Source organism: Diorhabda carinulata, chromosome 9 (genome assembly GCF_026250575.1).
Source record: "Diorhabda carinulata isolate Delta chromosome 9, icDioCari1.1, whole genome shotgun sequence".
In the NCBI taxonomy this organism is placed as follows: Eukaryota; Metazoa; Arthropoda; class Insecta; order Coleoptera; family Chrysomelidae; genus Diorhabda; species Diorhabda carinulata.
Window position 1 is genome coordinate 2,121,380 of NC_079468.1, and position 1,153,433 is coordinate 3,274,812.

The following is a 1,153,433-nucleotide window of genomic DNA, read 5'->3' on the forward strand; positions in this document are numbered from 1 at the left end:
TGCGAATATATTGACCCCAGATAGCTTTTTTCTGTCCCCTTAGCCCTTGTTTATTCCGTTTGTTGGAGAAGGTCTGTTTTCTATATAATCTTCGAAACAATTGGGAATCCAGTTGGGGGATGCAATAATCTCGAATTTCCATAGTTAAGACCCAGTCTTACTTTTAATATACTGAAAATTGAGTTATAACTACTTTTTATTCGTTGTGATCTTTTGGATGCACGTTTTTTCTTCAAATATTTCGATTATTCCCTTTTTCACGTTTAGTGGCTCGGTAGTAACTTCTATTTTGACTCTAACATCCGTTTTTTACTAAATTAATTTGTTGTCGACCTCTAATTCAATAAAACCTCGGTGTGTATTCTGAATCGTCCTCTATCTGTCTACATTATACTACAAATATAAGTAAATTTAGTAAAATTTGTGCTGATATTGTCTTTATATTCGCTGTCATGTTGAAAGTCCAACTGCACCTACTCCAAGTACAGAATAGTTAAGGGCTCAATATTTTACAACGCAAAAAAATGCACAATCACTTGCCAATTGGAATCAAATCGATATCATCTTTTCCCGCCGGTACTCAAGAGTTTACCTTCAGTCTCTGAAGACGATAACTTGGTTATCGAAACGCGCGTCAGACAGTGTAATTGTGAGTTTTGTTGTATAGTAGCGTAAACAAAAAAAATGTGTGCCGATTAAAAGCATTTTTTATCTTTGTTTCCCGTACTATAACGGTAAATACACGTTAAACAGTACGAATTAATTCATTTTAAAAATTGTGTCACCATATTAGTTCCTAGTCGTAAATTCCAAAAATTTGGAACAATATAACAAATAACCTACACAATTAAAAAAAACGTACATAATATCTAATACTACAAACAGTTTTTAAATCTGATTATTTATCCAAATCCCTAAAAAAAATCGGCCGAAATATTATATATAGAAAGGGAGAAAACAAAGTTTCGGATTCGCACCCTATTTAGACATCCTTTGTCGTCTCCTTAGTGCATTAGCGTATTAAAATGGGGAACAACCCTATCTGTCATTTAGTAATCTTGGTAAATCGGACGTGCATTAAACATAACGTTAATAGACGTGTATCGCCGTAGTTAGCATACGATGTTACCATCGATTTTGGTTTCGGTATGTTTATCCTCCTTCCCCCTTGTTTCTAATGTGTACTTTGTGTTTAATGAATTTGTTTAATGAATTTGTCTTTCGAGGTTTTAGCACCGTTACGTTTTTCTTTCGGTAAAAATTGATTTAATAGGGTTTTAGTTTTAATAAGTAAAACTACAATCTACCTGATTGAAATTAAAAATTACTAAAAATATAGTTCAATTAATCTAATAATTCCTTTGTAGTCACACAATTTGATTCAAAAAATAAATAACAGTTATACAGACATCGAGGTATCTTAACCTTACTTTCGATCGTACACTGCCTTTCATAGAATTGCAACAGGTCATTTACACTAAACTTCAAGTACACTTTAACGATCAATACACTTCAATTTTTTTCAATTCTATTTTTATAATAAATAAGAATATTACAATGGCAATTTGTACCTATTATTAACGTTATTTTTCCACATTTAACATCAGCATAAATCCTTGGTAAAAAAATCAATGTTGTATCACCCCTTAAATATATAGAATCAGTCAAACAATTGTGTAATTCAAGTTGCATACATCAGAATCGATTCTTATCATATCTCGAAATACTCGATAACAATTTTGTCAATGAAAATATATAATGGTCGCACTTAGCGGACGTAACTGTAACTATCGGTAATTGTAACAACCGAGAACATGTTAAGCGTTCGCTGTCAAGACTTTTTTGTGTTCTGTGTCTTGTTAATTTATGACAGATATATTTTCATAACAAAGTTTATTCTGTTTGCTTTCATTGAGCTTAACGAGTGTTATATTAAGCGGTACAGGTAGAAGTACTTCGTCTAGCTCCTTTTATTAAAAATATATATTTCACGATTATTGATATACTATTAGCTTTAACTATGAAATTGTAAAATCGAATTAGAATCGATTGTTTTTCGATTAAATCTGACACTGTCCAAGCAAAGAGCAACGTCAAAAGTTGGTGGATATGGAAAATTAATAAAAAAAAGACTTTAATTTCTGATTGCGATCAATCGGAATTAAAGTCATTTAGTTTTAATCAACGACTGCGAATTGGTCATGCTAACGTGAGGTAAGGAAATCTTTAAATATTAGATAAATTCAATATATTTTCCTATTGACCCAACTAGTGGGCGGATCTGGTAATTGTAAGATTATTTAAATGAAATTTTCAAAATTTCAGGTTTAAATATTTTAATTATCTTAATATGTACTTAAATTTTTCCATTTAAATTTCCGAATACATTCAAACTTTTTTATTAAAAGTATATTTTAATATTTAAAAATCATTTATTCTAATTTCAGATTAACACTACCAAGATGATTGGTGGGTTATTTGTATATAATCACAAAGGTGAGGTACTCATTTCTAGAGTATACCGAGATGATATTGGGAGAAATGCAGTTGATGCTTTTAGAGTTAACGTAATTCATGCCAGACAGCAAGTTAGATCGCCTGTCACCAATATTGCCAGAACCTCATTTTTTCATATAAAAGTTAGTATATATGAATCATTTTATAAATTTCATTGATATGTATGTTATTATTAGAGAGCAAATATATGGATAGCTGCTGTAACCAAACAAAATGTTAATGCCGCCATGGTATTTGAATTCCTATTGAAAATAATCGAGGTTATGCAATCTTATTTTGGAAAAATTTCTGAAGAAAACATTAAGAACAACTTTGTTTTAATCTACGAATTATTAGATGGTGAGTTTTGATATAATTAAAAAATATGTCATTAAATTTCGTTTAATAACATATTTATTATAGAAATACTAGATTTTGGTTATCCCCAAAATACTGATACGGGTGTACTGAAAACATTCATCACTCAACAAGGTATAAAATCTGCGACAAAAGAAGAACAAGCACAAATTACATCGCAAGTTACAGGACAGATTGGTTGGAGAAGGGAAGGCATCAAATATCGTAGAAACGAATTATTTTTAGACGTTTTGGAATATGTTAATTTATTAATGTCTCCGCAAGGTAATAATTCAAACAATTTTCAAGTAATTTATTTTATTAATTTGTTTTTTTTTCAGGACAAGTTCTATCTGCTCATGTAGCAGGTAAAGTGGTAATGAAATCTTATCTTTCTGGTATGCCTGAATGTAAATTTGGTATAAATGATAAGATTGTTATGGAAGCCAAAGGGAAAGGTAGTTTGGGTAAGTTTGTGAAACAATTAATCATGAAATGTCACATTTAAGCTGGTCAGAAGAGAAAATCGTGAGTTTCTGGAGAGTCTGAATGATACATAATCACTTCAATATCTATTTCAATTCCAAAACTTCCCCTAATCCATCCACAAGATTGCATAAGACCAATGATTAGTACTCTTCGAATTTAATAAATCCTTTGTATATCAAGAAAGGATTGAGTTATGAAGTTTCCTAAATCAATTCCTCAACTTGAAGTGAAGTTCTTACATTACAGATGATTAAATCCTGTTTGCCACCAGTACTAAATCACTTGGTGCATATTATGGAAGTTTGTATAGAACTTAAAGTAAATAATTGATTTGTAGTGATTTTTTATGTGGAATTAATCTACTTACTGTGCAACAGTCAGGATTCCTTAGTGGGCATAGTACAGAAACTACAATTTTGAATATCAGTAACAACATAATACTGAATAAGAAGAAGGCTGTCAAATTCGCCTCCTTGGATTATTCCAAAGCATTTGATGTGCTAGATCATGATCTTGCAAAGCTCTACTATCTACTTAAAGGTCATATTCAAGGAATTTGATGTTTTGGATCATGATATTGTTTTTGTAAAGCTGCAGTATAAACTTGAAGGTCATATCCAAGGCTTTTGGTGTGTTGGATCATAATTTCTTTTGTACAAAGCTGTGATATTCACTTAAAGGTCATACTCAAGGTATTTATAGAGTTGGGTTATGATCTTGTTAGTTCAACGCTGTGATATCTACTTGAAAGGTCATGGCATTTGGTGTATTTTTTTTTTAATTTACCAAAATCGATAATTAAACAAGACCTTGGTAGGTATACTGTACGTAACTTATTTATTGCCAAAAATCCCAAATTTGAGATTATTATTTCAAATTTCAATTCTGTTTCATCTGGATCAAATTTTCAAGGAACTACTACAGATTCGGACCCTGCTCGTTCTGGAAAACCAGTTGTTGTAATAGACGATTGCCAATTTCATCAGTGCGTTAAATTGAGCAAATTTGAAACAGAACATTCCATTAGTTTTATACCACCCGATGGAGAATTTGAACTCATGAGGTAAATTACAAATAATTCGATCCGAAAATGGAACTTGGAAATAGAAACATGTTTTTATTTCAGATATAGAACAACCAAAGACATATCTCTTCCATTCCGTGTTATCCCATTGGTGCGTGAAGTCGGTAGAACTAAAATGGAAGTTAAAGTGGTACTAAAGAGCAACTTCAAACCATCATTACTAGGTCAAAAGATTGAAGTTAAAATTCCAACCCCTTTGAATACATCCGGGGTCCAACTAATCTGTTTAAAAGGAAAGGCTAAGTATAAAGCTTCAGAAAACGCTATAGTATGGAAGTAAGTGATTTTTTTCATAAATTTGATTAGTGGTAATTAAAAATAATATTTGTAGGATTAAACGTATGGCTGGTATGAAGGAAACTCAATTATCCGCTGAAATAGAACTACTGGAAACTGATACTAAGAAAAAATGGACTCGTCCGCCGATTTCCATGAACTTCGAAGTCCCTTTCGCTCCTTCCGGTTTCAAAGTTCGATATCTGAAAGTATTTGAACCTAAACTAAATTATTCTGATCATGATGTTATTAAATGGGTTAGGTACATTGGAAGGAGTGGATTGTATGAGACCAGATGTTGAATTTCCTTTTTGTTTTTTAACAAAACTACAACAAAATATCCTGTTCCAAACTTTATCTGTTTCAAAACCTTTTATCTTATCGATTAGAGTAAGTTATTAAAATCCATGACATTTTCAAATCAAACTATCTGCCAATTATTCCTCTGTTGTTGAAGAAACTGTCTTTAGAGGAATTAAAAGAAAATTTTCATTTTTTCTTATAAAATTTATATAATATAATAATTGTCACAGGGGCAGATAGATTTTAGGTAGATTTCAAAATTTGAGGGCTATTTTGAAACTGCCAGTTCAGATACGTGCCAGATATTGTTTTTCCAAGAAGAAACTTGACCGGAATAATTTCTTTTCCTTTTTCATGTAGATCCAATATTCCCCCCCAAGTAATTTTCCATACAGCAAAAGGTAGTTCCTTGCTTGTCATCATTATTAAAGGGTTCCTTAAATTAATAAGTAGATTCCTCCTTGATTAATCCTGCCAAGTTGTATTTAATGCAGTTTTCCTATGATCGAAATTAGTATTTGTTTCCTTTGGAATAAAGGTAAAATCCCACTGGGTTATATTTTGGGCTATTTTCATGTAGTGAAAGATAGCTTGGGCGCATTATCAATCCCCCCCGAATAGAATTTGGTGTTTTTTCCTTACATTAACGGTAGTTCTTGCTTAGAAGCTTCATCAATCTTACCGAGATGTATTTAGTGCTGTGTTCCTTGCATTAAAAGGTTATTCCTTGCTTAGAAGCATTTTAATTCGCATTAATTTGTATCTAGCGCAGTTTTCCGAACTTAGACTCGTTTTGAATCTCACGGAGTTGTATTTAGTGCAATTTTTCTTGTATTAAAAGGTTGCTTCTTTCTTATAAACATTATCAGTTTCGTTGTGTGAGATATAATCACTTGGCATTCAAAGGACAACCATGATAACCAAGAATTATCCTTAAAAAAGTTTTAAAAAATCCTAATTTCTTTAAAAAAATGCCGTAATAAAATGCTGAAATGGAAGACGGTGGACAACATGAGGTTTATAGTGTGTTCATCAGTTTTCTAGTTATAATAGTTTGGTTAGGTTAGGTTAGTCTATTGGATTTTGTTTTAAATAAATTTTTCCGTATACATTTTCTTTTTATTCGTTATTTTGGTTACAATTTTATTATTTTCCTTCGCCATTCATCATCGTCGTATGTTTTATTTACATGCTCCTTCTCAGTAGGACATTTCGGTTATTTCTTTTTTGATTATTTTTGACTTTTTTCTCTAGATTTCGAGATAGGAAATGAAATTATTGGAAAATAGACATATTTGTAGTTGTTTCTCATATTTACCGGTCAAATTTTCTAAACTACGCCCTCTAGTATACTCAAAAAAAACAAAAAAAAATATACAGTATGTAGTAAACTTGTAGGAATAAAAAAATTAGGTGTCTATGATAAAATTTAGTGAGTGTCTCACTCTGTTTTAATTTTAATCGTGCTTATTTCAATTTTAAATCAATTTAAATAGTAAGTATGGAATTGTATTGTTGAAATTATTTAATAGTAAGCAGTCATCTTTATAGATAAAATATTATTTTAAATATGATTTTCGAATGTATATGTAATACTATATTAAGCAAAGTAAACGTTAATCAACAGATAATCATTTCATTTCGGTATTTAAAAAAAAAACTCGTAAATAAATATCTAAAATTTTAATATTAATCAAGTAAGTGTATAAAAAATAGTGAAATATTTATTTTAAGGGCACTTTCGGTCGATTTGTGTCTTTCCACATTCCTGATATTCCTGCATGGAGACCCACATTTGTTGGAAGGTACCGATCGAAGCTAAAATTGATCCTCCAACCCACGCTCCGAATCTCCTTTCTACTGTACCATTCGCAGCGATCATCTTCAATCTCATTGAACCAGGAATTCTCGAAGACAAATCCCTACTCAATCTATCGCTAAATCCCTGTAAATAAAAGTTAATGTCATCGTTAATAGAATATTTTAGCGAAACAAAGTTAAATTACTTTCCACTAGGAAGTGGAGGGTGAAAGTCTCAGAGTTCATACACACCGGCAAAATAAAATAGAAGAGGTGTACCACTCAATTCATCTGGGCAGGGACTGGAAAGCTCAAAGCTAAGTCAAACGGAAACTGTAGAGCTTCAGTTTTCAAAAATAAAACCCGAGAGCATTCCGCCCAACGACAGATACCACAACATTTTATAGGTTTTCGAGATGGAATCAGAAACAATCACTTTTCAAAAAATCCAACAATTCTAGAACGATAATTTTCAAATAAAAACGTTAGAAAATGACCCCAAAATGGAAATTTTCATTCTAAGTTCATTCATATTTTACTATACAGGGTGTCAAAGACTGAGGTCTAAAACAATTGAAAATATTTCTTTCTTATTCTGCCAATTGGTTCCAAAAGGTCCTTTCGTTGAATCATGACGAGCTGGTATGTTATCAAGGTAGATTCACGCCATAGCTCATCTAATTGTAAAAATCTTACCTGTACCAAAGTATTACCGCCCGTCAGCACCACTGAACTGTACAATGCTGGTCTAATGTCAACATCACACATTCCCACACTAGTAGCAGCTAAAACAAAAAAGAAATAACAGTAAATATGTTAATTTAAGAAAAAAACTCACCTATATAACCAGCTCCAAGCATGGCGTGTTCAAACAACCCCTCGGCTATTTTGAATCTTTCTGAACCGAAATCTTGATGGTACCCCGATGGAAATTCGTAATGTACCGCTGGAACGTTAGCAGCGGATCTTTCGTCGTAACTATTTTCAGATACCTACATAAATAAATATTTTGAATCTGTGAGTCCATTTTTAAGGTACATTTCTAATTAAATTTGGGATCAAAATTTTTCGATTTCACAAAGATATTAAAAACGGCAAATGAAGAAAGAAGATAAATAAGGAAATCCATTTTATTGGTGAATGTGGGTGAAATAAACATGGGAATTATGTTTTTCAAACCAAACGTAAGTGAAGACTAGACTTATTCGGAAAGCGATTAGTTCCTGAACCACAATTATGCTGGCCCAGTTCTAGATAAACAAGGCTAACCTGCAGATTTTATCCTATATTTTGGATGTATACTGGGATTTTTAATAAACGCTGTAGACCAATAATAAGAAAGAATCACATCCCGACCTTCCACAATTTTTATATAAAAATTTCACAAAATACTCTTTAAATGTGTACTCTAATATGCTGAATTGTTTAAATAAAAAATATATTTAAAAAAATAGTAAAACCAACCCTGAAACCCACCTAACTCCTCAAAATGTAAATAATATTTGTAAATATTGATTATCTTTTATTCCCCTTGCCCCATGGATAATAAAACAAATAAACTTTACCTGTAATACACTCTGATGAAAGTCTTGAACAGTTTTCTTAATCATATACGTGATCCAGGAATTGGTAGGTTGAAAAGTTAATTTCTTTTTGGTGTAATTTGGTTTTTCTTTTTCTCTGACGATTTCTTTGCTAGCTATTAGCGGTGTAGGTGTCAGATCAATTCCCATATTTTCCAACAGTTCTCTAGCTCTCAAAACTAATAGATCACCACCAAGTGGAGATTTTACTACAGCATTATTCAAAACGTATCCGTCTAATACTGGAACCGCAGTTGTATGAGTCGCACCTACAAATATATATTTATAATACAAATTTCATGAAATTATTTCATAATTAAGAATATTACCGCTGTCCACAACTAATGCAGTAGCTCTACCGTTAGCGAAAGCTGCTAGAGCTGCATTTTTAACTAAAAAGAACGCAGGTACTTTATATTTCTCAAACATCAATTCAGTTAACTTCTCCCTTTTTTGACGGAGATTCCACGGTGATTCAGAGAAAAGAACTGGATGAAACTGAGATTCTGATTGGATAATCTAAAAAAAGACTCGAAATTAAATGTAAAATTTTAATATATTTCAATATTACTTTGCTATAGGAATAATCCATTATTTTCTCAAATAAATCCCAATCTTCTATCATGCCTTCTTTCATATAACTGTGTAATTCCATATTTGGTCTGGGGGAATGTAAATAAGTCGTATCAATATAATATTTATAATCTGTAAAAAACCAGGTTAGCGCTTGGAATAATTTATATGCGATATCGATTTACTTGGAGCATTTGATGAAACATTACTTTCGTCTGGTTTAGCTTCTGGTTCTAATTTAACTTCTTCCGGAGCAACACCAACAATAGCTGGTATTTCGGCTTTCGGAGTATCTTCCTGAGCGTATCCTACTCTTAAAGAATGATGCCCCGGGTCAAAAACTAAAGCACCTATTTCATCTCCGCCATATAACATCCCTCCAGACATGATTCAAATTAGTTAAAATACTAATTATGATTATTATAAATTCTTGTTTACAGGTTAGTTTGTACAATAAAAATAAACCGCGATCTTGTCGCTTGTTTTTGACGTGAGGCATTTATTAACGACAAAAATATTAAGAGCGGCTTAATATTGTCATTAAGTAATCAATTTCTTCCTGGAAAAATAGGTTTTATATAAAAATAAATTAGGGTTTAAAATATTTTTATTAAAATAAAATTAACAATTGCTATAAATTACAGGAAATAAGTCAGTAAATAGTAAGTAACAATAATTTTATTCTGATAATTAGTGTATCGTGTTGTCCTTTCGACTCGTAATTCTTCTTCTGTGCGTAAACAAAAGGCGTTTATTAACGACGGATATATTAAGAACGGTAAAATATTATTTCAGATAACATTTACATTCATTCAGTTGTTGGTATAGAACATAGATTAATACATCGTAGGTATCTGTTTTATGAATAAAGTTGGTATATTTGGAAGGTATTGGTGATAAAACGTTGAATTATTTCGAGGTTTATTTATATCGAGGCACTGACTGTCACAATATTCATTCACCAAACACTACACTTATTCTTTGGATTCATAGGAACACCTTCAGGACATCCAAATGCTTCTGCGAAATCTTTAGAATTAGATAACGGTCCCAAAACTCGAATATGACCTGGCGAATGAACACTGGATCTTATTTTAGTCAAAGCATCTTCGGGTCTCATAGATCCGCACCAAATCTGAGCATAATTCAGAAAAAATAATTGATCGTGGGTCATATTTAAACCCGGAAGATCGAACTCTTCGCCGTGCTGAGCTGCCCATTTCCTATAAGCCTGCAAATAATTGAAACATTATTATTCGAAATATACAGAGTGCGATTTAATATTTACTCTAAAAGATTGTTTAAGACCACCATTATCGGCTATATTTTCACCCTGAGTCATTCTACCGTTTATATAAAGTCCGACTTCGTCTATTTTGTACTTTGAATATTGATCTATTATACACTGCGTACGTTCTCGGAATGCTTTTATTGTAGCGTTGTTCCACCATTGCATCATATTACCGTGCTTATCAAACTGTCGTCCTAAATTTAAATAAAAACTCTAGATAACAATGCTGCAAATGTGAGGTTATGTTTGGAAATTCGACATAATAATACTGCAAATGTGAGGTTATGTTTAAAAACTTGAGATAACAATGCTGCAAATGTGAAGGTTATGTTAACAGATAATGTTCTAAATGTTATGAAGATTATTTGAACTGATTTCAAGTGATGAAACTAAATATAGTTTGGCATATATATTCAAGATACCTTTATCATCAAATCCGTGTGTAATTTCATGTCCTATAACCACTCCAATACCTCCATAATTTAGAGATTTGGGAAAATGCTGGCTATAAAACAGAGGCTGTAAAATTCCCGCTGGAAAAACTATAAAAACAATAGATTATCTATGAATATCAAAAATATTTATTATTATAAAGCATAAACAATCCTTCTATGTCCCATTCATACAATTTCGATTTGAAATTACTTCATGTCTATACGAGTCCAACTGTTTGATAAATTATTCTTTGATTTTGAATTTTGCCGCGCTTAACGTCGATAAAGTAGAGATAATGCCAGAATTTAAAGAAACACATATATATGAAGAATTTTGAACCAACAATGTGGATTGATATTTCTATCGAAATTTGAAGGATTTTAATGCAAAACTTTATATTTAGCAATATTCATTTTTATTAAAATCAATTTTAGCAACGCCACTGTTCTCAAACAAGATAAATATTCTGTTTGTATATATATAATTTTTTGGTTAAATATTTTGTTATGGTTGCAACTCTCCTCTGTTCTAAATAGATATAATAGATTTGTCACTAAGTTGAAGGAAATTCGTCAAAAAAATCTGACAACATAGAAAGAAATAATTAAGTAATTGAAGGAAATTCCAAAGTCAAAGTATAACTGAAATCAATACTCGTACATAGGGGGAAATTACATTATATTGTCAGATTTATTGCCATTGTATTCTGTAGTTTTTCATAAATAATTGATTAATTTTTCTGTTTTTTATAGGTTTTCATAAATAGTTAAAACAATTATAATTATTGCTCATATTTTGTAATAAATGTCACCACAGTAAGTAAAATATAATTTATGCAAACAACTGCAAAAAATTACGAAGTGGCGACGCTGTAGAATATTTGTCATCCATATTCTACTTATGTAAACTTAACCTAAAAGTTGTTTAAGTTTGTTTAAGGTAGAATGAACTGAATTCTTTATGTATTTGTAGTGTAGGTTATAAAAAAAAACTTTATTTTACTAAACACAAAATAATGGACAAAATTTAAGGTATTTATATGTATATATTCACCTATATCGTTTTTATTAGGATTATAAAAAGCATTTACTACTGCAGGTTCAGTAGACCATCTTTCTTTATCGACTTCCTGCCGAAGTTTCTCCAAATTTTGTCTAGCTTCAAATTTTAAGAGATTAAGTACATTCAGCATGAAATCGTGTTTAGAGATGTTAAGCTGAAAAAAAATTATAACAAAAATATCTATTATACATAAAGCATAGATTTAAAGGATTCATTTTACATTCCAAAACGAAAATAATACCTGTTGTAAAAGATAAGTGCTTTTTATAAACAAAGCTATAATGAGATAAACATATACAGGGTAGTTCATTACACAAGATAATTAATATCAAATTCTACTTTGATAAATGATAGGAAAGGAGGACAAGTTATTGACTCACAGACTCATATTCTTTACGAAGAGCTTCCTTATCAACCACCAACTTAGGGTAACCGATTCTTTCATTCATAGCATCAGCTTTTTGTTTAGCAACCTTCCTAGTTTCATCGTCCATCCAATGATTTTCCTCTAGCAGTTCATTAAAAGCTTCTCGAATTGTGTGTATCATTTCAAGAGCAGTCTCCTGTAATATTAGAAAACATGCACTGCAAAGTATTTTTCAATTAGCTCCGAATTACCTTACTCAAGTGATCAAAATTGTCTCTAATGTATAAGGCACCTACAGCCATGCCCATTCTTTTATTCGTCCATTCCACACATTGCGCCCAACGGTGTCTTTCGGATAAAACACCCTGGAGGATTTTTCTAAATTCCACACGTTCCTTTTGATAGTCGTCTGATAAATGCGTCGACAAAGACATTACAAGTCTCCATAATACGTAATTATGGATCACTCTGTATAAATTCAGTAATGAATGTATAATAAGGCAGCAATGGAAACAGATTATAGAAAAAAGGATCATAGTAAAGCAGTTAATAATATTAATGTTTACTTAGAGGCGTTAAATGAGTAAATAAAAATGCAGAACTTACTAAAAAATGGTGAATTAGTCAAATAAGAATTGAATAAATTGAAAGTCTGTTAAAGTTAATCGATGTGAGAACTTACCAACAATTTTACTACATAAAGTGGAAATTAATGTGGAAATAGAGCTAAGAAAGCGAAAATATGCTCAAGATTTCAATAAGAATTTTAATTTAAAAACGAAATAATAATATGGAGAGCTTAATTTTTTTAAAATGATTATTATAGAACCAAATTTTGAATATGTTAATAAGAACACAGAGCATGTTGATACATACCTTCTGTTTGTATTAGATAAAATTTTACCCAGTTCGATAAAATACGAAAGACCGTAAGCAACGATCGGTTCATCTTCTGTAATAGTTATATCGAATATGGCTCTAAAATATTCCAACCAATTAATATTTGGCACTAATATGGCTAAATCTTTTATCGATAGTTTTTTGTAAATAGCGCTAGTATCGTGTCTGTCTTGTTCTGGAAGAGAAGCCTACAAAAATTTCACATCAAATTAATTATTAAACAAGGTTTCCTGCAAATTATATTGCATATAAACACAAATTTATAATGAGAATTAATTAATCTATTAAAACATTTCGAGGTTATATATTTCACTATACTTTTTTTACAGTGTAGATTTATATATAAAGTTTTTAAACTAAATTTAAGTTGGTTATACTGCACATTTTTGATTGGTCAGTTAGGATGTGGTTGATCTATGGGTCAGATCACAACTTTTGACATATGATGTTTAAACCGTAAACAGTGTCTATTTTGTTAGTTTTTGTGTGTATTGTGTTGATAAAATATCAAATATTGTCGTTACTAATTTGAAAATGAACTAAAATACTATTTCAATAAAAAAAGAATGTGTTTATTCGTTTAATTTTTTAGTTTGTGGTAAATTTTTCGTGGTGTTATTTCGTTTTACAAAATTAGAATCTAATCAAGTACTTAGTGATTTTTTGTACTTGTTTTATGTGTAATGATTGACTTGAGGTAAGTTTATATCTTCTTAATAGTCTTATTTAATTGATTAGCGTATACTGGGGTATCATTTTACTATCCATACAATTTTAAAAATTATGAATTACGGGATATAAATGATAAAAAGTAATCACTTCTTTGCTGGGTGGCACATATTCGAATACTTGTTGCATTTGTAAACATTGGCGAGTTTTTAATTTTTAAATCATTATGAAATATGTATAAAAAGTTCTAAAAAGTAAAAAGTTATTAAATTAACTATCTTACAAAACATTGAATAAGAAAATGATAAAAAAATGAATATAAATGTAAATTACAGATTCAAACATAGTTTTGATGGTTCCATAATTGTAAATATAATTAGAAAAGTCATAACTTGCCAAATACCTTATTTGCTTGGTCAATTTCTTTAAACTTGTCAGGCTTTTCAGTTGAAGCTTTAAGATTTTTTATACAGAAAACTTTTAGATGCCATTTTATATATATAATTCAAAAGAAAAGTACTTTTTCAAAATTTCACCAACATACGAGGTATGATAAGTTTTTCTGCAATATATGATACGGGGTTTTGTCAAAAATTTGATTTAATATTACTTTCATAAACACTTTATTAGAATTTGATTGGTGCCGTATGAGTTTTATTAAGTAACTGTTTCAATACATACATTTGCTAGTTGTTTTTCGAAATCAATGACTTTTTGCAACTCTTCAGCGGCTGTTGTCCTATCGGCACCTAACAGTATGGCTATATTAGTCATATATTTATGATACGCTAATAAATCCCCTTTACTACTAGATTTTAAATAATAATCTCTACTTGGTAAAGCTAATACTGATTGATCCATCTACAACAATCATCATTTAAATATAATTGTTTATATATATATTTCTTTTTAAACTTACTTGAATGATATTAACTGAGCTGTTTTTATCGTCAGGTCCAACCCACTGCTCGATAAGGAAACCTTCATTGTAATGGCTCCTTATTAAACCTATCAACATTTCAACAGAAAAAGTTGGTAAAATCCAATTTTTTTTCAAAACCGGCCAACCTCCGAGATGATCCAGAACGTCCCTGATTGGTCTATCTCCAATTTTACGAATATTGTCTACAATATATGCATTATTTTCAAAACTGTCGCACCGTATCTATCTTTAGAACGTTATCAATATTTTCAGATTACTTCTGACGATATTTCGATGAAATTTAAAACAACTATACTTATATAAAGTGAAATTCACTTGTTTCGATCATATCCCGGGAATCTTCAGTTATAGCAGTTTGCTTTGGTAATTTCATTTTGTAATTTAAACAGTGTTGCCACTTTAATTAAGAGGCTAGCAATTCAAAAAGTAATATATTTCGTTATTTGTTCACATATACTTACGTAAATCCATGCAGGTACCATAAAACAGCTTGGCTTTCCTCGTTGCCTCACTATCATTGAGATTCATAGGTTTTTCGAGAACCCCTACGATTGTAAACCAAAAATTACTGATCAGATCTGCACACATTAGAAACAATGTTATTTCTTATATCTTCTTGGTTGGTTTTTGGATAGTACCAGCAATGGGTAAGCTATCGTAACGCATCTAACAGATGAGGCGGACTCACTCGCCAATCAGGGATCGACGAATTCACCGATGGTGTAACTGAAACCTGTCACGAGACATCCGAGACTCCGTATACACACTATCAGCATCACGGACGACCCGGAGTGCCGCTGGTGCATGGAGGAGGATGAAACCTCGGGCCACGTCATCTGTGAATGCTCAGAACTCGCGCGAGCGCGGTTTAAACATCAAAGAGTTCGAGTTAAAGCGCCTGATCGGCTTCCCAAAGGACATCAAGTGGGGCACGAAGGGCCTATCTGAATGCCTATGTGTTCAACGACCCCTGGGCGGCCACTATGCAACTATGAACATCTGATAGATTTTTTTCTCAATAAATGAATACCTTACCTTTGAGAATTACCTGTAATTGATCCGCCATAACCTCAAACGTACTTATAGAACTTCTATCTTCGGGTATTAAATGAATTTTGTTCCAAGTGCCGCATGCGTATTGGAAAAAATCTACGCAAGGATCGGCGGTTCGGTCCATGGCTGCCAACAACGACGATGCTACAAATACAGTTCGTTATTTAATTTTGATTTTATTTATATTATACTTACCAGTGCGTACACATTCTTCCGTCAAGCAAATTGTTTTCTTTTTTACTAAAAACGTAAAATAATCTATTGAAAAATATTGTACGAGTCAATGATGTTGATAATTTTGGACAGAACCAATTCAAACATTATTTAGGTATTAGTATTATAAGTGAAATACAAGCGCTACCTATGTGGGAGTAGCCAAACTAGCCACTTATAATACCCTAAATTCTTGTACAGGTAACTTCTTAAAACAAGTATCCATAAATAATACAACGACGCCATCTACGTGCGAGAAGATTGTCTGGGAACAGTTTTGAAACTTCTCACTAGAAAATTTCTGTATTTGACACTAGATGGCGACACCATACGCAACGATAGCTTTAAGAATATGTTTATAAAGTATTTAATCTTTTTATTATTATTTTATAAATGTGTTTTTGTGCAGAATTAAACGAGGTTTTATCAAAATGTATCTGTACCTCTCCCTCTTTATATAATGTAATGCGATATGATTTCTCGTTAGCACGATAGATGGCGCCACCATAAATGCATCAAATATTCGTATAATTCAAAACACAGAAATATTTTCCTAGCGATTCCGAATTTACGATGTGCTGTATTACTGTTTATATGTAATTATAATGAATTTATCACTTATTTGTATATATTTTGTAAATATCAGTAGTTCAGTGTTGCCCCCTAACGGTGAATAGCAGAAATAATTCATGTGTTAAAAGTAAACTTCAGATATATATACACACTGTTTAATTTCATTTTTATAAACATGTTGATTAAGGGAATGAGTGATTTTAATTTTTTTTTATTTGAAAATAATAAAATCAAAAATATATTTCATTGTTTTAAATTAAAAATATACAACTTTGACGCCTATTATGATTAAAAAGGATACATTTTACGTTTATTTAATAAATTTGTACGTTGAAAAGAGATTTAAATTTCGCGCTATAAATAAAATTTAAATTTGCCGGTAAAATGTGATGGATGTCGAATGAATAGGTGATGTTTTTAGCGCTAGATGGCATCAGAACAAATAACAGTCTTTAGTAATCATATTTAAGCTACCATAAAATTTAAAACTACTCTAGCTACTACTTCATAGATGGCGGGGCCGTAGTATTTCCATTTATTCCTTGAATTACTACCTATGAAATTGTTTACATGCTTTAAAACAATTTTTATAAAAGAAAAATTTGAAATTACTGCTAGGAGATTCAAAAAAAATTTCCATTGGCGTAAAGTTAACGTATTTTTGATTAAATACGAGGTGATACGTTACTTATGAATATATTTTTTAGCCAGAAGTATATTTTGATAATTTTAAGGTGAATAAAATGTTCAAATATCTCGACTGTGTTTTCATTTTTAATCTTACCTGTGCATGATTGATTTCTTCTATCGAAAACCATTATCATAAGTATTCCGCAAAACGCTAGTAGCGCTATAATCACCATAATCAACATTTTTTCTCTTTCTGGTCTTTTATGAGATACTACAAGTGTTTGCGTTCCTGTCCTATCAAATTCCACGATAGAATTTCGCGCATGAGGCACTTTATATTTTAAATTGAATATACCATTATCACTTGTGTCTTTCCAAGAATCATTATTTATAGTTTCACTCATTTTCAGTTCACTTAAACGGCATTATAGTATCTGAAATAATGGATTTTGTAACTATGGACATTTATTTCCCCCCAAAACAATTAAAATAGGGAGTGTAAATGCCTAGCATTGTTATTTATCTATCATTAAATTTGGCAACAATGGAAGTTGTTCAACGCATAAACACATATTCGTAGGAGAAAAATGGCGGGTATTTACACTCGATTCAAATTATAGTACAGTCAAATTCCATTTCAGTTCTAAACTATCATCAATTCTATTGTTAATTATATTTTTTAAATAGTTTTGATGTACTAAATAGAAAAATAATAAAGTTAATTCAAAAAAAACTTGTGTCTTTTTATCTCATCCTAGTTTTTCGAAAAAATTTACACATATATACTTTAAAAATTGAATAATTTAATTGAATCACCTTATATTTTAAAATTGCATTTATTATAAGGATCTCTTTTACTATTACTCCCACTCCAAATTTCTACGTCGAGTTCCAATCGAAATAGAGAATGATAAACCGATGTTATTTCCCTCTCTTTCTAACGGCAGTGTGTCTATCTTTAATGTTAACTCTATGGTTAGTAAGTGACAGCTGGGAAAAAATTGGGCCCATGTAAAGAATATTGAAGAAAATAATGAATGAGGTGTGCAATAATTAACTAAAAATTGGAGATCGAATTAATAAGAAGTATTAAGTCGAAACGTCACTTTCAAACTTATTTTATATAAAATAGACCTAAAGTTAAGATAAATCATCATTAAAACTAATAGAATGATTTATATCACGAGTCTCGTTATTTATTAGACACATCTCGTATCAATAAAATGATTTCTTATTATTATTTCACCAACTACAATTTTGTATGCTTATTCAATAACCAAATTCGTACTAAAGCAATTTTCAAATAAAATATTTTGAACTTTGACACGACTATAATTACTTCGAGCATCTGAGCCAATTTTTCAATTTAGTAATTTTGGGTATTCTTCTCTATAGTAGGCAGTGCGCAGATAGTTTCAAGGTTAAAGTCAGTAATGAAATCCCCTCTTGATTGATTATAGTCAATCAAATTGTAAAAAAATTAATGCTATATTCGAGAAAAAATTCATTTAGAAAAAATTAAATCGTATACTGTTTTGGTTATAATTATTATCATAATTATAAACCAAGATTCCAAACCGAGTTAACACGATCATTACCGAATTACCACGATCATTACCGAGAGATAAATTTTACTATAAGCTATGTTGCCAAATTTAATTATACTATGGAGATTATTGGAAATAAATATTTCGTACATTTGATGGTGGATTTACCAGCAGGATGAGTAAACGCCCTTTATCTTGAATACGGATGACGTTACGAAAATTTTTTACTGAGAAAACCCAAAATATTTTTCAGTTTTCTATGTATCCTAGAGACGGAATTACCTTTATTGAGACAGCCTGTATAAATACATTTACAAACAAATAAGTCTTAAAATGATTCTATTTATAATTATTTTCATGTCAATGACTTTTTTTAATTATTTTTAATATATAAAAAAGTTCAAAAATAAAAAATTGAATTGGCATTTCGTATAACCCCCAAATGTAAATATTTATTTTTCTAATCTCCTTTTTCATCTACTTTGTTAATTAATGTAATATTTATATTTCAACCGTATTAATTCAAATTCAATAACTTACCACATTCAACATGTATGTCAATTAAACAATATCATTTTTGATAAACACGACATACTCTACAAGAGCAGGTCATTCTATAGGTTATAATCGGGAAATTTTATCAACCACCCGTTCACGGTCTATTAAGTAAAACAAAGCTTCATTACCACATACTTTCCTTGTCACCACTTCACACCACAATGAACAAAACCCTTCATTTTATTTTACAAAAATAGTCGGAAATTCCGCTTTTCATCACACTTCAAATAAAAGACCTTTAGATGTGCGCAAGGAGGATCGATTATCCACTCAACCCAAATAAACGTAAACTTGTAAACGAAACACTCGCACGATGAGTGACCTGTTACAGGGGCAGTAGTTACAAGATAAGCACTGGTTCTTCAGGAAGTTTTTTTATAAAAAAAAGATCTAAAAACATCTTGCATATAAGATGAAACCGACGTTGCCGGTTCTCAAGTTAATTTAATTACGAATGTTGTAAATAATGCGTTCATCATCTTATATATAAGATGAAACCGACGTTGCCGGTTCTACTGTTAATTAAATTACGATTGCTGAAAATGCGTTCAGTATGAATATCATAAACAGTGATATAATCTATGTTTCTGTTGTTTGTAAACTCGAATTGAATACTTTAGTTTTTATATAACCTGATTTTTTTATAAGGGAATAAGATATAACAGTTTTATACATGATTTACCGTTCATTTCGGCTCAACTTTCCGACTGTACACGAATACGTCCGATTCTGTAATCGGCATTCTGACAGTTTCATATTTATACTTTAAATACTATACTACAGACGCCATATTGGCAAAAATATTTGGCAGGTCTCACAACTTTTACGAAATTACGAGGTGTGATCAAAAATTACGGTGAACTTTTTTGTTTGAATAACAATTAAAAGTAACATAAAATTAAACTCCTTTCGGCAGTTGATGGGTACTTCCTAGAAAATAGTCTGTAACGCCATCTAGTATAGGAATAATGAAAGCCGAAGCCTAAGTTTTATTAGTGAATTCCATGAATTCCACCTAAAAGCACCCGCAGCCATGCTGCATCATTTTTCGCCTTTAAAGCAGTCCAGTACCATAAACAGAACTAGCATCACATGACAAAGAAATAACTTTCAAAAAATACGTCAATTTTTGGGAAAGGTTTTTATGTATTTTTTATACAAAATGATATACATGCTTCTTATTTTTTTTCTTCATGTCAATTATCGCATATTTAGTTTATAAGAAACACACTTTTTTATAGAAAGAAATATTTTAATATAATTTTAAAGAAAATCTGGTAACTTTGGCAACGCTGCGCCATAATTCTATCGAAAATATTCAACTATTAAAGAAGTAATCAGAAACATGCAAATACGGCCTGAAGTTGGCTGCTAGTGCGAATAGACAGTTCTGTGTAGCTGGCATTAGATTATAACATTAATAAAAAAAATTTATTTGATTAATATGCAATGAAGTTTCAATCAAACAATGCTAGTAAGTCTACGTCATAGATACTTAATAAGTAGAACTTAGACTAGGTCCTTGTCTAAGAAGCAGTCAGTCATTTGATCAAAGTGAAAATGCACGTGACGTCATTTTCAATTAAGCAATCCAACGAATTTTCAAAATCAGGTGATGCCCATTTAAAAATGGCCGTCGTGGGGATAAACAAGTTTTTTTCGGCTAGTAAGTAAATATAGTCTGGGGACTGGTGGGAAAAGGGCAGAATACAAAACAATCGGATTACTGGAGAAAATCATGAAAAGCTAACGCGGGTTTTTTGGATTATCTATTATCACATATCACTTGCTGGTTTGACATTGATTTTTTTTGAAAAAAAAAAATAACTTCGATTTGTTTAAATATGTTTATTAACACCATAAATATAAAAAAATTCGATTTACGAGGTAGATAACAAAGAATAAATTATGTTCGTTATTAATATTCATATACGGTCAACTACAACATCTTTTTTAATGCCCCCTATATTTCTATCTTCAGTATTATGACGCCTGATGAAATTCGTCATAATGCTCGCCACACATTCGGGATTATTTAAATGAAAATGATGCGTACCATCCACATAATTAAAATCGCAATCTGCGCTTACTCTTTTCAAAATATCAACAATTTCATAATAATTTTCTTTCGGTTCGTAATAACTGGAAGTTTTTGATTTGGCTATAAAAATTGGCATTGTAAGTTGTTGAGATATTTCGACAATATCTCTTTGGTTAATAGTATTCAAGTTACCAATTTTAAGTCGAGGATCTCTAGTGAAATAGTATTTACCTGAAAAAAAAATCAATTTCCACAACTTATGATAAGTAAAGCAGAATAAAAAATAAACTGAAGCTTACAATAGATAAGAAACTGGGAACATAAAAAAATAACAAAATTCAAACTTTGTTTACAGCCATATGTCAAAAGTAATCTAATTATAAAGAATGACAGTACTGACAACTTCGAAAAACAAATTATTCCTCACAGTACAGCAACTATAATTCTACACTGCAAAAATTATTACATGCCTCAGATCTATGATCGCATTTGAACAACGTTGCCAGATTTGAAAAATAATATGGAAATTTAGGGAATGTACAAATATGAGGTTATATTTCTGTTAATTTCAGTAAACAAAGTAAAACAAACACTTACCAGGGTGTAACTTGGATGGAGCAATATTTCTTTCATAAATATATTTGGTATATTGTAAATCAATTGAATTTTTATTTGGTTTCGCGACTAAGGCTTCTATTTCTTCTATGGTATAACTAGGAGGTTCTGTTGAATTATTTACAAATTCATTATATTTAAAAAAAGCCTCAATAGATTTACTCAAATATTTATATCGATGAGGTGTAGCCATAGGTTTAACTGCATCTAAACACATTAAAAAATCTACTTCTGCTGGAAACAAGGTGGAGTATAAAAATGATGTTATGGCACCTAAGGAATGTCCCAATAAAGATACTTTCGACCAATTAAAATCCCTTGATATACTTTTGATGACCATAACATAGTGTAAGGCAAAATATACCATACCATGAGGTAAGTGTGATGAATATCCATGACCAGGGAGATCAATTGCCAGAAAACCCACATTATTATTTAACAATGGTATCAACCTATCAAATGTCTGACAATTATCCTACAATAATAATTGCTTTTATTAATATTGGATCATTATAGGATTTTTATTATAAACAATAAGATTGCATCGAATATTCTTTTTCAAATCTTTTTATTTAATGAAAGGTATAATCTTCAATGAGAAATACTTTTATTTAAGTGTGAAATTAATAAAAATCCCCAAATATTGTATAATTATTTACTCACTTGCCAACCATGTAAGGCTAGAATAGGCCTAACATCGTAAGGTTCCCACCATTTTCCAGCTACAAAACCCCAAGGAACTCTAATTTCTACTTCTTTAAACTGTCTTTTTACTGAAGACACCTTTCGTATACTTGCATAATATATCTTCGGTCTCGATGTGGAATTTATAAAAATTGTTTTTCTAAATGACATCGTAGAATTATAACCCAACTTTTATTACATAATTTTTAAATCCAGATTTCATAGATATAGACTTTGAACTTTGTTTCTCGATAATAGATATACAATTATTATATGCTACGAACAAACACGGAAATAAAATTAATAACAAGAAAATCATTTCTTTATAAAAATAAATAAACTGACAGTTGGGATACTGAATATACGTGTGGTATTCTAGATCATAGATGAAGGTAGAAACATTGTTTTTCTGATAATAAGAATAATGCTTTTTAACAATATTATTAATATAGAAATGAAGTACAAAACCCTAAATAATATTGTGATATATTAGCTCTATAATCTATTCATCAGATTATATAAATGTAATCTATCGTAGTTATAAATACTATACTATTGTGCTAGGTACGTTCTTTAAGTGTAATTATCTGTGTTACGTCAAATGTATTAAGACGTCATTTCATGTTGACGCTCGACGCTAGCTTAGACGTCACGTGGTACAATTTTGACTGGAGCATTATCTCCAATTGATGCAGCGTCAAAACCAAACATTGGTTAGATTTTTAAACCGTATTATCGGCTGTTAACTAATGTTGTGAAAAGTGGAATGAACTACGAGTGAAATATATTATAGTATTTTATCAATAACTTCAACGATATAATGTATATCCATCGATTCACTCACTTGAGCTAAGAATTTAATTAAGCAATTATTGAATATATAATCTATTGACAATGGTAGTATATTTTTTCGGCGTTTTGAAGCTCTATGCTGCATTAAACAAGTCGAGTCGTAATTATCTCACGTGATTCATTTGACGCTCTAAACCAACGTCAAACGTCAACATGAAATTACACATTTAACGTCAAAAAAAGGGGGGTTCGTACATTAAGTTTATCTATAGCTCGGACATATGGTTGTCAAAACTTGTTATTGAACCTTGTGGAACATTTGTCTTAGCACTAATCCGTTTGATATAAAAAAATTTAATAATTTGATCATTCAAATAGATACTGTTGATTAGTAGTTTTTCGTCAGCTTGGGAAATGATTTTATTTCCCATGTTTGCGATATATTGAAGTAATGAGAATAGTTTTCAAAAATTTAATAACGCTGTTGGGCAAATTAAACGATATACTGTATCGCCTAGTAAAGCTGTAATTGAGAAATAGAAAAAAATTGCCAAGAATCCGTACCAAATTATCTGATATCTTCATTGTATAATGGTATATATTTTGCAACCAACCCTCGTAGTTTTTGTTTTTAAAATTGAATTTATAGTGACCTAGTATGTTATTTTTGGATATGTTTAAAATTGTATTACTAAAAGCCAATTGTTTGAATGCTATTTCCCTAGAACTTTCTCTTTTGTATACCTTTTAACATACCTGTGGTGATTGAAAGTTTTGTTCTTTCTCATCAAATATTTTATTCAATAAAATGAAAAATCAAATATATAAGATATATTTATTAAAAAAAACATGATAAATGAATAATTAAATACAGTATTTTGTAACTATGACTTATTAAACATTAGCAAAAAACATTTCCAATGTACTTAATCGCCATTTCTAAATCTTCTTTGTATCTCTTGAATTCGGCTTCAGCAATAGCATTTTGATCGAGTAATATGCTTACTGCTTCTCCTTGTTGATTACGCATTCTTTTAGCAGTTTTCATTTTATCCTTCACCTCATTTTGGATTCGTTTATTTATCTTAGTCAAAAACTGGTCATAACTTTGTTTAAATGGAAAAGCTTCAAAACCACATAAGATATCATATACTCGTTGACATTGTTTTTTACACAGTTTTTGTTTTTTCACTATTTCAAATACAGTTTTAACAGGAGTGCTAAGAATAGACATTTCTTTGGCTCTTAACTGACTATTAACTAAGCAACAGTCATGAATATCTCTAATTTTTTGGAAAGTTGATGTTGGTTCTTCGACTGTAATGTCTGTACATATAGGATCCTCTAGGAAGACTTTAAATACTGTTTTATAAAGTTCAGTTCCGATTCCCCTTTTTTGATGCGTTGGTAGAATGAAAAATTGACTAATTCTACTTCTAATATTCTGTGGATAGGAATAAAACTTGTAAACAGTACAAAAACCAACTGGCGTGACATATAATTGTTGTGTTTGTGGGCTTTTTTTCTCTTCATAAACATAGAAAATTTCCCATTTGGGATCAGCAAGATCTATATAATTGGCACCATCAATAAACCATATAACGTAAGTCTCGAATCTACTGTGGAACATTTTAAAATTTTCATCTTTAAGATCACATTGAGTAATTTTATATGTAACATTTACTTGAGTCTTTGGGTGTAAATGGAATTTACCTTTAGCAGTAAATGTATGCAAAACTTTACCGAAAATAACATCATGAGATTCCTCTTTGATTAATTTGATAAATTCTTCTTTGTTAGTGGTGAAATTTTCAGGTAACCAAGGGTTAAGACACTCCATTATATTATCAGGTTTATACACATCACTTTCAACTATTCCAGAAGAAGACACGTTCACATAACACTTTGCAGAATTGTGTAAATAATATAAATCGATAGCTAGAGACCTGTATCCAAATATACATTCATTTTCTCCAAAAATTTGATGGGACATTACAGGTTTAAAAGTTAAAACTGGCTGAATTACATCTTGTTTTTCATACACAATATTGAAGCTTACTACAGCATTAGCCTCTTTTTTGTACATAATCATCGTGTCTTCAAAATCGTTACTGTGACAATTTAAACTTGAATCAGCCATCTAAAAAATAAATAAAAACAATATATATTTGTATTAGAATAGATTCATTTTTTATTTTTCATTTATTTATAATAAAAAAAAGCTTACTGTTGGTGTTTAATATGAAAATCCAGCTGATTTAGTTTATTTCTTTTTATAAAATAACTTATATTTACTAGGTTAACTTTATTGACCAAAGGTATTCGAACATAAAGGTCACGTGGACTTAATAAACCAATAGATATCAAGAGAAATAGCGGCTACTCCTAAAATATCTGATTATGACAATTCAGAATACGTTCAATAACTCAGTCACTTTTTCGTGAGAATATAAATAGGAGCGGTTGACTCTTCTAAGTTATAAATTCATTTTAAAACAGCAACTGGTAATAAAAGTACTTACAAAACCATAGACAAATAAAACGAAGCTTCAACTAATCACATTTTCCCCCCTTTGGTCTACCAGGGTAGAAAGGAACCTATCATATGAATACGACCCGATTAAATTCATCCATTTCCGAATAATGACATAATGAATGAACGTGATCCGGGTTAGTTTTTGAACATTCAGATCCTATAACTGCACACTGGGTGATTGAAGAATAATAAACAATCACCTTCAAAAACCACCTATTTCATAGATGCTATCATTCAACTTAATCTTTTTTTGTAATCGATAACAACTTAGTATTTCAAATTTATATCTCTAGATAACGCCTTTGTCCTTAAATATCTAAATATAGATTGTCCGTGATCACCATCGATCTGATTACGATCTTCTAATGTAGTGACGTCATCGCTCGTGTAAAATATTTTCAGGTTCCAATAAAATAAATTTTATTTACATTTCCTTGTCTATAGAAATGAATTTCTTAAAACTACAATGTGTTCAAAGCATATTCTCTTAGTTCAAAATAATGTGGCAATTTTGGATACTTTTCATATTGATTAGTTTGGAACTACGTCAAATTGATGTGGTGTAACCATAGACATATTACTACTTCTTTTGGTAGTTCCGTTTGTATGAATAAGTCACTTCTTCGCGATATATTCACGAGAGCAATTTGAATCGTTTAAAACGACAACACGAATAACAATTACATTCGAACTACTGTAGTTCTCAAGTAACGTATTTTGGCGCGCTTGTATTTATTTATTTAGTTTAAGGATATAGTAGGAGGAAAATAAACAATACAATAGATGAGTAATATTTTATTATAACTATATAATAAAATAAAATTTAGAATGACAAATTTACAAGTTAATTGGGAGTTGTAATTTAACAACATATCCTTAAAATTAATTATAATTACAGTCAATTCACTGCTGAAGCCAATGTAGTGAGGTTACAATAGAGGTTTACTGAAATTCACTTCATAATCTTTACCCTTAATATTTTATATTTTTGTTTTTAATAAATAAAGAAAAAATTAACGCACAAATTAATGTCATTAACGGAATGGAACTGAAAAAAAAATGATTTATTCGGTAAAATATAAAGAGATAAAGACCAAGCATTATTAATATATTAATTTGTTAGTGAATATCAGCAAAGCCTGGTTTTAAATCGGATCAGTGCTTTGTCACAAATATTTTTTATTTAAACGATGACATATACACTAAACTACCGAAATGTCAAGAAATTGTAAAATGGAGTAACCGAAGACAGTGACAACTTTTTATTTCGACTAGGTTCATTTGTACCGGATATAAGGGAAAGAAAAAGACCAACTCAACGTCTCGATCTGTCCACTAGAATTTCTTGATGTACATCTAGAAGTATTTTGAAATTTGACAACGATTAAATCTTCTAAGTACAGTGGAAGCTCGTTTATCTGTGTTTAATAGATTTTATTCGAACTACAGATACCAAAAATTAAACTAAATGATACATATGTTCAATTCTTCATCATTGTTGGTTTTATTAGATGATTTTTAGTCTGGTTAATCAAGTCTCCACTGTAATACCAAAAAAAATCCAAGGTGTGTGTGCAAATTTGTTTCGAATCAGAATATGGTTATTACGAACAACTTAAACTAATTGTACACCTTGACACATCTATATTTTCCAAAAAAAGAACAATTAACACGACTTTACCGCGACATAGGATTACACTAGCGTTGAGCTTCAATGGGAATAATATTTATATGTCCTATTGAAAAAGTTGTGTAAGTACTACAATTAGGCTAAAGTGGAAAAAAAATAATTATTCAAAATTAATTATTTAACTGTAAGTTATACTTTGAGAAACCCCGTTGACAGTCTTTGATTTCAGCACGTCGTTTTCGAATGATAATACGGTTTCTTTGCCATTTTCGTAGATCCTGAAAGAAGTTATTCGATAAAAAAAATTTAGACACAAGAGCAACAGTCTACAGTGAAAATTTAATTACATAAGTCTGTCTGATATACAGTAGCATTCCATTTATATAATTATAATGAATATTTTCATCCTATCAAGCTAAATGCAAGGTTTCATAAGGGTTTCAAATAAATTAATTTTAAATATTTATTAGGTCAGATTAAAATATTCGAAGACTCGAATCCTCTCAGATCAATTGCAGCATTTCTCTTGCGAACAGCTGTTTAAGTACATTTTATTCTCCAGAAAGAGTTAGCACTTGCTAAATATGGTGATTAAGTCACATTTCTACTTCTATATCACTCATATTTCTTATAAACAGTCATCAAAGTTGCTACTACTACTAATTTAACAATTGGAGAACTTCTTTGGCACTTTTTTCAACTTTAACGAAGCTTATTGTTCAAGATTCATGATTCCCTACAGACAATTTTATTAAAAGTCCGCCGTTCTTAAAAATGGGGTCAGGTGTGACCAAAAGCATTTATGGAGAGCCTTTTTTATGATAGCATTCATTGTTAGACTTTCATGGTAGTTATGGTGTCAAACAATCCCACACAAAGATTGTAATAGCAAACTGACAAAAGTCTTATTTGATTTTTATTTATTTTTACCTGTCTAAACACATGAGGACATAAGACACAATAGATGAAATAGATACAGTATCAGTAATCACCTCAAAAAAATTATTTACTACATTTTTTTGATAATACCTCGTATAAACAGTTAGGAAATGATTTATTTTTTTACGAAAATGAAAATATGAGTAACAGAATTGTGAGAACAACAACAGCTTCAAGAATTCATTCACAATTGAACCAAATAACCTCATCAATTTAGATATTGAGTTGTGTCAAAAGCCTTTTTTAAGTCAACACAAGAAATAGTACATTTGCAAACTGGAAAAAGATCCTTTATACCGAAGAATCAAAATAAATTAAAAAAAATCAATTTACAGAAGCCACTTACTTTTTTGTTGTAATTTTCTTTCCGTTGACGAATCTCGTAGAAGTTGAGGTCCTTTTAACGTTAGCGTTACTCGGGGCGCCGTTAAACGAAGCGTTTATTGAACTAAATGATGTAAAACCACCCGTGTGAGGACCCGTATTGAAAAAATCGTCCATCAACCCTCCACCGATTTGTAAACCGAAAGGACTAAACATCGATGTGCTTAGGGCATTTTGAGGGTGAGAATGTCTGTGACGTCTTCTGTCTCTAGAATGAGGATCTACGACAAAGAAAATTTTAATAATTATATATATATATATATATATATATATATATATATATATATATATATATATATATATATAAAAAAAAGGAAATACGTTCTTACCTAATAGATCAAATACTGTGGCACCGAAAAATTCTCTGAACACATCTTCTGGATCTCTGAAAGTGAAGAATCCAAATCCTCCTAGATCGAAATCGTCTTCGTGTCTGCTCCTTCCGCGACTGCCTCCATTTATTAATCCTTCTTTACCGTATTCATCGTAAACGCGTCGCTTTTTCTCTAAAATAACAATTTTTCTTCAAATTTCCAATTTAATAAGAGAAATTACACAAAATATGGATAAACAGTGTTTTTTGATAAATATTAATGCACAGCTTTTCCAAACCTTGTTCTTTTCAACTATAAAAGAGTAGTAGAAAATTTCAGGTGTAACTTTTTCGCAAACTCGTACTTATTATGGATAAAACGTTTGTTTTATTAGAATTGAATCTATTTTCACTTTCCTCACACTTATAATCCATAATTTTATTTCTAGATTTATATTCACGTAACTTCTATTGGTTTTATTTTTTAGTAAGTTTATATTTTCCTTTCGAGTAAGAATATTTACTATTGAAAACCAGAGGAAAACTAATGTTCACTTCACTATCCATTTATCCCCAATTATATACAAGTAACGTTATTATAAAACCATAATCTGAATCTTCAATGTTTTTCATTAAATTTTTAGGTTAGAAAAATCGAACTGAATTTGAACGTAAAAAATGACTAGTTTTACAAATAACATTAAAATAATCAAGATTGTCAGTGTAGAGTTAGTATTAGTTATACATTCTTAAAATAATAAAAATATTTTAAGAGGTTGAGCTGAAGAATACGATCTTTTTTAACTAAGGACAGTTACACACGTTATATATAGTAATTGCCTTTCCGATCAAATATGAACAACAAGGATTATTTTATACGTATTTTAGTATATAACACTTAAAAATATTCATACTAGTAACCGATAATTAGGAATTAGTTCAGCGACACGCAGTCTGGAGGTAAAATAGAAGAAAATATCTGGAATGAAAATCATAACCTAATTTTTTACATTTAATTCTTGATGTGACTTGAACGAAATGGCGTTTCCATTTTTACCGCTGGATGGCGTGACGCGATCGCAATTTTCTATACAGGTTAATAAGTTAGTTTTTTAGTTATTCATTATTATTTGAAACAATTTTTATAAAAAAAACATACAAACTTAAATGAAAATTGTTCATTTGATATAATTGAATTGAATTTCAAATAATAATGAGCAAACGATCATCAGGAAATAAACACCAAAATCAAGAAAAAACAAAAGACTTGAAAAGAATAATGATATTAGTCACACAAAAAAAACGTAACATATACCAAAGTATCTCTGTGAAAAAGGATTGAAATCGAAATGGCTTCTGTAGGACCTTGATTTCGAAGGAGTTGATCGGCTGCTTCTATTGTCATATATTTTTCTTTTAGTATCTATAAAATACGAACAAGGCAAAATCTGAGAAAGAGCTATGTCAAAATATATTTAATATGATAATAAATTGTATAGTTATGCTATATTTATTTAATTTTTCATTGTTGACTTTTTAAATGATGCTCTAATTGAGATTTATTGAGATCTTTATGATGGAAAATAACTGTTTCACTAATTATATTGTATTAGTAATGGTAGGGGCGAGTGGTGATGATTTTAATTATCGATTTAAGAAAACTTTTTTTCGTTATTTCTTATATACTTTATACAGTAGAAAACAACCAAATGATAGCGAAATGTGGGTACTGTAAATATCTAGGAGTAATTTTTGACAAAAAGGGTCAGATAATACAGAAGAAAATGTTGAAGATACAGAGCTAAAACAATAATTAAATCACTGAATGGAATACTGAAATGGGAAAACAACGAAAAAGAATTTACATTGCAATGATTGGAAGTTTCTTGATATATGGATGGGGAACGTGGAGAATAAAAAAATTCTATAAATTTAAGTAAGAAATGAGAAAAATAATAGGCGATTTAACTTTTCAAAAACCAAAAGCACCTAAATAAATATTTTTCTTATATTGATATCAACCAGCAAGTGCCTCCAAGTTTTCTTATTGAAGGACGTCCTCATTGCTAATATAGACGACCCAAAAATATCAAGTTTTCTTAGAAAATAAAAGCAGATTTGAATTGTTTTAACAAACTCTTTTTCTAAATTATGTTTTATAATTTATATTCAATAAAGGTCATTACCCATATGAACTTTCTCAAGCATAATGTTTTGAAGAAATCAAAAGTTCACTGCTATACCGTAAATTTAATTTCAACAACTTTCATTTAATAACCACTTCCGTTCTCTCAAGCATAAAACCGCGATTATCGAATAAAATATTGACCTTCTCTCAGTGCCAGATTGATTATAAAACCATTGCTATTCCCTAATGTAAAAACAAATTATATATTTCAAGATTACGGTTAATAAAAAGTTTTGCTCCACTCACCCCGCATCGTTACATTTAGGCGGGAATTAATGCTTTTTGATTCTTAAAATTTTATTCTTTGTTAGTCAAAGGATGCAGGTTTCATTTTCATTTTTCCACCTATTGAATTATATAACTGTTCTATCAATTAGGTCTTGTAGTTCATATTCTACTCATCTTTAAAAACGATGTCTTCTGCATTCTGATTTTCGATATTTTAGTGCATAAAAAATTTTACTCCACTCACCCCACATCGATTACAAGGAACTACGATTGATAATTAAACCAAATATACTGTTATGTATTTTTAGGTTATGTTCGTAATTTTACCGTTTGTGCAGGTTTCATTTTCCACCTATTGAATTATTTAATTGTTGTGTCTATTAGGTCTTGTAGTTCATAATTTATTTTGTGGTGTTATTATTATAAAAACGATGTTACCTGCATTCTAAATTTCGAGATTACAGTGAATAAAAAGTTTTACTTCACTCACCCCGCATCGATTACAAGGAACTACGATTGATAATTAAACCAAATATACTGTTCTGTATTTTTAGGTTATGTTCCTAATTTTACCGTTTTGTTTTAAAAAGTTTTCGACAGTTTAAGACTTTTATACGTTTATATTTCTTTTTTTTTGTGATAAAGTTGAGAATTAATTGTTTTCATCCACTACAATACAATATCGTGAGACTCGTAGTGGAAGGTAGTTGTTTTGGATAATTTTTTTTTCAGTTACCTGCTTGACTTCATTGTGGGAAAAGGAAAGTAATTTTCTTCCTAAAGGACCTATGATTTTTATTTTATATATAATAATTATGTTAAAAGTTTGCTGGACTATAGAAAACTGTCGAAAATATTGAATCACAGTTTAAATTGAACAGAAAATAATTTGTAAGATGATTAATGAAATAAAATTAATAGATATACGTAAAGTAATTATTCTATTATGACACATCTTATAATTACTTTTCTTGAGAATTTCTTACACATTTGTTTATGTAATTTAAACGAATATTCTACGTAAAAACAATAAATAGCAATTATTTCGGTTTTTAGGGTTGACCTATATGCATTTATTCTATTTTACTAAATTTTTTTTGTATTTTGAGGGCAAAAACAAACTATGGAAAAAATTGAAGTTATGTTTAGGTCATATTCAACTAATTTGTAAGTGTTCTTCATTATATCAATGTAATTTGTGTTTATATTGTAAATATTTAGTTTAATTAATGTGGTGCGTTAATTTTTTCCAGGAGTTTAGTAATTAAGAAAAAAATAACTTTGTTGAAGAAATTGGAATATCGAGTAAGTAATTATTCGAAGTAAAATGCAATCTGGCAACGAAACGATCTTACATTAGAATATGCAGTTTATTTGACGTCAAACTAAAGCCATTTATCACCAAGAAACATTAAACATTAGCGAAATCATTTGTATTATTTTCCTAATTTAAGGAAATTAGAAATATTTACACCAACCTCTTTACAATATTTAAAACACGATTTTTATCATACAATTCAACGAATATTACCACTGCTGTTAAAAAAAAATAATAAAAAATTTGGTAATACAACTATTTAAAGCTTATGCACACCCTGGTGTGCGGAGAAATGGAACAGCAGATGAGTTAGCAAAAAATGATGTCACGAGTATGTTAATAGTCTCCCCAATTCCCAAACCGATGGTGTCATCAAAAGTATAATGGACAGAGGAGCTGGAATTAGCATTTTCAACTGATAACTGGAAACCACCAGCATGCGACACACCAAAACCCTTTTCAGAAGGTTACCTAACCTAACCTGAGCTGTTTACTTGGCCGAAATTTGGTAGAAAATCAGCTTATCCTATTTGGTACAATCAGTTTTTATTTTATTAATAACGACTAATATTTAATAACCACAAAACGTTTTTTTTTAATATGTCTTTGCTTTGTTTTTTCTCACTAATTATTTCTGAAACTCTTGTTAACTTTATTCCATTATTTTACTGATTGTACTCCTGATTCTTATAGTTATATTCCTTGCTTCCCCTTAGTATTCTCTCTATCACCTTGTTCCTTGTTTACTTTGTTTCATCCTTTCCCCTTTTTGCTTCCCAATATTCTTATCGTTTATCTGTATGTGTGTTTTCGATTCGTACTAGATAGTCCCACCAATCAAATTTTGTTTGTTCTGCTTGTTTTTCTACAACCGTGCCCCATATGTGCTTGCTCTACCCCTTCTTATATTATTTTTGCTTCCCACCATTCCATCTACCACCTTGTCTCATGATTGCTCTCGTTTAACCCTTTATTCTATTTTTACACTGCTCGTAATTCTGATTATGTTATCATTACATAATCCTGCTACAAACATCCCCCATACATGCTGGGTTTACTCTTTCTTTTATTCTTTTTGCTTCCCACCATTCCATCTGCTTTTCACCTATTCTAATACTCCTATTTTTGATTCTTCTTGTTAAATTCCTTGTTTAATTCCACTTTCCTCCCCCTTTTACTTAGTATTCGTCCTACCACCTTGTCTCTTGATTGCTTTGGTTTCTTTTCCTTTGATTTATTCTTTTTGTTTCCCATATTCTTTTTGTTTGTGTTTTCAATTCATACTAGATCAATTTCACTGTATTCGTTTTATTCTAATTCTTATTTCCTTTCGAAACCTTTTCTTTACGTTCCTTGTTTTATCTATTTTTCGTTCTATTAGTTCTAATTTTTCTTTTTAGTTGCATTAGTTTCAATAATATCAGCCTTTATCTGACATTTTTAAAATTTCCTCATGGGTTTCTTCCTGGTTACAACTTAATCCGAACTTTCGTATCGTACTAACTATAATTTCCACTATTTCTTCTCTGCTTTTACTTTTCGAGTCTTCTTTCTTTGATTTATTATCCTTCATCAGTTTGGCATCTATGATCTCCTTGTTTTTTAGGTGGACATCACAGCTCTATTAAGAATATTTGGATTTTCCTGTTCCACAAGATCTCTTCAGGTTCATTGCCATTCTTCTAATTCTAGATTTAGAGAAGTTTATTAAACTAGCACCCCGATTAGAGAACACACTTAACCGACCGTGGAGACAGGATTTGTTTTTGTTTTTCTTTCGGGGATTATTTCAATACAATTAAAGGAAAAAATTAGTAATAATTACCTCTAAGTACATTATTATATTATACTACAAAACTTAATAAAAGTTTTTTTTTATTTAAAAACTATTAGGAGCAAAAAAATATTGATTCTACTCACCATCAGATAATACTTCATAGGCTTCTGAAATTTCTTTAAATTTTTTGGTTGCTTCTTCAAGATTATCTGGATTTTTATCGGGATGCCATTTCAAAGCCAATTTCCTATATCTGTAACGGAATTATTTTAACCTCAACTTAATAAACTGATGACTAAAACAAGTATTGATTTAAGTTATCACATAATTTTCATCATTTATGTTTGAATTTCAATTTTATGGCTCACACATTGTGGAATATTATTTTAATGTTAACTATAATTAAAATTAAATTTAGATCCTTAAAATACCAAAGGAAGTTGATGAATTTGTTATAAAAACACTTTGGAAATGTAGATTTGAAACCCGTACTTCTGTAACAAACTGCATTTCGTTCAAATTTGTTGCATGACGAATAAAGTACTAGGTAACAAATAATAGAAGGACAAAACATAGTTAAATTAATAAAATCCCAAAGATTCTATAATAAAAAGAGTAAACAATTGAGACCAATGGAAAGTAGACCAATAGGATGATTAAGAATAAGGTGGAAGACCAAATTAGACAAAACATTACAACATTAAATATTCAAGACCCTAACACAACATCAACAATAGGAGATTGGTTAAAAATAATAAAAGAAGCTAAAAGCCATAAAAATAAACCTCAAGAAGTTATGTGGAATGATTTGCCACAATAGAAGGAACAAAGGGATCTAAGGAATGGCTCAATTGCCGTCAGAATAATAGATGAAGCTAAAAACCATACAGATTTATGAAAAGATGCAGAAAAAACACCATAAAAAGCAATGTGGAGGGATTTACCACGATAAAAGAATCAAAAAGCTCCAAGGAATGGATCAATTCCCCTCAAAATGTACCAGAATATAAAAGAAGCTGAAAGTCCCAAAAATTCGAACAATATGAGGCAAGAAGGCTACAAAAAGCTATGTGGAGGGATTTAACGCAATAAAAGAATCAAAAACTTCAATGAATGTATCTCGATTCCTCTGAGAATCTATCATGCTTGTACATGAATGTATGAAGAATAATTTAAGAATTATAAAACACCCTAAAAGAGATAGAGGTGAAAAAACTGTATTAAACTGTATCAAAAGTTAAAAATCAGTCAATTAAGTTCAATTCCAGAGTGACAAGCTAAGACTAATAACATATATAAAACTGTGTACAGGATATACTTAAAGGCATCGATCAATTTAACATAAATGTAGTAATAATGTTGGATTAATTCCTAAATGTTATTATTCTATAATTTCCTACAAATAAATGATATTTTACTCACGCTTTTTTAATTTCTGCTGTTGTAGCGGTTTTTAGCACCTCAAGGACTCTGTAATAGTCCACCATTTTGGTGCTACTAGTATCTTTAAGCCCCAGTTTTTTTTAACCAACTGAAATAAATAGAACAAATTGATCCTTTTTATATATTTATCAAAAAAACTATATTTTTGAATAATTAATTTTATGTAAATTATTCAAATTGTGATAAACTAACTATAATCAAAAAAACTAGTTTTTATATTGTAATAAACAAAAAAATATGGTTATCTCCTAAAGAAACAAATTCCACATCGAATTTTAAAATTTTTCTAACCAAAATTTAAATTATTACTTCAATGTATTATACAGCATGGGCATCAATCATAATGGCAACGAAATAAAACATAGACTAAGTAAAATAGTGTTGAGTATAAAAATATAACTTAGATACCTTCCTAACATGTAAACAAGTTTAATGCAGTAAATGTATCATAGAGAGAGAAAATATAAAATAATTCAATTTGTATGAGGGCGTGGAACTATGAAATGAAATTAAGCCTTAAGAGGAACCTATAGATAGTGAGATCAGACCCCACAGGTTGTTTCTTCAATACTGCACCAGGTTAGAAAAAAAAAAATGTTAAAAATTTAGAAAAATCGAAATGATACAAATGATCAATCAATATTTTACTATTACCTATTTAGTTGCATATTTTTGATGGTAAAAGATAAAAAATGGTATCTAGGTGTACATTATTAAATGATTAACTCCCACTTAGCACACTAAAGTAAGGTAACCCACTCGCAAAGTGTATTTTAATATTGAGTGGGCAGAGACACATCAATGTAGCCAGAATTTTACGTGAATTTTGGTAGATTTCTACCTCGTTTTTTCAAGGTCGGGTCATCGATTTTCGTAAATATGTCTAATTGTTTTAAATATGTGGAAATTAAAGAGGAAGGTTACAATAATACCATTATTTCGAATGGATTTGAACGAATTTCCAAGGCAAATCATGTGAATTTCTAAAGTGAAATTATTTTATATAGATATATATTTTCTATACGTTTCTAGCGAAGTGGGAGATTAATATTTTGTTTGTTACCCACTTAAGTGATTGTCGATAATTTGTGAACGTAAATTATATTATTCGAACACTCACCTCAAAACGAGAACAATAACAAATAAATTAAAACAGTTAACACTATTGTTTGATATCAACTTTTTCAGAAATTCATCGCATAAATATTAAAAGATAATCACTTAAGTTCGTAACACAACAGACACAAAATGTAATCGTTCGAAAGATAAATCGTATGAGTAATGATTATTAAAATTTCCACTAATATTAAAAAATTACAAAGTATTTTACTTGGAATTCTCCTCTACAAATTGCTATAAATTTCAGGTGTTCTGTCAAAACTGTCAATTGTGGATTACGGTTCCGTTGTGTTCCGTGAATTAATACAATTATCAAAAGCATCAGTGTTGCCGGCTCGTTTTTCAATATCGAAATATTCAGTTGTTTATTATATTAATAATATCAAAATATATACAAAATTATTGGAGCTGTTATAAAAAAAATTATTGTAACAAAATATTATGATCTTTCTCATATCAAGCATTCTAGCTAGGAAACAATTTTTTTTTATTATGGAATATTTCTGTATAGTCCAGATAATTTCTTACCATTGACAACATACGTAAATATTGAAACGTTCGTACAGTATTCCATTATATGAACCGCTTTCGAGAACCAATACCTACATCAAATACTTATATGGTCTACTTTTATTTAGATAATTCGATGAGTACATTTTGCGTAGGTGCGTTCTTTTGTCTAGATTTAACGGTAAATACAAAATTGTATGTATGAAAAATGAGTAATTTATATTTATTTGCAAAGAACAGTTAGCAATTCATGTAAAGTTAATAATTTTGTATGTCTACTTCGCAATGTTTTTTTTAAGTAGATATATTTAAAAAAACTTGTCAATATTATTTTTATATGATTTTTATGTTCAAGAAATTTAATATTCATAGAATCGTAATTAATGTAGTATTATTATAATAATCAAGACTACTAAACATTATGAAGGTTTGGTGCGATGTATAAGAACTTGAAATACCATAGAACGATTCTCACATAGACAATATAACTTTAGGAATAGATTGATTCTTCCCAGCTGTTTGATATAGTTTGAAGAAATCAAGATATTGAGAACATTTACTCTTTATATGTATTTGACTTTTATCATTGTCTATATAATATACTTTTTATTGGACAAAATATAATTTTGTTAACAACATAGCGCCGCGGTGTCAGTTGAACCTCTATATTTTTAAATAATCTATTGTTATTTATAGATTTTATTGATTAATGGAATATTTATTTAAAAATTGATATATCAAAGATGATAAGTTGTTTTATTGGGTTTGAAATAGTGATAACGCCACAAAACTTAATAAAAATCGATATGTCTATAGATATTGATTGAAAATTTGTTCAAAAGAAACATTGAAACAAAGTAGGTAAGTTCGTATTTTTATTAACAAAGATAATATACAAATATACATAAAGTAAAAACATTTGGTATAAAAAAAATAAATAATATTTGGTTTATAACACCATATTTAGATAATACAACAACCAGTTTAATCTACAATTAGGTTAATCAATAATAACGAACAACTTTGACAGGTAATGGAAGTTTACGTGTTAAGTTTTTGTTATGTACATCAATACCTTATTTAGGGTCGCATATTTTAGATCAATCCAATATCTTAAGACTCGTGATCGTATCTTTCTTTATCGGCTAAACTTTTCGAAATGTACCATTTTTCTTTTAAGATCTTCTTTTTGTGAGTAACAGGTACATGTTCGGAATATTTTGCTTCCAATTCGAGCGGCGGTGATTTGGATTTTTTATTATTTTTGTTCTTGTTAGATTTGTGTTTCCTTCCCTCATTTTTGTAGTGTCTATCATCTGGACCGCTGCTGTATTTGTAATAACTTTTCATCATTTTGTATTTCTTTGGAAACTTTTCCCTCTTCGATATATATTTAGAAGATCCACGTTTAGGATCTTCTTCCACTTCATCGTCATCTTCAGAATTTTCTTGATTCCTGAACAAAATTACAAAAAAAAATACGTATAATTTTGATTTTATTTATTTAACTTACCTGTATTCGGAATTATCTTCATCATCAAAATACTTTTCAAAAGGAGATGATTCGTATTCATCGCGTTCTTCTTCTTCCTCTTCCCTATTGTTAGTCCTTTCTTCGTGTTCGTCTTCTTCGGCTTCTTCATTTTCTACTACTGGTTTCTCAATGTGTTTCGGTTTTGTTTCAGGTTTGACTCTAGTTGGTTTGTCAATTGGCTGGTACTGAGCTCTTGGAGGTGGTTTGAATTTATTATTTTGGAGAGGAATATGTGGAGCTTCGGTTGTTGGTACAATTATAGTATTCCTTAAAATAAAATTTCAATTACATATTTCAAGCTTCATATGTTTATCTCAACAATTACCTTGGAAAATGATTGACGTAATTAAGAATAGGTCTCCCGTGTGAAGCTTGCGGCGAAAAGGGATGGTTAGAATAAAACACGTTCGGACTAGAATGATGATGAAAATTTTGTTGTTGGGGTAAAGTAGAATCCACAATAATTTTACCATAAACGTATTTCTTTGGTTCAACAAACGTTGGTTGTACACCGTAAAGCGGATGTTGCTTGGGATTAAAAGATGGAGGAGCAGTATTTTGTATATATTGACCGTGATGTACTGCTGGTTGTACAGTTTCAGAAGTTATTAAGTTCGGAGGGTTATTTTGTGGTGGCGGTTTCATATCCTGTTCAAACAGCTGTTTCACGTGTACATTTGATACTGCATCAGTTGGAGTTTGTTGAAATTCGTATAAAACTTGCTGAGCTGCTACTTTCGGTTCAATCACTTTAACTGGTTGACTGAGATCTACTAATGCCAGAGGTCTTACTTGATATGTGTTCACCTGCTTCGGCTCGTAGTAAACTTTCGGATTGTCGTTGTATGGCAAAACCAAACCGGACTCTCCGTAAGATTGGACATCTCTAGACAAGTTTCTTTTTGTTTTGGATAACAAGTTTGTTGTGTTCTGAGCGTGTACTGCCCATATGGACAACCACGTTATCCAAATCTGTTGACAAAATAATTCAATATTTAAAAAAAAATCAATACTGGCAATCCAATTCAAAACTATTGGTACACACTGTATGAGGATATAACTTGCAATGAACTGAAAGAGTAAATGTTATTTTTGCATTGATTGGATTAATAAAAATGTCAACATTGTTTTTTTTTTCATTCAAAACTTCACTCTATCTACAACAATCAACCCAAAGCAAAATTACTGCTACTGGAATACAACCAATCCAAAACACATACATCATAAAGCCCTAGAGACACTTAATTTCTCGAAGTTGAGAGAAAAGAACAGTTTTAGTGAACTCAGAGCCTTATCTCTGCCACGAGTTCGTGAGTTGACAAAAGTTAGCCTCCGCGCAGTCCCGATTTAATACCTATGGACATTTTCGTGTGAATTTATGTCAAATCTAAAGTTTACGCTAACCAATTGACTTCCCTGGCACAATTCAAAGAAAATATCCGTCACGAAATGGCAGCCATCATGGAGAATACCTGTCATTGATCAAATCAGTGCTTGAATGAATGTCGTTTACATTTGGACGATTTATTTTAATATGTAATAAAGATTTTTTCAATAAACTCCTTTCTTTTGGGACATCTCGTATTTTTCAAATACATACTTTTGTTTGTAATAAAAATAAATGCCAATATTAATTGAAAAAGAAGACATTTTTTTTTCTCTAATAAATTTGCTTCTGTTTATCTGTAAAATTTAATTTAAATCGATAAACTAGGCAACATTGCTCATGCGCACTTACAACGATTATGAATTTTTATTTATTACTTCAATTAATTTGTATACGTGTTTTTTAAATAAGCATTGTTTTATGTTTCAATCTAAGTACCAGGAAATTACATAAGACTTTCACCCACACGACTACTATAAAACATTCAGTCTATATGTATAAGTATAATATGTATTATTTAGTAATGCAAGAATGTATGTCAAAACTTGAAAAAATCAGTTACTAATACAAAAATATCATATTAATATTCAATATAAAGCCCAATCTATTAAATAATAAAAAGAAATATGAACTTTTAAAGTGATTGAAATGAACCTAATCTCTACAATGCGATTTTATAATATAATTAAATTTATTCTTCACAAGCACGTTTTAAATTTAAATTCTATTTTATACTTATTTAGCACTCAAAAATATATAAATGTAAAAACCAAAATTAAATTCAAAATTTTGTATTTTGAACGCATAAAGAATGTTTCAATGACAGGATAAGCCGTATAGGCAACACATTTTACATATAAAGCGTCATCTTAAATTTATTCAGCGTCAAAACTAAACATGGTATAGGGTATTATAACACCTTAACCTACATTATCAGCTGTTTACTAGTGTTTTGAAAAATACAATGAACTACGAGGTGAACATTTTATAGTATTTTAGTAAAGTTAAGCTAAGAAATTAACCAAGCAATTATTGAATAAAGTATCTATTGACAGAGGTTGTATATTTTAGTGTTTTGAAGTTTGACGTTCTTAAATTTAACGCTGCATCAATTTAAGATGGCGAATCCAGTCGAAATTATACTACGCGGCCTCATTTGATGCCCTAAACCGACGTCAACATGATATTGAACCTTAAAGTTATGTTAGTGGCAAAGTTTTTTGTTATAAATTAAAAATGTCAGAAAATATCGAGGAAGGACCAAAGTTACAAAGTTATTAAATTTGCTACTGGCGTTGCAGACTCCATTTTTGTATTATATACTTGTTAAGTAATATTGAACGCCTTACTTTCAACAATTATATTACAAATATATAAATCGGTTTAATTAACTTCCTCGAAATAAATATGCACGCCTATGATTTCACAAATGTTCAAAGTCATTTAAATTTTAACATCAATAGATTGTTGTTTTGTTGATTATTTCTATCATTGTTCACACAGCTCAAGAACTGAAGTTTTTTATTTCTCACAGGTTATTGATATTTGAAAAAAAGTTATATTTCGAACACAGAAATATTATTAGAATCGATGTATTTACTATGCATATTACGACTATAAAAAATAAGTAAGTACTTACAATGGAATACTTCATGTTGCTCTTGGGAAGATATCGAATTTTACTGACAGTGAAATCTGCATTTCTCAACTTTTATACTAGTAACTGTATAAAGAGAAAACAAACGTTTTTTCAATTGATCAAATTTACTAGATCAATCTAAGAACTATTACTTTTTTTACTTTGTTAGTGAAAATATGGTTTCGATTCTGTCATGCTAATAAAACGACGATAATTGAAATAATATAATTTCTTGATAGTTTTTGCGGTAGGTATTTGAATGTTGTGATTATCTCACGTATTTTCATAAAAAATTCACTTCCTTAGACGAGACATTCCTATATAATAATTTAGTTTTTGTTTTATTAAATAACTACTAAGAGAATTAGGTGTGAAATAAATAATATCCACAAATAACGATGTTTTGAAACAGAAAAATTACATTCTTTTGAGTAAATGGCGTATATACAAAAATTACCAGCACACGTATTATATTTTTCACAAAAAATTTCTAACCTAACCTACTTTGTTACGTGTTTTCGTAAACTTTTTGAGGAGATAAAACAAGGTCTTATGTCCTTAGTTTTCTCGACTTATAATATGAACTTTGAAAAATAATTTCATAAAAGATATTTTTGAAACATTTAGTTCGGAAATACATTTAAAATATAAAGCATAGCAGTCGATCTTTTCTTTATTTCAGTTCTGCTTGCAAAGCTATTCATCGTAAATTGTTTGTAATAACTAATATAATACGTGATAAATATTAAGGAAACACAGTACTTCTAAACTTCATCAAGTATATAAAATAGAATAAAAAGCTTTAAAAAGTATTTCTTCAGATAAAAATCAAGATTTTTTCTATTGTAAAAAGGTTAATCATATCTTCTTTACATCCTGCGGTTGCTACTTACACTAAAGTCTATTAACTAGGCAACCAACATTACAAACGTGTTATGGTGGTCATAAAAGTTCATTTAAATACTGACTAAGTAATGTCGAAAAATAAACCTCAAATCAATGTTTTTCGGAGATGAATATTCTTAATTGAAAATATATCGATCCCCAACTATTTTTTTAAATTCTCTAATAAGTATAAATTTGCAAGCACAGATTAGTACATTCAAAATTTTTTTACAGTAATATCTCTTTCATTTTTGTTCGTACAAAAAAATTTTGACATCGAAATTGTAGCAAATTTTATTCTCTAGCTTATATTAAAACTAGATTTTCAAAAGTAGTATTCTTAAGAGTTTTTCCAAACATTTAATATGAGTACGTTGTTAAAGGATAAAACAAATTTTATTTTTACAATTGATCTTAAAACCGGCAACGCCGCTATCATCCAAACTAAGCGGGAATCTTGGCCCATAAAAACATAGTCTCTTTGTTGCCATGCGTTCGATTTAAATTCTTATTTGTACATTTCAATCTATAAATCTTTATAAACACCAAATATGATCAATTATGATTCAATTAAGCTTATTCACACTATCATTAACCGAATTATAGTGCTTTTATATATATAATTATAGTAAATCTCAAAAGTATTATATAGTAAATGATTATTTCTCCTCTTCTCCCCCACTATTGGTCCTGAGAGGGGTAAAAGGTTCCAGTATCAAATCAATATCATCTCGACAGAGGAGTGATCAAGATGGGTTGAACGGTTTTCGTTGCCATTTTCTCACAATGTTGAATATGAATATTTACTATTATTTTTCATTAATATTGTGTTCTTCTATTAAATTATTGTCGGCGAATCAACGTGATTGGCCAAATCCGACTGTATTTAATATCGGAGGGGTACTTAGCAGTAACGACAGCGAAAAGTATTTTAAAGAAACTATTGCTGTAAGTATATTTTCAAAATAAATTTTTTCATTCATTATTTTTCTTTATTTCACGTTGAATGTTTTATTTTATTTCTTTAAATGTCTTCATTAGTGGTTCAATGTTTGCAGCACTTGAACTTCGATTCGCAATATGTCCCGAAAGGCGTTACCTATTATCACACGGCCATACTTATGGATCCAAATCCTATACGAACGGCTCTAAACGTTTGTAAATATTTAATTTCTAGTAAGGTACGACATTTATAATAGACATCGTATTTTTTCCTTATTTTCATTAACATCTTTCAGGTTTACGCAGTTGTAGTTTCCCATCCTCTAATCGGAGATTTGTCACCAGCGGCTGTTTCGTATACCAGTGGCTTCTATCACATACCCGTCATCGGTATATCATCTAGAGACTCAGCATTTTCTGATAAGGTGAATAAATTTACAAAAAAAGTTCAAAAACATTGATTTTTCTATTTTTTTAGAATATCCATGTGTCATTTTTGAGAACTGTGCCGCCATATTCTCACCAAGCAGATGTTTGGGTGGATATGTTGAAACATTTCAAATATAAAAAAGTTATTTTTATCCACAGTTCTGATACTGATGGAAGAGCATTACTTGGACGTTTTCAAACAACTTCTCAAAGTTTAGAAGATGATGTCGATATTAAAGTTCAGGTCAGATTTTTTACATTTATTGTTTTTTCAGTATAATTTAAAAATAACGGATAATTGAATACTTTGCGCCATCTACTAAACGGTGGCTGTAGTGTCCAATTTAGTCACCTAATAAACGAAGAAGTTTTCTTCTTTCCGACAAACTTTTACTGCAGATTTTAATTTCAACGTTTTGCTCGCTGTTGCCAACTACTCTTTAAATTAAAAGGTTCACATAACCACAAAGTTAACATTTGTTTTCATTGTTTCTTGTTAACCTCTTTTGGATTTAATTGGTTAGTTTTTTCATTTTTGCTAATAAAATGTTCGGTTTTCTCAATAAATGCTGCGGGTGCATTATTATCTATCGTCGGCGATCTAGCTGATGAACCGGTTTACTAGGTTTACAAGAAAACTGTAGAAAACGTGCAACACCGACGATGACGATAAACCTCAAAACATAGAATTTTATATTCTATCCACGGACGGAGAATTGAACGTCTAATTTATGAATTGTTTTAGTTATTATATTCCATTTCTATTTACAAGTTTAAATGCGAATTTTAATCAATTTCGTCTTCTTTTTTTATAACTGAATTACTAAAACCAACACTAAAAAACTATATAATATAATAATACGTTATATAGTGTAATAATATATTTTGAATGATTAATGATATGATAAAAATCTTTAAATTTAAAATAATTCTACTATTAATCTTTTTCACTTGATATAAATCACTTGGTTAGATTTTTAGTAACAAGCTGATGTATCATAATATTCTGTTTCCGCGCTGTTGCCAGTTTCATAGATAAAAATTTCTTATTACAAATATTTGAAATTCAGTCTACGTTTAATAATAAATATTTTATATACGGGGGGATATGATGAGATTTGATTCGTATTCAGATTCTGGTGTTTTATACAGGTAGAATCAGTAATAGAGTTTGAGTCAGGACTGGACAGTTTCAAAGATCAACTTTTAGAACTAAAAAATGCTCAATCTAGAGTTTACTTAGTTTATGCTAGGTAAGAATTACGACAACTAGTTTTTGTGCTTTGAGATAGAGTTGATTTTGTACTTTTAGTAAACATGATGCCAAGGTTATATTTAGGGACGCGTCTTTATTTAATATGACCGACGCGGGGTACGCCTGGATCGTAACAGAACAAGCTTTAGAAGCTGATAATATACCTGAAGGTATACTCGGTTTGAAATTGGTGAATGCTACGAATGAAAAAGCTCACATAAGGGATAGTATGTAAGTGACTAGAAATAAAATGATTCTTGTAAAATTTAGGTTAGGAAATAATACAGAGGCGTACGTAGACGTGAGAAAATATTTAAAATAATCAACTTTTCTTCTTCTTAGCTTACCTTTAGACTTATTTCTAGTTACGTGTTGGCGTCAGCTTTGCGCGATATGAATCAAACCAAAGAAATAACTGAAGCTCCTGAGGATTGTGATAATTCAGGATCGATTTGGGAAACTGGTCGAGACTTGTTCAATTTTATAAGAAAACAAGTTTTGTTGAACGGCGAAACCGGAAAAGTCGCTTTCGACGACCAAGGCGATAGGATCAACGCCGAATATAACGTCGTTAACATACAGAGGAAGAAGAAGAAAGTGGTGGTGGGGAAATACTTTTTCAATAAAGAATTAGACAAAATGAATTTGAAAGTGGATGAAAATAGCATCGTATGGCCGGGCAGGCAGACGGAAAAACCCGAAGGGATCGAAATTCCCACGCATTTAAAAGTTTTAACCATAGAAGAGAAACCGTTCGTTTACGTGAGAAAATTGCTCGATCCTCAAGAAGCTTGTACCCCAGACGAGATCGAATGCCCCCATTTTAACTCCACCGAAGACGGTAAATACACTTTAATAATTTTGTTTATGAAAAAAAAAAAAACTGTCCACGTTCTTTTCTAGTATCTAATATCTATTGCTGTAAGGGCTACTGTATGGATCTTCTGAAGGAACTGTCTAAAAAGATCAATTTCACTTATAGTCTTGCGTTATCTCCAGACGGTCAGTTTGGCAACTACGTTATCCGTAATGTATCAGGAACTGGTAAAAAGGAATGGACGGGCTTGATAGGTGAACTTGTAGCCGATCGAGCTGCTATGATTGTAGCTCCTTTAACAATAAACCCAGAGCGAGCTGAATTCATCGAATTCAGTAAACCGTTCAAATACCAAGGAATAACTATATTGGAAAAAAAGGTAAAATTAATTATTAAAATTCCTTCTAAATCCTATCAAATTTAAAATATTATTAAATTTTTTTATTGTTTACAAAAGGGCACAATCCGCCTCTGTATATTTGTAATATAAACAAAACTTTCCGTTATCTCCGGAATATTATAACGATCTGACAACACGGTACGTTCTTAGAGAAATAAATGTGAACTAGTTCCCTTCAATTTATCTTCGAGGATGTGGATTATATTTTTTAGAAACGTATTGATACAACATTGACGTTAAAAAATTGACCAACAGTGATGGAAAACGATTACAAACGTTTTATTATAGTCTATTAACAGAACAATTTAACCTTTTGGCGGGCTATTCTGCTATATCTCGCTTCCGTTCGCGAACCGTCACTCTTGTTCTACTATTTGTTACGGCGATGAACGCAGTGATCAGCGGCGTACCGTAAACAAACAAAATAGCAAGTTTTTTAATTGCAACAACATTGACACTTCCTTCATTACATTTACTGCAGAGTTTTATATAAATTTTCACATAATAATAATTTTCTCCATTTTATAATGATCATATTCTGTGGGAGTAATCGATTCCCTTAGTTCACACGAGAACGAAGCTAATAATATTTACATTCGACTATCTCTCTCCGATATTACACGTACACAATTGTTTATCTTTATTCTCGAGAACCGTTGATTGTTTACTTTTTACAACGTTGTCAGGTGTTTTAAATTTTTATAATTATTACGAAATATGATATCGTACACACAAAAACAATTACTTATTAAATATAATTAACTGCGATTTGATTAAAATTTCAAATACAACTACTATAAATAAATTTGTCTATCAATTCCTGCGTTGTAACTATTGATAAACACTTTTTTATAATTATACATTGACGTGACTTAAATAAATATGGCAACTCTGTATTAGGATTGATTTCAATTGGAATCTTATTTATTTAACGTTAAATATACTAAAGACCTTATACAATATCCCTCATTTTATACGAGCCTGTTATATTCATCACACGATATACTAACAGTAAAACCAAAATTTGGAATCGACACTTAAAAGTGTTAGGTAAACGGGTTTCGAAAACATGACGTCATCAATTTATAAATATACTTGCTACACTGAGAAAACTGATTATTGAATTATTTCGGTTTGTATCGAATATAATTTGTTAGGTGTGCTTATTAATATACGAGGGTTATTCGATATAAATTCGTCGATATAATGAACGAATTGTTAGGTGTGCTTATTAATATACGAGGGTTATTCGATATAAATTCGTCGATATAATGAACGAATTGTTAGGTGTGCTTATTAATATACGAGGGTTATTCGATATAATGAACGAATTGTTAGGTGTGCTTATTAATATACGAGGGTTATTCGATATAAATTCGTTGACTTAATGAACCAATTGAGAAATGATGTTTCAAACAAACTGCCGTACAATAACGAATTCTTGTAAAATATTTTCTGTACCGTATTACGTTTTTTAGCCATCGAGATCATCTACTTTAGTATCATTTTTGCAACCCTTTAGTAACACTTTGTGGATCTTGGTGATGATTTCTGTACACGTAGTGGCTTTGGTCCTATATCTCTTAGACAGATTTTCACCTTTCGGAAGGTTCAAATTAGCTAACACTGACGGTACAGAAGAAGACGCTTTGAATCTCTCCAGCGCGATATGGTTCGCTTGGGGGGTGCTTCTAAACAGCGGCATTGGGGAAGGTATTACACCTACGATGTATATTTATTAAATAACGAGATTGACGCTTCTATAGACACAAAGTACGCATGCGCAAAACGTCAACGAAACAAATCAGTATAGCTGCAGTCTTTATTAATACGAAAAAGATCCAACGGTTGAGTATTTGTGAAACGAATCGTAGTTTTTTACTTATTATCCTGGAAATTGGCGTCAAACAATCACTCAACTTTATTAACGGACATCACTGAAGTGTGAAATACATAATTTCTTCGTGTACCGATAGAGCAAACTCTCGTGCTTTGGTAGAGTTCAAAAGTGGAAAATTAACCTCCCTGATGCAGTTTCAATGGTCTGGAAATGTCCGGAAAACCGTAGCATATATTTCCGAAGACGTTTTTAGCCGAGATTCGCGTCATGGAGTTTCTAAATTGAACGATATTTGGAGACATGAAAGGGAAAGACTGTTTTTCAAAGTTTGCGCGGGTGAATTTGTGACAAAATATTTTATAGCGTCAGTTTCGTTGTTGAATAGTCGTTATGTATCGTATTAATCTGCAAAGGTGAAAATTTTTTTTCAATTTTCCAGGTACACCCAGAAGTTTCTCTGCGAGAGTATTGGGAATGGTTTGGGCAGGTTTTGCTATGATTATAGTAGCTTCGTATACAGCCAATTTGGCAGCTTTTCTCGTTTTGGAAAGACCGAAGACGAAATTGACTGGAATAAACGACGCAAGGGTACGAATAAATATGTGGAAAGTTCCCTACAATGGAAAATTGATAAATTATATTTTATTGTAGTTGAGGAACACAATGGAGAATTTAACTTGTGCTACCGTTAAAGGATCGGCAGTTGACATGTATTTTAAGCGACAAGTCGAACTGTCAAACATGTATAGAACTATGGAAGCCAATAATTACGATACAGCCGAGAGCGCCATTAAAGACGTCAAAAATGGGTAAGAACCTACTAAAAAAGAGGAGGAAGCTTCGAAATATGGCAACACTGATGTGAATACGTCAAATCTGACATCGACATCATGGAAGTTTGACATTTTTAATGGTGAACGTGTCTTGAAACATTCATTTGTGACTTTCAACTTGGATTGAACTTCGATTTTTGGCGATGAAACACCAACTCGAGCCCCAGTGTTTCGATGGTTTTCCGAATTCAATTTGGTTGTCAAAACGATCGCAACAGGCGTCGAATGACGGATCTTTGCATATGTACCCAGAATTAAATAACAATTCACTGTATATGGGTCCTTCAAGACGAGCCAAAGTCGCCTGTTGTTTCAGAGTTCGAACAACAAAAACGTTTTTGAACAGTCAAAATATTGAATTGAAGTACAATCCTTGTTTAACATCCGATGATTTGTTCTTATTCACGCAGATCAAAAATAAATCGCGATATCGACGTTTTTCTACACCCGAAGAATCGATTGACGCGTTCAAATCGCATGTTTTGGAGTTAGTCCGATCCGAACGGAAAAAATTGGTCCAAATGTACGCGAAAACGCGTTGATCTGATGGTTGAAGTTGGGCTTAAATTATCTGAATGTCAGGAAGAAGATACGCCAATGAAAATCTTTTCACAATATCCCAAACAGTGACAACTTTGGACCCGTTACGATGAAATATTGATCTTGAATGTATTTGCATTATTTTTTGTTTTAAAATCAACAAAGTGTGTCAAAAAAGTTGAATTTTCGACCTCACGAACTTGCAAAAAGTCGAAAAACTTTTTTGTTCAAATGGACACTACAACTTTGAGTGAAAAAAGGGGCCCAACAGTTGGCTAACGTTTTTTTTTTCATTATAACGACTTGCAGTCGTTTAGATTCACGAGATTTAGCCGTCAGTTACGATCAATGTCAACGAACAGATGAAAATATACGAAAATTAAACTAAATTGTGGAAGTTTTGACCGATGAACCCCACTTGGGTGCCTAATATCGGAATTTTGACCGATGAACCCCACTAAAATTGTGGGTTTTGTTGTTGATTAGCCCTTTAGCCACTTCTCTGGTCATCAGCTCCGCCACATTTTCAATTGGGTTCCTAATATCGGGGCTATTACCCGGATAATCCAACATAGGCTTCAACAGACCGAGCATTGATACATGGAGTATGAAAGTGAATGGTACCCCGATTGAAAACCATTGTATGAGCTCGATGTACAGAGGTCCAGTGTCTTTGCTGCTCAAAAAATACATAATCTTCCATGTTTCTTTGCTTCATTCAACTGAAAACGATAATAATGTATAAATTTCTTTGTTTTGACATTATTAGGCCACATCAAGCGCCTTGCTTTCATTGCAACTGTCAAGTTGGGCTTACCGGCAAGCCTTCAAATCAAATTTTTTCAATTTTCTTCGAACATTGAGCTCAGAAGCACTTACGCACTTTCGTCAAACATCTTCCATCTTCCAGGACGTGGAATGAAAAATGCTTTTCCCGGAAAAATCGCCTCAACTACCCGTAGTTCAATTATTTCTTTTTGAAAACATTCCGTACAGAAAATAAACTCATAAATGGATAGTGTAACAGTGTCGAACAAACACAGTGTTGCCATATGCTAGACATAAATGCAAATAGGTTGTGTACAACAAATATTTTAATTAATAATCAATAATATTATAGTTTAAATATACAATTACGGCGTAAAACTTTTAAGAAACATTGACTATTGAAAAAATCTAATAATTTGGCCAGGGAATGTATTGAGAGAATCAGTAATTCACCTACTTCTAAAAAAATTGAAATAACGTTGACACGTTTCACTATAAATCGCTTTTAATTTCCGACTTTTAGGCCTCTAAGTCACTGTACATCCGCCCAAGTTACCAGATTTAGCACCTGTGAGTTATAAGAAACATTTCAATACTTAATTTTAGAAATTTTGGATGTCTCCGATAGCTTTTTACGATTTAATAAAATTTCTGCGGAAATCTGATTTATTTATATATTTGTTTGTAGAAAATTGATGGCTTTTATTTGGGACAGTTCCCGACTTGAATTCGAAGCGGGTCAAGATTGCGAACTGGTTACAGCCGGTGAGTTATTTGGTAGATCCGGTTATGGTATTGGATTGCAAAAAGGATCTCCTTGGTCTGACGACGTGACATTAGCTATATTAGATTTTCACGAAAGTAAGCATTTATAACACGACACGTATAAAAAAGTTAAGTTTCATCTACTAAAAAACGGTTTTTCCAATTTTCTTTTTACTTCGTTTTATTTTGAGGTCGAATTTAATTTTCGTCTTAAGCGCCTGTACTAATACGTATACTCAATATCCGTCCGATTTGTCATCAAGCAAAGACAAACTTCGTACACTCCATCCTTTTCTACGGATAATTTACCATACGTACATATGTCTCAAGTAAAGACATACGTCTTTTCGTTGCCTTATAATAACCTCATAATGATAAAAAGAGATAGCGCTAAATGAAATTGACGGTATTCATTGTTATTTCTTCTCATAGCTATTTATAGTGGAATTTTCATCTATTGAATCGTTTTTAAAATGTTTTTTATATATATTCAGATATATTCTTTAAAATTGTTTTTTTGCGAAGCTTTTAATTTGGATTTTACGCTGTATTTATGACACATTCAAATATCACTAATATAAACTTTATTTAAGTTCATATTGGTTGTGTCTAAGACTCCGTATAACGGACGTTTTGTATGTACTGTAATCAAATAATATAAAATTATTTTTTTTCCTAAATATACCAACAAAGAACACAGATTAATAGAAAAATTATGTTTACATACTAAATTTTTTGTAAATAGAAATATATAAAAAATAAATATGAGATCTGTCTTTTTCAAAATATTAAGGACCGAAGTAGGTCAAAACGTCAATTTTCAATATATTTCAACTGATTTCAATAGAAAAGAAACCTAAAATCTGAAAAAAATCAATACGAAAAACAATTCAAAATATGATATTCAAATAGTAAAAAATTTTCACGTTAAAGTAACAGTAGCCACAACCTTTTTATTTGATATTGTGTATTTGTTGAGTATGGCTGAATTCGATTGAGTATTAAGTTTTTAGTAATGATAAAACTCATTTAATTTAGGTGGATTTATGGAAAGTCTAGATAACAAATGGATTTTCCAAGGTAATTTTCAACAATGCGAACAATTCGAAAAAACTCCAAACACTTTGGGTCTTAAAAACATGGCGGGAGTTTTCATATTAGTCGGTGCCGGTATAGTGGGAGGAATCGGTCTAATTATAATCGAAATGGCCTATAAAAAACATCAGATTAAGAAACAGAAAAGAATGGAACTAGCAAGACACGCAGCTGATAAATGGAGAGGAGCCGTTGAGGTAGGCAACCAATTAAATCCCAATATCCCACGATATAATTAGAATTATTCGATAAATTCTTATTTTATCATATATTTTCTAAAAAAATTTTGTTCACAAAAACATAATTTTCGTTTTAGAAACGTAAAACACTTCGAACGTCTGCTACAACAGTTCAACGACGTATAAAATCCAACGGGGTAAACGAGGCTGTAACAATTTCCCACGTTTACGATAAATTTCAGCGTAATCCTCCGTACTATGGCGCCGAAAGGAATTGGCCAGGTGAATCTGACGTAAGACAGAGAAGAATCGATGACGGTGGTGGAGTGCAGCCGGTGCCGCGTTACTTGCCATCTTACACGCAAGATGTTTCGCACTTGATTGTTTGAAATTAAAGGGAAAAATTGAATAAATTATTACTTTTATGTATTATGATTATTATTCCATTGAGCTGGAAGTAGAAATAATTCTTGTCATTAATACTTATATAACAATGTTATCATTATGTCAATGTACTGTTGAATTAATATTTGTCTAGGTAATAAGTTCAATAAATGGATGTAGTAGACATATTTGTTTGATTTTTAACCATATTTCCAAATTACCCCACAATGTACACCAATACCATGACTAATGGTAATGACGTCATGGATCCGACGCCATATTGTACTACTAACAGCGCATTCCACTAAGGCAGGTTACACACGTATGCATCTCGCACCATGCACTCTGTTCCGAGTGAGTTCTGAGCTTTATAATCATAAAACCAAGTGGAATGGATTATGAAACGTTCTAAGCGTTGGGATAAATAAATGACAAAAGAGAAAAATAGAGCAAAAGCTTTTAGAGGTTACATTACGAATTGTAAATCAATTAATTTTTTAGCGGAGTGTTTAAATAATTTACATTAAAGTAAAATCAAAATGTCTTCTGCGGCTCTATAAGATTTGGTGTTTAGAGTCATTGAATTAAAAGTAAGGGGAGGAACAATAAGTTTGGATATTGCATATGGCGCTTTACCATAGGCGTGCTACATAAAAATTATTCTGTAACAAATTATATGAAACAGAGTTCAGAAAAAAAAATAATATTGTTAACGAGAGATAGAGAAAATTGTGGATCTGTAACCTTCTCTAAATTGTTGCTCGCTTTCAATTTCTGTCTCATTTCTTAAATTGAGTCTATTGACATTATTTTTATCGCCAAATAATTTTTTAGATTTGCAATTTTTATATTTTTGAAGCATCATTTTGTGCAAATCCACGATTTTCCTTTATAATTTTACATGGATTTATAAAAGGAGCTGCAATAGGTGTTTCTTTCTAGGATGATTCTAACGTACTATTTTTATTTATTTTGCTACGCCTATGTCTTAACCTTGTCAATTATCACAATATAAAATCTTTCATTTGCATTTTATATATTTAAAATTAATAGTAGCTGAAGTGAATAAAGAAAAATAACTTACCCGTAAATAAGTGATCCTTAAAGATTTATTTTTAGCACCTACATAACTAATAATTCTGTTTGAGTTCTAATTACTAATGTTTTAACACTCAAGTCCCTATTCTAATTGATTTTAATGCATACCTATATAAATATAAAACGAAAACACAAACCACGGTAAAATTAATCAAAAAATTTCCGAAAACAAACACTAACCAAAATAAATAAGTCGGATGTTTAAGATGGATACTTCCATGGCACTTGCTGTCCATGTATATAGATGGTAGCTATCGTTGTTTCAATTTACAGTGTAGAACCTTTGTATACGTATATATCAATACATTTCAAAATTAACTTGACTTACATATTGTAATATTTTTCTCACACTTTTAGTAATTTAAAATTTACGTTATTACAAATGAGATTATTATATTTAGAACTTTGAGAACTAGTGAATAGATGCTAAATAATCTCAAAGGGAATTCGTAGAAGGTAGATGACCAGTTTTACACTAATTATTATACCTAACTAATAATCTTTCAATATATTTAAAATGTGTTAACGACTAAATCTCGGGTCGCAAAATACATAAAACGACTAATATTTATTGATGAAAATGACAAATGTTTGAATTTTATGTTTAATCCATTATTATAATTGGACAATTAAATCTGCTACGTCAGGTTTTCCACAAAATATTCTATTTTAGTATACTGATCAGTCAATGACACAATTATATACGTAAATATACTTGTTTTGAATCAAAAAAACAAGCTGTATATTACGCTGGATGATGACAGTGCGTTTTGTTTGTGTAAAAAGATTGTTCGTTAGGTACCTGTCATCGTTGACATCTGTCATTTTTTCCTAAGACGTATTCTTTAGCCATCAGCATGTTGACATTTCTTCATTGATTTAGAGGGAAGGGCGTTTCGACAAGTGATAATTGTCATCATATCGTATCAGATTCTTTTCAATTAAATAGTGACATGTAAATGAACGAACGGTCAGTACAGTCAGTAGTGAGTAGTAAGAAAATATGGCTGGTGCTATGCTTTTTGAAAGAGCCCAATCTGTACCTTCTCAGCACGAGAAATTGTTAAAATTGGATAGAGATAATGAAGATGAAGAGCAAAGTATTGTCAACAAAGAGCAAGATATTCTCAATTTGGGTGAGAAGTATAAAAAGGAGGGCAAGGCGAAAGAACTGGCCGAGCTCATAAAGGCCACTAGGCCTTTTTTAAGTTTAATAAGCAAAGCAAAAGCAGCTAAATTGGTAAGATCTTTAGTCGATTACTTCTTGGATTTGGAAGCTGGTATTGGTATTGAAGTACAACTATGTAAAGAATGTATAGAATGGGCGAAAGAAGAACGAAGAACTTTTCTACGTCAGTCTCTGGAGGCAAGACTCATTGCTTTATATTTTGACACTGGAATGTATACAGAAGCACTACAATTGGAATCTACTCTACTTAAGGAATTGAAGAAATTGGATGACAAAAATTTGTTAGTAGAAGTTCAGCTACTTGAAAGCAAAACATATCACGCTTTGAGTAATTTACCGAAAGCTAGAGCTGCTTTAACATCAGCAAGAACAACAGCAAATGCTATTTATTGCCCTCCCAAAATGCAAGCTGCTTTAGATTTACAATCAGGTGTATTACATGCTGCCGATGAGAAAGATTTCAAAACAGCCTACTCATATTTCTACGAAGCCTTCGAAGGTTTTGATAGTGTAGAATCACCCAAAGCACTTACGGCTCTCAAATATATGCTTCTATCAAAAATAATGGTCAGCAGTCCCGAAGATGTCCAACATATTGTTAGTGGTAAGCTGGCTTTCAAACATGCCGGCGAGGATATAGAAGCAATGAAAGCAGTCGCACAAGCAGCACACAAACGTTCCCTTGCAGATTTCCAACAGGCCGTCAAGCAGTATAAACACGAATTAGAAGATGATGTTATTGTTAGAGCACATTTAGGAACTTTGTATGACAATATGTTGGAACAGAACCTTTGCAGAATTATAGAACCATATTCCAGGGTGCAGGTCGAGTATATAGCTAAAGCGATAAAGCTTCCAGTACTTCAAGTAGAGAAAAAGCTTTCCCAAATGATTTTAGATGCAAAGTTTCATGGAATATTGGATCAGGGCGAAGGTAATTATTAAATAATATATTTTCAGGAAGTAAAAAGTAATACAAATATGAAAAATGAGTAGGAATTGTACATTTTTTATTACAAGATATAGTTACTACAAATGATGATAATTAAAAATTGTGATTGTAACTGTATTTAAAATATTATTTTTTTTCTAATTCCTCTTTAAAATTGAAGTAATGCATAGATTAAAGAATTCTTGATACATACACATTGTTAATAGGGATTTTTTATAATATCTACGAGAAAAAGAAATGCCATAGTACCTGTGAAATATAAATTTTTTCATAGACCTTTTGATATGTTTATGTTTCTAAATCTTGAAAGCGATCAACAAATTAGAAGAAGAAGCAAGAAATTATGGACTGGAAATAAATGCAGACGCAACAAAATATATGAAAATAGGGGAAAACTAGAACAGAAAGCAAACATACAATTTTTGAAACAGTGTTCGCCTTTTACTATCTAGGAGTAACTTTGGGACAAACGACCAGAGACAGGATAAAGGAAAGGATACAAAAAGGCTACGAAGTCTATGTAAGAAACAGGAACTTATTAAAAAATAATAACATAACCAAAATAAAAATTTACAAAACCCTAATAAGACCAGTTATGGAAACAACAGTAATCAACAAAAGGGAAGAAAAAGAACTGGAAAAAACTGAGAGAAAGATAATGAGAACTAGTTCCAAACATAACACAGGAGGGTGAATGAAAAACAAATAAATAGAGAAAGAGCTGGGGAAGGAAAATATGAGAAGAAAATCAACTGAAATGATCCAAAGAATAATGCAATGGACCTCATTGTGCCGAAAGGAATGAAAAATAATAACAATAGCAGTCAAGACAGACGTTAAACTATAAAGAAAACAAAAATAGAAAACAAGGAGTAATCTACATCAAAAAAGGATTTTAAAGCGCTGAAAGCAATAGCCATAATTTGAAATTGAAAGGTTTGATGATGTTTCCAAATCTAAATTTTTTGATAAAGACTGCAACAGGCCGAAACGTCAAACTATTTATAGAAAAGTGTCCTAAAATCAAGACAAATCATCATGAAAAACATAAAAAGGTCTAAGAAGTGAAAAGTTGTGGATAATTATATTTATTTTCAGAGTTCCAAATAGTTTTTTATATATTTTTATTGTTTTTGAGATTTTAGTCTCAATTTAATTTTGCTTGTCTATTTTTCTTTATTGAAAATCATCAAGTTTATCTTATACATATTTTTTTAAATTTATATATTTAATTATAAATCAATTGTTTATTGCTTTATTTAAAAAAATTTACCAAACAAGTAAATTTTTATTTATATTACTATGGATTATTAGAGTAGGATAGTACTTTGCTATAATTTTGTATTTATTTTTTTCTAAAACACCTAATCAGTTCTACTATTCACAATCTATGATTCCACAATACTACTTTGATTTTTTTGAGGAGAATTTTTAAAATGTTGACATGCTCTTTGTTCTTGCAGGTGTTCTAATAGTTTTTGAAGAGAGTGCAGTAGATAAAACATATGAAATGGCCCTAGAAACCATCCAGAGTATGAGCAAAGTAGTAGACACCCTCTATCAAAAAGCGAAGAAATTGTCATAGGTATAATATAGCAGAAACAAAAAAAAATGTTGTGAAAATAAATGACTGTAAATTTTTATCCAAACTAGTTTTTTCTCAATATCGAGTTTATATAATAACAATTATTTAATTCGCTTATGTTATATTTGAATTTATTTTTGAAAAAATGTCTATAATTGTCTTTTTCAAACTAACAAGGTTACCTTTTATGGAAATTTTGTTAAATACACACACACATAAAAAAATTATATTTTAGGATACTTAAAAATGCTTTTTTAACTGGGTAAAATTGTGTTTGAAATTAAAATTATAAAATAACGATGCAATTTATTACATTCACCAAAATTTCCTTTCTAATTACTATTTGTTCACATTGAAATAGCTTTTGACTTAACCTAGATTATTTAGTTTTGATGTCAATGACCCCATACAACCCTTGTTACACTTCCACATTCTTCTCTCTAGATATTTAAATTAATTTGTGGACGAAACTTAATTTTTTCTATAAGGAATTATGAAAAATAATGTAAAATTTCAAAATTATAAAATAACGATGCAATTTCTTAAATTCACCAACTTTTACTTCCCAAAAAAACATCTAAGTCTTTTAAGGTAATTTATATCAGTTGTAAGTCAGCGTAACTAGTTTTTGTTCACATCGAAATGGCTTTTGACTCAAACCTAGATTATTTAGTTTTGGTGTCAATGACCCCATACACCCCTTGTTACATTTCCTAACATCTTTATATTTGAATTAAATTGAAGATGAGGCCATGGATTTTGACATAAACGTACATCATATTTAATAATATATATAATTTTTTTAATGCCTTAGTTTCATATAAAACTTCAATTTTTTAAGGTTAGTACCAAATATCTCTTGATAAATCGTCTGATTTTAGGTCTCTTCTAATAGTAGATTAGTTTTTAAAATAGGTAGAAAATGGAATAGGTCGAAACTTCAATTTCCTGTTTGAAAAACTAATTTTCCATCAAAAGAGACCTAAAATCAACAAAAACGTATAAAAAGGTTAAAAAGTTATAAGCGTCGAAGAATTTTTTTCATATTCGCCCCATGAACTGGCCTAAAAGAGTTGGGCGTGCCATTCTTAAAAAATAACCTAATTTCATTTTTTAAAATTCACTGCTTTTTTCCAATTAAACAAAAAACTTTGCTTACATAAATAAATTTACAACATAAATAAATTAAAAAAAAACAATATTTTGACTTCAGAAACGAATCTTTTAAATCCGTTTAATTTTTTCCATGCATCCTCATCAGATGGCGTTGTCGAATCGAATAGGCATTTCTAGAGATGAACGCGGCTATGTACACAGATGCTGAATAGAATCGTTACGAATAATATATAATCAGTTATTATAAATTCTGTGAGTTTTCACACAAATTTGGAAACATTTTATAAAAATAGAAAATTTTCGATGATTATTTAGTATTGCCGCATTGTTACATTTGTGTCATCCTCTTTTTCCAGTGCAGACATTTAAGTTTTAACATAAAAAATAATCAAATTAAACCATTTTTTTGTTTATTTTCATTAAAAGTAAGGAGTGGTCTGAAATCTACTTATGTTTTATTTGTTACTAATTTACAGTGACGTCACAAAGTCATTGACCCCACACACTAATTATCACACTTTGTTACTGTACTCAACCCTCTTGATATTTGATTTACTTTATTGATAAGAAAAACTAGCTCAAAACAGATATATCTTAAGGTTTTCATTGAGTAAAGATAATTTTCTCAATATATTTTTGATTCACGTAATAACTAAGATTAATTATTTCGACGTTTAAACTGTTTTAATTATTTATCTCTTTTTTTCTTAGGGAACCACATGTCTTAAAATTCGTTATATTTGCCCCAATATTCATAGAAATCCCAATAAAAAGAACAAAAGTAAAGTGTAAGTTGAATCTCAAAAAATCAGGTTTTGCTTATAGATGGAAACTATTTAATTATTTACCTGTTTCAAAATAACAGTTTTACATATAAAAATGGATTAAAAGATCTTACCAATTTTCCATTTTTTGGTTAATTAACGGTATCTTATTTGAACTTTTAGTAGAATAAGGGATAGCAAAAGAATTTTACTCTAATTCGTAGTTACTAGTATTACTTTAGTACTATAAATGCTATCAAACAACGCTTCTCTACTTTTAGGTTAAAAAAATTTCTTCCATAAACTATTATAGTTACATACTTCTCTCAATGATAGGATATAGTCGTCGATTGACAAGAAACACTCTTTTCGTATAAAATTTTTATAAAAGTCTAAATAATTGAAAATTAATTTTGGTAGTTTATACATAATGCTGCAACCAAATTTACATGAATGTAATACGTGTTGCCTACACGTTATAGAAAGAAACATCTTAAACTAAAACTAATATCAATTAAATTGTAATTATATTTAGACTGTTTATTTTATCTGAAGGATCTCAAGAATTTAAATTTTCGTTAGAGTAGTGCATTGTAGAAAATGGTTCTCTCAACCATCAAACCGAACTTAATATCACAAAAATAACCTTACTACCATAATATATAGTCCCCTAAAATGAGGATTCAAATTTTAATGTGAAAGGCAAGTTTGCATTTTTCTATTACACGTTATTTAAGCATAGAATTTATTATTAACAAATGTGGAATGTTTGTAATAAGTCATTAACAGCTCACCCATTTCTTATAAAAAATGTGTATTTAGTAATTTAAATTCTAATTTTATTGGACTAATAACTTAATTTGAGCTGATTGCTTAGTATACTGTGTATTTTTATGATAAAGTGTTATTGCCATGTATTATTACATACATTGTCTACGCAATTATGTTAAGTATGGACATAAATACGTGCACGTGTGTACTTTAGATGCATATCAATATTATGTTCTGTAATTTACCTTCACACAACGGGCCATAATACCATCAGTGCCTTTGAAATATTACAAAACGGTTTTGACATCTACCCCACTGCAATTATTCGTTTTTGACCTTATTTTTTTTTTGTATAAATAAATAAAAATTGTTCGATATGTTATCATTTGATTGAACCTCTTTAAAGTACAAGAAAAACTGTTGAATTCGATTCAAAATGTTCCCGAAATTGGTAAGTATAACAAACATTAATATGACGTGAGATTATTTAGCATTAGGTATAGTAAATGTAAAATATTTGATCGTGTAAATTACTATAAGATACAATTTGGTAAACATTATTTCATCTCAATATTAAAAGCATATATCCTGGTTTAATAACTTTTTGGATGGCACTGTATATTCTTCATAGTCAAGAACAATAGCAGACATTAATCACAAACTAATTTGGCAACGTCGTAAACAATTAATTTAAAAGCTTAATTTCATTAATTTCTCATTTCTCATGCTGATTATTGTAATTCTAATAAAAGATATTTTTCAATTTTATGGTTAATTGACTTCAATTTTCACTTCCACACAGTTTAATTATTTTTACTAAGAGATAAATATCAAAAATAGGTTGTGTCAATCATTACAATATAAAGGATAAGATAAATCTAACCTATAATTATGATGCAATAATTAATTATTTTAATACCTAACATGAGTTTAAGCAGTTGAAATTACACTGTAATGATTCACAAATTATTTTTCTTTGACTATTTTATATACATTACTAAAAATATTTAATTCAATATAAGTAATTCTGACGCGAGCGCCATCTTGTAATAATACAGTTTCCGGAATGTTCGGAATTGTTCGTTACTATACGCCGTTAATCGTGAGAAGCTTAATATTATAAATAATTTAATAGTTATGGATTATAAAAATTAGAATCCGTTATAAATAAATAATTTATTTCAGTTCATCTTTGCCACAATCGTGGCTTTAGCTTTTGCTTCTCCAGTCGCCGAACCAAAAGCTGATCCCAAACCGAGTTTAATTGCTGCTGCGTATACCGCACCGGTTGTAGCTGCACCTCTAACTACTTATTCGTATCCATATACGTATGCTAGTTACGTAGCACCATCAGTTTACAGTGCCGGTTTGACTGCATATTCGCCTTATACTGGATCTTATGTAGTTGTTTAAAATGATGTAACAAACTTGATTGGTTTATTTATTATAATTAAACTGTCATGATAAATTTAAATTTGTTGTTTTTATTTATTCGTTACTGTTTTTCGGAGTAGTAACGTTTTGTTATGTATACTTTTTCACATAACCTCAAACACCAAACTTCACCGGACACGTAAGTCTATAAATGCGGGAATATTAAAACTAATATGAACTAGAAGTTTCAACTGATCATTTATTTGTTTTATATTTCAAAATATAATTATATATTAACAAAAAATTATGGCACTTTGTGAATAATTAAATTGACTTAGATGGCAACAACGCCAACGCCGTTCCATCCATTCCAGCCGTTGTATCCTACGATTGGGGCTGGGTATGCGTATGGAGTAGCATAAGAGTATACGCTAGGGTAAGGAATTGCTGCGTATGGGCTGTAGGCCAATGGTGTGTTGTACAACCATGGTTTTGGATCAGCTTTTGGTTCGGGAGCAGCGCTGACGTAGGCCAATACAATGGCAAAAAAGAAGAATACCTAAAAAATTAATAATATTAAACGTTTCTATTATTTACTTTTTTACATATACGAGGTGAGATAAGAAAATATTGTAATTTATTTTATTAAAAATATAATAAAACAATACAGTTAGTACATCAAAACATTAAATTCAAAAGGAAAAATATTAATTTGTAGATAAAGAAAGGACGTTAGTAGGTTTGTCTGTTAATAGAATTAACTATAAAGAATTTTTTAACATACGGTAAAACTTATATATGATATTAAGGTAGAAAATAATCTTTAGATTCAGTTTTTATCTATTTCAAACGATCAGTTAAATTTAAAATTTATCATAATTATGTAGTACCAACGAAATAATAATAATTTAATGAATTTATTGCATTATCCTTGTCAGAATCACCAAGATAGAATGAAATAGAAACTTTAAATTCGGTTTTTATCAACTTTAATAATCAAATAAAGTCCGAATTGGGAAAAATTGTGAAGAATGTATGAAAATATGATAATTTAATAAATTTGTTGCATTATCCTTGTCAGAATCACCAAGATAGAGTGAAAGGGAAGGTTTGAAATCGGTTTTTGTACTTTTTAAACAATCGTATATACCCAATATTTAGAACACATGCAAAGGACCGATGAAACTACAATAATTTACTAACATTGTGTCATTGTCGTTAACAGGTGTGTCAGTATAACCGATTTTCTTAGCGAGACGTGTTTTGAGGTTATTAAATAATAACAAACATACATAACCAACGACGAAAAAGCAAATGCTTTGTTGCCAAGTTTATCTCAACATCATATATGACCCATTTAAAACGAAGAAAATTGCTGAAAAAAATATTTTGTTACTTACCAATTTCATTTTGATGGTTGATTATTTGATCGAGTAAAAATCAAATTCTGTCGATTTCTCAATATCTTCCCATTTTTATATCAATCACCGCACATTATAATTCACCCCACTATGCACTTTTGACTTGTTTTATATAATAATAAATATTTGGAAGGACGAATAGATTATCAAAAATAAATATTCTAATTTTTTTTATAATCGCATGAATATACATTACGGAGAATCATAATAAATGACTTAATAATAAGAAATTTGAAATAAAATCTGAAACATAGATAAATGAAGGACGAAATTACAATTTTTGATAAATAATCATCGTCTATTTGGTTCTATTCGATTTTCAGGATTATCCAAAGGTGTGGAATGGAAGTAGGACTTCTCTGTTCAATTTGTCCCACAACAACTCAATCGGGTTGAGGTCGAGCGACTATTATGGCCATTTAATTTTATTTTGACGTCTACTTTTCCCTGTAGAAGTACCCAGATTCATTGATCTGAGCTGCTATCTCTGGGCTCTCTGACTTTTGCCTAAACTATGTATACTGGCGATTGATGCCCGAGTTTCAACCGATAGTTTCTTGGTTTCACCCATTTCAAAACTGGATTCGCTTATTGTGTATCCCAGGGTTAACTGGGACTAAACTACAATCATAAAAATCGGAGAGATAATTCGCAGCTAAAGATTAAGAGACAAGTCAGTCGATATTTGCTAGTTTTAGCTTGTTGACAAAATATGACAAATATTTTGGTATTTTTTCACTATTATAAACTTTTGATTTCGAAAATTTAACTGCGTTTTGTTGTATGAGTTTCCCATTCTCAAGATCTTCGTTAAGATGCTTATAAACTTGAGCATCCGCTTGTAATACCAGCCAACTGTTAAGTTGATGCTTATCCATCAATATTCTTCATGAAGATGCCGTTACTAATCATGTCTTTACATTTGAACACTTTTCTTTCGTTAGAATGCTCGCTAGAATGCTCGCTAGAACGCTCGACAGAATGCTCGGTAGAACGCTCGACAGAATGCTCGCTAGAACGCTCTTGTATATATTTTTTGTAATGTTACATTCACAAAAAAGCTCATTATAAGTGAATACTTAGTTTATTAGTACTTTTAGGATAAAATTCATCGAGCAGGTCTTGAGAAAAGTGGTATTTCGTGGTTATAACATTTTATATGTTGTACAAAGTTTCCAAATTAACTTATTGTGGAAATTTTGTCGTTTTTTTGAACTTTATAAGTTTTTATGTCTAAATAATGAATTGTTGGAGTAATAAAAAATATTTGAGGCCTTGAATGTACTTTACGACTTCACTTTTATTGTTTTATTTGGTACAATTAACAATTTTTGACAATATTTGACACATTTTTATCGTATCTCCGTATATTTCAGAAGCTGAATTTGATTAAATCATTAAGTTGGTTCTGATAACTCATATTTTTTACAATTATAAAGGCTGCTTCTAAAATTCCTGTATTTTTTATCTTACAATTTACGTGCTGTAGATCGCTAGCTCTTAAGGTCAATTTATTAACTTTTTTTCAAGCAATAACCAAATTCAACCATTTTTTTTGTTTATAACAGTGCAAAACCAATAAAAATAGGCGTACAGGTCATATGACCACGTATACGCAACCAAATTCATCCATTTTATGTTTATGACAGTGCCAAACCAATAAAAATAGATATTCAAGTCATATGACCACGCATACGCACTAGCAATAACCAAATTCATCCATTTTTCTGTTTATGACAGTGCCAAACCAATAAAAATAGATACTCAAGTCATATGACCACCCATACGCAACCAAATTCAACCATTTTATGTTTATGACAGTGCCAAACCAATAAAAATAGATACTCAAGTCATATGACCACGTATACGCAACCAAATTCATCCATTTTATGTTTATGACAGTGCCAAACCAATAAAAATAGGCGTACAGGTCATATGACCACCCATACGCAACCAAATTCAACCATATTTTGTTTATGACAATGCCAAACCCAATTAAACCATTTTTGGTTATTTTCTGGTGCGACGTACCTTCATCGCCGCCAAAAATAATCAGGGAAACCAATATTATATTTTTTTTTGGTTACAACAACCAATTTTTTTCAAGAAAATATCTTGTGTAGCTTTTTTTATGATAATATTTGGTAATTGTCTTCATTTTGAATGTATGAACTTCCATATTGCAGAATATCATGTACTCTCTATTATATTATATTGTTATTTATTTAAAATCGTCCTAAAGCACTAGACAGCTCGGAAATTCGTGAAAAATTTCTTTACTCGACGTTTTGCTGATTTAATTGAACCTAACTTCTTAAATCTTAAATCTCGCCACTGTTTTGGATTGCATGGACTAGCGTGAATCCTCGTAGATCATGAAAAGAGCGCGCAGAACACGTTTATAAAGAATTGAGAACGATATTAATTGAATTCACTAAATTCCAATCGAAATTTCGATTCTGGTTTTATAAAAAATAATAAACGCACCCCGTGTACAGTACCAGTGACGATATCAATGGTTTGCAATGCAATAGAGATGTTGCCAAATCTACTAGTACCGAAACTTGAAATAAAAACACAATTACATAAAACTATCGACTATATTTTATACAACTTATTTAATTATAAACCATTTCTAATAAAATAATAATTATCTTATTAGACAGCGATTACGCCGGGCCATCCGCTGTATCCGTTCCATCCGTAACCGTTCCATCCGTTGTAACCGTTCAATCCGGCGTAACCGTTCAATCCGGCGTAACCGTTCCATCCTACGATTGGCGAGGAGTATAGAGATGGGGTACCGTAAGGATATAAACCAGGATAAGAGAGTGCTGCATATGGGCTGTAACCCAACGGGGAACTGTAGACTACTGCTTTCGATCCCGGTTTCGGTTTTGGTTCGGGATCCGCGTTGACGACGACCAATAAGGCGGCGACGAAGAAGATTATCTGAAATAATTCACACACTAAATTCTTCCCAAAATTCGAATGAAATTAGGGCTCAATATTTATTTTAATTCTAGTACCAAAATGAGACGCCGATCCTTATCTGAAAAGGAATTACAAAAAATTGCCGAAGAAATGTCTGAGCTAGAGCCTGTAATCGACAATATCTGACAAAAGTAGACGCCAATTCACCTGAAAATACATGATTTGATTTGATTTGACCTTATTAAACATCAGAAGACATCAATTAACATTCGACTCGACTTCTATTGATTGTTAATCGACAATATCTGACAAAAGTAGATGACAATTCACCTGAAAATATAAGACTAGATTTGATTTGACCTTATTAGACATCAGAAAACATCAATCAACATTCGACTCGACTTCTATTGATTGTTAATCGACAATATCTGACAAAAGTAGACGCCAATCCACCTGAAAATACAATATTTGATTTGATTTGACCTTTCTAGACATCAGAAAACATCAATCAACATTCGACTCGACTTCTATTGATTGTTAATCGACAATATCTGACAAAAGTAGATGACAATTCACCTGAAAATATAAGACTAGATTTGATTTGACCTTATTAGACATCAGAAAACATCAATCAACATTCGACTCGACTTCTATTGATTGTTAATCGACAATATCTGACAAAAGTAGACGCCAATCCACCTGAAAATACAATATTTGATTTGATTTGACCTTTCTAGACATCAGAAAACATCAATCAACATTCGACTCGACTTCTATTGATTGTTAATCGACAATATCTGACAAAAGTAGATGACAATTCACCTGAAAATATAAGACTAGATTTGATTTGACCTTATTAGACATCAGAAAACATCAATCAACATTCGACTCGACTTCTATTGATTGTTAATCGACAATATCTGACAAAAGTAGACGCCAATCCACCTGAAAATACAATATTTGATTTGATTTGACCTTATTAGACATCAGAAAACATCAATCAACATTCGACTCGACTTCAATTGATTGTTTATCGACAAAATCTGACAAAAGTAGTGGCCAATTCCCCTAAAAATACAAGACTTGATTTGATTTGACCTTATTAGACATCAGAAAACATCAATCAACATTCGAATCGACTTCAATTGATTGTTAATCGACAATATCTGACAAAAGTAGACGCCAGTTTACGTGAAAATACAAGACTTGATTTGATTTGACCTTATTAGACATCAGAAAACATCAATCAACATTCGACTCGACTTCTATTGATTGTTTATCGACAATATCTGACAAAAGTAGACGCCAGTTTATCTGAAAATACAAGACTTGATTTGTTTTGTCCTTATTAGACATCAGAAGACATTAATTAACATTCGAATCGACTTATATTGAATGTTTCAAAAGAAACGGTGGAATATCAAATATAAACAATTTCATCAAGAAAAAAATACAAAAAATATTATGTATCGTTAATATACTTACCAATTTCATTTTGTAAGTTGCTTATTTGTTTGAGGACAAACTACTGATGAAGATTTCTCAAAATCGTCTGACTTTTATATCAATTTTAAGTATAATGATTCACCCCGCTTTATTTATATTTGATTTAACATTTTTTGAGGACGAACATATTATTAAAAAATATAATTTTTCATTAAAATTTATGAATAAACATTAATGTGGTGAGCACGGAAATAAAAATTTCGAAACAACAAAAAAAATAACCTCGATAATATTATTTTTCTGTGAAGAAACTTTATTGCAACGAATATTCCTTTCAGGCGATTACCAAATTTTGTTTGTTTATAAAAATACGTTTATTTTACATTAACTTTATACTCCCACATAAAAAAAAGCTTTTCACTACGAGGTTTATCAGAAAAGATTTCTAGAAACTAGACTAAATAAGATGATATAATCATGAAAGAGATAGGTTTCGTTTCTTCTTCTTTTATGTGCCTTGTCCTGTCTTTCTGAGTTGTAGGATCATCTGCCAAGCGAAAATATTCACAAGCTCTTCTTATACCGGTCCTGTCCTAAATATTTCGGAACCACGACCTTGCCAATGAGTATGAGTTGTAGCGTCTTTCAGGATTTTACGGTCATTGTCCTTCGACGCTTGCGAAGCTTTATTCTGAATGACTCAAGCTGGTTCATCATCCTAACCATAAACAACATGCAACCGTGCGTTGTTTTAACTTCAAGTTATTGAAAGTTCACGCCAGTTTACGTGAAAATACAAGACTTGTTTTGATTTGACCTTATTAGACATCAGAAGACATCAATCAACATTCGAATCGACTTCAATTGATTGTTTATCGACAATATCTGACAAAAGTAGACGCCAGTTTACGTGAAAATACATGATTTGACCTTAATAGGCATCAGAAAACATCAATCAACATTCGAATCGACTTCAATTGATTGTTAATCGACAATATCTGACAAAAGTAGACGCCAGTTTACGTGAAAATACAAGACTTGATTTGATTTGACCTTATTACACATCAGAAGACATCAATCAACATCCGAATCGACTTCAATTGATTGTTTATCGACAAAATCTGACAAAAGTAGACGCCAATTCACCTGAAAATACATGATTTGACCTTAATAGGCATCAGAAAACATCAATCAACATTCGAATCGACTTCAATTGATTGTTAATCGACAATATCTGACAAAAGTAGACGCCAGTTTACGTGAAAATACAAGACTTGATTTGATTTGACCTTATTACACATCAGAAGACATCAATCAACATCCGAATCGACTTCAATTGATTGTTTATCGACAAAATCTGACAAAAGTAGACGCCAATTCACCTGAAAATACATGATTTGACCTTAATAGGCATCAGAAAACATCAATCAACATTCGAATCGACTTCAATTGATTGTTAATCGACAATATCTGACAAAAGTAGACGCCAGTTTACGTGAAAATACAAGACTTGATTTGATTTGACCTTATTAGACATCAGAAAACATCAATCAACATTCAATTCGACTTCTATTGATTGTTATTTGGCAATATCTGACAAAAGTAGACGCCAATTCACCTAAAAATACAAGACTTGATTTGATTTGTCCTTATTAGACATCAGAAAACATCAATCAACATTCGACTCGACTTCTATTGATTGTTAATCGACAATATCTGACAAAAGTAGACGCCAATTTACCTGAAAATACAAGACTTGATTTGATTTGACCTTATTAGACATCAGAAGATCTAGATATTAAAGACCTGCTCAATTTGGCATCCATTAAGTTCTAGGTTAGTGCCATTGTGGGTTTTTCTGTTGAATATTATGAATTTGGTGTTTGCAATATTGATTTTCAGCCCTTGCGCAGGCTTCATTGAGAAAGCAGTAATAATATTGTCCCCATATTAAGTTACAAACCAAAAATTATATTATCCGTTATTTTTTTATATTATTCTTTAACTATAAATTTTTTCTTGAGTGTTTATGTTTGTAGTTTAGTCCCAGTTTTTTATCTGAATCAGTACGTCTAGGTAATGGACTCAACACATACTTTGGTGGTTATATATATCTTCTCATTTGAACAGTAGAAAAATGATTTGCTTTATAAGAAAGTTCTAGATTGTAATTCAAAATAAAACCAAAATGTATTTAGAATTTTCAATCAAATTTATTCAATACATCCTAATACCAAAGATATAATTTTTCTTTTAAACTACATCAGCGTTTAATCCGTGGTAACCGCTCCATGCAGGGTATCCGTTCCATCCTACGACAGGTGAGGGGTAAACAGCTGGGGTAGCATAAGAATATACACTTGGGTAAGGAATTGCTGCGTATGGGCTGTAGGTCAATGGCGAGTTGTACAACCATGGTTTTGGATCAGCTTTTGGCTCGGGAGCAGCGCTGACGTAGGCCAATACAACGGCAAAGAAGAAGATTAACTGCAAAAAAGTTCTAATATTAATATGGAATTATGATATAAGGTCTATTTTTTATCTATTTTGATCTATTGAACTTATATATAAAAGTGATTTTTTAGTATAAGTATAACTGTTGAAAATACGATACAATTGAAGTTTTAATGTTGGCAATGGCGGCCTGTCATTGTTAATTGTCAAACAAAAGTTGATAATCACCACAAAATAAGTGGAATAATCACTGATTTCATCAAAAGTATCATGATTTTGACAGGTACTTAGTAGCTAGTACAAGCATCCGGCGACGAATCTGCAACCAACGAGACACAGCTTTGAACATAACCTCTAAACTGTTATTGTGTATTTTAAGTGCGTGTATGATCATTCCGAACTTCCATGACGTTTTATTGTAACCAATACCACGCTTGCATTTGCCAGCTGAGTTACAGCGGACCTCCGTATACAGTAGCCAGTATAAAGCTCAGAATCTGACAGTTCCAGATGTTGGATTATCAAAATGAAAGATATTATTGAGGATCTAAAATCTGTTACTTACGTATTTCATATTGAAGGTTGACTATTTGATTGGAGACAGATCAAACTTTGACTTGTTTTCGAAAACGTATCTACTTTTATATCAAAAGCTGGTCCGAAATATTTTATCCCACTCACTTTTGATTTATTATTTATATTGGGACGAATAAATTATCGAAACTATACTAGTCTAGTTTACTTTATAACTTATGAATAAACAAAAAATTATATAACTCTATGCATTAATATACAAACGGATCTCGAAAGTCGTTTAATAAATAATAGAATAATGAAATGAACTTTGTCTAAAATATTGGCTATCAATTTCAAAATCTCGAAAAAAAGTGAAGATTTAATCAATCCACGGTTGAGTTTCGACGACGAATTAACAGTTTTCGAAAAAAAAAAAAAGGTTGGAATTGGGTTAATAATTTGATAATGGAATCGACTGAACAAATTTTCGATAATTGATTATGCCGTGAGTAAATATCAAAAAAGCAAAGTTACCCAATCGAACTTCACTTTTTTGAAATCTACAGTGACTCACAGCACGAGAATCAATCAATCCAAATTAAAATTTGATTTAGAAAACTTCCCTTTCAGAGTGGTAAAAAGAAATAGATATTTAGTCAAATCTTTATTTATATTTATATAAATCTTCTGTACCTGTGTTGACAGTGAGTTCCTCCAAAACTTTTTTGTCTTTGTTCAAGTGAATTCGAGGATGTTTTAGATTCAGAAATAAGCCCGACAGATAGCGCTGCAGTCGGTATCTAGGTTATCTGATTTGATTGAACTTTTTTGTCTTTGTTCAAGTGAATTCGAGGATGTTTTAGATTCAGAAATAAGCCCGACAGATAGCGCTGCAGTCGGTATCTAGGTTATCTGATTTGATTGAACTTTTTTGTCTTTGTTCAAGTGAATTCGAGGATGTTTTAGATTCAGAAATAAGCCCGACAGATAGCGCTGCAGTCGGTATCTAGGTTATCTGATTTGATTGAACTTTTTTGTCTTTGTTCAAGTGAATTCGAGGATGTTTTAGATTCAGAAATAAGCCCGGCAGATAGCGCTGCAGTCGGTATCTAGGTTATCTGATTTGATTGAACTTTTTTGTGTGTGTTCAAGTGGATTCGAGAATATTTTAGATTCAGAAATAAGCCCGGCAGATAGCGCTGCAATGGGTATCTAGTTTATCTGATTTGAATTCGGTACGAGATTGGTAATAAATAAATTATGTTCTTGAAGAGACAATTTTGAACGGCAATTTGAAGGTGAAGTTGTTCTACTGCCACGAATCCCAATGATCTCTTCAGACTTACGGCATTTGCAATGACTATTAATAAGTTACAAGGTCAAAAAACGTCGATTTGTGGGATAGATCTAGAAAATTAGGTCTTTTCACATGTTCTTGCATTGAATAATCGTCGAGTTCATTAATTAATTGACTAAAAATATTGTTCATCAACTTGTTTAATACCTAACCTCACCTAACCTAACATAACCTTACCTAACCTAACCTAATCGCTTGGTATATCATGCAGAACAACGTCTATCGGATCCACTAGTGAATTTTTACACTATTTATGATGGATTGACAGCAACTTATCGATATTTAGCTTGGGTTTTATAAGAAATAACCGCAAATCTCCCCGTTTTGTGATATTCAATCTGCTCTTTTTTTGTTAACAAGTTTGTAACGACGCTAAAGCTTTTTAAGGCATCTAGCTACTCAGACAGCGTTATTTGTTCCTGTCCAAATTGGTTTTTGACTGGCTAGATCGATCAGATATCTTTATGTTGGCGAAGTGCGACCGCCATCTTATTTAAGTGATTGTGTGAGAGTTTAACCTCAAATTTTGTACTTTTATGTCAATATTCACGACTCGCTTTGAAGTGACACACCATTTTCTGATAGATTTTCTATTTTTTGATTTATTTTTTATCAAAAAAAGTTTCGACACCAAGAACTCATGTACTGTTTATACTACGTCCATTTTGTGTATACTTCAAACCGTTAATAGTAAAATTCACGATTTGTTAGTAAAAGTTTTTGTTTATTTACCGATATTTATAACAGAAATCATCGTCATTATCATAATTTTAGTCCTTTTTCCTTCATTTTCTTCAATAGTATACGAGAGGGGCCGCATATGGTACCGGAGCCACTCCAGCGGTATAAGCTACAGGCGAAACTGCAGGAACCGCCGAATACGTCAAATCTGAAACGAACGTAGCCGGTGCGGTGTAAGCGGCAACAACTTGTGGATCTGCCTTTGGTGCAGCGAAAGCTACGGCCAATAAGGCGAAGAAGAAGAAAGTAACCTGTAAAGAAATTTATATTATTGATAAGCGACAAATAAATTGAAAATTACTCACGAATTTGAACATATTTTCAAGTTGATTTGAATCGATTTCGAAATCAAATGATAATTCGATAATGGGTTAGTCGACTTTTATATGAAAACAAAGAACGGCAGTATGTTAATATTTACATATAATCTGGTTTATCCAATTGTACTTTTTTTTTTCTAATTGATACCTACTGTTTCGCAAGGACATAATTTAAATATCATGATTGACGTGTAACAAGAAGTTGATATTCTTAAATGGTTTGTGAATACGATAATTTAGTACAAGTATAGAACCAAAACTGTGTTTATTTTAGTAAATCTTCTTTTTCTTCTCATTTTTCCTTTTGGTTTCTCTAGGGCGTCGGAAATGTAACATTTTATTCATCAATCAATCAATCTTCGAAAGCAATACACTCAGTCCAACGCTTCTTTAGTTTCTCAACACCTTTTGCCCCAAAATAGACTCCAATTTCAGCAATTTCCTCTTCATTTTAGCTAAATTCCTCAACGGCGAGATCAGCGAATAGCCTTAAGGGCAAATCTGGACTATACGGTGGATAATTCGTTCGAGTTAACCATAGTTAACATCGACTTGTCAATCGGTGCATTGTCTTCGACATATACCGTCGTTTTTCTCCAATTTTTGCATTCAAAGTATCCAACAACTCTATGTAGTATTCCCTATTGACTGTCTCTCCCTTTTGGAGATTGTTGATGTACAATATTTCATGTGCATCCCAAAATACCGAAGCCACAACCTTCCCAGCTGACTGTTGTGTCTTTGGACGTGGTTCAACGTCTGCAGTCCATTCAGATGATTCCGAAGTGAAGTGATGGATCCATATTTGATCCATTGTCACATATCGACTCAAAAAATCTGCTTTATTACGCCTAAACATAGCCAAACATTGATCTGAATCATTAACACGTTATTTTTGATCGACTGTGGGTAACCACTTTGAAAAAACGTGAAATGTCACGAAATTTGATACATTTGACACATAGTTGGTACGTAATATGGATTTGTCAATGGTAGCGCCATCTGTGTGTCAGTCACAAGACTCCATCTTTTTCTGTCCTGTCCCAATATCATTTTATTTATTGTCGCACCTTTTGTTTTCATTTATCTGTAATTTGTTTGTTGTTTTTCTTGGTCTGACCCGAATTTCTGGAACCGTTGGATATATTTATATTGAATACACTGTTTAGACCACCACTACACCAACACTCACGACTACACTGTCTGATGCGCGTTTCGATAACCAAATTATCATCTTCAGTAAATAGTTTACGTTCAGCCTCTGAAGACGATAAGTTGGTTATCGAAACGCGTATCAGACAGTGTAGTCGTGAGTGTTGGTGTAGTGGTGGTCTAAATAGTGTATTTTATTTCTGCCTTAATAATAATTATCCTTATTGAACGAATCCACTTTGAATTATTGAAAAAAAAAAATGATTTCAATACCGATATACCTACTTAATTTTTTTGTGACTTAAAAATACAGTTTTTGTTGCTTCAGCCTTTTTTCAGTCCTTTTTTTTCTATCGATAATTATGTAATGTTTATGTAAATTTATAAGATCCAGGAAGCCGATATAATCCTTGAAATAGATTAAATTATAACAATACTTGTAAAAAAACAATTGAAAATCAACAATATCACGCCCAAAATTAACATAGAACGAAATTATTATAAAAGCGCATTCGAGATAGAGCCGAATTAGATTTAGTCTTCGAGTTAAACCAAACAAACCGTTCGAAATGTTTAAAGCCGTAAGTAATTTTGAGTTTAATAATTTAATCATCTAAGAGCTCAACCTTTGGTTTTATACCCACTGATTTATCGCACTTCAAAACATCATTTTCTTCAGTTTTTTTCCTTCCCCTTGGTTGTTTTGTACATATACACTGAAACCCATACGATCTATTTTGTCCCCTTTTCTGGCTGTAGCCCTGAGGACGATCTGTATTGACAGCTGATCTATTAGATCCTTTCCTTTCAAGAGAATCAGGAATCGGGATGGCTCCAGCTGCTAAATACCTTCATCCAGTTCTAATGGTTGTTTGGCTATCCCCTAATTCATATCCAAGCTGGATATATTTCTGCTGTTTCAGAGTGTCCGATTCTGAGCTTATTCTATCTGCACTTTTGGAGCCATCCAAAGCTACATTTTCTCTGTATTTTACGCCCCAGATTTGAGCTAACCCTTGTCAAGGTTCCAAATAATATGGGGCAAGGGGAAAGATTTAGAATCACTTACAGTACAGCTTCATGGTACTGGTTATATTCAGACCAGCTTAAGAACAGCTTACAGCCCGAATTTTTTCCTAGATGATTTCGGCACACCATCAAAACTTTCGTGGTTTTACTGGTTATCTTCTTTTCAAATTTCTATTAAATTTCGAGAGTTTTTTGGTTTGCCACTCACGATGCTTCGTCTTCCACTACCTCCAATCGTCTTTGGAAAGAAAACTACAGCCGAACAATGGATGTTATCCGAGAAACTTGCTACCAAGAAAGCAAAAACTGTTTTTCCAAGTAATGTATCGATTTGACGGCTGCGTTAGACTCAGTAGATGGAAAAATGGTATGAGATGGTATTTAACAGAAATCACTAAAGGAATATACGAAAACGTAGAAGAGAAAGTACAAACAGTCGAATGGAGATCAACAATAAAGAAGAACCATTAACATGAGATAATAATTGGCTGTAGAAACCTAAAGCCGGTGAAAATAGACGGATTAGTTTATGCAGACGATACAGTAATAACAGCAGAAGCATTTAACAAAATCGAAGAAAAAATAAATATATGGATAAAGAAAATAGAGGACCTGTGAATGGGAGTGCAAAAGAATGGTAATAAATCAGAAACGAGAAGATTCAATAATGAAAAGACAAAGAATAAACAGAGACTTTTGAATACCTGGGAGTTATAAATAAGATATTGAGCAACTAAAAAGAATATAAGGGAAAACGAGGATGGATTGGATAAGAAGTTGTTTCAACTGGTATGGACAGATAAAGATAAGTACACCACAAAGCCTTGTGGCTTAGTAAGAAAAGTGATATAAGCAAAACGGTAAAAGAAAAGAAGGAAAGGAATACCCAGAAAAACTTGGCTACAAGAAAGAAAACAAAAGCGACGATGACAATTCGTTTGCTGTTATTGCAAAAAGTTATAAAAACATGCGAAGGTGTAATAAAGAGTCGAAATCTTGATTTGTATAAATTTGAACATTTCTTTTTAGAAATTTATCACTTTAATATTATTTATTTTGATGTCTACTACATTTCTTCATTATATTTATATTTCAGTTCGTTTTCTTCTTCGCCGTACTGGCTGTAGCTTTGGCAGCACCAAAACCTGAGCCGGTACCTCAAGTTCTAGCGGCCTACAGCGCTCCTGCAGTAGTTAGCGGTTACTCAGCTCTTCCTTACACCACCTACGGCGCTCCATTGACTTACACTGGATATCCTGGTTCATTAGCTTATCCGGCACGTTTGACTTACTATTGATTTCATTGTAATAAAACTGATTGTGAAAAATGATGTGTTAAATAAGAATAAAATATATTTTTCTGAAATTTCCTTTCTTAAATCTTGTTTCTTTTATTATTTAGCGTTCTTAAGAAGAAGATTTCCAGCTTTCCTGTCATTTCTTGGTTAGGTAATTGTCCTTGAAGTTGGTTTTTCGTTCTTTACCCATCGATTTTCCATCATTCTGTCGACGTGGTCTCTCAAACATCGTCGACTCGATCTCTGGAATCTTGAATAATGGTAATCCTTCTATTATAGTATTTCTAACCTCTTCATTGACGAAAAAACGTTAAATATGGTATTAAAAGACGATTTTTTCCATATTTCGAACAAATCGGTCAAAAATTGTTATGGAAACTCCCAATTAATGGAAAAATAAAATATGAAAATTATTATTTATAGCTATACATCAAAACCTGGCCGGTATATGCAGTAAAAATATGAATACATTAAAATAAAGGTCGTAAACAACGAAGGCTCTAATTCAAATCGATGTATAATGTTTACGAATCTATATTCTCATTTTGTAAAACCATAATCGGTTTACAAATGTAGATAAGAAACTCACCAACACGAATTGTATATTGTAATATATTACATCATTCAATAAGTCGCGTGACTGACACACAGATGGCGCTGCCATTGTCTGTTTATGAAGTACCAACTTTAAAAAAGTCATGTGTCAAATTTCGTGACATTTCGATCAGTCAGAACAAAATGACAGCCGTTTAAGTGAAGGTACTTTTGATATTTTCAAAACAATTTACGTGGTCGTAGAGACCCCGATGATGGTGAACGTTCTGGTCGTTCAATTGATATGGTTACTCCACAAGTTCACAAATTGGTTACATCTGATCGTAAATTGATATTGCGTGAGATAGCTAAGACTGAATATATCAGAAGGCAGCGTGTTTATAATTATGCGTGACCATTTGACCTTGAGGAAGCTTTTTTCAAAGTGAGCGCCGCGTTTACTCACAGTAAATCAAAAACAACAACGTGTTGATGATTCAGATCAAGGTTTGCACGTAATAAATCAGATGTTTTGCGTCGACATGTGACAATGAATCTGAGTGGACTGCAGACGGCGAACCACGTCCGAAGACACAACAGTCACCTGGAGAATTTATCGCTTTGAAATATTGTTGGATCGTTTTAATGGAAAATCAAAGATAAACGGCCTCATATGTCGAAGAAAAAATCACTGTTTCACCAAGACAATACACCGATCGACAAGTCGATGATTAAATTGAACAATTTGGTTCCTCATCCACTATATAGTCCAGATTTGGTCCCCAGGCTATTCACTGATATTCGCTGGTAAGAAACAGTTATACCATATTACCGAAATAATAAAAAGACATTATATAATCTAAATAATATTTTTATTCATTGTTTTATTTAGAATTATCGTCATCATCGTTATAATATATCAAAGTCGTAAATTTGATCGTATTTTCCGGATCAATAAAAACCTATTGGAGCCAATGGAGCTGTATATCCGGTATAAGCGACTGGAGCGCCGTAGGTGGTGTAAGGAAGAGCTGGGTAACCGCTAACCACTGCTGGAGCGCTGTAAGCGGCGATTACCTGTGGTACTGGTTGCGCTTTTGGTGCTGCGAAAGCTACAGCCAGTACGGCGAAGAAGAAAGCGAACTGAAACATAAATTCAATACTTTAGTGACAAAATTGAGTTAAAAAGTTATTGTAAATTATGATGGCATCTTCGGAAGTTGCTTGTGAAGATGCTAACAGCAAAATAAGAGAACGTTTGATAGTTTCTTGGGACTAGTACCGTACTAAAGTAACATATCTATTAAAAAACGGTCTTTGTATACTATTTTAGAAGAAAGGTCTCCGGAGATGTTGGATTAGTGAATAATGAAGGGATTTAAATCACTATAAAAATTCAATCTGTTCAAAAATTTGGTTAGAGAGATATCGAAAAGGTACTTACGATTTTGAACATCTTGAAGTTTGTTTCTATTTGTTTTCAGAACAAATGATGGCTCTTGAGTAGACAAATCTGCTTTTATATGATTATAACCCACTAGATATTCAAATTTTGGGCGTGTTCTATGAATCTTATTGTTACTTATGACATTTGATACAATTTTTTTTCCAATATACGTTTCAAGGTTACATCAAAACATATTTGATTCAGGATCTGTATGTAGGTACATCAAAAAATCAATTTAATAATACGAAATAGAAAAAAAACTATAGGAATTTTTATGCGGTATGTAGGATGGTCAAATATTTGTTATAACTAATAAGAAAAACCAAAAAAATTAACGTTCTTTTTATTTTTTACATAATAATTTCCCATTTAAAATTATTCAAAGTCTACTGTATTCATTAAGATTTATGGTATACGATCTTAATGGGGACCCACATCATAGATGATTGATTCCGGGTGTTCCTTGGTATTAAGGTATCAAATTGCTACTTTATTTGTATCGATGTGACTCGAACCACCATAGATAATTATAAACTTTCATACAATACATGATTTTTCAGTATTTAAGAGCCGTAAACTTTATTATTTAATGCATAGTTTATTTCAAAGTAGTTTTCATGTTTTAATACAACGAATATGGTCAACCATCATTGGTTAGCTCGAAGATACATTACACTTTTAGTAAAAATTAAGTACACGACGGAAAACCAATTGCAATCGATTAGTTCGAGTGGCGCCTACCATATGAAGTTGCCTATCGTGTCTTGGTTGCCGATTCCACAGGTTTGCACTTCTCCAAATAAAGAAGTCCCGATAAATTGACCTTTGGACTGCAGGCGAACTCAGTGTTCGTGAGCCACGTCTGCCTGTCGAGTAGGTATCGCGAAAACTGGTCTAAGTGACAACATCGGAGAAGTATCTGTCGTTGTAATATCGGTAAGAATCGCGTCAGTGACCTTTCTTCTATGATCTAAGCTGTCCAAGTTTCTGGAGCGCCTATAAGTCGAATCGTCCTCTTCTGTATTGAATCCTAGCTCCTAAGGTGCTAATATTACTCCAAAGAAGGACGAATCTGGTCCTTATAAAGGATTAGTAGCTGTTGTGGAGTATATATGTTAGCTGATTCGGTCCCGAGGCTATATCTGGACATATTTCTACTGACTTCAACACCCAACAAGCGAATTGATGGAATTCTATGTCCGAACAGATCCAAATCGTGAGCTGCAGTACCAACCTTTGCTGCATTAAATGCAGAATGTTGTTAAGATCGGTAGTGATGGTGGTGATCTGTTTTTGCCTACGGATTTGGGTGTTAGCCAAGTTTGTAGGGCGCGGCTCCTTTAAACGACGACCTCAATGGGATATCGCCGGCGAAGCTGTAGATCAGGTGTGCAGAAAAAGAGAGAAGGTGACATGATGGGGAATTAACCTCAAATCTTTTTGATGTGTGTCCATCGATAGCGATCTGGATCAATTAGAAACAAGAGATTTTGAAAGAATCGAGTGAATATGATGCAGGTTATGGAGTTATCCACGGAACCAAGAAGAAATAATGATGTTTGGACATTAGTCGGAACGGCTTGAATGAAAAATGATATATAAATATGTGGATTATTATGAGTAAGAGTTACGAACGCAGCTATTTGGCTTCTCTTGAGACCCTGCGCGATTATCAGTTATCTAATTATATCTACATTTTCCGGAAATCCCAGATGATACGTGTCCAATTATTCCAATCGAAAAAGTACACGATTCTCCATGGATTTAGTGAAAATTTTGAAAAAGTTTCATTTTTATTTTCATTTTTACTTTGATTTACATTTATTATCACACCTGAACGGTTTGTTATTTTGCCGAATAATAAAAAAAGCCGCACCAACACAGATCAGCTTTTTATACGTTTCGACGAGAAGGATTGATGAACTTTTCATCATTTCGGATAAGAGGGGGGTCTAAACTGATCGACAAATGACCCACGTAATTAATTGTTACCCCCTTTCATATCATCTCTTCAAGATCTATCCATAAATGTTGGAAAAGTTGATTATTTTCCGTTTTTATTTTGTTTTGTACACCTGGTATAATGTACCAATCAATTTTGACCGATTCTATAATTTGAAAAATGCAATAATCTTGTTTGTGGTGACGCATAAAAATAATTAGTTTATCAATATCTGTGTCACGACGATATACGAATAATTTTACATAAATTTGTATCGAACTCTTTCGATCGAAAAATGTTTCCTGATTTAACAATGACATTAACATTTCGGTATACATTAATCAAGCGAGTTATTCCCGATGGTGTTAAGGTGAACAATTTAATTTGCAAACGAAATTATTGGGAAATATTATAGTTAATAATTTTAACTCATTTGAATTTATAAAAAATATAAAAATGCATCTACTATTCAATGTGATCTCATCAAAAAAGGATTTGACATTCTACAAATCATTTTATTCAACGAAATTCAGATTTATTCGACTTAATTCGTGGATGTTTCTTTCTTTCGTTAAGAAGTGTTCAAAGTTTTTGACCCACCTTGTATACACGTTAAATCAAAGTTTTCGTCGGTTTATTTTATTCATATTATGCGGCAAAAAGACGTAAGTTCTTTAGGAATATTCAGAAATCCTCGACTAGTATGGGTACCAAAGTTACCGCTTCCAATGGGTTTCTTCAAATGAAAGTGATGAAGAAGAAAAAGATTAAACAGAATTAATGCCTATCCATTAATGGATGGATATTCCCGACCACATTTTTCATGGCTTCTCTATCTCTAGCGGCATGGATCAATGTCTGAATATCTTGTATACCCGTTCCGCAACCTTGACATCCTCTTCCGTCCCAATCCTCTCTTGCCTTCAATCTTGTCCTCGACTATCAGCTGAAGGAATTGATATTTGTGGCTTCGCATTATACGGCCAAGGTATCGTTTCTTCACGATGTTAAAGAGTATCTTTATTGATACGCCTGAGAAGATCCTCATTCCTCACTTTGGCAGTCCATGGTATCTTCAGGATTCTACGATATACCCACATTTCGAATGCCTCTAATTTGTTGACGTTTTTTACCTTAAGAGTCCAACCCTCCATCGCATAAAGAAGCACTGACCAAACGTAGCACCGCACAGGTGTCGCAATTTTTAGAGCAGAAAGGGGCTTTACCATTTGAAGTTGATTTACTGAAGAATACATCCTGGTTGAGTGATCTTGCATTTCTTGTAGACATCACGAATTATCTAAATATTTTGAATCTTGAATTACCACACTCTAAACACCAATTTTGGGAGTAAAAAACAAAATGCTGGAATAGTCACTTATCCTGCCAATATTCAATTAGAACTTGTTGAACTACAAAATCGTGAAACGTTGTAAAACCTTTTTGCTTACAAATTGTCTTCGAAAGCACAAAATTCTTCAGCAGATTCTCCAGATATCTAAAAATTGGTACCAAAAGGAGAATTTCCAGCAATAACTGAGCTGGCGTTACAGTTTTTACGTAGTTTTGGTTCAACATATGTTTGCAAAAAGGTTTTTTCAAGTCTTAATTATGTAAAAAATAAATACCGTACGTATCCTTAATTGAGCAACACATTTGTGACTTGTTGTCGGGATCTTCAACGAATGGATCAAGAAAATGCTTGTGGACTTGCAAAACTTGCATATATATTTGCTCACTTGAATGAACTTGATAAAAAAATGGTCCTGAGAGTAACTGAAACAGGAAATGTGAGTGGACTGAATCCACCGTTTGGCCCGACTCTTCAAAAGGCTGAGCAGCCTTGGTCTATGGTACTAGAACTGGTCTTAATTATTCTGGTTAGTACATACAAACTGGAATAATCAATAGTTTGATTTTTAGATTCCAGTAGAATCAGTAGTTTATGACAGAAAGTGTGATCCTTCATAAAATTAGAAATGGAATAGCCGCAACTCAAAGAAAGACAAAGGATGTAACCGATTCTCTGTTTGATTCAGAATCAACGTGTTTAATTGATTACAGGAGGTCCTTGCTGAGTATTAGTTAGGTTGTTAGTAAGGATCTTCAACGAAACGATGAAAAAAATGCTGGAAAAGGCAGCAATTCCAATATTTTAACATCGTTGGATAAAATTGAAAGCTTTCACTCCAGCTTGGAACCATGGATTAGTCTCGCTACCAATGGTAATAATGAAATGTTCCAGAATGTCATGATCCTTCCTGAAACGTTCAGGTTTTTGATTGTGAAACACTCGAAATATAAATTAGGATTTTCGACTCTTAGCACAGTAAAAACCAAAAACGCCTCAGAACGATCAACGAAGAGATGGAAGCAGCTTGTTGCTTAATAATAAATATTACTTAATATTTTTGTTTGTTTGTGGTGTACCTTTAAATATTCACCTTTCCCCAGATGTACATTGAACACAAAAAGTTCGCTCAACACTGTTATAGAGTACAGTTGTTGCTCTAAACTCAAAAAACATCGATAGCTTTCTTAAGGCCTTGTTTTGTTGATGAATTATACTCATAGCACAATGAAGATTGAATGTATTTGTACATTTGGACAAAACTTATAGTTTGTACAGTGACATTAAAAAATTCAAGCAACAATTCCTCATTATTTTCCAGACCTTAGGAGATCTCAAGCTTTCAATCAAACTACCCGCAGTCAGATATTAAATCAAATCCTAGCAACGTGAAAATTAATGAACTGAACGCGGTATTCACGTCAATAATATAAAGGGTGTTCCAAAATTATCTTTACAACTTTAAACCTCGAAAATTGTTTATGTGGATCGAGGTTGTAGGCGTTTGGAGTTTCCTTGAAGCCTGACGATTGTGCTGGAATGTTTACCGGATTAGCTCCACATTTTCTGGACTTGTGCTGGGTCGTCCGGCTCCACTTTTATGCAATACTGATCCGATGCTCATCAAGTTTGTGTACCATGCACGGATGGAGGGTCTGGATGGTGGATCTCTTTGAAATTTTGTCCTTTGAACCTGCGTATCAGATTTCGTCTCTATGAACTTTGAATTTTCTTGAACTTTCTGTTGTGATGTCCACATCTTCACTTATAAGTGTCAAGTTATTGAAAAAATAAACTTTATTAGTTTCAGTAATACGTGCTAAAGACAGAATATGAATATTTTGTTTATGTTCGATGTTATGAATTTTTGAAGTTGTAGTAAAGATAATTTTGGAACACCGTGTATAATTACGAATTTAGACTCTTTTATAATAACTAATCTTCTTGTAGAAATGCATAGGAATCTAAGGACATGAACAAATATTTTTTTTACAAATTTTTATTTGAGCCAAAACATTTTTTCTACATTATTCAATCAAAATCGGAAAAATTTGCTTAAAATTTATCAGTCGCGATCCATATTCACTTGAGCGTTCTTCTGTTTAGAGATAGAGGTTCCTGTAGGCATATGGGGATGAATAGTAGTTGTAGTTGTAAGCATACGGGATGTAGTTGTAACCCAAATTTGAGTACGCCAACGGTTGATAAGCGTTGTAAGCTGTGAGACCGGGAGAATAGAGAGTCAACGGATTTGGTTTTGGGTTTGGTTCAGGAGCTGGCAAAGCAAAAGCAATGGCCAAAATGGCAAAGAAAGCAATCTGAAACAAAATAAAAATAATTAATTAGCATTAGGCATTAGGACATTCGAAAGCTCCTTCAAAAAAATTAAGACTAATCCTGGTTATTTTTATAGTTCCAATCTACGATCTGATTGAAATATAAATCGGAATTTCAAAATAAACAGGCGAATAATTTAGTGTCGTATAAGTGCTGGATGTTACACTAATTACTTTTTAGTGTACTTATAGCCAAAAATCACTGAAGCAATTCATTTTTCCTCATACCAGCGCTGTAGGAAAACTCATTTTGGTAAAACGCTGCAGTACTTTACGCGATGTGGTTGAACAATATAGCAAATTGGCAGCCAAATAGATGTTGACACTTCTTCATTTTGAGAATATTCACCATAGACTAGACTTGGGTACATGTCTGTATTCCAGGGAGTAAACGTGCGTCTATGGGGTGGAAAAATTAAGACGAAGGCACGCTAGTTAAAGTGTGGTTTAATGTGTTTCTATTAAACATGATGAAACCTGTCTACAGCTCAAAACGTTGAACGAATTGGGTTGTGGGAAACATTGAAACACCTCCTTATAGTCCCGATTTGTCGTCATGTGACTATTAATTATTTGAAAGAGTCGTACGTGACAAACTGAGAGATTTTTACGAAAAACGCAGCTTCCGGAGAGAGATTTTTTATAGTAAAATTGCCCTCGTATATTTGTGGAAAGTTCAACAATAAAAAAAAATAGTGTTAGCGGTGGTTGTCCGTTGCACATTTGATGGTTTAAATAATGAAAATAATTTATGATTTGTCATTTTTTGCGCCTTCTAAGTGAAATTGATTCAAAGCTTCATCCTACTTAAAATCGATATTGTACAAAAAACCTTTTTACTTAAAACAATTATGTAATATAATGATAATTTCCTTGTTGAATAATATAGTATTAATTCCATTGAATCCATTGATCATTGTGCATTCTGTGACGTAATTTGACAATACAATCAATTCACGTATAGGTTATGTATTGATAATAATATTAAATAATGAGAATATTGGTTATGTAAATACTGACAGGAAAAGAAGAATATTTTATGTCATTCGTGTATGCCATTCGTTATTCATACCGAAATGGAAATTAAATTCAAAAGAAAACAATGATTAGAATTTTATTATTAATGGAAATAGTGGATGTTTAAATTTAATTGTGAAAACATTAACGTCGAGTTATATTTTTTCAAAGATATAATTCTTACGTAAATTATGAGAGAAAAATTCTAGTTTGGTCATTTTTAAGTCAATTAGTCTTTATACATACTTATATACAAAGAGAGAATGCAAAGTAATGTCTCTTAAATTAAATAAAAGCGGAAACAAGTTTTAATTTTTTTCACGCGATTAATTTTTGCTTTTAAATCTTTTTTTATTAAGAGAATTGCTAATCCAGACAATCGATTCTGCTTTAAATCGTTTCTCAAGTAGATTCTAATGATTTTAAACTCGGTCGAAGTCGATACTTGCAAGTACCCGCTGGTTTATTCAATAATCTCTCACGGTGATTCAGTGTTTATGATTGTAGTTTAGTCCCGATAGCCTTGTGAGACGCGAAAACGTGCCCTGATGCAGTTTTAGTGAAAATCTATTTTCCAATTTATATATTGATGAGTACTGACATCTCCAGATTGAGTTTGGAATCTCACGCGATTAATTTTTGCTTCTAAATCTTTTTTTATTAAGAGAATTGCTAATCCAGACAATCGATTCTGCTTTAAATCGTTTCTCAAGTAGATTCTAATGATTTTCAACTCGGTCGAAGTCGATACTTGCAAGTACCGACTGGTTTATTCAATAATCTCTCACGGTGGTTCAGTGTTTATGATTGTAGTTTAGTCCCCATAGCCTTGTGAGACGCGAAAACGTGCCCTGATGCAGTTTTAGTGAAAATCTATTTTCCAATTTATATATTGATAAGTACTGACATCTCCAGATTGAGTTTGGAATATCACGCGATTAATTTTTGCTTCTAAATCTTTTTTTATTAAGAGAATTGCTAATCCAGACAATCGATTCTGCTTAAATCGTTTCTCAAGTAGATTCTAATGATTTTAAACTTGGTTGAAGTCGATACTTGCAAGTACCGACTGGTTTATTCAATATTTTCCCACGGTGATTCAGTGTTTATGATTGTAGTTTAGTCCCGATAGCCTTGTGAGACGCGAGAACGTGCCGTGCCGTGCTGCATATTGAAATTTTATTTGTATCTTTATCTAGTTACTTTTATGTTTGTTTTTTAGTTTTTACAAGCTTTTGTTAACAAATTGAAACAATTTTTTGACGTAGTGCGCTTGGCTTCGTATAACAAACAAAGTGCGTTCGTAACACTCTTTATAAACGCGTCTGTGACAAGTTTCGACTTGCTGTTTCGATCCGTTTTATTACAGTAGAGCTCGAAGACATACAAGTCAACTTTTTTCGAAAAATGTCTTTAATTGAGTCTACGGTAACTTTCTGACATCCCTTCAACAATCGTAAATGTTAATTCGCTGGGGACGAAAATCATTAGAAGATGACTGACGGGTGTGGAAGGTCCTGCGACAGTCCTCCAGAAAGAATTAGTGGAATAAATTATTTTAAGTGACCGGTGTTTTAAAACAAAAGAAATTCCAGCACAACCCAGTGTTCTAAGGATCCTACACGAGCAATACCGTGAGGATCCAGATCAATTGTAACGAGTGATGAAATTATGGCGTTTTACTATGATCCGACATCTAAAACAGATTTTATAGAAAGACATAGAAAAGGAAAGGTCGTGACAAAAAAGCAGAGGTCACGAAAACTACCAAAGCTACAATATTTTGGGACTGCGAAGGTATTCTTTTAATTGACTTTAAGGAATCGAATACCACCGTGAACGTGGCTTATTACTATGATTTTCTAATGCAGTTTAGTCAAAAAATTATTGAAGACATGGTAAAATCAGACGTTTGCTTCATGATAAATCTCCAAACCCACACTGCAGGGTCTATTCAAGGCTTCTATACAGGAACAGAGATGAAACAACCACCATATAGTCCTGATCTAGCCTCAACTAATTATTTTTTGTTCGCAAAGATGAAGGACAAGTTAGGTTAAGAGTTCATGGACCGCACTACGTTCTGTCTGGTGCAATTGAAGCAGTAATTAGTTATTATTGTCAAACATTGATTGTTATTAATTTTATATCATATCAAATGGTTTTTTTATGTGAAGAAGCAAAGAAGCGGAATTTTAAAATATGGGTAATTGTTGCTATATGCGAAAAGTTTGTGGAACATATTCGAAACGAGAATAAACGGCACGTGTTGTGTGTATAAACATCGAAAAAAAAAATGTGTCGAATATGTTGGCGTGAATAAATACATTTAAACGTTTAGTACGGATGCCTAAACTACAACAAAATTCAATAAATATCGTTAGTGTGATAAAATGAAGTAACACGTGGAAAGCTACATACATTTTTATCATATCGAGTTGGATTTCACATAAAATATATTCAGGATTAAACAAATATTGAGTTTTTAAATCTATTTAAGCGAATTTTATTATTAAAAGTTTTACTTATATTGATCTACAGATAAACTGAACTGTATTTATAGAGGCTACTTTGTTTATCAAATATACAAAACGAAAGGATTTATGTTCGAAGTATAGCCCATCGTATTCTTTGGTTTTAACCCAGCAATCGGAGCTCTTTGAAACGCAAGATCTGACGGTGCAAGATCCGGACTAAACGCCGGATGTGGTAAGGGTTCAATACCACCAAGTTCTTCGATTTTAATCGCAGTATGTGGTTCAGCTTTGTCTTGTAAGATAACTAAACTTGGATATAATATATCTGGATATCTGGAGTGATTTTGGAGTACACTAAATCTTTATAATTCCTCCTCTATTGAAACGATTAAACCAACGCTGTGCTGCTGTACAGCTTGCTCAATATTAAACGGTAAGTCATGACTAGAAATTCAAACTTCGATTCCTAACTTGCCGAGGACAAGTTAAAACTTGCAAGTACCGGCACCGGCTGGTTTATTCAATAATCTCTCACGGTGATTCAGTGTTTATGATTGTAGTTTAGTCCTGATAGCCTTGTGAGACGCGAGAACGTGCCCTGATGCAGTTTTAGTGAAAATCTATTTTCCAATTTATATATTGATGAGTACTGACATCTCCAAACTGAGTTTGAAATATCACGCGATTAATTTTTGCTTCTAAATCTTTTTTTATTAAGAGAATTGCTAATCCAGACAATCGATTCTGCTTTAAATCGTTTCTCAAGTAGATTCTAATGATTTTCAACTCGGTCGAAGTCGATACTTGCAAGTACCGACTGGTTTATTCAATAATCTCTCACGGTGATTCAGTGTTTATGATTGTAGTTTAGTCCTGATAGCCTTGTGAGACGCGAGAACGTGCCCTGATGCAGTTTTAGTGAAAATTTATTTTCCAATTTATATATTGATGAGTACTGACATCTCCAGATTGAGTTTGGAATCTCACGCGATTAATTTTTGCTTCTAAATCTTTTTTTATTAAGAGAATTGCTAATCCAGACAATCGATTCTGCTTTAAATCGTTTCTCAAGTAGATTCTAATGATTTTAAACTCGGTCGAAGTCGATACTTGCAAGTACCGACTGGTTTATTCAATAATCTCTCACGGTGATTCAGTGTTTATGATTGTAGTTTAGTCCTGATAGCCTTGTGAGACGCGAGAACGTGCCCTGATGCAGTTTTAGTGAAAATTTATTTTCCAATTTATATATTGATGAGTACTGACATCTCCAGATTGAGTTTGGAATCTCACGCGATTAATTTTTGCTTCTAAATCTTTTTTTATTAAGAGAATTGCTAATCCAGACAATCGATTCTGCTTTAAATCGTTTCTCAAGTAGATTCTAATGATTTTAAACTCGGTCGAAGTCGATACTTGCAAGTACCGACTGGTTTATTCAATAATCTCTCACGGTGATTCAGTGTTTATGATTGTAGTTTAGTCCTGATAGCCTTGTGAGACGCGAGAACGTGCCCTGATGCAGTTTTAGTGAAAATTTATTTTCCAATTTATATATTGATGAGTACTGACATCTCCAAACTGAGTTTGGAATCTCACGCGATTAATTTTTGCTTCTAAATCCTTTTTTATTAAGAGAATTGCTAATCCAGACAATCGATTCTGCTTTAAATCGTTTCTCAAGTAGATTCTAATGATTTTCAACTCGGTCGAAGTCGATACTTGCAAGTACCCGCTGGTTTATTCAATATTTTCCCACGGTGATTCAGTGTTTATGATTGTAGTTTAGTCCTGATAGCCTTGTGAGACGCGAAAACGTGCCCTGATGCAGTTTTAGTGAAAATCTATTTTCCAATTTATATATTGATGAGTACTGACATCTCCAAACTGAGTTTGGAATCTCACGCGATTAATTTTTGCTTCTAAATCCTTTTTTATTAAGAGAATTGCTAATCCAGACAATCGATTCTGCTTTAAATCGTTTCTCAAGTAGATTCTAATGATTTTCAACTCGGTCGAAGTCGATACTTGCAAGTACCCGCTGGTTTATTCAATATTTTCCCACGGTGATTCAGTGTTTATGATTGTAGTTTAGTCCTGATAGCCTTGTGAGACGCGAAAACGTGCCCTGATGCAGTTTTAGTGAAAATCTATTTTCCAATTTATATATTGATGAGTACTGACATCTCCAAACTGAGTTTGGAATCTCACGCGATTAATTTTTGCTTCTAAATCCTTTTTTATTAAGAGAATTGCTAATCCAGACAATCGATTCTGCTTTAAATCGTTTCTCAAGTAGATTCTAATGATTTTCAACTCGGTCGAAGTCGATACTTGCAAGTACCGACTGGTTTATTCAATAATCTCTCACGGTGATTCAGTGTTTATGATTGTAGTTTAGTCCTGATAGCCTTGTGAGACGCGAAAACGTGCCCTGATGCAGTTTTAGTGAAAATCTATTTTCCAATTTATATATTGATGAGTACTGACATCTCCAAACTGAGTTTGGAATCTCACGCGATTAATTTTTGCTTCTAAATCCTTTTTTATTAAGAGAATTGCTAATCCAGACAATCGATTCTGCTTTAAATCGTTTCTCAAGTAGATTCTAATGATTTTAAACTCGGTCGAAGTCGATACTTGCAAGTACCGACTGGTTTATTCAATAATCTCTCACGGTGATTCAGTGTTTATGATTGTAGTTTAGTCCTGATAGCCTTGTGAGACGCGAGAACGTGCCCTGATGCAGTTTTAGTGAAAATTTATTTTCCAATTTATATATTGATGAGTACTGACATCTCCAAACTGAGTTTGGAATCTCACGCGATTAATTTTTGCTTCTAAATCCTTTTTTATTAAGAGAATTGCTAATCCAGACAATCGATTCTGCTTTAAATCGTTTCTCAAGTAGATTCTAATGATTTTCAACTCGGTCGAAGTCGATACTTGCAAGTACCCGCTGGTTTATTCAATATTTTCCCACGGTGATTCAGTGTTTATGATTGTAGTTTAGTCCTGATAGCCTTGTGAGACGCGAAAACGTGCCCTGATGCAGTTTTAGTGAAAATCTATTTTCCAATTTATATATTGATGAGTACTGACATCTCCAAACTGAGTTTGGAATCTCACGCGATTAATTTTTGCTTCTAAATCCTTTTTTATTAAGAGAATTGCTAATCCAGACAATCGATTCTGCTTTAAATCGTTTCTCAAGTAGATTCTAATGATTTTCAACTCGGTCGAAGTCGATACTTGCAAGTACCCGCTGGTTTATTCAATATTTTCCCACGGTGATTCAGTGTTTATGATTGTAGTTTAGTCCTGATAGCCTTGTGAGACGCGAAAACGTGCCCTGATGCAGTTTTAGTGAAAATCTATTTTCCAATTTATATATTGATGAGTACTGACATCTCCAAACTGAGTTTGGAATCTCACGCGATTAATTTTTGCTTCTAAATCCTTTTTTATTAAGAGAATTGCTAATCCAGACAATCGATTCTGCTTTAAATCGTTTCTCAAGTAGATTCTAATGATTTTCAACTCGGTCGAAGTCGATACTTGCAAGTACCCGCTGGTTTATTCAATATTTTCCCACGGTGATTCAGTGTTTATGATTGTAGTTTAGTCCTGATAGCCTTGTGAGACGCGAAAACGTGCCCTGATGCAGTTTTAGTGAAAATCTATTTTCCAATTTATATATTGATGAGTACTGACATCTCCAAACTGAGTTTGGAATCTCACGCGATTAATTTTTGCTTCTAAATCCTTTTTTATTAAGAGAATTGCTAATCCAGACAATCGATTCTGCTTTAAATCGTTTCTCAAGTAGATTCTAATGATTTTAAACTCGGTCGAAGTCGATACTTGCAAGTACCGACTGGTTTATTCAATATTCTCTCACGGCGATTCAGTGTTTATGATTGTAGTTTAGTCCTGATAGCCTTGTGAGACGCGAGAACGTGCCCTGATGCAGTTTTAGTGAAAATCTATTTTCCAATTTATATATTGATGAGTACTGACATCTCCAGATTGAGTTTGGAATCTCACGCGATTAATTTTTGCTTCTAAATCTTTTTTTATTAAGAGAATTGCTAATCCAGACAATCGATTCTGCTTTAAATCGTTTCTCAAGTAGATTCTAATGATTTTAAACTCGGTCGAAGTCGATACTTGCAAGTACCGACTGGTTTATTCAATATTCTCTCACGGCGATTCAGTGTTTATGATTGTAGTTTAGTCCTGATAGCCTTGTGAGACGCGAGAACGTGCCCTGATGCAGTTTTAGTGAAAATCTATTTTCCAATTTATATATTGATGAGTACTGACATCTCCAGATTGAGTTTGGAATCTCACGCGATTAATTTTTGCTTCTAAATCTTTTTTTATTAAGAGAATTGCTAATCCAGACAATCGATTCTGCTTTAAATCGTTTCTCAAGTAGATTCTAATGATTTTAAACTCGGTCGAAGTCGATACTTGCAAGTACCGACTGGTTTATTCAATAATCTCTCACGGTGATTCAGTGTTTATGATTGTAGTTTAGTCCTGATAGCCTTGTGAGACGCGAGAACGTGCTGTGATTTATACTTTTTGGACCAATATATCGTTTTCTCTATATTGATCAATAAATTTGATCGACGACTCACGGGCATTGAAATACCAGCTCAGATCAACGAATTTAGGATCTGCCTTTGAGTACTTCTCCATTGAAAACGACCCTCGACTGTAAAACCTGACGGAGGCTCGGTGATGGTTTGGGGATGTTTTGCAGGAAGATATTTTGAAGAAAGAATGCTATAGAAAAGTATTTGATAATTGCAAAGGAAGAATGTAGTGAAAGTAATGATTTATACGTCAAATCCGATGGACCTCAACCTGATTGAGTTGTTGCAGTACAAATTTTGACCTCAAAAGCAAATGGAACCAAATAGATGAAGATTATTTGTTGAAATTGTAGCCAAAAGCGTTCACCGAAATAATAAAAGCGAAAGTATTGTTTTTATTTGTTGTGTAAGTATTAAAAATAAAGGAATCCATTTGTATCGACGATTTTTAATACCAACTTAATATTTTGATCGGAAAGATCAATATTAACATACTAAATAGACTCGATCTTCTTTGATTTGCGGATCAAATTTTGAATTTTAAACTAATTTGATATTCAAATAGAATTAATCAATAATCTTATAACCTCCATAAATTTTTTTATTGTCCGAATTATTAAAGGTTTGTTTCGAATTCATCCATAATAATCAACAAACCAGTTTCTAGAATTCTTCTGCCGATATAAGAACGCGCATAATTTGGTTATTTAAATTGAATACATAATCGTTATTATCAACAAAACAAAAAAAAAACATTTTACATTTAACGGGAATGTATTCAAAAAAAATAATACACGCCAAAAAAAGTTTAAGGTTTCGGAGTAAATTAAAAAAACAAACATTTTTCTTCTGGTGTAGGTTTGGAGCCAAGAGTTGCTCAAATCTGGTTCTATTGAGCATTTATTTTGGTCTTGATGCTAATCATTTTGAGGCTAGCTTAAAAATATTTAAATTTCATCTAATTTCGACATAAATCAGCGTCGTTTCGTGTTGAGATTGGTCCAAAAGAGTCAGGGGTTGCTGCTGACTTTCTTTCTATCGAAATACCTGTCTCAGCACGTCGACAGATATCGTAAATTGTTTGTCTGGCTATTTCAAATTTTAAAAAATTGAAACTAAACTTCTAACATTCAAAAACTGTCAAACTACGAGAAATATTTGATAACATTTCGAGTCAACGCCTAATTTACTTGCCAAACTGTCTAGAAGTGTACGAATTTTTTGTCCCTGACCTAGAGATGGCGGTAGTTGATTGAAACATGCTAATGTACTAGAAAGTACACAATCTGTACATCATATGTTTCCAGTTTGAAAACGCCACGTTGTTTAGTATTTGATTGGTAGCCATTAATAGTGGGTACTAGAGTACGACCTGCAAGGACCAGCATCGCAGTGGTCAACCAAATGAGGTGACGAATCCAAAAGTTGAAGAAAACCCAAGAATTTTCGCCCCGTTTCATAACCATGGATGGAACGTGTCTCCATCACTCGACATCCGAAACTAAAATCAATCAGAACAATGGATCTAAAAGGGCAAAGATCGTTCCATCTGCAGGCAAGGTCATGACGTCGGTTTTTTCAGAAATCGAGCAAAAAAAGGCCGCTAATAAAGAAAGTGTTGTTCCATCTAGACAATGCATCGGCTCACAAATTTGTTATTTCAATGGCCAAAATTGATGATAAAGTTTGAATTGCTACCACATGCACCCTAATCACCAGATTTAGCTCCTTTGGATAATTTCCTGTTCTGATACTTGAAAAAATGATTCGATGGTCTTTCTCGGTACTTATTGAACATACTTAAATATTGATTTTCCAATCCATTTTGTTAAAACCTTTAAGGAAATAATTGATATGATGAATCATCTCCAGGAAAATCGGATATTAACTAGTTTGAGGAATATACAGGTGATTGTACAAGCATAGATGATTCTAATTGATCAAAAAAGATGAAAACAGTTCTGATAATAGTGAAAAAACATAATAGACTTCGATTGCACGTAACACGAGTTTGTTTTTTCGCAATAGAACTAAAACAAAAACGAATTTAGCACTCGGCAATATTAAGGGCCTTTTGTTTTAGGATACACACGGTATAATATATATTTTTAATTGAGGAAAAACGCTATTTACAGTTATGGGATTTATTGAAGAGAAAAATCACAAAAAAACTCATCATATAGGTACTACAGATTCAAGCACAAGCGTTTAAACTAAACGAAGCAGAAACAGAGAAAACAGTCGAAAGAAATAATATCAGGGAAATAAAAATCAACTATTTTGACTAAATTTTCAAAGTTTCAAACATTTTCAAATCCATTTAAAGTGTATTTAATATAAAAACGACTCTTACCAATTTGAACATGTTGACTGTGGCTGTGTAAGACTTGTCAAAGTAGACAACTTCTCAACTTATGTTTCAACTGGCGAGAAACGTTCTTTATATACAGTCAGTGCCCCTTTGTCCATCCCGATTACCTCAAGATAAACTAGTAAGAAAATAATAAAAAATAAACTTGAAATGGAGTTCAATGCTGTACAAGAAGCAAGTAATTTACTTGAGATGCATTTCTGGTCAATCTAGTTTTCGATTTATATTTTTGTTTTTTAATAACGATACTAAACTGGTAATAAATGTGGTTGAAAGGACTTATTGCAATCAAATATATGAGCAAATTGAATTAATAACGATATTAAAGATTTTTTTAATAATTTTTGCAGAGAATTAGAAATAAATAAGAAAAATACGGCGTCACGTCTCATATTTATCGTGAGATCTGTGAAGTTTACGGACAAAAAAAGGGTTTGCACAAAAGACAAAAAGAAAAAGGCCCACAGCCAAAGAAACCCAGCGTTTAGACTTTCCTTGAGCGGTGCCATAATGAAGGTGAAGATTTTTTAGACCAAATTGTTGCTGGTGACGAAACATGGGTGGCCTAAGTCACCCCAGAATCGAAACAACAATCCATGGAATAGCAATTTCTGTCCACATGCGGCTAATCGGACAAAAGATCTCATCAAATCTTTCCAATGGGAAACTCTAGATCATCCTCCTGCATTTGAAGAAACACCTGGACGGTCGGCGTCTTCAAGACGATAACGAAATTAAAACAGTTGTGATACAAGTGAGGCGGCAGAATTTTATGAGGAGGGTATTGAAAAACTGGTGCTACGTTATGACAAGTGCTTCAATTTTCACGGAAATTATGTAGAAAAGTAGATTAAGGTACAGGCTTTCATGTAAAAATAAAATTATCGCGATATCTTTGCACTTCTTTTTTTAATTCCAAAAACTAAGTAAAATCGAAAATCGCTAAGCATGCCAATCTTGGAAAGATGTTCAATACTTATAATATTTTCCTTTTATCGTTAGAGTCTTCTGGTATAGGAATGGCCTGGCCTGATGGTACAATTTTCGATTTTTTTAACATATTATTGACAAACTGTCATCTTTCTAACCAGGGGAAATCTTATATATTGAAAAAATTGATGATTTCCATTCCGAATCCGTTCAGACGTTCTACCCAAACGATTTGCTTAATTTTTTTTTTCAATTAAAGGTATTGATGCACAGATCAGCCATCAACCATCGGATTTCATCTAATTTTCACCATTCTCAAGTTATACTCAAATGCGATTTTCCCCTGTACATTACTTATGGGAGTTTTTCACATACACACGTTCTATCCTCAATATCTCAGGTTCTATACAAGATAGAGACTTCGTTTTGGTTTAAGAACACTCGCCGAAATACCTTCTTTCTTTTGAGTTTTTGAACACTTAAATCGGTTGAGTTGGAGAGGAGCTAGGCGCAGACATTCAATGTGGAGTTATGGATTTTTGTAGGTTTTTGGCAATTTTTCTACATTCAAAGATCTATATCTCAGGTTCTAATAGAGCTATAGAGTTCGTTTTGATTTAAGAACACTCGCTGAAATACCTTCTTTCTTTTGAGTTTTTGAACACTTAAATCGGTTGAATTGGAGAGGAGCTAGGCGCGGACATTCAATGTGGAATTAAGGATTTTTGTAGGTTTTTGGCAATTTTTCTACATTCAAAGATCTATATCTCAGGTTCTAGTATAGCTATAGAGTTCGTTTTAATTTAAGATCACTTGCTGAAACATCCTCTTTCTTTTGAGTTTTTGAACACTTAAATCGGTTGAGTTGGAGAGGAGTTAGGCGCGGACATTCAATGTGGAGTTATGGATTTTTGTAGGTTTTCGGCAATTTTTCTACATTCAAAGATCTATATCTCAAGTTCTAATATAGCTACAGAGTTCGTTTCGGTTTAAGAACACTCGCTGAAACATCCTCTTTCTTTTGAGTTTTTGAACACTTAAATCGGTGGAGTTAGAGAGGAGAGAAACACACACATTACCATTCCTTCTCCATACGTGTTGCCCGAGTTTCAATTTAGACTGAGTTATTTCTTTGGGATTGTGTTGGGGAGCCTTAGTACTAAAGAGTTTAACTTTGAGCTTCCCCTGGTTCAAACCATCGTTTGAACACAATTCATAGAATTCGATTCCGTATTTACTCTTTTTATTTTTCATGTAGACCCGGAACAAAATTTCAGTTGACCAGCCAAAAGACACAAACTAAATCGTCCAAGGATACTTGTCGGAAGATTTTAAACCGCTCGTTTCTAGTCTTAGGTCTGTTAGCTAAGTTAATGACTAGCCATATGCGTTTTTTTATGTAGAAAATAATCTGTCACCTGTCCAGTCCAAATCAATTCAAAAACTTCTACCGAACTCAAGTTCTCGATATTTTGTTCAACTCCAATCGACGTGTAATCGAACATAAAGTTAATGGGGTCACAAAAGGTGTCTTCCCATTCATTTTCCTCTTGATCTAAAGGCGTATCCGATTCATCTGAACTTCCGCTTGATCTGAAATGAAATAGTTCGTAGAAAAACAATGGCTGTGGTTCTACATTTTGGGCACGTTTCGGTTGAGATGGACCAGCTAAAAAATCCAATCCAAAAATGGTATAGTAACCATCGCGATTGCGAAAACAAAATCTACTTACGTTGGTTTGAATCGTCGCTGGCATAATAAGAATTACTTTGGGCGTATTCTGGATCCTCTACGGAATCGTCTGTACCATAAGGATCGTTTACACTTTCAACCTCGTCATACCAAGTAATTGGTTTTCTTGGTTTTCATCCATGACCAAAATGTTTCCCCCACCAAAAAACCTTTGAATATTTGACCAATCTTTTCTAATATGAGGTGTCTGGTGGGACACTTGATACTCTAGAATCTAGAACATACAAAATGGACGTTATATACCTCGCTAGACACATATCAATAGAAATGAGTGTCCACGAATGTGTTAAAAAGTAAAAACTGCATTAAGAAAAAATATTTCACATCCTTTCTACCCTCTATGGTGTAGGGGTGTTAAATTAACTGTTCAACTAACTTCTTATAAGAAGTTTCAAGTGCTAAAACAGGAAGAATATTTAGAGCATGTTAAACGTTTTGAATACCTTGGTATGCCACTAATACACGATGAAAGATTAGATAAAGGGATAAATAAGAAAACTGGAGCAGTTGGAAGGTTTGAACGACGCAATTAAGACACAATTTTCAGTATTAAAGGAAATACTAAAAAACTAAACGGAAACATTTAGAAAAGTAGGATGTTCCGAGTCTTGATGCAACAAATTTGCAAAAAATTCTCATACTGCCTCTCGTTTCTGAGTTATAAGCCTTTAAAGTTGCGGAATAAGAAAGGGGTGATTACGTTTGATCAGATTTGAAAAATATATCTGTCATTGTATGTAGAGATAGATAAGGACAAAACGGACTGAAATCCACCGTTCAAAAACATGTAGATCACTAGAAACACCATCGAAAAGATGGCATGGAAGCTGTCTGCGTCTCAATAATAACTCAGCATCCTCCTGAGTCTTTTTAAAAGAAGAACGAACTAAAAGTTGTCTATGATAAAGCATCGGTTTATTATTATTTGAATTTGGAGATTAAGCTATCAAAAATAATCACTACAGAGGACTAATCCGTTGGAAATTCATCATAAATTTGCACCTGAATGGTCAGCGATACTTAGAATTTCTCTAAAAGTGATATACCTCTAAACCTTCGCAAAGACATGCGGTTCATGCACGATGGAGCCCGTCCCCATTTCCTAAATGGTGTAGAAAATCATCTTAATAACATTTTTCCTGATATTAGTCCATTTGCATGGCTACCAAGTTCTCCTGAATTAAATACAATGGATTCAATTTTTGTTTTGTTTTTATTTGATTAGTTGTAGACTAACCAATGGAATTTTTCAACATTTCAATTTTTTCCTTGTGTAAGTAAGACGATATTTGACAGTATGCAGTTCAATTAGAAATGTTTCATTGTATTTTGATACCTTCTGTAAGTATTTTTAATAAATAATTACAATTTATGATAATTTTTTTCAGAATGTCTCTTTATGGCGAACGGTTTCCCTGAAAACCTACATATCGCCTAAACCATAAATTTTATCGAATTAAGCAAGTCCTTTTTTGTTATTTGACATTTTTGCTATCCTTAGATTGTACAGGTTGTCCTCGTAAAAGTTACAGAGTGTTTTTACGTCATCTACTCAATCCCGAAACACCCAGTATATGTACGAGGCTACAAAAAAAACGAAAGGAAGACCGAGGAGAAGCTGAACCGAAGGTCAAATCAAATCAAATCATGTATTTTCAGGTGAATTGGCGTCTACTTTTGTCAGATATTGTCGATTAACAATCAATTGAATTCGATTCGAATGTTGATTGATGTCTTCTGATGTCTAGAAAGGTCAAATCAAATCAAATCATGTATTTTCAGGTGAGTTGGCGTCTACTTTTGTCATATATTGTCGATTAACAATCAATTGAAATCGAGTCGAATGTTGATTGATGTCTAATAAGGTCAAATCAAATCAAGTCTTGTATTTTCAGGGGAATTGGCGTCTACTTTTGTCAGATATTGTCGATAAACAATCAATTGAAGTCGATTCGAATATTGATTGATGTCTTCTGATGTCTAATAAGGTCAAATCAAATCAAGTCTTGTATTTTCAGGGGAATTGGCGTCTACTTTTGTCAGATATTGTCGATAAACAATCAATTGAAGTCGATTCGAATATTGATTGATGTCTTCTGATGTCTAATAAGGACAAATCAAATCAAGTCTTGTATTTTCAGGGGAATTGGCGTCTACTTTTGTCAGATATTGTCGATAAACAATCAATTGAAGTCGAGTCGAATGTTGATTGTTGTCTTCTGATGTCTAATAAGGACAAATCAAATCAAGTCTTGTATTTTCAGGTGAATTGGCGTCTACTTTTGTCAGATATTGTCGATTAACAATCAATTGAAGTCGATTCGAATTTTGATTGATGTCTTCTGATGTCTAATAAGGTCAAATCAAATCAAGTCTTGTATTTTCAGGGGAATTGGCGTCTACTTTTGTCAGATATTGTCGATAAACAATCAATTGAAGTCGAGTCGAATGTTGATTGTTGTCTTCTGATGCCTATAAGGTATTTTTGCTATCTTTAGATTGTACAGGTTGTCCCTGTAAAAGTTACAAAGTGTTTTCACGTCATATACTCAATCCCGAAACACCCAGTATATGTACGAGGCTACAAAATAAAGAAAGGAAGACCGAGGAGAAGCTGAACCGAAGAAATTACGGAAGAGGAAAATCAAGGAATAAGAAATAATGGAAATAGACAGTCCGGTAATGATGAATCTCCGACAAGCCTTACACCTGAAAAAGTAGAAAGGCATCAGGATGAATTCAGTGATACTAGTTTTCACTGGCAAGTTAAAAAATTTAGTTTTTACCAGTAAAAACTAGAATTAACTGAAATCTGGTTTGAACTGTGTCATATATACTTTAACTGTAGATGATTACCACTTCCTGAAGAAAAGTCTCCAGTCAAGGACGTTGAGGTTACACGTTGTGGTAGATTTTAGCAGCAAACAATGTTAGAGCATTCAAATCATCTCAAAAGATAAATATTTTCCATGTTAATTAACTTTTTTATATGTTCGTGTGAAAACGTCAAATCATTTCTCAATTATCAAGTCACCTCCCTTATCACGAACAAAATTCACGTCTATTTACGTAATAATTAATGATATTATTGAATTTTTTTTATACTTGACACATTTCGTCGAGCACGGTGCGGTTTTATCGAAAATTACATTTCTTGTTTGCCCTTGGAACGAAATAGAACCTGTCATATTTAGATTTTATCCACGAATATTTGGAACACCAACTGTAAAATGTCGCGACCAAACTCGTGTCGACTCGATATCCTATTACAGAGTTGCACAAATTTAAATATCAATGTATTGTCATTTTAATATGATAATTACGGTTGCCAACTTTTTAAAAATGGAAACCACAGAACATACCCAATAAGAAAGTTAACTTGCATCTAAATTTCAGCTTAATACAAATTTAGTTCTGTCACTTACTAATCGTGACGCGCTGGTGTAACTAAAATGGTCCATTACTGTCAATGTCAATTGTCAAAATAATTAATCATTTAATTTCATGATGTGTCAATGTCAATTGTCAAAATAATTAAGCATTCGTATTAATTTCATGATGTGTATTCTAAATGTGAAGAATTTTGTAAACAGACTTCTTACAGAGGAAATTAGTGGTAGTAATTAGTTAGTTCATCGGAATACAACAGTCAAAATATCAAAATTTGAAAAACAGTTTGAAAAATAACAAAGAGCGTTAGAGATATTGAAGATAATGTGTGAAATTGCAACTTTAGGGTGTATAAAAGAAAATTCAAATAATGTATCGAAAGAATTTATTAATTACAGGTAAGAAAAATATTCATAAACAAGGTACAGCGAAAATATGGACTATATAGGATAAAAATTTTGTTGCTTCTGGGGTTTTTGTACAAAAAAACGTTTTATTTCAACTATTAATATAGTTTACTATTGAAGTACTGTCAAATTTTATGTATTTATTTTTGACATGTTCGTTGACAGATCGACTTAAACGTGTCCCGGTTCTAAGATATTTTTTATCGCGATTTAAGTAAACTGCAAAATAAATAATATAAAATACAGTAAATACTCTGTGTTTTTAATTTAAATGAACCGCTAAATAAGATTAGTCCCGCCAACTACCATCGAGGGCACTGGCATCGAAAATCCGCCATCTTGATTCCATTGAATAACAACTAATGGCCGGTATACACGGCATCGATAAAACTGCGCAAACGCAGTTCATTTGCGCAGAAACTCTGACGAAAAACACGTGTGCAAAAAGAAAGTTGCTTTGTTGAATTCTTTCTTGTAAGAAGTCCGCAGGTTTTTTTTATTTTATTTACTACCTTGCACTAACCAAAAAATCTGCGACGATTTTCGTATATACGTTGGATAAAACGAACTGTGCAGTTCGTTTGCGCAGTTTAACAGAAGAGATTTATTCATAAAAAAGTGAATAAGTTCGTTGGGTGGGTTCCGATTGGGATGGGGGCATTATTTATGTGGAATTTGGCCCTGATATAGCAAAGTTTCTTCTGCATTGCTTAGAATGAGGGAAAGTTGAAATGGTAGAGTTTTGCGGACTGTAATAGGATGAAAAGATAAAGAAAGTCTCGATAAACAAACTTTCTTCCAACAACGTGATAGATTTTTCGGTTTATATACGTAATTTGGTTGAATCGCCAGGTTACAGAAAAACCGCAGGGAACCTGGAAGACCATCGAACTTAATTAGGTATGAAACTCCAAACAAGAAAGCTTCATAATAGATCGAATTGAGCTACAAATACAGTTACCTACTAATAGATGGTGCTTCCTATTATATTACTGTACGAAGTTTAATATATTTCATGATATTGATATATATGACTTAACGTGTGCCATCCTATAACTATTGAAAACAACTTTTTAATGAAATACTGGCATTCGAGTTTAATTTAGTAGAGATTATCATTAAAAGGGAACGCCTTAAACTTGGCCTTCGAGTCTCCGCTACAACATTCTCATCAACCGCCATCGTCAATGTCATTAACAACCTTTTGAAAATCGATACTAGCGTTAATTAGATTTGAATTTCAAGCGCGTGTTCTTATTATTGTAAATTAACATTTCCGTTAAAACTAAAAAGAAAAGAAACTAAATAAATAACCAATGATTGAGTGAGAATAATTTATTATTGCAAAGAAATATCTAGAAATAGGAATTAAAGCAGTTTGAATTGACAACACTGCAATCGGAGGACGTAAACTCGTTTTATTTGATTAGTTGACCTATTATTTTACAAATGGTTGTTCCAAATCTCATAAATTCCACAAGTACCACTCCTGATGGAAACCATTTAAGATTTGTTAACTATAAATTAAGTTATACACATTATATCTCTTATTTTATCACCGTGATTGTCAAGAATCATGAATCTAGCTACTTAATATTGTATTGAAAGATTTATTGTAGACTGACCGTTCTCAATGTCTACATAAGCGATTCCAAGTGTCCCTTAAACACTTGAAGTTCCATTAAATTGCTTATTTTATTAATGTGACGAATGAATCAGTACATCCAACGATAACGGTAGTAAAATTATTTGAAACCACTTAATTTATTTATATTTTTTGTTAATAAATAGTTTTCACAAAGTTGTGAATTGAGTTATTTGTATCACACATTTTTTTGTGTCGTTTCGTTTCGGGCGTATCATACAGAATCCATGTTGTTGAGAAACTACAAAGTTGCACCCATTCGGCAGCTCAATCAAGCAACTAAATATCCGGAAAAATTAAAAAAATATATATGAATCGAAAGGATTTTCAATGCTCGTTCTGAAAATCCAAACCCCGAATTTTCTCGTTGATTCGATCAAAAGATATCAATAAAAACAGTGGTTGCGAATTCAGATTAGAAAATATTTTTTATTTCCTGCCCAAAGTGTCCTCTGGCAAAACTAAAAATACCTATCAAATGCTCCTAATTATCTCGTTGCAAAAATATTTTCCTTTTTGTCTAAAGTCGTAGGGAAACCTGAAAAAAAAAATTAACTAATTATTCATTGCGTACAGAACTTGATGAATCGCGAAGTGGATTAGGTTATGTTTGGACGTTTCCGTTTTAAGTTCAGTGAATTCCACAATAAGCAAAAAAGTCAAACAACAGCTCGTTAAAGGACTCAAAAAAATTGTCAAAAAGTTACTGGAACATGGGGCTAATAGTTCAATGCTAAGGTTTAACTCCTCTACACATCACCTTCAAGGTAAAGTTGCGAAAAGCTGGCAATTTCTACGTAATTTTCATATACTGTTGAATCCAAAGGAGAGTAAATTTTGGCTCTTGACTTGTTCTTGGCAGCAACTGAACTATTTTTGGATTCCCATTTCTCAGAGCGACACACATAATTTCATAGTCATCTAGGTACTTTCAAACAAAATTCCTCAAGTAGTTTTCGAAGCTGATTGTAAAGTTGTACAGCTTGATTGGTCCCTGGTTTTATAATTCCAATTCTCTAAATTGCAATTGCAATAAAAAGTCACAAGATACACTCCACTTTTACCTTGTTATCCTGAAACAATTTGATGTATTAACGTACTGTTTTTTGTAGAAAGAAATTGCAATAAATAATTTATCGACTAACCTTGAGTTGATAATCTTGAGTTCTTGAAAGAGTTGTTGTCACTGAAATTAAATCGGAAACGTCCAAACATAACCTAAACCTAAACAGAATCTTGGTTTCTAAAAAGTGTACAGGTAAAATCTAACGACGCCGATGACTTTCAAGAGAACCGTTTATTACTGTAATTACGTTATTTAATTAGTAAATCGTCCGCACTAGTTTAATCACTTAATTCCAATTGATTCAGACATCAAAACAAACGACAGTTACTCCATCTCATGGAGACTTCGCGATTGATCAAGTTCTGCGCACGCGCACAGTCAATTCACAGGCCTGCGCGCAATGAATAATTAGTTAATTTTTTTTCAGGTTTCCCTAAGACTTTAGACAAAAAAGGAAAATATTTTTGAAACGAGATAATTAGGAGCATTTGATAGGTATTTTTAGTTTTGCCAGAGGACACTTTGGGCAGGAAATAAAAAATATTTTCTAATCTGAATTCGCAACCACTGTTTTTATTGATATCTTTTGATCGAATCAACGAGAAAATTCGGGGTTTGGATTTTCAGAACGAGCATTGAAAATCCTTTCGATTCATATATATTTTTTTAATTTTTCCGGATATTTGGTTGCTTGATTGAGCTGCCGAATGGGTGCAACTTTGTAGTTTCTTAACAACATGGATTCTGTATGATACGCCCGAAACGAAACGACACAACAAAGTGTGTTATTTAAATAACTTAATTACAACTTTGAAACTTAGTACATCACCAAACACTACTTCTATTTCAGGCTTAAGCCGCACGTTTCGTTTCCCAATTTTTCTGTTCGGGAAAACCGACTGGCATTTTCATATCCGACCTCTGCTGACCTTAAGAAGTGAGTTTGGCGATGTCCTAAGTTGGGGCGGCCAGTTTACAAGCTGAAATGGCGCGCACCTTATCGAATCTGTTTTTTTCTAGCCAGCTCCATGATCTGATGGAATCGATAGTGATAGAGCGTTTGAGTGGGGAAGATGCGCTGTCGCCTACGCGCCAACCAATCACCTGTTGCATTGTCCTTGTCCATTTCTTAAGTACCTTCCATATTTTTTCTCTAGGTACTCCATCAGAGGATTCTTCTTAGTCTGAAAAGACCACGTAAAATTTATTTTTTCCTTGTATTGCTTTTTAGGTGCTTCTAAATCCACTCTGAGATTTTTCGCTTGTGTCTTCTACTTCAGTGTCTTCTTCCTCTTCTTCTAATACATCCTGATCATCGTTTTTTATTTGCTGCACGATTTAACCAATCGTCTACATTGGCGTTATCACACTGCTCAAAACCTGGTGCGTTTTTGATGATTCCTCCTACTTTATCCAGATCAACAATCTTCCTTGGTTCTTGAGGATCATCTGGTAAAGTTTCACCTTGCGAATCTCGTGGTTTAGGACATAGACACAGCTGGTTTTTTCTTGTGACTGCTTAGCACAGATTCTCCACCATTCTTCATATCTAGAAGCAGCATTTGGAGCAATCGCTATCAGTATATTCTAGTCTATTGGTTGTAGAATTGACACCAAACATTTGGCGGTAGAAACAACACCATCATGTGAGGTTAAAAAGTCCGATGGGTGAGTTGAGCACTTGAAATATCTAGCTTCAAAGCCAGCACTTTCGCACTGACAAAATCTTTGGTTTTGAGATTAAATAAATCGAAAGTTTCCAGTTAAGATCCGTGATATTGAAAGTATTTACCGACCCGTCCTCGTATTATACATTTTAACGACCCAAAAGTGAAAAGAGAGTCCATTGTCAGTTAAAAGTAAAACCTTGACTCGATTATACGGTATCAAAAGTGCCTGAATTTGATTTGTTTAAGGTCATTTCGACACACTCCGCATCCTTAAAATTACATTTGACGCCTTTTTAGATAAAAGCATGCCTCGTTTACGTGAGGGGGTTTTTGATTCAATATAATCTGGCTTAAGGTCGGCATGTGTACAATTATCAACGAGTACATTGATTACGTGGGTCTTACACACTTAAATACACGAATTTAGTAACTACACGTGTCACACGGGTAACTTTATTCATATGTATATGAATCTATTTATTAAATGATGGGTATTTTTGATGGTGCAATATAAAACATCGAATGACTCTAATAATTTGTTTTTACAGCGCGAATACATTTTTTTTTTTAAATAGAAAAGAGAAATTTATAAATGTGGTGCGAGTTTAATAGTCCGGGAGCCAACGGAACCTTTTTGATTTCGAAATAAAAAATTTTGATGCCATTATAGAAATCTGTCAAAAACGGCAAGACTTTGATTTATATTAATGATTATCAATTGAAAACATGTATTCTGCAACACTCTTTTACTAATTGTATAATATTTAATGATGAAAATACAATAGAACTTAACAAATAAAGGTAATTATCTAGATCAGGTTACATCCCTCCGATTTCGTTAAAATTTTTAGTATGTTATAGAGAAAATTATCCTGATGAAGAATATATATGAATATAGGGCGCGGAAATCATCCCCTAAGGTACTTTTTTGCGTTTAAACAATCAAATAACGGAAACCTAACCTAACTTAACTTTTTTTGTGGGTGGGAAAATCTTCCAAAGACTTCTGGGAAGGAAGGAAGAAGGTTTAATTATGTTATAAAGAAAATTACGCTGATCAAGAATATATATAAATATAGGGCGCGAAAATCATCCCTTAAGGTACTTTTTTGCGTTTAAACAATCAAATAACGGAAACCTAACCTAACTTAACTTTTTTTGTTGGTGGGAAAATCTTCCAAAGACTTTCGGGAAGGAAGGAAGAAGGTTTATTTATGTTATAAAGAAAATTACGCTGATCAAGAATATATATAAATATAGGGCGCGAAAATCATCCCTTAAGGTACTTTTTTGCGTTTAAACAATCAAATAACGGAAACCTAACCTAACTTAACTTTTTTTGTGGGTGGGAAAATCTTCCAAAGACTTCTGGGAAGGAAGGAAGAAGGTTTAATTATGTTATAAAGAAAATTACGCTGATCAAGAATATATATAAATATAGGGCGCGAAAATCATCCCTTAAGGTACTTTTTTGCGTTTAAACAATCAAATAACGGAAACCTAACCTAACTTAACTTTTTTTGTGGGTGGGAAAATCTTCCAAAGACTTCTGGGAAGGAAGGAAGAAGGTTTAATTATGTTATAAAGAAAATTACGCTGATCAAGAATATATATATAAATATAGGGCGCGAAAATCATCCCTTAAGGTACTTTTTTGCGTTTAAACAATCAAATAACGGAAACCTAACCTAACTTAACTTTTTTTGTGGGTGGGAAAATCTTCCAAAGACTTCTGGGAAGGAAGGAAGAAGGTTTAATTATGTTATAAAGAAAATTACGCTGATCAAGAATATATATAAATATAGGGCGCGAAAATCATCCCTTAAGGTACTTTTTTGCGTTTAAACAATCAAATAACGGAAACCTAACCTAACTTAACTTTTTTTGTTGGTGGGAAAATCTTCCAAAGACTTTCGGGAAGGAAGGAAGAAGGTTTATTTATGTTATAAAGAAAATTACGCTGATCAAGAATATATATAAATATAGGGCGCGAAAATCATCCCTTAAGGTACTTTTTTGCGTTTAAACAATCAAATAACGGAAACCTAACCTAACTTAACTTTTTTTGTGGGTGGGAAAATCTTCCAAAGACTTCTGGGAAGGAAGGAAGAAGGTTTAATTATGTTATAAAGAAAATTACGCTGATCAAGAATATATATAAATATAGGGCGCGAAAATCATCCCTTAAGGTACTTTTTTGCGTTTAAACAATCAAATAACGGAAACCTAACCTAACTTAACTTTTTTTGTTGGTGGGAAAATCTTCCAAAGACTTTCGGGAAGGAAGGAAGAAGGTTTATTTATGTTATAAAGAAAATTACGCTGATCAAGAATATATATAAATATAGGGCGCGGAAATCATCCCCTAAGGTACTTTTTTGCGTTTAAACAATCAAATAACGGAAACCTAACCTAACTTAACTTTTTTTGTGGGTGGGAAAATCTTCCAAAGACTTCTGGGAAGGAAGGAAGAAGGTTTAATTATGTTATAAAGAAAATTACGCTGATCAAGAATATATATAAATATAGGGCGCGAAAATCATCCCTTAAGGTACTTTTTTGCGTTTAAACAATCAAATAACGGAAACCTAACCTAACTTAACTTTTTTTGTGGGTGGGAAAATCTTCCAAAGACTTCTGGGAAGGAAGGAAGAAGGTTTATTTATGTTATAAAGAAAATTACGCTGATCAAGAATATATATAAATATAGGGCGCGAAAATCATCCCTTAAGGTACTTTTTTGCGTTTAAACAATCAAATAACGGAAACCTAACCTAACTTAACTTTTTTTGTGGGTGGGAAAATCTTCCAAAGACTTCTGGGAAGGAAGGAAGAAGGTTTAATTATGTTATAAAGAAAATTACGCTGATCAAGAATATATATAAATATAGGGCGCGAAAATCATCCCTTAAGGTACTTTTTTGCGTTTAAACAATCAAATAATTGAAACCTAACCTAACTTAACTTTTTTTGTGGGTGGGAAAATCTTCCAAAGACTTCTGGGAAGGAAGGAAGAAGGTTTACTTATGTTATAAAGAAAATTACGCTGATCAAGAATATATATAAATATAGGGCGCGGAAATCATCCCTTAAGGTACTTTTTTGCGTTTAAACAATCAAATAATTGAACACTAACCTAACTTAACTTTTTTTGTGGGTGGGAAAATCTTCTAAAGACTTCTGGGAAGGAAGGAAGAAGGTTTACTTATGTTATAAAGAAAATTACGCTGATCAAGAATATATATAAATATAGGGCGCGGAAATCATCCCTTAAGGTACTTTTTTGCGTTTAAACAATCAAATAATTGAACCCTAACCTAACCTAACATTTTTTGTGGGTGGGAAAATCTTCCAAAGACTTCTGGGAAGGAAGGAAGAAGGTTTATTTATGTTATAAAGAAAATTACGCTGATCAAGAATATATATAAATATAGGGCGCGAAAATAATCCCTTAAGGTATTTTTTTGCGTTTAAACAATCAAATAATTGAAACCTAACCTAACTTAACTTTTTTTGTGGGTGGGAAAATCTTCCAAAGACTTCTGGGAAGGAAGGAAGAAGGTTTATTTATGTTATTAAAAAAATTTCGCTGATCAAGAATATATATAAATATAGGGCGCGAAAATCATCCCCTAAGGTACTTTTTTGCGTTTAAACAATCAAATAATTGAACCCTAACCTAACCTAACATTTTTTGTGGGTGGGAAAATCTTCCAAAGACTTCTGGGAAGGAATCATCGGGACGTTGGACACAGTTTTCTCTTCTAACTAATTTCTCTAAATTAAACATATTTGTGACCCATCTTGCAGGATTTCACCACAAATATGTAATTTTCATTTGTAGACGACTGTAGACGACGATTTGTAGACCTCGATTTCGGAACCACAATCCGCTATCGTAAAACAATATTGCGTAATTGTGGTATGGAATTAAATGTATTTTTCATTCAGACGTCAGACGCGACGCAAGCGCACTTTAGAAGAAACTAATTTGGTTGCGTTTCATTTCACTAACACATATGCATCCCAAAATACTTTCCCATCTGACAGTTGCGTCTTTGGACGTGCTTCACCGGCTGTAGTCCACACAGATGATTCCGAAGTGAAGTGATTGATCCATTTTCACATATCGATGCAAAAAATCTGATTTACTACATGTAAACATGACCAAACACTGCTCTGAATCATCAGGACGTTGTTGTTTTTGTTCGATTGTAAGTGAACGCGACACCCACTTGGACAAAGCTTCCTCATGGTCATAATTACAAACAAATTGCCTTCTGTTTGATTTACGTTTAGATATAATCGATTTGTGGACTTTCTAGATGTTTTCTAGAGGACCACGTTCAACTTCAGCGGACTAATGACAAATGGTTCTTTTCGATGGACCGTGTGAACACTTGACTGATAGTATATGTTTAATTCATGTCACTTGTCTGAGCCTGAATGTAATTAAACATTACTCTAGCTTTTTATATCATGATGGATTGGCTTAATGGTTTAATTTAATCGTCAATGCATATAGACAGTGTTGATTGTATTTTTATTCAATGTAGTACTAATTTGAGATTGACGTTCACCAGAATCTAATCCAATCTAATCCAATCTAATCATTTTATTAATCGTTATAATATTAATAAATCAAGAAAGACAACTAAACTGTTTCGGATATACATATTTCGATATCTTGTTGTATAAATAACTATTTAAGATATTTAGACTTGAAGCAATTTATTTAATAACCACTTTGCAATTATTCTGTTGTAAAAGACAAATTATTGTATTGAGTTTCGGTATTTTTCTGTTATTTGAAGACCAGTACACACCCAGACACACACAGAATGTGTTGGATCATATCCACAATTAAGTCACGTTTCAAAAAAGATTTAGCGTTTAGATATTAGCAAATTAATTTTTTTTGATTGATCATTATGATAATTCAAAACAACTTTACTATATTTATATCAATTCATAATTATCCTGACAGTTTATCGGGTGTTTTTTTTTTTCGTAATGTAACACTCATCAACTGAAGATGCTGATATCTATTTATAGTAAACCACAGTTGGAATTATTTCTTTTCATTATTAATTGAATTTATTTTCATCGAAAGAAAATCTTTCTAACAATTTGCGGCATGTGCTTTTCGACACACGCTTTTATATTACAAAAGTGAAATATGTAACCGTTCGTTTAATCTCGACTTCCACGTGGTGATAATGTCGAATGTAAACTATCTCATCACCAGAATATGTGATGCATTATGTCGATATGAAGTTTATGTCACGCTCTCGTCTCTCGTGAACCATTTGGCACGTGTCGATTTTATATATAAAGTCTAATTGCTTCATGTTAAGAAATAATATAGTTTCGGGTTGGTAATAAATATTAATAATGTAGTTAAGTAATCTAAAACAACCTTTATCAATTACTTATTTATTACTGTTAACTCTAACCTCATTAAAATGATCGTTACTATAAATTGTCTGTATTTCATATTTCTGTTAGTTTTATAGATTGTCAACTACAACCCTATCATCTTCAATTATTTATTATTTTATTGTAAAATTAATATTTTGTTCATTTAATTTTTATAATTAATATTTTTTTCTTTAATTTATTATTTCTTAGACTTTTTTGAAATGTTTATGTTTCTAAATCCGCATTTAGGTCAGGGTATTTACGAAATTACGTGACATAATTAAGAGTAGAAAACAAATTCAACATTTTTTGTTTATGCGTTATTTTTTTGAACCTCATTAAAATTATCGTTACTATAAATTGTCTGTATTTCATATTTCTGTTAGTTTTATAGATTGTCAACTACAACCCTATCATCTTCAATTATTTATTATTTTATTGTAAAATTAATATTTTGTTTATTTAATTTTTATAATTAAAAAATTTTTTTCTTTAATTTATTATTTCTTAGACTTTTTTGAAATATTTATGTTTCTAAATCCGCATTTAGGTCAGGGTGTTTACGAAATTACGTGACATAATTAAGAGTAGAAAACAAATTCAACATTTTTTGTTTATGCGTTATTTTTTTGAACCTCATTAAAATTATCGTTACTATAAATTGTCTGTATTTCATATTTCTGTTAGTTTTATAGATTGTCAACTACAACCCTATCATCTTCAATTATTTATTATTTTATTGTAAAATTAATATTTTGTTTATTTAATTTTTATAATTAAAAAATTTTCTTCTTTAATTTATTATTTCTTAGACTTTTTTGAAATATTTATGTTTCTAAATCCGCATTTAGGTCAGGGTATTTACGAAATTACGTGACAAAATTAATAGTAGAAAACAAATTCAACATTTTTTGTTTATGCGTTATTCTTTTGAACCTCATTAAAATTATCGTTACTATAAATTGTCTGTATTTCACGTTTCTGTTAGTTTTATAGATTGTCAACTGCAACCCTATCATCTTCAATTATTTATTATTTTATTGTAAAATTAATATTTTGTTTATTCAATTTTTATAATTAATATTTTTTTCTTTAATTTATTGTTTCTTAGACTTTTTTGAAATATTTATGTTTCTAAATCCGCATTTAGGTCAGGGTGTTTACGAAATTACGTGACATAATTAAGAGTAGAAAACAAATTCAACATTTTTTGTTTATGCGTTATTTTTTTGAACCTCATTAAAATTATCGTTACTATAAATTGTCTGTATTTCATATTTCTGTTAGTTTTATAGATTGTCAACTACAACCCTATCATCTTCAATTATTTATTATTTTATTGTAAAATTAATATTTTGTTCATTTAATTTTTATAATTAAAAAATTTTTTTCTTTAATTTATTATTTCTTAGACTTTTTTGAAATATTTATGTTTCTAAATCCGCATTTAGGTCAGGGTGTTTACGAAATTACGTGACATAATTAAGAGTAGAAAACAAATTCAACATTTTTTGTTTATGCGTTATTTTTTTGAACCTCATTAAAATTATCGTTACTATAAATTGTCTGTATTTCATATTTCTGTTAGTTTTATAGATTGTCAACTACAACCCTATCATCTTCAATTATTTATTATTTTATTGTAAAATTAATATTTTGTTTATTTAATTTTTATAATTAAAAAATTTTTTTCTTTAATTTATTATTTCTTAGACTTTTTTGAAATATTTATGTTTCTAAATCCGCATTTAGGTCAGGGTGTTTACGAAATTACGTGACATAATTAAGAGTAGAAAACAAATTCAACATTTTTTGTTTATGCGTTATTTTTTTGAACCTCATTAAAATTATCGTTACTATAAATTGTCTGTATTTCATATTTCTGTTAGTTTTATAGATTGTCAACTACAACCCTATCATCTTCAATTATTTATTATTTTATTGTAAAATTAATATTTTGTTTATTTAATTTTTATAATTAAAAAATTTTTTTCTTTAATTTATTATTTCTTAGACTTTTTTGAAATATTTATGTTTCTAAATCCGCATTTAGGTCAGGGTGTTTACGAAATTACGTGACATAATTAAGAGTAGAAAACAAATTCAACATTTTTTGTTTATGCGTTATTTTTTTGAACCTCATTAAAATTATCGTTACTATAAATTGTCTGTATTTCATATTTCTGTTAGTTTTATAGATTGTCAACTACAACCCTATCATCTTCAATTATTTATTATTTTATTGTAAAATTAATATTTTGTTTATTTAATTTTTATAATTAAAAAATTTTTTTCTTTAATTTATTATTTCTTAGACTTTTTTGAAATATTTATGTTTCTAAATCCGCATTTAGGTCAGGGTATTTACGAAATTACGTGACAAAATTAATATTAGAAAAAAAATTCGGCATTTTTTGTTTATGCGTTATTTTTTTGAACCTCATTAAAATTATCGTTACTATAAATTGTCTGTATTTCATATTTCTGTTAGTTTTATAGATTGTCATAGATCTCGATTTTCAGTGAATAAGAAATCCTTATATTTAAAATTAAACAAATTATAAACAATTTAAAAATTTTCTCCTTCCGGTTAAATTATCTAAGCAACAAATTATCGAAATTTAATTTATATAAACTTATTTTAAAGATTTTTCAATTTTCTACAATATTGCACATAGTAACAAAAACGAGTTTTACATAGGCTTAGCGCAAAACGCAAAAAACAAAATTTGTACCGATTTTTTGGTATTTTTATTATTTAGAACACGATGGCGGTGTTTTTTTTCTACTATTAATTTTGTCATCAAATGCCTTTTTTTTTCGTAAGTGCCCTGGCCTAATTAACGAACCAATAAATATTAAAAAAATATGATTTTAATTATAAATATTCAAAAATTGTTGGCACGGAATCTAATACAAGAAAAAGAGAATTTTTAGAAATGGGTCACATTCATAAAAACGAAAAAGCTGTAAACGATAAAAAAACCTAAATAATTTGAGTAAAATTTTTGTAAATTCTAATAAAACTACAAATAATTTAATTTTTGTGATGTGAGGACTGAGGAAAAATTTATTTTTCTTATTAGAACAAATTTCCAGATTGAATTTATTAATTTATATCAATATAAATACGTAAATTGTCGGTGTCAATTTCATATTTTGATAAAGAAAAATCGAAACATCAATTTTACCTTTTTTTTTTAAATTATTTAAAAAAAACTAATTTTGAAACAGAAGAGACCTAAAATCAAGAACATTTAGAAATATAAAAATAATTTTTGTCGATATGTACACGTTTTTACATAAAAAAAAACTAGCTAACTATCTCCTACCCTTTTTATATCTCATTTTTAAACATTTCCAATCCAGATTCAAACTTTTCACTTTTTCTAATCCTGCTACTTTTTTGAGGCAAATTCTCTTATTGTCAAAAAGAAATTTCGAAGATTTTGTCACTCGGAAAAGTTTTTCGATTGTTCTATAAGAATTAAAAACTGTTTTATAATCATAATAAATTATTACTATTATATCCAAAGTAAAAAAAAATTAGCTAGTAATATTCCTTACAAAAATTTTCAGCCCTTATGCTTATAATACATGTTTTTAACCTAACTACTAATATTCCCATCAATCTTTATTAATTTGATGATGAATTTCGTAAACTATCTGGTATTTCATCACTGTTCTAAAAATAAACGTAATAAAACAGCAGTTGTTTATAAAAAAAAAACCTATTTAATAGTCGAAGAGTATTTGAATGTTAATTTGATTAATGAAAAATTACTAAATGGATACGGCGAAGGTTTTATAACACAATAAAAAAAATTAAAATATACATAACTCAATAAGTCGTGTGACTGACACACAGATAGCGCTGCCATTGACGTATCTATATGACGTATATGAAGTACCAACTTTCAAAAGACTATGTGTCAAATTTTATGACATTTCTATTGGTTATAAAAAAGTGACAGCCATTCGAATGAAGCTACTTTTGTTACTTTCAAAACAATTGATTCAAAACAATTCAGTGTGTTAATTTACAATTGTTTTTTGATAAAAAAAATACTGTACAAACTCATCAATGGTTTCAAAAGTGCTCGATCGAAAAGAATCTTTTGTTTTGGTTTGCTGAATTTAAAAGTGGTCGTCCAATTGAGGTGGCTACTCCAGAAATCATTAAAAAATTGATTCTAATCGTAAATTCAAATTGCGTGAGACAGCTTAGGCTGTAAACATATCTGAAGGTATGTTTATACGTAATGTATCAGATTTTTAGCGTCGATATGTAACTAAGGATGAAACAGGGATCCGTCGCTTTATTCCGGAATCAAAACAATCATCATCTGAGTGGACTGCAGCTGGTGAACCAAGTCCGAAGCGTCCAAAGACACAGCAGTCAGCTGGGAAGATTAAGGCTACAGTATATTGGGATGTGTATGGAATATCAACTCTCTTCACAAAGTAGAGACAATCAATAGCGAAAATGGTCCCATATGTGGAAGAAAAAGCCGCTGCTTCGCCAAAACAATGTATCGATTCTCAAGTCGATGGCAACGATGATTCAATTGAAAAAAGTCTAAAATCGACAGATAGGATTAATTTTAAAACAATTTTAGTGCTTTTCTTTGTGCAACTGGTTCCTAAAAATTTGCATACGATCTAAAAATGAATTTTATTCTTTTGAGCAGCCTAACCTAACATAACCTAACACATTATCAATTTGACGTGAAGACTTTTGACACATTTTGCAAATTTAAATCAATTTTATGTCAGATTGACAAGAATAATCATTGATATAACACTCTATGTCCACTAAATCAACATTTGGCCAATATTTTATTATAAAATATAATACTGAGATGTTCTAGAGGCTCTAAAATGCATTGCTCAAAGATGTGTAAAGCCAGATAAAATTACAAATTACTTTAGAAAACTTTTCTTGAAATTGTAGAGGTCGTCCAGGAATTGTAGATATTTTCGACACCACAAAAAACTGAAGAAGACTTCGTTTTACAAAAGATCCACGATCAATCGACTGAATTGACTGAAATTTGGTTGGTGGTTAGAGTTTCTTAATTTGTTCTCCGTAATAATTAGAAAACAATTGTGAAGGACATAAAATTCCAATTATATTTTAATTAGAGGAAAAGAAATTCCACTACATTATAGAAACAATTAGAAATCGATGACCTCTCTTCTTATAAAAACCTATCTGGTCCAAATTGAATGTATACTTCATCTGAAGACAGTTTCGTAATGACTAACTTCATGAAAATAGTGAGTACGAATTTTTGTTTTGTTGTTTTTCTTATTTATTCATACTACTTCTATCGATGGGGTGAATTTATAAACATACCAATGGTATTTAGACCACGGAATCGGATCATTCTTACCATTGAACGAATACCCATCCCTTCCCTTGATAATGGCTCCAAAATGAAAGCCGAAACGTCGAGAGTTATCGAAATTCCAACGCGGCTCAGTCCGCGAACCTTTTGTTCGTAATCCTGACCGGCTTCACGGTCCATATCGTGGACGAGTTCATAACAATATTCTAAATAACAAGCCACTAGACCGTTCAGAAATGTCTAATGAAAATAGTAATTTTTTTGTTTAGTTAATACTGATTTGTTGATACGTTGATGTAGCGAATCTTTTCAGATTATTCTCGTCGCAATATTGACTATGACTGTAGCTGTTGCATCACCTTTACCAAGAAGATATACAGATAGAGAAGAGATGGAAATAGCAGGCCTATTCGCATGATTTTTTCATCATATAAATAAAACTTATCAATAGAAAAACGTCAGTTTTATTTCATTCTATTCATGGTGATTGTGTTGTGCGATTCAATCCTCAATCACATATATTTACCCGGACTAAACAGCAGGATTTTCTTTAGAAGATTCAAAATATTGAATCTTCCTTATTAACATTTGTATCTGTTTACCATATCCGCAAGCAAACTCCTATTTTACAAAGTTCATTGCAGAGATATCACGATTTTTATCTACTTACTTGACTTTTAGAATTATCTAATGGCTCTATACTGTACAATACGAAAAAAATGCACAATTATTTGCCTACCACTTTATTCTAGAACTATTATTCAATTCAGAACATACTACTCACAAAATTCAGTTGGTGCAAGAATTGAAGACTCAGGATACGGGTCAGAGGCAGGCTTGAATCCTTAAAATACCATGGAGGGATCTGGTGACCAACGACGAGGTGCTAAGACGAATGAACAGAGAACGAGAACTATTAACCATTGTAGGCGCCGCCTGGATAGAAATAAAAACCTTCGAGATTGGTTATATGTACGTGAGGAATTCCAAAGGATGATTGCCAATCCTCATTAGAATGAAGCAGACACTGGAAGAAGAAGAGATGAAACATCAGAAACCCTTATAATCGCTTAAAGTGACGGTATGAGCTGCGAATTTAGAGGGAAGAATTATAGGACTGTACAATTACAGAGCGCTATGTGCAGATGTTGGATGACTTCTTCCTGTCTGAACTGTAACGGTTATTACACAAAGAACACGCTTCCAGTGGGACAGGACAACTTCCCTCACGGTAGTTTGTGGAATTTTTCTTGGTAAATTGATTAACAGAAGAGATTTCATAAGTTGGCCTCCACGCTGACCTGATTTAACACCCGTCTGTTACGCAGTCATATAAGACACAGTGGGATTAGTTAATTGTAATCTTGGTGTTGGTAAATTTGAGAAACAAACCAAAATTTCTGTATTTTTGAAAACGGTTTCTGCGTTACATATCAGTCGTTGAGTCTGTCCATGGCAATTGTTTTTCGACAGAAAGAAATTTAGCTTTTTAACTTAATGGATTACGTAGAAGAAACACATATGGACTAATAGAAAACAATTCGGTGGTTAAAGCCTTCGCGGCATGTATTGATTAATCGGAAAGCGCTCTAAACTAAGTCTAATTGGTTTTTCACAACCATATACAATATAGAACAATAAAAAAGGTTTGGACTTGTCCAAAGCCCTGCGTATGAAAGATTATATTGTCGAAACTTATCTATAAGTACCTATTTGCCAATTAGAGCTGAAAATTTTATTTTTAGTTTCAAGAATTCCTTTTTTTTTTTAAACTGTGTACTTGCAGAAGTCGTATGGAGATGACGACATAAGTATAAAATAATATTATTTTCTGACAATTTCCCATTTTAATTGCGTTCAGGTGTTTGAGAATTTTTTTTTATATTATCATCCTTTTATCACATTAATTATCAAATATCATATCGAATCCCATTTTACTTTGTTCAGCAAAATCATCGAAGTGAAACTGTCAACTGTTAACTGTTAAAGATGTGTACTCCAGAACGTTCCGAAAGTGTTTTGCAGTACGGAACTGTCACTGTCACTACAATAATAATGTTTATATGGAAAAATTACGCCGGAAAACTACTTTAAAATATACTAAAACAGGTGGTAAGGAATGTCACTGACAAACAATGTACGATGTAGGTCGGAAACATTCTAGACAAACAAAAATGGCGGTTCGTTTTCTTTCCATACATGAAATGTTTGTTGGAATATCTTCCACACCAAAAACACCAGCGAATATTGTTTGTCAAGCAAGAAAGGTTTGTCGAAATTTGCGCGACAAATGTTTGGCAAACAATGTTCGTCTAGTGGGGACGCGGCTTAAGGGCAACACGGTCTAGTGAAATATTTATATTCTTATCAAATTTACCGAATGAAATTTGATAAATAAAACAAAACGTTTTTCTATTGATCAGATTTATTCGTGTGATATTTAAATCATCCACGCATGCCAATAAAGCCTCCAGGAGGATCTTCTGGTATAGGTTCAGCTACAGCAATAGCCAAAGTCAACATAGCGACAAGCAGAATCTGAAAATTACGGAAAAATTAAAATTAATACGATTCGAGACAAGTTTATTCAGATATTTACAAAAAAATTAAGTTTTCTAATTCAAGAATAAGGCCAAGAAGCTTTAATAAGTTTTTGTTTCTGATTCATAAAAATATTCTTAAGAAAACTTTATATTTGAATAGAATATAATAAAATATCGGATTTTTGCCAATGAGGTAACTAGAATAATGAATAAAGACCCTCTCAAATAGAGCTACAACATCCTAATTTCGGAAATTACTTTTTAAATATTAATACGAGGGTTGCCTTTCGAGTTTTTAGAAACAGTTAATAGTTGATGTTAACGAGTTGTGGCCCCACCGTATTTGTGAACAGTGACGTTTGTTATTGTTTTTTATGACTTTAAATAGATCTTAATTAACAACAGTGGTAATAAAGCATCGTCAAAGAGAATTGTTTACAATCGGACCGCAGAATTTTGTCTTGGTCGTGCGTCCTTCATTAATGGTTGTAATTCCGAGAAACGTCGACGCTGTACGCGACACGATTAAGGAAAAACCAATTGACTCATATACAGATGGAGTAAACTGTATGAAAAGAGACTATAGTTTCTTATAAAACATAGTTATACAACCCTTTTCAAATCAAAGAGCTGTAATTCAATAGCAAACCGGTCTAGTTTCTATTGCATATCTATGCAATAAATAAATTAAATCAAATTTGTACTCACTATTTTCATGATGTTAGCCATTTCGAAACCTTCTTCAGATGAAGTATACGTAAAATTTCGACCAGTAAGGTTTTTATATGAGGAACGGTCATTAATTTTCGATTATTTCTAAATTTTCTTTCGATTAAAGTAACATTTTTATAATTTCCCCAAATTGGAATTTGATTATTCATTTCCTCTAATTTTCTTCGCTATAATTTCCTAATTATTGTAGAATATATGTAACGCCAATTTCATAGCTTCCAATTTTAAATTCTATGCAAAGATTTGGTGTAAGTCAAACTAACCGATTGTTTTGACAACTTATATAAAACAGAATTTATTTTTGGACGTTCGTCAATTTTATGCTGTACTGTAAATTTTTGGAATTAATTTTATAATTCTAATTATTGTAATATCAATATTCCATTGATATTTTTCAATTTTTATAATTTATTGTCGATAAAAGGAAAATGCCATTTCTTCTATATCCATTTGACTGTTATAAAGGGTGTTTCTATATTCCGACCGACAACGCTCTACCACAGAGAGATCTCAATAAAGGATTCATTTTGATATATAAATACGAACCGTTACGGGGCCTTATTGATGAGATATAGGGTTTACAAAACTTTAAATCAATAATTTTCTATAAATCAAGAACGCACTTGAATTTTTTTTACAAATTTGGTGACCAATATTCTCCTTAATAAATTAACATTTTGACATAAACAAATTTTGGAAAAATTTAACGAGTGGCGCGCTGTCGGGGTTAGTTGTCACTATTTTTTACTCCACTGGAGCAAATTCTTTTTTAAATTTCATTATAAAATATAAATAAAACTTGTATGGAGTTAAACTGAACGGTGTTGTATGTTGTAGAAGTTTGTCTATAAAAAGTCTTCAGGTAATTAAATACTACTCGTAGACACAATTTTTTAGGCAGCTCTGAGATATTTCGTTAACATTTTTATATATTCTATAAACAACTTTAAGCTGACGGTTTATTCTTAAACATCAGAAGAAATTAATTCTGTTTGTCACTGTGAATAATTGTATAATTTCAATAAAAATCTTTGCAGCTTCAATTTTTGTACCAGTTACTAATTATTCTATATCCATTCGATAAAACATAAATATAAATTGAACCGGTTGAAAAAATGATAAAATTAAATTAATAAATATCCAAAAAATGAATAAGTTAGTTTTGTGAAAGTTGTAAAAATATGATAAATATTATTTAGCATACTGTGGAATAATTTTAGATAAGTTTCCGATAATAATTAGCAAAATATAGCGAAGAAAATTAGAGGAAATGAATAATCAAATTCCAATTTGGGGAAATTATAAAAATGTTACTTTAATTCAAAGAAAATTTAGAAATAATCGAAAATTAATGACCGTTCCTCATATAAAAACCTTACTAGTCGAAATTTTACGTATACTTCATCTGAAGAAGGTTTCGAAATGGCAAACATCATGAAAATAGTGAGTACAAATTTGATTTAATTTATTTATTGCATAGATATCATGCTAGACCGGTTTGCTATTGAATTACAGCCCTTTGGTTTGAAAAGGGTTGTATAACTATGTTTTATTAGAAACTATAGTCTCTTTTCATACAGTTTACTCCATCTGTATATGAGTCAATTGGTTTTTCCTTAATCGTGTCGCGTACAGCGTCGACGTTTCTCGGAATTACAACCATTAATAAAGGACGCACGACCAAGACAAAATTCTGCGGTCCGATTGTAAACAATTCTCTTTGACGATGCTTTATTACCACTGTTGTTAATTAAGATCTATTTAAAGTCATAAAAAACCATCTAGACTTCACATAATATTCACTTTTAATAACTTAATCGATTTCTAAATTGCCACCGGCTTCGCAATAACAAACGTCACTGTTCACAAATACTGTGGGGCCACAACTCGTTAACATCAACTATTAACTGTTTCTAAAAACTCGAAAGGCAACCCTCGTATTAATATTTAAAAAGTAATTTCCGAAATTAGGATGTTGTAGCTCTATTTGAGAGGGTCTTTATTCATTATTCTAGTTACCTCAATGGCAAAAATACGATATTTTATTATATTCTATTCAAATATAAAGTTTTCTTAAGAATATTTTTATAAATCAGAAACAGAAACTTATTAAAGCTTCTTGGCCTTATTCTTGAATTAGAAAACTTAATTTTTTTGAAAATATCTGAATAAACTTGTCTCGAATCGTATTGATTTTAGTTTTTCCGTAATTTTCAGATTCTGCTTGTCGCTATGTTGACTTTGGCTATTGCTGTAGCTGAACCTATACCAGAAGGTCCTCCTGGAGGCTTTATTGGCATGCGTGGATGATTTAAACATCATACGAATAAATCTGATCAATAGAAAAACGTTTGTTTTATTTATCAAATTTCATTCGGTAAATTTGATAAGAATATAAATATTTCACTAGACCGTGTTGCCCTTAAGCCGCGTCCCCACTAGACAAACATTGTTTGCCAAACATTTGTCGCAAATTTCGACAAACTTTTTTGTTTGACAAACAATATTCGCCGGTGTTTTTGATGCGGAAGATATACCAACAAACATTTCATGTATGGAAGGAAAAGGAACCGCCATTTTTATTTGTCTAGAATGTTCCCGTCCTAGATCGAACATTGTTTGTCAGTGACTTTATTGTAGGTCCCTAATAATGATATACAGAAAGTTAGACTTGAAGTTCACAAGTGCCAACCACACTATAATGTGACGATGATGATAATGAAGACCTAATTAAAAAACTGTAACCCGCTGGTAATTGCAATACAATATGCTTACAACAAGGGCTCCTAGACATTTATCGGACTGCCATATGTTTTTGTATCCCGCAGCAACTAACTCCCATTCTTTGGGCGTTGAAGGTGTCTGTACGTACTATTTCAAACAGTTTACAATTGCGGTGCAAACCTCCGGAACAATTTTTGAAACGCTTTGTTTGGATACCTTAAATAAATACATACATCAACGAATAATAGGAACCATCATAAGCCAAAAACCTGAGTGTTATAGCCAGACGATCTTGAACGTTGATTGCTTGGCGTTTACTTATCACTGGTCCTATTAACAATTCAAAATCCCCATTTGACTTTCTCGTAAAATTTGTGAGCAAACACCCGGGTGTCAAATCATTTCGGAAATCATCATCACTATATTCATAACGCCGTAAAAACAATTTTCTTTGCCACCATCGACGAGAACGAAGTTCTTCCATTAGAGTATAAGGTGCTGCAATGCAGGACGGACTACGGCGGCGGTTCATTCTTCGACAAAACCAAACTGACTAATGTTTCATGCCGAATCGCATGTTTGTTAAAAACTGCGCTTTGATCAACGTGTTTGACAAACTTGTTTCCCCATTGTGTGTTCAATGGAGACGCACTTTTAAGTGTCAAATCTCAGCTTTATAATTTGAAGAGAAAAGTGTCTTTGCGTAAACAAATATCACCGTTTTAGAGACTAGTGTTTTGGTGTTCAAAGTGATGCGTAATGTGTTTCTTGGTCATTATTCCCAAATTCAAATCGAAAATGTGCAAACATATGATGTTTAGAATACTTTCCAATTCATACTATTCTCTGGTACAGCCAATTCACGAAGTTAATCTTTTAAACGTATTTATCAAATTCGAATTTCAATGAAAATACATATTTTTTTAGTTTTTCATTGTTTTAGCTAATTTACTTTCGAAATAGAATTATTTTAGAAACAAAAAGTGTTTTTTAGGTTAGGTCATTTTGGTCAAGAATAAAAATCAATTTTACCTTTATATCTTACAATAAAAATTAAATAACAATTAATCATTTTAATCATCGAGATTATCAATGAAAATATCATCAATATCTGTTTGAAAATGTTTTCGAATTGCTGTAAAAATTATGATGAATGGGGGGTACGAGTATGTAAAACAATAACTCTATTAAATCTTCATTTTTCTTTTCACTGATTGGGTGAGTAGTAGTAGATAATAGTTCAAGATTTTCAACTATAACAGAATTCCTCTTTTTAAGGTCAATTTCACACAAAAAAAAACGTCGTTATTATTAGAATATTTAAGATAAAATTTAAAAACACGCACTTCACAAAATATTAGCCATTGCATCTTTAGCTTTGTCTTTATTTTCATATAGTTTACGATTCGTAATATTTTTTTAGACGACGCCATTAGAAATACATTCCGAAAGTTGCGGTTTGAGTGTTCCGTGTTCTGAAAATGACAGTTCCGTACTGCGAAACACTTTCGGGACGCTCCGGAGTACGCAACTTTAACAGTTGACAGTTGACAGTTTCACTTCGATGATTTCGCATAACCTTAAATTTGTAATTTTCTGAAGTTTTGTCTAATGAATAACAATGAAAAAGAAAATATCGGCGATGAAGAGTTACTCCAATCCACGCCATCTGATATCTCAAATCATAACGGCCGTTCATAATTTGTTGTTTTCGCTTATTTTTCAGAAAAATCGTCTAAAAAATGTTGTGTACGCCGCGAATGAAATACTACTTTGTAGCACTTTAGGTCCTTGGCGTACAAATATGTATTTCTAGAGATTTACAAGAAAATACATGTTTTTGAAGAACCGTTTCTGTTTTTCCACTAAACCAAAATCCTGATCGCATAACATGTATGAATGTCCGCTCACAAAAAATTTTGGGTTCAAGTTAAATTTCAAAAGTAAAAATTAACTTTAAAAAAAATGTATTTTGAACTTAATGATTCTGAATAGTTAGTGATTAGGACAAAGTTTTTTTCTAGAATTGTTTAACAAATAAAAAGGATACAAGAATGCCGAAGAAATTCTCAAACACCTGAACGCAAATAAAATGGGAAATTGTCGGAAAATAATATTATTTTATACTTATGTCGTCATCTCCATACGACTTCTGCAAGTACACAGTTTAAAAAAAAAAGAATTCTTGAAACTAAAAATAAAATTTTCAATTCTAATTGGTAAATAGATACTTATAGATACGTTTCGACTATATAATCTTTCATACGCAGGGATTTGGACCAATCCAAATATTTTTTATTGTTCTATATTGTATATGGTTGTGAAAAACCAATGAAATATCGAAAACTTGTATTAGTTCACGTACATTTACGAAATTTTCGGATTATTCTGTGATAGATGATATTTAAAATGCCCGTACAAGTTTTGTGAATAAAAATAGACTATAAATTCTTTTCTAGGATCGAAAATAGCATGGAAAATAACAAATATTATTATCTAATCATTGTGTGGAATTGTTCATGGTTTATTCTTAGCAACAGATAATTAGAAAATAATCTAAAGGAAATTTTACTTTAATTGAAAAAAAAAATCGGGAGAAAATATATAAATAATTACAAATTAATTAGTTCTCCTCGTATAAATACGTATCTGTTTGTAATTGTATGTAAACATTATCTGAAGGTAGCTTCGAAATGGTTCAAATAATGAAAATAGTAAGTAAAAAATTTGATTTGATTTATTCAACGAGATCGAAGTTTGAAGGGATTATTTCAGTTTTTATGTTATTTTTAGATTCTGTTTGTCGTTATGTTGACTTTAGCTGTAGCTGTAGCAGCTCCTTCACCAAGTGTATTTCCTCAAGGCTTCATTGGCGTGCGCGGATGATTTTTCGATCATATAAATAAAACTGATCAATAGAAAAACGTTTGTTCTATCTATCAAATCCATATCCGTAATAAACATCACTCAATAAGTCGTATGATTAACTAACCAGTTTTAACATGCCAAATTTCATTTAAACATTACAGTTCGAGCTGAACATTCATCGAAAAAGAATTTGTCATGGACAGAATCAACGACTGATGTGTAACGCAGACACCGTTTTCAAAAATACATAGAAATTTTGGTTTGTTTCTTAAATTTACCAACACCAAGATTACAATTAACTAATCCCGCTGTGTCTTATATGACTGCGTAACAGACGGGTGTTAAATCGGGTCAACGTGGAGGCCAATATATGAAATCTCTTCTGTTATTTTCAAGAATCAAAAGTAATTCAAATTATTTGTTTGTAAAACAGCTGTACTGTAAATTTTTTGAATACTTTTTATAATTCTAATTATTGTAATATCAATATTCCATTGAATATTTTTCAATTTTTATAATTTATTGTCGATAAAAGAAAAATGCCATTTCTTTTATATCCATTTGACTGTTATACAGGGTGTTTTTATATTCCGACCGACAACGCTCTACCACAGAGAGATCTCAATAAATGATTCATTTTGATATATAAATACGAACCGTTACGGGGCCTTATTGATGAGATATAGGGTGTACAAAGCTTTAAATCAATAATTTTCTATAAATCAAGAACGCACTTGAATTTTTTTTACAAATTTGGTGACCAATATTCTCCTTAATAAATTAACATTTTGACATAAACAAATTTTGGAAAAATTTAACGAGTGGCGCGCTGTCGGGGTTAGTTGTCACTATTTTTTACTCCACTGGAGCAAATTCTTTTTTTAATTTTATTATAAAATATAAATAAAACTTGTATGGAGTTAAAATGAACGGTGTTGTATGTTGTAGAAGTTTGTCTCTATAAAAAGTCTTCAGGTAATTAAATATTACTCGTAGACACAATTTTTTAGACAGCTCCGAGTTATTTCGTTAATATTTTTATATATTCTATAAACAACTTTAAGCTGACGGTTTATTCTTAAACATCAGAAGAAATTAATTCTGTTTGTCACTGTGAATAATTGTATAATTTCAATAAAAATCTTTGCAGCTTCAATTTTTGTACCAGTTACTAATTATTTTATATAAATTCGATCGATTATATAAATCAATAATTTCAATTTTTTTTATACTTAAAAATAAATTGTCAGTTCGACGTTATTAATAAAATATAAATTGAACCGGTTAAAAAAAATGATAAAATTAAATTAATAAATATCCAAAAAATGAATAAGTTAGTTTTGTGAAAGTTGTAAAAATATGATAAATATTATTTAGCATACTGTGGAATAATTTTAGATAAGTTTCCGATAATAATTAGCAAAATATAGCGAAGAAAATTAGAGGAAATGAATAATCAAATTCCAATTTGGGGAAATTATAAAAATGTTACTTTAATTCAAAGAAAATTTAGAAATAATCGAAAATTAATGACCGTTCCTCATATAAAAACCTTACTGGTCGAAATTTTACGTATACTTCATCTGAAGAAGGTTTCGAAATGGCAAACATCATGAAAATAGTGAGTACAAATTTGATTTAATTTATTTATTGCATAGATATTATGCTAGACCGGTTTGCTATTGAATTACAGCCCTTTGGTTTGAAAAGGGTTGTATAACTATGTTTTATAAGAAACTATAGTCTCTTTTCATACAGTTTACTCCATCTGTATGTGAGTCAATTGGTTTTTTCTTAATCGTGTCGCGTACAGCGTCGACGTTTCTCGGAATTACAACCATTAATGAAGGACGCACGACCAAGACAAAATTCTGCGGTCCGATTGTAAACAATTCTCTTTGACGATGCTTTATTACCACTGTTGTTAATTAAGATCTATTTAAAGTCATAAAAAACCATCTAGACTTCACATAATATTCACTTTTAATAACTTAATCGAATTCTAAATTGCCACCGGCTTCGCAATAACAAACGTCACTGTTCACAAATACGGTGGGGCCACAACTCGTTAACATCAACTATTAACTGTTTCTAAAAACTCGAAAGGCAACCCTCGTATTAATATTTAAAAAGTAATTTCCGAAATTAGGATGTTGTAGCTCTATTTGAGAGGGTCTTTATTCATTATTCTAGTTACCTCATTGGCAAAAATCCGATATTTTATTATATTCTATTCAAATATAAAGTTTTCTTAAGAATATTTTTATAAATCAGAAACAGAAACTTATTAAAGCTTCTTGGCCTTATTCTTGAATTAGAAAACTTAATTTTTTTGAAAATATCTGAATAAACTTGTCTCGAATCGTATTAATTTTAGTTTTTCCGTTATTTTCAGCTTCTGCTTGTCGCTATGTTGACTTTGGCTATGGCTGTAGCTGAACCTATACCAGAAGATCCTCCTGGAGGCTTTATTGGCATGCGTGGATGATTTAAATATCACACGAATAAAACTGATCAATAGAAAAACGTTTTGTTTTATTTGAATCGATTAATCATTTCTCTTTAGTAACATATTTACCTTATTTAGATACCAACTTATTGTATATCATTCGCAATACTTAGATTAGCTACAACAAGTTTGTTTAAACTAATTATAAACAAAATATACCGTCCAACAGTGTTTGAATTTTAATTAACGTTACTTAGACGAAAGGAATAAATTGATTTTGGAACAGTTTTGGCGGTAAAGAGAATGGGTACTATGGTGTAAAGCCGACTCTGTCAAAATTATAAAAAATAATATTCGTATATCGATAATTATTTCATTATTATAAAATATCGTGTTTTTTAGTTATTTATATTGTAGTTTTGGAAAATATAATTGATATGTAATAATAATAATAATCTCCACGACTATTTAATAATATACAGAGTGATTTTTAAGTATGAAACGCCTCAATTATCTCGGAAACTAAATATGAAAGCAGTTTTTCTGTATCAGCTCTATATTTTCAGATAAATTCTATCAATGCTTTTTTCTATTTAATACTTTCAAGTATGAGTGTTGACAATTGTCGACAAGTGGGATTTAATCCTACTTATTAGTGTCATCCAGTAAGTTCCATAGAAAACCGATAGATGGAGCTGTCAAGTATCTGAAGTGACCTTCAAAACTTCAACTGCAGTTGAGAGTTGAGGTTAAGTTGTGAATTCCCGCGGTGCAGGTAGATAGAAGTTGATGAGTTGATCTTTCCACCAATGCATATCAAGCTGGGTCTAATGAAGGCTTTTGATAAGAATGGATTATGCTTTGCTAATATAAGGAAAAAAATGCTTCGTCTGAGTAAATAAAAAATCAAAACGGGAATATTTGATGGCCTACAAATAAGACAGCTGATCAAAGACCCCGGCTTCGTAAATTCAATGATTGAGATTGAACAAAAAGCCTGGAATTCATTTGTTTCAGTTGTCCAAAATTTTCTGGGTGAAGACAATGCTGAAAACTATGTTGGATTAGTCAATGAGATGCTGAATAATTTCAGATCACTTCGGTGTAGTATGAGCATTAAGGTGCGCTATTTACACAGCCACTTGGACCGTTTTCCTTATGATTTACGTGACATTAGTGAGGAGCAAGGTGATAGATTCCACCAAGGATCGCTATCAAGGAAGATGGGATACTAGACACGATGGCAGATTACTGCTGGTCTTTAAAACAAAACGGATTTGTTCTAAAATACATTCGTAATGTTTTGAATTCAGGGGCCGTCAAATTCATAAGAAATCACCTCCAAAATCTTCTGTACCAAAACCACTGTTGACCAGTGTTATTTTCTAATAATATTTGAAAAGTTTTGGATTAGTAAATGGGTTTATTACTCTCTAGAATTGTTGACTAGATGATTTTAACATCAAAGAAAAGTCTTTGAAATGTAGACTAAGAAATTGATAAAAAAAACAGGATAAACCTCACCATTAAGGCCAAGAATTTGATTGTTAATGATACAAGCCCAAACTATCACTTTTTTTAGGATATTAAGTCCTGTTTTTTAACCGTTAGAGAAGACATACAATAACATTATAAAAGGTTCCATAATTTTAATAACAAAAATTCAATATTAAATGGAAAAAAGAATTTTTTATGAATAAAATTCTTTTATTAATAAAAGACAATAAAAAATATAAGTTTAATTATTCAACTAATATTTTTATGTACAATAATTAGTACGGTGTATTAATAAAAATTTGTCATGTATCATTTTATTAACGATACGAGGTTTGGCTAATTAAATATCGAGACTGGTTATGGTTTCCATACGTTTTTTCCATTGATCTAAGCAGTGCCGGAAGTCTTTTTTGCTTTACCGCTTCCATCAACTCAAATCAGGTCGTTTTCCAAGCATTAACCTTTCAAGGAAATCTCAGCAGACCCGTTCACCAAGAGCTTTTGGTCAGGAAACAGATTTTTTGGCACCAACTTCGCATAGACTTTTATCATGTGTAATTTAACGTGCAAAATTTTTCTAATCGTTTCTTTATCGGTAATTACAGCGTCGACAATTATCCGGATGCTCATTCGACAATCTGCACGCACAATTTGGTTGATTTTGGTCACTGTTTCTGCAGTTGAAACAGTCACAGGGCGACCTGGGCGCTGGTCATCTTCAGTGCTCTCTCGGCAATCATTAAAGCGCTTACAGTACTCAAAACCACGCGCACGAGATGCAGAATTGTCCCCAGAGGGTTCTTGCAACTATTTATAGCACTCAGTCGGAGTTTTTTTTCGATTTAACGAGAAATTTGACATTGATATGTTGCTCCACGAGAAAAAAAACACTTTCGTTTCAAATCGCTACTGCACAAATACTATAATAGTGACGGAAACGTGTTTTGGGACGTGCATAGACAAGATATCTAGATACATAACGCACTATTTGTTTTTTACCCCTGCGGTCTAGGGCGTTCTCTAGGCGCACAGTCTCATTATTTAATAGCCAGACCCCGTATATTAAAAATCTCAGGGTTGCAGATCAATCTTTGGTTTATCTATGCAACCAGGCCTGGTCCAGTCTTGCAAACCGAGCGGGGGACACAATCCTATAAGGGTATTTCATTATAATTGGGATATTTCAAGATGATACACATTATTAAGCTTGGTGTGGAATAGTTTTTGATTTGTTTCCGACAATAATTAGAACAAAATCGTGGGGAAAATTAAAGCAAACGTCTAATCACGTTTTAATTGGAGGAAAGGAAATTTTACTTTAGTTGATAGATAAACGGGAGAAAATAATAAGAAATTAATGATTTTTCTTCTTATAAAAGTTCATCTGTTCAAAATTGTGTGTATACTTTATCAGAAAGCAGATTCGAAATGGCTCAAATAATGAAAATCGTGAGTATAAATTAAATTAATTATGCTTCTCTGTGTACTAAATAATAGTCACAATTTTTTACAATTTAGTCGTTATTTTAATTGCATTTTGAACAATGAAGTTTCTTGGCCTTCTCGGTATTATTAATTTGAGGCATTATCATAAAAAGAAAAGCAACATAATCATTTTTTCTTGAAGTTACACTCAATATTACAAATTTAGAACGTTTTAAAATAGAAAGTATGTTAAACTATTTATCTGCGCAACATTTTAAATTTGAATTACAATATAACGCATGCGGTTCGATTGGGATACTAAATTTTTTCAAACAAATGATATTCATTTCAGTTTTTATATTATTTTCAGATTCTTTTGGTCGCTGCGTTGACTTTGTCTGTAGCTGTGGCAGCACCTTCACCGGACGAAAAGCCAATTTTTTTCATTCATGGATGATTTTGCGATCATATGAATAAATCTTTTCAATAAAACAACCCATAAGTTTTTATTTCCCTCGTTTCAATTGAACCACAGGTAAAAGAGTTATTCAATAAAATATAAAGAAAATGTTCGATGTAACCCCGTTTTTCGGTACTAAAATATTAGTCAGAAAACCAAATAAACAATTTATATGAATCTAGTTAGAAAAATTGAAAAAAAAGTTTCGTGAAACTGGACATGGGTGATTCCATTATAACTGTGATATTCAATGTCCTGTATTGTTTTTTTGTACTAGTCATTAATTAATAATCAATTAATAAAAATTTTGTGTTAATTGAATAATTCTTAAGATATTTAAACATTATTTTTATACAATATAACTTGCCACTTAAAGAAAACTTATACTACATCACTTGAATGTCAGTACCGTGTCATGTCCATTCCTAGAATTTACCGATAAATTATTAATTTTTTTTGTCGTAACAAATGATTTAAACTAATTACCTTATAAATTCTAATGTTTATGATCAAACTGAGGAAAATTGATGCACTTGTTGTTTAATATCTTAAGTTACCATGTCAGTACCGTGGATAAATGAGTCAGTACCGTGGAACTCAAAATCCGACATTTGTGTCTTGCTCGTGATACTTTGAAGTTGTAGTAAATTCCTCTTAGAGTTTTATTTTTACAGTAAAATAGATGAATAATATGCATAAAAAAGTTAGAAAAGTTAAATTTTAAAATCTTGAAATTTTGAATACAAAAAATCACAGTTAGAACGCAATCACCCACATATTGAAAAACCATTTACTGATTCGTAAAACTTAGAAATTGAGGAAAATTCCCATAGAAAACTTACCGCCGACAATGATGTTAGTAAATCATGATCTTAAATGAAGATGATCTGGAGATTCTGTGAATTTATGAAGTACAGAAAGAACGCAGATTTGCAGTTCATAAACAAAATAATTTTTTCTGATGAAGCTACGTTGTTTCATTTAAACGGAACTTTAGATATTGGAGCTGGTATCATTAACAATAAAATTATTTTTTTTAAAGGCACAGTTAATAGTGAGGTTTATCTAGTTTTTTTCGAATTTCAAAGACTTTTCCTGATCTTGATCGTCCAAATGAGACGGAGCTCCTCTTTGGACGAGGTTTTACCGATACTTCTTATGGGATTATTCAAAATCTAAAGTAGGTTTTAAGAAACCAGATACAAAATGTTGTTGTACAAGAATTCCAAAATCTCCTCGGTTATCGTCAAGAAGTGATTTTGAACATTTAATTCAATTGTGAAGTGTATTGGAAAATTACATATTAAAAATTAATTTTCTCAGTTATAATTCCATCAAATTTGAAAAACTTTGTATTGTTAAACAGAGGATCGAAATACCTTTCCAACAAGGTGTCTCACGACCCCCCTTTATTTAAAATTTTCGAGAGGGTGCTTATATTTAGAGGTGGTACTGGAGACGGATATTATACTGTAAATTGTCAATTTAATAATAAAAATCCTAGCTGTTCAACAATCAACAAGTACGAAAATAGTTTATTTAGTTATTTGCTGTGGGGTCCCTCAAAATAAAAATTCGATATTATAGGCGCCGGTTACTTTTTTTGCAAAGTTTTTGAGAAGGATTTTTTTTTTTTTTGGAATATGTTCCACGTTTTAAAGAATATCTAGCGAGCCGCGCATCATACGACAAAACTAGTGAAAATCATTTTTATAGATAATAATTTTTGTCATCTTTTTCATTTGAAACTTTTTCTTGTACAACGCTAAGGTTTTTAATTATAGCACTCCAAACTATTTCATGTTGTTGAACCTAGTATTTGAATTGAAATTTCATAATTTTTTCTCTAGATTAGATAAATGTCCAACCAATTAAGATTTGATGAATCGAATGGGATAAAATAAACGTTGTTTTATTGAAAAGATTTATTCATATGATCGCAAAATCATCCATGAATGAAAAAAATTGGCTTTTCGTCCGGTGAAGGTGCTGCCACAGCTACAGACAAAGTCAACGCAGCGACCAAAAGAATCTGAAAATAATATAAAAACTGGAATGAATATCATTTGTTTGAAAAAATTTAGTTTCCCAATCGAACCGCATGCGTTATATTGTAATTCAAATTTAAAATGTTGCGCAGATAAATAGTTTAACATACTTTCCATTTTGAAACGTTCTAAATTTGTAATATTGAGTGTAACTTCAAGAAAAAATGATTATGTTGCTTTTCTTTTTATGATAATGCCTCAAATTAATAATACCGAGAAGGCCAAGAAACTTCATTGTTCAAAATGCAATTAAAATAACGACTAAATTGTAAAAAATTGTGACTATTATTTAGTACACAGAGAAGCATAATTAATTTAATTTATACTCACGATTTTCATTATTTGAGCCATTTCGAATCTGCTTTCTGATAAAGTATACACACAATTTTGAACAGATGAACTTTTATAAGAAGAAAAATCATTAATTTCTTATTATTTTCTCCCGTTTATCTATCAACTAAAGTAAAATTTCCTTTCCTCCAATTAAAACGTGATTAGACGTTTGCTTTAATTCTCCCCACGATTTTTTTCTAATTATTGTCGGAAACAAATCAAAAACTATTCCACACCAAGCTTAATAATGTGTATCATCTTGAAATATCCCAATTATAATGAAATACCCTTATAGGATTGTGTCCCCAGCTCGGTTTGCAAGACTGGACCAGGTCTGGTTGCATAGATAAACCCAAGATTGGTCTGCAACCCTGAGATTTTTAATATACGGGGTCTGGCTATTAAATAATGAGACTGTGCGCCTAGAGAACGCCCTAGACCGCAGGGGTAAAAAACAAATAGTGCGTTATGTATCTAAATATCTTGTCTATGCACGTCCCAAAACACGTTTCCGTCACTATTATAGTATTTGTGCAGTAGCGATTTGAAACGAAAGTGTTTTTTTTCTCGTGGAGCAACATATTAATGTCAAATTTCTCGTTAAATCGAAAAAAAACTCCGACTGAGTGCTATAAATAGTTGCAAGAACCCTCTGGGGACAATTCTGCATCTCGTGCGCGTGGTTTTGAGTACTGTAAGCGCTTTAATGATTGCCGAGAGAGCACTGAAGATGACCAGCGCCCAGGTCGCCCTGTGACTGTTTCAACTGCAGAAACAGTGACCAAAATCAACCAAATTGTGCGTGCAGATTGTCGAATGAGCATCCGGATAATTGTCGACGCTGTAATTACCGATAAAGAAACGATTAGAAAAATTTTGCACGTTAAATTACACATGATAAAAGTCTATGCGAAGTTGGTGTTAAAAAATCTGTTTCCTGACCAAAAGCTCTTGGTGAACGGGTCTGCTGAGATTTCCTTGAAAGGTTAATGCTTGGAAAACGACCTGATTTGAGTTGATGGAAGCGGTAAAGCAAAAAAGACTTCCGCACTGCTTAGATCAATGGAAAAAACGTATGGAAACCATAACCAGTCTCGATATTTAATAGCCAAACCTCGTATCGTTAATAAAATGATACATGACAAATTTTTATTAATACACCGTACTAATTATTGTACATAAAAATATTAGTTGAATAATTAAACTTATATTTTTTATTGTCGTTTATTAATAAAAGAATTTTATACATAAAAAATTATTACTTATGTTATGTTGAGATATATATTATGGATAAGATTAGATTAGGACAAAACTTTATACAGTTATTGAGACTTTTGCCAAGATTGGCTGACTATAGGATGGCCGAGGTCGGATTATCCAGACTTCAGCCCGGTTTGGGTGACTATAAGATGGCGGGACTTCGATGGTCCAAGCTAAGCCCCCCCATTCAAGTCTGGGGGCTCCTACATGGTTATAATACAATTTTTATTGCTTGTAATTTGCAGTTCTAGCAAATTTTTTTCTAACCACCAACCAAACGTCATCCTAGCCAGCCGATTTTGCAGCAAACACCATTTTACTTTAATTGAAAAATAATTGAAAAAAATTTAGAAATAATTAAGAAATGATTCTCCGAATACAATACAATAAGTCTGATTGAAATTTCACGTGTACGAGATAATTATAATGAGTAATATGCTTATAATAGAGTTATAATATGTTTCTTCCGAATATAAATGGAAATTTGGAAAAAATTTATCATTTTCCGATACCATCAGCTCCGAAAACATGAAACTATTTCTAACGGTAAGTCTATTCATATTTTATTCTCCAATTATAGTGAAAGTTAAATGACAGGTAGGCTGCAAAGTTTCTCGAGACCATTTTATAATACGATTTGTCTTTAGTCTCAAAATAGGCGGTAATCTCTTCAACGAGCTTCCTCTTCAGGTTTGAGTACATAAAAATTGAAGATTCGAAACTTAATTCATGCCTGAGTGTTAAATAAATGATACGGTTTCGTACTAAATGCGGCGTTCCCCAAGGAAGCGTCCTCGGCCCTTATCTGTACCTTATGTATACTGCTGATATTCCAACTACCGACGCTACTCTAATCGCCACCTTCGCAGATGATACCGCAATAATTTCTTCTGATACAGACCCTCCAAGAGCACCAGAAAAGCTACAATACCACCTAAACGTTCTACAAGAATGGCTACATCAGTGGAGAATGAAAGGCAACACTGACAAATCCACACAAATCGCGATTCCAGTGAAAACAGAAAAGTTCCAAACCTCAAAAAACGCAACTAAAGCTAAAACTTCAAAATATGAACTGGCTAATCGGCAGTTAACAATAGAAAATGAGATACTTATGTACAAAATCGTCCTAAAATCAATATGGACATATGGCATAGAGTAATGGGGTTGCAGTAAACAATAGAACACCAAGATACTGCGAACTTTTCAATCTAAAATAGTAGTTAATGCTCCATGGTTTATAAGAAACCACACATTAAACACAGACCTCGGTATTCCAACCTTCAATGAAGTTATTCGGCGATAAGAAACAAAAACCGCAACGAAAACCACTAATATCCACTGATCCAATGGAACAGAGAAGATTGAAAAGACGCTGGCCAGAGGACTTCATAGATTTACGGAGACCCATCAGTGGATGATGCCCGCTTCAAGTTATTTACCAAAAGACTTTTTTTTGACGCTTCGATCTAACTAACGAAGCTTTTGCTAGTACTTTTTCCCTATTTTCAACTCTCTATTCATCGTTACATGTCCCTTAGAGTTCCCTACGTTCCCTCCTTGGGGGATCTCTCACTGGCATCAGACTTCGTTACGAGATTTGTTTCATGATCCATTTGAAATAACAAAGTTCGTTATATTTCCGAAAAAATGAAAGATTTGACAACAATGCAGATACTATCATAATACCGGTCGTATTCCAACACCTTTGCGCACACAAAAATTTATAATAATCGTACGTTTGCGGGATAATTGAGACGTTCCATACATAAAAATCACTCTGTATAAAATCACGAATGTTTGAATAAAGATTTACTTTTTTATTTAACATAGATACTCAGCTTTAAGTTTCAAATTTCAACAATCACTATTTGAAATTCAATTATACTTCTTCTTTTTTTTGTGGTGATGGGCTCAATCCTTAGATTATCCATCCAGGCTAAGTTAAGGTTCCTGCAATTTGATTTAACTGTCCAGAGTTGCGAATATTATCGCGTCTGACTCATAGTCATCACTCATTCAAGCCTTCTGAAGTTATTAAATTCTACAGTTCGTTTTTTTTTTCAAAAAAGCAAATATTAGCGAAGCACTTTTAGCAGTTGGATTAATAAGTATGCATTCCAAGCTTAAAACAGAGCTTTCAAACTCACACTCCAATTCTATAAAGATGCACACATCATGGTGATTGATATTATCTTCATTGAGGCTTTGCTTCGCAATTTTATCTGCCTCTTCATTCCCGTGTATCCCCGTGTGATTTGGTGTCCAAACCAATTCAATTTCTATTCCCATTTGCTTGGCTTCCCATAGATGTTGTCTTGTCATTAACTGTGAGAAGTCTGTGTTGCTCTCTAGTCCGAATTTTTTGCTCTATTCGAATCCGTTGGAATGGAATGGCGAAGAAATTGTGAGAAACGGCGCCCCAAAACAACGACGAGAACGTCAACACTGAAGAAAAACTCATTTTGGGAAAACGACGCGATTTAGCTAAGGAATTGGTGGAAATTTACTGCACCTAATATTCACCAAAGACACCATCACTGTATTCCGGATAGTAAACGAGCATCTATGGAGTGGAGGAAGGAAAACGAAGGCGTAGTATATAGTAGCCTCCTAAGAATATCTGCAGATCAAAACTACGGAAGATTCCACTTTGTAGTGCAATATTGCTGCAAGACAACGCCAAACCACATACAGCTGGGTTTGGAAAACAGTGGAACACCCTCCCTATAGTCCCGATTTGTCGCTACGTGACTATTATTTATTAGGTCGACTGCGATTCGAATACAAAGCGAATGGTTACGTGACAAGTCGAGGAACAAGGCTTCTTAGGACTTCTGGAAGGAGTTTGATGGAAAAACTGTAGGAAATTTCAGCTTTTGAAAGCTAGAAAGGATGAATTCTATTGGTCATAAACTTGTACCTTGATGAAAATCATTGAGGTAGTATCGGTATATATTTAAAGAATTAATTAGAGTGTGGAAATGGAAATGGAGTGTTTCGTTTCACTGTTTCATTTATTTTCCGTTTGTACAAGGTCAACATAACCAAAATTTAGGAAAGTTTTATATAAAATAATCGTTTTTAAACAATTTGGTTGATTCTTAATGATATTGTGTATGTTTCCTTCAAATTTCTCCCGTTCTTATCACTTTGATCAAACCTTCTGGGCTGTTATTGTTCAAGCAGGTTTTACAAAAATTAATCATATTCGACGACTTTTGTCCAACTGAAATTTGAAAATTAAATATATAAACTTATATATTTTGACATACAATTGACATACCTCGTAACCTAGACGCTTTTTGGATAATGGAATTGATGGTTTTCATCGTTTCAACACCCTCATTGTAATTTTGAACTTTAATATTATATCCGTTAATCAATTCTTTGTTGACGATCATTAATTCGTTATATTGAGCAGACAAATTCTCTCTACAAATTTGTATCATATTTAAACAAAAAAAAATATCGTTCCAAGCATAATTAAAGTCTGTTTTCAATTGTGAGAGAGTAATAAAACATCAAAAACTTGGTACAATCATTTTTAATATTATTATAGAATAATCTGATGTACCAGAAAGTCTAATGAGACACCAAAGATGAAATTATTTTATTTAGATATAAAATAGATCAATGAGGTACATACACCAAATGAATTTTGACAAGACGAAGCTGTTACCAGTCGAAAACACGCAAATAATTTACTCAATCGGGCACATTGGTGGACAATGCTTGTTCAAAATTGTTCGCTGCGTTTTCCTCTTGCACCTCAAGTACCAGACGAATATTTGGGTTCCATGAGCTTCAAACTTGTGCTTTTGAACTCAAACGGTGAAATTGAAGGCATTTTGTGGGCATTTATTCCAAATTGATTTCGATTTATTTGATTGAATAATTGAAATAGAATTTTCTTCTATTATTTTGAGAATATGCGTTAATACTAAATGGAGAAGACTGTTAAAGGGCTAAGAAGGTATAGGGAGATGGTACTTGGCCCGACAAAGAAAACACAGATATTTTGAAAAACAAATTTATCTATTTTTCAACGAAATAATAAGAATCGTCAAGATTCCCAAAATATCGATTAACTGTCGACATCACCTCTTCAGTTTTGGACCACTGAGGTAATTTTTCAAGTCTAGAAACAAAAAATAAACCTAGGAGGCCAAATCTGGTAAATAGGGTGCATTAGGTACCAATTCAAACTTTAATTCATCAATTTTAACCATTGCAATAACAGATATCTGATCTGGTGCTTTGTATTGATGAAGCAACACTTTTCTTTTAGCCAAAAACGGCCGTTTTTGCTTGATTTAATCGCTCAAACTTTGTAATAAGGAAATTGACCCGAAAAACCGACGCCATGACCTTACCTGCAGATGGAACGGTCATTACCTTGTTTGGAACCGGTTCCCTTCCTTTTCAGTCCGTTGTTTTGATTATTCTTTTGTTTTGGGTGTGTAGTAATGGACCCACGTTTCCTCCATGGTTATGAAACTGCCCAGAAATTTGACTTCATCATGGAAACATCTTCACGATGCTGTTTTTGTTCCATTATGAACAAACTAACCAAGTTTTCAGTTAATGAACGCACTTCTTCAGGATTCATCACTCCATTTGGTCGACCACTAAGATGCTGGTCTTCGCAGGTCCTGCGTCCAAGTTTAAACTTTGCTGTCTTCAAACTCAAAACATAATATGCTGTCTGGATTGTGTACTTACTAATACTGTGGGATTTTTTAAGCAACTACTGTCATCTGTAGGTCAGGCCAGGTACTTCTGAGACCACCTTCGATTATAGTAAACAGTCTCCAAGAAGTGCTTCCGTAGTATTTGTATTTGATATTCAGTTAATCAAGTATCTGGTATCTCAGACACGGCAACAAATAAACAAATAATTTGTGAAATGTTATGAAAATTGCAACAAAACCTAACGAAGTTTTTTCCAATTGATTCTTGGATACCCAGCTCACGGTTTTCAAGCTAATCAGGGTCGTATCATGGGTTTAGTGCACAACAAATTGGAAATCACTAATAGTAGACATCGACAGTACAAACGGTTTTGTTAAAGGCGTTTTATTGACTTTGGAATCTACTCTACCATTTATAGTACAGTGAACCAAAGCAAATCAACTCGCAATTTTAAAGACCTTCGTGGATTAGTTTGAAATTTTGAGATAAGCTCAAAAATGATGCAAATAACAAACCTGATTTGGTGCCAATGTATGCTTCTACTCCAGGGGTGGATGCCACCCTTACTCGGGGGTAGAAAGTCAAAATTTCAAAATAACACCGCGGGAATCGATAGAGAATTGAATTTTATGAGGAAAATGTGGTATGAAGTTTTTTATTTAACTCAATAGTTTCTAAGTTATTCGCGATTGAAGATTATAGAAAAAAAACACGTTTTTCAACATTTTTTCACGAAAAACTCGAAAATCACGCATTTTTTGGAAAAAATTATTCTTATCAAAATTGAAGCTTATAAAAAAATAAAGAAATTAGTCGGTTTAAATTAAATTTTTTAAATAATATTCAGCAACTTATGAGTCACTGAAAGTAAATTTTTTCTTTTTTGTAAATTTATGCAGAGGTTTGAGCTCAAATAACGGAAAAACTATCTATTTTTAATAAAAAACTGTAATAAACATTTTTAAAGTACTGTTTTGGACCTTTAAAATGAGCTTTTATAAACTCGTCTAGCATAAAAATTAAGCGAGTTATGACGAAAATAAGTTAAGTAACTCGAATTTGAAGAAAAAAAATGTCGGTAAATTTGACACCATGTGCGGCAAAATTAAAATTAATCGTAGCCCATGTAAAATTATCTTTGATTGAGCCCTAACAACACGTTCCAAAAGTTTGAATGGCCTGGAACACGTATATTTTGAATAAAGTTGTTTAATGTGAATTTTTTTTCGATTTTAAAAAAAAAACGTTTATGTAGAAGTTTGAGTTCAAATAATGCAAAAACGTTCAATTTTTCGTAAAAAAATGTTATAAACATTTTTAAAGTACTTTGTTAGATCTTTAAAATGAGCTTTTATAAAACCGTCTAGCATGAGAATTAAGCGAGTTATGTCGAAAATAAGTTAAGTAACTCAAATTTGAAGAAAAAAATGTGCAGGGGTTTGAGTTCAAATAACGCGAAAAAGATCAATTTTTCATAAAAAATTGTGATAAACATTTTTAAAGTACTTTTTCAGACCTTTAAAATGGGCTTTTACAAAATCGTCTAGCATAAAAATTAAGCGAGTTATGACGAAAATAAGTTAAGTAACTCGAATTTGAAGAAAAAAAATGTCGGTAAATTTGACACCATGTGCGGCAAAATTAAAATTAATCGTAGCCCATGTAAAATTATCTTTGATTGAGCCCTAACAACACGTTCCAAAAGTTTGAATGGCCTGGAACACGTATATTTTGAATAAAGTTGTTTAATGTGAATTTTTTTTCGATTTTTAAAAAAAAAACGTTTATGTAGAAGTTTGAGTTCAAATAATGCAAAAACGTTCAATTTTTCGTAAAAAAATGTTATAAACATTTTTAAAGTACTTTGTTAGATCTTTAAAATGAGCTTTTATAAAATTGTTTAGCATGAAAATTAAGCGAGTTATGTCGAAAATAAGTTAAGTAACTCGAATTTGAAGAAAAAAATGTGCAGGGGTTTGAGTTCAAATAACGCGAAAAAGATCAATTTTTCATAAAAAATTGTGATAAACATTTTTAAAGTACTTTTTCAGACCTTTAAAATGGGCTTTTACAAAATCGTCTAGCATGAAAATTAAGCGAGTTATGACGAAAATAAGTTAAGTAACTCGAATTTGAAGAAAAAAAAATGTCGGTAAATTTGACACCATTTGCGGCAAAATTAAAATTAATCGTAGCCCATGTAAAATTATCTTTATTTGAGCCCTAACAACACGTTCCAAAAGTTTGAATGGTTTGGAACACGTATATTTTGGAAAAAGTTGTTTAATGTGAAATTTTATTTCGATTTTTTAAAAAAAACGTTTATGCAGGGGTTTGAGCTCAAATAACGCAAAAACGATCAATTTTTCATAAAAAATTGTGATAAACATTTTTAAAGTACTGTTTCAGACCTTTAAAATAAGTTTTTATAAAACCGTCTAGCATGAAAATTAAGCGAGTTATGACGAAAATACTTTCGAAAAGTTTTGAATGGTTGTGAAATTTAAAAAAAAACGTAATTTTTTCAAAATATCTCAAAAGCTATTGGATAAACGAAATAATTTTCTTATAATTAAAATTTAGCTTTCATTTTGGACATTTTGCTTTTTTTTAAACTCACGTAGCTTGAAAATTAAACGAGATATAAGCGTTTAAAGTATTGATTTCAATGCTACCCTTTATCATCAAAATTTTCTGAAGAAAAGGGCCTAGAAGGGTTGAAACACCTATGGTTTTGTAGCTTATGAAATTCCCTACAAAATGATGTATGGATGAATACAAAAAGCTTAAAGGGAAGGGGTTGAATTAAATTAAAAATTTATGTATCAGGTTTGTTATATTCAAATTATAAATATTTCTTCTACTCAAAATCGAAAATAAAATGATTTCATATTTTCAGTCGTTTTTTAAATAACTGTATTAGGGTAGTTTTAAAGGGTAGTTACGTATAAAAAATAGAAATATTACTTAAATTGTAAAAAAACAACAATTATTTCACATATTTGAACATAATGAGCCCTCTAACTGATTCCATTTAGTAATTTGCAATTTTTTACATTCTGAGGGGTGGTTTTTGGTTAGTTGCATTATTAAAAATATTGAGGGTCAAATTTATTATACTTGAAGAAACAAAATTCTCCTATTACGATCCAAAATAGAAAAAATTTCATGCTTTTTTCCACATTTTTTAAATAATCTTTGTTATAGGGGTTGTTTTTAAGGGTAGGTGAGGTGTAAAATATCAAAATATTAAAGTCATGATACCAAACAATCGACATTTATTATATTTGAACATAACTACAGCCCATTAGTGCTTTAATTCATTAGCTTTCAATTTATTGGAGTAAGGGGTGATTTTCACCCCTTAAAAATAAAAAACATACCTTGCGACCAAGACAAGTTTGAAGATTAGGGTAAGATGAACTTAATTGCTCAAGAAGATCGATGAAGGTCTCTAAAATTGCTAGATTTCGATCGATTTTAAGCTTGAATGCTTACTGATGTTTTTGAAGAACTGTTCAAACAAATGAAACATTTCCTGCTTCAGAACTGTATAATAGTTTTGGATAATGCAAATTATCACTCGATACATTTCGATAAATTGCCCAAATCGAGTGGTTAAGAAAATATTTACAGATATACACTCGAGTAAGGAAATTTTAAAATAATGTATATACAGTAGTCCAAAACACTTACAAATCGTTAATTCTACAATCTTCCGCTTGGACAATCAACCCTCTTATTTGGGACATTCTATCTGCCACGTCCGTTTCTAAATGCAACCGAGCATTTTGGATTTCTTGTAATCTCCCCATTAAAGTTGTAATTTTTTCTTCTTCCAGTGGAAAGGAAGCAGTTGCCTTTAAATACAACATTTCGGAATGTTTATAATTCTAAATTTGTATCTAGTTTCATTCATCTACTAATATTACAAATCTGTGTCACTTTTTTCAAACGTTTCTCATCATTTATTTAATGTAGTACCAAACGAAATACCCGTTTGGTGCTACTAATGGTATATAAGTTGAGCTGGGCTCAAAAAATAATCAAATAGACCTTATACCAACCTCTAAACTGTTTATATTCAAATGAGCAGCTAAAGACTGTACTAAATCCGCAGCTAAAGCTATATCCTTAGTAAAAACAGTAACTTTTCCACTATTTTCGAACACCATATCCAAATTAGAACCGTCTCGCAAACATTTAAAAGAAAGCTTCAACGTAGTACCAGATTCGAATTTGACCTCTTCGCTAAGTAAAAAATTTTGATTCGCCCACATGCAAATTCTCTGTAACCTTTCGTTTAATTTAATTATGACGAAACTATCGCTTCTTATTTTTCCGTCTACATCTTTTAAAGAATACATTGAAAATTTCGGTAATTGTCTTGTTACCTCAAACACGTGAAACTGGCAGCTGTTTGGAAAACCAACCAGTACCTAAGAACGACAAAAAATATGGTCAACAACTAAAATAAACTCGAAGTTCTTTTATGTTTGATCTTCAACTCCTGTGGTTGCCTTACTAGCTGACTCCACAGGCCTGCACTCCTCCAAATAAATGAGTCTCGACAAATTGAAGTTCTAGGTACCTGCAGGCTAACTTGGTGTTTATAAGCCGCGTCTGACCATCGAGTAAGTCCTGCTCGGAATAGCATCTGTCATTCATGCTCCAAACTGTCCAACAATACTCCAAAGATGGACGAGTTTGAGCCTTGTCGAGTATAGAAGAGGCTGCGAAGCCTTACAGAGAGCACCAAGTGTTGTGAAGCTATCCACCAAGCGAATTTATGGTGATGGTGCTCTATAATTTGAGGTTATGTGAAGACTGGTCATCAAACGTGTTTACTGATCTCAACCTCATATTGAGATTCCCAAAATGCTACGTATGGTCAGTGCTACGGCTGGACACTGAGAATTAACCCCATGAACAGATCGGAGGCATTCGATACGTGGATCTACCGAAGAATTTTGAGAGCTGCATGGAAAGAAAAACCAACGAAGGAAGTTTGGGGAAAATAGGAAGAGAATGTGCATTGGTGGGCACGATAAAACGTAGAAAAGCAGCGCGGCCTTGCAATACCACCAAAGACGGAATGAAATAATCAGTTTTACTTATACTACACTACAAGTGTGATTACTTACCTTGACGTGAATATCTACAGGACAATCTTTTGGTAAATATAGAGGAATCAGTAATTGCGATTTTAATTTTGTCATAGGGGGATGAACTACATGTGTTTCTCCATTAAATATTCCTTCAGCAAAAATTATGGCCGCCTTTATTATGGTTGAATTGTTGGTACAGAGATAGAGTTCTACGTGTGGCTGAAACATATTATATCAAAAAGTTTCTCTGGGGGTTCTAAGACTGCTTTTACCGAAACTTAATAGGTTTTTCTCGGACATTACGATCTTAAAACAATCAATAAGCGATTCATCTGCTTATTTTACTCTTAAAACGATGTTACTCAGTAGTTTCTTCGACTCTAATACAGTTAACACTTACACTAAACACTATATTCTGCTTTAATACTTGGGCAAGCTTTCTCAAGCAAAAATTTATGCAATGGAAAAATGTGTTCAGTTCAATCTAAGCTCCGATATCATAAAATTCAAACTCGTCTGGAATTTTCTCCAAAAATTGAACGAGATAGGAACAAATCCAATTATTGGGACAACCTACAGAGTAGATCTGCTGAAGATGTTAACCTAAGTGAGAAAAATGTACCAACTCAAACAGGAGTTCTATCAGGGCAGTGTCGCCTCAATAAACACCCGAAGACGCTAAACCTGACGCTAAAAACAGAGGACGAAACCTCTATCCACGTTATCTCGAAGTGTGGACTCCAGAGCACCGCACCTGGTTGCGTATGAAATAGAAAACGAAGATCTCTGGCAATTAAAGCCATCCCATATTCTAGATGATACCCAGGCGTTTAACTACGTCGAAATAATGGAGAAAAAAGAAAAATTTACTCACTTTTTGATTATGATTCGTGTCGTTGGTACTAATCGCTAATTCTAATCTGGTACTAGCCGGTATAACGCCGCTATTTTCATACGATTCTGTTTCGTGGAAAATATTTTCATTATATTTATTATTGGTATCGTATTGTTTCAATTCCATTAATAAAGATTGTTTCTCTGCCAATAGTTCCCTAATAATATTTTGATCTGTTTCTGAATCGGTGCTAGTCGTAACATTTTTTGTAGTTGTATAGCCTCTTACTACAAAATGAACATTTCGTACATCTCTAATAAATAATTTATTCTAATTATTTTTTACCTTCGCCTTCGGATGATACGCATATTAAATCGGTTTTCCCCATTGATCTATAATCACCTTCGACAATACCTGATACGCCGGATCCCGTCGAATCTTTATGAAGAACCTCGCCGGTTTTAACAGATCTGAAATCTATTTTACCGTTGGACCATCCTGTGACCAATTGGGGACTACCTTGACCTAGTAGGTCGTAAGAATGTAGTGAAATTGCGAAATGCTTCGACTAAAACGACTATTACAATAATTTTGTTTTTGGTTTTTTGATTTATATTCACCTTTACCCTCCATAACCGTACGTCTTGTTCGTATATACCTATTGTCCCGTTAGAGACGGAATAAGCGAATAAGTTTTCATGTAATGGTAGTAAATTTGTTACTACTTCTGTTTCTAAATGTTCGGCTAGCATCTTGTCTTTATCGAATATTCTAATATTGTAATCTTCCGAACTTACAACTAACTTGAAAAATTTGAATTCAAAAAAATATCATAACTATAACATACTTATAAAATACAATGAAATTGGATCGGACGAAGGAGGTTTCGGGTAGCTAAAGGCCTGAACATACTTGTCGTTCACCATTCCGATTCGACTCCGGTTCGATTTTACTCCAAAGAACGGATCGCTGCCGGATTTTTTGAAAAAACTCGGAAAGAAAAAGAAGGGCTTAATATTAAACTCATTACTTTAACCAAAAAAATATAAACAAAACTTAGGTTATTTCAGTGTTAATTCAGGGGAGTTTAAAATATGCTTGGGGGAAAATTTCGACCGGTTGGCATCAATGGTACTCCCCGATTTGCAGCTCCACCTCGATAAAACCGCGAACTACTTGACAGTACTGATGATACGATTTTAGAGGAAGGGTTTTATTATCGTCCAATAAAATTATTCCCCTCCTTTTCAATTGATTGTGTTTTTGCGTTATTGCCACTACAAAGTTCCAAAATTTCAACGGACAAGTGTCCTTGAACGAATAGTTTGAGCTATCGGAGTCGTTTAGGAATGGAATCGAACACGCATCAGTGTAAAACCCCTTTTAGACACTAATCCGACTGTATAATCGTAGTCGGATCGGAAGGATGCATGATAAGTGTGTTCCGGACTTAAGGAACAGGATTTGGACAACCACCACAACTAAATTGATCCTTAAAGTTGATTTGAATTGTCTTTCACTTTTACTAATATTATTAGTACATTTAGGTGAATTTTATGAAGGTTATCCACCTACACCAAACCCCTTAATAACGTTGACAACATCCTGAGGAGTATTTCCAAACGTTGGTCAACAAGGTAGTCCAGTCACTGCGAAATACTGAAATCTCTGGACTGTTTGGATTTCCTGAGCTGTCTTCCACCTGTCATGCGAAGATTGCTACTTAAGTTTGGAGATTTAGCATAGATATGTCAAAACTGACATCACCTCCATAAAGTTCGATATTTTTTATGGTGGTCATACGAATGCTATTGAGTCGTATGGGTCTTTCAAGATGAACAAAAGTTGCCAACCAAAAAACGGTTGCCTATTCTCTAGGACTAATTGGACATGTCGCCTTTCCATTAGAACAACGTGGAACGGTGAATTCTGAACGGATTACCAGCGTTTGTTTATCAGAGGTGTTTGAACAAATCATAGAAACCTCTAAACACCACGACACAATGCGAGCTCTCATACATCACTTCAAACAGAAACGTTTTTGAACAGTCAAAACATCAATTCGATGGATCTTTCGCCGTACAGTCCTTGTTTAACATCCAAAGATTTATTCTTATTCTGAAGAAGCGGTTGGTGCGTTCAAATCGCATGTTTTGGAAGTACCTTGATCGTAGTGGAAAAAATGCTTCGACAATTGGTTCAAATGCAAGCAAAACTGTGTTGATCTTAATGGAGATCATTTTGGAAAACAATAAAGCCATAATCAATGAAAAAATATTTGTTTTACATCCAGCATATCTGAATCCACTTCCATGTTATCTATATTAGATTCAAACCAAAATATCTAGCACCTAGGACTTAGATCATAGTCTCAAAAAGCTTCATTGCAATACCAAGACTGATACAAAAAGATCTTTAGATGATTTGGTGCGATTTGGAAAGGATTAATGTCAGTAGGGAGCTACGCCTTGAAAGTTCTTTTTGAATACAGTGGGACAAAAGGGATGATGATGTTTTTCAAAGTGGTCAAACTAAATTTATGAATAAACTAACTTCGTTTTGTCCGTCTTGATTATAATCCATAAAAATTAGTGACGTTACTATATCTCCAACGGCCGTCCAAAATATTTCATTTCCTTGATTATCATAAGCGTGTACGGAAGAATTTCCACCCACCATCATGATGTTCTTCACGTCTTTGAATGTCCCCACAGCTACAGAACGTACTCCATCTGGACATTCTTTATATAAAATATCTTTATTGTCATGAACGTGGTAAACTAGTAAGTGAGTGCTGGTTCCTACGGAATATTTTTCCATAAAATGTAACTATTCATATTCAGTTCTAATAGTACAGTCAAAATAGACATTTGACTTACAATAAACGAAGTTTTAATCAACTTCAAATGCAACTTTCGTTGGCGAGTTTTAGTTTAAACAATTTTGGGTTTGATCTTTTCTGTTTTATTCGCCCTAAGCTCTAATAGTCCAGTCCAAATAGACATTTTACTTAACCAAAATTCGCAATCAATGTTAAAAAGTACAAAATTAAGTTTTTTTTTTAATTTTTCTCGAAAACGGTAAGTACTATCGTGAAAATAAGCTCAACAAAAGTTGTAGATCATAGAATTTTCTACAAAATTAGTCCAGTCACTTTTTCTCTTACAACTCACCGTTCGTGAGATATCACGGTTTTAATAATTAGACCGAGACAGGTAAAACCCGTTTTTTTCAAGTGATAACTTCCCATGAATTCTCAATGATTAAGTGTAAAAGCAAATGGGATGAAAACACCAAACAAGAAATGTCCAGAAATATCATCAAAAACAGCAGATGGAACTAGAGTGTACGGGCTTAGAACCAAACACTCTGAAAACCTGGGCAGCGCACCAAGAATTTTTCGAGTAGAAATCTATGTAATTAAGAAATGGATTCAGTTCAATCTAGACAGGAACGATCGCCAACAGGATACACCGGAGCAAAACAAAATGAAATAGCTGAAAAGCTCGCTACAGCGGGGCGGACGAGCTCTTGATGGGATCCGAATCCTTGGAGACCCCAAATCCATTTCCAAGATCTGGTTAAAAGGAAAAATAAGAAGGAAAAATGACTTTAATTTGGTTCTGATCCTGGTATACCGACCAAGCTAAAGATTGACCCAAACAAAAAGGAGCACCTGTACTATAATTTTAATTCAAAATCCTCGCTCCATTTTGCTCAATATTATTTTGTTTTTTTGATGTTGTTTCTTACGATAAACGAAGTTTTACTTGAGTTTGAACACAACTTTTGATGGCGAGTTTTAGTTTAAACATTTTTGGGTTTGATCTTTACCGTTTTATTCGCCCTAAGTTCTAATAGTCCAGTCAAAATAGACATTTGACTTAACCAAAACTCGCATAGAGCTGAAAATTGGTAAAGACGTTGGATACATCATTATAAATGAAATGTCAAAAATCCCCTTCGATCGTACTTCTGCAAAAAATTTTATTCAATGTTAAAAAGTACGAAATTAAGGTTTTTTCAATTTTTCTCGAAAACGGTAAGTATTACTCTGAAAATAGATTAGACAAAAGTTGTAGATCATACAATTTTCTACAAAAATGGTCCAGTTACATTTTGTCTTACGACTCACCATTCGTGAGATATAGCGGTTTTAATCATTAGAAAATTCATATTTCACATAATATGCACTAAAATGGATATACACGTCATCGGACGTTCAATATGATTGTTTCTTACAATAAACGAAGTTTTACTTGAGTTTGAACACAACTTTTGATGGCGAGTTTTAGTTTGAACATTTTTGAGTTTGATTTTTTCCGTTTTATTCGCCCTAAGCTCTAATAGTCCAGTCAAAATAGACATTTGACTTAACCAAAACTCGCATAGAGCTGAAAATTGGTAAAGACGTTGAATACATCATTATAAATGAAATGTCAAAAATCCCCTTCGATCGTACTTCTGCAAAAAATTTTATTCAATGTTAAAAAGTACGAAATTAAGGTTTTTTCAATTTTTCTCGAAAACGGTAAGTATTACTCTGAAAATAGATTAGACAAAAGTTGTAGATCATACAATTTTCTACAAAAATGGTCTAGTTACATTTTGTCTTACGACTCACCATTCGTGAGATATAGCGGTTTTAATCATTAGAAAATTCATATTTCACATAATATGCACTAAAATGGATACACACGTCATCGGACGTTCAATATGAATGAAACTAAGAAACTATGGGTTTGTGTTTCATCACGATGGTATTTGATGGTTATACTGATCATACGAAAAATATGAAAGCCGCAGAACAACGTTGTCGGACTACAAAAACATCTGTTGATATCGTTTTTGATCGATCTATGAAAGTTCCAGCGAACCGACAACAATTTCTTGCAAACATTCACAAAATTTACAGCTGCTAATATTTCAATAAAACAATCTGAGGCCTTTATAATTGAAATAGCAATAGAACAGTGCAAAAGTTTAAATACAACTGTCGTTGTTGAAGAAGATGATAAAATTGAGAAAGAAAATGATAAAATTATCTACTTTTTGAAACCCGGGAAAACTCAAATACAATCAACAATATATTCATCACAAAATCTGACTGCAAAACGTAATGATTTAATTGATTCCGCAGAAGTATTTACAAAGATTGACTCTTCTCCAGACGACATCGTTACAAATAGAATTCGTTTTCTTCTTGCAATATATGGTGCTCCCAAATAACGTCATTCCATAGACAATTATAGGTATTTGAGATTTGTAAAACCTGTATAGAACAATAAAAGTTGCCTTGTCTGCTTCCAAAATCTGCTTCTGCCCTTCAACACTTGTGTATTATCAAGATCAAGTGTGCCTAGGCAATGAGTTGGACCCAGAAAGATGGGGTTGGAAATTAACAGATAACTGGAGCAAATTCAAACTTTAGTCCCACCCAGGGTCAGACTTGCTCCAATATCGAAACAAATACAGCAGATGAAGAGATTGATGATATTAATGAAGAAATAATTGATAAAATTCCTTTTCTCAGAACAGCGAACGGAAATCCTGAAAGAAGAAGAAAATGAAGGCGAAGAAATAATTGTCGAAATCGAATTAGACAATTTTTTAATATAATAATATAAAGGAGAAAACATCTGTTTGCACTTTGATCGTTAGCAATATTACCATTGTTTCAATCAATAGGATACGATCTGATCAAACTTTTTTTATTACTATAGATAGACTAACTGGGGAAACCACGTTTAAAAAAAAGGGGGCTCTTGACATTTCATTTATAATGATGTATTCAACGTCTCTGCCAATTTTCAGCTTTATGCGAGTTTTGGTTAAGTCGAATGTCTATTTTGACTGGACTATTAGAACTTATGGCGAATAAAACGGAAAAGATCAAACCCAAAAATGTTTAAACTAAAACTCGCCATCAAAAGTTGTGTTCAAACTTAAGTAAAACTTCGTTTATCGTAAGAAACAACATCAAAAAAACAAAATAATATTGAGCAAAATGGAGCGAGGATTTTGAATTAAAATTATAGTACAGGTGCTCCTTTTTGTTTGGGTCAATCTTTAGCTTGGTCGGTATACCAGGATCAGAACCAAATTAAAGTCATTTTTCCTTCTTATTTTTCCTTTTAACCAGATCTTGGAAATGGATTTGGGGTCTTCAAGGGTTCGGATCCCATCAAGAGCTCGTCCGCCCCGCTGTAGCGAGCTTATCAGCTATTTCATTTTCTTTTGCTCTGGTGTATCCTGTTGGCGATCGTTCCTGTCTAGATTGAACTGAATCCATTTCTTAATTACATAGATTTCTATTCGAAAAATTCTTGGTGCGCTGCCCAGGTTTTCAGAGTGTTTGGTTCTAAGCCCGTACACTCTAGTTCCATCTGCTGTTTTTGATGATATTTCTGTACATTTCTTGTTTGGTGTTTTCATCCCATTTGCTTTTACACTTAATCATTGAGAATTATAATTCACTCTCAAGTTATCACTTGAAAGGAAACGGGTTTTCCTTCTCGTATTCATTCTCGTTTATATACCCAAAACGAATTTCTCAAAAATTCTAGAAAATAAACAATCAATACAAATTACTAAGCAAATTAGTAAAAAAATCTCGCCGCTTTGTATAAAAAGCATCAAAATAAATATCAAAGGCACTAAAAACCATCAAACGAATCGTCGTGCTCGTTAAACTTTAGAGTTTCATTATAACCGGACAGGACCTGCTTTACGGCCTAAGTCATGGACTTGTTCGTAACAATATATTTAGAATATAGCATATCCCGTGTTTGGTATGTTTTCTGATTGGGTATTAGATATCTCGCCTTTGCAATTTGGTGTTTTCAAGAATTTTTTAAGGATTTAACTACAACAACTTCTCATTCTCCCGAATTTGAAATGGTACCTTCTCCAAATTGGTTTTTGACCATTAAAATTAGTGTTTGAGTATTATTTCTAACAATTTACATCACCTATGAGTAGTACGTCTTTATCTTCATTTGGAAGTATGGTTCCTGCAGTTAAACACGTTATCGTTTGATTAATATTCAAATAAGCAATTTCTTTGTTCGAATCAGACCATAAAACTCTTCCAGTTGTATTGGTATTTCTTCTATGCGGACTATGAATCAACACCTTAAAACACAATCTACTTTTATCATAATTCAACCCAAAGCGAAGAAAATATTAAAACAATTCACGCTCAACGAGGAGGAAACGAAAAAATACGATAATGGTGTGGGTGAACCAAAGAAAAATGTTGAGGAGATTGCCGAGGACCAAATATGTTTGTAGAGCTGATGTACGACTATAAATTATCAGTAAAATGGATAAAAATATATAAATGTACTATGTAAGCTTGTATCTAACTGAAGATTGTAATAATACGAACGAAGATGATAAAATTCGTAATAATAAAACGGAATAAACAATTCAATAGTCACCTTATCGGTTGTAGTGGCAGCAGTGATGCAAGGATGAGCTCCATCGTATTTTCCAATAGTGACTAGACCCGGTAGAATTTTACAATTTAATTCTAAAGTGAAAACTGGTTTCGCAATTTTATCCATTCTATAAACAATCCCCAATTCGACTGGATTAGTTTTTCGTTGCAATACAAACAGAATGTAGCTAAGGCGATATCGATTCGCGTAAAAAAAATAAATAAGACGAAAATTCACATGTACATCAACGTGTTGGCGTATTTGGTGACTTTTGGTAAGACTCGAACTGTTGTGTAACTATGAACACGTGTAGATACCTCCGATTGTTCAGAATGTTGATAAATGTGACTTAGATAGTTAAATAGATAAATAGAAACAAAAATATTCCGAAAATTTTGATAACCAATTTCATGTTTTCTTTATTTATTTAAATAATATACACTACACTTAACTAAATTATATAATTCACTTATCACTATCACTTAACTAATTAAATAATTCATTCAAACTTCTCGATCACTACACAAACTTCTTATATATCTCAAAAGAATTCTAAAAAATAGTATTCAATAAAAACAATGTAAATAAACCGTCTGCTATAATAAAAAGTTATATAAACAGCAAACATCGAAGGATTCGCCGAATTTTAGAATTCCATAATATCCGGACAGGGTTTAGGAACTCATTTCGCGAGCTGGTTCGTCACGTTACAAAATATCTAAGTTTTAGAAAGCATATTATACCAAATGGGATTCGAAATTGACTAGAATTTTTTAAAAATATGTTGATTTTGACGAAATTGGACTAGAATAGTTGGAACTACAGTAAATCGTGGAATGACGGTGGCCGGATCTCAACCATATCATTGCGAACTAAACCCGATTAAACTTGTATGGGCACAGATAAAAAAAAAGAAGTTTCAAGAAAAAATTATTACTTCAAATTCAAAGTTCTTTTTGAAGGCTGTAAGTTTACAAACTGGGAAAATACAGTCAATACGATTAAATAGAAGAAGAGATAATGCAGAAGTTAATATTAATGATGAAATAAATAAATATTAATTGCAACAGATTAAAAATTCTTATTTCATACGACAATATTCGAATTATAACTTTTTAACTGTCTTCTAAAACAAGTGGTTAGGTTAGGTTAGGTAGGATAACGGATGCTTCATCGTTTTATTACTCTCTAGTTCATAAAAATGATCTTTAGCTCCAAACTATCACATATCAGAATAATTTGTTGAAATAATTTCGAAAATGTATTGCGCCGTTCTTCAAAGGAGGAAACAACTACTTTCCTGGCTAATGCCTCGACGAATATTGAATTGTAACTCCTCCGAAGATGTCTCCAATGACTCGCAATTGCGAGGAAAGGTTGTAACTACTGATTATTTTCGACGTCACTACGTTACTGATAATAACCGAGGCGATTTTGGAATTTTCCAACATTTTGTATGACCTTTATCCTAACTTTTAAATCGCCAATATTGTCTGGTATATTTTAGATTTTAAATAACTCATTGAGAAGTAGTCGAGAGGAGTCAAATCGGGGGATCTAGTTGGCCATTCGATCGTTCCACGTCTTCCAATCCACCCATTGGGAAAAACCAAAATACGGCTTTGTAAGGGTGGTAATTTTCTCTATGCAAAACTCTAAAAATATCATCATCAGTAAATTGAACATTTCCACCTGGTTTTTCAATATTTTTTACACGTTCAGTTTCACGAAACTTTTTTTCAATTTTGTTATTTATTTATTTGAAATTTTCGTGGGGTGCTTATAATTCAGAGAAGGTGCTATAGGGGGATAATATTTTCGTATTGTAAATTGTCGATTTAAGAATAAAAATCGATCTGCTCCAAGTTTTGTTCACATAGTACGTAATGATGAAACCGCTGTCCTTGAATTTTATATTGTTAGGATAATTTGAACAATTTCAAGTTCCAATCTCTGTAATTTTATCTATTCAACTTATTATTCTATATTCAGAACTAAACTATCCGGCATGGGTACATACAGAAAAATAATTTTTCAATTACATCATCAAGATCCAAAACTTTTTCAATTACACCGAGGAAAGAAAATAAATAATAGAGAATTATAAACATTTCATTTATTTAATAATATAATGTACTCAATTATACGTAACAATTATAAATATTTATTGAATTAGATCCAGATGGAATATATAATTTCGATACAATTTGTAGATGTTTTTGTGCCTTCGATAAAATCATCGAAGTGGAACTGTCAACTGTCAACATTGAAGTGGCTAGAGTCACTCTAGAGCGTCCCGAAAGTGTTTTGCAGTACGGAACTGTCAATGTCATTACACGGAACATTCAAAAAATGAATACAGAACGAACAACTTTCAGCGTCGTCTAAAAAATCGATAAAATCATCGAAGTGGAACTGTCAACTATCAACATTGAAGTGGCTAGAGTCACTCTAGAGCGTCCCGAAAGTGTTTTGCAGTACGGAACTGTCAATGTCATTACACGGAACATTCAAAAAATGAATACAGAACGAACAACTTTCAGCGTCGTCTAAAAAATCGATAAAATCATCGAAGTGGAACTGACAACTGTCAACATTGAAGTGGCTAGAGTCACTCTAGAGCGTCCCGAAAGTGTTTTGGAGTACGGAACTGTCAATGTCATTACACGGAACATTCAAAAAATGAATACAGAACGAACAACTTTCAGATGGCGTCGTCTAAAAAAAGATTTGAAATTATTGAATCTAATTCAGAATAAGATACACCAACTGTAGACAGCAATGCTTAGAGTTATGTCACTGGAAACGACATTCCCTTATAGAACATCAATTTTTTTAACAATTAATACAGTACCAGAGCCAAAAATTTTCAAAATCGAAGAACCACTACAATTTTTGAAGCTGTGTTTCACGGAAAAATTAGTAGACAAAACAAATAGTTACTACAAGAACAAATTGAGAAATAAAACTCTTTCCGAAGATTTTATATGACATTCATGGCCTTTATCGGTGTAATTTTGAATAAGGGATCTAGGTTTTTGCTAAATTTACATGATTATTGGTCTTCCGGTGCATAACCAAAATACTATTTGTTTCCAATGTGTTCACTAGAAGATTCAACCAATTATTTTGGATGTTACATTCGAAAACAGTAAATCAGCAACAAACAGACATAAGGAGACGGATTCAACGGGTCAGTAATTTTATGGCATATATCGATGTTGTTATTTTCAGTGGGTTTGGGTTCTTTGTTGAGAAATGATACAAAACTCTTGCTGAAAAATCATCAGATTGGTGCTCAATACTTAAAAATTCTTAAAATTACAAATTGGAACAAGTTCGCCTGTCACAATTTTTGTTTTATACTGTCACTGTCACTCGAACATATCTAAGAGTACTGCCAAATATAACCATGGTTACCAACTTTGACTATACATAAAACAAAATAGTGTGAGATAGGGATAGGTCGGGTCAGCTGTCAATTTGATCAATTCCCAACAATCAATCACAAATTTGCGGAATAAGGTTATGTTTGGACTGACTCATAAATTGTGTAGAATAAAAATAATTCGCAATGGCATACCTGATCCCATCAAAAAACCCAATTCTGTAAAAATGAATGAAACGCTTTTAAAAAGGGAGGAACGATGATATTGTCCTGGAAAGATAACGATGTTATAGCGCTGGATTCATTACAAAAACAAGATTTGCAAGAAGAGGTGGACAGCAAAATGTGTAAAAGTCAAAAATTGTTGTTAAATATACGGCTTCAATGGGTGGTGTTATTTATTTTATTGTGACTCAACCTTTGTCGTTTCTTAACTCCCATGGCCGAAGATAAAACTATGGGGTTTCTCCAAAGTTTGAAATAATAGGAAAATTCTTGCAATCACTTGTATCTTGTTTTTTAGCATCTTCTTCATTAATCTTCTTAGTCTATTAGCACGTTATTCAAATGAAACGAGTTTGAACAAATACTAATTCGGGATCTTGTACATATTTATAGTTTGGTGAAACACTCGAAAAAGTTTTTAGTTTTATATTGTTTATTGAAACTATCCATGGATTGTTCACTTCAATTATATGAGTACCGTTCAACAAGATATTGTTAATGACTAATGATTACCTTCTATCTTCTGAATTTTCTCGTTAGTGATTGATGGTGTAGGTAAGGAATAGAGTTGATAGTAATTAAATTCTCAACTGTTTGTATTTCTAATTTCTAACCTAATCTAACCATTGCAATAACGGATTTATGAGCTGGTGCATAGTATTAATGAAACAACACTTTCTTCTTAGTCAAATTCTGTCGTTTTTGTTTGATTCCTTGGCTCAAAAGTTCGTTAGCCGAGCGGGCTAAGATTTCGTGGATTCAAATCCCTTTCAAACTGTGAACAAATTATATTTTGTCGACAAATTTTCTTTAGAAATTATCATTGCGAATTTTCTCTTTTACATCGAAACAAATTTCACAACTTTTTGTCCTCTGTTGGAGATTTACTGTACTACCTGCATCAGTATTACTTTAGAATTTGAACACCTTGAGTTTTATTGTGTTGTTCAAGAAAAATTCTACATCCCTGCCCCCTGTGTTGGATATTCACAATACTAATGACTAGAACTTGAAGAAAAATTTTGTTTTGAACGAAACATCGATGTAAAAAGTTAAAAAAACTAAATATAGTTGAAAAAAAATTAAAAACGCGCTTCTAAAGCACATCAAACTAATAATTTTTCTCCAAAATTAAGCTTAAAACAAAAATAATGAAATAGAAACAAGCGCGGGGCGTTTTTTTCCGTATTTTTCGTACATCGATTAATGTTTTAACCTTATTTAAAAATTGATTTTCGCCCTTTTTAATTTGATGTGCTTTAAAAGCGTATTTTTAATTTTTTAAAGTTGTTCAAGAAAAATTCTACATCCGTGCCCCCTGTGTTGGATATTCACAATACTAATGACTAGAACTTGAAGAAAAATTTTGTTTTGAACGAAACATCGAACTAAAAAGTCAAAAAACTAAATATAGTTGAAAAAAAAATTAAAAACGCGCTTCTAAAGCACATCAAACTAATAATTTTTCTTCAAAATTAAGCTTAAAACAAAAATAATGAAATAGAAACAAGCGCGGGGCGTTTTTTTTCGTATTTTTCGTACATCGATTAATGTTTTAACCTTATTTGAAAATTGATTTTCGCCCTTTTTAATTTGATGTGCTTTAAAAGCGTATTTTTAATTTTTTAAAGTTGTTCAAGAAAAATTCTACATCCGTGCCCCCTGTGTTGGATATTCACAATACTAATGACTAGAGTTTGAAGAAAAATTTTGTTTTGAACGAAACATCGAACTAAAAAGTCAAAAAACTAAATATAGTTGAAAAAAAAATTAAAAACGCGCTTCTAAAGTACATCAAACTAATAATTTTTCTCCAAAATTAAGCTTAAAACAAAAATAATGAAATAGAAACAAGCGCGGGGCGTTTTTTTCCGTATTTTTCGTACATCGATTAATGTTTTAACCTTATTTAAAAATTGATTTTCGCCTTTTTAATTTGATGTGCTTTAAAAGCGTATTTTTAATTTTTTAAAGTTGTTCAACAAAAATTCTACATCCGTGCCCCCTGTGTTGGATATTCACAATACTAATGACTAGAACTTGAAGAAAAATTTTGTTTTGAACGAAACATCGAACTAAAAAGTTAAAAAACTAAATATAGTTGAAAAAAAAATTAAAAACGCGCTTCTAAAGCACATCAAACTAATAATTTTTCTCCAAAATTAAGCTTAAAACAAAAATAATGAAATAGAAACAAGCGCGGGGCGTTTTTTTCCGTATTTTTCGTACATCGATTAATGTTTTAACCTTATTTGAAAATTGATTTTCGCCTTTTTAATTTGATGTGCTTTAAAAGCATGTTTTTAATTTTTTAAAGTTGTTCAAGAAAAATTCTACATCCGTGCCCCCTGTGTTGGATATTCACAATACTAATGACTAGAGTTTGAAGAAAAATTTTGTTTTGAACGAAACATCGAACTAAAAAGTCAAAAAACTAAATATAGTTGAAAAAAAAATTAAAAACGCGCTTCTAAAGCACATCAAACTAATAATTTTTCTCCAAAATTAAGCTTAAAACAAAAATAATGAAATAGAAACAAGCGCGGGGCGTTTTTTTTCCGTATTTTTCGTACATCGATTAATGTTTTAACCTTATTTAAAAATTGATTTTCGCCTTTTTAATTTGATGTGCTTTAAAAGCGTATTTTTAATTTTTTAAAGTTGTTCAAGAAAAATTCTACATCCGTGCCCCCTGTGTTGGATATTCACAATACTAATGACTAGAGTTTGAAGAAAAATTTTGTTTTGAACGAAACATCGAACTAAAAAGTTGAAAAACTAAATATAGTTGAAAAAAAATTGAAAAACGCGCTTCTAAAGCACATCAAACTTATAATTTTTCTTCAAATTAAGCTTAAAACAAAAATAATGAAATAGAAAAAAGCGCGGGGCGTTTTTTTCCGTATTTTTCGTACATCGATTAATGTTTTAACCTTATTTAAAAATTGATTTTCGCCCTTTTTAATTTGATGTGCTTTAAAAGCGTATTTTTAATTTTTTAAAGTTGTTCAACAAAAATTCTACATCCGTGCCCCCTGTGTTGGATATTCACAATACTAATGACTAGAACTTGAAGAAAAATTTTGTTTTGAACGAAACATCGAACTAAAAAGTCAAAAAACTAAATATAGTTGAAAAAAAAATTAAAAACGCGCTTCTAAAGTACATCAAACTAATAATTTTTCTCCAAAATTAAGCTTCAAACAAAAATAATGAAATAGAAACAAGCGCGGGGCGTTTTTTTTCCGTATTTTTCGTACATCGATTAATGTTTTAACCTTATTTGAAAATTGATTTTCGCCTTTTTAATTTGATGTGCTTTAAAAGCGTATTTTTAATTTTTTAAAGTTGTTCAACAAAAATTCTACATCCGTGCCCCCTGTGTTGGATATTCACAATAATAATGACTAGAGTTTGAAGAAAAATTTTGTTTTGAACGAAACATCGAACTAAAAAGTTGAAAAACTAAATATAGTTGAAAAAAAATTGAAAAACGCGCTTCTAAAGCACATCAAACTTATAATTTTTCTTCAAATTAAGCTTAAAACAAAAATAATGAAATAGAAAAAAGCGCGGGGCGTTTTTTTCCGTATTTTTCGTACATCGATTAATGTTTTAACCTTATTTAAAAATTGATTTTCGCCCTTTTTAATTTGATGTGCTTTAAAAGCGTATTTTTAATTTTTTAAAGTTGTTCAACAAAAATTCTACATCCGTGCCCCCTGTGTTGGATATTCACAATACTAATGACTAGAACTTGAAGAAAAATTTTGTTTTGAACGAAACATCGAACTAAAAAGTCAAAAAACTAAATATAGTTGAAAAAAAAATTAAAAACGCGCTTCTAAAGTACATCAAACTAATAATTTTTCTCCAAAATTAAGCTTCAAACAAAAATAATGAAATAGAAACAAGCGCGGGGCGTTTTTTTTCCGTATTTTTCGTACATCGATTAATGTTTTAACCTTATTTGAAAATTGATTTTCGCCTTTTTAATTTGATGTGCTTTAAAAGCGTATTTTTAATTTTTTAAAGTTGTTCAACAAAAATTCTACATCCGTGCCCCCTGTGTTGGATATTCACAATAATAATGACTAGAGTTTGAAGAAAAATTTTGTTTTGAACGAAACATCGAACTAAAAAGTTGAAAAACTAAATATAGTTGAAAAAAAATTGAAAAACGCGCTTCTAAAGCACATCAAACTTATAATTTTTCTTCAAATTAAGCTTAAAACAAAAATAATGAAATAGAAAAAAGCGCGGGGCGTTTTTTTCCGTATTTTTCGTACATCGATTAATGTTTTAACCTTATTTAAAAATTGATTTTCGCCCTTTTTAATTTGATGTGCTTTAAAAGCGTATTTTTAATTTTTTAAAGTTGTTCAACAAAAATTCTACATCCGTGCCCCCTGTGTTGGATATTCACAATAATAATGACTAGAGTTTGAAGAAAAATTTTGTTTTGAACGAAACATCGAACTAAAAAGTTGAAAAACTAAATATAGTTGAAAAAAAATTGAAAAACGCGCTTCTAAAGCACATCAAACTTATAATTTTTCTTCAAATTAAGCTTAAAACAAAAATAATGAAATAGAAAAAAGCGCGGGGCGTTTTTTTCCGTATTTTTCGTACATCGATTAATGTTTTAACCTTATTTAAAAATTGATTTTCGCCCTTTTTAATTTGATGTGCTTTAAAAGCGTATTTTTAATTTTTTAAAGTTGTTCAACAAAAATTCTACATCCGTGCCCCCTGTGTTGGATATTCACAATACTAATGACTAGAACTTGAAGAAAAATTTTGTTTTGAACGAAACATCGAACTAAAAAGTCAAAAAACTAAATATAGTTGAAAAAAAAATTAAAAACGCGCTTCTAAAGTACATCAAACTAATAATTTTTCTCCAAAATTAAGCTTCAAACAAAAATAATGAAATAGAAACAAGCGCGGGGCGTTTTTTTTCCGTATTTTTCGTACATCGATTAATGTTTTAACCTTATTTGAAAATTGATTTTCGCCTTTTTAATTTGATGTGCTTTAAAAGCGTATTTTTAATTTTTTAAAGTTGTTCAACAAAAATTCTACATCCGTGCCCCCTGTGTTGGATATTCACAATAATAATGACTAGAGTTTGAAGAAAAATTTTGTTTTGAACGAAACATCGAACTAAAAAGTTGAAAAACTAAATATAGTTGAAAAAAAATTGAAAAACGCGCTTCTAAAGCACATCAAACTTATAATTTTTCTTCAAATTAAGCTTAAAACAAAAATAATGAAATAGAAACAAGCGCGGGGCGTTTTTTTTCCGTATTTTTCGTACATCGATTAATGTTTTAACCTTATTTAAAAATTGATTTTCGCCTTTTTAATTTGATGTGCTTTAAAAGCGTATTTTTAATTTTTTAAAGTTGTTCAAGAAAAATTCTACATCCGTGCCCCCTGTGTTGGATATTCACAATAATAATGACTAGAGTTTGAAGAAAAATTTTGTTTTGAACGAAACATCGAACTAAAAAGTCAAAAAACTAAATATAGTTGAAAAAAAAATTAAAAACGCGCTTCTAAAGCACATCAAACTAATAATTTTTCTCCAAAATTAAGCTTAAAACAAAAATAATGAAATAGAAACAAGCGCGGGGCGTTTTTTTTCCGTATTTTTCGTACATCGATTAATGTTTTAACCTTATTTGAAAATTGATTTTCGCCTTTTTAATTTGATGTGCTTTAAAAGCGTATTTTTAATTTTTTAAAGTTGTTCAAGAAAAATTCTACATCCGTGCCCCCTGTGTTGGATATTCACAATAATAATGACTAGAGTTTGAAGAAAAATTTTGTTTTGAACGAAACATCGAACTAAAAAGTCAAAAAACTAAATATAGTTGAAAAAAAAATTAAAAACGCGCTTCTAAAGTACATCAAACTAATAATTTTTCTCCAAAATTAAGCTTAAAACAAAAATAATGAAATAGAAACAAGCGCGGGGCGTTTTTTTTCCGTATTTTTCGTACATCGATTAATGTTTTAACCTTATTTAAAAATTGATTTTCGCCTTTTTAATTTGATGTGCTTTAAAAGCGTGTTTTTAATTTTTTTAAACCGTATTCATTTCACCACAAAAATGCAGTATCTTTATTAAAAAAAAACATATAGTAAAAAATTTCAGAATGTTATCTAAAAGTAAAAGTTTTTTTTCTCTTAGTGTAAAAACTCTACGCGCCGTATGCGCCGTGGGGCTTCATCAATCGACATTCTATTATCCCAGGTCGGGATCAAATCTCCTGCTGAGATACTCTTTCGATTTTTATTTTAGTTTTGATAATTGTCATCGTGACATTGATAGGCGTCGTTTCCAATTATGTTCATCGGGCTTCCAGACGTACCATCATAGAAAAACTTTCGACATTCAAATGTCTACAAATAAAACTTATTGTTCGTTAAATTATATATGATATTTAGTTTCGGGACATTTTTATATTTTTTTCTTCGAGATTAATTGTCTCTTCAATCAATTTAACAACTATTTAACTAAATTACCGTTAAACGGAATTTGATCTATCGACAAAAAAACCTTAAAGACACTTTACGAAATCGGAGCTACAAAAAATAAAGTAAAAAATTTTTATTACGTGAATGGCGGTGAGTCTGTTTTATTTGAATAAATTATTTTGCTCTCATCTTCAAAATGAAGTGCAGAAATTTGATACACGTTCATAAAAGATCTGGACACTGTCGATGTGACAAGTTATAGTAAAAGTGTGAGAAATACCTTGATTTTTATAAACACCAGAGTCGGTTGCACTTTATTTATAATATGCAAAGTTAAGCTTCATTATCAATAGAAAATTTTACAATTTTATACATTAAAGAACACAATTATCGTTATTTTATTAGATAATATAAAAATATAAAAGAACAATTCGACTTAATATATTGTAGAATTCTGCCACAGAATGATAATGTCTATCTATGTTCTTAAAGAAACATACTTTGAATAGTAGTGCATAAAAAAAACGTATTATTAAGGTCTCCGTGGTATAATGGATAGAATACGAAGCTCACGCGCGAGAGGTCCCAGGTTCAAGTCGCGCTGATGCCATTTTTCATTTTTCTCATTAAGTACTAACAATTTATTTTCAAGTGGCATTTACAGACGCCGAAGAAAAAATTTGATAATACAAATTCGTCCGTTGCTTTGTTAAAATGTTCAAAATTTTAATAAATATACGTTTTAAACGGAAAATGACCATTACTAAACAACGTCTTCCAATTTACAACATATTCTGTTTATATTGTGTACTTTCTAATACAGAGGAATTGTTCAAACAACTACCGCCATCTCTGGGTCAGATTGGGTAAATTTAACGGCCAAATTCAATCCAAATCCTGCAGTTTTTAAATAAGGGTTGATTTAGAACGTTAAAAATGAACTGGAAGCTAGCAATTTCCGTCTGTCGAACTCAACATGGAAAGAAACTCTTCGAAAAGAGAAAACTAAACAATATAATACTTTGACAGAACTGTTAAAACTGTCTTATCTAAGTATAATTATGTAATTGTCTTTACATGACTCCCGCATCTTCTAAAGTTACAGCTGTTGTTTCCCATCACGTGACTGATACATCAGCAACAATATTCATGTGAATCAAATCAAAATAGCTGTCAATTTAGTTGAAATACTCGTTATGACTAATATTCCAAAGGTCCAAAGGTGAATAAATTCATGGAAAAACTCTCTCTATCTTGAGCTAGTCTAAATAACTGTCCTGCTTCTCTTATCCCAGTCCATTATCTAATATTCTTCAACCAAGAGGCTTGTTTCCTTCCAATTCCTCTACGACCTTCAACTTTACCCATCATAATCATTATGTGTCCCAAATAAGCTATCAGCTATGCTGATTTATTACTGAAAAGCTAATTCTTTGCAGGTTGACTTGGATTTTACATGAGTAGATATATAAATGTATGTAGTGACGCAATACATAACCTATATAAGATGTCTTCACCAATTTTTGATTAGCACTGATTCAATATCTACATTCACCAAATATCGTTCTCTAATAAGCCAGTCCTCAATTTTTTTTAGACAACGCCATCTGAAAGTTGTTCATTCTGTATTTATTTACATACCGAAAGGTGCGTTTTGAGTGTTCCGTGTAGTGACATTGACAGTTCCGTACTGCAAAACACTTTCGGGGCGTTCTGGAGTAGACAACTTTAACAGTTGACAGTTGACAGTTTCACTTCGATGGTTTCGCATAACCTTATATAGAAACATTACATCAAATACACACATAACACAAATACATCTTCAGAGAATCCATCAACATTACATTTTACAAATAATTGATAAATTAATATCGACATTGCAAATATCATCAAGTACATTATATTGTTCAATAAATAAAATGTTTATAATTCTCTATTATTTATTTTCTTTAGTCAGTGTGATTGAAAAAGTTTTAGATCTTATGCGTCGTGTAAAAAATGTTGCGTACGCTCGTCCAACAAAGTAGCAATTTCAGTTTTTGGCATACAAATAACTATTAGTATATCCGAAACATTTGCACTACAATTTTTCAATGTCTGTTCCAAATTATTACTCCACGAAAGCAAAATCATCGAATGACAAGATTCAGAACATCGGATACATTTTCTGTTTCATTATATAAACCCGTCGAACTTATAGCAAACTCGTAAATGAATTACGGCATTTTATGTATTATTAAATGCCAAAAGTTGATATATCATATTAGTATTTACCGATGTAAAATTAAATAAAAACTCAGCTTTGATTACGATCAGTTATTCACGTTACGTCAATCATATCGTTGTCTCTTTTCACTATTGTCAATAAACTATGACGTATGTCATAGTTTTCTATTGATAGAAGGAGATAATACGTAGAAAAAATGTGATTGATAAATCAGAGATTGAATCAAGTGATGACGGATCTCATCATAGTTTTTACTTCAACTTCATTGATAAATATGTTGAAAAATTACTTAAACCAATCCTGTATCTGATAAAAAGAAATTGTTTTCTATCGAGAGCAACATTTAATATTTCTATGGTACGTTCGTTGAACTTGTCGAGACATTTTTTATAAACTTCGATTCAGATTTCATTGGATAAACATGAAAATTTCTTTCGCGATGCGAAAATTATATCTATTGACTTTTTGTCTTTTAACACATTTTCAAAAGTCAATGAACTCGGGGTATTTTTAGTGAAAATGATGATTTTTCAAGTAAACATCTTGAATTCTTCCGCATTTCGATGGTATCAACCTAAGAAATTTTATTCATTTTTTAGGAAACGTCGAAATTTATTTCCGCTTCCTTGTAGGGTGATAGCTCGTCAATCTAAAAGTAAACATGAACGTTCTTCATTTCAATCAAAATTTGGATCTATACCCTTTTTATTTACCCCGAAATATAGTTTAAGAATTAGGTTCAAATCAGGGGCGGCTAGTGTACAACTGCTACATTGCCGAAGCTTTAATTTAATCGTTTAATAAGTGACTTAAAGTAGAAAACAAACCCAGTACCAGCCCTAGCCGTTTACCAGATTCCCTCGGACCTTTTAAAGATACCAAACATTGCAATTTAAAGTCATTAGGTAAGATCTACAAAAGTCCCATACAAATTAACCGATTAATTCAAGGGAAACGTTGACTAGAGGTGTGTAAACAGATCTGCTCGCTTCTTTGTCCCAAAGAAGAATGTTTAACAGTCTATACCATCGACGTGTCTGGGTTCTTGAAGTAAGTAACAAGAGGAGGTGTCCCGAAACAGCGTGGAAGGTAGTAGCACAGATATGTTGGTTTTTCCTATAACGTGCTTACGGGTATAACGGCGAGGATCAAATTAATTGCACGCTATCTGAAAATCGGTAAAATTGTTCAAAATACAATTTAACATAGAATTTGAATGTTTCTCATCAATTTACGAGTATGGAAAATATTTTATTCAAGGTCAAAGGTCAAAAAAATGAGTTTTTCGCCATTTTAAGGAAAACGGTGAGTTTTATCGTAAAAATACCTCAGACAAAAATTGTAGATCATAAAATTATCTACAAAAAACGTATCAATACTTTTTTTCCTACGAGCCACTGTTTTTGACGAAAATGTTGCTTAATTTCGACGATGTTGTTCTGCACAGTTTTGGTATTTCTTTTTCAACTTTTTGAATCGTTATATCTCGGAAACGGTGGATCGTAGGGAAAAAAGTTTGATACGTTTTTTTGTACATAATTTTATGGTCTACAGTAAGGTTTACATCGATGAATATTACAAATAAGCAATCCGTAGTAATTTTACTTTAAAAATTGATGAAATTTTGGCTTCCTTTTTGGAAGACGGATGGCCACCAATCAGCAGAAATAAGCTTTGGCAGGTTCTCCATGAACTAAATTTTTGTTGGAAAAAACAAATAAAAAACTGTAAATATTAAAGAGCAATAATAATATTTTATTAATTACGAAAAACCCATTGCAACGGCTATGGCGGTAAGGGTCTTCTTACTTTTGGGGAGATTCGGAGGTTGGTGTGAAAGTATTAAAATGTAACCGCTTACATTTTAGTACGTTCAATTATGGGGAAAAGTCCAGTTACTTGTTTATAATTGGCATATTTAAATATTCCAAATTTTGGACTAAAGTAGCGTACTAAAAATTCCATTTATAAAATCTTTAATAAAAATATTTCCACATTAAAATTCTTTTGGAATACAAACTACTCGTAGTGGCGCATTGAATGGGGTTAAAAGTTCGTAGTGCCTTTACCTAGTCGGGGGTAGACCGTACGTTCACCTCCCAAAATCCAAAGTGCAATGACCGACCCCATTTCAAGATATCGGTAGCAGCATCCTCCCTTTTCCACTGCACTTTAACACACCCCAATGGCATAAAATCACTAAGGTTTCTGACGTTGAATTATCGCTTCGTTACGTCGCTCGATTGTAGAGTATATACCGAGTTTAATGTGTGGAAATCATGTTATTTTATGGAAATAGTTGATAAATAGGGTGAATATTGGAAAATTAATGATCCAGCACCATCTCTAAATTATAAGCACCCCCTCGAAAGATTTAAATAAAAAAGGGGGTCGTGTGGCAGCTTGTTATATTCATAGGAACTTTACTCGATAACGGATTTTTCATACAATTATTAGAAAGTTGTAGCTCCTATAATAGTACAGTGAACCAAGCAAATCACCTCGCAATCGATAGAATATTGAATTTTATGAAGAAAATGTGGTATGAAGTTTTTTATTTAACTCAATAATTTCTGAGTTATTAGCGATTGAAAATTATAGAAAAAAAACACGTTTTTCAACATTTTTTCACGAAAAACTCGAAAATCACGCATTTTCTGGAAAAAATTATTCTTATCAAAATTGAAGCTTATAAAAAAATAAAGAAATTAGACAGTTTAAATTAAATTTTTTAAATAATATCGAGTAACTTATGAGTCACTGAAAGTCAATTTTTTCTTTTTTGTAAATTTATGCAGGGGTTTGAGCTCAAATAACGCAAAAACGATCAATTTTTCATAAAAAATTGTGATAAACAGTTTTAAAGTACTGTTTCAGACCTTTAAAATGAGCTTTTATAAAATTGTTTAGCATGAAAATTAAGCGAGTTATGACGAAAATAAGTTAAGTAACTCGAATTTGAAAAAAAAATGTCGGTAAATTTGACACCATGTGCGGCAAAATTAAAATTAATCGTAGTCCATGTAAAATTATCTTTATTTAAGCCCTAACAACACGTTCCAAAAGTTTGAATGGTTTGGAACACGTATATTTTGTAAAAAGCTATTCAATGTGAAACTTTTTTTTCGATTTTTAAAAAAAACGTTTATGTAGAGGTTTGAGCTCAAATAACGCAAAAACGATCAATTTTTCATAAAAAATTGTAATAAACAGTTTTAAAGTACTGTTTCAGTCCTTTGAAATGAGCTTTTATAAAATTGTTTAGCATGAAAATTAAGCGAGTTATGACGAAAATAAGTTAAGTAACTCGAATTTGAAGAAAAAAAAATGTCGGTAAATTTGACACCATGTGCGGCAAAATTAAAATTAATCGTAGCCCATGTAAAATTATCTTTATTTAAGCCCTAACAACACGTTCCAAAAGTTTGAATGGTTTGGAACACGTATATTTTGTAAAAAGCTATTCAATGTGAAACTTTTTTTTCGATTTTTAAAAAAAACGTTTATGTAGAGGTTTGAGCTCAAATAACGCAAAAACGATCAATTTTTCATAAAAAATTGTAATAAACAGTTTTAAAGTACTGTTTCAGTCCTTTGAAATGAGCTTTTATAAAATTGTTTAGCATGAAAATTAAGCGAGTTATGACGAAAATAAGTTAAGTAACTCGAATTTGAAGAAAAAAAAATGTCGGTAAATTTGACACCATGTGCGACAAAATTAAAATTAATCGTAGCCCATGTAAAATTATCTTTATTTAAGCCCTAACAACACGTTCCAAAAGTTTGAATGGTTTGGAACACGTATATTTTGGAAAAAGCTATTCAAAGTGAAACTTTTTTTTCGATTTTTAAAAAAAACGTTTATGTAGAAGTTTGAGCTCAAATAACGCAAAAACGATCAATTTTTCATAAAAAATTGTAATAAACAGTTTTAAAGTACTGTTTCAGACCTTTGAAATGAGCTTTTATAAAATTGTTTAGCATGAAAATTAAGCGAGTTATGTCGAAAATAAGTTAAGTAACTCGAATTTGAAGAAAAAAATGTGCAGGGGTATGAGTTCAAATAACGCGAAAAAGATCAATTTTTCATAAAAAATTGTGATAAACATTTTTAAAGTACTTTTTCAGACCTTTAAAATGGGCTTTTACAAAATCGTCTAGCATGAAAATTAAGCGAGTTATGACGAAAATAAGTTAAGTAACTCGAATTTGAAGAAAAAAAAATGTCGGTAAATTTGACACCATGTGCGACAAAATTAAAATTAATCGTAGCCCATGTAAAATTATCTTTATTTAAGCCCTAACAACACGTTCCAAAAGTTTGAATGGTTTGGAACACGTATATTTTGTAAAAAGTTGTTTAATGTGAAATTTTATTTCGATTTTTAAAAAAAAAACGTTTATGCAGGGGTTTGAGCTCAAATAACGCAAAAACGATCAATTTTTCATAAAAAATTGTAATGAACAGTTTTAAAGTACTTTTTCAGACCTCTAAAATGAGCTTCTACAAAACCGTCTAGCATGAAAAATAAACGAGTTATGACGAAAATAAGTTAAGTAACTCGAATTTGAAAAAAAAATGTCGGTAAATTTGACACCATGTGCGGCAAAATTAAAATTAATCGTAGTCCATGTAAAATTATCTTTATTTAAGCCCTAACAACACGTTCCAAAAGTTTGAATGGTTTGGAACACGTATATTTTGTAAAAAGTTGTTTAATGTGAAATTTTATTTCGATTTTTAAAAAAAAAACGTTTATGCAGGGGTTTGAGCTCAAATAACGCAAAAACGATCAATTTTTCATAAAAAATTGTAATGAACAGTTTTAAAGTACTTTTTCAGACCTCTAAAATGAGCTTCTACAAAACCGTCTAGCATGAAAAATAAACGAGTTATGACGAAAATAAGTTAAGTAACTCGAATTTGAAAAAAAAATGTCGGTAAATTTGACACCATGTGCGGCAAAATTAAAATTAATCGTAGTCCATGTAAAATTATCTTTATTTAAGCCCTAACAACACGTTCCAAAAGTTTGAATGGTTTGGAACACGTATATTTTGTAAAAAGTTGTTTAATGTGAAATTTTATTTCGATTTTTAAAAAAAAAACGTTTATGCAGGGGTTTGAGCTCAAATAACGCAAAAACGATCAATTTTTCATAAAAAATTGTAATGAACAGTTTTAAAGTACTTTTTCAGACCTCTAAAATGAGCTTCTACAAAACCGTCTAGCATGAAAAATAAACGAGTTATGACGAAAATAAGTTAAGTAACTCGAATTTGAAAAAAAAATGTCGGTAAATTTGACACCATGTGCGGCAAAATTAAAATTAATCGTAGTCCATGTAAAATTATCTTTATTTAAGCCCTAACAACACGTTCCAAAAGTTTGAATGGTTTGGAACACGTATATTTTGAAAAAAGTTGTTTAATGTGAAATTTTATTTCGATTTAAAAAAAAAAAAACGTTTATGCAGGGAAACGTTGATGATTACACCTTAAGATGGATTTATAAACGTTGTCGTTGATGTTAAGTTCTATTCAAATTTGTATTAAATTTTAAGAGAAATCACAGTATCTAAAATACACAAAAAAATGCCCTCTATCATTTGCGTTGGTAATTAAATCTCTTACATTTTTTATACATTATACAGTTGAATAAAAGAAAATTTTCCCGGTATATTTAACGCTAATTAATAAATATCAGTCACGCTGCCAAAACGAAACAATAACCCCGCGATAATTTCTTCCCATAGCGTTCTTTATTACCGGAAAATTTGATGGAGCTCGTGAAAAACACGTCTGTAAACTCCTCTTCGACGAAGCTCACGTGTTTTCGTCTTGAGGCGACGCGAAACCTGCGCGCATTTTCCAACCCCACGTTGAACGAGTCTATATAAAGAGACGTAAACATTCCGGCAGATCAGTTATAGCACATCTGTAACGATTTGGTGAGAAATCGCGAAAATGCCGACAAGTGATAATACATTAGTGTTGACGAACCTCTCGCCGGATTCCAGAAGCATATCCCCGATGACTCCGTCACCTTGCAGGGAAATTAGAGGAATAAAACTGTTCAAAGCTATCAGTAAGAGATTATCCAGAAGGTCTAATGAAGATTTGAATTACCAAGAAGAAAACGATTGCAATTCTTCGAGTTCTGATTCGTGTTCGTCTTCGTTCGGTAGAGTTTCGAGACGGAAAGAAGCCGCTTCAGCCGATTCAGGATTCAGATCAATTTCTCCTAATCATATGTCGAGCAGTTCTAGCGAAGCCGGTAGCGATATCCAATCGAGAAACAGACACCATCATTCTACATCGGCCGAAAGTATAAGGAAAGTTTTTCAAAATTTGAATGTTCGCTCGCAGAGTTGTGGTAATACGAAAGATAAAAGAAAAACGAAGAAACCCATCACGAAGATATTGAGGCAACCGGTGACTTATACTTACGTGAAAGGACTGTCAGGTTTACCTACGCAAAGAATCCCGAGAAATTCGAAAATGTTTCAAAGTTGTGGTTGTAGTATGTATTATACGCCAGGTAGATAAATTTTTATTTTAGCAATATCAAATTTATCCTATCTCCTCGATAAGACTGTTAATTATCATGTTCACCTTGTATCATCTTTTTTATATATTCATCATTATTAGTAATAAGGAATCTTGAGAGGGACTCAAATATCAAATTTTTGAATTTAGATATTTAAAAAAAAAAGCACGTTATCAATTTATATTGTTCACTATCAATGTTTTTTTTGTGCTTTCTGGAAACAATTTTCTCGAACTAGTGCCTTGTAGAATGTCCCTTAATAAAATATTACGAGTGATTTATGTCGTTTTATTAGTGTATAAACTCCCATCCACATCCATTTTAACCAAAATATTTTCGAATACAACCTAAATTATCAATCTGCTTCGTTATTAACGCCTCCCGAAGCGTCTAACCTAAGTAGATCCAGATATAAGGAAATATATGAATTTAAATCAAAAACTGACAACATTTTTTGATATTTTTCATCTACAAACATTAAAGTGTAATATTTTCGATGAATTTTAGTAGAAATATAATGTTTTTATCAAATTATATTTTGGTAAAGACTACAATAGATCGAAACGTCAAGTTTTTATCTGTTTTTAAACGAATTTTCAATTAAAAGAGACCTAAAATCAAGAGAATTTATCAACAAATTGTATATATAAACGTTATTATTGTGGGACTGTGGCAACCAAACACCAAAGTACTCTTCTTCTCTTTTCAATATGTATTCCAAACTTTCGAATAACTAGTGCCTTGTAGAATGTCTCTTAATAAAATATTACGAGTGATTTATGTCGTTTTATTAGTGTATAAACTCCCATCCACATCCATTTCAAAAAAAAATATTTTTTTCGTTTTTAAATACGTAAATTAAACGATATTTACATGGTTAAAAATTAATTATTAGTGATTCATGGTATAATCTCCTAACCAAACTTAAATATCAGGTAATATGCAAGTGAATACAACCTAAATTATCAATCTGCTTCGTTATTAACGCCTCCCGAAGCGTCTAACCTAAGTAGATCCAGATATAAGGGAATATTTGAATTTAAATCAAAAACTGACAATATTTCTGATATTCTTCATCTACAAACATTAAAGTGTAATATTTTCGATGAATTTTAGTCGAAATATAATGTCTTTATCAAATTATATTTTGATAAAGACTACAATAGATCGAAACGTCAAGTTTTTATCTGTTTTTAAACGAATTTTCAATTAAAAGAGACCTAAAATCAAGAGAATTTATCAAGAAATTGTATATATAAACGTTATTATTGTGGGACTGTGGCAACCAAACACCAAAATACTCTTCTTCTCTTTTCAATATGTATTCCAAACTTTCGAATAACTAGTGCCTTGTAGAATGTCTCTTAATAAAATATTACGAGTGATTTATGTCGTTTTATTAGTGTATAAACTCCCATCCACATCCATTTTAACCAAAATATTTTTGAATACAATCTAAATTATCAATCTGCTTCGTTATTAACGCCTCCCGAAGCGTCTAACCTAAGTAGATCCAGATCCAGATATAAGGGAATATTGAGAATTATTTACATTAAATGAATGAGAATTGCGCCGAAGTATATTTTTTAGAAAATTTTGAATTTATTACGTTAAAAAATCAACCTTCAAAATGATAATAAGACATAAATAAGAAATTTATTGATTTTGGTTGCTATTTATTTGTTATTTTTTTGGAAATTGCAATTCATTCAATTGTCAGTTTGGTTCATTACAAATGACGTTGAATTTTCATAGGTTATGTCGTTACGAATGTCGTTGAATTTTAATGGAATTTCTTTTATCAAAATTTCGAAGATATACACAGATTACATCGAGGTTATTTTTTTATTAATACACTTGTCATTTTGAGCAATATATGTTGTTTGTGTTGTCAGAACTTTGGCAAAATTATAATCATAAAAAACGTGTTCGATAAGTGAGCATCTGTCAGGGTATAATTTGCTATCACTTTTGTGAAAATTTATCCGATTGGTGAGTAATCTTTAGACTTAGAATTTAATAAACTATGTTATCAAATTTTTGATTCGTATTCTATCTTAATAATTAGGTAAAATAGATTTTGAGATTGTAAGATTTTATCTAAAGGCTATCAATATATTATGTTGTTTATGGATTTTCAGTACAAAACTAATTTTTGGGATTTGTTTTGTACAATAGTCAGTGCTGCTACAATAAATTAATAGACAGTCCATATTAAATGCATCCTCGAAAGGATTGAATCACGTTAAGATATAGTATCAGAATTGTAATCCATATAATGACTTTGATAGAAAACGTGTTCAGCAAGGGAACATCCGTCAGGGTATGCTGTAACTTTTGTAAGAGGTTATTTGATTGGTTAGTAACCTTTAGACATTTTTTAACAAAATTCAATGAAATAATTTCATCAAATTTGTTACTCAAAGTATTGTTTGGTGTTTTATCTTTTATAATTTTAGTGAAGGCAGATTGTGCACGAACGGTATTTTTGTGTTTAGGAGTAACTGAGTTTATATATGGTAAAGAAATATGAATAGTTATTATTGTCATTGGATTTGTAAACATGAAAAAAATTGTAAAGTATTGGATAGCAGAGTTTAAACGAGACCAGCATCGCAGCGGTCGACAAAATGAGGTGACAAATCCAGAAATGTTGAAAAAAATCCCCAAAGCGCTACTGGAAGATCGTCGACTGAAAGTGCGCGAACTAGTAGACTTAGTAGGCATTTCAAAAAGGGCCGTACATCTTGTATTAACTGATAATTTGGACGTGAGAAGATGAGTGAGTGTTTGGTAACGTTTTACAAAAATATAGCGGAATTTTTGCGCCGTTTCATAGCCACGGATGAAACGTGGGTTCATCACTTCACGCCTGACTCAAAAGAAAAGTCAAAACAATTGGAAAACCGGCTCCAAAGAAAGCAAAGGCCGTTCTATCTGCAAGAAAGGTAATGGTGTCGGTTTTTTGGGATGCGCGTGGCAAAATTTTCATTGACTCTCTTGTAAAATGTATTAAACGAACTTATTGCAACGTTTGGCTAAAAAGAAAGTTTTTCTCATCAAGACTTTGCTCCAACTCACACATCCCTTACTACAATGGCCAAAATTATTGAATTAAAGTTTGAATTGGTATCTCATCCACCCTATTCGCCAAATTTAGCCACCACGGAATATTTTCTCTTCCCAGATTTAAAAAAAATGTCTCGAGGGTCAAAGATTTTCCAACCATGAAGAGCTTGACGATTCTTATTACAAAAATGGTATCGAACTTATTGAAAATCGCTGGGAATTGTGTATGGGGCCAGGTATTGTATAAAAAAAAGTATTCATACGGTTTCTAGTGGTCAAACGATGACATTTTCAAAATTTTTCCTCACACTCTATATCAACATCGATTACAGCAATCATTTGGAATTATTTCTACCTAAACAAAATGTCCAAAAACTAATTGAACAAATCAGGGGGGAACGCCCCATATATGATGAAATTTTTGAACTCTAGATGTTTAATTTCGACCTCTAACTATCAATTTCTATATGTTGCTGATTATTTCACTCCAATTGATTGAAACTGATTTCAATATCTGCCATTTTGTTTTTATATTTTATCACTACTGATTTCCGATGTCAAAAACGCTTTTTCCTGCCCTTTACGAAGTTTACCGTTTAGTTTTATTTTTTGTTTTGACATAATTTCGTCAACTAATTCACAAAAAAGAATTATAGTTATATGAAATCGATTCAGCTCTTTCAATACAGAGATGACAGATTTGGGTGCAGTGTCCTATAAATGGGTCATCAACGTAATGCTTACGCAAATTGCGAGCGAAAATCTAGGTTACAACGTTTTATCTAGGACCATTCTGCAACATACCGAGGGCAAATTTTCAGTATAACAGTAATTAATCCAAAACTATATTATACAAGATGAATCATCCGCTTTTATATGGTTTCTAATAGGTAAATACGAAGTGTCTATTGGTACCTTCCACGGAAAAATCCGTCACTCTAATTTCAACCATAGAGACACGGACATTTTTGAAGAAATGTCCCGATAGAAGCTCTATCTGTGTCTCTAATTAAATAATAAGCTTTAAACCAAGCACGGACAAATATCATCCACGGATAAATACCAGCTACAGAAGGAAATCTGACGGATACGTCATTTCTAATCCCAATATATTTTTTTTTTCATCTATTTAGAACGAATTATACAGAAAAAATTATTAATAAGTAATTTGATTGTAAGAATAACCTTAGTAAGTCCGTGGCAATTGTTACGGATGATTAGGTTAGGTTAGGTTAGGTTAAGTTAATTTAAGTTAGGTTAGGTTAGGTTAGTTTAAGTTAGGTTAGGTTTCCGTGTCTCTTAGAGCCGCGGAGGGTGCAGATAGTAGCAACGGGGTTGAGTCTGACATGTCGGCCTAGTAAATTGGCAGTACTCACAATAACAGACATTCATTTTGAGGCTTTTAACTTACTTTTATTTTATTATTACTAATGAGTGTCAAGCCAGTGACTTTTTTCTATAATAAAAATTGAAAATGATAGTTTACAATCACGAAATTAGGTATACGTTGATTCTAAACAACATTTAGAAGACACATCTGTCAAACGGTGCTAAATCTCATCAAAAAAAATTGTTATTGATAATTTTTTATATCTTACAAGAGTTGTTTCACTTATAAGGGGGCATATCTGTTGTTTGCTTCAACATCAGAAGACATACGAGGATAATTCCAGGCACAACAAAGAAAACACAAAAATTTGGGAAAGAATATATTTATTTTTCAGCGTATTCTCCTTTTAGATCCATAAACTTGTGCAATAAGTCCGTCAAGTTCCTCAAAATAGCCATTAACTGTCGATAACACCTCTTCATTGTTGGAAAATATTCCGAGGGGGCTAAATCTGGCGAATAGGGTGAATTATGTAGCAATTCAAACTTCAATTCAACAATTTTGGCCATTAAAATAGGAGAAGTGTGAGCTGGTGAATTGTCTTAATGAAAAAAACTTACTTCCTCGCCAAATGCAGCCGTTTTTCGCTCAATAATACTCTCCGTTGACAGTTTTTCCTTTTTCAAGGTAGTCAATGGAAATTATCCTAAGAAAAACCGACGCCATGACCTTCCCTTGCAGATGGAACGACTTTGCTTTCTTTGGAGCAGGTTCTCCCTTTTCAGGTTGTTCTTTTGAGTCGAGTGTGAAGTGATGGACCCACGTTCAATTCATGATTATGAAACGGCGCAAAAATCCGCTTTATCTATGTAAAACATTGCCAAACACTCGATGGAAGCATTTTCATGGTGCTGTTTTTGATCCAGCAAACAAACGGGGAACCCATCTTGCTCATAGTTTTCTCATGTCCAAATTTCCATTTAATATCTGATGTACCGCATCTTTAACACACTGAAGAGCAAAAAATTGAGGCCACCTACTAACTAAAGATGCATTTTAGGCGAAATTCAACATTTTGTTATGTTTGATACTTTGAATTAAGTTGCGGATCACATTCTGGTCGATGTTATCCCATTCCTCCAACAGCAATCTTCTCGGCTCCTGGGCAATTCTTGGTGCTGGTGTGTGTCCGTCGTCCCAACTCGTCCCGGACATGTTCTACGCGATTCATGTCTGGACTGCGAGCTGGCCAGTCAAACCGCCTGATTTCTACCTCATCCAGATACTCCCTGGCTGTTTGTGGTCTCGCATTATCTTGCATAAAAATGCCACGTTCCCCCATAGTCACCATGAAAGGCATAACGTGGTCTTCTAGCACCTCCGTATTGTACCTGTGGGAGGTTAGGGAGCCATTTTCTATGAAGACCAGCTCTGTACGAGCTTGTGCAGTGATTCCCGCCCAAACCATAACTGACCCACCGCCAAATGGAAGACGCTCGTCAATTCGAGCTTCAGCATATCTTTCCAAAGGTCTTCTCCACACTCGTCGACGTCCATCCGACCCAGTGCGACTCATCTTAGAACAATACCCAGATCCAATCATCATAATTCCTACGAAAGTCATCTCTGGCAAATGACAAATATCAATCTTGCAGTCCGATGCTGGCGTTGCAACGAGGACCTGTAGCCATTCTAACGGTCCATTCACTAACGTTGACATTTCTCACTTCTTCCAACCGATTCGCAGTGAAACCGCGGTGGATGTCCTATTCCCCAAACTTGTAGACACCAAAAAACGGTCATCCAGTTGAGTGGTAACTCTTTTTCGCCCAGACTCTGGTCTTCTAGCGATCAGACCAGTCTCCAGAAAGCGCTGGTACACCCTTTGCACACCACAAAGACTAGCACCAACAATTCTTGCAGTTTGACGTTGCCCCCGATCATCTTGTAACAGCGCAACAATTCTTGCTACAACAATAGGATCTAAAAGCATTATGGACCTGTTAAATCACTACACTTTGCAATCTTTACGTTTTATACAAAGAATCAACAGTAAACGGGAAAACAGGCGAATACATCGAATGACAGCTAATGACAGCTCATGACAGCTGTCAAGTATCGGAAAACATAACATTCATTGTATTCTTAAAGATATAAAATCTTTTGTTGGAATATGTGACTGATGAGGTTCTGAAAAAAACCAAAATGTCGTTATTTTATAACGTTATTGATTTTGGTGATCAATCTGAATCTAGATAACCAATATTAACATTTAATTAATCGCATTTCACCCCAAAAAGCAGTTATTTAGACTTACAAAAACCTTGAAATATCTTTAAAACAACAAAACTTATATCAAAACTGATATGGTCGATACTTTGAATGACTTTTGTTCCTATAAATCCCCCCTTGCTTGGAGTAGAATATTTTTCATAACTTCCCTCCTTCTATGAAACGTGCTCGTAATAGTTTCCATTATTATTGAAAAGCAATCGAGGTTCTTTCATCCTGAATTTCATCTCATAATTAATTATGCACGAATTAGTTCAAGGACATATTATCAGTATCCTTTGTTTCGTTGTTTTCAGACGTCATAATTTAGTACAAGGATTGTTCTCAATAGGACAATTACGCTAAGCATAATTATTTTACTAAATATAAATTATGACGTTGGCTAAGTCTTCAACTTTCATTTATTATTTTATAATGAAAAATAATTAAAATTCAACAACCAAATTTCATATCTAACCTATGTCTAATCATTCGTCCTAACTTTGGAGCTTTTCTTTAGCTAGAGTGTCTTTTATCCTTCCGAGCAGTCAATCTTCAAGTAGTGCTAACACAAGCGGCAATTCAGCCCCAACATCACCATTTATGTCAAACATAGACATCCGAGGATGTATTGATATCTAGTTAGCCTAGACCAGTTACCATAGCAACAAACAATAAATTATTAAAAGTGTAAGTGTAAAGTTTGGCATCAAAAAATTGAACCAGAGTTACGCAATAAATTAAAAGAAAAAAGATGTCTACCGAAATTGTGAAAATCGAAAAATTGGAGTATCGAGCCATTACCGAGTACCTACCTGTATTTAAAAGGGTTAAGAGGTAAGCAGATTTACGAAAATATGCTTAATACCTTTGGTGATCAATGTCCTTCGGATGCGACCGTGAAAAATTGGATTGCAAGTTTCAAAAGAGGTAAATTTTCCATTGAAGTTGATGACCGATCGGGAAGGACAGTTTTTGTGTCAGTTTCCGAAAATATCGATGCAATTCGTTCATTATACAGTTCACGTCAATTTGCGAGAAAAATTGCTGCAAAATGGATCCCCAAATGTTTGAATGTTGATCAAAACCGTGCAAGGGCAGAAGCATCGCGGTGGATCTGTGCTCGATTTGAAAACGAAGTAGACTTCTTAAACCGAATTGTTACTATATATGAGACTTGGGTACATTTCTACGATCCAGAAACAAAGCAACAATCGACGGAATGGCGACGCTCTGGTTCTCCAAGACCTAAAAAGTTTCGTGTCCAAAAATCTGCTGGAAAAGTTCTTGCTTCAGTTTCTTGGGATTGCCATTGAGTAAACATGATTTATTTTTTGGAAAAAGGTAGAACAAAAACTGGAGATTACTATTCGACATTACTACGGAAAAAATTAAAGAGAAAAGACGCGGAAAGGTATCCAAAGGAGTTTTGTTTTTGCAGGACAATTCGTGATTTACGATTTGAATTACCCCCCTTATTCACCAGATTTGGCTCCGTCCGACTATCATCTCTTTCCTCAACTAAAAAAAAAGTTTATAAGGTCGTAAATTTTCTTCCAACGAGGAGGTAATGCAAGCTGTGGAAGTATGGTTTGCAGAACAGGAAGAAACATTTTTTTGAAAGGTTTAGAGACGTTGCAGGTTCGCTGTAATAAATGTATCCAATTAAGAGAAGAATATGTTGAGTAATAAAATATTTTGACATCGAAATTTTTCTCGTAATATCTATTTCAAGCCGTCGAAACAACCTACAAGCTGGATACTTGATCCATAGTAGTTTTAACTAAAAATATTCGGCTACTAGCAACGAAATACCAGAAATATCAGGCTTCCTAAACTATCTCTATCTTTTCTCGTACTTGTTTAGTAATACTGAATTCTCAAATCGTCTTGTTTCTCAAAAACTCTAATTCGAAACATTCACCAAAAAGACACCTTTTGAATTTCTAAAAAAGAAATTTAAGGAACTAATTTTTGCTTTGACTCCACCGGTACCAATTTGAAGGTTAGGTTAGTACTCGTAACCTCGGACTAGATTGATAGGACGCCTGAAGCCGATTGAATTATCCTTTATTTTCCACAATTTGTAAACTTAGTTAACTACCCTCCCATATTTTTCCATTTTATACCTCATCTGTATGCATTTTCTTCGAGATAATGTACTGAGTACTGAGTAGCCCTCCAACACCTTTTGCAAGCTCCCTTCCACTTCATAGTATCCAGAGACTCAGCAGAGGCTTACGGCAGTGTTATAAATCCGGGAGAATGCTTCGCGACAGCTTTTGATTTTGATGCTACTCTATTTAATGCTACCCGTCTATCTGTGTAAATAGTTCTGGTTCTGCTTAATCCACCGGTTCAATTAACAGTTTTCTCCATAGCATAAATGTCTACTCGGAGGATATTACATTCAGTTTTCAGTCTATCGACTTCTAGTACTACTGGTACGATACATCTCATGGCTCTGGTGATTCCCAGTGCACTAAACTTTCATGGGGTTCCTTCGTGAAGTTTTTAGTAATTTATAGTTTTTTAAAATAGACTAGAAGTGCTAAATTTTCACTTCCACGATTAACACAAAGTATTTCATATATTCAACAGTCTTAGAGATCAAAAACTGTTCAACACTGTTCAAACAAATGGTCTGATGTAAAAATATCTTTACTTGAACAACTGTACCATTCGTATTATTGCCAGGAAGTTACCTAATACGTTGAAGATGTCGAATAGGATAGTCCTTCAAATATTCCGATTTAATTTTTATCTAAAATACTGTGAAAACTTAAAATTTCACACTTTTTTGATAATAATAGTCCATATTGGTTTTTTATTTTGTTTAATTTTGAATAATTCGCTTTATAAAAGCTTCAATAACCATTTGAAACAAATCTATTGTCTGTACAACGATGAGTAGTTTGTTTTAGGCGGGCAATGTATGATTGAATAACAAATCGTTTACTTTTGTATCAATTAAAATCAATATTTATTATTATCGTTATCAAAATCTTTAGATAAATAATTTATCTTTCATTAAGAATACATAACCTAAAAATTACATCGAATAATTGTGTTTGACGTCAACGGACATTCCGGTGGGGATGTAGTCCGCCATTTTGTACACCACCCATATCTAAAACTTTAGGAAATACTGTGAAAACTTAAAATTTCACACTTTTTTGATAATAATAGTCCATATTGGTTTTTTATTTTGTTTAATTTTGAATAATTCGCTTTATAAAAGCTTCAATAACCATTTGAAACAAATCTATTGTCTGTACAACGATGAGTAGTTTGTTTTAGGCGGACAATGTATGATTGAATAACAAATCGTTTACTTTTGTATCAATTAAAATCAATATTTATTATTATCGTTATCAAAATCTTTAGATAAATAATTTATCTTTCATTAAGAATACATAACCTAAAAATTACATCGAATAATTGTGTTTGACGTCAACGGACATTCCGGTGGGGATGTAGTCCGCCATTTTGTACACCACCCATATCTAAAACTTTAGGAAATACTGTGAAAACTTAAAATTTCACACTTTTTTGATAATAATAGTCCATATTGGTTTTTTATTTTGTTTAATTTTGAATAATTCGCTTTATAAAAGCTTCAATAACCATTTGAAACAAATCTATTGTCTGTACAACGATGAGTAGTTTGTTTTAGGCGGACAATGTATGATTGAATAACAAATCGTTTACTTTTGTATCAATTAAAATCAATATTTATTATTATCGTTATCAAAATCTTTAGATAAATAATTTATCTTTCATTAAGAATACATAACCTAAAAATTACATCGAATAATTGTGTTTAAATATGTTTGACGTCAACGGATATTTCGGTGGGGATGTAGTCCGCCATTTTGTACACCACCCATTTAACGGTTATGAAAGAAATATCGTACTTAAACGATCCAGTGACGACGTCATCATCATTGAGCATACCGAAGACTAGAATGACCCAGTAACCCCCTTTTCGTTACCATTCAAGTCAAAGTTTCGTATACTCCCTCTCTACCTCGGTGTTGCCGTTCTAAATATAGCTACAAAAGTCGACGACCCCGTAAAATTAGGCCGAAGCTCTCCCGATTTAGCCTAGCAGGATCCTGCAGGATCTGATCGATGCCGTAGAATAACAATCGCTGCTGTTGACTCAAAATTGAAAAAGAATCGAAGATATCCAAAATTTTTATTAAATATGCAATGTAAGTGCAATTTTATAGTTTTTCGAGTGTTTTTTTGAAATTGCAAACAAATCAAATAAAAATAACTGGAAAAAAGTATTTTTTTGTTCTATGTTGTGAATTGTAGATTTTTGAGTCGAAACAATCTAATATTTATATAATTTTGAATGTGCAGAAAAGGAGAAATATACAAAAACGGATGTAAAAAGGTAAATAAAGAACTGGAAATACTCGAAGTAACATAAATATTTCATAGAAACAAACGCAACGAAATTGATGATCACATGAAACGTTTACTGAATAGTTGAGGTTATGAAAGGGACCGAACCTAAAATATGATGAACTGCGTTAAAAGCTCTCGATACATTCCTAAATTTATTCTTTTATTCAATCAAACCAACTATTAACTGTCCATTCATTTTTTTTCAAAATACAACTCTGATTTTACGTCGAGAAAAAAGTTATAAAAATATCAATGAACTTTCGGCCTGGTGGCTGCCCTACTTCGAGCCTAGACTGACCTATTTTCCGATTCAGGCCGGTGACGTCATCGAACTGCTATTTACGTCATAATTTGAATTTATGTTCCCCTGGAGACCATTGTTTTGTACAGGATTTGATAGTTCTGAATATGAAATTAATATTTTCTAAATACTATCAATTTTGATGAAGACCGAAGATCGAAACGTCAACTTTTACACGTTTTTTGAAAGTGATTTTCCATCAGAAGATACTTAAAGTCGAGACAAAGCATATAAAAAGGTCTAAGAAGTAAAAATTTGGATTAATTAGACTGCTATGACATCAAACAGCATTAGTTAGAAAAGGATTCTTGGAGTTATTCACGTAGGTTCTTCCGTACCAACCGACAGGACGAAAAGGATCATTCTTCGACAAGCTGAATGATTATAACAATTTTTCATGTACAGCTCAAGGCTTGGAGTCTTTCTACAGCTTTCCTCCATTTATTTTTATTCATAGCTGCTTCACAGTTCTCTATTCCTATTCTTTCCGAATCGTCTTTAAACGCTTCTATCCATTTCTTCCGAGGACTTTCTCTTTTCTCTTCCAATCTTTCTCTCCTTAACGAGGATCTTTCCACCCAAATATATTCGTCCACTCTGGCTATACAACCCTAAATCAGCTTGACCATGCAGTACTTTAATCTCTTCGTTGGTTCTTCTCCGAAAATCCTCCTCAGTACATTTCTCTCCCATATTTTGTTGATTGTATAACTGTCTTATAAATGGCTAACTTTTCGGCTCTTGAGATATCTTTTGATCTCAATTTTCCTCCAAATGTTTCCTCTGGTCAAGCTTCAATTTCTCTGGTTTCTTGGTTCCTTGGTACCTTGGTTCGTCACTATCACTCCACTTTCAATTTATTGAAATTATTTAGATCCTTTCCCATTTCCATATATGTGGTTTTCTACTCTTAAAATCACACAATGTTGAAAGTTTGGTAATTATACACTTTCACGGTCACCTGGTTTTTTGGTTAGGTTAAGTTAGGTTAGGTTAGGTTAGGTTAGGTTAGGTTAGGTTGGCTCTAGAAAATCGAAAAATGGATGGATTTTAATGATCTTGGTCTCAAAATGTTCCATTTTACGGCGGATTTATAAAAAAAATACGAAAATTAAAAAAAATAAATATTTTTTACAGTTTCATGACTTTAAATGCAAAAAAAATGACTTTCTACATATAATCCTTCGTAACTGTTTCTGACGTCGTGGAATCAAGTTCGTATATTTTTTTTCACAATTTACATAAAAAAAATGAATATGTATTTTGAAAAAAAAAAGTTTTTCTACTATTTAAGGTTTAAAACTATTAAAAACCGCAAATTCAGTCACTACCCCCGTGTTTTTCATAAATTCGTCGTAAAATGGAACATTTTGAGACCAAAATTATAAAATTTATCTATTTTTGATTTTTAATGGTCCAAAAACTATTAACATTGAAGAATATAGTACGAAACTATTCACGAAAATTGATTGTTTTTGATTTTGAAAAACTGAAAAAATCATTCTTTTTGGATTTTTTTCTTTTTAAATTGTTTATTAATTTATGTAGAATACAAAAAAAATATAAGAACTTTATCTGATAATGAGATAATTTTTTGTAAAGGATTATTTTGCAAAACCGTTTTTTTTTACGATTTAAAACAGTAAAACTATGAGAAATTTTCAATCCAGCTATTTTTACTAATTTTTTTTATAAATCCGCCGTAAAATGGAACATTTTGAGACCAAGATCATTAAAATCCATCCACTTTTCGATTTTCTAGAGCCAACCTAACCTAACCTAACTTAACCTAACCTAACCTAACCTAACCTAACCTAACCTAACTTAACCTAACCTAACCTAACCTAACCAAAAAACTAGGTGACCGCGAAAGTGTATAATTACCATAATTTTTTGTAAAGGATTATTTTGCAAAACCGTTTTTTTTTACGATTTAAAACAGTAAAACTATGAGAAATTTTCAATCCAGCTATTTTTACTAATTTTTTTTATAAATCCGCCGTAAAATGGAACATTTCGAGACCAAGATCATTAAAATCCATCCATTTTTCGATTTTCTAAAGCCAAAAAACCAGGTGACCGTGAAAGTGTATAATTACCGAAAGTTTTTCCAACATTGTCGGCAGCTATTATTATCGAAAATATAAAATAACCAAAATTTTTGTGTTTTCTGTGTCTAGGTGGAGACATCAGTTTTAAATTAAAAAAATCATCATATCAGTAAGTCTCTCGATGAATCATTGTAAACAGTAAACAAAGATAATTAGTTGTATGGGATATGGAAGTGTAAACAGCTTTATTTACTTTCCGCGGAGTTGGAATAATTTGAAAAAAAAACATCGTTAAAATGAGATCTAGTAATTAGTAATAATACAACTACTGTTTTTATACTACAAACAGATCTCGACGACAAATAACGCACAGAGACAGATAGAGGTCAGTTCATTTCATTTGTTCTAAACGACGCTGTCATATTTTGAACGCATTACTGTCAATAATATCTCGATTATAGTTTGTTTACTACACCAACACTCGCAATTACACTATCTGACGCGCGTTTTGTTGAATCCACTTTCTTATTGTCGATTCTTGATGAGTTCTTAACTTCATGTTTTTTGTGGTGAAGTAATTTAGGAGGTTAATTGTGTTGATTTACAGTAGCTAATCTAATTACGAGGCTTGTTCATAAAATTTTCGAATTTTCACAATGAAAAGCATGTTTTTTGGTATTGAATAATACACGTTTGGAAAGCTAATACTTCTATGTGTTTTTCGAATCAATCGCCGTTTAGATCAATGCGTTTTTGCATCTTCTTTATGCCTGAATCGTAGAATCACTAGATCACAATCTACAAACCGCGTGCTGACGTGTTATTAGCTTGTTTCGATAACGACGTAATCATCTTCAGAGCCTGAAGGTAAAAAATCACCAACGGTTCCAGTAATTCCCATTTGAATCATCTCTTGTTCATTATAAAGGATTTTCATGTTTTTTTTCCATTTTCAGACACTAAATATCCCAAATTATTAGAATTTGAGATGTCTTTGAAGTATCCTACACTTAAAAGCTTTCCCACATATACAATTTCCCTCACAAAAAGATGATTCCAATATCGAAACTAATTATCTTTCTTCGGGTTCAACGAACTTTCATTTGAATTCTGAGAATCCCAAACGACATGGTAATTTATGAAATAATTTATCCCATCTCAGCAATACGCTTTGAAGTTGTTAAAACGCCCGAAACGTTAATTAATCGCCGCTTAATCTTTGTTTAGGTAAAGGATGACGATTTCCTGTTAAATAAAATCATATCTATCAAAGTTTGTTGAACTCGAGTTTTTAAAAACGTTGATGGATGACAGGTATCTGTTACATCCCCGAATCGAGAATGGGGTGAAACCGCCTCCTCTTCTCAATTTTCAGGATATATTACGATACCAGTGCATAAATCATGTTTTCAGAGAGCTGTCGCCAAAAATTTCGCAACGTAAAATAAGTAGACTATATTGAGTTTTATTTTTTATAATAAACTACCTTCTTTGTCTTAAAGTAAAACTTCTACATTTTCGATTCTATCTGCCCTTGATATTCGTAGTATTCTTCTCGATATCCACGTTTCAAAGGCTTCCGGTTTTTTTCATTATTGCTTTGTTTCCATTTTATAAAATGCGCTGCGTCAATTTCAATTTATCTCTTCAGTGTTGCCGTTTCTCGAATAAATCCAAATCCCTAGATATTTTTGTAATTTTTCAATTACATGGATCAAAATTGTAACTGTGCATTCTGATTTTGTATCACTCTATGTTTTATATGTATTTCATCTGTTAGCTCTTCCTCTATATTCATCTTGACTAGGTATCTGTAATCTAATTGTTTTTCTTTCAGTACCAATACCAATTGTTCATGTGGGACTCTGTCAAAAACCTTCTCGTAATCAATAAAACGGATGTTAACCAATCTGATGGGATAGTACCTGTATTATAAATAGTATTTGTAATTGGTCGTCCTCAAACAGCTTAAGTATGTCCAGGTGCCTTGTTATTCTTCATATTTTTGAGTGCTTGTTTGATTTCTTCTATTGTTATATCTAATCCACTTTCCAAATTCTTTTCAAAAAGTTGTTGTATATATTCTGTCAATCTTTCTAATTTCCTTTTAGTGTCTATGATTATTTTCCCATCTTTATCTACTAATAAGCCGAAATTTTCATATTTTCGCTCTAATTCTTCCATCTCTTCACATAAATTATGTTTTTTCTTCCATCAGTGATAGTATTTCTTAATTCATTCATTCTATTTTCTTTTCTCCTTTTTTGCAATATTGAATAGTCTTTTATAATTTTATAATTAAAATGTCGTTTATTTGTATAGTGTTTACGTGTTTCAAAATATCAAAATTCTTTAGAAAGTTTAGAAGTAACGTTTAAAGCCTATAGATGACCGTATTTTCAAATTTGCCGCCGAAGGTAAGATCAAAATGGCAGTTTACGTCATTAATACGCTCGCGCGTGTTCCATATCTCTGTGGTCAAACTCCATACATAAACATTATCTATGATAGTTGTCGATGGTCTACTTCAGTTTTCAGATAAAAATTAGAAATTGATTGCTTTGTTATATCAATTATATAAACTGCAAGATTCATAATGTTTATTATTAATTTAAAAACTGGTATTATACATTTATATTCCTTTATGTGTATTTTCTTCAATAAAATTGTGGCTGCAGTTATATACTGTCAATTTTTTGTGCTCTAAAAATAACATTCAAGTTTTTTTATTTATTAAAATAGACAACAAATGCCTGTATTTATTAAAGTGACACCCTATATATCTGTTTTTGCTGTTCAACCTTCTCAAGATGTTTCAATGTAAAATAGATATTTAATCTAAAATTTCACTTAAAGGTTCTAAGCAATATTTTGTATTTAATTATTTACATTCCACGTACTATCACTTCGTTTGGTTGATAATACATATTTTAACCTACAATTCATGATAATTTTGACGGGTATTGTTAATTCTACCTACGCTACACAGAAGTCGATGATATACCACTCCGAATGTAAAGTTTATCTATGAAATTAGAGTACTTTTTCCACAGACCTAAGTATTGGTATGTTCTGTGACTTATTCTGTGATAAAACAAACAAAAAAAGAAGAAGAGCTAATCAGGAATTAGAAGAATCAGTTCATACATTATTTTAAAAAAATATTTCAATAAAAAGAATTCATTCATAAATGTTATAATTTAAGAAAACAGAAATGATATTACTGATTTTATAGCGCTTTAATTCGTTTCTGAATCAAAAATTGCATGGTATTTTATCGTAGATTGAAAACTAGAAATAAATTATTAACGTGACATTTCAATCACGTGCTGGAATTCACTTGTTCATAGTACAGGAAATTTCTTTAGTAAAATTTAAGAAATTCGTATCAACGTCAAAATCAAAACCACTTGTATCAATTATTTTTTTAAACACTAGTCTAGCTACGATTTAATAAATAATATAATCACAAATTATGTTAGAACTGAGTTTTTATTAAATATTTCAATAAGACACAACAAAATTACTTATTTGTCACATTCAGCAAGTGATCAAATTTAACTGTACTATAAGAAATTAACGACAAACCTCGGAACTCTGCATTCCATCGCCTACCACAGCATATTAAATAGTGAACAATGAAGTCACGTTGTTTGATCTGTGATTGCGTAAGGATATTTTGGGTTTTCTAAACAGGTATTCTTGGAAATAATTTGTCACATTGGTAGTTATCGATTCTTGGAAAAGTTGGAAATTTAATCAACACAAATAGAAATACGTTATCATTTTGTGCGTGGTTTATGATATTTCGTGAGAACCCCACGTATTGGCGGAACGTATTATATTCATTACATCAAAGAAAACAAATTAATCATTTTTTTTATCATCCTGTAATATGTAAAAAACCCAAGGGCGCAGGTAAACGCAGTAAATATAAAAGATCTCATCGTATTTTTGTGATTATTATCATATTTATTACCATTCTACGATGCAGACGATCTAAGTACCAAATTATACCATTCTCTCAGATCATCTAAAATATATTGACGAAGGATTATGTTGTTTGTTGGAAAATTTTGTTATTACGGTGATATTTTCGTATTGTCGCGCGCCGTGACCAGGGATAACTTTTATCCAAAATAAATCGAATAATAAAATGTAAACAGACATTTTCTAAGGCTCTATAAGAAGAGTAAACACGTCAATTATAAGATATATGCCTAAATTTGATGTTATTATACTATAACGAAGCGATTGACTAGAAATTTCTGTTTAATTAGAACATGAATATGAATAGACGAAATTATGCCTTTTTGCCACCAACGGTGACGTAGAAAACACAATTCTAGGAAATTTTTGAGACAGTCATTATATTAAGTTGAGGGAAAAGACGTTAATTCTAATAAAATAATGTGTTTTTTTATACAACAAAATAAAATCACTGTAGCGAAAGCATCTTCAAGTTATGCAATCATCTATACTTCGGCATGTTTAAAGTATTGCCTATCTTTGCATAAAGATATTTGTTATCTACTATTATTTTAGTATTATATATACTTATGGCAGTTAGTAGTCAAAGATCATTAAACATTAGTGAGTCGAGGTAAACCTATTAAGGACTGATATAAAACATTTTGAATTTATATTTAATTTAAACCCTACAAAATTTTCCTCGCAAGCTGTATTTATTCTTCAGAATTAATATAAAAATATCTGATTTTTATGTGATTCTAGTACGTAAATATATCTCAAAATAATATTAAGTACACATATTTGTTCTTTAAAATCCAATAATAAATGACAAATATGTATAATATAAATTTCAAAATGACATGGAAGTCAATTGAGCTTTCTGATCTGGAATATTTCATTCAACTCTTACATTGTGGACTCTTTTGGAATACAAATCATAGATATAAGTGATTGTTAGTTATTGCCGAAAAGAAACTAAAAATATTATCAAATTCAGTACTTTTTAATTAATAATGGTCATGCAGATTTCCAACACCTGTCAATTGTCAATAAAATCTAAGGTTTGTTCTTAGTAGCTGCACTGGCAGAACTAGTTCACTAAAGCGTTCTTTGTAGCAGAACCAGCGCTAGTGTCGCTGTTCTTTGTAGCAGAGCAAGGGAACTAGTTCACCCAGTTCACTGTACTGCTTGCATTAGGTCTAGAGTCGGTTCAGCCAGTGTAGTTCACGATAGTGCAATAAGTGTAATCTGGAAACGGTGGCACTACATCTTTTTCCATTATTGTTAATATTACAAGGCCTGAATCACATCAAATAACCTCAAATACAACAATCAACAAATGCTCTATAATAATAAATAATTCTATACACTCATCAACTGGCCTGCACTAGTCCAGTTCAGTACAATTCTAGTGCAGGTACCAACAACAAACTTCTAAGTGCTGTGACTAGAAGGTTACAGTTTCATTGATACCAATTGTATAAATATTTTTTTATTGTGTTTCTAAATCGTGATTTGAAACGTCGGCCATTTTATCGTTATGGACAAACAAAGATTTTATTTCATCGATGTATAGATAATTGATTGTTTTAAGCGTTTTTTTTTATTGAAATAAATACGTTTGACCAAAAGAATGAGAATAAAATATCACTATAACTATAATTTTAATGTAAATCACGCAATATTTGCTCCCCTAAACAATATGGCGGTTGCTTATGACGTCATCTATATAGAAATCAAGAAAAAATTCTATAACTTTTCATATGTTTGCTTCTAAATCGTGATTTTAGGTTTGTTCTAATTGAAAATTAGTTCGTCTAGTTAATTGTTCATTTGAAGGTTCTTCTATCCATTGTAACATGGCCTTTACCTGTATGATTATACAGTTATATAATACTCTGGGGATTCATTTAATGTTCTTGAACGAAAAGAAAGCAAGAAGAAGTTAAAAGTAATAAAAGTTCACACTTTTGATAAAAACACAATGAAATCTAATCATTAGTGAGACAGAGACACAGAAAGTAACATTTTTGTTGAGACTCATTGTTCAATATTGTACCCACTTTAGTTAATTGTTCAATTGGAGGTTATCTTCTGTCCTTTAGAACATGGTCTTTACCTATATGATTATACAGTTATAGTTCTGGAGTACCCTAATATCTTTGAAACCACCCTAAAAGATCTAGAAGAATAATGTAGAGACTATGATTAGTTAGAAAATCAAAAAGAAGTTAAAAGTAATAAAAGTTCAAACTTGTAATAAAAACAAAAGAAAATCTAATCATTAGAGAGACAGAGACACAGAAAGTAACACTTTTGTTGAGACTCATTGTTTGATATTGTACCTAGTCTAGTTATATGTGCAATTGGAGGTTATTCTTCTGTTCCTTGTCACATGGTCTTCACCTATACGATTATACAGTTATAGAGTACTCTGAAGGTTCACTTAATGTTCTGGAACCGTTCCAAACAATTATCGTAGTATTTAGAATACCGTGGAACTTCCCTGAGTGTGACATTTCAGTGCTTCACATTTTCTCTTTTCCTCCCAAACGATTTTCAAGAAATATCTCACAGCCCCAAAATAAAATCACACACAGCAAACACTAAATTTATTGAAATTGCAAGAAAGGCACAATAAAAGATAAAATTTTCGATACAATATTATTTATTTCTAATTATAAAACTTAAAAAGTAGGACAGAATCCGATGGTAACGTTCCCGTTGATACCCATATCGTTGGATAAATCCCACGGTTCGTTATTGATTTCAATATTTTTGATGCATCCTATATACGGTGTTCTAGAATGTATACCTCGAACTTTCTTTATCAACCGATGTCCGCCGAGGAAGAGGGCGCTACCTGTATCTGTCGATAAAGCGTGCGGACCGATCCTCGGATCCGAATACAGATTATCCACCGATAAAGTAACAACATTCTTCGATTTAACGGCTAAAAAATAAAAAAATATAAACTTAACTTGTTTAAATAAATTTCATATTAATAATCACCTTGAATGTTGTGCCATTTTCCATCGCACAAATGGAAAGTGTTGTTATTAGGAGGTATGAATACGGCGGTAATAGGCCCTTTTCCATTTTCCACGTGCAACCTCACCGTACCGTTCAACAATTCCAATACGTAATAATCTTTTTTACCGTGCGCCGCTATCAACACGCCGCTCTCCACCCTTGGTTTAATATCCAATTTGATATTAAACATTTGACCGACTTTAAATTTATCTTTTAGTTTAACGTAAGTCTCCATTCCGCCGCCGAAGTAAGTTCCCACTTCGACGTTATCGGTACAAGGAATTAATCCGTATCCGGCAGAAATATCCAACGGTTTGTTATTCATCGATATACTTCTGATACAACCGAAAAACGTCGCCGTCGTATTCAAATCGATCTGAGCGGAATTGTACAATTCGGGAGCTATACCGCCGATAAAGAACGGTAAACGCAAATTCAACATTAACGATTTACTACCGGCGGTGCTACCGGAAACTGTTTCGTCTTGATCTATAACCAATTTTCCGCTAGCTCCTTCCCGTTCGAATTCGACTAAATGCCATTTATCGTCGTTGTAAGTTCTATCGGATTTTAGTACGGCCGGTTCGCCGTCGGCTTTAAACACAAACATAACTTGACCTCCGGATAAATATACGGCGGCGTAATGTTTATGTTCTTGACTGGGCGCACGCGCGTCTATATCGGAAACGTAAAACATTACACCCTCAGTTTCCCTAGTTCGAAATTCGAATCGAAAATCGAAAGCTTTCCTGTATTTTCCTCTGGCTACGTTAAATTCTAATCGACTACCGTTATGCGTTCCGAATCTATAACCGACGATTTTTATATCTTCCCGTTGAGGATTCGGAGATAAAGCGCATTGATCGGTACGAGGAGGCGGTACCGTAGTAGGCGGTAACGTTCCAATACGTCTAGTAGTTGTAGGTTCTTGTTCGATAACAGGCGGTTCGGCTTCGATTATAGGACCCTCGGTTTGAGGGGGATTTATCGGTCTGAAATCGTTACCGCCGTCTCCGCGTACGGTGACGTATTCTTCGTTTACGTTCACCGTTGTTATTTTCGATATTTCCGTCGTATAATAATCGTTAGTTTCTATAGGTTTCAATTCGGGTAACGGATGATTTATATCTTCGGGTTCGTCTAAAACGCATTTATCCAATATCTCCGTATGTCTATCGGTGGTGTTGGCGAAATTTTTAACTTTACCGTTTACCGTTAAATCGGCTATACAACCGTAAAACGCTCTATTAGACGCAACGGCGTTCGATTGAGGACGGATTTTATTCGGTAAACCCCCAACGTAAAGACTGGATATTAAAGCGTGTATAAAAGGCGGCGGCGCGTCGGTCACTTCGCTTTCTTCGTCGTCTATATCCATTCTTAAATAAGCGTTTTTATGTATTACCGAAACTACGTGCCATTTACTATCGTTGAAAGCTCCTTTTGAGGTTAGTTTGATTTTTTGATCGACTAATATTAAATAACCGTCTTTTAACGATAGAGAAATACTATTTTCTTGCGTTTGATCCGAAACGTAGAATATTAGACCGTCTTTATCACTAGTTTTAAATTTAAGACTCATATTAAATTCGTTGGTTAAAGATAATTGATCCCAACCGACGTAATGATCGTTATCTTTACCGAACGAAACCATCGATGACCATTTATCCGGACAACCGGGTTCGACGTTGAAAGCTTTTATATTATTCCTCAAATCTATAGATTCCGCGTTTATCGTTACGTTAACGATACATCCGTCGAATCTAATTTCCGTCACTTCCGGATAATTATGTCTATTCGGATATCCGCCGAACGAAATTGTATCTATATATTCCAAGGTAGTACCGGTGATGTCTTTGGTCCGATCGATGACGTCCTCGGTATCGACGATTAATTTCCCTTTAGGACCGTCCCTTATCGCGGTTATTTTATGCCAATTACCGTCGTTGTATTTTTTACTGGTTACCCATTTTTTAGTTTCGCCTCCTAAATTATATTGAAACAATATTTTACCGTTTTGGATTTGAATCGATATGAAAGTTTTTTCTTTTCCGGCTAAAAATAATAATCCTGTAGGTGTGTACGTTTTGAAATTCAATTGGATCGTGGATTTCGTTCTGATTCGTAACGATCTCGATTCTAATATGGCGTAACCGTTACCGTTGAATCTATAACCGTTGCTCGGTGCTAGATTCACTAATTTGTTTCGTTCTTTGGCACCGTGATTGTTTTCGTAACCGTAATTGAAGTTCCACAGGGATACGGGGGTGTTACCGATGACCAAATCTTCCATTTCTCCATCGAACGATCGCGAATCTAAACCTTCGGGTACTTGGTAATTGTTCGGTATACTTCCGACGAATATTCTCGAATGTTTATCGTCCAAATTGAATACGGTGTAAGGGCCGGATAGGGATTTTTCGTTTGTCGTTACAACTTCGCTGCCGTTTTGTAATTCTTCTCGAATAGAAAGCTTGGCGTTGAATCCGACCCTAAAAAAATAAAATTCACTATTACAATAAAAACTAACCTAAATTTAATGTTTAATTTTTCTCATCATACTTTTTTTATAGAAAATTTATAATTCAAAACAATTAATGCTAATTCAGACGATGTGATCAAAATGTTTAATTTCTAGGTTATGTCTCGTTTATTGCATATCACAATTCTAAATACGTAATTTTGAATAGAAAAAAATGGACAAACAATTTTTTGTAATTCATATTTAAAAGCTGAACTTGTTCTGTTTCTTTTGACATCTCGATTCAAATTCTCAATTCAATAGTATAAGGTCTTTTATTAGAAACACTAAAATATTTACTATAAACACGAACATAAACCTCACAAAAATTACTTTAAAACCAAAAGCAACATTAATAAAGTAAATTTGAAAACAGAATTATGAAATTAAATCAACTTCTTTTTATTAATTTTCAGTTATAGCCTTATATTAAATAACACGAGAGATAACGCAATCAACTGTATGTATCCTAAAGGCGGATTTTGGAATCATCTGTTTAAAAATAATCAGTTGACCGACCATAGATTTACTGATAATCATTGAAGCCTGTAGTAACGACCAATACTGGTTAAGACCATTATTATAATAACGACAAGAAGAAGTATAACACTGTTAGTAATTGGAGCTTAAATTTATTTATTTATAACCATTTAGTTTCCTTTATTTTTTAGGTAATTCCAAAGATTTTTCTAAATAAAATTACGAGTCCAATAAGACAATTTGAGAATCAGAATTTTATAAAGATTAGAATTATTTCATTTGAATTGTTATTGTACATTTTGAATTTACTCCTAAGAAGTTTTGTCGCTAGTTCAAATGAACCAAGCAGGTAAAATTTCATAAACGTAATAACTTTTCAAATATTTTTTTTTGTTAAAATAAATTTAAAAAGAAAAAATAAATTACCTTTCAATTATATATTGGTACCAATTGTTGTCGGCTACGTATTTTTGATTAATAATTTGTTCATTTCCATTGCCAATGTTAAAGTTTAGTACTGGATAACCATTTTGAATTATAAGTGCCATGTAATCTTCCTAAAAATAAGAGATAATTGATTTTTTCTCATGTCTTCTCTAAAGCATTGTCTTAAGATATTCTGGTAATATCCATTGCCATATCAACCATCTCCTGTGAATACTTCAGTGAGTAGATCTGCATTCTCTTGGTCACTGAAGAATAGGATTCCATTTCAATCCAACTTAATACTTACACATAAATATATTCCCAGTAGCTTTCCTCTTGGTCCATTGATTGTTAGAATATTCTTGTTGTTGTTGAAGTACCGGAAAACTTAGTTTCTTTCAAAGCACTGCTTTGCAATTATTTTTTTCAATGTGTAGAAAAAAAAGTGAACCCAAATATTTTTTAAAATGTATACAATTCCATTTTTATTGTAGAAATTATATTTTCATTCCACCAATTCAACAAAATAGTTCAAATGATATTATAATTAAAATAATATTTTTACTCTACTTACTGTTTTTTGCTTGGGTATATTTGTCGCATTGGGATTTCCAATGTAAAATATAAGTCCTTGACTTTCTTGAGTTTTGAAATACCCAGAAAATTTGGAAGAAGTACTCAAAGCCTCAAGATTCTTAGGATTCCTTAGTTCCAATGTGGTATTAGTGAAAAATTTAACCCCTACTTTAATTCTATTAGCAATATCTCGTGCTAGATCGATCTGTTGAGTCAATTTTTTAACATTAGCCCTTATGGCATCGGATTTTTGTTTGTAAGTAGTTTGTAGTACCGGTAATTCATCAAGACTCTTCAAAACAGGTGGGAATTTCTCATTAACTGCATTTATTTGTCTTTCAGTTTGTTCCAAATTTCTATGCATATCATCTACTTCTTTTGGTAATAACTGAGCTTGTTCTGTTTCTTTTGGCAACTATAAAAATAAAAATAAATAAATTATAAGATATTTAAATGAAAAAATAAACTTACATCATTATAATTGCTTGACACGATCCCTTTAACTTCTCGAACAGACCACAAAGCATCTTCGGCATTTTTAGCAGCTACTTTATAGCCCTCCTCCAGATCCTGCACCTGCAGATTTTCCAATATATTCTGAATCTCTTTCAACATTTGACCAGCATTGTTTAATAGCTCCTCCACAGGCACATACTTCTCAGTGGCATTTTTCAGTTTTGGTTCTAATTGATCATTGGTAAACTGCTTTAATTCATAAGAATCATCTAAAGCTCTGTCAGAGTTAGTTTCTGCATCATTGGTACGTTCCTGTACGTTATTAAGAATTTCAGCTGCATGATTGGTATCATTTTTAGCACTGTCCGCTGCTTCTCTGGCGCTTCGAACAGCTGCTACTATATCTTTATAAGCTCTAGCCGCTTTGACGGCATCTTGAGATCCAAATTGAGATTCTGACAAAATGTGTTCCAGCTGTTGAACTCTTTCAGATAAAGTAGAGGCATGTTCTTGTACTTGAGGTTTTAGAGCTTCTATAGTTTCCAGTTCTAATTTGTTATTGTCTAAGTTTGTACCGAAATCGTTATTCAAATATTCTAAAGCATCGGGAGCGTCTAATAAATCTTTCAAATTTTTAACAGATACTTCAAGTAAACTGGACGCATTGGCTAAGAATTTATCGGAATCGTCTAAATTTACTTTAGATTGAGTTAATTTATCTTCAATATCATCTAATTTATTTTTCAATCTATCTTTCCTAGAATAGGATAAAATTCAAACAAATTAGTTCAATATTATTGTAATAAATCTTTTTGAAATATTAAATTGATCATTTATAGACCTACCCTCGTATACAAAAAATATAGACGTTCCTATTAATACTGTATTTATATGTAAATTTTCAACTATTCAGCTAAACGGAAACTGTATTCTAAAAATATAACAGTTTACGATAACTAACATCTGTTTAGCTGATAAAGCGTTTTGGAAACTAACGACCTTAAATTATCTACGGAACATGTGTTTTATTTTTTTATTTAGATAATCATGGTTCATAAGCCACACCAGTGTCGGATATACTTGTGCATAAAAGGCCACGTGGAAGAGAAACGTTCGGTAAAATAAGAAGAATTAACGTCAAAGTCATTTACTTGTCATTAACTTTTGTAAATAAATAGGTTAAGTGATTGTTTCAACAATACTAATGTTGCCCACTAAAGGGTATTTTCAGGATATTGAATGTCCTTATTATAATAGTTCGTGCGGTAGACCATACTGTCACTTTAGACATCGAAAAAAACAATCCGAACATGTCGAAGAAGTTGTTGCCGCATCGGAAAATGAAACAATTCCTGTGGTACCTACATATAAACCAACTCCAAAAAGTCAACTGGCAAACATTCAGAATATTAGAAGTCACATACCGATCAGTTACGTACCGGATCTAGCATTTAGATCAGACAAAAAATATAGGCCTACAACTAAAACAGAAAATCCAACTTATAAACCTACACCTTTGAGTATTCTTTCTAGTGTTAATAGGAATCAGTCCCTGCAAGATGGTAACAAGGAACATATAGAAGTAATAAACGAGATTAAACAAAATATAGCTAATGTCGAATATGACCCTACAGTATCATTTCAACCTGCTCAAGATATAAACTTTGAAGATTTATCTAGTGAATTTGATTTAATAGATGAGATAATTAATTGTACTGGCAAAACTTCCAATGTAAATAATACTAACAAACAAAAAGGATCAGTTAATCAAAAGTCCACTAATGACTACAGAAAAGATGATTCTGAAAAAACTAAGACTGATAAAAGCAGTAATTCCATAACAGATGTTTCAAAGAAGAAAGTAGATGATTCATTCACAATTGAACATAATGAAAATGACAGAAAAAGTACATTCAAGGAAAATGTGAATAATAAAGAATCTAGTCATCATCAAAAAAATAAAGAAGGTAAAAGTCCAAATCACGAAACGAATCAAAAAGATAAACATAAATTGAAAAACAAAGAGAAAGACTCTGGAAAAACAAATAAGGACACAAAAGAACATAAGGATAAAGATGCTTTAGAAACATCAAAGAAATCTAAAACAGAATCAACAGATGTGAAACATAAAAGCAAGGAAAAGGAAAAAAGTAGATCAGAAAGTAAATCGAAAGAAGAAAAATCACATTCTAGCAATAAGCAAGATGAAAAAGATCACCATAAGGCTAAGACAAAAGGGAGTAGTGAAAAAAACAGTAGAAATAAAAGTAAAGATAGCAGCAAAAAAGAAAAAACTGTTCCTAAAGAAAGAAGCAGGAGTAGAAGTGCAGAACGCAAAAAGAATAAAGGAACAAATGATGACTCTAGGAGCAGTAGTAAAGAGTACAAAAAAAATAAATCTGCAAGTAAAGAAAGAAGTAGAAGCAGAAGTAAAGAACGCAAAAAGAATAAATCTGCAAGTAAAGAAAGAAGTAGAAGCAGAAGTAAAGAACCCAAAAAGAGTAAATCTACAAGTAAAGAAAGAAGCCGAAGTAGAAGTAGGGAACACAAAAAGAAAAAAGAAAAGGAAGCTAGCAAAGAAAGAAGTCGTAGTAGAAGTAAGGAGGGGAAACATAAGAAAGATAAGAAGAGAAGTAAAGATAAAAGTCCTAGTGTAAGCAAGGAACAAAAAAATAAGAAGGAAAGTGATAAGAAGTTAAAAAATAGTGGTAAAGGTGAGAAAGGTGAAAAAGAAAAATTCAAGCATAGTAAGTCTGGTGAAAATAGTAAATCTAGCAATAACACAAAGTTAGATGATTTTGATTTGTTTGAAAATAACACTCTTGACTTTGACTCAGATATTGAACTCAATGAGGATGAAACAATGCTAGAATGTTACAGGATATTCAATGAATATAAACCTGAAGAAGTGAAACCACATCCTCAAGTTTCCCAAGAAGCAACACCTACAATAAATGTGGAGAACGAATATCATGGCAAAAAACGAATAGCACATTCAAATGTTGATATTTTATTCAATGTACCAAAACATACACCAGTCAAACCAAATATTGTACAAACACCTGGTCAGATATTAGCCAATAGATACAAATTGGCTAAACAAATGCAAGCAAATAGAGAGCAAGAGTTGCTCATAAATGAAGTTCAACAAACAACAGTGGTGAAGAGACCTGCACCTTCCCTTCTAGAAGCAGCTAGAGAGAGGAAGAGAATGAGGGAAATGGAAAAGCCGAAAAGTACAAACTTAGTAGATGATATACTAAAAGGTACAAAGACAATTACCTACACACCAACACAAAAGTTGATGTCGAAAAAAATTACTCCTGTTCACAATGTTCTGGCAATAACTAAAGCAAAAGCAATGATACCAAAAATAAATCCAGCAAAATCTATTAAAACGATTGCACAGACTCAAAAAAGTGGCAGAGTAGCTCATGTACCTGATGTGTCATTGAGTGATATTCCCGATGTTTTCAATGCAGATAAATCAAAACTTCCCATCAATGTTAGAACTCGATTTTTAACAATGATTGCAGACGAATGTGTTAAAATGTATATATCAAAAGAAGAAGCTTATTCGCGAGCACTAAAAGAAGAATTTAGTTGTTACGAAAAGTGTAAAGTATTAACATCATATAGAAACTCTGCAATGTTAGCAGTTAATAGGTTAAGGAAAGAAATTCAAGAAAGAAATAAAAACGGATTAGGTCTTATCGGTATCGGTGAGGATGAAGAAGGAAACACAGAAGAAAGTAAAGTGAAACAGTTTTATAACCAAATTAAAAAGTGGGTTTTAACTGAAGAAGAATTGGATATACATGGATATCCGAGGCAGACCAATGAATTTGGTGTTGCTATTATTAAAAATTTCAAGAGTACATTTCCATCTAACCTAGATGAAAATCAAAGGATATGTTCAAGATGTAACAAAATATATCAGGTATTTAATTCATGTTTATCCTCTGCAGTATATTTATTTAACTAAAGTTATAATAATTGTAGAGTTATAAATTTATGATGACTGTTATTTATTTCGTTGTAAAGTAAGTAAGGACTATGTAATTTATTTTAGATAATAAATATCACCAAATGAATTGAAAAATTTTATTTGAATTCCAATGGTATAAGAAAAATTTCATGAATCATACCATGATTATAAAAAATATTTATTGCTTCTAATGAATTATAAAGTTTGATTTATTTCTTTAGGTTGATGATGATGGTTGGCCACTTTTCGATGAAGAATGCTGTTATCATCCTTTAAAAAAACGTACAATACGGGGTGAACAAACTTACCTTTGCTGTAGAACAAGTGACGAAATGGGTTGTGCCACATCAGATACCCACGTCTTCGATGGCTACACTTCAGCTAAATTAGAAGGATTTCAAACAACCATGGATTCTGACATTGAAGGAGATCCAAGAAGTCACAGTGTTTATGCGTTAGATTGCGAAATGTGCTATACCACAAAAGGTTTAGAATTGACTAGAGTGACAATAGTGGACATTGAATGTAAAACTGTTTATGAATCTCTAGTGAAACCCCTCAATCCAATCATAGATTATAATACCAGATTTTCCGGTATAACCAAAGAACAAATGGACAAAACTAGTACCAGTATTCTTCAAGTTCAAGCCAATATATTGCACTTGTGTAACTCTATGACTATTTTAGTAGGACACAGTTTGGAATCTGATATGAAAGCTTTGAAAATTGTACACGGAATGATCGTCGACACTTCGGTGTTGTTTCCACATAAAATGGGACTGCCTCATAAGAGAGCTTTAAGAGTTCTAGCTAGTGAGTATCTTCGCAAGATTATACAGAATGATATAAGTGGCCATGACAGTGCCGAGGATGCTGTGACTTGTATGGAACTATTGAAGTGGAAATTAAAATCAGACGCGAAAATTAAACATTCTTAGTTGTATTGCGATGTATTATTTGTTAAAATTGATTTCGGCAAAACTTCTTTTCTCATTTAAAAGGTCTAATATATAAATTGAAACTAAAGGAACCTGAATGTTATTTCGATTGTGTTTCCTTCAATTAATGGATCAAATCTAGTAGTTGAATAACTATTGTTACTAAAATAATTTTGTTTTCTGAATTTTGATTTCATTTTTCCAATTTATGTGTAAGAGGGTATCGTTTTAATTTTCATAATGTGTTAAATGGTTTTAACTATTAGATTTGTGCAATTTTCAATCATTTTGAGAATTTTATAGTGTTTCTTTTTCATTTGGTTCCTTATTCGATTATTGTCTTCTTAGTCCTTTCTTATGTATTCTATTTCGATTGCTCTAAATGTTAAAACTGGTCTGTACATCACATGATTTTTTTCTAAGTTTCCTATTCATCTGTATATTTGAATAAAAAAGGAGTGAAAACAGATTTTGATCTAAAAAACAATTAGAAGATCTGTTTTAAAACCAGTATTTCCTTTTCTAGACATGTTTCGAATCTCATAGCTGTTTCCTATTTTTTGGTTTTGTTTTCCAGTCTTGAATTCCTCTCTCTGCGTACCATATTTTCCTTTATTTGTTCTTTCTCAGCCATAATTTTCCTGTCTTTTTACCCCCTGAGTAATTTCCTTTCTCATATATATATATATATCTAATTTCTCTTCCTCTGCTTTGTTAAGATTCCACATAACACACTGTTGGTCTTATTATTGTTTTATGGAGATGTTTTTCTGGAGATTTTTTAGAACTTATCTAATTTAGTGCTCCCAATCGTTTACTTTCCTTCGTTATCCTTGCTTCTATGTTTCCTCAATCGTTACCGTAGTCCTTGATGTTTCTATGAAGACTTGGCAAAATTCCTTCAGCTCGTTCTGTGGTTTCGAAAGGATTTCTACTATGCCAGTAGTTATGATGTTCTGATTAAACCGATAAACTGTGTTAAATCAGTGGTGGCTTGAGTTGTGCTACAATATGTATACATAGGTTGTGTGCAGTATTGCGGAAACTTTTATTTCGATTTTCTATATATTGAGACACATGGATCATTGCCAAATAGACATACTTTCCACTGGTGATCTTTCCAACCTATACTTTTGCTCTTCGATGCATTAGGTCCTGTTGCAGGCATTCTAAAAATCCTCCGTTACCATCACAATAATTGTGCACAACCTTTAGGGGGTAATATTATGGTTTTGGTTAACTTCGGGGGGAGTTTTGAAGTTTTAATTTTAAAATAAACCGTTTGATGTGTTTTAGTACATTCTAATGTTAACACAGAAGGTGGAAATATCACGTGACAATAAAATTGAATCAGTACTTAGTTCTTTTATTAAAAGATTTAAGACGATTTTTTGTTGGGGAGTGTATGTGTTGTATTATTCTGTCATCTATCATTTTTTTTGCTATCTACATCTTATTTTGTATTTATAAATGTTTTTATAATCAAAATCTAATTCTAAGGTTATTGAAAAAAATTATTATCAACCTAATATACTGGATGTCCCATTAGACAAAACGCAGAAAGACCTTTTAATAGAAAACGATGCTTTTGTCGAAGATCCTTCTCTTCTTATTGTATATATAAGATTTAATTTATTTTTTTTTATTAATATTCTTTTTTTCAGTGATAAATATTAATTTTATAAATTTTTATTCATTTATAATTAGTACATTGAAAATTTTTTCATGTTCAATTTTGAGTTTATTTTGTTAATTAAGATAATAAATACATTGACTAGCAAATATTGTAAAATGCCTCAATGTATAGTGATGTTTATGAAGAGTTACTATGTTTTTAATAAAAATGTGTAAAACTTGTGTATTTTCCAAAATTTTATACAATCTTACCTTCATTAGAATTTGATGTACACTATCACACAAAAGCAATTATTCTAATATTCTTTAAATTCATCCTGTATGGAACTATTGAACCTTTTTATAGTGTTATTTAAAACAAATCCATACGATGTATCCCCCCACAAGATAAATTCTAATGAGACTTATCACAATTATAACATATGTACACAAACCCTGGTCTTAAATGGGGAGATTTACTTTGAAACGTTCTGGAATTTTTTAAAGCGCCAATTTTTTAGAAATTTCATTTTATCACTGATTTAAGTACAATCCATTTTTTTCTTTCCAATTTTGTCTGAGAAAATTGGGGGGTTTAATTCTATTCATTTCAATTTTGTCAATAGGTGTGAAGAAATGACACTCCGGAAGTTGGTTTTAAATATTTGATGCCTCCAAATGAAATTATCTCCTTTACTTTTATTCTAAAAGGTCCTTTAGCTAAATACAGAGTAGAAAATCATTCAGATAAGGATAATTATATGTGAAATAGTCCTTTATAAAAAATTTTGTCAATATGAGTGAAGAAATGACACTCCGGAAGTTGGTTTTAAATATTTGATGCCTCCAAATGAAATTATCTCCTTTACTTTTATTCTAAAAGGTCCTTTAGCTAAATACAGAGTAGAAAATCATTCAGATAAGGATAATTATATGTGAAATAGTCCTTTATGACAAGTTTTGTCAATATAAGTGAAGAAATGTCACTCCGGAAGTTGGTGATGCTTTCAAATGAAATTGTCTCCTTTACTTTTGTTCTAAAAGGTCCTTTAGCTAAACATGGAGTAGAAATCTTTAAAATAAGGCTAATAATATGTGAAATAGTCCTTTTATGATAAATTTTGTCAATATGACACTTCAAAACACGGATTTTAATATTTGTAACTCTTGAAGGAAATTGTATCTTAAATATTTATCCTTGAAGGTCATTTAGCTACATTTGGAGATACATATAAGTATATTTATATATTTAATAGTCCTTTATGACAAATTTTGTCAATATAGGTTAAAAAACGATCCTCAAATATAATCGGATACACATCCTAACCTAACATTCTGTATTATTTTTTTTGTTATAAATGTTTTTGGGCAGATTTTTCTTTATACTTTTTGAAATAATAAAAATATTCATTTTTAATTATGATAAATCAGAATATTCAAACATTATTATTTTTTTTGTCTCCACTTTAATCTCAATAATAATATCGATTCAATTTATTTTACTTACCCTATCTTACCAATAATGTCTTCAGCTTCTTTAGCCATGTTAAGTGAGAATTGTGTATGATTATACAAATTATCCAGTTTTTTATTGAAATTCTTCAAGTTATCTTCGACTTCGTCGACTTGTTCTTTCAAATTTTCAACTGGAATTTTAAATTCGGTGACGTTTTTTAACAAATCAACAACTTTTTTCAACGAATTGTTAGCGATCGCATTAGGCTGGGTTAAATTATAAGTTTTCATGATATCTAAGATCGCTTCGCCTTCTTTAAGTGCCTTATCAACTTCGTTTCCTGGAAATAAAAAAAAACCTTAGCGTTGGGAACAAAAGCAGTTATGAACCAAATGACTAAAAATGCTCTGTTATAACTTTCTATATATTTTCTGAATTTTACTTTTTTTGATATTTATGATTAAAGGAAATATTCACAACAATACTGATTCGAATTAAATGGAAATTTCATAAAATTTTTATTAATTAAAAATATTGTAAATAAATAACGTCAGTTGGTTCATAATAGCTGTTAATTTTTTTCAATAAAATATATATAAAAAAAATAATTTCACCTGCTTGTTCATGTAATTCGGTGAATATTTTATCTATATCCTCGGCGGTTTTAATAGCTTCTTCTTCAACTAATGATATTTCATCGAGCAATTCTTCTATTTTATTTTTTATAGTTTCGGATTTATTTTTATATTCTTCGCTATTTTCTAACGAATAATTAGACTGGAAAAAAAAATAGTTAAACAATAAAAATCGATATTTCTAATCAATTAATATAATTTACCTTTCGATTTAAAGCCTTTGCGTCCTGTTCCAAACGTTCCACTTCTTCTAATGGATTATTCAGGCTAGTATCACTTGGATTAATCTCGTCCAATTTCGGTTTTAGATTTTCCAATTGTTCACGCATATTTTCCAATCTTCTTCTAGTAAAATATCCCGATTGGGTCGTCTGAAAAAACGATAATAAAAAAAAATATAATCGAGGATCATTTATATCATTAAACTTACATCAAAATCCTTTATAATTGGATCTATAAGTTCCGCTAATAAATCCGTGTCGTTTAACAGAGCATGGTGACAAGTATCGCATCTGTGGCAACCGAAGTTAGGCTCGAAAGCCCATCTGTGCGGACACTGATCGCATTTCTCGCCGATGACTCCTTCGAGACATTCGCATTGTCCCGTAAGAGCGTTACAACCGAGTCCTAATGAATATTCACTTTTACATCCGCAAGCTAGAAACAAAAATGAATTAATCGAAAAGTATTACGGAATATTTGTACGCTTACATATGCATCCTTCGGAAGTGTAATTCCAAAATCCCGCGGCGCATCTATCGCAAGTCCTTCCAGTAACTCCCGGTTTACATTTACATTGTCCCGTTAGATCTTCGCATTGATTACTTTCCGATGCTTCGCCGCACTTGCACGGCTGGCAACCTCGACCGCTTTGGAAACCGTAATGTTCAAATTCGCATCTGTCGCATTTTTCTCCGATCACATTGGATTTGCAAACACATTTCCCCGTATAACTGTCGCACAGATCGGTTCCTTGGTCGTCGCATATACAAGCTACGAAATGACAATTAAGACAAAAATAAAAGACGCGAAATATTCGCAACTCACGTTGACAGTCTTTTAAACCGACGGCATCTCCAAAGAAAGTCGGCGCACATTGAGCGCATTGTTCTCCGTAGGTGTTATTGAGACATTTCAAGCAGGCTCCTGTTACGGTATCGCAGGAAGATGGATCTCTCGGATTTATATTCCCGGAACATTGACAAGGTTTGCAATAATCGCCTAAAAAGGATTTTTAATCATATACCAATTCAAACATAAGGATTTACCAAACCGATGACCTGTATCTCAAAAATTCTTCGGTTTAAGACAGTGTAATTGTGTGAAAATAGTGTGTTCAGAATGAATATCACCAACGGTTCCAAAAATTGAACTACTGGAAACGGTAGGAAAGATTTTTGGATCTGTTGGCGAAAACGGTACATGGAGGATCCGGAGTAATGCTGAGCGGAGCCGGATTTGGTGGCGTTTATCCGGGGAACGCCTCTGAAGTTGCTGGGACACGTGGAGAGGATACCTTCTGATCGATACCCGCGCAGAGTTACTGGAGGACGGCGACTGAGAGGAAGTCCGCGCCTTCTGTGGTTGGATGACGTCGATGCGGACCTGATCCAGCTAGGGGTTCGACGTTGGAGGCACCATGCTCAGGACAGGAAGGATTATTGAGAAGACCACTAGTCATGGGTCAATAAAAATCTTCTACAAGCTCGAAATGTACCTCTTCGATACAGAGACGGTTCGAAGCTAGCGCAAGAATCTGAATGGAGCATTAATGGACCAAAATGCAAGCTCTCCACCATCATATAGTTGCTAGCAATAAATAAAAGTGTTCAGGAAACCAAGCGGTCTTGAGCATCCTGAAAGTTATTGAAAGCACGTCCAAACTAATGTGGAAATGCAAACAAACTCTAAAAGCATCTAACAAAAACGAAGTAACTCCAATGTTGCTACCAGGGTATACCAGGTAATGAGGAAGCAGACAGTATTGCCTAAAGAGAAGCAACGACTCCACACTTAGTACCAGAGCCCTACTGTGACCTCGTGAGATGTCACATCAATAACGGATAGCTAAAGAATCTTACTGGAGGCACCCTCGAGGCCTAAGGCAATTAGAAAGCTTCTTAAGAAGCCTGAAGAACTTCTCGAGATGACTAGAAACGAGATCAAACTGGTGATAGGTCACTGGCCCGTAAAACAACGTTTAAGTCCATAGAGCATCTACTCTAAGAATGTCCTGCTCGTTTCACCAAGAGGTTTAAGTACCTTGAAGAAACAGCACTAAAAACTTGGGAAGTGTACAAAAAATAGCCTCCTTTGTGAAATGAGACAGAAAAACCTCCAAAAAATAGCCTCCTTTGGAAGCAGATCAAATAATGTCTCCAGAACGCTACCCTGCGGTACCCCAAACTTGATCGAGAATATATCTGAGGCTTCTCCATTGTTCTGGTTCTGAACTGTCTGATTGTTATGTAAGACTCGAATCGATTGATTAATATTGACATTATATGTCAATATTAATGATTACCTGGTTGATCCGGTCTTCCGAAATAGCCAGGTGCGCAGAAATGACATCTAGCTCCAATATAACCTTCCCGACATTGACAACTTATCTTTTCACCATCAGAACTTAGATCGCAAGCCGTAGCAAAACTAAAACAATGATAAATTCGTAGATTGGTTCAAAAACAAAATTTCTATCGTTATTTACTTGTTGCTGGTGATTGGTAGCGGGCAAGCACAAATCAAACAATCATTCGGAGTTCCAGCTAAAGCGTTTCCGTGATATCCAGTTTCGCATAGTTCGCAATGATCTCCTTTAGTATTATGCATACAATTCTACAACAAAAATCAGTATTAGTTAATCCATTTGTGATAAAAAATAACATTTAATCGAGTATTGCCGAAGATCTAGCAATCGGCTTAAACGCGCCGCCAAATTTTTATTCAAAAACAGTAGTACTATGGTCCAGATCGTCGTTGACGGTAGTACGTTTCATTATGGGCGCATTCCACTAACCACTCATGACAATCACGATCACGATCTTTCCCATTCCAGTCTGCTACCTGATCTATTTACCGATTATGCAGATAAGTTTTCCAACTTCGCATCCTGGTTTTTTAAATTTTAGGTTGGCAACCTTAACCTTAACAAAACACGAGCAAATATATTTACGCACAGATCGTTGTCACAAACGTCAATGGAAGAACGTTTTTTGGCTTATTTCTTTCTCTATTCAATACATGGACGATTGCTATATAGGCATCCTTCATAGTGTTACCAACTGTATGTCAATATGCGTGTGGCTACTATTTCATATAATTCTTCTTTTATATGTTTTGGTATCTATTTTTTTAGCTATAAACTTTGTTTCAATTACGTTGTAACAATCTTCCATCTTGCTCTAGTGTCATATCAAGTTATTTGAAGCTTTCGACTTGCTGTATATGCTCGATAAAAAAGAAGAAGAAAAAATATGAAATACCTAACCATTATTAATAGTTACACATTGATTTTCCTAATATCATCGTTTTTCCCCATTCCTCTGATCAAACAACACATTCTATGGAGTATATCTGCTTGTGAATTTTTTTTCTTCGAAATTTATCAAAAATTGTAAACAATGCGTCAATTTTCTTCATGAAATGGCGGATAATGTGTTTAAAATACCGAAGAACGTAGATAGAATAAAAATTAATTATGATTCTTTAAATAAAACTATGATCAACAGTCCCCCCCCTGCTTGTAAAGTGTTTAGTTTCAAAAAAAATATTAATTTTATGTAAAATTCTTACCAAACATATACCGGTGTTGACGTCGCATTCTTCGGCGTGTCCGTGACATTCGCACGGCGCGCAATATCCTCCGTGGGGTCCTGAAAGGATCCTATAATATCCTGGTGCGCATTCTTCGCAAGATAAACCTTGATAATTGGGCGGACAATGACATTGTTCGACAGAGAGAGCGACGGGGGAATTTTCGTAGTAATCATCCGATAAGTAAGCTTCGTCAAGCAAAACGTTACTCAACCTGAAATTAATTTTGTATATTCAAAATTGAATTCGGCAATCCAAGAAAAACAGCTGATATTTACGTCAAAATGCCGGCCGTGGGGTGAACAACTGATTTTCTCGTATGTGTCAGAGTTAGTTTTTCTTCGATTTTCCGGTGGTGAGAGTTGTTTTACATTGTTTTTTTATTACAATGTAATCAAATGACTCTATAGATTTGTTTCAGTGGAACTAATACAGAAGAAACCGAGTATTTGTGCAGTTTGTGGCAACTACGCCATGTGCATCGTATTTAAAAATACACAATACTATTTCAGGACATTTTTCACCCTTTAATCGTATTCCTCAACAAAACAATATTCCTTCGACCCCATGTTCTCAATATATTTGCAGTCTAATAAATTCACAAACCACAAAAACTGGCGGTAAAACCATTTGTTTACCCCACGGCGGTCATTTTTAAATGGGCATAAGCTAATTTTGACAATTGGTTAGATTGTTCAATTAAGGTTGTGAATATTTAAAAAAGAAGAAATACGTCGTTGGATAAAATTTTTTAATGAAAAACAATTAAAACAGCAAAAACTGTACTAATCGAAACGCTAAGAAATCAAATGACTAACAAAAATGTACTCAAAAGTTTAATAATAACATAATTAACCTTTTTTTTAAATAAACATAACCAAGTCTTATCAAAGTAGAGGCCAAAAAGTTGAACGATAAAAAAAGAAGAAAAATGTAAGATACCTAACCATAATTAATAGTTACACATTCGACGTCACTTAACTTATTCAAGTAGTGCTTCAGTGCGTTAAATCTCTTATTTAAAGTGAGTATTAGATATTTTTTCAGTATTAAACATAATTTAAACAGCATCTGTTTGTTAATATTAATGAATATATTCATTACCTTGTTGAAACAGTTGCTGTCCAATAAGTAGCTCTAAGATATATTCCCCTCAAGTCCCTCAAGACTTCCATAAGGTGTTCCCTTCGTGCTGGTTCTCCTTCTATCTCGAAATTGTTTTCGATCAATTGTAATGAGGTTAAAAATTCTGTCTGAGCTGGGGGTTGTTCGAAGTTACTATACGTCAAGTAAATGTCTCTTCCTAGTAGAATAATATCCGGAGCACTAACGGCAGTACCTAGAAAATGAAAAAAATCTGTATTTGAGATGAAATTTTACAAAAACTACTGACCATTTTTGCCTATCTCGTAATAGATGGTGTAATTCAAAAAACCACCATAAGATACCAATTTTTTTCCTAGATAATCATCTGGGGCAGAGAAATAGGCAATAGATGTGTTCACATAGGAAAAATCTATGGCTACTTCATTGCTGTTCTCGTCTAAATTTTCCAAGTCTATGTTGAGAGATGTCACAATTAAATTTTCTTTGAGATCCAATGATACTACTTCCCAATCTCTCATTATATTCAAGGCTACTTTTAATAGTCTGGAACTTGTACATCTGAAAAAAATTTAGTTGCTTCTTGTTACTTCATTGAATTTTTATTGGAAAATTATATATCGATATTAATTTATAAAAAGGAAGAGCCCTTGATAGGATTAGTGAAGAAAATAAAAGTTTTTCGTGATGGTTTGTCTTGATTTAATCTAGATATTTTGATGAAAACCAAAATAAGTCAAAACATCAAATTTTCACATGCTATTTCAAACTGGTTTTCTAAAAAAAGCAACATATACGAGGTGTGATAAAAAAATTAGGTGAATTAATTTTTACTGCCCCAAATAGTTATGTTGCATTCATTTCAACCATTTATGTCTCAAATTCTCATGTAATAAGAGACGTTTAATCCAGTGAGATTGTATTAATAGGAGATGTCTTGAACAAAACTCATTAAGTTTTAATTAAAGTTGAAAATGTACAAAAGAAGTCTACACAACGTTAAATTATGGTGACAATGTATGAACTAAATGATTTGGGTAATTTACGAGTGGAAATGAATCAATTAAGGATAAGAAACAGTCAGGATGTACTTCGACCTCGAAAATAGATGAAAATGTGCATTAAATGGACAACTAGTAAAGAGCTTTAGAAATTTTGATTTAATGGATCTATTCAGAATATTTTAATAGATGATTTGAGTTTCAACTTTCAACATCAAGACATGCTCATCGTTTTCTTCGATTGTGAGGCATAGATAAGTCAACAATGTGTACTAGAACATTTGTGGAACGATGTGCAATGAAATCAACCTGAAACATGGTCTTAAGAATTTCTTCTTCGTACTACTATGTGTCGTACAACAAGTCGATGTTAATTCACGAGTTTTTGGTCTTTAAAAGTCTTCTTAACTGTCAGATTTAGCAACAATAGACTTCCGGAAAACAGAATGTGCTAACAGAGAAACGTTTTGAGACCATTATTGACTTTGAGAAGACCACGGCAGAGCTATCACCATAGAAGCCTCCAGAAATGCTTCCAGGCATGGATTCAACACATTTGGAAAGGGGGGAAGAGAAGAGATGGGCGCTTAAGCATCTAGCCATGGAAGGGCTTCTCGAAATCGCAGAGAAACTGCTTTAATATCGCCATTTGAGTACCTACACAGTGCCAGTACCTCCAAATACGGCTTAGGAATCTTTTGCTGCAAACTATGTATGTTCAACCCTCGAAAAACAGCTTCTGCTACCCCTTCCCCATTATTTTTAAAGAATTTTGAACATTAACAAGTATATACAAGGTGATCCGTTTGAAATAATTGTTGTGGATAATGTAATTTCACGAAAAACGTATACAGGGTGGTTCATTTGAAATAACAAAGTTCATATCTATAATATTTAGTATATAATGTTTAAATACCTGGTGGTTTTACCGAAACAGAAACATTCCGTACATCCGTCTTCGTTGGAAGCTTCCAAATTGAAGGAACCTTCTCTGCAAAATTCACAATGAGGACCGACGACGTTTTTTTTACAAAAACATTCGGCGGTCGTATTGTCGCATATATCTGCGATGGTACCATCGACATTACATTCGCAGGATTCGCAATACGGGAAGGAATGAGTGCCCGGTTTACATTTGTCGCAAGTTCGACCGAAAATATTTTCTTTACACCTGAGGAATACCAAAAAAAAGAATAATTGAGTTGTTATTTATATTTTATTTAATAATACTTACGGGCAACTTCCGTTCACAACGTCACATTGTAGATTGTTACCGATAACTCCGAGGTAATCGCATTTACATTCCTCGCAACCGATGCTACTGTGAAAACCGTATGTGAGAGGCTCGCATTGGTCACAGTTTTCGCCGATAACGTGGGGCGGACAAACACATTCTCCTGTAGTCGGTTCGCAATAGGCTGTCGATGGACAATTGCAAGGTTTGCAATCTGGGAATCCGTAATGACCCGTTTTACAAGCTTCGCATTTTCTACCGATGATATTTTCCTTACATTGACATTGCCCGCCGAATTTTTCGCATTCGAAACTCAAAGAACCCACGTAATCACATTGGCAGGGGAGAGCGCCCGTATTGTGACCTGCCGTTATGGAAAATACGGAATCTCTGCAGAATCCTGAAATATGTCCGGGAAAAAATTTTCAGATACATGTAATAACTTTAAAACAGAAGAAAACGCAAATAGGTACCGAATAAATTCAGTCATTCGTTATTTATTGGTTCTAATAATTTTTTATGTTAAAAGAAATCGGCTGCGAGATTTGTTTTTGTTAAAATTGTGTGTTTGATGACATGTCATTCGTTTTTGTTTGATCCTTTTCTTATGTAGTATTTTTTTTTCTTCTCTGGTACCAGGTACTTCTTGAGCTTCAACTACAGTTTTGCTCTGAACCCATCCCCCGTCTCGAAGGGTTTTTCTCGTAGGCAATGCATGTTAAATGTGCAGAATCAAAAGAAAGAGTAAAAAATCTGCACAAAAAAATGATTTTTTCCGAGTTTTCTTCATTTAAACACCATCTTTGTCTAAGAATTATGGACTTGTGTGACCTCGTTATGTCCTGAATAATTAAATTCTCAATTAAAGCAGAAACTCATTTTTTTGCAGCTTTTTTACTTTTCGAAAACAGGATTTAACCTTGTATAGGAAATCAAACCAAATCCTTCCTGTATAGGAGGACAACTGCTGTCACCAATGCTCCACTCCACTGGAAGTAGCTGAACGAACTCTCCACTGACTCCTTTTTTGGGGGAAACTCTCCCAGTGCAATTTATTCAATAACAATCGATACGTTTGTTGATGAATTTTTTTTTTTGTTAGAATGTCCAACGTGCTTAACAATTACCAAACTTTTACGAAATTTGCTAGATCAGTTGTTCAAATAATCTTGTAGTTATAGGGCGTTTTATCTTCCGTGTTTATCACAATTTTAAAGTTAGTGGAACATCCATTTTCTCACCAACATGCACAGCAGAAAATTTCTTAATGTGGCACTTGATTTTCCGCTTACTCTTTTTTCTGTCTGCTCATATTGCTTTGTTAACTTTAATGACATGTTAAGTGTCGTGTAAACTTGACCAAATGTGAATATTGCGGAACCAATATCCGTCAATGTATTATTAAATTTCAAAATTATTAGAGACATAGAATTAATAAGATACAATCTGTTAAAAGTGCATTTTTCAACTGTATTTTGAAATTTTCATTACCTTTCAATCTTTTTATAACATAATCTCGTCAAATTTTAATAACCCAATGATTCGTAAACTTTTATTGTAACATATTTTTAAAATACCTTGTATACTTTCGATTTGAAATTTTTTATCTGCAATTTTTTATATTTTTTTCCACTTGTTTTGCAAATAAATATTTTTTTGCAGTGTATTTTCTTTGAATAATGTATTTGTAACAGCTTTTCATTTTTCTTTGAATATCATTCACTTTTTAATAGAAGTTTTTGTCAACAATATAATTTTAATAATAATTTCATCTGCTTTTCGTTCATAGTATAAAATTTAATTTGAATTTAACACAATATGAATAGAAAAACATTATTGTTCTGTAATTATTAGCAACTATCACAAATTTATTTTTCATCACGACTTTTATTTAATATAATGCAACAAAATAGACATTATTGATGTATTTTAAAGAGACTGTAATCTTTAAAAAATTCAATATCAATCTTTATCTCACAAACTAAAAAGTTTTATTAAATTAGTTTGAATAATGAATATCTTAATGTACGAGACACTGTATACTAAACATAAACGTGAATCTGACATTTCCATTTAGTACCACACTAAATGGCCTCAGTATTACTGAGTATTACAGGTTTTACTCTTCACCAATGTTACTATTTATTCTAATAGAAAACGTTTCTTCTTCTCTTTTAAATTCCGAGCGCTTTTCTCAATTTAACCTAATTTTTTGTGAGTCATATAGTTAAAGTATTATTGATGATTACTAAATATTTATATATTTAGTAATTGAAAACTCACCCTTAACGGACGTATCAATGTTGAAGTGATTATTTCCACATTGTGATATAAATTCCCCAGTTCGATCAACAGTTTCCGGTTCAAGATTTTGTTCGTTATATAGATCCGCAGGAACAACGAGCAAATAGTCCAAATAGACCTCTTTATCGTTTTGTTGCTGGACATTTGAAAAAAAATGTTAGGTGAGTGTTGTGTAATTATTAAATTTATATTCACCTTCAAAGTAATCATGAAATTTTCGGTTATGTTGAATATTTTCTTTCCGTCTAATTTATTTACGACAGCTCTGCATCCAGATTGAGAGGGGCAGTGTTCGATACTTACTTTGGCTTCGTAAAAAGCGCCATTTTGTATTATCACATCCAAATCGAACGCTGAAAGATTAATGAGAATTGTAAAGCAGTCGTAACGAGAAAATTCGATTTCGTTAAATGAAGGAAATTAAATATATATGTAGTGTATAAAAATTTATACGAAACCCACAATTTTGTCTAAAACTAGAAAAAAATTTCATTTATTGATACAGTTGATATGAAAAGTAGAGAGAGCTCGTTCAAATGAGACCCGAACAGCTGATAGAGAGAGAAAAAACATCGAGTTCTATGAGTGGAAAATGTGAAATGAAAAGTGAAATAGATAGTGTGTTATTCTTTTTCTCTTCCGAGTGCTTCAGTCAGTTTTGCGCATCTCTTTTCCCACTACTGATATTTTAGGGAATTCTCCAGCATGTGCAGTATAGATAAAGTGTCCCGAAGGAGAGAGAAAACATTCTTTCCCCTACCAATTGTTCATATAGAAGTATTACATGTTATATGGGTATCCCGTTTTCTATCTCTCTCTACTATATTCTGATTGGATCGCGATGACGTTGAAGTTTCGAGTGGTGGAAACAAGCTTCGATTTTAATGGCGAGTAAAAAGAGATAGAGAATGGTAAACAGATGCTCTTTCTCTCTCGTTCACTAGTGAAATTTCACTTAAATGCCGATCTCTCTATTTTCAATATTAACTCTATGATACAAACGAAGATAATGGCATAGAGAAAATATTAAAGATAGTGATATATAAGTGAAATTTCTTTAGTGAAAGAGAGAGAAAGAGCATCGGTTTATCACTGTCTATCACCCCCTACTCGCCAATAAAGTCAAAATTGTTATTCTCCTGTTTTGCCATCTCAACTACTTGAAACTGCGACATCATTTCGATCCAATCAGAAGAGTAGAGAGCAGTTCGGGCACACTTAAATAAATTCCCATATCACGGTCTCTCATCTTATTTTGTCTATGAATAATGGATGTAAAAATTTATATTTCAAGCCACGCAACTCATAAAAAAGAAGAAGATCTTGAAATAAGAATTTTTGCATCAATTTTCTCCGTTTGTTTATACTCAAATGAAATAAAAAATATAGTGATTAATCATAAAAAAAATTAGTGTAAATGAGAGAAATGTAGTGATTTGATAAAAATAGTGTACACAATGTGTTTATATATAAATTAAACCCATCATTAAAAGGAATTCGTCTGTAATATACACTAACCTGGAGAATGGGGTTGATAGTAGTGTACGATAAAAGAATGATCACCGGGAAAAGGCACTTTTCCTCTAATATCAATAGACTTATCAGATGGATTCAACCATACGTATGAATTGTTGTACAGTTCCTTTATGGGAGGTTTGTTTTTGCCAATTTCTCCCATTATTTCTTGATCGAACGGAATTTTCTTGGTTTCCGGCGGATTGGGAAAAGTTGTCGGTATACATTCGCCGTTTTTCCTTATACACACCGGTTTCGGTGTTATAAAATCGAGAGACCAATCTTCGTAAGGTATTGCGATCACCGAATGGATACCTACGTTCGCATCAACGCCCTATAATTTCGAGCAGGACATTTATGGAATCATTTATATACAATCATCAGAATAATTAGTTATTTCAGTTTATTATGTCACTTGTGGATCAATTTAGTGCCAAAAATTTCATCTAGGGACTTATTAATGTTAAAGTGAGGATATTTCTTAAAAATAAATAATTAAATAAAATTTGGTATTAAAACAAGTGACAAAATTGTTTGTACTAGGTTAATAGTCCGTTCACAAAATAGACAACTTACCGTAATATTTATGGAAATATAATTTTCGTTAACGTTATAAATTGCAACTCCTCGATTTTCGTTTGTTATGACCTGTCGACACATTGTGGTATAAGGACAGGAATAAAGTATAACTCGACCTGTTTCTTTGCCTTCTTTCGATTGTTTCGTAACTTCAATTTCGTGCGTTCGAAGATCATCTAAAGGCGTTAGATAATCTATAACCAAAACATAATCTCCTGCTTTATGCACTGAAATGTTGAGTAATATTTGTGGTTGAACCGGATTCAACATGGGAACTTTGTTACTGATTTTTTTCAATTCGTACAAATGCTGAAATGAAATTTTTGTGTATAGATGAAGTTATCGATTTTTTTTGGGGGGGACTTACTGTCGTGTTTTTGAACCACTCCACTAGGGGTCGCCGATTCGGACCGAAACCACCAACACCCCAAGATTTGTCGTAGGAAGTAACGTTTGGATACGCATGGTGACGACATAAATCTTGCTCGCCTATCGTGCAGGCTTTTTCAACTTTTTGGTTCAAAATTGTTGCTAAATAGAAATCTTCTGGTAAAAGTACAAAATAATCCTAAAAAAAAGATGGAAATTTATTGGTAATATTCCAAAAATGTGACAATTTTAATGAAAGATAGTTTGGAAGAATACTCACCAAGAAAACAGTTTGATTTATATTTATAATAACTGTCCATCGTCCTGGGTTCATTACAAATGGTTTTGCAATATTTCCAGTATCGCCGGAAACTGTTACAAAAGCTGGTTGCGAACTATTTCTAAATTGAACCGGTATATACTGTTCAATATCGCTCGGATTTTCCGGAACTATTCTTATACCACCGATAACAGTGTAAGGATTGGGGTTAACGAATCTGAACACCATTCGGTATAAAGATGGTTTTATAATGTTGATTTCTTGTACTACCTAAAATTGTTTTTCTCGTTTGTTGTATATATATATATATATAACATTAGTCAATAAACTGCCAAGACTATGTGTCAAATTTTATGACATTTCGATTAGTCACAGAAAAGTGACAGTCATTTAAGTGAAGCTGCCTACTAAGTACCTACCACACTAAGTAAAATTCAATTTTCAACTTTGATCAGTAGATTATTGATTCCACTAACCTCACTTTGTAGTAAATTCGTAAAAACTGCGTACCCCTTCCAAGAATAATTCGCAAATACATTCTCGTTATGTTCGTATCTAACTTTACTGTTTTCTGGTGTCCGTCCGTCTTCAACTTCGTACTGGTACTGATACAAAGTGGGAAAATAGTGAGCTTGCAGCGGTTCTTTACAAGTACGTCCTTCTACGCGTGGTTGACATTGACACTGACCATTCAGTTTGTTACAGAAATTATTAACGGATCCGCCGACGTCGCAACCGCAATCTAACAATAATTTATTGAATATATTTTATTGAAAATAATTTTTTTATACGTACCGGTACATCCGAATAAATTATCTTTGTTTAAACCATAAGTACCATCGGCACATATCGAACAAGATCTTGATATTACAGACGGTTTACAAACGCACTGACCATCGTCTCCATCGCAAACTCCGATACCTCCTAGAACTCCGCTCGTGTTACATTTACAGTCCTCGCAACCGTTCGGATTGTTGAGATTCAAATTCCAAAATAGAGGTTTGCATTTATCACAAATTCTTCCTTCCACTCGTTCTTTACATTGGCAGAGTTCGCCTTCTGGTACTGAACCGCATCCGGCGAAACCTTCGACCACTCCAGCGGGATGACAGTTGCAATCTAATATCGAAATAAAAATTTTATACTATTGCGGTTTTTTGAGTTTGGGAAATCAAAAAATCGTCCAATTTTTAATAACTTTTGTTTTTATGAATGAAAAAATTAGAGAAATATCTCACTTGGAGAAAAAACAAATAGCGGGTTTTCCATTAAGAAGTGTTGTTTTGATATTCAAAGAAAAATGCCATTTTTTGAGATAAATGATCGGATAATTATTTCATTATAAAGAGGAAGGTATGCCGTTAATAATGGAACACAACATCAGCCGAATGGCCGCCACGACTGCGCTTACAGGACCATATTATATTTCATGAAATTTTCCGTAACCAAATTGCAAAGCGGCTGCCCTATGTCCTCGATAGCCTCACGAATTCCATCTTTGAGGTCTTGAATCGATGCTGGACTGTTGGCGTGGACCTTATCTTTCACGTGGCTCCAAAGGAAAAAGTCGCAAGGTTTTAAATCACAAGATGTCGGTGGCCAATTGTGATCACCTCGGATAACACGGTCCGGAAATTTTTCCCGTAAAAGATCGATGGTTTCGTTGCTTGTGTGGCACGTAGCGCCGTCTTGTTGAAAGTAAACGTTGTCTAAATCAATACCATCCAATTCCGGCCATAAAAAATCATTATTCATCTCTCGATAGCGCAATCCATTCACCGTAACTGTTGCTCCAGCCTAATTTTCGAAAAAGTAAGGTCCGATGACACCGCCAGACCATAAACCGCACCAAACAGTCACGCGTTGAGGATGGAGAGGATTTTCAACAATAACTCTTGGGTTTTCCGAGCCCCAGATTCGACAATTTTGTTTATTGACGTAACCACCAAGGTGGAAATGGGCCTCATCAGTTAAGATGATTTTCATGCATTTCAAGGACCCAATCGGCAAAGACACGACGTTGTTGATGATCGGTCGGCTTGAGTTCTTGTGTTAACTGAACTTTATAGGCGTTAAGACCCAAGTCTTTATGCAAAATACGATGTAATGACGTTTGTGGAATGGCTAATTCCAAAGAACGACGAGGAATGGACAAACCACCTGGGTTTTCTTCAACACTTTGGGCTACAGCAGCGATATTCTCAGTTGTTCTTGAGCGACGTGCACGGGTTTTATTCTTCACATCACTAACTTGTCCCAACAGCTCAAATTTTTCCAACAATTTCTGTATTGCGGTCCGAGAAGGTGCTTAACGTCGACCCAAAAATGTTTTAGTTTTACGAACCGTCTCTGCCAAACTTTCACCGTTTTTATAGTGAATTTTAGTAATTTCAATGCGTCGTTGAACGCATTTTCATTAATGGCGTAGTTTCTACTTGTCAAATGTCAAAAAATGACAGCTTCAAAAGTGACATTTACCGAAAACAGCGGGCTGTTCAAAATAACGCCGCTTATTGGAAAACCCTTTATATGAAAATAGGAGGGAAAGCAGAAGAAAGGGCAAACCAATTAAAAACCAACAAATACAATTATGAAACAGGCAGGATAAAGAAAAGGATACAAAAAGTCTATCAAGCCTACGGAATAAACAAAAACCTATCAATGAGCCTGTACAAGCAAAAATTTAAAAAAAAAAAGATGAAGTAATATTTTATTTTGATATTCATGATGAAGGTGATTTATTGATTAATATAAATACGCAAAAAGTCAGTGTCAAATCATATTTTGATAAAGGAAGCGTTTTCGTAGTGGGATTGTGGCAAAATTAAACCCCAAAGTGTACTAATACTAACGTATTCGTTATCTGGGAGTGAAAGTCGCTAATTTTCATTGGTTAGATTACGTATGACATCACATTTTTATAAGTTAGATTAGATTAGATTGAATTTCATAGGTTATTTATACTTAATGGGTTTTTGATGGCGTTGAATCACTTTTATAGAATTTAAATCAGTTTTCTTATTAATCCATTGATCATTTTGGAAAAAATATGTTGTTTCTAAAAATAGACATTTTCTGTATTTTTTTTCTCAGTTGTCAAAAATTTTGACAGATTCATAATTCATATCAAGTCCTTCATAGTTGCTAATGAACATCTGTCAGGATATAATTTGCTATCGCTTCTGTGAGAGTGGTGAGTGACCTCTTCGACTCACCAATGTCCTTCTTTAAACAATGAATTTCGTTTACTCTGTTGGGCAATTTATTGGTTGGTGTTTTATCTTTTAGTAAAAATAGATTCAATATTAAGGATTTGACTGATATTAATATTGTGTTGCTTAAAGATTCCAGAAAGTTTTGGGAGGAACTGATTTTATATAGAAATGTCGAAGTCAGTGTCAAATGTGTTATACGGAATTGGTTTCAAAAGATATAAATGAAAAATTTGTGAAATATTTCAACTTTTTTCGACGTTTTCGTTTAACGTGCCTCAGCCTTTCGAAATTTCTCCTTTTTTTTTTGAAAATTCTTTTGCTACGTCACCTAAGTTTGGGGAAATGATCGTTTAGTCTTATTTCAATTACAGTGTTTATTACATTTGATATTATTTTATGGTTACAGGGAGTTTTAAAATTTTATTAATCATTTTAAATTATTCCCCCAATTAAATATAAGAATCAATTTCAAGGTTTTAAACTTTCCATCACATGAAAAATTAACATTTTTGTACAGAAAAAAATATATAAAAACTTCAATTGATTACTTGTAAGAAATTCATCGAGCCCCCAAACTAAAAATGAGTTTTATTTTTTTATTTCTGTAATTTTTTAAAAATTGGATAATTTTCCAAGCCAAAAAATTTCGAAACAATATTTTTAAGTTTAACTTTTATTAAAAATAAATTTTTTTGAAATACCTTCGCATGCCGGGTAATTGTAATATCCCTCTTTGCACAAATCGCAATGTTGACCGTCGAAATTGGGTTTGCATTCGCATTTACCGTTTTGATCACAGGAAATGCCGATCGAACCAGCGCCATCGCAATCGCAAGCTGAAACGATGAAAAAACATAAAAATATTTCTGATACGAAATATGTTTAGAAATGATCTTACGGTTGCAATCCGGGTAATTGAAGTACCCAGGACTACATTGATTGCAAGTTTTCCCGGCGTAATTCGATAGACAGGAACATTTTCCCGATGTGCTGCAACTCGAACCGTGAGATCCTTTTTTGCTACAATCACACGGTTTACAATCCGGATACCCGTAGTACCCCAAAAGGCAAGTATCGCATCGAGCTCCCCCGTACCCAGGTTTACATATACAACTACCGTTGGTTTTATTACAAATTTCAGGTTCCGTACCGCTGCTGTCACAATCGCAATCTATAAATCAAAAAAAATTAATTATCAAATCGAATTTTCACTTAATATGGATACTTAATGATACAGGGTTTGTTCAATAATGTTTTTTCGATGTTTAATTTTTATACTCACACGTACAATCGTTGTCTTTATAGAAATAACCGTTTCTGCAATGCTCGCACTTGACACCATCGTATTTATTTTTACAAGTACATGCTCCACTTTCTTGGTTGCAGGAATTCGATTCAGAACCCTGAGGATTACATTGACATTCTGAAAATGACGTTAACAAAATCAAAACGAAAAATATTGTACACCAACACTCAAAACACTTCCTCGAGCGCGTTTCGTTTACCAAATTATCATCTTCAGAGACTAAAGGTGGTGTACCTTGATTCGGTTTGTTTTTTTTTCTACAAAAGTTACTTTTGACAACCACAAGGTGTCGCGGTTAATTACAAATGGTTGTCCCGCATACAGCCATTTATTCTGATAAATAATAATCATTTTACAAGTAATAATTGCCATTATGGTTTAATTGCATGAGTACAAGGTGTCTCGAAAAAAAAGTTTCAAGAAAAACTGTAAAAAAGACTACTCACTATTAAAAATTATTATCCACTAATACCTAACTATACACTTACACTTATATAATTTATTTAAATTGATCGGTTACAAACAACCACCCCATTCGCCAAACTTTAGACTCTTCTATCATAATAGGATAGGACCGGCTCCACGGTCCATGTCATGAACGAGTTCGTAACAATATATTTCTTGAAAATAATATCGTCCAAATGTAAACAGTCGCGCTCACGGTATTCGTTTAATCGAGCACTAAAACTGTCTTTGCGGCATATGAAACGTGCCTTGGTGAAACGGAGAACTAAGTTAAGGAAGGGATTCAACAACGCAAAGAATACTGGTAATTGAACGAACTAAAAAACAGCCTTAGCAAACTATGGTAAGGAATTGAGGAAAGAAGGACTTGGAGACTTGGATGAATTATCCCCAGCACAACGTTTCCAAAAAGTCTTAACAAAAATTCATTCGAAAGGAATTGGACTACTTCAGAAACCAAACGGAGAACACAGCAACAATGAGCAATAAACTTTCAAGGACTCACTTTCCCGGTTCCTAAAAATGCTGGGAACCAAAGAACGTACTGGATAAAAGGATCAATGGTCCTAACAAGAGGAGTTGAATTCTGAAACGAAAAAACTTTTTGATAAACATTATCAAGTGGACGATTGAGACCTTCGATCCTTACAAATCACCTGGCAAACACAGCATGCTACAGAAAGGCTTCGAAGTAATGAAGAAACATCTCCAGGAGCTCCAAAATACGGTGAGAGGCAAAAGCACAGTTCGTACCAAGATCAACCAAAGTCTTATCTCCTTTTTCTTAAAAACTATGGAAAAAGCCTTAGAACGAGACTTCAGAAGTACGGAAAAAGTCACTTAATACCAAAAAATTTGCTTATCAAAAAACCATATGCGCTACAAGTTGGAATTTCCGGAACCGTTGCTAAAAGTTAACCTTCAGTCTCTGAAGACGATAACTTTGTTATCGAAACACACGCCAGACAGTGTAATTTTGAGTGTTGGTGTAATGCTGGTATAAACAGTCTTCAGTCTCGTCGAAACGCGCGTCAGACAGTGTAATTTTGAATGTTGGTATAATGGTGGTATAAACAGTCTTCAGTCTCGTCGAAACGCGCGTCAGACAGTGTAATTTTGAGTGTTGGTGTAATGGTGGTATAAACAGTCTTCAGTCTCGTCGAAACGCGCGTCACATAGTGTAATTTTGAGTATTGATGTAATGGTGGTATAAACAGTCTTCAGTCTCGTCGAAACGCGCGTCAGACAGTGTAATTTTGAGTGTTGGTGTAATGGTGGTATAAACAGTCTTCAGTCTCGTCGAAACGCGCGTCACATAGTGTAATTTTGAGTATTGATGTAATGGTGGTATAAACAGTCTTCAGTCTCGTCGAAACGCGCGTCAGACTGTGTAATTTTGAGTGTTGGTGTAATGGTGGTATAAACAGTCTTCAGTCTCGTCGAAACGCGCGTCAGACAGTGTAATTTTGAGTGTTGGTGTAGTGGTAGTGTAAACAGTGTGTTCAATTCAATAGTTGAAGACACAGAAAAATCTTTTGACAGCAAAGATATTGCTCTGACAGTCTTCATCGATACAGAAGGATAGAGAAGGAGCCCCGCGCCTTTCCGAATAGCTGCGTTCACGTTCAATACGAAAGTGAACTTCCTTTCGAGACACTTTGTAATTAGGAAAGAATTAGCGATATTTATCTGTTTACCTGTACATTGAGGGAAATTGAAGTATCCAGAAGCACATTCTTTACAAAACGACCCGCCGAAATTATGTTTGCAAGTACATTCTCCTCGTAATGGAGCACATTGTAATTCCAAGGTTCCGTTGAGGTAACAATCGCAAGGTCTACAATTTGGGTAACCGTAATAACCGAAACTACAACTGTCGCAGTTCGGTGGGACGTATTCCTTTCTACATTCGCATCGGCCAGATCCTTCTGCACAATTACCGGTAGAATAGAAAACGTCACATTGACAACCTGAAATATTCAAAAATACATATATATCAAATCAAAAAACGGGAAATTTGTATCGGTGGTAGATATGATTTTAAAAGTTGGTAGTTTTCTACTAATACTTCTTTGAACAGTTGGTATAATAACATTTGAATTATGATTTAGGTGAACAAAAATATTTATAAAAGAAAATTAGACGCATCAATATCGAGTAAAACACCGAAAGTTGGTAGAACTACCAAAAAATAAAGTTGGTAACACTGTTACAAGCTATCAATTAAAATAACGTTATTGACGTCATAAATACTTCCTGTATAATTGACAAGTGTCAAATATTGACCGATTATTATTTGATTCAATTGTAGGTTATAAAATTGAATTTGGGGGTTATATTTTTGACGTCACTGTACATTCTAATTGTTCTTATTATTTCACACAACAAAGTTAACAACTAAATTTATTAATCCTCGTATATTCCTGTCTAAATTTATTTCAAAAATTTCGAAATAAAACACTTTGACACCTTTGGAGATATTTTTTTATAGAAAACAAAACATGATGAACATAACCTAAAAATGTTTTGATTTATGATTTAGTGGATTCAATAAAAAATAAAATTTTTTTTTTATATTCAGTGCAAGCTGTAAAATGTCTGAACCTTGCTGGTGTTAGTGCTGGGCACTCACTGATGACGTGGTTTGTAGTTTTATCCTCCTCCGTGCACTGAAGTATCGTCCGTGATGCTCATGGTGTGGAGATGGAGTCTTAGATGTCTGTTGATTGGTAAGAGAGACCAGAAGGTCCATCTATGTATGTCTTCGTTAGTCCCATGCCAGGTGTATCTATCTATCTCCGCCGAGCTCGCCTTGCAAGCAGGTTGTTCTCGGTTTTGAGCCAATTGGTCCCAATCTGGCGAGAGGGTCCCCTTCGTCGTTGCCCGGGCACCCAAACGAGCTAGATCTTGCAGCTATCACATATGGAACATATTCTTTTCTTAACCATCACTCACCAGTTCTTGTAGAACTTTCTTGCACCCTAGCAATAGCTAAAACACCCTCTTTCGATCGTTATGGCTTGTATTACAGCTCTATTATCTGAGCAAATAGAGAGTACTGTGTTTTAATATTCAGTTATCATCAAATAACAAAAATAAATTCGAAATTTACTATTTGTTGACACAAGGCGGACGACAGATGACATATAGAATCATAGAAACACTTGACAGATAGGATTACAAAGCATATGACACGCAGAACAAGCGGCACCACAAAATACAATATTATTGACAATTGACATTCCAATCAACAATCGCAATGCCGACGTCTAAGACTGTTAATATTTATTTTGTTTGAATTATAAATAATTCGCATGGACTATGATTGAATTTACACTGATTCCCGTGGATTTATGGTTATGTTTTTGATTAAGTGACACATATGACAGGTGACAGTTGACATTCGACTTAAAACTGCGATATACATAACTGCGACAGTTGATACCATACCTCCATTACATTAATGTAAAAATCCCGCGGGCGAACGCACATTTAGAGCGCTGTAGCATTACAATATGGCGGCTTGGTAAAAACTTTTTCAAGAAATGAATAATAAATTAAGAATACTGTGTTGTAATGGCAAATTCGAGTTAAACTTGACTCTTTTCGTCATCAGATTATGAATTTCCGCCTCGATACGCTAATAGCTCCCTTCGAACCATTAATTTCAAGGACTAAATAGACGCGTTTTAGATGGAACGTACCCACCGACAGCTTCTCAAAGTTCCGTCCTCTTCAGCACCTCCTACTACTAATGACGTATTTCCGTTCCTACTGCTACTGGTATTAATAGAATTCGTAATTTAGTTTTTATACCATTAGAGGACGCTAATTTTGACAGAACAAATATCAATTTTGCAAATGGCGTCTTAAGAATACGTGTTGATCCCATAGAGTTAACATTAAAGATAGACGAAGCAACTTGTTATTTCCAATCCAATCGGAATAGAGTAAAGAAAGATAGTGATTGGTAAATCGATGTTCTTTCTCTCTCTATCAGTAGTTTGGTGCCAGTTTAACAATCTCCAATACCTAGCTCTTTCTCTCTCTTTCTATCTATCTCTAATATCAACTCTATGGTTGATCTGAAACGTGTAGTTTCTTCTAGTGGTCTGTAGATGGCGCTCGGTGCATAAATTATCAAACGAGAACAATTAATTTTTCAGATTAATATTTGAAAACGTTTAACTGCGAATAAAAGTCAGATTAGCACATTTATATTATACGAGGTTTATACAAAAAGTTGAAATTTAGGCATACTCACGTTGACAAACGTCAGTTTCATTCCAATGTTTGTTGTAAGGTCTGAAAAATGTCGGTTTGCATTTATTACAATTTATTCCTTCGGTATTATCTCTACAGTTTTTGCAAACACCGCCGCCATCGTATTTTTCGTGTATATCGAGAGATAGATGCTTTTTATCTACCTCTTTGTCGTATTCGCATTCATCGCTATGACCGTAACAATTACAAGCTACAAAATATTGTCGATATATGGTCAAATTATTATAAAACGCTATGTATGAGGCATTAACTTACGTTCACAACGGAAAAATGCGTCGTGTTTGGATTGTCTCCAAGCTTTTTGTTCGAAACCTGGACAACAAACGTCACATTTGGCCCCGCAAGTATTATGCTTGCAGTTACATAGCAGTACTCTACTGTCTCGAGAATCGGGAATGTCGCAAGCGTCCGCGTGTCCGTTACACATACAACGACCTCCTATACTTATTTCTTTGATGGAATAGAAATACTAAAAATAACATCAGCCTTGACATAAACTAATCAAAGTTACAAAAGACACTAAAGATTCTTTGAGGCACATGTGAAAAGCAAACACAAGAATGTTAACAGGCTTGCACTTCTCCAAAGACAGGGCGTCTGCAGTCGAAATCGGTGTTCATGAGCCACGTCTGCCTGTCGATTAGATCGTACAGATACTGCTCTAGATGGGATTATTTTGGACAGATCGGAAGAGCAACAGACATGGTCAGTTTCTATGCTCCAAACTATCCAAATTTCTGGTCAACTCTGGATGGCCTATAAGACGAATTGCTCTCTTCTGTGTTGAGTCTACCACCCTTGAAGTATACTTAGGAGCCGAGTTCTAGCAATACCCCAAAGATGGACGAATCTGGGCCTTGTAGAGGATTATGATGAGGATTGTGATGCTGCCTTAGCTAACAAGCGAATTTGCGGTAATTGTGATATTTTATATCCAGACAGGACCAAATCCTGAAATGCAGTTTGTAAAAATACCAGCCAGGGTCTTTGTTGCATTAAACGCAATCATCCAACCCGTTTCAGAATGTTTTCAAGATCGATATAGATGGTGGTGATCTGTGTGCTTTTATCAAGATATATATCAGGTTTGCAGTTTTGTCGAATAGATCGTTGATGTATAACGTTGACCTCGAAACCTTTCTGAGGTGTTTCCATCGATAACAACCTAAATGGGTCGGTCTTTGGGGAAGCTACTAAGCCAGTCAATAAGCGAAGACGACAAACCGAACGTTTCTAAATTTATTTGGGCACCAAACTCTGTCAAAAACCTTCGATATGTCAGGGCGATTGCTCCGGATTCTTCATACATTAGTGAGTCCATACATTAGTGACATGGATAAGAGATCCCCGATGATCATGTTCATTAAATCGGGCGGTAGTTGTTGGAAACCGTCTTTTTCCCTTTTTTTTTGGTTTGGTTAACTACAGAAGTCCCCCTAAACCTTAGATTGAGGGTGATAAAATGTTATATTTGGCCAATTCTTTTGTATGGTGTGGAGACGTGGTCCCTGGAAGTGAGATCCTTAAACAGAATAGAAGCAATGGAAATGTGGCTGTTGCGCAGACTTCTACGGATCCCATGGACCGAGGGGGTGTGGAAAGAAAACTGATCGCGGTAATTAAACAACGAAAAGTATCTTATTTGGGACCGAGATTATTAATTCTCAAGCTCATACTGACGGGAAAGATCGACGGAAGGAGAGGACGTGCAGAAGAGGGGTGCCTTCAGATAATAGATTGGAAATTTTGAACAAGAGAACACCTACACGCTCCGTATCGAAATTACTGGAGTCGGTGAACCAATTCCGGCAGAATCAAGAGTTGAATTTGAAGCAAACTCGCGGATCGACAAATCCGCCTTCTTATTTGCGGTCATCATCTCCAGCCAACGGTGGAATGTTTGACCTTGGCCGACGGCTTTTGTTACAGACCAGAATGACCTTGATCCATTCGCGCAAAAGAGAAGTATCTATAGTCTGCTTGCAGGTATTTCTTCTCTTAAAAACACTACAGATTATTTGAGGTACATCAATTCTATGACGTATCAATCATTTGTCAGCCATGAACGAATTTTAATTTTTCTTTTCCTGCCGTCAGATCTATGGTTCGATTATCATGAGTAAGTAGATAATGTTGAGCTTCCAGTTTTCTCAAATATCGCGTCTGTAACAGGTTGGTTCTATTCACAAGCGACAGAGGGATATAAAAGTTGATCCCACGATGCAAGTGTCTCAAACCTGGTGGTGGTTATGTTGAAAACTAACCGAAACGTTGCTCTACTTAAAGCATATGGATTGGGAATAAGCTCAGTTAAATATCAAGATGAATATAAATGATAGTAAAACAAAGACAGTCACAAACTAAGATTAAATAACGATGATGACGATCTGCGATGGTACTCACCCTTCTTGTAACCGTAGGATCTTGTCGAGCTACTGACATTAGATGTCCAAGTAAATTTTTCGTCCGGAGGAATCTCAATCTGACATTGGTCGCTCTTGTCCATTCTTGTAGTACGGACGAATTGAAATAATGATTTGCCGATGGTCTTTTATTCAACAGAGAAATCGGAATCTGAAATTATGTGATTTTTTTTTTGTGTTTGAAATAATTATTGTAATTACGAACCTCCCCGCCTTCCAGTGGTACGATTTTCGAATATTCCGTTGTGCAAATTACGGAATTGTCTTTGACGATCGGTTGTAAACTTTCTCTACCAAAAAAAGTTTCGCAATCGTATGCCGAATCTGAAAAATATTGCCAAGGGGTGTAGGTCTTTCCGTAATCAGCAGATTTTTCTAAAATCCATAAACCTGGTCGAGGAGAATTCGCCATTTTTATATAAACATAAGCCACGTGAAATTCCTGTAAAAAAAAGTTCGATTTCACGTTGTAATCGCACAGTCAATCCACAGTGAAAATATATGAAAAACCAAATAAATTTTTCATATTGTGTCCTACATTCTAACTCCTATTTTTAAATAAATTTTTCCGCTTCTTCAAATTGCAAATATTTATTGCTGAAACCCCTTTGCGACGCCAATGGAACTATCTAGTGACCAGACGGAAGTTCACATTCTTGTAATTCAATAATTTATCCGGAGATGATAAAAAAGTGGTCCGTTTGATTATAAACGGAAACTGACGCCTACAACGATGTGAATCTTTATCCGTTAACTGTCATGATAAGCACCAAAATATATTTAAATAGTAATAGGGATAACGCCTAGCCTATAAAAACCCGTTTTTCAATTTAATTGCAGCGAATTTTTTCCTATCAATATTCAGTTATAAAACTTTAAATAGTATACCCAAACTTTTTACTATCTAAATTCTATAATTTTACTCCACACTGTATAATAAACATCGTTAAAAAGCATAAAGGGATTTTCAATATTTTTTAATGGAATATTTCCTCCACATATCAAATTTCTTATAACAAAACTTATTTCTATAAAATTTAATCATTTCATTAGACTTTTCTTAAATACCCCTCAATAAATAATAATCAAAGATTTTATTTTTATAACCTCCATTTTTTGTCAATACAATATCAGTAAATATTTCCATACATTTTATATTAACAAGCGCATCGGAAAATAGTCTTAAAGGAGAGTACATTTAATAACAATTTCCAATATGCTGTGAATTAGATGGAACATAAAATTTCCTATAAGATAGAATAGGTGCGTTCGAGATTCTACTTTCTGTACTCGCCGCATCTCATTCGCTTTTATCTAGTTTTGTGATCATCGTTGTATGTCAGCAATTGATTCTTTTTAGGTTATATTATGCTAACAAAATTCGAATTGGATTGTGTCGGTTATTTTGTTTTAGGATCTTATTATTATAAGTCTAAATTGAAATAAAATCATCCTTTAAGTGAATCTTGTTATAGTGAAAGTAGAATATACGTTTGAACTTTGAAATATAAAAAGGATTTTATTATGGAATATCATATTTACGCAAAGGTATCTATAGCACTTAAATTATAAGTAACAATAACTTTTTACGTTTCTTAGAGATTTTTTTCGATTTAAAGTTCTTATTTGTGAAATAAAATTTATATTAAATGTACTTAAACATTTTTTCTTGTTGGATTTTAGTTGCAATAAAGATTAATATATTTTTAATACGATTTTTATTTATGCTTTTTAATTTAAACAATACTATGTATATTCTGTGGAATATCAACAGAAATAACGAGAGAAAACAGATAAAATCATAGGCGTAGTTTCATTTTATAAATTAGAGTGACAGGGAAATCTATAATCAAAAAATTTTTGAGAATTTCCTGAATTTAAATATAGTGTTATATCCACATCAAAAATACAAAGAAAACAAAACAAAAAAGTACACATTGCCTTCCTCGATCTACGAAAAGCTTTTGGCAGTGTAAAACAAACTTGAATATAAAAGTTTCATAATAAATAATGGACCGAGGGTTAATTTTACAACTTAGAGTAAAATTGGATATTAAACTATGGTTTAAACTCTAGCTTAAACCAATAGTAAACAAGATTGATATTTGTTTTAGAGTTGAATTGATTAAGAAAGTTGTATAAATAAAGGACATTCTGCAATTGCAATTTGTGTAACAATGAAGCTGTGCTTTTGGTTAACATTTCATTCATTTTACCAAAACCCTTTATATTAATTATGTTGGAATCTTGCGTTTCATGTTAAACTGAGGTTTAAACTACCCCCTGATCGCCGGTAACGTTTAAACCGAAGTTTGTCGCTGTATCAGTGGTTTAAAGTGACGTTTGAGGTTAGGTTACCTCGTTTTACAGTCTATATACATAGTTGCAACTTTTACATCTCTAATTTCTTGTTCTTTATGCAAATAAAGTTTCTGATTTCATTAAAACTTCAATATAATAAAAAAAAAATTATTTTTCCTCCCCAAACTAAGCGTTTTTTCAAAAAAAAAACGGATGTTTCTTGCTTATAAAAGCATTTTAGAAATATTCGTAGATAACTAAAGTGGAATTAAAAGAAAATGAATAGGGTAAGTATAAAATTCGTATTATCTATCAACCAGTGTAATGTGCTGACGCCAACTCTGTTCTCACATAAAATTCAGATAAAGAACAGTTTACTTTAGAACACATGGTCGCCAGATCTTCTTCGAGATGTAATTTTGAGAAATAGAACAATATCTTCAGTTTCGGTTAAAGACCTTTGAAATTATCAAAAGGTCAATACATATTGATTATTGTAGAATAGATAATTATTCTTTGAACTCGATTTGATAGTTTTAAATATTTATATATATATAAAAATTGCGTGATTCGAATATAGTAGGTTTAAAAGAAATACCTGTCCTAAATCGATGGTTAAATTAACCTCATTGTATTTCATTCCTCTGGAAAGTGGCGGGCTCTGCCACCAATTCTCTCTACCATCGACTGCGAATTCTGCAGGATGTTTTTTATCCGATCTAGCAGGGTCACAGACATCGCAGTACTGAAATAAATAAATAAAACATGTTTTGTCGGTTTTATTGAAATAAATCATTTTTCGATGACTAGGTGTAAATATAAAGAAAAGTTCGACATACTATATGAAGTTATTAGTAGCACAAAGTAATATAATCTTTTATTACAAAATAAAATTGTTGGATTATTACTACGCCTAGTTGTAAAACGAATTTTACTATAAAGCAATAAACTCCAAACTACTGTGTTATTATTTATTTGCGAAAGTATTTTTGCTGAATGTTTCTAATTCCCGGAAATACTATGTATCGAATTTCACAAACGGTTTAAAATGATTATCTAAACATTGGAAAATGAAATGTTAGGTTAGAATGTAAATGTGAAATGAGAATGAGAAAACTCCTTATTTGACATTTCAACGGATCTGTTTGTAATTAAAAAATTTGGGCAAAAAAAGTAATTTAGTAAAGAAAAATGCATTGAATTATCTCATGAACATTAAAAAGTAACATAAATACTGAAAATATAGCTATGAAAAATTAGGGTTTAATCGCCATTTTGGGATACGTCTTATTTAAATTTGACATTTGCAACGTTGCCAGATTTATATTTTTTTAGAGTTATTTCTTTTTCCGTGAAAATAAGCAAAATCATGCTGTCACGTGGTACTAAGACTTAAGTAATCAGTTTATATACAGAGTGTAATAAAAAGGTACGCAGTAAATAAAACCAAAATGGAAATATGAAATACTATGTTTTAGATAAAATTTATTTGGAGATATCAAATAATATGAAGTAATACTCATCGATACATACAGGGTGTAATAAGAAAGTTATAAATTGAACCACGTATGTGGTTAAAAATAATACGATAACTTACGTAAATGCAAATGTACACACAGAAAAAGTGACAGTCCATGGAAAGTCGAAAGATATGATTGGAATCGATAATATAAAATTAAATTAGTGTCAACAAGCTGAAGAATTAAACAAAAAAAACTTTCTGCTTTTTATATAATGAATCATCTTTACGGTCTTAAAAAAATATTTCTGGAAGCATCTATTTGTTGATTTACGAAAGTATTCAGAAATTTTGAAATTATTTTAGAATTACAGAATTTCAATTTGAATAATTGTATTGTTTAGATGGTCCCAATAAAATAACTAAAGGACGCTGTTTACATTTTGGCTCTACATCAATTTCGGAGCTCTGAAATCACCAAACGTGTAGGAGGACTCATAAAATTGCACTTGATTATCTAGAGCCAGTTTTTGGTGTCAAATGCTTACGTTTGGATGCTTTTATCGACTTTCACAAAGTCCACAGTATTTAAGAGATAAAATTCCACTATCTAATAACCAGACATAGTATAAACGCAATCAATTATAGAATTAGGAGCCTCTAAAATCACCAAACGTATAGGAGGACTCATAACATTGCACTTGATGATCTAGAACTAGTTTTTGGTGTCAAATGCTTACGTTTGGAAACTTTTTTGACTTTCACAAAGAACTTTCAGACATCTAAATGGTTTCACCATCACGATGGTATGAAGAGGGGGCGGCAAATACCCTTACACATATTCATACATACATAATACTAAAATATAAACTATAAATCCGACCCTGTCTTAAGTATTTTAAATATTTTTTTTCAGTTTTTAGTTCGTATAAAAATAAAAATCACATTGAATATTTTGTTTATTATTATACTTATTAAATTCCAATATAAGTAATAGACATTTTCACAAAATTCTAACCTAACATAATCATTTTTCACGAAATAAACAAAAAAGTAGAAAAAACGCTATTTGGAACATAAAAATGTGTATGAATGAATAAAATTTCTAATGAAAACACTTGTTACACATTTTTCCTACAAATACTGTCATATATTTTACGTCTTAAATCTGTTAAGTGATAATAATTTCTTTAAAGAAAAACCTACCTGCCCCTGTATAACATTCGCGGTGAGATCATTCTCGGAATTCGCACCAATCAGTTTACAATATAACTCCGGTCCTTGAATACCCTCGCCGCAAGTAGCCGTTGCAGTAATATGTTTACCTTCGGCTAAATTAAAATAGGGCGGCGTTAGCGATTCACCCCGTATACCGGTAAACAATGAAAATAAGAAAAACGTTGGGAAAGCGACGATGCCTCCCAAGGAAGTTGTTCTTAACATGGTTACGCGACTACTGATCACTGAATGAATCTTGTTGTTGGTAGCATGAAATTAGGAATAAAAGATGGTCGGGAATGGTCCTAATCGCTGCCGGCGTGGTTTGAATTATGTAGCGTCTGCAGATTAGTAAAACTGATGCAGGGCCGTCTTCATATCTATATAAAATATATTCACATTATCAAATATTTTAGTTTCTGTCATAAAAACATTTGTATAATAAACATTTTTTAGTATATACGTGAAGCTATCATTCATATTGTAGTTTTAATTGATAATTGAGAGTGAAATTAGTTTAATCAAAATATCTGCCAACAACATGGAAGGTTAGAAATTCATATGACTATAAGAATGCTGGTTACTCGGAAACAAAATGAAGCTGTATAAAATAATTATAATATTATTTATTTAATAAATCATGAATATTATATACAAATGAATTCATATATTAATTGTAACGTCATATAAGCGTTTTTAAAAGTTATGACTCTAAACAAAAGTCGAATGTATATCTTATTAAATTGTTTTAAAGTTGTGTTTTTCTTTTTTTCTTGAAAACTTCTGGTTATTGAAGGACTTTTCGGAAATTATGGTTGACATATGTAAACATATGGTAAACAGTGCTGCCACAATTTAAAAGCTGAATGTAAAAATTGAACTAGAAAATGTACTAGATTGTACCAACTTCAAACAAATTTGAATTAAATTTTTTTTTCCAAAAATGTTATAGACTGTGTCAATTATTATTTTAAGGATGAAAAATTTATATAAAGTTTACCGATAAAATTAGCAATGCAGTACAAAAATCTCACGATCTAAATATAAATCAACTTGGCTCTGTTTTCTAATTATTGTTACAATCTAGTACAATTTCTAGTTTATTTTATTAAACGAAAATATAAAATAACTTTATATTTGCGAACGCATGGAAAATGTATTAGAAAAAAGGAAAAATGTACTAGCTTATAAAATACACTAAAATGTACTAAAATTGTACAATTGTACTAGCTCTGGCAACACTGTAGGTAAATATAATCAGCTGACGGGTTGCTTCATTTGTCTATGGTTTTGTGAACATTAAAAATTTATTCCACTTAAATGGCTGTCTATCATTAATTCTTATGAACAGCATCATAAATAGATTATTGAGCCTCACGGTTTTTATATCATTTAGATTTCAGTATGAAAATAGCTCATTAATATTGAACTTTAGTGCAAAATCCGTGTAAAGTGATAAGTTTGATTAAACATCGAGAATCTACTACAATACAATGAGATTATTATCATGGAAGAATTAACGTACAAAAAAATAATAACAATCTATTATCTCTAAATTTCGTTCTGTGTTGGGATCATCAATCAGCTGATGGGTGATCTACCTGATCACGGGTTATAATGTCCAGAAAGTCCTAATATTAATGTTTATGAATCTAGAAATTGGAGCTTCTACCTTGGGATTCTCGAAGCTTCCTCACATTATCGGTTTTTGAGTTAATGTATCAAAAAATTGTTGAGAGTTCGACGAATCTCTCATTTGATTTGACTCTTACTCTATGATCTAACACAAATTTAGTTCTGCCACTTACCAATCGTGGCGCTAGTGTAATAAAAAGGTGTCATTACTGTCAATTGTCAGATAAATAATCATCTGTTTTTAATTTTCCCAAACGTTTTCCTGGTGTGTGTTCTTGATTGGGAAGAATTTTATAAAATTCGATGCCAAACATCAAATTATCCCTTGAGTGAGAATCATTTTCGGGCAAGTGATTTTACAAATTTCAATAGAAAACATTTAAAATATGTTTTGTGACTTCTGTTGTCTTTTTGATGTAAGCTGGAGACTTGATATTGGATAGATACAAAATATAAGAATCTAGAAGTAGGTAAAAAGAGAAAAAAACATTTTTTATGGTTTTATTTATAAACATATTTATTAAACCTTTCCATACATTGTTAACATTTATTAAATTTTATATCTTCTTAAATATTTGTTAGTTTAAAGAGCAGATGTCGGCATTCACAGTTAATTACTATATTGGTTTCATCAGAATTTAATCATTTATGTACATATCAATAAATAAAGAGATCTAAAATGGACGTTTTATTTTCCCTTCTCGAAAAATATCTACTGGAAATTTTCACTTTTTTCATATTTAAAACTATAAGTATTTAATACATTAAGTCGCTAAGAGTGTTTTAAACATCATTTTTTTAAGCCGAGAACAAAGAAAATTCCTCAAAAAATGATATAACTGCACCCTGGAGTGGTGTACGAACAACTATAATGTAAAACTGATATAATTTTTCGATAAAGGTTTTTAGAAAAGTAACTTTAACCAGACTAAGGGGTGTAAAAAATTATTGGGCGTAGGAGCGCCAAAATGCTAAATCTGGCCCTGATTAAATATGCAATTTTTTAAGAGTTTGAGAAACTTAAAGCCCACTGAGCTAATGTTGAGTTGGAGTTTCCAATACCATACAGTTGAATCCTGTATAATGAAAATTTGTTTTAAAGTGAAAATGTTTCAGGAACTTAAAACCCAGTGAGCTAATATTGAGAGAAATTTTCAATACCATACAGTTAAGCCCTGTATAATAAATATTAGTTCCGAAGTGACAATCTTATAAATATTAAAATTATGCCAAAGGTTAGGTTATTTTCTCAAAATTTACTATATTAATTGGAACCTCGTTGGATATGCAGAGTTCTTTGAGAATTTTAACAACTCAAAGCCAAATGAGCAGATAGGGAAACATAATAAATGTTTATTTTAAAATTAAAATTATATAAACAGTAAAATCACAATAATAGCTGTGTCTTAGAACTGACAATATTTATATCTTCTACAAAAACAAATCACTTTGAAAATCAGAGAGTCTCGTATTTTAATAAGTACACTTCTTGTCTTTTTGCTGGTTTTTATGATTAGTAAATAGTATAAAGAGTAATAAAATTATATACAATATGTCTTGGTTCTAAATTTATAAGTTTATATTTCTAAATCGTCTTGATTTTAGGTCTCTTCTGTTTTTTCTTATAATTTTTGAAAGAGACCTAAAATCAAGACGATTTAGAAACATAAAAATACATGAAAGGTCTAAGAAATTGAAGAAATTTGAAAGTTTTGTACTGAAAATTTACTTGAAAATAAAATTTTGTAAAAAATATGGGTAACTAGTATATGGCACATTATCTATATTTATTTTTTTTTATTCCTGTTTATGATGTTTGTACCAATAGGCAGCTAACATCACAGAGCTACTCAAAAATGTATTAATGGTAAAATTTAAAAGTAATGTAAGATCCATGGATTCAATGCAAATTGTAAACACCCTAGCTGAAAAGAATAATAAACAATATTACTTATATTAAATAAAACTACTAGATACTCACTAAAATTGGTAAAAGCTGAAATGAACCATGTAACAACACTCACTGATTCGGAATTTTTCGTTTTTAAGATCTCGTAGAGTTGTACAACTTTTGAAGAAGCTCCAATTGGAGTACAGAGAGGCTAAAAATAATTAAAATCACACTGAAAATTCTATACAAAATAATTAAAATCCCTTACAACTAGAAAGGATAAAAGACCTAAAGGTACAATTCCTAGTAACAATGCAGCTGCTATGAACAAATAAATTATAGAGCCTATAATACTGGTTAAATTAATTATTTGTTTATAATGTAATACACATATGATAAGTATTATTTCTTGGAATAGGATTATAGGATATTCCAAATAGTTCAATAATGCATATCCACTCCTAAAATTATAGGACATCATAATAGTATAACTGAAACAAAAATAAATAATGTTATAAAGTTTATAATTAATTTATAATTATCGATTTACCTTGTAAGCTCCATTAACAAACCCATGATACTAATGCCTTTGGCACTCTTTACTTTCAATACTGTTAAAATTTGAGGGATTTTTAATATAAAGCATATTGAAATTGTAATTATACTTAAAAAATTCGAAAATACTTGTAAATATGAGTTGTCAACGTGTAAGGACATTATTACTTAATTAAACAATATTTTTGGAAACTGTTTTGAATCTTGACAATTATCTAACCTTGAATTATCTGACATTCAATTTGATTGACAATCTGGTAATTTAACAAGCAACAATCATACTATTTTTCGGGTTTAATCATAACATTATATGGAGTAATTTTCTGCTTTTGATACAAAATTCTGATTAAAACAAATATTTATAACTAATAGAAGTAAAAAAGTCACTAGTTACAATTCATAATGATCATATCACTAACCGCGCTTGGGATAGTTTACTAAAAACAACCTTTGATAGGTTCATTCGTAAAAAAATGACTTATAAGTTTTGTCAGCTGTTTAACTTAGCCGCCATCTTTCAGTTGCCGTTGTCGAAGTATAGTAAATGTCATTCATTAAAATTTGCTTCTAATAGAAAGCCAGTTTAATCATCGCCATCCTTGGATAAAATATTTTATACAAGATGACGACTGGAATGCCCGAGCTGGGCTCCAAAATTAGCCTAATATCGAAGGCAGATATTCGTTATGAAGGACGTTTATTTACAGTTGATCCTCAAGAATGTACAATAGCTTTGGCGTCCGGTAAGTTTGATAGAAATTACGTATACATTTTTAGTTATCTATTTATGAATAATTCATACATTGAGATAATTTAAAAGATATCATTAATTGTTTAATATAAGTACGAGCTACATAAAACTAACTTTTTATAGAAAAAATTTAATAAAGAGATATAGGTTTAATAAATATAAATTTAGCTATATGCATTTATGCTAATTTCGTTTTATGAATATGATGCACTATTGAGAAAACTAAATTTTAATCTACAAATTTATTCAAAATATGCTATTAATTATCTCTGTATTTGTATTGTCAGTTAAATTTTTTGTTTGCGTTGTTTTTTCTTTACGTCTGATATCTGTTTTTTAATTGTCCAGCAATTTTTTGTATAATCAGAAAAATGAACTTTTTGATTAATCGGTTTTTTGAAAAATACAAAATTTGAATACCTTTGAACATTTTAAATTAGTTAATAATTTAAATTTCATTTTATAAAAATCAAAATTGCTAATGTTTTGAACTGGCATAATAAAAAGTTTTTAATAAAAACGATCCGTTTTTAGTAAGTTAATGAAACAGTATAATGTTTTTCTATATTTTTTTTTATATAAATGTATTGTGAAGTCTACATATTCTAGTAGATTTATAAAATTATTTACCCAGTGAATTTGGTGAAAATAAAAGTTATTTCAGGATTTTTCAAGATATTTATTTTAATTATCAAAATTAACATTTTAAATATAGATTTTTTTACTTATAACAAAAAGTATGAACCTATATGTATTTTAATAGTTGAAAAAATATTTTATTTCTATTGGTATAACAAAAAGTTTCTTTTATTATAATTAAATAGTTGAATACTTGCAACTATTTTTTGTTTCTAGTTCGTTCTTTTGGTACAGAAGACAGAGAAACTCAATACCCTGTACCAGCACAAAACCAAGTGTATGACTACATCCTTTTCCGTGGTACAGATATAAAAGACATTCGTGTAATAAACAATGTCAGTCACCCACAGCCCCTTAATGATCCAGCTATCATGCAACTCTCTGTTCCTCCTACATTGGGTGGCCAGACATTTCAAAGTCATCCAGTTTTGGGTCCCATGGGACCTCAAATGGGACAGTTTGGTGGAGCTTATGGTGGTATGGGTGCAATAGGAACAATAGGTACTGGAGCAATTGGAACTTCACTGGGTATGCAGAGTTCTTCGAGAAGTTTGAGCAACTCGAAGCCAAGTGAGTTAATATTGGGTTCAAGTTCTCAATCCAATACAGTGAAACCTCCCGCTCATTCTCCTACCGGTATTGAACCAATCCAAACAAACAGCCATGGTAAAATGTTTTAATCAATTCATTTTTGTTTGCTTTTTGCTTGCTTTGCTTAGTTTAGCTCCAATAGAATAGAATCAGCTCCAAGGTTTGTTTAGATATAAAATATTGAATGAGTTCATTTAATAATTTTCATAACTTTCCATTATTAGAATGAAAGTATAGTTAGTTGTACCATGTAGACATTATCCTTTATTTATACCTTATTAAAAAAACAAAAGATGTTTTTTATTAATTGCCTTCATTAAGGAAATAACAATTTACCTTTTGGCACTACAGCTCCATGTGAGTCTTTGCCTCTTTGATAATTTGCTTCCAAATTGGTCTGTTCTTCACCAACATTCCCCATCTTCTCACATTCATTGCAAATGAACTTGATCAGTTCATCTGAGACAGGGTATGCCTTTTTTTCTACTGCTGTATATTTTGGCATTCACGATTCTTTTAGGCATCTGTTTGTCTTCTATTTATTTAACATAGCCGAACCATTTCAACATCCGGGTTTAATAAATTGGATGTTTTCATTACCTAGTATTTCATCAATGTCTCTATTATTTCAGGTTCTTCAGTCTGTTTAATTCATTCTAATTCCTCCATATATGTTTCAGATAATTTTTCTCTCAAATATTCTTGTTTTTTTTGTAATCGCCCAACATTCACCATCATAAGTATGATTCTATTAGATTCGCGTAGATTTTCTTTTTGTTAGTAGCTTCTTTTAAGGAGTTTCAGGTTCACAAAATAGGATCTTTTACAAGTTTTTACTCTTTCGTTTAGGTTAGTGCTTGGTTTGCCTTCGTTCTTTATATTTTCTCCAAAATATTTTAAATTCATTAATAACTAGGCCAAGCTCTTTAAATTTTCTTTCTATTTTAAAAGTTCTATCAATCTTTATTTCTGGCTGTTATTGTGATATCATCTACATATGCACATATTTTGGTTGATTTATAAATTATAGTACCACTCTGATATATTTGGTTGATTCCTTTGTTGAGTAGTAATATAAAAAGTATACTTTGAAGATTATCTCCTTAAAATAATTAACAATTTACTAATTTAATTATCCTAAATCCAACTAACTCACCTGCAAGTAGGATACATTCTTTAATCACAAACATAAAGTATATTTTAGAGTTTACAGTAATCCCTCATATAACATGGTAGATTGGTTCCGTGTTGTAGGAGTTTTTAGGACCCCGTATTGCGGATATATTATCCATGTTTAATTGCTTGTCAGAAGAAACTGTTCCAATTCCTTCAGAATCTAAAGGAATTTTTAATTTTCCATCATATAGAGTTTAGATGATTGAAAATGTTTTGGGCTTTTGTTTTTATTAAACGACCATTTATAGGAATATTATTTTGATTGCAATCTTTTATGCAACCAGGGCACCCTGGTTGACATGATTCCAGCCCTTGTGATCTGAAACAAAAAAATTTGAAAAATTTGTAAAGATATCGCCATCGCATTGACCTTAGCCAAAAAAAATTTACAAAATGGCGTCAACATGAAATATCATTTTTTGCCTCCTTTTTTTGAGTTTTTCGATTTTTTAAAAAATACTTCCAATTGAATTTTTTTTAAATGCAAGGCAGGCGTGATAGAGCTATATATAAAAAATATTTCCATTAAATCTAAATTTCAAAGGAATTGATCGGATAGACATAGACATATTCTTAAGAGTCTAAGCTTTGAAAATATGCCAAAAAATAGATTTTTTCAAAGTTCTAGACCAGAATACCTCCTTAAGGTCTGCAACGATCTATACATTACAACACTCTCAATTTGACTTTCATTCATCATCAAATAGTTCATATTTACTCATGTGTTAACTTATTTAGCTTTCGATCCTTTGCTATTACTCTTAATTTTTTACCATTATTTAGCTGATCCAAAATATCAATTTCTTGTTGTAGAGAAATAAATTTCCTTATTAACTTCGGTTTTGTTTACTTTTCACTCGTCGTGGTTTAAAACTAAATATTTTATACCTTTTAAACAACACCCAACAACCCAAATTTTACAACTACCATCTCTTTGTAATAATATCATAATGTTGCATGAATTTCATACTAATAATGTAGTTAGGTTAGGTTAGCATTGCTTTTTGCTTTAATCCAACATAGATCTGTTCTACAAGGCTCAGTGTTCAGCTTCTGTTCTAGATCTAATTGGTGGATCAAGAAGTACAACACCGGCTAGTTTGAGCTCTAGAAAATCACCGACCATCGATCAGGGTGTTCAAGCTGGTGGATCCAGTCATAATGAGAAGAAAGTCGTGAAACCAATCCAACCTCCAAATCAGAAAAACCAAAGGAGATCAAATGAAAATAGAGATACTAGGGGTGATAGAGGTGACCACCAGGTAGGTTAAAAATAATTAGTATGATTCTTGAAATATTTTACAGGGATATATATTTCAGCAACAATCTCGGCCGTCTGGAGGAAGACCTCAACAGTACAATGCCCAGCATAATTACCAACATCAACAATCTTATTCGAATCAGGGATACCAACAAAATCAGAATCACAGAGGCAATTGGGTGAATAATAGAGGTCCAATGAGAATGAGAGGTAGAACCAGGGGTACTGGATACAGAAATAATCCATCTGGTAATGCTACAAGACCTAGGAATACCTTGAAATTTGAGAATGATTATGATTTTGAACAAGCAAATACGGAATTTGAAGAATTGAGAAGTCAACTAGGAAAGGTAATTTGTAATTAATGATCTTTGGTTAATATTGGTAATTAATTTTGCTCTAAACAGGTAAAAATAGATGAAGCCGGAAGCGTTAGTGCGAAAAGCAGCGACGTTAACGGAGATGTGGACAAAAAAGACGATTCTGGAAATGAAACAGGCGCTGGAGAAGCCGAACAAGATGAAGAACACGAAGTTTATTATGACAAGAGTAAGTCTTTCTTTGACAAAATATCTTGCGAAGCTGTCGAAAGAGCCAAAGGCAAATCGCAAAGGACCGATTGGCGAGTTGAGCGCAAATTAAATTCTGAAACATTCGGAGTAGCAGCTGCAAGAAGAGGAAGGTGGGTTTATATATTTTCATCCAAAGCGGCAATTCTTGTCTTAATGTGTAGTAACAGTAAAAATTTTCTAATATATTTTATAGTTACAGGGGTCGTGGTGGATTTAGAGGAATGGGTTACCGAGGTGGTTACCGTCCTAATTACCGACAACAATCTCAACAGAATAATCAACAACGCCGCGCAGCCGGACCGAGTAATGAGAACGTACAATCATCACAACAAATCTCACAACAACAACAACAACAAGGTAATCGATCAGATCAAATTGAAAAACCACAACCACAGGAGAATATTCATAATGATACAGATTCTGTCAAAAAGATCGTTATGCAGGCTATCGATTTGCCTCCGGAGTGTTCACAGGCTCAGGCTAAAAGTAGTGACAGTATCGGGAATGTACCCGAACCTGCCATGGCAGGTATATTATTAATAATTTCTAGATTAATGTGGGTTTATTTTATCCCAAACTTGATGTAAAACAACATATTTACTATGTTATTATGTAAATATGTGTCATCTTATTAGAAAATGCCTTCATACTAATCAAATAAAGCAAAAAGTTGCATAATATTAAATCCAAAGTGGTTGTAGAGAGAGTGAAATTTTTCAAACTTAAACTAAACTTTTTGAAAAACAAAAATATAAGAAAAATTGAACATTTATCACAGTCACTCGAAAATAACAGTTATTTGAATTGTTTTACATTAGTTTGGTTTCTGTTACTTTCAGTCCTTGCTTAATTTACTGAACTCCCTTGTTATTGACTCAAATCTGACTTGGAGTGCTCAGATCATATCTGGGGTGAAGGAAAATGATTCTATATGAGGTTCTGATGGACTGGACTACTCCAAAAAAGTCTTATCAGCACTTTAATCCTGCCAAATCCAGAGAGAATTTGGATCAAAGCAAAAATAAGCTACACATCTCCAATGGCTTCCTTAGAGAGCGGAGGTCGTTTCAGAAAGCAGAAACTGTTGATTCTGTAAGAGGAAGGAGGAAACTTCCACAACCATTTCATTTCAGAATGCTTTGGAGAATACCTGTAGGAACAAGAGGTCTAATCCCCTTTAAACTCAGAGAGATTCTATTAAATAGCTTGTTATCTATCATTCCATACTACTGGTCAAAGAGCCTCTCTGATATTAAGTCAGCTTTCTCTGCAAGTATCTGTTGTCATTAAGCATAATGACTATACAAGGAGGTCCTGAAAATGATATAAGAAGTATAGGCCTGCCACAAAAAGCTTTTAAATCATTGTATAAAATAAGGTCTCTCTAGAATAGAAAGATGTTCTGGGAAATTTAAATGTTTAATCAACAGATGCCTGCGAGTTTTTGGCTAAATAGAATAAGTAGTGAACACCTTTGAAACATAATGAAAGAAGAGAAAATAGACATAACGATTATAAAGAGAAAATTGAGATAGAAAGGTCATAAATTACGGAAACCAAACTTTAAATATAACCAAAGAAGAGTTTAATTATGATACAACAGGCAGACCTATATGAACATGGAGAAGAGCCATCAAGAAAGAACTATAACAGATAAACCTATAACTTTATAAGTTGTGTGACCAACTTAACCTTCTAGGAACGTCCAAAAACACAATAGTCATCTGGGAAGGTTATGGCTTCAGCATTTTAGGATGTGAAAGGAATATTGTTCATTGACTATCTCCAAAAGGGAGAAACAATCAATAGCGAATACTACGTAGAATTTTTGGATCATTTAAATGCATAAATCAAGGGAAAAGGGCCTCATATGTCGGAGAAAAAACCATTGTTTCACCAAGACAATGCACCGATTCACAAGTCGATGGCAATGATGATTAAATCTAACAAATTGCTTCCTCATCCACATTATCGTCCAGATCTAGCCCCTACAGACTTCAAAAAATGTTTGCTGGTAAGAAATTCAGCTCAAATGAAGTAGCAATTGCTGAAACTAAATCCTATTTCGAAGCAAAAGACAAATCCTTCTACAAGCAGGGCTTCGAGAACTTAGAGAAACGTTGGAATGATTGTATTGCTCTTGGAGGAATTGGAGGACATTGATGAATAAAATCGATTTTTGGCAAAAAAATGTGTTTTTCTTAGTCACATGACTTATTGAGTGATGTGTTAAGATGGAAAGAAGCTACAGAAATAGAACACAAAATTGGACAAAACCTACTTAATGACACTTGAGTAGTGACCACATCGTTGAAACATCAACATGTTACTTTTGCTGCACTGGGAGCTACATGATGATGATATGATGTGTTGCATCGTTACTCTATTCATTATATTTTCTCTTTTTGTTTTTATGTTCTTTTTACTTCCATTTCATTGTATCTTTCAGGAGTCTGTGTTTCTATTGGTATATCCTTATGCTTCTCCAAGTATTTATTATTTCTTCCTCATTTTCATGTTTTAATTTTTTTTATATTCCACTTTAGCTTTAGTTCATTTATTATCAAACGAAATAGGGCTGCCATCTACCAAAATATTAACTTTGTTAATTAGGACTGAAAGTAACTTCTCTAATTGGGTAATTTTAAAGCGTTTTTGAAATATTATTTTTTTTAATACAAAAGGATAGACCTGCTTTTACAAAGCAATATTATTAAAAATGGATAGATTTGTTTCTTTTTAATATAAAAATGTTTCATTTTTAATATTGAATGCATGTTGAGTATTGTCCTTGGGTACTAATGTTGGGCTGTTGATATTTCTCATTTAATTAAAATTTTTCAACTGTTTTATCTTGCGGAAATAATGACAAATATAATGTCATCGCTATTATTGTCCTTCTAGTATGTAATTTCGAATGGTGTTGAGGACTCAAAATAAAACTGTTCCAAGAGTTTTTTAAAATGCCAACGTTTGTGTTATAATGTACCATATATTTTTAGCCTTAATAAAGATCAAAGAAAAAGTCGAAACGTTTGCATTTTAATAAACTCTTGGACAGTTTTGAGTCCTCAACCTGCGACACCATTCGAGACAGATATAATATTAACGGCTCATCATAATTATTCTCAGAATCTGTGGTATGTTTTTCAAATTTTATTTCTTACATTGAATTATCCAGTTCTTAAAATCTAGTTAATTTTTTCATTATTGTTAAATTTAATACTTTGAGTTGTAATTTGTTGGAAATAATTCTTTTCAAATACATACGGATTCAAAAATTCATCTTAATGGTGATCATTATAGATCTATGTTGAATTGAATCTTTGCAATTATTCCAAGTTTCTAAATACTTTAAAACAAAAAATCTAAAATAGTTCCTAATCATTGATTTCGGTGGATGACTATTAGTAACAACTATCCACCATAAACTAGAATTGTCTGAATTATTAATCGTTTTATGTGCATTTAAAAGACCATGGTATACTAGTGCATCTATCTTCACATTCCAAATTGAAGAAATCAACAATCATTTACCCCTATCCACTTACTGCATAGGAAATATCTCATCAAGACTTAAACAACTGGAATTTTACACTGTTATTCCTGTTATATTTCCCATAGTAAATGCTCAAAAAGAATTTTATTCTAAATAAAGTAAAATTTTTATGTATGGCTATAATTTTGCAAATAAGTTTTGTTGAGTTATTGATAATATCTATAACTGAATCTGGTTGAAAAATAATTTTAAGAATTGGATGGGGGTGAAAGTACTTTTAATCATTTCCATTTCATGTTTCAATTTCTCTAATTTTTTATTTATTTTTCAGTGAAATAGAAGATCTGACAAGGCACACCTGACACTAGATTGAAAAAAAGTACACAATAAAAGTGTTTTAGTTATAAACAAAATACAACAATCTGTGATGGAGTGAGTTTGTAATATTAGAGAATGTTTTTGTTAGAATTACAAGTATTACCATGTTTTATTCTACAAAATTATCTCTCGGCTAAATTTTGTTAAGGTTGCGGCAGAGCCCTCCCGCATTATTTGTGTTTCCAACAAAAACTAGCTAAATGGAGAACTTTAGTCCTGGTGTCAGTATTATGATCTATAATTTTTGTCACGTTATAACTAAAACATATTAATATCAAAAGAATGGCTAAATAAGATGCGTTTTGATGTTGGCTCTAACAGTTATCGTGATTGAAATTAGGGATAGTTGTGAAAGAAAGAAAAATTAGGAGGAAACAAAAATTAATGGCACCAATTAAACCCTACCATATTTTGTGATGATTTTGGTCCATTTTATTTTTTTTTCTTAAATTGCGAAATAATTAAATATATATACTTATTATTGACACTATATTTACTTTTCACAGAAGGTCTCAAAAAATCTGTAGTTTGATTTAAGAAAATCCTGTAAAATTATATCCAAATCGAACATACTTTTTGGGATATTCTGTTTATTGCCAAAAAAACTATGGTGAAGTGTGATTTTTTTAAAAAGCCTGAAATTATATATGCCGAAGGAATATCTTAAGTCTTGTATCTTTTTGCATTAGTTCAAATGTACTAATCATTATACATTATTCTGATTTATGACATTACAATCCATTTAAACCTGAAGATACATTTGAACTACTTGATAATTGTTTTAAATTCATTACAGGCTTAAGATTCATTTTAGCATTTAGGCTGTTTAAAAATATTAATGACTCGTAGGATACTTCCATTTCTATTATATTTTTCTTTTTTTTTTTAAAAAAAAACTTAGGAAATTATATACTAATGAAGAGTTCGTGGTTTACATTAATGATTTTTTGTACTAATTTTGGGCCCTTTCCAATATAAATATTAACTGACTTTTAACGTTATTAATTATTCAAAAACAATGTGGTTGAGTACAAATTTATTCTAATTTCAGATCCTTTTTTCTCACCGACGTTCCTTAATGGTTCATATTTATTTAAAACACTATCATTTAAATACTTTTTTATAATCTTGTAGTCTGTTCCTTTGTCATAACATAACTTTCTGTTACTTTAGATCCATTAAATATGTTCGGTTCAAGAGTTGTTTCAAAATTTAATTTTTTATATCGTTAAATGAAACAAAAATTTCTAAATGCACTAATTTTCGCTGATATCAACCCATTAGTTTGTTCTGCATATTGTAGTGGTTGGTGCTAGATTGAATTTGACAGAAACTTAGCGAAATTTATAAATTTAAAGATTTCTTATATATTTTATATCGCTCTAAAAATGTAATAGAAATTACTTTTTTTGTACTCTAAGCTTTATATTGATTTAATTTTTGTGTGAATAAAGTTTTAGTTTACGAAAATTTGAATATGTGGAAGTATATGGGGAAAAGGCATCCGGGTAATAGATTTTTGATTTTGAAAATTTTGATGTTTTTTCGCATAAAATTTTTTTTTAATTATCGTGATCTGTTTGGGATAAATGTATTTCAAAGTGTGGCCTTTTACCCTTTTTTAGAAATGTTATCTTATTTTGATAATTTGTTATATATAACCTGATAATTATTAGTATGGACTTTTGTTTTATTAAGGTCATTTTGAAATAAAAATATCTGGAATAAATATTTGTTTCAATTCAATCAAATCAAATTTCCGGAGTGATATCGACCATCAACATTGATATTTCGAGATTGAGATGCATCTTTTGAGATTTTAAATGTGGCTCAATGTCTTAATTTGTCAAAAAAATTTACACGATATCTTTTAACCTTTAATTATTGCATAGTTTATAGCATCAATTAGTAAATCATCAAAAAAAAACAAGTTTTATCCATAAAAAAAAAGTTACCTTCAAGAGTGATACAATCAGTCCATAGTCTTCCAATGTTTCTGTGAGATTTTTATGAATCCATTTTTCACTGGCTTCTAAATAAGCTTCTGTTCCAACTTTTCTTTGGCATTTTTCAATGTCTTAAAACAAATGGTCTACAAGAGCCAGATCTGGACTTTTCTTGGGCATTTTTTAATGTCGAGTAGTCTACAAAGGCCAGATCTGGATAATATGATTGTGGAAGCAATCGTGGCCTCTGTGTAGGAGTGAATCAATGTATCACACAAGTAAAAGACTCATAGTTACGATATGATTCCTAACCAGCCGTGGAAGATACTACAGTGGTTTGGTTCGAATGGAGACCACATGATGAAATCCAGCAGCTGTTCTTTCATGAAGCCGATATCTGGTTATCTCATTCGACTTACGGTCAGCTGCAGATTCAGTCGTCCCTGCGTAGCTAGCACCTTTTGGAGCAAACTGTTAACAGGCTTTACTTGGATCTACAAGTTGAAGGAAGTCTTGTGTGGACGATTGGAGGTCGATGCAACCTTAGGCACTGCGCCATCAAACTCTGTACTATCTCAGCAGACTTGGCCTTTCTTTTCGTCGCGGCGTTTGAGCGCTAGGTCTTGTCAAAAGCACCGACCAGAGCCTCGAAATCAGCAGAAACAATGATCATCCCTGTTTGCTCAGATTCACCGGAAGGAAGATCTTGGAATTTTACAGACATTGTTCGCGACATATGATTAGGGCTAAGGTATCATTCATCCCTACAGCTTCCTTTATGGGTCAATTCGTTGTTTTTGTTTAATTGTAACGAAATTCTACAATCAATTGGAAATTTGAAAACCAGTTTTCTGGTGTAACCATCTCTAGAATCATTGATGCTAGTGTGACCATTTGGATGATTTCCCTGGAAAATACTCACCACAATACGAAGCTTTATAAAAGGATGTCTTGTTCCTTCAGCATTAAAAAAATTGAGGTTTTTTATTGGGCAGAACGTGGTCAAAATTTGAACAAAGAACCTTTAGGGTAGAAAGTGATTTATGGTAATCTAGTTTCAAAAAATTATTACATAAAAATACAAAACCAAGGATTGAAAATAAGAATTTAATTCCAAATCATCAGTTTGACTCCAAGAGAGCCACTACACTAATGACCAGATTCATGAGTTTAGAACTGTAATATAAAAATCATTAGAAGGACGAAAATATGTTTCCTTGATGTATCAAAGGCATTTGATGAGGTGTGACATGAAGTATTACACTGCAAATTCAGTAAACTTCCTTTCAAACGCTTTTCAAAACTATTGAATCCCTATATGCATGCAACAATACCACAAGGCAGTGGTTTGAGGCACTTTATAAACACCAGTTATGGTGATCAGTCAGAACAGTGACTTACTGATCGATTGGTTAACTTCTATACCAACTAGGTACGTATTGGGTTCAAAAAAAATGTTACGTTAAATATAAAATTTTTATTATCACCCTTCAATACAGTCTATCATAAAAACATTAAATTCATTGATCAAAATATTATTCCAACAACTAAAACGTCCATTCAACCTAATCAATGATATTGTGAACATTTTTTTAAGCTAAATGGAGAAAAATTTTGAAATTGTAAATATATGTTTATATGAATAGCAAAAACAGTACATTGAAAAATTTCCATCGGTAGTGTCAACCCCATATAGCCTATCCGAGATCACAGTTGGTGTATAAATTATCATATATGGTCGTCCCAAGAATTTTCAGGTCTGTTGTAGGATTCGTTTGAGGATTTTTGGATAAGAAAGTATATTATTAATAATTATTTATAATAATAATCAACATTTATTATGATACAATAACACAAATCGCCAGTATTTTAAATTTTTTTATCTATGGGAAACGCCAAGTACTTGACATTATTGCCTTTAAAAATTTTTTTTACTATACATGAAGTAAGTTTTAGTTGCAGGAAAAATATTAAAATTTGTTTCCGAAACGCCAAAACTCAAAAATAAAATTTCAATTGAAATATAAAAAAATGGCCAATAAAAATAGTTGACAATATAAACAGGATGAATGATTTTATCACAAGAAAAATATTTTTGATAAATACCAATTCTATTTACGAGGTGTGATAAAAAATTCTCATACATTCAGTTTAAACCCGTTTTGGTAAATCACTAAGTTACATCATATTTGCAGTACCTGTCTAGCAATTTATAAAAAAATGTCAAAACAAGCTCGCTAAATATTTAAATCTTCCTATAGGTATGATTCTGGTATAAAAATAACCGATGAATTATCTTGCTGTAGAAAGGCCTGCCCATTATATCTATTGTCATTACTTTTTTTATTGTGAAGGGTTAGTACCAAGGGAAACTCCAAATTATGAAGTGGAATGAACCAACAACTTTCTTCTTCTTCATTGAAACACGTTTTGCTTTTAATTTGAGATTTTTTGATCGCTAGAAGTCTTTTTGTTTCATCCGCAAAACTCACCAGATTCATCACCAAGTGATTGATGGTTTCTCGAAAATAAAAACTTCTTTTCTGACATGCCATGAAATCCCATCCGTAAGAAACTTTCCAGAAATGTTTTCCGTCATGGATTCACAATTGAGACAAATGTTAGTTAGCTAAAGACAATACTTTGAGGAGATTAATTTCAATTTTATTTTACTTGATATAAAAATTTATTTATAACGTAGTGGAAAGGTTTTCCACAAAAAGTGATTTTAATAAAATTTGAAGTGGGTTGTAAGTATCATTGGACACATGTTATGAGAAAATTTCAATAAAATCCTAATACAGGATACATAATCATTACGATTTTTTTTTTAAATCAATATAATTCACTGTATTTTCGATAACACCTCGTATATATCATCATACACCATGTTTATATTATAAAAATAATCAAATTGATACGATTTTTGCTCTAAAATGTAATGATAATTCTCATGAAATCTTGAAACTCCTCTCCCAGCAGTTTTTAGATCAAACCTAACCTAACTTTTTTGAAAGAACATCAAGGCTAAAAATGTTGGGATTGTATGGGCATTTGTGAGGAATATCTAGATCAGAACATTGTCTATTGTATTCCCATAACCCAAGCTACCAATGTTGGTATAAGTTGTTTTACCAGTGCCCGATGATAAATGGAATATCTTTGCGTGGTGAAAAAGGCACCTTATATATCTATGGAAACACATACTCTTTAGCTCTTTCCTAGATAGACTATGTATAAACAGAAATAGTCCATAATAAGCAGTTCTCATTCTTTTGTCCATACTTTTCAAATTGATAAACTACATAAGAAACAGTAAGGTAGGTGCCGTGATTGCTTAATTCCTAGCAAAAGCTCGACCGTATCGAACATTCAAACGTGATCTAAGTGTATTATTCCATTGGTATGTAGCAATAGGGGAAATTAGAGTACACTGTTATACCACAGAAACAAAAATACAGTCCATGCAATGGACTGGGTTTTTTTTTGGTAAATAAGGTCACGTGGTGTTGAGATTTCAGTAGTTTTTATAGTAAAGTGACCTTTTTCTTGAAAAGTGAGCCTTCTGTCAAACAGCCATCGAATAATATATTCTTTTCAACAGTAGAACTACCCCTTGTTTTTTTGTATTGAAAAAAATTGTAAATAATAACTATCCTACACTTATATTGTAAAAAAACAAATAAGAAACTTCTTTGGGAAGTTTTTATTAAGAAGTTTTTAAAAAATATGTTTAGAACTATGGTTTGTCTATTGCAAATACAACAAACTTTCAAAATTTCTCTGGATTTAGTATCATATGTTATTGAATACTTGTCTAATGTTAACTCGACATTTGCCCCATGTAAAATAATCATTCCTTCACAGCATTACCAACAGTCGATAGGTAGGTATATTTTTGAAGACTTTGGTAATACTGGCATTAGTTTTTGACAGTTGGTAGTACAGTTACTTGTTCGGAATGGCGAATTGGCTTCAAGTTTGTTGGAGTAATTGTTGTAAAAAGATTTAAAAATCACATTTTATTCAATCATTCCATCATAGTGAAAAATAAAAAAGGTTTTTTTAGGTTATGATTTGTTTTGTCGTTCCCTCATTTTGAATAAAATTTGCGCTTTGAAACTTTTACAGAAAATTCAACTCCCAAAATTAATCAGAAGAGGATGTTATTTGGAAATAAACAGCTAAATTTGTGAGTATTTTGATTAGAATCGATGAGAATGTAATGTGAAACTGATTCTTGAGAGATTATAATATTCTGAGCTTTGTTTATTGTTTTAATTGAACTGTAATTACCACTACGATAAGAAAAAGTATTGCTGAAGAGTATTCTTTCAGTCTTGTTCAAACTGCAATATTAGTTTTACTCATAATTTGTAATTTAACATAACCTAGTCGAATTTTAAATATAATTAAGAAAATAAATAATACGATTTCATAAAAAATGAATATAATCATCATTCCCTAACATTTAAATCGTCAAAACTTATTTATTCTGGGGAGTACGATACTTTTCACTTCTAGTAAGATAAATAATACAATTTCATGAGAATTACCTATAAAAAAACTTACTTTTACTTTTTATAAGTTTGAATAGCTGTCTGGATGAATATAGTTTTTAAAATTTTCAAAAAAGAAATATATTTAACTTAAAAAATTCAATTTTTATCACATTAATGCATCTCAGAAGTTAATGTTTCACAAGATTGGAATAAATTAAACATTTGATCACTTTTTAATAATGAAAATCACATTTACAGTGACTCTAGTATACATGCAATTTTGTATATTCATACAAAATGTAGTACTTTCCATTCTTTTCTGCCCTTTTCGTCGATCTAGGTTGCAGAATTGACAATCTTCTACGGGTTCCTATTAAGTATCGAAACAAAAGAAAATGAAAAGAACAAAATTCTAAACTTTCACGATATTAAAGATTTCTGTTTAGTTCCATGGCACAAATCCTGGCTGGCTCCTTCTAGGTATACTACAACGACTTCAAGTGGGTGTAATGAGGTGATTTAAAAATTACCCCAATTTTTATGGGACTTCATGGAGGTTTTACAAAATAATGCTGTTGGTGAGACAATCGTATAGTGAATGTGAATCGAATCAAGTCGAATTTCAACAGGAATCTCAAAACGTTGACTATGTGATCCTTGTAGACCCAAAAAATATCCTTTTACATTAAACTTAATGAAGATTATGAATCAAAAGGATGCAGGATTCAAACACCAAGTGACAGCAATTTTAGTAGGACATTGATAAGGTTTTACGAAATAATGATGTTGGTGAGACAATCCTGCAGTGAATGTGAAGCAAATTAAGTTGAATTTCAACATGAATCTCTGCACGTTAACTAATTTCTCCTTGTAGACCGAAAAATATCCTTTTGCCTTCGTTTTATGATGAAGTGTTCAAATACCCAAGTCCTGCTACAGTTTGAGTACATTTAAATTACTGTATCTCGTAAATGAATGAGTTTATAACTTTAATAATACAATATCTGTCTGTCAGTCTCTCATTTTAATACCTTTAGTTAAATTATGAGAAAAATATATATATAAACAACTGTCCATCTTAAAATTTACTGGCCAACCGATGAGGATATTAAAGATGTGGACTAGAAAAATTATTAACATCATCAATTTATTAATAATATTCAGATAAAGAAAGTATGTGACTTTAAACTTCTAAAACACTGTGTATATTGCAGTTTTATCACATTGGTCATTATTTTTTTAATAATATATATACCAAAATGTCCTTATAGCACTTTTTCTGTTTCGCGCTGATTCAAAAGCACTAAATTTCCAGATAGCCATTCAATATAACTAAATAAATGTTTGAACTACTTTCAAGTAATAATCACATCAACAACATATTAATAAAAAAAACAAATAATTAATTATATCTTGTTTTCTATTAGATTCTTCACATACAACCTTTTCCGCTACTTTAATGTGATGCTTCAGATTAAATGGATGGTAAAACCCTTTAAAGATCTTTTTTCACTTTATTGCGAAACATAAAAACTGAAGAGGAACTAAAAATGGGGCAGTGGGCTTATATGACAAGATTGGTGAAGGTGTTTAAAAAAAACTTATAAGAAAAGAAATAACAGTGGATTGAACAAAACTGAGAAAAGTATATTTAACAATGAAATAGTAAATATTTGAAAGAAAAAATGATTAATAATTGTACCAAAATGAAAATTTCATCACTCCATAACTTATGATTTATTACAGCGAGGAAAAAACTGCAGATTTTAAAGAAAAACTTACAGGGGATAATAAGTAAACCTTTGGATATAACAAATGAAAAAAAAAACGATATAGTGAAAAATAAAAATGGTCAGATTAAACAGATAATGTAGGACCCAGTAGTTCATTTGTCACATTAGCAAATTTTAAAGGAGACCAAACCCCACATTGGATTACACTATTAAAGGATATTTGTACCTTGTAAATTGCTGGAATTACAAAATTTTTGAAGATTTATATCCAAAATAACAAAGGACCATAACATGAGATTAACGAGGAGGTGCAAGATAATGTTCACTTTTTAAAGGAACAAAAACCAATCAGACATTTTTTGAAGATTAACAAAATTTTTGTTTCGATACATCTAATCAATCAGATCCAATGGTTTTCATATAGATGACTCCAAAATGTCTTCAAAGCAAAGAACTAAGACACCAGGAAAATGGGGAAATTCAATGTACAATGCAAGTAGTTTTTCATTTGTCAGGTTGGGAGTAAAATGTGGAGGCCTGATCCCATATTGGGATTGGGTTCTGATATAACAAGTCACAGTTTAATTAAATTTCTGTTGATTTCAGTTCCTTTTTTTGTTGTCGGTGTGACCAATACAAAATATACCAAATAAATATGAAATTTTTCAAAAATATGCACATCAAACGATTACCAACAAAAATATTCACATAAATATTATAGTATATAATCGAGCTTATCCTAAGTCAATTTATTCAAGTGTACGGGAATATGTCAAATTGACAACTTACAGCAAGGGTAAAACTTATTGTAAGTTCTCAAATCATATACAGGGTATTTGTTTCAATTTACCTTAATTGCTACAATAATTTGATTTTTTTTAATTGTAAGTATAAAGATATTAAGCTTGGAAATTTTGTAATATACAGAGTGAACCAAATTGACACGTTTTTGGGAAAACAACAAACTATTGATTGAAAAGTGTTAGAATTTGGGAGAAAATTGTGAAAAAATATAATTTTTGCAATTAAAACGTGAAATTATGAAAAATATCAAGTTTTTTTAGATTATTTGTCACATCTAAACCATATTTGTTTTAAATAATCATCCCATTGACAAAAATTGATCCGGTATCCAGATTTTCCATCGAACGTATTAATTTGGAGACTCTGTATCACGTACAGATTGAGAACCAAGTATTTTTGTTGGAAAAATAAATGAATATTTGAGAAAATATTAAATGGGATGGGGGAAAAGAAGATGTTAAGCTTGGAAATTTTAAAATATACAGAGCGAACCATTTGACACGTTTTTGGAAAAACAACAAACTATTGATTGAAAAATGTTAGAATTTGGTATAAAATTGTATAAAATATAATTTTTGCAAATTAAAATGGGGAGTTATGGAAATATCAACTTTTTTTTAGATTCTTTGTCACATCTAAAGCATTTTTGTTATAAATAATCATCCTATTGACCAAAATTGATCTGGTATCCAGATTTTCCATCGAACGTATTAATTTGGAGACCCTGTATCACATACAGATTGAGAACCAAGTATTTTATGAGAATTTTTTGCACAATTAAATGAATACTTGAGAAATTTTTAAATATGATAAAGGAAAACAAATAAAATTACATTTATCTCGAAGGTAGAACCATAAGGTACATAACCTAAAATAAACCAGAGGAAAATTTTACTACTTTTCTAGTTAAAATGGAAATTTCACTAGTTTTGGAGGTAAACAAGAATTTTAGCACTAAAATAAAATTGGGAAGGTAAGTTTATTTCGAACCAGCAATATTTTGGATTCTATATCCTCATAACTGTATAAACAGCGCGCGTTCATCGAAATTTAGCAACTATAACTTGGTTTGCGTCTTACAATTTTTCTATCCTATTATATATTATCTAACATCACGGTTTTTTTACAAAACGCCATTTTTTCTTATAAATCACCTTCAATTTTTAAGACATGTTCAAGGAATGTTTCATATAATCATCGGTGAATAGTTACAAGTAATTTAAATATTTGGGATATATATATAAGTTATAATTTTTGGTAAAATATACGGTGAAAGATAAAAAAATTCTGCTTTTGTAAGCTTATGTACTAAAAACTATATAATACACCTCAATTTAATAAGAATATCTGGATTCTTTTATATTATACATATATTACACTTTGGCTTTAAATTACTACCAACACACTAAACGGAATCCAGATATTTATATATATATATAAATAAATGAAACTGTGAAGTTTTTATCTGCCTTACAAGAAAAAAAATTGAGATTTCATAATTCCGGACAATCCTCATTGTTTATCAATTACTTTTGTCGATACCTGGTCCTTAGATTGCAGGATCATGTCCTGTTTAAAGGACCAAATAATGTAATACTTTGTTCGTTATTAATATATCACCAACTGTTCCAAAAATTTCAACTTAACCACCCCTCACCAACATTAAAAAGCATTTGGAAGATGGAGGAAATTAAGACAAACCAACAAAAAACAATATTCTAAAAAATTTAGTGAATTTCTTTAATTTCTCATATTTTTTGATATGTTTATGTTTCTAAGGTCTCCTCTGTTTCCAAAATTGGTGTTTTTAATAATTTTTGAAACAGAAGAGACCTAAAATCAAAAATATTTAGAAACATAAAAATCTAGTACAGATATCGATTCAATGTGATTTTTTCTGTAAGGCAGATAAATAAATAAGTATGTTACTTAACAAATAATTCACATAGGTCCTTCTATGATACTAACTTTCATAGAAAGATAATAAACGGCGCGTATAAGTAAAATTAATGTTGTAAAGAATAAACAGACATATGCCACATAGATTCCGCTATGGGTTATCGCCATATAAGCAGTACCCACCGTTACTCCTATGGATATGATCAATAATATAACGAAGAGACCGAGGAAGATATTAGATCTTCCTCTTGCATAATCCGGTCCAACCGAAGATATCTTCCGACAATGGGGACAGCGAGCCAAGGCATTGTTCAAAGTGTTGAACTAAGTTATAGAAAATAATTAGTAAAAAAATAATGTAATGTCTAATATCAGTTATTTCTAATAGTCCGGTCGAATTAGATCAAAACGAATTAAAAAACAAGTTCAATTGGTAAAGTTCTCCTCCAACTTCAGTTGCTACCATACAAACTGGGGTTGGAGGTGGTCAATAATACATTAAAACCTCTTCAAATTTTACTCATACTGAACACAATTTATTGCGACTGCAAAAAGGGAAGCATTGCTAAATGTGGTTGCAAAAAAGTCGGACTGTTTTGTTTTCTGGCACGTACACCGGTCATACTCTAATATTGAATCACCGACAGAGGAGGATCCGTTTGATTTCGAATGTTCGAATCATACCTAGAATAAAGAGAGTTCTGAACAAGAATTAATTAAACAACATCCATTGAAAGGTGGAGTACTGAAACTATCATAAGTACATTTGAATATTAGATTGTCATACTAGCGATTCGCGAATATCCAGCTACAACAAGGGCATATAATTGTGAGTGTTAGTGTAAATCCAACCAAATCAATTCAAAATATATCAAATAATAACTGATGCACCATGGTATGTAGCAAATCAAACACTAAGTACTGAACTCAAGAAGCTATTCTATGTCAAAGTATGAAACACCCCTTGAAAAAGACGTTCATCCCTTTTTAGAACCCCTAAACATAAGAAGACTGGAAAGGAAATCGCCAGATGACCTAAGACACGGTTGAAATGAATTTTTCCCTTACAATGTCATGTATTTTAAACTACCTAACACACACAAACACACGTGGGCGTCCCTCTAAGCATCCAACACCGGGTAAATGTCCACGGATGGACATTCCACCGCCAGTCTTTTCGACATGTCCTCATCCTTATTCGCGTCGCAGTTTCTTCCTTGAGTTCTATGGGAGATTCTAGATCTTTTTGTTAAAAGAGAGATACACTCTTGGCTTCTACTAATTAACTGCGCTACATAACGTCCTTATATACCTAACACGAAAGAATTCTCTAGATTTAGAACGAAAGGAAAAGAAACAAATAGATTTTCTTGGAAATTATTCGAAAGAATCAATATAAATAAACCGCCTGCTATAGAAAAATTGTTTACACATCAAACGAATCGGCCTTCAGCAAATTTTGAAATTCCATTTTAGTTGGACAGGGCCGGCGTACGGACCCATTTCGCGAACTTGTTCGTAACAATAATAATTAATAAAAAGATTTTTACTTACCAAAAAAGTATCATGACAATGGCCACAAGTAACCCTACACATGCCTGGCATGGTAGGAACCGGTGGCGTAACAGGACTTGGAGCTAAATTAATAATCCTTTTACAATTCGGTCTTGGACAAGCGATCCTTTGAGATGAACTTTTGCATATAAGTAGACAATTGCAAGGACAACGGACGTATTTTTTACCAGGAGGCGCATTTCTTATAGGCTTAAAGAAAGAAACGAGCTAACTCACCAAACTTTTGAACAATTTTTTATTCAACTTACTGTTGCTTCATTACATTGGGAACATTTAACAACGTGTTGATCTCTTTTACCGGAAATATCTATCATAGCTTGGCAAACTCGACATGTAACCATCGGGACACCACCACCACCTTCAGATGGCTGATAAAAGGGAGGCGGTAGTTCGTCAGGTCCAATAGGTGAAACTGTAGTTTGTACAGTTTGGTATATATCTGAAAGTTAATTATATCCATATTTACTACTAAATATCGAAAAACGGATAGTAGTGAATGGTGAATCTGCAAAAGCCTAATATGAAACTACCAATCAAAAGTATCTGCCCATCTCATAATGTGTACACTGTATCGATCGACACGTTCGAATTTCGTCCTTTGCCAGTGCATGTGGACGTGTGAACCGTTAATCATCTCATAGTTTAGTAAATAATATTAATAATTTTAAAATTAAAACAATGAGTGATGAAGAACGGTATAGTCCAGATCTGATCCCCAGTGACTACAGGCTATTTGCTGATATCAAAAAAATGCTTGCCGGTAAGAAATTCAGCTCAAATGAAGAAGGAATTGTTGAAACTAAAGCCTATTTTGAGGCAAAAGTCAAATCCTTCGACAAGGCACGGCATCGAGAAGTTAGAGAAGTGTCGGAATGATTGTATTGCTCTTGGAGGACATTACATTGATGAATAAAATCGATTTTTGGCAAAAAAATATGTTGTTCAGTTTGTTCATTCAACTTTTTCTTTATTTCACAGTGCTATTTCCAAACCTTCAAAGGACACTTTATGTATTATTGATCTAATTAATTTATTTAGATAGTGTGAAAATAAGAATTCTTCTATCAATGACAAATAAATAGAATTTAAGGTAAAGTTTTCATTTGCGATTAGTTAATAGATTCCTTTACAAATATCAATGACACCTAAATTTCAGGATTTCATCTTCATTATATAATAGTAAAGAAAATTCTTTTTCTTTTTTGGGTCTTTGGGTTCAGAATCATAAAATTATGTAGCCTGTTATAATATCATTATATGTCTCCTCTATTGACATTTTTTCACAAAAGTTAGTGGTAGAAATCCATAGATAACTTCAAGAACAGTCAGAAACATATATAAATTATGATGACACTTTGATGACTAAGAGTATGTTGAATCATCAATGAATTATGAGATTTCAATACATGATTATAGACTTTTTTATAAAAACACACAAAAAATATATTTATTATTGAACAAAAAAACAAATATTACAATTCAAAGGCCAAATAAAAAGTTAATTTCAAATATAAATGATTTTATTAAAATCTATCTGATGACTATCATCTTTTGCCTAAGGGTGAAGTTTCTAGGGATGTAACTACATACATCTATTAACTATTAATTTATTTTTATACCAGGAACAAGTGTGTTAATAATTTAAAGCTAATAATAACTACATTGAGAAACATAATTTATCAAAACTTGTGTCCTCATTATAAAGTAAAAACAATTTAATCTCGACATAATTACTACGAAATTTATCAATCTGTAACGAAAATTTAACAAAATTATAATGCAATATTTTGTTTATAATGAAATTATTTTGTTTTCCTATCGAAACCACACAATTCTTCTTTATTTAATATCAAATGTTGAATTAATAAGATAATAAAGTTTAATGAATGACACAAACATTTATGTATATAGCAAACAAGTTATATCTATAGTTGTATGAAGTATTTTATTAAACTTTATACATTTACGAGAATCTATTCTATCCTAACATACATGATTTGTTTGGTTTAATCAACAATATTCAAATTTATTGTAACTAAAAGAGAAAATTTATTGATTGAAACTAGTTTGCTAATCAGTTTCTCAAAAGTGAAAACTTTAGATGTTGAAGGCTTTTTCTATTTAAAAAAATATGTTTGTATTAAAAAAAAATGTTAAATTTGGACAAATTTATAAAATTAAATGTACATATGTTTCATTTATTAATTCTATTTGATGACCTTGTCATTGAAATTATGTATAGAAAACCATCCAGTTCAATTTAGAAAACGAATAATTAGTGTTGATTTTGATTTCTTTTATACCGTGTTCATATCTAGCGAGTTAATCAAAACTAACTTATCAATTTATATAATAAACAAAATATATTTACTTCCTACGCTTATGAGAACAAAGACAGTATTAAAATTTGTATAATTCAATTAGGAACATTCAGTATTACTCATGAATTATTATCAGTTTGCATATAAATGTTCCAACTTACCCGATGAATCCTCATTGTAGGTGGTGATAGTAGTATTTCCATCATTAAGAAGGGGTTGTTTTTCTCCATCATTATTGTCTCCCATTTTATTCAACCAACAAATACCTTTCAAATGGTATTTAAATCCTCTTGTTTTATTATATGAATACTAGGAAGAGTTAAGAAATGTTAATCACCCAACTTAAAACAAAAATTTGTTATGGATGTGTTCTTCAATGTTTTCCTCTTTCATCGGGAGTGTAGCTTTGTCATTAAGTGTCAAATAGATCAACTGACATGTGTCAACTAGAATACGAGTATATCTGTACAGTGATGCCAGATCTTACGATTTATCGTAACATCTCACGTTTTCATAATCGATTCCACGATATTTGTCCTTATTCTCACGATTTTTTGATTTTTGAAAATAGACATTTTATATCTATAATATTCTAACACAACTACACAACCGAAATATGTATGTCATCTACATTTGATGGTGTAAACTATTGATGATCATCGGAAATTGAGCTTTACCGCATTTTAGCGCTGATGCCGAAAAAGTGTTTTTACAAGTAAAACTTAACAAAACCCGGCTGATATATCGTTTTAAAACCACAAAGTTAGAAGGGCTCTTTTAAAACATAAAGCTTAGATTCAAATAATTGCTACAAATTCACTGTGTCTACAGATTTAACAAATAAATTGAATTTTGCAGTAATGTATCTTTAAAGAAGTGATTCAATTTTGAACTGAATAAATTTATTTTATGAGATCTCTTTTTTAAATTATTTATATTTATATTCCTCTATTAAGTATTTTTAATTTTATTTTGTTTTAGAGTTTTAGTTAATTTTACTTAGTAAATAAATAAAATATTAGCTATTTGTATTTTTTACTGTTATTATGAATCCAGGAGCTTTACGATTTTAGCCTCTAACCATCTGGCATCCCTGATCACTATATAATCCCCGAATACCACCGAAACACATACGATTATGAAAATAAATTGATTATTTTGGATAAACCTATGTGGAAGTGTTTGTTTATTTTCTCATATTAAACTTAAACTATGCAACCTATTAATGATAGTAATTCATTTAAATAATCAGTTTAATAGCTTCTATGTTCACTTTAATATAATTTTGCTTTTCGCGTTAACAACAGTAAAATCGTGATTTCTTATCGAGTTGAAGTAGTTACAATATGATGAAGCCTGTTAAAAGTTTCTTAGACATTCCAACCTTAAAAAGCTGGCCTTTGCTCGATCATACTTATTTATTTTTACCAGGCGGTAAGAACATTTTTATTTATCTCAGGAAAACAGTTTACATTTTTATTTTAAGGAAAATACAAATCGGAGCGGTTAACAGAAGCTGTAAAAGACATTAGTAGTAAATTAGGTCCTATATTTCGTCTAAAATTAGGTGGTGCTGACATGGTCATAACAACAAACGCCGATGATACTGAAACCCTTTTTCGAAATGAGGGTATCCGACCAGTAAGACCATCTTTTCCCGCTCTTTATCACTACAGACAAAAATGTTTTAACAGCGTAGGTGTAGTACCTGCTGTAGGTGAAGAATGGTACAAGTTTAGAACCGGCGTAAATCCGCTATTAAAAAATAGTATTACAGATTTTTATATAAAGGAGCATGAAGACGTGGCGAAAAATTTTGTCAGATACATTCACAACGAAATCGGGGATGATAATATATTGCGGGATGTTGTCGAACATGTTTCAAAATTTGCTATAGAAGGTGCAATTTTTATGTTATTATACAAGTTCGTGAATTATTAAATAATTTTTAGCCATTTCTGTTGTTTGTCCTGGTTATCGATTGAGTTGTACTTCAGAGACTACTAGTGAACAAACTGAAAGAATTAAAAATGCTAGTAAGGATTTCATGGAAGGAATTTATAAGACTATGATAGGTCCTAGTTTATGGAAGTGGTTTGAAACTCCTGCTTATAAACAATTGAGATCTTCGCACGAACTTATTTATAGGTAAGTGTTTAAATTTTTATTAATTTATTTATCAGTAAAGCTTGTTTTATGTAGCCAAAATTAAAAATTGAGATAACAAATTAAATTATTAGTTGAAATGGTACTACGTTTAAATTAAACTAAGAGTTCATCATCTTTTAGCTTCTTGGTTAATTCATTAATTTTGTGAGGTTATGAGCACAGAATACGTTAGGTCAGTCCGTATTGGTGGTATTGTTTTGTTTACAACTTCCTTGTTCCTTTGTTATGAAAATATTAATGTTATTGCGTCGATTTTCGCAGTGATGTTTTAGTTTTAAAACTGCTATAAAAAAGCAACGTCTGAAAACCAGCAATGTCCTTTAGAAAATGGAACATTAAGATCAGGAGCTTTCAACATTTGTATAAAAAAAAGGACCCATACAGGGAATTTCTATTGGTTTACCGGTAATTTATAATTATCCTTAATTTACTGCATAAACTAAAAAATTACCACCAAGAAAGTTCAATTTAATGCTAATTTTAATTTAGACTGCATAAACTAAGGTTAATACTTTGCCAAGTATAATTTTATAAATTTCGAAATTTATTTATTTTTTTCGTTGTTTGAAAAAATAAAATTTTGTTATTAGAATTTCATATAAGAAGTATTCCTTATTAAATAATTATCAGCATAGATTTTTTTTCTATAGTTATATATTTTTTAAATTGTGATTACACTTTCATATATACTCAAATACAGTTTTTTTATGTTACTAAAATTTTTGTTAAAACTGTTAGTCGAGTCTTACATTGTTCACAGTACCCTGAAGATTTTCTTGAATGATTTAAAAAAGGTATATATCAACAACCCAGATCGTTTGAAAGAGACACAGCCTTACATGTATACACTTTTCCATAACAAACATCTTTCTTCCGAAGATTGTAATATGTTAGCAATAGAGGTTTTTTTAGGTAGGTAAAGCAACTTGTTTTTTAAATAACATTCAATCTCTTATATCACCATTTACCCCTTCTTTAACTAACACAATTAGAGCATAATTTGGGGGTCGTAAGATATTTAATTAAAATATTTTGATAAAGACAATGTAGGTGGAAACGTAAATTTTTTAACTGTGTTTTAAAACCATTTCTCTATCAAAAGAGACCTAAAATCACGACAAATCATCATGAAATTATATAAAAATATCTAATGAGTAAAAAGTTGAAGAAAAATATTTATCAGTTGATTAATTTAAGAAATAAAGAGCTTATTTAAAAATCTTGTGGAGAATAGAAGTTGTTTGGCGAATAATCTCAATTCACACACATCTATTAAATAAATTGAAAGTATATTTATCCATTTGGGCGAAGACACGAACAAGTTTTTAATTTTATTCATATATTTTTTTCTGTAAAAAATTTATTTCATTAAGGGATCAAATTCCACTTCTTGGATCCTATAGTGCCAAGAGGACTTGTAGATCTGCGCCCAGGGCACGAAATTTGTTTCAAAGGATAAAATATTTATTTTAGGAGGAATTGATACTACTGCTACAGTTACTGCACTTACACTTTTTTATCTAGCTCGAGATAAAGAGGTACAAGAAACAGCCAGAAAGTCAATTTGTAGAAATGAATATCTTAAAGCATGTATTAAGGAAACACTGCGTTTATCACCAACAGCTGGGGCTAATGGCAGAATTACAGCTAAGGATACTGTAATAGGAGGTTATTTAGTCCCGAAAAATGTATGTAATTTATTACATCCTTTGAATCAGTATCTAAAACTGTAAACAATATTATTTTTTGAGTATTCGATTGAATCTGACTAATTTTTAATTAAAACAATAGATTTTAGAATGATTTTTTGTGAAAAACTAGTAATTATATTTTATTCTAGATTCTGGTATCTGCGTTTAGTTCTGTAACATCTTGTAGTGACCAATATTTTGAGAAAGCTAACGAATACAATCCGAATAGATGGTTGAGGTCCTCAAATCGATCATTCCATAAGTTCGCGTCTCTACCTTTTGGTTATGGCCCCAGGATGTGTCCCGGTAAAAAAATAGCTGAAAATGAGATTGCCGTGCTACTAAAAGAAGTGAGTTTTTCAAATATCCTTTTATTTCATTAGAAGTTACTAGTGAGAGCAAATTACAGATTTCGATTGTTGTTTAATCAACTATTTTGGTATTAATTTTGAAATTTTAGATACTGAAGAATTTTACTTTGGATGTAGAAGACAAAAGTGATATAAAGATGGTATATCGAATGAATAGGATTCCGGATAGACCAATTGATATAAAGTTTTTGAAAAGAGAAAGATGAAAAACTTGGAGATTTTTTGATATAATAAGGACAAGACTCGGAGATTTTCAAAGATTTATAGTTAATATGGCAACAACGGTATGAAAATTAGGAAAAATTATGTTCATAAACGAAAGGAGTAAGTAGAAATCGCTAAATATTTATTACCTCATTGTACAACAATACATAATGTCTTAATTTACAATTTTTATATACAAATTCTTTAAATGTTTCACTAGCTTACAATATTTATATAAATTTTGTACAATAAAATTTGATTTTTAAAGCTTACAAGACGTTTTTTATTTATTCATCATATTTAATGATACACTTTTCCTTACTATTGTCATCTTAGAAGCGAAAACTTAAAAATTACCAATAAAATGTTTCTTCTAATACCCTTAATCGTAACATAAAAAAAAATATAAAGTGTTGTTACATAAAGTGCTAGAAATAACGTTGCAGGAATGTTTCTCTTTTCAATAAATAACTTGACACTAAATACTAGACAATGCCAATAGCATTTTTATTGTTTACAACGAAATTTTGAGTTTTAGAAATGTACAATTATTTTTTCAATTAGAGGGTACAAAAGAATTTAATTTTTAAATAAGCATCGAAATGAAATTTGAAAAAAACCATCAGATATTTATTAATTTTGATAAATATTTACCTACCAAAGCATTGAGACCCCATTTCATGTCATCATAAGTGAGAATAATAGACTCCGGATTCTTGGATATCAAAATACAACCCCCCAATTTCCTAATAATTAACCATTATTTTACATCCAACAATTAATTTGTAATAAAAAACTGAATCTAGTAAATTGTGTCACGTCCTTGATATTAATTTTGATAAATACAAATGCTAATGTCAAATATAAAAATTGCATTTTTTTATCAGATTTATATAAAATTTGAAAACAATAAATAAATTACAATAAAGAAACAATATCCATTTATATTAAAACAATATATGTTATATTTGAGGAGTTAGCTTGAGATCGGTGCATTAAAATATATACGGTGTCACTCAAAACAAAACTTCCCATCCATATCTTCCTTTCCAGTAATAATAAAATTAATTTTATTTAAAGTTGATTACATTTCAGGGTAGTTCAATAATAACTAAATGTATATATCAGTTACTAAATCCACGAATATAAACAAGTAAATAAAAGGGGGGACTTAAAAAGTTACATATTGATTATTAAATCCACGAAAATAAAAAAGAAAATAAAGGGGGGACTTTAAAAGTTGCATATCGGTTACTAAATCCACGAATATGAATAAGTATATAAAGGGGGGACTTTGAAAGTTACATATCGGTTACTAAATCCACGAATATGAAAAGTATATAAAGGGGGGACTTTAAAAGTTTCGATTTTTCATTATTTACTGAAAAGAAGATATTGAAGGTGGGAAAATTTCAACCCAATCATGATTAAGAAAGACACCAAAGAGTAGATAGATTTAAAAAAATTATATTTATACGAATACTTTTTTGCTACCCCCTCAACTAATTCAATTAACCAAAAAGATTAATTTCAAATATGTCACATTATTTTAAATGTAACAGTGTATATATAATATTAGTAGCTTTAAACTTACAATTTGATACGATAAAGAGATTCTTAAATTAAGAAATTAGTTATAACCAACAAATATTAAAAAAAAAAAAAAAATCACAGAACTTTAAAAATCGGTGCAGCTCGATATACACTTAATGTTCTAATTTTTGTTATACAGGATTAACATCCAATGAAATAAAAAAAAAACTATCACAGTTTGGATTAGTTGGAATTTCTGGAACCATTGATGATATTCGTATTATCAATTTATCAACACTGTTTCATGTACTGGATATAAATTGGAGATATAAGAAACGCTTTAACACGTTAACTGCCAACTATGCCGAATAACTTCCCTGAAGAGATTTTGTTTTATATAAATCGACTAGGAAATAATTTGTAAACCTTGGCAGTTAACGTGTTAAAAAACCCCAAATAGGTAATAGCTGAAAATAATTTTAGCTTCTTACAGTCTGGTATACAGAAAATTCAGTGGGGCTAGCAATAAAATGCGAAGTGATGTAGGTGTAGTAGTAGTAGATGGGAAAGCATATTTTTTAACACACCTCGTATATAAATGAACCGTTTTAATTACTGATAGTTTTATATCATGTAGAATTTTTTTTAAAGGATAAATTATAGTTTCAAAAATTTTAAACGATTAGGTACTAAAAAAGTTTTCATACATTCGATTCTATGCATTTTGTTTTTGATATATTTTTTTTTGATTCTATAAAAGAATTAATTTGGTCGATATAATTAATTCCTAGAGAGCGGTATATAAATATAGACTATATATATATATATATATATGTAATTTTTATAATTTTCACATTTTTTTTTCTTTTAAATGATATGTCACATTCTTATGAAAAAATATATAGCAAAAATACCGGGTGTAACATTATGTTTTTTTTAATAATTTTGGTTACGAATGGTATCAATTTAAAAAAAATGTTAAAGGATCGATTTTTAACATGAATTAATCCTGTAATCCTGCAAATTAGAATCATTAATTAGATAAAATTCAATACTTGATTTATTACGGTGAAAAATAATATTTTATAATCAGAATCAAAGTAAATATTCAATAAAAATAATTTATCTATTGAAAGGGATGCCCAAGAGAGTTCCTAATAAAATTTTACACCCATTAAAAAGACATGATCTGTTTGAGAGTTTAAAAAATCCAAAATCGATTTTATGAAAAACAGCAACAGCAGAAAGTTATTCAGACCTCACAAAAAATGTTAAACGAAGCTTGACTTTTGTGAAATTAATTTTGAAAAATGAAAAAATTCTCTTTACAGGATGATTCAAATTAAATAGATGGATAAATATCATTTTTTTGAGTAAGCAGAAAGTTTGTATCCTTTCTCTTTCTCCCCATACAAAACAATAAAAGCAACATCAGAGATGCTCCAAACAAGTTAAATAAAAAATAAAGTTAACCTCCAATGGGTTCCGGGACATACTGGAATGGAGGGAAACGAAATAGCAGACAGACTTGTAGTAGGAGGACGGATAAACCCTTTATCATATCTGAAACCTTTTGTTAAATCGGATACAGGACAATAGAGATAGCCTTAGAAGTGAAGATAGATAATAAATGGTTTCCGGGACATACTGGAATGGAAGGAAATGAAAAAATAGCAGACATACTTGTAGTAGGGGGACGGATAAACACTTTTTCATTGTATCTGAATCTGGGAGGGTATGGAATAGAAGATGAAGATCTTTTGTGGCTAGAAACATCTCCCAGTGTTGTAGCTAGCAAAGGGGTACAACAAATCCTTAATGTTGCAGTCTACAAGACACATATACATATTGAGGAGGCTCTAAATTCTCATTTTCTGATTGAAAATAATTATTTTTGAAATAGAAACTTTTTTTTTAAAAAAAAGAAGAATCCTTTTAACCCAAAATTGTTATTTCTGGAAGGTTGAAAATTCTCATTAAAGGACTATTTGCATTAGTTGGATGGAGGAGAAAATTTAATACCAAAAATCTAGGAAGTTATCAAGGAAATAAGGGAAAACAACGATATACCCAGAGACTACAATATGGGACTGATGATTCTAATTTTGAAAAAGAAAGACCCTAAACCGTGCGACAATTATAGACCAATAACACTCCCTAAACGCAACTTATTAAATTCTGAGCAGTTCAAAGAGATAGACTAGTTGGATATATTGAAGAAAAACTCGGAGACTACGGAAAACGGAGAGAAATTGAAAAAGTACAGGGCCGTAATAGGGATGCATCTCGAATATTTTTACAGGAACCTGAAGGGGCCCAAATTTTAGATAAATTGAGAAATTATCTCTCTCGAACAACCTTTGTTCTATAGATAAATAATTTTGAAATAAAATGGCACAAATGAATATGTTTGTACCAAAATATAATTCGAAATGGATTACTTTGATTCTTGAAATATTCCAACTCCGAATACCAAAGTCCGTCATCTAAATATATACACAGATTATTGTATCCTATATACACTCACACACACACACACACACACACATACGCATCTTTGGTAGATCTAATAACCTAAAACGGGATCTATAACCAAGGCGGTCTATTCATAGAATCGTAGGGTTGTCTCATACTCAACGCAGGATGATAACCGGGCGGATACGCCCCAGGAGGCGGTAACAACCCTTGATTCAACACACCCGCCTGCAGGTAATGCTGATACAAAGGCGAACTGGTATCCATCAGTTGAGCCTGCGCGTTAGGTAAGAACGGTCCCGCTATAGGATAAGTAGATCGAGCCTGCGGCGCTCCCAAAAACGGATAACTTTGTGGATTCGAATTCTGATGCGCCGGTCGAGTTTGTTTGTCCGCGTTTTCTGGCGTCGATCGATGATGAGCCGCCGCCGCGGCCGCCATGTAGTAATTCGGCGCCGATCGGAACTCTTCGAGGAAATTCGGATAGGCGTCTTTGTCGGCGTATAAACCGGAACCGATACCCAAACCCGTCGGGGTAGGACCGAAGTTGAAAGCACTGCCCGGCACTACACTGGACGTTTTCAGAGATATTGCACTGGGTTCGAGAGACGCGTTCCCCTTCAAACCGGCGTATGATTGGAAGCCCTGATTGGTGGAAGTTTGTTGATGCGATTCAGATGAAATAGTTGCCACTGAAAAAAATACATTTTAATACACATAGTTTGAACTAGATATTTGAACGTTTATATATTAGTGATTTTGGATCTTCTAAGGGAATTTTTGCTTCATAAATTTCTTTGTAAACAAATTTATGTGAGTGTCAACAAATCTGGATACAAAAAGAAACTAAAAAAAGGAAAATTAGAAGAAAAAAAAAAAAATAAAAACATTGGCAGAAGTTTTCACAACTATAAAAACAGAATTAATGAGCATAAAGCAACAATATTTGGAAATCATTTGGAAAAATCTTTCAACCGCACGAAGATCAAGATAAAGTCTGGAAGAACATCCACAGATTGATCGAGAAATGCAGTTTACCGAAATAAAAGAAAATATCAACCCGAAAAAAGCTTTTAACTTAATTACTGAAGAAATTTTGAAACAACTACCCAAAAAAGAAATAGTTAAACGTAATCAATGCTGTTTTTAGGGTGAATTATGTATCCAGCCTTTGGAAAATTGCGAAAGTTATGATAAAAAGTCAGGAAAATTACCACATGAAGCATCATCTTACAAACCGATCTCATTTTGTCGAAACTACGCTTTTCCTCCCAAAACAATTTTCAGATATCCACAATTCATACAAATCGGAAAGATATTTTAGAATCAAACAAGAAGAAGTCTATTCCGATCTCAAATTAAGGATGGAGTACCACAAGGAAGTGTTCTAGGACCTGAACACATTCAAGATTTAGAAAAAATACCATAGACACCTTCGACATTTTATCAAGAGGGAAGAATAATGAAGAAGCAACCAACAAGCTTCCAAAATATGTCCACAGTATCTATGACTGAACGAAGACATGGAAAATTAAATTAATCAATTCATATTGACTCCACAAGCAAAAGGATAGATCACATTCCAACTAGAACAAATAATAACCTGTTTCTATAGTCTATAGATGGAAAGTACATGTTGGAAAGTAAAAGACTTGGAGGAAACTCCATTTTGAACATAGTACATTCTTAATAGGGACCTGGAAACGAACAATGTTGACCAAACCTTCAATTAATGAACCAAAAGTTATGAAGAAAGACTCCATCATCATGTCAATATAGAGGCTATTCAGCTCTTTAGCAATATTGGAATAAGATTAATTTATCGAAGAAAAATAGTAAACCAAAACCTTGATCAGTACGTGATCAGCAGGTGAACGTCCCGGGCAAAACACGGCGCGGTATAGTTATTGGTCCAAATAAGTAGGGGCCACGTGGGAGGGGTGCTATAAAAGCCGTTGAATCAGGTGAAGTACAGGGACGGCATCTTATTAGCGTACTGCAGTGAGATTGTTTATATTTGTCTGTTACATGACACGGAAACAAGTGATGAAGTTGTTGACTTTTACTCCGCCTAAGAAGAGAACTTCATTTTAACGCTAGAGGAAAACAAATGATCGTGATAATGTTTGAAAATGTAATGCGAGAAAATGATGACAATACCGTTGATGAAGTTATTTCTAAAACTGCAAAATTTTCGGGAGTATCTTCTAATATCTATCAAAATAAAACACTCTTTTCTGACGTTAAAAATATGAAGCTATTAAAGAATTACTATTGATAAGTGGAAAAAGTGTATTCAATATATCCAGGAAAAGGTTGGAACCAAAATGCGGAATATAAAGTTGAGCCCCCAAGTGGTTCGCAGTTGGAAATGAGAATGGCGCCAGATAGTGTTCCCTGGGAATTGTTAAGACGCAAATATCAACGCTCTTTGACGTCGTCTTCTGTTTGGGTCTCCAGCTCGAACGAAAGTTTGTTATACCACCCCGATGAGACGTAATAACGTCGAAACTAATCAGTGTTTACAAACCTCTCCTTGGAATTGCGAGCCAATGGAGATGTTAATATCGACTAAAAGGTCAATTTACATCACGCTCTTCAGAGGAGTTGCAATTCAATATTAGTCGAGGCATTAGCCAGGAAAGTAAGTTGTTTACTCCTTTGAAGAACTGCAGAATAAATTTTCGAAATATTAAATTTCGAAATCATTTCAGAGGTGGATAGTAAAAATCATTTATTTTGATATATGTGACCTACAATTCATTTACCATCGAAATCTGCATTATCAGAGACTACTGGTTCGCAGTTATTGCGCCAAATAGCGTCCTTTAGGAAATGTTTAACTACACGAACCAAATATCAACGCTCTTTGACGTTGTCTTCTGTTTGGGTCTCCAGCTGGAACGAAAGTTTGTTATACCACCCCGATGAGACGTAATAACGTCGAAACTAACAATGGTTACAAACTTCTCCTTGGAATTGCGAGCCAATGGGGATGTTAATATCGACTAAAAGGTCAATTTACGTCACGCTCTTCAGAGGAGTTGCAATTCAATATTAGTCGAGGCATTAGCCAAGAAAGTAGTTGTTTTCTCCTTTGAAGAACTGCAGAATAAATTTTCGAAATATTAAATTTCGAAATCATTTCAGAGGTGGATAGTAGAAATCATTTATTTTGATATATGTGACCCACAATTCATTTACCATCGAAATCTGCATTATCAGAGTCTACTGGTTCGCAGTTATTGCGCCAAATAGCGTCCTTTAGGAAATGTTTAACTACACGAACCAAATATCAACGCTCTTTGACGTTGTCTTCTGTTTGGGTCTCCAGCTGGAACGAAAGTTTGTTATACCACCCCGATGAGACGTAATAACGTCGAAACTAACAATGGTTACAAACCTCTCCTTGGAATTGCGAGCCAATGGGGATGTTAATATCGACTAAAAGGTCAATTTACGTCACGCTCTTCAGAGGAGTTGCAATTCAATATTAGTCGAGGCATTAGCCAAGAAAGTAGTTGTTTTCTCCTTTGAAGAACTGCAGACCAAATTTTCGAAATATTAAATTTCGAAATCATTTCAGAGGTGGATAGTAGAAATCATTTATTTTGATATATGTGACCCACAATTCATTTACCATCGAAATCTGCATTATCAGAGTCTACTGGTTCGCAGTTATTGCGCCAAATAGCGTCCTTTAGGAAATGTTTAACTACACGAACCAAATATCAACGCTCTTTGACGTTGTCTTCTGTTTGGGTCTCCAGCTGGAACGAAAGTTTGTTATACCACCCCGATGAGACGTAATAACGTCGAAACTAACAATGGTTACAAACCTCTCCTTGGAATTGCGAGCCAATGGGGATGTTAATATCGACTAAAAGGTCAATTTACGTCACGCTCTTCAGAGGAGTTGCAATTCAATATTAGTCGAGGCATTAGCCAAGAAAGTAGTTGTTTTCTCCTTTGAAGAACTGCAGACCAAATTTTCGAAATATTAAATTTCGAAATCATTTCAGAGGTGGATAGTAGAAATCATTTATTTTGATATATGTGACCCACAATTCATTTACCATCGAAATCTGCATTATCAGAGTCTACTGGTTCGCAGTTATTGCGCCAAATAGCGTCCTTTAGGAAATGTTTAACTACACGAACCAAATATCAACGCTCTTTGACGTTGTCTTCTGTTTGGGTCTCCAGCTGGAACGAAAGTTTGTTATACCACCCCGATGAGACGTAATAACGTCGAAACTAACAATGGTTACAAACCTCTCCTTGGAATTGCGAGCCAATGGGGATGTTAATATCGACTAAAAGGTCAATTTACGTCACGCTCTTCAGAGGAGTTGCAATTCAATATTAGTCGAGGCATTAGCCAAGAAAGTAGTTGTTTTCTCCTTTGAAGAACTGCAGACCAAATTTTCGAAATATTAAATTTCGAAATCATTTCAGAGGTGGATAGTAGAAATCATTTATTTTGATATATGTGACCCACAATTCATTTACCATCGAAATCTGCATTATCAGAGTCTACTGGTTTGCAGTTATTGCGCCAAATAGCGTCCTTTAGGAAATGTTTAACTACACGAACCAAATATCAACGCTCTTTGACGTTGTCTTCTGTTTGGGTCTCCAGCTGGAACGAAAGTTTGTTATACCACCCCGATGAGACGTAATAACGTCGAAACTAACAATGGTTACAAACCTCTCCTTGGAATTGCGAGCCAATGGGGATGTTAATATCGACTAAAAGGTCAATTTACATCACGCTCTTCAGAGGAGTTGCAATTCAATATTAGTCGAGGCATTAGCCAAGAAAGTAGTTGTTTTCTCCTTTGAAGAACTGCAGACCAAATTTTCGAAATATTAAATTTCGAAATCATTTCAGAGGTGGATAGTAGAAATCATTTATTTTGATATATGTGACCCACAATTCATTTACCATCGAAATCTGCATTATCAGAGACTACTGGTTCGCAGTTATTGCGCCAAATAGCGTCCTTTAGGAAATGTTTAACTACACGAACCAAATATCAACGCTCTTTGACGTTGTCTTCTGTTTGGGTCTCCAGCTGGAACGAAAGTTTGTTATACCACCCCGATGAGACGTAATAACGTCGAAACTAATCAGTGGTTACAAACCTTTCCTTCAAATTGTGAGCCATTGGGGATGTTAATATTGATAAAAAGCTCTTGAGAGGAGATGTAATTCGGTACTTACCATTTTTGCTGGTTTTTCTTTTCTTCGATTTTTTCTCTTGTATTTGCATCTGTTGTTGGCTATTCTTCATTTCGCTCTGCATAACTCCCGAATTCTGCAAATCAGTCATCTGTCTATTATATAAAGATGACGTCGTTGCTTGTAAATTCTGGTTATAAGACTGAATAGCCGCCATGTTCGCTTGACTGAATATCGGTAAAGCGGACGCGTTATTTGATATGGGTTTATTCAAGATATGGGACGTGCCTAATGGTTTGTCGCTATAGAATGACGATGTGTTTTGTAAACCTACCATCATTCTATCGTCATTACCGAATCTATCGACAATATGGGATAGATTAGCCATAGTTCTAGCGACGTCTACAGAAGATGTGTTATAGTTGGAGCGAGACATGCTGGCACTGGATACAGCTTGCATTTGGGACAGTCTATCGTTGATTGTTTCGGCCCTGGAATTAGACTGATCGGAAGTGTCATAGTTGTTACGAGACTGTTGCACATTGGCGGCATCTACAGCTAAAAAATTGACTGTTATTGTACATCAAAGAAATATATTCCAGTAAAAATTCATAGTTATCCATCAATGTAAGCAAAAAAATATGTTTGAAATTGATTTGAAATATACTTTTTGTGGTTATATTATGACCATTTAAAAATGACCGCCGTGGGACAAACAACTGCTTTTGACGTGAGTTTATGTGGATAATAGACTTTAATGCCTCAAAACCTCGAAAATAAACAAATTTATTCGTTAATAAATAGACGTTGACGTTTGTTTACACTTCAAAAACTTTTGAAGGTTATATTCTGAAACAACCTATTGATAAATCTAGCGAATTGTCGAAATTAGCTGATGATCATTTAAAAATGACCGCCGTGGGGCAAACAAGCTTTTGAGGTAAGTTTCTAATTGGTTTGTGAGGTTATTTGTTGGATTTTAGACCTTGACGCCAGAAAACCTCGAAAATAAACAAAATTGTATACTATTAAAATCTGCGTTGAAGTTTGTACACTGGAAATATTTTTTGAGGTTATATTCTGAAACAGCCTATCGAATTATCAAAATCAACTGATGCCCATTGAAAAATGACCGCCGTGGGGTAAGCCAATGGCTCTACCGTCAGTTTATGTAAAGTTTGTGATGTAATTTGGATTTTAGACCTCAAAACCTCGAAAATAAGCAAAATTGTAGGGTTATAAATATGTGTTAACGTTTGTTTAAACTGCAAAACTTTTTGAGGTTATATTCTGAAACAGCCTATGTAACAATCTAACGATTTGTCAAAATGACCTAATGCTGATTTAAAAAATGACCGCTGTAGGACAAACAACTGCTTTTGACGTTAGTTTAGGTGTGGTTCGTGAGATTTTGTTGGATTTTAGACATTATTATTCTCAGTTTTATTGCAAAAGGACTTCTTAAAGAATTACTACTTAAATAAGTGCGAAATTTCTTCCCAGAAACGATTTTTTTCGACCATGCATTGCAAGTAACCGTGGAAAATGAATAAGATTCTTACTAAAGCTCGTTTCGTCTAATGGAAAGGCGTTAACTCCACATAAGTTTGTCCTTGTATATTTCATTTTGCAACAATGAAAATTAATCTCTAAAAAAAAAAAACTGTATAGCAAATTTTGTGAAAAAATTGGGAAAATACTCGGTTTAAACTATATTAGTTCTACTGAAACAGATCTTAAAAGTATATATGAAGTCATCTTAACATTATTGTTTACCCCACAGCCGCCATTTTGACCTAGATCAACTGTTTACTTAGATAATAACAAGATCGAATAAATTGTTTAATTGGTTAATTTATTCTTCTTTCCCTTGTAACTCTACCTATATAATGAAGCAGTTATTGAATATTATGGTTAGTTGTAGGTTCTCAAATAATTAATAAACATTTTCAATTAATTGTAATTTTGTTTCTACGGGGGAAGTAAAATGATGATTTGGTAAATCGTCGTCTTACCTTTGTAACCAATTTGTTGTAAAGCCAAATTCGGGTTCCCGTACCTCATGGATACCTCATTGGCGTTGACGCTGGAAGTGGTCATAGGAGAAGACGTTCGTTTATGGGACAAAGTCGACGGTATGGAAGTAGTAGGAAAATTGAGCTGTTGTAATCTAGTATTGACATCCGGTCCTGTATATCCCATATTAGTATATTTCGACATATCGATTTTATTCTGTTGCCCCACGTCTCTACTCGGTATATTCAATTGATAATTCGTTTCGGAATTATAATTGAAACTCGACGACGACGTTTGCGAAGAGATTTTGTTATTGAAAAATTCTTCGGCGGTCGGTATATTCAAACTTTTTGGATCCGGTATATTTTGGTGCACGTACCCTTTAGTTGTAACTTCGATTTTTTCTTTCGTCTGATGATTTTCCAAATTTTTCTTCATTTCTATTTGTTGCGTCAACCTCGGATCGATTTCGAATTTTTGATTACTTATTTGGGGTATTTCGTTTTCGTTGTACGCCCTCTTCTTCACCGGAAACACGGTTTTTTGTTCGTCTTGATTCGGATAATTTTCTACGTCGGGCGAATTCGCCGAAAGCGCGCTGGGGGGTCGTTGAGTACGGGCGCCGGGCGAATGTTGTTGGTGAATACCGGGCGAATGTTGCGGATGAACCACGGGGGACTGTTGGGGGTGTACGTTAGGTGAATGCTGGGGTAAGATAGTCGGCGAATGAGGGGAGTAAACCGGCGAATGTACCCCCGGTGATCTATCCGCATTCATATTCGGCGATTGATGGGGATGTGGGGAAGATTGATTGCTGGCCGGCGAATTGGCGGTGTAATTTTGAGATTTGTTATTATCGTAATAAGAATAATTACCTTCGGCGTTGTAGGGTGGCGTGGGGTTTGTACTGGAATAATTTGGTACGTGAGTATAATAAGGGGAATTTGCGTACGAATAATACGTATTTTCAGTGGTATTCGGCGTATAAACGTGCTCGGAATAATGAGGATAAGGTGATTGAGAATTTTCTTTAGGACTACACGATTTATCCGGGCTGCTCTTATTCGATACAGTATCCTGATAAAATCCAACTCTGATCTGTCCGTTTATAGTGGAATAAGCGGTTTTCGGGGATATATCGGGACGAGGAGACGCCATTATTGGCGAAGCTCCCGATGGGGATCTGTGTAACGGTGAGGGATACGGTGCCGGGTAGGCTCCTCTTTCATCCATTCCGACTCGAGGAGAATCCATATCCTGACTAAAACTCGATCGTTCCGATATACTACTTCCGGTGCTGATTCTTCTTTGTCTTGTTATTGGTTGGACGTGAACGTCCGTGTTCGGGGATGCTAGAGGCGCGATTATTTTCTTCGAATCGATTTTATCTTCTTTTTCTTCGGTTTTGGATTCGTTCTTTTTAGGCGCCGGTTGTATTTTCGGCGCACCGAAAGCTTTGAACCAAGCGCTAAGATTTGGGGTTGCGCCACCGCCTCCCCCGTCGTCTGTATTGGAAGGTATATCGTGAGGTTTAATCGCTGGATCTTCTTCAGATTTTTTATCGATTATATTTTCGGTATCTGTTTTTACGTCTTTATCGATGGGGTTTTCTTCTTTTTGCGCTTCCTCCGTCGGTTCTTCTTCTTTTTTTTGATCGTCGACGAATTTGTGTTTACCGAAACTGTCTAATACTGTTCCTAAGCTGAGTTTAGGCGCGTTTGTATTCGTTTTGACTATCAAGGAATTTTTGGTGTCTTTTAATTTAGAAAGGGGACCGAGAGGAAATATTTCGTCGGTTTTATTGGTACTTTGTACGTTGGTAATGAGGTTACCTTTACTTTTACCCGGTTGCAAACGATCGATGGTTCTTTGTATTTCTCTTCTTTTGAAAAATTTCGAAGGATCTCGGAACGGTTTCTTTTTAACGTCCTTGTTTACTTCTTTCTTTACTGTTAGGGTCGGCTTCTCTTTTTTATCGGGGATTTGATCTAATTTGGCCGTTATGGGATCTATTTCGTCTAAGCCGGTGTATGTTGGGGAATTGCTCGCCGAACTGAATTCGGCAAATTTCGGCGTATCGTCTAACCATTTATTTATATCTTTTAGAGTTTGTTCGGTGGCTATACTTAGAGCGTCCATGTTAGAAGAAGGCGGTTTATTAAAAACGTTAGAACTACTTGTTGAGACGGACCGTTTTCTTTTTAAACCATCAGAATGTATGCTGTCCGTAGTATTGTTACCTTCTTCGAATTCAAAATCGAATTCTTTGAATGATTTCGGCGGTTTCTCTTTGATTTTATTTTTTAATTTATCTTCCTTTTCGATTTTTTTAAATTTATCTTTGTTCTCTTTCGGATGATCCAGTTCGAATTCGAATTCGTTTTTTAATTTGATCTCGCTTTTCGCTTTCAATTTTTCTATGGTTTCTCTCAATTTGTTATGTTTGTCTTTCGGTTTGGGAGAAAGTGAAATGGAATCTTCTTTGATTTTCTTATCAAAATGGTAATCTAAGCCTTCGGAAACTTGGAATAGTTCGTTAAAATGAGACCGCTTACCTAAAAACGAAATAAAATAAATTGTAATAAATTTACAAATTTTCTTATTACCCCAAAACGATGTTTCAAGATACTGTTTTGATATTCAAAATAATTTATACTCAATTGAGAATATGAAAATTAATAGTATGAATCAAAAACTAAAAATTGATCATCAAACAAGAATTTTGGTGACCACTGTATAATAAAATATCACAAAAAGGTTCATAATTAACAGAATTCATTTACCAGACCAAATAATTTAATTTAGTAGAGGAATACACGGATGTTTATGTGGATTTTCAAAAGGCTTTTGATTCATATGAAAGAAAAAAATAAGGAGAAACTAAAAATATGAAAATGAAAATTCAAGAAAATCCAAAAGAAGAAATAATGACTAGATGAGGACTAGACGATACAAATATAACAAAGTACAACATAATTATGAAGAACTAGTGTAGGCAATTGGTAAATTAGAAGATGTAGCAAAACATTATCAGGAAGAAAATATTAAATATATGAAATTGGGAGAAAAAAAAAACAAGAAAATCAATTCCCCGGATATTTAAAATTGCAACGACATATTGCTGTCAACAGAAGTGACCTAATACCAAAAATTTCCAAAATAGGTCACTTTAGCGTTGAACAAATGTCAATAATAAATGAAATAGGGAGATAGCTCGGTGCCTTTTGTAGTGCACATAATATATTATGACTTTTTAGGTCCATAATGTATATCTTGATTCCCCCAAATTTCGGATTACGTCATTTTTCTTCTCAGTACTTGATAACTTTAAAAAAAACTTCATTGAACTATTTTAAAATAATGTTACGAACTCGTCCAGTGACATATACCATGAAGCCGGTCCTGTTCTTTTATATTAATAGAATCGAAAGTTTGGCGGATGCCAATATTTTCAGAATTATCATTTACAGTTTTTATATGGCCAAAATTTTGTATGAATAGGCACTTGTTTATCAGTCAGTAAATAATCTGATGTCATCTCGAACACATCGGGATAGATAAGTAAACAGTGTGTTTGAATAAATTGATATGAAAAGAGGAGGGAAAGAAAATCGCCGAGAAAAAGATAAACAGGGCGGCAAAAGTGGAAAGTAGATCAAAGAGAACGAAAACTAGGATAAGAAAACATTAGACGGTAACTTAAAAACACAAATACTCAACTGGGATATACAGATGATAAAAATATCAATAAACAAAGATCTTTAAATAACCAGTGATCACAAAAGTGAGGAGAAAGAAATTAAAATAGTAAAAAGAAGCATTATCGGGATCAAATTTGAAAACAGAAATGTTTAATCCTTTATAGCATCCACCATAACCTCAAAGATTAAATGGTTCAATGATATCTTGGAATTTAAAATAAATGATTTGATTCATGAATACGGGGATTTTATCCCATTAATCATAGCTATAATTTTTTTTTGTTCAATCTGCAATTTATATTTAAATATGTTTCATATTGTCCAGAGAATGTTGCTACACTGGTATAGCCCCACGAAAAAAAAAAACGTCCGCTATTGTGAAACTAAGAGTTTAGAATTTTCTTGGGATAGTGCTTGATTCAATTCACTAGTGGCTTGAGTATACTGTTGACTCACCTTCCTGCATTGAGTTTTCTATATCAGAAAGAGCGTCTTGGTAAATTTTCTTTGTTGCAGTCTTTGGTAAATATTCAAACCTACTGTCCGGGCTAGAAGGAGGCGGGCTATCACTACATGGAGGGCTTAAACTTGGACTCCTACTAACCACCTTTGTTTTCACCTTTTTCTTTTTATCTTTTTTACTGGATTTTTTCAATTTGTTTTTCATCGCTTTTTTAGAAATTGATTTTTCTTTCTTGGTTATATCAGTCTTACTTTTTTTATCGTGCACCTAAAATAGAAGATATTTCAAAATATATTCAATGGAATTCATAGAATTTACTAACCTTTATTTTTTTAGAATCTTCCTTATCTTTTTTTATTTTCGGATATTCTTTATCCTTATTCTTTATCTTCAATTCTTCATTTTCCTCCTTGATTTTACCATCATCTTTTTCTTTCTTCAATTTTGTATCTTCTTTATCTTTCTTGATCTTGGAAGTTTTGTTGGGCTTTTCAGGTATTTCTTCAACGGGTTCTATTTTTCTGTGTTTCGCTAATCTCGTATTAACTTCTCGATAAGGTGAATCATAAGAACGGCTTCTTAAACTTGTTAAAGAATCCTCAGAATCTGATCTCACTCTTTTTCTGTCAGTTTGTGCAACCAACATGGGTTTCCTTCGAGACGCCGAAGTTTGTTCTACTTCCATTTTTTTATTTTTGATCTTTTTGTCTTCATTGGAAAATTCAATGGCGATTTCATCATCTGATGAAGATATTTGATCCAAGTATTTTTCAGTAGCCTTTTCAAAGACGTGAAGAAGATTATCAACCATTTCAGTATATTCTATAAAACATAAAAAATTAGTTATTACATATAGTTTGATATAGATTTTTATTTACCGTTTTCAGCTCCATTATACAGTTTGCAATTATCCACTATTAATTGAAAATCTCCACGGAATTTATCGAATGACTTGTAATATCCTGATTCCAATCTTTCTTCCATCCTTTGTAGATCCATTGGTTTTCTTATAATTGAATAATAGTTGGGAGCATATTCTTCTTCTACGGGGTCAGTGAAAGGCCACGCATCTTCATGATTTTTTACAAAATCCAAAATTTTGTGCATTCCTGTTTGTAAATCTTCATCTGTTTGACGATATCTGAAAGAATTTATTTAAAAGTAGTTGGTAAAAATATCAAACTAGAATGGAAAATTAAAAAAAAAAAGTTGTTGAAATTCAACATCAAATAGTTTCTGAGGCATTATAGAATAGATCAGATGCTTAGAGAAATTATTAATTACAGAGAATATACTGGGAAAAATTAAATTTCTGGATATACAACAATTTTAACCACATGTGGTGCCCCATTACAAAATATCATTTTTATCAGCTATCTCTCAAAGTACTATTAAGAAAAGAGTTTCATAGAGAGAAGTTTTATTTTAAAAAAGCTCTAAAAGATCATGTAATACTGAACACACTGTTTACACTACTCCTATACCAACACCACACACTGTAGAACGTAAACAGTGTGTTCAGTATGAACATCACCAACAATTCTAGAAATTCTAACTTAGATCATGTAATAGTTCATTAATATGCTTGAGTTTGCTAGTTTTAAATGTTTTGGGAAATAGATAATTAAATTAATTAGACATGACAAGTTGATGTACTTACATTTGAGACGTTTTCAATTTTTTCTTGCTTGTATTTCTCACAGGTTGGATGAGAATTTGTCCTGTAGCTGCTGAAAGGGAGTTGTTAGTTTGTCGGCCCACGGTTGTCGGTTTTGATGGATGAATTTTTGTTTCTTCCTCATTCTGTTTGTCACGTTTCTTGTTAGATTTTACATCTTTAACAGATGTTTCTTCTTCTGAAAGAAAAAAAAACAAGCATTTCAAAACAAAATAATTAATAAAATAAGAATCTAACCTTTCACTATATTTTTTTCTCTATTTTTAGACTTCTTACTCCTAGTGCCAGCCATTTCGTCACCGGACTCTCTTAAATTTTCATTCTCACACCTTTCTTCTTTCAACTTATTCCTCCTTTCATAAGCTTCTTGTCTCCTATTCTCCAATTCTTTCTTTTTCTTTTTTTCCTCTTCCTCTTGCAGCTTTTGTTCAACCTTAAATTGATCTTCTCGTTGAGTTTCTTTTTCCAGAACTCCTTTTTCAGTTTCAATCTCCTAAAATAAAAAAAAAGTACTGGCTAATTGGAAGGAACTCCACTATGTCTCTACATAATAAGCTTATAATTTATAAGATTCAAAACAAAGCACTGAGGTACATAGTAGATGCCCCTTGGTACATTTGCAATAACTTAATAACATAAGAACCTGGAGATGGACAATGTTGACCAGACCATCAAGAAATTAGCCAAGAGTCATGAAGAAAGACTCCATCATCATGTCGATGTCGAAGCTATTCAGCTTTAGGTTCTTTTTTGTCACAAATGACGAAAATTTTTGTTTTTTCAAACAATTAGTAAATTCTGGTACAACCAAACAAAAAAAAATAAAATTTCTAGAAGGGTCAATTCTAATTTTATGCTTGGCAGGGTATTTAAACAAAGTGAAACATGACTATCATCAAAAGTTTGAATGTTATAATGAAAAATATATACTTTTCTAAAGTAACTTGATTGAATCATATTTATTTATCAATTTTAAGAGAAACCAAAATGTGAAAATACATTCTTTGAACAATAACGTATAGTTACACAAAATGTAATAGAAAATTTTTGATGTTCACGTCTCTTCGACTCGGGTGAGTTTTTGTTCACCCTCTACCCAAGCAGTACACTGTCCTTAAAGTAAAACACAAAACTGGCAATCCACCTATCATAAATGAACAGAATAAATTCTCATCAATATAAATATTAAGCGATAATTACCAATTTCTTTAGCCTGCTGGAAGATCTTCTTGGTAAATTTTCTAATAACCTCTTCCTCGCAAGGTTCTCTTTCTCTTTGAATAACCTTGGTAACTCGGGCAGAAAATTTTCATTTAACGTATGATGCAGTTGCCTTTCCGCTTTATTAGCAGACTTCTTCAATTTTTTTGTCAGTTGAAACCAGTCTTCTTCTGTAAAACAAATAACCTGCCAAACGGCTTTTTTCTTATTATTTTTAGTTGTATAGTCCTCTCTATACAATCTAGTTCCATAGAAATACCAATATGCAGAATCATTACTGTCAAAACCTAAAGGTTCAACTCTAAGACTGTCGGCTTCCAAATTTTTCAATTGATCTAACACATCGTCGGCATCTAAACGAAAATCACACAGGGCATGTAGGATATCAACTTTAGTTCTAAGAGGTAATAACTGAAAGTCAATATCTGTGTTGAATGGGTTATAACGATCGTGTTCCTGGCATTTTTGTCGAAACAGTCGTCTTAAAAACATCTGATAATTAAATGTAGAGATTTCATTGTTGGGTAGACAACCACTTAGCAGCCTTACTATCAAATCTTGAAGCCAAGAAGATTCCTCTGTTCCGTCTGTAAGAAGAGCTTCTTCTAAATCCTTAAATAGAAATATTTACGTAAGCTAATATAATCAAAACATAAAACAATTGATTACAATAATTTAAACTTATTTTTTCTAATAGAAGACAATAATAATACAATTATGGCTTCACCTAATTATAGAAATTATCAATTATACTAGTTAGTATACTCTAACAAGAAAGTTTTTTTATAAAAAGAATTTTATTTTCAAATTACAATATTCAAATTTGAATAAAATTAGCACTCACCTCAATATCAAAATCTAAAAGATTAAAAGCAGTACGAAATAGCGAACAAAAGTGAGCGATGCTTGGTACCTCCCACCATGATTGTATATCTTGAAAAGAAAAATAGAAATCCCAATAATTACAAACTAATCACATTTTATAAACAAATATCAATTAAGTAGTTTATAAACACACCTAGGATACTAATGAAAGTTGGAAACATAACCTATTCGTAGATCAGTACGTATAAGTACATAAGATAATACTATAAACATTAAGAATTTCATCAAAATAAATAGCCTGCCCACAGTTACTCAAAGATTTATATAAAATACACATTTAAATTATTTGTATATTCTTGAGTTGTCAAAAATGCCATTTGCAACAAGCTCTTGTAAGAGTAGCTTTGTTTGGAATTTCGTTCTCTATCAATCGCTTTTCTGCAATCTGAAAGTGTAAATGTCTTGATAAAGATGGATATATACTCTTTACAACTATAACGAGTGAAATATACTAAACAGTCAGATATCTTTTTTAGGAGAGTACATTCGTTTGATCTGATTGATCATATACTTTACGCTTGCGCCATCAAATACATCCAACCATTAGCGTATCAATTAAATACTATAATTTTTCGATGATATTAAAATTTAAAGTTTGAATAGTAATTGTTGTATATCAAAATAATTTTTTACTAAATAATTCTTCATATTGTTGATATACTAGTAGGAAATATTTTTTAATATAAATTCAACGTTGAATTCATTTTATTTTGAACGACTATGGATAGTTCCTTTTTCGGTGTTTTGAATCACGTACATTCAGATGCTCCATCTATGCAATTATCCATTCAACTGATAGTAGAGAACTTTAAGGAACGAAAAATATTTAAGCTTTTCTACGATAGGTGAAGCAACAGTACTAAGTTCAAGAATTATTCCTTGTAATCTCTTTTATACATTTTTAATATTGTTTTGTTCACTTCCTTGTCAATAAAAAATTAAAATACGTACGTCCATTAAAAATAGGTGATTTAATTTAAAAAAAAATAAGTTGTCATAATTGAAAACAATTGAATAATATTCTCTTCAACATTCTCATATTTTACAATATCTCAAAAAGCCTTATTTTCATAATTTTCAATAGAAAACTGTCTAAAAACAAAATTAAAAAAAGGAACTTGAAGGCACGATGAGTTTTTAATAGTTTATTCAGCTGAAGTTGGGCGCGAAGTTTGAATTTATGATACACCTCGCTATAACGAAAACGTAGGTAGTATATAGGTAATTGTCGAGGCACTAAAGAAAAACTACGACATTAATATTCTTCCGTTTTCATTTAAAATAAACTTCTCGTTTTTTCGCTCTATTTTTCTTTGACTTTAATATATATCCACCAAACCGTAAAAGTTGCTTCGGCATCGACAAGTACTCTGTAAATATAATGTCTTCGGCTATGAAATTCATAGCTAAGCGTGGCTGGATTCGGGATGGAAAAGACAAATTTATTCCGGATTTTCGCATTCTCCGGTGTACTTGCGAGAATATCATTTCTGATATTAAAGAGAAACGTTTTCGTTGTTTTGGATTTTTGCCAGGTAATTCGAGTTTAAGTAAAAATTTCCTGCTGTTTATATCAAACGAAGCACTTTTTGCAGACTAAGAAATGAAAAAAAAACATTTAAAAATGTAATATTAGAATTTGCTTTTTAAGATATAAGTTATAACTAATTAATAAATGAAACAGATTACAGAGTACACTTAACTTAACCTAACTTCTTGTCGGTTTCTTCTTACCGGTTTACACTGGTGGGAAATATATACGTTGTTAACAACTTGTTGAGTTCAAGAGTTTTTCTATCTTGGAAACTTTGTTTATATAAAATTAAACGGTTAACTCGATGTCTGAAACTACATAGAAAACCGTAGAAATATATCTGTGAAAAGATGGGGTATAGTTTATATAATATTTCGTCTAAATTTAACTAAACAACCAATATTATACTTAATTTATGAATATTGATAAGGTACTATTAACGTAAAGCTATATTTATTCAAAATTTGAATCTAATTGATATTCTATAATTAATATAAGTATTAATTTGAATATTCATTATTACGTTTCACTGTATATTTTAAATTTAATAATTATACCTCTCGGCTCAACTAATCGTTCGACTTATTCCGATCGTCGATTCGTTGATTTACGTATAAATCCGAAAGAATTTGTAAGGTACCTTGAAATGAGCCTGTCATTATTACAGGGGGATTTCCAAAAGTAATTATTTCAATATTTTTAATTTTGTAACAGCAAAAGGCAGGGTCAAATCGAAAGTCAAGTTTATGAATCGGTCATTATTGTAAAATGTTTTATACACACTTCGACTATTTGAATAGTCCTCCTAGTTTCCTTTTTGTTTGACACGAAACTTAATAGATAAATTAATGGTAGTCTGTGTTCTTATTTTGTAACATCGTCAGTGTCTGGTCGACATCAAATGTATTCTATGGTGCTATTTAACAATTTGCAGATTACTGACAGTTACACACAGATTTGCTTTTAGTAGTATTACATTATTTATAAAAGATTCACAGTGAATGTCAATCTGTCAGCGCCATTTCGAAATCTGAATTAATAATTGGGTATAGAAAGTGTGAATATGCGGCAAAAACTGTCGCTTTAATATTTTAAAAGCTTCTATTACGGTCGAACGTTATACATTTCTTTTTGAAGGGTTGCGCGAAATTTGCGCCAGACGACCCATATTTTATACAAAACAAGGTCAAGTTTTACCGATACGATTATTCTTATAGTAGTGTTTCATGTCTAGAATGAATATACGGATTACAAAGGGTTTATAGAGAAAATAAAAGTAGTTATAGTTATGAAATACATTTTATACAAAACATCTTGTATTGTAGAATTATCGAAAGACTTAATTGAATGGTATTTCGCAGTGGCGGCTCGTTGGTAAAAAAATTATCTATAAAATCTATAAAACTGACAGAAATACTAAACACAGATAATTTATAGTGAAGATAACTTAACAAGGATTGTTTTGGAATATTTAACTATATCAAGAGTGTAGAACGTTATCAAATATATTTAATTCGATATGTATCTAAACAACGTAAAGTTACAAATACATTGTAGTAATATCCCATCTCTACCTTGGTTGATGTAGATGATTGTGGCTACTTTTCTAAGCGTTACGAACGCGACGCTGTTTATGTTTTACAAGAGCATTGTACGGGATAATGGATTTTGAATTATAAATGAAGTTTATTGCAGAAAGCCCAATAAATATTATACTAGGAACAAGTTGTCGTGTTCGTAGCGTGTCTGTGAGTGCAAAGTATATAAGAATGTGATTATTCACCAAAAGTACAACTTGTAATTACGAAGACCGTTTTTTTTTCAACCCCCAATAGGCTATAAATACAAAATAAGTTTTTCAATACCCTTTTGAAAGAAAGTTGCCGTCAATCAATTCAAGTATAGTACAAAACAGACCATGAAACTTCTGGAAATTCCATAGACAAAGCAGTAATGGTGAAATTACGGTTTTCTTTAATCAACTCGTTGAACCGGATCATCTGAAACGACAGATTTGCGTCCTTGGCCCCCCTCAACATGCATATCATTACAACCATCTTTAAACTTTCGACACCATGGCTCATGAAGTTTTCCCCATACACACAACTCATTCTCCGATGGGTTTCTGCAGAACTACGGCTTCGGCCTATAGAAAAAGAATCATACTTCGCAGATCACACTTTGCTGTAGCATCAATAATGGCGGATATGTTTACGTGGCTGTAGCACAACGCCGACTGACGCCTGAATGTCAACAATGACGGAGTGTGTGGTGCGAGAGCTTCGTAGTCACCTACAGCGCATGCCCGCTTTCTTCTGCCCGCGTAGCGTCTGCACGGAGCGACCGGAGGTTGAAAAAAGTGCTTCACGCAGTGACTTTCCAAAGTTTGCCTACACTTTCCTTACGATGATGACGAGACAGATATAAAAATTAGATAATATTATAGAAAATAGAATCAAAAATTAGAGTTTGCTTTATGGGACTGTTCGATGGCGTTCTTAAGCCGGTACTACACGATGCGTCCAATGTTTACGTCAAAATTAGCGTTCCAACGCACGTCTAAATAGCGCCGATCAAAAAAACCGACTTTCCATGGCCGACGTTCCAATACCAACGTTAGGAGTGAAACATATCAGCGTCCAGTGCTGGAAATATCGTGTGGTCCCGGCTTTACATGACTGACTTAACATAACTAATTTTAAAACAGAAGAGACTTGAAATCAATGATATTTAGAAGCATTAATATATCAAAAGGTCTAAGAAATAAGAAATTAAAGGAACCCACCATTATATTGATAGCTTTCGCCATGTTTCTGTTGTCATTTGTCATTTGTCACAAATAAATTAGTTATAATATTTTAACAAAGTCCATTCTATGATATACCTTTTATAATCTATCTAATGAAATAATTATGACTAAATCCGACAACACGGTAGAGATCATTTTACAGATAATCAGGAACACTATTGTCCCCGAATTTCAGAAATAAACTTATAACGTTTCGTTTTGTCGAGTTCTATTGATCATAGAATTATCCACATTAAGTATAATCCGTTACTCCAAGAATTCCTTTCGCGAATGTAATTGACTTAAATGGGCTTAGCACAATGTGGCACTACAAAATTAGAATAATCATAATTGGAAAATACAGGCTTTTAACGTCAACTTCAGAAATTGGTCGAGTTGCAACATACTGTTAAATATTGTTTCGTTTATATTCATGAATAGAAATCTTAGGCTGACACATAGATGGTGCTAATTTTGACAGCCGTCGTACTATTAGTTTGTGGGTTGTAGCATTTTAAGTGCAACAAGTTTTATTAGTTTGAAAAAATTAATAAGACATTGCTTTCTGACATAAATATATTAATTGAGCCAATATTTGAATAATAGAATCAAATTTAATCGAAAAAAGATTATATATATAAATAGCGGACTGTAATTATTGAAACGAAACGAAATGACTGATTCACTATATTATTACCAAATATTACAATTGTACAAAGTATAAAATTGTTTACTCTACAAACTGGCTTCTCAACCGTTTTCAACTCAAATTTTAAACTCTGCTTGTCTCTAAGCTCTAAGAGCAGGGTTCTGTATTCTGTTTCGCCACACTTGCAGCGTTGCCGGATCTGGTTGAATTGAGGATTTCACTAATTTTAGGGAAATGCTCAGAACAAACTGCGCTTGCTGTATAGCATCCAAAGAAGCGTATATTACAATTTTTATACAATAACTGAAGAAATATATCTTCTGAATATAGTAGCCAGTAGTCACAGCAACCAATTTTCATTCTACTTGTCATTGAATTTGATCTACTGGCATCTACCCGTTCCAGTTTCTGCATTACAGCAAGCATTTAGCCATCTTGTGAAAGCATCCATCTTGGTGTCAAAGACAAGTACAAAAGTCATTTTAGTTAATATTTTTTCATGTAGACATACATACTTTTTTTATACCTTAACTACTTTTAGTAGATCGTTCTTAATCATACTATTTTTTAAATTTTTCAAACGGTATATTAGTACAAAAAAAATCAATAAATTTGAATACCTAAATGACGCGTCAAAACGCATTTGTTGTCATATGACTGAGTGTGACGTTATGTGACGTAGAAAGTAAGTAAATAGACTTAAGTGAGGTTATAAGATGACGTATTGTTGGTGAATTATACCAGAATGTACAAAAACTTGTACAAAAACGAAAAGCGACGAAAACAATGGTTTCAAGCTAAAAGAAATGATTATGCCAGCGTCAAACCTAGCAACCCAATATATGTTTACCGATAGGAAACGAGTTATTTGCAAAAAATTTGCAAGAAAACAATTTTTTTGACTTTTGACCCCCCTCTATCTCAGAAACGATTCACCGTATGAAAAAATTTTCAATACAAAAGTTGTAGAAAATTTAATGCTCTACAATATTGAAAATGAATACAAATAGCGTAAAACCCATAGGAAACGAGTTATTTGCAAAAAATGTGCAAGAAAACAATTTTTTTGACTTTTGACCCCCCTCTATCTCAGAAACGATTCACCGTATGAAAAAATTTTTAATACAATAGTTGTAGAGAATTTAATGCTCTACAATATTAAAAATAAATATAAATAGCGTAAAACCCATAGGAAACGAGTTATTTGCAAAAAATGTGCAAGAAAACAATTTTTTTGACTTTTGACCCCCCTCTATATCAGAAACGATTCACCGTATGAAAAAATTTTTAATACAAAAGTTGTAGAAAATTTAATGCTCTACAATATTGATAATAGACACAAATAGCGTATAACCCATAGGAAACGAGTTATTTGCAAAAAATGTGCAAGAAAACAATTTTTTTGACTTTTGACCCCCCTCTATCCCAGAAACGATTCACCGTATGAAAAAATTTTTAATACAAAAGTTGTAGAGAATTTAATGCTCTACAATATTAAAAATAAATATAAATCGCGTAAAACCCATAGGAACCGAGTTATTTGCAAAAAATGTGCAAGAAAACAATTTTTTTGACTTTTGACCCCCCTCTATCTCAGAAACGATTCACCGTATGAAAAAATTTTTAATACAATAGTTGTAGAGAATTTAATGCTCTACAATATTAAAAATAAATATAAATAGCGTAAAACCCATACGAAACGAGTTATTTGCAAAAAATTTGCAAGAAAACAATTTTTTTGACTTTTGACCCCCCTCTATCTCAGAAACGATTGACTGCATGAAAAAATTTTTGATACAAAAGTTGTAGAGAATTTAATGTTCTACAATATTGAAAATAAATATAAATCGCGTAAAACCAATAGGAAACGAGTTATTTGCAAAAAATGTGCAAGAAAACAATTTTTTTGACTTTTGACCCCCCTCTATATCAGAAACGATTCACCGTATGAAAAAATTTTTAATACAAAAGTTGTAGAAAATTTAATGCTCTACAATATTGATAATAGACACAAATAGCGTATAACCCATAGGAAACGAGTTATTTGCAAAAAATGTGCAAGAAAACAATTTTTTTGACTTTTGACCCCCCTCTATCCCAGAAACGATTCACCGTAAGAAAAAATTTTTAATACAAAAGTTGTAGAAAATTTAATGCTCTACAATATTGATAATAGACACAAATAGCGTATAACCCATAGGAAACGAGTTATTTGCAAAAAATGTGCAAGAAAACAATTTTTTTGACTTTTGAGCCCCAATTTTTAAATTTGCTGACATCGAATTATATGTGAGTTTTGATATGTCAAATGAACAAGTTTGAACGACTTTATAATTGGGATATATTGGGAACCACCTTAAATGACTGGTCTACAACGAAAATGAGAAAATGTAAAAAGTAGCTATCATAGATAGAGTTTGTATTAATTAAAAAACGTAGCTCCATTCTCTTTATTCATACTAATGAAACTAGTTATTTATTTTTTAAATATTGACTTCTGGTTTCGCGTTTAACTTAAATATTGAAACTAGGAATATACCATTTTGTTTTTAGAGGAAGTAATATAATGTTGACAGAGTGTCTGAACATAGCCGTTCTCCATGTTTCCCAATTATCCAATCGTCCATCTAAAAGCGTCGTTATCCTTTCCAGGACGAGCACTTCGCACACTTGGTCGATCAGAGTGGATTCCCTCGTTCAGTTTGAATATCCGCACCTCTCTCTTCATCCCCCGTTGCGCCCTACGTCACAGCGTAAAGACGGGAAGGTCAGGTTCTCCGCGATTATTTAATTTTTATACTTTAAAACGAGTATCGGTTTTTGTGTACAGTTATGTAAATAACAATCCAATATAGTGTGCTATCTGGTAAGTGTTTATTTCAAGTAGTACGTGCCATATGAAAAGATTTATCCTCTAAATGTATACACAATCGTAGTAGTCATATGTCGGAGAGCGGACTCGAACGAGAATCACATTCGGATTCATCGATCCGAATTTCCCAGAAGAAAAATCTCTTTTTATAATTAGTTGAAAATATTTTTGGATATTTTAATGAATATTACATGTGAGGTTGGTGCGTTTAATCAATTTTTCATTGTGAAAAACTTTTTTTTTTGGTTATCTTTGAGGTTATAATCTACACGAAGTGCATTATCGATGTTTTTGTTGGAGAGAGTGGAAAGAGAGAAAGGGGCGGTCTAAGTGTGGAATAGATTGTAGGCCATCTGATACAAAATCAATTTTATTTTAGATTGGTACGCGAATTACAAGGTGTAAAGACAAATCTTTGGTTTAGAAAGTTTTTCCAATTATTTCTATTGTTTAAACGCAAGTTATTAGTTTATGATTGTTTGTAATAAACTAAATTGGGAACTCTTGTTGGGGACGTAGAAAGAAAATTGCAATGTCAATATTGATTTTTTTCTTTTCCATCATCATTCATTGTTATTCATTAATTTAGACAAATCAGATACAACAAATAAATTCAAAAAATTAAAAATTTAATATGCGAAATCATCGAAGTGAAACTGTCAACTGTCAACATTGAAGTGACTGGAGTCACATACAGTCTACTCCAGAACGTTCCGAAAGTGTTTTGCAGTACGGAACTGTCAATGTCACTACACGGAACACTCAAAACGCAACTTTGCGATGGCGTCGTCTAAAAAAATAGTTTAGAATACTTGTTTTTGGAAATACTACCAATTATGTCTAGCATCAAAGAAAAACCAAAAGAATTAAAAACCTAAATGAGATTAATGTACACGGAGTACATTGGTCGTTGTAGTGTATAAACATCGTACTCTGTCTACTAATCAACGATGTGTCAAAGTAAGCACCCCAAAAGAACAGATTCTGCCAGAAACGAAAGGAAATTCTCTGAGTCATTTAGTTCTAGAATCGTATTTATATGAAAGAAGATATTTTCGAAAGTTTATTACATAGACTAATGATATGCATAGGTTAAAAAGCTTCTAAACTAAATTTCAAACAATTAATGAATTAAGTTGAATAATTAGTGACCGTAATGCACATAATTAGGTCATCCATGAATAATTTGCTTGTACTAAAAGCGGCTTGTCCGAAATGGTTCGACAATACCGAACTGGATATTCGGACAGGTAAGAAGCAACACGTCCAACACAATCAATTTTCAAACGTGATATTATTATTATTATTATTATTATTATTATTATTATTACAAGAAGAATTTATAATTATAATCTCTCTTTACTCACAATTAAATATAGTTAACATGGTTGTCAAATTACTGAAAAAGTGACTATTGTCAAATTGATTTGTAACGGTGCTATTAAACAAAGTTATTTTGATTATTCTCACTAGATATATTTTAAAGGGCATAGATGAATAGTAGCATCTCTATTTTTGATGTTTTATAAGATTTTACGACCTACTTTGGAAGTTTCAACTAATCAATTAATGAGTCTACTAATTAATCAACGAATGGATGAATAAATCAATCAACGAATCAATCAACGAATCAATCAACAAATCGATCAACGAATCAATTAACGAATCGATCAACGAATCAATCAACGAATCAATCAACGAATCAATCAACGAATCGATCAACGAATCAATCAACGAATCGATCAACGAATCGATCAACGAATCAATCAACGAATCGATCAACGAATCAATCAACGATTCAATCAACAAATCAATGAACGAATTAATTAACGAATCAATGAACGAATTAATAAACGAATCAATCAATGAACGAATTAATCAACGAATCAATGAACGAATTAATCAACGAATCGATCAACGAATCAATCAACGATTCAATCAACAAATCAATGAACGAATTAATCAACGAATCAATCAACGAATCAAATAACGAATTAATCAACGAATCAATCAATGAATCAATCAACGAATCAATCAGCGAATCAATGAACGAATTAATCAACGAATCGATCAACGAATCAATCAACGAATCAAATAACGAATTAATCAACGAATCAATCAATGAATCAATCAACGAATCAATCAACGAATCAATCAACGAATTAATCAATGAATCCATCAACGAATCAATTAACGAATCAATCAACGAATCAATGAAGGAATCAATCAACGAATCGATCAACGAATCAATCAACGAATAGATCAACGAATCAATCAACGAATCAATCAACGAATCGATCAACGAATCAATCAACGAATCGATCAACGAATCGATCAACGAATCAATCAACGAATCGATCAACGAATCAATCAACGATTCAATCAACAAATCAATGAACGAATTAATTAACGAATCAATGAACGAATTAATAAACGAATCAATCAATGAACGAATTAATCAACGAATCAATGAACGAATTAATCAACGAATCGATCAACGAATCAATCAACGATTCAATCAACAAATCAATGAACGAATTAATCAACGAATCAATCAACGAATCAAATAACGAATTAATCAACGAATCAATCAATGAATCAATCAACGAATAGATCAACGAATCAATCAACGAATCAATCAACGAATCGATCAACGAATCAATCAACGAATCGATCAACGAATCGATCAACGAATCAATCAACGAATCGATCAACGAATCAATCAACGATTCAATCAACAAATCAATGAACGAATTAATTAACGAATCAATGAACGAATTAATAAACGAATCAATCAATGAACGAATTAATCAACGAATCAATGAACGAATTAATCAACGAATCGATCAACGAATCAATCAACGATTCAATCAACAAATCAATGAACGAATTAATCAACGAATCAATCAACGAATCAAATAACGAATTAATCAACGAATCAATCAATGAATCAATCAACGAATCAATCAGCGAATCAATGAACGAATTAATCAACGAATCGATCAACGAATCAATCAACGAATCAAATAACGAATTAATCAACGAATCAATCAATGAATCAATCAACGAATCAATCAACGAATCAATCAACGAATTAATCAATGAATCCATCAACGAATCAATTAACGAATCAATCAACGAATCAATGAAGGAATCAATCAACGAATCGATCAACGAATCAATCAACGAATAGATCAACGAATCAATCAACGAATCAATCAACGAATCGATCAACGAATCAATCAACGAATCGATCAACGAATCGATCAACGAATCAATCAACGAATCGATCAACGAATCAATCAACGATTCAATCAACAAATCAATGAACGAATTAATTAACGAATCAATCAACGAATCGATCAACGAATCAATCAACGAATAGATCAACGAATCAATCAACGAATCAATCAACGAATCGATCAACGAATCAATCAACGAATCGATCAACGAATCAATCAACGATTCAATCAACAAATCAATGAACGAATTAATTAACGAATCAATGAACGAATTAATAAACGAATCAATCAATGAACGAATTAATCAACGAATCGATCAACGAATCAATCAACGAATCAAATAACGAATCAATCAACGAATCAATCAACGAATCAATCAACGAATTAATCAATGAATCCATCATCGAATCAATTAACGAATCAATCAACGAATCAATGAAGGAATCAATCAACGAATCGATCAACGAATTAATCAACGAATCAATGAACGAATTAATCAACGAATCGATCAACGAATCAATCAACGATTCAATCAACAAATCAATGAACGAATTAATCAACGAATCAATCAACGAATCAAATAACGAATTAATCAACGAATCAATCAATGAATCAATCAACGAATCAATCAGCGAATCAATGAACGAATTAATCAACGAATCGATCAACGAATCAATCAACGAATCAAATAACGAATCAATCAACGAATCAATCAACGAATTAATCAATGAATCCATCATCGAATCAATTAACGAATCAATCAACGAATCAATGAAGGAATCAATCAACGAATCGATCAACGAATCAATCAACACATAGATGAATAGATCAGTGAATCGATCAACGCATAAACGAATTGATCAGTAATCAAACATTTACAGCAGGTAGGTGATTTTTAGATCACAGTATGTAAAAAAATAACGTTTGGGAAAAACAAGAATCAAAGTTCGATGATCAATTCGTCTATGCGTTTGGCGATTCGTTGATTGATTCGTTAAATAATTTACCTATGCGTGAATTGATCATTTATTTGTCTATTGATTGATTGATTGAGCTGTTAAACGATTTTGTGTTTCAATAGTTTATACGTTAATTGATTCGTTGATAAAATCGTCTATGCGTTGATCAATTCGTTTATGCGTTAGTAAATTAACGTGTCTATGCGTGATTTGAATCGTTAATTAATTTGTCTATGCGTTAATTGATGCCTTGATAACTTTATTTATGCGTTGATTGACTCGTTGATAGATTCGTCTAAATGTTAATTGATCCGTTGATGAATTTGATTAATGCATCTATGCGTTGATTAATTTAGTTATGCGTCGATTGTTTCGTTGATAATTTTGTCTATGCATTGATAGATTCGTTGATCAATTCGTTTATGCGTTAGTAAACTAATTTGTCTATGCGTGAATTGATTCGTTAATCATTTTGTCCATGCGTTGATTAATTTAATTAAGCATTGATTGACTCGTTGATAGATTCATCTAAACGTTAATTGATCCGATAAATAATTTGTCCATTCGTTCATTAATGCGTCGATTAATTCTTCTATGCGCTGAATCATTCGTCTATGCATTGTTTAATTTATCTATGCGTTGATTGTTTCAATGATCGATACGTTAATTGATTGATTCGTTGATTAATTCATCTATGCATTGATTCCAATAAATCAATAAACATATAGACGAATCAATCAATGAACAAATTATTGAATCGAGTCAATCAACAGCTCAACTGATTTATCAACGAATCACATAACGAAAAAAAGATTTTCTTGAGTAGTTTTTATGCTTTTCTGCCTTTTGGAATCTACCTTTTGATATGGAGCTTTAGCATTTAGATTAAGTTGATCTGATATACTGATTTGACATTTGACATTTGATAATGACAGCGTTGTGTGTGTCAGTCACACGACGTATTGAGTGATGTAAATAAGACTACGATTTCGATGAACTTTGTGTTTTGACATTGGAACCCCCACTGGAGACTATTTCATTCTACAGTTGGCAAAACTTGTTAATGTAGGAAGCGCGCGCAGTCTAATATTACTATGTTTATTTTGGTAAGTAGCAACCGTGATTTAAGAGATTTGAATAATGTTAAACAATAATATTTTGAAAATTTCTAGTAGATTGTTTTCTTCATGTCGAGCTTTCTAATTTCAAATCTTTTTTGTAATTAATGTCGATAATATTTGACTATTGGATTTGCAGATTATTAAAAAATACTTTACAGATTTAAGGATATAGATAGAGAAGCCTTGCGATAACGCCTTGTCATTAGTATCATTTTCTTATAAAACTTCTTCTTATATTAAATTAGATCGCTGAACTCTTAATAATATGGTTTTAATTCAGTTTCAAGCTTAATTCACCTTTAATAAGAGATAATTGAACGTTTTTTTTCTTCTAAGAGTTCAGCTTAAATTAATTAGGACGATAAAATAAGAAAAATGGGAAAATTGGTTTTCTACAGACAAATAGTTAAAAGTAATAATTTTCATTTTGCGCGTATTATACATATACTAAATTGAACTGAAGCTTGTCTCTAAACTTTATTATCAAGAAAAATCTTTCCGTGTTTGCTTGTTGGAGCAGGATTGCTCTTCGCAATCCACTGTCAATAAGACCTGGAAAACATCCGGGATTGGTCCAAACGCACCACCAAACGCGTTGGTAGCTCATACAAGCATATTATTTTAGTTCTTCCACTACCATTTGGTTATCGCATTGTCAAAATAGTTTATGAATGTTTCTTTATCCATCCTCAAATAACTTTTGTATGTTTTCTCGTCTAATTCTGAAGCTAAACTCACATTTCCCTTTATCCTATGCATCTGTTTTACTTCTTCAAGTCCAATTTACTGGACCATATTAAATCACAAATAATTGCGTTACGTTCCTTGGAAATTATTCAAAAGAAACAATGTAAATAAACCGGCTGCTATAAAAAATTGTATACACACAAATATCAAAGGAAGCGCGTCCATTGTCCAGGTATTTTGATCGTACAGGTTGCCGCCTTTGCCGAATTTTAGCATTTCCTTTGTTCCTCTGTATGTTTGTTCCAGAATTTTCGTCTCTTTCTCACTCATCTTTCTACATCCTGTAATCCACTTTGCTGTTTGATATCTTCATTCCGTAGAGTTTTGCCTTGGTAAAATCCTCATCGTCTGCAGTGTCCAACTGATATCTTGGAGCCCCAGTAAACGCTAAATGGGACCGGGCATCAGAAATTCGATCAAGGATAGAAAAACGTCTAGCTGCGCTTAACAACATGAAGAAACTATATACCAGTAAAGATGTTTCTTCACAACTAATGTCGATACCAAGCTGGTGCTATGAATTTTTTATTTAGTTCTATAGTGTAGAGGCTTGGACCGCAACCGAGACTGGAATCTTTGAAAAGATGGATATACAGACATATTTTGAAAGTGTCCTGGACGAAGCAGCCAACATGAAAGTTATGCAGAGACTAGGAAAAGAGAAGGAAGTCGTCTTAACAATAACAAAACAGAGACCGGACCAAGATATGATAAATACCGTCTTCTGCAGTTAATTGTTCAAGGCAAAGTGGTTAGTAAGAAGGAACCAGGGACAAGATAAGAATAGTCTTGTTAATAGCCAATTTCGCAAGTGATAAGGCAATCAATGTTGAAGAAGAAGATGTACTGATTGGTCTTACAGTTCTTTTATTAGTTATTGCTGCCTAACTTTATCGGAAGTATACATTTCCTGGGCTCTTGTAGGGAGGAAAGTCGTACTTTACCTGTCATACCTTGGCCAAAAGTGTGTACTTTCGCCCCTAGTAGCAGTCGATCAAAAACAAGAACGTGTCGATGATTCAAAGCTGTATTTGGTCGTGTTTGCACGTAACCATCCAGAACATGGATCCATCACTCCATTCCGGTATCAAAACGATCATTATCTGAGTGGACTGCAGACGTTGAACCACGTTCTTCGTTCTCCAAAAAGGGAGAAACAATCAATAGCAATTGTAGAATTGTTGGATCGTTTGAATGTAAAATAAAGGAAAAACGTCGATGAAAAAACTACTGTTTCACCATGCACCGATTCACAAATCGATGGTAACGATGATTAAATCGAACGAATTGGTTTCTCATCCACGGTATAGTCCAGATCTGACTCCCAGTGATTACTAGTTCAAAAAAAAATACTCGCCGTTCAGAAATTCGACTCAAATGAATAAACAATTGCTGAAACTGAAGCCTATTTTGGAACAAAAAGACAAATCCTTCTACAAGTGCAGTATCAAGAAGTTAGAGAAGCGTTGGAATGATTGTATTGCTCTTGAAGGAGAGAAAGAGTACATACATCGATTTTTGGTAGCAAAAAATGTTTTTTTCTTAGTAAGTCACACGATTTATTGAGTGATGTACATATGAATTTGAGTATATCCAGTGGAACTATATAAAAATAAAAATGCAGCTGGTGCTGCAGCAGCAATTGTTGGATACGGTGTTTACAATAGCTTATGATCATGATCAGATCATACTGATACAGTGAATAGTTGAAAAAATGAACAATTTAAGAATACCATCAGTTTGAATCAAATTTAAATGCCGACAAGTGCATTAGGTAAATTGAGATCAGCGTAGTAGCATAATGTTGGTTCAAACTACATTTGTAATTGATTTAAGTAAATCATACCGAGTGTACACGTACCGGATCTTTAGATAATAGGATTATGTGTACTGTAGTTGATTAAAGCCCGGTATCCCACCTCCTGTTGAAAATCACCTCACAAGGGAGAAAATGGAATATTAAATATCAATTTGAATTAATTAAGAATGATTTGACTGCCTATGTGTTAATTGAATGTATAGTTGTGAAGTAAATACGGAAATTAGGGAGATTAGATAGTTGAAAATTCATATTTCCATACAATAATCTACAACAAATCTCCGGAGAGATAAAAAATTGTCCATTTCAATTTTTTTTCCACGATGTTAAGCCCTGATTGTCGAAGTACCAAGTATGTCTCGTAATTTCTCTCCAAAAATTTTTTTTTTATAACTTTTCCAATTTTTGATTTATCATTAGCTCTTCCACGTCTTTTCCTTCCATGATCTCAAAATAATTGAAATGGCAACGACAAATCCATGCTTTTCTCTATCAAGGAAATTTGTAGCTTCAACTGAATCAGATTATTCAAACTTTTATTTGGATGGCGGATGAATAAATGAAGATTCTTCAATGGCTTAACGTACCAAACCGCTTTTTGAGGTTATAATAGACTCGGGTTCGTTAAATTACAAGATTTATACCTCCATGGGTGGAATACCTTGTATTGGAAATAATGGTGACCAAATTCGGAACGCATTCACCAGTTATTGAATGTTTTTGAATAAAAATAATAATGGATCATATTTATCTTCTATTTTTCAATATTTTTTGCATTAGAGACGACTATAAAGTCTCTTCTTCTTCTTTTTTGGTGCGGTGCCTGTTCCCAAGCGTGCACTATCTCCTCAACAATTTCGTTGAATTGTCTCTATCTGTCGCCGTACCTGTTAGTCTGTTTGCTATACACTCTTGTCTTCTTGATGTTTTTGAGGTTATAATAGACTCGGGTTCGTTAAATTACAAGATTTATACCTCCATGGGTGGAATACCTTGTATTGGAAATAATGGTGACCAAATTCGGAACGCATTCACCAGTTATTGAATGTTTTTGAATAAAAATAATAATGGATCATATTTATCTTCTATTTTTCAATATTTTTTGCATTAGAGACGACTATAAAGTCTCTTCTTCTTCTTTTTTTGGTGCGGTGCCTGTTCCCAAGCGTGGACTATCTCCCCAGCAATTTTGTTGAATAGGTTTCTATCTGTCGCCGTACTTGTTAGTCTGTTTGCTATACACTCATGTCTTCTTGGTGTTTTTGAGGTTATAATAGACTCGGGTTCGTTAAATTACAAGATTTATACCTCCATGGGTGGAATACCTTGTATTGGAAATAATGGTGACCAAATTCGGAACGCATTCACCAGTTATTGAATGTTTTTGAATAAAAATAATAATGGATCATATTTATCTTCTATTTTTCAATATTTTTTGCATTAGAGACGACTATAAAGTCTCTTCTTCTTCTTTTTTTGGTGCGGTGCCTGTTCCCAAGCGTGGACTATCTCCCCAGCAATTTTGTTGAATAGGTTTCTATCTGTCGCCGTACCTGTTAGTCTGTTTGCTATACACTCATGTCTTCTTGGTGTTTTTGAGGTTATAATAGACTCGGGTTCGTTAAATTACAAGATTTATACCTCCATGGGTGGAATACCTTGTATTGGAAATAATGGTGACCAAATTCGGAACGCATTCACCAGTTATTGAATGTTTTTGAATAAAAATAATTATGGATCATATTTATCTTCTATTTTTCAATATTTTTTGCATTAGAGACGACTATAAAGTCTCTTCTTCTTCTTTTTTTGGTGCGGTGCCTGTTCCCAAGCGTGGACTATCTCCCCAGCAATTTTGTTGAATAGGTTTCTATCTGTCGCCGTACTTGTTAGTCTGTTTGCTATACACTCATGTCTTCTTGGTGTTTTTGAGGTTATAATAGACTCGGGTTCGTTAAATTACAAGATTTATACCTCCATGGGTGGAATACCTTGTATTGGAAATAATGGTGACCAAATTCGGAACGCATTCACCAGTTATTGAATGTTTTTGAATAAAAATAATAATGGATCATATTTATCTTCTATTTTTCAATATTTTTTGCATTAGAGACGACTATAAAGTCTCTTCTTCTTCTTTTTTTGGTGCGGTACCTGTTCCCAAGCGTGGACTATCTCCCCAGCAATTTTGTTGAATAGGTTTCTATCTGTCGCCGTACTTGTTAGTCTGTTTGCTATACACTCATGTCTTCTTGGTGTTTTTGAGGTTATAATAGACTCGGGTTCGTTAAATTACAAGATTTATACCTCCATGGGTGGAATACCTTGTATTGGAAATAATGGTGACCAAATTCGGAACGCATTCACCAGTTATTGAATGTTTTTGAATAAAAATAATAATGGATCATATTTATCTTCTATTTTTCAATATTTTTTGCATTAGAGACGACTATAAAGTCTCTTCTTCTTCTTTTTTTGGTGCGGTGCCTGTTCCCAAGCGTGGACTATCTCCCCAGCAATTTTGTTGAATAGGTTTCTATCTGTCGCCGTACTTGTTAGTCTGTTTGCTATACACTCATGTCTTCTTGGTGTTTTTGAGGTTATAATAGACTCGGGTTCGTTAAATTACAAGATTTATACCTCCATGGGTGGAATACCTTGTATTGGAAATAATGGTGACCAAATTCGGAACGCATTCACCAGTTATTGAATGTTTTTGAATAAAAATAATAATGGATCATATTTATCTTCTATTTTTCAATATTTTTTGCATTAGAGACGACTATAAAGTCTCTTCTTCTTCTTTTTTTGGTGCGGTGCCTGTTCCCAAGCGTGGACTATCTCCCCAGCAATTTTGTTGAATAGGTTTCTATCTGTCGTCGTACCTGTTAGTCTGTTTGCTATACACTCATGTCTTCTTGGTGTTTTTGAGGTTATAATAGACTCGGGTTCGTTAAATTACAAGATTTATACCTCCATGGGTGGAATACCTTGTATTGGAAATAATGGTGACCAAATTCGGAACGCATTCACCAGTTATTGAATGTTTTTGAATAAAAATAATAATGGATCATATTTATCTTCTATTTTTCAATATTTTTTGCATTAGAGACGACTATAAAGTCTCTTCTTCTTCTTTTTTTGGTGCGGTGCCTGTTCCCAAGCGTGGACTATCTCCCCAGCAATTTTGTTGAATAGGTTTCTATCTGTCGCCGTACTTGTTAGTCTGTTTGCTATACACTCATGTCTTCTTGGTGTTTTTGAGGTTATAATAGACTCGGGTTCGTTAAATTACAAGATTTATACCTCCATGGGTGGAATACCTTGTATTGGAAATAATGGTGACCAAATTCGGAACGCATTCACCAGTTATTGAATGTTTTTGAATAAAAATAATAATGGATCATATTTATCTTCTATTTTTCAATATTTTTTGCATTAGAGACGACTATAAAGTCTCTTCTTCTTCTTTTTTTGGTGCGGTACCTGTTCCCAAGCGTGGACTATCTCCCCAGCAATTTTGTTGAATAGGTTTCTATCTGTCGCCGTACTTGTTAGTCTGTTTGCTATACACTCATGTCTTCTTGGTGTTTTTGAGGTTATAATAGACTCGGGTTCGTTAAATTACAAGATTTATACCTCCATGGGTGGAATACCTTGTATTGGAAATAATGGTGACCAAATTCGGAACGCATTCACCAGTTATTGAATGTTTTTGAATAAAAATAATAATGGATCATATTTATCTTCTATTTTTCAATATTTTTTGCATTAGAGACGACTATAAAGTCTCTTCTTCTTCTTTTTTTGGTGCGGTGCCTGTTCCCAAGCGTGGACTATCTCCCCAGCAATTTTGTTGAATAGGTTTCTATCTGTCGCCGTACCTGTTAGTCTGTTTGCTATACACTCATGTCTTCTTGGTGTTTTTGAGGTTATAATAGACTCGGGTTCGTTAAATTACAAGATTTATACCTCCATGGGTGGAATACCTTGTATTGGAAATAATGGTGACCAAATTCGGAACGCATTCACCAGTTATTGAATGTTTTTGAATAAAAATAATAATGGATCATATTTAGTTTTTTTTTTTCAATATTTTTTGCATTAGAGACGACTATAAAGTCTCTTCTTCTTCTTTTTTTGGTGCGGTGCCTGTTCCCAAGCGTGGACTATCTCCCCAGCAATTTTGTTGAATAGGTTTCTATCTGTCGCCGTACTTGTTAGTCTGTTTGCTATACACTCATGTCTTCTTGGTGTTTTTGAGGTTATAATAGACTCGGGTTCGTTAAATTACAAGATTTATACCTCCATGGGTGGAATACCTTGTATTGGAAATAATGGTGACCAAATTCGGAACGCATTCACCAGTTATTGAATGTTTTTGAATAAAAATAATAATGGATCATATTTATCTTCTATTTTTCAATATTTTTTGCATTAGAGACGACTATAAAGTCTCTTCTTCTTCTTTTTTTGGTGCGGTGCCTGTTCCCAAGCGTGGACTATCTCCCCAGCAATTTTGTTGAATAGGTTTCTATCTGTCGCCGTACTTGTTAGTCTGTTTGCTATACACTCATGTCTTCTTGGTGTTTTTGAGGTTATAATAGACTCGGGTTCGTTAAATTACAAGATTTATACCTCCATGGGTGGAATACCTTGTATTGGAAATAATGGTGACCAAATTCAGAGCGCATTCACCAGTTATTGAATGTTTTTGAATAAAAATAATAATGGATCATATTTATCTTCTATTTTTCAATATTTTTTGCATTAGAGACGACTATAAAGTCTCTTCTTCTTCTTTTTTTGGTGCGGTGCCTGTTCCCAAGCGTGGACTATCTCCCCAGCAATTTTGTTGAATAGGTTTCTATCTGTCGCCGTACCTGTTAGTCTGTTTGCTATACACTCATGTCTTCTTGGTGTTTTTGAGGTTATAATAGACTCGGGTTCGTTAAATTACAAGATTTATACCTCCATGGGTGGAATACCTTGTATTGGAAATAATGGTGACCAAATTCGGAACGCATTCACCAGTTATTGAATGTTTTTGAATAAAAATAATAATGGATCATATTTATCTTCTATTTTTCAATATTTTTTGCATTAGAGACGACTATAAAGTCTCTTCTTCTTCTTTTTTTGGTGCGGTGCCTGTTCCCAAGCGTGGACTATCTCCCCAGCAATTTTGTTGAATAGGTTTCTATCTGTCGCCGTACTTGTTAGTCTGTTTGCTATACACTCATGTCTTCTTGGTGTTTTTGAGGTTATAATAGACTCGGGTTCGTTAAATTACAAGATTTATACCTCCATGGGTGGAATACCTTGTATTGGAAATAATGGTGACCAAATTCGGAACGCATTCACCAGTTATTGAATGTTTTTGAATAAAAATAATAATGGATCATATTTATCTTCTATTTTTCAATATTTTTTGCATTAGAGACGACTATAAAGTCTCTTCTTCTTCTTTTTTTGGTGCGGTGCCTGTTCCCAAGCGTGGACTATCTCCCCAGCAATTTTGTTGAATAGGTTTCTATCTGTCGCCGTACTTGTTAGTCTGTTTGCTATACACTCATGTCTTCTTGGTGTTTTTGAGGTTATAATAGACTCGGGTTCGTTAAATTACAAGATTTATACCTCCATGGGTGGAATACCTTGTATTGGAAATAATGGTGACCAAATTCGGAACGCATTCACCAGTTATTGAATGTTTTTGAATAAAAATAATAATGGATCATATTTATCTTCTATTTTTCAATATTTTTTGCATTAGAGACGACTATAAAGTCTCTTCTTCTTCTTTTTTTGGTGCGGTGCCTGTTCCCAAGCGTGGACTATCTCCCCAGCAATTTTGTTGAATAGGTTTCTATCTGTCGCCGTACCTGTTAGTCTGTTTGCTATACACTCATGTCTTCTTGGTGTTTTTGAGGTTATAATAGACTCGGGTTCGTTAAATTACAAGATTTATACCTCCATGGGTGGAATACCTTGTATTGGAAATAATGGTGACCAAATTCGGAACGCATTCACCAGTTATTGAATGTTTTTGAATAAAAATAATAATGGATCATATTTATCTTCTATTTTTCAATATTTTTTGCATTAGAGACGACTATAAAGTCTCTTCTTCTTCTTTTTTGGTGCGGTGCCTGTTCCCAAGCGTGCACTATCTCCTCAACAATTTCGTTGAATTGTCTCTATCTGTCGCCGTACCTGTTAGTCTGTTTGCTATACACTCTTGTCTTCTTGGTGTTTTTGAGGTTGACAATTTCGTTGAATTGTCTCTATCTGTAGCTACTCGAAATAGTTGTCTAACTCTTTCTAATATTTCGTACCCTCGGTAGCTTTTGCAACCTGTCCATCCTCTGTCCTCCCTTTACAGCTTTCTTCGATCCTGATTCAGCTGTTTGAGTACCTTTCCGTTACTAGTATGTGCAGTCCACGAGGTTCAATCCTCCATTTTATCTCTTCGTCTCACGTTTTGTGAGACGAAGATTTTTTAGCTAGCTACCAAAATATTTGATATGTAACACCAGCTCAATATTGTCTCCGTTGATTCTACTCGGAATTGGTTTTATGTTTATTGAACCAGCAGTTATCCATTTCGTTTTTTTGATGCTTGAATTAATACCCCTTCTTCAATCATACTCATTCACTCTACCCAGCAGCGTCTCTTAATCTAAGAAAATATCAAGAGAAAGCACTCGATACTGAAATCACTAACTACATCAATATTATTGCTTACATAACCTAAAAACTAGAAAAATTGATCAATTACTCTATCTTGAGCTGTGAAATATCGCCCAAGTAAAAGTTTTTTTTGAGTAAAAAAAGTCAAACCTAACCAAATCAGGCTAATAGGTTATATTTTCAATGACTGTTAAATTAGCTGCTTTCCATTTACATTCAAGTTAAATGAGTGTGCTTAGTTGCTTATTTTGATGACAAGATCTGATGTCTTCAGTCTCATTTTCAATCTGAGCTCATAAAACTCACTAAATCGCACGGTTTCAGGCTTGTGCAGATTGCTAGGTCTCCCTTGTGAAACTGAAAAAGAACGTGGATTGAACCATATATGTAATACTTCAATGCACGTTACGGTGCAGACAGTATTAATTTTCTTTCTCGTCCGAGATACTTTATCTATACTGCGCATGCTCTAAGCGGGCAAAAGATGCGCAGAACTGAACTGAAGCGTTCGGAGGAGAGAGAGAACGATATACTATTTGTTTCACTTAGTTGGAACAACTTAGTTGCGTAATATGTTACAATGGATTATTCTGAAGGTTGGAGGTATTTAAAAATGCAGTGATGCCAGTTCTAATTTAGTGGTATTCTATAATTATACTTTATTATATATATTTCTTTTTGTTTTTTTTGTTTTCCGTGATAGAAATATTTAAGAGAATACATCTGAATTTAATAACTTGACGAATGGAAAACGACTAAATGTTTAATGTTGATTTTAACAAATATAACGATTTTTGAAAATTTTATTATCGAAATAAACGTAAATATGACGATAAAAACGATGTACGGGATAAAATAAATATCAAAGCCACTGCAAATATGATAACGAACAAAATGTTATAGTAATAAATTATTTTATCATCGAACGTATTATTGTGATTTTTATATTCGTTTATTAACTTTTATATTGATAACAGTATTTTTGCCTAGCTATCGAACATTAATTTTCATTTTTAATTATGTAAACATATTGTTTTTCTATTGAAATCAACAACAATCAACTTCTTTTCCCGACAAGAGGCATGTAAAACCAGTAGCGTACTTCTTCATCTTTCATCTAGATTAGAGAAATTGTACGGCGGGTTATATTCTTCTTCTTTTTTTCTGTATTTTGTCTTTAACATATATAAATATGTAGCTATCCAGAGGTGGATGGAACGTGGCAATAAAACACCAAAGACTTCGAAACAATTTATATATATATATATATATATATATTTATTAACCTTGAAATTACCCTTAGATAGAATATCCCACCTCCTCTCAGTCAATTCGAAATGAAATCTTATTAAAAGCGGAGCACGCAAATAAGTAATCTTTCATGGATTAACCCAAACGCAAACACATAATTTATAGAAATCCGTCGAAAACTTTGGATTTATTTTTTCTCATTACAGAAGGATCCAATTCTTTTCAAACGTCCGTTCCTATTAATTATAACCGAGGATAAATGACATGATAATTAATATCCTCGATACAAACACACAAAAAAAAAATACTTTAAAGAGGGTGTTATTTAATTGGGGAGCAAAGTATTTGTATTTTTATGAGCGATTAAATGAAATAGCTAGTTAACAAGCTACTTTTAACGCAAGTTCGACCATATATTGATCTGAATTGATTGCGAAAAAAGTTTATACGGTAGGTGGTACATGTTTCAATCACCTTTATTATATATTAATAATTGTTAACTAGCTTTTACCCGCGGCTTCGCTCGCATCGAATCCATTAAATAAGTATCAGAAATCATTATAATAGAAAAAAACGAACTCTATAGCTATATTAGAACCTGAGATATAGATCTTTGAATGTAGGAAGATTGCCAAAAACCTACAAAAATCCATAACTCCACATTGAATGTCCGCGCCTAGCTCCTCTCCAACTCAATCGATTTAAGTGTTCAAAAACTCAAAAGAAAGAAAGTGTTTCAGGGAGTGTTCTCAAATTAAAACAAACTCCGTAGCTATATTAGAACCTGAGATATAGATCTTTGAATGTAGAAAAATTGCCAAAAACCTACAAAGATCCATAACTCCACATTGAATGTCCGCGCCTAGCTCCTCTCCAACTCAACCGATTTAAGTGTTAAAAAACTCAAAAGAAAGAAGATGTTTTAGCAAATGTTCTTAAACCAAAACGACGTCTCTATCTTGAATAGAGCCTGAGATATTGAGGATAGAACGTGTGTATGTGAAAATTAGATGAAATCCGATGGTTGATGGCTGATCTGTGCATCAATACCTTTCATAGAAAAAAAAATCGGGCAAATCGGTTGGGTAGAACGCCTGAACGGACTCTGAATGAAAATCATCAATTTTTTTAATATATAAGATAATAATAACTAAAATAAAACATTGTAAGAGATAAATGAATGATTCTTTTTTGGAAATCCTGTACTTTTGCACTCAACTTCGGTTCTACTCCTTTAATATCTGTCAAAACTACATCCTTTGGTTAACATCTTCTTCTTGTACGTGTTTAATTTCGATTGACCAATAATACCATTTGAAAGGTCAGTAATTGATTTAAAAGGTCTTATTAATTGGTCATGTATCCTAAAAGATCCGAGTGCGAGCACTTTCGAAGATTGAAATCCCGTTCACACTGAACGAGTACGAACAAGTATTTTCTTTGATGTACCGCCTTCCTCTCGATCATTTTTGAACAAACGTTCGCTCGTACTCACCAGAAGATTATTGACGTAGAATGCTCGCTCGCTCTTGTTCGCTCGTGCTCGCTTTTATGGTGGATACGCACCTTTAGATGACCGATTATCGGCGAATGCTTCTCGATCGTGCACAGGTAGATTTTCTTATTTTTTTCTTCAACGAAGTGCCGAAATTTCTGAATTGAAGTTGAAAAAAACCTTAAAACACGATAAAAAATTTTCTAACGTTGACCAACTGACTTTTTATACCACCACGACAGATGCTCTACGGAGCTGTCTAAAAGAATTCCATCTAGACCGAATCAATTTGTTATCGGGACTTCTTTTTTTGGAAAAGTGGTACCAAAACACATATTTCTCGAACACTACAAATAATAATAATTGATTTAAACATGTAAATAATAATTTTCCACGTGGTGGTTCGTTAAAGTTTCTTGCAGCAAAACGCGAGCGATTGAAGTGCGAGCACACTGAACACTGAACGAGTACGAACAAGTATTTTCTTTGATGTACCGCCTTCCTCTCGATCATTTTTGAACAAACGTTCGCTCGTACTCACCAGAAGATTATTGACGTAGAATGCTCGCTCGCTCTTGTTCGCTCGTGCTCGCTTTTATGGTGGATACGCACCTTTAGATGACCGATTATCGGCGAATGCTTCTCGATCGTGAACAGGTGGATTTTCTTATTTTTTTCTTCAACGAGGTGCCGAAATTTTTGAATTGAAATTGAAAAAACCTTAAAACACGATAAAAAATTTTCTAACGTTGACGAACTGACTTAATTGGGTTGCTAAGATAGCGGAGATATTTTTTTCAACATTTTGGCTTTAGTTAATTTTGGTTCTGACGAATAAGACTTTTAATTATTATGAAGGTGATTCGGTTTGTGTTAATTTTGGTTTATTGTAGATGATAATCTGCATGTAAAGAAAGTCCGGTATGTAGGGCCGTCCTAAGCGTGAGCGCGAGTTCATCTAGTCCTCGATGCGCGATGCCGTGTTTCGTTCGACATTCTTGTCCAGGCCCACTGGATTTTGTAGTCAGTAGTAGCCGCGCTATAGCACGTTGAACGAGCACGCACCGCCTCAGCGGGCTATGTAGGACACGTGTGATCGTTTCGCTATATTTGGTAACTCTCATAGTAAAAACAAAACGGTTAGCGGGAAAAAGTGTTGAGTTTCATATTTTTCCTTTCGGTTGGGATTGTGCTGTGATTTATTTTGTGCGTCTTGAAGTGGGAAAGCATCAAGTGGTTTTCAAGTGATTTCATTTCGCTTTTTTTTTATTTTTTTTGTGATATGGAAATTTGTTCGGATGATTGCGAAATTCGGAATTCATTTGGTATAATTTTCAATTCGTGAGTCTTATTTTTTTCTATATAATTTCACGTAATCAAAAATTGTTTCAAATCAACTAAAGTCCTACAAAAAAATCCTTCTATGTGATTATATTCGAGTGGTGATTAATCGTATTAAATTAGGATGGGTCTTTTCTATAACAAAATTTCTTTTGCCCACCCCTTTCCGAGATATCACCTTTAAAAAATAATGACTAAAATTTAGTTTCCATTTTTTTATTTTCTCAAATTTCACTAATGCTAGAAACTTGAAATTTTTTCCATATTCCGATTACATTATAAGGGGGTGAAATTGGCAACCCTTACTTCATTTTTTATCAAAACTTTTTATCAAGATAACGTTTGATAAAATAAAATTATAACTTGAAATACTTGATTTATTTAAAAATGTTTTTTATTCCAAATTTTTTTCCTAAAATCAATAGCTGCAGGGCAAAAAAATAAAAACCATAATGTAACGTTTTCCTTATTTATTTACAGTGTCGTTTACGTTCTTAATTTATTTAAACACTATATAATTCATTTAATTTACTTATAAATATGAATTATTTTTACAATTTAATCTTTTCACCGCGTTTACACAAATAATTTATATACCTAAACAAAATTCTATAAATTGACTTTCCTAGAAAGTTTTTGTAAGAAATACTGTAAATAAACCGTTCGCTATAATAAAAAGACGCCGCGTGAATTCGCCGAATTTTTAAAATTCAATAGTGTGACAAGGCTGGCCTAGGGAACCATTTTGCGACCTTGTACTTAACAATAATTTATTCATTATTTATAAATAAATGTAATAAGATCCATAATAAATGCTGGACATAACCACCTCTAGCCAAAATAAAAGAAATAGGTAAAAACTCATTTCTAGTTACTACCGTTGAAGGGTGATATCTCAGTAAGGGGTTGTCCGAGGAAATATAGATTATTTTCACTATTTTAATCTTTTCACTTCGACCATTCATTAAAAACTAACTAATTTCGTTTACACAAATCATTTATATACCTAAACAAAATTCTATTAAGCTCTTGAACAGAAAGAAACAAAAAAATAATAATAAATAGACTTTCTTTGAAATTTTTTGTAAGAAATACTGTAAATAAACCGTCCGCCATAATAAAAAGCTGTAAAATGAAACATCAAAGGCGCTTCCGCCATTTATAAAAAATTGGACATTACCACCTCTAGCCAAAATAGAAAAATAGGTAAAAACTCAATTCTAGTTACTACCGTTGAAGGGTGATATCTCAGAAAGGGGTTGTTTGAGGAAATATAGATTACTTTTACTATTTTAATCTTTTCACTTCGACTATTCATTTAAAACTAACTAATTTCGCTTACACAAATCATTTATATATCTAAACAAAATTCTATTAAGCTCTTGAACAGAAAGAAACAAAAAAATAATAATAAATAGACTTTCTTTGAAATTTTTTGTAAGAAATACTGTAAATAAACCGTCCGCCATAATAAAAAGCTGTAAAATGAAACATCCAAGGCGCTTCCGCCATTTATAAAAAATTGGACATTACCACCTCTAGCCAAAATAGAAAAATAGGTAAAAACTCAATTCTAGTTACTACCGTTGAAGGGTGATATCCCGGAAATGGGTTGTCTATGGAAATTTAAAGTTAAAGGAAAGAGAATCATCTTAATAAATTTAGAAACACCATGTATAATAAATAAATAGATGAAATGAAATGAAGGTCTCATTTTTCAATGTCTGCTGATGAGCCCTATCAAATATAAACTGTACAAGATGGAAAACTAAACTTTTAGCGTTTCCATTTCAATTGCTAGAGATATAATTTATCTGTCATTTTATTATTACTTTGTTTTCAATTTTCTCCGATGTTATACTATTTAATTGTTATTCCAATTCCATTTCGTACAACTTCAGTCTACTAACTATGTCATAAGCTTGGTTCAAATTAATGGAGAGCTGTATATTGTGCTCAAAACTAACATATTGTAGAGAAACCAGATGTGTGATACCACTCGCCAAAATTTCGCTTGATACGAATTAAGTTTCGAGATATGGCAACGCCGATGTGGATATGTCAAATCTGATATTGCCATCATAAAGTTTGACAATTTTCATGGTGCAAAATCGGTTGTTGTGCCAGAAAACATCGATGCCGTACGTCTACTGATATCGCAAGAACTTGTTGTGACATATCGTTAGATTTTGGCATACTTGGACGTTAGTTCTCTCGTTGTTAGGCTCCACATGTTTCAGTAGTTTCTTTAAACTCTGTACCATCTTCTTCTATCCACAGACCAATCATCTAAAATCAATCCCAATTCTTCAGTGGTCCGATTTCCATCTAATTGATACTTTCTATAACTGCAAAAATCCATAAATTTTTCATTGCGAAACGTAAAACCATCAGGGTAGACACGATGAACAATTTATGTAGCGTATCCACACATAACCTCACAAATCGATATTGGAGGATTAAAAACACACTTCCACTTGCAGAAACCTTCAAACCAATGAATTCAATACCAACAGAACTTTATCGATGTATAATATTCCTTATCGAGCTATATTCAAAGTCCACCAAGTCATAATCCTGTTGAAATCCATACTAGCAGAATTTGTCGTTAAGATCATGATATATACTGATGGATCTAAGACGAGGGTTGGAGTTGGATGTGCAGTAAACATTCAGAATACAAAGTAATTTATAGGAATCAAATTACCCGATATTATCAGCAAATTTATTGCGGAGCTGTATCAAATCTGGGGGTCTGACTTTATCTGACTCTAGATTAGCACTGTCCTATTTTTATGTGACATAAAAACTATATTATGGGCTAGAGGAGAGTTTTTTGTAATTCAGGTATTCTGCCTCACGATCCTCAAATAACTTGGAAAGAAGACTGGCCATGGGAGATGTCTCGCCGATTTTGTCAAGATGGGTCATCAACCTGTACCAGCGATGATAGTTCTTGTGCTGAAAATTGTTTACTGAGCATTCTCAAATATTTTTCTGTTTTCTATCTATCCCTGAGACACCCTGCATATTATTACAACGATAAATTTAGTATTAACAATTTTTTTGTCTATCCATATTTATCATTTCCTTTGTAAGTTAGACACATATTCAATTTGAGCTTTTCCAATCGCGAAATTATCAATAATAAACAAATTTATAATATAATAGTTTCAGCTATTACATAATGTTTATAATTGGGACTACGTAATTACCAGAAAAACAATGATCAATACAAGTAATTATGTTGATGTCATATTCAATTGATAAATTGACGTGTCCTATTGCTCAAACGCGAATTAAACAATTTATTGGTAATAAATTTGATGATAATCAAGGCACGGTTTACATAACATTGAATATACGTTAGTCAAAATGATTTTTTTTTATATAATTGCCATCATCATCGACATCATTTTATTTCAAATTATGGTTAATGCTAATCCCTAATTTTATATTTCCAGTTATTTAAATCAATTGAATCGTTTTCTCGTTGTTCAGATCAGATCTGGAACTTTCATCAACTATGAAACATCGACAATTTTCAACATTCAGTCTTCAATAAAATCACCATCAGTGACAAGTTTTGATTTTTTCGCGATTTCTTTCGGTATTGGCTTTAGTAAACATCGATTGTTGACCTTGAAGTTTAGATTTTAAAGATGACATTGTACCAATTCTTATTTTTTTAATGTAACAATCAAATTTTGTCTTATGATTCGTATCATAGTGTTTCTTCAAATTACAAACAGCAACTGTTCGATTACAAATCAAACACAGTGATTTACCTTTCCATTTTATGAAAAAATATGCAATTTCCCATTCAGAGTCACTATCAACTTTATTATGCCAAAATTTTGGAACTCGATACAACAATTATGGATATCGCACGCGCACGACACAAACAAATACACAATACTTTAACAATCATTGCTTCGCAGTACGATTAAAATCATTCTTCAACCGTATCGCTTCGATTACTCCACTCAACTGACTCACGTCGCGATATTTCGGCTTGCTGCTAAGAGGTGGCGATACTGTCTTTCTCTCTCGCTTGTCTAGTCCTTGAGTTGAGAGTACGAGTATTTGGAAAATTCGTAGAGAAATCGAATGAAGTTTAAAAGCTCTAAAAAACATGATTCTTCTTTTTGTTACACATTGCGATCACGGGCCTTATTGATACGGCCAGCGGGCCCCTTCCGGCCCCTGACATGACTGCCCTATACATTAATATCTTTTATGTTCCTTATCATGTTTTCGCTTTGAAGTTTTTCAAATAATTTTGCAAATTATGGTGAATGAGCTTTTATTCTGCCACCATAATTGACTAGAGTCGAGTATTTAACATAAATTTAAAACTGTCAAAAGATGATTTTGTTTTTGTTAGAGCTATAGTATAATGTATAATTTGCTTTATTCAGACGACCAAATATAATTTATCAATTTAAATGAAAAAATCATGATTTTTAAATATTTATTCGTGCTTAATCGTTTCGATTTTTGATCAATTTTTATGGAAAATACTTTGATAAAGACCAAAATAGTTCGAAATGTCAATATTTGTCTTTGATTTTGAATTTATTTTCTATAAAGAGATCTAAAATCAAGATGAATCAACACAAAAACATAATTGTTAAAAAATAAGGAATTTTTTTTATATTTATACATAGAACTATTAATTTTTTTTTGACAACTCGATAGTATTCAAAAAATTCGACTTATCCTATATCAAAATGTCTGTTTTGAATCGTTTTTTCGATTGGTTGAAACCGCGTTGAAATTCTTCAATTTATTTTCAAATTATCTACGGATATACCAAAAGGGCACAAGTAGGATAGTTTTTGATTTTAACTATATGTTGTCTCTCGGTATAAATAGGAGGAAAATGATGAAATTTTCGAAAAGTGAATTTATATAAATTTCTACCAAAGCATTTCACACCCCAATGGCGGTTCAAGTGTTTTAGATTTGACTGTAGAGGTTGCGATTTCAAGTTATTTTTGGTCCATATGTTGAAAATACCGAAGGATATGTCCAATTAGAGTATCTAACGTTTTTCGTATTTATTTACACTTTTTTCATTCGTGGGATGAATTAAAAACACAGTTTCTTACGTTCTTAATTCATTTACGCACTATACAATACACTTAACTTATATTAATTTACTTATAAATATCACTTGAATAATTTCTTCGATTATTTTTACTAATTCGCTTTTTTCACTACGATTATTCCTTAGAAATAAAAGAGATAAATAAATAGACTTTCTAAGAAATTGTATAGAAGATACTGTACAGAATACTATAAAAAAACCGCTCGGTATAATAAAAAGTTCATCAAAGACGCTTCCGCCATTCATGAAAAATGTGGAAGACGCTGCGCGAATTCGCCGAATTTTAAAATTCCATTGTAGCTGGACAGGGCTGGCATAAGGAACCATTTCGTGGGCTAGTTCGTAACAGTACGTTGACTTTTTTCTTAAATTAATCTCTAGTTTTGATGTAATATAATTTTTTATAAAATATAAATGTTCTTTCATACAAAATTCCTTAATTATCCTTTATTTAAATCATTATTTTAGTAAAAATAGAAATGCAATTGGTCCTCCCAAAATTGTAGGTGAAAATAAGAAAATACGGGGATTTTTGTTTTAAGATATGGCAGCACTGATATGAATATGTCAAATCTGACATTGACGTCAAAAAGTTTGACATTTTTAATGGCGAACGTACCCAGAACGTGCTGTAATACTAGTGCTATTTGAGTTGTTTGAAACTTGAAACATTCATCTTGATGATGATGATGATTTTATAGAACGGTGCTTCAATAGACATCTATGAGACATGCGACGAATCATGGTTCTATGCATATGACACGGAAACTAAACAGCAATCGACTGTGCGGGTCTTTAACACAAGCCGAGTCTAACAAAATCGCACACGAAGCACTTCGAAACACACGTTTTTTCGGAATAACTGGACAGAAACGTTTTTGAATAGTCAAAACATCGAATTGATGAGTTATCCGTTGTTGTTGTTGTTCTTTCTTATTCTCGCTGATCAAAAATAGGAATGGAAAAAAATACTTCGGCAAAACTTGAAAAGCAACCCTCGTACAACAGTAATATCAACGAATTTTTTATCATGTTTACAAAAAAACTAATTTTCTATGAAAAAATCTGTTTTTCACCTTCAGTAGTCTTTGAAAATAACAGCGGAAATTGGGAGAATACTTTCTTGTACCAATCAGTCTCTAAAAGATATTTCTGTTGCTGTTTTCCAGTTTTATTAAAAGAGGTTTTTCCCCTGGCAAAAACCAATTTCGTTACAAATTTCACTCCTCAAGCAAAACAATTTCAGTGAAAGTACACGGTTTATTTATAAAAATAAGGTAGAGAAAAATAAAAACAAGAATTGATTTTTTGTGAAAGAACTCAAAAATTTAAATATACCAGGTAAATGAATTAGCATATGCTAACACCATTCGATCCCATTCCAGTTTGTCAGTCTGCAACTACAGCTCCTTTAGTAAGATAAAGTTTGCATTGTCTGTCTTGTGATACGGGTATAGTTGAACTCAAAAACGATGTAAAACTCATGAAATATTAAAATATGTCTATGATAATAATGCCATAACTATAAGTACTGTTTATAAGTTTAAATAAAAAATAAATTAGTGTTTAGTGGTTGAGAGCAATAAAGAGTATTGGTAGTTGTTGACTGGGGATACCTAGAATGAGAAAACCACACCATATGACTTTTTAGGACTCGTTTCTGGTGAGTAATGCATAATTTTCAAATTCCTTGAATATTTTAACGTGAAATATACCGCAGACACTTTCCCAATTCTGAAAAGCTAATTTTTCTCTATCAAGAATGAATATTTGCTAATTAAACGTATCCTCTTCGTTTAGTGAGCTTCTTGGTGCTTCAAATTTGGTATCAATATCGAGCTTGGTTTCAAACATGCAATCATCAGTGTTTTAAGGATCCTGAATGATTATCAAAAAGCTGTACGAGATGTAATTATGGAATGGAGAAAGAAAGACGAATGGAACCAGATTGCCTGCGGAAAAAGGCCAGATTTTTTCAGATTTGGCAGGTGTTCAACTGAAAAATTTCTTACAAAGATTGCAGACCTTCAACATAACGTACTACTGCGGTCTTTTGGATCAAATTAGGCTTCAATATCGATGCAAAAGGGATTGTACCAGCCGCCACTACTACACAGCAGCTGTGATGCTACTGAAACTGGTAGAAATGACGATGATGATGATCATCCTTTTTAATACCCCACAGCAGTACTATTAGTTCTTGTCGGCATCCAAAAGTTATACTTACCTTACCAATTGGTGCTCGAAATCCTCGAAGAACCTTGACCTCCCGGATAACTGTCGATGTCTGCAGCCTTTCGGCTTTTCCTGGTATGCAAGTTTGATTCCTTGATCCTTGATTGGTCTTGAATTGTGTCATATATTAGCCTAAGTACTTTCCTCTCCCACGAATTGAGTCCTAGTAGGTCTCTAGTAGTCATTGCTCAGGTTTTAGAAGCATTCTTGACAATTAGCCTTAGTACTGTACAGTAGATCCCCTCTTTTGTACGCCTATTGAAAAGGCGGGATTTCAGCATCTTCTAGGCACTGTAATTCGCCTTGTTTCCAGTTTGCACATCTCCTGTATCTCCAGTGCAGTCTCGAAGTTGTCAACAGCTCGAAGATGTAGTTATCTACCGTAAACTCTGTCGTGTCTGCGCAACAAGAGCATATACTTCATTTTAGCTTCGTTCACACTGAGCTAGATTGAATTCTTCATTGAATGTCAGGAAGTCCTTACTAAACTCCATTTTCCTTTTGCTTAACAGGTCAATATTATCTCCGTAGGTCACTTTTGCCTTAATCGGTTGAGTAGGGCTCTCTCTAGGTTGATTTGCAGCGTCTTGAATGTTGTACCGACTACCTTCACCTTGCAGTCATGACTACGTTTACCTAACCTAACCTAACCTAAGCTTGCTGGTAGTCTATGAAGAGTTGATACACTTTTATGTTGTATTCGTAGCAGGTATACAGCGAATGGTGAATATGTAGTTTGTGGGCTTTCCCTTGCTTGAAACCACATTGTTGGTGTCCAATCACTCGCTCTGCGTACACCTCCAACCTTCTAGACAGTACCCTGGCAATTACTAATTACTTTGTAGGTTACTGTTACTCGCTAAATGTCCAGCTACAATGTAATTTTAGATTTCGGCGAATTCGCGCGGCGCCTTTCTTCTGTTTTTTATAAACGGCGGACACGCCTTTTTATCATACAAGGCGGATTATTCACAGTATTTCTTTTCGATAATTTCTACGAAATTGTATTTAATCATTTATTTCTTTCTGTTTTAGATCTTTGTAGGATTGTATTTGTGGTATATAAATAATTTTATGTAGTGGAGTTTAGTTTACTTTTAAATAAATAGTCGTAGAGAAAAGAATTGATTGATAAAAGTTATTGTAAGTAAATTATTATAAGTTAAGTGTATTGTATAGTGTGTGAATAAATTAAAAATGTAAAGGACATTGTTTATCAATTTCACGAATAGAAAGAGTGTAAATAAACACGAAAAACGTTATATTATCTACGTTCAATGAGGAAATGCCTCTACAGTTCAGTTTAGTTTCGAAATCTTTTTATACATAGGGCAGATGAGTGGTGTGTTCCATTCTTCTGGCATGGTCCCTTCTGTCCACTTTTTCTTGATGAGTCCATGGATCCTTGCCTTAAGAAGCTTTGCAAATAAGAGATCTTCACTTCGGGACTTGTGGTTGTTTATTGTTTTGATCTTCTTTCCTGGTAGACTCTGTTGGATGTCGGATGTTTTGGTTAAGCAGATAAGTAGAACGTATTATATCTATCTTACGTTTTTCCTGATTTAGATCACCTCCTCGTAGCATTTCCAGCTACAAAACTAATAGGAATGTTGAGAATAGAAATGAACATTTATGATACTGAAGTAATTATGAAAAAATCGTTAAAAATCGCCTTTTTAAATAGAGTTCGACGTGCTAAAAACAGACTTGCGTGTCTGTAAACCGTAAAAGAACCCCACGTCAATTGTAGCAGGGCTAACTTCAAGCGCGATCTTCCTACGAATATTGTTTTAGCATGTGGTTGTTTTATTGGCAAAAAAAATGAGAATGCAGACTGTGTATCCGTAGAACATAAAGTTTTTCTGTCATTGAAAGCGGTAATTATAGAACACGAAGTTTTAACTTTGTTAAAAGGCTCTAACACTTTTAACTACATAAACTTGGAGCAACTAACATCGGATATTCATGATTCATACACGTTACAATTTTAATTTAAATATTGTTATACTAACGAGCACTTTACTGTACCTTTGTTTAACGACAAACAACTTGAAACAACAATCACAAAATAACTGCATTATAAACACATGGTGAAAACCAGAGTCATGGAACGAGAAATTCTAAGGAGAAGCAGGTTATGAATCGTAAATATTTATGTGCGGTTCGAATGGCGTATTTGATATCGTTCAATCACTTCAATATTACAATCATCCGTTCGCTTTGTGTAATCTAGAATGGATCTGAACTGTTCGTTCGTGATATTTAGTTCATTATTTGATTGAGTATCTTTTTGTAAAACTGTCATAAACAATGACATTTGCGTTGTAGTGCAATAGTGCATTTAAGAAAACAAATAGTTAATATTATTTACATTATTCATTTAAACTTCATTAATTGAATTAAACAAAAGCAAATGAATGTTTTGTAGTTTGTTTTTTAATGAAACTGAAAGCCGTCAGGGTTTCCAAACTAAAACAAACACATACTGCATAATATTTATAACAATAACAATAACCTAATTGTTTAATATTTTATCCATATAAAAATTTTTATAAGTGGAAGCTGTTCAGACTAAGGAAGACAGAATGATAACGCTTTCTCTATCTTCCGAGGTTCCAGCTAGGTTCTGCGCATTATCAAGCATGCTCAGTGTAGATAAAGTGTCTCGAACGAGAAAGAAAATTAATACTATCTGTACCGTAACGTAGAGACGTTTTTTCCCATAAGAACTGTCCATATAGAAGTATTACATATATGATTTTATCAGTCTATAAATAATTTTAAAGTCATGTAGCCCCGCCGCCATTTTTTTGACCTAATTGGCATGCAGGACCAGAGAACATACCCTAAGCAAACTTAGTTGTTATTCGATGGAAACAGTATGGCGGATTTTAGATGCTAGTGCGCTCGATGACAGGTGACAGAACTAATCCTTTTAGCGGTTCATTTAAATTTACAACAAAGAATATCTAGTGTATTTTAATTTATTCATGTCCATCCAGTCCTGGTTTCACAATTTCCTGAATTCACCATAAAAAAAGACCTAAAAATTGGGATACAACAAATGCAAGTTTAGTTGTTATTCGATGGAAACAGCATGGCGGATTTTAGATGCTAGTGCCCTCGATGACAGGTGACAGAACTAATCCATTTTCGCGGTGCATTTAAATTTACAACAAAGAATATCTAGTGTATTTTAATTTATTCATGTCCATCCAGTCCTGGTTTCACAATTTCCTGAATTCACCATAAAAAAAGACCTAAAAATTGGGATACAACAAATGCAAGTTTAGTTGTTATTCGATGGAAACAGCATGGCGGATTTTAGATGCTAGTGCCCTCGATGACAGGTGACAGAACTAATCCATTTTCGCGGTTCATTTAAATTTACAACAAAGAATATCTAGTGTATTTTAATTTATTCATGTCCATCCAGTCCTGGTTTCACAATTTCCTGAATTCACCATAAAAAAAGACCTAAAAATTGGGATACAACAAATGCAAGTTTAGTTGTTATTCGATAGAAACAACATGGCGGATTTTAGATGCTAGTGCCCTCGATGACAGGTGACAGAACTAATCCATTTTCGCGGTTCATTTAAATTTACAACAAAGAATATCTAGTGTATTTTAATTTATTCATGTCCATCCAGTCCTGGTTTCACAATTTCCTGAATTCACCATAAAAAAAGACCTAAAAATTGGGATACAACAAATGCAAGTTTAGTTGTTATTCGATAGAAACAACATGGCGGATTTTAGATGCTAGTGCCCTTGATGACAGGTGACAGAACTAATCCATTTTCGCGGTTCATTTAAATTTACAACAAAGAATATCTAGTGTATTTTAATTTATTCATGTCCATCCAGTCCTGGTTTCACAATTTCCTGAATTCACCATAAAAAAAGACCTAAAAATTGGGATACAACAAATGCAAGTTTAGTTGTTATTCGATAGAAACAACATGGCGGATTTTAGATGCTAGTGTCCTCGATGACAGGTGACAGAACTAATCCTTTTTGCGGTTCATTTAAATTTACAACAAAGAATATCTAGTGTATTTTAATTTATTCATTTCCATCCAGTCCTGGTTTCACAATTGGGACACGTTTATTTGTAAAATAATTTTTACGTACATTTTCAATTAAACCAAGGAAAATTAGGAGATATGGTCAGTTTTAGAATGAAAACTGATTTTTCTAAAGAACAAATTGACAAGAGTGATGTGTAAATAAAAAATAACCAGGAATTAAACAGTAAAATGATATTATTTTGGGATTTAGTAAAAAAATATTCTATATAAAACAATTCAAAACAAGGAAATAAACAAATTACATATTATACAGCCTTTTAAACAAAATTGAAGATAAACATTTTGAAAAACAAAAATAAATATTCTCTTTGTAAACATAAACTTTTATACATAGAAAGATCAAAAGTTTTATCCTGTATAGTCGACTTTTTTTCTGTACCTTGTATATGAATATTTCTTAACTGTGAATAAATGAATTCTTTCGTAACATTAATTATTATTTCTTCTATACACTCAATTTCTTCAATATCTTTGACTACTTTTTCTTATTTTTCAAACTGTTTTTCAATTTTGACATTTTGGCAATTTTGACTATCAACTTGATGTTCTTCAACATAAAAGTAATAACTAACAGTGCGCCACTAGTTAAATTTTTCCAAAGTTTGTTTTTGTCAAAATATTACTTTATTAAGGAGAATATTGGTCACCAAATTTGAAAAAAAAATTCGAATGCGTTCTTGATTCATGACAACTTTTTTATTTAACATTTTGAACACCCTATATCTCAGCAACTAGGCTCCGTAACGGTTCGTATTTATATATCAAAATGAATCATTTATTGAGATCTCTCTGTGGCAAAACATTGTCGGTCGAATATAGAAACACCCTGTATATTTACAGCACGAATGTTCTTTGTTTACTATACAGTTTTCTTTTTTTAATTTGTAAAATCACTTTCCAGAAAATGATTTTCACATAACTGATAATTTGGTGTTGAGTATTGAATTTTACAAAATTTTCTCCATCTAGAGCAGCCATTAGAAAAGCAATTGGGAATTGGAGAAAAATGTTTATTTATCTTTTCTTCAAGTCCATCTTGAAATATTCAATGGAAAATCACAGAAAAAATACTTGGCTGTTGATTTTTCAGTTGTTTCCAATAAGATCTTCTCGGGCTATGCCCTCTACCTGGCTCTAAAATCAATTCTCATCAATAAAAAAATTACAAGCTGACTGTTCATTCAAACAAAAAATCATAATTATAAATTATGTTTCGGATAAAATCACCTACGTGTACATCAAAATCTCAAGAAAATGTGGCGGGAATTTAGAAATTGATGACAAATGACATATTGACATTGACAGTAATGACATATTTTAGATATAAGATAATCGAAGTGATTTTTTTTTGGAAAATACTTTTTTCTCGGTGTATGACAAACGAATTCAGTAGAAAAAACTTTCTCCGATCAACTTGCGTGTTGATAGCTGTCATATGTCTTGCGCACCTTTCAGAACGTGACCGACATGAAAGGAATTTAGAACATGAAAGCATTCTTTCAATTTCCTGTCTCGTTCGTTTTTCCGTTTCATTTCTACCTTTACGATCAGCAATACTTACATTTATTATGCATTATAATATAAATTAGTATATAAACTACTGAAAATTAATATATGTGTACAAAATAACGTTTATTTTCCACGATTTTCGACGAATTTTTCCATTATACCGAAGCAGTATTTGATCTTGTTTAAAAAGTCTGCTCAAAAATTAGATTTTATTCAATTCAAGGAATAAAAAACTATTTTAACTCATTTTTCAACATAATCCCCAATAAATCAACTACAAAACTTTCGCGAAATCGAATTATATCCGATTTACCCTTGTCTTCTATAACCGAAAGAAAATTTTAAAAGTTAGCAAAAAAAAGACTTTCCGATACAGTCTGTGAAGAGTTTCGTTGCGACAGGATCATCGAATTGAGTTAAATCTGATTCGATTTGAATCTGAAACGGGAGATTAATTGAATTATACTATACTACCGTGTTCTAAAAGAATTTGTTATTAATTTTTGATTCCGATGGGTTGTAGTAATTACACACTCAAATGAAAAAAAAAAACGTTTATTTGAGAGAAAAATAACATGTTGTGTACTCCATCTATTATTCTATGTATCAATACTGTTTCGAGTGTTTAATATCATGACAATGAGTCGTATGACAACACCAAATGTCAAACTTTACTTTGGCAATGTCAGATTTGACATATTCATATCAGTGTTGCCATATCTTAAAACATAAGTAGCAACTTTCGTATAGCGGTGATCTATACCAAGATTACTAGACAAACAATGGTTTGATAAACATTTTTAGACGACGCCATCTGAAAGTTATTCGTTCTGTATTTATTTACATACCGAAAGTTGCGTTTTGAGTGTTCCGTGTAGTGAAAGTGACAGTTCCGCACTGCAAAACACTTTCGGGACGTTCTGGAGTAAACAATTTTATGTGACTCCATCCACTTCAATGTTGACAGTTGACAGTTTCACTTCGATGATTTCGCATAACCTTAAATTTTTAATTTTCTGAAATTATTTGTTTTATTCGAAGTTTTGTTTAAATTAAATAAACTTTGGAAAAGAAAACACAGCAATGAAGATTTACTCGAATCCACGCCACCTGATTTCACCGAAGAAATCAATGCGGACGTTCTTAATTCGTTGCGGGATAAATCTTGTGCAAGGTACGAGCTCTTTATGAAGTGGTGTCACCAAAAAAAGGGAAAAACCCAACGGAAAACGTAGTGCTCGTTTATTTTTCAAAAAAATCCAAAATCTGGAAAAGTTCTACTGTATGGTCTACATTCTCGATGATTAAAAGTACTCTCGCAATAAAACAAGATGTTTGCATCAACAAATATCCAAAACTCATCAATTTCCTGACACAAAACAAAGGGTACACTGCAAAAAAATCAAAAACTCTAACCAGAGAAAATATAATAGAATTTTTGGTACATTCTTATGCGTCGTTTAAAAAATATTGTGTACGCCTCGCTTTCTCGTCTCGCAATTTTCAGTCTCGTCCAACAAAGTAGCATTTTCAGTCCATGCATACAAATAACTATTATTCTGAAATTAAATTGGACCAATAGTGAACAGAGGAAAACCCATGGGTTACGTTAAACTCTTTAGGTTTTTGGTTATTGTATCAAAAATCAAAATCATTATTCAAGTTATTTTGAAAGCAGGATTTTTCTACACTCTACACCTAATCAAGGCAACCTGTTGTTTAAGCAAAGACAAATATTCTAACAAACGATTTACTGATATCGGTATCGATTTTTTGCGATAGATTCTCGAGAATATCGAGAATCGATACCGATACGAATGTCCAAGAATCGATCGTATTGAGAATCGATACATCCCTACTTTTTTCTATTAATAATTGTCTCGGATTGTTTCGGAAGGCTGATTAGTCTATTTTTTAAGTAAAAAGCACACTCGAGTAGTTTGAGTTTTCCCTTCTGTTTGGATATGCCTGTGGGTATAGATCTTGAGTTTCTGTAGGTCTAGATCGCCTCTAAGTCAAATTGTTCTCTTTTGTATTGAGCGAGCATCATTAGGGTAGGCCGAGCTCCAATTTTGCGAGCTAAAAATGGACGAATCTTGTTGAGAATTACAAGATGTGTATAGCTCTTTGGTCTTGAAGAGGACTCCAAGTTTTTCTAAACCTTCCTCACCTAATTGGGCCGGACAGGATGAAATCCTGAGCAGAAGTATCCGATTTTTTGGTAAAAACAGCTGCCTGGGCTTTTGTTACTGCTTGGAGGAGCTCAATTCCTCCAATTTACTCATTTAGGTCTAAAGAATCTTTACCAGCAACAATTAAAAATAGAGATTATGAGTTTTCAGAACTTGAAACTTCCTCAAAGAAAAAAGTTATTAGAGTAGTTTGAGTTCGACTTTAGTACTTTTTAATAAGAATTTATCAATAAGAACAATTCCAAGTTTATTACAAAATGGATATTTCCTGTATATCGAGGCGAGTCATAAAATAGCACTAAGGCCTTAATAACACGAAGCAGTAACCAGTTTGATGGATATATATGCTGAAACCTTGTTGGAATCAAAGTTTCTAAGTCTGTTATCAAAGTTCGTACCTGATAATTCGCCAAACTTTACTTTTACATCACTTCATTTTACATTATTTCTGATGTATGTTCATTATCGTATCCGCTTGAAATTAATTCCGTTATTCGGACTCGAATAAAAATTATTTTATAGTGAGATTCCATCACTAAAAGGTAAAATGTGCTACTCGAAATATACAATGCAACTACAAGTTTCCCTTGGAAATTAATCATTCATTTCTTGAATGAATAAGTAATTTTTATTTTCCACAGTTTCAAAATAGCTCTCTCCAGTTCGGTATTTAATAATTCAAAAAGGGCATTCAACTACAATAATTATTTTCGCTAAGCTTCAAGTCGAATCTAGGATTTGAAACGGTTATTCAGAATTTTACCTCGGCAACTTTTATTTTGCGTTTGTCACTTGGAGGAATTGAAATGCACCGACGAGACGACGAAGTGTAGAAAGTTTTTTTTAAAACTTAAGAACATTCATAAAATATTGGATGTAAAAGAGAGAAGAAGAATTTGCAAAACCTGTGGGCTGTTACTTACAAAGACTGTTACAAAGACTGTACAAAGACTGTACAAAGACCGTACAAAGACTGAACAAAGACCGTACAAAGACTGTACAAAGACTGTACAAAGACTGTTACAAAGACTGTACAAAGACTGTACAAAGACTGTACAAAGACTGTACAAAGACTGTTACAAAGACTGAACAATGTTTAGACTGTTCAAAAACGTTTGCGTTTGGTTTCACTGATTTTTTCTGGCAAACAAATGCTGATGTACCATTCAGAATAGACCGTTCTAAGTTGTTGTGATAAAATTGGGACGACATGTTCAGTTATTCTGAAGCAACAGCTTCGAAATGCTTCGTGCGCGATTTTATTGGTTTTGGTTCTTTTTCAAAGGACTTACACAGTCGATTGTTGTTTAGTTTCTAATTCTCATGCGAATATCCACGATTCTTCACCTGTTACGATCTTATACACGTCTTTTGAAGCACCGCACCAATCGCTTTTTTTGAGCGATAGTCAAATTATGCAATATTCAACATGAACAGCCAAAAGTTCATGCAACATCCAATGTATTTATCGATATTTTCTGGTACAAATTTCGATTTTGGATGATCCTGTAGTGAAATGCGACCATGATTAACCCTTTTGTCGATATTAACATCCCCATTGGCTCGCAATTGCAAGGAGAGGGTGTAACTACTGACCAGTTTTAACGTTATTACGTCTCATCAGAGCAGTTTACTTAACGAAGGTGTTTGGCGATGCTATCGTGCAGGGTTTTAGGCACGACGCGAGTTGCTGTCCTGGTGGGAGTACTGAATTGACTCTTCTTTCAACCACCACGATGTCAGGTCAGTCTTCTAAAATGTCATTTGTTGTTATTGTATTAGGTAACACACTACAAGCAGATGTTATATGCTGAATGGTCTCTGATGTTTGTTGGCGCTTTCTGCATTTGTCAGATTGAGTGTTCGGATCCTTAATAATATTTTTCTTGTAGTTATTCGTGTTAATAACTTGATCTTCGATAGTCATAACGAAGCCTTCGGTCTCTGGAAAGAGATTGCCGCTGGTAAGCCATCTGTTTGAAGCTTCCTTGTCCACATGTCGTTGGTTGAGATCATGATGATGTCTACAGTGTAGTGCCTTTCGTAACCACGAGGTTGAGAGGTGGATAATCCTTATCTGCTTTGGATATATTCCGGTGTAGAGTTGAGAGCTCCGATTTAGTATGAAAGAATTCACGTAGTTTTATTACCTGGTGCAGGTTAAAAAGGTCAATCAAGCCACTTCCACCCTCTTTTCGGGGTAATGTTGTTCTAATAGTGGATGACCTCGAGTGGTAGTTGCTCTGAATACCCGCTAGGTCTGTTTTCGTCCACTTTATGATTCCAAAAGAGTACGTTAAAACAGGTGTGTTGTTGTTGCCTGCATTTAATTCTGATTCCATGAGTGAATTCATTCTTTTGGTGTATTGATCCTGGATTCTAGCTTTTGCCTGCTTGTGGTCCAGCAACTTAGTCTGCTGAAATCCTACGTATTTGTAGGTTTCTACGTTTTCAATCGCCTGTACGATATCCTTGTTGGGAAGCTGGAAATTTGCGTTCATGACAACGCCTTTCTCGATATGTAGAGTCTTGTACTTGGACAGTTCAAACACCATGTGAAGGTGAAGGTGATTGATGTGACGCTTATTTGCTGCGTATAGTTTGATATCGTCCATATAAAAAAGATGAGGGATAGTACAGTTGGTTAGATTTAATGTTGAATCGGTATTTTGTATCATTGAGCATGATAGATAGAGGATTCATTGCAAGGCGGTACCGAAAGAGTTTGGACCGATTTGAGGATGAAGGTTCATCCGTCATCTCTTCATCGTTGTTGAAAGGAAGCTTACAATAGTTGGGTGAACTTTGTAAATCTGCAAGACCTCCACAAGCCAGGAATGAGGTACACTATCCACGAAAGCAGTTTGTATATAATATAAGTTGTTGTTTGCATCCATGGTGGTCTCTTCTACAACCTTTCTGTTCATCTGCTAAGATGTTATTTTCTTCGACGTGCCTATAAATTCTGTTAGTGATACAAGCTGTAAGTATCTTATATAAAGTGGGTAGGCACGTGCTGTATGGGGTCATCCGTCTGGGAGCTCTTTGGAAGTAAATGAGTGGAACCCAGTGCTGAAAACGTTGGAATATCTTCCGGATTCTGTAGGAGATGAGAAAATTGCTTTACAAATTCCCCTAATTTGTTATACCAGAAGTTTTAGGTATTATCAACGCTTGGTGCTTTCTAGTTGTTGGTATTTTGGATTACGTCAGTGATTTCTTTCAGTGTGCAATCATCAAACTGCATCGGAATAATATTTAATCGCATTTATTATTATTATCATTTATATTAGACCGTTAAATAAATTTCTGCGAAGTTTTCTTTGCTGTATCGGCTACTGTCAATTTCTTTATCATTTTTTCCTACTTCTGTTGCTTATAACTCGACAAATCCTTGTTGTTTTGAAGAAATATTCCGGGTTTTCTCCCTCAATTCCGTTCTATGATTTCTGAGATTGAATCCTCAGTTGTAATAAAGCTTCTAATTTTGTCTGTTTATCTTGTTTTTTATGAAAAGTACAGCTTTACCTGTTGAACTTAATTGTGAGAACTTTAGTTGCATCCTGAAAGGATTAAAGTTTACTTTCATCACTATTAAATTCATTCAATTTGCTAGTAGAGTTAAGAAATTTGTTCATTCGTTATCCAGATTAGGTTACACCCCTCCGATTTCGTTAAAATTTTAGTATGTCGTAAAGAAAATTACGATGAACAAGAATATTTATAAATATAGGGCGCGGAAATCATCCCTTAAGGTACTTTTTTGCGTTTAAACAATCAAATAATGATTTTTCAGTGATTGTAATATTTAAATTAATCGTTGAAACCTAACCTAATCTAATCTAACCTAACCTAACCTACATACTTCTCTACAAAATTAAATCCAATCACAAGCTGTTATCGAAAACTCTTCCATGATTTTTTCTAGATGAGGTGGTCGACAATGAATAAAATAAGCGATAACAGCAACCCCTGCTTGTGATTGAATTTCATTTTGTAGAGAAGTATGTAGGTTAGGTTAAGTTAGGTTAGGTTTATTGCATCACGTGGAGGCTTGGTTAGGTCAGGTTAGGTTAGTTTAGGTTTATTGCATCACGTGGAGGCTTGGTTAGGTCAGGTTAGGTTAGTTTGGGTTTAATGCAACACGTGGAGGCTTGGTTAGGTCAGGTTAGGTTAGTTTAGGTTTATTGCATCACGTGGAGGCTTGGTTAGGTCAGGTTAGGTTAGTTTAGGTTTATTGCATCACGTGGAGGCTTGGTTAGGTCAGGTTAGGTTAGTTTGGGTTTAATGCATCACGTGGAGGCTTGGTTAGGTCAGGTTAGGTTAGTTTGGGTTTAATGCAACACGTAGAGGCTTGGTTAGGTCAGGTTAGGTTAGTTTAGGTTTAATGCATCACGTGGAGGCTTGGTTAGGTCAGGTTAGGTTAGTTTAGGTTTATTGCATCACGTGGAGGCTTGGTTAGGTCAGGTTAGGTTAGTTTGGGTTTAATGCATCACGTGGAGGCTTGGTTAGGTCAGGTTAGGTTAGTTTGGGTTTAATGCAACACGTGGAGGCTTGGTTAGGTCAGGTTAGGTTAGTTTAGGTTTATTGCATCACGTGGAGGCTTGGTTAGGTCAGGTTAGGTTAGTTTAGGTTTATTGCATCACGTGGAGGCTTGGTTAGGTCAGGTTAGGTTAGTTTAGGTTTATTGCATCACGTGGAGGCTTGGTTAGGTCAGGTTAGGTTAGTTTAGGTTTATTGCATCACGTGGAGGCTTGGTGACATTGTGATTTACATTTTATTTTTAAAACAAGAACACCGGTTTGTTATAGATTGATTATTTGCGAGACTGACTGCATAGAAGATGTTTTTCGTAATGATATTAATTTTTCTTTATCGACATCCGAATCTTAGCTAATCTATTGTCCGACATTTAGCTAATACTCCAGGAGAATAGGCATGCGTAGCCGACTATTATCCTGGGATATTAGCTAAAATCCCAACTTGTCTATCGATCTACGACATATACATTTGAAACGAATTAAATTAAATATTTTTTTGTTTTTTTTTGATATTATTATTATGTACAGTAACTTTCTTTGGTTATACACCGAAATCTAGACCATATTGAGCTCTTGAACATAATATCTTGTAACATGAACATTACCATGATTCCGTTTTTTAAAAATTCTTCTTTCAATTGCACACATTAAAAAAAATATTAGCAGTGGAAATGCACGTAGTCGTTCAGTACGTAATTAGCTCATCCTACGATTCATATATTCCCACACAAATATACCGACGTTATTTTTAGGTTAAATGCATAATTCGCAATTATATTCAAAGTAGAGACTAAATTTGAATCTACTGGACCTTGAGATTAAATGTTTATGTGTCGGGTCAGGTCAGGCGCGTCCCCTCATACTTTCTAGTCGTTTGCAAAAAATATTTTGATATCGAAAAACTGTAACAACATATTTTCGAAAGTCAATCGTATCTGTCATAAGTGATTTAATCAAAATGGTTGAAATTTTATGGTAGATTCACCACAAATCTAGCAAAACGTGTCAGGAGGATCAAAACATATCTTTGGCAGATATTTGAAGTGAAAATAATTCTGTTCGTAAGCTTATATTCTTCTATATATTCTGATTAAATACGATCGTTTTTCCGGACAAATTTCCAGTGCAAATTTCCGCATCACTTTCTACTTCTAATTCGTTTTTTCCTTCAGGAGGTACATAATAATGATCTGGAACTTTTTTTTCCAACGTAGTGAAAATGCTTTTATGACGGTCCTTTTTATAGGACGACCGACATATAAAAAAAAACGGAGTTTCATGTCGATTCCATTGATATAGTCGAAATAGAATCCTACCTAACTGTGAACGTCATGGTTTTGCACGAAATACACTGAGAAAACATTTTCTCGAGTATTTATCTTATACACCACCGAGTTCAATAAAAATTGGCATCTATGCCCTCTATGTTAAAATCCACCCTGTACCCACTGGCGGCGGATGCCACTTCTTCTAGAGGGTGAAAAGTTTTTCATTGCTTATTGAGTCGCCTTTACTTTCTGGGGTACGTGTGGTACGACTCATATTGAGCCAATATTCAAATTCGTTTGCCTAATTCGTAAGAATGAATTTCAGAAAGATCGTTGCAAGGCTTAGGAACTCCACGTTCAGAATTAGTTAAGGGCTCAATACTTTACAATGTAAAAAAATGCACAATCACTTGCAAATTATATTCTAATAATTGATTATTTCCGTATATGCCGCATACTGGTTTAGTTTTTGCTATGGACTTATATACTAATTATTAACTATTACTAGTGACTATAATTTTGTTACTAATTGCTGTTTTCTTCTGTTTATTGAAATTTTATTTTATTTGTATCTTTATTTAGTTTATTCTTATATTTGTTTTCCCTCTCTGTTCCTCCCAATTTTCAGGCAAACAAACTTGTTTTCGGATGGTTTTTCGCGAATAACTGGAGAAGCACGCGTTTAATCGGAAAATATATGGGGGGCAAGATTAAAGCTTATGAAAAAACAAAAAAAATTAGAATTTATGATATCCGCAGATCCAATACAAACGGAATTATTGCGTGTTGAAAGTGTATTGGTACCGCCAAAACGGAAAGATTCTACGTACATTAACCAATAATCAACGAATTTTTCGGGAAAAACACATGAAACCTTTTTTAAAACACTTTAAAATACCTTTTTTTTCATATTTTACAAAAGTTCCCAACATCAAAATTAAGCGAGCTTTGAAGAGAGTCGATTTCTAGTTTTCGGTGGAAAACATTTTAAAAAATTTCACAAATTGACTGAATTAAAATATTTATATAATATAAATTCCGTAATTTATCAAAAAATCGCTTTTCCTTCAAAATAACTCAAAAACTATTAATGATACGTAAAATTTTGTGGAGTACAAAATTGTATGTTTTTCTTTTCGAAAGATTTTAGTTTAAAGTGCGTTTGTAAAATTTCACAATTTGACTGAATTAAAATATTTATATAATATAAATTCCGTAATTTATCAAAAAATCGCTTTTCCTTCAAAATAACTCAAAAACTATTAATGATACGTAAAATTTTGTGGAGTAAAAAATTGTAGGTTTTTCTTTTCGAAAGATTTTAGTTTAAAGTGCGTTTGAAAAATTTCACAATTTGACTGAATTAAAATATTTATATAATATAAATTCCGTAATTTATCAAAAAATCGCTTTTCCTTCAAAATAACTCAAAAACTATTAATGATACGTAAAATATTGTGGAGTACAAAATTGTAGGTTTTTGTTTTCGAAAGATTTTAGTTTAAAGTGCGTTTGAAAAATTTCACAATTTGACTGAATTAAAATATTTATATAATATAAATTCCGTAATTTATCAAAAAATCGCTTTTCCTTCAAAATAACTCAAAAACTATTAATGATACGTAAAATATTGTGGAGTACAAAATTGTAGGTTTTTCTTTTCGAAAGATTTTAGTTTAAAGTGCGTTTGTAAAATTTCACAATTTGACTGAATTAAAATATTTATATAATATAAATTCCGTAATTTATCAAAAAATCGCTTTTTCTTCAAAATAACTCAAAAACTATTAATGATACGTAAAATTTTGTGGAGTACAAAATTGTAGGTTTTTCTTTTCGAAAGATTTTAGTTTAAAGTGCGTTTGTAAAATTTCATAATTTGACTGAATTAAAATATTTATATAATATAAATTCCGTAATTTATCAAAAAATCGCTTTTTCTTCAAAATAACTCAAAAACTATTAATGATACGTAAAATATTGTGGAGTACAAAATTGTAGGTTTTTCTTTTCGAAAGATTTTAGTTTAAAGTGCGTTTGTAAAATTTCACAATTTGACTGAATTAAAATATTTATATAATATAAATTCCGTAATTTATCAAAAAATCGCTTTTCCTTCAAAATAACTCAAAAACTATTAATGATACGTAAAATATTGTGGAGTACAAAATTGTAGGTTTTTCTTTTCGAAAGATTTTAGTTTAAAGTGCGTTTGAAAAATTTCACAATTTGACTGAATTAAAATATTTATATAATATAAATTCCGTAATTTATCAAAAAATCGCTTTTCCTTCAAAATAACTCAAAAACTATTAATGATACGTAAAATTTTGTGGAGTACAAAATTGTAGGTTTTTCTTTTCGAAAGATTTTAGTTTAAAGTGCGTTTGTAAAATTTCACAATTTGACTGAATTAAAATATTTATATAATATAAATTCCGTAATTTATCAAAAAATCGCTTTTTCTTCAAAATAACTCAAAAACTATTAATGATACGTAAAATTTTGTGGAGTACAAAATTGTAGGTTTTTCTTTTCGAAAGATTTTAGTTTAAAGTGCGTTTGTAAAATTTCATAATTTGACTGAATTAAAATATTTATATAATATAAATTCCGTAATTTATCAAAAAATCGCTTTTTCTTCAAAATAACTCAAAAACTATTAATGATACGTAAAATATTGTGGAGTACAAAATTGTAGGTTTTTCTTTTCGAAAGATTTTAGTTTAAAGTGCGTTTGAAAAATTTCACAATTTGACTGAATTAAAATATTTATATAATATAAATTCCGTAATTTATCAAAAAATCGCTTTTTCTTCAAAATAACTCAAAAACTATTAATGATACGTAAAATATTGTGGAGTACAAAATTGTAGGTTTTTGTTTTCGAAAGATTTTAGTTTAAAGTGCGTTTGAAAAATTTCACAATTTGACTGAATTAAAATATTTATATAATATAAATTCCGTAATTTATCAAAAAATCGCTTTTCCTTCAAAATAACTCAAAAACTATTAATGATACGTAAAATATTGTGGAGTACAAAATTGTAGGTTTTTCTTTTCGAAAGATTTTAGTTTAAAGTGCGTTTGTAAAATTTCACAATTTGACTGAATTAAAATATTTATATAATATAAATTCCGTAATTTATCAAAAAATCGCTTTTTCTTCAAAATAACTCAAAAACTATTAATGATACGTAAAATTTTGTGGAGTACAAAATTGTAGGTTTTTCTTTTCGAAAGATTTTAGTTTAAAGTGCGTTTGTAAAATTTCATAATTTGACTGAATTAAAATATTTATATAATATAAATTCCGTAATTTATCAAAAAATCGCTTTTTCTTCAAAATAACTCAAAAACTATTAATGATACGTAAAATATTGTGGAGTACAAAATTGTAGGTTTTTCTTTTCGAAAGATTTTAGTTTAAAGTGCGTTTGTAAAATTTCACAATTTGACTGAATTAAAATATTTATATAATATAAATTCCGTAATTTATCAAAAAATCGCTTTTCCTTCAAAATAACTCAAAAACTATTAATGATACGTAAAATATTGTGGAGTACAAAATTGTAGGTTTTTCTTTTCGAAAGATTTTAGTTTAAAGTGCGTTTGAAAAATTTCACAATTTGACTGAATTAAAATATTTATATAATATAAATTCCGTAATTTATCAAAAAATCGCTTTTCCTTCAAAATAACTCAAAAACTATTAATGATACGTAAAATTTTGTGGAGTACAAAATTGTAGGTTTTTCTTTTCGAAAGATTTTAGTTTAAAGTGCGTTTGTAAAATTTCACAATTTGACTGAATTAAAATATTTATATAATATAAATTCCGTAATTTATCAAAAAATCGCTTTTTCTTCAAAATAACTCAAAAACTATTAATGATACGTAAAATTTTGTGGAGTACGAAATTGTAGGTTTTTCTTTTCGAAAGATTTTAGTTTAAAGTGCGTTTGTAAAATTTCACAATTTGACTGAATTAAAATATTTATATAATATAAATTCCGTAATTTATCAAAAAATCGCTTTTTCTTCAAAATAACTCAAAAACTATTAATGATACGTAAAATTTTGTGGAGTACAAAATTGTAGGTTTTTCTTTTCGAAAGATTTTAGTTTAAAGTGCGTTTGTAAAATTTCATAATTTGACTGAATTAAAATATTTATATAATATAAATTCCGTAATTTATCAAAAAATCGCTTTTTCTTCAAAATAACTCAAAAACTATTAATGATACGTAAAATATTGTGGAGTACAAAATTGTAGGTTTTTCTTTTCGAAAGATTTTAGTTTAAAGTGCGTTTGTAAAATTTCACAATTTGACTGAATTAAAATATTTATATAATATAAATTCCGTAATTTATCAAAAAATCGCTTTTCCTTCAAAATAACTCAAAAACTATTAATGATACGTAAAATATTGTGGAGTACAAAATTGTAGGTTTTTGTTTTCGAAAGATTTTAGTTTAAAGTGCGTTTGAAAAATTTCACAATTTGACTGAATTAAAATATTTATATAATATAAATTCCGTAATTTATCAAAAAATCGCTTTTCCTTCAAAATAACTCAAAAACTATTAATGATACGTAAAATATTGTGGAGTACAAAATTGTAGGTTTTTCTTTTCGAAAGATTTTAGTTTAAAGTGCGTTTGTAAAATTTCACAATTTGACTGAATTAAAATATTTATATAATATAAATTCCGTAATTTATCAAAAAATCGCTTTTTCTTCAAAATAACTCAAAAACTATTAATGATACGTAAAATTTTGTGGAGTACAAAATTGTAGGTTTTTCTTTTCGAAAGATTTTAGTTTAAAGTGCGTTTGTAAAATTTCATAATTTGACTGAATTAAAATATTTATATAATATAAATTCCGTAATTTATCAAAAAATCGCTTTTTCTTCAAAATAACTCAAAAACTATTAATGATACGTAAAATATTGTGGAGTACAAAATTGTAGGTTTTTCTTTTCGAAAGATTTTAGTTTAAAGTGCGTTTGTAAAATTTCACAATTTGACTGAATTAAAATATTTATATAATATAAATTCCGTAATTTATCAAAAAATCGCTTTTCCTTCAAAATAACTCAAAAACTATTAATGATACGTAAAATATTGTGGAGTACAAAATTGTAGGTTTTTCTTTTCGAAAGATTTTAGTTTAAAGTGCGTTTGAAAAATTTCACAATTTGACTGAATTAAAATATTTATATAATATAAATTCCGTAATTTATCAAAAAATCGCTTTTCCTTCAAAATAACTCAAAAACTATTAATGATACGTAAAATTTTGTGGAGTACAAAATTGTAGGTTTTTCTTTTCGAAAGATTTTAGTTTAAAGTGCGTTTGTAAAATTTCACAATTTGACTGAATTAAAATATTTATATAATATAAATTCCGTAATTTATCAAAAAATCGCTTTTTCTTCAAAATAACTCAAAAACTATTAATGATACGTAAAATTTTGTGGAGTACGAAATTGTAGGTTTTTCTTTTCGAAAGATTTTAGTTTAAAGTGCGTTTGTAAAATTTCACAATTTGACTGAATTAAAATATTTATATAATATAAATTCCGTAATTTATCAAAAAATCGCTTTTCCTTCAAAATAACTCAAAAACTATTAATGATACGTAAAATTTTGTGGAGTACAAAATTGTAGGTTTTTCTTTTCGAAAGATTTTAGTTTAAAGTGCGTTTGTAAAATTTCACAATTTGACTGAATTAAAATATTTATATAATATAAATTCCGTAATTTATCAAAAAATCGCTTTTCCTTCAAAATAACTCAAAAACTATTAATGATACGTAAAATTTTGTGGAGTACAAAATTGTAGGTTTTTCTTTTCGAAAGATTTTAGTTTAAAGTGCGTTTGAAAAATTTCACAATTTGACTGAATTAAAATATTTATATAATATAAATTCCGTAATTTATCAAAAAATCGCTTTTCCTTCAAAATAACTCAAAAACTATTAATGATACGTAAAATATTGTGGAGTACAAAATTGTAGGTTTTTGTTTTCGAAAGATTTTAGTTTAAAGTGCGTTTGAAAAATTTCACAATTTGACTGAATTAAAATATTTATATAATATAAATTCCGTAATTTATCAAAAAATCGCTTTTCCTTCAAAATAACTCAAAAACTATTAATGATACGTAAAATATTGTGGAGTACAAAATTGTAGGTTTTTCTTTTCGAAAGATTTTAGTTTAAAGTGCGTTTGTAAAATTTCACAATTTGACTGAATTAAAATATTTATATAATATAAATTCCGTAATTTATCAAAAAATCGCTTTTTCTTCAAAATAACTCAAAAACTATTAATGATACGTAAAATTTTGTGGAGTACAAAATTGTAGGTTTTTCTTTTCGAAAGATTTTAGTTTAAAGTGCGTTTGTAAAATTTCATAATTTGACTGAATTAAAATATTTATATAATATAAATTCCGTAATTTATCAAAAAATCGCTTTTTCTTCAAAATAACTCAAAAACTATTAATGATACGTAAAATATTGTGGAGTACAAAATTGTAGGTTTTTCTTTTCGAAAGATTTTAGTTTAAAGTGCGTTTGTAAAATTTCACAATTTGACTGAATTAAAATATTTATATAATATAAATTCCGTAATTTATCAAAAAATCGCTTTTCCTTCAAAATAACTCAAAAACTATTAATGATACGTAAAATATTGTGGAGTACAAAATTGTAGGTTTTTCTTTTCGAAAGATTTTAGTTTAAAGTGCGTTTGAAAAATTTCACAATTTGACTGAATTAAAATATTTATATAATATAAATTCCGTAATTTATCAAAAAATCGCTTTTCCTTCAAAATAACTCAAAAACTATTAATGATACGTAAAATTTTGTGGAGTACAAAATTGTAGGTTTTTCTTTTCGAAAGATTTTAGTTTAAAGTGCGTTTGTAAAATTTCACAATTTGACTGAATTAAAATATTTATATAATATAAATTCCGTAATTTATCAAAAAATCGCTTTTTCTTCAAAATAACTCAAAAACTATTAATGATACGTAAAATTTTGTGGAGTACGAAATTGTAGGTTTTTCTTTTCGAAAGATTTTAGTTTAAAGTGCGTTTGTAAAATTTCACAATTTGACTGAATTAAAATATTTATATAATATAAATTCCGTAATTTATCAAAAAATCGCTTTTTCTTCAAAATAACTCAAAAACTATTAATGATACGTAAAATTTTGTGGAGTACAAAATTGTAGGTTTTTCTTTTCGAAAGATTTTAGTTTAAAGTGCGTTTGTAAAATTTCATAATTTGACTGAATTAAAATATTTATATAATATAAATTCCGTAATTTATCAAAAAATCGCTTTTTCTTCAAAATAACTCAAAAACTATTAATGATACGTAAAATATTGTGGAGTACAAAATTGTAGGTTTTTCTTTTCGAAAGATTTTAGTTTAAAGTGCGTTTGTAAAATTTCACAATTTGACTGAATGAAAATATTTATATAATATAAATTCCGTAATTTATCAAAAAATCGCTTTTCCTTCAAAATAACTCAAAAACTATTAATGATACGTAAAATATTGTGGAGTACAAAATTGTAGGTTTTTGTTTTCGAAAGATTTTAGTTTAAAGTGCGTTTGAAAAATTTCACAATTTGACTGAATTAAAATATTTATATAATATAAATTCCGTAATTTATCAAAAAATCGCTTTTCCTTCAAAATAACTCAAAAACTATTAATGATACGTAAAATATTGTGGAGTACAAAATTGTAGGTTTTTCTTTTCGAAAGATTTTAGTTTAAAGTGCGTTTGTAAAATTTCACAATTTGACTGAATTAAAATATTTATATAATATAAATTCCGTAATTTATCAAAAAATCGCTTTTTCTTCAAAATAACTCAAAAACTATTAATGATACGTAAAATTTTGTGGAGTACAAAATTGTAGGTTTTTCTTTTCGAAAGATTTTAGTTTAAAGTGCGTTTGTAAAATTTCATAATTTGACTGAATTAAAATATTTATATAATATAAATTCCGTAATTTATCAAAAAATCGCTTTTTCTTCAAAATAACTCAAAAACTATTAATGATACGTAAAATATTGTGGAGTACAAAATTGTAGGTTTTTCTTTTCGAAAGATTTTAGTTTAAAGTGCGTTTGTAAAATTTCACAATTTGACTGAATTAAAATATTTATATAATATAAATTCCGTAATTTATCAAAAAATCGCTTTTCCTTCAAAATAACTCAAAAACTATTAATGATACGTAAAATATTGTGGAGTACAAAATTGTAGGTTTTTCTTTTCGAAAGATTTTAGTTTAAAGTGCGTTTGAAAAATTTCACAATTTGACTGAATTAAAATATTTATATAATATAAATTCCGTAATTTATCAAAAAATCGCTTTTCCTTCAAAATAACTCAAAAACTATTAATGATACGTAAAATTTTGTGGAGTACAAAATTGTAGGTTTTTCTTTTCGAAAGATTTTAGTTTAAAGTGCGTTTGTAAAATTTCACAATTTGACTGAATTAAAATATTTATATAATATAAATTCCGTAATTTATCAAAAAATCGCTTTTTCTTCAAAATAACTCAAAAACTATTAATGATACGTAAAATTTTGTGGAGTACGAAATTGTAGGTTTTTCTTTTCGAAAGATTTTAGTTTAAAGTGCGTTTGTAAAATTTCACAATTTGACTGAATTAAAATATTTATATAATATAAATTCCGTAATTTATCAAAAAATCGCTTTTCCTTCAAAATAACTCAAAAACTATTAATGATACGTAAAATTTTGTGGAGTACAAAATTGTAGGTTTTTCTTTTCGAAAGATTTTAGTTTAAAGTGCGTTTGTAAAATTTCACAATTTGACTGAATTAAAATATTTATATAATATAAATTCCGTAATTTATCAAAAAATCGCTTTTCCTTCAAAATAACTCAAAAACTATTAATGATACGTAAAATTTTGTGGAGTACAAAATTGTAGGTTTTTCTTTTCGAAAGATTTTAGTTTAAAGTGCGTTTGAAAAATTTCACAATTTGACTGAATTAAAATATTTATATAATATAAATTCCGTAATTTATCAAAAAATCGCTTTTCCTTCAAAATAACTCAAAAACTATTAATGATACGTAAAATATTGTGGAGTACAAAATTGTAGGTTTTTGTTTTCGAAAGATTTTAGTTTAAAGTGCGTTTGTAAAATTTCACAATTTGACTGAATTAAAATATTTATATAATATAAATTCCGTAATTTATCAAAAAATCGCTTTTTCTTCAAAATAACTCAAAAACTATTAATGATACGTAAAATTTTGTGGAGTACAAAATTGTAGGTTTTTCTTTTCGAAAGATTTTAGTTTAAAGTGCGTTTGTAAAATTTCATAATTTGACTGAATTAAATTATTTATATAATATAAATTCCGTAATTTATCAAAAAATCGCTTTTTCTTCAAAATAACTCAAAAACTATTAATGATACGTAAAATATTGTGGAGTACAAAATTGTAGGTTTTTCTTTTCGAAAGATTTTAGTTTAAAGTGCGTTTGTAAAATTTCACAATTTGACTGAATTAAAATATTTATATAATATAAATTCCGTAATTTATCAAAAAATCGCTTTTCCTTCAAAATAACTCAAAAACTATTAATGATACGTAAAATTTTGTGGAGTACAAAATTGTAGGTTTTTCTTTTCGAAAGATTTTAGTTTAAAGTGCGTTTGTAAAATTTCACAATTTGACTGAATTAAAATATTTATATAATATAAATTCCGTAATTTATCAAAAAATCGCTTTTCCTTCAAAATAACTCAAAAACTATTAATGATACGTAAAATTTTGTGGAGTACAAAATTGTAGGTTTTTGTTTTCGAAAGATTTTAGTTTAAAGTGCGTTTGAAAAATTTCACAATTTGACTGAATTAAAATATTTATATAATATAAATTCCGTAATTTATCAAAAAATCGCTTTTTCTTCAAAATAACTCAAAAACTATTAATGATACGTAAAATTTTGTGGAGTACAAAATTGTAGGTTTTTCTTTTCGAAAGATTTTAGTTTAAAGTGCGTTTGTAAAATTTCATAATTTGACTGAATTAAAATATTTATATAATATAAATTCCGTAATTTATCAAAAAATCGCTTTTCCTTCAAAATAACTCAAAAACTATTAATGATACGTAAAATATTGTGGAGTACAAAATTGTAGGTTTTTCTTTTCGAAAGATTTTAGTTTAAAGTGCGTTTGTAAAATTTCATAATTTGACTGAATTAAAATATTTATATAATATAAATTCCGTAATTTATCAAAAAATCGCTTTTCCTTCAAAATAACTCAAAAACTATTAATGATACGTAAAATTTTGTGGAGTACAAAATTGTAGGTTTTTCTTTTCGAAAGATTTTAGTTTAAAGTGCGTTTGTAAAATTTCATAATTTGACTGAATTAAAATATTTATATAATATAAATTCCGTAATTTATCAAAAAATCGCTTTTTCTTCAAAATAACTCAAAAACTATTAATGATACGTAAAATATTGTGGAGTACAAAATTGTAGGTTTTTCTTTTCGAAAGATTTTAGTTTAAAGTGCGTTTGTAAAATTTCACAATTTGACTGAATTAAAATATTTATATAATATAAATTCCGTAATTTATCAAAAAATCGCTTTTCCTTCAAAATAACTCAAAAACTATTAATGATACGTAAAATTTTGTGGAGTACAAAATTGTAGGTTTTTCTTTTCGAAAGATTTTAGTTTAAAGTGCGTTTGTAAAATTTCACAATTTGACTGAATTAAAATATTTATATAATATAAATTCCGTAATTTATCAAAAAATCGCTTTTCCTTCAAAATAACTCAAAAACTATTAATGATACGTAAAATTTTGTGGAGTACAAAATTGTAGGTTTTTCTTTTCGAAAGATTTTAGTTTAAAGTGCGTTTGAAAAATTTCACAATTTGACTGAATTAAAATATTTATATAATATAAATTCCGTAATTTATCAAAAAATCGCTTTTCCTTCAAAATAACTCAAAAACTATTAATGATACGTAAAATTTTGTGGAGTACAAAATTGTAGGTTTTTCTTTTCGAAAGATTTTAGTTTAAAGTGCGTTTGTAAAATTTCACAATTTGACTGAATTAAAATATTTATATAATATAAATTCCGTAATTTATCAAAAAATCGCTTTTCCTTCAAAATAACTCAAAAACTATTAATGATACGTAAAATTTTGTGGAGTACAAAATTGTAGGTTTTTCTTTTCGAAAGATTTTAGTTTAAAGTGCGTTTGAAAAATTTCACAATTTGACTGAATTAAAATATTTATATAATATAAATTCCGTAATTTATCAAAAAATCGCTTTTCCTTCAAAATAACTCAAAAACTATTAATGATACGTAAAATTTTGTGGAGTACAAAATTGTAGGTTTTTCTTTTCGAAAGATTTTAGTTTAAAGTGCGTTTGTAAAATTTCACAATTTGACTGAATTAAAATATTTATATAATATAAATTCCGTAATTTATCAAAAAATCGCTTTTCCTTCAAAATAACTCAAAAACTATTAATGATACGTAAAATTTTGTGGAGTACAAAATTGTAGGTTTTTCTTTTCGAAAGATTTTTGCGTTTTATTAGTTTTCGTATATTGAAAATTGAGTGACATATGGCCGTTTAATGTGCGCTTGTATAGAGTACCTTTTTGAGCCCTTGTAGCATGTACATTTTTAAAAATGAAATGCAAAAAAAATTTCATTTAGATTAGCTCATAGCTTCAAAAAACTAAAAAAATACTAAGGACTTGATTGCTTGAAAACTAAGAGAGTTATGGGGACAAAACCAAAAGCACAGTTTTGTAGAAATTTGAACATTCATATTAGCATATTGATGAATAATAATAATGACAAAGTCTTAAAGTATCTAGAACCTAAATCTAAATGTTTTCCGGGATACTTATTAACAATTTCGATATAATTTGTCAATGATAACTGTTTAATAGATCAGAAATTGTTTATCGACGTTAAATTCAAAGTATTTACGCATAAATGCACGCTCAGAACTAGTATTTTATGAATTTTTTCAACTGAGGGTAGTTTTCACACCTAATAAATAAAAACCAACCCCAGACAAACACTTAACTTTAAAGGAGAAGTTAAATAGAACTAAAATCCCAATTTTATGCAAATCGATACTTTTTAATCAGTTTAGTAACTGCTTAATAATACGTTCATTATCATTTTTTTCATATCTGTTATAAGGGGTGGTTATTAAGGGACGAAAATCGTGAATAAATCTTGAATTATATATAAAAATTGTCAATTGACATTCATTTGAATGATATAAATATGATTTCAGTTAATTACATGTTCAAAACTAAATTGTTTTCGAATAGGGGTGGTTTTTACCCTTTAAAAAAATCAATTTTCAGTATAGGGTAAATATATTTGGGTGAGTAATACAAGTTTTCATACGAATTTACCGTCATTGACTGGACAATAATGAAATAAGAAAAAAACAATGAAATCCCGACTTGTTTTATTTATTATATTGTTTATTATAATATTTATTTAAATCAGTTATATCAATATTGACAATTACACTGTTTGATCTACGTTTCTATAACAAAGTCATCGTCTTCAGAGACCGAAGATACACTACGCACAAAGTTTATTTTAATGCTTTTGATTTTTATTATTTAAATTGCCAGTCATTCTACAGAGTGTTTTATCGATAAATATAAAGTATAAATATGAATATTTCAACCGAAACACTCACGAAATCCTTTTTGCCCTTTGCGAAGTCCTTGTCAAGGAAACCGTTCGCCTTAAAGAGACATTCTGAAGAAAATAATCATAAAATGTAACTATTTATTTAGGAGGTATCAAATTACAATAAAAAATTGTTGCATAATGTCGAAATTCCTTTATTCGCATAAGGAAAACACAACTATAAAACGCTTTCAGAGTCCACGGAAGATATTTGAATGTTTACTGTTGAAGCTGCTTTCACACGAGACGGTTTTGACGGCAGATGAAAATCCTCACGGTACAATTCAAACAAAGACATCGATTTTGAGTTTACGTCTTTTTCTTAGAGCCAAACTTTTTTAGTGCATTAAACAAAGACAAGTCATAAGTTTGGTCATTATTTAGGGACGGTTTTTCTTTGTTGAATTCGTCTCTGAACATTTTTTTCCTATTACGCTTTCCAATAATAAATGGAGAGGTGCTAGATTTAGAATTCACTTCTTGTGTAGCTATAGCTCCGGCTGCACATATGCAAGCAAATTTTGTACCTTTAAGAGATTATTTCTCATAGTATTTAAACTAGTTTTAGTACCCCAAACCACCGCTCTCCATATGTGGTGATGGGTCTCACAACTATTGCCCTATTTATGATTCCAATTTCTTCTTTTATATTTGCTACAATCATATCCTTGATTTTTGTTCATTTCCGATCTGTTTTCCGTCAATATTTGGTTCCAGTTAGTTAAATTTTAGCGTAGATCTTCGTGATTTTCTGTTTTGATCATAATATCATCTGCAGGTTTAACATCTATTAGTTCGCTTCAGCTGTAGCTGTCCAATATAGAGTTGCTTAGTTACTTTTAATAAAATCATTCTCCAAAGCTATAAATAGTAATGGAAAACTACCTTTTTGCACTTCTTCTTATACTATAAACGTTTCTGATTCCATGTGTATAGGCATTTAGTGATTTTCGTTGATTTGCTGTTAACATTTCCAGCGTTTGCAGGTTCTTCCATATTTTCCATCGTGGAACTTCATCCGTAGCTTTTGTAATGGTTTATGTTCAAGTTTATTGTATTTTCATCCTCAAGAAGCATTGTAAATACTTTTCAATTCCTCTTGAGTAACTGGAGGAAGCTAGATTGTTATGACATTAGTTCTTTTAAATATTTCTTCCATAGACAAAGCAGCAGTCGATGTGATTGCATGATCTAAAAATGAGTGTACGTGAAATATAATTTTCCATTACCAATAATATATTGCTACCACTATTTACGTACGTTCCGGCATCAATAATCTTCAAATATTAATCCTGACGGTATGCTGCGAGTTAATCTTCATCCATCAGGATGAAATCCATGTAATGTCATAGTATATTCGTTGTGATATTACCGTTGCAGTCAATTACAACCGACAAACCAAAAGACCTGTCGGATCAAATTAACGAACAAAACATAAACCGGACTGTGGGAATTAAGATAATTTGCTGGAACGGGCATTTATACAGAATGTCTTTGTTGTATAAATACTCAGAATACCGTTAGTTTCAAACTTTCTCGTAAATTCGATATACAATTTTCACAAATTTTGGAAATTAACCTAACGAACTTTGTTTCGCATTAGAAGCAATTAATAAGCGGATTTTGGATTCAATTATTATATATTTATTCATATTATTAGCGTTTTCGTAGTAAAATTTAACACCAAAGTGTACTAATTCTAATATATTTCCAAGCTTGCGAACACGAACAACAATTCTAATCCTCGGGGTCTCAACGTTTCTAAAACTAAAGTTTTATCATATAAAAGTAAATAGCAGCTTTTTTATTAATTAAAACCACCATTGGGTGGGATTGTGGTGGACAATTTCTTGAAATGGGAGTCACTTTATCTAAAAAATATCTTCAAACTACCAAATAGAGCTGAATCTTCCTTCCTTATTCATCTTATCCACTTAGGAACGCGTAGTTCGATCTTTACCTACCTACTCCACGTTCCGAATTAGTTAAAGGCTCATTATTTTACAACGCAATAAAAATGCACAATCATTTGCCAATTGAAATCAAATCTATAACATCTTTTTCCGCAATTTTGTCATTCATTCAGGTTTCCTTTTGTAAATTGAACGTTTATTTCATTTGTATCTTCATTTAGTTATTTTTATGTTTGTTTTTTATTGTTTTCTTTTCATATAAAGTTTACTAATGAGATACACGATTGCATTGAAAATAATATAAAAAATTTGAACCAGTTTTTGATACGTACGTTTTTCTTAAATCCAAATTTTCATATCAGTTTTAATTTAATTTGAATAAGTGTTCAATCAAAATGTGAATCGACATAAACCAACGATATGAAGAATTTTCAACAAACAACTTCCGGCCGAAGCCACTTAATCATCTCCAGCTGTGATTCTACGAATGTGTATATCATCTGCCGATATGGAAAACCTTCTAAAAGGGTTTGATTATTTCTATATATCAATGTAAATATGTGTTTGTTCTTCCTGTAGGTTATTTATGAAGATGTTGGCACCTGGTGTTTTTGCCACTATCATGGTGCTGGTTGTTACGGGTCAAGTTTTCTCCAACGGTAAGTTTTTTGATTTTATTCTGTTCGGAGTAATCGTTCAATAAAACAAACAAGTAATGTGTTAAGCAAACTAATTATGAAGAAATTCAAAAAATTCGAGATATTTTCCTAATTTATAATGTGCCTTATCATTAAGAAATCCTACAGCGTTATAACCCTAAAAAAACTCTTCCTCAGGAGTACTCCTGGTACTCAGTTGAACAATTAATATTGCCACTAGCTTTTTAACGAACGACATCAACAATAAAATTAATAAAAAACCTCATTAATTAGATTAAAAATAAAAATTTAACGATCTAAAACTATCCCCGGACATTGCGTATCCAGAAGACCACAACGAATAAAAGCAGTTGTGAATTAAAAACAACTCAGACTCATTTATATATTGAAGATAAGGCTGGGGCTTGGAAATTCTAGATGGTTGCAGACCTCAACTGAATTCCCAGTTGCTGGGAGTTGAGTTGAATTCGTTTGTTTGTGGTGTGCCGGTTGAGTCCTTTGAGTGTGGTTGAAACACCAACCTGGCAGCTGTAGTTCTGCGGGAAACAAATAAAATTAGGGAGGTAACTGGAACAGAGATGGAAATTACTGTAGAAGGAACGAGTAGAAAGAATAGATTTGAACAAAAGGAGCTCTAACATATAAGGAAAATCATTTTATTCTGTGAACACAATGAAAAAACAAGGAATATAAAGGATAAACTTTACCTTGATCCGCAATGCTTGAAGAAAAACGCAATAAGCTTGTTACAACGTATTACCGTGCGAGGGAAATTCACCATCAATTCGAAAAAACCTACAATTACGACTATAGTATCATTTAGAAGGGTCCAAATGTAACAAAGTTTCTGTATCTTCCAGGTCGTTACACATAACAAAGAAACAACCGTTTTTATTATCAAAAATAACCTCATTTCAAGTCTATCCACTTAGTTTATCGATGCTTACACTTTTTGACCTTTCCAAAAAATAACTGCCGTTTTTTTTCCTTAAAACAGGCATTTACATTTGCAATAACATCCTCTTCTGATAAGAATCTCTTCACTGTAAAGGAAATGTTAGAATAATGAAGCAGAAAAAAGTCGCTGAGGGCCAGATCCAGACCAATCCGAAGTGTAATTTTTGAATTTTGGCTAAGAGCTTAACTGAATTGTGAGATGTTTTAGTCTGATGATAAACCACTCTCCTGTTATTGTTTTACCTTTATGAACGTAGAAGACGAACGCAACCCCATGAAATACCCAAAAACAATCGCCATCGCGTGGTGTTGGATCCATATTTCATATAGATGCACAAAATCCGAATCATTTTGCTTAAACAACGTCAATAAGCGTTTTTGGTCATGGAATACCACCAATCGTATTGAATAAATGCATAACTGAACTAGCAACTTCGCTATATACAATAGGCAGAAAAAAGAAAGTTAGACCAGTTCGAACATGGCGAAGACTTATCGAGAAATAACTACAACATATAAACTAAGATGTAAAGACTAGAAAAATAGCCAAAAACAAAAAAACTGTTAACAAAATTAGACATATCTGGACTATCACTATCTAAGTGTCATTTTAGCTTGGAGAAGAGGTGATAATCGCTGGAGGTTAAGTCTGGACTGTACAGTCCACCCAAATATCTTCTGCGTTTGACGAGGAACGACTGCTCCCTCTGTCAGTCGTTTGTATGAAATCGATGGGGCGAGATTTCTTCCCATTCCAAAACACAGTCCCCATAACCTTTCCAGCCCACTAAGGGTGAACCTGGCGAGATAATTGCTTTGTTTCGGGGATGTAATGAAATGTTGTGACGATAGATAGAGTCCAGCAAACGTGCTGCTACTTGTATCCCTCAGTCAGCATCCGGGGGACCATCTCTGATGGTTGGTTGCCAAAGCGACTGTCTGAACCAGTGTTGTCGGATTTAACTTGGCACCTTTCCTCGAGGTTGTAGCTCATCGAGAACCTAATTTTTTCGGTATAACCCTCGTATTTTTAATACGAAAAAAAGGTGCACGTAACGCCGTGTTTTTCATGAAATATTTTTCAATACATGTCAATTTTTTTATATTAGGTCGACGTCGTATGGAGTTACATCATTGAAAGACGTTAATACGATCACAGACTGGGGGAATAATTATTTTTTTTTTATCCGTCAACAGTGTCAAAAGCACGTGATACAGCTCGGCGTCGAAGTCATGACACCTTTCAGTTTCGTGCATGATGCGGAAGTCAATACATCAAACTGTTAATCTATTTTCGACGATCGGGAAATCAAAAGACTTGCCTATTGACCATATTTCATGGTTGATGTATATTTAAAGAAAGGATTTTAGTAAGATTAGATTCTTAATATGCATTATGCGCTCCATCTTTGAATAATAGATGAAAATAGATTCGATTATTAAGAGTTTAAGCAGAATGTGATTAGTAAAAAAAATTCTTTTGCGTGTTTTATTTTGTTTTTAGGCGGTTACATCTTTGGAAATCGAACACGTATGGTCGATTACGCCATATATAATTATTTTATGTTAAATAAATAAGAGATTCCATCTAAATGGATATCAAACAGGTACACAAGTTGATCAGATAAATTTTGCAGCTAGAAAACTTTTTTTTATTGTGTGTTAAGTCACGCGATATTTCAGGAAATAATTTTTAACTTGACATTACATCGTAGAAGTGCAAAATATTTCGAAATTATGCATGGGAGTTTTTATTTCAAGCGTATTGTTACAGTTACTCGTTTAATTAGTTTTTCAATTTTTAAAAATATGGGAAAAGTGAATAGTTAATCTTCAAATTAAATGTTGTTCTACGAGGGTTGCCAATTAAGTTTTGAGGTAGACAAATAAAAACAAATATTCATAATTCGATATGTATGTTATGTATATATATAGATTTGGGGTCTCAATACATTGCGAATCAAAGGATCGATTGTGTCCCATTCCTTTTAAACGTCTAGAATATGGGATGGCTTTATTATTTTACTCCCAGGTGTAATGGAAGAGAGAATTTGGTTAGAGGTTTCGTCCTCTGTGTAACAAAACCTGCACGCCGCATTATCTGCTAGATCTAGCGGCTTCAGGTGTTTATTGAGGCGACAGAGCTCCGAAAGAACTCCTGTTAGTATTTGTAGCTTGTTCTCACTTAGGTTCATACATTCATCAGATCTACTTTGGTTATAGTTTTCCAGAAGAGTCTTGTGTCAGCCCCTGTAGGTTGTCCCAATAGTTTTGGTCCTAATAATTAGATATTCGCCATAGACATCAATACACGCTTCAACCGCTTCTTCAGGTGTTGAAAAGCGTTGATCTCACAAATCATTTTTGGTCTGCGGGATTAAGAAGAACAAAAACGGATCAATTCGATGTTTTGACTGTTTAAAAACATTTTTGTTTGAACTGATGTTTGAGAGCTGGCGTTGTCGTGGTGGAGAATGATTCGTCTTCTGCGATTGGTTCCACTGATTTTTTAGAACACTTCTGGCAAACAAATGCTGGTGTATTATTCAGAATTGACAGTTCTATGTTGCTCTAAAAGGAAAAATAGGCGACCATTTGCTTTTCTTGGATTTGGCTGGTCTTGATTGACCCATACAGTCGATTGTTATTTAGTTTCGGGTCGTCACGCCTTTTGAAGTACCACGATTTTATTTCTTCAGCACGATTGTCAAATTATGCAGTATCCAATGCGAATAATCACTTTGATAGCCAAATTTTCATGCAATTTTGAATGTATACGAATGAAACTTACGCCCAAGTATCTCACAATCACATGACGGTGTTGCAACATTAGTTTACGTCGAGTTTGTTCCGTCGTTTGGCAGATGAGGTACGAGTGTGGAATAGTTTACTTCTATAGATCTCATGGTGATTATTTGGAATTGAATCCACCCCAAACTTACTCCAAAAATTTTTTCGCTCATATAGGTTTGTTTTATAATGCTACGAAAGTATTTTAAGGGTGGTGGAGACACATATTTTCCATCATAACACTCATTATCTTTTGCATATTAAATATCAATAATTATCCATACATATCGGAATACGCGGTCATTTAGAGCAATAGCACATGATGTTAGGTTAGGTTAGGTTAGGTTAGGTTAAGTTAGGTTAAGTTAGGTTATTCCATTTCATCAAGATCTATTTGTATGTGAAAAGTCATGATGATTCACGCATACGCAGAAGATTTTCCGTGTAAAAAGTATGCAAATGCATTATTTTCACGAAAAATCAATGGATAAGATGAAAATTTGTGTGCAGTGCAGCAAAAAATTTTTAGAGTTTGTTTGGTGTGGAGCCCCACTTCTAAATATTAACCGATCTTATTTTCCAAATTGAATATACTCGAAATCTGCGTTTTCTGGTATCCTCCACTAAAGTTCTGCATTTTCAAACTCAAAAGAGCACAATTTTCAAAAATTTTGTCAGTACTATAAACTATCGTCGCTTTCCGGATCGGTAGCGCCTCCGTGGCTGTTTATTTTGGTTGTGTAATACCAATTACCCGATCTAAAGACACCCACGGTTATCAAAAGAAATTGCGTGGAAATTAAGTTTCAACAGCTCTAGAAAAAAAGTCTGTCTAGCGATTTTTGTAATTTTTTGTTTGGTACAAATATGATACGCCGCCCCACAACAATCATCATGAAACTCTGTACGTGATAAAACAAGAAATCGATTTATTATATCTATTTGCTCGATAGATCTAATCGAGATCTATCTGTGTGTGAAAAGTCATGATGTTAGGTTAGATTAGTTGAGGTTAGGTTAGGTTAGATTAAGTTTTTTAATAAAAAAGAGGCATTTACATAATTTTTCCACAGAAACTCTTCTGAGCATCCGTCAATCATCATGACTTTTCACACACAGATAGAACTTGATGAGATCTATCGAACAAAGTTATCCATGGCTCGATATCTGGTGGTCTTCCTGACATAATGGCGACTTCCGGTATCTCCGGAAGTAAATGTTTCCGCTTAAAATAGTTATCATAAATTGATTATTGACTATTATCAATAGTCTTGTGATTTACCTTGTGATTTTTTAATAAAGCGCGAAATTCTGTATAAACCCTGTAGTTTTTGCGACTGCACGATTTTTTTGGGCCTTGCAGTGGCTTTTTAGCGATCTGAAATTGCTTATTCAAATTCACAAAATTACTTTTCCTCCTAACAAACATTGAAAATATTTCCTAGTTCTAGACAAAATTCCAATATTTATGATTCTGCATATATTTCATAATACGTGTCATATTTTCCGATCCAGGATTTACATATTCCTATTTTTATTGCAACAAAATGCAAAACTAATAAAATTTGTGTTTGTATGAAGCACTCTGTCTGCTTGTTTTCCAATATGGGATATAAAAAACAACAAACTAACGCGAGGTTATTGATTCTAATGAAAAAATATTGATCGCTTGTTGAAGTGCAAATGTGCAGTAAGATCATCGAAATTGAAATTATTCACCAACATATCTGAAAGGTCATCGACTTCCTACCCATTGTTTACGTCATATTTGAGTTGATTTATGTTACTTCAGTGTTAATTCTGCGTAAAAATTAATTTATAATGGGTTAATAGCTAATACAAATTTTTTGTATAGAAATATCGTCCAGTGTCAATAGATCAATATCAAAACGAACAAAAATTTCATTCATTGATAATATAAAAAGGGGAAAAAATATAAATTGAGGTTATATTTCCACAAAGGAGCTACGTTACTTTCATATTACGAGGTCTGGCTATTAAATAACGAGGCTGGTTACGAAAAAAGGTTTTATTATGAAAATTATTCTACATTCGAATACTCCCCTCCCCTAGCCACACACCTTTCCATACGTTTTTCGAAAAAAGTGCTGTAACAAAAAATGTAGAGTACAAAATTCCCTATAAAAAAGTGCCCCAGGTAATTGTCCCTAACCTCAAAATGGGTTTATATAATCAAAAATATTTTGAATCGCGAATAATTCGAAAATTACGAGGAATTCCAAAAAAGTGCTGTAACAAAAAATGTAGAGTACAAAATTATGTACAGAGAAGTGTCCCAAATATTTGTTCCTAACCTCAAAATTTCCACCTTAAAATGGGTTTATACACTCAAAAATGTTTTAAATCGCGAATAACTCGAAAACTATGAGAAATTCGAAAAAACTGCCCCAACAAATAATATAGAGCGCAAAATTTTCTACAAAAAGCTATCCTAGGTATTTGTTCCTAACCTCAAAATTTTTACCTCAAAATGGGTTTATACACTCAAAAATGTTTTAAATCGCGAATAACTCGAAAACTATGAGAAATTCGAAAAAACTGCCCCAACAAATAATATAGAGCGCAAAATTTTCTACAAAAAACTATCCTAGGTATTTGTTCCTAACCTCAAAATTTTCACATTAAAATGGGTTTATACACTCAAAAATGTTTTAAATCGCGAATAACTTGAAAACTATGAGAAATTCCAAAAAACTGCCTGAACAAAAAATGTAGAGCACAAAATTTTCTATAAAAAACTATCCTAGGTATTTGTTCCTAACCTCAAAATTTTTACCTCAAAATGGGTTTTACACTCAAAAATGTTTTAAATCGCGAATAACTCTAAAACCATGAGAAATTCGAAAAAACTGCTCAAACAAAAAATGTAGAGCACAAAATTTTCTATAAAAAACTATTCCAGGTATTTGTTCCTAACCTGAAAATTTTTACCTCAAAATGGGTTTATACACTCAAAAATGTTTTAAATCGCGAATAACTCTAAAACTATGAGAAATTCCAAAAAACTGCCTGAACAAAAAATGTAGAGCACAAAATTTTCTATAAAAAACTATCCCAGGTATTTGTTCCTAACCTCAAAATTTTTACCTCAAAATGGGTTTTACACTCAAAAATGTTTTAAATCGCGAATAACTCTAAAACCATGAGAAATTCGAAAAAACTGCTCAAACAAAAAATGTAGAGCACAAAATTTTCTATAAAAAACTATTCCAGGTATTTGTTCCTAACCTGAAAATTTTTACCTCAAAATGGGTTTATACACTCAAAAATGTTTTAAATCGCGAATAACTCTAAAACTATGAGAAATTCCAAAAAACTGCCTGAACAAAAAATGTAGAGCACAAAATTTTCTATAAAAAACTATCCCAGGTATTTGTTCCTAACCTCAAAATTTTCACCTCAAAATGGGTTTATACGCTCAAAAATATTTTGAATCGTGAATAATTCGAAAACTACAAGGAATTCGAAAAAAGTGCTGTAACAAAAAATGTAGAATACAAAATTCTGTACAAAAAAGTGTCCCAGATATTTGTTCCTAACCTCAAAATGGGTTTATTTACTAAAAAATATTTTGAATCGTGAATAATTCGAAAACTACAAGGAATTCGAAAAAAGTGCTGTAACAAAAAATGTAGAATACAAAATTCTGTACAAAAAAGTGTCCCAGATATTTGTTCCTAACCTCAAAATGGGTTTATTTACTAAAAAATATTTTGAATCGCGAATAATTCGAAAATTACGAGAAATTCGAAAAAAGTGCTACAGCAAAAAAAGTACAGCACAAAATTTTCTACAGATTGGTCATGACTAACTTTTTCCTAGCCTCAAAATTTTCACTATAAAATGGGTTCATGTACTCAAAATCATATTGAATTGCGGATAATTCGATAACTATGATGATTTCGACAAAATCTGTCGGGACAAAAAATATATAATACAAAATTTTGTACATTTTTTGTTCCGACATTTTTTTTCGAAATCTTCTTAGTTTTCGAGTTATTTGCGTTTTAATTTTTTTTTTAATTAAGTTAAAAAATTTCAAAAACCCATGCCCGTAATTTTGTTGCCAGGTTTATTCAGTAACCGAAAACCTCTGACAATCTCGAAAATCAGAAGCGCCCAATTTAATTTCAGGTTCAACCCTATTTTACCTGCACTATTTATAACAATTATATACGAAACAATATCGAACAAATTATTTTAGATATTTCATTCAAAATATTTATAATGCTATTTTTTTGGGAAAAATCTAATTGATTATTACCAATTGAGTTAAAAGTAAACTCAAAACAGGCGTAGAAAATTCAATAAAGTTTGCAAATTAACACATTATTTTTGAATATTGTTTTATTGAACGATGTACCAGCACATGCGAGAGCAATTCAGTTGTTCAATATACCCAGGATGTTACGAATATCACGGAGTTACTTTTAATTGAAAAGGATCAATATGGTAACTTTAATTCTTTGTTACAGTTATAGAAAATATTGGTATTCATGCCACATTTTGTGCTATAGAAAAGTTTATTGTGATTGTTTTTTCAAGGTACAATGTTGTTTTCGTGTTTCAACACATAAAAATATTATTTTGGGATTCTGTTTATGAATTATTCGTCGTAATTAACAATATCAACGTACATATAATCCTTTATTTATAATTTTTTCAATACAAGTATTAATGCAATTCTATTATCAGTGCTTGAAGCTCTGATTTAATTTGCTCTAATTGCAATATTATGTCCAGCTTTGGGATCTATAATTCTCTTTTTGAAAAATTTTATTTTAAATAGTTTCGATCGAAATTGAATTTTAGATGTACTCAATATCGACAGCAAACCATTTTTTGATCAAAATGGAACTTAATATGACCAATGAATAAACAGTTTTTGTCGAAATAAAACTTGAAAAAATCGACTTTTGACTTACTTAATTAAACTATCTTTATTTAACTTTACTATGGTAAAACTAATTTTTGACTAGCGTTAAACCAACTAAAACTATGGATAACTAACTTTTGATCAAATAGAAATTGAGAGAATCAATTTTTGATTCGATTGAACTATCTTCATCTGAATTTACCATAGTGAAGTAAATTTTTGAATAGCTACTTACCAAATGAAACAATGGATAAACTAGAACCAATTTTTGACTTGATTGAACTATCTTTATTCGACTTTAATATGGTAGAACCCATTTTTGACTAGCTTCAAACCAACTAAAACTATGGATAACTGACTTTTGACCAAATAGAAATTGAGAGAATCAATTTTTGATTCGATTGAACTATCTTCATCTGAATTTACCATAGTGAAGTAAATTTTTTAATAGCTACTTACCAAATGAAACAATGGATAAACTAGAACCAATTTTTGACTTGATTGAACTATCTTTATTCGACTTTAATATGGTAGAACCCATTTTTGACTAGCTTCAAACCAACTAAAACTATGGATAACTGACTTTTGACCAAATAGAAATTGAGAGAATCAATTTTTGATTCGATTGAACTATCTTCATCTGAATTTACCATAGTGAAGTAAATTTTTGAATAGCTACTTACCAAATGAAACAATGGATAAACTAGAACCAATTTTTGACTTGATTGAACTATCTTTATTCGACTTTAATATGGTAGAACCCATTTTTGACTAGCTTCAAACCAACTAAAACTATGGATAACTGACTTTTGACCAAATAGAAATTGAGAGAATCAATTTTTGATTCGATTGAACTATCTTCATCTGAATTTACCATAGTGAAGTAAATTTTTGAATAGCTACTTACCAAATGAAACAATGGATAAACTAGAACCAATTTTTGACTTGATTGAACTATCTTTATTCGACTTTAATATGGTAGAACCCATTTTTGACTAGCTTCAAACCAACTAAAACTATGGATAACTGACTTTTGACCAAATAGAAATTGAGATAATCAATTTTTGATTCGATTGAACTATCTTCATCTGAATTTACCATAGTGAAGTAAATTTTTGAATAGCTACTTACCAAATGAAACAATGGATAAACTAGAACCAATTTTTGACTTGATTGAACTATCTTTATTTGACTTTATTATGGTAAAACCCATTTTTGACTAGCTTCAAACCAACTAAAACTATGGATAACTAACTTTTGACCAAATAGAAATTGAGAGAATCAATTTTTGATTCGATTGAACTATCTTCATCTGAATTTACCATAGTGAAGTAAATTTTTGAATAGCTACTTACCAAATGAAACAATGGATAAACTAGAATCAATTTTTGACTTGATTGAACTATATTTATTTGACTTTAATATGGTAAAACCCATTTTTGACTAGCTTCAAACCAACTAAAACTATGGATAACTAACTTTTGACCAAATAGAAATTGAGAGAATCAATTTTTGATTCGATTGAACTATCTTCATCTGAATTTACCATAGTGAAGTAAATTTTTGAATAGCTACTTACCAAATAAAACAATGGATAAACTAGAACCAATTTTTGACTTGATCGAACTATCTTTATTCGACTTTAATATGGTAGAACCCATTTTTGACTAGCTTTAAACCAACTAAAACTATGGATAACTGACTTTTGACCAAATAGAAATTGAGAGAATCAATTTTTGAATTGATTGAACTATCTTCATCTGAATTTACCATAGTGAAGTAAATTTTTGAATAGCTACTTACCAAATGAAACAATGGATAAACTAGAACCAATTTTTGACTTGATTGAACTATCTTTATTTGACTTTATTATGGTAAAACCCATTTTTGACTAGCTTCAAACCAACTAAAACTATGGATAACTAACTTTTGACCAAATAGAAATTGAGAGAATCAATTTTTGATTTGATTGAACTATCTTCATCTGAATTTACCATAGTGAAGTAAATTTTTGAATAGCTACTTACCAAATGAAACAATGGATAAACTAGAATCAATTTTTGACTTGATTGAACTATCTTTATTTGACTTTATTATGGTAAAACCCATTTTTGACTAGCTTCAAACCAACTAAAACTATGGATAACTAACTTTTGACCAAATAGAAATTGAGAGAATCAATTTTTGATTCGATTGAACTATCTTCATCTGAATTTACCATAGTGAAGTAAATTTTTGAATAGCTACTTACCAAATAAAACAATGGATAAACTAGAACCAATTTTTGACTTGATCGAACTATCTTTATTCGACTTTAATATGGTAGAACCCATTTTTGACTAGCTTTAAACCAACTAAAACTATGGATAACTGACTTTTGACCAAATAGAAATTGAGAGAATCAATTTTTGATTCGATTGAACTATCTTCATCTGAATTTACCATAGTGAAGTAAATTTTTGAATAGCTACTTACCAAATGAAACAATGGATAAACTAGAACCAATTTTTGACTTGATCGAACTATCTTTATTCGACTTTAATATGGTAGAACCCATTTTTGACTAGCTTTAAACCAACTAAAACTATGGATAACTGACTTTTGACCAAATAGAAATTGAGAGAATCAATTTTTGATTCGATTGAACTATCTTCATCTGAATTTACCATAGTGAAGTAAATTTTTGAATAGCTACTTACCAAATGAAACAATGGATAAACTAGAACCAATTTTTGACTTGATTGAACTATCTTTATTCGACTTTAATATGGTAGAACCCATTTTTGACTAGCTTTAAACCAACTAAAACTATGGATAACTGACTTTTGACCAAATAGAAATTGAGATAATCAATTTTTGATTCGATTGAACTATCTTCATCTGAATTTACCATAGTGAAGTAAATTTTTGAATAGCTACTTACCAAATGAAACAATGGATAAACTAGAACCAATTTTTGACTTGATTGAACTATCTTTATTTGACTTTATTATGGTAAAACCCATTTTTGACTAGCTTCAAACCAACTAAAACTATGGATAACTAACTTTTGACCAAATAGAAATTGAGAGAATCAATTTTTGATTCGATTGAACTATCTTCATCTGAATTTACCATAGTGAAGTAAATTTTTGAATAGCTACTTACCAAATGAAACAATGGATAACCTAGAATCAATTTTTGACTTGATTGAACTATCTTTATTTGACTTTACAATGGTAAAATCCATTTTTGACTAGCTTCAAACCAACTAAAACTATGGATAACTAACTTTTGACCAAATAGAAATTGAGAGAATCAATTTTTGATTCGATTGAACTATCTTCATCTGAATTTACCATAGTGAAGTAAATTTTTTAATAGCTACTTACCAAATGAAACAATGGATAAACTAGAACCAATTTTTGACTTGATTGAATTATCTTTATTCGACTTTAATATGGTAGAACCCATTTTTGACTAGCTTCAAACCAACTAAAACTATGGATAACTAACTTTTGACCAAATAGAAATTGAGAGAATCAATTTTTGATTCGATTGAACTATCTTCATCTGAATTTACCATAGTGAAGTAAATTTTTGAATAGCTACTTACCAAATGAAACAATGGATAAACTAGAACCAATTTTTGACTTGATTGAACTATCTTTATTCGACTTTAATATGGTAGAACCCATTTTTGACTAGCTTCAAACCAACTAAAACTATGGATAACTGACTTTTGACCAAATAGAAATTGAGATAATCAATTTTTGATTCGATTGAACTATCTTCATCTGAATTTACCATAGTGAAGTAAATTTTTGAATAGCTACTTACCAAATGAAACAATGGATAAACTAGAACCAATTTTTGACTTGATTGAACTATCTTTATTTGACTTTAATATGGTAGAACCCATTTTTGACTAGCTTCAAACCAACTAAAACTATGGATAACTGACTTTTGACCAAATAGAAATTGAGATAATCAATTTTTGATTCGATTGAACTATCTTCATCTGAATTTACCATAGTGAAGTAAATTTTTTAATAGCTACTTACCAAATGAAGCAATGGATAACCTAGAATCAATTTTTGACTTGATTGAACTATATTTATTTGACTTTAATATGGTAAAACCCATTTTTGACTAGCTTTAAACCAACTAAAACTATGGATAACTGACTTTTGACCAAATAGAAATTGAGAGAATCAATTTTTGATTCGATTGAACTATCTTCATCTGAATTTACCATAGTGAAGTAAATTTTTTAATAGCTACTTACCAAATGAAACAATGGATAAACTAGAACCAATTTTTGACTTGATTGAATTATCTTTATTCGACTTTAATATGGTAGAACCCATTTTTGACTAGCTTCAAACCAACTAAAACTATGGATAACTAACTTTTGACCAAATAGAAATTGAGAGAATCAATTTTTGATTCGATTGAACTATCTTCATCTGAATTTACCATAGTGAAGTAAATTTTTGAATAGCTACTTACCAAATGAAACAATGGATAAACTAGAACCAATTTTTGACTTGATTGAACTATCTTTATTCGACTTTAATATGGTAGAACCCATTTTTGACTAGCTTCAAACCAACTAAAACTATGGATAACTGACTTTTGACCAAATAGAAATTGAGATAATCAATTTTTGATTCGATTGAACTATCTTCATCTGAATTTACCATAGTGAAGTAAATTTTTGAATAGCTACTTACCAAATGAAACAATGGATAAACTAGAACCAATTTTTGACTTGATTGAACTATCTTTATTTGACTTTAATATGGTAGAACCCATTTTTGACTAGCTTCAAACCAACTAAAACTATGGATAACTGACTTTTGACCAAATAGAAATTGAGATAATCAATTTTTGATTCGATTGAACTATCTTCATCTGAATTTACCATAGTGAAGTAAATTTTTTAATAGCTACTTACCAAATGAAGCAATGGATAACCTAGAATCAATTTTTGACTTGATTGAACTATATTTATTTGACTTTAATATGGTAAAACCCATTTTTGACTAGCTTTAAACCAACTAAAACTATGGATAACTGACTTTTGACCAAATAGAAATTGAGATAATCAATTTTTGACTTGATTGAACTATCTTCTTTTAACTTCACCATGGCAAAGTTATTTTGACGAAGTGAAACTAGGAAAAACCAATTGGAATTAGAAACAAATAGAATTTGTTACCAAAAAAAATTGATGAATATTTTCAACTTCCGCAAAATTTGCTTAAGGAATTCAACAATCGTTTTGAAGACTTTCACAAAATGAACAAAATGAAATTCCCTATTTTCAACCATCCATTCAATTTCGAAGCTTCACTGCCACCAGTTCATTTGCAAATAGACTTGATACATCTTCAATTGGACAGTATTTTGTAAGAAAAATTTATTGAGATTAACGATCTTACATTTTATACACAATATTTCAAGAGTTTGGATAATTACCGGAATTACCCAATCAATTCTTAAAATAACTACAACGAATATGATACCTGAGCTTGTCAAAAACAAGAGAAGTCAGGTATCTGGATCCTCGAGCTCAACATAATTACCTACCATCTTTTATAACTTTGATATGGTTTTTAACAACCGTAGATTATATACTTATATAATTTAATAAATAAAATATAATAATAATTAAGTTTATTTTGTTTTTTATTTCCAATCTAGCCTACATGCGAATTCAAAATTTGATATAAGGCCCTCAGCAAAATTAAGTTTGACACCTCTACTATATAAACCACTCGAAGCTGTTTATAATTCGATTCGTATCGAATTAAATCGATGAAAATCGAAGAATAAAGACTATTAAATCTAATATACTTTACGGGATTATGTGAATTTTATGTTTCATATGTCAGTTTTTTCATCGCCTTATTAAAAAAAAATTCATGTAAAAGCATGTACAAGACAACCACATACGCTTAATATCCACTTTTGGCATCTCATCACAGCCCGACTGATTACTTAACGCGAACAGCGTTCATCCACCTGAAATGGCGTCATGTTATCAAATATGAAAGTTGCGTCTACTCATATACGTACACTTTATTCCAGACTTCGCATTTTCGTATTAACAGTAAAAAGTGTGATGGCTCCAGCAGGTGCGTGTTAGGCAGCTATCGATTGACAAAAAAACATGTTGCCTTAACTAGTCACGCTACACGCCACACTGTTTCTTATTTTGTACGTTAGTCCGTTGGAACTAAAATTACACGGATTCGATTAATCCAGAAGTTGAGTACTTGCGTTTCCATGTATCAGTACTGCGATCATCGATAAAGATATCGAAACTGCCGCTGTATTGTACTGGAGAGGAAATTCAAACGCAGTAACCATAGATAAAGTTTAAGTACTATCATTTTCACTGCAACTAAGTTTTCATTTGAATTGAGAATTGTTTTAAATGGTACGACGCATAGTTGTGATTTATAACAACTAACCAAATAACTTTTTACGATAATTACGAAAAGTTATAATCGATATTTGACATTATCACTAGTGCAAGTTTCGGGAAACTAGTATTATAATCATAGACATACAAATTCGAGACTACTGGATATATATAATTTCTATAATGAAAAGTTTCGACAATTTTTGAAATAAACAACATCTGGTTTAAGATAGAGCTATCTTTGTTCTACTCAGCGCTGATTGGTGAAAAGAGATAAGGCCAAAATACAGCGGTGGAAGAAGAAATCTTTCTGTCATCTCATTCTAATATTGAACTTTTACAGAAAGCGCAGTCTATAATTATAATGTTCTTCTTCTTTTTTTACGGTTGGGAAGGCCTCAGATACCAAGGCTATTCGGCTTGTTTTTTGGTTTTATTTACACTATAGAATAGTTAATACGAGGTTTGGCTATTAAATAACGAGGTTATGGTTACGAATAAGGATTTTATTATAAAAATTATTCTACATTCTATATACAAGCAGTGCTGAAAGGCTTCTTTGGTGAGGTCCTTTAGGAACTCTGCCGTATTTTGCTTTTCTAACCTTTCAAGGAAATCTGAGCAGACCCGTTGACGAAAGAGCTTTTGGTCAGGAGTCAGACTTTTGGGCACTTTTGTCATGTGTAATTCTTAGTGTACAATTTTTCTAACCGTTTCTTAATCAGCGTTTACAGCCTTCGTAATCATCCGGATGCTCATTCGACGATCTACACACACAATTTGGTTGATTTTGGTCACTATTTCTGCAGTTGAAACAATCATAGGGTGACCTGGGCGCTGGTCATCTTCAGAGCTCTCTCGGCACTCACTAAAGCGCTTACACTACTCAAAAACACGCCCACGAGTTAGAGATTTTTCTCCATAGGCCTCTTGTAACAATTTATAGCACTCAGTCGGAGTTTTTTCAATTTAACGAGAAATTTGAGACGTTTGCATTGAGAATGAACCTCAAGTTCTATTCATATTCTTCAGAGAGCTGGGGAGAGAGTAAATTTTAGAGTTATTCAAGGAATAGTTATAAAAAATGTGGGATTGGTCTTGCTTGTCACCACAGGGGCATGTTAATTTTATGCTAGAAAGTCAATATAGCACAAAGGTTTTTAACTTATTCTTGAGATGAGCCCAGCATAAAAAATCTGATGATTCTTCCTAGGTTAACGAGATTTATTGCTCTGGCATTCCCTTTAATATGAGAGTGTCCTGGGATCCAGTCAATTCAAATGTCTTTTCCTTGCTGATACAACTCATAAATCAAGTTCCCAATTTCGAGAATAACGGGATTGGAGGATGAATAGAAGGATGTTTTAGATATAGAATTAATTGTGCTCTGGGAATCAGAGAATATTACACAATTGGAGATATTGGAATTTTAGATTTTTTGTGAAGCAATCACAACATTCCATAATGTTAAATTCTGACAGATGACTGTTCAATTCTGACAGATGACTGTTGATTTATGACAGATGACTGTTGACATTCTGTGCGAGATTAAACGCCTATTTTGATCTTTGTACGATAATCAAACAACTTTTTATTTAACACCATATTGTGACTGACACATTTTGTGAAATTATTTCTATATTATTGGGAAAGTCAGAGAAAAGTTTTGGGCAATAAGTTTGAATCGCTTAAACTGAACTAGCCTATGTCTTTGTATCTAATAAGGTTGGGTTCTCTGTCTCTATATTTACAAGAAAACTTTTCATGTTTTGCTGGAGTCTTAAAATTATGTTCAATTCACTCAGAAACAATTTTACAAAGTTGAAACACAAAAAATCGTCGCAAAATGTCTCTCGATAATAAACAAAATTGAACAGATATGACGTTTGCTTATACTACAAGAATTTTTTGAGGTTACGTTTTGAAATAGCTAACAAATAACGAACGAATTATTGTAGTTTCGACGCTATATTGTGGGTACGTTCCATTGAACACTTGTTGTATCTAAATCACGTGGTTGCATACCAAATTCGTGACTCAAAGTGTGGTTTCATCAAAATGTGTTGGCAGCTCAACGATAATGACGAAGCAAGACACTTTTACAATCTTTAAAGGTATATTGGAGTTGAAGTAGAATCAGTTTTGTCAAAAATATAACCATAAATCAATGGAAATCAGATTGTACCTTAATTTATGTCAAATATTCATACTAAACTGGTTTTCATCGATCCCTTATAGTGTCTACAGTTGAATTGATATTACTCACCCCGTTATTAATAAGATTTTGGTATTTTGAACAAAAAGTACGTCATTTTCAATATAAAGCACCCAATGGGCATTTTATCACATCACAATCTGGTTAAAATAGACCAATGAGTACTTTTGTTTTACGTAAATTAATACATTTTCTGTCTCAAATAAAACGATATTCAGTAAGTTTTGACTGGTAAGATAACATGTAAAAATAGACTAAGCTCTGTTCTCAACTCGAATGGTTTGGTCTTTTTGAGCTTTCTTTTTTATTCTTGTGATATCTAGCAGATGAACTGCTTGTCTATTAGTTCTTTTCTTCACTTTGGAATTGATCTGATGATAATTTTTAGTAGTTTCTCTGTTGATTTTTCTTCCTTCTGGAACCGTCCGTGATATTCATACTGAATACACCGTGTACACTACAACAACACTCAAGATTACACCGTCTGACGCGAGTTTCGATAACCAAGAGAGTGAAAGTGAGCTAAAATTTAATTAATTGACTTACCTGTCTTACCTGTCTTACCTGTTTACTCCTTGACTATTAAACTATAGAGTGGGCTGTAAAGAATTGGCCATTTGCCCCTATTTGAGCCACTATTTTATTTAGCAATTTAAATGCTTTCAAATGCATCAATTATTGGATACATTTTTTAACAATTTTACATTTTCCGGTCCGTCCATATTTTAAATTAGGTATGTGCTCTTTAAACCGGACATTAACGGATCTCTTAGTCTGCCCAATATACTCTTCGTCAGAATAACCACAGATAATTTCATATATATCATTCTTTTCCAAAATTTTGTTTTCTAGTTGTGGCGTATCACGTTTTTTGTATAAGAGGTACAGGTCTGGACTCAATACACTTCCCTATGCCCCACCAGGTTTAATTGGTTGCGGTTCTGAATATGTTTAATTTTTTTTTCGTTCTAAAATAACTATCAGAGATGTGTGAGTGTTTAATTTGAAAGTACTATTTCGGTAACTAGTTTATAGTTTATACGATCGTGCTATAAATTGTCAAATACTTATACCACAAACAAAAAAATATAATAAAATGATATAATATACTTTGGACATACTGTATAGATAAATTCGTGGTACATATATGATTTAAATTAATAAAATCAACGAAATATATAATTTTGACGGAATATAAAAATGATTATATTGATTTTGTGTTATTATTGATCAAAATAATTCGTATGTGGCATGTAGAGAATTGAATTTATTCCTGTTAACGTTAACTATACACGCCAAAAACGTTAATTAGGCCAAAAGAAGACTTCTAACGAATAAGGTAATAGTGAATTTTCTCACCTTATGTATTATTAAATGGAAAAAATTGTCGGCATATTTTGGAATAAATTACCTTCCATGCCAAATACCTATTTCGGCAAATTGTTTTCATCACGCGAGTTGCTCTAATCAAGCTCGAAACGTCTAGCGAATTTTTTATAAATTAAAAGTAATCCTGATAATTTTTTCATTCAAAAACGACATTATTTGTATTGGGTGTTCAAATGTTTCCCGACCCAATTCGTTCAACGTTTCCATTATAAGCCGACTGATGTTGTCTTTTAGTTAAATCGCTCTACGGATTGGAATTTTCATCTGTCATCTGTCTCTTGTCATTTCCAAGAAACACGATACACGAAACACCTTTCTTCTCCAGTCCATAGTCGCCATTTTGCTCAATACTACCCACGCTGTTGCCCAATTTGGTGACAGTACTGCGTCGGTCTCTAGTTCTCTAAGTTTTTCTACAGCTCTGACGTTCGCATCGGTTGTTCTAGGGCACAAATCATATGGAAGTTCACGGCCTCTTCGGAAAGCGGAAAATCATTCATACAAATACATTAAAAAACGAGATTACGCTGTTTTGTTTGCTTCATAACATACCAGTTTAACATCCAGTGCAGCGACACAAGTTTTATCCAAAAATTGCGGTTTATGTTTGAGCCACCCTCGTATATGAGTCGCCAGCGCTGCCAACAGACGAAAACAAAAATCACTACTTCAATATTAGTCTAATAGACATTCCACTAGATGTTTTTATTGGTTTTAAATGGAACTAAATCACTTACGTTAACCAATAGAAAATAAATGAATATTATTGATTAAATTCTAATACCGAATAATAATAGAAACTGTGATTAACACAAAAAAGCTTTTACTAAAACTAGAATTGTAAATTACCCGATTGATTCAGCCTAATGTATTTTTTGTTTCGTGTAACAGATGGCGCTACATTATGCGCCTTCTAACACAATTTGTTGTTAATTATAGTTAAATTATTCGATTTAATTAACAATATCATTTTTTTAAATGAAATTTTAAGCTTTTTCTTTGTATTTGGACTCTTTCTTGGGGTGTCACCAATCTGATTTTTTGTTCTTCGGCTATCTGTCTTCCTCCAAGAAGATATTCTGTGGCTAATTCTCAGGATGGAATATTCCTTTTTAGCCATTTGCAAGGAGGGTTGCTTTTTGTATACTATTTTTTGCCCTACCTTCCTTTTCATTTCTAATTACTGGGGTTTGGGTGGTTGGCCTTTTTAGTGCTCCTCAGAACAAATATTCTTTATTATTGTCAAATCTTTTATCTTCGTTTTCAACAGCTGAGTGAATCTTTTGGCAGTAGAATTCCTAGTTTGATACGTCTTCGGGATAGGAGATCTAAGCCAGAGCTTTTGGCTAGAAAAAACTGACATTTCAAGTAAAATATAGAGCCTGGCAAAAAAAAAATGCAAACATTTGACAGAAATTTCCATTCCACGTGGTGTATGGTTACATTGAAGGATAATGCTGTAAGTTTTATGTCGAGTTTGATGATTAATGCTGATAAAAACTTACTCCAATCGGGAAAACAGGTTGAAAATGAACATTTTCTGGATCTCCGGGTATATGATTACACAATAAATAACAATTTAGGGTCAAGCTCAATGTGTATAAACTATATGCGTTACGCTTTGTTTAATTATACTAACTAGCTTTTACCCGCGGCTTCGCTCGCATCGAATCCATTACATAAGTATCAGAAATCATTATAATAGAAAAGAACGAACTCTGTAGCTATATTAGAACCTGAGGTATAGATCCTTGAATGTAGAAAAATTGCCAAAAACCTACAAAAATCCATAACTCCACATTGAATGTCCGCGCCTAGCTCCTCTCCAACTCGACCGATTTAAAAGTTCAAAAACTCAAAAGGTAGAAGGTATTTTAGCGAGTGTTCTTAAACCAAAACGAACTCTGTATCTATATCAGAACCTGAGATATGGATCTTTGAATGTAGAAAAATTGCCAAAAATTTACAAAAATCCATAACTCCACATTGAAAGTCCGCGCCTAGCTCCTCTCCAACTCAACCGATTTAAGTGTTCAAAAACTCAAAAGAAAGAAGGTATTTCAGCAAGTGTTATTAAACCAAAACAAACTCTGTAGCTGTATTAGAACCTGAGATATAGATCTTTGAATGTAGGAAAATTGCCAAAAACCTACAAAAATCCATAACTCCACATTGAATGTCCGCGCCTAGCTCCTCTCCAACTCAACCGATTTAAGTGTTCAAAAACTCAAAAGAAAGAAGGTATTTCAGCAAGTGTTCTTAAACCAAAACGAACTCTGTATCTATATTAGAACCTGAGATATAGATCTTTAAATGTAGAAAAATTGCCAAAAACCTACAAAAATCCATAACTCCACATTGAATGTCCGCGCCTAGCTCCTCTCCAACTCGACCGATTTAAAAGTTCAAAATTTCAAAAGATAGAAGGTATTTTAGCGAGTGTTCTTAAATCAAAACGAACTCTGTATCTATATTAGAACCTGAGATATAGATCTTTGAATGTAGGAAAATTGCCAAAAACCTACAAAAATCCATAACTCCACATTGAATGTCTGCGCCTAGCTCCTCTCCAACTCAACCGATTCAAGTGTTCAAAAACTCAAAAGAAAGAAGGTATTCCAGCGAGTATTCTTAAACCAAAACGAACTCTGTATCTATATTAGAACCTGAGATATGGATCTTTGAATGTAGAAAAATTGCCAAAAATTTACAAAAATCCATAACTTCACATTGAAAGTCCGCGCCTAGTTCCTCTCCAACTCGACCGATTTAAATGTTCAAAAACTCAAAAGAAAGAAGGTATTTCAGCAAGTGTTCTTAAACCAAAACGAACTCTGTATCTATATTAGAACCTGAGATATAGATCTTTGAATGTAGGAAAATTGCCAAAAACCTACAAAAATCCATAACTCCACATTGAATGTCCGCGCCTAGCTCCTCTCCAACTCGACCGATTTAAAAGTTCAAAAACTCAAAAGGTAGAAGGTATTTTAGCGAGTGTTCTTAAACCAAAACGAACTCTGTATCTATATCAGAACCTGAGATATGGATCTTTGAATGTAGAAAAATTGCCAAAAATTTACAAAAATCCATAACTCCACATTGAAAGTCCGCGCCTAGCTCCTCTCCAACTCAACCGATTTAAGTGTTCAAAAACTCAAAAGAAAGAAGGTATTTCGGCGAGTGTTCTTAAACCAAAACAAACTCTGTAGCTGTATTAGAACCTGAGATATAGATCTTTGAATGTAGGAAAATTGCCAAAAACCTACAAAAATCCATAACTCCACATTGAATGTCCGCGCCTAGCTCCTCTCCAACTCGACCGATTTAAAAGTTCAAAAACTCAAAAGGTAGAAGGTATTTTAGCGAGTGTTCTTAAACCAAAACGAACTCTGTATCTATATCAGAACCTGAGATATGGATCTTTGAATGTAGGAAAATTGCCAAAAACCTACAAAAATCCATAACTCCACATTGAATGTCCGCGCCTAGTTCCTCTCCAACTCGACCGATTTAAATGTTCAAAAACTCAAAAGAAAGAAGGTATTTCAGCAAGTGTTCTTAAACCAAAACGAACTCTGTATCTATATTAGAACCTGAGATATAGATCTTTAAATGTAGAAAAATTGCCAAAAACCTACAAAAATCCATAACTCCACATTGAATGTCCGCGCCTAGCTCCTCTCCAACTCGACCGATTTAAAAGTTCAAAAACTCAAAAGGTAGAAGGTATTTTAGCGAGTGTTCTTAAACCAAAACGAACTCTGTATCTATATCAGAACCTGAGATATGGATCTTTGAATGTAGGAAAATTGCCAAAAACCTACAAAAATCCATAACTCCACATTGAATGTCCGCGCCTAGTTCCTCTCCAACTCGACCGATTTAAATGTTCAAAAACTCAAAAGAAAGAAGGTATTTTAGCGAGTGTTCTTAAACTAAAACGAAGTCTCTATCTTGAGTAGAACCTGAGATATTGGGGATAGAACGTGTGTATGTGAAAAACTCTCATAAGTAATGTACAGAAGGTAATCGCATTTGAGTATAACTTGAGCTAGAGCTGAGAGCTGGGACAGCTTTTTTCGGAAAAAAAAGTTTTGCTAAACTTTTATAAGAATTGTTATAATTTGGACAGATTTCGTGAAAATTTAGAAGATATGAACCAAGAGCAGGGAAAGAGTATGCATCAGGACTTGGGCGTCAAAAAAGTCAAAGCATCAGAGAAGAACAGTAAAATGAAGTTTTTTCGAAATAAAATGATATGTTAAAATGTTTTATACCGATATATATGAAACAGAAAAAAAAACTTATGACCAAACTAAATTCAAATTCGTCTTAAATGTCACTGCTACAACTCTATTGAAAAATCCTATTTCAGTACTTCTCTTTTTGCTTCCGCTTCATCCAATCCGCATCTTAGGTTGGTTTATTAAATTTCGTGTCAGATTTCTTCATTCTGAAGTATAAAAATAAAGTTATTGATTATATATGATCCTTTTCGACCCGTGGATACGAGATATCAGTTTTATTCCATAAATTTCTCACGCAATAAATCGTTTCATAAGTTCATGTCAAACAAAACATAAGTTTTAAGTCCTTAATATTGTGTATTCGATATTTCAATAATAGATAAAAAACATGAAATGACACAGGTGCTAAAGTTGATGATGGTTTACGAATTCTGATCCTCTAACTAATTATGTTTTTTCAAACATTTTCGATAAGAAAATAATACAAAAGAATTGGTTCTATTGAATATTTTGTTTTTGGAAAAATTTCGAGTTCTTTGGGTTGATTTTTTTTTTAATAAACACACCTTCATATTATTTTATGAACTACCCTTAGGGAACGTGAAAAATTAAACCCCTTAATGCTTTATCAAAGGCCTTAGAAAGTATTTGAAGATTGTTTCATTAAAATTTTATTCAACTTTGAAACAAAATAAATTAGGTTATATATAACCACTCATAATTATTTTTAAAAATCTAGGCATACAAGGGTTGTTGCTTTTTTTGTTTTGGAACGAAAACATTTATTGTTTTTCAAAATATTCTTCATTAAGATCAATACATCAACCATCAACCGCTTCTTCGGGTGTAGAAAAACGAGCCCGCAATTCATTTTTGAACTTTTGATAAGAAGAAATCATTGGGTGTCAAACAAAGATTGTTCAAAAACGTTTTCTGTTTGAACTGATGTTTGAGAGAATGATTCGTCTTCTGAGAATCAGTTTCACTGATTTTTTCGAACATTTCTTGCAAACAGATGCTTGTGTATCGTTTTCTATTTCGAAAAAAACTGGCAACCATTTTTGCGTGCGCGTACAATTCTTGTTGGATTTGACTGGCCTTGAAGAACCCATACAGTCGATTGTTTCGGGTTCATATACATAGATATTCGTCACAATCTTATAGACGCCTTTTTTTTAAGTACAAATCAGCTTACGCACATCATCGACGTTTTCAGGCACAACAGACGATTTTGGTTAACCTTCACGAAATTCCTCCTGTAGCGAAGTGTGACCGATAAGTCGAAGAGAGTTGATCGACACAAAACAGTTGGTTTAATCCACGTGAACAGTCATATAAAAGTCTTGCCATATTTCAAAATTTAAGTAGCCACCCTCGTATAAATTCCTACTTTTCTTCCAAGGCCCTCCGCACACGGGTCGACTCATTTGCAATTCGAGTTGTGAACGGGAGTCGCACGCAACCTTGTCTGTGTTTCACAGTGGGAGTCCTCACAGGGGCCAACTGCCAGTTGGCAACGTGAATTGCAGCAACGCTGACTCAATTAATATTTCTTTCGGTGAAGACGTGGAGAAGCATGAATTCTTCAAAGCTTTTTTTTGTCATCCTATAGAATGCTACAAACTTTGTATCTGTTTGTTTAAGTTCTTCGGCAGCAACAAACAGCCTGCGTCTTAGGTTTTTTTTATGTACGGATGACACCAATATTTCCTTTTTCCTCCTCTACGATACCGTCTGTACTGATAGTAATCTATCATTTCTTCCTCAGACTCACTATTGCTAGAATGCATTTTCAAAAACTAGCACTACTTAAAGTAAAATTATGAAGATATAATTTCACTCGTCAGAGCTCTGTTACCGACTGAAACCGACTATCAGCCGAGAGTTGCGGATGAAGTTGCATACATGGTCCTCCTATGTGTGGACTCCAGTTGCAAACAGGTTGCACTACTCCGATTGCGCGTTGCGCAGTCAAGTTGCAAACTCAACTTGCAAATGAGTCGACCCGTGTGGGGAGGGCTTAAGAGTTTTAGTCAGCAGTTTCTCAGTAATACCAGGAAAACAGTGAACATCATACAGTGATGAGAAAGAGATGGATATTGAATTAAATACAATAATTATTATGAAATGGTTCATTTTAAAGAGTAAATAGAAGGTGAAGATGTGGCAGTTTCATGTTTTTAAAAAAAAATAATAAGAATGCTAAAATTTTTGATATAGAAAACTGAATCAAAAAATTAATATGAAGGGTGGCAATTACATAACAAGATTGGTGATATAAAATATTTTATTTCGTTAATATGTATATTTATTTATCATTACTTTCAATATATAACCCTATTTTATCCCTACATCTCTCCATAAGAATCTTCCATTGTTCAAAACAGTACAGAAAGTCGTTTTTTGTTAGTTCCTTGAGTGCGCCTGTCATTTTTACCTTCACAAGTCCAACAGACTCAAATCTAGTTCCTTTTAATCTATATTTGACATTAAGAGACACATAGAAGTCGCACGGTACAAGATACGGCGAATAAAGTGGGCAATTCCACACTGAAATGTTGTACTTGGTTAAAAACATCTTGACGGACACTTCCTTTAGATCTCTGTTTGCTGCATTGCCTTATACCACGTTCCACGTCCTATGGAAATGGGATAAAAAGTATCCAAGTCTTTCTCCAGGTTTTAGAACCACGATCTTTTGAACTGACTTACTTTTAGTACCATCAACAAATGACAGTGGGTGATGGATTCAAATTTGAGATCAGTAATGATCCTTTCGGCATTAATGGGTTGAATTTTGAACAATTATTGCTTGAACGGAGTATTTCCAACTGAAATTATCGAAACAAAGTGAAATTAAATCTAAAAACTAATAAGAATGTAAGTAAATAACAAAATTGGTGATTTCCATTGTTCAAAACAGTACAGAAAGTCGTTTTTTGTCAGTTCCTTGCGTGCGCCTGTCATTTTTACCTTCACAGCTCCAACAAACTCTAATCTAGTTCCTTTTAATCTATATTTGACATTAAGAGAGACTTAGAAGTCGCACGGTACAAGATCCGGCGAATAAGGTGGGCAGTTCGACACTGGAATGTTGTACTTGGTTAAAAACATCTTGACGGACACTTCCTTTAGATCTCTGTTTGCTGCATTGCCTTATACCACGTTCCACGTCCTATGGAAATGGGATAAAAAGTATCCAAGTCTTTCTCCAGGTTCTAGAACCACGATCTTTTGAACTGACTTACTTTTAGTACCATCAACAAATGACAATTGGTGATGGATTCAAATTTGAGATCAGTAATGATCCTTTTAGCATTAATGGGTTGAATTTTGAACAATTATTGCTTGAACGGAGTATTTCCAACTGAAATTATCGAAACAAAGTGAAATTAAAACTAAAAACTAATAAGAATGTAAGTAAATAACAAAATTGGTGATTTCCATTGTTCAAAACAGTACAGAAAATCGTTTTTTGTCAGTTTCTTGAGTGCGCCTGTCATTTTTACCTTCACAAGTCCAACAGACTCAAATCTAGTTCCTTTTAATCTATATTTGACATTAAGAGACACGTAGAAGTCGCACGGTACAAGATACGGCGAATAAAGTGGGCAGTTCCACACTGGAATGTTGTACTTGGTTAAAAACATCTTGACGGACACTTCCTTTAGATCTCTGTTTGCTGCATTGCCTTATACCACGTTCCACGTCCTATGGAAATGGGATAAAAAGTATCCAAGTCTTTCTCCAGGTTCTAGAACCACGATCTTTTGAACTGACTTACTTTTAGTACCATCAACAAATGACAATTGGTGATGGATTCAAATTTGAGATCAGTAATGATCCTTTTAGCATTAATGGGTTGAATTTTGAACAATTATTGTTTGAACGGTGTATTTTTATTCAAAATTATCAAAACAAAGTGAAATAAAATTTTTAAATTCGTGTCAGGTTATTTGAATTGTAGATTTTCATATTAATATCTACTACACCGTCATAATTGTTTAAAAAAACACGTTTTTTACAAAGGACACAATTTTGAAGTTCTTTGAATTGAATTGAATGAAATTAGGCGCGACTTTATAGATTGAATCGATTTGAACAGATAAATTGTGAACAAATACGATGTTAAGAATATGTGCTTTTGCTATAAAATTATAAAAAAAAAAAATTCATAACACCAAGACCGTGCGCTAATTACCACATGCTGCAGCAGCTCCAAACTATAAAAATTCCAAATCTCACGAGCTTTTCGTTATCATTTCATATTATATAATTTTACTTTGAAATTAAATTTTACTTTGCCACTGTTCTCTTGAGCACTATGGTTAAGAACACGATGAAGTTTCCTCTTTTAATATGTTGGATAATTCAATAAAGCCCAAAATTTTGAACGAGCAACTTTGATGGATCCATTATAAGTGAATAATTTACATAGAAATGTTTGTGTAAGTACAAATATACACTTGATATCATGTGGGACAGGACAGTAATTAGTTTTATAGCATTTTCTATGTGGAATGCTGTAAATACTAATATAGAGTTATTAAAAAAAATATATCCACTTTGATCTAGTGCTGGAAACATTCCAAGTGATTCTAATAATTCAAGGATGGAGTGAAAAAATGTAAATGCGAACTTTTACATGAACCTTTTCACCAAAAAAATTGAAGAGAACTTTTCCATTAATGAAAATTGGAAAGCTTGTATAAATTAACCATGAAGGGATGTCGTGGATTAATAAAACTACAGTTTTATTCAAAATTTCCTGGACTATAAACAATTTGTTAACGTAGGTAATATCAATATAGACATTTAATTACACATTTGAATATTATGAATATGAGTTTGACGATATAAATAATTTTACACTACTATCTGAGGGCCAGGAGTGACTCAAACCCAATGGTTAACAATCCGCAACTTTTACAACGACTTGTACAATCAAAAACGAATTTTTTAATCGATTTTCGAACTAAAAAAGTTACTTTCAATTTGACTCGATAAAAATTATGGTTTAGGGGATATTTTTAAATCGTTCTACATGCCAAAGAAACCGTCCTGATTATTTTCCAAAATCAATTCCAGATTATAAAAAACTTTTCATAAAATATTGATTGATCCTCGTATAATTGTCTTCCGCCAATTGCATCTAATATACTTACAAAAGGAATAAATGGAAATTTAGTTAGTTAGCCGACAACTTATCAAATGAAAACAAAAAAAAATTAATAAATCTTCGAAGTGTGCACTTTGCACTTGTGCACACAATGAGTTGAAAATTGTAATTGACAAGGACGATGAAGTAAACACCGACGAGAATGGAATTGGACCAGTTCTTAAATCAATTTCCATTCAATGTATCCATATTTTGAGGTATTTCTTGAACATTATAGTTGATTAAAGTTAAATGCCACTCAGTTCAGAGATATCATCCCGATACAAGCATTGAAAGGGTTGTATTTTATCTATAAAAGTAAATCCTAAAAAGTTTCCCGTTACAAAATATTAAGAATTCTTTCCAAAAGGGAAGGTATTAGTGTTTATACACGTTTTATGAGGAAGTGAATAACCTTGGTAGTTCTAGCAAACCATAATCTACAGATATTAATCCCATATTAAACTTATGGGACATTATCAAGGGAATAAAAACAAACTAATTTCACAATAAATAGACTCAAAATAGAAAAAAAAATGTAAATTAATATGACAAACTCTTATTATCATGTTACTGTACCTGTTAATATTTTTTAAATTTCTAAATTACATTTTTTTTTCTTTTTTAATTACTTATGAAATATTTCCTAATATAATTTATTGTTATTATAACTCAAAATGTTGTTTTTGATTAATTATGAACCCATATTTCACAAAATATCTCTCATAATTTATCAAGTCATTATATTTATATACGAGGGTTGCTAATAAAGTTTATAAATATGGCAACACAGATGGGAAGATGTCAAATCTTACCATAAATCGTGTGATGAATTTCTATGATTTTCGACGTGGATTAAACCATCTCGAGCCATTATATTTTGCCGGTTTGCCGGACCCGGTCAATTCTGAATGATACACCAGGATTTCTTTGCCACAAGTGTTCGTAAAAATCACTGGAACCAATCGCAGACGAAGAATCATTCTCCACCACGACAATCCGAGCTTCCACACATCAGTTCAAACAAAAACTTTTTCGACAGTCGAAACATCGAATTGATGGGTTTGACTGGACTGGAACCCAATGATTTCTTCTTAGTCCCGCAGATCAAAAATAAATTGCGAAATCAACGTTTTTCAACACCCGAAGAAGCTGTTGATGCGCTCAAATTACATGTTTTGGAGATACCTCAATTGGAATGGAAAAATGATCTTAATGGAGAATATTTTGGAAAACAATGAAGCCATATTTGTTTTTATTTGTCTCAAAACTTGAGTAGCGGAAAACTTTTTGAAATTTGAGTTTAATCTCAGATTGAACATTTCTAACAAACTTTAATCGGTGGGTGGGTTTCTGGTTTACTTCAACAGTCCTTTTTTCTAAGTACGATCCTGAACGCGTGTAATTTCCTTTGCCTGAGTAAACTATGCTAAGAAGAGGTAAAATTCGTTAGGTACACTAACTTAGTTAATACCCAGTTCTAGTATGCCTCTAAGAAAATGCGGTGTTGATAAATTACAAAGGATGCTTGAATTAGACTATAATTTAAAATGGAAAATTATTTTTTTAAAAAATGCAACGTTTTATGTACATACGTAGTAAAAAGCTATGACTCTGCCAATAAGATCTATGATGAAATCTCTTCGTTATTTGCTAGAACAATCAAGGTGTACAATGCATCAAAAATCCCTACAGCAAAAACGGGATATACAGTGTGAGCCAAGTCAGGTATAATACTATTTTCCAATAAATCTAAATACGCCTAAAATGAAAAAAAAGATCAATTATATTGTCGCCTATTATTCCAGTTCATACATTCAGTTTTTCGGAATATTGGGTGTGGGATTCACGCATCCAACGAGGATTGTTACGTGACCAGTATCTACAATCATGTCGATTTACGTTTCCATTATTTGGATCGTTTTGATTGTAACATTTTTCCACCATTAGGTCCGCAAACTCTTCTCGTCTATCAAAATCGTCTGTATTGTATGGATTGAATTTATTATCAAATGAAATTTTCATTACGGATTTTCGCGAAATATTCCCTGGATATTTGTCTAGTATTCAAATGTGAATCGTCTTCCAACGGGACACAAATATCTAGAGATTTGTTTAAATCAGGGCGCAGAAAAACTGCATCAACTGTAAGTCAGGGCGCAGAAAAACAGCATCAACTGTAAATCATGGTGCAGAAAAACTGCATCAATGTAAATCAGGGCGCAGAAAAACTGCATTAACTGTAAAACTGGTGCAGAAAAACTGCATCAACTGTAAATCAGGGCGCAGAAAAACTGCATCAATGTAAATCAGGGCGCAGAAAAACTGCATTAACTGTAAAACTGGTGCAGAAAAACTGCATCAACTGTAAATCAGGGCGCAGAAAAACTGCATCAATGTAAATCAGGGCGCAGAAAAACTGCATTAACTGTAAAACTGGTGCAGAAAAACTGCATCAACTGTAAATCAGGGCGCAGAAAAACTGCATCAATGTAAATCAGGGCGCAGAAAAACTGCATTAACTGTAAAACTGGTGCAGAAAAACTGCATCAACTGTAAATCAGGGCGCAGAAAAACTGCATTAACTGTAAAACTGGTGCAGAAAAACTGCATCAACTGTAAATCGGGGCGCAGAAAAACTGCATCAACTGTAGATTAATTTTTTACTGAATCAGTTTCGTTAAACTTTGTTATTAATTTACTGACTCAAAGATTATTAAAAAAACGAATTTTAAAACAAAAGAGACCTAAAATGAAGAATATAGAAAGAATAAACAAAATAAAAAATTAGAAAAAAGTGAATTAGATACATTAATATATCAAAAAGTATAATAAATAAGAAATTAAAAATATTTACTAACAGTAGATCTTGTTAGGGGATTTCGGTTAGGATATAAATTATTAAAAACATTAAACGTTGTGATAACAAAGTTCATTATTTTTCCGAAAAAAAAAAGATCTGACAACAATGTAAATACCACCATAATACCGGCCGTAGATACAGATAATTGAGACGTTTCATACATAAAACTCACTCTGTATATGTAATGTCTGATTGTTATTTTACCTTGGTAAAGGAAGTCGACTTTAGGATACAATTTTACAGCAAGGATTCCGACGTTGTGTCACAGTTCGTAAAAATAAAGGCCTTTCTGCATGTATACAAAATGCAAATTTCGAAAAAGGCGAATGTCATTATGTTACAATGCTGAAGATTTGTTTACAGTTGATGCAGTTTTCCTGCGCCCTGATTTAGATAAATATTTCACTGAACCAGTTTCTTTAAACTTTGTTATCAATTTACTGACTTGAAGATTATTAAAAAAAATTAATTTTAAAACAAAAGGGACCTAAAATAAAGAATATTTAGATGCGTTAATATATGAAAAGGTCTAAGAAATAAGAAATTGAAGAAATTTACTGACAGTAGATATTGTTAGGGGATTTCGGTTAGGATATAAATTATTAGAGACATTACAAGTCTCTTGTTGACTTTTAGATCTTTCACCATATCCTAATATTTAAAATATCAATTCGCTATTTATATACAATGTTGGCAATCAAAAAGATCCTTTCGATTCATATCTACAATCCGTTCATCCCGTATTATAGAAAGTTTTTTGTACGATGTAGCCAAAGAATTATCAAGTGGCGATGCTGTAGATAATACTGATGATGCAGCAACTAGCACTATTGGTAAATTCAGAGAATATGATACGCCAAATGGATTATTAAATGCCAAAAAGGAGAGAATGTTTTTTGAAATATAACTTGGACTATTCTACTATCCGCCTAACATAATTAATAATAAAAAATGTTATTTATTGTAAATCTGTTTACTGTTTAATACTAGACGTATTTCAAATTTCCAGTCTCTAATTACAAACATTATTTTGAATAAACTTCGATATAATAAAGTCGGAAATTGTATAGAACCTTAATTTTCCGTTGGTGATTATTCAAACCATCAGTAATGGTGAGGTGGCATCGCAACGGATTTTCAATTTGACAGCTTATTTTCTCTTAAATGAACGGTACCTTATCGCTTTAGTCTATGAGCTAACCAGAATGAATGCAAAATTTATTTCAGTTAATTCAGCGAGCAACAAAATTGTTTCGGTAAAGATAAGGATTTCAGGAAAAGCATTTTCAGGTTTGGTGAGTTTCATCCCTCTTCCTTTTATATGGAGTCTGCAGGATCCATCTTGCCGGGAAGTTGTTAAAGGAAATGTCTTAGTTAGATTTATGTCTTGGCACTATATGCTGAAGATAAATTGAGATTAGTACACTGAAAAATGTTGGTAGATTATTCTTACTGTTTATGATAAATATTAGGGATAATCGCGAAATTTTTCTAGATAGATATTTATAAATAAAGATATTTTGGCACCGATTTTTCATGATAAACACTCCGTAAGGTAACGAGTCAATATACGAGGTTTTAAATTGCAGGGATGATCATCCAGTGTACCAAGGTTTGAAAACATAAATTTTTCTCGATAAAAACCACGTTTCTAATCGATTTTTCATGAATAACTCAAATACTTCCAAAAAAGGATTGAAAATAAAATAGAGCTTATAAAAAAACAAAGCGATTGCTTTTCTTAAATTTGATTTAAACATAATACAAACTGAATTATGATTTATTGAAGGTTGAATATTTTTATCGAACGAAAATTTTTAAAAATTCAACGTCGAGTAACAGAAAAACGGTCAACTTTTTGATATAATTGCTTTTAACCTTTTTCAAAGTACTTTTAAAAATCTTTAAAATGAGAGTTGGTGGAACTTTCTAGCATTAAAACTAAGAAAGTTATGATTGAAATAAAATTGATTTATATTTTGTTTTGGAATAAAAAACCTCAATTTCACCCTTAGCAATAGTACCCAAATTGCATTAAAAATATAATCCGGTGATGAGTTATTTTATTCACGTACTAATAATGATTTTTGAAAGTTTGAATGATTTAAAATGCAGAATTTCGAAAAAAATTACGTTTAAAGTCGAAAAATTTTAAAAAATTTCTCTTTTTTTTTCATAATTTCTGAAAAACTATATATATATACATAAAAATTGATGGGAAACAGTATTTTTTTAACAAATATTTTGCTTTTCACAAATTTTTTGTAACTTCTGAAACAACTGAGATATGACCTCACAAATCGTACCCTAACGTATGACTGATACCATTTTCAAACCCTTTATACGTTGACTATGAAAAATAGAGGACTAAAGAGAATTAAAACGTTAATAAACTTACAGTTTATAAAATTTTCTATAAATTTTAGGTTTTTAGCATCTAATTTCTTGAAAATTAACGGACATATGGCCAAAAAACTAAATAAACTTTTTTCAAATTTTGGAGTTTGAAGTTTTTAGAGTATAAATGAAAGTGTGTATCGGAAATGTGAATGATTTTTCTATTTTCTCCTCATAAGGGATGATTTATAGGGGTTGAAGATTTTAAATACATATTATTCCACTTAAGAGAAATAAAAAATGCCAATTTGAAATATCTAACCTAACCTAACTAAAAAATTGTATTTGTGCGTCTATGAATATTTTTTAAAACTTTTTTCCCGAAATAAGGGATGATTTATAAGGATTGAATATTTGCGCTGCAAAATATTTGGGTTGGACACAAACAAAAAGAGTCAATTTAATATAAGTAAGTTACCACAAAGCTATTTAATTTTTTTACTTTTATATTAACCGGGGGTGCTTTATAAGGGATGAAATAAATCAAGAACGGTAGAAAAATCATGAATACTATATTACAACTTTTATTTAACCCTTAAAACAATTTTTCTACTCATTAAATGCTTTTATTTATAATTTTATTGATTTTTTGCAATAAGGGGTAGTTTTCACCCCTAATAGTGATTAGCACATAACGGCATAAAGTAGATTTTGAAGATAAGGGTAAGTCAAGCTTAATTCCAAATTTTCATGCAAATCGATGTGAGTTCATGGTAATCAGAGGTAATACTTCATTTCTACATGGGAACCTGGACTTTTGAGAAATTATTTTTCAAAAATGTGTTTCTTAACTTTATGTGAAACTGAACGTAACTCGTTTAACACGTCAGCTTGTGTCCAATGTTGCCATTAATCATTTAGGGGATGGATTATGTTATTTTTTGATCCGTTACGTTATTTTCTCAATAATACTTTCAGAGGCCATATTTCGATTTAGTTTCATATTTTTATTTCACAAATTTGACAAATTTTGAACATTGGCAAAGTATCCTGGTTTATCTGTCACCATTTAAGTGGACACCACTCTGTTGGTAAGTTAGGTTAGGTTAGGTTGGACATGCGTAGATTAAACATGGCTGCTAGGTTAGGTTGTTTGTAAGGTAGGTTAGATTAGGGCTCCGCAACTAACCCCACCTTCCTTCAGAGGGATTATTTCGATTAAAAATAAATGTATTCGGTGACACTACTCTTTAAAGGTATCTTTTGGCTTGTTTTCAGAATTTTCAGTTATTTTTCTCTACCATGTCTATTCTCTTGAAAAGGTTCTTTTAGGACACGCAAATTCTACTCTTTCGAATGCGATGTTTACGGAGTTTGTACACAAATCAGTATAGCCGTTACTTATTCGTGTGGGAGCTGCTTTTTTATTGTTGTGACTCAAAAATTGAGCAACGGATTTTTATCTATATTAAAACTACAACTCCAACTTATAATTTATTGAAACAAGTTTATGGCAATGGAAGTTAGCCGTGTCCACGTGTTTATGACTGGCTTAGGCGTTTTCAAGATGGCCGAGATGGAGAAAAGAAATGTTAATTTTTCATCAAGACAATGCTCCAGTTCATTCTGCACTATGTGTTAAGTACAACATCCACCTTATTCGTCGGATCTTGCTCCGTGCGACTTCCATCTTTTTCCTAGGGTCAAATCTGTCTTAAAAGAAACAAATTTTGAATTTTTGAAGTTGTGAAAGAAAAAACTAATAGAAAAAAGTCTTCCTGCGATGTTTCCAACAATGCAAAATTGGTACGAAGGATAGAGGTGATCAAAATAGAAGTCTAGTTATTTAATAACTACACCTCGTAATTTAATCCCAGTTTAAGGTTCGTGCTGTAAATATTATTTATACATAATTCATATAATAGTTTATAAAGTGTAAATTACGAATTAGTTTTATTAGTTTTCATATTATATACCAGGCATGTAATAAAAGTCAATTTTTACTTTAAGCGAGTTACGTTAAACAAAGTTCAATTTAACTTTCCGAAGACGTGTTTTATTTGGAACGCTTTCATCTTGTGTATTAATATTCAGTGGTTCAAACGAGCTTTAAGTTGTATATAGTGCTTAGAAAATTCCAATCTCTATCGGGTACATGCATAATAAAAAATATTTAAAAGTAATTTTCTCGTTTTCTTGAATCATATCCGGTTTCATATTTAGTTTTTGCTCTGTTTTTTCGAAGAAGACGGAAAACTTGAAAAGATAATTATATAAATAACTATTTAATTTAATTTTAAAAGAAAGATTTTCAGTACATTAATTGCGGCGTAGGTAAAAATTGATGCCATAATTGTTAATGTAGTTATTTGAATAATAGTTGAATACATCATTTTTTATTCATATTTCTCTGTGGATTTAGTTCCATGATATACACTTTACGTCAAAAGTCAAAAATAATAATAAATTGACACACGAAGGCACTGAAGTTAACCTCTACTGGGTAACTGGAGATGATGAAAGTATTTGATTGCAAAAATTTAGATGAGAGAAGAAGATGCCGAAGAGACAGTTATAATGTATCTGTCAATTCTTCTTCTGTGATTTAAAATAATATACAAGGCGTTCATAGAAGTAGTTGACACATTAAATCGCATTCTGACAGAACTACAATTAAGAATAAGTCTGAAATACGAAAAAAACGAAGAAGTCGAAACTATATCAGTGGAAAATTAGACAAACTGTAATCTGTGGCAGTGGAACGCGGTTTCCTAATAAAGCAGGGGATATTTGAGAAAGTGAAATACCAAGGGGAAAATATATGAAAAATTATTGTTGAGAACTCAATTTATTTGGAGAACTAGAGCTTATAAATATCGTAAATCCAAAACATATCGAAGAGAATACTTCAAATTCCGTTTTATTTCAAATGTTGTTACTACAATTTCATTATTTAGAATTATTTTCAAAATTAACAATACCTCATTCCAAAAAAAGTGAAAAAGACTTGAAAATTTTGTAATAAATCATTTATCTATGGTGATATTTGAACTTAATGGATCTAAATACAGGATAAAACAAAAATATGAATCTATTTTTAGTAATTCAACGTTTACAATACCAAGGAACTTGTTGAATGTTTCTTTGTAAGATGGTGGATAAGATATGATCGAGACAAACGGTGTAGATGGCGCGCCTGTATGTTTAGAAGGTTGCGACTCGATTATGTGTTAGCTGGATCCCTAACTAACAGTTAACTAACGTTTCCCGTACGTACTATGAACATGAGTGAACGTGAAGTTCCGACCGTGTTTGCGCAACCTATTGTCATTAGTTTTTTGTTGTGGGAAGGCGTTAAAAACACAGAAATTCTTCGGCGTTTCCAAAATCCAATTGATAATTAGTAGTTGAGCAGGTCTGATGAGTCTAAACGGGAAAAGATTGCCACGAAACCGTCTAGAATGAGCAAGGTCGTCGACCGTGAACCAGCCTTACACCAGAAAAGTTTGACCGCGTAAAACAACTTCGTGGAGTTTATCACCGATTGCTGACGCAATACGAGGTGAAGGGGGGCGGTTTTTAAACGCGAATCTTCACTATAGACGAAACACGGATACACTATTACACTCCCAAAAGCAAGGTAGAGGAAGAATGAAGAAGAGGTGCGAGTCAAAGTGAAGACAACCAAATCCGCGTTGTAATTATGTGTACTGCATTCTAGGACCGATAGGAAGCGCTGTACGTTAACTTCCTACTCACACAATGATCTATGAATGCTGCATACTACTCTAAATTTCTGAAAACTTATGTGAAACCTGCTTATCGTTCTAATTTGTGCTCTCACGCTTGATAAAATATCAGAATGGGGGTGGGATATTTCACAATATCCCTATCACATTTGCAATCTGGGAAAAATGTACTCGGAGGTCAAATAGTTGATGAAAATACATCTTGTGAATGCTTTCTAGTTAATCCATGATCGTAAATAGTCGAGAAAATTGAAAAAAAAAGAAGTCCAATGAGCTTCGCGCACGCCAAAACCTCTATACTCCTATAATTACAAAGTCAAGGCGATTAGCTGCTCAGTTAGCTCAAAACCAGCAGTGAGTTTGTTACTGTCAACAGTGTTCTTGATGGTAAGCATAATATTTTTATTTTCTATTCTAATCATTTCATATTTTGTTTTGTTCGAGCTTTTAATTTCATCGGTGGGATTCCAAGGAGTAGGCAGATTGAGGCCTCGGAATCCGCCAAAAAAGGGGTGATTCGTTGCGTGGAGTAGGCAGATTGAGACCACTAAATCGGATTACTTCTTACCAATGAAGGAATAACCGCTCTATCCCCACCCTTCTCCTTATAATAGCTCCAAAGTAGGAGCCGAAGCGCGGTTCAACCCGTGAACGTAGTCCTGTAATAGTCCTAGATATATAAGTGGTTTCTTATTGAGAATGTGGCAATGAAACACCAAAGTGGACTAACTTTAATATATTTTCCGAGTTTTCGAATACTTAGGGAAATTATTCAGATTTGTGGTGGCTTCAAGTTGTGTAAATTGTAAAATTGTTGTAAAATTCATATACAACTTGAAGCCACCACAAATCTCAAATGAAAAATTCTAATATCTAAAATATACGAATTTTTAATGATAATAATCATTTTCACTTGGAAAATTCACGAAAAAACAACAAAGCAATCAAAAATAGATGGTAAATAATGAGAATGATTACTGCTAAAGTTCTATTTTGATCAACTTAGTTCATGATTGAATGATTTGATCAAATTCAAATGATTAAATTGATAAACAAGTCCATCTAAAATTGATACATTCCTTCACTAATTACTGCATTAATTACAAAAAAACTCTCATCAGCTAACGACTAATTAGAAATATGTTATTAATATCAACCTATCATAAATTTGGTATGCAATTTGTTAATTAAGGCATATGTTTATTTTCGTATAATCACGATACTGCGATTAGCGATTCGATTTTTAATTAACTAGATTTATTCCACACACTGTATGTAGCTGCGGTTTAGACATCTGATACTATTAACATTGCTTATCATAGAAAATCATTTAAATTAGTAATGATAATTGTAGTTGGAGTGTAATTGTACCAGAAACGTTTTACTTAATGTGCTATCGTTGCAAGTATTGGCGTTAAGTCCAGATGACGTTAACTGAACGCAGGTGTACAGCGTACATTATTGACACTCGTTACGAAATAATAAACGTTTTGGTGGAAGTTACTTTGATGTTAGAGCACTAATTTACACCGTTTTTATGCTCAAACTAAAAATTGTTCAAACTTTGTCATTTTGTTTACGATATCATTGGCTATAACAAATTTTAAAGCATTTTTTATAGTTTTTTGCCAGTTATTGTTTTTTATTATTGACTGACAGTAATCCCTAAACATATTTTCATCACAAAATACGTGAAAAAGTTCTTAAAAATATTTGATGTCAATTAAAAAGATTCCTCTGTTTATAACTCATACTTTTCAGGGAAAAAATTCGGAAAAAACATATTTAAACATATTTAAAGACGTATTCATTCCTATTTGTTCAAAAATTTTGCAATAAGTTAGCCACAACATCTTGTCATTTAGTATTTTCCAAAAATTCTACGATTACCTTTTTTAATGAAAACTTTTTCATTAACAGTAACAGAACATTCAAAATAAGCATCTTCTATAACTTTACTTTCAATTTTCGGCGTGAAATTTTTGGAAATATTGTTCGTTTACAGCCTGCGTAAAGTTAAAGACTTATTCATTCCTATTTGTTCAAAAATTTTGCAATAAGTTAGCCACAACATCTTATCATTTAGTATTTTCCAAAAATTCTACGAATACCTTTTTCAATGAAAACTTTTTCATTAACAGTAACGAAATCTTCAAAATAAGCATCTTCTATAACTTTACTTTCAATTTTCGGTATGAAATTTTTGGAAATATTGTTCGTTTAGAGCCTGCACAAAGTTAAAGACTTATTCATTCCTATTTGTTCAAAATTTTGCAATAAGTTAGCCACAACATCTTATCATTTAGTATTTTCCAAAAATTCTACGAATACCTTTTTTAATGACAACTTTTTCATTGACAGTAACGAAACTTTCGAAATAAGCATCTTCTATAACTTTACTTTCAATTTTCGGTATGAAATTTTTGGAAATATTGTTCGTTTAGAGCCTGCACAAAGTTAAAGACTTATTCATTCCTATTTGTTCAAAATTTTGCAATAAGTTAGCCACAACATCTTATCATTTAGTATTTTCCAAAAATTCTACGAATACCTTTTTTAATGACAACTTTTTCATTGACAGTAACGAAACTTTCGAAATAAGCATCTTCTATAACTTTACTTTCAATTTTCGGTATGAAATTTTTGGAAATATTGTTCGTTTAGAGCCTGCACAAAGTTAAAGACTTATTCATTCCTATTTGTTCAAAAATTTTGCAATAAGTTAGCCACAACATCTTATCATTTAGTATTCTCCAAAAATTTTACGAATACCTTTTTAAATGAAAACTTTTTCATTAACAGTAACGAAACTTTCGAAATAAGCATCTTCTATAACTTTACTTTCAATTTTCGGCGTGAAATTTTTGGAAATATTGTTCGTTTACAGCCTGCGTAAAGTTAAAGACTTATTCATTCCTATTTGTTCAAAAATTTTGCAATAAGTTAGCCACAACATCTTATCATTTAGTATTCTCCAAAAATTCTACGAATACCTTTTTAAATGAAAACTTTCTCATTAACAGTAACGAAACTTTCGAAATAAGCATCTTCTATAACTTTACTTTCAATTTTCGGCGTGAAATTTTTGGAAATATTGTTCGTTTACAGCCTGCGTAAAGTTAAAGACTTATTCATTCCTATTTGTTCAAAAATTTTGCAATAAGTTAGCCACAACATCTTATCATTTAGTATTCTCCAAAAATTTTACGAATACCTTTTTAAATGAAAACTTTTTCATTAACAGTAACGAAACTTTCGAAATAAGCATCTTCTATAACTTTACTTTCAATTTTCGGCGTGAAATTTTTGGAAATGTTGTTCGTTTACAGCCTGCGTAAAGTTAAAGACTTATTCATTCCTATTTGTTCAAAAATTTTGCAATAAGTTAGCCACAACATCTTATCATTTAGTATTCTCCAAAAATTCTACGAATACCTTTTTAAATGAAAACTTTTTCATTAACAGTAACGAAACTTTCGAAATAAGCATCTTCTATAACTTTACTTTCAATTTTCGGTATGAAATTTTTGGAAATATTGTTCGTTTAGAGCCTGCACAAAGTTAAAGACTTATTCATTCCTATTTGTTCAAAATTTTGCAATAAGTTAGCCACAACATCTTATCATTTAGTATTTTCCAAAAATTCTACGAATACCTTTTTTAATGACAACTTTTTCATTGACAGTAACGAAACTTTCGAAATAAGCATCTTCTATAACTTTACTTTCAATTTTCGGCGTGAAATTTTTGGAAATATTGTTCGTTTACAGCCTGCGTAAAGTTAAAGACTTATTCATTCCTATTTGTTCAAATATTTTGCAATAAGTTAGCCACAACATCTTATCATTTAGTATTCTCCAAAAATTTTACGAATACCTTTTTAAATGAAAACTTTTTCATTAACAGTAACGAAACTTTCGAAATAAGCATCTTCTATAACTTTACTTTCAATTTTCGGCGTGAAATTTTTGGAAATATTGTTCGTTTACAGCCTGCGTAAAGTTAAAGACTTATTCATTCCTATTTGTTCAAAAATTTTGCAATAAGTTAGCCACAACATCTTATCATTTAGTATTCTCCAAAAATTTTACGAATACCTTTTTAAATGAAAACTTTTTCATTAACAGTAACGAAACTTTCGAAATAAGCATCTTCTATAACTTTACTTTCAATTTTCGGCGTGAAATTTTTGGAAATGTTGTTCGTTTACAGCCTGCGTAAAGTTAAAGACTTATTCATTCCTATTTGTTCAAAAATTTTGCAATAAGTTAGCCACAACATCTTATCATTTAGTATTCTCCAAAAATTCTACGAATACCTTTTTAAATGAAAACTTTTTCATTAACAGTAACGAAACTTTCGAAATAAGCATCTTCTATAACTTTACTTTCAATTTTCGGTATGAAATTTTTGGAAATATTGTTCGTTTAGAGCCTGCACAAAGTTAAAGACTTATTCATTCCTATTTGTTCAAAAATTTTGCAATAAGTTAGCCACAACATCTTATCATTTAGTATTCTCCAAAAATTCTACGAATACCTTTTTAAATGAAAACTTTTTCATTAACAGTAACGAAACTTTCGAAATAAGCATCTTCTATAACTTTACTTTCAATTTTCGGTATGAAATTTTTGGAAATATTGTTCGTTTAGAGCCTGCACAAAGTTAAAGACTTATTCATTCCTATTTGTTCAAAAATTTTGCAATAAGTTAGCCACAACATCTTGTCATTCAGTATTTTCCAAAAATCCTACGAATACCTTTTTAAATGAAAACTTTTTCATTAACAGTAACGAAACTTTCGAAATAAGCATGCTCTATATTAAATAAGGACTGCTTTCAACAAGATAAGATACGCTGAAGACTTATTATATTATAAAATTTTATCCTTATAGTTAACCTTCTCATTCGAATATAAATCTCATCGATTATTGATTTTTAGTTCATCTCTTGTCTACAACATGCCTCAAATACGCCATTGCAATTTATAAATGAAAATATGAAAGAGAATTATTTTGAAAGGACTCGACAAGTAAACACAAATCGTTCACTAACTTTATGTTCTCGTTTAATTTATTTTCTTTTTCTTTCATATCGTCTTTTTCCAGGTTATGATCTGATCTATCGGAATCCAAAGAATTTCGCTTTATTAAAGGTGTTCTCGTTTGATTATCGATCTCATTCAATTAAAATTCGAAATATCATAATTTATTTGCTTCGAAATGGAGATACAAATCGTAAAATATGAAATGTATTCATAGTTTGTGCTCGAAGATTTTGTTATCTCAATGCTCATCATTACTGTATTAAAATGTTCAGGTTGTTTGTCCGATATATATTCTTGAAGGAAATCGCAATTCACTCTCTATCAATCATATTCTTATTGTTTATTTTTTATTGTTCACGTCTACCTGATTAGGATAGTTATTTTATAAAAGAAATAGAAAAAAACAAACCAAGTACCAGCGGTTCCCAATATAATCGGAAATTCAATCACCTTCGCCCTTCGACAACCTTACCAACTAAACTTTTTGGTTCGATATAAGTTTCGACGAGATGTAGGTATATAAGCAGCGAAGTCATTATACGAACTAAAAACACGCTTTCTTAGCACAAAAGATACTAGTACGAGATGTTATTTTTTAGTTTTATGTCCTTTGAAAGCGTGTTTTTTAGCTTTAATTTTTTTTTAAAACCATATTTATATCGGATAAATATCCAGGCTCAGTTTACATTTACGAAAGTTACAAAGAAGAAAGTTGAGGAACTTGGTGGTAGCTCCTATCAATCCAGTATTTAATCCGGATCTTGTACCATTAGATTTCTATTCAAATCCGTGGCGAAATTGTCGCGTGGGAAATTTTTACGTCTAAGATCAAAGAATAGTTTTACCAAGGTCTCAAAGAGCTTGCTGAATGCTGGATTAAAACCATAGATTTTGAAGGTTTTCGTTTTGTATGGTTATTTGATTAATGAAGTGAACTTTGGAAGTTTATTAACAAGCTACGTCACAATATAAACTACACAAACGAGTTTGTTAGTCACTACTTTAGTCAAAGTCTTTTTCTCCAAGACAAATATGATATAATAAAGGGAAGTTTTTTGTTTGTTGTACATCCGCATGCTATAAAATGTGTTTGATCAAAAGAGACATTTCGACGAAAGTCTTGAAGGTCATATTCCATTAGATATTTCAAAAGAAAAAAAAAACAGTCAAAAAGATGATTTCCGTTTTATAAACTCGGAAACATAAAGGTCCTTTTACGTAACCCGATGACATCGCCATCGTTTTTTTTTTAAAAATCAACTGGAAATAACAAATGATTGCATATGTGTTAAAATGTCAACGGATTTCGCGACAGAATTGGATTCGAGCGCATTATTTATATCATTTAGAATGTGTATTACATTCCACAACAAGAATTATATCTTAACATAAAAACAAATGATAGTTGTCGCAGTTTCCTTCGAAGTTAGGTTAGGAAACAGCAAAAGTCTTTCGCATGCGCAAACATATTTCCCAACTTGGCATATTAAGGTGGGAAACTTTGCAGACAATCCTCGTATAGTTAGTGAAATCTTTATATTCCATTTCGAAATTGAACAATTCCAAATTATCTTTATATTAACAGTGAATGTTTGCGATAGTTTGTTGATTAAATAAATTTGCACAACTTCTATTCGGTATTTCAATTTGTTCCATTAACATTATGATAATTAAATGTTTTAACAGTGTTTCGCGTAAATCAGTTCCTTCTACGAAATGTCTGATCATGAATCTCGACAAAAAGCTCACCCGACCCTGTCTTCAACGTATCACAGTCACGTGAAAGGAATGTAAGCTATTCATTTCATGCACCGTCGATTCGCAATGCGCCCTCTGTTGCGAGAATTTTCCATTCACCCCAAAGGCGGGAAACTCGGACTTTGCATTCGGGGCCGTTGTTAGGCCAGTCGAGACTTTTGCAACATTATAGAAAACGTTTCCTTTGACAGAACCAGAAACTTTTAATACGAAGTTGAAATAAACTGTTTACATAAAAGTGAAGTTAAACAAATAACCAAGGATTGGTTTACTAAATTCAATAAGTTTGAAGAGAAAAAGCTGAAACAATAAGCAGTAATAATGATAAATCATACAAATTATCCAAAAATAACCGAAATCCGTTTTTAAATGCTATATATCTACAAATATTTACAAAACAACTATATCCATTTGTCCCAGCGGTGCTTCCACTGTTCGAAACATTGTTCGAACTCATCTTTAGAGATGACTGCAAGTTCCTGTCTCGTTCTTCTCTTGATGTCTTCAAATCAATCAAATCAATGCTCCTTTTCATGCGTGGAAACAAGAAAAAGTCGCATGGAGCCAGGTCAGGCTGGTATGATGCGTGGGGCAGCGGAACCATGTTATTTTTAACCAAAAACTGGCTAACAGTGATGGCTGAGTTTGCCGGTTCGTTGTCATGGTGGAAGAACCAGTCCCAGAGTCCCAAATCGGGTTTTTTTTGACGAACACTGTTGCGGAATCTTCTTAACACTTCCAAATAAAAGGTTTGATTGATTGACCTGGGGTAACAAACTCTTTCACATCGAAGAAACAAATCAACATTGTTTCGATATTTGACTTGAGTTGGCGACATTTTTTTGAACCGGGTGACGATGGCGTTTTCCACTGGCTTGATTGTTTTCTCTTACTCTGGGTCATAACCATAGCACCACGATTCATCACCAGTAAATACCTTTGAAAGAAAATCTGGATCAGTTCCAAGCTGTTCTTTCAGTTCACGACATGTCTCCAGTCGACGTTCTTTTTGATTGTCAGTCAGAGCCCGAAGAACAGATTTCGCAGCAACGCGTTTCATTCCTAAATCTTCTGTTAAAATTCGCTGAACCGAGCTCCAAGATATTCCACTGATTTTAGACAGTTGATCAATTGTCTGTGCGCACGATTTTCTTTCAACATTTTCATCGATTCGGGCAGTTGATGGACGTCCAGAACGAGGTTTGTCATCAATGGACATGTCGCCATTGTTAAATCGAGAAAACCACTCATACACTTGAGTTTTCCCCATGGTTTTGTTGCAATTTTAGTAATTGAATGAACTGATATCAAAAAAATTGTAAATAGAATTGATTTCAGAAGCATTTTGATCGTTTCGTCAATTAGAGATGCGCTAAAAATCATGATTAACAAAATTTATGACACAATAGGAGCGCCAGAAGATTGGTAATTGGAAATAATTACACCAATAAACACAAACACAAGCAACTGCAAGAGTTTTAGAAGGATCATATTACTAAGTGCAGTTAGCAAGATATGAGCAGGAAACAGACTGAAAGACGAGCTGAAAAAAACTGAATAAGCTATGAAAGAAGACTAATGAGTTTTATGGATCTCACAAAAGCATCGTGGGAAAACCTAGGATACAATGGAATCTAAGAAAAACTGGAAATAACGTCAGAGCTAGGCATAAGATCAAATGTCAAGAAAGATATTTACTTAGCCCTTTATTATTTACTATGATGATAGAAGAAGGAATAAAAAGAACAGAAAGACAAAAGAACCTGTAGACGATACAGTAATTATTGATGAAGACGAAGAAAAGTGATTATCGTTTGATCAAAGAAACAATGAAGCAAATTACAGATTACAGAAATGTTATAAAAAAAGATACAGACTTAAATCTGATTCGATAAAGTAATAAATAACGATAATACGATTAATACAGAAAATATAACAAGCAGAAACTTACCAAACCAAGAAAAGAATACCCAGGAGCAGCTAGACAGAAATAATGAAGATCGTTGGAGAACTCAACTCAATAACTCAACTCCAACAAGATTTGTAAATAAAATTGATCAAGATTGAGCTAAGCTTGATCACTTTTCCATACGAATAGAGGCTCTAATGATATTTCTATAACAAGTTATGAATAAAGAAGAGTCAGACATGGATACGCGTTTTCTATGTCTATTCTTGATTGCATCAGTCAGTTTCCAGGCTAGAGTAGTAGACAGATAAAATGGATTCAATGCTAGTGACTGTCCTATTTTCTCAACGTACTTTGTACGTCTTTGAGGTCATACCAGTCTCAACAAGTTTCACGTAAAGTTTCAACTTGCTGCTTCGATGACCACACTAGAAAACATTAACAGAAAAAATTGCAGCACAGATTGGCAGTTCTAAGGATCCAACATGCACAGCGCAGTGCAAAATCAGTGTCAAGTAGAATGTTGTGAAAGATTTTTAGTGTTTCCGCGAGGACCAAGAAAGTGTAGCCTGATCTAGTGAAACTATGGTCTTTTATTATGATCAGACATTCTAAAGAGTTTTCGCGAAGTAAAAATGGAAAGAAGAGCCCGCAGAGGTCACGAGAAACATAAAAAAAGTGATGCTACGATATTTTTGGTACTGCGAGTCGATATAAGACGCAGCACTGTCGCTTTCCAAGACTGCTTTGCGGGAATTTGGTTGGCCCTTTGGTTATATTTTCGTTGTTTTGGGAAGTTACTTCCTGTCCCCGTTCAATGAAGAATATATAAATCAAAAAGTTGAAATAAATAGCGAAAAATCCAGAATACATATCAGTGGATCAGTTAACTTAAAGGATCATGGCCTACATGTGAAAGCCCTAAAATCCCACGTGGCAAACAACTTCGAGTCTCGCATTCAAACCTCTTTTATCGGAGTAACATCACGTGGATTTTCTTGCGATATTTATTACCCGGGGAAAGGAACTTCCATGCAAGACAAAAAAAAAATAGAAATACTTTTAGGGCGATAGTGATAAAGCTACCTTTAGTCTTTCAGACCCGATTTTATCAGTCTATTTAACATGGAAAATATCGGCTTTTGAATGTTTGGCGCGTACCTCGAAATCCCTACGAGAAAGCGTAACTCTTGTTAATTGGTTTTAGTTGAACGCGACTCTTTTTGTTTGAGAAACAAGTAAATCAATTGCTTCTTAAGTAGATAAAAGATTTTATTGGACTTTTATTTCAGTTGAATTAACAAATACGTGGAAAGTTTAATGGAAATCGTGGCTCTACAATATCAAAATTTAAAGTACAAGAACGTTACTATCTAGTATCTAGTATGTTCAATAGACACAATAGAATGTAAGGATAACCTCTATTCCTTTGTTATTTCTATCCGCCTCTTATGTGTCACATATAATGGAAACTTTTTGCTCTAGTAGGAATCCAATCAATTAATTTGATTGGAGACAACCGATCAGTACAACATTACACTGAAAACTGATTTCATTTCATTTCAAAATATTGTTTATAGTAAAAAATTTGTATGGAAAGCATTCATGGACTTGAACATGAAAGAAACTACGGTCAAAACCATGTTGAAGCTATTACAATAAAAATATAAAGAAAGGAAACCCTTTGAACCAAAAGAATCATTCAAAAATGTAGTTTGGCGATGTGGGGAAGCTGCTGCTTGCTAAACTGACTTTTTTATGCATCGAATCAAACAACAAAAGTTCTGTTACAAATCGAGTTAAATATAACCCTAAGACTTGCCAAGCTGGTTCAAAAATGTGTACTGAAAGTTTATTTTTGATAGAAAGGAACCACCACAACAATTTTTCTGTCAAATCTTCATCAGTTATAGAAACGAACACGTCTGGATCTTTCCTCAACTTTTCTGATTATTTTTTTGTTATTCTTTCAACTGGATCTAAGATTTCAAAGACTGATGACAATTGTCTAGGTTAAGAGAGGTTTATGTCCAGCAGGCTGCTGAATGATGATGATAATGATGATGATGATGATGATGATGATGATGAACATAAGTTTTTCCAAAATTAACAGACAGAAATGTTTCATGATGTAAATTATTGACAACATCGATGATGACTAATGTTATTTGTGCAACAATTTAGTGGAGAATTATATATTGGAGCGATATCTTGAAATATTTCACCACTGACCCGATCTATTAGATGAGGGTCGATAATTTTTGAAAACAAAAAAAGGAGTAGTAGAATGAAAACCATAGCAAAAGGAGAAGAATATGATAGAAATAAAAGGAAAGATAATTTACGGGGGATATGAGGTCGGGAGAGGAAAGGGGTGAGTTTTTAAGGGTAAAAAACGGTTTATCTCAATTTCTGGCAAAACTACAAGTCCTATGGAAAAAAATCAATAGCAAAGTTGTAGGTTATAAGAAGATCTATAACTTTTGTATTTACACTTTTTTCAGATAACCTCAAAATTTAAGTGAAAAATTAGAAAAATCGAGTTTTTCGTTTTTAATTTTTATCTTTTACAAAAAACATTCTTTTTTCACGAAATTTTGTGAAAAGTTACCTTCATAGGTCGCATGTACTATGTAATTTATTAGATTTGGAATATTCATTTTTTCCATGTTATTTTGACGTAAGATCGAAAAAGCACCCTAATTTTCGAACGAGAATTCTCCCGTCAAAATATCAACTTTTTTAAGAAAATCGGCGAGATTTTCGTTAGTTGAAATTCCTACTTCCTGATGGTGTAAAAAATATTACCATCACCTAGTTAATTTTTCTCAGAAAAGGCGAAAATATTAAGACGAAAAAATTCGCATCCAAAATTTTTTTTTTTTAGATATTTATCAAAATTCTATCCACTCGTATCTATCAATATTACATGGAATTTCTTATTTTTCGTGTAATTAGAGCGGAAAAATTCAAAGTACACCTAAAAATTGTACGTAATTATTGAAAAAAAATTTGGATGCTAGTTTTTTCGTCTTATTGCTTTTTCTGAGAAAATTTACCATGGCGATTGTAATATTTTTTCACATCATCAAGAAGTAGACATTTCAACGAATAAAAATCTCACCGACTTTTTCAAAAAAGCTGATATTTTGAAGTGTGATTCTTCGTTCAAAAGTTTGGGTGCCTTTTCGATATTAATATGTCTAAATAACGTGAGAAAATAATGTTTTTTGTAGAAGATAAAAATTAAAAATGAAAAACTTGATTTTTTTAATTTTTCACATAAATTTTGAGGTTATGTAAAAAAAGTGTGGATACAAAAGTTGTAGATCTTCTTATAACCTACAACTTTGCTCTTCAACTTTTCCCATAAGACTTGTAGTTTTGCCACAAAACGTTTTTTACCCTTAAAAACTCACCCTCTTCCCTTTCCCGACCTCAGATCTCCAGTAAATTATTTCTCCTTCAATTTTTTCTCATTATATTATCCTCCTTTTTTAATACGTTTAATTCTACTATATTTTTTATTATTTTTAAAGGCTTTTACCTTGGTCTATAACATCAAGTGACTCAGGCGGATATATTCAAAAGACAGATTCCACTGGACCAATAATTATTGTAGGACAATATCCAGTTATTAACGAAGTGCTTTCGACTTTTAATTCTCTACTCTGTACATTGTAATAATAAATTCAAAATGAATAAAATGATCCACCTCATCCGGTATTAAGTAAAATGAAGAAACATTAATAATTATAAAGCGACTGTTCAGTTTTAGTGAACAATTTATAAGCTGTAATTATACAATAAATAATTCTTCGACTGTCTGCAACGAAATACCTCGAATTTAACAATTTTGGAAAGTGTCTTGGAACTGACCCGAAGACAAAGTCTTTTAATTAAAATAGAACGTCGAAATGATTTGTCATTCAGCAGATTTACAATTGAATTTAAGAAAAAAATCGTTATTCGAGCTGAAAAGGGTGATATTAGAAGGTTTTATATACATACTTTCTGCTATCTATTGTTTTTTTTCCTATTTATCAATATTATTTGATAAATTATAGTCTATTCTTAGGAATGAGACAGTATTAAATTAATAAAACATTACGTATGTTACGAATATTGAGTCATACTGGTATAGTCCAGTCATTATAGTAAGTTCACCTCGGAATTCGAGATACCCAGCTGTAAGTCTGTAAATACTTGTAAATTTACACCCTAAAAGTTGTCTCAAAATCTACATATGGTAGGGTGTGAGCAACTATTAAATTTCAAGGTCAAAGGTCACAAAAATCGGTTTTTTGCGCTTTTTTTGGAAATATCTCATTTCCTATGGGTTTTTTGCTATTTGTATTTCTCATCAATATTGTAGAATACAAAATTCTCTACAAATTTTGATTGAAAAAATTTTTTATACGGTGAACCGTTTTTGAGATAGAGGGCGGAGAGCGCGCGGTCACAGGACCACTTCAGGTCAACCGGTGCCTCCGGTCGAAAACGTGCCATATATAGTTGATTACCTATCGATAAATCAATGATTATAAATATTTGTCAATTTTTATTAACTATTATATTTTATTTTATCATTTTTTTCACAACTTTTTATTCAGTATTAATTGTTAATGAAAATATAGGAATTATATTTGAATTTTAACCTAATTAATATTAATAACTTCTTACATGATGAATAAAAAAACAAATGAATTATGAATTAATCTTTTTATTAAAGAAATGGAATAAAGGGTACAAAAAATACAATTTATAATTTTAATCATCTTCTTCCTCTTCATCGTCGTCTTCCGGCTGCTGGTAAATTTCAAAATCGTCATCATTATCGTCTTCAACGACATTTTTCTCAATTTCTTCCATGATTTCGGGGTCAAAGGCTCCATCTTCGTTAATGTTGCTCTGATATGGTAGAGCATTGAGACAAGCTTGCCCATTACATTGGCCACAAGCTAAAGAGCATTGCAAACCCGCTTTCCTTCATCCGCATCAGGAACTACAACCACTCTTGCAGCTGCAGAAAATTGTATTTAGCAAATCTTCAGGAGCAGGTGGTAAAATTGTCATGATGGGCTCCAGAAAATCGTTTCGCATTGCCCAACCCCATACCTGGGGTTCCAAATCATGTCCACTCTCTAATAATCTCTGGACCGAACAATTTTCTTCCTCAAATGCTGCAGCTAGTTCATCCAAATTTGCCAGTTTCTCAAAGCAACTTTTGAAAATGATTTTTTTCCCTATTTAAAAAGTTGTGTCACAGCCATTTAATGCGTGCAGAAATAAAATATGTTTTTTAGAATGAGGATAATTATCAAAACTTTTAGTCGAGTATATATCTAAAATATAATATAATAGTTAATAAAAATTGACAAATATTTATAATCCTTGATTTATCGATAGTTCAGCAACTATATATGGCGCGTTTTCGACCGGAGACACCGGTTGACCTGAAGTGGTCCTGTGACCACGCGCTCTCCGCCCTCTATCTCGAAAACGGTTCGCCGTATAAAAAATTTTTTTAAACAAAATTTGTAGAGAATTTTGTATTCTACAATATTGATGATGAGTACAAATAGCAAAAAACCCATAGGAAATGAGATATTTTCAAAAAAAGCGCAAAAAACCGATTTTTGTGACCTTTGACCTTGAAATTTAATAGTTGCTTACACCCTACCATATGTAGGTTTTGAGAAAATTTTTGGGATGTCAATTTACAAGTATTTACAGACTTACAGCTGGGTATCTCGAATTCCGAGATTCTTACCTAATTTAAGCTTAAATGACTGGACTAGTAAGCGTTGCATATACTTTAAAAAAACTACAAAAAACTAATTTTATTGTGAAAAAAACGTCGGGCTTTTCAATGTACCAGAAATATGGAACAAAGCGCCCCACGCTTTTTCTAACAATAATTATTTTAAGCTGATCTATATAAAATAATTACATCAATAAGTTTGGTGTGATTTGAAAGCGTTGTTTTTAGTTTTTCAAACTTAATTTTGCACTTTTTAGTTTTCCAAGGTAGTAGGACCTCGTATAATGTCTTCGCTACTTATATACTCTCATCTCGTCGAAACTTGCATCGAGATGTAACGATGCAGTTGGTAAGGTTGTGTTTAATTTTCAACACGAAGATCGGAGGTTCGAATCTTCTGTCCAATGAAATTTTCATTAAATAAGCAACTTGCTATTAGTCCAAACAAACTGATATACAGGTGAAGCCAATATAAACGTGTTAAAAATCACAGGTGTTAAAAATCGAATCGAAATCGCAAATCGAGCCACAAAAAGTGGCTCGATCATATCATTAGTAATATTTTCCAGATTTTTTATCGTATGATTCAGTGTTTTTTCCAAAAATAACTGTTCAGCATCACTCATTCGGACAAAATTATTTTTGCGATAATTTTTATTTTATCTGTGACCATACCAGTTTATTTGCGTTCAGTACGCTGTTCTGAGAAAGAAGATCTTCCATTTGTTCAAACCATTCTTTAAAATCATCAGCATCCACATCAACACCATCACGAGCAGGGCCGGATTAAGATTTATAAGGCCCGGGGCTAACATAATGACGGGGCCCCTTTAAGGAATTCGGAAACCCGGAAAAATTCACAGAATAATATCAATACGTTAGATTTGTGGTATCAACACATCAAAAAATACAGAATGATTTCCAAATGATGGGGGAATCTTGGACCTAGGGCCCGGGGCTATAGAGTCCCCCCAAGCCACTCAATCCGATCACGAGTAGATTCAAAAATATATAAACCACGTCCTATTATAAATCTGGGCCCCTTTTCTGTCGATGGACTTAAAATTAAGTAGATGAATTATTCGAAAAAGATTGTCTTCGGCTTGTAACAGTTTTATCTGGTCAAAATTTTTTTGGTGTATGTCATTTTTAACTGTGTTTTCGTCGGAAATTCTAAGAAGAATGTATGTACTTTCCTTTGAAATCATAAAAAGATAGTTTGTATATTGTGGAGACTATTAATATTGATCGATCACCAAGATTATTTCGCAAGCTTGACCTAACCTCAAATTGGGAATTATTTGTCGTTCTTGACGCTTATTAGCAAGGTGTCAAAAATCAAATCAAGCACAATCAATCAAGCTCTAAGGTGGGGAAAACTTCAAGGGTGGCTATGACAAACTAAGAACATGTATCCTTATGATAAATAAAGTAAAAGTACTAATCAAGTTTTCTATTGCCGCTTAGTTAATTAGTTTTCTGGAACTGAATTGAATTATTTTGCTTAGTAAATTCCCTAGATGGTTTTTCCAAGGAAATTTCCACCAGTGTAGATTCATTTTTCCCGTAAACACTATAACATAGAGTGGTATTGAACCCTTAAAACGTTATATAGAAATAATTCAAGTTCCAGAACATCATTTTTAATTACATTATCCTTGTCGGCTAGTATAATTTGAGAAACATCAAATTCATTAAATTATTTATCATCCTTTTCAGACCCTAAAATTTAGAGTTACGCTGTAAATACGGTATTTTCTGAATAATTCATAATAATTAAGACTATTTAAATATTCATGTACTACGAAATATATATTTTCGTTTAGTTAAATTTAATAAACACCTGAAGTAATATGGAGTAAGCTGTTGGTTTCAGATATTATGGTAAATGTCGGAATTATTAAATTTTCTGTGTATTATAATCCACCGTCAAATATGGCAGTTTTTCAAAATGCTGTTTCCGGATTACCTATTGTAACGTTTTTCGTAATTATTCACACTCTTTCTAGTCGCGAAATGTCTCTTACGTTCTTAGTTTATTTACATATTGTACAATACACTTAACTTATAATAATTTACTTATAAATTTCACTTGAAATAATTCTTTCCACTACGACTATTTATTTAAAACTAACTAAACTGCTTTTACAAAAATCATTTATACACTTAGATAAATCCTATAAAGTTATAGAACAAGAAGAAATAAATAAATAGACTTTCCTAGAAATTATTTAGAAGAAATACTGTAAATACACCGCTTGATACTAAAAAAATTACGTACAAATAAACATCAAACGAGTTCCGCCAATTATAAAAAAAGTTAAAGACATATAAGTTTATTGGTTTGATTTTAATTGGCAAGTGATTGTGCATTTTTTTACATTGTAAAGTAATGAGCCCGTAACTAATTCTGAACGTAGAGTAGGTAGGTTAAGGTCGTGCTCCACGTTCCTAAGTGGAGAGTGGAGGATTCAATCCACCCTTGTTCTATATTACAAGAAAAGGTCGGTTCCAACCTGTCGGTTACCTAAACCGACTCTGTCCAGCTAGTATGGAATTTTAAAAATTTGATAAATTCACGCGTCGCTTTTCAGGCGGCGTCTTTAACATTTTTTATAATTGGCGGAACTCGTTTGATGTTTATTTGTACGTAATTTTTTTAGTATCAAGCGGTGTATTTACAGTATTTCTTCTAAATCATTTCCAGGAGATTTTATTTATTTGTTTCTTTTTGTTCTAGAATTTCATATTTCATAATTTCATAATCGAGTTTCCACTGTATTAAGCGCGACTTGAACCTGGGACCTTCCGCATGTGAACCTTGTACTTTAGCCACTACACTACGGAGACCTTAATAATACGTTTTTTTATGCACTACCGCTTTCAATATGTTTCTTGTACCTAAAGTTTCAGGCACTCGAAAGTGTGTCTAAAGTACGTAATTTATACACGGTAGTAGAAAAAGTCTTTTCGTAATAAAATGTGAATTTATGTAACATATTAGTTCCCATTGTTTATCTCTCTACTGTAAATATGATATAATGAATATTCATTATACCGCTAAGGGCGGTTGGTGTTGGTTCTATATAATTATAACGATACTACTAGAACTACCAACGATGGTAATGCTAGTGGCGTAGTATGGAAGGTGTTCGTATACGTGGTCCGCATCCAGAAGCCCTCAAATGTAAATTTAATCAATATCAGTAATCAAATACCTCCTATTTATAGGTGCATATCGTAGGCCAGTATACGTTCGGCATACCCCCACTAACTCGCCTTCATCGTACGGTTTTTATATGAGCACGCAATCACGAAATATTCATATTAATGCAAAAGATTTTAATTGGGTTTCCAGGGTATTTTAAAAAGAAATATATTTTGTGACAGTCAAAATAAAAACTTATAACGTTATAGTTTGAATATTTTTATTCAGGAAAGAAAATTACAAACAAGATCATGTTAAAAGTATTCCAAACGATATACACACCAATTTTGGAACTGTAAATCTTTACATATGAGGATAAATGGAGAAGGGCGTGAAGATAAGTGAGAGTAGGGGGGAAAAAATCAGTATAAGAATATACAATGTGTCTGAGAAAGTTTATATTGTTGTTTTTCGTCATTTTTCTTTTGAAATCTCGGATAAAAATGACTGATGAATAAACATTGACCTTAACAAGAATTATGCTGAAATAAAGTCGAAATAATGACGTTTAACCGAGGAATATACTACCAAGAAAATAAAAACTGTTTTTAGGTAATGGTCACGCTGTTTTGATTCCAAATTATTTACAAAAAAAACATTTATTCACATGTTTTAAGAAAAGAATTTTCCAGAAGAATCGGCCAGATTGCATTAGAATCTATTGCCTAATCAGTCATATCCACCAAATCAGCTTCCTACGATTACTTTATGTTTCAAATTCCAAAAAACAAACACGGTGTGAAGCAATTCGACACAAATAGATACGAAATGACAAGGAAAAACTCATATTTTTCTATCCATAGATTCCTATTGATTTTGATTAAGCCAGGCGCTTACTAAACCAACTGTTGTGACCCAAGAAGGACAATTTAATAGATGTAGATCAAATTAAGGAGGTCCTATGTTTTTCTTCTTCTTCTTCCGCGCAATTTCCTAGGTTGCGCATTCCAACAATCTTTTATGATCGAAGAGAAACGTGGTTTCGGTTCCGTTTCTCAAATCTTCTTATAAGGTCCAAATCTATCATTCCATCTGACAGATCTGATCTGTCACGGACCAACATGGTCATTACCCACTATCATAAACATCTAGTCGTACTTCGGACTGCCACATGTGACGTGTAGGATGGCTATTAAGTCAGTTAAAAGTAAAATTTGTCGGATTTTGATAGGTCTGGACGGCAGATCAGATATTATGCTTAGAATCCTAACGGACAAAGCGAAACGGCAGTGCTTTCAAAACCTTAAAAGGTAGAGTAGAAAAAAAGTGTCATTACTGGGGTTGTGTATAATAGAAACACTTGAAATGGATGAAAGAATGAGCACAAGAAAGCAATTGACACATATCCTTACTTCAAGATCTTCGCGAAGATGAAAAAGAGTATTTCATGAATTACTTACAGTTCAATCCCGTCAGTTATTATTTATTTTGGCCCCGCCATACTAATATCTGCATCTGTAATGAAAACAACGAGGTACCTCACCAATAACGCTAAGAAACACGTGGTTACTCACTAACGGCACTAAAGAGTACAGAAACCAAATCAACAACATCCTGTAGAGAGGTCAAATCTAGAGGAAATACCTCAGTATTTGAAGTAACTGATCGGTGCGAGACTAGGTTGTTTGAAAATCCCTTCCGTAAATGCCTAGCCACCCACAGTTTATATTTATGAAGTATGCAATATGCGAAGTTATTGGTTCTCTATCTCCAAACGTTGTAACCAAATTTATGGTATTCCCACTGCCCCAGCTTGCAATTGGGTTATTCAATCAACCACATCCTGAAGAGAGGACAGATCCAGAGGAAATACCGCAGTCCTGATATTGATTGTTGTTAACAACCAGAAAATTTGGAGGAACTGATCGATGCGAGACCAGATTATTTGAAAATCCCTTCCGTGAATGCCTAGCCACCCACAGTTTATATTTATGAAGTATGCAATATGCGAAGTCATTGGTTCTCTATCTCCAAACGTTGTAACCAAATTTATGGTATTCCCACTGCGCCAGCTTGCAATTGGGTTATTCAATCAACCACATCCTGAAGAGAGGACAGATCCAGAGGAAATACCGCAGTCCTGATATTGATTGTTGTTAACAACCAGAAAATTTGGAGGAACTGATCGATGCGAGACCAGATTATTTGAAAATCTCTTCCGTGAATGCCTAGCCACCCACAGTTTATATTTATGAAGTATGCAATATGCGAAGTCATTGGTTCTCTATCTCCAAACGTTGTAACCAAATTTATGGTATTCCCACTGCGCCAGCTTGCAATTGGGTTATTCAATCAACCACATCCTGAAGAGAGGACAGATCCAGAGGAAATACCGCAGTCCTGATATTGATTGTTGTTAACAACCAGAAAATTTGGAGGAACTGATCGATGCGAGACCAGATTATTTGAAAATCTCTTCCGCAAATGCCTAGCCACCCACAGTTTATATTTATGAAGTATTCAATATGCGAAGTCATTGGTTCTCTATCTCCAAACGTTGTAACCAAATTTATGGTATTCCCACTGCCCCAGCTTGCAATTGGGTTATTCAATCAACCACATACTGAAGAGAGGACAGATCCAGAGGAAATACCGCAGTCCTGATATTGATTGTTGTTAACAACCAGAAAATTTGGAGGAACTGATCGATGCGAGACCAGATTATTTGAAAATCTCTTCCGTGAATGCCTAGCCACCCACAGTTCATTGTCGTGAAGACATTTGTTTTTTATCTTAAGACGTTGTAACCAAATTTATGGTATTTTGGTTTGAGTTGGTTTGGTTTGATTGCTTTCAAAAGGTTCTAAGTCCTAGAGTCATATTTTGTTTTTCATTTTATTGTTGTCGCCGAAATTTTGACTTAGAGTTTATGTATATCCAAAGTATTCGTCCGAAGTAGCATGGTTGAGGTTATGTAACACTAAAATTTTGGAATAGTTTTTTATTATAAATTGAAAAAGGCAAATGCGAGTTGCATAAAATTTATCGAGTTTTCTTAGTATCATTAGACAGTTGGTATTGGAAGGTTTTGAAATATTTAAACAATTCACGTTTTGTGTATACGATTTAGGCAGACGTCCTACCAAAAAATAATGAGTTAAAACTGAGACTCAGGAGTAAGTTTTAGCGAAATATGATATTGGCATTCAATAGGAATGAATTATATGAAACAAACCTAAAGAATGAAGCAAAATTGGAATAATGAATGATAAACGGTAGACAAAAACAAGAGACAAAATGGATACCGACTAAATTGTTTTTGTGTTTGGACGTTAAACGATGGTTTTTGGTTTTTATGTATATGTTGAGAATGAAATTACCTTGTTTTTGTCGTACTAACTAGATTGAGCTACATTATTTTCCACCGTAGACCCAACTAGTTCACTAGATTTTAAGAGAACCGCAGTAAACCTTTGACGAGTGCTTTTTGTATAATTTAAGACGTATTTATGTAACCCAAGTTCGAACCAAACCATCTGGACTATTATTTACAGCATGATGTAAAGTCATATCGCGTCGTTTGCTTTCGATGTTGCCTCTAAACATAAATCGTTAGAGCGTAAGATAACTTGTTTCTATTTCATTAAGAACTATTTATTATGCTAGGGGTATATAGACAACGTGATCCTTAATAATATCGGGAAGGTTTTAATTTGAGAATATAGAATAGGAGCAGGGAATACGAAGGGGGTAACTACATATTTGAAATCTAAATCGTCGTGATTTGAAGTCTCTTCTGATTTAAAATTAGTTTCTTTCAAACGTTTCGAATACTTTCAGTCTTAATGAAATTTTGAATAAGTCTTAGAAATAAGAAATTTTTTAGACTACGCCATCTGAAAGTTGTTCGTTCTGTATTCATTTTTTCAATGTTCCATGTAGTGACATTGACAGTTCCGTACTGCAAAACACTTTCTAGGGGCTCTGAAGTAGACAATTGTATGTGACTCTAGCCACTTCAATGTTGACAGTTGACAGTTTCACTTCGATGTTTTTGCATAACCTCAAAGCAATAACAAACAAGATTGAAATTACTAACAGAATACTTTCTTCCACCACAAATACGAATCAATCTGCATCCAATCCAATAAATATTATTAATTGTTCTGGATAAATAATTGATAAATTAATATTGATATTGCAAATATCATTAAGTACATAATAATGTTCAATATAATTCTCTATTATTTATTTTCTTTTCTCGGTATAATTGAAAAAGTTTTGGGTCTTATGCGTCGTGTAAAAAATATTGTGTACGCCGCGGCTGAAATACTACTTTGTTAGTAGTAACACTTTCAGTCTTTGGCATACAAATAACGATTAAAGCATTATCCTGATTAAGTTGAAAACAGCAAGTAAATATTTTGTGTTTTACCAATTTGCCGGTTTGTTTTTAATAGATGAGGGAGTAATAAAATGATTAAACGATCGAAATCAATAAGCATATCACTTCTTTTTTCAAGTATTGTCATATAATTTTATATTATTTACAGCCCCCAAAAACATTTATTTAACAGCACTCAATTTTGAAAGAATTATGTTTTTCTTAAAACTTCTTCCTTTATCTGTTCCTATACCATTTCAATTGGGTTTAGTTCGTGATTATATGGTGGACATTTAATCGTAACTTTATGAAGAAGACAGAAATGATACAGTTCTTTACCACAGAACCGGAATGGAACTCAATATTCTTTCAATTTAGCCAATTCTGTAAATTTTTCTTTAACTACTTGGTCGTGGGCCTTTTTCTTGTTGGTGGTTCAAACCAGTAGATAAATTATTTGAAAAAGATCGTCTTCGATATTAAAATGTCATTTCTGCAATGTTTTTTTTGAGCTAAAATGTATTTTTCACTGTTTTTCTTATAATGAGAAAAATTGTTACAATTTGTAGAACTAAAAAACAAACATTAAAATAACTGAATAAAGAAACACATAAAATAAATTCAATATACAGAAGAAAACCACAATAAATAACAAAATTATAGGTAATAGGTAATAATTAGTGTATAAATCCATAGCATACTTGGAAATAATGATTATTATTAGAATAGAAGGCACTTTCCAATAACTATGTCGTCAAATTATTGCGGAATGCGTGAAAAGATAATATCGATTTGATTTTAATTGGCAAGTGATTGTGCATTTTTTTTTGGTTGTAAAATATTGAGCACTTAAGTAATTCTGATCGTGGAGTAGATAGGTATAGGTCGTGCTTGTAGTACTGCCATTTTTTAATTAAAATATTATGATTAACACAATCAAAAGCCTTAGAAAGCTCACAAAAAGTTGTTGCAGTGCAGTGATAGCTGTTTTGGCTCGAGTAAACATTATCAAGGAGGGAGAATATGGCATCATTTGTGCGTTTTTCACTTAAAAAAGCCTCTTTTCGACCAATCATTCTATGATTTTCGATAACGTGGGAAGGAGTGCGATTGGGCGGTAACTCCTTTACTTGATTTTCATCTCCTCCTTTATTTTATTAATTTAGAATAGTGAACAACTGATTCGTTGAAGTTTTATTATCTCGAAACGTGGTCCAATAAATAAACGACTTATTAAGAATTAACTTTTCTTTGGGTATTCCTTTGAAAGCACCTTAACACTGATTTGAACCAAATGCGAATCAAGTGACAACATACAGTGCTTTTGACCAATCCAAACCTTTTTTTATTGTTCTCAACAGCTTATTATTATAAAAAAACAAATAAAAACCTCGTTATGTTAATAAAAATCTTAGAAACTATATAGAAAATGATTATACCAAGTTATAGATTAGTAAGTATGTTTTAGTACTCTCTCGTTCAATAAAAAGAGACTATAGAACAATAGTTCGAAAGAAAACTTCACTATTATTGTATTTGGAAGGATAATCTTGAATATTTGTCAATAAATTCTCATTAGTCTTTATTTTGAGGCAATAGAGATGACTCTATGTTTAATTGTCACGAGAACCTTCACGTTTATATCCTTAAATTGAACATATAGACCCTAAAATGTCCTCGATGTTCCGTGATATCAACATTTGTTCAGACTGTTCTCTCGTTGACTTCTGCTTGTCCTTCATCTATAGTGACCCTTCGAATTAGCATATGAAAACAAACTGGACACGGTTTCATCTACAATTCAAATAGTTTCTTAATTAATTCCGTTGAAGGGAATGTTTCAATTTTTCCCCGTTGAACTGAGCATTTTCTGGAACGTTATTTTGTTTTTACTAGCTCTATATTTCGGTTTATTATTATTGAAAGCAAATTTAGTGAGTAACTTCAAATTTCCGGCTCGCATTATTGCCGGATATATTAGAAATCATAATCGTAGCTATCCATCCAATAAATGGATATTGGATTTTGCGTGTGTGGAAGCTTCTGCAAATTAAATTTAGGTATCTATTCATAAATTATTTCAGAAAATACCTACATGAATTTTAAGGCGTTGTTTCTATGAAAATTTTATTGAGTATAATTAAGATGGTCCTAAAAGTAACTGGTCCAACAAAGAAAACACGAAAATTTTGGAAAAAATAAAAAATAATCATAAATAAATTAAAGAATATTAGTGCAAATTGTGCAGTGGCAATGTTATCAATTTGTTTTTGGGTTTACCAGGTGGGTTTTTTCAAATATTCTTCGTTCCTTCGTCTGTGGAACATCAGGGCCGAAGATCATCATTGTGTAAGACAAGAATTGTTGCAAAATTAATGTTGCGAGTTGCATATGCGATTGAAGTGTTTTGCACTATCCCTTGACATGAAACTATTATTTTTAGTAGAACTGGAGACGATTATTAGCAACAGACAATATAGAAATGATAGTAGATACGAGGATGATCCCAGAAGTACCTGACCCAACAAAGAAAACATAAAAATTGTGAAAAAAATATATTTTTGAATTTAATCTCCTTTCAGCTTCATACACTTTACCCAGCGATGTTCAATTAGTTCGATGCCCTAAGAATCGTCAAAATCTTTGACCATCGAACCATTTTTTCAAGTCTAGGAACAGAAAATAACTCGAGAGAGCTAAATCTAGCGAATAGGGTGGATGAGTTAGTAATTCAAATTTAGTTTATTGATTTTGGCAATTGCAATAACGAATATGTGAGTTGATGCGTTTTCTAGATGAAAAGACACGTTCTTTTCATCTAAACGTGGCCATTTTAACAGTTTTTCCTTTTTCAAGATAGTCACTGGAAATTATTCCACGCGTATCTCAAAATCCTTGCCAATAGATGGAAGAGTTTTTGCCTTCTTTGGAACCAGATCCTCCCTTTTCAGTCCATTGTTTTGATTCTTCTTTTGTATCGGATGTGAAGTGATGAACCCCCGTTCCATTCATGTTAAAAACGAAGGATCAGTTTAACCCAGTTCAGCTTTTATATTGGTTTGGATAAGGCTTTTTTTCCAAGTTTACAATTTCACCGAAGACGTTCATTATTGATGGCTGCCAAACAAATACTAAACAACGTGGTACCTTCAAATTTTAAACACGTGTTTTATAGATTGTGTACCCTTTGAAACAGTGGTATTTTTCAAGCACCTACCCCAATCTCTAGATCAGGCCGGGTACTTATATAGTATGAGTATATAAAATAATCAAATAATGATGTCTGTCACTCAAAAGAATGATTTTTGCATCACCAGAGCAGCGGTAATAAAATTAAGTAAATAATATTGGAGGGTAAGGCCGAGAAAAAAGAAAAACATACTAGGGTGGAATCATATGAGTCAAAGAATATAAAAGGGAAAAAATAGGATCGTTTTAGCATACAGAACGGCTGAGGATGAGGAAACTAAATGAAGATATCGAATTTTGTATGCGAAAACAAGAAATAATAAACTTATACAAAAGATGAACTTATAATTACAAATACACAATTCCAATACAATCCAATAGTAAAACTAATTCATTCATAAATATAAAAGACGAATTAAAATAAAAAATAACAAACAAAGTTAATATAATGGAAAGACGAAGATGATATTTTGATAAAAAGAGATGCAAATGAAGTGGAAAACGAAGATACTGGGGGGTAATTAAAAGTAGCAGAAACTCAAACAACGAAAGATGAAAGTACAAACAAAATACACAAATACTGGAAGACAGCGAACTGTGAATACTAAAGAGAAGAATAAACAGGATACAGAAGAGAGAGAAAAGTGCCAGATAATTGGATATAATTATAACAATACACAAGAAAGAAGACAAAATAAATGGTGAGAATAAGACTAATGAGTACAGATTAAGAGACGAACGAAGTGAAGATGACTTTAATGAAATAAAAAATGTTTTTTATAATGCAGCAATATTTATCAAGACTGAAATTATTCGACGAATGATTGATGAAAAAGTTTTATTTAATGATGCAAAATAGGTTCTGTTAGCAGAACAATCAAATACTGATAGGAATCAGAAAGAATCTAACGAGGAAATAATAGCGGAGCAATTCTAGAAAGTGACGTTTCTACGTCGATTCGTAACACAAAACGTTTTGCTTTCCACACGATTCTTAGAAAAAAAATTTAACCTAGAAAAATCCATTCCGTTTTCCTCATAATTGATTTCAGTATGTAGAAACTTAATTTTAAGGAATAATTATTGGAATTGATAAGTGAACATGAAGATTAGAGGACAAAGGATACAATTAGGATTTACATATCCACGGTACCACTTCACTGGTTCCTTGGAGTATTATAAACTGAATATTGCTTATCTCTTTTGACAACAACTACAATTATACAAGATACAAACCAGAAGTGCACTGGACAAACAATTTTTATTTATTTTACATTTTTTCATAATTTAGAATGACATTTGTTTTTATAAAAGACCGTGTCTAAAATCAAATGATGATGTTTATCCATAAAAGACAGTATTTAAAAACAAATTACGGTCTTTCCTTCGGAAAAAAAACTTACAAAGACAAATTCCGGTCCAAACACAAATGTTGATGGTGATTATTCATGAAAGACAGTCTCTAAAAGTAAATGACAGTTTGTTTTTAAAAAAGGCAGTCTCTGGAAACAAATGACGGTTTTTTCTTCGTAAAAACAGTCTCCGAAGACAACTGACAGTTTTTTCATGAAAGACAATCTCTAAAGTCAAATGACCACTTGTTTTTATAAAAGAGTGTGTCTAAAATCAAATGATGATGTTTATCCATAAAAGACAGTATTTAAAAACAAATTACGGTCTTTCCTTCGGAAAAAAAACTTACAAAGACAAATTCCGGTCCAAACACAAATGTTGATGGTGATTATTCATGAAAGACAGTCTCTAAAAGTAAATGACAGTTTGTTTTTAAAAAAGGCAGTCTCTGGAAACAAATGACGGTTTTTTCTTCGTAAAAACAGTCTCCGAAGACAACTGACAGTTTTTTCATGAAAGACAATCTCTAAAGTCAAATGACCACTTGTTTTTATAAAAGAGTGTGTCTAAAATCAAATGATGATGTTTATCCATAAAAGACAGTATTTAAAAACAAATTACGGTCTTTCCTTCGGAAAAAAAACTTACAAAGACAAATTCCGGTCCAAACACAAATGTTGATGGTGATTATTCATGAAAGACAGTCTCTAAAAGTAAATGACAGTTTGTTTTTAAAAAAGGCAGTCTCTGGAAACAAATGACGGTTTTTTCTTCGTAAAAACAGTCTCCGAAGACAACTGACAGTTTTTTCATGAAAGACAATCTCTAAAGTCAAATGACCACTTGTTTTTATAAAAGAGTGTGTCTAAAATCAAATGATGGTGTTTTTTCATGAAAAAGAATCTCTAAAGACAGTTTATAACAACAAATTTCGGTTTCAGCCTCCAAAGTCGAGGGATGGTGTTTTTTTATAAACCTCTAGACACAAATGACGGTTTTTTCATAAAAGACAGTTTCTAAAGAAAAATTAAGGTTTTTTTTCATGAAAGAGGCAATAAAGTCGAATGTCGATTTGTTTTTTATAAAATCAAATGATATTTTTCTTCGTCAAAACAGCCTCCAAAGACAAATGACGGCTTTTTCATGGAAGACAATCTCTAAAGGCAAATGACGATGGTTTTTTTTATGACAGACAAATGACTGCTTTTGTTATATGTATTTTTTTCATAAAAGTGAATCTTTTAAGACAAATGACGATTTGTTTTTATAAAAGACAGTGTTCAAAGTCAAATGATACCGCCCCCTAAAGGTTTGTATTTATAAAAGAGAATCTCTAAAGACAAATGACGGTTTTTTCTTCGTAAAAACAGTCTCCAAAGACAAATGACAGTGTTTTCATGAAAGACAATCTCTAAAGATAAATGACGATTTGCATTTATGAAAGACTGTGTCTAAAATCAAATGATGGTGATTATTCATTAAAGACAGTCTCTAAAGGTAAATGACAGTTTGTTTTTATAAAAGGCAGTCTTTAAAAACAAATTACGGTTTTTTCTTCGTAAAAACAGTCTCCGAAGACAAATGACAGCTTTTTCATGAAAGATAATCCCTAAAGACAAATGACGATATGTTTTCATAAAAGACAGACGGCTTTTTCTTTGTAAAAACAGCCTCCAAAGACAAATGACAGCTTTTTCAAGAAAGATAATCTCCAAAGACAAATGACGATGGTAATTAGTCATGAAAGACAGTCTCTAAAGGTAAATGACAGTTTGTTTTTATAAAAGGCAGTCTTTAAAAACAAATTACGGTTTTTTCTTCGTAAAAACAGTCTCCGAAGACAACTGACAGTTTTTTCATGAAAGACAATCTCTAAAGACAAATGACGATGGTGATTAGTCATGAAAGTCAGTTTCTAAAGGTAAATGACAGTTTGTTTTTATAAAAGGCAGTTCTTGGTAACAAATTACGGTTTTTTCTTCGTAAAAACAGTCTCCGAAGACAAATGACAGCTTTATGTTTTTATAAAAGACAGTGACTAAGTTAATTTCATTCTTAAAACATTTTCGCTAATCAATCATTATACTAATTAAAATATTAACAAAATTTAGAACTATCACTTCAATCCGTTATTTGTCGGATTGCTTGTATTATCATTATTTAATACCTCCAGAGCATAGTAGAAACTACTGCCAACTAACGGAGTCCGGAAACATATAGAACAATAGTTGGAGGCAATTACCACGTTTTATAGTTTCCAATATATTAAGCTATGAACGGCGCCGTTATGTAGCGTGCGACTGTGTACCCATCACAATAATTTTCTGAAACATGTAATCCAAGTACTAGAAAGGTAAAATTTGGATATTTCTAAATATTCTCCTGTTCCTTCAATTCCATGTTAAATACATAAATAATTCAGAACTTGACCACTTCCGAACCTTGATGTTCCAATAAAATATTTCTGATACACAATAAATACCCTTAAACGTACGAAAAAAAATCAAATAATTTTCTTTTACAGCCACCTTCGATACACTTTATCCGTATATAAAGGACGCCATTTTAGCTCCCTTTTCCCATAAAGACAAATTTTCCATATCATGAATGGACATTTTGAAATAAAAATATTCCTGCGGGAAAAAAAACCTTCACGCAAGCTAGAGATTTATCACGGATGGGGATTTTCGGTGTTGAAATTAGGTTTTTGATAAATATTTGCATTTTTTTTTCTGGAATTGTTATTGTATTAGGTTATACCAGGCAAAATTAATTTCCCTGAAATTTCATTCCGAATCAATATTCAAATTAACAAACATATTATATATATATATCTGGAAATGTATGAGGAAATGTGAAATAATGAGGTTATGTTGATAAATTGGTATACTTAATAATTTTCTGTGGTATTAATTTTAAACGCAAATTATTCTCGTTTCTACATAATATCAAAATGGCTGTGCAAATCTAAAGCTTCTTATTGAATGTCCAAACTGGAATTAGAATTTTCGCAATGATTTGCTTTCTTAATTTCTTTCTTAATCTGCCAACTGGTCCTAAAAGATTCTTCCATTAAGCTAAGGGAAGCTGGGAAGAATTATGTAAATGCTATGCTGTCCATTGACAAAGGTCATTGCTATCTGGTAAACAGCCCAGAGTACACCATAGACAAATACGTTAGCGAAGTTGATTCACGGCCATTACGCTCTGGCTCTTCTAATCTAAGTAGAATGAAAAATTTTGGATCTATATTTTGTGTAATAAATTGGAATAGTAGGTAATATCACTTACTTCAGAAAATACTTTTAATGAAACTGAATTTTAGCCAACTTATAATTCGGGGATTGAAAATTTCCCAATTCTATGGACGAAGCGACACAACGGCTTGACCGATTCTCAAGAAATTTTGTGTGCACATCGAGTAGGTCTGAGAAACGAACAACATCTATTTTTGGTGGTTTTAGACATTATATCCTGTTTCAGTGCCCCGAAAAGCTGAAAATAAGTTTTGTTTTGGACGTAAGCTACGACGAAGGAAATCTGCAGAGATTTTTTTGAGACGTTTTCTTGAATGGGCCACTCTTTATATATTATATGAATGGGTAAAGTGAAGGCGCCCAAATCGACGTTACTTTCTTAGAAACTTAACACCAACTTAATTATTTTCTTTTAGTAGAACAAACCCCAAACTTTTAACCAACGCGTCTTGACGTTTTTATCAAATTGTTACTTTATCCAACTGAAAGCCTTTTATGTCAGAACGGTTGCCGTCTGATCCCTTTACTGTGACAAATCTCCAATGCCGAAAGATTTTTCTCACAAGAAATATATTTTTTGAAAGTATTATATTTAATAGGATGCAGCATACGATACGACTTAATTATAATATACTAATATAAATTTATTTTCGATGTGATAAATTCTATTTAAATTACAAAATAAAATAAGAAAAAATTGTATCGAAAACAAAAAAAATCATAAATTTCTTTCTGTCATACGAGGGTGCCTACTCAAGTTTTGAGATAGACAAATAAAAACAAATATTTATAGTAGGATATGACTTTGATTTTTTAAAACGGTCGTTCGAGATGTTGCTTAATCACCAAAAGTCGAAGGGACACAAAATAGTTGGTTTAATCTACGTAGAAAGTCATCGCACTAAAATTTTTACGATTCAATTTCATATTTTGACCAAGACGAATGTTTTAAATTATCTGTAAACAACTCAAATTGCACAACACTTTATGAATACGTTCCCATGTCAAATGTCAAACTCAAATGTCAAACTGACTTTGCTGGCTAGTAAACATAACCTTAAAAGTGCAAGTATATAAATAAATTTGAACAGTAATCAACAAATAAATACACGGCGTTGGTGACTGAGACCTCTGAATTTGAGTAGAATTATTTACAGTTACTTATTAGGGAACGTTTACAAGGTAAGGCTCTTTTGGGGGTGAGTGAAGTTAAACATTCCTTATGAAACTGTTATGACTGTCAGGTCCACTCCACGGGCTTGTGGAAAATCACCAGCAGAGCTTAACCTTGGATGGAACATTAGATGCCAACTGGATGTACTTCGTCCAATCAATCACAAACTAATCATGTCGATCATGGTCTCCAGAGCCGGGGAGATCGCGTGTTGTCGAGGTACCACTCTGAAGAAGCTTGTAAGACTTCACAACATCGTTGCGCTCGACGATCAACAAAAAGAGATAAAGCGCCAAACAGTTGATAGAAAATCTCTTACATAATGTGATTTATAGCAATTATCAGATAAGAACACTCGAAAAAACGAAGCCCAAGGGGATAAAAAATAAGTTTTTAGAGTAAAATATGAGAAAATTATACGTTGAAATAAGTATATATTGCTGTTTAAAACACTGAAGTTTGAATCCATACTGCATAATCCATCAAGTTTGAATATTTGTTAATATTTGTCTATGGTTATAATGTAGCAGTTCTAGTTGATCGAACCACCCGGTATATCTAGTTATCAAACGATTGTCCCCTCCAGTAGAGATATTGGTATCCTTGTATTTTGTTAATGATGCAATTTGTATTGAATTATCTAAAAACGTATCTGTCAAACATAAACTGGAACAACGATTAGAGGGATCCATAAAAAATCCTTGCTATTTAATACTGAGTTTGAATTTACTGGTGGCTATCAGAATGGTATTATAAGCAGGACCGAACTGGACAGAAAAAAGTTTATGTCTTGGATGTCATTTTTATAACTTTAGATTGATGTTAGAGCCCACGACAAGTACAAATTTCATAAAATCTTTAGTCTCTAATCAAGGATGAAAACCTGGTAAATCAATGTTTCAAATTTGAAAGCTTGTTTTCATGTCTTTTGTTCCACTAGATTTGATTCCGGTTACTTTCGCTGTTTCTAGCTATTTGCAAAGTAAAACCATTAACAATGCTTTAGATTTTAACTCCAGCAAGTTATGGACAAAAGGAACGCTAATCTAAAAAACGTAATCAAGTGCAGTTACAAGCTACACGAAAATGACATTGATGTCGAGTTGACGCTCTATGCTGACTTTAAATGGGGTCACGTGGTGTAATTTCAACTGAAGCGCCATCTTCAATAAATGCAGCGTCTAGTTTCAAAACGCGGGAAAAATATTCTGTCAACTGTCATTAAATATTAATGAACGTTATTAAATTGATAATCAGTGGAAACAAGAAATGTTTGGAGGTAAAACATATGATATGTGGGTTTATAAAAGTAATTCGACAAGCTGGTTTTTGCTTGTCGATTTAGGAAGAAAAACAATGCTTTGTTTTGACGATACATTAAGTTAAGATGACGCTTCACTTAAAATTGTACCACATAACCTTATTTGACGTTTTAGTGTCAAATGTCAATATGAAATTCCGCCTATATCAATAATTTTGACATAAATCATTAATACTTTACATTATATGTTTTGTAGCGTGCATTTTTTTATTTAAATAAATACTGACGTCAACAAAAGTCGAAAAACGCAATATTTTATCGTATAAATTTGCTAAATTGTGCAAAAATCGCGTTTGCGAGTACCTAATTAAAAAAAAAAGTTTCTGAGAGAGAGATTTTCACGTTTTTGGGAGTATTCCATACCCCAGACCTCACAGTTGATAACCCCGTTACAGGTTTCAGCTGAGGGCCCTAAATATTTAAATCGATAGGATTAAGAAGCCCCGAGGACAAGTTTAGTTAGTTTTGATTTAAAAAAAAGAAAATGAATGATTTGAGGATAGCGATTTATCAATTTATTATTCGAGAGCGTTGGGAGAAGTTTAAAATCTCGTACGGGTCGGTGAAAAGTATTTGAACATTCGATTCGCAAATAAAATGTGTGAGTGTCAAATTTCTTTGGAGACTTTTGACTGATGAACAAAAAGAAAATCGTGTTCCAATTTCATGCAAATCGTCTCTACGTAAATCCGATTTCATTTCATTTTCCGACATCGAGTAGTTTTCAAAGCGTTTCTTCATCAACATTCAGATATATTCAGAAAAAATTTAGCGTGGACTACTGAAAAATGAAAACCTCTTACAAAAATAATAAATTTCTCTATGGAACGGAATACAAACTACTTTATCATCCAGTTCCAGCTTCTAAGCAGATTTTTATCATTTAATAAAAAAAATTAAGGTCAAAAAACAAGCTCGGTGAAATAATTTTGAAATTGTTAACGTCTAGCGGGCCTAATTAAATGTTATCTACATTTTTTTCTACTACTCTAAAGCCTTATAATTACGTTTCTCTATTATAAAGTTTATGATAGCGAGATTAATGGTGCTTGTTTGAAACTAAGTTTGCTCATTTCGAAAGTAGATACATAGACGGAGACATCCGTTTGCAAAAAAACGTTGAGATTACATAGATCTGCAAGTAAAAAAACTGCATAAGATTTTTATATATTTTTTTGTAGATTTTGATGTCGTTAAACCGAAAAAAATATTCAAAAAATTCCATCTCATCAATTTTTTCTATAATACTGAATTTCATATTTGGAATTCGTGCAAAATTCTTGTTTAGTAAAAATTTTGGTCAAATTTGATTGATATCAAAATTTCTCACCCTAATTTTAATAGTATATGTACCTGGGTATGAAGAAAAAAATGATGGATGTGATTAATTGATTTAATGAAACGGAGGGATACGGAATTTCTGGTGTTGTCTAAACAGGTTAGGTTTGATTGAACAGTACGATTAAACATGTTTCAGCGTGTTGCTGAAGAAATATTAGCGATTTAGTGAAGAAGGTTGGTGATCAAGACAAAGCATGGACTCCTCATGAGGTGTGTGTAAGATATGGAGAAGATCTACATTTCGTTTTGGCATTTTTATGATATGAAAAATCACACAACCAACTGCTATTTCTGTTCGATAGAGGTGCAATGATTTAATAGGAAAAATAAGAAAATATCTCACCCTAACCTTAATTCAACTATTCGTCCAGTGTCCCGTAGTCTAAAATACCAGTTCTGCACCCACATCCTAATTTAAATGACATCCTGAATGATTCAGATGACTCAGAAACGTTTGCTTCCAAGAACGAATCTCGTTCAGATTTTTCAGTTGACCAGAAACTTTTTTCGCAGATTGAGCTCAATGACCAAGTCGGTGACTTGGGGTTTCAAAAGATGCAACCGAATTCCTTGGTTTAAGGCAAAAGAAAAACTTGTTATCCTCTGGTATCTTGGTACAGATATCTGGAAAGAGAATTTACTCAGTATTTCACTGAAGCGATTGATCAGGGTTATTGCAATGATGTTCATGGGCTCACGGAATGCTTTGAAATAGAACATGATTCACCAGAATGGCGCTTAGGCATCGATTCATCCAAAACCAGGCTTAAAGCAGCTCTGCTACATAATGGAAATTTATTTGTTTTTCTTCCAATGGGACACTCAATTCATATGGAGGAAAACTACAATGTTTAGCTATGATTCTTGAGAAAATTAAACATCATGGTTTGTAGGGATTTTAAATTGCTAAGAATGTCTTTGGATCAAATCTGCTTATTTTCTTTGTTTGTGGGATGGTAGAGCTAGTGAGCTGCACTGGATAATAACCATCGATTGGCCACCACGACTCGGTTCAACTCCTGACGAGAAAAATTTTATCAATTTGTTCAGTTTGTGAAATCATTGGGAAAAAATGGAGATATATGTTCCAGGTTCCCAAAATTGTTTGAAGCGAAGTTATAAAAATGAGTTATGAGTGGCTTCGTCTTAAGAAAACTTTTGTCTGATCCCCTCTTTCCTGAATCAATGGGAGAAATCGTAAAAGAAGAATGGGACTCGTTCAAAAATGTGGTGCAGAAGTTTTTGGGGCAATACCAAAGATCCTGAATACAAAACAGCGTATAAACTTATGGGTGTAATATGTAGGGAAAAATTAATGATTTTATTTACTACCCACTTTTGAGTAAAATGAATAGTTTTATTCTACAAATTTGAATGCTAAAAGTAATTTAATTGATGGTCGTTATATAGTTTTGGTTGCAAGAGATTTTCATTGTCGTAGTTGATGTATTGATATAAATCCAAGAGAATTTATCAAGAAAAACATTATCGTAATTTTTTTTCTCTTGAAAAAGGATTCAATAGTACTCTATTTTCTTGTTTGTAACAGAAATTGTATCAAAATCTTCAAATTGTTGCTACTTAGGTGATGTTAAGATTTATCTTTGTACCTTACCTTTTTGTAGATCTTGTTACTGAAAGGCATTCCGCCATTTTCTTAACAACTCTCACGGGGGAACGGTGCATTTTATCCTCTTGTTCAGTAACAACGGTTTACATTAACGTATCGCATTTTCTACGCTCTTCTATTCTCTATATTCCACACGTACTTGAAAAGAGCGATACTGATGGCTTAAAATAATGACGAACTTATCTCAAGTTTTCACGGAGTTTCAAGGGGTAGTAAATGACAATATAAGAATGTAGAGTCGTTTTTCTTCCATCCGATACTTTTAGTGTAATGAAAAATTTTATGAAGGTACCTTTTATACAAGTATTAAGTTCTATTTCTACTTTAACTCACGTTGACTTGAAAACTGTTATTTATCATTATTCTAGAGGCGTATGCATATGGAAAATCTAAGTGAACTAAATATATGAGCTTTTGATCAAATTATACGAAATTCAAAAGCCGCTTTTCCGTTATAATTCAAGGTAATCATCAGAAAATGTTAAATAAGAAGTTTTGGGTGGTTGAATGATGTTAAATCACACTCATATGAGGTAAAATTGATCCAGTTGTTGACAAATGATATATTTGTATCGAAATTTCTGATTTTGATCAAATTATACAGAATTCAAAAGCCGCTTTTCCGTTATATTTCAAAGTAATCATCAGAAAATGTTGAATAAGAAGTTTTGGGTTGTTGAATGATGATAAATCACACTCATATGAGGTAAAATTGATCCAGTTGTTGGCAAATGACATATTTGTATCGAAATTTCTGATTTTGATCAAATTATACAGAATTCAAAAGCCGCTTTTCCGTTATATTTCGAAGTAATCATCAGAAAATGTTGAATAAGAAGTTTTGGGTTGTTGAATGATGATAAATCACACTCATATGAGGTAAAATTGATCCAGTTGTTGACAAATGACATATTTGTATCGAAATTTCTGATTTTGATCAAATTATACAGAATTCAAAAGCCGCTTTTCCGTTATATTTCAAAGTAATCATAAGAAAATGTTGAATAAGAAGTTTTGGGTTGTTGAATGATGATAAATCACACTCATATGAGGTAAAATTGATCCAGTTGTTGGCAAATGACATATTTGTATCGAAATTTCTGATTTTGATCAAATTATACAGAATTCAAAAGCCGCTTTTCCGTTATATTTCGAAGTAATCATCAGAAAATGTTGAATAAGAAGTTTTGGGTTGTTGAATGATGATAAATCACACTCATATGAGGTAAAATTGATCCAGTTGTTGACAAATGACATATTTGTATCGAAATTTCTGATTTTGATCAAATTATACAGAATTCAAAAGCCGCTTTTCCGTTATATTTCAAAGTAATCATAAGAAAATGTTGAATAAGAAGTTTTGGGTTGTTGAATGATGATAAATCACACTCATATGAGGTAAAATTGATCCAGTTGTTGACAAATGACATATTTGTATCGAAATTTCTGATTTTGATCAAATTATACAGAATTCAAAAGCCGCTTTTCCGTTATATTTCAAAGTAATCATTAGAAAATGTTGAATAAGAAGTTTTGGGTTGTTGAATGATAATAAATCACACTCATATGAGGTAAAATTGATCCAGTTGTTGACAAATGACATATTTGTATCGAAATTTCTGATTTTGATCAAATTATACAGAATTCAAAAGCCGCTTTTCCGTTATATTTCAAAGTAATCATCAAAAAATTTTGAATAAGAAGTTTTGGGTGGTTGAATGATGATAAATTATACTCATATGAGGTAAACTTTATCCCACAGTTGTCAAATGACATATTTGTATCGAAATTTCTGATTTTGATCAAATTATACAGAATTCAAAAGCCGCTTTTCCGTTATAATTCAAGGTAAACATCAGAAAATGTTAAATAAGAAGTTTTGAGTTATCAAATGATGATAAATTACACTCATATGAGGTAAACTTTATCCCACAGTTGTCAAATGACATATTTGTATCGAAATTTATGATTTTCATCAAATTATACGGAATTCAAAAGCTGCTTTTCCGTTATAATTCAAGGTAAACATCAGAAAATGTTAAATAAGAAGTTTTGAGTTATTAGATGATAAATTACACTCATATGAGGTAAAATTGATCACAAAGTTGTCAAATGACATATTTGTATCGAAATTTATGATTTTCATCAAATTATACGGAATTCAAAAGGTGCTTTTCCGTTATAATTCAAGGTAATCATCAGAAAATGTTAAATAAGAAGTTTTGGGAGGTTAAATGATAATAAATTACACTCATATGAGGTAAAATTGATCACAAAGTTGTCAAATGACATATTTGTATCGAAATTTATGATTTTGATCAAATTATACAGAATTCAAAAGGTGCTTTTCCGTTATATTTCAAAGTAATCATTAGAAAATGTTGAATAAGAAGTTTTGGGTGGTTGAATGATAATAAATCACAATCATATGAGGTAAAATTGATCCAGTTGTTGACAAATGACATATTTGTATCGAAATTTCTGATTTTGATCAAATTATACAGAATTCAAAAGCCGCTTTTCCGTTATATTTCAAAGTAATCATCAGAAAATGTTGAATAAGAAGTTTTGGGTTGTTGAATGATGATAAATCACACTCATATGAGGTAAAATTGATCCAGTTGTTGACAAATGACATATTTGTATCGAAATTTCTGATTTTGATCAAATTATACAGAATTCAAAAGCCGCTTTTCCGTTATATTTCAAAGTAATCATCAGAAAATGTTGAATAAGAAGTTTTGGGTTGTTGAATGATGATAAATCACACTCATATGAGGTAAAATTGATCCAATTGTTGTTAAATGACATATTTGTATCGAAATTTATGATTTTCATCAAATTATACGGAATTCAAAAGCCGCTTTTTCGTTATATTTCAAAGTAATCATCAGAAAATGCTGAATAAGAAGTTTTGGGTTGTTGAATGATGATAAATTACACTCATATGAGGTAAACTTTATCCCACAGTTGTCAAATGACATATTTGTATCGAAATTTATGATTTTCATCAAATTATACGGAATTCAAAAGCTGCTTTTCCGTTATAATTCAAGGTAAACATCAGAAAATGTTAAATAAGAAGTTTTGAGTTATTAAATGATAAATTACATTCATATGAGGTAAAATTGATCACAAAGTTGTCAAATGACATATTTGTATCGAAATTTATGATTTTCATCAAATTATACGGAATTCAAAAGCTGCTTTTCCGTTATAATTCAAGGTAATCATCAGAAAATGTTAAATAAGAAGTTTTGGGAGGTTAAATGATAATAAATTACACTCATATGAGGTAAAATTGATCCAGTTGTTGACAAATGACATATTTGTATCGAAATATCTGATTTTGATCAAATTATACAGAATTCAAAAGGTGCTTTTCCGTTATATTTCAAGGTAATCATCAGAAAATGTTGAATAAGAAGTTTTGGGTGGTTGAATAATGATAAATCACACCTATATGAGGTAAACTTGAACCCACAGTTGTCAAATGACATATTTGTATCGAAATTTCTGATTTTGATCAAATTATACGGAATTCAAAAGCTGCTTTTCAGTTATAATTCAAGGTAATTATCAGAAAATGTTGAGTAAGAAGTTTTGGGTGGTTGAATGATGATAAATTACACTCATATGAGGTAAACTTTATCCCACAGTTGTCAAATGACATATTTGTATCGAAGTTTCTGATTTTGATCAAATTATACAGAATTCAAAAGCCGCTTTTCCGTTATAATTCAAGGTAATCATCAGAAAATGTTAAATAAGAAGTTTTGAGTTATTAAATGATGATAAATTACACTCATATGAGGTAAAATTGATCACAAAGTTGTCAAATGACATATTTGTATCGAAATTTATGATTTTCATCAAATTATACGGAATTCAAAAGGTGCTTTTCCGTTATAATTCAAGGTAATCATCAGAAAATGTTAAATAAGAAGTTTTGGGAGGTTAAATGATAATAAATTACACTCATATGAGGTAAAATTGATCACAAAGTTGTCAAATGACATATTTGTATCGAAATTTATGATTTTGATCAAATTATACAGAATTCAAAAGGTGCTTTTCCGTTATATTTCAAAGTAATCATTAGAAAATGTTGAATAAGAAGTTTTGGGTGGTTGAATGATAATAAATCACAATCATATGAGGTAAAATTGATCCAGTTGTTGACAAATGACATATTTGTATCGAAATTTCTGATTTTGATCAAATTATACAGAATTCAAAAGCCGCTTTTCCGTTATATTTCAAAGTAATCATCAGAAAATGTTGAATAAGAAGTTTTGGGTTGTTGAATGATGATAAATCACACTCATATGAGGTAAAATTGATCCAGTTGTTGACAAATGACATATTTGTATCGAAATTTCTGATTTTGATCAAATTATACAGAATTCAAAAGCCGCTTTTCCGTTATATTTCAAAGTAATCATCAGAAAATGTTGAATAAGAAGTTTTGGGTTGTTGAATGATGATAAATCACACTCATATGAGGTAAAATTGATCCAATTGTTGTTAAATGACATATTTGTATCGAAATTTATGATTTTCATCAAATTATACGGAATTCAAAAGCCGCTTTTTCGTTATATTTCAAAGTAATCATCAGAAAATGCTGAATAAGAAGTTTTGGGTTGTTGAATGATGATAAATTACACTCATATGAGGTAAACTTTATCCCACAGTTGTCAAATGACATATTTGTATCGAAATTTATGATTTTCATCAAATTATACGGAATTCAAAAGCTGCTTTTCCGTTATAATTCAAGGTAAACATCAGAAAATGTTAAATAAGAAGTTTTGAGTTATTAAATGATAAATTACATTCATATGAGGTAAAATTGATCACAAAGTTGTCAAATGACATATTTGTATCGAAATTTATGATTTTCATCAAATTATACGGAATTCAAAAGCTGCTTTTCCGTTATAATTCAAGGTAATCATCAGAAAATGTTAAATAAGAAGTTTTGGGAGGTTAAATGATAATAAATTACACTCATATGAGGTAAAATTGATCCAGTTGTTGACAAATGACATATTTGTATCGAAATATCTGATTTTGATCAAATTATACAGAATTCAAAAGGTGCTTTTCCGTTATATTTCAAGGTAATCATCAGAAAATGTTGAATAAGAAGTTTTGGGTGGTTGAATAATGATAAATCACACCTATATGAGGTAAACTTGAACCCACAGTTGTCAAATGACATATTTGTATCGAAATTTCTGATTTTGATCAAATTATACGGAATTCAAAAGCTGCTTTTCAGTTATAATTCAAGGTAATTATCAGAAAATGTTGAGTAAGAAGTTTTGGGTGGTTGAATGATGATAAATTACACTCATATGAGGTAAACTTTATCCCACAGTTGTCAAATGACATATTTGTATCGAAATTTCTGATTTTGATCAAATTATACAGAATTCAAAAGCCGCTTTTCCGTTATAATTCAAGGTAATCATCAGAAAATGTTAAATAAGAAGTTTTGAGTTATTAAATGATGATAAATTACACTCATATGAGGTAAAATTGATCACAAAGTTGTCAAATGACATATTTGTATCGAAATTTATGATTTTCATCAAATTATACGGAATTCAAAAGGTGCTTTTCCGTTATAATTCAAGGTAATCATCAGAAAATGTTAAATAAGAAGTTTTGGGAGGTTAAATGATAATAAATTACACTCATATGAGGTAAAATTGATCACAAAGTTGTCAAATGACATATTTGTATCGAAATTTATGATTTTGATCAAATTATACAGAATTCAAAAGGTGCTTTTCCGTTATATTTCAAAGTAATCATTAGAAAATGTTGAATAAGAAGTTTTGGGTGGTTGAATGATAATAAATCACAATCATATGAGGTAAAATTGATCCAGTTGTTGACAAATGACATATTTGTATCGAAATTTCTGATTTTGATCAAATTATACAGAATTCAAAAGCCGCTTTTCCGTTATATTTCAAAGTAATCATCAGAAAATGTTGAATAAGAAGTTTTGGGTTGTTGAATGATGATAAATCACACTCATATGAGGTAAAATTGATCCAGTTGTTGACAAATGACATATTTGTATCGAAATTTCTGATTTTGATCAAATTATACAGAATTCAAAAGCCGCTTTTCCGTTATATTTCAAAGTAATCATCAGAAAATGTTGAATAAGAAGTTTTGGGTTGTTGAATGATGATAAATCACACTCATATGAGGTAAAATTGATCCAATTGTTGTTAAATGACATATTTGTATCGAAATTTATGATTTTCATCAAATTATACGGAATTCAAAAGCCGCTTTTTCGTTATATTTCAAAGTAATCATCAGAAAATGCTGAATAAGAAGTTTTGGGTTGTTGAATGATGATAAATTACACTCATATGAGGTAAACTTTATCCCACAGTTGTCAAATGACATATTTGTATCGAAATTTATGATTTTCATCAAATTATACGGAATTCAAAAGCTGCTTTTCCGTTATAATTCAAGGTAAACATCAGAAAATGTTAAATAAGAAGTTTTGAGTTATTAAATGATAAATTACATTCATATGAGGTAAAATTGATCACAAAGTTGTCAAATGACATATTTGTATCGAAATTTATGATTTTCATCAAATTATACGGAATTCAAAAGCTGCTTTTCCGTTATAATTCAAGGTAATCATCAGAAAATGTTAAATAAGAAGTTTTGGGAGGTTAAATGATAATAAATTACACTCATATGAGGTAAAATTGATCCAGTTGTTGACAAATGACATATTTGTATCGAAATATCTGATTTTGATCAAATTATACAGAATTCAAAAGGTGCTTTTCCGTTATATTTCAAGGTAATCATCAGAAAATGTTGAATAAGAAGTTTTGGGTGGTTGAATAATGATAAATCACACCTATATGAGGTAAACTTGAACCCACAGTTGTCAAATGACATATTTGTATCGAAATTTCTGATTTTGATCAAATTATACGGAATTCAAAAGCTGCTTTTCAGTTATAATTCAAGGTAATTATCAGAAAATGTTGAGTAAGAAGTTTTGGGTGGTTGAATGATGATAAATTACACTCATATGAGGTAAACTTTATCCCACAGTTGTCAAATGACATATTTGTATCGAAATTTCTGATTTTGATCAAATTATACAGAATTCAAAAGCCGCTTTTCCGTTATAATTCAAGGTAATCATCAGAAAATGTTAAATAAGAAGTTTTGAGTTATTAAATGATGATAAATTACACTCATATGAGGTAAAATTGATCACAAAGTTGTCAAATGACATATTTGTATCGAAATTTATGATTTTCATCAAATTATACGGAATTCAAAAGGTGCTTTTCCGTTATAATTCAAGGTAATCATCAGAAAATGTTAAATAAGAAGTTTTGGGAGGTTAAATGATAATAAATTACACTCATATGAGGTAAAATTGATCACAAAGTTGTCAAATGACATATTTGTATCGAAATTTATGATTTTGATCAAATTATACAGAATTCAAAAGGTGCTTTTCCGTTATATTTCAAAGTAATCATTAGAAAATGTTGAATAAGAAGTTTTGGGTGGTTGAATGATAATAAATCACAATCATATGAGGTAAAATTGATCCAGTTGTTGACAAATGACATATTTGTATCGAAATTTCTGATTTTGATCAAATTATACAGAATTCAAAAGCCGCTTTTCCGTTATATTTCAAAGTAATCATCAGAAAATGTTGAATAAGAAGTTTTGGGTTGTTGAATGATGATAAATCACACTCATATGAGGTAAAATTGATCCAGTTGTTGACAAATGACATATTTGTATCGAAATTTCTGATTTTGATCAAATTATACAGAATTCAAAAGCCGCTTTTCCGTTATATTTCAAAGTAATCATCAGAAAATGTTGAATAAGAAGTTTTGGGTTGTTGAATGATGATAAATCACACTCATATGAGGTAAAATTGATCCAATTGTTGTTAAATGACATATTTGTATCGAAATTTATGATTTTCATCAAATTATACGGAATTCAAAAGCCGCTTTTTCGTTATATTTCAAAGTAATCATCAGAAAATGCTGAATAAGAAGTTTTGGGTTGTTGAATGATGATAAATTACACTCATATGAGGTAAACTTTATCCCACAGTTGTCAAATGACATATTTGTATCGAAATTTATGATTTTCATCAAATTATACGGAATTCAAAAGCTGCTTTTCCGTTATAATTCAAGGTAAACATCAGAAAATGTTAAATAAGAAGTTTTGAGTTATTAAATGATAAATTACATTCATATGAGGTAAAATTGATCACAAAGTTGTCAAATGACATATTTGTATCGAAATTTATGATTTTCATCAAATTATACGGAATTCAAAAGCTGCTTTTCCGTTATAATTCAAGGTAATCATCAGAAAATGTTAAATAAGAAGTTTTGGGAGGTTAAATGATAATAAATTACACTCATATGAGGTAAAATTGATCCAGTTGTTGACAAATGACATATTTGTATCGAAATATCTGATTTTGATCAAATTATACAGAATTCAAAAGGTGCTTTTCCGTTATATTTCAAGGTAATCATCAGAAAATGTTGAATAAGAAGTTTTGGGTGGTTGAATAATGATAAATCACACCTATATGAGGTAAACTTGAACCCACAGTTGTCAAATGACATATTTGTATCGAAATTTATGATTTTGATCAAATTATACGGAATTCAAAAGCTGCTTTTCAGTTATAATTCAAGGTAATTATCAGAAAATGTTGAGTAAGAAGTTTTGGGTGGTTGAATGATGATAAATTACACTCATATGAGGTAAACTTTATCCCACAGTTGTCAAATGACATATTTGTATCGAAATTTCTGATTTTGATCAAATTATACGGAATTCAAAAGCTGCTTTTCCGTTATAATTCAAGGTAATCATCAGAAAATGTTAAATAAGAAATTTTGAGTTGTTAAATGATGATAAATTACACTCATATGAGGTAAAATTGATCACAAAGTTGTCAAATGACATATTTGTATCGAAATTTCTGATTTGGATCAAATTATACGGAATTCGAAAGCTGCTTTTCCGTTATAATTCAAGGTAATCATAAGAAAATGTTAAGTAAGAAGTTTTGAGTTATTAAATGATGATAAATTACACTCATATAAAGTAAAATTGATCCAATATTTATCAAATGATATATTTGTATCGAAATGCCTGATTTTCAATGAAGTTTACATACATCCAATAGTTGGCGTTATACACCACAAACAGAAAAAAAAAACGATCGATTTTGATATTTATATTTTAAAAAATATAGACAATAATAAAGTATTTTATTCATCGATGTAACCCCTTTTGCTGTTAATATTCTCGTGGATAATTTTGGCTCTGTCTCTATAATAATTTCGACAAGTAATCGTCGTCTATTGGGGTCCAATCGTTTTTCAGGATATTCCAAAGATGGAAAGTGGAACTAGGACACTACTTTCTGACTTCTCTGTCCAATTTGTCCCACAATAACTCAATTGGGTGGATATATAGGTTCTGACGTGTTTCGATAAACTTTCCAAAGCGATTAAATTCCCAAGAGACAGGCTACCAATTAACATAATTTCCGAGTTCATGCAATAAGCAAAACACCTTGTTAATATTCTTCTAAAACATCAAAATTAATATCGGCGTCGATTATTTTTTATTGCTCACTGTGTATACTTCGATTTTCGTAGAATATTCCGTTTTCTTTTGTGATATTTTGATTGATCTCTGTCATAATATCGAGATAATGCTGATATAATACGAAACCCTCTTGGGGATCCATTGTTATATTTTCATTTTCAAAAAAAAAAAAATAAAAATCATCAGCTGCGACAAATGAAACAATACCCTACAATACCTCATGCTAAAAGCATTCCGAATTCGGCAATAAAAGAATAATCCATTTCAAATATTCCAATTTCCCATTGATTCAAAACGAATAATTTGTTTTCTATACAATACAAAAAATCTTAATCGTTTACTTCTATTCATTATTTCAATAGATTATGGAAAATAATGGAAATGAATATAACAACAAACAAGAAAAATTTGTATTAAGTAAAACGGTGGAATTTCAATGGAAAACTATCACAAAAATGAAAAAAAAACCTTTTTATATTACAATATATATAATCCCAGAAGTAATTGGCCTAGAAAGTACACAATCTATACAGAAAATGTTTGAAGACGTTGTTTAGTATTTGTTTGACAGCCATCAATAATGAACGTCTTCGGTGAATTCGTAAACCTGGAAAAAATTGTGCCGCGTTTTCTCACAATGGAACAAAAACAGCGTCATCAAGATGTTTCCATGGAGTTTCTGGAATTGTTTCACAGACGCAAAACCGAATTTATGCACCTGAAACAAAAGAACAATCAAAACAATAGACTGAAAATAGAACCGGCTCCAAAGAAGCCAAAATTTCGTCTGCAAGCAAGAATAGGGCGTCTGTTTTTGGGGATGCACGTGGGATAATTTTTATGTCTCCAATAATACTAATCTATCATATTATATCTCCAGATTACATCGCTCAAGAGTTGCTTTTATTGTTATCATTCCTCCTAGGATAGAATCTACAAACTCTTTTATTTGTAGAGCGAAACTTTCTACTAAACTATAAACCCACTCGTTTCAACTCAACTCACACCCTTTGATTTGATATTAGTCACTATTCCCTTCATATTATCGTTGTTGAGTTGCATCGATCCCTTCAGATTAAAAAACTACATATAAAAGTACTTCATCACAAATCTAACAAATGGAGTTGATGCAAAAAGTGAAATTAATAGAATAGAAATTAGAATTGAAGAAAGATATAAACAAGAAAGAACGGTTCGATGAGGTGGGTAAAGCTTTCTGGTGTTGAAAAGGGCTCCACGTTTTTGATCAGCCACGTGACTATGCCTTCCAACCTCAACACCCAATAAGCGAATTTGCTGTGATGCAGACAGGACCAAATCCTGAGCTGCAGGAAAAATTGTAAAAATAACTGCCTGGGATGTTTGCTGCATTACACTCAATCAAATTGCTTCCATCCTACCCCAGAACATGACTCGGTATTGATGGTGGTGGTATGTAATGGATCTGGGTGCTAGACGATCTTACATGAAGCGTAAGATTTGATTGATGATACCAGTCGTCGACGATATAGAGTTTGGGCTCGCAGTTTTGTCTAATGCAAAAAGATGCATCCCTGAGGAGCACCAGCGTTGACTTCAAATCCTTCTCAGGCGTGTCTATCGATTGGGACCTGGATGTACGTGTCTTTAAGAAAGCTACTAAACCAATCGATAATTGAGGACGACAAATCGTAAGATCTTAATTTATTTAGAAGGTTATCATGTCAAATCCTGTTTGATATGTCCAGTGCGATTGCTCTGGATTGCAGTGATATGAGAAAACTTCTTCCATGCAAGGCTAGAATTGTGGCGGATTACAGGAGAAGGGGAAGGTGTCAAAAAAAGACTTGACGAACCAAACAGCTTCTTGGAGGATATAATAGATTTTGTTCTGTAATATTCTCCATGTTTTCGGCCATTTGGTTGATAAATGGTTCCACCAGGTTACAGATAAAGAGTAGGAACGTCGATCAATGATTTCACTAGGAAATTTTCCGGGAGATCTTTCAAAACCGTCGCTAGCAACCGAAGCGGAGGATAAAGAATCTTTCTTTAAGCCTTAGAGAAAAGGGCTCATTTAGTGGTGATCCAGGGGATTAAAAGAGTGTAATGAGCAATGGAATTGTTTGAGTCAACAATGCGTATCGCGGTTGGAGGTTATTAAAACGGCTCGGATTTGGGGTTATGTCAATATATCAACGTCTATGTCAATGTCAATGTCAATGGTGTTTCTGGGATTGAAACAGTTTGTGAATTGGCAATAACTGAGTATCAACTGGTCGCAGGACGGTGCAGATTTCATTAGCTGAATATGAGATGAATCATTCAAACGAAAATAAAGTAACTTTGTATCTTTGTATAAAGTAACAATATGAATGAAAGTTTTTAGTTTCTATTTCCGCTTCTTATTGTCGTATAAATCGTTAAATTCTACAGTCTGTATAATGAAACTAGTGGATACAAATATATTCGTTTTTACACCAGATAAAATTATTAGATTCACTTTATACTTCCCATCAACTTGTATATGTCCTTTAATATCAAGGGATTTTGTATCCATTAAATCGAAATATTCAATGCATGGAAAATCCTGTCCTCGGGGAAATTATTTCGCTCTTCAAACTACGTATGAATGACAGTAAACGCTTAAAATTATATAAAATAGATTTATTACTGTTGTACGTTTCGTTGGTTGACTATGCGAAATACGCATATTTAATTGTTTCGCTTAATTGTCAGCAAAAGTTTAGATGAAGGGGCTTCGAATGTATTAAAAAGCGAATTGACATTTTTCGTATAACTGAGGAAGAAATTAACCGAATTTGTTTTAATAATCATACTTCATCTGAAAGTGATTTGAAGACGGAATGAATTGAATTTTCAACATGATTATTGATTCAATTAGTCTTCAAGATAATGTCGTTTTTCAAAAATCGCCTTACTACTTGAAGTAGACTCTTCGAGACCTTGGTGGAACAAAATTTTTTGGACTTAGATACAAAATATTCCTACCCTCAACATCTTCTCCTCGCGCAAGAATCTGGATTTGAATAAGTAGTGATCTAACGGTGCAAGGTCTGTACTAAACACTGGATGAAGTGAAAGTTCAATACCAAATTTCCTTTAGCATTGTTTTGTTGTAAAAGAACCCGTTTCTTGTAAACTAAACATAATATATTATATTTTTAGACACAGAGGATATTTTAAAAGTAGCTAAGCAAATAAAACGCACTATCTTTGTTTTTAGTTTCGAATTTTATATCGAAAATTAGATCAATAATGAATTTGATTGGTTTTGCCGTTCTTTAGATATTCCGGTTTCTAGGATAAAAGACAAATACTTCACATATCATATTCATATGAATAAATATTTACTTTTTTACCAATCTGTACCAATGAATAAGTTTTTAGACCTTCGATCGTGCCGCAGAGGAAAAAAACTTACTTAAATTTGTTTTATTCATTCTACTTTCCACAACTATATCTAGGAAATAGTTTTATGAAACTGAATAAACGCACTTTTTTAAATCACCAAAATTTTAGAGCATAAAAGAGTTTGACGGGACTCGAGTCCCCTTTTTTATCACTTGAATTGACAAAAACTTATACCAATCTTGAAAACAGTGTTTTGGGATTTCGAAAATTTCTAAATAGATAGATAGGAAGAGGAAATGCACAACGTTGTCCACCCATATCACCACTTTGATCCATTCCTTTTAATCAGGGCACGTGGAAATTATTCCGTATAGTACACCACCAATTACTGTCGATGAATTCAACATTCGACTATCTATTGAGTATAAGGAGACAGAAAATGGTATTCACATCGAGCAACTATTGTAATTTATTTTTGATTCAACTGTTATAGTATTTAATTTGCCTATAGTGCTAAGTTTCTAATTGTTTTTTCACCAATCGACACCATATCTTCAAATTAAACTTTATCCAACGCTAGCAGCCAGATGTTCATACAATATTGAATGTATGCCAGTGAAAGTAATGCCCAAATATGCCTCAAACTGATAGTATGTCACATGACGATCTTGCAAAATCAGTTTAAACACAGCATCGATGTTTTCTGGCTCAACAGCTCATTCTGGTTGACCTCCACGACATTCATCCTGTAGCGAAGTGCTCTAGATAATGCTTCATCACCAAAAGTCGAAGCGAGTCGATCGGCAGAATGCTGTTGGTTTAATCCACGTCGGATGTCATAAAAAATCATCGCACCAAAATGTTCTGAATACGTTCACACAGAAAGCTTAGCAACCTTCGTATGTACGTCTCTAAATATAAATCTAAAATGTGGAGGAGATCATGGTTTGCCTAATTTGCCTGGTTGATTATTCTTTTGGTTTCTGTGTTTTCGTTCCCATTCTTGGTAAACTCTATATCCAAGTTTGCGAAACTCTTTCTAGATCATCATCTCGTGCTCTATATATATGCCTCTATAGACCATTACCCTGCTTAAAACCCTGGAATACTAAATCTTCGTCGGTTCGACTACCTGTGCCGAACAATTCATGGTATAACCTTTGTGGGTAAGGTTAGGAAATTCAGGCTATAGCAGTGCTTTCCCCAGCTCAGCGCCCTTTGAACCAAGTAGGTGCAAGGACCGTTGAACTTACATCATCAGATTGACTTGAAACTCAGGAAGCTGCTAAACTAATCGAGGAAATTGAAATCGAAGAGGAAAATAAAGAAGATTCTGGAAAGAAGAGAAAGCGAAAGTCTCCAAGAACATCACTTGATGAAGATAAGAGCTGCTCGAAAGTACAAAAGAGAGGTTCAAGTAAATATATCCTTCAAACAGGTCTTGAAGCATTAGAGAGTAAAAATTGAAAGAAATGGAAGACGTCTTGAGATCTGGAGTATTGATGTTGTCCACATAAGACAAGGCCCTACACCTCAAACTGGATACAGTGACGACATCCTTGGAGAGTCTTAAACTATTTTTACGGATTCATTTATGGAAGTAGTTTAACCAATATAGAGATATTAATTCAGGAGAATTAAATGCATCATATATTGTCATAATTTTTATAAAAGTAAGCGGAAAGGAAAGCCATTGACAAGGATTGATTACATGTGTGAATTGTCGGACAAACTGACTGATGCTTGGTTGAGAAAAAGAAGGGATCTATCTGGACAACACCGAAGTGTCAAGGATACGATTGACGCAGCAATTGGACCTACAACTTTAGTTCCTCGGGTAGCACCTGCAGCAGAAAGACATGAGAAAAAACGACGCATATGCTCTAAATGCGACTAAAAACTCCGAAGAATCACAAAAACGTCTTGTAGGAGTTGTTCCTTAGCAATATGCGGCGAAAGTCAAGTGATATTGTGTAAAAATGATATATAATACTTTTACATAATTTTTGTGTCCTCTAAGCCATTTTTATTCGAATTTTTTATGTAACAGTCTGTGTTAGCAATTATTTACATCTTTACTTTTGTAATATTCGGCACAAAATGTGCATATTTTTAATATCACATCAATAAAAATGTTTAAAGGGTAATTATTTGTTCTTCTTGTTTCCTTTACAATTTTCTTAATTGATTTTTAGATACTGTCAGTCACAATGACGAAGGTTTGGTAATAAGGTACCTAAATTGAGATTTAGCACTCCAGGGTAGGTCTCTGATTACCACAAATTCAATTTAATTATCACATTTGTAAACTTTTTCTAAATTAACAAATGTTTTCTTATATTGGGAGTCTTATTTGAAAAATCGTATATTTGATTGGTTTCCAAAACTCATAGTCCAATGATCACAGCTTCCGACTCACGAAAATTAGTTATGTCGCTGATTTTCTGAAATTTTGACCGGTAAGCAGTTAGAGTTATTTTGCAAATAACTCGAAATCTACGCCAAATATAGGAAAAAGTGAACTGATCAAAAATGTAGTTTTTCTACAAAAAAGATTCCCTGTTCTCTTCTTATACATTTTTATTGGTTGCGATACAACTTTTGTTTTTTCAAAAAAGGAAAGAAAGGTGTCTTCAAGTTGTTTGAACAAAAATTAAAAGTTGAATCTAATCTCAGAGCAGCGTTTGACAGTACAGAAGATTGTATAGCTGAAAATGCAGTTCTTGCTTTATATAATGCGCTTCCTACTGTCTCTGACCTCGATTTGTGTTTTTTAAAGCCTGTTGTTAAGAGAAATGTGGTCAATCTAGGGTCTCTTCCTCTTACCTCAGATGCAGCCAAATTGCATTGCTTAAGAGTGTATTTCCAGGTTCAACAATGGCTCTTCAACACCAGCTGGGATCCAGTGAAGTGGGGATGGGAGTTTCGAGACATTTTGTCACCGAAAGGAATGAAGCAACCACCAGCGTCCTCAGAGATCTTAAAAATGATTTTATGTAACTGCCAAAAAGGTTGTAGTAAGTTGTGTATTTGCTAGAAGGCTGGACTGCTATGCAGGTCGTTTTTACAAAATTCATGCACGAATTTGATTCCTGCTGACTTGGGGGAAGAACAATTCCTTGACGGAGATACCAGTCCTGCAGGAGAAGACAGTGAAGACACTCTGAGGAGCACGGAATTCCTCTTGGAAGAAATGCTCGAGAGTGATGATGATGAAATCGATTAGATTGCAATTGATTTCTTATATTCGATTTTTAATATTTTCTCTATTTTTGATAAATGTTTAAATAAAGTTCTCACAAGAACAGCGTTTTTGAGGATTGAGTTTAGATTACTTACAACAATCAAGATTTTAGAGTTTTTTGTAGGTTAGGAAAAATCATATTTGAGCTTCTTCGAATCCAGTAAATTCGCTTTTTGTAAGAGTAATTTTGAGATTAGGAAAAAATCGCAAACAACGTTTTTTATAGGAAATTTTTTGAGCTACATTTTGGATTTTTTCACTTTTTTCGAAATTTGGCATAGATTTCGAGTTATTTGCAAAATTCGGAATTTTGAAACTTTTGATGTTAACTTTTACTGTCCAGAAAATCGGCGACTGATTTTCGTGGGTTTTGGTTCTAATTGGACTGTACTCACTGGACTATCATGTATGTTCAAAACTTTAATTTTATCGTTTGTTCAGTAGACACGGAATAAATAAAGACGACTCAAGCTATATTTTACAAGATTATATGCCATATGAACCCAAAATCATCAAAATTATTCCACACACGCACATTTCTACCTAAAACCTATAAGAAACACAAAAAGATGATGGAAAAGTTTGTTTTTGGTCTAGTTTGACTATTATTATTCGAGAAATTTCCATTTCTGGATCCGGTAAGAAAAAAATACTATACACAAAATCAATAAGTCATTTCGAAATATTGAAATTTAGTCCCGAAAACTGTGTCATTTTATTTATGGAGGTTATCCATTATCTCTGAAATGAATTCATCAATCAAATGACAGAAAATACCAAAGGGTTGATTGAATAATATCCGAGCAATTAGTAAAATTCGATTTAACTAGTATTTAATACCGAAATATATCAGAAATAATCGAAAATAATCCAGAAAAGTGCGCGCTTAAAGGCTTTTAGAAGTTTCCTTAGCAAAGCAAGTTTAATTGATACTAAAAAATTACAGCATGAGTCGTTTCGACGAGAAGTTTCGACTCAACAAATAACAAAAGCAATCTCGCAATCCACAAAAAATACTAGAGCGTCAATATTGAGACAATTTATGGAGTTTCGACAAGCACGAATATTAAAAAGAGGAATGGAGAAGATTATAAAGGATATGCAGTTAAATCAATTTGTGATTCAACTGCGAAGATGATTCAAAAAAATATTTCAATGAATACAATATTAATTTTGATCCTTTCGCCGATATAACGCCTTAAAGAAGCTCGTGGTGCCAGAAATAGTAAACGGAAAGTTATTACAGAGAAAATAAGAGTAACATTGAACAAGAAAGATACAGAGACTTACAGAAAAGTCTCTTTCGTATAGCTTCTTATGAATTAGGACACACAGTCGAGAAAATTGGCAGCTAATGGATAACAAAAAATGAAATGGATGAAGCTATTTGTCCCATTGCATTGTTAAAACTACTGTTACAAAAAAGAAATAAAAGTATAACATCTGAACGACTTTTTAAACCCCTAATTCCTTTTGGACAAATTCTAAAGGTTGGCACAAAAATGTTTTAATACGATTTCTACTTGGACTAAAATTTTTTGCAACTAAAATTGGACTCGACATTACAAATAATAAAATTACCAATCATTAGAACCATGTTAAGGCCCCCATACACACGACAATCTTAATCGAAAGCAAGGAAGCAACCACCAGCGTCCTCAGAGGTCTTAAAAATGATTTTATGTAGCTGCCAAAAAGGTTGTAGTAAGTTGTGTACTTGCTAAAAGGCTGGACTGCTATGCAGGTCGTGTTTACAAAATTCATGCACGAATTTGATCCCTGTTGACTTGGGGGAGGAATAATTTTTTGACGGAGATACCAGTCCTGCAGGAGAAGTCAGTGAAGACACTCTGAGGAGCACGGAATTCCTCTTGGAAGAAATGCTCGAGAGTGATGATGATGAAATCGATTAGATTGCAATTGATTTCTTATATTCGATTTTTAATATTTTCTCTATTTTTGATAAATGCTTAAATAAAGTTCTCACAAGAATAGCGTTTTCGAGGATTGAGTTTAGAGTACTTACAACAATCAAGATTTTAGAATTTTTTGTAGGTTAGGAAATATCATATTTGTTAACCGACGTTCTTCATCTCCGACATGATTTTATCCGTAAATCTGCTAGTGTATGTGGTATTCATTCAAATCCGTCATGAAAAAACATAGTCGTTCTGCAAAATGGCCGATACAAGATTGTGGAATAAAGATTTCACTATTGAATTTTTGAAGTTATATAAATCGTTGCCAAAGTTATGGAAAATAAAATCTTCAGACTATTCCTGTAACAAGATATCGTAATGTTGCTTTCTGTTGGTAATCTTGCTTTTTTATCAAAGTTGTGGCACTGCTTAACAATTCTAGATAAGTATCTTCATCCGTTCTTAAATAATTACACCAGTCACTTGTTTCAAGTTTGATAGATTAACAATGTAAAATCCGTTTCTTTTTAATAACCAATCTCTTGCCCATTTCGAACCAACGCCACTGCAATTATGTCCTTGCGGTTCATCGTGAAACACACAACTGTAGACGTTCTTTTCCGACAGTGTATGTGTGTTTTAACTGTTCGGTTAAGATTGTCTTAGTGTATGGGTGCCTTTAGTCCAAGCAGGAGTAAGTGCCAACAGCTTATAAAGATAACGGGACACTCATCATCATCTTCTATTAAACCCTACCTCCAAATTGATCCTGAACATCAACATTAGTTCCTTACGAGCCTCGAGTGAGAAAAATCAAAATGAATATTCTACATGTGTGAATTTAGAACAATTGTGTATGTAGTAATTGTTCATTTAAATAATTTAATTGTATAAATATAGATAATTATTGTTGTTGTTCATTTATCTTGGCAAAAAACACTCGAGCTTCTCTTTAAAGGATAAATTTCTTTCAAACTTAAAATTTTGCTCGGAAAACTAACTCTTGACAAAATCACTCGACTCGGTCAGTTTTTCTCGTAAAATCCGATAAAAAAATTCTTGTGTTTTTACTGTTGATGATTTTCTGACTTAAATATTGTAATAATCCTAATTTTTTCCCACCAAAAAAATACTAGATTCCAGCTTGAGGTTCTATACATAAACCTTGTATAATAAATAACTATTTTTTTCTACGTCCGTTATAATAATCATTTTCCATTCAATTGCATTCATAAAGAATGAAATTTCTGAATCGGTCAAGAAGCGTGAAAAAAAGTACCGTAGCGTTTAATTTTTTCACGCTTTTGTAGTAAAAGAAGTGTCGTAACGTGTAATTTTTTAACGCAATTCGTTTCTCCGATAAATATCATGTCTCAATAAATTAGTGTAGTATTATAATTAGTGATGGGGAGTGATAGTGAAGAAAGTTTAAACTGCACACCAGAAGATGTTGAATCAGCAACTGCAGCGACTGAGACATCCAGTATTTAAAAGAATATAATTCTTTTATGGAGTGGCGCACTAAAAAAGGTGAAAACAACTTTATAGAAAAAGTGTTACTAGTTTACTTTGAAACTAAATCCAAAATGTAGAAGTTTTCAATACTTTAGTCGACTTATTCAAAACCGAAAAGCACCTTAATGGTAAATAACGACGTAAATACTTGAAAGCCATTGTATATTTTAAAAATAAATCAGTTGGCTATAGACTCAAAAAATCTAAAACATTTTCTCGTGGAGAAATCAATAAGTTTCTGTTGCAAGCTCCAGACGATCATTATCTCATGCAAAAGGTATGACAGCAAAAAATTTTAATGTAAGCTTGGATATTATTTCATATTTCAGGTTGCTTTCAGCTTTTTTGCTTTTTTTTGGTCGCTCCAGACAACCGACAATTAAAAAAAAATCAGTTTTTTAAAGTTTCTACAAAAACCGTTAATTTTAGATCCAATGGTAAACAGAAAAAAGGGGGGCTGCTATTTGAAAAAATTAAGTTTTCGAAGTTTTTAGATAGCGAAATTCGGTACCTATTTCTGAACACCCTATATAAATTTTTGTCAAAGTTTTAACAGATTTTGAAAGCTGTAAGTGTTATTTGTCCAAATCCCAAAAATATTAGACGTGACTCACTTAAATTTAGAAATATAATTTTTTTAGTGGAGGGCTGCATGTGTCCGAAAATTTCGAAAATGTAAAATAAATAAAAAATGGTGGACTTTAGGCATACTATGCCTTATATAAAGTTATATTGAAATTTTGCATAGATTTCAAAAATTAAATAAAAACTATAACATTCCGTTTAAAATAACGAAGTTTGGGTCTACTTCCGGTATAACCGGAAGTTTGAGAAAACTGAAATTACTTTAAATGAAACGAGCATTTCGGAAAAGCCCTGTAAGCTAATTTTCAGAACACTAGTCGCAGTACTTTCCCATATACATATCTTTCTTTGAACTCGTTAAATGTTGACAATTCAAGAACCAATAGTAATGTAACTTCTTCTTTACTTCAAATTAATAATGCCCACAGTTGTATTTTTAATATTTCTATTACAAAATAAAAATTGATAAAAGTTTTGTCGATTTTTTTCGAGTTTACGGACGTAGAAAAATTTTTGTATGAAACTCGTGAGTAAACTAACTTTTTTTCACTTGTAGGAACTGGTCAAACCAACCTACTCGTGAAAAAAAGTATTACTTTACTCACTTGTTACATAAATAACTATTATAAGCGTTTCCTTAAAAGTCGTTGGTATATTAGTTTAGTGGTTAATACTTTTTATAGTAGTTCAACGAAAAAAAAATATACTTTGACCAACTATATCCCAAAAATCGGTGGTCAAAGTGCCATTACCATTTTTCAACTCATCAAATTGTTTTTTTTTTTCGAATCTGATTGATTTATTATTAATAATAACCCCCCTTGGCCGCAATGAGTTTCCTAATTTAGTTGGCGATCGTCCTCCATTTGGACAAAGCTTTCTATAATAATTTATTGAAATTTATTTTATTAGAGCAGAGGCTCCCAAAGTTTTTCCTTTCAGTACAAACATGGCATGAATAATTCACCTATTTGGAATCGCATTAAATTATATTTTTAATCTCTCTCGTAATTAATTGTCAATTTATGTTGTTATTTAACATATTAAATAAGATTGTTACAGCACACAATTCTGGATTTTAAACTTTTCTCACAGATTTTTCAGTTTGCTGACAAAGTTTACCTGACAGAGGTCAAAAAATAATATTTACTTCCAATATCAATTGGACGTGGTTAAGCAGAAAACGTTCAACCCACAAATGATAAATTTTGATAATTTGAATTTCACTCAAGTTGATTGATGTGCCCTTTAAACTTAAAATAATTAAATGTCACATTGATTTTCTTATGTAGCTGCAGCTGTAATGGTATAATAACATGATAATTTACTTTAAATGCCAAAAATTTTGGAATAATTTACAAATTTGGGTAATTATACACTTTCGCGGTCACCTGGTTTTTTGCCTCTAGAAAATCGAAAAATGGATGGATTTTAATGATCTTGGTCTCAAAATTCGAAAATTACTGTTTTAAATCGTAAAAAACGGTTTTGCAAAATAATGGACCATTAAAAATCGAAAAATAGATAAATTTTATAATTTTAGTTAGGTTAGGTTAGGTTAGGTTAAGTTAGGTTAGGTTAGGTTGGCTCTAGAAAATCGAAAAATGAATGGATTTTATTGATGTTGGTCTCAAAATGTTCCATTTTACGGCGGATTTATAAAAAAAAATTAGTAGAAATAACTGGAATGAAAATTTCTCATAGTTTTACTGTTTTAAATCGTGAAAAAACGGTTTTGCAAAATAATTCTTTACAAAAAATTATATCATTATCATATAAAGTTCTTATATTTTTTTGTATTCTACATAAATTAATAAACGATTTAAAAAGAAAAAAATCCAAAAAGAATGATTTTTTCAGTTTTTATAGCTTAAAATGAAATCGATGAAAAACAATCAATTTTCGTGAATAGTTTCGTACTAGATTCTTCAATGTTAATAGTTTTTGGACCATTAAAAATCGAAAAATAGATAAATTTTATAATTTTGGTTAGGTTAGGTTAGGTTAGGTTAGGTTAGGTTAGGTTAGGTTAGGTTAGGTTAGGTTAAGTTAGGTTAGGTTAGGTTAGGTTAGTTTAGGTTAGGTTAGGTTAAGTTAGGTTAGGTTAGGTTGGCTCTAGAAAATCGAAAAATGAATGGATTTTATTGATGTTGGTCTCAAAATGTTCCATTTTACGGCGGATTTATAAAAAAAATTAGTAGAAATAACTGGAATGAAAATTTCTCATAGTTTTACTGTTTTAAATCGTAAAAAAACGGTTTTGCAAAATAATCCTTTACAAAAAATTATCTCATTATCAGATAAAGTTCTTATATTTTTTTTGTATTCTACATAAATTAATAAGCAATTTAAAAAGAAAAAAATCCAAAAAGAATGATTTTTTCAGTTTTTATAGCTTAAAATGAAATCGATGAAAAACAATCAATTTTCGTGAATAGTTTCGTACTAGATTCTTCAATGTTAATAGTTTTTGGACCATTAAAAATCGAAAAATAGATAAATTTTATAATTTTGGTTAGGTTAGGTTAGGTTAGGTTAGGTTAGGTTAGGTTAGGTTAGGTTAGGTTAAGTTAGGTTAGGTTAGGTTAGGTTAGTTTAGGTTAGGTTAGGTTAAGTTAGGTTAGGTTAGGTTGGCTCTAGAAAATCGAAAAATGAATGGATTTTATTGATGTTGGTCTCAAAATGTTCCATTTTACGGCGGATTTATAAAAAAAATTAGTAGAAATAACTGGAATGAAAATTTCTCATAGTTTTACTGTTTTAAATCGTAAAAAAACGGTTTTGCAAAATAATCCTTTACAAAAAATTATCTCATTATCAGATAAAGTTCTTATATTTTTTTTGTATTCTACATAAATTAATAAGCAATTTAAAAAGAAAAAAATCCAAAAAGAATGATTTTTTCAGTTTTTATAGCTTAAAATGAAATCGATGAAAAACAATCAATTTTCGTGAATAGTTTCGTACTAGATTCTTCAATGTTAATAGTTTTTGGACCATTAAAAATCGAAAAATAGATAAATTTTATAATTTTGGTTAGGTTAGGTTAGGTTAGGTTAGGTTAGGTTAGGTTAGGTTAGGTTAGGTTAAGTTAGGTTAGGTTAGGTTAGGTTAGGTTAGGTTAGTTTAGGTTAGGTTAGGTTAAGTTAGGTTAGGTTAGGTTGGCTCTAGAAAATCGAAAAATGGATGGATTTTAATGATCTTAGTCTCAAAATGTTCCATTTTACGGCGGATTTATAAAAAAAATTAGTAGAAATAACTGGAATGAAAATTTCTCATAGTTTTACTGTTTTAAATCGTAAAAAAACGGTTTTGCAAAATAATCCTTTACAAAAAATTATCTCATTATCAGATAAAGTTCTTATATTTTTTTTGTATTCTACATAAATTAATAAGCAATTTAAAAAGAAAAAAATCCAAAAAGAATGATTTTTTCAGTTTTTATAGCTTAAAATGAAATCGATGAAAAACAATCAATTTTCGTGAATAGTTTCGTACTAGATTCTTCAATGTTAATAGTTTTTGGACCATTAAAAATCGAAAAATAGATAAATTTTATAATTTTGGTTAGGTTAGGTTAGGTTAGGTTAGGTTAGGTTAGGTTAGGTTAGGTTAGGTTAAGTTAGGTTAGGTTAGGTTAGGTTAGTTTAGGTTAGGTTAGGTTAAGTTAGGTTAGGTTAGGTTGGCTCTAGAAAATCGAAAAATGAATGGATTTTATTGATGTTGGTCTCAAAATGTTCCATTTTACGGCGGATTTATAAAAAAAATTAGTAGAAATAACTGGAATGAAAATTTCTCATAGTTTTACTGTTTTAAATCGTAAAAAAACGGTTTTGCAAAATAATCCTTTACAAAAAATTATCTCATTATCAGATAAAGTTCTTATATTTTTTTTGTATTCTACATAAATTAATAAGCAATTTAAAAAGAAAAAAATCCAAAAAGAATGATTTTTTCAGTTTTTATAGCTTAAAATGAAATCGATGAAAAACAATCAATTTTCGTGAATAGTTTCGTACTAGATTCTTCAATGTTAATAGTTTTTGGACCATTAAAAATCGAAAAATAGATAAATTTTATAATTTTGGTTAGGTTAGGTTAGGTTAGGTTAGGTTAGGTTAGGTTAGGTTAGGTTAGGTTAAGTTAGGTTAGGTTAGGTTAGGTTAGGTTAGGTTAGTTTAGGTTAGGTTAGGTTAAGTTAGGTTAGGTTAGGTTGGCTCTAGAAAATCGAAAAATGGATGGATTTTAATGATCTTAGTCTCAAAATGTTCCATTTTACGGCGGATTTATAAAAAAAATTAGTAGAAATAACTGGAATGAAAATTTCTCATAGTTTTACTGTTTTAAATCGTAAAAAAACGGTTTTGCAAAATAATCCTTTACAAAAAATTATCTCATTATCAGATAAAGTTCTTATATTTTTTTTGTATTCTACATAAATTAATAAGCAATTTAAAAAGAAAAAAATCCAAAAAGAATGATTTTTTCAGTTTTTATAGCTTAAAATGAAATCGATGAAAAACAATCAATTTTCGTGAATAGTTTCGTACTAGATTCTTCAATGTTAATAGTTTTTGGACCATTAAAAATCGAAAAATAGATAAATTTTATAATTTTGGTTAGGTTAGGTTAGGTTAGGTTAGGTTAGGTTAGGTTAGGTTAGGTTAGGTTAGGTTAAGTTAGGTTAGGTTAGGTTAGGTTAGGTTAGGTTGTTTTGTATCACTGAATATTGTAAGTGCTTCAAATGTATTCAATTCACAATTGTTGCAACTCATTGTCAATATATTTCAATTTATTATTAACAAAATTCCACAACTCACAATTATTCAAAAAAAAAACTTTTTTGAAATTTTTTTTTCAAAATATTCATTTTTTTATAACTTGATTCCACGACGTCAGAAACAGTTACGAAGGATTATATGTAGAAAGTCATTTTTTTTGCATTTAAAGTCAAGAAACTGTAAAAAATATTTATTTTTTTCAATTTTCGTATTTTTTTTTATAAATCCGCCGTAAAATGGAACATTTTGAGACCAAGATCATTAAAATCCATCCATTTTTCGATTTTCTAGAGCCAAAAAACCAGGTGACCGCGAAAGTGTATAATTACCCAAATTTGTTTTAGAGAAAAATATTAAGTAAGTAAACATTTTTGAAAAAGATATAACTATCTTTTGGGGGTTGGCACGTTTCAGGTAAATAAAAAATTTTTGAAATGTTTATTTCAACTTCAAACAATCTGATGAAAATAAGTAAACAATAAAAAACTATAAAAACGAAATGAAGTTAATTGATTTACCTCAAAACTTGTGCCCATTTCCTCGGACTGCATTTCGGCATATATCAATTCATTAACTACTTCACACATTATTAAAAAAATTGCGACAACTTCTATTATGCTGTTTTCTAACTGACTTACATCCTAATGTGCAAACATCGAATTCATCTAAGAGGTTTGGATTCTTTCCGAAAAATTAATGATTATAAAAGTTATGCGTAAAATTGTAAGGAAGAAAACCCTCTCAACGTAAAAAATAACAGTAGAATTTTTCACGTAATTTATTTAGTAAAATGAATCCAACCCACTTAAGATGTTTCAACAATTTATTTTGGTAGAAAATCAAAACCAAATTTGTTCTGATGGAATACACCCAAACCAATTGTGAACATGAAAATCTCATTTTGTAATTATGTGGGTTAGAATTTTACAGAATATCGTTACAGAAACATTTGATTCGACTTGGACGATTTCTGCTATTTATTAAAACGACATTTTTAAAGTTTGTTAAAGCAAAAACTCATTTTTTATAATTTATGGGTTGCTTAACAACGTCCAATTGCAGAAGACAGTTATGCTAGGAGTTATCAATATTTCATAAATACGCAAATACTAAATTAAGAAACGAAAAATAATGTTTACTTCCCGTATAAATGTCTAAACAAACCGTCAGTCCACGTGGACTCATATCTCCACTGTTTACCAATGAAAACATCAACAAGTAGTAGTCACGAAAGAAGTTGCTGTGGATCATATAAAGAAAAACTTGAAAAAGTTGTCAAATTCACTCAAAATTTTATATGTATGACAATTTATAAAACGGAATAAACTGGTGGCAATAACCGAATCGTCAAGGATAGTTCTATGGTTATAAGATCAGATAAAAGACTACCGAAGTTCTAATAGACGAATGGGGTACAAAAACGGCTCAGTTCACGTCTGGTACCCCGTTTAAACCAAACTTCCTTACAGGCAGATACATTTTACTCGTCCACGAGGTAAAATAATGATTTTTTCCCAAATTCCAAGTAGTACTACAATTAAGTACATTTGTCTAAATAACGTCATATAACGCCGTTCAATTTATGATGATTCGATTGCCTTTTAACGATTACTTTCTCATATAAAATGTATTTATAAAAATAATAAATTTATAAAATGTGGTATCTACGCCTATGGTAGATCAAACAAAATTGTCGGCAACGGTTTTTATACAAGTTTTTATAATCTGCAATTGATATTGATACAAATTTGAAACAAACGAATCCCTTTTTTAAAAAGAATTCAACCTGCAAAAAATTATACAGAAATTAACAAAGTTTTACTTCAATGGGAGGGATGAGCTTGTTTGTCTCTTATAATTTTACTGCATGTGGGAGTAAATCTTGATAGAGTCACTCAAATTTCTTTTTCAATGTTGAGCTTGGCTCTATACTTGGATTTCATCACTGCAACAGCAGAAAAACCGCACTCGCAAAGGTAAGAACTGGCAACCGAAATAACAGCAAGCAAAGCCTTTTTCGTTTTCAGTACCACTCGTAAACTCAAACAGGGATTGTTGGGAAGTACGTTGAATTGTCAAAAACCCACGAAAATTAGCCAAATTTTATATTATAACTGAGCAGGATCGGCTTCGCGGTTCATGTCGTGGTCGAGTTCGTAACAATACTAAATAGGTTATGGTCAATTATAGTTTCTGGGTATTCTTATTACTCTATATACTGGAATTATGACTGTGTAAAATTTTATAAATACTAAATGATTTATATATCAAATATTAAAATTGATTTGAGTATTAGATACGTTGAGGTATATTTACACGGCGATTTAATATAATTCAGGAGCCCAATGTATGAAGTTAGAAGCTTCCAATGTACATATTTAAACAGAAATATGAATGATGAATTTAGTTGGGTAAATATTCATTTCATTACAAGAAATTTCTCCATAAGGTAAATAACTCAGGTAGTATAAAATCCCAGTTTACAATATCGGAACATTCGTTCAAGTTATATTTGATAGAATTTGAATAAACTGATTAATTGATCAAACCAACAATTTTCCAAGTTTTTTTGGATTCGTTTTCTAAATCTAAATGTACCGTCACTTTATTTGAAATCTGTAAATTCTTCTCAAATTCACGGGTGGATTTTTCGCTAATTGGGTGGAATTAAATTATTAGGCTTATACCAAGGAGCGTTCACAATACCAATAAAAACTTTGTACTGAAACATCTCTAGACTATCGATGTTACAATTGGACGTTACGCCCCAGAGTACAGTCACTTAATTCCATGTTATATACCATCAGACACTGATATTTCTGGTACCAGAACACCTCAAAACATCCAAATAGTTTGCATTTTTCCACAAGTGAAAACCAATCGATTGTGGAAGTTTCCAGACCATTCGGGAAATTTCTAGAATGTTCTCGAATATTTGAAATCGATTTTAATAAATTGCACTCATTTTGGTTACTTTCCATATCATTTTAGAAAGTTTTAGAACTTTTTAGATCATTCTAAATCGATTATGATAGTTGAACACATTTTAGAACTGTTTTTTGTAACTATTCACTCTTGATTCCAATTGATCGACTGGAAACACGATTGAACTGATGAACAGTCATTGAATTTCGGTTTATATATCATCAGATACCGAAATTTCCAGTACCAAAACACTCTAGAATATTTAGATGTACATCGATTCGATTTGGTTGTTTTAGATCAATAACAACAATTCGGGAAATTTCTAGAATGTTCTCGAATATTTGAAATCGATTTTAATAAATTGCACTCATTTTGGGAACTTTCCATATCATTTTAGAAAGTTTTAGAACTTTTTAGATCATTCTAAATCGATTATGATAGTTGAACACATTTTAGAACTGTTTTTTGTAACTATTCACTCTTGATTCCAATTGATCGACTGGAAACACGATTGAACTGATGAACAGTCATTGAATTTCGGTTTATATATCATCAGATACCGAAATTTCCAGTACCAAAACACTCTAGAATATTTAGATGTACATCGATTCGATTTGGTTGTTTTAGATCAATAACAACAATTCGGGAAATTTCTAGAATGTTCTCGAATATTTGAAATCGATTTTAATAAATTGCACTCATTTTGGGAACTTTCCATATCATTTTAGAAAGTTTTAGAACTTTTTAGATCATTCTAATTCGATTATGATAGTTGAACACATTTTAGAACTGTTTTTTGTAACTATTCACTCTTGATTCCAATTGATCGACTGGAAACACGATTGAACTGATGAACAGTCATTGAATTTCGGTTTATGTATCATCAGATACCGAAATTTCCAGTACCAAAACACTCTAGAATATTTAGATGTACATCGATTCGATTTGGTTGTTTTAGATCAATAATAACAATTCGGGAAATTTCTAGAATGTTCTCGAATATTTGAAATCGATTTTAATAAATTGCACTCATTTTGGGAACTTTCCATATCATTTTAGAAAGTTTTAGAACTTTTTAGATCATTCTAATTCGATTATGATAGTTGAACACATTTTAGAACTGTTTTTTGTAACTATTCACTCTTGATTCCAATTGATCGACTGGAAACACGATTGAACTGATGAACAGTCATTGAATTTCGGTTTATGTATCATCAGATACCGAAATTTCCAGTACCAAAACACTCTAGAATATTTAGATGTACATCGATTCGATTTGGTTGTTTTAGATCAATAATAACAATTCGGGAAATTTCTAGAATGTTCTCGAATATTTGAAATCGATTTTAATAAATTGCACTCATTTTGGGTACTTTCCATATCATTTTAGAAAGTTTTGGAACTTTTTAGATCATTCTAAATCGATTATGATAGTTGAACACATTTTAGAACTGTTTTTTGTAACTATTCACTCTTGATTCCAATTGATCGACTGGAAACACGATTGAACTGATGAACAGTCATTGAATTTCGGTTTATGTATCATCAGATACCGAAATTTCCAGTACCAAAACACTCTAGAATATTTAGATGTACATCGATTCGATTTGGTTGTTTTAGATCAATAACAACAATTCGGGAAATTTCTAGAATGTTCTCGAATATTTGAAATCGATTTTAATAAATTGCACTCATCTTGGAACATTACATATCATTTTAGAAAGTTTCTTACTATGACCTGGACACCAAGGGGTATTTACCAAGTTGATTGGGGTTGGTGGTGATAGAGAAAACCGTGTCTCTAGCTAAGTCTGCTATCTGTATACGTATCCCTAAGTATTTGATTCATTTCTTTCTTGTCAATCTACTTAATAATAACTTTCAAATGTCATAAATTTTCTTGTAATCAGATTATTGAAATTATTAGAATATTTCCATAGAAAACAATATAAGTTTCCACGAAAAATAATATTTATTTTCTTTGTCACAAATTGCGTGACAATTAGCTGTTAAAAAATTTTTTAGCTGCTCGTAATAAGGCAATTTGAACAGTAGTCGTCATTAAGTGGAATAAACTGGTTTTTCTAAACAGGGACGGACCAAATTAATACAAAATATGTACTATTAGTGTGCTATTTAAGCTAAAATATATATAATAATAAATATGTAGATAGATCCAACTTTATGTCGAATTAAATCTTGATATTATCAGTCTGCTTTCTTATCAACGCCTGCTGAAGAATGTACCTTCAGTTTATCGTTTATTGTGGGATGTTTTTATTTCAGAAAAAAGAAAATTGAACGAAAAATTCTTTCAACAAGTGTTTCAAGTGGGAAAAACATTTTAGATATTTAGATATTTCAAAATTCAAACGAAAATTATGTAACAATCAACGAATTATTTATTATTTCTTTAATTTTTTGATTTCTTAGATCTTTTGATATATTAATGCATCCGAATGTTTTTGATTTTAAGTCTCTTTTGTTTTAAAATTAGTTTTTTAAAATAATTTTTAAATAAAAGGTAAATTTTGACACGTTTCGACTAATTTTAAAATAGAAGAGACCTAAAATGAAGATTATTTAGATGCATTATTTAGTATTCTACTGCTAGATTAGATTATTTATTAATAAAAAATATTATTATCAATTTTCTCATTTTGTATTTTGTGTGAAGTTTATTACAAACATTCACATCAACCGGACGATGTTAATCCTGATTTATGTGTTCCCCCTTAACTTGGTAAGTTTGTTTGATGGGGAAAAATGAAATTTCCTCTCAGCACATAAATTTCTTGCGATCCGTCCCTGGAGGAAGTAAGTCTCTCCCCTATCGCCATGAGAAGTTCGAAACTATGACCTCCTCTCATACCGGTAATTATGGCGGAAGATAGGATCTTAGTTTTGATAAAACTGCCATGATTTAGCGCATAAACTTCTCTTAATGATATATTTAATAAGTGTCGGCAGAGAGTGAAATTGCTGCCAAAAATTATGCTAAACTCTATGTAGATCAGGAGGAAATTTGTCAAAAGATAAGAAGTTTTAACACCACACGCTTGTTGTTTTTCCATGCCTTCTTGTCTCTGGTTCCATATCTTTAATTTTAAAAGTTACTTTTTACGAACATTCCTCGTTTCGTGTTTCTCGCTTCTTCTCTATAAAGGTCACGAGGTAAACACATCTCGTAGTATCTCAAACCTGATAAGAAATTTACATTTACTTACCACGGTTTTTACTATATTGAAATTAACAAAATTACCCAAAAAAAAAAACAAAATTCAAATAAGAAAATCGTAGTCAAATCAATTATTCGCCGAAATGGAAATATAATTATTGCTAACGCTCTAGAAAAACTGGATTAAACTGGAAATAAGATGGTTCAATCGACAAAATGGACGACAAAAGAATAGAAATGATTACACGAGATGAATTCCTATTAATTCTTGGTGCAGAATAATAGAAAAGAAAAAAGATAACGAACTATTCAATAAAAGCGAGTACAGAACTAAAAAAAATGAGTAGGATAAAATGATTTTTGAAAGGGAAACAAATATAGTGGAGATGAAAAAAGTAGAAGTACAGCAAAAGATGATAATTTTGAGGAAACGATTAATGACAGAAGGATAATCATTCGAGGAGTTTGAAATGAATAATAGGGTGACTTCAGTTTCGAAATAACAAGACTAAGAAAGAAAACCGACGAGGAGGAAAGTATAAGACAAATAAATATGAACGAAGTCCAACTAACTTAAATGGAAAAGATTACGGTGATATGGACAAATAAATAGGAAAGAAAAATTACAGAGGATAGGAAAAATCACAGAATGGAGACCGAACAAGAACAGAATAGAGATGGGAAGAAATTGTAGATGGATAGCGATGCAACGTGGGCCGGCATCTCACGAAATACTTGGTCAAAATAATTCCTCAAGTATAGTCCATAGATAATTTAACTGTTTGATTCAAACTGATTAATTCAAAAAAGCAATTGGAACAATAAATATATCAATTTTGAGTATTTTGTCAATTAGCAAAATGTTTTGTCGCTTTATGAATTTTTTTTTATTTAAAATAATCTAGAAAAACCTTTTTAAGTGCAAAATTCGGCAACAGACTTCCATTAACTTATGAATTATCTCATATAATGCAAAAACTCGTGAAAAAAAAAACGTAAAATTTTGTTATCTACATAATTTAGCTCAATATTAAGAGTTTTTGAGTTATTTTGAAGTCAAGGCGATTTTTCGCTGATTTGCGAAAATTATTGGTAATTATTGGTTTTTTGGGTCTAGAAAATCGAAAAATGGATGGATTTTAATGATCTTGGTCTCAAAATGTTCCATTTTACGGCGGATTTATAAAAAAATACGAAAATCAGAAAAAAATAAATATTTTTTACAGTTTCATGACTTTAGATGCAAAAAAAATGACTTTCTACATATAATCCTTCGTAACTGTTTCTGACGTCGTGGAATCAAGTTCGTATATTTTTTTTCACAATTTACATAAAAAAATGAATATGTATTTTGAAAAAAAAAAGTTTTTCTACTATTTAAGGTTTAGAACTATTAAAAACCGCAAATTCAGTCACTACCCCCGTGTTTTTCATAAATTCGTCGTAAAATGGAACATTTTTAGACCAAGATCATTAAAATCCATCCATTTTTCGATTTTCTAGAGCCAACCTAACCTAACCTAACCTAACCAAAAAACCAGGTGACCGTGAAAGTGTATAATTACCAAATTATTTTCTCATCTCAAACTTGATTTTTCTCAAAATTGAGTACTTTGAACTGAATAGAGTAAATAGTGAATTTTTGATGAATGTTTCAAATAGAAAAATATATATTTACACTTTTTTTTCTTCATTACTCGCTTGGTTTTTAAGCTAATAAAGTTTTGCGAAGGATTCGATGAATTTTCTCCAAAAATGCATTAATTTTTGGTTATTATACATAGAAACTTCCTATTTTGGCAATTGAAAATACCAACCAACTTTCAACAAGCAATAATTCCATTCATATTGAGTCCGTATGAATCATGAGCACACAAAGTTTTTGTTCCCTTATAAGCTATAATTATGGATGTTTTCCCAGTTATTCGCGAAAAACCGTCTGAAATCGAGGTTTTTTTTAATTTAAATAACGAATATATCGAAATGTAATTACTTCTAGAAAGAATAATAGATGCATAGAACCCAAATACAAATTTTCACAAAAATCCGTACGGTAAAATGACTGACAATAATCTTTATAATGAACTTTTCAATTCACGACATACAAAATTTATTTTTCTCCGATTTGTTCAAGAGAAAATTTCTTTTGGAATAGTTAAATTGTCACTTCCAAATTCAGTAATTCCGATACCTTTCAACTCGATGTGCAGTTTGGTTTATAAAGTTTTTTAACAGATAAGAAACTTCACCGGTGTGCATTTTCGTAGAATTTACTTAACTTTGTCAAAACTTGTACAAGTACAAATGCATCTATCAAACTCAGAGATACGCTGAAATATTGACTTCATTCCTTAAGAATATTTCTGAACGTTTGATCAAATACTGTGCAGTGTTGTTGACACAAAGTTTCAAACATATTCGCAAACAGACCTTTCCTTATCAAAAAAGTTATATGGAAGCAATTAGTATTATAAGAGAAAGGTAATCTTAACTTATTTTACGTGTACCGAAATTTTTGGGCAGCTTAGGTGTGTCGAAACCAAAGAAACTTTGAGCATTATCAAGATAGAATCAAATAAATCACCCAAAACGTGATTCCATTAGTTGAATGACCTCAAGTGACATGAATTGACATTAATCGATATCAATCGATGTCTATAAACATCATAAGTCATCGATTAGTCAATATCAACTCTCCGAGAAGACACCTCTGGTTTTCCGCGGGAGCTAAATTATCCAAAGAAGCGATTTGTATTTAAATAAGACATATATCGAAATTTTTAAGTGTTTTAAACATTAGAATAGAGTCTACAGTGTTCAAAAATGAACCATAAATAGATAGAAATAATCACTAAAAAATATGCCGAATAGCCCTGGTAGTTGAGGCCTTTCCAGCCTCGAAAAGAAGAAGAATCATAGACATTAAATAACAATAGACTGGCTTGAATTGACGTCTAACGGTTGTTCTGTTCTAAGAAAAAATTTCCAATATGGGATATTGAAACTATGTACTCACACAAAATAAACTAATTATGTAAATTTAGGATACTACGATCCTGTATACCTTTGACTTAGCATGTACACACTAAAATCAAACACAATATACACCTACGTATTTAGAGATATTGAGCCGAGGACACGGTCTATTAGTGCGTGATTGAGCGTAGGTTGATACACTATGAAATACTCAATATATATACCGGAAGTACGAAACGACACTTTTGGAAAGTAATAATGAAAGTTATAATGAAGTCCTTCGGCACCTATGGATCTAGTTCACTAATTTCATCATGTTTACTCGTAGTTCCTTATCATTATTTTTCATTGAAAGCATTAAATAGTATCGTCCTTTGGGGTACTATAACTAGAAGCTTTTAAGCATGAAATTTCACTAATTAAATGTTAATATTTTTGTCAATAATTATCGTTGGACTTTATTCCTATTAAATTGAAAATAAATTTGTTCAAATGAACTTACTCATGTATGACAATTACAAATTTTATTAATATCCAATTCCCTGGATATAATTTGTACAAATATATGTAAATATACGAGGTGTTGCTATTAAATAACGGGACTGGTAACTGTAGGTTCCTTCAGGACGCGCGGCGCTTCAACAGACTCAAATCTTTTTACTTTTGAGGGAGTCCTCTAGTTTCACGCTGTTTTTTTAATTATTCATTCTTTATTAATATTTAAATGAGCTTCCAAAATTTTTGATATTTGTAATAGAATAAAAGTTAATATCGTGGTCAACGTTTCGAAAAATGCTGTTTCCAGAAAAACGCGTTTCAAAGTTTAGATATTCGAAAATGTCTTTCAACAGTCTCGTTCCTCTTTACTTGTGCCCCTTTTTACACATATTGTAACATGTTTACACTTTTTCCACCCGAGAAACTCGGGGACCCCATTCAGATTTGACTTTAAAGAAGAGGTAGAATTTACACCGTCCAAGATCCGGCGATAAAGGTGGATGGTCTAGCAATACAAAGATTTTTGATCTATCAAAACTTCTTGCGTGTATTAGGCTGTTTTATCTTCGATATCCTCGCCTCCTGTCCTGCTTCAAGGATGTCGCACTCCACTTTCTCATGGGTGGGTCGGCCCAATGGGGATGTATCGGTCATTATGGGTCTTCTAGATTTGGCTTCTATTCTTCATGGTTTCGTTCAAACATGCTGCTATTCTTAAAGCTTTGGTTGTTTGTTCTCTTACTACGTCTCCAAATCCTAAAATTTCGATTCCTAGGTATTCGAATTTCATTACTTGGTGAATTATCTGGTAATCCACGACTAGCTTACATCTTATCGGAGTTCTGGATGTGGTCATACACTTTGTTTTGGACGCAGATATTATCATATTGAAAGATTTAGCTGTGCAGTTAAACACATCCTCATTTTTTGCGACTAGAACAGCATCGTCTATCAAAACCTTGTTTAAAATCTGTAACTAGTATATCTGGATCAATATCATGTTCGTAGCATCTTTCCGTACTATAAATCATCGAAATTATCTTAATTATTTGATTGATTATAGTAGTCAAGATTGTGTAAGTAGTGTCCAATGAAGTTAGTCTTCTATAACTGGCGCAGTCGGCTTTATCTCCAATCTTAAGTAACAGAAAAGCGACTCCTATCCTAAAAGAACATCAGGGATGCACCTGGGTACATCCAAAACAGTATTCTCCACATGGATCTGTATATAGACAGTATTATCAAACTGTTGTGTGTGTAGTACACAATTGTTGGGGTAATTTAACTCCTCGGCCTTGAAGATTCAAAAAGATCGAGTTGGTGAAGTGAATTTATTGAAAGCGGAGTATTGTGTGTGTTTGGATGTATGTTAATTAGTGTAGAAAATATATGAGAATTGTGAGGATGCAGTTAAGTAAAACCTTGTCTAGTTACAAAGTAGCAATTCAAGTGAGATGTTAATTGCTGATTGACACAATGCCGCGCGGGTATGTACATGATTTTTATATTTTTTTGCTTAGTCGTGCATTGTATATAATTGCGTGGAAGAAAAATACCAAATTTCGTACAAATTTTGTATAAAACATTTTTCTTATCGCTATAACTTACAAAATTAACACTAAAGTTGAATAATGGTCAATAATTCATCTTGTCGTTGCATCATTTAAAGTCATTTTGATCAACACGGTATCTGTGAACGTTAAAAATGATGTTTTTCCACGAATTGATTCGTTATATCTTTCACCGAAGACTTTTTATTCGAGTTCCGATTATAATGTGGTACAATTTTTCTTCTTTCCAATACTTTTAGTGTAATGAAAAATTTTATGGCGTCATAGTATATTGCCATCGCTATTTCTATATGGAAGTTTACCGCTTACTAAATCCCTTTTCATATCAAAAGGTGCGATAAATATGAATTTAGGGAGTTGATTGCTTTTAAACCATTTATGGCCGACTTAAAATTTGAATTAGTGACAAAATTACTTTCTATCATTTGTAAATGAGAGATGAATTGATTTGTCCATTTCACACTTCAATTTGACTTTGGTTAATTTAGGTTAGGTTAAGTTAGGTTAGATTAGGTTAATATTTGGCAATTTATCGGACTTAAGATGTCTATGATGTCTCCAACTTGTTAAATAAACTGTTGGTTGTATATCTGGATCAATATCATGTTCGTTCGTGAAATTATCTTAATTATTTGATTGATTATAGTAGTCAAGATTGTGTAAGTAGTGTCCAATAAAGTTAGTCTTCTATAACTGGCGCAGTCGGCTTTATCTCCTATCTTAAGTAACTGGTATATTCAAAACAGTAGTCTCTGTTGATTGGTATTCAGATGCAGCAGCGACTTCATATACCTCAATTGAATAATTTACTTTTAGTTGCCAGATGAACAGAAATAAGCCAATCCAATGCTTCTAGGATACTCCACAAATACCATCTGCAAAATACCTCTAGGAACCTCACTTACCGTTTTTCAGCTAGAGATGCTGGCAATAACCAAATGTACTAAGGAGCGTTTGGTTAGAAACTTCTCTAAAAAGCACATATAGATATTCAAGCGACCTTGAAGGTCCTGAAAGCTATTGAGTGTAAACAGAATAAACCTGATGCAGTTTCCAGGTCACCCAGTGTATACTACGAAATATACTACCTTGCCAAAAAGAGGCGACCGCTCCATACCTTGGATCAGAACCCTATTGTGGCTTCACGATACGCCACATTGATGAGGATCTGAAGGAAAAGCTGAAAAATCAGATGGAGTCTTACTAGAGAATTATTCCAGTCCTAAGACAATCCAAAAATTCATAACCATATCAGCTAAGAAATCGTGATGTCCACAAACGACATGAAACTGTTTATCAGTCTTCTGACAGGTCACTGCTCCGTCAAATACTACTTTAAGATGATGGCCATGACAGAAAATGACAACTGCAGATTTTTCTTGCTCATTTCGCTGAAAGACCTTGAAGAAGTAGTACTAACACCTAGATAAGTGGGACACAAGATTCCCAAAAAATAGCTTTGGTGGTATAGGATGGAGGATTATAGGTATAGGTGCAGAATGGCTGTAAAGCCAAAACGACTTCTCAAAACCATCTACAAGCTACCGATGTAATTGTTAAATTGTTAAAAGGTGCTAGTGACTCAGGAGGCAGTCATCATAATGTATGATCAAACAGAAGTAACTGCGTAATATCCAGAGCAATTTGTCCAAGGACCTAGAAAAGGTAAAAAAAGATTTAAGAAACACTCAATCCAGAAGACCATTGAAGGGATCAATTGACAATATTCTGCTGGCACAAGACTTAAGGAATGGCTAGTGACAACGAACAACTATTGCGAAAAGTGTAAATGGGAAGAAGAGATGATTGCTTTCTTTTTTTCGTTGTATTGAATAGAAAAACGAATCAGTTACACATAATTCCTAGATAAGCTTCCCAAAATATTTGCGACAATTCATTGTTTTCGAAGACGCAACAGTTAATTTTGTATTAAATGAAACAATCGAAAGTTTAGTTTGAAAAAAGTTACCAAGAATGTAACTAATATTCTATAAATATATTCTTAAGGATCTCGCTGATTTCACTCGATAAATTTATTAATAAATGTTCATTTATTCATAATGAATTTCAAAGAACCCTGTATAGTATTGCGGTTTACTACAGATTATTCTGCGATTGTCATTTTGAGCTACTGGAACAAATTAGATAGTGGTAAAAACTTAACTAATTGAACTGAGGATGAGTTGTTCGAAACATTGAAACTGTCAAAATAAAAACTTGAATTTCTCCTTTTCCATCGTATTTTAGTTGTGCATTTGGTCATTAGGCGTGATCCTGTTCTGTTTTGTGGACATGAAGTGCGATGAAAAAGTATCAATACGTTTTTTCAACGTAATTCATTATAGCTATTATATTCGATCAGATTAATATCTTATGGAAACTACACATCACTCAATAAGTCGTGTAACTTACTAAGAAAACATATATTTTCTCAAAAATCGATTTTATACATCAATTTGATCAACCAAGAGCAATACAATAATTCCAACGATTCTCTAACTTCTCGATGTCGTGCTTCAGTTTCAGAAACTGCTTTTTCATTTGAGCTGAATTTCTTACCGGCCAGCATTTTTTTTTATGATCAGCGAATAGCCAGTAGTCACCGTGGCTCAGAACTGGACTATACAGTGGATAATTAAGTGTAATTTGTGCAATTTAACCATCGTTGCCATCGAATTGTGAGTCGGTGCATTGTCTTGGTGAAACAGTGTTTTTTTCTTCGACATATGACGCCGATTTTCCTTTATTTTTGAATTCAAACAATCAAACTACAATATTACATGCGCGGCCCAAAGTACTGATGCCTCAATCTTCCCAGCTCACAGTCGTGCCTTTAGACTCTTGCAGTACACTCAGATCATGATTGACAGTGACAGTTCACTACCTCCTCATATCGTTATGGCCTCGACTATTTACGCAAGTCCAAATTATGACTAGATACAACCAATTTTTCGACTTTTTCAATGTTTTCTAGAGTAACGACCTCAATTGGACGACGTTCACCATCATTGGTGTCCGTACGAACACGTTTAAATTCGGCAAATGGTTCTTTTCGATGGAGCAGAGTCCGCATAAGACTTTTGAAGCCATTGCTGATCTTGTACAGTATTTTTTTCATCAAAAAACAATGATAAATTAACACACGGAACTGTTTTGAATCCATAGTTACAAAAATAACGAAACTTAAATGACTGTCACTTTTTTCAGACTAATCGAAATGTCATAAAATTTGACACAAAGCTGTTACTTCATAAACGTCATATGGATTTGACAATGGCAGCGCCATCTGCGTGTCAGTCACACGAGTTATTGAGTGATGTAATCACGATGTAAGTTCTAAAACGGCAATTGGTAATTTCCTTTTCATCTGAGTTGAATAAAAATCACTTTCACCTTTTCAAAATTCAATTAAACACTTTATTCAAGACAAATAAATTTGTAATATTTTTTTCTTTATTCAAAAGTCATGGTTGATCCACACTTTGATTTTTTCACGATTAAATACATCACGAAAAATTTCCCGATATCGCACCTTCGCCCTCGCTTTGATCCAAAGTGAATTAAATTGAAAGGGATTTCTTGTCATGTGTCAGAATGAGAAAGCCCCTCTGCTATCAAATAATATTCCATTTTTTTTATTCTATTGATATTTTTTCAATGCCATTAATAACAGGGCATGTCATGCAAAGGCTTCCATCACTCAAATTCAGTCTCTCGTTATTATTTATACTTTTTAATCAGTTATTAAGAATTAAATACGGATCGCGCATCGTTGGAAAAGAGAAATAGTCAGTAAGTGTCAAATCTGGGCTTCAAAGAGGCATTACTCTAAATTTCCTACATCAATCGTAACTTATGGAGTCTGACATTATCAATCACGTTAATTTAAGAAGCTCCAGGTGAATAATCAGCACCAAGATTGGTGTTTTTGATTAGGAAATGATGTGGAGGTGTGATGGATGAAGTTTTGATCACTTCTTCATACAAATTCGTTTCGTTAAACAGCTTGGTTATTGTCTAACTACTTCTTAACCATAAACTTTAATAACGACCCGAATTTCGGAGGAAGACTAATTTTTTAGGCATCTTGCCAAATGTATAAATTGAAGGTGGGATTTGTATATGTACAATATGTCGTCGTACGATGCCGACTATCGAAATTTACTTTCTAAACGTGATAAATTTGAAAATCTGTGTAATAAAAGTAAAAATGGAACGGTTGACTTTCGAATACGGACATGTGAATAATGATTGCGACGTCGGAATGAAATGAATATACGCTCCGAATGGGAGACATGTTGAGTTTAAAATATAGAAACGTCGTGAAATTCTAATGTATTTTAGAAGTAATTACGGATATACAATTCCGACGTGAAACGTTTATTTCCTGAAAGGAATATTCGCTCGGAGAAGTTTCGTTTCGAGATTGTATTATTTTTATTTCCGAACATTTTTTCATCTACGAAAGAGATGCAATTAGAAGGAGAAGCAACTAGTCTGACTAGGTTTGTTTTACCATCAATTTCAACTAGTATAACTAAAAAATTTGTGTATTAAAACGAGCGATCGAGTTCGAGCTTCTGTAAGAATCATCGTGATATTCATACACCACTACAACTCGGTTTTGTATACAGGTTTGGAAACCAAGGATAATTTAAATATAGGATGTCCCACGACGAGTTAAAACTATCTGTATATGGCAAAATACTTATAGTACAATCCCTTTATATCAATACATTTTTGAAATCCACGTAAAATTTTGGTATACTTTTGTCTAAAAACTATTTTCGAAAAATGTATGCTTTTTGAGTTATTAATTTTTTGTTTTGATTGATGATTATGTAAATTTGATTTTATTACATGGTGAATGTGACAATTTTGTTGCAAGAACAATTGACTAATGACGGTTAAATAACTGTCATTCATTACAAAGCCTACTAAAAGTATACTTAAAAAAATAAAACTTGTTTGAAAATACAATAATAATTTGAAACCTCAAATATCTCGGAAACGACTTATAGTTGCTATGGGATTAGTAAATACAATTTGATTCGATTTTTTTTTACAAACTTTCACAAGATAAATAAAAATACTTTTTTTTCTTAGTGCTTGTATCGACGGGTCAAAATAAAATTTAGACCACACCTGCATCTCTAACAATTTACAGAAAACATTTAATATCCGGATAAGGGTAAGGTTTAAATATAGGAAAGCATACATGAATTTTCCTTATTTTTTATTCCTGAATACATTAAAATAGAAAAAACCGGGTGTTTCTATTTAAAAAAATTGAGAAATTTGAAATTTATGAAGTTAAACTTTGAACACTTTTTATACGCACCCTGTATAGAATAAAAAAGTTTTCAACATAGATTCAATTACTTCAGACCTTGCTTAAATGAACCGAATAGAAACCGTTTTCATATCTTCAAGGGTATCCTCGTAAAAAAATAATTTATAAGGGTCTGTAAGTGTCAAATTTTTTACAAAAAACTCAATTAATCAAAAAGTATGCGTTTTTCGAAAAAAGTTTTTAGACAAAAGTACACAAAAATTTCACGTTTACTTCAAAAATGGATTAATATATAGGGTGTTTTATCTAAAAACTCGTCGTGGGACGTATAGTCGTTCCAGTCATAACTTTTGGCGGAATTGTTTATATCGCTATTTTTGATAACTATAAACTAATAAAAACTACATACTTCTTAAGGATCAATTTTTTAAGAGGAGAATAAGCATTACCCCGTGTTGATATGACCTCCTATCTCTATAATAATTAATTAAAAAACATGTTATTAGTTATACAATTCCACCAAAAGTTATGATCGTATTTTTAACAGTATTGACGTACTAAACAAGAAAAAAAGTTTAATTTGACTGGACTAAATTGGTAAATGAAGAGTGTACACGTATTTTGCTTTATACAGATAGTTTTAACTCGTCTTGGGTCACCCTGTATAGCGCACAGTGGGCGGAAACGCCAAAAAGCTAGCCAAAATTCGAAACATAGTTCTAGTTTAGAACCTTTATGTCCTGCAATGTTTAGTAGGCTACTCTAGCAATAATAAAAAACAGTTTCGGGAAGTCTCCGGCCTTCCAAACTTTCTAAATGTAATCGTCTCAAGTAGCGTTTTGGCTGTTATATTTGGCGCGTTACGGACAACTTCAGTGCTATACCAAGCCATCATCAAGTACCTGTATTTAAATGGGTTAAGAGGTTAGCAGATTTACGAAGATAAGTTTAATACCCTTGGTGATCAATGTCCTTCGTTTGCGACCGTGAAAAATTGGACTGCAAGCTTCAAAAGAGGTAAATTTTCGGAATGGCCAGTTTCTGTGTCTATCTCCGAAAATATCGATGCAGTTTATGACATGATTTTATCAGACCGTCGAATTGGGTTAAAACGGTTATCTGAAGCACTGATTATTTCATACGAACGCGTTCATCATATAGTTCACGTCAATTTGGACATGAGAAAACTTGCTGCAAAATGGATCCCCAAATGTTTCAATGTTGACCAAAAGCGTGCAAGGGTGGAAGCATCGCGTTCGATCTGTGTTCGATTTGAAAACGATGTAGACTTCTTAAACCAAATTGTTACTATGGATGAGACTTGGGTACATTTCTAGGATCCAGAAACGAAGAAACAATCGATGGAAAGGCGATTCTCTGGTTCTTAAAGACCTCGTGTCCAAAAATCTGCTGGAAAAGTTCTTGCTTCAGTTTTTTGGGATTGCCAAGGAGTAATCATGATTGGATAAGGGTAGAACAATAACTGGAGATTACTATTCGACATTACTGACTACTCTATCAATAATAATAGCTGTGGAAGTCTGGTTTGCAGAGCAAGAAGAAAATTTTTTTTTGAAAGGTCTAGAGACGTTGCAGGTTCTCTGTAATAAGTGTATCCAATTAAGAGGAGAATATGTTGAGTAATAAAATGTTTTGACTTCGAAAATTTGTTTGGTTCTCTAGTAAGCTAAGAATTTTTCAATATATCCTCGTAATTTGCTCGAGTCGCGGATATAATATTTCCAAATTTAGAACGAACGCATGGGAGACTGCATCTGGGAATGGGATACTTTTATGGCTCCGAGATCATTGCTTCGGCATTGGACAAACGTCTGAGGAAAGCGCGAGAGTCGTGTTATAAATTCATTAAAAATTTTCAGCGATTTTTCACTAAAAAGTAGTCGCAAATTAACGTTAGAATAAGTTCTCGAAGACAGGTAAAAGATGTCCCACGATGCGCCAAAATTGATTACGATCGGTAGAGATACAAACAGTGAATTTATTAATATAATCCGGAAAAAAAAACTATATTTTAATAAGTACTATTCCATTCGTTCCTTAGTATACTTTTAATATCCTATTTTCAAAGCTAATAATGAATTTCGTTATTGTTTTGTCGCCATTTTTGATTAATTCGAAATCAGCGTCTCCGTAAACCTCCGACTCCCGATTTTCAAAAAGATTATGCGATTTTGACCAACTTTTAGGTATTTTCGTCCACTATGTTTGGAATAGTCACACGCGAACTGCTCTAGAGTTCCTTAGTGAGAATTTGTATAGAGGTTTCCTCCTCTGTGCAACAAAATCTGCACGTCGCATTATCTTCTAGGTCTAGCGTCTCCAGGTGTTTTGTTTGTTGAGGCGACAGCGTTCCAAACAATTAGTATTCGTAGATTTTTCTTAAGGTTGATATATTCATCAGATCTACTCTGGTTATACTTTCCAAAAGGGTCTTTGCCCGTTTCAGCGAGCTTATCAGCTTCGCTCCGGTGTATCCCGGAATCCAAAACGAGTTTGGATTTCATGAACCTAGAGCTGCAATAACTGCTGGACTATCAGACAGGATGATGATCTCCTGTTTGCAATAATTCCTCTCTAGATTGAACTGAATACATTTTTGCATAGGTTACTATTCGAAAAATGCTTCTTGCGCCACCTAGGCTTTCAGAATATTTGGTTCTGGATCCGTACCGTTTTTGATCCATCCGTATACCATTTAATGATATTTCTATTAACTTTTTGTATGGTGTTTTGATCCCAGTTGCATTTAGAGTTTATAATTGAGGTTAAGTTTTTCTCGAAGCTAAACTTATTGGCCATACTCGACTGAAACATGGTTACCCATGGTGTCCACTTTATGTCGCGAAACGTCATCGATTTAGTGTAAAGTAGAATGTGGAAGATATTTTAAATTCATGGAGTCAAGTGAATGAAGTGATTCAGTTCATGAAAGTGAAAACAGCCCAAGCAAGAAATGAACAGATTTTGGATCTTATCAAGTTCAATTTTTCATCAGGATAGGATTTTCTAGATCCAGACCACAAACTTTCAAAGCTTATAATTTGTTAGTGGTGATGGCGGAAATTTGAGTGATTGTGCTCAGGTGAGCTGAAAAGTCAGCTCTTGCTCCTTGTAGAATAATTCACGCGTGTACTTCTCACAGAAAGTGAATGTTGAACATTCGTGGCTGCATGAAATCACCTCCTTTCGACCGACTATGGAAAAACGAAAAGTCCTGCGCGGAAAAGTTTTTTATGTTTATAATTAATAGATCTTATTAATTCCTTTGTCTCGATTTACATATTCTGAAGATTACGTTGATCAAATAATAAAATTGAGTTGTTAGAACAGCAAAACGTTGTTGCACTCTATTCAAATTTATAGAGTCTTTTTTCTTCTTTTTATGAAAGAAGTCGAGAAACTCCTCAATGTAAGCATGAAGTTTACACATCCATTTAATCAAAGACCGGAGCGTTCGTCTTACGGTAATTTTCTTAAAAAAGAAATAACAATTCTCCAGGCATGTCCCTAGTAACAATGGAGGGTTTCTAAAAATAAATTTCTCCAGAACGAAACACGACACCTCAGTTGATTTAGACGTTCGGAAATATCCATTTCCATTTCACCCTTTCCGAGTCCGGGAGTGATTTTTTTGTTGTTTTGAGCATAAATATTTAAGGGTTACCCGACAGATAAAGTTCAACAGTGACCCGGTCTCCGTACGCTTTGTTCTTTTAAGAGATAAATATCAGATAGGACGGAAGTAAATAGCCTTTGGTCTTGAATTTTTCGGTATTAGAATTCCTTGACAGATTTTATTTTAGTCACGGTTTGATAAGATGAAAATGTCCGTCATAATTAGAAGTATAACAAAATGTAGATCCTTTCGGAATTTCTTCATTCAATTTTTTTGGATAAAATATGACGATAAGACTAAATGTGAATGTACTAAGTTGGAATTTCTGCAACCGATTACACTGTATGACACACGTTTCGATAACCAAGTTATCGTCTTCAGAAATTAAAAGTAAACGACCTGTTTTATACTAAATTTTCTTACCAATAAACCTTCTCCCGCGAAAATTAATTCCAACTGGAAAAAACTACTTTGCGGGAATATTCACATTCATTCTTTGACTAGTAAACTAAAGAGTGGGCTGTTTGTCATCTAGCAATTTCAATGCATCCGACAATTTATTATTGAATACAATTTTACATTATTAATATTTATGTTATGATCGGCAATAACTGATTTTCCGGTCAGTCCATATTTCAAATGAGTTGTGTGCTCTTTAAACCGGACAATAACGAATCTCTTAGTCTGCCCAATATACTTTCCGTCACAATAACCACGGCTAACTTCGTATATACTATTCTTTTCCAAATTTGGTATTTTATCCTTGGAATTATCCAAAAATTGTTGGATTTATAAACCAATTTAAAACCCTGCTAAATATTCCTACCAAATATTTTGAATCAAGAAGATTGAAAGGTATCAGAGCAAATTTTTCTTGTTTTTCACTTTGGGTTTGGTAAAAACTGGTTTCACACTTGGATTTTATAGAGGAAATTGTAGATTTACCTAGAACCGTTTCATAAGAATGTCGGGCAATAAATAAGATATTTCAAAGAAGAATTTTTATTGGGAGAATTAGAATATAAAATGGATCAGGTTCTACAGATGATTATAGACGAAATTATTTATCCCAAACTATTTGTTTTAACTATAATCAAGCTTTATTACTTCTACAGATGCTAGATGATCTTTGTAGCTTACTCTGTTCATTATAAATACTTGATTGCTGATAAGGTCCAAGGTAGTTGTTCACTTCCACCAATAACGATATTAATAATGAATTTTGGACCCACAAAATACACGAAGAGCCGCTGACTATTTAGGTTAACCAAAAAATAATCCCTCTGTTGACATATGGATCATAAACTTTGATGTTTATGAAGGATATAGAGCAAAAAAATTCCAAAAATAATTTTGAGGAGAATATATGTAAATAGGATAATGATAGAAGGATACGTCGCAATTTAGATCTTATTACATCGTGCATATGCAGTACATAAAACGTTATGTCGAAGATACGAGGTCTGGCTATTAAATAACAAGACTACATGCCTAGAGGGCGCCCTAGACGGATGGGGTAATCTAGATCTAATCTAAATATCTTGTCCATGCACGTACCAAAACACGTTTTCGTCTCTATTATAGTATTTGTGCAGTAGCGGTTCGAAACGAACGTGTTTTTTTCTTGTACTGAAAACCATGTGTGTCGAAAAACAGGATCAACGTTTTAATCTCAAATTTCTCGTTATAAATTAAAAAAAAACCATTGAGTGCTATAAATTATCGCAAGAGGCCTATGGGGACAATTCTCTATCTCGTGTGCGTGTTTTTGAATGGTGTAAGCGCTTTGGTGATGGCCGAAAGAGCACTGAAGATGACCAGCGCCCAGGCTACCATGTCACCGTTTCAGCCAACGGAAACAATGACCAAAATCAACCAAATTGTGCGTGCAGATCGTCGAATGAGTATCCGGATGATTGCCAAAGTTGTAAACGCCGATAAAGAAACGGTTAAAAAAATTTTACACGAAAAATTACACAAAACTTGGTGCCAAAAAATCTGATTCTTGATCAAAAGCTCTTGAGTCAACGGGTCTACTCAGATTTCCTTGAAAGGTTAGTAAGATTAGGAATAGATCTGCTTTGAAACTGACCCAATTTGAGTCGGGATTTGAGCGGTAAACCAGAGCTCCTGAAGGCTTTTACCAAAGAAGACTTCCAGCACTGCTTAGATCAATGGAAAAACGTATGGAAAGGTGTGTGGCGAGGGAAAGGAAGTATATTGAAGGGGAGCATTCGAATCTAGAATGATTTTTATAATAAAACCATTTTCCGTAACCAGTCTCGTTATTTAATAGCCAGATCTCGTAAAACATGGCAGATAAGCTACCAGAATGAAAGAAATTTCAATCAGCTCTAGTATATACTTAAAGAAATAGTATTTCTTCAGTTTTAATATGGTTTACTTTATTTATCTGTGGTTTATGATGTCTATGATAGATCTGTCAAATATGTCACAAATGTCACTGTCATCAGTGTCAATTTTGATTGATTAGAATAAGGTGATAGAGGTTAATCAATTTATGACAAATGCACTACATAAGTGATATCAATAAACTGTTTAATATTATATAACTAAATCTCGCCTAAAAAACAAAAAAACGACATTTAATGTTCATTTCTTCAGCTCTTTTTTGAATAAGCAATATTTCTTGACCTACATTGATTAACCTCTTTCATATTATTCTAATCAATCAAAATTGACATTAGTGACAGTGACATTTGTGACATCTATGACAGATCTATCATAGACATCATAACCTACAGATAAATAAAACTAAATAAATACTATTTCTTCACATATATCTCAGATAAATTATAAAGTTATGTGAATTATATGAAAAAATACCTAAAATTTCGTAAAAACAACTCGATAATGGACCCAAGCTCTTGATTTTCGGAAAATTATGTGGAAATAGTGACATCTTATATATGAATTATATTATTTGTTGTCCGAAGCGATTTAAACTCACAAAGATCCAATGGAGATCCGACATATTTTGGTAATCTTGAAGTCCGACTACAAGTCAATAATTTTGACACTGAAACAGTTTTTGGCATTTCAATTCAGTCCATAATACGAGACATTGCTAAAGTTATATCAGTTGCATTGAAATCTGTTTTATGTAAACGATAAATAAATTTGAAGCCAACAATAATATTTGTACTCTTCTGAATAGCGCGAATAAAATTTTATTGGACTATTCTTGGTTGAAATGTGATATTATTCAGACGAATTCCGATAATGATATCAGATCTATTGAGTCTCTGAATGTACATTTCCAGCTCCTATCATGTTTGTGAAAAGGACTGGTGTTCGAATACAATAATTTCTATGTTGATAGAGGTATTGTTGAATAAATAAAACTTTTTGAGGTTATTTTGTATATCTTCGTGTTGTTTTTTGTCTTTCTGTTTTGTGACTAAAATAAATTAGCTATTCTTAGCACTTCGACGGTTAAACTCGATATAAACTGCTACAAAATGTTAGTTTTGTACAAAACTATTAGTTTGTATGAATAAAATATTCAAAAAATATCAAATAGACTCTATATATCTGATCTAGTATCATTAAGATATTGTACTTTAGTTCCAGTTACTTGTTAAGTATATTATTCAGATTTCTGGAGTATATAGTCTCGTAAACAAGCAATTTGTAATGTTGATGGTGAATGAGGTCTATAGTACAGGTAAATTAGGATTAAACCCGGAATTAAATTGAGCGTTTCTGATTTTCTAGATTCTCAAAGTTTTTCGGTTACTGAATTAGCCTCTTAACAAAATTACGGACACAGGTTTTTGAAATTTGTAAACGCGGAAAGCTCGATAAATAAGAGGAATTCGAAAAAAACTGTTTGAACAAAAAACGAAATTTTCTACAAATAATGTCTCAAGTAATTTTTTAGCTGTAGCTACTATTTTTGAGTAAATTATATTCTAAACGCACATGGAAACTGCTCCAACTTTTGGAAAACTATTTTGTTTTTAAAAACTCGAAATGCATCAATTTTCTACTCGGGTAAGTTAGCATAATTTTCGACGTAGGAAATTTTCGAAAATCTTGCAGGGATGGACTTGCAGTTTCAATGGATATATTTCGTTCCAAATGAACTAACTTTTCTACGTAGTTTTTGAGTTATTCACGATTCTAAATATTTTTGAGCAATCAAACCCATTTTATAATGGAAATTTCGAGGTTGGGCAAAAATTTAACCTTTTCTGTACAGAATGTTGTGCTCCACATTTTTTGCCCCGGCAGATTTTGTCGAAATCATCATAGTTATCGAGTTATCCACAATTCAAAATGTTTTTGAGTACAAGGACCCATTTTACGCTGAAAATGTTGAGGTTAGGAAAAAATGTTTGAAAACCAATCTGTAAAGAGTTTCGTGTTGTACATTTTTTGATCTAGCAGTTTTTTTCAAATTCTACGTAGTTTTTGAGCTATTCGCGATTCAAAATATTTTTGAGATTTCAAACTCATTTTATAATAGAAATTTTGAGGTTAGGAAAAATTCCTGGAAACCAATCTATAGAGAATTTTGTGCTGTATATTTTTTATCACAACACTTTTTTTCAAATTCTACATAGTTTTTGAGTTATTCGCGATTCAATATATTTTTGAGCTTCCAAACTCATTTTATAATAGAAATTTTGAGGTTAGGAAAAATTCCTGGAAACCAATCTATAGAGAATTTTGTGCTGTATATTTTTTATCCCAACACTTTTTTTCAAATTCTACGTAGTTTTTGAGCTATTCGCGATTCAAAATATTTTTGAGCTTCCAAACTCATGTTATGATAGAAATTTTGAGGTTAGGAAAAATTCCTGGAAACCAATCTATAGAGAATTTTGTGCTGTATATTTTTTATCACAACACTTTTTTTCAAATTCTACATAGTTTTTGAGTTATTCGCGATTCAATATATTTTTGAGCTTCCAAACTCATTTTATAATAGAAATTTTGAGGTTAGGAAAAATTCCTGGAAACCAATCTATAGAGAATTTTGTGCTGTATATTTTTTATCCCAACACTTTTTTTCAAATTCTACGTAGTTTTTGAGCTATTCGCGATTCGAAATATTTTTGAGCTTCCAAACTCATGTTATGATAGAAATTTTGAGGTTAGGAAAAATTCCTGGAAACCAATCTATAGAGAATTTTGTGCTGTATATTTTTTATCCCAACACTTTTTTTCAAATTCTACGTAGTTTTTGAGCTATTCGCGATTCAAAATATTTTTGAGCTTCCAAACTCATTTTATAATAGAAATTTTGAGGTTAGGAAAAAATGTTTGAAGAACAATCTGTAGAGAATTTTGTGCTGTACATTTTTTGTTCTTGTACTTTTTTTCGATTTCCTCGTAGTTTTCGAGTTTTTCGCGATTCAAAATATTTTTGAGCTTTCAATTTCATTTTATAATAGAAATTTTGAGGTAAGGACAAAATTCCTGGAAACCAATCTATAGAGAATTTTGTGCTGTATATTGTTTATTCCAACTTTTTTTCAAATTACGTAGTTTTCGAGTTATTCGCAATTCAAAATATTTTTGAGTTTTCAAACTCATTTTATAATAGAAATTTTGAGGTTAGGAAAAAATTTTTGAAGACCAATCTGTAGAGAGTTTCGTGTTGTACATTTTTTGATCTAACACGTTTTTTCGAATTTTACGTAGTTTTTGAGTTATTCGCGATTCAATATATTTTTGAGCTTCCAAACTCATTTTATAATAGAAATTTTGAGGTTAGGAAAAATTCCTGGAAACCAATCTATAGAGAATTTTGTGCTGTATATTTTTTATCACAACACTTTTTTTCAAATTCTACGTAGTTTTTGAGCTATTCGCGATTCAAAATATTTTTGAGCTTCCAAACTCATTTCATAATAGAAATTTTGAGGTTAGGAAAAATTCCTGGAAACCAATCTATAGAGAATTTTGTGCTGTATATTTTTTATCAGAACACTTTTTTTCAAATTCTACATAGTTTTTGAGTTATTCGCGATTCAATATATTTTTGAGCTTCCAAACTCATTTTATAATAGAAATTTTGAGGTTAGGAAAAATTCCTGGAAACCAATCTATAGAGAATTTTGTGCTGTATATTTTTTATCCCAACACTTTTTTTCAAATTCTACGTAGTTTTTGAGCTATTCGCCATTCAAAATATTTTTGAGATTTCAAACTCATTTTATAATAGAAATTTTGAGGTTAGGAAAAATTCCTGGAAACCAACCTATAGAGAATTTTGTGCTGTACATTTTTTGTTCTTGTACTTTTTTTCGATTTCCTCGTAGTTTTCGAGTTTTTCGCGATTCAAAATATTTTTGAGCTTTCAATTTCATTTTATAATAGAAATTTTGAGGTTAGGACAAAATTCCTGGAAACCAATCTATAGAGAATTTTGTGCTGTATATTTTTTATCCCAACACTTTTTTTCAAATTCTACGTAGTTTTTGAGCTATTCGCGATTCAACATATTTTTAAGCTTCCAAACTCATGTTATAATAGAAATTTTGAGGTTAAGACAAAATTCCTGAAAACCAATCTATAGAGAATTTTGTGCTGTATATTTTTTATTCCAACTTTTTTCCAAATTACGTAGTTTTCGAGTTATTCGCAATTCAAAATATTTTTGAGTCTATAGTTTGAAGGTGAAAATGTTGACCTTAGGAACAGATACCTGGGTTTCAAGTATAAAAATTTCACAAATCCGTGCTAATAATTTTGTTAAGAGTTGCTAGACTCATTCATTATTCTAAAACCTCCCACAATCTAGAAAATCAAAACCATCCAAAATAAATTTAAAGCTTTAGCTCAAAATCGCCAAATTTGCTTGTACTACTTAGTGTATGATAATAACAATGAATAAGATTCAATGTATTCTTCAACGATTTTATTTCATTTTCGTTTGAAAAACAAATTAAAACAGTAGATTGTTTGTTCTTTGTTGACCATTAATGACAGCAATCAATATTGTATGAGGACGCGATTCTTTGAAAGATATTGAATCAAATTTAAAAGATATTGAAGGAACTTTAGTGTCATTACATATTTACAATTGTTGAAACATTATTATACGTATAAACTAATGAATAAAACTTAAAACTTCAACATTAGTCACAGAAAAGCTTTGGTTAAAGCTGCCACCAATTCACGAAATACCTGTATAAAAATGAGAGTGTGTATTGATGTTTCATCAACATCGCATGACATGAGGTATAAAATTTTACATTACCTACTCATACTTCTTGATGGGTGGTAATTAAAAATGTATGCACATAAAAAAGTATGTAAAAACTTCTAATGGAATGAGTTATTTCCGTGCCTATTTCGATAGACGAAAGGCTAGTCAATTTCGTATTCAGTAGACTTCCATTAAATATTTTAATTTTTAATCAAACATGCTACTTGATGGTTTTTCGTATTCTCAATAACATTGTCATCTGAAATACACGGATATTATCGAGAAATAATTTTCCAAAACTCACCCTATCTCTGAACGAATTAAGATAAATTAAAGCAGATTGGAAACTGAATATTGAGGGCTGTAAGATTATTTATTAGTTATTATAGATTATTTCTATGTTGAATATCAATCACAAATTTAAGAATATACTGTAATTATTGTTTAAAGTGAGTTTCATCAACTTTTCGACAGTAGAATATCTTGAACTTCTTGTTATATTTTTACAAATTTTTCTACGGAAATATCTCACATTCTGTAACCGTTGTGTTATTTTAAAAAATTGAGGAGGATATGGAGGAGCATTATCCTGTTAGAATATTATTTTTAAATTTCTCATTGATTATCTTGTACTGAAACATGTCACTAGTGTCAAAAAATAGTAATTCAAAGTTTTTCCTTTTTCGAAATGCTATAAAGTTCCAAAACGTGGCTATATTTACATCATTTTCGGGCTTATGATCTGATTTTTGTGATAAATAAGACCAAATAACTTTAGTTCATTTAGTAAATAAATTATAAATACTTTCATACCTCGACTTTGATTTTTCGAGTTGTGATTAAGTATTGCGTAAGGCACATTTTCAATCTCGCTTTCACCGCTGATTTCCATTATTTTTTGTAATAATCGCAACCAAAACTTTTAAATTGGTAAGTTGGTATGCCTTTACTATAGTAATGATGCATTCTTCTAATGCCTATCTAGATTTTCATAATACTTTCCGACCCTCCCGACTAGGTCGAAAAAGCTAAGTTTCTCAAAGAAAAATTGGTACTTTCCGGCCGGCTGCTCAAAAAGGATATTTTAATAAAAGGACAGTTGAATATCAAAGAACTTGTGTAGGAAATACTATACCATGAGTTTCTAAACTATTCTTCTTTTACAAGTTGGTTAAAACCATAAAATTAAACTTTTACATTGTCTCTACGAATGATTTGAAATATTTGGCATGATATAGCCTAGACACACATAGCTACGGCTTCTGTCTGACTTACCAATCTACTATTTTCCCCAACATACGACTAGAAATCGGTTTTTGATCCAACCATCAATATCTGAGATGTCATTTCCACACTGAAGGCATCTAGAATGATCTGCAAGTACTTGGAGGAAAATATCTTGTGTATTTATAAACTATTCCTTTCTTTAAAGTTAGTTAAAACCATAAAATTGTACTTCTACATTGTCTCTACGAATGATTTGAAATATTTGGCATGATATAGCTTAGACACACATAGCTACGGCTTCTGTCTGACTCACCAATCTACTATTTTCCCCAAAATACGACTAGAAATCGGTTTTTGATCCAACCATCAATATCTAAGATGTCATTTCCACACTGAACGCATCTAGAATGATATGCAAGTACTTGGAGGAAAATATCTTGTGTATTTATAAACTATTCCTCTCTTTAAAGTTAGTTAAAACCATAAAATTGTACTTTTACATTGTCTCTACGAATGATTTGAAATATTTGGCATGATATAGCCTAGACACACATAGCTACGGCTTCTGTCTGACTCACCAATCTACTATTTTCCCCAAAATACGACTAGAAATCGATTTTTGATCCATCCAGGATCATCTAAGATGTCATTTCTACATTGAAGGCATCTAGAATGATCTGCAAGTACTTGAAGGAAAATATCTTGTGTATTTATAAACTATTCCTCTCTTTAAAGTTAGTTAAAACCATAAAATTAAACTTTTACATTGTCTTTACGAATGATTTGAAATATTTGGTATGATATAGCTTTGTCACACATAGCTACGGCTTCTGTCTGATTCAATAATCTACTATTTTCCCCAAAATACGACTAGAAATCGGTTTTTGATCCAACCAGGATCCTCTAAGATGTCATTTCCACACTGAACGCATCTAGAATGATCTGCAAGTACGTGGAGGAAAATATCTTGTGTATTTATAAACTATTCCTCTCTTTAAAGTTAGTTAAAACCATAAAATTGTACTTTTACATTGTCTCTACGAATGATTTGAAATATTTGGCATGATATAGCCTAGACACACATAGCTACGGCTTCTGTTTGACTCACCAATCTACTATTTTCCCCAAAATACGACTAGAAATCGGTTTTTGATCCAACCAGGATCCTCTAAGATGTCATTTCCACACTGAAGGCATCTAGAATGATCTGCAAGTACTTGGAGGAAAATATCTTATGTATTTCTACACTATTCCTCTCTTTAAAGTTAGTTAAAACCATAAAATTAAACTTTTACATTGTCTTTACGAATGATTTGAAATATTTGGTATGATATAGCTTTGTCACACATAGCTACGGCTTCTGTCTGATTCAATAATCTACTATTTTCCCCAAAATACGACTAGAAATCGGTTTTTGATCCAACCAGGATCCTCTAAGATGTCATTTCCACACTGAAGGCATCTAGAATGATCTGCAAGTACTTGGAGGAAAATATCTTATGTATTTCTACACTATTCCTCTCTTTAAAGTTAGTTAAAACCATAAAATTATACTTTTACATTGTCTTTACGAATGATTTGAAATATTTGGTATGATATAGCTTTGTCACACATAGCTACGGCTTCTGTCTGATTCAATAATCTACTATTTTCCCCAAAATACGACTAGAAATCGGTTTTTGATCCAACCATCAATATCTAAGATGTCATTTCCACACTGAAGGCATCTAGAATGATCTGCAAGTCCTTGGAGGAAAATATCTTATGTATTTCTACACTATTCCTCTCTTTAAAGTTAGTTAAAACCATAAAATTAAACTTTTACATTGTCTTTACGAATGATTTGAAATATTTGGTATGATATAGCTTTGTCACACATAGCTACGGCTTCTGTCTGATTCAATAATCTACTATTTTCCCCAAAATACGACTAGAAATCGATTTTTGATCCAACCAGGATCATCTAAGATGTCATTTCTACATTGAAGGCATCTAGAATGATCTGCAAGTCCTTGGAGGAAAATATCTTATGTATTTCTACACTATTCCTCTCTTTAAAATTAGTTAAAACCATAAAATTGTACTTTTACATTGTCTTTACGAATGATTTGAAATATTTGGCATGATATAGCTTAGACACACATAGCTACGGCTTCTGTTTGACTCACCAATCTACTATTTTCCCCAAAATACGACTAGAAATCGGTTTTTGATCCAACCATCAATATCTAAGATGTCATTTCCACACTGAACGCATCTAGAATGATCTGCAAGTACGTGGAGGAAAATATCTTGTGTATTTATAAACTATTCCTCTCTTTAAAGTTAGTTAAAACCATAAAATTATACTTTTACATTGTCTTTACCAATGATTTCAAATATTTGGTATGATATAGCCTAGACACACATAGCTACGGCTTCTGTTTGACTCACCAATCTACTATTTTCCCCAAAATACGACTAGAAATCGGTTTTTGATCCAACCAGGATCCTCTAAGATGTCATTTCCACACTGAAGGCATCTAGAATGATCTGCAAGTACTTGGAGGAAAATATCTTGTGCATTTCTACACTATTCCTCTCTTTAAAGTTAGTTAAAACCATAAAATTATACTTTTACATTGTCTTTACCAATGATTTCAAATATTTGGTATGATATAGCTTTGTCACACATAGCTACGGCTTCTGTCTGATTCAATAATCTACTATTTTCCCCAAAATACGACTAGAAATCGATTTTTGATCCAACCAGGATCATCTAAGATGTCATTTCTACATTGAAGGCATCTAGAATGATCTGCAAGTCCTTGGAGGAAAATATCTTATGTATTTCTACACTATTCCTCTCTTTAAAATTAGTTAAAACCATAAAATTGTACTTTTACATTGTCTTTACGAATGATTTGAAATATTTGGCATGATATAGCTTAGACACACATAGCTACGGCTTCTGTTTGACTCACCAATCTACTATTTTCCCCAACATACGACTAGAAATCGGTTTTTGATCCAACCATCAATATCTAAGATGTCATTTCCACACTGAAGGCATCTAGAATGATCTGCAAGTACTTGGAGGAAAATATCTTGTGTATTTCTACACTATTCCTCTCTTTAAAGTTAGTTAAAACCATAAAATTATACTTTTACATTGTCTTTACCAATGATTTCAAATATTTGGTATGATATAGCTTTGTCACACATAGCTACGGCTTCTGTCTGATTCAATAATCTACTATTTTCCCCAAAATACGACTAGAAATCGATTTTTGATCCAACCAGGATCATCTAAGATGTCATTTCTACATTGAAGGCATCTAGAATGATCTGCAAGTCCTTGGAGGAAAATATCTTATGTATTTCTACACTATTCCTCTCTTTAAAGTTAGTTAAAACCATAAAATTATACTTTTACATTGTCTTTACCAATGATTTCAAATATTTGGTATGATATAGCTTTGTCACACATAGCTACGGCTTCTGTCTGATTCAATAATCTACTATTTTCCCCAAAATACGACTAGAAATCGATTTTTGATCCAACCAGGATCATCTAAGATGTCATTTCTACATTGAAGGCATCTAGAATGATCTGCAAGTCCTTGGAGGAAAATATCTTATGTATTTCTACACTATTCCTCTCTTTAAAGTTAGTTAAAACCATAAAATTATACTTTTACATTGTCTTTACCAATGATTTCAAATATTTGGTATGATATAGCTTTGTCACACATAGCTACGGCTTCTGTCTGATTCAATAATCTACTATTTTCCCCAAAATACGACTAGAAATCGATTTTTGATCCAACCAGGATCATCTAAGATGTCATTTCTACATTGAAGGCATCTAGAATGATCTGCAAGTCCTTGGAGGAAAATATCTTATGTATTTCTACACTATTCCTCTCTTTAAAGTTAGTTAAAACCATAAAATTGTACTTTTACATTGTCTTTACGAATGATTTGAAATATTTGGCATGATATAGCTTAGACACACATAGCTACGGCTTCTGTTTGACTCACCAATCTACTATTTTCCCCAACATACGACTAGAAATCGGTTTTTGATCCAACCATCAATATCTAAGATGTCATTTCCACACTGAAGGCATCTAGAATGATCTGCAAGTACTTGAAGAAAAAATTAACACCAGAAAACATCATTCATAGATGCCAAACATTCCGCGTGCAAGATTTAAACACATGGTAAGCCTTACAGTTCACCTAGTGACGATAAAAGGTTCAAGTCTTGGTGACTAAATGGAGTTTCCAAAGTAATTATGTAGTTGGTTTTTATCAGATCACGACAGGTCTTAAAGAAGGCAATGGTTTATGCCTGCTCCCGGATATAACTATGATTTATCAGGGATAGGATGGCAGTGAAAGTCTTGTCATACTTTTCCAATTGTGTCCACAAAAACGTCATTCAAAAGTTCAGTAGCGTTAGTCTTTTTTTCAAGATACCCTCATATATTTAAGTGGAAGATTCGTAGATCTGGCTAAAATTTTATCACCCAATTATTCTACTAAAAGTTTTCTTATATCGCTACCCCTTTCTGCTTATCTGCCAATCGAATATTTTGTTTAAGTAAACGCTAAATACGATTAGTGATTTTTGAACTTTCCATCATCTAAGACACCATCTTTAGGCATTTCGGACGATCTAGAATGTTGCTGGTACTTGGAAAAGGAAGAAAGAGCAGACAAAATCGTCGATGAGGGTCCAGTACATATCGATAAACCTTACAGTTTAACTAGTAACGTTAAAAGCTTCAAACCTAGGTGACTAGATGGCTTTTCCATGGATATTCGGTAGTTTTTAATGGCCTAAACGGTGACTGCCTTCGATTAATGTCGCGTCAAATTAAAAAACGACAAATATATGAAACAAACAGTTTTCAGATTGATAACATTCGTTTAAAGAAATATCGTCAACAATTCTGATCGATCAAAGTTTCTTTCCCCCAGTGTGAATATTTTCTTCACTTGTCTATCATCAAAATACCGATAAATATATCATTTATGTTACTGAAGAGTATCATATTTCAATACACAAACTTTCTGTATTTGGAAAACCCTTCGAAAGATAAATTGTTTTTCGGGAGTAATTTATTATTTTTCCTTTACTCCTCCATTTCCCACATCGTGTAATTTGTGAAGAGGATTTCGGGAAAATTCAAAGGTGCATTACTTGCTGTATATTTCTCCAATCAATTATGCTAGATAATTGTGATGGTTTCATGTTAATTGATTAATATCTTGCTTAATAATTTTACCGTGAATTGTATAGAAGGGTATAGCATTTCTAATTATATTAGAAAGGGAGTTTATTATTTATTCCTTGTCAGGAAGTATTTTCAGAAATACTTTAGTGCAATTTTTAGTATCTTTCTCTTGGTTTTTTTTATTAGTTATGAGTTGTAATTTTGTTATTGGCTTGAAATAGACTTTTTATGGAATTGAATTACGTGCAATTTATCATATTTCCAATAAGGTCATTATACAATTAGTTTAAAAGGATGAAATGTTTATTGGGAAGTCATTACTTAATCATAAAACACTTCCATTTAACAAAAATTACTTATTTACTTCAATGACCATTCTTTACTTCTCTATATGGTCTGTAACGTACGTAACTAGAGTTTTCGGAACATAATCGTTGCCTTCAATTTAATTTAATAACTTAGAATTTAGTTGCCATAGAAAACTCAACAATTTTCACATGTCATTTTAATTTTTGTTCATTTTTAACTTAGTTATGGCGTACAAGTTAGATATATGAGGAAGTATTTAAAGTTTAGTTGGATAGTTGTCAAAAACTGTCATTTTTCTCGATTATGTGCACCAAGGCGTCTGTAAAATAAATATTCAGCCATCAACCATCGGATTTCATCTAATTTTCACCATTCTCAAGTTATACTCAAATGCGATTTCCCCCTGTACATTACTTAAGGGAGTTTTTCACATACACACGTTCTATCCTCAATATCTCAGGTTCTAGTATAGCTACAGAGTTCGTTTTAGTTTACGAACACTCGTTGAAACACCTTCTTTCTTTTGAGTTTTTGAACACTTAAATCGGTTGAGTTGGAGAGGAGCTAGACGCGGACATTCAATGTGGAGTTATGGATTTTTGTAGGTTTTTTACAATTTTTCTACATTCAAGATCTATATCTCAGGTTCTAATATAGCTACAGAGTTCATTCTGGTTTAAGAACACTCGATGAAACACCTTCTTTCTTTTGAGTTTTTGAACACTTAAATCGGTTGAGTTGGAGAGGAGCTAGGCGCGGACATTCAATGTGGAGTTATGGATTTTCGTAGGTTTTTGACAATTTTTCTACATTCAAAGATCTATATCTCAGGTTCTAATATAGCTACGGAGTTCGTTTTGATTTAAGAACAATCACTGAAACACCTTCTTTCTTTTGAGTTTTTGAACACTCAAATCGGTTGAGTTGGAGAGGAGCTAGGCGCGGACATTCAATGTGGAGTTATGGATTTTTGTAGGTTTTTGGCAATTTTTCTACATTTAAAGATCTATATCTCAGGTTCTAATATAGCTACGGAGTTAGTTTTGATTTAAGAACAATCACTGAAACACCTTCTTTCTTTTGAGTTTTTGAACACTCAAATCGGTTGAGTTGGAGAGGAGCTAGGCGCGGACATTCAATGTGGAGTTATGGATTTTTGTAGGTTTTTGACAATTTTTCTACATTCAAAGATCTATATCTCAGGTTCTAATATAGCTACGGAGTTCGTTTTGATTTAAGAACAATCACTGAAACACCTTCTTTCTTTTGAGTTTTTGAACACTCAAATCGGTTGAGTTGGAGAGGAGCTAGGCGCGGACATTCAATGTGGAGTTATGGATCTTTGTAGGTTTTTGGCAATTATTCTACATTCAACGATCTATATCTCAGGTTCCAATATAGCTACAGAGTTCGTTCTTTTCTACTATAATGATTTCTGATACTTATTTAATGGATTCAATGCGAGCGAAGCCGCGGGTAAAAGCTAGTTGATCATAAAAAGTTAAAGATCATTCTTTCATCAACAAAATCCACTTCACAGTGAAACCTGTTTAAAATAATTCCAAAAATACGACCCCTCATTGAATGTAAGCAAATTCAACTATTAGTATAATTTTTCTAACAAAGAAAATTGAAATTTTAATGCAATTATAGTTATTTACGTTATAAGTCTGGTACGAGATTTATGGACGAGGCGACGAAGGAGCCGAGTCAAGAATATCTAATTTCCTTTTGAATGGCTGATAATTCAAATAAAATTGCTGATAAAATGTGACTATTTACTGGTGAAAAGTTATCGTATTAATTGGCATTGCCGGAGGTTCTCGAATAGACGACATTTATAATTTAGAAGTAGAAAATGTAGAAGATACTGGTTCTCAGTTAGTGGTTCGTATTAATCACACAAAAACACATTTTCGACGGGTCTAAAAATTTGAAAAAACACCTTTCACTAAAAGCACTTTTGGTAGGCTACAGACAAGGAAAATTCGTAGGTCAAAGAGCTGGAATACACATTGTTGGCGGAGCACCTTAAAAAATTATATATTGCTTCAGAAAGATGATGTTGGCCAATGCTGGGGCCGATATCAATGTTCTAAAACGACATGATGGATGGAAGATTCATCAGTGGCTGCAAAATATGTGGAAGAATCCGTCGAGAGCAAAAATAAAATGATACAAGGGAGCGAAACTTTTGTACAATTGTTAAACCAAAACCACACATCTTCCAGCTTTATTGAACATGAAGAAGTACATCCAGTAATTCCTACAATGAATATTTCTGGTAAAAGTAGTTGCACCATTACTGTTAACACTCAAAAATATAATAAAAGTTTAGTTATCGATGTTAATTGATTTTTTATTTCTAATTATTTCAAACGGGATTGGGTACTGCGCGAAAATGTATTTTATCAGCATTTCCTGGAAATAAATTAGTTCTGAACAAGTAAAATAAACTTGTCTGCATAGAAATTGGTCCACAGTAACTTTTGACATTAAAAGAAATATGCTGTTTGAAGGACAATTCAATATGCCTTAATGTGTGTATTAATATATATTTTATTTTATATTTATAGAATATAAAGATTATTACACAGAAATTCGCACATTTTTCGTCATTTATAACCTCAATAATATTCAAGTGTGTCAGTTTAATGCATAATATACCACAAAAATCCGCCCAAGTTAATGCTTTGATCGAAAAATGGACTCAACAAAATTAAGAAGTCGTAACTTCAATACTGTTCAAGTGCAACGACAGCTTCGTGAGGTACGAGGAGTGTCCATTAGTCAGTGGACAGTAAGACAAAAGTCCAGCCCATCAGCAAACACGACTGTGTTTTGCACATGATCATCTGAATTAGACGTTGGAACAATATGGATCCGTTCTGTGTAATATAAACACCAACCACCCAAAAATGTTGAAACAGATCATTTCTTTTTTCAGTATAGAAATGGAAAATGCAAAACCAAAGTTGTAGGTATCAATACTTTTTCAAAAATTCCCTCGCTTATAGCAACATATTTGAATTTAGCTAATCCAAAAAACTACACTAGGCATACATTTCGACGCTCTTCGGCGTCTCCTTTAGTGGATTCCGGTGGTGATATAATTCAACTAAAGAAGAACGGCTGGTGGAAATCCAACACAGTTGCGGAGGGTTGCGCGTAGATGATTCCGCAGTGGAAATTTCAGCGGGAACAACTAGTTCGACTTGAAGCAACATTATACACGATGTTATTTCTTTGAACTCGTTAATTGGTGGCAATTCAAGTACCAATAGTAATGTAACTTCTTCTTTATTTCAAATTAATAATGCTCACAGTTGTATTTTTAATATTACTTTAACAAAATAAAAATTGATAAAAGTCTTGTCGAATTTTCTTAAGTCTACGGGCGTAGAAACAATTTTGTACGAAACTCGTGAGTAAACTAACTTTTTTCACTCGTAGGAATTGGTCAAAACGTCCTACTCGTAAAAAAAGTATTACTTTACCAACTTGTTGAATAAATAACTATTCTAGATCTCGATGGAAGTTTTTTGTTCTTTTTTTTTTGTTCCACTAAAAAAAGGTCTAATTTCGAGAAGGTATTTTCACTTTATTCACCTGAGCTGGGATTTTCCATATCTAAAACATATATAGTTAATTTTTCGGTCGATTTATGACATATTATAACATTTTCGGTTTTTAAGGAAAACTATTCTTTAAATTTTAATATAATCGAAGTAGACGGCTTCCGTTTCAACGGAGTTTCAATAAAAAACAAAGAAAAATTCCTTCAAAGAGGAAACTGCGATATATTTTAACCAAATAAAACAAACAAATTCACCTTCCAGTTCTTGGTAACGTCAGTAAATATTTTTCTCTTGAATATATCTCAATATTTACCTCTCTTTCACCTGAAAATATGTCATTATTTCCCATATTTCGTAGATTTATTCCGGCAAACTCTCTAAATGCAGCTTCCGGAAGTTTGAGAATATATTCCTCCCCAATGAATTGAGAAGTGTAATTTGTAGTTAGAGGCTCGAAGCGGATAAAGAAATAGGGAAAAAAAGCGAGACCTTGAAAACTAAAATATCTCGGGTCGAATAAATAGAAAGGAAGTATAGACAGATAGATAAATCTTTATTCCGATGAAAATTCATACGTTTTAGAAAATTATTTACCTAGCTGTATACAAGTCGGCAGGAAAGTTGAGAAAGAAAATCGCGAATAGGTAAACGGATGAAAATATTGTTTAGTACTAATATTATATCTAATAATCCTCCCTCATTGAGTTGCCTGGAGTAAAATCTGTCTTGGTGATGTTTTATAATAATGATCCAATGATCACCGCGGGTACGTTTGCAGCGGTTGATTCGCTGGACCCAATTTTCCATGACTCGGCCACACATTTCGGCCGAAAGGGCTGTTATTTCACTTTGGGCTCTTCAAACGTCGTACAATTATTGGCTTATACCAATGACTTGACGTAGCCCCAAAGAAAAAAATCTAGAGGCGTTAAATCGCACGAACGAGGTGGCCAATCATTTCTTGAGATAACACGCTCATCAAACTTGTGGATTTTCACCCGCCCAACACCGCATATTTTGTTGATTGACAAACCCATTGTGCCAGAAATGACCTTGTGTGGGTGTAAAGTAAGATCCTCACGCAAAATTCGCCATAAAGTTGTCTTGGCGATGACCAACTCTTGAGAACGCCGTGGAATTGACTGATTTGTATCATTTGCTACGGACGTTTCAACGGCAGCGACACACATAATGAAAATCGGAATTAACACTATGATGAATAGGTTATGTCTACTAAATAAACTGACAGTGACAGTTCGATGTTTAAGTGAAAAGGTGCGTTCACAAACTAAATTCAAAATTGTCAAGTTCCTATTGGAAAACCCTGCCAAAGACTTTATAAAACTTGGTACATATGTGATGAATTCGTGTCGCGGTAATACAGAATATACTCTAGAAAATACAAAGACAACTTGTTAATCTTTGTTCTCAATATTACTTATGACTTATTAGCCATTTGACAATATTTAGAGTCCTTAACAGATTACATAATAACCTCAAAATAATTAAACATATCCTTCTGAAAAGAATTTAGACCCTAAATAATTGGGTGCTTTGCAGCTTTTCCAAAAACCTGTCGTGTTTGGTATTGGTGTATATTTCCAATGGATAAAGTTGAAGCTGTTTTGGATTAGCATTGATATCTGTGATAATACTTTTAGAAGAAAATTGACGTGCTTTCTTGAAATGTAATGAAGCATAATTATCATTTCTTTTTTATTTTCTAGCACATCGATCTGGACGTGGTAAGTTCTTCAATTGAGAAGTACCTCTAAATATATCATTGTTAATCGTAAGTACCAAAATTTTTACGAACTTGTAGTTCTTATATGATATTGCCTCTCATTATCTTTCACTATTTAACAAGAAGAAAATTCATTCAACGAATTAAATCGAAATATTTACAATAAAGATGAAAATGATGTTCATATTTATTCCAAAAGCTTCTCAACATCTAGTGCATGTTTCCTCTATGAAAAATTGCTTTAACGATTTCCAGAATAGTATCCATCTTCAACAAGTTGCACTTTCAGAATAAGTACTAATGTTTGGGTTCTTATAAGCTTGATAACCGTCTTATCTCCAGTAGAAACATTGAACATTGAAGTCTATATCGAAACAAATCATAGGAACCAGTATCTTAACCCTTCCAATACTTTAAATGCTGCATTGGGATTTGGGATTTTAGTACAGTAGCTCGTAAACAAGCCCAAACTCGTCTGCTGTTGCTTTTTGCTGTTTGTTTTTTCTTTTCTATAAAATATTGTCAGTCTAGTAAATAATAGACACGTTTTAGAACGGATAAACCATTATCAGACAAAGATATTGTGGATACCTTTGATTTTGAAAAAGGATTAGACCCATTTCAAGACAGACTTGATAGGGATTTAGGTATGTATGTATGGATGCGACCTAAAGGTGTGCTGTTATGCTGTAGATCCCAGTTTTTACAGCTGATCCATCGACCCTTAACCTTTCAAAAAGTCTACAATAGCGATATAGATGAAAATTATAATCAACCATCGAGGGACGATGGCTCTTCAATTGAAGTTGACTCAAATTATAGATGATGAGTTCACTTCTGAAGATGGAGAATCCAACGAAGTTCCGACTAGTAATTTAGGAATTACGTTTGACTGGACTAGATAAAACTGAAAATTTTCAGTTTAAAGTCTAAGTTCAATGTTTTGGGATCAAAATTTTACATATTAAGAAGTTTTGTTTGCACCAAATTTGATAAAACTTCATTTTCAAGAATTTTTTTTGTAATACATCAAGTTTTCTTAGATGTGTATAGTATGTTTCACCCAAGCCCATGATGCCATATTGGATTCTAGATTTTACAAGAGAGTAGTAAATGGTTTTGTCCAGGATAATGGACTAAGTTGGAATTTCTGGAACCGTTGGCGATATTCGTACTGAACACACTGTTTACACTACCACTACACTAACACTCTCAATTATACTGTCTGATGCGCGTTTTGATAACCAAGTTATCGTCCTCAGAGACTGAAGGTCTTGGTCCTTGAAATAAAGCAAAAATAGTTAATTGCGTGCAATATTCTCAAAATGACATCAATTATCATAGTTGGTATCCCATTTTTCATAATATATGGTTCTAGGTTTAATCTAGAAATGTACAATTTCCGGTGGTCACTAATTTATTCTTTAAACAGCATTCATCAGATCCTTAAACATAATAATGTAATGTTAGCTTCGCCGTTTTGATTTTCTAACATTCTATTTGTTTTATTCAGTATATTTGTAGAGTTTGACTCCAGGTTGAAGAAAAATTTGCCTTTTTGCAGTAGATATTCACATATCCTTCATTTCTCGGGAACTTCTAAGGACTCGATCAAGAAATATCTTGAAAAGTCTTGAGAAAAATCTATATTCTTGTCGTCGTTTTGTTGCAAGGTACTTGATTTCTTATTTTAACTTCCAAAACAAAGATATCTTTCGAATGAAGAGATAAACTAGTTTTTTTGTAGTTGATATACCTACGGCAATAGCTTTTCCTAACACCTTTTCTTTTTGAGTTATATCTAACTCCTCGAATTCACTGTTTTTACTTAGATTTTCGTTTTTCCTTGTTCTCTACAAAATATTTTCATGTTATAGATATGGATTCGTCAAGAGGAAGACGTATGCTTGATCTAAATTGTTTTTCCTATATTTGTGATGAATATACAATGCGGTCGAGTTTTATTCTTCAGTTGACAATTTACGAAAATATTATTTGTTTTACAGCCCTCTCTCTCAATTATAAGCACCACCTCCAAGATTTTAAATAAGAAAGGGGGCATCTTTGGTCATCATCAACTTCAGTAGAACGTAGCTGATCTTTAAAGGGAAAAATCTACAGAACGAAAATTTTTATACCAATTCTGACATGTGCAAGCAATCAACACCTTAAATTTCTTTGTGAGGCGCAACAACTTCTTCTTTTTCAGGTGCTAACTCCATCAAATAAAGATTAGCGACAATTTCGTCATACTTATTTCAGTCTTGGGTGGTGCGAATTCAAGATGATGTGTTCATACCAGTCCAATCGCGTATGTCTGTGACCAGGTCCACGTTTTCCTTCGATTTTTCCTTCTATTATTGATTTCAGTATAACATACTTGTTGTTATCGTATATGTGACCCAGATAAGCGGCCTTTCTTCTCTCTATTGTTGTTAGTAACTTTCCCATACGTCTAAGCACTTTATCGTTAGGTAAATATTGAGTCCATGATATTTTTAGTAGTCTACGGAAGAACCACGTTTCGAAATGGTGGTTCATGGTACCCACTTTCTACTCCATAAAAGAGAATTGAGTGCACGTACAATCTAAAGTACCTTAAGCTTAAGTTCGAGGTTGCGGTACATAATAGGTTTTCCACATTTAGGAATATTGCTTTAGCTTGTTCTATACGTGATTTTACTTCGAAGTCAGGGTCTATATTTGTCGTTATGCATCTAACAAGATATTTAAATTCCTCAACTTTCTCTATTGCGGTGTCATAGATGTTTATGTTCAGTAGTGGATTTGGAAGTCTTGTTATAGCCATTACTTTGGTTTTTGTTACATCAATTTTCATGCCTAGTTGTTCTCCAACTTCTACAACTTTGTTGATTAAGCGTTGAACAGCTTCTGGATTGTCTGTATTGATAACCGTCTCATCTGCATAACGTATTTTGTTTAATGTCCTGCCGATAATTTTTATTCCATCCTCATCATCGTCGATTGCTTTATCAAATTTGTGCGCAAAGTACATATTAAACAGTACTGGCGACAAAACACAACCTGGTCGTACCTCCTTTTCAATACACACCGGTTCTAATGTCGTTTGTCTATATCTAACCGTTGCTTCTTGATTTCAATGAATATTTCTAATAAACTCGATGTCTTGTTTGTCTAACCCTTTTTTCTCTAGTTATGTCAGAAGGACGGTATGATTAACTCGATCGAAGGCTCTCTCGTAGTCTATGAAACAGGCATATACATTTTTCTTCACGTCTCGACATTTCTGGAAGAGTATTAATAAGCTGGCTGGTGCTTCCCTCGTTCCTAGACCTTCGAGAAATCCAAATTGGGTATAGCTTTGATCGGCTTCACATTTATGGTATATTCTGGCTTGTATAATTCTAATTAATTTTAATTAAGGATTTTTGTAGCCTCTTCGTTTCTAGAGTTAATAGGTAATACAAATGTGACCAGTATCACGTGACGGAACTAACATAAATTATTCAAAAAAATGAAGCAACTCTCTATATCAGGAAAAGCGGAAATTCTTAGTTTTCAACTCTTTATAAATTTCAAGTATACTATATTATTATAAGATGGATATTTATTAGTAATATTTATATCGAATTGTGTTGTTTAGAACGGAAAATATTATACGAAATTGTTTTTGAAGGAACGACATTAAACTTTTCTCATATCGAAACGAGAAGTTCGAGTATTTCTGTGAAAATACATATGAAATAGTGCGGACATTGAAATGCAATTGAATTTTCTGCACAAACTCCGACATTGGTCTCATTTAAAAACCAATATCAAACAATGTATATCCTAGCGATTTTTCCATCATGAAATATATTCACTTCATATATCACAAAAAAACCTGTTCTTTTTGCGAAATTCGATTTCTGGCGACAAACACCATCCGGAGGGAAACAAAAAATAAAGAAAATGGAAGTCGGGAGATGCAAATATCCATGAGTTATTTATATAAGGATACACGAAAATAAAATACACGGAATATTTTGTAAAATATATGTTCAATTTTTTAGACAACAAACAACAGCTTTTGTTTGATTAATATATAAAATTATATTAATAAAGCGCATTTTTTGAAAAATTGTTATTGGATGGTTTAAATAATCATAAACACACTGAACTAAATACGAGGGTTTTTGAGAGCCTCTAGGGTAGATCTAAAGTCAAAAAATGAAGATATGGATAACGATTTTTTTAAAAACATTGTATTAATAATTACTTTCGATAAAACTAAAACTTTAAGACGAATACTTTTCAAATTTAATTCCTGCTGAATACCCTGTTTAAACCATTTCGATAACCATGTTATCGTCTTCAGAGACTGAAGGACCTTAAAGTTTTCTGAGAACAGAGAAAAGAAAGCTGTTGAGTCCCATAAAGAAATATGTCAAATTTAAGGTGCTGATTGCTTGCACGTGTCAGAATTGGTATAAAATTTTCCGTCCTGGAGATTTTTCCCTCAAAGATCAGCAACGTTCTGGTCGGCCTAATGGAGTTGATGATGACTAAAGGTGCCACACGACCCCCTTTTTTATTTAAAATTTTCAAGGGGGTGCTTATAATTCAGAGAGAGTGTTGAAGAGGGATAATATTTTCAAACAGTAAATTGTTAATTCAAGAATAAAATTCGACCGCATTGTGATAAGCCAAGTGCTTGAGATCCTACTTAAAATTATACAAGCCAGAATATACCATAAATGTGAAGCCAATTAAAGCTATACCCAATTTGGATTTCTCGAAGGTCTAGGAACGAGGGAAGCACCAGCCAGCTTATTAATACTCTTCCAGAAATGTCGAGACGTGAAGAAAAATGTATATGCCTGTTTCATAGACTACGAGAGAGCCTTCGATCGAGTTAATCATACCGTCCTTCTGACATAACTAGAGAAAAAAGGGTTAGACAAACAAGACATCGAGCTTATTAAAAATCTTCATTGAAATCAAGAAGCAACGGTTATATATGGACAAACGACATTAGAACCGGTGTGTATTAAAAAGGAGGTACGACCAGGTTGTGTTTTGTCGCCAGTACTGTTTAATATGTACTTTGCGTACATATTTAATAAAGCAATCGACGATGATGAGAATGGAATAAAAATTATCGGCAGGACATTAAACAAAATACGTTATGCAGATGACACGGTTATCATTATAGACATTCCAGAAGCTGTTCAACGCTTAATCAACGAAATTGTAGAAGTTGGAGATCAACTAGGCATGAAAATTGATGTAACAAAAACCAAAGTAATGGCTATAACAAGACTTCCAAATCCACAACTGAACATAAACATCTATGACACCGCAATAGAGAAAGTTGAGGAATTTAAATATCTTCTTAGATGCATAACGACAAATATAGACCCTGACTTCGAAGTAAAATCACGTATAGAACAAGCTAAAGCAATATTCCTAAATGTGGAAAACCTATTATGTACCGCAACCTCGAACTTAAGCTTAAGGTACTTTAGATTGTACGTGCACTCAATTCTCTTTTATGGAGTAGAAAGTGGGTACCATGAACCACCATTTCGAAACGTGGTTCTTCCGTAGACTACTAAAAATATCATGGACTCAATATTTACCTAACGATAAAGTGCTTAGACGTATGGGAAAGTTACTAACAACAATAGAGAGAAGAAAGGCCGCTTATCTGGGTCACATATACGATAACAACAAGTATGTTATACTGAAATCAATAATAGAAGGAAAAATCGAAGGAAAACGTGGACCTGGTCACAGACATACGCGATTGGACTGGTATGAATACATCATCTTGAATTCGCACCACTCAAGACCGAAATAAGTATACCGAAATTGTCGCTAATCTTTATTTGATGGAGTTAGCACCTGAAAAAGAAGAAGTTGTTGCGCCTCACAAAGAAATTTAAGGTGTTGATTGCTTGCACATGTCAGAATTGGTATAAAAATTTTCGTTCTGTAGATTTTTCCCTTTAAAGATCAGCAACGTTCTACTGAAGTTGATGATGACCAAAGATGCCCCCTTTCTTATTTAAAATCTTGGAGGTGGTGCTTATAATTCAGAGAGAGGGCTGTAAAACAAATAATATTTTCGTAAATTGTCAACTGAAGAATAAAACTCGACCGCATTGTATATTGATCACAAATATAGGAAAAACAATTTAGATCAAGCATACGTCTTCCTCTTGACGAATCCATATCTAAAACATTGGATTATTTTGTAGAAAACAAGAAAAAACGAAAATCTAAGTAAAAACAGTAAATTCGGGGAGAAAAACTATTTTTGCTTTATTTCAAGTACCAATAAATTCTGGTATTCATAGTTGTGAAAGAAGAAGCATCTGAGAACTAGGAAACGATGATAATTAACGATTGATACAAACAGAACAAGTTGACGAGCTGTGTAGAAGCTGAAATGAGGCGAAGAAGCGGGCTACGACAATGTTATAGAAGAAAGTGTCCAAACTTAACAAACTTGTTATAATGGATATGGGTTGGAGGAAAAATTCGGACATATCGTAAGCTAGGTATAATTTCACCTTTTTCTAAAAAAAGATTATCAAACAAAATGCAAAAACTATAAAAGCATAACATTGCTAAGCGTAAAAGCTCATGAGAATATCCAAGGATAGACAAACAGCTAGAGGAAACGAGAAGCATCTTGAATAAATACATAGAAACATGTATTTAAGTAATGAGGAAAAATTGAAAACAAATAAAAACGTATACCTCGTTTTTATTGTTCAGAAGATGTGGAAAACAAGTAACGGATTCCACAAGGATGAGTGAGATTCCCGAACCTACCAAATAAACCATCTGTCATCTCCACCCGACCATGAACTATAGTGATATTATTTCTGGTTGGCGGATCTGTCCGTGAATGTTTCTTCGTTTTCTATGATATCATCATACCAGGCAGTCGTCTACATTTGCCTAACAATTCTTCCTGTGTAGGTAGAAAATATTTGCATCATATGCAGCATCACATATCAAGTGTTAGGCTGCCAACAGTCTTCTTCACTACTCTATACAGTAGGTACACTCAGGTGTGTGTATTTTCTTTATTTTGTCAAAATACTGTCCCGTCAGAAACTGGGTAATGTAGTTCACATCTCCGAACAGTCGAAGATCCTGTATCAGTTCTTCTGTCCACCATTTTGTCACGTATACATATTTCTAGCAAATTCAATAGTTGCCGCATTCTGTCGTCCTATATCTGAGCTGCTTCTGTATATCCTCTTACGCTTAAAAGCCTGGAGGTCACACTCGCTACCACTAGGACAGTCTGTGTAGAAATAGTCCAGTAGAAGCTGGCGATTCTCAGCTCATCTTATCTCTTATTCATCCTCAGGGACTATGACCAGATTTTTACCCCATTTAGGAGAATCAAATCAGCAGTCTTTGTTTCTCTGGGCGTGGTACGTGCCATTAAGCGGTCCAAGGATGCTGTTCTCTTGGCCGTCTTCGAGGCGTCTCCCTTATATGGTGCCAGAAAGATATCTCAGTATGTAAGATCATCCTCAAATGTTTATATTCGCATCTGGACTCGATTTTATCTGTCCAAATTTCAATGGACAGTCTCGACTGTATTCGTTTCTTTGTAACAAACATCAAATCAGTTTTTCCATAGTAAGAACAAGTCCGTTGATCTGTCATCCATTCCCTTACTCACCTCATTGTCTGGTTCAATTTTAGCTGTGCTAATTCTGAAGATTAGAAACGATGAGATCTCCAAGAGGCAACTCCAGTTTAAGCACATTAATATATAGACTATTCCATAGATTGATCTTTGAGCAACCCCAACGGTGATTTTTCTTATTACCTGTCTTTCAGTGGTCGTAGATTATCAGACAATTCTCCACCACTTGGGTCGAATAGTCTGGGATGTCTACTAACCTGACCTCGGATTTATAGACATTTAAAAACCATTTAGCGTCGTCTGAAGAAATCAAATATGGAAAAGTTCATGATAAAGATGATTTGGAGTCAAATTGAGAAACAATATTAAATGTATATGCGAAACAACGAGGACCAGTTGAGGAAAACGAATGAATAAATACTAAATCTAACCGCATTTTCGACGATATTGTGGTTTTAATATTTTTGCGAATATTTACTGAAATATCCAATGAAATACCTCGGCGTGAAGATTTAATTAAAATGTTAATTTTGACGTGCTATATTTTGCGGTCTACCATCGTGATGGCGACGAAAGACAAGTAACGTCCTCTATATTTCGTGCTGAAAATCATACTATAAAAACTGATATTAATATCTAGGAAGCGGCGGCGACCTGCCGAGTTGTTGTAAGGGAGAACAAGCATTATTACGTGAGAGGGTGTGTTTGCGTTTGATTTATGTTCGTCAGTATATTGTGCCCACTGTGTAGTGATCATAACCCGTCTGCTTTATTCACTCTTTGTTCTTTGTTTCAAGTATCCTTCATAGATACTTATGTTTAGGTTACACAAAGAAAATTTTCGATATTAAACCTCTTATTTATATTATATTTTATATTTATAATTGGATATGATTCTTCAGGTGTAGAAAAAAAGTTGACTTCGCAATTTATTTTTTATCTGCGAGAATAAGATGAAATCATTGGATGCCGAACAAGGATTGTAAGAAGGATGTTTTGACTATTCAAAAAAGTGTTTTAATGGCAACCATGTAAAACGCATATAAACGCGACTTAAACGTTTTTAAGGTTAGTTCACATGACAAATAATCAACGCGCGCCAATTTGTAACCTAGAAAATGGACGTTTAAAAGGAATATATAAATAAAACTTATCAGTTTATGAAAACACAAGGAAAATACAAAAAGAAAACAATGATAAATATAGATACTTCAAAACTAATATGGTTCAGCGTATTTTCAACATCCCTTCTACCCTTTTGGCGCAAATATCCTGAAATTTTATCCTTAAGGCCACTTGATATTATGCAAGATGATGTGCAAGAAATTGCATGCAATTTCTTGTAAATGTGCAATCTAATGAAAGCTGCGCTGATCAAAAGTATGCGCAGATGAAGTTCAGTCGATTGTTTCATGCAAGATCTTGACATTATCGATTTTGTGCCATTTTTATTGCGTGCAAGCTGCAATTCTAGGGAGAAATCTAGTTACTTTAGGCATAACAATCAATCAAATGTCAGTCTTAGATCAGTTGACTTTCGTAAAACTAATTATTTCGACCTCGTGGTAAATTTAACCTTATTTCGATTTTGTTTTAGCTCATATTTGTTAACAAGGTCGAGATAACTAGTTTTGCGAGAGTCAGCTGATTTAATACTGACATTTAATTGGTTATTTTACCAAAAGAGACTAGATTTCTCCCTAGAATTTCACAAAACCGATTATGTCGCAATTGCGAGATTTTGATGAAGCAACTGAATCGAATATTGTTTTTGTATGCTTTGCACGTTGTATTGCTTCATGTCAAGCGGCCTTAATGTCAACAAATGGGAAATATTCTTCTAGATTTTGATGTTGCAAGAAATACCATGCAACTTCTTGCACGTTGCATTGCATCATGTCAAGCGGCCTTTACGCCACTTTCTCAGCTTGCAATATCAGATTACGCATAGCATCGATGATTTCTGGCCTTGGAAGACCTTCAAGAAGCGAAACACGGTAGCTTTAGATGGTACTTTGTCACCAAAAGTCGAAGCGACTTAATCGTACACTGCTGTTGGTTTAAAGTCCTATGACAGCTCCTGACCCACGAAAATTAGTTATGTCGCTGATTTTCTGAATTTAGGTGGTTCTCAGGGTGTTTTATCGATACAGTGTAAGTTAACATCAAAATTTTGGCCACTAAACGTTATATTTTGGTTTAAATTTCCAAAATCCCGAATTTTGCGAATAACTCGAAATCTATGCCAAATTTCGGAGAAAGTGAAACAATAAAAAATGTAGTTTAAAAAATTTTCTACAAAAAAGGTTCCTTGTAATTTTTCTCTAAGAGCTGTCATTTCTTTGTAAAATGCGCTCAAACTTCGGGGTCGCATCTTACTAAAAAGTTTTCGCGCCGGGAAATTACGTCCCCGGCTGAAAACTGCATCTCAAAAAAACTCAGACTCGTGAAATTCTCTTGGCAAACAACACGAACGGGATTTTTTTTCTGGTTGCCTGGGTGAACTTAAGACACATGTAAACAACTCAAATAACACAACACGTTCTGAATACGTTCACCTTAAAAAATGTCAAACTTCATAACGGCAATGTCAGATTTGACTTATTGACATCAGTGTTGCCATATTTAAAAAGTAGCAGCCCTCGTGAGATTATTTCATAATTGATATAAATTATGTAACCGTTAAATAGAGAGTTATCTGGCAAGGTTGCACTCAAAAAAGTCCTGAAATATATTGATAGTGTATGCCGAATTTGATTTACAAAAGCCACAATCAATGTCGACGAAACTATCCCGAAATCTCTGAAAAAATAAATTAAAACAAAGTTTGTAGAATTGAAAATAAGTTTTGTGCTATTCATGAATTTTTTAAACACAATTTCACATACATTTTTAATAGTGTAGAATCAAATTTATATACGTTCGTTTCCTGATTCACTACGGGCGTTGCAGAATCTCCTGAAATTAATTTGTTCACGCCTTCCATTCTTTCTGGCAGAGGGCGGTCTAGTATATCGGCCCAGGGGGTTCAACGTTATCAAATATGTTTCCCGTTGACCAACCATTTTTATTTCTGTTGTATTTTCATAAGTGAATTGGATAATACAAAAGAAAAAGAACTACAACGAAAATGATATCAAACATCGTATATAAAGAAAAAATGAGGTCAAAAAGTATACTTGATCTTTGTTGGTTTGCCAACTAATTGACTTATATCATCATATAATTAATTAGGATCTGAAACAGTACAAATCTTTTAGTATAGTTGGCAACTATGAAAAAATTTTCTCATTATGTTTTGTGTTGTTCTATCTACCGTCAACATGCGTCGAAGATCTAAGGAAATGTTCAAAGAAGCTGATGATGATGTCCCTATAAAAAGTCTATCTAATTATTTCTATTTCTACAGTGTTGATATTATCGATAATAACCTTAAAAAATATCATTACGTTTACCATCAGACCATTAAAGTCTAGAGTTGTTGGTGTAGAGTTTGCTCCAATAAGGAAATTGATACAAATGTTGATAATATATTAAGAACTGATCCAGTTTTAGCACTAAAATGAGAGGAAGACAAGCTTTTTCCATATAACTATAGCAATCACCAGACGACATCACTTTGTCAATTATTCTGTTTTCTATTCTTAGAATTTGCATTGTTGGAGCTCCTGTTGTCATGATTTGAGTCATCTTGATGGAAGTAAACGTCAATCTGGTTATTTCTACTTCTATAGTGTTGATATTATTGATTATAACCTTAAAAAATATCATTCCGTTCACCATGAGACCATTAAAGTCTAGAGTTGTTGGTGTAAAGTTTGCTCCAATAAGGAAATTGATACAAATGTTGATAACATATTAAGAACTGATCCAGTTTCAGCACTAAAATGAGAGGAAGACAAACTTTTTCCATATAACTATAGCAATCACCAGACGACATGACTTTGTCAATTATTCTGTTTTCTATTCTTAGAATTTGCATTGTTGGAGCTCCTGTTGTCATGATTTGAGTCATCTTGATGGAAGTAAACGTCAATCTGGTTATTTCTACTTCTATAGTGTTGATATTATTGATTATAACCTTAAAAAATATCATTCCGTTCACCATCAGACCATTAAAGTCTAGATTTGTTGGTGTAGGGTTTGCTCCAATAAGGAAATTGATACAAATGTTGATAATATATTAAGAACTGATCCAGTTTTAGCACTAAAATGAGAGGAAGACAAGCTTTTTCCATATAACTATAGCAATCACCAGACGACATCACTTTGTCAATTATTCTGTTTTCTATTCTTAGAATTTGCATTGTTGGAGCTCCTGTTGTCATGATTTGAGTCATCTTGATGGAAGTAAACGTCAATCTGGTTATTTCTACTTCTATAGTGTTGATATTATTGATTATAACCTTAAAAAATATCATTCCGTTCACCATCAGACCATTAAAGTCTAGATTTGTTGGTGTAGGGTTTGCTCCAATAAGGAAATTGATACAAATGTTGATAATATATTAAGAACTGATCCAGTTTTAGCACTAAAATGAGAGGAAGACAAGCTTTTTCCATATAACTATAGCAATCACCAGACGACATCACTTTGTCAATTATTCTGTTTTCTATTCTTAGAATTTGCATTGTTGGAGCTCCTGTTGTCATGATTTGAGTCATCTTGATGGAAGTAAACGTCAATCTGGTTATTTCTACTTCTATAGTGTTGATATTATTGATTATAACCTTAAAAAATATCATTCCGTTCACCATGAGACCATTAAAGTCTAAAGTTGTTGGTGTAAAGTTTGCTCCAATAAGGAAATTGATACAAATGTTGATAACATATTAAGAACTGATCCAGTTTCAGCACTAAAATGGGAGGAAGACAAGCTTTTTCCATTTTTAAGAAGTAAAAAACTTGTTTCTAGGAAAATTACGATAAACTATTTATTTATATATTTATTATAAATAGTGAATAATGTAAGTGTGTAAATAGATTAAGTGAATCTATTAAAAGCATAATTGATAACCTAATCTAGTGCCTTTCATAGTTTTTGTTTGTAGTAAGTTACATTTTCCTTTCTCTATACATTAAGATTTATTTTTCTTCTGAAAGTTTTTATCATATAGTAGCAATTTGAGATGGTCATCGAAGTTATAACAGGACTTGTAAACTTGTGGATATGAATGTGTGATTTATAACTATCAGAGCCGTTCAAGATTTAAGCAGAACTTGCGAAAAATACGAAAGTTATTTCGAAACTTTGAAAAATACATTGATTTATCGATCGAGAAAAGATTTAAAATGATTATTTTTAGTTAATATTTGGATGCCTTTTCATGAACTATGAAAAACTTCTTGTCTTTTGTTTTTTGGTTCTTGGTATCTTTGGTATCTAAGCGATAAACGGGGAGCTGGCTACAAAAAACTTAGTATATCACCAAAGGTCACTTCTTGAGGTCAGCACAGGCTTTCCCGAACGAAAAAATTGGCTGAAAAACCTCATAACGAGCGCGTATGAAACTTTTTGTAACGTGAGGTTTGAGCCTCAAATAAGAGGGGTGTAATAGCGCAAGAAGTTTTACAGGCCGGAAAACCATCGTAAGAAGTGATCGAAAGTGCCGGAAAACTCATCTGAAAAACCTCATAACGTGCGCGCACGAAACTTTTTTATTAGGTTTTTGGGGTCACAACTAAGAGCAGTTTCTTGGGGTACCACGAGCTGTTACTCAATACTGAGTAACTTTATCAAAAAGTATAACTATTCCCAAAAGTTTTGAGAAAAATCAATTGATAATTGGCGCAGTAAATGAATTAAAAAAAATTGGAAGCCCGTTTTTTTTTCGTTACTGTTTCGAGTTTTCGGAAATATCCAAATGATTTTTTTTTAAATTCGGGTAGCTCAAACAGATATTTTGAATGGAGATATCAAAAATAATTTTCCATTAAGCAAAACTTCTTCCGCTATAACACTGCTCTTAGTTGAGACCCCAAAAACCTAATAAAAAAGTTTCGCGCGCGCACGTTATGAGGTTTTTCATATGAGTTTTCCGGCACTTTCGATCACTTCTTACGATGGTTTTTCGGCCTGTAAAACTTCTTGCGCTATTACACCGCTCTTATTTGAGGTTTAAAGCCCACGTTACCAAAGGTTTTACGCGCGTCCGTTATGAGGTTTCTCAACTTTTTTGGTTGGGGAAAACCGGCTGGCATTTTCATATTCGAGCTGTGCTGACCTTAAGAAGTGGCGTTTGGTGATGTCCTAAGTTGGGGCCGCCAGTTTACATGCCTTATCGAATCTGTTTTTTGTAGCCAGCTCTGGGACTAGAAATTGGTTCTAAAAATATTGTACACATTGAATACCTAAGCCTAAGGCTTAGAAAGACGTATTTTTGCAGAAAATCTTCATTTTTAGATGGAAACTTATCGTCCTACCTCAAAAATAAGTATTTTCTATGATAATCATTTTAAGGTGGAGGATTAGAGAGCTATCAGAAAACTGATCCTCAGTTTAATGTCTATTTTAAATGAATTTTTGAGATAGAAAAGAATCTGAGTTGGTTAAACACAATATTCAATACAAATTTGTGAGGATAAATTTTGGATTTCTGTACAACCAAACAATTAAACGAAAAATAAAAGAAAATAATAGGAAACAATAATATTTTTTTCTATCAGTCCCCCACTTTGAACATTAATTTTTTGACGATTTTGGTTTTGACAGATTATTGCTCAGAGGGCTTAACAGCAACAATTTTGAAAAAGAGAAACAGAAAGAAATGATTTATTGTCAAAAAATTGTTAAAAATAACAAAAACAAACATAAAAATAACTAAATAAAAACACAAATAAAATAAAATTTCAATATACAGAAGAAAAACCACGATGAATAACAAAATTATAGGTAATATGTAATAATTAGTATTCAAATCTTATGTAAGTTCATATTAAAAATTAAACCAGTATGCAGCATGCGCGGAATTAAATATTATTATTAGAATAAAAGTCGTTTACAGAGTAAAAGACACTTTCCAGTGAATATGCCCACGGATTATCGCGGAATGCGGGAAAACATGATTTCCAATCGGCAAGTGATTGTGCATTTTTTGAATTGTAATGTATTGAGCCTTCAACTGAAGGGAAGGGCATATCGTAGATGCAACTATGAATAAGTTCAGGTATTTAGGAGCAATATGTAACTCAAATTTGAAGGTTGGTCGCTTGATAAAAAATTAAGCAGGCGTTACTTAAAATGATATAAGGATTTTCATTTCTACTTCTTCTCTTCGCACTTTGCTAGTGGTATATGCATTTTTTTTATTAAATATTTTACGAACTACATATTAAATATGATATAAAAGACAGATTCCATATAATAGTCCCGTTTTTCACTTAACACTGCACAGAATTAATGAATAAATAATATCACAGAAGTTTTGCATTAAAGTTATGTGTGGAAAGAGTGATAAAGATGATGAAATAAGAATAGAAAATTATATATTTTTATCTCATTAAGTAATGAAAAACTTTTAATAGAATATCACTAGGGAGGAAAACATGAAAAATGTTTTAAGGAAACTTTCGCCATACGAAAGTGACAGAGCTAAAGAAGCTATTATGAAAATTTTATTATCACGCATTATTTTCGTAAAGAGAGACGAAAAATTTGTTAAAACGTTATCAACCTACTACACCAATAAAAAGAAACTTTTATCCAAGATTCTATAATTGTACATATATATATATATATATATGGGTGATTCCGTTCTAACTGTGATATTCAATGTCCTGTATTGTTTTTTTGTACTAGTCATTAATTAATAATCAATTAATAAAAATTTTGTGTTAATTGAATAATTCTTAAGATATTTAAACATTATTTTTATACAATATAACTTGCCACTTAAAGAAAACTTATACTACATCACTTGAATGTCAGTACCGTGTCATGTCCATTCCTAGAATTTACCGATAAATTATTAATTTTTTTTGTCGTAACAAATGATTTAAACTAATTACCTTATAAATTCTAATGTTTATGATCAAACTGAGGAAAATTGATGCACTTGTTGTTTAATATCTTAAGTTACCATGTCAGTACCGTGGATAATATGCATAAAAAAGTTAGAAAAGTTAAATTTTAAAATCTTGAAATTTTGAATACAAAAAATCACAGTTAGAACGGAATCACCCACATATATATATATATATATATATATATATATATATATATATATATATATATATATATATATATATATATATATATATATATACAAAAACATGGTGCAGAAACTGAAGATATTGGTATTGAAAGGAAAATGTATCAGTACTGAAATAACATTTGGATTTAGTAAATAGGGACGAAAAGGATTGTTTTCATTTAAAAACAAAGAAAGAAAGCAAACAGGACTACATTCATCCTTACTAATATTATAAATGTGGAAGCGTGGATGTTTGTTACGCTTTCACGCAAAAACTACTTGACCAATCATCATGAAACTTTGTACACATATTCTGGAAGGTACTAGAAGTAACATAATATATTTTCTACAAAAATAAAAAACATTTTGTCAACGAATATCAACATTTTGCTACTTCAGCGCCATATATTGACGCATGCATTAAAATGTGATGTATGGTTTTGATTACGGTTTCTTAGTATAGAACCATGGTTCCACTAAGGATGTTATGGATGCATTTAAAAAAATTTGATCAATTGTCAAATGCAACACCAAAACGTTGAGGATTCCTGGTGAAAATGATAATGATAATCCTTTGCATTTACGTTCGTTTTCAAAGCGTAGACAAAAGTTTCTATTTAGGGACTTTTAAGTCATGGAAATGTTGGAATGGTATATCTATAGTATGGAAAGACATTTAAGGAGGGGCGAGGTTTTTTACCTGAGTCAGTAATTCATTTCTTTTGTGAGCGTCTGATGTTATACATATGAATTTAAAAACAGTTTGTTTGCTGGCGCATAGCAAACTATCAAATGAAGATATTTTAACTATTTGGAATGGAGTCTTCACCGGAAGTCAGTGTAAATGGAATATGTGGTACAAAATTAATAAGAATAAAGTGAAAGTTTACTAAAAATTTGATTCTCGACGAGTCCCGAAGCTATTTTTTTTTCAATTTGCTTGTTAACAGATGGTATATTTCAATGTTAGCTGCGAATAATTGCGAATTTGGACTTTGCACTTCTGTTTGACAAGTTAAAAAACCTGTTCATATAGAATAAATACGACGTATTCCATTTTGAATGATTGAACTGTTTCACATTTCAACCCTGCATAATGACATAAAGGATTAACTTAACGAAATGTACGATTATTAACGTTCCGCCATTTGAAAACCGCCAATATTTTGTAAACTGGCGACGGAATCATGATTAGCGACGCCGAAAACCCCCACATACCAAATTTCAATAAAACATTATGATTTTTCAATATTTAAGAACTACCATATTATTTTTTGAAAAACTGTTGACAACGTATATAGAACTTCATTAGATTTTTCAACACAGCGGACTGTCATTTTGAAAACGCCATTTTGTTTTTCCAAAAACTCTTGACGTATTAGTTAACAATTCCCCGTACACTAAATTTCAATAGAAAATTATGATTTTTCAATATTATTGACCTCCATTTTGGAACTACCATTTTGTTTTTTAAAAAACTGTTGAAGGATTCGTAAACAGCGACCTCAAAAACCCCCCTGTATTGAACTTCATTAGATTTGTCAACACAGCGGACTACCATTTTGTTTTTGGAAATACTGTTGACGAATTCGTAAACAGCGACTTCAAAAACCCCCCTGTATTGAACTTCATTAGATTTGTCAACACAGCGGACTGTCATTTTGGAAAAGCCATTTTGTTTTCCCAAAAACTCTTGGCGTATCAGTTAACAAGTCCCCGTACACCAAATTTCAATAGAAAATTATGATTTTTCAATATTATTGACCTCCATTTTGGAACTACCATTTTGTTTTTGGAAATACTGTTGACGAATTCGTAAACAGCGACTTCAAAAACCTCCCTATGTCGAACTTCATTAGATTTGTCAACACAGCGGACTGTCATTTTGAAAAAGCCATTTTGTTTTCCCAAAAACTCTTGGCGTATCAGTTAACAAGTCCCCGTACACCAAATTTCAATAGAAAATTATGATTTTTCAATATTATTGACCTCCATTTTGGAACTACCATTTTGTTTTTGGAAAAACTGTTGACGAATTCGTAAACAGCGACTTCAAAAACCCCCCTATGTCGTACTTCATTAGATTTGTCAACACAGCGGACTGTCATTTTGAAAAAGCCATTTTGTTTTCCCAAAAACTCTTGGCGTATCAGTTAACAAGTCCCCGTACACCAAATTTCAATAGAAAATTATGATTTTCCAATATTATTGACCTCCATTTTGGAACTACCATTTTGTTTTTGGAAATACTGTTGACGAATTCGTAAACAGCGACTTCAAAAACCTCCCTATGTCGAACTTCATTAGATTTGTCAACACAGCGGACTGTCATTTTGAAAAAGCCATTTTGTTTTCCCAAAAACTCTTGGCGTATCAGTTAACAAGTCCCCGTACACCAAATTTCAATAGAAAATTATGATTTTTCAATATTATTGACCTCCATTTTGGAACTACCATTTTGTTTTTGGAAATACTGTTGACGAATTCGTAAACAGCGACTTCAAAAACCCCCCTATGTCGAACTTCATTAGATTTGTCAACACAGCGGACTGTCATTTTGAAAAAGCCATTTTGTTTTCCCAAAAACTCTTGGCGTATCAGTTAACAAGTCCCCGTACACCAAATTTCAATAGAAAATTATGATTTTTCAATATTATTGACCTCCATTTTGGAACTACCATTTTGTTTTTGGAAATACTGTTGACGAATTCGTAAACAGCGACTTCAAAAACCCCCCTATGTCGAACTTCATTAGATTTGTCAACACAGCGGACTGTCATTTTGAAAAAGCCATTTTGTTTTTCCAAAAACTCTTGGCGTATCAGTTAACAAGTCCCCGTACACCAAATTTCAATAGAAAATTATGATTTTTCAATATTATTGACCTCCATTTTGGAACTACCATTTTGTTTTTGGAAATACTGTTGACGAATTCGTAAACAGCGACTTCAAAAACCCCCCTGTATTGAACTTCATTAGATTTGTCAACACAGCGGACTGTCATTTTGAAAAAGCCATTTTGTTTTCCCAAAAACTCTTGGCGTATCAGTTAACAAGTCCCCGTACACCAAATTTCAATAGAAAATTATGATTTTTCAATATTATTGACCTCCATTTTGGAACTACCATTTTGTTTTTGGAAATACTGTTGACGAATTCGTAAACAGCGACTTCAAAAACCTCCCTATGTCGAACTTCATTAGATTTGTCAACACAGCGGACTGTCATTTTGAAAAAGCCATTTTGTTTTTCCAAAAACTCTTGGCCTATCAGTTAACAATTCCCCGTACACCAAATTTCAATAGAAAATTATGATTTTTCAATATTATTGACCTCCATTTTGGAACTACCATTTTGTTTTTGGAAATACTGTTGACGAATTCGTAAACAGCGACTTCAAAAACCCCCCTATGTCGAACTTCATTAGATTTTTCAACACAGCAGACTGTCATTTTGAAAAAGCCATTTTGTTTTCCCAAAAACTCTTGGCGTATCAGTTAACAAGTCCCCGTACACCAAATTTCAACAGAAAATTATGATTTTTCAATATTATTGACCTCTATTTTGGAACTACCATTTTGTTCTTGGAAATACTGTTGACGAATTCGTAAACAGCGACTTCAAAAACCCCCCTATGTCGAACATCATTAGATTTGTCAACACAGCGGACTGTCATTTTGAAAAAGCCATTTTGTTTTCCCAAAAACTCTTGGCGTATCAGTTAACAAGTCCCCGTACACCAAATTTCAACAGAAAATTATGATTTTTCAATATTATTGACCTCTATTTTGGAACTACCATTTTGTTTTTGGAAATACTGTTGACGAATTCGTAAACAGCGACTTCAAAAACCCCCCTATGTCGAACTTCATTAGATTTGTCAACACAGCGGACTGTCATTTTGAAAAAGCCATTTTGTTTTCCCAAAAACTCTTGGCGTATCAGTTAACAAGTCCCCGTACACCAAATTTCAATAGAAAATTATGATTTTTCAATATTATTGACCTCCATTTTGGAACTACCATTTTGTTTTTGGAAATACTGTTGACGAATTCGTAAACAGCGACTTCAAAAACCCCCCTATGTCGAACTTCATTAGATTTGTCAACACAGCGGACTGTCATTTTGAAAAAGCCATTTTGTTTTCCCAAAAACTCTTGGCGTATCAGTTAACAAGTCCCCGTACACCAAATTTCAATAGAAAATTATGATTTTTCAATATTATTGACCTCCATTTTGGAACTACCATTTTGTTTTTGGAAATACTGTTGATGAATTCGTAAACAGCGACTTCAAAAACCCCCCTATGTCGAACTTCATTAGATTTGTCAACACAGCGGACTGTCATTTTGAAAAAGCCATTTTGTTTTCCCAAAAACTCTTGGCGTATCAGTTAACAAGTCCCCGTACACCAAATTTCAATAGAAAATTATGATTTTTCAATATTATTGACCTCCATTTTGGAACTACCATTTTGTTTTTGGAAAAACTGTTGACGAATTCGTAAACAGCGACTTCAAAAACCCCCCTATGTCGTACTTCATTAGATTTGTCAACACAGCGGACTGTCATTTTGAAAAAGCCATTTTGTTTTCCCAAAAACTCTTGGCGTATCAGTTAACAAGTCCCCGTACACCAAATTTCAATAGAAAATTATGATTTTCCAATATTATTGACCTCCATTTTGGAACTACCATTTTGTTTTTGGAAATACTGTTGACGAATTCGTAAACAGCGACTTCAAAAACCTCCCTATGTCGAACTTCATTAGATTTGTCAACACAGCGGACTGTCATTTTGAAAAAGCCATTTTGTTTTCCCAAAAACTCTTGGCGTATCAGTTAACAAGTCCCCGTACACCAAATTTCAATAGAAAATTATGATTTTTCAATATTATTGACCTCCATTTTGGAACTACCATTTTGTTTTTGGAAATACTGTTGACGAATTCGTAAACAGCGACTTCAAAAACCCCCCTATGTCGAACTTCATTAGATTTGTCAACACAGCGGACTGTCATTTTGAAAAAGCCATTTTGTTTTCCCAAAAACTCTTGGCGTATCAGTTAACAAGTCCCCGTACACCAAATTTCAATAGAAAATTATGATTTTTCAATATTATTGACCTCCATTTTGGAACTACCATTTTGTTTTTGGAAATACTGTTGACGAATTCGTAAACAGCGACTTCAAAAACCCCCCTATGTCGAACTTCATTAGATTTGTCAACACAGCGGACTGTCATTTTGAAAAAGCCATTTTGTTTTTCCAAAAACTCTTGGCGTATCAGTTAACAAGTCCCCGTACACCAAATTTCAATAGAAAATTATGATTTTTCAATATTATTGACCTCCATTTTGGAACTACCATTTTGTTTTTGGAAATACTGTTGACGAATTCGTAAACAGCGACTTCAAAAACCCCCCTGTATTGAACTTCATTAGATTTGTCAACACAGCGGACTGTCATTTTGAAAAAGCCATTTTGTTTTCCCAAAAACTCTTGGCGTATCAGTTAACAAGTCCCCGTACACCAAATTTCAATAGAAAATTATGATTTTTCAATATTATTGACCTCCATTTTGGAACTACCATTTTGTTTTTGGAAATACTGTTGACGAATTCGTAAACAGCGACTTCAAAAACCTCCCTATGTCGAACTTCATTAGATTTGTCAACACAGCGGACTGTCATTTTGAAAAAGCCATTTTGTTTTTCCAAAAACTCTTGGCCTATCAGTTAACAATTCCCCGTACACCAAATTTCAATAGAAAATTATGATTTTTCAATATTATTGACCTCCATTTTGGAACTACCATTTTGTTTTTGGAAATACTGTTGACGAATTCGTAAACAGCGACTTCAAAAACCCCCCTATGTCGAACTTCATTAGATTTTTCAACACAGCGGACTGTCATTTTGAAAAAGCCATTTTGTTTTCCCAAAAACTCTTGCCGTATCAGTTAACAAGTCCCCGTACACCAAATTTCAACAGAAAATTATGATTTTTCAATATTATTGACCTCTATTTTGGAACTACCATTTTGTTCTTGGAAATACTGTTGACGAATTCGTAAACAGCGACTTCAAAAACCCCCCTATGTCGAACTTCATTAGATTTGTCAACACAGCGGACTGTCATTTTGAAAAAGCCATTTTGTTTTCCCAAAAACTCTTGGCGTATCAGTTAACAAGTCCCCGTACACCAAATTTCAACAGAAAATTATGATTTTTCAATATTATTGACCTCTATTTTGGAACTACCATTTTGTTTTTGGAAATACTGTTGACGAATTCGTAAACAGCGACTTCAAAAACCCCCCTATGTCGAACTTCATTAGATTTGTCAACACAGCGGACTGTCATTTTGAAAAAGCCATTTTGTTTTCCCAAAAACTCTTGGCGTATCAGTTAACAAGTCCCCGTACACCAAATTTCAATAGAAAATTATGATTTTTCAATATTATTGACCTCTATTTTGGAACTACCATTTTGTTTTTGGAAATACTGTTGACGAATTCGTAAACAGCGACTTCAAAAACCCCCCTATGTCGAACTTCATTAGATTTGTCAACACAGCGGACTGTCATTTTGAAAAAGCCATTTTGTTTTCCCAAAAACTCTTGGCGTATCAGTTAACAAGTCCCCGTACACCAAATTTCAATAGAAAATTATGATTTTTCAATATTATTGACCTCCATTTTGGAACTACCATTTTGTTTTTGGAAATACTGTTGACGAATTCGTAAACAGCGACTTCAAAAACCCCCCTATGTCGAACTTCATTAGATTTGTCAACACAGCGGACTGTCATTTTGAAAAAGCCATTTTGTTTTCCCAAAAACTCTTGGCGTATCAGTTAACAAGTCCCCGTACACCAAATTTCAATAGAAAATTATGATTTTCCAATATTATTGACCTCCATTTTGGAACTACCATTTTGTTTTTGGAAAAACTGTTGACGAATTCGTAAACAGCGACTTCAAAAACCCCCCTATGTCGAACTTCATTAGATTTGTCAACACAGCGGACTGTCATTTTGAAAAAGCCATTTTGTTTTCCCAAAAACTCTTGGCGTATCAGTTAACAAGTCCCCGTACACCAAATTGCAATAGAAAATTATGATTTTTCAATATTATTGACCGCCATTTTGAAACTACCATTTTGTTTTCCAAAAAACTGTTGACGTATTTATTAACAAGTCCCCGTACACCAAATCCAAATAAATTATCTCAATTCCTTCTAATTTTTATTACGTATTTTGCATTTGAAACCGACGATTTGAATCATTCTAGCTGATCTCAGATACAAATTCAACTGACCGATATACTCCTTTACAACTTCACGAACATTTCTGATGAAAATAAAGATATAACGTCAGATAATGCCAATACTAAATCCACTTCGAATAACCGATATCCATTTTTTTTAATAACTAAACGTTTATTTTCATTTTGAGGATAACAAAAATAAAAATTAATTATTCATGGATAAGGATGCTTTTTATAATCCATTGATGTTTGCTAGATTAATGGAGGGAACGATGTGAACAAATATAGATCAAACGTTGTTTTCCATCAATTGGTTGAACTATGTAAATATAGCTTGAAATTAATCATTGGTAATTAGTGAAATTATTTGTGTAGGTGGTAATACAATTTTGATCACTTCCTGGAAATTTCCATTTCTATAAAAGATAATTCTCGATTTAAATTCCGGCAACGTTTTGAAAAATACGCTGTTATTGAAGAGGAATTTAATATTTAGTCTAAGGTTTTTCAAATTAGATTTATTTAATTACAATTAATTAGTGTAAGCGTATTAGTAATTTTTTGAAAATTTCCGAGAAATAATAGATTTTTTTCAAAATTTCAATCAGTATTTTACCAAGCAAGACCATACCTCAAAAATAGAAATTGGAATTGAAAGTTTCTTATCTCTGAAAAGAGTCGTTTCAATTAAAAAGTATTTACAAGGAGTCTCGTAGAAAATCGAGGAAGAGCAGGGCATATAGGGGAGCTTAAAATATGACGATTGGGGCCAATTTACTTCTATACCACGCTGCATCGTTGAGGAGATATAAGATCTCAAAAAATCGCTCGAAATTTTGGAAAAAATTTGTATATATGAGACTGTTAAGGGTTTAAAGTGATAATAAGTAGAAAGCAATCGATTACTTCTAGGAAATTACTTGGAGGTGATCTTTGCCATTCCAAGGAAAATTCCAATAACCAAAGACATGCTTTTCACAATGTTATTTGAAAATTTACAAACAAAATAAGAGTTGCAATGAATCCATGAATCAAATTTGACAGTTTCCAAATCATTGTAGGATAAACACAAACTTCCATAATTTAAAGAAATTGATCAAAATCGCCATTCTCTTATAGACACAGAATTATTTTCCTCTGAATAGTAGCTGATGATGATGTTTTCTGGTGAACTGGTGAGCGCGAAGACCAATCTTGAGGACAATTACTTGTCCAATACACTTATTTGGATATTGGTGAGTTAAAAAGTCATTTACATTGACACTAAAATGAGGTGGTGCTCCATAATTAACGAATTAATGCTCCAATTTGAGGCAATCGCAAATCGCCGGATGAATTTTTTGGAAAAACTCTTAACGAGCTTCCATAAATAGCTGAATCACTATTTCAATCAAGTAATTGTCGATAGTCTTATACATTGTACCAAATTTGGTATTTTTGAGTTAAGGGGCTGCAAAGACATTGACTTTTTGACCTATTCTAAGATGCAACTTGGTATAAAAGTTAATTATCTTCAATCGATCCCTTACACGCTTCTACCTGTGGCGATTCTAATGCGAGACATCCTGTATATGCTTGTAGGTAGGCTACTTAGGGATTTAGGGCACTAGAAAGTCACTATTGAATATTTTTTCATGACATTCTGCAAGTTCGTTTTATCGATTGTGTGGAAAATATTATTTATACAGTGTGTCCAATTAAGTGGGAACTATAATGAAAAACGTTTTTATTCTTAGTTTTATGAGGAAAAGTTATTCTTCACAAAGAACACTCGCTGGAACACCTTCTTTCTTTTCAGTTTTTGAACAATCAAATCGGTTGAGTTGGAGAGGAGCTAGGCGCGGACATTCAATGTGGAGTTATGGATTTTTGTAGGTTTTTGGCAATTTTTCTACATTCAAAGATCTATATCTCAGGTTCTAATATAGCTACAGAGTTTGTTTTGGTTTAATAACACTCGCTGAAACACCTTCTTTCTTTTGAGTTTTTGAACACTTAAATCGGTTGAGTTGGAGAGGAGCTAGGCGCGGACATTCAATGTGGAGTTATGGATTTTTGTAGGTTTTTGGCAATTTTTCTACATTCAAAGATCTATATCTCAGGTTCTAATATAGCTACAGAGTTTGTTTTGGTTTAAGAACACTCGCTGAAACACCTTCTTTCTTTTGAGTTTTTGAACACTTAAATCGGTTGAGTTGGAGAGGAGCTAGGCGCGGACATTCAATGTGGAGTTATGGATTTTTGTAGGTTTTTGGCAATTTTTCTACATTCAAAGATCAATATCTCAGGTTCTAATACAGCTACAGAGTTTGTTTTGGTTTAAGAACACTCACTGAAACACCTTCTTTCTTTTGAGTTTTTGAACACTTAAATCGGTTGAGTTGGAGAGGAGCTAGGCGCGGACATTCAATGTGGAGTTATGGATTTTTGTAGGTTTTTGGCAATTTTTCTACATTCAAAGATCTATATCTCAGGTTCTAATATAGCTACAGAGTTTGTTTTGGTTTAATAACACTCGCTGAAACACCTTCTTTCTTTTGAGTTTTTGAACACTTAAATCGGTTGAGTTGGAGAGGAGCTAGGCGCGGACATTCAATGTGGAGTTATGGATTTTTGTAGGTTTTTGGCAATTTTTCTACATTCAAAGATCTATATCTCAGGTTCTAATATAGCTACAGAGTTTGTTTTGGTTTAAGAACACTCGCTGAAACACCTTCTTTCTTTTGAGTTTTTGAACACTTAAATCGGTTGAGTTGGAGAGGAGCTAGGCGCGGACATTCAATGTGGAGTTATGGATTTTTGTAGGTTTTTGGCAATTTTTCTACATTCAAAGATCAATATCTCAGGTTCTAATACAGCTACAGAGTTTGTTTTGGTTTAAGAACACTCGCTGAAACACCTTCTTTCTTTTGAGTTTTTGAACACTTAAATCGGTTGAGTTGGAGAGGAGCTAGGCGCGGACATTCAATGTGGAGTTATGGATTTTTGTAGGTTTTTGGCAATTTTTCTACATTCAAAGATCTATATCTCAGGTTCTAATATAGCTACAGAGTTTGTTTTGGTTTAATAACACTCGCTGAAACACCTTCTTTCTTTTGAGTTTTTGAACACTTAAATCGGTTGAGTTGGAGAGGAGCTAGGCGCGGACATTCAATGTGGAGTTATGGATTTTTGTAGGTTTTTGGCAATTTTTCTACATTCAAAGATCTATATCTCAGGTTCTAATATAGCTACAGAGTTTGTTTTGGTTTAATAACACTCGCTGAAACACCTTCTTTCTTTTGAGTTTTTGAACACTTAAATCGGTTGAGTTGGAGAGGAGCTAGGCGCGGACATTCAATGTGGAGTTATGGATTTTTGTAGGTTTTTGGCAATTTTTCTACATTCAAAGATCTATATCTCAGGTTCTAATATAGCTACAGAGTTTGTTTTGGTTTAAGAACACTCGCTGAAACACCTTCTTTCTTTTGAGTTTTTGAACACTTAAATCGGTTGAGTTGGAGAGGAGCTAGGCGCGGACATTCAATGTGGAGTTATGGATTTTTGTAGGTTTTTGGCAATTTTTCTACATTCAAAGATCTATATCTCAGGTTCTAATATAGCTACAGAGTTTGTTTTGGTTTAAGAACACTCGCTGAAACACCTTCTTTCTTTTGAGTTTTTGAACACTTAAATCGGTTGAGTTGGAGAGGAGCTAGGCGCGGACATTCAATGTGGAGTTATGGATTTTTGTAGGTTTTTGGCAATTTTTCTACATTCAAAGATCAATATCTCAGGTTCTAATACAGCTACAGAGTTTGTTTTGGTTTAAGAACACTCACTGAAACACCTTCTTTCTTTTGAGTTTTTGAACACTTAAATCGGTTGAGTTGGAGAGGAGCTAGGCGCGGACATTCAATGTGGAGTTATGGATTTTTGTAGGTTTTTGGCAATTTTTCTACATTCAAAGATCTATATCTCAGGTTCTAATATAGCTACAGAGTTTGTTTTGGTTTAATAACACTCGCTGAAACACCTTCTTTCTTTTGAGTTTTTGAACACTTAAATCGGTTGAGTTGGAGAGGAGCTAGGCGCGGACATTCAATGTGGAGTTATGGATTTTTGTAGGTTTTTGGCAATTTTTCTACATTCAAAGATCTATATCTCAGGTTCTAATATAGCTACAGAGTTTGTTTTGGTTTAATAACACTCGCTGAAACACCTTCTTTCTTTTGAGTTTTTGAACACTTAAATCGGTTGAGTTGGAGAGGAGCTAGGCGCGGACATTCAATGTGGAGTTATGGATTTTTGTAGGTTTTTGGCAATTTTTCTACATTCAAAGATCTATATCTCAGGTTCTAATATAGCTACAGAGTTTGTTTTGGTTTAAGAACACTCGCTGAAACACCTTCTTTCTTTTGAGTTTTTGAACACTTAAATCGGTTGAGTTGGAGAGGAGCTAGGCGCGGACATTCAATGTGGAGTTATGGATTTTTGTAGGTTTTTGGCAATTTTTCTACATTCAAAGATCAATATCTCAGGTTCTAATACAGCTACAGAGTTTGTTTTGGTTTAAGAACACTCACTGAAACACCTTCTTTCTTTTGAGTTTTTGAACACTTAAATCGGTTGAGTTGGAGAGGAGCTAGGCGCGGACATTCAATGTGGAGTTATGGATTTTTGTAGGTTTTTGGCAATTTTTCTACATTCAAAGATCTATATCTCAGGTTCTAATATAGCTACAGAGTTTGTTTTGGTTTAAGAACACTCGCTGAAACACCTTCTTTCTTTTGAGTTTTTGAACACTTAAATCGGTTGAGTTGGAGAGGAGCTAGGCGCGGACATTCAATGTGGAGTTATGGATTTTTGTAGGTTTTTGGCAATTTTTCTACATTCAAAGATCTATATCTCAGGTTCTAATATAGCTACAGAGTTTGTTTTGGTTTAAGAACACTCGCTGAAACACCTTCTTTCTTTTGAGTTTTTGAACACTTAAATCGGTTGAGTTGGAGAGGAGCTAGGCGCGGACATTCAATGTGGAGTTATGGATTTTTGTAGGTTTTTGGCAATTTTTCTACATTCAAAGATCAATATCTCAGGTTCTAATACAGCTACAGAGTTTGTTTTGGTTTAAGAACACTCACTGAAACACCTTCTTCCTTTTGATTTTTTGAACACTCAAATCAGTTGAGTTGGAGAGGAGCTAGGCGCGGACATTCAATGTGGAGTTATGGATTTTTGTAGGTTTTTGGCAATTTTTCTACATTCAAAGATCTATATCTCAGGTTTTAATATAGCTATAGAGTTCGTTTTGGTTTAAGAACACTCGCTGAAACACCTTCTTTCTTTTGAGTTTTTGAACACTTAAATCGGTTGAGTTGGAGAGGAGCTAGGCGCGGACATTCAATTTGGAGTTATGGATTTTTGTAGGTTTTTGGCAATTTTTCTACATTCAAAGATCTATATCTCAGGTTCTAATATAGCTATAGAGTTCGTTTTGGTTTAGGAACACTCGCTGAAACACCTTCTTTCTTTTGATTTTTTGCACACTTAAATCGGTTGAGTTGGAGAGGAGCTAGGCGCGGACATTCAATGTGGAGTTATGGATTTTTGTAGGTTTTTGGCAATTTTTCTACATTCAAAGATCTATATCTCAGGTTCTAGTATAGCTACAGAGTTCGTTCTTTTCTATTATAATGATTTCTGATACTTATTTAATGGATTCGTTGCGAACGAAGCCGCGGGTAAAAGCTAGTTAAGCTTTTAAATAAACAAATAAAAACAAGTGATGTGAACGCTTCTTCAGATGTAGAAAAACGTTGATCGCGCAATTTATTTTTGATCTGTGGTAATAACAAGGAATCATTGGGTGCCGAACAAAGACTGCTATCAAGATTCGATTCGGTGGTTCGAGGTGTACGTTCACCATTAAAAATGTCAAACTTTTCTTGAGTGGTGACCCTCGATTATACAAAACATGAAAAAGGGAGCCTGTGGGTTTGTATAAAAGTGAACAGAAATCAACATTGAAGTAAATTATAACGAGATGTAATAAAGTAAAAAGAATTAGAGAAATTGAGAATATTTACCACGATTTATTTTTTTATTTCGAAAGATAGAGAGAGAACCTCAAAGGTCAAATAAATTTATATCAAACGATTTCTCAGTTTTCGAGGCACATAAATATATAGAATTTGTTTCATTATTAAGTTTCCCATTAGAGAGAGAGATAAATTTTTATAGTCGGATATCTCGTTTAGTCTCCATTTTCTAAATAAACTCAGACATACGATTAGATTTTCTCCTCGAAAAAGAAAACGGAAGAAGTTGTAGAGCAAATGGAAGTGGGTAATTGTTTACCTGGTGTCTTTGAGTACGAAATTGAAAAAAAAAAACGCGTCGCATCGTATTTCGTGTTGATTAACTTTTTTTATTGTTCTTGCCTATCGGTTACACTATCATCAAAAAATTGAATGTAGAAATGACCAATAACCGTACAAACAAAAATTGAACTTTCTTCCACAAAATTGATGTTCTTCGTTTAAATTTGTATATTTATTCCTCTTAGTAAATGGAACTGAGCTGGTCCTCGAAGAGCTTAAGCCCAGATCTTCATTAGCACACCATCTCTAAGCGATTGGATTGGTAGTACTTTTTAGAGTAGAATCCAGTAGATTCCGTCTTTTCCTGGAGATTTGTACGGCTTCATTATGATGTAGCAATCAACATTTTTTGGCCAACGTGTTCAAAAGGAAACAAAATAGACTAATGGGACGATAGGATTCCGCTTCTGAGCTGGATCTTCTTCCTGCTTTAGAGATAGAGTTTACTCTAACGTCCTTCCACGATTCAGGATTGTAACTCTAAGTGTAGTATCTCAAAAAAACATTGTAATTTTCCTTTTAAGGATTGGTAGTACTTTTTAGAGTAGAATCCAGTAGATTCCGTCTCTTTCTGGAGAATTGTACGGCTTCATTATGATGTAGCAATCAACATTTTTTGGCCAACGTGTTCAAAAGGAAACAAAATAGACTAATGGGACGATAGGATTCCGCTTCTGAACTGGGTCTTCTTTCTGCTTTAGAGATAGAGTTTACTCTAACGTCTTTCCACGACTCAGGATTGTAGCTCTAAGTGTAGTATCTCGAAAAAACATTGTAAGCTTCCTTATAAGGATTGGTAGTACTTTTTAGAGTAGAATCCAGTAGATTCCGTCTTTTCCTGGAGATTCATGTACGGCTTCATTCTGATGTAGCAATAAACTTTTTTTGGCCATCGTGTTCAAAAGGAAAGAAAATAGACTAATGGGACGATAGGATTCAGCTTCTGAACTGGGTCTTCTTCCTGCTTTAGAGATAGAGTTTACTCTAACGTCCTTCCACGATTCAGGATTGTAACTCTAAGTGTAGTATCTCAAAAAAACATTGTAATTTTCTTTTTAAGGATTGGTAGTACTTTTTAGAGTAGAATCCAGTAGATTCCGTCTTTTCCTGGAGATTTGTACGGCTTCATTCTGATGTAGCAATCAACATTTTTTGGCCAACGTGTTCAAAAGGAAACAAAATAGACTAATGGGACGATAGGATTCAGCTTCTGAACTGGATCTTCTTCCTGATTTAGGGATAGAGTTTACTCTAACGTCCTTCCACGATTCAGGATTGTAACCCTAAGTGTAGTATCTCGAAAAAACATTGTAATTTTCCTTTTAAGGATTGGTAGTACTTTTTAGAGTAGAATCCAGTAGATTCCGTCTTTTCCTGGAGATTCATGTACGGCTTCATTCTGATGTAGCAATAAACTTTTTTTGGCCATCGTGTTCAAAAGGAAACAAAATAGACTAATGGGACGATAGGATTCAGCTTCTGAGCTGGATCTTCTTCCTGATTTAGAGATAGAGTTTACTCTAACGTCCCTCCACGACTCAGGATTGTAACTCTAAGTGTAGTATCTCAAAAAAACATTGTAAGCTTCCTTATAAGGATTGGTAGTACTTTTTAGAGTAGAATCCAGTAGATTCCGTCTTTTCCTGGAGATTCATGTACGGCTTCATTCTGATGTAGCAATAAACTTTTTTTGGCCATCGTGTTCAAAAAGAAAGAAGATAGACTAATGGGACGATAGGATTCAGCTTCTGAACTGGATATTATTCCTGATTTAGGGATAGAGCTTACTCTAACGTCCTTCCACGACTTAGGATTGTAACTCTAAGTGTAGTATCTCAAAAAAACATTGTAAGCTTCCTTATAAGGATTGGTAGTACTTTTTAGAGTAGAATCCAGTAGATTCCGTCTCTTCCTGGAGATTTGTACGGCTTCATTATGATGTAGCAATCAACATTTTTTGGCCATCGTGTTCAAAAGGAAAAAAAATAGACTAATGGGACGATAGGATTCAGCTTCTGAGCTGGATCTTCTTCCTGATTTAGAGATAGAGTTTACTCTAACGTCCTTCCACGACTCAGGATTGTAACTCTAAGTGTAGTATTTAAAAAAACATTGTAAGCTTCCTTATAAGGATTGGTAGTACTTTTTAGAGTAGAATCCAGTAGATTCCGTCTTTTCCTGGAGATTCATGTACGGCTTCATTCTGATGTAGCAATAAACTTTTTTTGGCCATCGTGTTCAAAAGGAAACAAAATAGACTAATGGGACGATAGGATTCAGCTTCTGAGCTGGATCTTCTTCCTGCTTTAGAGATAGAGTTTACTCTAACGTCCTTCCACGACTCAGGATTGTAACTCTAAGTGTAGTATTTAAAAAAACATTGTAAGCTTCCTTATAAGGATTGGTAGTACTTTTTAGAGTAGAATCCAGTAGATTCCGTCTTTTCCTGGAGATTCATGTACGGCTTCATTCTGATGTAGCAATAAACTTTTTTTGGCCATCGTGTTCAAAAGGAAAGAAAATAGACTAATGGGACGATAGGATTCAGCTTCTGAACTGGATATTATTCCTGATTTAGGGATAGAGCTTACTCTAACGTCCTTCCACGACTTAGGATTGTAACTCTAAGTGTAGTATCTCAAAAAAACATTGTAAGCTTCCTTATAAGGATTGGTAGTACTTTTTAGAGTAGAATCCAGTAGATTCCGTCTTTTCCTGGAGATTCATGTACGGCTTCATTCTGATGTAGCAATAAACTTTTTTTGGCCATCGTGTTCAAAAGGAAAGAAAATAGACTAATGGGACGATAGGATTCAGCTTCTGAACTGGGTCTTCTTCCTGCTTTAGAGATAGAGTTTACTCTAACGTCCTTCCACGACTCAGGATTGTAACTCTAAGTGTAGTATTTAAAAAAACATTGTAAGCTTCCTTATAAGGATTGGTAGTACTTTTTAGAGTAGAATCCAGTAGATTCCGTCTTTTCCTGGAGATTTGTACGGCTTCATTCTGATGTAGCAATCAACATTTTTTGGCCAACGTGTTCAAAAGGAAACAAAATAGACTAATGGGACGATAGGATTCAGCTTCTGAACTGGATCTTCTTCCTGATTTAGGGATAGAGTTTACTCTAACGTCCTTCCACGATTCAGGATTGTAACCCTAAGTGTAGTATCTCGAAAAAACATTGTAATTTTCCTTTTAAGGATTGGTAGTACTTTTTAGAGTAGAATCCAGTAGATTCCGTCTTTTCCTGGAGATTCATGTACGGCTTCATTCTGATGTAGCAATAAACTTTTTTTGGCCATCGTGTTCAAAAGGAAACAAAATAGACTAATGGGACGATAGGATTCAGCTTCTGAGCTGGATCTTCTTCCTGATTTAGAGATAGAGTTTACTCTAACGTCCCTCCACGACTCAGGATTGTAACTCTAAGTGTAGTATCTCAAAAAAACATTGTAAGCTTCCTTATAAGGATTGGTAGTACTTTTTAGAGTAGAATCCAGTAGATTCCGTCTTTTCCTGGAGATTTGTACGGCTTCATTATGATGTAGCAATCAACATTTTTTGGCCAACGTGTTCAAAAGGAAACAAAATAGACTAATGGGACGATAGGATTCCGCTTCTGAACTGGGTCTTCTTTCTGCTTTAGAGATAGAGTTTACTCTAACGTCTTTCCACGACTCAGGATTGTAGCTCTAAGTGTAGTATCTCGAAAAAACATTGTAAGCTTCCTTATAAGGATTGGTAGTACTTTTTAGAGTAGAATCCAGTAGATTCCGTCTTTTCCTGGAGATTCATGTACGGCTTCATTCTGATGTAGCAATAAACTTTTTTTGGCCATCGTGTTCAAAAAGAAAGAAGATAGACTAATGGGACGATAGGATTCAGCTTCTGAACTGGGTCTTCTTCCTGCTTTAGAGATAGAGTTTACTCTAACGTCCTTCCACGACTCAGGATTGTAACTCTAAGTGTAGTATTTAAAAAAACATTGTAAGCTTCCTTATAAGGATTGGTAGTACTTTTTAGAGTAGAATCCAGTAGATTCCGTCTTTTCCTGGAGATTTGTACGGCTTCATTCTGATGTGGAAATCAACATTTTTTGGCCATCGTGTTCAAAAAGAAAGAAGATAGACTAATGGGACGATAGGATTCAGCTTCTGAACTGGATATTATTCCTGATTTAGGGATAGAGCTTACTCTAACGTCCTTCCACGACTTAGGATTGTAACTCTAAGTGTAGTATCTCAAAAAAACATTGTAAGCTTCCTTATAAGGATTGGTAGTACTTTTTAGAGTAGAATCCAGTAGATTCCGTCTTTTCCTGGAGATTCATGTACGGCTTCATTCTGATGTAGCAATAAACTTTTTTTGGCCATCGTGTTCAAAAGGAAAGAAAATAGACTAATGGGACGATAGGATTCAGCTTCTGAACTGGGTCTTCTTCCTGCTTTAGAGATAGAGTTTACTCTAACGTCCTTCCACGACTCAGGATTGTAACTCTAAGTGTAGTATTTAAAAAAACATTGTAAGCTTCCTTATAAGGATTGGTAGTACTTTTTAGAGTAGAATCCAGTAGATTCCGTCTTTTCCTGGAGATTTGTACGGCTTCATTCTGATGTGGAAATCAACATTTTTTGGCCATCGTGTTCAAAAAGAAAGAAGATAGACTAATGGGACGATAGGATTCAGCTTCTGAACTGGGTCTTCTTCCTGCTTTAGAGATAGAGTTTACTCTAACGTCTTTCCACGACTCAGGATTGTAACCCTAAGTGTAGTATCTCGAAAAAACATTGTAAGCTTCCTTATAAGGATTGGTAGTACTTTTTAGAGTAGAATCCAGTAGATTCCGTCTTTTCCTGGAGATTTGTACGGCTTGAAATATTTTATAACCCAAACTAATACTTTGTGTTTTGGTTTTTGACTCAGGTTTGACTCTTCTCAAAACAAGCACACTCCTTCAAATTTTTTTACGCTACAGTAATGATTTATCACGTTTATCACGTTTATAAAATACCAAAAAGCACCAGGTAAATATTTCTAGTGGTGTTGGCAATAATGCAATGGTAGCATTCTTATTAATTATTTCAAAGTTCAGTAAACTGTATTGAATACCATTACAAAACATTTTATTTATTGATATAATATGCAGATGTCTTCAGGATGAATTCCAAAACACTTTCTCAGTTGAGGCTTTTTCTCCAGACAAATTTTGTTATGTTGTTGTCAGAGGATCTGATAAGACGTTTTCTGTTTTTAGCTTGTGTTCTATTTTTTACTGGCAATCCTTCATTGTAATCCCAAGGTACCCAGCTTCTCATAATCGCTCAAAGTTACAGTCGTCTGAAATTATATTTTCTCCAATTATGTCTCTGTTTTGATCAAATTAGAAAGAAATAATAATATTTTCATGTTGCTCAGGTGGTTTCAAGCAAATTTTGAAAGACATTCGTAATCGTATTCGTACATTTTGATAACAACGAGTCATGTGATTTAGAAATTAAAACAGTGCGATCATCGAGGATCACCACCATCGAAATGAGCTGCAATATGTATTTTTGGACGTAGATTATCTCTAAAAAGAAGTCACAGGCTCTCATCATGTCAAATAAGTTTCAGATAAGCAAATATTCTTTCAGAATAACCCTTAATCTCGGGTTTAGCATTACCACAATCGGAATAGTATATACAGTAAACGGTTTTGTGTAAAGCGGAGACTATATTGGAAAATAGATATGATATCTTTGCCTATCATCATTATAAGTGGGTTATATTTTCATATAATGTCTCGTAAAAATATTCCAAGATTAAAATTCCCTGCATCATCATCTATTGAATAAATCTTGAGTTTGGAGTTAAAATTCCACCAGTAGCTTTTTAAAACGGCATTAGAAGACAACGAAGATCTTTAAATTCAAATTTTGCCGAACAATTCAGCTGTTTTTTCCTCTCAAGCATCATTTATAAGGAACATAAATCTACTACTATACTACAGTATAGAATTAAAAATGTTTTCGCTAGACGGTATCGTAAGAAAATCAAATTAAAAGCATAAATATTGCAGCCAGCGAGAGAATATTCATGAAAAAACTTAATTATTCTGTTTAGTATGTATACTTAATTTTTAGGGAAAATCTTAATGCAAATTATGGGGTATATATATATATATATATATATATATATATATATATATATATATATATATATATATATATATATATATGTGAACACAGAATATACTGTTCACTGTTATCAAACAATTTTTCAATTGAAAAATATACAAGTTGTCCCGTAAATAAATTTCAGTAACAGTAGTTTCAAAATTGCTTGAACCATGTTAGTTATAGTACAGGTTGAATAGGTTTAATCCCGAAAATAAATTAGGCGCTTTTGATTTTCTAAAATCTCAGAAGTTTTTGGCTGCTAAATAAGCCTAGCAACAATATTCCGGCACGGATTTTCGAAATTTTGGAACTTGTAACTAAAAAAAATTTTGTAACGCGAATAACCTGATTATTAAGAAAAATTCTATAAAAACTGTTTTTGTAAAAAATGTAGAGTACAAAATTTTCTACAAAAACTACTATTTTTGAGTAAATCTCCCATTATTATAATTTATTTGTATTATGTGACCATGTCAAAATGAAAATCAAAAGTTATAGATCCCAGATGACTCATAAATGATAATTATACATATGCAGTGTTTTACAGAATTTTGTGATCTAAATTTTTTGTTTTAGCCACATTTTCGAATTCCTCATGGACTACGAGTTATTCGCGATTCAAAATATTTTTGAAAACTTGAACGCATATTACGGTGAAAATTTCGAGGTTAAGAAAAAATGTCTAGGCCCCAATTTATGAGAAATTTTGTGCTCTACAGTTTTGACACCAGCACTTTTTTTCGAATTATATGTAGTTTTCGAGTTATTCGCGATTCAAAATATTTTTGAAAACTTGAACGCATATTACGGTGAAAATTTCGAGGTTAAGAAAAAATGTCTAGGCCCCAATTTATGAGAAATTTTGTGCTCTACAGTTTTGACACCAGCACTTTTTTTCGAATTATATGTAGTTTTCGAGTTATTCGCGATTCAAAATATTTTTGAAAACTTGAACGCATATTACGGTGAAAATTTCGAGGTTAAGAAAAAATGTCTAGGCCCCAATTTATGAGAAATTTTGTGCTCTACAGTTTTGACACCAGCACTTTTTTTCGAATTATATGTAGTTTTCGAGTTATTCGCGATTCAAAATATTTTTGAAAACTTGAACGCATATTACGGTGAAAATTTCGAGGTTAAGAAAAAATGTCTAGGCCCCAATTTATGAGAAATTTTGTGCTCTACAGTTTTGACACCAGCACTTTTTTTCGAATTATATGTAGTTTTCGAGTTATTCGCGATTCAAAATATTTTTGAAAACTTGAACGCATATTACGGTGAAAATTTCGAGGTTAAGAAAAAATGTCTAGGCCCCAATTTATGAGAAATTTTGTGCTCTACAGTTTTGACACCAGCACTTTTTTTCGAATTATATGTAGTTTTCGAGTTATTCGCGATTCAAAATATTTTTGAAAACTTGAACGCATATTACGGTGAAAATTTCGAGGTTAAGAAAAAATGTCTAGGCCCCAATTTATGAGAAATTTTGTGCTCTACAGTTTTGATACCAGCACTTTTTTTCGAATTATATGTAGTTTTCGAGTTATTCGCGATTCAAAATATTTTTGAAAACTTGAACGCATATTACGGTGAAAATTTCGAGGTTAAGAAAAAATGTCTAGGCCCCAATTTATGAGAAATTTTGTGCTCTACAGTTTTGACACCAGCACTTTTTTTCGAATTATATGTAGTTTTCGAGTTATTCGCGATTCAAAATATTTTTGAGAACTTGAACGCATATTACGGTGAAAATTTCGAGGTTAAGAAAAAATGTCTAGGCCCCAATTTATGAGAAATTTTGTGCTCTACAGTTTTGACACCAGCACTTTTTTTCGAATTATATGTAGTTTTCGAGTTATTCGCGATTCAAAATATTTTTGAAAACTTGAACGCATATTACGGTGAAAATTTCGAGGTTAAGAAAAAATGTCTAGGCCCCAATTTATGAGAAATTTTGTGCTCTACAGTTTTGACACCAGCACTTTTTTTCGAATTATATGTAGTTTTCGAGTTATTCGCGATTCAAAATATTTTTGAAAACTTGAACGCATATTACGGTGAAAATTTCGAGGTTAAGAAAAAATGTCTAGGCCCCAATTTATGAGAAATTTTGTGCTCTACAGTTTTGATACCAGCACTTTTTTTCGAATTATATGTAGTTTTCGAGTTATTCGCGATTCAAAATATTTTTGAGAACTTGAACGCATATTACGGTGAAAATTTCGAGGTTAAGAAAAAATGTCTAGGCCCCAATTTATGAGAAATTTTGTGCTCTACAGTTTTGACACCAGCACTTTTTTTCGAATTATATGTAGTTTTCGAGTTATTCGCGATTCAAAATATTTTTGAAAACTTGAACGCATATTTCGGTGAAAATTTCGAGGTTAGGAAAAAATGTCTAGGCCCCAATTTATGGGAAATTTTGTGCTCTACAGTTTTGACACCAGCACTTTTTTTCGAATTATATGTAGTTTTCGAGTTATTCGCGATTCAAAATATTTTTGAGAACTTGAACGCATATTTCGATGAAAATTTCGAGGTTAAGAAAAAATGTCTAGGCCCCAATTTATGGGAAATTTTGTGCTCTACAGTTTTGACACCAGCACTTTTTTTCGAATTATATGTAGTTTTCGAGTTATTCGCGATTCAAAATATTTTTGAAAACTTGAACGCATATTACGGTGAAAATTTCGAGGTTAAGAAAAAATGTCTAGGCCCCAATTTATGAGAAATTTTGTGCTCTACAGTTTTGACACCAGCACTTTTTTTCGAATTATATGTAGTTTTCGAGTTATTCGCGATTCAAAATATTTTTGAAAACTTGAACGCATATTACGGTGAAAATTTCGAGGTTAAGAAAAAATGTCTAGGCCCCAATTTATGAGAAATTTTGTGCTCTACAGTTTTGACACCAGCACTTTTTTTCGAATTATATGTAGTTTTCGAGTTATTCGCGATTCAAAATATTTTTGAAAACTTGAACGCATATTACGGTGAAAATTTCGAGGTTAAGAAAAAATGTCTAGGCCCCAATTTATGAGAAATTTTGTGCTCTACAGTTTTGACACCAGCACTTTTTTTCGAATTATATGTAGTTTTCGAGTTATTCGCGATTCAAAATATTTTTGAAAACTTGAACGCATATTACGGTGAAAATTTCGAGGTTAAGAAAAAATGTCTAGGCCCCAATTTATGAGAAATTTTGTGCTCTACAGTTTTGATACCAGCACTTTTTTTCGAATTATATGTAGTTTTCGAGTTATTCGCGATTCAAAATATTTTTGAAAACTTGAACGCATATTACGGTGAAAATTTCGAGGTTAAGAAAAAATGTCTAGGCCCCAATTTATGAGAAATTTTGTGCTCTACAGTTTTGACACCAGCACTTTTTTTCGAATTATATGTAGTTTTCGAGTTATTCGCGATTCAAAATATTTTTGAGAACTTGAACGCATATTACGGTGAAAATTTCGAGGTTAAGAAAAAATGTCTAGGCCCCAATTTATGAGAAATTTTGTGCTCTACAGTTTTGACACCAGCACTTTTTTTCGAATTATATGTAGTTTTCGAGTTATTCGCGATTCAAAATATTTTTGAGAACTTGAACGCATATTACGGTGAAAATTTCGAGGTTAAGAAAAAATGTCTAGGCCCCAATTTATGAGAAATTTTGTGCTCTACAGTTTTGACACCAGCACTTTTTTTCGAATTATATGTAGTTTTCGAGTTATTCGCGATTCAAAATATTTTTGAAAACTTGAACGCATATTACGGTGAAAATTTCGAGGTTAAGAAAAAATGTCTAGGCCCCAATTTATGAGAAATTTTGTGCTCTACAGTTTTGACACCAGCACTTTTTTTCGAATTATATGTAGTTTTCGAGTTATTCGCGATTCAAAATATTTTTGAAAACTTGAACGCATATTACGGTGAAAATTTCGAGGTTAAGAAAAAATGTCTAGGCCCCAATTTATGAGAAATTTTGTGCTCTACAGTTTTGACACCAGCACTTTTTTTCGAATTATATGTAGTTTTCGAGTTATTCGCGATTCAAAATATTTTTGAAAACTTGAACGCATATTACGGTGAAAATTTCGAGGTTAAGAAAAAATGTCTAGGCCCCAATTTATGGGAAATTTTGTGCTCTACAGTTTTGACACCAGCACTTTTTTTCGAATTATATGTAGTTTTCGAGTTATTCGCGATTCAAAATATTTTTGAGAACTTGAACGCATATTTCGATGAAAATTTCGAGGTTAAGAAAAAATGTCTAGGCCCCAATTTATGGGAAATTTTGTGCTCTACAGTTTTGACACCAGCACTTTTTTTCGAATTATATGTAGTTTTCGAGTTATTCGCGATTCAAAATATTTTTGAAAACTTGAACGCATATTACGGTGAAAATTTCGAGGTTAAGAAAAAATGTCTAGGCCCCAATTTATGAGAAATTTTGTGCTCTACAGTTTTGACACCAGCACTTTTTTTCGAATTATATGTAGTTTTCGAGTTATTCGCGATTCAAAATATTTTTGAAAACTTGAACGCATATTACGGTGAAAATTTCGAGGTTAAGAAAAAATGTCTAGGCCCCAATTTATGAGAAATTTTGTGCTCTACAGTTTTGACACCAGCACTTTTTTTCGAATTATATGTAGTTTTCGAGTTATTCGCGATTCAAAATATTTTTGAAAACTTGAACGCATATTACGGTGAAAATTTCGAGGTTAAGAAAAAATGTCTAGGCCCCAATTTATGAGAAATTTTGTGCTCTACAGTTTTGACACCAGCACTTTTTTTCGAATTATATGTAGTTTTCGAGTTATTCGCGATTCAAAATATTTTTGAAAACTTGAACGCATATTACGGTGAAAATTTCGAGGTTAAGAAAAAATGTCTAGGCCCCAATTTATGAGAAATTTTGTGCTCTACAGTTTTGACACCAGCACTTTTTTTCGAATTATATGTAGTTTTCGAGTTATTCGCGATTCAAAATATTTTTGAGAACTTGAACGCATATTACGGTGAAAATTTCGAGGTTAAGAAAAAATGTCTAGGCCCCAATTTATGAGAAATTTTGTGCTCTACAGTTTTGACACCAGCACTTTTTTTCGAATTATATGTAGTTTTCGAGTTATTCGCGATTCAAAATATTTTTGAAAACTTGAACGCATATTTCGGTGAAAATTTCGAGGTTAGGAAAAAATGTCTAGGCCCCAATTTATGGGAAATTTTGTGCTCTACAGTTTTGACACCAGCACTTTTTTTCGAATTATATGTAGTTTTCGAGTTATTCGCGATTCAAAATATTTTTGAGAACTTGAACGCATATTTCGATGAAAATTTCGAGGTTAAGAAAAAATGTCTAGGCCCCAATTTATGGGAAATTTTGTGCTCTACAGTTTTGACATCAGCACTTTTTTTCGAATTATATGTAGTTTTCGAGTTATTCGCGATTCAAAATATTTTTGAGAACTTGAACGCATATTTCGATGAAAATTTCGAGGTTAAGAAAAAATGTCTAGGCCCCAATTTATGAGAAATTTTGTGCTCTACAGTTTTGACACCAGCACTTTTTTTCGAATTATATGTAGTTTTCGAGTTATTCGCGATTCAAAATATTTTTGAAAACTTGAACGCATATTACGGTGAAAATTTCGAGGTTAAGAAAAAATGTCTAGGCCCCAATTTATGAGAAATTTTGTGCTCTACAGTTTTGACACCAGCACTTTTTTTCGAATTATATGTAGTTTTCGAGTTATTCGCGATTCAAAATATTTTTGAGAACTTGAACGCATATTACGGTGAAAATTTCGAGGTTAAGAAAAAATGTCTAGGCCCCAATTTATGAGAAATTTTGTGCTCTACAGTTTTGACACCAGCACTTTTTTTCGAATTATATGTAGTTTTCGAGTTATTCGCGATTCAAAATATTTTTGAAAACTTGAACGCATATTACGGTGAAAATTTCGAGGTTAAGAAAAAATGTCTAGGCCCCAATTTATGAGAAATTTTGTGCTCTACAGTTTTGACACCAGCACTTTTTTTCGAATTATATGTAGTTTTCGAGTTATTCGCGATTCAAAATATTTTTGAAAACTTGAACGCATATTACGGTGAAAATTTCGAGGTTAAGAAAAAATGTCTAGGCCCCAATTTATGAGAAATTTTGTGCTCTACAGTTTTGACACCAGCACTTTTTTTCGAATTATATGTAGTTTTCGAGTTATTCGCGATTCAAAATATTTTTGAAAACTTGAACGCATATTACGGTGAAAATTTCGAGGTTAAGAAAAAATGTCTAGGCCCCAATTTATGGGAAATTTTGTGCTCTACAGTTTTGACACCAGCACTTTTTTTCGAATTATATGTAGTTTTCGAGTTATTCGCGATTCAAAATATTTTTGAACGCTGGAACCAATTTTATAATGAAAATTTTGAGGTTAGGAAAAAATTGTAACTTTTTTTGCATTTGCGTTTCCAAATTCCAAGTCCCAAAATTTTGAAAATCCGTGCCCGTTATTTTGTTAAGAGTTACTAGACTCATTATCCCAAAAACTCCCAGAGTCTACAAAATCCAAACCACCCAATTAAATTCAAGGTTTTAGCTGAAAATCGCATAATTTGCCTGTACTATTAGTTAAAATATAATACAATGAACATTTTTTCTAATGATACGAGGGCTGCAACATAAGTTTTAAGATATTGACATTACTATCATAAAGTTTGTCATTTTTAATGGTAAATATATCGAGAACGTGTTGTCATACGAGTGATATTTGAGTTCTTCACAGATACTTAAACATTTTGCTGGTTTTCCAGAATTCAGTCTGCGTCGCACTTCGCTACAGGTCGCCAAAAATCGGCTGTTGTGCCAGAAAACATCGAAGTTATGCGTAAACTGATATTGCAAGATCGTCATACGACATACCATGAGATTGAGGTATACCTGGGCATTAAATAATTAATTTTGCATGAACATTTGGTTGCCAAAAATAATTCTTCACTTTGGATACCGTATAAGTTAATAATCGCTCAAAAAAAGCTCGTATCCATTGGTGCAAAGAAACGCCGGGAAAATTCAGTCCAATATTTTTTTCGTCTTTCTACAGATCAGAAATACATTGCGAGGTCGACGGTTTCTCCAGACCTGAAGAAGCGGTTGATGCGTTCAAATCCAATTCAGTCGAAATTAGTTCAAACGCATGATCTTAATGGAGAATATTTTAAAAAACTAAAACTTAGCGTACCTCGTAATATTTTGATTTATTTGTTTGAAATCCCATGAAGTTTAATAGTTTTCCCGATAGAGGGTTATTTGACAATAAAGTTTTGTACTTTTATTTCAAATAAGGATGCGATTTTTCTCCGGAAAAATCCACAAATTCATTTCTTATAACATCATCACCTATAGGATAGAATGATGACAAATGAGGGAGTAATTTTTTGTTAGACAATGCCTGCTTCGTTGCCGGAATATCTAGCACCCCTTAAACGGCTTTCATAAATCACAATAAGTTGTTAGTTGAGGTTTGCCATCTTCCTGGTTGTCTCTTCATTCAGCTTAGGAACGTCTAAATTATTTATAAGAGGTGCCGAGACTAATACGCCGACAGAGAAAAATTGTGTTCAGTTTCACGAAAATTTGATTTATCTAAGAGGAATTGCTTCGCTTTTAAGAAAATCAAAAACAAAAGACTACAGATGATATTACCTCAAATACATTTCTTATCTACCATACGAGTATTTCAGAAACTAACAAATCAAATTTGTATCTTTGGAAGTGCTCTGTTCAAAATAAAATATTGCAAATTGGTTGAAATATTGTATAGTCTTTCGGTTAATGGCTTGTTATGCATACTGAAGGATTTCGTATTTATTCGTTTTTAGTAATTTATTCCTTACAACTCGAATTTAAGAGCTACAGCTGTTTAGTTGGGCAAGCGTATGGACCAAATGAAGAGCTGAAAGTTAACTAGACATAAAATAAAACCAATACACAATACATAATTAACTTTTCATTTCTAGTGTATTACGGACAAAAAAACTAAATCTGAAATGATTTTCTTTTAATAATAAACTGAAAAAACCATCAACGTATCTTAAGCTCAACTTTGGAATTATGTAGTTTGAATCTTTCTGATCAAATTCGGACTTGATAATATACAGTGTGTCCACGTAAGTTGGCGGCATATGGGAAGTTTGTAAGAAATGGACCCATACAAATACGCGCCGGGCTCTGGTTTTATTTTCGTTTGTGTCATTTGCAACAGTGAAAACGACGATGAAATTTTCTGTTTCAATAATAATATTTCAATTTATATAAAAGGATTTTCTTATAAAGATAAGCTTAATTGATAATTATATACAGTGTGTCCACGTAAGTTGGCGGCATATGGGAAGTTTGTAAGAAATGGACGCATACAAATACGCGCCGGGCTCTGGTTTTATTTTCGTTTGTGTCATTTGCAACAGTGAAAACGACGATTAAATTTTCTGTTTCAATAATAATATTTCAATTTATATAAAAGGATTTTCTTATAAAGATAAGCTTAATTGATAATTATATACAGTGTGTCCACGTAAGTTGGCGGCATATGGGAAGTTTGTAAGAAATGGACGCATACAAATATGCGCCAGGTTCTGGTTTTATTTTCGTTTGTGTCATTTGCAACAGTGAAAACGACGATTAAATTTTCTGTTTCAATAATAATATTCCAATTTATATAAAAGGATTTTCTTATAAAGATAAGCTTAATTGATAATTATATACAGTGTGTCCACGTAAGTTGGCGGCATATGGGAAGTTTGTAAGAAATGGACCCATACAAATACGCGCCAGGTTCTGGTTTTATTTTCGTTTGTGTCATTTGCAACAGTGAAAACGACGATTAAATTTTCTGTTTCAATAATAATATTCCAATTTATATAAAAGGATTTTCTTATAAAGATAAGCTTAATTGATAATTATATACAGTGTGTCCACGTAAGTTGGCGGCATATGGGAAGTTTGTAAGAAATGGACCCATACAAATACGCGCCAGGTTCTGGTTTTATTTTCGTTTGTGTCATTTGCAACAGTGAAAACGACGATTAAATTTTCTGTTTCAATAATATTTCAATTCATATAAAAGAATTTTCTTATAAAGATAAGCTTAATTGATAATTATATACAGTGTGTCCACGTAAGTTGGCGGCATATGGGGAACTTTTTTATTACTGATTTTACGAAAAAAAGTTATTCTTTATAAAAAGTTCTAAATAGTCCAAAACCTAAAATTCAATCATCGGATGTTAAATTTTTCCAGTCGTATACGAGGTTTAACGAAAAATGTGATTTTAGCTTTCTTTTTGACAATATCGAAAATTGTTTTAAAGAAAAGATGTTTAGAATTGGAAATAGCTTTCAAATATTCAATTTTCTCTTCGACTATGTTGGAAATTTAAGTTGCACATTAATGCATAATTAATCTAGCACTGGCATTTTTTAAAACTGATAATTAAAATAGGCTTTGCCAACTGTCTAAATTTCGAACATTCAACGTTAACAATCGTATTTCAAAAAGTGCCACGGTATAAACACTTCTTTTAGGCAGTCTAATAGTGTTTTTCATAGTTTTCAGAGATCCGTATTGTACAATTTTATGTTTGGCAAACGTATTTGTTTATGAAAAGTTAGACATGCCACCAACATTAAGTCTGGAAGAGAAAATTGAGATTGTGCTAATTGTGGGCGATAAGTATAAAACATTTCGAGAAGCAACAAACATTTTTAAAAAGGACATCTTCATTGCCAATGGATATAAAGAAATGTACAGTTTCAAAGATTCTAAATAAATACAAATATCACCCTTACAAACCTCAAAAAATTCATACTTTAAGACCAGGAGATAATGATACGATTTGAATTCTGCTGTGGCATACAGGGAATTTATGTCAAGGTGTATTATTTTCACAAATGAAACAACAATCTCATCAAATGGGACAGTTTCAAGTCAAAACTGTCGTTGGTTGAAAACTCGGGACCCATATTCGTTCAAAACAAACTTGTGGTGCGGAATGTCAAAAAAATCAAATAATTGTACCTTTTTTTATCCGAGAAACCTTGAATTCTGATGGTTATTTGTGCTTTTTAAGCAATGAAATGAATGATTTTCTTGACAACCTTCCCTTACTTGAACACCAGCAGATATGGTTCCAGCAGGATGGTGCCCCATGTCACAGCAGATTAGATGTACGTCGATACATTGAAAATATTTTCAATGGAAGGGTTTTTCATCGTTTTCCGGAAATTCCTTGGCCTCAGCGGTCTCCAGATTTAACCTAACTCGATTTTTTCTTACGGGGTTACTTAAAGCAAAAAGTTTACCTTCAAAAGCCATTTCAAGATGTCGACCATTTAGACAAAATAATTGCAGAAGCGGTTCGTAAAATAATTTCCCGTATGGTTAGCAATGTCTTAAGAGAATTTTGTAATAGAACTGTTACACGAATAAACAGAAATGGAGGATATGTAGAGGCATTAGTAAATTGAAGATAATTGTTTTTAAAAGTTTATTTAGAATTGTTTAATCAAATTTATAATTAATAAATGCAATGCGTTAATGTGCAAACTTAAATTTCCAACGTAATCGCAGAGAAAATTGAATATTTGAAAGTTATTTTCAATTCTAAACATCTTTTCTTTATAACAATTTTCGATATTGTCGAAAAGAAAGCAGAAATCACATTTTTCGACAAACCTCGTATACGACTGGGAAAATTTAACATCCGATGATTGAATTTCAGGTTTTGGACTATGCAGAACTTTTTATAAAGAATAACTTTTTTTCGTAAAATTGATAATAAAAAAGTTTCCTATATGCCGCCAACTTACGTGGACACACTGTATATAATTATCAATTAAGCTTATCTTTATAAGAAAATCCTTTTATATAAATTGAAATATTATTTTTTACTGTTGCAAATGACACAAACGAAAATAAAACCAGATCCTGGCGCATATTTGTATGGGTCCATTTCATTACAAACTTTACACTGGATCCAGTCAAAGATAATGATCAGCGTTGTCTTCTTCACTTAACTGGAGACATTTTTTATAAACTTTTTCTGTTTTTTCACTATTTTCTTTATCGGCTTTATAACTTTTTTAGCAGTTTTATTCTGTTCTAATGCATTCTTTTCCAGAGTGACTCTGAACGGCAGCTTCCCTTTTATATTTAATTACTTTTGGTTGGTTTTCTATGGCGCGCCTTTGGGTATGGCCCAGCAATTTCTAGTGATAACGCATCAGTCCACTCCATGGTTGGTTGTGGTAAATGTTTTAGAATTAGGTTCAGTATTGGACATTATAACTTGCCTTGGACAATCTTTGTCCATCTCGACAGGGCAAAACAAACACTAAAAATGTTTGTACTATACAAAAAACCGTTAATACTATTTATACTGTAAGGGTCTTTCAAGACGATCCAAATCCAACAAAAGTTATGTCCAGTTATTTTCAGGAATAACTGGACATGTCGCAAACGTTTCATTAGAGCCATGTACAACATTTCTGAATGATACACCAGCATTTGGTTGCCAAAAGTATTCGAAATAATCAGCAAAACCAAAACGTTTTTGAACAGTCAAATACAAGGCACACAAAGACCTTCTTGCATTTGGATAAATACTCACAGCTTCTTTGAGACACGAAAATCTAGAGAATCACAAAAACAACTCTCTAATCGTTTGGAGCAACTAAATTATTTACTTATTTTCTTCATCGTTCATTTGCTGCGTTAAGAGACGACTACAAATACATTTCTGAGATTTTTTGTGTGCAAATGTTTATATTCGTTTATTCCACCAAGCTCACAATTTTTTATGATCAGTTCGGAATGCTTGATTCTCTAAAATGGCTCAATGAATGTTTCGTAGTAATGGATATTCGTAAGGAGGAAAACTACCAACTGTATATTATTCAATTCACGAAAAATGCTTAATTCCTCAAAGTTCGAAACAAATCATACGAAAAAACCTTAAAAATATATCGAGCTTATGATTATTTCTAATATTATAATCAATTTTTGAGTTCGCAGTCTCAAACATCATCAATTCCTGTTAATGAATTGATTCTAATTAAAAACGGCATCATCAATGTCGCCCTCTACTTCATTCTAATGACGTTCACGAATTTCAGGTCGTCGGAAAGCCGATGAAATATTCATTTGGACCCAATAATCGACGTAACTTTAAATCAATCTCACCATTTCGAATTCTGCGGAAACCGTTTTTTTTGCGGTCTGATACTCCTCCCCAAACATATCTATTCAATGCGGTGAATTTCCAATATCCACTTAATTTCGCGATTTTTAACTTCAACTGTATATATATTCCTACCTTAATGACACAAAAATGTTCCAAGCAAATTGAAAACATTTAAAACAATTCCAGATTTATTGAGAGCAATTGTACACTAAATATTCTCTAATTTTTCTTTTTTAATTCAACTTTTACTTCACACCAATGCCTGAATTTAACATAAACTACGAAGATGAAGTTGAAATAACAGAAATCTAAAGAGATTTTCATGATCCAAATAATCAAGATTGCAAATTTCATGATTTGGTTCTAATATTGACGAAAATATTAATGAAATTAAAGAATCAAACATAATTATAATTACTGTTGACAGTAAAAAATTTGTATGGAAAGTATTTATGGACTTTTTTGAAAATAGAAAGTATCTATTAGATGGAAATAGGACGGCGGAAGAATTTGGGATTGATTTTAGAGGATTGGGCCGTGAATATGAGAAGAAAGTTTAAATAAACTACAGTCAAAACCATGTGGAACTTAACTAGCGAGCTGTTATAAGCTGTAAGCCCTCAATATCAGAAAATCCAATGGATTGCCTAAAAAATTAAACGAGCTAGACCCGAAACCTTCTGTAGTATCATCTACAATGGAAAAAGTACTGGAAAAGAAGGTAGATAGAAGCAAAAACAATTATTGCTATGGGATCGCAGTGTACACGAAAATCCAAATTAAGTTTCGTAGAAATAACGCAAATGATAAATTTACATAGTGAAAATATTCCCGAAGGGCTGCAACAAAAATTCTAGGACATATCTGCAAAAGAAACCAGCTTAGTGAGGTAGGAAAGCTGCTGCTTGCTTCACTATTTTTCTTGTAATCAAACAACGCTGGTTCTGGAACAAATCGAGTTGAATGAAACCCTGTTAGCAGCAAGATTCACCAAGGGTGTACTGTCAGATTATTTAAAACTTAATGTGAAATAGGAGCTCATAAAAACAAGACCAAATACAAGACCAGGAGCTCATAAAAACTACGGGTTTCAACAATATCAACTCAGAAAGTCATAATCAAATTATTAAGAGCATGCGTATTGGAAATACATCTTCATGATTTATAGAAACTAACACGTCTGGATCTTCACTAAATTAATAACTTTTGCTCTGATCAAAAATTTTATGACTTTCGTAAGCTTGTTACTTGAGACCTCCGCCTACGGTGTGTTTCCAAGCAACTAGCTTTCGAAATATTAAGAGAAAGTAGGGAAAATACAGGTTTATATGTTAAAAATTGGGTTCCACTTCTGCAGTGGATTCCTCTCCATCATAGAAGAGAAGTGAGGAAGATTAATACGGAAGATGTATGAAGCATAAATCTTTGGAAACAAGAAAGAAACTCTTAGGAGATTTTGGATTGGAGAAATATAACAGAGAAAGTACGAGAAGGAGAAAAGCAAATGATGTTGTTGTGGAGCACAAATAAATGGGAAGATACGGGTAAAAACAGATCGAAGTGAGGGGATCTAGTGGAACCAAGAAAGATCACTTGTTCCCCCAAACCGGTTCGTCTTTCCACCACAACTAAATAATTATTTAGTTCAAAAAATGCTGACATCTAAGTACTTTCTCTTTTAACTGATTGCTTTATTTTTTTAATAACTTAATGTTAGTGCCGTTTGTCAAGTGATACAGGCTCACAAAAAAATATGTGAAGTTCATGTTCCGTTCTGGAGATTTTTCCCTCAACGATCATCAACATTCTGGTCGGCCAACTGATGTTAATGATGACAAAATCAAAGTCATAATTGAAGAGGATCGTCATGGGTAGCGAGGAGGCTACACTTAAAATGTCTTCGGCTAGTTTAAAAGCTTGTTATTTGGGCATCCAACGAATTGATAGAAATTCATTTAATACAAACAATCAACATTTGCAATACGCACCTTAACAGAAATGAAGCAGACTCTTTCTTAGAAAGAATCATCACTGGTGATGGAAAATGGATCCTGTACAATAACATAGTTCGAAAACGATCATGGAGTAAACACCATGAATCTGCAAAAACCACATAGAAAGCTGAAAAACATCAAAAAAAGCTCATGTTGTCAGATTGGTGGGATTATAAAGGTAATGTGTGGTTTGAGCTGCTTCCAAGAAACCAAACGATTAATTATGATGTTTACTATCTACAATCAATGGAACTGGATGAAATTGTCAAATCGTAAAGGTGTTTCACTATGATAATCCTCCATACAGCCCTGATCTGGCACCATCTGATTTTGTTTGCAGAATTCTTTGAATGGTCCAACTTTCACAATTAACGATAACCTTCAATCGCATTTGGTTCCGTTTTTTGCTGGTAAGGACTAGAAATTTTATAAGCGCGGAATCATGAAGCTGAAAAAATGGTTATTGAGCAAACCCATAATAACCAATAATATTATAATTTGTTCAAAATGTTCATTGGTATGATTACCTTGGAATCAAACTTTTTTTAGAGAGCCACAAAGTTGTGTTAACATAAATTTCATCCATATTCCCAAACTAAAACCATCAAATGTTCCAAATCACTGCTTAATTTTGAACTCTGTAAGCTATTTTAGTTTGTTTTATTCATTGTTAGACGAGAAGTCTAAATGTGAGTGAAGATATTGTTGTAAAAGTCGTTAAAATAAACAGAAAAGACAAGTTATATAAGTTCCTTGTTCTTTTGTATCAAATACTTTTATAGAGTAAAGGTTTCCGCAGTAAAATAAGTGTGGGCTCACTATATTTGACAGATATGGGAAACAGCAGACAAATTTTTGAACTTCGTTTTGAAAATAGGTAAATACTTACAAGGTTTTTGTTTCCTGCACAGAGAGTTTGTGGTAACTTTAATCGCTGTTTGCACATATTCAATTTTGACGGTACTCAACATGCTTAGGTACTAGAGGGCGCTAAGGTGATGATTGGACCAGGACGCTACGTGAGCTAGATACGACTCTGGCCTCTTTTTATTTAATACTACAAAACCGAAATTACTTTAAAGCCAACTATTATTAACGTATTTCATTATTTAAATACGAAGCAAATAAAAATTAACACTATAAACTTTATTATGATTAAATGATTCTTTTTTCTAATATAACAAACGTGGTTTCTCCAGAGATGATAGTGTCCAATCCAACAATGCGGTCGTATTGGCTAGAATAACTACGGACAATTTTATTCAAGTCTATTTGAATAGCACGTGAGAGGAAAATTTCATAGTTGTAAAGAAAAATTGAGAATACGAGAAGGTTACAATGTTTATTGAGTATTCCATTCGGTTATACATGACCGAAATCGCATACATTATGTTGATATACGTGAACTAAAGCTACGAGAAAACGCTTCAAACTGTAAAACACGCTTTATATTCGAATATAAAATATTTGATTCGCAATATGTAAAAAGTTGGTGTTGTTTGTAACTCGTATTGTCACAAACGCTTTCGAACACAATTAGATTATTTCTTGTGACCCGGTTTCATCGTGTATAAATTTGTTTTGTCCGGGCGCAATGCATTAGTTGATGATGTTTGGAGTGCCATTCGCTAACGAAGAAACAATCTGTTTATCAGTAAATGATAAATGACGAATTCGATGGAAACAATATCTATTCAATTAATTTTACAAACTCACGCAACTCCCGTACATCTGTTTTTGATAACTTGAGAATACTACTTGCGATTGGCGTTTGGATAAGAGAGTCGAATCCGAAAACGGGGTCTCTAAGAAACAGAGGCGTATCTTGTACACTATTAACAAAAAATTGTACTATCTGAAATTATTATAACCTAACCTAACTTCTAGAAGCTCTAATTTACATCAATGAAATGGAATTTTCGCTTCAGCAAATGATGAAAAGTTTTTCGATCATGTATGGCTGAAAATACAATCTGCAATTTGGTTTCTAAATGCAGAAAAGTTAATCTGCGAGGCTTGCGTACAAAATGGCATTATTACAAGATGGAGGAAACAATTCAATAAAGGAAAAACAACGTTTTTGGTTACTAATTCAAGTAATTGAAGTGAAGCTTAAACAAAACCGTACATTTGCAATTAGTGCTGTTTTTCGCAAGAAACTGAAATGGCTACAATGGAAATTATGATGATTTTTTCCTCGGATAATCTTATGGGATGAAAATTAGATAACTTAGGACACCCCAGAAATTGAATACACACTTGAAAATTAACCTTCAGCAAACCTAGACACCTAGAAAACTAGTGTGCATGGTTTTTTTTTGTGAAAACATTTTTCTGATTGATTCCTCAGCACGAGCCCAAATAATGAATACACAAGTTTACTGCGAGATCATTAAGAAGAAAAACAGAGCAAGCATTGAGGATTTTTGTCAAAATGTGTTGCTTTTCCAACGACCTTCATCTCTCCTCATACTCAACGCGTTTTCTCGGTGGTCAACACTTTAACGATAATGACGAGCTGAAAGAAAATGTTACCACATAGTTGACAATACAGGCCGCAATCTTTTATGACGAATGCCTGCACAATTTCAAAAGCTATGTGGAAAATCACTTTAAAAGTTGTCAATTTCTGTACAATTTTTAAATTGCATGAATTCATTCATATTCTACCAGTATATTCATCGTGTTTTGACCATTTTGATGAATTGACACTCGCAGTTCTTTCAATCGAAGCATTTATTAGAAATGTCTCAGCTAAAATCTACAGTCACTTCTCAATGGCTATGAAGATGACGTCCAAAAAATAGGATAATTTTCATTTGATCTAAGTCATTGATTATTGTGAATATATTAAGTTTCAAGGTATTTGAAATATCGTACCAAAAATAGGAAATAATACTCATTTTGTCATGAAAAAGTTGTCTTTGACAATAATGGTGAGGACTGAGCATGTCAAAAAGGCGATGAAGAATCTAAAGTAACTACAAAAGGTATTATACAGGCTTATGGTCATCATAAGCTAGGGTATGATCCCATTTGAACTTATCATTTTGAAATGACGATGGAAACGAGCTTCAGAACGTTATAAATATTTGGTTTTGCTCTGAAAAAGCTCAGCGAATCAAAAAGTCAATTCTATGAGGAATCATGAATAGCCTGTTCTTTTGAGGTGGATTTTCACCGATAAATTTTAGCTGGTACTATCACTTTGAGCCAAAGACCAAGCAGAACAGCACACAATGAAAGCATGCCTATCGCTTTCCCTTTTAAAAAGTTTTTTGTGTTCTTAGCAGGTATTATTATATTCTATATCATCTATTATTGTCGAAATATTATTTTCTTGAAAACAATATCCATAAAAATATATATGGAACTCAGAGTTAAGGATTAGAGACATGTGGGTTCTTGTTATTGAGAAAGCTGAGTGCCATTTGGTTGGGTCCTGAAATGCTAAGAGATATTATAATGTGCTGAAGCGGATTATCACTGCTGATAAGAACTGGTAGCATGAAAGTTTACGTATGTTCTCAAAGTAATTATTGTTTTGGTACGAGCTCCTGGAGCGGGAAAAAACCATTAACCTAACATGTACTATTAGACGCTTCGTAGTCTACTAAAGTCTATTGAAAACTTCTGTATGTTTGTATGCTATAAAAACATCTCAAAGAGAACTTTCTTAATCAATACAGAACCAATTTATGTGACATTGGACTCTGATCCTCCAAAGCCTTTTCTTTAATGATCCAGAACCAAATAAATTTCTTACTAATTTTGGAGATTCTCTTTCGTTTGATTCTAATTTACGATACAAAAGCGTCATGAAATATCTGGCATTTATAATAAACAAAAGGGAAGCTCCTTTTCAGTAACCACCGCATAAATAAATTTGTTTCCATACTAGACAGCTAATTAGCAAAAAATACTGCTCGGAATTAAACGTTGTGTGTCCCAAGACAATTAGTTTAATTCTCTGTATTCCTTCTTTTGCTGAGAAACCTCAAAAGGGCACAGCTGAATTCTCCTTATACGGTATCCCAACGAAATTATTTTAAAATGAGATTAAACAAATATTATTATCATGAAAATAATTTGAAATTAGAATTTTTTTGTGATGAATTAATGCATAGTTTGCATTTTTCGTTTGTCAGACTCCGAACTAGAGATCTTGGCATCTGTGCTGATGAGACTCACTCTTGGAAACCGTTGTTAATAGATTCTGCATCTTTATTTGCGTGATATAAAAACACCAGAGAAAGCATATGGTTCTAAAAGATTTTTAACACTATAAGTACTAATTTGAACGTGAATTTGGTAGTCGAATCTTCTCGAGAAGTAAACTGAGATCTAAAATTGATCAAACATCGTTATAAATATTTCTAACTCGCATATTTTCAAATATTATCAATATTTTTTGATTTCAGGTAAGAATCTGCCATACTTTGATAAAAGCTTCACGTGTTTCAAATGCTGTAAGTAAAATATGTGCTGTGCCAGCGTAGATTTGAAAATGTTGTTTTATATGATAATTCTGATTGAAATTCAGTAGTCCTGATGAAATTCTCATTCTCAAATATACTCATTCACATGATCACTCAACTTCTCTTGAAACCGATGTCTACACTGGGATAGATCTACTCAACCATAAACCGATGGACAAGGAATTGAATGCATTAAAATGTGAAAAAACATGAAAAAGAAATAATACACACCACAAAAATGTCTTCAATAGTGTGCAGAAAGCTCCTAGGGTCCGCTCCAGTGAACAAAAATCCAGGAACTTGCAACATAATGGAGTCGAGGAAATGTATAGTCTCTTGAAGAAATTCAGACCAAGTGGTTTAAAGAAGAAAGTATCTATCCATATAAATGTTGTTTGGAGGGGAGGGCTTAGACATCTGTACTTGTTAACGAAGCTAAACTGGTGGATATCCTTAGATTTATCAAAAAATATGTAGTCCTTGTTGTGTAAAGGACACATTTTGTCCTGCGTAATCGGTCGCTCCATTTTTCTCTTAACAATGATTCATTCCACAAACTCAGAAATGTCTCGACATATTTTATGTCCTGTCTATTATAAAAATAATTCAATTATAAGAATACTTCATACCAGTAAACAACATAAAACAGAACAAATCTAAATCACTCGCAACATTAAATTACACGATCTTAATTATGATTCCATATCCTTATCCATTTCTTTTTATGTGCCGTATGGAAGTTTTGCTAAACTAACTTATAAGGTGATTCTCAAAATCTCAATAATAATTTTATTTAAAAGGCGTTAGCCCAACCAATATAAAAGTTGTACTAGAATATTGAGTAGCAGAGTTTAAATGAAGACCAGCATCGGAGTGGTCGACCAAATGAGTTGACCACTTCAGAAATGTTGAAGAAAATCCATGGGTACCGCGTTTGCTCAAAATGGAACAAAAACAGCGTCGTGAAGATGTTACCATCGAGTGTTTGCTTCACAGAAATGAAACCGTTTCATAGATAAAATTTGGGTGCATTACTTCACATCCGAAACAAAGAAACAATCAAACCAATGGACTGAAAAGAGAGAACCGGCTCCAAAGAAGGCAAATACCGTTCAATCTGCAGGCAAGGTCATGGCGTCGGATTTTTGGAATAATATGGGATCATTTTTATTGACTATTGGATTGTTTGTACGAAGATATCAAGCAAATACGGCCATGAGGAAAGTATTGTTTCATCTAGATAATGCACCACCCTACATATCCGTTATTGCAGTTGCCAAAATCAATGAATGAATGAAGTTTATCACTAAATTTAAGCCCCTCTGATTATTTTTTGTTCCCAAATTTGAAAAAATGTCTCGTTGTTAAAAGATTTTCTAAAAATGAAGAGGTGATGTCATTTGTGGACAAAATTATCTGCAAGTCATCTACAATTCACTATATCTAGTTTTCTCCTAACGGATAAGGCAGCTTTGAATTGATTCCTGTCCTCTTTAAAGAGTTTAATGAAAAGAATAGATGATTGAGCAACTGTTCTGCCTCTGAACTGTATTGATGGAAAACGACGACAAATTATGGGAAGAACCCACAATAGATTAACTCGAAGAACTTCATTATGGGCTGGAAATGCATAAAAATATGCTGAAAAAGAAAAAAAACTGGCTAACTAATGAACTAATTGGTCAAATCGTGGAAAATAAAGGTTAGCACAAAGTATCTCAGCCTTTTGAGTCTATATTGGGGTTGTTTGTACTAACGAACCTAATTATAAGTGACGTGAAGTATATTTCCATGATATACTTTGACAATAGCAAAGAAACATTGGAAAAATTGAATCGATTTGCTTCAATAGATATTTATAACATCGTGACTAGCGAAAAAATTATGGATCTATGCATATGAACCAGAAACTCAATAACAATCGACGTGTTTCAAGACGAACCAAATCCAATAAAAGCTGTTCGCGCGCTAAGCACTTTTCCGATGTTTAGGAATAACTGGAGATGTTTCATTAGAGCAACGCAGCTAGGTAAAGACTGAGTAAATTCTACACAAACTTTTGATTTACCAGAAGTGTTCGAAAAAATCAGGGAAACCGATCGCTGAAGACGATTCATTCTGCACCACGAGAAGCGACTTCTCACAAAGCAAAAACGTTTTTGAACAATCGAAACATCGAATTGATGGATTATTCCCGCAGATCAAAAAGAAATCGCGAGGTCAACGTTTGCTTACACCTGAAGATGCGTTCAAATCACATGTTTTGGAGGTACCTCGATCGATAGAATAGCAAGATGTGAGAACTATGAATATCTATTTTTAACAAAGAAATAACAGATGATATGAAAATAAAATGATGAATAAACAGAACAAGAACAACAACTGAATCACTGAATGGAATAGAGTGGAAAACTTGGATACAGTGGTAAACTAAAAGATGGAGATTGAAAGAAGATTGTCGAAAGAAAATAATAAGATGAAGAACAGAGGAAGATTAACATTAATATGTGTGTACTTACCCTTTTGAGATAGATATTTTATTTGAATTTATTCTATTTTAGAGGCCGATTCAAGTTTCAGTTTTGTTTCAACATGGAGCTGTGTCCGGTGAATATCCCTATCAAATAAACAGAATTTAATGTTACACGGAGAAAGCATAAACGAAATGAACGATGGGCGTCGCCGCCTCTGTCCCTGGACCCACATATCCATTAATTACAGCGCAAAACCGAGGCACAGAAGCTGGTTCTCTTGTTTCGGGAAACAATTACACAGTTTCAATCGTCTTGCTCTTATTTTCCTCCGACCTGGCGGGTAATCTTGCTCAAGCGAAATTTTATTGTTCCTATTCTTTGGGTAGTTTCCGAGAGTATGTTTTCAATTGGCCTTTTTGATTTAGGATTGAATATTTCTTCGGACGTGTTACTCTATCAAATGCGAAATAAATTAATGGAAACCATAATATTTGTATAGGTAATTTCGTCCTTTTAACCTAGAGAATGTTTGATCTACATGGTTTCACATTTGGAGTTGAAGAACGCTTTTTTCGAATAATTTTTATATGTGAATACTAAAGAGATTCAGTTTGTATGGTATTTGTTTGAAATAAACGCATAAAGAGAAATCTAAAGGCTTACATTAGGTCAGCGGTCAGCAAAGTGCGGCTCTAGAGCCGCATGTGGCTGTTAAAATGCGACTCTGGCACATATAGTCCGGTCAAATTAGAGTGAAGCTACATAAATTCCCATCAAGCTGAAAATTGTTCGAAATACAATTGAAAATATAATTTGAACGTTCCCCATCTTTTCTGTGTAAGGGAAAAAATTTTATTCAAGGTCAAAGGTGAAAAAAATGAGTTTTTCGCGATTATCAGCAAAACGGTAAGTTTTATCATGAAAATACTTCAGACAAAAATTGTAGACCATTAAATTGTCTACAAAAAATGTGTCAATACTTTTAATCCTACAAGTCACCGTTTCTGAGATGTAAGGATTCAAAAAGTTGTAAAAATTGTCGCATTTAATGGCTATAATAATTGCACGAAAAATACCAAAGTTGCAGAACAATATCGTCAAACTTTAGCAACATCTTGGTCAATTGATAATTTATTTGATGACAGTTCCAAATAGTCAACAAAAATTTCTTACAAATACTCACAACTTTTACAACTTTTTGAATCATTATATCTCAGAAACGGTGGCTCGTAGAAAAAAAAATATTGATACATTTTTTGTAGATAATTTTATGATCTACAATTTTTGTTTGAGGTATTTTCATGATAAAACTCACCGTTTTCCTAAAAAAGGCGAAAAACTCATTTTTTTGACCTGAATAAAATTTTTTCCATACATGGAAACATTTCTATGTTCAATTATATTTTAAGCAAACTGATTCTTAGCTTGACGGGAATTTATGTAGCTTCGAATGTCTAAATTGACCGGATTAATATCTATGCGAAATGCAATAATATTTGTGTAATTTTTCCTTCAAGTTAAAAGATAAGTAGGGAACGGAAACTTAATTTTTTCGATATTAGAAGAAGTAATAATATTCGAGTTGAACTGATCCATTATGCACAAGATTTTGAAAGGAAAACATTGTTTCAGCATTCCCAAGAAAATACTTCCCTTATTGATAAACACCGTTTTAAAATAATAATTTTAAATATGAGAAAAAGCATTTCTCAGCAGGTTTAAGGAATTTTCAACGCTGAAGTTTACGATCAGCTGAAAAAGCTCGTGTTTGCCGTTCTTCCCTTTTTGGTTCTACAAATATATGCGATCAACCTTCTTTAAGCATGAAAATTATTAAAAGTTAACTTAGAAGTCGTTTTAATGATGGCTTCACTTGGAATCATACCATTAAAAACAACAACCTACAAACCTGACTTATTCAAACTTTCCAAACAGATACAAGCACTGTTTTCTCATTAATATATTCTTATTGAGTATGAAATTTAGTTTCATTTGGTGTAATAAAGTTAAATAAACAAGCAGATTTGACTATGATGGTTTTTAAATTGTTGTAATATTCATATTTTGGCTCTTTGGCTAATAAGTTTGCCGACCACTGCATCAGGTGAATCAGTTACCAACGATTTGGTTAGTAATTCTCTCGAACAACACCGAATACACTGGTTTGCAAAAAAAAATTCTCTAAATACGAAATTTGACATACTATTAAATACCACAAGTAGATATCCAATATAATATTTGCTTAACAAACAAACAATTATCATAACGAAATTAAAAATACTAGAGTCTAAGTTTTACAGTGGAAAATCTTGAATCATAGTCACAAAATTATTAAATATGGGTCATTTATCTCAATATATGGTGAGAAAAATCAAGTAATTTTGTTGTTTTTTTTCCTTTCCATCGTTTCTACCGGCGAATTGACCAACAATAATCAGCAAGCATTGCTGCTGATCATTTTTCACTGTAGCGTTTCTCAATCTGCATTATATCCTGATGAAAACCTCCAAAAAAATGAATGACATATTGCATCCTAAAGCTTAATAAGCAGAAAGCAGCTCCCTATTTATCGGTAGTTCTCAGCTTTTGTATTCCCTAGAAAATTATGACAAACTTCCACAGAAGCCACCCAAGATCTTTTTTCTGCTTTGCTCAACTTCAAACCAAAAGCTTCGACCTACAAAAAGTCTTTTCTTCCATTTTGCGTCACTGATTCGAGGAAATTCAGATATTAAAATCTTTTTCATGGATCCCAACTTTATGTGAAGGGGTGGCTGAAAAATTGTCTCGCTTGGCAACAAAGATTTCTGAGATACATTTACAAGCTCAGAAGTTTTTATTTTGTAATGTTTTTCTCTTACGCGACTGTCCCACTCACAAAGAAAACAACAAAACTTTGTGTGACCTCCTTGTAATTCAGTATGTATAGCGACGACTTTTAAATCAGCTCAAATATTCCAAATGTCAATAGAAAGTTTCCATTCACTAGAATCTTCCGGAAAACTTAGTACTTGAATGAACCCTGTAGTATCATTACAATGTACCAAATCATCTTCTTTGGAAAAGTAACTCGTAAAATCTTCTTGTCTCGTACGAAAATATGAAACTCTAGTACTTTTATCCAATAGATTCCACTGTTTTAATCTTGATCCAAGTAATTGCGACTTATATTTTGAAAGTCCAAGTCTCTAACAAGAGCATTTGAGTCACCTTGTTTAAGTAAATGAGGCTCTGAGATGGATCGGAAGATCCAGACAAAGTGTATGAAGATGAAGGTGTACCAGCAGAAAGGAAACTCGATTAGGATTGTAGAGCCGAAATATTTTCATTTTCCACCTTTTCATTAATTGGTGGAACTGGAGGTGAAGTGCCTTCACCATGAAGAATTGGTTTCTTTGCATTTTCCTGATTCTGATGCTCACTCCAAATCATTGGCATTGTAAACGGCATGGATTTGTGACTTTCTTCAAGTCAACCTCTCAAAATTTTCGAGCAGCTGTTGCAACATACTTTTGGCAACCAACTCTTATCTTACTCATCGATAAAAAATCCAAAAAAAGATCTGTCATGACATTTCGCTGTGTTTTGTCTTCTTTCCTACTTCCAGCACCATTCCCACAACTCGTTCCTGTGGCAATTTGGCGATGTGCTCTAACCATCTTGCTCTTTGTGTTATTATAGGTTTCTTGTATCCCATCATTAGTACTTTGTTTATAAATCTTTCTCCTTTTGTCATTTTGACACATCCTATTAAGTTCCGAACTAACAATTCTTTCATTCTCTCTGATTGTTACTGCTATAAAAGGTTTTTGGCTGTCAGTATAGTTCTTCCAATATCAATTGCAGATTATAAAAACTGGTTCAAAACCGGACATTAATAAAGCGTTTGGCACGAAACCGTCTTTGTTTCCATCATGTACTATTATAATGCGTTTCTCTTTAGAACATGACTGATTCAAACAGCAATTTTCACTATTGTCAACCCAACCGAAACTTACTACATCGTGACTGTCAAATAAGTTTCATCTAGAAAATTATGTGTCTTGGTACTCTTTTATTCGACACAAATAATATTGTCGCCATCGAACGATCTTTGACGAATCGGTTATTGCCATTCAGTTTCTTTTTTCATTTATTAAACATTCGAATATATTTAAAATAACTTGCTGTGTTTGTATATCTAAATTTTCATTATTAAATTCATACCAGTCTTTATTCTCACTACACTGTGCAATTTCATTGCCTTCATTCGGCCATGGTATAAATAAATCTCACCAAACGAATCCACTGCTTATCGCAGACTGTCTAGCAGGAATATTTCAAAGAAAATGCGTTCATGTTTACGTTTCGATGTTTTAATTGGTAAACAGTGGAGATGATAAGTCCACCTGGACTTATTTTTGGAATTATTTAGATAGTTAAGGTTGAGAAACCATTAAGAGTATCCAGAATTTTATTATAAATGTTTCCCGTCCAACAGAATTCCATCTATTCTGACAGTTAACTAATAATATCACTATTGAGTTTCAATATATTCTTACCCACATTTATAGTCATAAAGAAACATGAAACAAGCTATTCGAGATTTAAATATTTGCTCATTATTATATAAAATAAACACACCGGAGAATTTCTCATTTGACGCAACTTGAAGCATTAATTAATGAGGGATGAGTGCAATTAATACGGATACGTGATTTTTCACCCCCATTGTTGATTAATTCAATTATAAAACGTTTTTCTCTTTTCTCATACAATATTCCAACTGTAGACAAACTTAGCGCTTCGTAAAACGATACCAATAATAGCTTAACTAAATCAGCCATAGGGGATGTTACACCCCCATCTTATATGGACTAACAACATATAAATAGAGAGTTAAATATGCCCTCAAATTATTGCGAAATGCGGGAAAAGATGATATCGTCGATTTTATTTCAATTGGCAAGTGATTGTGCATTTTTTTGCATTGTAAAATATTGAGCCGTTAAATAATAGTGGATAGCCGTGCAACGGTTTGAAATTGGAGCAGCGTGCTTACGAATTGGGCAAACGGTTTAGGTCCCTGCAGTGAGAGAGAGTGTTTAGTTCGAATAAATATCTAACAGCTCTATTTTTTAGTTTGAAGATTCGCTCAAATTGAGTCGCACCACACGTACCCAAGAATGTTAGGACATATCGGAGATGTGACTCAATAAAGACATAATAAACTGTTCAGGAGATGGATAAGTTCAGATTTTTGGAAACTGATAGGCTAGATAGGAATTTCAAGTAATTGTCCACAACAAGCCTTAAGAATTTTACAGATTCAACGACGTTAATGGTGGTGTTATTTAATAAAAAAGGAAGCAATGTATTTTAATATGATGAAACTTCAGTTGAGCTGGAGATAATTATAATCTTACCATGATTTAAGGGTGATTAAGTCACTAGATATGGTGCCGTGAGATCAGGGTAGTTCCAAGAGAAACTAGTGTCGTCTGCAAATAGTTAAAGAAACAAAATATGGCCTAGTACTGAGCCTTGGAGTATTCCACATTCCAATAAGTAATCTAAATTTCTGAAAATAGTTTTCACTTGGTGCAATATTCAATATCTTCTTCCTTCTTCCATAATAGGTTTAGCGCCTGCTCTTCCTCGATATAATTCGTCATCTTGGCTCTAGATTGTCATTTCCAGCTCTTTCGTGGTTGACCTCTACTCCGTGATCTAATTGGAGATTCATCCATTGCTATTTTTACCAGTCTATCGTCTATAATTCGACTGACTTATACGTCGCTTTTCTCTCGTTCTAATACAGTTCCGCCAGAGAAATTTCATTTCTGTGGTCTCCATTGTTTGGTTCCTGATGTTTCTGGTCTTCCTCCTGATGTATAAGTCATTATAGATTGAATAGTCGTTTTGTTTCTTGTCTTAATCCCTTAATTGATTCTTCCAAAGCTGATTCTGGAATTTCTAATATCAAAATGGTTGATACTGCATCATGAAATAATTTAAAAAATCAAATGGTTCATGTGGACATTATAGCCAGCCAGTAAATTAATAAAGTTACGCAATAAAACGGGGGGCCGAATGATAGTTGAAAATCAGGAAAGTTTGTAAAGATCCTCTAATTGATTATACAACTTGATTGACGTTGAAACGTCTCGAGCCTCAATATCCGAGTCCTAATGACCGTTAAAAGAGAGAAACAAACATAGAAAAAGCGAGAGAAGGAACATTTTCCACACAACTGGCCAATTTATTGTTATCCAAAGGAGGAAACAACCACTATAATCCGTGATCCATAAATAGGCCGCGATATAAAAGAGATTAGAATTCATGCGAACACAACCTTAAACCTTATTGAAATTTAAAACCAGAGAAGATGTACGGCAGATTTAATCGCGACGTGACCTAAATTTCTACGACAAGAACATAAAAAGGGAAAGGAGTTAACTGATGCCTTATGATTAATCTTACTATAATAACAAACGTAATGGAAAACACGGTCTATAACGTGAAACAAGAGAGGTTTCTGGATTGATTTATTATTTAGCCGGGAATTGGGGCTAGCAGCATACTTTTATGTAACTAATTGAAAACTTATTTTATTTTATATCAACACTTCAAAAGGTTTACGGCTTATACAGAGTATCCACAGACAGGAACAATCAATATTTCATATATATACACACACACAATCCTAAATATGAATGCATTTCATACAAAAAAGTCTCAGTTCACGTCTGGTACCCTGTTTAAACCAAACGCCTTTACAAACAGGTACATTTTACTCGTCTAAATTGTCGGCAAGGGTTTTTATAATCTGCAATTGGTATTGGAAGAATTATAACTAATATATTTCGATCTTTTTCTTTAATTTCCAAATATAACTCATTAGATTGTCTCATTATCAATGTGACGATGAAAATATATCCCCAAAGAAGCTCCATATAATGTTAAACATGGTAAACAACAACGCTTCGAGGTACCTGGTTCTCGAGATAGTTGATTCATACGCTTAGAGAAAAAGGCCTACAAGTTACCTGGTACCCAAGAGGATCGATATCTACATCGTCTACTGGGATACCGTTATAAAATTGACAAAAGAAGGACGGTTGACTATTCGTTTATTTATATGAAGTGATTCATTTCCGTGGTATCAATCTGCATACTCCACACAACGAATCATCCATTTTTGGTTAATTCCAATACCTAATTTTTCTAAATGGAAGCCAAGACAAAAATATGGAAAATAGATAATGTGCTTATCATCGAGAACACCGTCGACATTAACATCATCATCAGCTGTTGAAATGATTTGGGGATGACTTGGTAGTCAATACAAACTTTTAAAAATGTGAGGTCACAGATAGAACGATGTTTACGAATTAGGAGTATACTGCAGGTTTTGGTTGAACAAAATCAATCCTGTTCGTAGAAGCGTGTGAAAAGTTATGAACGAAAGAACTAGGTTCACGAGTCGAAACGCGTTAGAATTTTGAAAATTCTCGACGTTTAGGCTCCCAGTTTGAAGCCATCAGCAAGATAAAGATGCAGGTAGTTGGAGTAGGTAGATTGAGACGAAAGAATCAGATCATTTCTAAACACAAAAAGAATAACCACCCTACCCTACTAGGTATGAATTTTTGTAGTCTCGTGGTGGGAATATAGTCACTCATCATATTCTTATTATATTTCATCACTTTTATTGTCAACATTCACTGTTTGACTGTCCGACGTCATAATTCGTAGCTTTGTTATTGCCAAGGAAGTTATGGATCTAGTTGATCCACGCTTGTTTTTCCTGTGCTTTTAGTACCTCTTGCAACGCTCCACTGGCCATTATTTTGTTTATTTATGGATGCAAAAGTCATTTCTAGTTTCTTCCTCTAAGAATTTGAAGCAAATACTCTTCAAGTATTTAAGATCTTCGAATATGCCTTTATAAATTGCTTCAAAAGTCTAAATTCTTCATAACTTCATAGTCAAAATGTTAAGAATTGATCAAATTGACAGCTGACACGACCTATCCCTATCCCACACTATTTTGTTTTATATAGAGTTAAAGTTGGTAACCATGTTTATATTAATTTTTAATTTAGTTAAGTTGGCAGGCGATAAGCGCTCTTAGATATGTGACAGTGATAGTATGACACAAAAATTGTGACAGGCGAACGTGTTCCAATTTGTAATTTTAAGAATTGTTAAGTATTGAACAACAACAAATTTTCCAAAATGTCACAGGTAAAACTTAGCCAAATGGCGTATGAGATGGAAACACTAATGAGAATATGTAAAATCTTCCATCATTTTCAATGGTATGGTTTATATATATATATTGAACCAATAGCCGTTGAAACATAATCTAGAGCCACCAAGTTTGGTTGGTTTTCCGAATGCAATCGTGCTCGCCCTTCGCTACACTATTAAGTTCAAATTTACAGAAAACATTGCTCAAAAATAGGCTGAAAAAGATGGGTAATTGGTTTCCAAATCGTAGAAAATAAAGGATAACACAACGGATCTCAGTCTTTTGAGTGAACCGCGACGAATCTAGATTGGAGTTGTTGGTACTAACTTAACCTAATTATTAGAGAAGAATATTTCCACGAAATATATTGGCAATCGTAAATAAACACTGAAAAATTCAAACGTGGTGCTTCTATAAGATCGTGACAATCATGAATCTATGCATATGAGACCGAAACTAATTTACAATTAACTGTATGGGTCCTATTAGAGTTTGCCAGAAGTGTTCAAAAAAAATCAGGGAAATTGATCGTCAATTCAAACAAAAACGTTTTTGAACAGTCAAAACTTCGAATTGATGGGTTTGATCCACCGTAGAGTCCTTGTTTGGCACTCAATGATTTCTTCTTAGTCCCACAGATCAAAAATAAATTGCGAGATTAACGTTTTTCTATGCCAAAAATGTCTAGACATTTGATTTGATCTATTTTTGTGCATATTTTGATTAAATAATCATGTTGGTATGAATGAATCGATGAAGATTATCAGAAAATGAACATTTTTTAACAAACTCAAAAAAATGATTTTTTGTTTTGACCATTACCGCAAGTAGAATACAATATTTTATCTACGAACTTATATAGATTCCTTTCCGTATTTGTTGTTTAAACATTGATGATGTGCTGATTGATTGAGGTGTACACGATTATCAACATATTCCTCAGCATTCCTCAGGCTTATTTGCAAACACGCATACATTATGAAGAATACCTTATTTTGATTGCTGCCACGTTGAACGAATGAACTATATTTAATAATGTTGTCAAAAATCCGGGCTACGATATACGCGAAAAAACAAAAGTGAGTTAATAAAACAGAACGACGGTCGTCCCTTTTTTCATTGCCCACTCAACTCAACTTTCTCCACATTATACGAATTTAAAAAAGTTTGCTGTAATATTTGTTCGACGAAGCCTCGTGCGGTATTAAGATTGAAATAAAGAGACCCCTTATGGACTCCGGGGACCATTAAGTGAACTTTATTTGGCATGTGGCTCGGGGTTACGGTTTAATATCTGTGGTTCAGCGAACGTCATTCATTTCAGTTAGTCGCTTATTCCCCGGAGCCTATTGCTCGCTTTATTGCGGCTTCTTTCCTTCCACATTTCATCTTAATTTATAGTTTTTCTCAGTAAATTTCTCATATAACCACCTATTTCTCACCTCCAATTCCTTTCTTAATATCTTCGAAATTAAATCATTAACATACAACAATAAATCTAGCGTCGTCGAATTTAATCTACCGAGCTTATAAGTCGTATTAAACGATCATGAAAATTGACAAGATTTCTCGTGAAAATATAATTTATTAATCTAGGTATATCAAAAAATTCTTCCACGCTACAAAGTTTTGTAAAGAATTCAACCATCTCATTAGACTGGAATTTCTTTGTTATACTTTCTTTTAATTTCGTAATGGATTTTTGTTTCACTCGTATACCACGCCGAAAGAAATTCTGGGAAACAAGATCGATAAAAAAATATGAGGTACGGAAAAAAGTCTGTACTATGTGCCGATTAAACGAAATCACTTTTTTAGGGTCCTCGCTGCATCAACTTCGCACACATTTTCCTCACATTTGTCACGATCTCAGGATCATTCCGAAACTAATACTAAGCTCCATTTTCTTTGGTCTTGCCGTTCAAAGATGCGACGGTTCGTCTTCCACATTTCCCTACCTCCTAGGAACAGCTTTTGCCACTAAAAGAAACCCTCTAGCCACGGCAATATCTCCATAAACCTGCTTAATCATTTCGTGAGTTTCTTTGTCCTATTCACCAGGCTTCAAACAAAATTTGATCGCTTATCGCTGCTCCGGCTTCATTATTCTCCGTGTCGAGTTGTTTCGACTGGGGTTCATAGCACAAGCGATCTGTTCTCTTCAACGACCAGGAGTCGATTTTTTCCTGCGTTCCTGATACCCGTAGCCTCCGTTCTTTCACACGTTTACTCAGGAAAAATTCAGTCTTACCACTTTCAGACCCTGTAGATGCGATGGTTCGTCTTCCACATTTCCCTACCTCCTAGGAACAGCTTTTGCCACTAAAAGAAACCCTCTAGCCACGGCAATATCTCCATAAACCTGCTTAATCATTTCGTGAGTTTCTTTGTCCTATTTACCAGGCTTCAAACAAAATTTGATCGCTTATCGCTGCTCCGGCTTCATTATTCTCCGTGTCGAGTTGTTTCGACTGGGGTTCATAGCACAAGCGATCTGTTCTCCTCAACGACCAGGAGCCGATTGTTTCCTGCGTTCCTGATATCCATAGCCTCCATTCTTTCACACGTTTACTCAGGAAAAATTCAGTCTTACCACTTTCAGACCCTGTAGATGCGATGGTTCGTCTTCCACATTTCCCTACCTCCTAGGAACAGCTTTTGCCACTAAAAGAAACCCTCTAGCCACGGCAATATCTCCATAAACCTGCTTAATCATTTCGTGAGTTTCTTTGTCCTATTCACCAGGCTTCAAACAAAATTTGATCGCTTATCGCTGCTCCAGCTTCATTATTCTCCGTGACGAGTTGTTTCGACTGGGGTTCATAGCACAAGCGATCTGTTCTCTTCAACGACCAGGAGTCGATTGTTTCCTGCGTTCCTGATATCCATAGCCTCCATTCTTTCACACGTTTACTCAGGAAAAATTCAGTCTTACCACTTTTAGACCCTGTAGTTTAAATAAAATAGTTTAAAATCACTGATAATCAAGATTTTATAGTGCTGAAAGACAAGACAAATACCAATAGTAAATTTTTTTGAAAACCTAATTATAACCTCAACATCTTATATAACAATTTCGAATATATTTTTAGTATATCTTCCCTGGGGCTTTACTTATGAAAAATGGCTAAAAATGTCGTTTTTTGGATATTGCTCATAATTGGGTCAAATGTACTTCCATAAAACTTGAATAAATATACTTCTTTTTTTTTATTTTCTCGTGTCTTGTTACAAATTGATGAATATTACTTTTGTATATTTTTCATTCCATAAAATACTTATTCGTGATATGAAAATATTAAATGACATTCCGGTAGAATTTGATGCTAATTTTTTTCAGGAGAACAGAAAGTCATTACTCCTGATATCTCCATAGAACTCTCTTCTTACTGTTATCCTGATACAAAATCAGATTATTAGTGACACATCCTGACTTTCTGATTGAAACTACAAGCTTTCTTTAATGACAATAAGAATCGGTTTTAAGATAACAAAAGGTTAGGAATTGATTGCTTCTTACATTTTCAGCACACTTCCTCACATTCGGGTGATATTAATTCGATACATTTTCTCATTAAGCTTTGACACAATGTTCCATTACGTAATCAAGGAATATACGGCAACGTTTCTCGATGAAAAGTTTGAAATTCTTGTTCAATTGCAGTTCGGAGGTCGGGAAGGTTGCGTGATCCTCTTGCAAAAACGCGATCTTGGGAAGGCCCTAAGAAAAAATCACATAACCGCGCGGGCCACTCAACTATTCCTCGTCTGCCTATCCATTTTCCAAAATAAACGTAAATCTTCGAGCATTCCCAGATAACTTTGACTAATCACGTGACCCAGGTAGGTTCAATTCTTCTTTAATGAGGACGTGAGGATTCTTGTCGTACTGGAATGTACTTCCATAAATATACTTCTCTATTTTTTATTTCTTCATGAATATTATTTTGTATATTTTTCATTCGATAAAACGGGTATTTTTAATAAGAAAATGTTGAACGACATTCTGGTAAAATTTGAAGCTATCAACAGATGGTAATTTTCTTCAGGAGAACAGAAGGTTATTGCTCCTGATATCTCTTTTCTGTTATCCTGATACAAAATAAGGTTATTACAGACACATCCTAACTTTCTAGTTAAAACTATAAGCTTCTCTGATGTGAATCAGATTCTGTGTTCTAGTCATTTTACCCCTGATAAACCCCAAATATTTATAAAGTACAAACGGTTCAATTACTGTGAATTCCCAATAAATTTCTCTTGGCATTAGGTTGACAAATACACAATATATTTGTATATTAAGTATAGAGTTTTTATACTTTGTAGAACGTTTAAATAAAACTTGACTGTATTGGATAATATTAAATTTAATTAAACATCGGAGAATCCTGGATATTCTGTAATAAAATTCCCGATAAATCTGTTTCATTTTCAATTTATAACGGCCGATCTCAGAGAATTCAACCATTGTCTAATACATTTAAACAAGTAGCTCGAAGCTGGCCGTGAACAACCATGAATATTGGAAGGGACACTCATATAATCCAATTAAAATTGGTCACAGGGGAACCATGTATGACTGTTATCTACCTAAGCTGCAAACCACTCATAATTTACATATTTAATATAGGATAAACTGGCTGAGGCAATATTGTATTCCCTAGGCTTGACTCGAATTTTAGAATACTATAAGCATATTTAACAGCTCAAATCCTCGATGGTATATTTGGATGTATTTCTCGTTGTCTGCCGATGGAATCCGTTCCAATTTCGATAGGCCAGGTACGTCTGCACAAATGTTTATCTCAATTTCTATCAGTGGGGATAATGAAGAACCGAGTGGGCAACTAAGAACGGCCGTCGAACTTAGATGAGAAACGGATTATATTACACCTTCTGGGGAAAAAATAATAACCGTAGTGGCCCTGAAAATGGGTTTCAATTGAGGCCCATCGTATATCAACGAAGAGCTTCAAATTCTTCTTCAATTGCAGCTCAAATCTCTGGAAGGCTTTGTGGTTCTTTTTGCTAAAACCCGGTCCTTGAGAAGGTCTTACAGGAAAAAATCACAGGGTATCAGGTCGTATGGTCATTCGGGTCATTCAACGAGTCCTCGTCTGCCCAACCGTTCTCTAAAATCACAGTGCTGGATCGTTCTCCATTTGTCCGCGTAAAAACTTCCAGATAAGTGACCCAGGCAGATTCGATTCTTCTTTAAATGACGACGTGAGGATTCTGGTCGTTCCAGTACACGCAGTTATGCCGCAGTTTGAAGGTTGCATCACAAAATGAAATGCTGCAACTGCGGATCATTCTGACTGCATCTTAGTTACCACTTGTAAAAAAGCAACGCCAGCGCCACCTTTTCCATATTTTGGGTAGTTATTACAGATACAGATCGTCCAGAATGCGGCGCATCGTCAACAGAGCCCGTTTTTATGAATTTCCGGTACGTCTTCCATACAGTTGATCGATTTGATAGCGGCGAGTTCGGAAATTGTTATCGGAAAACATAGTTTCGTAATCCGCAGATACGATGTAGCAAAAAATTCTTCTTGAAACGTGAATTTGTATCGGTTATTCATTCTAAAAACTCGTCTACTCGACGAGCACGTGTTATCACGACACAGTGAAAACTATCCGGAGCTTCGTTTGAATTTTTATCGACAGAGTTGCCAGACTTATGAGCGTTGTCGGACTTATACCTATTTTTCCAGAGCGCAGCGTCACTTGACTTATACAGAGCTCTAAATAGATATTACAGTGTACTTGATATAAAGAATAATATTGGATATACAAAGAACAAACAGAAATATGTCATCAACATTTTTGTTTCATCTATTCCTTTCATATTTTGTTACGTTATTGCCTGGTCTAATATAATAAGAGCGTTCTTCATCGTCTACCGTTAAATTTCGAGAAATTTCATATTCACCGCTCGAATGTTACGTTGAAAAGCAATAAAAATCAATTTGTATGGGGAATGTTCTCCTATTTGGACTTCGTGTTGTGATTTATACACAACCCAAGGTAGGAGTTGCTGAAAACAAACATTTTTTTTGTTCGGCTTGAAAAACTCTTTATATTAATGTATCATACTTTTTCTGCGTAAGTATAGTCATTTATATTTTGTTCTAGAATTTTCTTTTTCACGGTTTTAGGACTGGAGGGTCGGGGGAAATAATAACCGCAGAGAAAAGTAAATACTAGCGCAATTAGTAGAGAACGGTTTCAACGTACAAAGTGGCGGAACGGCTCTCACAAATGGTTCAAAGCATGTAGAAAAATTACCCTTCACATGAAAAAAAAAAATAGTATGATTGAGGGAAACCAACAACATCACTATGACACTAAAATCTGTCTGGCAGGTCACACGGAATATGCCTTCTAAGCCTTCGCTGGGAGGTCTTATTAGAAGTTGAACCAATGTCTTGGGATGGGTTTCCGTGCAGTAAGAATATTTTTGGTAGAAACAACCAATAGCGCTGTTGAGTATATATACCAAGGAAATTGAGTACTTTCGATTGAAAACCTTTCTAGAATAGAGTTGGATACAGTGCCCCATAGTTGAATACTATAACTATAAATGGATTTTAGTGTGACTTCGTATATTAACAGCTTGTTGTCGATTGTTAGTTGGGATTTTCGACATATTAACCAATACAATTTTAGACCCAATTGCTTTCTCTTGATTAGTATGTGTGTGCTCTAAGTTAGTCGTCAGTCCTGATGAATTCTAAGGTATTTTGTACTCTTTAACAGGTTCCTCTCCGTTGGGTGTATGTAACTTGCATAGATTTTTTCTCATTTACTTTTGTTCTCCAAGTTTTTAGTCACAAGGAAATGACGTTCAAGTTTTTATGCAATATATGAGAGGCCATAGTTGGGTCCTGGTGGAACTCCTGACATAATTGGATGTAATCTTGGATTTTTTGACTTGAAAGTGTCTGTTCTGCAAGTAGGTTTTTTCTGATTTTATGTAGTAGTCCATCGTGCCAGACCTTGTCGAATGCCTAGATGATATCTAAAGAGGCAGATAAGCAATAATCTCTATCTTCAAAAGATTTGTACACTGTTTTTGTGAGTCGATGAACTTGTTCTATGGGGAAAGTTGCTCTCTAAATCCAAACTGATGGTTAGGTATTAATCCGCTGGCTCTATTTTCCCAATCAGTTGTTTTTCAAGAAGTTTTGACATAACTGGTGATAGGCTTATCGGTCTGTGAGATGTAGTGTCTTCAAGAGGTTTCCCTGGCTTAAGCATTTGTATAATTTGGGCTACCTTCCACAAAACTGGAAAATAACCCGTTTTTAATACTGCATTCTACAATTGTGTTAGAAACTTCAGCCCCTTATTTGATAGTTCCTTCAGAATTAGATCATATCCGTGCGATTTTTTAACATTCTACTGTTGTATTAATTTTTTGACATGTTTTGACCTGGGTTACGGTGAATTTTTCGATGAGGGGCTCTAGTAAATATGGAGATTCCAGAAAATCTTTGACTTCGGTCTCAATATAGAAGTTGTTTTCTATGGAGTTGGGACTGAAGACTTGTTCTAAGTGTTTTGCAAACACGTAAACTTTGTCTTGGCTTTTTTTTGATCTTCAGGAGTGCGGATAGTAGGATTTGTAAGATGGGGTCTATTTAGTTTTTTCATAGTTTTCCATAAGCCTTAATCAGTTGCTTCTGTTGAGGTTAAACTCCTGAGGTAGTTCTATTATTGTTGAGTTGGGTTCTCAGTTCCAAAGTTGCCTGATTCAACTTAGTATTGTCAGCGGGAGCGTGCGTTCTTTGTCAAATTCTCCTTATCCTGGAAATTATCCTGGAAAGAGTTTTGGGTGTGGTTAATTTATCTTTAATTAGTGTTGAGCCATAGGTTGCTGCTTGGATCGATTGTATAAGATATCAAACCAATGTTTTCTCCAGTTTTTAATGGAATTTGGAAATCCAGCAAGCTATCCAAATGAGCACGAAAGACATTCCAATTGGTATATATGTTGCTTGATCCTGTGTTCAGCAGATAGTTCAGAACTAGATTGTGCATCTAGACATTCTTCTGAACTGCCCTTGTAAACTCTCAGGTCTACTAGATCAGGAAATTTATTCCAGTTTGCCAATAGGACGGTTCACCAGTTGATATGGATCTTATTTATTAAACCAATAAAAACAAATAATTACTGCATCGTGTGTGAAATATTAGCGATCTGGTTGCGATATCGCCGTTGGACGCGTTTCATTTTTTTTTTCTAAAACAGGTTTATTCAAATTATGTTTTTTTTCAATAAGTGATATAACCCTAATATAAACGTTCGTTAATGGGCGCTTTATGCTAATAACAACCACTGTAGACCGCAAGGACTCTTAGTTATAAGATTTATCGAAGCGTTAGATTCAATTTATTTTATGAGGAATCGATAATTCGAGAAATTAGTTCGGTTCTACTGGTCTGTATGGTTTAATCCTTAAGGCCAATTATTCCAATAACGATCTTGATTAATATTTATCCTGCGGAATTGAATTTTCAGAAATTGTGTAGGTGCAATACACAGATCCGACTATATACCAAATCTGTTGAACAAACCGGTTGGTGGATAGAATTTTGATTACCATGATGAAACACAATTTTTTCAAGACACAACGCTGGTGTTAACTAGTTCAGAAATAACGATAAGACGTTAAGAAGCCTCTACAGAATATTTTTGAACTAACCAATGGAGTTTGGTCCTTTCAGGAAAGGAATAAATGAAATAATAGATTACAATCTTGTATGTATGTATGTGTGTTTAAAATGAAATGCCTTGGAAGCAAATCCATTAGCCATAATTTTTTTCAATGATTCTACTTTAATATTAATTATAATATCCTTGATAAAATTAACTAATAGATCTAAAGTACATCGGTTATATATGCTTAAAAGGTGTGTGCGAATCAAAGTTAGGGAGTAGTTTCGTTTAATAAGTGACTATAACAAATTGTTTGTTTCATTACTGTCTGCTGCATCCGAAAAGAATTTGATTGAGATCAGTACAAGAATTATCATCGCCAGTACAGGCTGGTGATTGTATAATAGCTTGGAAATATGGTCGAGGTATCTCCCATGACCAGTCTTCGTTCCAAATATACTAGTATGGAATAGGACATTTCATTTTTTAGCGATAAGTCTCTTTTATAGCACAAAGTGTTGATCTAGAGTCAGATAAAATCATACCCTCACACATTTTTATTTGACTTCAACCAGGAAAGACACTGTGAGATAGCATACAGGTCTGCAATGAATATGCTATATGTATATCGAGTAATCTGATTCGTGAAGATTTACTTTGTATTCTGAATGTATACTGGCATATCCAACACAATCCATCGTGTTAGTTCCATCAGTACGCTCCAGAAGTACCTGGCCTGACATAAGTTGATGCCAGTTGCTTGAAAAATACCACAGTATTAGAAAGTACACAATCTATACAGCAAATGTTTTCAATGACCTACAAAATTTGGACAGGAGAAAGCTGTGCGCAGGATGGATGTAGAGTTTGTTCACAATGGAACAAAAACAGCGTCTTGAAGATGTTTCTATCAAAACAATGGACTGAAAGTTGAGAACCGGCTCCAAAGAAGGCGAAGACCGTTCCATTTGCTGGCAAGTTTAACGTTTGAGCGAAGAAATCAAGCAAACACGGCCGCATTTGGTAAAGAAGAAAGTGTTTCATCAAAACTTTGCTCCAACTCACACATCCGTTATTGCAATGACCAAAATCAATGAATTAAAGCTTAAATCGCACCCTATTCGCCAAATTAAGCCCCCTTAATTATTTTTTGTTTCCAAAAATGTCTCGGTGGTCAAAGATTTTCCAAAAATGAATGGCTATTTTGAGAGGCTTGACTTTTCTCATTATAAAAACGGTATCTCTGGGAAAAGTATATATTTTTCGAAAATTTTTGTGTTTTCTTTGTTAGACCAGGTACTCTGGGACCATCATCGTATATATTATTGTCTTGTCAGCAAACTCTGTAAGTATGGGTTTCAACAAGATTGAATTAATGCGACTAGATTCGTATAATTGGGGATTATGAGTTTGTAGACTTCACGTATAGCTTGATAAGGAGTGTTATACATCGATAAAGTTCTGTACAAGCTTATCTGCGTTATTGTTCTTGCGGCTGATGAATAAAAATCATCGTCTATCATGAGTTGCTCCACTGAAGAGTGTGAACCAAAATATCTAGCCAGAAAATAGTCGATAATCTTTTTTGTTTTACATTTATCATTCTTATAAAAAAGTGAACTTTTTCATATTTTGTTTTTACCATACTCTCTCCTCGATTCTTCCTTTCTTTGAGGATGACCTCATTAACTGCGTTTTCTGATTGAAAAGCATGAGGTTCCACAACAAACTCGTATTAACAATCAAAATATTCATATAGTGTCGAAAGTGCTACATAATCTAATAACTGCAATGTCCTGATGAGGTTCACATACATTAATGTAACCTCCAATACCTCAAACTTTGAAGTTTCTAGGGTTTCATGTTGTTTAGTAATTCTCTTTTGGATAACTTCTTATACTATGGTGATTTGATACATACTACGGAGAAGTTGTTAACATTCAGGCGTCAGTCGGCGTTGTACTATAGCTATATAAACATTGATTGATGCTCCCGCCAAGTATGATTCAGCTGAAGGCGAAAGTGCTGCAGAAATTCACCAGAGAATGAGTCGTGTGTATGGGGATAACTTCATGAGTGATGGTGTTGTGCGTGAATGGTGTTGAACGTTAAAAATGGCCGAGGACGCAAATCTGATGACCTGGTTCAACGAGAAAATCGCAGATTCATCTTTACTGCTTTGTCTACGGAATTTTCAGAGGTTTCAAGGTATGTTTTGTACTATACATGAATTGATTGGCGGCAAATTTCTTTGAAAAGGATATTGAAAAACTTGTTTTTTATTTATAGCCTATTGGGAGGTTGAAAAAAAAAACGGTCCTCGTCTATTTTACAATATTAGTTTCCTTTGTACCAAGTTTTGCAATTCTGTCACAGTTATTATCATTTTTAATGCTATTATTTAATTTTATATTGGAAAATCAAATTGAAAATTAAACAATCATTCTTACTAAACGCTATTTACGGTTATGTGTATGTAATTATTCAGTAATACAATTTGGGCAATCCTGTATTACATACAAACGTTTCTAAACACGCAGAGACATAAATATTATTTTTATTTTTAGAAACGGAAACTCACAATTCACTCCCTACATTTAAAACATTCCATTAGCTTGATGATGTTGTTAATATTCAAGAAAAATATCAGTTTCTGGATGTGTGTACGTCAAAAGATGCAAATAATCTATTTAATTGCCCAATAATTTATGTATAAGGAATTTAAAGTTATTCACAAAGTTGTTGTGGAAACATTCATGTGCTTAAATTATTCATAAATACGGCAGAGAAATTACACTTTACCATTGACATTATGGGAGTATATAAACGATGGTAATGTAAAATTCTCCGTACCATACCCATATACAATGATTATCACTAAAACACCATGCCGTTATCATGTGAAAATGAGAGAGCATTGACACAATAATGTTAATTTGCATCTGGAGGATGCCTCTGGGTACGTTACGTCTAGTAGCTTACAACAAATTCTCAATGAACATAATATTCCATTACACTAATCATAATCATAATTAACGTTAGTAGTCACCACTAACAACGTATTTATGTTCACTTTGTATTGGAAACACTCACGGCAACGTAGGATCTTTTGTGTTTTCGTAACCAATTACAATTGCAATTCTATTTCAACCAAGTAACTTTCAAACTATTCCGGCTTAGAAATAAACAAAGAAAAAACCAAATACATGAAGATGGCAAGACAAAACGAAAAAGAAATAGATCACATAAGGATACAGAAATAGGTATTTGAAACTGTTCAATTATCTAGGACACACGTTTAAAGAAAGAATATTGAGGATACAAAAAGGATATCAAACTTTTGGAAAAAATGAGAAGTTATTCTAAAACAAAATAAAAATATATAAAACATTAATAAGACCAGTGATTGGGTATGACGTGGAAACAACTATAGTTTATTTCAGAAATGTATAGAGTAATAAAACCTCATTAGGTATGCAAAGGGACCACCCAAAGAATATTAAAGTCACTTTCATAGTTTGGCATTGATTTCATTGTGAAACTCTTTCTTTTTATCAAGTGCAGGTAGTACCACCCGGGTTGGGGTCAATATATGGGTTTAGCCTATTGTTATCCATTCATAAACACTGAAAATAATGTGCCAAAGGCGTGCCGCTAGGATACTCGTAAAAAGAATTTTATTTTAACAGAATAAAACTAATAGGAGGTTAAACGGTACCTATTAAACGCAAAACGTAACTGTATAATCTACTATTTAAGTAATCCCTATACAATATTTCGATATTGACACTTCAGGCCAGAAAACAAACTTTTCCTAATTCTCTTACTTGTAATTACTTGTAATTCTAATATTACAAACGAAACTATTTCATGACCGACACCGAAATTGAGCCGAACTGGACGGAATTCACGATTTTATTACTCTATACCCTTCTGAATTAGACTATAAAAAGGAAGAAGAAACTACTGTGAACTATACTGAAATATTACAGGAGATTGAAAGGGAGGATTAAAGAGCAATAAAGAAATTAAAAGATGACTGAATTGGGCAGGACATATCTTGAGAAGAAAACCTACAGAAATAAGGAGGAGGATAACACAATGGAAACCTCTATGTCCAAGAGGCAGAGGCAGACCAAGAAATACATAAAGAAACAAAATGACAAAAAAAGAAGTTACTAGAATCCTAGAAGTGGTAGACTGGAAAGCAAAATGCAAAATTGAAAGGAATAAGGAAAGCTGGGAAACAGAAATATGATCAACAAAAAGAACAAGGGGAGTAATCCACCCCAACAAAGCGCTATAATCAGCATAACGATGATATTCTTTATTCCATATATTTACTAGCTTCTCCGGTATTTTCTATGAATATTACATCATCTGCATTTAGTAACGAATTTTTCAGAACTAGTTTCAGATATTTGTAGCTGTAGTCTGGAAATATTCTAGTTAATAGCTGCAGCTTTAACAGAGATAGTTTCTATTTATAATAAATATGGTTTGAAAAAACTAAAAAACACGCTTTTAAAACAAATCAAACAAAAAAATTCAAAATAATTCTCAAAATAAGCTTGTAACAATAATCAACATATTGCAAAAAAGCGCCCCACGCATCACAATTAGTATTTTGAACTTATTTTGAAAATTATTTTGAACTTTTCGTTTAATTTGTTTTAAAAGCGTGTTTTTTAGTTTTTTCAAACCATATTTATTATAAATAAAGAGAATCTCTATTAAATATGTAGCTATTGATTAGATTATTTCGTTATTCTATTCAGATCTTGATGTAAAAGCCCTACAGCTACAAATATCTGAAACCAGTTTTAAAAAATTCGTTACTAAATGCAGATGATGTAATATTTATAAAAAATACTAGAAATAAGCTACTAAATATATGGAATAAAGAAATCAGCATCATCATTAAGCCGATTATAACGCTTTATGCGCTTACAAATTCTAATGATAGTCGGAAGGAGCCAAATCTGGTGAATAAGGGGGGTGTTGTAGTAATTCAAACCCTAAATAACGAATTTTTTGCATGGCAACATTAGATTTGTGTGCAGGGGCGTTGTTCTGCAAAAACACTACACTTTTGGATAGCTTTCCGCGTCTTTTCTCTTCAATTTTTTTTCGTAGAAGGGTCAGTAATATCGAATAGTAATCTCCAGTTATTGTTCTACCCTTATCCAAAAAATCAATCATGATTACACCATGGAAATCCCAAAAAACTGAAGCAAGAACTTTTCCAGTAGATTTTTGGACACGAAACTTCTTAGGTCTTGGAGAACCAGAGTGGCGCAATTCCCTCGATTGTTGCTTTGTTTCTGGATCCTAGAAATGTACCCAAGTCTCATCCATAGTAACAATTCGGCTTAAGAAGTCTACATCGTATTCAAATCGAGCACAGATCGAACGCGATGCTTCTACCCTTGCACGCTTTTGGTCAACATTCAGACATTTGGAGATCCATTGTGCAGCAATTTGACGTGAATTCTATGATGAACGCGTTCGTATGAAATATTCAGTGCTTCAGATAACCGTTTTAGCCCAATTCGACGGTCTGATGAAATCATGTCATGAACTGAATCGATATTTTCAGGGACTGACACAAAAACTGGCCTATATTATAAAAAATTTGTAGACAAAAGTCCATGTCGTTTACAGAGTAGAAGGCACTTTCCAGTAAATATGCCCTCAAATTATTGCGGAATGCGGGAAAAGATGATATCGTCGATTTTATTCCAATTGGCAAGTGATTGTGCATATTTTTGCGTTGTAAAATATTGAGCCCTACAAGCTGACTTCTGTTTGTAAGGTATGACTTAAACCATACGAGAAATGTTTCCCTGAAACCTTAGTACTGCAATTTATCATTTAAAATATCATGATTAACACAATCGATGTTAAATAGATTGTTAATTGAATCATTGTCGTCAATTTAAAGTTGTTAATAAAATACCTCGTATTTGATGAATGATTAAGGATCTATACATCTTTGATAGATGTGAAAAATAAGAAATTCCAGTTCCAATTTAATTTTTTCTGACGTTTATCCCTACTTGACATAAAGACTAATTTAATTGGCACATACAATATACTTTACAGTAAACAGAAATGAGATTATTGAAATTTTCTAAATACTCAATTCTCAAAAACCAAAATTAGGTCCAATCAAGCAGAAATGGAGTCTAAAAATGAAAATTTGAATCGAGAATTGTTCATCTTTTACGCGAGTCGTTTTACGTGCAATAAGAGTTATTTTTTTTTCTAGTTAATTAGTCCCCATCTATTAGTTTCGAAGTTAATTTTTGTTGAACGCTCTAATGATAATATTCCGAGCTAGTTGATGGTCTCATAAATAAGGAAAATCTTAATTGGGAGAATTGCGTGTTTTAATTTCCGGCATCATCAAATGATTCCAAACGTCCTCGTTTCATTGAGCATAGGTTGTGTTTAGTTAAAGAGAAATAGCAATTTCGGCCAAATGGAACAAAATACCTTACAATTTGCATCAAAGAGAAAAGGATTTCTACACAGTGCTTTATATTCCTAGATATTACACTGAAAAGTGTGTATTCTAAGCAATTTATTGTGGCATCAATGCTTTCAATGCATTTTTACATGTGAATTTTAATTGTGGCACAAAGTTTTGTGAAACCAAGCCCATAAAACTGTAAAAAGTAACAAAGACGCAGCTAATAAGCAAACGTCGACTTATTGGTAGAGATTTGACGCTTGAAGATAGTTGAAGGTCTTCCACCCGCATGGTTAGAAGACTTCTTTGAACCTTCTACCACCATTCGCACATTAACAAATCGAAACGTCGAGTAGAGGTATCTAAAAATCTTCTTGCTCTATTGAAAAACGATTTTTTTAGGCGCGGCATCAATGCTTTCAATTTTTACATGTGAATTTTAATTGTGGCACAAAGTTTTGTGAAACCAAGCCCATAAAACTGTAAAAAGTAACAAAGACGCAGCTAATAAGCAAACGTCGACTTATTTGTAGAGATTTGACGCTTGAAGATAGTTGAAGGTCTTCCACCCGCATGGTTAGAAGACTTCTTTGAACCTTCTACCACCATTCGCACATTAACAAATCGAAACGTCGAGTAGAGGTATCTAAAAATCTTCTTGCTCTATTGAAAAACGATTTTTTTAGGCGCGGCATCAATGCTTTCAATTTTTACATGTGAATTTTAATTGTGGCACAAAGTTTTGTGAAACCAAGCCCATAAAACTGTAAAAAGTAACAAAGACGCAGCTAATAAGCAAACGTCGACTTATTTGTAGAGATTTGACGCTTGAAGATAGTTGAAGGTCTTTCACCCGCATGGTTAGAAGACTTCTTTGAACCTTCTACCACCATTCGCACATTAACAAATCGGAACGTCGAGTAGAGGTATCTAAAAATCTTCTTGCTCTATTGAAGAACGATTATTTTAGGCGCGGCATCCATGCTTTCAATTTTTACATGTGAATTTTAATTGTGGCACAAAGTTTTGTGAAACCAAGCCCATAAAACTGTAAAAAGTAACAAAGACGCAGCTAATAAGCAAACGTCGACTTATTTGTAGAGATTTGACGCTTGAAGATAGTTGAAGGTCTTCCACCCGCATGGTTAGAAGACTTCTTTGAACCTTCTACCACCATTCGCACATTAACAAATCGGAACGTCGAGTAGAGGTATCTAAAAATCTTCTTGCTCTATTGAAAAACGATTTTTTTAGGCGCGGCATCAATGCTTTCAATTTTTACATGTGAATTTTAATTGTGGCACAAAGTTTTGTGAAACCAAGCCCATAAAACTGTAAAAAGTAACAAAGACGCAGCTAATAAGCAAACGTCGACTTATTTGTAGAGATTTGACGCTTGAAGATAGTTGAAGGTCTTCCACCCGCATGGTTAGAAGACTTCTTTGAACCTTCTACCACCATTCGCACATTAACAAATCGGAACGTCGAGTAGAGGTATCTAAAAATCTTCTTGCTCTATTGAAAAACGATTTTTTTAGGCGCGGCATCAATGCTTTCAATTTTTACATGTGAATTTTAATTGTGGCACAAAGTTTTGTGAAACCAAGCCCATAAAACTGTAAAAAGTAACAAAGACGCAGCTAATAAGCAAACGTCGACTTATTTGTAGAGATTTGACGCTTGAAGATAGTTGAAGGTCTTCCACCCGCATGGTTAGAAGACTTCTTTGAACCTTCTACCACCATTCGCACATTAACAAATCGGAACGTCGAGTAGAGGTATCTAAAAATCTTCTTGCTCTATTGAAGAACGATTATTTTAGGCGCGGCATCCATGCTTTCAATTTTTACATGTGAATTTTAATTGTGGCACAAAGTTTTGTGAAACCAAGCCCATAAAACTGTAAAAAGTAACAAAGACGCAGCTAATAAGCAAACGTCGACTTATTTGTAGAGATTTGACGCTTGAAGATAGTTGAAGGTCTTCCACCCGCATGGTTAGAAGACTTCTTTGAACCTTCTACCACCATTCGCACATTAACAAATCGGAACGTCGAGTAGAGGTATCTAAAAATCTTCTTGCTCTATTCAAAAACGATTTTTTTAGGCGCGACATCAATGCTTTCAATTTTTACATGTGAATTTTAATTGTGGCACAAAGTTTTGTGAAACCAAGCCCATAAAACTGTAAAAAGTAACAAAGACGCAGCTAATAAGCAAACGTCGACTTATTTGTAGAGATTTGACGCTTGAAGATAGTTGAAGGTCTTCCACCCGCATGGTTAGAAGACTTCTTTGAACCTTCTACCACCATTCGCACATTAACAAATCGGAACGTCGAGTAGAGGTATCTAAAAATCTTCTTGCTCTATTCAAAAACGATTTTTTTAGGCGCGACATCAATGCTTTCAATTTTTACATGTGAATTTTAATTGTGGCACAAAGTTTTGTGAAACCAAGCCCATAAAACTGTAAAAAGTAACAAAGACGCAGCTAATAAGCAAACGTCGACTTATTTGTAGAGATTTGACGCTTGAAGATAGTTGAAGGTCTTCCACCCGCATGGTTAGAAGACTTCTTTGAACCTTCTACCACCATTCGCACATTAACAAATCGGAACGTCGAGTAGAGGTATCTAAAAATCTTCTTGCTCTATTGAAGAACGATTATTTTAGGCGCGGCATCCATGCTTTCAATTTTTACATGTGAATTTTAATTGTGGCACAAAGTTTTGTGAAACCAAGCCCATAAAACTGTAAAAAGTAACAAAGACGCAGCTAATAAGCAAACGTCGACTTATTTGTAGAGATTTGACGCTTGAAGATAGTTGAAGGTCTTCCACCCGCATGGTTAGAAGACTTCTTTGAACCTTCTACCACCATTCGCACATTAACAAATCGGAACGTCGAGTAGAGGTATCTAAAAATCTTCTTGCTCTATTGAAAAACGATTTTTTTAGGCGCGGCATCAATGCTTTCAATTTTTACATGTGAATTTTAATTGTGGCACAAAGTTTTGTGAAACCAAGCCCATAAAACTGTAAAAAGTAACAAAGACGCAGCTAATAAGCAAACGTCGACTTATTTGTAGAGATTTGACGCTTGAAGATAGTTGAAGGTCTTCCACCCGCATGGTTAGAAGACTTCTTTGAACCTTCTACCACCATTCGCACATTAACAAATCGGAACGTCGAGTAGAGGTATCTAAAAATCTTCTTGCTCTATTGAAAAACGATTTTTTTAGGCGCGGCATCAATGCTTTCAATTTTTACATGTGAATTTTAATTGTGGCACAAAGTTTTGTGAAACCAAGCCCATAAAACTGTAAAAAGTAACAAAGACGCAGCTAATAAGCAAACGTCGACTTATTTGTAGAGATTTGACGCTTGAAGATAGTTGAAGGTCTTCCACCCGCATGGTTAGAAGACTTCTTTGAACCTTCTACCACCATTCGCACATTAACAAATCGGAACGTCGAGTAGAGGTATCTAAAAATCTTCTTGCTCTATTGAAAAACGATTTTTTTAGGCGCGGCATCAATGCTTTCAATTTTTACATGTGAATTTTAATTGTGGCACAAAGTTTTGTGAAACCAAGCCCATAAAACTGTAAAAAGTAACAAAGACGCAGCTAATAAGCAAACGTCGACTTATTTGTAGAGATTTGACGCTTGAAGATAGTTGAAGGTCTTCCACCCGCATGGTTAGAAGACTTCTTTGAACCTTCTACCACCATTCGCACATTAACAAATCGGAACGTCGAGTAGAGGTATCTAAAAATCTTCTTGCTCTATTGAAAAACGATTTTTTTAGGCGCGGCATCAATGCTTTCAATTTTTACATGTGAATTTTAATTGTGGCACAAAGTTTTGTGAAACCAAGCCCATAAAACTGTAAAAAGTAACAAAGACGCAGCTAATAAGCAAACGTCGACTTATTTGTAGAGATTTGACGCTTGAAGATAGTTGAAGGTCTTCCACCCGCATGGTTAGAAGACTTCTTTGAACCTTCTACCACCATTCGCACATTAACAAATCGGAACGTCGAGTAGAGGTATCTAAAAATCTTCTTGCTCTATTGAAAAACGATTTTTTTAGGCGCGGCATCAATGCTTTCAATTTTTACATGTGAATTTTAATTGTGGCACAAAGTTTTGTGAAACCAAGCCCATAAAACTGTAAAAAGTAACAAAGACGCAGCTAATAAGCAAACGTCGACTTATTTGTAGAGATTTGACGCTTGAAGATAGTTGAAGGTCTTCCACCCGCATGGTTAGAAGACTTCTTTGAACCTTCTACCACCATTCGCACATTAACAAATCGGAACGTCGAGTAGAGGTATCTAAAAATCTTCTTGCTCTATTCAAAAACGATTTTTTTAGGCGCGACATCAATGCTTTCAATTTTTACATGTGAATTTTAATTGTGGCACAAAGTTTTGTGAAACCAAGCCCATAAAACTGTAAAAAGTAACAAAGACGCAGCTAATAAGCAAACGTCGACTTATTTGTAGAGATTTGACGCTTGAAGATAGTTGAAGGTCTTCCACCCGCATGGTTAGAAGACTTCTTTGAACCTTCTACCACCATTCGCACATTAACAAATCGGAACGTCGAGTAGAGGTATCTAAAAATCTCCTTGCTCTATTGAAAAACGATTTTTTCATATACATCGTTACTTTCGATGTCAAATATATTTATCCAAATAACCCGAACATAACTGTCGCGAAGAAAGTTCGATTCGAGCGGAAAATCTTCTTGGTGTCTGGTGGATTTATGATCCGAAGTGAATCTATGAGGTTTTAAGGGAGAAAAATTAAAGTTCAGTTGATTGAAAGCGAATTTTCTCACAATACGACAATAAGATTGAAGAACCTGTTGGTATTGAACTTTTATTACATCCAGCTTTTATTACGGATCTTGCATCGTCAGATAGCTATTTATTCAGATCTACTTGAGACGCTTAGTTTCTTATAAAGTTCTCTATTTATATTTTAATAACTTTTAGTTTCTTCTGTTATTCTAGTCCAATTTATGCTTTTCAACTAATCAATTCTTCCTTGTCTTTTCTCTGTTTGTCTATCCACATTATCCTTGGTTGTTCCATTTTTTAATTCTTTCCTTCACATTCCTTTTCCATGGAAATCTTCGGTGGACGAAGTTCTTGGTGAACCAATTCGTTATTTTCCGACCAGTTGATCTCTTCTACAGCTTTTTCTACATTATTGTTAATTGCTGTTTTTCGTATGAAAAAATTTTGACAATAATTACATACAAAGAACTAAAAATCTTTGTATGAATGAAATAAAATTTGATTATTCGGCAGTTTCTAAGCAAAAGGTTCGTTGTTTATTTACAGATATAAAATATAGTTTATATATCAAAGAAAAAACTAATAAAAAGTTTAGAAAAGAGAAATTTAGTGTAATATATATATAAATACTTTGCAAAATGACCTTTATAATAAAAGTGAAATATCTCTTTCTCAGTGTATAACCAAGTATCAAGTAAAAGGAAATTCCCGAACAAGGTTTCATTGTACACAAGTACCGAAGAATTCAAAATATTGCTCCTCCTTTGCTTTGATATTGAGGTTGAGGAATTCTTTATTTCCAATGAAAACGTATCAAATGCGCATTGGAGCAAAAAAGCTATTGGTATTGAATTACCTCTGATTATTTCTATTATATTTAGATTATAAAAAAAAAGACCCAATATAAATTTGAATAAAGATAAGGATAATTGAATTTTTGAACTGTCTGAAGATGATACTCTATTATTTAAAAATTAACACTGCTTTGATTAAAGTTTTCTCCTTTATATCTTCTTTCTCCTATTTGCAACAAAAAAAAAACAACCACGTCACGCCTCTCTTAGGATAGAAGAAAATAATTGGACTAAGACTAATAGCGAGAAAGCAGCACTGTTGGGCAAGCATTTGGAGACAGTGTTTCAACCGTTTCCAATGGATACCAATGAAAACAAAGATGCTGAAGCTATTGAATTCTCACAATCCTCTTATTAGGTAGAACTATTGAAAAATTCACCATAGAGCAAGTAACAAACGCTATCACTTAAAGCCGCTTGATACGATCTAATAACAGCTGGAATATTTGCAAAAATTGAGTATCAAAGCCATAAAATACTTAAGTACTAAGTAGACCTATAAGTATGCTACCTGTAATCATCATCACCATCATTGTCCAAAGGAATATAATACCAAATCATCAATTTGGTTCCAGACACGAGCAAGCAACAATTGAACAAGTTCACCGTGTAACTAAAAAAATAAAAGAAGATTTTGAAAACATAAAATATTGTTCTGTAGTGTTTTTAGACATAAATCAGGCCTTTGACATTCTTCATTCCTACCTCCATGATCGCTTTTTCTTCGTTAACTACCATGATGAACAAACACCACTTTACAAAATAAACGCCGGACACACTCGAACATGTCGAAGCGGATTGTTCAAGTTTCCCTGTGCCTTAAACGCCATGTAAATAACTAACAATGTTACGTGATTGTGTCCTTAAATTCTAAACAGTGCTATCTAACTTCCATTTGGTTGTCTCGAACACAAACCTTCTCTGTTCGTATTTTCTTCGCCTTCACTGCTATCCTCTGATTATTCTTGATCATATTCCAATGCAAAACCATTTGAGTTATTTCAAAAATTTTATTATGGCGATGAAGTATATTCAAAACATCTATGAATGGAAGTCGACTTGGTTAATATGGTTGCAGTTTGCAGCGGTTGATTCGTTCGACCCAATTTTCCATGACTCGGCCACTCATTTCGGCCGAAAGGGCTGTTATTTCACTTTGAGCTCTTCAAACGTCATACGATTGCTTATCAATTTTGTTATTAGATAAATCGATTATAACGAGTGCTGTGTGGCGTCTTGTTGGCGCGACAACGATCACCGTTCACAGTAACGTGGCGATCACTATCATCGACGAAAAAATATGGCCCAATGACACCGCCGGCACGCAAATCGCACCAAACAGTGATCGTTTGTGTATGAAATGGTTTTTCATTAAGCACATGTGGATTTTCACCCGCCCAATACCGCATATTTTGTTGATTGACAAACCCATTGAGCCAGAAATGAGCTTCGTCACTGAAGATGATTTTGCGATGAAATCGATCATCTTGGCTCATCTTTTCCAGAGCCGGATTTCTTTAGTAAATCAGTCCACTGAATAAACTGAATTAAAAATTGCCAAGTTCCTATTGGAAAACCCATTAGTTAATACAATCATTAAAATAATATTTCTAACGATCTTCATTGGAATATTTCATTCACTAGGAATTATATACGATTTCTTTTATCCGTTTACATCATTTTGAAAGAGGAAAGTATCTCACTCATACATGGGTGATTCCATTATAACTGTGATATTCAATGTCCTGTATTGTTTTTTTGTACTAGTCATTAATTAATAATCAATTAATAAAAATTTTGTGTTAATTGAATAATTCTTAAGATATTTAAACATTATTTTTATACAATATAACTTGCCACTTAAAGAAAACTTATACTACATCACTTGAATGTCAGTACCGTGTCATGTCCATTCCTAGAATTTACCGATAAATTATTCATTTTTTTTGTCGTAACAAATGATTTAAACTAATTACCTTATAAATTCTAATGTTTATGATCAAACTGAGGAAAATTGATGCACTTGTTGTTTAATATCTTAAGTTACCATGTCAGTACCGTGGATAAATGAGTCAGTACCGTGGAACTCAAAATCCGACATTTGTGTCTTGCTCGTGATACTTTGAAGTTGTAGTAAATTCCTCTTAGAGTTTTATTTTTACAGTAAAATAGATGAATAATATGCATAAAAAAGTTAGAAAAGTTAAATTTTAAAATCTTGAAATTTTGAATACAAAAAATCACAGTTAGAACGGAATCACCCACATATTTTTTTTTTCGAATGTAAATGAACTTTTTTTTATTATGTACGCCATCAAAACATCGCGAAACGACAAAACCGAACCCAGACTTATCGTCATTAACAAATTTAGCAGAAAGCCAAAAAAAATGACTTTTAATTGCATAGAAATGCATAGAGGGAGAGCATGAAAAGCACACATCAAATAACCTATATGAACAAAGGTAAACCTCATCATGCGCTCATTAATTTCGTTAAAATGGAAAAAGCGAGAAAATATTTCTTTTGATATTTCATACTGATTGAATAAAACACATATTCAGTTTTATGCTGGTAAATAACCGGTGGAAAGGCTCTTTTATTTTGGATAATTTCCTAATTCAATTAAATCGGTTGTGAAATGTTTGTACGATTCACCTGACGCGGGAAATGTTTCGGTCACAGATATATTGACATTTTGTCATCTTCTATAGCTGTCAATGTTTTCTTAGTAACGCATATACGGGGTGTAACAAAAAAAAGCGATCCCGTCTCTAGGATAGATAGAAAACTGAAAAATATTTGATGTAAACAATTTTCGTAACGCCGTTCGAAATTAAGATAAAGAGCATTGAAGAAAAAAAACCATCCGATGAATTTGTTTTTATGTCTGACTCTCTTAGAGGGCGCTAGTTACACGGTTCGTAGCAAGTAATTATCTAGATTAGGTTACACCCCTCCGATTTCGTTAAAATTTTAATATGTTATAGAGAAAATTATGCTGAAAAATTTGATGAATATATGTAGGCCGCGAAATCATCCCTTCACCACATAGTTATTCAACCAGAAAAATAATTTATACATCATAGTTTAGCTTCGCATGTCTTCATTACCTTCATTACCACATGTATCATAAAATTTGCAGAGAATTTTGTCTAGTTTGTTTACACACGACTATCGTTAGTAAATCTATGAATATTTGTTTTTTTTATTTGTTTTTGACCCTGAAAAAGATAAAATTTCATGAATTTTGTGTATTGCTGTTTATTGATTGATATTATATGAATATTCTTAGTTCAAATCAGTGGTTAGATTAGGTTAGGTTAGGTTAGGTTAGGTTAAGTTAGTTTAGGTTAGGTTAGGTTAAGTTAGGTTATCTAAACTATGATGTTTTATTTTTCTTTTCCTGGAACTTCAAAGGTGAAAAACTATGTAAAGGGATGATTTTGGATAGTCCTCACAACAACACATTTTTTCCCTCGAACCCTGGAGACGATTTCAAATAGAATACGCCGAGTAGTCCTTAGGACTGCTCTGTGCTAGGAGGTAAGTTCAGTTACGGGCCTATGGACCGGACTGGGGTTGAACTTTAAGAGATGGAATCGCCTTTTTTTGAAATACCTTGTATTATATAATAATTGTGGATGGATTTATCTGTATAGTCTATTTTCATGAATGAAAGAGTAATAAAATGATGAATCCATAGGCGTATCACTATTTTTTCAAGTTATACCTAGAGTAATTTCATATGAAATGATATTTGTATAAATATAATGAATATATAGGGTGTAAAATTATATATTTCACCCAATTCACATAAATACATCATTTACAGATAATTTTATGATCTATAATTTTTCTTTTGGTTGTTTTGATTAAAATTTTTTCCTTATATACTATACAAGAATAACAGGGAATAGAAAAATTTTAGTTATAATTATATTTCGCCGATTCTCAAACTGTTTTAACTAACTATGTATCATCACTAACTTCATTTATTTTTGATCAAATTTAACCGGACTAGAAGACAAATGCAAAAGATCGAATTGACTTTATTTCGACTTGAGTCAAAAATCTGATTCATTAGGTTTTTTTTTGAAATAATTTCATTATAATCTCATACAAAGTACTGCTCTGCTTTTCAGTCCAAGTTTTTCGTGAATATATTTCCAATCAATTGGGTTAAATGTTAAATTACACCCCGTACAACAAATAAAAATTCGAAACCTCATATATTCGATGCATGTTACTAAACTGAACTCCATTATAATTAAATTTTGTTGTAAACTACACAGACGTTGCTGAATAGTTGACTAATTCATGTGCACGCAACATAGGAAAACCGAAATATGTACCACCCTCCGCATATTTTCCATTAGATAGGCCCTAATTGCGTTCAACGATAACATTAAATCACCTGATGTGCGCCAGAGAGTAACATCATCTGCCCACAACGTATACCTACCTACCAAAGGATGTTTTTACGTCGGAATCGCTTCTAATTGATATATTACTCTGCAGGAGGCTGTCACACACTGTTGCGGTCGCCGTTTGCAGGTATAGTTTGCTCCTGGACTTCATTATCATCACATATATCGTGAAATTATTATTTTTTATCAATAGTGTGGGAAGCAAACCACACCAAAAAAAACCTCGCATAAATAAAGGTTTAAAGAGTTTTTGGAGGTTAAAGAAAAAGAACTATACTTTAAAAACATGCCCATTCTTCAATGTCATCTTCTTCGTAATCAAACTGTTCCTTCCTCTCTCTAGTTCTGACTTTATGGTACCTCGACTTCTTTCCTGGAGATTCTCCAAAGAATCTCGATAAATCCTGATATGCAGTTCCAGCCTGGGTCTTTGCTGCATTAAACTCAAATTGCTCACACCCCATTCCAGAACGTTTTTCTGGTTTTGTCAAGTAGATCGATGATGAACAAAAGAAAGTAAATAGGTGACAAGACGCATCCCTAGAGACCTCAAATGTCTCTGAAGTGTGTTCATCGATAGCGACTTGGATGTATCTGTCTTTGAGAAAGCTACTGAGCCAGTTGATGAGTGAGGTCGACAAACGGTACGATCTTAACTTATTTAGAAGGTTGTCATTCCGAACCCTGTTAAAAACCTTCGATATGACCGGTGCGATTGCTCCGGATACCCCATATTTTTCTATAGCTTCACTTCATACGTTGATGACATCGGCCAGGAGATTCTCAAGTGATCTACGTTCACCAAAACCTGTATTGATGATAGCTGATGGTGTTAACAGACTCAAAATATCTCAAGATTTATAGGTTAACGACTTTCTCCCTGACCGTGGCAATGGTTGGATCTAAATTGAACGGTATTTCCAATCTCCAGCAGTATTTTTGCTGTTAACTGCTCTAGTGTCGTTTTTATCAAATCATGGATTGTTTTCTGCAAAGCCCTTGAAAAAGTAAGGAATATAAGCTTGTACATATTGAGGATTCATTGGAATTGAAACAAGAAAACATAAAAAGGAAATTCCTCACATGATTCCTTTTGGTCGATCTATAACACCAAACTTTATCTGGTCTAGGTGGATCCTGTTAGATTTCTAGTTCACACGTTGCTGTTATTAGTTTGTGACCTGATCAATCGACTCTGGTTAGTCGATTGATAAGTTGAATCAATCCGTTACTGTTGGCAAAATCTTGAGCTTCCCACACCTCATCAAGAACCTTGGATGTTGTTTGTTGTTGAGTCCACTTTTCTTTCTGTAGGAGCCAGAATATGAAGTTTCTTTGACTACAGATGCTGGTGTACTGCATTTAAATTGGTATTAAGATACCATATATACCAAAAATCCACCTTAAATATATTTTTGCCCTATAAACCCTCCAGACTAGCTTAACTCCGGAAAATTTTGATCTAGAATGTGCAATGAGGCTTTTTTTTACCTTTCAGGTCATAAAGCAATTTCAGATGCCACATTTTTCCAGCCAAGTTTTTACTTGCAATGCTGCACGTGTAGCTGTAGCCAAAAAAAACTCATAGCTGATTATTTCTTTAGTAAGTTTTAGGATCATCTGTGATGTCTCTAACTTCAGTTGAAGATTCATCTGGTACGAACTACCTTCACGTTTATTTTTCCATGTAAAATTTACCACTGAAATTACGTAAACTCTTGCCTGGCAAGGAAATATTTTTGGAAAGAATTAATATTATTTTTAAATCCGAATTTAATCCGTACATTTCACCGTTTTCAACTCGTAAATTGGACATAAAAATTGCAAACGAAATGACTACATTTTTATTTATTATCAATTTATGAATTTCAAGATCAGTATCATTTTGAACATACAAAAAAAACGGACAGAAAAAATATTATACGGCCTTAATCTCTGAATATAAAAACGTAAATCCAACTGGTCGTTTTGGAAACTTCGTTTAAAAAAAGGATTATTCTGTTTATTTTTTTCTACCCTTCGGCGGTAATATTCGATACAGGTTTTAATAACTTAACAAAGGGCAGTATTTGATGAAAATATCTGTGGACAGTTCCATTACATACATAGATATCATTTGAAAAATGCATTCTCTAAGTTTATACAACGTAATCTGATAGAATTGAAGATTCATTAGTACGGTTTTTGATATTATTAACGACAAAAAGTATTATCAAGCAATTTAGTATGAAATACTGAAACTAACACGTATATGCGTCAATCGATGCTGTATCCCAATTTTTGGTTCTTACATGTGGATTATTATGGTCAATTTTTGTACCAAAGAGTAATTAAACCTACTAGCAAATCCAAAACTTGGTCTTTTATAACCATATGCCGTAAAGAATGATAGCTCGTTCACGGAACGGACCGTGAAGTCGGTCCTGTTCGGTTATAACGGAAGTCTAAAATTTGGCGAAATCGGGATTCGATTTATGTTTGTTCTTATTTATGGTTAGGTAAGTTTGAAAATTTGACAATTAGAAGCTGACCCTTTGATGGGTTCGTTTAAAGTGTCTATTACCTCATTGTGTCTAAATTCTCTAGCAAATATTAAAAAATACAACGGTTGTTTCTGAATGACATAATTTGGGCCGGATATTATCTAATAACGAGGATTTAATCTGATATTCAACGCACTTATTTATTTTAAATGTTATAGAATGTTGTATAAATGTCTTTACTAATAGTAACTCGTGATAATCGATGTTTAACACTTTTAAAATTTTTCATATTCAAATATAAAAGTTTTATTTTCAGATTTCGTTGACATCCTGGGTTTGAAATTTATGTATTTAAACTAAAAAAAATGTACTTCTTTACAGGCAATTACTCAGATTTTCCATACATACAATATTTAACACGTAAGTAGATCAAATTTTCTATTCGCATAATATGTATACGAGGGTTGTACGAAATATTTCCGGCCTAACAAAATGATTTATTTCCACCATAATCAGAAAGATCTTCACAACGACGCACTTGTGCATTTAAAAAAAAATTAGGATACAAAAATCGCTGAAATTTTGGGGAAAATCTACATGAATATACAGGGTGTTTCCAAATTGATGCGCGAGTGATTGCTCGTATGAAATTAAGAAGGGTCTTTGCTATAACAAAATTTCCTCAGCTTATTCCTTAGAAAGTGGTGACTTGAATTTATTTTTATCAATAATCCTGTTGCATTATACGGGGGTGAATTTAACATCTCTCACTTTTTTTTAAAATAATTTCTTACGAAATATAATTATAACAAATATTTGTTATAATTGTACGAAAATTACAGAACTTCAAGTTTATAATTTTACTGAAATATTTATGAAACATGTCAAAAATTTCGTTATAAGACCCATTTTAACTTTATACTAACAATTACATCCTGAATTTTGTCGCAAAAATTTAAAAACACCCTGTATTTATCAACTTATATACGATTTTGGTTGGAAACTTTTCAGACAATTCTTATATTAGGCAAAGTCAAGCTAAAAGTAATACTTTGATTGTGCAGATACATCTTATAGAGATGATTATCAATTTTTATTTATTTTCTCTCTAATCCTCTAGCTCTATTCTAATCTATTGCGGCGTTGATTATTCACCTCTGATTCCGAGCTTTTATCAGTACAGTTGCAATTGTTATTTTTCCAAAATTGGTTATAATTTCTCGTATCGATCGATCTTTTTAACCATCTTGATTCAAACTATCATTGTGGCTTATAGAAAAATTGGCCTAAACCAAATTTCCATGGGAATTGAGCGGATTCTTTTCTTCAATAAAGCTAGTTTCGATTCCCCGCAATTTCACCTTTATCTGATTCAGTTCGAGGATGAGAGTTGTTAATTCACTTCTTTTCTGGTCTATTTTCTACGATCTGATTCCTAAGCAAACATTATCGATCTCGACCCAGACGAACTTATCATTTCGTGAACGTTAGTTAGAATATTAGCTCTAAAATATCCACATAGTGAGATGCTTTCTCTCCGTCAGACCTCCAAATAGATCTAAGCTAGAGCGAATCATATTCAGCATCCAAAACAAGACATCCTGTCCCCATTATCGTGGGACTAACGAAAATCCGTTAATTACCCTTTTAAAACATAAAATCCTGACAGCTCAACAATTTGGTTTCTTACCTAATAAACGCATTAATGACGTTTTATGTTCTCAACGAAAAATATACTTCACGTAACAATAAATTTTATTTAGCTTCGGTTTTTTGTGATTTCTCTAAAGCCTTCGATTGTGTTGATCATGAAATTCTGATTAACAAACTAGAAGATTATGGCAATCGAAGTATTCCATTAAAAAGGTTTGTATCTTAGCTTGAATGTCGAAATCAATTGGTACGAGTTAATGGTAAAGTTTCAAGTCAATTTCCAGTCGGCAATGGTGTGCCGCAGGGTTAAGTTTTGGGTCCAGTTGTTCTACATTCGACCATGATCTCATAATTATTAAGTCCTGGTGTGACGCAAACGGTTTCTGTTTGAGAAAACTCTCAAATTTTATCAAATTTCTTGGTCTACATATTGACGATGCCCTTCAGTGGTCTGCACATATAGAATTGCCTTTTCGGAGTTCTTGTAGTTTGCACCTCTTCGATTCTATCTTCAAATTACAAATTCTATTTTAATAAGACACCAAATTCTAGCTCTAGCTCTAACTGAGAGACCCACGCATACCTCCCCTTCTAGAAGAAAGAAATTGGACATTTACTTGACTGTACCTATTACTGATCTGGTGAAAAATCCCATCATCTTCAGTGCGAAAAAATTATTTAATCGGCTACCTTCCGAAATGAAAACGGCAAAAACTTTTGATAAGTTTCGAGGTTTGACAAAGGCATTTCTGGCTAGAAAAATCTCATTATTCTGTGACTGAATTCTAGAATTTACCATAGACTCTAGAGACTAGCATAATTAAATTTGTAAGATATCATACAGGGTCTTTCGAAACGTTCGCATGCGAGTTATACCAGTACAAGCGAAAAAAATCGATTAAAAATCCAATCAAAGCATGAGGAACGTTTAAGTTCCTCCCTTTTGGCAAGAGGGAATGGAACGTAAATCTGAAAATATCGAACGTTAGACCGAACGGTCGTGGTTACTCATTAACACGTGTTTAATGATTTCCCAAATCGGTAACCCGAAGATTTGGCACTTTCCTTGTCAGTAGGCCAGAGCGGATAATGTTTGCTGTCGAAATTGATATTTTTTGTAACACATGGACGCAAAACTCTTCCTTTTCCATTCCCTCTTGCAATAAGGAAGGAACTTAAACGTTCCACAAGCTTTGATTGACCAATCCTTACTGTTAATTTGCGATGTGTTATAGACATGTGATTGTTTGGTGATTTTTAATCGATTTTTTTCGCTTAATTCAGTGATAAAACTCATTTTAAAAGACCTTGCCATTGGTATGTTATCTTTGTTCTCTGATTAAAGAAAAATTTCACCTTTCTAGTCGTATTTGGAGTCGAAAGTTTATAGGAAAGTTTTTGCTTCAAATTCCTAATATCAAAAATTGGTTTATATCATCTTGTTATAGATATATTAGTGTTTAAAAAACAGATTAACTTGGAGATATTTTTATCAACAACCAATATTACATAGTTGAATTATTTCCCTTTATTTCCAAAAGATAAAATAAATTTAATCACAATACAACCCGATAGAATAACAGTTTTACCGAGGTCGTAAATAAAATAAATAAAATAGATCTATATGTTGGCATAGGTTTATTGTAAATTGAATCAAAATAGATTCCAAATTCTAGTTATTGATTCGTGTCAGTTTACAGCATCGGACTGAGACAACACGCGAAGAAAATAACACGAATTTGTAAATTTGTACACCTAGTAACTGAAAAAATAAACATTTCGATATAGACAGAATATTTTTCTATTTTTTTGTACCACACAAACATTCACTTTGATCGATGATTGTTAAATCAAATAAGTGACCAAAGCCAAACATTAACAAGAGTTTCAAAAGCGTTCCAATATTTTTTTTAACAAATTGTCACTTTTTCTTTAAAATTTTGTAAGTAGCTCAGAGTTATTATCAATTATTCTCGTGAATTCATCTTTGGAAGTAAGTTAACAGCTGAATCGTATAAAAAGTATTAATTCTCCCGACTTATTTTGTTATATACACCTAAAAACTATAAAAAGGCTGTGACAACTTCAATTAAGAAATGCATGAAGTGCAGATGTACCTGGGTGTTGGTAACTTGGATAAATATTGGGTATCACACATCTGCTGATGAAAAAACACGCTGAGGTGTCTTCTGTAACAAAAACAATCCCTAATTCTGAAGAACTTCCTGTGCCTTCTCCAGTTTATGGTGTTGTACTTCAAGCAGGTCTGAAATCGAGAAAATTGAAACAGAATTCACAGATCCTGTCAGTCCTCAAGTACCGCATCTGATTAACCAATTGGAGCTTGATGATCTCATATGAAACTTGAATTTGCCCAAAGAAAAAGCTGACGTGTTAAATCGAATACTCAAACAGTTGAATCTAGTAGCTAACCACGAAAAGATTTAATGATTTATTCTGAAAAAGCAACGAATTAACATTTTGGGCGAAATTCAACATTTTGTTGTTAGGGAAGATATAGAACGAACAAAATAAAAAAACTTGTCACTAATAGCGTGATTGATGACTGCTTGAAGTAGGCGCGGCATCCTTTCAATTATGTTGCGGATCAATGTTATCCTATTCCTGCAACAGCAATCTTCTTAGCTTCTTGGTGCTGGTGTGTGTCTGCGGATCAGTCGTCCCAACTCGTCCCAGACATGTTCTATGGGATTCATGTCTGGATTGCGAGCTGGCCAGTCAAACCGCTTAATTTCTACCTCATCCAGATACTCCCTGACAATCCTGGCTGTTTGTGGTCTCGCATTATCTTGCATAAAAACGCTCCGTTTCCCCATAGTCATTATGAAAGGTATAGCACGTCCATAATGTACCTGTGAGAGGCTAGGGAGCCATTTTCTATGAATACCAACTCTGTACGAGCTTGTGTAGTGATTCCCGCCCAAACCATAACTGACCCACCGCCAAATGGAAGACGCTCGTCAATGCAAACTTCGGCATATCTTTCCCCAGGTCTTCTCCACACTCGTCAACATCCATCCGACCCAGTGAGGCAAAAACGCGACTCATCTGAGAACAATACCAAGATCCAGTCATCATCATTCCTACGAAAGTAATCTCTGGCAAATGACAAATATCAATCTTGCAGTCCGATGCTGGCGTTGCAACGGGGGACCTGTAGCCATTCTTCTGCATGACAGACCAGCAGCATGAAGTCTTCTTCTAACGGTCCATTCACTAACGTTGACATTTCTCACTCCTTCCAACTGATTTCGCAGTGAAACCGCAGTAGCTGTCCTATTCCCCAAACTTGTGGACACCAAAAAACGGTCCCTGGACTTCTAGTAATCAGGCCAGTGTCCAGAAAGCGCTAGTACACCCTTTGCACACCACAAAAACTAGCACCAACAATTCTTGCAGTTTGACCTCATCAAAGGAATGCTCACTGTTTATATTATACGTAAATTGGAATATGATATGTCTTTGAAAATACACTGTTGACATTCCCACCTAAATTTTTCCGGAAAACATGTGCGCTTTAAGTGACAAGCATGGAAAACGCTTTTATCAAGATATCCTCACAATTGAAAAGCGCTACCCAGGGAAATTGGAACCAGCAATGCTTGCAGACTTCAACTACAAATCACATAATCTTATGCAAGGAAAAAGTTTTTTGTTATTGTAATATATTTATGGCCACAAATAAGCACCGTCTGAATCAGAAATAGCCAAAAAGTTCTATTATGAATTAACGTTATACGAATTTTTAGCAAACTAACTTCTGGATGGTCCTTTTTTAGCTTTCAACAATAAACTTTTAGGTTCGATTTTCCCCAATACAGTTTTTTGATTGGTGAAATGACCTGATAAAATCTGTCCCCGTACTTATGGCGCCCAAATTCTCAGATTATCCAGACTACAATTACACCTAGAACTATTGCGTCAACTTTTGTCGGCATGTGGTTTTAAACACAAAAAACTGAATGAACGTCAAGAATATTTCGATGGCGACAAGATTATTTGCGTCAAATAAAAAACTACCAAAGTTCTATTAGACGAATGGGGTACAAAAAAGGCCCAGCTCACGTCTGGTACCCCGTTTAAACCAAACTTCCTTACAGGCAGGTACATTTTAATCGTCTATTTTCGTTTTATAATTTAATATTCAGTTGTAACAAGTTGAGGTTAATGAATTAATAAAATGAGGTATCTACGCCTATGTTAGATCAAACAAAATTGTCCGGTTTCGAACCAGTTTTTATAATCTGCAATTGATATTGGAAAAACTATCTAGAAGCTTGAGTATTTCGGAAGGGATTGCGTCTCCATTATTCTATTTATATACAATATGTCTCCATCCCCTCAAGAATAATATATGACTTGATGATTTCATCATAGTTTAGAAAATGGCTTATTTTAGATATCCTAAGAATTCTGACTATGTTTTTAACAAATTCAAGTAGCGAATTAAGTGGTTTAGGTCTTAGTCTTCGAATTCAATTTTCGAATGAACAATATTTTATCGATAAACATACTCAATCCGTCTCTGGTGGAAAAAGCTTAATAAATTGAGCAAAACAAATGATTTAAAACTATTACACGATATCAAATGAATGTTTTGAATGCAACACTAAAACATAAACGAGACTGATACTGAAAATCGCTAGTTTCGACACTGTGATAACGGTTTTATATCATAAAAGTATTTTTGTTTATTTAAACGAGAAATCTCGCCCTAATCATCATTTTTTTGTTTTGTTCTTCACATATTGTTGTAAATGAAAAAAGGTATACCACTTTTGCGAATTTGTTTTTAAACATGTACACAATATACATCTCTAATCATCAAGCAGGATTTTAAATACATGCTTTAGTTTTTATTTCACTAACTGGTCTGGTTTTTTATTTCTCAACTACATCATATTATTTAGTAAGCTTAACTGTTTCAACTTCCTCCTGGTTGTGGTGTCCTGGTGAGTCGATGAAGTTTGTTTCCTTTCAATTCTTGTCAACGTAGTAGTTAGTCAATGAATGATAATTGGGATGTCCCAGTGCCATTCTCTAGGATTAAATTTCTGCTATTTTTCCTTCGAATACAACATTGAAATTTTTGTTTTCGGATTCAGTAGCGTTGTAGCTTTTTTGGTGTCAAAGACTGTGATGTTCAGGACGTGCTTCTTGAATTTCAATGGTAAATACTCACCCATTCAGTTTTGCTTCAAGTACTTCTGCTTCAGGTTTAATACTTTGTCGTAAGTGATGTAGATTCCGGAATCATGCTCTATCCCACGTTTGATCATTTCATTTATTATTTTTCTGAAGATTGTCTCAATCTCATTGGCTCACCTAGACGTTAAACCTAGACCTGAAAACTAATCCAAAAGCTTCACAAAATTCACAAAATTTCACAGTTTTTCAAAGTAATTCGAAACATTTTTCCACCTACGTGGAAGCTTTTGGATATCGGGGTATCCTTGAATAACTTGGGACAGCTATGTGCACCTATTCTTGTTAAATTTTTGACCTCCTGGATTATAAATCTAGACAGTAGGGGGTATTTTTTGGTATATTTGATTCTTTAATTCAATAAATACCAAATCGTGAAGGTGAACGTCAAAATCGGAGATCTGTTTTTCAGTAAAATGTTGAACTGATTGGTTGTCTTCAATCGGATGACTCCAAATTATCTGATTTCATTGAAATGTTTATTTCTTATGGATAAATACCCCGGATATTTGATTTTATTCAGCATAATTAATTGAAGGACATCGTAGTCTTCGGGAAGTGGCATTAGAAACGCGAAATATTCCAATCTTTGGATCCTAATTTATTGTTTTAGTTACTTCGGGTTATTTAAGCGAACGACGGTAAACTTTGCCATTACAGCTCCCATCAACCAAACTTGAGCGGAACAAACACCTGTTAGGAGCTTGAGATTCTCTAGTGAATTACCAACTCACTCTGTTAAGTATAGTTGAAGAGAAAATATGTTATATATTGGTTACAATATGGGTCTTACGTAAGTGATACATTTTCATTCAAAAGAACGTCTCTTCCTTTATAATCGTCTTGTTCGTACAAGGTTTGATGAAAAAACACGGTGAATTATTTTAATCAACCTCCTCCAGATGGATATATCATCTAGATTCGATAATCCCATTATAAATGGTTTAAATATTAAAAATAAAAGAATAGCATGTATATTATTCGATAAAAATGTAAAAATGTACCAAAAACTGTCATATCTACGTCATGTCGAAACAGCTATAGTCTTTTAGGGCCGCAGGGCGTAGGTACGAAACAAATTACCTGGTTGAGGAACATTCTGGAGTGAATGGGCATATATAGCAACTAACAATTGTTTAGAATGGCTGAAAACTGGGATCTACGTCAAAATGGTGGACGTGGGTTGAACAATCCATTTTTTAGACGACGCCATCTGAAAGTTGTTCGTTCTGTATTCATTTACATACCGGAAGGTGCGTTTTGAGTGTTCCATGTAGTGACATTGACAGTTCCGTATTGCAAAACACTTTCGGGACGCTCTGGAGTAGACAACTTTAACAGTTGACAGAAGACAGATTCACTTTGATGATTTTGCATAACCTTAAATTTTGAATTTTCTGAAATTATTTGTTTAATTCGAAGTTTTGTCTAAATTAATGAATAACAATGAATGATGATGAAAAAGAAAAAAAATAATATTGATATTACAAATATCATTAAGTACATTATATTGTTCAATAAATAAAATCAATTCTATTATTTATTTTCTTTCCTCGGTGTAATTGAAAAAGTTTTGGATCTTATGCGTCGTCTAAAAAATGTTGTGTATACCGCGGCATACAAATAATTTTTCTCGTGTACCCTTGTTAGCTTTTCTTGTTTTTTTTTCGGTAATGACAATTGTTTTGATTTCGTTTTATGGTGTTAAGTGGACACCATAGATACTGTTTACATTTTCAATGAAACTAATACAGCAGATGCAGTTTTTTTAGTCAGTCTGCAAGTAATTTTTCAAGAACGCCACGTCTTTGGGAGAAAATTCTTCTTCTTTCCACAAGAAAAACCTTGGGTAAAATGCATTTGTTTACCCCACGGCAGCCATTTTGAAATAAAAATCAGCTGATTTTGACAATTCGTTAGATGGCTCAATCGTGATTGCCAAAGTCAGGTTTTCTTTTTAACGTGAAAGTTGTTCTGTAATAGTTTTATCATTGAAGCTTTATATACAAAGAACTTATTTGAAATATGCACATATATACAGGGTGATTGATTAGTGTGATAAAGTTCACTGCTTCCTTGGTCGTTTGAAATATCAATTTAAAAGTTTATCCTCAGTATATACTTTTTAAAATTATTAACAATGTCACATTCGTGAGATATTTTGATTTTTATGGGTAATTATATATTATTATAATCAATTTGTCAAAAACTGACAATTGACAATGACATGACATGTCAATAGGTATATTAGTATTCTTTGATTTAGTGGTTTAACATTCTTAATTCTCGACTTGAACTTATAGTTTTCTCTATTGATTTTAAATGCTTCTAGTTGAGGAAAATTTGTCGTGTTTACATCCCTAGTTCTCCCCTGATTTTCTATGAAGCTTTAAATTTTCCTATTTTGCAATAACAAATTTATTGGCCATGAAAACTCTACAGACGTCACCGATAAATCTCTATTTTAATCTTCTTTTCTTTGGAACTCTTCAAAATTGTAACAAATTCTAACGGGGGAACATATATAGGGCTGATTAATGTTTGTAAAGTTGCGTCAATCGCATACCCTGGACCCTTTAATGTGTCTCAAGGCACCAATAATCGAGAAAAGGACAATTGGTCATCCTCGAACGACTAAACTTATACGAGCGTCCATAGTTCTATTTCAGTAACCAGCGAAATCGTTAACAATAACTAAAAATTAATGAAAATTTGAAGAATCTATTCTTAAAAAATGATCAAACCCGATCAACAATAAATCCAATTTCACTTCATAAATTGTCTCGTGACGAAGAAGTTAAATAGAAGTAGGAAAACTTTTCAGATATACACACACACGACGTTTTTCATTGTTGGGGGTCTCTCCAAAATAATGAAATGCTCAACAATTGAAGTGAACCGCAACAAAGTTTGTCCTAAAAATATTCCTTTATAACTTTGATAATCTCCGGTGTTCTGAAGTTGGGTGGAAATTCTCGTTTTCATGAAAAATAGTGAACTATAAACAGTGAAATTCGAAACTTCGGTAATAATATGACGGTAAGGGAATAAAATTGTTTTATTGTACCTCTCTCGAAAACTGTAAAATGTGAATATATTAAAATTAATTTTGGAACTCTCAATTTAAAAAAAAAACTATAATCATCTTCTTGGTGTTATCACTTTTCAACCAGAACCCAATTTTCTACGCTAGTAATAAGTTTGACATTAAAATCGATGAAGATTATACCAATATCAATACCAATTGGATAAGAAGAAGCTATAGTAGAAACGACAGAGATCTCTAATCTCGTGACTCAATCTACGGATTATATTTTCAACATACTATCTTCTTTTATCAATAGAAATCCAGCATCATAACCAAAATCGACTGTCTTCTACGCAATACTAACAACAAGACATACGTAATACGTGGTTGGTCCCAGAAGTACCTAGCCTGACAAAGAGATGGCGGTAGTTACTTGAAAAGTACACAATCTATACATCATATGGTTGAAATTTGAAGACTCCACGTTGTCTAGTATTTGTTTGGATGTCATTAACTAATAAACGTTTTCATTGAATTTGTAAACATGGAAAAAATTTGTTATCGTTACACAATACTTATATTTGAAAGGCGTTAGCCCAAGCGACATAAAAGCTGGACTAGATTTTACTCTTGGTGAAACTTGGGCTTAGGCCGTATAAACTGCGTCGCACCCCTAATGAGGTGACGACTCCAGAAATGTTAAAGAAAATTCAGAAAGCGGTACTGGATGATCACCGACTGAAAGAGCGCGAGCTAAAACATAGTAAGCATTTCAAAAAGTGCGGTACATCGTATCGAAAATTTGGAGAAAGCTGCGGGTAAGTTGGGTGCCACGTTTGTTCACAATGTAACAAAAACAGCGTAGTCAAGATGTTCCCATCGAGTATTTGGCAATTTTTCACAAAAATCAACCAACCAACCATAGATGGAATGTGGGAAATCAAAACAATGGACTGAAAAAAGAGAAACGGCTCCAAAGAAGGCAAAGATTGTTACATCTGCAGGCAAGGTTATGGTGTCGATTTTTTGGGATAATTTTCATTGGCTATCTTAAAAAGGGAAAAACTATCAAGGGCGAGTATTATTCGAACTGATTGCAACTTTTGAGCGAAGTAATCAAGAAAAAATGGCCGCATTTGGTAAGTAGTAGAAATTAAAGTTTGAATAGCTACCCCATTCGCCAGATGTAGCTTCCTTCGATTATTTTATGTTCCCCGACATGAAAAAATGGTTCAGTGGTCAAATATTTTCCAAAATTAAGAGATGATGTCGCCAGTTAATGACTATTTTGAGGATTTTTGTATTTTCTGTGTTTGGCCAGGTACTTCTGGAACCGTCCTCATAGTTTCTTAAAATAAAAACGATTTAATCATTAAAACATCAATAACTGACCGTACTAAAAGTTAAGTTTGACGTGAGCTTTGTTCACTGTATTGTTTTAACGATTTGTTACATTGAACGTGTATTCATTTTTAAAATCAGTCCTTTTTAGAGGTATATCAACTTTTTTTTTATACAATTTTTAGATGTAGAATTTTCAAAATTGCGTCAAACAAGTGTCTGATTATACTTGTACCAGTATATAAATCAATAGTTTTCATCAGAAAATGGTTGAAAATAAGATAAATGTTTGAACACAGAAGTCTTTATAAATTTGATTTGGAGACGAAAAAACAAAGGCGGACCTTTACAACCTCTTCCATCGATTCATTCAGGAAGTGGTAACTGCGTTGAAAATATTTGTTTCCATAAAAAAAAGGATTTATAGAAAATACTAGTTGAGGTTTCCTCCAAACCATCATCATCAGATTACCATGGTGAAATATTCACAAAGGGGATTGCGCCACAGTTAATTAATAAGAACCGTCGCTAATTATAATAAACAATGATTCATATCATAGTATACATGCAGAAAATCAACCTTCTACTTCGTCAAAAAAAATATCAATGATCACTTGTTCATAAACCAACAATGTTGGGTTCAAAAAACCTCTTTTGTCTTTAAGAAAGGTGTACCTTCTGGAGTGAATCCCAGCCACCTCTCCTTCATGCATTCTTTCATTAATATTTTTCATTAATTTTTCAGTCCGTATTTATTGGAGCAACTTTTTATCTAGTTTCGAAATAATTCAAGAAGAATTGGGTCGAATCCCGTCGATGGTGACTTAAAACCAAAAAATTGTTCAATAAATTTTTAATAATATTGTTTCGAACTTAAAATCGAAAGAAATGTTTGATCCCAACTTGGAAAATATCGAATTCCCTATAATATTTTTGCTATCCTCTCTAAATCTCTTCAAATTTATTTTCTTTCTGGATAAGTGTTTGGATAACGGATTTCCATTCGGAGAATAAAATTACACTAAAAACCAAGCGAAAAATGATATTATTGTAATTTATCTTGCGCCCTCAAAACGTTTAAATATCCCGAAGAAGATTCAAATTTCCTTGCAAAGCCTATAAGCACCTTCTTTTATTTTAAAATGAAATTTCCTCAAACGCTAGTATTTTTTACAAATTAGCAAAATATGTGACTAGAAAATGAGTTTACTCACTAGGAAGAAAACGAATTTCTAAGCGGCCGGTGTATCGGGACGATTTCCCGATTTGTCATCGAGCATCAATAAGTCATCAAAATGTTTCTTCTTTTATAACTCGAGTTCTAATTGAGGTAAATTGTTCTTTTTAGTTCAAGACGACTAAGTAAATCAAGCCCTTTCATTTGAGATATAGTATGAGGGAATTGGTTAAGAATTAGCGCGAAAATTCAACTTCACATTCTGAGAAACTTGACGAAGTACCATTCGGCGGGAAAATAATTATCTTAGGAGATTTCTGGCAAGTGCTGCAAGTTGTAAATCATGCATTTAGAGCTACTACAGTAAAAATATTGATTTCAAACATTTTCAAAGCTTCCAAACTCGTAAAAAAACATGAAGACGAGCGCAGATGATTGAACTTCCTGCTGGAAATTCGCAATGGTCAAAACTCTCCTAATGATGATGATTATTTGATTATTTAGTGGACTAACCTTTTTATGGCGAAAATTTATCATTGCCTCTTCTTCATACCATTCAAGATGTGCAATTCTGGCACCAAACACGAATTTGAATACATTTAAAACAGAAGATGAAAGCGAATCCACTAATAAATTTTGGACAGCCTTCAGATGACTGGTTTACGTGATTCTCTTGAGGAATTTTAATTCAATGGAAGGATTATTGAATGGCACGAGATTAATTGTCAGAGTAGTTTGGTAAGAGACTGATACAAATGTTCCATGTTGATTAAAGCGAATATTTCCTATTAAATTGGTATTCTGCGTTACCATAACGAAGGCGTAAAGACAAATCATTGACCGAGTCGGTGTACACTTACCTGAACCAGTCTTCATGGTCAGTTGTTTGTAGGATGAATCATTCAGCAATGTCATTGTACAGATTAAACCTATGGGTCGACGCACAATCACAGTCACCAAATTTTGGAAAAAATACTCTTAGCTCCATACACTTTTATCGGCGATGTTCAATAAGTTCGGTACCATTTTTATAATAATAATCGTCAAGCTTCTCAAAACAGCCATTAATTGCAGATATCTTTTATTTTTGAAAAATTTTGGCCATTGCAGTGACGGATGTATGAGCTGGTGCATTGTCTTGATGAAACAAACACTTTTTTTAGTCAAATGCGGTGGTTTTTGATTGATTTCTTCGCTCAAATGCTACAATAAATTCGCATAAAACTCGCCATTGATAGTTTTCGTTTTTTCAAGATAGATAATGGAAATAAAATCGACACCATGACCTTGTCTGCAGATGGAACAGTCTTTGCCTCCTTTGGAACCGGTTCTCCCTTTTCAGTCCATTGTTTTGATTGTTCTTTTGTATCGGATGTGAAGTGATGGATCCACGTTTCATCCATGGTTATGAAATAGCTCAAAAATTTACTTCATTTCTGTAAAATATTTATATTAAACAACGTGGCGTCTTCAAACTTGAAACATATGCTGTATAGATTGTGTACTTTCTAGTACAGTTGTATTTTCAAAGCAACTACTGCGATCTTTAGGAAAATTTGTTCACTTGAAATTCAATAACAATGAAATTTTAATTATTTGTTTTACTGAAAAAATTTTATGAATGAAATATATCTTAGTATTACAAGACCAAAAATTCCCTTTATCTAGAGATCTTTTGTTAAAAATTTTCCCATTAAAATAAACGTCCACTATAAACTTTATGCAGCTGCTTTGTTCATTTTTCCTTGATTAGGGGTTTTAATTATGTAGAAATTTCCTTAATGAGAAGTAATGAGAGAATACCAACATGGTTTCTCGATGCTTCTGAAACTTAAGTGCAGTGTAAATCTTATATTTCAGTATCAACTGTTTCTTACATTTTTCTAGTTAGATTTAGGAGCGCTTTTAAACTCCCAACATTCAGCAGAAGAAAGTAATCTAACTTTCTCTAGAAAATATTCCCCTTTGTTCTTTGTTCCTGTTAATAAAACAACGCAATAATTATATAAGAATCTACAAATAATATTTTACAAGAAGTAATATTGGGTTATAAACGAAAATTTTGAAGGGCAGTTTGTTTTATCTAGAGACCTCAATTATTATTATAAAAGACTGTTTAAATGTACTAAAATGTAAATAACTATGAATATATATGAAATACAAGAATGGTTCTAGTACCTGGTCTGGCCAAGTCACAGCGATAGCTGCTTAAGGAGTCCGTACGACCTACAAAGACCAGCATCGCAGATGTCGACCAAATAAGGTGATGACTCCAGAAGAAAATCCACAAATCTGTACAAGATAATCGTTGACTGGAAGTGCGCGAACTGGCAGACATCGCATATTAACTGAAAATTTGAACATGGGATAACTCTGCGCAAGATATGTGTCGAGTTTGCTCACAATGGAACAAAAACAGCGTCGTGAAGATGTTACCATCGAGTGTTTGCTTTACAGAAATATTATTTGCGACTTTCAAAACCATAGATGAAACATAGATGGACTGAAAAGTGAGAACCAGGTCCAAAGAAGGCAAAAACCGTTCCATCTGCGGACATAATTTCTATTGACTATCTTGAAAAGAAAAAACTAACTTATCGCAACGTTTGAGCGAAGAAATCAGGCAAAACGGCTAAGAAGAAAGTGAAGAAACTTATACATCCGTCATTACAACGACAAAAATTAATGAATTAAAATTTTAATTGTCACCCCATGCACCCCATCCGCAACATTCAGTCCCGTTAGATTATTTTCTGTTTCCAGACTTGAAAAAATAGTTCGAGGAGTTGGTCAAAGATTTTCCAGCAATGAGGAGGTGTTCTCCTGGCAGTTAATGGCTATATTGAGAAGCTTGACGATTCTTATTAAAAAAAAGATATCAAACTAATAGAACATCGCTGAAAGAAGTGTATTTTTTCCCATATTAATATGTTTTCATTGTTGGATCTGGTACTTCTGGAACCATCCTCGTAGATGCTCGAAATGTTCGCCACGAATGTGTTGGTAACATCCTAAACTTGAAGACTGTCTTCTAACTTTATTTGATATATTGGTGTAAAGAACCTATTCCCATTATTCTCTTTCTAGTAATTTAAATCAAAAGTTTAATACTGCACGCAATGCCTTTCACTTAGAAAGAAATCTAATAATGTAAAATCAGGTTAATATATCGATCCTGGCCTCTCTATCTATTGGTAAATATTGTGTTCAGACCCTGCCGAAAGTTACGTTGAAGGTTTCCTGGATCAAATTGCCCTCAATTGAAAAGGACCGTAGCTATGGTTTCCAACAATTCCTGCTCAGCTATTAACTTTTTCGAAAGTATTTTTTCTTGACTAATAGCAAAAATTTTGCCGATTAACAAATGATATAATATTGCATTCATCAGCAAATACAACGAAATTTTTTTCCAACCTCCGATCGCACGGTAAGATGGCCAGAAAAGCATCCGTTGATAGAAGTTTCACCATAAGTTATCTATCGATACAATTTCCTGAAGTTTCAAGATTCACCCTGTAGTTTTTTGTTATTGCGCCGAATGGGTGCAGGTTTGGAGTTTCTTGGCTGTCACAATACTGATTGAGAACATTTTTTAAGATCCATCGGGACACGTGACGGAACAAAGATTTCGTATGACACCCTCGAAACGAAACGACAATCACAACAATGGATGGAAACAAATCATCCAACGAGACTCACAAAATTCAAACGTTCGTTTAACTTTCATGATATTATGGGACCAAAAAGGTGTATTGCTTGTGGTGTTTATGTAGTGCAGAACAATAGAAGAGGCTCTGAAATACCTCTGATTCACGACAAAGTTCGTGTAACCCAACAACTCCTTCAGCAATTCTAATTGGACTTTTTTTCGATCACCACCATACAGTCCCAACTTAGCACCGAAGGATTTTTATCTGTGCTCTGAACTGAAGCCGTAGCTTAGAGGGCGGCGTTTCCAAACTGACGTGGAGCTCAAATAAACTAATTTCCAATCGTTGGCGGTTACATTTTATGAAGAACTCATTGCGTAATACACTAATCTGGATATTACTTTTTTAGTTAATGATGACTGCAATTGAAAGCTAAATTACCAATATAAATCAGAAAATAATAATATTTATCTGGTATATCGAGTTCAACAATTCCTAATATGAGTGTAGCATCAATTTAATCCTCTTTATTCAAATCAGTACGGTATTTACATTCTCTGTTAGGTATTATTAATATGCCGTTGTGCATATTTCATCACATAATTGCAATTTCATACCTGTTCATTTTTATTTATGTGAATGGGGTTCGTAAATATCTAACAATAATTCAAACTCCGTCTTTAAAAAATTGATGTGTTTGTAACGGTGCTATGCAACACTTGGTATAGTTTAAGATATTTTCAAAATATGAACCTCAAATATATCAACTGTTTCGTTTACATTTTTTTTGAAATCTCTTGAAAAAACATTGTCTGGACGTCAGTACGTAAAATATTAAGAAAATTAAATTTTTAGGGCATTAAACTTTTATAATTTCCTTCGATAATTGGTTACAACTTTGAAAACACCCCGTAGAATATACGAGGGTGAGTCAAATATGAGGAGGAATTCTCAAATGTCTGTTATGAAAACTTTTTGGTCTACTTATAACCATGAGCGAGAAATGTCTAGCAGAATCTGTTGTGCAATGCATCTTTATCGTTTTTCATTTTGCGAAAAGACTGAAGAATTGCGAATTCGCGTAGGTACTATTGAGCAGATAATTTTGAGCAGAAATTCACATGCTGATTAGTTTGCACGCATCTACACAATTATTTATTTGGTCAATTGAAAGAGGCGACATACGATTCGAGGATATAGACCAGAGATTCCCAAAGTGGTCGATATTGACCCCTTGGGGTGGAACATTGCTGAAAAATACCTTATCGCTTTTCCATAAACTTACCTCGTCGAAAAAGGTTTCAGTGTGGTTACAAACAAAACAAAGGTCGTTTGAAAATCAACGAACGTGGCGATTTAAGCTGCAGCTCACCAATATTCAACCAAATTTAGCTAGATTGGTAGAAAGTCACCAGATTCATCCATCGCACTGAATTTTTCATTTTTTTATCTGTTGTTGTCAAAAAATAATAATTATTAATTACACTTTATATTTATTAAGTTTTATTGTATTTTTTGTGACAATTATAAAGTAATTACGGGGGTCTGAAATATTAGTTCAGTTAGAAAAAGGGCTCTCTTGCCTAAAATAGTTTGGGAATCCCTGATATAGAGGATGTAGATTCCTTTGGGCGCAAAACGGTAAATGACAAGTCGAGAGGTCTTTGCGGAGAAGGTATCCGAAAGCTTTCGGAGAGGTGGCAAAGTGTGAAGACTATTTAGAAAAAGGAATCAGCTCCGAAACTTAACAATATGAAATTTCATGCCAAATTTGAATCATATTTGAACCACCCTTGTATCATAATTGAATCGTTGTATGAATTTAAGATTAAACACGTCGTATTCCATCATATCATGTCGCAATGTTTAAACAAATTACAAATTACCGTGTATATTTGTAAACAATTCTTTAAATTTGTAATTCCAAGTGTGTGTTATAATTTTTTGATATTCTATTTAATAATAGCGGTACATTTTTACATAAATTTCTCACCCTGTATATTAAGTAAGTATATTATATATAAACGATCTTCTACCTGTTTCTATCAATTCTTCAGTAATATCAACTATTTATATCCACCTCTTTTTTACCATAATTTCTATTTCTTTAGATGAACTTTTATAATCAAATTTTCACTGACTTTTCATCAATCTATTGACTCAAAATTTCGCATAATTTTTCACTCCTGATGGCAATACATGAATCGATACCAAAATTGGTGAAATATCCAGTGATATGGCGTGAAATAATTAACTTAAATTTTATATGAAACGGAACGTTGGTACGAACCGTGTAACTAGCGCCCTCTATGAGAGTCAGAGATAAAAACAAATCCATTGGATGTATCAGCTTCCAAAACATAATCGTATGAAATTTCAATGCAATGTTGCCAGTAGTTACGGCAAAATCGTTAGAAATGGGTTTTTTTCTCCAACGTCCCTTATCTTGATTACGGAGCAAACATTGAGTCAAATGTGTTTCAAAGTAAAATAGCTTGGATGACTTAATGGTTCGCAAACACGGCTTACAATACTATGGTTGATAGATCTCATTAGAATCTCATTAAGAATGTAAATAAAAAAGTCTTTTCATACTACACTATACTACACAAAAGACAATATTTAAATCACATTCAAAAATGGGATTTTTGGCGTAAATCTTGGTGCGATTGATCTTTAAGAAAGATTCAAATTTGTTTAGTAGATATTTTGGATTTCCAAAAGATCTTTTTGAATTACTGGCGTCTAGGTTTAAGCAAGAAAAGTCGTGAGGGTGTACTCCCAAGGAATTGCTGATCGAGCACCATCTTTTATCTGAAGACTTTTCAAAAAGGAGTTTTGAAGCTGTTTTTTCACATAATGGCACTTGAAGGAAGACTATGCAAATCTAGAGGATTTACTGTGTCTTTTACTACCAATTTCTTCCATCAAATTTGAACTCACGAAATAATTTTTTAAGAAATTGCACAAAGAAGGAAATTGTTTTAAATATTTATTTAGAATATTCTTCTTCAGAATAATGTTTGTAGTGCCACAGATAAAGAGTTTGTTGGATCAAGTTGTAAAGGAAATAGTAAAGATCAAAAATATATTGAAATGTGATGAAAACGCGATTGATGTCAAAGTTAAAAAAGTGTATTATGATAATTATCTCAATAATCCGCTATTGACTAAAGTTAAAATTGATTGTGATGCATAATAAACTGGTTGAATCAGAATAAATCATTCTTGAGTTATAAATTATCAAAAAATTGTAGAGAACTGAGATTATAGAGTTAATATAATAAGAGGGTACACCAACAATCACAATTACACTGTCTGACGCGCGTTTCGATAACCTAGTTATCGTCTTCAGAGACGTTAAACTTACCTTCAGTACCTAACCTAACTTGGTTATCGAAACGCGCGTCATACAGTGTAATTGTGAGTGTAGTGAGGGTGTAAACAGTGTGAATATCGCCAACGGTTTCAGAAATTCCAACTTAGTTGTACAAATGAGGTGTAACTGCTGATAAAGAGCGAAAGAACATCCGTATACCTCATGTGAAAAAATAGTTGATAGTGAATGAAAATGGTGATAAGATGAAGTATGGGCGTTTAGTGTACATTTAAATCGAATCAAATTAAAAATATTTCTATTATACGTCGAATGATCTTCTTACAAATGAAATTTGAAACTCCGATGGCACGTCTCTGGTTAAAATGAGCAAACATGTTTCTGTGTGTACGTCCGTCTATAAAACATAATACTTTCTAAAACGTTTTTTAGCTTTTATGTCTAGCAGAAAAAGAAAATGAGAAAACACAACAAAGCACTAATAGATGGCAGAAAATACTGTAAAATAGTCGTTGATGGCTCTTTCTAGGTGACGCTACTCCTTTTCCGTTGGTCGAGGAAAAGAAAATAAGTTTTGTAATAGCGAAAGCTTCGTATATAAAGTAGAAAGAAAAGGGGTTTACATTTTTAAATAAGTAATACGAACATCTAAACTTTGACATTGTCAACTTAATTCTCTCTTACAAGCATTTAGCATAAAAGCTGCTTAAAAATGTATATTAAAAAGCAAAAAGATTGAATGGAGGATTGTATACAACAAACTTTGTGAATTATATTATACCTTTTTGATTTATACTAATTTATGCTGATTTATTTGAATATGTATCAGAGTCAGAAGCTGAAATAATATTTTCGCTGGCCGTAGTGAGTGAATTATGTAAATTTATTAATTAGATCTTCATATTACTTACCTCGAGGTATATTTTTGTTTCCAAGAACTACACAATAAGCGATAGAATCAATTTTATAGTACTGTTGCATATTCAACAATTAGTAATCAATGCTTCTACATGTTCTGATCAAATTTTACCCGAACAAGTGCAATTAAATTGCCCGCGTGAAATGAATCAACAACATTTTCCTTTGCAACATACCATTCGGCTTGTTACGTTTTTTTTCCTTAGTTTGTTCACGTATTGTGACACAGTAGTCACTTCGGATTTATTTATTAAAAAAATTCGAGTTTTTGAAAGAATTAATTTGTTATTGATCTCAGACTCCATTCGAGAAATTCAATGAAACCTCGGAATGTATTCTAAATCGTCCTCTACTATCTATCTATACTTCAAATCAAAATAAATTTGTCGTGATTTTATTCTTTATATTCGCTGGTAAGTTTCTGTTTACTTTTTTTATTATTGTACTCACAAATATTTCTATGGATTCCTTTCAACCAAATTTTGTATGACACTTTTCATATAAATTCGTATTTTCTATTGATTTGCGGAACAGAACGAATAGAATAGAACAGATTCGTGATTATATTTGGAAAAATATAAATTGCGGTTGGAAGTTTCAACCACTAAGAACCCAACCCCCAGAATATATAAAGAAATATAAGAAAAAATAATAGGAATATAACAAGGCATGGCCTTTCCTCCCCTTTCCAAACATAAGTCACAGTCTTATCTTCAATATATAAATAAATCTGGGTTGTTTTTTAATTTGTAACTGATTTTATTCGTTGTGCTTTTTGGGATGCGAATTTAATATGTTTTTTCAATAAATTTATTTGATGCTAATTTTTTTTTGTTCTTAGCAGTTAAAATCGATTGAAAAAATAAAAGAAAAAACAATAGAAATATAACAAGGTAGGGAATTTCTTCCCCTACAACAAGTGAAGACAAATCTTTAAATGTTTGTGTCATGTAAGAAGTAGATCCACATTTTTTAAGTAGAAAAATCACGAATTCTAGATTTTAGAAAGCATACATTAAACCGGATTACAGCAGATGGTAAAAATGTTGTCCATTCAACAACAACAATCTGAAATATCCCTGACTGCTCAATTTTTCTTATTTCTGTGGTAATCCTATCTTTTAATTCCTGAAAATTGGAAAGTTTTGTTTTTTAAACGATGTTTTTTTTTCAGTGACCCCGCCGGAAATAATCTAAAGAATTCATGTCGGGTGATCGTAGGGGCCATTCGATAAAACCACGCCTTCCAATCCATCTTGCTGTAGCCAAATATTATCGTTTTTGAATGTTTTTTATCGTAATTGAAAATACTTACTTAGATCTGGAAATATCCGAGACAACTCAGTTATAATACTATTTCCCAATAAATCTAAATACGCCGGAACATTTAATGAAAAACCCTCAATGAAAAATGGACCAATTATTTTGTCGCCCATACATTCTTGTTTTCGGAATATTGGGTGTGGGATTCACGAATCCAACGAGGATGGTGACGTGACCAGTATCTACAATTATATCGATTTACGTTTCTATTAATACAAAAAGTGGCTAGTACTTGAAAAATTAGAATCGATTTTCTCATCAAACACTTCTTGTCTTACAAAATCGTCATCAGAGAAATCTGACAACTTTTAATTTATATGGATGGAATTTATTATTATGTGAAATTTTCGTTACGGATATTTGCGAAATATCAAGTTCCCTGGATAGTATTCAAGTGTGAATCGTCCTCTAACAGGACACAAACATTTAAAGAATTGTTTACAGTTGATGCAGTTTTTCTGCGCCCTGATTTGGATAAAACTTTTACTGAACCAGAAAAGTCGAAACATCAAATTTCATCTTCCAAAAGTTATTTAAAAAACTAATTTTAAGACAAAAGAGACCTAAAATCAAGAACATTCAGATGCATTAATATATCAAAAGGTCTAAGAAATGAGAAATTAAAAATATTTACTAACAGTAGATCTTGTTATGGGATTTCGGTTAGGATATAAATTATTAAAAACATTACACGTTTCTTTAGCGTATCCTAATATCAGTAAAATATCAATTCGTTATGTTTCAGATAAAAAATCAATTTTGAATTTCAATAAACTTCAACAATAATAATTTATTGAAACGTCAAATTTGTTATTGCAGCATTCATAGCCACTTAAATGTATTATTTTAACGAAATTATGGCATTTAGGTATAGAGAACATTAGATGGAAACTAATGTGTATTTCCTAAGGATTTCGGAAAGCGAAAAACATACAGGGTGGTCTATTTGAAATAACAAAGTTCATTATATTTCCTGAAAAAGGAAAGATCTGACAACAATGTGAATACCCTTGTACGCAATGTTTCAAATGTTCTGGAATTTTCTTGCCTTAGGCACCTTTAGAAATCCAGTTTAGTTTGGAACGAATCTCATATTCAAATATTTTATAAAATTCCTTACTAATCTTTGATTCAGTTAATTTTGTAATCCCTTTTAGTATGTGTGCACCGAGTAATTATCTTTTTATCCTTATTTATTCATTTTCTAAATTGGTATTCGTTTATATTTGTATGAAATTTGAATGCCACATGTCAATTAGTGTTTTGGAATGTCTACTTTATCGCGAACTCAATTAGTGGCACAAAGGTCGTCAAATTCAACTCCTTTAGCAGTTTCTATGGAACACCCACCATACATTTCAACACCTAGCACCGAGTGATTTACATTTTTTCCACTACTGAAGCAGTAGATTGAAGGACGGCGCTCCCAAACTTACGTAGATCTCAATAAAACCATCACAACCAACTTCCAACCATCCTGCTCACAGATGAAACAAATGTCTTAATAATCATGATGATTATATATACAAATAAACTATATTGTACATTTTTTTTGTATATTCACCCGTCTTTTGTCCACAGCCCATTGGAAATTGAAACCTCGTATTCTTGAAATGTGTGGACGTAATATTTGGTCGACCGAAATGTTGTGTAACAGGACTTGCTCTTTGCGACGTTCTAATCTGATTTGGAAGTTTGAAACATATGATAACCTTTTTACTAAGTCTCTCTATCATTTGCAAATCCTGCTGGATTTCAAATTAAAACCAAATGCACGGGAGAGTTAAACTTCACCATGGAAAACTTTTGCTCGTAACTCATAATTCTGCATTAAAGGGATTACCAGTTCTGAATAATGTGTTTCATTATATTGAACGTGGAAAATAGTTAACCCTCTGTATATAGAATTCGTTTCGATTGCACCTAGTTGTTTGTAGATGTTCCAATGGAACAAAAAACATTTTCAGAAACCACATCAACAAAGTTTTAATAACATCACTAACATTTTCTTATCTGTATATAGTTTAACATTGCAATTAAAACAGATACTTATGCAGATTCCTAGCGAAGATAACGAATTTCTAAAAACAAATTGACATGTATTGTTGACACTCGTAGATCGCACTAGTTCAGAGTAGTGATTATCGCTATTTGAAGATGTTGCAGGCGCTAATGCAGCAGGAAACTAATCACACAGATCGGAAACAGGAAGAATGCTCCTAGCAATTTTATTCTTATTTCCAATGGAGTCCTCGAATAACCTCTCAATGATAGTTGAGGACCTCCATCCTCCAGGTAATAGAATTATTAATGAAAGAATATATGGAGGAGATCCCACCAGAAGGCACTGAATAAGATATTGACTTCGTTGAATCTGTGAAATTCTTAGGGCTTGTTGTAGATAATTCTTCGAAATGAGAGTTAGCTAAAAAATCAAGCGCTCCATGTTATGCGCTAAACTCGCTTTCCAAAGAACTGAGTTATCCACAACCTTATCAACAGTTTATTATGTTTTTATTGAGTCGCATCTCCGATATGTCCTACCCTTCTGGGGTACGTGTGGTACGACTTAATTAGAGCGAATCTAAACATCTTTGAATCCGTTTGCCTAATTCGTAAGCACGCTGCTCCAATTTAAAAATATGGTTTTATAACTACCTTTACCTCCCTACTTCACGTTCATAATTATTTGAGGGCTCAATACTTTACAATGCAAAAAATGTACAATCATTTGCTAATTGAAATCAATTATTGTATTTGTGTCTTTATCCAGCGATTTGTATGTTTGTTTCTCAGTTCTTTACAAGCTTTTTGTCAACAAATTGTAAATAAATTTTTGATAATAAAGCATTTCTCTGTCTCAATTGGATAGAGATATGAAAAAAAACGTGTTAATCGAATGAATATGACTTAACTTTTTATTATCTATTTCACTTATACCTTCGACGAGTGTCTTGAATGAAATGTTAATACTGTTGAACCGTTTTACTGGTGCAATTAAATAAAACTGAGTAATGACAATAACAATAAATCTTTAGATATTAACTATCTTTTATTTCTCACGTTTACGACCACTTCCGAGGATGAAACATAAAATTATTTCATCAGTATCATAAGCTTAAACGAGAATGTTCCTTTTACGACACAGTTAGTCTATAGACGGTTATAATTTTTAATAAAGGAACACATGGTTTCTGTTATAGAACAACTGCTCTAATCTATCCCATTAAAAGTATTATCGGTAAGATTATAGTCTTATTCTACGAGGATGATACCAAAGACCTAGAGATCGCCGTAGTTGCTTGAAAAATACCTAGCAGGCAATTCAAAACGTACTGTACAACGCGTGTTAACTGGAAATTTGGACATGAGGAAGTTGTGTGCAAGAAACGGCGTCGTGAAGATGTTTCACAGAAATAAAAAAACAATCAAAACAATGGACTTAAAAGTAAAGACCGTTTCATCTGCAGGCAAGGTCATGGTGTCGGTTTTTTGGAATGCGCGTTGGATAATTTCCATTGACTATCTTCAAAAAGGAAAAATCATCAACAGTGGGAGTTATTGGAACTTTTTAGTGGAAAAATCAAGAAACAACTGCCATATTTGGCTAAGAAAAAGTGTTTTATCATCAAGACAATGCACTAGCTCCCACATCCGTTTTTGCCATGACAAAAATTAATGAATCAAAGTTTGAATTAGTCCCCTTGAATAATTTTATGTTCCAAAACTTGAAAAATGGCTCAGTTGTCAAATATTTTCCAACAATTCAAGTATCGAAGTATCGAACTTATTGAACATCGCTGGGAAAAGTGTATGGAGCTACATTTTTTTCCAAAATTTTTGTTTTTATTCTGTTGGGCCAGATACTTCTGGTACTAACCCCGTAAGACATTCCGCATACGCAATTTATAATTTACACTTTCGAATTCGCAAACGAATCAGTTTTTTCGAGTGTATTCAATCGTCCTTTTGTTTTTGCATAATTTTTTTAGTAGATCGCGACTGACGAAGAGTTTCTACTTTCGCTTTCTTATCTTTTTCATCTCGAAGAGAAACAAAATCTATTTATATAAAATTTCAGTCGTCAGAGCATTTTTTTGAATATCAAACGAAAAATCTGGAAGATAAATTTCGAATTAAATGAGCATTCGTAAAATTTGGCCCCAAACAGTCGAGGGCTGATTGCAAAATCAACTCATGCATATAACAGAGTAGTCTAGTATATTAAACGTGATTTTTTGATGTACGAGAAGCGGCTAATAAATAACGAAACTGGTATTATCTTATTACGCATATTTATTTATTATCACCTTCCTCTATCCATACATCGCTCTATGAAAACCTCCCATTTTTCGAAACGGTGCAGTCTTTTTCTATCAGTTTCTTTAACACCTTCAACAGATTTGACGTAAGCAAAGAAATAGAAGTCGCACGGCGTAAGATCTGTCAAATATGGTGGATGATCTAGCACTGAGATAATGTACTTGGCTAGATATCATTTGAGAAACAGTGCGAAATAAAAAACCCATTTTGCTTATTAAAAATTCTCTAAAAAATAGCCGCACGCATTCTTTGTCGTTTCCTTTAGATTTAGAAATAGCACGAACAACTTTTTGGATTCTTTCATCCGTTTTTGACGTGGATGGGCGACCCGAAAGTAAATTATCTTCAACATCTTCTCGACCACGTGGATGCGACAAACATTTATTGTCATACACTCGTTTCATTAAATTATAATTTTCGATTGTAACTTTTACGAGTTTCAAATGAAATTTGATATATTTTCATGGGAGATCCACAAAACAGCCGCTATACAAAGAAAGCCACGGCTACACTGATTTGTAGATTGTTAAAGACTTTAAACACAATATTTCTGGTAGAATTGGTGAATCAGTGGAAGGAAAATGTGTAACTGCTTTAGAAAAACATAGAGGCTTCGAAATTCTCGAAATTTTGAATATAAAGTTTGAAATTGATGGAGGTATAGAATTTTCTGATTTAAGTCAGTTTAGATATGCTCTAGTTACTTTTGTAGACGTTGGAATTCGAATTGAAAAAATATATTGTCATATAAATTATAATGAAAGGTTTGGTTTTGAATTGGGGAATTAGGAATAAGCAAAATGGCTGGGTCAGATCCAAACAATGCCAGATATTAGAGAAACTAAAAAAATGATGGAAAAGAGCAGCAAGATAAAAGAAGATCAAGGAAAATATGGTTCGCGGGGGTGATGGAAAATCTAAGAGAGAAAGAAAAAATTAGGATCGCTTCCATGCTGTAGGTCTGTAACACCTTCGTATATTTCCCATTTGAAGATATCTACAGGTTTATAGATAGATAGAAATGTAACTAAGTATTTTTCAATAGAAAAAAAAAATTAGGACTATCAAATTAATTCCAAATTAGCGAATTCCTCTGTGTTATATGTTTCACTTACACAACGTATGCTCTCGCTACTTTCTGATCTACCTAACTCAATTTGTAGGTGTGATATTTCATGTTTCGCCGAATTTCTCTGTGCTTTTATTAGATTTTTGAAAATGGAATAACCAAATGGAGTTATTGTTGAGAGGAAATAGGATGTGGATTTTTTTAATGCCGCGCATACGTGAGAAGGTCGGCATATTTTTTTACGGGCATGTAAACGTGATTGAGAGTTGTGAGTAAATTAAAAAATTCCAAAAAGGATTCCGGCGTATTCCATATATGGATTTTCATCAATAGAAAACTATTAATTCATCTCTAATGAAACGCTTTTACTACGATTTAATATTAAGGGTGTAGAAACAAAAAAAACGGAACAGTCTGTTTTAATTTAATTATTTCAAATTTTTGTTTTCACATATTGCAAATATTTGAATCGAAAAAACTGTCTTAACACGCTGACAGATCTTCAACCTTTTCACTGTTACTATTAATTTATCGATAATTTCTTCAATCCATTAGAATGCTTTTATGGTCTCCATTTAGTCAGTTGCAGCAGAAAAATGTCGGAAATCTTGCGACTGACTTTAAGGTTGATCCGCAAGCACGGAACTTTTGTCTAGACCTTCTAAAGTAGGACAAAGCCCGACAATAAGAGGGCGTCGCAGTGTGAAGGTTAATTGTTTGTTTCACTTTTCCCAATTATATTTTGCAGTGAGAAATTCTTACTATACCTTTTCACTATTTAACTAGAATTGCATCAATTGCATCAATCTGTTATGCTATTCACAATAATCTTACTTGGGGAAACACCCCTAGATATGCTGTAAACGGAGGCTTGTTTTGCAATAACAGCCACGTCACAACTCATTTCAAACTGACTCCCGTTGAAGACCTTCAAAGTAAGTGAAGTAATAGAGTGGGAAATTGGAGGTAAGAGATAAAACTTGGATTCCAATGAGCTGAAAGAGAATCTAAGCATATCAAAAGAAGTTGAGGTGCACTCGATATGATCAGGGAATGTTCTTTCTTCTATGCTTCATCAACAACTATAAAGCCCAAAGAACAAGGCAGCAATGGGCAAGACAGCAAAGAGCAAATGCAGAGATTGTTCATCCACGATGATCATTGGTATACTCTGACTGATAGCTTTAAAAATAAAAATGAACAACAGCCGCATCACAATCATTGAAGACCTTCCAAGGAAGTGAAGTAATAGAGTGGGAAATTGGATCGTGTAAGAGATAAAACTTGGATTCCAATGAGCTGAAAGAGAATCTAAGCATATCAAAAGAAGTTGAGGTGCACTCGATATGATCAGGGAATGTTCTTTCTTCTATGCTTCATCAACAACTATAAAGCCCAAAGAACAAGGCAGCAATGGGCAAGACAGCAAAGAGCAAATGCAGAGATTGTTCATCCAAGATGATCATTGGTATACTCTGACTGATAGCTTTAAAAATAAAAATGAACAACAGCCGCATCACAATCATTGAAGACCTTCCAAGGAAGTGAAGTAATAGAGTGGGAAATTGGATCGTGTAAGAGATAAAACTTGGATTCCAATGAGCTGAAAGAGAATCTAAGCATATCAAAAGAAGTTGAGGTGCACTCGATATGATCAGGGAATGTTCTTTCTTCTATGCTTCATCAACAACTATAAAGCCCAAAGAACAAGGCAGCAATGGGCAAGACAGCAAAGAGCAAATGCAGAGATTGTTCATCCAAGATGATCATTGGTATACTCTGACTGATAGCTTTAAAAATAAAAATGAACAACAGCCGCATCACAATCATTGAAGACCTTCCAAGGAAGTGAAGTAATAGAGTGGGAAATTGGATCGTGTAAGAGATAAAACTTGGATTCCAATGAGCTGAAAGAGAATCTAAGCATATCAAAAGAAGTTGAGGTGCACTCGATATGATCAGGGAATGTTCTTTCTTCTATGCTTCATCAACAACTATAAAGCCCAAAGAACAAGGCAGCAATGGGCAAGACAGCAAAGAGCAAATGCAGAGATTGTTCATCCAAGATGATCATTGGTATACTCTGACTGATAGCTTTAAAAATAAAAATGAACAACAGCCGCGTCACAATCATTGAAGACCTTCCAAGGAAGTGAAGTAATAGAGTGGGAAATTGGATCGTGTAAGAGATAAAACTTGGATTCCAATGAGCTGAGTAGTTTGAGAGAATTTAAGATGCCCATTGATATGATCAAGGCATCTTCTTTCTTATATGTTTTATCAACAACTATTAAGACAAAATAACAAGACATGTATGAGTAAATGCAGAGATTGTACTTCCATGATGATCATTGGTACACTCGTGGTCAATAAATTTAAATTAATATTGCTATTGTTAAACTTCTTTTCAATCATTATAATCATAATCTTGAAAATAAAACTTGCATTCTAAACAATAATGTTCCTTTTTTGCAAAAAAGCTAGTGGAGTGTATTTCCTCTGGATACAATTGTTGCATTATCACGCATTAAACGAAAATCGTCACCAACAAATGGCCCAAACGGAACGACGTGATTTTCGAGAATCTCAGTTATGAATCTTGCTGCGTTAAAGACGGGTCTAGGAAGAGACACTAATTCTGTGCGGGCATCAAAACAAATTCCTCTCCAAAACATGATAGACCCTCCTTGGAACGGCTCCTTGGGAATGATACAAGACTGCGCAAATCTTTCTCCTCGCCGTCTTCGAATTTGATTACGTCCATCTAGACCTCTTAGACTGATTCTTGTCCCATTAGTAAATCACCAATTTTCTAAATTCCAATCTAAATGTTGCCTTGCAAATCTTAGTCCAACAACACAATGCATGGTTAGCAAAGGTGCCTGGAGATCTCTCTGAGATTTCTACATTTTGGACTTTTCGTAAAAGACTGTTGAGCTCGACACTAGTCATTGACCGATTTCTTAATGACTTTAATTGCAAAAATCGGTCATCTCGAGGAGTTAAAACTGAAGGACGTCCTTGTCCAGGCCTTCTAGAATGTGAACCAATCTCTCGAAATCTTTCTGTACACCAAACAGATTTGATTCTTGTCCCATTAGTAAATCACCAATTTTCTAAATTCCAATCTAAATGTTGCCTTGAAAATCTTAGTCCAACAACACGATGTTGCATGGTTAGCAAAGGTGCCTGGAGATCTCTTCTGAGATTTCTACATTTTGGACTTTTCGTAAAAGGCTGTTGAGCTCGACACTAGTCATTGACCGATTTCTTATCGAATTTAATTGCAAAAATCGGTCATCTCGAGAAGTTAAAACTTGTCCAGGCCTCCTAGAATGTGAACCGGTTTCTCGAAATCTTTGCATCAATCTGCCAATGGTTGTGTGGTGTACGCCAAACAGATTTGCTACTTCACGATAACTTTGTGCCTGTCCAATCAACTATTCACTTAACTGCCTAACTCTAGGAGTTAGGAGTTAGAAGGAATGCTTACGACTAACAGTATTTTGTTGAGTATGATACCAATTTTGAGCTCTATGGGATCTTTTGTAACCTTCGAAGTTTTATTTGACTGCACCAATAGATCAACGCATCATATTATATAAAATATTCTCTTTTATTATAAATATCATTAATAACTTCATTAATTTCTGTAGAACTTGTATCAAGTCATAATAAGATTGAGTTAATTGGAAAACTATCTCTTAAAAAATTATAAAAATCAGAGAAAATCAGTGATAATGACTCGTAATAATGAAGCCGAGTATCAACAATCTGGGTATATGACGTTTTATTTTGAAAAAACTATAGACTCGATTCAATTTCCAGATAAGTATCCGGACTTTTCCTATATCCATTATCTAACACGTGAGTATATATTGTTTGGATAAATTAGGAAAAATCATTTCAATTCGTAGCTTTCCCATCCCAAAAAAAAAACAGTTAAAACGAAACATCTCTTACTGACTTTTACGATACAAACAAGTTTTATTGGGAAATTTGAGAGGAAATAAAAAGATCGAAGTTGTTACTCGAAACTCAAACAAATTAACGGAAGTGCATTTTGTACCGTTCGACATTTTAATTCTTGAGGCTTCCACTTTACTATGTTTCACTACATCGATATCATCGAATTTGTATCGGGAATATCATGAAAATTTTATACTTTCAACTTAATAAAATCGATTTAGTGTTCAATGTGAGTCGATAGAGAGGGTGTTTCAAAACTTGATGCGATAAAGGAGTGAGTGGATGATGTGAAAATAGTAACATTTTATCGTACCACCTCTCGTTTCCGAATTATAGGGATTCAAAGCTGCGAAATCGGAACTACTCTATACGTTCGAAAATTATGAAGTTTTGACGGTATATTACGTATGTCCAGAGGCCAGAGGCGGCTCATGACCAATGGATAACAATCCGGAACTTTTACAGGGTAACCTGTATAATTTAAATATAGCAAAATTAACTTCTCCTTCTTTTTAAATGCGTCTCTATCCCTCGCAACTTGAAACAATTCTCCGATGCCTAAATTTGTCCATTCTCTTTGTTTTGTTTTGTCAACAGCTTTCTTTTGCGACCAATGTGTCTTAGTACTTAGTCGTTGGTGATTCTATTAGTCCAGGGCATCTTCAGGATGCGTCTATAAAGCCACATCTCAAGTTTTTTGATAATTTGAGCTTTCAAGGTCCAAGTTTCCACTCCGTTCAGCAGTACTGACCACACATAACATTCCTTGAATCTTATCTTAACGTGGAGGTTTAGATTTCTGTTTAATAATTGTCAACTGCTTTCTTTTGCAACCAATGCGTCTTAGTACTTCGTCGTTGGTGATTCTATTAGTCCAGGGCATCTTCAGGTTGCGTCTATAGAGCCAAATTTCAAATTCCTCAAAGTTTTTCGATTATTTGAGCTTTGAAAGTCCAAGTTTCCACTCCGTTCAGCATTACTGACCACACATAACATTCCATGTATCTTATCTTGACGTGGAGGTTTAGATTTCTGTTTAATAATTGTCAACGGCTTTCTTTTGCAACCAATGCGTCTTAGTACTTCGTCGTTGGTTATTCTATTAGTCCAGGGCATCTTCAGGATGCGTCTATAAAGTCACATCTCAAGTTTTTTGATCATTTGAGCTTCCAAGGTCCAAGTTTCCACTCCGTTCAGCAGTACTGATCACACATAACATTCCACGAATCTTATCTTGACGTGGAGGTTTAGATTTCTGTTTAATAATTGTCAACGGCTTTCTTTTGCAACCAATGCGTCTTAGTACTTCGTCGTTGGTGATTCTATTAGTCCAGGGCATCTTCAGGATGCGTCTATAGAGCCACATCTCAAGTTTTTTGATCATTTGAGCTTTGAAAGTCCAAGTTTCCACTCCGTTCAGCATTACTGACCACACATAACATTCCATGTATCTTATCTTGACGTGGAGGTTTAGATTTCTGTTTAATAATTGTCAACTGCTTTCTTTTGCAACCAATGCGTCTTAGTACTTCGTCGTTGGTGATTCTATTAGTCCAGGGCATCTTCAGGTTGCGTCTATAGAGCCAAATTTCAAATTCCTCAAAGTTTTTCGATTATTTGAGCTTTGAAAGTCCAAGTTTCCACTCCGTTCAGCATTACTGACCACTCATAACATTCCATGTATCTTATCTTGACGTGGAGGTTTAGATTTCTGTTTAATAATTGTCAACGGCTTTCTTTTGCAACCAATGCGTCTTAGTACTTCGTCACTGGTGATTCTGTCAGTCCATGGTATCTTTAAGATGCGTCTATAGAGCCACATCTCAAGTTTTTTGATCATTTGAGCTTTCAAGGTCCATGTTTCCACTCCGTTCAGCATTACTGACCACTCATAACATTCCATGTATCTTATCTTGACGTGGAGGTTTAGATTTCTGTTTAATAATTGTCAACGGCTTTCTTTTGCAACCAATGCGTCTTAGTACTTTGTCACTGGTGATTCTGTCAGTCCAAGGTATCTTCAGGATACGTCTATAGAGTCACATCACAAGCTTTTTGATCATTTGAGCTTTCAAGGTCCAAGTTTTCACTCCGTTCATCAGTACTGCTCACACATAACATTCCACGAATCTTATCTTGACGTGGAGGTTTAGATTTCTGTTTAATAATTGTCAATAGCTTTCTTTTGTAACCAATGCGTCCTTAGTACTTCGTGTTTGGTGATTCTGTCAGTCCAAGGTATCTTCAGGATGCGTCTATAGAGCCACATCTCAAGTTTTTTGATCATTTGAGCTTCCAAGGTCCAAGTTTTCACTCCGTTCATCAGTACTGCTCACACATAACATTCCACGAATCTTATCTTGACGTGGAGGTTTAGATTTCTGTTTAATAATTGTCAACGGCTTTCTTTTGCAACCAATGCGTCTTATTACTTCGTCGTTGGTGATTCTATTAGTCCAAGGTATCTTGAGGATGCGTCTATAGAGCCACATCTCAAGTTTTTTTATCATTTGAGCTTTCAAGATCCAAGTTTCCACTCCGTACAGCAGTACTGACCACACATAACATTCCTTGAATCTTATCTTAACGTGGAGGTTTAGATTTCTGTTTAATAATTGTCAACTGCTTTCTTTTGCAACCAATGCGTCTTAGTACTTCGTCGTTGGTGATTCTATTAGTCCAGGGCATCTTCAGGTTGCGTCTATAGAGCCAAATTTCAAATTCCTCAAAGTTTTTCGATTATTTGAGCTTTGAAAGTCCAAGTTTCCACTCCGTTCAGCATTACTGACCACACATAACATTCCATGTATCTTATCTTGACGTGGAGGTTTAGATTTCTGTTTAATAATTGTCAACTGCTTTCTTTTGCAACCAATGCGTCTTAGTACTTCGTCGTTGGTGATTCTATTAGTCCAGGGCATCTTCAGGATGCGTCTATAGAGCCACATCTCAAGTTTTTTGATCATTTGAGCTTTGAAGGTCCAAGTTTCCACTCCGTTCAGCAGTACTGACCACACATAACATTCCTTGAATTTTATTCTGACGTGAAGGTTTAGATTTCGGTTTGCAAACATTGTCAAATGCCTTTTGAGCCATTTCAATACTGGATCCATTTGAGCGCTTATGACTGAAACAAGATACTTGTAGTTTTGCACCCATTCTATAATAAATAATAAAAATATAAATTATACAATCGATTTTTTAACAAAAAGACACTCTTTGTTTGGCTAGATAAAATTTATGATTTAGTAGATAGATTGCCAAGAAAAGTTTCGCTATAAAGAGACATTCTGAAGAAAATTATCATAAATTTTAATTATTTATTGAAAATACTTTTTCACATTTGGAATGTGGAAGATCTAAAGATCTAGAAAAGTAATTTACAACTGGAAGTTTGAATAAAAGTACGGACTGAACAGCATTGAAATTTTGAAAATTTTCGACGTTTAGGCTCCCACATTACGAAGAGAGGGGTGGATATAGGGTGGTTATTCGTTCATTGTTAAAAAATGATCCGATTCCGTGGTCCTAATCTGGAAGTTCACCGAGGAAATAGAAAGCGGAAAACATATAGAGTGATTAAAACAGAAATAAAACTAATATGCTTGTCATTGAAAAAATCGTGGACACTATTACTATGACTGATGCTTTTGCACTAACAGCTAGTTGACGTTTCGACCTACTCTGGTCTTTATTAATATATATTATAAAACGGTTCCTACTCTATACGAGGATGGTCCCAGTAAAACCTGGTCTGGCCTATAGATGACGTTATTTGCTTGAAAAATACCGCTGTATCAGAAAGTACACAATCTAAACAGTATATGTTCCAAGTTTGAAGACGCCACGTTGTTCAGTATTTATTTGGCAGCCATCAATAATGAACGTTTTCATTGAATTTGTAAACATTGAAAAAAATGGTCACCGTTATGTGATACAACACTTTTATTCGAAAAGCCTTAGTCCAACGAATATAAAAAATAAACTAGATTCTATTCTGAATAGAACTGCTTTTTCATTTTAACACCGAAACATTGGTTAGTAGTTTAAACGAGGCCGTACGACCTGCGAAGACCAGCATCGCAGTGATCGACCAAATGAGGTGACGACTCCAGGAATGTTGAAAAAAATTCAGAAAGTGGTACTGGATGATCGTCTACTGAAGGTACGCTAGCTAGAAGACGTAGTAGGCATTTCAAAAAGTGCGGTACATCCATATTATCTGAAAATTTGAACATGAGAAAACTGTGCGCAAAATGGGTGCCGCGTTTTGTCATAGTGGAAGGAAAACCGCGTGGTGAAGATGTTTGAATCGAGTATTTGGCAATGTTTTACAGAAATAAAGCCGATTTTTGCGACGTTTGATAACCATAGATCAAACGTGGATCCATCACCTAACACCCGAAACGAAAGAACAATCAAAACAATGGACTAAAAAGGGAGAACCGTCTCCAAAGAAGACAAAGACAGTTCCATCTACAGGCGCCGGATTTTTTGAGCTGAGCATGGGATAATTTCCATTGTCTACCATGAAAAAGGAAAAACTATCAACGGCGAGTTTTATGCAACGTTTGAGCAAAGAAATCAGGCGAAAACAGCTCGACAATTCTAATTATAAAGAAAGTATCGAACTTATTGAATATCGCTGGGAAAAATTATATTTCCAAAATTTTTGTGTTTTATTTATTGGGCCAGGTACTGACAAATATTTGTTTTTGTTACAGATCCTCCTGAAATAAAAGTCAAACCTAGAAATTTACAAGTTCGTGCTGGCGGTATAGCGGCCTTTTACTGTGCCGCACAAGGCGATCCTACTCCTGTAATTCAATGGAAAAAGAATGGAAAGAAGGTGTCAAGTAAGTACATAATGAGTCAAGTCAACCAATTTCAGAACCTAAATTTCAATACACAGAAAATCCTGACTTTTATATTAATAGTTTTAATATTTCGTATCCATATTGAAATATGTTACTTACGAATATTTCCAGTTGGTATAAAAATATAATTGAATCGAACAAATAGTGAAAAATCCTTCCAGACCTTCCCTTTAATATTCGAAGGGAATATCAGCTTACGAAGTCGGTTAAATGAGAGAAAACGGATTCTTGGATGCAGCTCGATTTTCTGTAGCCGTCGAACAATTTAATTGTTTGTAAATGGATTTTTTTCTACGTAATCGGACTCGTTGGGCACCGGAATTAGTATACCCATGACATATAAAAGCGCCCAAACATACGACAATCTGTTTTAATTCGTTCGGATCACAATTAGCACTTTCTGGTTTGTTTTTGTTAGATTTTATTAGATTAAATAAATGTCCTGGGAAAAATATAAACTCAACTTATAAAGTGGAAGGATTTATGAAATTTATATATCAAGTTTCAAGACCTATTTACTAGATTCTCAAGAAGCGTTTTATCTGTTTGATAATTTACGGTCACAGATTTTGTAAGCGAACCATGTTTGACTTGCGAATGAATATAAACTCGATGTTTATTTTCTATTCTCAGAGGTATTTAATGTTTATTATAGTTCTTCCAATATCAATTGCAGATTATTAAAACCCCTGCCGACAATTTTGTTTGATCTACCATAGGCGTAGATACCTCATTTTATAAATTTATTATATCGAACTATCCTTGACGATTCGGTTATTACCATCCGTTTAATCAGTTTCTTGTGTTTAAAACCACATGCTGACAAAACTATGTTCCTAAACTAGTATAATTGTATTCTGTTATTAGCGTTTTTTCCATCTGCTTGTAGCGGCGACATCTCCTCGGAGGAAGCATGTAGAAAGCTTGGATTTTGTCTCAATGTCAAAGAAATATTTTGATAAAGATCAAAAACAGGTCGAAACGTCTTCAAAAAAAGTCCGAGAAATAAGAAATTAAAGAAATCTATCTATTCCTCTACATATATAATGTTCTAGATTTTCTTCGTTAGAAGCTGATTATATTTTAACGATATTTGTTTATTTAAAAACTCATTTTACCGGTAAAAAATGCGCTGTAGTCTCTAGCGCTGAAAATGCGTTTTAAATCGTTTGAATTGATCGAAAAAAAAATATGGACTTAAGAAGAAGTTGATCGATCCAAAGACAATTTGAGCTTCTAAGCAAGTTAAATGGACGGTTTTGGGAGGAATCTCGAGTATAGTATATACTAACTGATGCGCAAACTATGCGCGATTTGGGTGGCGCACTTTTTTACTTTAAACCAAAAGCGCGTACAAATCAACGTTTCTCGGGCCTAATTAACGTGGTTTAAGCAAAACGAGTCAGACTCAGTGCTCTGGAAAATAGCCGGGGAAACACTTTTAGACAGAAAAAGAAGTGAAAACATAAGAAATACGTGCAAGGTAGAAAATGTAATTGAGTAGCACGTATCGCAAAGGATAAAACGACAACAAGCAGAAGAAGTAAGAGATTGTGTAACAATCTGGATCAGGAGACTGGAACTGAAGAAGAAACAGGTTTTAAACCTACCGTACAAGAAGAAAGAAGAAGAAGAAGAGTCAGATTCATAACTGTAGATAAAACCAGTGGTTTGCGAAGGGTGAAACTGCTCAGGAAAGGACAAAAACGGTTTCTTCATCAGGTAAAGTGATAACGACTATCTTCAAGAAGGTAAGGAATTAACAGTAGGATTTAAAGTAAAAGAAGAAATTGCAAAAAAGCTATCGTATATGAAGAAAAAGTAGAGTTAAAAACTGGACTAAGTATACAGACTTAGACTATAAATAAAAATTATTATGGAAACAAATGTCTTATTTCTTTGTTAGTTCTAAAACTAACCAAACAAGTTTCAAGTTTGGAATTTGAAATTTTTCCAAGCATGACATTCGTTTACCAGTACACCGACAGTCTGACAATCTGACGCACGTTTTTTACGTTCTTCACGTTCTAATAAAGTGCCAAATAATTATTAACCACATAACTTTAGTAGGAATTTTTAATTGTCGAATAAATGTTTACAGTTTCCTCACCATAGTTGGTTTAAATCCGAACTAACTAATATGTCATGTGTCACTTTATTATGCATTCAATAAATAGTCTAATGTTGGTAACACTTTGAAAGATGCCTATATAGCAATCGTCCATGTATTGAATAGAGAAAGAAATAAGCAACAAAACGTTCTTTTATCAAAGATTCCTTGTGATTTGTGTTTTTGACAACGATCTGTGCACATTATATTTACACGTGTTTTGTTAAAGTTTATGACGAACGGAATTCTGTATTTCCTCAATCAATTCTTCATCAAACAAATCTTCTAAATCTTCAAAAGCATCCACATTAAATATTTAATTATTTGTATGACGAATATTTCCAAAAATGAACTAATCAAATATTGGTATAACAATAAACAAACCTAACCTAACCACTTTTGATGTATAATATTTTAGGTTAAGTTTCTACTAAACTCTTTACTTGATACTTGTGACTGTCTAATAACTTATTTGGCCAATAACTCGATTTACTCGGAAGTTTAGTTTATTTTTCGGCTTTTGGGTAAATAATAGTTAGTAGGGACTTCATTAGGAAGTGTAGCTCAGCTCGAATCCTTTACTATTCATGATATTCATGTAGGAGATGCATTGATATAAGTTAAAAATGTGTTGGACATTCGCGAATGCGAAAGAGTTGTTAGAGTCAGGTCACATTTGACGAAGATGTTATACTAATACCAAAAAACGAAAAAGATTTATTGAGGTGTAGAACACAGAAGTTACAGACGTGGGATTGAAAATAATCAAAAACAAAACAAAAGTAATTGTGATTGGAGTAGAACAGACCAAGATAAATATGAGAATCGATACTTAACAAGTTAAACTCCACTAATATTTAGAAACAATAATAGATGATAATGTGATACACACTAAATTCATATAAAATAACAAACTAAGAATATTCAAAAAATATACAGATCAATTTTAACATTTTACAAAAAAGTAAAATTCCAGCAACAAATTTAGAATCTTCACGAGGAAGTGACAATAAAAGATGAAATAAAAAATATAGATACAAGACCAGAACATACAATCTACATTAGACTATACAGGGTGTCCTACAACGAGTTAAAACTATCTGTATATGGCAAAATACTTATAGTGAAATCATGAAAATTTCTACGTTTCGGTTTTCGGATCGGTTCTACCGGAAATCGACTGTAATTTTGTTATTTTAAATAGAACACTCTATATATCAAAACATTTTCGAAATATACGTGAAATTTTAGTACGATTATGTCTAAAAACTTTTTTCGAAAAATGCATACTTTTTGAGTAATTAATTTTGTTGTAAAAAATTTTGAGCGTTGCAGTCCCTTATAAATTATTTTTTCACGATGATACCGTTAAAAATATGAAAATGATTTCTGGTCTATTGCTTTAAGCAAGGTTAAACGTATTTGATTCTATGTTGAAAAATGTTTTATTTTATACAGGATGTGTATAAAAAGTGTTCAATGTTCAACTTCATAAATATCAAATTTCTTTATTTTTTTAAATAGTACCACCCGGTTTTTCCCTTTTTTAATGCATTCGTTATTAAATTGAAAACAAACGATTTTCTAAGGTATCGACAATTGACTAATAACAGTTAAATAAGTGTCATTTATTACAAAGTCTACTAAAGTATGCATAAAAATTAAAAGTTGTTAAAAAATACAATAATAATTCATAACCTCAAATATCTCGGAAACGACTAAATGTTGAAATGGGATTATTAAATACAATTTGATTTGATCTATTTTAAAGACCTTGACAAGATAAAGAAAAATACTTTTTTATTTCTTAGTGCTTGTATCGACGGGTCAAAATAAAATTTAGACCACACCTGCATCTCTAAAAATTTACAGAAAACGTTAAATATCTAGATAATTGTAAGGTTTAGGTATAGGAAAGTTTATATGAATTTGCCTCATTTTTTACCCCTGATTGCATTAAAATAGAAAAAACCGGGTGGTTCTATTGAAAAAAATAAGGGAATTTGATATTTATGAAGTTGAACTTTGAATACTTTTTATACACACCCTGTATGAAATGAAAAACTTTTTAACATAGATTGAAACACGTCTAGCCTTGCTTAAAGCAATAGAATAGAAACCATTTTCATATCTTTAACGGTATCATCGTGAAAAAATAATTTATAAGGGACTGCAACGGTCAAAATTTTTTACAAAAAAATTAATTACTCAAAAAGTGTGCATTTTTCGAAAAAAGTTTTCAGACAAAATCATACTAAAATTTCACGTTTATTTCAAAAATGTATTAATATACAGGGTGTTTTATTTAAAATAACAAAGTTACAGTCGACTTCCGGGTCTACCTAATTCGTCGTGGGACACCCTGTATAGAGGAAAGACAATTACAATGGTGGGGACACTCAGAACTGATTATTGAAGAACGACCTGTAGAGAGAATATGGAAGGCGAAAATTTAAACAAAGAGAGAGAAACACGCCAAGAAAATGGTGGGATCAGAAAGAAGCTAAGAACCTAGCTCAGAATAGAACTGAACGGAGGAATTGTTAACAAATAACTTATACCTAAGTCTTCTGGTGACAAAGCTCTTACAAATTCATCAAATTTATGGTCATTTTATTCAAAGGATTCTTTGAGATCTCGGTGTACGGTCCTGTTTTGAATAAGCTCGAAACAGAAACTTTTTGTGCTCGCCCAAATAACAAAACTTTTGATTATCCGGAAATATTTGAACTCGATACACTGAATAGATGATTTATATTCCAGTACGTGATTAATTCACGCATGTTGGCTTATTTTTGTCAAACGAACAACAAATCTCGTTCGTGATAATTAACCAACAAAATAGGCCAGTTTATGCGAATGTTATAAAGCGTCCGGAAATAACTGGAAACCAACTTGACGTGGCACGTACTTGAGATTAATATATCGCTATTGAAAATATTTGTTCAATTAACTAATTATACAAAATACACATATCTGTAATACGTAAAATGAGTTTAAAATGTCAATATGAACAAATAAATAGGTGATGCTATGCGTACGTCTCAGTTTCCAACAGTAAGCGCAACACGGGGCCTACCAGCACGTGCTTTATCACCAACCGATATCCGTTCTCTTATAAATTTGCTTTATTAACAAAATACAGTCGCTCATAAAAAATTTTCATCATCAAATACGAGCTGCAACTGATTAAGACTTAATAGGCCAGGAACTGGCAGTAAAAAACGTTAAAAAAGTGGACGTTTATTAATCAACTTCGATTTTTATGAAAACTTTGATTTATTTACTTTCTTATATAAAATCTACATTGTGTCGAAGGGCGCTTTTAATTTTTTAGGAGTAAAAACTACCCCTTATAGTAAAACATTTCAAAATATTCGATATTGGCATGTATTTTAGTAAAATACAGTTTAAATGAATTATTCGTGAATCTGTTGATATTCTCAAGCAAGTTTATGATCAATCGGACTCATGCAACCCCTCCAAAGACCATCCTCTAAGGGTAGTAATATTGGAAAGTTTTTTTATTACAATCTCGATTTTCATGAAAATTTGAATTCAAGCTCTACTTACCCTCTTCTACGAAATATTCCCCGTGCCAAATCAGGCTTTTTATATTTTGAGGGGCTTAAACTACCCCTTATTGCAAAAAAATTTAAAATCTTAGATTTGATGCAGGTTCAAATGCAGTTTAAATGTATTATTCGTAAATCTGTTGATATTCTCAAGCAAGTTTATGATCAATCAGATTAATACAACCCCTCCAAATCATCCCTTAATCATATGAAAAGTTGAAAAATAATCTCAGCGATTCTTTTATAATTAAAAATTATTAAAAAGTGTATTTATATTGAGAATATTTCGTCGGTATTTTCAAGAAGTGCTGTTTTTTAAATATTTCAACCCCCTTACGAAACACACCTTGCAAATTTTTTTACAGAAATAATAAACAATCATAGATGGAAATATTTTTGGAATCTATAAAATATTTTATTTAGAAAATTATTATATTCCAACATCACTAATATCTTCTTTCTCCTATTCTCCAAAATTCGTGCTCAGAAATTTTGAAAAAAAAAGCAGTTAGTTTTTTGATAATAACTCTTTGAATTTTCAACCCATTAACTTTTTAAAAGAGAATTTTGAAGGGAATTCCAAGTACTTCAACGTCATATTAATTAAAACTTTTCAAAATTTTCGGTTCTAAAAAGGGTGTAGCTCAAAGGGGTTGCATACACCACATTGAGTACGCGAATGCAAATTTCTAACTAACGTATCTCCTTTAATTTTCATGATACATAGATTTAAAAAAACTCAAAATTTTTAGAAAGAAAAACCCTACAATCAATATTTGAAACATTTTCTCATAACATGAATAGTTTTTGGTTTATTTCAGAAAAATTATTTTTTTTTTCAAAATTCCAGAAATGCAATGTTCAACTGAATCAATTATTTTTCCTAAAATAAGCATTAAAAACCGGTCAAATTACATGGATCATATCAATAGTACATAAATTAAGTAAATTGCAAGTGGGTTACGATAAATTTCAATCAGGGTAGTAATGGCGAGGGTATAATTATTACATTTTTACAAGAAAGCAGAAAGAAGAAACCTTATTTTTGTTATAAATCAGTCAACTTTTATGCAAACGATTTTATACTGTACTCATTTTAAAGGTTTTTCTAAGTGCTTTGAAAAAGATTTCTTGATTTTTTTCCAAAAAGTTGATCAATTCCAAGTTTTTTGAGGTTAAAGGTTTTCAAATTCGGGATTCCCCAAAAATATCCATCTTTCAACGAGCAAAAACTCAGTTAATATTGAATTTACAGAGGTTTTTAAAAAACGAATCTCTTTGTTTTTTATTTATCTACATTCATGTTTGTAATGATTGTGCTGATAAAATCAAAACTTTCTAAGTTATTAATGAAAAACAGTGAAAAATATCTGTTTTTCAATGAGAAGTTTCAACCGTTAATGAATTTCCATCTCCAATAGTTCAAAATAATGATATCTATCCTCAAGACAAAATCTATGACAATAAGTAAAGACCCAGTGCGCTGCAAATTGGCGATAAACGATAAAATAATAGAACTAACAGAGACAGAATGGACGAGGATCAGATGGCGGAAAAGCATTCAAGGAGAAGCCAATCACCAGAAGATCATCAAACAGACTTCCAAGGAGATTGGCCGAATCATGAACTTCGACATCCCAGGATCGAGACTGAAGAAATTGGAGAATGATGACAAGTTCCGCCATTTCAATCTGAATCATTTTAGCTCCATCCACAATCGTTAAAACAGTTGACAGACAACTGGAAACAATCTAATAAAGACTCGGACCCACGAAAAAGCATTCAAGGAGAAGCCAACCACCAGAAGATCATCAAATCAACTTCCAAGAAGATAGGCCGAATCATCGACATCCTAAGATCAAGATTGAAGAATACAAACTCCAAAATAAGTGGTAGGAGAAGATTTTTGAGAGTAAATTAAATGGGCGCACCTTGAATACACAATTTATTTTCCAATTTTAATTACCGAAATATATTTTTTTTATTGGAAAAATGAATTGTTTTCATCAGGATATCAAAACATATCGATTTGTATATGAAACAACGTATTGCGGGAAACATTCAATACACCAACATGTTCATAATCCACCGAGCTCTCGACCTTCTTCTCTTCTTTCTCTTCCACACCCTCCTGAGCTTACACTTCAAAAATGTTTTAACATATAGTGTAGTAAAGTACCTTATAAATATAAATGCTTTATGCTCTCTAGGGAGTTGATGCATCACTTTACCTGACATTCATAAACGAGAGTTATGGTCATATAAGCTGACTGCAGGAATTGTATTTCGTGACGTTTATTGGTTGGACGACATATCAAGGTCCCGTATACTTTTGACAGTTGCCGAGATGTGTATTCATTGAAATAATTCAGTAGATTTTAGAATGCGATGTGAGAAAACGAAAATAAAAATTTTTATTGTTGAGAAATCGTATTAACCACTCAATAACAATTGAATAATGAGCGAATCAAGCTGATAAAGTTTGATTTCCCTCCAAAAAAACTTGGAAACAATGGTTTTATCTTCAATCGAATAGCTTGTGATCGCCTTCCGTCAAATTACAATTCACCGTAAGAAACGTTGAACTTTATCGAGTTTATGTACATTTTGATAGCTAGACGCCATCCGACTCATTTTGAGCCAATAAGACCTAGGAAATTCAAATGGACTTTTGGTACAAAATGAGCAATAATATGCGGATAATGGTTTGTCTTCAAATAAATATCTCGAACGGTTTTTTGTAGTCGCTTTCCCTTAAATTATAATCTATAGTCCGGTCAATATAGACACCAGACAAAAAGCTAAGTACTGGTGGAGAGCTGGGGTTTACCATTACAAATGGTAAGTGTGCTACAAAAGTTATTCGGATTCATAGGTCAGGGTTATTTGGATTTTTCTCGAAAACGGTAAGATTTATAAAAAAACTCTCAGACCAAAGCTGTAGATCTTAAAATTGTCTACACAAATGGTTCTGATGAGTTTTTTTCTAAGAATTACCATTTCTGAGGTATCGGGATTATAAGAGTCACCTTATACTCGTACTCATAGTTTTTTGACCGTGGTTTTCTCTGTAGGCCTACTCCACTAACTATTATGACAAAATTCTTCTTTAGATTCATACTTCAACAGTCATATCTTCTTCTTCGATTACTTCTTCTTCCTTTTCCTTTTGCTGGATGTTCATAAATCATTCAAATGTGACTGAGTCATTGGTCTACACTATATCGACTGGCTATTTGAGCAAGACTGTCCTTGATAATTGGTAAACGCTGGAGAACACAGCAAAATTTGGCACTACAACCTTTTGGCAATTGCAAAAAAAAGTGTTGAGGATCTTTTTTGGAACAGGTGACGGTAAAGTTTCAATCAGCTCCAGAGTATTAGCTATCAATTTCCAATCCCAATCTTCTGGGTTCAGTTTGAACTTGATGTTATACTCGATACAAGTATTGAATAGAAGATGCCGATGTTGGAGGAAGACATAATGTTTTGAAACTCCATAAACCACAATAAGAAAGCGAATTCCTTCTGTAATTATTGTTTGAGATGTGGAATCAATTCAACACTTCAGCGCAGATAAACTTTTTTAAGAATATATTTCTCATTTCTATCCGCTTTTCAGCTTTACAAGATCTCAGAAAATAAATAATTTTAACTATTGTAGTCTTTGCTGTAAGTAGTACTAATAAATCAACATCTTCACCAACTACAGTTGTTGTATTTGTTGTATTAAATTCTTCTATTGCTGTTCCAATTATCTGCGTTATTTTTATCACTTAACATGCGGACCACGTGGTAGAGAGGATTCAATTAAGAATTATCTTTTGAATAAATGTTTTCAGAATAGTATAATATATATAAAAGAGACACAAATAAGTATTTACACTGGTCTAAAGTGCCTGATACGTTTATACGTGACTCTTAAAATCGCGATATCTTAGTAATAGTGACACTTAAGAAAAAAATCATGGTTACCATTTTTGTAGAGAATCTTAAGTTCTACAGATTTGTTTTGAGGATTTTTTCGATAAAACTTACCGTTTTCGTTAGAAATCAAAAAAACCTCTTTGATATTTGAAATGGTAAACCCCATCTCTCCACCAATATCGTTTTTATGGACATCTGAACTGAAGATTTTAATAGCAACGCGATTAATTTTGCGCCAATAAGGTTTATTCAAATTGTTCAAAATGAACAAACGTGGAAATCAACGCTTATTTTCCAAACGTATTTTTGATATACGAATAACCTCTTCTATCCCTTTGACCTTAATCCAGGTAATCGTCCAGTACCAATTCATGAAATGAGGCTGAACTTCGATATTTGTTGTACAATTCTTGATGAATCTCAACACCCAAATATAAAGGATTTGAATCAAAGACTTCATTTGTATTCTTAACTAATACGTTGGCCGAAAAAATGCAAAATGTCTGAAAAGCTTAACAACAAAATGATTTAGCACGACTATATAAGATTAATATACAATCTAGGATACTTTTAAGAATCGAAATACGTTTTCTTGATACGAAATTTTCGATTTTTCTATAAGAATTTAAAACATTTAGAGATCTTACTTTCTCTTTTTTTACTATCAATAGCTTTTTTAATGAATTTTCATTTTTAAAATCGTGTGAATATTATTAAATATAAAAAAGCAAGAAAAAATGAAATTTTTCATAGTGTAGATTATCCAGTATTGTGACAACATATGTATCCACTGTCTGATTTTGATGAGGACTTTCAGACCGCATAAACATCCCCTGATTACATTTTGATAAGGGTCGCGACAGTTTTCGTGTGTACGTATATATGTATAAAGTAAAATTATTTCGCTAAAAGTATTCAAGAATCCTTTAATACCACATCAGCGGTCACCATTAGGAAAATAAATACTTTTGTTATTTAAATTTCATTTCCGGTCCAGTGTTTTCTCATTTATCTCGCCCGCCCTATTTCTTTTAATGTGTGAAGTTAATGACATATAAAACTTTTTTAATCTATTAAATTAAATAGATACAGTAAAACATTCGAGTGGGATATAATTCAAACAAACTCATGATTGTCGTGTCTTTACATATTTTCATGCAGCTTTCATCATTTTTTTTTGACATAAAAAAGCACACGAGGGTAAACCCGTTTACTCGAGTGGTTCGATATCTTGAACTTCTGTAAGTTGAAGTGTTCGGAAAAGACGTGCCTTGGTAGCCGATTCCGCAGGCTCCAAAGAAACGACTCCCTATAAATTGATGTTCTAAGCGTCTGTAAGCGAACTCGGTGATTCCAAGTCACGTCTGCTTGAAGAGCAGATCTTGCAAAAACTGCTTTAGGTTCGATATCTTGAACTTCTGTAAGTTGAAGTGTTCGGAAAAGACGTGCCTTGGTAGCCGATTCCGCAGGCTCCAAAGAAAGGACTCCCTATAAATTGATGTTCTAAGCGTCTGTAAGCGAACTCGGTGATTCCAAGTCACGTCTGCTTGAAGAGCAGATCTTGCAAAAACTGCTTTAGGTTCGATATCTTGAACTTCTGTAAGTTGAAGTGTTCGGAAAAGACGTGCCTTGGTAGCCGATTCCGCAGGCTCCAAAGAAAGGACTCCCTATAAATTGATGTTCTAAGCGTCTGTAAGCGAACTCGGTGATTCCAAGTCACGTCTGCTTGAAGAGCAGATCTTGCAAAAACTGCTTCAGGTTGGATTATGTTAAAGAGCTCGGAAGAGTATCTACCGTGGTAGTATCGGTAAAACAAAGTCTGATTGGCGACCTTTCTTCTGTGCTTTAAGCTGTTCATGGTCAACTCTAGATAGCCTATAAAGTCGAGCTCTTAATGTGCGAACAATATTCCAAAGATGGATGAATCTTGGCTTTGTTGAAGACTAGAAGCTGTTGCGGAGTATATAGCTTCTTGGTCTTAAACAGCGTCTTAAGTTTTTGTGAAGCTGCCTAAGCTAATTCGACCCACAACATTCAACAACACCCAATAGATAATTTGAATCAAACGAAATAATCTAATGTATATTTTATGAAGGTTTTCAACAGGTAGAAATGAAGAAGGTCAGCATAGATAATATTTTTTTGTTATTCAATAAAAGACAATTGTGGTGATAAGATTTTTCGATTGTGATTTGTCTTTGACATCAAAATAGATTTAAGTTTTGGAAAAAAACCTCTTCATTGGTGAATTTTGAGCGCAATTGAAGTAATTTTGATATCGTTTTTATCATCTTAATAAAACAGAACTTCCTTCTTATTCAAATGGGACCATTTATCGGCAACTTAGTCCTAAAACGTTCCATTGACAATACTGCTCAGAATAATCATTTCGGCTAACCAATTCTGAACACAGTTGATTTTTATGGGCTAACTATGAAATACGGAATACAAATATCAAAAAGTGGGAAAAAAACTGACAGAAATGTCAAGACTGACACGTGACTATGAAATAAGGAATAGAAATGACAAAAAATCATAAAAAAACTAATAGAAACGTCAAAAAGTGGAAAAAAACTGACAGAAATGTCAAGACTGACACGTGACTATGAAATACGGAATAGAAATGACAAAAAATCATAAAAAAACTAATAGAAACGTCAAAAAGTGGAAAAAAACTGACAGAAATGTCAAGACTGACACGTGACTATGAAATAAGGAATAGAAATGACAAAAAATCATAAAAAAACTAATAGAAACGTCAAAAAGTGGAAAAAAACTGACAGAAATGTCAAGACTGACACGTGACTATGAAATACGGAATAGAAATGACAAAAAATCATAAAAAAACTAATAGAAACGTCAAAAAGTGGAAAAAAAACTGACAGAAATGTCAAGACTGACACGTGACTATGAAATACGGAATAGAAATGACAAAAAATCATAAAAAAACTAATAGAAACGTCAAAAAGTGGAAAAAACTGACAGAAATGTCAAGACTGACACGTGACTATGAAATACGGAATAGAAATGACAAAAAATCATAAAAAAAACTAATAGAAACGTCAAAAAGTGGAAAAAAAACTGACAGAAATGTCAAGACTGACACGTGACTATGAAATACGGAATAGAAATGACAAAAAATCATAAAAAAACTAATAGAAACGCCAAAAAGTGGAAAAAAAACTGACAGAAATGTCAAGACTGACACGTGACTATGAAATACGGAATAGAAATGACAAAAAATCATAAAAAAACTAATAGAAACGTCAAAAAGTGGAAAAAAACTGACAGAAATGTCAAGACTGACACGTGACTATGAAATACGGAATAGAAATGACAAAAAATCATAAAAAAACTAATAGAAACGTCAAAAAGTGGAAAAAACTGACAGAAATGTCAAGACTGACACGTGACTATAAAATACGGAATAGAAATGACAAAAAATCATAAAAAAACTAATAGAAACGTCAAAAAGTGGAAAAAAAACTGACAGAAATGTCAAGACTGCCACGTGACTATGAAATACGGAATAGAAATGACAAAAAATCATAAAAAAACTAATAGAAACGTCAAAAAGTGGAAAAAACTGACAGAAATGTCAAGACTGACACGTGACTATGAAATACGGAATAGAAATGACAAAAAATCATAAAAAAACTAATAGAAACGTCAAAAAGTGGAAAAAAAACTGACAGAAATGTCAAGACTGACACGTGACTATGAAATACGGAATAGAAATGACAAAAAATCATAAAAAAACTAATAGAAACGTCAAAAAGTGGAAAAAACTGACAGAAATGTCAAGACTGACACGTGACTATGAAATACGGAATAGAAATGACAAAAAATCATAAAAAAACTAATAGAAACGTCAAAAAGTGGAAAAAAAACTGACAGAAATGTCAAGACTGACACGTGACTATGAAATACGGAATAGAAATGACAAAAAATCATAAAAAAACTAATAGAAACGTCAAAAAGTGGAAAAAACTGACAGAAATGTCAAGACTGACACGTGACTATGAAATACGGAATAGAAATGACAAAAAATCATAAAAAAACTAATAGAAACGTCAAAAAGTGGAAAAAAAACTGACAGAAATGTCAAGACTGACACGTGACTATGAAATACGGAATAGAAATGACAAAAAATCATAAAAAAACTAATAGAAACGTCAAAAAGTGGAAAAAAACTGACAGAAATGTCAAGACTGACACGTGACTATGAAATACGGAATAGAAATATCGTAAAGTGGGAAAAAACTGACAGAAATTCTAGACTGACATGTGAATATGAAAAGCGGAATAGAAATGTCAAAAATGGAAAAAACCTGACGGAAATGTCAATAGTGAGATTTGACTATGAAATACGCAATAGAAATGACAAAAAATCATAAAAACATCATTATAAATGACAAAAAAATCGAAAAAACTAATAGAAATGTCAAAAAGTGGAAAAAAAACTGACGCGTGAATATGAAAAACGGAATAGAAATGTCCAAAATTATTCATCAAAACAAGTCTTGGATTCAAAAGTAGTTTTTTGACAGGAATGGATGCATTATAAACATATAAACATACCGGTCTTGCAATCTAACAAAAGTTGCATCAACTTTTTGTTTACATTAGTGATGTTATAGCACTTCCAATATCAATTGCAGAAGACAGTTACGCGAGGAGCAATCAATATTTCATAAATACGCACTGCACAACTTCGTTAAACATCTAACAAACCGTCAGTCCACGTGGACTCATAATCTCCACTGTTTACCAATGAAAACATCGGATCGTAAACATAAATGCAGTTCTATTGGCCGAAGCCGTATGTACACAATTTCTTCGAAATCTATACACAGTCTGCGATAAGCAGTGGCTTCGTTTGGTGAGATTTATTCAATTCATACATTCTTTAGACCATGGAAGAATGAACAAAATAAAATTGCGCACTGTAATGGGAATAAAGACAAGTATGAATTTAATAGTAAAGATTTAGATATACAAACACAGCAAGGTTTAATATGTAAGACAATTTATAGTTTTTATAAAGAGAAAAGGGTAGCAGATTATACAGAATACAATTATACCTAAAAACATTGCGTCAAATTTCGCAATAATCGAATTGTCAAGAATAATCCGATGGCGACAAGATTATTTGCGGCAGATAAAAGACTACCGAAATTTTACTAGACAAATGGGGTACAAAAATGGATCAGTTCACGTCTGGTATCATGTTTAAACCAAACGCTCTTACGGGCAGGCACATTTTACTCGTCTATTTAAGTTTTATGATTCAATATTCAGTTGTAGCAAGTTAAGGAGGTAAAATAATCCAAGTAGGACTACAACTACGTGCAAGTTTTCGATTATATTACTTTAATTTTCAATGTATTTATCAGTAAATACATAATTTATTACGTAGTTTCTATCATTATCCGTCCTTTCTTGATTTGAAGCAACTTCTGAATCATTTTAACAATCATTTTATTACACCCTTAACCTCATTGCATTTTACGTACTCCTGATAAACCAATTTCAATTTATTTATATTCGACAGAAAAAACCGTTAGCCGGAGTGGACTGCTGGTTATAATATAATCCATGAATACCGGGAAATTTGAAACAATAGAGAAATTCAGTTTCCGTAATTTGATCATTTCGTTTCAATTTTTCACTCTATCAAAGCCAATTAACGTATAAAAGTCAAATAGAAGCCATATTAAAATTCTGTGCATATAGTCGATATTAATATTCTTCGTTTTATTGTATTCGTATTGTCAACAAGCCTGGATATAATTGTACTATATTTTATGAGAGAATAAAGCTCAGGTCAATTTTATTTTGAGGTAATTCCATTCAGTTTTACATCGTAATCTCATTTTAATATATTTTTAACTTTTCAACGAGAGTAGTAGTCGTTTCATCTTGATTCCTACTTTATATCGATCTTTTATCTTTACTCCTGTATGTATAAAAGAAATCAAGACTTTACTGGGACACAAAGTATTGGAAATACGTGCCACCAAACTTGTTGCAATATTGTTGGAAAACATATGATGTTCAAACAATCATTCACACCAAAATAATGAGAACATTGAGCTGAAATTTTGGAAAGATGTCAATGAATGCTGGATGTATGTAGGAAAAAAATCAAAACTTTGTTGGGTCACACAGTATTGAAAATACGTGGCACCAAACTTGTTGCAATATTGTTGGAAAACATATGATGTTCAAACAATTATTCACACCAAAATAATGAGAACATTGAGCTGAAATTTTGGAAAGATGTCAATGAATGCTGGATGTATGTAGGAAAAAAATCAAAACTTTGTTGGGTCACACAGTATTGAAAATACGTGGCACCAAACTTGTTGCAATATTGTTGGAAAACATATGATGTTCAAACAATTATTCACACCAAAATAATGAGAACATTGAGCTGAAATTTTGGGAAAGATGTTAATGAATGTTGGATGTATGTAGGAAAAAAATCAAAACTTTGTTGGGTCACACAGTATTGGAAATACGTGGCATCAAATTTGTTGCAATATTGCTGGAAAACATATGATGTTCAAAAAATCATTCGCACCAAAATAATGAAAACATTGAACTGAAATTTTGGAAAGATGTCAATGAATGCTGGATGTATGTAGGAAAAAAATCAAAACTTTGTTGGGTCACACAGTATTGAAAATACGTGGCACCAAACTTGTTGCAATATTGTTGGAAAACATATGATGTTCAAACAATTATTCACACCAAAATAATGAGAACATTGAGCTGAAATTTTGGAAAGATGTCAATGAATGTTGGATGTATATAGGAAAAAAATCAAAACTTTGTTGGGTCACACAGTATTGGAAATACGTGGCATCAAATTTGTTGCAATATTGTTGGAAAACATATGATGTTCAAACAATCATTCACACCAAAATAATGAGAACATTGAGCTGAAATTTTGGAAAGATGTCAATGAATGCTGGATGTATGTAGGAAAAAAATCAAAACTTTGTTGGGTCACACAGTATTGAAAATACGTGGCACCAAACTTGTTGCAATATTGTTGGAAAACATATGATGTTCAAACAATTATTCACACCAAAATAATGAGAACATTGAACTGAAATTTTGGAAAGATGTCAATGAATGTTGGATGTATATAGGAAAAAAATCAAAACTTTGTTGGGTCACACAGTATTGGAAATACGTGGCATCAAATTTGTTGCAATATTGTTGGAAAACATATGATGTTCAAACAATCATTCGCACCAAAATAATGAAAACATTGAGCTGAAATTTTGGGAAAGATGTTAATGAATGTTGGATGTATGTAGGAAAAAAATCAAAACTTTGTTGGGTCACACAGTATTAGAAATACGTGCCACCAAACTTGTTGCAATATTGTTGGAGAACATATGATGTTCAAAAAATCATTCGCGCCAAAATAATGAGAACATTGAGCTGAAATTTTGGGAAAGATGTTAATGAATGTTGGATGTATGTAGGAAAAAAATCAAAACTTTGTTGGGTCACACAGTATTGGAAATACGTGGCATCAAATTTGTTGCAATATTGTTGGAGAACATATGATGTTCAAAAAATCATTCGCGCCAAAATAATGAGAACATTGAGCTGAAATTTTGGGAAAGATTTTAATGAATGTTGGATGTATGTAGGAAAAAAATCAAAACTTTGTTGGGTCACACAGTATTAGAAATACGTGGCACCAAACTTGTTGCAATATTGTTGGAAAACATATGATGTTCAAACAATCATTCACACCAAAATAATGAGAACATTGAGCTGAAATTTTGGGAAAGATGTTAATGAATGTTGGATGTATGTAGGAAAAAAATCAAAACTTTGTTGGGTCACACAGTATTGGAAATACGTGGCATCAAATTTGTTGCAATATTGCTGGAAAACATATGATGTTCAAAAAATCATTCGCACCAAAATAATGAAAACATTGAACTGAAATTTTGGAAAGATGTCAATGAATGTTGGATGTATGTAGGAAAAAAATCAAAACTTTGTTGGGTCACACAGTATTGAAAATACGTGGCACCAAACTTGTTGCAATATTGGTGGAAAACATATTGTGTTCAAAAAATCATTCGCACCAATATAATGAGAACATTGAACTGAAATTTTGGAAAGATATCAAGGAATGTTGGATGTATGTAGGAAAAAAATCAAAACTTTGTTGGGTCACACAGTATTGGAAATACGTGGCATCAAATTTGTTGCAATATTGCTGGAAAACATATGATGTTCAAAAAATCATTCGCACCAAAATAATGGGAACATTGAGCTGAAATTTTGGGAAAGATGTTAATGAATGTTGGATGTATGTAGGAAAAAAATCAAAACTTTGTTGGGTCACACAGTATTGGAAATACGTGGCACCAAACTTGTTGCAATATTGTTGGAAAACATATGATGTTCAAAAAATCATTCGCACCAAAATAATGAGAACATTGAACTGAAATTTTGGAAAGATGTCAATGAATGTTGGATGTATGTAGGAAAAAAATCAAAACTTTGTTGGGTCACACAGTATTAGAAATACGTGGCACCAAACTTGTTGCAATATTGATGAAAAACATATGATGTTCAAACAATCATTCGCACCAAAATAATGAGAACATTGATGTATGTAGAAAATAATCAGGATCTAGTACAATTTGCCTGATGTTGTAAAGTTATATTTCCTGCATGTCGCTTCACATATTCAATTCTAGCTAATTCTAGGTGTCGCGACGTTGTATGATTCCATCGCAAGAATTTTTTTACTGATATTTAGTCCGCAATGGCTAATTCTATGCTTCTAATCCTCCTTCCATCTGTCCATTCTCTAACGATCTATCCATTCGTTAGCTTTGTATATGTACTTGTTGATGAAACTTGTTTAAAGTTTTGAGTACTATTATTAACTCTTCATTTCAGGTTCTCAGACTAGATATCAAGTAAAAGAATTCCCCGACGGTGCTTCTTTGCTTCGTATAGAACCAGTTAAAGCCGGTAGAGACGACGCTAACTATGAATGTGTTGCTGAAAATGGTGTGGGAGATGCTGTTAGCGCAGAAGCCACACTAATCGTCTTCGAAAGTAAGTTTGACAATATAAATATTTTTGGTGTCAAATTTTCCGATTTTCCTGAAAATTTGGAATTAAGCTTATTTCACACTCCACATCAAGATTTACATGGACGCAAGGTGTGCAAATTATTTTTAAGGGGTGAAAACCACCCCTTATCGAAACATACCAATATTATAGTTTTTCGTACTTTTTTCCAATTCAAATATTTTTCGTTTATGCAGTGTAAATATCTTAACATATTGTTTGATAGAAAATTTATATATTTTGAAGTATCAACCCTTAAAAATCTTCAAAAACTACCCTTCTGATGAAAATAATGTAGGAAAACATCTTTTAACGATTTAAAACATTGCAATTTCATTTTTACTGTGAAAAATTCATAGCATTTTAATAAACTTCAATTAGTTATTAATTTTTATTATTCAGCTTGTAAAAACTACCCCTTTGCAGAAAATGAAATAAAAATAAATCTAATGACTATCAACTTTTAGATTCTGCATTCTTTTTGGTATTAAAGTTTATTGTCTCTATTTGGAGTAATTTTTAATTGTCTATACCCTGTCAACCCTTAAGAACTACCCTTTTACCAAAAATACAATAAAAAAGTAGTGTTTAATGACATTCAATGACATTTTTCATGAATGAAAATTCATTTTCTGCCGTAAAAAAAATAATATTTTTATTAAAAAAATTTTTACAATTGATAAAAAAAAATTAAAACAAATATAAATATTATATAGATATATATACATAGTAGATTGAAAGTATATCATCTCTTGGTACTCTCAAATGTACCTACAGGTAATTTAGAATCAACAGAAAAAATCCTTGTGCCAAAATTTGAAACTTTTTCATATCCTATAATTCACAAAAAAAATTTCAATTTCTTATTTTTCATGTAACTCTGTTCATTTTGAAGCTATCACATTCTACAAAAAACCATTTTAAAGATAATTTTCAGTACTGCAAGCCTATGTATGTTAGAAGGGCTTGAGACCCTCCACATTTTATAAATAAAGGGTCAAAGGGCTGTGGATAAGCAATCCTCGCACTATAGTGACAGATTAATTTGGTTATAACTCCGTCAATTTTTATGCTACAAAAACAATAAAAAAATCAAAATAATCGTCATAAAAAAATTCTTTAATTTGACTGTTTATTCGTTTTTGTATAAAAAATGAGTAGAAAAATTTTTTTCAAATTAAAGAAAAGTATTATTTAGTGCCCATTTTTTTAAAAAATATGCATTTCTAATCAGCCAAACTTTCAGATATCGTTAATAACAATTAAATAAAGTATTTGGTACAAGGAATAAATTTAATTTTGATTTTCAATAAAATGGCTTTAGTTTTAGTGCCAATTTTTTAGCTTTAACTATTTTATATCATATCTTACTGAAATTTCAGTCGAAATGACTTTTATCATTTGTCATTTGAAAGATCTTTTTAAGCTCTTTAAAAAATATTTGATGACTTTTTGTTGAAAAATGTACCCTTTTCCAGTTATTCCAGATTAAATGCTCAATTACGTAAAACAAAAATTATTCAAATATCTATTTATATATTTATGCTTTAGGTAGATTATTAAGATCTTAATATATAGCCTAGTTTCTTTATTTTTTTATTAACTTCATTTTTGTTCATTACACTTTTTTCGATAAAATGCCTAATTACAGAGTTACAAAACCATTGAAAAATGGGTTTTTTTTTAATAAAAATCGTACTTTTCAATTGCGAATAACTCAAAAACTATTGCTCTGGCGAAAAAACTTTATACGACATTTTTTACTTTAAACTTGCCGATCTTTCGATTTCTGGAGTTATATTGGGGGCTTTAGAAAATTCGGAGGGGAAATATTTGAATACCTGGCCGAATTCAAAATATTGTACTTCAATAAATTTTTCAAAGCATTAAGTAACTGATCTAGAGGTAGACTGATAATAAAGAAACCGAAGAAGATGAAAAATAAGAACAAAATAATAACAGATGATAAGGAAATAACGCAACAGTATAAGAAATCTGGGTAATGGTACTAAGAATGTTCAATGAAGGTAGGACACGTGGAAACAACAGAAATATTGGATGGAAGAGGATGAATAAAGTACCAAGTACTAATGGAATGATTTTATTCATGAAAAGAAAAAAATAGGGGGAGCTCAACCCTACATAGGACCGAAGGTATCCTTGTTGAACAATATCGAACAATTCCGTACTTCGTAATCGTTATCATTAGACCTAGTTCATGAAAAATTTATCGATTAGTGTCTTCAAAAACAGTGTAATTTCCAAAAAAATATATAATTATCATTTTAAGAAAGAAAAAACTGAGAATTCATGATTAAATAACCAAAATAATGAGTTTCGCAATATTGTTTTTAATAATATAAAGAATAAAAGTTGGAAGAACTTAATTATCTTCTAAATTAACTTTTGTATGAATTATTTTTGTATGAATTCGTCGTCTAAAATATTTCATCAGTGCCCCGAAAATTCAAATTAAGTACGTGTCTCCCAGAAATCATTTATAACCAAAATTTAACATGAATTCCCGTTCACAAGTGGGAAAGAAGCAGGTAGAAATGTCTTTTTATTTAATTACGAGCTTTTCTTTTCTCCGCATCCGGTTCCTTTCCAATTGAATTCTCATTTTTCTATAATACTTCCCTGCAAATATTATTTCGAATCTAATTTATGGGAGCTCTACGTCTACCTATAAAAAAATTATCGTTTTCACCACACGATGAGGTTCCTTCTTAACAAGTATGAGTACGTGGAAAAAAGGGCAGACAATTTTTTGTGTGTGACCTTTTTTGTAATTTCATGTAGAAACGACTTATTTACATATTTATTTTTATTCTTAGTAGTACAATAAACTGATTATTAACAATGGAAACCAGTGGAACGGGAAATGGAAGAATAAAACAGATAGAGTAACCCTCGAAACAAAACTTGAAGGCTAATGATTGAGTATTGAATGATTTTTCTAACAAAACTCAATTCAAGTACATTCTAAGTGTATTTGAGGCTTATTGAATGATTGGATCTTGACGTTTCCATCTCCAGTTCCAGATTTCCATTAATTTTTACCTAGGTGCCATATTAAAATGTGTCCAATTCTCAAAAATGTCATGAAACAGCTTAAGAGAAGCTGGCCTTTTTGGAAGGGTGGCAGTGAAGACGTCAAAGGGGCTACAGTGGGCTGAAGAAGAGTCAAAGATTGAGGTTTTTGGGTCTAAAATAAGAATGAAACACGGTGGAAGCAAGGTGATGGTATGGGAATGTTTTGAACGAAACGCTAGTGAAGATTTTGAATTTTGAAGAAGGAAATGTTCTTGCCAAGTATTCCTCGAATCTGTGGAAAGAGTATTTGAAAGATTTCAATAGAACGAATGTACTGGAAGAAATGATTTTACAGTCACAGTCGTTCAACCTCAACCCGATTGAATGGTTGTGGAACAAATTGGACAGGGAAATCAGAAAGCAACGTTCCCAATTATTACAGAGAATGCCAAAATTTTGCACAGAAATAATTGAAGCAAATCAAAAATTCAAATATGTAGATAACATGATGATGATGAATGTGTCAATTATTTTTTCCCACTAATCTCAAGATGTGAAAAAATAAGAAACGAGAGAATCAGGGAGATCATGAAAGTGCAACATACGATTACAGAAGACATTAGGGTGAATCAGCTAAGATGGTACGGACATGTCCAAACAAATTTTAAATTGGACACCAGGAGGAAGAAGAAAGAGAGGAAGACCAAGATTAAGTTGGAGAGAAGCCATCGAGAAGGATATTCGAGAAAAAGGATTGGAAGAAAATCTTTGGGAAGATCGAGAAAGAAGGAAACTGGGAACGGCGAAGAACGTTTTAATCCGATTAATATATATAGTAAACCTATTTACAAGTTCGTTTGGTTTGAATCTTTTAAGGAAACGTACGTTGACATTAGCCTCGGTTAGTTTCCTTATAAGTATATTAATGTTGGCACTTATTTTGGCACTGTAACTTCAACTTTTGTTTTTTTTTGTTCCATCTCTGATCGAGGCACAAGGTCTCTTCAGATTCTAGAATGGGATCTGTAAAATTGGGCTTTGCTCTGAAATCATTGGAGGATTTCAATGTTGGAGTTACTTGCAGTACCCCAGAGTTGAATCCCATACGTCCATCCGTTTTAAAACTACCTTATAGAGGACCAGCTCATTTCCGATGTTTGAACAGTGCATTTTTTCGAATTTGATACCCAGTTCTTTTCTTCTTCGTTAAGATATTCTCTCACCAAGTTAATCTTCTATCTAGGTACATACCCAGCTATTTTATATCATTTTCTAGTTTTAATGTTGTTTGTTGTGGACTAACTAATTTGAGTCAACTAATTTACGTTAGAGAATTTGGATGCGTTGCAAGAATTCTTAAATACTAAGCTGTAGAAATAAATAGGATCATCATACCATGCAATAAATGAAACGAAATGTCATTAAATGGTATACGTCCAGATCTAAAGCACCAGAAAGAACTGGAGTCTTCAAGCTCCAATATCATAAACACCAAACTTGTTTAATGGATTCCGGGATAATATTGATGATGATAATCTCGTTAAAGTGAATACAGAAGAGCCCTGAACCCTTCTGTATCAGTTACAGTGGAAGAAGTATTGGAAAAGAAGGTAGATAGGAGTAAATCTAATTATTGAGACAACCTACAGGGGCTGAGACAGACAAATACTCTACTAGGAAACTGTAACTAGAGAAGATCCTTATCCTATCCTTAACTCCAGGGCACTATACCTGGGAGAGTATGAAATAGAAGTCGAAGATCTCTGGCAGCTACAACAATCCCAGATTCTGGACTTTTTAAAGGAGTGGGATTAACAGATCAGCTATACATTGAGTTCCTCAGTAGGGGGGGGGGTCAGAACAGATCCTTTGGGTCGCAATATTTATGGTACTGTTTCTGTTTTCCTGGTGGTAGACCGATCAGAAATATGAATTAGATAGAGTATGGTACTTCAGAGTTGTTTGGGTGTAATGCCGTATGTTTATCTTGATTATTTGCTCCAAAAACAGTTAAATAATTAGAAATTCAAATTAATACGAGAACGTAAACATTTTCTTATTCTTGTTTTTGTTTACATAACCTCCAAAATGGATTATAGAGCCATATTCAGTTTAATAATTACAGAAGGTAATTAGTTATTTAATTCTCGCAATAAATTCTTCCTTAGGACTAATAACTGAACAACTCGAACAAGTAAACATGATATAACATACTTTCTTAGGAATATTGCGCGTCAGAAACTCAATTAAATCTCAAGAACATGAATAATTTAAGATATTGCTCATTGTTCTGTAGATAATATTCTGGATAATAGAGCAAATGCCTACGCCAGTATATTGGAGCGTGGCATAAATCGAGTAGGTCGGGCATTGTTTTAGAGGAAACCCGAAGGATTCGAGATGTAAGGAATAACGTTAATAAAGGAAACAAAAACAATTAGCTTTACTAAAAATAAATATCCGATGTTATTAGACTACCTCCTCAATTGACCTCTTGTCTCACTCGGATGAATTTCAGGGTGGAATCGGGGTAAAAAATAAAACCTTTCTAGATAATGCTGGATGAAGATGGGATATTTATTAGTAAGAAAAAATGTGTTTGAGAAAAAAACATCAGTTATTCGTGTATATATTTTATGAGATGGAATTTATGTAGGGAGAAGCACTTTCGACAAGATGAATTGGAAAGGTGTTTATATGTCATGTCGTATTTAGCGCCACGCCATGAAAAATGGCGTATATTTGAAAGAAAAAAAAGTTAAAGTGGTTCTTCAGAACGGAAAGTTATTTGAAATCGTATATTGAATACGGAATTTATGATAATTCTCAAGTGTCACTTCCGGATACTCAATATTTCTCGATTAAATATAAAAAGGTATCAAAATATCGTTCGAAATATTTTCCTCGCTAATAGAAGACAATACCAAACGACACTAACATCTAGTTCCAAATCAGCTCCTACCAAAACGTTTTTCTCTTCAGAGAAAGTATCTGGCCATGTACTATAAGGAATAAGCCATTTACTTAAGCTGTTGCTACTCGAGATCTTTCCTAACCTCGATCAATAAGATTTCTCCATCTTCCCTCTTTGTTCTTCTTCGTTTATTCTATCGTGATCCAGTTATTATCTTAGCCTTGGATAACTGATTAATCCATCGTCGTTAGTTATTAATTGGGGTAGATCATCAGATTTTAAAATCTCCTTCATGAATCCTGCTGTTCAATGCTTACTCAGGCTTTTACTCGACTTATAGCTTCTTTTGGTGTAGATGCTTATAGCATTATGGATGGCCCTGATGTGGTAGACCTTTCTTTTCAGTTCCAGCTTGGATCGCCTACTACGTCTTCAGCTGGTGAGATCTTTCCTAACCTCGATCCCTTCTTTTATTCTATCGTGATCCAGCTATTCTCTTGGCCTTGGATAACTGATTAATCCATCGTCGTTAGTTATTAATTGGGGTAGATCATCAGATTTTAAAATCTTCTTCCTTGATCGTCTTTTTGTCCAGATCTACTGGATCCTGCTGTTCCAAAAGGGGTTCTTGAAGCTTCTTTTGGTGTAGACGCTGACAGCATTATGGAAATAAGGACCTTTCTTTTCAGTTTCAGCTTGGAACGTCTTTTGGTCCACTAGGTAGTAGATGTTGTACTTGAATGTCAGTTTTTGGTTCAGCATGACTCACAGGTGTTTGGCATACAAGACTTTGTATAGCATCCAAGTATTCTTATTAATAGTAATCTTCTTTGGTCTACCAATCTTGAGGGCATTTTTAGTTGACTTGCCTCTTCAAGCACTGCTTTAAATAAATGAACTACCTTATCCTCTTCTTTTTATCATAATAACCTTTCATATATCTCAGTGTCTACTACTGACAATGAAATATGATTGCTATGACCAAAAAACTTATAAAGGTTATCAGTTCAGAAAATATAACTCAAAAAATATCGCATAAAACTAATTCGTAATAATTGTGATACCGTTTACATAGGACAAACATGTTAATATTTACAAAATAGATTAAAAAATCATTAGTACACAATTATAATCGTTGAAATAGCAAAGTACACATATTTAATGATAAAAATTCGAAAATCGTAGGTAATAATTTTTCGAAATGGTTTTTATACAAGCGAAGAGGGAATGTATAAGCGATTTAAATGAGATTTTAATTCGTATTTTATCAATTTCAATGTAAATTTAAATTTCTCACAAATAATCTTTGCAGTTATAGAAATCAAATTTCATTGGAATGAAATCGTTAGTACACAAACTATATTTTGTTCAAAAATATGAAATAGAGTGATTTTTTTGAATTATTTCATACATTTCAAGTTGTTTGAACTGATACCGAATCACTACTATGGATCAGATCATTTCACAATCATATCCTTTGGAATATTTTCATATATATATATATATATATATATATATATAATATGATATCAGAAGAATTTCCCTTTGACAATTTTTTTTATGGAAAAAATGTCTGGCGTCTACAAGGAAGTCCCGACTAAAGTTTCCGACCGAATATTTTCTTATTGTAATACGGAATCGCATATCTAAAAGATCCTAGCGCACCTAATCTCATTGTATACCTTTTATGAAATTTCTTCACGTTCTTCCTTCCCCTTATATTATATTACCCTCGTAATCTGTGTATTCATACTTATTTATTTTTCTCGTAAACATCTTCCTGTTCGCTTATGAAATAATTATTGGAAACATTATTTATTTTTTACTACGGTTTTCTCAAACTTTATAAACCCCGAAAGGAATTTGATTATTTTTCTAGACATGACAATTTGATATATCGTTTTTTATTAATGGTGTGGCATCAAAATGACCGATAATTTTCAATTGTTATGTGTTTTTTGTATTTGCAAGAATGTGTTTTCTTATTTCGCTACAAAACCTGATGCTGCAAATGCTGACGATGCAGTCAAATGGCTAGAAACTGTCAATCATGATTAGCGTCAAGTCAAGAGTAATCAATGACTTGCTATATGAGTTATTACTCAATTTAAATCAACTATTTATCGCTGGTATCTTTATTTATAAATGGTGATACCTCTCATAAGCTATCATACTGTTAAAAGAAAAACAGATTCCATCCAGCTGAAGTAGTTAGGTGTGGATCATAATATGTAGATGGCACCATGAATTCTAGTTATATGTCATTTGTCATAAGGACTTCCCTATGTGTGAAACGTCAAACATGGCGGCGGTGCGTTCAATTTTCATGTCATTTTTGTCAATTTTTCTAATTAAAAGTTGAATAATACTTCGTGTTTTTGTTATAATAACCTCAGATACGTCAATTTACCATTGGATATGCGTTTACTATCAATTCTTTCACCTGGCAATCTTAAAATGAGAATACTAAGATTCAATGAATCTTCTAATTTCGTCCAACCGTTATATTTATGTACCATTTTCTTGTTTTCACAACAAATTTACCATATTTACTATAAGGAATGAGTTTATTCCTGACCAATCAATTCCTCATTTAACAATCTTGTCTTCTGACCCGTGTGAACCAGTTCTGCCTGAAGCTGATGAGAAGAAACAAAGAATAAACCGTCAAGAGTTCTCTCATCTCTACAACTTCATTGTATTCTTCATGCTTTAGGAGAACTGAGCCTTTTATGTTCCGAATCCTGCTAGTAGTTGTTTACGTTGATATTTTTTGGTGTCACGGGATTATTTAGCCTGTAGGTCATTGAATGAATTGAAATAGTATAATAATTCATCAATAGTACAATCTTTATAGTCCTCATCATCTTGCTCAGTCTTTCAAATTACCAGTCAGTTTTGAAACATTAATGTTTTCATTAAGAACGTATCCATTTTCGTTACAAATGAACACAAATTGTCTCGAATTACATTTGCTTTTATTGAAGAGTATTTTCCTTTATTTCAAGGTTGAATTCGTCATCAAATTTCTACGAAGAACATCAATTATTTACTAAAACAACAGAAAAATTCTAGTTAATATGGATCCTACCTTCAAAACAACAGTAAATAATAATTTCTGACAAGTAAAATGGAAATGAATTATTCCAAATAATGACCTAAAGGCTTTTGTTGACTTTTTGGTTTGTTGTAACTCAATACTATCACATTAATGGTTAGAATATGACGCTTTGGCCACAATAAAAATCCATTTAGACCTTTAGAAATTATTTATACACATAATTTATCTCATATACTTCATTCATACACTAAATATTCACTTACACTTACAGGATAAGCTATTCACTAAACACTTAACATCTAATTTATTTAAATACATTTGTCACTGTTATTCCATGGGTGCTAGAGTCTCGTTTCATATATAACAATCACATTCTAGAATCTTCGATCCATGGGAATTACATTATAACGTAAACAGGTTACAAAAAATGGGTTTTACATAAACTAAAAGTACACAGTGCGTCCGCTTCGATAATATTTTAGGACGAGACCGGGTTCACGGTTCAAATCTTCTTCTACAAACCCATACATCGATTTACAAATATGTTTTATATAAATTTCTGTCTGTTAGTAGGTAAAAGTTGTGTCTTCTTAACCTATAAAAATAAATCGACTTTTTTTACAAACTTTCAGACATTTCGGACATTTCACAGAAATGTCCTTTAAAGACGCCAATAAAGTCTCCCATCTATCGGAAAAGTTCAGAACACAGTCCTAATCATATTAAATTATTTTTACTGCTTCATTGCTACAATCTGATAGAGGTTTTATGGAACTTTATCGTCAGTCTGGTCAAGTTTTATACAAAAAGGTTTATAAGAAAATTGAGGTTACGATTTCAGTGGATTCAAATTGTTGTTTGCAACAAAGTGATTTCAAAATTTGTTGTTAAACACGTAGAATTCCCTCCCGAACCTAGCAAAAATAGATTTATTTGCTCACTAATGAATATTTCCCCTTATTGTGCCACTTATAATCTTAAACAATACACGGAAATATAATGAAAATACGTTACACGAAAAGGTGTCTGTTAATTGAAAAGCACGTCAAGTAGTCGACAAGCATCAACTCGGCTGTGGAAAAACCAAGCAGGACGCTTCGTTAATTTTCAAAAGGGATTCTTGGCTTTTGTTTTTTTGCATCCCCCTTTCGAGGGTCAAGTGAGGGGTGCCAACAAAGCTAATGAAAATAAAAGGAAAGCAGAGGCATTTCCCTGGAATTAATATTAACCTCACCGTGTTAGCTGTCGGTTATCACCTGGTTCGTGAATTTCTCACTAGAGTTATTTTTGTATAAAAAAAAAGTTCTAAGGCGAATTTAGTTTCAAATTATCAGTTTTTATTATCACTGAAAATATTTTGCTTTTTTAGTTTCAATAATTTCCGACGAAAAAATTCGATTATGTAATAATTATGTAGAGAAATAGATTTAGCAAAAATTTGAATCGAAAAAAAGTATTTTTCAAAAAAATAAATGCGTATTAGATACTGTAGATATGATAGAAACAAAAAATTTAACCCATCTACGACGGCTGTACCTAAAACAAGGTTCCCAATGAGCCACAGTTTCAAAGAAAGGTGGTAAGCTAAATCCATCAATAGTTACGTTCGTAAGGGTTCTCCCAGTCTCTAGCTGGCTCCCTGTGTGTATTTTTCGAAACGATTAATACGTATTAGATACTGTAGATATGATAGAAACAAAAAATTTAACCCATCTACGAGGGCTGTACCTAAAACAAGGTTCCCAATGAGCCACAGTTTCAAAGAAAGGTGGTAAGCTAAATCCATCAATAGTTACGTTCGTAAGGGTTCTCCCAGTCTCTAGCTGGTCCCCTGTGTGTATTTTTCGAAAAGATTAATACGTATTAGATACTGTAGATATGATTGAAACAAAGAAATGTAAAAAATTTGACGTATTTCATCAATTATTCATAAATATTTTAATATTCCTTGCAGCTGAGATTCTTCATTAAAACTATCCAATATTTCGTAAATTATATTAGAAAATTGAATAAGAAATATGAATGTGATTCCCAACAAACAAGATTCCCAATGAAACACAGCTTCGAAGGAAGGTGATAGGCTAAATACAACAACAGTGACAACCCTAATTCGGTTTCTCTCGCAACGAAATTATGTTGTATTGGGAAAACTGCATGTCCGCTTAGCACATCCGTAAATGTCGCAGGTATATTGCCGAGGGTCGCACGGGTATGTCCTCATCCCCTAGACATACCCACCAGGGATTATCACCTCTTCCAGCAGCTAAAAGAAAAGAAAATGACAAACGATTCCAGAGCGACGGTGAATCCGAGCAGAGATCACAAGCTTCTTTAACGAATTAGCGAAAAAATGTTTCCACTTAGCAATACAAAAACATTGTAAGCTTTTTTCTATAATAGGTCTATCACCCGGTTCTCATTTAATATCATTCCTCATACTCTAGGTCGTCACTCCAACTCTTTCGTGGTCGATCTCAACCGTCATCTCTCATTCGACTCAAATGTTGGTTCCATTGGTTTTTACGCTGTGATACCCATTCATCAATGTCTTCATTGAAGGTTTAATTGTTATTTTCTGAATTGATGTCTTTGTTGTTTGACTTTGTTTCGCCATACTACGTTCTAAAGACATCCACGAGCTCGTTGTACTCTTACCTCGTCTTCTACGGCTCCATAGCTGTTTATATTAATACCAACGGGTTCTAATTTGTATCTAATGGACTCTTTTGATATTGTCATTCAAATGGTTTGTTTTGCCAACAGTCACATGTGTGATTCAACGTATTTAATAATATCTGCTTGTGGTGGTTTTGCCGGTCCCAAGCCTAGAAAAAAGACGATCTCTCGTGGGCTAGGCTAGCACTTTATCCCCTAGAGAACAGTTCCGATGACGGATAGAATGTCTTGGATATATAAATAATTCAATTATATATTGGGAACTTCTATAAATTAATTACTAGATTAACGAGACTTTCTAAGTCTAACACATCTTCTCAACCTCCGCTAGTTGGATGGTACTACTTGGTTCTTTGCCAGATTATTAAGATGGTTGCCATATTTTTGGGATAGATACCTTCAACCTTTGCATTTTGATGTCCTGAGCACTTACATTGTTAGGTACATACCAAGGAGTGTTTACTACGAAGAACATTGAGCTGAAACCTTAGAATTTCGATGTTGGAGTTTTTGTCATAGTATTTACTGAGTCTCAATTCCAAGTCTGCGATCCAGATGTATCCCTTAGTATATGGCGCTCTTTTTTCTATATAATAAATGACTATTGAATGTGACAATTGCACTTGGATGTATTTTAGAGAGAGATCATTACGTTCACCACAACCTTCGTATATTTTTATCAATTCTTCTCCGAATTTCATGATAATTTGAACAGTTTTCAATGATTTTAATATTTTTTAATTAAGCTTCAGCTGTATATACAATGTAAGAGAATCAAAAAATACAGAAACTCAAATAACATTGTTCCGTCAGGAGTCCTCTATGAACGCGTAGGCTGTTTATACGTAGGTTGATGTATTGATCAAACCTTTTGCTTATTACATATCACGCCAGAAATAGTCTGAAAAGGTCTAATACAGCCTCCTCTTCGAGATTTTCTATTTCCTTCAGTTCTACATTTAGATGATTATCTCCTGGGAAACGGTCAAGGAAATAAAGTCGTTGCCTCTATTTTTAAATATATGCTGGAATAAATAAATAATCAAAAAATTTATTATACCGTGAATCTGTTCTTATTATCCGGTATTGTTTAGTTATAGTTATAGCTTTCAATAGCTTCAAGTAAGTAGTAAGAAGTAATTTCTGTGTTGAAAAACTAAACAGTGGTTTTAACCTTGAATCACGAACATGTTTATCATTTCTAGAAGATATTTATTTGATGTGAAGTAGACCTATCAACTTATACTCAAATCACTACTAACACGTGACGACTAATGAAGATTCGCGATGATTAGAAGATGCTGTTGACATAATATTTAGAGCTGAAGCTGAAGCTGAAGTTATTGCACGATACCCAAGCGAATTGGGTCAAGATCAATGAAGATAAAACAAAAAGGGTGATGAGATTGAGAAAGGAGTCAATTATTACAAAGAGGATAACGAAAAATATCAAAATAGGTCAAATTCTCGGGACAAAGTAGACTTCTCAGAAGAAATAGCAAAACTAGACATAGACAAATGCTTGAAAATAAACTATAAAAACGAAATAAAGGATATTTCCCAAAAGTTTTGTTGTTTATTTCATTATAATAGCTGATTTCAATCGAACCAATAGACACAACGAAGATTTGCAACAGTTTGACCAGATTTCATTACTTAAAAATGAACTATACTCCAACAGACACGCATAAGCCCCCCTTTGGGGTCTGCCGATGATTAAAAGATGCTGGTTAAGTAACGTAATTCATTTATGAAAATGAAAATGAAAATGAAACAAACATGAACATGAAACAAACTATGAACTCGTGACAGCTAATGAAGATTCACTTGTAAGCGCTTCAAAACAGGGCAAAGAGTCTGAAAAAAGTGACATAGGAAAATAAATTTTATCACAATTAAATCGATAATTGTTCAAAATATAATATATATAATACATAAAAATTTTTAAAAATATCAAGGTCAACCAAAAAAAATCTTTTGAACGGCTTTTGTGAGTTATCTCACTATATAGATATAGGCATAATTTCCAGAAAAAAAAGGCATTTTTTTTAACTATATTTTTTGTTTTGTAATGGACTGGAGTCATTAACATATTCCCATCTACGTTAACGCGATTTTTCGTGAGTTTTCAACTGTCATCATAATTTGCGGTAGCTGCAAAGGGATTAACTAAATCTGGAAAAACTTTGAATTTACAAACTATTTAAATAGTGAAATGTAAAAGTGCCGCGGCTTTTAAACATTTTGACGTTGAATGCCTGTTGAAACCGAGAAGTTATGAGGCCATTGAGGCATTAATATAGTTCATTTGCAACCGCAGCAACTTTGGAACAAAATATTAATTTTATTATTTACGACTTTTGAATAATTAAATCATTATTTAATAGCATTGAATAATGAAGTACTTTCCAAGGTATAAATAGGGTAGTTAATAATTGAGTTTCATCGAAGTCGTAAAGAAAGTAATTTATTGTATAACTTGGTTAAAATTTCAATTTAATATTATTTAAATTTCATTAATAAAGCATATTTCATAAGATAACTGAATATTTTTATCTAATAGTCCAAGAGCCAGGTGAAAATTTGGTTAATTATTTCTTCTCGAACGATAATTGATTAAACGATTATTGTACCATAAAACTTCGTGAACGTCAGCTGCGGGGGGGATTATAATGATGATGAAAAACCAACAGAAAGTGATGACAGCGATTCTGACAATGATACGAGGATTGAGAGTGAGTCTAGTCGAAGCGAGAACGGAACTGATCAAATTTTTAGCGTTGGAGGCTTATCCTTCCCGCCTAATTGCAGATGATGTTCACCAGGTTTCATGATACAAGTATATGATGCATGAAACTTGGTCATGAATATCTGTTACTGGCTACTGGACTATAATATTGTTAAACGGAAACCATGAATCGAATAGAAATCCAAAAAAAAAGCCTTAAAAATGATAGAATCGAATGTGGTAATGGGAAATAATGAGATTACTACTTCCGATGGTTGAAAGATGCTACTGGCGCAAGAATTAGAGCTGAACATGAGGTTATAAGGTCAAACAGAAGTTATCGCACGATATCCAATACGACTTGGTCAAGGATCAACGGAAATAGAAGGTGGTAGGATCGTTGTACTGTTGGCAGAAGGCCCCAGGAATGGGTACTTACAACGGTCACGGAAAACGTCACATTCTTGGGTCAAGGTAGATTCCCTCGAAGAAATAACATAACTAGACGTAGACAAAGTGAAAAACTCTATTTTGTACTGGAAATACTTGAAAATAAACTATAAAAATGAAATGTAAAAAGGTGATTAAATAGTTTTCGAATCGTGTAAATTTAGGGTCGAGATTGCTGGTACTAATTTATCCTTTGGCTAGAAAATGGTATAACGAAACTTTCATTTTCTCTAAAACTAACCACAACGATATCTTCTTCATGTATCATTTAGAAAGTTTGCTATCATCATAATTATTTTCCAAAATTTTCGTTATTCTTCTTATTAAGTTACACAATATAGATCTGCAACAGATTGTCCAGGTTTCATCACATGAAAATGAACTGTTCGGCGTGTAGTCCAACACGCATAAGCCCCTTTTTGGGCTCCAAACCCGATTTACAAGGACATCAAGCCTTCTCCATTTTCATTTCCAATAAACAAGCGAGTAAATACGATTCTGGATAGCGCCGTTGAAGTAACACGTTGGTTGATTTTCCAACTAAGTAAAGGCTTCCATTGGAGAACCATTTTCAGCATTACAAACGTCGACTGCACTTGGATAAATTTCTCCAATGTTTTTAGTAGCAATCGTTGCCTAATTGTCTCAATCTTAAAATGTTTAATATCGAAATCAAATACATCACTTTCCTGTCTCCCAATAGATGTAGTTGTTGTTGCCAGAAATTAATCAGAAGTAGCAAACATCTTTGAATATTAATAGAAAAGGAGAAAATAAAGCGTCGTGGTAATATTAGGACACTTATGTATATTTTATGAATATTTTTCTTCCCCCAATCGACAGAAGAATTGAATTATTATTTTCGGTATATTCAATATTTCCAATTACCTAATTGGAAATGTTTGTTAGCGTCGATGAAAGTTTGTTGGCGAAATTTGGAGTAATAAATTGATGAGGGATATGGCGGTACAACAGTTGTTTGAAACAATATCGGAAAAAAAATCGGCCGCACCGGCACCAGAGGATATTAAACGAACATCGAATTATTGAAAAGTTGTAATATGTGTCATTTATTATCAATTTTAAACGATGTATTTATATGAATTGTGAAAATATTTCTCCCATTCGTAAACTACACACGGGTGTTTGTAATAAATAAAAATATAATCACATGACTAATTCGAATTATAATCCGCTGTTTTTCGGAAAAAAGGTATAGTACGTTGACCGGTTTTGATATTTTTGCTTCTCATCAGGTCCTTTCAACAGCTTTCGTCTGTAATTAAAACTGAAAAAAACTACGGGCCATGCGTTGCTAATTAATTCATGCAATTAAACACTCTCTGGCGTTGTCTTTACTCCAAAATTTGTTATAAGAGATACATCAAATTTATTTCCTAAAATCTCCTGAATAATTTTGAAAATAAATATTTTTCAAGAATTGATTCTTTTTCGTAAGAAATGGAACACAAGTTAATTTAATTTGAAAGAAGTTTTATCTTCTTTCATATCTAATGAATTCCTTTACGAACTGTATGTCTTAAATAGGAGAGAGATCGGAAATTAACAGATTTTAAACTAAGTTTTTTTGGGCAAAACTTCAGTATACCACGACGAAGAACGTGATACTGTTCAATTTTCATGTTGGCTTGTATTTATCCAACAGTTTGCAATTGTATGGAGAAAGGTATACTACGCTGACCGGTTTTAATATTTTTGCTTCTCATCAGGTCCTTTCAACAGCTTTCGTCTGTAATTAAAACTGAAAAAAACCACCAACAATGCGTTGCTAATTAATTCATGCAAACAAACACACTCTGGTATTGTCTTTACTCCAAAATTTGTTATACGAGATGTATCAAATTTATTTCATAAAATCTCCTGAATAATTTTGAAAATAAGAATTTTTCAAGAAATGATTCTTTTTCGTAAGAAATGGAACACAAGTTAATTTAATTTGAACGAAGTTTTATCTTCTTTCATATCTAATAAATTCCTTTACGAACTGCATATCTTAAATAGGAGAGAGATCGGAAATTAACAGATTTTAAACTAAGTTTTTTTGGGCAAAACTTCAGTATACCACGACGAAGAACGTGATACTGTTCAATTTTCATGTTGGCTTGTATTTATCCAACAGTTTGCAATTGTATGGAGAAAGGTATAGTACGCTGACCGGTTTTAATATTTTTGCTTCTCATCAGGTCCTTTCAACAGCTTTCGTCTGTAATTAAAACTGAAAAAAACCACCAACAATGCGTTGCTAATTAATTCATGCAAACAAACACACTCTGGTATTGTCTTTACTCCAAAATTTGTTATACGAGATGTATCAAATTTATTTCATAAAATCTCCTGAATAATTTTGAAAATAAATATTTTTCAAGAATTGATTCTTTATCGTAAGAAATGGAGCACAAGTTAATTTAATTTGAACGAAGTTTTATCTTCTTTCATATCTAATGAATTCCTTTACGAACTGCATATCTTAAATAGGAGAGAGATCGGAAATTAACAGATTTTAAACTAAGTTTTTTTGGGCAAAACTTCAGTATACCACGACGAAGAACGTGATACTGTTCAATTTTCATGTTGGCTTGTATTTATCCAACAGTTTGCAATTGTATGGAGAAAGGTATAGTACGCTGACCGGTTTTAATATTTTTGCTTCTCATCAGGTCTTTTCAACAGCTTTCGTCGGTAATTAAAACTGAAAAAAACCACCAACAATGCGTTGCTAATTAATTCATGCAAACAAACACACTCTGGTATTGTCTTTACTCCAAAATTTGTTATACGAGATGTATCAAATTTATTTCCTAAAATCTCCTGAATAATTTTGAAAATAAATATTTTTCAAGAATTGATTCTTTTTCGTAAGAAATGGAGCACAAGTTAATTTAATTTGAACGAAGTTTTATCTTCTTTCATATCTAATGAATTCCTTTACGAACTGCATATCTTTAATAGGAGAGAGATCGGAAATTAACAGATTTTAAACTAAGTTTTTTTGGGCAAGACTTCAGTATACCTCTCAAATTTGATTTTCATAAAATTTGACATATACAAGGTGTCAAATAGGAAGCCACCTAAAGTATAAAGCTATGCGCACAAAGATTTGGGGATGAAAGGCCTCGATTTCGGACCGATTTGATGTGGAAAAAGGTTTTTTCTTAGTAACGATGCAAACTACCGATAAAGTGCTTCGCGCAGCGATAAAACACCAAAGGAGGCAACGGACATGCAAAGCTACCAGCTTAACCTATCCTAACTTAACCTAATCTATCCCAACTTTTTTTTCGTTTGAGGTGGGATCTAACAAACGTCCGGTTCTTTACTGTCTTCACAGTCTCGTCCAGTTTACCATAATTTTCAAGTTCCTATGTCCGTCAAGCATATTACTCTATGGTCCTATTCAGACTCTCCTCGAGGCTACACGAGAGAGCGCATGCCCCCTTCCCTTTCCACTACTCCCTCGTCGTCGCACTGCTTCTTGTAGATTTTTCAAACGCTAAAGAATGTGGCGAGGAATCAACACATTCTCGCTTTGCTGTCTTTTCTTTCAACTATTACATTTTCTATTATGGTATAGTTGATTGACAATCTATGCTTCAGTCTCAAGGAATTATTAGAAATTCAGAAAAATCCTGATCAATGAATGACTTGTAGAATCGTATAAGTAAAGACTTTTTCTAGTTGTTAGGTGATATAAACGCGGGTCACTTTAGTATTGGTACATAAAATATCTGACGCAGTCGTTTGACTCACGTCCATTTTGTAGTAGACGCAGCGGCCATCTTAATAAATGAAGGGAATGGATGACAAGCACTCCTGTTGTGTTCTCTTGCTGTTGAGAGCTTCTAGGAGTTTAATCTGATATCTAACCTTAAGGGACACTGAACTGCCCCACGGAGATCCAGAAAGTCTTGTACCAGAAAATATAATCCAATATAATTATATATTGTGGTAATTCTGCATGTAATTATAATACTTTTTTAGTTTTGTGCCAAAAACTAGCGCTGGCAAGGCTCGTACTGAAGTAAATAATTATGAAGTTTTATTCAAGATTAGAGCAAATTAACAAAATAATAAATTTGTGTTATCAAATTTTCAATTATTTGCTTCGACATGTATAACTGCCACCTAAAAATTATAATAACTACATTAAAAGATGGCATCAGCGCGACTTGAACCTGGGACCTCCCGCATGTGAGACTCGTATTCTAGCCACGGGGACCTTAATAATACGTTTTCTTACTTTTGCTTAAAGTATATCGCTAGTACGTACAAATTTACGCACTCGAAAGGTTTATTAGTTAAATACTTATAAACTAGTTTTATATTTTGTGTTTGACGTCTAGAAGTGTTTTATTGCAACGAGACTGTATTTGAGATTTTAGACACCAAACAAATGGAAAAATTGATGACAAAATAAGCGAAATATATTAAGATGGTTAATTCATATGATAAATCACTTTATTCTCCTGACAATTAAAGCTATAACTACAATTTTTACAAATAAATTCACGGACTTGTGTCAGAACGGATAGAAAAAATGGCCTAATCATTTATTCGGGATTACCCATAATTCTTTTCGAGATAATACATTACCAGGATAATGTAAATCAACCAGTCATTCTATACATTTTGAAATATATTGTTGGAATTTATATAAAACTTCGTTATTTTTTTTAATTCGTTTTTGGCGTTGGAGGATTCTTTTATACAATCTCAAGCAAATACTAAACGAAAAATATCTTTCGGTTCAGTACTTTTCAGTAAGCTCTGATTAACCTTCTAAAATCTCGCTTTTGATGAAAATACATTATTCGATAAAACAATTGGTATAATATTGAAGAATCCCGGCTCAAGAATTATTTTTGAAACGACTTTCTGCGGAAACTGCGGTTTTCCGTTCTGAGTAGTTGGCGGCCCTGCTTGTGACGTTAAATGCTGTCATCTTGACTTTTATTCTACTTCATGTATTCCAGTTCGCTTGTATTTTAAAATAAATCTTGTCGATGTGAATTTGTTGAGATCAAAACATGAAAATCATATCAGGTGCAAATTAACTAGACCTAGACGTTATTCTAGAAGTGCGGGTTATCGCCTGTGTTGAGCTTAGCTTTAAACGCTAAGTTCAAGTTCTTCCAGCTCTAAAATGGACTTTGTGAAAAGTATCAAATCATTGAAAGGTGCAGAAGATTGGACGACGTGGAAGAATCGTGTGATGGACGCTATCGAATTTATGTTCCTGAAAAGAGAGATGTCGTCGTCTGTTGTTATTTTCAGTAGGTTTGGGTTCTTTGTCGAGAAATGATGAAGTCCAAAGTTGACAAAACGTTCAGTTCATTGAACAGAGTTTCAAAAATGAAGTTTAATTTGATACCTTCTGAATCGTTCGACAATACTTGTTTTGATTAACAAAACTCGTGCTAAACAATCATCGGATTGTTGCTCAATACTAAACAATTCTTGAGATTACAAATTGGAGTACGTTTGCCCATATCTAATGAGAAAGCTGGTGATTGTGATGACAAGCCAGTCTCGCCTCTTAAAGAAAATGGAGCTCATGAAAGTGAAAAGGATAACGATAACGAGTATGACACTTTGGTCCCCAAATCAGATGAATCCATTGATGATGGGTCAAGTGACGACTCATATGCATTCACTGACGCCGAAAACTCGCTCTGAGTTCGTCGCTTCGGGAAAGGAAAGGCTCTCCATGGCTGAAAGACTTCCCATTGATGATTCAAAGATTTTCAATGACGGTATCCAGTCACAGAAGATAGAAATGTATGGAAAATCGCAATTGATACTGATATCAATTACATATACAAAAACGATGAATAGGAATTGACCAAACTTCCTCTAAAAAAGAAAGGAATCAATAATAAGTGGTTCTATCGTATAATTTTTACGGTATCGGGCAAAAATGGTTATAAAAAGTTGTCCACAACGATCTGGTATTGTCTATACAAACACCTTCAGCTCAGTTGCTGGACTCATTGTTATTAACAGCAGGATGTTAGTAACATTAGTTAGTCAAGAACGATTTTGCGTCTACATCTAGTAAAATAGAGGAGAGAGCAAGACGAGAGACCGAAAATGGAGTAGATAAGCTCTTAATCTTTTTTGTGCCAAATAATCACAATTTTGACATAAAGTAGTTTAATTAAGTGACAGATTTTCAGCATTTTCATACGTTCTCAAATCTTTAAGCCGAATCCTGACTTAAAACCTCATTTAATACCGAAAAAGTGAGACAAGATGTGGATATTTCGATAGGACATACTCCATCTCACCCCTTTGTTTCCCTAATATGGTTAGGTTAGGTCTACCTATGAAAAATGGTTCAGACGTACAAAAAGAAGACTAATTGGACCCTGATTGGACGACAGAAGCAATTAGTAAAATGGGCTATAGAAGAGAAGCAGACACAATAAAGTAAAGCCTTGCAGGATTCTTCAAACTATGATTAGAGCAAGCAAGAAAACTGAAGTGACAAAAATTGGTTCAAAACGGAAACGGAACAGTTCAACCTCGTATCAATACTACAAGAAAGAAAGAAATTAACTTAGTAATGCAGCTTCAGAAACCTGTCTTGTCATACTACAAAGAAGTCTTCATCAAGCTTATGGTGTGATTATTCCATGCAGAAGTCATAAAGGAAAACTAGCTTTCGACCATTTTTAAGCAGAAGAAATGACTAAAATTTATTGTTTTTGACAAGGAAGATATAAATATATTCTTGTTTGATGCTCCCGATGAATTTACAGTGACTAGAAATGACGATGAGTTTGTTATTTCATAATCCAGCTTCTTAATGAGATATTAGAATAGAAAGTCGGGAAAAACAGGATTCTTCCAATGTAAAATTGGTAAATTTGAGAGAATTCTGGACACTCCCACTATTAGCGGATACTGGAGTTAATGTCTTAGCTCACAAGTGACATGGCGAGTGAAAATCTTTAACCATTGCGAAAAGTTATGTAGCGGAGAGTATTAACAATAAAAAGGAAGTTGCAAATGGAATTTTATACATGAAAACGAAGCCAAAAGTCTCTTACGGTATTGGTTAAAACCTCTCGTCGAAGGGAATCAATAACTTTTTGGTAATTGTTACTTAAGTCCTTCGAAATAGTGTCGAAATTTTTGTATATGAAAGAGTTACCAGCATTCTTGAAACTTTTTAATCGAAGTTATGAAAAGCGTCTAAAGTTTTTTCTAAGTACAAGAGATAATTTCATTATAAGAAACACTAAGTGCAACTCCTCCGTTAAATTGATGTGGTCAAGTATAACAAAACTCAATCAACGTCCACTTAACTTACCGCCATTTTTCTCATATGACTTCATCAGCCGCTCTTCTTTAGCTAGGTACCTAGAAAACTTTCAACTTTCTAGAGAGCATTTGTGAACAATAGACCATAATTCACATACCTAAGTGGTTTCATCTTACGAAACTGAACTTGACGTTAAACAGCGTTGGCTATTTGAGATAATTTTAGACTTGAGGAAGAAAATATCTTAATCATATTATCCAACGAAACGTAAATCGTTTCTAAATCGACTCGCCGTTTTTAAAAAATTCAGTTATACGAGGTCTGGCTATTAAATAACGAGACTGGTTACGAAAAAAAAGGGTTTTATTATAAAAATTATTCTACATTCGAATGCTCCGCTTCAATACACTTTCCTCTTCTCGCCACACACCTTTCCATACGTTTTTTCCATTGATCGAAGCAGTGCTGGATGTCTTTTTTGCTTTACCCCTTCCATCGACTCAAATCGGATCCCTTTAAAAGCAAATCTTTTTCTAACTTCTCAAGGAAATCTGGGCAGACCCATTGACGCAAGAGTTTTTGGTCAAGAGTCAGATTTTTTGTTCTAACAAAAACTTATAACTTGCGAACACAGAGCTCTCAGTAACTTGACCTAGCGCCCTTGATAGGGATCATGGCGCCCAAAGAGAGGTCCACAAATATACCGTAGAACCGTGAACAGCTGTTCAACCAGAAAGTCATTAAAAATAATTAATAAGGTTAATTGTGAGACATGATTAGTCAAAAACGTGTAATTCCAGACGATTAAAAGACACGTCCCGTTAGAAACACGATGTTAATTAATAACAAACCTTGTAACTATAATATTCTATTAAATGATGTCACGATACATCATATTTTGTATGTATAGATATATAAATTGGATTTATCTAATTTCAAGGAAATCTGGGCAGACCCGTTGACGCAAGAGTTTTTGGTCAAGAGTCAGATTTTTTGTTCTAACAAAAACTGTTATAACTTGCGAACCCAGAGCACTCAGTAACTTGACCTAGCGCCCTTGATAGGGATCATGGCGCCCAAAGAGAGGTCCACAAATATACCGTAGAACCGTGAACAGCTGTTCAACCAGAAAGTCATTAGAAATAATTAAGAAAATTAATTGTGAGACTTGATGAGCCAAAAACGTGTAATTCCAGACGATTAAAAGACACGTCCCTTTAAAAATACGATGTTAATTAATTTGATATATGCACATCTGAATAAGGTTGCAAATTGTATTTTGTAGATTCAACAGAAATACAACAACCATTGACTAATCAAGAAGATGGGAAACTTAACGCTTAACGCTTTTCAATATCTTGAAATCATTCAATGTACTTGTTGCTTAGAGTAGGGATGCCAACTTGAATTTTTTTCTAGTATACGAATTGGGGATATTTCATTCGAAGCATAGGGAGATTCAGTCCTGGGAAAATCATCGGGAAAATAAAGAAGATCTGAGTCTCGTTACGAACATTTGAGTGAATCGTTTTCAAATATAGAGTGAAATGAATTGTTTGTACATTTGTAATATCGCTACTTGGAAACTTAGTCATAATGAATCGCTTCAAGGTAAAACAACGCACGCTATATATAAATAATTTCCTAGTGCACTGAATTCTACGTGAATTTAATTAGTTGATGGTTGAAAACTCTGGTATTTGAGCGCTTTGGTATCCCCCTTTCACTCGAATAGGCATTTCGATTTACAAAATTGTGTTGTTACTTAGGTCGGCCTTATCCAGCTACAACGTAATTTTAAAATTAGGCGAATTCGCGCGGCGCCTTTCACATTTCTTATAAAAACCGATTTTTATTTGGATATAATTTTTTGAAGCGGGCGTTTTATTTATAGTATTTCTTCTAACTACTTTGTAGGTATATAATTCGACTATATTTTCACACTTAAACCTAGTCAAAAGAGATAAACATTGAAGGAAATATTAGTTAGTTAAATAAACTTCAGTTAAAACTTCATTATTTTACAAAAAACATTTTACAAATAGATTTAAAGTGAGTTACAGCTGATGGAGCACAAGATTTTCATTGCGTAAAATGAATTTCCTGTTGCTTGCCCCGCTATCGTTTTCTAGAGCTGTGGTTTTGAATCGTTTTGTTAGAGGAATTCTTTGGTTGTTCCAACATTCGTCTGTCTTTACTTCTCCTTTTGACTAGTTCCCTAATTTCGACTCGTTTATACCTTTTGAAACATGAGGTATTTACTGATGTTTCTAACAAATACGTCTGCTATTCTCGTAATTTAATCATTAAGATAATTACTCGAAACAAATATTTTATAAATTTTTAAAATAATAAACCGTGTATAGAAAAAAAAACAGTATTTATTTTTGTTCTATTTCCAGCTAGTTAACAAATTTTTTTCATTATTTAGCGTGTAGAAATTATTTAGTTATAATGATCATTACGGAAGAAACTTTGAGCTTCGAATTTCATATGGAAAATTATTCGAAAAATGGTTCACATGATAGATAACTGAAACTCGAGTTGTAAAAGTTCATTAAATAGATTAAAGCTGTTGTTTATTAAATATAGATTCCTTATAAAAATTATTTTGTACATTTCCACTCTATTTTGGTGTGGAATTACATTAAGTACACTTCTGTTTACTGAAAAAGCTTTTGCTGATGTAAATCAGAGCTAGTACCTAATGTCACTGTCATTGTCAGTGACAGATACGTCAATAATCAATTTGAGTCCAGCCAAATTAGAAGAAGACTGATCTATCAGCATACTGCAACTCATCTAGGTCTTAATGCGGATCCGTAGCCGGAATAAAGAACCGAACGGAACCTTGCGTCGGAAGTTTGGGTCTACAGGAAAGAAAATTTCAAACGTTGCACAAGATCTTGCGTTGATTAACTTTCCACGATCCCGTTCTACGGCAGACGATAGACGAATTAAAGCTCCGGATTTGAGATACTTCGCAAGTGCTACGAAATCATTGCTTTCAAATGCAAGCAATCCAGAGTTGAGTTTGGACTTATGTGTATCGTAATCACGAAATTCAAGATATGAAAAGCAGTCCAGTAAATTTTCAGTAGGTATTTTGATAAGTATCAAAGGACCTGGAGTTTGTTGGAGAATTCGATGGTCTAGTTTGAACCAATACGATTTGTTTTAATGTAGATCTTTTTGGCAATAAAGAAGACCTCATCGTTTTACCTTCTTTTTTCCATTGACCCAGAGAACACAGCTCTTGGACCATATCAAGTCTTGAGAAGAAAAAAAATACTTCGCTGTAACTAACCAATGGGGTTGAATGATAAGGATTTACCAGAGTCAGCAGGACTAAGAAGGGTTAATAATTATGATATAAGGGATTTTTTTTTGTAAATATTCATCTAATAACTTAATATTGATAAACATTACAACGAATGTCAAGTAAATTTACACTATTTATAACGAATAGAAGTGTGGGTTGCGTTCTCCACTCATCAGAAACTTTTTTCCTCTTTATTGGTATTGAGTATCGATTATAATAACGATCTAGACTATGTTTAAATTGATATAATAACTACCACACCACTGTTTCGTGAGTTTATTTTTTTCTCTTCATCTCCCTCAGGAATTCAAATTTAATTAAATTCGAATTTTAAGTAAAAGTCAATATAAGACTTCCATTAAGAGCAGTTTTAGGTTACGCTTCATTTCTCCACTTCATTTTCCCTCTAAGAGCACGACCGTATTGGCCCTTGTTGTTATGACAGGGAAATAAAGCTCTGATTTATTTACCAAAACATAGAAAATCAAAATTCAACGGGCCACCTGTCGGAGGATGACGATAAACCAATGACAGTATCAGAAGTTAAATTTTTATGCAGTACACACAATGAACGCAAACATGACGCGTTCTAGACGTTTATAAACGTCAAAAACATAACCTTACTTTTCTAGTGTGGTTGCACATAGTAATTTAATAATGTATAATCTACAATCAAAACGTACAGATTTTCTTATTAAACGTTGTAAGTGTCTCTTCAATAAGTTCAAAACTACTATTCATTCGTGTATGTTAACAAAATTTGTATATAATTAAAAATCGTACATGATCGCTCAAATATCTCGGTTACCTTTAAATACGAATTGACGCGTTTTTAAGGTTATGTTTACTGGCGAACCAAAGTCATGTTTGCATTCATTCTGCGCAGCTTTAAATTCAAAGTGTTTTACAAAATAGATAAGTCAAGTCGTTTGTATCTTTCTAATAATAAAATAGGCGCGTTCGCCAAACTCTAACATGGATTAACATGATAGGACAGTACCAGCTTCACGGTTTATATGAGTGGCTGCTTTTAACCTTTGTTTCCAATAATGTATTAACAATACAAGTATTTCCAATATATTAAACTCCATTCTATTTGTTGTTTTACAAAAGGTACAGTTTTAGTTGAGAAAAAAGTGGGTTCTAACAAAAACTGTTATAATTTGCGAACACAGAGCTCTCAGTAACTTGACCTAGCGCCCTTTATAGGGATCATGGCGCCCAAAGATAGGTCCCCAAATATACCGTAGAACCGTGAACACTTGTTCAACCAGAAGGTCATTGAAAATTATTAATAAAGTTAATTTTGAGACATGATTAGTCAAAAACGTGTAATTCCAGACGATTAAAAGACACGTCCCGTTAGAAACACGATGTTAATTAATAACAATTCTTATAACTATAACATTCTTTTAAATAATGTCACGATACATCATATTTTATATGTATAGATATATAAATTTGATTATTCACAAAGATTGACATGCTTTTATTTGTACGTTGGACTTTTTGAAACCGTTAGTGATATTCATACTGTTTACACTAGATACCATCAAAATAACACTGCCTAAGGTCAAAACGTAATGTAAACAGTAAGACAGTACTGACAGTACCAGCTTCACGGTTTATATGAGTGGCTGCTTTAAACGTTTGTTTCTAATAACATTACTAAGACACCCACAAATGATAATATTGTAGAAATTATTATAAGCTTTTAGATGCGGTCCAGAGCAAAGTTTTTTGCTTCAACGTTATTATCTGACAATAAATTTAACATTAAACTTTCTAAGATTTCCTTCAACTCAAGTCAGAAATTCGATATGAAAGTGAAACCTGGTAAAATAAATATAAACGCAAACTATAAAATATATTCCAAACAACGTTTCTTCATGATCTAATTGAAATATCAATAGAAACGATTCTCGTTATTGTTAGTTGACATAAACTTTATAGTAATCATAACTTCAATATACCGAACTCCAATCGAAAAAGAATTTAATCGTATATACGGAGAAATCCTCTTTGAAAAATGAAACGTAAATACATATACATTTTCCCTTAGTTCTAAAAAGATAAACCTTCCAGCAAATAATCGGTCAGTTCTTTACAAAACGGAAAAATACAACGATCATAATACGTTCGACTTGAATAAGAACACGATCCCACTAAGGACTCTGATCGGATTATACTTTGAGAATGAGAAATAGCTTCGGTTGACCGACCATTTCCGACGTCGTATCGGTAAATAAGATTTGCGGAACAAGTAATCACGTGGTAGTCTTCAATGCGGATAAATAGGACTACAGATGAATCCCACAATTGTAAAGAGTGACTCATATTGTACCTATAGCGATTTTATAGGCCAATCAAATCACACATTTATCTGGTAACAACGACAAAAATAATAATTAGTCAAAAATGTGTAATTCCGGTCGATTAAAAGACACGTCCTGTTAAAAACGCGACGCTAATAAATAACAAACCTTGTAACTATAACATTCTATTCAATAATGTCAAGGTATATCATATTTTGTATGTATACACTTATAAATTGGATTAATCTAGTGGTTTTTTATTGTTTTACCAAATTTAACACACCGCTTGGAAATGCAGATCGACCATTTTCTTGCATCTTAGCCGAAAGAATGGTTTCACCAACGTCTCAAAGAGCTTGCTGAACGTCATGTTTATATAAAATTATTTCATGGGGAATTGAAACATTAGAAAAGTTTAATTTTCTTATTTTCCTTTCATGTCATAAATATAACTCAAATTGAGATATGTTTTAGACGAATCAAAGAAAATATAATTAGTGACTACTCCATTTACTAATTCACCGATTTTGTTGGATTAATTAGATTAATTGATTCGTGCTCCTAACCAATTCTCCTAGTCTATCGCCCTTTATATTTTAGAGCTTGTTCCATTCTAATTAGAAAATAATTGCGAAATAGGCTACAGCAGTCAATTATGTAATTAAAAAGAAAGGAGTCGAGCATTTTATGCAAATTGAATAGAAAAACTTATGTTTTCAGCAAAAAACTGATTCTATATCAATGGCGTTACAGTATTCGAAGATTTTATGAAAGCTGCTGCTTTACTGTCTGGTCACCGACGTGGTCTATTCAATGGATTACTACATTTTTTGACAAACTGATATTCAGACTCACTAATCCGATTGAAAGTATTAAAAAATACGTAGCTCTCGTTATACAGATACAAAGTTATATTCTTCGTTTTCCTGTCCTCGAAAATCTGTTTTCTTCCTTGATTTTCGGTTCAAATACCGAATACACTTTTCCGGATTCCCCTGGTATCTGTCTAGTAATAGGATTACTTTCAATGTGAGGTTAAAAAGTACAGTAGATAAGGAGCCCCCTGCTTCAGCCCTCTTTCTCCTTGGAAACTTTCTAATAACCTCCCTTCAGACAATACGTTCATCTCAGTTCTATTAAGAATCAGCTTCACCATAGTTCTCCTTCGACCATCCCATCGCCCATTCTTGGTTATGAATTGGTCCCAATCTGTTCCTTATTTTTGTGGCCATATCCAGGAGTTCTTGAAGCAGATCTTACCACTTTTATCATAATCAGCGTTTCTCAATCATCTTCAATGACTGTTGTACAAGTTCGTTCGATTTCCTTGCACAGCGTTCAAAGTTTGAACCAGAACTATCTACAAGAGCTAGTTCTTTCCAACCACTGTCATATCTCAAATGAGTCTCTATTCCTAACAATCCATGGATCATAATTTTGAGAGCCTTACAAGTATTTTCTCTTCTCAATCATCTTATATGACTGTTGTACAAGTTCGTTCGATTTCCTTGCACAGCGCTCCAAGTTTGAACCAGAAGTATCTACAAGAGTTAGTTCTTTCCAACCACTGTCATATCTCAAATGAGTCTCTATTCCTAGCAATCCATGGATCATAATTTTGAGAGCCTTACAAGTATTTTCTCTTCTCAATCATCTTATATGACTGTTGTACAAGTTCGTTCGATTTCCTTGCACAGCGCTCCAAGTTTGAACCAGAAGTATCTACAAGAGCTAGTTCTTTCCAACCACTGTCATATCTCAAATGAGTCTCTATTCCTAACAATCCATGGATCATAATTTTGAGAGCCTTACAAGTATTTTCTCTTCTCAATCATCTTATATGACTGTTGTACAAGTTCGTTCGATTTCCTTTCACAGCGCTCCAAGTTTGAACCAGAAGTATCTACAAGAGCTAGTTCTTTCCAACCACTGTCATATCTCAAATGAGTCTCTATTCCTAACAATCCATGGATCATAATTTTGAGAGCCTTACAAGTATTTTCTCTTCTCAATCATCTTATATGACTGTTGTACAAGTTCGTTCGATTTCCTTGCACAGCGCTCCAAATTTGAACCAGAAGTATCTACAAGAGCTAGTTCTTTCCAACCACTGTCATATCTCAAATGAGTCTCTATTCCTAACAATCCATGGATCATAATTTTGAGAGCTTTACAAGTATTTTCTCTTCTCAATCATTTTCAATGACTGTTGTACAAGTTCGTTCGATTTCCTTGCACAGCGTTCAAAGTTTGAACCAGAAGTATCTACAAGAGCTAGTTCTTTCCAACCAGTGTCATATCTCAAATGAGTCTCTATTCCTAACAATCCATGGATCATAATTTTGAGAGCTTTACAAGTATTTTCTCTTCTCAATCATCTTCAATGACTGTTGTACAAGTTCGTTCGATTTCCTTGCACAGCGCTCCAAGTTTGAACCAGAAGTATCTACAAGAGCTAGTTCTTTCCAACCACTGTCATATCTCAAATGAGTCTCTATTCCTAACAATCCATGGATCATAATTTTGAGAGCTTTACAAGTATTTTCTCTTCTCAATCATCTTCAATGACTGTTGTACAAGTTCGTTCGATTTCCTTGCACAGCGCTCCAAGTTTGAACCAGAAGTATCTACAAGAGCTAGTTCTTTCCAACCAGTGTCATATCTCAAATGAGTCTCTATTCCTAACAATCCATGGATCATAATTTTGAGAGCCTTACAAGTATTTTCTCTTCTCAATCATCTTATATGACTGTTGTACAAGTTCGTTCGATTTCCTTGCACAGCGCTCCAAGTTTGAACCAGAAGTATCTACAAGAGCTAGTTCTTTCCAACCACTGTCATATCTCAAATGAGTCTCTATTCCTAACAATCCATGGATCATAATTTTGAGAGCCTTACAAGTATTTTCTCTTCTCAATCATCTTATATGACTGTTGTCCAAGTTCGTTCGATTTCCTTGCACAGCGCTCCAAGTTTGAACCAGAAGTATCTACAAGAGCTAGTTCTTTCCAACCACTGTCATATCTCAAATGAGTCTCTATTCCTAACAATCCATGGATCATAATTTTGAGAGCTTTACAAGTATTTTCTCCTTCTTCCATAACTAAGTTAAAATCTTATCCCAGTTGGCGAATTTGGAGATGAACAAAGATGCGTTTGTGGAAAATTTGTTGTTGAGTATTCAAAACATCGCCCTTCTAAATTTGATATGTAGAGGTGGAAGATAGACATCCGTTAGATGTATCAGTGTCTAGGAAACGATTTTATACTTAAAAAAGGATCAGATTTTTAGCAGGCAACTTTGCTTGGTAGGATTATTCGATTTTAAGAAGAAGGCGCACTTTAACAAGATTTTGCTGTTTATCTAGCTGATAAAAGCATTAAGAAAATCAACTTGAAGGATTTAAAACATCTCTGGACCAAAGTACTAGAACCTTAAAGGTGTTTTCCAGTACGTAGGACAATAATACAATTAGATTAGCTTCGAAATGATAACTTATGTCTATCATATTCAATATAATTTTTATTTCAAGTGAACCTCTTTGTAGATTATGGTTGATTTCACCCTAAATAACTCTTGAAATTCTTGAACAAAAACAAAATTGAGCCCAAATTTACGCTCATTATTCCAAAATTCCTATAAGATGTTCTTTTCCGGGTTCAAGTTGTTTTCAAAATAGATTTTACTAATGAGAAGCGAAAATAAATTTCCATTAAACGATCCGCTGCTACTCGACTTACAATTTATAACAGAGCAACTGAAGTCTTAGTCGGAAAATGAAGCTTAATTGATCTCTAAACTTTTTGATCAATTTCGTTTCAAAATATTTCGCCGATAAGAAAAAATGTATACGTGGCGGCATCATATTTTTGGAATTCTTCTCGATATATTAATAAAATTCTTCTTCCTCCTAAGAATCACGTTTTTTCCAATAAAATGAACAATTTTAATTGAACAATTAAAAAAAAAACACTAACAATAATTATATCAATAACGTAACGGTTTCCATGTGCTTTCTGTCCATTTATTTAACTAGATCTCGATCTAGATTGTCGATTATAATGGGTGGACTGGAATTATCAGTTAACATTGTTCTCTACAACAGAACTGCTAAAGGAATTCCACAAGGAGGATAGATACACGCCAAGAAGATAGAGGAATGAAAACAATAACGTATACTAACGATGTCGCTGTATGAATATCGGTTAAAATCCCACCAATAGATTATAGAATAGAAGTTTATCTTCATAATTGATCTTTACTATTTGAATTAACTTTTTAAAGCAAAAAATTCACAATAAAAACTTTTTTGATTTTAAAACTAGAAAATTGAATAAATTTGTCATCATTAATCGCTGTTTTGTACTTTTTTCTTTCCCTTTTTGCTACACCTCCGTTTCTGTCGTCTGTTTTTCCTCTCCACTATCTTATTTTCAATTCAATTACCTCTTCTATCTATTTCTTTCATCTCATCATCCGTATTCGTCAACAGTACTCCTAGATCTTTTTGAAAATTATATTTCTCGTTTTCTCTTCTGGAAGGTATGGTTTTTCCCAGATTTTTCCTTTGCCGTTGCATTTTAATACACCATCTTGGTAGATGGCTAGATCTTCCTGATTTGGTGGATGAACAAGAGTCCTCTCTTTCCTTGAGAACTTCTGGTTCTATCCAGACTCTGTAACGTCATGCTTATCAATTTTCTTGGCCTCATACAACTTTATATTTATTATATATAATCTATAATAAACGTTGTATGTAGTTTCAGATTTGGCCACAGTTTGTTTATGGTCTGACCAAAACTTTGTAAGTGGATATATGACCTATTGTCGGATACGCCGCAGTAACTATATTTCTCACAAAAAAGACATTCTCAGGATATTCCAAAGAGAAGAATATTAATGCCGAAGAAATAAGCTGAAAGTGATTGGAAGAAGAAATAAATGCGGTTGATACATCAATGCTTTCTTCGGGCACCTGTTCTGCTCTGTCTTTCATATTTTGTTCAATATCTTCTTTCCAGGTCCTTGAGAGTCTTCCTCGTCTCCTTCTATTCTGTGTTGGATATTTCAATGCTTTCTTCGGCCGCCTATTCTACTCTGTCTCTCATATTTTGTTCAATTTCTTCCTTCCAGGTCCTTGAGTGTCTTCCTCGTCTCCTTCAAGTCTGCGGTTGATACATCAATGCTTTCTTCGGGCACCTGTTCTGCTCTGTCTTTCATATTTTGTTCAATTTCTTCCTTCAAGGTCCTTGAGAACTAATAAAATTTTTAAAATTTCATAGTATAGCTGAACAGGGCCGGTCTGGGGAACTATATTGCCAACAAAACGTTAAAATAGCTTCCACTATGACTTTGTATATTGTTATTTTTTGGTTTGGGTTAATATTTTCTGACCACAGCAATGAGTTCAGAATTTGTGTCGTTTGTTTTGTTTTCTTATATCTTCTTTGAATTGTCTATATCGTCTAACCCTATTTTTAGTTCGGGATCTCCTTGTATGCTTCCTACCGGCAGATATTCTGTTTTTGAAATATCCATATCTAAATCCCATTTTGCATATTCGTTATCCAGCTTTCGCAGCATATAATCTGCATCGTCCTCGTCGCCAACTATAATAACTTAGTCTTTAGCGAAAAGTAGAATTGTTGGAAGAACAAATAAAAGACATAATGGAAATACAAAATGTAGTTGAATTTATAGAATCGCAGTGGCTTCTATAGATAAGTAGAGAGGAATTGAAAAAAGTAGAAAATTTAGAGACCAATGAACCAAGAGGACGGTCAAAAGTATAATGGTGAGATTAAGTAAGAGAAGACATTAAATTATTGTATAATCAAGACTTTAAATACAACAGAATGAACCAGAATAGCAAATTAATCTAAGAAAAAGACTAATTCACCAAAATAAAAGAATAACTTAGACTCCTGCGAGTCCTTTAGAGGTATCTTGCCATTTTCCTTTTGGATACCGATTTTCTTATTGATGCAAAATATTTAATTTTGTTCCGTCTTCTTGGTATTTAATCTTGAGTTTATACGAGTAGGTTTTGTAGAATTTTTAACGTTTCGACATATAGAGGGTGACAAATTTTATTCAACTTGTTTAGTCCTTTTCCTTTTTATTTGAACGTTTCCAAAAAATAATCTCTATTGAAGAAGAAAAGCAGATTGATGATATAAAGAAATATCTGGAGAGAATAAAAGTTAAAAATTGAAAAAAGTTGAATTGAATCTGTTTGAAGAATTTTTTAAAATGTTATGGTTTTTGACTATTTATTCTATCTTCTAATTACTAAGATGTTTGTCCTATATAAACAGCATCATAATTATTGAAAGAAACTTCATTAATAATTATAATTCGACAAGCTGAATAATTGATAAATAAATGAATAGGAGAAGATAACGTTATCTTAGTGGAATTTAACAACGTAATGGTGATTGAGTTTTACGTACTCTCGGTTGAACGCGGCTTCATGCAGTGTGGCCGGTGTATTGAAGCGGAAAGAAACCGCTGATTTTTCATCTATTTTCCCGATTTTACAATTCCGATACCCATTTATTCAATAGGTAAATAACCAACACTGATTCGATAACTTTTTTCGACACATAGATTTTTATATTATATTGCTTTTTATGGTCGGCCGATTCCTTTCATTATAAAATGTAGTAGAAAAGCAATTCAGTCTTGATTTATTACGAAACGATATTTGAAATTTTCCAACGGTTACGAAGAACAAAAAAAAACGTTATTAGTTTTTGTCCGGACTTGAGAAACAGATTTTATTGAATTTTATTGGAAACTTAATTTGACTATTGTATTAATACGAGGGTTGCTACTCAAGTTTTAAGATAAACAAATGGGAACAAATATTTTTAATTGGATATTCCGATTGAGGTATTTCCAAAACATGTGATTTTAAGGCATCAACCGTTTCTTCGAAATCATCGGGGTCCAAACAAGAACTGTACGACGAATGACCTTTCAATTCGATGTTTTGACTGTTTAAAAACGTTTTTGTTTGAACTGATGTGTGACAGTTCAAACGGTAATTAGACTTCTGCGATTGGTTCTCCTGATATTTTCCAAACTTCTGGTAAAAAAATGTTGATGTTCTATACAGAATTGACCGTTCTACTTTGCTCTAATGAAACCGTGGAGATATGCCAAAAAAAAAAGCGACCAATTCGAAAGTTTTGTTGGATTTGCCTCGACTTGAAAGACTCATACAGTCGGATTGTTGTTTAGTTTCGAATTCATACGCGTAGATACATGATTTGTTGCCTGTCACGACCTTATTGACGTTGACAATCTATATATTATATGAAAGAATTAATGTTCGTTGGACTCGAAAACGGTTGGACCGATTCGGCTAATTTTGGTCTTGAATCATTCGTGGAAGTCCAGAGAAGGTTTGAAAAATGAATAAATATAAAAATGCTCGGAATTAAATTTTGTTTTTCCTTGATGTTTTGTCACAAATTAAATTTCTGAACGCAACAATAATATTTGACATTTGACAACCAACTAATCGATACATCCTCTAAGTCAAGATTTATTGTTGATCTTTTGTGATGGTATTTTTGCAACAAGATGGAACTGCAAATGTGTTTACGAAGCAGTTGTTGGACATTGGATAGTGGACAGATTAATCACATTACCCACAGATTTCCGACACATAACAGGCTTATTCAGCATGTTTTACCGGAGAGCGCAACAGTTCCATATGTCGAGGATCTCAATGCGACCATTCTTCTGAGACAGTTGGTTTCCTTCAAATCACTCTACACCGTTATAAAACAGGATGACGTAGTCAATTATCTCAATTTAAATTCCCTGGAATTACAATTTTCGGTACGCCTGGCCGTTGCAATGACCATAAATAAATCGCAAGGCCAGTCGTTGGAATCAACTTGGAGTTTCCTTGTTTCTCGCATGGACAATTATATGTTTTTGTTGACAAATAGTTTATCAGAAAGCTTCAAATCGAATAACGACTGTAATATATAGAATTATGGTACTATAGCTTCACTACCTTGTTTCATATTCTATGTATCAAGCATGAATGAATGAAAAAAAGTGATAACGTGAATCAGAATTGTGTTAATGGAAATCATTTTTCAATATTCATATGTTTCGCACCGAAATTATTAATGAAAATCAGAAATCGAGTCGTAAAAACATTTCTTAAGCGACAAACCAAGAATTCGTTTTAAAGAGCCAATACATATTTCCAACTGCCTCCATCATCACGTGCACTTATCTTTTCTAACACCACTATACGTTGCTTGTAATCGTTGAAATCCAATTATTACCAGCGGTATGTATTGTAAGCTCTTCCCGCTTTATGCATCTTGGCTTTTAGTTCGGCGAACGTAACTTTTTGGAGTTAATTGCAGCATACCGCTCTTTTATCAAAGCTGGAAAACTGACAAATATTTCTTTTACATGGCTGTAAATCATTAGCCGACAAATTTTTCCAGAGATTTCGCGAAAGTTGCCATGCCACACAGTAATTACTGGAAATTGTAAATACAAACAGGATCGGATCCGGCGAAAGTGATACAGAAGGTTTTTTTGAGCACATTACAAATTTATATCAAATTTCCAAACAAGCTTCACATAATTTTTCTTTGACAGCTTCTCAATTCGGTCGATACCACCTCCTTAAGTGACCCAAGAGCTTCTTGTCAACTCTATTTGTATCCTAGACGCATCTGCGTATGAATAGAACTCTCTCGGAATAATTTAGAGGCTCCTTTCTGGTTCCTTATGACAGAGAAGATGATTTACAGAATTAGAGATAGATATAACACCCTAAGATTAGAATCTCTTTGAAATATCTGTTCTTCTTGTGGCAATACTCCTCTAGTTTCCAGAATCTTTATAAATACAACCTAATCGCAGGTTTTGTCGATGGATTTTCTGCATACAAATCGGGGGATTCACCTTACCAAAAGCGGAAACGTTTCAACTGGAAATTGATTCCATGAATCGAACAGCCTCCATTCTGTTTTTGATTTGTATTAGTATTAATTCTCAAAAATTTTTCTATCACCGCGAAACTCAATTTGAGAAACTCTGTGTAAAGCTTGTTGAGACTTGTGACGGACGCGTGCATCAAGATTTTCGTGGACGTTATATAAGTATACAACTATTGAATGTAAAAATCAACTAAAGAAGCCTTGATACTTCGGAAGCTCTTGACTGAATGTAGTTGTGTATAATAAGACAAATACAACTCAGTTTGCAAATCTTGTGCTGTGAACTGTGTGAACTGTGAACTCAATCTCATAAATCTTAGAGGAATTTGGAACTAGTGGCGATAATCCGAGTTTGCTCTTAATAAAACTCAGTAAATTTCGCCGAAACAACAACGTTTTGTCGAGATACACTTCGGAAGTAGATAAAATAACAGAGGAATTACATAAAAACTACACAACCGAAGAATAGCTCGCAAATTTAGCCAGAAAATACATTTAAGAACAGCCTTTCAAAGAAAAAAGTATAATTTTATAGGTCGAAATATTTCAAATTTATAATATAAACCTTCCTTGAAGTACCCAGACCATAAACGATCCAATTACGTCTTCTACAGTATTCACACATATTTGTTAAAATGATCATTCAATGGAGCAAATTTTTTTCTTCGAGAAAATTGAAGCAAATCATTATCTGCATTTATTTTTGGAAATCCGAATACATTCCAGTGAATAATTACATCTTTGGATTGGCCATTTCATGGCTATTGAATAGATTGAATTTGACACCGTTAAATACGTTTTTATGAATCGTCCGTTATGAATATACTTCGATAATAATACGGGGATCGTTACTCAAGTTTTGAGAGACAAATAAAAACAAATATTTATAATTGTACATCGCTTTATAGTTTTTCAAAACATTCTCAATATACTTTTGCATGTTTTGACTATTCAAAAACGTTTTGGCGAATGATTCGTCTTCTGCGATTGATTTCCCTGATGATTCCGAGCACTTCTGGCAAACTAATGTCTAATTATTTCGAAAAAACCAGCGACCATTTGCTTGAAAATGCTTTATGCGCAAATAATTATTGGATTAGGGTCGATCAATGTTTAGTTTTTTTTTGCACAAACCGACTCGAGCGATTTTCAAATTACACTATATCCAACGGGAGCAAATATTTTTGTCAACCAATTGTTTATGCAATAATGAATGTATGTGAGTGGAATCACAAAGGTCTAAGTATGATTCAGCTCAAGGTATGTCACGTGACGATCTTGCATATAAGTTTACGCACTGCATCGATGTTTTTCGGTACAACAGCCGATTTTGGACGACCTGCACGAAATTCATCCTGTAGCGAAGTACGACTACGATTGTATTCGGTAAATAGGCGAAAGACCATGGTTTGAGATGGTGCTTCATCACCAACAGTCGAAATATATTGATCAACACAGTATTATTAGTTTTATGATTTAGTAGAAATTGATAAGAAATTCTTAGTCCGTCTCTGTATCTAGTTGTTTAGCTGCAATGCCGTTTTCACTTGACATATTCTTTAATGACTTGATGTAATGAAATTTGCCGTAGTCGAGAAATTTGAAATAACGTTATATAATATATCGGAAAATTTGTTTTAATATCCTGGAAAATATGCCTGATAAATACGAGTATAACCGAACGGCTTAGCGATTTTTAGCGATCTTAACTAAGTTCATAAATAAGTAAAACTTCCAAAAAAAAAAAAGATGTAGGTACGTTTAAATAATGAATCCGAATAAATACCGAGGCCAGAACAACAATTAGATAAATAAACATGATGACGCCTCAAACTTCTATCGATATAATGATTTCCATTATTACTTCAACAAATATTTCACTTGATTATATAATTTTTTGGTATGTATTTCGCTCTTTTATGACTTGATTCAAATGTACAGAGGGACTCAAACAACGTTTTTATGTGCTAATCAAATTGCAAGTACATACCACCCTGTACCAAGAAATTGTATTGAAATTACCATCGAATCATTATTTGTGGATCTAGTCGAAGATACTACTGATGAAAATAAATATAACATAGACGACTCTCACTAGAATAAAGATCATATTTTTTATATCTAATGGAAAGTAATTAACTATGTTTATATATATTATACATTTATGTTTTTAACGTAACCCTTTTTATAATAACAATCGTCGAGCTTCTAAAAAAAGTCATTAACTGCCGACATTTATGGATAATCCTCGACCAACGAGGTAATTTTTTGTAGTACGAGAATAGAAAAGAGCCCGAGTGGTATAAATCCGGCGAATGAGGTAGCATTTCCTCGGTCAAACGTTGCAAAAAGTTCTTCGTTGATGCTTCTTATTTTTTCAAGATAGTCAAGGAAAATTAGACCACGCGTTTCCCAAAAAAGTCAATATCATGACCTTGACTGCAGATGAAATGATCTTTGCCTTCTATAGAGCTGGTTCTCCCTTTTCAATCCAAAGTTTCGGATGTAAAGTGATCGTTTGATCCATGATTATGAAACGGTGCAAAAATTCTGTCAAACACTCGATGGAAACGCAAACGTGGCAACCATCTTGCGCACTACTTTCTCATGTCCAAATTTTCAATTGATATGCGATGTATCGCACTTTTTGAAATACCTACTATGTATTTTAGCTCGCGCAGTCTCAGTCGACGATCATCCAGTATCACTTAGTGGATTTTTTTCTTCATTTGGTCGACCATTGAGATGCTGGTCTACGCAGGTCGTACGGCCTCGTTTAAACTCTGCTACCCAATATTTTACTATTGATAACAAAGAAGCAGACTCACCCAGAGTAGAATCTAATTCAGTGTTCATATTGGTTGGACTAAGGCGATCAAACTTGAGACAGGGGAATTTAACAAGCAACTACCGCCATCTCTAGGTAGAAGAAGAATTGAAGAAGCTTCCACTGAGTAAGACCTTCAGTTTCCAGAAATTTATAGTAATTTAGAATAAAATTAATCATTTATCGTGATAATGATCAGATCGCAATGATAAGGAAACCAGATTTAGTAAAAAAAGAAATCTCACAATATACGAAACGGATTTTTTTTATTTTCTTATCAAACATGCTGTTTTAAGCTATTATTTATTTCAACTGGAGGGTTTGTTTTCTTCATTATTTCTAGAAAAAAGATTAGCAAACACTTCGGGACATTTCTACCGGCAAATACCATAAAAAAATTTTTTTTTCCTCATCTCTTTCGGTTGTTTGTACAAAACTGAATATAGTTTACTTAAAAGCTTATCGCGCCACATTTTATTTCGACGTCTGAGGACGACATTAAACAGCATCTCGTACGAATCAGGTGTTAAGCTCGAGAAAAGGTAAAGCTGAGACGTAATCCGTTCAAATGGCTTTTAGAAACGAAATTTTTTTCTCGAATCCACCGCTCGAGATCCCGAATATTGAGGATAAATATATAGCAGACCAAATGAATTTTTAATGTGTTTGCCATCTACGTTTATTACTTTATACACTTCGAAATATTGGATGTACCAATCACCAAAGTGTAGGTTTGAGAAAAGACGCGAACGTGCGCGGCGGGCCGTAAATTCAACATGCATATACATATATCCGGTAAAAGTAGTAAAATGTACTGTTATCTATATTTGTACGTTTATACGGATATTCAGGCTTAATTTATTATGACACTTGTTGCCTTTCTACCATAGTATATCATATAAATTTCCTATACACATTTTATATGAAACGACGAATCCTACAAAAGGTATGGATATGAATAAACTTAATTTTGGCATCAATTTGTAAAAGTCAATGTAGATTCAAGCATTTTATTGTAAGTAAATCTTATTTAATCAATGAACCGAGATACAACGAGCAACAAAAGAAGATATGAAGGAGCAAGAAACGAGAAGAAACACATGGAGGAAAAAGTGGAAGCATTAGAAGAAAAAGAACTGAAAAATATTCACCAGGAGGCGAGGAGAAAAGCATACATAGTAGACCAGCAGTTAAGTTTCAAAAGGTGGGCTCCAAATTGAAGGATTTGCAGACGTTTGAGACGTTTCGGCAAGAAAAATGAGAAACAAACAAAGACCTATCCATAACCAAGAAGTTAATGAACATCAAGCGTGCTTTAGGAGCTCGATGGATCAAATTTTTACCTCAAAAACAATACAGAGCAATATCAAAACCAAAATCTAGACTACGTCTTCTGTTAATAGATTATAAACAAGCTTAGGATACAATAGAGAGGACAAGGCTTTAGAATTCTTAGGTCCTTCAAGAAAACTAATAAGAAAGAGACAAATGGAAGCAAAGCGAATCAAAAGAAGAAGACGCAGATTGAGAAGGAAAGAGGATAGATGAGGTAGTTTAGATTAAAAAGAAATGGAAACAACTAAGAAGAAGAAAGAACATGGGACATAAACGGAGGTATGGTGTAGAGAGTAGAGGAGGAAGATCAAAACACACCTCAATGAGTTTGATTTTACTCAATTTTGAAGAATATATTTGCATGATTTATGTTTTTAATTAATTTTTCAGCCCTTTTAGCAACCACCCCTCAAATCTTAAATCATTATTTGTATCTCTGTAAACCTGTTTGTAAAATTTTAATCCTTAAAACCACACCCTTAAAGCTGAATCATTGATAAAATTGATTCAAAGAACCTTCAAGAAACTTCAATCATTTAACCCTTAACTATAGTGCTTAAAAATGTTTACGTTTGTATAGTCGTGGGTCCATGTATTTTAAAATGGCCACAAAATCGAATTATACATATTTTTTAAGGTTATTTTGAATAAAACTAATATTTTGTTTTACAAGGTATCTATATTTATCAAAATCAACAGTAGGAACTTTAATTTCTTACTTTAATGGCACTTACAAAATCAGTCGTTTTTTCTTACCATCAGAAGAAGTTGGCTTACAAAAATCTAAATAAAAACAAAATAAAATAAGTTTCACATTTTGTCTTTTTTTCTCCTCACTAAATAATGTATCTTTTTTCATAAAACAAACAAAAAACTATTCAAACTTTTTTTTTGTTAGGTTAGGAACGAAACTAATAAGAAAGAACACAAAATATATATTTTGCAATATATAATATGCATGATTTATAATTTTTAATTATTTTTTTATCCTTCTTGAATATAAAATCATTATTTGTATCTCTGAAAACCTGTGTATGAATTTCAACCCTTAAAAACCACCCCCATGAAGGTGAATATTTTGAAAAAATTGAGTCCAAGAAACTTCAATCGTTTGAATAATAGATTACTGAATTGAAATCTGATTTACTGGGTATTTGAGTAGCTATTTTTTTATTGGGAAATTATCCACATACATACTACAAAGCCTCACCATGTTTTCAAGCAGATGTTCAAAATTCCTTTCACTTTTTCTGTCTTTAGAACATATACATACTCACACCCTTCTGTTAGCATGTACCTAGCGACAAGTCTACTTTATATTCCCGGGGCTATCTTAAATAAAATAATTTCCACCCCGGGATAGTACACCGGAGTAATAGCGCAAATTGACACTATATCACTCTTATTTCCACTAACTACTCATAAATTTTCATGGAAATAGATATGAAGGAAATCGGGGGTAAAACCATCAGTTAAAAAATGAAATGAATGAAGGAAAAGTTCTGTTCTTTTGTTAGGTGGAAAACTTTCGGACAACCATCGTATACTAGGAAACAAAATTGTGTCATTTTTTCTTGGTGTAGCACTGAAGATGCTGACTATTTATTTTCCATTTCATCTGCCACCAGGTATAATCTTCTGACATATAAGACTCCTTCAAATATTTTTAGATTGTATTTACTTGATGAAGAAATATTTTTGCCTGTCTTAGCCCCTGAAGATTATACCAATCACTAACTTCTTTCCTACCTTCTGCCTTTTCTGTATTGACTTACAAAGTCTAGTAATTCTACTCCAGTATGTTCCAAAACCCATTGGAGGATGGATATCAACACTTAGATGAAGATTAAGATTTATCCTGACTTTTTAGACATCTAATGTAACACGCGAAGTAATATACACACTCAAAAACATCATCAAGAAATTGAAATGTCTTAATTTACATGAGAAATAATGAAAATTCCAATGCAAATTGGAACGCTCTCCTCCATATTCTTCTATAAACAATAAACTCATCTAATTTTAAAGTCCGTGTTGACGAAGAACTCCACCCTTCTGTCAAATTAAATATATAGGATTATTTTCAACCATAATTCAAATATTTCGCTAATGCAAATTTGGTGAGGGTGCGAAATATATCTTCAACATTTCACTTTATCGCCCAGAATATCAAAGTTTCGGATACTTCCATTATAAAAGCGTAGCTTTTTCATTCCATTGCCGTAGACTGTTTATTAATTCATATATCTGAGACAATGCAGGTTTCAGAAACTTATAATGAGATATTCCCACTTTGAACTGAGAAAAATCTAGTTTCTTAAGAATTATTATTAGGTTAGTAGCCCAAAATAGTTTTTCGCTCCAAATTTAGTCTACAAACCTCGATATTATATTCCGGAATGGCTTGCGGTGAGTTAGGAATCATACCAAAACGTTTTGTTTTTAGTACATTTGTTAAGAAAGAGTCACGTTGTACTGAGTAGAGCCGAAAATGCTTTTCCTCGTTTCCTTTGTGTTGAATTGGTGCCAAGTCCATGCCCAAAATTGGTTTTCGTTATCTAAAAAGCATGTTTAACACCTTTTTTTGCGTATGCAATGGAAACAAGAGCCAAAACACTAACAACGAAAACTATAATGAAGTCGACTGAAATGAAAACTCTAAACACTGAGAACAATCAAGGGAATGAGCCTTGGAGATTGAATTAGAAATCAGGGTATTGAAGAAGAATTAAGGTTATCTGGATATCGAAAGAATGCCAGGAAGCAGATTGGGAGAATTTGTCAAAGACAAAATATATGGAGACCTCTAGGCACATAACCAAAAAGAGGACATGAGAGCTGGAGCTCAGCGTCTCAAGAGGAGCTCAGGAAAAGGCTAAATATTAAGAACTGAAAATGACAGATCCAGAGAAGGCTAAACATTAAGAACTGAAAATGACAGATCCATTTTAAAGGAGAAGAAGCAAATAACATTTCAAATCAGTAAGAAAAAAATCTTAATGTTCATACAGTGAGCACCAGATATTATGAATTTCTACATTTAGTCACCTGATTACTATTTCAAAATGAAGCTCGTGTTGACGCGAACCAAAATAATCAAAAATTATGTGTGGAATACTCGAAACCACATTTCTAGATTCTGAAAACTATACAAAAATTAATCAATATAATTATGTGAAACTATCAAGCATTTAAACTGTGGAATTTCTTAAATGGAACTCGAATTAAAGTAGAAGATGTGGATAAGCTCATACTCTTATGTTTTGTGACAAGTTGTAACACGTTTCAGCTTATCGGTTACTATAGTCGCTTCAGTAAGATGAACGAACTTTTGGATTTATGGCTACGATACTGAGACAAAAAGACAAAGTTCTAAATATAAAAGAAAGTGTCTCAATTCGTCAATAAAAGTCGAATTTCTCTACTAGAGAGTATTGGAAACGGTCTCAAAATGGGGTTGTCTTCATCACAACACACAAAAAACATTCAATATACAAAGTATACAGTTCAATATTGTAAGTATTTTAGAATTGTTGATTATTTTCGCTATTAATTGAGTTTCTTTTTTAAATTTGATACGATGGACTTCTAAATATCTGCAAATGAATCCTTTAAAGGATAATACGTAAAAAAATCTGAAGTAGATACAGGAAAAGGGCGACGATTAAATTCTTTAATCAAAATCGCTGGTTGCATAAAACTTCTAAAACGTTTGAAATACAATTGAAAATAAAATTTGAATGTTCCCCATAATTTCCGTGTATGGAAAAAAATTTTAGTCAAGGTCAAAGTTCAAAAAAGTGAGTTTTTCGCAATTTTCAGCAAAACGGTGAGTTTTATTATAAAAATACTTCAGACAAAAATTGTAGATCATAAAATTATCTACAAAAAACGTATTAATACTTTTTTTCCTACAAGCCACTGTTTCTGAAATATAATGATTCAAAAATATATTTTCGGTAGTAAACTTTTCTTACAACAATCAAACGAAGCGAAACTTGTTTTGAGTATTTGTAAGAAATTTCTGTTGACTTGTGGGAACTGTCAAATATTATCAATTGACCAATATGTTGGTATGCAGGTTTGGTAATTCTCATGCAATCATTATAGCCATTAAATACGACAATAAATCTGAAACATTTTTAACGTTTACAACTTTTTGAATCGCTATATCTCAGAAACGGTGGTTCGTAGGGAAAAAAGTATTGACACGTTTTTTGTAGATAATTTGATGATCTACAATTTTTGTCTCAAGTATTTTTATGATAAAACTCACCGTTTTGCTGATAATCGCGAAAAACTCACTTTTTTCACCTTTGACCTTGAATAAAATTGTTTTTGCATATGGACAGCTTCATATGCTGTTAATACCTTATTCTATTTTAACAATTCTTTTGTTTAAATCGTGAATAAACTTTTAAAAACAACTAATTTCATATCTATTCTAGAAAACAAAAATTATTTTCGCCTTAGTACTCATTAACTGTTTTTTTTTTTCGAAAATAAAAAGTATTCTACAAAAAAACGTTTTAACATCAAATCTGACTTAAAATGCCACGACAACAAAACAAAATGGAAGCCAATTGAAACGAATATTTCTAGAAATGAATTCGACAATAGCCAGATGCAATAATTTTTTGTTTCCTCTATGAATAATTTTCATTTTTTAAATTCTCAAATTAAGTTTCTTAAGTTTTTCGCAATTTTCAGCAAAACGGTGAGTTTTATCATAAAAATACTTCAGACAAAAATTGTAGATCATAAAATTATCTACAAAAAACGTATTAATACTTTTTTTCCTACAAGCCACTGTTTCTGAGATATAATGATTCAAAAATATATTTTCGGTAGTAAACGTTTCTTAAAACAATCAAACGAACCGAGACTTGTTTTGAGTATTTGTAAGAAATTTCTGTTGACTTGTGGGAACTGTCAAATATTATCAATTGACGAATATGTTGGTATGCAGGTTTGGTAATTCTCATGCAATCATTATAGCCATTAAATACGACAATAAATCTGAAACATTTTTAACGTTTACAACTTTTTGAATCGCTATATCTCAGAAACGGTGGCTCGTAGGGAAAAAAGTATTGACAAGTTTTTTGTAGATAATTTAATGATCTACAATTTTTGTTAAAGGTGTTTTTATGATAAAACTCACCGTTTTGCTGAAAATTGCGAAAAACTCACTTTTTTCACTTTTGACCTTGAATAAAATTGTTTTTGCATATGGACAGTTTCATATGCTGTTAATACCTTATTCTATTTTAACAATTCTTTTGTTTAAATCGTGAATAAACTTTTAAAAACAACTAATTTCATATCTATTCTAGAAAACAAAAATTATTTTCGCCTTAGTACTCATTAACTGTTTTTTTTTTCGAAAATAAAAAATATTCTCCAAAAAAACGTTTTAACATCAAATCTGACTTAAAATGCCACGACAACAAAACAAAATGGAAGCCAATTGAAACGAATATTTCTAGAAATGAATTCGACAATAGCCAGATGCAATAATCTTTTGTTTCCTCTATGAATAATTTTCATTTTTTAAATTTTCAAATTAAGTTTCTTAAGTTTTTCGCAATTTTCAGCAAAACGGTGAGTTTTATCATAAAAATACTTCAGACAAAAATTGTAGATCATAAAATTATCTACAAAAAACATATTAATACTTTTTTTCCTACAAGCCACTGTTTCTGAGATATAATGATTCAAAAATATATTTTCGGTAGTAAACGTTTCTTACAACAATCAAACGAACCGAGACTTGTTTTGAGTATTTGTAAGAAATTTCTGTTGACTTGTGGGAACTGTCAAATATTATCAATTGACGAATATGTTGGTATGCAGGTTTGGTAATTCTCATGCAATCATTATAGCCATTAAATACGACAATAAATCTGAAACATTTTTAACGTTTACAACTTTTTGAATCGCTATATCTCAGAAACGGTGGTTCGTAGGGAAAAAAGTATTGATACGTTTTTTGTAGATAATTTTATGATCTGCAATTTTTATTTGAGGTATTTTTGTGACAAAACTCACCGTTTTGCTGAAAATTGCGAAAAACTCACTTTTTCCACCTTTGACTTTGAATAAAATTTTTTTTGCATATGGACAGCTTCATATGCTGTTGATACCTTATTCTATTTTAACAATTCTTTTGTTTAAATCGTGAATAAACTTTTAAAAACAACTAATTTCATATCTATTCTAGAAAACAAAAATTATTTTCGCCTTAGTACTCATTAACTGTTTTTTTTTTTCGAAAATAAAAAATATTCTACAAAAAAACGTTTTAACATCAAATCTGACTTAAAATGCCACGACAACAAAACAAAATGGAAGCCAATTGAAACGAATATTTCTAGAAATGAATTCGACAATAGCCAGATGCAATAATTTTTTGTTTCCTCTATGAATAATTTTCATTTTTTAAATTCTCAAATTAAGTTTCTTAAGTTTTTCGCAATTTTCAGCAAAACGGTGAGTTTTATCATAAAAATACTTCAGACAAAAATTGTAGATCATAAAATTATCTACAAAAAACATATTAATACTTTTTTTCCTACAAGCCACTGTTTCTGAGATATAATGATTCAAAAATATATTTTCGGTAGTAAACGTTTCTTACAACAATCAAACGAACCGAGACTTGTTTTGAGTATTTGTAAGAAATTTCTGTTGACTTGTGGGAACTGTCAAATATTATCAATTGACGAATATGTTGGTATGCAGGTTTGGTAATTCTCATGCAATCATTATAGCCATTAAATACGACAATAAATCTGAAACATTTTTAACGTTTACAACTTTTTGAATCGCTATATCTCAGAAACGGTGGTTCGTAGGGAAAAAAGTATTGATACGTTTTTTGTAGATAATTTTATGATCTGCAATTTTTATTTGAGGTATTTTTGTGACAAAACTCACCGTTTTGCTGAAAATTGCGAAAAACTCACTTTTTCCACCTTTGACTTTGAATAAAATTTTTTTTGCATATGGACAGCTTCATATGCTGTTAATACCTTATTCTATTTTAACAATTCTTTTGTTTAAATCGTGAATAAACTTTTAAAAACAACTAATTTCATATCTATTCTAGAAAACAAAAATTATTTTCGCCTTAGTACTCATTAACTGTTTTTTTTTTTCGAAAATAAAAAATATTCTACAAAAAAACGTTTTAACATCAAATCTGACTTAAAATGCCACGACAACAAAACAAAATGGAAGCCAATTGAAACGAATATTTCTAGAAATGAATTCGACAATAGCCAGATGCAATAATTTTTTGTTTCCTCTATGAATAATTTTCATTTTTTAAATTCTCAAATTAAGTTTCTTAAGTTTTTCGCAATTTTCAGCAAAACGGTGAGTTTTATCATAAAAATACTTCAGACAAAAATTGTAGATCATAAAATTATCTACAAAAAACGTATTAATACTTTTTTTCCTACAAGCCACTGTTTCTGAGATATAATGATTCAAAAATATATTTTCGGTAGTAAACGTTTCTTAAAACAATCAAACGAACCGAGACTTGTTTTGAGTATTTGTAAGAAATTTCTGTTGACTTGTGGGAACTGTCAAATATTATCAATTGACGAATATGTTGGTATGCAGGTTTGGTAATTCTCATGCAATCATTATAGCCATTAAATACGACAATAAATCTGAAACATTTTTAACGTTTACAACTTTTTGAATCGCTATATCTCAGAAACGGTGGCTCGTAGGGAAAAAAGTATTGACAAGTTTTTTGTAGATAATTTAATGATCTACAATTTTTGTTAAAGGTGTTTTTATGATAAAACTCACCGTTTTGCTGAAAATTGCGAAAAACTCACTTTTTTCACTTTTGACCTTGAATAAAATTGTTTTTGCATATGGACAGTTTCATATGCTGTTAATACCTTATTCTATTTTAACAATTCTTTTGTTTAAATCGTGAATAAACTTTTAAAAACAACTAATTTCATATCTATTCTAGAAAACAAAAATTATTTTCGCCTTAGTACTCATTAACTGTTTTTTTTTTCGAAAATAAAAAATATTCTCCAAAAAAACGTTTTAACATCAAATCTGACTTAAAATGCCACGACAACAAAACAAAATGGAAGCCAATTGAAACGAATATTTCTAGAAATGAATTCGACAATAGCCAGATGCAATAATCTTTTGTTTCCTCTATGAATAATTTTCATTTTTTAAATTTTCAAATTAAGTTTCTTAAGTTTTTCGCAATTTTCAGCAAAACGGTGAGTTTTATCATAAAAATACTTCAGACAAAAATTGTAGATCATAAAATTATCTACAAAAAACATATTAATACTTTTTTTCCTACAAGCCACTGTTTCTGAGATATAATGATTCAAAAATATATTTTCGGTAGTAAACGTTTCTTACAACAATCAAACGAACCGAGACTTGTTTTGAGTATTTGTAAGAAATTTCTGTTGACTTGTGGGAACTGTCAAATATTATCAATTGACGAATATGTTGGTATGCAGGTTTGGTAATTCTCATGCAATCATTATAGCCATTAAATACGACAATAAATCTGAAACATTTTTAACGTTTACAACTTTTTGAATCGCTATATCTCAGAAACGGTGGTTCGTAGGGAAAAAAGTATTGATACGTTTTTTGTAGATAATTTTATGATCTGCAATTTTTATTTGAGGTATTTTTGTGACAAAACTCACCGTTTTGCTGAAAATTGCGAAAAACTCACTTTTTCCACCTTTGACTTTGAATAAAATTTTTTTTGCATATGGACAGCTTCATATGCTGTTGATACCTTATTCTATTTTAACAATTCTTTTGTTTAAATCGTGAATAAACTTTTAAAAACAACTAATTTCATATCTATTCTAGAAAACAAAAATTATTTTCGCCTTAGTACTCATTAACTGTTTTTTTTTTTCGAAAATAAAAAATATTCTACAAAAAAACGTTTTAACATCAAATCTGACTTAAAATGCCACGACAACAAAACAAAATGGAAGCCAATTGAAACGAATATTTCTAGAAATGAATTCGACAATAGCCAGATGCAATAATTTTTTGTTTCCTCTATGAATAATTTTCATTTTTTAAATTCTCAAATTAAGTTTCTTAAGTTTTTCGCAATTTTCAGCAAAACGGTGAGTTTTATCATAAAAATACTTCAGACAAAAATTGTAGATCATAAAATTATCTACAAAAAACGTATTAATACTTTTTTTCCTACAAGCCACTGTTTCTGAGATATAATGATTCAAAAATATATTTTCGGTAGTAAACGTTTCTTAAAACAATCAAACGAACCGAGACTTGTTTTGAGTATTTGTAAGAAATTTCTGTTGACTTGTGGGAACTGTCAAATATTATCAATTGACGAATATGTTGGTATGCAGGTTTGGTAATTCTCATGCAATCATTATAGCCATTAAATACGACAATAAATCTGAAACATTTTTAACGTTTACAACTTTTTGAATCGCTATATCTCAGAAACGGTGGTTCGTAGGGAAAAAAGTATTGATACGTTTTTTGTAGATAATTTTATGATCTGCAATTTTTATTTGAGGTATTTTTGTGACAAAACTCACCGTTTTGCTGAAAATTGCGAAAAACTCACTTTTTCCACCTTTGACTTTGAATAAAATTTTTTTTGCATATGGACAGCTTCATATGCTGTTAATACCTTATTCTATTTTAACAATTCTTTTGTTTAAATCGTGAATAAACTTTTAAAAACAACTAATTTCATATCTATTCTAGAAAACAAAAATTATTTTCGCCTTAGTACTCATTAACTGTTTTTTTTTTTCGAAAATAAAAAATATTCTACAAAAAAACGTTTTAACATCAAATCTGACTTAAAATGCCACGACAACAAAACAAAATGGAAGCCAATTGAAACGAATATTTCTAGAAATGAATTCGACAATAGCCAGATGCAATAATTTTTTGTTTCCTCTATGAATAATTTTCATTTTTTAAATTTTCAAATTAAGTTTCTCATCTATTTGAACTCCTTCGGTTTTTTTTTCTTTTAAATGACTTCTGAGTGAGTTAATTAAACTAATAATTTCATCATATTGTAGTAGAGGAGCTCAATGCAGTCATGAAAATACAGGTCCGGATTAAGATTTATAAGGCCCGGGGCTAAAATAATGACGGGGCCCCCTTAAGGAATTCGAAAACCCGGAAAAATTCACAAAATATTATCAATACGTTAGATTTGTGGTATCAACACATCAAAAAATACAGAATGATTTCCAAATGATGAAGGAATTTTGGACCTGGGGCCCGGGACTATAGCCCCCCAAGCCCCTAGCTTAATCCGGCCCTGTGAAAATATGAATAAACATTTTAATCAATTCACAGAAGAAATAGATCCTGCACATCAAATACTTGGTTTCTAGTGCCTTCTTATTTTGTCTTCGGGCACGTTACTGTTTAAATCAGGATAAAATCTTAAAGTCGTACAATTCCACTTTGGGGTACGTTAGTAGGAAACGGCATATAAATTACTCTTTCTGTAAATTATTGCGAAAGATGCGGTTTATCTTAGACACGTGTTCGGTGACAGCAACAATTGTTCTATTATGTTTTAGGAATTTGAGGGTCCCGTCGTACAATTAAACGTGTCTAATAACTTATTTATCTATAGTGAAAATCAGTTAATATAAATTGAATTATAAAGATAATCGGTTGTACATTCCAATAGGAATAGTAACCGCTCAATCAAGAACTCCTTGACTCGTTTCATATGGTTAGTCAATCCACGTTCTATCCATTTTCTTTAAAATGAAGTTTCTTACATGTTTTGGCTGCATCTTCATTTTTTACTGTTCTAGGTTTTACTCCACCATCCTTGGACTCCCATTTCCATTAACTTTTTGGTCTTCCTCTGGACCGGGTACCATAGGGTTTCCATACTGTTTATTTTTTTAATTTTACTATTATTTTCATTCGTTTTATGTGTCCTAGCCATCTCAATCAATATGATTTTATAAATCTGGTGATAGCTTGTTTCAAAAAAAGATGATCCCGTCTCTAGGATAGATAGAAAAAATATTTTAGTTTTAGTTTTAGTTTTAGAAACTGATACATCCGATGAATTTGTTTTTATGTCTGACTCCCTTAGAGGGCGCTAGTTACACGGTTCCTACCAAAAAGTATTGAACATATATTAAACTTAAACATCATTTGATTTTACACCAAAAAGTTGATAAAACTCGATACTATGTACCGATTTCGGAATATTTTGATTTGAAAATTATAAAGTAATAACCGATGCTGGTGAAAAGTGTTGATAAAGAAAAGATTTCCATGGTGCTAAATCCGGAGAATTCGTTGTCTGAATCATGACTCTCAGTTCGTGTTTGGTAAAAAAAGATTTGACGTATGAAGCTGAATTAATTGATTAATGCAATATTATCAAAATAGAAAATACGGGAAATTTCAAGACAGAATTTTGACTAACAATTATTGAGAATTTGATTAGAAAAAAAGAGATATAATTAGAAAAAAGAAAAATAAAGAATGTTACACATAGAATATAACTGACTGTTCGATTTCCAAAAACTCAAATATTTGAATAAACAGACACTAATAATAAAATCCACGTACAAAAAGAATGACAGTATTCCAACGGAATACAGAGAGTCTGGATCGACTTATTTTCGTGTATGTGAATCATTTTGCATTATTTTCCCATCGCGTATCTTAATATTCACATCTGAGAATGAAAACTTCAACATATGGTTAAACCCAACAAAACTCAGAAGTTTCAAGTGAACTTTTCCAGTTGAGTCCACCTCGAAAATATTCGTGTAAGATCGTAGGTGTTGAATTGACAAACTTTGGAATGTGTTAGGACAATTTTAAACAGGATAAGTTTTGAATTTTTCCATAAGTTTTAAATAATTGATACTTCGTTGTGAATTAAATGACCTCAACACCATGGTATACAACTATATAACATCTTTCTTCAGACGAAATTATTTATTCTTCTTAATAATCATAATCAAAGGTGTCCTTTTGGCCGAATGGTTTTATGTTTACGAGTAAATGTGCTATTGAATTATGGAAATGTAAAAATGAAGGCCAATTAGTTCCGTTTCCTGCTAAAAGATGTACAAGGAGGGTCGTTTTTATAATAAGAATGGTCAAGCTTCTCGTAATAGTCATTAATTACAGATATCACCTCTTCATTGTTGGAAAATCTTTGACCTCCGAGTTATTATTTCAAGTATGGGGGCAGAAAATGATTCGAGAAGTCTAAATCTGGCGAATAGAGTGAATTAGGTAGCAATTTAAACATTTCTTCGTTCATTTTGGCCATAGAAATAATGGATGTGTGAGCTGGTGCAATGTCCTGATGAAACAACACTTTCTTCTTAACCAAATACGGATTTTGTGCTTGATTTATTCGCGTAATAATTTATAGATAGTAAATGAAAATTTTCTCATGCACAACCCATAAAACCGACACCATGACTTGCCTGCAGATTTTTTAACAGTGTTTGCCTTCTTCGGAGCCGATTCTTCCTTTTCAGTCCATTGTTTTAATTCTTCTTTCGTTTCGGGTGTAAAGTGATGAACCAAGTTTTATCTATGGTTATGAAGTGACGCTCTACTTCTGTAAAACATGGCTAAACACTCTATGGAAACATCTTTACGACGCTGTATTTGTTCCATTGCGAGCACCCATCTTGCGCACAGCTTTCTCATGTCCAAATTTTCAGTTGATGTTCGATGTATCGCACTTTTTGAAACGCCTACTATGTCTACTGGCTTGCGCACTTTCAGTCGACGATCATCCAGGACCAATTTGTGGATTTTCTTCAGCATTTCTGGAGTCGGCACCTCAATTGGTCAACCACTGCGATGCTGGTCTTTGCAAGTCCTACGGCCTCGTTTTAAGTCTGCTTCTCGCCCAAAGTAGAATCTAGTTCTGTTTTTATATCGGTTGGGCTAATGCCTTTCAAATAAAAGTTACGAATTAACTGAAAACGTTCGCTATTGATGACTGTCAAACAAATACTAAACAACGTGGAGTCTTCAAATTTCAACCATATGATGTATAGATTGTGTACTTTCTAATACAGTGGTATTTAGATTAGGTCCTTCTGAAACCAATCTCGAATTGTGTCCACTTTGCTATTCTTTTCTCCAATCCTATAGTCTTCAATAAATTTAGAATGTATCTAGGTATTCGGGTGTCTAAATCTTGGTTTATATAAAGCAATACATTTTGAAAGTAATTACTAAAATCAATAGCTCAAATAACACTGATAACTTATCACCCAGTATAGTCCATGAAATTTAGGCAGTTATTGGACAATAAATCTCAATCGGGCTCATCAACATGAACCGAATATCCAATAATTAGAGATTCACCTCAATCTTACGGTCAACTCGATATAATAGAAAGTCCTAATTGATTTTATAAATGGATAACTTTATATTCGTCCCTCATCGACGGTCGTGTCCTTAATGTCTTGTTGTTTTGTCATTTTAAACCTAAACCAACATGAAATAACTTTTGCTTCGACGCTAGATGGAGTTTGTAGTCCTTTACGTGAACTTCCATAATTTTGACCGACCCATTATCCCAAGATTTACCCCCTATACAGATGTTCTTCCAGATTAAAACGAATATTTATTGTACATAAATTGATATCTAATGTGAAATAAAATAAATTTTGACTAAATAAATTTGAAAATATCATTATGAAATATTGTCGAAAAACCAAAACGAACTACTAAGCAGACTAATCGACCCCAGCATATCCAGTTAACTAAATAGTCAAATACACAAGAGGGGGATGTTTTATTATCAAAAACTTGTTACAATTTGTAGACAAAACCTTGTAATAAAACAAAACCACAATGAATAACAAAATTATAGGTAATGGTTCAGTATTTACGTCCATAGCAAAAACTAAACCAGTTTCAAGTATGCATAGAAGTCGTTTATAAAGTAGAAGACACTTTCCAGTAAATATGTCCTCAAATTATTGCGAAAATATGATCGATTTGATTTCAATTGGCAAATGATTGTGCAGTTTTTGCATTGTAAAATAATGAGCCCTTAACTAATTCTGAACGTGGATGACATTTCAAGGAATTATCCACAACAAGCACTAAGAATTTTACTGATTAAAGGTGGTGTTGTTCAATAAAAAAGGCTGCAATTTGTTTTTATATGATAAAATTACTACTAGAGAAGATTACCATGAATTAGGGCCTAGTACTGAGCCTTGGAGCACTCCACATTCTATTGGCTTGCAAGAAGACATCGTTGTATCAACCCTATCAAGCCTAAAGAAGACTCAACTACACAATAAAATGGTGTCGTTCAGTTGGACTGAATGTCAACTTTCTATTTATCCGAATTTCGAATATAAATTCAAGTAGGTTAGTCAAAAAATGATTTGATCAAAGAATAAAAGAGAATACGTCTATTTTTGGACAATAAACTGTTCTTAAATCGAGACTTCAACTTTCCAGTCACAATACAGACATATCCCGAGGAAAAAACAATCGAACGAGAAAGAAAAACTTTCGTTTGACGCGACTATAAATGTTCACTTGAGCAAAACTCAACTTTCAAATTTCTAAAAATCTTTTCCAGCTTTAGGGCATTATGATACATAGCCCGGCTGTAAAAAATATGAAAGCCGTGCTGAAATGTAAATGCCGAAAGAATAGAATGAAAGATGGTATTTTGAAATGTAACACGCTGCGCGAACGTCAGATGTAGGTAGCAGATATGAAATAGTGCCTTTGCGCCCTCACTTATGAATGTAAAGTAAAACACTTCCAACGATATATCTCAGAGATATATAATATAAGTAACTTTTTAAATGATATTATGCAGGGTTCATTCACTTACCTTTCGAGAATAATAAAAGAAATTCTTTGACAGATGAATGTTGCGAATTTATATTCCGGTTTGCCAAAAGAATTCTTATCGGAAAATGTTGGTTCAATTCTAAACGTGCGGTTCTAGTCGCGAAGACCGAATCTCAATATCTAAATTGATACTCATCGGCGTCAACAATCTGTTAAATTGTTGGGAATCACATTAGATCACGGTATGAATTGGGGAAAGCATATGGACTAACTATGCTCAAAAATTCATCATCAGAGCTTTTTGCAATGAGACAATTCCGCTCCTCTATTGGCAGTAATTGCGTTATGCCAACAATTTACTTTGCTTTGATCCTCTAGCTTATGGTATCTCTCTATGGGGCAACTCTACCAGAGTCCAAAGGGTTTTTACTCTTCAGGAGATTTATTTGCGTGTTATTCACAATGCGAGGTACTTTACCGCGAACTCTTCACGGGATACGGGATCCTTCCATTGCCTTGCATGTATATTGTATTTGAAAAACTTCTATGAATTTATAGTTATACCACCAGGGTTGCGGGTAGACTCATTGTACTATTTTCTAGGTTTTATCCAATGTTAGAAAGGTCATTGTACAGTTAACCACTTAGGAAGGCATAGCACGATCTTTATCCACCTACACACGTTCAGAGTCAGTTAAAGGCTCAATAGTGTGCAATACGAAAAAATGCGTAATCATTCGCCAATTGAAATCGAATCTATAACAACGTTTCTCGCAATTTGAAGTCATAGTTACTAGAAAGTGCCTTCGAGGCCGTAACCGACTCGTATTTTAATACTAATATTCAATTTTGAACACTGTATACAATAATTTAATATTAATATTAATTTTAAATACAAATTTTCACATATTTCGAGTTTGATAAAAGTTTTCACGACTAAACATTAGAAAAGATTTAGAATTAGAATTTATTTACATTCATATTATTCATATATAAAATGCATTAATCACTGATTTCGCCCCATTTTCACATTGATATTAGCTCCAGGTTCTCGTGAGTCGCCTCCTAGTGTCTTGGAGAGTGCAGACACCAGGAGTGTAATCCACACTCTCGATTTATTGTATGTACCTACCAATATTATAATGTAATAAAAAAAGATGGGAAAAGATAGTGGATACCTTCAAAATACCACAAAAGAACGATGTTTATATCCATATTTAATTATTCAATTATCCGATCCAACGCGTTTTATCATTGTGGTAAAAATTTTTTGGATGCCAAATTTGATATGATTTCAAAAAAAGTAACTGTACCACCCTGTAGCTATAGCTTTATAACAGTTTCTAGCTAGATTTCAAGCGACAAGCGAATAAACTTTTGTTGTATAAAAGTATAAAAAGTCCTCGTCAAGATTTGATAATATCTGAATTTTCTGAATTCATGCGACAAATTTCAGGAGGTGATTGGTCATATGAAGTTAAGATGGGTGCTTTCTATAACAAAATTTCTTCTCCCCATCCCTTTCCGAGCTATCACCCTTATAAGGAGGTGACTAAAATTGAGTTTTCTTCCTTAAATAATAAAAATTTGAAATTCTGTAATTTTTGCGCACTTACAAAGGGTATTTGTTCAATATACGGGGTTAAGAAATTGATCTGTTTCAACTGTTGATACAGTAAATATTATTTTTTGTACGTACTGTATATCATTAACACGTATAAATTTTTCGTGTGGAATTTCATTAATACTAATACCTTAAATGTAAAGTGCATTCCTGAAGCGATTTCCACAACAGCAGAATCACATTTGAGTGTAATTTCCTAGATAGCACCCCCTATTTACAGTAGAATAAATAACCTCCCTGTTCTACCCAAAATTAGTTCTTATTCGCGAATAAGGAAAAGAGAAATGAAGGAATACAACGCCAAATCTTGATTACAGAGTTATTTGAATAGTTTCGTCTCAGTTAAAAATTCGTTGTAATTGAAATTGTATTTACAGAGAATATCTCGACGTTGATTTATCTATTTGTCTATTAACTATGGCGATGCAGAGAGGTCTCGAATCTAAATTTGAGCCACCCAATTAAAAAAAGTGTGTTATTTCAAAATTTATAGAATTTTTATGTTTAGTGCGACGCATTTGGCACATTTTTATTTACATTGAAAGCGAGATTTCTTCTCCTTTTTGAGTGTGTTATTTCCCCAGTTGCTGGTCGACCTGCAGGTCGACGGTTACTGCCTCTAGTTATACCTGGTTTCCTTCTGAAGATGGACGATGGCTGAACTCTTATTGAAGCACCAGCTCGATTGCGTAGGCCAAAAATACTACCGCACGTACTTAAAAATGTATCCCAACTATTTTTTGTTTATCCAGCCTTTTTAAACATCTGTTCAAAAGTACTTTGTACCAAACTTAGTATGTTGTCCTCGTAGTGCATCTAGGAAATACTCAAATTCATTATCATTACCATTTTTGATTTCTGGGATTGACAGCATCAAAATTTTCATAATTTAAACCTATTTTGATTGATTGATGTTACTTACTTAGAAAACAGCGTTTTCCTGAAATACTTATAAGGTTCCAATTTGATTTTGGAAGACACACACACGCGATGTATAATTGACCATGCGCGAAACAAGAAACTTCAAATTGAATCAGCGAACTTCCATCGACTGGCCTTGCGATTTATTTATGGTCATTGCAACAGCCAGACGTAGCGGAAATTGTAAACGTTTATAATCGAATGGTAAATCCGTTGGAATCATCGATATACAGGGACATATAGGACATCATCTCCTTTGTATTTTCCATTTATTAGTATTGCCTCGATGACGTTATTCATTATCTTTTTCACAGCCAGTCGAGGTTGATTAATGTCACGCAGCATGATGACAACTGATCCTACTTTTAACTGAAAATTGTTAGGGTGGTATCCAGGCAATTTCAATGAATTTAATAAGTGCGTGGGATAGTTGACTACGTGATCTTGGTTCATAACGGTGTCGACTAATTTGAAAAAAACCAACTGTACCGAAAGAAAATTCTGAATGGTCGCATTTAGATCTTTGTCTGAGGTATCGATCGACATAGAGGATGGATCGACATATTAGTTGGTTGTCAAATGTCAAATGCATTGCATGTCATCAGCATAGCATAGAAACTTTGCCCATTTTTCAGTGCTCTACTTCATAACTTCTTGAACTTTTCGTACTTCAGAGTTTCTTTCAAATATTTTCGATTTTTCATGTTGCATTCTGACGTAATTTTTGTTATTGCTATACAGACTTCTAAGGCTTTTAACTGAGTTTTGATTCATGTCACGGGTCTTCTCAATTTATTGTATCAAAGACTTTCTCGAAGTCGATGAAACACGGCTGCTTCCTATTGCTTCCCACGCTGCTTGTCTCAATATGAATATCGTTTTTTGTGACCCGCTATTGGATCAGAATCCAAACTGAGTCTCTTCCAGTGTTGTTCCTAGTTTCTCCCAGTCTTTGAGAGCTTTTCCGGTAGTGCTTTCATCATTTCATTTGTCATATTATTGTGTCCTGATGCCTTGCTCTTTTTGACTTCACTTATTGCCGCTTGTATCTCATGTGATTTTCTCTTCCACATTTATTATATTTTATTCGTGCTCGACTTCTCTTTTTTCCTCACTTTCAATTTCACCATTCAGAAGCTCGATAAAATTTTCTCGCCACCTTTCCATAACTTTGTCTTCTTCCGTGATTATTATGCCTCTTTTGTCTTTTATATTCCTCAGGGTTTCAACTCCCCTATAATCTTTTTATTTTTTGTTTGATAAGGGCGGAAGTGATAGTAAAAACGTTAAAAAGTACTCAAAACTAATTAATAACAAATAAAAATTCATTTTTTGGTTAATTTGTATGCATCCATGATGCAATAAATTGTAATATTATATAAATGCCCCTTTTTGTACAATAATTCTGGACTTCAAACTTTTCTTATTATTATTCCCAGTACAACTATTCAAAATAGAAATTATGAGCAATGCACAAATCAACTTGGTATGCTGTAGAATGTCTATAGAACTACATTTATTGTTTTTTCAAAAAGTTTCCAACAGCTTCTGAAAAGTCGACACGAAAGCAGAGAATTTCCAAAACTAATCTCAGTGTATCGTTCAACCATGACTTGAATTTTATTATGTTTTAAAACTTAGTTGACTGTGTATATCTTTACGTTATATGTAATTCAATTTATTCCGGGGTCATAATTTTCAAGATATCTTATTATTTCTAAAATACTCATGGAATGAATATTAGATTGGAATTAAATTAAAAACTTTAATATACTGAAAGATCTATTTATATAAGTACGCAACACAAATTACAATCTGTCAAATATGTCTCTTATTTTGTACTGAGTAACAAATATTAACATTAATTTCCATAGTTCACTATGGATTCAAATAAACTTACTAATCTAATCTTGATATTTAATTCAGTTTACTCCGATTTTAAAGATATCTCATTATATCTTATTTTTAAAATGAGTGATAAATTGATATCAAACTTAAATATACTGAAAATGTATTTATATAGATATGCAACACAAATTACAATCTGTCAAATGTTTCATTTGAAAATGATTCTTTCTACTTTTTACTGTGTAACAAATATTGACATTAATTTCCATAGTTCACTATGGATTCAAATAAACTTACTAATCTAATCTTGATATTTGTTTCAGTTTATTCCGATTTTAAAGATATCTCATTATATCTTATTTTTAAAATGAGTGATAAATTGATATCAAACTTAAATATACTGAAAATGTATTTATATAGATATGCAACACAAATTACAATCTGTCAAATATTTCATTTGAAAATTAATCTTTTTACTGTGTTACAAATATTTACATTAATTTTCCATAGATCACTATGGATTCAAATAAACTTACTTTTCCAACCGTGATATTTAATTCAATTTATTCCGATTTTTAAGATATCTAATCATATCTTATTATGTCTAAAATAAATGATAAATTAATATTAAACTTCAATATATTAAAAATGTATTTATATAGATATGCAACACAAATTACAATCTGTCAAATGTTTCATTTGAAAATGATTCTTTCTACTTTTTACTGTGTAACAAATATTGACATCAATTTCCATAGTTCACTATGGATTCAAATAAACTTATTAATCTAATCTTGATATTTGATTCAATTGATTCCGATTTTTAAGATATCTAATCATATCTTATTATTTCTAAAATAAATAATAAATTAATATTAAACTTCAATATATTAAAAATGTATTTATATAGATATGCAACACAAATTACAATCTGTCAAATGTTTCATTTGAACATACTTTCTACTTTTTACTGTGTAACATATATTTTCATCGATTTCCATAATTCACTAATAAATTTGAATAAACTTATTTACCCAGCCGTGATATGGTCCTGTAAAATATTTTGCATATACATTTTTCATTTTATTCCAGAATAAAGTAATAATTTACATGTTCTATTTGACCGTTAATTGCATTTTAATAAATATATATGGACGTATAATAATGGGTTTTCAGAAATGTGAATTCCCATATTTCAGAAACTATTTATTTTCTACTTATTTTTCATACAAAAAACCATTAGTTTTACTAAATTACAAGGTTCAGAAATGCATAATAAATGGAAAAAATATGACCTATTGCATCAAAACGACATCTATGATATACTAGTTGAATTATTTCGTTACTCAGGATTTTTACGCGTCCTGGAAAGCCTGTGATTCGAAGAAAGTTTAAAAAACCCTAAAAAAGTCCTGGAATTTAGTTCTCCATATCATATTAATGATTTTTGTCCTGATATATCAAACAGAATTGAAAAGTTTGTCTCTCAAATAATTAAATTTAAAGTAATAAACTTGGAATTTTCATTGAGTTGTATATGTTTTGTTTAAAACCTTAAGAACCCTTATATTTTAGTTAAAAATGTCTCGGAATCGCTAGGTGTAATTAAGAGAATGTTATGTTAGCTCAGTCTCATTGTTCTCATTCTGATTTATTTCTGTGCGAATGTAGCTTGCGGAAAATAATCAGCAGATAGTTTTGGTCTCAACTAATACCAAAGTAATTATTTATGTTCATGAATATGCAAAACACTACGTACAGCAAGGTTTTATTTTCAATTCCAAGAAACAATTTATGTCCGACGTCTTCTGGTGCAGAACAGAGTATATGTATATAAGGTTAATACTAAGTGCTTTGATAGGACTCTATTCTTAACAGGTAATTGCTCTTAAAAGCTAAGCAGCACTTTCAAATTAAGGGAGTAAAACGTTAAAAAAAATGACAGGGACGGCTTCAACATCCTCAATGATATTATATTATAAATCTAGTAAGAAAATTTAGTTAACGAAGACACAATACATTTCTTTCCATTCTCATTTTCCAAATAATTGTCTTTTTCCTCAAAATAGGCGTTAGCCTATGCGATTTATTGATATCTCTCTCCTGCAAGTGAAGCTTTGAGGTTAGGAAACAAGAAAAAGTCGCTGGGAACAAGATACGGTAAATAAAATGTGTGGCAAACCAATTCCAAGTGCAATTTATTTATTTTATCCATGACGGCTCCTAACACGGTCGTTTTTTGCAATTTCTTCCCTTGAAATACTGCTTTGCTATTTTTGAAGCAGTTTCTCTTTGAAATCCACTCTTGATTGTAATCTATCCGCGTGTTTAGTGTCGCGTTTGTTCAATTCAAACCAAAATAAACATTTCCCAGGTTTATTAAGTAATATAAATGGAATTTTACTTGATTCATACCTGTAGATGTTCTCTGGATCCACCACTATAGCTCTGAACTCAAAAAACACTAGTTTTAGGCACTGGATTCCAAAGAGCGAACCAGAAAACAAATGTCTTGTTCAGAACGGAAACTTTGTGACAACCCTCTATTAAGATCAATGCGTTTAAACCAATTTTTTATTTCGACTGAGTTATCTCAGTTGAATTCGCAATTAATAAACGGTTTTGTTCGAACTAATCTTCGATTGGTTTCTTTGATTTTTTCGATCACTTGTAGCAAATAATTGTTGGTGTACCGTGCAGAATTGACCGTTCTACGTTGCTCTATGCAATTTTGAACTTATGCGAGTAAAACTAATGTCCAAATCCAATCTCACCGTGTGTCACATGACGATGTTGCTGGCACTGCAGCGTGAAGTGAGAGCACGATTGAATTCGGAAACACGGTAGCTACAGATGGCGCTACATCATCGAAAAATCGAAGCGAGTTGACCAAGAAGAATGTTTCAAATGTTTCAAAATGTCATACTTCATTATGTCAATGTCAGATTTGACGTTTACACATTGCAATATCTCAAAACTTAAGTAACAGCCCTCGTATAAATATCAATGTAGTTGTCTGTAAACGATGATTGATTCAGTTACAAATATTTTACCTGTACTGTATAATACGCACTAACTTGTTTTAATATCAATTGTATTTTTGTTTTATTAATTATATATATATATATATATATATATATATATATATATATATATATATATATATATATATATATCTTGTGTATCTCTTCCTGAAACGGTCCTGTAGGTCCAGATGGCGCTACATCATCGAAAAATCGAAGCGAGTTGACCAAGAAGAATGTTTCAAATGTTTCAAAATGTCAAACTTCATTATGTCAATGTCAGATTTGACGTTTACACATTAGTATTGCAATATCTCAAAACTTAATTAACAATCCTCGTATAAATATCAATGTAGTTGTCTGTAAACGATGATTGATTCAGTTACAAATATTTTACCTGTACTGTATAATACGCACTAACTAGTTTTAATATCAATTGTATTTTTGTTTTATTAATTATATATATATCTTGTGTATCTCTTCCTGAGACGGTCCTGTAGGTTTTAATTGTCATATTTCCACCATCTTATGAAAGCTTTCTCAAAATTTTACAGCAGAGTTTTTGAGGGTTTTTAAGAGTCCAAGCAGGAATACGTTGTAATAAAAGCAGACTACGAAGGGGCGGATAAAATGGGGCTACGAAAGTCAACCAACTAAGTTTGTATGTTTAAATTTGAAAAGACGCATTTTTAATTGAAAGATGTCTTTTAAAGCGTTAGTTTCGTAATAACAGTAATAGCTTGTCCGAGTCGAACTCTCGACTTGCCAGTTATTCGCCAAGAGATCTTAAGTAAATAGAAAAGTGGAATTGAACAAGTTTATAGTACATTTTACAAAATAGAAAATGGGTGTTTTAATTCGATCTAATCGCAATCACTTGATGGTATTTATTTACAACGTACAGTCTATACAAAGTAGCAAACTGAAAACAAATCAAATCGCAAAGTTTTCTGAATCTATTACAAAAAAACTTTCACCCCACCGCTCTCGAAATCACAGTATACCCCACATTGTTCTCTGAGAAGTGAAAATTGAATTTATTAAGCCTGGTTTTTTCTCAGGTGAGTATAATTATAATGTACAATACGATGCTGCGGTCAGTCAAGTCTCTACATAGAATGGATAACACAGTGTCAGTTAAGAAAATTTGGGAAAGTAAAATGACAAGAAAAACATGAAAAAAGACTACAAGACACATTAGACAACATGATAGGAAGATTCTTAAAACAAAAGGGTCAAAGATCATGGCCAAAGGTCTCTAACATAGGCACAGGACAACAAACAAAGATTTGCAGCCTATTTGCAGATGAAAGACCTCAATTAGAAAATAACCTGGAAGATTATTTGTTTGAGCTGTCAATTACAACATTGCTAGAGCTATAAATAGCTCAATATATAAGAAAACGGTCGGGCCAGATCTAGTGCCTGCTCAAATTATTAGACAACGAAGGTACAAAGAGGTTTTTCAACCAAATTCACAACACTGGAAACTTCTCTTTTCTTCCTACTGCCACAAAAACAACGCAACAAGATGCAGAGACCACATATTATTTAGCTTGATGAGTCAGGCACTGAAAATTATTCACTACAGAATTGCCAAAGCGCTAGTTGCATCCCAAGTACTGGTTGAGAACTGATACTAACAGAGGAAATATATAGTTATATATAGATTACGACATAGACCAGAAAGATACTCGATCATGCTGAAAATTTGTATTTAAACCAATCAGCTGCAGACTTAACAACAAACTTTCAAAGACTCAGATACTCCTTTGCAGTGTTAGACAGGGATTTGCCCTCTCCCTTCTTCTGTTCGGAACTTATACTGAAAATATCATTCCAGAAGCCCTCGAGGGTCAAAAATTAGGCATAAAAGTAAATGGCACATAAATATACGATATAACGATGACACATTCCTAATAGCAGACAACATGGATAACCCCCAAAGGCTCCTAGAAATAGCTGAAATACACAATCGGCTAATGGGAATCATTACCAAATAAACAAAGTTTAACTATCTTGGTACTTGGTTATGTGATGACTAGATGTAGAGATCAAGTAGAGGATAGAAAAACCAAAGAGCTCATTCGTGAAATTCAAAAACGTACTTACGAACTTCGACTTTGGCCTCAACCTCAGAATAAGATTCACAAAATGCTACATATATATGGTGGCTAAACGCCCCAGATGGGGTAACGCCGCTCTTACGAGCTTTCTAGATCTTTTTTTTTTCTTTGTTTCGGGGTAGATCAGTCCCCATTCTCTTCTGTTTATATCTTGTGGCACATATCCTGCCAGGCTCGTCTATCTTTCGTTTTTTCTTGCCAGTTCCACATCCCAATTCTCTTAAGGTCGTCTTTTACCTCTTGCCACCATGTAGACCTTGGTCTTCCTCTTCTTCTAGCACTTCCAGGGGTCCAATCTAATATTGAGTACGCTACTGTTTCCTCTCCTGCTCTCCATACATGTCCCAGCAATGCTACAATGGTCGGTGCTATTATACAGTATGAAAAGCTCGACTCTGAAAGTTAACTCCATGAACAGATTGGGGGGATTCAAGATATGAATACACTAGAAAATTCTGAGAAGAATAGGAAAATAAAGAAAAGAGCGAGAGGTAAAATTTACTCAAGTCTAGATATGAGGAAAGATATAGAAGAGAAAGAGATTGGTTAGAAAGAGGATGTCGTGGCTCCACACTATAAAAAAACTAGACCGGGATTAGAACGAAAGAAGAATTGATTTATAACACCAGAAATAGGATCTTTAACCTGTCGAATGGTTTGTATGTACGAATGGGTTATATCAAGAAAGAAAGAATCGAATGAGCACATAAGTCGTATGGATAACAACAGACTGGTCAAGATAGCGCGCGATAAATCCCCATTGGGCCGAAGGAGTACCCAGAAAAAGGTGAAGTGACAACCTTGAAGCAGGCAAGGATGTCGAAGATGAAACAGGCGACTACGCCTAACACATGAAAGAAGAAGAATAAGACTTGCTTGTTAACACAATCATTTCTTCTTCTCCAAAAAGTGCATAGTCTCACCAACTCTGATGGGTTTTCCAATTAGAGGTGTTATTTTGAACAGCCCGCTATTTAGGTAAATGTCACTTTTGAAGCAGTCATTTTTTGACATTTGACAAGTAGAAACTACGCCATTAATGAAAATGGAACGATACACGCTTCAACAACGCAATGAAATTATTAAAATTCACTATAAAAATGGTGAAAGTTTGGCAGAGACGGTTCGTAAAACTAAAACATTTTTGGGTCGACGTGAAGCACCTTCTCGGACCGCAATACAGAAATGGGTGGAAAAATTTGAGCTGTTGGGACAAGTTAGTGATGTGAAGAATAAAACCCGTGCACGTCGCTCAACAATAACTGAGAATATTGCTGCTGTAGCGCAAAGTGTTGAAGAAAACCCAGGTTTGTCCATTCCTCGTCATTCTTTGGAATTAGCCATTCCACAAACGTCATTACACCGTATTTTGCTTAAAGACTTGGGTCTTAAGGCCTATAAAATTCAGTTAACACAAGAGCTCAAGCCGGCCGATCATCAACAACGTCGTGTCTTTGCTGATTGGGTCCTTGAAATGCATGAAAATCATCTTAACTGATGAGGTTCATTTCCACCTTGGTGGTTACGTCAATAAGCAAAATTTTCGAATCTGGGGCTCGGAAAACCTAAGAGTTATTGCTGAAAATCCTCTCCATCCTCAACGCGTGACTGTTTGGTGCGGTTTATGGTCTGGCGGTGTCATTGGACCTCACTATTTCGAAAATGAGGCTGGAGCAACAGTTACGGTGAATGGATTGCGCTATCGAGAGATGAATAATTAATTTTTTGGTCGGAATTGGATGGTATTGATTTGGACAACGTTTACTTTCAACAAGACGGCGCTACGTGCCACACAAGCAACGAAACCATCGACCTTTTACGGGAAAAATTTCCGGACCGTGTTATCCGAGGTGATCACAATTGGCCACCGACATCTTGTGATTTAAAACCTTGCGACTTTTTCCTTTGGAGCCACGTGAAAGATAAGGTCTACGCCAACAGTCCAGCATCGATTCAAGACCTCAAAGATGGAATTCGTGAGGCTATCGAGGACATAGGGCAGCCGCTTTGAAATTTGGTTACGGAATATTTCATGAAAAGGATATGGTCCTGTAAGCGCAGTCGTGGCGGCCATTTGGCTGATGTTGTGTTCCATTATTAACGGCATATCTTCCTCTTTATAATGAAATAAACATCCGATCATTTATCTCAAAAAATGGCATTTTTCTTGGAATATCAAAATAACACCTCTTATTGGAAAACCCGCTATAACTTTTCTACAATATTTTAACACATATTCATATATATAGCAAAAATAATCTGGATTGTTTAAACAATCTCTCTTTGAATACTCATCATATTACTTGTTAATTTCTATACATGAAAACACGGTTATCGATTGATATATACGCTTAAAAAACGAAATGAAAAACCAAGTATAAATCTTCCAATATCAATTGCAGATTATAAAAACCCTTGCCGACAATTTTGTTTGATCTACCATAGGCGTAGATACCTCATTTTATAAATTTATTATTTTTATAAATACTTTTTAAAATATTTATATCTCATACGTTAAAAGGCAACCGAATAAAAGGCATTATAAGCCGTTATTTAGATAGATACACTTAATTACAGTCCTATCGGTAACTTAAAAAAAAATCCTCAGTGTACCTCGTTAACTTGCTACAACTGAATATTGAATTATAAAACGTAAATAGACGAGTAAAATGGACCTGGCTGAAAGGAAGTTTGGTTTAAACGGGGTACCAGACTTGAACTGAGTCCTTTTTGTACCCCATTCGTTTTTTTTTTTTCTAGAAAACGAAATTTCAAAGCAAAAACCATAAAGGAAAATGAATTATTTGCAGATAAAACAAAAAAAAAACATTATAACTATACATTTTATTGAGAATTTTAGCCGCTCAAAATTGAGCTCTTTTGACCCTGTATTTTTGTGGGTGGTGAGCCCACATTTTACCCTATTTAATTACAGTTTATCACATATTTTTGCAGCTTTGACTATTGTTCTCCATTTTTCTCCGCCTAAATAATAATGGTTGTCAGAATAGTCTGAACTAGAGTCATCATTTTATTCAATTACGAAGGGTTGTAAACAGGGTGATACCACATACTCTAGTCAACACAGTTTTTCCAAAGCTCTTGGCGGTCTGCTGCTAGAACTTTTTTACTAAGTTCTGGAGACCGTAACTTTTCGTAATTCTGATTTTACGTCTGCCCATATCAACTCTATCTAAGAAGAGCCTCATTCGATGTTTTCATTGGTAAACAGTGGAGATGACGAGTCCACGTGGACTAACGATTTATTAGATGTTTACCGAATTTTATACGGGGAGTAAACATTATTTTTCGTTTCTTAATTTGGTATGAAGGTCCTGTTTATTTATGAAATATTGATTAATCCCGCATAACTGACTTTTGAAATTGATATTGAATGAACTTTAACTCGAAAAATATTGAGCCAGCGGTGCTTCCACTGTTTGAAACATTGTTTGAACTCATCTTTAGAGATGACTGCAAGCTCCTGTCTCGTCCTTTTCTGGATGTCTTCAAATCGCCATCCTTTCATGGCCCTTTTCATGCGTTGGAACAAGAAAAAGTCGCACGGAGCTAGGTCAGGCGAATGAGGTGCAGCAGGAACTGGCTAACAGTGATGGCTGAGTGTGCAGGTGCGTTATTATGGTGGAAGAACCAATAACCTGTTTGCTGAACCGAGCTCCAAGCACAAGCTCTCGAATTCTTTCAACATTTTCATCGATTCAGGCAGTTGATGAACGTCCAAAGCGAGGTTTGTCATCAATCGACATGTGGCCATTTTTAAATCCCCATAGCATCAGTTTCAGCAGCGTTTTTACTGAAAGGGAAAACAAAATTTCACAGTGGCACGTTGTTCACTTAGTCATCATAAAAAAACGAAGCAGCAGTGAAACAGCACTAGCAAAAATGGTCACTAGTGACGAACAGAACGTGGTAGATCAACGGCCCGCGCGGCACTGAACTAGCGACGAGTTGCGCTAGGCAGGCAAAATTATCAACCACAAAAATTGCGGTATGAGACAAATATACAAATATTTTATAAACTGTTGAAGAATTTGAGAAACTAAATTGGTTTACTACTTAGGATCTCCAAATTGTGGTTAAAAAATAAACAGTACTTCCAGAAGATTCTGTGCCGGTAAAGAAAAAATGAAATGGTACAAAATTTTCCACTTAGTCGTGTACTTAAAATTTCCCCTACGTTGTCATCATCTGAAACGCTTAACGGAATATTCTTATAGCAAGCATGGAATTTATCAACATGTAAAGTTCAAAAAACAACGAACTCATCTTAAATTCAAACACTGCCGTGAAGATAACAACAATAGCTCTCGCATTTTCTCGCATACATTTACATCGACAATGTGCGTACGGGAATCCTAGAACGCGAAAAGAAAAACCAATTAGAGCGAACATTAGAGTATATGAATGTTAATAGGGAAATACACTTTTACGAGGACGTATTTTTACTTCGGAGGATTTTATCACAAAAGGATGTGTTCGAGTAATAACAATAACATTACGGTAATGTATGTAACATTATGGGTTAGCTGTAACTTCAACACGATAGGTTTAATACTTTTATTGAAACGATCGACTTTTCCATTGGTGGAACAATCACGATTTACCTAAATATGCATCCCACAAAAATTATCGCATCACTGCTATTTTGGGATATTTTTAATACTCCATTTTAGTTTTTTGGGACAATCTGTATATGTATCAACTCAATAGATATTTCTGGTTTCTTATCATGGCCAAAAATATATCAAAATTTCTTCCAAATTTTTTTTTGGAAGCAAAAATGCTCGATTAAAATCGTTTCTGTCTTGGAGAATGCATTGAGATCGAGATCTAAACAAATTGCGTTATTGTATAGTGGAAATTTGAATTAATTTTGTTAATAATGGATGTGCCTCAACGTTTAACAAGACATGTGATGAATGAAGAAGCCGCTAGAAGATACGTAATTGGAGTAATTGAAGTTCAACAAACCACCATATCCAGAGTTGTTATTCGCTACCAAGTAACACGGCAGCTAACCAAAAGACCCGGGCAAGGCCACAGAAGGGTAAAACAGTTCGAAATAGGCTGAGAGAAGCAGAGAGTGCCAGCTAGAGGTCCACATCTTACCAGAGAACATCGAGTAGCAAGATTGGAATTTGCTCAAGAATATTCAAAATTGGTCCAATATTTTATTGAATCAAGATTTTGTCTGTATTCATCAGTTAGGCGTGTACCAGTATATAGGCGACGTGGTGAACGGCACGTTCAGGTTAATTTTTGGTCAAACTGAAAACTTTGGTGGTGGCTCTATCATGGTTTGGAAAAGAATTTCTTTCGAGAATCGCACGGAGTTAGTACCAGTGAATGATGGAAGACTAAATCCTGACAGGTACATAACCAATATCCTAGAACCCCATGTAGTGCCCTATATGCCTCATATCGACGACAACTCTATACTAATGCACGATAATGCTCGTCCACACGCTGCTAGAGTGGTTCGGCGGTACTTAGAAGAGGTCGAGATACCCACCCTGTATTGGCCTGCACGTAGCCCGGACCTTAACTCAATAGAGCATGTCTGGGACCATCTAGGATGGCAAATTCAGCAACATCCGGCACCAATAAGTACACTAGATGATATTCTTTTTAACTTAAACTATTTATTAAGTAATAAAATAAGTAGTTAGACGTCCGACAACTTTACTCGAACGAACGCCAGAATATTAAAGACAAATGTCTGTTTACAGACCGCTCTTAAATACTGAAAAATCATATTATGTAAAAGTACATAATTATTTATAACTATAGTCGTTCGATACAAAATAAAGTACCTTAAAGGAACTCAAGTGTCCAAGAGACACCAGATATCAATCATCTATGATGTGGGTCCCTATTAAGATCGTGTACCATGAATTTTAATAGATACTATAAACCTTGTGACAGAAATTTGATAATCCTAGAGGATACGTTGATGGAGGGTGAAAATAAGGAACTTTATTGTATTTGTAACAGATTTAAAATGTTAATTCTGTCAAAACAGAAGGATTTGTCTTTAGTCTCAAAGTAGGCTTCAGTTTCAACTTTTGCTTCTTAATTTAAGTTGATTTTTTACCGAAGAGCATTTTTTGAGATTAGAAAATACTCAGTAGTCACTGGGGAAGAGATCTGGACTATACTGTGGATGAGGAAGCGTAATTGTTTCAATTTAACCATCGTTGCCATCGACTTGTGAATCGGTGCGTTGTCTTGGTGAAATCGTGGTTATTTGGATATTTGTTGATGCGAACATCTTCTTTTATTGCACGAGTACTTTTAATCGTCGAGAATGTCGACCATAAAGTAGAACTTTATAGATTTTTCTGAAAAATTAGCGATCACTACGTATTCCGTTGGGTTTTTTGCCTTTGTTTTGATTTCAGAAAATTAAAAATTTGAGGTTATGCAAAATCATCGAAGTGAAACTGTCAACTGTCAACATTGAAGTGGCTAAAGTCACTCCAGAGCGTCCCGAAAGTGTTTTGCAGTACGGAACTGTCAATGTCACTACATGGAACATTCAAAATTGAATACAGAACGAACAACTTTCAGATGGCGTCGTCTAAAAAAGGATTTTTAAAACATGCCTCACGTATTTCTTTAAAGTTATGCTATTTTTTACTACAGCACATATACTAAAGACGTGAGTGTATTCTTTTTCTTGAACAATGTCAATAGTACTCATAAAGCTAAATGTTTATCGGAAATTCCCAGTCTGAGACAGTCACGTCTTCATTTTTTTTGTATCTCCCAGCTTTAGATTCTTTTGAGACACGTTGGTTCTGGGTAAGGAAAATTTTCGAAAGTGTCGAGAAAAATTTGTATTCAGGTGGAATATTGTGAGCCAACATATTGGACGAGTGTATGCTTTAAAATTTATCATTCTAAAATATATCCTTGGAATAGATACATACAGGGTGGTTTTGACTACAAATTATATCCAGAAAAAACAGGGAGAGCTACATCAGATGTACAATGATGATGATATCCAAACATTTGTTCAAATTTCCAAAAAAAAACAATTTTAATCTATACTAAGCAATCGCGGTGCTTAACAGACATTTAGAATTATTCCGGTTTATATGGATATTTACGTAACTTTTTCTCGGTTTCTTTATATATTTTCCCACGTCAAAAATAACACCGATTTACAATATTTTTGCGCACATATTCATTATTATTTCTATATATTTTGTACCTATAAATAATAATTAACCAAAAATACCTTTGAATTTGTTTTTTATTAGTATAAAATCGATGGAAGTAAATAGTAAATCCACTAAGACATGATTTATCAAAACAAATAATTTTAAAATGGAGTTAAGGTATTTGAAAATGTATTTTTTACTTTTTCTGTTACGTTCGGTAGAAGTCTTCAGATAAATTCTACATCACATGATAGAAAAATTCATGATCACGTCAGTGATCAGCCCTTCGTACTTTTCAGCTGTATTATTTCCAAGAAAAACATGAAGTACTGCATTAAAACTGACCCAGTCTCTTTTCTATTTATGAGTAGAAAAATATCATAACTCATAATTTTTTTTTAATTGAGTGCCATCAAAGATTCCGGCTTCAATTTTCGCCTCTGAGAGCTTAGGGAAAAAACTTTTCAAACCTTTTATAGTTTTGAAATCGACAATTATTTCCCATTCAACATTGTAGTGAGCGTTATCGTTTCCACTATCCCACAGGCATAGATAACAGGAGTGTTTATTATAACCAAATTTCGCATTCCAGTTAAAAAATACACCATTTTTAAATCACCATAACTTTCCTTAAATTCCATATAGTTAATTGCAGTTAATAGCATTTTTAATTTTCTTTGAAATGTACCAAATGTGCTAATGGAAATTTGTTCCCATTGTGTACTAGAACAGCTTTTAGACTTTCAGTTGAAGTGCCGATAAGAAGACACCATTCAGATGTATAACATGGAATTCCGAGTTCTTCAAAAAGATCTTTCACATCATGGCAAAAACTGGAGTAACAAGAAAATTCTTCATAACGGATATTCGAACATCAGATTTAATTAAATTCCGTTGTTTTAACCGAGATGCTACTAGTTGATGAGGTATGGCATTTTTGGTTCAGATTCAAAAACAAATTCAGAATATAAGGATACAGATGAACAGGATTTTCTTCTGTATGAGGTGTTGGAGTTGTAACAGATGTGAATCGAAGGTCAGGATGTATTCTTTGAATTTTCGCCTCTAAGTCGATTCACAATTCAAAAATAACAATCAGCTTAATGATTGATCACTGGGTTCCCTCCAAATTCTCTGTACTGAAAATTTCATTGATCTTTTCTGACCTCAGTACCAACCTAGAATAAAACGTAACGTAAGGTAAACCTAGTTAATGTTGTTATAAAATGGTTGATAGAAAAAACGAGAGGAAATTAACTAACCTACAAGATTGAGTCTGCAAGAATTATGTGGAATGCATGTGGAGCTCATTCTTTAGGTCTTAATTTTTGACTTGGAGACTAAAGTAAGCTTGATATGTCTTGCAAAGTTTTGAATTTGTACTTGAATCATACTTTTTCTCTCTCTTTTCAATAAAATGGCGGCATATATAACAAAACGAGTCAGCATCTCGTTTACAACTTCTTGTAGCCGTGCTGCATAGATTGATACAGTGAAAAATGATATGAAAGACGTTATTTCTCTGTAATATTCAAACACCAACTGTTGTACACAACCAGCGATGCAAGGAACGCTGCTCACTCGCTTTTTTACTTCTCTTTCTACACCAAGAGAAAAGCGCGCGAAAATCGACATTGAGTCGAAGTTCTTGAAGAGCAAATACAGATTTAATTGTCAAAGTGCCCTCGTATATTAATATATAAGTGAATAAGTATCGTTAATTAGATTGGAGTGTCTTCGAACAAATCGTTTTCTGAGATACAGGCATACAAAGTTTCACTTAATTAAAATTTTTCCTAATTTTTCATTTAATGGTAATTTTTCTGTGTGAAACCCGGATTGAATGGATTGGTCTGACAATTTGACATAAGACGAACTAAGGTGTAAGAAACAAAAGTTTATAATGTCTACGACTCAACCGCAGGGTGTGGTGCCACTCCTTCTCGGAGTTGAAAATTATAATATGTAAAACAACTACAAAAATCGATATAAGAAGAATAAATCTTGAACAGAAAATGTACCACGAGTTTTTTTCGATAAATCAGAAGTTTCCCAGCTAGAAATAATCAAATATGCTCGTTTTTTTGTGAAAAAATAGGTTAAATTTTGAAAAATTATGAAAAATAACCAGGAAACCACACGTTTTATCATAAAAAAAATAATAGAACTAATTAGGAAATTGCTGAATTACAAATAGTAGCTTTTCGTTGTTTTTTGTCAACTATAGTTTATTTTTTATGAATAAGAGAGTAATAAAATGATAAAACATTCATAATCCTTCGGCATATCACTTTTCTTAGAAAGTTAAAATATTTTTTCAGGTTATACAGCGATTAATTCCGTTTAAATTAACATTTGTATAAAAATTGTAGCATTTTCTCTTATATTCTTAATTTATTTACACACTATAGGTATAATAAACAATTTCACTAATCCGTTCTTTTCACTACGACTATTTATTTACAACTAACTAAACTGCGCTACATAAACTTATTTATATACCACTAATAGAATTCTACAAAGTTCTAGAACGAAAAGAAACAAAAGAAATAAATAGAGTTTCCTATTATTTACAAGAAATACTGTAAATAAACCGCCAGCTCTGATAAAAAGTTCTAAAAGGAAACATCAAAGGCGCGACCGCCAAAAATGTGAAAGACGCCGAATTTTGGCATAGGGTTTGTTTGTAACAATATACACTTAAGTTTTTGATTTTTGATAAGCCTATAAGATTAATTCTAATATGAAAACTCATCATTATAAATCTTCTTGCAAATCCAAATCAAAATCGGACACCGAAGATGAACTGTCTTCCTTTCAAATGATTTTGTATTTAAATTGGTTTTCTTGGAGCTTTACGTGTCATTTTAACTTACCACATTTCTCTTCGTTACAGGGCTTTTGACCAGTCCAAACCTCTTTCTATTGTTCTGTACAGCTTATGGTTATAAAAAACCAATAACAGCCCGAAAACTTGTATTAACTAAGGTCTCTATGGATTCTCTACAGCAAACAAATTGATCTAGCAGCCTTCATTGACATAGAGTGTCCTTTTGAGAGCTCCCCACTTCAATCAAGTGAGCGCTAGAAAAATGGGAAGTGGAGATATCAGCAAAAATGAAATGAAATACGTTATAGTTGAAAAAAATCTAGAACGCTAGATAAAGCTGCTATTTGAATTAGTAATTAATAACCCCCAATCAAGGGTTGATAAAGATCTTCTGAAAAAATAGAATCTTCAACATATTTAACACGAAGTGGTGGTGGATTTTTAATTTCTTCTGTTTGATTATTAGAAAATTATGTCCCGAACGAAAGTTGATAAGGAACAATGAAAAAAATCCAATACAATCATTACATTAGTTGATATTTATTCATATGATAGAATTCTGAAATCCTTTTGAATGGTCTATAATAAATAAAAAGAAGAAATGGAATGAAATATTTATTCGAATGTTATAATCGAATTTCAAAAACTCATTACATTTCCTTCCGAAGTTTCCAAACTGAATTATAAAATCGTTTTTAAATTTGCAAAAACAAGCGAAATAAAACTAGAATACGGAACTGTACTAATTCATTTTTCAAAAGAAATTTTAAAATGATAATTTTCCAAAGTTCCGTAAACATAAATTTTATACTTGGTAACAAAAGTAACCCAACGTCCCAGAACGACCTGGTCTGACCTAGAGATGGCAGCATATATTTCAAATTTGAAGACGGTCATCGTTGCGTGATATTTGAAAGGCATTAGTCCAACCAATCTAAGAGACTTGCTTCTTAGTTATCAACAGTAAAATATTGGATAACAGGATTTAAACGAGGCTGTAGGACTTGCAAAGACCAGCATCGCAGTGGTTGACCAAATGAAGTGACAATTCTAGAAATGCTGGAGAAAATCCTCAAAGCTGTAATGGATGATCAAAAAAATGCGGTACATCGCTTATTGAATGAAAATTTTAACATGAAAAAGCTGTGTGGAAGATGGGTGCCACGATGGAACAAATACAGCGCCGTGAAGATGTTTCCATCGAGTGTTTGGCAATCAAAGAAATGAAGCCGAATTTTCGCGCTTTTTCATAACCATGGACGAAACGTGAGTCTATCACTTCACACCCGAAACGAAAGAACAATCAAAACAATGGATTAAAAAGAGAGAACCAGCTTCAAAGAAGGCAAACACCCTTCCATCTGTAGGCAAAGTGAAGGCGTCGGTTTTTTTGGGATGCGCGATCATTTTCATTGATTGTCTTCACAAAAGAATCAGAGGTGAGTATTATGCGAACTTTTTGCAACGTTTGAACGAAGGAATCAAGCCAAAACGGCGGCATTTGGCTAAGAAGAAAGTCTTTCACAAGACAATGCATCAGTTCTCATATCCGTTATTGCAATGGCCAAAATTAATGAATTAAAGTTTGATTTGCCAAGTCATGCACCCTATTCGCCAGATTTAGTCCCCGTGATCAAAGATTTTCCAACAATGAAGAGGTGATGGTTATTTTGAGGAGATTGATGACGATTCTTATTATAAAAAGGGTATAAAATATATTGAACATCGCTGAGAAAAGTGTATGGAACTAAAAGGATATTACGCTGAAAAATGAATATTTAACAAAAAATTTCTGTGTTTCTTTTGTTGGGCCAGGTACTTCTGGGACTATCCTGCTATAGATATCGTGTCAGAAAATTCGAACCATTCCAAATGAAAGTCTTTTCCCTCAAAATAGGAGTTTACGTAAGCGATAACGTCTTCGTCTGATCATCAACTCTCTCTTGCAAGTGAAATTTCAAGGTTAGGAAACATGAAGTAGTAGCTGGGAATCATATCTGATGATTACGGTGGGTGGTAAATCAATTCGTGAGATTTGCCATGGCAATCACAGAAGTTTGAAATCGTGGAAATTTTGTCATTCTAAGATAGTATTTTTATAAAATAACTTGATTTTACAAATTTCATTTTCACCATTTTTTCAACTATTCACATTTCAATACATACAGGGTGTTCCTAAACTCAGGAGGTGATTACTCGTATGAAATTAAGATAGGTCTTTCCCAGAACAAAAATCTCCTTAGGCCACCCTTAAAAGGTGGTAACTTTTACATTTCTATCACTTTTAAATCATTCTTAAATATCGATTGTATCAAAATTTGAGCCCAAAATTTGATTCGTTAGGGTAGTGTACTTTGATTTAAGATAAAAATAACAATTAATTTAAGTTAATCCTCAGCCTGAATAGAAATTAAATGTCCCATCTAAATAATCAAATATATAACTGATCTTTGCTCAAAAAATTCATTCATTCAGCTTATAACCCCCAACTTTTGAGTATAAAGGGAAAGATTTGCTTCGATTTTTACTAAATCACTGCTTAAACGTTTTAGAGTCATCTATAATGTTATAGATTAGTCTAGAGGTCTCAAAAGTACTTAAAAATCATCTAATACATCCAGAACTAATGCTCAATGATATATAGAAATGTAGAAAGATTCTAAACACTCCTGGAATGATTTAAAGTATTGCAAAACGTTTCAGAGTCATCTATAATGTTCTAGATTAGTCTAGAAGTCTCAAAAGTACTGAAAAATCATCTAATACATCCAGAAATGATGCTCGATGATACAGAGAAAGATTCTAAACCCTCCTGGAATGATTTAAAGTGTTGTAAAACGTTTCAGAGTCATCTATAATGTTCTAGCTTAGTCTAGAAGTCTCAAAAGTACTGAAAAATCATCTAATACAACCAGAAATAATGCTCAATGATATATAGAAATGTAGAAAGATTCTAAACACTCCTGGAATGATTTAAAGTATTGCAAAACGTTTCAGAGTCATCTATAATGTTCTAGATTAGTCTAGAAGTCTCAAAAGTACTGAAAAATCATCTAATACATCCAGAAATGATGCTCGATGATACAGAGAAAGATTCTAAACCCTCCTGGAATGATTTAAAGTGTTGTAAAACGTTTCAGAGTCATCTATAATGTTCTAGCTTAGTCTAGAAGTCTCAAAAGTACTGAAAAATCATCTAATACAACCAGAAATAATGCTCAATGATATATAGAAATGTAGAAAGATTCTAAACACTCCTGGAATGATTTAAAGTATTGCAAAACGTTTCAGAGTCATCTATAATGTTCTAGATTAGTCTAGAAGTCTCAAAAGTACTGAAAAATCATCTAATACATCCAGAAATGATGCTCGATGATACAGAGAAAGATTCTAAACCCTCCTGGAATGATTTAAAGTATTGCAAAACGTTTCAGAGTCATCTATAATGTTCTAGATTAGTCTAGAAGTCTCAAAAGTACTGAAAAATCATCTAATACATCCAGAACTAATGCTCAATGATATATAGAAATGTAGAAAGATTCTAAACACTCCTGGAATGATTTAAAGTATTGCAAAACGTTTCAGAGTCATCTATAATGTTCTAGCTTAGTCTAGAAGTCTCAAAAGTACTGAAAAATCATCTAATACATCCAGAACTAATGCTCAATGATATATAGAAATGTAGAAAGATTCTAAACACTCCTGGAATGATTTAAAGTATTGCAAAACGTTTCAGAGTCATCTATAATGTTCTAGATTAGTCTAGAAGTCTCAAAAGTACTGAAAAATCATCTAATACATCCAGAAATGATGCTCGATGATACAGAGAAAGATTCTAAACCCTCCTGGAATGATTTAAAGTGTTGTAAAACGTTTCAGAGTCATCTATAATGTTCTAGCTTAGTCTAGAAGTCTCAAAAGTACTGAAAAATCATCTAATACAACCAGAAATAATGCTCAATGATATATAGAAATGTAGAAAGATTCTAAACACTCCTGGAATGATTTAAAGTATTGCAAAACGTTTCAGAGTCATCTATAATGTTCTAGATTAGTCTAGAAGTCTCAAAAGTACCGAAAAATCATCTAATACAACCAGAAATAATGCTCTATGATACAGAGAAAGATTCTAAGCCCTTCTGGAATGATTTAAAGTGTTGTAAAACGTTTCAGAGTCATCTATAATGTTCTAGATTAGTCTAGAAGTCTCAAAAGTACTGAAAAATCATCTAATACATCCAGAAATAATGCTCAATGATATATAGAAATTTAGAAAGATTCTAAACACTCCTGGAGTGATTTAAAGTGTTGTAAAACGTTTTAGGGTCATCTATAATGTTCTAGATTAGTCTAGATATCTCAAAAGTACTAAAAAATCATCTAATACATCCAGAAATAATACTCGATGATACAGAGAAAGATTCTAAACCCTCCTGGAATGATTTAAAGTGTTGTAAAACGTTTCAGAATCATCTATAATGTTCTAGATTAGTCTAGAAGTCTCAAAAGTACTGAAAAATCATCTAATACAACCAGAAATAATGCTCAATGATATATAGAAATGTAGAAAGATTCTAAACACTCCTGGAATGATTTAAAGTATTGCAAAACGTTTCAGAGTCATCTATAATGTTCTAGATTAGTCTAGAAGTCTCAAAAGTACCGAAAAATCATCTAATACAACCAGAAATAATGCTCTATGATACAGAGAAAGATTCTAAGCCCTTCTGGAATGATTTAAAGTGTTGTAAAACGTTTCAGAGTCATCTATAATGTTCTAGATTAGTCTAGAAGTCTCAAAAGTACTGAAAAATCATCTAATACATCCAGAAATAATGCTCAATGATATATAGAAATTTAGAAAGATTCTAAACACTCCTGGAGTGATTTAAAGTGTTGTAAAACGTTTCAGAATCATCTATAATGTTCTAGATTAGTCTAGAAGTCTCAAAAGTACTGAAAAATCATCTAATACATCCAGAAATAATACTCGATGATACAGAGAAAGATTCTAAACCCTCCTGGAATGATTTAAAGTGTTGTAAAACGTTTCAGAATCATCTATAATGTTCTAGATTAGTCTAGAAGTCTCAAAAGTACTGAAAAATCATCTAATACATCCAGAAATAATGCTCAATGATATATAGAAATTTAGAAAGATTCTAAACACTCCTGGAGTGATTTAAAGTGTTGTAAAACGTTTCAGAATCATCTATAATGTTCTAGATTAGTCTAGAAGTCTCAAAAGTACTGAAAAATCATCTAATACATCCAGAAATAATGCTCAATGATATATAGAAATTTAGAAAGATTCTAAACACTCCTGGAGTGATTTAAAGTGTTGTAAAACGTTTTAGGTTCATCTATAATGTTCTAGATTAGTCTAGATATCTCAAAAGTACTAAAAAATCATCTAATACATCCAGAAATAATGCTCAATGATGTATAGAAATGTAGAAAGATTCTAAACACTTCCGGAATGATTCAAAGTTTTGGAAAACGTTTCAGAGTCATCTATAATGTTCTAGATTAGTCTAGAAGTCTCAAAAGTACTGAAAAATCATCTAATACAACCAGAAATAATACTCGATGATACAGAGAAAGATTCAAAACCCTCCTGGAATGATTTAAAGTGTTGTAAAACGTTTCAGAATCATCTATAATGTTCTAGATTAGTCTAGAAGTCTCAAAAGTACTGAAAAATTATCTAATACATTCAGAAATAATGCTCAATGATATATAGAAATTTAGAAAGATTCTAAACACTCCTGGAGTGATTTAAAGTGTTGTAAAACGTTTCAGAATCATCTATTATGTTCTAGATTAGTCTAGAAGTCTCAAAAGTACTGAAAAATCATCTAATACAACCAGAAATAATACTCGATGATACAGAGAAAGATTCTAAACCCTCCTGGAATGATTTAAAGTGTTGTAAAACGTTTCAGAATCATCTATAATGTTCTAGATTAGTATAGAAGTCTCAAAAGTACTGAAAAATCATCTAATACAACCAGAAATAATACTCGATGATACAGAGAAAGATTCTAAACCCTCCTGGAATGATTTAAAGTGTTGTAAAACGTTTCAGAATCATCTATAATGTTCTAGATTAGTCTAGAAGTCTCAAAAGTACTGAAAAATCATCTAATACATCCAGAAATAATGCTCAATGATGTATAGAAATGTAGAAAGATTCTAAACACTTCCGGAATGATTTGAAGTGTTGTAAAACGTTTCAGAGTCATCTATAATGTTCTAGATTAGTCTAGAAGTCTCAAAAGTACAAAAAAAATCATCTAATACGTCCAGAAATAATGCTCAATGAAACTCTTGAAACGGAATTAAAAACAAATCGAGACAAGATGCCGTTAATAGTGGAGGATGTCCACCGGCACGCTGGGCTTATCGATATGAAGAAGGTGGTTTCCGGTTAGATGACAGATGCTAAGAACCGTGCACAGTGACAAAAATTTAGGCAGGATTATATCCAGCAGTGGACGCGACTGGCTGTTTGATAATTATAATGATGAAAAATTTAATGCATCTAAATGGTTTTGATTTTATGGCTCTTCTGTTTTGAATAATTTTCAATAATTTTTGAATTGAATAATTTAAATGATTGCTATCACATATTTTCGAAAAATTACAACTTTTTATTCTAATATCTATCGATTAAACGATTATGCAAATTGTCAGTGCCAATATCATATTTTGATAAAGACTCAAACAGGTTGAAATGTCAATTTTTACATCAAATTTTTTATCAAAAGAGACCTGAAATCGAGACGATTTATCAAAAAAGACTTTTCGTCCTTTTCAGTCTTCTCTCTACGTCGTCGGTGTTGTTGTGCAGCTTAATTTGCTCGATGTGTGTTTTAAGAGCCGTTTTCGTGACTCTTAAATGGGAAATATAGAAGAACGAATATCAAAAGTAAAAGAGAAGCTAATTGAAATGATGAAAGGAGAAATACTTATTAAGTGAATACCTTCGAAACAAGTATTTATATTAGAGATTCCTCTTAAAAAAATTATTCAGCCACTGGGTTCTCTGAAAAGGCAGTAATCTAACTTCCATTGAATATCCCAGAAAAAAATTGAATATCTAATTTAATAAGAGAAAGACTGTTAATATTTAATGGAAAGATAATTAGAAGGGCAAAGAAATTAAAACAGAAATGAGACAGTGAAACTCAACCTTAATTAGATAAATATTCATTTTGCTAAGTAAAATATTTGAGGCTCAAACTTTATATGTAACAAATTATCTGGATTGTGGAATAGGCAACTAATTTATAATTAAGTTGATTATCATTATTTCTAAAGTGAACTTTCTGAAGAAACTTTCCTATTAAGGTTATTTTGTATCTCTAAATGTGATATCTGTTATTTATAGATTGAGGCGTTATTATTTTTTAATCAGCTTATTGAAATTATCGCTGAAAAAATCATTCATTAAGAAATTTTATTATTAGTTCAGTGAACAACGAAAAAGCAGAGTATATCCTCTGTTTCCACTCTAGTGGTGATTTTTCTTAAAACTAACGGTGAAAATCTATAAAAAACAGCTTTCTAGGCACAAATTATTCTATGAAGTTTTTTCGAAACATCAATACTTTTTAACTTATTCGTAATTGCAATTTTGAATTTTTGTTGCATTTTATTTTTCACAAATAACTCAAAATCTTTGGATTTTATCGAAAAAACTGTGAGGAGGTTTAATATAGCTTTTAAAATATTAAAGAGAACCTTTTTTTTTGGTTTTATAGACCTAATACAAACCAAGTTATGATTCATTAAAGATGGAGCCGAAGATTTTGAATAACCCAAAATTGAATAAGTGGATAACGGTCAATTTTACGAAAAAAATGTATTGAATTTTTTTTTAATAACTTTGAAAAACCATTCAAAAGAGAATTTTAATACATAAAATGAAGGAGTTATTACTAAAATAGCAAACAAGCAAAAAACAACTCGCTAGCAAACTCTATGTACTTCGGTTACTTAGAGAATTTGAATCAATTCAATTTAATTAAGAAATGATGAAAAAATTCGAAGGCGGTACTTCAAACAATCATCGACTGTATGGGTCTTTCAAGACGAGCCAATTCCAACAAAAGTTATTCATGTACGAAGCACTTCGACACCAAATAATCGCATGTTTTTTTGAAAAAACTGGACATGTAGCCGCCGTTCCATTAGAGCGGTCAATTCTGAATGATACACCAGCATTTGTTTGCCAAAAGTATTCTAAAAAATCAAGGAAACGATAATCCTTTACGACCTGTGCCTACCTATACTCAGAATTGATTTACGTTAGGAAATTTTCGGAATACGTAGCAACCTCCAATCTGCGTGAACTTTAATTGGAGGGTTGCTACATAAGTTTCGAGATATGGCAACAATGATGTGGATATGTCAAATTTGTTATTGCCGTCATAAAGTTTGACATTTTTAATGGTGAACGTATTTAAAACATATTATCATACAGCATTTGTTTACCAGAAGTGTTCAAATAAATCAGAGAAACTAATCGCAGAGGATTAATCATTCTCCAACACGACAAATTGAGGTCTAAAACATAAAAAAACGTTTTTGAAAGGTCAAAATATCGAATTGATGGGTCATCCGCCGTACAGTTTGTTGTTTGACACCTGATTGTTTTTTCTTATTCCCGCAGATCGAAAATAAATTGCGATGTTAACGGTTTTCTACACCTGAAGAAGCGGTTGATGCGTTCAAAACTTAAGTAGAATAATTCATCGATACATTTGTACAAAAAAAAAACAAATTAAATATCAAATAACTCTTCTCATAATGCCTATTCAAGTTTTTTCTTTTATTTTTTTAGATTATCCTTAATTTTTCTTATTGTTCGTATCAAACATTACCGTTGACAGCGTCTCCATTATCTTTGACGGTGAAATACGTTGCATAACCCTAATTTCTTCGGAACAATACGACTAGCAAAAACATGAATTATCAATTGTTTGTAGCACCCTAGAATCGTTGACTTTTCCACGATTTTCTAAAAGTACACAATACAATAGAAAATTGCTTATGGAACCGCACTCAATCCTTAAATAAATGATTACAGTGGTAGAGATCCTCCAACAATCTGAAATTAATTGATTTATAAATATAAAAATAATATTTTTTACGTCAGTTCGAATCTAAGCTCGAACGAGGGTTGTTAAACCACACTGATGAGACGTAATAACGTCGAAACTTATCGGTGGTTACAAACCTTTCCTTGCAACTGCGAGCCATCGGAGATGTTAACATCGACAAAAAGGTCGATTGATATCACATTCTTTACAGGAGATGTAATTCAATACTCGTCGAGGTATTAGCCAGGAAAGTAGTTGTTTTCTCCTTTGACAAAATATATTTTCAAAATATTCCAAAAGTGAATGGTAGGAATCGTTTATTTCGATATATTTTCGGGTGTTATCGCCGTTTTTTGTGTACTGCTCGTCAGTCGTTCCTCAGCTTGATTTAGACGTTCGTCTCGGGGGTGTTTACACTCTTTTGACGACTAGCTTCTTCTTTGACCAAGTATGTATACCACTCAATCTCTTTATACTCGCTCGGGAGCATCTTCATTTAGTTCTTGTCGTTACTTTCCCTGCGTGGATACCCATTTTGGACTGGGCATCGAATTCCCTCTGTACTAGCTGTTTTCTAATCGTTGTATATATGACTGGGATATTATTGGAGATGGCCTTTTCCCCGGTTTGTCTATTTCTTCTCTTCTTCTTTCCTCATTTTTTCAAATTCTTCTCGTCTTTGTTTATTCGCGGTGCTTTCTTCTTCAGAGATCTCCCTCTTAGCTTGTTTCCTTTGTTGTTCAATTCGGTATATTCTCCTTCCATGGGGCGGTCATCCATTTGCCTTTCTTCCGCTTCTCTGCCTTTTTCGTTTAAGCTTGTTGCTTTATATGTTGTACAGAATCCAGACGAACTTGACGTAATGGTCAATTGGTTAGGTAGAACGGTAAGTTCTAATTACGCGGCATCGATATATTCTAATACATCCAAATGTAAGAAATATTTGGAAACGTCTAATTGTTGATGGAAAATTATATCAAATCGGTTTATTTCAAGGCCTTTATACGATATTTACAATAATCCCAATCCCAATGTCGAAAATTTTGTTCGTGACTTCTGCCTCCAAACTCCTCCAAAAGGAGACTGTTTTTCTTTCCACTTTCCCCTTCGAATTACGTTAGTCTTGTGCTGAAATGGGCAATACCATCGATTGCTTTATAACTTGCTCGCAAAATCTGCAGTTGTCGTTGTATTTTGCGCGGTAGTTAACTTTCAGAAGACCCACCATCTTTTGGATCGTCTTAGGCCAAAGTGCTTCTGGTATACCCTGGTGTCCAGTTGCCACATTAGTATTACTTTTTTATTGTCAACTAGTGCTTTCGGAGTTTATTGACACTCTCAAGCTAGCTTGAAAGTGCACTTAATGTCCAATACATTTCCTTATACTAGCTTCGAACTATGTAGACCAGAAATCCATTTTTTACCCGTTCCGTTGTTTGGTTTTCAAGGCTTCGCGTCTGATATTTTCTCTTTTATCTTCTATGATGTTAAAGCGAATTTTTATCTTCCTCTCGTATTTTAATTAAAGCAATTTTACTTCATAAAAAATGAGAGGGTGTACCTGGGTACCTGAAAAGGACAAAGTCCACTTTCACTGAACTTGTTCACACGTGTTCACTCGATCAAATTACATAAAAGGCAGTCCTTGTACAAACATTAAGATAAAATGTCTATCGTACGCCATTGTTCAAAAAAGACTCTGCCGACATTCCTGCAAGGTCTGCTAGTCACCATTTCTGTTAGTGTCATGTTGATGAACTATTATATTATCACAATAGCTTATCAGCTGCTATTGTGTTAATGTCTTTGTTCTCCGAGTTGAACTCCGCATTTCTTCTATGGTTTTCTGGTTGATACATAACAATTATTTATCAAGCTTAAATATTAAACGCGATTTATAGGCCGTGTCGTGATTTGAATAAATTTCTAATAAATTTGATAACACGGCGACCGATCATGCACCGGCACAGTTAGGGCCTTTTCACAAAAAGATTCCCTTAGCTTTCCTGCAGACTTTGGGGGTTTATTAATCACTGAGGCAGAAAGTAACTTTCGCAGTGGGAGGGCTTCAAAATGCGGTTTTGAATTTTGTGAATTTTCGCCTCGTTTGACGGCCTGATTTAATAAAATTATATTTATAAGTGATTTGGATTGAAATACGTCAATGAAAATATACGGATTGAAGAGAATCCAGTCAATATTATGCAAATTTTATGTTAAACTTGTTATTTAATTTGGACAATTCATTATTGGCTTTATTGTTTTTCAAACCACTCCCCATTAAGAGCCATAGATTTTTCCATGCGTTTGAACCAATTGTCGAAGCATTTTTACCATTCCATTCTAGTACTTTCTTAGCTAATGCCTCGACGAATATTGAATTACATCTCCTCCGAAGAGCGGAGTGAATAGTTTCGACGTTATTACGTCTCATCAGTGTGGTTTAACAACCCTCGTTCGAGCTTAGATTCGAAATGATGTAAAAAATATTATTCTATTTAAATTAACATGAAAACAGCCAATTTTTTTCAAAAATGTTTTTTTATATTTATAAATTAGAAGGTAAAAGAAGAAGCTAGTCGTCAAAAGACTGTAAACACCCCCGAGACGGACGTCTAAATCAAGCTGAGGAGCAACTGACGAGCAGTACACAAAAAACGGCGATAACACCCGAAAATATATCGAAATAAACGATTCCTACCATTCACTTTTGGAATATTTTGAAAATATATTTTTTCAAAGGAGAAAACAACTACTTTCCTGGCTAATACCTCGAAGAATATTTAATTACATCTCCTCTAAAGAATGTGATATCAATCGATCTTTTTGTCGATGTTAACATCTCCGATGGCTCGCAGTTGCAAGGAAAGGTTTGTAACCAATGAATAGTTTCGACGTTATTACGTCTCATCAGAGTGGTTTAACAACCCTCGTTCGAGCTTAGATTCGAACTGGCGTAAAAAATATTATTCTATTTAAATTAATATGAAAACAATCAATTTGTTTTCATATTTATCAATTAATTAATTTCAGATTGTTGGAGGATCTCTACCACTGTAATCATTTATTTAAGGATTGAGTGCGGTTCCATAAGCAATTTTCTATTGTATTGTGTACTTTAAGAAAATCGTGGAAAAGTCAACGATTCTAGGGTGCTACAAACAATTGATAATTCATGTTTTTGCTAGTCGTATTGTTCCGAAGAAATTAGGGTTATGCAACGTATTTCGCCGTCAAAGATAATGGAGACGCTGTCAACGGTAATGTTTGATACGAACAATAAGAAAAATTGAGGATAATCTGAAAAAATAAAAGAAAAAACTTGAATAGGCATTATGAGAAGAGTTATTTGATATTTAATTTGTTTTTTTTTGTACAAATGTATCGATGAATTATTCTACTTAAGTTTTGAACACATCAATTGCTTCTTCAGGTGTAGAAAACCGTTAACCTCGCAATTTATTTTCGATCTGCGGGAATAAGAATAAACAATCAGGTGTTAAACAACAAACTGTACGGCAGTTGACTAATCAATTGAATATTTTGACTGTTAAAAAACGTTTTTGTTTGAACTGAAGTATGAGAGTTCGCATTATCGTGATGAAGAATGATTCGTCTTGGTTTCCCTGAAATAAATACTTTGGTACCATTCAAAATTAACAGTTTTACGTTACTCTAGTGAAACGGTGACAATCTGGTGAAAAAACAAGCGACCATTTGCTACGAATTGCTTCGTGCGCGAACACCTTTTGTTGGATTCGATACATCTTTGATTTTTCTTCAATTTCGATTTTTTTTCAGCATTTATTTGCTCTAATCGACATGTGCTTTTTTGGGCGATTGTTAAATTACTCGGTATCCAACAAGAACAAATATTTTTATTGACGAATTGCTCGTAAAAGTATCCCGTACTCCTGAAAACGTTCAGCTCGAAAGAACCATTGATTATTATGCAAAAACTACCCCATTAGAATCAAAATTATAATATTTACTCTGATTTTCATAACCTGAACAGCTAAGACCAATTGTCTTCACCGTTCGTGCCTGAATCATCCTTAATTCACTCTAAGTACCAAATTATCGAAGACTTTCAGTATTTTTTCTTGGTGTTTTTCAACGATGATTTCATCATTTTCAATACTAATAAAGGAAAGTACTCAATAAGATAATAATTATCATTTTTTGGCTAGAATTTGTTGTACGAAGCTTGTCTATAGAAAAAGATTTTCACAATGAGAAACATGTTCAATAGCATTGAATGATACTTGTTTTGAAAAATTCTTTCTGCTCTTAGTCGGTTGGGAAATGCGTCGCTTCCAAAGGTTTCTTTAATTCGGGACTCACCTCGCACAAACCTAAACCGCCTCTCAGACATCAGAAATCATCTCTTAGCATTGATTTTTTCAAACACCTGACTCTATACAAGAATTATTTCATCTTGGATTAGTTCTATTGCGCCAACTATATTGGACAAACTAAGAGGTATATAAATATCAGGTTTAAAGAACAATTAACTCAAAGCTTCTTCCATATATTTTTCTCCACACAATTGGGAATAATATCTATGGAAGGAAAAGTTTTTTAAGCATAAAAAACTAGTCATAGAAGGTTCTTAACATCCGTAGTTCCTTATGTACCTCATTTGATGCGCGACCCTCGTATTTAGGAAAAATATTGCCACTTTCAGCTACATTTCGTTCAATTATTTCCCTTGTATCCAACAAAAATCAACCAATGTCCATCTAGTACATTAATTAATTCTCCAATGTACAAATACAAGAAAGACTTTTATATAGTATGTAGCTGTACTTAATGGTCAAATATTCTCTTTGTGAATAAATTTTTTTTAATCAAAACAAAAAACAGGATAAATTTGCTTTGATACTTTCCAATCCTGTATGTAAATAAGGATTATTTTATCTAAAAAGATTAAAAAATATCTTTTTTAAATATGTTCTGGTGGACAAACTAGGAAGTGTATTAATATCAGATTTAAAGAGCACTTAAGTCATTTCAGATATGAACAATAACTTGATATTGATCAAAAAATGTATCAAACAATAAATTTTTCTACTGGTAAGAACATTCAGTATAAATAGTTGAGTTGTAAGTTATATTTCACCTTCAGTCTCTGAAGGTGGTTGTCGAAACGAGCGTCACACAGTTTTTTGTGAATATTCCAATAAAAAACGGAAGCAAAAAGCGGAAAATGGAAAGAAGATCCCTCGTAGAAGAGTAATTGTTATTAAAAAATAACTTTTCCTCATTCTCTACCTCAAAACGGATATTTTTAATTAGGATCTCTTCTAATTAGGATCATATTTGGACCATAAAAGAATAAAACCCACCAATAATGAGTATAGTTGTCATTGTACAATCAATTGTGAAGTATTTTCATTGTTTCGGAATCCATTATTCAGCGTCTAAATAAACATTTCGTCCTTTAAATGTATTTTGAAAAGGTTAATTACGCTCGGCTTTCTCTGTTAACTGAGAACAACTGCAGGGAAAAAGATTTTTTTTTATTTTTGGTTTATTCTACAACATTGATAACCATTAAATGTCTGTTGGAAATAGTAACTACTGTTTGTCGTTTCATCATTAATTAGAAAATAGTCACGGAAAAATTCGTTTCTTGACGTGTAATGAACGATATTTTTTATTATACTTATCTGGAAACAACGTAAAAATCTTATTTTCACTAGGATATTGATAATTGATCGAAAAAATTTTATTATTAACAGATTTTGAAAGTTTGATCCTTGGAAACAAACCAAAGTCGTAGCTGAAGGTTTTTGGCCTGTAAAAAACAAACTTGAGTACGTAGTTACAAAATTTTGGGGCCCTTATCAATGTTCTATAGAAAATTTCTTGCTAGTTATAGAATAAATACCAAGTAAAAACAATTTATTGAATATTTTCTTATATATACTGTCTTTTACTTATTAAATTTATTTAAACAAACACCAGACTTAAATAACTTATATAATTTATCCATATTTTTCGATTACTTTCTATTTTATTCTGTTTACTACGACTATATATTATAAACTAACTAACTCCGCTAAACAAATTCGATTTATATAGCAGAAACGATATTGCTAGAATTCTAGAAAGTGAACAAACAGAAACTGATAAACAACAAGACCTTTCTACAAATTAGTTGAAAAAATAATGTAAACATATATAAAAACACACCTCAAACGACTCAGCTTTCGCCAAATTTTAGAGATCTATTAAACTGAACTTGCTTGATGCTTGGAAATAGACAGAAGTCGTAGATGGAAGTGTGTTGCCCGTAAACAAGCTTGAGAATGTTGTTACAAAATTTTTGAGCATTTCTCAATGTTCTATAGAAAATTTTTTGATAATTGTAGAAAAAATACCAAGTAAAAACAATTTATTTAAAGGTGCAGTTAACTATTTAGAAAAGTCAAGTGACATTTTGAAATATTGAATATTTGGAGCGTAAAAATCGAAATGGCAAAGTGATAAACTGAAAACAGCCCATGGGATCTGTTTTTCAGTACAATGTTGTACTGATTGGTTGTCTTCAATCAGATGATTTCATGGAATTGCGAAATCTACGAAAAAAATAGAACTACAAGTAATGATATTCTTTTAGTTTGATTTCTTCAAAGCCAAAAATAAGAAATCACGTTATGGAGTTGATTCGGCTTCAGATAGAGGCTTTCTATGAACAATATACTGGCATAAGTGATAAATTCTTCGACTACTTTCTATTTTATTCTGTTTACTACGACTATCTATTATAAACTAACTAACTCTGCTAAACAAATTCGATTTATATAGCAGAAACGACATTTCTAGAATTCTCCAAAGTGAACAAACAAAAACTGATAAACAACAAGACCTTTCTAGAAATTAGTTGAAAAAATAATGTAAACATATATAAAAACACACCTCAAACGACTCAGCTTTCGCCAAATTGTAGAGTTCTATTAAACTGAACTTACTTGATGCTTGGAAATAGACAGAAGTCGTAGATGGAGGTTTGTTGCCCGTAAACAAGCTTGAGAACGTAGTTAGAAAATTTTTGAGCATTTCTCAATGTTCTATAGAAAATTTCTTGTTAGTTATAGAAAAAATACCAAGTAAAAACAGTTTATTGAATATTTGGAACGTAATAATCGAAATGGCAACGTGATAAACTGAAAACAGCCCACGGGATCTGTTTTTCAATACAATGTTGTACTGATTGGTTGTTTTCAATCAGATGAATTCATGGAATGGCGAAATCTACGAAAAAGTTAAAACTGCAAGTGATGATATTCTTTTAGTTTGATTTCTTCAAAGCCAAGAATAAGAAATCACGTTATGGAGTTGATTCGGCTTCAGATAGAAGCTTTCTATGAACAATATACTGGCATAAGTGCTAAATTCTTCGACTACTCTCTATTTTATTCTGTTTACTACGACTATCTATTATAAACTAACTAACTCCGCTAAACAAATTCGATTTTATAGCAGAAATGACATTTCTAAAATTCTAGAAAGTGAACAAACAGAAACTAATAAACAACAAGACCTTTCTAGAAATTAGTTGAAAAAATAATGTAAACATATATAAAAACACACCTCAAACGACTCAGCTACCGCCAAATTGTAGAGTTCTATTAAACTGAACTTACTTGATGCTTGGAAATAAACAGAAGTCGTAGATGGAAGTTTGTTGCCCGTAAACAAGCTTGAGAATGTTGTTACAAAATTTTTGAGCATTTCTCAATGTTCTACAGAAAATTTCTTGTTAGTTATAGAAAAAATACCAAGTAAAAACAGTTTATTGAATATTTGGAACGTAATAATCGAAATGGCAACGTGATAAACTGAAAACAGCCCACGGGATCTGTTTTTCAATACAATGTTGTACTGATTGGTTGTTTTCAATCAGATGAATTCATGGAATGGCGAAATCTACGAAAAAGTTAAAACTGCAAGTGATGATATTCTTTTAGTTTGATTTCTTCAAAGCCAAGAATAAGAAATCACGTTATGGAGTTGATTCGGCTTCAGATAGAAGCTTTCTATGAACAATATACTGGCATAAGTGCTAAATTCTTCGACTACTTTCTATTTTATTCTGTTTACTACGACTATCTATTATAAACTAACTAACTCTGCTAAAGAAATTCGATTTATATAGCAGAAACGACATTTCTAGAATTCTCCAAAGTGAACAAACAAAAACTGATAAACAACAAGACCTTTCTAGAAATTAGTTGAAAAAATAATGTAAACATATATAAAAACACACCTCAAACGACTCAGCTTTCGCCAAATTTTAGAGATCTATTAAACTGAACTTACTTGATGCTTGGAAATAAACAGAAGTCGTAGATGGAAGTTTGTTGCCCGTAAACAAGCTTGAGAATGTTGTTACAAAATTTTTGAGCATTTCTCAATGTTCTACAGAAAATTTCTTGTTAGTTATAGAAAAAATACCAAGTAAAAACAGTTTATTGAATATTTGGAACGTAATAATCGAAATGGCAACGTGATAAACTGAAAACAGCCCACGGGATCTGTTTTTCAATACAATGTTGTACTGATTGGTTGTTTTCAATCAGATGAATTCATGGAATGGCGAAATCTACGAAAAAGTTAAAACTGCAAGTGATGATATTCTTTTAGTTTGATTTTTTCAAAGCCAAGAATAAGAAATCACGTTATGGAGTTGATTCGGCTTCAGATAGAAGCTTTCTATGAACAATATACTGGCATAGTGCTAAATTCTTCGACTACTCTCTATTTTATTCTGTTTACTACGACTATCTATTATAAACTAACTAACTCCGCTAAACAAATTCGATTTATATAGCAGAAACGACATTTCTAGAATTCTATAAATTGAACAAACAAAAACTGATAAACAACAAGACCTTTCTAGAAATTAGTTGAAAAAATAATGTAAACATATATAAAAACGACTCCGCTTCCGCCAAATTTTAGAGTTCTATCATAACTGGACTTGGAAACAGTGTTTTGTATCTTTGGTGTATATCGTAGGGATGATTTAACATGCTTGGGCTCAGAAAACTCAAAGAATTACATCTTGTTGGCAAGGGATAGTTTGTTATGGTTCATCTGAAACTTGGTCAAAGTTCCTCCGCCATTTATTCAATTGGCGAATTCGCCATTTTTTTTAAAATTTAGTTGGATTATTTAATTTGATTTTTTGTTTGTTTCAGCTGATAAATTGCCGCCGGGTTTTCCTCAGATAACTCAATCACCCGCAACGAACAAAGTCGTCGAAATAGGACACAATACAGTTTTAAAGTGCGAAGCTACCGGTAATCCCCCACCGAAAATAATTTGGTTGAAAAATATGCTCCCAATCAATATTACCGCTCCCAGGTCAAGATATTCCACGAGGGATGACATGCCAGGTAACGGTTTCCATTTCTTTCGATGTGTACAGCTCCCCGATTCAACGAGTTAGTTCTTATAATACGTTGTTGTAATTTTGGAAGCAAGTACAACCTGTATAGATATCACGAAGCACTTATTTCCTAGATATATACCTAAAGTTGCATTAATTAAAGCTTAGTTCGCTAGGTGGATCTACAAGCATTAAGTAGATATCAAATTAACAGGCACTGGATAATTTAATGTTGGTACCGGTTGGGCAAAACAGCAAAATTTTCCTAAATTTATCCAATTAAGTGGCATTTTATATATATAATCGATTTCTTCAACTAATTCTGCGCTTTTTTATCTTACAAGTTTTAGTATATGCCTTCAAATAAAACGTGGGGGAGAGTGGGAAAGTTGTTATATAAATTTTAAGCAATTTAATCAGCAACGTTAATGCTATTTTGATATATTTTAGATATTGTGATTTCTCTTTCAAAAGCGAACTAAATTATCATTAAAAGAGCGAAAGCCGCATTTCGATATCTTTTTTCTGTTTCGAGATATCTTAAGAAATGTAAAAATGACGGGAAATCAAAACCTCAATTGGTTATTTTTGAATGCATAGTTCTATTTAAACAAATGTATTTTCTCAAGTTTAATTTCCTCAGAGCAAATAACATCATCTAAATCTAGGTGATAGATATACTAATTTAAATACGGGAAAATTTGAATTAAAGAAAAACTCGATTACAAAAGCAAAACATCGGAAATATTACCAAGCGATGTGCAGTATATCGGAAACTTGTTTAATGGAAAAACAAATAAACAACACGCTGTTTATGAAAACAGGAAATTTCATTTTTACTTCAGTCAGTTGTCCAACAAAGTTTATAATTAACTGATATTGAATACTTCCACTTAATCCCTTCATTCTAAAAATGTATACGTTTTTGTATAAGGTGAGAAAAAAGTGATTGAAAGGTGTGTACGTATTCGTTTCAATCTTTTTTACATCTCAAAAGCTCAATTCTGAATCTACCAATTCGCGCAACAACTCGACCAACTAGTCACCAGTGTCACTGTCGACCAGACTAATCAGTAGAGCTGTCAAAAAAACATCAACTGTAAAAGAAGACGAAAAAAAATGACAGATGACAATAAGTTTTTCAAGTACTGTCGCATGTTTGTACGAACTGTTAGACCTAATAAGAGATGACATAATTGGGGTAGTAAGAAAATTGTAGCTACTTCAATAGCGCAACCAGACATAGCAGCTAGTGGTAGTCGGGGTGGGCAACCAGAAAACCGCCAAAACGTGGTTGCGCGGCTCGATTCCTTCGTGTTATAAGTTCTATATGAACTAATGCCCAAGGTTTGACATTCGTATTAATGTTTGACATTCCGTTTTAATCAATTTCATCCATAATTTTCATAATTAATACTCTTGTGAAGCTTAAGCGCCATCTTTCAGTTAGTATGTGTTTGTCAGATGTCAAATGTCAGATGTTATGATACGGAAAGTTTGTTTGGCGATTTTGACTATGAAAAAAAATTAAACAACGAATTTGCTTTTAATGTTGTGATTTTAATAGAATTACGACTACGGCATCCTTAAAAAATGTTTTGGAACACAAAGTATTCAGTGAAGTCGATAAACACTTGTTTCATGTCAGCTGCCTACCAAAAAAATTAATAAAATGGCGTTCAAAAATGGTCGTGTTGGTATTAGGGAGATATCAGAGGCTTTCAACATTTCTTTTGGATCGACTCGTGCTACGTAGAGATGCTTAACAACATAATTGAGGTAATAATCCTCCAAACGCGTCATTACTAATAACAAGATGAATATTTAATCGATATTACCGAAGAATTCAGCGAATGACATCCGGAAAGTAAATCGAAATCGAAAACCTGTCAAAATCTATCGAAAATTTCCATTTAATGTAATGTGATTCACCATGAATTCACTCCACGAAGTCAAACGAGTCAAATGTGGCTTCATAAAGATTGAACACCCACCATATAGCCCTGATTTGGCACCGTCCGACAATTTTTCTGGACGGTGCCAGATTTCGTAAATCTGAAAGCCGAGATGAGAGGTAAATATTTAACAGTTACCATCCTTCGAATATCCCTTCATTGTTTCTAAATCATTTTATGCGTTTGACAGTCGATTATCTATAGAAATGTTGATTCTATTATTGTTAATTCTTAATCTAATCAAGACTAACAAAGATTTTATTTTTATCGCTTCCGTATAAACCTCGTAAATGTCAATCTCGGGAACACGATATTAATAACTATTACCGATATCGTTTGTGATAATGTGATTTTTCAGAAAACAACATGATTACAGCATTAATAAATTCCGGTATCGTATCCTACGTTCAACGTGAAACGCTTAGTAACAATGATTGTTATAAATGGGTAAGAAAACCCCCATATTCCAGACACCTAACCGCACTGTTCCCCGGGGAACTACTATCTAAGCATCTAACGTTACCTGGATGGGGAATGGAGACCTTTGAATTGCCTGGACAAAGACGTTACGTGAAAGAAGAACGAGGTAGTTAGATGTGACATTATTTTCAGACAAACTGGATATGTGTGAAATGAATACTTTTGTTTTAGTGTGTGACGTGAGGAAAAATTTTATCGAGTGTTGAAATATTCAATTTAAACAAATAACTTTGTTACAAATAATTTATACAAAATATGAAGAAAATCTGGCAACAGCGCTTAAACAGATTGGTGAATATTACCAACAATATATGGAGAACTGACATAGAGGCGTGGCTTAAAAAACATGTCAGAAAATGGCTTACTATTAGAAATATACAACTTACTTATAAGATAATAGATTGAATTAGTGAAGTGTTGTTAAATATAACAGATATATTATTTTGGACAGTAAAACCCCACACCAAAAAACGTACTTTTTGATTCGATCATGTAATTAAAAGTGAAATAAACCGTGCAAATAGTGATGAAAGTGTTACCGCGCTTTATATTCAAACCTGTAATTTGGAAGAAAACCCCCGTGAAATTGATGCAAAAATATCTAAAATCGGAAAAACAATTTCCATTACTTGTTCCTATAAAGCAGGGTTGGGAGAAAGAGGCAGTAGCAGTATTATTCTACTTTTATCGGTGAGTTTATATTTCTAACCTCAAATATTTGTAAAAATATTTTTATGTACAGTTTTTAATCGTTAGGTTTAGTTTTACGTACATAGAAATATATAAACAATGTTTCACATTATTTTCTTCACTTTGCTTCGTTATTTGTTGTCGAGTTAAATCGCAATCTCGTGATCCAATTTGAATTTGAATTACGAGGTGTATAGATGGATCCTAATATTCTATTTTGATTAAAAAAGCTCACATTAACCACGATAATTATTTATATTATATTTTGTGCACAAATACATAATTTTGGGGCTTGTTATAAAGCTTTTTATATTTAATACTTAATATATACATACATATTGCACCTCCGCTCGAATATAAACAAAATTAAGTACTTAAAAACTCTACAAACAAGATTGTATACATTTTTCACGTAAACATATTCTTTTGGTTGTTAGCACCAAAAATATCTCGGCAGAAATCAAATTTAATGTTTAGGTTAGTCAATTTCACTCATGCCGAGATATTGTGCATCATAACAGCTAAAAAAGTAAGTTTTTTGTAGAGCTTTTCGTTAACTTGATTTTTTGTTTTCTTTAGAATCAATATGTTCGAAAAGATTCAGTACAATTGTTATAACTCAATAATCACTTGAGAAACTGTTGGAAAAGGATATTTACATTATATTTATAAGTGTTTGTTTGAATTTTATTATTAATCTTGACCGTAACTAAATTTGGCCGATACACATAATTAGTGGGATTATAAGATCACAACGTTGCCAAAGTTATAATTTATTATGAAGATTGAGAAACGTACCGATATGATAGATATTGAAATATTATAGACCAAGAACTCTACATATAATATTTATATTTGATATCTTAACGTTTGTATTGCTTAAAATATTTAAGGAAATAGAATGTAATAATAATACCATAAACTATATAATTTAAATTATGTAAAATATCAATAACCAACAATATGTTGTTTCTTTGTATCTCATTCATACGAAACATCCTATATAGGTACAAAATGGCGAAGATTTTCCATTCATTTGTACATTCTGTAACGGTGAAACAACAAATAGAAATATCTTAACCAAATAAAACCGGTAAACCAATTGATTACATCGATCGACGACATTCTATATACATATTTCCCATTAATCCACAACGTCCACATACGTGCACTATATTTGCGGTGAATCATAAAATGATAGCATGGCATTCGATGCCATCGTGAAAGTGATCAATAAAAATGTTTGCACAATTTTGTTATTTCAGTTTGTGTGTTCGGTCAGTTTCCAGAGAGTCCGATAACATCGAGTAAACAAGTCCAATATGTACACGTTTTACAACACTGATAACAAAGAAAGTGCCCGCATTTGGCACCATATTTTACCGAGCTACAATTTGAATTTGTATTCGTTTGAATTTTTCTTTTTTATTTATGGCGTTTTTTTTTTCTACCAAATTTGATTCGTGGTCATTTGGGATCAGTTAATACAGAATTTTCTATTTATAAATAAAAATATACTTCACCTATTATTACTCTAATTTTGATTGCATCTTGTGAAAAAAATATAAATATGACAACGATGCTTTTATTAGTACAAGGTCATTCAACTGTTTAGAATCATTTTTATATTCCAATATTACAATAGATCGTGCGAATTCATTCATTATTTTCACGTTTTGATTCTCAAATTAGAAATGATAATTATAGGAAGCGCTTCCAAAGTAAAGCATATTTGTTGTCAAGGACCTCATTACTTAGATCCTTTGATGTATTTGTCTGATAGGCAACCAACATTGCAATTGCTACTAATATTTCGATTCGACCATCGATCTATTAAAAGTTATGGACCCGCCTACCACCATGGAAAACCACCTCAATCGGCGTCTGTACAACCCCGTTAAAATTCAGCAAAATAATTTTTTTTTCATCGAGAATAATAAATTAACACTCGAAATTGAAAATAACAAAATTAGCTCAACTTAAATGGCTGTCACTTTATTGTAACTAATCTAAATGTCATGAAATTTTACACATAGTCTTTTGAAAGTTAGTACATCATAAACGTCATATGGATTTGTCAAAGACAGCGCCATCTTTGTGTCAGTCACCCGACTTATTGTTTACCTTGCAATATACTCAAGTGCATAGTCTTTGGCTTCAGGTAAAATATTAAATTGGTTTCTACTTGAATTGGAAGCATTCCCAGATATAATAGCGGGGCTTTTTGAAGAAAATGAGCTACTAGATAGATAAATACTAGATAGTTTCTTCCAAAGTGTTGATTTCTTTCAATGAAGTAGATGTATCTTTTAACTGGAGGCTCATTTTTTCTAAAACTTTTGGTGTTATATACTCTACACTAGTGTATTCTTGGGTAATTACTTTTGCCTCTAATATTCCTGGTTTTTTTCCTAGAATTATCATCCATATCCGGTAAATTGCTTCTAATGGACTAGGTTGTTCAATTGGTACACGACCACGAATTTGTATGATATTATATGACATCTGGAGGACTTTCAAAGACATAATCATAACTTTTTGAAAAATCTTCAAGGACTGTTTACCAAAATTGTTTAAAAACCTCCATCTTTAATCTGTAAATAAACTATAAACGGATACATACACAAAAAAACTATTTATAAATAAATAATAGCAAATAAATGTATATTATAACACTTATATCGTTAAAATACAATGAAAATTGAATAATAGTTTCTAAAACCTGAAAAAAAAATAGTTAAATCACACCTAATCCCACTAGACGCTGCCGATTCTACGTCATGACCTTGACCTTGACCGCTCGACAAGTCTCGTTTCTTCCTCTATTTTTATAACAACTTATAAACCTGGTTTCATTGATAACAATTAATAAAGTATTTTCTGCATATTCGGTGTATTAAGATGTTAAAAACTTTGTACAACTATAAAACCCCTACTTAATTAATCTTGAACATACAATACCCAAACTTTTGTGTCTATAACACATAAAGTCTCCGGTAAATTATTTGAAGATCTATAGATTACGTAATTAACAAATTAAATACAAAACTTTTTCTATTTCCTTAATATGTCTACTGAAACTTTTTTTTGAAACTCAAAAACTTATTCGAGTGGAACATCACAGAACACTACTAGTTATTTAGTTTTTTTTCGGTTGTCATTCATCTGTACAATTACAGGAAACTGTAACTCGATATCATTTAAACTTTTCATTGAATGACCCAGTTATTAGTTGGAAACAAATTCTTCACATTTTATACCCGAACTTATATAAACGTGTGAAAATTAGAAATTATTAAGTTAATTGGAATCAACATCCCTATAATACAAATTCTATTTCACAACTATTATATGATTACAAATTAGCACCTGATGATAATATAGGCAACCAGTATTACAAAGTATGTAATTATATTTATAATCAGCAATATTTATAAGTTGAACGATTTGCAGAACTTGTACGATTGGTCATCTACATATCAGGGGATATTAAAGTCATTTATCCACGTAAAAATATTTTTATTCAAACAAACCATAATAATGAAATTTTTGTATAATTATTTTTCTCTATCATTCATGTATGTTTAAATAATACGAGTTTAACTATCTGTTTGTGATAGTCTATAACATCGTTAGAATATATTATTGGATATCCCTGCATTATCTATGTTCATTTCACATAACGGATTAAACTATATGATATTTTGTGGTGCTCTATTGACCCAATCAATCTGTGAATCGGTATCGGCGATATGGATATTATTAGATGAAATAATTAATAGGTAAATGCATTTATAGGTTAAGAAAATTATTGAAATTAGATTTGTATTACTAATACGTGTATGTAGATTATTAATTATATAGAAAAATCGTATTTCAAACCGTTATTGACACTAAAATCACAACGTTGGTATACCATAATTATACAGTAGGCTATTGGTTCAATTAGCAAAATGTTTTATGTCGTATTTTGGTTAGCTACCGATAAATTAAGGTTCGAGATTTAAACGTCATCTATTGGAATATTCTTTAATTATTATTGGAAGTTTCCATTCATATTATTTTCTAGAAAGCGGCGTGGCTCTCATGTTGTTTGGGTTTTAAGTGTTTGAAATAGCCGTGACGCGGCGCTGTTGGATAGACGTAGGTGGAGTAGATGAAAATTTTGACATAAAGCGGCGGGTGCGTTATATAGTATCACCTATGTTCCTAATAAGTTTTATTTTGTAGTCTTCATATTTATTTTAATTTATTTGAAATTAATTTTCTCATCCCTCGATCAAAATGCCGACCTGGCACTACCTTCGCTTCAAGACCGTATTTCAGACTGACTTATAATACGGGGGAAGTTTGAAATGTAACTCTAGTTTATTATTTTTAAATATTAAGTTGGTTATCTGTTTACCAATCAATATCAAGCCTTTAATAAATGAAGGAAACTTCTTCAAATAATAGTATTTCAATATTTTTTCAAAATGTGTTGTTTTTGAAATATTCTTTTGTAATTAAGTGGAGTTTACCCCATTTTTGGTCATAAACAATCGAAATATTGATATTTTCAATAAATATATATCTTTTTTTCGGCATATTCAAAATGTTTTTGAAAATGGTTTATAATATCACGGAAAGTACATATTTACAAAAACAATTTTAACAAAAACAATGAAATATTAAAAATTCTCTTTTTTCTCTAAATGGATGCGAAAATTAACATTTTCAATATATTCTTTTCAACTTTGCAAATTTTTTGACCCAGACAAAAATCTTTAAAATCAAAATTTCAATATATTTTTGGTTCGATATTCGTATAATTACGAACTCGTCAACGACATGGACCGCGAACCCGGTCCTGTTAATTAATGCTAGTAGAATCTAAAGTTTGGTGGACGCGCCGGATACAAATTTTCAAGAACGATTATAAAGCGGTAAATCTTTGAATTGCTTTTTATAGCCACAGTATGTTATGGCCGCATCTTGGCCAGACAGAACAAACAAACAAACTTTTTCAATGTTAGCAGTGATTGTGTTAGTGTAAACAGTGTTCTCGATGGTAAGTATATTACAGATTGAGGTTAACCATAAAAAGTGATTCGTTGCGTGGAGTAGGCAGATTGAGACCACGAAATCAGATCACTTCTTACCAACGAACGAATAACCACCCTGCTTTTGATAATGGCTCCAAATTAGAGACCGAAACGTCGAGAATTTTCAAAATTCCAACGCGGTTCAACCCGTTCTTTTGTTCACGTACTTAATTGGTCAATTGGATTATTGAATTTTGAAATCTATGAGTACATAAGTATTAGAAAGCTCGGAATATATTAGAGTTAGTACATTTTGGTGTTTAATTTTTCCACATTCTCAATATATAAAACTTGTGATACTTGACGAATAAACAAACTTTCAAAATTTTCATAATTTTTTCAAAAATTGTGGTCTGAAAAAAATTTTTTTGGAATTGAGTTTTATCATGTTAAAGGACATAAAATTTTCTACAATTTTATGTCAACAACTTTTTTGTACAAGCAAAAATGGAAAAAAAACTTCGACTCTGGTTAAAGCTGCGTCTTGATCTTCAACGGAATTCATTGTAGGATTCAGGAAAATGATGGTTCATTTTCGATCTTATTTTCCCGCACTATATTATCTTTATAAAATTAGTATTTTGACTATTTGGTCATATTTTTCGCTATAATCGAAATTCTGAAAGTTTTTTTCAAACACGCACATTAAAAATGGAAACAATCTCGTTAAAATCACCCATTGTTACTCAGCCATTATGACACATTTCCTTTTTCCTCTCCAATTTCGCGTAGCTTCCCGTGGAGTGGCTGTTTTGTGTGTATTCCCATAGTGGACGAGTCCCCGTATCCGGCATCAGTGTTCCCCGGGGATTATTAGGTTTGTATGGGAACTATCAGCTTTCCTCTCTGGTGTCTGGCAATCATTATTATCGCGTCGGTGCCTCTATTGTACATACGATACCTTACACGGAATTTGTTAATGCGACAACTCCACCAACTTCTGTTCTTCTTAATCTTTTGCTACATTCGACAAATCCGGAATACAGTCGTGGAAAATAGACGTTATCAACAACGCCATAGTAACCGACTATTCTGCTTTAGAATATTAATCTCAGAGTTAAGGACGTTCATCCGAAAATGTACCGAGAACACGTGAAATTTGCTTCTAGTTGATATCAACAATATTCGCAAAGTTTGAAATTTCGCGATGAGAGTGTTAATTTCATTCAGTTCGGTTGATGCGTGACATATCTTATTGAAGTTTGACAAATGACGTTTGACAGTTGAATAACCGTACGCACACTAGAATACTTTAATGGAAGCCAATAGAACTAAAAATATCTATTTGCGTAAAAGCGTCTTAAAAGTTCTTGGAGTCTAGGGTATGATTTAGAATAAAACAGTCAGTAGGTTAGATGGAAAATGCTAACGATATAAAACTCAAATTAAAAAAAAAAAACATGAAAATATGAACGTAACTAAATAAAATAATGGTTCATCCACACTTTTAAGTCTGAGATTTAATCAATCCGTCGTCTTGACGTCTATTAAGGCTTCTCTGGAAACTGTACGTCTTTCGGATTCGCAGAAGATCTAACTAGTAGAAACCAGATGTGCAATATCGGATGACGACGTTCCAAAATCTGCTGAGTAGTTAGTAGTATGCCTCAAACTCGCGGTATGTCATATGTTTTCTGGCTCAACAGTCGATTTTGGACGACCTTCACAAAATTCATCACTTAGCGAAGTGTTACCACGACTGAATTCGGAAAACCAGCGAAACTCGGTGGCTCGAGATGTTGCTGTTACATTTTTTGACCAAGAGAAGAACTTGTGAAAAATGGGGAGGATTCCGATTAATTCTCTTCCAATGAGAAAGGTTAATTCCACCTAAAGCTTTGAGTTTGTCTTGTACCTTTTAACCGCCACTGGGTTATCACTTTCCAACCTCAAAAAGTGTTGTACAAATGTACAAAAAACTACGCAAAAAACAGACACAAATGTCCTTCAGCTTCAGCTGTATTAGTTTCACTGAAATTTATCTAAAAAGAAACTATGCAGTCCCATTAATACCACAAAACAAAAAAACAAATCGAAACAACTCTCAGTATCGGAAAAACTAAGAAAAGCCAACAGTTAGCTCTCAAAACTTGAGTAGCAACCTTCGTATGGAAATGATCCGGGTAAGTTGAGTTAAATCAACTATTTTTCCATCCCTTTCATCTACCGTTAAATGATATACCGACTTCTCAGATACCTACCCCCTTACATATTCTCGTGATTAAATATCTGAAGGTCGGTATCGGAGATGTGGATTTACCTACGAAGTTATGAGAGCCGAGTCACGTCACGAATCTCTATTGGCTCTTTAATAACTATTTTCCCGCTCTGGTTAATGTATCTAAAGTTGCTTTCATGGAAGTTATTTAATAAAGAACTACAAACTTCCAACTGCAAACTAGCTGGCAATGGAAATAGTGACAATCATTTCCTATGTATGTGATGAATCAAGGGTTCCAAAACTATCCAATTTGTAAATTAATAAATTTATCACTTTTGAATAAGGAAACCCGAATATACAAAGCGGATATTTTGCATGTATCCTTGGTAGAGGCTGGCGAAATAGTATCTGGTGCGCCGCAGGGTTCACTAAATGACCCACTTTTGTTCCTCGTATATATTTTTGATATATCCGACAGTGTCTCCGAGTTTCGCATTCAATCATACACTCAGGTCCTACACTACTTTGATCTCACAGTGCCAGATGCAGCAGCTACACACCTAAATAGAGATCTGTTAAGCTCAAAAAGGACGAAGAAGTTGTGCTGTTTTGTTCTCAGAGACGTGGAGAAAATTCACAATTTGCTAAGAACGTAGGACTAATTCTAGATGTGGTCTTGAGGTTTAAGGAGCTAAGATGAAACTCTTCTCAATTTTAAGACGAGAAAAAAGCTTTGGGGATCTTTAGTGTTTCCTATTTTTATCTACTGTAATGTTGTTTACTATCCTTGTCTTGAAATTGGATCCAAAAATCGTGCAGACACTACGCGGGTATGCACTGTAGGCGACTGCGAAGCTCTCGCACTACATACTCCGCCATTGTTGACATTCAGGCGTCAGTCGGCGTTGTGTTACAGCCACCTAAACATGTCCGCCATTATTGATACTCCCGCCAAGTTTTCTACAGGTTGAAGGCCATAGTGCTGCAAAACTCAATTTCATTCATCAATGTAATCTCCTTCGAGAGCAATACAATCAATCCAACGCTTCTTTGTCTTCTGCCTCAAAATAAGCTTCAGTTTCAGCAGTTGCTTCTATATTAAGGTGAATTTCTTACCAGCGAACATTTTTTTGAGATCAGCGAATAGCCAGTAGTCACTGGGAGCCAGATCTGAACTTTCCGGTGGATGAAAAAGCAATTCGAATTCTAACTCGTTCAATTTAACCATCGTTGTCATCGACTTGTGAATCGTCTGTTTTCCCTTCATTTTTGTATTCAAAAGATCCAACAACTCTTTGTAATACTCGCTATTGATTCTTTCTCCGTTTTGGAGATGTTCATTGAACAATATTCCATGCGTATACCAAAATATTGAAGCCATAACTTTCCCAGCTGACTGTTACAACTTTGAACGTTTGGGACATGGTTCACCGGCTGCACTCCACTCAGATGACGATCGTTTTGATTCTGGAGTGAAGTGATCTGATTTATTACGTGCAAACATTGATCTGAATCATCAACACGTTGTTGTTTTTGATCGACTGTGACCAATCCTGGAGTAACCACCTCAATTGGACAACCAGAACGTTCTGATTCTGGTTCTTTTCGATGGAACAGACTCCGTTTAACACTTTTGAAACAATTGCTGAGCTTGTACAGCATTTGTTTTGAAAATAACAAAAGTAGTTTCACCTAAATGGCTGTCACTTTTTTCGAGACTAATCGAAATGTAATGAAAGTTTACACATAGTCTTTTGAAAGTTGAAAGTAATAATATTATGTGCTTCAACAATTTCGTCTACAATGTACTATCATATTTGGTTTGATGTTCATTCACTAACCTCAAAAGTTTTGCTTTTATCAATTTTCCTCGAATGCTATACTTTTCAAACAAAACCAGTTTCTTCAGATTTCCTTTTTCTCTTCTAGGATCTCAAACGATTTATCTCCCATCTCCCATAAGGCGTCGGGAACAAAAACGGTTTCCCTTCCTATGTGACATACTATCAACCTTTTTCCTTTTCCTAATAGAAGATCAATTTTTTTTGGTTGAAAGAGAAAAATTTACTGCTTACTTCCGTTTTGGTACATAGGCTCTTTAATTTAGTTGAGAGGTCATCTGAAAAGGCTTGCTTTGAAGACTTTATGGATTCTTCAACTCAAATTTTTGACCATTCAATAGGGTTCATAGTTCATAGTAAAATTATGGACGGCCAAGGGCCATTGAGAACATAAGTCCATCGTGCCCCACTTTATGGTACCAAAGGCCGATGTTTGGCTTTGGTTTGAACCCTTTGATGTCATTAGGGAAGATGTGAGGCTTGCCCAAATGTTTGAACGCGCTCGTGTGAGTGCTGGACACAAAGATAATGTAGTTTGCAGTTTCATCCTCCTCAATGTCCCAGCGGCACTTTGGATAGTTCGTGATATCCATGAATATGATGTCTTAGATGACAACGTGCGGTTATTATTTAGTTGGAGCAGTTGTTTGTAACGCCATCTGTGTATGCCTTCGCTTATCTTATGTCAAGTGTTTCTATTCATCTCTGCCAAGCCTGCCTTGCGAGTGAACTGTCGAAAGATGCGCTAGCTACACCAAGGATGAGTTCTGGGCGGTGAGTTCGCCGATCCCAGTCTGGCGAGTGAGTCCGGCTCGTAGTGGCCTTTGTTGCCCTTAGATTCAATAGGGCAAATTTTAAGAAAATTTGCTTTTTTCAAGTTAGATCTATTCGAAATATATATTAGAAGTTATTTGTACGATATGCTAATTTTTTTTTAATGTTTAGCCTGTATAAAGTTGTCTTCTTCAGAAACAAACCGTCGTGAAATATTTTTATTTTAATAACCTCAATTCACTTCCTCATTTTAATATAAGCAGACTCTTTTCTCCGTACAGTAAGGTAAATTAAAAAAGATGCATATAAAACACTCATTTTCTCTAATGAAAGAGCATTTTCTATATTGTAACATAGAGTAGAACTTCCTCTTTTTCTTTCTCTCTGGTGCTTTACAAAAAGGAAAAAACATTTTCATTTAAACCTATAAAGAAACTTTCTGCTATTAAAACTTCTCCCATTCAACCAACTCATAATAAAAATTTGTCAATTCAACCATTTAAAACTTATTCTATGTCCTGGCAACCAGTAGATTTTATTTTTTATATTTCTATTCAAATCCATACAGTTTTACACTGACGAACAATAGAATTATCGCTAGATGACGCCGTTATAGAATCGAAAATCATTATAAATGATTTCCATCAACGGGATGGAAAATAATGAATATTTTTTTATATATAATTCTTTAAAATGCATATTTTTTCAACCTCCGATCCCTCCGTGCATTGTTGACATTCAGGCGTCAGTCGGCGTTGTGCTACAGCCACGTAAACATGTCCGCCATTATTGATACTCCCGCCAAGTTTGATTCGTTTTCTACAGGTTGAAGGCCATAGTGCTGCAGGAATCTATCGGAGAATGAGTCGTGTGTATGGGGAAAACTATATGAGTGATGGTGTCGAAATTTTAAAGATGGCCGTAATGATGTGCATGATGAATCTGTCGTTTCAGATGACCTAGTTCAACGAGTTGACAGAATGGTTAAAGAAAACCTCAGATTCACCTTTACTGCTTTGTCTATGGAATTTTCAGAAGTTTCATGGTCTGTTTTGTACTTGTTGGCAACTTTCTTTGAAGAGGGTATTGAAAAGCTTGTCCACAGATATGACAAATAATAAAATTATTGATTTATATAAACTTTTATTCTCTTTTATTTATGGCCTATCGGAGGTTGAAAAAAAACGGCCCTCGAATATACAGTGAACTGCTTCATCTCTACATTTATAAACTGTGATTGTTCAGGAATGGTCTATACAAAAAATACCTCGATACTGTACATGAAATCATTTTAAATAAATATTTCGAAAATTTATAAGTATAATAATAAAAAAAAAAGTTAAGTTCGATTGATAAGATTATATTACAGATTTCCTTTCAATGTTTGTGTGTTGGAAACACGTTAATGCTATGAAAAACATAGATAGCATGCTGAAAGCTTATTGATTCTTCTTCTGAATCATCCACAGACATTTTTTCTTAAAAAAAATTTAACAAAGCTCTACAGAAGTGGTTTCAGAATAAATATGCCCTTCAAGATTCAAGATTACTTTATTCAATAAAAAAAAATAAAAGCTCATTGATTCTCATTCTCATTGATTCTCCTCCCAAATCATCCTCAGATATTTATTTATAAAAAAATTAGATCTTACGGAATGAATTTGTACAGAGGTGGCTTCAGAATAATTGTTACCTACTAGGGGCATTTGGAAACACTTTATTCAGTATAAAAAAAGAGAAGGCATGCTGAAATATTATTAATTGCACTCCTGAATCATCCTCACACATTTATTTATCCAAAAAAATTAGATGTGACGGAATCAACTTGTACAGAGGTGGCTTTAGAATAATTGTTACCTACTAGGGGCATTTGGAAACACTTTATTCAGTATAAAAAAAGAGAAGGCATGCTGAAATATTATTAATTGCACTCCTGAATCATCCTCACACATTTATTTATCCAAAAAAATTAGATGTGACGGAATCAACTTGTACAGAGGTGGCTTCAGAATAATTCTTACCTACTTGGTGTATTTAAAACACTTTATTCAATATAAAAAAAGAGAAGGCATGCTGAAATATTATTAATTGCACTCCTGAATCATCCTCACACATTTATTTATCCAAAAAAATTAGATGTGACGGAATCAACTTGTACAGAGGTGGCTTTAGAATAATTGTTACCTACTGGGTGCATTTGGAAACACTTTATTCAGTATAAAAAAAAGAGAAGGCATGCTGAAATATTATTAATTGCACTCCTGAATCATCCTTACACATCTATTTATCCAAAAAAATTAGATCTCACGGAATAAATTTGTACAGAGGTGGCTTCAGAATAATTGTTACCTACTTGGTGCATTTAAAACACTTTATTCAATATAAAAAAAGAATAGGCATGCTGAAACGTTATGAATTGTTCTCCTGAATCATCCTCACATATCTATTTATCCAAAAAAATTAAATCTTACGGAATAAATTTGTACAGAGGTGGTTTCAGAATAATTTTTACCTACTTAAGGCATTCAAAAACACTCTATTTGATAAAAAAAAGAAAAGGCATGCTGAAATCTTATTTATTTCTCTCCTGAATCATCACACATTTATTTATCCAAAAAAATTAGATGTGACGGAATCAACTTGTACAGAGGTGGTTTCAGAATAAATATGACCAACTTAGGATATTCAGGATCACTTTAATCAATGAAAAAAAATAAAAGGTGTACTTTAAGCTTTTGATTCTTCTCCTAAATTATCCTCACATATTTATTTATAAGAAAAATTAGATCTCAAGGGATAAATTTGTAGAAGTGGCTTCATAATAATTTTTACCTACTAGGGGCATTTGGGAATACTTTATTCAGTTTAAAAAAAGAGAAGGCATGCCGAAATCTTATTAATTTTTTTCCTGAATTATCCCCAGACATTTCTGTATAAAAAAAAATTATACATCACGAAACCAAAACGTACAGAGGTGGATTTTTCTCCATTATATTTCCATCATGGCACTGTAGTTAACTGTCAATAAATATCCTATTGTACTAGAATAGGTATAAGTAACATGATTTAGATTAGGATTATATTATTATATCAAAATTACTATTAATTATAATATAATATAAACCTAACCTAACTTATATCACGCTATTAGAATTTTTTTGGGATTTACAATAATTTATTTTCATTTTTCGTCCTCCATACTTGATTTAAACTACTTTTTCCATGTATAAATAAAGAAACCAACAAATAATATATGCGATTTTTTGTAATTTTGAAAATTTACGTTTTCACCATCTGAAAATATGGTTATAAGTGCAAAAAAATGTTTTCTCGATAAATTAAGATGGAGCCTAATTTCGAAATATTTACTTAAAAAAAAATCATAAATGTGTATATTGTTTACCAACATTATCATAGAAAATATTTTTTATTCTGATTTATGAATTTTTCTAAAAAAGATCACATACACGACATCTAGTATAGTTTTGAATCAACAACTCCTGGACTATAATTTTCTTGAAGTTTCTTTTTGAGGTTAGGTTATTTTAAACTTGGATGCTTCAGTTTATTATACGCGTATATGGAATAATTTTATATCATTCTATAATAATTATTCATTCAATTACCACGAAGCATTTAATTAAAAAATTATTCCATATTAAACGATAACATTTTTTATTCTGATTTATGAATTTTTCTAAAAAAGATCACATACACGACATCTAGTATAGTTTTGAATCAACAACTCCTGGACTATAATTTTCTTGAAGTTTCTTTTTGAGGTTAGGTTATTTTAAACTTGGATGCTTCAGTTTATTATACGCGTATATGGAATAATTTTATATCATTCTATAATAATTATTCATTCAATTACCACGAAGCATTTAATTAAAAAATTATTCCATATTAAACGATAACATTTTTTATTCTGATTTATGAATTTTTCTAAAAAAGATCACATACACGACATCTAGTGTAGCTTTGAATAAACAGCTCCTGGACTATAATTTTAACCCTGTGCTTGAATAATCCGAATTAAATTTTCTTGAAGTTTCTTTTTGAGGTTAGGTTATTTTAAACTTGGATGCTTCAGTTTTAGCATTTAATTAAATAAAATTATTATGTTGTATGTATTTTTTAGAACTCAATAATTATATACGTCACACCAATATGGCGTTCAGCCAGGACCAATTGTGTATTAATAAGAATTTAATAACTTAGATAAAATAATATTTGTACCATATTTGCGGTAGAAGAATATTTATTATCATTAGTTATATTCAAAAAATGTAATGCAAATAAACAAAATTAATATACACATTTTCGAATATATGTAGACATAATATTGTAGCTCCACCTATAAGTGAGTAGAAAAATTCATAAATTACGAAGACAGATTTACGCGCTACATGTTTGTTGTGGAAAACTGAACATCGAATAATACCGGGGGTTGTCAAAAAGTAGCAAATACATTACTAATACGTATTAATATTAATAAAAAATACGAAACGGAATTTATACGAAAAACAGAACTAAGAGAAAGAAGAATTATTATTATAAAGCTCCGGATACAGTATCCGCATCGACTAATGGGATCGACTGTTTTCAACTCAATAAATTTATTGAAAAATCTCAGATACAATATATAGCAATCATTCTCATTTTTTTTTAATGCATCCCCCAATGGCAAAGCGACTAATCTCATTTATAATATACTATATATCCTTATTTTCAGGAGCACTTCAGATTCTTTCGAGCGAAGAAAAGGATCACGGAAAGTATGAATGCGTCGCCGAAAATTCGATTGGCACGGATTATTCCAAACATTCTCTGCTTTACGTTAAAGGTAAGAAATATGTTTTCCTATTTATTAGATTTGGTTCGAAACGAAATATTCTGCTATCGGTAATAGACGCCGTTGAAAATTCTTTCACATATATTGATTATATATAAATAAAAATTCCTCCAAATGTTGATTCTGCAACAAAAAATACTTCAGTCTATAATATCATTTTGAGGCCACCAATAAATTGAGTTTTAACAAATCAATACAAGGTAGGGAGGTGGCTTAGATCAGAAGAAGGACGTTTCCGTGGTATTACAAAACGCAACTAGAAGAAAAACGAAAAATTTATCAACCAAAACATCAGTCTAACCGTTTATTTCTTAAAAATGGTATCTTCTTCTCCTTCAAGTACCATAATTGTTGTCGCTCCTTGAATGCCACACCAGTCTTTTACATTCCGTAGCCAGGAACGTTGTTTACGCCCTGGTCCTCTCCTTCCGTCGATCTTTCCCGTCAGTATGAGCTTGAGGGTTGAATATCTCGGTCCCGAATAAGATACTTTTCGTTGTTTAGTTACCGCACCAGCTCTACTCAGTACTTCTTCATTCGTCATGTGCTCGTCATGTTCAAGGACCTCACTTTCAGGGACCACCATACAAAAGGATTGGTCAAATATAACATTTAATCACCCCAATATAAACTTATTAAACTTTGTAGAAACTGATTTTGCTGTCTGTTCCGTGTTTGGTTCCAATTTCGTTGATAGAATTGACTATTTCTTGTAGGTCTTCTACGTTTTCGGCTAATATCGCAGTATCGTCGGTATACCTGATGTTATTTATGAGAGTTCCATTTATTTTAATACCTTTTTGATAGTTAGTTAGAGTATGCATCCCTGACGGACTCCCCTAAGTATCTGAAGGTATTCCGTAGCTAGAGAGCCGCTAATTCGCAGTTCCGCTGTTTGATCTGCATACAGCTTTTGTATGATCCTGATGTCTTTACTATCGATATAAACATCCTTTAGGATGTCAAACAGTAAATCATGCCGAATGGAGTCAAACGCTTTTGGTAGTCTATAAAGCAAACGAAGACATCTGTTCACCACTAACCTCTTCGCAATTTTTAAATATATTTAAAGCCTTAAGTGCGTGGATCATTAAGCTTATCAGTCTGTAGTCTTCACAAGCTTCGACACTGGGTTTTTTCGGGATAATCATGAAAGTGGATTTTCGCCAGTCTAGGGGAATACTGCTGCTAACATATATTAAGAGTTTGCACAAAATTTTAGTGTTTATCATGTCCAGAAGTTTTCCGTTCTATAGATTTTCATTCCACTTCAGCTTCTATTATTCTTGGACTCGTCTTCTTGCTCTTTCAATAGAATCAGGTCCTGTTCAATCCTGTACGTTGGTTGGTTTAAACGACTTCAATTTCCTATCGCTCTTGCATTCGCTATGACCATTAACGAATCATAAAACTAATCATTATGGTCAGAATATGGAAATTTCATGTTTTTCCAAGCATGTTCACAGGTCGAAAGACAAATCATGTTTCACAAAGTGCTTCATTGCCGAGATGCCGCGGATTCGGTTTATATATAAATCGAAAATGAAGAATGAGATTTTTCGATATCTCGATTCGTTTTCGAGATATCGATACTTAAAGTTATAATCAAACTTTTGTTCGCTTTATCGAACAGATGGCGTTAAAAAAAATAAAAAAAGTTATTCTTGTTAAAAAGTTCTGTATTCAAAAGTTAAAATGCGACCATCAGATACCAATTTTTTAAAGCAGCATACGAGGTTTGTCAAAAAATTTGAATTTTGTGCGAGAGTATTTTTCACAATTCAGCAAAATGTTATAAAGTAAAGTTGTTGAATTAGAAGTAATATTTACAGCCATTTATTATGAAAATTCAGGTTTTGTATTAATTATTCTGGCGGGATAAAATTTAAATTTATTGTTTGTTGTTTGTAAAATTACAATAAAAATGGCAAATTTACTAAATCGTGAAGAAAAAATAGAAGTTGTGATAATTGTTGGAGACAATCACAAAATCCAAGTAGAGAGGACGCAAATATATTTAATAATAGACATCCGCATAGAAAAATTAGGCACAGTTACAAAATTTTAAAATAATTTAAAGCTAGGGAAAGTATAGAAAATAAATTTAAGAATAAACGCCGAAAAAAACGAGTTACGAATGAAGATACAAAATTTGAAGTGATGATTTCTGTCGTAGAAGATACAAATTAAGAAAAAGGGTCTCTGCAATCGAAACTACTTCAGTAAGTAAATACACAGTGGCAAATATTTTGTAAGGTAATAAATATCATGCATACAAATTTGTACACACGTTTCTACCAAGTGATTACGATATTCGTTTTGAATTCTGCGCTCTGATCCAAGGAAAGTTGGATGAAGACCCGTTTTCTACAAGAATATTTTCCGATGAGGCAACATTTTCTTCAAACGGAACCGTCTCATCACAAAATTATAGCTGGTGGTCTAACAGTAATCCAAACTTTGTAATAAAAACCAATATTCTTTTAAAACGAACGTATGTACAAAAATTAATTAGTTGGACCTTTTTTTTCGACATTCCTTAAATGCCGCAGTGATTTTTTGCACGACCTTCTGTTACAAAAACGTATGACAATTTGGTTCCAACAAGACTGTGCTTCCATCCATAGTACATTAAACGTTAGGGTACACCTCGAAAATATGTTTAATGGAAAGGTGATTCACAGGTATTCAGATATTTTTTGGCCTTCTAGGTCTGCTGATTCGACTCCAGTTGACTTTTTTTATGATGTTACTTAAAACAGCAGGTTGATCAGCGATTAACATTTGATGATGTAGAAAATTATTCCAAAAATGATACGGAAAGTTTTACAAGAGTTTGGCAAAAGGACAATTAAAAGTTTAGAAAGAGAAGGTGGATATTCCGAAGCTGTAGGACATTGAATTAAAATCTAATTCTGTTTGATTCTGTTTAATTTTCATAATAAACGGCTGTAACTGCATATAACTTTCAATTCAAAACAACTTTATAACATTTTTCTGTATTGTGAAAAATACTCTTGCAGAAAATTCAAATTTTTTGACAAACCTCTTATGCTGCTCAAAAAAATGTTTGCATTTTAACTTTTGGACCATGCAGAACTTAACTCATCATTTTTTCATAAAACCACTAATAAAAAAGTTTTCCATATGGTTCCAACTGAAATAGACGAATATATATACCGGTTTCAATCCTTCGAAATCAGAATAATCACCTTCATTTGATTTTGAAGATAATCCCCGTCAATTATATACGTACAGACGTGATGTTGGTTAACGCGTATAACATTCTAACCAATATCATGACGTATACGTATCAAGTGATCTGTTTCGCTTTGGACTTATTTAGATAAATGTTCCCTGCAGCATCTAGTAGCGACCATACATAAATTTATCATTTATGCCGTTTAATAGGGGTAATTCGAATGTATGTGACTTCTGTCTAAATCCAACGTGTAGGACGAAATGGGAAACGTTGTCTCTTAACTTACCGAGATAAATTGGTGTGTTCGGCCTTCTTAACTTGGAAATTTTTCATATTTCGTATCATTAATTTTAATATTCAAGTTGGAATTTCTGCAACATCGACGATAGTCATACTGAATACGCTGTTTACACCAACACACTGTCTGACTCGCAGACACTAAAGGTAAACCGAGTTTACGTTCAGTCTCCGAAGACGATAACTTGGTTATCGAAACGCACGTCAGACAGTGTAATTATAAGTGTTGGTGTAGAGTAACTTCAGTTTCTGAACTGAACTGATAACTTGGTTATAGAAACGCTCACAATCCATTGTCCGACGCGCGTTTCCTTCAATCTCTGAAGACGATAACTTGGTTATAGAAACGCACGTCAGACAGTGTAATTATAAGTGTTGGTGTAGAGTAACTTCAGTTTCTGAACTGAACTGATAACTTGCTTATAGAAACGCTCACAATCCATTGTCCGACGCGCGTTTCCTTCAATCTCTGAAGACGATAACTTGGTTATAGAAACGCACGTCAGACAGTGTAATTATAAGTGTTGGTGTAGAGTAACTTCAGTTTCTGAACTGAACTGATAACTTGCTTATAGAAACGCTCACAATCCATTGTCCGACGCGCGTTTCCTTCAATCTCTGAAGACGATAACTTGGTTATAGAAACGCACGTCAGACAGTGTAATTATAAGTGTTGGTGTAGAGTAACTTCAGTTTCTGAACTGAACTGATAACTTGCTTATAGAAACGCTCACAATCCATTGTCCGACGCGCGTTTCCTTCAATCTCTGAAGACGATAACTTGGTTATAGAAACGCACGTCAGACAGTGTAATTATAAGTGTTGGTGTAGAGTAACTTCAGTTTCTGAACTGAACTGATAACTTGGTTATAGAAACGCTCACAATCCATTGTCCGACGCGCGTTTCCTTCAATCTCTGAAGACGATAACTTGGTTATAGAAACGCACGTCAGACAGTGTAATTATGAGTGTTGGTGTAGAGTAACTTCAGTTTCTGAACTGAACTGATAACTTGGTTATAGAAACGCTCACAATCCATTGTCCGACGCGCGTTTCCTTCAATCTCTGAAGACGATAACTTGGTTATAGAAACGCACGTCAGACAGTGTAATTATAAGTGTTGGTGTAGAGTAACTTCAGTTTCTGAACTGAACTGATAACTTGGTTATAGAAACGCTCACAATCCATTGTCCGACGCGCGTTTCCTTCAATCTCTGAAGACGATAACTTGGTTATAGAAACGCACGTCAGACAGTGTAATTATGAGTGTTGGTGTAGAGTAACTTCAGTTTCTGAACTGAACTGATAACTTGGTTATAGAAACGCTCACAATCCATTGTCCGACGCGCGTTTCCTTCAATCTCTGAAGACGATAACTTGGTTATAGAAACGCACGTCAGACAGTGTAATTATAAGTGTTGGTGTAGAGTAACTTCAGTTTCTGAACTGAACTGATAACTTGGTTATAGAAACGCTCACAATCCATTGTCCGACGCGCGTTTCCTTCAATCTCTGAAGACGATAACTTGGTTATAGAAACGCACGTCAGACAGTGTAATTATAAGTGTTGGTGTAGAGTAACTTCAGTTTCTGAACTGAACTGATAACTTGGTTATAGAAACGCTCACAATCCATTGTCCGACGCGCGTTTCCTTCAATCTCTGAAGACGATAACTTGGTTATAGAAACGCACGTCAGACAGTGTAATTATAAGTGTTGGTGTAGAGTAACTTCAGTTTCTGAACTGAACTGATAACTTGGTTATAGAAACGCTCACAATCCATTGTCCGACGCGCGTTTCCTTCAATCTCTGAAGACGATAACTTGGTTATAGAAACGCACGTCAGACAGTGTAATTATGAGTGTTGGTGTAGAGTAACTTCAGTTTCTGAACTGAACTGATAACTTGGTTATAGAAACGCACGTCAGACAGTGTAATTATAAGTGTTGGTGTAGAGTAACTTCAGTTTCTGAACTGAACTGATAACTTGGTTATAGAAACGCTCACAATCCATTGTCCGACGCGCGTTTCCTTCAATCTCTGAAGACGATAACTTGGTTATAGAAACGCACGTCAGACAGTGTAATTATAAGTGTTGGTGTAGAGTAACTTCAGTTTCTGAACTGAACTGATAACTTGGTTATAGAAACGCTCACAATCCATTGTCCGACGCGCGTTTCCTTCAATCTCTGAAGACGATAACTTGGTTATAGAAACGCACGTCAGACAGTGTAATTATGAGTGTTGGTGTAGAGTAACTTCAGTTTCTGAACTGAACTGATAACTTGGTTATAGAAACGCTCACAATCCATTGTCCGACGCGCGTTTCCTTCAATCTCTGAAGACGATAACTTGGTTATAGAAACGCACGTCAGACAGTGTAATTATAAGTGTTGGTGTAGAGTAACTTCAGTTTCTGAACTGAACTGATAACTTGGTTATAGAAACGCTCACAATCCATTGTCCGACGCGCGTTTCCTTCAATCTCTGAAGACGATAACTTGGTTATAGAAACGCACGTCAGACAGTGTAATTATGAGTGTTGGTGTAGAGTAACTTCAGTTTCTGAACTGAACTGATAACTTGGTTATAGAAACGCTCACAATCCATTGTCCGACGCGCGTTTCCTTCAATCTCTGAAGACGATAACTTGGTTATAGAAACGCACGTCAGACAGTGTAATTATGAGTGTTGGTGTAGAGTAACTTCAGTTTCTGAACTGAACTGATAACTTGGTTATAGAAACGCTCACAATCCATTGTCCGACGCGCGTTTCCTTCAGTCTCTGAAGACGATAACTTGGTTATAGAAACGCACGTCAGACAGTGTAATTATGAGTGTTGGTGTAGAGTAACTTCAGTTTCTGAACTGAACTGATAACTTGGTTATAGAAACGCTCACAATCCATTGTCCGACGCGCGTTTCCTTCAGTCTCTGAAGACGATAACTTGGTTATAGAAACGCACGTCAGACAGTGTAATTATGAGTGTTGGTGTAGAGTAACTTCAGTTTCTGAACTGAACTGATAACTTGGTTATAGAAACGCTCACAATCCATTGTCCGACGCGCGTTTCCTTCAATCTCTGAAGACGATAACTTGGTTATAGAAACGCACGTCAGACAGTGTAATTATGAGTGTTGGTGTAGAGTAACTTCAGTTTCTGAACTGAACTGATAACTTGGTTATAGAAACGCTCACAATCCATTGTCCGACGCGCGTTTCCTTCAATCTCTGAAGACGATAACTTGGTTATAGAAACGCACGTCAGACAGTGTAATTATGAGTGTTGGTGTAGAGTAACTTCAGTTTCTGAACTGAACTGATAACTTGGTTATAGAAACGCTCACAATCCATTGTCCGACGCGCGTTTCCTTCAGTCTCTGAAGACGATAACTTGGTTATAGAAACGCACGTCAGACAGTGTAATTATGAGTGTTGGTGTAGAGTAACTTCAGTTTCTGAACTGAACTGATAACTTGGTTATAGAAACGCTCACAATCCATTGTCCGACGCGCGTTTCCTTCAGTCTCTGAAGACGATAACTTGGTTATAGAAACGCACGTCAGACAGTGTAATTATGAGTGTTGGTGTAGAGTAACTTCAGTTTCTGAACTGAACTGATAACTTGGTTATAGAAACGCTCACAATCCATTGTCCGACGCGCGTTTCCTTCAATCTCTGAAGACGATAACTTGGTTATAGAAACGCACGTCAGACAGTGTAATTATGAGTGTTGGTGTAGAGTAACTTCAGTTTCTGAACTGAACTGATAACTTGGTTATAGAAACGCTCACAATCCATTGTCCGACGCGCGTTTCCTTCAGTCTCTGAAGACGATAACTTGGTTATAGAAACGCACGTCAGACAGTGTAATTATGAGTGTTGGTGTAGAGTAACTTCAGTTTCTGAACTGAACTGATAACTTGGTTATAGAAACGCTCACAATCCATTGTCCGACGCGCGTTTCCTTCAGTCTCTGAAGACGATAACTTGGTTATAGAAACGCACGTCAGACAGTGTAATTATGAGTGTTGGTGTAGAGTAACTTCAGTTTCTGAACTGAACTGATAACTTGGTTATAGAAACGCTCACAATCCATTGTCCGACGCGCGTTTCCTTCAATCTCTGAAGACGATAACTTGGTTATAGAAACGCACGTCAGACAGTGTAATTATGAGTGTTGGTGTAGAGTAACTTCAGTTTCTGAACTGAACTGATAACTTGGTTATAGAAACGCTCACAATCCATTGTCCGACGCGCGTTTCCTTCAATCTCTGAAGACGATAACTTGGTTATAGAAACGCACGTCAGACAGTGTAATTATGAGTGTTGGTGTAGTGTTACTTCAGTTTCTGAAATGAACTGATAACTTGGTTATAGAAACGCTCACAATCCATTGTCCGACGCGCGTTTCCTTCAATCTCTGAAGACGATAACTTGGTTATAGAAACGCACGTCAGACAGTGTAATTATGAGTGTTGGTGTAGAGTAACTTCAGTTTCTGAACTGAACTGATAACTTGGTTATAGAAACGCTCACAATCCATTGTCCGACGCGCGTTTCCTTCAGTCTCTGAAGACGATAACTTGGTTATAGAAACGCACGTCAGACAGTGTAATTATGAGTGTTGGTGTAGAGTAACTTCAGTTTCTGAACTGAACTGATAACTTGGTTATAGAAACGCTCACAATCCATTGTCCGACGCGCGTTTCCTTCAGTCTCTGAAGACGATAACTTGGTTATAGAAACGCACGTCAGACAGTGTAATTATGAGTGTTGGTGTAGAGTAACTTCAGTTTCTGAACTGAACTGATAACTTGGTTATAGAAACGCTCACAATCCATTGTCCGACGCGCGTTTCCTTCAATCTCTGAAGACGATAACTTGGTTATAGAAACGCACGTCAGACAGTGTAATTATGAGTGTTGGTGTAGAGTAACTTCAGTTTCTGAACTGAACTGATAACTTGGTTATAGAAACGCTCACAATCCATTGTCCGACGCGCGTTTCCTTCAGTCTCTGAAGACGATAACTTGGTTATAGAAACGCACGTCAGACAGTGTAATTATGAGTGTTGGTGTAGAGTAACTTCAGTTTCTGAACTGAACTGATAACTTGGTTATAGAAACGCTCACAATCCATTGTCCGACGCGCGTTTCCTTCAGTCTCTGAAGACGATAACTTGGTTATAGAAACGCACGTCAGACAGTGTAATTATGAGTGTTGGTGTAGAGTAACTTCAGTTTCTGAACTGAACTGATAACTTGGTTATAGAAACGCTCACAATCCATTGTCCGACGCGCGTTTCCTTCAGTCTCTGAAGACGATAACTTGGTTATAGAAACGCACGTCAGACAGTGTAATTATGAGTGTTGGTGTAGAGTAACTTCAGTTTCTGAACTGAACTGATAACTTGGTTATAGAAACGCTCACAATCCATTGTCCGACGCGCGTTTCCTTCAGTCTCTGAAGACGATAACTTGGTTATAGAAACGCACGTCAGACAGTGTAATTATGAGTGTTGGTGTAGAGTAACTTCAGTTTCTGAACTGAACTGATAACTTGGTTATAGAAACGCTCACAATCCATTGTCCGACGCGCGTTTCCTTCAGTCTCTGAAGACGATAACTTGGTTATAGAAACGCACGTCAGACAGTGTAATTATGAGTGTTGGTGTAGAGTAACTTCAGTTTCTGAACTGAACTGATAACTTGGTTATAGAAACGCTCACAATCCATTGTCCGACGCGCGTTTCCTTCAGTCTCTGAAGACGATAACTTGGTTATAGAAACGCACGTCAGACAGTGTAATTATGAGTGTTGGTGTAGAGTAACTTCAGTTTCTGAACTGAACTGATAACTTGGTTATAGAAACGCTCACAATCCATTGTCCGACGCGCGTTTCCTTCAATCTCTGAAGACGATAACTTGGTTATAGAAACGCACGTCAGACAGTGTAATTATGAGTGTTGGTGTAGAGTAACTTCAGTTTCTGAACTGAACTGATAACTTGGTTATAGAAACGCTCACAATCCATTGTCCGACGCGCGTTTCCTTCAGTCTCTGAAGACGATAACTTGGTTATCGAAACGCACGTCAGACAGTGTACTTGTGAGTGTTGTTGTAGTGTAAACATTTTGTTCAGTATTAATTTTAATATCACTTTTTTGAAAGGGGTACAGTGTGTTGGGGCTAAAACATTACGTAGATCAACATAAAACTGGAACGGATAGTACGAAGAACAACGCACAACGCAGTTGTTAGCCTATGCAGATGATGTGGTGAGTGAAAAAGACGTGCAGGGCTTTCGTAGAAATGGTTGAACTTTTGAAATTTTAAAGCAGAATACATTCACAAAAATTGAATTCGAGCTAGTCATCTATTACGTCTACCTAGGAAGAATTATCAAAGACAATGAAGAAGTACAGATAGAAGCAAGGTTAACTCGAGGAATCAAACAAGCGGGAGTAATAAATAAGATACTAATATCCAAGAATATCTCCCAAAAAACTATTCTATACCATATAGTGTTATTATTTTCAGTAGTTTTGGGTTCTTTGTTGAGAAATGATGAAGTCCAAAGTTGACAAAATGTTTATTGAACAGAGCTTCAAAAGGTACCTGTCGGTACAAAAATTAGTATCTAGCTTTTACAATTTTAATAAGAAAAATATTCAGGATTATCGTTTGTTTACAATTCTTACAATTCTGTGAGAGAAAATTATAAACAAAAATTTTGGTACGTGGCGACAAGATTTGAACACAAAAATAAAGCTTAATTTGATACCTTTTGAATCGTTCGACAATACTTGTTTTGATTAACAAAACTCTTGCTAAACAATCATCGGATTGTTGCTCAATACTTAACAACTCTTGAAATTACAAATTGGAGCACGTCTGCCAGTCGCCATTTCATTTCGCCTGCCAACTTAACTAAATTAATATAAACATGGTTACCAAATTTGACTCTATATAAAACAAAATGGTGTGGGATAAGGATAGGTCGTGTCAGCTGTCAATTTGATCAATTCTCAACAGATAGAAAGAAGAAAGACACACCAGGGAATGAAAAACCTGTTTGGTGAACAAGAAATTAGCAAAATCATAGGATCCAGAAGACTGGAATGTCTAGGACGCTTAGAAATAAAGCTGGAAACAACCAGAAAACTACTGTTATGGATCTGGTAGGAACACGTAAAAAAGATAGGTCCAAAAAGGGGAGAAAATCTGGATTGGAAGGCGAAGACACGAAATATAAATAAATAAAATGAAAAAAGTAAATTATTACCTCGCTATCGACCTAGATGACCTATGTCTAGCACGGGATTTCGTTCAAATAATTCGGGTGTGAGTAGATGACGTGAAAATTTAAACCTTTAAAGATTTCATACTTAAGTTTATTTTCTAAATTATACATTCGAACAAAATGAATTTTGGGTGATTACACTACTATTTGAAAGCAAGGGGCGGCTCATGCCCAATGGTTAACAAATTGTAACTTTTACAGAGACAACCTGTACAATCTAAAGATATCAAAAATGAATTTTTCAATCGATTTTTTAATCTTTGTATAACTCGATAAAATTCGTGGTTATAAAGACCACAAAGAGACATTCTGAAGAAAATTATCATAAGCTGGTTTCACACGAGACGGTTTTATTAATTCCCATAACCCCGAAAGGATTTCCCACTTATGTTATTATATAACGAGGGGTAGTATGAGAAATTTTTTTTGTCCCAACATTATTTTCACGTCAACGAATTTTTTTAAGTCCCGAAACACCCTGTATATATTTAGGAGCTAAATTCTGCGCTCCTGTACTACCCATATAAAACTGAATTGGACGTTTCACAGACGATTAACATAATTTTTATTATATCTTATTTCAAAGTATCTCGTATTTACTCGATGAGCAAGCTACATTGTTAATTAATTTTAGGTTAGACACCCTCGTATTCGAAACGGCCACATGTGCATAGAATAATTCATGAAACTATATCATCTTGAGATTTATGTTATCGTTTTCTGAGGTATCTTGTACTATAAACTAACTTGAGTAGATTCAATTCATAAATTAAATATTTACGGTGACAACTGTAATAGACAAAAACTCTGTATACTATAGAACGTGTTTGTTACCAACAATTAAATATTTCAAAGTTGTTACATGTGAAAATATATTATAAAACGAATCTAATTTTATTTAGATGATTATTAATATTTCGGTCAACATTAATACGACATCTAGGGTCGATATCATCAACTACGTTCAAGTGTGAAAGATATTTTTAACAGTTATCTGTTATATCGACTAAGTTAATAATAATAAAAGATTTCTATAATCAAAGATTTGATCTAAAGTTCATATCCATGCTAATTTTAAATGCTCGAAGCTAGTTGTCCCATCAAATTGTGAATGAAACAAAAGTATTATGCAAAATACTTTCATTTTGCTAACATTTCAAATTCAAATATTGTTGTTTACAAGAAAATATAAATACCTTAAATTAAAATGCTGTTTAAATAAAGTATTTTGTAAAATATTTTGGTTTCATTTACAATTTATATGACAACCAGGTACGTCCATCTAAAGGATGATTATTATAATTTTAATTTTGTTTTTGACATTTTATAAGTATATCCACAAACAAAAAATTTTCCTTCACACTTTAGCAGGCTTAGGACTGTCAACAGTGAGATGTTGGCGTGTTTAAAAAATGTTTCTGTTTGTACATGGTACATACAATGGTATATAAAAAACTGATTTTATAACCATGGTTAATTAATGATTACCGTTGTCTTTCTTGCAGCTTTCCCTATATTTAACATATGCCATATTCATCATAACATCGTAGTCTTTATATTGTTGATCTTTGCCCTTAAAAATTTTATTAATAATACCTATGTAATGAAAGGTGCATATGTTAAAACTAATATTTACAAACATATTTACATAATCCTTATGATCTCAACAAAATATTGAGGAAACGTCTGTCAAATCCTCCAAACGAAATATTTGTTTCTTTATGCCTAACGAATTGATTAACTGGGGCAATGTTTCGAAAATTTTATCAAAAAAACTTTTAAAAATATCACTGAATTTTGCTGATTGCGCACTTAAAACATTTTTTTTATGTTTCCTAGAATATATTAATGAATTTGCCTCAATTAATTTGTTTAACAATATTATATTTTTACACAAGTGGCATTTGAGACTATCAAATAATTTCGCTACTGAACCTGCCACATAAGGAGTGACAAGATCTAATCCTGTATATTTTGAGCTTCTATTGAATGGTTTATAAATTGGGACATTGACTATTGGAGGAAATAGCAATTCTTTTCCTCTGCATAACTTTTCACTAGGATTCATAAGAGGATTATTGTCACGGTAAATATAAGTACTTACCAAGTAAATGTAGAGTTGGCAGTGAAAGTTTTTTAAACCTGCCATTGGGGTTTCTACAAATTGGTTCAAAATGAATACCACATATTCTATGTGATGATAATACTGTATCTGCATGCATTAACTTGGGGTTATTTATTCTTTGCAACCAAATTCTGCAAACGTCTTCATTCCTATGAATGGAATGTCTATAAAAAAGTAAAATAAGGATAAAATCATTATAGATATGAATTTGATTTCAATTTAAATATTTTTATGTTGATAAATAGTAAATATTACTCTCACCTTATCGCTTGCTTATTCCTGCATCCTAGTACACAGCAGGTCTTTACTCGTTTACTCATATTGAGCAAGTAAACAGGACAGCACAATTCGCGCAACAAATAATAACTTTTAAATGCAAATAGCTAATAAACAAACAATATCAAACACCTTTGCAAAGATTTTATACACGTTTGCAAGATGGACATTGTCCATTCAATAATCTTGGTTGTTTCTCGATGCATGATTAGAACTTAGTTTCAGAATTCAGATTGACAAACATTCAAAACTAAAACACCAAAAAGTAAGCTTTTAGATGTGAGCCAGTAATAGAGAGAAGATCGTCCTGAACTTCTATTCCAGTGCATAGGCCCTGAGAACCATATATGAATACTAGTATTACACATATGAGGAGAAACGTCTTGTATGGGGGATTGATTGAAAAAGTATCCGGTTGTAAACAGCAAATTATAATACGAAGAATACAAATTTGTATATTAATAGTTTCTTTGAAATAGTTATGAATTAATTTGCTTCCTTTCAAAACTTTTCGATATATCGAGATGGTTCTCCTAACCTCTACACTCCATATAACAATGAAAAAGTATGCTCGCTTTTTTTACATTCACTGGCTTATCATAAACATTTACTGTACGATTTGTTTTGATTACTGAGTTAAGTTTCAGTATAAAAAATTGACAATCACTTAGAGTTTATTATTTGAAAAGAAAATATAAAATCGAAATTACCAACTTAACCACAGATGTCAATAAATTTTGAGGTGGCTGTGATTATGACGTTCGAAATGAGAAAAAATTTCCTATTTTATTAAAAAGCTGTGTGTGTATCTAATATATTTATTTTTTAATATGCTCCTGGCAAAAGGGAAAATTAATATCTGGTCGGGGAATCGGTAATTTTGGTAAATTTATTTGTGATTCTAAGCAGTAGCGTAGCAAATTTTTTTTTCACTAATAGTTCTGTTTACATATATATTGTGTATGTACTATAATACCAATTCCAATATAATTCATTATTTCTATTAAAGCCATTATTACTAAATTATTGAATTCGTTTCCTATCACAGAAATAATTAATGATTCTGTCTAAAAAATAATTAGCAAATTAGATTTTTTTTCTTTTTAATAAATTCATAAAAATATTGTTTGAACATTAAATTGTAATGTTTGATTTACTTGAAGTTAAATTATCATTCTAAAAACAAAGTTTGTGAGGTGGTAATGTGTTCTTTGAAGTTATTTAAAAAAATTTATATTAATAGTACAGGAAAATTAGGCGAATTTGAGCTAGAACTTTAAATTAAATTGGACGGTTTTGATTTTGTAGATTCTGAGAGGTTTTGGGATACTGGATAAGTCTAGTAACTCTTAACAAAATTACGGGTACGGTTTTTTCAAATTTTGGGGCTTGACACTAAAAAAAAGTTTGAAACGCGAATAACTCGAAAACTATGAAAAATTCTGAAAAAATTGCCGTAACACAAAAAGTCGAGTACAAAATTCTCTACAAAAAAGTATTCTAGGTATTTGTTCCTAACCTCAAAATTTTTACCTTAAAATGGGTTTCTATACTCAAAAATATTTTGAATCGCGAAAAACTCGAAAGCTACGTGGAATTCGCAAAAAAGTGATGAAGCAAAAAATGTGCAGCACAAAATTCTCTACAGATTCGTATTCAAGCATGTTTTCTTAACCTCAAACTTTTCACCGTAAAATGGGTTTTTACACTCAAAACATTTTGATTTACGGATAACTCGAAAACAAAGAGGATTTCGACACAAACTACCGAAACAAAAAATGTCAAGCACAACATTCTGTACAAATTTTTTCCAACTTCAAAATTTCCATTATAAAATGGGTTTGAACGCTCAAAAATATTTTGAATCGCGAATAACTCGAAAAAAAACGTAGAATTCGAAAAAAAGTGCCGGGACCAAAACTGTAGAGCACAAAGTTCTCCATAAATTGGTTCGTTCGTTCTTTTCTACTCTGGTTTACGGCGTTGAGGGAGATTTACTCAGAAATAGTGGCTCCAACGAAAAAATAACTACATACCTTTCTTGTAGAAAATTTTGTGCTCTATATTTTTTGTTCGGACAGTTTTCTCGAATTTTTCTTAGTTTTCGAGTTATTCGCGTTCCAAAATTTCGAAAACCCGTGCCCGTAATTTTGCAAACTATAGTTTACTGTTGTATAAAAGATGGTAATGTTTTTTGTGCCAGAAGGTATTTTTTGCAAAATTTATCAACTTACGTTTTCAATATCATTCATAAATCAATAATGCAGTCATTTACATAACCTAAAAAAATAGAATATTCATTTCGTTTACTTAAGACTGTTTCCACAATATTTCCCTTCACTAATTGTGCTATAACGCACAACCATCAATTATCATATACATTTCATTCTCAAAATTGTTTTTCCTTACACATTTTTGCCGAATTTAGTGGGTCTGTCTGTTATTCGGCTAGAAATTATGCGTACAAGAAAAGATAAATTCGTTAAAACATCAAGCTCCGACCATATAAGTAATTCGGTAAAGGTGGAAGTTTATTCCCAATAAAAATAAATTAGTTTCCCTTTTTCATTCCTTACGATATCTAGTCATGTAAGAAGCTATTGATTTTAGATTTATTAACATTATACTTTCAGTTCGGCGAGTACCTCCACAATTTTCGATCCCTCCTCCAACAATGAGCGAAGTAAAACTGGGCGACGATCTAAATTTGACTTGTGTAGCGGTGGGTTCACCTATGCCTTTTGTAAAATGGCGTAAAGGGTTGACACAAGAACTTACTCCAGAAGATAAATTACCCGTAGGCAAAAACACCTTGGAATTAACCAACATCCAAGAATCCGCAAATTATACTTGCGTAGCGGCTAGCGCCTTGGGCGTAATCGAAGCTTTAGCACAAGTCAAAGTACAATGTAAGTAAATAATTATCGAAAACTTTGTTACAGATTGAATATATTTCTTCCCATCTCTAACAATCGTGATACATTTCGATTACTCGGATTAAATATGTTGCTTTTATTACAGGTGTGAAATGCTAGTTGCATAATACTCAAGGTTTATGTGATCGAAATAACAAATTTTCAATAATAAAAATACTTCCTGTAGTATAATTTTGTGAATAATGGATCAAAAATAATTAAAATCCTTATAAATACTAGTAGTACTTGAAATAAAAGATAATAAATATTATTTAAGTGTTATTGATGGTTGCATACTTAGTAGATATCTCGCTTAGTATTGGTAAATAAAGCAGTAACTAGTCATTTATCCCACCTTTATCTCTATTTGTTGGCAACACCCTTTTACCATTTAAAACTGTCGATTATATGTTCCGAAAATCGATTCTAAATGTTTATTTTTTGTTTAATAGTTGCAAGAACTCAACTTGTTGAGATCATTCTTTCGTAATAAATAAATATGAGCAAAGAAAACTTATTATTAAAGTTGCTTATTATAAAATTATGTTTTTATTATCTATAAAAGAACGTTTTAATCGCGATAAAGTTTCGTTTCTCCAGTGCATAAAATTAAGTTTATGTGTAAAAAGTGTTCATGTGTATCTAGAAGAAATACCATCATGATACTTATTTTCATCTTTGCCGTATTACCATTGGGTTTCAGCCAGAGTATGTTACTTTGTTTTCTTTTTATAAGCGAAAAGTTTTCCGTTGTGTTTGTTTTAGCTTATAAAGTTTTCTTTTTCATAAGAGATAAAATCTAATCTGTCCTTTAAAAACAGATCATTGACTTGTATAGAATAAAAATAGAAAATTTCTATCTTATTATAGTGGGTTTATTATGCAATGGTTCCTTTGCAGATTAAGCATTTATTTAGACATATTTTCGTTGTAAAAAGTAATGTTGGGCTTTACCTAAATAGAAACTCACTTACAGGACCAGTTTACTATTTAACACCTACACGCATTCTTGCTATCTATAAGATACAATTAATGTCATTGTTTGAGGCTATAATTTTTAATTTATGTATTTTAGACACATTTGAAGCAGTAAATGCATAAATTAGTGACAACTTGAATATATTCTAAAAGAAATAAAACTGACTTAGCTGTTGAGTTTCATTTAAATATTATACACATTGAAGATTGAATTTCTCAAGAAATTTTTTTCAATATATTTCTTTTTAACGTAATAATTATGAACTTAGACATAACTTCAAGTTTTTACTTTGATATATTATCCTACCAGTTTATTGTGATTTGAAAAAATAAATTTTATTAAAAATATTCCCTAATCTTTTCAATAGACATAAATTTTTAGACCAAAATAACAGTAAAAAAAATTATTTTATGTTTAAATTATCATTTTTTTTATTCCAGACTGGAAAAAGTGTCTCATATAATTTTAACTAAACATCTAATAAAATTTACAATTCCAGTTTTAGGAAATAATTAAATACACTTTCACAAATTTCTAACATTTATGACTTTTTGAATTTACTCCATAAACTGTACAGGGTGATAAATTAGTGTAATAAATTTTAGTGTCTCCTTTGTCTTTTAAGATATGGATTTGAAAATTTGAGGGATTATACACATCATTAGTCTTCACATTTTCAGAATATTTACAATCTCACAGGGTGTTCCAGAATGCTTGCCATATAAAAATGACATTTTTTTTAAATGCCACATCCTATACTTTATTGCTTATTTGGAATTTTCTTGACTTGGTTATAACTTTTTAAATGTCCCATAAAATACATCACAATATTATATTATTGTAATGGGGAAATCAAACTGATTCCAAATATGCATTAAAATATTTTGCATTTAAAAAAATGTCGTTTTGATATGGTACGCAGTCTGGAATACCTTGTAAAATTGTAACTTATTTTAATAAGTTAAGCCTCAACCAAAACTGATAAACTTTCCCCAGGGCCCAAAATTTTTGTTGTGTTTTTATACTCCATATGGGGTGTGGATCCAAGAAAAAATTATGAAAAGATTTATTACAATAAAAAGTGCAAAAAATGGTGGTTTTTGTGTGTATTATACAAGTTTGGAGTTAGCTGGAAAGCTGCAAGAAAACCAAACCCATTTATTGGAGACATTTCGAAAAATAGGACTACCCATAGACATTGTACAAAAGAAGCTGAAGAAATGATTTTACTAACAAAGAAAATGATAAAGGAATAACATTACTAAAATGGAAGGATAATGATGCAAATCTTCTATAGATTTGCCTGATCAAATGGCAAGTTACAACACTTCTTTGATAAGGACGTTGCAGGGGCATAGACAAATTGCTACTGAGCTTTATTTGGTACAGAAATGGTAAATGCTTATATTATTTATAAAAGAATATAGTAATTACTGATTCTCAAATGAGTGTAGCAAAAAAGTTACTAACCCTGTTGCTGATCGAGAGACGCCAAAATCACACAAACCAATTGCCTAGTGAAGAAAGAAGGTCCAAGTCACAAGGTAAGAAGAGATTGTGTAGGGTATACTAAAAAAAACCTGAAAAAACAAAAGGACCAAGTGTAAGCTAATGATTCAAGAACCCAGAACGGTTCAACCAAACTGTAAAATACATTTTAATTAGGTCCCTTGGGTCACCGAGAAGGTTTGAAATAAAATACGTCGTGTGGTCTATAGGACTGCTCTGGGCAGTGGGAAAAGTATAGTCGCGGGCCTATGGATCGCACCGGAGCTCAACGTGTCAAAATGTGAAAACAAATGATGATTATAATCCCTTAAATTGTTATCTCATACAACATGGGGGCACTGAATTAATCCATCACCCTGTATATCAAAAGCAAAAGCCCAAGTTTTGTTTTTCTTTCAGCTCTTCCTGGACCACCGACAAATGTAAAAGTTTCTGAAATCACAGCTACATCTGTAAGACTTACATGGTCTTACAATGGTCCTGAAGACTTACAATATTACGTTATTCAATTTAAACCAAAATTTGCTAATCAGGCTTATAGTGAAATCAGCGGAATTATCACAATGTATTATTCTGTTAGGAATTTGAGTCCTTATACAGAATATGAAATGTTTGTCATAGCTGTGAATAATATAGGGAGGGGCCCACCCAGCGCACCTGCCGCTGTAACTACTGGAGAAACAGGTAAAATTGTTTATATTTACTGTTATAACAAACATATTGGTTAAATTTGTGTTTAAATATGTTTTTATTGTATATTTCAAAGCTTTTACTTATCCGTTTTGTCTTATATTATTAATTACTTCATATATATATATTTATTGCTCGGTATTAGGGATTGCAATCCTGGGTAAGAAAACTGCCTCAAAAATCTCGATAACAAAATCCTTAATCCCGGGAAAAAGTTTATATAAAGTGAATGTGGCACAGATCTCCAAGATTCCTTAAGAAAAGGGATTAAACAATCTACTCACAAATTTTTAACTAGCTCATAAATCGTAAACGCTGACTTCGTAAACTCTGATCCAGATGATTGCTTCAAAACCTCAAATATTTCCATGATTAAATTTAAATAAGGAAAACTTTTGATCAGGTTGGACAACCAAAGTGAAGTTAGATCAGAGTTGAAAACAGCGACATGCATCAGATATCCTTTGCAGATATTTTTAGAGCAAATATTGAACCATTTAAAGTTGAACTGGAGAAGGCATTGCAGCAATGTTCAACTTCAATACAGAGGCACGACTGACCAAGATTAATAGCAAAAAAAATAAATTGTTGGAGATATAATCTTCTAAGAGCATTTGTATTTCTATTCAGCCAACCGGCTTGGAATCTGAGATTTGTTTTCGTTCAAGGCTTGACTTCTACTACAGTAGAACCTCTCTAATCCGTCACCTTCTGGACTAGAGGTGTAGTCGAAACGCGAAAAAGGTCGCATTAGGTTATATTAGAAATATATTATATTTGAGATAACTTACACTACAAATAAAGTCAGTTATAGATTTTATTCCTCCATTTCTTGATCCACAAAATGTCCATAGATGTTGAGGTTGAATTTAGCTCTATGTACAGAAGAGCAATATCAAACGCTTCCTTGGCATCAGTGTTCATAGTTAATTGTGAGCGGCCAAGGGGTAGTTGAGCACATAGGCCTTCATGTAGGCCCATCGTGCCCTATCAAATACCCAAGAGTACAGTGTCATTTGTTATTTGTCACACTTGAATTTAAAATACTTTGAATGTTTTACTAATTCAATTTTGATTTTATGCGCTTCTTTGGATTTGGATTATTTTAAGTAAGTATTGAGGTTATGTTTCCTTGACTTATTTTTTTATCAAAATTGCAACTAAAAACTATCATTGCATGTAATTATTTCTTGTTATTAATAAATAACAATTACATTGGCATTTTCCTTGCAGCTGTTTCTTCTTTTGGAGGTGCCAGTAAGTATATTATATTATAAATTACTTTAATTTCTTTGACCTTTTGATATGTTTATGATTCTAAATGATTTCAGATCTTTTCTGATTTAAAATTAGTTTCTTTTACAATTTTTGAAAGAAATTTGACGTTTTATTAATATAAAAGAAATTAATTTTAAATCAGAAGAGATCCAAAATCAAAAATCATTTATAATCATAAATATATGATGATATATTATATTGGTTGTCACAAAAACTTGATTGAAATCTTTCATGTGATGTTAGACTTTGATTTGTAATTTATTTTCGTACTATTTATCTATATTTCGTTATTAAATAACAAGTTTATCGAAGAGATTTTTTCTGATCTTAACAAAATTGCACAACACATTCTATTTATGCATTCAGTAGAACTGATTATTTCATTTAAACACTTTCAATGAATTTGTAAACACGGAAAAAATTGGTCATCGTTAGGTGATACCTAACTGGTAAAAACTGGACTAGATTCTACTCTGAGTGAGACTGATCCTTCGTTATCAACAGTAAAATATTGGACAGCGAAGTTTAAACGAGACCGTACGTCCTGCGAAGACCAGCATCGCAGTGGTCGACCAAAAATGTTGAAGAAAATCCACCAAGTGATACTGGGTGATCGTCGACTGAAAGTGCGCGAGCTAGCAGACATAGTAGGCATTCCAAAAAGTGCAATACATCGCATATTAACTTAAAAATTGGACATGAGAAAGCTGTAAACAAATAGAGCGTCGTTAAGATGTTTCCATGTAGTGTTTGGCAATTTTTCATAACCATGAATGAAACCTGGGTCCATCACTTCAAACCCTAAATAAAAAAAACAATCAAAACAATGAACTGAAAAGGGAGACCCGGCTCCACAAAAGACAAAAACCGTTCCAACTGCAAGCAAGATCATGGCGTTGATTTTTTGGGATGCGCGTGGAATAATTTTCATCGATTATCTTTAAAAAGGGAAAACTATCATTGACTAGTAATATGCAAACTTATTCCAACGTTTCGGCGAAGAAATCGAGCAAAAACAGCCACGTTGGGCTAAGAAGAAAGTGTCGTTTGCACCAGCTCACACATCTGTGATTGCATTAGCCAAAATTGATGGATTGAATTGCTGAAACAGTCTGAAATATTGGATAATACAACAAATAATTTTCAAGGAGAAATATATGCAAATAAAAAATGTGTTCAACTTGGAAAAGAATCATTGCAAACAGAAGATTATAATCTCCTCCATTAGCCCAGCAGTCTTAACATCTATATGGTCCTATGTTAAAAGCTCCAAGCTAGTTTTGGAATGCATGGACAAGTTGAAGGAATTAAGTACGAAGAATGAGTTCTCGGACACATTGGAATGGAGGAAAATGGAAAATCAGACTCGATTCTATGAAAACAGCTACAGGGCAATAACTGAAGAACTGGATTCTGCTACATAGAGGAACGGAGGCGTATAGAATGGAAAATGGAGATCATTGGCAGCTGAAACTATTCTACGTTCTGAATTTTCTGAGAGGATTGGGAATGACAGATCAGCTGTAAACACTGAGCATCCCCAGTACCACAGAAAGAAAAGGAAACATAATAAATGATTTGGATCTTCATCTGTAAATTGCAGTAGACAATGCGTTTTGATTACAAGCTTGCATAGATGAAGTTACATTATTCTTCTCCTTCTTCGTCCGTTTATTTCAGGTCTTACCCTCTATCCTCCATTTTCTTCTGTCTCGATCTTGGGATATCGATGTCCATGATTCGCCTCATCTCCTTAAAGACCTTCCTTTTGCTCGTTTGGTGGTTGGCTTCTCCTTGTATGCTGTATGACTCCTTAAAAGGAGTATCGGCTATTCTTGGAGAGCTTTTCTGATCCGTATTGCACAGTGAATTAATCTGTATTTTCTTTCTACTTATTTCTGCGTGGTTTTTTTTACTTTATTAACCATATTTATCCACTCTTTCCTATCTCTCTCTCTTATTCCTTCCAATTCGCGCCTCCCAGTACTCGTATATTGGAACCCACCGGAGTTTCGGTCTATTTTCTATTGGTTTTCACTTTTCTACAGAAACTCTCTACTTTATGATTCTTTTTAATAGAAATTCGTCGTTTTTTCTTTGTATATATACGAATCATCTAAGTCCCAGTGCTTTTACGTACTTTACCATTTCTTTTTCTTCCATTTGGTTCCACATTAGTTCGATATTCATTTGCTTGTTAATTTTTTTCGTTTTAGGATTCCTTTCAGTATGTTTCTTTCCATTAATCGGCCGTTTTGTATAAGGATCATTATTTCAGCTACATAAGTTATTGTTAGTGTCTTGTAAATTGTTCTTTTCGTATTTTTTCCAATAATGGAAAAGTGTCTTAATTTATACAATGATTTTTCCATCAATTCTAGCATTTTACCTGTCAATTTGTGCTTATTTAATTATTACTGTCTACGAAAGATATACTCGAAAATTATTTGATTTTTAATCGTTTTGCGAATTCATTTTTCTCTTAATTCCAAGACTGAAGTTTTTTCTTCATCAACATTTCATATTTACTAGTAAAGAATTCCCCGTAAACTTTCAATTTCCATTATTAATGGAACTGGTGGTGTTAACAGATGCGTATAATTGTGAAATACCATAACCTCAAATTCAGAATATAACCTATCGCTAATTTACTTTCAGACGGAATATACATCGACATTAATATTCAATTTATGCAACGTTTCAAGTTTCTGTTTCACGGTTAATCAATATTTTAAAATAACCCCGACTATTACACACCGTAGCTTGTGTTGAGAAATTTCGTTAAGTTTGGTCCAGTGATTCCGATGCCTTTCAAACGTTTAACTAAAATCATCGATCGTACGCCGACTGCATAATGGGTGGCCATTGTTTAATACGTTTTAATATGCACCGATTACTATTGATCAGGAAAACGTTGTAGTTTCGTTTAATCAAATTGATAATGTCAATAAACTGGAAATTTGACAGATTGAATCGTATTTCTAAAGTAAATTGGACTATTTATAACGAATAATGAAAAAATAACCCGTCATTGATGATTTATTGCTTACCATAATCTCTATTCCTCTGAAAACAATTCTCTTCCTTTACCGCGATGGGTCCGTGGATCTACTCAACTAATTATTTGAATTCATTTAACATTTTCCCTTTTAATGCTAATTGAGTAATTATTTTAATAATAAAATATATTTTAATCGAGAAAAAATAAGTATCAACATAAAAGTTTTTTTATCCGAAAGGAAGGGAAATGCGCACTTGTACCATCAGTGGTAAAACGAGACCGACCAGTACGTGGGGCAGAAGTACAATTGTACGATCCACTGAAACCCTTCCTCGTTAAGCTAAACTTCTTCGAGGTTCCCATCCTAGACCCGCGTTAGCCTTCCACAGAATTAACGGTCTTCGTTTGGTTGGGTGATTTGGTTGGTGATTGGGTCATCGACGTTTCTTCGTCCGTAAAATTGTCCCAGTTCTCTCCATTCACGATCATAATCTGCATACGAAGAATGTGTGCTCTGCGTTATCCGAGGCTTGACGGCAAGCGAAAAAAGTGTAGGTAGGATCGAAAATGTCCAAACAGTAATTGGGTTAAGTAAGTCCACCTCCCCTTCAACTTCTCTATCCAGTCTTTCTTCGACATGTGGTAAAAGGCGCGCCGTCCATGTACCTCGTTGATCCGTGCGAATCCACTTTCGAGTCTAATATTAGATCTAAGTATTTCATAGTTTCTTTGGATTCGAGCTTTATCGCTTGGATAGTCCATGGTCATCGAGCCCCTTTCTCCCTTCCAGTGATATCGATTCACAGATTCTTTCGATTCGATTTCCATCGCTTGGATAGTCCATGGTCATCGAGCCCCTTTCTCCCTTCCAGTGATATCGATTCACAGATTCTTTCGATTCGATTTCCATCGCTTGGATAGTCCATGGTCATCGAGCCCCTTTCTCCCTTCCAGTGATATCGATTCACAGATTCTTTCGATTCGATTTCCATCGCTTGGATAGTCCATGGTCATCGAGCCATCTTCTCGGAGTCCCCATGACGGTGGTTAACTTATCTCGGATTTCTTCTTGGTCCCTTCCATTGATGACGATTTACAGATTTGCCGCCTGCAGGCTATTCATCTTTTGCCGTCTTTACTGACCTCTGGAATTTGATACCTTAGTTCACAATTAGAGGCAATTTTTTTGTGAACATTCCAAAACTCGTATTCTCCGTGTGAACAATATTTTTTTTTAATTTAGAAATAAAAATTTTGGAAAAAACTCGCCGCTTTTTTTAAATTTCCCGTCTTAAGCTACAGCCTACACATTTTCCTGCATTAAGATGAAGTTTTCCTCGACGAAACTGACATAACCCCCAAAAAGTATCGGTTCGCCGTTAATCCCCTCGCTCCACCGCCAGTTTTTATAAAAACATTGAAAGCATTGAAACATCCAGGAACCTCATCTAAAAGCCACGTTTTTTTATGCAACACTGCGCGAATTTTTCTCCAGGTCTTCCATAGACTCGTCCTCTTCAATCCCTACCATGCAAGCATAGTCTGCTTTCGTTTGAGATGACAGCTGAACCCTATTGGCCGCCCTTAGTCTTCTTCTGACTGTCCAGCCACCCTTTGCGTTTCTATGAGTTTTTGTTGGACTTGAAACACCAGTATGGGCCCGATTTTCCAACGATGTGTTGACAATGAATCGATCATTTTCTTCCACAACCGCGTCTTCGATCTAAGTTACCAGTCTTTTGGTAATTTTTGCAATTAAATAAAAAAATTAAAATGCTGATTTGACCAATATCCACTCGTGATAAAATCGCCCGTTTAAAAAAAACCGATTCAGTCATTTTACGATAAATATGTTGAGTTTTTATTGTGACCAAACAAAAAGAGAAAGATTTTTGTTTTCATTTGTCGTAACAATGATTTCAGAGGTCTCGAAAGAAAGCTTGAAAATCTCCACACCTGTGTCGGTTTAATGATAGATAATAAACGACGTTCAGCCGCCTTGACAAATGTTACCACGCATTGTTTAAAAAAAAAATATGTGGCGGAATACCGTTCCAAAATTTAATCATGATTAATTATTTATCAAAAAAAAAAACAATGCTCAAACAAATCTTTAAATAACAACACCATTGTTTGTAAATTACACTTGATGCCTTAATCGAATTGAATATGAATGCGCATATATTATTACGAAGATAATCAATTCTTCTGACCCCTATTTTAGATATTAGATTTGTACGTACGTGGTGCTAGAGATCTTAGGCCTGTTTCACACGTATGCGGCTCCATACGGTTCGGTTCGTTTTCGATAAACACCGGAAACGAATTAAACCTTGTAATTTCGCAAAAAAAAAAACGAATAATTAATTAGGTGCATCCTTTTCCCACTTTTCGGCAAGAATTTGGAGCATTCTATACTATTTTCCCGAAGCTGAGAGAAGACGAAATTAACTTTTTCAAATATTTTAGAATTAAAAGACATTATTAATACTTTTAGATCCACTGGCTATCGGGTTTATGTGAGAAAGTTTCGATTAAGCCGGTACTACACGATGCGTCCAACGTTTGCGCTAAAATTCGCGTTCCAACGCACGGCTACGCATTGGACGTTGACCGGTACCTTATCTAAACTTACCTAAAGGAATGAAAACGTGGCAAAATGGTTGCTCATACCAAACACGTAGCATTCACGCGCATGAGGACAATTAATGTGTCTAGTTGTACTACAAGTGTTGTCCATGCCCAACGTTGGAAGCCAAACATTCGTCGAATGACCTACGACCACATGAAACGTCCAATAAAACCAGCGTCCAACGTCGGAAACATTGGACACATCGTGTGGTACCGGCTTTAGCTACTGTTCCCCAGACACGAGTTTGGACCCGATAAAAACCTTTCGAAACTTGTTTGTTTCGCGGGAATATTCGTATGAAACAGGCCTTAGCCTAACAAGAAGAAAAGTCATAAATAATAAAAAATGAGATCATTTCTCAATATATTCTTCCTTTATTACCACACACGTCTCAGAACGTCTGACTTAAGCTGTTATGTCAATATAAAAATACGATGCATCTTTAGAATCGAAATATTCGTACACCGCCTGTTAAATTTCATCGTCGCTTTTATCCCTTAACTCGGCATTCAGTTCTGCTAACAAAAAATAGTCGGACGGGTCGAGATCAGGTCTATATGGTGTGTGTTCAATCTATGTGAAGCCACCTTCGTCTACAGTAGCCTTAGATTAACTAGGGCGTAATGTCGTGAATTTACCTCGCTAAAACTTTGACCCATTGATCTATTGTGCACCACAGTAGCCTTGGAAAGGGAATCAGTGTGGATTGCAATATTGATTTTGACTGATTTTTGACGCAACTGTCTTAGTAAGTCACAATAATATGCCCCGCGTCCATTGTTGTATTTGATACCTTGAAATCAATCTAAAGGATACCCTCGAAGTCTCGAAATATTGTAGTCATCACTTCTTTGGTGTTTTTCGCTACTTTCGTTTCTTTTTGACACGAGCTTTCCTTTTCGATGCCATATCGTCGAATTTCTTCTGGATGATCATAGTTTAATCAAGTTTCGTGGTCCTTCCGGCAATGCTCACAACATTCTACTCGACGCTGCTTTTACACTGTGTTGAGAATTCGAGGAATTAAACTTAACCTCAAATCATGACGTCACAACTATCCTGCGTATTGACATTTGACTAAAAAAACACGAAATTTCATAGACAACATTTTTGACTCATTCTATAGATTTATGTAAATATAGAAAAATGTTTGTTTACTTCCAGAGCCTGGGACAGCTCCTCGAAACGTTCAAGTAAGACCGTTGAGTTCTAGTACTATGGTGATACAATGGGACGAACCGGAAACTCCAAACGGTCAAGTTACGGTAAGTTTTTACATTTTCACTTGACAATTGACAATTAATTTTAATTGTGACATTTTAACCTTTAAAAACTTTTTATGAACGTTTCGGTTGTTGGTGATACTTTCTCATTTGTCCACAAAAAGTGTTTATTTAGTTTGTGGGGTTCATACTGTATTTTTTATAGCGGCTTCTTAAAAAACTTGAATTTATCATCAAAATTTAAAAATCTCATCGAAAATTAATTCTAGGAATGCTCATCCATATACAAGAAAAAGTTTCGCTTTTTGTAGGTTACGTTTTTCATGTTACGTCATTATAAATCATTCTAGAACACGTGACTTTGACAAGTCGGCCATTTTGGGTGGCGAACTAAATATTTATTCTCCGTTTGTTGACGCGCGTAATTTTCGTTTAGGACTTTTTCTTTCCTGCGGTTCTTAAAGTGTTTGTAAAATGATTTCAGGGCTACAAAGTATATTATACTACAAACGCCCAACAACCGATGGCCCAATGGGAATCCCAAGTAGTAGATAACAATCAATTGACAACAATCAGTGAGTTAACACCTCACACTATTTATACAATCCGTGTCCAGGCATATACGTCCGTTGGTCCTGGTCCATTGAGTGTTCCAGTTCACGTTAAAACACAACAGGGTGAGTATACAGTTAAACGCGTATCACTTTAATCATTTATTTGCAACAAAACCCTGTATATCTGTATATTATAAACAACATTTTAAATATTTCTCAAAGTTATTGTTTCTTTATCGTTTTGACAATGTTGTGTAATGTACTAGCGCCATAAAAACTTGGTAACACACCAGATGCATCAAGTTTTATGGTAGTAAAAACTTTATATTGATAAGTAAATATTTTGTCAGGCTCCTAATAATGTAAACGGGCATATTGGAGCTGAATAAACATTTTTAATTACTTGAACATTAAATTTAATGTCGAATATTAAGTAAGGAAAGCACTTTTTGATCAACTTGTTTGATATTAGATCAATTGAATGATGATGTAACGTTTTTCTACATTATTTACTCTTTCTTTTCGTGGAGTGAATTAATAAACTTTACACAACACTTAACTAATTTATATAGTGCAATTATCACTAACACTTAACCAATTTATATAAAACACTTATCACTAACACTTAACTGATTTATATAATTTATTTAAATTCTTCGATTCCTTCCTATTTCTGTCTGTTCACTATGAATATTCATTATAAACTAAACTAAACTGCACTCAAGAAGCAAAACAAATAAATAAATAGATTTTCCAAGAAATTAGTTCAAACGAAACAATGTAAACAAATATAATAAAAACTTATATAAAAACAAACAATTGCCGAATTATAGAATTCCACTAAATCCAGACAGGACCGGGTTCAGGGCGGAGACGAGTTCGTAATAATAATAACCTTGAATATTTTTAAAATGTTGTTTTGACAAGCGTTCTCAATAAGTATTTTAAATCTCGATTAATACTTCCATAAAATGGAAAATAAACAAAATACTGGAAAGCTTTCTGCATTAAAATATAATTTATTAAGAACGCATTTTATGTAACTTTGAGTACTGAATATATATTTAAAATGTATCGCAACTATTTAGGTGTTCCAAGTCAACCGAGCAACTTACGTACCTCTGACATCGGTGAAAGTTCAGTAACGCTTCAATGGACGAAACCGAGTCATTCTGGTGAAAATATAGTAAGTTACGAACTGTATTGGAATGATACTTACGCCAAAGAGAAACATCATAGGCGTATACCTATTTCGGAGACTTATACATTAACCGGTCTGTATCCGAACACACTGTATTATGTGTGGTTAGCAGCTAGGTCACAGAGAGGTGAAGGGGCTACTACCCCTCCTATACCAGTTAGAACGAAGCAATACGGTAAGATTTAGGAAGTGACAATGATTCCATGAGATATCGGTCGTTAATAAGGTAACGTTAGACTGTGTTGGAATCGACTGAAGGTTTATAGTGTTTTTGTATATATCCAAATATTTTTAAAAAAATCATTTAACCAGTTTTTTTTTAGGCTACAAAAAATTATATTTTTATTGTTCTCTATATATACCAACAGCTCTCTTTTCTGTGATTATTGTTGCTGCATTTTCTTCTGTTTCTTAGTAAATTGTAATTTTTTATCTAGTATTTGCTTTTTCAGTTGTTCTTCATTCTCCTTCCTTTGGTTGGTAAAAGAACTTTGCACCAGTACTTAGAGGCATACATTGATAGGTATTTTATTAATGCAACGAGATATTTGCTTCACTCCATTTCTTATTATGTAGTTGCAGCTTTTTTTAATCCGTCTACCAGTATTTTTTTATTCTCTGCCCATTCTTTTGATGGTATTTTGAAACATATAAATTTTGTACATTATGTTAGAGCTACCGAATGTAGTATGCAGATCGAAAGCTTCAAAAAAGACATGTAACATGTTCTCTTATACATCAACAACTGCTTTTTCTCTAGTTATTATCACTGCATTTTATTTGCTTAATAAATTCACTTTTTTTTTTCTTTCTAATTTTAGTAATATATTTTTTAATAGTTGCTTTTTCAGATCTTCTGCTGGTGGTTCTTTTCCTCATTATCCATCCTATTGATGATATTACAATTAGTACTCATAGGGATTTATTAATATAAGAAGACAACCTTTATAGTGACTATTTTAAATTCCGATAACAACAAAAAAGAGTACTATAAGCTTTTTGAGCTTACAGAAGATGCTGCATTTGCTTCACTCCGTTTCACATTTTTAGTTGCAGCCTTTTTTATTTTTCTACTGTAAGTTATTGCTTCTGTCTCAATTCTGTCACAAGTGGTATATTTACAGAGAAAAAAACTTTTTCGAATAGTGAGTTTTTATTCCTAAAATTCTAATTTTCCTCAACCAGACATTTGAAAAAGATTCTAAATAAACTTTGTAGGGCTGAATATTATTTTTATGATTTCTTCATATGCCAACAACTGTCTTTTTCGTAGTTCTTATTACTGCATTTTATTTTCTTAGTAAATTTAGTTCTCTTCGCTGCAGCTTTTTAATTTTCCTATTGACATTTTTTCCTTCTGTGACCATTCCGTTAGTGGTAATTGGGAAAATATGATTTTCCTCTACTCATAGAAATAAAACTTCATAAAAATTGTTTATCAATATAGAAAGACCTTCTTTATGGTTACTTTTTTTATTCTGAAACTCTATCTTTAGATAAAAATTTCAAAAATGATACAAACAAGTTTTCAAGCCTACGGCAAATGCTTTGGTTCATATATTCATATATAAATGCAGCTTTTTTACTGGCAGTTTTTTCTCCTGTCTTCATCCTGTTAATGATATTTTGGAAAATGAATATTCATTTTGAACCAAAAGGGACTGGTTACAAAACTTTCTACAAATCCTTTATTAATACAGGAAGATGACCTTTTGAATAATGGGTTTTCCAGCCTAAAAACCCATATTTCCAGATCCAGATCCAGACCTTCAAAAAAGATTCTCAACAAGCTTTGTGATGCTGAAAACCATTTTATGTGACAACGGCTATCTTTTTCGTAGTTGCTGCATTTTATTTCCTTTGTAAATTCAGTTTTTTCTCTCTAGTTTTATCAATTTTTGTAATTACAGCTTCCTTAATTTTCCTACTGGCATTTTTTTTCTTCTGTGTCCATTCCTTTGGGGTGATTGGGAAGATACACATTTGCTTTTCCTCTACTCATAGGGATACAATGATAGATCTCTAAACTTCATACAAATTACTTAAAGAGACTCTTTATAGAGACCTTTATTTTTCTGAAATTGTATTTCTTCAAATTGGAGCTCCAAAAATGATAAAAACAAGTTTTTAAACCTATGAAAAATGTTTTCAATCACTCTATATATGTAATTGCAGCTTTTTCAATTTTTTACTATCAAATTTCTCTTCTGCTTTCATCCTGTTAATGGTAATTTGAAAAAATACCAGATCCAGAGCTCCAAAAAAGATTTGAAACAAACTTTGTGAGGTTATGCCAAAGGTTGTCTTTCTGTAGTTATTGCTGTATTTAATTTCCTTAGTAAATTCAGATTTTTTTCTGTTTCGTAATTGCAACTTTTTCAAATTTCTTACTGGTATTTTCATTCTTCTGTGTCCATTCTTTTGGGAAGATACGAAGTTGCTTTTCCTCTACATATGGGGATACAATGACAGATCACCAAACTTCGTACATATTGTTTATCAATACAGAAGGATCCCCTTTATGGTGACTTTATTTATTTTGAAATTCTATTCCTTCATATTAGAGCCTCAGAAATGATAAACACAAGCTTTTTCAGCCTTTACATATGTAATTGCAGCTTTTTCACTATTTTTACTAGCTGTTGTTTTTTCTATCTTCATCATGTTGATGGTAATTTTAAAAAGAAAAATTTGATTTCCATTTTAAACAGAAAATTATGTTACAAAACTTTCTACAAATCCTTTATTAATACCGGATGACACTTTTTCGATTAGTGAGTTTTTTATCCACAAAGACTATTTTTTCACATCTGGGGCTTCAAAAAAAATTCTTAACGATCTTTGTGAAGCTATAGATCATTTTTTTGAGTTATTATTATTACTGCATTTTATTTTCTCAATAAAACCAGTATTATATGTTTTGAAATTGCAGCTTTCCCATTTTTCTTATTTTTTCCCTCTACCTCCATTCCTTTGATGGTAATTTGAACGATAAAAATTTTATTCTCATTTTAAAATTATATAGCAGGAAGACATTCTGATATATATTCAATATCCTCAAATTTACACTTTAAATTATTTTTTTTCCAATTATTTCCCTGTTCTCAAACATATAATTAAATAACTATTTATTTAAGAAATTAAATGTCTTCTTAGTGATTCATAGTTCAAATTTATTATTGCCGAAGTAGTTTAAATAAATAATATTCTGAATATATTACAAATTTCGCCTGTTTTAAGCTGCCAGTGTATCTGGAATACAAATAGGATTAGAAATTCTTACAAAAAAATAACTTAAAATTCAAAGAGGATTGTTGCGGAATATACAAGTGTTTTGAAACGTTCCCTAATCCGATCAGAATATCTTCAGGTGAATTGAATTGCATTAAAAATTTGCATTTTTTTATTAGAAAACTTCTCACACTTCCTATCGAGTTTTTTTTTGCATCTCGGTTGATACTATCCTGTCTAACGTTATTTTATTATAAAATCCTTTCGATATAATAAAACGTAATTGTGTGTTAGTAGTCGTTGTCATTTATTAAGAAACAATGGAAAAATGGTATTCTTGATTTTTTCAAAATTTTTCTTTACTCGATTAATAATTAGGAAGTAAGTGAAAACTTAGTCTATGTAGCAGAAAAATGAAATTTATGATGGACATTGTTGATTTTTATGATCCTATAAGTATAAATAATATTGTTATTATATTTTTTAAAACCTTTTTTTTATTCATATACTCTCCGCATGAAATATTTACCAAAAAATCCGAGATTTGACAGTTTTTAGCCCCTTGGAGGTGATAACTACCTCTACTTTAATCGTAATTCATTCCTATGTTGTTCACTTTGACTTTATATTAATAAAGTAACGTTTCCGAAAGATTTCTTGACTTGACCATCCCAAAAATAGTAAATTAAAACTGTTTTCTTTTCTTCTGTTTTGAACTTTATAGAACATAGGATTGAATTAAGTCAATATACCACTGGGTATTAGAACTAAAACAGTTTCTGTACCGGTATATTATACCATTAAGTAGTTTCTGAAAGTTTATCGACTAGATCATCCCTAAAATAATGAATAAAAGCTACGATTTCACAAAAAAATTTATTTTTTTCTTCTGTAACAATTAATTTGAACTTTATAGAACATATGTTTGAATTAAGTCAATATACCGCTGGGTATGACAACTAAAACAGTTTCTGTACCGGTCTATTATACAGTTAAGTCGTTAATCAATTTTTAATATTACAAAGTTTACTTTGCTGACGTCTAATGAACTCTTGTTGTTTCGTAAAAAGATAATCCCTGTTTTAACTGCCCAATAAGTAAAAGTCAGTTTCATTAAACCGTTTCTCAAACATGCAATGAAAATTTTTATGTTATTTACACTACAAACTATAAAGACATCATCTTGATTTGAAACATAAAAATTTTCTGATTTACGGCCCCCGTAACGTTTTTATAACCTTAAAAATAACAAGATAAGTAATTGTTCATTATGTTGAACAATGTGTTTGAGTGGATAACAAAGCTGCTGATTATTTAAGGGTGGAAAGACGCTTTTGGAAATTAATTAGTTTTATTTCACGAATATTAGAAAGAAACTGTTTAACATTTGGTTGGTTAGTTTTCTTTTTCGAGTATTTTATTCCTTTAATAATTAGGATGTTGTTTTATCTGATCTATTTGTATCTATAGCTTGAATTGCATTAATTTTGAATATTATTGGATATATATTGTTCCAGGAATATTAATAAGTTCTTTTGAATGTCATTTTTATGTACCAAAAAGTTATTTTTTTAAATGTATCACTCTGTTTTAGTGTAATTGTCTAAACTATTGACTTATCTCATTATTAAGGAAAAAGGTTCCAATTTTCAATTGACTCCATGTTTTTTTGTGAAACTATTACAGAAACAGAAAAAAATTTTTTTTCTAAACAATGAGACAGATCAAAAATTACTAGAATGTTTTTGAATAACGGTTTAATTTTCTTTAATATTTGACTATTTTTTCAAAAAAATTATGTGTTGCTTAAAAATTTCAAAATACAACTTGATATTTTCGAAACAAAGGGACTGAGATAAAAAAAATCACCAGAATTTGCTTGAATAACGGTTTAAACTTAAACTCAAAATTTGACTATTTTTCAAAAAAATTAAACGTGTTGCTTCTTTAGAACAATTTTAACTGCGTTTTGCTCTAATAATGGTAAAACTGATCTAATACTTCTCATAAAGACTGACGTATTAATTGGGAGGCATTTTTCCCATTTAAATAGTGAAAACAAAACATATAGATGTGGGTATATCAAGTTATTAAATATTTTCATTCGATATAAAATTTTTCAATTAAATTCTTTTATTTATACTGTAAGATATTCAAAAATTAACAAAATTAACGTCATTTCCCTCCAAATATGAAATAAGTCAACTATTATCGAATGAAATTTTCACAATTTTCTTCTTCCTCGATAGATTTTGAAGAAAATTTTCATTTAATATCAAATTTTCTTTCAAATTTTTTTATTGTAAGGTATTCAATCAAAAATTAACAAAATTAACATCATTTCTAACCAAATATGTTTCAACTATTCTCGAATGAAAGTTTCACAATTTTTTTCTACTCCGATAGATTTTGAAGAAAATTTTCATTTGATATTAAATTTACCCCCCGTTACTTATACAATGGATTCGTAAACGATATAAAAAATATTTATTATCGAATTGAATAAGTTTTCACTTACCCCTAAGAATCTCATTACACCCTTATACGCAAAGTGGTGTAGGTATAATTTCCATACATTATTTTTTTTGTTACACAGTGTGTTCGTTGAGAATCATTCAAAACCTGAAAAAATCTCACAATAGCGACAGTTAGGGAAATTATAATTTTTTTTATTTTTTCAATTGAAATTAGATATTCGACTAAATTTTCCTTTGTGAAAAAAACCTGAAAATTTGGAAAATTTTCTTCTCTGAATGAAAATGTCTTTGTGCTTAAAACAAAAAGTAACTTCAACAAATCACAAATTCAGTTTTCGTTAATTCTACTAAAATTAATAATTATATACAGTGTGGGATTTTTTCAAGTTATCGCGGACATACTGTACATTTTCATCACGTCATATATTTTTTTTGAAGTGTGTAAGTTTTACTAGTGAAAATACATTTTGGAATGTGTGCGGAGTGTGAGTTTTTTGTGTATTCTGCATTTTTGCATGTCAATATTAGTTTTCAGTGGATATTAATTTTTTTAAGAGCACTGCACAAATTCTTATGGAGACGATCAATTTATAATTATTTTTTTTTAGTAGAAATTTAAATGCTTCCGAATTAAATTATTGAAATATGTATTGATTACTCCATATTATTAAAACGGAAAAAACTATTAGACGTCACTATTTTTTTTTATTATTAAATATATATTAAATCAATAAGCATGGTAACTTTTTCCGTTTTAATATTTATCAAGTTTGAGCACATTTATTTTAATTTTTATTCACTATTATGTAGTAGCTATACTCACAATATTTTAATATCCACTTCAAACCTGATTTAATATCAATAAATAAAACAGTAAGTCCTCAAAATCAATATATACCTATTTGGCTTGGCTTCGGAGATGTTACGGAAAAGCTTTTTGCTATTCGAACCCTAAATATCAGTTCTAATTTTTTGTTTTATGTTTCATAGTTAATAACCGAATTTTTTCTCAAAGTAGATCATTAAACATACAAAACTAGTTTCACCTTACAATAGATGCACAAAATCACCGTTGGGTTCCACAAGATGTCACATAAAGTATAGAAAATTCCTTCCAAATCCACTTTTTCTTCATTTAATGCAATTTTTATTTGAAATATTTGAAATACGTCGACTATTATAGAATGAAATTTTCACTATTTTCCTCTTTTTCAGATAAATTTTACTAAATATTTTCATTCGATATCAGACTTTTCACTTGAATTTTTTTATTTATACTGTAAGGTATTCAAAAATTAACTACATTTCTAACCAAATATGTTTCTACTATTCTCGAATGAAATTCTCGCCATTTTCTTCTTCTCCGATAAATTTTGATCAAAATTTCAATTTGATTTTACATTTTGCTTAAAAATTTTCTTTTTTATGTAAGGTATTCAAAAATTAACCAAATTAACGTCATTTTTAACTAAATATGAATGTGCCAACTATTCTCGAATGAAATTTTCACAATTTTATTCTTTCCCGATAGATTTTGAGGAAAATATTCATTTAATGTAAAATTTTCCTTCAAAATTTTCTTTTTTATTTTAAGGTATTGAAAAATTAACAAAATTAACGCCATTTCTAACCAAATATGAAATTAAATTTTCATCATTTTTTCCTTGACCGATAAATTTTAATAAAAATTTCCATTTTATATCATATTTTCTTCTAAAATTTTCTTTTTTATTGTAAGGTTTTCAAAAATTAACAAAATTAACGTCATTTCTAACTAGATATCAACTATTCTTGAATGAAATTTTCACAATTTTTTTCTTTCCCAATAGATTTTGAAGAAAATTTTTATTTAATATTAAATTTTCCTTCAAAATTTTCTTTTTTATTGTAAGGTTTTCAAAAATTAACAAAGTTAACGTCATTTCTAACTAGATATCAATGTGTCAACTATTCTTGAATGAAATTTTCACAATTTTTTTCTTTCCCAATATATTTTGAAGAAAATTTTTATTTAATATTAAATTTTCCTTAAAAATTTTCTTTCTTATTGTGAGATATTCAAAAATTAACAAAATTGACGTAATTTCTAACCAAATTTGAAATATATCAGCTATTCTAGAAACACAGTTTCACCATTTTCTTCTTCCCTGATAAATTTTGATCAAAATTTTCATTTGATATCAAATTTTTTTTGAAAATGTTCTCTATTTATGTAATGCATTCAAAAATTAACGAAATTAACGTCATTTCCCTGCAAATATGAAATATGTCATCTACTCTAGAATTAAATTTTTACCCCTCTCTTCTTCCTCGATAAATTTTAATTAAAATTTTCATTTTATACCAAATTTTCTTCTAAAATTTTCTTTTTTATTGTAAGGTTTTCAAAAATTAACAAAATTAACGTCATTTCTAACTAGATATCAACTATTCTTGAATGAAATTTTCACAATTTTTTTCTTTCCCAATAGATTTTGAAGAAAATTTTTATTTAATATTAAATTTTCCTTCAAAATTTTCTTTTTTATTGTAAGGTTTTCAAAAATTAACAAAGTTAACGTCATTTCTAACTAGATATCAATGTGTCAACTATTCTTGAATGAAATTTTCACAATTTTTTTCTTTCCCAATATATTTTGAAGAAAATTTTTATTTAATATTAAATTTTCCTTAAAAATTTTCTTTCTTATTGTGAGATATTCAAAAATTAACAAAATTGACGTAATTTCTAACCAAATTTGAAATATATCAGCTATTCTAGAAACACAGTTTCACCATTTTCTTCTTCCCTGATAAATTTTGATCAAAATTTTCATTTGATATCAAATTTTTTTTGAAAATGTTCTCTATTTATGTAATGCATTCAAAAATTAACGAAATTAACGTCATTTCCCTGCAAATATGAAATATGTCATCTACTCTAGAATTAAATTTTTACCCCTCTCTTCTTCCTCGATAAATTTTAATTAAAATTTTCATTTTATACCAAATTTTCTTCTAAAATTTTCTTTTTTATTGTAAGGTTTTCAAAAATTAACAAAATTAACGTCATTTCTAACTAGATATCAACTATTCTTGAATGAAATTTTCACAATTTTTTTCTTTCCCAATAGATTTTGAAGAAAATTTTTATTTAATATTAAATTTTCCTTCAAAATTTTCTTTTTTATTGTAAGGTTTTCAAAAATTAACAAAGTTAACGTCATTTCTAACTAGATATCAATGTGTCAACTATTCTTGAATGAAATTTTCACAATTTTTTTCTTTCCCAATATATTTTGAAGAAAATTTTTATTTAATATTAAATTTTCCTTAAAAATTTTCTTTCTTATTGTGAGATATTCAAAAATTAACAAAATTGACGTAATTTCTAACCAAATTTGAAATATATCAGCTATTCTAGAAACACAGTTTCACCATTTTCTTCTTCCCTGATAAATTTTGATCAAAATTTTCATTTGATATCAAATTTTTTTTGAAAATGTTCTCTATTTATGTAATGCATTCAAAAATTAACGAAATTAACGTCATTTCCCTGCAAATATGAAATATGTCATCTACTCTAGAATTAAATTTTTACCCCTCTCTTCTTCCTCGATAAATTTTAATTAAAATTTTCATTTTATACCAAATTTTCTTCTAAAATTTTCTTTTTTATTGTAAGGTTTTCAAAAATTAACAAAATTAACGTCATTTCTAACTAGATATCAACTATTCTTGAATGAAATTTTCACAATTTTTTTCTTTCCCAATAGATTTTGAAGAAAATTTTTATTTAATATTAAATTTTCCTTCAAAATTTTCTTTTTTATTGTAAGGTTTTCAAAAATTAACAAAGTTAACGTCATTTCTAACTAGATATCAATGTGTCAACTATTCTTGAATGAAATTTTCACAATTTTTTTCTTTCCCAATATATTTTGAAGAAAATTTTTATTTAATATTAAATTTTCCTTAAAAATTTTCTTTCTTATTGTGAGATATTCAAAAATTAACAAAATTGACGTAATTTCTAACCAAATTTGAAATATATCAGCTATTCTAGAAACACAGTTTCACCATTTTCTTCTTCCCTGATAAATTTTGATCAAAATTTTCATTTGATATCAAATTTTTTTTGAAAATGTTCTCTATTTATGTAATGCATTCAAAAATTAACGAAATTAACGTCATTTCCCTGCAAATATGAAATATGTCATCTACTCTAGAATTAAATTTTTACCCCTCTCTTCTTCCTCGATAAATTTTAATTAAAATTTTCATTTTATACCAAATTTTCTTCTAAAATTTTCTTTTTTATTGTAAGGTTTTCAAAAATTAACAAAATTAACGTCATTTCCCTCCAAATATAAAATATGTCAACTATTCTAGAATAAAATTTCCACCATTTTCTTGTTTCCCAATAAATTTTAATCCATATTTTCATCTGTTATCCGTTTTTTCTTTAAATATTTCTTTTATATTGCAAGATATTAAAAAATTTAAAAAAAATGAACTGAAAATTAATTGAATCGCGATAATAAATTTTGTTTATCCGTAACATCTCTCGTTGGCTTGAATTTAACGCTGCTCCGCCGTCCTAGTACCCGGAGCCCCGCCGACCAACGTAATTGGCGAAGCAGTAAGTCCCACGGCGATCAAAGTCACGTGGGACCCACCGCCTGCGAACCGTACCAACGGAAATATCATTTACTACAAGTTGCAGTTCGTTGAATCTGACAGGTCTGATAGCGAAGCGAACGTTATCAAATTTAATGGTACCACTTTTGTGCTTGACGAATTAAAAAGATGGACCACGTACAGGATATGGGTATTAGCTGGTACTTCTGTAGGCGACGGTCCGAGTTCGTATCCCATTACGGTGCGCACACACGAAGATGGTACGTTTATGTCAATTTAAATGGTATCGGAATTCAGTCGGGGTTGTTTAGGGGTGGTGGAGTAAAATAGTACTGTTGTGGTGAATTATTTTTTCCATATAAATAGAAAAATTAAATAATTTTAGGATATGACTTGTCTACAGAATCATTTAAAATTAGAAAATCTACGAATTTTCCTTTAGTACTGATTATTATTAATTATTTACCTGTATACAATAGTGGTACTATACATAACTTAATTTTAATTTTGTTGTTTATTCTAAATTGGAATTTATGGAACCGTTGGTGGAAATTGCTACTGCACCATCTCTTATAATTACATTATCTGGTCCTTCGAGCCGTGTACGATCCTATGGAAGGGTATAAGGATCAAATAATGCAAAAGGGAGAGTTGGTACAGTGGTAATAAGCAGAGTATTCAGTATTTCTTCTGTTTTTTCTAATGAAAACCTCACGTTTTTCTTTTTTTATATATAATTTTTCATGTATTTGACAAGTGACATAACTGGATTTAATCGGATCTAAGTTGAAGTAAAAGAATTAGTAAAAACGTTGTAAAATGAGTCATATGCTAAAATTACAAATTTTTTTGAGAGGGATGAGGGATATTTTTTTCAAATATACATGTCTATAAGTTAATTGATTGATATTTTCATTTCATATTTTGTAAAATTGTTATAATTTTTCTTTCATCTTCAATTAGTCATGTATATTACAGAAGTTGGCGGGAAAAATAATACAAAACAAAATTCAAGAAAAAAAAATCACAATATCGAGTGAATATTTTTAATTTTAGCTGCCATTTCACAATTACCAACTTGAAAAAAAAACAATAGGGGTAAATCTTTTCGAATGATATAGACGATTTATATTTAAAACCCTTCAGATGGTGTACTTTAGGAACACTTTTTTTAAGGGACAAGCTGTAGATTGTAATTGTATATTGAAAATAATTATAGAACAAAATTGTGTGTCCTTATTTGATACAATTACAAAAAATTCTAATACGTGTCAACGTTTAAACCCAAAAGTGGCTTTTTTGAACTTAATTTTGAATAAACAAGGCGATTCAAGCAAATCTAGCATATTTATTACTCTTTATTTCGAATTAAACACCCTATATATTTATAAAAGCTCCTTAATGATCTTATTCAAACGAACGAACTGAAACAGTTATTAATAATTTCAAATTTTCAACCCCAATAGACTATATTGCTTATACTGTATCATTGAAATGATCTTCCAACGGTGTAAGGTCTGGTAATGTAGTTGGCCACTCTTCGAACAATCCGTTTCTTCGAAAAGGTTTTGTCTTAGTAATTTTCCCTAGTGAAACAATGAGGTATGGAACCTTTCCTACCATTTTCTTTGATAAATTATAGACCAATGATTGTGTCCAACAACTGCTCACTCACGTTTGCTCTATGTAAAGGAACGGACCTCATCTGGCCTGGCAAAGCCCAGAAATCGATTTGTGTTACAACTACATGGCCCGAAAAATGAAAATTTACTTTGTACGAAAATCATACATTTTTCAAAAATTCAGAATTTGTCATACTGTAATGCAAGACTTACTTCATTGACTTCCGCCGGGCGTACGACAGTATCCTCAAAGACCAACTGTATGAGGACCTGGTGGGTCAAAGAATCTGGTGTGTATGGTTAGAATGACAATGAAGAACGCCTCTGGCAGAGTGAAGGTATCGGGGTCTTCAATTTCTCACTGGAAGGTGCCTCAAGGAGCATCAGATCGAATCCCGGACGAACTATTTGCAATAGGCTCACACAGCATCTACATTATAAAGGAGATAAAGCCGACTGCGCCAATTATATAAACTTTTGATAATGCGAGCGATACACGACTTGATCAAAAAAGTATGGAAAACAAATATTATTCCAGTTAGTTGGAAAATAGGAATCATTTGCTGACTGCGCCAGTTATATAAGCTTTTGATGGTATACATCGTGGCAAACTGAAAGAAGCTTTGAGTAAAATGGTACTACCCACTAAACTGATCAATATGGACATGAAAACAATGCAAAAATCTTGTGTTGAATTTAAAATAGGTGGCAAAGTGATCATTTGGATATCAAATCTAGGGTTTAACAACAAGTAGGACATACATCTTTATAAATCTTCAAGTTTGAAGACGCCATGTTGTTTACTATATGTTTGGCAGCCATTAATAGTTTACCTTCGCAGTGGTCGACTAAATGAGGTGGTGATTCCAGAAATGTTGAAGAAAATCCTCAAAGCGTTACTGGAGAATCGTCGACTGGAAGTTCGTGAGCTAGCAGATATAGTAGGCATTTCAAAAAGCGCGGCATAACGCAAATGAACTGAAAATTCAGACATGAAAAGCTGTGCGCAAGGTGGGTGCCACGTGCCAGCTTTGTGAATATGTTTCCATCGTGTATGTGGTAGTTTTTCAAAGAAATAAATGATCATCTTGAAAAAAAAAGAAAAACTATCAAGGGCGGGTATAAAGCAACGTTTGAGCGAAGAAGTCGAGCGAAACTGACCGCATGCACCCTATTCGCCAGATTTAGCCTCCTCGGATTATTTTCTGACTTGAAAAAATGGCTTGGTGGTCAAAGATTCTCCAAGAATGACGAGGTGGTATCAGCAGTTAATGACTGTTTTGAGGAGCTTGAGAATTCTTGTTATAAAAACGATATCGAACTTATTGAACATCGCTGGGAAAAGTGCAAGGAGCTTCAAAAATTTTTGTGTTTTCTTTGTTGGGCCAGGAATTTCTGAAACTATCCTCGTATTCTTGACACTTTTACCATATACTGAGACTTGATCAATTCTTTGAAAATGTCATTATTATTCGTAGCCACGGTCTTATATACAGATCTGAAAACCGAGCCCAATTTCTATTCAGCGGCTGGATATTATTATTAGGCCACAATTTGACACCATCTCTTGATTACAACGCCGACCTGGCGGCCATAGAATGAAGTAATTTAGTACCCGTGAAATGAACCCACCCCGCTACTCTCGTTTCCAGATCTGTATTTAAGACTCTGTTCGTAGTTGTCACTTGATATAATTCGTTGAAATCGGGTTGTTGAGGAACTTGCAAACATATACAGGGTAGTTTATTGAAAGAAAAGACTATGACTTGCTTGTATCACCTCGCTTATTTTTGGATTTATTGGACTCTCAGTGTTTTTTTTTTGAATCTTTTAAATAAAAATAAATATAAACAATTATATTTTGGATTAAATGAATTTTTTTAACAAAATCTTACTTCATAAAACTTATATTATAATAAAAAATATTTCACTGTCTGAATAAAGTAAAAATTTGGAAAAAATATATTTATTTTCATGATTTCTCAAGTCTAATTTATTTATTACGTTGTTAGGCCACAAAATAGTAAAAAAAAAATAAAATTATGTTAATATTGTTCTCACTGTCAATTGTCGTTTTGTTTTTTCATAAATTTTGTGTTTAATCTCAAAATTTAAAAAATTCGAGGTGATTAACGAACAATTCGAAATAAAATTTTTGTTCCTAAAGTTTACAATCTTATCGTATCAAAATTGTTCCTCCTTGTACATCCTACAAACGTATTAGCTTATTCTAAACATTATTCCTTCTTCCTTTCGTCGTTTCCCATATTATTTATCTTGCAGTCGTTATTCCCTTTCTTTATTTAACCGTTTTTACTTTCTCGTACTTTTTTGGCATATCCTTAGTGGTATGTGTGACTTACGACATTTTTTTAACCATTGCAGCTCGCCAAAAAATGGATTTTTTTGATAAAACCTTTATATATTTTTGTGATTTTTTGCAGCCCTCTATACCTCAATTTTTGAGGGGGATATTTTGACTGTTTTGTATTCGAAGCACTCCAAATTGATATTTTTTGGAGGGTTTCGATATTTTTTTTTTCTAATATTTTCTGTCTACAAAAGCGTTTGCAGGAGACTGGATAAAGGTTTTTTTTTGAAACTTTTTTATGTAACTCGGTATATTTTTAAAAAAATTGAAATAGTTGTGTCTTTTATTTATTGTTGTAAATGTTAGTTACTCACGTTCACATGTAATGATTGCTTTTTGGTTATCACTCGCACCAAGTCGCATATTTGCAATGGCACAATTTTTTTAAGTCACAATCGGCACCATTTACTTAAATTTTTGTTTTATTAGCACTGGATACTTGTAACTTAGATAACGCCTTAAGTAGATTTCCCAAACGTTTTTCCCCAATAAAACTTAAATCTCCTTTGAAAAAAAAAATGTTATTTCACCTTTTTTATTAAAATAAAAAATTGTTTTAATACACATGGATATACGTTTAAGAACTATTTGTTACAAAATTTATTTATTTAAACCATTCAACTTCCTCAAATTCTTATTTGTTCCCAAATTAAATATTTCTTTGTCCACTATATCATCATATATACTCCTCACATCCTTTTAGAATGAAAAGTTCCTTCCATCTCCCAATCACCTTTAATTAAACTTGCTGTGTCTATTGATAGAAACGCAATATCATTGCTTTCTTATTTTCTTTCTCCTAAACCTCCCCTTACCATCATCCATTCTGCAAACATGATCTTTATGGCCTATAAAATTTCTTAAATAGCAATGGCTCTTTCTTACTCTCTGATCTTTTACCTCAAGCTCTTGCACATACCCATTCCCTCAAAGAACGATGCATTACGGAAACCCTTTCGTACCTTTCGTCAATCATCTTTGATTCTTGCTGTCCATCTTACTTCCTTGGATTTAGTGGAAGTCTGTAGATATTCTTTTCTTTTCTTCCTTGTAGTGACATTCACTTCCTTTCTTTTATCTTTTGTTTTGACACTCTCGATTGGCGTGAATTTTGGAAACCTTTGAAAAAGATTTTTTGCCCTACTCCACATATAGATATTCTTTTATGGAACCTTATCATTGCATTCTTCGGTTTCATGTTTCTCTTCAGTGTTTTGCTTATAACTAACTACCTCTTTTGAAAGTTTCAATCCACACACACTTATTCCAAACCTTACCTTTCCTAATATCTCCTCAAAGTACGATGCCTTCCAAAAACAACTTCATACCACGTATGTGGAGAGTCTATTTTTTTCTTCATTGTATTGCCATATTCGTTTTTCTTTTTTACTCTACTCCAGAGATAGATATTCTTTTATGGAACCTTATCATTGCCTTCTTCTGTTTTATGGTTCTCTTCCGGGTTTTTTTTCTTATAACTGACTACCTCTGATATTTCCTCTATAACATGCTGTACATTACCGTCCCGAAAATATCCTCCAACTATCGTCTATTTTGTGAATAGTACGATCTTCTATGCTCTGGGAAATTTCATAAAAAGTAGAGGCTCATTCTCATTCTCTAACCTTGTATCTGAACCTTCTGCAATCCAGAAACAGCTTCGTACTTAATTTCCTCAAAAATCTTTGGCTCTCGCTTGCCATCCAACTTCCGGGAGTTTAGTGGAAGTATGTGGATATTTTCTTCTTTTCTTTTTTCTTTTGTTTTGACACTTTTAAGTATTAGGTGTCAGTTTTTGGCATCTTTGAAGGGACCAATTCTTAGCCGACAACCATTACCGTATACCAGAGTCAGATAATCTTTTATGGATCATTGTCCACTTTAAAACTTTCTCTATATCATGCCTGATAATGCCTCTGCGAAAAACATCTTCTTATCAACCTCTATTCTGCTAACATTATGACCTTTTATGAAATTTGTAATGTCACTGTCCTATTGTCTTCATCGAAAACTTCCTCTTCTAAAAGTTTCTGGACACACATACCTCGTGGAATGTGAGTTTTAGAAGCCTTTGACAGATACAGACGTTATTTTATAGATCAGTAGAGCCTCTAATAGACGATTCCTCTTCTTTATTTGTTATTTTCTTTTTTTCTTCAGCTAGTCGTGGTTCACTTGGAAACTTTCTATAGTTTCTACAACTTTTGACAGTTCCAACTGCTCCAACATGTAAATCGAGATGTTTTGAATTGAAAATGGCTGATTTTAATTGTTAGATATGTTGATCCAAATCCATTAATCCATTATGCATCAAATTGGACCAACATTAAGATTTTATTTTCTCAATAGATTCGAATCTCTTTCTACTACTCATCTACATCATTCTCATTTTCAAAATTTTGCTGTTTGTATGTTTCTTCTGTTGCTTGGGAGCAATTTTGTTTTATTTACATGAAAAAACTGAGATTTTTCATTCGATTTTATTATAACTTCAGTTTTCTTTTACTTATATCCTTGTGAAAGAACAATTCAAATAAATATTTAAATTTATATCTGAAGGAACTCTACTTATACAAACCATTTATAAAGCATGTTACAACCACCAAAACCTTCCTTAAAATTAACATCAGAGATTTAAGAATAATCTCGATCGTATCCTGTTGAAAATATTTTTTTTTTTGACAGGATCATTATCCTTTTCTTCCTATCCATTTTCCTAAGGCTAATCAAGCACCTCACTCACAGTAGGTGATTTGCGGCACCTTTTATATCACGTTTTAATGAGTGTACTTCTTTATAAAAAAAACGCACCTTTTTTGACTGTGGTTGTGTGATTGTGTATAAAAAAATACGTTTTTTTCAAGGTTTTCAACACATTCCAACTAATTGCGCATTTTCTATAATTACATTATTAATTATTACATATATATATATATATATATGAGACGATAGATACCTACATCAATACTGTTTTCCTTTATTTCATTTATGGAAAGTCTTTCATATGTATTTGGTGTACTTTATCAAACAATAATCTGCTGATAATTTTTCTTTTTCCATATTTCATACAAAATCATTTATATGAGACTTCAAAGTAGATTAAAAAAAAACTATTATCACCTAATGGGGAATTTTGATTGATTATATTAATACATTTATTATATTATTACTTAAAAACAAACCCCCAAGTGGCAAAATGGCTTCTTGTTACTCAAACCTCAAACTAGGGCTCAATTTTTTCATAAATTTTTGCTAAACCATGACATTTTCATTTAAAACCAACCCACTCAAAGATAAATTTGCTTCTTCTTACCCAAATCTGAAACCAGGGCTCAATTTTTTTCCAAAACTTGACTTTTCATTTGAAACCAACCCCTATACTGGCAAATTTGCTTCTTCTCGCCCAAAACTGAAACTGGGGTTCGAGTTTTTTCATAAATGTTTCCCAAAATATGACATTTCCACTTAAAACCAACCCCGTCAGTGATAAATTTGCTTTTGCTCACCCCAATCTGAATCTACGGTTCAAGTTTTTTTCCAAAACTTGACTTTTTATTTATAATCAACCCCTTTACTGGAAAATTTTCTTCTGCTTACCTCAATCTCAAATTACGGTTCAAGTTTTCTCATAAATGTTTCCAAAAATTACACATTTTCATTTAAAACCAACCCGTTTAGTGATAAATTTGTCTCAAAACTTGACTTTTTATTTATAACCAACCCCTCTATTGGCAAATTTGTTTCTTCTTACCCCATTACCCCAAACTGAAACTGGGGCTCAGTTTTTCCATAAACTTTTCCTAAAATTTGACATTTATACTCAATACCAACCCCTTCAGCGACAAATTTGCTTCTTCTTACCCCAATCTGAAACCAGGGTTCAAGTTTTTTTATAAATTTGTCCCAAAACTTGACTTTTTATTTAAAACCAACCTCCCCGTGGCAAATCTGTTTCTACTTACCCCGATCTGAGTAGAGGGTTCAAGTTTTTCCATAAATTTTTGTAAGGGTAAGTTGGTAAAAGAGACAGAAGGTCCACTGTGTGAGTTTTAACATGTCTTGCGAGCAGACAAGATCCGGCTCGTTTGGGTTACCGGTCATTCGGGTAACGACGTCAAACTGGGATCAACAAAACCGCCAATGGACCCAGAACCCGTTTTGGTAACCTATCACATTTCTAAATACTCTGCCTATCTTACCAGCTAATTACTTCACTTTACAAGCGAAGATTAAACCTCAAACCTCCGAGGTTTAAACTTGTAAAGTTGCCTCTATTGGTTGGTAAGAGAGGCAGAGAAATCATCTATTTGTACGTTAGTTTGTGTTGCGAGCAGACTGCTTAGAGGTGTGGTAGGTATACCAAAAATGAGTTCTGGGTTCATTGGCGGATTTGTTGATTCCAGTTTGACGCCGTTACCTGAGCGTCCGGTCACCCAAACGAGTTAGAACTTGCAGTCATTATCGACTAGCTCTTGCAGGACTTACTTTCATTCCAGCACAAGCCTAGAGCACACGATTTTGGTCTTTATGGCTGTCTGAGTAGATAAAATGACTATGTTCTGTTGTTGTTTGTTTGCAGTTTAAATATTCCACAGCGTTATAATTTTTAGTTTTCAATATAAGAAAGAGAAACAAGCTGAGCAGTAAATTTTTATTAAGATAATTGTCTTGGAAAACTAGAATCTATTCTAATACTCTTGAGGTTCGAAAATTTTTAGGTTAACTTAAGATGGAGGTCATTTTGCTTAGTATCTGCTCCCTCTATATTCTAATTTCGTAGTTAATTAGACACACTCAAGTTTGACATAGACCGTTTGCGTTCAGTTGAGCAAGTTTGTTTATTATAAATGTTTATAATTGAATTTTATTTGTTGTAAAGTACATCTGAATACTTATGATACATTTTCTCTACGAATATCTATGAAAATATAGATAAAAAATTATTTCTTAATTGATCCATTTATTAATCTGACATTAGAAAATTTAATCGCATTTGAATACCAATACTAACAGTAGCTCCGTAGTATAAAAATAATATCCAGCATGAAAATTGAATTATATAGTCAGATATTTTAACTATAAAATTGTACATAACATTCATTTGAAGTACCAATTCATTTAAAAATACTTTTTTTTGAAATAATAACAACGATTCTTTTATTTAAAGCTAGTATAAAATCTCATTTGATTGCTGTGTATAGCTTTATGGTTCAAAACCAATTCCTCGTTAATGATAATTATTTAATTCACTTATTAACCTCTAAATTGCATGGATATTTAAAAATTTCAGTTGAATCAATCTTTTTTTCATAATATTTAACTTACATTGTCTTCAGTTAAAATTTGTTTGGTACCTTTCGTACTATAATCAATTTCATATTTTATTTCAATCCCTGTGGATAATGCGGAAAACTATTCACCAACAATTTTATAACTAAAATCACGTGATAAGCGTTTCTATATGTTTCTAAAGGGTTAAAAATAAACCCTAATCTGTACGCAAATAACCTTTTGGTAGTTTATCGAAGGAGATATATCTAACTCCTTCATTAAGAGTCATTTCCTGAACCTGGTGGAACTAGACATTTTCATATGGAATGTTTAATATCCAATAATGCTTGAACATTTTTCGAATTACTTCATATACTTAGAACTGCCGAGGAAATTAAGAAATAGGAATAAATACTAGAATGTGGTGAGGCTAGTGTCTACCACAATATCAAGAACAGATCATGACTTTTGGCCTCGAAAGCTGGATCATAATAGAAAGATTTGAAAATATAATACAAACAATGAAAACGAAGTACCTTAAAAAACTTCTGGGTGTAACAAAACCTGTAAAGAAGAGGCTGAACCGATACTAAAAATAATTCAATCCACAAAACTGAAATGGTACGACCAAAGAATAAGAGACAGGTCAAGAAAGGATTTGAGGCGAGAAGACGCGAGAAAAAGCTCCGAGGAAGATCACCAGCTAAATAGGATCGCTTTACAGAATAAAATTCACGCAGACAAACAATTAAAGAAGACAATAATGGTGACTCTGGCACAAATGTTTCAAAATAATCCATGGGACAAATTAACAAGCGAATACTTCACACCTTAGGGATAGAAAGGTTTTTTTATACTTAAAAACCATCCCCTATTTAGATATACCACTTCGAACCACATTGAGAGAACGTTTGGGAGCCAAGAAGCCACGAGAAAAGCTCAGAGGAAGACCACCAACCATATGGGATCGCTCCAAACAATAAAATTCTCGCAGACAAAAGGTTAAAGATAACAAAAGTGGCGACTATGACAATGGAGAAGAGAAAATGGTTATAACTAATGCACGAAACAAATAACCAATTGGATACTTCACACTTTAAGGATAGAAAGTCTTATTTCTATTTAGGAACCATCCCCTATTTAGATATTAGAACGTTGAGGTGTCAAAAAAATATCAGAAAAAGCTCTGAGGAAGACCCCTAACCATATAAGATGGCTCTATAGAATGGAGTTCTCGCAGACAAAGGATTAAAGAAGACAAAAATAGTTATCCTGGCAAGGAATAAGAAAAAACGGTTAAAACTAATCCAATCAAACAAATTAACAATTGAATACTTCACATAAAAACAATCCCTTATTTAGATATACCACTTTGAACCACCCTGAAAGGTCAAATAGTGAAGTTTTAGGATAGATAAAGAAAGAAGAATGTGTGGGAGTCAAGAAGACACGAGAAAAAGTTCTGAGGTAGACCAACAACTGAATAGGATCGCTCTATAGAATAAAATTCTCGAAGACAAAGGGTTAAAGATAACAAACGTGGTGACCCTGGTAATGGAGAAGAGAAAATGGTTATAACTGATGTACGTGACAAATAACCAATTGGAGACCTCACACTTTGAGGGTACAAAGACTTATTTCTACTGAAAAAACAACCCTCTATTTAGATATATCACTTTGAACCACCCTGAGAGGTCATATAGTGAAGTTTTAGGATGGATAAGGAAAGAACGTTTGGGAGTCAAGAAGACACGAGAAAATTATCTCTGACAAAGTTCAAAGAAGATAAAATGGTGACCCTGGCAAGGGATAAGCGAAAATGGTTAAAAATAATCTAAGAGACAGATTAGCAATCGAATACTTCGCACCTTAAGGGTAGAAATGATTATTTGTACTTGAAAACAACCCCATATTTAGATATACCATTTTGAAACAGTAGGAGAGATGAAATTATTTACTGGTCCGTTATATCGCTAGATATCTACTGATAGCTTCAATGGAACATTCTAGATGCAAGTTATAATCTGTAACCTATGTTTTTATATATAAACCCCATTTAAGTTAACCGCACCATCCTCAGGTAAATCTATTATTGTAACCATCCCTTAATATAACAACTGTATCTGTTTCGCTTTTATTTTATTTTTTTGGTCTAATACTGCTTTTGGTACAAAAATAAAAATATCCCTGTTATATTTTGAACATAAAACCAAAAAAAACTCATTTATACTAATGAGTGTACCGATTATAAAAAAAAAACCCGAATCCCTTTGAAAACATTAAAATTGTCCCCGAGAAATGGTGATGATTTTGCGATATCCTATAACCGTTTAATTTTGAAATTGGTTTATTTACAAGGTGTTTTATGACGACTACTTACCTACCCTAACATATTTTTTTTTCAAGCATATACGACATTTTTCGCTATTTTTGAATCAATACATGTGTGTGAGTATATTTTTTGAAAATATTTTTGAACCTCCAAGCATTTTTGTAGCGGAGTATACAGTTTTTTGACATTTTTTTTTTCCTAAACGATAATCAATCGTAACTACATTTTGCTATTTCTTCCCCTAAAATAATGCATTACATTGGTCCTACAGTTGCTCGCAGTGAGTACCGTTTTTGTGTATTTATTTTGTGGTAGTGGCACAAAATAGGCGACTTAGAAGTCATCGTACGCTTTTTTTTTTTTTTTAGAAAATGATCTTTTACCAAATTTTTTTTCGAAAGATCGTTTTCCTTCCAAAGAGGCTGGTTTCAAAAATGATGTTTTGTGTTTATCGGTGCATTAATTGTGTAAGGCTTTCGGGGCCTTCGTACATTTAGTCTACTAGGCCATTGTCTAAAATGATTATACGTACCTCCGATTGGACAACTAGTACGGTTAGCATCTTCAGAAGACAGAATCAGTTGAAGCAGCAAGCAACTTCTGAAGATGTCAACAGCATTAATTGGCGAAGCATCAAGTGACGACAGCTTATTCTGATTATTATGGGTACATTTTACTTAACGCCTACAATGCCACGTCCACAACTGGTGGGGGTCCACTAACGTCGTTGTGGGCGACAGTTCAAGGTGGAACGTGTTTCTTGAGGGCTGCAGACTTGATGAAAACTTGTAGTTCGAAATAATCCAACATAGTTGCAGTTTCGACAAAACTTATTATATCAACGTCTCGTTTAGGACTTCTGCAATGTTCATTAAATTTCAGTATTTACCAAGATCTTCAATATACTTTAGTACTTCACTTTTTTCGTCTTCAAAAAAAGTTTTCGAAGTTTCAATTCTCAAAAATGTCGTGAAACGATTCAAACACATTAAAACCTTTCAATAATTTAGCCATGTTGATAGATTGTTCTCTAAACAAAAGTATGTTGTGGAATTCATTTAGAGCTGCACCTAATTCAGCCGAAAAGTTCCAGGAAATATCACCGCATGTACTGCTTTCATTATGTCCGCGTTGAACCGATTCAAATACCCCACAAAAGTACACTAATATATTGGTTGATTATAATAACGTATCGTCCACGATACTTTTATATTATACCCAATTAGGGTAGTTTTCTGTTCTTACAATATAATCGTGAAGATCAATAAACAATTTTTTTCTAACATAACTTATATCTGGCTTCTATCTCCTCCAAAGGACCGTCGTTAGGCATTACTTCGTGGAGGGAGGATCTAGCTATTCAGCTCTTCCGTCAAATGCTTCCTTTCTCTCGTCCCTTTGTACTCTTCAACACCTCTGCTGTCCAGACAGTATCCGTTGACATCTTATTTCCACTTCTATTTCTACTGCAGCTTCCCAAGTCTAACGAAGCTTGCTTGAAACGCGATCATATGAAAAATACGTGCTCAGAACTTTCGTTGCTCCCTCTATATATAGGGCACTCCGGGGAATCATCATGATGAACATGTGAAGGTGTTGTCTGAAGCATCCGTGTTCAAAGAGCATATAGGTGAAGTAGTAATTCACCTGTACGTGGGAGCGGCTGAGAGGTGTCCACTCGTCTATACACTAGGGATCCAACCCTTCATGCATTTCGCTTTGCGCTGGACTGAAATCAGCGAACTTCTTCTTCATGTCACACCATGGGTTATAACATAGGGTGTCGAAAGAGCGCGCAGAGTACGTTCTTGTATCTCAGGTGGATTATTTAAGTGATCGATTTTACTGAGGTGTTTGTCAAGTTGTCAGAATGTTCTCTGCACCAATATTAGTTTGAAATTGTAAATCTAATGTATTATCGCTACGTTATGATGAAAACCCAATGTGTGATGGAATCTACAATCATTGTAAGCGTTAAGTGGAACGTACCCGATTTCGTAGGTTACTAGAGCACGTAAAAGTTGGAAAAGAGGATTTATTACACCTCCCCTGGCCCTAATAACAGCTTCCAATTGCTTTTTCATGGATGAAAAAGTTTCTTTACTCGATTTTGTTCGATGCTATCCCATTGAGAGCCATTTTGAAGTCCTGGCTGGTGCTCCAACTTTTCTCTTAAGCTCATCCTATAAATGCGCGATAGGATGTAAGTCCAGGCCAATTCATAGCCGCAATTTCGATATCCGTACGGAACCTGCAGTATGTGGTCGGACATTATCTTGCATTAGGATGAAATATCTTCTATGTATCGGTTTGCCGTTAATTTCAATAAAAACCAACACCGTTTTTGTTTCTATTGAAATGCCCGCCAAAACCATCCAAGAACTTACTTCCAAAAGCCACGTTTTTTTATGCAACACTGCGCGAATCGCTCTCAGTTCTCCAGGTCTTCTACACATTCGTCATCTTCTATCCTACCATTCAAGCATAGTTTGCTGGGGTTAATTTGGGGTCAGTAGTGAGTCTTTACGGCTCAAGGTTTGCTGACTTGAGTCTTCTTTTGACTGTCCAGCCCTTCACAGCTACTCCTCGTGTTTCTCTAAGCTCTTATTTGACTTGAACACCTTCGAGGACTCGATTTCTCAGCCGATGGCTATGAATGGATCAACTCCATCGGATGTGCACCTCTTTCTTCTGGAATCTCCATCAGTCTCTTTTGCTCACAGATTCAAATTTTTAGTTATGATGTTTGATTAACTGACAAAAAAAACCAAGTTTGGTATAGACCCTTAATACTAAATGTAATTTTCCAAATATTATAAACTGAAACATCAATTTTGAAACCTCCTTTCAACAATTTTGTTTTTGTTAAACGGACGTCTCTATTGAAATAAAAAACTTTACGCGATATTAACTTGATTTCGTTTATAAAAAAGAATTTTTTACATTTTTATGTGTCTATTTTCATTGCAAAAGCAGCTGATCTTTTCGATTTTTGTTTATTACTATTTTTTTCTGTAATTTAGTAGTCTATCAGATATTTAGTTGTCCTTTTCTGGTTCTCTGAGTGAGGATAAGGTAACTATACATGACAATGTGTTGGTATTCAAATGTTCCAGGTTTTCCATTGGTTTTGTAAACTGGTTTAAACATGATAATAATAATAATAATAATAATAATAACGTGTGATGTGTTGTTGCATGTTCAAAGATACTACCCGGGAACGTATCCCTAATAAATTTTTCATATTTAACAGTGCCGGGGGATCCTCAAGACGTTAAAGTCACTCCCATAAATTCTACGACTATCAAAGTCGATTGGAAACCACCTCAAACTAGAGATAGGAATGGAATCATCTTGGGATACCACGTACACGTACAAGAAACCAAAGAAGAGGTATTGTATATATTTAATTTTCCGTGAAATTTCATTTAATCATTTATAAATGGAATTAGGGAAAGAGTTTCTTCAATGAACCCATGAAATTCGACGTTTTTGGTGATTCTCTATTGGAATTGAACGTTACGGGTCTTCAACCGGATACCATGTACTCCATTCAAGTGGCGGCGTTGACTAGAAAAGGAGACGGCGATCGAAGCGCACCTGTAAACGTTAGAACTCCCGGAGGAGTACCAAACAGACCAGCATTAACTCTAAAGTAATTAGTTTATTATCTGTTAGTACCAAAATTATTAATTTATTTATTTCTTAGGATTATTGAAAAGGTACCAACAGTTACTATTGATTTAGAATGGACTAGACCTTCTCAAACCTATGGAGAACTCAAAGGTTATCGTCTTAGATACGGTGTTAAGGATCAGTTTTTGAAAGATGTTCCTCTTAAAGGTATTTAGTTATATTATTTATTGAGAAATTATTTTTTTCTGTACAGTTTTGTGACAATCTGTTTTTTTGGTCTATATATTTTAGTTTTTGTATTTTTCTCTCTATTCTAGTAGTTGTTGGATCGTGTGGAGTTGATTATTCATATTTATTCATTTATTCGGTAATTATTTAGAATTGGGGCAAAAATCGTTGCCAAAAAATTTTTCACGCATTTCGGGTTGTTTCTGAGGGTACAAATAGTAAATTTAATATGTCTCCCATACTATTTCCATTATTTTAGACATTACATGGTACAACTTACATATGATAAATCAATGAAACCTAACCGATTCTAAATAATTACCATCTTGGTTTTTTGAGGCTTCTACTTGTGGCAAAACACCGGATTTTTGAAATTTTAAATCACATTACATTCTGACATGATTGTGATTCATTTTTTGGTTAAATTCGAAACAAAAGTCATCGCTCGTTCATCGTATGCGCCAGATTTGGTACTTTGTGGCTTTTTTTCTCTTTTCCAAATTGAAAAACTCACATCTGGAATCGCGCTACGAGTCCTTTGGATCTATAAAACGTTTTTATGTGATTTTTTTCTCAAAATTTTGTTTTATTTGTGTAGATAAACATGAAAAAAATATGTGAACTGATTTTTTTCTCAAAAATCCAACGTTAAAACAAAGATTTATAAACATAAGGAATACTACTTGGTTATTTTGAGGCTTCTACTTGTGGCAAAACACCGGATTTTTGAAATTTTAAATCACATTACATTCTGACATGATTGTGATTCATTTTTTGGTTAAATTCGAAACAAAAGTCATCGCTCGTTCATCGTATGCGCCAGATTTGGTACTTTGTGGCTTTTTTTCTCTTTTCCAAATTGAAAAACTCACATCTGGAATCGCGCTACGAGTCCTTTGGATCTATAAAACGTTTTTATGTGATTTTTTTCTCAAAATTTTGTTTTATTTGTGTAGATAAACATGAAAAAAATATGTGAACTGATTTTTTTCTCAAAAATCCAACGTTAAAACAAAGATTTATAAACATAAGGAATACTACTTGGTTATTTTGAGGCTTCTACTTGTGGCAAAACACCGGATTTTTGAAATTTTAAATCACATTACATTCTGACATGATTGTGATTCATTTTTTGGTTAAATTCGAAACAAAAGTCATCGCTCGTTCATCGTATGCGCCAGATTTGGTACTTTGTGGCTTTTTTTCTCTTTTCCAAATTGAAAAACTCACATCTGGAATCGCGCTACGAGTCCTTTGGATCTATAAAACGTTTTTATGTGATTTTTTTCTCAAAATTTTGTTTTATTTGTGTAGATAAACATGAAAAAAATATGTGAACTGATTTTTTTCTCAAAAATCCAACGTTAAAACAAAGATTTATAAACATAAGGAATACTACTTGGTTATTTTGAGGCTTCTACTTGTGGCAAAACACCGGATTTTTGAAATTTTAAATCACATTACATTCTGACATGATTGTGATTCATTTTTTGGTTAAATTCGAAACAAAAGTCATCGCTCGTTCATCGTATGCGCCAGATTTGGTACTTTGTGGCTTTTTTTCTCTTTTCCAAATTGAAAAACTCACATCTGGAATCGCGCTACGAGTCCTTTGGATCTATAAAACGTTTTTATGTGATTTTTTTCTCAAAATTTTGTTTTATTTGTGTAGATGAACATGAAAAAAATTATGTGAACTTCGTTTGATGTTTTGCAAAAAAATTATGAACGATTTTATTCAAAAAAGTGCGTTTGTGATAACATTTAAAGTCATAAGATCATATGAAATCTTAGGGTGAGATCTTTCCCTTATTTTTTTTATCTTTAAAAGAATCTTTCGATGTTCTATAGCGAAAATTCGAGAATATCATAATAGTATATAAAATTATCTATATATCTTGATTGTTGCTTAAATTTTCTAATTTTTTTATTTACATTTCAGCAACTCACACCAATTATAGAATAAACGATTTGGAACGGGGTGTCGAATACGAATTCCGAGTAGCCGGTCAAAATCACATTGGAATAGGACAAGAGGCGATCAAATACAAGAAAACCCCAGAAGGTCCACCGACCGGTCCTCCCACCAATATAACCTACCATTTCCAAACGCCAGATGTCGTTTGCATATCATGGAGCCCCCCGAGTAGAGAACATCGCAACGGACAAATTACCAAATACGACATACAATTCCACAAGAAATCAGATCACAGTAACATAATAATCAGAAACGTGTCAAATACTAAAGCCGTATTTACAAATTTAGAAGAAAATACCGAATACGTGTTCCATATTAAAGCTTATACGAGTCAAGGAGACGGACCGAATAGCGAAAAATATACGGTTCAAACCGAACGGGATATAGGAAGAGCACCGATGTCGGTAAAGGCCGTAGCGACATCGGATTCCAGCGTGGAAGTTTGGTGGGAACCGGTACCATCAAGAAACAAAGTGATAGGATACAAAATATTTTACACGATGACAGCCGTAGAAGATTTGGACGAATGGCAGCACAAGATAGTAGGTTTAACGGAATCCGCAGATTTGGTAAACCTCGAAAAATACGCTCAATACGCCATAGCGGTGGCGGCTAGAATGAAAAACGGTCTCGGAAGACTTTCCGAAAAGGAATTAGTTAAAGTTAAACCGGAAGACGTACCCCTTAATTTACGAGCTCACGAAGTAACCACACATTCGATGACCCTATCTTGGTCACCACCGATTAGATTGAATCCGATCAAGTACAAAATTTCCTTCGATGCGATCAAAGAATTCGTCGATTCGCAGGGAATCACCCAGACGCAAAATATACCTAGAGTTGAAATTAAATTAGACGCCGACGTTCGATCGCACACCATTAACGAACTATCACCTTTCACTACTTATAACGTCAACGTTAGCGCTATACCGACCGATAATTCCTACCGACCACCTACGAAGATAACTGTAACTACGCAAATGGCGGCTCCACAACCGATGGTCAAACCAGATTTTTACGGCGTAGTAAACGGAGAAGAAATACACGTTATATTACCCCAAGCTTCCGAAGAATACGGTCCTATCAGTCATTATTATTTAGTCGTAGTACCAGAAAACAAAATGACAATCCAAAAGAACCCCGATCAATTTTTAACCGACGAACTGATAGCTAACATTGAAAAGATACCGGAAAATTCGGATCTACCTTATATAGCAGCCAAATTTCCGCAGAGGAACATACCGTACACCTATCATTTAGGTACAGGTGAAAGTAACGACGGTTACGTCAATTATAAATTGGAACACGGTAAACGTTATAGGATATTCGTAAGATCGGTGGTTGATACGCCGCAAAAACATTTGTATACCAGTAGTCCGTTTTCCGAATTTTTATCTTTGGATATGCGAGAAGTACCTCCTGGCGATCCTCCTCGAAGACCAAATCCGAATACACCCACCGATACCGACGTTAAAGTTAGTTCTCAAAAAAAAGAGGCAGAGGTAAAGTTTTCAACAATAGTATTTTGAATCAATAAAATTAATCTAAATCTAACCTAACCTAACCTACCGGACTCACACATGACCCGTCTTCTACCCCAATCATTAATCACATGTTGAAAAAACCAAAAAATAGAAATCTAGTTGTAGAAATTCTTAGTTCGAGATGTACGTGTGATAGTTAACCAACTATATACACTAATGTAGCTTCCAGGATATACCAAGAAATGAGGCAGTTGTTGAAAAAGGTGCAATGACTCCATACCTTGGACCAGAATTATACTGTGACCTTTAGAGATGCCACATCAATAACGAACTAAACGGATGGCTAAAGAATCAGATGAATCAGATCAAAGATAATCCAAAGTTTGAGGAACTGTTGTGATAACCAGTAACGACATAAAGTTGGTGGTCGGTTTTCTGGCAGGTCAAATACCACCTTAAGACGAAACAGCAGAGCATCTACTCTGTGAATGTCATACTCACTTCATTAAAAGGCTTAAGTACCTAGGGAAGCGGGACACAAAACCTCCCTACTTAGGAAGGAGAGTCCATGTATTTTGGAAGCATAACAATAAGATGTAAAGTCTTCTAGGTATAGGTGCTGTAAACCCAAAACAATCTACAACCAACTATTATAAAACTCTAATACTTGTAAGCCAATTTTGTTGTTATACCTGATGCTGAATACAGGATCAAGACCGAGCACCTTATCTCCATCTAGGTATATTTGAAGCTGCTTTGACGTGTTTGGATTAAATCTAATAATATGTATTTCAAAGTGGCGGACCCCCGTAATTTTTTCTTATTTATTCTAACGGTACACACTGGGCCAAAACACCAAATTATCGGACATTGCAATTTTATCGCCAGATTGTTGGACATACGAAAAAAAGTTAAACGTAAACCCCCATTATTTTTTAACGAGGTATTCAAGTTTTAATTTTGATGTTCAGGATGATCCAGAAGACCCTATGATTTGACGTCATAAATTGATTCCGCACTCTATTTTCAGCAACTTTTACTAAATCACTTTTTTTGATACGAGCAACCGTACAAAACAAAACCTTTCAACTCTTTAATACTTAAATAAATAAAACTGTTTTAGTTATTGGGTGGTATATGGTTTTTATCTGGAAAAAAAATTAAAGAAACCGAAAAAAAATTACGTTGATATTATACTAAAACTGCTTCGTCCCGTAGAATTATTTGTGAGTGTAGCTTTTAGAAATAGCCATATGAAGAATAATGATTCTGTCCGGGACCCTAGGGATCGTTAATAAAATTCTGACCGTGTAGGTGCCGCGATTGCTTAATGCTGATCAAAAGCCTGCTTGCATTAAAAGTTCAAACGTTATGCAAGTGAAATTTTTGTCGATAAATGGATGGGACTCAGGTGCACTGTTGTAGCCCAAAAACAAAAATACAATCGAACCAATGGACTAAAACCGTTGAACTTATTCCCAAGAAAGCAAAAACCTGGTTCTGGTCACAATATCTTTCTACAAACCAAAACCCCCTTTTCCATTTTTTGTTCTTATAGCTATCCAGATTTCTTCACTGACTTTTTTGTTTTTACAAGTCTTGGCGATTGAAAAAAAGCGAGAAAGGAAGATTTTTTTTCCTTCTGGATAGTCTGAAGATCGTTCAAGCTTAGAGGGCTCTCAAGAAGGTGAAAACTCACAATTTACAAGATAATAATCCGTTCCTTAGACACATACGGATGTGAGACATGGACTATGACGACGACAAGTGAGCGAAGATCCGTACTAAAGATTTTTGTCCCTGTATGCGAGAATTGGTGCTTGGAGGATCTGAGGGAATGCTGAGCTGAGACAGATTTGGTGGCGTTCATCTAGAGGGGCGCGTGGAGAGGATGCCTGTTGATCTATACTCACGCAGAACTATGTATGGAGTTCATGGAGAACGTCGACTGGGAGGAAGACCACGCCTTAGAGGGTTAGAGGACGTTGAGACGGACTTGATCCAGCTAATGGTTCGACATTGGAGGCACCATGCTCGGGACAGATTGTGAGAAGGCCCAGGTTCTCAAAGGATCGTAGCGCTGTTAAAGAAGAAAGAAGAAAATAAATAATTTTGGTAACAACTTGGGAGGAAATTTAAAAAAAAATTGACGATGTACAATGATAATGGAAACTAAGAAGCATTTATTTAAGTACATACACTAGCCAACTCTCTATTTATAGTATTTATACCAAAAAGAATTTCTCGATCATTCGGTTCCATAAAGTAAACAAACAAAAAGGACCTTCCCAGAAATTGCTTCTATAAAAGTTTTTTTTTGTTATTATAGGTGTTCAAAATCATCGGACCGATAATAGCAGCCCTACTTCTGTCTGTGATACTAGTAATATTATTTATATTAAGAAAAAGAAGACAACCTTGTAAAACTCCCGATCAGACAGCCGTTACAAGACCGTTAATCCAACCGGATCTGAATGCTAGTATAGCTCCTAGCGACCCAGTCGAAATGAGAAGATTAAATTTCCAAACGCCGGCTATGATATCACATCCTCCTATTCCTATATCGGAATTAGCCGTTCATATAGAAAAACTAAAAGCCAACGATAATCTGAAATTTTCTCAAGAATACGAAAGTATCGAACCCGGACAACAATTTACGTGGGATCATTCTAACATGGATGTAAATAAACCTAAAAATAGATACGCCAATGTCATTGCTTATGATCATAGTCGGGTAATTTTACCCAGCGAAGGAGGCGTTTTAGGTACGTACAACAATTTGACAAAACTTAACTTAACCTAACATTTTGACAGTTATTTTCAACGTTTTTAATTTCAGGTACCGATTACATAAACGCCAATTACTGCGACGGTTATCGAAAGCACAACGCTTACGTCGCTACCCAGGGTCCTCTACCGGAGACGTTCGCCGATTTTTGGCGGATGTGTTGGGAATTGAAATCTGCTACGGTTGTTATGATGACGAAATTAGAAGAAAGGACACGAATTAAATGCGATCAATATTGGCCGACGCGCGGTACCGAAACATACGGTAGTATGAACGTGACAGTTACGGAAGTCCACGAATTAGCCACGTACTGTATCCGAACGTTCCAGATTCACAAAGAGGGTTACAGCGAACGAAGGGAATTGAAACAATTGCAATTTACTGCTTGGCCGGATCATGGGGTACCCGATCATCCGGCGCCTTTCTTGCAATTCTTAAGAAGAGTCAGAACTTTGAATCCGCTCGATGCCGGACCTATTATTGTACATTGTTCTGCGGGAGTAGGAAGAACAGGTAAATAACATTCCTAAATTCCTATATAATTTACCAGGTGTGATGTAAAAAATAATCTTAGTACCCATTGAGGCAACCGATGACAAGTTTAAACCCCTTCAAGCTTCAGTGTGTTACTAAAATATATATAGTAAGATCGTAGTTAGGATATCTGTCAAATTACTTGGATCTTGAATAGTACATCAAAATTAAGTTACAAAAAAATACCAAAGAAACTTATGGAATGTTATTGTGATAATATAGACAATTTAAATACTGTTTACAAGTGGTAAAAGCGATTTAAAATTGAGGGTGATTCATATAAAGACTAGGAACTGTCCATACGTCCTTCTACCTCTCTTAAGAGATGAAAATATGTGAAAATTGCACAAATTTGTTCCTTCAAATACACTATTTGAGATATTAAATAGAAAATGTCCTGAAAAATTATTCGGTTACTAAAAAGTTTCCTATCCGCATGATACACCAGACTTAGTACTATGCAACTTCTGGATGTTCTTGATAATAACAAATGTGCTTAAATAGAAACATTTCGATATTAACGTTAAGTAATTTGTAATCACACCTCGTACCTTGATTGTAATATAATTATTTTTGTTCTAGTGTAACTAGTTGCTATGTCACTTTGGTAGTAAAATTAGAACGTGACCGTTCACTATTACTTTAACTGTAGTTGGAGAACCACAATATTACCTTTGAACTACTGATTAGATAGTAAAGTTCAAAATAATTTGTTTCAAACTGTTTTTAACAAAAAGAAAAAGGAAGACTGGATACTTTCTTCGCTGTAGGAATAGTTCAATTTGTTACTAAAAGAAACTTGATAAGTTGAAGTATCTACTGCACCAACAAGAAGGAAAATTAAATATATCATTCAATTCACTCAACCAGAACAATGTGATTCCATCATTCAATGTTCAAGATCATTTACTAGACAAATAAAACACTTGTAATACTGAAAATGAAAAACCACAATGGTACATTTGAACTACTAATCAGATATTGACTTGTCATACTGAAAATGAAAAACCACAATGGTACATTTGAACTACTAATCAGATATTGACATAAAACTATTAAATTGCGAAAAAAGGAGTATATGAAATACACTAAATGGAATATTTAAATACATTCCTACTTCCTGTCATTCGTAGATTTTTTTTAATTTTGAGCTTAAAACTGATAAAGTATTATCGAAAAGATTACTGTTTAAAATAACATATTGTTATTATTAATAAATAGTTATCAATTAATCTACTACTTAACTAACGTGGTGACTTTATTTTAAGGTGATTTCGGTCCTGTACTCGTTGAGAATTAAATATTTCAATTTTATTAAATGACACAAACCTCATAATCAAAAATAATTTCCCTTTCATCAAAACCAACTTCTAACTAACCATGTGGACCATAGATAAATAATTTGAATGAGAAATGGACAATAAAACAATGAGGATTGTCGCTTTTGAATATGTTCTCCGAAATGTCATGTCAGATTTTCAAAAGTTCGTTTGAAATGTTTTTGAAAACACAATGGTTTGAAGGGTATAGTCATCCCTATGAATAGTTATTTCCCATTGCTTTTAGAGCTTTGTCCTTTTGATGAAACAAAGCTTCATATACATTTTCATTGGTAGGAAATGATTGGAAAGTTTCAAAGCTTTTTTTAACAAATTTTGACAGTTGTATTTCGAAATTTCACTCAGTTGTCAATCAGTAACCCCTACTGGTCAATATAAAAATAGTAGCCCTCAGAAACGTGAAGAAAAAGAAGTGTATTTTTCTAACTGCTTATAAATTATTACATTATATGATTGTTGGCATCCATTTTCCTTGAAAAACATGTTACCTTCCAGGTTTGAGATTGGTATATTGATTTCTGAGATCTTTAGGATCTATCCAATTGTTTTTGTAAAAAAACTGAAGCCTATACTTCACTTGTATACTCTTAAAAATATTATTTTCTTAATATTTTCAAAATTCTGTTTCCTTTGAGCTTTTTTATTCACACTGTGTTGCCTTAGTTGCAAAATCAAGCAAGTTTTTAATAAATAAATGCATTATATTGAATGGAACGGAACGGTAAATTGAATAAATGATATTTAGATATGACAACGTTGCTTTAGTGGAGCATTATTTTCAATATTTCAATTCATTTTCTTTTGCAGGTTGTTTCATTGTAATCGATTCGATGCTTGAACGTATGCGACACGAAAAAACCGTGGATATTTACGGTCATGTGACATGTTTGCGCGCCCAACGTAATTACATGGTCCAAACGGAAGATCAATATATCTTTATCCACGATTCTTTATTGGAAGCCTACATTTGCGGTCAGACTGAAGTACCGGCGAGAAATCTTCATTCACATATCCAAAAATTGATGCAGCTCGAACCGGGAGAAAACATATCGGGGATGGAACACGAATTTAAAAAATTGAGTAACATTAAGACTGATTCATCACGTTTCGCGACTGCGAATTTGCCTTGCAATAAGCACAAAAACCGTTTGGTACATATCTTACCGTTCGAAACCACAAGGGTTTGTCTTACCCCATTGAGAAATATTGAAAGTTCCGATTATATCAATGCTAGTTTCATAGACGGTTATAGATATAGGAAGGCGTATATTGCTACACAAGGACCTATGTCCGATACTACTGATGATTTGTGGAGGATGCTGTGGGAGCACAATTCTACCATTATAGTCATGCTGACGAAACTTAAGGAAATGGGAAGGGTAAGTATATATATTTTTTTAAATTTATTTAATCGTAACTCATCTTACCGTACGTTGTGTGCCATATATTTCATTCTCCATGCATTTCTATCTTCTTTTTTTGCTCTTTTATTCCTTCCTATTTTATTTCCTTTATCTTAACATTTTTTGTTCCATGTTTTTCTTGGTCTTCCTCTATAATTTTTGCTTGCTATTTTGGATTTTAACGTTTTCTTTGGTATTCTGTTTTCAGGCATTTATGGGGACTTCTTGATTTAATGTCAATGTCTAGCAGACCTCACTACTTTTCCCACAATTTCTTTTTTTATATATTTTTTGTGCTTCGTTTATGCCACTCTTTCTATTTTTATGTTTTTTTTACTTATGCATCTTTACTACAGAATGATGCTCTCATTGTATCAAATATTTCACCCTCTTTCCTTTTTCTTCATTTATTTCCTGCTCTATTTTTTATTATTGCATCTAAATATTCATATTTTTATACTTATTCAATTTGATTTTCTTGTATTTGAATAATGTGTACTTCTGTTTATATATATTGTTCTCCATGCCTTTCTATCTTCTTCCGTTTACTCTTTTATACCTTCCTATTTTATTTACTTTATCTCAGCAGCTTTTCTACATTTTTTATTTCATATTTCACTTGGTATTCCTCTATAATTTTTTCCTGATATTCTGGATTATCTTTAGTATACTATTTTTGGGCATTGGGCATATGTGTCCTAATCATTTCAATCTTATCTCTGGTTTTATCTTTAGTATTTCTCTATTTGTTTCATTTCTTACTTTATTTTTTTTCTTTTATCTTCTATTTTCTTTAGGAATCTTATTTTGCATTGTATTTTTAGGGTCTAATTGATTTTGATTTAATGTCAATGTCTAGCAGACCTAACCATTTTTTCACAATTTCTATTTTTATATTTTTTAGTACTTTTTTTGCCACTATTTCTATGTTTTTTATGCTTCTTTTTTTCCAATGCTTTCATTGTATTAAATATTTCACTCACTTTTCCTTTTCTTTCATTTATTTACTTTTACAATTTAATTTCATATTCATTTCTGTATTTCCATGTCTTAGATATTCTCCCGATATCAATTCCCTCATATATGTTGGTTCCATTCTCCCTATAATAAATTTTTGTTTGCTTCTTTTAATGTTTCATCAATTACTATTATGGAAAGTAGTGGAATTATAACAACACTTATCTTTATGACATATTCCCTCAATTCTTCGTTGTTTGCTCATACCACATTTTCATTATTCTTGTACATTGTTCTTATAATTGTTATTGTCCTCTGATCTATATTACGGTTATTAAGTATTTTGAATATTCTTATTCGATCAAAAGCTTTCTCCAAATCTATAAAACATAAATGAACTTCCATATATTCATTTTTTCATGTAATTGCAAATATCAAGTCGTTTGTTTCCACTTCCGAACACAAATCGTGAGTCGTCTTAAGTGTCTACGACTTTATTTCTTATTTTGTTCACTATTATTCTAGTCTTTATTTTTATTGGTTTCCTTGTTATTGTTATTTTTCTTGCTGCATTATCTCATTAATTAATTCTGTTGATTCATTTATCACCTCTTCATCCATATATTTAATCATTTCAGCAGGTATATTGTTTCTTATTGGCGCTTTTCCTAGATTTAATTACTTCTATCACTTCTTCTTCCTTGTGTTTTCAAAAATTCAATTACTGCCTATTCCTACAATATCTTCTTCAATATCTGCATTTGTAATCTCATATTAAAATATTCTTTCCATTACTCTATCTTCCTCGGTTATTATATTTCCTTCCTTGTCTTTTATATTCATCATATATTCCTTTTTAAATACTTCGGTGTTCCATGTAATAATTTTTTATTTTCCCTAAAGTTTTCTGTCGTTTTATGCCCGAAATTTATCCATGATTTTTCTTAGACTTCTTTTACTTTAGTTGATCTTTTTTTTTACTTAATATTTTTCATAACCTTCTGTATTTTCCATATTTAAGTATTTCAAACTTTCCTATCTTTCGTTAACTTTCTTACCTTATTCATCCACCATTCTTTCTGGTTTATGTTCTTCGTAGGTATTTTTGATTCTCCATGTCTCTTTAACAGCTTCAAGGATACTATTTTTAAATCTCCTCCATTTTTCTTCCACTCTTAATTACAATTTTTCAAATTAAATTGAAAGAAACAAATGTTTACATAATTCTGTATAAAATGCTAGGAGAAATGTCATCAGTATTGGCCCAGTGAAAGATCTGTGAGATATCAGTGCTTCGTCGTGGATCCTATAGCCGAATATAACATGCCCCAGTACATACTGAGAGAATTCAAAGTAACTGATGCAAGAGATGGTTCATCCAGGACAATAAGACAATTCCAGTTTACCGATTGGCCGGAACAGGGAGTTCCAAAATCGGGAGAAGGATTCATCGATTTCATCGGGCAGGTTCATAAAACTAAGGAACAATTCGGACAGGATGGTCCGATTACCGTTCACTGTAGGTAAGTATCTAATTATTATTTTATCAATAAAATTCTCCTGAATATTTTTTTGTTTGTTACTGTAATGATTTTAAAAAAATGGTTCCTGGGAAGATCCATAAATGGGATTAAATTTTTCAAATTGAAAGGGACTTGTGTTGTGGCGCTTTGTCATGATAAACAAGGGAGCAGTAGGTGCATTTTTCAAGTATCTTCCTATCACAAACATTCCAGTACCCCAAGACAATTTTAATGAACTTTCCTCATTCTAAATAGACTCATTCCACTGGTAAACAATCTTCAAAGTTACCACATTATCACCGTAGATTAATTTTAATATGTCGTGGGCTTCCTTTGAACTATTTTGCAACTTCACTGACAAAGTCACTTGTCTTAATATATAAGGGGTGAGACATACTAGTTCAAATAGATGCAATGTAAATTGCTGCTATAAAAATTCATTTACCAACAATATGGAAATTATAATGAAAAATTTTTTGGAATTTGTGGTTAAATGATTGTAACAAACAAGCTTTTTTAGTGCTGGGGTTGGTAGAACTGGTGTGTTTATAACACTGAGCATAGTTCTCGAAAGGATGCAGTATGAAGGAGTTGTAGATGTATTCCAAACAGCAAGGATATTAAGAACGCAACGACCAGCTATGGTTCAAACAGAAGTAAGTTAATCATTTAAGTAATTTCAAGAAATATATCTAAATTGTTTTTTTATTTTTTTTTTCTATAGGATCAATACCAGTTTTGCTACCGGGCCGCATTGGAGTATCTAGGCTCCTTCGACCACTACACCAACTAATAAATACCACTTTACCCCATATTTACTGCCAAACTGGATATTGACATGGAAAAATTTAGAAATGTATTTAAACAAGTGATTAGTGAACAAACCTTAGGAACTAGCGTGCAAATGTGTATAAATATGTGCCTAATGTATATGTGGAAAAAAGAAATGCCAGAAATTTATATTTATTTTGAACACAAGATCTCTAGCAAATTGTCTCTGTACAAAAATGCGGCTCGCATTTTTAATCTTGAGTTTGAATATACTTACATGTAATTAGGTACTTGAAAATTTGCGTAGCACTTGTCCTTTCGTATCGAAGAGGATCAGCCGCATTAGGATTAATAATAATAATATAAAGGTGTTGATGATTGAAGGAAACTCAATCTAATTTATTTTTTTAATAATACTTTAATACAAATATTAATCCCTAGTTGATATATAGTAATCGATTGAAGGAAATATATATTGTGAGCTAGAAAATAGTTCAAAAGCAACAGAAACAAGAGAAAATAGCACTGATAAAAAGTAAATTGAAACCGTTGAATCACTCACTTTGTAAATTTTCATTATTTAATGGTTAGAATAATTTATAAAGGATCATTTACGAGACACATACAACACTTGTTGTCATACTGAAGTTGAAAAACCACAATGGTACATTTGAACTACTGGCTAGTAAAGTTCAAAATCAATTGTTTGAAACTGTTTTCAACAAAAGAAAATGGAAAAACTGGATTCTTTCTTCACTCTGTGAATATTATAATTTGTCACTAAAGGAAGCTTGATAAGTTGGAATACCTACTGCACTAAGAAGAAAGAAAAATTGAATCTGTCATTCAATTCACTCAACCAGAATACTGTGATTTCATTATTCGATATTAAGGATCATTTACGAGATAAATAAAACACTTGTTGCCATACTGAAGTTGAGAAATCACAATGGTACATTTGAACTACTGGCCATATGGATAGGTTTACAGAAAACTATTAATTTGAGAAAAAAATTGATATAGGAATTGCACTAAATGGAAAATTTTAATAAATTCCACTTTATACAAAGATTGTTGAATTTATCTGTTATTAATTTTTTTTATTTTGAGCTTAAAACTGATAAAGTATTATCAAAAAGATTACTGATCAAAATAAAGTATTGTAAATTGTTATAATTAATAAAGAAGAGTTATCAACTAATCATATTTATAGGCTAATTAACTAATATAGTGAATTTATTCAAAGATAAATTCAGTCCTGTACTTGATGTAGATTTAGAAATTCAAGTTTATCATCAAATTCCAAAATTTATACTCCTTTTTCTTAATTTAAATATTTTATACAATTGTTGCAACAATCAAGTTAGAATTATCAATTTATTTAAATAAAATATTAAAACTAAATCATTTTAAACCTCTGTATTCTATGAAATGATTAAAATCAATATCGAAATGAATCTTTTTTTCAAATTTTTACTTCTTAGGCCTCTTTATTTATATGTCGTGATGATTTGTCGTTATTTTATGTCTCCTCTATTTTTATTTGAAAATTAAATGAGACATAAAATCATCACGAAATGATTCTTTAGCAACATCAGATATTCAAATACCTTGGGGCCTTGATAACTGAAGATAATGAAGTGACAACAAGAGTTGTTGCGGGGAACAAATGCTTCTGGGCAGTCCAGAGAGCGCTCAAGTTTTGAGGGCTCTTACGATGGTTAAAACTCATCATTTTAAAGACAATAATCTGTTCTGTAGACACATACGGATGCGAGACATGGACTATGACGACGACAAGTGAACGAATCTTGAAATGCTGGGAACGTAAGATCTTAGTAAAGATTTTTGGACCTGTTTAAGAGATCGGTGCTTGGGGAATCACAGAGCCATGTATGGAGTTCCTGGAGGAGCGTGACTGAGAGGAAGACCGCGCCTTCGCTGGTTAGAGAACGTTGAGGTGGATCTGGTCTAGCTAGGGCAGGCACCATGCTCAGGACAGATTGTTGAGAAGGCCCTGGTTCTCAAAGGACTATAGCGCCAGTTAAAGAAGTTATAAGACTGGTTACTTAGAAACAATCAACACTTTTTACGATTCACTCTGTATAACTAGTGGAGTACCAGGCTATAAATTAATTATTTTCCCTCATATATCAACAAATTATTATTTAAATTACAGTTTTTCTTTATGTTTATAGATATAATGGAATAGACTTGAATTTTTAAAAATCGTACAAATTGTTTCCTTCCATCTCAACCACCTTGTAAATCTATAAATAAATAAAACTATTATTCATCTAAGAAATATAGAAATGTTGACATCCACTTATTTTCTGTCATTTCTTGTAATAAAAACTTTTTGATTGTCACTAGTTTCCAATTTTTGATATCGTCTCTATTTCGTAATTGTTTTTTTGGTTGTTTCACTCAAAATAATTATATAGTAACAAGACATAAGGCATGTACATATATTTAGTGCATTTATCCAATTATAAAGCTATAGTTTCACTGTATATTATCAATTGATATTTAACCGATGTTTTGTTTAGTTCGGTATTCGTGGCATCCATATTTCAAAATTTTTATACTTCCATTGAATACAGATATTCAAATTATAAAACTAAATATTCCCATTGAAAACTCACTTATACTTTCCAATACTTGTTTTCTTAAGTAGTAGTATTTTTGTGTAAAACGGCAGCTGGAAAATACTCATTTTATTCAAAATATTAAACTTCTCCTTTAGTAACATATTAGAATCGATTTTTAGAAAAATAAAATCAAATTGATCATAGAAATATTTGTATTGTTTACTTAAATGTTGAAGAGAATAGAAACACTGATTTTTTTATTAATTTTCAAAGAAAATAAAAAAATAATTACAATGTTCTTGATCCTCGACTTATATTTTTCCTTTTATTTAAATGAACAGTTTTCATACTTTATTTTTACTGGTTTTCCTTGTATCTTTTGCTCATCAAATTATCTCCTACATTTCCTTTTAACATTCGTACATTTTAATTTGTAACATTTTTCGAGCACGGTTAATTAATACTTAAAACTTCATTAAATCACAATTATTACAACACTATTAACTATCGCTTTGAAAAATCTATTACTGTATACCGCCCGGAAGCCTTCTCACTCGCCACATATCCCCAATATTCAACTACTGCTCTAATTTAAGTTTCCTGCCTTCTCAATATATATATGCGACGTTCTAGAACATAATAGAACCTTCTAGTATTAGTCTACCTCAACCAGAAACGTTTTGATCAGAATTCAACGGTTTCCCAATAGATGGAGGCACCTATCTTTTTATAGTTTCCATTACATTAACTCATAATCGGCGCCGTAAAATGGCGTGCGGCTGTGTCTCCATCACAATATAGATTTACCAGATATTTTGTTTCTTTTTAGGTATTACCTATACTATTATTGAACTCAATTTACTAATTTTAGCTATTTTTACTCGTTCCATATCATTTGGTATTGATTCTGGTCGATATCTGCAAGTTTTTTTCTTGTTTTTGTATCAAATCGTAGGTATTGGCAGCATTAAAATTCTTAAAGTAGTCGTGGAGTTTTTTGAATAGAAAAATTCGTATCATTACATGTAAATTACTGTATATTAATGAAGGTATTATTAGACTTTTTTTGTTATTTGAAAATAAACTTGGAAACATGGATGTCACCATTATTATCACATTTGTTATTAAATGTTGCGATTTATTCTAGTATCTTGCACTGAATCTCATGAATTAAATCAAATTTATGTAATTTTTTTGTTAATACTTGCTCATTGTGAAGTAAGAGCTAGAATATGTCACAGGAAAAATATTCTAACAAACTCGGTCCATAGAATAGAAGTTGAAGGAAATTATTCTTCATTACATGATCGTTCGGAAATATTAGTTGAAAAGACTGAAGTATTTTGTTGCAATTGGGTTATTGCAAATAGAAGAAACTAATATTTTTGAATTGATTCAGATTATTTTTAAAATAACCATTAAAATCTTAACTACTGGAAAAACTTTAGTTGATGTTTGATAATCCTCAATAATAACTATTTAATTCATATTCAACTTTTATTTTCATATTTTATGTTGAAAGAAAGCCAAAATATCGAGAAAAGCGACCGGAATGACTTCGGGACCTGGATTCTGCTAGATGTGTACAGATCCCATGATACAAATGAAAACAGAGAATGGAATCAATGGTTTTAGCAGATCTACAAGAAAATATAAACATAAATTTAGTTTACCTGTATGCCTCTTTCACTGAGTGAATCTTTGTAAAAAAAACAAAACAAAATGTTTTGAGACACAGGTGGTAATGGATTAAAATATCATAATTTTCATTGGTTTCTGACCTTCTCTCTTAAAAGGATTGTTAAGGAATATATTTATTTATATTTAATAACTCTAGTTCCTTAAATTCCTGTTTTAGCCCTTAAATAACTGGATCTCAAAAAAGAAGAAGAAATTTCAAAACCTCACAAGAATGATTGTGTCGAAAAGGAACCAACCAAATAATGAAATAACTGATAAACAAATAGGAAGAGAAAACAATCCATTAATATTGAGAAAAATGTATTTAAGAAGACGAAAATTCAAGTAGAAATAATACATTACATCATATAACATCATATTAAAATAGTTTAACCGATATCATCTTGAGTAGCTTAACAATTTTTGGGGGGAGATTCCTAGTAGATTAAAGGCAACATACATTTCAGAACTATCTACTGTGTCGTAAGCCTGCTTAAAATGTATAAACATAACATGAAGGACTCATAGCTTTTCTTAAGGGTGAATAGCTGATCTGTTGTTCCTCTACCTTTCTTGAAACCTTTTTTATTTTTTAAAATTGAATAAAATGTATTATACATAGATGCCAAATGTTATGTAGACTTGTACGTTAATAGACCATTTCTGGAATCATTGATGATATTCATACTGAACACACTGTTCACACCACTACCCCAACAGTCACAATTACACTGTCTGACTCGCGTTTCGATAACCAAGATATCGTCTTCAGAGATTGAAGGTAAAGTGTTTACCTTTAGGCTCTGAAGACGACAACTTGGTTATCGAAACGCGAGTCTGACAGTGTAATTGGTAGTGTAAACAGTGTATTCATTTTTCTGCATAGTTCCATAAATTCCTACCATGTGATTAGAGTCATTCTGGTTAAATTGAAAATAATGAGGTTAACATTTTAATGGTACCATAAAAGCCCAATGCAGTATATTTATAATGGAACATTTTTGTCATATGCAATATTTACAGTTTACTGTATCCATTGTGATATTTTTTTACTTTTGAATATTATTTACTCTATTATATATTTTAATGTAATTTTTAGTGTCGATTTATATTTTTTATGTGTATAAAATGATTTTGTTTGGAGTACAATTGTAGTTTTATTGGAAAACCTAATTTATTTCCAAAATTAATAATAACTTTTCGATGCCGCAGAAAGTAGTTGCCCCAGATAACGGGACAATCAGGTTTATATGGCAAATTACTTATTTTATCTACATTGGACACGGTGAAGGTTTTTGCATTTTTACATTTTTTGATAAATGTAGAAGGGTTACATTGAAGAAAAGAACAATGGGACAATTAAAAATACTGAACTAATCAAGCTGGATGCAAAGTATTCTCAAAACTGCATCCTGGATAAAAAAAATTCAACATTTCAAGGTGCCTAGAATCAAAAACCGACATTTTTTGGAAGTTCAGTCTGATATTGTTTCTTATATATTTTTCCATGCTGAATTCAGTACAACTGTTATTTTGTAGCAAATCCCGCCACATCCTAGTGTATTTTGAGGTGAGAGTTGAGGTTTATTAGCAATATCCGCGAAGTCTAAAGTTTCAAAATCATCCAAATCGGCTAATAGGAGCGCTTAGTTTTGTCACGTGACTACCCATGATCCTCTGCGAGTTTTTCACCGTTTATGCTTTATTTTTCACAGGGTGTTTGAACTGATTGAGAAAGATTAGAAAAAGAAGGACACTATTTTGAAGCCACAAGAGTATGGAGAAGTTCTGGGGAAACATGGAAGCGTGTTTATTATGTTGAGAGTCACTGTCCCGGTTAAAGACTGGAAGTCTGAATCTGAAAAAGTGCAAAAAATAACGAACTTGTGGCACTTCAAGTTCAATTCATCGAAAAGGATTATGGTAAAAAAGAACAAGAAGAAAAATAACATTCTGGTTCAGGGTGAAGTCTTTTATATAACTGAAACTTGTCGAGCAAAATCTGTCACGAAACCATTCCCTGAGATGGACCTGAATTATACATTGTCTCTGTTATACAGTAAAAATTATTGATTTTTTTACAAAAAATTAATAACTTATTATGATTGGTCTGTTTGTGACAGTTTTTTCCACTTTTTCCTTGAGGTGGACTTCAATTACACATTGTCTCTGTTATACAATAAAAATTAGTGATTTTTTTTTCAAAAAAATTCATAATTTCTTATGATTGGTCTGTTTGTGACAATTTTTTGTCCACTTTTACAAAAATTCCTTGAGATGGACTTGAATTATACATTGTCTCTGTCATACAGTAAAAATTAATAATTTATTATGATTGGTCTGTTTGTGACAGTTTTTGCCACTGTTTAGTTTGCTTGTCACTATACCAATGTGATCACTATGATATCAAATTGAACTAACTACGGCTGTTAGTTTTATATAGTATAGTAGTAAACAATATAAATAGGTTACAAAACAAATAAGCAGACTTCAGCTTCGTCTAACTTAAAGGAACATGTCCGGCTTCGCGGTCCTCATCAGTTAGCGAATTCGTAACATAATTATAATTGAAAAAACTTCTTGAAAGAACAAATTATTTTCTCAAATGTACCGTCTCAAAGGTTCACGATTGTAGATCGAATTTTTTTTACCCAGATCAAAAATGGGACTGTCGAGGTCCAAAGAATTCTCAAAAATGATTTTTTTCAAAATAAGATCGAGATATCTACTACATCTTTTATGATATGAACTGTATATATGTCTTCGATTAATAGTTAAACAATACTGAGGTTGAATTATTTTAAAATCTGATTTTCCCTACTTATTATCATGCTTTTCTTACCTTAGACCTTTTATACGAATATACAAATCAATTATTATTACAGCAAATAATAACATAGACAAGTACTATTTTCACTCTCTTACCCCACTTTTCTTATTCTCTCTTTTAATTTATAACAGAACATAAACACAGGTCAACTTTATTATTTTATATAACAAAAAATAATTATTGGAAAATACTTAATTGTGGAACACATTTTGTTTTTTGACGTGGCCGTTTCCAGTGTTTTGAGTAAATATAAACAAATAGCGTCCATGTTGTTGTTTTCAGGGTTGGTGGCTTCTTCTTTAAATTTTAATTTGAAAATGGACTCGAATCTCTGATACTATTCCAAGTGGTAGCAAATTAATAATCCATTCGTCACAATAAAACATTTGTTTATTAATTTATTTATTATTTAGTTTGTGATTCATTATCCTTATTGATATGGCTAGTATTTTACACAATTAGCTCAATATGAAAATTTTGTGATTTCTAGTTTATATAATTTTTATAATCTTGTAATTTTTCAAATCTTATTTGGCGTTAGCGATAAATTAATAAATTATGGCGCTAGTATAATTGTGTAAAATTTGCTACAATATCAGGCGTATGACGCAAGCAGAATTCCAATATTAATAATATAAATGGCGCTATAAAGATTATGAATGAACAACTTGCACAATTGTAAATTTATAGTACAGAAGTTACATAAATTAAAGCTGTAGAAGTGCAAGGTGAACATAAACGAGGTGTTATAGGCCAGTTAATAATTAAAACCATTCGTGGTTACATAGAATTGTAACCAATAAATAATCATAAATCATTATTTTAACGAAGATTAATTTTTCTTTCATATGTTCTACTTTACATTACGACAAACATCTTACAAATAACGAAGAATTACTTTAGATAAATAGACAATTGTCGAAAGTTTATAATACTAAAATACAAATATAACAAACTTATCAAATGTGAACAGCAATGGCGAGTTTTAGTTTTAGATTTTTCAACATCTTAATTGAAATTTAAATTTAGGTTTAATCAAATTATAACTACTATTAAAGTTTTATTGACATAGTAAACACAGCTTCGTTTATAAATATTTACAAATTGTGTAATAAACACAAATCAATTCTCAATTCTTTCAATAAATTTTATCGCTCAATAAATTGAACAAAAATATGGATCATCTGAGGATATTTAGTAACGCCCATGTATATATTAAACTAACAAGGGATTTAGAATAAACTTATTATTTTGACTTGTCAGAAGTCACGATAGATGGAGCTGCTTTATACAGTTTTATCGGTTTAAAAAAGCGTATAGAACTTTTACTATGTTGATATATAATGTTTATTTTGTTACATTTTTTATTATTTTTATATATTTTCATATTCTAATATATATATATATATATATTTTTATAAAATAAACTAAATCCTCATGTCATTTTTATTCTAGAATCTTCTTGACATGACAAGTATCATAGAAAGTATCTAATAATTTACCAATGTAGGCAACCAGCATTACCAATGATTGTATTTACGTAACAATAAGAAATTATTATACTGAGTTTATAAATAAATTATTGAGTATTCAACAGACTATTATTTACAAGCGTTATCTATAAACAAAGCTTTTAGGTTCATTAATTTCATAATTTTATTGACGAGTAACTGGCCTAACTTCAAGTGTACAAATAACACCATCAAAACTGTGACACGAAAATGGGAACAAATACAATCTCTATGAAAGATTAAAAAATGAAATCGTGTTAAATCAATACTTTACATGTATCATATTTTCTTGTAGGCGGACAAGAGAACAGATCGTAGGAAGAACAAGAATAAAATAAACAGACTATATTTGTTAGAATTAGAATTTGTTATTGGCACACGACATAAAGGCGCTTAAGTTGACATGAAACTGTAACTATTGTTGGTTTTCATTAAGCAATTGTGATTCATTATACCTGTATTTAGATCTTTGAGCCACATGATATTAAAATTTCAAAAAATCTATAACTTCCAATAAGCATACTAAAGCCATTATTCTCTTAACAGTACTGCTGTGGAATGTGGGTTAAACGTGGTTCATCTATGATTTAAACTGATTGAAATTAGGCGCGAAATTTGAAACTACGATAAACAATTAATGCTTCTCGAGTAGAAAGATGATATTCGCTATTTTTGGTTGAATGTGGAATTAAATTGTCAATTATTATTATAAAACAAAATGAGAATTACACGTAGATCGCAGTAATGTATAATTTAAATCTGTATTTTGACCTCAATTTTTAGTAGAATATATCGTTTATTGTGAATATTCATTATAGGAGATAAATAAAATTAATATTTCTTTATTCTGACGGAATACAAATTAAATTTTTACCTGAAAAAACAACTCGATTCCGCCTATTTCAAGATATGTAGGAAGATGTTTACATTTTTTTAAATATGGAAAGGAAAGGAATTGAATCCATTGAAGTGGGCTTGGTAGTCAGTACCGTACTTAGTATTTTTTCTACTTGTTCAGAACTAGTTCATTTTCAGGAAACATTTATTGCATGGTATTATACGGTTTTTAAACGTTGTTTTATGTAAATCTATTATTTATTTTAGGGTTTGTAAACATTATAATTATGCTCTAACTCCCATGTGGGGAGTTAGGGCTTTTTGAGACTAGGTATTACCAGCAGCAAACTTTTATATAAAAAGCCCTAAATCCAGTTTTTCTTAATAAATATGAAATATCAATTAATTTAACATTAAAGCAAAGTTGTGTACATTAAAACAATAACTTTTACACATCAAAAAACCCTTTTATAAAGTATCCCAACTTTGATGCAGGTGAAGAAATTGGTTTTCCTTTTTTCCTGTAAAATTTTGTTCTTCGGAGATAGGGCTTTATATCTTATCGGGGGGTATAAAGGAACACATTATCCATTTGTTCTTAATAACCCACAAGAGGACACCCCCCGACACGGTAACTCCGCATTTCATAAGCAAGTGTAGAGTTATACATCGGGGACAGCTATAGAGAAGGCGAAGGACCACTCGGATTAGATATTTTCCTACCGGTTGGAGGTTGGAAGAGGTTTACCCGAGGCAGCGAAACACACACACACACACATTAAGACGTCCAGACCAAGAAGCCAAGAGTGTATAGCCAACAGGCTAATCTCTTAACAAAAAGATAAGACATCCCAGAATCTCCCATAGACTTCAGGGGAGAGGAAGGAGTATACGCGCGAAACTGCGACCCGAAAAAAGGATGAGGACCTGTCGAAATGACAGGGGGTGGTGGAATGTCCTTCTTCGCACCCACTCGTGGATTTATCCGGGGGTGGATGCCTAGAGGGACGGGCTCGTCTCACGGGAAAGTGTGTGTGTGTGTGTGTTCTTAATATAAATTTTTGAGAAGACAGCTGGGCAGGAAGGACGGGAATCTGCAACTAGAGATAAACACGGAACTGTTTAAAATAAATCGATTTTTATTTTCTTTATTATACCGAAAATGTTGTCGGAAAAATACCCATGCAAGTTAGATCTCTTAAAATTAATCGCAAATTTCAATTTCCCATTTCAATAAACAACGTTTTTTTTTGGAATCTTGTAACTCACGACGGGCACGAGATTTTGGAATTGTCAAGATGTTTTCTTATAAAAAAATTAACGCACAAGCTGAAAAAATCTTCTGCATCGATCTTTACAAAAGGAGAGTTGACGAACTGTGCCACAATCAATATGCTTTTAGAATCTTGGAATCGTTGATCAAATTGTTGTCTTAAGTCTGGAAGAATTGCCACGTTTTCTTGGTTATTGCTGGGGTGTTGTGGAGGATTTTGTTTGTCAACGATCTCCCACAGCTCGACCTTTTTTGAAAATTATGTTATCATTCCACCGATGTTCTTATCCTTGCCTTGAAGCTGCAAATTTAAGCCATTCAACTTTTCAGTTATATCAGTAAGAAAGGATAAATATTGAAGTCATGTGGGATCTTCCAGTGAGATGCTTACCCCGATATTTTAAGAATTTCACCAGTGCAAGTAGCAACTCTTTGAAACGTTGCATAACTCTGCCTCTACTAAACCAACGAACTTCTGTACGAAGCAACAGATCATCATACTGGCATTCTAACTCTTCAATTAGTTCTGTGAACAGTCGTTTTTGAAGTGCATGTGCTCTAATTTTATTTACTATTTTGACAACTGTTTTCTTTACATTGTTCATACTTAAGAACTTTCCACACAGTGGCTGCTGGTGAATGATGCAATGGTAAGACAAAAATTTCGGCCTTTTAAATGTTAAAAATATATCTTTCAGTTGTATACCCAGTAAGCGGTACAACCTTTATCAGTTCTTTTGTTTCACAATCTTCAACCACTATTCTTACAAAAGTAGCCAACTGAGCTTTATCAACTATATCGGTTGATTCGTTAAGTTGTAAGGAAAAATAACTACAACGATCAAAATCAGTTTTATCTCTGAAACTAAGCTTTGCTTTTGAAGTTATCAAATAATGTAAAAATTCTAAAAATGCAGCTTTTAATCAACCCACCATCTTCGTACGGTTCATCGGTGGCTGCTTGTTCGTGTCTAGTGTTTTAAAAAGAGTTGACTGTTGTGCATTTAGCGGAGATTTTAACTGCATTACCTTCTCTCTTCTCAGAGCTGAATTCAGCGGATAATCTTTTTCAATTCCACTATGAACTGTCTTGAAATGACGTTCAACATTGCCTTTCTTTCCAATCGAGTCACTCACATTACAAAGTAAACAGACAAATTCATCTTTAGCTTGCGTAAAAAAGTAATCGGTTTCCTAGTAGATAGTGATAGGTTTTTGCTTGAGCTAGCCATAAAAAAAAACAAACAAGGAAGGAGCTTAAACGTGTACACGTGAATTAAACACATACGGCACAGACATAACCTCACTCTGGCTATACGCGTGACAATAGTAGTCTGGAAAACAAAAACGTGTAACTCCGGCAATGATTAATCGACTGCAGCGCTCCCAGACACTCAGAGCCATCGACTGTTCTATATAATTGTTACTTTGTAAATGTTTTGATAACCTCAATAAAACGGTCTAGTAAAACTATTCAGATGATTAGTTATTTAAATAATGTTTGAGCGTGTTTGTAACTGTTTTGAGTACCACTCAGCTTCCAAAAATTGTTATTTTTAATTAATAAAACGCCTCTTTCTAAGATAGAATATAACAACGATATCTACCGTATATTCGGAAAGAGAAAAACTTTTGGCGTCTGAATTAAAGTAATCCGGTCATACTAATACATATTTTAGCGAATTAAATAAAATTTATAGCCATAATTTTCTATATTTTCGGTCGTTTTCCATAACCATATATTTGATAAACAACTTTTGTTTAGTGGGTAGTATCCTATTTGAGATAAAACAACTTTTTTGGATTTTGCAAAGGTGTATTATAATCGCGGAATGGTTTCCATGTGGGATACGAATTATTTTCATAATTAAAGTGAGTTTTTCAATCGGATTCTACTGTATGATACTAAAAACAGTGGCAGCGTGAAGGGGTATTACGATTACGAATAATATTGATAGCCGACGCCAGTCGTTTTAATGTAAAAAAGTATATTACTAAAATCAATCTTCGCTGCATATTCACCTATTTGTTTTTACCTGAGGAATTGTTGTGTCATTTTGAATTGCATTGAACTTTATGTTAGACGCAGTTAGGTTAGGTTAGTTATATTAACTATATAGATATAAAACATATGTAAAAACGTTAATATAACTAACCTAACCTAACTATGTTCAAAGTAAAGTTAACAATGTTTGTTGGTAAAATGTTAGCAGCCAACTTCATGTATGTCATATGTCATTTGTCTAAGTTGTCGCTGTCAAGAAGTAATAATCAAACAGACAATTCCTCATGGCAAAAACAAATAGGTGTATATGCAGCAAAGATTGATTTTAGTAATATACTTACGTCTGTTTACAATTTATAATAACTATTGACTATAAGGATATAAAACATATATAAAAACGTTGTCATTAAACATTTGTTCAAATAATGAATGTTGTATTATTTTTTTACCAAATGTCATTAGGGTTCTGGATGAAACACTTTAAATAACATACTTTCAATCTATAAGTGTAAAGTCGAATATAACTTTGTAATACATTGTAATAAAATTAATTGTCATTCTTATTTTAAAATATTCTCATTGTAATCAAAATCGATCATCATAAAAATAAAAGGTGTATATCGAGAACTACTTTTCAAAAAAAAAGTATGTTCGTCCATGTAAATATACGGTAAGTAAAAAGTAATAAGTATGCAAGGCAACAAATTGTAATTTTGCTAAAAAATATTGATATTTTTCAGTTTTCCTAGATAGTATCCGTCACATTTTATACACCTTTGAGATACATTTTCCGAAAAAATGTCTCAGCTTGTCACTTGCACGAAGGATTCTACCTGCGTAACAGGAATGGATAAATGCCAAACGGGTCCTCCTTGTTAGCTTGGTAGAATATTATTATTATTGATGTCAATAAATGTTCATTCAAACTGTAAAACATTTTCATGAATTTGAAATTTACTCGAAAAAAGTTCAAATTGAACTTTGTACTAATCTTTTTATTGCATATTATTTAGTTTGATTTTGATATTAATTAACAATAACATCCTTCGATTACAAGAAACTTTAGAAAATTGGATTTGAATTAGTTGGCGATTAGTTTTGTATCATTAAAATTTTGATACCAAAAATTGATATTTGTTCAGAAAATTTGGATGGACTTTTGTTCTATTTACTATTTTTTTCTAAAATTAATTCAAATTGTTCTCTTTTGGTATTACTAACACATTGACAACATTCCCTTACAATAAATTGGATTTATATTCATTTGTTAGTTTTGGGATTATAATGTAAAGTATTAAATAAAGAGATTTGAGTATATTACCATTTTTTATTTCAGATTGCATAAATTGTTACAACAAATAACTTTTCCTTAACGTAACTATTTTTCCAGACCATCATGAAAGTATTATAGCCATTGAATGAAAATTTACATACAAAAATATTCGAATACTAAATATTTTCACATAACTCAACATTAACCAATAGATTTGGAAAATGTGTATTTATTAATTAGATATTGAATTTGTAATTGTATGTACATAGAAATCTGTAATACATAGAAAAGTACGTTCTTACTTTCCAAAATAAATAATTCAGATTTCAGTAGTTCTTTATTATTATTCTCCAATCTCCATAATCTACTTTGAGGTTATAAAAAATGGTATTTTAGTTAAGTAATATGATACGTATATGTAAATATTTTACACATTTTACTTACTTCAATGATTTACCTATCAACACAAAATATATTTACACGTAAATATTAACGCAAATTGTTTAATGGTTGAGAAAGAAATCAAGTACAAAGTTTCTACCTGGGGCGTTTGACATTTGACGAGCGCTGAGCCGCTGACCGCGCAGACGACGTTACGTTCCAGGACTTCCAGGGCATGCACAAAGCGAGCAAGGAGGAACGGACCCGTTTGACATTTATCCACTCGTGATTTAACTGGTGCGCCTTCGTATCTCTTCCTTCCACATACACGCGTTTACTCAAAGATTATATACTCGATAGATCTGCCACTCTGTATAAAAATTTGACGACAAAGTTCGATCCTAGTGACATCTCTCCGACTGGCTCCGTACCAAGAAAAAAGATTTTTATAATCAAAGATTTGGGGTCAAAGGTTCATATCCATGCTAATTTCGCGGGAAATTTGAAAATAACTCGAGTAATTTTAAATGCTCAAAGCTAGTTGTCGCATCAAATTGTGAATGAAACAAAAGTATTATGCAAAATACTTTCATATTGCTAACATTTCAAATTCAAATATTGTTGTTTACACGAAAATATAAATACTTGAAATTAAAATGCTGTTTAAAAGTAAAATATTTTGGTTTCATTTACAATTTATGTGACAACCAGGTCCGACCATCTAAATTTCACAATTAAATGGTTTATATAAGATATAGGTAGATGGAATACTGAAACACAGGATGATTATTATAATTTTAATTTTGTTTTTGACATTTTATAAGTATATCCACAAACACAAAAATTTTTCTCCACACTTTAGCAGGCTTAGGACTGTCAACAGTGAGATGTTGGCGTGTTTAAAAAATGTTTCTGTTTGTACATGGTACATACAATGGTATATAAAAAACTGATTTTATAACCAAGGTTAATTAATGATTACCGTTGTCTTTCTTGCAGCTTTCCCTATATTTAACATATGCCATATTCATCACAACATCGTAATCTTTATATTGTTGATTTTTGCCCTTCAAAATTTTATTAATAATACCTATGTAATGAAAGGTGCATATGTTAAAACTAATATTTACAAACATATTTACATAATCCTTATAATCTGAACAAAATATTGAGGAAACGTCTGTCAAATCCTCCAAACGAAATATTTGTTTCTTTATGCCTAATGAATTGATTAACTGGGGCAATGTTTCGAAAATTTTATCAAAAAAACTTTTAAAAATATCACAGAATTTTGCTGAAGGCGCACATAAAACATTTTTTTTTACATTTCCTAGAATATATTACAATGACAATATTATATTTTTACACAAGTGGCATTTGAGACTTTTAAATAATTTCTTCGCTACTGAACCTGCCACATAAGGAGTGACAAGATCTAATCCTGTATATTTTGAGCTTCTATTGAATGGTTTATAAATTGGGACATTGACTATTGGAGGAAATAGCAATTCTTTTCCTCTGCATAACTTTTCACTAGGATTCATAAGAGGTTTATTGTCACAGTAAATATAAGTACTTACCAGGTAAATGTAGAGTTGGCAGTGAAAGTTTTTAAACCTGCCATTGGGGTTTCTACAAATTGGTTCAAAATGAATACCACATATTCTATGTGATGATAATACTGTATCTGCTATTATTAACTTGGGGTTATTTATTCTTTGCAACCAAATTCTGCAAACGTCTTCATTCGTAGGAATGGAATGTCTTTAAAAAAGTAAAATAAGGATAAAATCATTATAGATATGAATTTGATTTCAATTTAAATATTTTTATGTTGATAAATATTAAATATTACTCTTACCTTATCGCTTGCTTATTCGTGCATCCTAGTACACAGCAGGCCTTTACTCGTTTACTCATATTGAGTAAGTTAGCACGACAGCACAATTCGCAACAAATAATAACTTTTAAATGCACAAAAATGCAAATAACTAATAAACAAACAATAACAAACACCTTCGCAAGATGGACGTTGTTCATTCAGTAATCTTAGGTTATTTCTCGATACATGATTGCAACTTAGTTTCAAAATCCAGAGTGACAAACATTCAAAAATAAAACACCAAAAAGTAAGCTTCTAGATGTGAGCCAGTAACAGAGATGGCGTACGATACCATTCGTACACTTAAGTCTTGGAGAGGCACTCATTGCATCGAATTTTCGAGGAAATTCCGCGGATTTTACATTATCTTTGACCAGAAAAACGAATAATGATCAGTTGCGAACAAACACTGGTACATCCTTTTCTCGCATGGTTATAAGTGGACTAAACAGCAAAGTTACGCAATCCCGGCTGTTCTACACGCTTCGTAACAGACCAGTGCATATACGACACTAAATATTTCGCGCGGTTATTCAAAATTTCCGGTTTATATTTGTACCAACTTTGTATTTTTAGAAAAAAATATGCTCAAATATAACTTTTAAACGTAATAGTACCGCCTCTGATTGTATATACCGTGTAACAATTAGTTTTCAAGGTAAATACAATAGCCTTTACATAATATGCCCTCCTATGTTTCGAAAAAAGAAAGCAACATGGAAGTTCAGCTAAAACATTTATTTGCGTGGGTCTGTCTTTCATTCAGTTAATATCTACCTACAATAATTACATTGTATAATTAAATGGTACATAATAATGTATTTGAATTGATTAAATTGATTTCAAAAAGACCGAAAGCCGTTGCGCTGACAAGGGAAAAATCGAAACGACGAAATCACTGTTTAACCTGAAAAATTTTATGTGCGTAGCAATTTTTCAAAAATTTAATGCTACAAACACTGTCTATTAAAAATCCATTTAATTCACAGTTGTTTTTGCTACATTAGACAATGTTATCAACAACTTTTTCATCTCTGTAACAAAGTAATCTAACGGATTGTCAAATACTGTAAATCTAATGACTCTGACTATTCGGTATCGTTCACCAATCTACTTCATCCATATATGTAGTACGTCTATATGGACAGTTTCTATAAGTGGAAGCTGTTTCGACTAAAGAAGACAGAATTATAACGATTTCTCTATCCTCCGAGGCTCCAGTTCGGTTATGCGCATTCTCAAGCATGCGCAGTATAGATAAAGTGTCTCGAACGAGAGATAAAATGAATATTGTAGACACCGTAACGTAGAGACGTTTTTTGCAATACCAACTGTCCACATAGGAGTTTTACATATATGACTTTATCTAGATTTCACTGGTCTGTTCGGTTATATCAATTTTTGAACACTCTGAGTAAGATTTCTTTGCCCCGAATCTTGAAAGAAGGTTCTCAGATTTGTTCTGACTTTTGACGTTTTAAAACTTATAAATGATCATTTTATTTGACAGTTGTTTGTATTTTTTTTAGTACTTTGCGTAAAGTACGTACTTAAGACATACTTAAATCAGTAGTACGTATAAAAAATTGCTATTAAGGTCTCCCTAGAGTAGTTGCTAGAGTGCAAGGTTCACATGCGGGAAGTCTCGGGTTCAAATCACCGCTTATTCCACTTTTTATTTTCCTTCTAAGTAGTAATAATTATTTTTTTATTTTTAGGTCGCATTTATGCATGCCGAAGAGAAGAAATTAAAAATTTAATACCTGCACAATGTGCATCTTTAAATTAGTATTGTTACCAATTTAATTCGTCTATTGTCTTGTTAATTTGTTCTAATCGTGATTAAAGTTAATTTTCGTTAGTAGAAAAAAAATTGTACGCAATTCGTGTGTAATGGCCATTTTTCGACCTATGTCATTGTCGAGGATATTCACATTCGTCGAAAAAAGGCTACTGTACACACTTGTTACATAAATAACTATTTTGGTAATGCATTAGAACTGATTATAAAACTACCCCCAGATGTCACGAATTGATAGCCACCTTCGATACGAATTGGTTATCTATTACTATACAGCGAACAAGCCTTTAAATAGTCTTTTTAGACGACGCCGTCTGAAAGTTGTTTTCTGTATTAATTTACATACCGAAAGTCGCGTTTTGAGTGTTCCATGTAGTGACATTGACAGTTCCGTACTGCAAAACACTTTCGGGACGCTCTGGAGTAGACAAATTTAACAGTTGACAGTACCATTTCGATGATTTCGCATAACCTCAAATTTTTAATTTTCTGAAATTATTTGTTTTATCCGAAGTTTTGTCTAAATTAATGAATAACAATGAATGATGATGAAAAAGAAAACATCAGCGATGAAGAGTTACACGAATCCACGCCACCTGATGTTTAAAATACTCTATTATTTATTTTCTTTCCTCGGTGTAATTGAAAAAGTTTTGGATGACAATAATTAGTTATTAACTTTGAAAACGTCAAAATTATATAAGTGGCATTACTCTCCTCAATAATGTTAATTAAATGTTTGTTTTCTGTTGAATTAGAAGTACTGAGACATATTGATATTCGACTTATAGAAATGAGTTATCATAACTCATGCTGTTTGTTTTTACAGTCCAGGAAATAAAACATAAAACGCCGTCATGATATTCGTCTTCAGTGGCATTGGAAACCCCTGGAATATATATTTATCCAATTATATAACGAATTACCACGGAACTCCTGTAGATGACGCAACTGTCCGTCACCCTGGACACCAAATACATCGTGGACCTTTTTTGTCGCGATATTCGAGTTCAGCGACCTCTGAGTAGTGAAATTGAACTTATTTCCTGCAATATTTCCCAGTTATAAGTTTTTAATTTTGAATCATCCGAGATGCACTTTCAAGAGGTTCTCCCGAATCGAATGCAACAGTTAGAACTCAGTAATTTCCAGGTTTTGCCCTTTTTGAGTTTTATTTCATTACTATTAATCGTTCAAAAGCATTAAATTCAAAGTTATAGATATTTTGACCACAGATTCGGTTTGAATTTAGGAAGTGAAGTTTTCAAAAAGTTGACGACACTGCTGCATTCAGTTTTGTAACTTGTAATATTACTATAATTGTAATCGTAATTATGGATGTGATGTGGACTAATTTTTAACCATATAATTGTTGATTCATTCATAACAAACTGCAAAATAGAGACTTCTAGGCATTAAGGAGATATTTCGATATACAAAACGCAATTTAGATTAAATTACATGAAAATTTTGAGGTTATGATCTAGACGGATCAGATTCGTATATTTCTTAACTTAAAATTGAAAACTGTTCAATAATAAAATCAATAATATAATTAACTCAAGGTTTTACGTTATTAATATGTTACGTGGTCTGTTTTTACATCCCACAAATAACTCGGATTGCCACTTACTTCTGAATATGGGCCTTTCTACTACTCGCTTACCTATCGTGGGTTGTACTTTTGGTAAGGACGGCGCCCACCGATTTATTGACGTCACTTTTGTACCAGCCTACGGATAGATTTTGCTACCAGAAAGTGTATGGGTTTTCTCATATACAACAGAAATCGATTTCGATAGTTTATTTAGCAAAAGTTTTTCACAACTATTTGAGTTTTGAAAGAAATAGCAACCATGATCGTTTTAAACCAGTCGTTTATCCGTACCCCATCAAATTTCCAAAAAATTCATTCGGTAACTTTAAAAATGTTTTATTAACAACAGAATATCCATAGTCTTAATGGACGCCATGCCCACACACGCCATATTGAATCACATGCTTAAAACAGCCTATATAAATTTGAAAACTTCGTAGGAATGGCAACCTAGTATTGTTTCTAACATGACATTCAATCACAAAGTCTCAATGTCTTATAATATACACTCTTCAACTCAAAAAATGTTCTGTAGACACTAAAAGTCTTAATGGACCTCATGAAAGTGTTTGTCCACAAACGCACTATTTAGGGTAGTCTATACAATTAAAAATGGCAATGTGGTATTGTTTTAACCATCCCGGTAATCCACATCCCTTATAATACTTTCAATATTCACTGTACAAATCGAAAAATGTTTTATGAATACTAAAATGTCCACAATTTCAACAGACGCCATGTTCGTTCACAAACGCCATATTAAATCACGTGGTTTGAGCCTAATTAATACGACTATCAAAATTATTTTAAAAGATATTAATTACTGACTGTAATTGGTCAAAATGTGAAACAAAATTAAATGTATAATGTTAAAATGTTGAGATATACATTATTTGCAATTTTACATTAAAAATTCACTCTTAATTCAATTACCTGTAGCTTGTATATAGGTAATAAGTTTTATTTTAATCTCTATATCGGTTGTACATGCTTTTCTAAATTATCGTATCTGTTATAAATTCATCTATTTGTAATTAACAGTATTACTAATGGGTCATTAGGTTTTCTAATGATCTATCTTTATCTTTTATTCATGAATTATCGTTTGATCTATCTATTTAATTGATTTAAAATTTATTACTAACATTATAATCAAATATTATCACTGTATTCTCCATTTATAATTGTTATGCGAAATTAAAAGAAGAAGAAACAATGAATCTATTTCCCGATTTCTACTAAAATTTATTAAAAAATAATTTAATTGAAATAACATTATTTTTATTAAATTTTATTTAGATTTAAATATTTCGGAGCCGGTCCTGTTTAATTATTTACTAAGAAATATACTTCTTACTCACAACTACCTACATATTAAATTATACAACACTAAAAAACGTGCAGAACAATAAAAGATGCAACTCAATATGTTAAAGCAATCTTTTTATTCTTAATAAAAACATAACATGGTGTCAGAGAATATAACAATCTAGATACGATCTCCATAGGGTTGATATTGGAAATTTATTTTTGTTCGTAAGATGTCATAATCATAAAATTAAGAGACTCTCCTTTTTGTATCGCGTACATGAGAAAAAAAAAATAAAAGAACAAATTTTTATTAGTCTCCTGTAAATGATTTAGAGAAATAGGAAATTCACATCCCATGAAATTTTATACAGAAACAGTAAATTTTATGTTGCGACGTTGCCGAGTCTACTCAATTGAAATATAAAGTTCATTTAATTGTCCAGTTTCTACTAAACAATTTCTATAATCTATTCTCGATGAAGTGAAAAGTGATTTGAAAATTCGGTCAATTTCGTGCCAAGAAAAAGGAAAGAAAAATAGAAATACGATAGTAAACGCAACGGACCTAACCTAACCTAACCTATTTGTGAATAATATGAGAGCCCAAAAGTGAAAAATTAATCATCAATTGACGAAACAATGGATTATTTAACAACTACTTACATTTTTGAAAGTATTCCTTTTAATTTTAACTCAAAAAACCCAATCACAAAAAATGTTTTAAACTTGCAATGTTTTATTTACCACTAATTCAATGAACGAGCAAAATGGCGGATATTTCTGCTCCTACTTACCCGCGCACGAAATGACATTGCGAGGTCGCGGGAATTTCAAAAATATCGACGTCACCTGTAAAATTTCATTGGCGTTTTTCGGAAGTTTGACCAAAAATGTTAGTCTTATACGAGGTGTTTTAGAAAATACGAGGGCGGTTTCAAATATGATATTATTTATTATCGAATATATTTACAGAATTACAGTTTTTCTAGTTATATATTTTTGAATTCCTTAAACAACTCGAACAGCCATGTACCCAGTGCCGTATTTACAGGAGGGCCGGACGGGCTATGGCCCAGATCGGAAAATTTTAGGGGCGGCAAAATTGAAAAATAAGGAAAAAGTTTTTTGTTGCGTTGATCAATTACCTAAGTTTACGTTTATTTTGGTTAGAAGGTAGAATAACCCAACAGTACTAATAGTAAACATTTCAGTTGATATGTAAGTGAACCAAAGTTGCGATTTTAGTTCCATTCCCCCATACAATGTTTATAATATTCTGATAAAGCCAAATCTGTTTCATCAGTCCAACGCACAAGTCCCCTTCCATTCAATGGTATTGGGCAGGGCGGCAAATCAGGTCTGGCCCGTAGGCGACAACATAAATCCGCCACTGCATGATGTACCTCATCGTTGGTGATAAATTTTTGATCTAGAAGTAACTTCCTACATTGGTCCAAACATGTGGTGGCTGTTGATGTGATATTCTAGGATCTCCCAACTCAGTTCTTATACTGGAGAAGAAAAGCACTTCGCGCTTGAATTCTTCTCTAATTCCACGTCTGTTTCCATAAGGTTAAAGTAGAATGCAGCATGTACGGAACGTGGAGTACGTAGAAAGTCCCAGACGGTCCTAGAATACAGTACACATAATACTATACGCAAACCTGGTGTCCTCGCTTTAATTGGCAACCCTTCCTCCTTCTTTCTCCAATCTTCAGACGACACCTTGATGACTTTGATGAAGATTGGCGTTAAATTGCCGTCCCCCTACGATTCAACAGTTTGGGAACTCATCGCGCCGTTAATTTGCGATATTGGAGGTGTTCGTGGATGGTACACCCTACATTACTTATATTTATATCTAGTTCAGCCAAAATTTTTACAAAATCAGTTGTCATACGAGGAGAATGTTGTCTGAGATGTGATGCTAGTTCGCGGCTCACCTTTGAACGGCCATTTAACAACCAAGACAACAACCAACAACCAAGAATTTCTGTGTTTTCGATGCATTCCCGTATAAAAAAAATTAGTGACAATACCATAATACCAATACCGATACCCTAATGTTAATAAGGGACCCAGCTAACAAATAATGAAGCCGTGATCTTCAAATTATCCAGGCGTGCCATCTACAGCGTTAGTCTGGATCATATTCGTAGTAAAAACTTTTTTAAATATGAGGTCCCTCGTCAAACACAGGCGCATTTGAAGACATTTGTGTGGACTATTATGTCCCACTCTCCGTTCAGGTGGACTTAGCCTGCAGCGATTATCACCTCTTCCTCAAGCTAGGTGGTAAACACTTTAGAACCGACGATGAGGTCCGTATAGAAGTCACACGCTTCCTCAACGGATTGACGGGAGACTTCTTCGACTGAGGAATACAAAACCTGGAGTACCATCTTCGGAAGTGTGTTGAAATAGAGACTATGTTGAAAAATAGATAACAGTGTAAGATTTTCAGTTATGTAAAAATTTATAACCGTAAACATAGTTTTTTAATCGTAAAAAATATGGGAACTATAACTAAGTAAAACAATTTAACAAGACAATTGATTTAAAATAGCAGACTAATTTCTAATAAATAGTCAATTTATTTGTCATCATAGATTTCTGTTTGTTTTTTTGTTATTTTGAAAAAATTGCCATCAAAATTATTCGACGACTTTGTAATAAATTTACCAATGAGACACATCGTATTATTTTCGAAAACTTTTTTAGTTAATGACTTCACAGATACTTTCGCGGCCCCTCGTTTTTTCGGCTCTTGAAAATCGAAAAATCATCCGATTTCGATGATTTTTTTTATAAATATTCGTTTTTACGGCGAATTTCCGAAAATAATTGTGGGAATAAAAAAAATTAAAACTTATATTGGTTTCAGGGCTTTAAATGTTCATGAAAATGCACTCATTCACCTATATTTGTTGATAACTTTTTTCCGAATAATCAAATGAAGTTGTTATATTTTTTTCTATAATCTACACAAAAAAACGAACAAATTGAAAAAGAAATTATACAAAAATGTCGATTTATCATGTTTTTACAATTAAAAATAAAAACAATTTCTCTTAAAATTGACTTTTTCTCATATATAATCGAGTGTACCTTTTTTATTTAGTACGAACAAAAACATTCTTAAAATCATTTTTATTGTAATCGAGTGAACAATATTAAAAGTTAACTTTGAAAAATTTTCAAATTTTGTAAAGTGCGTTTATGATCACATTCAAAGTCATAAAACTATATGATATCTCCAGGAGAGATATTTACCATATTTTTTTCCATAAATCTGCCGTCAAAACGAAGATTTTAAAAACAAATTCGTCGAAATCGGATGATTTTTCGATTTTCTAAAGTCAAAAAACTGCCAAATGAAACATGATGTCTAATCTCCACAAGGGTTTAGTTGAGTATTATCAATTTCCCGGCATATTGACCCAAAGTATATTGAGATTCATAAATGGGCATCTGAACAAAACATTTTAAAAATAAAAGTTATAAATTTTCAGTATATAAGTACAGTAACTTCCAATACCCTCGGTATATCGACAAATCGACAAAAGGTAATGCATTATATTCAACACTAATCTTGAAATTAAACAATAAATACAAAAACAACAAGTCTAAAATAATTTATTAATCACCTTTAATATCGTTAAAATCTAAAATCAGACTTTTGTGAAAATTACTTTTAAATGGAATTTTATCGGCAAAAGTGCTTAAAAATAAATCACAGTGGCAACGGCGCTTTAGCAAGCGACCCTTAAAAGGCAATACGAAGTGCGCATAGTCTGCTTGTAGAAGCGCAAGCGCTTCGTACTCTCTCTCTCTACTCTTCTACAAAGTTTCTTTTAGTTAGACGGTGATGTCCGTCTTATGCTCAGTCAAAAAGTGCGTGAGTTGTTAGTTAAATCGTACATGTTGATAATTATTAATAAACATTAACCTTATCGTGAATAACCGTGAATAAACATGTGTGACCAAAACTCCGCTTCTACTCAGAGTATTGCGGACTACCTCGCTCAGTTATTAAAGGATAGAAAACAACTTGCAGCATTTCCCAATGTTTTTATCCACGTAGAGCGACTTCTAGACGAAGGTAAGTCGTTTAGGGCAGTCTTACGACGATATCGACTCGTTTGTCTTATAACGAATTCTATTTCCCGAATAATTATCGAGATACAAGTGATAAAACAAACATGTGATGGGTTAGTGACGTATTTGTTTGACCTGAGTTTGTTTTCTTACCGGGTTTAGATGTTGAGAGTTTTTTTTTATGTAAACAATATGGGCGATAGCTCATTTTGAGGCGTGTTGTTTATTAAATCGAAAACACACTAAATTAAATGTTAAAACTATGTATTGCTTCTGCGAATTCCTCTGTTACGGCGAAGGCGTGGCTTTATGGTCGACTGCTCGGGCATCGGTATGTAGGTAACTTGGATCTTGTCTCTCTTGTCGAAAGTCGGCCTGGAAAAATTAAATCAGACAATCTGGTGTAAAATACGTTTTATTATATTTAATTTGGCACTACTGAATCGATTTTTCTGTTATATAAAAAGAAAGGTAGAAAAACAAATCTGCGTTTGTGTATCTTTACAATTATAACTTTATTATTTATATTAGTATAATGTGTCATTTGCCATTTTTAGAATTCCTATATTAATTCAATGATGTCATTTCTTTCTTGCTTAACAAGTTGTCAAATACATTAAATAAAACAGTAACCTAATTATGAATATTCTGATTTTGTTTTATTACCGGGGTAAATCAAAATTAACTATATTTTGTTTGGAATATAACATTTAATATATTTATTTTGATGCTTGGCGAACAGCTGTTTATAAATCATTCAAATGCACTTTTTTTACCTATAAAAAATGGATATGTATTATACAGGATGTCGAAAGAGTGAATTTTTTTTTCTAAAATTATTTTAAGATCTTAAGATTTGAAATTTTTTTTTCTCAATAATTGTAGATATGTCTGATTTAATATTATTCGATTTCTATATGACCACAACACTCAATTTAATCGCTTAGGATTAATTAATTTATTGCGAAATCAGCATTAACCTTTTAGTCATCTATAGCTATTTATTAAAGTTGAAATTTAAATTTAAAACAATAAACTTGACTTTATATCGAATACGACCTTTGGCTGATTACAATCAAAATTAATTACATGCTATTAATCACAACCTCGTCTTGGTTTGTCTACTTCCCAGAACACAATATGACTAAATAAATATTGGATTATATTTTTAGTTTTAACGTTACAATTCAGATTTTCTATATATGCGGTATTCAACATCAGTTTTCTTTAGTATAACAAACTAAAAATGAAATTAGCGAGCTACATAACACAACTATGAATATCAATAGAAAAATTGATATTTGGGATATCGTGGGTTCAATATGACTGACACTTTTAAATACAAAATGAAAATTCATTAATGAATGGGTGTTTCGTGCTTGGCTTACTTCTTAAATCTTGTAGGTGTCCATTTTATCTTATCATATAAGCTATTCGGATTCAAAATTTATTTTCCGTGGTGGAATATTATGAGAAAATGTGTTAAAACTAATTTAAAAAATAGCAGTCATGGAAAGGTCGGCCATGAGTAGATAATTAAACAGAGTTTTGATAAAATCATGCATAAAACGTACAAAAAAATACAAAAACATTTCTTATAAGATAAAACAGAGAAATAATTAAAAACAAAATAAATTTGATTTTGAATTTATAAAAAAAACTATTTAAAACTTATAGAGAGCTGCTACTTAAGTTTTAAGATATGGCAACATTGATGTGAATATGTCAAATCTGACATTGACATAGTGAAGTTTGACATTTTTAATGGTGAACGTACTAAATATATATATGAGTGCTATTTGAGATGTTTACATATAATTGAAACATTAATCGTCGAAAAATAGAACTAAATCGATGATTTTTTATGACTTTCGACGTGGATTGAACCAACGACAGTGTGTCGATCAACTCGCTTCGACTTTTGGTTAGGTTAGGTTAGGATTGAGCACCATCTCGACACACCGCGTTACTTAGTAAGAACAAAAGTTAATTAGGTACTTTACCTGACTAATTTAGGACGATAGAAAAAGCGCAAACAAATTGAATTGATTGTATATATCGAGGTTATCATTTTATTTCCTTGCTTTGGGCTAGTGTTAGGTAAGGCTGAGTACTTTCACCACAAGTATTTATTAATGAATAGAAACAAAGACATAAAACTATGTATGATACCTTTGTTTAACTTGAAAACGTTTATCACAATATGTGACGCGACGTTCACTTCCCAAATGTTATTTTGATTCTAATAAAAAGGATATTCAAAGAGTAGATTCGAACAGTTACGTACCATATAATCGAATTTAACAGAGTACTTCACTGCATTCTATAAAAAAAATTCTAGTCTCTTCACTTGTTACTGCGGATACACTTGGTTTCTCACCCTTCTTTAAATAACAAAAGAGGTTTTTATATATACACCTAGCCGCTATTCTATTCGATTCCGATAAACAGGTAGAATATCACTGGTAATAAATAATCCGCAGGTATTTCGTCTATTCGACAACGTGCGACCAATGAAGGAAAGTTTTTAGGTATCTGTGAATAATTTATTGGAAACGTAGATTAGATAAACTGTGTCAATTCATTATTGGATCGAAATTTTAAATAGATAAGATTGTGTTTAGTAATTCGTGAGATAGATTGAGAGAGAAATACGATTGGGTTGTGTATAATATATAATCGATTATATAAAATAATCGATAAATAGGAAATAAACAATTTTCGATTAATCGGAAATCGAAAATGAAGCTTCAAAAGAACGATTGTGGTTTGATTCCCAATAAAAACAAACCAAATAATGAACCTACACAAGATATTTGGAAGTAAGATTCTGATATTCAATTATTAATTGAAATAATTATTCAGAAAATAAATTTTTTAATCGTTAAATTGATTATTATAACGATTGTACGAAAAATAGCGTGTATGCCATAGCAGCGAAACTTTTCAACGACATTTTCCGATTAATCGATATTTTTCGATTATTTGAGTATTTTCGATTAATCGATTACCGACAGATAAAACAATAAGCAGAAAATTAAGTTCCATATTACGAGATTTTCGTTTCGATAAAACTTAAAAAAAAAAAGGATTTTCTAATTAAACAGAAAAATATGACGTCGTAATGAATAATTTCATAAAAATGGATTTACGAACAAAAACCGTGAATAACTATTCGTTTTCTGTGCTGAAAACTCATAATTTTGTTTGATTGTAAATCTAACCAATCAATCAATCGAATCGTCTTTAACGTTTCGAAATTCCAGTCTTTTGTCAAATTCATTTCCAGTGTGAAAAACCGAAAATTTCCTCCACTATATTCACGTTGATCTTTTCCATCGGGAATATGGATTGGTGATTCGTGAAGGGTAGATGTAACAAAAGCAAAATGTTTTTGATAAATTGGATGTTCTGCTAACAAAAAAAATTTTATTTGAAAGGCATTAGCCCAACCAATATAAAAGCTTAACTTTTACTCTAAGTGAGATTGCTCCTTCGTTATCAACAGTAAAATATTGGATAACAGATTTAACAGAGGTCGTACGCCCCGAGAAGACCAGCTCCGTAGTGGTCGACCAAATGAGGTGACGAATCCAGAAATGTTGGAGAAAGCGTTACTGGATGATCGTAGACATAGTAGGCATTTCAAAAAGTTAAATAAATACAAAGATGGATGCCAACCAACCATAGATGAAATGTGGGAAATCAAAACGATGGACCGAAAAGGAACAAAAGGCTTCAATGAAGGCAGATACCGTCCAATCTGCATGCTAGGATATGGCTTTGGCTATTTGGGATGTGCGTGGGATAATTTTCGTTGATTTACTGCAACGTTTGTGCGAGAAAATCGAGCAAAAACGGCCGCGTTTCGATTTAAAGTGTTGTTTCATCAAGACCAATGCTCCAGATCACACATCCGTTATTGCAAAGACCAAACTTAGTTGATTCAAGTTTGAATTGGTACCTCATGCACCCTTATACGCCAGATTTAGCTCTCTCTGATTATTATCTGTTCCCAGATATGAAAAAATGTCGGCAGTTAATGGCTATTTTGAAGAGCTTGGCGATTATAAAAAATCGAATTCGAATTTGTTTTTCAAAATTTCTGTTTTTTATCTGTTGAACCAGGTACTAGGTTCATGGTTTATTATATGGTTATATTGTAAGGATTTATCTTTTTCCTCGTAGAGCGGCCGATGAACCTAATATAAAGAAAGGTTATAAATAAAAAAATGTAATTATTTTTCAAAATATTAAATATAATATTTTGAAAAATAATTACATTTTTACAAATATTTCTGTTAAATTTCATCGTCGCTTTCACCCCTCAATTCGGCCTTCAGCTTTGAGAAGAAAAATTAGTCGAGCGTACCCAGATCAAGGCTATTTGGTGGGTGTTCAATTTATGTGAAGCCACCTACAGTAGCCTTAGAAAGCGAAGCTGTATGGAATGGATCATTGTCATACCTCGGTGATTCTGCAACACCTTTTTTCGATGATTTTTTGACGCAACTGCCTTTAGTTGCTTCACGGTTGTTTTTGATTCCTAAAATTCAATCGAAAGGATACCCTCGCAGTTCCAAAATATTGTAATCATCACCGTTTTGGTGCTTTTCTTGATCTTCGCTTTTTCGGTTCCACTTCTTGGAATATCTTTTCAAATCAATCTTCAACCAACTACGCTATGATGATGAATTCTAGTGAACTATACTGACCAATAGAAAAAGTAGTTATAAAATCCATTTCCACGATAGAAGCAGAGAATTTTACTACTTCGAATTTCTCAGTAACCCTGGAGAGGAATCAAAATTCCACCAAAGAACAAAAAAAAAAACGGCTGAGCCGTTCCAAATATATACATTCATTAAAAAATTTAGTTCGGTGAGCAGATTTCTTCTTTGGGTAAGAATTGAATGTCTTTAATGGTTTTTCTCATTTCAATATCTAAGCAGTACATACCTTCGTCCACTGTATATAAAACTATGGTTGTCATCAATACGTGATTGAAATCAGTACTTAATTAAATTCGCCCCATAGAAAAATACGCAAAGTTAAGGCTTCATTAGGAACCGGGGCGACAAAAGAAGCTCTAAACATACTACACAGCTTCATAGTTCGTGGACGAAGGGACGCAGCGTTGCCAGTTTGCGAGTTATTACTAAATACGCAATTTGGGTTATAGACCGGGCGCTGGATGGAGTTGAGTGTGCAAAATGTGAGAACCGCATTCGGTGTATGGTATTGAACTCAGAGAAGCATGCAGATTATGATTCTGGATGTTGCCAGGAGCCATATTGATCAATTTAGACATCTAGTAAATAGACTGATCATTATAACGATTGTTTTAGTGGGAATATCCAATTGATTTTTATGATTAAAGATACTTACAGCTAGTCAAGTGAAAAAACAACGGGAAAATTAAAAATAAAAACAATTATTGATAAAAAAAATTTTTTAATTCAAAAAAATCAAATTTCCATATATTATAAATGAAAAAAATGATAATTATCAATCTTGTTTATTCTTACAATCGTTATTTATGCATTTGCGTAAAGAAATACAACAAATATGTAATTTTTTACAAGAGCAAGCCATTGTTTTACAATTGGATGCACATTTACACGGTTGAATCAACAATTCCGGCAGTGGTTGCTTGGTCATTTGTCGTGGGTACAAATTACCATCCTTCCTTTCGTAGCCTAAGAAGGTGTAATCGATAGGTTGTAGTTGAGTTTGGTCAGCATTTATCCATACATATGTTCGTGCTGAGGCTCTTAATAGACGGTAAATGTAGAGAAATCAGATGTACAAATAAATTTAAGCCGAAACCGATATTTTGGGAAATAAACTTATACACCGAAGTTCATCAGCTGTTAAGTTTTTTTTTTTTGGAAAAAGACAGGTGCAAATGTTTTCCAACTCTTTTAGCTGTTCGATACTTAGGTATGGATTTCCCAAATGCTTTAGAGCTTCTCGTACAAAATCCAACGATGCAGCCTTTAAAGCGTTTTTGTTTCGAGCCAAATCTGCTAGTCGAATCGCAACCACTCAGAGCGTGTAATGCTGGCAAAATCTAAAGGATTGGGCAGCCAAATGACATCCTGAAATGAATTTCTTCTTATAGGAACCGTCGAACCATAAACCTAAACAGCCTAGACGTGCAAACTTGTTCCAGAAGTAAATTCCGAGAACGAAAACATCTGTATCAGCACTAATGATTATGATATGGCCAAGTTTGATTTTCTCTGCGTGAAATATGTGACAAAACATACTTTAATCCGCTTCTAAATGGTTATAATTCCTGCTGTAGTAATGCTAATTTTCTCTTCTTCTATTTTCTTACTAATATCATCTTTTCTGCGATCCGCTGCTTTTTTAATACTAATAAACGTTTGTCGTTTCGGATTCTTCACTAAATCGCCCGTTTTATCACAAAACAAACACGACAATTCATTTATCTTTCGCTTCTTCACATTTATCACTCGTAGTGACATTGTCCGCGCTTTTATTTAAATAAATAACACTAATAACACAGTCGACTGCGAAAAAACTTGAATATTATTACTTAAATACGCAAAAATAAACCGTTATGGGCTACAAATTCCTTTCTACTGACTACTCCAAGCGCTATAACTCAGCAACGTGCCGAGCAGGGTGAAAGGGAAGGGGAAAAGGGAAACCTAACCAGCACAGTTGCCGGCAACATGTGATTTTCTAATATTTAGGGTCTTAGGTAAAAGAATTCGAGTATAGTTGCCGGTCCTCACATTTTGCGTACTCAAATCCATCCAGCGCCTGGACTATTATGGATAAGAAATCGCTTGGATAAACCGATATAAATATTTGACATTTATAAGTATTTCCAACTGCCTATTGGGTGCGATTTACGACGCAATTACCCCAATACGACTAATATTTTCTCAGTGGGAACTGCCTTAGCACGAATATGCAAATGTTCATACTTATATCTAAAAAATAATTAGAAAAAAACATATTACACAATAAGGTCAAGAATATTTGTTATGTTGTACTAGTTCGTGATCAGGAGACTTAAGAGATAGAGCTCTTTGTGGTCATTTTATTACGGTTTTTTAAGGAATACAGCACAAAAGATGAGAAAAGTATTCCTGGACATAAACCCATGAAAAACCGATTGACGTTACCTTCGGGAGATAATACGAAGCTTACACCACTTCTCGTTTATCACTCCGAGAATCCTAGACCAATAAAAAAATCTATAATCAAGAGAAAACTGCCAATGATGTGGAGATCGAATCAGTTTTTTTGCATCAAGGACTGCTTTCGTACCAATATTGCTATTGGACAACCCATTAGGAGGAAAAGATGATTTGCTGATAAACGTTGCCTGGTTAACGGTGCAATTTTTACCTCCGAATACGACTTCAATGATTCGAACAATGGATCAAGAGGTTATTCCAGGTTTCAAGAAATTGTACACTCGGACGATGTGTTGAAGCTTGACAATTCTCCTCAAAAATGACTTTAAAGACGTTTTGAATTCGCTATTCGTCTTATTGAAAAGGCATGGACAAAAATCACTCCACGACAGTTGGTTTTTGCTTGGCGAAAGCTGTGTTCATCCCTGAGATGATCGGAGTGACACCCCTAGAATTGTGGATGAAATTGCGGGAGATCTGCAATTGGGGTGAACGAGGATGATATTGAAGAACTCATAATGAAACATGAAGGTGGAAGAACTCCGAGACATCTTGAATGGAGAATACCAAGAAACTCAGCGAGATGTTTCTTTTTGAAAAAGAGGAAGCCTAATTCTGCCATTAAAGATCTTTTTGAAGAAGTAGGAAGATGTCAGAGTAACGGTTGTAAAATAGCCACCAAACCGAGATGATGTCAATAGAGGTGCTGACATTCTGTGCCCAGGGTATCAAAGCATCAATTCTCCTGTTTAACACTCAAACCTGGGACAATCTGTGCCCAGGGTATCAAAGCATCAATTCTCCTGTTTAACACTCAAACCTGGGACAATCTGTGCCCAGGGTATCAAAGCATCAATTCTCCTGTTTAACACTCAAACCTGGGACAATCTGTGCCCAGGGTATCAAAGCATCAATTCTCCTGTTTAACACTCAAACCTGGGACAGTCTGTGCCCAGGGTATCAAAGCATCAATTCTCCTGTTTAACACTCAAACCTGGGACAATCTGTGCCCAGGGTATCAAAGCATCAATTCTCCTGTTTAACACTCAAACCTGGGACAATCTGTGCCCAGGGTATCAAAGCATCAATTCTCCTGTTTAACACTCAAACCTGGGACAGTCTGTGTCCAGGGTATCAAAGCATCAAATCTCCTGTTTAACACTCAAACCTGGGACAGTCTGTGCCCAGGGTATCAAAGCATCAAATCTCCTGTTTAACACTCAAACCTGGGACAGTCTGTGCCCAGGGTATCAAAGCATCAATTCTCCTGTTTAACACTCAAACCTGGGACAATCTGTGCCCAGGGTATCAAAGCATCAAATCTCCTGTTTAACACTCAAACCTGGGACAGTCTGTGCCCAGGGTATCAAAGCATCAATTCTCCTGTTTAACACTCAAACCTGGGACAGTCTGTGCCCAGGGTATCAAAGCATCAATTCTCCTGTTTAACACTCAAACCTGGGACAATCTGTGCCCAGGGTATCAAAGCATCAAATCTCCTGTTTAACACTCAAACCTGGGACAGTCTGTGCCCAGGGTATCAAAGCATCAATTCTCCTGTTTAACACTCAAACCTGGGACAGTCTGTGCCCAGGGTATCAAAGCATCAATTATCCTGTTTAACACTCAAACCTGGGACAATCTGTGCCCAGGGTATCAAAGCATCAATTCTCCTGTTTAACACTCAAACCTGGGACAGTCTGTGCCCAGGGTATCAAAGCATCAATTCTCCTGTTTAACACTCAAACCTGGGACAATCTGTGCCCAGGGTATCAAAGCATCAATTCTCCTGTTTAACACTCAAACCTGGGACAATCTGTGCCCAGGGTATCAAAGCATCAAATCTCCTGTTTAACACTCAAACCTGGGACAGTCTGTGCCCAGGGTATCAAAGCATCAAATCTCCTGTTTAACACTCAAACCTGGACAATATGTGCCCAGGGTAGCACAGCATCAATTCTACTGTTTAGACCCAAACACGGTCCCGGGGGCAGACAAGGCGGGACACGGGACAAGCGACTGGAAATCGGAACTGCTCCCGGAATTTACGAAAAAGTAAGATGCAACCTTGGTTTTAGAGCAGAAATATAACTTCTTATATTGCTGGATTTAAAAAAAAAATTGGCTCTCTAAATTCGAAAGTCTTTGTGTTGAATTGAAATATTGAAGAAGAAAAATGTGATTTTAGTTCACAACAGAAGTGGCCTGTTTTGAATGACCTGGAGGAGGAAGACATGATTATTTTCAAAGTTTGGACACTTACGATCAGCTGAAATAGCTCGCGTTTGTTGTTCTGTCCTTTTTATGTTCTACGTATATATGCGAATAACATTTTTTACGCATGAATATTATTAAGAGTTGACTTAGAAGTCGTCTTTTTGATGAAAACTTGGAATCATGCCTAAAATTGAAAACAACAACATAAAAACCAGACGTACTCAAACTTTCCACAATAAATATTTGTTAAGTACTAGCTGACTTCCTACTGCCTCAATCGATAAATAAAAGTAAAATTGAAAAATGCTCGGTATGAATGAATTTTTGATATCTTTTTTGATTAATTACAGAATTTTTCTGAAATACTGGCTATTTATAAGGTTATTATTTGATATTAACAGAACACACACTTATGATACAGTCTGTTAATCGAATTAAAGCTTTCTGATAAACTATATTGGGAGACCAACTTGGGAGAATCAACTTAGGAGACCCCAAGTTGATTCCACCGACTGGCCTTGCGATTTATTTATGGTTATCGCAACGGCCAGACGTACCGGAAATTGTAAACGCTTAAAATCGAATGGTAAATCTTTGGGAATCATCGCGGCTTTAAGACATCATCTCCTTTGTATTTTCTCTTCATGATTGTTGCCTCAATGACGTGCAAATTGTGAGGTGGTAATCCAGGCAATTCCAGTGAATTTAAAAACTCCGTGGGATAGTTAACTACGACCTCCTGGTTCATAACGGTATCGACTGATTTGAAGGAGACCAACTGTCCCGAAAAAAAAATCCTCGACAACTTATTTGTCGCAGTCAATATTGCTCGTTCATCCAGCCAATTGTGGTTATTGAACTGTTGCGCTATATCTGGGAAAACACGCTGAATACGCTCCTCTTTTGAGTGTGTGATATGATAGATATCTGTAGGTAATGTGAAGATCTCGGTCCACTGCAAAGATAGAAGGATGTACTCTTGGTCTGAGGTATCTATAGACTTAGAGGATGAATCGACATATTAGTTGGTTGTCGAATGTCAAATATGGTTGCGTTCAGAAATTTAATTCGTTATACAACGTCAAGGAAAGACAAAATTGTTGTTTTTATTTGAGCAGTTTCATATTCATTCATTCATTTAAACTTTCTGTGGACAAATCGGTCCAGCCGTTCAAGACTAACGAACAGTTTACTAAACAAGCATATTTGGCTACATTTTTGACTAATAAGTTCTAATAAGTTTGTCGATCACTGGTATAAAGTATTTAAAATCGACTAACTACGAATACTTAAAATTGAAGCAACTATTGTTTACTTTTTCAAATCAACAGTGTCGAATTACTTGTTTTTCAGTTAATGACGACGATCCCGAATTTACGCGTGTGTTCTCTCGACTATATTTCTTGTATAAATGCGCTAAACTAATTACTCTTTATCTAATTAGTAAATTATTTAGCAGATTTTTCATTAATATTCCATATGTTCACAAACTAAATAAATATTATATTTGTAACGGCTGGTTTTCGCTGAACTCTGGGGTATATTAAAAAAGTAAAATATTTTTTTTTCCTATTTCATTTGGATAATTAGAATAATCATGAAATTTTAAATTTCTACCGATTGAAAAACCAATTTAATGGTGTTTTTCACCTGAACGTTTGAAATATTAATCGCCGTAAGTTTTTTAACTCAAAATAACTAGGAAAAGAATATATATGGCAACACTGGCAAAAAAACTGATCACGAAATTTGTTTCAAAATAATATTCCAATGTTTTTCGCTCTCACAAACAAACATATTGTGATCGGTAACCACCCTATTTACGTTTGTTTGCAATAGTGCTAATTAGCGGTAACTCACCCTTATTTACCTGACCCACCACTATCAGTTAGCCATCAAACGTCAACCGATACACATCTAGGTTAACAATAAACAAGAATTTCACCTGTAAACGAACAGAACAAGTGAAGAAGGTCAGAGTCAGTGAGAAGTAGCCAGTGCGCTGAACATGAGTCAGTCTGCTGTTCGCGGTTCCGGAAAAAAGGTGTACGTCCGAGATGACCGATTCATTATCAGTAATCCTGACTGGACAATCAGAATTGACCCCAAATTAACACCTTTTCACCGAACAGTCTACGATTCGCCAGAGAACATTTTAATTGCACCGACGAAGAATGGAGCTCTATTTTCATGTCACAAAGAAGCAGAGTGAACCTGTATGCAGAAGAAGACGAATCTCCAGAAGACCTGTAGAAAGATTAGCGCTGCGTTCCTTTTGGATGAGGTTCCTGGATGTTCCAATGCTTTTAAAGTTAGCAAAAACCGAGTTAGTTTTTATTGAAACTAGCAGTGGTGTATAATGGCGAAATTTTAGAGGATTATGTCGGTCCCTATGTCAATTTCATCCCGATGAACTTAAGAGAAAAGTTCGGTCTAGAAATCCGACCTCAAAACGGTTCTCAATTGTATAGAATCGAACAAGATCGAGTAAAAAAACTTATTGGTTTTCACTGGCGCTCCGTTCTCCTTCTTCTGGCAGTCTTTAGACCACACACCACCACAAGGTTCGCGTATGCGTCAGCTCTAGCTCAAAGTTGAACAGTTTGGGAACCCATCACGCCGTTATTTTGCGATATTGAAGGTTTTCATGGATGATACATTCATTTCAGTCCAGCCGAAATTTTTCGAATCAGATAGTCTTCCCACATCAAAAAATTAATGACAATGACGGCTTTTGACGTTCATTTATGATTATAGAACACGCGTGAAACCTGAAAAATATGCCACACTGTTAGTAAGGGACCCAGCTAACACATAATCAAGTCGCGAATTTCAAAACTACAGACGCGCCATCTACAGCGTTTGTCTCGATAATATTTGAACCGCCCTCGTAATAAAGATGTGTTTATGGAAACTGGAAAACTTTTTTAAATCTATTGGAAACTTAATCTTTATGCTATCATTATTTGTAATAATATTATTGTAAAGTATGTTTGTTAATTAGATAAAGATACTTAAAAATCGTCTTCTTTGTTTTACTGAAATCCCGAAATCCGTCGAATTCTTCTAGAAGAGACACCATGACACTCGAAGAAAGAAGAAGAATTTGTAATTAAATATAGAATAATTAACCTCAAAACCAATAATTTGTTAATCTTCTTTCATTTGTAATCAATATTTTTGACAGATTATTATTTTATATATTTTTTTAATTTCTAACCTAAACAAATGTCTTTTATTCATAATTAGAGGAAGAGAAGATTTAGAGATCGGAATAGTAATTATGACATTTGACGTGAAATTTCGTAGACCTCACTCTACACCAGCGCCTCTAGTGGCAAATTCAAATTGTCCACATTCAATTACTCCTATATTGCTAATGTTTTGAACCAATTTTCGAATTGATGCAGGAAATGGAGGGCAACTTTCAATTCCCACAAAACTCAAGCCATTGTCCTCCTACCAAATTCTATCCAATAAATCTCTCTCTCTCTCTGTCTCCTATATTGCTAGTCTTCGTGTCTACTAAGAGAGACAGCAACTGCATTCTTCTATCTCACGTATTTGGACTCGATCCGTTGTGCGCAAGCGCCGCGACTGTGATAGTGGGAGAAGTTCCATCCTCCGGAAGTTATACTACTGACAGTTTTTAGATCGTGAGTTCGAATCACGTACGGTTAATTTTTTTTATTTGGTATTATGATTTATTTATATGTATGTATATAAATATAATTCTAAATAATTTGGTACTATAATTATATTTACAAAATGGTTAATTATTACGTCTAATATTCAACATCTATATAATTGCAATTGTGAGCATGCTCCATTATCGGGCATGCGCATTTCAATTCTAAATGATGTATGTATGTTTGAATCGTTGGGTGGTCATCCTTTCCCACACCTCACTGGCGCCTTTAGTTGTATAAATCCGCCTTCAGTAATACAAATTTTCATAAAATTAAATGTTACATAAATACCGTTCAGGTAAAAGCTTATTTATATATCAGAAATGTCCTGAATAAACTTATAAGGTATGCGAACACTACAATTATCCTATTTTGGTGTTGCAACTAGTTTCCCAGAAATTAGAAACTATTTTATAAAGTAGTAGAATATTTTTTTGTACTATGTAGCACAAATTAATCCTGCAGCTATTCGGTTATCTTAATTTTTTTAGGTTATGTTATGTAATATTCATGATTCATACATCAATTGATCATTGAAGTAAGTTAATCTCACGTAAACATTTCTGCCATAGTTGTTTTTCATTTTTTTATTTGTATATTTTGTTTTTTTAATATATTTACATTCGGGAAACCGAATCTATTAGGTAGGCAACCCACTTTCTCATCATTAGACGTTATCCTAGCGACCAATTAAATCTCTTCGTCTTTTCTGTCAACCAACCAAATCTCGACACCCCCCACCCATTCTGCCTACTCGTGATCGTGGTTGTTATGAAGATTAGACTACTCTTGACGGAAAATTATGCATCTCGGGATTCCAATTATGTAACGGAAAACAAAAATAAAATATATATTTTCAGTGTATTTCAGTAAAAAATATTTTGCATTTTAAACACATAACAAAATGTACTTTAGACAGTATTTAAAAGTGGCATCCATGTAAAATGTTGCTGAGCTTTTTAAACAATTCAAATTGAGTTATTAGTAAATCATTGTCCATTAAAAAATATTCTCCTCGATCAGTTTTTAAAATATCTGTATTATATATAAAATTGTGAATTCAAGGGTTGGTTCAGGGCAGTAGGGAAAAGAAAAAACAAATTTGCAACTACTATAATCATTTTTTTCGAATCTACATATAAATAGAGATATTAGGACGTGAAAATTTTATCCAGGACACCCTGTATATCAATAGAAAATAAAAAAATAAATTGATAACGGAATATTTTGTTATTTTCGGTTATTCAAGGGTGGATTCAGGGCAGTAGGGAAAATAAAAAACAAATTTGCAACTACTATAAACATTTTTTTCGAATCTACATATAAATAGAGATATTAGGACGTGAAAATTTGATTCAGAACACCCTGTATATCAATAGAAAATAAAAAAAATAATAGATAACGGAATATTTTGTTATTTTCGGTTATTCAAGGGTGGATTCAGGCCAGTAGGGAAATTAAAAAACAAATTTGCAACTACTATAAACATTTTTTTCGAATCTACATATAAATAGAGATATTAGGACGTGAAAATTTTATCCAGGACACCCTGTATATCAATAGAAAAAAAAAAACAAATTTATAACGGAATATTTTGTTATTTCCGGTTATTCAAAGGTGGATTCAAGGCAGTAGGGAAAATAAAAAACAAATTTGCAACTACTATAATCATTTTTTTCGAATCTACATATAAATAGAGATATTAGGATGTGAAAATTTTATCCAGGACACCCTGTATATCAATAGAAAATAAAAAAATAAATTGATAACGGAATATTTTGTTATTTTCGGTTATTCAAGGGTGGATTCAGGGCAGTAGGGAAATTAAAAAACAAATTTGCAACTACTATAAACATTTTTTTCGAATCTACACATAAATAGAGATATTAGGACGTGAAAATTTTATCCAGGACACCCTGTATATCAATAGAAAATAAAAAAATAAATTGATAACGGAATATTTTGTTATTTTCGGTTATTCAAGGGTGGATTCAGGGCAGTAGGGAAAATAAAAAACAAATTTGCAACTACTATAATCATTTTTTTCGAATCTACATATAAATAGAGATATTAGGATAAGAAAATTTGATTCAGAACACCCTGTATATCAATAGAAAATAAAAAAATAAATTGATAACGGAATATTTTGTTATTTTCGGTTATTCAAGGGTGGATTCAGGGCAGTAGGGAAAATAAAAAACAAATTTGCAACTACTATAATCATTTTTTTCGAATCTACACATAAATAGAGATATTAGGACGTGAAAATTTGATTCAGAACACCCTGTATATCAATAGAAAATAAAAAAAATAATAGATAACGGAATATTTTGTTATTTTCGGTTATTCAAGGGTGGATTCAGGGCAGTAGGGAAATTGAAAAACAAATTTGCAACTACTATAAACATTTTTTTCGAATCTACACATAAATAGAGATATTAGGACGTGAAAATTTTATCCAGGACACCCTGTATATCAATAGAAAATAAAAAAATAAATTGATAACGGAATATTTTGTTATTTTCGGTTATTCAAGGGTGGATTCAGGGCAGTAGGGAAAATAAAAAACAAATTTGCAACTACTATAATCATTTTTTTCGAATCTACACATAAATAGAGATATTAGGACGTGAAAATTTGATTCAGAACACCCTGTATATCAATAGAAAATAAAAAAAATAATAGATAACGGAATATTTTGTTATTTTCGGTTATTCAAGGGTGGATTCAGGGCAGTAGGGAAATTGAAAACCAAATTTGCAACTACTATAAACATTTTTTTCGAATCTACACATAAATAGAGATATTAGGATAAGAAAATTTGATTCAGAACACCCTGTATATCAATAGAAAATAAAAAAATAATAGATAACGGAATATTTTGTTATTTTCGGTTATTCAAGGGTGGATTCAGGGCAGTAGGGAAATTGAAAAACAAATTTGCAACTACTATAAACATTTTTTTCGAATCTACACATAAATAGAGATATTAGGACGTGAAAATTTTATCCAGGACACCCTGTATATCGATAGTAAATAAACTAAAAAGAACTTAATGACTCAACGAAATATAATATAGAGTACAATGTAAATTGATATATTTTTTATTATGTTTATTTTGATGTCATTGTTAGTTTTCCACCTTATCGCTTCTGTAAAATAATTATTATGTACATTCTTAGCATTTTATAAATAAGTTTAGTAAACATTTTTTAAAAGTCTAAGCAAATTTTCTAATATCCGGCAAAACAGAAAAACGGAAGCGGGTATTTTATTTTTAGAATCTGGCTGAAATACTAATAGTAATTCTTCATTTTCAATCATCTTCATCAAAAAAAAATATAGTCTAATTAAATGCAATTAGTTCTACAGACTGCATTTCAATTATAACTACGAGGGTATTCGAATAATTCAACTCTGTAGTTCCCAATATTTAGTAATTTGTTCTTATATGGTTGTTAGTTGGTTCTTGGATAAAAAAGTTAATTTTTGGCAAGAATCACTCGACTGCAACAACTTCTTGTGATTTTTCTAAGGCTTTCGTTAGTGTTGATCATAATATTGTAATAAAAAAATTGCAGTACCATGGTTTAAGTCGTACCTTACCAACAGAAGTCAGCTTGTAAGCGTTGATACAATGATACCAATAGAATGTGGAGTGCCACAAGGCTCAGTACTAAGCCCTATTTTGTTGCTACGGACTTGTGGTTTTTTTTCTGTATATTGAAATTTTATTTCTATCTTTATGTTTGTTTTTTAGTTTTTACAAGGTTTCGTCTACAAATTGTAACAATTTTTGACAATAAAACATTTCTCTGTCTCTATGAAAACACAATTCGTGTTCATACGGCCAGTTTTAAAAGCAGGGATTCATTTTCAAATCATTCTATGACATAGAGCACTTCTAGGTTAGTAAATTATCTTTCTATTCAGATTTATGTGGAATTTTTCATACATTTCTTACTATATATGATGGCTGATTCAAAATATTTAAATTAAGAACCGTCCCCTCGTATCTGTATGTAATCTTAGCCTTGGTAAAATCATTAAATTTTTATATTTAGGAAATGAGTCATTGCAAACATTTGTTCCTGTAAACTTATACGATTTTAGGATAGGCACTAAATCGTATGTCGTTCATTATGTCATTATAAAACGGTCTGTTTTATTTCTAATGATTTTTACAAGCATAGTTTCAGTTGGCAAATTGAATGTAATCTCCTTGAAACGTACAGAGTAAAAAATATTTGAAATCTCGTCTGTATAGTATTACTTCGAAGTGTTAATCATGCTTCCTACATAAGCTTTTCAGAAAAAAAAATTAATTATAAGCCGTAATCTATCACCATAACATCATTTTAGTACGAAATATATCAAAATATCTAATTTGATGTAAGAGACTCAAACTCATTTCTAATGGTAAGAAAAAATCTTAGAAATTATATACCGATTATACTATTCACCTTTATAAATCGTTTAATAAGATTTTCTCTTTTTGTCTATCGATATTTCTCTGTATCTGTCTTATCCTCTTACTCACACTGTATAAGCTGAAAACCCTTTAAAACCAGTGTTTTTGTCTATGATATTTCTCGATATTCCTCTCAACGTCTGTCTCACACTGTATAAGCTAAAAACCATTTAAAACCAGTGTTTTTGTCTATGATATTTCTCAATATTTCTCTCAATGTCTGACTCACACTGTATAAGCTGAAAACCCTTTAAAACCAGTGTTTTTGTCTATGATATTTCTCGATATTCCTCTCAACGTCTGTCTCACACTGTATAAGCTAAAACCCTTTAACACCAGCGTTTTTGTATGCAGATATTTCTCAATATTTCTCTCAACGTCTGTCTCAAACTGTACAAGCTAAAAACCCTTTAAAACCAGTGTTTTTATCTGCAGATATTTCTCGATATTCCTTTCAACGTCTGTCTCACACTGTATAAGCTAAAACCCTTTAAAACCAGTGTTTTTGTCTATGATATTTCTCGATATTCCTCTCAACGTCTGTCTCACACTGTATAAGCTAAAACCCTTTAACACCAGCGTTTTTGTATGCAGATATTTCTCAATATTTCTCTCAATGTCTGTCTCAAACTGTACAAGCTAAAAACCCTTTAAAACCAGTGTTTTTATCTCCAGATATTTCTCGATATTCCTCTCAATGTCTGACTCACACTGTATAAGCTGAAAACCCTTTAAAACCAGTGTTATTGTCTATGATATTTCTCGATATTCCTCTCAACGTCTGTCTCACACTGTATAAGCTAAAACCCTTTAAAACCAGTGTTTTTGTCTATGATATTTCTCGATATTCCTCTCAACGTCTGTCTCACACTGTATAAGCTAAAACCCTTTAAAACCAGTGTTTTTGTCTATGATATTTCTCGATATTCCTCTCAACGTCTGTCTCACACTGTATAAGCTAAAACCCTTTAAAACCAGTGTTTTTGTCTATGATATTTCTCGATATTCCTCTCAACGTCTGTCTCACACTGTATAAGCTAAAAACCCTTTAAAACCAGTGTTTTTATCTGCAGATATTTCTCGATATTCCTCTCAATGTCTGACTCACACTGTATAAGCTGAAAACCCTTTAAAACCAGTGTTTTTGTCTATGATATTTCTCGATATTCCTCTCAACGTCTGTCTCAAACTGTATAAGCTAAAACCATTTAAAACCAGTGTTTTTGTCTATGATATTTCTCAATATTTCTCTCAATGTCTGACTCACACTGTACAAGCTAAAAACCCTTTAAAACCAGTGTTTTTATCTGCAGATATTTCTCGATATTCCTCTCAATGTCTGACTCACACTGTATAAGCTGAAACAAATTCAGTTATATTTAATGATGAGAATTATCATTACAGCATTCAATGGATATTTTATCAATGTCATCGTCTACAACTCAACTGTAAATTTCAATCAAATTAATTATAGTTAAAAACCACGGATGAGGGTTACTCTAAATTAAGAATTTAGATACGCTAATAGTACCCCTATAATTTGTGCAGTAGTTTATCTTTATTGAAGTAAGTTTTAATTCATAATTGCCAACAGTAACAATTCGACTCGCTACATTAACTTTAGCAATCGATAAAATTATAAATGGATATTGTCTTGACGAATTTTTGTGTTTAAAACCACGACTTAATAGGCAATTTTTATTTAGGAGAGACTAATAAAACCTCATTAATAATCCAAAATTTATTATGGTCATTTTAAATATTACAGATTAAACTAAATATTTTCTACAATATTCTTAAATTTATCTGAGATAATAATCCGGTCAATTTAGACATTCGAAGTTACATAAGCTCCTATCAAGCTGAAAATCAGTAAAATTGTTTGAAGTACAATTGAAAAAATTTTATTCAAGGTCAAAGGTCAAAAAAATGAGTTTTTCCCAATTTTCAGCAAAACGGTGAGTTTTATCATAAAAACACCTCAGACGAAAATTGTAGATCATAAAATTATCTACCAAAAACGTATGAATACTTTTTTTCCTACAAGCAACTGTTTCTGAGATATAATGATTCAAAAAGTTGTAAAACCGAGATTTGTTTTGAGTATTCATAAGAAATTTCTGTTGACTGGTGGTAACTGTCATAAATTATCAATTGACGAAGATGTTGCTAAAGTTCGACAATGTTGGTATGCAGCTTTGGTATTTCTCGTGCAATCATTATCACCATTAAATATTTGACAGTAAATCTGAAACATTTTTAACGTTTACAACTTTTTGAATCGTTATATCTCAGAAACGGTGGCTCGTAGGAAAAAAGTATTAATACATTTTTTGTAGATAATTTTATAACCTACAATTTTTGTCTAATGCATTTTTATGATTAAACTCACCGTTTTGGTGATAATCGCGAAAAACTCATTTTTTTGACCTTTGACCTTGAATAAAAATTTTTCCATACACAGAAATGATGGAGAACATTCAAATTTTATTTTCAATTGTATTTTAAACAATTTTAGTGATTTTCAGCTTGCTGGGAATTTATGTAGTTTCACTCTTATTTTTTGGTCTAATTTGACCGGACTATAATCAAAGATTTCAGGCTTTCATTGGTATTTTACAACCATAAGATGTACAGAACATTAGAAGAAGGTTTTGACTGCTCAAAAGCCATGTTTATTAATGATTCCACAGCCGTAATATCACATCTACAGAGTGAGTTTTATGTATAGATTTTTGTGTACAGGGTTCTTGCGATACGGCCGATATTATGGTGGTATCTACATTGTTGTCAGATCTTCGACGAAGTTAATTGGCTATGACTACTACAATAACAAATTTGACGTTTCAATCAATTGGTATTTTTATGATATTAGGATATGGTGATAGGCGTAGAAGTCAACAAGAAACGTGTTCTATCTTTAATAATTTATATCCTAACTGAAATCCCATAACAGGATTTACTGTCAGTAAATTAGTAACAAAGTTTAACGAAACTGGATCAGTAAGATTTATCAAAATCAGGACGCAGAAAAACGGCATCAACTGAAAAAAATCTTTAGATGTTTGTGTCCTGTTAGAAGACGATAAATTCCATCCATACAAAATAACGTTGGTTCAAGAGTTGTTTGATGATGATTTTGACAGAGTTTGCGGACCTAATGATGGAAAAATGTTATAATCAAAACGATCCACGTTATTTTTGCGATAAAGTCACTTTTTGTATTAATAGAAACGTAAATCGATATAATTGTAGATACTGGTCACGTAACAATCCTCGTTGGATTCGTGAATCCCACACCCAATATCCCGAAAAACTGAAATAATAGGCGACAAAATAATTGGTTCCTTTTTCATTGAGGGTAACTTGATTAGCGAATAAAAGCTAGACATTTTGTTTTATTTTAATTCCAAAAACCAAGAACGCGAAAAATTTCTCCGAAAAAACTATTTTCTGAAGTAATCTGAGTCAAAGTTTGGGATTCTTGGGTCTAAGAGAAGAGTAAGGTTAGGTTAGGTTAGGTTTGGTTAGGTTAGGTTAGATTAGGTTAGGCGGAGGCTAGGTGATGGTTTGAGGATGTACTTGGTACGTCTCACTGCTCAGAAATTCCTAGGATTTGCCCTTTAATGTACTTACTCGGATACTATTCAATAAAAAAAGTTATTTTTAACAAGAAAACGTTATGGTTAATTTTCAGTGCTACTGACCTATTATTACAATATCAATTCATGAACTGGATTTGCAGAATGTTGTCCACAAGATATGTCGATAAACGGTGGAGATGATACTACTAATATATCGAGGTATTTAAATTCTTTTCATAAATACCTGCTTGTTTTTATAAAATACGAGTCAAGCGCCTAGTTGCAATCTTTGAGATAAAATTGTGATAAAATTTATCGAAAAACTTTCAGTGTTTTATATGATTCGGAACTGGGTCGAATTATTTCTAAAAAAAATTGACAGGTGTAAATTATTCGTCCTGGTAATCCCTGTTTATAAGTTCGAGTAAAAACAAATTGTAACTTATGTAAAAAAACAAAGTTTTGATGTTAATACCAACAACATAACCATTTTTGGTTCTGATATAAGAACCAATTTCCCTATAAGGATTAAACGAACCCTTAATTTCTGGCTAACAATTTACATGTTGAGTTAGCAGAGCAGTTAATCTTGGTGAAGAGTTTTCCACCCACCGCCCGAATAAGATTTATTTCATTTACGTTTTGCGCTGAGATCAGTCTCCAAAGAACTTAACTCATCCATCTCCTTAACGGAGTATTATGCCTTTATTGAGTCGCATTTTCGATATGCCCTTCCCTTCTTTGCCTCAACGTTTCTAAAACATAATGGACGTCGTTGAATCTGTGAAATTCTCAATGCAATTCCTCCTGATTTGCGCTGAGATCAGTCTCCAAAGAACTGAACTCATCCATCTCCTTAACGGAGTATTATGCCTTTATTGAGTCGCATTTTCGATATGCCCTTCCCTTCTTTGCCTCAACGTTTCTAAAACATAATGGACGTCGTTGAATCTGTGAAATTCTCAATGCAATTCCTCCTGATTTGCGCTGAGATCAGTCTCCAAAGAACTGGACTCATCCATCTCCTTAACGGAGTATTATGCCTTTATTGAGTCGCATTTTCGATATGCCCTTCCCTTCTTTGCCTCAACGTTTCTAAAACATAATGGACGTCGTTGAATCTGTGAAATTCTCAATGCAATTCCTCCTGATTTGCGCTGAGATCAGTCTCCAAAGAACTGAACTCATCCATCTCCTTAACGGAGTATTATGCCTTTATTGAGTCGCATTTTCGATATGCCCTTCCCTTCTTTGCCTCAACGTTTCTAAAACATAATGGACGTCGTTGAATCTGTGAAATTCTCAATGCAATTCCTCCTGATTTGCGCTGAGATCAGTCTCCAAAGAACTGAACTCATCCATCTCCTTAACGGAGTATTATGCCTTTATTGAGTCGCATTTTCGATATGCCCTTCCCTTCTTTGCCTCAACGTTTCTAAAACATAATTGACGTCGTTGAATCTGTGAAATTCTCAATGCAATTCCTCCTGATTTGCGCTGAGATCAGTCTCCAAAGAACTGAACTCATCCATCTCCTTAACGGAGTATTATGCCTTTATTGAGTCGCATTTTCGATATGCCCTTCCCTTCTTTGCCTCAACGTTTCTAAAACATAATTGACGTCGTTGAATCTGTGAAATTCTCAATGCAATTCCTCCTGATTTGCGCTGAGATCAGTCTCCAAAGAACTGAACTCATCCATCTCCTTAACGGAGTATTATGCCTTTATTGAGTCGCATTTTCGATATGCCCTTCCCTTCTTTGCCTCAACGTTTCTAAAACATAATGGACGTCGTTGAATCTGTGAAATTCTCAATGCAATTCCTCCTGATTTGCGCTGAGATCAGTCTCCAAAGAACTGAACTCATCCATCTCCTTAACGGAGTATTATGCCTTTATTGAGTCGCATTTTCGATATGCCCTTCCCTTCTTTGCCTCAACGTTTCTAAAACATAATGGACGTCGTTGAATCTGTGAAATTCTCAATGCAATTCCTCCTGATTTGCGCTGAGACCAGTTTCCAAAGAACCTCTATAACAGTTTATTATGCCCTTATTGAGTCGCATCTTCCCTTCTGGGGCACTCAATCTTCAAACTACAAGGGGGAGCTGATATTTACTCAGACCAAACAGCAATGCTCACTGCAGGGATTTCTTTAAAAGATTAAAAATTCTGACTCTTTCTTCCTTATACATCTTTAAATCCGTTTGCCTAATTCGTAAGCACGCTTCACCAATTTCAGATAGGTCATTGCATGGCTATCCACTGAGGAATGATTCGAATTAGTTAAAGGCTCAATATTTTACAAGGAAAAAAATGCACAATCACTTGCCAATTGGAAATCATCTTTTCCCGCATTCCGCAATAATTTGAGAGCATATTTAATGGAAAGTGCCTTCTACTCTGTAAACTATTCTAATAATAATATTTAATTTAGGGCATGAGGCATATTGGTTTAATTTTTGCTATAATTATAATTTTGTTATACATTGTGGTTTTCTTCTTTATAGTGAAATTTTCTCTTTCTGTTCTGTGTTCAGGTATATTTTTCGACTAACCCTCGTATTAGTTTTTACAGTCGAGGTCAATTATCCTGAACAAAAAACGTTAATTATGAGAAACACAACTATTGCCAAGTAGAATACCAAAAACGGTTGTAAGAACCCGCCTATAGTTATAAGAAAAAGTCTCCATTCATCTTGTGAGAAACGCAAACAACTACATTTTGTAACACAACGTTGACCAATAACTAGTCATTTTATTCAATTAAAAGTGACATCATTTTAATGACATTTCTTTTATTTTTATTTTTAACTAGGTTTTTTTTTTTCTATAATAGTCCAGGAACGTGAAAACCGATAGAAATTATTTTTTATATTCGAGCAGTTTTTGAACATTAATTTAAAAAACAAAATTTTTTCTGCACGCGAGCGGCCATAGAATTAACAAAAAACCTTTTTCTGTAGAATTTTCACGCTCTAAATAGTACATTGTATCGAAAGTATCAATTCCTTCCACGTTATTGACGAAATACCAATTTTTTAGAATTTTTCCGGTGGTTTTCATTCAATTTTTTTTATTAAAGTACTCTCCAAAAACTACTTGTGTGCCAAAAATCGTTACTATTGGTTTAAATGTCAGGTTTTAGTGAAATTTCGACTACATTGCCTGGACTATAAAACCAGTAATTCCGACAGAAAGTCACTAGAAGTTTATGCCCGCCCTGGCTAAGTTTATTTTATAATTTTAATTTGTAATCCATTTCTGTAAATGTTATTTGGCTACTTTTGTATTTTTTTAATTATACAGGGTGTCTCACAACGAGTTAAAACTATCTGTATATGACAAAATACTTAAAGTAAATTAATGAAAATTTCTACGTTTGTGTTTTCGGATACGATCTTTTCTACGTAATCTACGTAAAATTTTAGTATGCTTTTGTCTAAGAACTTTTTTCGAAAAATGCATACTTTTTGAATTATTAATTTTTTTGTGAAAAATTTGACCGTTGCAGACCCTTATAAATTATTTTTTCACGAGGATACCCTTAAAGATATGAAAATGGTTTCTGTTCGGTTGCTTTTAGCAAGGTCAGACGTATTTGAATCTATGTTGAAAAATTTTTCATTTTATACAGGATGTATATAAAAAGTGTTTAAAGTTTAACTTCATAAATATCAAAATTCTTCAATTTTTTAAAAAGAACCACCCAGTTTTTACTATTTAAATGCGTTCAGGGGTAAAAAATAAGGCAAATTCATATATACTTTCCTATACCTAAACCGTTATCTGTATTCTGTAAATATTTAGAGATGCGGGTGCAAAATTTGCCCGTTTATGTTTGTGCTACATTTCTAGAATCATCAAAATTTAAATTTAACATAGAAAAATTAACTAAATTAAAAGACAACTAACTAATGCGGTTTTTTTCCGTAGACATCATTAACTCGTATCAAGATTTTACATAACAAATTGTTTACAGTCCATATTTTATTTTTGTGGGTAGATAATGTGCGTATATACATATAAAAACACCTACAAACAGATTTAGAATCTGGGTCGCGTATTTTACAGTGTACGTTAATGTTTCTTAGGAAGTTTTAATTTGACAAACTATTATTATAGATGTTTACATCTATTTAGATCTCAAAAATGTCTCATCGAGAAAGGACAAACGCTATAGTTTAGTTTTTTAAAATGGTTAAAAAACTATAAACAAAATATATTTGTATAAACCTTAAACCTTCAATATTCATATTTTCCTTTTAAAGGTTCTTTAGAATATCAAATAAATTTGTTTTCATCATCGGAAAATGGTTCGTACAGTGCCATTTTGGTTTTTTTCTTTCCGCTACCACTACTACCACCAATTTCCAAACGATTCACTCTGGTAGGCTAAGAGGTGACTCAAAATTCGTCCCCACCGACTGCAATCTGTCTTTGAAGCAACCTAAACTGTATTTAAACTGTTTGTACAGTCCCAGAACTGAAAGATCCAGCTCGTTTGGGTGCCCGGTGACTCGGGATCAAGGGCAGCGATGAATCGGCCCAGAACCATTCCCGGTGGATCTGAAAGTGAAGCTATCGCGTCTTTCAACGATCAGCGAAGGTACACAATTAAATAGGTGGTAAATACAGCTAGTGATGGGACTTTTAAGACGCCTCATGTCTGCATCGTGGGCATCATGGACGATCCGGAGTTTAAGGAAGAGAATAAAACTACAAATTCACACGTCATTGGTTCAAGTGTATCAGAAGACGTTTTTTACGAACTCATCTTCTCCCTGGAGCCGGTATAATAGAATTCTAAAATTGGGCGAAGGCACTGCCTTTGATGAAATACCCATATGACCTTTGTTTTTATATATATAAGGTCTATTTAATAGTTTATTTTCATAGAACTTTTGATAGATAGGTAAAATTGACGTTTTGACTTTTTGGTTTATTTAAATAAATAATTTTAGTTAAGTGATAAGTGAATCATTATAGTTAGTTAAGTGAAGTGTATAGCACTTGAATAAATTAAGAACGTAGGAGACACTTTACGAATAGAAAGAGTGTAAATAAATACGAAAAATAAAATATTGGGAAATTTACTTTTCGGAATGCGCCTCGTAATTTAAACAATAATGGTTTAGTTATTCTATTTTCTTCTTGAATACATAATATTTAAGTTTCCGCACTTTCTTCATCGTTAAAAATAGAAAACACTCTTTGTTATAACAAAGATCGTATTTTATGTTATTTCCTCTAATATATTTTCGGGTACAGATTATAAAACTCTTCGATCGTGTTGCGTTTCCTCGTGGCGTTTATATAGTTGATTATATATCGAATCTTAAAATAACTTAACGATGATAGTTACACCGGAAGCGTCATCCTTCTCCGCCATCTTGAAAATCACGATTGATTGGAGTGAATCTCATTCACTTCCTACACGCGAACGTTAACAGAAAATATCATACTCCATTAAAATTTTATAAACAACAAACTAGTTATTCCGTTTCCGATTAATACGTCGAATGTTTAGTACCAACTAAATCTGTCATTTGTATCATGAAATTCTCAATAAATGGAACCAGATTTACCTAATTTCCTTCAGCTCATCAAACTAAATGAGCAAGTTTAAAACAGAGGAAAAATATCCGGGACTAGCTAGCAAAGTTGGAAAAGAAATAACCACCAAAGTCACAAAAGCCCTGCAGAAACTTTGCAGGGAGGAATTTTGGTTGTAACCCAAAGATCCTACGGTGGATGTACATGGCAATTATCAAGTATCAAAGGTGCAAAGACTGATTTGCTTTTGTACAACTGGGGCCGTGAAATCTTGCCCAACAGCTGTACTAGAAGGGATTCTAAATCTCCACTTCGTACTGGAAAGTGTGGCAGAGGAAACATCACTTCAGAGACTGATTTATGAAAGAAAATTTGTTCCTAAATATGATGAAAAACCCTGGGACATGTCTCAGGACGTTGCATCGAAAAAGTTTAGCTTTTAGAAAAACTTAACCTCAATAATAAAATCTAAAAGCAACTGGGATCAAAACACCATGCAAGAAATGAATAGAAATGCCATTAAATGGTATACGAATGGATCAAAAACAGCAGATGGAACTGGAAACCTCTATCTAGAGCACTTGGATGCGTATGAAACAAAAGACGAAGATCTCTGGCAATTAAAGCCATACCACATTCTAGACTTTTCAAAACGAGTGGGATTGATGGATCAGATGTAAACACTGGGTTCTCCGGCAAGAATTTGGGATACAACAGATTCTTTGGGTCGCATTGTATACGAATCCATACATACATACGTAAATGAATATTTAAAACCATACCACATTCTAGACTTTTCAAAACGAGTGGGATTGATGGATCAGATGTAAACACTGGGCTCTCCGGCAATAATTTGGGATACAACAGATTCTTTGGGTCGCATTGTATACGAATCCATACATACATACGTAAATGAATATTTAAAGCCATACCAAATTCTAGACTTTTCAAAACGAGTGGGATTGATGGATCAGATGTAAACACTGGGCTCTCCGGCAATAATTTGGGATACAACAGATTCTTTGGGTCGCATTATATACGAATCCATACATACATACGTAAATGAATATTTAAAGCCATACCAAATTCTAGACTTTTCAAAACGAGTGGGATTGATGGATCAGATGTAAACACTGGGCTCTCCGGCAATAATTTGGGATACAACAGATTCTTTGGGTCGCATTGTATACGAATCCATACATACATACGTAAATGAATATTTAAAGCCATACCACATTCTAGACTTTTCAAAACGAGTGGGATTGATGGATCAGATGTAAACACTGGGTTCTCCGGCAAAAATTTGGGATACAACAGATTCTTTGGGTCGCATTGTATACGAATCCATACATACATACGTAAATGAATATTTGTGATACTTTCTTGTCGATTTTATTGTCTATTTTAATCAGTGAGGGAGTATTAAAATAATAAGCATTTGTAATCCATAGGCGTATCACTTCTTGTAGAAGACATTGAAAATAAGTTTCTTACGAATATTTTCTTACATTTTCCACTAAATAAATTCTAAACAGCTGAGAGTCAAAAAGTTTTTCTAAAATATTTAGTTTTCCACAAGGTATGTTAAGAATGTTTGTGTACTGATTATACAGGTAGGTATGAGGGTTTGAGAAGGGTTACGTGCAGGAAGGGAGGGGTTCCAAAAGAACTATAATATAACCAAGTGGTTTATGGATGAAGAAAAATATCCGTACCAGTGGGGACCATGATGTCGACCGCAGTTGACCAGTCGATGGGGAAGAAATTTAAAGGATTTGTTTGAAGAAGATTTTCGCTGACTTAATTAGATTTGAAGAAATACTCAATTTTATGATTTTTGGAAATTAATTTCTAAGGAAACGTTCTCAAATATTCACAAATTGATTTCTTATTTGAAATATTTGTATAATTGCGAATCTGCTTTTTCAACCATGAACGCCATAAAAACCAAATATTGGTCGCGTTTAACAGATTTAAATTCGTGTTTACGCTTTGTATGAAGTTTTTTTTTTGAAATAATAAGATAATTTATCATTTTTAAAAACGTATACGATCTTTAAATTTGAAGTAAGCCACAAATCCCAAAAGTTTGGCCACACATGTTCTATACATTTAAAAAAGGTGCACCTTGTGAAAAAAAAATGACAATCTTTCAATAAATCCTGTATAAAGTTGTACAAATATATTTGTTTTCAGTACATCGAAAAACTACTTTACGTTGTATTATCAAAATGCAAATGTTTATGTAGCAAACAAAAAATTCTAAAACCGTCTCTGTATTTCGATATTAAATTTCGAGGGAATTTATAAAATTATCGGCTTGGAAAACAGTAGGCACGCACGTATAACAAAGCGGGGGCGTGTGTGAAAACATTAATACCTGTTAACAACATCAAGCTTCCGCTTCATCTGCTAGATATATTTTTATCTTATCTGGTACTCCAACAAATCTTTTTTATAATCATATCTCGAAATATAAAGTAGCGGCGAAAATATTTTATTATATTTCTACAAGAATACGTTAAACCATAAGTTTTTGCACGTTTGGAATTGTCATGAAACAAATTAAACCCACTCATCAACATTTGATCAAGACTGAAACGCACCATTGCATCTTACCATAAGTTAACCATATGTCAAGCTTCTCGCTATAGTTCAAGTGCTTGAGAGAGATAGAGATGCTCTATTGTCAAAATATTTTGTATAATTTGTAGACAAAAGCTTTTAAAAAACTAACATACAAATAACTAAATAAAAACTTCAATGAATACCTAAATTACCATTTAATTAAAATGTACATGCGAAAATTTTTATGTGATATCGATTTGATTTCCAATTGGCAAGTGATTGTGCATTTTTTTACATTGTAAAGTATTGAGCCTTTAATTCTGAACGCGGAGTAGTCGTGTTAAAATTGGAGAAGCGTGCTTACGAATTAGGCGAACGGATTCAAAGATGAATGAGGAAGGAAGAGCCAGGATTTTTAATCTTTTAAAGAAGTCCCTGCAGTGAGCCCTGCTGTTAAGTCCAAGTCTGTAGTTTGAAAACTCGCTCAAATCGATTCGCACGACACGTATCCCAGCAGGAAAGGGTATATCGGAGATGCGACTCAATAAGGGCATAATAAACTGTTATAGAGGTGGATTATAGTCTATTTCAGAAAGTATAGAGTAATAAAATTGGGAATTCCGTCCAGTTCGGCTCAATTTCTCTCTCTCTCTCTCTCAAGAGAATTAGGAAAAGTATTTTCTCTGGCTTGAAGTGTAATATCGAAATATTGTGTAGGAATTATTTAGGTAGTAGATTATTTTCAGTGTTTGTGAAGGGATAACAATAGGCTAAACCCATATATTGACCCTAACCCGGGTGGTACTACCTGCACTTGATAAAAAGAAAGAATTTCACAATGAAATCAATGCCAAACTATGAAAGTGACTTAAATATTCGTTGGGTTACTCTGTGGTTCCTTTGCACACCTAATGAGGTTTTATTACTCTATACCTTTCTGAAATAAACTATAGTTTGGTTCTTTGGAAACCGATCTCAGCGCAAAGCAGGAGGAACTTAATTTTTTAGATAAATCGGCAAAATGTAACTGCAATTTCAAAGAATTATCTACAATTTTACAGATTCAACGATGATGGTTTTATTTAGTACAAAATGGTTATTTTTATACGATAGAACTTTGGTTTTAGAAACCTTGAGACAGAAAAGATTGGGCAGCTCCTAGACAATCAATTTTATAGGGCAATATTACGAATTGTGACCGTTTAGAGTTAATATTGAAGATTACAAAATTATTGAATAAAAATTTTAGTGAATTTGATTTTTATTGCATTGTGTAGGGACAGTATTGCGCAATATTTTTGGTCTGTGATTCGTCTTTACGAGGAGTATACCCGCGCGTGCATAATGACGGAAAAAGAGAATGAAAAAGTTAAGAAAAAAGAGTTTATCGTCGAAAAAATTGCGCAGCAGTTCGTTTATTGTAGAGTCTAGGGGCCGTCTTAGGCCTAATAATCGCGCCATGATTTAAGGGTGATTCGGTCACTAGATATGAAGTGCTGAGAGATCAAGGTTGCTCCAAGGGAAATTAGTACCGTCTACAAAAAGATATATTTCACCACTGATGTCTAGATAGGCAATGTCGTTGATAGAAAGGAGAAACAAAAGTACCGAGCCTTGAGGCACCCCACATTCCATTGACATTGTTGTATCAACCCTTACAAGTTGACTTCTGTTGGTAGAGTGACTCTGAAAACGTAGTACTGCAATTTGTTTATCAAAATCTTATGATTAACACAATCGAAAGCCTTAGAAAAATCAATAAAAGGTGTTGCAATTGAGGGTTGTTTAGGCTCTAGTAAACATTTTTATCCAATTTAATGGATAGTTTATTAAAAAAAAAACTAAGAGGTAATGGAGTAATTTATATCATATTTTATTATTGCTTTTGTTATATCCAAAATCAGCCTTACAGAAGAATCTTTCTTAAATCGGGGGAAAACTAATAAATAAAAATGAAAAATTTGTCGTTCATTGCTGGTTGAATCATTTTTTAAAAACAATCCTGTTTCCAGGACTATAAAACGTGTTAGGGTGAACGACCTTCGAGGAATATATGTGCCTAAATTTCTTTCCCGAAACGTGGGCTTCATTAAAACGAAATTTATTATGAAAATAATCGAAAAAATGTGTCCATTATGGTTATATTTCAGTTTTAGAAATGTATATATAAAAGTCTTGACGATATTTTTTTTAATTTTCAGGTAAGAATAGAAATATCCAGCTTATCACTTTTATATTCCTCGAAATTGGTAAGAAGTGTTGAGATATTTATATTTTTTTGCCGGAAATTCCACTAAACAACTATTTACAACTATTTTGAAAATACCATTCGTCTTATGAATATGCATAAGTAAAGTTTAGATCTATTGAAACGTACTCGAATAAAAATTTTTATATTAATCTTGTTCAATAATATATGTACTTATTTAAAAAATCGTTTCTAGTAGATTAATCTCAAATTTCAAAAATGAATAGTTGAAATTTATTTTCCACGTCACACTTCACACATTCGTTCTTTATATACGAAGATGGTCCAAGAAGTACATGGGCAGTCCTATAGATGCCGTTAGTTGCTTAAAAATATCAATGTATTAGCAAAAACACAATCTATACAGCATATGTTTCAAGTTTGAAGACGCCACGTTGTTTAGTATTTGCTTATGAAAGTTTTCAGTGAATTTGTAAACATGGAAATAATGGGTTATCGTTGTTTGAAAGGCGTTAGCCCCACCAATATAAAAGTTGTACTAGATTCTACTATGGGTGAGACTGCTCCTTCGTTATCATCAGTAAAATATTGGGTAGCAGAGTTTAAACGTGGCGGTACGACCTGCGAAGACTAGCATCGCAATGGTCCACCAAATGAGTTGACCACTTCAGAAATGTTGAAGAAAATCCATAAAGTAGTACTGGGTGATCGACTTCTGAAAGTGCGCGAGCTAGCAGACATAGTAGGCATTCCAAAAAGTGCGGTACATCGCATATAACTGAAAATTTGGACACGAGAAAACTGTGCGTAAGATGGGTGCCGCGTTTGCTCGCAATGGAACCAAAACAGCGTCGTGAAGATATTTCTATCGAGTGTTTCATAACCATGAATGAAACCGGGGTCCATCACTTCACACTCGAAACAAAAAAACGATCAAAACAATGGGCTAAAAAGGAAGAACCGGCTCCAAAGAAGGCAAAGACCGTTCTATCTGTGGACAAGATCATGGCGTCGGTTTTTTGGACTACGCGTGGAATAATTTTCATTGACTATCTTTAAAAAGTAAAAAACTTTCAACGGCGAGTATTATGTGAACTTATTGCAACGTTTGAGCGAAGAAATCGAGCAAAAACGACCGCATTAGGCTAAAAAGAAAGTGTTTCTTCAAGACAATTCATCATCTCATTTTGAATTGCTACCTAATACGCCCTATTTGCCAGATTTAGCTCTCTGGGACTATTTTCTATTTCTAAACTTGGTGATCAAAGATTTTCCAATAATGAAGATAGTTAATGGCCATTTTAAAGAGCTTGAGGATTCTTATTATAAAATAATCGAACTTTATGGAGCTACCAAATTTTTTATGTTTTCTTTTGTCGGACCATCCAAATAAACTTTACCTAAGCATCATCTTCAACGAGGAAGAGAATTATCACTGTAACTGATCATCATTAAAATTTTATTTCAGAGAGTCTCTGTTAAATATTTCAATATTACAAGTATTGAGTGTCGAAACAGGATTTTTCTGTTTGATTTCAAAATGGCAACAATTGACAGTTATCTAGACTTATCTAGACAGTTTTTATATGTATTTTTAACAAAAAATTTGAATTAAATTCATAATCTTCTTAAAAATATTGAAAAAGTCATCAACATTCGTAGTCACGGTCTCTGGAAACCGAGCCTAATTTGAATATAGCGGCTTGGTTTTCTTGTTGTCCGCATTCTAAGTGTTTGTAATAGCCGTGGCGCGGCGCTGCAATCTAGAGATGCTAAAGATGGACGGTTGCATGTAAAACCGCGGGGTAGAGCAGAGATGAAAATTTTGACTGCATTTTTGACAACTATTATTATTAGTTTAACACAATTTGACACCATCTCTTGGTTACAACGCCGACCTGAACACGCTACCCTCGTTTCCAGACCTGTATCTCTGTACTCTGTTCGTAGTTGTTGTCACTTCGTTGAAATCGGGTTGTTGAGGAACTCACAAACATATACAGGGTAGTTTATTGAAAGAAAAGGGTATCGAACTTATTAAACGTCGCTGGGAAAAGGAGATTACGTTGAAAATTTTACAAAATTTATTTGTTTATATGTTTTATTTGTTGACCCAGGTACTTTCCCTTCATTTCTACACATTTCCATTTATTTCCCGTGACTTTATTGTTCTCTTTAGATTACCTTCTCCTTTATTTTCTATTTTTTGGTGATAAATATCTCAATATTGCGAAAAATAGCCCAGTATCAAGCCTGTAACATACTTTTCTCACACACCACGTATAACATATCAATTTAATTCGCACAAATTTAACGCTAAAGTTTATTTTACATATTTGCAACGTGTTTGTATTTTTAATATGTTAATTCTAAGTATATTAATGCATCTATAATTATTTGAAATTCAATGGAGTTTTATTCAGAATGCGATGTATATAAATATGTGATTAAAATTTCAATTAACGATTATCCTTCCGTTCTCTTTTTATTTATTTTGTACTGATAAATAATAAAGGTGTTAAAAATGTGATTAACGTAGTTGAACCACCCTCTATAATGAACAAATACTCGACACATTACTACCAAATTTGTATCAAAATAATCAAAAATTTCTAATTCTAATATATTGTCACATTTAGGTCGTTATTTTACGATGGTCAAGTCAGATATTCATATCTCAGAACTTTAGTAGCAACCCTCGTATCATAGGACTTTTGTGTGGTTTTTATAGACCCCAATAACGATTATCAAATTTGATAATAAAAGAAATGACAGTTAAATAACTGTAATTAACTTTTTAATTAACACTTAGAATTAATAGTAACTTGAAAATAGTATCAATCATTACTCTAATAATTCAATAATTAGATAATTGCTGTTTTATATCTAGAGACGAGATACACCCATACGAATAAAAAATCGAATTTTTTATTGGATCAAATTACTTAAATCACTCCAAGTGTCGAATAACACATCATGATTCAGCCAGTATTAACAAATAAAAAAGTTTGATCAAATATATTGGGTGTCTCGTAAATAATGTCGGTTTCGAATGTCTATAAATAATTATACAGAAATAAAAATTAATATTCGAAGTACATCCCATCGTATTTCATGGTTTCAACCCAACGTCAGCCAGATTTTTGTTACCTTTGGGCAAAAAATATCCCTTAGATTCAAATTTTTTCCCAAACAATCTTTCAGCCGGGCAGGATTTATTTACACAATCGACGTTTCGGTTAATTCTGGGTCCTCCAATACAATATTGGCTAAATTTGCAGTACTAACTAAATCAATTGGACAGCAGGTCAAAAATAGATGATTGGATAAAAAAACGTTGACATACAGTTTAGAATAGTACCATGATTTAAGGGTGATTTGGACACTAGATATCCTACGAAGTGCCGTGACATCTGGGGTGCTCCAATAGAAATTAGTTCCTCGTAGTATTGCAATTTGTTGGTCAAAATATTATGATTAACACAATCGAAAGCCACGGAGAGTTATTGCAGTGGAGGGATGGTTGTTTAGGCACCGGAAACTCCATATAAAATCAGCAACTCCGTACTTATATCTAGAAGATATTTTGTACTCTGCATCTCATTGTTTTGCTTCCAAAATACGTATACTGCTCTCAAAGAAGGCTAATGTCCATGGGTTTTTGTGTCCCGCTTTTTAAAATGTTGATACTCCTTTTTTAAGGCAGAATCGCTGGCTTACTCGCAGATTCTGCAAATGTCTTCCTCTGCCATGTCTATCTTCTTAAGATGGTGCTTGACGGAGTAACAACCTTTTAAAAGATCGACCACCAGTTTGTTGTCGTTTCTGGTCATTACCAGAAGCTCTTTAAGCTTGTTTTGAAGCTTTTGGATTGTCTTAAGCCTGGAGTGTTCCTCCAGAGAGAATCTGATTCTTTAGAGGGATAAAGAAAACTGCTGAAGGTCACGAAGTTGCATAACCACAGAAATAATTAAGAAATGAAACTTTTTCGTTAATGGCAGGCTAGTGAATTCCATTTTGAAAAGGTTGTTATAGAAATATTGATTTTTTGATCGTTTTGAGTGAAATTTGAACAATTTCCGTCCAATGATTTATTGATGGCCGCGTATTTTAGTATTCGATTTATTTTCGGCCGATATAAATCACAAAGCAACCGAATTAAACAGATTAACAATTATACCTGTTCCCGTGTTGCGAAAGCAGGTGTTTTGAAATCGTAAAGGTGATCGCTTACTCACTACTTGGCACCGAGACAAATACAAAAATAAAACAAAACTTTGACTCTCCCTCTAACGTAAACAATTTCAGTTTGATCTGTTGGAACGATAGGAACCCATGAAAAATTGCTTTCTAAAATATTTATGTCTGAACCAATACAATCGGAGCAATAAAAATGGGTAAAGCGCAGGATTTTTTGATTATTAATTATTTCTGGTACATAAAAATTGCCAACTTATAAATTGTGTTAAAATTTTGAAACTGGAAAACCGATTATTTGCTATAAAATCGAAATGGCTTTCAAGAATCTGCCCTCAGGAGGAAGAGTTCTTGGAGGATGCCGAAATGCTCTTTTTGGGAGATGATTGCCCAAACAACTGCCGGGCTTACAAGATTTGTACCAAGTTCAACATTGTACGTTTCCGATTTCCAAAATTTTTGTGACAACATTTGCCATTATTTAGATAATCCGTTATAGAAAATATATCTCATTTGAACGCCTTTTAGAATCAGTCTAATGGCAACTGGGCATGGAGAAAAAATAATTGTTTTATTATTATACCAGTTAGCAAGCGTTTAACTTTATCAAGAATGTACTGCGTGTGTTGCCGGGTACTTATGGAACCACCTTGGTAATTTAATATCAACGAATCTATGTCAAATCTAAATTCTACGAATTTAAAAACAACGAGCTAGTATTACATTCTGTTTATCCAATAAAAATTAATTAATTTTTCATTTGGTAATACAAATCTCGGCATTCAGAATTAGATTTTTTTTTTCGTAACTCTAATGATTTCAAGTTCCGACACATTTATAGAGTATAATGGTTTTAATGAATGGAATTATGTTGTACTAAGCGTAGGTCGAATCGTGGTACGTAGGCGTGCGAATGTAAATTGAAAGTGATCCGAAAATCAAAACTTTTTTCCCATCATAACTTACTTTTAACCAATAGGTGTGGTCGAATAGTAAATTTAAACAAATCATTCTCTTTTAATTCATAATATTTCCTTATTTAAGTGTGAGTGTAATATTTTAAATAATTCTTCTTACAACTAATTTATATATCAAAAACACTATTCACCAACTAATACTTTATATCCATTTATAATTTTAGTCTACCACTAGTAAACTCTCCAATGATTTCGTATTTTATTGTTGGGCTCCCATTTTCAAATATTTGTTTGTTTTATCATGATTTTTTGATTCTAGACTTATTTCAGTTTTCTTATAACTCCCTCTGCATACTGTAGATTGTCTGTTCTGAAAATATCTAGTTAAATCGATTCGATTTTCTCAAAATAGCACTCTTCTACATCTACATACCTCTGCCAACGGGTTTTCCAGTTTTCGTACGCCTAGACAGGAATGCTGTTGAACCGCCTCTATCCAGCCGTGATGCTTTCCATTTAGCGTCGATTCTATTTTCGGGAATAGGAAAAAGTCTGGTGGAGCCAAGAAAATCCCGACAGATCGTTTGCCCGTTGGCCTTTTGCTTAATCGTGTCCAACTTCGCACGCATTTTCCTCAAGGCCAAGTTTTCTATCACGATTTTATAACTAGATTCGAGGAATTCACAATTTAATCTCGTGGGGCCAAGAAAATCCCGACAGATCGTTTGCCCGTTGGCCTTTTGCTTAATCGTGTCCAACTTCGCACGCACTTTCCTCAATGCCAAGTTTTCTATCACGATTTTATAACTAGATTCGAGGAATTCACAATTTAGTCTCGTGGGGCCAAGAAAATCCCGGCAGATCGCTTGCCCGTTGGCCTTTTGCTTAATCGTGTCCAACTTCGCACGCATTTTCCTCAAGGCCAAGTTTTCTATCACGATTTTATAACTAGATTCGAGGAATTCACAGTTTAATCTCGTGGGGCCAAGAAAATCCCGACAGATCGTTTGCCCGTTGGCCTTTTGCTTAATCGTGTCCAACTTCGCACGCACTTTCCTCAATGCCAAGTTTTCTATCACGATTTTATAACTAGATTCGAGGAATTCACAATTTAGTCTCGTGGGGCCAAGAAAATCCCGGCAGATCGCTTGCCCGTTGGCCTTTTGCTTAATCGTGTCCAACTTCGCACGCATTTTCCTCAAGGCCAAGTTTTCTATCACGATTTTATAACTAGATTCGAGGAATTCACAGTTTAATCTCGTGGGGCCAAGAAAATCCCGACAGATCGTTTGCCCGTTGGCCTTTTGCTTAATCGTGTCCAACTTCGCACGCACTTTCCTCAATGCCAAGTTTTCTATCACGATTTTATAACTAGATTCGAGGAATTCACAATTTAGTCTCGTGGGGCCAAGAAAATCCCGGCAGATCGCTTGCCCGTTGGCCTTTTGCTTAATCGTGTCCAACTTCGCACGCATTTTCCTCAAGGCCAAGTTTTCTATCACGATTTTATAACTAGATTCGAGGAATTCACAGTTTAATCTCGTGGGGCCAAGAAAATCCCGACAGATCGTTTGCCCGTTGGCCTTTTGCTTAATCGTGTCCAACTTCGCACGCACTTTCCTCAATGCCAAGTTTTCTATCACGATTTTATAACTAGATTCGAGGAATTCACAATTTAGTCTCGTGGGGCCAAGAAAATCCCGGCAGATCGCTTGCCCGTTGGCCTTTTGCTTAATCGTGTCCAACTTCGCACGCATTTTCCTCAAGGCCAAGTTTTCTATCACGATTTTATAACTAGATTCGAGGAATTCACAGTTTAGTCTCGTGGGGCCAAGAAAATCCCGGCAGATCGCTTGCCCGTTGGCCTTTTGCTTAATCGTGTCACACTTCGCACGCACTTTCCTCAATGCCAAGTTTTCTATCACGATTTTATAACTAGATTCGAGGAATTCACAATTTAGTCTCGTGGGGCCAAGAAAATCCCGGCAGATCGCTTGCCCGTTGGCCTTTTGCTTAATCGTGTCCAACTTCGCACGCATTTTCCTCAAGGCCAAGTTTTCTATCACGATTTTATAACTAGATTCGAGGAATTCACAGTTTAATCTCGTGGGGCCAAGAAAATCCCGACAGATCGTTTGCCCGTTGGCCTTTTGCTTAATCGTGTCCAACTTCGCACGCACTTTCCTCAATGCCAAGTTTTCTATCACGATTTTATAACTAGATTCGAGGAATTCACAATTTAGTCTCGTGGGGCCAAGAAAATCCCGGCAGATCGCTTGCCCGTTGGCCTTTTGCTTAATCGTGTCCAACTTCGCACGCATTTTCCTCAAGGCCAAGTTTTCTATCACGATTTTATAACTAGATTCGAGGAATTCACAGTTTAGTCTCGTGGGGCCAAGAAAATCCCGGCAGATCGCTTGCCCGTTGGCCTTTTGCTTAATCGTGTCACACTTCGCACGCACTTTCCTCAATGCCAAGTTTTCTATCACGATTTTATAACTAGATTCTTGGAATTCACAGTTTAGTCTCGTGGGGCCAAGAAAATCCCGGCAGATCGCTTTCCCGTTGGCCTTTTGCTTAATCGTATCCAACTTCGTACGCACTTTCCTCAAGGCCAAGTTTTCTATCACGATTTTATAACTAGATTCGAGGAATTCACAATTTAGTCTCGTGGGGCCAAAAAAATCCCGGCAGATCGCTTTCCCGTTGGCCTTTTGCTTAATCGTGTCCAACTTCGCACGCATTTTCCTCAAGGCCAAGTTTTCTGTCACGATTTTAAAACTAGGTTCGAGGAATTCACAATTTAGTCTCGTGGGGCCAAGAAAATCCCGGCAGATCGCTTTCCCGTTGGCCTTTTGCTTAATCGTATCCAACTTCGTACGCACTTTCCTCAATGCCAAGTTTTCTATCACGATTTTATAACTAGATTCGAGGAATTCACAATTTAGTCTCGTGGGGCCAAGAAAATCCCGGCAGATCGCTTGCCCGTTGGCCTTTTGCTTAATCGTGTCCAACTTCGCACGCACTTTCCTCAATGCCAAGTTTTCTATCACGATTTTATAACTAGATTCGAGGAATTCACAATTTAGTCTCGTGGGGCCAAGAAAATCCCGGCAGATCGCTTTCCCGTTGGCCTTTTGCTTAATCGTGTCCAACTTCGTACGCATTTTCCTCAAGGCCAAGTTTTCTGTCACGATTTTATAACTAGATTCGAGGAATTCACAATTTAGTCTCGTGGGGGCAAGAAAATCCCGGCAGATCGCTTGCCCGTTGGCCTTTTGCTTAATCGTGTCCAACTTCGCACGCACTTTCCTCAATGCCAAGTTTTCTATCACGATTTTATAACTAGATTCGAGGAATTCACAATTTAGTCTCGTGGGGCCAAGAAAATCCCGGCAGATCGCTTTCCCGTTGGCCTTTTGCTTAATCGTATCCAACTTCGTACGCATTTTCCTCAAGGCCAAGTTTTCTGTCACGATTTTATAACTAGATTCGAGGAATTCACAATTTAGTCTCGTGGGGGCAAGAAAATCCCGGCAGATCGCTTGCCCGTTGGCCTTTTGCTTAATCGTGTCCAACTTCGCACGCACTTTCCTCAATGCCAAGTTTTCTATCACGATTTTATAACTAGATTCGAGGAATTCACAATTTAGTCTCGTGGGGCCAAGAAAATCCCGGCAGATCGCTTGCCCGTTGGCCTTTTGCTTAATCGTGTCCAACTTCGCACGCATTTTCCTCAAGGCCAAGTTTTCTATCACGATTTTATAACTAGATTCGAGGAATTCACAGTTTAATCTCGTGGGGCCAAGAAAATCCCGACAGATCGTTTGCCCGTTGGCCTTTTGCTTAATCGTGTCCAACTTCGCACGCACTTTCCTCAATGCCAAGTTTTCTATCACGATTTTATAACTAGATTCGAGGAATTCACAATTTAGTCTCGTGGGGCCAAGAAAATCCCGGCAGATCGCTTGCCCGTTGGCCTTTTGCTTAATCGTGTCCAACTTCGCACGCATTTTCCTCAAGGCCAAGTTTTCTATCACGATTTTATAACTAGATTCGAGGAATTCACAGTTTAATCTCGTGGGGCCAAGAAAATCCCGACAGATCGTTTGCCCGTTGGCCTTTTGCTTAATCGTGTCCAACTTCGCACGCACTTTCCTCAATGCCAAGTTTTCTATCACGATTTTATAACTAGATTCGAGGAATTCACAATTTAGTCTCGTGGGGCCAAGAAAATCCCGGCAGATCGCTTGCCCGTTGGCCTTTTGCTTAATCGTGTCCAACTTCGCACGCATTTTCCTCAAGGCCAAGTTTTCTATCACGATTTTATAACTAGATTCGAGGAATTCACAGTTTAGTCTCGTGGGGCCAAGAAAATCCCGGCAGATCGCTTGCCCGTTGGCCTTTTGCTTAATCGTGTCACACTTCGCACGCACTTTCCTCAATGCCAAGTTTTCTATCACGATTTTATAACTAGATTCGAGGAATTCACAATTTAGTCTCGTGGGGCCAAGAAAATCCCGGCAGATCGCTTGCCCGTTGGCCTTTTGCTTAATCGTGTCCAACTTCGCACGCATTTTCCTCAAGGCCAAGTTTTCTATCACGATTTTATAACTAGATTCGAGGAATTCACAGTTTAATCTCGTGGGGCCAAGAAAATCCCGACAGATCGTTTGCCCGTTGGCCTTTTGCTTAATCGTGTCCAACTTCGCACGCACTTTCCTCAATGCCAAGTTTTCTATCACGATTTTATAACTAGATTCGAGGAATTCACAATTTAGTCTCGTGGGGCCAAGAAAATCCCGGCAGATCGCTTGCCCGTTGGCCTTTTGCTTAATCGTGTCCAACTTCGCACGCATTTTCCTCAAGGCCAAGTTTTCTATCACGATTTTATAACTAGATTCGAGGAATTCACAGTTTAGTCTCGTGGGGCCAAGAAAATCCCGGCAGATCGCTTGCCCGTTGGCCTTTTGCTTAATCGTGTCACACTTCGCACGCACTTTCCTCAATGCCAAGTTTTCTATCACGATTTTATAACTAGATTCTTGGAATTCACAGTTTAGTCTCGTGGGGCCAAGAAAATCCCGGCAGATCGCTTTCCCGTTGGCCTTTTGCTTAATCGTATCCAACTTCGTACGCACTTTCCTCAAGGCCAAGTTTTCTATCACGATTTTATAACTAGATTCGAGGAATTCACAATTTAGTCTCGTGGGGCCAAAAAAATCCCGGCAGATCGCTTTCCCGTTGGCCTTTTGCTTAATCGTGTCCAACTTCGCACGCATTTTCCTCAAGGCCAAGTTTTCTGTCACGATTTTAAAACTAGGTTCGAGGAATTCACAATTTAGTCTCGTGGGGCCAAGAAAATCCCGGCAGATCGCTTTCCCGTTGGCCTTTTGCTTAATCGTATCCAACTTCGTACGCACTTTCCTCAATGCCAAGTTTTCTATCACGATTTTATAACTAGATTCGAGGAATTCACAATTTAGTCTCGTGGGGCCAAGAAAATCCCGGCAGATCGCTTGCCCGTTGGCCTTTTGCTTAATCGTGTCCAACTTCGCACGCACTTTCCTCAATGCCAAGTTTTCTATCACGATTTTATAACTAGATTCGAGGAATTCACAATTTAGTCTCGTGGGGCCAAGAAAATCCCGGCAGATCGCTTTCCCGTTGGCCTTTTGCTTAATCGTGTCCAACTTCGTACGCATTTTCCTCAAGGCCAAGTTTTCTGTCACGATTTTATAACTAGATTCGAGGAATTCACAATTTAGTCTCGTGGGGGCAAGAAAATCCCGGCAGATCGCTTGCCCGTTGGCCTTTTGCTTAATCGTGTCCAACTTCGCACGCACTTTCCTCAATGCCAAGTTTTCTATCACGATTTTATAACTAGATTCGAGGAATTCACAATTTAGTCTCGTGGGGCCAAGAAAATCCCGGCAGATCGCTTTCCCGTTGGCCTTTTGCTTAATCGTGTCCAACTTCGTACGCATTTTCCTCAAGGCCAAGTTTTCTGTCACGATTTTATAACTAGATTCGAGGAATTCACAATTTAGTCTCGTGGGGGCAAGAAAATCCCGGCAGATCGCTTGCCCGTTGGCCTTTTGCTTAATCGTGTCCAACTTCGCACGCATTTTCCTCAAGGCCAAGTTTTCTGTCACGATTTTAAAACTAGGTTCGAGGAATTCTCAATTTAGTCTCGTGGGGCCAAGAAAATCCCGACAGATCGCTTTCCCGTTGGCCTTTTGCTTAATCGTGTCCAACTTCGCACGCACTTTCCTCAATGCCAAGTTTTCTATCACGATTTTATAACTAGATTCGAGGAATTCACAATTTAGTCTCGTGGGGCCAAGAAAATCCCGACAGATCGCTTTCCCGTTGGCCTTTTGCTTAATCGTGTCCAACTTCGCACGCATTTTCCTCAAGGCCAAGTTTTCTGTCACGATTTTAAAACTAGGTTCGAGGAATTCTCAATTTAGTCTCGTGGGGCCAAGAAAATCCCGACAGATCGCTTTCCCGTTGGCCTTTTGCTTAATCGTGTCCAACTTCGCACGCACTTTCCTCAATGCCAAGTTTTCTATCACGATTTTATAACTAGATTCGAGGAATTCACAATTTAGTCTCGTGGGGCCAAGAAAATCCCGGCAGATCGCTTGCCCGTTGGCCTTTTGCTTAATCGTGTCCAACTTCGCACGCACTTTCCTCAATGCCAAGTTTTCTATCACGATTTTATAACTAGATTCGAGGAATTCACAATTTAGTCTCGTGGGGCCAAGAAAATCCCGGCAGATCGCTTGCCCGTTGGCCTTTTGCTTAATCGTGTCCAACTTCGCACGCACTTTCCTCAATGCCAAGTTTTCTATCACGATTTTATAACTAGATTCGAGGAATTCACAATTTAGTCTCGTGGGGCCAAGAAAATCCCGGCAGATCGCTTTCCCGTTGGCCTTTTGCTTAATCGTGTCCAACTTCGTACGCATTTTCCTCAAGGCCAAGTTTTCTGTCACGATTTTATAACTAGATTCGAGGAATTCACAATTTAGTCTCGTGGGGGCAAGAAAATCCCGGCAGATCGCTTGCCCGTTGGCCTTTTGCTTAATCGTGTCCAACTTCGCACGCACTTTCCTCAATGCCAAGTTTTCTATCACGATTTTATAACTAGATTCGAGGAATTCACAATTTAGTCTCGTGGGGCCAAGAAAATCCCGGCAGATCGCTTTCCCGTTGGCCTTTTGCTTAATCGTGTCCAACTTCGTACGCATTTTCCTCAAGGCCAAGTTTTCTGTCACGATTTTATAACTAGATTCGAGGAATTCACAATTTAGTCTCGTGGGGGCAAGAAAATCCCGGCAGATCGCTTGCCCGTTGGCCTTTTGCTTAATCGTGTCCAACTTCGCACGCATTTTCCTCAAGGCCAAGTTTTCTGTCACGATTTTAAAACTAGGTTCGAGGAATTCTCAATTTAGTCTCGTGGGGCCAAGAAAATCCCGACAGATCGCTTTCCCGTTGGCCTTTTGCTTAATCGTGTCCAACTTCGCACGCACTTTCCTCAATGCCAAGTTTTCTATCACGATTTTATAACTAGATTCGAGGAATTCACAATTTAGTCTCGTGGGGCCAAGAAAATCCCGGCAGATCGCTTGCCCGTTGGCCTTTTGCTTAATCGTGTCCAACTTCGCACGCACTTTCCTCAATGCCAAGTTTTCTATCACGATTTTATAACTAGATTCGAGGAATTCACAATTTAGTCTCGTGGGGCCAAGAAAATCCCGGCAGATCGCTTGCCCGTTGGCCTTTTGCTTAATCGTGTCCAACTTCGCACGCATTTTCCTCAAGGCCAAGTTTTCTATCACGATTTTATAACTAGATTCGAGGAATTCACAGTTTAATCTCGTGGGGCCAAGAAAATCCCGACAGATCGTTTGCCCGTTGGCCTTTTGCTTAATCGTGTCCAACTTCGCACGCACTTTCCTCAATGCCAAGTTTTCTATCACGATTTTATAACTAGATTCGAGGAATTCACAATTTAGTCTCGTGGGGCCAAGAAAATCCCGGCAGATCGCTTGCCCGTTGGCCTTTTGCTTAATCGTGTCCAACTTCGCACGCATTTTCCTCAAGGCCAAGTTTTCTATCACGATTTTATAACTAGATTCGAGGAATTCACAGTTTAATCTCGTGGGGCCAAGAAAATCCCGACAGATCGTTTGCCCGTTGGCCTTTTGCTTAATCGTGTCCAACTTCGCACGCACTTTCCTCAATGCCAAGTTTTCTATCACGATTTTATAACTAGATTCGAGGAATTCACAATTTAGTCTCGTGGGGCCAAGAAAATCCCGGCAGATCGCTTGCCCGTTGGCCTTTTGCTTAATCGTGTCCAACTTCGCACGCATTTTCCTCAAGGCCAAGTTTTCTATCACGATTTTATAACTAGATTCGAGGAATTCACAGTTTAATCTCGTGGGGCCAAGAAAATCCCGACAGATCGTTTGCCCGTTGGCCTTTTGCTTAATCGTGTCCAACTTCGCACGCACTTTCCTCAATGCCAAGTTTTCTATCACGATTTTATAACTAGATTCGAGGAATTCACAATTTAGTCTCGTGGGGCCAAGAAAATCCCGGCAGATCGCTTGCCCGTTGGCCTTTTGCTTAATCGTGTCCAACTTCGCACGCATTTTCCTCAAGGCCAAGTTTTCTATCACGATTTTATAACTAGATTCGAGGAATTCACAGTTTAGTCTCGTGGGGCCAAGAAAATCCCGGCAGATCGCTTGCCCGTTGGCCTTTTGCTTAATCGTGTCACACTTCGCACGCACTTTCCTCAATGCCAAGTTTTCTATCACGATTTTATAACTAGATTCGAGGAATTCACAATTTAGTCTCGTGGGGCCAAGAAAATCCCGGCAGATCGCTTGCCCGTTGGCCTTTTGCTTAATCGTGTCCAACTTCGCACGCATTTTCCTCAAGGCCAAGTTTTCTATCACGATTTTATAACTAGATTCGAGGAATTCACAGTTTAATCTCGTGGGGCCAAGAAAATCCCGACAGATCGTTTGCCCGTTGGCCTTTTGCTTAATCGTGTCCAACTTCGCACGCACTTTCCTCAATGCCAAGTTTTCTATCACGATTTTATAACTAGATTCGAGGAATTCACAATTTAGTCTCGTGGGGCCAAGAAAATCCCGGCAGATCGCTTGCCCGTTGGCCTTTTGCTTAATCGTGTCCAACTTCGCACGCATTTTCCTCAAGGCCAAGTTTTCTATCACGATTTTATAACTAGATTCGAGGAATTCACAGTTTAGTCTCGTGGGGCCAAGAAAATCCCGGCAGATCGCTTGCCCGTTGGCCTTTTGCTTAATCGTGTCACACTTCGCACGCACTTTCCTCAATGCCAAGTTTTCTATCACGATTTTATAACTAGATTCTTGGAATTCACAGTTTAGTCTCGTGGGGCCAAGAAAATCCCGGCAGATCGCTTTCCCGTTGGCCTTTTGCTTAATCGTATCCAACTTCGTACGCACTTTCCTCAAGGCCAAGTTTTCTATCACGATTTTATAACTAGATTCGAGGAATTCACAATTTAGTCTCGTGGGGCCAAAAAAATCCCGGCAGATCGCTTTCCCGTTGGCCTTTTGCTTAATCGTGTCCAACTTCGCACGCATTTTCCTCAAGGCCAAGTTTTCTGTCACGATTTTAAAACTAGGTTCGAGGAATTCACAATTTAGTCTCGTGGGGCCAAGAAAATCCCGGCAGATCGCTTTCCCGTTGGCCTTTTGCTTAATCGTATCCAACTTCGTACGCACTTTCCTCAATGCCAAGTTTTCTATCACGATTTTATAACTAGATTCGAGGAATTCACAATTTAGTCTCGTGGGGCCAAGAAAATCCCGGCAGATCGCTTGCCCGTTGGCCTTTTGCTTAATCGTGTCCAACTTCGCACGCACTTTCCTCAATGCCAAGTTTTCTATCACGATTTTATAACTAGATTCGAGGAATTCACAATTTAGTCTCGTGGGGCCAAGAAAATCCCGGCAGATCGCTTTCCCGTTGGCCTTTTGCTTAATCGTGTCCAACTTCGTACGCATTTTCCTCAAGGCCAAGTTTTCTGTCACGATTTTATAACTAGATTCGAGGAATTCACAATTTAGTCTCGTGGGGGCAAGAAAATCCCGGCAGATCGCTTGCCCGTTGGCCTTTTGCTTAATCGTGTCCAACTTCGCACGCACTTTCCTCAATGCCAAGTTTTCTATCACGATTTTATAACTAGATTCGAGGAATTCACAATTTAGTCTCGTGGGGCCAAGAAAATCCCGGCAGATCGCTTTCCCGTTGGCCTTTTGCTTAATCGTATCCAACTTCGTACGCATTTTCCTCAAGGCCAAGTTTTCTGTCACGATTTTATAACTAGATTCGAGGAATTCACAATTTAGTCTCGTGGGGGCAAGAAAATCCCGGCAGATCGCTTGCCCGTTGGCCTTTTGCTTAATCGTGTCCAACTTCGCACGCACTTTCCTCAATGCCAAGTTTTCTATCACGATTTTATAACTAGATTCGAGGAATTCACAATTTAGTCTCGTGGGGCCAAGAAAATCCCGGCAGATCGCTTGCCCGTTGGCCTTTTGCTTAATCGTGTCCAACTTCGCACGCATTTTCCTCAAGGCCAAGTTTTCTATCACGATTTTATAACTAGATTCGAGGAATTCACAGTTTAATCTCGTGGGGCCAAGAAAATCCCGACAGATCGTTTGCCCGTTGGCCTTTTGCTTAATCGTGTCCAACTTCGCACGCACTTTCCTCAATGCCAAGTTTTCTATCACGATTTTATAACTAGATTCGAGGAATTCACAATTTAGTCTCGTGGGGCCAAGAAAATCCCGGCAGATCGCTTGCCCGTTGGCCTTTTGCTTAATCGTGTCCAACTTCGCACGCATTTTCCTCAAGGCCAAGTTTTCTATCACGATTTTATAACTAGATTCGAGGAATTCACAGTTTAATCTCGTGGGGCCAAGAAAATCCCGACAGATCGTTTGCCCGTTGGCCTTTTGCTTAATCGTGTCCAACTTCGCACGCACTTTCCTCAATGCCAAGTTTTCTATCACGATTTTATAACTAGATTCGAGGAATTCACAATTTAGTCTCGTGGGGCCAAGAAAATCCCGGCAGATCGCTTGCCCGTTGGCCTTTTGCTTAATCGTGTCCAACTTCGCACGCATTTTCCTCAAGGCCAAGTTTTCTATCACGATTTTATAACTAGATTCGAGGAATTCACAGTTTAGTCTCGTGGGGCCAAGAAAATCCCGGCAGATCGCTTGCCCGTTGGCCTTTTGCTTAATCGTGTCACACTTCGCACGCACTTTCCTCAATGCCAAGTTTTCTATCACGATTTTATAACTAGATTCGAGGAATTCACAATTTAGTCTCGTGGGGCCAAGAAAATCCCGGCAGATCGCTTGCCCGTTGGCCTTTTGCTTAATCGTGTCCAACTTCGCACGCATTTTCCTCAAGGCCAAGTTTTCTATCACGATTTTATAACTAGATTCGAGGAATTCACAGTTTAATCTCGTGGGGCCAAGAAAATCCCGACAGATCGTTTGCCCGTTGGCCTTTTGCTTAATCGTGTCCAACTTCGCACGCACTTTCCTCAATGCCAAGTTTTCTATCACGATTTTATAACTAGATTCGAGGAATTCACAATTTAGTCTCGTGGGGCCAAGAAAATCCCGGCAGATCGCTTGCCCGTTGGCCTTTTGCTTAATCGTGTCCAACTTCGCACGCATTTTCCTCAAGGCCAAGTTTTCTATCACGATTTTATAACTAGATTCGAGGAATTCACAGTTTAGTCTCGTGGGGCCAAGAAAATCCCGGCAGATCGCTTGCCCGTTGGCCTTTTGCTTAATCGTGTCACACTTCGCACGCACTTTCCTCAATGCCAAGTTTTCTATCACGATTTTATAACTAGATTCTTGGAATTCACAGTTTAGTCTCGTGGGGCCAAGAAAATCCCGGCAGATCGCTTTCCCGTTGGCCTTTTGCTTAATCGTATCCAACTTCGTACGCACTTTCCTCAAGGCCAAGTTTTCTATCACGATTTTATAACTAGATTCGAGGAATTCACAATTTAGTCTCGTGGGGCCAAAAAAATCCCGGCAGATCGCTTTCCCGTTGGCCTTTTGCTTAATCGTGTCCAACTTCGCACGCATTTTCCTCAAGGCCAAGTTTTCTGTCACGATTTTAAAACTAGGTTCGAGGAATTCACAATTTAGTCTCGTGGGGCCAAGAAAATCCCGGCAGATCGCTTTCCCGTTGGCCTTTTGCTTAATCGTATCCAACTTCGTACGCACTTTCCTCAATGCCAAGTTTTCTATCACGATTTTATAACTAGATTCGAGGAATTCACAATTTAGTCTCGTGGGGCCAAGAAAATCCCGGCAGATCGCTTGCCCGTTGGCCTTTTGCTTAATCGTGTCCAACTTCGCACGCACTTTCCTCAATGCCAAGTTTTCTATCACGATTTTATAACTAGATTCGAGGAATTCACAATTTAGTCTCGTGGGGCCAAGAAAATCCCGGCAGATCGCTTTCCCGTTGGCCTTTTGCTTAATCGTGTCCAACTTCGTACGCATTTTCCTCAAGGCCAAGTTTTCTGTCACGATTTTATAACTAGATTCGAGGAATTCACAATTTAGTCTCGTGGGGGCAAGAAAATCCCGGCAGATCGCTTGCCCGTTGGCCTTTTGCTTAATCGTGTCCAACTTCGCACGCACTTTCCTCAATGCCAAGTTTTCTATCACGATTTTATAACTAGATTCGAGGAATTCACAATTTAGTCTCGTGGGGCCAAGAAAATCCCGGCAGATCGCTTTCCCGTTGGCCTTTTGCTTAATCGTGTCCAACTTCGTACGCATTTTCCTCAAGGCCAAGTTTTCTGTCACGATTTTATAACTAGATTCGAGGAATTCACAATTTAGTCTCGTGGGGGCAAGAAAATCCCGGCAGATCGCTTGCCCGTTGGCCTTTTGCTTAATCGTGTCCAACTTCGCACGCATTTTCCTCAAGGCCAAGTTTTCTGTCACGATTTTAAAACTAGGTTCGAGGAATTCTCAATTTAGTCTCGTGGGGCCAAGAAAATCCCGACAGATCGCTTTCCCGTTGGCCTTTTGCTTAATCGTGTCCAACTTCGCACGCACTTTCCTCAATGCCAAGTTTTCTATCACGATTTTATAACTAGATTCGAGGAATTCACAATTTAGTCTCGTGGGGCCAAGAAAATCCCGACAGATCGCTTTCCCGTTGGCCTTTTGCTTAATCGTGTCCAACTTCGCACGCATTTTCCTCAAGGCCAAGTTTTCTGTCACGATTTTAAAACTAGGTTCGAGGAATTCTCAATTTAGTCTCGTGGGGCCAAGAAAATCCCGACAGATCGCTTTCCCGTTGGCCTTTTGCTTAATCGTGTCCAACTTCGCACGCACTTTCCTCAATGCCAAGTTTTCTATCACGATTTTATAACTAGATTCGAGGAATTCACAATTTAGTCTCGTGGGGCCAAGAAAATCCCGGCAGATCGCTTGCCCGTTGGCCTTTTGCTTAATCGTGTCCAACTTCGCACGCACTTTCCTCAATGCCAAGTTTTCTATCACGATTTTATAACTAGATTCGAGGAATTCACAATTTAGTCTCGTGGGGCCAAGAAAATCCCGGCAGATCGCTTGCCCGTTGGCCTTTTGCTTAATCGTGTCCAACTTCGCACGCACTTTCCTCAATGCCAAGTTTTCTATCACGATTTTATAACTAGATTCGAGGAATTCACAATTTAGTCTCGTGGGGCCAAGAAAATCCCGGCAGATCGCTTTCCCGTTGGCCTTTTGCTTAATCGTGTCCAACTTCGTACGCATTTTCCTCAAGGCCAAGTTTTCTGTCACGATTTTATAACTAGATTCGAGGAATTCACAATTTAGTCTCGTGGGGGCAAGAAAATCCCGGCAGATCGCTTGCCCGTTGGCCTTTTGCTTAATCGTGTCCAACTTCGCACGCACTTTCCTCAATGCCAAGTTTTCTATCACGATTTTATAACTAGATTCGAGGAATTCACAATTTAGTCTCGTGGGGCCAAGAAAATCCCGGCAGATCGCTTTCCCGTTGGCCTTTTGCTTAATCGTGTCCAACTTCGTACGCATTTTCCTCAAGGCCAAGTTTTCTGTCACGATTTTATAACTAGATTCGAGGAATTCACAATTTAGTCTCGTGGGGGCAAGAAAATCCCGGCAGATCGCTTGCCCGTTGGCCTTTTGCTTAATCGTGTCCAACTTCGCACGCATTTTCCTCAAGGCCAAGTTTTCTGTCACGATTTTAAAACTAGGTTCGAGGAATTCTCAATTTAGTCTCGTGGGGCCAAGAAAATCCCGACAGATCGCTTTCCCGTTGGCCTTTTGCTTAATCGTGTCCAACTTCGCACGCACTTTCCTCAATGCCAAGTTTTCTATCACGATTTTATAACTAGATTCGAGGAATTCACAATTTAGTCTCGTGGGGCCAAGAAAATCCCGGCAGATCGCTTTCCCGTTGGCCTTTTGCTTAATCGTGTCCAACTTCGCACGCACTTTCCTCAATGCCAAGTTTTCTATCACGATTTTATAACTAGATTCGAGGAATTCACAATTTAGTCTCGTGGGGCCAAGAAAATCCCGGCAGATCGCTTTCCCGTTGGCCTTTTGCTTAATCGTGTCCAACTTCGCACGCATTTTCCTTAAGGCCAAGTTTTCTGTCACGATTTTATAACTAGATTCGAGGAATTCACAATTTAGTCTCGTGGGGCCAAGAAAATCCCGGCAGATCGCTTTCCCGTTGGCCTTTTGCTTAATCGTGTCCAACTTCGCACGCATTTTCCTCAAGGCCAAGTTTTCTGTCACGATTTTATAACTAGATTCGAGGAATTCACAATTTAGTCTCGTGGGGGCAAGAAAATCCCGGCAGATCGCTTGCCCGTTGGCCTTTTGCTTAATCGTGTCCAACTTCGCACGCACTTTCCTCAATGCCAAGTTTTCTATCACGATTTTATAACTAGATTCGAGGAATTCACAATTTAGTCTCGTGGGGCCAAGAAAATCCCGGCAGATCGCTTTCCCGTTGGCCTTTTGCTTAATCGTGTCCAACTTCGCACGCATTTTCCTCAAGGCCAAGTTTTCTGTCACGATTTTATAACTAGATTCGAGGAATTCACAATTTAGTCTCGTGGGGGCAAGAAAATCCCGGCAGATCGCTTGCCCGTTGGCCTTTTGCTTAATCGTGTCCAACTTCGCACGCACTTTCCTCAATGCCAAGTTTTCTATCACGATTTTATAACTAGATTCGAGGAATTCACAATTTAGTCTCGTGGGGCCAAGAAAATCCCGACAGATCGCTTTCCCGTTGGCCTTTTGCTTAATCGTGTCCAACTTCGCACGCACTTTCCTCAATGCCAAGTTTTCTATCACGATTTTATAACTAGATTCGAGGAATTCACAATTTAGTCTCGTGGGGCCAAGAAAATCCCGACAGATCGCTTTCCCGTTGGCCTTTTGCTTAATCGTGTCACACTTCGCACGCACTTTCCTCAATGCCAAGTTTTCTATCACGATTTTATAACTAGATTCGAGGAATTCACAATTTAGTCTCGTGGGGCCAAGAAAATCCCGGCAGATCGCTTGCCCGTTGGCCTTTTGCTTAATCGTGTCCAACTTCGCACGCACTTTCCTCAATGCCAAGTTTTCTATCACGATTTTATAACTAGATTCGAGGAATTCACAATTTAGTCTCGTGGGGCCAAGAAAATCCCGGCAGATCGCTTGCCCGTTGGCCTTTTGCTTAATCGTGTCCAACTTCGCACGCACTTTCCTCAATGCCAAGTTTTCTATCACGATTTTATAACTAGATTCGAGGAATTCACAATTTAGTCTCGTGGGGCCAAGAAAATCCCGGCAGATCGCTTTCCCGTTGGCCTTTTGCTTAATCGTGTCCAACTTCGTACGCATTTTCCTCAAGGCCAAGTTTTCTGTCACGATTTTATAACTAGATTCGAGGAATTCACAATTTAGTCTCGTGGGGGCAAGAAAATCCCGGCAGATCGCTTGCCCGTTGGCCTTTTGCTTAATCGTGTCCAACTTCGCACGCATTTTCCTCAAGGCCAAGTTTTCTGTCACGATTTTAAAACTAGGTTCGAGGAATTCTCAATTTAGTCTCGTGGGGCCAAGAAAATCCCGACAGATCGCTTTCCCGTTGGCCTTTTGCTTAATCGTGTCCAACTTCGCACGCACTTTCCTCAATGCCAAGTTTTCTATCACGATTTTATAACTAGATTCGAGGAATTCACAATTTAGTCTCGTGGGGCCAAGAAAATCCCGACAGATCGCTTTCCCGTTGGCCTTTTGCTTAATCGTGTCCAACTTCGCACGCACTTTCCTCAATGCCAAGTTTTCTATCACGATTTTATAACTAGATTCGAGGAATTCACAATTTAGTCTCGTGGGGCCAAGAAAATCCCGGCAGATCGCTTGCCCGTTGGCCTTTTGCTTAATCGTGTCCAACTTCGCACGCACTTTCCTCAATGCCAAGTTTTCTATCACGATTTTATAACTAGATTCGAGGAATTCACAATTTAGTCTCGTGGGGCCAAGAAAATCCCGGCAGATCGCTTGCCCGTTGGCCTTTTGCTTAATCGTGTCCAACTTCGCACGCACTTTCCTCAATGCCAAGTTTTCTATCACGATTTTATAACTAGATTCGAGGAATTCACAATTTAGTCTCGTGGGGCCAAGAAAATCCCGACAGATCGCTTTCCCGTTGGCCTTTTGCTTAATCGTGTCCAACTTCGCACGCACTTTCCTCAATGCCAAGTTTTCTATCACGATTTTATAACTAGATTCGAGGAATTCACAATTTAGTCTCGTGGGGCCAAGAAAATCCCGGCAGATCGCTTGCCCGTTGGCCTTTTGCTTAATCGTGTCCAACTTCGCACGCACTTTCCTCAATGCCAAGTTTTCTATCACGATTTTATAACTAGATTCGAGGAATTCACAATTTAGTCTCGTGGGGCCAAGAAAATCCCGGCAGATCGCTTTCCCGTTGGCCTTTTGCTTAATCGTGTCCAACTTCGTACGCATTTTCCTCAAGGCCAAGTTTTCTGTCACGATTTTATAACTAGATTCGAGGAATTCACAATTTAGTCTCGTGGGGGCAAGAAAATCCCGGCAGATCGCTTGCCCGTTGGCCTTTTGCTTAATCGTGTCCAACTTCGCACGCATTTTCCTCAAGGCCAAGTTTTCTGTCACGATTTTATAACTAGATTCGAGGAATTCACAATTTAGTCTCGTGGGGGCAAGAAAATCCCGGCAGATCGCTTGCCCGTTGGCCTTTTGCTTAATCGTGTCCAACTTCGCACGCACTTTCCTCAATGCCAAGTTTTCTATCACGATTTTATAACTAGATTCGAGGAATTCACAATTTAGTCTCGTGGGGCCAAGAAAATCCCGGCAGATCGCTTGCCCGTTGGCCTTTTGCTTAATCGTGTCCAACTTCGCACGCATTTTCCTCAAGGCCAAGTTTTCTATCACGATTTTATAACTAGATTCGAGGAATTCACAATTTAGTCTCGTGGGGGCAAGAAAATCCCGGCAGATCGCTTGCCCGTTGGCCTTTTGCTTAATCGTGTCCAACTTCGCACACACCTTCCGTCTTACTGGTCCTAGGGCATCCAGAACGGTCGTCGTCTTCCACACCAAATCTAGCCATGTCCTTATTAATCATGTTGTAAGTCTCTTCGCCAATTATACCAAACTTTATGCAATACTTAATCGCTCCAGTGACAAGATGTTTCGGTTCACAGTACAATCGGTCTACTCTCTTCAACGGCATTGAGCCGATTACCGATTTTTTCCCAATAAATCTACCCTCTAATCGTGTGGGCGTAGACCACAAGTTCCCTCAGGAAAAAACCAGTCCTACTACTTTCAGAACAGATCCTGTATACTATCGTTTATGATTATATAGTTTTAAATAACATTTAGAATATCATTCGAAAAAAAAAAAACAAAAGTTTGTGGTTAATTATACAGATTGTCTCTTGGCAAGATAGTATATATGTACTAGAAGAAGCAAAGAATACAGTGAAAGAAAAAATAACGAAGGATTGCCGTGGTGGTAACCAGAACAGGATTGAGAAATGAGAAACACATAAACGCAGCATTTTTTCGTACTATTTGGAGGTGCAAGGTTGATGAATTTTGGCTATACGATCATCATCCATAACATTTTTCACTTCGCTAACTTGCTCATTCCGTTTTTCCTCTGGTGGTTCCATATAGTAACTCACATTAGCTGTTCCAAGTAGATTGTTTCGGTTCGTAGACATTTTTCAAAATACCTATTGCTACTTTCAGTTGATATGCATCATATTCCCAAAACTCGTCAAAAAATATGAAGATCAGATCTAACGACGAAAATTTACATGCACCCCTAGACGACGTTCCTACATACGTTTACGTTTGGAACGTTTTAGCTGTTGGAAATGTTAAAGTTGAAGTTTATAAATTGCTGATAATTATTTGGTTATAACCAGTCAATGCAACGCTTCTGTTGTTACATATTGTACGTCTTCTCCAAAGGTATATAAGTCTCTAGAATTGGTATATCAATTTCCTTAGAACATCCTCATTTTTGGCTATGAGGAAATTGTGTTTTGATGTTTGTTTGGCCAAATTAGTCTCCTAGATTTGACGAAAATTCTTTGGCTAGAAAAACGTCAACTTTTTTTGGATATTTTGACCAAGGCTTGAGTACTAGTCAAATCTAGAAGCAACACGTTTCTAAGTTCTAGTAAATTCACAAATAAATATTATTAAATTGATTATTTATATGATTCAACGTCAGATTTTTGAAAATTATTATGGGTTTTGATTCATATTTTATTAGTGCTGAGTATAGACCGACAGTTTCCTGTCGGTCGTCTACTTTGATTCCTATTCCAAAATGTTTTTCGACCGTTATAAATAAATGCACAGAAAATGTGTTAACGTAAATAGATTTCAAAAATACGGGAAACTAATTTTGGTTCACTAGAATGTAATTCGAGATATTACTACATATCATGATAATAATTTAGCATTAAAAACTTTGTTTATAATTCATCAGTAAGTACAGTGTGTCCCAAATGAATTCTACTTATGAATCCACTTTGAAAAGAGCTTCCGGATGTTCAAACACGTTCCTTCAATATATTTAGAGTCGCAGCTATCTCAAACAGCTCTATTGTACGATTATTTGAGGTTATGTTTTGGACTTTATCGATGTTTTCGTCGATGAAGCCTCTGCTTGTATCATTCTCGACGATTATTTTATTTAAACTTAGATACCACGAAAAAACTGGATAGAAGCATGTAGAAAGATTACTGTGCAATGGAACAAGACTGGCTGTGAAAAAGTTGATGAATTACGTCATTGAGGCAACAATCATAAAGAGTATGTCTTAATTTCGCGTATAGCGATGATTTCCACAGATTTCCCATCCGATTTTAAACGTTTACAATTTTCATTAAGTCTGGCCGTTGCAATGACCATAAATAAATCGCAAGGTCTATTTCGCGCATGGACAATTATACATTGAAACCTTATATACAGATAGTATTTCAGGAAAACTGTTTGTAAGTAAGCAACATCAAGTGTAATTAATCGAAAAAAAATATTAAAACTTCATTTATTCTTTTATTAATCGATTGAGGCATTACGAAGTCTGCCTGGTCGGCTAGTTTAAATATAAAGTCGGTTGGATGGCTTCGTTGAATTGATATTGCTAATTTGAGTTTCGTTTTTTTTCTGACCTTGAAATTGATCCAAAGGCACGGCGACATCCATAAAGATTATCGTTTTTCTTTTTATTCAAATATTTATAATTATACATAAAAAAACCAGACGTTAATAACTGAAATATAAATTCTTCTTAATTAATTTTATGTTCGAGTTTGAGCGATAAAAATTTGATATGGCGTCGGGATATTGCAAATATACAAATATTGGAAAAATTTTACGAAACAGGAATTTCAATGTAAATACTTTAACTATACTAAAAAACTTTGAGGTTATAGCTTTTTTATTACCATATTCGTGTAGTATTTATAATAGGATACCATCACCAGCCAATGGAAACGTGGAATATATCAGATAAATTGAGGAAACTAGTGGAAATGACGATTCGAAAGCAACTTTAGAAGGAGGTACTTCTAATAAATTCAAGATAAGCAAAGATCTGACACAAGGAGATCCATTATTCATAACTCTTTTCGACTTAGTTCGAAAAATCATACTATATTCCGTATTTATCATCGAGAGAGTAATAAAATGAATAACCATTCGTATTCTATAGGCGCATCACTTATTTTCACTAATATTTACAACGATTGGCACAATCATTTCTTCAGTAATATTGTCCAACTTTAACAGTTTGATCTTTAATCGTATGGCTAACTGCCTTTTCCCAGTTTTCAGGCTCCACGTTATTCATAGCCTCCAAAAACAACTATTCAATATCATTCATTCTGTAAGAATTATTTTTCTTTCAAACTTCTCCCTTTTCTGTTCCCTTACCAATTTAGGAAGGTGCCAGAACGGAAGTGACGTTTACGAGCCTATCGCTACGTTGTAGTATCCTTATCGCCATGTCTAACCGCAGCATCGAAGTATCGAAATACGGGATATGTTAAAGAGAGATGACGTTACGTGTTTTCCAAGTTGACAAAATTGAAATACGGGGAGTACGTGTTTAGTTCACAATGATATGGTGAAGATCTGATCACCCTCATTTAACGATTTTCTACAATTTAATCAATTTCTTGAGCACAAAGTTGTTTTTTCTCACAGAACCGGGATGGAGCTTGATACTCTTTGAATTTAGCCAATTCTGTGAATCCAAACCAAGAAGAAAATAATGGGAGGAGGTTAGACACTGTATAAGTGAGGGATTGTGGAAATGAGGCAAGCAACAGAAAAAATGGAAAGTGTAAAAGATCTCGAAACTGAGGGCTAGATATTTAGATAGGAGATGGAGAACTTATCAACAATAAACTACGAAAAATAGATCAAGTGAAATTAACATATATGGAAACTGTAATCAACAAAACCTAAATTGGATCCTAGCGCCGAGGTAAGAGCAAAAATAACCAAAGTGAAAGCTGAAAAAATCCTCTCCAATCATGATCTTAACCTTGAAACCTTGGTCAGCGTGTAAAGATGGCTCGATGTTATGTCTTTCATGTGCTCTTACACACCACAGAAGCATGGACGTTTGTAGAAAATCTTCTTAACGTTTGGAAGCGTTTGCGATATGTAACTTGGATCGAAGGAATTACGAACAAAACCTTAGAAATCGTCAACATTATAAAAGAGACGTAAATTAGAATACTTTGGTCATGTGATGCACAACCCTGTGAAATACGATCTTCTTCATTTGAATCATTAAGTCATTTCGCGTTGAAGTCAATGAAGCAATGATATGATAGCCAAAATGGAAGCCAACGGTCATGGCACAATCTTTTTATGTTTACAAACGATTTCAACGTTACTCCTGTGGTTCAAAGTATCCTTGGTTATGTTCAGTTTAGATCCACGTCTCTACTTTCCAGGAATTAGTTTCTTTGTAGTGTGATTCTATCTCAGGAAATGATCTGAATCAATATGAAGACTAAAAGGTGGTTCCAGCATCGTTGTATGCTCAAAAATTCCTTGTAAAGAGGAAGTTGACAAATGACAGATGTCTAAATCGTAATAATTGATTCTTTTTAGAATAAAAACACGATGTCGTTCAGTATTTACTAATGCCACTTAAAAATAACTGTAATTACAGAAGTAGAAAAATAAAAAATGAAATGGGCGCGATTTGAACCTGGGACCTTCCGCATGTGTGCTTCGTACTCGATCCATTATACTACGGAGACGTTAATAATAGTTTTTTTAAACGCACTAGTGCGTAAAATAAAGTTTTACGCACTCAAAAGTATGTCTAAGTACGTACTTTATTTTTCCTGTCCCACTCTACATTGTAGAATAGATATGGTAGTCGTTTTGGATGGATGCGATTAAACAAAAATTATTTCGACATTGTCATCATTTCTGGCTCTCGTTATTTTCAAACGTACGTTTATGATTACATCTCAGTAACATTCATTAGTCATAAAACTTCGGAAAATAGCTTTTGATGTTGATTTGGGCGTTAGCGAAGCATTAGAAGATTTGTCTCTGTAATTATTTTCGAACTGCGTTCAAAATTAATTTAGATGTAGTTCCTGATTGTTGGGGTAATTTAGGCGTCTTCAGTTATTTTGCCAGAATTTAAAATTATATTTTATTAATGTTCGTAGTATAAACATCAAAGAAAATTGGATATTTTCACAGTAAATCAAGCGTATATTTGAATATGTCTAATTTAAGTTATCCGCAGACTTCGGGAGGATCATAACAAGTCATTAAATTTGATTCACGTAAAAAAATCAAATCAAATAATGACATCCTTACATTCTACACATCAGTTATTAGAGAGAAGAGCTTAGAGCGCTTGTACACGTCCGTTTTTTTCACCGGACTTAAATCATACACCACAGCTAATCCGGCAAAAAACACGGACCGTTGTCCGTTGAAAAAAACGGACGTCTACAAGCGCTCTAACAAAAAAGTTTTCCCTATTATGAATAGTTTCTGATCTGATGGTGTCTGTCTTCTGGATATTATCTATATTAAACTCTTTTTGTTTATTAATAGTCCAGGAGCTGGCAATCTAAAAAATTCCCTCATACCGTGCATGTAATTTTTTGTTATAAAAATTGATAGTTCAAAACTATAGGAATCGAAAACGCGATTTGCAAAATTTTCATTGGTAAACAGTGGAGATGATGAGTCCACATGGACTGACAGTTTGTTAGATGTTTACCGGGGACTAAACATTATTTTTCATTTCTTGATTTGGTATGAGTGCCGTGCGTATTTATGAAATATTGATTGTACCTCGCATAACTGTCTTCTGCAATTGGTATTGGAAGAACTGTACTGTCAAAACTATGAAGACTTGCGAATAAAACACGAGTTTCAATCTATACTTCCTTGGTTTTTCCAAATTTAAATCTTAAATTTGCGAGAATGAAAAATATTCGCATACGAGCTTCACAAAGTATAAATCACGGCATGTTGTTTAGTTTCGCAAGGTTAATTGGGACTAAACTACAATCATAAACACCAAAGAAATAATTCACAGTAGTAAATAATAAATCAGCCGGTAATTGCAAATTTTAAGTTGTCGCACTCACAGATAAAATATGAAAATTCGCGGACACTATTTTTGGTTTGTAAGACTCCATTTTTGGTACAAATTTGCTACAAAAAATTCTGTTACTTATCGAAAAGAATATAGGTCGTGGGCTCAAGCCGTAAGTAAAAATTTTAATCATTAGGAATAGTATTTTCACAGAGAAACATTTATTCATTAACTATAATTTTATTTATCGAAAATGAGTCCGGTGTCAATAGATGTTAACCCGTATAAAATTCGATAAACAACTAACAAATCGTCAGTCCACGTGGACTCATCATCTCCACTGTTTACCAATGAAAATATCGAATCGTAAACATTAATGCGTATGAACACAATTTCTTCGAAATATTCCTGCAGGATACAGTTTGCCATACGCAGTGGCGTGGCTGAGTGAGATTTATTTAATTCATAAATTTCTTTAAAAAAGTATTAATAGAATATATGAAATTATAATCATTACGAATAGTAGAAATATTTATTCTAGGTTATATTCATTGACTATAATTTTATTTATCGAAAATGAGTCCGGTGTCAATGGATGTTAACCCGTATAAAATTCGATAAACAACTAACAAATCGTCAGTCCACGTGGACTCATCATCTCCACTGTTTACCAATGAAAATATCGAATCGTAAACATTAATGCGTATGAACACAATTTCTTCGAAATATTCCTGCAGGATACAGTTTGTCATACGCAGTGGCGTGGCTGAGTGAGATTTATTTAATTCATAAATTTCTTTAAAAAAGTATTAATAGAATATATGAAATTATAATCATTACGAATAGTAGAAATATTTATTCTAGGTTATATTCATTGACTATAATTTTATTTATCGAAAATGAGTCCGGTGTCAATGGATGTTAACCCGTATAAAATTCGATAAACAACTAACAAATCGTCAGTCCACGTGGACTCATCATCTCCACTGTTTACCAATGAAAATATCGAATCGTAAACATTAATGCGTATGAACACAATTTCTTCGAAATATTCCTGCAGGATACAGTTTGCCATACGCAGTGGCGTGGCTGAGTGAGATTTATTTAATTCATAAATTTCTTTAAAAAAGTATTAATAGAATATATGAAATTATAATCATTACGAATAGTAGAAATATTCATTCTAGGTTATATTCATTGACTATAATTTTATTTATCGAAAATGAGTCCGGTGTCAATGGATGTTAACCCGTATAAAATTCGATAAACAACTAACAAATCGTCAGTCCACGTGGACTCATCATCTCCACTGTTTACCAATGAAAATATCGAATCGTAAACATTAATGCGTATGAACACAATTTCTTCGAAATATTCCTGCAGGATACAGTTTGCCATACGCAGTGGCGTGGCTGAGTGAGATTTATTTAATTCATAAATTTCTTTAAAAAAGTATTAATAGAATATATGAAATTATAATCATTACGAATAGTAGAAATATTTATTCTAGGTTATATTCATTGACTATAATTTTATTTATCGAAAATGAGTCCGGTGTCAATGGATGTTAACCCGTATAAAATTCGATAAACAACTAACAAATCGTCAGTCCACGTGGACTCATCATCTCCACTGTTTACCAATGAAAATATCGAATCGTAAATATAAATCTATTTCTATTAGTCGAAACCGTCGGAAGGCGTATGTACACAATTTCTTCGAAATATTCTTGCAGGATACAGTTTGCCATACGCAGTGGCGTGGCTGAGTGAGATTTATTTAATTCATAAATTTCTTTAAAAAAGTATTAATAGAATATATGAAATTATAATCATTACGAATAGTAGAAATATTTATTCTAGGTTATATTCATTGACTATAATTTTATTTATCGAAAATGAGTCCGGTGTCAATGGATGTTAACCCGTATAAAATTCGATAAACAACTAACAAATCGTCAGTCCACGTGGACTCATCATCTCCACTGTTTACCAATGAAAATATCGAATCGTAAACATTAATGCGTATGAACACAATTTCTTCGAAATATTCCTGCAGGATACAGTTTGTCATACGCAGTGGCGTGGCTGAGTGAGATTTATTTAATTCATAAATTTCTTTAAAAAAGTATTAATAGAATATATGAAATTATAATCATTACGAATAGTAGAAATATTTATTCTAGGTTATATTCATTGACTATAATTTTATTTATCGAAAATGAGTCCGGTGTCAATGGATGTTAACCCGTATAAAATTCGATAAACAACTAACAAATCGTCAGTCCACGTGGACTCATCATCTCCACTGTTTACCAATGAAAATATCGAATCGTAAACATTAATGCGTATGAACACAATTTCTTCGAAATATTCCTGCAGGATACAGTTTGCCATACGCAGTGGCGTGGCTGAGTGAGATTTATTTAATTCATAAATTTCTTTGAAAAAGTTATAATAGAATATATGAAATTATATTCATTGACTAGAATTTTATTTATCGAAAGAGAGTTCGGAGTCAACTGATTTTAAGCTGGTTTGCTGGATATTTTCGGCCGTTTCTAAGCCCGCAAACCAAGATAATCTTAAAGTATACATTGAAACGAACAAAATAAAAAAAATCACGTTACGTGATAAGGGAGAAATTTCCTCCCTCGTGACATACTTTAAAAAAAGGCTTGTCTGACTCTCCCGGTCAAAAAAATTGGTTTGCGAAAATTTTTTCTAAAAGAGAATATAATTTTCTATCGAATACATTTGAGGCAAACCATTTCATATTATTAAAGAGAAACGTTTATCGATTTTTCCAATTTTGAAAATCGCGTTTTCGATTCCTATAGTTTTGAACTATCAACAAAAAATTACATGCACGGTATGTGGGTATTTTTTAGATTGGCAGCTCCTGGACTATAAGACATAACCCCGAGTTTAACCGAAAGTACTGATTGTGTGTATTTTGTAACTTTCTCATAGTTTTTTTAGTCAAGATACAAATAATGAGTAAATTATAAACGACTATTAAAAGTTAATTCGCTAAGGAATAGTCGTAAGACCCCTCGTTTAAGAAAAAACAATGTTATAACAACAATAGAAACCTAATGTTATTTCTAATTATGATACAATTTTCAATTAGACAAGTTTACTTAATATACACACATAAGTATTATTATTACCAAGAGATATTAAGAAATAACTAGTACAAGGATTGTCAAAATTTGTTAAACAATGAGAGAATTTTGTGAAATTGTATTAATATATACGAGGGTTGCTACGTAAGTTTTGAGATAGACAAATATCCATTCCAATTGAGGTATCTCCAAAATATGTGATTTGAACCACTTCTTCAGATGAAAAATGATGCGGGATTAAGAAGAAATCATTTGGTCATAAACAAGGACTGTATGGCAAATGAACCATCAATTGAATGTTTTGGCTTTTCAACATTTTTGTTTGAACTGATGTATGAGAGTTCGCATTGTCGTGATGGAGTATGATTCGTCTTCAGCGATTGCTTTCCCCGATTTTTTCGAACACTTTTAGCAAACAAAAGCTGGTGTACCGTTCAGAATTGACCCTTCTACTTTGCTCCAAGTTGTTTCAAAAAAACATTATTAGCTTCGCGCGTGAAGAATTTGGCTCGTCTTGAAAGACCCATCGATTGTTGTTAATTTCGGGTCCATATGTTTCGTCGCCTGTCACGATCTAATAGACGTCTTTTGAAGTCCAGTACCAAAAATTTTTGACAGCCAAATGTTCAACTTCACCTTCATCACCAAAAGTCGAAGCGAGTTGATCGACAAACTGCTGTTGTTTAATCCAATTTAAGTATCTGCAAACGTTCACTAAAACTGTCAAATTTTAAGACGGCAATATCAAATTTGACATATACACATCATTGTTGCCATATGTCGAAACTTAAGAAGAAACCTTCGTATTTAAATTCACTACGAATTGATTGAAATCTTTTAAAATTTATTAATTACAAATGTTCGTCAAAATAAAATTAATATAGCACCAAACCAGGACTTATAAAGCATACTTATATGGACTATCGTTGGTGATGAAATCAAATTATTAAATATTTTCTTTTTACCTAATATAGAAGTTTAAGAAAGAACGGAGAAAAAGGTTTGTGCCTTGTGAATGGTATGATGTAACGGATATTATCGGTTTAGTCCTGACATAGAAAAAAATTCTTCTGAAGGGCTAACTAGAGGTAGAAAAAAAACTCGACATCTAAACTGAGTATGATACAAAAGAATATAATGCTCAGCCACAATAAAATCTGGTATCTGATTGAATTCAATGCAGCAAAGACCCAGACAGAAGGCTAGCACTGCAAGCTCAGGATTTGTTCCTGTCTGGACATAAAATATCACCATCACCGCAAATTCTTTTGTTGGGTGTTGAAGTTGGAAGCAATATGTCCAGGCATAGTCTTTAAGAACAAAAACCCAAATACCACGCAACATATTCTGATCCTCTATAAGACCCAGATATACAGAAGAGAGTAGTTCAACTTATAGGCGATCCAGAATTTGGACAGCTTAAAGCCTAAAAGAAAATTCGCCGCCGACCTGACTCTGTTTTACCGATACTACCACGGCAAACTCAATACTGCCTAGAGTAGTTTTTGGAAGACCTACTCGAAAGTCAGAGGTGACTCATGAACACCAAGTTCGCCTGCAGACGTCCAAAACTTCAATTCAACTAAACCAAAACTTTATAGTGTCTGACTCGCGTTTCTATAATTACTTTACCGTCTTCAGAGACCAAAGATAAACGGTTAAATTGTGTTTTTGTTAGTGTTGTTTTTTTTTTCATAATGAACAATTATATCCAAAGGAATATTAAGAAAAAACACCGAATGCTTTTCCAATTTTGTTAAGTCAATAAATATTATATGTTTTACCCTGTAATTTCCTGAGGTTGATTGCAATTGTTTAAGATTGCAACCGTATTATCTTTATTTCAATATAATCTAAAAATAATTACAGAAAACGAGTTTGATAATGAGAGAAAAAAAAACGATAATTATCTAAAATAATTTGATATCTTTGTAAGTACCGAAAATGAAACATACAAAAAAAAGTTCTCAACAAATTATGATTAATGAATCGTCTAGGATACTTTTTACTTATATATAGACATCCGCAGGTGTATTTGGAAAGGCTAAATCAAGAGAAAACTAACTGTATCTACCAAAAAATGTTCTTTGCGGTCTATGAAGCCGTCTGCCTCTTTCTTAGCAGGCTAGTCATTCGCAATCCACTGTCTTGACGGTTTTTCCGTTTAAGGAGTGTAGTAGTGGATTCAAGTTTCATCTAACTCTGATTCGTTTTGCTTAAACCGAGTAAATAAGGCCTAACCTCAATCTGTCATTTAGCCTGTACAATTTTCAATAATATCGCAGTTTTTGGTAGCCTCAAACGCTCGTCGTCAGTCAACCCTCGTCAATATACGAAGGCCGTTTTTTTTTCAACCTCCGATAGACTATAGATAAAAGACAAGTTCATATAAAACAATAATTTTATTGCCAAAAGATTGGGTATACTTATGGTTACTTTTTACCGAAGACATTCATCAAATCTGGGGACAAGCTTTTCAATACCCTCTTCAAAGAAAGTTGCTGCCAATGAATTCAAGTAGAGGACAAAACAGACCTTGAAACTTCTTGAAATTCCGTCAACTCGTTGAACCAGGTCCTCTGAAACGATATATTTGCGTCCTTGGCCCCCATCATCATGCACATAATTACTTTTTTACATTTTAAAACTTTCACGCACATCACCATAATTCTTGAAGTTTTTTCCATACACTTGTCGGGAGCATCAATAATGGCGGACATACGTAGTTGTAGCACAACGCCGACTGACGCCTGAATGTCAACAATGGCGGAGTGTGTAGTGCGAGAGCTTCGCAGTCGTCTACAACGTACGCCCGCTTTCTTATGTGCGCGTGGCGTCTGCACGGAGCGTTCGGAGGTTGAAAAAAAAGGTCCTTGTATTATGTAAATCATTAGAATATGATAAAGCATTAGTTACAACGGTTTAAATTGTAAATAAGAGTATGTGCAATGATTAATGACAAATGCAGACTCTATTAATTAATTAATAATGGCGGACATGTTAACGTGACTGTAGCACAACGCCGACTGACGCCCGAATTTCAACGATGGCGGAGTGTGTAGTGCGAGAGCTTCGCAGTCGTCTACAGCGTACGCCCGCTTTCTTATGTCCGCGTGGCGTCTGCACGGAGCGTTCGGAGGTTGAAAAAAAAAGTCCTTGTATTATGTAAATCATTAGAATATGATACAGCATTAGTTACAACGTTTTAAATTGTAAATAAGAGTATGTACAATGATTAATGACAAATGCAGACTCAATTAATTAATAATGGCGGACATGTTAACGTGACTGTAGCACAACGCCGACTGACGCCCGAATTTCAACGATGGCGGAGGGTGTAGTGCGAGAGCTTCGCAGTCGTCTACAACGTACGCCCGCTTTCTTATGTGCGCGTGGCGTCTGCACGGAGCGTTCGGAGGTTGAAAAAAAAAGTCCTTGTATTATGTAAATCATTAGAATATGATAAAGCATTAGTTACAACGGTTTAAATTATAAATAAGAGTATGTACAATGATTAATGACAAATGCAGACTCTATTAATTAATTAATAATGGCGGACATGTTAACGTGACTGTAGCACAACGCCGACTGACGCCCGAATTTCAACGATGGCGGAGTGTGTAGTGCGAGAGCTTCGCAGTCGTCTACAGCGTACGCCCGCTTTCTTATGTCCGCGTGGCGTCTGCACGGAGCGTTCGGAGGTTGAACAAAAAGGTCCTTGTATTATGTAAATCATTAGAATATGATAAAGCATTAGTTACAACGGTTTAAATTGTAAATAAGAGTATGTACAATGATTAATGACAAATGCAGACTCTATTAATTAATTAATAATGGCGGACATGTTAACGTGACTGTAGCACAACGCCGACTGACGCCCGAATTTCAACGATGGCGGAGTGTGTAGTGCGAGAGCTTCGCAGTCGTCTACAGCGTACGCCCGCTTTCTTATGTCCGCGTGGCGTCTGCACGGAGCGTTCGGAGGTTGAAAAAAAAAGTCCTTGTATTATGTAAATCATTAGAATATGATAAAGCATTAGTTACAACGGTTTAAATTGTAAATAAAAGTGTGTACAATGATTAATGACAAATGCAGACTCTATTAATTAATTAATAATGGCGGACATGTTAACGTGACTGTAGCACAACGCCGACTGACGCCCGAATGTCAACGATTTCTTCTACCCGCGTGGCGTCTGCCTCGTATCTCTGGCAGTTACAAACAACAATATATAAGTAATGAATTTGCTGTTGAATCCCCTTGTATAATCATAAGCGTAATTGTTTAGATTTAGTCATTATTCGTGTAAATGAAATTGTCGTTTTCCTGTCAATCAGTTTCGCGAAATTGACCACATCTCTGTTTCAGCACACCTACGTGTGCCGCGGGCGACACCGCGTCATTCATCGAAACCCTCGTCTCTCTTTATAAGGACATTTTTTTATTGAATGACTCACAATCCAAGTAATTTGTTTAAAATAAATAATAGTTTTTTTATTTTTAATTAATTTAAATGTCTATTTAAGGAGATGCATCGCTTTGTTTGTTTTACAGTAGAGAAGAAACTTTGATTTATTTTTTTTGTTCTCAATAAATCGGTAGATGATTGCATTAAGTATGATTTAATAATTATAATAATTCGGTTTTAAATGATAATCACAATAATTACTGTGCAATTTGTTTACTGAATTTAATAAATCTTTGTTACTAATCGTGGAGGCGTAACCTAATACCAGGGTCGGAATAGATAACATTAAATATTGTGTAATAAACTGTTAAATTCTTATAGGATGACTAATATTTTTTATAAAAAAACAAATTATCGCAATGTTTCAAACGAGTTCTTAACGAAAGAAAAGTCGTAAATAAAAAAAACCGTGACTTCTACACACTTTTCAGAACGACTGACTGAAGCTTCCATGACACTATAAAAATACGATCCATCTTTAGAGTCCTTCTCCTGTTCAGTTTTATCTATCACCCATTAAAATGGCCTTCAGCTTTGCTGAAAAAAAAATTGTCAGACAGGGCTAGATCGGGGCTATATGGCGGGTATTCTATCTTTGTGAAGCCACATTTGTATATAAATAACCTTGACCACATCTCGGCTGATTTTGCCGCGTCTTTTTTCGATTATATTTTTGTCGCAACCAACGTTTTTGGTGTTTTTCTCTATGACAATGCTCTAAAAATTGCTCACAACATTCTACTCGACGCAGCTTTTGCACCTACATTGCACTAATGTAGAGGTTTTTGGGTTTAAGAGTAGACTGGTCAAAGGATATTTAAGAGGATTGACGATTGAAGATTTTAAAGGAAGAAATTTATAAAAAATATTAAAGTAACATGTAGTACGTTCTGGTCAGCATGACAACGATTCCCAGCATTCCTCGAAGCCGTGCAAAGAGTATTTGAAAGACTTGGAAAGAAAGAATGTACTCAAAGTAATGATTTGATTGTCACAGTCGTCCGACCTTAACCCAATTCAGTTGTTGTTAGAGCACCTTGGGAAACGAATGGAACCAAATAATATAAACAAAAAGAGGTTACAACAAAAATTCAAATATGTATTAATAACTGAGGCGATTTTGGAATTCTTGTACAACATTTTTGTATGACTTATTTTGGTAATTAATATTGTCGGGTCTATTATAATATACTTTAGAAATAATCAGGTATTTTCGTATCTGTTCTGCTAAAAATCAGGAAAAAATCTTTGAATGTTGTAAAATATTAGTCAAAAAGCCAAATTGATATGAATCTAGTAGTCTGCTGTCATTTAGGTATTGGTCTACAGTTAGCAAAATTGAAAAAAGTTTCGCGAAACTGTACATACCGAAAAACCATTTACTGATTCGTAAAACTTGATGTACTTGTAGAGATTGAGGAAAATCCCCATAAGACAACTGCCTTCGACAATGATGTAAATAAATCATCCATTTTGCATAAAGAAAAATACCACCATTTCAAAATTCAGATGGTTCAGGAGTTGAATGAAGATGATCCCGATACGAGGCAAAAATTCTGTGGACAGGATGAAGGCATTTTTGCAAAATAGTTTTTTCTGATGAAGCGACGGTTCATTTAAACGGAACGGTTAACAAATAGATATTGGAACAGAGAAAATCCTCGCTCAATATCCTACAAAAGGGAACGTTTGAGCTGGTATGATTAACAACAAAATTATTTTTTTGAGGGCACAGTTAATGGTGAGGTTTATCTAAATTTTTTGATTAACTTCTTAGTACCTACATTACAAAGACTTTTTCCTGATGTTAATAAGATAGATCGATCTATTTACTATAAACAAGACGGAGCTCCACCACATTTTGCATTATTTAAGCGACGTTTTTCCCAATAGGTTGATTGGAAGACGTGGAACGATCGAATGGCCGGCTAGATCCCCCGATTTGACTCCTCTCGATTACTTCTCATAGGAATATTTAAAATCTAAAGTATATTTTAATATAACAGAGAATATTACTGATTTAAAAGTTGGGATAACGGAAGAAATTAACAAAATAATCCCCGAGGTCATACAAAATGTTGTACGAGAATTCCAAAATCGCCTCGGTTATTGCCAAGAAGTGATTTGTGGTCGTTTTAATCCGATTGTCAAGTGTATTGGAAAATATAGTTTATTTATTATGCGTTATTATTATCTGAATTCTACGTAAAATTTTGTGATAGACATTTTACATCTTATAAATAAATTTTCTCAGTTATGATTACAACAAATTTGAAAAACTTTATAATGCTGAACAGAGGACTAAAATCTCTTTCCAACAAGGTACCACACGACCTCCTTTCTTAATCAAATTATTCGATGGCCTGCTGATAATTCAGAAGAGGTGCTGGAGTGGGATAATATTTTCATACTGTAAAGTGTCAATTTAAAAATAAAAATCGACCTGTACCGCATTGTATGTTCTTCAAATATCAATATCAAAATCGATCGTATTGGTTTCAATTGGTTCTTTATCACGCAAACTCTAGGAAGGGCAAAAACTTACGACCGGCAGTGTATGATGTTTACTCACATAGAAACGAATCCTCATTTTGAACTCGAAATGTTTTTGTTCTATTTTTATTAATGGAAAATAAGTTTTTGGAATAACGAGTCTCTAAATCGAAAGATAATTCCAAATCTTGCTAAAAAGTTAATGCAAAAATTATTATGAAAGTGATCTTTTTTCTTAGTTGTTTTCTTGTCCGTCAGATCTTATTTATTCCATCTGCTGATAATGGAAATTATAAACAAAGCTCTATACATAACACATTTTAACTCCACGTTGAGAATTAGTTGAGAGCTCAATATTTTACAATGCAAAAAATGCACAATCACTTGCCAATTGAAATCAAATCTTTTCCCGCATCTCGCCCGCAATAATTTGTATTTTATTTTATTTGTATCTGTATTTAATTATTTTTACCTTTGTTTTTTTCGTTTTTACATGGTTTTTTCTATAATTTGTAACAATTTTTTGATAATAAATCATTTCTCTTCTCTATATATATATTATCTTTACTGTAGAGCTTGTATTTTATGTTTACTTTATTATAATAAAAAAAATTATATAGAAATTAATTTTCTTTTCTTTTTCAGGTGAGTAACCACAACAATTGTAAGTAAACAATCGTCAATTCCGCGTTAGTTATAAGTTTAACTTCCGAAACATCATTTCAACAAAAAAAAAATAGAATTTTTAATTTCATAAATACTGAATGAATCTTGATTTAACTGAAATTCATTAAATGAACAAAATTCATTACTGAAGATGTTAAAAACAATAATAATCTTTTTGCGTTCTAATTTTCAAATTAATCTAGATTTTTCTATTTGTAACTTGTTATTATTTGTTGTATTTTAAACAATCGTACACAACGAAAGAATTTTATTTACGGTAATTTTACGTAGTGACATTTTCTCACATGTTGTCATCGAGTGAGGTCAATTTTTTTTCAACAGCAAATTTCACATCCCGTACCGTCATTATCGTCGAATTCTTTGGCCGGTCGTCATTTTATTTATTTTTTTCTTTTCTTTTTTTTTTGAGATACTACTAACCGACACTTGTGTATTCTTCTTTCAGTCACCGAGAAACTCGTTCATCAATCGATGACCTAATACGGGATCAAAATCGTCATCGAAACTTGGTTAAACCTGACGCGATATTTAACAGTACCGAATAACAGGTCTGACTCGATAATCCACAATGTTTGTTGGAATCAAGCTGTTTTATAAAATCATTTTATATATTTAGGGCTGGTTTCTTCACTTTCTAATAATTATTTACCACGTAACTTTAGTAGGAATTTTTAATCGTCGAATAAATATTTACAGTTTTACTACCCTAGTTGGTTTTAATCCGAACTGACTAATAAGTCATTTGTCACTTTATTATGTACTTAACAATTGGTAACTCCATGAAAGATGCCTATATAGTAATCTTCCATGTATTGAAAAAGGACAAAAATAAACGAAAAATGTTCTATTGGCGGTTTCCTACGTGATAACGATCTGTGCCTTAATTCTATTGCACGTGTTTTGGCAGAGAAGAAGACGTGTTTTGGTTAGGTTAATATTGAAGTGTTGTGTTGGTTAAAAATTATGGTTTATGTTGGAAAATAATGGATACGAAAGGGAAAACAAAACGCCAAAATAAATCGCTCTTATTTGAATTATAGGTTTGGTCAGGAGTTAGGTCTAGTTCTTTGACGATCTGCTTAAACTTATCTTTATATGGGTCGGCAGCTGCGGCAACACAAGAGAGTTTTTCGCCCGTCATACTTAGCAGACGAATTCCAAAACAGGAATTTTTCAAGCCATCCTTCACTGGCTTGAATATCATCTTTCCCGAATATTTTACCGTAGAAGAATCTGGCCTTTTCTTTGAGAACTTGTGTATGCCTATTCCGGTCTTGGAGGAACCAGGCATACATGAGGAAACTCTCCAGTTTCCAATGTTTTTGCAACAAGGTTTAAAGTGCCTTAACTTGTCATTTTTTAAGGCAATTATATTAAAATAGCGGGCTGTGAACGCTTTTTTCCGATAAACTGTCAAACTTTTATTTCTTGATAGTCGTTCAAGAAAATCCGTTTTGTGTCTAATTAAATTAGTGTATTATTATTATTAGTGATGGAGAGTAGTAGTGAAAAAAGTTTAAACAACACACCAGAAGATGTTGTTGAACCGGCATCTGTAGCGACTATGAATCTTCTCCCTGAGGAATTCAGGGAACAGTATTTAAAGAAGAGTGGCGCACTAAAAAACGTGAAAACAGCTTTACAGAAAAAATGTTACTACCACAAAGTTGTACTGGATTATCGTCGACATCGCATATTAACTGAAAATTTTGACATGAGAAAGCTGTGCGTAAGATGGATGCCATGTTTGTTCACAATAGAACAAATCTATTGATTGGGTTTGGCAATGCTTCATAACCTTTCCCATCACTTCACGCCCGAAACAAACGAACCAGCAAAACAATGGATTTATAAGGGAGAACCGGCTCCAAAGAAAGCAAAGGTCGTTCCATCTGCTGGCAAGGTCATGGCGTCGGTTTTTTGAGATACGCGTGAGAAAATTGTCATTGACTATCTATCAACTACTAGGCGAACTTATTGCAACGTTTGAGCGAAGAAATCAAGCAAAAACGACCGTATTTGATTAAGAAGAAAGTGTTGTTTGCACCAGCTCACACATCCGTTATTGCAATGGATAAAATGAATTAATTAAAGATTGAATTGCTACTTCATGCGCCCAATCGCCAGATTTAGCTTCCTTGGATTATTTTTTGTTCCGAGACTTGAAAACATAGTTACTATGAATTACCAAGATGCATTTTCTCAATTTTTATTTGACGCTGAACAATGTAAGAGTAAAAAAACTGTCAAATACTAAATAAAGAAGAAAAATAGTAGACCAAAACAGAACATAGTTTAATAAAACTATTAAATAACACAATATTAACGTTTTGTTCTAAACCACTATGTTATTTACACTTGAATTGCTACTTCATGCGCCCAATCGCCTGATTTAGCTTCCTTGGATTATTTTTTGTTCCGAGACTTGAAAACATAGTTACTATGAATTACCAAGATGCATTTTCTCAATTTTTATTTGACGCTGAACAATGTAAGAGTAAAAAAACTGTCAAATACTAAATAAAGAAGAAAAATAGTAGACCAAAACAGAACATAGTTTAATAAAACTATTAAATAACACAATATTAACGTTTTGTTCTAAACCACTATGTTATTTACACTTGAATTGCTACTTCATGCGCCCAATCGCCTGATTTAGCTTCCTTGGATTATTTTTTGTTCCGAGACTTGAAAACATAGTTACTATGAATTACCAAGATGCATTTTCTCAATTTTTATTTGACGCTGAACAATGTAAGAGTAAAAAAACTGTCAAATACTAAATAAAGAAGAAAAATAGTAGACCAAAACAGAACATAGTTTAATAAAACTATTAAATAACACAATATTAACGTTTTGTTCTAAACCACTATGTTATTTACACCTGAATTGGTACTTCATGCGCCCAATCGCTAGATTTAGCTTCCTTGGATTATTTTTTGTTCCGAGACTTGAAAACAGAGTTACTATAAATTACCAAGATGCATTTTCTCAATTTTTATTTGACGCTGAACAATGTAAGAGTAAAAAAACTGTCAAATACTAAATAAAGAAGAAAAATAGTAGACCAAAACAGAACATAGTTTAATAAAACTATTAAATAACACAATATTAACGTTTTGTTCTAAACCACTATGTTATTTACACCTGAATTGCTACTTCATGCGCCCAATCGCTAGATTTAGCTTCCTTGGATTATTTTTTGTTCCGAGACTTGAAAACAGAGTTACTATAAATTACCAAGATGCATTTTCTCAATTTTTATTTGACGCTGAACAATGTAAGAGTAAAAAAACTGTCAAATACTAAATAAAGAAGAAAAATAGTAGACCAAAACAGAACATAGTTTAATAAAACTATTAAATAACACAATATTAACGTTTTGTTCTAAACCACTATGTTATTTACACCTGAATTGCTACTTCATGCGCCCAATCGCTAGATTTAGCTTCCTTGGATTATTTTTTGTTCCGAGACTTGAAAACAGAGTTACTATAAATTACCAAGATGCATTTTCTCAATTTTTATTTGACGCTGAACAATGTAAGAGTAAAAAAACTGTCAAATACTAAATAAAGAAGAAAAATAGTAGACCAAAACAGAACATAGTTTAATAAAACTATTAAATAACACAATATTAACGTTTTGTTCTAAACCACTATGTTATTTACACCTGAATTGCTACTTCATGCGCCCAATCGCTAGATTTAGCTTCCTTGGATTATTTTTTGTTCCGAGACTTGAAAACAGAGTTACTATAAATTACCAAGATGCATTTTCTCAATTTTTATTTGACGCTGAACAATGTAAGAGTAAAAAAACTGTCAAATACTAAATAAAGAAGAAAAATAGTAGACCAAAACAGAACATAGTTTAATAAAACTATTAAATAACACAATATTAACGTTTTGTTCTAAACCACTATGTTATTTACACCTGAATTGGTACTTCATGCGCCCAATCGCTAGATTTAGCTTCCTTGGATTATTTTTTGTTCCGAGACTTGAAAACAGAGTTACTATAAATTACCAAGATGCATTTTCTCAATTTTTATTTGACGCTGAACAATGTAAGAGTAAAAAAACTGTCAAATACTAAATAAAGAAGAAAAATAGTAGACCAAAACAGAACATAGTTTAATAAAACTATTAAATAACACAATATTAACGTTTTGTTCTAAACCACTATGTTATTTACACCTGAATTGCTACTTCATGCGCCCAATCGCTAGATTTAGCTTCCTTGGATTATTTTTTGTTCCGAGACTTGAAAACAGAGTTACTATAAATTACCAAGATGCATTTTCTCAATTTTTATTTGACGCTGAACAATGTAAGAGTAAAAAAACTGTCAAATACTAAATAAAGAAGAAAAATAGTAGACCAAAACAGAACATAGTTTAATAAAACTATTAAATAACACAATATTAACGTTTTGTTCTAAACCACTATGTTATTTACACCTGAATTGCTACTTCATGCGCCCAATCGCTAGATTTAGCTTCCTTGGATTATTTTTTGTTCCGAGACTTGAAAACAGAGTTACTATGAATTACCAAGATGCATTTTCTCAATTTTTATTTGACGCTGAACAATGTAAGAGTAAAAAAACTGTCAAATACTAAATAAAGAAGAAAAATAGTAGACCAAAACAGAACATAGTTTAATAAAACTATTAAATAACACAATATTAACGTTTTGTTCTAAACCACTATGTTATTTACACCTGAATTGCTACTTCATGCGCCCAATCGCTAGATTTAGCTTCCTTGGATTATTTTTTGTTCCGAGACTTGAAAACATAGTTACTATGAATTACCAAGATGCATTTTCTCAATTTTTATTTGACGCTGAACAATGTAAGAGTAAAAAAACTGTCAAATACTAAATAAAGAAGAAAAATAGTAGACCAAAACAGAACATAGTTTAATAAAACTATTAAATAACACAATATTAACGTTTTGTTCTAAACCACTATGTTATTTACACTTGAATTGCTACTTCATGCGCCCAATCGCCTGATTTAGCTTCCTTGGATTATTTTTTGTTCCGAGACTTGAAAACATAGTTACTATGAATTACCAAGATGCATTTTCTCAATTTTTATTTGACGCTGAACAATGTAAGAGTAAAAAAACTGTCAAATACTAAATAAAGAAGAAAAATAGTAGACCAAAACAGAACATAGTTTAATAAAACTATTAAATAACACAATATTAACGTTTTGTTCTAAACCACTATGTTATTTACACCTGAATTGCTACTTCATGCGCCCAATCGCCAGATTTAGCTTCCTTGGATTATTTTTTGTTAGGAGACTTAAAAACATAGTTACTATGAATTACCAAGATGCATTTTATTAATTTTTATCTGACGCTGAACAATGTGAGAGTAAAAAAACTGTCACATACTAAATAAAGAAGAAAAATAGTAGACCAAAACAGAACATAGTTTAATAAAACTATTAAATAACACAATATTAACGTTTTGTTCTAAACCACTATGTTATTTACACCTGAATTGCTACTTCATGCGCCCAATCGCTAGATTTAGCTTCCTTGGATTATTTTTTGTTCCGAGATTTGAAAACATAGTTACTATAAATTACCAAGATGCATTTTATTAATTTTTATCTGACGCTGAACAATGTGAGAGTAAAAAAACTGTCATATACTAAATAAAGAAGAAAAATAGTAGACCAAAACAGAACATAGTTTAATAAAACTATTAAATAACACAATATTAACGTTTTGTTCTAAACCACTATGTTATTTACACCTGAATTGCTACTTCATGCGCCCAATCGCCAGATTTAGCTTCCTTGGATTATTTTTTGTTCCGAGACTTGAAAACATAGTTACTATGAATTACCAAGATGCATTTTCTCAATTTTTATTTGACGCTGAACAATGTAAGAGTAAAAAAACTGTCAAATACTAAATAAAGAAGAAAAATAGTAGACCAAAACAGAACATAGTTTAATAAAACTATTAAATAACACAATATTAACGTTTTGTTCTAAACCACTATGTTATTTACACCTGAATTGCTACTTCATGCGCCCAATCGCCAGATTTAGCTTCCTTGGATTATTTTTTGTTCCGAGACTTGAAAACAGAGTTACTATAAATTACCAAGATGCATTTTCTTAATTTTTATCTGACGCTGAACAATGTGAGAGTAGAAAAACTGTCACATACTAAATAAAGAAGAAAAATAGTAAACCAAAACAGAACATAGTTTAATAAAACTATTAAATAACACAATATTAACGTTTTGTTCTAAACCACTATGTTATTTACACCACATTATAATCCTTATCCATCGCAGGATACCAATTTAATATTTTTTTTTCTAGTCACTAACAATAACTATTCCAAGGTGAACTACATAACCTCTAAATATGTAAATATTTTTTACGATGAATCATACGAAAACAACTAGTTAATGGCTCATCTTTATCGCCCACATTGCTGACCAAATTTCGTCTGTTTATATAGTAATAAACATAAAGATTTTTCTCTTATACGTTTTTTTTGTTAATGACCAACTCATTTGTCATATTCATAAATGATGATGTTCTCAAAAACTTTTATTAACTCATTATCTAACTGATTTTCTTTATCATAGTCATCTTGTCGTCTATATGTTTGGTAAATTTAGATTTTGAGAAGCCTGTCGTCTACAGTATGAGTCTAAACTGCGTACGTTTCAAATCCTTCGCGAATAATCTGAACAGAGTTCACCAGATCCAACTTCCTAATTTTAACCTCAACCAGTCGCCAAAATGGAGCGATTTCACTATTTGGGTTTATCATTTTTTAAATTTCACGTCTATACGTTCTGAAATTAATAATGTTATTCATAAAAATAGTACAAACGAATAGAATATTTCAATATAGCACCCTTTCGCATCTACACACTGCTAATAAAGATTTTGCCAGTCTCCAGGAACGCCTGGGTCACGGCCTGTTGGATTGCCTCTATCCAGCGGTGATCCTTTCCCTTGAGGGTCGATTTTATTCTCTGGAATAGAAAAAAGTATGGTGAGGTCAATAAGATCCTGGCCAATGGTTTTCCGCGGCACCAACTTCGTGCACACTTTCCTCATGGCTAAATTTTCGAAAACTTGGGCTTGAGCCATGCTCAATTTATCAACAATCAATCTGGTACTCATCTTAGGATCATTGTTGAATACATTTTCCAATAGCGATACATTTTAGTTGATCTAGTCGAGGGACATCCAGAGCAGTCGTCGTCTTCCACTCTTTATCAAGCTTTACACATCGCTGCTTCAGTAAACTCTCAATGATTGCCGAATTTTTCCCTCTCGTTCAGAACGGACCCTAGTTGTATGGTGTCGGTTTAAAAACTCTGTATCTATCAGCGAACTCATCTTCAAAATTATTTTTTACAGATAGTTGATACGCCAAACGGTGCAAATCCATTCTGATCAGCCCATAAAACTTAGTTAATACATACTCCATCAGCAAATTTTTAATATTTTGACCAAAAATTGGCTTTCGATTAATAACTTTAATTGTTATTGATTCATTCTGAGAGTCTTTATCATTTAAAAATCGAAAAAGTGTTGACCTGTGAACGTTGAACTGTTTTGAACTCATTTTCTTTTTTTTTTAACGGTGGCAATAGCAGCGGAAGTTTCCTTCCCAATTTGGAATATTCCAACGTACGTTCATTTTCGGTATTCCAAATGGACAACATACCTTCCTAACCTAAAATTTCAAGTCTAATTTTTAGTACAGTGAACCAAGCAAATCACCTCGCAATTTTAAACCCTCATGGATTAGTTTGAAATTTTGAGAGAAGCTCAAAAATGATGTAAATAACAAACCTGATTTGGTGCCAATGTATGCTTCTATCCTTGGGGTGAATGCCACCCTTTAGAAAGTCAAAATTTCGAAATAACACCGCGGGAATCGATAGAGAATTGAATTTTATGAAGAAAATGTGGTATGAAGTTTTTTATTTAACTCAATAGTTTCTAAGTTATTCGCGATTGAAAATTATAGAAAAAAAACACGTTTTTCAACATTTTTTCGCGAAAAACTCGAAAATTACGCATTTTCCGGAAAAAATTATTTTTATCAAAATTGAAGCTTATAAAAAAACAAAGAAATTAGTCAGTTTCAATTAAATTTTTTAAATAATATTCAGCAACTTATGAGTCACTGAAAGTCAATTTTTTCTTTTTCGTAAATTTATGCAATGTTTGAGCTCTAATAACGCAAAAACGATCAATTTTTCATAAAAAATTGTGATAAACATTTTTAAAGTACTTTCTCAGAACTTTAAAACGAGCTTTTATAAAACTACCTAGCATGAAAATTAAGCGAGTTATGACGAAAATAAGTTAAGTAATTCGAATTAAAAAAAAAATGACGGTAAATTTGACACCATGTGCGGCAAAATTAAAATTAATCGTAGCCCATGTAAAATTATCTTTATTTAAGCCCTAACAACACGTTTCAAAAGTTTGAATGGTTTGGAACACATATATTTTGAAAAAAGTTGTTTAATGTGAATTTTTTTTTTCGATTTTTTTAAAAAAACGTTTATGTAGAAGTTTGAGCTCAAATAACCCAAAAACGATCAATTTTTCATAAAAAATTGTAATAAACATTTTTAAAGTACTTTCTTAGACCTTTAAAACGAGCTTTTATAAAACCACCTAGCATGAAAATTAAGCGAGTTATGACGAAAATAAGTTGAGTAACCCGAATTTGAAAAAAAAAATGTCGGTAAATTTGACACCATGTGCAGCAAAATAAAAATTAATCGTAGCCCATGTAAAATTATCTTTGCTTAAGCCCTAACAACACGTTCCAAAAGTTTGATTGGTTTGGAACACGTATATTTTGAAAAAAGTTGTTTAATGTCAAGCTTTTTTTACGATTTTTTTAAAAAAACGTTTATGTAGAGGTTTGAGCTCAAATAACCCAAAAACGATCAATTTTTCATAAAAAATTGTAATAAACATTTTTAAAGTACTTTCTTAGACCTTTAAAACGAGCTTTTATAAAACCACCTAGCATGAAAATTAAGCGAGTTATGACGAAAATAAGTTGAGTAACCCGAATTTGAAAAAAAAAATGTCGGTAAATTTGACACCATGTGCAGTAAAATAAAAATTAATCGTAGACCATGTAAAATTATCTTTGCTTAAGCCCTAACAACACGTTCCAAAAGTTTGATTGGTTTGGAACACGTATATTTTGAAAAAAGATGTTTAATGTCAAGCTTTTTTTACGATTTTTTTAAAAAAACGTTTATGTAGAGGTTTGAGCTCAAATAACCCAAAAACGATCAATTTTTCATAAAAAATTGTAATAAACATTTTTAAAGTACTTTCTTAGACCTTTAAAATGAGCTTTTATAAAACCACCTAGCATGAAAACTAAGCGAGTTATGGTAAAAATAAGTTAAGTAACTCGAATTAAAAAAAAAAAATGTCGGTAAATTTGACACCATGTGCGACAAAATTAAAATTAATCCTAGCCCATGTAAAATTATCTTTGTTTAAGCCCTAACAACACGTTCTAAAAGTTTGATTGGTTTGGAACACGTATATTTTGAAAAAAGTTGTTTAATGTGAAGCTTTTTTTTTCCGATTTAAAAAAAACGTTATTTTTTCTAAATATCTCAAAAACTACTGGATAAACGAAAGACTTTTTTGCAACTAAAATTTAGCTTTTATTTTACTGAACATTTTGCTTTTTTTTAAACTCACGTAGCTTGAAAATTAAACGAGTTAAAAGCGTTTAAAGTATTGATTTCAATGCTAAGGGAGAGTCTTTTTTACCATTTAACATCAAAATTTTTTGAAGAAAAGGGCCTAGAAGGGTTGCCAACTCTCATGATTATGTAGCTTATGAAATTCCCTACTAAATGATGTATGGATGAATGCAAAAAGCTTAAAGGGAAGCCGAGTTATTATTAAAAAACCGAAAACATTTTTCTACAGATAATGCTGGAAAATCACGAAAGTTTTCATCTTTTTGGAGTATTTATTCTTTTATTTGTATTTATATATCTGGAACTAAACAAAATAAAATAGAAAATAAAAGTGCGTAATTCTTAGAGATATTCAAGAGAGGAAGGGGTTTTTAAGGGTAGTTACAAATAAAAAATAGAAATATTACTTACATTGTAAAAAAAAACAACAATTATTTCACATGTTTGAACATAATGAGCCCTCTAACTGCTTCCATTTAGTAATTTGCAATTTTTTACATTCTGAGGGGTGGTTTTTGGTTGGTTGCATTATTAAAAATATTGAGGGTCAGATTTATTATACTTGAAGAAACAAAATTCTCCTATTACGATCCAAAATAAAAATTCATGCTTTTTATCACATTTTTTAATTAATCTTTGTTATAGGGGTTGTTTTTAAGGGTAGGTGAGCTGTAAAATATCAAAATATTAAAGTCACGATACAAAACAATCAACATTTATTATATTTGAACATAACTACAGCCCATTACCGCTTTAATTCATTAGCTTTCAATTTATTGGAGTAAGGGGTGATTTTCACCCCTTAAAAATAAAAAACCTACTTTGCGACCAAGTCAGGTTTAAAGAGGAGGGCAAGATGAACTTAATTGCTCAAGAAGATCGATGAAGGTCTCTAAAATTGCTAGATTTCGATCGATTTTAAGCTGCAATTCCTCTTAATTCTCATAAAAATGTATAAAAGATTTCGTCGAGAAAAAATCTTAACGTGTGCTTAACGAAAATTTATAAATTTATATCTCTGGTTATTTAATATAATGTTGATAAAATTAATTGTCAAACATTGAACGACCTTAATTAAGAAGATAAGGCAAGATTTTGTATACATAATATCAAGGAAGTCGTTGAAAGGAAATTTGAACAATACGAATTCAGGGCATGGTTTTATCAAGCTATTTCATAAATTTCGACATCATCAAATTAGAATTTTTTATCTTATAGACAAAAAAACGTAAACGTCCATGTAACAGCAGAAAAAATTATTTTAATAGCAATAGCAACGAAGGTTCTCTCCTCAAAGAACATCAGCTAGCAGAGCAGGATGATGGAAAGGAAGTAGAAGAAATTTTGAACAAAGAAATAAAAAGTGAAATATGGCAAATAGAAAATAATAAAATCGGAGGAGAAAATGGTACCGCATCGGATATATTAAAAATAAGTGGGTGAGAGGTGCATGAAGGTTTTGGTTTGACCCTGATAATAAGAAACGATTCATAACCATGAAGTCGGTGAATATCGAGGAGGCTTTAGGGAGGGACAAAGCTCAACGGACTAGATTTTTACCTTGAAAACAATACAGAGCAATAATCAAGACCAAAACTTAGAACCACATCTACTGTTCATAGATTTTAAACAAGCTTACGTTATAATAAAGAGGACAAAGTTGTAGAATTTGGAAAGGACGACACAACTTTTAATCTACCCCCGGAAACAGGGTGCAGTTCTGCTCGGCACTGAGATAGAGAATCAGTGCCTAACAACCCTATTTTTTGTAGACCACCAAGCTATTACAGCTTCCGACGAGGACGATGCAGATATGAATATATCAAAAACGGAAAGAAGATATAAAAAATAGAGTGCGAGAAGGGAAAAAAGCTATACAACTCACTGTTTTTGTCAGAAAAAAATAACCTAAACAGAAAAATGTCAATAAACAAAGTCATATTGGAGCTCATTGTAACGTATGAATGCGAGTGCTGTCAAATGACAGATAGACAGAAGATAGAAAACGATAGAAGCTGTGAAAATGGACGAATTGAGAAGCTACACGAGGATTGAGCAGAACAGGTGCGTCACGGCCTGTTAGAGTACCTCTATCCAGCGGTGATCCTTTCCCTTGAGGGTCGATTTTATTCTCTGGAATAGAAAAAAGTATGGTGAGGTCAATAAGATCCTGACCAATCGCTTTCCGCGGCATCAACTTCGTGCACACTTTCCTCATGGCTAAATTTGCGAAAACTTGGGCTTGAGCCATGCTCAATTTATCAACAATCATTCTGGTACTCATCTTAGGATCATTGTTGAATAAATTTTCCAATAGCGATACATTTTAGTTAATCTAGTCGAGGGACATCCAGAGCAGTCGTCGTCTTCCACTCTTTATCAACCTTTACACATCGCTGCTTCAGTAAACTCTCAATGATTGCCGAATTTTTCCCTCTCGTTCAGAACGGACCTTAATTGCTTGTGTGGTGTCGATACTGACAGATAGACAGAAGATAGAATACGATAGAAGCTGTGAAAATTGACTAATTGAGAAGCGCGTGCAGGAATCCAGAATAGAGCTTATACGAAATGAAGATACACGATGGAGGAGAATAAGCCTAGTATACACGACTTTTGAGAGAATACAGACAAAACTGCTCTGGTACGGGCATGTGATGAGGATGGAGCAGAACAGTGGCCGAAGAAAGCATTGATGTATCAACTCTAGAATAGAAGGAGACGAGGAAGACCCTCAAGGACCTAGAAGGAAGGAATTGAACAAAATATGAAAGACAGAGCAGAACAGGTGGCCGAAAAAGGCATTGATGTATCAACTCTAGAATAGAAGGAGACGAGGAAGACCCTCAAGGAACTGGAAGGAAGGAATTGAACAAAATATGAAAGACAGAGCAGAACAGGTGGCCGAAAAAGGCATTGATGTATCAACTCTAGAATAGAAGGATGCGAGGAGACCTAGAAGGAACGGTTGGATAAATAAAAATGTGTCGTACGAAATGCGGAATGCGGCAAAGAAAGCTATTTAGAAGTGCTGATTACGGATACGGATGATGAGAAGAAAGAGCTACAATCTCCAAAGCAGCAAAGATTGTACATATTTAAAGATTAGACCGAATTTAATGTACGAGGTTTAGCTATTAAATAACAAGGCCAAAAACCACGAGATAGAGAATTGTCCCCATAGGGTTCTTGCAACTATTTATAGCACTCAGTCGGAGTTTTTTTCAATTTAACGAGAAATTTGAGATTGATACGTTGTTCCTGAGTGCTATAAATTGTTGCAAGAGGCTTATGGGGACAATTCTCTATCTCGTGCGCGTGGTTTTGAGTAGTGTAAGCGCTTTAGTGCGTGCCGATAGAGCACTGAAGATGACCAGCGCCCAGGTCGCCCTGTGACTGTTTCAACTGCAGAAACAGTGACCAAAATCAACCAAATTGTGTGTGCAGATCGTCGAATGAACATCCGGACGATTTTGCAAGAGGAATTACACACGACAAAAGTATTTGCCAAAAAATCCGATTTCTGTCTAAAAGATCTGCTTTGAAATGAACCAGATCTGAGTCGATGGAAGCGGTAAAGCAAAAAAGACTCCCAGCACTGCTTAGATCAACGGAAAAAACGTATGGAAAGGTTTGTGGCGAGAAAAGGAAAGTGTATTGAAGGGGAGCATTCGAATGTAGGATAATTTTTCCAATAAAACCTTTTTCCGTAACCAGTCACGTTATTTAATAGCCAGACCTCGTGTAGCAGTGACTTGGTGAATCGTCAGGTAGAGTTATTATCAACGATGTTGTAGCAACTCGAGAAACTTTGAGGCGTTAGATTAGATTCAAGCTGTACACATTTGAATATTTACTCGTTTTATTACAAAGTATCTTCTCCATTTTTCCAAAATGTCTTTTGGTCGTTTTCAACCGATACCTCGGGAGTGACGATTGGTTAAACTATAATCATCTTATCACATCCGTAATCTGTTGAAATTTTTAAATAACTAAGTCACTGCTTAGAATAGAAAAAAAAAATACTTCTTGTAAAGGTGTGTTTGATTCGTGACAGTCAATAAAAGAAACATGTTCGTTTGTGATTATATTATATTAGCCTCGGGTGTCGGTTATACATAGATAAGTTTGTAATTTCTCTGATTTCTTATGAAAATACCTAATGACAGATTAACTTAATCTGGGGAAAGTCTCGACCATTTTAAAAATCAACATAAATTTCAATATTTCCAGAGAAAGTCGCACGGTCGGGAGATTGTAACAAAATCTGAATCGATGAGATGAATATAAATTGAATTAATATAAAAAATAAGCAAAAAAGATTATAAAAGAAAAGTATTTATAATAATTTCAAAATCTCCCTTTGCGTAACTGTTGAAAGCCTTACAGACCTTACAATTTTTCACAATTTCTCTCCATTTTTTTTTCGTTATTTTTTGCTTCATTTCGCCATTACTCCTAATTTTCTCAAACTTATTCTTACCTCCAGATATCAATTTCTCCTATTATTTTCCCCACCTTCTCTATCCTTTAGTACTTCATCTATCTTCTGTCATTTTATCGTTAAAATAATTGAGGTTTTTATTTATTAGAGCTCTGGGTACACTCATCATGACCAGACCATTAAGGCGATGTTCTGCCATGGGCTTCTTAGCCATGTTTTTACAGTCTTCTGAGGCTGCTAAAGGTTCGCTGTACTGTACAGGTCGTGCATGGTAAAGCGATCAAAATTTTTGATGTTTTTTCCGAAGAAATTTGTTTCTTTTAGAACATGAACAACTGTTAGATTTGTTAGATTAAGCCACAATTGCTGCCAAAGTTCGATATCATTATTTATATTCGGTAAATCATAAAACTGAGCAGTAGATTCAGATTTTCAGTTGTCATCTGCGCCGGGTGTAACTTAAATAATGCGTGGTGAAGAACGTACTTCAAGGTATGATATTACTAGAGACCTCTTCCAGTATTCTGAAGAGCTTTCTGCTGGATTAATGCTTCTATGATGTTGTTTCCCAGTAATACGCGGCATTAATACTCCTCCAGTCCAACTGCAACAACAGCAGTTTTTTCGGGTTTTCTCAGTGGTTTTTAATTAAACGTAAAATCCTTTCAACGTGTTCCGAGGCTTTGACCTCGACCAAAGCTACAGATTGGAGTACGTTGAGCCGACTATTTGACTACCAACATAATCCCGAGAATGAAATAAATTCTGGAAATAGCCGCTGGAAGGCACTTTTCCGAGTTGCACTATTTCCTTCCTGAGATAATGTTTCTAAGGCAATGTCTTCAAATATTAGGTATCAACTTCCTCCTCAAAACCGATTCCCGAAAATAGTTTATAGTATCGTTGGTGGTTCCCAAGGGATTTCTAATTTGAGGAAGTGAATTTAGATCATTGATAACTAGATTTAGTTTGTAGGAAGAGCAATGAAGGTAGAGGACTTTTCCAGACATCTATCAAAACCAAAACCAACGCATTTATTCATATTCAGATCAACTTTTGTCAAAAACTCATTTATGCATACAGATTTTTCACTCAACAGAGGACTAAAATCCCTTTCCAACAAGGTGTCGATTTAAGGATAAAAATCGACATGTTTCAGCGTTTTTTTTCCACGTAGTACAGAAAAACGCTTAACTTAAATTGAATTTATTCCATTTAAATGGACCGCATTGTATGCAGTTTACACACATTGTTTCAAATTTATTCGAAAGTAAATTGACGAAAACCTACTCAACATACTAATGTGTTTAACTTGTTAAAAACTAGTCACTTAAATTTTGAATGAATTAGTAATTTTACTTGTTTAAAACACAATGGACTAGTTTATTCGAATATTCTAAGAAAGGTGCATATTGTTGAGAAACAATGACATATATTCAGATAAATATTAGATGGGTTTACGTAAAACTTATTATCTCTCGATGTCGCGAAATAAGGAAGGAAAGAAAACCACCAGATAACTATCGATACCGGATTTGGACGGGCGGAAGAGACTAGATTTCATAATTTTTGTAAAAAAGATCTTGATTGTTAACGAAAATAAAATATTCCTACCGACACTTCATGTATACTTATTCCTACGACGCACACTAGGGCAAAGAGGTCCTGTACCAGGCAATATGTCAGGAACTATATAAATACAAGGTGATTCAAAATTATCTCTACAACTTCAAAAATTCATAACTTCGAAAATAAACAAGATATTTGTATTCTGTCTTTTGCATGTATTACTGCAAATAATAAAGTTTTTTTTAGTACACTTCAACATGCACACCATTGGCGGCCATAAGCACTGTAATCAATTTCAAGCCAGGTAACATGTCGCTTGTGATTGTACTAAAAGCTTGTGTAATGCAGTGTTTCAAGTCATCAATGTCATTAACCGGTGTCCGGTAATCAATGTCCTTTAAATAACCCCACAAGGACAAGTCGAAGGGTGTTTTATGTCCGTAGACCTTGGTGTCCATGGAATTGCGTTGGTAAAAGTTTCTTTGAGGTGTTCCCGAATTGCTGTCAACCAGTTTGGTGGTGCGCCATCCTGTTGGAAGTAAACAATCGGCTGTAATTCTTCCAACTGAGGAAGAGGAAAGTTTTGAAGCATATCCAGGAGCCATTAACTGTGGTTTCTATGAAGAAAAAAGGACCGATGATTTTGTTGTCCGCATTAACCTTTGGGCTGTCTCGTTGAAGCTCGACTTCTTGTGTGTGTGGGTTTCAGAACACCAAATTCGTTGTGGCGGTACCAGATACATGGAACGTGGCCTCATCACTGAAACACGCCATTTTCAAGCAATCTTCATCATGATCAATACTCCACACGTTTTGGGCGATCCGTTGGTAACAGTGTTTGCAGCGACTGTACCTTATAGGCATACAGAGGCAACTGTTGAAGAACCCTATGGTTGTAGGAAGTTTTCGGACCTGTGCTGGGTCGTCTGGCTTCACTTTTATACAATACTGATCCGGTGCTCACGAAGTTTGTGTACCATGCACGGATGGAGGGTCTGGATGGTGGGTCCCTTTGAAATTTTGACCTGAAGTTGAATTGAATCATTTAAAAACTTGGACTATATTGGAACCCAACTAAAAGCTTACAAATATTTTGGAAAATGTTATGTTGTTACAACATACCTGAAGTCGAAGGTTCCAAGTTGAAATACAAATAGAAATTATGAAAGTTTGGCTTTAAATTCACTCAAAAAAAAATTAAAATTCAAATCTACAACAGCATCCGTAGAAAACTGACTTTAGTACAGAAACGAGTGGTAAACGCTTGGAATTAATGATAACCTGTGTTATAATGAAGGGGATATTGGTTTTTCTAAAAACTATGAAAAGTATGTTTTCATTGCTAATTAATTTTTCGATTTATTGCCAGGTATAGGACCTTCTTTCTTCCACTTCGATACTCGATTTCTTAGAGCCATAAGGACGTTATGGAACATAACTATTGATACCTAAGTTTCGCCAAATCTTGCAGTTTGTATCTTAACATGTTGTCCTTCAACAGATTCTTCGAGATTCAGCAACTTCCAAAGATGTCAACCTCACGATCTGGTGACACGTCAGGTAACAATAATTAGCTTTTTAGGCTTGACGTTTCGCCAAATCGTACGTTGGCATTTTCGAAAGTTACTGAATAATAAATTTATAAAATGAAGTATCTACGCCTATGGTAGATCAAACAAAATTGTCGACAAGGGTTTTTACAATCTGCAATTGATATTGAAAGCATTATACTATTGCCGCCGATTTATTTAAACATACCTCGACGTACCTTGGACTAAAAGGTGAAAAAATTTGGAAAAACCACAACCACGAGTGAGTTTTATGAGTCAAAATTTGAAGAGAAAGAAATTTCGATGGTATTGGTTTTATTTGTTATGTATCACGCAAACTATAGGTTGTGCAAAAACTTTCGACATCCAAATCGAAGCTAGTTTCTCTTATATGAGTATTAAAACTGACATAACTGTCAGATATACGTAAAAATTTTGACATATGACTTCTAAAACATGGCGGAAATCCGTTAGTTTATTTTATGTACAGTTTCCTAACTAAACTGTTCATAGAAAAAAATTTGACCGACTAAACTGAAACATTTGTACGCACCTAAAACCGAAACAAAACAAAATCTGCATATCGTAATTTAGTTAAACAAATAATGCGGTATTTGAATTATGATATGGGAACTTTTCACATTTAAAATATCTTTAGATCTGTCAATTACTATTCCAAACATATAGATTCCATAGATAAACTTCACACACGTTTCTAAAAATTGAAAATGGGAAAATATTTACTTTACGTTCTAGTTAAAAATACCCACGATGTAGAGGCAACGTTTGTAGACCGATTTTCTATATGTCGAAAGTATTTTTAGAAAAAATTTATTGGAATTTTCTTGAGTGTTGATGAAACGAGCATGGAATAACGAATTTGAATGTGTAAGAGACGCGGCGCCCGACGTATTATTTTTTTCTTTTTCTTTTTCATTTCTTTTACACAGAAAAAAGCGTCGCTAATTTGATGTCTTTTCTTTACCAGCATTTATCCTCCTAACCTCAATCCGAGCTATAAACATTATTAATTATTAACGAAACTGCACGTATTTGCAATAAATTATACCGTTCTTTATACAATAGTTGTAATTATCTTATTATTTGTAGAGGTTTCGTACTATTGGCACGTACGTTGCATCTGTATCCGACTTACAGGATATTTTAAATAAAATTAGGTTTTACTAGCACTTCGTATTCATATTATTAAAAGCTGTACACAAAAAACTAAATAAATCATTAAGAAAACTAGAATACGTAGGGCGTATCAAAAGTTCTCGACCTCTTATAGCACTCTACTAGGTCTTTTTGACCGATATACTCGGCCACTGCAATGATTTAAATTTGAAAGTACAAACAAAAAAATTATTTATATTATATTATATCTTATATATTAAAAAAATTGATGATTTCCATTCCGAGTCCGTTCAGGCGTTCTACCCAACCGATTTGCTCAATTTTTTTTTTCAATGAAAGGTATTGATGCACAGATCAGCCATCAACCATCGGATTTCATCTATTTTTCACCATTCTCAAGTTATACTCAAATGCGATTTCCCCCTGTACATTACTTATAGGAGTTTTTCACATACACACGTTCTAGCCTTAATATCTCAGGTTCTATTCAAGATAGAGACTTCGTTTTGGTTTAAGAACACTCGCTGAAGCACCTTCTTTCTTTTGTGTTTTTGAACACTTGAATCGGTTAGGTTGGAGAGAAGCTAGGCGCAGACATTCAATGTGGAGTTACGGATTTTTGTAGGGTTTTGGCAATTTTTCTACATTCAAAGATCTATATCTCAGGTTCCAATATAGCTACAGAGTTCGTTTTAGTTTAAGAACACTCGCTGAAACACCTTCTTTCTTTTGAGTTTTTGAACACTTAAATCGGTTGAGTTGGAGAGAAGCTAGGCGCAGACATTCAATGTGGAGTTACGGATTTTTGTAGGGTTTTGGCAATTTTTCTACATTCAAAGATCTATATCTCAGGTTCCAATATAGCTACAGAGTTCGTTTTAGTTTAAGAACACTCGCTGAAACACCTTCTTTCTTTTGAGTTTTTGAACACTTAAATCGGTTGAGTTGGAGAGAAGCTAGGCGCAGACATTCAATGTGGAGTTACGGATTTTTGTAGGGTTTTGGCAATTTTTCTACATTCAAAGATCTATATCTCAGGTTCCAATATAGCTACAGAGTTCGTTTTAGTTTAAGAACACTCGCTGAAACACCTTCTTTCTTTTGAGTTTTTGAACACTTAAATCGGTTGAGTTGGAGAGAAGCTAGGCGCAGACATTCAATGTGGAGTTACGGATTTTTGTAGGGTTTTGGCAATTTTTCTACATTCAAAGATCTATATCTCAGGTTCCAATATAGCTACAGAGTTCGTTTTTGTTTAAGAACACTCGCTGAAACATCCTCTTTTTTTTTGAGTTTTTGAACACTTAAATCGGTTGAGTTGGAGAGAAGTTAGGCGCGGACATTCAATGTGGAGTTACGGATTTTTGTAGGGTTTTGGCAATTTTTCTACATTCAAAGATCTATATCTCAGGTTCCAATATAGCTACAGAGTTCATTTTTGTTTAAGAACACTCGCTGAAACATCCTCTTTTTTTTGAGTTTTTGAACACTTAAATCGGTTGAGTTGGAGAGAAGCTAGGCGCAGACATTCAATGTGGAGTTACGGATTTTTGTAGGGTTTTGGCAATTTTTCTACATTCAAAGATCTATATCTCAGGTTCCAATATAGCTACAGAGTTCGTTTTAGTTTAAGAACACTCGCTGAAACACCTTCTTTCTTTTGAGTTTTTGAACACTTAAATCGGTTGAGTTGGAGAGGAGATAGGCGCGGACATTCAATGTGGAGTTACGGATTTTTGTAGGGTTTTGGCAATTTTTCTACATTCAAAGATCTATATCTCAGGTTCCAATATAGCTACAGAGTTCGTTTTAGTTTAAGAACACTCGCTGAAACACCTTCTTTCTTTTGAGTTTTTGAACACTTAAATCGGTTGAGTTGGAGAGGAGATAGGCGCGGACATTCAATGTGGAGTTATGGAGTTTTGTAGGTTTTTGGCAATTTTCCTACATTCAAAGATCTATATCTCAGGTTCTAATATAGCTACGGAGTTTGTTTTGGTTCAAGAACACTTGCTGAAACACCTTCTTTCTTTTGAGTTTTTGAACACTTAAATCGGTTGAGTTGGAGAGGAGTTAGGCGCGGACATTCAATGTGGAGTTATGAATTTTTGTAGGGTTTTGGCAATTTTTCTACATTCAAAGATCTATATCTCAGGTTCCAATATAGCTACAGAGTTCGTTTTAGTTTAAGAACACTCGCTGAAACACCTTCTTTCTTTTGAGTTTTTGAACACTTAAATCGGTTGAGTTGGAGAGAAGCTAGGCGCAGACATTCAATGTGGAGTTACGGATTTTTGTAGGGTTTTGGCAATTTTTCTACATTCAAAGATCTATATCTCAGGTTCCAATATAGCTACAGAGTTCGTTTTAGTTTAAGAACACTCGCTGAAACACCTTCTTTCTTTTGAGTTTTTGAACACTTAAATCGGTTGAGTTGGAGAGAAGCTAGGCGCAGACATTCAATGTGGAGTTACGGATTTTTGTAGGGTTTTGGCAATTTTTCTACATTCAAAGATCTATATCTCAGGTTCCAATATAGCTACAGAGTTCGTTTTAGTTTAAGAACACTCGCTGAAACACCTTCTTTCTTTTGAGTTTTTGAACACTTAAATCGGTTGAGTTGGAGAGAAGCTAGGCGCAGACATTCAATGTGGAGTTACGGATTTTTGTAGGGTTTTGGCAATTTTTCTACATTCAAAGATCTATATCTCAGGTTCCAATATAGCTACAGAGTTCGTTTTTGTTTAAGAACACTCGCTGAAACATCCTCTTTTTTTTGAGTTTTTGAACACTTAAATCGGTTGAGTTGGAGAGAAGTTAGGCGCGGACATTCAATGTGGAGTTACGGATTTTTGTAGGGTTTTGGCAATTTTTCTACATTCAAAGATCTATATCTCAGGTTCCAATATAGCTACAGAGTTCGTTCTTTTCTATTATAATGATTTCTGAAACTTATTTAATGGATTCGATACGAGCGAAGCCGCGGGTAAAAGCTAGTTTATATTTATTTAATCATTCTCCATTAGTACTGAACACCCTATTTACATCACCGTTTCGAAAACCAAGTTATCATCTTCAGAGACTGAAGGTAAACTGTCTGACACACGTGTAATTGTTAGTGTTGCCGTAGTAATGGTGTAAACAGTGTGTTCAGTATGAATATCACCAGAAACTTCGATTGAATTCTCCATTAATATCAAACACATTGAGGTACCTCCGAAACATGTCATTTGAATACATCAACCGCTTCTTCAGGTGCTGAAAAACGTTAAACTCGCAATTTATTTTTGATGTGTGAGGACAGAAGGAATCATTGAGTACCAAACAAGGACTGTTGGGCAGATGACCCATAAATTGAATGTTTTGGCTGCTCAAAAACGTTTTTGTTCGAACTGATGAGAATGATTCGTCTTCAGCGATTGGTTTACCTTATTTATGGTAAACAAATAATGGTGTACCATTCAGATTTGACCGTTCCACGTTGTTCTAATGACGACTTGTCCAGGAGGTATTCCGATAAAACAGCCGCGGCAACTTTCGTTGTATTTGGCTCGTCTTGAAAGACCAACGCAGTCGATTATTCTTAATTTTCGGATTTATATGCATAGATCCAATCTATAGTAAGTCAATGACGATCTTGCAATATCAGTTCACGCACAACATCGATGTTTTGTGCCACAACAACCGATTTTTCCTTTAGCGCAACGATCCACGTTGAAAATAATCGCAAGCAAATGTTCGGGATTCAATTCAATTTTTTGACCAAGATGAATGTTTGAAGTATCTGTGAACAACTCAAACAACACTCGTTTGACAACATGTTCACCATTAAAAAAGATAGTAATGTCAAATTTGACATATTCCCATCAGTGTTACCATATATCAAAACTTAAGTAGCAACCCTCGTATACGTAGTGTTGCTTCGATCAATTCTATTAAAGTTTTTAATATTCAGTAGAACTTAAACGACCACACAGTCAAGTTGTTTTGAAAAATGTCTCAAATTATGTTTCGAGTTATAAAATTTTCGACTAAAGAAGGAAAAATTTCAACAATTAAAAAGTTATTCGCTGGGAAGGAGAATCGTTAAAAGATGACCCACTTGTGGGAGGTCTTCGACAGCGATTACTCCAGAAAACATTAAATTAATCTAAGAAATCATTCCATGTGGCCAAAAACAAAAGAAATCAAGTGTTCTAAGTGAGCAATTCAGCAGTTTTTAGAACTTTGCCTTGAGGACCAAGAAATTGTAGCGTTGGTAAAGGTAGTAAATGTCGAAGAGCTGCTTCGGACATGAAAATTTAACAATATTAATATTTATGTTATTCGATATACCAGATCTTCGCGGCCGGAAAAGTTCTAACCACCGTTTTTCATTATTATTTTCTGTTTCTGTTGAGTTTACCGAATTTTAGATTAAACCCCGTACATTTATTATCGTTTATTGCAAATTTGTTTAACACAAACTCGATGTTTCTTCACATGACTTTCATCTGCTGCAGGAAACGAATCTCCGGGTAACCTGATTGTATATTATTTCTCGTCGCCATCTCGTTACGCACACCCATATGTCAACATTTCCTGCTTTTTTAAGGTAAATATTAGATGTATTCGTTTAGGAATTTTATCTATAGAGAGTTTATACCGGGAGAGAACGTGCTATTAAAAAAATTTTCCCCTCCCGCCGTTTACAGGGCTGATTTAGAGCCGTTTGGTAGCCTTGTGCTACCCAGATGGTTGTATTGTCGTAGCCGATCACACCCACTTATCTACGTGTGGGTCGTCCTCACTATTATACACTGCCCCAGAAAGTTACGCCAACTTATAGATTATTAATTATTCAAAGGAAAAACAAAATTTAAGGTTCTATTTTATTAATTATTAACACACTTTATTTATCTGTTAGTTTTAATCAACCTATTGGTTTAAAATTTCGCGTATTTTCTCGCTTTTGATGACAATATATGATTCAATAAAAAATATTTATCGATATCGCATTAATTAGTAAATTTTTATGTGAACACAATTTTATTCAAAGTCAAAGGTCAAAAAAATGAGTTTTTCGCGATTATCAGCAAAACGGTGAGTCTTATCATAAAAATACCTCAGACGAAAATTGTAGATCATAAAATTATCTACAAAAAATGTATCAATAGTTTTTTTCCTACAAGCCACTGTTTCTGAGATATAATGATTCAAAAAGTTGTCGAATTTAATATAACTTTTCTTACAACAATCAAATGAACCGAGACTTGTGAGTATTTATAAAAAATTTCTGTTGACTGGTGGGAACTGTCATAAATTATCAATTGACGAAGATGTTGGTATGCAGCTTTAATATTTCTCGTGCATCATCATCATTATTACCATTAATTATGACAGTAAATCTGAAACATTATAATTTTTACAAGTTTTTAAATCGTTATATCTCAGAAACGGTGACCCGTAGGAAAAAAAGTATTCATACTTATTTTGTAGATAATTTTGTGATCTACAATTTTCGTCTGAGGTATTTTTTTGATAAAACTCACCGTTTTGCTGATAATCGCGAAAAACTCATTTTTTTTACCTTTAACCTTGAATATTTTTTTTCCATATAACGAAATTATGGGGAACATTCAAATTTTATGTTCAATTGTATTTTAAGCACACTGATTTTCAGCTTGATGGGAATTTATGTAACTTCGAATGTCCAAATTGACCGGATTAGATAGAATTTTCAATTCGTCATCATCATCTTCATCAAGCCTTTTAATCCTTTTGATTATAGATATCGCTTTTAGCGCTTTAAAATCCTTTTTTGACGTGGATTACTCCTCGTTTTCTATTTTTGTTTTCTATATAATTTTTCGTTTTTCTTGGCTGCTTTTGTTATTATTTTCCATTCCTTTCGATTCCGGCATTTTGCCCTCTATATTAACTGCTCTTATGTCCTCCTCTATTTCGTTTCTCCAAGTCTTTCTCGACCTACCTCTTCTTTTTGGCCACGATGGGGTCTAATGACCATTTCAGTTGGTTTTCTTCTCATTATATGCCCAGCCCAGTTGAGTCTTCGTGCTTTTATGTATCTCACTATATTTTCCTACACCAGCTCTCTCTCTATTTTCTCGTTTTTCTTTGCTTCCTTTCTCCCTCCTGTGTTATGTGTGGACCTGTTATAGTTGTCATCATCTTTCTCTCGATTCTTTTAAGTTCTTCTTCTTCTTTTCTGTTGATTACTGTTGTTTCCATCGCGTACGTGATTACTGGTCTTATTAGGGTCTTGTACATTTTTATTTTGTTTTGTTCGCTTATATTTTTGTTTTTCAATAGGTTTTTGTGTCTTCCCTAGGCTTGATAACCTTTTTGTATCCTTTCCTTTATCCTGTCCCTGGCTGTTTGTCCCAACGTTATTCCTGGATAGTTAAAGGTCGATACTGTTTCAAAATTGTATTCGCAAAATTTGAAGTTTTAATGATTTTGACAGAAATAACATGGAGAAATAGATATAGATAGTAGAGGCAGCCGGCAACTCGTCAACGACCAACGAAAGTAGAAAGTTTTGACGATAACCTCAAAATTTCAGCTGTCATAGTTCATTTTTCGTGCGTGTATTCAAAATTAATGTTAAATCGAAACGAGTATTTTAAATAAATGTTGTTTTATTGAACTAAAGTGATATATAGTGTCTAATTAAACAAGTCTACGTCTAACTCTAACAATAATTTTGAATACTTCGATGAATAAGAAAGCCCTTCCCTCTAAGCTTCCACCCTCGGATAAATCCGCGAATGGATGCGAAGAAAGACATTCCACCGCCCCGGGTTAATTCGATAGGTCCTCGTTCGCGTCACAGTTTCGCGCGTAGATCTCTCCCCTATTGGAAATTTTGAACGTCTTACCTTTTTATTAAGAATTAGCCTATAGGATATAATCTTCTTGGCCTGGACGTCTTAATGTGTGTTTTTGATGTTTGGCAACCTTCTTCGGTAAGAAAAGATCTAATCCCGATGGTATTTCGCCCTCTTACAGTGTCCCCGATGTATAACTCTGCACTTGCTTATGATGTGCGGAGTTACCGTGTCGGAGGATGACTTCTTAAGGGTTGACTTGCGATATTTATTTGATTTTCAGTTAACACGAAGTTTTGGCCACCAGTAGCTTTAATTCTGCAGGATGATGATTTGTTTGTATAATGTACACAAGAAGAATATGATGTTGATGGTTTAGATCTCTCTGAAGACAATATTTGGTCTGATTACTTAAATATAACTGAAGATGCCTCCAATTCAAAAGAAAATTCGTCAGTCCAGTCACTTTTTTTCAACTTGAACTGTTTAAATATGTTGATATGGAGAAATTCGTTTATTTTTACCAATTTTTTGCCCATTTAAAACGGTTTTTTACAAAACTAACGTCACTGGAATTATTTGCTTTCGCATTCACGATGAAACATGCAACTGCGGTCGTTCTTCTCCGATTAGTATGTATGTGTGTGTGTGTGTGTGTGTGTGTGTGTGTTTTAAAGAGGCAATTTTGCCTGCGCAACTAACTTCAAATGTTCTGTTGAAATCGTCGAGTACGAGGACCCTAAGGGCCCTTTCACACCAAACGAATCCGAATCAATCAGAATCACTCCGAATCTAGGCAAAAATAACTTATCGCCGAATTAGAATACCAAGAAGTACCGTGGATTGGAAAAATATGCATCCACCAGGAGCTTTGGCGACAGAAAACGTTCAAGGCGACCTCGAAAAACTACAAACACCGAAGATAAACGTGTTCGAAGACTAACGGGCTCGGAGATAGCATCTCATATCAACGAATCTAAGAATCTACTTTGATTAAGAGAAGCTGGCCTGTTTGGAAGGGTGGCAGTTGAGAAACTTCTTTGAAGACATCAAGATAAAAAGGCTGCAATGTACTAAAGAACAACAAGAAGTGACAAAGAGTTTCATGGAATGATGGTTGAAACTTTGGGTTTAAAACAAGAATGATTGTCAAAAGTACGGATGTAAAACAAGGCAGAGGCTCTTTTGAGGATGTTTTTGGGTAAAAAATGAAGGGTTTTGAAGAAAAAATTTGTAACCACACCCTGATGGGCAGCAAACTTATCTTCCAGCTTGTCAACGATCCCAAGCATTCCTCGAAACTATACAAAGTGTATTTGAAAAAAATCGTCATGGAATAATGTACTGAAAGTAATGATTTGATCGTCACAGTCAACTCTACCTCAGACAAAGCCGAAATTTTCCACCGAAAAAATAAAATCAAAAGGATTACATTCGATTGTAGATAAGTACTTTCATTAATAAAACAAAAGCTTGGTAACACAATATATTTTTTTCTCCCGAATCAAATGTTTACTTAATTAACATCGGCATCTATAATTATTGGTTAATATTTTATCTTTTAGCATAAATTAACGTTATTTTTTGTTATCACCCTAATATAAGTAGAGAGTAGCTTCACGTGTTTGCACTAAGATAATAATTATACATATATACACAACTTATAAACATTGATACCAAATAAAATTCTAATTAATCTGCTTCTTCGGCTTTCATCTACGCCGATACGATGCAAAAATGAAGTGAAAACGTTTTACTGTTAGTACTTTGGTCGTACTATACACTAACAAAACCACAAATAGCATTACGTCAATGTTAGATTTAGATTGACAGGTCGTTCCTTTGAAAACCTTTCAGTTTACATCCATTGACTCGACATCTAAGTTGGAATTTCCGATATTCATACTGAACACACTATTTTCGTTACTACTACACCGAGACTCACAGTTGCGCGCGTTTCGACAACCAAGTTATCGTCTTCAGATGCTACCGCTACATTTGGAAACCAAAAACTTGTGGAGTATCAGTTTCACAAATTTCAAGAGCAACTTGAAGATCTAGAAATGCATGCACGTCGCCGAGCTCAAAAGAATTTTCGCGAGTTAAGATCTTCTTGAATTGAATTGAATTGAAGAAGTTGACAGATAGAGTGCTGACAATCTTCTTGTTGTCTAATTGTTTCCAAATTAATAATTACAGATATTTCGATGATTATGTGATATGTGATCATCTAAATGACGGTCTTCTCGAAGACGGAACTCCTTTAAACGCGAACGCAAATTTGTGAAAACTCTTATAAATAAATGTGGGATGATTGCTGCCATTTCCTGGTGGATATTTTCCTTTAACTGACGGATGTCCCTCTGATTGTTCAAGTAGACTCTACGTTTAAGATGTCCCAGGGGATATCACCTATTTTGGAAATTAGTCTTGCAGGAAACGAGTCATTTCTTGATCTCGCTAGTTCTGGAGTCAAATGTGATGTTTCGTCCTCGTGAATCTTCAAAGAAGAAATGGCCAATAATTCCTTTACTTGATATTGCTGCCAATACCATTACTTTCGGACTATGCAGTGGTTTTGGATGTTTCATTTTTGGATTTTTTTCGGTCCAATAACGAACCCGTTTAAATGAAAAAAGGATGTTGTCAAAAGTGGAAAATCGACTAATTTATTTTCTTCAGCAAATGCTCCAAAGTCGGTATCTTTTAATTCCTGTGTTAGCTGGAGCTTATAAGGATGCAGTTTAAGATCCAACTTCAAAATTCGCTGTAAATTTCGTCGCGACAAGTTTAAAGCCGCCGATCGCTTCCGAGTAGACAAATCCGGTTCTAGACGTTCTTGGAAGACCTTTTGCTGGTGGTTTAAACGTGGAATCGGTCTCATCAAAACGCTTTACTCATATCTTAATAAAATTTCCACTCGGAACAGCAAATTTTACGAATGTATCTTTCCAAATTAATCTTTTGCTGGTTGACGTATACATCTAGAAAAATTGAAATCACTGTCAGTTTCCAATATGTCAAATTCTCTACACAAATAACCAGAAAAATTAAAATATAGATCAGTTTTCCAACTGTTTCATTCACCAAGTAAACATAGTTGTTTATAGAATATCAGCTTATGAAGTAATCAAATCTTGTACGAATATAAATCTGTCTCGACGGCATTTTTCCAGATACGTGCTCTTAGGCCCCTTTCACACCAAACGAATCCGAATCAATCTGGATCACTCCGAATCAAGCTGAATCTGATTCGTCATCTCCACTTTTTCACACCAGCTGAATCAACCTGAATAATTCTTACCTGGAATGTTTAATTCTTCGCCAATTTTCCTCCACACAGAAGATATTTTAAAATTAATAACTCCACGTCCATCTCGTATGGTTGTTGATTCAAGACTGACCGGACGAGGAATCTGACAGGTTGAATCAAGTGCGACCTCGAATCAAACCTGATTGAACCAGATTCGTTCGATCTGAAGGCGGGAAAAGAGTCCCTTCACATTTAAACGGAGCGTTCGAAGCCGAATCTTGGTCAATCAGATTCAACTTGATTCGGATTCGTTTGGTGTGAAAGGGCCCTTAGATCTCATGCGGATTGATGAAATCCTAACCGATTCGTATCAGACGCCACCTCAAGTCACTAGTTGAATTCTGTACTGGTCCAAATTACTCACTCGAATTTTACGGAATCGTTTGAAAGCGCTGTCAAATTTAGAAAAGTCTTGTTAGGTGTTTTTAGTTATGACAATGGAAACTAATTCTGTTCATCAATATCAACATTGACGGGTCATGCTGTAATGTTTTTAATGTCGAAAATTATAACTAACATCAATTATTACGTTTCAAAATAATGGAATAAATGACACATTCGTGTCATATTCGAAGCTTTTATTTTATCATTGCCAAAAAAAATTAGTTTTTACGACAATGGCAATATTTTTAGATTGCACCTGACAGGATTTATGAATTAGTATGATTCAACAGTCAACAGTTTTCGCTGCTATTTTTGAAAAAAAAAATCTGTTTATAGAAAGTCATTCACTTGAATAAATGGCGGTTGGCAGTGGCGTTTCAAAAGTTTTGCTTTTTGATGATTTAGTATTCTTAAAGTATTCTTGAAAATAATCCAGCAGATAATAAATCGAAAATGTGAAAAACAACTAGATGAAACGCAGTTTGACTTTAGAGATGGATTAGGAACTAGAGAAGCATTATTCGCTGATACAGTACTACTACAGAAGTGCAGAGAATACAACAATGTCTGTTTCATTGATTTCCAGAAGGCCTTTAATAAAGTCCAACACGATAAACTTATAGAGAATTTAACAACTATCAACTTATATACAAGCGATGTACGATTAATCAAAAATTATAATCAAACGGCAGTAGTGCGTGTTGAGGACTGGAGACAGACGAAATCGAATTCAAAAGGGACTTCGCCAAGGTTGCGTTCTTTCTCCACAACTATTTTCTCTATATTCTCTGTTTGTATTTCAGAAAGTGCTGGGGGAGAGACATGAGAGTGTAAACATCGGAGAAACTTAATCAACAACTTAAGATATTACTATAATGATTGAGAGTGTGATCAGTACTGCTGAACGGAGTGGAAACTTGGACCTTGAAAGCTCAAATGATCAAAAAGCTTGTGATGTGACTCTATAGACGTATCCTGAAGATACCTTGGACTGACAGAATCACCAGTGACAAAGTACTAAGACGCATTGGTTGCAAAAGAAAGCCGTTGACAATTATTAAACAGAAATCTAAACCTCCACGTCAAGATAAGATTCGTGGAATGTTATGTGTGAGCAGTACTGATGAACGGAGTGAAAACTTGGACCTTGGAAGCTCAAATGATAAAAAAACTTGAGATGTGGCTCTATAGACGCATCCTGAAGATACCCTGGACTAATAGAATCACCAACGACGAAGTACTAAGACGCATTGGTTGCAAAAGAAAGCCGTTGACAATTATTAAACAGAAATCTAAACCTCCACGTCAAGATAAGATTCGTGGAATGTTATGTGTGAGCAGTACTGATGAACGGAGTGAAAACTTGGACCTTGGAAGCTCAAATGATCAAAAAACTTGAGATGTGGCTCTATAGACGCATCTTAAAGATACCATGGACTGACAGAATCACCAAACACGAAGTACTAAGGACGCATTGGTTACAAAAGAAAGCCGTTGACAATTATTAAACAGAAATCTAAACCTCCACGTCAAGATAAGATTCGTGGAATGTTATGTGTGAGCAGTACTGATGAACGGAGTGAAAACTTGGACCTTGGAAGCTCAAATGATCAAAAAACTTGAGATGTGGCTCTATAGACGCATCCTGAAGATACCTTGGACTGACAGAATCACCAGTGACGAAGTACTAAGGACGCATTGGTTACAAAAGAAAGCTATTGACAATTATTTAGATAAGAAAAACATCTTACATAAGACAGAGACGTATTTAAAAACGTGGTCGCTGATCAAGTATTATTTTAAATACGTGGCTGCCACCGCCACAAAATCTCACAATTATTGTGGTCTTATTGTCACAAAAACATGGCGATTGTGTATCCCATCTAGTGATACTTTGAATTCTTATTCTCAAATCACCCGTCACTATATCCTGCCAACATATACAGGCGAAAACTCCAAATAAAAATAAATGGACGTTTCCAGTGAAATTTCGGGAAAATGTCGAAAAAGATCAGTAAAAATTGTAGTCCAGAAAGACCCGTGGAAGTGCAAATTTTGTTGATTGTACAGCAGGGTCATCTTTATCCAAGCAAAAGACAAATGACTTACCATAGAGGAGGACATATGCTGTTCCTACTTCTTTGCATAGTTCTGAAACCTTCCAGGGAATCAGAAGAATCGTCGAACCCAAGACAACGAGCAATTGAATGAAATGACATCGATTATTTTTTTATGTCAATTACTTTCAACTAAGAAGTAATATTTACTTTTAATATGTCCAATTTGATCTCTAGATAGATGTAAAAATAAATTGTATCAACAATACTTGGGAGTTGATTCATTACATTCCCAAAACCTTTGAACCAAGTCAGTGATTCCGATTTTTTTGGGATTGCAACATGAAATTATGAAGCTCTAACTTTAAACTTCTGTAGCTAAAAAGTAACTCAAATGGATTTGGTTCACTTGTATTCTGAATAACCCATTTATCCCAATATACATAAAAACAATGGTTAGAAAAAAAATAAAGAAAACACCTGTTCGATAATTCCAAGTTAAATGTCAATATTGTCATACCTGTTACGGCTAAATATATTTATTGTCTAATGGATTCATTTATGTATAATTGACCTTTCAGTTTCTATTAGGTATACAGTATGAAGCAATTCTATTAATTTTAATTTAATTCATTCGAAGTACTATTATTGAATCTTTTAAATCGAAAAAATCTATGAAAATGATTAAATTTTTAAAATAAAATCAAGGTCACTTTCCCACAAACATTGTTTTATGTAACTACGTGAGGTAATTGCTTCCTCAATCATCTTCAAATCCTGAAGTTCATCGAGTGGCGGTAGAAAAACTCAAAAATGCCGCCTCCGCTCGAAAATATTTTTAGTTTAATCATAATTTCAGCATAAAAGAAATCCGAATAATCAGTCATAGATCTGGCACGTTTGAAACTACTCGAGAAGCCGCTAGATTTAAGCCTCAGCGATTACCACGACTTCTGGATGTACTTTACTCGTTCAGATTTAACGAATCTAGCCGGAAAAAATTAGTTTTCGTCCTTTATTCGTCCTTTAATAATTTGATTTAAGAGGATCGGCTGATGTGCTCCTAGAACCTGTGGTGATCTTTGCGCGTCCGCAATTTATAAAAAGTGGATGAAAGGCGCCGCGTGAATTCGCCGAAATCTCTGCCATATGGGTTTTAGATTATTTTAAAGTTATTTAAAATTGATTTAATCATAATAATAATACGAATATTTATTTGTTTTTCAATAAAAACGTACGGACTCTTTTTCAAACTGACAAATATAATAAATATCTTTTAATGTATCAAGTATTGTTATGCCGCAATTTGATCTACCAATAACAAGCAAAACCAACTCGATATGCTCGAGGTATCACGTCGAGATGCATTTCCTGCACATCAAACGGCCGCTATATTTAGGTTACATCCATACTTAGAACCGGTACCATTAGAGTACTTGCGGAAAACATTTAAATAATCGTTGTATATGTTTGTGAACGTACTGTTGTTTTTTCCTATTAGATTAATAGACAAAAAAGCATTGTTGCAATGGAAACTGCATTAAAAATAATGATATCAACCTTGTTTACCTTATATTTATATAAATAACGAAACCAAGTTTATTTATGCGTATTACCGTGAATAATAATCAGTGATTTTAAAAAAAAACAACTACAAAAAATTTGAAAAAATTTATGAAATCTTTATCGGAATCGATAGAACGTTCAGTATAATTTAATGTTTGAAGATGATATTGGCCGCGGCTCCGCTTTAAATAACCCATACGCAAGGTCCAATTTTGGCATACTCTCTCCAACATATCGGGGAGTATTTCACGAATAAATGCTTCGATATTGGCTCCCAGTGCGTCAATCGTTCCTGGTTTATCCTTGTAGACATTAGTCTCAACATGGCCCTACAAGAAATAGTCCAAAGGCGTTAAATCACACGATCTAGGCAGCCAATTGACGGGCCCCAAACGTGAGATGTGTTCATCGAAGGCGGTTCTCAATTTGGCCATTGTTTCGAGTGCCGTGTGGCATGTGGCACCGTCTTGTTGAAACTACATGTCAAGGATGTCCAATCTTCTATTTTGGGCAAAAAAATCGTCAATCATCACACGGTAGCGCTCGCCATTCACAGCAACGTTCCGACCATCGTCGCTTTTGAAGAAGTACAGCCACCGGCCCGTAATCCACATCAAACAGTCACTTTTTCGGGATGCATTGGTAGCTCTTGCAATGCTTCTGACTGGTATTCACCCCAAATGAGCTTCTTCGCTGAACATAATTCTTCGTGGATCTCCCTCCAACTTTGCCAGCGCCCATTCACCAAATGTTAGACGTTGTGGGAGATCGTGTGGCTCCAATTTTTTCACCAGCCGTATCTTAAGATTTTACATCCAAATCCTTTCGCAAAATTTTCCACGTAGTGGCTCAATTGCTGCGAACGTTGGCGAATCAAAAATTTCTATCTACATTACTTCTGTAAACAATTATACAGATAATTCTATATACCACTGTATACTACATACTACTATACACAAATACTATTTAACTATTTAACTTATTTAACTTTTATGACTTAATTACTATCTCTGTATCTTTTCTTTCATGGTTTCTGGGACGTATAGTAAAAAATTCGCGCTTTATTTAATTATACGGATTCTGTTTTATATTTTTGTTTACATACATTCCTAAATGCACAATAACTCCCTTTTAAATGTTTAACATTGTGAACGTAACTTTGATTTTTATTAACCTTGTCCTTTACGTAGGTTCAACTTAGTTCATATTGGTTTTTTATGACCTTCGGGGTTTTAAACCACCACATGAATGAATGGAGGTGAACCTTTATGTTAAGCTTGTTGAGACTTTTTATGAGGGCACTGTATTTACTATATGAGGCAAAGAACTCATAGATCTTACTACGTACGTCACTGCGAAATGTCACTGTCGAAATCAAACTAAATATTTTATTTAATGCAAATTATTAGGTTGCTTCTAACTGAAGTGTCTTCTGTGACAATTTTTTACTTGGGTTACTAGTTAGTGAAATTCTTTACTTTTTTCATGGTAATGGGTATTATAAAACTCGCTTTTATATATCAAATCTACGGTCTGAATTCTTTGCTATTTTGAATTTTAAACAATTTCGTTTTCAACTGTTATCTACAATCTGGTAATCACGAAAAATCAATCGATATATCGCGTCGTATCTAAAGAAAAACTTTTCAATTATTAGTCATGGGTAAAATCTAATTATGGCTGAATCTATTTCAAGTTGAAGTTAATTTGAAAATTTGTCGGATCTTTATGAGGCGGTGTCGTTTAAAAAATTTGGTAATTTAATACTTCTGTGTACGTTACGACTATTATTTAACGCATTCCTGATTTTATATTCCAGATTCTATTGGCACTATAGTAATAACAAAAATAAGTATGAAATTGTTGTAATAAATCTATAAAATAAAGTATAAAATGTGTACACTGTGTCCCCGAATTTTGATAAACATATAAATAATTATCGATTCAAATTTTCATTTTTTACGGTCTAGAACTGCAACTTTTTCCAATAGAAATGTTTCATATTAACCACAAAAGACATATTACAGAAAAAAAAAAGGTTTAGAAAATTTATTTTCGAAACTTAATTTATGTTAAAAATGCATCTTTTGTCAATCAAGGTTAAATCCGAAAAATAAAAAATGGAATTGAGAATTTTTTGTCCCTTATTAAGAATCTTTTCACTAGACAAGCTGTGAGACTTGCTCAAGTGTTTGAACAGTACCCGTGTGAGTACTGGGCACTCTTAGATGACGTGGTCTACAATTTCTTCCTCCTCCAATTACCAGCGGCACTCGTGGTAATCCACGTAGTGTGGAAACCGCGTCTTAGATCACCGTGTTTAGTTAAAAATAGAAAATTAGAACAGTTGATGATTTTTGTCTCATGCTAGGTGTCTCTATACATTTCCGCGAGACAGAGAGAGAAAGGGGTTGTTTTTTAGATGGGTTGAGGCAATTTTCTATGCTGGGTATAGAATTTATTGGGTTCGGCCGTGATATAGGAATAACTCCTCTGCAGAGTTGTAGTTGTGGTGAATGGTAATGTGATTCATACTGCTTTTAGACTGGAAAAGAGGAGAAAAAACGTACCCCCAATAAAAAAACGGTATTGGAAATATATGTTTTTTCTAGCATTTTTTGTTTGTTAAATTATGGTTAGCTGGTTGGGTGGTTACAGCTTCGGCTGCATTATTCCCTATCGTCGACCGTTTTGCTGGTGAATCGGTTATCTCACTCTTTGGCCACTAGGTCGGCGTTGTGATCGAGGGATGGATAATGACATGCGCAATGCAGTTTAACGGTACCAAATTGTGTTAACCTAATAATAACAGTTATTATTACTTTTACAAGTAATGAATTGTTATGAAAATAAATAGTTTTTTATGTACGTAATTATTATGGAAGCTTAAATTTTTGCTCCTGATGTTAACGTTTTGGTATTTCGAATTTGTATGTTGTTGTCGATGTTATTCGTTTCTTGGAATTTGAGTTAAATAAAAACAAAAAATAATAGTTGTAAAAATGGATATACGTAGAGATATTCAAACATTGCAATTTACCGATGACGAAGATTCCATAGATCTACTGGAATTGGAACTGTTCCGCTGTTACACGTAATTTTAGAAACAGAAAATCATTTTTCTAAATAGAAAGAGGAAGTATCCATAACTCGATTTTGATTAATTAAAGGAAAGGTCTTATTGATATTACACAAATACGAGAAGGTGTAAAATACGAAAGATTAGTAACTTTATTAAGAACATGAATATTTCAATATTTTTTGTATGGTAAAAATTCATTTAGTGCTCCCCCTTTGTGTTTTTCGAAATCCTTAAGAAATACTGATTATGTTTCATGTAAAACTCTATACCTAAATGCCATAATTTCGAATTCCGAACTATGTTTACAGTTTCTCCTCAAAAATTTCAATAAGTATTGTACATTTAGATGGCTACGATTGAATAAACTTACTTCAATACAACGAGCCATGCGATTTTTAAATTTTTGCAATACATTTTACAAAATCCCTTACTTCTCAATTCGTCTTAACTCCGTGGTAATCATATATTTTAATTCCTGAATATTGTTAGGTTTTGTTTTATAAACGGTGCTTTTTAATTGACCCCACACGAAATAGTCTAAAGGATTCATGTCGGGTGATCGCGGGGGCCATTCGATAAAACCACGCCTTCCAATCCATCTTCTGGTGAACACATTTTTCAGGTATTGATTCACCACATACGCATAGTGAGGTGTTTGGAATATTGTTATTGACTGAACTTACCAATAATGAAGTTTTTTCTTAAACGCAATTGAAAATAATTACTTGGATTTGGAAATATCCGAGCCAACTCAGGTATAATAAATCTAAATACGCTTCAATGAAAAAAGGACCAATTATTTTGTACATACATACAGTTTTTCGGAATATTCGGTGTGGGATTCACGCGGCCAACGAGGATTGTTACGTGACCAGTATCTACAATCATGCCGATTTACGTTTCTATTAATACAACAAATGGCCTCATCGCAAAAATAACATGGATCGTTTTAATTATAACATTTTCCATCATTAGGTCTAGACAAATCGTCTACCAATATTACTTTGTATGAATAGAATTTATTATCACGGAAAATTTGCGCCCAAATGTGGATCGTCTTCTGATAAGACAAACGGTAATTATTTAGTTTGTTGTGGAGAAAATTACGCTGATTAATTTAATGTATATAGGGCGCGAAAATTATTCCTTTACATACGTTTTCGAGGCTAAAAATTTAGACAGGTTAGGTTAGGTTTGGTTAGAATAGGTTAGGTTAGGTTAGGTTTGGTTAGAATAGGTTAAGTTAGGTTAGGTTTGGTTAGAATAGGTTAGGTTAGGTTAGGTTTGGTTAGAATAGGTTAAGTTAGGTTAGGTTTGGTTAGAATAGGTTAGGTTAGGTTAGGTTTGGTTAGAATAGGTTAAGTTAGGTTAGGTTTGGTTAGAATAGGTTAGGTTAGGTTTGGTTAGAATTGGTTAGGTTTGGTTAGAATTGGTTAGGTTTGGTTAAAATTGGTTAGGTTTGGTTAAAATTGGTTAGGTTTGGTTAAAATTGGTTAGGTTTGGTTAAAATTGGTTAGGTTTGGTTAGAATAGGTTAGGTTAGGTTAGGTTTGGTTAGAATAGGTTAGGTTAGGTTAGGCTCATACTCAAAATATTGAGCGACGAGATATTCGTGATAATATACCTCGTTATGGAAGAACTAAATCTCATTATCGTCAGTATTTTGGGGAATTTCTATTTAAAAGACGTTATTCATATTAAAATGGAATTAAAGCATTTATTGAATAACTGTCACGAATGTATCCAATTGAAATTGATGATTATTTGTACGTGTAAATAAATGATTATTGTTAGAAATTGATTTGTGTCATTACATTAGTCGTAACTAATTATATTTAATGTTGGAGAGGATTGGGGGCGGGATGGAGGTTGTTAAAATATATTCTTACTTTTTAACAGACCCCCCTTCTCGCCCCTAATCCCCTCCAACATCAAGTATTTGCAAAATATGAACTAATCAAGATAGTGTACATTTTCCAGTGTTTAAACCATAAAAACTATGTGAAGGAATGTTTTCCGCGCCCAACATATATGCATCTTCTTTTTCAGCATAAAAAACTGTATGATATACTAGAATTTCAAGGAAATCGGGCGTATGCAACCTAAACTAAATAATTACCACACAAACATCTAAAGATTTGTTTTTAGTTGATGCAGTTTTTCTGCTTTGGATAAATCTTTTACGGCACAAGTTTCGTTAAACTTTTTTACTAATTTACTGACAGTAAATCTTGTTATGGGATTTCGGTTAGGATATAAATCATTAAAGATATCACACGTTGAAATAACAAAGTTCATTAATTTTCCTTAAAAATAAAAGATCTGACAACAATGTAAGTAATACCATAATACCTGTCGTATTATCAGGACCCTTGTAGACAAAAATTTTTGACAGTTTTCGAGATAATTGAGGCGTTCCATACATAAAACTCACTCTGAAGAAACTCCAGTCTACCAGATACAAAAAATAGAACAAATCTATTAAAATTTATGTGATTATTCAAATAAAGTTCGGTGGTAGTACCAGATAAAAAATTCTACGCTACTGAACGTCAATATATCGCTTAATGTGGATCCCACTTGAAAGCATTTTATACAAATACATTTACCGCGATTCTAATGATCACCCAGGCGAGACGGCAGCTAAATTTTCCTATTAGCCTCAATTATACGCTCTCGGCGATTAAACATGACAACAATCTCGGGAGTTGCATTTATTTAATGTTTGTTCATGACGCGAAAGTCACATTAGACGACGGCTTAGTCACATGCTCTGGTATCATTGATAACAACATTCAAAAAACTAAAATCGATTGATTAATAGCTGTTATCATTAAACTAATCGTTTTTTATTCCGTTTATTATTATTACTTCCCCATCTAACACTAAAGTTCTTAAGAAAGGAGATCTATACCAGAATTACTGAAGAATACGTTAAATAAATAATCAGATTATAGAAAAGGAATAAATTATACAAAGCAACAGCATAATGTATAGACAATGTTTATAAACCAGAATGAGAATCACCATTGCACCACCGATATAATAGGGTTGGAAGGAAGGAAGGAAATAATCACGTTTGCACCCCGAGAATTGTTAAGAAATGGAACATTCCTGGGGCCCCCTTTACACTTCAAAACAACGAGATCAATGGATTTTTGAACTCCTGTATCTCCAGAAGAAACTGACATGTTTTCACATTGTTAAAATTGGGGATGTTCGAGCCCCCGTTTTCGCGAAAAATATTAATGTTGCGAAAAAACTCATCAAGACTATTTTTGTAGATAATGAACTGATTTTCAGTTAAACCCCTTAACTGCCATATTTCTCCAGTTATAGACTGTTTTTTGGAACTTTGGGCTATTTTCCCGGTGCTTTCCAGATGTTTTTTCTGGTAAAAAATTTGAGGGTTGTAAGTACCCACCAATATCTGCCCTTGCCCTTGCGGGGTTGGTATATTTTCGACCTTTTTTTATTGTACTAAATAAAATTATACGAGTTATTAAAATATAAACACTTTAGTTTGTAATAAATTTTTGAAACTTAGATAAGTTATAGACTATAACTATTAGTTTTTAGATACTATAATACATATATAGTTACAAATAAATAGTAAAATCTGACTGGGTAGCTAGCTCTGTATGTCTGATGCAAGATTTGAGAACGCTGGACGCAGGACGCTGCTTGAAAACTACTCAGGACGTCCCAGGACACTACAAAAATAGGACGGAGGGCAACCCTACAATAAAACAACTTCACTTTCTTTTCATTTACGATCTATATAATCCTTTAAGTGTTTTTTCAAAAGCCTCGCATTTCGGATCAATACTAATATCAGATATTTTCAAATTTATATATTTATAACCTTGAAATTAATTGTTAAACGCATGTAGGCATTCAAATATGTATTTCCAAAGGTGGAAACTGATAATTAACATTTTTTTCTTCGTAATACTATCTTTTAATTCTTGAATATTGTTAGGTTTTGTTTTATAAACGATGTTTTTTAATTGACCCCACAGGAAATAGTCTAAAGGATTCATGTCGGGTGATCGCGGGGGCCATTCGTTAAAACCACGCCTTCCAATGCATCTTCTGGTGAACACATTTTTCAGGTATTGATTCACCACATACGCATAGTGAGGTGTTTGGAATATTGTTATTGACTGAACTTACCAATAATGAAGTTTTTTCTTAAACGCAATTGAAAATAATTACTTGGATTTGAAAATATCCGAGCCAACTCAGGTATAATAAATCTAAATACGCCTCAATGAAAAAAGGACCAATTATTTTATACATACATACAGTTTTTCGGAATATTGGGTATGGGATTCACGCATCCAACGAGGATTGTTACGTGACCAGTATCTACAATTATATCGATTTACGTTTCTATTAATACAAAAAGTGGCCTCATCGCAAAAATAACATGGATCTATATAATCCTTTAAGTGTTTTTTCAAAAGCCTCGCATTTGATTTTACGATAGACTAATAGAAAATGTTTTACGCCAACGCTAGATTTTCATGAAATTTCTGATTTGATTTCGGATCAATACTAATATCAAATATTTTCAAATTTATATATTTATAACCTTGAAATTAATTGTTAAACGCATGTAGGCATTCAAATATGTATTTCCAAAGGTGGAAACTGATAATTAACATTTTTTTCTTCGTTAAATACTAATTCATTTTAGAGGTATAATATGCAAATATTGCGATTGATGACATTACGTAAGTTTATAATATCGTCTCCATAACAACAATATTGCAGAAACTAGCGATATATTTGAATGATAGATTTATTATGCTGTTTTATATTTACAAATAGAAATTGATAACAAATTTTACCTTGAAAGTTTGTATTATAATTCTTATTTCAAAGACAAATACCCGACGTTACATCAGCATACGAGTTTTCGATTTGAGACATAGTCCAGTCAATAGTCTTGTTCCCATAGAATTTCGAGAAACTACAAAATTTTTTGTCAAATTTGGGTTTAGATAGAATTCAAAACCTTCTCCAAAATCTACCTTTGCCGACGAGTGCTTTTGTCCACTAAAATTAAAACAGTTATTGCGATTTAATGATGATCCAAGTCCTTGGAATTCAACTCTTAATCTTTGGATAAAATTTATATGATATTGAATCCATTGGAATTTCCTACGAAATGCTTAAAAACTTTGCAACCGGTCGTTGCCAAAAAGAAAAACGACTGAGTTATAACGAAGTTATTCCACATCTGTAATTTGTACAAAAAATCCCGTTAATGTTGTATAATTTGAAAAGAAATTGTTCGAAATAACATTCAAACGAGCCTAACCTAACCTAACTTAACCTCACCTAACCTAAAAACTTTTTTATTTACAATCTTGCAATTTATACAAGTCTTGACGCACCAACGTCGTCATTGGTACTCAACTACATGGTCGACATAGAGCTTCAATTCTTTGAGTGTTTACTCCTTCCTCAGACACAAAAACTATCGATTATGACACAATGAGAAAACCGTGATCTATCAAGCCAATCATCTGTGCGATGTTTGTACTTTTTTTAACATGTATTAGAATAAGAACTGAACAAACTTCTAATCTGAAATCTTTTTAGTCATCTTCGATCATCCACAACATTCAGTGGCCCTCAACAACTCGGCCTTTGTGGAAATTACGCCTCGTCTATCTGAACCAGGTCCTCCAATTACCACTCTGTTATCACTTCCCTACAGTAACGACCCTTGAAACAGGAATCTGATGCTTCACTAAGCTCAACTCTTCTTGAAGATGCTTGGGGATTACGGCGTCTAAATGTTCCCATCGATCCTCCATTTATGTTTATTACCAAACACAGACCATAAGAAGGCATTTTGTTGGTCACAAATGTCTCTAACTCATATTTTTCGACTAAGTATTAATTAAGAACGATTACCAATCAAAGCGGGATCTAGATTCGAACCCGGAATCACAGGTTACGCAGTCAAGCAACTTGGTTATGTATTTGCTAGGTGATATTGAAACTCTACCAGAAAATATTTGATAAAAATTCAATTTCTTGCTTTTCTATTCTCTTCTACATGAAATATTGATTCTCTTCTATAGAACGAGACGTTTACTATTGAGTTTCTGGCGGTTTTCAATCCAGTATTCATCCTGCTCTTAGAATGTGTTCCAGAAGGTTAGCAGTACCAAAAATCGGTTCTCCAAGAAGTAAAACTGATCTTTTAAACGATGTTTTCTTAGAGCAAATAATTTTAAACGAAAATTTCACAAGATAATGTGCACACGTCGCAATTGTAACTGTTTGATGATATAAATTTCATATTGATGATTTATTAATATCGAATACCGATAATTGCGTCATTTCTTCTTGTTAATAACAATGATTACATAATTATGCGATAAACTTTTCGAAAAATAAGTAAACAATTTACCTACAAGTTGTAATTTCTAAATATATATGAGTTACAGCTGTTGATACAGTCATCAATTCACTAAGTTGGAAAATTTGTTTCACTTAATTATCTTATTACCGACAAAAATTGTAATTTTATAGTAATTACCGAGAAATAAATAGCTTCCCAATTCGAATTCTGGTAAATCTTGAGTGAACTGAATGGAATAAAAAAAGGTAAAATTAAAGATGAAATTTTTACTTCTGAAATTTCGGTTTCAAAATAACAATTTTTCATATCAGATTTTTAACAGTTTAGTTGTGAATCGATGTGGTTATAATATTTATATCATATTATAACTTTTGCTAGTTCGAAAATGAATATTTGTACAGTAAAAGCCCGAATCATTGTCTCCAAAAAAACAAAGAATAAGGGATGGAGCTCTGATGGAAATCAATCAGCCTTCGACGTAAGATCAAGACACCCAAAGAAAAAACAATTTTCAACTAACTGCATTATGGCATTGGCCAAAATACAAATCATGAACTGTTGACGACTGTATAAAAGTGATTTTCAACATTGAAACACCTTTATTTGTACGGGGATATCAATTAATTGTTGTTGGACGGGTGAATGTGACACGTGTGTGACACACCCCACTGCACAGATATTTTTTCTCAACGAATAGCACTGATGTTTAATTCTCATGGAAGGCACGATGAATTCTGTGAAACACATTCAAATATTCCGGCATAAGATTGTTCCATTTATGGAAATTCTTGAAGCTATTGGCCTTTTACCACAATTTGAAATTGGTCCAGACTTAAGGGCGCGCTAATTTACCACAACTACATCCAATTGAAAACTTGTGGCGTATTCTCAAAAGATGTTTAGATATCGTGGATTGTACTACAAAAAATGATAACAAGCACGATAAAAGTGGGTTTTCACGATGATTTAGTGCCCTAAACTAAAGGAATCAATGTCAAGATGTTTCATTGAGACTTTTGCCAAAGGGGGACATACTTCATCCTAATGTCGATTTCCAATTTTCACTTTTTCTGTTAAAAAATGTTTAATATCGAAGTATTTTATGATTTTAACCCAACCTTCAGTAAGCTCTTTGATACGTTGGTAAAACCACTGACTTCATTTTCAACATGTTTCGTAACAATGTAACATTATTTAATTAATATTGTTTTGTTTCAGAAATAGCGAAAGTGAGAGCTAGTTTATTTCAAATAAATGGTGTTAAAAAGGAACCGTTAGTGCTACCAGATCCAGATGGGCCAGTAATGACACTCACAGAAAAAGTATACGTACCAGTTAAAGAACATCCAGATGTGAGTACATACCAACATACATTTTCCCTTTTATATTTACTTTATTCACATTCACACTCTCGATGTATCCCAATTTTACAATACAATTAGAAAAATATGGAAACAGGTGTTCTATGGTTGCCGCAAGAGAATATTTTTGTGTTAAAATAACATATGTCTTATTCCTACGCCTCATCTGCGCCCCTTACGAAACTCTCAATATTCCTACGCCTCATCTGCGCCCCTTACGAAACTCTCAATATTCCTACGCCTCATATGCGCCCCTGACGAAACTCTCAATATTCCTACGCCTCATATGCGTCCCTGACGAAACTCTCAATATTCCTACGCCTCATCTGCGCCCCTTACGAAACTTTCAATATTCCTACGCCTCATCCGCGCCCCTTACGAAACTCTCAATATTCCTACGCCTCATATGCGCCCATTACGAAACTCTCAATATTCCTACGCCTTATATGCGTCCCTGACGAAACTCTCAATATTCCTACGCCTCATCTGCGCCCCTTACGAAACTCTCAATATTCCTACGCCTTATATGCGTCCCTGACGAAACTCTCAATATTCCTACGCCTTATATGCGTCCCTGACGAAACTCTCAATATTCCTACGCCTTATATGCGTCCCTGACGAAACTCTCAATATTCCTACGCCTCATCTGCGCCCCTTACGAAATTCTCAATATTCCTACGCCTTATATGCGTCCCTTACGAAATTCTCAATATTCCTACGCCTTATATGCGTCCCTGACGAAACTCTCAATATTCCTACGCCTCATCTGCGCCCCTTACGAAACTTTCAATATTCCTACGCCTCATCCGCGCCCCTTACGAAACTCTCAATATTCCTACGCCTCATATGCGCCCATTACGAAACTCTCAATATTCCTACGCCTTATATGCGTCCCTGACGAAACTCTCAATATTCCTACGCCTCATCTGCGTCCCTGACGAAACTCTCAATATTCCTACGCCTTATATGCGTCCCTGACGAAACTCTCAATATTCCTACGCCTTATATGCGTCCCTGACGAAACTCTCAATATTCCTACTCCTCATCTGCGCCCCTTACGAAACTTTCAATATTCCTACGCCTCATCTGCGCCCTTTACGAAACTCTCAATATTCCTACTCCTCATCTGCGCCCCTTACGAAACTTTCAATATTCCTACGCCTCATCCGCGCCCCTTACGAAACTTTCAATATTCCTACGCCTCATCCGCGCCCCTTACGAAACTCTCAATATTCCTACGCCTCATATGCGTCCCTGACGAAACTCTCAATATTCCTACGCCTCATCTGCGCCCCTGACGAAACTCTCAATATTCCTACGCCTCATCTGCGCCCTTTACGAAACTCTCAATATTCCTACGCCTCATCCGCGCCCCTTACGAAACTCTCAATATTCCTACGCCTCATATGCGTCCCTGACGAAACTCTCAATATTCCTACGCCTCATCTGCGCCCCTGACGAAACTCTCAATATTCCTACGCCTCATATGCGCCCCTGACGAAACTCTCAATATTCCTGCGCCTCATCCACACAAACCATAAATTCTTATTTAAAGCGCACTGATATTTTAGCTATTTGAATATAAAAGTGAGTAAAATGAGCATTAAATTATCCTTTTCCCCTTCTAAAAAAATTAAGACAACGACGACGTGAGCAAACGCTAGTCTGCTCAGTAGGACTTTTCTACTTTCCCCCTGTATATTCAATTAGTCTATAAATTATGATAATTAATTTTATTAAAAAGAGGGTTTTCCATTTTTAAAATATATCATTACAATCACTACGATGTTCAAAACCCTATATTTTAGCAAACTGATTTAATAAACACGTTTTTCATTTTCGAAATTCATTGTTGTAGTCACTACACTTTTGAGGACCACTCTGTAAGTTGTTTTTAACGTAAATATATGCACCTATGACAACCATTCAATACCTGATAAAATCATATTTCAATATATTATTTGTGAGATATTAAGATATTTACAAACTAATCCTGTATAATAATTTATTTTATTTTTCTGAAGTGTAACGTACAATCCTTGAATAACAACGCGATTTTTGTAATAAATAAGTTAAATATTAATGTGAAACAAATCTATAAAAATTCTCTAGTTGTAACATCACTCTTAATAAATGTTTATATACTTTTTTTTCTGGAGGTGACCTAGTATTACGGAATTACTAGTAAACGTTTTGAAAATGCACTCGGGCTATGTTGTATAATTACTGTAATTGACAACATCTGCGTATAATTGTTGTAAATTTCTTAGTATTCGTTTGCCAATACTTTCATTTGTACTTCGAATGAATAATATTAAAATTTTATACGAAGATATCATCAATATTCTAACAGTTATTTATACTTAAATATATAATCTTCCGGGTATTATTTTTCATTATAGTCTAGTCACCAGTAATTTGAGAAATATTCAAATTCAAACATTTTGATCCAATCAATTCCACAACTAATAAGATCTGACAACAACGCGGTTATTTAGAATGCATTGACAGCTTGGGCGAGTTCTTAAAACGACGGCTTATATCACAGCGTTCACAAACGCGCCACGGGAATCGTTGAGTGCACACTATGTTCATCGCACGTGATCGGGGAAACCATTATATAAACATTAATATTTATAGAAGTTAATGCACCGGTATTTTGTTGTTTAAGGTTTACTCACCGTTTTTTATTATTTATTATTATAAACTATAGAATTTCAATACCATCAAATTTTGACAATGTCCATAGTACACTTTCCAATTCACTCATAGAACTACATGGAATCAACCAGAGCGTTTTTTATGTATAAAAATTAAATATGTAGTAGATTTATGTTATTGGAAAAATTTATATCTATATAGTTTTTTTCGAATACTAAATTGAAAATATATATTCAAAATATCATTTATAATATAAAATAAATATTATCGGCTTATCTTCTGTCTGTCATGCCAACGCAATGTTGCCATATATCTTTTATGAATTTTAGTAAAATCTTGTCCGTGTATTTATTAGACTAACCTCCAAAATTATAATCAAATATATAAATAAATAGTTTTTGTTTTTCATTAAATTTTCAATCCAATAATTTACCTTCAGATTATGTATTAAATGTTAATATTTAATGGTTTATTTACTTGATTCTAAAATACGAGATGGTATCAAAAAATACATTAAAACATTAAATAACGTCGTTAATAATTTTCTTCAGATAAACAGCCCTTAATGTTTAATAATACAGTCCGCCCCCACACGACTATTCTGTGCTGGTATTTTTATTAAGAATATTATAAATAACTTATGTTTTTTTCAGTTCAACTTTGTAGGGAGGATTTTAGGGCCAAGGGGCATGACGGCCAAGCAACTAGAACAAGAAACTGGCTGCAAAATAATGGTCCGAGGGAAGGGCTCGATGAGGGACAAAAAAAAGGTGTGTACCGAATATCAAAACAATTCTATTGTTATATTTAATTGATATCCCCTATATTAAATTAAAACGTATCATTTTAAAGGTTAAGAAATAATAATTCATAAAATTCCATAGATAAAATAGAATATACGAGAGAAATACGGAAAATAAATCAAATTATCTGTTAGATACTTCAAATTTATTCTTAAATTAATTGCAAATAAAATAATAAGTAGAGAAAAGTTTTTATAATATGTATATATAAGAAACAATAAAAAAAATATACTCATTCAAATAATAAAGTTCTTTATATTTCATTATAAGCGAAAAATCTGACAACAATGTGTAAAACCACATTAATAACCGTTATTAACTAAAATTTAAAAAGACGTGAAAGCTCCTATTATAAACAATTAGAAAATAATATTTTATATTTAATTTTAATCGTTCTCAGTAATTTAACTAATAAAAAAATCGTCTTTTGATTTTGGCGAAAATCGAAATTGAATTTGGCTTCCACAGCGGTTAACAACAATCTATAAGAGTGTTTGATGCTGTTTAGTTTTTTATGTGTTTTTAGTGATTTCTTCATTTAAACGTGTTTGTGCGGTTAGAACGAAAAGTTGCGTTTAATAATCCATCTAAAAATGACGAAATAACCCTTTTTACCTTTCTGGATTATGTTATGTTATGTGTCTGTAGGTGTCAGGTCTAACTTCTCAGCCTCATGAGATAATAATTAATCTGAAAGATTGGAAAGTCATGAATATCTACACCTTTTGGATATGTGATTATTTTTTATAGAAAGACACTTCAAACTCGTGTATTTTTTACTATTCAGACTAAAATTTCAATTAGAAAACAACGAAATTAATTCGTATTCTATCTTTATTGTTCACCTCTATTGAAATTTTAAATAAAACTGACAGATGTCGCTAATTTCGAAATGTTCGCGACTAGTAACGAGATTTATATAAATATACGTGTGGTGTACATCACGATTTGAGTATAATCTGATATTGTAAGTCTTTTGTTTGAGATGTCACGTTTTTTATGCTTAATGCACTGGTAGGTCAGGGACCGAAAGCTATACAATATACTTTTCTTCAAATTAATGATGAATAACAACAATACAATTGAATAATAACAATTTTCACGTTTGACGATATTAAATAACAATTAGTAACAGTTTACAATAGAATGAGGTTGAATGCATTGTCTTGACGATGGGTTATGTTCATTCATAAGAAAGAAGAGTCTGTGATCATAAAAGGATTTTCACTCTATACAGGATGTCACGTTTTTTATCGTTTATTTGAAATAACGAAAGTTATTTTTGTATGTAAAAGAATTGCAAACATAGAATTGATAACTTTCGTCTATTTTTAGAGAAATTCTCACTGACTATAAATAGTATTTCAAAATTCTAATAAAAAAGAAAACAAAACTGGAAATCTTACGAAACTAGTTAATCGCTTTTGACACCTGGCCAACCAAGACGTAATTTTATGTCATATAATGTATCCACATCTACTGAAATAAATAATTATTACCATGACGGTTTTATACTAAATTAAATTTTCAATTTTTCACGCTACAAAGAGGATATTTTGTAAGTACCAATAATGTTAATTTCCAACTTTTTGCCAGAAAATTTCTTTTGGAGTCATCTTTGAATCGTAACAGTTGAAACGAAACGTTTTATTATCTTCGAAAACTGAGTCTTTACCAGGTCTGGCTATTAAATAACGAGACTGGTTACGAAAAAAAGGTTTTATTATAAAAATTATTCTACATATACTATATACTCCCCTCTCGTCGCCACACACCTTTCCATACGTTTTTTCCATTGATCTAAGCAGTGCTGGAAGTCTTCTTCGGTGAGGACCTTCGGGAGCTCGGCCGTTTTTTGCTTTACCACTTCAATCGACTCAAATCGGGTCCCTTTCAGATCAGATCTGTTCAAGGAAATCTGAGCAGAGCCGTTGACGAAAGAGCTTTTGGTCAGGAGCCAGACTTTTGAGCACTTTTATCATGTATAATTCCTAGTGTACAATTTTTCTAACCGTTTCTTTATCAGCGTTTACAACCTGGACCCTCAGTGCTCTCTAGGCCCTCACTGAAGCGCTTACACCGCTCAAAAACACGCGCACAAGTTAGAGAATTGTCCTCATAGGACTATTGCAACAATTTATAGCACTCAGTCGGAGTTTTTTTTTCAATTTAAAGAGAAACGTTAGTTTCAAATCGCTACTGCACAAATACTATACTAGTGACGGAGACGTGTTTTGGGACGTACATAGACAAGATATCTAGATGCCAAACGCACTACTCGTTTTTTACCCCACCCGTCTAAGGCGCCCTCTAGGCGCGCCGTCTCGCCAGACCTCATAATAAATTTAAAACAGATCCGAAATGAAAGAAAGGGTAGGAAAAAAGATTCCTGAAGATACCAAGGAGTCCAATAATTATAGAGGAACATTCCCGTTACGTACACCTCTAAAGATTTTTTAACAAACAGAAACTGTGAGCTAAAATAAAATCAACTTTGACAGCGACTCAAAGTAGATTTCGGAAAAGTAGAAACACACACTATAAAAGAAATAATTTGTAGAAAAATGGTAAGATTCAAACCATTATACATTGCGTTCCTAAACATGGAAAAAGCTTCCGATAGAATTCCACAAACGAAAATATGGAAGAACGAGTCATAAAGAAAAGTTAGCACCAAATTAACGAGAGTCATTTAATGCATTTACAAAGAAGAATCATTTGCAGAAACATGGAATTAGAGACGTTCACGGGACAAGAAAGAATGCGAGGATAGATGAATTAGTTAAACTTAAACTTTATATTGAATACCGACAACTATATCTGAATGCGTTTTTGCAGATGCAGATAACCAGAAAGATCTACACGAAATTTTAAACCACTGGAACCCTATATTAATAGAAAACGAAATGAAGATGAAAATAAAGGAAAACTAAAGTTGTAGTAGTGGAAAATGTGACGAAAAAAATTGAAATCAGAGTTAGGAATCGTGTTGGAAGAAATAGGAAGACAGATTAAATAATAGAATAGATAAGGCGAACTAAGTATACCATGGGTATGAAGAAAAGCAATTTATAGTTCTGTTGCTGTGAATATTGGGTATTGACAGAAAGGTATAGAGATGTACTACCACAAAAGAGTGAAAGGAGTAACTAGAAATTGTAGAGTTAAAAACTCGCGTACAAGAGAAGGTTTTAAAGTAGAATCCATACAAAGAAGAAAGTTAAATACTAAAAAAAGAAACGATAAAAGGAAAACCACGAGCAATATGGGGTAATACAAGGACCGAAGCGACAGAAAGGGTATTTCGACATCAATCCATAACAACCCTCAAAGTAGTTTATGTTAAAAATAAAACAGTAAAGTTCTTCAATTTAGTTAAAATTCTGAAGTAATCATAAATCCTTGTTTCAAGTTTGTTTTTTGTACTTTTCTCTACAGGAAGATCAAAATAGAGGGAAACCAAATTGGGAGCACCTCTCAGATGAACTCCACGTCCTTCTTACAGTCGAAGATACAGAAAACAGAGCCCAAGTTAAATTACAAAGGGCGGTAGAAGAAGTCAGAAAACTTTTGGTACCGGTAAGTATCATTTTATTCACTTTTTGATCATTATTTCTCGTAAACTCAAGTTAATTTTGTTAAATTTAGATCAGCATTTAAGTGATTTTTCGATTAGAAAACTATTATAATCAACTAGATGAAAACTACAAAACGCCTTCCGTTTCAAAGTTTCACACAGATTTCTAATAATAAATAAAGACAAGTGGCATACAAAATACTTAATAGAAACAGTATCGAACTTAGTAAATTTCTAGTGATTTCGGCTTCTTCGGATATAATTAGATTCATATCGAGCAAATGATTTATTTCTACCATATTATTATTAGGGCACCGATGTAGTAGGTAATTATAGACAAATTACTTGGATAAGTCATCGAAAATTTAAAAAAAAATGTTACCAGAAATACTTTTATGGAATTAGTACTAGAATTGCTGCTTAAGTTTTAAAGTATGGCAACACTGATGTGGATATGTCAAATCTGTCATCGCCATGACGAAGTTGGCGTTGTTAATGGTGAACGTTTTGTCATACGAGTGCTATTTGAGTTGTTGAAACGTTTATCTTGATCAAAAAATGGAATTTAGTCGCAAACATTTTCTATGATTTTTGATTAAACTAACAGCAATGTGTCAATCAACTCGCTTCGACTTTTGGGGATGAAACAACATCTCGATACACCGTGTTATCGACTGGTTTTCCAGAAAACATCGATGCTGATATTTGGGCAGCGACGAATCATGGATCTATGTATATGAACCCTAATCTAAACAACAATCGCCTGTATGGGTCTTCAGTTATTCACGCACGAAGCTTTTGGTCGCCGGTTTTTTCGGAATAACTGGACATGTCGCCGCCGTTCCATTGGAGCAATGTAGAAGGTTCAATTCAATCAAAAACGTTTTTGAACAGTCCAAACATCGAATTGATGGGTCATCCGCCGTACAGTCCTTGTTTGGAACTCAATGATTTCTTCTTATTCCCGCAGATCAAGAATAAATTACGAAGTAAACGTTTTTCTACACCCTAAGAAGCGGTTGAAGCGTTCAAATCATTTGATTTGGAGATACCTCAAGTGTATAGATCATAATGTAGAATATTTTGATATATCTCAAAACTTCTTCTTATTTAATTCTCCACGTTTATTTAATATTCATTAGAAATAAAATCTTGTCCAGCCCTGACTTTATTTTTCATAAAATAATAGTCTTCTTTCTAATCAACATTCTCTTGATGTACTAAATGCTTAAGGCCATATAGTGAACTTCTCACTTAAGTAACATTTTTCAAAATATTAACAGGTTATGCGGCTATTTAATTTAGTTTGCCAATAAATTATAATAAATGTCAATTAAAGTCTTGAGAGAGAGAGAGAGAAAACGAGGCCTTCAGAATACAAATTTTCTTATATATTTCTAATTTACATCGTTTCTCAAGGTTTATTAGTCAGGTAGATGCTAGTCTGTCACTTTATGTTTAATGGACAATGGACGAATTGTTTAAATAAACAATTATACGTGCTTTTTGGTATCTTGAATAAATATATACTCAAAATTTCATCATGTAAAGGTACTGATCGTATTAAAGTCTTATTACAGTATTTTTTACAATCTACTTTTGTAACCTAAAATTCAATAATACCTAAATTTATGGCATTTTATACTATTATATTATAATACTCGGCATTTTCCTTATAGTTTACTCTCTCTCTCTCTCTCTCTCTCTCTCTCTTCTAGCCGTTTTCTATCCTTTGGATATAGGCCTCTCTCATATTTTTCCAGTTTTCCCTGTTCTGTGCCACTTGGTACCAGTTAAGTCCGGCTGTTCTCTTGATATCATCATACCATCTTTGTTGTGGTCTGCCGGTGCTTCTTTTCTCCCCCCAAGGTCTCCATCTTGTTATTTTTCCGCTCCAGTTGGTGTTATTTCGAGCAACATGTCCGGCCCAGTTCCATTTAAGACTACCTATTCGCCTCACTATGTCCTCGATTTTGGTTCTATTTCTTATCCACTCATTGGTTTTATGGTCTTTAAGGGTTATTCCTATCATTTTCCGTTCTATTGATCTTTGATGTACCTTTAATTTATTCAAGATTTTCTTTGTTAGGACCCATGTTTCACATCCGTGGGTTGTTACTGGGAGAATGCATTCCATGTAAACCTTGGTTTTTAGTTTGAGGGGTAGGTTGGAGTTGAAGACGTGTCGCATCTTCCCGTAGGCCGCCCATCCTAGATGTATTCTGTGGTTAATTTCAAGTTCTTGATTGGTTTTACCCAATGTTAATTCTTGACCTAGGTAGATATAAGAGTTCACTTTCTTTATCTGTTGTCCTCGCACATTTATACTCTCTTTGTTTGTCCGTTGGTTTGTCATGAATTTGGTTTTAGAAATGTTCATTTCTAGGCCTACTTTTCTTGCTTCTTGTTGTAGTTCTATAGTTTACTAATAAATTTCAATTTTATAATCTTGATTTGATTACCGTTCGGCTTGTTACGTTTTTCTCCAAACATTTTAAATACTCCTTTTTTCACGTATTGTGGTACAGTAGTCACTTCTGATTTCATTCGAGAAATTCAATAAAATCTCGGAATGTACTCGAAATCGTCCTCTACCTATCTAAAAGTGTTCAAATCAATGTGAAATTTTAGTGAATCATTCTTTATATTCCCTGGTAAGTTTTTCTTTTTAACTTTGCTTGGCATAAATTATAGTCTAATTATACCAACTTTAAACAGTACTGTGATGTGATGATCGAGTTGATAAAGACTTAACACGGGAAAAAAACAGTAAGAAAATTATTGATTTGCAAAATAGCAACTTTGTATGTAATATGCCTCATAACGGCTTGTTACGTTTGTCTTCAAACATCTTGAATGCTCCTTTATCCACTATTGTGGTATAGTAGTCACCTCCCACTTCATTCACGAAATTCGATAAAATCTCGGAATGTATTCGAAATCGTCCTCTACCTATCTACCCTCAAGTGTTCAAATCAAAGCGAAATTTTAGAAAGTTTGCTTTATATTCGCTGATAAATTTTTCAAAGATCTTTTTAACTTTGCTTTTTTATTATAGTTATCTTTATTCCTATTTTCTATTTAATTGGGGAACAGAACGAGTAAGTAGAACAGATTTGAATAAAAAGGAACCATAACATGTAAACAAACTGGATTTATATACAATTTTCATATTTTTTGAAATTTTACGTTTTCAAATAGCATTCGCAAACTGTACATCGTTACCTGTGCTTTTGTAAGCTGAATGTGATACTCTATACTAAAGAAAAATGCATTTTTCTCTTGGATTTAATGATTTATTCTGAAAAAGCAACACATTAACATTTTGGCCGAAAAAACTTGACATTAATAACGTGTATTCCCTCCTCTTTCATTGCTGATTGCTTGAAGTCGGCGCGGCATCCCTGCAACACCAATCTGTCGCCCCAACTCGTCCCAGACATGTTCTATGGGATTCATGTCTGGATTGCGAGTTGGCCAGTCAAACCGCTTAATTTCTACCTCATCCAGATACTCCCTGACAATTCTGGCTGTATGTAGTCTCGCATTATCTTGCATAAAAATGCCACGTTCCCCCATAGTCACCATGAAAGGCATAACACGGTCTTCTATCACCTCCCTTATGTACCTGTGAGAGGTTAGGGAGCCATTTTCTATGTACGAGCTGGTACAGAGATTCCCTCCCAAACCATAACTGACCCACCGCCAAATGGAAGACGCTAGTCAATGCAAACTTCAGCATATCTTTCCCCAGGTCTTCTCCACACTCGTCGACGTCCATCCTATCCAGTTGGGCAAAAACGCGACTCATCTTAGAATAATACCCAAATCCAGTCATCATTCCAACGAATGTGATCTCTAGGAAATGTCAATCTTGCAGTCCGATGCTGGCGTTGCAACGAGGGACTTGTAACCATTATTCTGAATGACAGACCAGCAGCATGAAGTCTTCTTCTAACGGTCCATTCACTAACGTTGACATTTCTCACTTCTTCCAACTGATTTCGCAGTGAAACCGCAGTAGCTGTCCTATTCCCCAAACTTGTGGACACCAAAAAACGGTCCCTGGACTTCTAGTAATCAGCCCAGTGTCCAGAAAGCGCTAGTACACCCTTTGCACACCACAAAGACTAGCACCAACAATTCTTGCAGTTTCACGTTGCCCCCGATTATCTTGTAACAGCGCTACAATTTTTGCCACAACAATCGGATCTAAAGGCATTATGGGCCTGTTAAATCACTACACTTTGAAATCGTTAGGTTTTACACAACAACAGTAAACTGTAAAACAGGCAAATCATCAAAGTCGTACTCTAATACATCGAATGACAGCTGTCAAGTGTCAAAAAAAATTTGCTTTAACGCCTACTAATCCTTATCAATATTGACGCTAAAATTACTCGCAATTTCTGAATTGACCTCAATTTTCGTTCGCCAATGTATTTTTCTAAATATAACCAAACAAGAATCTGTTCTATTCTATTGATAATGATCAACATTCTGGTATTGCAGACTCTGTTCCCCAAATAAGTAGAAAATATGAATTTACACGGAAACTATTATACAAAACTTGTATAAAATAAAAGAAAATTTCGCTTTGATTTGAACACTTGAGGGTAGATAGGTAGAGGACGATTTCGAATACATTCCGAGGTTTTATCGAATGTCGTGAATGGAGTGGGAGGTGACTACTATGCCACAATACGTTAAAAAGGAGCATTCAAGATGTTTGAAGACAAACGTAACAAGCCGTTATGAGGCATATTATATACAAAGTTGCTATTTTGCAAATCAATAATTTTCTCACGGTTTCTAAACTATTTATATTTGTGTACATACATCTAAATGAGTTCTCAATTTTTTTTCACGTGTTAAGACTTATATCAACTCTATAATTTATGCCATAACAACTCGATCGGATTAAACATGTAATAATATGGTGGAAGCCGAATTATTTCGTGACTTGTTTCTTTTGCATTTTTGTCACATACTTTTTCCTTTGAAAAATTATAACTTTTAACAGTTCCTAACTATTTTTGAACATTATAACTTTCGTGAAAGTATTCGTCACGTTCGCACGAAAAGTCTATTACTGGAACCTGGTATCTTATTCTTTCGACTACTATGGTATGACGCATTATCAATCACGATACAGCTATTCTTAATTAATTTTGAAACAAATCTTCGAAAACCACCACGGTTGAATCCCGGTGATGATCCAGATCGGATCAATCCTTCTTCTGGCTCCGCATGTAGAATAGTTATCCTTTCACCATTATTAGATGAAGTTTTCGTGTCACTTCTTTTTGAACCATTAACCCATCCTTTACTGAGTGTATCATCATAACTTCCAGAGTATGCCACAAAGTTGTAGTGAAGCAATTAATCCCACCATCAGTTTCCTGGAACAGTCTCCGTAATACTGACGATAACTTTTTGTCTTTTTGAAAATAAACCGATGCACTTTGGTACACCATTGTCTTATCGTGGTTTTTAGGAGATATCACAATTTTTTAAACTGTTCAAGTTCGTTAAAGCTGAAGTCTCTTTCGATGAAAATAATTTTTCGTGTGCTCGCTCTACCAATTTATAAATAAACCCTTCTAACTATCATTTTTGCTTCAACGGGCAAACTTTTTGTAATACACCATCGAACTATATAATACACACTCAAGGCTCGAAATAAACTGACACGGACAAAAGCGTTGGGACCATACATAATCCGATCCTGTCAGGGTCAGGCGGATAAAAAGCGGCCCGTGGGCCGGATACAGCAGCAAGACAATTTATTATTACAATTAACTATTATGAATTGTCAAATTTCTTTGTCCTAAAATAACACTTGTAGTGTTTTTGTCAAAAAAAAAAAATTTGGTCAAAGAAAAAACCGCACCAGAAACATTCTCCGGTCCTAGAGACTTTTTGAAAATCTCATTATAGCCCGTGCTTAAAAGAATTTGCACAAACTGTTCGAGAGGCTACAACACAACAATTGAAAAACACTAAAATGTCTTGGGCTAGTTAGGAAGCTTTATATTTGGGTAATTTACGAATTGAAAGAAAATCATTTAATACAAAGAATCAAAGTGCGATGTGCACGAAATTAAACCGCCCCTTACTTGAAAAGAATCATCACTGTGGATAAAAAATGGGTTCTGTACCCTAACATGGTTCGAAAATCATCCTGGAGAAAACATGATGAATCTGCAAAAACCATCAAACCTCAAGCTATCAGATTGTTGTGTTTTTTTAGCTGTTTCTAAATAACCAAACGATTAATTCTGATGTTTATTGTAAACAATTAATGAAAGTCTTGGCAGGGAAGCGATGCCGCATCCCCTATACAGCCCTGATCTTACACCATCTGATTACCATTCATTTCGAAGTTTGCAGAATTCTTTGAATGGACGAACTTTCACAAACGACGATGACCTTCAATCGCTCCTGGTCATGAAGCTGAAAGAAAGGTGGCAAAAGGTCATTGAGCGAAATGGAAAATGTATAATTGATTAAAAAACTATTCTTTGTTGAAAAAAAAGTTTATTATTTCATACTACAAAACTGAAATGACCGCCAACCGAATTAATAATATTTTTTATTTTATATTCAGCAAGCCGACGGAGAAGATGAATTGAAAAAAAGGCAATTGATGGAATTAGCTATAATAAATGGCACATACAGGGATTCCACGACGAAAGTGGCTTCGGTAGCAGGTGAGTTATACACTACATTTGTTGGTTAGGTTCAAACGTAAACATATATTTACATTAAATAAATAACTTTAAAACCACTTTCTATCTATAATTTATAATTTTCACCCCGTTTGAAAGTTATAATGTTGTAATAAATGTTGGCAGAATTTTTGATTCCAGGTTGCGAAGAAGAATGGAGGCGGTTAGCCGCATCTGCAGTCGAAACTCAACGCCTGCTATCGCCCGCCATACCCGGATTAGCTACACCTCTAAGAACTCCGGCAGCACCATTGGGAGCCCCGTTAATATTGTCGCCGAGAATGTCGGTACCGACGACAGCAGCGTCCATACTCAACGGATCCGCACCACCGGGGTCTCTTCTTTCTCCCGGTGATCCACACGGGCTCATCTACACCCCCTATGCCGATTACACAAATTATGCTGCCTTAGCTGCATCGCCACTGCTAGCGGAATATACTACGGCTGATCATACGGGTGGGTTGTTCGCCCGTTAATTTTTTTCTTTTTAATTAATTTTTTTCTTTAATTTCTGGCGGGTAGTACTTTTTTTTATTAGTACTTATAATCGGTTCGGTGTGGCTGTTAAAAAAAATATCCAATTCAGTTTCATTCGAGACAAATTATTCTTATAATCTAGTTTAATTTGGTTTTGGTCGAGCGAAAAAATATCTATATATATATACATAGTGATTCCGAAAAGTATCGGGATGGAAACAATTGTGTAAATGGGACTATCTAACTAAAACGGTTTAAAACTTTTCTGCACTTGGTAGTTTCTCTCGGGGGTGATTAGCTCGTTTTAAAGGTAATTAAACCGTCAATGTATGATAAAAGAATGTTTTAACACGTTGACTGCCATGTGTACAAAAAATGATCCGTAGTTATTGGTAACTAGATGTAAAATGACATCAAATATCCAATTAGTTTTATACAATTATAGATTAAAAATAAATTTTCGATTGATAATATAATTATTGATAATTTTTTTGCTTTTTTTTCATTATGAACGCTCACTAGTGTATAAAAGTTTTAAGTCATTTAAGAGTTTTGATGTCTCGTTGGAGATTCTTCGATTTACAGAAACTTATGGTTCCATCCTGGGACTTTTGGGAAATACTATATATATATTAATATAATTTAACATTTTAACAGCATTTTTGTCCATCGAATATATATTATTAATAATTTTTGGGAAAACTGTGTTAATATGATTGGAATTTTGGTTAAAAAATAATTTAAATGATTTAGTACACGAAATTTTAATACAATATTTTTCTTTGTGTAAATAATTTATGATAATTCTGATCATATTAACAATATTTTTCTTTTTTGTGGAAAGGAAAGTGTATGATTTGGAATGTGTCTTATAATTTGGGCAAACATTCGAATATCAATACAGTTTTTGATCAAAATTTTGAAATATACGTTGTTGAATTACTCTTAGCCGACAAAGTTTTTAGATAGTGCTAATATCATCAATATATACCCATATTTTTTTTGGTTAATGCAATTCTTACCAAATTCTCCTATAATACTTGTCTACTTTTCTTTTAAACCGATTAATACCACATCTACCTACCTCTTAACGTTAAAAACAGCTTGTTTGGACCCCTCAAGGATTCGTGCAATTGTTCAATTCCAATTCCATCATCTACCATCATGTTAACAGTATTTGGTAGACTTTATCGTTTCTTTTATAAACGAATGTCCATTCGTAACCAGATTTCTGAGGTCCTGAATTAAAATTAAAAACAAGATTTTCAAGGTTCACTATATATTTGAAATAAAGAAGACCTGGGGAAGTTGTTATTAACGTCAAAAGAAGCTTTTTAGAACCTCTCAAGGATTCGTACAATTGTTCAATTCCACTTCCATCATGTACCACCATGTTCAAAATATTTGGTAGACTTTATCATCTATTTCATAAACGAATGTCCATTCGAAACCAGATTTTTTGCTACAAGGATGCCTGAGGTCCTGAATATAAAATAAACACAAACTTTTGAAAGTTTACAATATATTTGAGAGCAAGATGACATGAAAGCAGCTTGTTTGGACCCCACATGGATTTATACTATTATTCAATTCCATTTCCATCATCTACCATCATGTTAAGAGTATTTGGTAGATTTTATCATTTTTTTCATAAACCATTGTCCATTTGAAACCAATTTTTTTGCTACAAGGATGTCTGAGATCCTTTATAAAAGTAAAAACAATCGTTTGAACTTTCACTACATATTCGAAAGCAAGAAGACCTGAGGAAGTTGTTATTAACAGCTTGTTTGAACCCTACAAGGGTTCGTACAATTGTTCAATTCCAGTTCCATCATCTACCACCATGTTAAGAGTATTTGGTAGGCTTTGTCGTTTATTTCATAAAGGAATGTCCATTCAGAATCAGATTTTTTGCTACAAGGATGTCTGAGGTCCTTTATAAAAAGTAAAAACAATCTTTTGAACTTTCACTACATATTCGAAAGCAAGAAGACCTGAGGAAGTTGTTATTAACGTCAAAAACAGTTTGTTTGGACCCCACAAGGATTTGTACCATTATCCAATTCCACTTCCATCATCTACCACCATTTTCAGAGTATTTGGCACACTTTATTGTTTCTTTCATAAACAAGTAAACAGATTTTTTATTACAAGTCCTGTATAAAATGTAAAAGCAAGTCACTATACATTAGAAAGGAAAAAACCTTGGAAAGTTTTTCAGTTCTACAACAAAGTGATTTCCTTTTTTCCAAAATATACATTTTTACTTTATATTCGTATCTAAGGTAATAATGTTTTCACTACCTTTTGATGTGGTTTCTTCTGTACCCCATGGAATGTCTTCCAACCCTCGTGCATCAAAGGAAGTAATTATTTTACCAATTACTTGTAAATTTAATTTTTCTTTTATACCGAAACTTGTTATTAATGTTTTGATGTTAAAATATTTGAAACTAATTCTCTCTTTTTTTTGCAATTTTTTTGATATCGAATATTTCAAAATTAATTAATCAATTAATTAAAACAACATACAGCCTAAAATTATAAGACAATATCGGTTTAGTTTCTTGGAATATCAGAAAAACAATTTCAATTTATTTGATTGATTTTTTTCATAAAAATAAATTTAATATATTATTATATAAAATATAATTAATTTCGTCCAGGTTTTATATAAACTTTTTAAGAATTAATCAAATATTGAAAATAATTTTCTGATGAGGAGTAGGCTTCTTGAATCTACGTTCTGATTCTTTTTTTTATTTGAATTCTTTCGAAAACAACTTCACGTACTATTTCAGACCCTTTAACGGATAGAAATAGCAACCGAAGGTAAAAAAATTTTTTTTACAATATTTTTACATTTCTGTGATACTTAACCGCTATGAAGATGAGTTTGTATGTACTTGAAAATACAAATCAATATGAAAAAAAAAAGATTCTACTTTTCATTTTTTTTTTAATTTTGCAAGTCATAGATTTTAAATATATAAATATAATATTTTTAAATTTATACATATATTTTATTTCTGTACGTCAAACGTACGGTTGGGTCTTATAAGGCAGGTGAAAAAATAGAGGAATCATAGCATTTTTTTTAATATTCAATTTTCCACACTACAATAGGTCCCATAGGAACTACTCAGGTGGTGTTTACAAAAGAACAAACTCAAAATATCTTCAATCAAAGCCTGGGGATATTTTCTGTGTCACATACCTCATTAAATATTTCTTTGGTGTTTCAACACATACAAAATGATGAAACTAGACTTAGAAAACAGTTTCATTTTTGTTTTAAAGTATCCATCCAAAGTTTGTTCAATTTTGCATAGTAAACATTTATGTCGAACCTTTTAATGGACAATTATAAAATATTTAATGGATAAGACAAGTTTTTAAGTCCTATAGATTGATTTCCTTCCACTCTTTCCTATATTTCGTTATCTAGTACGAACTTCCTCTTTTTTGTCTCGTTCTTCTTCTTTATCTGACATTTTTTCTCTAGCAAACTCTCGGTTATTATTCTTTTAGATCCATAGTTTATTATGCATTTTTATTACTCATAATTGTTCCCAATATTTTCCTTTCCTTGGTCTTATTTTATACTGATCTATCAGGAGACGGCTCATATTATATTGCTTGAAACCATTGTGAGTTTTACAGATTGAAAATAAAAAATCTATCTGGAGACATTTTCAAAGATAAGACAATCCTTTTGGACCCATAGTTTTCCTTGGTCTTATTTTGTACTGATCCTAACCAAATTTTGCTACACACAGTCTTTTCAGTCCTATAGATGGTGATTTCCTTCAACTTTCCTATTTTTTCCTTGGTTCTGTTCTGTGTCTACCATTTTTTTTCTAGCAATCTCTCTGTGTGCCCTTGTGACCGTAGACTGTATTTTTCTGGATTCATAGTTTGTTATTCGTTCTTATTAATCATAATTATTCTCAATGTTTTCCTTTCCTTGGTCTTATGTGTGTCTTTCGTGTTCCTACATAGACAGCAGTACTACTACGTCTAATATTTTTAGTGTCCTTGTTCTGTTTATATGGGTTCTAGTATATCCCTTTTAATATAATGTGGATATCCTTATTTTAGTCCTGTTTTGGTTTCGACACTTCCTGATTTTATTTATTTTGCCTTGAACTTTGTTTTTGAACCAATACATCGCAAAATTGCTATGAGGACTTTATTTTATCTTTCTTAAGTAAATAGTCAGTTGTTTTTCATTTTTTTAGTTTACAATCAGTTCCGTTATATTTACAGATATTTTATATTTTGTGTACATATTATTTTTATCAAAATAATCCATTTTTTTTCTTAAATGTGTATAGAAAAGCATTTATTATCTTACTTTTAAGATATTTATTTCAAAAGTAAGTTTTTTCTCTTAGTTATCAGATTAGGATATAGGTGTATCAACTTTTTATTAAATATTCTAACGTAAAGGAAAACTTAAATTATTATTGTTATTCGAGGCTTTAATTGTTTTTGAGTAGCTACAAAGTAGTAATTTGTAGGACTCGATAGGCATTTCAGGTAGTTTTTCAAGGCCATGGTATCACACAAAAGTTGGCAAGTCTTCTAATAATTCCCATAATATGAACAACATAGGACAGTAGGACTTCAAAGACAAATTTCAACTCGTGGAACCACAGAATATACAAAATCCGCAACTTTTCTGACTGATTTATCTTCGGTCTAATTTTATGTTTCATTTAAATTCTGGTATAAATTAGTCTCTCTTTATATCTTTAAAACAATTCCAAAAGATGTTCTGAAACTCTAACTAGGTTTTACTTGAAATAATGGACAGCATATTTACATAACTGTACTGTATTTTGCGACCAAAATGATCTGTTGCGTTCCCTTTTCTTGCTATGGCAGTGGTAATCTTCAGTGCATACCACTGATCTATGAATCCACAAAGTTCAAGCTCCGAGGCTGTCAGAGATCTCCATCTTCTATTTCATATGCTCCCAGGTATAATGTTTTGGAGTTTCATAACATAATCTGCACCTATAGTCTTCATATGTCCATTCAGACAACAGACTTCTATTAATATTTATAGACTGTCTTTGTCTAATTCATTAGATCTTCCATAGTTGAAGTTTCCCAGGAATATCTGTGCCTCTCTCAACCCCTGTAGATTTTTCCAATTACTGTTTTACCCCTATCTACTGCCTCTTTCAGTATTTTCTCTATTATTCTATAACTGATACCACTGAAGGGTTTATCTGCCCTTTTTTAGCAAGTCTATCAGCTTTTACGTTCCCTTCCGCTCATAGTTTTCGTATCTAGTTCATTTAGCTTGTCCAGGTATTCACAAAACAGTTTAGATTTTATGACATTGGACCTTTGAGCTCTAATAATTGCTTACCTATTGAACAAGGTGATAATGTCCTGTTTGCGATAATTCCTTTTTAAATTGGTATAGACATATCTTCTATTGCTTGAAAATACTTGGTATAATGTTCAGAATGTTTTGTTCTGAACCCATATACTGATCTTCCAGTTTTATCTGCTATTTTATAGCGATTTGTATACCATTTGATGGCAATTTTTTTCATTTTTTGTATGGTGTTTTAATACCCTTTTTCTCTATAGATTTGATAATTTTTTGTATGGTGTTTTGACATATGACAATTGACAGAAAATATTGACAATTGACGCCACAATGGGTACGTCAAAATTCACCATCATTGAATCACTTCGACCCCAAAATCTACGCCCACGATCTATGTTAAAAGAATTAGTTGTCATTTGTGAAACACAATATTATTCATGTAGTGATTTTGATGAATGTGAGATGTGAAAATTCACAATTATAACTGACGAAATAGTCTCACTCTAAATGATGATTATCTATGGTCATACGTCACCAATATGGCGTCGAATTTGATGTATACTTAGGGTTGCCGTCTATCAGGGTTTCCCCGAATTTGTATTAGTTTATTAGTTTAAATAAACCACGAGGAGAGACTGGTTGGGATTTATTTGTAAACTTAGTTTAATATTTTGAAAAATATGGTTGGTATGGGACGTTTAATTAAAAACGCAGTATACTATGGATGTAATTTACTGCCAGTAAATCTTGAATTTTTTTTGCCATTTACACAGTACGAACTGAAATTTTTAAAGAATTCTGTGGAAAAATAAAAATTGCAAGAAAATAATTATTTACCTCAAAAATTAAAAGAAGTACTTTTTAGGTTTTTGATTAAAAATTTAATTGAATTTCGTTAGGTTTGTTATCTTATTTTTGTTTTCATATTAATAATTAATATTTTATTTTAAAGATGAAAATATTCCAACTTAAACAATTTGTTACAAATTCCGATTCGTTAGGTATAATTAAAATGGTAATAGAAGGTGGTGACTAAATTTAATTTTGAGATCGTAAAATAAATAAAAATGTGATTTATGCATATGTTTAAAAAATATGTTGACATGTCCGGGTTTGGGGTTTTCGCGCGTTTGTCCTAGTTACCAAATTTTAAAGCTGGCAACCCTGTGTATATTGATATTTGTAGGTTATCCCTCCAATTTTTCCAATAGAAATGGAAGACTTACCAACTTTGGTGTGATGTAACTTCGAAGGCATTCTGAAAAAGATGAGTTGTTAGCTTTATTTTGAATTTTTTTCCATATTTTGGGAGACTGCATTGTTTAAGATGTCTAAATGAACTAAAAAGTGGTCTGTATAGGTGCGGCAGCTGCGGCTGCGAAACAACGCCGTTTGGGACAGATTAGGGAGCATCCCTATCAGAGAGCGGGTGCGCTCTCATAAAAACTGACAAGGTTAGTTGACTGTTTTACTTTTTTCTATTTGTTTTCAGATGTTCGTCCCTATGAGAACCAATTATATACAATTTACCTACTATAAATTTAGAATCTTCAGATATTTATCTAGTTTAGATTTATAAAAAGTCGGTTAAACCCCCTGGGGGATTTTTAAAACAAAACTAATATACATATATTTTAATAGACCAGGAATCGGTAACATTGAAAGTCCCGTCGTAGCGAAATTAAATAATTTTTATTTAAATAAATAGAACACAAAAATAGAAATAAATTAAGCTCGGTATAAGTCGATTCTTATGGGCGAAACAATGTAAAAAAGAATAATTAAAAAAAATGAAAAAATGTTTTATCGTCATCGCGGATAATAATTTTTTTAATGTATAGAAAATTTCATTGAGTTTTAGAAAAAAAATCACGAAAACCACTTTTTTTGTCGGAAGGGTCTGGCATACCAATTTGAACTGTGTGACGAGGGTTAAAATTTCTCTATCACGACAGAAAATTTTTTATTTTATTTATTTTTATGTAATTTTTAAATATATCTTTGTATGCGCGCTGAAAAACTGCCGGAAAAATCCCGCATACCACCTTGAAGTGCACGAACTATATTAACATCTACTCCAAAATGTTTATGTTCAATAAATTTATTTTGGAGTAAATGCTTTTTGTCGAATTACTGTTATTACATAATTATTGTGATCAATACAATTACATCAATAATAATTATGTTTCTTGTTAAATTACTCTTGTTGATTAATGTTTTTTTACATACATAATATAGTTTAGTACAGAGCACTGTTTTAGAGGTTAATCGCAAGAGTCATGGAGAATAGACTAGACTAAGAGCTGGACTTTGAAATTCTCCAGCATTTATAGGTGGAAGCTTTTGAAATGTGGCTATTTAGAAGGATCCTTAAAATAAAGAACGAGAACTATTAACCATTGTAAAGAGAAGGAAAGCTTCCAACTTTGGCCACATTTTTAGAAATCAAAAATATGCCTTGTTACAGATGATCATGGAAGGGAAGATAGAAGGCAGGCGCTGCCTGGGTAGAAAAAGATTTTCATGGTTGAAAACCCTTCGAGATTGGTTCCATGTATGTGTTGCCGTAAATGTAATTCGCTCGACTGAAGACCTAGCCAACCTTCATTAGAATGAAGCAGGCACTAGAAGAAGAACAAGTCTCCATGGTTTCTATGTATATATTTATCACATTTCTCTAGTTCAGATGAGGCATTTTAGAAGGTAGAAGCTATTTTGTCCCTTCAGTCTGCTTCACCTTCAAAAAATAATGTTGATAGTGCAAAATTTGTATTATTCTTAAATTTTTTTGCAAGCACCAATGACGAAGAAGAATTTTTCAATTCTAGAACTATTCCTCCAAGCTGGAAACTATGTCACAAAAATTTGTATTTATAAATGCAATGTGGGAAAATGCCATTTGTATTTTATTTGAACCAACTGAATGTGGATGGCAACGGAACCAAGTTGGAACCCTTGTGGTTTTAAAGACCCAGCGGCAGCACCTTCAAAAATTGATGAAATTCTTAGTGGTCAATTAAATGAAGAAGAAAGTGAAGGATCAGAAATTGAAAACCGTTGTGATATAGATGAAATTGATTTCGATGATTATTAATAAATTTACTAATTTTAAGAATAAACTCTTGTCAATTATTTTATTGTTTCAATTATCTAAAATAAAATTCTCCTATTATTACTTGAATCATATTAATCCTCATATTCTTTTAAATCTAAGCAGAGAAAAAGACATTTTATTCCATAAAAAGCATTTACTCCAAAATAAATTTATTGAACATCTTACATTTTGGAGTAGACGCTTTTTGGGGGGGTTAATATGATTCAAGTAAAAATAGGAGAATTTTTATTTCAGATAATTGAAACATTAAAATAATATTGAAATAATTGAAAAGAGTTTATTCTTGAAATTAGTATGTTTACTGATAATTATCGAAATCAATTTTCATCTATATCACAACTGTTTTCATTATCTGATTATTCTTCATTTTCTTCTTCATTTAATTGACTACTAAGATTTTTTCAACTTTTGAAGGTGCTGATGGGCCTTTATACCACAAGGGTTCCAACTTTTTTTTAGATAGGAGTTGAGTTACCTGAATAAATATAAATAATAAATAAAAAATTGATTCAGTTATACATGCACTATTATTAAACATTGAACATCAACTGAAATATAAAAAATATTTTCTACTCACACCTTGAATCCACAAGGCATATTCTTCTCTACAATTAAATGGTATAGGCGTTAAATTTCCTGTAGTATGAGAAATGATAGTGATTATCATTCAAATCATTTAAATTTAAACTTAAATCCGCATATTTCAAGTTTTTAATTCGTCTGAAGCGTAGGACACTTTGACATTTTTTAAAAGATTCTTCTTTCGAGGGGAACTGAGTAATCTTCTCCTCAGTAGATGTATTGCAAATGAAATACTTCATTTTGCAATTACACAAATAGGAAAATGTGACACATTTATATATATAATTGCTCCAGCACAAACTACAACATACTGAATTAATTGTCACTACGACACAGTACAAAAAAACAATATGATTGGATGATATTCAAAAATAAAAAAATATAAAACTTCTTTCTAAAATAGAAAACGAAATGACAAAAAATTCGACACTGGAAGGTGAAGCAGACTGACTGAATAAGACTAAAATGCCCAAAGACAACCTTACTTATATGAAATAGAGAAAAATAATAAAAATATATACGAGGTCTGGCTATTAAATAACGAGACTGGTTACGAAAAATGATTTTATCATAAAAATTATTCCACATTTGAATGCTCACCTCCAATATATTCCTCATCCCTCGCCAAACATCTTTCCGTACGTTTTTTTCCAAGCAGTGCTGGAAGTCTTCTTTGGTGAGGACCTTTAGGAGCTCTGCCGCTTTTTGTTTTACCGCTTCCATCGACTCAAATCGGGTCACTTTCAAAGCAGATTCTATCTTCGGATGTTCGAGCACTGGAGTGCGCTTACTGGCCAAAAACTGCTTCACAGATAGCGCGTTTTGGGCTGGTACGTTGTCCTGGTGCAAAATCGGATCGTTTTTTACGAACTCGTTCTCGCAGTATTGCCAAAACTCACAAATAGTAAATCTGGTTGACAGTGTGGCCATCTGGAGCCGATTCACGATACCGTTAATGTCACTAAAGCGCTCGCACCACTCAAAAACATGCGCACGAGATAGAGTCGGAGTTTTTTTCACTTTAACTAGGAATTTGAGAATGATGCGTTCCAAACCGCACCCGTCTAGGGCGCCCTCTCGTTATTTAATAGCTAGACCTCGTACATAGAAACCACGGAGACTATATAGTCTATTCTCCATGATAAAAACTATTTTAACTCTTGCGATTAACCTCTAAAACAGCGCTCTGTACTAAACTATATTATGTATGTAAAAAAACATTAATCAACAAGAGTAATTTGACAAGAAACATAATTATTATTGATGTAATTGTATTGATCATAATAATTATGTAATAACAGTAATTCGACAAAAAGCATTTACTCCAAAATAAATTTATTGAACATTTTGGAGTAGATGTTAATATAGTTCGTGCACTTCAAGGTGGTATGCGGGATTTTTCCGGCAGTTTTTCAGCGCGCATACAAAGAAATTTTTAAAAATTACATAAAAATAAATAAAATAAAAAATTTTCTGTCGTGATAGAGAAATTTTAACCCTCGTCACACAGTTCAAATTGGTATGCCAGACCCTTCGGACAAAAAAAGTGGTTTAGGTGATTTTTTTCTAAAATCCAATAAAATTTGCTGTCGAATACATTGAAAAAAAAATAATATCCGAGATGGCTACTACTAACTATACTTAAGTTCTATTTATTCTATACCTGTGACGGGACTTTCAGAGTTACCGGCTCCCCGCCTATAACGATACTTCATATTTATTCTACGACTTTAGTTATGTGTTTAAAAATCTTTTCGTGGGTTAATATTTTAGCTGACGTTAGTTATAATTTGAAGGATATACGTGTGCTACGATGGTTATCCGCAAAATTTAGCAGTTTTTTCAATCAGTATTGGGTGTACTTTTTATGCGGGTTGTGAAAAAAAAACACTCTTCGTTCAGTCATTTTATTGTTTGAGTAGACATTCTGCTAAATTTAGTAAAAAAAAAGGAAAGAAGGATCGGTTATACATACACAATTTTAGGTTACCATATTTAAGTTTCAAGGCAAAAATACTGTTAGTTTGTATATATATATTATCTCGTTAGATTTTTAAGTGAAACATAAATTTTTAGTTATTCCAGTCCGAGTAAATAGAATCTCAAAATATCCTCGACCCTCCCAGTGACTATATGTCATCAGTGAAATATATTTTTTAATTTTAATTACCTTATTTTATTTTTAGAAATATTTGTAGTTTTACATAAATTATGGAAATAAAAAAAGACATTTTAGTCAATACATTTTTTCAAAAATAACGTAAACATATTATATATATTTTTAAATCTATCTATATACTGGGTGTGTATAAACTCACCCGCCAAACTCAAACTACACATACTTGATGTGATTTTATGAACTTATAACCAACCCTTATCCAAAGGTTCTTCTTTTTAAAGATGTGACGAATTATTTACCGCAGAATTGCACTTTTATAGATACAAGGTTTCTCAAAATAAAGTTCATATTAAATAAAAAACAATTTTGAGCCCCGGTGCGGTCCATTGGCCCGCAAGTGAACTTTCCTCACAGCCCAAAGCTGTCCTAACGACTGCACGACGTATTTTTTTTTCAAACTTGTTCCTTGGCTCAATGGACTGTATTTAAATATGTTTTACAGTTTGTTTGGACCGTCCTGGGCTCTTGGAACGTTACCCTACACTTGGTCCCATTTGATTTTTTTCCATAATTTCCAACTCCATTGTAAAACATTATTCAACATAATTCGAATAATATTTGACTAAAATTTTTCATCTGTGACAAATAGGGTGATACTTCAAAGAACTATTATGAAAATATTTATTTCGTGATTGTAAAAACACAAAAAAATTTTTTGGGCTCATGGGAAAGTTTATCAAGTTTGGTTGGGGCTCAACGTGTCAAGAAAAATAAGGAGTTTATTGAAAAAATGTTTATTTACATTACTTGAGAATTTATTTCTTAAAAATAACTTCGTCCAAAAGTAACCAGCATTCATTTAATCAAGCGCTAAATTTACCTATGACGTCTCGTCGGGTATTCTGCCATTTCGCGACGGATATTTTCTTTTATTTGTACCAGGAAAGTCAGTTTGCTAGCGTAAACTTTCGATGTCACAAAACCCCACAGAAAAAAGTCCATGGGCGTTAAATCGGGACTGCGCGGAGGCCAACTTATACCACCTCGCTTGTAAATCAATTTGCCAGGAAAATATCACGAACTCGTGGCAGAGATTTATTTGACGTGTATTTATTTGCTCTATTCTTCTGGAACCTTGCTTTTTGATTATAACCATTGAAGAAGTATTCTAACATCTGCCCATAACGCTCTGAATTCACTGTAACCGCGTTTCCCTTTTTATCTTCAAAAAAGTAAAGGACTATCATTCCTCATCGCAGCCCATACAGTCATTTTTGAGCGAATGTAGGGGCTTCTAATGTATGTGTTTTGGATTGATTGCACTCCAGTGCAATTTACTTGTTAACGTATCCATTAAGAAGAAAATGAGCTTCATCCGAAATTAAGATGTTGATAAACGTTGGAAAGCGCTCGGTTTACGAATTCAAACCTCTGACCAGCATCTCGAGGCTTTAATTTTTCCACCAACTGAATTTTGTAACTTCAAAATTTTTGTAATATGCGAAATAATCATAATCTTTGCACGTTTAAAGCGACAGCACGCTTTCGAATAGACAAGTCAGGCTCGTCACGAACAAAACGAATGACACTGTCTTCGTTTTTGACATAGAAGAACTTGGACGCCCGGAATTTGGTTTATCCAGTGTTGTCAAACTTCCCAACCCATTTTCAAAACGGTCGAGCGCCTGGAGCATCATTTAAATGACGAACGTGACAATTTTCTATGTTGGTAAACGTCGGAAAGCGCTCAATCATCTGGTTTACGAAGTGAAGCCTCTGACCAGCATCTCGAGGCTTTAATTTTTGCACCAACTGAATTTTGTAAGCGTGTAACCTCAAAAATTTGTGTAATATGCGAAATAATCATAATCTTTGCACGTTTAAAGCGACAGCACGCTTTCGAATAGACAAGTCAGGCTCGTCACGAACAAAACGAATGACACTGTCTTCGTTTTTGACATAGAAGAACTTGGACGCCCGGAATTTGGTTTATCCAGTGTTGTCAAACTTCCCAACCCATTTTCAAAACGGTCGAGCGCCTGGAGCATCATTTAAATGACGAACGTGACAATTTTCTATGTTGGTAAACGTCGGAAAGCGCTCAATCATCTGGTTTACGAAGTGAAGCCTCTGACCAGCATCTCGAGGCTTTAATTTTTGCACCAACTGAATTTTGTAAGCGTGTAACCTCAAAAATTTGTGTAATATGCGAAATAATCATAATCTTTGCACGTTTAAAGCGACAGCACGCTTTCGAATAGACAAGTCAGGCTCGTCACGAACAAAACGAATGACACTATCTAGGTTTTCGACCTAGAAGACCTTGGACGCCTGTTTTTGTAAAACTCACGCGCAGCCCGTTTTCGAGAAACGCTCTAAAGCGACCATTTTCCCAAGAGCCAGGCTATCGATTGACTTACCTTCCGCGCCCCCCAAATAAGATGAACTTTTTTTTGAGACACCTGTTATTATAAGGGTTTAAGGTAAAAGGGTTTAAAAAAGAAACATTGCATAGAAAACTTTTTATCATTGCAAGTCTATACCAAAGATGTAGAGAGTGAGAATGACAGCATCATTTCCAATGTTTTCAATGTTCTCTGATGAGGAATTTTTGATTGAAAGTAAATTAGGTTCAATGGACTTGACACCGCGTCTAATTTTTGTTGTTTACGTTTGTCGCGAGAATTTCTGTACATCCTGTATATAATTATAAAATTTAGTCGTCGTTATTTTTGCCTTGCAATTAGACATTTTAGTTTTTAAGGTAAGATAGTACTATATGTACACGTTGTACCTCACTGAATGCCACATCACGTGATTAGCTAGTCTAAAAAAAAATTTTATACATATTTTTTTATATTTTTACATAATGTATTTATTTATTTTGACGTTAATCTTTTTTTGTATGCAATGTTCGTCCTTCTTTCCTTCGTATAATGAAGCAAAAAAAGCGGCATTTTAAGGAAGGAAATATGTTGAATCTTAGTATTATAGGAACTCACTGAAGTTGCATTTTTTTCTCATTGCAATTTTTGTGGGATACATTTAGGTTGGAGTCTGCAGCATTTATTGATTCTAATGAATTTACCTTAGAAAACACATCCTTTCATGAAAGTGCCATAAATATCAGATTCTATAGTTACGAAATGAAACGAAACTATTTACAAATAAAACTTATTTATTGTGTCCCCCTTTCTTGCTATGATACTGGGGATCCTCAGTATTCACACCTGATGTATTAATCCCACTTTTCGTAGAAAGTTCAAAATGTGCGATGGCTGTAGCCGCCAGAAATCTTCGTCTTCTATTTCTCACGCTACCAGATGTAATGCTCTCGAGTTTTGTTGTTTCGGGAGAATGTAGATGAAGGTTTCATCCTCTGCGCAACAGAATCTGCACGTTGCATTCTCCACTAAACCTATCATCACCCCTCGACAAGCCCTCTTAGAGTATTCGTCTGTTCTTGCCCAGGTTAGCCCGGAAAATACGTATAAAAGTTGAATAATAACTTCATTTTTATAATCATTCATTTATTTTCATAATTACAATATGGCCTCCTTCAAAGTACTCAACGCCCTTTCCATTTTTGGATGTTGATGGCTTCTACGTCTCCCAATTGTCGTCCCCGATGCACTATTTTGCATTCGGGGACAAAAATATATCACAAGAGGGCAAATCGGGTGAATAAGGCGGGTGGTCTTTCACTGTAGTTGAGCTTTACAACAAGCTACGTGTGAACGGGCCACACGAACTCTGATTCGACTCTAAATTTTATCGTTTATCGTTTTTTTGTTTTCGGTTCTCCTTTTAGTTTCCATTTCTTGCTTTGAGATTTGCGCTTCACATCGAATTCGTAAAAACCAGGACGCTTCCTTTGTTTTTAACCAATCCCCACAACACACAATCCTATTTGCTGCTTCCTGTTCGTCATTTCACGTTTTTGTGTCAAAATTTCGTGAACGATTGTTTTGGGGATTGACGACTCGTCAGCCATCATTTTGAGTGTCAATTTACGGTCTTTAAGAACACAAACCCGAATTCGTTTTCATTTGAACTCGATGTCGACGGATGTCCTGGACGAGAAACTCTTCGGCCTTCCCGGAACCACTTGTTCTTCATAGTTGGTTCCTTCAGATAAATGTCTCCGTAAACTTGTTCTAAATACTTGAAAATTTCACGGTAATTCTTACTTACGTTTGCAAAAAATTAATTTTGATGCGCTCCTCATCGAATTCGTAAAACCAGGATTCGTCTCCAATGATGACTAGGTTGAGAAAGTTCCCTCTTGCCTCTTCTTTCGACAAATCCCCACAACACTCAACCATCTTCGTTTTCTGTTCTGGAGTCAAGAGATTCGGTACGATTTTCGTACACAATGTTTTCATTTCACGTTTTTGTGTCAAAACTTCGTAAACGATTGTTTTGGAGATTGGCAACTCGCCAGTTATCATTTTAACCGTCGATCTGCGGTCTTTAAGAACACATGCCCGAATTCGTCTTCATCAGAACTCGATGACGATGAGTGTCCTGACGAGAATCTCTGCGGCCTTTTTAAGTACTTGCTCACAGTTGCCTCCTACAGAGAAATGTCTCCGTAAACTTGTTCTAAAAACTCAAAAATTTCACGGCAATTCTTGCCTACATTTGCAAAAAACTTGATGTTGATGTGCCGTTCCTCAATAAGAGAACTTAACATTGAAGGGATTGACTACAGTAGCAGTAAAACCTGACGAAGTCTGCAATCTATAAAATAAAGATATACTTCAACGTATTTTCCGGACAAACCTCGTATTCGTTCATCCAATAGATCTGGTTAAAGCTTTCCAGAAGTATATTTGCCTGTCTCAACCCCTGTAGATTGTCCTGGTAACTGGTTTCATCCATATTTATCTTCTTTTCCAGTGCTTTGTCTATTGATCTGATACAACAAAAGAGATCAAGTCATATGAAAGGTTTTTCCTCTTCTGTTTTAGTCAGATATTTCTTTTCCCTACGTTCCAGAGTGTTCCGTGATCCTATTTGGGGTTTATAAATATGTTTGACAGATAATTTACAGGCACTAAATATTGTTAAAAATGCCATTTTTTTTTAATTAAGTACTTTGTCTAAAAAAACACATCGAGTCTTAATTTTAAAACGTTTTATGTTTGACCAATATAACAATTTTAATTCGATTTTTATTCGTATTTCTGCGTAATAGTCCAGTGGTGAATTCATTAAAATCAGTAGAGACTCTACTTTTTTTTAAGTAGTTTTATATACCTTTCTATAGTATATTTTTTGTATGTTGTTTTGTTGACTTGCGCCATTGTGGAACAAAATATATTTATACGAAATTACAACAATGATTTTATTTCAGCGACCCCCCAATTTTTTTTAATCAAACCCGACACAGATCAGGGTGACTGGCGATTTTAAAAAATAATTTTTTTATCAGTAGAACAAAACGTACTTTTCAAGAGTCATCATAGGATATTTTTAATTATTTCTACAATTTAAATATAATGAAAATTATTTCACGGTGGAGTTTGGTATTTTATGCGTCTTGTTCTATTCAAAAGTAATAAGCGATTTTTGTAAGGATGTTTTGTAATCTCAAAAAATCGCTTTTATTTTCTAAGATCGCACAACTATATTAGTTAATTTAATCTCATATTTTTTCTAGTATTAACTATTGCCATTAACACTCACAGTAATAAATCATAACTTTTTCTAATTCCACAATTTTGGCCAAGTTCACTAATTTTTTTTCGAATGAATGAATGATGATATATAATAACGTATGATTGTGTTCCATATGGCACTATATTAAAATTGCATTAACATTTTTTTTTTTTGTACAGTACGAAATAACATTTTTTTGCCTTTTTCTCTAATATAATTGATCGAATCTTATTACCAACCAATCGAAAGTCAAAAATCTAGAATATTTAATTTTGAAAATATATGATAAGCAAATTATTGTTTCTAAGATTTTTGTCTTTTCGCAGAAACCGAATAAACCGATTAGTTAAAAAAATTTTTTAATACTACTACTTAATCAGGACTCACAATTACACATCCTGGTACTTTAAGCCTTCCATGGACTCATATCCGGCTCGAAGGACCAAAAAGTGTAATTGTGAGTGTTGATGAAATAGTTATTAATTTTATATTATCCGTTTAAGTACTCATTTTATATTGTGCTACAACCCATAGCGTGATACGAGGGTTGATTAAATATAAACTGGAATTTTGCTACGAAAACTTTTATTTTTAAGTTACAGAGCGGAAATTTTTTTTTATATAGTCTCCGTCACGCGTTACACACTTTTGCCACCTCTTCGGATGCATTTTTCGTAAAAATCTCTCGGTTTGTCCATAACCATTCGGTCACGGAGGTTTCTACCGCCGCGTAGTTTTCGAATCGCGATTCACCAAGTGCCTCTTTCAATGTAGTTGATAAATAATAGTCATGGCGACAAATCGGGACAATAAGGAGGCTATTCCAGTGTTTCCCAACCCCATTTTTACAACGTTTCAATATAAAGCGTTGTCTTGCAGCAATATCACACTACGGATTGAAATATTTATATCTGTAGACAGGTTTCATCATGTTTTTAGGATTTTACTATAATAATGAGCGTTCACTTCGTAGTCGTGCGTTTACTCCAAAATATAGTGGGGAACCCAAGTCTCGTCTGTGGTGAATATTCGGTGCAATAAATTTTCTATTTCCTCCTTATACCCCTACAGGAGATGCAAACTTTCCAGCGTATGAGTTTCTACCCAAAATTCAGAAGTCTTAGCACCCATTTGGCCGAAAATTTGCTGTAATCGAACCGTTCATGGATAATGTGCTCAATACAACTTACGCTGATGCCCAATCTCGTTCAGTACTGCGTCGGTTTCCCAAAATTAGTTTTTTTTTACAGCACCGACGTTATCACCACTACTCGGAACGCCATTCATACACTTGTGTCTTGGAGAATAATTTTCGATAAATTTCCGCGGATTTTACATTATCTTTGACCAAAAATACTTTACGCGGTAGATTCTGGTACATCTTTCTCGCTCTTGGCTCTAAGCGCACTAAAAAGCGAGGTTACGCTTAGAAACAAACCAGTGCAGCCACTTTGAAGACACTAAATTTTCCAGCGTTTTTTCTAAAATTCTATTTCATATTTGAATCACCCTGGCAATAGTTTTCTTCCATTCTTTTATATTTCTTGCTTTCGCCTTTGATTCCAGAACTCTTATTTCAGTTAGTTCTTTTTTTTTTCGTGATCCTGTCAGATTTATATCATTTATTTTGTCCCTTTCTTAATGTCTCAGCTATCTTTGTGTTATTAATCTAATAATTTTCCTACTTTCTTGTAAATCATGTCCTTCTCCATACGTCTTCCCCTCTTCTTTCTAATAGTTCCACAAAACTGAAAATAGATCGTAGCAAGACCAAACTTATCACCCATCTATGCCTATAGCGTGGTAATCATGTTTTTCTATTCTTTTCTATGCCTTCCAGTCATTTTTGTTTAGCATTCTTGATTCTGGCATTATTTCTAAGTGTCCCAACCATCCCAGTCTTCTGGATCTTTTAATTTTGCTAATTTCTTGTACTTGATGTACAAGAAATAGATAGATTTTATAGTTCCTGGCTTGTCCTTCTTCTCCATACGTCTTCCTTCTTTTCCTGAAAGAAAATCTTGGCAAGACCAACACAGTACCTCTACTATAATATCAGCCCAACCTACCCAATTTTTTATCTATGCTATTATTTCACTTTACCCCTAATTCATAAGCATTCATCACTATTTTGTTGTCTCCTTCTTCATTTTGAGCAAGTACTACTTCAAGAATTGAGTATGAGGAATATAAATAAAAAATATTCAGCGCTGTAGCTTGAGATCTACTTAGACCAAACAGTTACATGAACTACTTCTATTCTCCCCAGAAAAAGTGGCAAAATATCTATTAGGTCTAAAGTTATTCGATTGAAATTTCTGATTCAAAAATCAATTCCAAATTCATCCATTACTCAATTATCAAAACAGAAAGATTGATTCTGATTTTCTTGAAACAGTTAAGATTGTTTTTAATTCTTGTAAAAATACAAAAAACCATTATCGAACTATAAAAATTTGTAAAAGGTCTTAGATTTTTTTGGAATCATCACACAGAACTCAAGAGAATATAGAATTGATTTTAGTCCTTTTAAATGTCCTTGTAACTATATGGAGCAAGATATAAAAAAAAATTGATGCAGAAAAAACCTTTTTGTATCATTCCAAAAATAGGAAACCTATTTAAAAAAAATAATTAGGTAACTTGTATATGAAAAACCATGAAATTAAAAAAAAAGATTTTATTTCACTCTTTTGTACTTGAAATTTTGATCTTTTTCTAAAATAATCTATTTTCCTTCTCGTTTTTAGATTCAGTTTTCCATGTAAATTTTTTTATAGTAGAATTAGAATATTCACTAACTTTGTAACCATATAGTCAAAGGCTAAATTACCGATAAAAAAGAAGAAGTTATTTAACCTTGTTATAATATACATAAAATTGGTTTATTCGGTATACTTGATTGGTTGTTTTCACTCGAATTCTCTAGAATCTCTTGCACGCATTTTTTTTAATATAGTTTCTAATATAGAACACTTTCACACTCTGCTGCCTAGGTTATATTATATATTGTACGTTTAATATTTAGTCTAATCTCAGTGTCATTTATTTTTTTTTTACAAAATGCATGTTTTTCGTTGCAATGCATTAAAATCAATTTTCTAAATCTGCCAATGGATTTTTATAATTATAATGGGTGCAGGAATTACATGAGAACTGAACGGTTATCCACTTATTCACCATTATTCGTCACTAAAGATGAACAAACTAACCTTTTTGTTATACATGGAATTATAAAATGTACAAGATCACTTTCGGAAGTATTTACAGCGATTTTCCTTATTCAATTTTTTCATTCAAACACAATTTTTTTTTAAAACAACCCCAGTGCAGAGTACTTTGCATTTTTTAACGGACAGATTCACAATACAAAAGGGTAAAAAGTAGGAATTTCTGAGCAGTAACAAAGTGAGAGCCGCAGCAAAATTTTCTAAACAAAAATTATGAATGAAAAATGAAAATTTCTTTTCGTGCAGGGGAAAAATGCGTTCTGAAAAGTGCATCTATATCTTGGGGGTTTTCGAAGTGGCCGAAAACGAATATCATGACCTGGTGTCCGGGATGGATAGTTTAAACGTCACCTCCTGGAGACCAGTGGAGATTCGTTATGAAATTGGTCTAACCTAACCTAACTTGTCATGCAAGGTCACTTTTGGAAGTATTTACAGTAATTTTGCTTTTCCAATGTCCTAGGGGTTTTCCAAGTCGCTAAAAACGACTATCATGAAGGCGATGACCTGCGACGTACCTGGCGTCCATGATAGTTGGTTTATAGTCGTCTCCTGGAGGTAATGAAATTGGCTATTCTGAGCTGAACGCGATTATCACGACGACAATCACCTGGTACTGATATCGTTTAAATAAGCTCGAAAAGAGTTTATTTATTATAAGTGAAATGTCTTTTTGCGGGAATCAATGCAACCTAAATCCCAATGTTGGCGATGGGAACTGAAAAAACTGCAGGGTCGCTTTCAAAAGTTGTGGATGCATCAATTGTATACATATTTAAAATTATTCTACCAAAGAAACTGCAAACGACGAAAATGAAGACACTGAATAATAAGGCAGTTAAAAAAAATGAACATTGAATTATTGTTTCGCCATTTTTCGTAAAATGAACTAGTTATACTTGCAATCCTCCATAATGAGATCCTCGTATACTTTTTTATGTCGTGATACTTGCATCCAGCTACCTCGAAAACCCCCTGGATGTATATCTCCAAGAGACGACCTATAAACTATCCTCCTAGGCCACCAGGTACCTCGCAGGTCATTGCCGTCGTGATATCCGTTTTCGGCGACCTTAAAAACCCCCACATATATTTGAACAATTTCATAATGAATTTCCACGGAGCTCCTGGGAGACAACTTAGTCCTCGGTCTCATATTAAATGCTGTATGCGGCGTTCGACTTGAGCGTAGACGTTCCGATCGACGTCTGAACGCCAGGCACAGCGTCAGAGGTTAATACATCTCGTGCGCTAACGACGAAGCCTTCAGGAGACAGCTTATACAGCTTGTACAACCCGGTCACCAGGTACCTCGCAGGTCATTGCCGTCTTTATATTCGTTTTCAGCGACCTTGAACACTTCCAGGATGTATATATTTGAACAATTGCAACGGGGCTCCAGTATACGACGTAAGTGTCGGCCACCCTGGGCACCAGATACTTTCTGACGTAGTATTTGTGTTCAGCGACCTTGAAACCTAGAAAATTTTCAGAGTTATAAATTTTCCTTTTACCAACCATTCCAGATGCGCTTTTCGAAACGCATTTTTCCCCTGGACAAACGCAATTTCTTAATCATAATTTTCGTTCACAGTTTCATGAGTTTTTCCCGAATCGAATGCACTTTGTTTCAACTGAAAATTCCTAAATTTTGTACTTTATTTCCGCGACTAACAATCAAATCAAAATAAAAAATAAATCATTAGAATTGAATATGATTTAGTAAGAAAAAAAATGATTTAAAGAATTTTATTAGAAATTGTTTGTTTATCCTAATTGACGTTCACTGTATTTAACTAATTAATAAGGAAGGGTTTAGTGATGTCATACAAGCATGCGCAAAATGATTTGACGTAATCTAACTTGAAATTTAATCAACGCTTCTACATTAATAACTAATAGTTTCCACAGGTTTTTTTTATTTATCATTTTATGGTTATCAAATCGTTTAAATGAAAATATTAACGCTTCTAGAAGATCCTGCTTTGGTTTACTAGAAAAAAAATTAAATTACAGTGTCAAATCAGTTTAATCAGGTATAAATCGAATTCGAATCAGTTTTCGTGAAATAATATTCATAAAGTAGATTAAACGTGATATAAAAATTATTATTTCTCGAAGAACTAACAGAAAATCGAAGCAGCGTTATACAATTTTATACAGGTAAGAACTATTTAATTATTCATACGGCTTTAATTTGTTTAATCGACAACAAAATAAATTCAGAACAGAGTCAAAGTATAAATTGAAAAAGAAAAAATAATTCCTGCACTAATTTTCCTAATTTTATTCATTTCCACTTGAATTATTTAATTTTCGTAATGACACTGAGATAGAAATGACACTCTGCCAGAAAATTTTTATAAAAAATTATATATTTAATTATTGTTATTTTATGCAATTATTTTGGTAATTAAATAATTTAAATCACTGAATATTAATAGCGGGTAATAAGTGGCGTAACTTAATTCTTGGAAACACAATAATTTTATGTACTTGACTGCATTATTGAAGATTGTAACATGCTAATCAGTCTGTTTTTTTTTTATTTATTGTGGGTCAGTGGTAACTGCAGTCTAGTGCTGAACTCTGGTTCATATCTTCCCTTTTTATTCCAGTTATCCAAAAGCTTCAACACTATAGTGATAATACTTTCAAAAAACAAAGTTTAAAAATTTTAATTTGGTTTTCACTTAAGATTTACGTATAGAATTCCACAAAAAAACAAAATAGTCGTTCACTGTTCAACGTATAATCAAGCACTAGATTAATTTTTCCCACCATTCCAGTGGCACTCGAATGGGCGAGATGGAATGAATAATAGACCGTTATTCCTATCAACTAGACATAATTGATCACTGGAATAGTACTGTACAGTCTAGATTTACATTAATCTAGTAGTATTCCAACGTTGGACTGCAATAATGTGAATTGGGCTCAATGGGCGAGCTGGAAAGAATAATATACTGTCATTCCAGTCAACTAGACATAATTGATCACTGGAATAGTACTGTACAGTCTAGATTTACATTAATCTAGTAGTATTCCAACGTTGGACTGCAATAATGTGAATTGGGCTCAATGGGCGAGCTGGAAAGAATAATATACTGTCATTCCAGTCAACTGGACATAATTGATCACTGGAATAGTACTGTACAGTCTAGGTTTACATTATTTTGATAGTATTCCAACGTTGGACTGGAATGGGAGACCTGGAATGAATAATAGACCGTTATTCCTATCAACTGGACAGAATTGATCACTGGAATAGTACTGTACAGTCTAGATTTACATTAATCTAGTAGTATTCCAACGTTGGACTGGAATAATGTGAATTGGGCTCAATGGGCGAGCTGGAAAGAATAATATACTGTCATTCCAGTCAACTGGACATAATTGATCACTGGAATAGTACTGTACAGTCTAGGTTTACATTATTTTGATAGTATTCCAACGTTGGACTGGAATGGGAGACCTGGAATGAATAATAGACCGTTATTCCTATCAACTGGACAGAATTGATCACTGGAATAGTACTGTACAGTCTAGGTTTACATTATTCTAGTAGTATTCCAACGTTGGACTGGAATGGGAGACCTGGAATGAATAATAGACCGTTATTCCTATCAACTGGACAGAATTGATCACTGGAATAGTACTGTACAGTCTAGGTTTACATTATTCTAGTAGTATTCCAACGTTGGACTGGAATGGGAGACCTGGAATGAATAATAGACCGTTATTCCTATCAACTGGACAGAATTGATCACTGGAATAGTACTGTACAGTCTAGGTTTACATTATTCTAGTAGTATTCCAACGTTGGACTGGAATGGGAGACCTGGAATGAATAATAGACCGTTATTCCTATCAACTGGACAGAATTGATCACTGGAATAGTACTGTACAGTCTAGGTTTACATTATTTTGATAGTATTCCAACGTTGGACTGGAATGGGAGACCTGGAATGAATAATAGACCGTTATTCCTATCAACTGGACAGAATTGATCACTGGAATAGTACTGTACAGTCTAGGTTTACATTATTCTAGTAGTATTCCAACGTTGGACTGGAATGGGAGACCTGGAATGAATAATAGACCGTTATTCCTATCAACTGGACAGAATTGATCACTGGAATAGTACTGTACAGTCTAGGTTTACATTATTCTAGTAGTATTCCAACGTTGGACTGGAATGGGAGACCTGGAATGAATAATAGACCGTTATTCCTATCAACTAGACATAATTGATCACTGGAATAGTACTGTACAGTCTAGATTTACATTAATCTAGTAGTATTCCAACGTTGGACTGGAATAATGTGAATTGGGCTCAATGGGCGAGCTGGAAAGAATAATATACTGTCATTCCAGTCAACTGGACATAATTGATCACTGGAATAGTACTGTACAGTCTAGGTTTACATTATTTTGATAGTATTCCAACGTTGGACTGGAATGGGAGACCTGGAATGAATAATAGACCGTTATTCCTATCAACTGGACAGAATTGATCACTGGAATAGTACTGTACAGTCTAGATTTACATTAATCTAGTAGTATTCCAACGTTGGACTGGAATAATGTGAATTGGGCTCAATGGGCGAGCTGGAAAGAATAATATACTGTCATTCCAGTCAACTGGACATAATTGATCACTGGAATAGTACTGTACAGTCTAGGTTTACATTATTTTGATAGTATTCCAACGTTGGACTGGAATGGGAGACCTGGAATGAATAATAGACCGTTATTCCTATCAACTGGACAGAATTGATCACTGGAATAGTACTGTACAGTCTAGGTTTACATTATTCTAGTAGTATTCCAACGTTGGACTGGAATGGGAGACCTGGAATGAATAATAGACCGTTATTCCTATCAACTGGACAGAATTGATCACTGGAATAGTACTGTACAGTCTAGGTTTACATTATTCTAGTAGTATTCCAACGTTGGACTGGAATGGGAGACCTGGAATGAATAATAGACCGTTATTCCTATCAACTGGACAGAATTGATCACTGGAATAGTACTGTACAGTCTAGGTTTACATTATTCTAGTAGTATTCCAACGTTGGACTGGAATGGGAGACCTGGAATGAATAATAGACCGTTATTCCTATCAACTGGACAGAATTGATCACTGGAATAGTACTGTACAGTCTAGGTTTACATTATTCTAGTAGTATTCCAACGTTGGACTGGAATGGGAGACCTGGAATGAATAATAGACCGTTATTCCTATCAACTGGACAGAATTGATCACTGGAATAGTACTGTACAGTCTAGGTTTACATTATTCTAGTAGTATTCCAACGTTGGACTGGAATGGGAGACCTGGAATGAATAATAGACCGTTATTCCTATCAACTGGACAGAATTGATCACTGGAATAGTACTGTACAGTCTAGGTTTACATTATTCTAGTAGTATTCCAACGTTGGACTGGAATGGGAGACCTGGAATGAATAATAGACCGTTATTCCTATCAACTGGACAGAATTGATCACTGGAATAGTACTGTACAGTCTAGGTTTACATTATTCTAGTAGTATTCCAACGTTGGACTGGAATGGGAGACCTGGAATGAATAATAGACCGTTATTCCTATCAACTGGACAGAATTGATCACTGGAATAGTACTGTACAGTCTAGGTTTACATTATTCTAGTAGTATTCCAACGTTGGACTGGAATGGGAGACCTGGAATGAATAATAGACCGTTATTCCTATCAACTGGACAGAATTGATCACTGGAATAGTACTGTACAGTCTAGGTTTACATTATTCTAGTAGTATTCCAACGTTGGACTGGAATGGGAGACCTGGAATGAATAATAGACCGTTATTCCTATCAACTGGACAGAATTGATCACTGGAATAGTACTGTACAGTCTAGGTTTACATTATTCTAGTAGTATTCCAACGTTGGACTGGAATGGGAGACCTGGAATGAATAATAGACCGTTATTCCTATCAACTGGACAGAATTGATCACTGGAATAGTACTGTACAGTCTAGGTTTACATTATTCTAGTAGTATTCCAACGTTGGATTGGAAAAGGGTGAATCGGACTAAATGGTCGAGTTGGAATGAATAATAGATCGTCATTACTGATGTATTTAGGTAGATTCTTGTACTATCTTCTAGAGGAAACATTATAAGAAGTTTAATTTATATTAGTCCCTGAAAATGAACTGAAAATTAAAAAAAAATTAATAGAATTTATTCAAAAACTACAAATGTAGAACAGTACGGATGTCATTGAAGTATATGTTCACCAGTAACGTCTTGGCAACATCCTAATCTTATATAAAACTGTCTTCTAACCTTTTTGCAACATAAGCTGCTTTCCAATTTATTAAGCACCTTGTGCTTGACACCCATGGATTCGTTAGGTTTTGTAACATTTGATAACATTTCACAAATTTGTTCAATTGTTGCCGTGTTCGAAATACAAGATACCTGATTAGATGAATAAAATATAAGGAAGCACTTGTTTAAAACTATACTTTTTACTATATAAACCCTCATAAGCCCTTTTGTAGTCTTCTTCATTAAGTAGTAATGCATATTCCCAATTCGTCTCTGAATTCAGTCATATAAAAAATTTTGTTCTATTCGTTCTCTTAAGTCAAATCAAAAAGTCTAATAGTGTAAGTTCAGTTGATTGGGCTGATCATTCTATCGATAGGCAAGTTACTGCCTGTTATTTTCGTAATCAATCATGTCTAAAACTGTTATTTCATACATTTACGTTAATCTAACCAATTTTTACAACTAAACTCTTTAAAATATTTTTTCTACAACCGTGCGTACTTTAGACACACTTACGAGAGCGTAAAACTTTAATTCAGTACTTAAGGAAACATACTTTAAGAAGTGGTACGTAAAAAACGTATTATCAAGGTCTCCGTAGTGTATTGTCTAAAGTACGAGGTTCACATGCTGATGGTCCCAGGTTCAAGTCGCGCTGATGCAATTTTTTTAATGTTATAAAGAATTTCTATAATAATCTCATCTTAATCGTTGCAATAAACTTGAAAACTACCATTTTTGAATAGAGAATGAAGATATATTTCAAACAATATATCACAAACCTTTCCCATTTATAAATTGGGGGTTGTAATTATCATTCGAAGGGGGTTGAAGATAGGGTTCGCATTTTCACGTTCATTAATGTTAATTTAAAATTCAAATTCGACCTCTACGTTAAAATTTATCGAGTCGTTAGTGGTATTCACACTGAAATGCACTATTTGAACTAACACTACACAAACACTCACAATTACCCTGTTTGCCTCGCGTTTCTTTAATTAAGTTATCATCTTCAGGCACTGGAGATGAACAGACAGTGTAATTGCGAGTGTTGGTGTAGTGATAGTGTACACAGTGTGTTTCAGTAGTCCATAACCAAAATAAAATCATTTAGCTACGCCACTGATTTAACCTAAGGGAAACTAAAAATACTTAAATAATGATTATTCTTGTAGAGTGTCTAATGTGTGAATAAATATATGATATAAATTGTGTTGTGGATCAGCTATTACGAAATTACTAACAAACTGTTTTTTTCTTTTTCTTTTCTTGTTAACTCGGTTGGCCGGCTACCGTAGGCTTTGTGGAGTGCTAACCCTCTCGTCACACACAAACACACCCCCTCTGCGCCAAATTCCTCGACTAACGAAAATATCTCGGATGCGCCGGACCAACTTCAAAAGGGTAGCGGTATGTCTAACAAATTACATCACTAACATCGATTCACTTTTTTTTGTCATCTTTGTATACTAAAATTAACTTAAAAAAATACAGTCGTATCAGCTAAAGCTTATTAAAAATGTGAGGTTAGAGGAAATTTTTGATTGTTTGAAAATAAAGTGATTTGGCTGATATTGACTGTATTCAAAATCTTTAATTTGTAATCTAACTTTCTAGATTCTTAAATGAGTGTGTTAAGTACCTTTAAATATATAGATTAACGACGTTTTATTTTTGGCAGCAAAAGTGAGACGTTACTTAAAACATAAAAAACCAGTTGCCAACAAAATGTCGCACATGTAATCCAAAACCGTCACTATACAAAAAAAAATAAATTCAAAGGAGAGACAATTAAGAAATTCAATTCGGATATTTTTAATAATTACCTGCAAATTAAATATATTTTGGTAGTGTAATGGTTCAAACTACGAGATATGATAATGTTGTGAAAACAAAAATATTTTTTATTGTTTTTTTTTTGTGTATAGAAATAGAAATTGAAAAAATCAGAAAACTTCGATACGAACCAATAATGATGTCGTGTAGACTAGGTAACTAACTATTAATTTTCTTTAAATTTTCAACCGGAAAAAATGTTTTGAAATACACATCAATTTCCTCATTTCCAGATTGATTTATTCTTATTTCAGTTAACTTAACTGCTTCTCCTTAAGAGTTTTTTGAAAATCTTCGTCCAGACTCAGTTGCTAATTTTTTCAAAACGTAAAAATCGCTATAGGATAGTTCGTTGACATTGTAGGGATTGTCTATTGTTCTAGAACATAAATGAGGCCAGATGTCAAATATTTTGAAATTTCTTTCTCGATTACATAATGAACAGAATCATTTTCATTCTGTGTATGTCGTGTAATAGTTTTTATTTTGAAATTCGCCAAGGTATACATAAACATGGAAAATATAAACAATTTCTAGATTATCATCATTGAAAGTCTCAGATATTTTATAGCGATACTATTTTTTTTACACTCACATTTTATTTTCACTGGTAGATAGATTCTCAATTGGCATTGCATCTTTGGATAACACATAGATATTTGTATCTCCACTAACAATCAAGTGCTCGGGCTTTTGCACGTGGCAACTTTTTTTAAAATGATTCGAGCATATTCTCACTATTCAAACAATAAACTTGTAAACATTTACCGTGTTGGAGGTTAAGTTGTCTTTCTCCGCAAACTTTTTTTCATTCGCTAAGTAATCTTATATCTTTTGTGGGAAATTTATGGAAATTAATATCTTTACCTCTACAATTCGTATTGTTATTTGTGCATGAAGGAACAGAACAAGAAAGTATTTTAATTTTAATAACTACTCTATACACTCAATGTAAATAAATATGAATCAGTCAGCTGGTGACAGCCAATATGGCGGAAAGTGGGACTGCGCAGTAGTGGTTGTAAATTGGTCTTCGGTAAGAACACACCTTGTAGTCGTTACATCATAGAACAAATTTAGCTGAAAAACCAAAATTCAAAAATTTTCGTAGAGTGACGTCTTAGGAGTACACGTGCAATGTTTATTTATATTCTTAATTTGTTTGTTGCGATTCAATTTTTTAAAATACAGAATTTCATTCATAAATTGCTATAAATATGATGTCCTTTCCATGATCATAAAATTGCTGCCGTCTAATGTCTATTAAAATTAAATTTAAAAGCACTTAACAAAGTATTAACTGTCGAAATTAGATCCAAATTTTGAAATTTATTATGAAATAAATACTCCTAGCTTTCCGAATCTCACATACGAAATATAAATTGTAATTTTGGATTTATTTTTGGCTTCCTACACTTTGTAGGTAGGATAGCATTTATCCAATTTAATAAGTAATTTACTAATACATTTATTATCTTTTCTTTTGTCTAAAATAATATTTTTGGTACGCACTTTTTAATAAAACTGCAATATCGAAAAATTGATTGTTAAATCAAACCCAACTTTCCACTGCGAACCTTATACAAACTCGATACTCTTCAAAAGGAGGTGGAATTGTGAGGTTATGTGGGATTTTTCACTCCTAAAACCCCTCGTACTACTTATTAAACAATATAACGAAACTACCAGAAGGTGTTACATCATTCTGTTTAAACTTATGTTGGTGTATCTATTAGATCTGTCTGTTTTTGAGTTATCTTTGTCACCAAATTAGATAGAATATTCCAGGCTTTCTTACCAACTACCATTTTATGAAAGATGTTTTCTGGTGATAGTAAACTTCCAATTTATTGTTTAGTTGCTCAGCCTTCGTTAACAGGCATAAAAGGTGTGCTCTATATTATATTATGTAGGTTTAAATCGATTAAAATATGCAGTGGAATATCCATTCCCTGTTAATAGTTGCAGCAGATGACAATTTATCTAATATCTTGAGGCGTACAAGTTTCTTTTTCATTTAGGTCTTTTCTCCAAAATTCACTCAATTTCTTTCGATATTTTCTTGAGGTAGCACCTCGTGTAGTTTCTTACTTCTATTCTTAGTAGTACTGTTGATTTTTCCATCCAGGCCATCTTTTGTTTTTCTATATTTATTATTTTTTTCCTCACTTTTCCTTCTCACATTTTCCAACCATCTTAGTTGATGGTATATTCAATTTCGTTTATTTTGTACTTCACCAACGTTGTCATGAGTAAAAAACAAAAATCACTACAATAATGATGCAGTTAATGGAAAAAGATGTTTTCATTTGTGAAAGATAGTAATAAATCACATTAAATAACATTTAATAAAATCCTTGCGTACTAGTGGTACCCATTTGATTGAAATCTCATTTTCTTGTTGTACAAAATGTATACAACAAAAATGTTCTCTAAATCATTTCGATTAAAAACTGCAGTATACTCAAATTTGACACCCTTGTGAAAATATTTGCTCATTTCATTATGTTGTGTTTACAACGCTACACAACAAACTTACAAATATCTTCAGTGGTCTACCCTGTAAAAGAATTTAATGAAAATTTTCACAAACTAAATGATAATTTGTTGATAGTGATACAGAAAATTTTATTTTCAATAATAAGACTTTAAATTCATAATTCTAAACAATTTAATAGTTTAAAGCATTTTCTTAAGAAGTCTGTTACCAAATAAAATAAAAGGTCCTGTCCTGTTCATTTTTTTTTTGTTAATGGCCAAAGTATTTAAACAATTTCTGTCACAAATGTCCAACAAAATACAAATAATTGATTAGTAATCAATCAATAAGTTTTTTAGCTAAATTTCGCTACATTCATCAAGTTTGTTTTTTTTAGTGGTAAAATTATTCCAAAGCTTTTCCAACTTTTTCATGTCATTTTTATAGACCGAATTTTAATTGGCTTCTATTTCAGAGCTACTTTTCTGATTTCATCAATATTTCTTTCCTTGAAGCAATTTTTTCAGGTCTTAAAACAAAGGGTAGTCACTGGGGAACGAATCTGGAGAATACGGTGGTTGCAGTTACAATTTAGAGTTTATTTAATTGCATTGGACCATCGTTTGTATCGACTTATGATATGGTACATTATCTTGGGATCGTATAATAGTCAAAAATTTGCTTCGATATTTTTTTTTCCATTGTTTGAAAAAACTCAGGTTCAGTCTAAACCAATAGACGATTAAAGGTTCAATAGCTGTCATTTGGAGAATTTTTTTCTGGTCAAAAGACAATTGGTAGTCGCTGTGGTTCGTATCTGGAAAATATTGTGGTTGCAGTAGCAATTCAGAGTTCATTCAATTGCATATGACCATAATTTGTATCGACTACGACGCGGTATATATGGGGTCACATAATGGTCAAGCTTTTGACTCGACGGAATTTTTTTTCAATTTTTCCGAAAAACCATGGTTCAATCTAAACCAACAAACGATTGGAGGTTCAATATTTGAGAGGTGTAGTTTGAAAAATATGGTTTCCAGTGAAAATTATAAAAATAAGATTTGTGGTGACCTCCATCCGTCAGACTTATTGTTTATTGGTATATTTGATGAGTAAAAATTCCCAATTTGAAGTGCCCTTTTGAAACTCCTGTACCATTAAAAATATTTTAATTCGTAAAATCAAATTAAATATATTTTTGATGTAAAATGGTAAAGTTTTTTGGCGCAATATTCTGTCGTTTTTTTTTAATCGGCAATTTTAGTTTTATAGGAGCAATAAGATACGAGGGTTATGCAAAAAGTTTCAATATCTAACAAATCATCAACTTTTTTTGAATTATTTGCAGTATTGCCTCTCAAATCACCTGGGGGTATAATACTCTTGATTTTTGATTATAAATAATTGAAGTGCGTATCAAAAAATTCTTAGACTGTTCTGCGAAGTACAAACCATTTTCGAGAGTGCCAACAATATTTTTAGAAAAATTTCCTATAATAATAATCGATGAAAAGTTTGTTTTTTTCTTGAAAAAAATATTGATAGATGTCAAATTGAGACTAGAAAATTCGATTTTAGGATTTAGGTAAAAAACTGTTTGCTATATATCTTGCAGCATGAGTCAGTGTTGCTTGACATCTTGTCGCTGCTTAAAATATCGGTGGTGGAATATGTAAAACAAAAAAACTTGAAATTGATTATTTTTATTGGAACGCACAAAAAGTGGACGCATATTCCCTGTCGAGAAAATAATCTCCCCACTTTTATCGTTGTTTTTTTTTATATATATATTTGTACTTATTAAATTTTCTTGGACAGGCAATACACATAAGAATTTTGTTTCTTTCTAAATACAAGTTAGTCCAGACGCTGGCTACATAAATTCGTCGGATATTCTTCTTCTTCTTTCAAATTATATTAGTACAATTTCCACATCCCGCTGTATATAAGACCAGAATAGTAAAAAGTACAAAACGAAAACATTTAAAAATTGAATGGAACTGGAAAAGTTCAGAATCTTCTTAAAATAACTTCCATGTACCAGTGTGTACTCTCAAAAATTCATCTCCCAAAAACCCCTATCAAAAATCCCCACTAAAAAATTCTATTAATCACAAAATGAATAATAGGGCCCTTGCAAACTTTTTTATACCTTAATTACGTTTAGTATATCGTTCTTCATCATTAGTTAATAAAAAAATAAATTTAAATACCTAAATGACGCGCCAAAACGCATTTGTTGTCACATGACTGAGTGTGACGTTGTATGACGTAGAAAGTAAGTAAACAGACTTAAGTGAGGTTAAAACTAAATACAGTTTAAACGGAGTTGGTATTAAAACACCAAATAAAGTTTTCCTCGAAAGGAAAAGCGACGAAAACAATGGTTTCAAGGGATTATGCAAGCATCAAAGCTGGCAGCCCAGTATATGTTTCTGAAGACCGTTTCAATGTAAGTTTTATCTATTGGTATTTAAAAAATGTTAACTTATTGTTATTTTTTAATGTAGCTTGAAACAGATTTGGAAAATTATATGATGTGGAAACTAACACAATACAAAAAAAAGTTTAATCGGACAAATGTGATGATAATGACGTTACTATGAGAAAGTCCAATTTGTAGTACTTCCTAATCTGCTTTTACTCCACGTATTTCAGCCGAAGTGAATAATTGATTATTAGAAACGAACGTAGCAACCATGAATGCATCTATTTTAGGTAGATTGGCCGATCTTGCCTCGATAAATACTATTTCGGCCATCATTTCAATTAGAATAGTTTTTTAAACCCTTACAAAAAGACAAATCGCACTAAACAACCAATTACCTCCACTCACAACAACAGAATGGCGTTTGAAAGGCGACACGCGGCGACTACGTTTACTTACTTTCTACGTCACAACCGCAGTAACCAATAGAAACATGTTTTCTCTCACGTGTTATTATTAAAATTTTTAAATATGTTAAATACCCAAATTTTTGGTTGCGAATTATACTCCAGAAAATAGCCCAAAAACACTAATTTTAGTAATGATTTTAAAATAAATCTTACTGGGAGGAAAAGCGATTTTATATTTCCAATAAGTTTGAAAATATGTTTGTTTTTCAACTTTAACGTCTCGTACTTCAGAAACTCACATGAAGACGGAGATGATAAGAAATTAAAAAACAAATAAACGAATCTAAAAGTCTGAAAAATAATACAAAAACACTTTTCCTAAAAAATATTGAATGGATAATTTAAAAATATTTTGGTATTTTATCAACTTACACGCCCTGTACTTCATAAACCTACTTGAAGGAGAGAATGATGAAAATTAAAATTTATCAAAACATCCAGATCAACGGGACTGTTGGAAGTGTACTGTTTCGTTAATCAAAATACAGAGTGATCAATTTTAACATGTCTGTATAATATCCAAGTATATTTTACGTTGTTGCCAGTTTTATAATATATGTATATGTATATGTACGAACATATTCACTTTGTATTTGATTATTAAATTATATCCGTCGATATTACAGGGTTTGCATCTCGACTAAAGTGGTAAGGTAGGTAATTAAGTGACTTAAAAATAGATTTAGTAATTTTATTAGGCTTATTGAGAATAATTTAGAGTTAACTATTTTTTTTTTCAAAAAAATCATTTTTAAATATAAATCTTCATAGTATGGAGATTTTAAAAAGTGCCTTTTAGTTAACTGATATTTATTCTTGATAATTCTTTGAAAAAATGATCAAAATATTACCCTTTTTTATATATATATATTTATATGTATGAAAATGTATGAAATTCTTTATTGTTTTGTTTTATTAGAGATAAGCGAAACTTGTTTGGGGGCTCAAGGTCATTTTAGCCGAATTGTTGCAATAAACAGAGTGATAAGTTTAGTTTCATTTAAAAAAAATACAAAATGAATAGTCAAATTTTAGTTATAGTCTTTAAATACGGTGTTTTTAACCTCTTATATACCACATGACTCATCGGAAAAAATTTTGGCAACAAACTCAACAAAGAAAATTTTTTTTTGTTATGAATAATAATTTGCAACTATGTGATATATGGAACCCAATACTGTCCTTTTATTTGTTCATGGTTCGTGATGAACTAAAAATGGACAAATACAAACATAAATTTAGAAATTGTCTCATCTCACCTTCCTCCTTTACTTCCTATTCAAATGATAATTTTACTTTCTTTTGCATCATTATTTTTTTTACATTTTCTTCATCTCTATCATTAGAAGATTCACTTTCATTATTAGATAACTTTGATTCATTAGATTCTGGATCATAATCAGAGTCAATACATATCATTAATCATTAAAGCAACTATCATTGCTTGCATAAAGAGGAACAGGGGTATTTTTCCTTCATCATTTCTTCAACTGTAAAAAAATACAAAAAAATTTATGTTATACTGACAAATATGGAACTCTTGTAATCCGTTGTATCAGAAAACACCAATTTTTAATATTTATATTTATACCACAATTTTTTAATGGTTGGTATCAAATATGATATAGTGGTATAAAAGCGGTTAAACCATCTTTGTATTTTTAACTGATGATGAATTTTATAGAAATTTTTGTTTCTTTGAATGAACAAAATTCACCAAAAAATATTATTTTAATTTGTTTATTTTTTCATACAAATTTGACTATTCTGTTCGCATCTCGAAATTAAATTTACAGTTAGATCTGATATCTAAGATCAATTTTAATATGGAAATAAGTTGGTTTCCGTCCAGGATATTTGTATTAAATAAAAAAAAGCAATAATTTTTCGTTTTAATTTTAAAAAATACTCTCGATCTGAATCAAACGAGTGCAATAAAGATATATTGAGCCATGTGCAATTTGTTAATATCTTTGGGACGTTTATTAAACAAAAAAGTAATCTCTATACTTTTATTTTGTACTTAGAATAGAAATATGAGGAATTGGAGTTTAATAGAATACTTTTAAACACACTTTTTATAAATAAAAATATAAAAAATAAACTCTAAACCGACTATCCAACAATATTTCAAAAGAATCCTTCTAATTATTTATTTATCCTGTCTTTTGCTTCAAATTCAAAATTTAATACTAAAATAAGCATGACTTACAGGACAGGCAGAATCATACCTCAAATTTCTTAGATAATATGATTACGAAGCTTTTAGATTGTCTCAGGACTGGAGTGTTCCTTCATTGAGACTCCCATCAGATTATTTAGCCATCCATTCAGTTCTCAGCATCAATTAAATTGAATTTGATAAGATCGATTATCAGTTTGATGTCGTTTCTTGTCAACACAAGATTATCTCTAACTTCTTGGACGATATGGTTATGAATCTCTTCATTAAGATTCATTCAGATTCTCTAGCCATCCATTCGGTTCTCGGCTTCTGAATTGTTGGTATAGTCAACGATACAGTTGTACTCAAGTTATTGTAAATTTCGCTTTTTTTGACAATTAATTATATAGAATATTATTTCAATTAAACTCCTTTTCTTTCGAAACAGAGGTTTTTCAAAAGGCATTATTTCGTTAAAAAAAAAGAGGTAGCTTATATTACCTATAATGAAATAAATATATAAATAGTTATTATTTTAAGGTAATTTATGTGTCATATTAATAATATTTAATGTTATTATTATATGTTGTACTTTTGAAATTAACTCTACTTTGAGTTTATTCAGAATATATTGAGATTATGGTATGTATTATTTGTGCACAAATTCAATAAATATCTAATAAGTGTTAATTATGAGTTATTTTTTATACCCTGTTATCCTCTTATCCTAAAAGAAAGGAAAACTGATCCCTCGATCGATATAAAAAATTTAGTGTCAAAAATTCAAATAGGAAGGATTTCTTAATTACAATGGTCAATATTTTTATATCAGAAATATTTAATGTTCTTATGAGAATCTGCAAAAAAATTTCTGTTAATAATAAATAAAAAAAATAGTGTACTACTGAAAGGAAAATTTCTGTTCATTAATAACCATCTCTCTTCTCAATCTTTTATAATTCTGGGACAACCACTTCAAGAAATTCGCTACCATTGGATTATTTTTATCTCCGTTATTTTGCAAATAGTCGTAATATGCCATTTTGATAATTTTCAAACAGGTACTATTGTGGTAAGGAACACGAGTGACTGGATCCACATAATGAGCTGGTTTACTGAAAGAGATAAATTATAGTGAATAGAAGATGGCAAATATTGAAATACTTATTTTTTTAAAAACAAAGTAGCAAAATAAGTCCATTAATAATATCCTATTCTCAAAATTTAATTTGAAAAACATATGGATTTCATTGAAAATCGACAAAAACATCCAATACCATCACAAACCTGACCAAATCACTCCTTATTTTAAAGTATGCTTCCAGCTTAAAGACAGGTGAGCTTAAACTGGAAATTAAAATTTGACAACGATTCATACTGACAAAAAAACTTGATGTAATAGGTAAGAATAATGAGAATGACTTTATTTGGGTTCCTATTTATTCTAGAATCAAAGGATATGAAGTTAAGAAGTTCAAACGACTTCTATTAACCTAGAACCTCTCTGTGGTGTAGAAAAATGGTTTTCAGAAAAAAGTAACTGGAATTACAATATAATGATACATTCTAATAGTTAATCAGCTACCATAGCATAAAGCTCGCATGAATAACTCAAAACTGTCAATAAAACTTGATGGACTAGACAAGAATAATAAAATTCATTTAATCTGGTTTCCTCATCAATCTGGAATCAAAGATTTATTAATCCTAAACCTTTTTTATGGTGTAGGAAAAAGGTTTTCAGAAGAAAAAAGAAACAGGAAAATATGAATTCTGCCTATCCGGACTTAATGATTCTAAAAAGTTTCCTAGAAGCTATGATATCACTAGATCTAGATAGTATTTGAATATTAAAGTTACACAGCCTTACTAGCCAGTTTGTTTACGAAACACTGCCACCTAAAGAAGCATCTAACCCTATCAGATGAATTGACGTTTGCATATGCGAGGAAAAGTATGTCCTCTAATAACTACATCTTGAAGGCAGTTCAGATTTGGAACCTCTGAACCGGTAGGAGAGTTGTTGATGTCAAAACTAGCTATAGTATTGAATCTAAATAACAGTACATCAATTTTTGGAACACTATAGATTAATTATTAGGAATTTAACAGAAGTTTCTCCATTCCAACCAACTATTGTCTCTGGTAGCCAAGTCAAACTCACAATCACGACTACTTGCAGTATTCAGTTACAGTACGATATCTCGAATCTGTAATTAAAAAAACTCAAAAAATTCCCTATCTACCAAACCCATTGCTTACTCCTGTGGTATTAAGCTACAGCAGCCACTGTATGAGATCCTGATGGCGGAAATAATTTACTAAGCAGACTTACGACATATTTTGCTTGCTAAATTGTTGCTTCAAGATGGTCTAATATGGAACATTCCAGAAGTTTTGCTGCCAATCAAAACTACCCTTGTTACTGCAATATTAACCTGTGGCAGCTTTATCTCTAAAATAGAATTAGTTGCTCTTCGGCATATTTTGTTGCTATATAGTTGCTATAAAATATCTTTATCAAGTAATTCTAAAAACCACCCCTTTTGTCAAACTTACACTCGTCATTTTGCAAAGCAATAATGTGAGTTCAACATGTAGGGGTGAGTTTTGGAATTTTTGATAAAGCCACCTTAAAGCAACAAAATATATAAAAATTAAGGGACAGAATCACACATTTCTAATGAGCGGCTGGAGAAACAAAATCAATTATCAAGTAAAAAATTAGGAACAAATTAGGAGCAGGGTCCAAACCTGCACTTCAAAATGACTCCCACAGTTTAATATATGTATCAAATGAAGCTAGTGATGAGAAGATTAATTATACATACCCAGTCACAGCACATTTTAGTTTCTTGGGTAACAAAGGTGGCGGTTTAACATTGAAAACTTTTTTAAAAATAACATCATGCGGATCATTCAGTATTGTAATAAATGTCCTTTCACAATACTTCTGTTCCTCCATTTCGTGCTTAATATCACTAGAAATTATAGAAAATATATAATAAACTTAAAAAATGATCATACAATATTGGAAAATGTGAAATATATGATTCAATTTTCAATCGAACAACTGCATATAGGAAAAATGCAGCAATTTAAAAGTAATATAAAAATACCAAAGTCAGAAAGTTGAATTTACGAAAGTATGGGTACATAAAGGCCGAAGCTTTATATCACACACACTGAAAAATCTAAATTTTTGGCCACCAACTGTATGTACCTACCTATTTGAATCATTCATTCCAGGTTCTTCTATAATGGGCATTCTAGTAGATCTGTATTGAATCATAGGTCCTGAACAATGTTTTTTCAAAGGTCTTCTGGCCTTTTTTTCATTCTCCATTTTTTGATATCTCTCTACAAAGTTGACCTATATTTATAACTATTTTCAATGAGAGAATTGTTTTACCTAGAGATTTCAAATTTTCTTGTTCAGTAATTTTGGCCTCCTCTAACAGTTCTGCTTGGGTAGGTACCCATTTGTCCACCGCTTGCCTTCTAACTTTCCTCCTTTGTTCTAAATCTCTTACTTTCACTCTCTGAGCTGTTTCAGCTGTTCTTGCTAAAGTGGATTTTCTCACAGACTTTCTACCTAGAATTTTAATAATAAAAACAATTTTTTAGAGTAATTGAAACGTTCTTACCAAATGATTCATTAACTGTAGAAGAATGTCGAATTTTAGTAGATGTTGTTGGAGGTTTTGGAAGTGTAGGTTTTTCATTTTTCGGTATTGGTTCCTGAAAACAAAACCAATATTTGAGAAGTAAAAATCTTCATAATAATCTTTAGAAGAATATTCTTGAGAGTATTTTCATCAAGGAGAATATTCTCCCTAGCATTATTTGTAATACTAATATCGCTTTTAAAATTTTATGTACGAATTTATGTCTAAAACATAAAATATCGATGGGGAATAAAACGAATTTTTTTGCAAAAATCTAATATGAAAAATAATTATTTTTTAAAAAATTTCATTGCATTGTTTGAAAAGCAATAATTAATTTTTTTCTAATTTTAGTAATAAATTACAAATTAATTATATATTATATATAATTAATTATTCTTATATTAGTTATACATCAGAGGAGCTAATAAGTGGCTCAGAATTCATTCACCAGCCAGCAGAAGTTATTGAAAGTGTTTCAGTAAAGAAAATTATATTAGAATTAGCTGTATATCAAAACAAAAAGTTTTTTTTTGGAAAATCTTTGTTATTAAAACAGCTGAAAATGAAAATGCTACTACATAGTGGAAAGGGACATGCATTGGAATCAGTTTGGCAAAAATCGCATTATTAATATGCCTTTCACAACGGATGTAACTGAAAGTTTCAATATTTATGGATTAATATACACTGCAAAAAGAAATTGATTATCCATAGAAAAAAGTGGAAAACTGACCTTTGTGGTCAATAACATCAAATTTTTAAAACCTGAATGCCAAATCATGGCTAAAATTCAAAAAAATACAAGTGACAGAAGCACTGAGTGATGAGAGTCAGCCGACACAGAAATGAAAGAAAACATCAATGAAAATGAAAGTTCATTTTCAGAACAAAGATTTTTGATTAAATTTTAATTATGGAAACATTTGGTTTGAAATAATTTATTATTGTTTAAAAATTTGTTAGCTTTTTTAAAGATGTTCGAATTTATATTCCATTATTTGTTTTTCTGAATACACTGTCTAGACTACCACTACACCAACACTCACAATTACACTGTCTAATGTCTTTTTTGATAACCAAGTTATCGTCTTCAGAGACTGAGAGTTTACTGACTGATTCTTGGTGTAGTTGTAGTGTTAATAGTGAGTTCAGTATGTGACAACGTGTTAAATAAAGATAAATCAATTTTATAATGAATCACTAATAATTTTAACCCTTTTGATTATGGTCTTCAAATATCAAGTAGTAATATTTACTCCTAAGTATTTTCAAAAGAATTTAAAAGACTAATTAGTAAACTGTTTACCTTCAGTCTCTGAAGATGATAACTTGGTTATGGAAATGCGTGGCAGATGGTGTAATTGTGAGTGATGGTGTAGTTGTAGTTTAAACAGTGTTAAGTTTTTTAAAATAAAACTTACATAAAAAACTTTTAATCTTTAAGGGTTTTACATTTTTATTTATGAGTAAATAAAAAAGAGCTAGCAAAAAGTACTTTGCCATCAAATAAAATCTTAAAAATCACAAATCATAATAAAAAAAAAATATTTTCAACTCACATATCTACCCAATACATTTTTATGCCTAGAAATATATCATTATTACCTTATATGCTTTGGTTACAAGTCTACGTTTCTTTTTTTGGTTTTCATCTCCCTCGGTGTCAGAAACTGGTTCATCGTTTTCATCTATACTGAAATCTGAATCAACTACATCTTCACCTTCTTCTTCGGCTCTAAATAGATGAAAAGTTAATATATTTCGTTTGCTACCCGTTATACGTACTTACTCGTATTCATTATCGGATGCTGTTTCTTGAAAGCCTCCATAATTTTGTTTATAAAAATCGTCTTGGCATTCCTCTTCTTCATCTAAAAGTTTGGCCATACGATTACCGGCATTTGTTCTTCGTTCGCGTTGCATGTTGATAATTTTTATTATAAATACCTTTTGAACCTAATATTATCGAATTTCACTGCCTCAAACAATAAGCACAAATTATTTATCAACAATTAACCACAGTAACCACACTTATTTTGTATGTCTAAACTCATGTTATGTGGGACCATAGAAATATATCATATTTTACCCTAACGATTACACTACTACGTTTTCAGTGTTAGATCTAGATTTAATGTTATGCACCGCTACCCACCACATAATAAGATAAGATTGAAATTTTTTTATCGGTTTTAGTAGAGTTCAAATTTCTTTTTTGTATATTTTCTATAAGTTTTTTTGATATTTATCATAGAATTATTTTTCTAAATTAATTTGTGAACTTGGGAACTCAACAAACAAACTAGCTTTTAACGATAATCTTAGATTGGGCATGCGCCAACTATTTTCTAACCACTCAAAATAGGAATCAACAAACAAGAATAAATGTCAATGACAGCTGATGAGATTTTTGTTCTTTATTTACTTTTCTGTAAATCCCGCAGCTAATAGCTTTGAACTGTATTATATACAATTTTAAGTACAATTTCTTGTTTTTATCATATACTCGTTGTAAAGTTTTCTTGATTAAGTAAGTAATTTTGCTAAAAATAACTTGATTGTCAAAAAAATAGACAGAATATAATTTGAGAACTAAATTCATTCGTAGATTTTTACAAGATGGCTTTACAATATGGTTCACCATTAGTTTTTGGAGTAATGCTGGTAGTAGCTGTAGGGACTATAGCATACTCATGGTGGAATTCGAAAAATAGACAAGAGAAATATAGTAATAGTAGTTCCAAGAACTCTTTCCCGTATGGATATGACACAATACCAGTACAGTCGAAAACCGATGGAGAAAGGTAACTAATTAATAATTATTGTTTATTCATTAATATTTTTACGTTGTATGATATATTTTGAACCCAAAATATACAAGTTTTATATACAATTAACAATGATTTTTTTAAAATATTTTTACTAAAGTCATTAATATCTACAAGATATTAAAGATCATGTACCAAATTGTTCGATATTTTAACATTAGAAAAAAATTAAATTAAAAATATATTTGGATTTATTATGCTGTTTTATTATTTTCTCTAAAAATTAAAATAAAAGCAAAAACATAACATTTGTATTATGTTTTGTACTATTTTCTGGTTGTAATAATTTTTTTGATATTAGATTTCTCTGAATATTGAAAAAATTATTTAAATTAACTTAAATTACCTATTTTTGTTCAAAAGCATGTTTCGGTTTATATATTCAATCTACAAAGTTTTCTCTGAAAAATGTTTGCAATTTAATTTTTTTTCAATTTCAATTACTAGATTAAGCATGGAAAATTTTGTGTCTTTATTTTCCAAAAAATCGATCACAATTACCCGACTATTCCAGAATTAAAACCAGTAATTTAATGATCATTTTTTGTATCTATTTTTATCAAACAATTAAATCTAGAATAATCAATCAAAACAAATAAGTTGATATTTCAATTAGCCACTATCATAGATATTTAAAATTCATATGTTTGCTCAAAATAAGTAATTTCAAATATTTCAAGTAAGTAGAAAATTTTTACGAGACAAATCAAGTAAGGTAAATAAAATTGTATATATCATAACTTATCTAAATAAACAATATTTTTCAGAAAACACAGAAGGAGAACTGTAGAACAGTGTTCCATTTGCTTGGAGGGATTGAGAACCAATGTTACAACACTTCCTTGTCGCCATGCTTTTCATAAAAAATGCATAGATGTGTGGTTTCTTAACCAACAGACTTGCCCTAATTGCAGAAAAACCAGCAACACCACCATTTAACTTATCAAGTAATTTTAACATCTATTTGAATATAATATTTTTCTATTTTTTTTGTTTTTATAATGTTTAATTCAATTTTTTTTCTGTCTGTGTAAATTCCCCATACAATTTTGATTTGATTAAGGAATTGTACCATGAAAATATCAATATACTTGACAAAAGATACATAATCTGGAAATTTTTTGTAAGACTATTTTAATTTTTGTATTGAATATGAATTAAGTTTGCCATGGTTTCACCTACACTTTTCATAATACCAGTATCTTTAACACTGTATTATTTAGACCATTTCTCTTCGTTTTTCATTATTATCAAATTTTTTTTAAAAATTATTTTCTTTTTGTTCTTGAACATTATATTTGTTATGATTATTCTTTATGCTCTCGAGCAATATCTACTTTATGGGGTTGATTCCTCTTAGGTGTAAAGGGAAATTCTACTTAACTCTTTCAGTACCAATTTGTTTATTTGGTTTAAGTGATGTTTTCTCATGATAGGCTATTTAAATAAACAAGAACGAAACTAAAGAGGTATCAATTTATTAATTTTTTTTTCAAAGGGGCGTCTTTTGGAACCAGGGACATTTCCCACTGGATATATTGAACAAATACATATACATATAGCAATGATACCTTCTTCTAGTGGGTCCGTTGAAAAAAAAAGTCATCAACAGCAGATAAAAAAAAACTTTTCCACCACCTATTTATCTTTCTGTACATTTCAGTTATTTCATCTCTTATAATTAGAATGTACTGTGACATTTTTAGGGTCTTTCCAAGAAATTGCATACATACCAAACTGATTACACCTGAGATTCGTCTCGTTTTCTGTTTATGTCTATAATTATTTTGGCACGTTTTTCTGGTAATTATTGAATTATCAACTGCTGCAAAAAGTGATTCATTAATAAGTTTTGCAGTATAAAATCTTAGCTGACATCAGTCTCTCGAATGGTTCCTGCTAACTTTAGGACATCTTTTCCTGGAATTGTACTATTCTATCGGATATAAAGAACGATATAGAGCAGAGAGCAATGGAGCATTTGTTGATTGTTGTATTTGAGGTTATTTGATGTGATTAAGTATTAACAATAATGGAAAACGATTTAGTACTTCTTGATATTTTACATTCGTCCGATGACGAAAATGTAGTGCCACCGCTTCCAAATTACACTTATTGCACTGTCTAGACCCAGTACAAGCAATACAGTGAACTGGGTGAACTAGTTCTCTTGCACTACTACTAAGAACAGCAACACTAGCGCTGGTTCTACTACAAAGAACACTTTAGTGAACTAGTTCTGCCAGTGCAGCTACTAAGAACAAACCTAAAGTCACAACTGTCACTTTTCTATGAAATGAAAAGATTGACTACTGAAATGAACAAACGATACTTGCACCTCCTAGCGGCGACTGGTGAAATTTATAGTAATGTAGCTTTTCCACATAATTCTGTAACTTTTCTATAACGAATTTTATAAAAAAAAATTCTTGACGTGCACCAAATATTTTCTGTAGGAATTTTTTGGACTTGCCTCGACATTTTGTAAGTAGAATATACAAGTAGGGCACAGCCTGGGTCAAAAATTGGGACTGAAAGGGTTAAAGAGAGTGATATCCCACTCATTTTTAATTATTTGTAATAAATTAGGCTACCGGTTGGTTTTATTCTATCCGAAATATAAATATATCTTTGTTGTAACTTCTTTATTCGTACATTTATATACTAAAATTTAGTTTCTAGATAAATTATAATTGTTTGGTTTCAAGATTGTGTGGGCAATATATTTTTTTTTGTGAAATTATAGTTAGTTCGGTTTTTTGTGATTTTCTGATAATGATGACATTAAGCAATAGATTTCATAGTGGAATAGTTGATTGATACAAGAGGAGAAGGTCCGAATATGGACTCAAAAGTGGAAATTTGTCATTCCGAACTAAGGTGATTGGAATTTGGGCCATGACCAAAATATTGTGTAACAGAAGTCAAATGTCAATTTACACCTTTATTTTAAAACTTAAAGCACAAATTAGCGACAAAAATCGCTGACATAAGCGTTTTTTTCATCTTATGTTTGTGTGTCCAACTGTTACACATTAAACACTGGACCCATAGTTCACCATTTGTGTCGTCCTTGAAATGACCACTGCAAAACATGCATATCGCACCTTGCTCATCTGGAATGACACCAATTTATTACATGTCATTATCCTCATCAGCTAGAGAGAAATCATCCGAATCTTCCTCATTCTTCCCTTCTTCAGACCGAGCTCATAGCTTAAAGAAGTACTTTCAATTCACTTATAATAAAAAACATGAGTGATAAAGAAGATGCTGGGGCGGTTACAACTGCAATTATCATTGCCACAGTTGGTAATCAGCTGGACTGCTGGACAAAGTCAGTCGACACGTCCACACTTGTTCGATTAAGTCGAATGGTGTCGATCGACATAGTATGGACTCAAGTAACACGAGTTTCTATTTCTTATTGTACACTAGGTGATTTATCAAAATTGTGCAAAAAGTTGTTTGTCGAGGTATTTGGTTCTTAGAATATGTCTTGATATTTGATTGTAACAATCATTGTGTACAGGTTGGCCTTAGAGGACTAAAAAACCAAACGTATATAAGTAGTGTGTAAATATATTTTATTTGCAGATATTTATCGACTCAAATTTTTAACTCTTACTATTCTGTCGGTAAGAATTTTTGACAATATGTTTTTTTTATATATATATATATACAAAATTAATTGATAACCATATAGTTAGTGTTTATTATTTCAGCTATGATAATACTAGAATAATGATGTTTGAACTCAATAAGTCTTGTGACTAACAAAGAAAAACACATTTTTTGCCAAAAGTCGATTCTATTCATCAATGTAATCAATCAACGCTTCTCTAACTTCTCGATGCCGTGGATTTGTCGTTTTTCTCGATATAGGCTTCAGTTTTACCAATTGCTTCTTCATTTGAGCTAAATTTTTTATCGGCGAGCATTTTTTTGAGATCAGCGAATAGCCAGTAATCACTGGGGGACAGATCTGGACTATACGGTGGATGAGGGAACAATTCGAAGTTTAATTAATTCAATTTAGCCATCGTCTTGTTAATCGGTGCCATTTTCTTGGTAAAACAGTGGTTTTGTCTTCGACATATGAAGCTGTTTTTCCTTGATTTTTGAATTCGAACGATCCAACTACGACAACATGGACTATCTCCATTTTGGAATTGGTCGATGAACAATATTCCATGCGCATCTCAAAATTCTGAAGCCATAACCTTCCCAGCTGACTGATGTGCCTTTGGACGCTTGGGACGTGATTCACCGGCTGCAGTCCACTCAGATGATGATCGTTTTGTCTTCTGATATCTTTACGGCCTCAGTTATCTTACGCAGTTTTAGTTTACGATTCGATATAATCAATTTGTGGACTTTTTAGTTGTTTTTTTGGAGTAACCACCTCAATTGGACGACCAGAACGTTCGCGGCCATCGGTGCCTGTACGACCACGTTTAAATTAAGCGCCATCTATGTTTCAGTCACGCGACTTACTGAGTGTTGCAGGTATTCGTGTTGTTAACTAAGATTCGCTAATTTTATTTTCTTTTTTAGCTTATTAACACGTTGATTGCCAAACTAATTTTCACAATTTTATTTAATCGCACTGAATCTTTAAAAATACTTATTTATATGAAAAGTTATCACTGACAAGTATAGAAAATGTATGAGAATTATTAGAAAAAAATTTCCTTGGGGGGGATAAATCATGTTGTATATTTCGTAGTTGGCAGTTAACGTGTTAAAATTAATAATACACTATGATTATATTTGGTTAGGAATCGTTTTGAAATAGCAGCTGTTTTATAATATTATATAGTTAGGAAGATCGTAATTTATGAATTATGTTCAAAGTGAAATTATTTCAATAAAGTATATTTTTAAATATTTTCGTTATACCGCCGTAAATCAAAAATCGTTACAATTTTGAATATTTTTATGTGAAAAACCATTGCCCCCACCAGATACTTGTTTTATATAAAATATTGCTTAAACTTCCGGCGGGCGGGCCCCATTTTGTGACACCAGCAGGCGCGCGTCGTACCGAGAGATTTTTAAATTATCTTCTAGTGCTTGTTTTACTTCTATATTCATATATAAACTATTTGATGATACTTGTAGAGCAGTGGTCGCCAAACTTTCGAGTTAGTAAGCCATCCTAGCATTTATAAACCTCTTAGTAAGCTACCTGGGAATATTGGGCAAAAGAAAGTGCACAAAAAGGAATTTAAATCAGTTTATTTCTAGTATTAATCAAAATATAGAGGAAGTGTAACAAAAAAAAGTTTAAATGTTCATTACAATGAAAGGAGTGGAACCTTTTTGGCCATCAAGTTTGTTCTTGAAGTTTGAAGATTATGTTGTAGCCGCCATTCTGATGCAGTTGTCCAAATATTCATCAGTCAGTCTGTTTCTATATTTGTTTTTTATGAATTTCATACTTGAAAAAGATGCTTCACACAAGTATGTAGAGCTGAACATAGCTTTCACTTTTAATGCAACTTGAACCACAATTGGATACTTTTCTTTGGGGATTAGAGGTTAGGCATTTCCAGTGGTAGAGAAGGATTTTAGTTACAGGTGATTCTGAAAATCAACAAATTCTATTTCAACGGCAGCCTGATCTTCACCAAAATGTTTTACAACCCAAGCTGAAAAAATCTGCATCGATCTTTACAAAAGGAGTTGACGAACTGTGCCACAATCAATATGCTTTTAGAATCTTGGAATCGTTGATCAAATTGTTGTCTCAAGTCTAAAAGAATTTCCACATAGTCTTGGTTATTGCTGGGGTGTTGTGGAGAATTTTGTGCTTGTATTCAAACTGAAATCATTCCACCGATGTGCAAATTTAAGCCATTCAACTTTTCAGTTATATCAGTAAGAAAGGATAAATCTTGAAGCCATGTGGGATCTTCCAGTAAGATGCTCACCCCGATCTTTCAAGAATTTCACCAGTGCAAGTAGCAACTCTTTGAAACGTTGCATAACTTTGCCTCTACTAAACCAACGAACTTCTGTACGAAGCAACAGATCATCATACCGGCATTCTAACTCTTCAATTAGTTCTGTGAACAGTCGTTTTTGAAGTGTATGCACTCTTATTTTATTTACTATTTTGACAACTGTTTTCTTTACATTGTTCATACTTAAGAACTTTCCACACAGTGACTGCTGGTGTATGATGCAATGGTAAGACAAAAATTTCGGTATGTTACTGTCTTTACGTCACAAGGCAATAAATCCTTTCTCCAAGCCTACCATTGCGGGAGCTCCATCCGTAGCTAGTGCCACCAACTTCTTCACAGGAATGTTTTCACATTCAATCAGCCTTTTAAATGTTAAAAATATATCTTTCAGTTGTATACCCAGTAAGCGGTACAACCTTTACCAGCTCTTCTTTTGTTTCAAAATCTTCAACCACCATTCTTACAAAAGTAGCCAACTGAGCTGTATCAACTATATCAGTTGATTCGTTAAGTTGTAAGGAAAAATAATTACAACGATCAAAATCAGTTTTAAGCTGTGAAACTAAATCAGAACTCATAGCTTCAACTCTTCGCATCACTGTATTAGCAAAAAGCTGAACAGTGTACACGTGAATTAAACACATACAGCACAGACATAACCTCACTCTGGCTACACGCGTAATTAAACAGTCGGCGTAACAAAACCGTGTAACTCCGGCAATGACTAACCGGCTGCAGCGTTTCCAGACACTCAGTGTTACCAACCCGCTGAGCATCACCGCGAGCTACCCACACTGTCCACCACTGTTATAGAGAATAATTATTATTAAGTATTAGAGGCACTAAAATTGAAAACAAGTTTTATTTGAACAGCATAAAAATATTAACACATAACTAAATCTTCAATATTTTCACTTTTTTGGTTGTTTATGACTAAACCACTGCAGATTTTTTTCTATTGTGTAAAGGTTGTGGTAGGGATGGAATAATGAAGGGTATAAGGGAAAACTGAAACATTAAGTATAACGGCGCGCCCACCGGAAGGTTAATAAATACGACAACGATTTAAAACCAGTACCTATTTTGATTAATTGAACGTAATTAACGCAAATAACATTTGCTTTAAAATGTTTTGAGCCCAAATGGCTGGCAACAGGAAATAAGACATCCGCAGCAATACCATCATTTACTTAAAAGAATAAAAAATCTATTACTAAAAGCCGTTTAGTTCATCAAGTCATTCTTTTCGCTCCAATTACCTCAGTCGATACCACACTATCCTATATCCCTAATCCCAAAAATTTATCCAGTCACAAGCCCGTTTCTGAAACCTCCATATTTTATTCTGCACCACAGAACATACCCTAAGAAGAAATTTGTCATCAGTCTGATTTCATAAGGTTTGCTCTTGGTAGCTGCACTGGAACTGGACCAGTGCAGGCCAGTTCGTGAGTGTATAGAATTATTTCCATCGGATACAAAGAACGATATAGTGCAGAGAGCAATGGGGCATTTGTTGATTGTTGCATTTGAGGTTATTTGATGTGATTCAAGCCTTGTAGTATAACAATAATGGAAAACGATTTAGTACTTACACTTATTGCATTGCACTGGCTGAACTGACTCTAGACCTAGCGCTGGTTCTGCTACAAAGAACGCTTTAGTGTACACTTCCTGAACTAGTTCTGCCAGTGCAGCTACCAAGAACAAACTTTTTGTTTACTGAAAATGGTGTATCGAATTATGGTAAATAAAACAAGTATTGAATGTTCGCGTATAATATATATTAATATTCAATTCCAAAAAATTTACATCACTACTATGAAGTGTATTGCTATTAATTTAAAAATTAAGCAAAAAAATATATGCACGTATGTCAAAAAACAAAACATCAAATTCAATTATAGTTAAACAAGATACAACTAGATTCACTCTCGAATCTGTTGAGAATGTCACAAAATGTCAACTGAAAATATACAGTATGTACAAACTAAAATTCAATAATAGTAATAATGAAACATTGAAACAGGTCCAACAGCCTCGGCATTACACCTTGTTCGTAAAACTCAAATTAACATTTTTTTCCAGTTCATATCCACATCTAACAGTTGAACAGTATAGATAGTTGGAAAATTACCCGTAAGTAAAAATCATTACAAAAAAAATTAAAGTGTATTTTGTTGAGGTTATGCTACTCAATTTCATAAAATATTTCAACCAAATCCAAGATTTGAAGTTGATTTTTTAAAATTTGCAATAAAAAAGAGAGACATTGATTGTTCAAAATAAATATACATCTAATATGGAAGATTTTCACCAAAAGCTATATATACACTGCCTAACAGAAATTGACTAGATATTGGGGCAAAAAGTATGTGGAAAAAGAAAAACTTGACACTAGAACAAAAAATTCAAGGCTTAGAAGCATCACTCATTGTTCTGCAATAAGTACTTGAAGAAGCCAAGCAGCAATCTATGATTTACAAGCATAGAGGATCTATGGTCAGGACGAAATTCAAACAGGCTGTAGGTTCAGAAAGAGATGTGCACGATTCTCTGGTTATAGGAAGGGTATTTTGCCAATTCACTTGGTGAAACAGTAAACGCTGTAGAGTGTCATTTAAAACAAGAAACCTGCTTACTGCTCCTTGACACACAGTAGCTGTTTTGACGAAATTTGGCTGGGAGCCGTTGATCATCCACTCTACAGTACTGATCTGATTTTTCGCACTAAACTATTTTTTATAGGATATTTCAGGAAAACTAGGGTAAAAAGTTATGCATTTGCTTTTGTAATATTTTGAAACAAATATGTTTAATATCCTTAAAATACAAAGCGAAGTACGAACTAATCAATTTCTTCTTCATTACTGAGTTGAAGAAGGTGTCCACACAGTAATTCAGAATGAGAAATTAAAGTAGGAAATCTTACAGGTCTCCTAACGATAAAGGTTGAAAATAGTTACTAAATAATGGACCAAATGGATAGCATGTTGGACATAGGTATCCCATTTGAAGTAGTAATCAATGACCACAAATCTTGGGTCAATAAAGATAATCCGTAAACTCGAAATGAATATTTCTGGTACACAGATGATTCGATGCTAATGTAAGGGTATTTTTGGACCAAAATCCATATCACAAAGACTCAATCAATATTTTTCAGGCAAAGTTGTTAGAAATAAACTTATGTGGTCACTAGAAAGTACATTAATATTATATCTGATAACCAAGTGCCCTTGAAAGTACTGAAAATTATTAAATGCACGTCCAAGCTAGCATAGGAGTGTAAACATATATAAAAACACCAGCTAACAGAAATGAAGTAACTCTGATAAAGCTATCAAACCACCAGACAATGAGGAAGCAGAAAGTGGAAACAATTCCATATTTTGGACTTAACCATACTGTAGCCTCACGAGATGTCATTTGAACCACAAACTTAATGGATTGCTAAAGGATCATATAGAGTCTAAGACAATCCAAAACATTCTTAACCATAAAAGTCTAAGGAACATTTCGAGATATCCAAAAACGATATTAGACTAGTGGTCAGTCTGACAAGTGGGATACAACCTTAAGATAATAGTCTTGGTACTTAAAGGAGAGTTTACGAGCAAGATAATTGATGCTGTATAGTATCTACTCTGCGAATGTTCTGTCCATTTCAGCAAATGACTTAAGTATCCCGAAGGAGTAGGTCTAACACCTTGAGAAATTACTTTAAAAACCTCTAGAGCGATTGGAAAGGCAAAACGACTTTCCAAATAATCTACAAGTACCAAAGATGTGATTTATAATGGAAATAGTGATCTATATGACATTGTTTCTACACTGATTGTTACATTTACTTCAAATGGAAAATGAATTGATACTGATTAAAAAGAAAATTATTCAAAATTAAAATTATTTCAGTTATTTTTTCATTTTATATGCCCAATAAAAAGGCACGTCTCTGAATAATTAAAAATTTTAAAATAACTGATGTTAATATGTAATAAAATTATTGACAAAGTGCGATAAAAACGAAATATATACAGGGTATATCACGATGAACTATATGTATATTGGAAACTATCGGTAATGCTTTTCTGAAATGCATACAAGTGTTTTCCGATGAGTTATCTTTGTAGACAACTGAATCTCGAATCAAAATCAATTTCTCTAAAAATTTCCTTATACAAATATTGAGAAAAATGTTATTATTTTTTTATATACATACTTGACTGTGAAAAATTTTCTATATCTTTGAAAAAGCTCCTAGCATTTTTTTGTTTGAATATATTTTTTTAGCATGTCACTTTAGTACTAGAAAATATTCCATGGTCACTGCATTTCGATAGGAATGATTAGAATTGGAAATAAAACAGTATACAATAATATTTCAATGATTTTCTTCGCTTTTTGCAGATTGTTTATAATAGAAGTTTCTATTAACCTTATTTTAATATCTTATTGAAACTGGCTTCTGTTAATCAATATAAATATTATAAAACGTTGTGGAAGCACCTTTTATTACTCTAATTTGATCAAAAAAGTTTGCCATTGTAGTTAATTTTTTTCCAACTGATCAATACTACCAACCTGTTGGATGTTTTCTTTTAGTATAAAGTGAAACAGCACCGTGGACTTGGAAGTCTCCACAGGCACAATACCGATTAACTTGCGAGTAAAAATTCCAATAAACGAATTCTGTAATTAAATTTAGGAATTGAAAAAAAATCCTATCTAACCGTAGATTGATTTTTTTAAAATTTTGGTTAAACTTTCCACATGTCAGCACCTTCATGTATAAAGAGACAACCAAAATGATGGAGATCGATAAGAAAATAAAGCGACCAAAAAAAACAGTGGAAGTATAAATCTTATGGACCAAAATGATACACGAAGTACCCATGGATATTGTGATAAAAGTTTATAGTGTTGTGATTTAAGATGATTAATAATGCACCAACTTTAACAATTGATAAATCTTATATAATAATTCCAATTCCTAAATAAGCTTACAATCTAGTTTTAACTCACACGCGGGCCGACATATATATATATATATATGAGATTATACTATTTTGAAATAAATTCATAATAAGCAAATACGAGACAAAAATTTTTTTACCCTCAGTCCGCATATGTTTATGTGGGTATTTATTTTTCTTTTCAACTAATATATAATACATAGAAATCGAAGATTCTTTCAACAAATATAACCTAAATATCTGAGGATTTAATTTTTATTAACAAAACATGCAGTATTACCATCAAAACACAATCAATCACAACTTTTTTTTGGTGATTATAATTAAGAATTGGCACTATCGATAAATTGACACAAATTTGGAGTTTATTTAAATCAGAGCTTACATAAAACAACATTCATCTCACAAATTAGGGGTACAGAATTTTAATTTACCACCATATGCGTTAATTTTGTATATCGATAACTTGTATCTTCCCTTTTACATTAATAGGAAGATTTAATAATAAATTTGGACAATTACATTGAAAGACCTCGCTCGCTGGTGGAAATAAAAGCTGTAGTCCCCATTGAAGTGAAAAGTGAGGTTATGTACAACACGACACTAGTTATATTTCGATCAGAATAGCTGAGCGGATAATATCCAAAATTTAAATCTAATATTTTTATCTGAAAATATAATTTGTGTCACCAAAAAACAACGCTGCAGTTATAGATAAACCTGTAAAAAAATTCTCATGCCCTGAAATCAAACTAGAGATCTTACTACCACAAAGAATTCTTAACGGAGAGTGTGTTACAAGAAATACCAATTAAAGGATTCAAATTCGTTCAATTTATCAGCAACGCAGAACTTAGGATATATCTTTTTCCTCTCCAATGGAAATAATAAAGGTTTCCAAAATAAAATGAAATAATATCATACCGTCCAATAAGGTTATTACCCATATAAGCCTTTGATAAGGTTTGGCACAAAGGGTTGTTATACATAATCAAAAATAAACTTCCAAGTTCCAAAGATTACAGACATGTTTTTGTCAAGATAAATAAACATCCAATCAAATCAGGGATACGACAAGGATCTAACTTATACTTCTGATCTGCCAATCACTAGGAACCAGGATAATCAAATCCTCAAACCTCATTGAAGAGTTTAGAAGAAAGTAAATTTCAAAACTGGATGAATTATTTGAAATTCGATCTAAATGCAAACAACTCAATTCAAGTTAACATTTACTTTATACAAAGACACATCGTCTGTGTTGAAAAAAGGTACCAAATAAAATTTTTGTCCAAACGGGGGTGAGTGCAAAAATTGGGTTGAATAAAGGTTCTCTACAACCTGTTCAAAGAGGACAACTACAAACTGAGTATTTAAGAAAATATTTTTACTGTTTTTTATTAGGTATATTGGTTGCAAAAATGAGTGAAAAGCCCACCAATACCCTTTTTATGTGTGTTTGCACCTTCTAAGTAGTTTCTAAAGAATTTAGGAGATTGCAAAGTCTACTTAACCACCTTATGATGCAATGCTGAGTCGTGGGCTTTTATCACCAAGTATTTTCATCGATTACAACCTACAGAAGTGAGATCCATTCACGAAATTGAAAGGGTTGACTCGATTCCTGATATAAAACCGATCTAAACCTACGTTTAAGAAATGCATCACAGTTGGTTCATTTAGAATGCAAGGATCCTAAGCAAGTCCTAAAATCTTGGTTAAACTTAGTTGAACCTCTACATCTCAAAGTACATGAACCAAAGTATTTAGAAGAAAGCAATGGTTATGTTCAAATGTCTACACGAGAAATGATAATATATACACTGGAAATAAAATATTACGAGCTTCCTTTTTTACAACAACTACTTAACGACTTAATGTTATTAATAATATATAATTAGTTACTGTCTTTCAAATCATTTATTGCAAAAAAAGTCGACCAAGTATCGTCTACAGTGATAATGCAAGAACATTTATTCTTCCAGTTGTTGGAGAGAGCGTTTTATTGTAATAGTCGTTGTATTAGCTATTATAAATGCAAAATCAAGATGAAATACAGGATTTAAATCAAATTAGAAGCACTAATTTAAATTATCAGACAAAGAAGACATATTTGGGAAACTTGAAAATGTTTAAGATAAAAATATTTCAACGTGTAACAATTAAAAATGTTATTATGATATAGAAAATAATATTCCAATAGTTGCCTAATTAAAAACAGCAATTTGAATTTTTAGAACCGTTGGTGATATTACCTCAGGTAAACTCTTCGCCTTCAGTCCTGAAGATGATAACTTGGTAATAGAAACGCGTGTCAGATAGTGTAATTGTGAATGTTGCTGTAAATAGTGTGTTCAGTAAAAAACCAGCAGATTGTGAGGCCATACAAAAGCTATATACATAAGAAAAGTTTGATTGATTGACATTCATGAAGAAATTGTGATGAAATCTTATTAAGGTTACAAGGTCTGGAAGGAAATATTGAACCATTTAATATGCAGCAGTAAAATAAAGAGACAGACCTCGTATTAGATGGATAATCAATTTCACGAAGACTTACAAACAACAAATATGAAAGAGTGAGGAACGTTGATGAAGAAGAGACAGTTTGGAAGCGAAATGTCGAAGAGTCCAGACTCACATCGAGCTGTGGTGCCAATTGGTAAAGTCTGTTTTATGGTGTGAGTGATGTGAAAGACTAATTAGTTAAGAAAAGTCAAGCATTATAAAGTTACAAAAAAGGAAGATCTAATATTTCTTTTCCAGTGTTCTGATTTTCGAATATATTATCATTTGTCTGGTATATATTTGAAATATGAAAACATTTCCTCATGACATTATTGTGATTTTTTAAATAACAATAATATAATTCAAAAGTCTATTACAGATAAATTTCTACTCCCAGATATGAACAAGATAAAAAAGTAGTTCTTTCTGAAGGACTATCATCCATGCCCCTACTAACAAAAAAAGAGATTTCTTATTTCTTAGACCTTTTGATATGTTTATGCTTTTAAATGTTCTTAAATATCAGAATAAGAATAAAATCAAAATAGAAATATCTTTTAACAAGATTAATCTTTAAAAAGTTATAAAAGAAAGTAATTTTAAATCAGAAGGAGAATAAAAAAAATCCTTAGCTCAGTTTTCTAAAATAATAACGCATTTTTTTATCGTGTCGTTACGTTTTCACTTCATCATTTTTATCATCTTTCCGGAAATCAATATAAGCTCAGATTATTTATACTCATCATGACTACAAGTAAAACGAAATTTTTCAACTAACAGCTTATTTTGAGACAATAACTTCCACAGCTGCTTACAAACAACAACAAAAAAATCTCTCTGGGTAAAATTGATTATATATTTTAGAATATAAGTTATCTTTGTTTTCGATGAACTATCTAAAAGATTTTCTTTTCTAAAATGAAAAAAATCTAGTGCAACATTTTAAATAGTTCTCAAAAAAAATAGGCGAAATATAGAGGCTACAGTTATTTTGGACGAGATTGTTTTTTATAATAAATATCAAAAACACCTTTTTTATATAATATATATATATAATTTAATTTTTTATCAACAGTATTCTTCTCAATAAAGGAAAACAATTTAGAATACTATTTTTAAACGAGTTTTACCTCCACCAGAATCAATCTGGCAAGAAATGTGAAATGTTAACTTTTTTAAAGAAACCGTTTGCTATTTAAGAAGCCATTCGATATGTCCTTAATTGAGCAATATTAATGTGCCGTTCTGGATTTTATCCACAAGATCATACTAACATCAAAAACACAAATTACTGATGACGGATGTCGATCTAATGGCTTTAGAAGCATCAATAGTTACAGAGGAAGCAAACTTGATGCACAACCCACCAGTTTATAGCTTAAGTATCAGGAATTGGGCAGGAAGCAATTTTGATATCTAATACACGATATAATGGCTTTAATTTTTAATCCACAATTAAGTAGTTATAAAAGTATTAGGAAGGATTGGAAGTAATCTTGATACATAAAAAAATGGTAGACATATGAAAATATGTTATACATGATCTAATAGCTTTAAAGCATCATAAATTGAATAGGAACCAATTTTGATGTTTAATAAACAATTCAGTAGCTTTGAAGACATCAGGAATTGAGATAGAAAGTAATTTTGATACCAACAAAGGATTAACCTAAGACATTTCAATTTTATACATAATCTAGTAAATTTTAAAGCATCAGAAATTCTACAGGAAGCAATTTTGATGTATAATGAACAACTAAGTAGCTTTAAAGACATCAGGAATTGAGATAGGAAGTAATTTTGATGCCAAGTAAGGATTAACCGATGACATTTCAATTTTATACACTTTATGGTAAATTTACAAGCATCAGAAATTCTGTATGACACCAAATAAGGGTTAACAGATGACAATTCAATTTTATACAAAATATAGTAACTTTAAAAGCATCGGGAATCATCCAGAAAGCAATTTTGAGTCTAATCTACTATTTGATAGCTTTAAAAGAATAAGGAAGAATTGGAAATAATTTCGATACCAAAAACGTGGTAGACTAATTAAAATATAATTTTATACACAATAGGATAGCTATGGGACACAAGACATTAAATATCAATTAATTTTGATGTCTAATGCACACACTAATAGCTTCAAAGTCATCAGGATTTAGATAGGAAGTAATCCCGATGCCAAAAAAGTGTTAACCAATGACATTTCAATTTTATATACAATTTTGTAAATTTAAAAGGAAGCAATTTTGATGTCTAATCCATTATTTAATAACTTTGAATGAATCAGGAAGGATTTGGAGGAATCTTGATGCCAAAAAAATGGTAAAAAAATTAAAATGTAATTTTGTAGACAATTTAATAGCTTTGAGGCATCAAAAATTGGAACAGGAACCAATTTTGATGCCTAATGAACAATTTACTAGCTTTAAACGTATCAGAAATCACCCAAAATAAATTAGAAGCATCAGGAATTCTACAGTAAGCAACAAATCTAACATTTTATAGCTTTATAAGTATCAGGAACGCTTATAGGCATCAGAAATTGGACAGAAACTAATTTTGATGTCTTATGAATAATTCACTAGCTTTAAAAGCATCAGAAGTCACACCAGAGCAAATTAGAAGCATAAGGAATTCTACAGGAAGCAACAAATCCAACATTTTATTGCTGTATAAGTATTAGGAACGATTGGGAGTAATCTCGATAGCTAAAAAATATAGACAAATGAAAATATTATTTTATACACAATCTAATATCTTTGAGGTATCAGAAATTAAACAGGAACCAATTTTGATGTCTAATGAACATTTCACTAGCTTTATAAGCATTAGAAATCACAAAAAACAAATTAAAAGCATCAGGATTTCTACAGTAGGCAACAAACCCAACATTTTATTGCTTTATAAGTATCAGGAACGATTGGGAGAGATTAACATGTCAATTTTATACACAATCTAGTAAATTTGAAAGCATCAATTATTCTATAGGAAAGAATTATTCACTATCTAATAGATTTATAAGTATTTGGAAGAATTGGAAATGATCTAAATGCCAAAAAAACTGTTGACAAATGACATTATAATTTTATACATAATCTAATAGCTACACAGAAAAAAATCTTGACGCCGAAGATCAATTCATAAATAACAGATGTTACTATAATTTTATCATGGACTTACTTCCCAATTTAGTGAATTCAAAAGTATCAGGAATCAATTGACAGATGCCACTACAATTTAACAGGCATTAATCTATACAATCTAATAGCTTTTAAAGCATCGAGAATTAAAATCGATGATTTATGCCACTACAATTTTACTGGTGACTCAATAAACAATTTAATTGAGATTCTATGATGTCTAATTATTATAAAACACTGATTTTATCGCTCTGAACGGTTTTCTTTAAAAAATATTAACATGGCATAATAAAAACACTTGTCCTATTGGCACAAAAAAATGGAATGTACCATCAAAGCATTCACAAAATCAAAACAAAATATCTAACAAAATTGTACAGTAAACTTTGTTAAATCGTCATCCATACCTTGGTTTATTTATACTTGATTATCTTTTAACAGTGAAATGATCTACTTTAGTTTTTGTTTGTTAAATCGACAAAAAAATCGTCGCAATTTTTTTTCATTTCAATTCTCAATGTATCTAAAAATACAAATAGAGATGAACAGATGTAGTAATTAGACTATAAAAAAATTAATTTATCACTAACCAATCAAAAATAACGAAATTTTTCTAAAAATACGAAAATAACATAAAACCAATACAATTTCAACTACTTAAAAAAACTTGTTACCTTTATCGAGGCAATTTATTTACAAACCGATTGCTCTATGCCAGAAGTCGAAAAAAAAAGTTTTTAATCTTTACATCACATTGATCTTTTCCCTTATTCTTTCTCTTTCCATTCTGTTATTTTCCATACCGGGTAAAAAGAAAACACTAAGAAGCTATCATAACACACCAATCGGTAATACAAAAAGAGTTGATCAAATGTTTTCCAAACTGTCATGTATACCTACAATCACAGATACAAATAAATGAGTAAAAAATGTATACATTCTCCACCTGAAACCACCCTAAGACTTGCACACTATTCATATCACTCGGAAAAATAAATTTGCCCAAATAACATAATGTAAAAGGTACCGAAATTGTTTTTTGGCAACGACAACTTCTTTATGTGGACAAATAAACGACAGATGAGGTACCAAAAAAAATCCTTTACCTATAAATGTTGTTTACAGAAAAAAATAAATAATATTAAAAACAGGAAGTACTTCCATAAATGTAATGACGTTTCTCGAGAAGAAATACTTCCATTAGTCCTGCGGTTGAGAAGAAGAAATATTCAATATGTACAGTTATCTTCCCGTATAAGCATCTAGAATTTTCGACCCCTAACTTCTAACCCATTTTTTTTTTCGTTCAAAATTACATAAAAGATTATCAAGCATTTGTAGATCGGCAAGTGTTCCTATTTTTAATCAAAAATCGTGTACACGGAATATACGAAAAGAACCATCAACAAAGCGACCAGTATATTTTTCTGTTTACTCTCAATCGGCTCAAAAAAAATTGTCAGATCGAACTGTGGTCGCGCAACTCCAAACAAAAACAATTGCACTAATAAGAAATTGTTTAAACGAATAAGAAAATATGATTTGTTTTATACATTTCGTGATGTCCTCTTTGAGAATGTCCGTAGAAAGGCAGTAGGGCATTTGGGGGGCCAGCGGCCACCTGCACCCAGCGTCAGTACCGGGAGTCCGTCATCTCTTGATCGTACTCCATAACTAGTCTTTTGATATGCGACAGTTTCTCGTGCAGATATTGAAACCGTCGTTTCGCTCGTTGATGGTTCATGTTCTTTTTATTTTCTTGGTATTCTCGAACTATCTGCTTTTTCACGTCCTAAAAAATACAAAGTTCTGATACAATATCAGATATGAAACCCGTACAAATATTGTAATGATGGATAGAAGAAGTATTTACAAAAATTAAAATAAAAGAAAAAATAATTTATAAGTAATGCGTAATATGTAATTGAGTATCGGAATGGTTTATTACAATTCTTACTTTAAATTTTGGACTATTTTCTTCTTCCTTTTTTAGGCGTTCTTCTAACTGAGCAAACCTTCTAGAAACTTTTTCGACAATACTGTGCAAATCCCTATACTCTGTATAATCAGCATTGAAATCTGCTTTATACCGCCTTCTTTGTTCAGCGTCTCGGATTGTCACATATTCTCTGTAAAAGAATAAACCACCAATAATAGATCCATATAAAAAATTTGTTAAGTCTTCTGCGTTTAGATGTAATCTAGCTTATGTTTCGAGTTTTAAAAGATTTGGGTGTACGCCATTTTGTACAGGATGACAGAATGATGTTTGTTTACTCTAACTGTAAAACCAAATGTAGAGCATTAAGAATTTTTGGTCAAATATCCAATCAAATGAGGTGCTTTAAGTGTGTACGAAAATGGTTATTTCTATAGAGACTTCTAAAATTTTTATCCAAAGCCTCCGATGAGTGCTCAAATTGATGACATTGAGGGCTGTTTCTATAGAAATTTCAAAGTTTTTTGAAAATGTGTACTCAAAGCACTTATTTTCAAGTCAAAATTCAATTGGAGTCACATAAAGGAGTATATGATTATTATTTTTATAGGGGTTTTGGAGTTTTTGATCAAATTTTATCAAATGAATGCTGAATATTCTGATTTAAGAAAAAAAAGTTAATCAGAGACAATCATATTTTAGAGTTTTTGTTCAAAAGTCTTATGAAACGAGTGTGAAGAGTGATGAGTCGATAGATGAAAGTTGATACGAGACAATTTAGGGGTTGTTTCTATAGAGGTTTCTTAGATTTTGATCAAAATTCTCCACAGAGTATTTTGAATACCTGGTTGGAAAGTGCTAATTTGAGAAAAAAGTCATATGAGGAGCCTATATAATTGTTTCTATAGAGGTTTCTTAGATTTTGATTAAAACTTCTCAAACGGATACTCAAAAGTGCTTATTTGAAAGAAGAAAACTAACGGAGTTATATCAGGGATTATTTCTATAGGGGCCTCGGCAATTTGGATCAAGTCTCTTAAAATGGGTGCTGAAAGTGCTGATTTAATAGAAAAAAATCAATAGGAACCATATTAGGGCCAAGTTTTGAGTCAAGTCTCATAAGATGATGCTTATTTGATAGAAAAACAGTTGATAAAAACTATATTAGGAGCTGTTTCTATAGGAGATCCTTAGGTCCCTTTGAACTTCTCTTTGGAAAGTGCTAATTTGAGAAAAAAGTCATATGAGGAGCCTTTATAGTTACTTATATAGGGGTTTATGAGATTTTGAATCAATGTCTCTCAGAACTGCTCCTCAAAAGTGTTTGTCGGAGTCATATTAGGGGTTATTTCTATAGGGGCCACGGATTTTTGGGTTAGTCTCATCCATATTAGGGTTTGTTTCTATAAGGGTTTCTTAGATTTGGATCACAAGTCTCCAAATAGGTGTTTAAAGTACCAATTCGAGAAAAGGGTCATATCAAGGGAAGTTTGTGATGATATATAACACTCACTTTTTATAATCAGGAAATTCGTCTTCGTTTTCATTGTTAAAGTTTGCGTCTATATCGCCATTAGGCAACCCTTCCGTCTGACTATCGGGGCTAACTCTGGCTATCCTATTTTCCGTCGAAGAAGTGACGTTCGTATGATTTTTGACAGCTGTTCTTTCCGTTGGAACGTACTGAGGCCTCGTCTGATAATGCTGAGTCGGACTGATACCGTTCGTTATTCGATTCATTGTACCGTTTTGTCTTTCGTTGGTAAGTTTGTCTCGATCCCATTTATCGACTTCGACCATTTTCACAGCCGGAGATACGCTACGATTATCGACGAATGTCTTTTCTTGGCTTACATCGAAACTGAATTAAAAATATTCATTAAAATAGATAATTATCGTTATTATAATCTGAATGATGATACTTACTGACTATCACATGCTCTCTTTCCAACCTCATCATCGTCGTCGTCGTCATCATCACTCGAATCACGTTTAACTTTAACATCCAGCGCCGTTAAATTATTAGAGTGTCCGTTGACAAGCCCATAGTTACCGTTACCACCACCTGAATTTCCACTGATTCCACCACCAGAAGGAGATTCCCTACTTCGAGGATTCATATTACTGGAATCTCTAGAATCAGTCACCGGTCTCCTTTGACTGTTATTTTCCACCTGCAATATATAACATTAGAATAGACCTGAAACATCTTCTTCATAATTCAATTTAAATTTTAATATTATACTCACTGGTTGGTGGTACAATTGGTCGGGGTGATGTTTGGGTGCGTTGTGGGCGATACGTTGTCGTTTATATGAAAATCCATCGGACCCCTCGTGATATCCTGGTCGTTTGTTACCCGTCGATGTAGTAGAAATAAGGGGCGGCGATCCTGGTAGTGTGCTGGTGGGAGATTGACCGCTACCCGAGCTGCCACCATCACTACCACCACCTCCCGGTGGTGTTAAAGTTTGCGGTTTACGGCTAGAAATTTGAGAACTATAACTAACGACGATTTATATATATAAAAGGAAATGTTAGAATACTTACTTAGGAGGACGTCTTATTTCTGGAACAGAGAGCTTCTTGGCGGCGTTGAGTAACGGCCTAGAGCTACTAACGTGATTGCTGCCAAGACCGTTGGACAAATGGCCGTTGGTCGATGAATGGACTGCCGATACCGGCGATGGAGGCGCAATGGAGGGTTTAGGTTGGTAAGGTTGAGACGGTTGCTTTAGAAGGCTGTCGCGCATCGAAGGCATTTCTCTACGCACAGGGTGAACTGATGCTCTGCTTTGCTTCACCTTCACTTTACGTCCAATATCAGTTTGATTCGGCTTTATCTCTCTTGTGCTTGGAATACGAAATAATTACATATCATTTTTTTTTAACATATCAACCACTTATATTTCCTGTCACTTTATGATTTACTATATAGTAATTGATAATAAGGCTCCCAGGGGTGGATTTTTTTAATAGTCTACAACACATATAAAAGAAACTTTTTATTGAAGATTATGAAACATGAGACAAGAAAGACCACAAAGACAAACAAAATTGAAAACAAGGCAAAATGTCAGATGAGTCATTCGATATTCCGGATAAAACTTATATAGATGTTATAGATCGCTGCCATTAATTTTCAAAATAATACACAATAAAACAAATTTCTCTACCATATTGCCAAGCGAATGTTTTTGGTTATTTTATACGAGCGCATGTTTATATTTTGTCGACAAGACAAGTTAAAACTTGCAAGTACCTGTTGTATTCAAATAAGAATTATTTATTCGGTGTTTATGATTGTAGTTTAGTGCTGGTTGGCCTTTTAAGGCAAAATAACGTGCTGTTGTTTCTAATTTTGTGAAAATCGTATATGAATTATTGGCGTTCTCGCAAATTCAGGCTTGCAAGTATTCATAGTTTAGGCAAAAATAACCGTACCAGACTAAAAAGAAAAAACGTGGAATACAACGTAAAAAAAATGCATCCAACGAGTTTTGGCGACGACTCACGGAACCAGATGTAGCAGCTCATATCAATGAATCTAGGAATCTGCTATTGAGTTCTTCTACAGTGGAATTAGATCGAGTCGTTGGCCTTTTTTGGACGTTAAGACGCCAAAATAACATTAAGAGGTTGCAGTGGGCTAAAGAACATGAAAATTCGGGCATGAAGAGTGGGAGAGAGTTTTGTGGAGTAATGAGTTACAGTTTGATTTTTTTGGATCTAAGAGAAAAGTCTTTGTTCTTAGGTCAAAGGGAGAACTGACATGTAATCCTGGATGTAAAACACGACGGAGGCTCGGTGCTTGTTTGGGGATGTTATGGAGGAAAAGGGTTTAGAAACCTGGTAAAAATTGAAGGGATTTCAAAGAAAGAAATCTATAAAAAATATTAAAAGTAGATGTAGTACATTCTGGCCAGCAATTGATCGGCAGAAAATTTATCTTCAAGCATGACAACGATCACAAACATTCCTCGAAGTATTTGAAATAAATGGAAAGTCGCACGACCTCAACCCGAACAAATCGGACAGGGAGGTCGGAAAAGTCAGAAAGCGGTGTCCTACTTCCATTTTACGTCTTCGGAATATCCTGAGGTTTTACCAGGCATTTCATTGTTGATTTCTGCATATATTGGTCCAGGGGATGCTTTTATTTCATCTATTCTTCTAGTGTAGAAAATATTTCAACCCCAAAGAACAAACTACCGTTGCCATAATGAATGAAGAGTATTAATAACAATAAAATAAATGATGACGCCAGACAAACAACACGAAATTTTGAGGGACCTTACTCTAAACCAATGCCTCAATAAGAATAAATCAATTTCAAATATTTTAAATTAGGATTTTTCTTTCAGTTATTAACCAATTACTTACCATTTATTTTTATATTTATCTTCAGCTTCAGTCATTCTATTTCTGGTAACCTCATAAACGTCATCATTAGCATGAATCCTAATTTTATATGGTATGGAACCTAGACCTTCCAAAGGGCCTCTTGGTGGTCCTACCTGTTTGATACATTCGAAGCTACCTCCTTGACCTTCCATGTCGGCCGTGCTCGACATGGAAAATCTGAAGGAAGTGCTACCCATACTATGATGTAAAGACGGAAAGGAAAGTTCCTAAAATAATAAAGATAAAATTGATAAGAATATAGAAAAAACACCTAAATATGTCTTTCTGTTTATATTCACACTTTAATCGGTCCAAGAAATTTCACATTTGAAAAAAGAATTTAAAAAAAAAATAACGAGTTTATTGTGGGAGGCCAAGGAGCCGTTGACCTCACACCTCATAGATCTTCAGATAGGCCCATCGTGCCCCATTTGACGTCACCAAAGGTCGATATCCTTTGTGAAGCTGGTCAGGCGTTTTGGATTCAACCCTTTGATGTCATTAGACTTTAACCGCGCTCTATGAGTGCAGGACACTCACAGATGACGTAGTCTGCGATTTCTTCATCCTCCATGCACCAAGGGCTCTTCGGATCGTCCGTGATGCCCATGGTGTGGAGATGGCGTCTTAGATGACAACGTCCGGTTATAAACACGGTTACTAGTCGGATTTCGCGCCTATTTAGTTGAAGCAGTCACATCCATCTCTTACAAATAGACCGTTGAGATACCACGAGGGTCCATCGGTGAGTTCACTGATCCCAATCTGCGGAATGAGTCCGCCTCGTTGCTCGAGTGATCGGGAACCAAACGAGCTGGATCTTGCTCGCCAGATATTTTTCTTGCACTCCAGTCTTGGCCTACCTTTCGGCCGTTATGGCTTGTATAATAGCTCGCGTTCACACCTTGTATAACAACTTTAATGGTATTAGTATTTGGTTGTTTTTTTATTATTATTAGACACCCTGTATATTTAATAAATTTATAATGATTGTCTTTGCGTCAATGACCATGTTTTTTATTATTATTAACAATTATACAAAACGAAAACAAATTAATAATAAATTCCCCGTTTTCATTGTGGAACTAATGGAATAGATAAACAATTGGCAACGCTGTGTTTAAGACAGATTAACTAGATAAATAAAATCGTGACGCAGTTCAGTCAAAAATTTGATATGTTATTTTAATAATTTCTTAATAAAAGAAACATGAGATAATAAATATTGTGGAATAGTAAATTTCACATTTGATTTCTTATTAAATTTATTCTTATTAGTTATTTTAGAGTCATATCTTCTGTTAAAATGGGACAAAGAAGAATAATATAAGACATATACAGTGTGAATCTAAATAAATTAATTCGTAAAATGAAAAATTCGTCGATAAGAGGGATGCATTGGGATTTAAATTTATAATTTAGGTTATAAAAATGTTTTCAAATTACGTAAACTTATTTTCAAAAAAGTGGATGACAAACATCTATCAGCTATATCAGAAAACCATCGTTTAGAATCCAAAATTTATATGAATCATGTTACGAACGTCATTAATTCAAGGAAAATACCAAAGAAACGGTATAGACGATTCAAGATCCGCTACAGATTCACGAAAGATGGAAAGAAACTCCATATTTTGAATAAGAGCTCTACTGTATCCTCATGAAGTAAGAAGAAGAAACGCACCTACTTACAGAATATTATCATAAACCAACGTAGAAAATGCTTTAGTCGAGCTGGAGAGAGAGCTTTAGATGGCCAGCTATGATAGATAACATGAAAGGCCTCAGATTTGCCTAATATATAATCCAATCTCATATAATTGAGAAATCAAGTTGCTAGTTAGTTACTGATGACAGAAAACCGAGTAAGTTACAAGATGAAACTCAGGACCATCTACTAAGAAAATATTATTATAAACCAACGTAGAAAATGCTTTAGTCGAGCTGGAGAGAGAGCCTTAGATGGCCAGCTATGATAGATAACATGAAAGGCCTCAGATTTGCCTAATATATAATCCAATCTCATATAATTGAGAAATCAATTTGCTAGTTAGTTACTGATGACAGAAAACCGAGTAAGTTACAAGATGAAACTCAGGACCATCTACTTAGAAAATATTATTATAAACCAACGTAGAAAATGCTTTAGTCGAGCTGGAGAGAGAGCTTTAGATGGCCAGCTATGATAGATAACATGAAAGGCCTCAGATTTGCCTAATATATAATCCAATCTCATATAATTGAGAAATCAATTTGCTAGTTAGTTACTGATGACAGAAAACCGAGTAAGTTACAAGATGAAACTCAGGACCATCTACTTAGAAAATATTATTATAAACCAACGTAGAAAATGCTTTAGTCGAGCTGGAGAGAGAGCCTTAGATGGCCAGCTATGATAGATAACATGAAAGGCCTCAGATTTGCCTAATATATAATCCAATCTCATATAATTGAGAAATCAAGTTGCTAGTTAGTTACTGATGACAGAAAACCGAGTAAGTTACAAGATGAAACTCAGGACCATCTACTAAGAAAATATTATTATAAACCAACGTAGAAAATGCTTTAGTCGAGCTGGAGAGAGAGCTTTAGATGGCCAGCTATGATAGATAACATGAAAGGCCTCAGATTTGCCTAATATATAATCCAATCTCATATAATTGAGAAATCAATTTGCTAGTTAGTTACTGATGACAGAAAACCGAGTAAGTTACAAGATGAAACTCAGGACCATCTACTTAGAAAATATTATTATAAACCAACGTAGAAAATGCTTTGGTGGAGCTGGATAGAGATCTGTAGATGGTCAGCCATGATAGTGAACATAAAGATCTCAGATTTGTCTTATATGTAATTTAATCACTTCTATTAGAAGATTGACAAGTCAATTCGTTAGTTAGTATATAATCGAATACACCTCAAGTCTTCGATTGCAGTTACTTTGTCTTTTGGGTTGTTTTTTGTTGCTGCAATATTGAATTATAAAGGAAGGTATTTAAAATATTCAGAAATGCTCTAAATACATTTTGTTTTTACCATATAATTACATCACCTATAAAAATTTATTGAATTAACATAATTGGATGACCACTTCGCGAGAAATTTATGTTTTATAATCGTTATATCGTTATTGGAGGACTGGTTTTTTCATAGGGTCAATGTATATATTTATTATTTTATCGTGACTACTTCCAATAACTTTGTTTAAAATTAATAAAACTTCACAGACAACAAATGATTTTGTTTAATTTTTTCTTTGATTAATAATTTTGTATGGATGGTTCCAGAAATACCTGGCCCAACAAAGGAAACACAAAAATTTTTCAGCGTTATCTCGTTTTGGATCCGTACACTTTTCCCAGCGAGGTTCAATGAGTTCGATACCCTTTTTATAATAAGAATCGTCAAAATCTTTAACCACGGAATCATTTTTTTGAGTCCGAGAATAGAAAATAATCAGATGGGGTTGAATCTGGCGAATAAAGTGCATGAAGTAGCAATTCAAACTTTAATCCATTAACTTTGGTCATTGCAATAACGGTGCAAACAACACTTTCTTCTTAACCAAAGACGGTCGTTTTTGTTTGATTTCTTCGCTCAAAAGTTGAAATAAGTTCGCATAATACTCGCCGTTGATTGTTTTTCTTTTTACAAGATAATCAATGAAAATTATCCCACGCGCATCCCAAAAAACCGACGCCATGACCTTGCTTGCAGTTGGAACGGTCTTCGCCTTCTTTGGAGCCGGTTCTACCTTTTCAGTTCATTGTTTTGATTGTTCTTTCGTTTCGGGTGTGAGTGCTAGACCCACGTTCCATTTGGATTTCATTTGGTCGACCTTTATTTCTGTGAAAAATTGCTTGACAGTCGATGAAAACGACGCTGTATTTGTTCCATTGCGAGCACCCATCTTGAGGACAGTTTTTTCTTGTCCAAATTCATTTTTAAAACGCCTACTACGTCTTCTAGCTAGCGCAATTTCAGTCGACGATTATCCTGTGCCGCTTTGTGGATTTTCTTCTGGAGTCGTCACCTCTTTTGGTCGACCACTGAGATGCTGGTCTTCGCAGGTCGTATGGCCACGTGTAAACTCTGCTACCCAATATTTTACTGTTGATAACGAAGAAGAGTAGAATCTAGTTCAGCCTTTAGATTAGTTGAGCTAACGCCTTTCAAATAAAAGTATTGTATCACATAACGATGACCAATTCCACTGAAAACGTTCACTATTGATGGCTGTCAATCAAATACGTGGCGTCTTCAAACTTGAAACATACGCTGTGTAGATTTGTGTACTTTCCAATCCAATTGGGCAGGTAATTGAAAATCAATAACAAATATGCGAGCAACACAAAATCTAGTTGAAAAATTGAGAAAATCGACATTCAAAAATATTCCGAGAAGCAAAAAATGGAACAAAAATTTAAAGGTTTGGAAACCATTATCAGCGACGACTCATATTTTACTTTTGAAGGGAATGAAACGGTGGATAACAAGATTTATTGTTGTCATAAGGGCGAGGATGTAAATCCAGAAGTTTATTTCAAAAGACACAAAAAGTGTCGCCAATTATACCAAACAATTGGCGATAAGTTCTCGTGGTCGTTCTTCAGCGTACATTTAACCTTTTGGAAATTCTGTAACCGCAAAAATATATGAAAAAGAGTGTGTTAGATGTAGCATTAATGCAGTTCATAAAGAATGAATGAATGAAATTTCATGTTTTGGCCAGATACGGCAACTGCTCAAAATGCAAAGGACGTTCCTAATGTGTCCCAACCGAGGCCTATTAAACGTTTTGAAACGAAACGTATATCCTGAAGGGTTGGGAAGCAACTTCACATGAGCAATTGAAAAAGAAAATTTCGAACAAACTCCGGCAAACACCAGATTGAACAATGAAACAAATAAAAAGAAAAATTAGGAAAGCGAGTCGGCTTAATGTTGATTCGGTTATTTAAAATGTCTCATGAAGTGTAAATAATTAAATTGAATAAATAACGTTTTAAATTCACCCCTTTAAAGGGTGGTATATCCCTTATTTTTATATTTAAATAAAAGTAGTATATTTGTATATGCATGTGATTTTCAAAATATTATTATTATAGTTAAAACGTTGTAATATTTACCCCATTTTCCCCTAGGAACTGGATCTTCGGTTTGTTATTGTAAAATTTGTTCTGAAACAAGAAAATAATTAATGTTAATTATTACCAATGCACATTGTTCTATATCTAATTAAATAACAATGTGAAAATAGACGACATTTCCTTTTGTTTGTTTCTGTATTACAGGGTGTCTCATAACCACGCAACTAGTTTAGTTGGAAAAAAAATACATTATACTTATTTTTATACGTATTTATTATGAATTAAATGACGAGAAACAAAATTTACGTACATTTTCAAAAGCTCTTTGAAGAAGTGGTCGAGGAATACAATTCTTTAATATTGTTTGCCAAATATATCAAATTTTGCGGATTATTCTCGTAGAAATAATCCGGTGGGGTCCAAATCAGGACTACAAGGTGGCCATTTAATATCACCTTTTCTGGGAAAAACTCGTGCAATGCATCTAAAGAGTTGTTAGTGGTGTTCGATGTGGTCCCATCCTGTTGAGACCATGTCAAACATGTTACAGTCACTGCATGTCCTCTGTTATCTTCTTAAAAGTAGGGCCCATTAATGCAATTCTACATAGCGACTTTTGGGCTATGCAACGGAGGTTTATGTAAGGTTTGCGGATTCTTCTCTCCCCCAAAACGACAATTTTGGCGATTTACGTATCCATCCAAATGAAAATGTGCCTCATCGCTGAAGAACATGTTGAAATTGTTCAATTTCTCTAACATTGCATTCACATGATTCAAAATAACCATTTTGGTTGTAACTCTCGTAAACCCCGGGGGCACCATTTTGGGAATATTCTTCTTCTTTTATTGCCTTATCCGTTGAAAACGTTGGCTATTAATAAGGTTATTCTTATATTGTTAACTGCGTTTTTAAACAGATGGCACTTCATCCACCGACGTAGATTGCGCGTCCACGAATACCGTCTTCTCCATGGTCCCCTCTTACTAACCACTTTGCCTTGGACAATCAACTGCAGAAGCCGGTATATTTGTCATGTCTCAGTATGTGGCCAAAATACTCCAGTTTCCGTCTCTGCATAACTTCCATGTTGGTGATTTTCAAAATACGATATATCCGCATTTCGAAAGATTCCAATCCTTTCTAAATAGCCTCGATTGTGGTCTAAGCCTCCACGCCACGGAAAAAAAAGAGAAAATATGTGGCGTCTAACTTATTTTAATTTTAGTTCTGAATATCTTTGTTGTTGGTTTCTACGTTTGGGAATCAACAATTTATATTCAACGTTGACTCTAAATTTTACTGAATTTGTAAAGAAAAATGAACCGAAGAAATACCGCAAATAAACCGCCTGCTACTAAAAAAATTGTATTCAAATAAACGCCATTTTTTTAAAAATGTGGAATACGCCGCGCGAATTAGCCGAACTTTTAAAATTCCGCAGTAATAGTGTATTAGACGAAAGTTGATTTTCTTTTGTCCCGTGTAGTTTATAAGATTTTTCTTGATGGCGTAGGTACTTTCGAAAGTTTAACAATCATTCCCTGTGAGAAGTACATGCGCGTGCATGAGCTTAAAGTTGAAATCTCGTCCTGCGCGAAGTCCAAGGGCCGAAAATTCAACTTTCGGCTCTTGTTATTTTGTTATTTTACAAATTATGACCTGTAGAGTTTTTGTATGTGTGAAAATAATATTTAATGCTGTTTTGAGTGATAAATAAATTTTAAAGAAGCTGCCAAAACATGAAAATAATATTAGATGTAAAGAAAAGTCAATAAAGGAATTATTTTTTATCAAGATCTAGATACTTAAAAATATTGTCAACACTTGGTGTAATATATATATATATATATATATATATATATATATATATATATATATACAAGTATTTTACAATTAAATTTATTGTTATCTAAAATCTACATGGATAATTATTCAAATTTCTGAATTATCCTATCTCTTATTGTTTGTTTATTTTTCTATGTTGTTCCATTTCTGAAGACACTATTTAGGATACAAATTTATATAATAAAGTTTCTTGTACAGACCATGATGTAAAGACTACAAGGTGTGCTATAGCGCACCAGCTGGGAAACAGTCTATGAGAATTCGCTCCCAAGAGATGCGCAGAACGAGTCGAAAATGAGCCCTCGGGAAGAACACACCTTGTAGTCTTTACATCATGGTACAGACTTCAAATGCCAACGAAACTCAAGCCGTACACGCCACGGTTCACTGCGAAAGTTACCTGTAGTGATTTTTCAGCGCAGATCAACCGAACGTAGGCACAGATACAAAAAAATGCGCAGGTCTATTCCCATAGACTTTCCGCGTCTCTCCGGTGAACCGTAACGTGTACGGCTACCTTTAGATACCACAAATGTAGATAGTGTCTCATATTTTCAACAAAGACCCTTGAAGATTTTATTTAAAAGACGGGTCTTTGAATGGAAAACGGAGGGAAAATATCTAGGATTCAAAATAGATAGTAAACTCCTATGGAACAAACACGGAAAGTATATAATCACTAAAGCCACAAAAGTCCTGATGGCGCGCAAAAACTTCACAAGGAGGAATTGGGGTTGTGGCCCAAATATCCTACTATTGATGTACATAAGAAAGGAGCTGGTCCGAAGACTTGCTATGGAATAGAATAAAGTTCCTCCAGAATACTAAGACCAAAAGATCTGAGATCTAGATATTGGTTTCCTATAGGGCTCTGCCTCTTATGAAAGCACTTACTAAGACTAGACCTAAAAATAGCAACGTTCATCTAATTACAGAATGTTTTGCACTACAAATCAATGCTTTGGAAACTTGTAAGGGCAAAGACGTGTCTTCCTTTGGGAATTCCCAAGTACTGGGGTTCCTTTGAGGTCTAAACCTGAAAGGTAAGCTGCAGGTAGTCAAGGGATGAAGGCAGTTCTGATTAAGATGTACTGGAAATCTTGGTTCAATAAACAACACTTGGAATGTTAAGAGACGAAATCATCAAAGAAAAACCGTCCATAAATAATGACCAAATCTGGGAGATGCCTCATGATGATGCATCAAAAAAGTTTAGCTTTGAGAAAAAATGGGCATAAGCTTTAGAAGAAATGAATAGAACTGTCTTTAAATAGTATACGGACGGATGTAAAGCAGCAGACCGAACTGGAATAAGAATATACGGAATACAAAGCTTGGGGAAGACACCAAGCATTGTTCAAGCTGAAATTTATGCAAATGTGTTCAGTTCAATCTAGATAGGAACTATCAACCAGGAGATCATCTGATAGCCAAGCAGCTGTTAGAGCTTCAAGCTCCAATATTATAAAATCCAAACTCTTTTGGGATTGCCTAGAAAAATTAAACGAACTAGACAAGAAAAATATAGTGAGTTACCCTTCAATGAATTCTGGGACACGTCTGAGTGAAAGGAAAGCTGATAATTTTGCTAAAGCTGGGGCAATAAGATCTTCATTAGACCTAAACTCTTCTGTGGTATCAGCTATAGAACAATAAAAAAAGCATTGGAAAAGAAGGTAGATAGGAGCAAAACCAATTATTGAGATAACCTACAGGGGCTAAAACAGGCAGACTCTCCTAGGAAACTATAACAAAAGAAGATCTGCTGAATGTATCAATCTAGGTAACTACGAATACTATCAGGAGGCACTGACGCCTCAATGGACACCTGAAGACGCTAGACTTAGCAGATAATGCAGCGTGCAGATTTTGTTGCACAAAGGACGAAACTTGTATCCACACTACACCTGAGATAGAAGTTTATGGTGTTGATTACTGAAGATTTTCCCCTCAACGATGAGCAACGTTCTGGTCGGCCTACTGAAGTTGATGATGACCAAATCAAAGTCATAATTGAAGAGGATCGACATATAACTGCTCGAGAGGTTGAAAAACACTTGAAATGTCTTGGGCTGGTTAAGAAGCTTGATATTGGGGTACCTCACAAATTGAAAGAAATTCATTTAACACAAAGAATTAACATTTGCATCTTAAACGAAATGAAACCGTCCGTTTCTTGAAAAGAATCATCACTGGTGATGAAAAATGGATCCTGTACAGTAACATAGTTCGAAAACGATCATGGAACAAACACGGCGCACCAGCACAAACCACATCGGAAGCTGAAAAACAACAAAAAAGCTCATGCTGTCAGTTTGGTGGGATTAGTGTTTTTTGAGCTGCTTCCAAGGAACCAAACGATCAATTCTGATGTTTACTGTAAACAATTAATGAAACTGAATGAAGCAACTAAAGAAAAACGGCCAGAATTGTCAAATCGGAAAGGTTTAGTGTTCCATCATGATAATGCAAGACACATATTTGACAACTCGTGGGAAACTACTGGAGCTTGGTTGGGAAGTGATGCCGCATCCCCCATACAGCCCTGATCTGACACCATCTGACTCTTTGAATGGACGAACTTTCACAAACGACATGACCTTCAATCTCACCAGGTTCAGTTTATTGCTGATGAGGACCAGAAATTTTATGAGCGCGGAATTGAGCACAATGGGAAATATATAATTGATTGAAAAACTATTCTTTGTTAAAAAAATAAATTTATGAATCCTGGTGAAACTAATGACGATGATAATCTGATATTTTGATCAAATTATTACGTTGTAGTCAGTTTTAGTTAGACAAGTGTGTATAAATTAAATCTAATCGCTCAAAGTAAGGCATAATCGAGACCAAAAAGTTAGCTTACAAACATACAGGCGAAACTAATTATAAACGTCTAATTTGGTTGGCCTAGAATCTCTTTAAAAGGTAAGCCTCTAAAATTGTGGTATTATATTGATTTAAAGGCAGGTGTAGCTGGCGAATTACCTGGTACAGTTTGTCTATAGATAAATAAAAGCTTCCAGTACCGATCTTTTTCTGAGAATATAAAAGTTCATTGTATATATTCCTTCTCTAGAAGATTTGTAATGTACCTACCTAAATAAATTGATGTTGTATATATGTTAGTTTACCTGCTGACCTTCAGACCAACTCGAAGATCCCTGGTATTAATAACGAAAACTACATTCACTCTTATTTTAAATTTGGTTATCACTTGACAGGTCGACGTAAATAATTATTTACATATTTCAAATTGTTTTAAATACTCAGAAACAAATGTTTATAAATGTATCAACATTAAACCTACAACCAGACATTCTCTTCAACTAAATCTTTTTTTAAATTACGAGTATGGTCCCAAAAGTACCTGGTTCAACAAAGAAAACACGAAAACTTTGAAAAAATGTATATTTATATGTCAACGTCATCTCCTTTTAGCTCCATACACAAGAATCGTCAAGCTCCTCAAAATAGCCATTAACTACTCTCTTGTTGGAAAATCTTTGGCCACTTAGCCATTTTTTCAAGTCTTGGGGCTGAATCTGGCGAATAGGGTGCATGAAGTAGCAATTGAAACTTTATTTCATTAATTTTGACCATTGCAATAACGGATGTGTGAGCTGGTGCAAACAACACTTTCTTCTTAACCAAAGACGGTCGTTTTTGTTTGATTTCCTCGCTCAAAAGTTGAAATAAGTTTACATAATACTCGCCGTTGGTAGTTTTGCCTTTTACAAGGCAGTCAATGGAAATTATCCCTTGCGCATCCCAAAAAAACCGACGCCATGACCTTGCTTGCAGTTGGAACGGTCTTCGCCTTCTTTGAAGCCGGTTCTACCTTTTCAGTTCATTGTTTTGATTGTTCTTTCTGTGAAAAATTGCCTGACATTCGATGAAAACATCTTCACCCATCTTGCGCACAGCTTTTTCTGGTCCAAATTTTCAGTTAATATGCGCTTTTTGAAATGTCTACTATGTCTGCTACCTCGCGCACTTTCAGTACCGCTTTGTGGAGCCGTCAACTCTTTTGGTCGACCACGCTAGTCTTCGCAGGTCGTACGAAGGTGCAGTCTCACCCAGAGTAGAATCTAGTTCAGCAGTATCACATAACTGACCAATTTTTACCATGTTTACAAATTCACTAAAAACGTTTACTATTGATGGCTGCCAAATAAATACTAAACAACGTGGTGTCTTCAAAATTGAAACAACTCTTTGGAACTTATAAGCAGCTTAATTGCTTGAAAAAATATTTAAACTGTTAACTAAAAGAAGTGATACTCCGAAGGATTACGAATGCCTCGTCATCTAATGAGATTCATAAGTAATAAAATATTTCTAAAACCAGACATTTCTATTATGCATTCTCTGTAACTATTATCTAAATAAACAATAATAAATAACTTTCGGTTGATGTATAAGGACCCAATAAACTAATGCCATCGATATAGAAATAAATAAATAATCGAAATTAAAAGTTTTGAAGAAAAATTGTTTTATCGCTTCCGGATCTTGAGACAGTTTATTTTATGGCTTTCTATTTGTTATTGAACAAACTTTCTTTTTCAATTCGTTAATAAACACATAAACAATCCTTTTTCTATTTAAAATTTGTGTTACGTGTATTATCTCACGATTCTCCGCAATACCCGTATACGAGGTTTAATCGAAAAATGTGGTGAATCACCCATATAGGATTTTACGATGGGACAGACTTCGTGGGACTCTGGGATAATTAGAATGTCCCTCGCTTGGTTTGCAAGCTTGGACCTGGTTGCCTAGATATACTCAAGACTATTGATAAGATATTAGAACAAAACTTTATATAGTTGTTCAGAATTCCGCCAAGCCTGGCTGACTATAGAATGACCGGGGCTAAGTTACCCAGACTTTTGCCATTAGCGGTTTGCCAAGGCCGGGTTTCCCTGCTTTGGCCCAAGCTAAGTCTGGAGGCTCCCACATGGGTACTTACGCAAAACCGGTCAACTACATTATAGGACTTTTCGGAAATTATAACTCCCGTTCGGGTAAATCACCTATCAGTTGATTGCGGATACTAACCGAGGACGATTTTTAGATCACAGTTTCCGAACGTCACGTTGAATTTTCGGCGGAAATTTCAAATTTAGAACTTTTGATTTCCATCACTTTTTTGTGCCTTAATTATTAGATGATATTTATTTAGTTATAGTCTCGGAGACTACAAGGAATAGGATTCATAAGGTGCGAGCCGTTTCAGCTTGAAAACCAGAGGAACAAACTTAGTACATCAGCAAACGGCAGTTCAGTGCACCCGAAGGAATAAATGGTCGGAAAACCGCGTCAAACCTTTTGTAACGTAAAGTTTGTTAAAGGTTGAAGTTTTGCACGCCGGAAAATCATGTGATTCATGCAGTTTTTCCGCCCGTTGTTTCGTTCGGGAAAACCGGAATTTTCATATCTTTGTTCGCGGGTCAAATTCCGAATTATTTTAAGACTGATTGCATCCGCATGGTTAAAATTGTTAGCGAGTCGATGATTTAACCCCCTCCAACCCCGCGAACGAAAATTTTGAATGTGCGCATGCGATTGGTCCAAAAATGATTCGGAATTCGACCCTCGAACATAGCTAAAGTTTAAATAATTTCACAAAACACACAGAAACTTATTACACAAGGATGTGTTTACCACACGTCGGCCATTTTTAAATGGGCATTGACAATTCGTTAGGTTTCTCAATAGATAAATTTTTGTAAACTTGACGCAAATTTTAATATCATTGTTCATGATATTTTCCACTACAAATTCTTACATTTTTCTTCAACTTTTTTACTTCTTAGACCTTTTCGTATATTTTGTTACGAACTCGTCCACGACATGGACCGTAGAACCGGACCTGTCCGGTTTTAATGGAACTCTAAAATTTGGCGCCTTTGATGTATGGTTCTTATAAAGAGCGGCAAGTTGTTTTTGTGATGATTTGATTTCAAGTCTTATTCAAGTGAATTTTTTTACACGAAACTTCAAGATTTTATCTATTTTTAAACAAAATTTCAGCCTAAAATCGAGACAAAATTTTCATATTTATTACTCTTCAGTTGGTTTTCTCAGTGTAATTTCAAAATTAAAACTATTACTAATACAGTTTCGTAAGATACGACGGGCGTCATTGCAGATCATTGAATTGAATCTCCCATTGTTTTATGGGTTTTTCCAACCAGACTGTCTTTTATTATTTCGTCAATATGCAGTTTTCAGTCGAGAACAAAATTTCCATACGTGTTTGTAGATGTGAATCGATGTTTGTTTTTTTCATTATCATTCAAATTTCCAATTGGTAACGAATATGAAGATAAATCTGATCGATTACTACATATTTTTAACGAGATAATGTAACAATTATTTACCTTAGTCAAACTTGAAAATTTTAAACCCACACACAATTATTAATAGATAACTCAACCACAAAAATATTTTTCTATATTCGAGGTTATGTGACAACGATATATCAATTGATAAACTTTTGAAAATTGTGTGTGAAAAATTTCCAACGATCGCAGTGAAATTTTTATCAAGATTTTATTCACTTTTTGACTTTCTGGAAAGTAAAAATCCTGATTTAAAAGAAAATCAGTTTAAAGCAGAAAATTTAATAAAACCAAAGATAGTAATTTCAGCTTTTCTTGGTATATTGGAAGTTATGTAGGAAAATATTGTTCGGCGCGAAATTTTTACATGTTTCAAACGTGTGGCAGGTAGAATGCCTCGATGAAGATGTTCAGACATACGTTCAACATTTGATTGCCTTGCATGATGGTTTGAAAAACAGATTTGAAGATATTCTGATGGAAATACCACCATGGATCATAAATCTTGATGAATCTGAAGTGGAGAATGTGGCAGTACAAGAGGAGCCACTCGAACTTATCGCTAATAAGGAGCTAAAAGTGACATTTAAATAGGATATCAAAAAATTTTGGCTGCGGGTAGAAATACCCAAAAAATATCCTGGACTGTGGGTGATTGTACAAAAGCTTCTGAACGCGTTTCCTGCGTCATTTCTTATCAAAAAAAGTGTTTAATTTTGATTGTGTTACAACTGTTATAAAAATAATTCATATATTTGAATAAATAAGTACGACACAAGAAAGTATACAAAATTTTTTTCTACCGCTCCGAATGGGAAGTTTTCTAAATAATATTTGTGAGAATTGATTGATTCTTGTACTTCTGAGTCACTTATTCGTTTGGCCAACTTTGTTTTTTGGATATCCACTCACAGCACAATCAAATAAGACTTCATTGAAAATTTGTTTACTTGATTTTATTATCAAATATTTAATCCTATTAAGCAATCAATTCTGACCTTTTTTTTTTGAAAATTGTTAATTCGTTATTGAAACTCGGCTATAAATCAATTTTCCATAGATAGATCTAACCGCCACTTTTTTTCGTGGTTGGGAAATTGGTAGTCATGTAGCTGCGGATCCAGGAAAATTTTGAAAGTGGTCTATGAAACCAGGATGAGGAAAGATATCGAAAAAGAAACAGGCGTCAGGCCTAATTCTCCAAACATTTTGAATATTCCTATGTTCACGTATTGTGGCGCAGTAGTCACTTCTGATTTATTTACTCTAACATTTATTTTTAACAATTTATCTACTCTAACTGATTTTATTTTATTTATATTCGCAATTATGACGATACTGACTCTAAATTTTCAGACTTTCTTCGATAAAATTATCAGGTGCTTCGCTAACTAATCAATGGAGTGGTCCAGGCATTCTACCATAGGCAAAAATCTCATTACTATTAAGTCCTGGTCTAACGCGAACGGTCTCTGTTTAAACACTGAGAAAACTTTAGTTTTATTTAAAGCAGCTTTACCAGTTCTCAACTCAATTCAACAGTGACTTTATACGATCCTCAAATTCTTGGTCTACATTCGATGCACTTCAATGATCTGTACATGTAGGAAAAATGGTAAAAAAAATTATACTCTGCTTGTTTTGCTAATAAATCTGTGTCTGTACAGCTCGATTCTCGTACTGCTTCAACTACTCGTTGTTCGAATCGCATCTTCAGTATGGTATACATTTCTGAGGTCTTGCACCTCTTCGAATCTATCTTCAAATTACAAAGAAGAGCTATTCGTTATATTTTTGGTTTGAGTAGTAGTCTGCAGTGCAAATTCTATTTTAAAAAACACAAAATTCTCAGTCTCCCCCGTCTTTTTGTTTTAGAATCTATTTGTTTGGTTCGCAAACACTTTCACAACCCAACTGAGAGATCAATTCATGCCTATCTTACTAGAAGAAAGAATTTGGACATTTACTTAACTATACCCAATTTGATCTGGTAAAAAATTCAATCATCTTCGGCGTCAAGAAAAATCTGTTCTTTCTACTCGTTCCTTCTTCAATAATTTCCATCTGTGTTGTTCAGTTCTGCCAGGTTGGAGTTTCGACCACACCCAAAGGACTCAACCGGTACACCACAAATAAACAAATTAAACTCAACTATAACAACTGGGAATTCAGATGAGGACTGCAACATACATACTGATACATCCCAGTATTATCTTCAATATATAGAAACATCTGAGTTTCTTATATTCGTTGGGCTCTTTTGGATATGCAGTTAATGTGAATTCATTACTTTTTCATTAAATTTATTTGTTGCTGTAACTTTTTTTATTGTTCTTAGCAATAAGTATTAATTTGGATAATCGTATCCCGGGATAGTTTTAGTTTGTATAGTTTTTGTTATTAAATCAATTCATAAGTTGTTTCCAGATGTTCCATGTTTTATTCATTTATAATGTTGTTCGTTAAAAAGCTGTGCATTCAATTTAATATTAATTGTTATTTAAATACTTTATCTGATGCCGAAGACCAATTCCTGAGGAAGAGACTCCTGCCTAGGTATTAAGATTATGGAAGAAAGAAGAAGCAAGAAATAATTAGAATTCATGTAATTACTTTGTGAAATTATTCAAAAAGTATAGGGAAATAAATATTTTAAATGGGTAAAGATTAACTAATTGTGTATAAATATGAGAATAATATATATAGAGTACTCCACTTTAATATTGTTTTAATGGTTTGTTGAAAGCTTTATAGAACTCAAATAATTTCTTTTTGAAAATATTCAACAAGTAAAATATATAAAATGAATAGAAAAACAACTCTATTTACATAAAGATTAAATACTTGTGAATAAATATGATGTTATTATTATATAGTATAGTTAACTTTAATAATGTTTTAATTGCTTCACAAAAATTTTACAGAATTAATCTAATTACTTTTTGAAAATACTCAAGGAACATAATGAGATAAATAGAAAAGAAAACTACAATTATTTGATTAAAATCATTATCTTTTATATTTAAGATTCTAAAGCAGTACTAATTTAAAAAGAATAGTGAAGAAATAAAATTTTTACTTTAAATATTTTTTATGGCAGCTAAATAACCTTGACCTCCTTTTTTTATTATTTGACCTGTATAAAATATAAAACGTTATTGAATGTAAAAATCGTTATACTTGATTTTTTTCTCTTCGACAAACGTATTTTTTAAAAAATTATTTATGTAATAGGGATTTTTCTGTTCAAATATTTTCAATACCCACCCTGTATATACTAGCATATTAGCGAATGACGCAAATCGTCATTTCCTACAAATATATTTTTAATCATTAACATCATATACAAATTTCTGAGTTCGAATAAATTATATTTTATTTTGGATTAGTTTTATGTTTAATTAGAGTTGTTTATTACAATATTATCTAGTTTTTTGTTCAATAATTATGTACTTTATGTTTTGATATCTCTTTAACAAACTTTAATTTTTTAACAAAAACTCTCCAAATATTTTATTTCATTTTATTTTGTTTCCTTTCACTCGATAGAAAAAAATTAACAAAAAGTCACAAAAATCATATAATATACGTTCAAAAGAAATTCCAAGTACATCCGATAAATGACGAAATTTAAACGTATTTGACAACACTGTCTAAAATGTTTACTAATTCAATATCCAGCTGATTCTACGACATTGCCAAATTTATTATAATCTCCTTCTGTATCGAATATTTTATTTTGCGTCAAAAGTGATTATATTTACAAACAACTAATTTACGGGCATTATCTATTTGAAATCTAGTCACGTATTTTTACATTTGCTAGTATAAAACAAAAAAAAAATTCATAAAGTGCACGTCTTATGGAATATTTTTCAATAATATCGATTTTCATAATCGATATAGTAAAATTCAAGCATCCTACTTCCAGATTTTGGTAGGTAAATATTTTAGCACCCACATTAAATTCTTGAATCAGTTTATGATGTCTAATTTTAGAAGTGCTTTGGATAGATTTGGCAACCCTATGTGACTATGATCGTTTCAAAAATATGGGGAATACCTGTATATTATATATATAACAAATATGAGAATTATACTCTAAAATACGCATTTACTACGAATATTTAATTAGTTTTTTTTTATAAATAAACGAAGTTCAAACTTATATTCTTGACTAAATAAAGTTACATTTTGTATTATTTTCTAAATAAAATTGTCGACAAGTAATGGCAACATATTTTTTCACGAACCTATTAGAAATGAGATTTAGATTGTTCTATTAAAAAATTATAGTCAATAGAATATTATGTGAACATTCGTAATATTATTAGGTAATTTTTTCGAAAAATATTTTCCAATATGTTGACGTGGCTAGGGCAGTATCGAAGCAAAAAAATGAATTTTTCATTTTTTAAACGAATGCAGAATTTTTTACAACTTTATAGTAATTCATAGAATAATCGAATAACATAATCACTATTTTGGAAACAAAATAATAGGTTAATAAGTCATCTGAATATGGCGACTGGTCAAAAGTGGAAGTCAACAGATTGCATTACTTAGTAAAACAAGATAATATAATTTTAAAAACTTACCTGATTTTTTATATAGTCATCTATCGCACGCAAAGCAGAATCAGTCAATTTAACAAAAATTAAGTCTCTATTTTCTCCATAATTTTGTTGTGAAGATAACCCATACTGAACACCTGGACAGAGCGCCGCCATTGCTGTCCATTGGATTCCATCTCTTTCTCTCTTTAACGCTGTTGTCAATCGGTCCCCTACCCAAGGTTAATAGAAATGTAGAGGGAGATTCGTGAAGCAACGATTCAACTCACAAACGTGCTTTTATTTTTATATATATATCAAAAAATACCTATTGAAACGAAAGAATTTTTGAAACACTGAAAAAAATAATTATTTTGTGAAATATTTCGTGATACTAATCCACTGCATATTATTTATTTCCATGATGCTATTTATTTATTTTTATGTCATGTTTAAAGTCACTGTTCATATTTCTGAGAAAATATTTTAATTAAAAGAATTAATTTATAAATTTTAATTCAACTATTACGATCACAATGGATCTCCTTGTATTTTCAGGTGGCAAAGTAGTTAAGAGTGGGGATAAACATTTGAGTCCGGTTTTCATAAACCGAGAACTGCAACCTGTAAATAAATTCGAAATGTCAAAACAATTCAGAGATTAAAAACAGAAATGAGATACGTTAACTGCGTATATTGTCAGTGTAGCATCAGTATTATATAAACTATAATTTGTAGTTAACGACGAAATACGTTAATTTTTTGTTGTTGAACGTCATGCAGTAATTTAGCAAAAATAAAATAAAACGCTGGCGCCTCCGTCATTGTTCCAAGAAAGCAACGTCAAGAATTACTGCCCGAACTAATTGAATAGTGCTTCTAGGTAGTAGTTAGTTCTATGGTGCAATATCGAAACTGTATAGTGGTATCTGTAGACATAGAAAAATAGAGTAAAGAGACTAATGTGGGACAGAATCTTCAACTTAAAAAAATTAATAGAGACCTCATATTGGACTCGGTCGTGCTACATCTTCCCCTACATTTCTATTCCATTAGGAAAAAAGGTTATCTAAGCTTACAATAAGAAAATTGTATATTTATCTATGGTAGTACACCGGACTGTGATGTATTCAATATTCAGAATTCATCAGTTTAACAACAAAAATAAAACCATAATCAATTTTAAAGGAAAATTTTAATATACGCTTAAGCAATATCAACAGATGAAAAGAGTTTAAGAATTTTTAAATTAAAGCAAATGTCACAATACATATGCATCCGATCGTTGATGATTTAGAAAAAAATATTTCCTACAATACATAATAGTTATGCAACACTACATATAAATGTAATGCTTAATGTGTTGTCCATAATAACAAAGGTTTTTCCATAATTGGAATATCAGTTAATCTTAGAAAATTATAGAGATATATTTATTTTCTCACAAACATTACTGTGTTTCATTATATTTTTGACGATTTTTTCTTTATTACAAGTAACTCTGTGAACGTTCCTTAAGGTTTTCCAAAATTAAAGATTTTCTATTGGCAACATTGAATTGTAGTAATGCGCACGTACTTACGATAAAGCGCAGACTCTAAACGCTTTTATCGTGATCTCTTCCCTTCTGTTGGGCGGCTTTAACAGTTCCGAAAAGTTCGCGTAATTTACTGCACTGTTCTTTGGTAAGTTTTCCAAATCTAAAGTTTTTTCTTAATATATGTGTCATCGGTGTTTAGAAAATATGTATTTCAATCAATGTGGGTGTTGTTTAAGTGATCTAGTTTAAATTTTCACATAAAAACTTGCAATTTCAATATTTTTTAGATTTGCCTCTTACGTAAATCTAAGTCGTCTTTGAACAACCCGGCCATTGCTAGTAGTCATTTTATCTTTATATTATTTATGAATGTGCTCAGTATACGTGTAAAAACAATAATTATTCTCTCACTAAACGCTCATTGAGCATTGATTGAGTATATTTAAGACAAATTTCATTATAAACCTTAGTAATCATTACGTAACATTTCGGGTAGGTTGAACTTTACTTATGACTTTGACAGATTGTATTCGGCTGCCATTTTCTTTACATTATAACTCTTTTTAGGCTTGTAGATAGCGATCGAAGTAAAATATAAAAATGTTTGCCTGTGCTAGACTGATTACCCCTGCCACCAGAAGTGCAGTAAGTATCTCCAAAAACGTTTTAAAACTTTTATATAAGATTCCACATCAACCATTATGTAACCCTTTGAAGTTTAATATTATCTTTTCGAGATTTAATTCGATTGTATATTACTAAATTAAGTGAATAATCAGAAGATTAATAATTCAAAACTTATTTTATGATATAAATATAATATCTTTGGTTTATGTAATAAAAATTTTTTTTGCAATAATTTCTATGTTCGCTCGATTTATAAGAATATTTATCAAGTTCGATGTTTATAATCTTATTTCAGCTTGTTGCCAACACAAAACAGTACTTGAGGCCACTGAGCAGTGTAGTTAATCAAAGTCAAATACAAGTACAGAATGTACAACAACATAAGCAACCAACTCTCCTTCCCGCTATTCGCAGTTTCCAAACTACACCAGTAAGCAGAGATATCGATTCTGCTGCTAAATTCATTGGTGCCGGAGCTGCCACAGTAGGAGTAGCAGGTTCAGGTTCGTAAAAAAAAAGCTGGTGGATTGTTAACGTAATTTAATTAGATCACAAACATTTTTCAAAAAATTGATAAAATGTATACCTTTCATGAGTATTGTGTTAAAATGCCAAAAATAACTTTTGAGGTTAAGATTGATTCTACATGAAGGGTGTTACATAATTTAAAAATTTTATAAATAGTCTTTACCAAGTTTTCTTCATTTCCTTGTAAGATTCCCACACTTTTTTTCATTTATCATCATCTTTGGAAAAATAGGCGAAAAAAATTATATATTATATACCGATTGAAAGATGGGATATGTTTTGAGGAAAAAATCAAGAATTTTCATCATAAAAATAACGAAATATTATTTAAAACTAGATATTTTGACAAACAATTTGGTCAAAACTATCCAATGGAAGAAGTAAGAATATTAATAAACCGGAAAAACCTCCAACCAGTCCGAGCTCTAACAGACCAATAAGCCTCCGTCCCATATTATTCTCTATATTATTCTCTTTTTCTTCTGGCATTATTTTGAAAAATTATTTTTTTTTCTATTAATGAGTATTGAGTGAGTGTAGCTTTTTGGTAAATACCTTTGAAGCTCTGTATTTAACAGTGTAATACACCGTTTACTTATACCTCTACACTAACACTCACACTGTGTCTAACGCAAATTTTTGGTCAAATTATTGTCTTCAGAGAATAAAGATATGCAATTTATCAAAACTGGAGTCCGACAGTATAATTGTGAGTGTTGGTGTTGTAGTAATAGTAAAGACTGTTCTAAATTCATTGTTACAGTTTCTAATGTAACAGTATAAATTATTATATCAATCACTTAGAACACTGATGCCTACACTTTTTCTTAATAATGTTCTTTGGTTTTGTATGAGGCCCTAAATCTACCTAGTTTTTGCCTATATTGCTTTAAAATGAGATGCAAAGTAGTTCATTTAGTTAGAAACTAAATTTGTAAATATGAAAGTAATAAGTGTTTTGAATTTTATAGTTACTTAATTACATATTAGGTATACATAATTAGATAACATTTTTTGGAAAATGTTTTTGATTTCATAGTTACGGGCAGTATTAAATTGTGAAACGCTTAATGATGTATAACATTATGTTTATATAGAATCAGTTGGTTAATTTTTGCAAGTTGAGCATTTACTAACAAATTTTTGGACAATGCTTTTAGGAATTGGAATCGGTGCTGTTTTTGGTTGCTTGATAATTGGATATGCTAGAAATCCCTCCCTTAAGCAACAGCTTTTTTCCTATGCTGTCCTTGGATTTGCCCTTTCAGAAGCAATGGGTTTATTTTGCCTCATGATAGCTTTTTTAATGTTGTTCGCCCTTTAGAATTCCTAGTTTTAAGAAATAAATTAATGTTTTAAAGTGATAATGAAATTGTTCGTATTAAATTTTTTGGAATGTTGTGTATTTTTTGTATATAAAATAATTGAAGATTAATAATTGTTTTTAATTTTGTTGCACGGATTGTTTGAGCGTAAAGTATGCTTATTAACAACAAATGTTATATTTTGAAATTTACCTAGAAGTTAGTCGACAAACTAGTAATTTAAATAAATTATTCATTTTATACAAATAAAATGTGGCGTGGGGTGGCGTGTTGCTAGTGGGTGTCGGCCTTAACTGCTGTATATACTAGTGGTTTATGAAATATATATATGGTAAATTTTGAAATGCATAATTATTGCTTTATTCTGATTATTATAGTATTCGTAAGTAAGATTTGTTATTTTTTCATTACAGGAGCAGGTATTGGAACAGTATTCGGTTCCCTTATCATTGGTTACGCCAGAAACCCCAGCTTAAAACAACAACTCTTCTCATACGCCATCTTGGGTTTCGCCTTATCCGAGGCTATGGGTCTTTTCTGTCTTATGATGGCGTTCTTATTATTGTTCGCCTTCTAAGTTATTGCCATTATTTGGCAAACGTCATCTATTCCACCATTTCGTTACGTAAAAGATCAGTGTAACTCATTTCAATTAAAATTCAATAGGACATTAATTTAAAAAAGTGCGAGCTCTATATGAATACGTGATCAATTTTTTATATACGAACTCTGTTTACTATCTAGAGAATTTGGGCTTACTTTCTACAAAAGAAATTGGCATGTATTTATTTACGAGAATGTCGTGTGTTTTCTAGGAAAATGAAAGCAGTAAAGTAAATCTACCCATTGTAAATTATTAGAAATTTTATTATACATTATCCTTTAGTCCTTTTAAGCAACTTTTTTTTTTATAAATCATCCTTATAAAACCAGAGCTGTTATCAATTATTTTTAAGGATAATAAATTGTTTGTTTTCATTTTATTTATACTTTTTACTGGGAAAAATTTAGAAAGCAATAAATAATATACTTAAACGAATGGTTTAAAATATTTTATGTTTGCAACAAGATTTTTCTAAACTAAATTTGACAAAGTAGTAGTTTATTTGGAAATTTTTCATTCAATATATTCACCTACTTATTTGAAATTTTGCGCACCTACTTAATTGCTTATTTAGGGTGAGTTGATTCAATTACTGCATCAAGACAGTTTCTAAATTTCACTGAAAAATTTAATCAATTATCCGCAACCATCTTCTACCATAGATGTAGAGGTGACATTTCTTCTCCATCTCCCTGTTTAGCCCGTCTCCAGTTCACTCCTCTTTGTATTCCATTTCCTTCTGGGTTTACCTTGATGATTTTAAGGTCACACGGGAAACAGAAACCAACAAAAAGAAGATAAGAGGCAGAACCTCTACTTTTACTTATCCGCAATCTCTTCTACCATAGTTGTAGAGGTGATATTCATCTCCATCTGGTTCTATCATTTTCTTCCTGTTTAGTCCTTCTCCAGTTCGCTCCTTTCTATATCCCATTCTCTTCTGGGTCTGCCACTTCTCTTAGTTGGTTTCCGATTCCCATATCCCCTCAGTTGAAGGATGTGGGAATCAGAATTAATGAATTTATATGTTTACAGTATGATCACATTTGAATACCTGGGAGTCATTGTCTCCAGTTCAGTCTTCTCTTCTCCAGGTTATTTGACATTCCTTTATTCCATTTTCTTTTCGGTCTGTCATTTCTTTTTGTTGGTTTCAGTTTCCCGTATCACCACAACTGTTCTGTACTCTTTTGAGGGGAATGGGGAACAAAAACCAACAAAAAGAAGTGACAGACCCAGAATCGATATTTTTATAATTGTTTGTTTCGGAATCTTCTTGATCTAAGGTTTCATCTGTTTTAAAATTATTTTCATTCTATAATTTTTGAAATACAGATAAAAATTGCATTTTCAGAGAAGATTGAAACATGTATTTTCTACCATTGGTGTAGAGTTGATATTTCTTTCCATCTGGTTCTATCATTCGCTTCCTGCTTAGCCCGTCTCCAATTCCCTCCTTTTTGCATTTTATTTCTTTCTAGGTCTACCACTTCTCTTCTTTTTGTTAGTTTCCAATATCACCTAAGTTCAGGGAATCGGAAACCAACAAAATAAAGAGAAGATGCAGAACCAAAATTAATGAATTTATATGTTTACAATATGATGTTATTTGAATACCTGGAAATTATTTTCTCCAGTTCAGTCCTCTCTTCTCCAGGTTTTCTATTTCCATATTCCACGTTCTTCTGGGTCTGTCACTCCTATTTGTTGGTTTCAGTTTCCTGTATCACCACAACTGTTGAGAGAATCTCAAAAAAAGAGGAGAGTTGGGCTCTGAATTGATTTTCAAAATATGATCACCTTTGAATACCTGGGTGTCATTTTCATGGAAAATAGACATGAAAATGAAGGTGTACAGTTCGAAAATAATACCTGAGTACTGAACATACTGAAATAGCAGCAATATAGATATGAAACAGATAAGGAAAATAGCAGAGAAAACTAGGATGGGAGGATAAAAAATGAGATTATAGGAAAGTGCGAATAGGTAACAAAATGTTTCAACTGGTACTGATATACATGAAGAGGAACACAAAGCGTGATAAGAAACCTGAGAAAAACAAAAGGACATAAGAAAAGGAGGAATGAAAGATCCAGGAACGATTAGTTAGGAGTAGTACAGGAAGAAAAGAAAAAACAATACGGAGAATTAAAGAAGTGGAAAGATTGATAAAAGAACAGTTGATGTATTAGTTTTGATAAAGAGATTAGTTGACCCAGCTTCAAGATTGTAGGATTGAGATGGTACCTGATACATGAAGAGGAATACAAAGCGTGATAAGAAACCTGAGAGAGACAAAAAGACATAAGAAAAGAAGGACGTTGCCCGAGTGACCGGGCACCCAAACGAGGTGGATCTTGCAGCCATCACTTACCAGATTTTGAAGGACTCTTTTACACTCCAGCACTAATCTATAGCTTACCGTTATAGCTTGTATAGCAGCTTTGCTGTGCAGATCGAAACTACTGCGTTCCTGTGGCGTCGATTATGTGTTGCACGTCCGCATTCCACCACAGCGAATACACCGGCTTGGAAGACGGTAGCGTGTTCCCCAAGCGAAAAAGATTTGCTTATTTGGGGTGTCCCTTACGCCGGCCAAGGCATTCCTCCTAGAACCGTCTGTGTACCAGGTGGCTCCAGTATTCAGTATAGCGGGCTTGGAATCACCATTCTACTGCTCACGAATTCTCTTAAATTGATTAAAACTAGAAATGCATATGTTCTGTAGTTGTTTTTTGTTATATAAATTTTAAATTCTAATTTTGCGACCCGACAATCTATGGTAAAATCCTGATTATCCCAGTTGAAGAAAACTTGGTGCAAAGACCAGTTACGTTACGTTAATATTAAAACTTTTGGTCATTGTCTTATTATTTTTCTGGAAATAAAGCAGAATCAACCAAAAAAATTAAATAAACAATGTGACAGTGAATTTAAATTCAATATTAAAAGTTACGAAACGTTTCAAAGAGTTGTTAGATGTCCGCATAAAATAATGGAAAAAAAATCTCCACCAAACCTACTTTTCTATAAGTTTTGCAAAAACTGCAAAAATAGTTCCCCCAAGTTTTATTGTACAGGGTGTCTCAAAACGAGCAAACTAGGCGCGGCGGTCGTTTTCTAGCGCGTTCCTTAAATTTTTAGTTGCCATTACGCCGTACAAGATAGAGCAACAATTTTAGCTTGAATCCAGACTATTGGCGAAATTCATCACGGCCGTCCAAGTTCAGTAAGAACGCCTGGAAACAGTCAGTAGCAGATTCTGTAAGCCGACAGCCTCGACTCTGCGTTAAAAAACGTGACTCTCAACTGGGATTTATTAAGAGCGATCTGATTTACACCTATAAAATTCAGATTGTGCAAGCTCTACATGAAGATGATTACGTAGAATTTTGTGAATGCAATGTTGGAGAGATTGAACAATTTCAACGTATTCTTCAGCGATGAGGCACATTTTCATTTGGATGGATACGCAAATCGCCAAAATTGTCGTTTTGGGGGAGAGAAGAATCCGCAAACCTTACATAAACCTCCGTTGCATAGCCCAAAAGTCGCTACGTAGGCGAATTGCATTATTGGGTCCTGCTTTTAAGAAGACAGCAGAGGACATGCAGTGCCTGTAAATTCTGCACGCTACGTCGACATTATACGCAATTTTTTCGGACCTAAACTGCAACAGTGTGAGCATTATAACCGGCAGACATGGTTTAAATAGGATGGAGCCACATCGCAGACCACTAAAACTCTGTAGCTGCATTGCACGAGTTGTTCCCAGAAAAAGTGATATTTAGAGCTGGGCAATTATCAAAAAATATAATCGATTATTTTCGAGTAATCGAAAATAATCGATATAATAATCGGTATTTCGCAGCCTAAACATACAAATAACGATTTGAGTCTTTTACTTTGTAATAAAGCCACTTGAAAACTCTCTTTTAAATTCAATTAAACTGTACCAAAGCCATTATGCATTTTTGAGAATGAAATAGGCAAAAAACATTGTATTTTATAACACCAAATTCTCACAGGATGTTATTCACATCCGTTAATCGATATTTTCGATTAATCGATTAATTTGCCCATCCCTAGTGATATTAAATGGCCAACTAGGAGTCCTGACTTGACCCCACCTGATTTTTTCTTGTGGGGTTATCTTAAGAGCGCGGTATGCGAGAATAATCCACGAAATTTGACTGATTTGGGAAACAATATTGAAGAAAAGATCAAGAGTATTCCTCGACCACTTCAAAGAGTTTTTAAAAATGTACGCAAACTATTTGAGGAGTACCGTCATTTAATCAATGTCGTGTTTAAAAAGTAAAATTTTGTTTCTCATCTTTTAATTCATACCAATAAATACATATAAAAATAAGTATAATGTATTTTTTTTTCCAACTAAACTAGTTGGGTCGTTATGAGAAACCCTGTATATCAGGATAATTTATGATGAATAACAAGCCCGACCATTTTCTGAAAATATGGAAAAGGTTTCCGCGGGTGCATTCCACTCAGCACTCGCGACCACGATCATTCCAAATCCACTTAGTCTAGAGCGTTATAATCCTCAATCCAAATGGAATTGTACTGAACACACTGTTTACGCCAACACTCACGATTACATTATCTACCAAGTCAGATGAGTTTCTACTGGATTCTGCAAGCTATCTTCGGGTTTTCTATATTTCACTGAAACATCGCAGCTGTCAATTTTCATTTCATTCAAACCTTGGCTAGTGTCTCTTCAGCGTGCTGAAAATTGCGTTTTTCCAAGTCTTCATCAACAGTCATTCCTTTGAGATGAGAACCAAAATGCTCGCGCGGAAGAATGACGCTTTACACGCGTTTGCTGAGGGGAGCCATTCGTCGCTAAACTCGGATGTATGCACTTTGCCTAGGAGCATTATCGTTATGAACAGGACGTCCAGAATGTATTTTTTGAAGTGTTCAATGGCAAAATTCTTTATTTTCCGATAGCGCGGATTTTCGTCCAGTCCACCGTCTACAAAAATGATTATCACTGGCTTCAGGGTGTTCGAATCTGTCATCATTAAGGGTTTTGATGCAGATACTGATACAAGTTATTCGAAATTATAAGATACTAGTTGATGCCGGCGTATACAGACGTACCAAAGTTCGAAACTATAGCGGGTCTGATCCCGAATCAGTTTATTATAGATCGCATGCGCAATTTCAAAATTGTCGTTCGCGATTCGATAACTTATCCCTCCGCCGCTACGTCTACGAACGTTGCCCTTGTAGGCGTTAAGAAAAACCTATACCTCAAGGGCTCAATCAGACGTTGCGGAATGGACGTGCGTCACAACTATTGCGGAAGGAAGAGAGCCAAACAGCCCCTTAACGCATGCGTCGATGCATTCCGCATCCAGCGCGTGACCGGAAAGTACCAAACTTCACATCGTTCAGTTTGTATATTGTCTATATATACAATTTTTTAAAAATTAATTTTGATTATTTTTCCATCCAATAGCTTTATGTTTTTGATTTTGTTGTTTTCCAAATAACTGAATTTATGTTTTTGACACAATTGACGTGACGAACGTATTATGTTCACATAATAGCGGAAATGGAACGGGATATGTCAAAATTATTACAAAAATAAACAAACACAATAAAAATATTTCCAATATATTTGATTTGATCGAAAAATTATGATTAGAACTTAAATCGCAGTAATATTTTATTATAACTGTGATTAATTCTCCTTCAAATATCACTTAAATAATTTTTTCACTTAAAAGTTCATGACGCACATTTATCTATGCATTTAATTTAATAGTGGGCCAGACAATTGTGTATTAACAAGAGATGATTGGCTCTCTCCGTTCCGCGATAGTCGTGACGCGCCTCCATTCCGCAACCTCTGATTGAGCCCTAAGTTATATACACATAAACGTATATAAATCGAGCACTACTTCAAATATGGCGCCAGTATATGACGTCATGCGCTGGTTAACAGTCTATGTTTGGAAATAAAAGAAACGTAAACTCAGATTGATCAAATTAATCTTCGTCCAATAATCAAATTTTATTAAAAATCTTGATCCAAATTATTACATGCCATATCTTAGGTTAGGTTATTTAACATACCGTAAGGGATTTCCGTAATTAGGATAAATGATTCGCTGCACTTATATACGTTAATATGCAATAGATTGCAAAAATATGGTAAAATATCATCGAACAAGAAATAATTTTCTTAATGGATTCTAATAACTTATCCATATGCACTCGTATTTTTTATGTTGACTCATCCTGTAAGATGAAACTCCCTCTTCACTGGAGATTGTTTTTCAAACCACAAATCGCATAAATCAATTTTCTACCCCCTTCATCATCCACCATCCCTGAATGATTCAATTGTATAAAATCGAACGCGCGTATTTGCGCAGTAGCATCAGCGAAAATATGCGTCCCGGAATGTGAAAATTTTCAGATTCTTGTAATGATAGTGGAGTTTCCGACCCAATTGCATTTTATCACTGCTGGAGTAGAGAATAAATAAAAAAATTGCCAATTTTAGTGCCTTAATGTGAACGTGCCAAGAATAAGAAAATGTTTTTCTATGGTGTACGAGTTTTTGTAGGAATTTTTACGACGGTTTGTGCTTTGTTTGGAGGTGAGTAGAAAAATGCTCTGATGACATTCTTGGAATTCCTTCACTTCTTGTCGGTTTTTCGAGTCTATAAAAGCATGGGCGGAAAATTATAGTAATTATAGCATTTGTTTTAGCTACCTATATTTATTGATATTTTATACAGTGTGTTCATAAAGTGACGTAACTTGCTATTACTTCGAATTATGTTAGGTTTTTCAAATAATTCAGGCGATCAAAATGAGACGATTAGAAATATACAGGATGTACTATTTTTAAAAATGTACATACTTTATATTGAAACAACCACTTCCTACCAACTTTACAGAAATCGAAAACATTACTTCAGAAACACGCTGTATATAGTTAATCCAAAATAAATTATGGGTAGATGTATTATTTTTCAATTTTTTATAATAAGCATAAAAAGAAAATATACAAAATAGAGTGTATATATTAGAGTGTTTTTGCTCAAAATTAAGAGCCTTTGCTTCCACAAACTCATAAATTTTGTCAAAAAATAATCCATTCCAAAATGACAATACTTTTCTGATGTTACACACGACTATACCCCGTATAATGGACGTAATGTCTTTTTGGCATCTCCGTCACCCCTAACCGTCATTTTTCTTTACTACGACGCATACACATTACCTTTCGTACCCTCTTTTATACAATCATTCAACATAATAAAAAATTATTTGATAGCTCAGATTTGGTTTTATGATATAAAGATCTCAGGTTAGAATCTGTATCCATACACTTGATAAATACGACCTATAGGATAGGTGACCCGCAATACGTATAAAAGTAGATATTATGAGATCATTAACGGATGGAAACAGCACACAAGAGATTTGACATACATGACGGATGACATATGCGATAATGACATAATAGTAGCGTTCCTTTTGCATGAAATCTCAGATAACTTTAACTCAAATTAGAGGAATTGAGATATTTACCTCCCCCTTACGGATGCAGCACCAATTTTTTGTTTTATTGAAAATTATGACGATGTATGTACTTGTTTTTGGATTAGTGCTTAGTGATTAACATCGTAGTTAAGATTCGCGAATAGTTTTCATTTTACTACTTTTGCATTGATTAGTGCATGTCTCAGTTTGTCATTCCATTTGACCCACCATATCAAAGTGAGAATAGGTCAGCTGATATTCTCTGCTCAATTTGAAACAAATCAGATTTTTTGGAAAAGGAAAGCTATGAATAATGGTCGATGACAAATTACAATGACACCCAATATGGCTGTCTCTGATGACAGATGTGAACACCCCCACCACTTCTATTCTTAGCTATTCTATTAAAGAAAATTTAATGAGTTACAATATACAATAATAAACCAATCTACATATATTATGAAATTATGCTTTTCGTTGAAACAGAAGAAATTTTGAAGATTTAGTGACAGAAAATTTGTCGACAACTAGGGATACTCTAAGAAGAAATTGATAAATAATTTCGAGGATAGCCTCAAATGTATGGTTATCATTGAAATATATCTGGCAACGTCGCAAGGAAAAAATTACTGAATTATATTAGCTTGTTATACAATAATATTTAGAAATAAATATTAGAAAATAAGGGTATTTGTTTTTTAGGATATAAAAATGGCGGAAAAGGAATTTAGTTCCTATAATTCACTTTTTAACATTAAACAACAATTGTTTTACATCATGTATTCAATTGTCATTTGAAATACAGCAATGCGTATATAGGTCCGGCTTTGATAGTAAAATGACCATATTAGAATATTTTGTTTTCTTGGCATTTTTACAAAAAAGAAAGAAATTTAAGTATTGTAAGCGACCTACATTTTTAACCTTGGCAATAAGCCATTGAAAATCATCAATATACGTGATAAATGTATCTAACCTAGTTGCTTATCAAAAACACCTATCAGAAATTTACATTTTCTGTCAATATTTGCTTCAAAAACTACTCCAAAAATACAGAATTTATTATAGTTAGGTTAGTTATAATAAAATATATACTTTTGTAATATAAATAACTATTCCTCACATTAAAAATGAATAATGGGAATGTACAACGTCATATTAGACACTATTTTACATCTACATAGAATCTTGGGAAATAAATTGAGGTTAGGTAAGTGTATTTTGAGGTTAACGTCCTTTAAAAAAACATTTAAGTTTCGAAAGCTTACGAATTAACTTAAACGATAAAAGAATTATGTTAAGCCAAATAGATTGTGTCTATTTATTCAAGCGATTAGACAAGTAACTAATGGAATTCTGTCCTTGTTGTGAAATTGAATTCTTACAAAACAGGTCCGGTCTATTTAAAAAGACGCCTAGTTACAAATCTTTATTATTTTAGCTGCTCGATGTTTTAAAGAAGTTAAAATTAAAGTTCCTCCAGCGGTTTTAAAAGGACACGAAGTTGTACTACAATGTACTTACGATTTGGAAGGTGATAAGCTTTATTCTTTAAAATGGTATCATAACTCTGCAGAATTTTACAGGTAATGAACAATCTTATTATCTTACTTACTTTCAATTCTCGTTATGTAAGGGTGAAACTGTCCCTGTTGGCAGTTCAATATTTACATAGTAATTCCAGAAATCATTCCAGCTTTATCATAGAAGCTATTAAAATATTTGACAGGGTATAAAGCTGCTCATAAAACTTACCATTTTATAGCTTTATACATTGGTTGAGAAATATTCAATTAAGATTACTTGTTAAATCAAATTATCGCATATTATATGTTTATTATTCATAATAATAACAATTTTTTTTGCTTAACAACTGGCGACTTTCTGTTATTTCAATTCACAAACTTTCCTGAATTTAGGTCACATTTCAAATGCAAAAATAATTAATATTTTTACTGTTTCGTTTGTGACAGAACAAATAATTATTCAGTAGTTTATGATTCACCACCCTGTATAATTGAGTCAGACTAATCTCTTTTTCAATTAGAAAAACCAATTCATGAGACACTGTCCATAAATGTCTGGTCTGCGTGTGGGAACGATAAGAATTTAATTGTTTCACGTGTTTCGCCGCCTTACAGTTCGGTTAAATCGAAAACTACACGTATTTTTTGTATTTGAGATTGAATTTTTTTTGACATAGTGCTATTAAAACTATTTGTAAATAGTTTAATGCCGATAAATGGCTTTTTACTCTATAAAATGAGGTTAAGAACTCATATTCTCAATCTGATATTAGGTTTGACAGAATCCATCAAAAAACCGTCCTTGGTACAGTGACGATTATGCGCAATAAAAATTACGTGTTCCAACCGTTATAACCACGATTCTGTTTTGTGTTCCGACCTGGAGAGTCTTGAACTATAATCTATTCCAACAAAAATGAGAATATTAGCTATTACAACAATAAGTTGGGCGATTTTTAAACAAAATTTAACTTATCTAACGATACTATTGATATTATTAAAACTTTTCAACTGATATAGACCGTGAAGTCGGTCCTATTCTTGATCATAATCAATGCTAAAGTTAGGTGAATTTAAATCATGGTTTTTTATGTATTGTTTTTATAAGCTGTTCACATTATGTCATGACTGTTTTCATAAAGACAATTTCTAAGAAGTCCTTTTTGTTTGTTTACAGCTTTCTAGATATCTCAAGAATCCGAATTATCTAGAAAGCTGTTAGATATAAATAAACGAAGGTTTAGCTGCTTGAGACGATAAATTTTGACACGTATCATTTTGTACAACGGTTCCACCTATACTTTCATATGAGAACTGATCGTCAGTCATATTGCTCTCTATTGCCAATTATCGGTTGTTGAACTATAACTAATAAATCATATAATGTTAATTTTTATTACTCACCTCACACATAAAGTCACTCTACAGATGAAATTGATACTCGTATCTATTTAGTGATAATTCATCACCTGATTCGATCGACATATAAAGACACCTACTAAAATCCTTTCGCTAACGATAGGATGCACTCATAATCTTTTTTCCATTTCTCTTTTACGTTTCATGAATCAAACTACAGCAAGTATTTTATTCGCGATATGAGAAATTGATTGAAGACACAACAATTAATTTGGCAACAATGTTACTGCACGTACGACGGCAGCACCATACACTTCATGTGAAACGTCAGTTGCGTAAAAAACGCGGGAAATCGTTTTTGATCGCATAACATTCGCCGTTTTGCATCTCATTACAAACTGATCCCGCTCTGGCGATGATCGATAGCTATTCGATAAAAATTCGCGGCAGCGTCGTGCCTCAGGCGAGGCAGTGGGATTAAGTACGGATACATTTATGGCAATATTCGAATAGAATAACAATTTAACTCCTTTAATTTCACCCACTGTTCAAATATTAAAAAAAATAGCTGTAAAAGGTTCATTAAATTACATTTTGCAGATATACATTAACAGGTGAGAGTTCCGTAAAGCCATTTAAACTGAAAGGTTTTCACGTGATACCCGAAAAATCGAATGCCACTCACGTTTATCTGAAGCACGCCACTAGAGCGATGAGCGGTCAATACAGTTGTGAAGTAACCGCGGATCAACCAAGTTTTTTTACTGATATGAAAACGGCGGTATTAGAAGTATGTTTTTAATATGAAAGGAATCGTTAGGAAATATATGAATTACATATTTTTAGGTCGTCGATCCGCCCGTTAACGAACCCTATATAAGTAATGTGAAATCAAGATATAAAGTTGGTGATTATTTGAAAGCGATTTGTAGTGCAGATAAATCAGATCCGGCAGTAAACATGACTTGGTATTTGAATGGACGACCGGTTGAGGAGCCGTACGTTAAGAAATACAAAAAAACAGTTGAAGGAAATTACATAAGGTAAGAAAGATAATGTTTGATACCCCCTAGGGTGTGTGATATTTTGTGATAATGTTTGTTTTCGTTACAGCTCCCATTCGACCATACAATTTGCTGTTACTGAACAACTATTCGATAGAGGGAAATTGAGGCTACGCTGTTCAACAAATATACACGATGTGTGGCATAGAAGTTGTGAGAGAACCGTAGAACTAAAAATGGAGGATGATTATGCTGCTGCTTATTTGCCTACGTCGACTACAGAGTTTTATCACGAAAAATTTTGGTTGTACGTAGCTAGAGATAATCCAGAAGCAACAGGTATTTATTAACTTTGTTTTAAAGTTTTACGATTTTGATTTATTTAGAAGGATTTAAAAGTTATTAACAATAGACCATTATTGAAGTTTAACTGCTATATTGATTTAAATATGAAAATAGATCAAAAGAGTACTGTAGAAAATCACATCAGATCTTTAATTCTGGGAGAAAACAAGTTCAAAAGTATGTATGTGAAGTGAAAAATAAATTTGAAGTATGAAAATCCAAATCTGATAGTAATTTTGGGAGAAAATTGGTTCCAAAGTGAAAAACAGATTTGAACCAAGGAAAACAAATTTTGATCTTCAATTCTGTGAAAAAATCGGTTCCAAAGGATGTATGTGAAGTGGAAAATAAATTTGAATTATGAAAAACCAAAATTGATACAAATTTTTTGAGGAAATTGGTTTAAAGGGATGTTTGTAGAGTAAAAAACAGATTTGAAGTATGAAAAACAATCTTTGATCGTTAATTCTGTGAGAAAATTGGTTTGAAAAGATTTATGTAGAGTGAAAAACAGATTTGAATTATGAAAAAAAGTTTGGTCTTCAATTCTGTGAGAAAATGGGTTCCAAATGATGTATGTGAAGTGAAAAATAAGTTTGAAGTATGAAAAACCAATTTTGATACTAATTCTGTGAGAAATTCGGTTCCAAATGATGTATGTAAAGTAGAAAATAAATTTGAATTATGAAAAACCAAAACTGATACTAATTTTGTAAGAAAATTGGTTTAAAGGTATGTTTGTAGAATAAAAAACAGATTTGAAGTATGATAAACAAACTTTGATTGTTAATTCTGTGAGACAATTGGTTTGAAAAGATTTATGTAGAGTGAAAAACAGACTTGAATCACTTAAACCCAAATTAGATCTTTAATTGTGTAAAAAAATTGATTGCAAAGGATGTATGTGAAGTGAAAAGAAGATTTGAAATGCTATCACTTTTTAAATCACTCAACAATTGTAGAAAAGTGAATATTCAGATATCTATACTTCATGAAAGAAAATTTATCGTTTCATGTACTGTTTTCATAACTAATTCTAACCTCCAAATTATTTGTATCAGTTAAATAGAACATTCCAGAATATTCACAAGGGTTGAGTCATGCAAATATACTCTTGGAAAACTATAACGAGGAATTGTCGCCTCATTGGAAGACACCTGAAGACGTTAGTTTCAGTAGATTATGCTACATAGAGAAAGATATCTCATCCACATTCTTTTGAAGTGTAAGAGAGTATTACACATGGGGGCGTTTGAAATAGAAGAAGATCTTGGGCAGCCAAAGCCATCCCACATTCTGATCTTTCTGAAAGGAACATGATTAGTAGAAAGCTTCCCCATTATCGCAGCCAGTGCCAATCCGTATCCTGAACGTTCTGTAAGGAGTAGGATTAATAGATCGGCTGTGGACTCTGAACATCCTCATTACTGTAGCAATAGAGAACATAATACATCCTTTCAGTAGTATCTTGAACTACGGCCCTCAAAGAACCACATTCCTCCAGTCATCACGGTCCAAAGCTTTGCGTTTTCACACCCTCACACCTAGCTACCGAAGATCCTCTTCGATATCATCCAGCCATCGTTTACACACTTCCCGTGTTCAGCCATACGCTCCAAGTGGCCTAGCCATCTGAGTCTGCCCCTCCTGGCTTCCGTCATCAGACTGGGGTCTTAATAGAGTCGGTAGAGCTCGTTGTTTGTACGGCCGCGCCACACTTTCTGCTCGCACACTGGTCCATATATTCAGCTTAATACCTTCCGCTCCCACGCGTTGAACAGCCGCTCCAATTCAGTAATCGTTGGAGATTGAAGTATGCTCTATTGCAGGTATTTAAACGACGAACTTATACCGGCCTACTTCGAAAGCCACCGGGTGGATTCTTCTGTTTCTTGACATCAAGTATTTTGTTTTAGAGCCATTCTTCCTCCAGCTGCTCAAAGCTTTCCTTCAGTTCACATCTTGTACTAGATTTACATCTTTTGATTCTTATGAATTCTATCTGTTTATTCCATTCTCACACTATTTTTTTTTTCTTTCAGAATGGACTGTTACCAACTCCAATAGTTCTACAAATTCGATACGATATAACAGTGCAATAATTTTTGTTACTATTATTATTTGTATAAGGTGATGGTTTTAAATTAAACCATAGGGTATGTTGTTCTTCCGAGATTCAAAAATTTTTTAATATTGTCAAATATGGCAATTAAAACAATTAAAATCTGGTTCGAACATACCGAGTCTAATTCACTGAATAAACGAGAGTACTATGAATAGAAATCCTTTTTTGAATATAGAGGTAAATCTTACATTGATTTTTCTTTTCAATTTATTCGATAAAATCGATTTTATAAACTATAATATGCCATAAATTGATCGCTCTTCAACTCAAATATGTATGCAGGATTCAAGAAAGCGATTAAATTTATTTAATCTGAAATATAATAAATTTGATATGTTGAATCGCTTCTGGGACATGCTGTACATAATCCAATGCAATATTTAAAATTAAAAACCGGACCTGAACGAGTATACTTCTTCTTAATATGAAAAAATGTTAAAGTTTGCCTACCAGAGTCTTTATAAAGACAGTGACAATCATGTGAATTAATTATAAACTTAATAGGGGAAAATTATGGTGGAAATTCTGGTGCATTAGTGAAGCCAGTAAATTACATCATCTTCCTGTGATTATCTTCTAAAATCCATCATCTTCCAGTGACAGTAATTTGAATAAGTTTAAGGGGGAGGGGGAATTGAGGAAACAAACCAGGTGCATTAGTCAAGTCATTACATTACATTATCTTCCTGTGATTATCTTCTGAAATTCATCATCTTCCAATAACTATAATTTGAATTTATAATAAACTTAGTGGAGGGAAATTATGGTGGGGAACCTGGGGCATTAGTTGAGCTATCACATAACATCATCTCCTAAAATTCATCATTTTCCAGTGATTTATTATAAATTTAACAGGGTGAAATTATGGTGGAAATTCTGGTGCATTAGTGAAGCCAGTACATTACATCATCTTCCTGTGATTATCTTCTAAAATTCATCAACTTCCAGTGATTATAATTTGAATTATTGATAAAGTTAAAGGGGTGGAATTATGGTGGAAAACCTGGGGCATTAGTTGAGCTATAACATAACATCACCATCTTGTTGTTATCTTCCAAAATTCATCATCTTCCAGTGACAATAATAGGAACTTTTTAATGATTTTACTTACCTAAAGATTTGTTGAATCCGGAAAGAACAAATCCCAAAAAAATATTTAAATAAATGTTACAAATATTGAATTGTGATAATATTTTACCGTACTGTATTCATTGAAAATGCCAAAGCTTCAGATTATATAAATAAATGTATATTTAAATAATTGTGAGATTACCAATGAAAAAAATATGTAATTTTATTTAATAAATACTGCTGGAATATATTGATTTTTACTTCAATACCTCAAACCTATACAATCCAGTTTTTTTTCCACTTAAAATTGAAAATAAACGTTTTGCAAAGTAATTTTGTAGTTTTATTTATAGTCCGGTCAATTTAGACATTAGAAGTTACATAAATTCCTACCAAGCAGAAAATCAGTAAAATTATTTAAAATATAATTAAAAATGAAATTTGTAAGTTCCCAATCATTCTCGTGAATGGAAATAATTTTATTCAAGTTCAAAGGTAAAAAAAATGAGTTTTTCCCGATTTTCAACCAAACGGTATGTTCTATCATAAAAATACCTTAGACAAAAATTGTAGATCGTAAAATTATCTACAAAAAACGTAGTAACACTTTTTTCCTACGGGCCACTGTTTCGGAGATATAATGATTCAAAAAGTTGCAATCGTTTCCGCGCCATCTATGAATTATTGCGTGTAAAAATAGTACATGATTTTGACTCTTTGCAAACGTGATGAATAGATTTCCGATTGATGTTTAGCTTTTCCTGCTTTTAAGAAAAAATTCAGTTGGGACTCGAGCAGCGAGTAATTCGAGTAAGTCTACAACAATAGTTGTATCTGTCAAATTGAATTGCTCTATTGCTCTTTCAAGAATCAATCAGCTTGTTTGACCAATATATTTTCAGCAATAATCTTCTCATTACAACTCTAGACATGTTTATATATGGCGTACTCATGCATATTACATTACGATTACAACTTTGAATCATTATATCTCAGAAATAGTGGCACGTAGGAAAAAAGTATTGATACGTTTTTTGTAGATAATTTTATGATCTACAATTTTCGTCTGAGGTGTTTTTATGATAAAACTCACAGTTTTGCTGAAAATCGCGAAAAACCTATTTTTTTACCCTTTGACTTTGAATAAAAATCTTTTCCATGCACAGGATTGATGGGGAAGTTTCAAATTTTAGTTTTAATTATATTTTAAACAATCTTACTGATTTTCATCTTGGTGGAAATTTATGTAGCTTCACTCTTATTTTTTTATCTAATTTGACCGTACTATTAACCCAATCCTCTAATCGTTTTACTACGAAATATAAATTTCACACTAATCTCGTCTTACGCAGGCGGGTAGTCAAAATATTTATATATTCGTGGTCGATACTGATAGAGGACATTTTCCGCTCCTATTTTTGACAGTTATATTTTGAAATTTGTACAATGCAACATAAAATTGATAATAATTCAAAGCAGATTATGAAAATTTTGACATTTACGGCATATTATAGAGTTTTGCAACTAACCAAACTGTTTACAATAGAACAAAATTTTTTTTGTGTATTCAGTGCATGATTAAAGGCCGATTCATAAACTTAACTTGCCGTTGACGTTTGTTGTTATAAAATTAAAAACATTGAAATGCATCATAGTAGCCGTTTGACGTCGCCTTCTGCCGTTGGTGAATTTTACCTTTTCCCGTCGGCCGTTCATAACAATAGAAAAAAGTCAATCACGTCCGTTTGCGTTTGTCAAGTGATTTTGACGTATGACATTAAGAGCATGATAGTCTCTTTATGTCTCTTTTTGTTTGTTTGTTTGTGGTGGACTTTTGGCTTTGCTTGTTTTCTCTTTATTATTTTCCATAAATACCGAATTACTGTTGAAGAATCCAGATTCTACAGTTATTTTTGTAGTAGCGGAAACAGCGGTATTTCATTATGAATGATTGGCAGTCGTGCTAATGACATTTTTAATGGCTGTCATTTTGACTTTTTAATTTTACTTCAAGTATTTTAATGTACATACTTGTAATTTGAATTTATTTTGTTAGTAATTACCTAAACTGACAAAGTTTGTTTAGATTAGAACATGAAAATCACGTCAATTATAAACAAAAACACAAAAATATCACGAAAAACAAAAAGCAGGAAACACGTCAAAAAAACTCTCGGTCCAATCAGAGTAGAGTAGGAGATAGATAGTGTGTACCGATCTTATTTTTCTCTCTTTCAGTAGTTCGGGTTTACTTGAATAAGCTGTAATTTTTAATCCTAACCTAACCTAACCTAACAAATTCTGGGATTTTTTATTTCATAAACCCCATCCATCGTGATTCGTTTTTTATTGAAGTGTACGGTAGAAATTCGAAAAACTCAAGTTAGGTACATTTAATCCAGGATACATATAGTATGCTGACTTGTCGGCTCAAATTTGACACGCCTTGCGCATGACGTCACGCTGGAATCAGAATGTTTTCTTTGCCATCAAGATTAGGGGTTACTGTGGTTTTGTGTGTTATATTTTTTTATAAACATAATTTAAAAAAACTAAGAAATAAGATTTTAAAGTACATCAAACTAAAAAGCTGAAAATACTTTTTAAAATAAGCTTGAAACAATGTTTTAGTTTCTTAATTGATACCACAATTGTATAATGGCTTCGCTTCCTATATAGCGACACCTCGTCGAAACTTATATTGAGCCGTAACGGTGTAGTTGGTAAGGTTGTCGAAGTACTCAATTTCCAAAACGGAGATCGGTGGTTCGAATCTTTTGTCGAATGAAATTTTTATTAAATAAGCTGGTTGTTCTTATTCCAAAGGAGACTTACAAGCAATACAAACTAATATATGCGTGTTATGATATTAATTACTTTGTTTATATACCTGTCGGTCCAAGATATAATGCAGATATGCAACAAATTGTACATTGACGAATCCAAACGGGCAACGTACAAGCACTGCTACCAACAACACCGTGATTTACAAAAAAATGTCTTATTTGAAAATATAAAATTTTTTACTCATTTGGTGTAAATTTTAATTGGGTCACCCTATATATTACAGACACATAATCTAAGGTTGCTGCTTTGTACATCTTCTAGAACAATTCCAATGATTTCGGTTCACGTTTTTCCAAAATTTGATCGAAAGCAAAATATTTGGCGATGTAAATTTTAATTCAGTCACCCTATATATTAAATAAACAAAGAATATTGAAATCAGATTCAAAATGGTTCCATTGTTCCTCTTCTAGATCAATTCCAATGTTTTTGATCCACATTTTCTCAAAATTTGCTCTAAAATCCAAATATTTGGGAATGAAAATATTATTTGTGGGTCACCCGATACACTAGATAAAAAAGAATAATCTAAATGTTGAAACAAGTTCCAAGATGGTTCCACTGCACCTCGTCTAGATCGGTTCTAATATTTTTGATTTACATTTTTCCAAAATTTGATCGGAAAACAAAATATTTGGTGGTGTAAATTATAATGGATCACCCGATATATTAGATAAACAAAAAAATGTATAAATATTGAAATACGATATAAGATTGTTGCTTTGTATATCTTTTAGAACAATTCCAATGTTTTCGGTTCACGTTTTTCCAAAATTTGATCGAAAGCAAAATATTTGGCGATGTAAATTTTAATTCAGTCACCCTATATATTATATAAACAAAGAATATTGAAATCAGATTCAAAATGGTTCCATTGTTCCTCTTCTAGATCAATTCCAATATTTTTGATCCACATTTTCTCAAAATTTGCTCTAAAATCCAAATATTTGGGAATGAAAATATTATTTGTGGGTCACCCGATACACTAGATAAAAAAAAATAATCTAAATGTTAAAACAAGTTCCAAGATGGTTCCACTGCACCTCGTCTAGATCGATTCTAATGTTTTTGATTTACATTTTTCCAAAATTTGATCTAAAACCAAAATATTTGGTGGTGTAAATTATAATGGGTCACCCGATATATTAGATAAACAAAAAAAATATATAAATATTGAAATACGATCCAAGATTGTTGCTTTGTATATCTTTTAGAACAATTCCAATGTTTTCGGTTCACGATTTTCCAAAATTTGATCGAAAACCAAAATATTTGGTGGTGTAAATTTTAATTGAGTCACCTGTTATAATAGATAAATAAAAAATATTGAAGTCAGACACAAGATTATTCCGTTGTTCCTCTTCTAGACCAATTCCAATGTTTTTCAACTACCCCTGCGTTATTTTATTTTCAAAAATTAGTTTCCAAGATTCTATATAAATATATTTACAAATTTATATATACAACTTCTTTTTGAATTGCAATAGAATATTACAATGAATATACAATTCTTTTAAAAAATCTGACTGGTCTATTCAATTAACCCAGAAATAAAAAAAAAGAAACGATCAAGAAAACTAACAATAACAATTATATACAGACAAAAATATAAAGTTAATGATATATTTTTTCTAGGATTTAGATAAAATTTAAAAATCATAATTCACTTCCGTCTCATCTATGTCATCTCAAATTTTAGGCATTTTGAAAAATATTTAGTTCTCCCAACCAATTTAGCTTCGAAAAAAAAAATTACATGATTGATGTGTAAAAAATCAATAAATTAATAAGTGGAAAATCAACTGATTAATTTTTGAAGTCCCAGTTTAATTGTTTTGATTTTTTTTTCAGTTATTATGAAAAAAGTATATAAATATTTGATGTATTTTCAATTAAAGTTGAGGATTTATATTCTAACCTCAAATTTATAACTAATTATTGCTTTAGATTATTTTTAAAATATTTTCATTAAAATAAAGTTTTCCCGAAGAAGGAAGTTATTATCAAAAAGAGTAACCTAACCTGAAAAGGGCGTTTTTAATATTTTTTATCATATTTATTCAAAAATTGCAGAAAAATTTTAATAATTTTGAAGTTTGAATTTTGTTCATCAAATAAGGTATAAACAATTTTTAATCAATTATTGTGTAATACTTTTAGCTAGAAATAGTTTTTTACCCCCTTTTTGAATTAAAAAATTGATGCAGGGTGGAAAATTATTAAAAAATTCTTCGTAAACAGACTAAATGTGCAATTTAAAGAAAAATTTCATGTTATATCTCAATATATGGGTTATCGAAACACTAATTCTTGTACTATTTATTTTTCAAGCATATTTTTAATTAGAATTAAAAATTTCTGTTCTAACCGTAAAGTTTCAACTAATTCAATAATATTGCTTCAGATTTCTCCAAAAATAATTTGAAAAAAATTAAATTCCTCCTTATAAGATATTAAAAAAGGCCAGCCTCGCCTACAAAATTCATATTTTCAATATATTTCATCATATTTATTCAAAAATTGAAACAAAATAAGTTTGGAATGAATCTTTTGATCCATTTAATTTTATAAAACCGAATTTTTTTGTTTTTGTAATCCCTGTGCTTATTATCATTTAATAAGAAATATTTTATTCCAAAAGTTATTTCGATATCAACAATTTAAGAAAAGATTAAGAAATAATGATAAAAAATAAATAACACTGTTTTCCTATGAAAAATTCCAGAAATCCTTCAATTTTTATAAATTTATTTAGTTCTTGTAGTACTATAAAGTATAAATAATTTTATTGTTATACTTTTAGCTAGAAATAGTTTTTTACCCCCTTTTTGAATTAAAAAATGGATATAGGGTGACAAATTATTAATTATTATTAATAATAAATCAATTTAAAGAAAAATTTCATACTATCTTTCAATGTAGGGTTATCGAAACACTAATAATTAGAATTATTCTTGTACTAATTATTTTTCAAACATATATAACTGTAAAGTTTCAACTAATTCAATATTGCTTCAAATTTCCCCAAAATAATTTGAAAAAAAATTGAGTTCCTCCTAACAAGATATTAAAAAACCTGCAACATTGATATTTTGAAATTTTTCAAAATGTATTTAGTTTTTGTAGTACATTTCAGTAGACACAATTTTTATTTTACTTTGATTTCTGTAAAACTTTTCCGACTCTGCTTCTGAGTATTTTTGACTTAAAAAATTAAAATAGGATAATTTTTTCTGATACAGACAAAAAGTTAAATATCAAGGTAACCAAAAAAAAATTAAACTTATGAGATTTTTGTTTTAACTTATTTATATTTATTGCTTGAAAATAAAGTTTTACTTAGAAAAAAATTAACATAACCTGCAAAATTGGCTTTTTTTTTAAAAGTCATACAAAGATTTATAGTAAATAATAGAAAACTAATTGAAATTAATCTTTTGACCCATTGATATCATTTTGAAAATGATTTTTTGATTCTTCAAATAACCGTGCTTATTATAATTGAGTTACTTTAATCCAAAAATTGTTTTGATATACAATACACTTTTCCCCATAAAATAAAACAAAAAAAATATGCAATTTTTTTTGAAAAGTTGAAATTCAATTTCTTTTTTTGCCTTTTTTGTTCAAAAAAATGATTTTACTGTTACCAGAGATAAATGTTAACAGAAATTTTGAGAATAAAAAGCTAACATTAGTCTTTTTACGCCCCTAAAAAGTTGGGTGACAAAGTTGTTCTAAATGAGACAAAATGTGTAAATCGAAGAAAAATCCTGTACTTTTTCTCAGTACCGAACAAACAATTTGATTCCATGGAGATGGTAAACCAATAAAATATCAGAAATTTTATCAAAAAAAGTAGAAGCAATTGAAGCAAAAATAAAAATTATAATGAACCTGAACAAAGTTCGATCTCAATTTTTGGCAACAGTAGTTTGGCTAACCCCCTTTTTGAGTGTTTTTTATCTTAAAAATTGATTACAGGGTGACAGATTCTTATAAAAGAGACAAAATTTGTACATTAAAAAAAAATTCCATACTTTTTCTTAATATCTGGATAATTGTACAGAATTGCTTACGGGATTTATTTTATTTAAAAAATATATTCCGAGTTAAACCGTTTTTGCAGTAAATAAACTCATATTCAAATATTGTATATCAACTTTTGTAGATATGTTCAAAAATTAACCAAAAAAGAGTGTAAAATTGAAAAAATAAAGTCCCCCTCAATAAAATATCAAAAAAAGTTTAAAGTTGAAGCAACAGAAGCAAAAATAAAAATTATGAATAACAGCTGATTTTGGTATTATTAGTGGTTGGAATTTTCAATATTTTTTATAATATTAATAAAAAAATCAAAAAGAAATAAAACAAATTGAAATAAATCTTGACCTATGGAGGATGTTTTGAAACTGATATTTTCTATTAATCAAATTAGTCTGTTTATTATTATACTTATTATATAAGATTTTTTTATCAGCAATTTAAAAAAAATAGAAATAATGATTAAAAAAATCAACAATACCCTTCAAAAAGAACAAAAAAACTTTATTTTAATTACAGTTCTGAAGTCTACTTCAATTTTTCTAATTTATTTAGTTCTTGCAGTAGATTAAACATTTTTTGAAAAAGTTAGAAATCACTTTTTGTATATTTCACCTTCCGGAACCTAACAATTTATTTTATTCCAAAAATATAGTAACTTTAACTGAAATTGTAACAAAAAAGCTAAAAGTTATTCGTCTAACTACCTTTTTGAGTGTTTTTGTATTAAAAATGATTATAGGTTGACAGATTCTTCTAAAACAGACAAAATTTGTTTATTAAGAAAAATTCTATACTTTTTCTTAATATCTGGATAATTGTACAGAATTGCTTATGGGACTTATTTGATTTAAAAGATATATTGCAGCAAATAAATTTATATTCAAATATTATGTATCAACTTTTGTAGATATTTTCAAAACTAAACATAAAAATAGTGTAAATATTAAAAAATAAAGTCCCACTCAATAAAATATCAAAAAAAGTTTAAAGGTAAAGCAACAGAAGTAGAAATAAAAGTTACAATGGACATGAAAAATGTTTTTGAAAAGTTTAAATTCAATTTTTGTATTTTTCGGGTTTTGGAATCAAACAATTTATTTTATTCCAAAAATACTTCAACTGCAATTGAACAAATTCATCTAGCCCCCTTTTTGAGTGTTTTTTGAATTAAAAATTATTATAGGTTGACAGATTCTTCTAAAACAGACAAAATTTGTTAATTAAAGAAAAATTCTATACCTGTTCTCAATATCCGAACAATCGTTAAACCGTTATACTTGCAAATAAAAATTTCTGGTATAACTTCAAACTTCCAAATGATTTATATTAAATTATTATGTATCAACTTTCGTATTTAGATATTTCCAAAAATAACAAAAAACCATGAAATTTCATCTAAAAAATCATTATCAAAAAAAAAAGAAAACCCTTTCACCTCTTAGATATTGAGCTGAATTAACTTATACTTTATTCTTAAACTAGAACTGAACTGAAATATTTTTGTCATTTTAATCAATTACTAATCTGCCAAAACATTATTTATATAGTGGAGTCGATTTAAATAATGGCTCATGTTTAATTATATTCGAGATTCGTTTAAAGTTGAAGCAGAAATAAAAATTATAAAAAACAGCTGATCTTGAAATGATTAGTGGTTGGAATTTTTAATAATTTTTTATCATATTTATAAATAAATTATTGAGAAATCAAATTTTAATGTTTTTTTTATTAATAAGTGAGTTTTTTAAACAAGTTTAGAAACAAATTGGAAATAATGATGAAAAAAGTCGAAAATATATATTTTAATTATTCAAATTTATTTTTGCAGTACTTTGATGTAAAAACAATTTTTTTTTTAATATTAATCTAATTTCTATTCAATTTTTTCAAATTTTGAGCTAAAATTAATGATTTTATTCACGTAAAATGGCAATCAAAGATTTTTAACTGAAATCGTAATAAAAAAAAAAGGTATCAGTAACTTTTTGCCTAATTTTTGATTTTTTTTAACTAATAAATGAATATAGGGTGACGAATTGGCACTAAATTTTTATGAGCAGTCAAATTTTTAATAAATATACTAAGGAGGAACAGACTTAGTCATTATTTTACTAAAAAAATTTCGATACATGTGATTGAACTGAATTGGAGAATTTTTTGGAAATTATTTAGAATTTGGGGCTCGGCTCCAGGCAAAAATCGCTCCAAAAAATCTTTCCCCATCTTGAAACTATTTTGCTAGAGATGATTAAAGGTAGGGGAGACATGTTTTATGAGGTTAAATTAAAAAAACAGGATTTTTAGGTTAGGTTGCTCCAAAATGTTTTTTTTTTCGCCTGGAAACTCATTACCAGGTAGAATTAGTTAATTAAAGGTCATTTTTTTGGGGTTTCATTAGAGAAACACGATTTTTAGGTTAGGTTAGGTGGCTGCCAAAAACCATTTTGTTAAGTAGAATTGTATAATTAAAGGTAGGGAAGACCTTTTTTATGGTGTTATATTGAAACAAACAGGATATTTAGGTAAGTTGCTCTAAAAAGTTATTCCCCACCTGGAAACTATTTTGTTAGATATAATTAATAAATTAAATGGGGGAGACATTTTTTGTGGGGTTAGGTGGCTCCCAAAATGTTTTTCCCACCTGGAAACTATTTTGTTAAGTAGAATTGTATAATTGAAGGTGGGGAAGACATTTTTTATTGGGTTTCATCGAAAAAAACAAGATTTTTAGATTAGGTTAGGTGACAACCAGAAATCTTTTCCCACCCTTGAAACCATTTCGTTAGATAGACTTGAAAATTGAAGGTGGAATCTATAATTAGATAATTAAAGGTAAAGGAGACATGTTTTATGGGGTTTCATCGACAAAAATATGATTTTTAGGTATAAGTATAGCTTAAAAGGGGGAGTGTTAAAAGGACATCAATATTTAGAATAATTACAAAATTATTTATTATTCGAATTTAAGTTATACCTAAAAATAGTGTTTTTTGCAATGAAACCCCATAAAAAGTGTCTCCCCATTTTTAAATCTGATCTAATTCTACCTAATAATATAGTTTCCGGGTGGAGAACATTTTTTTGAGGAGATGTTTGCCTGGAGTCCCAATTCTAAACGATCACCAAATTTTTTAAGGATTGTTTAAAAGAGAGCTTGTTTCAATCGATGAAGAATGCGAAAAGTATTGGATCAAATTTTTAAAACAAGTATACAGTACCAGAATGTTATTGAAAGTAAATTTTATATGAAACATTTGAATGTAGATAAAATGAAAATTGAAGTATTTAAATGTAAAAAAATTATGTCATAAGATGTAGCAAATATCTGAGGGATTCAATAATTTTCTCAAAAAAGCCTTTTCAACCAAATTTACTAAAAAAAGTTATTAAAATTCTATACTTTCAATACTCAGTATATAATAAATACAATTCAAATTCCTAAAAATTTTTGTTATTTAACAAATTTCTTGTGTCAATACTCAAAGTATCAACTTTTTCATAATTAGTCTTTCTAGTTTAAAAATGAAGTATATCAAATTGAGAAAATAAAAAGGGAGTATAAATAAATTTCAAAATGACTCATGTAAAAACGAAGCAAGGCGTATTTTCTGTAATCGCAACAACTTTGAAGGTACGTTTAGGGGTGTTTTTTTTTTCAAGACATCTTATTGCCTTAGGTTTTGATAGGAGGCATGGGCAGTGTTTTCTTCACTTCAGCGATCGTATCTTCTAAGAACGAGCCGCCTCTCCCACAACAGGAGGGCATAGTGAATAGATAAGCGATTTGCACGTAAATGGATTGTTTCCGTCAATCGCTATCAGACATCACTTTTTTTCTTTTCTTCGGTTGTTTTGGTTTCACAATCTCTTCCTCCTGGAAAACATTATCAATACCATTATAAAAATTTATTAAAAATATAGATTACATTATGGAAAATGCCACAATTCTATTAAACTACATTGAGAAATTTTTCAGCGAGTTGTAAATAAATTGAAAAAATATTTCAATGTAAAGTTTATTCATTATACATTCTGAAAATCTTCTTCATTTTTTGGTATAATTCAATAAGAAGAAAGATGGTTCAATTAAAATTATATTTTTCCAAAAATTAATTTAAACCTATCAAAATTATGTTAATAATAATAATACAAAGAAAAAGAAAATTATACATTGATTTAACAGAAATTATTCCGGAATTAAACTCTGTATAAAGCAAATATTTGGATAAGAAGCTTACAGAACGTTACAAATCCAAGAATTTAAAATGTTAGGTACCCAAGAAAGAAAAATCTCCAAAAACAAAGATATATAAATCAACAAAACCTTATCTAAAGTATCTAAAAAAATTAAAAACAATGAAGTAGCAGAAAAAAATAATGATTTAAATAAAGGACGTGGGGAAAAGAATAAAAAATTTAGGATCAGATTTAATAGTGCTATTACTTCACATAAATAAATAGTGGTATTTTTATTATTGTAATTAGTACTTACTTCACTAGTTTCTTCTGAAGTATCTGATATTTCCCTTACAATTTGCCTTTTAACAACAGTATTTTTATTAGCAGGTTTCCTACCTCTTCCTTGCGATCTCTTGGTGGCACTAACTTCCTCTTCTTCTTCCATAAGTGCAAACAACTCACTAAATTGTTTCCTTTGGCTATCATTGCTGTTATTATGAGCGATGCTAAGCGCCCTTTGCATCGAGTCAAGTGTGTAAATTGCCATACAGTCATGTTTTTCACAGATAATCCTCAGTTTTTCCAAGTGTCCAAGAACTTGATCGGCACTAGGCACAGTAGCACTTAATGTTTTACTCGCACTAGATCTTTTCCGTTTATTAGGGGAAGTTGATGGATACCTTGTGCTTAATAAAGATGAAATTAGTTCGGCTACTTTGTCTATATACTCATCACACCAAAATTTAATAATTGTAAACACAAATAAATCACCGTTATCACAAATGTCCCTAGAAAATAAAGATTTGATGTAATCTGCATTTGGTTTTTCCATTTTTAACATAAGAGTGACTGCCGTTAATGCCTCTGCATGCTGATCATAGTCTAATTCAGTTATTAATGGTAAAACAGTGTCTATGGATATATTGTGGGCGTTTACAAGTTGCCACAGGAAGAACTGTTCTATACTTTCCCATTGCAAGCTTGCTTTCAATAGAGGTATGATGGTTTCTTGCTTAAACATCATTAGATGACCCTGAAGTACTTTCCCCACTAACGTTTGTAACTGCCGTGGATCTATTGCTGAAATTATTACCCGCAATATTTGAGCGTTATTAACTGTTTGTTGTTTAAAGTCTCTATACAGGTCTGGCACTATCCACATCATCAATTTAGTATCACTGTGATGGCATGCAAATAAATCATCGAATAAACAAATATCTACTTTCTTTTCTATGCTCTGGCAAAAGTCTTTGTATACACTAATCTTGAGTGCACTAGCAACGGAATGATCTTCTTTTTTGTTTTCCTTCCAAATTTTCGCTTTGAGGTAATAAATGATAAGGTAACCAAGATTCGGTAATTCATTGTGCATTTCTGCTATAACTTTATATAGTACATCTTTGCCCAATTCATCTTTACTGAAACCATATAAAGTTTTGAATAAAGTGAATAATGGAGATTTCATACTATCCATGAGATTTTCTTCTGTCAGTACATCTGGAAATATCTCTCCCTTCACCTCATCTTTTATAGAATTGACCAAACATTTGGCTACAGCTGGTAAATTTTCATCATCTTCATCCAAGTCCATCACTTGTCCAATCAACTTTTCCATTAGATCATTTCTCTCATCAGTATCAGTTTCGTGTTGTAACTTTTGAAGTGTTTCCCCTATTGGACCTTCTATAAATACTTCTGATTTATTTTTTTCTTTTAACTTAACTTTTGATAACGGTAAATCATCTTCTTCATCTGTATCATATGCTAAAGAAGTACTTATTCTTAAGCTTGGTTCTTCCTCATCATCACTAAATGCTGGTTCACTATCCATAATATGGTTGTTGAGAAGTGACACAGATTCATTTTCCTCATATTTCACTGAATTTGGACTATTTAACATGTCTTTTGAAGATGATTCGAAAGGTATTGCCGTACAAAATTCTCTGAATGTTTCTTGTACCATACTTCTAAGATCCCTATCCAGTTTTGAGTTATCGAATAAAGGCAGCAATGAAGGTAATACTCGTTTATCTAATATTTGTCTCAGTGAAGTGAATATACCTGCCCTCACTTTATCCTCTAAAGGTGGATAGAAATTTGCTATAATTCTGCACAAAAAATCTAACAGTGTAGCAGAAACTGCTGGATGTGACCTCATGGAATGATGCATAACTAGTATAGCAGGTTCAATATTCATAATATTATCTTTTTCGCTATCAAAAAATAACCAATCATAAAAGAGTGCCAATTTTGCATTAGATACAGCTACAGTTGATGTACATGTTGTTAAAAGCCATCCAATGACTGCCCACCTAGGTATGATGTCTGAACACAGTAATTCATTTGTAGGATGTATAACACCAACTATAAAACGTATTATGTCACATCGGAGGCTTTGCGATTCGGGAGTAGCTAAGTACTGCCGCTGAAACCAGTCCTGGTAGCGTTTATGGTGGCCGAATCTTACTTGGGAAGTTAAAAAGACAAGTTTTCTCTCCATTTCTGGTGTTAATCTCGACTGTAAAAATCTCCTCGAAGTTCTAGTTTGTAATAGTTGCAAAACCCCAGTAAAATTGGGGGATAAAGTCTTTGGTGACAGTAAAATATCTTTCCATAATTGTTCAAATTCTGTAAGTCTTGCTACATTTTGTAAAAGCCGAACTAAATCTCTTCCAATAACCAGACAATCCTGGAAATGTTCTCTCATAATACTTATTAAAAAGTTGACTTCTTTCTGTCTCAAATTTGTTAGATAAGGCGCATTGTGATCTTCTATTAGTCTTAAATATGTATAAACAACAGATGCTATTAAAACTGGAAATTTTTCTAACCAATTTCTATATTCTATAAAAACATCAAGAAGGGATTCAATAAGCGTAATATTTTTTGGGGATACATCACCTCCTGCTGCATGTCTCATCAAATTCCACACCAAAGTGTCCACATTGCTCACTGCATTTTTTATCATTTCCCTTAAGAGCCATATTAACTGTTGTTTTACCACATCATTAAATCGTAAATATTTGTCAAACACTAATTGCGATAAATTTGTAACTATTAGTCCAAACCCGTCACGAGTTATTAACGTTAAATCCCTATAACTTTTAGGTGCATTATGGGGTTCTGTTAAAATTGTAACCAAAAGTCCAAAAGATATTTCTTCATAACCTTTTTCTTTCAAAAGTGCCTTGTTGAGAGCCTCGTGTGCATCTTTATCACTTAATCCAGCTGTTGTACTGAGTAGAAATTGGTAACTTCTTTCGAATTTCTGAAACAAAAAAACAAAATTTAATTTTACCGCGCTAAGGTACTGTCAGCGTCAAAATACAAATAAAAGAAGTCAAGGCGAGATTCATAATGGCGGACATTTGCTCAACTAATATGGTTTTAAACGGTTTACCTCTTCTAAATCGTCTTTATTTTCAACTGAAGAAGTTAAAAATAATCTAGAAGTCCCTGTTGAAATCACTTCCATATCGTTAAAAGTATAATAACGGCCGCTACGAATTTCGCACTGTTGACAAACACAGCAGGGCCTGCATCGTTCCGTCCTCGGAAAATATTGTGTGAAAATCAAGCTCGCCTTGGTGATTTGGTCTGAAGTGTGGTGGAGTTGGTAGATCTTCACACAGTTGCCAAGTCTCATTATTTTCCGCAGTATATGATAAAATCAATAAATCGTTTACGTGGAACATGCCAATTTTGCATTAATTATTTTTTCTTTCACGATAATTAATTATTATACCGTATTAATATATATTTAAATTTCTTATTATAAAACAACTAAACATCTAAAAAAATCTATTTGAGCTTTTATGAAAATAAAAATTATCTAATTTAAACATCAAATGGCATTTATAAACAGAATCTGGATACTCCCATAAATATTAGAGGGTGATCCAATTATATTTATAACTATTTTTGATAAAGATAAATATTCTTCACAATATCTTTTATTTTTATTAATATATAATACAATGTATTAAAGATTTAAGTAACTAAATCGGTTTTATGTTTCACTAAATCTGAAACGAATGAAACATCTACATCACTAAGCTCATCTAATTAATGTATACATCCTTTGTAGGGTTAAGTAGGGCAATTTCCTCTAGTTCAAAACGTCTTTTTCATTTTTATCGGATCAGATTTATCTTTGTGATTATCTAATTCGGAGCAGCATTAAAATAATTTGCAATTAAAGTGGGTGATTCTAAAGATTAATGTAATTAGTTTATTCACCATATTAGGAAGATTCTAAAATACATACAAAATGAATAGTCGAAAAATACTTTGTAGGAAAGCATAAATAGAAACCACACATACACAATACTTAGATATGAAAATTTTGTTGATAAAAGTAATGACATAGTAATAGTTGAATTTTAAAAGTTGTTTTGAAAAATGCGAATTACAAATTTTAAACTTTGTTAGTTTTATTATTAGAACACAAGTCAAATATGGGATTCATTGGAAAATGTAAATTACGTATTAATATATGTGAGTTCAATAGTAATAGCTATTTTTATTGATTACTAATTAATAACTAATAATTAGACTAAATAATTTTCAGAGTCACGCCCAATACCCCACTTCACCCTAACGAATCTAGGCAGAAAGTAGGAGAAAACTGGAAAGTTTATGATGTTGCCTCGTAGTTACGTATGTTGTCAAACTGTTAAGTGCAATGAGATACTCAGCAGGACGACATGCCGGTATCAAAAATAATTGTCTCATTTATGGCTCTCTGATAAAAACTGTAGTGATCATATTTTTACGAATGCTATTTTTCTGAACACGTGGAAGCAACAAATACTCTTGTTAATGTATTAAGCAAACGGATTTTCAATAATATTCAATAAAGGACTCGACGATTAGTTAATGTCAACATGAACGGAAACGCATACGAGTTATTTATAATATTTGCATACACATTTTTGATAGTCCGTAGAAAAAATGGCAGGATCTAAAATTAGAATCTACATGTTGTAAGCAGATATAAATTAAATTTAGTCTAATCCTTCAATATATATTTCACATTATATATAATTATACGTGTAAACTTGTAAGATATAATATTCTTTAGTAATATGTATTTCAATAACCTATTAGATATCCTGTGCCGTTCAATGATTCATGTTATTTGAAACAACCGCCCAACAATTTAACAACATGGAGTTCTTAATGTTTCTAAGGTTGTCAGATTTAACAATCTATTCTGGTTTTGGGGAAATTCATGACGTTTTTTATTTGATTGATATCAAATTTAGTTATTATCTGTATTACAAATATATATATGATAATACATATGAATGTATATGCATTATTAATTATTATCTAAAATTACTGTATTAGTTGAATGTTTCAAATAACTAGATATTGTTTATTGGAATGGTAAAATCTTCAAGCATTTCCAATACTGCTTTTGTTAATGTCAAATTCCTTATCAATTGTCATTCGTCATACAGTCATCGACAGATGTCATTGTTCGAAGGCGATGGGCGATTCTTGACAAAAACGAAAAGTATTTTTTTTATAAATTTAATAGTCTAGTAATTAGATTTAAGATATGAAACTAATTCAAGACTGATAAACAAAATCATTCATTGAGAGAGTGATCTGGTGATTTTTTTAATTTTTCTGTTTTTGTTGTGGTTTGAGATAATCTACGATGAGTTTCCTTTTTCAAAGAAAGCCCAAAGAAGGACCCAAAGTAGCCGTTATCGGAGCACCTACAAATGTAAATCATGATATACATGTAACTGTTAATGAACAGGGTCTTTTGACAGGTAATCAAAACTGTAAATACAATATTTGTAAATATTATTTAATTCAAATATAACCCATCGTAATGATCATTGTTAACAGGTCTCCCGTCAGCTTGGATGAGACAAATAGGTACCCAAATTACGAAAGATGAACAAAGAGAAAATCCACTAGTTGTCAAGCAAGTTTTGCAGTTTTATAACTTTTCAATTAAAAAGGGCAATGAAGAGAGACCCGAATTTAAGCATATAATTACAGAAAAAGATATTGTAGAAGAATCTAAATTAATTGACCTATACAGTCTTTCCAAAGATGCTCATAAAAGTAAAGATTCTTTATCAGATTCTGAAAAAAGTAGTGATGAACAAAAGTAAGTACGCATTTTATTCAAATCTTTGAATAATTACCAATAGATTGAATTTATTTCAGACCCTCAACTCCAGTAAGGCCTCCCAGGAAAATAGATGTAACAAATTTAGTGCAAACCAAAAATTTGGCAAAGAACTTGGTGGATTTAACTATAGTTGATGATATTAAAAAAGAGGAAGTCGAGTATAGAGATAAATCAAGTTCAAATACTGATTTATCTAATGATGATGTCATAAGAAGACGTAGTGGAATGACGGATGATGATTATATGTTAGAAATACGTAAGATTTGTAACCCAGGAGATCCTAATCAATATTATGAACGCACTCATAAGGACCTAGGATCTGGTGCATCAGGAATCGTTTTTTCTGCCACGTGCATTAAAACTGGGGAACTAGTTGCCATAAAAGATATTGATATGACAAAACAACACAAAAAAGATTTATTACTCAGCGAGATCAAAATAATGAAAAACTTCAAGCATAAAAACCTTGTGAACTTCTTAGATGCTTTCTTGGTGAACGACGATCACTTATATGTGGTGATGGAATTGTTAGATGGTGGTCCTTTAACAGATGTTGTTACTGAGACTGTAATGAAAGAAGGGCAGATAGCTGCAGTTTGTTACGAGGTCTTACAAGCCATCAATTATTTACACGAAAGAGGCACTATTCACAGAGATATTAAATCAGATAACGTTTTGTTGGGTAAGTTGGAAAATTATGAATATTCTTTTGAATTGCAGGAATTTGGAGGTTCCTGTTTTCGTACAGACAAATCTATCCATCTATAATATGAAAATTGTTTTGAGTCTATTATAAACTTTAACAAACTCACTTTTTCGAAGAACAAGAAATTAAAAAATCTGAGAGGATTGTACATGCACCATGAGCTAAAAAAATAAATATTTTGGGTGTTTACATAAAGCCCCTTATGTATTAAATAAAAATTATGAGAGGAGAAGAAGCTACAAAAGAAGAAAAAGAAAGGAATAGACCACAGGAAACATAAGTGGTATAAAAGAAGAAAAACTTTGAAATGGAGTTGGATATCTAAGATAGATACAGGAAGACAAATTATAAAATATTCATGTAAAGTCTGCAGCTATTCATGTAGTCCCTGAGCATTAAAGAAAAATTAGAGGAGAAGATGCAATGACAAGAATGTAGGAAAGAAGAAAATGAAAGGAACAAGATACTTCCGGAATTATATCAAATAAAAGAAGAAATGGCAAGAAAGACACAATAAACAGAGTGAGAAGATAGAAGAACAACTAAAGAATACAAAAGAAATAGTTGAATACCTAAGATACAGACAAAATGTACAAATGATGCATTTCTGAAATGTTCATAGTGCCTGAAATACTCTTCTGGACGTTGCATATGACGACTATGACTATTTTAGTCGCGGCATGAACGTCACTATTGACATCATGACTAACACTCACGTTGACCTATATCAAGACAAGGGCCGAGGTAGCATTGAAAGAATTAGTGAAATTTTTAAAAGCGATCAAGATCACTACCATGGGAATTTCATTATTCGATGTGGTAGAGGATATGAGTACTTCCTGGAGCATTCTTTAGCCTTATCATTTACTATTGTCGCAGAAGACATTTTGATTTAACTTCAATGTGAAGAATTCAATGACTTTAAAATTATAATGTAACCTCTGAAAGCTTTTGCTTTTTCTGTTTTGCCATTATTTACCTCAATGTACAAAAAGCTTTTAAGGATGACTCAGTTGAGATGATAAGACTTCTTTACAAAACTTATAAAAGGCCAAAGCTTGAATTTGCGCATTCAGTGTGGAATCCATATTTTGTGAAGGATATTGAGTTTTTAGAACGAGTTCAGCGAAGGGTTACTAAAATACCTCCCCCGCTGAAAGATTTATGCTATGAAGAACGGCTAAGAATATTTGCCCTATCCACTCTCAGAGAGCGTCGCTTCGGAGGAGACTTAATAGAAACCTATAAAATTCTTACACATATCTACACTTGCGATTTGGACATTTTCCATGTGAATACAAATCAGCAGTTAAGAGGGCATTCTATCTAAGGAAAGAAACTGCAAGTTGCCCCGGAAGAACTTTTTGACAAATCGTATAGTATATATGTGGAATGCATTAGAAGAAGAGACAGTGACTGCTGCAAATACAAATATTTTCAAGAACAGATTTGATGCTGGACACTCTACAAACAATCAAATTGTGCACTACTTTTAGTAGACTAAAAAGTGTGAACAGTATTCTGAAAAACTTTCATTTTTAAATTTATAAAACAATAGCTTCATCGGTTTTTTTTAACCGCCTACTATTGTGAAACAATAATAATAACTATCATGAGAAATAAAGCAGAGACATGAGAGATTGAAACATCTATCATAGGCATGTACACTATACAGCTCTTTATGTAATCGCTGAGCATTAACGAATACTATTATTGGTAACAAATTTGAGAATTCAGATCTGTCAATATGAATATCCGTTTTAACAGTAAACCATGCTACGACACATTTTATCATTAGCTAAAATAGGTCGACTTTTCAATTATTTTTGTCCCTTAGAAGCTCTTCTCGAAATTACTTTTTTAGTAAATCATCTTCTGAGTGTTGCAGTTGTTTGACACAGGGAACTTCCAATCTCTTATTTAAATCCATCACCAACAGTGGAGTTAAGTATGGAATAAATTACATTGCCGCAATTGGATAAGTCTTCATGGCTCATGTAATAGATGCATGCTAGTCCCGCACGTTGCTCAGATGTTTTGTTATTTAATGTAAATTGGTATTTGTATCTTTACTTATCATCATTCATCCATTGGTAGGTAGGACAATTAAGGATAATGAGCTGCTCTCAAAGATATATGTACTTTCAATGACCAATTTCAGATAATAGTCAAACTTCTACTTATACCCTTATTCCATGAAATGATGTCTTCTCCAGTCAGTGATAATATTTCAAGATTTGAAAGCAACATGTAGTAGTAAAATGTAGTTTGTTTTTTTTTATAATTTTATTTTTCTTTTTAGGTATGAATGGTACTGTGAAAGTGACAGATTTCGGATTCTGTGCAAACGTAGTCGGAAACGAACAAAGAGAAACTATGGTAGGAACTCCATATTGGATGGCTCCCGAAGTAGTTACAAGACAAAAATATGGTAAAAAAGTAGATATTTGGTCTCTAGGCATTATGATTGTAGAAATGTTGGATGGAGAACCTCCTTATCTTCGAGAACCACCTCTTAGAGCTCTTTATTTGATTACAGCAAACGGTAGACCAAACATCATCAGATGGTCTAGTTTATCAGAAAAATTGCAAAGTTTTATTGATTTTTGTCTCCAAGTTGATGTTGATAAACGAGCTACGGCTAAAGAGTTGTTGCAACATGAATTTTTAGATGAAAAAATGGAACTGAAGACACTTACTCCTCTAATTAGGGCTGCCAAAAAGATGCTCCACAAGACTTAAATACAAGAACCATGTCTTTAAACTGTCCCAAAGATATCCGAGATTAGTCAACAGGTGTATATATTCATTTTTTTTTTTCGAAAAATGTTTATACAAAAAAATAGGTTTGTTTAATCGATTTTAATGTTTATTCTTTAAATATTTGGGTCCAAATAACTTATTTGAAATAAATATTGGTAAAATAATTGTTACGTGATGATATTTGCTATTGTTTTTTAGATAACGTATAAATATGAGGAACAGTTGACAATTTTTGTATATAATTGTAGCACAAACAAACCTATATATCATTTATTACATCAACTTAATTATTTTGAGAATTCTCTCACTAAGTCAAATATATCTTTATCTGTATATATAAAGGTTGATTTTATTAATAATAAATTCGAAAGTTTGCAGTTAATTTTAAATTTAATTATGAAATATTACATTTTTTGTATTGAACTTTTGGGACAATCTTAATATAACAGATATAATCTTGTTCTGATTGACTAAAAGTCTTTGGTTTGTATATAAATAATTAAGAAGTATAGTGCAAAGCTATATTTTTTATGTATCATATTTTATTGACCAAATCCATTCGAAATGAAAATTTATAGCCAAGTTTATGGAGCTGCCAGATAGAAATGGCTGTCGAGAACTGTATATGTGGGAAAAAATCAATAAGCGTTGGGAATTTGGGATAATTTTGTTGGTTACAGCACTAGTAACTTTTCTATTTACATATTCAGGTATCAGATGAGGTCTCCAGTACTTCCTTTCTTGTACTCGTTTCTTTTGTCTTTTGCCATCTTACCATTTAAACTTTGTCTCCAGCTCCGTTATGTGGTTTATTTGTTTCTTTATTTTCTAAAGGTGTTTCAAGTTTTTATTCTTTTGATTTCTTACAATATATCTGTACTAACAGCTGTTTTTTTGTATTTGTATTGTCTTTATTCTTTATTTTGACTAATTTATTTTCCCCAGGTGTTTCACTTTAATAGCAAAATAACATTTCGTCTATTTTCATTTTCAGTTCTGATTAGGGCTCCAGTACTTCCTTTCTTCTGCCTTTTACCATCTTACACAATTCATATTTATCTCCAGCTCCGTTATATGATCTATTTGTTTCTTTCTGTATTTTCTAATGGTGTTTTAAATCTTTAGTTTCCTAATTTTTCTTTCTTATCACTATCATTCAGTTTCATTTGTGTTGACTTTCTCTATTTCTTGATAACTTATTTTTGCATTTTTTTAATTTTAATTTATTATTAATATCACATCAATTATAACAGGCTAATAATTTTTATATAATTTAGTTTCTATACCCAATTGTGTTCTCAGTAATAAGTTTTTTGTACTAATAAGTAATCAAGAGATAAATGGGAAGTTTAAGGCAAGAATCATTAATTAAATTCGCTGAATAATATCACAATTACCACAACCACCTTTTGGAATAGTCTTTAACTTGAACTTCTGCAGTTTTTGGTGTGACCCTTACATTCTGGTTCATGTATGTGTTTTAGTTTCTTATTGAATTGATTAGGAAGCATCTAATTTTACATGTTCATGTTCCTTTCAGTTAACGGGGAAAACAAATTACTGGACTGAAAGCAATAACAATAAGACACCGCGGGATGGTTTTCTAGAAAATGAATTTATACTCAAGTTAGCAGTTTATATAGTTATATTTCAGCTGGACCACCTTGTCTTGTCATAAATCTAGTCTGAAACTGTAAAATCTACTTTGAGGGGTGAAATATTCAATAGTTGAAACCATAAGTTTTCTTTATAGACCACTTATAGGTTTTAGTAGACTCTACTATTTTCTCAATTTCCCCTTAAAAATTTAAATATCTGCTCTATCGATAGATATTTACTTGCATTCCGGTCTCCCTTGGACACTTAGGGGTTTATCTAGACCACTTTATTTAAATATTATACTTATATATAAAATATTAAACCGAAAGGTTATGGTTAACCCTATTTTAGTTGCTTTCATTCAGGTAAAATTGTTTTGTACGCTAAACAAATAAATTATAGACGTATGGTTGGTTGCATAATTCAAAATGGTGGTGTAAATAATATTTTCTAGAAGTATTTTGGCTTCTATTCCACTTAGTAATCTTTTCAATGGCACAGGGATGACTTGCTTTTGTCCTACTTAGTAATCTTTTCAATGACACAGGGATGATTCTTGCTTGTGTCCTACTTAGCAATCTTTTCAATGACACAGGGATGATTCTTGCTTGCGTCCTACTTAGTAGTCTTTTCAATGACGCGGATGATTCTTACTTTTGTCCTACTTAGTAATCTTTTCAATGATACAGGGATGATTCTTGCTCCTATGTCCCTTTAGTAATCGTTTCAATGTCACAGGGATGGCTGCACCAATGGTAATAATAACCCATCATTAGCCACTATTCTGGTATGTGGTGGAAACTTATGAATTAAAATTGCCCAGGCTAATCCAATGGAATCCATGGAAAGACATACAAGTTAACCGTTATCAGTTTAAGAATTTTCTAGCACATTGTTTATTTCCCCTTTAGATGTTAATAACCATTCCCTAAATATAATTGTAGCTGTCTGATTTGTAGGTATTTGATATTAAGTAAAAATATGACTTTTGGTATTTTTTTCTTTATTCAATTTACTACCTAGATTATTTTTTATGAACTGAAAATATAAACAGTATTGATGTAACTAAAAGTAATCAAATTTTTTGCATTTTTTTTGTAAGCTTCTAAAACGTAGTCAATTAAATTGCTACACATTTTTTAAGACTTTTCGTAATTTGAAAAAGTATATTATTTCACATTTATTATCATCAGATAAGGTTGCTAAAAACATTGTTAATATAACTAAAGTTTTACAAATGCTTAAAATTGACTTTTTTATTTATAAACATTTTGAGGCTCAATTTAAAAATACTCTTGCTAAATGTAAATTACAGATACCGTAAAACATAATTTACTTCTATCTAAAAGTTCCCGTTAAAAAACCTAGTGCATTTTTAAGATGCTGTTAACTCGTTCATAGTCTCGAGACCCAAAATTGGTTTATAAATTCAATTCTGTGAATAATATTTGGGTCTTAAATTTGTTTGAATATATATCGTTGTTGATTGATATGTAAATGACTTGGAGGGGAAAAAACAATCGGTATTAAAAATATTTTATTTGATTATAAATTAACTGATTACAATATTTTCGACTAAAAAAACTTCATATTTGAAAAATTAATTAATTCTTCTACCTATTTAGCTGTAAACCATGCTGGAATTGAGTGCAATTTCCATTCTTTACTATCCTGTGTCTGTTATTTTATTTCCTATTCCTCGATTTTCCTCTGCCATGTTAATGTCTTCCATCCAACTCCTTCTCAGTCTTCCTTTTTTTTGTAAATTTATTCTTAATATTTTTAGGATTCTCATTCCTGTATTTTGTATTTTGCTTTTTTGTTATGTGTTCTAATTGCGTTGAATAATCTTCCAATTGCTCCAGTTTCACCTTGTGTTAGTGTAATTTCGAGGTACTTAAAGCCTTTGACCACCAATAACTTATGGAGCCCTATGACCAGTATTTCCATATTTTTTTTCTTCAATATTTCCCCATAGTAAAATAAAAGGGTTAAATATGAAAATAAAAGCCCCATTAGAAAAAAAATTAACGTACCTCTTTCTACAAAGAAGTCAAGCAGGTAACTATCAGTAAACGAAGTTACCCCCTTTTCACTGGGAGTCAAATCATACTATTGTAATGTTTTCCTTATTTATTTAAATGATTTCTATTCGTGGAGTTAATTAATAGACATTGTCTTTTACTTTTATTTGAATAATATACACTACACTTAACTAACTTATTATAATTCACTTATCACTATCATTTAACTAACTTGAATAGTTTATTTGAATTCATCGATTACTTTCTCTTTCGGTCTGTTCACTATAACTATTTAATATAAACTGAACTAAACTGCACTACATAAACTTCTTATTCCACAAGTTCTAGAAAAATAGAGAAGTAAAACAAATAAACCGCTTTGCTATAAAAACAAAGATCAAACGAATTCGCCGAATTTTAAAATTCTGTTAAATCCAAGCAGGGCGGAGATGAGTTCATAACTATTAACTAAACCTCCTGTACATTTTTTACATGAGGGGTCCCTTTTAATGTTAAAAGTTTCCTTAAAAGTATTTAATGCATAGAAAATTAGGAATTATAATGGAATTTTAGTTGTGACTGTTCACTTATAGATTAAAAACCTAAATCGAAGAGCGTAATGAGGAACTCTCATATTGTATCTGTAGTTTGTGTTTATCAGGACACCCTGTATATATAAAGTGCAATAATAAACGAATAGTTATAAATTCAACAACAGTATAATCTCGTTGAAATTTAAAAATGATTCCAAACAAGGGCATTTAATAAATTTTAAGTGTGTAATGTGATTTGTAATTTTTTTACTTTTATCATTGTATAGGACCAAATAACTTTTATCTATATTTTTTGAACTACTGTACCAATATTTTGTTACACGATTTTATATATGGAATGTACGTATAAGTGACGTCCCAATGTCTGAAACAAAAAATTTTCCATTTCGATATCTTTTTATTCCAAATATTTGCTTGCAAAAATCGATTTTGGAAAAACGTTCAGACATCACGACCTCCACTGTATATTCATGTTTAATATTTTGATCATGAGTATTTTTATTGGTAAATTTTTTATATAAATAAAGGTATGATATTATTACCGTAGTTTTTATTTAATAATTTATACCATTAACACATTGACTGCCATGTGTATCAGAATTTGTGTATAAAAAATTTAAATCATGTAAAAATGGCAGTCAACGTGTTAAGATTTAAAAATTGTATAATTGAATGTCACTGCTGCAATTATTATTAATCTAGGATACAGAAATGTGATTTGTGCATTCTTTCCATGACCTAGATTATTTAGGCGTTATAAATCACTATGGCGTGATTTAACTTTAGAAATTCGTTACTTTTAGTTCATCGAGAACGTATAATACATGGTGGGTTAGATTCCAAGTAAATATAGTTTTTTTTTTCTGCTACATTCCAAACGTTCTTATATTTAGAACAATTTGAAACGAATAACATTATAATCGATCAATGGTCAGCTGTATCATCACTGCCACGCATTTCCTCGACATTGTGCGATTTTGTTATATTTACCCTTTCAAGAAGCCGTTGGTGAGGAAGCGGCCGCTCTCCTGAATGGTACCTGAGCTCTTACCAGTTGTCGCGAAGAGCGAAATTATAAGGGCACTGCTAGAGCAGAGACCATGACAAATCCTCTTCCCCCGAAAGTTCTGAACAGAGACCACGGAACCCACAACCGCAAAAGCAACTGTGTTGTAAAAAAAGAAGGAAAGCTTCCGAGACGGCTCAGGGCTTAACGGCCCCGGACCCTAAAGTTGCCTCCAACCCTCTTTTAGTCAGGGCTTCCAACCCAGAAGTTTATGTAAAGCTAAGAACCCCTACATCCATCGAAGAATGAATTGGCTCCAAAAGCCTGCATTCGTAGCTACGCGATATTGGGGGGATGATATGATGAAATTGATATTTCGTGTACTTACTGAATTAGATACAACCTGAAGCATACCTTAGATTAGTGAACATCCTCTAAACATGATTAAGTTACGGTTAGAAGTGTTAGTTCTGTTCGAGTTGTTCAGGACCCTTTTGATAATTGAAACATTGCGATTTTCTTAAAGTAGTGCTTGTGTGGTAAAATTTATCATTTCAAAGATGTGATTTTCTTGTTCTAACCTAATCAAACTCAAACTGACACAATTTGTAGAGTTTTAATTACGTGACAAAATTAAAAAATTCAAATCACAAGAGAATTGGAATACATAAAGTAAAATAAAAGTCAAGATGACAACACTTAAAAAATGTCATTAACGGGACTGCCAACCTTACATAATGGAAAGTTTCCGTCTACAGTCGCCACAAAAATAACTATAGTTGGGATTCTTCAATATTCACTACGTAAGCTCTTAAAATCAATGGAAATTTGACTTGATAACAGAGTAAGTAAAAACTGCAGTACAACTAAAATTTTTTACCACGAACCATAGAAAACGAATAGAAAAACAAACACTAATATGTCTTAGTTAAAGTTTATTTTTTTTTAATTTTGTAATATTAAAACATATTTGGATATAAAAATTCACATACCAACTAGTTAGAGTAGGTAACTGAACCCTCTAGTCAACATATTTATTAAGCGTTCGAAAATAAATATTTCTTTCTTTTCACTTATTTTATTCAATATACTTTACAAGGTATAACATCGTACATGAAACTTCCTGATAGATTACGTAAAATTAGTTTAACCAAAAAAAAAATAACGAATACAAATAACACTATCTTTATCGTATAAATAACTCTTATGAAGAGTACAATTTTTTTTGCAACAAATTCTCAGTTAACGAAATCCAATGCAGTGTGACACTAACGTAAAACTACAATCCATCGATAAAAAAACGGTTTGAATACTAAGCAAATCTAAAACAGTAAACCTGCTTAAAAACATTAAAAATAAAACATGAAAATAAGAAAAACTTGTTTTTTTTTCTTCCTCTCCTCTACATCCGATCAAGTTTCATGTAGCGTTAAAGGAAACTACAAATCGGATCATATCTTTTCACTTGGATTCGGTTTTATCTGCAACAAAAACAAAATGGTATGAATTAAAATTTCTGGCACCATTGGTAAGATTCATACTGTTAAAACACCAATACAATAACATTATTTGGTCTTTTGAGCATTCACAGGTAGCCGGTACTTATCTGGCCAAAAGACTAGATAATGTAGGAAACAGTGTGTTTCAGAATTGTATTGACGTGCAGATATTCTTATTTTTTAACCGGCACTACGATCCAGGTCATTCTCAACAATCTGTCCTGAGCATGGTGCCTCCAACGTCGAACAACTATCTGGATCAGGTCCCCTTCAACGTTCTACAACCAGTGAAGGCGCGGTCTTCCTCAGTCGCAGGAACTCCATACAAATGGCTCTGCGCGGGTTTCAATCAGAAGGCATCCTCTCCACGTGTCCAAGCCAACATTCAACATTGAGATAAATGCATTGCTGATAGAGGCGATTTTAATTTAATTCACTGTAATCACCAATAATTGGAATTCATGGATTACTTACTATAAAAAAGAATAGTTAAAGACGGTTTTTATCTCTTGTACCGTTCTCTGTTAAGTTTTTCCATGTCTATCCATTCCGGATCGTTGGGATCCTCTTCTCCTTCACCGATCGCAGATTCCGTCGATTCGCTATCGGGCGAATCGAGTTTTGGATCCTCATAGTTGTACACTTCGCGAGTTTCAAAATCCGCCGAATCCTGTGATCTGATGTTCGTTTGGAATTGATGATCTTCTGGCATGTGTTTCAACATCTTTTCGTAAGTTTCTTCGCTAATAGGAAATGTCCGTTTTTCGTAGGGAGGTACCTACAATAATTAATATTCAATATACTACAACTTTTAATGGTAAAACTTTGCAATATTTACTTCAACAATATCCGGTGTAGTAGCCCTAGAATCTTCTTTAGCTTCCCTCTCTTTACCTCCCATACTAAATCTAGATTGGGACATCGTTCGTCTTCTCATAACGGCGATGGATGGTAACTGGGGTAACTGTTGATTTTCGTCTACCCCTCCAACGGATAGAGGAGTAGCTGGAGGAGAAGTCATTGGAGAATCGTGATGATCGGGATTATGTGGTGACATAGGATCGGGCGTGTTACCGCCACTCGATTCAGCTCTACTGTCAGTTCGACGATGATGACGCGCCCTACCGGAACCGGGCGGTAATTTAAGATAACTTAGAAAACGTCTTTTTTCTTCGTATTCGCTACGATCGTGGCGGGCTATCACAGAATCTTCGGTAAGGTCTTCCACCTAAAAATACGTCCAAGTTAAATAGAATGTTCTATTAGATAAACTGATATACTTACGTCGCTATCCGGTTCGGTATCTTTCATAGCGCCATTATTTTTGGTTTCGAATTGTGTTTCATATGTGGGATCTATTATTCTCCATCTAATAGAACAAAAAAGGTCGTTAAAATTTCTTTATACGATTTAGTTATAATAATTCAACAAACAAATCCGCGATATGGGCCGTGAAGCCGGTCCTGTTCGGTTATAGAAACGACAGAAATATATAGATATAGAAAGAAACGACATAGAAAAGTAGCCGGTGAATTTGAATAAATAATTAAGTCTAATGTAAGTGTTTATGAATATTACAATTAAATAATTACTTTGGAGTTAATATTTCTTTGTACTGTAATTTCTCAACTCTAGTAGCGGCCGCAACGCTGTAAGGTATGACTATGTTGTCGATATCGTAGGATTGGAAACGATTACTATTACTTCTTCTGTTGTACCCTGAGATCGAATGCATGTGTAGCAACGGCGATGAACTTGGCGAATCGGCCGAATGTGTTCCACCTTGATTGCTGTTATTATCTGAAAGTAAATATTTAACGTTATGCGGTAGAGATATAAACTATGGTATTGTTATGGCATATTTATATAGTACCTATTGATTCGACTTCTTCATCCATTGCAGAATCTGTTGGATTTGTCATTGACTGGGATGATAGATCTGTCCTGAGGTGTCGTTTATGATGAACTAGAGAAGATGGTCGGCCTGGTTTACGTCCCCTTATTTTATTTCGTATTTCTAAACAAAAAAAAAATGAAATATATAAAAAAATTGATGGTTGTGCTATGGGAGCTTCTATATCACAATTACAGGGCTTTTGGCGCACAAATTTTTCAAAAAGAGGTACTTTAAGGAGAAAACTTGAAAAAAAGGGAATTTAAGGGACCTATAATAAATATCAATAATATATAAATGAGCATTTATATATATATATATATATATATATATATATATATATATATATATATATATATATATATATATATATATATATATATATATATATATATATATATATATATATATATATATAATCCCCTACCAAGTATAAGCCGGGTAAGAAAATACCTGAATTCAAGATATTAAAGTATAACATTTTACATTTACAGTTAATTCATAAAATCTACTAAAATGCTTATGTAGAATTTAAGTTTTCCATATTTTTATGTAGATTATTCAACCTCTTGTTTGATCAAAGGTTTTCTTCTTTTTTTTTAAACAAAAGTTATTGAAATTCAGATTTGCATACCTTGATTCAATTAACAGAATAATTTTAAATGAGTAAGATGAATATTTCAAATTATGTTATTCGAACACAAAAATATTTTGTCAGTTTTTTCTTTAATAAGATTTTTTCATGAAAATGGGTGAATAAATAGTATTTCACATCGAAATGAAACCACTGTGATTGTGTGTCATAATTAGAAATGAAACAAATTAGGAAAAAGGAAACAAACCTATCAAGAAAGTCTGTACAAAAGTACTTATGTAAAAAGAAAAACTCACTCCCTGCTATGTGGACATAAAAAAAACAATTGAATGTGCCACAAAAAGGGGGAAAGTGTCCCATTGAAATATCGAAAGTTTGTATATAATTTAGAATATCATTTACCAATTACTGGAGGGCAGTAGTGGTCTTTATTTCTGCTTCAGATTGAAACTGTATAATATTTTCTTAGGAATTGAAGTCAAGGGTAGTGTACTAACGCATATATTTGTAATGACACAAACAGTAAATGACAATTGTAACCACTGACAGTTTTTTCAGAAAAAAAGTAGCTAAATGTGATAATTTTTACTTCCAATTATACAACTTATGTTCAATTTCATCTGGCAGTCATAAACAAAGGAAAAAAAGTGTTTTGAGCACCATCGTCAAATTAAAAGTATGCGGCAATGTGGTAAATATATTTATAAAAAAATCATACAATCTTTGATGCAAAATTAAAAAAAAGGTCATTTAGGAATCTAAAATAATGAAAGGGATTTTTAGGGACTTCACCAAAAGCCCTGCAATTAGTAATGGAAGATCTTAGGGAAACTATCTTAAGCAAACTTAATAGAAACTTCCCATTCTTTTTCCAATATGTGAATGATTGCTGTACCAAAAAATCAAACTGAAAACATAATAAAAAATTCAATTGTATATTAACTTGTAATTACTGTGACGCTATTTACATAGGGCAGACATCTCAGTAATTAGAAAATAGATTAAAAGATCATCACTATAGATTGTCAGGGACAATATTATATTTTGATAAGACCGAAATTAATTTTATATGAAAAGAGACCTAAAATCAAGAAAAATCATTAAGAGACAGAGATTCGTTGGAAAATTGTTAGGTAGGATAAGGGAAATTTTTTCATAGGAGGAAGGTTTGTTGGAGTTGTGGGGTTGTGCTTGCTGTTCTGGCTGGAAAGGAGGAAAGCTGCGACCATTGGCCGGAAGAAAACGAAAAGAAAGCTCTAGTTAGTAAAAATGGTTCTTTTCTATTTTTTGTAAGTTTTTTTTTAATAAAAAAGTCTAAGAAGTGAAAATAATGATAAATACAAATTGTTCAATATGTTTAAATACTTAAGATTTACAAGATATTACAGATCTCCTCTGCTGGTTAAATGTCTCTGTTGAACTACTGCCCTAAAATGAATAGTTTGTATTATACCCGGCAGTAAAAATAAGTAAACAATGAATTATCACGGTTTGGTTTCTAAAATTTCTAACGAATGAATTAACCTTTTAACTGCTAAGTGCCAACTATGAGTGAATTCAATTAATTGAATCTATTATAAACTTTTATAAAATCAAATTAGTTATTTACCTAAATAAATGAATTTTTCAATAATCTAAATTAGGGAAAATTAGGCACAAGATTTTTATTGTGACATGCCATCCGGCTTGTTACGTTGATCTTCAAACATTTTGGGAATTCAGTTGAGAGCTGCAATTATAGATGATGCCCCAGTTCTTACCATTAATATATGGAAATCAGAATTGTTTTAAATTCATAATTGCTTTTGATCTTTCTGCTTTCTTCGATTAATTTTTTAATAAATTCATATGTTGGTGAAACTATTTTTTTATTGTTCATAGCAATAAATATTAGTTTTTTCACCTTTTTTTATTCACTTTTAACGTCATTTGCAAAATAGCTGGTTGGGTCCAATTTAATATGATTTATTCACCCCATCTAAGTATTATTTATATACTTTAACTGAGGACGAATACCTCTTCTTAAGGAAGAGTCTCCAGCCAGGAATATAATACAGTAGTGTAATAAATAAATTGACTAATAAATGCTCGAGTTTGTGAAGAAATCAATTAGAATGCATTTAAGGACCTATTTTAGTCGATTGTGGCTTGTGTCCGACTTTAGGGGTGGTCTGTAAGCACGAAACATTTGTCTCGACTAGTTATTCCCAAAGTGGTCCAGGTGCACCCCCAGGGGTCTACAATAGGAATGTACTTGAATTTCCATAGTTAAATCTAATTTTTTGATTAGTTGGTAATATGTTGTAAACTAAAACTAGTAATAAGTATTTTAAAAATGGTTTTCGAGGATGTTTGGGAACTACTAGAGCTTCTAAAGTGGGATAAGCACAGTGGGAAATTCTTCCTGGCACGACTATAGAAGGGCGTAGCAGTAAAAAGGTAAAATGTCTTATAAACCATTAGTAGTACTGAAAACAACAGTTACATAGAGCAAATACTGTGTTATAACAATAATATTTTCTAGGTCAAAGCAGTATAGGCGTACAAGAGATATAATTTTCTTCTTTCATTCATTTAATTTCCAATGGTGTCAAATTTGCATATAGAGAGAAATATATTTCAATCAATATAATCAATTCTTCTAACGCCATTATTCACAATATTAACTAGGACTCAAGATTTGGCTTCATTATTTACTTTAAAAATTGTTTTTATAATAAAATATGAAAATTTTTAATTATCAAATATTTTACTCTATTCAAGACTTAAATTCATTTCCGCAGATTTAAACAATTTCTAATAACTTACTTGCAGATAATGCAGACATGGTGCTATTTTTCAATAATCGTCCGTATTTCTTTCGATGCTCCAATTTCTTGGTTCTGTGTTCAGAAGATTTAGACTCATGTCTTTCAGGTTTAGATGAAACCTTCAAGGTCTTCATTCTTGTACTTCTCTGTTGCCACTCCTGGATCTTCATTATAGCTTCTAGATGAATACTTTGAGAAGTATCTACAATAAAAATATCATTTAAAAGATTTAGTTAAGAGCTAAGGTTTTTATTATTTGATTCCACAAAATAACATACAAAAAATTTTCGTAACGCCATCCGTATTCAAGATAAAGGGCGTTAAAGAAAAAAAATATGTTTTGGAAGATGATATATCCAATGAATTTCTTTTTATGTCCGATTCTCTTTATTTACCTTATCGATAAAACGGATACATTTTTAAAAAATTGGGACATTCTAGAGACGAGATCACCTTTTATTAAAACACCCTGTATAGTTATACTTTATAAAAAAATTGAACATTGAATATTATCTGTTTTCTTTATTACGCCAATGTCAATTTTTAACTCGCCTTGTTGAGGTCGGTAAACCCAATTTACACAATTTATATTTTTAGAAAACGGTTCAAATAATGTTCTAACTTTTTTATTTTGATTAGCAAACAGTAACAAGTACAAACATTCACATTAAATAATTGTTCAAGGAGAAAAGAAAACGATGAAATTATTTTTTCATCTTTTGAAACCTGCATATCGGAAAAAATCTAAAAAAAATATAAAATAAAAACGAAAAAAATGGAAATCAGTCGGATTTTCATCATTAAATATTACTTCGTACAATGTTAGGGTATTGTTGAGAATGTGTTCTAAAAAATCATTTTGAGACATCTAGGGCTAGCAAATTAGCTGTTGGATTCAATGTTTCTAAAAATTCTAAATTTTTTACAAGAATGGAAATAGATTTATTAGATGAAATGAAGGCAACATCTTTTATATATTTCAATAAAGGTTTTTCAAATTTTAATACCATTTATTTGAGTCCGATGGCTGTCTATCGACTCTTTCCAATCCTAGATTATTCTGAACCATAATTGAACCTGAATTGTTTTGAACAAGAATGATTTGAACTACTAAAACTAGTCATTTTTTATTGTATATCAACAGTAAAAAAAACCATAAATTTCAATAAACATATGTGAAATGGACAAAAATGACACTAGAGAATGTGTATGTTAAATTCTAAATAATAGCAGGCACTTAAAACTTCTTCACTGTAATTTACAAGCATCGTTTTTCATGTATTTTTAATTAACCACAAAAAGTTTTTATTTAAAAAAAATGGTTATTATACAACAATTATACAATAAATTATTCAAACGAAAAATTTTGATACTGTTTTTTTTTATTTTACAGACTTTAACAATGTTTTTGGTTCGATATAATTATTCACGACACTCAAATCATGATAACTACTTTCACAGGTCAATGACTGATTTTGGTTTGTCATCAATGTAAATGATGCAACATTGTAAATCGCAACAACGTTTAAAACAACGATTTTTATTTTACATCCTGGTAAAAACATTATTATCCGGATTATTAAAAAAAACAGTTTTTCTGTTGTTTTCTTCTTCTTAAATTTAATATTGCATACAGGAAGAGAATCAAAAATCTAATCACTTTTTCCAATGGTAGTACATACAGGGAGAACCAACAAAAATTTATTTAAATTACTAAGTGATGTTAAGGTGTGTATCATGGTACCTACGGTACATTCTATCGATTGATACATACAGGGACACCCTTTAATACTTTAGTTAGAATACCAATTGTTATTAAAATATCATGGTATTTATGGTACCCTCTTTTGATAGGTATATATCATGGAACTAATATTCAAGGGGATAAATATTAGACCAGTAGCATTCTTGTATTTTTTTTAAATTAATTTATGAATCACAACATTGTTATAGTATAATCGATGTTGTTATACATCCTTGTAGATAAACAAATATAATACTTTATATTGATTACATAAACAATCAAGGTTTTATTTATTTTTGTATTATCGAACTTTAAATTGTTTAAAATCTAACCAAATACATTCATATTAAATGTACTCGTATTACGACAAATATTTTTTTAAATGAATTATACATGGTCTCGTATTAGTTAACGCCACTTTAAAAGAAGTTCAGCTGATCAATTCATACAATTTGCTACCTTGGTAGTACTGACATTTTTGATAGAAAGAAAGATTCATTGGATAAATTTGGTATGATAAGAAGGGTTTGTTCGAGTGGGCCCTAATATAAGAATTGCTCCTCTACAGGGATGGGGTTGGGTTTGCTAACTTTTCTGAAAATGGAGGCTAGAAGAAAACTATAGGGAGCTTGCAAGCAAAAACGATTCTTCTCGAATTGTTTTTTTTTTATTTTTGAAAAAATTTTGTGTTATTTTTTTGTTTATTTTAAAGCTGCGGCTGCGTTATTCCCTATTTGGCTGATGAATCGGTTCACCAGGTTGTAGGAAAACCGCAGAATACCTGCAACACCGACGATTTACATTTTTGCAAAAATGTGTATTTTTATACAATGTAACTCAATTTATATTTCTCTATGTGTTTCACTGACTTCCTTTCCTCTATGCCAAATAATAACCGATTTAGAACAAGAAAAAAATTCCATCTGCAGGGGAAAAGGAGAATGTCTCAAGCTCGAATGAGGGTTGTTAAACTGCTCTGATGAGACGTAATAACGTCGAAACCAGTCAATAGTTTTAACCTCTGCTTGCAATTGCGAGCCATTGGGAATGTTCTTTCTTACCACTCAGTTATTCCTACTGTTATCAAATTTGAAGTTACCTCTTCTATCAATTTATTTTTCGGCCTACTTCTTCTTCTAATTCACCCTCCTTCCATTTGTGCTCTCTTAGCATTCTTCACGCATGTCCCAACCACCTGACTCTTTGGGTTTTGACTTAACTTTGACTTTTACCCATTAATAGTTTATTTTTAAGCATTCTGAACCCCAAATGCAAATTAATTTAAAAATTATTATAATATTTATAAATAAAAACTGTAGAATGCAACCTAAAACTGTAGAACTGACTGTTGGATTAATTTTGATAGATATTATTGATTTATTTATTTCTAAAAATCTTCTGAAATCAAGACTATATGCAAAAATTTCATTTGTGTACTCGTTTGTGTAACAAATGAGAAAGGATGAGAAAAATCAAAATAATACACAAATATGTAATGGAACTAAACAGCACCAGAATTATTTATTATTGTCGATAAAAATTATTCATTTTATATAAATTGTTATGTTTTTAAAACTCACCTTCAGGTAGTGAAAAAACAGGATGAAATCCAGGATCGAGTAGCATAACCTTCTCTGCTCTGCTTAGCGTATCTGGTGGATCCCTAGGATAAGTTGGATCTGTTCTCCCTGTACACAATGCACAAGGATTCGTCAACGGAATACATCTACAACGCATATTACTCGGCCTCGCCGCCTTTCTGGATACAGCATGTAGACCTGATATTTGAAGTAGCTTCCTTTTTTTGAATTTCACTAAAGGCCTCGTTCTGGCACATTCATAATCCGCATTCGAAGTATCATCAGTTGGACTGTCCGCAGTTTTAGACGACAAAGAACTACCAGGTAGTTGGCCGAGGTACCCGTTTACAGTTTGCGAAGTAGGTGATGAATGGGGCGGACTGGAACCGCCCAATTGGATGCCGCCCTTATTCATACGGATCTGCTTGTGAAGATCCGTGTGTTGACGGATACGGTATTCCAAATCGGTGATTTGAGCATGTAACCACGTCCATCTGGCGGCTATCATTGCTCGATCCGTTAAATATTTCCATAAAGATCTTTTTTGTCTAAAATAGAAAGTAGTTTTTAGGGAAATATAAAATAAAACATAATATTGCAAATTTATACATGTCATAAGGGAAATTCACCACCAAAACACATAAAGGGTATATATTTCTTGGTAAAAAATCCAATATAATATATTAGGAGAAAGTAGTGGTGGTGTTACTGTTTAAAACTGGCGAACAAAGTACAAACAAAGACAAGTTTGGTTTTGCTCATTTAGTCATGATTTGCACGTTCAGTATTGGTCTTGATAGTATAGCTAACATTACAAATTTGATCATAATATACTCTATAGAAGATTAAATAACAAAAATTATGTTATATGTTACATATTGTTATTTTATCCATTTGATAAAGACTCTCCCTTTATCCCTACAATGCTCCATATGCGAATCTTCCACTGTTTAACCCAGATTTATTTTCTTCGGTACTGTATATAAATAATTGAACCACAAATTACCCCTTTAAATATAATTTTATACATAATTCTGGCAACAATTTAAATATTGGTGTTTTCCTTCTTGATTGTGAATACTTTAATTTTACAAGTATTATATCAAAGTCAAGGTTATTCATTCAACAATAACTTTAATGTGTCATATTATCATCAATTTTTATTATTTTATTATTATTTAAATATTAAACGATATTATAACAAAGCTGTTGAATTGAGGCGAAATCTCAGAATACTGGAATATGGCCTATATTACATCGATATGAAAACTCTTTTTGAGATGTTGACAAAATCTGACCCCAGCAATATTTATGTTCGAGCTATTCAGAACATATGCAGAAAGTCAAAAGGTGTAGTCTAGTTGGGAAATACCATGTCAAAACCATTTTAACATTCCAAAAGGAGCAGTTTATCACCAACAATATTTAAAATATACATTCAAGTAGCTCTAAGTAGTTGGAAAACTAAAATTGCGAGAATGGGACCAAGTTATAACAGCTGGCGACGAAGACGATGCAGTTTATATGCTGAGAAAGTTGGACGAAGAATATGCAAAATGAAGTCTGAACATGAATGTCAAAAACAGAATATCTGGCATAAGGCAGCACACAAGGAGACCCCGAACTGCAAATAAATAGTTTTAGAAAATGTAGACAATTCAAATACCTAGGAAGCATAATTTCGGAAGATGGAACAACAAAAGACAATATAAGAAATAGAGTGCAACAAGGAAAAAAGGTTAAACTAATCCTAAACTCAATGCTGTGGTCAGAAAAAATTTACTCAAACTTAAAAATGACAATATACAAAGTCATAGTGGAAGCTATTTTAACATATGGATGTGAATGCTAGCAACTAACAGATAGACACGAGAAAAATATGGAGGCTGTGGAAATGGACTACTTAAGAAGATCGTGCAAGATAAATGTAATGAAGATATACAACGAAGAACCTGGAAGAAAGTAATTGAACAAAATATGAAAGACAGAGCAGAACAAGTGGCCGAAGAAAGCATTGATATTGATATATATATATATATATATATATATATATATATATATATATATATATATATATATTGTATATTTTCTTAATAATGTATGGTTAATTAACAGTCCCCATTTTATTACATTTTGAATACATATTTATGATTCATTACTATATATTAACCCAACAATTTAATATTTATGATAAATACAATCATATCAGGTGTTGTAATATTCACAGTTATGTTATTTAATACTTTTTGTATTAATTGTTTTGTTCAATAATTTTTTTCAGTACAAATGATTATTTGTTAGTAATATTTTTAGACTTATTGTTGATTAAATATTAATTAATTTGCAAGAATTGATAAAAAGCAGTCATACTAAGGATGAGGTAGTATTTTGAAATTAATATTTCATCGCGGTAATTTTTGGTATAAAAAAAATCTGGGGTATCTAGGACCAATTCTGTATCTGCTTTACACAGCAGATCTCACTACAATAGGCCTAGTTATTCAGCAATGCCAGCATCACACAATCGTGTTGACACTGCCTCCAGATGTCTACAGTACCGCCTTCGACAACTAGATGAATACCTCTCCTTTTCATTTATTCAGCTTATGATGAACAACCGTCCATTACCCGAAAAAGACATGAGCTAAGCCTGAAGTAAACACATATAGCAGACGAGATCACAGTTAATGTAGAGGAAAATATACTGGATGATGGACCGCTCATCCCAATTATCTCTCATGATCAAGGTGCTTATACACAAAATCATAATAAAACCAATATGGTCATATAGAATACAACTCTAAATATTTGTTGGGAATGTACGATTACTAAATAACCATCTATTTCTAAGAGACTTAAAATTTGTTGTTTTTTTAGTTTTAGATTTTAGACACAAATATTTTTTTATATTCATCTATTAAATTTTTTGCATTTTTGTAAATTCTAAGAATAATATCATGTGAAGTAGAAGACTGACTTAAATTCAAGTTATAAATTTATTTAATACCATAATTCATGTTCTAAACCACAAATATCATAATAGAACGTCTATTGCTAAGTCAGTATTTAACAAATATATTTTGAAAAACACAACTTTCTATTATTTTTGTTATTTAGTATCTTAAAAAAATAATGATTAAAAGAAAGCAAAACCAGGTAAAGTCAACTTTCTTTTCTATGACCTCTTATAAAATTGAGTAACCATAAATTATTAATCATTCAGTTATTTACATATAGGTCTATCACCTTCACACAAAAATATACACACCAATAAAAGTATATATGTAATATACAAATGATTGATTAAAATATCTAATAACTCCCAAATTAATTCAAAACAGCAAAAAAATTATTTAAAAAGATTTCTAATTCATATATACACTATAATTGAGTTAAATGATTATGATCTGAATATTCAGAAAGTAATTTGGATCCTGTTTGGAAATAAAACAATGAGTAATAACTATGCAATGGGATCCTTTCTATTTTAATATACCATATAAATAATTATTATGAGCACATAATTGACAGACTAGGGGTTGTACCAGCTGCCTTAAAAGTAAGTTCTTCCACCAGGAGGTATATTAATCAGTAGCCTGGTTCTTGGGAATATGATTGCTATGAAACTCAACTGATTGGAAAATAGGTTTAGAAGTTTGAAGAGACTAAAACAAAATTGAATAAATTAAAATCCAAGCATCCAAGGTCTTCTAGAACGGTCCAAAACATTCTCTTCGTGACAAACCTAACTATCTATTCAGAAGCATGCTGTTGCATTGAACGTTTATAGATCCGCATTATTTCGCATTTTACAAAAAGAATTTGGACTGCAGTGAATTAAGGGAGTTATGTGCAGATGATAGACGACTTCTTCGTGTCTGAACTGTAAAACTTTAATGGTTATAACCTAAGAACATGGTTTCAGCAATTTCACATATGTCCAATAGATCTCTGCTACAATTTCGTGAAATTTTTCCAGGGAAATTGATCTCAAGTAGAGGTGACATAAGGTGAACTCCACGCAGTACTTATTTAACACCTATGGACTTTTTCCTGTGGGGTTATATCAAATCTAAATTCAAACCGACTTCCCTTGCACAATTAAAAGAAAATTCCCATCAAGAAATGGCAGTCATCATGAATGCCAGTGAATACCGTAAGCACAACAGTTTATATTTGGACAATTTTAGTTTTAAAAAACATTTTTTTCAATAGATTCTTTACTTTTCTTAAAATTGTATTTTTAAACATAAACTTTCTTTGAGACAATTTGTAATTTTTAGTTTTTTTATGACATGAAATATAGCTTGTAGTCATTAAAATTTGGTGTAAAATTGATATGTGTTAATAAATCAGTACTTAATATTAATAATTCAACTATTAATATCTATTATACAACAGAATAAAGTTCTAAAGCACAGAAAATTATAACAAATATGTACCAAAAAAAATGAAAACACAAAACTAAATATAATATAAATGAAAGGTTTTTGTATGTAGGTTAATTTGAAACTTCTACCAAAAACAGAGCACAATATTAAAAAAGTCTAAAATGATGGACTATACAGGATAAAATTTTTGCTCTTTCTATGTACAAAAGAAGTCTCTACAAATGTCTATTCCAATTGTGATAAAGACAAAAATATCATCTTAGTGTTAATTTGTGAAATCAGTTGATGATTTGTTAGTTTTTTAAACATCCCAATCTTCATCCGTGAAATCAAAATGTTCTTGACTATCCCAGAAAATTCAGTACTTTCTAACTCTATTAATCCCTTATTTATATTTACTTTTCACATTTTTTCTTTGCTCCTGCATCATAGGTTAGTATATCCGTGTTTTCAGGATAAATGTTTAAATTAGATATTAACAAATTTCCTACATATCTTTTGTTTATACAATTAAGGTTTAATTTGTTTTCCGCTCCTATGTTTACAAATTGTGACTCACACACAGATTTAGACAATCTAAGATTTAAACTTTAGAAAAAACTTCGGACTTCTGGTAACAAAATTTTGGATTTTACACCTTGATATACTACAGAAATGGTTCATGTAATAGAATTCAAATTGATAAATGATATTAATATACAAAGCATGATAAAAAAACATGTTCTGGCTTGTTAGTTTGCTATTATAGCCAATTTAGTGACGTTTGTAGTAGCTCTGGTGAAACTAGGAGCTTGAACAACATATTAACAGTTTTTTTAAGTACCAAAGAAGTTTTAAAAATGCTTTGCAAATGAAGAAGGTCAGTGATACATTGAGTTCTGATTGAGGAAAAAAAAGTTATGCTTCAATCTGTATTGGATTGAGAGATCCCGTTTCTGAAAATCCAAATTTCATTGTCAAAAAGGTAAATGCTTATCTAATTAATGAAAAGTGTTTAAGAGAAAACAATCCACAAGTGATTAGCTGTTCAAAAGCTTGATGGAGTTGTATGAGTATCTGTGAAGAATTTCATAAGATGGTTTGCAAATGAGGACGCTGAGTGATACATAGACTTCTGAATGATGAAGAAAAAAAGTTATGCTTTAATCTGTATTGGAATAAAAGATCCTTTTCCTGCAAATCCAAATTTCATTGTCAAAAAGGTAAATGCTTATCTAATTTATGTAAAATGGCATAAGAGTAAACACTTATATATTATATATAAATTGTTAAATAGTTAATAGTAACAATATTATGAAAATATCTTATCAATATTGTTTTATTTTAAATATATACATTAATTTACATGTTAATCATCAATTATCTTTTGATAAATGTATATATTATATAATAATATTGGTAAAATTAAATAAGTACTTACACACTAAGATACTGTTGGTGTGGATTGTTATAATTTTGCATTTCATCACAGCTTTCTCCTCCTGAGCTACTTTCAGTGGCTTCAGAATCAACTTGCTTCTGAGTTAAGCTAGTTTGAGTTTTCAACTGAGTAGCAACTTTTTGCAGCTCATTTTTTGTATTGGTAGTCCAAGGGGTGATGGTAACTACTCCAGAAGAGCTAGTCCTTGGTACAGGTATTTCAACAGAACCCGATCCAAAATATTTTGGAGTATTTTTTTGTCTAGCAACTGCACTGGCCTGTAACACTGTAGTCATTTCTAATTTTCTCACTAATGTCTTTGCAGAACTATATGATAAGGGTTTGAGTTTATCACCTGGCAAAATGGTTTTATTGAAAACTGACACTGGCTCTTCAAGGGGTTCCTTTGGCTTTTTAAATGAATGATGAACATTTTCAAATACGCCAGCTATTTCACTACTAACATGCTGTCCCAAAAACCTTGATTGTAATTTATAAACTCGCCTCTTTATAAAATCCAATCGCCTCTCTAACTTTGTGTGTTTATTTTGTAAAAGGCTTAAAACTTCTTTAGCTTGAGATTCTTTATGTTTGTCAACGGTATCAAGTTCATCTTGTTGGTCTTCCATACTCATAGTCATTACATCGACATTTTCTAGTAACTCTTTCTCAAAAGATGATAAATTATTAGTTAAATCGGTCCCAGTAATAGGAAAAATATCATCACCTTCTGCATTCAAGTCATTAGAACTATTATTTAATTTATCACTTCCTTCTATTGATTTGATTACCTGCATTATATCTTCTACATTTGTCTCCAAATCTGAGGAAACTGAAAAATTTTGTAATAACTGTTCCATTTCTGAAGGTTTTTTATCTTTGTGGATCATTGAAATGTCTATTCCAGTTTTTTGAAGGCCCATTTTATTATCTTGGTCACCCATAGATGATGGGCTATTCATTATATTATTTGAATTGGTATCCGAGGCACTGTTAGACTTTCTGTGTAAATTATTAAATATCTTTTCTGAATTTAATACAACAGAACTCTTAATTTCATTACTGTCTAAATGAACTTTACCAACATATTCACCACCACTTTTTAAAAAAGCCTGTTTATCTTGCTCTATGAATTTGTTTTTTCTGTAACTATTTACTTGGAAAGTGGGTTCTAGACAGGACTTTGGGGGCAAATCAAAATTCTGTGTTTGAACCGTCTCGGTTAGAGCTGGAGCCATGACCTCCACATGGGGATGCCTCACCGAGGCTGTACGCAATCCCATTCATCCAGTGTTTTTAAATTCAAAATGTATCATGTCAACAACATTAAACCCACAGCTTTTTCATAGAGCTCTTGATCAATATATACGAGCTGAATTCCATGAAATATGACCAATCTTTAAATGCGAAGGAACTAGTCACCGGCTAGTTCCATAACAAAAACACTCCGTACAATTTTCACTAAAATTACTAGTTCGCTATAATGAAACACCTGGAAATTTACGCGGGCACACACGAAATATGCATTTTAAAATTTATTTCCTTTTTCGAATATAACGCATGTTGATTAAAACGGCACACTCCCACGTGACGAATACAAGCTTACGAAACGTTTTATTACGAAGCTTCCTAATAGAGAATACTCATTTAATATTGCACCACTTGAATATGTAATTACGCTAAGCCGTGCACTGTATTTGATTATCACTGTTTCTTGCTTTAAACTTTTTAAATGTACGAATTGATATTTGAAACCACGGGTGGAGTTCTAAACGATAAAAATCACTTTCATATTATATTCAATGAATAACAATGGCGTCCAGGCGACATTCTTTAAAAACAGCGGAACGATGGCATACACAGAACGTAGGAAACTGAGAATGATTTTCGGTGTTGCCATGTGTTTAACCATTACGGGCATTCATATAATTTTCATTTTCCTTTTTTTCATCTTGATAAAATCGGAATTATGTTTTTATTATTAATTATCAAATAAATGTACTAACTGATATATTCAATATGTCCTTGAAGTGATATAAACTTAAAATGTTTAAGCACCTTTCACAATTGTTATGGTTCCATAACTTTATGTTTCCGATATTAATTTTTGAAACTATTATAAATATATAAAGAATCTTTCACCTATTTGATATTACAGTTTTTTAATTTAATTAGTAATTTCGTATTGCATAAAATGTTTATTATAACCATAAATGATATCACAGCATCTGTTGCCTTTCTTTCCTAACACTGCGGCATATTACTCACACTGTTGCCATATCTTTTTTTTTATTATTAAAGCGAATGAATTGACAGAAACATTCTTGTTTCAAATATATTCTCTATATAGAATTTATTATAAATCTTGAGTTTGTTAATAGTTAAAGTTTGTTAACAATAATTATGTTTTTTTTGTCGTCGAAGTGTATAAGCAGGAACCTTTGAATGTAGAGATAATAGAGATAGTATTACAATTACAAAGAGCACTCTGGTGTACAATACCAGTGTACAAAGTTCAAGTAAAAAAAAACAAGCTAATAACTGATAGTTAACACGACAGATGATGTCATTAAAATTAATACTGACATATATTTGAATTTTTATTTGGATATTGTGAATATTTCTTCGACTAATAATGACCAAGACTCTTGTTACAAATAATAAAATGCAATATGGCAAAATTCTAGAAGAGTGCAAAAACGGAAATTTCGAAATAACCTTTGATTATATTACTGAAAACTTGGAAGGACAGTTGGATAGCAAAAAAGCTCTGAACATTTTAATTGCCTGTTGCAACGCCTGTGTTTATTGTAAAGAAACTATATCGGAAGATTATCTACTTAGAATATTGAAAATTCTGTCTCCGATTCTAATAAAATTAAAAGAAACTGATATTGTTAGTTACGTTCAGTCACTGTATCACTTTATCAAATTCTTCATTCATAAGGTAATTTCTTTCTATTTCTATTTGTGGTTACTTATAGCAATTATCAATTAAATTTTTTGTTTCTTAGGGTCAGTTAGAATATGTTATAACCATAGAAGATATTGCACAACTACCAACAAAAAATTTATCAAAAAAACTAATAAATACATATAATAACATCGCAAGATTATTACACAATGTAGTAGCAAAGTCTGTAGTAGAAGATAATATTTGTAATGAAATATTATTTAAAATTAGCAGACTTATGCTAAGGATAAGCATACAATTAGGGGATTCTTCAGAAATAGCAAATTTATCTTTGAGTTGTTTCAAACATTTTTGTATCAAGTTATCAGTTGAATACCAAATTGATTATTATAAAGAAATTCTCGATTTACTTGCACAACATCGGATAGGACTAAAAACGAAAGACATTGAAAGAATTGTAATAAATCTCACTTCTCACTTATTACATAGTATTATAAATACATATGATTTTGAAAAAGGATTGAAATTTCTAAATGAAGTAAACTCCAAATTGATAAATGTCTTAAATAGTGAAAAATGTCAACAATTTCAACAAGGACTGCAGATATGTTTTATTTTTCCTTGTCGGGTATTAAAAGATAAATTTTCAGAAATTAATAAATGTATGGAATGTATGGAAAAAATTGATCAAATGGATTTTGAGTTTAAGAAAGATTTTGTTTCAAATTTGAGTAAAATGTTACAAATTTTGAAGGAATATTACACAAATATTAACCCTAAAGAATGGGTATCATTTTCTGAAGATGTGCAATTGCTATTTTTTAAATGCATAGTAAAAGTCGATTCATTCTTGCATATTCCGGAAATCGAAGGGGGAAATGTGTATTTTTCTAACGCTAACGTGATGTTTTCTCTGATTAAAAATGCGAATAAAAATATCAGTGGAAGTTTGAAATACCATCAGGAATGCGTTAATTTAATAAAAATATATTTAAAATTTATAAACGACAATAAGAATACTAAGAATTGGCCTAAATATTGGAACAACTTGGCAGCGGAAATTTACAACATTGGCATACATTTAGTACAACAAGATTGTAATGAAACAGCAAAATATTATTTTTGTCTCATAATCAACAATTTCATAAAATCAGAAGATAGAAAAACTACAATAGTTTTAAAATACAATATTCTAAAATCAGTTTGTGCATTATTAATACAAATATATGCCAAAGATGGTGAAAAATGTTTGGGGTTCATTTCCTTGGGAACAATATTATGCCCTGAAAGTAGAGATTCCTTCATGACGAATTGGATAACAACAAAGTATAATCTTAAAGAAAAAGCTCAAAAATTAAATTTGGTTACAGCTTTAGATGTTTTAGAAAAAGAAATACCGGCATTAAAATTAGATGTATCAGAAAAACAGTTTTTATTGTGTCTAGAATTGGATAATTATAAGAAAAAATGGAAAAGCAAAGTTCCTATTGTATCAGTTATAAAAGAATTAAGAAAAATATCCGACAACGATTACGTAGCGAATGTTATTGTAAACATGTTTGCTGATATAGAGTTGCCGCATAACGAAGAGTTGTCTAATATAGTAGCAGATGTCTTGAATAAGCACAAAAATGATAATACAAACGTTACCTCACAAATTAATTTAGCGATATTATATTATACACATTATAGATATTGCAATAAAAAAATTATTGCTAAAAATGCTGAAGATATGGAGAATACAGCATCGGTTGTTCCTATGGAAAATGAACCAGATCTTAATGACCCCAAAGATGCCTGTGATGTAACATCTTCATACGAGAGTTTGCACGTCGAGGTTTATAGAGAAAATTTGAAAAATATCGAAAAGTCTTTATCTATTTTTACCACAACAGTGCCATTATTAAAAACTGATAAAATTGAATATTTTCCTCTTAATAAATTGTACAATATCTTAGTTAGACTATCTTCTGAATTCAAGTTATTGTGTTACAAATTGAAAGCAGTTCAAGCACTTGAAGCTGCTTTAAAAATTGCTCAACTACAAAACGATAGCTCAAATATTATAAAAGCAATCGGGCTTATTTTAGAGCATGTAGACGAAAGTACTGAGGAATTGCTCAAAATGGCAGACGATCTCATTGAAAACGGATCTTTCTCAGAAATAGATCATGTAGAAATATGTATTACGTATTATATTAATAAAAGCAAACATTTATTGTACAACGATTTTGAAGAATCTTACAGGGTATTTAAAAAAGCCGAAAATTTATTAGAGCAAGTTAAAGATAAAAATTGTTCAAACACATTAAGAAGTCGACTGTTTCTTTTGAATTCTCAATTTAGTAAGCTGCCTTGTAATATTGGAATAGAAACACACAAAAAGAGTATTCTCATGAATGCGTATTTGGCCACGGAAATTATGTATGAAGAATATAGAAATAACACTGTAGGTGAGTGAATTTTATTATATAGTAGTTAGTTTCACCTGTATAGAAAAATTGATAATTTTAAGTTCAAATTTGGATAGATGGTGCAATGTATTGATTAGGTTGAGCCCCGATGAGGTCCATAGACCCACAACTGCACTTTCCTCACAGTCTAGAGCGGCCTTATGGACTGCAATACGTATTTTATTCCAAACCTTCTCCACGGCCCTAGGGACTGTAAATATGTTTTACAGTTTGGTTGGACCGTTCTGGGTCCTTGAAACATTACTCATGATTCAACTCCATTGTGAAACAAAAAATTTTACATTCCAATTTTTTTTTGTTTTCTTAGACATAATTCAAACAATATTTGAATAAAATTTTTAATTTGAGCTACCTTTACATCACCTGTACCTATTTTTGGTGAATTTTGTTTTTAAGGGTATAAAAAAATAACAAATTATTGATACAATCACAATTGTTTATGATTTTCACTGGACTCTACACCATCTCTTCCCACCTAGGACTTAGTACATCAGGCATGGTGGTTTTAAGGTCTCTAAACCATGTAGAAATGATATTTCTTGACTGTCTCCTGATAATTTAGTGAGAACTTAATTAGCACCTCATTTTTGTACACTTTATATAAAAGCATAAATCATCGTTCAAAGGATAAGGAATTTTGTTTTTGTTTTTCCATACTACAAGTATGTGTACCTTCGAATAAATGAGATGAAAAGATTTATTTCGTATGAAAAGCATAAAAAATTATGTCTTGTACGTTCATAGGACCGCACTGGGCGCTGGGGAAGATAAACTTTCCCAGGGCACAAAGCGGGCCTATGGACTGCGCACAAAAACATAATTTTTTATGCTTTTCATACGAAATAAATCTTATTATGATTTCTCCTTTGATAAACACCCCATATGGAGTGTAAAAACTAAAAAAACTTTTTTAGGGCCTGGGGAAATTTCTTCAATTTTGGTTGGGGTTAAACGTATTAAAATCCAGACCTGTTATCTTAGTATTTAGATTAAGGAATAGAGGGCGCGTCAGTAGTCCGAGTATGACATTGCACGTAATAAAACAAATATTATTGCCTGAAAAACTTGTAAAGTCATTACATTATAATGTGTATAACGTTCTAAACAAGAGTCTTATTAGAATACACGACAGTTGGTTTGGCGACGATAGTAGATACGAACTAGAATTATGAATATTTGCAGCATCCATTCAAGGTCAAAGTTAATGTTGCGTTAGGTTAGGATTGAAACAAAAGTAAAAATAATTAGCGTGTTCTGCTTGTTACGAATCCGTCGTCAAAAAAATATCGCTTCCTTTTGTTGACAAGATATTTTTAAAAAAACTTGTTTGTGCTGGGTAAAAATTGATTCATTTTTTTCTCACATCGATCATTATTTTTTCAATTAGAGGGCACCAAATGATATAATAGTTTATTGCTGTCAACACGTCGTTGCTGCGCATGCTCAGTGCACCGCCGGTTGCATATCTACACGACTTCCCTCGCTCGCCACAGCCCATTCTGTGGACCCAGTTTCGATTTCCAGCAAGTCAACTTTTTATTACATATTAATATTGTTTGGAAGAATAATTAGTTTGATATAATACTTCTCAGGGGAAGACTACGATTTCCGTGGCGCCGCGATTTAACAGCTTAATTAGGCCAAAATAAATTGAAAAAGAAGAATGAAATTTTTTGATATTTCGCTTCGTTTTCGAGATATCGATACTTAAAGTTGTAATCAAACGTTACTCGTTTCAAATGAATATTTTATCACTTAAAATTCAATATGAATCTTGTAATTCAATAAAAAAAAGATTTTTTATTTGATTTTTATATTATTTTTATATTAATTAATTCTAAAAAAACTAGTTTTGAGCAAAATATTGTATACATCAATCATAATTTTTTCACCTTAATCATAATACTGTAAAAAATTATTAGGTTGCAGCTGTTGCAGTATTAAATCAAACTAATTATTCTTCCAATCAATATTAATAAAAAAAAAGAATTTTGAGATTTTTTTAAAAGTCTTAATTCGTTAAAAAAGGACAGAAATATATATTTTGACATTTTCGTCACCTACAACCACCTACCAGGACCTAACTCCCTTATTATAACCTGGAAACCAAGGGGTATTTACCACTAGGGGATAGGGTGGTTATTCGTTCCTCGTGGTCTCAACCTGCCTACTCCACGTAACGAATCACCCCTTTTGTTTGGTTGATTCCAACGCCTTAATCAAGAACTCTGTGGACAGTAACACACTCACTGCTGGTTTTGAACTAACTGGGGAACTAGTCACCTGGACCTTGTGGCTATCGTCCCTTGTGTTCCCTTTGGGGACGTTTCTCTATTTCGATAGCTTCTCGAATAATCCTGAACGGAGCGGAGTGAATCGATAGTTTTGGTTCTATTGAAATCGATTGTGTGTCCGGTATGGAAACGATGTTGGGCAAGGGTGGAGGAAATATCGGAATCAGTAACAGACAAGTGCTCCTTGGCTCTGACGAAAATACGTCGATTTGTCTGGCCAATATAGCAACGGGGGCAATCTGAGCAGGGGATTTCATACATTTCATGGTGTTAATTGGATGTTTTGTCTTTAACGGATGTGTCTAATTGGGTTTGAAGATTTCGCAAATTTTGTCTATTACATCTTTGATGTAAGGAAGGGACACCCTCAGTTGATCTTTCAAACCAGTAGAGGAGTTGGAGAAGAAAATTTGTTCCGAATCAATGTTTGTTTCAAAAAATTGATTTCAGATGGTCTACTGGATTCGTTAGTCAACTAGTGAATCAATGACAGAGTTGAGCCGGATGATGATGGGATTGAGCGTTGAGGAAACGTTGGGTTTGCGATAGACGGAGTGAGAGAAAGTCTTCCATGGGGCCGAATGACCGAAGTGTCATATCAATATATGGATAGTTTCTCTAAGTGGATGCTTTTCCGACTAAGGAAGACACAATGGCAACGATTTCTTTATCCTCCGAGGTTCCAGCTCGGTTCTGCGCATTCTCAAGCATGCGTAGTATAGATAAAGTGTCTCGAACGACAGAGGAAATGAATATTGTCGGCACCGTAACTAGGGACGTTATTTCCCATATCAAATGTCCATATAGGAGTATTACATATATGTCGTAGCCAATAACTTGGTCGGAGAGGAGAGGAGGATAGTGATTTATTTTCAAAACGGTTCATGAAAATGTTGCCAGTAGAAATTTCCTTAAATTATGAAGTAGATGTTGGACAAACAATGTAATCTGGGGCGATGTGGTGACTAGTGTCTAAGATAGATGCATTATTCGGACGTATGTAAGGTTATTTAGTTTAATGAATAAGGACAAAACGTACAGAATTGCAGTGTCGGAAAGACCTAACCTTAAAATGAATAACTTGCGCAAACTTTCAAATTCAAATAGTATTTCAAAAGTCAACTGTCAAACATGAATCAGTGTTACCAACCACTGTCACGGTGTAATTTGCTTAATGTATATTTTAGTAGATACAAGGTGAAACAGAGAAAATAGTATAAAACACTCGCAACAAAAGGCAATTCCAGCATTACTTGTATTTTAATCCTTTTATATTTTCCCAGGCTTTTATTAGTAAATTTTCCATTAGTCCTTCACGTTTTCTAAATTTCAAAAGTCTGGAACTTCATATCGTGTATAACTTAACCTAACACAAAGTTGTCGATATTTTTTAATTAACAATTTTTTTATTAGGCGATCCTTACACAGTATCCTTATTGATTGAAGCCAATAAGGAGCTGGTTAATCTGTATCATCGTTGGAAGTGTCCGAAAGAAGTACGAGTATACGCCAAAGAAATCCTACTTCTAACACAAAAATTGGTCCTACCATTACAAACCGTTTCTTATTTGACGTATCTCGCACACGCCGATCTTCTGTCGAATTATCGAGAAGATTGTCAAGTTAAAGTGAAAGATATCGGTGCCATTTTAGGTTGTAGAAACAAAGAAATCGGTCAAGCTGCTAAATATGTAACACATTCACCATCGTCGCCTTCTTTTACGGTACCATCGTTTCGAATTCCGAACCATATATCCCATGAAAATAAGTGTGATTGTTATTACTGCGTGTGTTACGAATATCAAATTTTCGCTTTGGAAAACGCCAGACTCAGTGCCTTATTTAACGTTAAAGAACGTAATACGAACCTCGCTCAAGAATTTTTTCAAAGTGCCTTGAATTTATACGATTCTTATATAGCAAAGTATTTGAAAAGTAACCAAGTCGTACCTGATTTTATGCCAACTTACGGATACATTTTGTTGAATTATAGCAGTCATTTGTGGAGGACTAATCGCAAGAGTGAAGCTAGGGACTTTAATAAAACGTTATTGACACTTTTGGAACCGAAGAAACTACAAAACGTCGATTTATATAACGAGGCTCTGTTACAAAAATTGAGCTACACGACCGATAATATAGTACCCGCACCTGTTTGCGAACTGCAACTCGAAATGGACCAATTACAAATTTCCGACGATAAAGCAACACCGAAAACCCCGGAAAATAACAGAAGCGAAGTTTCGGTTTTAATTGAAAAACCTACTTATACGTCAGTGGAAAAAAACAAAATGAAAAAATTTCCAGTATTAACCTTTTCCCCGAGCGATTTAGCCAAAGAGAACGCGAACGTGGAACCGATCATTAAAATTTATTCTCGAAGTTCTGTTAGAAAAACGAAAACTAAAACCACCTCGCAAACACCGGTACCGACTTTTCCGGAAAATTCGACCTCCGGTACCGTTACAGAAAGTGTTTTGAGAACGCGTACGAAATTGCTGACGGAAAAATTAAAGCAATCAAGTAAAAAAACCGAACCGTCTACTAGTGGAAACCAAATTAAAAAAGCGGGAGAAAAATGTAGTACTGCGAGAAAGAATTTATTAAAAGAATTATCGGCACCTGAAAGTACTACCGCAAACGGTGCTATTAGAAGATCTACTAGAACTAGAAAGTAGTTTTATACACACTTTCCATGTGTTATTTAAAAGTTTTATCTTTTGAGAATTGATCAGTGACATTCTTTTTCAAATAGGCTTTACGTTCAATGATATTTGAGCCCCTAGGCCCGCAACTAAATTTACCCCACAGCCCAAAGCGGTTCTATGGACCGCGCCACTTATTTTATTTCAAACCTTTCTCACGACCGTATTTAAACGTGTGTTACAGTTTGGTTTGACCATTCTGGGTCCTTCCAACATTAATCTATTTGATTTTTTTTTTTCATTTTGTTCGGCTCTCATCTTTTCATATTTTTTTTTGTTTTCAACATAATTCAAATCTTTGAACCAAGTTTTTAATTTGTGCTACCTTTACATTACCTCGATTTTATTTCAAATAAATTTTTCCTTGGATCCACACCCCACGTGAAGTGTACAAATACAAAAAAATTTTTGGACCCCAGGGGAATGTTGATTAATTTTGGTTGGGACTCGACGTGATTTTTTCATCCCAAATTTTCTTTTTCCATACTGCAAGTAGGGTGTACCTTCATTTCGATTGAAAAGCGTGAAAAATGAGCCGATTTGAACCTTGGGGAAAGTTTTAAAGGTAAACATTTTCGGGCCCAGAAGAAAGTTAATCAATTTTGGTTTGGGCTCAACGTCTCCTACATATTTTCGAATATTTTGTCTTCTATCAAATTTTCTATTTCTTCTTCATATTAGTTTTTAGTTGCTTCCTAGTTTGTCGCCTTGTAGCCTCCGATAGCAGTTGTTTTGTTTTAAATGTACCATTGAAATTTCTACTTTTTCATTCATATTTAATTTTCTTAAAATCCCGCAATTACCATTTTCTGGTTCAGGTGATTTATTCGCTTTTTGCCCTGCTTTCCATCAATACAGCTTATAAAAACCACAGTTTTATAATTTTTTTGTTCTATTGTGTTCCTAATACATGTTATCATAGAGTTGGTCTTACTAGTGCATTTGGAAGTTATGATTTCAGCCATTTTGAACCTCTTCGATTGTATAATCATTATTCATTCATATTTCCCATGCTTTGTCAGGTAAATTTCATCACAGAACTCTGGTTATGCAGTTTTTCATCTTTGTTCTGTTATGTTCCTGAAGTTGGAAGTACTAACAGAACCAAAATACCAGTTATCATAGAGTTGGTCTTTCTAGTGCATTTGGAAGTTATTATTTCAGCCATTTTGATGTTCTTCAACTGTATAATCATTATTCATTCATATTTCCCATTCTTTGTCAAGTAAATTTCACTACAGAACTCTGGTTATGCAGTTTTTCATCTTTGTTCTATTATGTTCCTGATGTTGGAAGTACTGGCAGAACCAAAATACTACTTATCCCATGGTTGATGCTACAATTGCATTTGGAAGTTCATGTTTTAGTCATTTTAGTCTCCTTCAATTTTATAATCATTATTTATTCATATTTCCCATGCTTTGTTAGGTAAATTTCATCACAGAACTCTGGTTATGCAGTTTTTTATCTTTGTTCTGTTATGTTCCTGATGTTGAAGTAAATTTTAACAAAGAATTCTGATTCCAAAGTGTTTCACCTTGATGTTGAAGGTACTGCCATTTTGTTGGCCTTTTTCAACTGTATAATCATCTCTATTCATGGTTCACAGGCTTCACAAGATTAATTTCCTATAAACTATAACACAGAGATCTGGATCCACAGTTTCCCATCTTTTTTAATGGTATTGTATTCCTGACTTTGAAAGTACTGGTAGAATTAACTGACCAATTGTGACTAATGTGTTTGGAAGTTCTTGTTTTGTTTATTTTGTTAGTCTTTTTCCATCGTATAGTAAATATTTATTCACGGTTCCTTTACTTGCAGAGGTAGATTGTCATATAAATTTCAATAGAGTATTCTCTGGGTTCTAAGGGATTATTTGCTTCATCGTTATGCTGATAGACGCATTTTCTTTTGGTGTTCATAATAAAACATAATTTTTTACCCTTTTATGTGCCATTATATTCCTAATTTCCAATGTTGAATAACTGGATTGTATATAATTATTTATTTGCGATTTCCATGCTTTGGAATTGGAGTCCGTTTTCTTACTTTCATCTCAGCATTTTCATTTTTCCTTCTGTGCTATTGGATACTTATTCAGTTTTTTCTTTCTTTGAAAGCATTGGCAGATCTAAAAGACTATTTATTACATTTGGAACTTCTTGTTTGGTTATTTTGTTGGTTTTCTTTTGCTGTATGTTAATTGTTTATTCATGGTTTTGATTTTTTTCCAACTAAATGTATTTTGATGCTGACACCTAGTGGCGTTATCATTTTCTTCATATTTCACATAATTTTTACTTTTCTTTGTATTTTATCAGAAACTGGTTGTTTTTTTCTTTGAAAGCAGTGGTAGAAGCAAAAGACCACTTGTCGGATACTTAACATTAATTATTTCTTATACAACATATTATTTTGGCCCTTTGGTTGTTTTTTTCTCAATTATGTAATAAAAAAGATTGAATATTCTCAGGAACCTAATAGTTTTGAGAGTCTCCTAGTCATTTTTATTAATTTTTCAACCTAACTATATGTTTTCATATTTTTCTTCCAAAATAATTCAGAATTTCTGACAATTTTCTTTGTTTTATATAAGATTTGGTGCTGGTAAGCAGTTCTCTTAGCTATCAGAACCATCAATCTTCTCAAAGACAAAAATTTTTGTTTGTACGTATTCTATTTTTATTTAAAAGAATTAAAAGAAAACTACCTAATTTTAATTATATTTTTGATATTTAGAAATATTTATATTGTTCTGTGTTGTATAGATTATATAGCTGTAAAAATTTTGAATAAATAATTTTTTTAAATCGTATTTTTATTTCCTTAACCCCATTGAATTCCGAAAGATTACAAATACGATCTATTAGAAACTCCTTCAATGCGTTTATCCCAATGCATACGTACCAATTTTTTATAAAATTAAACATGTTTACAAAAGTTTTAAGCCTTTTAATAAAAAAAAGAGTATCCAACAATTTCCATATTAGTACATAACATCCTGTAATAAATATTTCATCTACTCTTTTTTTACTTCATTTCATTGGCGCCACTTGTATTAAAAATAGGTAAACGTGTATTTTCAGCGAATTTAGAGACATTTGTAATGATACGATATAATCACACAATATTCCATGTAACACTTCAAATTCGTCTTGAAAAATAGTATCATCACGAGTAATTCCAGATTAATAATTAATCATAGATTAGGAAACAAGATAAATAGATCATTGGAAATAATTTATTAAATTTGATTAATTAATATGTATGTTTGTTTATAACTATTCATATGAAAAAAAAACGTAAAAACTTTTACAGGTTATAAATGACCGATATTTTACGCAGTTGCCACGTCGTAATTTTTTTCCAGGTGACATGAAATAATTATATATGTTTACTTCAGTTAAATTCAATAGAATATAATAGCAAAAATTTTAACGGTACTTTCTTTTGAATTGTTGTAGAAATAATATATCTTAAACTGTAATTAACTAATATAATTATTCAAAAACCACAAAATGGGGAAATTTTCACACTATTGCCTGATTTTGACAGTAAATCCTACAACATTGGATACTGGTACCGATGCTGCCAACATTTAAAATGTAATTTCGCTTAAAACATGAGCAATAATTTCATTTTCACTTAGGAAATTAAGATTTTATTTAATGGCTGCAATTATTATTACTAACTTATCAAAAAAAATTTCCATACGCCGCATGATAAAAAATATATAAAAAAAAATCAATATCTAAGTAATAGTGTTTTTCTTGACAAATTGTGATCATATCGAAAATCTTTTATGAGTTATCATATTTCTTATGTGAAATTCTTCTTTTCTATTTAGATATTTCGACTTTGCGTAATTACTATATACGAGGGCGCGTCTGAAGTTTCTAACTTTTTTCGGGTGTAGAAACATCAACTGGGTGGCCAAAACGTCCGGTACGATCCGTACCACTAAAATTGGTAGTACCGAACTTAGAGCATTTTTATGATTACCTTGGCTTCAGAAAAAATATAGGGTAATAAGTAAAAAAAAAGTATGTAGGTAAATAAATTAGAAGAAGAAAGAGAAAATTAATTGACAAAAATGATTAAATTGGTAACCAAGATATATGTAATGATCCTTATCTTGTTTTAGATAAGTTAAGTGTTGTTATTTTTTTACAAAACAAAAAAATAAATAGTAATACGCATTTAGGCTATTAACAAATAATATATTGATTGATTTTTTGTTGAAAAGCATTGCAATGAAACGGGCCTCAAATTTTCGTGTCCACTATGTCCAACGTACAACGAAAGGGCTAGAACATACATACAACTTTTAGTTGAACAACCGTTTTGTTGTGTATCATAGTTGTTCGACAAAAAAGTCAAAAAGCGCAGACCATCGACTAAACAATCGATCCGCGACTGCCAGTCTTGAGTAAGCATTTGAAGCGGCGCCATGTCTTTTGTCACCATAGCGGACGACACGGAGAAGTTCATTAATAGCGTAGAAAAAAGGCCATCAATTTGAGCTAGGGAGGAAGATTGTATGGAGTGGTATCTGGATGGTTGGTATTAGACTAGAATTTGAAATAAAAATTTAATGAATTGGAAATGATCGAGATCTCATCGACTACTAATGCATACTCTACACGTAGAGCGACCTACAGGGCCGTATTAAGCTAGTGACTTGGGGGGCTATAACCCTAAACTCTAGGTCCAAAAGGGCCCCCATTTGGAAAACATTGTGTATTTTTTGATGTGTTGATACCACAAAGCTAACGTATTGATATTATTTTTTCAATTTTTCCGGGTTTCCGAAATTCTTAAGGGGGTCCCGTCATTATTTTAGTCCGGCCTTGGCGACGGCATTAACCCTTTGACTTGGGGGTTAATTTAGGACAAAACTAGAGCGTCAAAACGAATTTATATTTCAAATAAGAAAAACAATAGACTTTAGATCAAACTTTAATAGTCTTATCATATCCTATAAAACTTGAACAATAAATATTGTCGCACGAACAAATCACTTCATTCGACAAAAAGAACCTTTCTTACAAAAGTAGGCGTCTAGTAGTTATAATTCTTCCAATATTAATTGCAGAAGACAGTTATGCAAGGAACGATCAATATTTCATAAATACTCACGGCACTCATACCAAATCAAGAAATGAAAAATAACGTTCACTCCCCGTATAAAATTCTAACAAACCTTCAGTCCACGTGGACTCATCATCTCCACTGTTTACCAATCAAAACATCGAATCGTAAACATAAATGCATTTCTAGTGGCCGAAGCTGCCGGAAGGCAGTCTGCGATAAGCAGTGGCGTGGCTAGGTGAGATTTATTTAATTCTTAATTTCTTAAAATAAATAGAAATATGGCGTCTCTTACACCATGGGCGAATGAACACAATAAAATTGCACAGTGTAGTTAGAATAAAGACAGGTATGCATTTAATAATAAAAATTTAGATACACAAACACAGCAAGTTATTTTAAATTTATTCGAATCTTTAAAAATGGAAAATATTCAACAATCTGATAATGCAATCATAATAAGAATTGTTGAATTAACTGGAGTAAATCAATTTATCGAGTAATCACGAAAGGGGTAGCTGTAGATCATTCACAGAACCGAAAAACGTGCAAAGAAAAACTGAAATCAGTTGACAAAGCTACTCAAGATTTAATATGTATGACAATTTATAGTTTATATAAGGTTGGAGATTATTCAGAATACAATTATACCAGTTTAGAAACGTTGCATCATCAGCATGTGGTTTTAAACACAAAAAACTAAATAAACGGATGGCAAAAACTGATTCGTCAAAGATAGTTCGATGGCGACAAGATTATTTTAGTCAGGCAAAAGACTACCGAAGCTCTAGTAGACGAATGGGATACAAAAAGGGCCCAGTTCACGCCTGGTACCCTGCTTAAACCAAACGTCCTTCCAAGCAGGTACATTTTACTCGTCTATTTACGTTTTATAATTTAATATTCAGTTGTAGCAAGTTAACAAGGTATAATATTGATTTTTTTTCCAAATAGGACTGAAATTAAGTCCATCTGACTAAATAATTGCGTATAAAGCCAATTTATAATGATTCGATCTACGCCTATGGTTTTTATAATCTGCAATTGATATTGCACGGACGTAGCCAGGATATAGTTTTGGGGGGGGGGTGTTTGGTTTTAAGTAGATAAAACAACAAAAAAATACTAACATGAAATTTAATATCTATATATTCATCGGAAAAATTACGACATACGTATGTATTTATAAATTTCTTAACTTTAAATGAAATAGTTAAATTAATTTCGTTCCTCTGCGCCAAATCTAAAACCATTAATGAAGAAATCTTCGGCTTTTTTGTTTTAAATATATCCACTACTTTATTGAGAGTTAAACCATTAAGTCTATTTTCACTTCTAGTGTTTCGTAAATAGTTTTTCAGTCTCCTTAGGCTCGAGAAATACCTTTCTGGGTTACCAATAGATACAGGAATGGTAGCCACGATTTGTAGTCACGTGTAAATATTAGGATAAGCATCCGTCATTATGACCTGCATCTGCATTATGTTCCAGATGGAATATCGGTCATAATGACCCACTTGGTTTCAAAGAAACATTATTCACCGTACCTAACCTAACCAACTGCAGCTGTCACAGAAGGCTAGTTCGCTGGTACCGACACTAGCGCCCTGAGCAGTGATTAAAGTAAGCCATATCAGTCAAAATGACGGATGCTCCGGTCAGAAGGTTAATGCCGAAAACTTCTTTTAAAAATTATTTTGTTCCGAAGAACTCCCTCTTAATATGAGTCACATGATATTGTCAACTAAACCAACTGTTCATTTTTTACCTTCCCCATTTTGACATTAAAAGATTGTGCAAAAGCTAACATTTTTTTTTCTCAGAAAATTCTAAATTTTCTTCCAATATTAGTTGCCGCTGGTCACTAATGGGTTAATTTCGAAGTAGTTATTTAATCGGGATTAGAATTTGCCCATCAACTAAAGATTTTGCTATGATATTTGAGGTTATCTACTATATATTTTTGATTAAAAAAATAATCCAATTTAAACAATTTTCAATATGATTTTTCGATTTTTCATTCGAGTTAAACTTCCTAGATAATATAATGTTGTACTTTTTTTAGTGTAGAGTTTTAAAAAATAGATTAAAACTTTTTTTTAATCAACAAACTACTTTATATGTTTATCACTTACCCTGTATACGCATATTCATCTGTTCCTTGAAATTCCAAGGTATTTATTTATTTTGAGGATTACTAAGTCATTTTTATTATTGAGAATTCCACAATGTAATTGATCAACGAGATATTATTTGGGATTAAATTCTGTTAACAAAGATTAAGTTGTCAAACTTAAGGTTAGCTTTATAATAATGAAGAAATCCAAATTGTTCTTATATTTTCGTTTACCATATTAAAATAGTTAGATGAACATTTTTATTGCTAATCAATAAAAATTTATTGTTTTTAAATCAACAGATATTTCATATAGTCGATGATCATCAGTACAGTGAGTTAGACAAGTTTATTTTTCTTCTTTTCCAACTAGTTCTTTGACCTTGACAACACTTGAGTAGAATTAGGTCAAATTTCTTTTTTATTTAAAAGCATAATTGCAAAAGGTGAAGTTTTATATAGTATTTTTAAATTAATTTGAAAAATAACACGTGTACAATGATTATATATCGATTAATAGCGTGTATAGTTACAATATATAATATACAAAATTAATACGTTTATTTATATTTACTACTTATATCACTTTTATGTATTTTTAAATTTTAGATTACACTATGATAAAATTTTTACACCTACTAGTGATTCTAATATATCTAACAACCGTCCACCTTCAAGAAGTTACTTATAGGTTACCTTCTACGGTGATTCCTTCTCATTATGAATTAAGTTTAGCTTTCAGTCGTACCGTATTTTCTGGCACTAAGACTACTTTTACTGGAAGTGCTGAAATTCATTGTACAGTTACTCAAACTGTTTCTCAAATAAAATTACATTCGAATCCTGATTATATTCAGATTACAGATATTACTTTTAAAAAAGGACCTGCTGTTAATAATTATATGATTGATAATATAAGTGAAATTTTAACAATTTCAACTGTTAGTGGTAAGTAATTTAAATATATCCAAAACTAAATTTAAGTTTTAATTCCTCAGCCCTCCCATTTCCGAGATATAACCCTTAAAATATGGTGTCGAAAATTGTAACTTAAAATCCTTTTTCTATTTGAAAATATATTTTACTCTTAAATTTTTTTTAGTCATAATATTTTAAGCGTAATATCTCGGAATTTAGAAGCACCCTGTATATTTTAGATCTAACCCCAAATGTAGAATACGTTCTAACTATCACTTATGAGGCACATATAAATACAAATGATTTGGTTGGAGTATTCAGGACAAGTTACATAGATGGCGGTGATACTAAATATATATTTGCTGCTCAATTACAACCTACTTATGCCAGAAGAGTTTTTCCTTGCTTTGACGAACCCACTTTTAAAGCGACGTTCACCATCACTTTTACCCTCGTATCCAACGTAGCCGCTTTTTGGAATACAGAACTAGAAAGCTCCACGACTATAACGTAAGTCGAACCATCGAACTAAGTCTTAAGATAGTTATTGTAAATAAAGTGATTCGACAAACTCATCCATTGTTAAGTTTAATATTTAATATTCCAAACTAATATAAAAGAAAGAGCGATATTTTCGTAAGGATTCAATTTTTTTCATTTCACAGATTTGTGAAATATATATTACCGCATAATACTTAAATCAGACAGTACACCATGATCATTCATATTAATCATCCTACAAACATTATACTATTTTGATTTTTTACAATATTTAGAGAATTTCAATTACACTTTTAATAATTTATTTTTTTTAGACAATAATTATGTTCAATAGGATCTGATGTTACTTTTTTAACATATTTTTTTTCAAATTTAGGTCCAGTATTATTCAGTATACTTATAGAAAAACTCCAATAATGTCAACGTACATGTTAGCTTTCGTTATTTCTGAATTAAGTTGTGACGAAGCGCTTACTGTGAGTGACGTAGAAAATACAGTGTGCTCTAGACCTGCTACATCTTTATTACGAAATTTTGCAGTTGAAATTGCACCTGAATTGCTTGATAGAATGAATCAGTACACTCAAATTAATTATAGTGAGGTTATGAATAAATTACATTATGTAGCTTTACCAAATTTGGCGTATGAATCTATGGATTATTGGGGATTATCTACATACAGGTGAGAAAATATTTTTATTACTTTAACATGGTATAATAGTTTTGATTAAATCGTATCATATGTTATTTAAAGATCGATCTGAATATAAACAAAACGAGAATGATACAAGGGGACTTACAAAAGTAGTATTTTCGTTCTGAAGTTTATAATTAATTTTATGGTTTTTTTACACTATTGTAGAGAACAATATTTATTATACGATAATTCAGAATCGACTAACGTTGTTAAACAAAAAGTTGCTATTGCGATTGCTCGGGAAATCGTTCAACAATGGTTTGGAAATCTGGTAAATTTCGATTGGTGGTCGCAGATTTATTCGATTAAAGGTTTCGCTGATTACCTGAAATATTCGATTTTGAATTCGGTGAGATTTCAAACCGAAAATTATTTTTTTTTACTGATTTGTTCGAAATAATGTAGGTGGTTCCTGATTGGCAGCTGCAGAATCAATACGTTGTTGATAACGTTCAAATCGCTTTAAGAGCCGAAGAAAACTATTCACCAACAATGATTACGAATGTTTCAACAACAATGGATATATTATTGTCGTTGGATGATGTAACAATCAAAAAAGGTAATCGAAAAACAAAAAAAAGTATCAAAAATCTGCAGTTTTCAAAGCTTTTTCATGAATCAGTAATTACTGCGAATTTTCTTTTTGTCTTCTATCGACTGAAAAGATAGAATACAAATGATAATGTGAATAATTACCAAAAATAGTCCCAAAATGATCTGTAATATTACATTTTTTGTCGATTTTAAACTATTCCATTGACAGCTGTATTTATGATTAAAACTGCCCTCCACAAACCTTATACATTAGTATGAACAGTCTCGTAGGATAAAAATAGGACAAAATAATAATGATATTTACCCCCAGTACAAATTATAATGATCCAAAGGGGGTGATAACCCTTAGATCTTCCACTACATCTTATTTATTTTGATTAAAATACTCCATGCACTAATATGAACAATTTCGTAGGATAAAGAGGACAAAGCCGTTTGAGCTTGTACAGTATTTGGAGTATTTTGTCCGTATAACGGTCAAATAATGATATTCACCGCCACATACGAATTCTAATGATCCAAAATATTGATAACCTACATATTTTCCAAAATTTAACTTCTTTCGGATAAACTATCCCATAGACACCCGTATTTTTCATTAATACTGCCCGCCATAAATCTCATGCAATAATATGAACAATTCGTAGGATAAAGAGGACAAAGCCGTTTGAGCTTGTACAGTATTTGAAGTATTTTGTTCATATAACGCTCAAATAAAGATCTTCACTGCCAGCTTTTAATTCTAATGATCTAAAAAACTGCTAATCCACAGATTTTCCACAATTTAACTTCTTTTGGAATAACCATTCCATTGACACCCGTATATTTTATTCCCACTCCCCATAAACCTTATGAACTATATTAGAATAAAGAGAACAAAACTGTTTGAGCTACTACAATAGTTTGTGTCAAAGTATTTATCTATTTTGAGAAATATTAATATAGTTTAAATAATATTGTTAACAAAACAATTATTTTTTATGTTAATTGTTTCAACATTTAATAGCTGGTAGTATCTTTCGTATGGTGGAGGCCATTATGGGCGCGGAAAATTTTAAAAATGGGATCAACCGATATTTAAACACTTAGTAAGTACCGAGCATTATTTTTATTTAAATTATGCGGAATCTCAACAAAATCAACAACAATACAGTACAACAATACAATAACAAATTCACGAAAGAATTAAAACGTTTGGATTATTAGAAACGCAAACCAAAGTGACTACTACTACTTTGCCGTGTGCGTAAATATTTTCATTATATTTTTTCAAATGTAGCATTATCAATTAGTATCAAATGCATATTACTACTATCTATATTATTTCAATTACTTTTTGTTGCCATTCTCTAAAACAAAATGAAATATTTGTTCACAATTTGTATACAAATATTCTCGTTACATAAATTCTTAGACATTATTATTCTGACTGTACATAGAAGGTGGTTATATTGGCAATTTTTAACGTTAATTGATAAGTCGGACTATCCATCATATGTGTGATAAGTGAGGAACAACTCCTGAAACGACTACGAGAAAGATAATCACACTATTGCCAGATTTACATAACGCGCTGGTTCCTTCCCGTTACATAGTACGGAGTTCATTGATATTTTATGTCCTAAATTTATCATAAATAAGAAGTTACTCATCATAAAATAAAAAATGACAAACGTGAATATTTTTTAAAATGAAATCTATTGGAAGGTGTTGAAATTAATATTTGTGAATATAATTTAATTACAGTTATCTTTTTTCAATATCATGAGGTTATAATAAGGCATCTTTGCCGTAGATCGAAATGTCAATGTTTACTTATTTTTTGAAAATAATTTTTTATCAAAAGAGATCTTAAATCAAGATTATTTATCAAAAATACCTAGAAAAGGTCTAAGAAAAAAATTATAATATAGTTTAAAAAAAAAGTATATGCATTTTTAGTGCATATGGGACATCTACATGGGATAAACTATGGGCTAGCTTAGAAACTAATTTAGATAATACAGTTTCAAATATACCTTCCGGTGTAACATTGAGTGCGGTTATGGAAAATTGGATCAACGAATCAGGATTTCCCTTAATAACTGTCACTGTTAATGGAACTAAAGTAACTGTTACTCAAGTAAGACTTTATTGTATTTTTCCGTGTATTGCAATTGTTATAAATTGTTCATTGTTTAACGTAATTAGCGTGGAAAAAAATATTTTTATGTTGCAATGAAAAAATTGGAAATGTATTGTTTTTTTATGTTACGTCGAAATAGAGATGGTTGCGTCCGGTACACAGACTTCAGATCAGGCAATGGCGTACATAATGTTTAGAAGGGGATATCGCAATACTGAGAAATTTTTTTGTAAAATGTGAATAGTTTTTACATAACCACTCTAAAAAAACAAAAAAAAAATTTCTTAGTGTAACGATTTGATCTAATAATCTCAGTGTAATTTGTCGTACGACACGTCAGATGACGTAACCCATTTATTCAATGCTTTTCAGAGCAAAATGTCGCTTCTGTGTGTGTTTTTTCTGGGGACTAAAGTCAAAAAATTGTGCTTCCAATTTATATCTTTACACCTAAACCTTGAAATTTCTTATTAGAAATCAATTTTTTTTCTTTCGTTTGATTTAGAAAAAACTTTCCAATGAAAATAGTACAACTACAGAATGGTTCGTTCCCATAAACTACGTAACTTCTTTAGATACGCTTTCCGACCATTCTAAAAATCCACAATATTGGTTGAAACCAAATGACGTACTTACATTTGAAATACCGAAAGGTATCGATTGGATTCTAATAAACTATCACCAAACTGGTTAGTAACTATATTTGTATATTTTTTGCAACAGATAAAATATTTTGTAATTGTTTCTATAAACAGTTATATTTATAAAATAATGTTTTGGTGTCCATCTCTCTTTTTAAATTCATGAGAATTAGAAATACAGGTCGGTATAACAGGAAACGTTCATCGAAATACAAATATGGCGTTTTGACTTATCACTAAAACCGATAGATGGCGGAATGTAAAAATAAATTGAATTATTGAAACTTAAATTTTAAATTAAATTTCAGAAGCATATTTCATTGAAATTTTTTTCAAATATATATTATTTCGTTTCTAAATTGAGCTATTAACAAGCAAACGCACCATCTGTTGACGAAATTTTGTTTCAATAATCTTTCTAGGGTTTTTAAAGTGGAAATGTGAAAACAAATTATCGATTTCAGGTTATTATAGGGTGAACTACGATATAAAAACTTGGAAATCGATAAAAAGGGCTTTAAAAAGTCCGGAATTTGGTGGAATAGACGAAATCAGTAGAGCACAACTAGTTGACGATCTATTCAGTCTCGCTAGACACGAAATCCTTAATTATACAATAGTTTTCGAATTGTTAGAATTTTTATCAGATGACACGTCATATTTTACTTGGACAGCTGCTTTTAACGGCTTCGAAAAGTTATTGAACATCATTAAATCAAAGTCGTTAGCTGATGATATCAAGGTAGGTAGCTGTAGTATCAATGAATACTCCAGCACCATCTATCGTAATTATTAGTAACATACCTCACGCTTTACAGATAACTGTTTTTATGTTGAGATGTTTTTTCAGAACAACGCCTTAAGTCTAATGTCAAATTTATACCAATCTACACCTTTCGACTCTTTAGAAGAAGACGATCATCTTTTCACGTTAAAGCGAGAGTTAAGTCTAAAATTGGCTTGTCAGTTGGGGCATTTGGAATGTATAGGAATGTCGCGTGCTCTATTTTTAGCTTACAAACTCTATTCAACTGAGTCAGTATATACAAATAATTATTGTAATAAATAATTATTAGTAATAATATTTTAGACCTCCAAAAGAATTAAAAAGTATAGTTTATTGTACTGCTCTACAACAAAGCGAGAAGGAAGATGACTGGCTTTTATTATGGAACGATTATATTAAATCAGATTCGGATTTGGAAAGAACTGTTTTATTAAGAGCTTTGGCATGTACTACAAATTCCACTCTTCTAAATAAGTAAGTGAAATAAAAATAAAGATCGGATTTCCGGAACGTGTTTTTTAGTATTTGGCTTGTTTGAAGACATCCAGAACAAGATTTTGAACATTTTACTTGTTGGCACGCAGCCCAAAACGTGTTTTTGAATATTTAACTCATTGTAACACATCCAAATATTGTTTTACAATTATTTGACTTGTTGAAACACATCCAGAACAAGATTTTGAACATTTTACTTGTTGGTACACAGCCCAAATGTGTTTTCGAATATTTAACTCATTGTAACACACCCAAATATTGTTTTATAATTATTTGACTTGTTGGAGCACATCCAGAACGTGTTTTTTAGTATTTGGCTTGTTTGAGACGTCCAGAACAAGATTTTGAACATTTTACTTTTTCGCACACAGCCAAAACGTGTTTTTTAATATTTAACTTAATGTGACACATCCAAATATTGTTTTATAATTATTTGACTTGCTGAAACACATCCAGAACAAGATTTTGAACATTTTACTTGTTGGTACACAGCCCAAATGTGTTTTCGAATATTTAACTCATTGTAACACACCCAAATATTGTTTTATAATTATTTGACTTGTTGGAGCACATCCAGAACGTGTTTTTTAGTATTTGGCTTGTTTGAGACGTCCAGAACAAGATTTTGAACATTTTACTTTTTCGCACACAGCCAAAACGTGTTTTTTAATATTTAACTAAATGTAACACATCCAAATATTGTTTTATAATTATTTGACTTGTTGAAACACATCCAGAGCAAGATTTTGAACATTTTACTTGTTGGCACACAGCCAAAACGTGTTTTTGAATATTTAACTCATTGTAACACACCTAAATATTGTTTTATAATTATTTGACATGTTGGTGCACATCCAGAACAAGATTTTTAACATTTTACTTGTTGGTACACAGCCCAAATGTATTTTCGAATATTTAACTTGGGTAGGATTATGAACCCGGCCTTAAGGTAGAAATAAAATAGAAATTGAAATATTTATATCAAATTTTAGATTACTGCAACAAACTTTGATGAATAGTGCTGAGATTAGTGCGGAAGACAGATTCTTAGTTTTCGAAAGTGTTGCTTCAAATCCTGTAGGTACTGCCGAAGCAATTGATTTCTTTGTGAATAATTATCAAGATATTTCTGAGAAGTGAGTAATAGATTTTGGAAAAATTTGTCAGCTGAAGTCCATAAATTTCGTAGCTTTTCTATAATAATAACGCTTGGTTTTTTGAAATTATAATATAATATAATAAGTACATACAGTAACAGCACGGAGCAACTATTTCTCAATAACAAAATCCAAGAACTCTATTGATTTCTGGAAAATAATAATTCAAATTAAAGCAATTTAATTTCAGGTCTATTTCATAAGAAATCAGTGAAATAGACTTGAAATAACAATGAATTATTATTAAAACATATACAAAGGAGTCTAAGAAGTGAAAAGCTAAAGAAAATCATAGAATATGTTTGGCTATTCAGTACTAGATGGCGGAGTACATACAATTAAGCTACCTGACTCTGCTAAACTGTCAATTTTTTCTGAAATTTTATTTATTATCAATATTTTAAATTTCTTTATGCGCGATGCTGATTGAGGTCTAAAAATTTGATAAAAAATATAAAATTTGAATCTTAAAAGTACAATATTTGAGTTAAGTCAGTTTTAGCAGCGCCACCTGTTAAAGTATCGGTAATTTATCGAATGTTCAAGTGTTGTATTGAGATTCATTTTTTATCGATATATCTCATCTACACTGTAAAAAATTGATGTAAACATTGTTTTTTATCCATTATATATGTTATTAGGTACAAAGGTCAAAACATTATCTCAAATATTTTGAAAACTCTTGCTGGTATGGTCAAAAATGATACGGAGCTAGAAAAGGTATGTTTGTGTTTTAGAAATTACATTTTTGGTTATGGTTATTGCGTTTTTAGCTTAAAAATTTGGTCAATGGTGATATATTCCCGACAACATTGGTAGAAGATGTTCAAGGAATATTAACAAATATTGAGAGAAGTTTTTCAAGAGTAACGTCATTTCAAGAAAGTTTAATTGAGTATTTTTATCCGACGAAATCCGCAGCGGTCAAAATTAATTATAATCATTTCATTTTCGTGATAATATCAATACTGTCTTTATTCTTATAATTTCATTTGTTGTATAAAAAAATAAAGTATTTTTATTTATACCAAAGTTGTTTTCTTTCTTCAAACTTTACTTGTCAGTTATTATTTTATACAAATGGACATAAAATTTTTTGGAATATTTCTCATATGCCATCTAGTGGTGATAGCAGGTGTGAAGATTACAGTTACATTGACGTTTCCTTTCTCCTTTTACCACATTAGAGGAAATGCTTCTCGTACTTCTTCCCCATTACAATAGATGTCAGAGTACATGAATAACTCTAATGAATACTTGGTTTTACTAAAAATTTTATCCGCTTTATTTTGATTTGTTATTAATAAATTCAACGAAAATTATTTCTATAATATTATGGAAATATTTCAATACTTTATCAATAATTTGATGTCTTAGTTACAAAAATTTACTGATCCATATCAGTCTTTTTGATTTCAACTCCCATTGGAGAGCTATGATTAAAAAAAACCATTCACTTTAGTTTCGAGTTTGAAATTCACTAAGAATTATCTTGTATGTAAAACACAGTAATTTCGAGTTAGTATGGGGAGAAAATTTATACAAATCAATTGAAAATAATATTTTTTTGAAAAATATTCCCTACACGCCATCTAGTGGTGATAGCTGGTGAAAAAATTTCTGTTATATTGACGTTTCCTTTCTTCAGATTTTTCCACATGTAAGGAAACGCATTTGGTAGTTTTTCCTCCTTATTATAGATGGCTAAATGTGTGATTCACTTTAATGAATTACTTGTCATTAGTAAAATATTTTTTTTATTCTAATTTGTTGTTAATAATTTCAACGAAAAGTAATTCTATGATATTATAGAATCATTTCAATACAATAATCCGAATTTTTTTTCTCAATTAAAAATAATTACTGATTTTTATCATTATTTTTGATTCCAATTTATATTTGAGACCTATAATTAAGATAAAACTATTCAACTTAGTTTCGAGTTGGAAATTTACTGAAAATTATCTTGAAAGTATAACACATAGTAATTTCAAGTTTCTAAACTTAGTATTGATAGAAAGTTTACAAAAATCAATTTGAAAATAACATTTTCTCAAAAGCTGATCCTTATGTGCCATCTAGTGGTGCTAGCGGGTAACTTATAAATGTGTGTGAATGTCTGTTATGTTGACGTTTCCTTTCTTTAGTTATTACCATAATTTTACTTTTTAGTAATAGATGGCAAAGTATATGAATAACCAATGAAAATGAACTTAATATTATTAGAAAGTTTATATATAGATATTTTCTGATTTGTTGTAAATAATTCAACGAAAATCAATATATTATGATAACATTTTAATACTCTTACTGATTTATATCGGTGTTTTTGATGTGAATTCACATTGGAAAGTAATTTTAAAAAAAACTGTTCATTTTAGTTATGAGTTGGAATTTTTAGAAAATTTTTTTTGTTTGATAAACTTTATCGAAATAAATATTCATCAAAGTGTCAAAAGTACGTAAAAATAGTATTTCACATTTAAAGTTGTATGTGTTAATAAAAAATAAAAAGTATGCAATATCTATAAGTTATTATTGAAGTTTTCTGTGCCATCTTGTGGTGACAGTAAGTAGAAGTCTTGGATAAATGATATAATATTTCGGATCGATAAAATAGTTTCCTTCAATTTGTTGTCCAATAATAAATGACATAAATGCAAAGACATGATTTTAAAATGGATTTGGTAGTTTTTGAGCAGTATAGTTGTTATAAGTCGGTTCACGGGTTGTTTTATTAAAACAACACATATTTCATTGATAATAATAGTGTATTATATTTACATAATAAACATTTAATGGTAAGAGTACTTTGTGTTTGGTTGTCAAAATTAAGTTTCTTCGTTCCGATTTACAATAATAGATGGCAGATTATTTGAATTTAAATTAATTCAAGCCATCCCAATTCCAAATACTTATTCTGGATATTATTTAAACGTTTTCTTGCCTATAAATTGTATGTTAAATCAATTTTTTTCGACGTATTAATAAATTTTTCATGAATACTTGTTTACAGTTAATATATACAAAACTATGTCGGTTTTATAAGCAAGATAAATATTATTTGATTTTATAATGATAATATTATTGAATTGAGATACCTACTAAAACTGTTGGAACCTAAAAAATAAAAAAAAAACTTATACAGTGTGTATTATTGAGAATTGAAACAAGTTATTTATTGGCGTTAATTAATTATTTATCTATATTAATTAATTTAATATGTTTTCAAATGGTTGTAATTGAAATTTCCCAAGAATAATATTCATCAACGACAAGGTAATACCAACTTAAAATTCCTAAAATAGTTACGAAATACCATCTTATAATATTAGAAGGTCAAGGCCATATTTCTTAGTTGCCATTTTGCATTTTAACAGGCATAGTGACATTTTCATGTTTCGTTTCATAAAAATAACAAAACTAACAGCTATTTCATATAAAAAATGTTAAAATTATTCAATGTTGTCGATAACAGTGTATTAAAATTCACCACTCTGTAATCGAAAAAGTCACGATCTCAATGTAGATCGTTGAAATGAAGGTTTTATTCAAACGTTTAAAGAAATAGTGACATTTTTCTCATCAGTAACGAACAATCACACGACGAAACGTGTTTATCTTACGTTACGTCTTATATATAGGGCGTCCCAAAAAGAAAAACTACCGCGTTTTCTCTAGTGCGTGAAAATAAAAATTGAATATTAGTGTTAGTGATTTTAATTGGATAAATAATAAATTAATTGGATATAATTTGACGATATATTTATGTAAGTCGAAAAATATATTTGAAAATATTTTTGATAAGTCCTACAACAACTTCTATTCGATTCAGAATAAATCCAGAAGGTGGTAGAATGAATATTTTATAACATATATATATTTTTTAATTTACTTAGACATAGAAGCAAATATATTGATAACACTAGTTTTTTTTTCAACCTCCGAAGCTCTCGCACTACCCATTCCGTCATTCAGGCGTCAGTCGGCGTTATGCTACCGCTACTTAAACATGTTTTCCATTATTGACGCTTCTGCCAAGTGCGAATTGTGTTTTCTACAGACTAAAGGCCATTGTGCTGCAGAAATACATCGGAGAATGAGTCGTGTGCATGGGGAAAACTTCATGAGTCATGGTGTTGTGCGTGAATGGTGTCGAAAGCTTAAAGATGGCCGTACTGATGATGAAGGGGGTCAAAGGCCCAAATCTGTCGTTTCAGATGACCTGGTTCAACGAGTTGACAGAATGGTTAAAGAAAATTGCAGATTCACCATTTCCAGAAGTTTCTAGGATCTGTTTTGTACAGGAGGGTATTGAAAAGCTTGTCCAAAGATATGGCAATACAATTATTGTTTTATATGAACTTTTTATCTTTTATTTATAGTCTATCAGAGGCTTATGATGAGCTTAATGTACTGAATCTAGATCTGTTTGCTTTATATTTATCTGTATGATTAGTGAGTCTCTCTAACTTTGGTTTATTCAATATGTATCATATTTTTTCACACAAAAACTATTAGGTTTGATAGGAAGCTTCTGATTCTGATCTTGCTGGTATTCCGTGGAGGTTACTTCGATATAAAGTTGTAAAGTGGTGTGACTTGTGATGAATTTACCATAAAATCTAAGCGGAATACATTCACTTGTCTAGTTAAAAACGCTTACTTCCTAAAATATGTTATATAAATATTTCAAGAATTTAAAAGTTTAACCCTAATAAAACCATACCGTTTTCAACGTTGAGGGTTTGAATAGGGCCATCAAAATTATTCCCATTTTTCTACAAAGGGATTTAGGAAAAAAAATCAGTACCTCGAAGCAGTAATACTGAACTTCTGGTGAGATACCCTAGCAGCAAGTTAGTTAATTACATCTAATTCGATTTAAATGACTTCGTTCGGAATTTGGGACTCTGAAAATAAAAGTTTCAACGTTTCGAGTCCATATTAAACAAGAAGACTTTATGAGTTACTTCAATGAACAAGATGCTTTGGTATTTTGTAATGATGTTGAATGACTCCTACAGAAACTGGATTTTTATAAAAACTCATAGGAATATTGAATTTTTAGTCTGTTATTCCACAATGTCAATCAATATCCGGTAATTATACACTTTCGCGGTCACCTGATTTTTTAGCTCTAGAAAATCGAAAAATGGATGAATTTTAATGATCTTGGTCTCAAAATGTTCCATTTTACAGTGGATTTATAAAAAAAAATACGAAAATTAAAAAAAATAAATATTTTTTACAGTTTCATGACTTTAAATGCAAAAAAATGACTTCGTAACTGTTTCTGACGTCGTGGAATCAAGTTCGTATATTTTTTTTCGCAATTTACATAAAAAAATGAATATTTTGAAAAAAAAAATTTCAAAAAAGTTAATTTTTTTGAATAATTGTGAGTTGGGGGATTTTGTTAATAATAAATTGAAATATATTGACAATGAGTTGCAACAATTGTGAATTGAATACATTTGAAGCACTTACAATATTCAGTAATACAAAACAACCTAACCTAACCTAACCTAACCAAAATTTTATAAAATTTATCTATTTTTCGATTTTTAATAGTCCAAAAACTATTAACATTGAAGAATATAGTACGAAACTATTCACGAAAATTGATTGTTTTTCATCGATTTCATTTTAAGCTATAAAACCTGACAAAATCATTCTTTTTGGATTTTTTTTTAAATTGTTTATTAATTTATGTAGAATACAAAAAAAATATAAGAACTTTATCTGATAATGAGATAATTTTTTGTAAAGGATTATTTTGCAAAGCCGTTTTTTTACGATTTAAAACAGTAAAACTATGAGAAATTTTCATTCCAGTTATTTCTACTAATTTTTTTTATAAATCCGCCGTAAAATGGAACATTTTGAGACCAAGATCATTAAAATCCATCCATTTTTCGATTTTCTAGAGCCAACCTAACCTAACGCAACCTAACCTAACCTAACCTAACCAAAAAACCAGATGACCGCGAAAGTGTATAATTACCATAATTTTTTGTAATGGATTATTTTGCAAAACCGTTTTTTTACGATTTAAAACAGTAAAACTATGAGAAATTTTCATTCCAGTTATTTCTACTAATTTTTTTTATAAATCCGCCGTAAAATGGAACATTTTGAGACCAAGATCATTAAAATCCATCCATTTTTCGATTTTCTAGAGCCAACCTAACCTAACGCAACCTAACCTAACCTAACCTAACCAAAAAACCAGATGACCGCGAAAGTGTATAATTACCATAATTTTTTGTAAAGGATTATTTTGCAAAACCGTTTTTTTACGATTTAAAACAGTAAAACTATGAGAAATTTTCATTCCAGTTATTTCTACTAATTTTTTTTATAAATCCGCCGTAAAATGGAACATTTTGAGACCAAGATCATTAAAATCCATCCATTTTTCGATTTTCTAGAGCCAACCTAACCTAACGCAACCTAACCTAACCTAACCTAACCAAAAAACCAGATGACCGCGAAAGTGTATAATTACCATAATTTTTTGTAAAGGATTATTTTGCAAAACCGTTTTTTTACGATTTAAAACAGTAAAACTATGAGAAATTTTCATTCCAGTTATTTCTACTAATTTTTTTTATAAATCCGCCGTAAAATGGAACATTTTGAGACCAAGATCATTAAAATCCATCCATTTTTCGATTTTCTAGAGCCAACCTAACCTAACGCAACCTAACCTAACCTAACCTAACCAAAAAACCAGATGACCGCGAAAGTGTATAATTACCATAATTTTTTGTAAAGGATTATTTTGCAAAACCGTTTTTTTACGATTTAAAACAGTAAAACTATGAGAAATTTTCATTCCAGCTATTTCTACTAATTTTTTTTATAAATCCGCCGTAAAATGGAACATTTTGAGACCAAGATCATTAAAATCCATCCATTTTTCGATTTTCTAGAGCCAAAAATCCAGGTGACCGTGAAAGTGTATAATTACCCAATATCCTTGTGCCCCCTTTCGTACATGAAATAAATTTGATATAAAATTATTGCGATATGAAAACATCAAATTGGAGTGCAAGGAAGACATAATAAATTTAGTTTTTTCATTTATGAAATTAAAAACTGGTCAAGAAGAGCTAATTTGACTCCTGTAGTTAACCATGTGATTCAAAAATGGAGACAAAGGATGGAGAAAGCTTTAAATAACTTAAAACAAAGTTTCCTCGACTCAGCGACGCGAAATTGGAAGATGGTATCTTTGTAAGTCTCCAAATACGAGAGCTTAGGAAAAACTCAAATTTTCAAATTGAGATGCCTGAAGCTGAAAGAGGACCAACAAGAAAACTACAAATATACATGGAAATCATCTAAGAATTCCTGTCACCTGTCACCTGTCACTTGTGTAATAGGTCAGAGGTCATCTTCACATCATTCATAATCGATTCCAAAATATATGTGGCTCAATATATACTATTTTTTTTTGTTCTATGACTTTTTGACATGTTTTTCTTATAATTTTTGATAACAATTGCAATTTAAATTGCTAAATATAATAAGATTTAATGTATATTGCCTAGTCAACACTAAAAGCTATTTTTTCAACAACCCAATGTTGGAAATAATTTCTTTTTAACTTAATTAGGATACTTCGCATTGTTTTCTTCAGTGGTAACCGCTCTTTTAACCTCAAATTATCCAAAATTATGTCTACTCGCCTTCCTGAAAATTTGAGTGGCAAGATTTTAATTAACTTAATTGATAAGTTAATATCTGACATTATTAGTACGGTTCAGTTAGGTTATGTTAGGTTAGGATTCTCCATGATGTAAAGACTACAAGATGTGTTCTTCCCGTTCTGCGCATCTCTCAAGAGCCAATGAGAATTGGCGCGTCGTTTTGGGAGCGAATTCTCATTGGCTGCTTCCTGGCTGGTGCGCAATAGTACACCTTGTAGTCTTTACATCATGGTCCCTTTGTCCATTATAATTTCCACATTTTAACAGGTTCATTGTGGGCATGGTTGGGGTCAATGATATTTGAAACTATGGAAAATCCACGATTGCCTTAAGTGAGATTATTGCTCTATCCACGATTCTAGAAACTAGATTTGATAGACAGCATTTAGAGACTGCTACGGATTTCGCATAATTACCAAGAACATTTTAAAACTTGCGGAATTACAAATTTCTCTTAATATGTATCATAAGTATCGACTTTCCTCTATAGTTTTATTAATTTTTTTAAATATTTTCTCAATTCAAGATTCCTACGTAAAATAACTCTCACCCTGTATATATTTATGAAAATACATCAAGATTGTCGTTCTCAAGGTATTTCCAATAATTCCTTTTGTAGTATTTACTAAGAAACTTACACAAGACAATGAGTCAGTTTGAACAAATAAGGCTTTAAGATCGATTTATTTTTTTTTATTTTGCAAATACAATAATTGCGTGATTGGTTCCCAGTATATTAAAGGACGTATGATATATTATCATGTATATATTCGTATTCATATACGAAGATAGATCAATAAATTCGTAAATTTTTTAATCAAACAAAAGCTTTGACTCAGCTTAGATTAGCAAACAAGAAATAATCGTCAAGGCGTAAATTTGGAGAATAGGGCGGATAAGAAAGCAATTCGTAAGCTAACTCATGATTCTTGTCATGGAAATTGCATTATCCTCAAGCTAAAGAATCGATACAACAAGTTGGTACCATTTTACTTATTTGGAGTTGGTTGCTGTGGGTCATATCTATCGAGTTTATGTTCACCGTGGCTTACAAATCAATTTTGGCCGATTCATACCAAGAATAATACTGTTTTTGGTCGCTGTTTGGTCTTGGTGTATGTGGTGGAACCATCTAGGGTTAATAATCGTCTATAGGGCGGTTGAGCAACGGAACCATTAAAAATAAAGCCACTTCGAATTGGTTCGGATGTAGAAACCTTATCTGGTCGTCCACAATCTGTTATCTTCCATGATCACTTTTGGTCAAGAGAAAAAAGGATAGCTCAGTTACAACACCCGAACAAACAACTATGACATAACTTCTTCTTCTTTGCTCGAGTGAAAAACCACCACGTAACGTTGCTTGCCGCCATTTTACTGTACACTACACTCAAATACACAAGCAACATCACACAACACAGCTATGGTTGTCACGGTTACACATAGAGGCAGCACTTACATCAGAGCTTGCGCGTTGATGTAAATAATCAATTAATTACAATTACAACAGTAAGTGAAATATGAAGTTAGCATATAGTAAAATAAAATAAAGTTTTCTTAAAAAAATATCGAATTCGATACTCAAAAATTAATATGGAATATCGATATTTCAAGATAAAAAAATATCGATTAATTTTTGAAAAAATATCGATAGTTTGATATATCGATATTTTGTGCCATTCCCTAAATCATTTTAAGTTAAATCTCGTGGCCATTATACTTAATAAACAGGCAGTTCAACTTAATAAAAAAGAAGACAGTGAAGTGAAAATTTCCCAATAGAAAAAAACAGAAGAAAGAGAAGATCGATAAAGAAGGTTCCTTCTTTATAAAAATTAATTAATGTTGTCAGATTTTGAAAACAGTATAACGATTGAGGAAATTTGAAATTCGATATTTCAATAATTCATCAAGATTGAAATTAGTTTTGAGAAGTATTATTTTTTACCTCAACGTTCTGTTTAATTTTACTTATTACTTTTATTAGTTGTCGAGACACTCAATGGAAACAATCAAAATGAAACATCCGTCTTAGTTTACTCTATATTAATTCAAAAGGAATATTAACTTTGGGTCCTGTTGGCGATAGCAGCTTTCCTTCTGCTAGAATTCCTGTCTTAAATATTAATGTTTCCTTTGTGCCCTCAATACAATAGATGGTACATACAATTACGGTTTCTAAAGCTTTTGTCGTAAGTATGAGGTTTCCAAAGGCTGCAATACTCTGGCACAAAAGAAGTAATTTGATTAAAGATTTATATAACATGAGTGTCTTTTAAAAATTTTAGGCTTTCTTCTCGATAGTTGTTTTTGTGAAACTTGTTTTCAAAATTAATTAATTCTTAATTTCTTTATTTATTCCCACATTTCTTTTTGTCTGCATTCTTTTCTTCCATAACTTTTTGTTTTCCTATTTTTTTGTTCCTAATTCACTTGCACTATCTTTCTCTATCGAGATTTATCTTTCTTACCAATTTGCTTTCATTCTTTACATCGATATATTTTCTGGATCCATCTAGATATAACTAGAGCTTTTCATTTTCTATTATTTTTCCAATAATTCAATCAAGTTTCAATTAATTCTTTTTTTATTTTATATTTATTCTTCCTTTATAAACATCTTTCTGTCTTTTTTTCTCTTAAATTTTCAATTAATTCTTTTTTATTGTATATTTACTGCCTTTCTTTCCTAATTAACATCCTCCTTTCTTTTTTATCCTTATTTTTTTATCTACCTTCTTCTCTTTGCATTAATATTTTTCAATTATTTCTTGCCTTCTTCTTTCTTTGTTTTTAACCTGCTTTTAACCTATCTTTATCTTTATTTTCTTTCTTAATTCCCTTAATTTTTAATTAATCCTTTTTTATTGTATATTTACTTCCTTTCTTTCCTAATTAACATCCTCCTTTCTTTTTTATCCTTATTTTTTTATCTACCTTCTTTTCTTTGCATTAATATTTTTCAATTATTTCTTGCCTTCTTCTTTCTCTGTTTTCAACTTGCTTTTAACCTATCTTTATCTTTATTTTCTTTCTTAATTCCCTTAATTTTTAATTAATCCTTTTTTATTGTATATTTACTTCCTTTCTTTCCTAATTAACATCCTCCTTTCTTTTTTATCCTTATTTTTTTATCTACCTTCTTCTCTTTGCATTAATATTTTTCAATTATTTCTTGCCTTCTTCTTTCTTTGTTTTTAACCTGCTTTTAACCTTTCTTTATCTTTATTTTCTTTCTTAATTCCCTTAATTTTTAATTAATCCTTTTTTATTGTATATTTACTGCCTTTCTTTCCTAATTAACATCCTCCTTTCTTTTTTATCCTTATTTTTTTATCTACCTTCTTTTCTTTGCATTAATATTTTTCAATTATTTCTTGCCTTCTTCTTTCTCTGTTTTCAACTTGCTTTTAACCTATCTTTATCTTTATTTTCTTTCTTAATTCCCTTAATTTTTAATTAATCCTTTTTTATTGTATATTTACTTCCTTTCTTTCCTAATTAACATCCTCCTTTCTTTTTTATCCTTATTTTTTTATCTACCTTCTTTTCTTTGCATTAATATTTTTCAATTATTTCTTGCCTTCTTCTTTCTCTGTTTTCAACTTGCTTTTAACCTATCTTTATCTTTATTTTCTTTCTTAATTCCCTTAATTTTTAATTAAACCTTTTTTATTGTATATTTACTTCCTTTCTTTCCTAATTAACATCCTCCTTTCTTTTTTATCCTTATTTTTTTATCTACCTTCTTTTCTTTGCATTAATATTTTTCAATTATTTCTTGCCTTCTTCTTTCTCTGTTTTCAACTTGCTTTTAACCTATCTTTATCTTTATTTTCTTTCTTAATTCCCTTAATTTTTAATTAATCCTTTTTTATTGTATATTTACTTCCTTTCTTTCCTAATTAACATCCTCCTTTCTTTTTTATCCTTATTTTTTTATCTACCTTCTTTTCTTTGCATTAATATTTTTCAATTATTTCTTGCCTTCTTCTTTCTCTGTTTTTAACTTGCTTTTAACCTTTCTTTATCTTTATTTTCTTTCTTAATTCCCTTAATTTTTAATTAAACCTTTTTTATTGTATATTTACTTCCTTTCTTTCCTAATTAACATCCTCCTTTCTTTTTTATCCTTATTTTTTTATCTACCTTCTTTTCTTTGCATTAATATTTTTCAATTATTTCTTGCCTTCTTCTTTCTCTGTTTTCAACTTGCTTTTAACCTATCTTTATCTTTATTTTCTTTCTTAATTCCCTTAATTTTTAATTAATCCTTTTTTATTGTATATTTACTTCCTTTCTTTCCTAATTAACATCCTCCTTTCTTTTTTATCCTTATTTTTTTATCTACCTTCTTCTCTTTGCATTAATATTTTTCAATTATTTCTTGCCTTCTTCTTTCTTTGTTTTTAACCTGCTTTTAACCTATCTTTATCTTTATTTTCTTTCTTAATTCCCTTAATTTTTAATTAATCCTTTTTTATTGTATATTTACTGCCTTTCTTTCCTAATTAACATCCTCCTTTCTTTTTTATCCTTATTTTTTTATCTACCTTCTTTTCTTTGCATTAATATTTTTCAATTATTTCTTGCCTTCTTCTTTCTCTGTTTTTAACTTGCTTTTAACCTTTCTTTATCTTTATTTTCTTTCTTAATTCCCTTAATTTTTAATTAAACCTTTTTTATTGTATATTTACTTCCTTTCTTTCCTAATTAACATCCTCCTTTCTTTTTTATCCTTATTTTTTTATCTACCTTCTTTTCTTTGCATTAATATTTTTCAATTATTTCTTGCCTTCTTCTATCTTTGTTTGAATAGATTTATCTTTCTTTTTTTCTTTACATCTTCCTAGCTTTAATTTCCAAATCTTCTTCTTCTTGGGCCTGTGTTTGCATCTATGGTTGCCTAGCTTTTTTCTTCGTACTCCTTATACTTCTTTTTCTCTCTTTGTGCTTATCTTTTTTTCTTTGTATCTATTTTTCGCTTAATTTTTCTATTCATATGTATCCATTTTTATTTCTTAGTAGTCTTGGTTACTTCTACAGATAATTTTTTGTTTTCTTTCATTTTTCTAACTATATCATCAAGCTTTAGAATTCCCCTTTTTCTTTTTTTGTCTCATGAACATCGCTTGAAATTAAAGTGTACACGACCATTTTCAATTTCCTTTTCCACTCTGATATTTGCCTTATGTTCGGTTAAAAGCCCGGCGCAAATTCTACGTCCAATAAAGATTTAGAGTCGTTGTATCTTATTGCTCATACCCGAGACTGTTAATTCTATACTCATTCTCAGTATTTACTGAATATTTAACGAACAAAACAATTAGCAATGTCAATATTATATGTAAGAACGCCATCTATGAGACAGTCGAGGAATGTCAATAGAAGGAAACAATTGATTTAATAAAAATTAACTAGAACATCTATTCTTAACCGATGTTTGCCCTACCTATATAAACCTTTGTATCAATAACGCATTCTTTAATTGAATCATTTCCCTTCTGTTACAAAGTAATTAAATTATATACAAGACGTCGTCTCATACACACAAACAAAGATCTAACAAAAGGACTGGGCTCCAACAAAAGACGCCGCCAAGAATTAATTTACATGGTAAAACAGCTTCAGACGTAACAGGCTTCCTTCTTGTATTCATTGGATTTTCCACAGATTTTGGTAAAAGACAAAAGGCGAGTTTTACAGGATTAATAATCTTTGCGGTTTTTGGAATTTAATTTTAAATGAATTGGATATTAATATACGGGATGTTATAGAAGATTGTTGGTATTGGAATGTTGATATTTATGAAAATACGTTTATATTATCTAGTTATAGTGAGAAAAGTAGATTTTCCCTTACTGTTAGATCGTAAGATTTAAACTCACTCAAATTTTCGCTAATCAAAATACTATACATGATTGAGCGAGTACGAAACGTGCTGGCAAATCTGATTCTACGATTTATGACGGAACAATTGAGCATCAGCAAGGACAAAGTTTTCATCAGAGTTAGATTCGGGTAAAAGAAAGTTCTGTCGAAGAAGAAAATTGAACAGAGGAAAGCTGCTGAAGATTTAATTATCTTGTGTGATCGGAATTCATTATTTTTGCCAAACCATCGTCATAAAGAATGATTGAGTCACTTCCCTGATTGGTATCAACTTTATTTTGTTCACCCGCATGGAAAAGCTCTTAAAAGGAGCGGACGTATCAGTCATACAAAGACGTATGACATTTGTTCTGCTATGGATTTCGGAATAAGTATTATCTGACAGTTTCTAGAAGCTCTATAAACGTTGTAAAAAGTATGTTGTTTACAATGGCGATTACTCTACATTGAGGAAGTGAAAATACAAACTTTATCACCTACATATTTGAAAACTGACTTACCATTAGGTGAAGTAATACCTCTTCCATGTTTCTTTGATACTAAGGTGAACTATTATTGGAAATTTCGCTCAAAGTTACTTAGTATGGTACACGAACTCTTAACCACATATAGTAAAGCGAAAATTTACGTGCACGCGTCAGTGACAAGTCTCAATGAGCTTTACAGAAAGTTTCAACTTGCTATATAACATATATTAGAGCTCTAATGACCACTCAAGTTGTTTTGAAAAGTGTCTCACATTGATTTTCGCGTTTATAATAAAGTTTTTAACTAAGAAAAGATGCAGCAAAACTTCTCAAAAGCATGTATATCAATAAAGCCACTGGCCTCGATGGAATACCACGTCTAAAATCAATCGTATTGAAGAAATGCACTGCTGAACTAACAGGTCCGCTATGCAAACTCTTTTCTCTATCATAGATATTCCTGACGATCGGAAACTAGCTAGGGTTTAACTTATACCAAAACAGTTACAAAGTCACCAACGTATGGACTGAGATTATAGAGAAATATGGGGAATCTAGAGCAATCGCACTGGACATATCGAAAGCTTTTGACAAGGTATAGCATGCCAACCTTCTTAATAAATTAAGATCGTACAGTTTGTCGTCCCCACGAATCGACTGGCTTGGTAGCTTTATCAAAGACCGATACATCCAGATCGCTATATGGATACACCTCAGAAAGATTTGAGATCAATGCTGGTCTAACCTAGGGATGCATCTTGTCATCTCCTCTCTTTATCCTGTACATCAACGATCTAATTGACTAAGCTTCAAACCTGATTTATGTCGTATTCAAACCTGATGTCGATCAACTCAGTCTCTTCAATAAACTTGGCTAACACCCAAATCCGTAGACAGTAACAAATGATTACTATCAATACCGATCTTTAAAACATTCTAGAATGGAATGGAAGCAAGACTGGCACTGCAGCTCAGGATTTAGTCCTATTTGGAGGCAGCTTCACAAAAACTTGAAGCCCTCTTTAAGACCAAAAGGCTATATACTCCGCAATCCTCTATAATCTCTGAAAATAAATGAAAATACAGCTCAGATCGGCATTTTCAAAACAAGGTTAGTAAGAATCCTACATGAGCATTTAAATATGGAGGCAGCCGGTGCAACTGCCTCTAATTCTCAGCGCAGTGGAGTAGAATGTTGTCAGCGATTTTTAAAGGTTTGTCGTGCGGAGCAAGAAAGTGTAATCCTATGAATACCGGGCGATGAAACTATGATCTTTTACTATGATTCGACATCCAAAAGAGATTTAAAAAGTTGCAGCGCTCGTGTCAAACAAAGCAAAGGTCACGTGAAGCACCACAAGCACCGTAAAATCAGCCCAAGTGTGCGTTTGTTTCATAACAATGCTCAAGTGCACGATGCATCGCTTTCCAAAGCTACTGTACACGAAAGTGACTTCACAGAGATGGAACACCCACTGTATAGCCCTGATCTGGCCACAACCGACTTTTTGTTAGGGATAAAAGATTAAATTAAACGATTCACGAACATTTTGAAAGATGCATCATCTTTTTATAGTGGCATGGAGTTGTGAAAATTGTAAGAAAAAAAAGGGAGGATATATTGGAGAATAATCATAGTTTTTGTTATTTTGCGAAGCACTTATATTGCTTTTCTTTTTAAGTACCTCGTATTTAACATATTTGTTTGTAAGTAGACGTCAAGGATGCGAATGATTCGATTTCGGAAGATATGAAACAAATTGAGTGTTTTCATACCAATGAACTGGAGGTAATTTTTCAAAGAGTTGTTTCCAACGAGCTTTTTTCACATTTTATAAGCTAAAACGGGTTTTCAAATTTTTCCAACAGAATGGAATTATAAAACAAAGCACGCTTTGAAGAGTAAGCAATAATTTTTTGTGTAAATTGTGGGCTTAGACGGATTTTGATTATCATATATTTCACTGCTTACATATAGCGAATTTCAAAACGTCATATTTTCGTTAATTTTGAAAAAAAAGCTATTTGCGTAATGCTGTAGGCATATTTGTTCCTATGTTTTCGCAGATTCTCCTCATTACAAATTATTTTTTGGATCCCAATGCATTTGATCACTTAACCTCACTTTTTACATGGAGAATTGTGAACGTAAATTCATTATTTTAACAAGGAGCCGTTTTTTTTTTTAATTTGGATTGAGACGAAGTGAAATCTTTGCGGTTGCTCTTAAATACCTACTCTGTAGCTGACATTTCAATAGTCCTTCATTAATTAAAAACAATGGCTGAAGGTTCAAGTATTCAAAATTTTCAGTCAACTTTTCTAACAATTTCAAAGCTATAGAGACACAAAAGGAATCATATATCAAGTGAAGTAGTTTCGTGAGACAAAAAACTTGAATTTCGTTTTAACTAAGTATATTTATATAACAAAATTCACAATTTAGACGATGTTACACTACTAGAAACTAACAAAAATACGAAAAATTAGGCAAAAAAGATATCGGTTAGTGAATTGGCTAGATTCTAGCTAATTCACTAATTTCAGAGATTCCCAAAGTGGTCAATATTGACCCCTTGGGGGATATCAGTTCAGTTAGGAAAAGGGGACTCTTGCCTAAAATGGTTTGGGAATCCCTGGGCTAGGTGAACTGGCCATGCAAAAATATGGACGCAGATTACAGTCCAATCATTTCGACCAAACGGCGCCTACGACTGATTACAAGAGAGACTCAAAGCCCGCTATGCTAAATAATGGAGCCATCCGGTACACAGCCGACTCCAGGAGGAATCGCTTGGCCAAAACAGGCTTCCAATCCGAGTTATTCAGTGTGATGGAATGCGGACGCGCTAGTGCTGGATTGATATCAAAGGGTCCAAATCGAAGCGCCCGATCGGCTTCTCAAAGGACATCGGTCTTTGATAACGTCAATGACGGCCTATGTGTTCAACGGCCCTTTGATCGCCCACAATGTATTAAGGAACTATGATTTAAGAGAAATTTCAATTAGATTTTGCTTCTTATCAGTTTTTGTCTGCTACAAATCGAGAATACACAGCTTTATTAGAAGTTTTTAAATTAATATTGACTGTAGAAATTCGTGTGAACAGAAATTTAATTTCAACAATAGAGGGAATGTTTAGAATAGCTGCCATACAGGTTGGAGTGACACCAAAGGGTTCAACCCGAAACGTATTAATCATTAATCAGTCAATTGTGTCCCGTGTCCTTGTCGAGTAACAAGGATATGATAGAAGACTAGTACAGGTAACTACTCATGCAGATAATAGATTATTCAGACTGGAAACTTTACGAAGAAGACATGGAAGGGCAAGACAGGAATGGCTTGGCTGAAGCAGGCTTCTAAGCCGAGTTATTCGCTGTGATGGACGCGCTATACTCAACAAACGTAGCAGGAGCGCAGTAATCTCAATCTGTTCAGATAGCAAGCCATAACGGCCAAAAAGTTATGCTCTAAGCTAGTGCTGGATTGATATCAAAGGGTCCAAGTCGAAGCGCCCGATCGGCTTCTCAAAGGACATCGGTCTTTGATAACGTCAACGACGGCCTATGTGTTCAACGGCCCTTTGATCGCCCACAATGTATTAAGGAACTATGATTTAAGAGAAATAACTGCCATACAGGTTGGAGTGACACCAAAGGGTTCAACTCGAAACGTATTAATCATTAATCAGTCAATTGTGTCCCGTGTCCTTGTCGAGTAACAAGGATATGATAGAAGACTAGTACAGGTAACTACTCATGCAGATAATAGATTATTCAGACTGGAAACTTTACGAAGAAGACATGGAAGGGCAAGACAGGAATGGCTTGGCTGAAGCAGGCTTCTAAGCCGAGTTATTCGCTGTTATGGACGCGTTATACTCAACAGACGCCACTGGAGTGCAGTAATCTCAATCTGTTCAGATAGCAAAGCTGCCATACAAGCCATAACGGCCAAAAAGGTGTGTTCTAGGCTAGTGCTGGATTGATATCAAAGTTCTAGGCTAGTGC

The 1,153,433-nt window shown here is 32.6% G+C and overlaps 32 protein-coding genes and 6 long non-coding RNA genes across 69 annotated transcripts; 20 read left to right on the forward strand and 18 right to left on the reverse strand.

Moving 5' to 3' along the window:
- The first annotated feature begins 1,895 nt into the window (after positions 1 to 1,895).
- On the forward strand, positions 1,896 to 6,631 carry LOC130898100 (AP-2 complex subunit mu). The gene is made up of 8 exons (XM_057807145.1): positions 1,896 to 2,214; positions 2,448 to 2,639; positions 2,694 to 2,856; positions 2,920 to 3,138; positions 3,195 to 3,320; positions 4,255 to 4,405; positions 4,469 to 4,702; positions 4,758 to 6,631. Exons 2-8 carry the CDS (start codon positions 2,463 to 2,465, stop codon positions 5,002 to 5,004), a joined length of 1,317 nt encoding a protein of 438 aa, XP_057663128.1. The 5' UTR covers positions 1,896 to 2,214; positions 2,448 to 2,462; the 3' UTR covers positions 5,005 to 6,631.
- Positions 6,632 to 6,673: 42 nt separating this feature from the next.
- LOC130898101 (actin-like protein 6B) lies at positions 6,674 to 9,438 on the reverse strand. Its single transcript, XM_057807146.1, has 7 exons — positions 9,147 to 9,438; positions 8,960 to 9,093; positions 8,718 to 8,907; positions 8,371 to 8,657; positions 7,644 to 7,797; positions 7,502 to 7,590; positions 6,674 to 6,950 (listed from the first exon to the last, which is right to left on the reverse strand). The coding sequence occupies exons 1-7, from the start codon at positions 9,346 to 9,348 to the stop codon at positions 6,735 to 6,737; spliced, it is 1,272 nt and encodes a 423-aa protein (XP_057663129.1). The 5' UTR covers positions 9,349 to 9,438; the 3' UTR covers positions 6,674 to 6,734.
- Positions 9,439 to 9,550: 112 nt separating this feature from the next.
- Positions 9,551 to 19,701, reverse strand: LOC130897993 (neprilysin-1-like). Its single transcript, XM_057807002.1, has 14 exons — positions 19,185 to 19,701; positions 17,252 to 17,531; positions 15,877 to 15,921; positions 15,664 to 15,825; positions 15,090 to 15,173; positions 14,605 to 14,810; positions 14,367 to 14,546; positions 12,993 to 13,204; positions 12,368 to 12,584; positions 12,130 to 12,312; positions 11,741 to 11,903; positions 10,675 to 10,794; positions 10,250 to 10,446; positions 9,551 to 10,192 (listed from the first exon to the last, which is right to left on the reverse strand). The coding sequence occupies exons 2-14, from the start codon at positions 17,499 to 17,501 to the stop codon at positions 9,920 to 9,922; spliced, it is 2,292 nt and encodes a 763-aa protein (XP_057662985.1). The 5' UTR covers positions 17,502 to 17,531; positions 19,185 to 19,701; the 3' UTR covers positions 9,551 to 9,919.
- Positions 13,202 to 17,223, forward strand: LOC130897999 (uncharacterized). The gene is made up of 2 exons (XR_009059815.1): positions 13,202 to 13,713; positions 14,640 to 17,223. It is a non-coding gene; the product is annotated as an uncharacterized LOC130897999 (long non-coding RNA).
- Positions 19,702 to 21,030: 1,329 nt separating the features above from the next.
- Positions 21,031 to 22,925, reverse strand: LOC130897996 (probable serine hydrolase). Its single transcript, XM_057807007.1, has 3 exons — positions 22,522 to 22,925; positions 21,841 to 22,333; positions 21,031 to 21,474 (listed from the first exon to the last, which is right to left on the reverse strand). The coding sequence occupies exons 1-3, from the start codon at positions 22,711 to 22,713 to the stop codon at positions 21,128 to 21,130; spliced, it is 1,032 nt and encodes a 343-aa protein (XP_057662990.1). The 5' UTR covers positions 22,714 to 22,925; the 3' UTR covers positions 21,031 to 21,127.
- A 1,225-nt stretch (positions 22,926 to 24,150) lies between these two features.
- On the reverse strand, positions 24,151 to 25,725 carry LOC130897995 (histone acetyltransferase type B catalytic subunit). Its single transcript, XM_057807006.1, has 2 exons — positions 25,562 to 25,725; positions 24,151 to 25,474 (listed from the first exon to the last, which is right to left on the reverse strand). Exon 2 carries the CDS (start codon positions 25,472 to 25,474, stop codon positions 24,236 to 24,238), a length of 1,239 nt encoding a protein of 412 aa, XP_057662989.1. The 5' UTR covers positions 25,562 to 25,725; the 3' UTR covers positions 24,151 to 24,235.
- A 927-nt stretch (positions 25,726 to 26,652) lies between these two features.
- On the reverse strand, positions 26,653 to 37,486 carry LOC130897997 (dnaJ homolog subfamily B member 6-B). 8 transcript variants are annotated; one of them, XM_057807011.1, is made up of 7 exons: positions 37,421 to 37,486; positions 36,070 to 36,178; positions 34,791 to 34,900; positions 30,452 to 30,559; positions 29,153 to 29,329; positions 28,786 to 29,044; positions 26,653 to 27,778 (listed from the first exon to the last, which is right to left on the reverse strand). In XM_057807011.1, the coding sequence occupies exons 2-7, from the start codon at positions 36,132 to 36,134 to the stop codon at positions 27,679 to 27,681; spliced, it is 819 nt and encodes a 272-aa protein (XP_057662994.1). In that variant the 5' UTR covers positions 36,135 to 36,178; positions 37,421 to 37,486; the 3' UTR covers positions 26,653 to 27,678. The 8 variants fall into 8 exon arrangements, with proteins under 8 accessions (XP_057662994.1, XP_057662993.1, XP_057662991.1 ...); XM_057807010.1 differs by having other exon boundaries at positions 37,211 to 37,486; XM_057807008.1 differs by lacking the exon at positions 37,421 to 37,486 and adding an exon at positions 36,745 to 36,894.
- A 915-nt stretch (positions 37,487 to 38,401) lies between these two features.
- LOC130898000 (uncharacterized) lies at positions 38,402 to 40,895 on the forward strand. The gene is made up of 2 exons (XR_009059816.1): positions 38,402 to 38,580; positions 39,405 to 40,895. It is a non-coding gene; the product is annotated as an uncharacterized LOC130898000 (long non-coding RNA).
- Positions 38,578 to 54,945, reverse strand: LOC130897994 (uncharacterized). Of its 2 annotated transcripts, XM_057807004.1 has the most exons (5): positions 54,496 to 54,945; positions 42,280 to 42,363; positions 39,579 to 40,225; positions 39,233 to 39,520; positions 38,578 to 39,175 (listed from the first exon to the last, which is right to left on the reverse strand). In XM_057807004.1, exons 2-5 carry the CDS (start codon positions 42,292 to 42,294, stop codon positions 38,833 to 38,835), a joined length of 1,293 nt encoding a protein of 430 aa, XP_057662987.1. In that variant the 5' UTR covers positions 42,295 to 42,363; positions 54,496 to 54,945; the 3' UTR covers positions 38,578 to 38,832. The 2 variants fall into 2 exon arrangements, with proteins under 2 accessions (XP_057662987.1, XP_057662986.1); XM_057807003.1 differs by lacking the exon at positions 54,496 to 54,945 and having other exon boundaries at positions 38,581 to 39,175; positions 42,280 to 42,764.
- On the forward strand, positions 43,642 to 53,595 carry LOC130897992 (glutamate [NMDA] receptor subunit 1). The gene is made up of 14 exons (XM_057807001.1): positions 43,642 to 44,112; positions 44,223 to 44,345; positions 44,403 to 44,531; positions 44,585 to 44,779; positions 45,688 to 45,788; positions 45,848 to 46,021; positions 46,156 to 46,631; positions 46,694 to 46,986; positions 48,486 to 48,720; positions 49,287 to 49,435; positions 49,499 to 49,656; positions 51,677 to 51,849; positions 52,792 to 53,045; positions 53,165 to 53,595. The coding sequence occupies exons 1-14, from the start codon at positions 43,951 to 43,953 to the stop codon at positions 53,414 to 53,416; spliced, it is 2,874 nt and encodes a 957-aa protein (XP_057662984.1). The 5' UTR covers positions 43,642 to 43,950; the 3' UTR covers positions 53,417 to 53,595.
- Positions 54,946 to 55,180: 235 nt separating the features above from the next.
- On the forward strand, positions 55,181 to 58,533 carry LOC130897897 (26S proteasome non-ATPase regulatory subunit 11). The gene is made up of 2 exons (XM_057806844.1): positions 55,181 to 56,632; positions 58,114 to 58,533. The coding sequence occupies exons 1-2, from the start codon at positions 55,513 to 55,515 to the stop codon at positions 58,233 to 58,235; spliced, it is 1,242 nt and encodes a 413-aa protein (XP_057662827.1). The 5' UTR covers positions 55,181 to 55,512; the 3' UTR covers positions 58,236 to 58,533.
- A 2,518-nt stretch (positions 58,534 to 61,051) lies between these two features.
- LOC130897870 (uncharacterized) lies at positions 61,052 to 62,360 on the forward strand. The gene is made up of 2 exons (XM_057806811.1): positions 61,052 to 61,337; positions 62,072 to 62,360. The coding sequence occupies exons 1-2, from the start codon at positions 61,323 to 61,325 to the stop codon at positions 62,297 to 62,299; spliced, it is 243 nt and encodes an 80-aa protein (XP_057662794.1). The 5' UTR covers positions 61,052 to 61,322; the 3' UTR covers positions 62,300 to 62,360.
- A 3,920-nt stretch (positions 62,361 to 66,280) lies between these two features.
- On the reverse strand, positions 66,281 to 68,139 carry LOC130897869 (cuticle protein 6.4-like). Its single transcript, XM_057806810.1, has 2 exons — positions 68,101 to 68,139; positions 66,281 to 66,633 (listed from the first exon to the last, which is right to left on the reverse strand). Exons 1-2 carry the CDS (start codon positions 68,107 to 68,109, stop codon positions 66,340 to 66,342), a joined length of 303 nt encoding a protein of 100 aa, XP_057662793.1. The 5' UTR covers positions 68,110 to 68,139; the 3' UTR covers positions 66,281 to 66,339.
- A 4,952-nt stretch (positions 68,140 to 73,091) lies between these two features.
- Positions 73,092 to 73,471, reverse strand: LOC130897871 (uncharacterized). The gene is made up of 2 exons (XR_009059801.1): positions 73,435 to 73,471; positions 73,092 to 73,380 (listed from the first exon to the last, which is right to left on the reverse strand). It is a non-coding gene; the product is annotated as an uncharacterized LOC130897871 (long non-coding RNA).
- Positions 73,472 to 116,155: 42,684 nt separating this feature from the next.
- On the forward strand, positions 116,156 to 117,095 carry LOC130897964 (uncharacterized). Its single transcript, XR_009059811.1, has 2 exons — positions 116,156 to 116,568; positions 116,953 to 117,095. It is a non-coding gene; the product is annotated as an uncharacterized LOC130897964 (long non-coding RNA).
- A 20,881-nt stretch (positions 117,096 to 137,976) lies between these two features.
- Positions 137,977 to 153,237, reverse strand: LOC130897891 (Bardet-Biedl syndrome 2 protein homolog). The gene is made up of 11 exons (XM_057806839.1): positions 153,059 to 153,237; positions 152,588 to 152,750; positions 148,170 to 148,417; positions 146,237 to 146,419; positions 145,962 to 146,184; positions 145,656 to 145,903; positions 144,818 to 145,000; positions 143,741 to 144,112; positions 143,370 to 143,533; positions 138,265 to 138,413; positions 137,977 to 138,207 (listed from the first exon to the last, which is right to left on the reverse strand). The coding sequence occupies exons 1-11, from the start codon at positions 153,182 to 153,184 to the stop codon at positions 138,107 to 138,109; spliced, it is 2,160 nt and encodes a 719-aa protein (XP_057662822.1). The 5' UTR covers positions 153,185 to 153,237; the 3' UTR covers positions 137,977 to 138,106.
- An 18,108-nt stretch (positions 153,238 to 171,345) lies between these two features.
- LOC130897979 (uncharacterized) lies at positions 171,346 to 172,188 on the forward strand. The gene has a single exon (XM_057806977.1). The coding sequence runs from the start codon at positions 171,352 to 171,354 to the stop codon at positions 171,931 to 171,933; it is 582 nt and encodes a 193-aa protein (XP_057662960.1). The 5' UTR covers positions 171,346 to 171,351; the 3' UTR covers positions 171,934 to 172,188.
- Positions 172,189 to 191,997: 19,809 nt separating this feature from the next.
- LOC130898330 (laminin subunit alpha) lies at positions 191,998 to 234,639 on the reverse strand. Its single transcript, XM_057807560.1, has 36 exons — positions 234,329 to 234,639; positions 232,262 to 232,408; positions 229,568 to 229,804; positions 229,343 to 229,513; positions 227,195 to 227,408; positions 226,920 to 227,129; positions 224,353 to 224,625; positions 222,167 to 222,307; positions 221,783 to 222,055; positions 221,586 to 221,720; positions 218,465 to 218,788; positions 218,146 to 218,411; positions 217,670 to 217,939; positions 217,388 to 217,588; positions 217,018 to 217,329; positions 216,445 to 216,775; positions 215,122 to 215,279; positions 214,906 to 215,062; positions 212,623 to 213,022; positions 212,305 to 212,559; positions 210,677 to 210,948; positions 210,388 to 210,622; positions 209,263 to 209,497; positions 208,178 to 208,305; positions 207,995 to 208,119; positions 206,518 to 206,691; positions 206,182 to 206,463; positions 205,901 to 206,127; positions 205,674 to 205,841; positions 205,450 to 205,612; positions 204,887 to 205,175; positions 196,855 to 197,596; positions 196,382 to 196,798; positions 195,808 to 195,938; positions 192,360 to 194,872; positions 191,998 to 192,300 (listed from the first exon to the last, which is right to left on the reverse strand). Exons 1-36 carry the CDS (start codon positions 234,563 to 234,565, stop codon positions 192,035 to 192,037), a joined length of 11,079 nt encoding a protein of 3,692 aa, XP_057663543.1. The 5' UTR covers positions 234,566 to 234,639; the 3' UTR covers positions 191,998 to 192,034.
- LOC130898331 (RNA exonuclease 1 homolog) lies at positions 197,994 to 203,587 on the forward strand. The gene is made up of 2 exons (XM_057807561.1): positions 197,994 to 200,779; positions 201,049 to 203,587. Exons 1-2 carry the CDS (start codon positions 198,044 to 198,046, stop codon positions 201,763 to 201,765), a joined length of 3,453 nt encoding a protein of 1,150 aa, XP_057663544.1. The 5' UTR covers positions 197,994 to 198,043; the 3' UTR covers positions 201,766 to 203,587.
- LOC130898334 (uncharacterized) lies at positions 210,226 to 214,302 on the forward strand. Its single transcript, XR_009059885.1, has 2 exons — positions 210,226 to 210,307; positions 213,512 to 214,302. It is a non-coding gene; the product is annotated as an uncharacterized LOC130898334 (long non-coding RNA).
- A 1,827-nt stretch (positions 234,640 to 236,466) lies between the features above and the next one.
- On the reverse strand, positions 236,467 to 238,837 carry LOC130898333 (solute carrier family 66 member 3). Of its 2 annotated transcripts, XR_009059884.1 has the most exons (5): positions 238,417 to 238,629; positions 238,135 to 238,357; positions 237,957 to 238,077; positions 237,618 to 237,900; positions 236,467 to 237,560 (listed from the first exon to the last, which is right to left on the reverse strand). XR_009059884.1 is itself a non-coding variant. In XM_057807571.1 (4 exons), the coding sequence occupies exons 1-4, from the start codon at positions 238,581 to 238,583 to the stop codon at positions 237,773 to 237,775; spliced, it is 639 nt and encodes a 212-aa protein (XP_057663554.1). In that variant the 5' UTR covers positions 238,584 to 238,837; the 3' UTR covers positions 236,467 to 237,772. The 2 variants fall into 2 exon arrangements, 1 of the variants encoding a protein (XP_057663554.1); XM_057807571.1 differs by having other exon boundaries at positions 236,467 to 237,900; positions 238,417 to 238,837.
- Positions 238,666 to 249,017, forward strand: LOC130898332 (protein LSM14 homolog B-A). 8 transcript variants are annotated; one of them, XM_057807566.1, is made up of 7 exons: positions 238,666 to 239,164; positions 240,028 to 240,381; positions 242,629 to 242,840; positions 242,899 to 243,189; positions 243,247 to 243,521; positions 243,605 to 243,939; positions 247,242 to 249,017. In XM_057807566.1, exons 1-7 carry the CDS (start codon positions 239,044 to 239,046, stop codon positions 247,247 to 247,249), a joined length of 1,596 nt encoding a protein of 531 aa, XP_057663549.1. In that variant the 5' UTR covers positions 238,666 to 239,043; the 3' UTR covers positions 247,250 to 249,017. The 8 variants fall into 8 exon arrangements, with proteins under 8 accessions (XP_057663549.1, XP_057663552.1, XP_057663551.1 ...); XM_057807569.1 differs by having other exon boundaries at positions 238,681 to 239,164; positions 243,605 to 243,768; XM_057807568.1 differs by having other exon boundaries at positions 238,882 to 239,164; positions 240,028 to 240,477; positions 242,641 to 242,840; positions 243,605 to 243,768.
- A 1,679-nt stretch (positions 249,018 to 250,696) lies between these two features.
- On the reverse strand, positions 250,697 to 262,498 carry LOC130897969 (type I phosphatidylinositol 4,5-bisphosphate 4-phosphatase-B). Its single transcript, XM_057806966.1, has 4 exons — positions 262,230 to 262,498; positions 259,996 to 260,186; positions 259,727 to 259,936; positions 250,697 to 258,496 (listed from the first exon to the last, which is right to left on the reverse strand). Exons 1-4 carry the CDS (start codon positions 262,312 to 262,314, stop codon positions 258,215 to 258,217), a joined length of 768 nt encoding a protein of 255 aa, XP_057662949.1. The 5' UTR covers positions 262,315 to 262,498; the 3' UTR covers positions 250,697 to 258,214.
- Positions 262,499 to 263,170: 672 nt separating this feature from the next.
- LOC130897865 (cytochrome P450 CYP12A2-like) lies at positions 263,171 to 266,775 on the forward strand. Its single transcript, XM_057806796.1, has 7 exons — positions 263,171 to 263,502; positions 263,555 to 263,968; positions 264,021 to 264,216; positions 264,998 to 265,149; positions 265,711 to 265,925; positions 266,078 to 266,278; positions 266,389 to 266,775. Exons 1-7 carry the CDS (start codon positions 263,415 to 263,417, stop codon positions 266,503 to 266,505), a joined length of 1,383 nt encoding a protein of 460 aa, XP_057662779.1. The 5' UTR covers positions 263,171 to 263,414; the 3' UTR covers positions 266,506 to 266,775.
- Positions 266,284 to 286,020, reverse strand: LOC130897864 (uncharacterized). The gene is made up of 11 exons (XM_057806795.1): positions 285,794 to 286,020; positions 285,620 to 285,708; positions 284,755 to 285,387; positions 283,792 to 284,047; positions 283,537 to 283,732; positions 282,755 to 283,017; positions 282,199 to 282,698; positions 281,870 to 282,143; positions 277,712 to 280,267; positions 275,739 to 276,254; positions 266,284 to 271,203 (listed from the first exon to the last, which is right to left on the reverse strand). The coding sequence occupies exons 1-11, from the start codon at positions 285,819 to 285,821 to the stop codon at positions 270,623 to 270,625; spliced, it is 5,892 nt and encodes a 1,963-aa protein (XP_057662778.1). The 5' UTR covers positions 285,822 to 286,020; the 3' UTR covers positions 266,284 to 270,622.
- A 7,344-nt stretch (positions 286,021 to 293,364) lies between these two features.
- Positions 293,365 to 817,457, forward strand: LOC130898106 (tyrosine-protein phosphatase Lar). Of its 9 annotated transcripts, none has more exons than XM_057807152.1 (24): positions 293,365 to 293,497; positions 348,404 to 348,483; positions 485,179 to 485,196; positions 613,699 to 613,830; positions 632,410 to 632,571; positions 726,255 to 726,452; positions 744,166 to 744,276; positions 760,126 to 760,401; positions 763,295 to 763,579; positions 764,819 to 764,842; positions 771,661 to 771,761; positions 772,204 to 772,396; positions 773,362 to 773,649; positions 783,766 to 784,062; positions 798,652 to 798,791; positions 798,851 to 799,053; positions 799,108 to 799,241; positions 801,205 to 802,742; positions 805,054 to 805,489; positions 805,564 to 806,025; positions 808,194 to 808,765; positions 810,989 to 811,269; positions 811,790 to 811,925; positions 811,994 to 817,457. In XM_057807152.1, the coding sequence occupies exons 2-24, from the start codon at positions 348,411 to 348,413 to the stop codon at positions 812,060 to 812,062; spliced, it is 6,129 nt and encodes a 2,042-aa protein (XP_057663135.1). In that variant the 5' UTR covers positions 293,365 to 293,497; positions 348,404 to 348,410; the 3' UTR covers positions 812,063 to 817,457. The 9 variants fall into 9 exon arrangements, with proteins under 9 accessions (XP_057663135.1, XP_057663134.1, XP_057663138.1 ...); XM_057807151.1 differs by lacking the exon at positions 485,179 to 485,196 and adding an exon at positions 578,342 to 578,380 and having other exon boundaries at positions 293,382 to 293,497; XM_057807154.1 differs by lacking the exons at positions 293,365 to 293,497; positions 485,179 to 485,196; positions 783,766 to 784,062 and adding an exon at positions 578,342 to 578,380 and having other exon boundaries at positions 348,390 to 348,483.
- Positions 817,458 to 827,204: 9,747 nt separating this feature from the next.
- Positions 827,205 to 828,504, reverse strand: LOC130898108 (uncharacterized). Its single transcript, XM_057807160.1, has 2 exons — positions 828,283 to 828,504; positions 827,205 to 828,185 (listed from the first exon to the last, which is right to left on the reverse strand). Exons 1-2 carry the CDS (start codon positions 828,459 to 828,461, stop codon positions 827,762 to 827,764), a joined length of 603 nt encoding a protein of 200 aa, XP_057663143.1. The 5' UTR covers positions 828,462 to 828,504; the 3' UTR covers positions 827,205 to 827,761.
- Positions 828,505 to 836,822: 8,318 nt separating this feature from the next.
- LOC130898110 (protein held out wings) lies at positions 836,823 to 1,001,868 on the forward strand. 4 transcript variants are annotated; one of them, XM_057807163.1, is made up of 8 exons: positions 836,823 to 837,114; positions 951,019 to 951,152; positions 954,476 to 954,592; positions 958,064 to 958,204; positions 964,813 to 964,915; positions 965,060 to 965,389; positions 972,124 to 972,217; positions 993,097 to 1,001,868. In XM_057807163.1, exons 1-7 carry the CDS (start codon positions 836,988 to 836,990, stop codon positions 972,204 to 972,206), a joined length of 1,035 nt encoding a protein of 344 aa, XP_057663146.1. In that variant the 5' UTR covers positions 836,823 to 836,987; the 3' UTR covers positions 972,207 to 972,217; positions 993,097 to 1,001,868. The 4 variants fall into 4 exon arrangements, with proteins under 4 accessions (XP_057663146.1, XP_057663147.1, XP_057663148.1 ...); XM_057807164.1 differs by having other exon boundaries at positions 965,075 to 965,389; XM_057807165.1 differs by lacking the exons at positions 972,124 to 972,217; positions 993,097 to 1,001,868 and adding an exon at positions 972,256 to 981,924.
- A 130-nt stretch (positions 1,001,869 to 1,001,998) lies between these two features.
- LOC130898109 (vacuolar protein sorting-associated protein 72 homolog) lies at positions 1,001,999 to 1,006,908 on the reverse strand. The gene is made up of 7 exons (XM_057807162.1): positions 1,006,639 to 1,006,908; positions 1,006,455 to 1,006,584; positions 1,004,826 to 1,004,919; positions 1,004,591 to 1,004,773; positions 1,004,406 to 1,004,538; positions 1,004,010 to 1,004,159; positions 1,001,999 to 1,002,293 (listed from the first exon to the last, which is right to left on the reverse strand). The coding sequence occupies exons 1-7, from the start codon at positions 1,006,770 to 1,006,772 to the stop codon at positions 1,002,080 to 1,002,082; spliced, it is 1,038 nt and encodes a 345-aa protein (XP_057663145.1). The 5' UTR covers positions 1,006,773 to 1,006,908; the 3' UTR covers positions 1,001,999 to 1,002,079.
- Positions 1,006,909 to 1,007,214: 306 nt separating this feature from the next.
- On the forward strand, positions 1,007,215 to 1,012,565 carry LOC130898113 (uncharacterized). The gene is made up of 2 exons (XR_009059837.1): positions 1,007,215 to 1,007,379; positions 1,007,458 to 1,012,565. It is a non-coding gene; the product is annotated as an uncharacterized LOC130898113 (long non-coding RNA).
- A 2,846-nt stretch (positions 1,012,566 to 1,015,411) lies between these two features.
- On the reverse strand, positions 1,015,412 to 1,048,720 carry LOC130898111 (RNA polymerase II elongation factor Ell). Of its 3 annotated transcripts, none has more exons than XM_057807169.1 (9): positions 1,048,515 to 1,048,720; positions 1,035,755 to 1,035,805; positions 1,030,605 to 1,030,852; positions 1,028,772 to 1,029,074; positions 1,028,471 to 1,028,705; positions 1,028,148 to 1,028,395; positions 1,027,735 to 1,028,082; positions 1,026,240 to 1,026,411; positions 1,015,412 to 1,026,074 (listed from the first exon to the last, which is right to left on the reverse strand). In XM_057807169.1, the coding sequence occupies exons 1-9, from the start codon at positions 1,048,644 to 1,048,646 to the stop codon at positions 1,025,916 to 1,025,918; spliced, it is 1,896 nt and encodes a 631-aa protein (XP_057663152.1). In that variant the 5' UTR covers positions 1,048,647 to 1,048,720; the 3' UTR covers positions 1,015,412 to 1,025,915. The 3 variants fall into 3 exon arrangements, with proteins under 3 accessions (XP_057663152.1, XP_057663151.1, XP_057663150.1); XM_057807168.1 differs by having other exon boundaries at positions 1,028,471 to 1,028,720; positions 1,048,515 to 1,048,719; XM_057807167.1 differs by having other exon boundaries at positions 1,028,471 to 1,028,726; positions 1,048,515 to 1,048,719.
- Positions 1,048,721 to 1,050,012: 1,292 nt separating this feature from the next.
- On the forward strand, positions 1,050,013 to 1,053,472 carry LOC130898114 (ATP synthase lipid-binding protein, mitochondrial). Its single transcript, XM_057807170.1, has 4 exons — positions 1,050,013 to 1,050,154; positions 1,050,577 to 1,050,654; positions 1,050,932 to 1,051,139; positions 1,052,903 to 1,053,472. Exons 2-4 carry the CDS (start codon positions 1,050,610 to 1,050,612, stop codon positions 1,053,064 to 1,053,066), a joined length of 417 nt encoding a protein of 138 aa, XP_057663153.1. The 5' UTR covers positions 1,050,013 to 1,050,154; positions 1,050,577 to 1,050,609; the 3' UTR covers positions 1,053,067 to 1,053,472.
- A 6,020-nt stretch (positions 1,053,473 to 1,059,492) lies between these two features.
- Positions 1,059,493 to 1,068,302, forward strand: LOC130898115 (uncharacterized). 2 transcript variants are annotated; one of them, XM_057807173.1, is made up of 6 exons: positions 1,059,493 to 1,059,731; positions 1,062,066 to 1,062,210; positions 1,064,110 to 1,064,299; positions 1,064,356 to 1,064,552; positions 1,064,623 to 1,064,852; positions 1,066,901 to 1,068,302. In XM_057807173.1, the coding sequence occupies exons 1-6, from the start codon at positions 1,059,668 to 1,059,670 to the stop codon at positions 1,066,990 to 1,066,992; spliced, it is 918 nt and encodes a 305-aa protein (XP_057663156.1). In that variant the 5' UTR covers positions 1,059,493 to 1,059,667; the 3' UTR covers positions 1,066,993 to 1,068,302. The 2 variants fall into 2 exon arrangements, with proteins under 2 accessions (XP_057663156.1, XP_057663154.1); XM_057807171.1 differs by having other exon boundaries at positions 1,059,525 to 1,061,834.
- Positions 1,068,303 to 1,075,482: 7,180 nt separating this feature from the next.
- On the reverse strand, positions 1,075,483 to 1,082,730 carry LOC130898116 (integrator complex subunit 3 homolog). The gene is made up of 3 exons (XM_057807174.1): positions 1,082,528 to 1,082,730; positions 1,079,441 to 1,082,395; positions 1,075,483 to 1,078,822 (listed from the first exon to the last, which is right to left on the reverse strand). The coding sequence occupies exons 1-3, from the start codon at positions 1,082,600 to 1,082,602 to the stop codon at positions 1,078,757 to 1,078,759; spliced, it is 3,096 nt and encodes a 1,031-aa protein (XP_057663157.1). The 5' UTR covers positions 1,082,603 to 1,082,730; the 3' UTR covers positions 1,075,483 to 1,078,756.
- Positions 1,082,731 to 1,084,579: 1,849 nt separating this feature from the next.
- LOC130898118 (serine/threonine-protein kinase PAK 3) lies at positions 1,084,580 to 1,093,469 on the forward strand. Its single transcript, XM_057807176.1, has 4 exons — positions 1,084,580 to 1,084,913; positions 1,084,993 to 1,085,260; positions 1,085,320 to 1,085,966; positions 1,088,293 to 1,093,469. Exons 1-4 carry the CDS (start codon positions 1,084,796 to 1,084,798, stop codon positions 1,088,730 to 1,088,732), a joined length of 1,473 nt encoding a protein of 490 aa, XP_057663159.1. The 5' UTR covers positions 1,084,580 to 1,084,795; the 3' UTR covers positions 1,088,733 to 1,093,469.
- Positions 1,093,470 to 1,095,315: 1,846 nt separating this feature from the next.
- Positions 1,095,316 to 1,111,751, reverse strand: LOC130898117 (KAT8 regulatory NSL complex subunit 1). The gene is made up of 9 exons (XM_057807175.1): positions 1,109,870 to 1,111,751; positions 1,104,059 to 1,104,606; positions 1,100,733 to 1,100,936; positions 1,097,309 to 1,097,452; positions 1,097,028 to 1,097,235; positions 1,096,720 to 1,096,804; positions 1,096,274 to 1,096,663; positions 1,095,910 to 1,096,213; positions 1,095,316 to 1,095,417 (listed from the first exon to the last, which is right to left on the reverse strand). Exons 1-8 carry the CDS (start codon positions 1,111,150 to 1,111,152, stop codon positions 1,095,938 to 1,095,940), a joined length of 3,138 nt encoding a protein of 1,045 aa, XP_057663158.1. The 5' UTR covers positions 1,111,153 to 1,111,751; the 3' UTR covers positions 1,095,316 to 1,095,417; positions 1,095,910 to 1,095,937.
- A 621-nt stretch (positions 1,111,752 to 1,112,372) lies between these two features.
- On the forward strand, positions 1,112,373 to 1,123,069 carry LOC130898119 (uncharacterized). The gene is made up of 3 exons (XM_057807178.1): positions 1,112,373 to 1,112,816; positions 1,112,884 to 1,115,236; positions 1,118,965 to 1,123,069. Exons 1-3 carry the CDS (start codon positions 1,112,505 to 1,112,507, stop codon positions 1,120,227 to 1,120,229), a joined length of 3,930 nt encoding a protein of 1,309 aa, XP_057663161.1. The 5' UTR covers positions 1,112,373 to 1,112,504; the 3' UTR covers positions 1,120,230 to 1,123,069.
- A 4,617-nt stretch (positions 1,123,070 to 1,127,686) lies between these two features.
- Positions 1,127,687 to 1,136,374, forward strand: LOC130898120 (aminopeptidase N-like). 2 transcript variants are annotated; one of them, XM_057807179.1, is made up of 15 exons: positions 1,127,687 to 1,127,912; positions 1,128,076 to 1,128,414; positions 1,128,624 to 1,128,894; positions 1,129,262 to 1,129,567; positions 1,129,748 to 1,129,931; positions 1,129,988 to 1,130,141; positions 1,131,144 to 1,131,225; positions 1,132,079 to 1,132,259; positions 1,132,768 to 1,132,951; positions 1,133,368 to 1,133,645; positions 1,133,754 to 1,133,938; positions 1,133,994 to 1,134,164; positions 1,135,178 to 1,135,321; positions 1,135,984 to 1,136,062; positions 1,136,116 to 1,136,374. In XM_057807179.1, exons 2-15 carry the CDS (start codon positions 1,128,084 to 1,128,086, stop codon positions 1,136,326 to 1,136,328), a joined length of 2,763 nt encoding a protein of 920 aa, XP_057663162.1. In that variant the 5' UTR covers positions 1,127,687 to 1,127,912; positions 1,128,076 to 1,128,083; the 3' UTR covers positions 1,136,329 to 1,136,374. The 2 variants fall into 2 exon arrangements, with proteins under 2 accessions (XP_057663162.1, XP_057663163.1); XM_057807180.1 differs by having other exon boundaries at positions 1,127,687 to 1,127,800.
- Positions 1,136,375 to 1,153,433: the final 17,059 nt, after the last annotated feature.

What these genes read in the sequence shown, in the direction of transcription:
- LOC130897864 (XM_057806795.1), bottom strand. Translation starts at nt 285,821, where the DNA reads ATGTTTCCAACTTTCATTAGTATCCTAG. An exon ending in CCAGCAGGCTAAAGAAATTG is followed by an intron (nt 284,048 to 284,754) that starts GTAATTATCGCT and finishes TTTTTATTTTAG; the next exon opens with GAGATTGAAACTGAAAAAGG. An exon ending in GTATAATGGAGCTGAAAACG is followed by an intron (nt 282,699 to 282,754) that starts GTAAATAAAAAT and finishes TATGTTTTATAG; the next exon opens with AATATACTGAAATGGTTGAT.
- LOC130898108 (XM_057807160.1), bottom strand. Translation starts at nt 828,461, where the DNA reads ATGAACAACGTCCATCTTGCGAAGGTGTTTGTTATTGTTTGTTTATTA. An exon ending in ACGAATAAGCAAGCGATAAG is followed by an intron (nt 828,186 to 828,282) that starts GTAAGAGTAATA and finishes ACTTTTTTAAAG; the next exon opens with ACATTCCATTCCTACGAATG.
- LOC130897969 (XM_057806966.1), bottom strand. Translation starts at nt 262,314, where the DNA reads ATGGGAGACAATAATGATGGAGAAAAACAACCCCTTCTTAATGATGGA. An exon ending in CTACAATGAGGATTCATCGG is followed by an intron (nt 260,187 to 262,229) that starts GTAAGTTGGAAC and finishes ATTAACTTTCAG; the next exon opens with ATATATACCAAACTGTACAA. An exon ending in CCCAATGTAATGAAGCAACA is followed by an intron (nt 259,937 to 259,995) that starts GTAAGTTGAATA and finishes TCTTTCTTTAAG; the next exon opens with CCTATAAGAAATGCGCCTCC.
- LOC130897897 (XM_057806844.1), top strand. Translation starts at nt 55,513, where the DNA reads ATGGCTGGTGCTATGCTTTTTGAAAGAGCCCAATCTGTACCTTCTCAG. An exon ending in AATATTGGATCAGGGCGAAG is followed by an intron (nt 56,633 to 58,113) that starts GTAATTATTAAA and finishes TTGTTCTTGCAG; the next exon opens with GTGTTCTAATAGTTTTTGAA.
- LOC130897996 (XM_057807007.1), bottom strand. Translation starts at nt 22,713, where the DNA reads ATGTCATTTAGAAAAACAATTTTTATAAATTCCACATCGAGACCGAAG. An exon ending in TAGCCTTACATGGTTGGCAA is followed by an intron (nt 22,334 to 22,521) that starts GTGAGTAAATAA and finishes TTATTATTGTAG; the next exon opens with GATAATTGTCAGACATTTGA. An exon ending in TCCATCCAAGTTACACCCTG is followed by an intron (nt 21,475 to 21,840) that starts GTAAGTGTTTGT and finishes TTTTTTTTTCAG; the next exon opens with GTAAATACTATTTCACTAGA.
- LOC130898119 (XM_057807178.1), top strand. Translation starts at nt 1,112,505, where the DNA reads ATGACCAAGACTCTTGTTACAAATAATAAAATGCAATATGGCAAAATT. An exon ending in TCAAATTCTTCATTCATAAG is followed by an intron (nt 1,112,817 to 1,112,883) that starts GTAATTTCTTTC and finishes TTTGTTTCTTAG; the next exon opens with GGTCAGTTAGAATATGTTAT. An exon ending in ATATAGAAATAACACTGTAG is followed by an intron (nt 1,115,237 to 1,118,964) that starts GTGAGTGAATTT and finishes TTTTTTTATTAG; the next exon opens with GCGATCCTTACACAGTATCC.
- LOC130897865 (XM_057806796.1), top strand. Translation starts at nt 263,415, where the DNA reads ATGATGAAGCCTGTTAAAAGTTTCTTAGACATTCCAACCTTAAAAAGC. An exon ending in TTCAAAATTTGCTATAGAAG is followed by an intron (nt 263,969 to 264,020) that starts GTGCAATTTTTA and finishes AATAATTTTTAG; the next exon opens with CCATTTCTGTTGTTTGTCCT. An exon ending in TCGCACGAACTTATTTATAG is followed by an intron (nt 264,217 to 264,997) that starts GTAAGTGTTTAA and finishes CATTGTTCACAG; the next exon opens with TACCCTGAAGATTTTCTTGA.
- LOC130898114 (XM_057807170.1), top strand. Translation starts at nt 1,050,610, where the DNA reads ATGTTTGCCTGTGCTAGACTGATTACCCCTGCCACCAGAAGTGCA. An exon ending in CCCCTGCCACCAGAAGTGCA is followed by an intron (nt 1,050,655 to 1,050,931) that starts GTAAGTATCTCC and finishes ATCTTATTTCAG; the next exon opens with CTTGTTGCCAACACAAAACA. An exon ending in AGTAGGAGTAGCAGGTTCAG is followed by an intron (nt 1,051,140 to 1,052,902) that starts GTTCGTAAAAAA and finishes TTTTCATTACAG; the next exon opens with GAGCAGGTATTGGAACAGTA.
- LOC130898111 (XM_057807167.1), bottom strand. Translation starts at nt 1,048,646, where the DNA reads ATGGCGGCGCTCTGTCCAGGTGTTCAGTATGGGTTATCTTCACAACAA. An exon ending in GAAATAAGACGTCCTCCTAA is followed by an intron (nt 1,028,727 to 1,028,771) that starts GTAAGTATTCTA and finishes AATCGTCGTTAG; the next exon opens with TTATAGTTCTCAAATTTCTA. An exon ending in ACCAATTGTACCACCAACCA is followed by an intron (nt 1,028,396 to 1,028,470) that starts GTGAGTATAATA and finishes TATATATTGCAG; the next exon opens with GTGGAAAATAACAGTCAAAG.
- LOC130898109 (XM_057807162.1), bottom strand. Translation starts at nt 1,006,772, where the DNA reads ATGCAACGCGAACGAAGAACAAATGCCGGTAATCGTATGGCCAAACTT. An exon ending in TTGTAACCAAAGCATATAAG is followed by an intron (nt 1,004,920 to 1,006,454) that starts GTAATAATGATA and finishes TTTTGTTTTCAG; the next exon opens with GAACCAATACCGAAAAATGA. An exon ending in TACAGTTAATGAATCATTTG is followed by an intron (nt 1,004,774 to 1,004,825) that starts GTAAGAACGTTT and finishes TTAAAATTCTAG; the next exon opens with GTAGAAAGTCTGTGAGAAAA.
- LOC130898331 (XM_057807561.1), top strand. Translation starts at nt 198,044, where the DNA reads ATGTTGCCCACTAAAGGGTATTTTCAGGATATTGAATGTCCTTATTAT. An exon ending in GATGTAACAAAATATATCAG is followed by an intron (nt 200,780 to 201,048) that starts GTATTTAATTCA and finishes TTATTTCTTTAG; the next exon opens with GTTGATGATGATGGTTGGCC.
- LOC130898110 (XM_057807163.1), top strand. Translation starts at nt 836,988, where the DNA reads ATGTGTGACCAAAACTCCGCTTCTACTCAGAGTATTGCGGACTACCTC. An exon ending in CGATGAGGGACAAAAAAAAG is followed by an intron (nt 954,593 to 958,063) that starts GTGTGTACCGAA and finishes TTTTCTCTACAG; the next exon opens with GAAGATCAAAATAGAGGGAA. An exon ending in GAAAGTGGCTTCGGTAGCAG is followed by an intron (nt 964,916 to 965,059) that starts GTGAGTTATACA and finishes AAATGTTGGCAG; the next exon opens with AATTTTTGATTCCAGGTTGC.
- LOC130898106 (XM_057807151.1), top strand. Translation starts at nt 348,411, where the DNA reads ATGAAGATGTTGGCACCTGGTGTTTTTGCCACTATCATGGTGCTGGTT. An exon ending in ATACATACAATATTTAACAC is followed by an intron (nt 578,381 to 613,698) that starts GTAAGTAGATCA and finishes TTTTTGTTACAG; the next exon opens with ATCCTCCTGAAATAAAAGTC. An exon ending in TACAAGAAACCAAAGAAGAG is followed by an intron (nt 798,792 to 798,850) that starts GTATTGTATATA and finishes AAATGGAATTAG; the next exon opens with GGAAAGAGTTTCTTCAATGA.
- LOC130898330 (XM_057807560.1), bottom strand. Translation starts at nt 234,565, where the DNA reads ATGTTAAGAACAACTTCCTTGGGAGGCATCGTCGCTTTCCCAACGTTT. An exon ending in TAAAGACAACGATTGTACGT is followed by an intron (nt 222,056 to 222,166) that starts GTGAGTATAAAA and finishes TTTGATTTATAG; the next exon opens with ATTGCGATTGTGACAGCAGC. An exon ending in CATTGATACGTCCGTTAAGG is followed by an intron (nt 213,023 to 214,905) that starts GTGAGTTTTCAA and finishes GACATATTTCAG; the next exon opens with GATTCTGCAGAGATTCCGTA.
- LOC130898115 (XM_057807171.1), top strand. Translation starts at nt 1,061,762, where the DNA reads ATGGGAATGTACAACGTCATATTAGACACTATTTTACATCTACATAGA. An exon ending in AACTCTGCAGAATTTTACAG is followed by an intron (nt 1,062,211 to 1,064,109) that starts GTAATGAACAAT and finishes TACATTTTGCAG; the next exon opens with ATATACATTAACAGGTGAGA. An exon ending in AGATAATCCAGAAGCAACAG is followed by an intron (nt 1,064,853 to 1,066,900) that starts GTATTTATTAAC and finishes TTTTTCTTTCAG; the next exon opens with AATGGACTGTTACCAACTCC.
- LOC130897994 (XM_057807004.1), bottom strand. An exon ending in TACGTCAATCATTTTCCAAG is followed by an intron (nt 39,521 to 39,578) that starts GTAATTGTTGAG and finishes TTTTATTTTAAG; the next exon opens with GAATACTATAATTGTACCAA. An exon ending in GAAGATAATTCCGAATACAG is followed by an intron (nt 39,176 to 39,232) that starts GTAAGTTAAATA and finishes AATTTTGTTCAG; the next exon opens with GAATCAAGAAAATTCTGAAG.
- LOC130898100 (XM_057807145.1), top strand. Translation starts at nt 2,463, where the DNA reads ATGATTGGTGGGTTATTTGTATATAATCACAAAGGTGAGGTACTCATT. An exon ending in AATCTACGAATTATTAGATG is followed by an intron (nt 2,857 to 2,919) that starts GTGAGTTTTGAT and finishes TATTTATTATAG; the next exon opens with AAATACTAGATTTTGGTTAT. An exon ending in GGAGAATTTGAACTCATGAG is followed by an intron (nt 4,406 to 4,468) that starts GTAAATTACAAA and finishes TTTTTATTTCAG; the next exon opens with ATATAGAACAACCAAAGACA.
- LOC130898116 (XM_057807174.1), bottom strand. Translation starts at nt 1,082,602, where the DNA reads ATGGAAGTGATTTCAACAGGGACTTCTAGATTATTTTTAACTTCTTCA. An exon ending in ATAAAGACGATTTAGAAGAG is followed by an intron (nt 1,082,396 to 1,082,527) that starts GTAAACCGTTTA and finishes TTTTTGTTTCAG; the next exon opens with AAATTCGAAAGAAGTTACCA. An exon ending in CTTCAGAAGAAACTAGTGAA is followed by an intron (nt 1,078,823 to 1,079,440) that starts GTAAGTACTAAT and finishes AATGTTTTCCAG; the next exon opens with GAGGAAGAGATTGTGAAACC.
- LOC130898118 (XM_057807176.1), top strand. Translation starts at nt 1,084,796, where the DNA reads ATGAGTTTCCTTTTTCAAAGAAAGCCCAAAGAAGGACCCAAAGTAGCC. An exon ending in AAAAGTAGTGATGAACAAAA is followed by an intron (nt 1,085,261 to 1,085,319) that starts GTAAGTACGCAT and finishes AATTTATTTCAG; the next exon opens with ACCCTCAACTCCAGTAAGGC. An exon ending in ATCAGATAACGTTTTGTTGG is followed by an intron (nt 1,085,967 to 1,088,292) that starts GTAAGTTGGAAA and finishes TTTTCTTTTTAG; the next exon opens with GTATGAATGGTACTGTGAAA.
- LOC130897992 (XM_057807001.1), top strand. Translation starts at nt 43,951, where the DNA reads ATGTTGAATATGAATATTTACTATTATTTTTCATTAATATTGTGTTCT. An exon ending in CTGGAATAAACGACGCAAGG is followed by an intron (nt 49,436 to 49,498) that starts GTACGAATAAAT and finishes ATTTTATTGTAG; the next exon opens with TTGAGGAACACAATGGAGAA. An exon ending in ATTAAAGACGTCAAAAATGG is followed by an intron (nt 49,657 to 51,676) that starts GTAAGAACCTAC and finishes ATTTGTTTGTAG; the next exon opens with AAAATTGATGGCTTTTATTT.
- LOC130898101 (XM_057807146.1), bottom strand. Translation starts at nt 9,348, where the DNA reads ATGTCTGGAGGGATGTTATATGGCGGAGATGAAATAGGTGCTTTAGTT. An exon ending in TGTTTCATCAAATGCTCCAA is followed by an intron (nt 9,094 to 9,146) that starts GTAAATCGATAT and finishes GGTTTTTTACAG; the next exon opens with ATTATAAATATTATATTGAT. An exon ending in TGGATTATTCCTATAGCAAA is followed by an intron (nt 8,908 to 8,959) that starts GTAATATTGAAA and finishes GTCTTTTTTTAG; the next exon opens with ATTATCCAATCAGAATCTCA.
- LOC130897891 (XM_057806839.1), bottom strand. Translation starts at nt 153,184, where the DNA reads ATGGATAAAATTGCGAAACCAGTTTTCACTTTAGAATTAAATTGTAAA. An exon ending in CTGCCACTACAACCGATAAG is followed by an intron (nt 152,751 to 153,058) that starts GTGACTATTGAA and finishes TTGTGTTTTAAG; the next exon opens with GTGTTGATTCATAGTCCGCA. An exon ending in TAAAGACGTACTACTCATAG is followed by an intron (nt 148,418 to 152,587) that starts GTGATGTAAATT and finishes AATATTCCGTAG; the next exon opens with GAACCAGCACTCACTTACTA.
- LOC130897995 (XM_057807006.1), bottom strand. Translation starts at nt 25,474, where the DNA reads ATGGCTGATTCAAGTTTAAATTGTCACAGTAACGATTTTGAAGACACG.
- LOC130898332 (XM_057807563.1), top strand. Translation starts at nt 239,044, where the DNA reads ATGACGACTGGAATGCCCGAGCTGGGCTCCAAAATTAGCCTAATATCG. An exon ending in TACAATAGCTTTGGCGTCCG is followed by an intron (nt 239,165 to 240,027) that starts GTAAGTTTGATA and finishes TTTTGTTTCTAG; the next exon opens with TTCGTTCTTTTGGTACAGAA. An exon ending in GCAGCTGCAAGAAGAGGAAG is followed by an intron (nt 243,522 to 243,604) that starts GTGGGTTTATAT and finishes TATATTTTATAG; the next exon opens with TTACAGGGGTCGTGGTGGAT.
- LOC130898120 (XM_057807179.1), top strand. Translation starts at nt 1,128,084, where the DNA reads ATGATAAAATTTTTACACCTACTAGTGATTCTAATATATCTAACAACC. An exon ending in CTAAAGTAACTGTTACTCAA is followed by an intron (nt 1,132,260 to 1,132,767) that starts GTAAGACTTTAT and finishes CGTTTGATTTAG; the next exon opens with AAAAAACTTTCCAATGAAAA. An exon ending in ATGATACGGAGCTAGAAAAG is followed by an intron (nt 1,136,063 to 1,136,115) that starts GTATGTTTGTGT and finishes TTGCGTTTTTAG; the next exon opens with CTTAAAAATTTGGTCAATGG.
- LOC130898333 (XM_057807571.1), bottom strand. Translation starts at nt 238,583, where the DNA reads ATGTCCTTACACGTTGACAACTCATATTTACAAGTATTTTCGAATTTT. An exon ending in TTGTTAATGGAGCTTACAAG is followed by an intron (nt 238,358 to 238,416) that starts GTAAATCGATAA and finishes TTTTTGTTTCAG; the next exon opens with TTATACTATTATGATGTCCT. An exon ending in GTCTTTTATCCTTTCTAGTT is followed by an intron (nt 238,078 to 238,134) that starts GTAAGGGATTTT and finishes AATTATTTTTAG; the next exon opens with CCTCTCTGTACTCCAATTGG.
- LOC130897997 (XM_057807011.1), bottom strand. Translation starts at nt 36,134, where the DNA reads ATGGTGGACTATTACAGAGTCCTTGAGGTGCTAAAAACCGCTACAACA. An exon ending in CTATGAAGTATTATCTGATG is followed by an intron (nt 30,560 to 34,790) that starts GTGAGTAGAATC and finishes CGTATTTTATAG; the next exon opens with ATACTAAAAGAAAAATATAT. An exon ending in TTTTTCACAGAGATACTTTG is followed by an intron (nt 29,330 to 30,451) that starts GTATATGTTACG and finishes TTGTTATTTTAG; the next exon opens with AGAAAAAGCGACGCGTTTAC.
- LOC130897979 (XM_057806977.1), top strand. Translation starts at nt 171,352, where the DNA reads ATGCCGACAAGTGATAATACATTAGTGTTGACGAACCTCTCGCCGGAT.
- LOC130898117 (XM_057807175.1), bottom strand. Translation starts at nt 1,111,152, where the DNA reads ATGGGATTGCGTACAGCCTCGGTGAGGCATCCCCATGTGGAGGTCATG. An exon ending in CATGTCTGCATTATCTGCAA is followed by an intron (nt 1,097,453 to 1,100,732) that starts GTAAGTTATTAG and finishes TTTTTTGTTTAG; the next exon opens with AAATACGAAATAAAATAAGG. An exon ending in TGAAGAAGTCGAATCAATAG is followed by an intron (nt 1,097,236 to 1,097,308) that starts GTACTATATAAA and finishes ATTTACTTTCAG; the next exon opens with ATAATAACAGCAATCAAGGT.
- LOC130897993 (XM_057807002.1), bottom strand. Translation starts at nt 17,501, where the DNA reads ATGAGTGAAACTATAAATAATGATTCTTGGAAAGACACAAGTGATAAT. An exon ending in ATTACAGGTAATTCTCAAAG is followed by an intron (nt 15,174 to 15,663) that starts GTAAGGTATTCA and finishes TTACAATCGTAG; the next exon opens with GGGTTCTCGAAAAACCTATG. An exon ending in ACACGGATTTGATGATAAAG is followed by an intron (nt 10,447 to 10,674) that starts GTATCTTGAATA and finishes ATTTAAATTTAG; the next exon opens with GACGACAGTTTGATAAGCAC.